This window comes from Leptopilina boulardi, unplaced genomic scaffold (genome assembly GCF_019393585.1).
Source record: "Leptopilina boulardi isolate dan_hultmark-lab unplaced genomic scaffold, ZJU_Lbou_2.1 LbouV2_123, whole genome shotgun sequence".
Taxonomy (NCBI): domain Eukaryota; kingdom Metazoa; phylum Arthropoda; class Insecta; order Hymenoptera; family Figitidae; genus Leptopilina; species Leptopilina boulardi.
In genome coordinates, this window is record NW_026137667.1 from 1,347,754 (window position 1) to 2,460,518 (window position 1,112,765).

Genomic DNA, 1,112,765 nt, shown 5'->3' on the forward strand with positions numbered 1-1,112,765 from the left:
AAGTGATGTTCTGGCTCACATTTATTCTGGTCAAGACCCACTTCTACGAAGGGTCTCATGACACTCTACCGGTATCTATCTTGTGGGACAACTTCATCGTAACGCAATATCCTAACCCGGTTCAGTCATTTCCTGGTGGTCATATACCCGTCCCTAAAGCAGATCCCAAGGGAGAATTTTGTCAAAGAATCTTTATTCCACAAGAACGTATATAATATACTATTCGAGCCTTAGGCGAAAGGGAAATGCGATAGACAAAGAGGAGAAGGTCTTTACAACAAAAAAAAATTTTCGACTTATTACCAAAAGACGACTAAGCGACAGGTTTACTTCTCTACATGGAAAAAACTGTTTTAATTCTGTACTTTAATAAAGAAGATAATTTTTAAGAATTTTAAAACTGGTTAGTCGTGTTTTTAATCCAGTGCGTCTTAATTAAACCGCGAGGGGATTTATTGTCTTCCACTAAGAATAGAGATTGACTAGAAATATTTGATTTGAGAAATTCCCTAACGATGGATGTAGATGATTTTCATGGGACTCTTTTGGATTTGATAATTACAAGAAGAAGAGAAAAACAATGACTCCAATCACATAGGGGAACAAAAGAGAAATACAACAATTGCGTGTAGGACCCCCCATGAAGATACGCGCCCAGCTGGTAATTGGACATAACTGAGACGGGAGTCCTACGTGCCAAGTGCTCAAACCCCTTCGTTTCTGGATACTTGCATTGTTTATGCTTCTCTCGTTCATTCTCCACACATCATCTATCCTCCTCTCGTTATAGTCATCCACGACAAACGTGATAGAATTGAAAGTGGTGAACCGACTTAAAGCCACGAAACGATCCGCATTCACGTCTATATACACCCATCCTATCCGTTATTACGAGACTCCGTTGCCGCCCACATACCTAAATTAATTAATACACCCTCACATATAATATTAAATTTTATTATATAACAAATCACTGTAGTACTGATTAAAATCATAAAAATAACTACTATTCAAAAAAATCCCAAACGTAATTATTTCATTGCAAATTCTTGCATTTCTAAAGTCAAGGAGACAATCTCTGAATTAGAATACACGAAATATTCTTTAAATCCAGTAGTACTTGACAACATCTGGACATTTCATGTGACACAAGTATTTTCGACGAAAAGTAAACGAAACAATTTTTCTAAATAAATACCGGCGAAGTTCAAAAAGTGAAGGAATTAATGAGATTAAAAACAAAAAGTGACAAAATTGATAATAAACGTCGATAAGTAGCATTTTTATAATTTTTTTCACATTGGAATACAACTCTCCACTTTGAAACGACAAAATCTTCATTTTTATCTAGTTTTGGCTGTGTTGAAAAAGATAAAAATAAAATTATCGTGCGGAAAAAATCGGAAAGCGAATAATTCAAAACGATCGTCTTCATTTATTGGGTAATAATAGTAGAAGTAGAATCATTTCGTCCCGAGATTTTTTTCGCCCACGCCCCAAGGCGTTAGGGTGTAAGTTACTATACCAACCGTAGCCCTAATAAATCATAACAATAGTGTATTAAAATTGGTGGTTTGCTTCGCCACATGGTCCGCTTTGTATACGTGTTCTCAAAAAACACATTTGCTTCCGACAGCAATTCATCTCTTCAAAATTCTTCAAATTTCTTTTCTCAATTTCAGTATATTATACTTTAGTTAAAATGGAATTTATTTCTGTACATTTGTTTCGACCAAATTTGTTTAAATTTTAGTACCCTGCTCTAGTGAAATTCTAGTTAAAATTAAATGTTACCACAAAAGTCACTAAATTTTTACTAGAGCAGGGTGCGGTAGTCGACCGAGAATTATGGCGAATGTCTAAATTTGTAGATATTGAGTTTTAAAATATTTTAAATCAATTACAAATAAGTAAGCCAATTAAAAAAATTATTTTAATAACACATTTTTATTTCTTCAGCAAGATTTGATACGCAGTTTTATAAAATTTATGCCAAAGAAAAGCCACAGTAAGCAATAACAAAAACGTATAATTCAGTCGCAAGAGAGGAGAAAATTGTTGAAATTTGCTTTTACTTTGCATAATAAAGGGTGCGACGGTATGCGCGGTTCCTTCTGGAATAACGATGGCAAACTTTATCTCGCGAAGCAATTGTAACTTGCGCCGTTGAGGAAAACGGAAAAAAACATTTTTCTTTTAACATCTAAATGGGCGAACTTACTTCAAAGCTGGTTATTCAGGCTTGTACTCTTTCCTTTTACTTTTTGTTTATAGTCCGAGAGAAAGAAGAAAGGAGGAAAAAACAACGTGAAATATATAAGCTTTTCACCGCATAAAACTATAAAAGAAAAATGAAGCATTTCTTTATAATTAATAGCAAACAAGTAGTATACTCCCTTTTTTCAAGAAACGCTACATTTCATTAACTATAATATTCTATTTAAAACTAAAAATATAGTCCCTTTTTCTTAAGTTATCAATTTAAAAAAATATGAATAAAAATATTTTCATGTAAATAATTTGTTAACCTAGTTGCTTTAATTTTTTAACGATTGAGAGTAAACGTGCGGCGGTTCGTTGGTTATGCGGCTTCGTACTATTGTAAACTAAATGGAACTAATGTCACTAATATATCACTATGGGGACCTTAATGCCCCGCCTCGCTAATATAGCATAACGACCATCTTAATCATTGACTTGGGGGCCCCGCGGACGAAACCATTCGGCTAATGATCCTGGTGCAAAGCAAACACACGCCTATGTGCGAAGGAGCAAAATCGTAAAAGGAACTGAATCACCCATTATTATCCACACAGTTGTTCATAAGATGCAAATCATTTCAAGCAGTTGCAGCAAGAAATAAAATAAAATTGATAGATAATAAAAATATACTGAAGATTGCACGAGGAATAAGAATTATTCGAAGCAACCAAATTTTGATTGAATCAACCAAATAAATGCATTGCTGTACCATGATACATCTTACATTTAGAAAAGAGAATTCTTAATTTAAATACAGAAATCTGTTTTTTTTTAACCAAAATTGGTTGGTTTCCATTGTCCCCACTAGCCAAAAACCCCCAATCGTCATTTGTCATAATTCTCGTTAACTACCGCACCCTGCTGTAGTGAAAATTTAGTAACTTTATAGTAACTTTTAATTTTACAAATAGAATTACTCAATTTTCACTATAGCAGGGTGCGGTAGTTGACGAGCATTATGACAAATGACGAGTGGGGATTTTGGCAAGTGGGAACAATGGAAACCAACCAATTATATATTCGATTTGAACTTAAAGGTTAGTTTATATTACTTCCAATAATAGCTGCAAATAAGCTTCGAATTAAATTTCCATTCGTCAAAATACCACAGAAAAAGATGAAACACAAGAAAAAATTACAACACCTTAGACATTATTCAATGATAAAAAATCTATTATACTTTGATTCTTATATTTTCCTTAATATTTATTTGCGAATATATTTTTGAAATTGATTTACGTAATATTTTGACAGCACAATTAAATTACATTTATTAAATTAAAAAGAAATAAAAGAAACAATTTTTCCTAACTTACAAAATTTTTCATTGATTATGATGCATGAATTTACAAAAATTGTCGAATTATAAAATTGCTACTTATCGACGATTATTATCAATTTTGTCACTTTTTGATTTTAATCTCATTTATTCCTTCACTTTTTGAACTTCGTCGGTATTTATTTAGAAAGATCGCTTTGTTTACTTTTCATCGAAAATACTTCACGTGAAATGTCCAGATGTTGGCAGGTACTACTGGAGTCATAAAGCAACCATCTGATTTTTAACCTAAAAATTTTTCTTTTAAATTAGTTTAGAAATTTGTTGGTTTCAAATAGGACATTATTGATAATGGTAATTTTGCTAGTATTTACAGAAACTATATAGTAAATAAGTTTATCGAATGCAATAAAACGACAATGGATAAAACTTTTTCGAAATCGTCTAGGAAAATGTTGAAAACTGAAAAACAAGATGGAGCACTCAGAGTGCAACTTTTTCATCGGCGCAATGCCAGAGGCAAAAAATCGTCAAGTTGGGGTTTCCCTATTTTACGGCCGGAGGTCTGAGATTCCGGCCATCTGTCGAAAATCCTGATTTTACATTCTCGTCGAGTAAATCGAAAACTCGTACAGACTGAGGAATGCATAGTCGTGATTTATATATATAATGGTTACTTTTTTCTACCACACATCGTAAGGCGAGGCTATTTCACTAAAATTTTCAGGTCTTTTCCAAAAAAAAGTATAACTTTAGGAAAACAATAAAAATAAACATTGTCACTGACATTATCTCTGCTTCTTTAATATTAATACGTAAAAAAATAAATATATTGCAAAAAATTTTATTTTAAATCTTAAATCTAGAAGAAAATTTTAAATTCTGAGAGAGTATAAAAATGTTTCAGCTGCATTTGAAATTTATTAGAAGGGGGTAAGAATGTTTTTTGTTAACTTATGAAATTTCATTTTTTGCGGTCATAATTCTCCTTGTAAAGATGAGATCCGTTACCTCAAATACAGTAGATTTAGATTTGCCTTTGTCCGCTCAGGCGAGTAACATTCAACGAAATGTCTGCAGCACCAACAGTTCAGAACTTCGGCAATCATACGGTCCAGTGAACGACAAAGGAACTCTGAAGAGCCTGGACCGTATAAGACGTTGTTATTAACTCTACTTTACATTATACCGAGATTAAAAAGTTTATATTAACAAAGGTAGTTGCCTTTTTAGAACTGGTTGCTTAAACGCATTTTCATGTTATAAAACAACAGTTAAATTATCTGACTGATGTGTTTCTTTATATATCATTATTTTTCTTCATCTTTTAACTTTTCAATAAAATAAAAACCAAATTTAAAAAATATGATACATTTTTTATACCTCAATTATTAAAACTTTTTTCCTTTTATTTTGTTAAAAATAGAAAACAGTTCAAATATTGAAGTTTAAAGAAAGAAGTATTTCAACTGCTGCTTCCTTTTTTAAAAAGTACATATAGAAATCCAACTCTTTGTTAGTCGGTCATTCAGTGGCAAAGAAAAGTGATGTCTAGTCCCAAAGGATCGAAGGATCAACTGCACACTAATAAGAGGGACCCTTGGTTCGCACGTAATCCTTGATCCTGTTAACAAGATCATCCCCGTTTTGTTAATACGATCGAAGCTTCTGCAAAAGAATGTGCATTTGGTAAAATATGGGGTTTGATTCAATCAACAATATTTTCAGCCTACGAATCAAGTAAATTCAATTTCCAGTCAAAATAGAAGTCTTAATTACGTTAATGGAATAAATAAGAAACAAACAATAAAAATTAGTCTAGAAATGACTAACTATATATTTTTATAAACAGAAATTCTTACAATAAAACTATATATCATGCTTTTTTTGAAAAGAATTAAAGTGATATTTCAGTTCTTTCTCAATCAAATTTTTCTCGTTCAATTTATGCAAATCCCGGTGAGAACTCTTAAAAATAGGATATATATGAGCACGCGTGAAATGTCTCGACGTTTTTCGTCGATTTGAAATGGTATGTCACAATATTTACATATGCATATCGTTTATTTCATGATATGATAGCGAGGGAAGATTCTGTACGCGGTCACAAAATCCCACAGGACATTACGTATATCTGAATCGTATTAATATAGAAATGCACATTGAACGTTCAGCCATACCATGCCCAATTTGATATGCGTGAGCTAAACTACCCAAGTTAACAATCCGACATGGCAGATGGTGAAGCAGAAGATCATTTAGTCACATATATAGTCTCACTAAATATATATCAATATAACTAAATTATCAACATTAATTTTTCAGTAATTTAATAATTTTATTCCTTAAACCAGATAATTAATTAAAAATTCTTAAGATTTTCATTAAAATTTGGATAATTAAAAATATTTCTAATAAATGTAATTTCATTATAAAGTTTGTTAAAACTAATCAAGAATACTATATATTTAGAGAAATTTATATCTAGGTTCGCACACCGGAAAAGGTTAATTGACAAATAGATGAGGCAAAACTAAACAAAAAATTAATGGTTTTATGAAGAAATATATATGTTTGTATGTATGTATGTATGAGACTGGTAAAAAAATATTCAGACACGAGAAGCGAAATCATTATACGAAAAAGCCGGAACTGTGAGAGAGAAGTTCGCGTGGGAGAGAGCGTGGAATATGAAAAAGTAAGCGAATACTTTTCAGAAATGCTTTCAATTCCTGATGATTCCACCCGCTCAACAGTCATCATTAACGCTTTTATAGCGAGAGGAACCAGCACTCACGTAACCATAATCGGCTTTAAAAAAATTGCCGAATATCTCGAACTTGGAGAGATCGATGGGAACCTGCAGTTGTGGGTGCGACGAACCCGAAACGATAGGCCACAATGAGTGCTGGCTGAGTGGGCGATGGTTACTTTTATGCTTCGTAATTATACATTCTTTCTGCTTTTAACCTGCAACTTTTGGGCTTGCATTTAGACCCGGTCAAAAAATTTTGCTTGTCTTTTACACGTGCCTCACTCACAATCATGTACAATTTTAATTTGGCACGCGAAAATTGATAACTATTTCAAGTTTATCTAAAATTCACTGACTATAATTGAAAGTTCTTAAAAAGTGTGCTATATTTTTCCACAAATTTCTTATTGTATTAGAAAAAATTATGACCATTGGAGTCTATTTTTGGTTGACAAATACGCAAAGCTAAATTTTTGAGGAGCACGTAAATGCATGTAATGGATCATTTTTCTTGATCGACATGTCTAGCCAGTTCGTATTCCTATGGGAATCGATCGTGATCTATGATCGCCGGAATTTCGTCCAGAGACTCGAAGATCGCTTAGCGTGAAATTTTGCCGCGGCATTGTTCTCACAATTATCGTGATCTACGGTTTTAGGATCCGAGAAACACGAAAGTCTCGTCTGAACTGCTAATCTCTGTGTTCGGCGAACCCTTCACTTTGGACCCAGAGCCTTTTACCCCACACGCGTAACATTTATCCTATATATATATATACATATATATATATATATATATACGAAACGTCAGGATCGGATTCCCCAAAACATTCAATTCCTAGCTCTATAATCTGAATTTTTGGTAAAATGAAATATTTATCAAATCAATATTAGAGAGTCATAACAAACAAGCAAATATCCCATCTCTGCATTCTGGGTACATTAACTGAAAAATTTTTATTTGACTCAAATAATCAATTACTTATATCAAATAATTTGTTTTCCGTGTGGACACTTGAGAGAAGAGATTGCTTTGTTAAGAATTTTCTATAATTTAATTTTTATAATAGAGAGTATGTTTCTACTCCATCAGCAGTCGGTAAAACAGTTTTATACTTTATGAATTATGAACTTGGAACAATAAAGTATTTTTGTGCGTTTTATACTTTGCTTTTTATTTTTCCATTTTTCTTTCCTTGAAGAACAGCTCAAGGGTATATTTAAGTGCGAGCCTGTGTCCCCCTAAAAGCGGCGAAAACAGTCGAAAACGAAATGATTGGGAATCTCGAAATCTTTCAGTGAATCGAGCAACTATAATTATAGTAGAGCAGATATGCGGAATAGTACAAGCAACCATCAATAGTATTAGTATTAGTAATGGTGGGTGGGTATTAGGTACCGATTTACTTATTATATATGAGAATTTTTCCAAGACTCCCACAATATGGTAGCTCTGTGTTCGCATGGCTAAAGGTCGACACGGAGGTTCCAGAATCTCAGCAAAAAGGTTACTCAAAGGAGTAATCTTATTATTTCCTTCGCAAATTGTTGTGAACAGCTCGTGAGATCTTAAGGAATTTAGGCCGTCGACGAAACTTGATTGATGAGCGTGTGAATTCTACACGTTTAGAAAAATCTTTAATAAATTATAAACTATATATTAAGCCACTTTCGTGTAAAATTATATATGTAAATTCAATATTAAAATATTTAAATAACACCCAAGTTTTTCTTTTTTAATTTTATTATTTTACATGTAAATCAAAAAAAAAGTTATCTTATAGTTTAAAATTAAATTGTTTTCTTTGCAACAATTCTCAGTACATATATAAGAATAGTTTTTTCATAGAAATTTTTAAAAAATAGAAAAAATTCTTTTACAGTGCATTAGAAAATGTAAATGGGTCATAGTTTACAGTCTACTTTAATATTCAAGCCTATTCGCGGACTAACACGCTCCAATGCGAGGTGAGGTGGCACCCGGTTCAAATTAGGGTTATAATCCGGAGGCTATCTGATAGACATCACCCTTCGTTCCACTTACTATTTACCGATAGTATTTTAACCCTCAATTTGTCGTCAACAGCTTCCAAGCCCATTGGGAATCGCGCATGGGATCGTTGGTAGGTTCATCATGGGGGTGACATATACCGACTAACTTTGATCATTTGTATGAATAGGTTAAGAAATGTTTCTCATATATATACGCTATTACTTTTTTGTCATTTATTCAAAAATCTGGACATAATTCTCGTCAACTACCGCACCCTGCTCTAGTAAAAATTTAGTGACTTTATAGAAACTTTTAATTTTAACTAAAAAGTCACTAAATTTTTACTATAGCAGGGTGCGGTAGTTAACGAGAATTATGACAAATGATGAGTGGGGACAATGGCAACCTTCCAGGTGAGTTTTTTTATTAAGATGTTTAAGGCCTGATCAGAGTAGAAACGTAACCAGAATCGTAACCGCAAACGCAAACGAAAGACTGACGGAGTTGTGAAACTACTAGTTTCTAAATTTTAATGGTTGCTTTATGACTCCAGTAGTACTTGACAACATTGGGACATTTCATGTGACACAAGTATTTTCGTCGAAAAACAAGCAAAGCGATCTTTCTAAATAAATACCAACAACGTTCAAAAAGTAAAAATACGAACATTTTTGTAAATGCATGCATCTTAATGCATGTATGCATTAGAAAATTTTGTAGGTTAGAAAATAATTTTTCTTTTCTTTATTTTTAATTTAATTAATATAATTTAATTGTCCTGTCAAAATATTACGTCAATAAATTTCAAAAATAGATTCGCAAATAAATATTAAGGAAAATATAAGAATCGGAGTAAAATAGATTTTTTATCATTATAACTGCGTATATATAACCTTTTTATTTCTTTCTATATACTTTTTGGTTCTCTGGTAATTTACTATACACAGCAAACTAAAAACAAATAAAGAGAAACTTATAAGAAGTTTTTTCTATTTTTCCTGTGAGAAGAGATAATGTTTGTTTAGCGAGACAGGTCGGAAAATAGAGTTCTGAATATTTCGCAATTCGATAATTCCCTTTTTCGTCGACGATTCTCCGCAGCATGTAACGTGGAAGAGATCAAAGGCGTCAGTAGCACCTGTCCTCTAAAACCCTGCCTTGTCATCCGACTGGATTGTACCACAAAGCCGGGGGCTGACTCTCCACTCGTTTCGCGGGAATGGCAATGCTTTACGTACTATTGCGTAGCTTGATCATTCTCATTCTAACGATATACATGGGGTGATTTGCAATTTGTACCGCGAATCAAAAAGAAAATATTTTCTTGTGTTCCTATCATTCTACAAAAAGAAAACGAAGCAAAATTATCGATTTTAATTTAGATATCTTTTTTTTTTGTCACAATCCGGTGAAATATTAATAAAAAGTCGGGAAAAATTTCACAATATTTTTACAAAGGGCGGGAAATATACGTAAAAAATTAATTATTTAAAAATGTTGCATAGAATTTAGATTAAATGAAGATATTTTGTGTTAAGTTATGACCCTTTATGTCTTTATGAGGGGAAACTCAATGAATAGGACACCCAGTATATTTATACTAAAGACAGAAAATGATTCGTTTCTCTTTATACCCTCAAAATAGTAATTATCTTTATTGCGAGCTCAGGTTCAACCAACCAAGTCAACCTGATATTTAGAGACTCAGAGAATTAAAGTATATATAACGAATCTAATACATTAGAAAAAATTAGAATCAAGAACCCCGAATTACGACTTAAAAAATTTCCGCCATATTGAATCCGACATTTTTAGTTTTGAAAATCTGATATATTTTTTTTACAATAAACTGCGTTGCAGAGATCGACATAAGTCATTTATAGTATATATGTATACGGGGCCCCAGGGTTTGTGCAGAGAACCCTAGAATTATCGTTAAATGTTATTGCCTAGACTCCATAGATCTTATAAGGTATATAAAATACTAGGTTACCACAGCATTCATATTAGACTTTAGAAGTGAGGGTGAACCGAAGAGAATTTCATATACTCGAAATTATATTAAAGACATTTAAGAACAAAAACCACTAATTTTATATATTGCAGTCACTTAATCAATTATAGGAATCTATTTTTTCTGTATACATTTTAGTTAACTTCGAACAATAATAAAGAAAATATATCTCGTTCACGAAATGTTAAAAATATAACTTAGGAGGGAGGGGATAAAGAAAATTAAAAATTATGACATAAAAATCTTGTAAAAAATACCTAACCGCTCCCCACCCTCTAAATGAATCAATAACAACGAATATAAAAGGATTTTAAGTTTTAATTATTCAGATCCATATAAAAGAAATTATTTGTCAATTAGTTGCGAAATTATTTCTTCAACATACGCATAGAGAAAAAGACAAGAATGTCCGGGAGTGTCAAGATTGCTGCAACCACAATCACTCAGAACGTCCTTTTCGCTTACATCCCTCATACGTCCCATGAGAAGACCCTTCTCTGTTTCTTTACAACCAACATACATATAGATATATATAGAATTCAGAGCAATCGACAAAATCAATTCCAAGTTCTTATATCAACTTCTTTTCTAATTTTAACCATTGTTTTTATTTATATCAAATTTTATTCACTCTTAATGAAAACGTTTTTTTTTTACTTTTTTTTAAACAGCTTTTCCAACTTTTCTTCCCCCGTCAACTATCGCACCCTGATCTAGTGAAAATGTAGTAACTTTATAGAGTAAATAAGTAACTTAAGTAACTTAACTTAACTTTAAGTAATTTTTACTTAAATTAAAAGTTACTATAAAGTCACTAAATTTTCACTAGAGCAGGATGCGGTAGTTGACGAGAATGACGACAAATAGCGAGTGGAGACAATGGAAACCAACCGATGCAAATTGTGTCCGTACCCTGACTTTAACTTCTGAATTTATTAATGCTACACAACCCTGAATTCCAACCTAACATGACTGTTGACAAGTTCAAGTTTGTTCTAGCCAGAGTAGTTATTCATTTGTATTCATTATTGAATGTTACAAATTAAGAATCGCTTGAATCTTTAGAGGTAAATTAAATTTAATTACATTTTTACCTGAAAAATACTTAATTACAAATTGTTAATTTGATAAACCTGTTAAATTTAGAATATTGTTGCTACTTATTTGTAGCCTGCAATTGTATCGTTTTATCCTAAATCAAAACGTTTGCAACATGAAATTGATATTTTTATTATAACTAATAAATTAATTTAATTTTAATTAAATTTATTGTAATTTTATTATAATGATTTTTATTGAAAAATCGTTTTGTTTAAACTCATTTTATTATAATTTTATCGTCTAAAATAAAATAAGTTTTCATGTTAATTGTACATTTTGCATTGAAAACTTAGATAACCTAAAAAATTTCCGTTTCAAAAAAATGATATTTTAAAGAGGAGGTGAACTAGAAAATGGTTATACAATAATAAAAATTAAATCTATTTTGATCAAAGATTCCGTACAATAAGTATCAAATGTGTACTCGCAAATAAAATTTTCTAAAAATTTTATCTCAAATGTTAAAGGTTCCTGAGATTTGCGTATATGCATCAGTAAAATGTACGTCAAAAGCTCGAGCTAAACTATAATGGAACTGATTCTCCCTTTTAACAGTAAATTGTTAAAGAAGCAGCACCACCCAAAAGAGAAAGACTTTAATTACTGAATACAGATTTACTTTCTACTTGTAAATGAGAAAAGACAAGAAAGAGGTTTCGTCGCTCTCTTATAGACTCACGGCCGCGCTTTTACCGTTGGACTAATGATTTGCAAACATCACCCCTCTGTTTCACTCATTAAGAACTTTTTGTTGGGCGTGTTGTACATGAACAAGACAGACATCTTCAAAATACTTCAGAGGGTTTTCTGTTATACAACTACTTTTAACATATATAAAAGAAAATTTATATTTAATTTTTTAATGGTTTTTTTTAATATTCATTGTTGTTTTGCAAATTTTTGGTTAGGAACCTATAATTTTGTACCTAATTTTAAATGTCATTCAAATCAATTGTTTTTAACTTAAAAATTTTATCATTTCTTATTGCAAACCTAAATATCTTCTATTATATTAAGTTAACAAATTTCCAATAGCAACACCGACCCCGTGACCTCGACACCGAGCTTGCAAAATTTATTTTTACTTATTTTCAAATAAATCAAAATCCTTTGTCATATGCTTTTAGAAGATCTTATTTATTTCACAGTTTAAAAATGTTTTTGCAATTTAAAACCTAAAAATAGGGTTATTTTGCATTTTTAAGCAATTTTTTTGAATTTTTGGATATATACCTATAAAATTACTCTTATTTTAAAAAGTTACTCAGAAAGATTTCTTTTTTTAATTTTTTAATGGTTTTTTAAAATAATTTATTGTTGTTTTGCAAATTTTTAGTTAGGAACCGATAATATTGTACCTAATTTTAATGTCATTCAAATCAATTGTTTTCAACTCAAAAATTTTATTATTGCTGATTTCAAACCTAAACATCTTCTATTATATTAAGTTAACAAAAGCCAGATTTTATACACGCTATACCATCTATACATCTAAACTAAGTACTTTAACTGGATTTTATCAAACTCTGATAAAAAGAAATGTTTTAGATACGTAATAAAACGTAATAGAAAATGAAAATTGCTTGTTGGTAATAGTAGTTTCAAGTAAACGGAGAGAGCACGAATTAATTTCATCGTTCTGCTCTGTCGACAATGTAGAAAAATAAGTCGTCTGCTAAGAAAACTGTCCGGAGCTGTCTAAATAATCCAATTATTTTAATAATTCATTGATGATTTGAAAGGTTAGTTTTCTATAGTTTTTGCAAATAATTATTTTTAAAAATGGACTTGGATACAGCGAGTGATAATACGTCTTTGGATGATAAAACAGAAGATTTTTGTGATAATCCTACTAGAGATGCTTTGACGGAAGGTCTAATGAGTCTTTTAAAACCAACTGTCGATCAACTTGATGAAAGGATTCGAGCAACAAGGTGACAATAAATAATATAGCAGTAATTAATTAAATAAAGTTTCACACTTTTTACACAAGCTATTTTTTTAGAATTATAGTTTTATTTTATTCTGCATTATTTAAACAATCGCTTTACTCCAAATCCATTTTTAAATACAATTAATTGAAAAAGCAATAAAAAATTATTTTATATTTTCGTAGTGTAACAACAAATTGTCCAGAATTTTAAAAACATCCAAAAAATAAAAATTAATAGAATTAGAAATTTTCAATAAACGTCCTTAAATTTTGTGATTTAGTAAAAATTTTGCTCAGAAAGTATTGTACACTTATTTTTTTTTAAATATATACATTTGAGGAAAACCAACAAAACTTAGATTCAATTATTCTTAGGAGTAATATTTTTTCAGAATAAGTCAAATTGAACTAAAGCAACAAATTGATTCATTGAACGAAGAATTATTAAAAATATCCGAGAGTCTCCAGCATCCATTGGAACTCGATTCATATGTTAAAAAACTTGTAAATGCCAAGCAGAAAGTTACAATAGTGAGCAACATTTTGCAAACGACTCAAGAGCGTTTAAATAAAATTCATCAAGCTATTGAAAAGGAATCAGCAAAAAAACGAGCTTTACTTGATCATAGTTCCTCTTATAAAGCTGATGCAGTTAAAAATTTGAACATTGTTCAACAATAAAATATAAAGGTTTGCTTTCAACTAATAAGAATTTAGTTCTTTACAATAAATAACAGCAACGGACATTTCAGAATATCCTATGGACGTCCTATCCGTATCTGGAAATTTAGCTTTCTCTAGGATGTCTTCAGGATATCTATGGATATTCCTGAGACATCCTATGGATGTCCTACTTTCCAGTTTTGTCCCTGGGACATCCGTAGAATATCTTGAATATCCGGATGCTGTTAGGGTAAATATTAACCAATCTTTAACTATTTTCCAAAAACAGGAATCGTTTAAAATGGAGACTCCTATTTTAAAATTATCTGAAGAGGATAAAGAAACAGTTTACGATCCTTCGGAAGACTCGTTTCTCCTTATAGATGCACTGGAGAGTGATTTGCAGTCTATAGAAGCAAAAATGCCTGGACTTTGTTTAGAAATTGGAAGCGGTTCTGGCGTAGTTATCACTGCACTGGCAATGGCTCTTGGTTCAAGATTTCCATCATATTTTTTAGCCACTGATATAAATCCTAACGCATGTAAAGTGACTAAAAGAACTAGTATCGCAAATTCTACAAAAGTGGAAGTAATCCAAATGGATTTAGCAACCAATTTCCTACCTGCGAAGTTTTTTGATTTAATAGTATTCAATCCACCGTATGTCGTTACAGAAGCTCTTGAGGTATTAGACGAAAGATTAATTTCTAAAACGTGGGCAGGCGGTCTCGAAGGTAGACAAGTAATGAAAAAAATATTCCCACACATTCCAAATTTATTGTCAAAAAATGGAATCTTCTATTTACTTGTAATTAAAGAAAATAATCCAGAATACATTATAAAATATTTTAAACAGTTCAATATGATTGGCTCAATTATAGCTGAAAGAAAAATAAGAGGCGAGCATTTATATGTATTAAAATTTATCAGGCATCATTGACCAATACTGCTGTGAATAATGTATTAAGAAATTAAAATATCCCATTATTTTATTGTTATAAAAATGTAAATACTTGTTTTTGTATATAAATATAAAATCAAAAAAAAAACTTTATCAGAATTAACAAAATTTAATGAAAATAAATTATAATAAAAAAAATGGTTGTAAATTGAAAATAAAAGCAAAACTACAAATTGTACAGAAATTTTATTCCTTTAAACATATTTTATTAAAAGTTGGGACTTGAATCTGTAACACAGATACTTACAGGCAAAAATACTGTTGTAAAAATTGTTAAAATACTAAGGGAAAAGCACTAAAATCTTTATAAATAAGTTTAATCGCTAAATTGAAATTGACATATTTTTTACAGCTTCTGCGAAGAAGTAATAATTATTCTAAACAAAAGAATTCAGTTTGTTATTTAAACTCATCGATTTATAAATTGATCGGCTCATATACAAAATTATGGCAGTGAGTCCTCTAATCAAGCATTTAGATCGTGTATACTTGCTCGCAAAGTCTTAATTGACTTTTTTTTTAATTGGGCAACAACACTTTATTGATGTTACACAAACAAAATGAAGCTATTTGCTAATTTAACTTCACTATTTAATTCCAGACAAACTTTTTCATTATAAATATGCTATATATATGTATATATAACAAACTACTTTTTTTATTCTCCTCAGAACACAGAATTGAAAAATATATTTCTTTGATAAATAAACGTCAGTTTATTAAAAGGAATTCGCTTTTAAAATCTTTTGCTCTCAGTTTGAAGTCTTAAGATCCCATTGAATATGCTTTTGTTTTGTAAACATTTTGTAACTTTGAGTACAAAATGACAGCACTTATTGTGCTGGAAACTACGGCGGTAAACATCATTGAAAATGCAACGTAAAATCCACTATTACTTAAACAAACATTATTAGACGAAGCAATTTCCTGCACTATTTCTTCATCGACATTCTCTAATGCTTGATTTGCCATTGGACTTAAATCTTCTGGCATGACAACTCTGAATCCACGACCGACTCTCACGCCACTTGGTGCCAGACTTATTGTTGAGTTTAGTGGAGAAGTAATGGAACGACGACGTCTTCCGGGATCAATTTGCTGAAAAAGGTAAAATTTAAAAATGAGTAGTTCGTCTTTACTTTTTCTTACTGTTCAGTTTATGACTAAAGTCATCCTAAAGACATCTTAGTGTTCACTGAGCCACCAATTATTTGGATAAAATTCACAGAAATTATGTACCTGATTTGGTTCCGGACATGCGTCACAGTTAGTTTTACAAAGTTCAACGTTACATTCGATGAATAGATCCATTACATCTGGAAATTTGAAAGCTTGGAAAAATGCATAGGCAATTATAGATGCTCCCGTATTTCCTGTATCTTTTGTCTTTTGAAAAGCTCCAAAGATTTTCGGTTTCAAAATACAACCCCTTTCATCCGTAAGTTGAACAAGATTTGTAGATGTATCGTCGCGCGCCACACAATCTCGTACCTAATTTTTAAAGAAAGGAAAAATTAATTTTCTCAATAAAAATCTGCTATATTTATATAGGTATACTAGAAAGAATTTAAGCTTTCTTTAATAAAATTAAAAGTTTTTTTCAAACCTGTAGGTCGAAATCGGGATCACCTTCAACAGAAATAACTAAAGTCATGACTTCTCCAATTTTCACAAGACCATTTGCAGCCGGAGCAAATGGACCTTTTCCAATTTGAATATCCAATTTGGCTGAAGCAGTGTCGCCACTGAATGTTACAATTTCTTGATTCAACATATCAACTGAGAGACTCACAGTGAGAGCTTTATTGATATTTCCTTCCCATAAACAACGGACTCTTCGAACTGTGTCCCATACTTCTTGAATTCCCGCCTCGTTCTAAATAAGATATTTTTTTAATAAAAATTAAATTAATTTTTGGTTTTCAATATTACCTGTAATACAAGGACATTTTCTAAATAAGCCTGACCAGCTTCCCCTTCAAAGTCATTAATAAACTGCGTTCCACAAGAATCAAGATTTACCGTGAAGGAATATTTTGTATTTTTGGAATTTGCTTCCACGTATCGACAATTGGGCATCATGTAAAATCCCTAAATAATGTAATTAAAATTTTTATTTATTTTTTATTCATTCTATCTCATAAGAAGGGATTTGTTAAATTTTTGTTAACCTTTGAATAAATTATTCCATCGTAAGCTCGATTGAATTCAATATTTATAGTCATCATACTTTTGCTGCATTGGACATCAAGAGCATGAATGTGTGGTGGATGATTTAAATCATCATCTGGTGGGACACCTGGTCCTGTATTACCTAAAAAGGGAAAATTATTTATTACAATTTATATTATTGTGAGTAAGGATTACATTATTGATTTAATTTTATAATGAATAATAATTAAAGTTTACAATTAATAATTGAAAATCAAGCAAATATGTATTAGCTGAAATCAATTAGCTAACAATTTAGCTGATACAGCAAGTTATTTGCTATTGTAGCCAATAGATATTTGGTACTTTTGATGAAAAGTATTAGCAAAAGGCATGGACAGTTAACCGTGGAAAAGTTTTGTTAAATGCAGTGATATATTAGTAAGTAAATATTAATTATTATTCAAAAATGTTGAATGAAGAACTAGTGCAACTATGATATATTACCTCCTCCTGGAGAAATGTCAATACCAGGTCCCGGTCTGGGAGCAGGTCCTGGTCCAGGTTGAGGCCTTGGTCCTGGTTGAGGTTCAGGTCCCGGTCCTGGTGCTGGACCAGGTCCAGGTTGTGGTCTAGGTCCTGGACCAGGTCCTGGTTGAGGTCTAGGTCCTGGTGCTGGACCAGGTCCTGGTTGCGGTCTGGGTTCCGGCCCTGGTCCAGGTGCTGGTCCAGGTTGTGGTCTAGGTCCAGGCCCTGGTGCTGGACCAGGTCCTGGTTGAGGTCTGGGTTCAGGCCCTGGTGCTGGACCAGGTCCTGGTTGAGGTCTGGGTCCCGGCCCTGGTTGCGGTCCTGGTGCTGGACCAGGTCCAGGCTGTGGTTCTGGTCCTGGATCAGGTCCTGGTTGTGGTCTGGGTCCTGGTCCAGGCCGACCGGGTTGTGGCGATGGGAAACCAGGCATTGGCCTTGGCTCTCCCGATGGATATCCTCCATTTGCTGGTGGAAGATAAGTTGTGGATGTTGCCGGATATCCGTTTGAGTCTGAGAATGGCGGTGATGGACGTGGAGTGTACGGATAGCCATTAGTTGAAGAGAAGCTAGTTTGCACATTCGGCGTGTACGAAGGCCTTGAAGTGGAAACTGGGGAGGAAGAGTATCCATTGTTTGATGGCGTGTATTGGCCACCGGCTGAGTACGGTGGTTCTTGCGACGTCGCAGGTTGAAAAGGTCGCGGCTTTTCCGGCGGCCTTTGCGTACTATAAGGTGGTAAATAGGCATTATCTGACTGTTGACGCGCTGAAACAAATTCATTCAAATGTCAGTTTCTGCAAAATTTCCAGAAGAAGTTATCAAATGTTTAATTTGTTCAACTTTTTTAATCACATTTTTTTTTATATTTTATTTACTTTTAGCGAAATACCTTTTCTAACACTTTGCGTCTGGTATATATTTTGAATCCACTCCAAAATATTTCTTGCCATTATATCAGCCGCTGAATCTGAAGTAGCTCGTATATTTCTAGATTGAACTAAATTCAAATTATTCCATTATTATTTTTTAGTTACGTTGACTTTAATATTATTTTATTTTAATATTTTTATTATTATAATGTTATTAAATTACCTTCATTTGAGCTAGTGAACAAGCCATGATTATTGTTTGTAGCAGCTGTTAAACTAAATATCACAATTAGAATCCCCACAATAAATTTCATTGTGGACCTGAAACACAATTTTTAATTATTTTTCTAAAAATTTGCAACGTGAAATATTATTATTATAATTATGTGAGTGTTCGTTATTGCGGAGGTACCCCATCGTTTGGATAGAGAATTTGACGACGTATACTATAAGTAAATTTCCGATTATTAAAACCAATTGTCGACAAGTAAAAATTACTCGTTTCAAATTAAAAATATCTATTACCAAAGATATTCCACTTTAATTATTACTTTTCTCCCTTGTCAGAACCGTCTTTAGTATCCCCTGTTATATGTCTAATTTCTTCTGATTTTACATATTTATATTATGATAAAAGTGAAACAGTAGAAAGAGTTTGAATAATCTTGAATGAAAATAAATTGACATCTTCTCTTGTTGCTTTCATCGTTTTCAAAAAAAAATATACACATAGTCCCATTCAACGACTTTCCCGATGAATTACTGTCCGTTGTTTTTACCAACATGGAATGTCAAATCGAAAAGAGACTGTGAATTTTCTACATAAATCTCATGTAGTCAACAATGTTGCTCACAGAAAGGAGAAAGTTGTCATTATGAAATTAAAGGCTACGATAGCACCTTTTCGAAGGTAACATCATTGCCAGATACATATGCCTATACATAATACATTGTAATGTAATGTAAGAACATCTTAGGTTTTGTAGAATTACTTGAGGATCTTCAAAGCTAACATCTGTCATCGGGACTCTTTAGATCTTTTATAAAAGAAATTTTGCAACACTTATTTTTACTTGTTAATATTTTTTCCGACTTGATAAAAATATCCTTTAGCTAAAGAAAAATCACTGTCAGTTCAAAACTTTCCAACTTGCACAAAAAAAGTAAATTTAACAAACGTCAATTCATTAATAAGGAAAACATTTTAAAATAGAATATATTTAACACACCAATTTAAATTCGTCTCAACATTTATTTCATCTTTGTTTTTCGTTTTCTTTGATTAAATTAAAACAATCATTCAAAAAATAAACAAATCAGTTAAGGTCCCTTTCACCATAGAGGGTCACATATATTTGATCCAAGTAGACACATGTTTATAATTAGCTTTCTATATCATGAATTATTTGCCAGAAGAAAAAGTTAAGAATTTTACATTCTAATTTATTTATGATTATTGTTCTAGATGAGAGAAAAATGACGAGGAAGATTCGCAAACAGCTTTATAATTTTTATATGTTTAATTTAATGAATTTTATTTGAATTGAATCAGGACAAAGAACCTGAGCCCGGAAATTTCCGGTAGTTGTTATAAAGTCCTTAATGAAAATTCCTGTACAAGATCTTGTATAAGAAAATGTACATGTTCAGCAACTGAACTTGTACCAGTTGTAACGTCCTCGCGACATTATGTCTTCAAATTATTAACCTGTGGCACGACGAACCCCTGTTTTCGCACGTGCCACAAGCCCTCGATTCTGTTAAAAATAAGTATATACAAAGATGACCAAATATGGTATTGTAATCACGTGATCACTGACCAACCCCTTGCCAAAAAATATCGATACTAAACTTATCGATTAATTTTCTACTATATAAACCATACATTTTCGTGGAACAAATCAGTTCTTTTTTGGGTGTCGGTTCATCAATTCTTCTTGAAGAAAATTCCTTATTGTTCAACAAGTGTCAACGCTCAAATAAAACTCCTGCTGAGGGAGCAGTATTAAATTCTTATTCAAGAAGTTATTCTAAATTATAAAAAAATCAATAATGCAAATTAATTTTTTTTACTAAAAGCAAAATTTGTGAGTCTATTTGCCTTGGTATTAATTCATACGACCTTGCGAGATCAAGGATGGCTTTCGAATCTGCAATCTGTTTTAGTTTAATCGCAACCGACAATATAGGTGAAACTGAATCGTGCGACTTGACCGCGTTAGCATATACCTATACAAACACCATTGATGCTTTTAAAAAGTCCTGGCAAACGGCAAGGCACTAAGGAGAGTTCGAGAAGTCAACCGAGGAGTCGTGTACGATGAGGCGAAAGGTGAAAGTGGAGTTCTATTGGAGAATTATCATCCTCAAGTATCGTCTTTAGGTACCGTGGAAACATAGCGTGCTTACTCTCAGGACTGAATTCATTAGGTTTATCTAACTGCACGAGGATCTATATAGCAAGTTCTATTTTCACGAGATGACAAATTGATTTTCATCTCTGCACCTTTACAAAATGCTCTCCAATCATGAAATTCAAGCTATACGACTTCTACTGACTTTTTAAAAGTCAGAGGTCCTTAATTTAGTAGTTCTAATTTTTTCTGCTAAAGTTCAATGCAATTAATGAAAATTATCAAACATACCATATCATTGTTCTTAGTATTTATCAATAAAGACAAATTGTTATAAGTATTTGAAATCAAGATATTCATTTGAAGAAGCGACTTGAAAAAATTGTGGTCGTGCAAGTATTCTTGATTACTTTCACTTGTGGAAAATGTTTTCTTAACACACTTAGAAATAAATGATTCTTAATTTAGTGATTTTTTTCAAGACAATAAAATGAGGTGGTTGAAAGTTCTTAATTTACAAGCGCGTTAGAGTCCTTTGGACCTTTAAAATTACGTGTGTCATCAACTTTTGTGACAAGGACGTAGAAAATGATGAATGCGATTACAGCAAAAGTCTATTAATGATAATTGCATAATAAAGATCTCAGATTTATTCAGTGTCATAAGATAAATTTTTATGTTTAATAATTATAACTTTCTGGAAAAATTTACAAAAATTGTTATGTACGATACAAGCTTTATTTCAATTGTACGATTTTTGCGATGAACAACAAGATAACAATCAAATCAATTATTTAGATATTTCTATAATTATCAAAAATAATAAGACTACATATAACTGGTATCAAAAATTATCTTCAGGCAGACTCATCAATTACTTTTTGAATCATCCATTACAATAAAAATGTCCAAAATTTTTGAACATTTCTTGAAATGCTACAGCCAATTATGCACTTTGTGAATCTACATGAAATTTCACAATACGTCCAAATATAAAATGCATTTCATGAAATGTCCAAGTCCAATGTCAATAATGAAGAAATCGTATTAACAATTAATTTCATATTATTATTTCCACGGTAAATCTATTCTTTAATTAAAATCAATTAGTCATTCATTAGTCATCAATATCTGTCTTATAATGTAGTGTCGTTAGTACATTTGACAAAGAAAGACTGTTCATATTATTTTATAATTCAAAAAAATGGAAAACGAAAATTTTTCTCGAAAAATTGGACCAACATTACCTGCAAAAACAAAAAAAAAACCTTATATTCGTGCCGAAGTAAATAACATATGATTAGTGAAATAGTGGCAGCAAAGAATAAAACGTAATTAAATATATAAATCAAAGGAATTAATTATTATAATTAAAAAAATTTTAATAAATTTAAAAATTTCAAATTCTTGCAAAAAGATATGAATCAAATAAATTGTTCCACAGGAGTATAGGATTACATATTGATTAATTTGTAGCTAATTTTTCTGTTGTCCTTGTACATCTACATTAAATTATATCTTTGTATGCAACGAATTCGCTTTTTCGTCGAAAACAATGTACATGTCGAAAGGCACTTATCTCCATGGGATCGAAGGAATAACTTTAGATGTAATGTGAAAAGAGTGGGAAATTATTGTGAGACAACTCCTCTAGGTCTTGAAAGTTCACATGTTTGTAAAGGACATAACTGAGAATTAAATATTTTTATATATACTTGAAATTCTTTTGTAATTGAACTCATTGGGATGTGGTTTTGAAAATTATGCTCGCACTGAAAAAATAACTTGGCATCAAATTAGCATAAACTTATATTGAATATTTCATTACAGCATTTTGAATTTAAGATTTTTGTGAAAAAATTACTATTATCGTTTTAAAATGCCTTTACTTTTTACTAAGATTAATTTTTATTTTAATTTAAAATATTTACACTGTTTGTAATTAAATAAATATTGAACAATTTAGTTAAAAATGAAATTAGAAATTAACTGATAAAAATATCCTTCTTGTAGGACACAGTCAATAAATATATCCCAAAGGAATGTAAAGAATAAAAATGATATGAACGATATATAGTAACCAAGAAATTGCAAGTAAATAAGAAGCCTACGCTAATTGCCTGCTAATTAACACAAAAAGTGAAGACTTTCCTTGAATCTTGCACAATTTCACAAGAGGGTGACGGAGGGACAATGTAGGTGTTGAAGAAGAGAGGGTCGGTATCATTTAAGTGTAATAATCATATGTCATTGTGTTTTCAGTACTTTATAATTATCGTGCGAATTCGTGAAATTCACGTCGGCGGAACGGTGCTATTTTGTGGTCACGAGATGAAGCAAGTATTAGTATAGAGTGCACTTGAGATGATGCGGTTTTCGTTTCTTCCTTTCTTTAAAATTTTCAAGAAAAACACATCTAAAAGGTTCCTGTCTTAGATATATATATGTAAATTACATAATACATTTCGTTTTCCTATAATAAAATTCCTAATCATCTCCTTAGACAGCACTTGACGAACTCACAATTTTTATATTGAGTTTTTAGAAAATAAAATAAATTTACTTCTAAATCTATGGGATAATGTTTTTCTTAAAACGGAAAGTTGAGTGACAGAAGGTTAATTGCGCTGTCATTAATGTCAGTATATTTTATAACACAGGCAATTTTTTCTGCTTTATCATATCTGTAAAGTTTAAATAGTATTTTATTCACTGATAGGATATAGCGGGTAATAATGTACACTTTATTTCCCTAGTGAAATAAAATGCACTTAATCACCCTCTGAAGAGGGAAAAGAGCACATTAAAATCTCCATCTGACTACAAACGAGAACGGTTGAATAATATTTCTCACATTTTTGTATCGTGTATAAATAATTAACTGTATACCTTTTATTTAATTTTCTGAATCTAAATTATCTAATATAATGATATTTCAACAATTATAAAATAATTTTCATCAATACATGGAATATTAAAATAAATAAAAAAAATTAACTTATGAAATAAGAAATTTGATGAGGAGCACGTAGGTCTTTTAAAAATCCTATAAATTAATCTGTTTCATAAAACAGTGGCTCACTTTCTCCAGCAATGTGTGGTGAAGTTCCAACCACGACTTGTTTAATGAAACTATTTTTTCTGAATAAAACACATATATTCCTTTATGAAACGAAATAGCAAAAGTTGAACATTGTATACTTAGTTAATATACATTGAAGTCTCTTGTTAATTACTTTCTGTATTGCTCACGAGTTTCATACCATAATATATTTTTCGAAATCGAAATTTTTATATTATTTCCATATTTTCAAATCACTTTTATTTAAATATTTATCTCGTTATTTTGTACATTGTTTTCAAGACCTATGAATGTGCGACAAATTCGTTGCACATTCGTCGTAGCCGTGAAATATAAGTTTAAAATGAATTAAAATTATGAGAAATTATTTTAGAAATATTTAAAGTATATAATTTTAATGTTACCAATTTATACTGATCTGTGTTTAATATAAAACATAAATTTAATATTAAATTATCATTTCTTTGTCAATATTAATTGTTCCATTTGGAAAAAGGTATTTATATATATAGTTCCAAATTATGTCAGTCGGTCGTCGAACATCTTTAAAGTTTGTAAAGAAAACTTTTCCCATCGTCTAATTAAGACATTAATCTTTAGTTCTGCAATGTTTTTTTCAATTATAATCTCTTCTTTTTTCTTGTTCCTTTTCAAGTAATAAAAATTCTTAAATGTGTAAAAGCAATGCGATTAAATTATGCGAATCTCGTTGAATACATGTGAGCAAGAAGAGATTTCTCCGTGAAAACTATTACCAAGTCGATAGGTCTGGGTCACGGGGACATTGATTTCCTTATATGTGAGAGATTGGTAGATTCAGTTTCAGATAGACTAGCATAAAGGACTCGAGTTTAAGTGCGCCAAGAGCCATGTGTTTAAAATGCGATACGACAATTTCTATTTCGCAAGAGACGTATCGATATGTCGATGCACCAGTACGGCGAATAAAATTGGCAGTGGCAAAATGTAAAGTGAAATTATTTCATGATGACTTGAAAGATTTTTATTTAATCTTTATACGAGTTTTTTGTCCATTTTTGTTTCTCTTAATTTTTTTTTTTGCATTCATTTTTAGCCAAGATCTAAAATTACGCATCTAATTGATGTCTGGGTTCATTTATTCTTTTTTTTGTAATTTAAAAGGTCAAGTGAGAGAATTGCGAACGCAAATTACGCATCGTGTCTCGCAAATCAGCACAAAAAAACCGTATGTTGAAGACTAAAGAGAAGGACCTCTCTATTTACCACCTACGTGTTATTTACTATCCTATCATCATAAAATTCTATCACTTTCTTCTTATATTTCATAACTCTATTATTTTCTTAATTTTATCTCTCATTCCACAAGTTCCACTCTTAATTCGAAAAAGAAATATAATATTGATAAAATATTCAAATATTTTTCGAAAAAATAAATTGTCAACATTTTTTGGAGCAGGCCAACAATTAATTAATTCTTTGAAGAAAATACAACTTTTTCATTCTGAAAGATTAAAAACTTATTTTACATATGTGTTCGATGAGAGAGACGTAATTCCAATAAAATTGAAAGTTGATCGGTATGATTTGATGTGTCTGAAGATCGTAAAACATGTGAAAGTGTAATTTTCAGAAACATCGACAAAGACATATCATTATCTGCCCTTTCAAAGATTATAGTTAGATATCATCATCCATCACTCAACGTCTTGCATCATAGTTATGCATCACAACAGTACATCATTTAGGTTCTCGAACTGTTAATGAAAGCCTGGCGAGCATTTTAGCAAAAAAGAGTCTCTAATAGCGTTGTTAAGTTTTTTCACTTATACATCATTTTGAATCAATAATTATATATTTTTTTCAAAACAATTTTAAATAAATCCTCAATTTTGTTAATCGTGACATAAAAAATTGAAACTCATTAAAATAAACTTAAATTTTTAATCTATTAATTAAAAATTTCATACAATGACAAAAAACGTGGATTTCACTCTTTATTGATTGAAGAGATAATATACCTCTGACAAAGATCACCAAAAATCAGTTTCACTTATAAATTTTTCGTTGTTGGAGATAAAGTGAAAGCATTTTGTTAGTTTCATAAAATATTTCCAATGTGTATGTTTACAATACTGACTTGTCAGTTATAAAGAAAGAACACGTTGAGAGAACACAGAAAAAACTTGGACTCATTTTTGTTGCAACTCATTTTCTTTTGGGTATCGAAATGAGTATGGGACAAACTTCATGTTATTCAAAATGATATTGGCTGGAATTTCAGATTTCTAAGTTGGCATCATAAGCAGAGTAATTTTGTATTTCAATTATTGTTTCTAATATTTCAACAACACCAGAAAGATTATTTTGACCAGTACGAATATTTAGAAGTTTTTAAATAAAAATTATTTATTATTATTTACGTAGATAATAATTAATTTCATAAGTTTTTAAATTTACCGCTATTATTTAAGTTGGCAGTACCGTTCCTGTTGTCAAAACACATGTTTTCATTTTTCTAACCTAAAAACATATTTCCTTTATTATTTTATTACGCGATTACAAGCAATTTTTAATCAAATATATTAAGTCTAGCGTGTTATTTACTTCTTTGTAATTATTATATTTCATGTTTTTGTGCAAAATTATTCGTTATTTCACAATATTTTTCGATTTTTCTTTTTCTCAAAATGAAACTTGCCTGTTTCATTTTGATACTTTTACCTTAGAACTCGAAATGAGACAACCAGTTTCATTTTTGTTGCGAATCAAATTGAGTATAGAATCTATACTCAATTTGAATTCAGGTTTTTTCTGTGAAGTAAGACCACGTCCCTTCATTTGCCTTCTTTAAGACCTCGTAATATTCGTTCACCATTGTATGTTGATTTTAATTGAATAACACGTTGCTTCTTCTAAAGCGTGTTTAATGGACGAGCATGCGAAAGTTCTGTCATCCTTTGCTTAGGCATACACCGTAAAACTCACTATTGAATGACCCCTGGCATTACCTATGACGTTCGTGCTACCGTTAATCACAGATAGTCAAGATATCAGTGATTAAACTGGCGTTATCCCAATACTCCTTCGACTCCAAAGAGAAAACTAAATTTACTTTCAGCAGATACGTGACTTGTATTATAGTATCATTCTATACATTATGACTCTATGAAATTTTTTATTAATTTCACAATTTTATTTATTTAAAATTTTTAATAAATAATTTCTTTCGCTGATCCTAAAATTGTATCGAATCTGGATAATATAAACCCTTTCTGTAATAAAATTGTATTGTTCTATTTATATCTAACAAGGGTTTTTCTTCTTTTTCTCTTTTTTACAATTTACATCGAAAGATCATCTGTTCGTACATTGTTCTATTGAGAGAGTATGTTGATGATTTCTTTTATTACCATAATTTAATGGAAAGCAAAAGGGGAAGTCACCCTAATCCGCAACGATTAGATGGTCAACCCTTTTAATGAAAATCCTGTATAAAAGGTCTACATTTTCCAGGAGAGATCAGTTCAGATTTTGGTGCACGTCTTCTCATACGAAATCTTATACAAGTATTGTTACTCTACTCGATTTCTTACTCAAGTTCGACTTAGAAGAATTTTCAAGTCAAGTGTTAGAAGTTTCTACATCTACAAGAACTCTTCCAAGTATTCAACGATTCACAATATTTGGAAAATCATCTTTTTTTTCCTTTGCGGAAGAATCTCATTATTTGGGCTTTCATCACGGTTTATTGAACTCCAGACCTGTGGTCATCACCTGGGTCTGTCAACCCAAATTTAATATTTCCAGCTTTCTGAATTTACAAATTTTCAAAAAAACTTTTTAAAATTAAATCATTTTTAATCATTGAAAAATTCTTAAAACACAGTATAAAGTTATGTGCTTGCTAAATATTATTGTAAAGAAAAATCGTATAGCAAAACAAATTTGCAAACAATTAAAAAATAATTTGTTTACTAATCACAGTAGGCGAGTAAACATTTTACTAGCTTCTAAGCGCAAATTACTTTCTCTAAGAGGTGTTAAGATAAGCTAACACATCTGAGTTGGTAATTATTACTTCATACTCTCCTTCTTATTTAAACAAAGACAACTTTTCCTCCGGCTGCTTTGAAACTGACCGTGTATTATTTATTCAGTTCGCCGACCTTAACCATTGTTAATTACTCTTTGTTCTTCTATTCTTATTAACCCCATTTAAAATATGTTGCGTTTTAATTTCCAGTTCTAGATGAATACAATAATTATTATAACTTATTTATTATTTTTTTTATAATTTTATGAGTTATTTTTTATTTATTAACCATTACGTTTAATTGAAGCACGAGAAAGCATTTTAAAACATCCTAAAGAATCAAGTTATAAAACACTTTCGTACACTGCAATTACGACAAATGAAGACTCTCGTAATCTCTTTCTTCTAGTTGTTCTTTAGCGCGTCAAACGATTTAATTTCACTAATTAAATTGTAAAAAAAAATTAAATCCTTTATTGCACACAGAAAAATATATTCCTCATATTTACTCATTTATGCTTCATGCCTGTAATTTTTATTTTAAGCAATTAATAATTTTACTGATGTAACTGTCATTTTATTGCAATATAAATAATTCAAAATTATATCGTAATAAATAATACACGACAGTTTTCAATATAATATAGAAAATAATTTGAAAATATATTATAAATATTCAGTTGAATAGATTTTTAAATATTAAAATAGATTCTAAGAGATTATTACAGGTCTTATATAGGATACAAATTTCAATTTGGGTACCTATTAATAATAATAAATATTTTAATGTATGCAAATAATTAAAAGAAAATAAAATAAAAGAAATTTTAAACAAGGTTCTAAGCTACGAGAAAAGACAAACAATTTTAAAATTATAAAATGAATCGTAATTATCATGTCCCACGTCTGAAAACAATTGCGTGAGAAAAAGTTTAAAGAAACTCACAAATACTAATTTATTTGCAAAAATTCAACAAAATATTCAATCACTGGCATTGTTATTGCACTCTTGGATTTCAATTAACTGTGATTACATATCGAGTCCTAGGTAATAATTAATTGAGACAGTCATTAATATTTAATTGATTAATCACATACAGTTTAAAGCTACTAATCTTATATAAGTAGAAATAATCATTCAATTAAAAGAAATGTTTCTTAATAGAGAGACTTTTAGTTTGAACATTTAATATAGTACCGTTTTAATTTAGAAAAAACAGAAAATTCAACTAAATCCGATTAATTTTTTTTTACAATTTGTCCAACGTATTGGTTTCTCTATTTTGAATTTTTAAAAACCGACTTCAAATTCGTAGTCAGCGACCTCGAAAGTTCCCGAGTAAAGAGTTTCAAGTGAATCCGATGAATTTTTTAAATTTCGTCCGCCATATTGGATTCGCCATTTTGAATTTTTAAAAATCGACTTCGTACTCTACTGATTCTAATATTCGTAATTGTCACACCAATTTTAATCACGATTAATTAAATAATTAATTTATTTATTAAAAGTAACGAATTGAATACGAATTTATAAAACTAAAATAGAACAATAATAATTTTTCAATTAGAAAGTAATTGACGTCAACTAAAAAATGTTTCTTTAAATTAAATAAATATTTATATACCTTTTTAATTATTAAAAAAATTATAAAAATAATTATTCATTTTAATTAAAATTTATAATTGTTACATAAATTTTTTTTCGAAGGAAAAAAAGTACTCTAGTCCAATTGCGAAATTCTATTTTCTTTGTGGTAATTATGTTCAATTAGTGTCTGGTGTCATAAGATCAATAGAAATTATGTTGATTTAAAGAAGGAAGTGAAGAGATATAGAACTCACTTGTGAATTGAAGGTGATTATTGAGTGAAGCGCAGCTTCTTTAGACTACATGCACCTCCTCTTCTCGCGAGAATCCGAACAACTTATGTGCACGCGCTAGTGAGAAAGGTGAGAGTGAATTGCTGGGAACATCTTCACCATTCAAGCTTTATATAGGAATTGTATCCCCTGACTTAGACACTCCACGTAGAAATATATCCACCACCATTTCTCTAAAAATTTGCTAACACTCGAAATAAACTCATTGTCATGTCTATTTGCAATATAAATAAATATCAAAAATTATTTTATCGGCAAACGCTGTCAAGATGATCCAAACCGATTTAATTAATATTGGAGTTTAATGAAAATTTTAAATCTCGACCGTTATCATCATTGTCTATGATATGTTACAAATGATTCAAATAGATATTAATTATGTTGTGGAATGGTCAAATAGTAATTGACTTCCTCTTAATTCAGAAAAGACTCATGCTATGGTGATTTCGGCTTATACTATATTGCTGCAATTAAATAGAAAATAAAGAATCTCTCCCAACTGCAACAAGATTATTAGTAAAGTCTCTCATTCTGGCTATTTTTGATTATTACTGTCAGGCGTACGATGATATCACTGATGATCTTAATTATAAAGTAGAAAGAGCATTAAATGCCTGTATTCGATTTTTATACGATTTGCGCAAGACTGAGCATATTACACAATATAGAGTTAAATCTGAATTACTAAATGTTGCGGTGAGAAGACAGCTTTTTATAGGAAACCTATTGTATTCGATATTCACTAATGGAATTCCAAATTATCTTTATGAAGTTTTTGAATTTAAGAATTTTGATGATTCAATATACCGCAGGCTTCGAGAAAGAAGATCTGTTTTAAAAATACCAAGAACTTGTAAATTACAAAAATCTTTTATTATTAGAGGAGCAAGATTATGGAACAAATTACCTAATGAGATAAGAGAAGCATCCAATCAATTAATATTTAAAAATACACCGTAAATCCCAGTTAGCGACAAATTCGAATTGGAGCTATGTTGCAATTCTCCTGAAAATTTTTGAGCTTTAATCTTTTTCAATTCATCAGCACAAATTCACTTAACTTTTTAAATACGTATTTTTCATTAATAAATTGTGTCGCAGTATCGTTTTAATTTGGAATTATTAAGAATCGAAAGTAATAGAGAGAAAATTAATTACCCTGAATAAAAATAAAACATAAAATATGACCCGACTTTTCACAAAAAATGAAATATATATATAAAAATGTTGTGTAGAAGCTGTTAATTAAAAAAAGCTTTATTGTAAAATTAAATTATACTGTACGTAAGAAGTATCGTTTATGAATAGATTTCCTTTCTCAGTTTTGTTCTATAAATATGATTTACGAATGGTCGTATAGCATTAGGACAGTTATTACAAACTAGCAACAAATGTAAACAATTTTACGTAAGATTCAGGTGCACAATTGGAGAGAATTTATGTAATTAATCAACGGGCTGCTTAAGGCGTTATGTGATCAATGCTCACACGCATCTTTTCACACGCATTAACACAAACACACATGAAGGATTCCATAGCTTTCACGATGTATCTTGATTAAAAGATGTAAAATGCACGTATCAGAAGAAGTTAACGTTAACGGAAGCAAAAAGGGGAAGAAGCTAAGGTCACATGAAGTGATCCTAACTGCAGGGTGTTCCCCATAAAAGGTCAAATGATGGACCTCTCTCGAAAGAGAAAGAAATCTTTGAGATTATGTTTATAAGTTTTTTTTTGGATTTTCTACCTTATCGAAACAATCGCAAACTTTTATGAACATGATTGAAGATTTTTTATGGATACAATCAACGATTCTTTTTACAGATATATAACTTAAGATTTTTACAGATAAGTTTTTAGGGTCGCTGATAACCAACCTGAGGTCCGCTCTTCAAAATTCAAAATGGCGGATTTTTTTTAAGTTAGATTCGCTTTAAAATCAGTACTGGGGGATTTTTTTAGTGTTGATTACAAATCTGGTATTAAATTTGTAATTGGTGACACCGAAAACCCCTGAGTAAGCGGCCATATTAAATTTTGAAATACCAACAAAGAATCTGATCAATTTTTAAAAATTTCCACCATATTCGATTCGCCATTTTGAATTTTCAAAAAAACTAACATCAAATTCGTAATCAGCGACCTCAAAAACTATACTTTACCAATATCCATTGATAATTGCTTATAATCACGTAGGCAATGGTTACTGTGTTTATTCTAGTGTGAAAATATTGACTTGTAAGCTGAAATTTTCAAAAACCCATGTAAAATTCAATTTTAAAAGCACTTGATAAATCCAAATAAATTATTATTTTGGAAAATCTACTTCATGGTCTTATGAGGTACACTTATACAAACGAATGAGGATATATTGAGCTTAATCCAAGCTTAGCCCAAAAATCGGCCTTATTGAAGTTTATTTTGTTTAACTTATTGCATTCTGTGTTAACCTATGTAAAAAGAAATAAGGAACATTATTAAGTATGAATATTGTTATACAAATATAAATTTATATTACTTTCTCATATACTATTTGTATAGGCATTTATTTTTGTAAGTACAAAATTCACGAAAATTACGCAAACGTACAAAACTATATAAATATTTGTGGTAAAAAATACCGATAATCAGAATTTAAAGCTTTGTTGTAAAAAATTCCATTATAAAAACTGATTAAATAAGTTGCTTTATTATTAATACGTTATAAAATATATTTTTCTACTATGGCTATTGAAATTAATAAATGCTCAGTGATTTGATTTGTATGAAAATTTTCAATAAAATGTATGTTAACAAACACTTAAGTTTTTTTGAATTTCACTTCAAGAAAAGGCTTCTTATAAATCTTTTAGTTTTTTAAAAGTATGAAATTGCAGTTTAGGTAATTATTAAATGTAAAAAGCAATTTGTGCGTTTGAATCTTTTCACTTTCAGATGACCAGTGCATACTTGGACTTCTTTACAAATACTGTCGAAGAACAATTATTCTTGCGCACTATGTACAAGCAAAGTGACTGCATGAACTACATTCACATATAAATATAAAATTAAAATAGAATTTGATAAGTCTTTTTTTTTACATGAACGGGTCTATCATCGTTGCTATATGTTTCATCACTTTTTCTGAGAGTTTGGTTTCTCGTGCTTGACTCGAGAAAGGGCGATATATGATTTGTATGTGGATAAATCGTGCCATCCAACAGGACCTCTTTCACAATCTGCACATGCGAGGTATTTCACATTTTCTACCGTGTGCGAGACACCAATGTTTTCGAAGCAATTAATGTCTTCCACCATCCAGCAGTCTGTAATCATTTCACGGCTAGTACCCTCACTTCCTTTTTTACACAAAATTTCAGGTAGAGAAAACTGAAATGTAAATAAAATAAACATTAACGTAGTTTTGTAAAGTTTTTTTAAGACGCATCTTTTGACCTATTAGCGAATATTCTACTGTTATTTTATCCAGAGTTATTAACATTTCGAAATTGAAAAATTTTGAAAAACTTGCCTTTTTTGCATTATTCATTAAAAAAATCTTTATGTAACTTTAAAATTATTATGAACAACTTGAATTTATTTAAAAACGAATTAATTAACCTATTATTGAACCTTTTATTATAAAATCTTACGAAGTTATGGATGTTAAAAAATTATCTCTGCAAACGCCCAAAAAATACAACTTAACACCTTTTTTATAATTATTATAATACTAAATAAGTTATCATAAATTGATCACAAAAAATCTCCATGAGGAAGCAAAGTGTTCATGAAATGAATACAAAAAGTTCATACTTCAACTTGGCAACGGTTTTTTTCTTGTATATATATATTATTTAGGAATAAAAGTTACATAAAAAACTAACCTCAATATTTACAAAAGTAGCAGCACCAGCATTAAGAATTTTCGATGGACAAAATGTACAATAAACTACATCTACATTTTTCCCTGAAGAATCTTTCTTGTCTTGAATTAAAGACATTTTTATAAATGTTAAAATATTCTAATTAATATTTAGTCCCTGCTGTCAAAATATTAAATTGCACGTTCAGGTTATGATATGACCTGAACTAACAAGGTTTGTCCACGCGCAGGTAAAAATAACTCATCCAATGAACGCTTGGTACAAACGACGTCCACCTTAAAAGTTTGCGCGGTAAAGTATACATTTATTCAAAATAAAAGAAATGAATATTCGTAAGAAAAGGTTACTGCTAACCATTAAAAATAATTTTATTATTAAAAAATCTAAATTATATACATTAAATTGAATATTTTACTAATTGCTTATTTAATTAATTAAAATTTATTTTAAATCAATGTCATATTTTTTAAAATTTTGTACAAACGTTTTAATAAATTTTAAGTTTGTTTTCTTAATTCTTCCGCAATTTAATTAAATTAGAAACTTCTTTTATCTCAATGTAACTCTTTTTACCGGAAGACGAAAATTGTTATTATTTTCTATTTTGTACCTACAGTAAACAATACTAGTGTTTACCTATAAGTAACAACACTATCGTGCATTGATAATGCGCTGTGCCTTTGATACAATCTTATAACTACAATCGGTAACAAAGATATCTATACATGTAAATAATTTATTTTTTATTATTTGTTAAATTTATTATTACATTGGGAAAAATAAACTCAGGGGTCGCTAAATCCAAATTTGATATCAGATTAAAAATTTTCAAAATGGTGGATCCAATATGGTGATAACAAAATTGTTAATATAATCAAATTCGATCGGAATTTATGTTTAAATTTACAATATGCCAATAAGGATCCATGTAGTTGGTTAACTAAAAAGTCATAAATACTTGATAAACTTTCATTTTACAATTTGTTTCAATAGGATAATTTTTATTTATCACAACTTTTTGCATTTATGATGCTTTTGTTAGGTATTTAGTTAGGTATTACTTGAACGAATATTATATGCCATGAATTTTTTTCAAGAAATTTGAAAGTAAAATGCCGCAGTACAACTTTGCTATACAAACTCTTTTTAGAAAATTATTAATGCCCTTAATATCAGTAATCAAAAATCATCTTTAGTGCCTTGGCGTCTATTATCTCATACAACTTCATTGCCGCAAGTGTAGCAATATACTTACTGCACTGGGAACTTAATTCTCTCCTTAACACTTTATACTTTGAGCATAAGATTTTACGATTATATTCAGCCCGTTGTTTCACTCCAAGTTTAAAAACATTCTGGGGAAACGTAAATCAAGATAATGAATACATGTAATTCTGCATCATAGAAATATATCTTCTATATTATATTTTTATGATTTGTTCTATATAATGAATTATGGAAATGGTGCGATGATATATCCAATAGGAAAAAATATTTTAAAAAAATCTCGTAAAACGCTACTTTGTTACATAAAAAGGCACTCGAAATAAGAAAAGAAGATTTTTCTTGTATTAAAATTCTGAATTTCTTTCGGCTATTACATAAGTCCTTAAATGATATATCATCTTGAAAAACACGAAGTCTTGTTCTTGAGAGACCCTTTTCGCTAACTCACGCACCACGTATCCCTAACCCAATGAACATCAAAGTGATGTAAAAATGGATTATGCTATAAAAGGATCGTTGCTTGTAAAGGGAAAAACATAATACAAGGGAAGAAGGTATTATGTCACGTGAAATATAGTGTTCGTTGTTACCATTCAATGTAAATTTCCATTTTTTACCCTTAAGTCCAATTAAATTGATTTTATAGACGAATTTTAAAAAAGTCAAGTGAAGAAAAATTTTCACAAAAATATTTCATATTATTTTAGACTCATTTCGGATTTAGTTTTTTAACAGTACTTAATTCGGATTGTTGCGTACTGTTTACGGATAGTTTATATACAAAATTTCGGGATTATTCTAGACTAAAAAGAATATATCTTGTTAACTTTATTGCTACTGAAAAAAAAGGTTTTGGTATTCAAGAAAATATAGTTTACACACAATATCAAATTGAAATTTACAAAAACCAAAAATGTAAATAGAGCTTTTAGCTCTAATGCAATAAATTGCAAACAAAATGAATGGTCTCGTATAGATTCACGTTTACCTAGCTATTTTTCTGATATATTTCCCTATATTATGTATGCATAACACTACTTATTTGAAGCATAAATATGCAAGAAAGGTTTCGTTCTAGAGATGGTCCCGGTTGTCTTATATCATATTGTGGTTTGACTGAAAATTGTCTTGGGAAGGATGGTACGAGAGAAAGAAGCTAGGTAAACCTGGCACGTATCTGGAGAAAGTTCAATATAGCAGGCATGCCAATCCAAAGCATCCTTGGAAATGCACAGGAAAACAGAAAAATGAGCCTGAAGCATTTCCCCTAGCTTTGCTTATTTTATAAGAGCAATCACACTACTATTTCAATGAAATTTCTACAATCTTTTTTTGATCAACTCTTTCGAAGAAAGATCATTAATGATTTAGACAGTTGTTTAATAGTTTCCAAAGAAGAAAAAGGGAGTTAGTTACAGTATTCCAGTAGGGTAAAAGAAAGTAAACTTCCCTCAATTACATTCATCTAGTTGAAGCTATTTTACTTCCACTTATTTCATTTTAAAATACGGAATTTCAGTAACTCACTTGTTTTCATTCGAGACTTTACGTATCGAATGAATTTTTTTTTTTTTGATCAGAGGAACATGGAAAATAAATTACGCTTTGTAAGAGGAGAATTCTTTTTTCTAAAGAGTTAGTTGTATTTTTGGACTTTTTTTTCATTAGGGATTAACTACAAAATTACATTCAAATCTAGTTAAATAAAGGAATGGAAAGATTTTCTTTAAAATGATTAGTTTACAAAAAAATGATAAAAGAAAGACTTATAAGAATCTTTTAGCGGTGTGACTTTTTTTCCTCGAAAACTGAGCATAGTAAGCTTACAATTGAATTCTGAAAATGTCTCAGGAGTGCAAGTGACATTCTATGGGTCTTCAGCAAACCATGTAAAACGGCTAATTGGTATGTTGCTTATGCCTCCCTGCTATATAAACTACTGTGATACTACGTTGGAATACCGAATGCCCTTTAACCCCATACCACCCATAAATGTGACAACCTTATTTATCAAATAAGAACAAAAACATATTTCATTTCTCAGTAATCTTTATTTATATTCACAAAGGCAAAAAATTTTTTCTATTTATCTTATCGTGGGTGTACCAGTTACCGTTCATCTAACAACTGTAAAACTCAACATTCACGTAAAAGATAAATAAAATGTTTTTTTATAATTTTTTGTTTGTTAAGGGAATAATTTATACCTTCTTGATATCAAAAATAATTTGTTAATTTAAATCAAGACAAATAAATGATAATAAAATTTTTTGCATATATAAAAAAATTAAAACAAAATTTATTCTTATACTTTATTCTGTGTTAAAAATATGAAATTTTGTTATCTTTTTTAATTAAAAAATAATCGCACGACGATCATCTCGTTTATTTTAAAACGAAATTTATATACGTTTATTGTGTATGGAATTTATAATTTGTGATTCATAAAATTTTTAACAAACAATTGAAATTAAAATAAATGCGAAAATTTATAAACAATAAAATCTATAATTCTTTTCACTAAACTAAGTTTATATTATATGTAGAAAATTATTATTATTATACGTTTCACTTTAAGCTTTATCGTATTTTATGATTATTAACTTCATAATTTATAAACAATTTAATTAAAAAATCCCAGGTTCGTTAGCAGAATAAACATTCTCTAAAGTGCTAATTAATTATGTTTTTCTATATTGATCGCTCATTACCACACATGCTCATTCTGCATACGTAAAATTTATTTTGTTTGAAAATATGCCTTGTATATGAAGGGAAGAAAATATTTTCATTTGTATATATCAAACTGTACGAGTGAATGCAATTTTGAATATTTAAATGAATTACGTCTCATTGATGTTGGAAAAAATAATTCATGTTAACAAAAATTGATAAAAGGCGAGATAGAAATTATTTAATTTTTTATAAAGGACACATAATTTTATTGACAGAATAAATTTTTTTATAAATTTGTAAGCAAGATGATATAATGAACTGAGTTAATTGATAAAAAGTTAATTCACTTTTGCAAGGCAGAATTATAAATAAATGTATTTATCTGATAAATATTGTATGTTATATTATCAATATTTATATGAGGCATTTCATTTAAAAACAATTATCTCGTAAATTTGTATTTTAAACTCTATTTTTTCATATTTAAAATATTAAAAATATTACGTTAATATTTATTTACCAATCTTCAGACTATATGATGGAGAAAATTTGTATTATTTCAATCTATTCTTTAATTAGGATTTTTAAATTAATGCTAATATTTGATATTAAATATCGGTTTCATGCACATCAAAGGGCTTTAAGAGATGTCTGCACAAGGAAGAGAGAGATATATATTTTGAATAACTGCATAAGCAAACTGTGGGTTTGATGGATTAATATTTTCCGTAGGAAATAGCCGTCAAAAACCATGCATTCTGCCTAATTAACTGTGCGATAAGTAGATATATAGATTCACATATGAGTAGGAGAATGTGGATTATAGCTGTTTCGTGTAGAGGTTTCATGATGTACGCCCACAGTTGCACTTGACACATTAAGCTTTCGCGTACAGAAGTCAAGCGCAAGTCTGCAGTCTGCACCAGTTGCTGGCACTGCGAATTGGAAATACACGGCATCGAGTATTTTTATGAAATGAACTTTTACTTTGATTCAGGAATCTCGCTCGAAACGAGTTCGATTGGAGTTATTTTTTTTATCCACGCCGTAGTTAGTATTTTTTTCCCATCCATACTCCGATGCCTTTCACAATCATGTTTCACTTTGAAAAAAATAGTTTCGAATTTAATTCATATTCTTTCTTTTGTTTCAATTGATACGGCATGCATAATGTAGCTGATTTTTACTAATTCCGAAAATTTTTTGAGATTTCACATTTTAATTCTATTGTGAACTTATTAAATAAATTTTTTTCAGTTGATTAAAATAAATATCGTGTCAAACAGCAAAAGATTTATATTATTTGCTATTCTTAAAGATAGAATGACTTCATTTTTATGCCAATGATTTAATATCAATTATCAGTATTAGATAAACGACAGTAATATGACATCGCTCGACTGATCGGAGCTAGGGTTATTCTGTTATGGATAATCAACATATATATACATGTGGCGTGTATTACTGCATATGACACAAGTGACGTGTCAGAGGCTCAACTGGAAGCTGCGTCCTGAGATTTCAAATTGTATGTCTCTGTGAAGATTACACACACTGTCAACTGAATATTCATGATTAATATACACATCCTTTACAACTAGAATAAGCTCTATTGCATTCGCATGAATATTTAAATCTGTTTTTTTATGCCGATCGTGTCATTATGAAGATTATCTTACATGTAATATTCTCCGGAATACTGTAACGCGGCATTTTGTCGCGTGCAAATGACTTAAAAATAATAAATAAATATAATCAATACTGGCAGTCATTTTTCTATGGACTTCTCGTATCAATCAATTTAACATCAGATAGTTTAGGGATCTGCGTTACCGACTGCGTATCGATTATCGGTCGCGGGAATTACATTATTGAATATTAATTGATCTCAATGACACCGTGAAGAGAGGCTGCTGTTTAGCGACGCTTTCGAGTTTGACTGGTCAGCCATTTTACTCTCATTCTCATCCTGGTGTTCGTAGAGTCAAGTTGTATTCTATTCTATAGTCCTTTAGAATCGATTTCATTATTATTAAAGTATAATTGAATAAAAATAAAATATAAATTTTGTTTTGCGGACTTTTTCCATTATTTAACTTTTTCTAAAATTTGAAGTGAATATTAATAAATAGCGTTATTGTTATAAATTTTGTCTCACTAATGGTGTCCCTTCTTCTAATCTCCCTTCTACGCGGTCTATTGTTGCTGTAAAGTAACAATGGAATTCCTGAGCTGGTATTAGTTTTTCCTAATTACACCGAAAAAAAAAGTTCTCAAATTTAGAGGATTCCTCTTCTTTTGCAGCAACTTTTCCTTTTATATATGGGCACTAAAGTTTTCATATCTAATTGAGAGGATTTTCCTCTTTTATATTTTGAGAGGAATAATTTCAAATAAAGATTTATTCATCTTGTTTCAAACTTACGTCAAATTCAGAAATGTCAACCTTCTTTACAGGGTTAAAAGAAATTTATGATTTAATTTACTCGTTATTACTCGGATTAAGTAATTTATAATGAAAGGAACCATTTTTGGAGAAAAAATATAGACGGCGAAAACACGAGCTGAGTTTTTATACAATAAAGTACCAAAGATTTTCAGGTTGTTAAAAATGTTTTTAGTTTTTGTTCATTTTAAAATAAAGTGCTCAGTATTCAAGTGAAAAAAAGTTAATGGATTATTTAAATCAAAGTAAATATATTTTTAAAATAGTGTAGAGGTCAAATTGATGAAATAATCAATTCTGATTTGAATATTATTAAATTCTAACCCTAGAAAAAATAGGGGTTAAACAGATCGCATTGTTGATAAATTATAATAAATTTATCACAGTTTTTAATATGAATAGAAATAATTTTTTAAACATTAAAACCTTAATTTTCAGTGAAAAATTTGTTAATTAAATAATTAATGTAGAAATTCCAATTTCAGATAACAGATTTTTCAGCTCGTTGTCCATTTTATTTTGAACTGTCACTTTTCAAACAGTTTGAAGATGCGCGCAACAAAACAAAATGAAACTATAAAAATCTTTTTTACAGCATAAATTTGTTTCATTTTGAGAGGAATAATTTCAATTATAGAAAAGAATCTTAAATGCAAATGAATAAATTCAATCAAAGAGAAAATATTAAAAGTTATCATTTAATAAAAATATTCTCAAATAAAGAAGAAAAATCCTCCTTTTTGTAGATGAATATTCGTATATTGAAAATAAAATGTAAAAGTAATTTATGAGCGGAATTTTCTTCTCATTTGGAGATTTTATTTTTTTCGGTGTAGAATTATAAAATATAATTGTCGTGTTATTTAACTATTTCTTTGGTTTAGTTGTTTTCTGTAAAATGTATTGGCAAAATTAATAATTAAAAATAATAAATCAATTTAATTTATAAAAAATATTTCAGAAATTAACACTTTGGATATACATTTATTACTTTCAATAACTGTTTATACCATTTTTTTATTGATTTTTTTGACATTTTTTTACCTCAAGCCCAATGTCAACAGAATTCGGTTTGCGCGATACGCCACGGTTGAATTGAATAAAACTGATTTATTTATCATACTCCATTGTGTAATAATTGATTTTACCTTGTGTCTTTATTTTTTTTTGAAATTCGCTCTTAAAGCTTTGCTTTTTATAATCATTTTATCATAAAAATAAAATCAAAACCGTAACAAACTGATATATTTTATCATTTATGGAAATTTTTGAAGTAATTAATAATAATTTTTTAAAGAGAATTATAAATTTAAGTGTACAATTTTTCGAAATATATTAATGGTAATTATTAATTATTATGGTAATTTATTAAGTTATTTGAATACAATTTTAACGTTTATTAATATTCACCAGAACTTCAATAGAATTTATATTGATTTTGTATATTCTAAAACAATCATTAAAATTGCTCTTAAATTCATTTGAATAAAACAAGCAGTTCAATGGAAAAAAGCCACAACGCGATGCTTTTCCTCTGCAACATGATGCATAGCTAATATTTTGTTACATAAAGTATAAGCAATTTTCAATCTCTATTATGTATTCACAAAATTTAATTATTATTCACTATAATAATAGTAGTACAATAATAATATTTAACACAAAATTAAATTTATTATAAAATCTTATATGTCTTTAGAACTTTTTACAAATTTTTTAAAGTTTTTGAGTAAAGTACAATTGAAAATTGGTCAATGACAATGATTTTAAATAGATGCCTCTTTTTTTGAATTCATTTGATCTTAGTGATTATTTTCGTAAGTTTATTGATAAATATGCTGGATTGGCTAGGTCGCTAACTGATTTGTTATGGACGGGAGTTTGGTTTCATTTTGGATCAGAACAAAAGCGAGCTTCCCATCAATTGAAATGCAGAGTTGCAGGGAATCCGGTGCTTAAGCTCTACCGTGTGGGAGTTAGGACGGAACTTCGTCGAATTGGGGATATGGTGTACAGCTTTTACAGTTTGTTAATGAGGACCAACGACCGCATCCAGTTTATTACCCCAGTTATAAAACTACACCGACAAAGAGAAATATATCGTTTAAAGATAGTAACCATTGTTAAATTATCTTTTTAAAAAATTAAACTTGAAAAGATCTTGACCGAAATTAAGCGGAACCTAAATCTATGGTGTTTTTGTGTAGATTTGACAAAAGTTTCTTAAAATGTAATTGATTCTATTGTTACTTGTTGATGATTTTTGTAATTAGGACAAATTAAAGATTATTAAATTTATCCGTCTATAAATCTTTAAACAAATAAGCATCTTTATCGAACGTTACCTCTATAATCGAGACACGTACACTTATATTATATGCCTTTATATATAGATATAACAAGTATGTACCTATATCTATATAAGTACTATGTTCAAAAGCGATTTCAACGGCTCTCATGTCTACCTAACTATGTAAAGGGAGGAGATCGCGATTTTGGAATTTGCACGTTCGTATAGAATTTAGTGATCAGATATAGGAAAATTTAAATGGGATATTACATCAATTACCTGAGGAACTTTCTCATTAAACTACTTAGAAAATTAACTCATTTAAAATTATTTTTTATATTTCACTAAGACGAGAGTATGTAATTAATTAATTATTATTCATCAATTTCTAGTTACAGTTGCCCGGTGTCATGTTACTTGTCCACAGACAACAAAGGAAGTCATGTCACGTGACTCTAATTAAATGTACAACCTCAAATTAATATACTCCCAATTGCATAAATGCTGCCCTTCAGGTTTGACGGCATTTCGAAAAGTCGTGAAACTTCTATAATATTTTGATTAGTTCGTGGTATATGGTTACATCATACGACATAAACTAATGAAATTATTATAGAATTGTTACAACTTTTCAAAACGTTGTTAAACCGAAAGCACAACATTTATGTAATTGGGTATGCAATAAAGAGAGTTTATTGTTCAGGTTCAGAAAAATCACCAAATATTGATAAATTTAGATTTACTGATTAATTGATCAGATCCTGAGGGGGATCATGAAAAATTTGTGAACTACAAAATGACGCTTACTTTTTAACATACCAAATGAAATGAAAAATATTTTCTCGATTTTCAAAATATTTTGAAGAACATGATAGAATTATGATCATTATTCGTATTTCGAAGACAGAGAACTGTGGGAATATATAGTTTCTTTTTTTTAGTAATTACTCATGGGATTCAAGCTCTAATGCGCTTTTCAAGTAACATCTGCTTTATTGAAAATTATACTTGACTTTTCATAGAATGAAAAAGAGTGTATTTCTTGTTTGTCACTATACGTGTTACATTTTCCATTAGGTCTCAACGCACGTAGCTACATTCTTTCTGCCAAGTCTAGTCTGATACTTTCATCCCGTGAAATTGTATTGGGGTGACCCAAACAGCACCTTGCAATAAATGGAAAATACTCTATGCAATTGAGGAGGTGGAAAAAGCACATGAAAAGAAAACGAAATAATTCGAATCATTGAATTCTCCTTTTCTCACTCGTCAACTTGCATTTTTTTTCCAACTATAAGAATATTCTCGTAGAAAAGTATCTGTAGAGAAATTTTCTCTAGATAAATTTTTGTAATTTATTTATTTTTAGAGTAAGACTTGAATATTTAGATTTTGTAAAATTAATGTATATTATTATATATCAGTACATTTGAGTATGGGTGAGAGTGAAAAGTTAAGACGAAGTTCAGACGATTGCTAGTAACAGCTTCCAACTAATTTGAATTTTGATTGACTTGTAACAGCTATATATTTTGAGAATTGTGCTTTGTAGACAAGAAGTTTTAATATATTGTACCGACAATTATTAGTCGAAGTTTTAATCGATTTTTGGGGAAAACCTGCCTTCATGCAAGGTATTGTATATCAAACATGACGTTTAATAATACACGGAGAGAAATAGATGGTACGGGGTACTATCTAGATAGTACCAGGTACCATATTTGATCTTACATATACGGACAGCAATCTAGATTCTATCAGTTACTATCCAGATTGTTCGAAGTAACATCTTGATTGTAGTGGGTAACATAACCATACTTTTTGTAACATCTTTGATAGTACTGAGTAGCATAATGATAGTACCGGATAATATCTACTTTTTGCCATCTTAAGATCATAAGTTCTTACCATCTATTTCTCTCCGTGTATTAACATTTTTTGCGTATCATATTGAAAAAAATTTATACTTATACCCAAATATTCAAGAACACCAGGAAGACGAAATTGCTGATTTGTTGTCGATCTGTGAAATTAATACTGGCAGTCAATTTCCTATGGACTTCTCGTATCAATCAATTTAACATCGGATAGTGTAGGGATCTGCGTTATCGACGCGGGTATTATATTATTGAATATAAATTGATCTCAATGTCACCGAGAAGAGAGGCTGCTATTTAACGACGCTTTCGAGTTTGACTCGTCAGACATTTTACCCTCATTCTCATCCTGGTTTTCGTATAGTCAAGTTGTATTCTATTATTTTTCGTCTAAAATAATTAAAACTTAAAATTATAAAAATGAGACGAGGCTTCATGGTCGTCGTCAAATGGGCGGCGAGTTCCAATAAATTAATTAGGAGTTGCTTCCTTCAGAATTGATCTCATTATTATTAAAGTATAAATGAAAAATTAAATATAAATCTTGTCATTCGGCCTTCTGCCATTATTTAACTTTTTCACAAATTTTAAGTGAATATTAATAAACAGTGTTATTTTTATAAAATTTCGTCTAATTAATCAGATGTTCTATCAATAATAAAATTGAGTATTAATACATTAAATAATAAAATTTATCGACAGTAACTAAATATAATTTTATGAATAAGAGATACCAAAAAATACTTCCTGTTACAAAGGCTGTTGGTAGAATCAACATCGTTTTCTGACGACAACTACAAAAGATGAAGAAATAAAATATCCTGAAATAATTCGATTCAGCAGATGATCGAACGAGAAAATCATCAATTTGTTTGCTTGGAGAAAAGTGGTTGAGCAAAACAAAACTTATCTTTTCTGACATTGAAATATTATGATGTATTTATGTATTAGAACAAAAGAGTAAAAGGGAAAAATCTACATCGTCAAATGATTGCGAGAATATTCTGATATAAAGATTGACATTTCAACGAAAAACTGGTACATGAAATAGTAATTATTAACGCTACATTAAAGTATAGAATAAATTTAATTACCATTTAATAAGGTGTTTCTCATTTTTAAACTTGGACTTCTCAAACAAAATTATTTTCATTTTACTATCCAACATTTATAATGTAGATGTACATTTTAACCTGTTTTCATTTCAAGTGTAAACAAATCTTCCTTTATTATGCAACACTGGCAAAATTCTATGTGACTTCCATCTCTTTATGCAACGAGGAAATTCAATATGCAAATTTTCAAATGCATAATTCAATTTGTTAATATAATCCAAACAGGAATCTGGCTCTCTAACAGTATTGTCCAAGACGTCTAATTTCATTCATTTAGTAATTTTCTTTTACGTTTATATAGTCAGTACAAATTTTATTTTTCAAAAATTTTTCCAAAAATACAAAATTTATTTGAAAATTTTTTATAAATTTATTTGAGTGTAGCTCAGCATCCGCTGGACCAATCAAAAAGTGCGCCATACATTTTTTGTTCGAAACTTTTTCCCTATTTTATTGGCGGTATTCCGGAAGAAATATCTCGCAAATTTAATTTTTCTAAATTTTTTCCAAATTTCTTTTCTAGTGTAGCTCTGCATCCGCTAGACCAATCAAAAAGTGCGCCATACATTTTTTGTTCGAGACTCCCGGGTTAAGACTTTGGCGGTATTCCCGATCAATTATCTCGCAAATTTAATTTTTCGAAATTTTTTAAAAAATTTATCTGAGTGTAGCTCAGCATCCGCTGGACCAATCAAAAAGTGCGCCATACATTTTTTGTTCGCTACTTTTTGCTAAAGACTTTGGCGGTATTCCGGAAAGATTATCTCGCAAATTTAATTTTTCGAAAATTTTTCCAAAATGTTTTTGTGTGTAGCTCAGCATCCGCTGGACCAATCAAAAAGTGCGCCATAAATTTTTTGTTCGCTACTTTTTGCTAAAGACTTTGGCGGTATTCCGGAAAGATTATCTCGCAAATTTAATTTTTCGAAAATTTTTCCAAAATGTTTTTGTGTGTAGCTCAGCATCCGCTGGACCAATCAAAAAGTGCGACATACATTTTTTGTTCGAAACTTTTTCCCTATTTTATTGGCGGTATTCCGGAAGGAATATCTCGCAAATTTAATTTTTCTAAATTTTTTCCAAATTTCTTTTCTAGTGTAGCTCTGCATCCGCTGGACCAATCAAAAAGTGCGCCATACATTTTTTGTTCGAGACTCCCGGGTTAAGACTTTGGCGGTATTCCCGATCAATTATCTCGCAAATTTAATTTTTCGAAATTTTTAAAAAAATTTATCTGAGTGTAGCTCAGCATCCGCTGGACCAATCAAAAAGTGCGCCATACATTTTTTGTTCAGAACTTTTTGACTATTTTTTTGATGGTATTCCGGAAGGAATATGTCGCAAATTTAATTTTTCGAAATTTTTTAAAAAATTTATCTGAGTGTAGCTCAGCATCCGCTGGACCAATCAAAAAGTACGCCATACATTTTTTGTTCAGAACTTTCTTCTAATGACTTTGGCTGTATTCCGGAGCGATTATCTCGCAAATTTAATTTTTCTATATTTTTTCCAAATTTGTTTTCTAGTGTAGCTCAGCATCCGCTGGACCAATCAAAAAGTGCGCCATACATTTTTTGTTCGCTACTTTTTGCTAAAGACTTTGGCGGTATTCCCGATCAATTATCTCCCAAATTTAATTTTTCGAAATTTTTAAAAAAATTGATCTGAGTGTAGCTCAGCATCCGCTGGACCAATCAAAAAGTGCGCCATACATTTTTTGTTCGAGACTCCCGGGTTAAGACTTTGGCGGTATTCCCGATCAATTATCTCGCAAATTTAATTTTTCGAAATTTTTAAAAAAATTTATCTGAGTGTGGCTCAGCATCCGCTGGACCAATCAAAAAGTGCGCCATACATTTTTTGTTCGAGACTCCCGGGTTAAGACTTTGGCGGTATGCCAGATCAATTATCTCGCAAATTTAATTTTTCAAAATTTTTTAAAAAATTTATCTGAGTGTAGCTCAGCATCCGCTGGACCAATCAAAAAGTGCGCCATACATTTTTTGTTCGATACTCCCGGGTTAAGACTTTGGCGGTATTCCCAGTCAATTATCTCGCAAATTTAATTTTTCGAAATTTTTTAAAAAATTTATCTGAGTGTAGCTCAGCATCCGCTGGACCAATCAAAAAGTGCGCCATATATTTTTCATTCAGAACTTTCTTCTAATGACTATGGCGGTATTCCGGAAAGATTATCTCGCAAATTTAATTTTTCTATATATTTTCCAAATTTGTTTTCTAGTGTAGCTCAGCATCCGCTGGACCAATCAAAAAGTGCGCCATACATTTTTTGTTCGAGATTCCCGGGTTAAGACTTTGGCGGTATTCCCGATCAATTATCTCGCAAATTTAATTTTTCGAAATTTTTTGAAAAATTTATCTGAGTGTGGCTCAGCATCCGCTGGACCAATCAAAAAGTGCGCCATACATTTTTTGTTCAGAACTTTCTTCTAATGACTTTGGCTGTATTCCGGAGCGATTATCTCGCAAATTTAATTTTTCTAAATTTTTTCCAAATTTGTTTTCTAGTGTAGCTCAGCATCCGCTGGACCAATCAAAAAGTGCGCCATACATTTTTTGTTCGAGACTCCCGGGTTAAGACTTTGGCGGTAAGCCAGATCAATTATCTCGCAAATTTAATTTTTCGAAATTTTTTAAAAAATTTATCTGAGTGTAGCTCAGCATCCGCTGGACCAATCAAAAAGTGCGCCATACATTTTATGTTCGATACTCCCGGGTTAAGACTTTGGCGGTATTCCCAGTCAATTATCTCGCAAATTTAATTTTTCGAAATTTTTTAAAAAATTTATCTGAGTGTAGCTCAGCATCCGCTGGACCAATCAAAAAGTGCGCCATACATTTTTTGTTCCGAACTTTTTGACTATTTTTTTGATGGTATTCCGGAAGGAATATGTCGCAAATTTAATTTTTCGAAAATTTTTCCAAAATGTTTTTGTGTGTAGCTCAGCATCCGCTGGACCAATCAAAATGTGCGCCATATATTTTTCATTTAGAACTTTCTTCTAATGACTATGGCGGTATTCCGGAAAGATTATCTCGCAAATTTAATTTTTCTATATATTTTCCAAATTTGTTTTCAAGTGTAGCTCAGCATCCGCTGGACCAATCAAAAAGTGCGCCATACATTTTTTGTTCAGAACTTTCTTCTAATGACTTTGGCTGTATTCCGGAGCGATTATCTCGCAAATTTAATTTTTCTATATTTTTTCCAAATTTGTTTTCTAGTGTAGCTCAGCATCCGCTGGACCAATCAAAAAGTGCGCCATACATTTTTTGTTCGAGACTCCCGGGTTAAGACTTTGGCGGTATGCCAGATCAATTATATCGCAAATTTAATTTTTCGAAATTTTTAAAAAAATTTATCTGAGTGTAGCTCAGCATCCGCTGGACCAATCAAAAAGTGCGCCATACATTTTTTGTTCGAGACTCCCGGGTTAAGACTTTGGCGGTATTTCCGGTCAATTATCTCGCAAATTTAATTTTTCGAAAATTTTTCCAAAATGTTTTTGTGTGTAGCTCAGCATCCGCTGGACCAATCAAAAAGTGCGCCATATATTTTTCATTCAGAACTTTCTTCTAATGACTATGGCGGTATTCCGGAAAGATTATCTCGCAAATTTAATTTTTCTATATATTTTCCAAATTTGTTTTCTAGTGTAGCTCAGCATCCGCTGGACCAATCAAAAAGTGCGCCATACATTTTTTGTTCGAGATTCCCGGGTTAAGACTTTGGCTGTATTTACGATCAATTATCTCGCAAATTTAATTTTTCGAAATTTTTTGAAAAATTTATCTGAGTGTGGCTCAGCATCCGCTGGACCAATCAAAAAGTGCGCCATACATTTTTTGTTCAGAACTTTCTTCTAATGACTTTGGCTGTATTCCGGAGCGATTATCTCGCAAATTTAATTTTTCTAAATTTTTTCCAAATTTGTTTTCTAGTGTAGCTCCGCATCCGCTGGACCAGTCAAAAAGTGCGCCATACATTTTTTGTTCGCTACTTTTTGCTAAAGACTTTGGCGGTATTCCCGATCAATTATCTCGCAAATTTAATTTTTCGAAATTTTTTAAAAAATTTACCTGAGTGTAGCTCAGCATCCGCTGGACCAATCAAAAAGTGCGCCATACATTTTTTGTTCAGAACATTTTGACTATTTTTTTGGTGGTATTCCGGAAGGAATATGTCGCAAATTTAATTTTTCGAAAATTTTTCCAAAATGTTTTTGTGTGTAGCTCAGCATCCGCTGGACCAATCAAAATGTGCGCCATACATTTTTTGTTCAGAACTTTTTGACTATTTTTTTGGTGGTATTCCGGAAGGAATATGTCGCAAATTTAATTTTTCGAAAATTTTTCCAAAATGTTTTTGAGTGTAGCTCAGCATCCGCTGGACCAATCAAAAAGTGCGCCATATATTTTTCATTCAGAACTTTCTTCTAATGACTATGGCGGTATTCCGGAAAGATTATCTCGCAAATTTAATTTTTCTATATATTTTCCAAATTTGTTTTCTAGTGTAGCTCAGCATCCGCTGGACCAATCCAAAAGTGTGCCATACATTTTTTGTTCGCTACTTTTTGCTAAAGACTTTGGCGGTATTCCCGAACGATTATCTCCAAAATTTAATTTTTCGAAAATTTTTCATAAATTTATTTGAGTGTAGCTCAGCATCCGCTGGACCAATCAAAAAGTGCGCCATACATTTTTTGATCGAAACTTTTTCCCTATTTTATTGGCGGTATTCCGGAGCGATTATCTCTAAAATTTAATTTTTCATAAATTTATTTGAGTGTAGCTCAGCATCCGCTGGACCAATCAAAAAGTGCGCCATACATTTTTTGTTCAGAACTTTTTGACTATTTTATTGGCGGTATTCCGGAAGGAATATCTCGCAAATTTAATTTTTCTAAATTTTTTCCAAATTTCTTTTCTAGTGTAGCTCTGCATCCGCTGGACCAATCAAAAAGTGCGCCATACATTTTTTGTTCAGAACTTTCTTCTAATGACTTTGGCTGTATTCCGGAGCGATTATCTCGCAAATTTAATTTTTCTATATTTTTTCCAAATTTGTTTTCTAGTGTAGCTCAGCATCCGCTGGACCAATCAAAAAGTGCGCCATACATTTTTTGTTCGAGATTCCCGGGTTAAGACTTTGGCGGTATTTACGATCAATTATCTCGCAAATTTAATTTTTCGAAATTTTTAAAAAAATTTATCTGAGTGTAGCTCAGCATCCGCTGGACCAATCAAAAAGTGCGCCATACATTTTTTGTTCGAGACTCCCGGATTAAGACTTTGGCGGTATTTCCGGTCAATTATCTCGCAAATTTAATTTTTCGAAAATTTTTCCAAAATGTTTTTGTGTGTAGCTCAGCATCCGCTGGACCAATCAAAAAGTGCGCCATATATTTTTCATTCAGAACTTTCTTCTAATGACTTTGGCTGTATTCCGGAGCGATTATCTCGCAAATTTAATTTTTCTAAATTTTTTCCAAATTTGTTTTCTAGTGTAGCTCCGCATCCGCTGGACCAATCCAAAAGTGTGCCATACATTTTTTGTTCGCTACTTTTTGCTAAAGACTTTGGCGGTATTCCCGAACGATTATCTCCAAAATTTAATTTTTCGAAAATTTTTCATAAATTTATTTGAGTGTAGCTCAGCATCCGCTGGACCAATCAAAAAGTGCGCCATACATTTTTTGATCGAAACTTTTTCCCTATTTTATTGGCGGTATTCCGGAGCGATTATCTCTAAAATTTAATTTTTCATAAATTTATTTGAGTGTAGCTCAGCATCCGCTGGACCAATCAAAAAGTGCGCCATACATTTTTTGTTCAGAACTTTTTGACTATTTTATTGGCGGTATTCCGGAAGGAATATCTCGCAAATTTAATTTTTCTAAATTTTTTCCAAATTTCTTTTCTAGTGTAGCTCTGCATCCGCTGGACCAATCAAAAAGTGCGCCATACATTTTTTGTTCAGAACTTTCTTCTAATGACTTTGGCTGTATTCCGGAGCGATTATCTCGCAAATTTAATTTTTCTAAATTTTTTCCAAATTTGTTTTCTAGTGTAGCTCAGCATCCGCTGGACCAATCAAAAAGTGCGCCATACATTTTTTGTTCGAGATTCCCGGGTTAAGACTTTGGCGGTATTTACGATCAATTATCTCGCAAATTTAATTTTTCGAAATTTTTAAAAAAATTTATCTGAGTGTAGCTCAGCATCCGCTGGACCAATCAAAAAGTGCGCCATACATTTTTTGTTCGAGACTCCCGGATTAAGACTTTGGCGGTATTTCCGGTCAATTATCTCGCAAATTTAATTTTTCGAAAATTTTTCCAAAATGTTTTTGTGTGTAGCTCAGCATCCGCTGGACCAATCAAAAAGTGCGCCATATATTTTTCATTCAGAACTTTCTTCTAATGACTTTGGCTGTATTCCGGAGCGATTATCTCGCAAATTTAATTTTTCTAAATTTTTTCCAAATTTGTTTTCTAGTGTAGCTCCGCATCCGCTGGACCAATCCAAAAGTGTGCCATACATTTTTTGTTCGCTACTTTTTGCTAAAGACTTTGGCGGTATTCCCGAACGATTATCTCCAAAATTTAATTTTTCGAAAATTTTTCATAAATTTATTTGAGTGTAGCTCAGCATCCGCTGGACCAATCAAAAAGTGCGCCATACATTTTTTGATCGAAACTTTTTCCCTATTTTATTGGCGGTATTCCGGAGCGATTATCTCTAAAATTTAATTTTTCATAAATTTATTTGAGTGTAGCTCAGCATCCGCTGGACCAATCAAAAAGTGCGCCATACATTTTTTGTTCAGAACTTTTTGACTATTTTATTGGCGGTATTCCGGAAGGAATATCTCGCAAATTTAATTTTTCTAAATTTTTTCCAAATTTCTTTTCTAGTGTAGCTCTGCATCCGCTGGACCAATCAAAAAGTGCGCCATACATTTTTTGTTCGAGACTCCCGGGTTAAGACTTTGGCGGTATTCCCGATCAATTATCTCGCAAATTTAATTTTTCGAAATTTTTAAAAAAATTTATCTGAGTGTAGCTCAGCATCCGCTGGACCAATCAAAAAGTGCGCCATACATTTTTTGTTCAGAACTTTTTGACTATTTTTTTGATGGTATTCCGGAAGGAATATGTCGCAAATTTAATTTTTCGAAATTTTTTAAAAAATTTATCTGAGTGTAGCTCAGCATCCGCTGGACCAATCAAAAAGTACGCCATACATTTTTTGTTCAGAACTTTCTTCTAATGACTTTGGCTGTATTCCGGAGCGATTATCTCGCAAATTTAATTTTTCTATATTTTTTCCAAATTTGTTTTCTAGTGTAGCTCAGCATCCGCTGGACCAATCAAAAAGTGCGCCATACATTTTTTGTTCGAGACTCCCGGGTTAAGACTTTGGCGGTATTCCCGATCAATTATCTCGCAAATTTAATTTTTCGAAATTTTTAAAAAAATTTATCTGAGTGTGGCTCAGCATCCGCTGGACCAATCAAAAAGTGCGCCATACATTTTTTGTTCGAGACTTCCGGGTTAAGACTTTGGCGGTATGCCAGATCAATTATCTCGCAAATTTAACTTTTCAAAATTTTTTAAAAAATTTATCTGAGTGTAGCTCAGCATCCGCTGGACCAATCAAAAAGTGCGCCATACATTTTTTGTTCGATACTCCCGGGTTAAGACTTTGGCGGTATTCCCAGTCAATTATCTCGCAAATTTAATTTTTCGAAATTTTTTAAAAAATTTATCTGAGTGTAGCTCAGCATCCGCTGGACCAATCAAAAAGTGCGCCATATATTTTTCATTCAGAACTTTCTTCTAATGACTATGGCGGTATTCCGAAAAGATTATCTCGCAAATTTAATTTTTCTATATATTTTCCAAATTTGTTTTCTAGTGTAGCTCAGCATCCGCTGGACCAATCAAAAAGTGCGCCATACATTTTTTGTTCGAGATTCCCGGGTTAAGACTTTGGCGGTATTCCCGATCAATTATCTCGCAAATTTAATTTTTCGAAATTTTTTGAAAAATTTATCTGAGTGTGGCTCAGCATCCGCTGGACCAATCAAAAAGTGCGCCATACATTTTTTGTTCAGAACTTTCTTCTAATGACTTTGGCGGTATTCCGGAAAGATTATCTCGCAAATTTAATTTTTCTATATATTTTCCAAATTTGTTTTCAAGTGTAGCTCAGCATCCGCTGGACCAATCAAAAAGTGCGCCATACATTTTTTGTTCAGAACTTTCTTCTAATGACTTTGGCTGTATTCCGGAGCGATTATCTCGCAAATTTAATTTTTCTATATTTTTTCCAAATTTGTTTTCTAGTGTAGCTCAGCATCCGCTGGACCAATCAAAATGTGCGCCATACATTTTTTGTTCAGAACTTTTTGACTATTTTTTTGGTGGTATTCCGGAAGGAATATGTCGCAAATTTAATTTTTCGAAAATTTTTCCAAAATGTTTTTGAGTGTAGCTCAGCATCCGCTGGACCAATCAAAAAGTGCGCCATATATTTTTCATTCAGAACTTTCTTCTAATGACTATGGCGGTATTCCGGAAAGATTATCTCGCAAATTTAATTTTTCTATATATTTTCCAAATTTGTTTTCTTGTGTAGCTCAGCATCCGCTGGACCAATCCAAAAGTGTGCCATACATTTTTTGTTCGCTACTTTTTGCTAAAGACTTTGGCGGTATTCCCGAACGATTATCTCCAAAATTTAATTTTTCGAAAATTTTTCATAAATTTATTTGAGTGTAGCTCAGCATCCGCTGGACCAATCAAAAAGTGCGCCATACATTTTTTGATCGAAACTTTTTCCCTATTTTATTGGCGGTATTCCGGAGCGATTATCTCTAAAATTTAATTTTTCGAAAATTTTTCATAAATTTATTTGAGTGTAGCTCAGCATCCGCTGGACCAATCAAAAAGTGCGCCATACATTTTTTGTTCAGAACTTTTTGACTATTTTTTTGGTGGTATTCCGGAAGGAATATCTCGCAAATTTAATTTTTCGAAAATTTTTCCAAAATGTTTTTGTGTGTAGCTCAGCATCCGCTGGACCAATCAAAAAGTGCGCTATACATTTTTTGTTCCAGACTCCCGGGTTAAGACTTTGGCGGTATTCCAGATCAATTATCTCGCAAATTTAATTTTTCGAAATTTTTAAAAAAATTTATCTGAGTGTTGCTCAGCAACCGCTGGACCAATCAAAAAGTGCGCCATACATTTTTTGTTCGAGACTCCCGGGTTAAGACTTGGGCGGTATTCGCGATCAATTATCTCGCAAATTTAATTTTTCGAAATTTTTAAAAAAATTTATCTGAGTGTAGCTCAGCATCCGCTGGACCAATCAAAAAGTGCGCCATACATTTTTTGTTTGAGACTCCCGGGTTAAGACTTTGGCGGTATTCCCGATCAATTATCTCGCAAATTTAATTTTTCGAAATTTTTTAAAAAATTTATCTGAGTGTAGCTCAGCATCCGCTGGACCAATCAAAAAGTGCGCCATACATTTTTTGTTCGAGACTTTTTGCTCAATTTTTTGGCATTATTCTCGAGGCATTATCTGGCAAATTTTTTTTTTCGAAAATTTTACCCCAGTTTTAGTGAGTGTAGCTCAGCATCCGCTGGACCAATCAAAAAGTGCGCCATACATTTTTTGTTCAGAACATTTTGACTATTTTTTTGGTGGTATTCCGGAAGGAATATGTCGCAAATTTAATTTTTCGAAAATTTTTCCAAAATGTTTTTGTGTGTAGCTCAGCATCCGCTGGACCAATCAAAATGTGCGCCATACATTTTTTGTTCAGAACTTTTTGACTATTTTTTTGGTGGTATTCCGGAAGGAATATGTCGCAAATTTAATTTTTCGAAAATTTTTCCAAAATGTTTTTGAGTGTAGCTCAGCATCCGCTGGACCAATCAAAAAGTGCGCCATATATTTTTCATTCAGAACTTTCTTCTAATGACTATGGCGGTATTCCGGAAAGATTATCTCGCAAATTTAATTTTTCTATATATTTTCCAAATTTGTTTTCTTGTGTAGCTCAGCATCCGCTGGACCAATCCAAAAGTGTGCCATACATTTTTTGTTCGCTACTTTTTGCTAAAGACTTTGGCGGTATTCCCGAACGATTATCTCCAAAATTTAATTTTTCGAAAATTTTTCATAAATTTATTTGAGTGTAGCTCAGCATCCGCTGGACCAATCAAAAAGTGCGCCATACATTTTTTGATCGAAACTTTTTCCCTATTTTATTGGCGGTATTCCGGAGCGATTATCTCTAAAATTTAATTTTTCGAAAATTTTTCATAAATTTATTTGAGTGTAGCTCAGCATCCGCTGGACCAATCAAAAAGTGCGCCATACATTTTTTGTTCAGAACTTTTTGACTATTTTTTTGGTGGTATTCCGGAAGGAATATCTCGCAAATTTAATTTTTCGAAAATTTTTCCAAAATGTTTTTGTGTGTAGCTCAGCATCCGCTGGACCAATCAAAAAGTGCGCTATACATTTTTTGTTCCAGACTCCCGGGTTAAGACTTTGGCGGTATTCCAGATCAATTATCTCGCAAATTTAATTTTTCGAAATTTTTAAAAAAATTTATCTGAGTGTTGCTCAGCATCCGCTGGACCAATCAAAAAGTGCGCCATACATTTTTTGTTCGAGACTCCCGGGTTAAGACTTGGGCGGTATTCGCGATCAATTATCTCGCAAATTTAATTTTTCGAAATTTTTAAAAAAATTTATCTGAGTGTAGCTCAGCATCCGCTGGACCAATCAAAAAGTGCGCCATACATTTTTTGTTTGAGACTCCCGGGTTAAGACTTTGGCGGTATTCCCGATCAATTATCTCGCAAATTTAATTTTTCGAAATTTTTTAAAAAATTTATCTGAGTGTAGCTCAGCATCCGCTGGACCAATCAAAAAGTGCGCCATACATTTTTTGTTCGAGACTTTTTGCTCAATTTTTTGGCATTATTCCCGAGTCATTATCTGGCAAATTTTTTATTTCGAAAATTTTTCCCCAGTTTTAGTGATTGTAGTCAGCATCCGCTGGACCAATCAAAAAGTGCCCCATATATTTTTTGTTCGAGACTTTTTGCTCAATTTTTTGGCATTATTCCCGAGGCATTATCTGGCAAATTTTTTTTTTCGAAAATTTTGCCCCAGTTTTAGTGATTGTAGCTCAGCATCCGCTGGACCAATCAAAAAGTGCCCCATACATTTTTTGTTCGAGACTTTTTGCTCAATTTTTTGGCATTTTTCCCGAGTCATTATCTGGCAAATTTTTTTTTTCGAAAATTTTGCCCCAGTTTTAGTGAGTGTAGCTCAGCATCCGCTGGACCAATCAAAAAGTGCGCCATACATTTTTTGTTCGCTACTTTTTGCTAAAGACTTTGGCGGTATTCCCAAACGATTATCTCGAAAATTTAATTTTTCGAAAATTTTTCCAAATTTGTTTTCTAGTGTAGCTCAGCATCCGCTGGACCAATCTAAAAGTGCCCCATACATTTTTTGTTCGAGACTTTTTGCTCAATTTTTTGGCATTATTCCCGAGTCATTATCTGGCAAATTTTTTTTTTCGAAAATTTTGCCCCAGTTTTAGTGAGTGTAGCTCAGCATCCGCTGGACCAATCAAAAAGTGCGCCATACATTTTTTGTTCGAGACTTTTTGCTCAATTTTTTGGCATTATTCCCGAGGCATTATCTGGCAAATTTTTTTTTTCGAAAATTTTGCCCCAGTTTTAGTGAGTGTAGCTCAGCATCCGCTGGACCAATCAAAAAGTGCGCCATACATTTTTTGTTCGAGACTTTTTGCTCAATTTTTTGGCATTATTCCCGAGTCATTATCTGGCAAATTTTTTTTTTCGAAAATTTTGCCCCAGTTTTAGTGAGTGTAGCTCAGCATCCGCTGGACCAATCAAAAAGTGCGCCATACATTTTTTGTTCGAGACTTTTTGCTCAATTTTTTGGCATTATTCCCGAGTCATTATCTGGCAAATTTTTTTTTTCGAAAATTTTGCCCCAGTTTTAGTGAGTGTAGCTCAGCATCTGCTGGACCAATCAAAAAGTGCGCCATACATTTTTTGTTCAGAACTTTCTTCTAATGACTTTGGCTGTATTCCGGAGCGATTATCTCGCAAATTTAATTTTTCTAAATTTTTTCCAAATTTGTTTTCTAGTGTAGCTCAGCATCCGCTGGACCAATCAAAAAGTGCGCCATACATTTTTTGTTCAGAACTTTCTTCTTATGACTTTGGCTGTATTCCGGAGCGATTATCTCGCAAATTTAATTTTTCTAAATTTTTTCCAAATTTGTTTTCTAGTGTAGCTCAGCATCCGCTGGACCAATCAAAAAGTGCGCCATACATTTTTTGTTCGCTACTTTTTGCTAAAGAGTTTGGCGGTATTCCCGATCAATTATCTCGAAAATTTAATTTTTCGAAATTTTTTAAAAAATTTATCTGAGTGTGGCTCAGCATCCGCTGGACCAATCAAAAAGTGCGCCATACATTTTTTGTTCGAGACTGCCTGGTTAAGAATTTAGCGGTATTCCCGATCAATTATCTCGCAAATTTAATTTTTCGAAATTTTTAAAAAAATTTATCTGAGTGTAGCTCAGCATCCGCTGGACCAATCAAAAAGTGCGCCATACATTTTTTGTTCGAGAGTTTTTGCTCAATTTTTTGGCATTATTCCCGAGTCATTATCTGGCAAATTTTTTTTTTCGAAAATTTTGCCCCAGTTTTAGTGAGTGTAGCTCAGCATCCGCTGGACCAATCAAAAAGTGCGCCATACATTTTTTGTTCGAGACTCCCGGGTTAAGACTTTGGCGGTATTCCAGATCAATTATCTCGCAAATTTAATTTTTCGAAATTTTTAAAAAAATTTATCTAAGTGTGGCTCAGCATCCGCTGGACCAATCAAAAAGTGCGCCATACATTTTTTGTTCAGAACTTTCTTCTAATGACTTTGGCTGTATTCCGGAGCGATTATCTCGCAAATTTAATTATTCTATATTTTTTCCAAATTTGTTTTCTAGTGTAGCTCAGCATCCGCTGGACCAATCTAAAAGGGCACCATACATTTTTTGTTCGCTACTTTTTGCTAAAGACTTTGGCGGTATTCCCGATCAATTATCTCGCAAATTTAATTTTTCGAAATTTTTTGAAAAATTTATCTGAGTGTGGCTCAGCATCCGCTGGACCAATCAAAAAGTGCGCCATACATTTTTTGTTCTCTACTTTTTGCTAAAGAGTTTGGCGGTATTCCCGATCAATTATCTCGAAAATTTAATTTTTCGAAATTTTTAAAAAAATTTATCTGAGTGTAGCTCAGCATCCGCTGGACCAATCAAAAAGTGCGCCATACATTTTTTGTTCGAGACTCCCGGGTTAAGACTTTGGCGGTATTCCCGATCAATTATCTCGCAAATTTAATTTTTCGAAATTTTTAAAAAAATTTATCTGAGTGTAGCTCAGCATCCGCTGGACCAATCAAAAAGTGCGCCATACATTTTTTGTTCGAGACTCCCGGGTTAAGGCTTTGGCGGTATTCCCGATCAATTATCTCGCAAATTTAATTTTTCGAAATTTTTTAAAAAATTTATCTGAGTGTGGCTCAGCATCCGCTGGACCAATCAAAAAGTGCGCCATACATTTTTTGTTCGAGACTTTTTGCTCAATTTTTTGGCATTATTCCCGAGGCATTATCTGGCAAATTTTTTTTTTCGAAAATTTTGCCCCAGTTTTAGTGAGTGTAGCTCAGCATCCGCTGGACCAATCAAAAAGTGCGCCATACATTTTTTGTTCGAGAGTTTTTGCTCAATTTTTTGGCATTATTCCCGAGTCATTATCTGGCAAATTTTTTTTTTCGAAAATTTTGCCCCAGTTTTAGTGAGTGTAGCTCAGCATCCGCTGGACCAATCAAAAAGTACGCCATACATTTTTTGTTCGAGACTTTTTGCTCAATTTTTTGGCATTATTCCCGAGGCATTATCTGGCAAATTTTTTTTTTCGAAAATTTTGCCCCAGTTTTAGTGAGTGTAGCTCAGCATCCGCTGGACCAATCAAAAAGTGCCCCATACATTTTTTGTTCGAGACTTTTTGCTCAATTTTTTGGCATTATTCCCGAGTCATTATCTGGCAAATTTTTTTTTTCGAAAATTTTGCCCCAGTTTTAGTGAGTGTAGCTCAGCATCCGCTGGACCAATCAAAAAGTGCGCCATACATTTTTTGTTCGCTACTTTTTGCTAAAGACTTTGGCGGTATTCCCAAACGATTATCTCGAAAATTTAATTTTTCGAAAATTTTTCCAAATTTGTTTTCTAGTGTAGCTCAGCATCCGCTGGACCAATCTAAAAGGGCACCATACATTTTTTGTTCGCTACTTTTTGCTAAAGACTTTGGCATTATTCCCGAGAGATTATCTCACGAATTTTAATTTTCGAAAATTTTTTCCAGGATTTTTTGAGTGTAGCTCAGCATCCGCTGGACCAATCAAAAAGTGCGCCATACATTTTTTGTTCGAGAGTTTTTGCTCAATTTTTTGGCATTATTCCCGAGTCATTATCTGGCAAATTTTTTTTTTCGAAAATTTTGCCCCAGTTTTAGTGAGTGTAGCTCAGCATCCGCTGGACCAATCAAAAAGTACGCCATACATTTTTTGTTCGAGACTTTTTGCTCAATTTTTTGGCATTATTCCCGAGTCATTATCTGGCAAATTTTTTTTTTCGAAAATTTTGCCCCAGTTTTAGTGAGTGTAGCTCAGCATCCGCTGGACCTATCAAAAAGTGCGCCATACATTTTTTGTTCGGAACTTTCTTCTAATGACTTTGGCTGTATTCCGGAGCGATTATCTCGCAAATTTAATTATTCTATATTTTTTCCAAATTTGTTTTCTAGTGTAGCTCAGCATCCGCTGGACCAATCAAAAAGTGCGCCATACATTTTTTGTTCGCTACTTTTTGCTAAAGACTTTGGCGGTATTCCCGATCAATTATCTCGCAAATTTAATTTTTCGAAATTTTTTGAAAAATTTATCTGAGTGTGGCTCAGCATCCGCTGGACCAATCAAAAAGTGCGCCATACATTTTTTGTTCAGAACTTTCTTCTAATGACTTTGGCTGTATTCCGGAGCGATTATCTCGCAAATTTAATTTTTCTAAATTTTTTCCAAATTTGTTTTCTAGTGTAGCTCAGCATCCGCTGGACCAATCAAAAAGTGCGCCATACATTTTTTGTTCGCTACTTTTTGCTAAAGAGTTTGGCGGTATTCCCGATCAATTATCTCGAAAATTTAATTTTTCGAAATTTTTTAAAAAATTTATCTGAGTGTGGCTCAGCATCCGCTGGACCAATCAAAAAGTGCGCCATACATTTTTTGTTCGAGAGTTTTTGCTCAATTTTTTGGCATTATTCCCGAGTCATTATCTGGCAAATTTTTTTTTTCGAAAATTTTGCCCCAGTTTTAGTGAGTGTAGCTCAGCATCCGCTGGACCAATCAAAAAGTGCGCCATACATTTTTTGTTCGAGACTCCCGGGTTAAGACTTTGGCGGTATTCCAGATCAATTATCTCGCAAATTTAATTTTTCGAAATTTTTAAAAAAATTTATCTAAGTGTGGCTCAGCATCCGCTGGACCAATCAAAAAGTGCGCCATACATTTTTTGTTCAGAACTTTCTTCTAATGACTTTGGCTGTATTCCGGAGCGATTATCTCGCAAATTTAATTATTCTATATTTTTTCCAAATTTGTTTTCTAGTGTAGCTCAGCATCCGCTGGACCAATCTAAAAGGGCACCATACATTTTTTGTTCGCTACTTTTTGCTAAAGACTTTGGCGGTATTCCCGATCAATTATCTCGCAAATTTAATTTTTCGAAATTTTTTGAAAAATTTATCTGAGTGTGGCTCAGCATCCGCTGGACCAATCAAAAAGTGCGCCATACATTTTTTGTTCTCTACTTTTTGCTAAAGAGTTTGGCGGTATTCCCGATCAATTATCTCGAAAATTTAATTTTTCGAAATTTTTAAAAAAATTTATCTGAGTGTAGCTCAGCATCCGCTGGACCAATCAAAAAGTGCGCCATACATTTTTTGTTCGAGACTCCCGGGTTAAGACTTTGGCGGTATTCCCGATCAATTATCTCGCAAATTTAATTTTTCGAAATTTTTAAAAAAATTTATCTGAGTGTAGCTCAGCATCCGCTGGACCAATCAAAAAGTGCGCCATACATTTTTTGTTCGAGACTCCCGGGTTAAGGCTTTGGCGGTATTCCCGATCAATTATCTCGCAAATTTAATTTTTCGAAATTTTTTAAAAAATTTATCTGAGTGTGGCTCAGCATCCGCTGGACCAATCAAAAAGTGCGCCATACATTTTTTGTTCGAGACTTTTTGCTCAATTTTTTGGCATTATTCCCGAGGCATTATCTGGCAAATTTTTTTTTTCGAAAATTTTGCCCCAGTTTTAGTGAGTGTAGCTCAGCATCCGCTGGACCAATCAAAAAGTGCGCCATACATTTTTTGTTCGAGAGTTTTTGCTCAATTTTTTGGCATTATTCCCGAGTCATTATCTGGCAAATTTTTTTTTTCGAAAATTTTGCCCCAGTTTTAGTGAGTGTAGCTCAGCATCCGCTGGACCAATCAAAAAGTACGCCATACATTTTTTGTTCGAGACTTTTTGCTCAATTTTTTGGCATTATTCCCGAGGCATTATCTGGCAAATTTTTTTTTTCGAAAATTTTGCCCCAGTTTTAGTGAGTGTAGCTCAGCATCCGCTGGACCAATCAAAAAGTGCCCCATACATTTTTTGTTCGAGACTTTTTGCTCAATTTTTTGGCATTATTCCCGAGTCATTATCTGGCAAATTTTTTTTTTCGAAAATTTTGCCCCAGTTTTAGTGAGTGTAGCTCAGCATCCGCTGGACCAATCAAAAAGTGCGCCATACATTTTTTGTTCGCTACTTTTTGCTAAAGACTTTGGCGGTATTCCCAAACGATTATCTCGAAAATTTAATTTTTCGAAAATTTTTCCAAATTTGTTTTCTAGTGTAGCTCAGCATCCGCTGGACCAATCTAAAAGGGCACCATACATTTTTTGTTCGCTACTTTTTGCTAAAGACTTTGGCATTATTCCCGAGAGATTATCTCACGAATTTTAATTTTCGAAAATTTTTTCCAGGATTTTTTGAGTGTAGCTCAGCATCCGCTGGACCAATCAAAAAGTGCGCCATACATTTTTTGTTCGAGAGTTTTTGCTCAATTTTTTGGCATTATTCCCGAGTCATTATCTGGCAAATTTTTTTTTTCGAAAATTTTGCCCCAGTTTTAGTGAGTGTAGCTCAGCATCCGCTGGACCAATCAAAAAGTGCGCCATACATTTTTTGTTCGAGACTTTTTGCTCAATTTTTTGGCATTATTCCCGAGTCATTATCTGGCAAATTTTTTTTTTCGAAAATTTTGCCCCAGTTTTAGTGAGTGTAGCTCAGCATCCGCTGGACCAATCAAAAAGTGCGCCATACATTTTTTGTTCGGAACTTTCTTCTAATGACTTTGGCTGTATTCCGGAGCGATTATCTCGCAAATTTAATTATTCTATATTTTTTCCAAATTTGTTTTCTAGTGTAGCTCAGCATCCGCTGGACCAATCAAAAAGTGCGCCATACATTTTTTGTTCGCTACTTTTTGCTAAAGACTTTGGCGGTATTCCCGATCAATTATCTCGCAAATTTAATTTTTCGAAATTTTTTGAAAAATTTATCTGAGTGTGGCTCAGCATCCGCTGGACCAATCAAAAAGTGCGCCATACATTTTTTGTTCAGAACTTTCTTCTAATGACTTTGGCTGTATTCCGGAGCGATTATCTCGCAAATTTAATTTTTCTAAATTTTTTCCAAATTTGTTTTCTAGTGTAGCTCAGCATCCGCTGGACCAATCAAAAAGTGCGCCATACATTTTTTGTTCGCTACTTTTTGCTAAAGAGTTTGGCGGTATTCCCGATCAATTATCTCGAAAATTTAATTTTTCGAAATTTTTTAAAAAATTTATCTGAGTGTGGCTCAGCATCCGCTGGACCAATCAAAAAGTGCGCCATACATTTTTTGTTCGAGACTGCCGGGTTAAGAATTTAGCGGTATTCCCGATCAATTATCTCGCAAATTTAATTTTTCGAAATTTTTAAAAAAATTTATCTGAGTGTAGCTCAGCATCCGCTGGACCAATCAAAAAGTGCGCCATACATTTTTTGTTCGAGAGTTTTTGCTCAATTTTTTGGCATTATTCCCGAGTCATTATCTGGCAAATTTTTTTTTTCGAAAATTTTGCCCCAGTTTTAGTGAGTGTAGCTCAGCATCCGCTGGACCAATCAAAAAGTGCGCCATACATTTTTTGTTCGAGACTTTTTGCTCAATTTTTTGGCATTATTCCCGAGGCATTATCTGTCAAATTTTTTTTTTCGAAAATTTTGCCCCAGTTTTAGTGAGTGTAGCTCAGCATCCGCTGGACCAATCAAAAAGTGCGCCATACATTTTTTGATCGAGACTTTTTGCTCATTTTTTTGGCATTATTCCCGAGTCATTATCTGGCAAATTTTTTTTTTCGAAAATTTTGCCCCAGTTTTAGTGAGTGTAGCTCAGCATCCGCTGGACCAATCAAAAAGTGCGCCATACATTTTTTGTTCAGAACTTTCTTCTAATGACTTTGGCTGTATTCCGGAGCGATTATCTCGCAAATTTAATTATTCTATATTTTTTCCAAATTTGTTTTCTAGTGTAGCTCAGCATCCGCTGGACCAATCAAAAAGTGCGCCATACATTTTTTGTTCGCTACTTTTTGCTAAAGACTTTGGCGGTATTCCCAAACGATTATCTCGAAAATTTAATTTTTCGAAAATTTTTCCAAATTTGTTTTCTAGTGTAGCTCAGCATCCGCTGGACCAATCTAAAAGGGCACCATACATTTTTTGTTCGCTACTTTTTGCTAAAGACTTTGGCATTATTCCCGAGAGATTATCTCACGAATTTTAATTTTCGAAAATTTTTTCCAGGATTTTTTGAGTGTAGCTCAGCATCCGATGGACCAATCAAAAAGTGCCCCATACATTTTTTGTTCGAGACTTTTTGCTCAATTTTTTGGCATTATTCCCGAGTCATTATCTGGCAAATTTTTTTTTTCGAAAATTTTGCCCCAGTTTTAGTGAGTGTAGCTCAGCATCCGCTGGACCAATCAAAAAGTGCGCCATACATTTTTTGTTCGCTACTTTTTGCTAAAGAGTTTGGCGGTATTCCCGATCAATTATCTCGAAAATTTAATTTTTCGAAATTTTTTAAAAAATTTATCTGAGTGTGGCTCAGCATCCGCTGGACCAATCAAAAAGTGCGCCATACATTTTTTGTTCGAGACTGCCGGGTTAAGAATTTAGCGGTATTCCCGATCAATTATCTCGCAAATTTAATTTTTCGAAATTTTTAAAAAAATTTATCTGAGTGTAGCTCAGCATCCGCTGGACCAATCAAAAAGTGCGCCATACATTTTTTGTTCGAGACTTTTTGCTCAATTTTTTGGCATTATTCCCGAGGCATTATCTGGCAAATTTTTTTTTTCGAAAATTTTGCCCCAGTTTTAGTGAGTGTAGCTCAGCATCCGCTGGACCAATCAAAAAGTGCGCCATACATTTTTTGTTCGAGACTTTTTGCTCATTTTTTTGGCATTATTCCCGAGTCATTATCTGGCAAATTTTTTTTTTCGAAATTTTTGCCCCAGTTTTAGTGAGTGTAGCTCAGCATCCGCTGGACCAATCAAAAAGTGCGCCATACATTTTTTGTTCAGAACTTTCTTCTAATGACTTTGGCTGTATTCCGGAGCGATTATCTCGCAAATTTAATTATTCTATATTTTTTCCAAATTTGTTTTCTAGTGTAGCTCAGCATCCGCTGGACCAATCAAAAAGTGCGCCATACATTTTTTGTTCGCTACTTTTTGCTAAAGACTTTGGCGGTATTCCCGATCAATTATCTCGCAAATTTAATTTTTCGAAATTTTTTGAAAAATTTATCTGAGTGTAGCTCAGCATCCGCTGGACCAATCAAAAAGTGCGCCATACATTTTTTGTTCAGAACTTTCTTCTAATGACTTTGGCTGTATTCCGGAGCGATTATCTCGCAAATTTAATTTTTCTAAATTTTTCCAAATTTGTTTTCTAGTGTAGCTCAGCATCCGCTGGACCAATCAAAAAGTGCGCCATACATTTTTTGTTCGCTACTTTTTGCTAAAGACTTTGGCGGTATTCCCGATCAATTATCTCGCAAATTTAATTTTTCGAAATTTTTTAAAAAATTTACCTGAGTGTAGCTCAGCATCCGCTGGACCAATCAAAAAGTGCGCCATACATTTTTTGTTCGCTACTTTTTGCTAAAGACTTTGGCGGTATTCCCAAACGATTATCTCGAAAATTTAATTTTTCGAAAATTTTTCCAAATTTGTTTTCTAGTGTAGCTCAGCATCCGCTGGACCAATCTAAAAGGGCACCATACATTTTTTGTTCGAGAGTTTTTGCTCAATTTTTTGGCATTATTCCCGAGTCATTATCTGGCAAATTTTTTTTTTCGAAAATTTTGCCCCAGTTTTAGTGAGTGTAGCTCAGCATCCGCTGGACCAATCAAAAAGTACGCCATACATTTTTTGTTCGAGACTTTTTGCTCAATTTTTTGGCATTATTCCCGAGTCATTATCTGGCAAATTTTTTTTTTCGAAAATTTTGCCCCAGTTTTAGTGAGTGTAGCTCAGCATCCGCTGGACCTATCAAAAAGTGCGCCATACATTTTTTGTTCGGAACTTTCTTCTAATGACTTTGGCTGTATTCCGGAGCGATTATCTCGCAAATTTAATTATTCTATATTTTTTCCAAATTTGTTTTCTAGTGTAGCTCAGCATCCGCTGGACCAATCAAATAGTGCGCCATACATTTTTTGTTCGCTACTTTTTGCTAAAGACTTTGGCGGTATTCCCGATCAATTATCTCGCAAATTTAATTTTTCGAATTTTTTTGAAAAATTTATCTGAGTGTGGCTCAGCATCCGCTGGACCAATCAAAAAGTGCGCCATACATTTTTTGTTCAGAACTTTCTTCTAATGACTTTGGCTGTATTCCGGAGCGATTATCTCGCAAATTTAATTTTTCTAAATTTTTTCCAAATTTGTTTTCTAGTGTAGCTTAGCATCCGCTGGACCAATCAAAAAGTGCGCCATACATTTTTTGTTCGCTACTTTTTGCTAAAGAGTTTGGCGGTATTCCCGATCAATTATCTCGCAAATTTAATTTTTCGAAATTTTTAAAAAAATTTATCTGAGTGTAGCTCAGCATCCGCTGGACCAATCAAAAAGTGCGCCATACATTTTTTGTTCGAGACTGCCGGGTTAAGAATTTAGCGGTATTCCCGATCAATTATCTCGCAAATTTAATTTTTCGAAATTTTTAAAAAAATTTATCTGAGTGTAGCTCAGCATCCGCTGGACCAATCAAAAAGTGCGCCATACATTTTTTGTTCGAGAGTTTTTGCTCAATTTTTTGGCATTATTCCCGAGTCATTATCTGGCAAATTTTTTTTTTCGAAAATTTTGCCCCAGTTTTAGTGAGTGTAGCTCAGCATCCGCTGGACCAATCAAAAAGTGCGCCATACATTTTTTGTTCGAGACTTTTTGCTCAATTTTTTGGCATTATTCCCGAGGCATTATCTGTCAAATTTTTTTTTTCGAAAATTTTGCCCCAGTTTTAGTGAGTGTAGCTCAGCATCCGCTGGACCAATCAAAAAGTGCGCCATACATTTTTTGATCGAGACTTTTTGCTCATTTTTTTGGCATTATTCCCGAGTCATTATCTGGCAAATTTTTTTTTTCGAAAATTTTGCCCCAGTTTTAGTGAGTGTAGCTCAGCATCCGCTGGACCAATCAAAAAGTGCGCCATACATTTTTTGTTCAGAACTTTCTTCTAATGACTTTGGCTGTATTCCGGAGCGATTATCTCGCAAATTTAATTATTCTATATTTTTTCCAAATTTGTTTTCTAGTGTAGCTCAGCATCCGCTGGACCAATCAAAAAGTGCGCCATACATTTTTTGTTCGCTACTTTTTGCTAAAGACTTTGGCGGTATTCCCAAACGATTATCTCGAAAATTTAATTTTTCGAAAATTTTTCCAAATTTGTTTTCTAGTGTAGCTCAGCATCCGCTGGACCAATCTAAAAGGGCACCATACATTTTTTGTTCGCTACTTTTTGCTAAAGACTTTGGCATTATTCCCGAGAGATTATCTCACGAATTTTAATTTTCGAAAATTTTTTCCAGGATTTTTTGAGTGTAGCTCAGCATCCGATGGACCAATCAAAAAGTGCCCCATACATTTTTTGTTCGAGACTTTTTGCTCAATTTTTTGGCATTATTCCCGAGTCATTATCTGGCAAATTTTTTTTTTCGAAAATTTTGCCCCAGTTTTAGTGAGTGTAGCTCAGCATCCGCTGGACCAATCAAAAAGTGCGCCATACATTTTTTGTTCGCTACTTTTTGCTAAAGAGTTTGGCGGTATTCCCGATCAATTATCTCGAAAATTTAATTTTTCGAAATTTTTTAAAAAATTTATCTGAGTGTGGCTCAGCATCCGCTGGACCAATCAAAAAGTGCGCCATACATTTTTTGTTCGAGACTGCCGGGTTAAGAATTTAGCGGTATTCCCGATCAATTATCTCGCAAATTTAATTTTTCGAAATTTTTAAAAAAATTTATCTGAGTGTAGCTCAGCATCCGCTGGACCAATCAAAAAGTGCGCCATACATTTTTTGTTCGAGACTTTTTGCTCAATTTTTTGGCATTATTCCCGAGGCATTATCTGGCAAATTTTTTTTTTCGAAAATTTTGCCCCAGTTTTAGTGAGTGTAGCTCAGCATCCGCTGGACCAATCAAAAAGTGCGCCATACATTTTTTGTTCGCTACTTTTTGCTAAAGACTTTGGCGGTATTCCCGATCAATTATCTCGCAAATTTAATTTTTCGAAATTTTTTGAAAAATTTATCTGAGTGTGGCTCAGCATCCGCTGGACCAATCAAAAAGTGCAACATACATTTTTTGTTCAGAACTTTCTTCTAATGACTTTGGCTGTATTCCGGAGCGATTATCTCGCAAATTTAATTTTTCTAAATTTTTTCCAAATTTGTTTTCTAGTGTAGCTCAGCATCCGCTGGACCAATCAAAAAGTGCGCCATACATTTTTTGTTCGCTACTTTTTGCTAAAGAGTTTGGCGGTATTCCCGATCAATTATCTCGCAAATTTAATTTTTCGAAATTTTTAAAAAAATTTATCTGAGTGTAGCTCAGCATCCGCTGGACCAATCAAAAAGTGCGCCATACATTTTTTGTTCGAGACTGCCGGGTTAAGAATTTAGCGGTATTCCCGATCAATTATCTCGCAAATTTAATTTTTCGAAATTTTTAAAAAAATTTATCTGAGTGTAGCTCAGCATCCGCTGGACCAATCAAAAAGTGCGCCATACATTTTTTGTTCGAGAGTTTTTGCTCAATTTTTTGGCATTATTCCCAAGTCATTATCTGGCAAATTTTTTTTTTCGAAAATTTTGCCCCAGTTTTAGTGAGTGTAGCTCAGCATCCGCTGGACCAATCAAAAAGTGCGCCATACATTTTTTGTTCGAGACTTTTTGCTCAATTTTTTGGCATTATTCCCGAGGCATTATCTGTCAAATTTTTTTTTTCGAAAATTTTGCCCCAGTTTTAGTGAGTGTAGCTCAGCATCCGCTGGACCAATCAAAAAGTGCGCCATACATTTTTTGATCGAGACTTTTTGCTCATTTTTTTGGCATTATTCCCGAGTCATTATCTGGCAAATTTTTTTTTTCGAAAATTTTGCCCCAGTTTTAGTGAGTGTAGCTCAGCATCCGCTGGACCAATCAAAAAGTGCGCCATACATTTTTTGTTCAGAACTTTCTTCTAATGACTTTGGCTGTATTCCGGAGCGATTATCTCGCAAATTTAATTATTCTATATTTTTTCCAAATTTGTTTTCTAGTGTAGCTCAGCATCCGCTGGACCAATCAAAAAGTGCGCCATACATTTTTTGTTCGCTACTTTTTGCTAAAGACTTTGGCGGTATTCCCAAACGATTATCTCGAAAATTTAATTTTTCGAAAATTTTTCCAAATTTGTTTTCTAGTGTAGCTCAGCATCCGCTGGACCAATCTAAAAGGGCACCATACATTTTTTGTTCGCTACTTTTTGCTAAAGACTTTGGCATTATTCCCGAGAGATTATCTCACGAATTTTAATTTTCGAAAATTTTTTCCAGGATTTTTTGAGTGTAGCTCAGCATCCGATGGACCAATCAAAAAGTGCCCCATACATTTTTTGTTCGAGACTTTTTGCTCAATTTTTTGGCATTATTCCCGAGTCATTATCTGGCAAATTTTTTTTTTCGAAAATTTTGCCCCAGTTTTAGTGAGTGTAGCTCAGCATCCGCTGGACCAATCAAAAAGTGCGCCATACATTTTTTGTTCGCTACTTTTTGCTAAAGAGTTTGGCGGTATTCCCGATCAATTATCTCGAAAATTTAATTTTTCGAAATTTTTTAAAAAATTTATCTGAGTGTGGCTCAGCATCCGCTGGACCAATCAAAAAGTGCGCCATACATTTTTTGTTCGAGACTGCCGGGTTAAGAATTTAGCGGTATTCCCGATCAATTATCTCGCAAATTTAATTTTTCGAAATTTTTAAAAAAATTTATCTGAGTGTAGCTCAGCATCCGCTGGACCAATCAAAAAGTGCGCCATACATTTTTTGTTCGAGACTTTTTGCTCAATTTTTTGGCATTATTCCCGAGGCATTATCTGGCAAATTTTTTTTTTCGAAAATTTTGCCCCAGTTTTAGTGAGTGTAGCTCAGCATCCGCTGGACCAATCAAAAAGTGCGCCATACATTTTTTGTTCAGAACTTTCTTCTAATGACTTTGGCTGTATTCCGGAGCGATTATCTCGCAAATTTAATTATTCTATATTTTTTCCAAATTTGTTTTCTAGTGTAGCTCAGCATCCGCTGGACCAATCAAAAAGTGCGCCATACATTTTTTGTTCGCTACTTTTTGCTAAAGACTTTGGCGGTATTCCCGATCAATTATCTCGCAAATTTAATTTTTCGAAATTTTTTGAAAAATTTATCTGAGTGTGGCTCAGCATCCGCTGGACCAATCAAAAAGTGCGCCATACATTTTTTGTTCAGAACTTTCTTCTAATGACTTTGGCTGTATTCCGGAGCGATTATCTCGCAAATTTAATTTTTCTAAATTTTTTCCAAATTTGTTTTCTAGTGTAGCTCAGCATCCGCTGGACCAATCAAAAAGTGCGCCATACATTTTTTGTTCGCTACTTTTTGCTAAAGACTTTGGCGGTATTCCCAAACGATTATCTCGAAAATTTAATTTTTCGAAAATTTTTCCAAATTTGTTTTCTAGTGTAGCTCAGCATCCGCTGGACCAATCTAAAAGGGCACCATACATTTTTTGTTCGCTACTTTTTGCTAAATACTTTGGCATTATTCCCGAGAGATTATCTCACGAATTTTAATTTTCGAAAATTTTTTCCAGGATTTTTTGAGTGTAGCTCAGCATCCGATGGACCAATCAAAAAGTGCCCCATACATTTTTTGTTCGAGACTTTTTGCTCAATTTTTTGGCATTATTCCCGAGTCATTATCTGGCAAATTTTTTTTTTCGAAAATTTTGCCCCAGTTTTAGTGAGTGTAGCTCAGCATCCGCTGGACCAATCAAAAAGTGCGCCATACATTTTTTGTTCGCTACTTTTTGCTAAAGAGTTTGGCGGTATTCCCGATCAATTATCTCGAAAATTTAATTTTTCGAAATTTTTTAAAAAATTTATCTGAGTGTGGCTCAGCATCCGCTGGACCAATCAAAAAGTGCGCCATACATTTTTTGTTCGAGACTGCCGGGTTAAGAATTTAGCGGTATTCCCGATCAATTATCTCGCAAATTTAATTTTTCGAAATTTTTAAAAAAATTTATCTGAGTGTAGCTCAGCATCCGCTGGACCAATCAAAAAGTGCGCCATACATTTTTTGTTCGAGACTTTTTGCTCAATTTTTTGGCATTATTCCCGAGGCATTATCTGGCAAATTTTTTTTTTCGAAAATTTTGCCCCAGTTTTAGTGAGTGTAGCTCAGCATCCGCTGGACCAATCAAAAAGTGCGCCATACATTTTTTGATCGAGACTTTTTGCTCATTTTTTTGGCATTATTCCCGAGTCATTATCTGGCAAATTTTTTTTTTCGAAAATTTTGCCCCAGTTTTAGTGAGTGTAGCTCAGCATCCGCTGGACCAATCAAAAAGTGCGCCATACATTTTTTGTTCAGAACTTTCTTCTAATGACTTTGGCTGTATTCCGGAGCGATTATCTCGCAAATTTAATTATTCTATATTTTTTCCAAATTTGTTTTCTAGTGTAGCTCAGCATCCGCTGGACCAATCAAAAAGTGCGCCATACATTTTTTGTTCGCTACTTTTTGCTAAAGACTTTGGCGGTATTCCCGATCAATTATCTCGCAAATTTAATTTTTCGAAATTTTTTGAAAAATTTATCTGAGTGTGGCTCAGCATCCGCTGGACCAATCAAAAAGTGCGCCATACATTTTTTGTTCAGAACTTTCTTCTAATGACTTTGGCTGTATTCCGGAGCGATTATCTCGCAAATTTAATTTTTCTAAATTTTTTCCAAATTTGTTTTCTAGTGTAGCTCCGCATCCGCTGGACCAATCAAAAAGTGCGCCATACATTTTTTGTTCGCTACTTTTTGCTAAAGACTTTGGCGGTATTCCCGATCAATTATCTCGCAAATTTAATTTTTCGAAATTTTTTAAAAAATTTACCTGAGTGTAGCTCAGCATCCGCTGGACCAATCAAAAAGTGCGCCATACATTTTTTGTTCGCTACTTTTTGCTAAAGACTTTGGCGGTATTCCGGAAAGATTATCTCGCAAATTTAATTTTTCTATATGTTTTCCAAATTTGTTTTCTAGTGTAGCTCAGCATCCGCTGGACCAATCAAAAAGTGCGCCATACATTTTTTGTTCGAGACTCCCGGTTTAAGACTTTGGCGGTATTCCCGATCAATTATCTCGCAAATTTAATTTTTCGAAATTTTTAAAAAAATTTATCTGAGTGTAGCTCAGCATCCGCTGGACCAATCAAAAAGTGCGCCATACATTTTTTGTTCAGAACTTTCTTCTAATGACTTTGGCTGTATTCCGGAGCGATTATCTCGCAAATTTAATTATTCTATATTTTTTCCAAATTTGTTTTCTAGTGTAGCTCAGCATCCGCTGGACCAATCAAAAAGTGCGCCATACATTTTTTGTTCGCTACTTTTTGCTAAAGAGTTTGGCGGTATTCCCGATCAATTATCTCGAAAATTTAATTTTTCGAAATTTTTAAAAAAATTTATCTGAGTGTAGCTCAGCATCCGCTGGACCAATCAAAAAGTGCGCCATACATTTTTTGTTCCAGACTCCCGGGTTAAGACTTTGGCGGTATTCCAGATCAATTATCTCGCAAATTTAATTTTTCGAAATTTTTAAAAAAATTTATCTGAGTGTTGCTCAGCATCCGCTGGACCAATCAAAAAGTGCGCCATACATTTTTTGTTCGAGACTCCCGGGTTAAGACTTTGGCGGTATTCCCGATCAATTATCTCGCAAATTTAATTTTTCGAAATTTTTAAAAAAATTTATCTGAGTGTAGCTCAGCATCCGCTGGACCAATCAAAAAGTGAGACATACATTTTTTGTCCGCTACTTTTTGCTAAAGACTTTGGCGGTATTCCGGAAAGATTATCTCGCAAATTTAATTTTTCTATATATTTTCCAAATTTGTTTTCTAGTGTAGCTCAGCATCCGCTGGACCAATCAAAAAGTGCGCCATACATTTTTTGTTCGAGACTCCCGGGTTAAGACTTTGGCGGTATTCCAGATCAATTATCTCGAAAATTTAATTTTTCGAAATTTTTAAAAAAATTTATCTGAGTGTGGCTCAGCATCCGCTGGACCAATCAAAAAGTGCGCCATACATTTTTTGTTCAGAACTTTCTTCTAATGACTTTGGCTGTATTCCGGAGCGATTATCTCGCAAATTTAATTATTCTATATTTTTTCCAAATTTGTTTTCTAGTGTAGCTCAGCATCCGCTGGACCAATCAAAAAGTGCGCCATACATTTTTTGTTCGCTACTTTTTGCTAAAGAGTTTGGCGGTATTCCCGATCAATTATCTCGAAAATTTAATTTTTCGAAATTTTTAAAAAAATTTATCTGAGTGTAGCTCAGCATCCGCTGGACCAATCAAAAAGTGCGCCATACATTTTTTGTTCCAGACTCCCGGGTTAAGACTTTGGCGGTATTCCAGATCAATTATCTCGCAAATTTAATTTTTCGAAATTTTTAAAAAAATTTATCTGAGTGTTGCTCAGCATCCGCTGGACCAATCAAAAAGTGCGCCATACATTTTTTGTTCGCTACTTTTTGCTAAAGACTTTGGCGGTATTCCCAAACGATTATCTCGAAAATTTAATTTTTCGAAAATTTTTCCAAATTTGTTTTCTAGTGTAGCTCAGCATCCGCTGGACCAATCTAAAAGGGCACCATACATTTTTTGTTCGCTACTTTTTGCTAAAGACTTTGGCATTATTCCCGAGAGATTATCTCACGAATTTAATTTTCGAAAATTTTTTCCAGGATTTTTTGAGTGTAGCTCAGCATCCGCTGGACCAATCAAAAAGTGCGCCATACATTTTTTGTTCGAGAGTTTTTGCTCAATTTTTTGGCATTATTCCCGAGTCATTATCTGGCAAATTTTTTTTTCGAAAATTTTGCCCCAGTTTTAGTGAGTGTAGCTCAGCATCCGCTGGACCAATCAAAAAGTACGCCATACATTTTTTGTTCGAGACTTTTTGCTCAATTTTTTGGCATTATTCCCGAGTCATTATCTGGCAAATTTTTTTTTTCGAAAATTTTGCCCCAGTTTTAGTGAGTGTAGCTCAGCATCCGCTGGACCTATCAAAAAGTGCGCCATACATTTTTTGTTCGGAACTTTCTTCTAATGACTTTGGCTGTATTCCGGAGCGATTATCTCGCAAATTTAATTATTCTATATTTTTTCCAAATTTGTTTTCTAGTGTAGCTCAGCATCCGCTGGACCAATCAAATAGTGCGCCATACATTTTTTGTTCGCTACTTTTTGCTAAAGACTTTGGCGGTATTCCCGATCAATTATCTCGCAAATTTAATTTTTCGAATTTTTTTGAAAAATTTATCTGAGTGTGGCTCAGCATCCGCTGGACCAATCAAAAAGTGCGCCATACATTTTTTGTTCAGAACTTTCTTCTAATGACTTTGGCTGTATTCCGGAGCGATTATCTCGCAAATTTAATTTTTCTAAATTTTTTCCAAATTTGTTTTCTAGTGTAGCTTAGCATCCGCTGGACCAATCAAAAAGTGCGCCATACATTTTTTGTTCGCTACTTTTTGCTAAAGAGTTTGGCGGTATTCCCGATCAATTATCTCGCAAATTTAATTTTTCGAAATTTTTAAAAAAATTTATCTGAGTGTAGCTCAGCATCCGCTGGACCAATCAAAAAGTGCGCCATACATTTTTTGTTCGAGACTGCCGGGTTAAGAATTTAGCGGTATTCCCGATCAATTATCTCGCAAATTTAATTTTTCGAAATTTTTAAAAAAATTTATCTGAGTGTAGCTCAGCATCCGCTGGACCAATCAAAAAGTGCGCCATACATTTTTTGTTCGAGAGTTTTTGCTCAATTTTTTGGCATTATTCCCGAGTCATTATCTGGCAAATTTTTTTTTTCGAAAATTTTGCCCCAGTTTTAGTGAGTGTAGCTCAGCATCCGCTGGACCAATCAAAAAGTGCGCCATACATTTTTTGTTCGAGACTTTTTGCTCAATTTTTTGGCATTATTCCCGAGGCATTATCTGTCAAATTTTTTTTTTCGAAAATTTTGCCCCAGTTTTAGTGAGTGTAGCTCAGCATCCGCTGGACCAATCAAAAAGTGCGCCATACATTTTTTGATCGAGACTTTTTGCTCATTTTTTTGGCATTATTCCCGAGTCATTATCTGGCAAATTTTTTTTTTCGAAAATTTTGCCCCAGTTTTAGTGAGTGTAGCTCAGCATCCGCTGGACCAATCAAAAAGTGCGCCATACATTTTTTGTTCAGAACTTTCTTCTAATGACTTTGGCTGTATTCCGGAGCGATTATCTCGCAAATTTAATTATTCTATATTTTTTCCAAATTTGTTTTCTAGTGTAGCTCAGCATCCGCTGGACCAATCAAAAAGTGCGCCATACATTTTTTGTTCGCTACTTTTTGCTAAAGACTTTGGCGGTATTCCCAAACGATTATCTCGAAAATTTAATTTTTCGAAAATTTTTCCAAATTTGTTTTCTAGTGTAGCTCAGCATCCGCTGGACCAATCTAAAAGGGCACCATACATTTTTTGTTCGCTACTTTTTGCTAAAGACTTTGGCATTATTCCCGAGAGATTATCTCACGAATTTTAATTTTCGAAAATTTTTTCCAGGATTTTTTGAGTGTAGCTCAGCATCCGATGGACCAATCAAAAAGTGCCCCATACATTTTTTGTTCGAGACTTTTTGCTCAATTTTTTGGCATTATTCCCGAGTCATTATCTGGCAAATTTTTTTTTTCGAAAATTTTGCCCCAGTTTTAGTGAGTGTAGCTCAGCATCCGCTGGACCAATCAAAAAGTGCGCCATACATTTTTTGTTCGCTACTTTTTGCTAAAGAGTTTGGCGGTATTCCCGATCAATTATCTCGAAAATTTAATTTTTCGAAATTTTTTAAAAAATTTATCTGAGTGTGGCTCAGCATCCGCTGGACCAATCAAAAAGTGCGCCATACATTTTTTGTTCGAGACTGCCGGGTTAAGAATTTAGCGGTATTCCCGATCAATTATCTCGCAAATTTAATTTTTCGAAATTTTTAAAAAAATTTATCTGAGTGTAGCTCAGCATCCGCTGGACCAATCAAAAAGTGCGCCATACATTTTTTGTTCGAGACTTTTTGCTCAATTTTTTGGCATTATTCCCGAGGCATTATCTGGCAAATTTTTTTTTTCGAAAATTTTGCCCCAGTTTTAGTGAGTGTAGCTCAGCATCCGCTGGACCAATCAAAAAGTGCGCCATACATTTTTTGTTCGCTACTTTTTGCTAAAGACTTTGGCGGTATTCCCGATCAATTATCTCGCAAATTTAATTTTTCGAAATTTTTTGAAAAATTTATCTGAGTGTGGCTCAGCATCCGCTGGACCAATCAAAAAGTGCAACATACATTTTTTGTTCAGAACTTTCTTCTAATGACTTTGGCTGTATTCCGGAGCGATTATCTCGCAAATTTAATTTTTCTAAATTTTTTCCAAATTTGTTTTCTAGTGTAGCTCAGCATCCGCTGGACCAATCAAAAAGTGCGCCATACATTTTTTGTTCGCTACTTTTTGCTAAAGAGTTTGGCGGTATTCCCGATCAATTATCTCGCAAATTTAATTTTTCGAAATTTTTAAAAAAATTTATCTGAGTGTAGCTCAGCATCCGCTGGACCAATCAAAAAGTGCGCCATACATTTTTTGTTCGAGACTGCCGGGTTAAGAATTTAGCGGTATTCCCGATCAATTATCTCGCAAATTTAATTTTTCGAAATTTTTAAAAAAATTTATCTGAGTGTAGCTCAGCATCCGCTGGACCAATCAAAAAGTGCGCCATACATTTTTTGTTCGAGACTTTTTGCTCAATTTTTTGGCATTATTCCCGAGGCATTATCTGTCAAATTTTTTTTTTCGAAAATTTTGCCCCAGTTTTAGTGAGTGTAGCTCAGCATCCGCTGGACCAATCAAAAAGTGCGCCATACATTTTTTGATCGAGACTTTTTGCTCATTTTTTTGGCATTATTCCCGAGTCATTATCTGGCAAATTTTTTTTTTCGAAAATTTTGCCCCAGTTTTAGTGAGTGTAGCTCAGCATCCGCTGGACCAATCAAAAAGTGCGCCATACATTTTTTGTTCAGAACTTTCTTCTAATGACTTTGGCTGTATTCCGGAGCGATTATCTCGCAAATTTAATTATTCTATATTTTTTCCAAATTTGTTTTCTAGTGTAGCTCAGCATCCGCTGGACCAATCAAAAAGTGCGCCATACATTTTTTGTTCGCTACTTTTTGCTAAAGACTTTGGCGGTATTCCCAAACGATTATCTCGAAAATTTAATTTTTCGAAAATTTTTCCAAATTTGTTTTCTAGTGTAGCTCAGCATCCGCTGGACCAATCTAAAAGGGCACCATACATTTTTTGTTCGCTACTTTTTGCTAAAGACTTTGGCATTATTCCCGAGAGATTATCTCACGAATTTTAATTTTCGAAAATTTTTTCCAGGATTTTTTGAGTGTAGCTCAGCATCCGATGGACCAATCAAAAAGTGCCCCATACATTTTTTGTTCGAGACTTTTTGCTCAATTTTTTGGCATTATTCCCGAGTCATTATCTGGCAAATTTTTTTTTCGAAAATTTTGCCCCAGTTTTAGTGAGTGTAGCTCAGCATCCGCTGGACCAATCAAAAAGTGCGCCATACATTTTTTGTTCGCTACTTTTTGCTAAAGAGTTTGGCGGTATTCCCGATCAATTATCTCGAAAATTTAATTTTTCGAAATTTTTTAAAAAATTTATCTGAGTGTGGCTCAGCATCCGCTGGACCAATCAAAAAGTGCGCCATACATTTTTTGTTCGAGACTGCCGGGTTAAGAATTTAGCGGTATTCCCGATCAATTATCTCGCAAATTTAATTTTTCGAAATTTTTAAAAAAATTTATCTGAGTGTAGCTCAGCATCCGCTGGACCAATCAAAAAGTGCGCCATACATTTTTTGTTCGAGACTTTTTGCTCAATTTTTTGGCATTATTCCCGAGGCATTATCTGGCAAATTTTTTTTTTCGAAAATTTTGCCCCAGTTTTAGTGAGTGTAGCTCAGCATCCGCTGGACCAATCAAAAAGTGCGCCATACATTTTTTGATCGAGACTTTTTGCTCATTTTTTTGGCATTATTCCCGAGTCATTATCTGGCAAATTTTTTTTTCGAAAATTTTGCCCCAGTTTTAGTGAGTGTAGCTCAGCATCCGCTGGACCAATCAAAAAGTGCGCCATACATTTTTTGTTCAGAACTTTCTTCTAATGACTTTGGCTGTATTCCGGAGCGATTATCTCGCAAATTTAATTATTCTATATTTTTTCCAAATTTGTTTTCTAGTGTAGCTCAGCATCCGCTGGACCAATCAAAAAGTGCGCCATACATTTTTTGTTCGCTACTTTTTGCTAAAGACTTTGGCGGTATTCCCGATCAATTATCTCGCAAATTTAATTTTTCGAAATTTTTTGAAAAATTTATCTGAGTGTGGCTCAGCATCCGCTGGACCAATCAAAAAGTGCGCCATACATTTTTTGTTCAGAACTTTCTTCTAATGACTTTGGCTGTATTCCGGAGCGATTATCTCGCAAATTTAATTTTTCTAAATTTTTTCCAAATTTGTTTTCTAGTGTAGCTCAGCATCCGCTGGACCAATCAAAAAGTGCGCCATACATTTTTTGTTCGCTACTTTTTGCTAAAGACTTTGGCGGTATTCCCAAACGATTATCTCGAAAATTTAATTTTTCGAAAATTTTTCCAAATTTGTTTTCTAGTGTAGCTCAGCATCCGCTGGACCAATCTAAAAGGGCACCATACATTTTTTGTTCGCTACTTTTTGCTAAATACTTTGGCATTATTCCCGAGAGATTATCTCACGAATTTTAATTTTCGAAAATTTTTTCCAGGATTTTTTGAGTGTAGCTCAGCATCCGATGGACCAATCAAAAAGTGCCCCATACATTTTTTGTTCGAGACTTTTTGCTCAATTTTTTGGCATTATTCCCGAGTCATTATCTGGCAAATTTTTTTTTTCGAAAATTTTGCCCCAGTTTTAGTGAGTGTAGCTCAGCATCCGCTGGACCAATCAAAAAGTGCGCCATACATTTTTTGTTCGCTACTTTTTGCTAAAGAGTTTGGCGGTATTCCCGATCAATTATCTCGAAAATTTAATTTTTCGAAATTTTTTAAAAAATTTATCTGAGTGTGGCTCAGCATCCGCTGGACCAATCAAAAAGTGCGCCATACATTTTTTGTTCGAGACTGCCGGGTTAAGAATTTAGCGGTATTCCCGATCAATTATCTCGCAAATTTAATTTTTCGAAATTTTTAAAAAAATTTATCTGAGTGTAGCTCAGCATCCGCTGGACCAATCAAAAAGTGCGCCATACATTTTTTGTTCGAGACTTTTTGCTCAATTTTTTGGCATTATTCCCGAGGCATTATCTGGCAAATTTTTTTTTTCGAAAATTTTGCCCCAGTTTTAGTGAGTGTAGCTCAGCATCCGCTGGACCAATCAAAAAGTGCGCCATACATTTTTTGATCGAGACTTTTTGCTCATTTTTTTGGCATTATTCCCGAGTCATTATCTGGCAAATTTTTTTTTTCGAAAATTTTGCCCCAGTTTTAGTGAGTGTAGCTCAGCATCCGCTGGACCAATCAAAAAGTGCGCCATACATTTTTTGTTCAGAACTTTCTTCTAATGACTTTGGCTGTATTCCGGAGCGATTATCTCGCAAATTTAATTATTCTATATTTTTTCCAAATTTGTTTTCTAGTGTAGCTCAGCATCCGCTGGACCAATCAAAAAGTGCGCCATACATTTTTTGTTCGCTACTTTTTGCTAAAGACTTTGGCGGTATTCCCGATCAATTATCTCGCAAATTTAATTTTTCGAAATTTTTTGAAAAATTTATCTGAGTGTGGCTCAGCATCCGCTGGACCAATCAAAAAGTGCGCCATACATTTTTTGTTCAGAACTTTCTTCTAATGACTTTGGCTGTATTCCGGAGCGATTATCTCGCAAATTTAATTTTTCTAAATTTTTTCCAAATTTGTTTTCTAGTGTAGCTCCGCATCCGCTGGACCAATCAAAAAGTGCGCCATACATTTTTTGTTCGCTACTTTTTGCTAAAGACTTTGGCGGTATTCCCGATCAATTATCTCGCAAATTTAATTTTTCGAAATTTTTTAAAAAATTTACCTGAGTGTAGCTCAGCATCCGCTGGACCAATCAAAAAGTGCGCCATACATTTTTTGTTCGCTACTTTTTGCTAAAGACTTTGGCGGTATTCCGGAAAGATTATCTCGCAAATTTAATTTTTCTATATGTTTTCCAAATTTGTTTTCTAGTGTAGCTCAGCATCCGCTGGACCAATCAAAAAGTGCGCCATACATTTTTTGTTCGAGACTCCCGGTTTAAGACTTTGGCGGTATTCCCGATCAATTATCTCGCAAATTTAATTTTTCGAAATTTTTAAAAAAATTTATCTGAGTGTAGCTCAGCATCCGCTGGACCAATCAAAAAGTGCGCCATACATTTTTTGTTCGAGACTCCCGGGTTAAGACTTTGGCGGTATTCCAGATCAATTATCTCGAAAATTTAATTTTTCGAAATTTTTAAAAAAATTTATCTGAGTGTGGCTCAGCATCCGCTGGACCAATCAAAAAGTGCGCCATACATTTTTTGTTCAGAACTTTCTTCTAATGACTTTGGCTGTATTCCGGAGCGATTATCTCGCAAATTTAATTATTCTATATTTTTTCCAAATTTGTTTTCTAGTGTAGCTCAGCATCCGCTGGACCAATCAAAAAGTGCGCCATACATTTTTTGTTCGCTACTTTTTGCTAAAGAGTTTGGCGGTATTCCCGATCAATTATCTCGAAAATTTAATTTTTCGAAATTTTTAAAAAAATTTATCTGAGTGTAGCTCAGCATCCGCTGGACCAATCAAAAAGTGCGCCATACATTTTTTGTTCCAGACTCCCGGGTTAAGACTTTGGCGGTATTCCAGATCAATTATCTCGCAAATTTAATTTTTCGAAATTTTTAAAAAAATTTATCTGAGTGTTGCTCAGCATCCGCTGGACCAATCAAAAAGTGCGCCATACATTTTTTGTTCGAGACTCCCGGGTTAAGACTTTGGCGGTATTCCCGATCAATTATCTCGCAAATTTAATTTTTCGAAATTTTTAAAAAAATTTATCTGAGTGTAGCTCAGCATCCGCTGGACCAATCAAAAAGTGAGACATACATTTTTTGTCCGCTACTTTTTGCTAAAGACTTTGGCGGTATTCCGGAAAGATTATCTCGCAAATTTAATTTTTCTATATATTTTCCAAATTTGTTTTCTAGTGTAGCTCAGCATCCGCTGGACCAATCAAAAAGTGCGCCATACATTTTTTGTTCGAGACTCCCGGGTTAAGACTTTGGCGGTATTCCAGATCAATTATCTCGAAAATTTAATTTTTCGAAATTTTTAAAAAAATTTATCTGAGTGTGGCTCAGCATCCGCTGGACCAATCAAAAAGTGCGCCATACATTTTTTGTTCAGAACTTTCTTCTAATGACTTTGGCTGTATTCCGGAGCGATTATCTCGCAAATTTAATTATTCTATATTTTTTCCAAATTTGTTTTCTAGTGTAGCTCAGCATCCGCTGGACCAATCAAAAAGTGCGCCATACATTTTTTGTTCGCTACTTTTTGCTAAAGAGTTTGGCGGTATTCCCGATCAATTATCTCGAAAATTTAATTTTTCGAAATTTTTAAAAAAATTTATCTGAGTGTAGCTCAGCATCCGCTGGACCAATCAAAAAGTGCGCCATACATTTTTTGTTCCAGACTCCCGGGTTAAGACTTTGGCGGTATTCCAGATCAATTATCTCGCAAATTTAATTTTTCGAAATTTTTAAAAAAATTTATCTGAGTGTTGCTCAGCATCCGCTGGACCAATCAAAAAGTGCGCCATACATTTTTTGTTCGAGACTCCCGGGTTAAGACTTTGGCGGTATTCCCGATCAATTATCTCGCAAATTTAATTTTTCGAAATTTTTAAAAAAATTTATCTGAGTGTAGCTCAGCATCCGCTGGACCAATCAAAAAGTGAGACATACATTTTTTGTCCGCTACTTTTTGCTAAAGACTTTGGCGGTATTCCGGAAAGATTATCTCGCAAATTTAATTTTTCTATATATTTTCCAAATTTGTTTTCTAGTGTAGCTCAGCATCCGCTGGACCAATCAAAAAGTGCGCCATACATTTTTTGTTCGAGACTCCTGGGTTAAGACTTTGGCGGTATTCCCGATCGATTATCTCGCAAATTTAATTTTTCGAAATTTTTAAAAAAATTTATCTGAGTGTAGCTCAGCATCCGCTGGACCAATCAAAAAGTGCGCCATACATTTTTTGTTCGAGACTCCCGGGTTAAGACTTTGGCGGTATTCCCGATCAATTATCTCGCAAATTTAATTTTTCGAAATTTTTTAAAAAATTTATCTGAGTGTGGCTCAGCATCCGCTGGACCAATCAAAAAGTGCGCCATACATTTTTTGTTCAGAACTTTCTTCTAACGACTTTGGCTGTATTCCGGAGCGATTATCTCGCAAATTTAATTATTCTATATTTTTTCCAAATTTGTTTTCTAGTGTAGCTCAGCATCCGCTGGACCAATCAAAAAGTGCGCCATACATTTTTTGTTCGCTACTTTTTGCTAAAGACTTTGGCGGTATTCCCGATCAATTATCTCGCAAATTTAATTTTTCGAAATTTTTTGAAAATTTTATCTGAGTGTGGCTCAGCATCCGCTGGACCAATCAAAAAGTGCGCCATACATTTTTTGTTCGAGACTGCCGGGTTAAGAATTTAGCGGTATTCCCGATCAATTATCTCGCAAATTTAATTTTTCGAAATTTTTAAAAAAATTTATCTGAGTGTAGCTCAGCATCCGCTGGACCAATCAAAAAGTGCGCCATACATTTTTTGTTCGAGAGTTTTTGCTCAATTTTTTGGCATTATTCCCGAGTCATTATCTGGCAAATTTTTTTTTTCGAAAATTTTGCCCCAGTTTTAGTGAGTGTAGCTCAGCATCCGCTGGACCAATCAAAAAGTGCGCCATACATTTTTTGTTCGAGACTGCCGGGTTAAGAATTTAGCGGTATTCCCGATCAATTATCTCGCAAATTTAATTTTTCGAAATTTTTTAAAAAATTTATCTGAGTGTAGCTCAGCATCCGCTGGACCAATCAAAAAGTGCGCCATACATTTTTTTGTTGGATACTTTTTTCTAAAGGCTCTAGTTATATTGCGGAGTAATTATCTCGAAAACTTAATTTTTCGCTACATCGTGTAACAATGCTATAGTCATGCTTCGAAAACTTTGAATATTTCAGGAGAAACAGCATATTATTATTGCAAAAAGTACAGATAAATAATTGATTGTCAATTTTAATAAAAATGTTTATGAATATCGACAGCAATTTACATAAAAATCGTATGGCTTTTGCGAAATAGGAAGCTTCAGATCTCATCTTTTAAAGTTGAGGTGAAATCTTCCGACGATATTGTCGACGTGTCAATTTCGTCCGTGAGAGTTTGTCGATCTCAGATATCTACGTATTTCTGAAAATCTCTCGAATGTCGTCCACACGTTTCTATGAATTTGAAATACATGCAATCTTGTCTAAACATTTTATATTTAAATAAATATAAATATGTCTATATTATTCATTCATCTTAATTACATTATCCATTATAATAATATTTGAATAAATATATTTTAAAAAATTATATTTTAATTAGATTTTCTTATAAAATTAACTTAAATTGGAAACTTGATTTAAATACTGCTAAATAAAAATCGACCTTTTTAAATGTAGAACTAATTAAAATTTCTTTTCCACGAAATCGCTTTCTCTGGAAAGTAAAATTCTTTGATTTTAAATAAAATTTAGAATAGAAGAATAAATATTAGTAATGTTATGATATCGTGTATTACATATACAATAAGGTCTTGATAAAATTTCGAAACGACAATATTTCATATGACGGATTTTCATATTGTTTTAGTGAATAAAATTATTTCGAAGATATTTGTCTAATATTTTTAAACTCAATTTATCTTGCTTGCAGGGGTTTATTCTTTGTAAATATCAAATAAAATGCGGAACTCCAAAATACAAATAAAGTTTTGGCATAAGTACATAGATATTTGCTTAAGACGAACTTTTTTCTTAATAAAAAATTCTCAACTTTGCCAAGATAAATAACGCAAGTTTAGAGCTCACAATGCCATTTGTATTTGAAGAAAATGTTTCTTTTGCGCAGGAAACGAAGCTTTCTAGCATCTATACATAATTCATAACATATAATATATGTTTCGCCCTCGCATTCTATTTCTCTGGAGCTTGTGTTGCGGTTTGAAGTTGGTATGTGAAAGTTTAGGTGCTGGGCGAAGTTTCGAACCTGAAGGAATGCTCTTACGCTCTTATGAATAGTATACATGCATTAATTGTTTGTAGTTTTCCATGTATTGCACTGAAAAATATTTTATATCCCATTACTGATATAGGCATATATTATTGGCATTGGAATTTTCTATAGGTCGCACATCTGCTTCGTAATAAAGCGCTCAATACTCGTTTTGGGTTACAAAAAAGGGCGATAAAAATTTCGCTATCTAAGTTTAGTGCATGCAGAGATTCGTAGGCACTAGACATGTACGACAATACATATGTCGGAAATTGAAAATGCTTTGCATACCACAACGACGAGGATTTTGGGAGTGAGCATCTCTAATCTCGTACACGTGAAGCTCTCTGCTTAATTAATTGGTACTCCCTTAATACCAGTTTATTAAGATTTTATATTATTAGAATAAATTAAAACTTATTTTTTACTAGTGTGTAAAGTAGGAAACTAATTCTTTTTAATGATTTAAATTTATAACGCTAAATTCACTTAATTTCTTTGAATAATAAATTCACGTATTAACAAAACAACTTTTAAAGTCGTCAGATTAATAGTCGACTTGTAATAAATAAATTCGATTGTGATTTGTCCTTTCGTTCTCTTATGAAAACTCTCGCGAGGCACTAAAGATTCTCGCCAGGTCACAAAAACGTTGAGGACATCACTATCTATAATTGAAATTAGAAGTCATCAAGGGGAAGGCTTCCTGGTGTATACATTTGGATGAGAGTCCCAAATATTCAAGAACACCAAGAACACGAAATTGCTGTTTATTATTGTATTTGTTATTGTTATAAATTTTGTCTAATTAATGGTTCCATAAAAGAACTTGGCGTCTTGGCAAAATTAATAATTAAAAAGTGTAGATAATGTTAATTGCCTTGAAAATATAATAATAAATAATTTAAAATAAAAACCAAAAGAAAATTAAATTCAACGTTACAGTATATATAACATCAAGCATATAACTCTCCGAAATTCATAAAAAATAACAAAAAAATTATATTATTTTGATACATCTATTTTTATGTATAAAAAATATTGGAATATAAAAATGTATTTGAATTTGAAAAAAAATTCTGAAAAATATGTACAATAAATGGATATTGACTTCTAAATTTAAACTATATTTTATTTACTTGGAATAAAAATTCTTAAATTTTTTAAATTTATATTCGTAATATGCAATAATTTTTAGTTTATATATTTTCTCGTTTTAATTAATAAGAGTTTAATTCAACAATTAGTAAAATTTCTACTAATTCAGATTTAGGGAGGAAAACGTTTTGCTAGATTACATAGTAGACCAAATTATCATCATTATTTCTCATACAGTTAAATGGATATCCGATATTTTACGCGGCTGTTTATATAATTTCCAGATTCATTTGATAAGTCGAAAGATTCCAATCGCTAACTAACTTTATTATTATTTGGGAAATAATGAAAAGTTTCATACCACGAATAATGTCACAAATATGCGTATAGGTTAAGTGACTCATATTGCCTAGAATGTGGATATATACATAATTGGTTTCTGATGAATATTAAGGCCACCTTCATGCGAAACCGTCTCAATCAAATATTCATTTTCAGAAGGGACACAATAAAACCATTATTACTATTTGCGCCAAACAATTATCGAAAATCGAATAATGATAATAATAACAAATTTTTCGAACAGTCAATTTTTTTTGCATGAAATCAATAATGCTCGATGCGGTGTTAAGTAAACTTTATTGTGAAAAATAATTATTAAAAATTAGATTTAATTCTATTCAATATATTTTTTAACAATGAAGATAGAAATTATAAAATTTATATTAAAAACATTACTTTATTTAATATTTTTATATATAATATCAAGTTTGCGATTTGATGATGGTAATTAATTATGACTATCTATCTCTAATGCACCTTGATTCAAATATCTGCGTTTATCAGATATGAATACACGATATAAAAGTTGCCCGTCTCTAAATTATGATTTTACGCACCCATGAATCTGAAAATGTAACGTCAACATTAATGTGAGATTGATGCTGGCTCAATGGATGACACATTGCACGTATGTACACATGTTTCACGTGAGCAATATCCCTTGCTCAAATGATCGTGAATCCGTTGCTCTATATACTGTTGCATTCACCACACTGATAAATTATGATGAAAAAATTATCCATTGATAATTCCGTATAGAAATTTTGTCGTGGATTCAGTAGTCCGGATAGAGTCAAATCAGGGTCAAATTAGAAGATTTCAATCAGGGCCTGGAGAGGGATTAGGAGTAACATTATTGCTGTAATAGCAACATAAAATTTATGTCAAATTGCTCATGCTGCTTTGCTCAATTAACAGTGAGCGACAAAATAGTTGAAAGATTTCATGCTACATAACTATTTCAATTGTTAAATCATTTACACAGTGGCAAGATAAAATCGAATTAATTGTTAAAAATTTTCATTATGTAATGAAATATAATTATTTCTTGCGAAGCAATATTGCAAATAATATTAATTAAAATATCAATTTTATTTTTTAGAAGAAAAAATTGAAACGAAATAGAAAATTAAGTAAAATATTTGTAATTAAAGGTGACCTTTTTTCATAAGGGTATAAAAATTTAAATTCAAGCTTCAATTTCAGGATTATAAAAGGAGGAGAGCATCACTACATTAGTACACATGCCAGTCTCTTTCTGTTTTATGACTCCATTAGTGGTGTCCTGTAGTTACTGCCATTTACCTCAATTTGAGCTGTTCCTATTTTTCCTTTCTAAAATTTCCATTCATTTTTTACAAAAATGTACTTATAATAGTTTTTTATTTTTACTCCGTTATTTTTTATAGTGTAATTTCATTTACATATATATATTATGCTGTTCGGAAAAATTTTTCTATACCGTGAAAAAAGTTTTAAAATATAGTAGGAAAAAGGAAAATTAATATTGAACAAGTTTCTTATGATCCGCAATTTAGTTTAACGAAATTGAGAATTTTCTTTAAAAAATTAAATTATCATTTTAATATAAATCAACTTGCCAAAGTCGTCAGATTAATAGTCAATCTGTAATAAAATAAATATCAGTTCTGATTTGTCCTTTTGTTTTGTATGATAACGAGGCGGCTGAATAGCGACGCTTTCGAGTTTGACTGGTCTGCCAGTTTACTCTCATTCTCATCTTAGTGTTCGTAGAGTCAAGTTGTGTTCTATTCTTTTTCGTGTAAAATAAAATTAAAATTTAAAATTATAAAAAGGAGACGAGGCTTCGTCGTCAAGTGGACGGTGAGTCCCAATAAATTAATTGGGAGTCGTTTCTTTCAGAATTGATCTCATTATTATTAAAGTATAATTGAATAAAAATATATAAATATTGTATTTCGGCCTACTGACAATTTCTTGACTTTTTCCAACTTCTGAAGTGAATTAAGGTAACAATAGAACTTCTGAGCTGGTTTTTCCTATGTAAAATTATAAACTTTTACTTTGTCAGGTTTCAGTATAACGTATCTGTTCGTGTAAATACATATATGAACAAGAGACTGAAATGTAGGTGTGACGAAAATTTGGAAATTAGAATCATTTTCGTATTATTGATGGCTTGGCTATTTGCTTGTTTGGTTTACAGCTTATCACTCAGCCCGAACCATTAAATATTAATTGACATGGAACGGTAGTAATTAATCATGCGACATGTCAATATCTGATATGTTAATTTTTTAAAATAACGTTGCTCTAAGTATATTGTTAGATCATTGAATGAAATTATAAAAAAAATTCACCTAAACAATTTAAATAAATAAATATCTATCCAACAATGATAGAAACAATAATAATAAATTCTATGACGTTATTTAATTAATTTACCAATTAATTGGATCTAAATTGATGAATTAAATTCTAAGAGACAATATGAAATTTCTGGATATTTTAACTGAAAAATAATGTAATTATTTAACTGTTTACATACTAATTTTCCTTTTAACAAAATGTGAAAGGTTCACATGAAATTTTAAATTATTGTTTAATTTTCAACAATGTACCTATAATTACTACATCCATGTGAGTGTATTAATTTCACAAGAGTATGTCAAAATTTTCAATAAATGAAGCTTTATATTTGAATTATACTTTTTAGAAGAATTGCCTTTTGTAATTCTTAACATTATTTAATTACTCATTTGTTAATTAAATTTTATTAAAGTTAAATTAAAAAATGTTAATATTGTATAATATATTAATTTTTGATCATATTTCAAATGAAGATTTTTTAACACCTTATTATCTCGATAACAGCAGAGAAACTGTTTGAAGTGTCCAAACGACCATATATAAGCGTAAAAAATTATTTCAGTCTGTCTGGATATGTGACTCCATTATGCACTCTATGTCAAATGCAGGGACATTGTTTTTTTGTTTTGGACACTTTTAAAGAAAAATTAGATGACCTGAAGCAATTGCAATATACTGAATATTCTTTTCAGAATTCGTAATATGGAATAATTTTTATCATTATTTAATTTATATAACTAAAATTGAAAAACATTTGGAATTAATATGAAATATAAAACCAACCATGTTAAATGAATTTGGATGTGTTTGTTAAGTATGTTAACAAATCTTTCTCAAACATGCATACAATAAATAAATATGAATTAATTAATTATGTATAATTACATAAAAATGTAAATAAATGAATTATATTTGGCTGCATTATATAATTAAACATAATTTGTTATAATTTTTATTCACTTAAATTAATTATTAAGAAAATTATGACAACGGAATACTACGATCGATTGAGATCAATTTTGGATGATCATAGCGAATACGATAATTCACTGTCACTAACCACCTGACTTAAGCGCCACAATTTGTACTTGTACTACAATCCAAGATGGCCGCTATGTCTCACGTCCCTCTCGTCTATTCAATTGATGATTTGGCTGATTATCAAGTTAATGGTCGACTATTTTCCTAGTCTGCAGTTTATGATTAATGAGAATTTTGAAAAGTTATATGACATTTCTCAGCGTACGCAGGACTTAGATCTTAGAGTTTCGAAAATAACTGACGAGAACGTCATTCTTCAGAAGCACATGAAGATTGTTCAGAATGAACAGAGATAGATCAGCTTTTGAAGAAGGCTGAAAGCAGTGTGAGGACTTGTTGCTGATTTATCGGAAATTGATAAAGAAAACTTAAATCAAATACCTATGATAGTTTCTGTCTTAATAATCTTCAATAATTAGTATTAAAATTTCAATAAAAATTGTATGATAACAAAAATTAAAGTTTTTAATTTCAATTACTGATTACAAATTTAATCTGTTAAGATGAAAATAGAGGTGAAAAACTGACCTAGTCGTCAGTGGGACTCAACAAGCTTGGAGACCAGTTCTCATGCTTCGTAGGCGTGGCACTCCCTTTGGTCCACTGGAAGCTGCGTGTTGCATGGGTCAGAAAGGAAAGAGAGAAAGAGAGAGTGAAAAAGAAGAGGAGAGCAAAGAGTAGGAGAAGAGAAGACAAAATGCAGGATGAGTAAAAAGACGATTAGAGGACGCGCTTAGAAGACAGAGACGTATAAATACGGCTCCAAAGACGAAAAAGGAAAAGCGGACAGAAAAGCCCGTTAGATCAGGAGTGAAAATGAACAGAGCTTTCGGTGAGATAAAGCAGGGGGGAATGAGGGTGTGTGTGTATGAGAGACGGTAGATTGCGAACGAAAGCTCCACTCGGCGGACGAAAGAGGAAACGAGAGAGGGAGCGAAAGAGCAACGCACCACCAGGAGCAAAAGAGCGCGGGAGATATTGCCGTTGGTGTGGATGGAAAATCTAAAACTTCGGAGCTTGCGGATGACGAAGATGGCGCCATCGGGAGTGAGCGAGACGAAAATCCAACGGTATTCAGTCACCGCCCGATCATCGGCGCGCACGGTTTCAAACTACTCTTCTCATTTCTTCAACGCCGAATATTATCGATATTTAACCGCGATAACACCCATAAAAAATAATCTTTCTTTAAAAAAAAAATATGTGCTTGTTTATCCACTGCATTTTTCAAGTGATGCCATCCTTTTTCGATTTGACACAAATTTATTTAAATAATTAAACGAAAGGAATTTGTATCATTTCTTCATGATTAAAATTTTTTTTGCAATTTGTGGAATTTAGGTAACTTTTTGTTATTAACGGAAAGCTACTAATTAAAAAATTATTTACTCATTTAAAAATTACTTTTTGTAATTTCAGTTAAAAAAATTTTTATTTGAAAAAGTTACTTTTTCTAATTAAACAAAAAAATTTGTTATTGATGTTTTTGTGTAATTCAGTTTTGATATTTCTTATTTGTAACTTAATTTTTGTAAAGTTTTTTGTAATTTTAGAAAATTTCACTTTCAAATTAAACTAGTCGAGAGACGGGCGTAACGGACCACTTGAATTTGGAATGATATAACTTTTTTTTGGAAAAAATAATCTGAAATTTTCTTAAACAGCCCTCCCCCTACCCTTCCTCTATTCCTTCTTACTCTTTATATTACGCTTGAGTCAGGGATTATACTTTCATAAAATCTAAAAAAGAAAATGGAAAAAAATTTAAATTTATTCAATGTGATGAAGAATTTATCTTGAGAATGATTTTTGGTAGCCTCATAAAAAGGGTGGTCAAAATAGAGTGATTTTAAAGTTTATTGCTAATCGATGTTGTCAATATAAGACACAGTTTATTTAATATACATATATATATTATTTTTCAAATTTTAACACATTTTTGAAGTTATTTTAAACATACTTTTCGTTATTATTTTTTTAAAACGTATTTAAAAAAAAAATTATTTTTTAATTTGTTACTTTTTAATTTTGTAATTAATTTCTTTTTTGTAATTCAGAAAAATTGATTTTTCAATTGAGGGAAATAATTTATAAAATTAAAATTATTTACTTTAACTTCCGTTGACATAGGACATTGTTCACAAATTACGTCACACTCCTAGGCGCGGGGTCAACCTGCCCATGATGAATTGTGGTTAAAAATCAAATTTATAAATATCAAAACGTGACGTAGGGATAGGTCAAAATTGGGTACCAAATAGCGTGACGTAGTTTGTGAACGACCTCGATTTTTCCTTTGGGGTTTTTTTTTACATATCGTCACAAATGAGAGACGTATTTTTTTCTCGATATTTAATTTATATAGTGTAGGTAAAAATTTAAAATATCTATAACTGATATTGTTTTCGAAAAAATCGACAAATATTTACGATAGAAAAAAGTTCTCCTGGGTCAAAATGACCCAATTTGTCAACGGAGGGATAAGTTACTTTTTGTAATCTAAGATAGTTGGAGTAAATTATTTTTTGCGTTTAATTATATTTTCTACTACAAAATTACTTTTTTCACTCATTAAATTTTGTTATATTAAAAAAAAATCTTTTACAATCCAAGGAAATTATTAATTATTTTTTTCATTAACTACTGTACTTAGAAAAATTATTTTTTTTAATTAAATTTTTTCTTCTAAAATTCAAATGTTTTTTCATCTCAATTATATGATCGTGAAACCCAATGTTTCGGTAAAAGTTGATGTCTGTTATGCAAAAAACTTTTGTACCTATTTTGCATTCGTGCAATGCTCGAGGAACTTGAAAAGTGAAGCATAGAAATTGTGTGAGTTTTGTTAAAGATAATTGTGTGTGATGGTAAAAATGAAAATCAGCGGGAAACTCTTTTGCTCAGTTTAAGGATGTCTGTATAGTTCTCTGCGTGAAAGAGCGCAGCATGTAGATGAGAACTTTTCAGAATCAGTTTTCAAGAGAAAAGGCTTGGAATCTGCTGAGAATACGAGGTTCGTATTTACGAGATTCATGTGTATGATATACAGAAATCCCTCCCGGGGTGCTGGAATGAATATATATATATATATACGTATATATATTGTTATATGTTGTCTAGTGTTTTTTGTAGAGACAATCCGTTGAGCTTTTTTGTCTCAAGCTTTTCTGAAAAGCACTTGACATCTGGATGGCCTAAAAACTTTTACTGGATAGAGAGGACGCATGTTTCCCTGAAGGTTTTATTGTTATTTCACGCTGAGTTGAAACTTCGCTTTTCTTTTTTCGTGTCGACATATAGAATAGAGATAAAATCGAAATACGTGTCGTGTTAAATTTACAACAACATTTCGAAGCAAATTAAGTGTACAAAACGCATCTTGAATTTCGATCAAAATTTATGTTTTACAATCTCTTAAATTTCCTCTCCATAAATCAATTATTGATGCAAACTACAAATTTCAATTAGTTAAATATTATTTTAGTCACTTTTCATAAAAAACTAAATTTTAAAGAAAAATTAACCAATTTTTGAATTAAATTATTTAATAACCAAGATTTAATCAAATAATTAATTAATTTTAATTTTTGTCAATATTGGCAATACAATATTTAAATTTTAATATTTTACCACTTTACGTATTGGTAATTTTATGATCAATAAAATTTACTATATTTGGAAGGAAATATAAATTTTAATAAAACTATATATATATATATATATATATACACACTGGAGCGTTGCTTAAGCGGATTATAGGAGCGTTGTCCGCTTAATCGGACAAAGAAAATTTCAAGAAAATTTGAAGAAAATCAGAAGCGTAAATTGTCTTCTCTGTACCTATCTTCCGCCGAGTCCTTTTAAGTGGCGCTTCAGTGTACATAAATTAAAAATTTATTTTGAAAAGTAGTTACAAATATAGTACAATGAATAAAATATTTTCACTTTTAAGTTGAAAATTAAATAAACAATTAAATTTCAAATTGAAAATTTTCCCACTGTAAGTTTTAATTACCAAACAACTATTAAAATTTTTATGAGAGAATTGAATTTAAATGCATTGCTTACAAATGAGAGTAATTAGGTTATGTACAGTTAAAATTATCTGTTGCTGTAAGTAAATTGAATCAAATTGCATTATAATGGGTGATATAATATAATATAATAAATTATAATATAATAAAACAAATAAATAAAAATTATATATAAAATCAGTTTAAAAAATGGAAATAAAATCGGTAAAATTCTGAATGAATTAACGATGTGCTTGAAAACAATTATTTGTCGTTTATACAGAAAAAGTTTCTTTTTTGTTGAAAAGTATGTCACAACGTTTATTTTTAGAAATATGGCAGTTTTTCTAATCAAAAGTTTCTTCATGTGCTTCTGAAATAAGCGCTGAAGATGAAAGTAGTAGAACAATTCTGTATGCATCAGCAAGTGGAGCAATTCTGTACGCACCAGACAAGTGGAACAATTCCGTGCATATCAGACACGTTCTAAAATTTTTCATTTTAACCGTCTTACAGACGATATACATTTGACATTTCAAAAAGCAATTTAGATATATAATAAATAGTTCTTTTAAATAATTACTTTTTTAATGAATTTTATATTTAAAAAAAAATTAAGTTCAGAATTTTTTTTATGTAGGAATTCATTGAATTTGTAAACAAGTAATTAAAAATTAAAATGTTCATCTAAAATAAAGAGAAAATCAATAGATAATTCAAACTGACCGATTGAAAAAAGAATTGAAATTGCTCTCTTCTATGAGATGATCACAAATTCAATAGATCCTTTTGTATCAGAAGATATTCAGACAGTTGTTATTGAATTTCAATGACGTACGTTGTTTGTATTTTTTCATTCAAAAATTTAATGAATGCTGGAGTAATAATCACTCTACAATAGAGTAACAATATGGTATTGAAAGAAACTTATCTTTTCAGTAGCAGTCTATTTAAAAAAAATTGTTTACTTGTCAAAAAAAGCTTTCGTTACATATCTTTAGTTTCTTTTGTTTTCTATGTTTTGGATATATATGAAATTTTTGAAATTTGACAACACTTAAAAACTTATAAAAAGGTTAAGATGGGCATGAAAAAACTTATTGCCAAGTATTTTTTATCTCTTTTTGTTTAAATTATGTAGAAATGGATTTTGTACCGAATGTGACAACCTAGATTATATATAATTATTAGAAAAATATTCTACATATGTAAAATATACCAATCCGAGAAATAAAACAAAACTAGTTAATGGAATAAAATAAAAATACCTAACAGTAAAAGTATTTTCATATATAATGAACATCAGAAATTGATTTCCAATTTGCAATTGCCACTGAAATTTTCATGGTAATAAGCCAAATGCAATTTATAGCTTTTCATTGTTTCAGCAATCCTCTGGTCCGTAGCATTTGAATAAAAAAATTATTCAATTTATAGTACAGAGAACATCAATTATGGACAAATTACTATAATTGGATTTTGCTATGTAATTAACTTCATTTAAAAGCTTATAATAATACAACAAATTTTTAATGTGAAACTATTGTCTAGTTCATTTTACTGTTTTTGAATATCTTGAAAAACAAATCACTAAATTATTAATAAATATATTTATGTTACGTCTCAAATAGAGAAAATAACTAGAGAAATAATATTTTATATTTATTTTTGTCAAGAATATTGATAATTGATATTGATTTTTAATGACAAGATTACAAGTTTATTTAGACAAATATTTAGAGTTATAAAATTGATCTTTAAGAGAGAGTATCCTGAAGCAACCAGTCTTGGAAATAAAGAAAGTCAGCATTCCGCTGTAACAAGGAATGTAAAGGTTACTGCAAATTTTTATAAGAAGTTAGGAAGGATTTAGATAAAAAGTCTTATGACTTATCTTAAAAATTCACAGGAAGGTTGACAGGCCTTGGTGCTGACCACAGATCTGGAGTTCAATTGACCGTGACGAAAACCCAAAAAATTAATTCTTCCAAAAAAAGAAGAAAAGATGATTTCCAAATATTATGACAAAGTCAAAGCCTTGAATACTTTGATGAATTCTTCTTGATGTAGAAACTTTTAACACTTGATTTGGAAATTCTTCTAAGTCGAACTTAAGTATGAAATCGGACAGAGAAAAAGTACTTCTTCCAAATTTTGTATATGAAGATGACGTACTGGTACCAAAATCTGAACTGAACTCTCTTGGCAAATGTGGTCCTTATATATAGAATTTTCACAAAGAGAATAGGCAAGATTTATTGGAATGGGTTGCTTTTTCCACCATATCGATAAAAAGACATCACCAAATAAGAATCATAGGAAAAAGCTCTCTCAACTGAACAATATACAAAAAGCGATTTGACAGATATTATTTTCTAAATGCAAAGAAAACCCGTGTTTGGTGTAGGAGGAACAATGCTCCCCAATCATATAAAAATCTGATCTTATCTAAATTTTATTTTGAACCCTAGGGTAAGCATAATATATTACTTTTGTCAAAGGCGTGAAAAGAAAAAAGAGATAATCCTATTAGGTCATAAATAATTCCCGCCTCGTTTGGTATACTTTTGGAAATACTGAATTTGTTAGGAAATCAGCTTGAATGTATAATTGATTTTAAATAAAACAGATGGCACAAAAAATGTAGTAGAATTGAATTTTTATTTCCAATAAAGGTAACAAGATTTCAACTATTCAATTAATACAAATAAAAACATGAAATTGTTTGAAACACTTCGTGTGTAGTGAAATTCGACATCTCTGATAACTTTAGAAAGCAATTACTGTAAAATTAAAGTTTACGTTTGACTTTTCCTCTAACAGCTTTTGCATTTATCAATTCTCTCAAAACAAATTTCACGCACGACACCACCCAACGCAAGTAATCTCTAATTTTTTAATTCAATTTCATTAAATTTGCTATTTTAATCAGTCTAAAACAGTTCACTTTTTTTATATATATAACAATTCAATTTGAGAATCTAGAAAAGCATTTATTTTCAAATATAATTTGACGACTGTTATTTCGTTAAATTTTGTTTTTCTTTTTAACTTCTTTTATTTTGTAAAATCACCTCTTTCACATTGCAATATTTCTATAAAGTTTAATCGATAATTTAATAAAAAAGTTTCATTAGCGCTATTGCCTTAACTCATAAGTTTCGAAGGTGATTTATTGCTTCAAACATCTTTTTTTTACTGGCTTCTGGAAATCGCTTTATACACTTTTGTGTATAAAGATTTTTCTGCTAAATATTATAAAATTTATTGCATGTTAATTATGACTTTTTATGTTTCATAAATTATTATTAGATCGACATTAATTAGTGTAATTAATTACTGGATAATGAAGTTTTTTTTTTACAAAAGTACAGTTAAGTTTTTTGTTGACCTCACAAACATGTGGTAATGATTTTGATATTATCTATTCATGAATTATTTGAATTATGTGGATAAAGAAAATTTTTATATTTTTTGAATAAATCATTATTTAATAAAAACACAAAATCAGAATTGTAGAGAATCTTTCAAAGAGAAAAAGGAGCTATTGTCTTTATTGAATATACAATATGGCTGACTCAAAATAAATTTGATTCCCCATTACAATTTACAATAGCATAAAAATACATTTTTGTAACCATATTATATAATATATTGTTTCTTAAATAATACTTCAATGCAATCAGTTTTAAAATTTACCTTGAAGTATCTCCTCTATTGGCTTCTTAAAATTCATTTTTTATATCCCTTGGGTATCCGTTTAACTTTCCTGCAGTAAGTTAATAAGTATTTTAGATGTAAAATTGTTCTAGTTTTATTTTTTTATTTATTTTGTTTTCTTTTTTAAAAAAATTCAATTTAAAAGAAAAAACAAGAAAAAAAAGTTTTTTTTTATTTAAAAAACTAATATTGTTAATATGTATATTATTTGTAAAACATTTATTTTTAAATTTTCATAGTCTCAAATTGCTAACATGAATATTTAAATATTTTTCCATATTTTTCTTTGCCACCCTATTTTTGAATGTAAACAGCAACAATATTGATTTTCCCTTTTTCTTGTTATAGGCACGTAGAACTCTAAAATATTTTTTCTGAACATTGCGAAGATATCGTCTATTGACACCATTCTTGGCGAAGTGTGTTTGCAGCGTCGTAAAAGGATCACAAAAAACATGTAACGGTTACTGATATGAAAAACACGAGATCAGTTTAACAACCGAAAAAATGAAAAACGCAAACAGCATGCACAAAAGACGATTTTTTCTTTCTTCTGATATATATTTTACTTGAATGTTCAGCTATAATAAAAATATGCATCATGCTTCTAAAACATGCAATGTAAATATATATGTTTGTCCATACAATTCTCGAGGATTTCTACAAATTTCAAATAAAACACTTCTGATGTATATACATATATAAAGGCACATAAACATTTTCCACGTCAAAGTGAATTGTCCCCAATGCCATTTTTGAACCATTTGTAAGGAAATAGAAAATTTTATACCTCTCTGACTTTTATAGCTCTTTTTATGAATTGTGACACTTTTTCTAAGAATTAAAATTACACATTTCAAAATCATTGAAATTAAAATGAAAAATTAGTAAAACTTAATTATGAAATGCATAAAAATCCAGTTTTATTTCATGGCAGGAATTTGTCATAAATTAGCAACTTTTTTTTAATATTTTTTAATGTAATAAAAATTTTCTATATGTGATTTATCATAAACGATTAACATCACGAAAATACTGATAATCATTGAGATTTAAGATAAGAATTTTAGAAAATCAGTTACGCGGATTATTTTTTATAATCTGGGACACAAAACGCGTGAATCATTTTGAATAATTGAAAGCCATATAAAATAATTTCCGATTATTTTAGTTTTATATCATCATTTCAAAACATATACACACGCACACAGTAGATTCAGAATGAAATCATTCAATGTACGATTTTTAAAACGATTTTTCATGCTATTATATCGACGCACTTGCCGCGAATAATACCTCTGCATATATAGATTTTCTGATAGAATATAATTTTTCAATAAAAGAATAAACTTTTCAATATACAAATGAATTGTTTTCTATGAATATAGTATAAAAATAACAGACTTTTCGATATTCAAATAGATTTTTCCATATACAAACAAACCTTTGTCTATTTATTTTCAACTTTGTATGAGATAAACTCTACAACGTTGGGCACCAGTTTCTGCCCAAGGGTTTCTATTCTGCAAATTTTACTAATCACTATCACTATTGTTACGTCTGTGAAAAAATAATTTAATCTTTTAAATAAAATTACAATAATTATTTATTTAAATATTATCATTGTTATTTTATTGAGAGGTTACACCACTGTAGGAGGCTGAAATTTAACGTTTTTTTACTATTTGTTTCGTGGGAGGAAAAATAGGAAGATAATTAAATTGAAGGATATTGTTAGGCATATTTTTATATTTATAAAAATATTTTTAATTTAAATATGTTATACAATTTTTGTTATTAAAAAAATAATGTAACCAATCTATATGAAATATTTTTTTCTAAAAATTCATCTAAGTAGACGAATTTTCGTTAATTCACATTTTGTGTACCTCGCTACATTTACTCACATAACCATTTATATTAAAGGTGTAATACACTTTTTATTCGGTTTAATGCGCAAAATGCATTAGAACTTTATGATCGACTTCACATTTGCTTTCTATACGCATATGAAGCACAAGACAGATTTTTTAAGAGTGTGTAATAAAATTGTATGCTTTCAACTACATAAAGTTTGATGGTGCAATTTTTACACTGCTCTAGAAAAAAAAACTGCTTCATAAACAGTGTATATTATAATTTAAATAACAGATAAAATTATTAAAATTACACATAAGCATTAAATTACGTGTGTAATTGAACTTCTTGTAATAGCATTTTCATTATTAAAAATCTTTTTTGATTTAATTTTTTTAATATCTTTGAAAGTTTCAAATTAATTTTAAATTTGTATCCTAAAAAGTAATCAAGATTTATTTACGCTGTAATGAAAGCGTCTTAAAGATACAAGGTGCATCAGATGAACGATCAACTTATTTTTTATCACATTTTTTTTACAGTCCAAGCCATGATAGTTTTTTTCAAACTCTGCACCGGAATCAAAATTAAATTTCATTTGATTTTGCAAAGCGAATGAAAAACGCAATTGACGTTTGATCGCTTGGGTTCCCCTATTCATCATTCCAGAAGCTTTTTTCTTCTTTGACGTTGATCCAGTATTTTTCGAAGCTATTTGCAGTCTTTGGTATCTCTTTTTATATTTATCTGAAATAAGTTGTAGTAGTACTATATAGATTTACCTAAACATTTATTTCTGGAATATTTTGTTAATTCTTAATTATAAATTAAGTCAATTGTTAATTCACTAAAATTGAACATTTTTATAAAATTATACATTTTAAAAAAATTTTAAATTTCAATGAAAAATTCTTTTCTCGATAATGATCTATTAATGGCTGACCAAATACAGAGTTAAACTACTGCTAAGTCCGATAGTTGACTCAAACTACTGAGCTCGTTAGTGTATCAAAGTGAGTTTCTCGCCAGTAAGATTTTCACCACAGATTATAAAGCTGACTTTCTCAAAGAGGAATTGTTGGCGAAAAGAGCAAATTTTTTTTTATAATTGCTTAAAATTTATTAATAGGAAACTAATCACTGGCAATAAAAAAATTACAGTAATTAATTAATAGTTAAACTAAAGGTAGCAGAATAGAAATTAAAAAAAGAATGACCGAATTAAAATTAAATTATAAACAGGACAATTGAAATGATGAACTTGAAGTAGAAAATTACATATGATGATAATAATAGTAATAATAATATTTCACGACTGCAACAGAGTTCTAGGTTTATCTTTCTCGAATCAGTCGTGTCCGTTGGGAGATAAACACAAAGGCAACAAGCAATAGTTTCGAGAAACTTTTCACAGTTAGAAAACAAAGACAGTTATACATCATAAAATTATTCGGGGGGTGATCCTTCTTCGTGGAAACGAGGTAATATTTCGCAGTGGGAGTTAGTTCCGGCTCGTCGTAAGCAGAGCAAAACGTTGCAGGGAAACTAGTCGCTGGGTCACATGGGATTTATTACTTCGGAGTACTTCTTACCAAACCAACACTTTAAGCATCGCTAGTGGTATCATTTTAGACTCTCGTTTGGCAAAGGCTTGAACGTGTACCTACTAGATTTTAAAGTTCCTGACTTTGTGATGCCGTGCATCTTCGTCAGCCCGTATCCTTAACGAGGGAGTTTGCTTAGGTAGACCAGTAGCTTTGGGGACTGCGTCAACTCAAATTCTCTAGCGTGAAGTCTACGATGTTTCTTTAAAGTTATTTGCTTTACAACTGATCCTCAAACAGCATTACTGTAGAACTAACAGATTATCCTCCTTTCTCGTAAAAACAACTTATTTCAACTGGGAATATATATTTTTAATTTTGGATCAGCTTAATAAAAATACTTCATCACCTATGTTGAAATTTTGTAAGTTTATTTTTTTATCATAATATGTTTTTGATTTTTCTTTTGCTGTAATTAGATGTTTTCTAGCTATTCCTCTGATTTCGTGTAAGCGAGTTATTAGTTTTATTAAATAATCATCGTATGTTTCAAGTTTTTCATGATCTAATGCAGATTCACTAGATGGTTGTCTGGCTAACTTGCCGAAAACTAATTCATATGGGGTACAACGTGTTTCTTCGTGAATACTACTATTATAAGAAAAGGTTGCTAATTCAAGCCAATTTTCCCATTGAGAATTTTTATTTTGATGAGATTACTAAGAAAATTTTTGCCTTGATCAGTTAATACTGCTTTTGGAGAACCAAAAATACATATAAAATTTTTAATAAAAGCATTTGCTATTGTACTTGTTAGTTGATTGGGAGTGGAATAGCTAAAGAATATTTAGTAAAATTAACTCTTCCTAAATTTAAAAGGTATGATGGTTGGTAAGAAATGGTTGGAAAGGCAGTGGGGAAAGAAAGGATGTGAGGAGTAATAAGTAAAAAGAGAAAAAAAGGGAAAGAATAAATAAAGAGATTAAGATGGTTGAATGAATATAATACTCCAAAAGTTTTGGTTGTGAAATAAGGATAAGAGAGGAAATGTATAGGGAGATCGAAGAGAAAATAGAATAGGAGATAAAAATAGAAGAGGTGGAGGATGCATTAGGAAGATTAAAGAAAGGAAAATCAACAGGATGGGATGAGTTGCAGGATGAAAATTTAAAATACAGAGCGGAAGGAGGGAAATAGCATAATAAATGGGGTAAAAGAGGGATTTGATGTCCTGATAAATAGAAAAACTAGTCTAATTTCCCTGATTAGAAAGAATTAAAGAGATATTTGTAAATATAAGGGTTAAGACAGTGATACAGTTGTATGACTTTAATTTAAATTAATTTTGAGTTTTGTCTACATAGTCTGAAAATTTTCACTAATAAATTTTGAGGAATATTCTACCTTGACGATATTAATAGTTTTTAATAACATGAAAGTATGTATTTACCTATATCCTTTATCAAAGGACATTACATTCTCGATATTTCGCCAAAGTTTACTAAGACCATACTCAACGTCAGTATCGTTGAAAGATACATTATTAATTTCTGCTTTTGACTTGGATGTGCACTTTAGTGTTTGAGTTTGATAAATTTTGGTCAATACTGCGAGAGCCGCATATTCGGAAGACCTTCAGAAAAGTTTTCCGTGATATGTAACTCGGTATAGAGATTCACAAGTTGGGAGGTAAGGTGCAGGAACGTATATAGGAATCCTCGAAGCTTGTATATTCCCTTCGGATGCTTATACACACGTGAAATAGGAGCCTCTTCAGAAGAGCCACTGAACTTTTCGTTTCATATATAAAATATAAATGTGGTCTATCTATCTGAGAATATATCAGAACTATAAAAATAAACGTTGATCATAAAGCCCAGAGCTGCGATTCCTGTTTATGTGCCTGAGGCACTTTTGCTGATGGTGGACGTCATATATATATATATACATTCAAACAAATACTACGTCCAAGCAATATTACAACACATTCTTTTTTTTAAATGAAAAAAATACGCGAAACAAGATGACTGCTGAAAGATTCTTATGAATAGGAGAAATGTTGAAGTATATATATATATATATGTATATGTTCGCCAGTGAATTAGAGATCATTCTGGATATGACATACGGAAATGACTCTATAAACATAGATAGAGCGCGTAACGTGCTCGCAATTTCAAGATTTACATATTTAATGTAAAAATGAAAACGGAATGTTGCGGTTTCCGGAATGAAAAGTTCGAATATCAGATAAAAGTGATCAATAATAAAAAACTTGGTGAATTTCAAATAGCTTTTTTTTCAAAACAATTTTTTTTTACCGGATATGCTTCACTTTTAAAACCATTTTATAATTTCTATAAACTTAATTTTGTGAAAAATATTTTATCTTATGAAAAGGGAATAATTAATGCGACACACGATTTCAATGTTCTTGAATAATATTAATAGGAAAATCTAATTTCCTAGAAAATCAGGTCAAAATATGTACATTACTAGCATAAGGTTTGAAGGTATGAAATACATAAAAAAAATTCTTAGAGTTCACTGTGGAGGAGAATCAGAATTTCCACTAAATTTTTCGCACTCCACTTTTCTCAGACAATAGACGAGAATGTTACATTACGACAGTTTCAATGTTAACAAAGAGAGTTTTCTAGAGTTTTTCAAGAAGCGAAAAATGTGTTCTTTCATTCTGAAATTAAATTTGCAGTCGACATTCTTCTACATTCCTCTACTCGTTCGCACTCTTTTTCTCTCCCCCCTCTTACTTTCAGCAAAAACGATTTAATGAAACCAACTTTTATTATTACAAATGCCAAATAACGTTTTAATAGTAATTTGATGCTTAGAGATAAAAGGAAGTATATATAGACATTTTTAAAATTTGCTGTGTCAAGCTACATAATATCTGAATCAGACATAAAAATTTTCTTCATTGCTTTTAAATTTATTTTTTTAAATTTATGAATCCTCTCTCAAAATTCTAAAATAAATTTCAAAAATTCGTTGTAATATACATATCAGTTTCAATGTATAGAATGAATAGTAAAGATTTGTACGCAAAGCTTAGAACCTTAATTAGATCTGAATTAAAGGCCGTTCCACTTTTTAAGTATAAAAGACCCGTTTTCCTTTGAGGTTCTCATTACAAAGGAATCGAGGAAAAAAATGTTCTTTTCGTAGCTTTCAATTGTCATGATTTGTGGAGCTGACTTAAGAGAAATTTATGGGATTTATACGATCCAAGAATTTGTCAGTGGGTGATGGTGGAAAGTTTCTTAACTTGTGTATGGCTTAGGCGAAAATAGCGATATATTTGAGAAAATATAGAAATTCAACATAAAGAAAAATATGTATCATAAAAGATACATCGAATATTAGAAAATAACTTATAAAATAAAATGTGTAATGGAAAAAATTAGAATCACAACTAACATTCATTGCATTTGATAATTTAAGTTTATAAATTAATTCAATTCTCTATCAATACTTAATCAACAATTTGTTTTCGCTGCCATTTACTCAAGCACTCAACATTCAAATTGCAAAATATACTCTTTCATTTATAGACAATTGATTCGAGTCTTGTTATCCGTCGCTTCAGACGCCTTTGCTGATTGTAAAATGGAATTGGTATCTCTTTGAATCTCAAAATTGCTGCAGACTTCCTTTTATTGGATTTTAGTTGATGAAATTCTTGTCTATCATCGGTCAATAGATTATTTATAGTCCAATTTTCGAGGAATGAATTGAGCGAACACTACAATCACAACTATAATATAATTATACTTTTTATTGATAATGACTAATAAGATATTAAGGGGTTAGACCACTGTAGGAGGCTGAAATTTAACGTTTTTTTGCTATTTTTTTGTGGACGGGAAAATAGGAAGATAATTAAATTGAGGGATATTGTTAGGCATATTTATATGTTTGTAAAAATATTTTTTTTATTTCAAATTCTGAGAAAATGGTTTTTATTGAAGGAGCTCCACTGCACGCAGCACACAAGTTGCAAAAGTTAATCTGGAACAAAATAAAATTGTTTTTCTTAATTTACATTACAAAAATGTTGTCAATCAATATATAGATATTGCTTTTGGTTAATGGGTGAGATTTTTTTTTCTTCTTTTGCGCTTAATCGAGTGCCAAACACAAATCATTTACGTTTTATAGATATGATTCATAAGTTGAAAAAGCATCCATGTGACGTAAGTATCGCTGCTGTGAGATTGGCTGAGATCCAGAGTTCTGGCACACTTTAACGATAGATAACTTACACGTTCGCGTGGCACACAAGAGAGCCCAGTGGCATATACATGGCATGGGAAGCGCATGGATTCACCAAGAGGCATTGTTCACTCTGAGCGCTTTGAGCTTAATCGCTCGAGCGCTGACCGCCAAAAATATGGGTTAGAACGAAACGCTATCGGAAGCAATAATTCCTGCTTTTAACAAAGCGTCCACCGTCATTCCAAAAAAAGACCATATCTCCAATGAGAAATCAGAGGTTGTATACAAACATTCTCTTCTTATAAATATGAAAATTGAATTTCACAGTTCCAAACACAATATTCTAAAGATTTCCTATTTTCTGAAAAGGATGGAATTTATCTGGATTATATTATTGCACTTTATTCGGTAGCACTTTGTGGCACTAGAATGTACTGATGACGAATACAGGTTGATCAGTTGGGAGAGCGTTATGATTAGAAATCATTGATAGATTTTAAATGATTGAAAAGTTAGTACTCGACACGCGAGCATTCTAACAACATTAGTTGACGACAATTATATTATAATAAAGTTATTAATTCATGTGGAGTGATGAATAACAATTTTATTGAACTTTATAACAATCTTAACTATTGTATTCTTTTTAATTTGGGCAAAAGGAACTGAAAACTGAAGTCCTGGCACATGCGGATTTATAGTAGTAGGTTATATTAAGATTGCGATTAGATTAAGATTTGCTTGTAATTAGGTTAAGAATTTTGATGTATGTATTGGAAGTCTTGAATCCTCCTTTATGTAGAAAGAGTAGATAGAGGATATTAATATAATTAATTATAAATTTAATTAATTAAATTTTAATTAAAAGAGAGTATAGAATTCGTTGTTAAAATTTAACGTGTATGCTAAAAGGAGAATATCGCTTATTTTTATTTTAATGCGTGACACAAATCTCTGAAGAATTGGATTTCTTAAATCCAAAGCAATAAATTATAGGATATATTAGTATAAGGAGAGGAATAGAGTTTTCGATGTTTGAAAAGCTGAAGAAATAAATTATACGATACATTAGTATAAGGAGAGGAATATCCAGAGTTTTCGGTGTTTGAAAAGTGTCTTATCTTGCTCCTGGCAGCTTGGTCTTAAAAATATTGATCAATACATAATCGAGTTCAATGTCCGAATTCTCAATACCAACTTGTAAGGTTATTTATTTAATATTATTTTAAATTGTTATAATATGAAACTTAATTTAATTAGTAATTTCCCAACATTAAACTTAATGTCTGGGATATCAATTTTATACGCAAAGAAAACTTAACTTTAGAAAAGAATAAGTTTCAAAAGTTGAGCTCTTTCAGAAATCTAGATAAAATTGTAATATTCATAAATTGAGAATTGTGGTTACACCAAACGAAAAAAAAGGCGCAAATCACGTTTCACGAAGAAAACTTATTTGTCGATAGATATTATTTTTAATTTTCTAGAAAAAAAAAATTTTTATGGGCAAAATCCGATCAAAATAGCGTGACTTTTATGACTGTGGCCGGATTTCCTGACACCGGCGCGATGCGTATAATTAAAAAAAAAAATTTCATCTGTTAAAAATACAGAGGAACAAAAAACGAAAAGTGTCAATAGATCTTTATTCGTATTTCATGACTTGCCTACAGTTGAATCGAAAGTTATGAAACATGAATTTAATAATTTTATTGAAGGCTTTGAAAACTAATATCTGAAAAAAATAATTTTCTTCAATTTTCTCGACTTTTTTTTATGAGCGGTATGAACTGAAAAGCGATATCCTATAAATTTCTCTCGTTATTCTTCTAAGCGGGACCACCTGAGCTCTCAAGAAGGCTATAACAACAATATCCATTACCCAGGAAACACAAGTTACTTTGCTTTCATGTTGAACAATTAATTTCTCTGGTGATTGATAAATATTATTAAGTAAATATTATAATAATAAGAATAACAATATCAATTGATAATATTTGTTATATTAATATTAAAGTAATTATTTCATATTATTAATATTAGATAATATAATATATAATATATATAATAAAAAGAATATTAATTACATAAATTTTGAATTTTATTAGAAGGACCAATTCTTTAGATTTTCTTCTACAGTATACTCACTTCAATAAATAAACTGTGTATATTGGGCAATAGTCAGTCAAGTAATTGTTTGATTCTAGAGTAAATATTTCATCGGTAGATAAGTAAACCACCCCGAATACCAATTATCACTCACTTTAATTGAAGAGAAATTGGATTAATTAATTCCAATAGTCATCCCTTTAAATAAAATATTTTTATACTGGTATTTAATCAGGAAAAAGGGATATGTAATAAATTAAATAAATTAAATTGCAAGTTTCATATATAATTAAGTCGTAATTTTTGAGCCAAAAAATAAATTAATAATTATAATTAAAATTTTACCGTTGAGATACACGATTTTACATTTATGAATAGTTTATTTTATTCGAAAAAGAATTTTTTTTATACATTAATATATCATAAAAAAATTATTATTTTATTGATAACCATCGAGATAAAGTAAAACGTGATTCAAATTCATTGTTTCTTAAACTTATTATTATAGTGAAATTAAGTTATTTTCTTGTTATGATAATGGATTTTCTTAGAAAGGGAAGTTTTCTTTGTAAAGTTTTACCATCAAAGTTGTGTTCTTTTTATACTTTTACAGTAAATTGCTCAATTTCAAGAAGTGATACCTCTAGGGGTACAAACTAGCACACTTTTATCTGATCAACTCTCCTGTTTCTGAGGTTAACGACTGGCACGTATAGCAGGGTAGTAACGTAGATCAAACGGAAGGACTTGGTTTCCCTTGAGTATGCCTATCAAAATCTTTGTCAGTAACTCCTGTTCGCTCGATAAACTCATAAACATTGTTGAGGACCGTTAAACAACAGTTAGGATACCATTGGATGCCATTCTATGCCAACATAGTATACTTCCAAATATAACCATAGTACACGTTCCTACACATCTATATGTGTGTGCCATTTCCATTTGTAATGAATTTTCGATTAGTTACCGTTTAAGTTTCCTTGACTTCCCGAAAGCAATAAACTTTAACCCTTATGTACAGATATCAATTTAATTATATATCGACGAAATCATGTCACGTGACACTCCTCAAACCTGACATAAATTCAAAATTGATTTACAACCTGCAAATATTAAACTATATGTGATACTAATAAATCTAGAAGTTATAGTTTGCTAATTTCTTAATTCTTAGTCTTAAAAATCTTAATTAATATAATAGTTTGTTCATCATTCTCCGATTCTAATAAATAATAATTGTGCAACATAAATCAATTATAAAAGAAGTAACTTTTTAGAGACCGACTCCACAAACTCTGACTGTACTTCAAAATAAAATATGAAAGTATCGATCGTTCAGAGGTCGACCCTACAAAGTCCAACTCTGCATCAAAATTTTCCCAACATTTCTAACCCACACTGACCGACCATACAGTATTTGACACTATACATGAAAATTAGTTTTTCAAAAGGACCTCAAAAACCATCGAGTATCAATAGCAAATTTGATTAATTTCGAATTTTTTATATTATGTTGTAAATAAATTTTAATTTTAACTACCATTTTTTTATTGACATTTTGAAATATAATTTTGCTGAATCGGTCAGTCAAAGATAGAAATTTTGTAAAACTAATTATAACAAAGTATTTAATTATACACCCAATTGCTGTTCTTCCTGTTTGACGGCAGTTTGGAAAGTTGTCACATTTCCATAATAATTTTATTAATTAGTGGCGTATATGCCATTAACTGATAAAATTATTATAGAAATGTCAAGACTTTTTAAAATGTGGTCAAACCGAAAGGACAGCATTTATACAATTGGGTATAATTATTTACTGAAAAACAATCATGCACCAGTTTTTTAACCGATACTTAAAAATTATAATTCGCTCGCTTTCGAATCCAACGCTGATCAAAGAGAGATCCGACCAAAATGTCGACGATTACGAGGACATAATTTGGTCGTGGGTGCAAAGCCTATAAGAAAGAGAGATCTTCTGATCAAAATCGGTGGAAACTCGAATAAGGAGACATTCACCGCTGAGGTCACCAAAGCGGTTAGAAGCATGGGGAAGGTGCAGAGTGTGGATCCACAAATCATTTTCTTACTCAGAAAGAACAGGTTCAACAGGCGTTGAAGGAATTGCTTCAGAAGCCAGGAAGCAGGAAGGTGACGGTTTAGAAGAATGTCAACGTGACTATTAAGAACGGACTTAAGAATCTTCAGGATCTTGTCAGAGAAGCAAAGACAAAGCACGCCCTAGCTGATAATGGAGATAGCAACTTTGGTGGCACCTCTTTGTTAAAAATATTGTGAAGGTAATGGTAGTAGCAAATCCTAATCAAGCCAGTAAGAAGAAAGCGACGAGTGGATCTACAATGGTAATCAGCCACACACAGGTCGTGGGTGCAAGGTCTACAAGAAAGGGAGATCTCCTGATCAAAATCGGAAAAGACTCCAATAAGGAGGCATTCACCGCTGAGGTCACCAAATTGGTAGGAAGAATGGGGAAGGTGTAAGAAGAGTTTGTAAGGCAGCAGACAGATCGTCTGCGTGCTTCAAGTGTGGTGAAATCGATCATAAGTTTGCAAACTGCAGTAGAACCCCAAGCTGCTTATTATGTAGAGAAAAGTATTGCAATAAGTCGAACATCAGCCATAACGGAGGATGAAGAGTCTTCAGGACGTCCCTTAAAGAGTCCAAAAAAACTCTCACGAACGAAGAATGAGTAGTCCAGAAGGATCGCGAAAGCAAGATCCTAGGGACCTTCACCTACGAAGTTTAAAGCTTGAACAAAAACCTTTTTTTTTACATGATCTATTACCTATTAAAATCCCTCTTTTTATAGAAGAAGGAATTACATAACTTTTCTTGTAACTTTATAATTCAATTATTGTACGGAAATGAGATTAAACAAGTTACGAAATCGCAAACTAACACCTAACTTACTAACTGCGTGTAACTTTTTCCTCACCCTTAATATCTGTTGACGAGGTTTTTAATATGCAAATTGATATATACTACTTAATTACTTTACAATATTTAAAGTTTAAAATTTATCTATAAAAACAAGATCTGAATAGATAATGGAGATTAAAAATAAAAAAAATTCCTTTATAGAAAAAATATATTCATTTGGTTATTAAGTTTTAAAAAATTGAAAAAAATTTCCCTTTTTCTTTTACGTTTTATTTTCTTCCATTTTTTTGCTTTTATTGGGTTAAACTTTTTTAAAAATCAATCTTTTATATATATTTACTAATTACCAGATGCAATAAAAATAAATTAGGTTTCACTAAAGAAAAGCAAAAAAAATTAAAATATAAAATAATTCAAAATGCAAAACAAAATCATCTTGCAATAGAGTTCTATTTTTACGTGAATTGAGATGAATTAATTAGTTTGTTGACCGTTTGCTAATTAACTAGAAGATGCAATTAGTTGGTCTCCATTGAATAATATTTCAGGTTCAGTTGTTATTTATAAAGATGGTTTTTATTTATATTATTTTTATATTTGTTATAATTATTTTTGTATAAAATATTATTTAAATAATCTGCATATTAAAATCGTTATAATATTGCTTTTCCAATTATTATGGTATTCTTTTTGTAAAAACTTAAAATTTTTGAAAAATATATTACAATTTTTAAATATTACTAATTATAATTTTTGTCCTAGGGTGCTTAATGAATTAAGAATTTCTATCGTTTATCCCATACAACATTAATTCCTTTTTAAACAAAGTGCTTTCATGGTGACTTAAAGCGAGGGAAACAGGAGCTATTTGTAACTTTTAGAGCTGACCAAAAGGGTTGTAAAATATTATCACGTGGGGAAGATGAGTCGCTTTATCTCGAACCTTTCTATGCTTTGTGCGCATATACGAAGCAAAGTAACCGGTTATTACGCGAAACATTCAAAATTTTAATGCTTATTTAACGTACATTATCAAGTTACTGCAGCTTCTAAATTCAAGTGGATCTAAAAGCTGAATTTTTATATGCGCTATTTAAGCCACAAAGACATTATTTTTCTACATACTATAATTTAAAAAAACAAATATGAATTTAATAACTATCTTATATAAAAATGTTCCTAAAAAATAGTTTTTGTTTTAAAAGAAACATATGAAAAATAAAAACTTCTTTAAGCTACATAAAAAAAATCATCTGGATATTCAGAACAACTATAAAGTAAGAAAATCTTTTCACTTTCGTTGGAGATTAGCCAAAAAGATTTAACATCTTCGATTTGTATTCTAATTGAACCTCCGGATCGTAGAAGGGCACACGCGCCATTTAAAATACATTGCGCGTATGCCCTTCTACGATCCGGCGGTTCAATTTATGTGTTATACAGGATTTGATCTGTTCTGTCCAATTTCCGGCTTCATACTTCCGTCTCACTTTTTTTCTTCCTGGTAAGAAAAACCAAATACTTTTCAAGCAAGAAATGACTGCCGCAAGTTTTGTAAACTTTGTCACTTTCTTTGGGGGATCCGCCAAACAGATCTGATATCTTCAAACTTTTGGGCTTTCCATTTCCAACTTCTCAAAGTTTTGGTTCACCGACTCGCATGTTTGACTTCTCATTAGTGGCGCGGGCACTTTATTTTCTTCTCGGTAACATTACTATATAAAAAATTCTCAAAAATTCCTATTTTAGCATTTCGAATACTTTCAAAATTTTATGATGACATTTTTTATCTGATTTAGGATCTTATTTTTTCAACTGATCGATTACATTTTTTGTTTGGTTAAGTCTTAAAGAGATTGCATTTTACTTGATGAAAAAAATGTAATCAAACTTAAAACATTAATTTTTATTATAAAAACAAAGCAATAAAAAAATACTACAATAAATTATGAGAATGCGCACATCGTAAAATAATGACAAACTCCATAAAATAATGGTGAACGTCATAAAGTAATGAAAAACCATAAACTGAAGATACTGGAAGGAAAGCCTTAGAGATTGAAATTGTTAAGATTAAGCACATGAGCGAAAGTTCGAATACCTACTAAGGTTATACTTTACAGTAGGTTGAGTTTATCCTCAGCTAAATGGTAGTCTTCTCGTGCAATAAAAGACATTCAAGGTATGGAAAAGTTGCATGTGAGGCAGTTACTATAACAATAACTGTACCTTAAAAATGTATGTTAGTTGAAGGAAATAGTGGAGAGGCGGTGTTTCGCCATGGGTATAGACGAATCAGATTCATCGTACGATACTTTGCTTTTGTCGGATCAATTTACGTAATACATGTTTTTCTTCTTTTTTATCGTTTTCTATCTTTGCTTGTTATTTTTCTTTTCCTGAAAAATGACCTTTTACATTGTCTATTTGCACCAAACAACCAACCATTTGAAAATGAAAACACCCCTGAAAGATTTTCATTTCACACCGTGAAGCCAGTCAAGAGTGTAACTTTACGATAAAAAAAGAGGGATAAAAGAAAGTCGACAGCTGTTGTCACATTCTCTGCGAAACGACCTCAGATAGCTATAAATAAAGATTTTTTCAAATATTAGGTTCTGGGCCATTTCTAAAAAATTTAAACACATAACCGTCAATAATATGCAGATTGTATTTGACGATAAAATGAAGATATATTTGCACGGGGACGCCAGTTAATTTATTAATTAAAATCAACGAAAACTACATAGGTCACAGGAAGGGAAGCTGATGAAGCTAAAAATATAAAAATAAAAGATTAAGTGACTTCCAGGAATACTAATTTATTTTTGATAATGCAACAATGTATCGAACTATTAGCGCTATGATCCATATAAGATCGCAGGAGCGAACAGTTTATCTTTACCCTTATTCTAGGGTATTTGATCATTTTATTTTTCGAAATAACGTCAAGAAATAGTTTTTATTATATTATTGTATTATAAATATTTGAAAATACAAAAATGTTCATTTCTTTTTATTTACCAACTGTTATTAAAAAAAAAAGAAGGGAAAAAAGTGTCCTGAATTGTGAAAATTGAATCTTGAATATTTTAAGACGTAAAAAAGCGTGGAACTTTGGAATGAATCGGAGAATACATATTGTCATTCTAAATTTCATACCTGCCAATATGCACTTAGAACTGAATATTTACTTTATTCCCGAAATAACAATGAAGACATTTCATTCTTTTCATCTTCGACAATTCTTAAGAAGCCACTGCAATCGAGTCGTATTTTCTTTTCCATTTCCATTTCTATTACTTTAAAGGATTCCTAAAGGGAATCGAATTTTCAACTTTTAATTTTTCCCTGAGACACATTTTAGTTTCGATGTCCTTTTTACATCTCTTATCTTATATCTTTTAGGGAAATTACGATCCTGGAACCTTAAAATGTATCGAATAAAACGACAGTTTATCTTTATATCTGGTAGTAGTCAAAAAATTTCATTTCCTTGAAAGGATTTTTCGCCCCTGATATTTAAGATACTCGAATATTTTTTAACACTCATGCTTTCTTTTTATTAAAAATTTTATTTTTTCTTTATATCAAATACTTTTTTAAAATAATTTCAATCATAGAAAACTGTTGGAAAAAACGATAGAAATTGAAAATTGTTAAAGAAGATAAGATCTGTTACGTGTTTCTATTTAACAATTTTGAAAAGATTTCTTATCCGCGATAAAAAATCTGAAAATGGCCTAATATAAGATCTTAATCTCATTTTCGTTGCCAAAAACTTTTCAAATAAAAGATTTTGTAATTTTGAAAAAGAAATTGAATTTTTTGACAGAAATCATTATGCGACTTTCTATTCAAGTACCTATATTGACATTTTTTTTCAATTTTACAAAGAATCGTAGAATAGATCTTAAACATATCCCCTTACGAAGTTAATAAATTTGATTCGACCGATCCTTTTTCCAGTTGCATTTCCACTGATTATATCTGTGGGAATAAGAGCAGCTCTTATATAATCGGATTTTTCCTTATCCGCAATATCAATTGTTGCGGCAAGAGAAGAATTATTACGATAATGTTTTAAAATTGAAAAATTCGTTCAATTTTTTTTTATATCAAAGAATACGTCTCGTAAAGCGTGAAATTGGATTTTTTATAAAAACACACCACTGCTTATTCTACGCAAAAATCTAAAGAATTAAAAGGCTTTTTGCAAATAAATTCTACGAGCTCTTGACGACTGTTTTTCATTTCAAATCCCTGGACAGATGAAATACGTATTTATAGCCGACATCGAAAAATGTATGTATATGTATGTAAATGTATGTAAATTGATGTAAATACATGTATATGCATGTACATCAGCCCACTATTGTCTTCACAAATCGATAGTTATCCCGATCATGTCCTTTATCCCAAACTTTTCATTTTGAAACTGACATGCACGTATGAAGCTAAATTGTATTTTTATAATTATACCCATGTTTAAACATACACATCAATATTATTATTAAAATATATTATTCAATATATTATTCAGAATTTTGGGAGAAGTAAGGTGGAAAAATGTTTCTGATTGGTTAAAATTAAAGAAAATCGTTGCGTCATCTAATGTCAATTGTAGTATGAATTAATAATTTAGTTTTCGAACTCTCTCACTTGCCATCCAGCCCTCATCGAGTCAACATGTTTAGTTTTCAATAGTTTTCAAGTATGTGTTTCAAGTTGCAGTCATATTAAAAAAATCTAATTTACATCCAATTACAATATTATTTAGTTCAATTATTATAAATTCAGTTTAATTTAAAGTTCAAACCAGTTTATAATAACTAATTTTTCCGTCATGGGTCCATTCATCTATGCAGAGCATAACTGTAAATCATTTTTAATAATAATAATCAATAATTATGTTTCACCTTCTTGCTATTGTTATTAATAACGGAATAAAGTCAAGTTACAGTTTATAAATTAATTTATATTAATATATATATATATATATATATATTAATTAATTTATATAATATACAATATTGGTTACGGACGTAACAATTAGTTTAATTATAATTTTTGCTTGCACGAAAATAAATTAGAGTTTTAAAAAATTGATTTTTTAATTTATGTATATTCAGTGAAGAAAAGTGAGAAGCAACATTAAAAAGAGAAATTTCTCAACAAATACTTCCGGGGCAATTCATTACAGTTTACGGAATGAGTTTTAAATCAAGTTTAACTCTTTCGTCGGTACAAGTAAATTTAGTCAACAAAGTTTAATTAAACTAGATCGCATTGTTGGTTTGATAATTGGATTAACGTGATAACGATAAGCAAAAAAAAACATTCTAAAAGTAAGCTTTAATATTCGTTTACTCAACCTATGAATTTTATACACTTAAGTTGAAAATAACTTTTTCAATCTTCATTTGTTATGCATTTATAAACTTGAATTTTATTTCGGATATTTTTCCCCTTGATATTCTTTATTTTATTAAATAATTTTTCATATATATCAAGAATTTCTCATCCATTAAAAATTTCCTTCATTAATTAAAAATACTGCACGTGCATTAATGAATTTTTTACACTTGCTTTTTCTCAATTAAAAAAATTACAGGTGGAAAAAAGTTATTCTATAATATACTTGCAATTTTTTTAAATGAGATAATATTTTAGGGATTTGTTACTTTCAGGGTAACAATTTACCAAAATTATAAGCCAATCCAAGTTTTGATTCGAGGAGTTCAGAAATAATACTTTTTATAAAAAATATTTTTTACGCCTCAAAATAGAGAAATAACTAAACAAATAAAATTTATATTTATTTTCTCCGCTTCGGTGATTTAGAATTTCAGTTTCAGGATTTTTTGAATTATCGGATTTAGAAAACTTTTAATACAGCCTTGAGAATGTTTTTTTTCTATAATTATCGAATTGAAGGATTGTTTATAGTTGAACTATATTCATGAAAAATATACTAGATGTCAAAGGAGAGCTGTACCAGTGCGTTACGAACTATAACTTTGGAAACAATACGATTCTCATCGTTGAAAGTTTGCACATAAATAATTTATTTGAAGTTTGACACAATTGCTTTTAAACCGTTATTAGTAAATGTCATTGGAACCATTACAATTTTATAAAATGTTACAAAATTAATGATCGACAGATGACACCAGTTATTGTTTATGAATATTTTTGATATGCTGATATTTTATTTTCCATGCTATTGCGTCAGGCATTGATTGAAGTTTTATTTAGAGAAAAAGAATTACGACGAATTTTTAAAAAATATTCGACAAATTGTGGCTCAGCAGTTATATATTTTTTTCACTTCTTTTAATTAAATTTTTGATATGATTTTGTCAACTGATAGTAAAATTTTAATTTTAAAAAACCAAATTGTTATTTTTTTTCGCTAAACGAATTGAAAAAGCTTGCAAATACCTAGGAATTAATAATTTTAATATTTTAATTAATTTTAATGACTTATCTTTTTAGTAAGAGGGAAAAGTTACTGCGAAAATAAGAGAAATATCGTTTTCAGTATAAGGAAAAAATACTATTTTTAAAAAAATGTTTTCTTGAAGTGTATCGCAATAACGAATCTTTGAAAATTAAATTGTCTTGGAATACAAGAATTATATGAAATTGTACCGTGATGAATGGCCAGTAATGTGTTTTAATTAAAACTGTAATAATGGGCAATCTTCGATTATTTTTAGACTTATCTTTGACAAACTGCAAAGTGCTCTTCTTTAAAAGGTTTAATTATGAAATGTGCTCTCTTTCATCTTAATTACTTACTTCTGATGACACAAAAGAGCTTGCGAAATGTTGGACCATTCCGTAACTCGAAGAGAGTTGGTCTTCTAACTTCAACATCAAGTGTACTGTCTGTCATTTCCAGATTCAACTGAAGAGGCAAATAATTAATTGTAAATATAGCTAAAGGAATCATTTTATTTTTTGCTCGATGCTATAAATAGGATTCATTAGAGTACTGATATTTCCTGGTTGTATTAAAAGGGATCATTTTTATCATAGTTCAAATTATCGACCTACGGCACAACGATCACCAGTTTTTTAAACGTGCCACAAGCCTTCGATTTTGTTAAAAATAAGTATATGAAGATGACCAAATATGGTATTGTAATCGTGTGATTTTGGCCAACCCCTTGCCAAAAAATATCGATACTAAACTTATCGATTGATTTTCTACTATATAAACCATACATTTTCGAGGAACAAATCAGTTCTTATTTGGGTGTCACTTTCATCGGTTCTAGTTCAAGAAAATTCAAGTTCTACATCTGCTAGAAAGTTTCTGCATCAAGTGTCTACGCTCAAATAAAACTACTTATATAAAATACAAAAAACCATCACATCTCTACTACTATATTTTCATAATATTTTAATTTTATAATTTCGTAAACAGATTTTTATTATAGTTAAACTTTAGTAAGAGGACACCTGGGTACTTGAAAAGATATGGAAATTACTTTCTTGACCCCTGGAGGTCAAAATTTAAAAAAGTATGAGTTATCAAGTGGTAGTTAAGGTAGAATATTATTGCTTGTTTATAATTTATAGTATAATAAGGCCTCAGTAAGTTGTCGTCTTGGGATTTTAGATTTTTCCATAAATCTTCAACTTATTTTGAACCAAATAATAATTTCGAATTTGTTAAATTACAAATTAAAGAAATCTTAATGTATTTAAAAAAAAATAAAACTTTGAAACTGAGAAGCTTCAAAAAAGAAAAATTTTATATTACGTACGAAGACGATGTAACAAGAAACAAATTTCGTCAAGAAATCTCTCTGCAATTTTAAAATTTATGTCTAAATATTTTCATATAGCAAAGCTTCGAGAAGTGGTCGTCATGGGACTGAAGAAAATACGAAAATTGCAATTTTATAGTTCGTCCTATAATATTTTCCTACAATAGAATCTCGACTAATGTGAAACTTGGGATTTGAAACTATATACAATATACTCTTCAAAATTGTATCACTAAACTGAGATAAACCATGAGTATATATATTTATGAAGAAATTATCTTTATAAAAATATATAATATGGAAAAAAATATAAAATATATTCAACAAAAGGAAAAATTGGAAATTCTTCTTACTTCGCACTTGTAATGGGTTGGATTCTTCCATTAATGATAGGGGCAGAGGGAGAGTATAAGAATAATTGAGGAAAGAGAGAAATTAAAAAGTAATAAGCACTTGAGTTCTCGACGTGCCAAAAGTCGGACTCAATTAAACAGTCGACTTGTAATTTGGAGAATTGATCACCCTCCGTTTTATTTATTGTGTCTGAACATTATTTTTCAACAAAAAAATATAGTTAGTAAAAATATATAATTAAAGATAATTGTAAGATTTTAAATTTAAATTTTTCATCTGACATGACACATTTTATAATTTATAAATGAAAAACTATATTTTATACCCCGTTCACATCTTTTGCTATCTATTAGAAAGAAATCTAACGTGAACATGTTGTTATTTTACACAAAAGACACTGGTGACGTTATCTGAATCGAAAGGCTGTAAGATTTCCCACGAGCCTCATACTTCATCTACAAGGTGACTACTCATCTTCTCTGTCCACTGTTTGGAAGCTTTATATAGCACAATTTTATTTTAAAAATAGAGAAAAAAGTAAAACTTAACTTGTCGCGAAATTGTTGTTAGTTGAAAATTTATTACGTTCATATTGCGAACATGGAGCATTCTTGAGCTCTAAATTAAATTTCATTCTCTTTTTAATAAATGGTTTATTATGTTTATGTTTTTTCTGAAGTAAAGGAATAATGGTTTTCCACTGTCTTCAATAAAAGTCCTGGAAACAGCATCACAAAACCGCATAAACGTGAAGTGCTCGTTAAAATATTTTGTGACCTTTTTTTAAAAAAAAAATGATCTTAATAAAACAAAGAAGAAAAAATATTTTTAAATATAGATTCGACTTTTATTGAAACTAAGAAAAAATACACATTATTATGCTAATAATAATTGTTTATTGTTAAAAATTTGAAAGTTGATTGTCACGTCACCGTGATGTAAATATTAATAAATATAACGAATTAATGTATTGCCAAGATGGTAAAGTCTTGCGAAGTCTAGAAAGAATGTCAACATGAGTATTAAGGACGGACTTAAGAATCTTCAGGATCTTGTCAGTGAACCGAAGACATAGTATGCCCTAGCTGATAATGGAGATAGCAACTTTCGTGGCACTTCTTGCTAAAAAGATTATGAAGGTGACTGTAGCACCGAATCCTAAGCAAACCAGTAAGAAGAAAGCGACAAGTGGATCTACAATGATGATCCGAGTCGCGAAAGGATCAACGTATGCCAACGTACTGAGCAAACTTTAGAGGGAAATTAATCTGGACGTAAGCCACACACAGTTCGTGAGTGCAAGGTCTACAAGAAAGAGAGATCTCCTGATCAAAATCGGAGGAGACTCCAATATGGAGGCATTCACCGCTGAGGTCACCAAATTGTTTGGAAGCATTGGAAAGGTGCAGACCGTGGATAGACAGGTCACACTAAAGATCCACAACCTGGATTGACTTACCCAGGAAGAAGAGGTCCAATAGACGTTGACGGAAATGCTCCAAAAGCCAGAAAGTAGGAAGATGACGGTCCTTGAACTCAACCGACGAGGAATAAACCTCGCTTAAGATACGGACAGGTTGGAGTAATTAAGACGCATGAGGATTGCCTTTATGTGTTGCCCAATAAAAAAAAAGAATGATGGTCGTTCACTACCGGTGCCTGGCGTATAGCCACATAGGAAGAGTTTGTAAGGCAGCGGACAAATCGGCTGCGTGCTTTAAGTGCGGTAATGTCGATCATAAGTTTGCAAACTGCAGTTGAGCTATATCATTAGTAATAAATTTTTTCGAAAAATTGTTTTCTCTAAATAATTGTATATCTGCAGATAATCCATAAAAAATTCTGAAAATTTACTTGTTGATAGAAATCACATTTGACATAAAATTATTATATTCTAATAAAATCACTGTAAGTAAGAGTGAAACTTTTGGTGATAAATTTTTTCGCCTGTGATTTTTAAAGTCTTAAATGTGACGTTATGAATTGGACGAAAGGTTTAACGTGACAGATGATTGTTTTAGAGGGAATTTATGATGAATTGCGAAAGGTTTTCAAGCACGAAAATTGTGACACAGTAAAAATGAATAAAATCATTGAAACTCACTCGTTCCCCATAATGTAAATCAGATGTTATATTTAAATTCTGGATAAATTTTTGTAAAAGAAGTGAAAGAGAGAAACGAAATATATCAGGAAAATAAAAGAGAGGAAAAATAGTAGACTTAAATTAAGTAGCATGCACTACTCAAATTGAACCTAAGTTTTTTCAGTGTTGGCAGAAATTTCTTTGGATAAAATACATAATAGATGCATTTCGAGGAAGCACTTTAATATACAAATTCTGGTGAAGCAGGTACTTATTAATATTAATAACGTTATATCCTTTTTAACAGTATTTGCAATATAATTTAAAACAAATTCATTTAAAATTAAAATTTAAGAAACACATTATAGCAGAAATGCAATTAAGAAATACTTAAAAATATTTATTATCATTTTATAATTAGTCAATTTGAAGGTTTAAAATAGCTTATTTGTGCAATTTTAAATGCAATAGAAATTACTGAAGATTTAATTAGTGAATTTATCTCTTCGATGATGTGTAGAAAGTCACATTTATTTTCTGAAATATGTTCATCTTTGCCAAATGCATACTTGATTGTAATATCTTAAATTTTCTTAAAGAGAATTGGAGTACAGCAAATTTTCTGAATTCTAGAAACGTAACGCATAAAGATAACAAAATTTTTATGAGACGTACAGATAACGAAGAAGTCATCAAGATCAATTAGATCAAAGATTTGAATTTGTTAACGAACTGACTATCTTGCATTAGTAAATATAAGACAATTGTTTATATTTCATTGTAATATTTATGGAAGTTTTTACCAAGCACTTGTTCATTTTTACAATATATGAACAGAATACAATACATCCCGTAGATCTAGAAAATTTTTTGAAAGTAAAATACAGAATAAATGAAATTGTGAAGAAATTGAATTTTATGAAAACGTAGAATATAGATGACGCTTTAGATATTAAATTCTTGAATTGTTGACGTATATGATATAGAGATGCGTAAGCATTTATTTTTTGAAGAGAATAAAACTGACTCAATGTCCCTGAGGTACATTCGCATATTCCGGATAAAGGTACTTTTGTATTCTTCTCACGGGATGCTACCTGAAACACGTTCTTCACGTAACACGGTCATCGAGAAAGAGCGCTCATTGCATCTCTACTGCAATAGATACAATACTCCAAAATCTTTTTGCGATTGCGATTCAGAGCTACGCGTCTATATAATCGGGTTGAAGCGCAGGGCGTGGAATCTAGACGAGAACTGCGCGAGAGAATATTTTACATTTCCCGATAAATTTCATTATGGAAATTCAGTCTTTTCTTTTGCTTAAACTTATTTTCTAATTAATTTTACAATTTTTATTGATATTGTTACGTCCGTAACTAATGTTATATTCTATTAAACATTTTATTTCTTATATTATATTATAAGTATATATTTTATATCATATGTTTCTTATATTATGAATTATTCTCCCTTAATAGTCATTAAGTTACATGATATTAAAAAATATATAAATAATTTATTTCGTTCATTTTTACATTGCGTTTCCCCCCGTGATGCAAATGATCTTATCATTCTGTAATTAATTTTAATACTATTAGTATTAATTGAAGCTGATAAACATGAATTTAAGATTATCATATTGAACTGAAGCAAATTTGATTTGAATTCATTAATTCGAATTATAGTATCTACTAATTGAAGAAGGTGAATATATTCCCCAAATCCCACTTGACACAAAACTCATTTGACATTAATATTATATTATGACATATGCAAGAAAGTTCCGTTAAGTAAAAGTGAAATATATATTTATTTTTGAATACATTTTTGGGAATTAAAAATTTTAAAGAGAAATTAATAGCCTCACAAAAATTAAGAATGTGGTTGAAAAGCCAAAATTTCATATGAGACTTATAAGACAATGTAATGTGTATGTATAAAAAGGTAAACAATGAAATGTTTATATTCATTATTGAAACGTTTTTAAAAGCACGTCGAGTACACATCTCTTCGTTATTTCATTTTAAATTGCACAGCAGGTTCTTTGACTCGTATTTCTTTTCTTCAACATTGAAACTCACTATCATGCTTAAGGAATAAAAGACAAGTTTTCAATCTACCTTATAAGTCTGAATTTTATTTCCTGTTATTTTATTTGAGATGTACAATATGTATGTTCTTTACCTCAGCAAGAGTTTTTTAAGCTTATAAAGCTTAGACCCTTTTAATGTCTCTTCGTTAATGTCACAAGAACACTGATGTAACTTGACTAAAAAGAAATAATTAATTTTTCATAAACCTAGAAAGTGAATTTATAATGATCTATTAAAATCTAACAACTTAGACATACAAAAAATTTAACACATTTCACCTTTAAACCCTCTCTTGGTGTCTTCGTCCTCTGTTGAAGATTAAAATCTATGTAGAGTATATATACTTTATTTTAGAAGTAATTTATATCCGAATTTCATTCACTGCTTTAAATTAGTTAAAATTTTAAATAATTTAAATTTGGAAAGTATATGGTTAAAAAGAATTTATTCGATTTACAAAAGAAATAAAAGTTTAGAATTATTACCTTATATAAAATATCCCATAAAATACCCATTATAAATATCTTTATTGCAGTTTCAGTTTAAATGAATTTTACTTCGATAAAAACATTGTAGCGTTTATTTTAATTTCGCATTAAAATTTAAATGTTGATAAATTTGATCGCAATAAATATGTCAATTATTCAATTTAAATATTACAAAAATAAATTATCTTAAAGTCGAAATTAAAATCATAAAAATCCAATAAATAATTTCATTTTTTGACAGTGACATTGCTATCTTAATTTTACGACTCATTAAATTGGATTTATAACAAATTGATTCACATTAGCATTAGTTTATTCGAATTGAGCTTGACTTAAATTAAAATTTATTATCGTCAACATGTAATGAATGAGTGAATTAAAATTGACTAATTATAATTAAAGCTCATTAACTTCATCGGAAACTAATTTCATTGGATTATATTTTAATCGAATAAAAACTAATTTTCTCTAATTAAAACTTATTAACAAGATTCTCTTTAATTAAAATTTGATCCTAGCGAATTTCAACAAATTTATCACGATTAATATTATAAGTAATGGTCTCTTATTAATGCTAATTATTTTTAATCGAAGTTCAATAACCTTAATTAAAATTAAAACTGATTCATAGTGATTATAAAACTTGTAAAATTAAAACTAAATGTATCAGATATAAACTAATCATCGTTAGTGAGATATGACTTGCTCAGATCGAATTTCGTAAAATGTAATTCAATTTTGCATTAACATAAAATATAAATAAAAATAAATGTGAGGATCTTTTTTTGATGATAATATATTTTAACCTGCATGCATCCAATAACTGAAACGATCTTGGGATAAAGTCAACTTATTTTGAAATGTGGCGAACATGCTAGAACGCTTTGCCCACTCAGCTGTAATTTTAATTGTGTCCAACAAACTAAAGCCATTCCGCAAAGCAGCTGAGGTCAAAGTATGCCGAATACTTTGACTAGAAAAGATTAAAATATCGATTACACTTTTCAATAGTCTCCACTTAATGCATCTACTCAATGTTTAAAAAGTAACTACTTTAAGAGATTTTGAAATTAAAGAAATAGATATTCATCTCTTGTAGATTTCGTGCTCTCTAATATGATTCTAATGCCAAAGCAAAGTAATCTGCAAAAGCCAGGTCGATGTATATTTGGATACTATGGTTATGTGGGGATAACCGCTCTTGTTCTGGTCGATCCACTAAAACCACACCCTTTGGCTGGACTAATCCTCACACTGCGGAATTGCCGTCAGTAGTGTAAACTTCATAGATCGAGGTTCCTGGGATCTCGCTTGCGCGACCATGCCTTTACCGATCTTTCTGGTCCATTTCCTCGTTGCTCTTGCGAGAGTCTTCTTGGTTTCCTAAAGGGAAAACTTGAAGACTCTGCACGCTCCACTACCTACGACGTGATCGGTTCTCACCTTCTTGTTTAGCTGTACCTTGCATAAGAAACAGCTTGGGATCTTCTTACAATCTGCTAACTATATTAATAAAATTATAAACTTAATTTGTGATAATATCAATGTAATTAGTGATGTTTGACTAATCGCCCTACTTTTCTCTACATAAAAAGCAGCTTGGGGTTCTACTGCAGTTTGCAACTTTATAATCGACTTTACCACACTTAAAGAACGCATTCGATCTGTCCGCTACCTTATAAACACTTCTAATGTGACCGTACGCCAGGTACTAGTGGTACCAAACGACCATCATTCTTTTTTTATTTGAAAACATATAAAGCCAATCCTTATGAGTCTCAATTACTCCAGCCTGTCCGCCTCCTCTGGGTCGGTGACTACAACTGTGAGCTTCATTCCTCGGCGGTTGGAATCAAGGACAGTCATCTTCCTGCTTACTGGCTTCTGGAGCTCTTCCGTCAACTCTTGTTGGAACTTTTCTTCTTGGGTAAGGCAATCCAGGTCGCGGATTTTCAGTGTGACCTGTCAATCCACAGTGTACACCTTTCCCATGCTTCCAACCGATTTGATAACCTTAGCAGTGAATGCCTCCTTATTGCAGTCTCCTCCAATTTCAATCAGAAGATCTCCCTTTCTTGTAGACCTTGCACTCACAATCTGTGTGTGACTAAAGTCCAGATTAATTTCCCTCCAAAGTTTGCTCAATACGTTGGCATACGTTGATCCTTTTGCGACTCGGATTACCATTGTAGATCCTCTCGTCGCTTTCTTCTTACTGGTTTGCTTGGGATTCGGTGCTATCGTCACCTTTGTCATTTTTTTAACAATTTTTTTCAACAAGACGTTGAATGATAAATTGGTAAAATTAGTAATCAGGTAACTTGTAAATATGTATAACTTTTGTGAGTAAAGAAACGGTGACAGAGAAAGTTATCATCACTTTTAAGCACGAATATTTCCAATGATTGCGACACAAATTCCTTACTCACGTACATTCATCCAGTGAAGAAGTTCCAACGAAACTAAATTACATGTTTTCAAGCTCTTCCAGAAAAAGCTTGTTGAAAGAACTTTTACATTTTAAATAAAAATAAATTCAAATTCCGTCGCGCTCTGCTCTTGCGCACGGTTTGAGTAACAAGAAGCGAGCGCTAGATGCGCCTTTTACTGCATAAAGAAAAGCCTTATGGGATAAAGAACTTATGCTGGTTGGTGCATATGAATTTCTTCAAGTTTCGTGCGGAGAACCGCATTTTTACCATTCTGCGAACAACTTGCCAGCGCAGTTTCTTTCGTTTACTTGACAAAAAAAAGATGCTGCAGCTCTCTCTAGAAAAATAAAATCTCTCTTCGTTTGTATCAATGAAATCCACCCCCAGAGTGAAGTCAATTAGGAGTAATGAGTATTCATTTTAACTTTCTGCTTCATCATTTCCATAATTTCATAAATAGGAATATATTGTATTTACTAATTAGTTCAAGAGGATTTTGTTGTACCACTTTATATAAAATGGTTTATTAAAATTACGATCTACAGGGAAATTTCAGTATTCCCATCAAACTTTTTTTTATTTGCAATCAATAAAAAAAAATTATATCTTTGATTGCATGAAAATATGTATAAAGCTGAATTGAGCAACTTTATAAAAAGTTTTCTAAAATAATTTTTAGTTTTTATATCAAATTAATTAATTGCGATTCTTTTAATTTTTAATTTTAACGTCACAGTTTAAATAGCTAATTTTTTCGTAATTCAAGAAATTAAATAATTCAATATTATTATTTATATTCTCAATAAGAGTTTTTTTTATGTAATTACAAAATAATATTCGAAAAAATATTCAACACCTGCGACAAATTTTATGTCAATACACGCAGCATTGATAAAAATATTTAAAACTGCGTATAGCAAAATCTACAAATGCAAAGTTTCAGCAAAAAAAAAAATGGAACATGTAAATTTTATTGCTTTATAAAAAAAAGAGAAAATGTTGCAATGAAAAATATTTTATTAAAACAAGATATGATATCATCAGATTTTACATCCAATGTCAAATAACTGTATCATTGAATGAATAAATTTTAAATGAAAATATTGTCGATGAAAATTTTATTTTAACTCATATAAAATATCGTTGATTTTTATTTGAAAAATGAAAAAAATTATATATAAAAATATGTATTTTTACTATGAAAATTTCCGTGATGGTTATATTTTTAAATGTTTGTGTAAAAGTATAAAACTGTCCTCGTATCACAGTAGAGAGAATTTCAGAGGTGTACAAATTAATAAAATAAAATCAATAGAAAATGAATAATATATATATTGTTATAAAAATATATTGTGAACTTAAATTTGAATGTAAAGAGTCTAATAAATGTTTTCTTTTATTAAATGTAATAAAATAAATTATATTGATATAGATGCAAATAAAGTGGTTGAGGTTTTGACAATAATTATATATGAGAAATACGTGTTTCTCGTTAAATAGCATGTTTATGGTAACAATTCTGTTGCAATTAGAAGAGTTTACGATGTTACTAAAGCCCATAGTACGTGAGTGGATTTTCGACACGAATATTCTAGTCCGGTGCGAGAAGCCTTTGTCTATCTAAATGATGTGGCTAACCATAGGATCAAGTGATTCTGGTTAGGTTAAGTAAGTTAAAGTGCTTGTGTTTAATCGAGCGTTCTTATCTTAATTCACGGGATGACGACCAACCTTGTTAATTTCAAGATAAACAGGTGCTTTCTAAGAGCATCTTCTTTATTAGATTTTCCCAGGCAACTTTACAAAGTTACTGATCTTGCTCAATTTGACTTACTTTGACTATGTTAAACTCATACTAGCCTATAATATTCCATTAATATCAAAAGATAACAGAACATTAAAATTTATATAGGAAAAGATTAAATTATTTTGCTAATCATTCAATTAACTGTTACATAATGTTTAGAAAAAAAGTTCAATAATATTTAAAACATTAATTAGAAAAAAATAGTTATTCTGTATTAATAGTAGAATTCAATTTTCAAAACGGTTTATTGAAATTGGTAGCTGATAAATTTAATCTTACGTAAGATTTCATTAAATCTCTCTATTTAAACCCCCGTCCCTCTTTTCTTGTATAAGGAAATATAAGTTAATAAGAAATCTCTTCCTCCTGCTAAATGCCTAGGTATTACTCGAACAGCCCCTAATTTCAAATTACAGGGGAAGTTAAACACTGGATGGTATTACGACCTTGTGTCCACAGTATTCTCAGAAGCGCAATCTAAGTCCTGAATTCAAGATTTTAGGGTTATAGAATGAAATATTATACAAACTTGAGACTTGGAGGCTGTTTGAAATTCCACGTAACAGCTTTAAAACACATTCTGAAATACCACCTCACAATTCACTGAAAGACGAAGAGTAAATAGTGTTTTTTGAAAAGAAAAACTGAAACATTACGAAGTTTGGAATGATTCAGTTTTCCTAGTTCTTTTAAATCGTAATTCACCTTTTTTAATTTAATAAAAAGTAAATAAATTATTGATTCAAAATAAATTTCAATGTCTAACTGCTCAATAATAAAAATAAATATTGTTTATTAACATATTTACAAACCAGTATCAATATTTCCCATTTAAATGTCATCCATGAAAATAAAATTATTTACCTATATAGCATCTACCTGGTCAACTTAGTGAGAAATGACTTGTCAATTTAATGGTGAAATTCTTGCTAAGTCTAGAAGAATGTCAACGTGACTATTAAGGACAGATTTAAGAATCTTCAGGATTTTGTCAGTGAAGCGAATACAAAGCACGCCCTAGCTGATAATGGAGATAGCAACTTTGGTGGCACCTCTTGTTAAAAAGATTGTGAAGGTTATAGTAGCACCGAATCCTAAGCAAACTAGTAAGAAGAAAGCGACGAGTGGATCTACAATGGTAATTCGAGTTGCAACAGGATCAACGCATGCCAACGTATTGAGCAAACTTTGGAAGGAAGTTAATCTAGACGTCAGCCACATACAGGTCGTGGGTGCAAGTTATACAAGAAAAGGAGATCTCCTGATCAAAATTGAAGGGGACTTCATTAAGGAGGCATTCACTGCTAAGGTTATCACATCGGTTGGAAACATGGGGAAGGTGTATACTGTGGATTGACAGGTTACACTGAAAATCCGCGACCTGGATTGCCTTACCCAGGATGAAGAAGTCCAACAAGCGTTGACGGAAATACTCCAGAAGCCAGTAAGCAGGAAGATGACGGTCCTTCATTCCAACCGCCGAGGAATGAAGCTCACAGTTATAGTCACCGACCCAGAGGATGCGGACAGGCTGGAGTAATTGAGACTCATAACGATTGGCTTTATATGTTTTCAAATAAAAAAACGATGATGGTCATCGGACAGATTGGCTGTGTGCTTTAAATGCGGTGAAGTCGGTCATAAGTTTGCAAACTGCAGTTGAACCCCAAGCTGCTTCTTATGTAGAGAAAAGTATAGTGATAAGTCTAACATCATCCATGACGCAGGCAACGGAAGTTGCAAATTCTTCAGGTCCGCCCTTGAGGAATCCAAGAAGACTCTTGCACTAACGAAGAATAAGTAGGCCAGAAAGATCGGCATGGATCGCTAAAGCGAGATCCTAAAGACCTTTACCTACAAAGTTTAAAGCTTGACGGCATTTCCATTGTGTAAGAATTAATCCAGCCAAAGGGTGTGGTTTTTAGTGGGTCGATCAGAACAAGAATTATCATAATTGATGTAATATTGTGACAAATCAATTGTTGGTCACCATGTGTCTTATATTCTAATAATGAAATAATACTAACATATTGAAATCGGAATATTTTAGAATATTTTTCAAAAATACTAAATTTCATAAAATTTACTCAAAAAATTGATATGACGATTTGACGTGGACTCGGCGTCCATAATATTAGGTCGTAAAAGTTTCTCAAATATAGGTCAATGGATGCATTCAGAAATGTACCAAAATATATCAGGAATATATATGGGGCGAAATTTCTCAAGTGATCCAACATGAAAAGTGTTGACAGTGGATTTAGTAACTTCGAAAACCTCCTAGTAACAAAAAGCAAATATGATGAACTGAAAGAAAGTTTTTTTTGTTTAACTTGATTTTTTAAAAACAATTTTTTTAATTTTATGTAAACAAAAAAAGATGTTCGTAAAAAAAATGACGAAGTTTACATTGATATTAATTTCATGAACCCGCAAAAGTATCGGTTTTCCCTACACATACGGTAAAATTGAATACTTTTCGTTTGGTTGATTTTACATTGACTTTTCACGCCCACTGATGTGGTAGTAAAACTCACAATAATACCATTGCAACTGACTCGTTACCTATAATAATACACGTGTGGTATGTGATCCGACCCATTCAAAACTAAATAGAACGAATTTCCGCAGACATGTTTGCTGTTACGGAAATACGAATACGCGTGTATCCTGTCGAATAAACATTTCTGCATATTCTGCTTTTCAGAGTCGTTTCTGATCATGCATTCGAAAACTGAACATTCAAAAGTGCTCTCCAAAGTATCGACCTCTCTCCTACTCAAAACCAACGGCAATTAGTAATTCTCTAATCAACGATGAACTGTCCGTGGTAGATATATATTGTAAGGGTGGAAAAGGCAAACTTTCAAAATGTTTTCTTCGTCAGCGTTTGTGCTTAACGAGAGCTTGTTTATAAGAAATTCACTCTCAAGTTAAGAAACCTTTGTAGTGCGCAAGAAACTTGACTGAAAAATAAAACTGAACAAGTTTGTTCAATTTGAGGGAGAGATGAAAGTTGTTAATAAACTCAAAGATTAAAGGAATTATCATTTTTAAGTGAAACTATGAGAATACTGCTTTTACACATTAACGAAAATTTTCAAATTAAAATCCTATCCACTCTTGTCTTAATATTGCCATGAGTATAATTTAAAAAATTCCATTAGTTTAAAAAAATAGTTTTTCATAATTTTTTAAACTTGTATTATTTTTAATTATATTACAAATTTTTTAATATCAGTTTTGGTGTTTTTGAGTCATTAATATAATTTGAATTTTGTAAATCATTGAAAAGTTTTTTAAATTATCTTAATATTTCATGTTACATTTTCACATTTTTTCGTCGACTTTAATTTATGTATTTTAAATTAGTTGCAAATCTATTTATCTTTTATCCAATGAATAGAAAATAACTGAAAGCCAATTTCAAATTAATGGGAATTTACTTTAGAATGAATATACATGAAGTAAAAAAATGAAATGTTTTAATTTGAAATAGAGAGTTGAATTAATTTTATTTATACACACTCTGCTGATTAAAATATTGAAACAACCAAAAAATATTTTCTTTTAAAATTAATTGAAAATTTCCCTACTATTTTGAATGTAAGACTTTTAGAGAAATTAATATGTATTTATATTTTATTTACTTATTATTACAAATTATTTAATACATAGAAACTGATTTTATTGGCAATTTTTAATTATTTAAAAAATTTACTCAATGCCTTTTGCTTTATGTTTTCTTCGTCATTGATTTTACGACATAGACAGTTGATGACATCAGGTTGCAGTGACGAGAGACACTGATCATAAAATTTATTGCAGTTACGAGAAAATTCGAGTAGAATATTCGTGATATGAAACGTTTATAAAAAATAATAATTAAATAGTAAATAGTTGAATAATAATTTAATAGTGATTGCAGTAAAAATTTGGAGAAACTTAAAACTAATTAATAGCAAAAAAATACGTTACAATATACAAAATGATTCTTTAAAATCACACTAATAGTACCGTAAGGCTCTAGAGAGTTTTAGTGATAAAATCGGATAGATTATATAAAATATTAATTAAATTTTCCTTCATTTTGATAAAAGCACATTATTATCAATAATTGTTTAAGAGCTACCTCTCACTCTCTCTTTCTCTCTCTCTGTACGAAAATTTTAATAAAAAGTGAAAAAAAGAAATTTTAATTAATATCTAGTTTTACAAAGGGGATGAAAGGATATTAATATCGGAATGCGATCCAAAAATGATTCTCTCATATTTTCAAATACGTTGCTCGTAAATTGCGCGAAAAAGAGGAAGATAAAATCATTTTATATGGATAATTTGCATTTTTCAGATTATTTGATAAATAAATACATTAAATTGTACCACGTATATGGTGCTTTAAGGTTGACACTATATTATATCATTTTATAAATAGAAAAATAAAGGCTTTTTTTAAGACTTCATACCTTAAAATATGAGAATTTAAAATAATTTTATTTGCCTAGAGTGAAATCTTAACAATATACCTGTAACTTTTGTTTCAAGTGACAAACCAGCTTTGTTAGAAATTCGAAACTCATGGCACATACACACACACAAGTGAAGAACTTGTGAATAAAGTGAATAATGTAACAAGCTTGTGCACATGTTTTGGAGGCACTTCTATAACTTTCTATTGCCGAAAGCCGTTTCTGATCAGAGTTTTCAGTTAGAGTACCACATATAGACATGACGTACATACCTTGTTTGGCACTTCCAATTCATCTGAAGAGACCCTTATCAATTCAATTTACACTCGTTGTTAATAGAATATCATGTGGTTTATATATTTTTAAAATACTAATAAAAAATATAATAATATTCTGATCGTATATTCTAAAGTAAAAAAAAATTATAAAGAATTTTTCAGAAATAGCAATTATTGATTACTAGTTACTGAAATATTTTTAGAAATTTTCTGAAAAAAGACCGAATCAAACTCATGATTCAATTCTGATCGATGTAATCCTACTTCTGAGTGAGCAGATATTTTATTTTTAATATTTTTATGCTTATTAATACGTGTTTTTAATGAACGTTTGGATTCTCCAATATAATTCGCTGGACAGTTTTTATAATTAAATTTATAAACTTCTTCGAAGATGATTTTTATTAGAGGGGCTCCACTCTTTCCTAATTGTATAATGGATCTTAAAGGTTTATTAACAATAGGAATAATATGTATGTTTTTTTATAATTTTAGACAATCTAATGAAATCTGGATTATTATAATTAAACTGAAATGTTGAATCAACCGATAATTAGGAATTTCTGGAAGCTGGTCTTAATTCGCGTGAGTAAATGAGTGGAGTTTTTTTTTCTATTCAGCGAAATAGCGTATATGACTCTGTATATAACTGAGGTTGAATGTGTTGATTCAAGTTTAGATTATATTCGCTCGAAACTGCGAACTTAGTAGTGCCTTATGTTTGAACTGGAAATTAGAACTTAATCCCAGTAGAGCCAAGTTTATCTGTTGGCAAAAGAGCTCTACCGCGAAGATGTTCACACCAGTTGCCTGGAGATTTACTGTTAAAGTTACAACCGTCATAAGGATTGAAGCTTACGAGTAGTTCCAACTGATTTAACATTTATTGATGGTCTATGCATATCTCATGATGCATTGTTCCAAATCCCTTTCAACGCTCTGTTTTATTGTTTTATTCAAAGAACAATTCAGTTATTGCAAGTACCTATTTCACCCATAAAGAAAATCTTATTTGATCATTTTAATATTGTTTGCACAAACTTCTATATAATATCTCTCTTCATTTCCATATTTTAGAAAGTCTACTAAAATAAATAATTTAAAGGAATAAATTTTGTAACTTATATGGAAAAAGGCAAGAAAAAATTAAAATTTTATATATATACATTCTTTTTAGATATTGTAATTGTGATTCTAGATTGGAGGTTACGCTCTTCCAAACTCCAAGATATTCTTCAAAACTTATTTTTATTCGTTAGAGACTTTTTTTCGGGAGCTAAATGGAAAACTTTTTCATCAGAGCTTTATTGTAGTTGACAGTCACTAGACGAGAGTTTGATCAGCTCACTAATTTTGAATATTCACAAAAGACTAATATTCACAAGGGAGAGGGTTACCCAATGCCTTACAAAGAGATGTCAGTGATGTAGAATTTAATTATAAATCATTTGTTCATTTAGTACTTGTCAAAATTATTATTTTTACATAACTGTCATTGAATTTTATAAATAACAAAAGAAGATAAATTGTCTCTTGATTGAATTATATCCATAAAATGTTGACTTAATTATATATCGGTATGATTTATAAATAAATAAATAAATTTGTGAATAAAATGAACAGTAAAATAATTCACATTATTTTACTCCAATATATTTTCTAGATAAATCATTTTGCTTGAAATTTTAGGAAAATGTTCACATAGGAATAAGTTTTCATGACAGTTTCATAGGAAATAGAAGAGGTGTATATATATAAAATATCACCTATTCATGAATTCGATTTGTGGATCGTTGCAGAGTTAGAACTAGGAAATGTAACAAGGCAAAATAAAAGGATGATTCGCTTTGAATCCCCTCAGGCCATCTTTTACGAATCAGGACGTTATCTGTATGGTCCTTTCTCTTTCGAAAATACACGAAGGATTTAATCTGAAATCTGCAATCAACATATCGTATTATTTCGTTTGCTTTTCTATCCTTACAATAAATTATTATATAAACAAAAATTATAATAATCCACAAATAATAATGAATTGTATTTTTTTTTTCATTTAGAATATGTTAGAAATATTTTACAATAAAGATTTCTATTTTGTGAGTTATAGGGAATTAAAAATTAATTCCATGTCCTCTTTGCGGTTAATTAGTGAAGTATTATTGTGATCTTTACAGAAATTAGTAAATTAATAATATTTAACTGAATAATTAATTAGTTTTAATTTAGCAGCATCTAGAGAATAAAAATCGACTTGAGTTTTTTCAAAAGGTTCTATTTAATATAACTTCAATTTTATTAAAAAATGTAATGTCTAATAAATCAATTTTGAACTTTAAGATTAATTAATAATTAATTTGATGAATAATTCATAACTTCGAATTCGGATACATGTCATTTATCAGTAAAATTCAGGTCAGACGGATGTTGATTTCAAAGAAAGAAAAAATTGGTTTAATTTTAATTTAATTAATTTGTCATATGATTTCCTGAAATTGAAATTTCTATAATTTTAATTTTCACTAAGATTATGAGGAATTATTATGTCAAAATATAATTAATTTGAATTTATTTTTTATTTTACATTTACATTTGAAAAGTATTATTTTATTAAATTAAAAATATTACGTAATTATTTGTAAAAAATTAAAAATATTAAATGTGGAGATAAATTATGCGATGCTTCGCTGAAACTGTCTTTCACCCTTCTCTCCATCCTCCCTTAAACGGATTCACAGTAAAACTTGAAAGTTAGTTGTGCTACATCGGATTACAATATGTGGAATCTTATTATATAAATTATTGTTAATTATTATTAAATTACTATTATTATTACAAATAAACTTAATATTTTGTGTCATTTTCAAACAAGGTAAAAAAATTCTAAATTCTTTCTATTAATTATTTGAGTATTTTTTAATTAACTTTACAGAGAGAAAAAGGGAGGGATATTAATACTTAAAAGTCATTTACATATGATTCTCTCTTTATGTGTAATTATGGCTAATGCGGCCAAACTCAATTTATGAAGAGCAATTCAAGTACATCCAGAACATCAAATGGGAGTTCCTGCAATGTGTATCCACCACTCAAGGTCATTTCTAAACTGCTTTCGTCAACAATTTATTAATTTTATAAAGCTACTGTTTCAATTATCGGAAATTGGTATAATTTTCCTTTCAATTATACGACTAAATAACCACAATTTCGAACACAATGAATGTTCATCATCTGAATTTAATTATACATGAATTAATGTGTCTATTAATTATGAGCTAACTGAATTATATTGTAAAATTATTTTAAAAATTCAAGATAAATTATAAATAAAATATTAATGAAATTAATTCACTAGCGTTGCAAATTAAATACGTCAGTATCAGTAAGGCCAAAAGTTATAAATTCTTTGCCTTTTAGTATCAGTAGTAAAAGTCAGAAACAGAGACTTTCTAAATTCTTGTAAGATTAGTATCACTATAGGAAAAGTTAGTTAGAATAGAAATTTTCAAATTTTAATATCACTAAGAAAAAATAATCTGTTAGAACTGCTAGCACTGTGTTTAGTTATTTCATATATTTTAAAATTCCTATCAGAGAAGCAATTTTCTTTTAACTCTTACATCACTATTTTCCGGGTGTATAAATTATGATGTCTACTCTTACATAATTAAACATTATAATTTAATTATTTTCCTTTATATTTAAAATTTAATGCACTATTTGTTAATATTATATTACATGTAAAAACAGTGTATAAAAATAACATAAAAAATAGATAATCAATTGACAATGTAATAATTGAATTGATTAAATTATTTTTAACAATTCTTCTATGCATTAATTTTTTTTTCCAAGAAGCAAATATTGAAAAAAAAAATTTTCTCTCATTTTCAGAGAAAGGTGTCGCAAGTCTAGTAGTAAAAAAAACTTTAACATCGATTTTTATATCATAATCCTGGTTATGATAATACCAGAGCTTTTAGAATGTGGCTTTCTGGTCTCATTTACTTTCCAGGCGCTTCAATTGACCTATTTACAAACTATGTTTATTTCCTCCAGCAGAAGCCTTTGTAACTATGCAAATATTCAAACTTACCTTTTAATAATATGTATTTAACGATTCATAAATGAAGAAATATTCTTCCACTTTTGACGAATTTTACTTCTTACACTTTAAAAATTTAATATCTTTCAATTAAATTGAAAAAATAAATTCTATATATTAAATATTTTGTTACTTAAAAGGGTACCTCATTATTTCATCTGTAAAGCGTCTTGTTTAAAGTAGGGAGCAAAACAGTACTGCGGCTTATTAGATAAAAAAAACAGATTTATTTGTTTGATAAAAGTCAAATAATAAGAAAAAAAGATGCATATAAAACATAAACCTGCTTTGTTAGGGAATGCATGAGCAAGTAAAATATGCAGCTATTTTCAGAGGATGACAAAAGATATTCAAAAGTTATGTAAAAGTCACGGAAAGACATAGCATTATACGTATTAAAATGTTTTATCTAGAATTCAAATAACTTTTGCCTTTGTTAAGTGTTAATAATTAATTATTCATTATAGTAACAAATAAGATAAATTATGAATAAATAACGTAATTCCCTCTTTTATAAATTAATTAGTGACTAAGAAATATCAATCACTTTTTAAACATGTTGATTTAACCATTGAATTGCGTGTGAACAACCCCTCGGAGAATATTCAAATTCATCTTTAAAAGTTAAAGTATACTCTCTACATATTGATTTAAATTTTAAATGTTATTGTTATCAAAATAAATAAAGGAGAAAGTTAATTTGTTTCTGATATTCTGATTTTTTTTACGGAATTTAAAAAATGTTTATTTTAAAGAACCAATATTCCTTGTGTATATAAAACATTCAATCCTTTTCCCTTTAAGCTAAAAGCTATAGTATGAATCCGAGTGTCTCTCTTCCTATCTCATGTCTCCTGCACCATAGTTACGTACATCATAAAGATATCTCTAGGTCATCGACAGATATGCAAAGGATGTAATTAATATCTATAAGGTGTCTGTGGTATATAAAAAGTTTCCTCTTCTAAAACGTTTTTAAGACATCTTTATGGATATTTTTTATATATCTGAAATATCTATTATAGACATTTATCATATACTGTAAAGTGTACCATTCAGTTGGTTTAAAAATTTAATTAATTTGAACATTCCGTCTGTTGCCTTTCATTCGTTGCTTACCCCGTCCTAATTTAGAAATAATAATAGAACTAATAGGACTTTCCCGCGGAATAATTGTAATAGAATCACCAATTATAATTTAAGATTTATAATAAAGTTATTGTATCGTTTTATATGAATTATTTTATTAATATTGTGAACAAATTAAACGAGAAAATTATTGGATTATCGCAAATAACAATTCCGAATTTTAACTTCTGGGTTTGTGTGATTTCATCATCAACCGAGTCTTACCCACATATTTAAAATTATTTAATAAAATAAATTAATCTCGGATTTGGGTTTGGTACATGAGCAATATCATTTTGATAACTTTTTTCGCCTTTCAAATCTTTTTTCATAAAAACCAAATAACTACCTAAAAAATGACAAAACCTGATAAATCAGAATATCTGATAACCCTTTGAAGACACTATCTGTACAGGTTTTTTTTTCGAAACATAATTCCTATCACACAATTTCACAAAGATAATACCTACAGATGACAATAGCACCACCCGGTGTATCTATCAGAGAATTAAAGTTAAACTATATAAATACTTGCAGTATTTTCTCCCACAGCTAGTGTCAATTTATTACAACGAGAGTAGCTCTATGGCGAGCGCCACGAATCCTAGTGATAATACTATCACGATGCCACTGAACGTTCATAGCGTCAAAATCCGTCTAAATTTATAACGCTACCCAGCTTCCGTACACATACATATGCCACGGATAGTTTACTCCGAAAACAATGTTGTTTGACATTGGCTGGATTAACAAGGGGAAAGTAGAGGTTCACCATTCAGTGTACACTCTTGCAAGTGTAGGAGACATTCCTGGAGATTCCACTAGGTGTACTAATTCAGTAGTCACTGGTAAACCACTGTTTACCCTGCACAGGAAGTATGTCCCGTACGGATGTAGCGTGTGTGCGTGTGTTGAAGCGGAATACATGAAGCTGCCGAATCTCTGTTGGAAATATAGTCACGTCACGTGCGCCAGTGGAAAGCAATCGCTATGGCTTTCAAGTTTCAAGGAACAGACTCGAAGCCAGTTATTTGACGTCGCTTCCAAGATGCATAATATGCTGAGCTCTCACGTCATCGACCTGGAATTCTCTGCCCAGCCAAGGAATTTATGCCCTCCTGGAAATATCAAATATTTTCGCTGAATTCTGTAAAATACGCTGCCCTGTTCTCTTCTCTCTGTATAAAGGAAAACAACCAGGTATTAAATTGCCCTGAGTGCTCCAATTCTTGGATATTTGTAAAATCATTTATGTATCATATAATATTATTATTTTATATCATATTATGACAGATTAACATTTCTAATATTATTATTATAATTAAGAGTAATAAGGTTATACTGATTTTGAAAAAGATCAAGTGTAAACGTAACAATTATGTAGTTCATTGACGCTGCAAGGGTAGATTTCCAAGAATATGATTGGCTCTACAAAAAAAAACCATTTTCTCTATTGCAAAATAATTGGAACAGTCGAAATGGAATCAATTGCAAAGCTAATCAAGTTCAGTGATATGTCCGTGAAAATTCACCCTAGCAGAGTTGATACTTCACGTAATTTAATGATCCTCAAAAATCTATGCAAATACAATTGGGAAAGAGTCTCACCAATTATTATCATTGGTTTGGATGTGGTTATTTACAATTGGAAATTAAATAGCTTGTGTTTTAAACTGCTTCTTGCAATCGAATGAAGGAAATAATTGTGAACATTTCATATAACCTGCCTCCATTAGGACCTTGGGATGATTGGAGACCGATTTACAGTTTAAAGTATTTGTTAATTATTCAAAAATACAATAGTGAAAAAGACAATTAAAAATATTAATTAGTTTAATTATTATTTAAAACTTTACCAATCAAAAAATAATAAGCGAATTTTTTACGGTAAAATTTGCATTTGGGAGACTGGTAAAAAATGAGATTGCACTCCCTTTGTTTTCTATTCGCTAAACTAATTAACATTTTCAATTTTCTTTTTCACTATTGTATTCTTGAATAATTAACTTATATACCTGATCTTTTGATTTAATTTTGGGTCAACACTGATCTTCAATAATAAATATTTTACTCATCAGTACAACATTAATAAATCGGAGACAATTATAAACAATTCGTAATTGCCTTCGTACAAATACAAGTTGTTGAGAAATGAATATAATTTAAATCATTGAAGAGAAACTAGCATAATGGAGGTCGTATTTTGAAAGTTGTAGATGGGAGGAAATTCTAATCTCATTTTAGTCTAGGATTCGCAATCTAGACCAAATTTGTCAACTGCTCGGGTTTTGTTTTCATGGCACAATGCCCGCGCTCAAGAGAGAAGCAATGTGTTTGTGGTCAATCGTCAACAACAGCAAACGACAGAAAACAAATATAAAAGGAATAATTAAGACTAGAGTTACTGGCAAAAGTAAATACAAAGAAACATTAAACAACAAATGTATCTTTTTTCCATAGTAAAAAGAACTCGTAACGTCACCAATAAACCAGGATTTTATGGTCTTACCAGCTGTCCTGAGGTTATAAAAGATTGACATAATTTACATGTTCTTGTTTTATTTTACTAAACTTTAAAACCTTTAAACACTTATAAAATTGTACTTCTTAATTATTGAATTGTTTTTTGTTTTTCTTTTTCAATAAATTAAATTATAAGAAAATTTATTTATTTAAGTATTTTCCAAATCATACTAACTGAAAAATAAGTTAAAAAATAATTTTTAATAAAAAACTGTTTTTCTGGAAAATGAAAAAATCCCTTATAAATTTAAAGGAAATGAGACTATGTCATAATTTTTTTTATTGTAAAACAATACCTACAATCAAAATAGTTTATAAATTTCCTTCAAATATTAAACTTTCTAAACATAATATTTTATATATACATAGATAAAGTTTTATTCAAGTTTTAACCTAAATTAATTTCAATTCAGTTACATGAGTTTAGCTAAAATTATTCTAGAAGGTTACACAAAATAATGATCCTATTCGAAACAAGATTATTCAGAAGTTTACAACTTTTGTGAAACAAGGAGAATATTGTATATCTAACATATGCATCATTTATTTTATTCCTTTCTTGAAAGAGAATACATTATCTCTTAAATACGAACAAAAAGGAAATATACGATCTACTACTGTCCACTCGATTCAACCTTTTCCTTATTTCAAGTAATGTTTATTTAAGTATTTATTTTATAGATCGGTAGTTTACAACTTTAATATAATAATGGATTTGATGATTGAGATTTAAATCCGCAGGAAATACCTATAATTGTATTATTACAAATACAATTAAACAAGAAGCAGTCACAAAACTGAAATATTTTTGATATTAAAAACATGAATCTTTAAAGAATAGAAAAATTTATTCTTTAGTGGAAATAATCTCAAGATCGTCACAGAGTAAGCGTCTTGCAGTCTTTAATTAATGTCCAGTCATTATAATGTTTAATTAAACGTGAGTTGACAATGCTTATATATAATAGCAATCAAGTGAAGTAATGTTTGCACCTTTGATTACATGGTTAAAAATACTTTCAATTAAAACGGTCGCAGTAATCCAATTTGACTTGATCAATGTCTTAGCATTTTGTAACGTTAAAACGAAAAGTTTTATTTAACCACAGAAAATTAATGATAGCAATAATAAGTAACCATTTTCTTGAAAGGAGGAGGTGAAATGTTTTATTCACATTTTATGTCTCCTTATCTTAGGACTCTCTATAATTATTTGTACTAAATCTTTACAAATATCTTCTTAGGTTCCTCGAAAGTCTTTGCAACTTCCACTTCCTGCGACGTGGTTGGTGTACACCACAGTTGATTGACCGCAAAGGAAGAAGGGGCAGCTTCATACCTCTAGCTAATAATAATTTATCAGTATCAATGGTTTTCTTAACCAAATTTTATGGATTAGCCCCATTTCTCCTGCTATCTCTGAACGAGTCTATGTACTTCTGGACTATCTACATATTACCGTTTTGAGTCTATTGCTACGTTCTGAAGTACCCTCCAGATCTTTGTTAAGCTGGAAAATCTCCTGCCTTTCCATCATCAATAAATCCATTGGCGGTAATTTAGCAAGTACCAGAACAGCGCAAGTAGCGCCGAGAGAAGTCTATCAAAGATGCTTTGGATCTTTAGGGCCGAAGCCCAAACAGGGGTAGCATAAAGCTGCTTTGCTTGAACCACATTCGCCACTAGTTTTCGTTTGCTTTCCCTGGGGCTACGGATATTGGGCATCATCCTCGAAAATATTTCCATGCATTTGGTGCCTTTTATTGAAGATAATTTGAAAAGAGGTCAAGCATTCAATCTAATTTTTATTATTTAAATATTTTTTATTTCTAACATTTATTTAAATTTTGTTTTTGAATTTTTTAATTATCACAAATTTTTAGTTGTAAATGTAAATATTTGAAAGAGAAGATAAAATCTCAATTATAGATGATTGCAGTATATAAGGTCGAGGACGACATGTATTTTATAAAATAAAGTGGCGTAATCGTATAGCAAATAGGTACATAAAACAGTGGACGCTATTACCTTCCAAAAGCATTGGCTAATGGTAGCTATTACAATTTCTCGCTGGACACCCAAAACAATGATTGGAGATATCTCGTGCGCCAGAATTAATTTAAACAACGAATAAAGACGACAGGTGCACTTTATTTTCTGTCAGATATTTCAAAAGAGAAACAAACAAACGAGTCTCACTTCCAATCTGATAAAATGTGTCTCACAAACCCCGATATATTACCGTGTAGCTTCTCCTTTAAGCAAAATACTCTCGGCGCACTATTTACTTTCTCGACTTACGGTCATTATTATTCGCGAGACACTTCGCTAAATTCGCTATGATCCCACTATATGTTCCTATCTAGCCTTTGCGCAGTAAATCCCCCTTTTCCCCATTATCTCCTTCTGTATCGTGATATACATATAGAGATGGCACCTGGCATACAGTGTGCCTACTAAAAAGAGGTGCCATCTCTCGAATGAGATAAGCAGAGATAAGGGATATTATATACCATCAATGCGAAATATTACTCCTCTGTGTTTACCAAGTGGTTGCAAAGTTTTAGTACAAAATTGAGGATTTTGACTTTATCTCACACTAAATAACTCATGTGTCTTGATGCAAGAGAAATATGCTATCCTAGCAATCTTACCGGAAGCAATAATATCTAAGGCGAATGAAAAGTTGTGCTAAAGCCAAGAAACAGAAAAACATATAAATTAAAGATTTGAAATCTCAAAATAAATTGGGTTTTTGTTAACCAGGGAATACTTTTAAAACAAAATTTATCAGTACTGGCAACTACTTTTGTTATGCAGTCAATGCTATTTTAATATCACATTTTCTTTCCGCTTACTAAATATTGAATCACCATTGATATATTTGTTAATAAAAGAAATTTCATCGAATTCAAATGACACCGTTTCATAATTAAATTTGATCCAATAAAATTTTATAAATTATTAAACGAAAAACAAAAATAATTCTACATTGAATGTTAAAAAAAAAGTTAATTGATTTAGTGTAAAAGAGACACAGGAATTGGAAGCGTTTATAAAATTTTAACCGATCCAATATCAGATCACGTGCATTTTAATTTTAATCTATCTTCTGAAAATTCGTTCTGTTACAACAAATGAATAATATCTTGTGTCAAATATAATTGCAATTCGTCCGTATTGATTTTTAAACATTTTACTAAAACAAGAGATTTTAATAAATTATATATATTACAAAATGTCAAAATTTTCAGTAGACATCCTCAATATGGTGTGAATAATAAATATCATTAAATATTTCATAACAATAATTATTGATTGAAATTTTTTTTTATTTTTCTCAGGTCGCATTTTGGATGAGAAAAAATATTGGACTGCTTCTCAAGAATGGTGGGAAGTGACTGGAAACTTGAAGAAGTTGGTAAGTTCTATGTTCCTTTCTGTCGATTTGTCATCTACAAATATCGAATTGAGTTAAAACGGGACTATTAGTTCACACAAGTGAAGTTATTGGTGCACCGACTTTATTGAGTTTACATCGAAAGTTGTTGAAGCGATAATTGTTATTTATGACACCAAACTTATAAGATATTGGCAAAAGTATCTTTTAGAGTGAATATATTATTTATAAAAAAAAATCAAAAAATAATAATCTATATATGATTATTAAATTAATTTACTAAAAGAAAAAAATTAAATCATAATTAAGAAAATTTTTATTTCTATTATATTAATTAATTTACATTTCATAAGCATTTCATTATATGTTTGTAAATTCTCTTGTGGGATTTAACAAAGATATTGTCGCTTAAATTTGAAATGTTCTTTAGTAATTCATTACTGCCCCGCAAGTATAAGCGCATTGTATGATATTCTGAAAGATTATCGATTATCGTGACTTGGCACGTATTGCATTTTTTCCCTAGTGCATTATAAATTAAAATAAAAGAACGTACTATGAAAATTGATGAATGCTGCATAGACGTTTTTTTGTATTATAAATACTATGCCGCGAAAAGAATTCTCGCATTTTTCCCATGTGTGAAGAGAATATGATATTGCTTTCTCATAAAGGAAGCATTGTGTTGGTAAAAATTTTCGTTTACGATTTTTTGACATATTTCGATGTTATTTGATCCAGAATTCAAAAATGAAAATTTTTTTCTCTTTTTAATTTTCTTCGAAGATGGTTTTTATTGGAGGAGCTTTACTGCATCAGATCCTAACAGCATGCGGATATTCAGCATGTCCTATTACATACAGGATATAAAACGAAATTCGGCCTTTAGCTTGGCAGGGCCTACATTCTCATTTCTCAAACACGATGGAGCTGATACTATAATCGTAAATCGATGATTTTATTCCCTTAATCGCATTTCCCTTTGCAGTCTTAAAAGGAAATAGTGTGTGCACCTCGTGGGAAACAGAGATCCCCACATGTATTATTATCGCACTCCTGCGACAAACTTCTCGCTTATGGTAATCTCCTATGTCTCCTACTTGATGCACAATGTATTATTAAATTATTATTAATGTCAAAAGCTTGCAAATTGACAAATGAATAAGAATTTTTAGATTTTTTAAAAATTTTTATTTTATTTTATCAATACAATCAATATTCCGGATTAATAATTTAAACCAAATTAAACAAACTTTAAAATATATTTTTAAAGTTTTAACAATTTATTTTCATAAAGTCAGAATAAAAATACAACAAAATAATTTTAAACGTCACTGTCGACAAATATGGGGATATAAGCAGTTATTTAAAATGAGGACGTCCTCATTTTGACCGAAATATATTTCCCTGTTGTCAGCCGTTTTATATATAGATAGAAAAACACTGAATGTAAATTACCATATTTGCAATAGGTATTTCATTTTTAACAAAAACATTTAAAATAAAGAAAATTTAATTTAATACATTATTATTAAATAATAATTATTATTATTAAATGTAGGTAAATATAAAAATGGAATGACCTAATAAATTATTTCATTTTGAGACGGAATAATTTCTATTTTAAAGAAAAATAATTAAATAAGACGATAAAATAAAGATATAAATTGCACGCGGACGCCAGTTAATTTATTAATTAAAATTAACAAAAGACTTTAAAAATCACAGAGACGGAAGTTGGTGAATCCAAAAAATAAAAGATTAAGCGACTTCCAGGAATACGAATTTATTACAAAAGATAAAATAAAATGAAGTACATTAATCACTTACTTGAATTAGATAAAATATGATCAAATATCGACTCTTTTCGTTATACTCTGATCAAACACCAAAATAATAAGCTTTAAATAAATGTCGATCATTTATTTCTCAAAATAACGTTAAGAAATGTTTTCCCGTCACAATTTAATTTTATTTCAATTTATTCTTTTTAACATAGGTTGGCAAAGACAAAAGGACTATAGAAAGACAAAGTTTGATCAGAAGAGAGAATGATTCACAGACTTGCTTAGTCTTCTAATTGAATGTTAAACTTTTGAATATTGAATAATGTCTGTGTTTATTCAGTTTTATCTTAACTTTTTTATTTTATGTTATAATTCAAAAATATTATTTATGTTTCGTTATATTATAATTATAATAAATCTCAATTTTTACATACTCCTCTTTAAATCTGAATTAGTAAAAAGTGGGCCACTAATTCAAATTAGTAATAATGTGGCGGATTTGTTTAAGTACTTCAGATTTGCATTTTTGTAGAAGTAACTACGAAAGCTTTCTTAAAAAACATTGTCGGTTTTTTATGTTTGGAAAACTTTATTCGTATTGTCTAATTTATAGTGAAATAGTTGATTCAATAACACTCTAATTTACGTGTTCCAGAAAAAGGTTTTTCTATACTGAGAATTTAGTGATTTCTTCGATGTTAAAAAATTGAGCTTGATATAATCGAGCAGGTTATTTTCCAGTGGCAGTTTTCTGCTTGAAGAATTCGAAATCATTTCGCAATCGTATTTAGTAAAGTGGAATAAAATGAAATCCTTTCGATCCTCCAGTCACGAAGTCGGAGTCGTGTTTTATCCTTGCGTTATTCATGAGCGACTTGGTCTAAGTGCCAGTGAGGAAAGCTGAGAGAGCACTGTTTTCCAAGTAGCTTTTCTTGTTCAGTCATGGCCGAGTGGCTCTTTCAAGCCCTTTGTATTTGCCGATTAGTTTATTAGAGTAGGGACTGTTTCCAGTGTTTCCTCTGCTCTACAGGTATCAACAGCTCCGGGTAGTAGATAGCAAACGGGAGCAAGGGACAGAGGGATAGAGAGAGGATGTAGGAGAGCTTAAGCCTGAATTATGGAGCATAGAACCCAATGCTAGGCCAACGTTGACACAATGCAACTTGGTCTTCAGTACACTCAATTGTAGAATGAAGCGTTTGTGCAATGAACACATGTGCGTTTAAATCAAAATCGAATTACAATTCAAATAGATTCAACAATGTCATTTACAAGTCAAATATTACACTCTATGTAATTTCACTTAAAAATCAACATTCTATGATTACTCTTCTGATTATTCAAATTTTAGAAAAAGTTAAATACTGACAGAAGGCCAAAAGACAAGATTTATATTTTATTTATTCAATTATACTTTAATAATAATGAGATCGACTCTGAAGGAAACGACTCCTAATTAATTTATTTTGAGTCACCGTCCATTTGACAATGAGGCCTCGTCTCATTTTTATAATTTTAAATTTTAATTATTTTACGCAAAAAAGAATAGAACACAACTTGACTCTACGAACACCAGTATGAGAATGAAAGTAAAATGGCAGACGAGTCAAACTCGAAATCGTCGCTAAACAGCGGCCTTTATTCTCGGTGTCATTGAGATCAATTAATATTCAATAATATAATACCCGCGACCGAAAATCAATACGCAGATCCCTGCACTATCCGATGTTAAATTGATTGATGCGAGAAGTCCATAGGAAATTGGCTGCCAATAATAGTTTGACAAATCGTCAACAAAACAACAATTTTGTCTTCCTGGTGTTCTTGAATATTTGGGACTCTCATCCAAATATATACATCAAGCTCTTCCCCTGGTGACTTCTAATTTCAATGATAGATAGTGATGTTCTCCACGTCTTTGTGACCCAGCGAGAATCCTCAATGCCTCGCGAGAGTTTTCATAACAGAACGAAAGGACAAAATCAGAATCGAATTTATTTATTATATGTCGACTATTAATCTGACGACTTTCTACGACAAAATGCCGCGTAATAATTTTAAAATGGTTAACATAAATATTACAAAGAAATATTACTATGTTAAACTAACAATAAATACTAATTTTTAAATTCAGGTGTTTGTTTTAGAAAATTATACGCGCGAAACGTTAATTCTTAGATGTCATTTGTACTGTAATATGAACCTCAGGTGACATATAAAAAATGATATAATCCACTTTTCCTGAAAATACCTTTCAGTTTGAGTAAATAATGTGATTATATTTCAAGCCATATATAAAATTAACATATTTTTACAGCGTTTCACTAAGAAAAAAATTATCTAATGCAGCTACAAATTATGTATTATAAATCTATGCTTATTCAAAATTTCAACAATGTGGATGCCTCGTATGTAAACCTAATTTGCGAACAATAAATTTAATAGGGTTAACCGTTTTGTGTAAAGCCAAATTTTCAAAATAGTATAGCAATTTTCGTAAATTGTTTCCACAATTTTCATAATTAGCATATCTCATTGCATAAGCTTGCACAATTTCAATGAAACCAGAGAGTCAAACTATTTAGAAGTTTATCTAATTTAATGTTCTATTTTATATATACATATTCCATAGTATATTGTAACTCTTCATAAAATAATGTAAGCAAAAGAAAACTTTTTACAAGAGATAATATTTAAGAATCGTGGAATATAAACAAAAAAGCGACTGACGATATTTCAGAGTGATGTAAATATGACCTAATTACTTAGAGCTCATAATAAGCTATCATTATTTAATTTTCTGTCAAATATTTACAGTTTCCAATATTATTTGTTTTAATTAATTTTTTTCTAAATCAATATGACTGTTTAATTTGGTAAATTATTTCACCGTTGATAGATTAGATTGATTATTGAAAAAAAACAATAGCAAACTAAATTTGTTGAGCACTTTTTGTTGATCTTAGAAAAATTCAGTTAAACGAATGAAAAGACAATATAATTATTTAATGTATTTTGTTAGCTCATAGGTAGTCTCAATGAAAGAAGAATTTTTATACCATAATAAAATGTCCAGTTAATCACAATTTCAATCGTTGGTAATTTTTTTGATAACGACTGATATCTTTGTTGTTTATCTTGTATCTAAAGAATGTTAAAAAGATTTTTTTTCTATCAGTTAAGACATGGGGTCTAGACTTCATTCACTTTTATGGGCGACGGATATACCAGGCGCTATTGTCGGTTTATTTCCTAAAAGAAGAAAATGAAGAAGAAGAAGCTCGAGTATAATCGCCGTTAATGACGGCTCATGCATATTCACCTCTCTTTGATGATGTTACATCATGTGCATTTTTTTTATTCTTTGAAGTTTGATGAGTAATGACTTTGTAACTTTTCCACTCTCATCTTAAAATTGAAAATTTTTATGTCTTTATAAACTATACAGTAATATGATGATTTTACTAGATTTAATTAATGCTTTACTTCATTTAATAACTAAAGTTTTAATATTAAAAAAAAATCTTGACTTCATCCAGTGAAGAAAGTTGTGAAACATTACTTTTATTAAGACATTTTTTTAAGCTGAATTTTCACAAAATCTGATCAAAATTAATTTTCGACAATCTCAATCTGTTAGTACTTTTTTTTCGTTTTTCCAAAGATTATTATTGCGATTTCAAATTAAAATCTGAAAGTTGCTGAACGACTTTTAATCAAGGCATTATTATTAAAGTGCTTTGAGCTTACGCCCAGTTAGATACTGACTTAAAGCACCGTGTAATCAATTCCCCTCTCAGTCTTCAATTTACTTCGTCCCAGCCAAAAGGTTTCATCCATCAGTCGCGGCTAGTTTACTAGGATAGACTTCTTCTAGAAAACCACCTTTTTCTATTGATTTTCCAATTGACAAAACGACTTCGCCCCACCCTTCTCCTCCCAACAAATTGAAAACTATTCGCACATAAGCTTTTCCCGAAAAAAAATAAACGCTCATTAAATTTGATCAATCCTATATAAAAGAATTTTACGGAATTGTTTCATAGAAACTTCAGACTCATTCTACAAATCACGAAAAACATTAACAACTTTAATGAATTTTATGTTATTTATTACAAAAACCAAAACACAATAAAAAATAACGTTATTAGTAAAAATATAATAATTTACTTTTCGGATCATTGAACTGTTTTTATTTGAATATTTTTGGTTATCCGTCCTCTGCATGAAATTCATCATGTTTTTTGAGGCTAGGGAAAATCAAGATGTGATTATGCAATTATTACTTTAGATTCATGTTCAAAAGTACGTTGGGTTGGAAATACCCTTTTTCTGGGGCTGTGTAATAATTAATTAGACTTCAAGGTTGAAGAAAAAGTTCAAAATTCATTCAAAGAATAAAGGAAAAAGAAGAATCGCTTTATAGCCGAGAATTAGCTATTGAAATGGTAACAGCCAAGTTATAGCTATATTTCTTCACTAAAGTAAGTTGCTACTTACCATTTAGATTTGAGAAATTGTACGATAATCTCATACATAAATCACAATGCAATTTATTATACTTATTTCACTGCTTTGGAAGCTTTACTGGAGAGCTGGATAAACAAAATTCTGTGATGAATTCTTGGCCTGGTAACTAAATACTGTTTTCAGTTAGAGACGTGCTTGTACATATAATTTAGAGCCTTTAATCTTTCTGTCCCATTTAACAAAGGCCAGAATTATGCGTATTAATTATTATTATTATTTTCATCTTTACAGCACCTTTGCTTAAAGTTCAAAGGAGGTTTAACTGCTGTCAGAAAAGTTAAAATCGCTTATAATTATTAGAGGTAATTTTATTATTTAGAATAATATAATACTAGAGATGGTCAATCCTTAAAAATTTCTTACTATTCAGAATATTCATTCAGAATATATAATTCTAATTCTATTTTTATAAAACTGGAAAAAAAGTTTCTTATAATTTTGAATGTAACAATCCATTTTAGTTAAATAAAATATAAATCATGCCTGAACATGAAACAAGGTTTCTACTTAGGAGTAATGTTTCTCAGCGAATCAGTAGAAAAGTTGTTAAGTCGGACTTTTCATTGGTGTTTGTATTGAATTAATTTATTCCCTAGAACATTAATCAGTGTTGATTAAATTCATCATTAAGATTGTTTTATTTTATACTTTTTCATCTTTAAAAAAACTTACTACAATTTTAATATATCTATAATAAAAAAAGTTTTATATGAGCTTTCTTAAATTTTAAAATTTCTCTTTTGGAAAATTTTACTTTTAAGTACTCTTTACCTAAATCGTAAAATACACAGTGAAACAAAATTTATCACCTTTTAGAATAAGAGAAATAAAGGAAAATTTTCAGAATTAGACCAGTAGACGAAATTTCAGCTGCTCCGTTGAAATTTACATTTTAGTGATTTGCTCAAACGGAAAAGTGTTTTTTTTTTCATTTCGGTTGTATTTATTCAGGGTTGAAGGAAAACGTTGAATATCGACAAGAAAAGTATCGAAAACGTCAAGTATAAATAATTCAATAACACAGGTAGAGAATTATATCGCATGAAAAGTTGAGGGAAGAAGCAAAGAAAAAGGAAAAGAGAGAGAGAGAAAGATTGTTGGAATTTCTGAGATATGTACTTGAGATTACCAGAAGAGATTTGAGTCGTTCGTTTCTCAGCTTGAGAGGTAAGATCCTTTGTTAGAAATTCTAATGCCGCTAGGTTCGGAAAGGTTGAAAGCTCAGCTGGATAACTCGATAGTGCTTAATGTACCTCGTGGAAAATGGATTTTCCAAGGCGTCTTGCCTCATTTCACCCTGAGCTTTTGGGGTTCCCGCCTTTTTCAAGTTTCAGCAACGAGTACTCGACCTCAGGTTCACGCACTACTGAATAGCCTACCACAAGGTCTTGCTTGCCTCTCCACCGTCCCGCTTTTCAAACGTTACCACCCTCTTTCCCCTTTTGCTCTTCAATTACGATTAACAGAGGGTCATTAATGAAACCTAGAGCTATCAAGAACCCCAAATTCGAACATTGACTGCGGTTTCTGAATGTTATCCGATCTCCGCTATTCCAGTAAGATCCGTTTGTAGTTGAGAGTATACGTAGAGTATTCTCAATGCTCTCAATAGACCCTTAAATTTATTGGACTCAATTATGATTTTATTATTTTAATTACTATTTATGTTTTGGTATATCTTGAATTATAATCGGTGATTCTATTACAATTATTCCGCAGGATATAACGATGTTACAATTAGGAATGTTTTTAAAACATTAAAGACGAATTTCAATTAAAAAAATAGTTTTTTCTAACTTGGTGCAGTAATGTTTCTATATTTAGTTTCATCGTGGTTTAACCCCTTTAAAAGATTGCTACTTTTCGAGAAAAAGAATGAAGTTATAAGAGAGATATAAGGGGATTAAGCAGTAGATCTTACGACTGTTATAGGGAAGCCGCTAATATTGCACGCCAGCTGGCAAATACTGACATTCTGCCCACCAAGCAATTGCCTTCTTCATAATTGACCATAATCTTATAAAATTTTTACAAATACTATATTTGAAACATGTGTATTTAATATAAATAATTTCATTTCTTTGACTAAAGTTTATTAATTAGTAATTATATATGTCGCAGGCACTATTTTGGAAGTCAGTAACAACGCCAAAAATTTTGCTGAAATCTAATGGCCCTCGATCAACAGACGGAATTGTAACAGTCAATTGCAATTTTCAGCTTTAAATGATGATGCGCTGTAGATTTGTATATTATTTATACTTTTCCAGAGTGTTTCCTGAACTTTGATGGGAAAGTTTACCATGGCTTTATTGTCTCAAATTTCACCGTCAATCTTTCTGTACAAGCAAACATATCTATCTACTTCGTCCAAGCTTTCCTGACGTTGGCAGTGAAAACATTCCAAGTTTGAAGCATCAACTTCTGTAAAGGTTAAGACAAGATACTGTGCTGTCTAGAATGTTTAAGTAAAGAGAACGTCTAGCTTACCATTGATATTTTCAATTGCCATCAATGATAGGGTCCTTAAAGCTCACCTTTTAATCTGTAACAGAAGAATCGCATAAATATTCTTGATTAAACTTTAATGAACGAAAACAATTATGTCATTAATTAATTACTTTCTTTTATAAAAAATTGAATTTTTTTTGTTAGAAAATTTTTTCGTAAATAATAAGAAACTTCTGGACTTTTCGTTAATTACTTAACTTTAACGAGCTTGTGAACATGGAACATAATCTTCTTCTATTTTACGCAGTTTTCGGCGCAGAAACTTATTAAGAAAGTTATAAAGTTCACACACTCTTCAAGATTGAAGATAATGAGCTAATCTGAACAACTTTTAGGTACAGCGTTAAAAAAAACTTTATCGATTCATCTTCCCGAAGCCGAAATAAATCTTCTAAAGAATATACTCTTAAATAAAAATCAAGTTATATTCATTATATTCACTAATCTGTATCAAATTAGTCAACTTTAGATTTTAATTCTTTGAAACTATTCTTATTATTTACATGGTTAAGATGAACTTGAAATTTATAATAATAAATTACATAGTTTTCAAAAGCGTATCAAAAATAAAATTGAATCATTTATTCCTTTCATTGTTTATATGTTAAAAAATTTTGAAATTGCATTCAATGTTTTATGAGATAATAAAAAAAGCTATCTAAAATTAGATCAGATGCCTGGTATACAAATTCTCTAGCGAGTGGAGTTTAAACTGAGTTATCCAAACATACTTTCCATTTTAAATAAAACAGTATATAATCTCTTTAGTGGGCAATTTTTATTTCATTTTCTCCACATTTTTCATTTATATATACGACAGTGTGAAAACTCTGATTCGTTGCCTCCTGTTTATTCTAGTTGAAAGAGAGTGTTGTATATTTAAGAATCATATAAAAATTTTTTACTGAATTTAAATGCATGGTATTATTTTCCACTTCTCTCTGTTTTTCTCAATTTTATTTTGTCCCCTTACACCGTTCTCTATCACTCGCCTTTATCTTATTATCAATGCTTTATTGTTTAGGCTCGTAAATTAAAATATATTTTCGTTTTATTCAATCGTTATTTTTTAATTAACTCAATAATCTTTTATATGGGTTCCCGATTATGGAATCAGGAATATTAAATCCAGATTTAAAAAAAGTATATCGTAAAATTATTAGTATAGAAAAAAATGGTGTAATAGTCAACTTAATTAAATACTAGAAATAAGCTAGCTAATTTAATTAAATTCAAAACCCTAAATTACAACTTTGATCTTTTTCACATGGAATGTCTCTCTTTTTTCTGGTTTTTGTTTTCCTCCCACACTCCACCCCGTTACTCTCTCCATGTTGCACTTAAGATACGTTATGTTCGTGTAGCAACTGTGTTTGTATGCAGATGCATGCATATGTATGACTGCATTTGGGACACGCAGGCTTTATACATGTTCATATAGGTATGTTCATGTAACACGCGTGCACTGAAATTCACTTGACATTGTGCAGTGTGCACCGTGAAACGCATTTGATTAGGCGCACACCTGCACCACTCGCTAATTCAATAGACATTCCACGTCAGGAAGAAGAAAAGCGCAACGACACTAAGTAAATTAGCATGTACAAGTAACACACCAGTAATCGTATTTCTTTCTCGACATTTCTCATAATCATCTTATTCTACTGGTATATACGTACATACGAGAGAAATAAATTTTCAATGGAAATTTATACGATTTTCAACCTTGTGTATAAATGCCGCGCAACAAAACGCAGTCTGCAATGTAAAAATAACCATTCCACCACTCTAACGTCATGGATTTTTTTTACAAAGAAAAAAGAAGTGACTCACTGCATTTTACACTGTTGGAAATTTTAGAGCTGTAATTTTCTGAAACTCCCGGAGTTTTACTCAGTTAGTGTTATTACTAACTACATTTGTAATTTCTTGAATTCAATTTGTTGCGTTTTCCTATATTTAATGAATTTAGGAAACTTTGATGGTTGAGTTTACAAATTTTTAAATATTTAATGTTTGAAAATGAGTTTAATTTATTTTCCAGTAATAATTGGCATATACGAAGAAATCCATTAGTAAAATTATATCTGTGCGCCAAATATCAACTCCCTAATCTCAAAACACTTTTCTCCACCATAACATTTCTGAACGAAAACTCATCATCGTCTACAATAATACGACAAATTACCATAATTAAGTTTTTCATTCATCCCTGAATCTCCTTTCCCTATACGCTTGTTCATCACTTTTCCTGTACTTTCTACCCTTCTTCTGATATTTAACTCTTGCCTTGCATTATATTTAAACCAATAACCCAGATAACACAACTCTTCATTTATCATACTTTATCATCTTTCAATATTTTCCATCCAAATCTTACTACTTTCATTTTTCAAACTCTTCCATTAATAATCTCATTCTTTTCTCTTCTTCAGTCATCAGAACCACATCATCCGCAAGTGGTAACTTATAAATTCTGCTCTTTTTTAAAATAACTTCTCCCTACTCCCCCTTTTTTATTTTCTCTTCCAAATCATCAACCATCAAATTCAATAAGATTGGACTTAGGAGGTATTCCTACCTTAACCTTACGTTTATAAAAGACGCTTCAAATTCCACAATTTTTTGCTAATAAACAACGAGTCTGGTACGTCTTTAGCAGGGGTTGACAGGTCTGGTAGATATAGTTTTAATTATCTTTCTTTTGATATATATTTCATCGTGTAAATAGATGAGCGTAAATTACTATTTCCACACACCTGTTTGTATTAGGCAACTAGATAGTTATGAACAAAAGAAGTAGACAACCCATCGGTTGTCTATTCATCAGGCTTCCTTCTTTCGATTGGTATATAATTTATTTGGTGAGAAAATAGTAAAAAAACAATTATAATTTTAATCTTAATTAATCATAGCCTTGAGTATATTATTTTAGGCAACCTATTTACAATACCTTTGTTTACATATTATATTTCATAAAAAAATATTTTCACCTAGGAAACAGATCGATAGAATTTAATCGAATTTATTTCAAACCGACCAATTTGATTTTGATTATTTGTATTTTAATTTTTAGTTCATTTACATTTCAACATCCAATCACATTAAATAATATTTTCTCAAAGTTTGTTTATACAATTCCGATACAATTCTTGATGGATTGAGTTATGTGAACAAATTTACAAAATTGAATATTTAAATAAAAACTTACGTGACCTAACAATCACATGTTTTTAATGTGTTGGTATATAGTTGTCGAAAAATCAGAATGTCTGACCTCAATATGAAACTTCCACTTATTCCCTTTGGAGCATCGCTGTCAGTAGAAAACATACTTTCTAGTCAGACATGATATATACATATATCCCAATATTTATGTACACAGATTAATTTCATTTAAATAAAATAAAATTATTTATTTGATAATTAATTAATCAAAAACTAACAATTCAAATAACAAATTAAATTCTATTAAATTAAATTAAGAATTAAAATTTATTTAACATCTGAAAACAGCATGGTATACAGATGAATTTTTCTAGAATTCTTTCTTATTTGACGTATTTTTCATTAATTCGTATTTTTTATATAAAACCCTTACTTTCAAATAATTACATTTATATAACAACCAATTATATTAATATGACGAAAATTCTCAGACAGTACTCGAAGAAGAATGATATGCAATTATTTGTAAATATGAGGAATATAATTGGAGATCCAATGTAGAGTAAATGTTGAAAGGACGCCAATTTCTTCTTTTGCATAATAATCTTATTACAGCATCCAGGAAAACTTGTTAAATTTTTAAGTAAATATGTATTGCTTTATAATAAGGTCTCAAATCTTATTTAACTTTCTTTAACGATGTAGAATTCAATGATGAAAAAGAAGCTAATTTAGAACATATGTAAAGGTTTTTAATTTTATGAATCAGTATTGGACTAAACAAATACTATTTTAAATAAAAAAACTGGAGCATAATTTTTTTAGTCATGTTTAATATCGATGAAGCATTATACGTTAGAGAAAATATATAAATAAACGAATTAATTTGAAAAATGTTACATAGGGGTTTATATGGTCGTTGAATAAGAATAGTGTAAAAAACCAAATTTTATGGAATAGTCTTTAGTAAAGTTGTATAAATCTTTTTTCAATCTAGTTTATGGTCCTAGAATCAAGTTTTCTGACACTTGAAATATTATCTACTTTAGTGGAAACTAGAAAGAACTCGTAAAGAGTAATTCATCTTGCAAGTTTGACACAAAGGTTTTCCAATTGCAGAGAATACGCAGTTACCACGCAAACAGGAAGAAATAATGCCGAAAAATAACCTCTTTTTAAACTCTTCCTCTCGTTTCATTTTAATTTTTTTCATTTTAATAGCATATTTTTCTGCGCAAATCCATAATACTGATTTCACGTATTGAACTCTCCCTCTCATTCAAAGTCAATTTTGTACTAAATGTCATATGCAATAACACTGAATCTTATCGAAATGGAAAAGCGGAAGTTTTCGATTCAGAAAATATTGCCAGAATCTATTAACGTTCAATTTTCGGTGATCCATTTTCTTTGCAAAAAACTATTCAATACAATATGGATAAAAGTATATATCATTTATTAGAAATACGTAATATAAAAGAAAGAAATATTTTATAAGATAAATGACAAAAATATAATAAATACCTAATAATGATAATAAGTAAATAAATAATAATTATTATTTTTTATTACACGAGAAAGTGGAAAATCTGCAAAATCCGTTTTTGTTCTGGTCGTCCTACTAAAAACCACACCCTTTGGCTGGACTAATCTTTCCACTACGGAACTGCCGTCAAGCTTTAAACTTCGTAGGTGAAGGTCCCTGGATCTCGCTTTCGCGACCCTTGCCGATCTTTATGAACTATTTATTCTTCGTTCGTACTAGAGTCTTCTTGGACTCCTCAAGGGCTGTCCTGAAGACTTCAAATTCTCCACTGCCTCCAACATGGCTTATGTTCACCTTATCGCCATACTTTTCTCTATACATAGGAAGTAGCTTGGGCTTCTACTGCAGTTTGCAAACTTATGATTGACTTCATCGCACTTGAAGAACGTTGTCGATCTGTCCTTAAGCCAGTCACCGGTGGCATCTAATGACTTCTATTTATTGGGTACCATATAAAGCCAATCCTTATGCGTCCCAATTTCTCCAGCCTGTCCGCCTCCTCTGGGTCGGTAACTACAACTGCAAGCTTCATTCCTCGTCATTTAAATCCTAGGACCGTCACCTTCCTACTTCCTGGCTTCTGGAACACTTCCGCCAACGCCTGTTGGCCTTCTTCCTGCGTAAGGCAATTCAGGTTCCGGATTTCTAGTGTGAACTGTCTGCACCTTTCCCATGCTTCTAACCACTTTGATAACCTCAGCGATGAATATCTCCTTATTGGAGTCTCCTACGATAATTGTTGGTTCGCAAGACTTTACCATCTTGGTGATCTCCTCTTCGATCCTCTAAAGGCTACATCACTCAAATAACTTGGTCTTCCTAGAACCCATAAAATCAGTGCTACAAAAGGACAATAAATTTCTTACTGCAGGAAAGTCAAACAGATACCCAAGGAATATAGATTTAAGATTTAAAAAAAACTAATTGTTAATAATTTTATATTCCTAATAATTTTTCTTCCCAAATAAAAAAGTTTTTTAATAAAAAGCTAAAATTTTTTTTGCTTAATTTAGAAACTAGTAAAAGGTTATTAAAAATATCGTGTTTCACTAAAGGATGAAAATAAAGAAATAACTGTAACTATTACAGTTTATATAACTCTTGACTTAGTTAAGTGCGGTAACAAAGAATAAGCATTTGAACGAGGGGAAAATAGTATTTGTCGTTTAAGATACTATATATATATACTCGTAAAAGTCATAGTGTTGGGGACAGTTCGTCTTTTATAGATCATGGGAGAGGATTTTCACGACAGATGCAATATATTGCACTCTCCTCAAGAGTCAATTCACCCCAATAAGATTTAAAACGGGATTTTATTGAACGAGCCAATCATAGGATTCTAGGTAGATTTATGTCTCCTCGATTTTTTTTATAATATTATTTTATATACTATCTATAGGTAATAAATAGTTCCAAACAGTTAAAAACAGAATTAAAGTTGAAAAAGAATTACAAGAAAAAAAAATTTGATTCTAAAAGAATTAAATTCCAAATTCAATTATTAATAAATCTTTTTAAATTTGTTGAACAACTTCTTTCCACTAAATTCCATTGTATTGTGTTGGAGCTGAGCTAATCGGAGAGAGTTACCGGAAGAATTCGTTTTTGTAGACGATCAAATTTTTATTTTCTTTTCTTTTTAATTTAGTATTGGATTTAGTCCCTTTTTCTTTAATTGGCCAAAGTTGGTCTACCGCAGTTCCCCTTTATCTCCAATTTATCCTCCAAAGTTAATCGGAACATTATTTTATAAAATAAAATAAAAATCAATATTACACAGTAAACTCTTTCTTAAATTTACTATCTCTTTTAGGATCCGATACAAATAAATTCTGTAACACTGAAAAAACGATTTGCTCAATTTAAGAATATAATTAAGGACAGTTTTATCATATTTGAATATTCATAGTCAGAAGAAATTTAATTTTCAACGTAGTTATTAGGCAAAGTTGCAAGGTGCTAATTCTTTTATTCCATAATGTTTTTTCATCTATAAAAATAGTAATTATTAAAATTAAATAATTGTAAAATTATTAATAATTAATTTTACAATTATTTAATTATACAGATTATAAATTATAATTTCGTATCCCAATTTTGATTTTGATAAATTTGCAGTCACTACTCGGAATGTGTTTTTAAAATATTTTTCTGTTTGCACCTAAAAAACGAGTGTGTGATTTATTATTCTATCATTATTTATTTAAAAGTCAATCTCTAAGCGACGAAATTGCCATTAAATTATGCAAAAAACGGCTTGAAGCAAAACTTTTAGTAAAAAAAAAATAGTAGAAAAAAATATACACAAGTTCCAAGTTCGTAGACGGTTAATTTACAGAAAAGTGTGTTTATATTGACTTTCAGACAAATTTACATCGTTACAGAGAAGTTTTTCATGTTTGCACCAAAATAAATAAAAAAAACTTGACTGAAGCTCTCTCGGAGACTTTCCAAATATTTGTCTAATGGTCAAATAAAGCTCAATTTTATATGCCAAGCAATTAACGCAATTTTTTTCAACACGTCATGCTTTCATGTCGAAAAATATATGAGACGTATTTTTATGTCCAGGGATAAAAGGAAAAAAAAGGTCTATAAATAAAAAATGATAAAAAAAGTATTTTTATGTCATTGCGAATAAAGCGTGATAGTATAATCGTAAAGAGAGTACAAAATTTAAGCCGTATCTTTCAAGTTGGTGTTAATAAAAAAAATCAGTGTCATATTGAATTTTTATTTTCAAAATGCTATGTATAATTTTAAGTCGAAAATTTTTACCAATTTTGACCCTTTTTGAACATATCAACTTCAAGGATTTTCATACCAATTGAACCTAAATTAATGAATAACTTTTCTAATTTGTCGTATGTGGAATAAATAAATTCTATTTTCTGTTAATAAAATAAAACTCATTTTTAGCTGCTTCTAAGAAAAATTATTATTGCACTCCTTAAATATTCGCTTTTATTTCTTTACAAGGAACAGAAAAGTGCGTAATGCATAAATTTTAATTATAAAAACAGTGCAGCAGATTTAAAGGTTGGTACCTTTTATGTGCCATTGACTCGGAACGGTTAAATTTATGATCGGATAAGTCTACCTTTATTGCCTCCCTTATGAATACTAAAAACTTATGCACCTGAAAATTACCCGGAATTTCGCACATTCAGCGTTTAGATTAAGATTCAATGGAAAATAAAAAAATATATACCGATCACAGCTTTTTGGAACGATTTGGAATCGAGATATTTTGGTGTCAAAAATTATTTATATGCACCACTATAAAATTTGATTTGTCGTTTTTGAATCATTTTTATTTTTTTCATTTACGATATCGTAATTACCTAAATATTAACTATTTCAATAACGAAAAATAATTAAAAGAAAAAAATTTCGAATTGACGACAAATTAAAAATTTTGTTCATTCTTTCATCTCGATTTCATTATAGAAACATTTAAAACAAAAACCAGCAGCAGAATCTCTAAGAGGCGGAGATGATTAAACGGACTGTAAAATCAGGCAAGAGAGTGAGTGAATGAAAGAGAGAGGGAGAGAGAGAGAATAAAGGGTGGGAGAGAGAAATTCTCGTTTCGTGCTTGGAGGAAAATGGTAATGGCAGATTATATTATGGGCTTTTGGGTGATTATCCAATATGCACCTCTAACCATTGTATCCTATAGCTAAGCGCGTTAGAGGCAAAGTGAACCTTAGTTTTCGCATGTGTTGCAGATAAGCCCGCCTATCGATTGTGGCTCTCATAAAATTAACAAAACGTTACAAGACCACGACTGGACATCAATTTATTACCTCGATCGTGCTCAACTACACACCACGATAGCCCCAACTAAAACTTGCAAATTCCTTCAATTTCAGCTTGACAGACTCGACTAATTATATTTCACCCTCTATTCTCTCTATTCATGTCGTTAATCATATTTTCTTAAATTTTTATAATTAATTTTTTTTCAATACACTTTGTATACAATTTTTTATTTTCAAAAAAAATGTTGCTTCTCTGTGTACAAAGTTAGAAAATTTTTTTAAACACTATTTATTAATATTCACTTGAAATTTTAGAAAAAGTTAAATAATGGCAGAAGGCCGAAAGACAAGATTTATATTTTATTTATTCAATTATACTTTAATAATAATGAGATCGATTTTGAAGAAAATGACTCCTAATTAATTTATTGGGAATCACCGTCCATTTGACGACGACGATGACGCCTTGTCTCATTTTTATAATTTTAACTATTTTACACGAAAAGAATAGAACACAACTTGACTGTACGAATACCAGGATGAGAATGAGAGTAAAATGGCTACCTAATCAAACTCGAAAGCGTCGCTAAACAGCGGCCTCTCTTTTTGGTGTCATTGAGATCAATTAATATTCAATAATATAATACCCGCGACCGATAATCGATACGCAGTCGTCGGTAACGCAGATCCCTACACTCCGATGTTAAATTGATTGATGCGAGAAGTCCATAGAAAATTGACTGTCAGTATTGATTTGACAGATCGTCAACAAAACAGCAATTTCGTCTTCCTAATGTTCTTGAATATTCGGGACTCTCATCCAAATATATACACCAAGAAGTTCTTCTCTTGGTGACTTCTAATTTCAATGATAGATTTATTAATTTAAATGATTTGTACGCGACAAAAATGCCGCGTTGCAGTAGATAGGCATATGATTTCTCTTTTAAAGATCACATTTCTGAAGTTGTATCTAAAGCATTAAAATCTCTGGGATTCGTGATGAAGCACACTTCAATTTTTCATAATATGGTTATAATTAAAACATTATATTTTACGTTTGTCAGATCAATATTGCAGTACGCCTCTATCATTTTGGTGCCATATTATACCATTACTATAATTAGAATTGAGCGTGTTCTGAACAGATTTCTCCATTTTGCCGCACGTCAACTTAATTTACCTTTTGATATATACACCCATGATTATAACAAATTAGGAATAACTCTTAATATTCTATTGCTTGAATCCAGATTGTGTTTTCTGACATGATGATTATGTACAAAATATTAAATGTTAAAATGTATTCCCTTCAACTGCTCTCATTGATTAATCAATGTGTTCCAGTGAAATTAACATATTCACTATTTTCTGAAATGGAATGTTAAATTCCAAAAGTTTAAAAATTTTCAAAAAGAGTTATGCCTATGTACTGAATTTAAAATATTTAAAAATCCTCGGATTTTTTGTTTTTATGTATTTGTGAACTATTTTTCCATGTTTCACCGAAATTGAAGAACAAGACAACTTTGATTTATTAGTGAATCAAATACTTTTTTATATACTGTGCACAAATTACATTGACTTGTAAAAAAAAGAATGTTTTACAATATTAAATTAATTATTGATATAGAAATTTATATAAAAAATCTTGTATATTAATCTTATCAAGTTATTAAATAAAAATTCTGTTTTATAATAGGAAAATTAAAGACATTTTTAACTCGATATCTTGTACTTGTGACATAAACTCTTAATTATTTAATTCCAATTAATCAATCTAAGTTCATTTTCCCTGTGCTCAATAAATTGACCTCTTTTACTTTTTATAATCGTCAACCGTTATATAATGCTACGATATTCTTATACGAATATTTGTTCTTGAAGTTTTCTTTAATTTAATTAAAATTTCTCACGTATAAAATTGTCACAACAATAATTGAATAAATTAATATCAACTATCTAAAAATTAATATTTCGCAATAATTTTACACAGAAATATTCTAAAATAATTTGTTTGAAATTTGTCTTTGATAAGCGAAATTCACTTAATTTATTTCAATCATTTTAAAGCTACATAGAAGTCAAACTAGAAGTTTTCTTTAACTTTTCGAAGTTTCATTAAAGTTTGAAATAAGAAAAACCTTATTTATAATTAACTACTTATTTTCTTTGACAAATTATTAATTGTCTCAGATGGTAATGGAATTTTTCTAAGTAGCTGATTTATAAAGTTCTTTAAAACATTTCCATATCAAATAGTTTCGCATTTTGTAAAGATTCAACACTTGGTGACTAAATTGTCAAAAATAAAAAAAGAATAGAATAATTATACAATTATTTTTAAAAAAGAACAGCTAATAATTTTATATAATTTTTATCACTACATTCGTTAATGAATTATGTAAGTTCTGCTACAAGATTGTAGACAGAATTAAAGAGCTAATTGTTCCTTGATATTAATGTGACTTTTAATTAAAATCTTGTTCCTGCAAAGTGCACGCACACTTGCGTGCACATTTTGTACGTACATGCATTCACATACATACATGAACTGTATATGTATAACTAGGGTGTACTTCTTCCACAGTGGTTCCTATTCAGAAACATGCCATATATTTTAGAAAGTAGGCGTTTACTTGCACAGAGTTCAACATACATAAGGGGCTGTATGAATATCTTTGCTTATTTGTCGACAGGTGCATATATACACATACATATATATGTTCACAAACATTTCAAGACTCATGTTAACGATAGTGAAATGTAGGATCTGTCAACTACCTTTAGCTGGTTATCTACTCCTCGTTTTGCTCCTCTTGCTTTTCATACATATTTAATGTTTCTACAGCTCCACACACCAAGTGAAAATGTTTTGTGGCTAATTAGCGTTGTTGATTAGTATCTTTCAGGCCTCTTTGAAGCTTAATATTGCAATATTAAACAGTAAACAAGACGATAATTTAAGCCAAACATATGTAACAAAAGTAAACATTTCTGAAACATTTTATAATATCTGAGACAATTAATTCCATGCTGTAACCTCCATTTCTGTAACTTGAGTAAATAAGATTCAAAAAATCTATTTCGTTTGTTATAATGTCAAAATTTTAAAGGTAGACAATATAATGTTTTTTATTAAAATAAGAGAAATTTTGTTTCAGATTAAGTTTGTGAAGTAGGCTGGTAAAGTAGAATAATAAAATCTAATTTTATTTTCGTATGCCATGTTTATTACCGAGACGCTTGCTAATAGAAGTCTCTAGGTTGACAAACTCATTTTACCTTTAACTTTGAAGATTCCTACCAGAACCAGAATCAAGATTTGAGAATCCTTTGGAGTAATCAGAGCAAAAACTCCAACAATGTGATTTGGACTTTTCATCAAAGGGAATGAAAACTAAGGTCTTTTCCTTAGAGGAAGGAAGAAAAACTGCCCTTCTTCGTCGAGCCTTAATACGGTCCAAATGTCTTTGATCTAATAAACTTGTGGCTTCTTTATTATTTCCATGTGGTAAAATACCTTCGTTTTCCGTGGCGTGTGATGGATTATTCTCCATTGCTAATGAATTTGAATTGGATTTGAATCTCAGGCTGATAGGATCAGATGCTAATTGTGAGGGTGGACGTTATCTCTTATTTAACTGGTAGAAGGGAAATAGTTACTTTAATCAAGATGTTTAGGAATTTTAATTATTTATCAACTTCCACCATCCGAAATTAATTAAAAAATAATAATAGAATAGAGAAAATTGTTATGTTCTTTTAAAACTATTTTCCTTAACTATTAGCTATGATCTTTTAGAGTGCCTACAAGATCATTTTTGTGAGCCCTCAAGTATACTTTAAAAGGCTTAAAATAAGCTTTTGACTTTTCTTGCAATATACGTCACTTTCATCTTACGCTTGAAGCCAACCCGAACTAAAATAAAATAGTATCTATTGCATATCACAAAAACGTTAATAACCATGCAGCTTAAAAAAACTTTACCTATTAGTTGTAGATATTAAACTCAAACAACAAAATACTTTGAAAAATATTTTTGCCACAACAGTGCACCCAAATCTTACAGTTTTTATTTAATGCAATAATAAAATAAACGATACTTTCTCAAAGTTAAGTATATTGGATTTGCTCATTTCAATTGGTTGTGTCGGAAAAGCAGCAATAGATTCAGTGTAAAATCGAAGTCAAGAGGGATTCGAGTTAAACTGTGAGGCAGCCGAATGGGATTAAGAGGTCATTTTTATTGAACTTCAGAACCAAGAACAGATACTTTAAAGCTGGATAAAAATTTCTAAAAGGAAGTAAATCGTACGAGAGCAAAATATGCTACCTGTTAACTGTGCTTTTTAATCCTGACATAAATAATAAAGCTTTTAGTCCTGGATTTTGTACAATTACCTCTTTATTTCTATGTGTTAGGAATACTTGATTCAAAACTTCTATTCGAAAAGTTGTTCAAACAATAAAATCTTGAACACTGCGAAAAGAATTTTTAATAATTTGTTGCCAAGAACTAAAAATTTGTGGAATAAGAATAGATTTAAAAAAGTATTTTTAAACTGACATATCTAGTGTTCCTTTTGATAAATTGTATATCAATTTATTGTTAAATATTATAGTATTCATTATTATTCATAATAGTAATACAATAAGTATTCTATTACATTATAATAAGAAACAAACATAATACAACTGCAAGACATTTAAATTTAGTTCCGTAACTACAGATATTGTAATTGTCTTCACTTGTATTGCAATTCTGTATTGTATTTCAATGACTGAAGGCGAATAATACTAAGTCTTGTTTACTGAAACTTCTTGAATTACGTATATCTCGTGTAATATAGAGGAGGATATAATTTGACAATCAGATTAATAATTTAAATTGCGATATTTGTTCTGAACCAAATGTAGTGATTAATTTTTGTAATTAGATACTATACCTACTGTATTATAATTAATAATGTTTATGATTAACTTTTAATTATTCTTAAAGTTAAAATAATATATTATCGTTGGAAGTGTTTTAGCACGTTCTATCATTTTCAGAGCAACTAGACAATCGTTTTCTTTTATTGGAAGGTTTTTTTTCTGCAAATCTAATCGATCACTTTCCAGCAGAACTTCCTCATTTTCTTTCTTTTTATCAAATACTTTCGTATTTAAGTATCTTACAAAATAAAACCTTCTTTAAAGGATTAATGTTAAAAATAAAAATGTGAAAAGATTTCTAACACTATATCATTGGAACTATATTTATATACGTATATATTGTAACGTGGTATTATTATTATTTTATAATTATTAATAATTAATTATAATTATATTAATTATAATTAATTATAATTATTAATATTTTTTTAGGCGGTGATAATATTCGAAATTGTCTCTCGTAAACTATATGTCTCGTATTTGCGTTTATAGTACATAACAGATAACATCAATCTGTGTGTGACTAGCATTTCTTGAAATTTCTCAAGTGATATATAATATATACACTTTATTTAAATTGGTAAAATTTATTTTTATTTTTAATTAATATTTAAATACAAATACATTAATAAAATATGTTAAATTCTTAATTTTGGGTTTTTATGTTTCTATTTTTTTATTACACTTTGTTTCTTCGCTACATGAAAAAGTTAAAATAATAATGTACAGTTGAGGGAACTGTTGAAGTTGCTTAAGCATACAAGCAATTGTAAAGTGACATTACACGCTTCTGTAAATTGAACAAAACAATTCTCCTTATTCACGCATTTTGAACAGAGAAAATAGAATCAGTCATTCCTCTATTGTTCTACATAAATAAACCAAAAAGTATTATTAAAACAAATAATTTGGAAGGTGTTACTTATAGAATATATATGTACATATATTTTATATAGATATATTTATTATATAAATGGTGAGTCTAATGACAAAAGATTAATTATTAACGAGAATAAATAAACAGAAAGGAAACGCTTCAAGCGTTTCTAGTGTCAGCAGTGAAAGAAGTTTGATTCCGTCTGACAATATTTTTACAGGATCGAAGAGGAGATCACCAAGATGGTAATGTCTTGGGAAATCCAGAAGAATGTCAACATGACTATTAAGGACGGATTAAAGACTCTTAAGGAACTTGTCAAAAACTTGTCAAAAAAGATTGCAAAGGTGACGGTCGAACCAAATTTGAAGCAAACAAGTAAGAAGAAGGCGACAAGTGGATCTACAATGGTGATCCGAGTAGCAACAGGAACAACATATGCCGATGTACTGAGCAAACTCAGGAGGTAAGTGAATCCGGACGTCAGTCACAAGCAGGTCCTCGATGTAAGGCCTACAAAAAGGGAGATCTCCTGATAAAAATCGGAGACGACTCCAATAAGGAGGCATTCACTGCTGAGGTCACCAAAGCGGTTGGAAGCATGGGGAAGGTGCAGACCGTGGATCGACAGGTCACACTGGAGATGCGCGACTTGGATTGCCTTAACCAGGCAGAAGAGGTCCAACAGTTGTTGACAGAAATACTCCAGAAGCCAAGAAGTAGGAAGGTGACGGTCCTAGCATCCAACTGACGAGGAATGAAGCTTGCAGTTGTAGTTACCGACCTAGAGGAGGCGGACAGGCTGGAGAAATTGGGTCTTATAAGGATTGGCTTTATGTGTTGTCCAATAAAAGGAAGGGTGATGGTCATTAGGTGCATCCTGTGCCTGGAGTAAAGCCACATAGGAAGAGTTTGTAAGGCAGCGGACAGATCGACTACGTGTTTCAAGTAGATGAAGTCGATCATAAGTTTGCAAACTGTAGTAGAACCCCAAGCTGCTTCTTATGTAGAGAAAAGTATGGTGATAAGTTGAACATTACTAATTACATTGATAATATCACAAATTATAATATACTAATTTTAACGTAACATTTTGAATTTAATTCTAGCTACTACGTTTTCGTTGACGTAGAAAGTGTACATTTTTACAATAATGAATATCATACCTTATCTAAAAATAAATCCATACTTATTCCTTTATTTAAAATCACCATTTTTAGTCTTTTATCAAAAGTCTGAATGATGGTCATAAGACTTTTCCGGCTAAGCACTTTGAGAGGCAAAAAGTATTGCAAAACTGGCTAAAGCGTTGAACTGAGTTTAACAAAAGGGTTATTCATAACGTGTGCCACATAAGAAAAAGACGGAAAAGGCCCTCACTGTGGTCGACGATCATGGCAAGTGACATTTAGAAGCTTTTAATGTCGCCTCAAGTCTTTGAACTTCAAATCACGTCTACCTTCTACCTCGAGTATAACCATTTTTATTTAAGAACCTTAAAGTCACTTGATTTATGTTACTCGAGAATACTGTTGCCCGTCGTCAAAATTTTTCTCAATGGGACACAGTCTTTGCACTTGACACTCACAGCTATAGTTGAAAATTAAGTTAGTTATAGTTATATAATGGTTTTCATATAACGTAAATGAAAATTTTTATTGAAAACTTATTGTTCCTTAAAAAAAAAACTTTTGTAAAGTAAAAAAATTAGTTATAAAATCTGAACACATGAAATTTACTTGATAACATTAGTTTTTTATACTCATCACATGTAAAATTCGTATGCAATGGAATGCATTAAACTTTTAACCAAAAACATAAAAAAATATTGCGTGGAAAAGTAAATTAAGATTCCAAGTTTGTATCTGCATAAAAAAGAACAACCTTACAGATCTGACGATGCTTTAGTCTTTTCCAACTCCCAAAGCATAAAATCTGCTCTCCAAAGAGCTTAACAAAACTATCTGAATGGATTTTTTTAAAATTTTTCTCTGTGGGATTATAACTTGAACGAATTTCAAAAAAAGAACTAAAAGCTCATTATTATTTGAATGAAATATTCCGCATATTTGTTTTTTATTAAAAATTTCCCTTCATAAATTTATTTTTATTATTTTATTTGTGGCCTCTGTAAGCCGCTCAACTGCATTTTCTCTTCATCAAGAAAAAAAATCAATTAAAAAGAAAAAAAATTAAAATATAATTTAGTATAAAGTGTTAAATATAAATAAAGTAAATATAATTTCAAATCTTCAGTAATATTTACAGAACAATATTGCTTTCTTCAAAATTCCATTTTCTCAAAGTTAATTCTCAAGCATGGTAAAATTCATAACTTGGCAAAGTTTCCATAGTTATTTTGAAATCTTAGCATAATAATGGAATTAATGCTTGAAAAGAGGAAGATAACTTTATGCTCATTTTGATTATTACATTAGAAACGACCAAGCTGGAGGGGAGTAACCTTAACTTTATTCGCTTTCCATCTTTTATCTTCTTTAGTTTCTCCCTTCGAGTTTCGTGTTTGCAATAAAAGCTTAGTAACGTTAGCCCACCTTCTGAAAAGAAGGAGCTTCGTTTACTAAGAAAAGTTGCATCCACAAAGTTTATGGTTTAACGGTACTGCCGGAGGACAGCGCGACTGCGCGTAGGATAACAGTTAAGACCACACCACTAAGCTGACAAGAGTTGTGGAGCTAAAGTAAAGTGTACACTTTGTCTATAAGCAGACAAAAACTGTAGATAGAGAAAAGTGAAGGGGGAAGTGAATGGTGGACAAATGGGGGTTAGAAAAAGTAAAAAAAAAAAGAAAAGCTGCGAATTACCAGAGCCTTTATTGGTCCTTCTCATAAATTGCAGAAAGAATGTCCTTTCGATTATATTTGACGTCATAAAGACGTAAAAGAAAGTCGTATAAACTAACACGAAGGGCCAATGTAATCTTTGGAATGACAATTCACAGATGTTTTATGACCAGTTATCCATTGATAGTATATTTTCATACTTGTTAGTAGGGATATAATGTAATAATGATAAAATTATTCTCGAAATTATCATATTTTTCTTCTCTTTCTATTCATCTTTCACAAAAATCTCTTATTGATTAGAAAAAAATTTATTGAGTCATTTCCCAACATATAATCTAAAATTGTCTCTTATAAAATTATTTTATTAATTTTTTTTATTATTTATTGATACACCACTATTTTACTAATTTAACTTTTAAATAATTACATTTAATGTAACAATAAAAAAATCTCAATTAATTAAATCCATAATTTTCTAATTATCCTCCTAAAAGATAAAAACTGTTGATAATATTATTTAAAAAGCACCTCATTATTTTCACTTTTCACATATTCTATTTTACTAAATGGAAAAAAATTAATACTCGAGTGTTAAGAGTATGTAGGTTTTAAAAAGGGTCTCTAATTAAACTACTTTTAGTATTTTTCTTTTGAAAATTTTTTCACCAGGTTTGAATTTCAATGGTTGTTAAACTTTTCAACATGAGAACATGTTCTCGTAAGCAAAAATAATTTGCTTTATTAGTACTTGAAAATTCAAAACAATTAGGACTTTTTAAATATTTTAAATTGTTTATGTTCAATTTGTACACTTTTAAGAATTAGTTATTTTACTAACTAGTATTATTATTTATACTTATTTCAATTAAAAACATGTTTTTTTATTTTGATTAATATATTTATTTATAATTACTTTTTTGTTAATAATTTTTGTTAAAATATTTTAGTAGATACGTTATCCAAAGTAAATTTTAATGTTAATTAACAAGAGAATGTAATAGAACATTAAATTGAGCAATAAATGTTCAGGTGCTGTTCAGTATGAACCTCCTTAATTATTGAAGCCTTATTAAGGTAGAGATTGTATCAGAAACGGCCAATTATTTGCAAAGAGATTCTATATCAGAGATTATAATGTTGAAGGCCTGTGTTAGACTGATAACAATGTGACTCGAACATTCTAATAATAGCTCGTTACAATTAATTATTCATTTAAATGCTTTTTAATATTATATTATACATATAATTGTATTACCATTATTATATCAAAAGTATAGGATTATAATTCATTTTTTATTTTTGATATGTTACTTGTATGAATTTTATTACAACATATATTTAATGATTGTAAGGTGATTTATTTTAAATAATTATTTTTATTCGAGCTTACAAATTTATTCAATTTTCTTGTCACTCCACATTCATAACCCGAATCTCATTTAAGTAGTCAATTAATTTCTTTATATAGATTTATTTAAAAATCAGTACCGTCAAATATATTTAGCTAATAAGTTATTTTTGTGTGTGGGAAAGGACCGTGAACGCAATTAATATTAATTAAATATTTGTACAAGACAATCACAAATACGCTGTTTCTCACTCACCGTCATATAATTGGTTATATATTATGCTTATCGAAAGAAGACAACGTCAGCTTACAGAATTCGTATGAAAGAACTTCTTCGTCCAATTGATTGAAGTCGAAAGAATGTAGATTTGCAATTAGATATTTATTTGGTCGAAGTTTTGAGCCAATATGATACCAACTGATGACTGAGTTACTGAACTGAATATCGAACTTCGTATGTTTATTTAAGTTCCATTGATGTTCTCTTCTCGTAACGAGAGAAGACATCAATAGAGCACTACCGCACCTTGCTAAGATCTTTTGAATGCTCGTCTGACTATTCTAGAATTGTTTCACTGAAAACTTGTTTCAAAGGTTTTCTTCCTCAATGAAAAATATTTCATATTTTTTAAGCTATTAAACTGGACCGAAATTTAAAAATTTTAACGGAACAATATAAGAGAAAATTTAAATTAAATTTCTATAATATATTTTATCTACAACGAAATTAATAAATAAAATTTATAAGTTTATTTCAATCGTTAAAATCAATAAATTACTTAATTCCGTTATTATATCTCATCCATTTGAGTTTTCAAAGAGTGGCGACAATTCCCAACAGCAATTCTCTACAAACATGCGACTTTTTTACTTTCTAATGTTTCTTCACGACGATCACAAAATGGACAAAATGAAAGAAAAGAAAACAATGAAGGGAAATATGAAGTCAAGAGAAACAGAACTCCCGAGAGATGTTTTTGTAGAAAACCATCACATGTCCCCCACAAACAAGGAAAAGTTGTCATTTCCGATTAGAGAATTTCCGGAGGGACGTTCCCTTTTGTCGGAATCTGAAATCAAGCCTTTATTCAGAAGGTGTGTGTGCTCTCTATAAAACGGCTCCTTGTGTGATCTTTTTTTCTACCATTTTTTTCTTTTTTTGAGAGAGAGAGAATCACGTCGTGTCACGAAGCGTACCATTCGAGCCCACTGAGAATATTTCTTTCTTCGACTTTCTAAAGTACGAGTGCCTTTCTTGAAACCAGCAATCGATCTTGAACCGAACACGTAGAAAAGAGTTCGTGTTCGAGTGCACGTACTCCTTTATTGCCAACTGAGCTTCAACTCTTCGTTAAGAGGTAAATGTCACCAACGATTCGTGAAATCAATGGCTAGGTAGATTGCCAGTCAATTCCATCCACGAGTTGCTCCCAAAGATTTCATTTCAATTTCCCTTTCAATTAAATGATATATATATAAATTGCTAATTTAATTTTCTTTTCTAAACTAAAAGCTACCTTGTCAATAAAAAATAAAGGATTTTTGTACAATTTTTATGACAAAAAATATTATCATTTATTATAACGTGACATTCGAGTGTGGCACGCTGCAAAAAATAGAATGTTAAACTTCATTAATTTAATTTTTCATTTATACAAATTCAAAAAAAGATGTTTATGATTATTTTAAAGCAAAAAAAAAAATGTTGGAAATAATCTTAAATTAAGAAATAAAAATACGTGACGTTACTACCAAATCTCGAAATCAGCTGTCATTAAATTATCATGAGAAGAGAGATTCAGATAGAAGTAGCGAATAGCTTGTCATTTGAAGCACGTGCTTACTAAATTATTCATTAATTTCTCAGACACTTCTATTCTCCAATTTCTGCTCTTCATTCGTATTGATTATATACCTTTACACCTTCACTAAACACCTCTTTATTACATATAATTACATTCATTATGATTAATTTGCTATTTAATATTATTCTGTAAATTAATTTAAAAATTATTACACCCAAGGGTATTGTCACGATGGACGCTGATTGAATTTAATTGAAAATATTAATTAACATTAAGACGGGATTGATGAAGGCAAGTAAAAATATTTTTTTTATTTAAAAAAGTTATAAAATGGCGGAGTTACGGCCGTTCTTCGAAGATGATTTTTATTGGAAGGGCTCCATCATTAGTCTGCTATTCCAGGACCATATAGTTGACCTTCTAATGACATCTTTTAGTGAATTAAAAAAATTTATTCACATGATTCACATTTAATGTGAGTTCATCATCTTCATCCGTGATGACACTGTGATGCATAGTTAATGTTTAATGAGTTACAATATATTCTGCTTAACACATTTAGTAATGATTCTACTAAACAGCGTAGTTAAAAGGTCCATATATCTTTGCCGCAGGAGAAATAATTACTTAATGAAACGAAAAGCACAAACTCGATTGGTTATTTATCATCAAACAGATTATGGAAAACTAATCAGTTAAGAAAAATAAAAGAGTCTTAATTCGAAAATGTTGAAGGACGTTACTGTGATTGTGACAAGTTAGCCGTCGACTTACACTGTTAAGACTAACTGACTGAATTTTGACTGTATTTCAACGGCGTACCTGATTACTGTGTGTACAATTAGACAGAACACAGATTGCAATAACTGGAATAACCGATGACTGACGTCGCTACAGGTGACGTGGTCCATTATATATTATTCAAATATGCCCTCTTGTGTCGTCATTTAATTCCCTTACAGCATCCGGATATCCAACAGATGTTCTAAGAATATTATTTGATCTGGGGAAATATTAATGTATCTAGAATATTCCGTAGACGTTCGTGGATGTCTTGAGGACATTCTAGAGATATCCTAATTTGCGGATACTTCCAGGATATCTGTAGGATATTCTAAAATGTATTACATTATTATACTTGAAGTATAATAATCTGTTCATATTTCCAAATCAAGTAAAAAATGTACTAAATATTCAATTTTATGAAGAAAATTAACTTAGTATAAAAAGCCTCCAATTACTTTATGTAAAAGGTTTAATGTCGATTGCTATTTAAGTAAAAAGACGTTTTATAAATTCAATTTGCATAATATAAAAGTATACATTAAAGAAGTATATCAGCAAGTTAAATTAGTTTTTCGAAATTCTCAAAGAATTTACTTGGTGATGGTACTTTTTGTATATATCTCTCTCTCTGGCGTTGCAATGAAAACGATTATCTCAAGAGAGAGTTGCTGTTGTATATCTCGCACACTGAAGATGTTCTGCTTAAGAAGATACTGCTTCAGAAGATAGAAGACTAAGTTTGGAAACAGGAACATATAGATATTCTTGTAAAGAGAGTAACTTTAACTGCTAATGAAACAGTCGTTATCTGTTGAGAAAAACGATCAAATGATTATTTTAGTAGAATTCATCTGGAAGCTTTACACTAACTTCTAATCTAATTTCTCTCAGGCAAAGCTAATTACGCAAAATTACTAAAGATATATATTTAAATCAGCTTCATTCTAGTTAATCTGGATTTCTTGATAATAAAACAATACAGTGCATTAAAAAAAACTAAAAATAATTAATGTATTTTCAAATAATTATCAATTGTGTTCTAAAATTCAAAGTGAAATTGACAATGTTCGATTGAAAAGTTCAACGGCAATCAGTGTTTCGTAATTTAAAAAAATGAAATATTCCCTCTTTTGCATTTATGAGATACTTTAGAAATAGTTTTAATGATACATAAAACTACAACGATTAACGAGAAATTATTCAAACAAACTAAATGTTAAATAACTACAATTAATTATGCCGGTAATTAAATAAAACTTAAAAAATAATTTTCCCAATTAACTGCAAAATTACAGCTTTGTAAATTTATGTAGATATTTATTAGTCAAGAGTTAAATTGCTCTACTAACTTTAAACTTTACTAATAGGAATTTTTTTAATTTATATTAAATCTTTGTATAAATAAATTAGATATTTTGTAATAATTATTATTCCATTTATCTGGTTTTTTTGAAGACAATCATTCGTCATTTCAATTATAAATTTTAATTAATTTCCATTGAGAAAGATCGAAAAAGTTTTCATTGTTATAAAAAACGTTTAGAGTCATGTTACCGTTTTAATTGAATTACATATTTTTATGAGTTCATTTAATAAAATGTCAAATGCTTCAAAACGCTGAATTTTAAAGTCGATAACATTCATGAGATTCGAAAAGGGAATAATTACTTTCTATCAATTAAATTTCTTCTTTTATAGAAAATTTGCGATTCCAATAATTCGTAAAATTATAATTAATCAAGTAATTAGATAATTATGTTGAAAATGCTATAGTTTATTGAACAAACTAATTGAAATTAAAATTTTAAAATCATTGAAATAAAAAAAGGATTCATAATTAGTCTTGAGACAAGCAATTTTCTAATTTAAGGAAATTTAAAAAAAAACTTGACTCTAATTATTTATAAATTAAAAATTGAGAAAATAACTAAAGAAATAATATTTTATTTTATTTGTGTCCGTTCGGTGATTCAGTGAAATATCCTGTTTTATTTACAGAGAAGAAGGCTCTCAGCTAAGTTTATTTAGACACATATGTTTTAGTTATAAAATTATTCTGTTGAGAAATTCAGTAGTAAGATGTGTGAAAAAAGACCACTGCTGTGTCTTAATTATGACAGGAACGGCTGGTACCAGATGTCGTTTTACGAGATTCAGGAAGATTGACGGGCCTAGGTAATGACAGCAGGTCCGGAGTTCAATTTGCTGTGACGAAGACCCAAACGATGAGTTTCTTCCAGAAAAAGGAAGGAAAGATGATTTCCAAATATTGTGGCAAAGTCGAAGCCTTGAATACTTGGATGAGTTCTTCTTGTTGTAGACTTTTAACACTTGACTTGTAAATTCTTCAAAGCCGAACTTGAGTAAGAAATCGAGCAGAGTAACAGTACTTCTACAAAATTTTGTATGAGAAGATGACCAAAATCTGAACTGAACTCTCCTGGCAAATGTGGTCTTTATATAGTTAAATTAATTAAGTTTTATTAAATAAAATTTTAACGCAAGCTTCTCAATTAAATTTGGATTTCAAAATGTAAAGTAAGAAAAGTTCACAGAATCAAATCAGAAAATCAAAGTTTTGACATTATGGAATTTCTCACTTTTCAAATTGGTGAGAAATTGCTCACCTAAAAGTTCTCTTAGTGTAAAAGAATCCAAAAGCTTTGCTCAGGGGAAAAGAATTGAAGAAAAAGAAGGGAAAAAAAGATGCTCTTAAAAGATAATAAATTGATTATGAAAGGAATGGTTGACCATAGAAAAATTGCAATGAAAAAACTATATATATATATGCGAAAAAGGAGAAATCTTGATTGTGGATCCTGGTATATATATACGCGCATTGATTTATATTGTACTCTACTACACGGCATAGCTCGAGCTCTCCTTTTTGGTACAGTATCTCATAATTTACACACACAGTCAACAGTACAATATCTCATCCTCAACTCAGCAAAGCCCATTAAATTCGTCTGAATTTATCAGCGTTGCCATCACTCTAAATACTGAAAGACTACAGTTACTTGATAGAAAGTACTTAAGGGGGTTTGATGGTTTGTAAATTTCGTCATTTCGTCATTTTCAAATAAATAAAAAAATTTTCTGCTATTTTTACGATGTTCTCTTCTAAAGTTTTACTCGATTTTTACTTTTTATTTCAATTTCCTTTTTCTCTTCTTGCTTTTCATAGACTTTATCCAGCTTTTTATTTTTTAATTTTTTATATTGCTTCATTTTTATTATATTGCATTTCTATTGTTTACTTATACATTTTTTAAATACCTCTCTTTTTTATACTTTAATAAATTTCTTCTCAGATTTATATTTCAAAAACTAGTTTCCTTTCTATTCCTATAAAAATAAGTAAAGGGAAAAAAATTTCAATTACCTAAATTTTTGAACACGTTTAATTTTATTTTATGGTAAAATAAAAAAAATCTCCCGGATGATGCAAATTTAATCGGAGAATTGAGAAAAAATTAACCCAAATTATGAAACAAAAAAGAAATAATTCAATTTTACAACTCGTTCCACACATTTAGTCATTTATGAATTCTGGAAACACTTAAAAAAATTTGATAAACGCATGTACCCGTTTTTATCTTCACAGAGGTCAACTGTAAAATTCTCCTAAAATTCATTGTAGCTCAACCGTTGCTGTAATATTTTGTGAGTTTCATATAACAAGGACCATAAATTTTATGCACTCCAGTTCTGGAATCTTCAATTTAATCGTGAATTTAGCAACTTGAATATGTTTAAAAAAAAATAAATAAAAATATTTTCACTCATAATGTTATATTCAAATAAAGTTTATATATACTCAAAACTTTTTAATTTAATTTTTTTAATTTTTATATACAACAGTATTAAAATGGACATGAAATTAGATAACAATGAAAAAATTGTCAACATAAATAAAAAACTATTATGAAAATTAGTGAAAATTATGAATTTAGAGAGATTTCATGGAAGAATGAAATTTGAAAAAGAAGTCAGAAATTAAGAATAAAAAAAATTCTATTTTGTCGTTGTAGTTTTCAGTTTTAAGATAAATTATTTATTTTTATAATGCATACACACGTGTGCATTATAATTTCCACTACTGTTATCCATTAAGATATTACAAACAAAACAAGCATTAAAGTTTATCTCTTTGACAGAAGAAAAGAATATAAATATAGTAAATGGAACTTTGAAATGAAAAGAAATTTTAAATTAAAAATTTATCAGTACTTTCATATGAATGCATGAATTACTTTTCATTAATTTTTGAATCACAACGTGAATAAAAACCCGAATTAAACTAAAGATTATCCAAAAAGACTTTTATCAAAATATAGAAAACGAGTGAATTAATAAATATGATCATAGCAAGCAAAAGGATATTCATAATTGAAAAATATACATGGTAATTCCTATTACATACATTACGACTATTACAATTTTACCTTATGTAAATTTCGGCAGAGAAACTATAAAATTGATTTTGAAATTTACTAAATTAGTTTCGAAATCATTTCTAAAAATATAAGAAAATTAATTAATGGCGCAGTAACAATTATTTACGGAACAATGTTTGCAATAAAAAAACTTAAAAATTGTAATTCATTTTCAACTCTTAAACTATAAAAATAACAAAACAAACAACTTTTCTATTCAATTATAAAGAAAACTATTTTCCTTGACGTTTGATTTTCAAATAAGATCATAAAAATATTAATGTGTTTTTATGTGAAAAACTTTATTATCCACTGTAAAAATAATTTTGTACAACAGATATAACCATGATTTATAGCTTAATAGATGAACGTGGTATATAGGTGAAAATCCTTTTAGAATTGGAAAAGCTTCCCTCAATTTCCAATACCTTGAATAACTTTTAATTGGCTTTTCCAATTTGCTCCGCTGCAAAGCTGAATGGCTTTTTGTTCAATGTTGCACTTACGATTAAATCCATTCGATTCTGTGCATTGTGAAACAAATGTAGCATACTTACAGTTTCCGGAATCAAACTCAAGAATATCGACGGACTGCTTCATTTTACCACAGTCACTCGGTAAAGTTTTAGTCTCTCTTTCAAACTGCAACGTTAAATTCTTTGAATCCCATGCCTCTCCAATTATTTCCTTTCATTATTTTACTTTTCATTTGAGAGAACATCCTCTCTTCGTAGTTTTAAAGAAATTCTAATATTAAAAGGTATTATTAATTATTTCCTACTTATTTCTCTCTTTATATTTTTCAGATTAAAAAGTTTTCCCTTCTTCTCTATTTTTGATTTTTCTTTCAAATTTTTCTCCTGTTGCAAAAAACTTAGTTTAATATAGCTCTAAAGAGTGGAACTTATAAGAGGTTGACATTTTTTACACGGTTTCCTTCAGTTCTGTACTGATGATTGTAGTCACGATCGGTTTCGATGTTTCTTTCGTCTCTTCTCTTTCGCTTTTTTGCCTTTGTCTGAAAGCCCCTGAATACGAAGAGCGATACAATCCATTAAGACTTTGTCGCGTTGCCGCGAGCGAAATTTCAACTTGAAGTTTCACTAGTCCTCCTATATCTGAGTGCAAAGCAAGATATCTACGAGATACCTAGCAGCTATAGGTGTATAGATACAGGTTTCTAAAGAAAAGTCCGTGGAAACGAGTGAAATTTTCTCGCTCCTTTTCTTTACAATTGCATCTTTCGTGCGCGCACTTACAGAACCGGAAACTCGTGCACGTTGACTGCACAGCACTCGTTTCTCCTTATATTCAACTATATACTAAAAGTGTACGAATAGAAACGAACATACACCTGATTCTCGAGACACGACTGTACAGATTAAGCCCACCGCGTTGTACCAGTCGCATGGAGGTGTTGAATTACTTCCTTCCTCAAAATATATATGTGTACTATTTAGTGAACAAAATATTTTTCTCATACAACACTATACATGAAAACCAGATACCCTCTTTTGATAAAACATCTTTAACAGTGAAAATTAGTATTCCAATTTATTCACTTGAGATAAAGGGTCACAAAGATGTTGAGGACATTAGTATCTATCATTGAAATTAGAAGTCACCAAGGGAAAAACTTCTTGGTATATATTTGGATGAGAGTCCAGAATATTCAAGAACATCAGGAAGACGAAATTGCTGTTTTGTTGACGATCTGTCAAATCAATACTGGCAGTCAATTTCCTATGGACTTCTCGCAACAATCAATTTAACATCGGATAGTGTAGGGATCTGTGTCACCGACAACTGCATATCGATTATCGTTTGCGGGTATTATATTATTGAATAAAAATTGATCTTAATAACACTAAGAAGAGAGGCTGCTGTTTAGCGACGCTTTCGAGTTTGACTCGTCAACCATTTTACTCTCATTTTCATCCTGGTGTTCGTAGAGTCAAGTTGTGTTCTATTTTTTTTCATGTAAAATAATTAAAATTTAAAATTATAAAAATGAGACGAGTCGTCATCGTCAAATGGACGGCGAGTCCCAATAAATGAATTAGGAGTTGTTTCCTTTAGAATCGATCTCATTATTATTAAAGTATAATTGAATAAATAAAATATAAATCTTGTCTTTCGGCCTTCTACCATTATTTAACTTTTTCGAAAATTTGAAGTGAATATTAATAAATAATGTTATTGTTATTATAAATTCTTTTCACATCTGCATAATATGGACTTATAAATAGTATTTTCTCTGCTAACTTATCTTCATCGTTAAGTTTTTGGAGAGTTTAATTTCAAAGTTTACGGCATAAAGAACACGTTAATAAATCCATTTAGTACTCTTTTGAATGAAAGTGTACAAATATCTCTCTTTCAAATTAAATAGCATTTCTTTATTGTTAGAGGAAACTTAAAACGAACACAGATTTTAATTACTTTTTTATTTACACTTCCTCAACAATTTTCTCATTTACAAATATATGGTTATATATATAAATTATTCTATTAGACTCTATTATTCCCCATTAACGAACAAATCTTTTCATTCACTTATAAACATTTTCACATTCTCTTTATAATTATTCTCTTTTCATTCAACATATGATAAAAGTAATTAAACATGCGAGCTGTAGTGCGCGTTTGGTCTCATTAGATTGAAAACGTTGTCTGTTCATATAAAGTAAGAGGAGTGTCTTCACAGTGAGAGAAAATAATTGTCATCTATGGCCCACCGCTCGAAGCTCAATATTACGTGTTTCACTGTGCGCCAGAAGGAAGTTTAATTAAAAATGTCTTGGAATTTCAAAATACCTTTTATAATTTTTTGATGAATAAAAAATATTGTTAATTTATTTTACATGGCAAAGTTAATATAGTGAACATTGTTAAATTTACTCTAAAGTAACTTTTACAGTTTTGAAATTACATCTAATTTATTGTAATATAATAATGTTAACAATCTTCTATTGTTTGTACTTCTATTGTTTGTAAAACAAAATAGATATGTACATTTTCCTATAAGAAAAAACTTTGTGCAAGGATAATGAAATTCATACTGTACATAAATTATAACAATTATTTAGATTATGTGTGTAACAAATTTTATTATGTTCCGCACCTTTTTGAAAAAACTTCCTCATATCTAAAAAATTATAGCATTTTATTCATTCCTTATAAAAACAATAACATGGACCACAATTTGGTAACAAAAGGCAAAGATGAAAACAAAAAACATGAAAATACCAATACTGTTTATAAAATCAATTGCAAAAATTGACCCGCATGTTATGTTAGACAATCAAAAAGAATGGTTGGTGTTCGTATTAAAGAACATAAAAACTCTAAAAATAACGTAATTGCTATACACAATAATTCTTACAAACACAATTTTAATTTGGAAAATTTTAAAACACTAGACAGAGAAAGCAACTACAAAAAGCGTTTAATATCAAAGATGGTACATATTAATTTACAAATAAACCCTGTAAATAAAAAGGAGGATATAAAAAATCTTAATAATTATTATATTCAATTTCTAAATGAAAAGAAATATTCATAACTCTCCATAATTTTGAATATATAAGGAAAAGTTACTTTTATTTTTGTATTTGGAAATTGTAAAAGTAAAATATTATTACTTTATCAGAAGGAAGGAAGAATATTACAAAATAAATGCAAAGAGAATATGCAATTGACACCAGTGTTATAGTGATGCATCTTTAAAATTTAGAAGGAGAACCATAAAAACGAGGAAAAGATAAAGTCGGTAGGAAGAAAACGAATCAAAAGGTTGAGTTCCCTAAGTTTCCAGGAGACGATTCCAGGAAGTTCGCTCTTTGCATACAAATTTTCCGCTCCCAATGTGAAAGCTATTCTTCTTCCGAATATGTTAGTATCTTGATGATGCAAAACCAGATACAGACATAAAAAATTATGTGTTTGCATGATTTATAAGATGTATATCAGAACAGAAAATTGCTTTTCTTTTAAATTCTATATATTTTTTTAGGATAATAAATACAAATATATTTATCTCTCTAAATCTGAATTTGTTAAAATTAACTAATTGTTTGTAAAATCTTGTATGACTTTCTTCTTTATCAATTTGTGGAAAATATCTAATTATTACTGTAAATGTTGCATATTTAAACAAAACAGTTTTCATAAATCTTGCTTAAAAAGTATATTATTTTAAATATAAAAACATTTTAGAACATGTAAACTTGAGTTTAAGAAGTGTACATAAATATTTAAAACACAAAATTGTGAATGTTCTTTCTCATTCGAATATATGTAACGTACATTTTTAACGTAACTAAAGCTTAACGCTCGAGGATATTTAAAAATAATTGGACTAACGTTACTGAGGTCAAGATTTATGAAATATTTTATTCATACTCGAGCAAATAGAACAATTTTCCCAGGCGATATTTTCCGTTTAGTACATTTTTATAAAATTGAATGTTAACCATCTCGTAGACTGGTTGTAGAAATTAGAAGAAATTTAATATTAATAAAGTAAAATAAAATTACTAATTAAGTTTAGAATAGTTAAAGCACTAATTGCTAGTGTACACTAAGAGGCACTAAGTTTTGATGAATTTCATTGTTGGTAAAGTGTTCAGCACATTCCAGGTTTCGCAAGTATAGCTCCTATGTTACTAGACATAGGTTCATTAATGACTCAAGTTCTGACCTTGGTGGATGTAATTACAGGAACGACAACACAGGTTTTAGGACTGCATTTGGTCGGTATGTGCGATGCATATAACTAAAACTAAATTATCCAGAGAATTGTAAATGGCGTTTCGACAGACTTCGATCGATTGTTACAGATAGGTTTGCTACTGCATAACACCGACATGTGCTCCCCCTCAATATTAGAGCTTTGTTGTTCTACCCATTCAAGTCATATCTACTGTATAGGAAATTAATTAGAGATAATCCTAATACCAGTTTGCATAGTCCCAATTAGAATTGTTCTTATGAATGTATAAATTCGAGAGATATGGGTCAAATTTGCAAACGCCTGACAAGAAATAGGTATTGACTTTCAAATAAAATCTGAATTAGACAAAATTTATAACAATAACACTATTTATCACTTCAAATTTTAGAAATAGTTAAATAATGACAGAAGGCCGAAAGACAAGATTTATATTTTATTTATTCAATCATACTTTAATAATAATGAGATCGATTCAGAAGGAAACAACTCCTAATTTATTTATTGGGACTCGCCGTCCATTTGACGACGACAATGACGCCTCGTCTCATTTTTATAATTTTAAATTTTAATTATTTTACACGAGAATCATCCATGCCTCACGAGTGTTTTGATAACAGAACGAAAGGACAATTCAGAATCGAATTTATTTATTATAGGTCGACTATTAATCTGACGACTTTGGCAAATTGGTTTATTAATACGTGAATTTGATTATTTAAAGAAAATGAAGTGAGTGAATGAATTCCCACCCTGGTGTCGTTTATTTACTAAATTTCTAAAAATTTATTATTTTAGGTCATTTGTACGTGACAAAATGCCGCGTTACAATATCCATTAAGTTAAATTGATTGTTTTTCAAGATTTTATTGACATGTAACGATTTCGTTTAAAAAATTTCAGTTTTCTTTTTGAAAATAAAAATTTAATTATACCAAAACGTACACGCAATGTTACATCTGTATCAACATTGTTAATAACAATTTAATTGCTTTATCAGATCAATAAAGTTCACTAATAAAATAAATAAAAAGCTTTTCTCCCGTGAAAATAAATTGGACAATGTCCTGATGGAATAAATTGCAAAATTTTAACATGCGATAAAATTGATGTTAAAAATGTTTTCAACTAAAAGTGTTTATTGTAAATATGCTGATTTGTAATAGAATACCTTTATTATATACATATTGTGCAGCTTTTTGCTTCCCATGCTTTTGCGAGTAGCCGAGTAACAGTTCTAGAGAAACATTCAAGTGTCTATCACTTTGAGTTTATATGAAGTCTTCATAAAATCTCTCTTCCATTCTAAATTGAATATACTTTATTCCTTTTATGATCCATAAAGGTTATTGATTCACAGAGAAATTTACCTTGGAAATTTCGACGGAAAATAAAATTGGAAATATGGCCTAAATACTTTATAAAATTCTTTTATGTTCTATATTTCGTCAATAAATTAAAACAGTATTGCAATTTTTACATACATATACCTTAATATTTTTTTAATTAAAAAAAGTAAATATTTTTTATTTTAAGAATAAATGGTTTTCAAAATATTTGTACGAGACATTAATTTATACCAAATATTTTATTTAACTAATTAAATTACTTTTTTATAAAAGATTTAAAAATGTTTTTATATAAAATAAATTTTTGCTTATCGATTAGAAGTGTCGGAATTTAGTTACTGTTTTAATATACTGGTTTCTTGGCGAGAAAGGTAGGAAAAAATGTATCTCATATAAAGCAAGAATAAGAAAATACACCTGGCAATTTTCCATGAAAGCAAAGTATATGTATACATGTTAAACTATATCTTACAGCAACAGCTAACATTAAATTCTCTTTTATAGTATTGCACATTTCCTACAGGAAACGATAAGAATATTTCCCAAAGTCTTGAAGCACCTGTTTCTGAGACGGAAGTGAAATTTTTCGATTTTTCTTTCGAAAATAGTTTTTCATGTTTAGTGTATCGAGTAGGTCAGTATTTCAGGAGTCATTTCTGAAAATAAATGTTGTTGATCAGCGGAATACAAATTTAATCTCAAAAAACAAACTTCCGATATATGTAAGATATGCTTAAATTGGTAAGACCAAAAACAAAGATTTTACTTGCCTCTGAAATTAATATTGTTCTCTTAGTGCTCACTTCGAGAAAATCTACTAATTCTTTTTTGAACAAGTTATGAACCTACAAGACATAGGGCACAATGCTTTAGAAACTTACTTTCGTTAAATGTTGCTTTTAGAAAACCCATATTGTAATTGAAGTAACGGAAATAAAATTTGTATTGTATCATTGAAAAGAAATTTCATTTGTTGAAATAAACTTATTGTTGAAATAGAATCTTTGTCTGTGAGAAGAAAATTGCTTTAGAAAAAAGAGTTGCACGCGAAAATGAAATCTCTTGAGGAAATAAAATTTCTCATGGAGATGTGTTCTTTTGTGAGCAATTCGTTTTGACTGTGTTTTCAAATAAAGAAGAGATCAGTCAGAAAAATTGTAAACAACTTTCGAGTACAAAGACTTTAACAGATCTTGACTAGTCGAACTATAGATTTTTCTGTTAAAGTCATTTCACGAAAAAATTGAAAAAAGTAAACTTTCAAAAGATGAAAGATTTCCAAACGATAAGCATTTTCTGTCTTAGTGTTGAAGATGTGAGAAAATAACAAGAGAATTGCAGAGCAATAAAATCTTCTTCATCCCTCGAAGAATTATATTGAGTGTCACTTTAGAACACGTGCAAGTTTGGTGTGGAAGCTTCTTTTATCGGTAGAATTTAAAATAAATGCCCTCTTACCACGGTACTTTGAATCGACTTCTTACTTTCTCTCTCTCTTTCTACGAGCGCATCTGCTATTACATCGCTTTTACATTAACCCACTTTTACGAAATTCCAAGTAAACCTAGAGTATCATCTGAATTTATAATTTGTATCCGCTCAAGACATTCTTAGAAAGGGCAAAAAGTTGCTTCGTGATGAATAGCAACAAGCGAATGAAATAATCAGTTTAGTAGATGTGTAATTCCAAAAACTCACCAATTTTAAAGGAAATGTCCAGTGCAGAGAATTATCGTAGAGCAGCAGTGCTAAATGGGGATTTACTCGAGTGTCGTCGAGACAATGATATTTTGTAGTTTAGATGATAAAAAAAATAAAAGGTTCTCTAATGTTTTCCCTTTCAGTGGTGCAGGAAGCGTATACAAGTTTTCAAAAATGTAGTAAAGTTTGCGATTCTATTAGACCATCACTTTTTATATTAATTGCGTTAGGAAAATAAGATAAAGATAAAAGACAAATTTTAGAAATAGATTTTGGAGTCTGCGAATTCATGAATGCATTCAATTATCCAAAATGTGGTCTGAAGCTTGAAATTGCTGGAAATTGCTCTTTAGAGTTTGTATACGTCTAAAAGGGTTACGGAAATTGTCCGGTTTGCAAGATTGCAGACTGTAGGCAGTATAACGAAGTCATATACGCGGATTAAACTCTTGTGAATAACTGAAGCTTCCTTGCTTGCCTCTTCTTCTCTTTCTATGCTTTTCAGCTTTTCCTATGATTGCTATGACATGCAAGTGTTTCACAAAGTCGGAGAAAAGGCGTGAGTTAACACTTAAAATGAGCTGACGCAGAACAGAGGATGAAAGCTTTTACATACAGATGGCAAACTGTTAACAAATAAAATTATCTCGTTTAAAAAAATAATACTCATTACAACTCTTCCTCATCATGATTATTCATCATTTATAAACTGGTTTTTAATTTTAAATATATTTCGAAAAACTTTAAAGATATCTACGTCTGACAGTCGAGTCTTTTCCTCTCTATTCTCTTAACCGATGACCACCATTTATTCTAACAGATCAACGCCAGTTCTAAGTTTATTTCGTCAGTAAACTCAGTCTCCTTGTTGAACGAATAGGACTTTAAAGCTATACGTATACAAGTTAGTCTTTTTTTTACTTCTTCGTCTTTGTCCGGGTAAGTCTGATGGGGTTAACTTCCGTTTCCGTCTTGCCCTCGATACTCTTACTCAAGCCACCGCAAAACTTTAGTCCTATTGGCAAGAGTCGCGCGTTGCTGAGAAATACCCAGTGAGTATCCTCTTCTTCTCTCTGAGGTTGTATGGTCGCACTGTCGCTGTAAATTAGCTAACTTTCTTGGATATTTTTCACAAACTACTCCTCTATACACTATAATGAAATAACAAGATTGAACATACTTTTTTCCAGTTAACTTATAAAACTAACGAGACAAAACAAAAAAAAATATACTTATACAAAGAATAATACTGATTTATATGCTTCGAAAAACATACTTTCTATATTTTAAATAACTTTTTCATATACTTATCGAGGAAAATTGCTTCCAAAAGAAAAAAAAGAATTTTTACTTCCTTGAAACTTCGAGTCGTTGATGATATAAAAAAATACAAGAGGAAAATTGCTTCAAACAGAAAAGGAAAGGAAATTTTCTTTCTTCAAACTTTGGGTCGTTGATGAAACAAGAGAAATACTTTATTGACCAAACAATCAAAAAATTGCTTTGATCCACAGAAATGTTCTTTACTTCAAGAATTTTTTTCTTCCAAAACAAACATCTCTAATTCCTATTGTTGTATCTTATATAAAATTACAATTTAATTTGTTATCTTTCTTTTCTCTTTTCTTAAAATTCTTTTTGTTTAAAGTAAACAAAAAAATTTTTCGATTTCAGGTTTTAATGAGTTAATAATGACGCTAAAGATAAGTGTAAATTCCTATTATAGTTAAAATCATCATGAATAACTGGTTTTTCTTAACTATTGAATTAAAGGGATATATTTTAAATATGAGGATGAAAGATTACGACGTGAAAATCCGAAAGGAGCTTGGTAATCTGAAGTTTAAATCGGCCATAAAATGTACAAAGTCACCAGAAAAGTTTCGAGTCGACAAGCAGAGGTACGAGAAGTGTCTCATGTCCCGCAAAACTTTAACACTAGCTAGATTTGTTTTCGCGGTGCAGAAACAGCGTATTGTACAAAAGTTTTTACAACTTGGAATGTATACTCGTTTTTACACACCTACAATATATTCATTAGCATCCTCCAAGAAAATTCAGAACCACAAGAAAATTTATAATCTCACTGACATGGAAAAAAACTTTACATTTTCATATGCATACACATATTTCTAAAATTAAATTACGTTTTCTACATATTTTACAATTACAATTAGAATTATAGTAAATTTTTTTATTATTCTGTTTATTTTTTCTTAACACAAAATAAATATTATTTGATTTCTAAATTTGTGAAGTGAACGAATTACGACTGACGATAGAAGCGTTGTTATTGATCGCACTTGGGGCTTCTGAAAAAAATGGAGACCAATTAACATTTTATTGTGTGAGCAGATAAGAAAACAGCTAGCCTACGGTCACCCTATTTCGATCAGACCAACAATTCTACTGTGCTTTTACATTTTCGAAAATACATAGAAGATAAATAAAACAGGGGAGATCAGCTGTTAAACACAATCCTCTGGAACAACATCTCTGTGATACTCTTGTCATAAACCAGTTTTCGGAATTCACTCCTCGGAACCTGATCAGTTTTTTTTTATTTATAGAATTTGTCGTTAAATTTAAAATAAGTATTTTCTATTAAAAATTTGCAAGAAGATAACAAAAGTTCTAGGAGAATGTTGTAAGTATTAGATATGTAAAAATATCGCATTTCAATACTATTAAGGAAAAGTACAGTACCAACATTTTATATTTATCAATCGAGTGCCAACTTCATCAACTTATAAAAAATATGATTGAATAAAAAATAAAAGAAAATGACATCAGATTATATTCATCAAACTTGGACTTTACGGCATATAGTTTTTAAACAAAAAGTAAACCATGTGTCTCCAAATGGTGACTATCGTGACCTCACAATCACATGCTGTTAACACAGGTTTTATACTCTTTTACATACAATGTCATAACATTTTTATTATTCAATGTTTCAGCTGCACGCTATATATTTTTATAGTTTTTCATATACTCAACACGAATTTAATGCTAAAAATGATCTTTAAAAGATATTAGCTGTCTAAAATTTTAAAAATATAACATTCACACTGTTTCTATTGTTAATAAACCTAAGATCCATTATCAAATTAGGAGAGGATCCAATAGACAAGTAAAATGAAACGAATATAAATTCAATTGTAAAAACTGTCCTGCGAATTATATTGAACAATCCCCAAACGTTCATTAAAAACACGTATTAACGAGCATAAAAATAATAAGAATAAAACATCTGCACAATCAATAGTAGAATTGCATCAATCAGAATTGAATCATGAGTTTGATTGGGATAATGTTGTTATATTGGACCGTGAACCAAATTATAAAAAATGTTATTTTTCAGAAATTTGACATATAAAAATTAATGATTTTACTATTAACAAAAAATAAGATATAATGTATTGGAATAAAATTTACTTCCCTTCAATTTCCAAATTCAAACCGTATGAGTTTTAGTACTGGATATTTGTTAATACAAGAGGCCATTTAAACAAAACAAAAAAAAACCATATGAGTGTCAGCATACGCAAGGAATATGTATCACTATATTGATAATAAAGTTAATTAAAATTTTTTTGGTTTAAAAAATGAAAAAGTTGAAAAACAGTATTGATATAATAGTTTGCGTAAAATTGTGAAATTGAAGGGTTTTGAGGTGGGAAAAAATAGACATTCGATTGATTCCTCATGAAAATAGAGTGGTGTCTATCGAGTCATGATACGATTAAAAATCAAATTTGTAGAAAGGTATATGTGTATATTGTATAAATATATATATATGCAACTTTTCAATAGGTAAATCCGATAAATTGTTTTCCCTATCCAGAATCTCCATATCTCGATTGAGAGAAGTGAGGAACTCTCGGCAGATTTTATTATTCAATAAAATTCATCCGACTCGAACAACTTTGCAGCCGAATAACGACGATACTGGCTATGTTCCCATGGGATATCAAAAACCAGGGCAAAGTAGTAATATCCTTCGTGTCTCTTTCAAAAGTTCTTGGGTTTTGCGTTCTGTTGCAAGTCTCAAAAAACGTAGAGTGAGTTGAAGGCTAAAATATTAAGCAGTTTTTATTCAACATTATCAAAAAAAAAAAAAATTGCTCTCACTGTAATTAAAAAGTTCCAACGTGTTAAACTTCATTTGCTACCTGCGTTCTACCCAAATGTACATACGCAACTTTTCGTCGTGTTATAGTGCTTTAGAAACTTCAGAACATTGAGAGTGACGTCATTTTATAATAGTTTGTTTCAACTAAAAGTTTTCTCCTTTATTTATATGAAAATTGTTTTTTTATTATTATAATATTATTTAAATATTATTTATACAAAAAAAAATTAATTTTTTATAACTTAGTTTTTCTATCTGTTAAAAAAGGAAGGAAAAAATGTTTAACATATATGTTTAAGTCATTATAGATGAAGAACTTTATAAGTTCAAAGTTATTTTAATAATGAATTAATATACAAATTAATTATACACATCTAAATTAGAAAAATGTGTGAAATTTTTCAAGAAGTGTGCTATTTCAAAATTAGCTATGCAGAACTATTTGAAATTGGGTTAATCATAACGTATTTTATGTTCTTGATGTTCCACAAAATGTGCGGCTATGGAAAAACTAACTGGGAAAAATGCTTATCGTTGAATGTTAAATAAATAAGATTCTAAAAAGAATTTTAAAACTTTGAAAAGAAAATAATGTCAGTAAAAAATTAATAATATTGTTGTTGTTGTTGTTAGCATTATATTGTTTAATAAACTCTAACTCTAAATTAAGTAAGTAAGATTTGAAAAATATTTTCTAATAACATTTTCTTATTGTTAAACAAATGAAAATGCACAATATAGGCTATATACTTTTTATTATTTCATAATAAAGTTGGTTTTTATTATTTTATCTTTTTTACTTTATGTACCAAAGGAAATAAGATATCATTATCGTTTGTGTTATACTATAGTTAATTTTCCGAGACATGAAAGTTACTTACACACTGAGTCAATTCTCCAGAGTGTAATCCACAACATATATATACGTTGCAGTATTATTATAGAGGATCAAAATATTTCTACTTCACTGCAGTTAGAGTCATAAATTCAACAAGTTAGCTTTCCAGTTTACAGCGCAAAATTTTCAAGGAATTATTCATTTATTTCCTTAGAACTATTATATTTTACATACAATATATATATTTTTTTTTTGTGACGTAATTTTTTGTGATTGGCGTCACAATATCACCAATCGTCATTGAAATACTAGCGTTCCACTTTTAAGGAATTTTGCATTAATTTAGTTTAAGTTAGTTTTAGATTGTCAGACTTTGTTTATTTAACAAAAAAGCTATTTACTTCGGTTATTGACAAGTTCTAATGTTCAAGTTATCGCGAGCTTGACATTAGAAAAGTTGCTTAGTTGTATTAGTAATTCAGAATTCTGGGCGAAGTAAAGTAGAAAAATATTTCTGATTGGTTAAAATTAAAAAAAATCGTTGCGTCATTTAGTGTCAATTTTAGTATGAATTAAGGATTTAGTTTTCAAACTCTCTCTCTCTCTCTCTTGCTATCCACCCTTCATCGAGTCAACATGTTTAGTTTTCAATAGTTTTCAAGTATGTGTTTCAAGTTACAGTTTGTGGTTACAGCCATATTAATAAAATCTAATTTATATTCAATTATAATATTATTTAGTTCAATTAGTATAAATTCAGTTTAATTTAAAGTTCAAATCAGTTTATAATGACTCGTTTTTCCGTCATGGGTCCATTCATCGATGCAGAGCATAACTGTAAGTCATTTTTAATAATTATCAATAATAATATGTTTCACCTTCTTACTATTATAAATAATAACGGATCAAAGTCAAGTTACAGTTTATAAAGAAAATATTACAATATCATTTGTTTATTCTATTAAAAATATAATGTTCTTTTATTGTTAATTTATTGTTACTATGAACTCTCTTATTGTTAATTTTTAATGGAAATAGCATTTACTTTCATTTATTGCAATTAAATGCATTGCTCTCCATGCAGTCTTGTAATAAGTACTCTCATTATAGAAAACATGATTCCTCAAATCTCATTAGTTTAAACCACAAAAAGGAAACTGAAGCATTGTAAAGCATAAATGCCTTATTAAAAGAGTATTCATTATACAAACAATAATAACATGAAATCATTAATCCAATACTGTATAAAAATGAATTTTTATAGGTGGTTATAAAACAAAAAGTATATATCAATAAAATTTTAGGCAATTAATATTTTATAAAATCACATACGCAAGTACCGGGTATGTCAGCAATTTTGGTAAAAATTAATTATTGGAAAATACGCTGGGTGTTGGCAAACTAAGATATACGACTTGCTACATCTAACACTTAAGTTTACTTGGGGATTCACATTCCGCAAGACAATCGCTGCGCTGATTAAACATTATAATTGCGAGTCGTATATGAGGTTTGTCGGGAAGCATCCTGGGACTCTGTACATGGCACGGTCTACTTCCCTTTACCACTTGGCAGGCATTTAAATTATTTCGAGAGAGTGTGAGCGAAACTTCAAGTGACATGAGAAATACTCTGTGTAGCTAGAGAAGTGCACTTCCCTACTCTACTATACCCTTTCGTTTATGCGATTTTAACAACCTACATTCCTTTTCAATGTTTCCAAAACCTCAACTCGTTTGCTACAGCATAATTATCCCTCTTTTCTACTCGGATTAAGAATTTATATATGCTACCCCAAAACCTTAAATTAGGTAATACCCGAATTGGCAAGTCAAAAATAGTTCTCACAATGCCCTTTCGTCAATACTAATATTAACTATTGTGAGTACTATTGGGGATTTAAAATTGCAATGCAACACTAGTAATAATTTTCTTTCCCAATAGAATTTACTACATTTTTCAGTCAATTTTATTTTACACTAAGATTTTTTCAGTCCTCGAATACTTTTTCTGACAAAACTATGTCATAAAATTCAACGGGATCAAATACAAATATTAAAAATACTTTGTAGGCTTTTGTTCTACGCATAAAAAATATATTCAACAAGTTCCAATAAAATTTCTGAGATAATTTGAATTTCTCTCCCAGGTGAGAATGTTCATATGAAAATCTACGTGGTTAATAAACAAGTGGAATGTCGCGTGGTATTTTGAAACAATTTCGCTTATGGAGCTTATTAAATTAAATAAAACCTTTTATTATTTCTAAACGTATATATTTACGTAAAAACGCTATTCTTTAATTTTCAGGCCTTGTAGGAGTTTTCAAAATTGGAGTTTATAATTCAATTTACTTATCAAATCAAGTTGATTGCGTGAACATTTTCTAACTGTTGGATTTATAATATAACCGACTTAAGAATTTGTCTACATAATTGTGAAAAAGATGAGAGAAGAATGGAGCCAATTAGAACCATTGAGCCCATTTCCTACTTGCTTAATTATTTCATCTTCACCAACTAATTCCATATTAAGGTAAAATTGACAGTCGTTAATTAATTTCAAATTTTTCGGATTCAGTCATCTAAATTCTCAAGTCGACCTAATGTGATAAATAAATTATTTTTACAGTCTCATGGGGGAGATTTCGTCAGAAATTCGTTCAAACGAAACAAAAAACTTTCTTCATAGATGGTGCCCACAAACATTGGTTCAATTTAATATGCAACAAAAATGAGCACGCAGGTTTTTTTTTGTATTTTGTTTCCTCTATATCTGCGTTGAAAAACAAGGCATTTAGTTGCTGTCAGTTTCAGAGATTTTTTCCATATGCGATACGGGACAATGAGTTGCCTTATATATATATTTTTTTTTGTGGATAAATAAAGAGTAGATAATAATTTATAAAAATGACCACAAGCACGTTCGCGAGCGAAACTAGAACCGGTCATGGCTGTAGCCAACGTACCACATTTCACCGTGATAAATCGCTTTTAGCTCCCCCGTTGCGTCAAAATGATAACTTTCCCACCCCCTTTATTGTCCGCTTCCACTATGTGGCAGAAAAACACACCGTATCCTCGCATAACCGGAAAAACCTGTTATTAGCGAAAAATGAGTTGTATTATGTGTTATGGCTCAAGTACTATCTGACGTATGATTTTTCGTAAAAAATCATCTTTCTTTTTTAAAGTATTAGTCAAAACTTTACACAAAACAAGATTCACCTGAAATAGGTCATTTATATTTTGTTTTAATAAATACATCTATTTGATAACAAGTTGCAAACAGATTATTATTGAATAATTATTAATTAATAATATTATTCAATAACTATTTTTCAATCTAAATATTTATTTAGTAAAGTGAAAACTAGTTTTAGGTAGTAGATTATAAAGCAAATAATAAGGATGTACTAAGGGAAACAATGCTACTTCGAGTTAAACTACACTATTATCTTCTTCTTCAAGTTTAATTTAATTATTTAATAATAATTATCTAGTTATTTTACAAAAACAATTTAAATAATAATAATGTTTAACTAAAAAAATAATTAATTTAGAATATACACGTACACTAATAATTAACTTTAATTAAATTGGCAAAATTTTACGTTCACAGTATTAGAGCAATTTTCGGAATGTTTTCCAAAAATTTAATTAAACGAAATTGGAAAAGTTGCACCTTCTCAAACTCTTACAATCTCTATCCTTTTATTTTCTTATATACATATATACTTGAAACTAAAATTCTACATTTTTGTTTTTTATACAATAATTTAAATTTTTTTTTAATCTTTTCTAATAACATTTATTTCTAAATAAGAAAAAACTGTTATTTCTATCTTAAATTTTTGTAAAATTTTTGTAATGTGTTATGTCATAATTATTTAATTATTATTAATTTCTCATAATCTAGGAATTTATAATTATTCCCTACTCTTATTCCTCAATTTAACTTAGTTGAAGAAACTAAGTTGGGGATATTTAATGAATGAACAAAATGATAATTAAACCGAAGATTATATATTTATTATAAGAATGATATTTTCTTAATAATTAATAATTGTTTAAAAGAACAATCATATAATCCTTCTTTTTATAAGGTATTGTATTATTACCTTAATACGTTGTATTGATGGGTCTCCAATTATCTTCTTATAACACCTGGTCTCCTAAGATTGAATCTTCTATGGAAATTTTATGACTGCTCGTAAAAGTTGTTTTTATTATTATTTATTTATAAAAAATGTTACGGTGATGTGATAGTTGTAACGTTTACTATAAAAGTGTGGCAACATATTTTCAAGAATAAAAGCATTATCTAATAATTTACCTTTTTAACCCTTTTTTAATGAAACACATTCTTTTTAAACTATTTTGTAAATATTTTTATAACATCTTCTTTTTTGTTTAAAATTTGCTTAAGTAATTCCCAGAGTAAGCTATTTACAAAAATAATCAAGTCTAGAAGCAAGAGCTAGAGCCGCTTGCATCTAAAGGTTTCTTAGCTGCTATATAAAAATATACTGATGAAACATAATGCGTTATAATATAATAAATATTGTAATAATAGTAATTGATTTGACGTCTATAACTGTAAACATTTCTAGCAATCCACTAAGATTATATATGATAATTTTTAAATGTTCTTTACAGTAATTATTAAAAACAATGTTTTGCAGTAAAATAAACTAGTATTTATAGGGAATTGAAAATACAATTTAATTAACTTTACTAAATGGCACAGAAAAATAAATTCTGTAAATTTTGCAGGACTTTTCCGCACTAACGGATACAATCAATTACAAAATTACCCAAGTGAGAAATGACAATCGGTTCAAGATTGATCAGGTTTGGTTGAGGCTTGGCAATTATTAGTTGAGTCTCGTTGAGAAACTTAACAAACTATAATGTTAATAAATTTTTGAAAAAGTTAATTAATGGCATAAGGCCGAAAGACAAGATTTATATTTTATTTATTCAATTATACTTTAATAATAATGAGATCAATTCTGAAAGAAACGACTCCTAATTAATTTATTGGGACTCACTGTCCATTTAACGATGACGCATCGTCTCATTTTTATAATTAATTAAAATGGCTGATGAGTCAAACCCGTAACAAATTATATTATATTTTATCTTTATATATTTATTATATATAATTATTATATATAATATAATAATTATATAATTTATTATATTATATATTATATATAATTTATATTTTATAATCATATTATAATTAATGTAATTCAAGGAAACAATGTCCGGTTGAAGTGGTTCACGTGTAAATCCTGAAGATGTGGTTGTCCCATGAGATTATTCAGTGACTTGCATGGTGAACTATTAATTAGAATAACTGGGGATACGGAAACATGAAACATGACCATCCTTGATAAACCACTATGGACAAAACTTCTGCGTCTAACATGAAGAAACTTTCACTGATGTCTTTTAATCAATTCAATTTAATAAGGAAGTTCAATATCGTCCTACTATATCCAAATATGTACATACAGTCTTCAAGGTATAACGTAAAAGACAAATAGTTGTGAATGGAGAACAGAAAGTATTTTCCTTTTACTTTGAATAAACAAACTTAATTGAATAATATTGAGAAACACTCCCAACTTTAATTACTTTGAGACGAAAGGTATTATTTCAATACCTAACAGAAAAAAGCGGATAATTTCCGTGACTTATAATAAACTAGAATCAAATCTAATGAAGGTAGTAAATCTTGGTCAATGTAACATCATACTTTTAATGAAAGAATCGAACTGAACAATTAGACGTCGTGTTAAGACCCTTGTCTTTGCTAATAATTGTTGATAAAGAAAACTTTAAATTAGTTCGAAATATATGGAAGGCCCTGGCCTTGAAAACAAAGTAAAGGGAGGCCCTTGCCTCTAGACAATAATAAAAATGAAAGAGGCTCTTGTTTCCCGGAGAATAATAAATTAATTTTGCTATGATATCGTGCAGCCAAAGTCCGACATACGTTTGTCTTTCTTCTTCTTCTTCTTAAATTAAGAATTAACGTTACATTTAATTAATTATTTTTGTCCACTTTGAGGATTTAGTAAAATCCTGATTTATTTACAGAGCAGAACGCTCTACACTAATGGTACAGGTAAGAAAGAGAGATGAGGCAATTATGTTTCATGTTTTCATAAACATTACATTGTAAATTATTTCGATGGAACTCTAATTTTAAGTCCTTGCACTTATGTATGAATTTAAAGTGATAAAATTAATTACTTCAAAGAAAGTTATGCAGTCTTAATTCAGTTGGATTTCCAAAGAAAATACAAACTAATTTTTAGCTGAAATCACTGATGAGTGTTTAGGAATCAGAATTTGCATGTCCGGCAACAAATTCAGAATATTCAGATAATATTTATCAACCTAAATTCATGTGCATCCTCTTTCCAATTTAAATTACATACTTTTATTTATAGTTGCAGAATGAAAACAAATGCAATGGAGAAGATTCCTGAAGGCTGAAGGAAGGTCTTCAGAGAGTGGAGATGCAGTCAATGATCTCGGTCTTAGGCGTCATCGCCGTTTTATCATTCATAATTACAACCACAGCAGGTAATAAATCATTAATTATTCATAGGTCACTTCAATTTTTAATTAAAAATTCTAAAATTCTAATTAATCATCAAGATTGGTTCATTATTGATCCAATCTTGAGAAGCAGACATATTACATATCATGTTATCTGAATATTGGTTCAAACCTACATATGTCATTTTTTAATTTCATTCATTCTTTTTAATTTAATTTTACTTATATTAAAAATGAATTTATTTGCTTTAATTAGATTATTTATTATTTGTATTCGTTATTTCTCTTGTTATTCAATAATAAAATTATTATTTGAATTTATAATTATCTTGTTTTCTCGCAGAACGTTAACTTTGTTTACGTTGGAAAATATACTTTGATCCGGTAAACTTTTGTTGAAGCAAAAAGAAAAACAAATTTTTCAACGTAATAACTTATAATCATTGAAAATATGATTCGATCTGTGTATATATACAGAGAAAAATAGTGAAAATCAGCATAATAATATTCATGAAAATTTAAATAATTCGACATTGCCTCTGGAATGATGCTCGAATGATTTTTCAAAATAACACTTTTTAAAAGGGAATACGTCAAATAAATTACTTTGTATTTTATTTTCTATTGGATCGATCGGTTATTTCGTACGGAATGTTTTTTTTTCAACGATGATATAAACGAAAACCACTTATACTCGATGGGGAACAGCACTATCCACTTGCATTAATAAGTTCGCCGCAGATATCGTGTTCTGCATGTGAATATCAGAAATTCTGAATATTCAGATACAACCCAATCCTAGTTTTGAATTCAATTTGATATCAAATTATATACAATGTCACTCCTTCTGCGAAGCCATTTTTTGACTGTACATTTTTAAATTATTTCCAAAAGTCGTAATTATTTATAAATTAGATTCTTGTAACTCATTCACACTACTTTGATCACAATTTTTAATTTCAAAATACTAAAATCACTTGCACAGAATAAAATCATAAAAAAAGATTATTCAAAGAAATGTTGCTCAAAAATAATAATTCAATTAACAAAAAAACAGACATAACATCATTATATCAATTATACCAATCTCTTATTATTAATACTAAATAATATTTTTATTACTATTAATTATGCGTTTAATTATAATATATAATTATTTTGTATAATATGGTTGTATGCAATTATGTCCATATAATGGTGTAATGAATATTTTAAATCGTATTATGAAGTTGAAATAATTGTTTTTGGAGACTATATAATTCTAAATATATTATTGTTCAATATATCAAGTATTCAAAAAATCTATTTTACCAAGAATATTCCTCTTCTTTTTGCTTCTATAATTTCAAATAATGATCTCTTTTTTATATATAGTTGGATTCGCCTCACAAAATACTTCCTTGTAAATGTTATACTTCTCGCGTTGACAAGAAAAAATTGTCACTCTTTGAATTGTACTATTTAGAACTTCTAACTTTTTAAAAAATGAAAATTTAATCAACTGAATGACTCCAAAAATTGAGTCATCCAATTTATCTCTCTACGAGACCTCCTCCCAAAATCAACTGACATAAAAATATTAATCAATTGAACAACTCCCTGAAGGAGAGAGATGTTCAATTCGTCTCACTATAAGACCCTCCTTGAATTGACTGTCTGATCCTCTTCCTTGCAAATGATTTTGTTAGTTCATTTTTTGGTGGTGGGATTTGTATGTTCGTTCAAACACCCTGGGTGTTGCAATGCAATGTCTTTTGCAACCTTGGACTTTTCGGTAGTTGTGTAATTTGTTAATCGTCTACTTATGAGTGCCACACCTTGAGTTGAACGTTCTGATTGTAAAGAAATCGAAAGACTAAAAGATAAATATGTTTACATATTTAAAAAAAATGTTACGAGGATGGGTCGTAACAGTTAGTATTTCTAAGATAATTTTAGAGTAAAGCAGAAAATCGTAGTAGGTGATGACAATTACATCTTTTTTGGAAAACCGATTTGTTATTTTCGACCTTGGAATGACGTAGAGCGCTCATTCCTATGTTGCGCTGAGTATTGATCGTTTCTTCTTGACCTACCGCAAATGCGTGCACTGTGTCTCTTTTGACACATGACAGGGTCTTCTTTAACAAGCGTAGCTTTAATTTGATTTTGACTAAGAAAATTTCCACCTATAAGATTTTGCTGTTACCTTTAATAATAATTGTAAATTTAATTAATGCTTATATATTCTTATTGTAAGATAAAAATAATTGCATTAGAATTGGGGGAATTTTTCATTAGCAACATTTACCATAATTCCTGGATGTGAATTCTGAAAAAGCTTGTTTGTTGTTTAGGACAAGATTAATTTGCCGAGACACGAAAGTTTCTATAGAGTGAACCAATTCCCCAGTGTGTAATCCGTAATACGAGTAGCTATTACTACATAATAATACAAAGGATTACCCCTGGAATATTGGACAGTGGAGTGTAGTAATCGTTGTTTGAGTGTAATCGAATTTACGATACACATACATATGTAGTAGATATAGTTGAAGGCACACGATGAAGTCAGCACGAACAACTGCTAATAGAAGTGTCGGGCGTAAAAGAAAGAGGTGTCATTACTTCATCCGTTTTGCCCTAGGCGAACTCTTGATAGCAGTATACCACTTCGAACGTACTTCTTGGAACTCCCCTTCCTTTTTTTCTTCTTCTTCTTCTTGACTTTTATGAACTACAAAGAGCTCCACATTGAACGTATAGGCCAATGGGGAATTTACTCTGATTCCTCTTCGAGGAGGTTAGCAGGAAATTCTAGAAATTCTCCCCAAGTTTTGATTCGAAAACGAAATTCCGTCGGGATTCATTCGTGACTTTCCTTGTTCTGAACCTACGACATTCTCAAAAGTTTTTGACAGCTTCGAATCATTCTGAGCAAGTCATTGACATTTTTTTCTAAATTATTTCAAGACAAACCGGAAGAGACCGATTAATTTGTTTTAAATGAATTACTAGATAAAAATTCCTAATAAAAAAGATGTTGCATGAAATAAATTTCATGTATTGTTAAAGTACAATATTTAATTCTAATAACTATAAACTATGTTTTTTAATTATCACTCAGGAGACATTTTTTTTTAATTTTGTAAATAAATAAAATTTAATTAAAAACCTTTTAAAAATTTGATCTGGTTTTTTTAGTGTTCAGGTACTTTAATTTCTTTAAAGGTTTCTAATTGCAACCAACACTATCACCATAAAGAGGTTTAATTAAAATTTTACTCTTGAGTAAAATTAGATTTCGTGTATTATGTTTTTTATTTACATTGTATGTTTTTCTGCTTTTTTATAGATAAATATTTTTCCAAAAAATTAATGAATTTTAATTTAATCAATGATTCATACCTATATTGTTAAAAAATTTATTTTAAATCTTACCAAAATACATTAAATTCGTTTTAATTGTAGATTAATTAATGTTTATCAAATATGAATTTACTATTAAATACAAAATGCAGATCACTATTTAACTTGTATTTTTTCTCAATATTTTGCTTTCATAAACTCGACTACACTAACCTATAGAATATGTCACATCGGGTAAGAAGTGAATTGAAAAGGATAGAAACGTTTTTATCCTATTGAATGTCGCTTTTGTTCACGATCAGTTGAATTCAGAATAAAGATGAAGAAGAAATTGGATGTTACTAAAATGCTAACAGTCATTTCAATGAAATAAAATGGAATTAAACTGCTATCAAAATCAATAGGGGCACAATAAAATGTAGTTTTGATATCACAAATATTGATTAATAGTGATTAATATCACAAATATTTTTGAGTATTTATTAATTCAACTTTAGTTTGTTCACTTTATGTTATCACTCAACTATCATCTATCTGGTCCCATAACTTTAATGTATAACTTTACTTACAGTCCCACTGAGGACTGCATAAATCCTTAATTCGCACTCAGGTTCCTGAGTGCGAAAATTTAATTTTATCTGGTTTCTATTTCCACAAATTTTACAGCTTTAATATTTTTCATATTTAATCTTCTTATTATCATTGTATCTGTAAGACTATAATTTATTTTTACTAAAATAATATCCATTATTATAAATATATAAAATATGTACAGAAAAATTATTAAAACAAATGTTTATAAGGTTCAAGAAATTTTTCCATATCTCATGTGAAATTACTAATTCTTTACAGTTATGAAACGTATAATAAAGTACTTTGCAAATTATGCATTGTAATTTTCTGTCTTGTAAAATATTCAGAAATTAATATTTACAAAGACAGGTATTTTTAACTTTGTACAGTAGTGAAGGTGTTGCAAGCTTCTTGCTTCTCATATATTCTTGTTTGTTTCCAACTAAACTCTCATCGTCTTAATGTGACTTATTCATGCGTAACGTTAAAAGCTTCTTGATTACTTAACTTTGTCTCGTTTTATTAGTACTTTAAATTGCAAATTATAGAAAAAAACTTCAAAAATTAATTATCGAAAACAAAAAGAGAATCATTAAAATATACTGGGAAAAGCTGATTTTAATTTTCGTCTTGGATGTTAATGACGTGTTTACAAGCAAAGGGGAATTTTATTTTTTTTACGAGGGAACTGGAAAGTCTGCATAACCCTTGATATCTAAGGCAAATACCTGCAGCCTGGTGCTTCGAGGTTATGTGAGGATGATCGTTCTTGTACTGGTCGACCCACTAAAAACCACACCCTTTGCCTGGACTAATCCTCATACTACAGAACTGCCGTCAAGCTTTAAACTTTGTAGGTGAAGGTCCCTGGGATCTAGCTTTCGCGATCCTTGCCGTTGCCGATCTTTCTAGCCGTCTTGAAGACTCCGTATCCTCCGCTGCTTGGATATGGCTAATGTTCGCCTCATCACCATACTTTTCTCTACATAAGAAGCAGCTTGGTCTTCTACTGCAGTTTGCAAACTTATGAGCGATTTCACCGCACTTGAAGCACGTAGTCGATCTGTCCGCTGTCTTACAAACTCTTCTTATATGACCTTACGCCAGGCACCGGTGGAACCTAATGGCCATCACTATTCTTTTTATTGAGCAGCACATAAAGCCAATCCTTATACGACCCAATTTCTCCAGCCTGTCCGCCTCCTCTGGGTAGGTAACTACTACTGCGAGCTTCATTCCTCGTCGATTGGGTCCTAGGACCGTAACTTTTCTGCTTTCTGGATTCTGAAGAACTTCCACCAGCGCATGTTGGACCTTTTCTTATTGCACCTTCCCCAATCTTCTAACCACTTTGGTGACCTCAGCGGTGAATGCCTCTTTACTGCAGTCTCCTCTGATTTCGATCAGGAGATAGGCATACGCTGTTCCTGTTGTGACTCGGATCACCATTGTAGATCCACTCATCGCTTTCTTTTTACTGGTTTGCTTAGAATTCGGAACTACTGTCATGTACTTCTAAATCTTTCCAAATGGACCAGTTGGAACTGTCCAACACTGCAGCACTGTTGTCACTGGATTTCGACGCTAGGAAGCCAACTCCTGTACCGTGAACGTCTTTACTTAAACCTTTGCTTTCCATATCTCTTTTTCTCCTTACCTTACATCTTGGTTTTTGGATGTTATTTAGTTTTAACTTGAGTACAACTGGAACTTATTATTCTTGGTCGAAACTTGAATTTGTAAAAGAATCTTAAATAGAATTGTTTACAATTCTGTAACTTAAACTGAACTAGGAGCTGAACTGATAGTTTAAGGATTGTGTATTAATCATTTGATATAGGTATAGGTTTTTCGAGTACTGATTTTAAATGGTTATATTTTTTTTCTTTTTTATTTCTATCAAATTTTCAATTTTTATTTTAGAATCTGTTTTACTGTAAAAAATCTATCTTCTTTTTGTTAATGCTGTATTTTATATCTTCAATTTGTTTTCTTGTACCTGAAGGCATACAAGAATATTAAGCGATTTTGCCACCCTTACAATTGTTAATATCCAGAAAACAAGAAAAATTAATAACTTCACATAAAGTAAATATTAAGCATTCAATTTTGCGAAAGGTAGCAAGCACATTGAAACCCCACAGCAAAGTGCTTTTTAAAAGCACTCTAGAACATCTAGAGTGTTTTAAAGTTCGTTTCTGCTTTAACTTTCTTTTTATGACGGGCATATAAGGTTTCCCCGATACAAAAATACATTTAGTAATTACAGTAGTCGCTCGTACCCAATGTGGTTTTTTGTATATATTCAACTAACAAAAGAAAAGATCGATTGAAAATTTTCTCATAAAATGTGTGTGAATCCCTTGTCAAAAGGTTTCACATCAGAAAAATGACTTTCAATACAAAAGAAAAATATTTTCTTTAATAACAGAGAGGAAGGTAGAGCAAATGTTTGGTAAAAAAAATTTTGAAATTACAAAACAAATTTAACATTTTTTTTTTAATTTTTATTTATAGAAGTGTCTTTTAGGTTTAAACAGTTAACATTCAGAACTAATATTGATATAAAGTAGAGACAAACAAATACAAGGGAAAAATAATATTTGTTATTTGAAATTTTTTTTAATATTCTTATACACAAAATCTTTATAAATGAAAATAAAACAAAATTAAAGTTCCTATATGGTAACTCCCATGAAGTAATTGAAAAAATTAGTTTTTTTATAGTAACGTGTAAGCAATAAGAACTTGTTTATTTTTCGATGTCAGTTCTGTTCCTCTTTGTGAAGGCACTTAACTTCCAGAGTTTACGTGCAGGATAAAAGCTTTCAAACTTTTTCTCAGGGAAGCATGTTACTAATAAAACAACGTGTAAACAGTACATCAGAATTGATGGATAATTTTGTCTACTGCAATTTTTTGCAAGTATAAATCTTTTATCTAGGAATTATGTTACACATAAAATATATTTTAACCTCATGATGGGGCTGTAACTTTAAAAGCATCAAAGAAAATCACTTTCCAGTTGATCCTAATCGTTCTTCAGTTCAGAGTGATCTAAATCAAGCGCAATAATAATAAAATATGATTTATTATACATTATTTATAAATAATAATAATAAATATATATATATAAATAATTGTTAAGTAATGTAACATAAATAGCAATTTTATGTTTATATACCTACAAATGTTAATTTCTTCAAAGACATTTTTCATATCTTTTTTCATAAATTTTCGTAATCTTTCGTTTTTCTTGAAAACGAAAGAAGTTGAAAATTAATATCAAGTTTTTGCAATTATCGGCAGACGTCGAAGGAAGGTGTTAAATTTCCATTTTATAAGATTGAAGTAAGGGGTGAAAAGTCTCGATCAGTCACGGAGCCTGAAGGCTTTCTCTTGTTTACAAAAGTGGATAGTTCATATTAGAAAACTTTTGACATTAAATTGAGGGCCCATTAAGTTACATTTTGAGGACAACTTTTCAAATTTATTATCAACAAAAAAAAAATATTTACGTCTATAATAATTTTTTAAAAGAAAAACTTTTTAAAGCACTACATAATCTACGTATAGAATCAATATATGATAAATAATTCAGGATAATGAATATTTCTTTTTTATTAAATTTTTTTCTCACATTCTACGATAATATTGTTCCTAAAAGTTTTACATTGGTTTTACAAAAAACGTAAAAAAAAAATTTCCCCATTTTTAGCTTTATAGAATAATGGTCGACATCCTTGTCAAACATTTTATATTGATTTATGATTAAAGAGTTTAGAATTTTTTGCAGAAATAAATTACAAATAGTAAACTTAGCTTAATTATCCATAGGAAAAAATTAAAGTATTTGAAGTTTTATAAATAAATAAATTTTTGACCTATTTTTTTATTTTCAAAACTCGAGAAAATAAAATCCCTAAATTTGATAGGAATAACGTTGTATATCGAATTCCTTGCACCGGCTTTGTTTTATCTTATATAGAAGGAAAAAATCCTGGGCGACATGTCGTTCCAATGAGCCGAAAGTTTATGAGCGTGATACAATTTCGATTGGAAAAAAATATGTTTCACGCTTGGTAGCGCTGCCGATCGATTTTGTTTTTTGAAAATTTTTTTCATGAAATAATTCATAAAAAAAATTCCAGGACATGATTATGGTTAGTTAGTTAATAATAAGAAGTTAACACGACCCTCGAGGTTTAATAATTTTAATCTTCAAAGAAGGGTGTTCGATTTAAATTGATTTGATTATCGAGTTGAGAATTAAATTAAATTCTTTACTCATAATCTTCCAATAATAATTTGTTGGATTTCCAAGAGGAATTCCGAAGGAAATAAAAACGGAATTGCATTGGCAATGATTATCGGAATCTCAATCAAGACTTTCTGGGAAATCTTTTGAAGTGGGAAAAGTATAAACACTGCTGCTACTTCATTAGCTCTAACAGAAGTTATAAATTGCAGCTACATGATTATGCGCCTGTGAAAATTAAACTTCCCTCTATCTAAATAATTTTTTTAATGTAAATATTAATTGTAGATCTGCAATCCCTTAATTATTTTCTTCTTCTATACTCTATTTCAATTGCATCAGAAATAAAAAAAGATTTTGTTTAAGTCTTTAATAACTCATTCTTTATTTAGCAAAATATTCTCATCGTAATATCCATTTCCTTTTAATCTATAACGAACTGCATCTTCCGGATTGTAAGTGAATAATTGACCAAAGCATGGTTCATCATTTTTTGCAGTAAATAAAGGAAATTAATAAATTATTCATTTAATAATTAATATAACCTTGTATTTATTAAAGATAGTTAAATTTTAACATGTTCTAAAATCGTACTTTTTACTTGTTTTTAATTGAGTTTAAAATATAACTTTATTAAATAAAAGGAATAAAATTTATATACTGTAAATAAACACTGATGTGTGATATCGATCAAAGTCAATCGAACAATTGCTTTTTTTCAATTAACAAAACTTTCAGTTTGAATTGTTGTTATACATGTATTTGTTGTGAACTGAAGGAAAGGTCGCAAACGAAATAACTCTCTTTCAATACGTTCGCGACCTTTCCACTGGAAAACATACAAAAGAGAATTCCTTTGTCCATTAACCGTTTCTTTGAACCTTATTTCTGATGCAGAAATGGGAATCGGCTCCGGTGAACACGACATCAATCATCCTGAACAGGGGAATCGACACTCATCTATAAACATTGCAAACAAGACGATCAATGAAACATCAAGAAAAATGTCCAACGAAATTGGTTACGAATCGTTGACGATTTTTCGAGAATTCGAGGCACTTGAAAAAGGGACGGCGTCCAGGGCCAATTTAGCAGAACGACTACGCGACATTGTAAATAATCAAAATTCTAATTTGACACATGAAATGGAAATTGGTTCAATTAATGAGAAAAGTTATCATCAAAATCTTGGAGGATTCTTGAGAAAAAGTCTACGAAAGAAGTCGAATTTCAACTCGATGATGAAGAATCACTCTCTTCCGGAATCTTCTCTAGAGAGTCCCTTAGAGAGTAGTCTGGAATTTCCAAGTTACGATCCAGCAAGGGTGGCATCGGTCGTTTCGTTTGCCAGCGACGTCGATGAATTCCTACGGGAGGAAGGTGGTTTCAAGCCAAATTCTTTGGTGAGAACTTACACTGAGGATCACGTTGGAGAAGAAAACTTTGAGGATCAAAGTCATCGACATTCTCAACTTACGTCCACTGGCTTTACAGTTACAGAGAAGCATCATGTCCCAACGGAGGTGGATTCGTTGTTTCTTGTTGTCGATAGAAAGTCGTCTGATGAAAAAATAGCATCTTCTCAACTTCCACAATTGTATTATGTTTCCGATCCATTGGTACAAGGGAACAAGGACCAAGGCACAAAAAATGACGAACAAAAACTTTTTACCGATGAAATTGAACATTTTGCCAAAGGTCTTGATTCTATTGAACATGAATCGACGCGGAAAAATCAGGAAAGCAAATCGCCGAATGAGTTTTTAAATGGAAAGAGCGGATCCTTTCGTGAGATAAAATCTTCCAAAGTCATAAATAACCATCGGCAGCCGAATCAATTGATCCTTAGTGGAAAAATCGCTCAGCCGAAAATTTCCAGTCACTTGGGAAAATATACTCCGTATTTTGAAGACGGAGACGAGCCACAAAATGTCACTGCTAGAATTGGAAATACCGTTGTTCTTGATTGCAAAATAGGAATGCTGAGCAATAAAACGGTAAGGGCATTTTTGTTATTGTACAATTTTACACAAAAATTTTGACGACTTTCTTTATTAATTATAATTTTACTGTATTATTTAAAAAATTATAACTTGATTAACCGCTGTAATGCCTTAATACAATAAGAAAATAATATTGTATCGTCTGTTTTAAATGAAAACCAGTTTTAAATACTAGTTTTTTCTACTTAGGAAATATTGATTAACAGTTTTCAGCTGGGAAAAAAAAATGTAATTTTCAACGTGACAGAGTAAAGAGTGCGCGTCTGACTAAAGTGATACTCATTCCACTTTCATAGTTTGAATTGTTCTCTAGAAATTAGTTTTCCCCTTTGAATCAAGATTTCTTCTAATGAAATTTCTAGACTGACGAGTAAAGAATAGCGATTTCTATAATGAATATATAAGAAATGTTCAAGTAATAATATTTGAAGAATATCGATTTATAAGAAATTGTCAACTTTGTGAAATTGAAAGTATTATGAAATCCTTTTATATATATTTTTTAAGACAATTATTATTGACAACTTGAAATTAATTGATATTGTGTTGAGTCTTTCATATTTTCTGGTATCTAAGTACTTCATTTCATGACAATGAAACTGAAAACAACTTTCCCGATTAAACAGAGCAGAAACAATCAATTACTTTTCAAGGATCAATCAAATATTAGTACATTTGTTTCTCTCGAATATTTTTTTGAGTACCAATATTGGTTTCTTACTTTTTTAAAAATAATAATTTCTTTTAAAAAGAGAAAATGTTTTAAAATCAAAAGCTGTACAAAATTACACAAAAAACTGAAACAAAATGAAATATGTAAAAATGAAAATGATAAAATGTTTATGAAAAAATTAAAAATAGAGAACAATGTAAGAAATATGTTTTCGATTTCTTTTTTTTAATCACATTACTTATTCCCGGAAAAAGAAAATCATCCGAAAGGAGTCACGGAGTGATCTAAGGAAATGGAACTATCTTCCATTTACTCTTTTCAAATTCATTCTTCCGTGAAATTCCCGATACTTTAGAAATATATTATTTCAATCGATTTTTAATATAGCTTTATTCTTGGCTCGTATTTGCTTTCACGTGCAAAAATTCCCAGTGAAAAATGTAATGTCTTTACAAAAGGATATTTTCCTTTTAAAACTTTATCCCGCAGTCAATTGATTTTAAAATTAATATTATGTTTATTAATGGATTTTGTAAGTTCTATTTTGTAAATGTTTTTTAAAATTATTTTTCATTTTTTTTATACAGGTCACATGGTCATATCACAGCACCGACGTCATTCGATTGCTGACTGTTGGGCGTATGGTTTATAGTGTAGATCAAAGAATCAGTCTTTCCTTTCGGTAAGTAAAAATAGCACAAAAATACCATTCTTAAGATTTTAATTTTAAATTCAAAAAAAAAAATTATTTAAAATGTTTAGATATCCAACGAATTGGAGACTGAAGATAAAATATGCCTTACCACGTGATTCAGGGTTATATGAGTGTCAAGTGGCCACCTATCCTCAAAATTTAGTAAAAAAAGTCAATCTACTTATCACTGGTATGTAGTTTAAAAATATTAATAAATGTTTTAAATTAAATAAATTTCAAATAATTTAATTTTTAGATTCGATAAGATTTGATTTAATAGTCGAAGAATATTACACTTTATCTAACATATCGACAGCATTTAACTAACGGTTAATAAAGCTCAACTTAATAATCCATATAAAGACCATCAATGTTTAATTGCTATTATTAATGATGAAACTGCTTTATGTTCAGGGTTTAGTATACTATGAAATTTAATAGTTTATGTTCTTGCAACTGAAAGTGGTAGTGTAAAATTTCATACTGTCAAATTTAGAAATCTTTATTTTTCTATTTTATAGACTTTTTTATGTCTAAAATTTGAGGTATAATGTAAAAACATTTTAGTGGAATAATTATAATATAATAATCAAATTTTTTTTTTATTTTGGTTTGATGTAAAATTTTTTATAGACAGTGTGGGACTAGAACAATGCGATTCTACTTTCTGCAGTCGCCTTTACCGCAATAAACTACCTCCCCCAATTCACGCCAACTGTCTGACCCACAGTAAGCTTTTCCATTCCTTTAGGGGTCTCTAGGTTATCGTCGAATCTTACAGTTAGATGTGCTTGAACAAATTGGACTCTGTCTTTCTATTACCAACTTGGATTTACATTTATCATCTGTTTAGGTCTTCTTGAGCCTGAGAACCTTCTGCTTCCAGGTTGTCTTTAGGATTTCTTACCATGTATCCTAGACGAATTATTGATTGCTAAGTCCAAATAAGGAACATCCTTTTCTGAAGTATCCTAATCATAAGATCTCCTGTTTTCGTAGACCTTGTATAATTAAGGTTTTTGAATAGATAATTTTCTGATAACTTAGAAATTCTAATTAAAAACTCTTTATCTTTCAACTCTGATCTTTTCTGACCTAGCGATGTCTTCCGTAGAATCGAAGATAAGCTTTTGCAACTGCTCACAGTCGCTGTGTTTTCTCGTCCATCTTTCTCCTCTCACGATCGTCTGTAGAATCCCTATAACGTTGTTACTCTCTTGCCTTCAAGTGCCACTAGCCATCGCTCTCACAATCTTAAGTTTTCTTTGGAAGTTCGATAAGAGGAAAAGTTTAGATTTCGGTAGGCGAGTAGGTGAATGAAAAAGGTTCTTCTCATTTAGGCAAAGCTTTCTAGTTTCTATTAGAAATTGAAGCTAGTTTTATTAAAAATATTTTCATAAACGATAAATACGTGATTAAATTAATTAGGATTCCTTAATTCTATAACTGGGATTAAACATATCTAATAGTAGATGGACGTGTTCTACTTTGGAAGCAGTTCACATGACCGAATCCATTCTTGATCCCAATGGGAAATTAACTATTAGATCATTACTGGGACAATTTTGATTGCCAATAATACGTCATGATTAAAATCATTGAATTCCAATACTGAATCATTAATAAATCAATAGTCATTATCAATATCTCACAGGACTATTTAAACCCTTCGCTTTAACTCCAAAAGGGTGTGACTTTTATAGCATCCCCTAGGGAGTTGAAATCCAATTTCTTTTTTCTACAGTGTATTAGAAAGTATTTAAATTAATTAAAATAATAATTAATTGAAGAAAATGAAATTTTTCTTAAATTGAGTAATGAGAATCTTTGACAATTTTGTAAATTAAATAAAATCAGGAAGAGTCTAGTTTGTTCCATAGCACTTAGTCCTTACAGCAGCTTTTGTTCCATTTGGTTCCCCTCTTTGGATCAGATCAGATTACCGGCCACAAGCTCTTCGAGCTCGAGGAAATGCGGGTCTCTATTGCGTGGAATTGGCAGCATAAGGGGATTGGGAGAACGAACGACGCGACGTAAAGACAGGGCAGGATTTAGTGCAGAGCCAGATGAGCACCTAACTTGAAAGTTGTCCTGGTCATAGCATATATAGCTCTTAAGGTCAAAAGTAATTTTCTCCAATTTCCCCTCTTTTTTTCCTCACACACTAATTACAAAATTAGTAACTTAAAATTAGTTGGCTGCACTATTATTATTAGTATCGAAGATCAGATTATAGTTTCTGATAAAGAAGTTGAGAGGTATTTCAGAAAACTAATTTTTAGAATAATTTAAATGATATATTAGACTAAAATAATTAATAATAAAAACTAATTTTTACTAATTTATTAAACGAAATTAAATAACAAAGTACAATGTTTAATAATCTTAGAAGATGTATTATCCAATAAATATCCCAGGACTGTGGAACATCCGTCTTCATAAATCTCTCTGAGGGTCGATTGTCAGGTCAAGTTGCAGATTCAAGTTCGATACTTGGATTGGATAGTTGCTAACAAGACAAGCACCTTGAAAATAACCACAGCAATATGTGATTCCAATACAATGTCCGTTTCCGGTGGTACATAACTCAATCGGTATCGAAGCAGGTTTCAATCGATGTGGCTAATAGCAGCAATTTCGTCGTCAATTCAGCACTCCTCCTTCTCCTCGTCATTATAACTTGCCCTATATCCGATATACAAGTACCAATGCAGCTTCCATTAACTCCACAACGACTCTTAATTTCATTTTTTTGAAAAGCTCTGAATTGTCAATTCCATTTATCTTTTATATACACAGTACTTCTTGAGACTCAGTTAAGATCGTGGACAGATTCCAAAAACTTTTTTTCTTTAATCAAACTAAATTTTTAACTTAATTAAAATGAAATTGTTTTCATAAGTTGACAAAACAAATTTTCTACTGTGCCAAATTTTTTCAACTAAAGAATTATGTAATAGAAGAAATCATGCACAAATTACGTAATACTAATTAGATAATTTTTAAACATCTTCTGTCAAGTAACAGATCATACATTTTTATACGTAACTTTATAAAGCTAACTAAATCTCCACTTGAGGAAACTTCAACATCCGTTTTATATTCTGCGTCAGGTATATAATCAATATCTTCGTTCGCAATTCACTCTACGTTATCAAATTATGCCTTGGATTCGTTAACAATACAGACATTTTTTTCCATGACGAATGGTATACTTGTATAGGTAACAATAATTACAATAAATTACGTTCTTTCTTATACAAATCTGCAAAAAAAAATTACTATGGCTATTCAAATCATATCTCTATCATCAACAACTTTCCAGATTGTTCGAAATTTCGTAGTTCTATTTCGGAATCTATTGTCTCTCCTTTACTATCTAGATGACTTTCAAAATGAGCTCAGAAAGTCGTTTGCTCAGAAGTGCCATTCTCTTCTCAATCCGATTGAAAGCACTTCTTGATATGTTTGTAAGATTATAAAAATAGCATCTAAATGATCGAAAATTAACCAATCGGAGACAAACTTTTAGACTGAAAATCATTAACGAATTACTTAATTCAATTAATCGCACAATATAACTTGAGAAAAATGTCGTAAAAGATTTTTAAAAAACTCTAAAAGAAGAAACTCTTAAAATGTGAAAGAGAAAATCATTGTTTCGCCCCAGGATCGGGTTATTTTACCCTATCAATAGATTTTAAGAGAAAAGTACAATAATTCCCGGAGGACTTAGAATGTCGTCAAAGAAACAACACAATTCTATTCAAAACACCTAAATTGGTAATAAAAACTCATCTGCCTTTTTGAATTGCTAATAAAAAGTTTACAAAACTAAATTCAGAATACAAACTTAAAGTTGTAAAACGAGTTCAACATCGGGAATTTATCCATAAGGAAAATTGTCGTCAATTCTTATCCAATTTTGCATGTCAATAAAATTCTAGAGCCCATTACAGAAGAGGTAAAAAATCATCAGAAAACTGTATTTCATTGTTATTAAAAATGTTGTTATCATTGTTAGGTAAAATTAATTTATTCCACGATCTCCTAAGGTTCTGTTACTGGCAAGCATTTACTATCTGAACACAACAGATTTTCATACTTTTCTTTATTTATTATTAACGAAGTATATCTATACTTTGATATATTGGTTTTCTTGTCCGCGTCTTGCCCCCTCTCAATTAGTCAGCTGTTGAATATTCCTTGTCAGCGTGTCATGAACCTGTGTTCTGTCAGTTTTTCCGGATTTCTGAAAGGATTTAATTTCTAATAAAAATGCTTTTCATCTAAATAGTAAAATTAAAATAAAGTTAAGTTAATTGTCAATAATTAAAATATACACGCCTTTAATTCTCGCGAGAGAGTTATTAAAAAAAGGTTGCTTGTTTTCAAACAATATTGTATATATATACAAACGGCAGAATACTCTTAATTACCTGCTCTGTAAAATCCACTGCCTGTAAATGGTTGATACTTCTCTGACGGAGCAACTTTGTGAGAGAATCCAAATGAAATACTTTTGCAGCGATTATTTCGCGCACTCATTCCTGCGATTTTCCAGAGAATAAACACGGAATTACATTAATTGATTTCCACGCAGAAGTCTACAGCCCGGGATAACTTAGCCGTTTATTACGTCCGTTTATTTACTCTGTGCGCTTAATAACCAACGCTCTCGTTGGCGTAAGTCAGGGACTTTCCTCTGGCAAGCAAAACTTATTTAGTCACCTGGAATAACAGATCGTATTCTCGCCTCTTGGGTAAAAGTGTTATTCGCTTTCTCTTATTATGTCATATAACACAAAAAGTCTCAGTGATACCAAAAAGCATTTTTTTTTTGTTCTCCACTTAGGTCTCGTGTTTTTTTGCATTACCTTACTAATTTCACACCGTGCTCAGGAATTCCGCACTGCGTCGGAATATGCCATACAAAGACTCTAGCTTTTGTTCTTACATATAATACGAACACGTTTTGTTGGTAATTCTGTGACTTAAGAATGGTGTTTGCTTAAAATAAGCAGCTTTTTAAACTCAGTTTATTCACTAAATATGAATTAGTTTTAATTAACTCTTTCACTTCATTCATTTGTTATAAAATAGTATGTACATTTTTTTTAATATTATTTGCATAACATTCATTTAATTTTTGCGAAACTTTTTAATATAATTATAAACTAAATTAAATAATTAATTTCTTTCACATTATGTAAAAAAAATCTTATTTCACACACAACAAAAATTAGACTTCTTATAAAATTATAAATAAGGTCATTTAAGTTGAAGTAATATTTCAGAATTTCGTTGCTTCTTCTGAGTAGTATACATAGTTGAGAATTTTGAATCAAATTTACGAAGTAGAGCCTTTTTAATGCATAAACAATTCAGGCTTGTTTGTCAATTCATGAGCCTGCAGTACTTGAACTCAATTTTCTTAAAACGCATTTTCCGCTTAAAGTCCCGTTTCGACCTGGCCATTGAATTCTAAAGTCGATGAAAGAGCTTTCAAAATAATCGGATTCTCTTTTGTAGTAAGTCAAATTTCGTTAGATATATATATTTTTGGTAAGCAAACTAATTTAATAAATATTCGTCCTTTTCTTGGATGAAAGAGAAATATTTATTTCCTAGAAATAACATTAGAATTCTAGCTACTAGGATTTATTATAAAATAGAATTTATAAATTAACTACTTGCGAAAATCCAATTAACATCGAGTCAAGATTATTGATTTTATCTTTTATGAAATGAGAATCACAAAGGTCCTTATTTTCTTGTTAATTAATGCAAGCATTGATATTTACTCTTTAACAAAGTACATTACAGGAAATAATTGTGCTACCAAAAAAAATATACACTGAAAAAAATCTTTTTCATTCAAATAATCGGTTACTTTGTTATTATGAATATTTCTTGAAAATGTTTGTCTTGATGATAGGAGATAGTGGGACAGGAAAAATAGAAAAAAAGGAATAACCAATGAATAGGAGAAGTTCGAAGAAATAATATGGTTCTTTTATGTGACGCTTAGCAATCCAAGTTTTTTTTTTTAATGAAAAAGAATAGCTTCTGTCAGAAACTGAAACAAAGCACTTACACGTAAATAGCGAAAGTCGAAAAGTGTTATGCTACCGATAACCGTAAAAGCAACCATAAATCACGCGGCATATTATTTTCTCCTTGATAAATATTAACAGTTTGATAAATTGATCACAATAAATCAATGATGCTAGAATCACATATTTCTATTTCCTATCTGACAGAAATATATTTTTGTGAATTAATTATTAATTAATTATTAAGAATTCGAATCAATCTGACTTATTATTTGACTTTGGATAAAACCGGACTAATTCCTAATTATTACTAGTCACACAAACTACAGTGAGTCCTGATGACAAAAACTTGATAAGTCGGAATGTTTCGAATTAATGAATCAATCCAGAATTTTTCGATTTCTAATTGAAATTAAATACGACAAGTAAATGCTACAATATTCTACTCATTAATACGTAATATACGCATAAAAAAGCCCAGTTATCTCGATCAATCAGAAAAGTCTAAACGACGATTGCTATATGATAAATTACTCTTCTTCGCGTGTTAAAAACGTATCTTTCAAATAAGATGTTCCATGACAGCTGCTACATTCTCACATTTTAAGTAGTTTGATTCTGTTTCGTGTACATCAATACACATGCGAAATTTAAATTCATTCTACACTTTAAAGTTCATATAATAAATAATGTATGTGAATGTACTAATAAATATTACAACACGACGAGAAAAAGATATTTAAGAATTATAATGCATTAAAGACTAGAATTAATTAAAATTAATTACAAAGTCCTTCGTTAATACTTAAGTTTCAAATTAACATAACAATAAAATTAATTCTTAATCGTAAATTTTATTATTAACATTAATAATAAAATGCTCTCAAATTTCTTAATCATAATAGAATCGTAAGTCCTACTCGTACTTATTAATAACTCACGTTAAAATGTTTAAATAAATCCCAGTTGTGAATTCCCAATTGGCAGGAATGTCTATAGTACGAGTGAAGATTATTAAATTTGCATAACGCTTAGGTTAGCCTTGTAGGTCACGTCATGTTGAAGTCTCACGATAATTACTTCGAGGAAATCCTGACCACTACCTATATTTTTACACCATTCAGTTTAAAATATCAATTTGAAGCTATTAACTAATTTTGTTTTCTTAAAAAAGTATTCACAAAAATTTTACCAAAAAATCTTTACATTTTTTAAAAATTAATTATATCCATGAGGAATCATAGCTGATTTTTTCTCCAGATTTATATGAGGAAGAAAAATAAAATGGATTTAATATTCTCCATTTACAAACTCCCTTATCGTTCGTAGAAAGTAAATTCGATTTTTTGGTCCAATCACTAATGACTATTCAGACGTCATTATAATGTTAGCTTTTTTCTTACTTTGAAAATGGAAAAGAAATTAAAGTGCAATTTGTCCGTTATAGATATTGAGATTGCTATTAGTTAAATGCCGTTCGCTGTTTTTAGTGGAAAAACGCTTTTGTTAGATGGAGGATAAAGTTAAGTGCACGTTTTTACCACTTTTCTTACAGCGCCAATTCTAGCCATAATGGACGACTCCGGAAGAATAAAGTCCGGAGAAAGACACCTGAAAGCAGGAAGCGCGTTAAGACTGAGATGTGAGGCAAGAGATGTTCTTGAGCAACATAATGAGACTGTCATATGGACCAGAGGAGATGAAATTCTTACAGAGGACGTCAGGTTAGTCTTTTTTCTAAACTTATTTTTTCTATAGTTATATAAGCTTCATCTCGTATTTTTATTTCTCTTCCTTCAATTTTTCTTTTTAAGCCATAATTTATTGGCGTCAATCCATTATATTTCGAATAATGCTATTGCCAAATACTTTTAAAAAATAATCATTTCTGCGAAGTATTACAATTTTTAAAAATTAATCGTAGACGACTTTTTTTGAAATATTATTGATTGACCCATACAGTAAATTGTTTCCAATTTCTTAAATTACTTTATTAAAAATGAATTTCTTAACTTTTTCCTTTGCAGCGAAAATAGAACAACAGAAATATTGAATGAGAGAGAGATACAAGTGATTATTAGTACAATAGTTGTGGAAAGGGCTACATCCAAACACGCTGGTAATTACAGTTGTGTGGTACCTGAAAAAGCTAAATCGACGGTTGCAGTTCACGTTTTAAACGGTAAGCACCACTAGTAAATATATATAGAAACTTATCTCTTTTATATTTTAAATAATTGGATATAATATTACTTATTCTTACTTAAATTATTTACTCTCCCTACAATAAGCAAAATTCAAGGCTCCGAATGCATCTATAGCGTAGATTTTAATTTATTATTGAATTTGTTTTAAATTTAAATAACTTATTATATTTTCAAGACAATCTACATTATCTACACTTTTTAATTAATTATTTTGCCAAGACGCCAAATTATTTTATGGAAAATAACTAAACCTAAAAAAATAGTTAAATAATAACCCGACAAGTAAATTTTTTAATTCTAATTAGGAAAAACTAAAACCAGCTCAGGAATTCCATTAATATTCACTTCAAATTTTAGAAAAAGTTAAATAATGGTAGAAGGCCGAAAGACAAGATTTATATTTTATTTATTCAATTATACTTTAATAATAATGAGATCGATTCTGAAGGAAACAACTCCTAATTCATTTATTGGGACTCGCTGTCCATTTGACGATGAGGACTCGTCTCATTTTTATAATTTTAAATTTTAATTATTTTACACGAAAAAGAATAGAACACAACTTGACTCTACGAACACCAGGATGAGAATGAATGTAAAATGGCTGACGAGTCAAACTCGAAAGCGGCGCTAAACTGCGGCATTTCTTTTCGGTGTCATTGAGATCAATTAATATTCAATAATATAATACCCGCGACCGGTAATCTATACGCAGTCGTCGGTAACTCAAATCCCTGCACTATTTGATGTTAAATTAATTGATGCGAGAAGTCCATAGGAAATTGGCTACCAATAATAGTTTGACAGATCGTCAACAAAACAGCAATTTCATCTTCATGATGTTCTTGAATATTCGGGACTCTCATCCAAATATATACACCAGGAAGCTCTTCCCTTGGTGACTTCTAATTTCAATGATAGATAGTGATGTCCTCAACGTCTTTATGACAAATCAGAATCGAATTAATTATTATAGGTCGACTATTAATCTGACGACTTTGGCAATTTGGTTTGTTAATACGTGAATTTGATTATTTAAAGAAAATGAAGTGAATATCATAAGAAAACAATTTTTATAATTCATAACATTTTGCAGCCATTATGGATGGATTTCCACCCTGGTGTGATGTTATAATTATAATCATTACTTTTATACTCTTATCATTTTAGATAAATATGGAAAATTAATATTTATATGTCATTTAGTTTTGCATATAAATACAAATTTTCGAAAACTCGAGATTAATTATTTAGTATGAAAGAGAAAAATGTCCGTGCGATATTAAAGAGCAGCGTCACATAAAACAAGTTTGTACAAAAGTTTCTCTATTAGCCGAAAACTCACTTTAAAGCCATTTTTATTTTCACTGTTTTGAAATAAATTTTATCTGCTTCACATAGACTACATAGAAATACACGAAAAAAAGTAAACTAATCATGAAATATTTTAAAATTTATAAAATTTAATATATTTAATATTATTATTATTACCTAGTGGAAGAAATTAATGCGTGGTTTACTTTGTTAAATACAAATAAATTTTAATCGAATATATCGCAATAATGACATCAAATATAATTTATGGAGTAATTTTATTTCACTACAATACTATCACTGCAATATTTGCTAGTAAGTGTAATTTATGACGTAAAATATATTTCATACTGTGTAATTTATGATAATGTAGAATTTTTCATAGTGGATAATTTATTAACATAATCAGCTGCTTTTATGCAAAATAGATTGGCGCTATTGCCACACTACTACTACACACAAGTGAAAATGATCCTTTTTGTTTGTCAGATGTCGACAGATATGTTGTATACACTACAGAATAATAAAATTCATCCTGTAAAATAGAACAGGAAATTAAATTTATGCTAAAGATTCATAAAAAAAAGTTGTCTTTGAAAAAGTGGGAAAAAAGTTTAGAAACACAGGATAATGTAATTATTTCATGAGTAATTTAAACTTTTGTTTTTTAGATATGTATTACACTATTTTTGCAGTAGTTGGGAATATTTCGTCACTTATTGATGAGCTGCATGAATTTCTTATAAAACCTCACTTGCAAAATTTAGGTTTTTCTTGTACAGTTCCCGACTTCATTCTGAACATTCTTTAATTAATAATGAAAGTTCTTCACTACCTCAGAAACTTGACATCGTATCCTGGATTCCGAAAATAATACCCGGCTTTTTCTAGACAATTTCTAATTTATTAAAAGCTAAATATTTTTAAAGCATTTACAATTTTTTAATTTTTATTAAATTAATAACTTTTTTAATCTTTAATTATATAGTTCAATATTCCTTTTTCACAAATTTGTTTTAATGAACACTAAATAATTTTTTTTTAATTAAGACACAAACAACTAAATTAAAAATGAATTGTAAAAATTATTTTGTGAAATTTCCTGCCATAAATTGGAGCATACTTTTACACTTCTGATTCGCTCACAATAAATTATGAAGTGTCAAAAAGTGCTGTCGATGATCCTTTTCAAAGGATTCAAACAATACTTCAATGATCCACTTCCCATTCGTAACAACTGTCATTTGTGGTTCTTTGTTTACATCCCAAACGAATGAGTAGTATGCTGTGAAGTTTACTAATTAACATTGATTAATTATTCACTATATAAATTATTATTTTACTCATAATCGCAAATTTTAATAATATACGAACTTTGTTAATGTATTATTTCTGTATTAATGAAAACAACGCTTTAAGGATTTCAAAAACTATCATCATAATATAAAATTGAGGTACTTAATATCTATATATAATAAATCAATAACCCCATAAATTATTTTTGTTGCACACGTAGATTTACTCTTTCATATGAATGAGTATAAGAATAAAAATATTTGACACAATATAGAATAAAATTTCAATAAGAAAATAATGTGTTTTGGACACTTCTTGATACATACATGACCCAGTGTACGGAACACATTTCTCATCTCGAAATAAGACGATGCCACATTTTCATTTGATATATGGAAGAGAGATCTCGGTGCACAACGGAAAAGGATAAGGCGACGAAATATAGTTTTCCTCTTATCGGATAATACGCTTCCACGAATCGAACGAAAATTTTAGAAACTGCGGAGCCAGATTCGACGTTATTCGGTCACTCTTTTTCTTTCCTTCTCTCAATTGTAGAGGACAAAAAACCGATCGACTATTGCCTGGTTATATGGTTAGAGCACTGAACTCGTGATTAGCTTTTCGACTTTTAACTTCACTCGCAGTTCAATTTTTACATTTTGTACAATGTATTTTTCTCAATTCTTTCTCTATTTGAAAAGTATTTTACACATTTTTTATGTATCAAATATAAATAAAAATCGATTTCAAGATTTTTAGTTTCTTTTTTAGATATTTTTGTTCTTTACATTTCGATTGTACTCCTTTTTTTGAAACTAGAATGTATGTTACGCTGAACAAATCTAGTTTCAATCAGTCACATTTACCCATTATTTGTATTTTGCTTTTTGTAGTCAGTTTAGAGTTCTAATTGGACCATCAGGGTCTTTTAAAGTTTCGGTGAAACATAATTTATTTTTCCGTCTGACCTAGACAACGAGACAATCGAAGAAGAACGCGAGGAGTTTTTAAAGCTTAGTCAGGAGGAAGCTGAGTGTCTTCAGAGGATCGAAGAGGAGATCGCCAAGATGATAAAGTCGTGCGAAGTTCAGAAGAATGTCAATATGACTATTAAGGACGGACTTAAGACTCTTCCGGATCTTATCAGTGAGGCGAAGACAAAGCATGCAGGTCATGGGTGCAAGGCCTACAAGAAAGGGAAATCTGATCAAAATCAGAAGGGACTTCAATAAGAAGTCATTCACGGCGAAGGACATCAAAGCGGTTGGAAGCATGAGGAAGGTGTAGACCATGGATCGACAAGTCACACTGGAGATCTGCGACCTGGATTGACTTACCCAGGAAGAAGAGGTCCAACGGAAATGCTCCAAAAGCCAGTAAGCAGGATGATGACGGTCCTTGAACCCAACCGACAAGGAATAAAGCTCGCAGTTGTAGTCACCGACCCAGAGGAAGCGGACAGGCTGGAGAAATTGGGACGCATAAAAATTGGCTTTATGTATTGACCAATAAAATGAAGGGTGATTGTCATTAGGAGCCACCGGTGCCTGGCGTACAGACACATAGGGAGTGTTTATCAGACAGCGGACACATCAACTGTGTGCTTCAACTGCTGTGAAGTTGATCATAAGTTTGCTAACTGCAGTAGAATCCCAAGCTGCTTCTCATGTAGAGAAAAGTTTGGTGATAAGCCGAACATCAGCCATTTCGCAAGCAATGAAGGATGTGAAATCTTTAGCACAGCCCTTGAGAAGACTAAGAAGACTCTCGCACGAACGAAAAATAAATAGGCCAAAAATATCGACAAAGGTCGCGAATGCGGGAATCCCAGGTACCTTTACCTACGAAGTTTGAAGCCTGACGGTAGTTGCATTTTATTTTAATGTTCTTATTATTTACGGTATGAAACACATAATGAAACTGACAAGAAGTATTGAAGACAGGAATAAAATTTCGATACAGTCCAATTATAAATCGGATACAAATCTAACATAATATAAATCATATTCATCCGCAATTCCATTCGACATGAATGAATCTTTGAAAACTTGATCTATCATAAGTCTTTCTCCGTCAGAATTGCATGACATTGTGAATAAAAAGATTCGTTAAATATTTTCACAACTCACACAAAGTTTCTTTCTCTCACAACTACATACAACTTTTTACAATAATCCTAAATTGTGTTTTTTTTGCTTTGACTTTTAATCTACCAGAATGAGGAGGGGGAAGCGAGGACATGTTCTGTTAAAGGGAACATTGAGAGCATCAGAAGTAGAGTCGTGATAACGTAGATTAGAATACATGTCTTTGCTTCAACAAAGCTGCTGAGCTCTTTTCGTTTTATCTCGTTTTATCTCCGGTTTCTCTCTTTCGCCTCTGACCCGACTCATGATCTCTAGGTATACATATTCGACGCACGATAAAACCGTGGGCTTGGCCACGTAATGCTAGTATGAAAATGAGGACGAACCTCGTTGAAACGAGTTGCAACCCCGAGAACCGTTATCATCCTTCCTCTCAGTTTTTTTCGGCCATTTGCAAGCTTTATTGTAGTTTCGACGTGACATTCTTGCTATAACTGGTACGCTAATGCATTCTGTCCTCAGATCTACAGCAATATACACAGCACCAAAAAAAGAAAAACAATATCTGCTTTCGAATTTTCATACACCTTATAATACACCAAAAAAAAATTTATATATTCTCCAGAAAAGAATCCAACGTTTCGATGAAAATATTACTTTTGCAAAAAGAAATCTTCGCATTTTACAGTTTTATTATCGACGAAGTGACTTTTTTAAATTTTCTTTCAATTTAAAGTTGCTCTTGTTACGTCCGTAAAATCATTACTCAATTTTTTTTAAATAAAATATTTATTCTTCTATCTTTTTAGATAATTTTCAATTAGAAATTAATATTTATTGCGAAAATTTGCCTCGTTCAAGGCAATTAGGAAAATTATTATCCGAGATTTAGGGTCCAATCTCAAACCAACAATTTGAGGTTTCTTCCATGCTAAGTCTTACGAGATGAAGGGCTTAGTGCCTATGGCTATTATCCACTATTCATGAATCAGTGTTAACATTTTTACTAATTCTGAAAGTTAATGGATTTTCCTGCATTATTTATAAAGCAATAAGCTTCATTTTGTACAACAAAAAAAGAGAATGCTTTACCAAACAAACAAACGGATTTAAAAATAAAACTTGATTCTTTCCCCTTATATTATACGATTCATTAAAAGACTTTTGAAATTCATAAGCTCTTCGTGATTATTATTTTTGTAGAATATTTCATTGCAGTTTTTTTTAAAACGAAAGATTTAATTGCATCCAACCGCATTTAATAATTCAAGGAATGATACTCGAATAAATGTACAGTAACAGGTGCAGTGAAATATGACGATATATGGAAATTTTATGGATCGCATAACAAATTCTATTATCTAAATGCTTTGAGAAATGTTTTAATTTTATTTTGATAAATTTGCACATGTATTCTTTTCCTTATACAATGGAAAAAAATTAATTAATAATGGTAAAATCTTTGTATGTGAGTGTGCGTAAAAATTCTTTATACGATGAAATTTTTTTTTTAAATCTTTCACCTTGTGATTTTTTGTTGATTTTGAATTTTTCTATAATTTACATCGGAAATAAATATTCAAAAGATCATGAAAAATTCATGTGTAACGTTTGGGAAGATATGAATATTTTAGAAATTAAAGTTTTACTAAGCGGTTTCTCACTTTAAAGTTCTAAAAAATGAATGTAGAATATTTTTTAAGAAAGATTTTAAATGCTTTAATATTTTAAAATAAAAATAATATGTTAAGTTATAATTGAGCTATATAAGGTTAGATCAAAAAAGGATTAGGATAAATGAATTTGGTAATGGTCTTTTTTATTCTTTAGTTTAGTTTTCTACTGTTTTTATAAAATTTGATTTTGTTTATTTGTCTGTTTTATCTATGAAATTTTTTTTCGTTTTTCTTGTTTGTTCTGTTTAATACTTTTTTTACCAAACTGTTTTATATCTCTCCTATTATTGGCATTATTTGTTTTCCGTTTTATATTTTCTGCGTGGATTTTATATTTCTAGACTTTATTGTGTTCTTTTGTTCGACTCTGATTGGTAATGAACTTTTTTTGATATTATGTATTATATCTATATTAAATTAAATATTTGTTGTTTTAAATTCTCTATATTTTATTTAATTCATATTACCTAGCCCTTTTCATTAAAAGCCCTAGCCACAAATTCATTTATCAATTGTTTTTTTTTATTAATTAACCCTAAAAAAAGTGGACGCTGTATTTTATTTATAAATCAATTTTATTTTTTGCTTATATCAAGTTTTTTAAGAGTCTTTAAAGATGTTGAAAACGGAAGAGATCCAAAAAACACATATACCTGGACGTAGCAATTTTTTTTAGAAAAGTTGAATCCACAAAGCTCCGTTAAAACGACTATGTCTCTCTTTGAAAAATGTCCCGCTTTTTCGTTGCGACTCTGACCGATAGAAGAAATGTGCGGCTTAGGAGAAGAATTTCAGATTTCTGATCCTTAAGATTTTTCTAAAGAGAGAGAGTGAGAGAGAAGAGCTGCACTAAGAAAGCGGAAGTAGAAAAAGTGAGGATGAATTGACAAATTCCTCATCGATCTTGGAAACTAGCCAAACCTACAATTTCTAACCGAGAGTTTCAACGACAAAGAAAAAGGAACAGCTTCCAAGCAATGATCGCACGATCCTCTAGCATCTCAAAAACCCGCCCTAAGACCACTTACCTCTACTTCTTTTAATCGGAAGTGATTCTTTTCAACTTCGCGCATCTGTGATTCATTAAGAAATTATTCATCATTTCTCAACTCACCACAGTAATTTCGTGGCAGTAAATTTCTAGCATAGAAAATAATTACAAAAGTAAAATATCTCCAAAAAGAAATGAAAGTTTTTAATATATATGACAGTATGAGAATCAAAGTGTCAAAATGCGGAAACTGCTTTTTTCTCTTTTGTTTTAAAACTTGATGGAAATAGGATTTTATATTTTTATTTTTCCATTGAGGCTAATGTATAAAGTGCACACAATGATTATAGTCCAACTTCTCAGAAGTAGAACTTCCAATTTACAGACATGTCTGATTTTATTTATACAGATAGTAACTCGTGGTTTTTGCCTTTTTATGTTGCAGGAGAATTGCCAGCGGCAGTTCACGATGGAAGCGGAGTTTCACGATCCGTTCTCAATCTCTGGCTGATTCACTTGACCGTCAGCTACGTTTTCACCAGATGACAATTCTAAGGTAATCGAATTACTGAATACTTTTAGCTAAAAGGCACTTGCTAAATAAATAAGTAAAAAAATACAGATATGAAAAAATATATTAAAATTCGATTTCTGATAAATCGTCGAATGATTAAACTTCGATGATCAATAATCATAGTATTTAGTATTAATTCGATATTACATCAGGAATGACTTTGCATTTGTCACTAGATGTACGACAATTCATCAGAGATAAATGGGACAAATCGCCTCGAGTCATTATCGCGTCTCCAAGTTCATTAATTTTCATAATTATTCCAGTGATTAAATCGTCCGAAACCCCTTACTCTAAAGTTCTCGTCTCCCTCTCTCTCTCCCGATAATGTAGCCTGCGAACCGCGGAAAATCCTTCTCGGTAGTTACAACCTTTTCCAACCAAGTTTTTTATTCAACCTCCTAATCCGAGTTTCAGATGAGTTTTCAGACGAGCGCTCGAAAGCCCCATCGACTTATAAGAAGCTTGCAGAAAGTTTCCGGGCTAACGTGAAACCTACGCTGAAAAAAAGGAGACAAAAAAAACCAACCATCTGCAGGCGTCGTCACGAAATCGAGCTACAGTCCTGGATTAAAATTGAAATTCGACACGTCTTTCATTTTACAACACGATATATTTCCCTTTTTGCCATTCTGTGCATTCCATTTTATTTCGATGCAATCTACCATTGTATTTGCACATTTTACAAATATTTTTTTTTAACTTCTCCTTTAAAGTCGCTTTTAAAAATATTGTTATTTCAATTTTATTTCTCACAATTATTTCAAATTATTATTTTAAATTACTATTGAATACTTTTTTTTGACAAATTTTTTTTTAATAAGTGAAACAAAAGTACATCTGACACGATCATATTAACAAGGAAGTATATATGAAAGTAGATATGAGTTGGGCCAAAATAACATAAATTAGAGGTAACTAATAATTCACGGTTTTATCTTACCGAGTCCAATCCCCCATTGTGAAGATAATTCTGGTTGAGAAGAGCATACGCCATAGCGGAAACTATAGCTTATAGTGTATAGTAATAGTTACAGTTAATAGTAGCATATCTAGTGTATGCTTTCATTATCAGACACCATACATCATGTAGGAGAGTGAGTCGTGTGACGTTACATCCGTCCATCCCTCAATGCAAAACATTGTCCTGAAGCCTCTTCTCGTCGATGCGTTGCCATGGTGGTGAATCGTGAGAAATCTTTTTCGCGAATTCGAGACGAATCGTAAAATGAAATCCGATCTCTCGTCCCGATGGAATAAAGTCAAATTTATTCGGAAATAAACTTCGGCAAAGACTGTAAACAATTTAATCGATTGTAAATTCATGCGCATTTTTTACCTCATGCATTAATGTAACTCTTTACATTTCTTCGCACCTTCTATACAATTAAAACAGATTCTAGACATTTTTCATTATGCATCTACAAATTATGAGGAAAATTATATTCACATTTTAAATTCTTGTGCACTATTTATTTTTGTTCATATTTCTAAAAAAAACTAACAAAAAGTCAAATAAATATTTGTAATGGTATTAAAACATCTAAAATATGGTGAATGAAGGCAGTGAAAAATATAATTAATGATAGTTAACAATGATAATAATTAACAGTTTGATACGATTGCTTTTTTAATTAATAGTAATCAAGGGTAGAATTCATCAATTGTTAATTTCAATCCAATTTTAGACAAATGAACATAGCTTTACAGTTGAAAGTACAAGCAATTGCAAAAAAAAATTTTTTTTCCTCTGATGTAAAAGTAATTTAGACAGATACAACTGTCTTTCTACAACATGTGATCCAAAGGAATGCCTTCGCAAAATAAATTGTTTCAAAATGACTAAACAAAAACGAACTATATATTTTGTTCACGAGAGTGACGATTCGTAAAATAATTAAATGGAAAATTTTAAAACAAGTAAATTTATGTTAAATAAAATATAAAACTTTAAACAAAAAGAAAATAAATTTAAAAAAACATATATATAAATAGAATATCAATCCATGATGGGAATAAATGTATGTAGCTTTATCTCAACAAAAAAACAATTCACCAAAAAGGATTTAATATCAGAATTCTAAACGAATGTAGTTGTTAGAACCAAATGTTTGGTATAGTTAAATTACATAATTTGTTCAGCGTACAAATAAAAGTTTTATGAATATAAAAAATAGTTTTTTATGATTTTTTTAGGACAAAGGTAAAAGGATACAGGATCCGTTAATTTACACTATCATTAATGAAACCAAATTCTTAAAAAATATAATTATTCCCTAATCTAATTCCTCAATTTAACAATGGTAATCCTTTTCTGAATTGACAACAATAATCCTTTTTCTTTCGAATATTCAAATTATTTCTTGTTTTGTTTTCCTTTTTTCTATTTGATTTATTGATTACACTCAAATTATTTTTTCATTAAAACGAAAATCGATCTGATTAACCGATTCGTGGTCTCACCTCAAAACTCACGAAACTAATTGTCTCTATATTTCCCTGTCGATCTGTTTTATTGTACGACAATTTAGTGGGGAAAAATCCACGTTGATGGTTTTATGAGCTTGTTACTAAGTTGATCTTTTTTGCCAACTTGCAATTTGCAAAAGGTTCAAGTGTAAATTCACTTTTAGTGAAATGAATAGTAAAAATACTTATTCTGTTTATAAAAATAGTGCTTGCAATAAGCTTAAAATTGCCTTGAATTATTTTTATATTACATTTTAGTTATCCAATCAAACCTCAAGTTATTTGGAAATCACTCTTGAATAATTAAAATTGATGTTGACAAATGGCTATTGAAAGCAAGGGAATGAGTCACTCTTTCCACAAACATTCGCCTCTATTGCACTTGGCACGACTGTCAGACCTCAATGTTATTAATTTCACGGATAGACACTTGTGATGTGACAAACCAGGAATATCTGTTAGAATTTCTGATAGGTAACGTTATATAATTGTCTTTTGTCAAAATACAATCTTGATATCTGGTAACTTTGTATTCAATATATTCATTACCACATTAATTATAATTCAATTTAAGATATTTTTTTAATATAGTATTTATATACATTGTCTCCTTTAAAATGTGGATCAATTATTATTAAATTAAAATTACATCAAGAAAACTAACAACTTACAAAATTATACAATTTAAAATATTACATTATCATATAAGTTTGAAATACACAAATTCTCTCTTTTTGTTACAGAAAAAATGTTGTGTTTCATTTGACCTAGTATTAAAAGTAAAACGAATAACAATGCTATTAAGTTGTTTTTGTGTTCTGTGGTTGCATGTTTGGATGCTTTCCAAAAAGCGGGGTAAAAAAATTCTTCGCGTTATTGTTCACGTTTATGCTGTCTTTCTCAGGCTTGAAAAATATTGCGGCAATTCGTAGAATGGATAATTAATTATTATTTTTCATTGATAACAATGTGAAGAAAGAAGTATTTTATATACGTCATGTTACATTTGATAGGAGATTCATTTGTAGCAAATTTGAAACCAGACTGGTATAGTAGGCAAACGTGACATTTGAAACAAAAGATGATTCATGCAGTTTTAGTGGTTGTCCATTAAGCGGAACTCGATTCTGAAACGAATATCAAGGTTTAGTCGAGAATCGGAAACAACAGAATATATCGTGCAATAGACATTCTGAAAATAACGTCACTCTTTCACATATCAAATCATTTCCATACATTTTATGCGAATAAAACTGTCAAACTTGTCAAAACTGTAATTCAATGAAAGAAGTTAATTAAAAATTGTTTAAAACAGTAAAGCCGGTTTTTAAATCAAATTTTTTAATGGAATTTTGAAGCAGTGAACAAGGATTTTTACATTTGATAGAATTTTTTGTTATGATGAAATGTACGATAGGTAAGTTATGAAAATATGTAAAATTGTTAATAGTTCTATTAATTTTTTAACTTCAATCGTGCTCTCCTCGTGACATAGAAAAGATTATACCTCGCTCGCTCAGACTTTTTCGTTAGATCGTTCTCCGCATGGTTTCCAGGTACTTCTCGGACCTAGTGGAAGCAGCCTCACTCCCTGAATACTCCGTATTCAGTAGAGGTACTTCTCACTGAATACAAGTGTACAGAAGAGGACATAAACTGGACTATAGGTACTTCTGTGACCAGTGAACTCCTCTCAACCAGAGAACAACCTTCCGTAGGCTGTATATTGTAGAGGTACTTCTCTCAGTATATAGCTACCTAGAAAAGGTCGTACACTAGACTATAGGTACTTCTGTGTCAACTGAACATCTTTGGAACCTAGTGCCAATCATCCTCGCCTTCCTAAACTGTCTAGTCCCTTGATTGGCCAATCTGTAGCGTGCACGAAATCTAGTTTCGTTCGATGACGAAATCTGGAAGTTTAAATTCTTTTATTCAAAATTGTTTTGTATTAATCTAGTAAAATACTTTAGTCAAATGGTCCGTCTAATGTTAATAATCAAAGTTATTAAAAAGTTCATCTCTTCTTAGACATATATCTTCTATAAAAAGACAATTTCTTCCTTCCTTTTTTTTAAATAAAAAAAAAAAGAATTGAATTTGAAACCATGCCTCGCTATCTACTGCCTGTGCAAGCGGTCCATCTTTTATTTCCGATACGGAAGATACAATAATATCGAAACTCGATGACACTGCGGGCATCGCGGCTATATTTTGCAAGCCGCAGAATTTAAATATCTATTATCCGAGGCGAAAGTGCACTTCCGTATTTTTCTGCCGCGCAATGGAAATTTATTTTTGTTTCATTGCACAATTCTCACCGTTGCGACGTAAAAAACGATGTAATGCCAACAGATACTTTCGGATTTTGATTCGTGTATCATGCTTTCGTGTACATAGCAAAACAACGACGCGGACTTGGAAATTAAATTGATAATCGAATTTCAATATAGATTGCTGTGTGTACATGTGATATTGCAACACTACAAATGCATATAGTGCATATATATTTATAGGAAGATAGATATATATGTGGAAGATTGTATTCACACGTTTTGATAAACATAAACCTTCTTTCTCGCAGTAACTCTAATTGAAACATACAATTGCAGCTTAATTTCATGTTAATTAGATATACAAGTATTTACCATCTGCATAACTTAATATTTAATTATTTTTATAATCACAATAATACCTTTAATTGGAAACCTTTTAATCTATCGTGTAAAGCTAATTTCGATTTTCTATTAATTTCAACTTGTGCGATTACAGAAATGTGATGACATTTGTAAATTAATAACGAGGAATTTAATTTCAAAATAGAGTACTTAATTTTCACGACTACAAGTGATTACAAAGTGATTTTGAAATATTTTTATCCGCTCTCGAAATCCTTTGAAGAATTTTACGATTTTAAAAAATGTATATTTAAAAACTATGCAAAACATATACAAGATTTTTAACAAAAAAAATTACAATAAAAAACAAAATACTCTATCATAAATTTACCCCTGGACATGAAATTAGCGAAAACAAGTTTAGAGTTTACGTTTATAAAAAAAAAAATAGAGAAACTAAATTTTCGGAGCAAAATATTTTTTCCCCATTTTTAAAATGAGATTATCGCGATTTCCACGTGATTTAAATCACTTTTATTGTTAGCTTTCATTATCATAAAAAGCCGAGGGAGTGTAACGCACAATGTATATTTTTACAGACGCATTTTGCATACATATAAACAAATTACTTTTCAAAATTGAACTTCAGGGGTAGAGAGGCAAGGAAGGAGGTGAAATTACTCTCTAAAATTTAAGCTGTACTTTCCAACGAAAGCTGTTTATTTTAAACGCTTTTAACGACGTGGAAGTAAAAAATGTTACCATTAACCCAGCTACATTTTAATTATAGAATAAAAAGTTTGCAATCTGATTGCAACATTTACATATATGTTTTGTTTTTGACCTTCATTATATTCTACAAGAATATCGTTACATTTGAATTTGATAAAGTTCAAAACTCAAAATCGAAATTGAAAGTATTTTCTTTTTAGTTTTTGTATTAAGTCAAATTGTGCGTTAAAGGATACACTTAAAGGCGAACCTCTATTGTCTTGTTTTATTACAGAAATTAAACAACAAAAAACAGTCGTTTTCATTCGCGTTTTATTGCAAACTGTAAAAAATCTTGTATGTTATCAAACTGTAAAATGTGCATTCAATTCTTTTTTTTGACGTTTCACTGTAACCAAAAAAGTCTTTACCCTTTAACGCCCAAAGGTTTCAATTGAAAATATTTTTGAATTCAAAAATTCATAGCTTTGTCAAAAAGTAAAATATTTTTGACATCAACGACCAACAAATTTATTTTACTTCGTAAAAAAATTTATAGTGTAATATCCTCTCAAAGAAAAAAGAATTCTTTTGATATTTTATACGAGAGGAAATGTTGTATAAAAATAAGAATTCGCTAAAAACAAATATCACTTTTTTCTGTACTTAAAAATTTAATTTCAAAATGCTAATTATAATTGGACAAAAATTGTTATTTACTATTTTACTGTTTAGTTTACTATTTAACATAAATTCTTTTCTATAATTAGTATTTTTCCTTCTTTTAAAATTAGATAAAAATTTTACGAAATTTCTAAAACCATATAAACTATGTGAGAACCTTATCTAATATGGAATTTAACTTATGTACCATTATGTCTTTGTTCCAGAAATGCGAGGAGGTATGTGATCGGGTAATTTTCATGTAACACGTGCGAGAATACATGCCACATTCGATTACTTATACCCGAACTTGAACGTAGTTGAACATCGATTATACTTATCCCGTAAATCATTTTCAAGACCCATCGTGAGTACATCATACAAGACGTTAAATTAGAATTATAAGCCCTGAAGGAAGAAAACGATAAAAAAAATGGGTATACTTTTATCATCTCTGATCATCATACTGTTTAAAACGACGAAATTATTTATTAATAATAGTATAATTACCTGAGCTCACTTCAAAATACATTACAACAATGGTACGTATAATCTGTTATATTAATATTTAATTTTTTAATTTAATATTTACAATAATAATTTGCCCTTCTGGAAAATTGAAAAGTTGATTAGAAGATTGTCTCCGATTATGGTATCTTTAAATGTCTATGAAATAATTTTCAATTCTATATACCATCACGTGGTAATTTAATTACCCCGCCCAAACACAATTTTCGTATTGACGGCGCTTTTCACTAAAGGACATCCAAAAACCAAGATGTAAGGTAAGAAGGAAAAGGAGATATGGAAAGCGAAGGATTAAGTAAAGACGTTTACGGTGCTAGGTAGGAATGCCCAAGTGCAAATTGGCTTCCCAGCGTCGAAATACAGTGGCAAAAGTTTCTGCAGGTTACCAGGTCCGCTTGGAAACACTTGGGAGTAGGGAAGGAAGCGCTTCAAGCGTTTTTAATGTCAGCAGTGGAAGAAATTTGATTCCTTCTGACCTAGACAACGACACAATCGAAGAAGAACGCGAGACCTTAGGCAGGAGGAAGCTGGCTGTCTTCAGAGGATCAAAAAGGAGATGGTTAAGATGGTAAAGTCTTGCGAAGTCCAGAAGAATGTCAACATGACTATTAAGAATGGCCTTAAGACTCTTCAGGATCTTGATCTTGCTCTAGCAGTCCTATGAGGACAGACGCCGAGGCGAAGAAGCAAGAGTAGGTACCTCTTGTCAAAAAGATTGCAAAGGTGGCGGTAGAACCGAATCCTAAGCAAACAAGTAAGTAGAGGGCGACGAGTGGATCTACAATAGTGATCCGAGTAGCAACAGGAACAACGCATGCCGACGTACTGAGCAAACTTCGAAGGGAAGTGAATCCAGACATCAACCAAAAGCAGGTCGTGGGTGCAAGGCCTACAAAAAAGGAAGAAATCCTGATAAAAATCGGAGACGACTCCAATAAGGAGGCATTCACCGCTGAGGTCATCAAAGCAGTTGGAAGCATGGGGAAGGTGCAGACCGTAGATCGACAGGTCACACTGGAGATCAGCGACTTGGATTGCCTTAACCAGGAAGAGGAGGCGTTGGCAGAAGTGCTCCAGAAGCCTAGAACCCAACTAACGAGGAACGAAGCTTAACATTGTAGTTACCGACCCAGAGGAGGCGGACAAGCTGGAGAAATTGGGACACATAAGAATTGGCTGTATGTATTGCCCAATAAAAAGAAGGGTAATGGTCGTTCGGTATCACCGGTGCCTGGCGTATGGCTACATACAAAGAGTTTGTAAAGTAGCGGACAGATCGACTGCGTGCTTCAAGTGCAGTGAAATTGATCATAAGTTTGCAAACTGCAGTAGAAGCCTTAGCTGCTTTTTATGTAGAGAAAAGTTTGGCGATAAGGCGAACATCAGCTATGTCGCAGGCAGCAAAGGATCCGGGTAATTGTTTTACATGGCGTTGAAGATTTCCCTTTAAAAGTATAATTAAACTCAACATAAAAAATCATATTTCTTTTCTTAAATAATTTTAAAAATTACAACAGTATTCTTATGGCATGCACCTATAAATGTAATAGAACCAGAGTCAATCATGAAATCAACTTTGAACCATAAAAAGTAATAATTATTATAATAATTGCAATAATGACAATGTTTCAATAAGAAAAATAATGATAAGTTAATATAGATTCATTAATTATTATAATTTGATGCGTAAAAAAGACAAAGAGAAAAAATGTGATAAGTAGAAAATTGGTTTTTTTTTACAAAGAAAATGGCTTTCTTCGAAGAAAACTTTATATCTTTTGTCGTGGAATAGAATCTTTGGTTTATCTTTTGTCTCGAATCTTTTCACGAGAAACTACGACTTAAAATTGGATGAGAGCCACGAAAAACATGCACTGAAAAAAGAAGCTTTGAGTCAAGAAAATATTGCCTGAAAGACGAATAAATTGATGTTCTAAACCTCCTTTTAAAATTTCTCTTTTTCTAAATATTCCTCTTATCATTTAATAAAGTATTACTTTAACGGATTTTATATTCATATTCACTTTTCGGATGATTTAAGAACACATTTTTCAACTGCTATAAAAAGCAGTATCTTTAAAATGCATGAGTAATAATAATTAAATGTTAAATAGCGGAATATATTATTATTAATAATTAAAGAACAAGTTATGCTGAGAAATTAAAATTTTAATAGGTATTTATTATTTATATGACTATCGAATTTAGTTTTATCTTATTCGAAACATTTGTACGTGCAAAAATATTTCTTTTCATTCGTTCAGGTCAGGATTTTAATTGTGTCACCTTTATCAGAAACGATTTCTCTCGGGATTTGAACTTTGGAATCTGATCGAATAAACTTCGTTAAGCGTTTCACGACAGAAATTTATTCAACGCAAATGAATTATTTTAAATTTACACTTAATTTTTACAATTTAAATTTTTTTTGTTTAAAGAAAATTATTTTAAGTTATTTTATTTTATTTTTTTATTTACAAATTTTTTTGATTTAATTTAAAATATTTATAAACGGATGATTATAATAATATGACGTACTTATTAAAGTGATGGACGTTAAGAATCCGTTCGAATTAATAAAATTATTAATTTAAAGTGAGTGAATAATTGACAATCATAGATTGCACTTTACTTCTAAAAGTTTCGTTTCATTCGAATTTTAAATCAATGGATTGATGTATGAATTCACTTTGAGCTTCGGTGACAAATTAGCCAGATAAAAATAAACGTCAAAGCACTCAGCTAATTCCTTTACTCACGCAAAAATTGATTCATATATATCATATTTTATTGTTAGAAAGTTAAATAAATCTGTTCATTGTACATTCAAATGTAAATGTGTATTTTTATTAAAATTAATTTAATAATTGTTAATATCTATTATAAAAATTTATTTTCTTAAGAACTAATTAAAAAATTTGTCACTTTTAGATGCGTTGACATCAAATGACTGAAAAATCGACCATTGAATATCCGAATTGGCTGAATAAATTGTTAATTAATATGAAGATTTGAGCGTCGCGTCGAGGAGAAAAGGATGAGCATCTTTCGAATACTTCCGAATATTGGAAAGAAAACCTATAGTAAATTATAATACATATAATGAAGTTGTGAAAATTTTTATTATAAATATAGAATCTTATATAAAACTATGTTTACATTATATGAATTCATTGAAGTTACAAGTTTATAATTCAAAGTAATTGTTATAGTTGATATAAATAATTTGAAAAAATTTATTTTTAATTAATTTAATAAATTGACATAAAGGATATAAATTAATATAACTAATAATATAATTAAAAATTTATCTTATTATTTGTTAAAGTTTATTACAGGTTTTCTTGATAGGTAAATATTTTTAAAAATGCAAGACGTTGTGATGTGTAAAAACGTATCATAAAGGCGAATATATTAATTAAAAAATAACATTTTATCTAATACTTGCATACAGACTATTAATCGATTACGATAAATATATATTTTTTTATGTGTACATAAATACAACGTTCCTTCTTGTTATCTTATTAATATAATATATAATGTATAATTACATAACGTAATATATATAGTATGTAAGTTTTTGAGGCGAATGAAATCATATTCACAGCACCCGAATATTCGTGATATCCTTGAGATATATCATCAGGATATCCATACATATCCAGGTGTTGTGAGAGCATTAAAAATTTATGTAACAAGAAATCTCGTAGGCATTATTAATTATTGTATCATCTAGTTAGTAAAATCTAATTAATAAGATCATGTTGTAATTATCAATTCCAAAATATTTATTAATATTCAAATAACTATAATTTTTCCAAGTTAATTAATATTTTTTTGTTTCATATACCTATTATTACTTTTTGAAATTGTAAATTCCAGATAATTTTTTTAAAAGTCATGTTTATATACCTACTACTATAATTTTTTAATTATAAAGAATACTTTAACATGTTACGGCACTTAAAATGAAACAAATTTGAAGTTCAACAACATTTATTGAAAACATATCAAGAGATTGTTTTCTTTTACAGTGTATATAAAACATAATTTAAATTTTTAAAGTAAAATATATAATGTTACGTCTTAAAATTGAGAAACAACAAAAAAATTATTATTTATTTTGTCCGCCTTGGTGATTTAGTGATAATTTAAATTCATTTACAGTGCAGAAGATTCTAAAGTAAGGGTACAGGTAAGAAAGAGAAATATGAATTAAATATGTACAAAAATTAATTTTCATGAAATTAAAAGATTTTGTATACAGCAGATTTAGGTATGTATAGTGTCATTAAAAGCTGTTGATAGAATCAATTGAAAAGGATTGAAGGAACATCAGGCATATATATATATAGTTGATCCTTTCGAAAGAATCGATTAACCTAGTGCACTTTTAAAGTTCGAAGAAGAAGAGTAAAAGTAATGCATAGAAACTGCCTACAAAAGAGCTTGGTTCCATAGAACAGGAATCGGCACAATTTCCCTCTTTCTTTTACAGGCATTCTGCTCACAAACTAGTACAAAGATTCGCATTTAAATGCAATCGACTGTCTTCAAGGTCTGTTTTCTACCGAGATGTATTGCAATATCCCATTCAATCTGTGAGAGAGTAAATTCGATTTATCGATTATGCAAATGTTCAAAGACCATCATATTTACTTACTGAAATCAACATTTTCTACTCATCCTCTTCCTCTCTTATTTTATGCTTTTATTTTCTATGGTATCGTGCTTTTTTTCTCATTATTACAATGTTAATTTATTCAAATTTCATACTATAAATAAATTTCATGACAAAAATATAATTTTAATACTAATTGTACCTTATACAATATTATGACATTATAATTAACAGTTTATGAATCATAATTGTAAAATTATTAAAGAATATTTTGATGTTCGATTAATTTGAACAAAAAAGTTTGGAGGAAGAAATATTTTAAGTTGTTTTTCTTTAAAAATTTATTTGGTAATTGCTAAAATATTTGAAAGATTTAATAAAACAGTTATCCTGTAAAAGAAAAAATTGAAAATTTATGCTTTGATGAAATACACATCGATGTTTCCATGGTCAACATATAGTTTTCCTCTTCTCTTACATTTAAAAAGGAAAAACAGGAAAGAAGCAACTGAGGCGAAGAAATTTCAGCTATTTTCAAATTTACGAGCAGGCTGATCGAACAAACGATTGGATCGAGTTTTCTAGGTCGTACCGAAAATTCTACTTGTGTAAGAGTTTACCAACATTGACACTATACTCTCTCTCTCTCTCTCTCTATACACACAGAATCTTGCATCACGATGGGAACTATCGACTAAATTACGTAGGCAAGCGGAAAAGAGATTACCCGCTTTGTAGTTTTGTAAATTGCTATTTCCCTAACACCTTTTCTTCAAGTTCAATTTCAGTTTAACATCAACTCTTTTCAGATTGATAAACAACAGAAACTACAAATATATTTTTTTATAATTATTTTATATAATAAAAGAGACTAAAACAAAATTATGAGATAAAATTACATTTATATTTACTTAATACAGATAGAATGAAATTAAAATAAAAAATAATCGATAGACGTGATTGAAACACATTAATATTCTTTCATTTCACAATTATATCGTTCATGCAGTAGTTGACTAATTAATTTTACAAAAGATTTGACGGAGTCCAAAGACAAGAACGTCCTGCCAACATTCAGACTGTCCAGATCAAAAGCATCTTCAGTCAGATCGGCATTCAGGATTACTAGTCGCAAGTCGCACCAGTACCTCGAAACATTGTCTGGGGTACTTTGAAATGTCCATCTTAGAAATCTTACATATACACTTCAGTTTATTCGAGAGAACCCCATGCGAAAGACGAAGACAGCCCGTCTCCAATCTGACAGCATAGTCAGATTAATAGTCGACCTATTATAAATAAATTCGATTCTGATTTGTCCTTTCGTTCTGTTATGAAAACTCTCGCGAGGCATTGAGGATTCTCGCCGGGTCACAAAAACATTGAGGACATCACTATCTATCATTGAAATTAGAAGTCACCAAGGAAAGAGCTTCCTGGTGTATATATTTGGATGAGAGTCCCCAATATTCAAGAACACCAGAAAGACGAAAGTGCTGTTTTGTTGATGATCTATCAAATTACTCCTGGCAGCTAATCTCCTATGGACTACTCGCATGAATCAATTTAACATTGGATAGTGCAAAGATCTGGGTTACCTAAGACTGCGTATCGATTATCGGTCGCGGGTATTATATTATTGAATATTAATTGATCTCATTAACACCGAAAAGAAAGGCCGCTGTTTAGCGACGCTTTCGAGCTTTACTCGTCAACCATTTTCTCTCATTCTCATCCTGGTGTTCGTAGTGTAAACTTGATTGTTTTTTATTATTCCATAATTAAAAGCTAATTAATTTGTGATAATAAAATTGTCCTTCATTAGGGAAAAGAAAAAGCATAAAAATATATTTTAAAAAAATTTGATCTACAAAAATATTTAATTTTCTTTGTTATTCATTGTCATGGTTTTCAAACGATGAGAAATCGAAGAGAATTTTGTTTTCTGAAAAAAGGAAGAGATTGTGAAAGATAGAATGGAATTAATAATTTATATTTGAAAACTACAGAGCCTGGATCTGAAGTTATGTTGATGATAATAGATGCAATAAAGTCGAAAACTGGAATATTTGAATATTTAAGAGAGTCTAGGGGCATCTACTGAATAGGTAAAAGAAGAGAGGGGGTAATGCACACCGAGTGGATAGAGAAAAGAAGAATTCCAGTCGGTGAGAATCGAGTAATGGTATATCGACTTCATTTGAATTCCACACGCCTCGTTCCAATATAAAAACTAAAATTAAATCTGGCCAGTTCTACTGCAGAGACTGCTATATTATTCCAAAGTAGCTGGCTTCCGACGCTGCTAAATTTATAGCGAAAAAAGGGAAAACAGCGAGATAACCGACACGCCTCTTGAATATCATTTCATATTAAATAGACTTATTATTATTATAGATAAATGTTATTTTCTAATCCTTTTTAAAATAAAACTCATATTTTTTTGAAATATCGCAAAATTCTTAAGTCAGTAAAATTAAATATTCAAATTTCATTTTAAATCATAGTGATCAATAAAATATTTATCAAAAATAAATTATGAAGTATTTTAAAAAAAATTTAGTTTATATTGAAAAGAATGTGAATAAAAATAGTTGCGGGATGTATTGAAAACGAAGAGTGATTAAATGGTCAAGCAACAAATGTTGCATGAGTGCAATATTTCTAGATAATAATTTATTTTCAAGAAGATATTTATTTCACACTCCCCTCAAGAGTTGAAATACGTTTACCGTGACTAACGTCTATTTATCCTGTTAATGCTCAATACACCTTCAGCCACACAAACAATTTTTTACTATCGTAATTGCAATTTCGCTGCTAAGATAGAGATGTTCCTTCCTTGAACTTTATTTGACGCTTTTTTTATTTCTCAACAGTATTTACTCAAAGGGAATTCAACTTTAATGAAACTGTCTAATAAAAGGGGTTTTATGTCGAGGAGTAATTTTATCGCAAAATTTTTTTTTAATTATATTTGAAATTTCCTTTTTTTAAATTCAATTGTGCCATCATTTAAGAGGTTAGGTAATGTTTTGTGAAATAGGTTATCCTTTACTCATTTGTAAGGAGCAACAAATTGTGCTTCTTTGACAGAATAATTAGCACAGTTTCATGTTTGAATTTTTACAAAAGTTGCTGCTTCCAAATTGGGACAAAACATTTTGCTGTATGGATCTTATGAGATTCGACATATTGATGAAAATGTATTGTACCTACAAACACAGAATGCCATTTTTTAAAATTGTAATTTTTGTATTTTGCTGAAGTTGAAAAAGTATTCTTTGAAAAATAAATATTTGTTAAAATATTGCCTAATCATATAAAGAAACATTTACTGCTTCCGACATCTGTATAGATCTGCAAACTTTTTCAAATTCAATTTAGTAAAAAAGCAATTTAATCTAGTTTGCAAAAACTCATTTAGTTGTTCAAAAAATTGTTGTTTAATTCAAAATAAAAGGACTGAATAAATTTTTTTCTCTTCTTATATTTTTATCTTTTCACCAAAAAAAAGTTCTCATTAAAATAGGATTCATTTTCTTTTGTAGCAAATTTTCCTCTTATACATGGGTACTAAATTATTCCGGTCTAATTAAGAGGATTTTCTCTTTTACAATTTGAGAGGAATCATTTCAAATAAAGAGATATTTATCTTATTTTAACTTACGTCAAATTAAGATAGTGTCAACTTTTTTTACGTTCTTAGAATACAATTATATGGGTTAGTTTACTCTCTTGTAGTGGTTCAGTCCTCTGATATATTAGAAGCGAGTGATGATGGTCGTGCCTATTAATCGTAGAAATTCGGAAATCGCAATTATTTAAATAATGATAAGATCGATTCTAAAGAAAACGACTCCTAATTAATTTATTGGGACTTACCGTCCATTTTACGACGACGACAATTGGTTTGATTTGTATAATTTTAAATTTTAATTATTTCACACGAAAAAGAATAGAACACAACTTGACTCTACGAACACCAGGATGAGAATGAGAGTGAAATGACTGACGAGTCAAACTCGAAAGCTTCGCTAAACAGCTTCCTCTTTTCGTTCTGTCATTGAGATCAATTACTATTTAATAATATAATACCCGCGATCGAAAATCAATACGCAGATCCCTGCACTATCCGATGTTAAATTGATTGATGCGAGAAGTACATAAGAAATTGACTGCCTGTACTAATTTGACAGATCGTCAACAAAACATCACTCGCGTCTTCCTGGTGTTCTTGACTATTCGGGACTTTCATCCAAATATAAACACCAGAAAACTCTTTCATTGGTGACTTCTAATTTCAATGATAGATAGTGATATCCTCAACGTCTTTGTAATCCAGCGAGAATCCATAATTCCTTGCGAGAGTTTTTATAACAGAACGAAAGGACAAATCAGAATCGAATTTATTTATTATTGGTCGACTATTAATCTGACGACTTTGGCAAGTTGGTTTATTAATGCGTGAATTTGATTATTTAAGGGGGGAACACCAGTTGTAACTCAAAAAATAATGCTTTTTTCAAGAATATTTTCCAAAAGAACAATGAATCTTTTTAAAGAATACTATTTATTAGTTAAAAGTACATGTAAAAAGCTGTAATTTAAAAGAAAAAAAAAATTTTTTTAACAAAAACTTTTGGAGATATGAGCCATTGAAGTGGCGTCTTAAGAAAAAAGGCGAATTGCGGTGACCAGCATTCTGCAAGTATACTTCGTCTGAAATACAAAAATGAAATTGATTTACATTTATTATAAGATTATCTAGTTCGTGATCGAAGGATTTAAAAAAAAAAAAAAATTTGACAAAATGGCGACCTGTCAAAGTCAAAAGTATGATTTTCGTTAAAAAAATACGGTCGATTTTCAGCTATATAAAAAAAAGTTTTGCATAAAAAAAAAAATCCTTCGATCACGAACTAGACTTATATGTGTAAATGAAGCACACTAAATTTTAAATAAATCGGTTTAATGGTATTCGAGTAATCGTGGTCACCGACTTGGAAAATGTCATTTTGAGAAAAACGCATTCAAAGTTTCAACTTACTTTTTTTTGTTCAGAAGAAATTTTGTTTCCAAGTTACAAAGAGTCATCGATTCTTGGACCATATAATAACTCTTCCGCAGTGGTTGCCGTTTCTAAATCATAGGAAAAGGCCATCTGTCGTTAGGGTCAGTTATGGCTGGCCACCTTGTATGAAGCCACGGGACGCGCCGATGCAGTGTTCTGTATATCTCATTTATTTTTCACCGGATCAACTTTGAAATTTACAGACACATTTCTAAATATGTGTACTTTAAGAAAATGCACAAAAAAAAAAATTGATTTTTCGAAAGTTACAACTGGTGTTCCCCCCTTAAAGAAAATGAAGTGACTATTATTAGAAAACAAGTTATAGTTACAGTATTATATAAGTTTATTTTTGCAATATGGCTAAGTAATAATATCCAGTTTGGTTGTATCCAAGTGTCCATAAAATTGAAAATGGATACTAGGATGTGATAGAAATACTAGATCTCTACGAAAAATGGTACAGGGTTAAAAAGGACGCTGGAAAGGATACAGCGAGTCAAACAAAATGAGAAGAAGTAGGCAACCAAGATCTGATAGAGAATCGAAGAGACCAATGGAGCTGTCTCGAGCGCAGCAGGCTCACAAAGTGGCTGATTGAGAGGAAACGAATTCTATATATATATATACTTGCTTCTGAAAAGATACATCCTATCGCAGAGACGGATAGACCAAAAGGTGAGCAAACTTCTCAGACTGCTATATCTCCTTCATCTCTTTTTGGCGACAGAGTCATTGAAACTTTTACTTCCATGAGTAGATTGCTTGCGTTCTCTATATCTATACCGCAATTTCCAACTTTGCTATTGAGAAGGTGCTTGCATAAATGAAAACTTTGATTCCTTATTGTTGGCTAGAAACAAGAGATTTCATTTTATTCTATGAATATATAGATCTAAAAAATCTGTGCAGTTTAGGACAACGGAAATTTTAGGTGATAAAACTTAACTTTAAAAATCAGTTAACATGTAAAAATTAACAACTTTTTTTGTTATTTGATTTCTGTTTTCAATTTCTATATAGTTGTGTGGTAGAAAATTAATTTAAAGAAATTGGGAAGACTTTTAATGTAACGCATATTATTCATATTACCACAGCAGCAGGAATTTCGTCAAACTTGATATTAGCTGGCACAGCGAACTTTGGAATATTTAGTTACGCAGCTCATGAAACTTTGTGTAGTTATTAAAATGTCCACATGTGAGGAAATATTTAACACGGAACTAAAGCGAAATTTACAGGGAATAGTTCAATCAATATTGACGTACAATATTGCAAGTAATATTCGCCTAATTAAAAAATTATGTTATCCAAAAATTTCAATTAAATTGTGGACATTATTTTAACTCTAATATTACAAAACTGGTTGGTTTTAAATATATAAATAGCAATATTTTTAAACGCCGTACATATATCTCTTATACGGAGATTATCTTTCGAACAATAAGGTTAATAACTGTACATAGTTCCATGAGTTTCGCTACTAAATACTTGGAAGTTTGCTGTGCGAGCTGTAGTCAACTTTGAGAAAATTTCCGGTTCTGTCTGGAGCAGTTCTTGTTATTCTCATTAATGAAATAATTAAATAAAATAGAACGATTATAAACGACTCAAAATAATAATCGTTAAAATAAATAATTAATTTCTATTAGTTAAAAATTGAAAATAAATATGAGATTCTAAAAAAGAAAATATTTGATAAGAAATTAACAAAACATAGGTTTTACTATGCCAATAAATTTTATCTCGTGTCACTGTAACATAGATTTGTTTTCTAATGGTTAGATTTTTAAAGTAATTTTATAATATACTAATTGAAAGATATTCGCAAGAATTTTTATTTCGAAGACACTGTATGACGTTGCAAAATTTTGCAAGTCATCGGTAAGTCAATTTTCTTTGAGGCGAATCTTTATTTTGTTGTGGAAAATGCATTCTTCGATATAAAATCATATTTGATACAATAAGTTACGATATTGGAAAATGGACTCAAGCACATATTTACAGGATAAGAGTTTTTATATAAAGGAAATGAAAAAATGAGTTAATATATTAAAAGATATAAGTTGAACTAAATATTGATGTTTTTAGGTCCCATATAAAATCATCATTTTGGATTTTTAAAAACAAAATAATCTTGTTAATCATAGTCAACATTATATTGCATTATCACGTGTTCATTTTTAAAATATACTTACAATTAGAAGATCAACGAGAAAATTTTTTTTATTCCCTTTTCAGAAAAAATGTTAGTATGGAAAAGGGCGAGAAATATCAATCCATCCAAGTCAAGGTTGACTTGATACCATGACTTGGATGGATTGATATTTTATACCACTTTCATATATATTTATATATCAAGGGATAAATACATAAACCACATTAAATTTTTTGTTTAATTTAGTTTAATTTCTTTTAATTTAAAAAATTTAATGCCAAATCATAATACTATAGCAAAAATAATTGAACTAACATTTAAAGAACTCAAGATATTTACATTAATTAATTTCGTAAGGATGAACACCATAATTTAGACAAAATTTATAACAATAACACTATTTATTAATATTCACTTTAAATTTTAGAAAAAGTTAAATAGTGGCAGAAGGCCGAAAGAGAAGATTTATATTTTATTTATTCATTTATACAATAATAATAATAATAATAATAATGAGATCGATTCTGAAGGAAACGTCTCCTAATTATTGTATTGGGGCTCACCGTCCATTTGACGACGACGATGACGACTCGTCTCATTTTTATAATTTCAAATTTTAATTATTTTACACGAAAAATAATAGAACACAACTTGACTCTACGAACACCAGGATAGCAGCAAATCGAATGTGAATCCCTTTACATAATCTTCATTGTTAAATGTGAAAAACAAATTTCTGTTATTTAATTATTTAACTTTAAACAATAATTATAATTTCCAAATAGTTATTTGATTAACGCCTTTAATTGTTATTGATACAACTTACTCGATGCGGATATCAAAGGTTGTTAATTTGTCATGTCTATATGATCTTCAATTAGTACGATGTTCATCAGCTTCATTCCTTTGTCACCAAGTTACTCACCACGTGAGTATTCATTACCCACCATGTGGGTATTCAAAAACACAGTATGTCACTTACTATATAAATATCTATACTGCATTATCCGTAACATACAGAAAATAAGAAATTTAGAAAAACAGATATCATAAGTTCTTCTTTGGTGCAATAGAAATAACTTTTGTCCGAATGTAATATTACAAAAACAATTGCCTAAAGTTTCTATGCTGAAAGCTATGATAATCTGGAAAATATTTGTGGTAATAATTGTAACTAAAATACACTGTTGGAATACATGTAAACGAGATCTTTCCTCATGACCGAAACAGCATAGCGAGGTTCTCTTGACAAGATTTAATCAAGTGGACGAAAGCGATGAGTAGGAACTGTAGTTAAGCAAGTTTAGTCTAGTCTGCTTTAGAAACTATGACATTCTAACACATTAGCGCTAGTCATGTCGTTAGTCTATCCTTCTAACCCGTATCTCATTTTAGGGAGTACTGTAATCAATAAGTTAATAGAATTAAGGGAGTTTAATAGAAATACTCTCCGTCAAAGGAATTTATTTCAACTATCACTATTTTTTGGGAAATTATTCTCAAACTACTAAATATCAATTTCAAAATAATTTTCTTTATTAAAATCTATACCAATAACAAAAATAAAATAAATAAAAAAATTAAATTTTTAACGTGAGATTTAAAATGTGAAGAATGCATACATTAATTTAAATAAACTTCCGTCAACGTCAGTTCATCAGGAATAAATTTTAAAAGTAACAACTCATATTGTTAGGAAGTTCAGCCAACGTTGCTCTTGAAGCTCGAAACTATATACGAAGTTGCAAGTTTAGTGATAGGGTAGGTACTGCTACTTGATATTCCGTATTATAAGGAGATTTCAGAAGAAGGATGAGGATCATACAAAAGGGAAACCTTTCATACCCTAAGTGTCATCCGTAGGCGACTGGCTTCTGGCTTTCAATGTGAAACAGAGTTTTGCCTCATATCCTAATAGTTTCTCTCCAAACTGGTGAGAACGCAGATGTCCTTACACAGGCATTTCATTCCTCGAAAATATCAAAAATCTAACTTTCTACTATTATAAAGCTGTTTAATTATACCAACTTATACAGTTAGACAAACTATGGAATATTTAAATATAGAAAATTCATTTCAACTACGCGTCTCTGACTCAATTTATTCATATGATAAATTTTCCTCTGATTTGTTAGGTTCCAACTTTTGTTTCAAATTTATTTTACCAAATAATTTTAAAACAAATTCAAATGACGATTTTATAATTAAATATTAAAGTTATTGTGACGAAGTATTTTTGTCGCACAAACATACCAATCTGTTATGGATAATATACATATATTGTGTATTTCTAAAAAGAACTTTTTATTCTATGTACATATTTAAAACACGGTGATAATGTACAACATGAGTTTTCAGCGTCCGACCTCAAAAAACAGTAGTAAAAAATATATAATATAATTTAAACTGCACTTACTCTGAAAGGAAATAATTAAATGCTGTCCTCTTGGCTTAATAATATTTTTCAAGCACGTTCCCATTTCTTTATTAGTTCAAGGTATTCTGTGACAAAAATGCAAAAGACAAAATTATTATAATCAGAAACACCTTCTTTTTTTTCTGAAGACATTCTTTTCACTTCTCGTATTACAAAAAAGTTTTCGCGGAGATTATGAAATTTCTCCGCCTTTGAGCATTTTCTTCTAGTGCACGACTTGTATTCTTATTATTAACTAACAATGCTTCGCATGCCGGAGGATGCGAAGCACCTTTCTACGCCAAAAGCAGGTTACAACTCTAGATGTATTGTATAAGAGAATACATATTGCTTACTGCGTTTCGAATAGTTGTCAAGTATCATTTGCAGTGCAACGGAAACAGTAAGCTGCTTGAATTTCACGATGAGAAGGTGCATTTCGAATGAAGCGATTTCCAGGTAACAGTAAACTATTGTCCTAAATTTGATGCTCTACCAGCTTCTATATATGCATACAAAGAAAATTTCCCAAGGTGGAAATATCTCCGTGAAAATTCTGCTGAATTTTCAAGTACTAATTTTGAACCACAAATTTATATGGAAATCTTTATATAGAATTTTACATGCAGGTGAATTATACAGACTTTTAGATATGAAAATACTTGGTCAATTTAATTAAGTTTATGGGGTAAATTAATTTTTAACATTGCATCTTAAGTTTCAAACATTCGAAATTGCACATCTAAAGTAATTTTGAAAAGTTTAAGATTGTAGTAAAAAACTTTGACCTACTTTTGTTGAGCAAGTTAATTATTTTTTTCTTCAGGTAAAATTTTTAATTTATGATTACGAGGTTTAAGTAATTCAAATTAATAAATACTTATCAAAAAATAAATATGAATTGTTTTATTAATATTGTGAAAAAATTGAAAGAGAAAATTATTGGATTATTGATCTTGATGAAGAAGCTTAAGATTTTTTTATGATTAAATTGTAGAAATTGTCAAATCTCCAAAGTTAAAAATGTCAGCCTTTATATTTCTACCTGTTTGTTTTTAAAATTAAACTTTTTCAACAAGACTTTTCAAGATTATAACACTTTTGTTTCCTTTTTTACAAAGTTGGCACGGTTTTGACTTTTTCTTAACTTTCATTTTTTACGAGCTAAATCTTTGCCAAGTTTATACAGAACAACTGTGTAATAATTTTTTAGAGTCAATCTTCACAACTGTATTAAAAGTATCTTTATGAGTTTTACCATCTTTATATTCTGCAATATTTGTATATATATATTAATCAATTATAATTAATATTTTTAAATTATTTATAAAACTCTACTTGTTCTAACCACTTTTTGAACATTTATTATTGAATTCGGTGCAATTTTAAAAAAAACCTAAAGATAACAATAATTGAATCCAATTTTCGACAAGACTTTTATTTCAGAATACCGCTGTAGAAAATGCATAAAAAAATTCATAAAATCCAGAATACGTTAGAAAAAAAAACCATTCGGGACTTGAACGGACTCACAGCAGAATTAAACAATACGAAAGCGATTTACATTGAAAAAAAATGGAGAAAAAAGAGTTAAAAGAAAAATACAAAATTCTAGTGGAAAAGAAAGAAAAATAAAGAAATTCTTAAAGAAAGAAAATAAAAACCCATCTTCAGGGGAATCACAAGACGAAGCGGAGACGTCAGTGGTAACGGTCGTTTCAAGAATACCTCAAACTACTTTCCAAGCGGAAATAAAAAAAAATTGAAATTCAAAATAATACCGTGGACAAAAAAACGAAAAAACTGATTTCACTAAATCAAAACAAATTCAAAATTTATTACTAAATATTTTAGTATTAACATTTTAATTTTTTTTTTGTATTCACTTTATTTAAAATTGACTTCATTTTAAATGCCTCGTAACGTTGAGATGTAATACCTCATCTTGAATCTCTTGAGACCATGTGCTATTCATAGGGAACATTTCTTTCTATTTGGTGAAGGTTAAGTAAGAAAAATATTCAAGAAAAATTATAATGGATCACCTTATATCGCTTCCTCATGTAGTCATGTCAGAGTGTCTGAGTGCTTTCTTGCCAATGTGATCTAAAAGATTTTCAAATTTTTTCTTACTTTGCAAAAACCAACGACAAATCTCTAGAAAAAATTCTTTTTTTCATAGCAAAGCTACAAAAAAATTAAATATTAAAAATTTTTAATTAAAAAATTTTCATAATGTTAAATTATTTTAGAAAACATTTCCTCCTTTGGTAGTCAAATGCTTATTTTTCTTATGAAATCCCATTCTCCACTGTCGGTCAATTAATGGCTGACCAAAACTAGGGTTATTCTACTGAGAAAGTCCGATGGTGGTCTCAAACTATTGCTCGTTAGTGGGTTACTCACAAGTGAAATGAATTTCATTTGACAAAGTTTCTTGTTAAAATTAAAATATTTTATCTTCTGAATATTAAAAAAAAATAATTAATACTTATTTTCCAATTGAGTCTTTTTAAATTTTAATTAGTTTTATGTTGTCAGTCGGAAATATGGAGTGTAGTTATCTATACTATAAATAAGAAAATGAAAATTAAATGGATAAATTAAATAAATGACGTTTCAATTAAATTAGCGAAACTGCTAAGTTGGAATGGCATAATTATTTCCAGAAAAGCTTGAGATGAAATTGTACGTTAAATATAATTAAACAGAAAGTCAAATATGTCCAAGAAATGGGAAACGTCGTTCGTATCTTGTTCTTAGAGTCTTCTTCTTTATTACACTTCTCCAAGTCTAATAAAACTTAATATTCTAATCAGTTTCTCATCGAATGTATAATTTCATATACCTAATATTTAATGTTTAACAAATTTCACGAACATCCGTGCTTAGAAAGAGCAGAAACTCATTTTCTAATTCAAACAAAATTATTTCTTTTTGAACACTTTTTCTTCAGTTTCGCAAGTTTCCTATACATCTTTTTCTTTATTTATTTTTCATACACTTTTTATTCTCATTTTCTATCTTGTTTTTCTCTATTTCATTGAGAACTTGAATTATACTCTATAATGAAAATAATAAATAGTATTAAATTAAAATTCTCTTTCTATTTTTGTACAAAGTCATGAAAAAATATTAAAAAAGGGGATTTGTATAAAACCCGCGTAATATGATTATGTAATAAGAGGGTTGACACTTTTCAGGTTGAAAAGGACAAGTATAATTTAATACTTTCTTAGCTGAATTCGCTTCTAAAGAAAAAGGTCGTCCTTGACTTGCTACAGTTCCTTTCTTTTGACCTGTCGGGCTTTAAGTGTCGAGAAGCGACTTTGGATATAAAAGAGAGTGTGAAGACAAACTATTATCGATCCTCTTTAAAACGTTCAAACTACTTATTTTATACAAAAGATTGACAACAATCTCCTTAAAACCAGTTATCTCGTACAATGAAACCTTTGAAATAGAAACTTAAAACTTGTTCATAATTTTGACATTTTATTCTTCATTAGTTTAACAATATCATCGTATTAATCGAATTAATTAGCTACCCATTTAAAATAAATTTTAAAAAATGCAAAATTTATTTTAAAATATTTTTTTAAAAGTTTATTATTCTTTTTAATAATTTTTTTCATTTTTTAGTTGAATAAAATCTCCTAAAATTAAATTAGAAAGCTGAATGTACTAAATTAGAAAAAATTAGAGAAGAATTTTTTTTATTCTGTAATTTAGAGTATACTCTCATTTTTATGTCATTAACAGTTACAAATGACGATACTTGAAAATTTTTCTTTACTCTAATAAAATGCTCATTATTTTTAATAATTCAAGTAGAGAACAAGATTGTAAAAGTTTTCATTAAATGAATTAATGTAAGAACATAAATTGATAAGTTTTTTCTTTTTTATTCGAAGAAAACAAAATTATTTTACTGACAATTTAGCTCGCTAAGCACGTTTCTAGTGTTTAGTTACCATTTTTACAGGTTTAATACTTTTCTCCGCCCTTTAGAAATACTGTGAGGGCTAATAAATTCTGGAGATCGTTTTTGTTTCACTGCTTTGTTCGAAGAAAAATAAAAGAGTCGATTTATTTTTCATGGGAATTTAATGGATGACAGATTTCAAAAAATCTATTAATGCATTTAAGAAACGTTAATTCAATTATGAATTGAATTATTACAATGAAAAAGTAACAAAAATGTAAATAAACCTATATTAATATATTATTCTATAAATCATAATTAATTAATAACAATGACTGAATATATATTTATAATGTTTGAAATGATATTCAATTTATGAAACTATGTCGAAGATATTTACGTGAAACAGTGACATCAGTATTAATTGAAATATTATTCTAATTAAATTATTCAATATGCTGAAAATTTAAGACAATATTTTAATCAATATTGATGAACTATTTATGTACTTTAAAAGAAAAAAATTAATTTGAAAATCTTTTTGAAAAAATGATTTATAAAATTACATGTTTTCAAAGAAGTCATTGAAAAATGTAATAAGATATAAGTAATCTATTTCCTTTGAGTTGATATTTTTACTTTGCCTGAAAGCAACATGAGATTCGCATGAAAATTGAAAAAATATAATATTGCTAATATGAAATGAACGCAAGCAGCGTTGAAAGTAGAAGACTCTCGCAGGATGTAACAGGATTTCAATTTAAAGGAGATCATGGAAGATGTAAAGGAACAAAAGTAAACATCGTTTTGAGTGCTCCACTTTAATACTTGAAACACTGGTTATAGAAACCTCGTAAAAGTATTTGTACTATACTCTAAGAGATAATCATTTATCTTACAAATATTTAATAATCTTACAAAATTTCTACAACTGTATCGTATTATCTCTACTTTACAAACTAAAAGCTTTACATTACAAACTTAATTTAAATGTTAATAATAATTATAAAGTAATTACAAGCAATTTTATTTCATTTCTTAATTATTAAAGCAAAATAAAAGTAGAAAATGGACTTATTCAGTTTTCATATTTATTTATTAACTTTTTCTGGCTTATCAATAAACTGATATTTATTAAGTTAATAACTATATTAATTAATGGCAGTAAAGCTATTCATGATAGATATGAAAATAATGATGTATTTTAATTGTGTAAATATACGCATCGTTCATAATCTTTATAAGCTTGAAAGCTCAAAAACCCATCATACTTTTATAAAAGTCCTAGCAGAGCATATTCCCATAATGAGGATTGAATAAGCAGTTTATAAATAGTCCTCATCTCAATAACCAGAATTTTTGTAATCGTTCAGGATTTAAACATCCATTGACTTAGCTACTTTTATTTTCTATTTTTTTCATATATATGAGTAAAGTGGTCTCATTGAAACGTTAATTCCAAAAATCATTTTCCACATCTACTCAATAATGGTTTTAAAATTCGGCTCAATTTTCGTTCATTTGAAAAGCAGTATGTAGTTGAAATAGTCAAGCCATTGAATTCAACTTTCATAATATTCAATATTCTCATTTCTAAACAAAATTAAAAGTATCTTATTGCACTAAAGAAGAGTTAAACACAATTGGTCATTTAAGATCATCAGTTTAAACTGTTTAACTTAAAAATTTTACTTTGAATATATCACAATATGTAATAAACTTAGAGTTCAATGAGGCGATGCATTCGAATAACCATTCTTCACCACGTTCAATTAAAAGTACTTTGTATATCAACTCAATTGAGAAGATTAGTTTTCAAATTTACGACACAAACTACGAAATTCGAACACGAACTTTTGATCTAAGCCAACATCATTTTCAATCTCGAGTTACACTAATTTTACATATATATTGTAACGCAGACTTTAATTTATTAAGTTATTTTATGGAAAATAATTAAACCTAAAAAAAATAGTTAAATAGCCTGACAAGTAAATTTTATAATTCTAATTAGGAAAAACTAAAACCAGCTCAGGAATTTCATTATTTTACTATTTATTAATATTCACTTTAAATTTTAGAAAAAGTTAAATAATGGCAGAAAGCTGAAAGACAAAATTTATATTTTATTTATTCATTATACTTTAATAATGAGATCGGTTCTAAAGGAAACGTCCCCTAATTAATTTATTGGGACTCACCGTCCATTTGACGACGACAATGACGACTAGTCTCATTTTTATAATTTCAAATTTTAATTATTTTACATGAAAAAGAATAGAACACAACTTGACTCTACGAACACCAGGATGAGAATGAGAGTAAAATGCCTGACGAATCAAACTCGAAAGCGTCGCTAAACAGCGGCCTCTCTTCTCCGTGTCATTGAGATCAATTAATATTCAATAATATAATATCCGCGACCGATAATCGATACGCAGCCGTTGGTAGCGCAGATCCCTACACTATCCGATGTTAAATTGATTGATGCGAGAAGTCCATAAGAAATTGACTGCCAGTATTAATGTGACAGATCGTCAACAAAACAGCAATTTCATCTTTCTAGTGTTCTTGAATATTCGGCACTCTCATCCAAATATATACACCAGGAAGCTCTTCCCTTAGTGACTTCTAATTTCAATGATAGATAGTGATATCCTCAACGTCTTTGTAATCCGGCGAGAATCCTTAATTCCTTGCGAGAGTTTTCATAACAGAACGAAAGGACAAATCAGAATCGAATTTATTTATTATAGGTCGACTATTAATCTGACGACTTTGGCAAGTTGTTTTGTTGATACGTGAATATGATTATTTAAAGAAAATGAACTATTAAAATTTATTGTCTAGAAACTCAAAAAATATTTCCTGCTCCAAAGTGAAGATGAGTTTACCACTGAAGCCGAATAATCAAAAAAAAATTCTATTCATTAAACGATTTGCAAGATAGTTTTTACTTACTTGAACGTTTTTATCTAGTAATGAGTGCAAGGTGCCAAGTCATTTGCTTTCACGCAATTTCATCTAAAACGATTTCGAAGCAAACCACCACACAAAACTTTTTAACGGCTTTATAGTTGAACCCCAGCAAGCAATGCTTTTTATTCTTGCTCCGCAATTTACAATACAATAGACTACTCTACCGAGAGTGTAGTGTATCATAATTTTAAATAGCTTTTAAATTGACATTGATTTCTTTATTTTTACGTTTCTCTTCCTCTGGATTGAACAATATTTAGTTATTTAAAAATGCTTGGTTGAGAGGAATTAAACATACAAGAAAAATGGATTAATAATATTGATATTTTAAGGAATGATACAAATTTAATACGTAAAAATAATACAAAGAAATATTATTTTAAAACTTTAATAATAATAAGTTTTATTTACATACTAAACCTGTTGCATAAATCTGCAAAATGTTATAATTTTAAAAAGAAAATTTTTAACTACTTTTAACAAGAAGTTTTATGAAGTTACATTAATTGTATTTCCTCTCGAGGGACTTTTCTTATTGATTATTGTCAAAGTTTTATTATCAGATAACAAGAATTTAATTCTCTCGATTGAAGAACATGCAGAAAAGTTTGCGTCTTTGGCTCTGAACAAGACTCAATTTTCTCTTCGTACCACAGAGAGCATCCTTGAAAATGACGTTATCCGTAGGAAGAAAACACACATATATATAGTTCTCGGATAAAAAAAACTGGAGAAGCTTTTTCAATATAGTTATTTACTTTAGAAAAATTTTCTTTTTCTTCAAGAACCTATCAACTTTTGTTAGATGGATTAATTTGTTTTTATCGATATTGTGACCTCTATATTTAAAAATTTTTTTAATTACATTTTTAATTTTACTTTTACTACTATAATACATTCACTGAAAAAATGATATTATAAAAGGACATTTAAATATTTGAAAAAGGATATATTATTCAATTTTTTTAAAGTTGCTAGAATTGATGTAATTTATTATATAAGAGTATAACAAAGTATACAAACTTTATTTACATTATGTTTTACAGTTTTATATAAAAAAAAGTAATTCCTTAGAAAAGGACTTGTTGATTTTTTGTAAAATACATTTTCCACAGGAAAATAAAAATTATTCTTCAACCTTTAGAAAAATTTACGAAGGTGATTGGTTTTTTACCTACAGGTAATAAATTTTTGCATTATTTCCCATGAAATACGTCACGTCCTCGTGACTGTATTGATTTTCTGTAATAGAGTTATCCACGTGTTTTCATTGAGTTTTTATAATACAGAGAAAAGTTATTTTATAATACAAAACACAGAATAAATTATTTCACCATTGTTATAAGTTAGTCAGTATTTTAGTAAAATATGCCTCTTCTTACACCCCAAATTAACGTGTAATTTACGATAGCAGCTTTAGATCAATTGAAAAATTAGTTATTCATTTAAAAAGGAAATAATTGACTAATAAAACTGTATATTAATTGAAAGGAGAATGAGATATTAATTACATGTGGGTAAATGAATCGATATTATAAGCGAATAGAGTTAAGAAATTAGTCGATCGAAATTTATGATGCACAGAAAATAGAGATAGATAATTCTTAATTTAGATATTTAACTTGATAATGGGAGAAAATTAAATTTTGCAAGCAGTTAAATTTGCCAAAGAAAAAATAATTGTATGTCAAGTTTTGTGATAAGAAAAAACATAGTACACGTACTTGTCGTAGGTTGGAGGGAAGAAATCAATATTTACCACAGCATAGGTATGAAAGCTGTATCCCTCTTGACCGGAAAGAAGATAATGATTTTTGAAGAAGAAAAAATTCATCCCTATGCAATTAATGTAATCTCCCTAGCAAACATAACTAATAATGGAAATAATTATCAATAACTCCGAAACAGATGTAATTAACATCTTTATCAATATCGAAAATAAAATAAATGACACCTGTAACTATTGTAAGAAGCCAGGACATACAACAAATGAATGTAGACGTATATAATATTAGGTTCAGTAAAAGGTAGCAACCTCGTTCTCCAACCCTCGTAGAACAGGAATACAAACGTACCCTTTCCATTACAGGCACGATCAGACAGGTGTCAACTGTATAAGCGTTTCATAGTAGCAAAAGAAATACGATACCCTTTATTTACAATCGAGTACAATGGAAAAGTCGACACCACTCCATATAATAATTAAAGGCGTTGATTTAAATCTTTTTCAGGAAAAAACGCTTGATTCACAGAGAAAAATAAAATTATGACTCCAGCAGTAAATGCTGTTTGACATTGATATATCCAAAACGTCATTAACCAAGCTTAGACATATGGTAAGCAAACCGTTTTGACACATTAGTGATTTTTTATTGCCTGCACAACTATTGGTAGTATGAAAATGTCTGATTTTGTACCAAATAATCGTCATTTGCGAGAAGTGTTGATTTTCTTCTTTCATTTAAAGAAAACGGCGGCTGAATCATATCGAGAGCTCCAAAAAGTTTACGGAGATGCTGCTCTAAGTGAAACAACGTACCGTGATTGGTTCCGTTGATTCGAAGACGGTGATTTCGATGTTGACGACCGTCCGCGTGAAGGAAGACCAAAAACCTTTGAAGACGCTGAATTAGAGGCAAGAAGAGCTTGCTTTAGCACTAGGAGTTACCCACCAAGCAATTTCCAAGAGATTGCATGCATTTGGAATGATTCAAAAACAAGGAACTTGGGTTCTTTATGATTTGAAGCCAAGGGATGTTGAACCTCATTTATTCGCCTGTGAACAACTGCTCCAGCGACAAAAAATTATGAAAAATAGATTCATTACAGCAACCCAAAGGTACAAAGATTATGCTATGTATTTAGTGGGACCAGGTGGAATTTATGTTGAAACTGAACAAAACCATCACTGGGAATGGTATCAAACCATTTATATGAATAGAAATTTTAGACAATAAAATATTCGAAGAATATGAATAATTTGTAGATATAAATCTTATTCTAATTACAAAAAAATATTTTCAATTTTACTAATTATGCATCTTTGTGAAAATAGTTAAATGGTAGTTTATATACGATTTAGAGAAAGAAATGAAAATGAGAAGAATACGACTTCAAGAGAAACGAGAACGGTAAGAGGGCAAATTTTACCTTTCATTGCACCTTCATGGGAACGTAAGAGAACATTCAGAGTAATTATAACCAGCAGCTCTTTTGTCCTTTCATACGTTCAACGTTTTCTTCTTTTAAACTTAATTCACTTACAGACAAATGCCCTCTTCTTTTTAAACTACTTCACAAGCAGTTTGAACCCTACACCCAAAAAGATGCTAGAAAATTAACTATATTTTGTTAGTTAATTTTTTTATAGTTTAATGAACTAAATATTTAGTAATATGAATTATAGAATTTTTGTAATTTTTATAATAATAAAAAGTTATTTACATTTTTTATTATTGTTAATTAACATTTCGAAGAACAAGATAAAAAAGTAGAAAACTAATTAAGTGAACTTACCATTTTAATCCGATTCTATAAACGGAAACGCAGTAATTAAGAAAATAATTAACCGATATCGAAGGGATATATTCTTTGCAATAATCGTCTTAAAACCAAAGAAGTCTTTAAATAAAATTTACCTTTTGTTTTATATCCGATTAAATTATACTAATAATTTCAAAAGATTTTTTATAATTATAAAAAGTCATATAAAATTAAGAAAATTTTCAAAAAAAATCTTTAGAATAAAATGAAAAAATTTTTTTTTACAAAAATAGTATATTTCTTTAGAAGTTAAAGTAATATTTATTTTTCATAACTTCATGTATGAAGTGTCTGTCCACTTTTGTTATGGCTCGTATTTTAAAGCTTTAGGAAGTGGGTTGAATTATTCGAAATGAACTATTCTCTCTACTCTCTTTTCTTTTTTGTCAACATGGTATGCCGCGTAATTTCCGCTAGACTCGCATGACAACACATTCTTTTAATTTATCGCAGGCACTTTAAGGGGTAAAAAAATTCATTCTCCACCTTGCAAGTATCTTAAACCTTCTGAATTATGTCATCTATTAAATTATAATAAACCAGTAAAATAAATTTTATTTAATATTATTATTTTATATATTATATTATTAATATTATTTTATTATATAAATAATATAAACATAATAATAAAACTTTCAAGAATCATGGATATTCTTGGTAGTGGAAGAAGTTTGATTCCGTCTGACCTAGACAACGAGACAATCGAAAAAGAACGCGAGAAGTATTTAAAGCTTAGGCAGGAGGAAGCTGAGTGTCTTCAGAGGATCGAAAAGGAGATTGCCGAGATGGTAAAGTCTTACGAAGTCCAGAAGAATGTCAACATGAGTATTAAGAACGGACTTAAGACAAAAAGTGCTCGAAAAGCTAAGATGGGTAGGACCCAAACAAGCAAGGAATGAAACAGATCATCTGCGTATTTAAAGTGCGGTGAAGTTGATCACAAGTTCGCAGACTGTAAGAGAAGCCCAAGCTGCTTCCTATGAAGCAGCTTCTTTTAGACAAATATTATTTTACAATGAAATTTTTTAAGATAATGTTTACTTTAATTTTCTCGGTGCAGATGTAATGTCGTTTATGTAATTTGCACTTCAGAACGCAATGTTATATTGACCCGAATTTAGACAAGATGATTTAAAATTGACTGTTTTACAAAAGATCTTCAGGAATTTAAATGAAAAAATGTGATAAATGTTTGAGTCCGAATGATAAAAAGCAGGGAACAGGATTTTTTCGTTTGAATCCTCGTCACTTTTAAATTATGTAAATTTAGAGAGCGAGTAACGTATGTATTACTAAGGACAAAGTGAATAAAAAATTGGGTTAAATTCCTCGGCAATGCGGGTTTTATCAATATTAAATGGGATGCGGTATAGATGCGTTTCGTTTCTCTCAATAAATGTTGTTCGATATTCCAGCACTTGCGTAGTGTAAAACTGTTAATCACTCCTTTATTGCGGTTTAATAGGACTATATGAGTTGGTCTGCTTCCAACATGCCAATAAATCAACGTAAAATCATAAATATTTAACTTGAAACCTATAATTCTGTTATTGTATTCCCGAGGTTTTATAGAAGTCATAGAATTTTCATGAAATCAATCGACAATTTATGAAAGTTTTTCCAGTTTTAAAATTTTTCTTTACGACATTTCTGTTTTTAAGTTTACTGTAATAAAAAATACTTCAGATGATAGTGTAAAAATAAATCAATACAATCGTCACAATGGACAATAAAATTATTTTATTCACTCTTATCAGAGAACTACCTATAAATGGGACATTCTTTTTCATATATCCTAGTCTACAAATGGAAAGTTTGAGAAATAATTTTTCTAAATACTTAACGAACTTTCCTTTAATTTAAAAATAAAGCTACCAATTACTGAATTGGGAATTAATTTTGAATAAAATTAAATTTTATAAAATACAATTTATACAATTTTTATTAATTTTACAACGAAATGAATTTTCAGAAATATAAATTGAACCAGAATCCCTAGTGGGACACAAATAATAATGAAAATCTTCAAAATTCAGAGGGAATTGAAAATGGAATAACTTAAATGTACTTTTCTACAATTGTGTATCGTTCAAAATGATCCAGTTTAAATAATAATTAACGGCGATTACATAACATTGAAATAAATAATATAGTTAGTGAATAAAGCCATTTGACCCGCATTAATAATTACATTTATTAATGTATAGATAGTCACCAACGTTAATTGTAACGTCATGCGGGTTCAGTGGGAGAGAAAAGATGCGAAGGATGGGTTGATTTGTAGAAAAGGTTGGGGTAAACGCAGAAGCAGAGTGAAAGAGATAAACAATGAAGTTGACAGGAGCCGTTTATAACAATTTATTTGCGTTCGTATCGAATATTAGTGGAATTGTTGTATTGCGTTGTTGTTATAAGTATAGAAATCAATTGTTAATTGAAAGTATGGGAAAGCCATTCATAACACGAGGAACATATAAATTTCAAGCAATATCCCAGACGCGCAATTAGGGATTTGCTAAATCGCATTACTAATTAGGTTTGTCGACCTCCTATTCAGAAACAGGGTTGCTATAATTGATTCGAATTTGACTATAATCTAATACAAGCAGTACTAGTTTAATCGATAATCGATGAGGAAAGATAGCAACACGTGACTTTAATGGTCTGTTATTAAAAAATATCATGAACTTTAATTGGTTAAATATTATCTGGCGAAAAGAGGCAGAGTTACTGTAGATATTTAGAATAATTAAAGTACTTTTAAACTAAAATTTTATGTACAAATTCATTTTTCATAATTTCAATAAATATATAGAAATTAATATTCCAAAGTCCTTTCAAAGTTTACTCTGCAAAGGAGCACGATTATTGGAACGAACTTGACGCACATGAAACTTAACAATCAATAGCGATCTAAAGTTTGCTCAAAGAATGAATGAAGAGAAAATATAAAAGTATTATCTAAGACATTATACTTTCCCACAGTTATGCCTCAGTGGATATACACTGTTGTTAACATTTGGAGTATTTAAATGGATCAAATTTTTGTGAAATAAATAAACATAAATTTAGTAGAACGTTTAAATCTTAGGTCACGGTGTTATTAATTTCAACTTTCGAGGACACGTAATTTCGGTATTTCAGTGGAGTAGAAGACTTCCCTGAGGGTTTTGAATGTTTCCTGAGACGAAGTTGAAACCGACTGCATCTACCGAATTATTGAACTTGGTTGAAAACTGCCGAAATTCAGATAATTCGAAAGTTTGACGATGGAAACTTTCGCGGTTCAACTATCTCCAACACCGACTACTCACTGTCCTCCGTGCAGCTTGCATAATCTAAAGTTATAGATATCTATGCAACATCACTCTTAACGCGTCCTCCATTGTAATAAAGAAATACAAACTGAAGTATCATTTTTATTTAGATAAAAAAATGGTATTGACTATACACTCAAAGACAAAGCTTAATACATTTAATCATTTTACTTCTTACTTAACGTATTTTATTTTATCATTATCATTATATAAATAAATTTCCAGACGTTAATATGTAGTTTGTAGATCATAAACAAATTAATTCAATCGATGAAATTGGGATTTTGAAATAAGACCATGGCAGCATTATTATGGTCAACGTGCTACAGCTTGGATCTGATGAATATAATATTCAAACAATTAATTAGTCTCATTATATCACCTGTTTATCCCAAGTATCAAATTTCGAAAAAATTTTATATTTAAGACCTTTCTTGATAAAACAGACACTGGTTTTTCTTTCAATTAGCTTTCTTTAAAGTCAAATTTTTGAAATTATAATTACTAATTAATTACTTAATATGACTTCTCTTCCTCCTATGATTAACTAATATTGCATTTGTATAAAATATTTGCTAACGACTTCGGAGGTATAAAACACCTTTTGACTACGCTTACCTTCAAAATTAAATATAAACGTAACACCTACATATGTTTAAGCTGAACCTGTATCAACTAGTGCTTGGATTTCTACTTTTTCAAATTATAATAGGTAAGGCCTAGAAGGGATATAGATACCACACAATTTATTTAATTTAATTCCCTCTTGTCCACTGTGACAAGCTAATTCGAGAATATTATTATAAAGTGGTTCAGTATCAGCCGATTATGACACTCCTACTATGCTTATACAAGGTTTCGAATGGGTTCCGATTTCGCTTGATTTATTCGATTTTATTCCCTCTTGTCCGCTTTGACAAGCTAATTCGGAATTAATATTCAAATCTATTGCCTCTTGTTCGCTGTGACAAGTTAGATCGAGATTATTATTAAACGATTCGACATCAACCGATTCAAGTTTAGTTTTCATAGGATATTCAAAACGTTGGATAAATATATATTAATCTTAGCTAATCTTTTCAGTAGTCTAGTAAATAATATATTTTTTGGAAAACAGTATCCGCAGTAATACCTACAGTTACCCTATGTATGATAAGCATTTAAATTTCATTAAAAAGTGAGAAATAAAATTGAACGATTCTGAAATTCTTAGGAAAAACTTGAATGAGTCCACTAGCGGTGTACTCTTAGCATTTGCATTTAAAGCGGAATGTCTGTGACTTTGATATATTCCTGTCTATATCGCAGTTAAGATCGACTTTATTTATAGTCTGAACGGTGTACACAGAGTTCCTAAAAGTCATTTAATTTAAAAACACTGAAGTCGCGAAAATCCATTTCAATGCAAAACCACAGTAATTCTTTTATTTCCTTTCAATAACTTTCACGAAAGCTGATCGAATTCCATGGAAAAATGAGGTTTACGATTACCTTATAGAGCAATTTTAAAAACTCGATAAAAATAAGTAGGAGTCATGAAATTTAATCTTTAAAGCTCGGATTAAATTGAAGTTTTTTTTTACTCTTCCGAGGAGTAAAATAATTTTCTCTGTTATAACTTTATTACGTAAGTATACTTTATAAAAATGTAATAAAAAATTATTTATCAATTTTTCTAATGAAAAATAAGATGAAGTGTTATATATTATACCAATATATAGGTGATTATCTCATTATTATTGGAAGATACGGAATCAATTTTTTTAGGATAAAAAATAAAAATGTTATGAATAATATTGAAAGAATTCTAAGATTTGTATATCGACGATGTAAAAATTTTTTTATTAAGTAGTAGGTATACACATATCTTTAATCATCATATATAAAAAAGTTTCTCTTTTAATTAATATTTAATTACAGTTTTGTGAATCTTTTCGATTAGATTTTATAGAAATTAATGATCTGTTCTAAAAATTCCAGTAGAAATTAAACTAATGATCCAAATGACGCTTTTGTAATTAAAACGAAGATTTTTCCGATAATCCTGATTAATTTGAAATATTTAATTTATTATATTAATGAGTGTTTAAATCTAGTGGAATTTTACAAATAGAACTTTTTTTAAATACTGAAAGGACAAAAAATTGCTCAGCTGCCGTAAAATTCTTTTTTATGACTATTCTCATTAGAATTCTATTGATTCAACACCGCACGAGAATTCTTTAAATTGTACGAGATTTAAAGTTCGTGTTAGCTTTCAACAAAAATTACCTTCGGGACATATTCCCAGACATATAGCTTTCTGCGTACGTATGTGAAATCTTCAAATGGTAGATTCAGATTTTATATTAAATTTACAAATAACGCGTTATATTTCGTATAAGTATTTTTCAAATCATAATAATTATATTTTATTAATAGATGAAACTAAACAAAAAACATATTATGTTTGACAATTCTAGTAATAGTAAATGTAACATGTGAATAATAAATATGTAATATAGACATAATATAATTATAATATATAGTATGATAATAACAATAATTTATAACACGGCACTGCCCTGTTACATATAAATAAATTAATTAAATATGCAAACATTTCTTAGTTTTAATATATAAAAGTACAACAAAATATAAACGCAATATTTTTTTCTTATTGAGTTAACAATATTAAACCAAAGGGCCTATCCAGGCCCTCTTATAAACATCACCTCTACTTTTTTCAAAGAATATGGAAAAGTTTCATAACTATTTTTTACGATATAAAAGTTTTTGAGAAAGTGTTAGAAAAATAAAAGCAAATCTCCTGACATATCCCATTGCACGAGAAGCGTTCAAGATTTTCATAAAAGCTCTTATCCAGCTAAAAAGAAGAAGTAAGGGGAAGAAAGCATATAAAAAAATATATAAAAAAGGATCCCGCTTAAAGTTCTCTTCTTCTTAAGACAAGATTGACTTTTTCTCTATCAATAAGAAAACCATAGGAATACTATTATTTATTTTAACAAAATTCTCTTATTCAATTTCTTATGTAATTATTTTCTTCATTGTGAATTATTCTTTAGATTTAATTTTCATGTTTACATTAATTATTTTCCTAGACTTTTAATAACATCTTCTAATTTGATAAGATTAATAGATTTTTCAAATAATAAAAAATAAATTATTTAGAAAAGGATCGAGTCTAGAATATAAAGTTTCATCCTTTGAAAGCTTTTCTTATAACATCGTCTTCACAAGATATAATACCTTGCCGTTCACCGTTTTTGTAACTTAGTAATTCACTCGAAATAGAGACGAGCTTGCAAATTCCTCGCGTGAAACTTTTGCACGAGGCTGGAATCGTAAACATCGTGCAAGTTCGCGACTGCTTCGTGCATGAGAGCTTCCCTCTTTGTAAGAACCAAAGAATTCCAAGGCGACCACTCGACATTCTGTCGAAAGCGGACCACATGCAATTTATCAAGATCGTTACACTCTGTGATTCCCGACTTTCCGTGCCAAATGTCGTTCACTAGGTGATAAATGACCTTGAAATCGACGATGAAAGCTAAACCTCCATAGGCTTTTAGCTGAGCCTCACGTCGTCTCAAGTCTCGTAACATTCTCTCAAATGGCTTATAAACAATTCTCAGGGCTCTATTTCCCTCCTGAATTGATATGCAATTGTCACAGAAGCTTATTTTTTGACGAAAATCCAACGAAAAGTGGTCCATGTCTCGCAATCTTCCTGTGAAACCAAAATGGAAAATGAAATAAATTGGAAACCAATATTTAAATTTGTTTAAAATTAATTAGCAATTACGCATCTTTCCTAATACTAAAATATCTCCATAAAAAAATCTTCCATAGTCCAGAAATCTAGATACGTCGTTACCTCGTTATCCCCAACTGGTCAGCATCTGAAGGGAAAACTGGAAGGGACGTTGACCACCTGACTCTAATCGCGGATTAATCATGCGCATAATCACTTCTGATAAGACTTGACAAAAGTCACTGAACGCAGAACGAAAGCAAGAAGGCAAAGAGGAAACGAGACAAATCTATGCGAGAAGAGAGAGACAACCACTTGTCTCACAAAAACGTTATCTTTCGCTATTATATTCTATATTCATTTTAATTTCCAGGGAATTGGTGGTTTAACGAAGCACTTTGTTATACATTAAAATAACTCTAGCCAGAAGGATTTAAAGCCGAATAGTAGGACTAACTGATTAACTAAAGTTCTTGTAACTAAAAGAATAGTTAGAATTACTACGCCAACTTGTTAGAAAGACCTTGATGTTAACTTCACGTCAAAATAGTTTGTCTTACTGCCCAGCCAGTCTGGCTTACTAAACGGTATCGTATAATTCGACCATAGCATTTCTAACGGCTTCGTTTAGTGCATGTTTACTAACTGTTAAGATATAATAACTAAACCCCAGTAGTCAATGACATTATGAACAATTTGATACTTTAAAAAGTCAATTTTCGTTAAAAATGATTAATAATTTATAGGTGAAGTACTTACCAATAGTTCTAAAAAACATAAATATATAAACTTTTTATGACATTCTCAAAATGATAGAAATTGATAGAGAAAAAAGGAGAAGAAAATATTCTCCATTGAACTCACCGCAAGATTTACAGATCCTTGTTTGGCCATAAACTATCTGGGACTTTCCGTTTCTGGTATCTGGATATTCGAAAAGGTGCAGCGAGCGTTGAACAAGGCGAAGAAAAGTGAGTTTCAATCGATTTCTCAGTTGGTCTAGCATCTGGACGTCTACATGCAAGGACAACAAATCTAATTCCTGATCAATGAGATACTCGAGATCGCGAGAAACCTGACAAGAATGTTCTTTGGCGATTCGTTTCAGAGCAACCAGTAAGTCAATTCGTGTGTCAATACTCGTAGCAGCCTCCGCTTTCACAAGAGACTCGTACAGTTCTCTGTATTCTTTAGTCTTCTGAACTTGCAGTGTCTGCACATAAATTACCCTTCCATCAGAGCTTTTCCATTGCGAAGGCTTTGCGAGCTTCTCTAAAAACTCAAACTCTCTACTTTCATGGATGCCTTTCTTCACTCGAGACTTCACCGTATCTATTTCACGGAGAAACTCTATTTCCTTCGTGAGAATCAAGTCTTGAGCTACTAATTTCGAGCTTCTGAAAAAATCACGATTCGTTCGCTCAATCTCACTAATGCGCCAACGATCCAGCACGTTAAGCGCCAGATCAAAATCCGCTTTACTTCTCGGTAATTGCGGTCGAATCATCTTGAATTCTGTGTCATTCCAGACTTTTTCAGATATTCTTAATTCTTTACAAGAATTTGATTCTTCCTCAAATACACGAAAGAATTTTGTCAGCGCTCGTGTATTCATTCTCTGTCGATAGGATCTGAAAATTAAGAATTCTGCTATTATAAATAATATTTTAATGGATCACTTAATGAATTAAAGTCTGTTCTAGTGTTAACTAGGATTTTTTAATATATGGTATTTCTTATTGAATGATTAATTTATTTTCATATTATTATTATTTTTAATATTAATTAATCTTTCAATAATATATATTTTCCACAATTTGTATATTTTTCTTATGAAATTTTACATCCCCTAATTTTATTACTGTATCAACTAAATTGTTAAATCATTTGTAATCGAAATTAGATTTCGTTTAAAAAAAATGTTTTTTATAAAATAAGTCTTTTTACAAATATTCTGAGAGTGTAATTTCACCTCTCTCATATTTGCTTCAGAGACTTTTTCTCCAAGGAAATTAAAAATTTCCTCATCCAGAAGATCCTCTTTTCCGGTCTCATATTTCTATTCATTATCATTACTCCCTTCCTGAGAAATCGCTCTCTTCTTCATTAGGTTCTTTTCATTTTATTTGTTATGAGTGTCTTTCTTTTTATTTGACAAAACCATTCTGCATAGTGAATATATTATATGTTTATAAATAAATTGTTTTTCTTATTATCATATTAATTAATTTCATTATATATTTATTGTTATTTATTTTATTATTTATTATTTTAGATATATAAGATTGTGAAATATTAGATTTTAAATTTTAATATTGTAGACCTTAATTAATTAAATTATAGAAATTTGAAGTCACTCTGGACGCACCGGGTTCACTACGTTAATTCTGAGACAGAATCTGTAATTAATATGCAGACAACTTTGTACCCTTTGAGTTTGGCAAAATTTGGATATTGGGGGTGTGTGACTTAATGAACTCATCAGGCTATTACTCCTCCTCCAATAGCCATTGCAAAGAGTACAAATAGAGTCCTTGTTTAAAATAATAAATCTTTTTCAAATGCGATGTTTTAAGGTAAAAAAATAATAGGGATATGCTGTTTAATTTTATTTGACTTTGTAAAGGATTTTTTCATTTTCCAGGAAAACATTCTATCTAAAAAAATGGAATAAAATTGATTGTTCTTATTCTCTTGCAATTTAGGTTCAATTGGTAGGGTTTTTTGAAGGTAATATGTGATGTTCTAAGGTAAAAAAATAATGGAGAGATGCTGTTTAATTTTATTTGACTTTGTAAGGGATTTTTCATTTTCCAGGAAAACATTCTATCTAAAAAAATGGAATAAAATTGATTGTTCTTATTCTCTTGCAATTTAGGTTCAATTGGTATACCAAATTTCAGCCCTCTAGATAAATTCGTTCCCCTTCGGGTACGGAACCCTAAAAAATGGTGACACTAAGTTAGGTGTTTGGGGTAAACGAAACTATCATCACGCCGCTAAGTATACTAAAAAATTAAGTAATTAAATTATCGTTTGCTGTTAAGTCTTATCTTTATCATTTTATTTTTTCAATGCGCGACTTGTAATGTGTTTTCTAAAGTTCGTGCCTTTAAGCAATGATTACATACTTACATAAAAAATTGTATTGTCTAAATAATGTATTTATTTTAATAAAATAAGTATTAAAATTAAGAATTTAAACGTACGAGGAATCGGTTCACAACGCCACAAAAATTTATAGCGAAAGCACGTACGACATTCCGCAGGAAATTCCGTACAGATGAAAAATTTCCATGAGCATTTTTTCAACACGGTTGAATTTTTCTTTGTATTTCACATAGAAATCTGTATGGAACCGATTCCTGGTACGAATTTCGTGTGAATTTTTATATTCATGTTTTTATTAACGATAGTCAGATTGTCAGAGAAATTTTGCATTAAGTTTGGTTGAAGATTTTATAGGGTTAGAAAAACAATTGTTTTCCTTCAATAAGCAAATGAACTTTACCTCGTCATATGAAGAACTGAAAAAGCGAATTAATATGCATTCCAAGAATCCCAATACTCAAGAAAATAATGCATTCTTTATTTTCCTACTTGTATCAACATTTCAAACAAACTGTATTAAATATTTGATGAAATATTTGAATATAATTAAAAATAAAGAATTTTATTATTAATAAATAATTTAATTATTTTCTAATAGAAAGTTTTTTCGATTACAATACCTATAGAACCGTTGTATCATTGAAGCACATTCCTCTTCATTGCGTGACTTCACCCTTGAACTGAATGTCTTATGCTCAGGCTCAAGAAATTTATCTAGTAAACTGGGTAATTTCGAGAATTGTGTAGCTTTATTAGAGAAGGTTGCAATACAACGACTAAAAATATGAATAGTTTGCGTGCTTTTCGCTATTCCAATAGTCTTCCGATTGTTTGAAAATTTCATATCCCTCGGGTCAGTTTGTGTTCTCGCATTATGATATTCCTGACTCGTAGAGACGTTCCTCCAACCACCCAAGAAAGGTTTCTTCGATTCTGCACGATCTTCTATTTCCACTACCACCACCATTTTTACTTCATCAAATATATGAGCTTAAGGTATTCAATGGAGAAAGCCTTGGCTGGATGGTTTCAATCTGTTGAAAAATTCCAAATTCAATTTTCCCGTGACAGAAAAATAACTCGAAAAATAGTAAAATCTTGAATTCTTTCAAATTCCATTTTTAAGCTGGCAAATTTATTGATTGAACGTTCGTACAATACGTACAAAGGGATATGATTTTTAAAAAGTTAATATAAATATTTTTGAATTTAATTCACATAATTTATTTCTCTACTGACGTTTTTTAATTTCTACTGTTTTTACTCATTTTTAAAAATTTTACTTACAGTATTAATTAATAAATAAAAAATCTCCTTGGGAATTTAATTCTGAGATGATAAAATTATGTCGGTCTATAGCTGTAGATGAGAGTGGATTTTGTCTTAAAAGGAAGTGAGATTAATTATTCGAAAATCTGATGCAAGCACATGGACTTCCTTTAGATGGAAACTGAAGTTACTTATAACTGCAAAATATGCTTCAGGAGCTTTGCACGTAAATGCACTACGACACTAAAATGTACACAAGAGAAGCCAGATAATTATGAAAGATGATAATTTCACAACTTCCTAATGTTCTCACTCTACTTTCATACGTATTCATTTTAGCACGCGTCACAGTCTTTTAAAAAATAATCGATAGATTCCAATCCAATAGAACTTTTGAATTCGTCTGACTGTAGGTCCAGTTTAAAAAACGTAATCTCATGGAAGCTAAGTAATAAATATTTATGATAAATATTTATTTGATTAGCGTTACCATTTTGAAAATCTAAGTTTAGTTAAAACAACTCTACTTCGAAATGATTATCCTGTTCTATTATTAAACAAATATTAATTTAATAAAAATTGTAAAAGCTTACTCATATTGAATATGTTTATTTGTAAAAATCCAAGATTTTACAGATTTCATTCACTTGATTTTTTTGAGTGTAAAAAAAATATAAAAATAGTGGTGAAAAACGAGAACAGAAATACGTGCCACCAGGAACAGAGCTTTCAACGTTCAAAAGCTTAAATCCAAAATCCGACGTTGCCACCGGCAACTGGTTTGGTCGATTCACAAGCATGCACGTTATTTGTTTCTTTCATTATAGTCTTCGCAGTTTCTTGTAAACTTTATAATATGTTAATAAATTATTATTTTCGTACTCTCTTATTCATTAAAACATTTACTTAATTAAGTTTTCATAATTCTATGCTGGCTGGGTGGAAATCTTGTTGCTTTTAGTTTAAATAATACTTTTCAAATTTTTTTTCTACTGGGCTTCCAATCTTATTAAATTCCTGCGTAAACATAGATTATCTTAAAACAACGAATTTTAATACAATTAATCTACATTAATTAATACGAGAAAATTAAAATTAAAATAAGAGCAAAGTAGAATAAAATATTTTTTCTAAAAAAAATTAGGTTAATTATTATTTTTTTGTAATAAAGTTTTAACGATATTTTAACTTTAAAATTGATAAATGTAAGAGAAAGAGAGAGAGAAAGAAAGAAAGATGTTCTATTATTTTGTGAAGTTATAAAACTGGAAAAGATGTCATAAAAAAGAGGAAGTAATTTCATTATTGATGATAAGAAGCAGGTTTTTTGACTTTTATAGCAAAAGAGAAACTAAAAATAATAGAGTAGAAGCGTGACGCACTCAAATCCGGAAGTCACACTTTATGCGTGAACATTCCCACTTTTATACCTACTAAGACCCAAAGGTGCAATTCGCAAGTTTAATGCCAACGACGTTCTTATGAGAAACTATCTTGGGGATTCTACTGCAGAGTTGTTCGTTTCGAAACTCTACATTTTATTACTTAACGTTCAATCTGTTTTCTATTTACCAGAAGAATACAATTTATACCTTTTTAATAATTCCCTTATACACATCAACAACAGAAATCTATTAAACGAAGTAAGCTAATGAATTAAATCAAGTTTTATGTCGACGCCTCCCGTTGATAAAATGTTTATTCAGTTGTTAATAAAATATAATTTATTTATTTAATGAAATAGAAATTATAGCAAAAACAATTCAATTTAGCAAAGGTTACCAATATGTAATATTGAAAAACCCATCATTGGTTTTAAATAGAAAATCAAAAAATAATCTTTTAAATGTATATTGGGTACAATTAGGATATCTTTTCTTTCTCGGAGTCTAATATTTGTCTTCTAGTCGCAACATTTAATAATTTCGATTTAACTCTAAACTGGATGATATGCTCAGTCTTAAGTAAGTCATACACAAAACGGATGCAGGTATTCAATGCTCTTTCCAGCTTATTATTCAACTCATCAGTAATGTCATCATAAACAGGGCAGCAGTAATCATAAAAGAGGAAAATGTGAGATTTAACTAATAATAAGCGAGTTGAAGAGGGAAGAAAGTCTTTGTTTCTATTCAACTGTTGCAAAACCAAAAATGTTTTACGCGAAATATTGTAAATATGTTCTTTCCATAATAATAGGCGTTTTCCAGATTTACTAAAACCGCGGTATGATTGTTCAGTCGTTTTTTAGAAACTTGTTTTGTTTACAACTTTGTACTGGACAAATTTTATCGAAACTCGTGCTAAGCCATTCGATTCTTAGCACTGCCTAAAGGCCTGAGTAGAATAAAAACGTAACCGGAATCGTAATCGCAAACGCAACTGGAAGAATGAGTTAGAGAAGGACAAACAATGTGTCTATCCTTCTCTAACTCATTCTTCCGGTTGTGATTACGATTCCGGTTAGGTTTCTATTCTGCTCAGACCTTAAGCAGTTTGAACGAAGTCGTTTGCTCAGTACAAAGTTGTAAACAAAATAAGTTCCTAAAAAACAACAGAACAAGCACACCTACTTTGGTCAAAAACATGAAAAAATGTAGCCTGTTTTACACGCACTTCTTAATTGCAATATTTTATCCAATCAGAATCCATGAAACTAAACTACTTTTATGAAGTTGAGAACCTTTTCATGCTCACTGAGCGCTCATAGTAAGAATCTGGAAAACGCCTAATATTCAGTTAATCATTAAACCAAGGTCCTTAACTATTTCACTGTATGATATAGATAGGAGTACCATTTATCTTAAATGAAGATCTCAGAAAAAAGCAGATAATGGTCCCGACAAATAAATTTTAAAATCATCAGCATATTTATGATATTTACAATACCTAAGACTTTCTCCAAGATTGGAAATATAGAGGTTAAAAAGGATTGACGCAAGGGTAGCTTCCTAATTAAAAATTAGCATAAAACTGAGTGGGTGTCGTACTTGAATTGAAATTTAGCCGCTAGGTGCTTTAAGTAAACCGTTTGCAGTAAAGTTCTAGAGTAAAGGGAATCGACTTTTTTGATGTGATAATGCGTTTTAGCTTCGTCCTCTGTCAACAGAATGCAATTCCAGGGAGCCCACTCGGCGTTAACGTCGAAGCGGATTAATCTCAAAATGTACAGATCGTTGTTTTCGCTGACAATTGAGCGACCATGCCACGTGTGATTTATGAGGTAGTATATATCCGATTCTTGTATGACATAAGCTAAACTTGAAAAGCAATTCATCCTTCTCTCTTCAGAACGAATATCTTTTAACATAAAGGAATATAAATCGTAATTTACGTGCGGAATATTTTTCTTCGTCAGCCAAGCACAACCTGTAGAAAAGGGATACAATTTTAAAAATACATTCTTTGACAAAATGTTAATACTAGTATATAACGCCGATTTCAGTATTTTTAGTTCTTCGCAAAATTTTAGCTCAATCTATCAAGTATTTTGTGAGAAAACCAACATTTACATTTATGAATTTTCACTCACTTTTGCATTGAACCAATTTGCGCGTTCTAACGTTAGCAAAAAATTTGTTGCTAGGAAGCAACTTTCTGCAACTACTGCACCAAGAAGTTTTCGTCTCCAAAGGCTCTCGTAATTCTTCTAAACTCTGTTTTGTCAGTGAGTCGCTCGTACATTCACTACAGAACGTTTCTCCATTTTTCAAAAAGTTTAAGAAAGCACCTGCAAGAAATAAATTATCTTACGTTCTACTTCAATATTAATTTATTGAAATTAGGAAAAACATTTTAAGAAAATATTAAATAACATATACCAACTATTCTGTTCCTTAAATTATCAAGAAATAATCCTCTAATTTTTCTTGACAATAAAATTATTTCTTGATCGATTAGATAAACAAGTTCTTCAACAGTGTAACAATAAAATTTTTTAAGGAAATTTTTTGTTTTTAATAAAATTTCTATACGATTTTCACGAGTTGTATCATTATTTTTCAAATCGATATACATTTTTTCGTACTCTCGTGCCTTTTGTGTTTTTAACGTTATCATTTCAATGGGTTTTCCATTATTTCCCTTCCATCGAATAGGTTGACAGTGAATTGTTAAAAATTTCACATTTCTTATTCTATTGGCATCACGAACTTTTTGTCGATGTTTATCAACATTGTTAAGCATAGAAATTGTCTTTTCTAAAAGTGAATATTGCATTGCACATTGTCCAGATTTAAAGTATTTTTTTTTAATTTCATTCACTTGCATTTCATTCCAAACATCAATTAAATTGTACAATATATTAAAGTCCATTCTGCTTCGCGGATAAGTCATACGAATAATTTCTTCTTGAAATCTTCTCCTGAAAATATTTATTATCTTTTTGGAAAATTTGCGAGACAGTGAATTTTTTGATAAAATTTTCCAACTGAAAAAACTTGTAAAAATATGAAAATCTTACTCAAGTTTTGCTTTGCTTTCTTGTTCTTCAACTTTTTCGTCTTCTAACAATTTCCTGTACAATTTTGCAGATTCTTTAATGAATATCCGAATTCTATAAGCTCTATAATTTTTCTGAATAACACGAGCATGACCATCAAAATCTAATCGATTTTGCATCTCCTCGTGAGTCTCATATGGTCTAATCGATAAATATCTATCCTTTTCGCTTGAAACACAGCAATCATTTCTAAATAAAATTCTTTATTTGTAAAATATGTTTAGTTAGAAATTTTAAACAAAAATTTTCACCTCCACGTTTGTGATATTTGATGTCGAACTGACTGAGTGAAATTCTCCTTTGTCTCCGTACATTGAACTTTTTTGCTTATCATGGAACTCCATTGTATTTTTTTTGGACCTGGACCAGTTTGGGATGTTGCATTTAAATATTCTGTACCATTTACTTTATGTCTCCACCCTCCAATAAATGGTTTTTTACAATTAATTCCTTCTTTATCAATCACTCCCATTTTTAAAAAAAAAAGAATTTTCCTTCAAGTTCACAAATTTCCAAATTAACGAAATTTTATTAATTTTCCTTTTCGAACAAAAAAATAGTAAGACGAATAAAATAACATAACCGTAAATGTTAAGATAAAAAAACAATTGAAGAATAAAAAAATAAAATTAAACATTTATTTTTTTAATTTAAAAAAACAATTTTTATCTAATATTTCTGCAAAATACATTTTATTCTATATCTACAAAATGCACAATGCAGTTCTTTCAATTATATATCATACAGTTCACATGTTCTACAATCTTTTACAAACAACATACGTTTTCAGCGATAATATATTTTTTCCTAAAAAAAATACTGCAACTTAAAATTTATTCGTCTAGATCAAAAAGATGTTCAAACGTCGCTTTGCGCATAATTTTATTATTAATTTGACTCGCCTACAATCTAAAAGAATTATATTTACTATTTTAATGGATTTATATTATATATATATGAGCCTTTTTTAAAGTTATGGGGAAATTTGTTCAGATTGTCAGATTTGAAACGTAGAAAATCACACATGAATGATTCACGAAGATTTACATTTTTTCAAGTTGTTATTCGGCAAATAAAGGAACTATACACATTACTAGTTACTTAAAATTTAATTAAAACAAATATTGGCTTCAAAATTAAATTTTTACTAAAAAATAAATAATTTATCACTTCAATTATTATATAACAAAAATACATATAACAATTGTCAGTTTATGTAAGTTTTATTAACGGGAAGTGCTGATGACATGAGAAATCAAACAATGGAGGATCTTTCGAGTCCTTTTTGTGTCCATCCGCCAAAAGTTTTAGAACAATAAAATTTGTTTTCGCTACTTTCAATAAATCTTTTATCTGAAATTGAAAAAAATTATTGCATATAGAAATAAAATTATTAATAAGCTGCTAATTATAAGTTATAGAATTGAATTTAATTCTAATTACTAACATAAAAAATTAAATTTCATACGCAACAAATTAATTAATTTAAAGTGAAATACTAATAAGCATGAAATATAAATTACCTCGCTAACGGTATTCGAATTGGCAGGATAGAGGCTTGAAGCTTTTTCCAACATATTTCTCGCATGATGAAAATGACGACAACCCGCTAAATATTGATTTTCACTCGTAAACCGATCATAAAGAGACTGAAAGAAAAATTTTTTTCATTTATAAAAAATTGCTATTCTATATTGTCGAATTAAAAAGAATATTACTGAAAAAAAATGTTATGTTGCACATTCTCTGGTATTTCACGCAATAATAGTTAACGAAATTCTTACATTTTTACTTTTCTCTATTTGTGCATTTGTCATGTCCAAAAATTCTTGATAGTGAACTGGAGGTGGTGTAAGAAGCGACGAAAAAGGTAATAATCTATGTTCGTATCTCACTCTTTCGGAATCGAACTGCATCTCAGGAAGTGGAATCTTTCCATCTAGTCGAAAGCCCACCAAGGCCTTACAATGAAAAAAAATATAAAAAGATTAATAATTAATTAATAATAATTAATTAACAATAATTAATTAACAATAATAATAAAATAATTACCTTATAATAACCACCGCAAATATTTTGCATTGCTTGATACATTAAAATTTCTAAACTATAAGGTCTAGGAGCGACTTTTTTTCTTTTATTTTTTGCACTCTTTTTACCTCCTCTTCCTTTGTGTGTCTCATTGTGAATATCTTGTTCCATTAAAAATGAATCTGCTCTCGTAATTGCCGAGACTAGCCAGCCGTACAAAAATTCATACAAATACCAAAAAATGTAATGATATTCATGAACAGAGTACAATTCAAGTTCAAAGCCACTCAACAAGTACATGACCATAACTCGTAATGTGTGATATAAAATCCAGGTACCAAAATATGCTAAATGTGGTCGAGGTGTATCACTTTTCAATGATAACGTATGCATATAACCGTCAACTCTTTCAGCCTAAAAGTAATAGTTCAAAAATCGATTACTTCAAACGTCGAACGGAACAGAGCTATAGCCAAAAATTGTCTCGATAAAAAAAATCGTTTAATGAATACGAATCTGATGACAGATTTGATAACTGATATTTATATCTCTCTTTTACATAGGTTAAATTAAATACCGCCATTTTGAATTTTTAAAATCTATCTTCAAATTCGTATTCCGCGACCCCGAAAACCCCCGAGTAACCGGTTATGACGAAAAATATTAAATTTTTCCAAAACGACCGCCATTTTGGATCCGCCATTTTGAATTTTTAAAATCTGACTTCAGATTCGTATTCAGCGACCCCAAAAATGCTTAAAAATGTATTTTTTGATTCAATTTAATTAATTTTGGAAATTTTATTCATGTTTGTATTTGTCGAATCGTGACATTAATGACTTATATCACATCTACAGACGCCACCATATTGAATTTCTGAAATCGCCCATCTGCTTTCGAAATTACAAGAGTGTACAAGTTTTTTCAGCCCTTAAACGATTTTTTTTTATTGAGACAATTTTTGGTCTCAACTACTTTTTTAAAAACATCTAGCGTTATAAAAAAAAAATCTCTAACTATTAAGAAATTATTAAAGAAACCTCATCTTGAAGAGTAGCAAAATCGTCGAGTAAATGTGCTAATTTATCTCGCTGTCTTGCTCTATTGTGTCCACTTAATTGTAATAAATTTCCAAATAAATTGGCACAATGATTTAAGAAAGTATCGACACACTCCTTTGCTTGATGATTCTGTAGCAATGTATTTTTAGGCATTAGAGCAGGTGGAGCAATGAAATTTCTCGCTGCATCCCTTAATACATCATTAAAGCTTTGTATACCGAACACACGACTAGTTGATGGCAAATAAACTATTTGTAACATCGATCTTGATAAAATACAAGGACTATGACGTGAAAATTCTAAAAAGAAATCCTAAAAACAAAAACCAATTATAACATCAAACTATATCAGTTAGTTAATATGCAATTTTTAAAAAAGTAATAAAGTAAATCAACCTACTAAAGCACCATGGAAGTTGGTATAACCAGTAATTTTTATAACCATTTTTAAACGATTTAATAATTCATCCAAATATTCCAAGGCCTCAACTCGTGGCTTTATTTTGGTGTACCTTGGAAAAGTTGGAGGAAGCAATCTTTGGTTTACCATGGGATCAAAACCCATAATATTTGGATGATCGGCTGAAATATAAAAAAAGAGTTATCAATTTGAAAAGTAACTAATAAATTTAAAAAAAACAATTGGAATTTTTCTCTGTTATTTAAAAATTCAAATAATTAACGAAGATAATATTGGTTGCATACTTATTTCATCTGCTTTGGATCCACGATCTACAGTTCGTATCATAACTTGAATCATATCAGTGCAATTTGAAAGAAGTCTTTGACAATCAGTCAAATTTTGATGAAGTTGATCCTTTTTGCCCAAGAAACTTAATGTTTGATAAAACATCTTTGTAAATCGCATCCTTGCGTAAAGGGCTAGTCCATCATTATACTGTTTCAAAAATTAATTATTAGTTAATTAGTTTTTGTTCTTGAAATGAAGATTTTACTTCTTTAAAGTAATTAAAATTTGTGCTATTTACCTCCTTCTCTTTTTCCTCGGTCGTTGGTTTTATACGACTTTTTCTATGTAATTCTTCTTCGACTTCTCTCAACATTGAAACTGTTTTTTGCTCCGTAATATCTTGTTGAAGTCGATAATCATACATAAAACTTTGAAAATCCTCTTCCTCAAAGACTAAAGCTCGAGTGATGCAATCTTTAATGATTTCAATTATTTTAAAAACAGCGTAACAAAATGTTTTTAAAGGCTTGTCTTGAATTTGGCTAGGTTGATGTAAATATAAGTTTGTAAAAACTGTTTGAGCTAAGCTATGGCCCTCAAGCCACGAAACTATGCAAGCATATGTTGAATCAATTATCGCTATCACATCTGCAACTTTTAAATTATCCAATTGTATTGCTCCAGAATCTACAGCTTGATTAAACGTGTATGGCTTATTGTTTCCTCTATTACACAGCATCCCTGCATCCATTTTTGGATCCATCATCTCTATCGCTGACATTGCCTCAAAGAGGCCAAATAATTCGTCATGTAATAATTCACCTAATTCCAAATCTGTTTGCAAAATAAATCATTAATCAATTTTTTAGTTTCTAACGTAAAACTATTATAAATAATAAATAAATTATAAATCAGGGTGTCTAACAAGGATTGAGAAAAAAATTCCCTGACTCCTCCCTGACATTTTTTTATTTTTCCCTGACTTTTTAATAACCTTATTTCTGCTTTCTTTGGACAAAAATATGTTTACTGACATATTTAACAATAAATTAATTTCTAATAGTAGTAACAAATGGTAATAAAAACCATTTAAGTTTTTTTAGATTAAAAAATTTTTAAATTCACAAAAAATTTTAATTTTTGTAGAAATTTACAGAAATTTCCCTGACTTTGAATGAAATTTTCTGAAATTCCCTGACTTAAAAAAAAAAATAAATTATTATAAAGTCAAAACAAAGAATAAAAAACACATTTAATATAAATATTGAAATTGTAATTGTTAATATAACCTTACATTACCTTTAATAGATTCAAAAAAATCCTGGGTAATATCTAGCCAATTATAATTGACACGGGCCATTCTGCAATAAAAATATGAATATTATTTACATTTTCTGTTATTTGAAATATTTCATAATAGACAAATGTCTATTAGAAATTACCGCCGCAAATAGAATTTTATATAGGTTATTTTTACATGTCAAGAGTTAGAAAGAAAAATTAATTTCAATAGAAGGTTTGTTGAAAACAAATCAAAAATTGTAATTAAATATAAATGTAATAATATAACTTTTTTCAACTTACACTGCCTCTTTCTCTTCATTCATGGCAGCTGAATTTAGTTTTTCCACTGTTATCGCCATTTTGATTCTCGTCAGTCTATTACGAGCGCTCGCGCTCTTCACTTCGATGGAAACCAACCTTTACGTTGACATGGGAATTCAGCTTTATGCCTATTTATTTGGATGTTTAGAAATTTTGAAAACAATGAACGTTATAGAATTTTGCAGTCTATTAACATATAACCAAAAAGCACAAATTTGATTTGTATTTGAATTTCTTATTTATTACTTTCAAACAATTTTTAAAATTATTTATTTTTTTTTAATTTTCATTTTTTTGTCAATATTTTTTATAAATAATGAAACTTGATTCTTGATATAACCTTAAAATTGTCTCGTTAAATCTACCTACATTATTAGAAATTAAAGTATTTAATATGTCTTCTTCAATGAGTGTTTCAATATTGTAACTTTAATTAAACTTTAACTTCATTTTTAATGGATAAATTATTTATTTTCAATCTTATTTAAAAATCATTCTCATACTAAATTCAGGTTATGTTAATGAAAACACTGACAGATATTTCTTGACATGCGTGCGTTGGTGGTATCTATATGGGAAATTAGTTATTTGTTATTATCAAAAGGTATTCCCATTAGATTGCCAAAAATCAATTTTCAATTACCTATGATTTCTATGTAAATGAATTATAAAAACAAATAGCCGAAACAGAATCAATGGTAATTACCAGATCAATGGCTGCAAAACAACGGTGCGAAAAATATTACTAGAAAACTCAATAAGTAGAGAGGGATCCTAAGGCGCGCTCACAATCATTAAGGCGACGTTCATAGAAATCACCACATTATTATAGTTTATCTCTCTTTATGAGAAGTCTATTCTCCATGTTCGAACTGATAATCATTTTAATTACAAGTCATTTAATAAGGAGAAAAAAGGCAAATATATAAAATAATGAACTATTACGACGAAAATTATGCAAAGGTACGCGTTTAATTTTTATAAACAGAAAATAGTTATATGGATTGAGGATACAAAATTGTATTTTGGAGAATCTTTGTTTACAATGATAAATAAAATTTTTGCGCGCATATTTCTATATTTCAGTTTGCTATATATTTTTTTATAAGAACATGCTTATTTTTAATTTTTGTAACAATTAATTTTCCGATTACACTGTGCTCGAATCGAGAACTTTTTATTTAAACAAACTTTTGCACCTATCAAATAAACCTAATTTAAGCACGCTGAATTTAATATGTCGTTTTTCAAAGTTGGATCAAAATTTTCAAAATATGCGCCATTATATATATATTTTTGGTCCATTACAAAAAAATCAATTTGTTCCTAATCAAAGACAATCAAATTCACTTGAAATCCATTACTCGGGGTTTTTTTGGTCGTTGATTAGGAATATGCTTTCAGTTTTGCAAAATTCAAAATGTCGGGTCCAATATGTCGGACGAATTTTTAAAAATTCACCGGATTTACTTGAAATACGTTACTCGTGGGTTTTTTGGGGTCGCTGACTTCAAATTCGTAATCAACGACCCAAAAAAATCAATTAAAAATTCTGATAGGAGCAAAGTTTGTTCGAATTTTAAACTAGCACAGTGCTAGTTCTAAGATTTTGTTCAATATAAGAAATTTATTGAATAAAAATTATAAATTCAGTTACGTATATATATGACAATTATGTTTATTTGTCTTGAAAAGAACATTTTTTGTAGGAACATCCTCGAAATTTGATACCAGAATTATGTAGACAATTTTATGATTTAGAATGGGTTACTGGTACAGGTGGTGGAATCTCAATAAGACATGAGTAAATAATAAATTAATAAAAATCTGTTTATTATATATTATTTGTAAAATTTTGTGATTAATTGTATATAAAAATGTTATATTTTAAACGACTGCGTATTTTTAAAACAGTAGGTAATTATTTTTTATTATTCTTATATTTATTATTTAATTTTTCTACTTATAGCTTCTATTTATAGCACCCAATCTTTTAATACCATCTAGAAATAAATTGTCCCTGCAGAAAATTTAATTACGTATTTTTTATTATTACTTCTTATTTATAGAGAAAAGATATACATTGCACCCTCAGGTGTGCAAAAGGAACGAATGAACCCGGATGAAATTTTCGTTCAAAATATAGAGGGAAATGATTTAGAATTACCACCATCTGAGAAAAAATTGAAAAAATCACAATGCACTCCTCTTTTTATGTGCGCTTATAAATTAAGAAATGCTGGAGCTGTAATTCACACCCATTCAAAATTTGCTGTAATGGTGACACTTTTGTGGCCTGGAAAAGAATTCCGTGTTACTCATTTGGAAATGATAAAAGGTAATAATTTAAATCTGTTTATCTTTTAAAATGAGAGTTAATACAAATTAATCTAAACCATTATTTTAAGGCATCAAGAATCAAAAACTTGGTCGATCTTTAAGATATGACGAAGAACTTGTTGTCCCGATTATTGAGAATACTCCATTTGAAGAAGATTTAAAAGATCGCTTAGCCGAAGTAATTCATCAATATCCTGAGACTTGTGCTGTATTAGTTCGCAGACATGGAGTTTACGTATGGGGAGATACTTGGCAACAAGCAAAAACAATGTAATTATCAATTTAAATTATAAAATTTTAATTTGAAAAATTCTTTGGAATTAATTTTTTCTTTTTCTCCTACATAGGACAGAATGTTATGATTACATTTTTGACATTGCTGTTCAAATGAAAAAATTTGGAATTGATCCTCTCTTAACTCCAAATGAATATGAATTAAAGTTTCAGGAAGATGAGAATAAATCTGGATGAGCATATTACGATATGAGAATGAAATTTACGTTTTTATATATTTTGTTAATAAATAACTTTAAATACAAAACACGTTGAATAATTAATTCGAAGCCAAGGTATCTGTATTCAGATTTCCCAAAAGTCCCTAAGCAAAAAAAAATAATAATAATAATAATTAATTACATCGTAATTATATACTTAATATATACTAAATAAATTAATTTATTGTATTTTTATTATTAAAATGCAAAAAAAGTAATCAATTTTGATTAAATGATACGTGTGTTAGAAACAAACAAATGATGTTAAATTTTTCTGCAAACAGACGCACAATTATTGTATTTAATAGTAAATTTTCTATTTCTAAAATTCTTACTATAATCTTATTTGCTAATCGTTTAGACGCAAAATGAAAGATGACATGTTGATTGATAACTTTTTTTTCGTTTCTAACAATCGCACAGATCATTGGTCTTTATATCAAAACAAACTATCTACGTCACCATCGTGCGCAAGAAACAACTTTTTTTCCTTTTACTCTTGTTCTGTGGCCAAATAAGTGTTTTTGTTATATTTTAGACAGTCATCCAATTTCATTCGAATAATAAAAATTGATTTAATATTTTCAATATAATAAAAGTTATATCTATAACGAATTTAGGAAACATTCCCGTTATTTGAAATAAAAGAATAAAATTCCATAATGTTAATTAACTCTCTTTTGTACTAGTCAAGTGTATTGCAAATAATATTTGATAAAAAAAAAAGAAAAAGATAAGATCATATATGTATTATTAAGAAAATAAATTAGAAAATATAAATTTCAAAGATCATGTACAAAATTTATATTTCAAATTTTTTTAAAAAATATTAACGGCATTTAAATTCTCGAATGAAATTAAATTCTGCTAAAAAAATTAATTTTAATCGAAGACGTTCAAATTTTTATTAACTAAAAGCAAATAACTCTTACTTGTCAGCTCATAAATATTCTTGATGTTCATAGGGTATACTTTATTATGTCACAAAATTACTGAGCTGTGTAAAGTTTTTCTATTTTTGTTAATTAGACACAAATATATTACATAGACGAGATGATAGACTACTGACTCTAATTTAAATTGCAAATTAACAAAGTGTGACATAAAATTATGTCATAAGTTTACAAATTATTTTAAAAATATATCCTACTATTTCTTTTTAAATTGCTAATAATCAAAATAAAATTCCCCTTTTGTAGAATCAGTCTAAAATCAATTTGTAAATGTATCTAGAAATATGTAGAATTTAATTGAAGATCGATTAGTCGTAAATGATCATCAGAGGTATATTATTGTTTTTTTTTTATAAGTCTAGCCTTAGACGCAATCATACTTTTATGTATGATAATTATAATCGTATTTCTTTTGCGTCAGGGACATTGAAAACGGTGACCCCTAATATATCTTGGTCGTAAAATCAACTTTATAAAAAAAAATTTTATTTCATTCTTCTTAAAGAAGAAATAAAAAACAGCAATCTAAAACTGAGCAAGCTATTGAATTTGATTGGCATATTGTGGAAAAATTCAATCGCAATATAATTGTCTGATGATAGAAATTAATAATGTTTGTAAGATTGTATCTTTTTTTTTAGGACTCGAGGCAATCTGACTAGTTATCGGATTATATGGAAAAATTTAAGCTGCCCACTCAAGTGATTTGAGTTTAAACGTTTTATTGATTCCGCTTGACAGGTATTTTCCACAGATTTGTTTATATGTTCTTGGATTTTATTTTAGAATCAATTCTTAAATCTTCAACGATTCTTTAATTTATTAATTATTTTAATAATTAATTTAATCAATTGTTTACTATCATATTTTTATGATATGTAACAAAATGGATAATTTTCTTAAATTATATTAGAATGTTATATTCTTGATCGTTAATGTTTAATTAAATTACGTGAACCACTACTACTAAGAGGGTCATCAGTACTTTTTACGTCTGTGAGGTCCCGTTCTAGAAAAATAGCTTCATAGGGTAGCTGTTCCCGCCAAAAGATCCACATACAAAAAAGTTTCTATATAATTTCCATAGAAGATCCAATCTTAGGAGATCAGGTGTTATAAGAAGATTATATGATTAATTATTAATTAATTATTAAATATTATTAATGTTATTATTAATTATTAAGAAAATATCATTCTTATAATTAATAAATAATCTTTTGTTTAATTATCATTTTCTTCATTCATTTAATATCCTCTCCCCAACTTAGTTTCTTTAACTAAGTTAAATTGAGAAATTAGAGAAGGGAATAATTATAAGTTCTTAGATTAGGAAAAATTAATAATAAAAAAAAATTTTAATTAAATAATTATGACATAACAATTCTTTAAAATGAAAATTCTAACTAATGGTAAAAATTTCGATGCATCCGTAGAAATCATAAAATAAAATTTTTCTGACTGTACACCTTGAAACTTGTACACTTTTTATGAAGAATAATATACAATATCTAATAATCAAGATGTAATTTGCCTTCATTAATATTTAAACTTGAAGTTATTTCTGGAAGTAATTAACGATCTCTCATAGAAATATCAGATCAAGAAAAATTTTAATTAAACACGTGACTATGAACCTATTATAGATGGATATTTATTAAGGAGAAATGTCAAAAGTGGATTTCCTTGTGTAAGTCAAGGACACGAAATTTTTTTTCTCTTCTCAAGTTTGCAAGGATCATTGTACATTTTTTCTCATTTCTTTTTATATATATATGTATAGTGAATTATCGTTAATGTAAAGTTTTTTTTAAATATAAAATAATATTTTTTTTGTTTCTTATCTTTCTCAAGTTTATTTATACGCAAATTAAATTATTTCATATGATCTAAAATTATTTTCTTATATTATATTTTATAAATAACTTGAAGTTGAGATTTATTATAAATTACATTCACATTTTTCATGATAAATTGACACTTTAATGAGAAATAGGTAAAACATGATAAAATTGTATTTACATGAACACGTGTTTCAATTTAAGAAGAAAAATCTCAATTCTGACGTTTGTTGAACAACAAATGTTACGTATCATACACAAGAAATTATAATTATGTATAAAATGTTTCCTCATCTTTTTTTTTTATCATCTTATTAATTATTGTGTTCAGTTACAATTATTATCAGAACGTGACTTTGCGTTATACATTTTTCATTCAATTTGCCTTCCATTTGTATTCTCAACTTTCTTAACAGTCTTTTATTTGTTGCGCCTTTGTCATTATTTGCAGAGTTATGACCCCTTCAAAAGAGTCTAGCAAATAACTTGCGAAAATATTGATTTGAATTGCAAATATAATTAAAAGAAAAAAAAATATTAAAAATATGAATTTTACAAAATGGAGAAAAAAATGAAGATTAAAATTAAATTTCTAATCAGAAGATTAATTTTATTGTCTCTTGAATAGTTCAATTGACCTGCGTGTGAGATAAAGACATATATTTTTTAATGCATAAATAACTATTTTATAACGCAATTTTAAAAAAATTTACTTAGTTAAAACCAGTTCTATTCAAATCTAGACTTATTAATTAAAATAGAATATCTATGTAGCTGAATTAGTAATGAATCATTCTTTCATAGAAATTCAGTTGGAAATTTGGTTCAAAATTGTAATTTCTGGGAGTTGTTTAACAAGTTGGAAGTTGAGAGGCGACGATGAGTGACCATTGGAAAGGTCATGAACAAATGTCAAGAGCAAGAATATTGAGTCTGGCGACACTCTTCTGAAAAAGTTGAGGAGTCGGTTCCTGTGAATGCAAACTGTGTTAAAAACAGAAAAACAGAAAGCAAAAGGACATCAGGTTTAAGTTCCTTACTCTCCGTAAAACTCATAAATGCAAATTCCTTTCAATAGTCGAAAGCGAGTCGAAAGTGTCAAAGACATTATCCCATAAAAAATCATTAGTTACAATTTTCATTTTAAAAAATTCTATAACATATCACATTAACATTTGACAAAACTCATTTTAAAACAAATTTATACTTTACAAAATTTGTAGTAAATTAGAAATTCACTTTGTAATAAAAGTATGTAGTAAAAACGTATAATGTAAATATAATAGATAATCATATCTTTAATCAATGCGTATACGGTCGTTTTTGTTTGACCGGAAAAAAACTGTAATTTGTGTTTCATTATTGTGTCTCGAGATACGTAGAAAAAAATGGTTATTGATTTGAACTTCGTTTCAGCACTAACTAATGATTCGACTTTTAAAACTATTCATAAATTCTTCAGAATTAAATACTAATTAATTAAGAAATAGTAATTTCAAAAATTTTACACAGATATAATAAGCATGTTATTATTGAACTATATTTGAAGTTTAAACATTTTTATAAAAATGCCTCACGTAATTGAGAAAGAAACTCAGAGGGCTTCAAAATATATAGACCATCAACTCTATTAAACCAATAAACGTTTTGATAAGAGTCAATAGGCAAACAATGTGTTGATTAACTTCGCAAATGGGCTTCATAATGCTACTTTAACCAGGCTAAAAAATAATTACCACATATTTAATATTGCGATAATAAAACAAAAATTTTTTTTAAAAAAGTTTCAATTTTTATTTATTTAGAGAAGAAAATATAATATGAAAGAGATTTTAATTTGGAAAGTCTTGTAGCAAATACTATCTAATTATAAATTATCATTAAAAAGGATTTATAAATAAAAATGTTAAGTTCAATAGCTGTAGAATAAAAATTTTTAGTGGAGGTCAAGGTTTTGATATAAAATTTTTATTTACGATTCAACTAAATATATCTTAATGAGAACTATCTATGAAGTTACATGATATCTAACCATTTAAAAATAATTATAAGTATTTATAATTGCAAAGGTTTTGATTAAATATGTTTTTTTCTTTATTATATTTCTTTAAAATAGATCCGCTCTTCGATTTTTAATAATTTTTATGTCAAGTCAACATTTCTGAAGTACATACTTTGTTTACAATATTGTGAAAGATAGCTCATTAATGTTTTAAATATCTTTATTTAACCTTGTGTTACCGACCTTCTTACCCTTTAAGTGAACTCGAAATCTGTAGACATGATTAGATTTTTCCAATTAAATGCCAATATTTAGTCTAATGTTTGTCATTATTACTTATAATCTATCATTTTAATTTAATTTTCAAGTAAAAAAATATATTTTTTAAATTCATTAAATTGTGAGAATTATTTATTGAAGAAATAAAAGTTTATTAGCAACTACTAAATAGAAGCATTAATGACTTTAGGATTCAAAGGTTGAGAATTGAAAATTAATATGGAAATATGAAGAAATAATTGTCTATCTCGAAAATTTTATAATAAATTTCACATGGAATCGTCCGTAATATATTTAACATAATTTGAATAATTTTCGACAATTTCATAATATTTATTTTTATTAACTGACAATTATCACTGAATTACTATTTGCAAATCATTTCTATACTTTAAATTATCTCTTCCGACTCGACGTTGAAGTGATGACTTACAAGTTTATTTATGCACATATGCCAATTGTGACCGCTAGAATTTATCTTAGTAAGCCGATGACCCTTGCAAGTATATTTTAAAGTCACTGACTATTATCATAAAATAGTGTTTTAAATTAATTTTCAATGTCATGACAATAATATGTCAAAATTTTAATTTATTTACTCTATTCTATAGTTTTAAACGAAAAATATCGTCATGCATATGTATATATTTTAAATCATACAAAATATTTGAAGAATCATCAGATATTTTAATCTCAATCATTTTGTTATGTTCTTATCCATATTTTAATGTATTTTTAAATTTCATATATATTTTTTAGTTTATTTTTAAGTATTTGTATTTTTCTATAGTGATTTTTTTAAATAAGTATCCTCAAATATTTAGTTTTCTTCAGTGAAAATCCTTGATCATTATCAATTCCTTGATCATATTTTTACAATATTCAAAAAGACCAGTTTTCAGTATCTTCTTTTCTTTTGTTTTTTTATACCCTTTGCTCAGAGCCTTCTGTTCTGTAAATCTCTATTTGAGACGTTACAGAAATAAAAATTTAATTTCACGATAACGAATATAGTTCCTCCTTTTAAGGTCATTGTTCTTATTGCTAAAAAATTTTTATGCTACACATCTCCTTATTAAAAAGAATCGTTTTTATATTATTCCACTTTTTATCTTTAATGAATGATATTCAAAAATTAGTGGAATTTTTTCCTCAAGAAATTCAGAGAAAGTTAATTTTTCAAGTTCATGATAAAATTCAAGCTTCAAAATAGTTAATTAGGAAGTTGGAATTATAACTAAAAATGAACGAAATAAAAATCTTTTACTTATTTCTCCTATAATAGTTCAAAAAATTTGTTATAACAAATAATAAAAATTGAAAATATGTAGATAATTTATAGATAAAAATTAGGTATATGTAAAAAGAAAGTCCTAAAAGAAAGAGGAGATATGAAGAATACATTATATTTTAGAGATTGATTTAATAGAAGCACACGTGATAATTTTTCTGACATTCTAAAAATTCATGTTTTTATGTCAGTTTATTTAAATGCGCGATTTCTTTTACGTCATACTGTAGGATACATATATTTGTTCTTATGATCTCGATATGTATATACGTATATGGCATACTTAATACAATCTGATTCTAAAAATGGTCTCCCATGTTAATAATACCCACAAAGTATATAACTCTTTCTTTATTTAACCATAATATTTTTTTTAACAGTACTTTAGTTACGATTTTTCTCCTTTAAGACAGGTCCAAAGTTGATTTCTTTTTTTTGCTTTTTGTTGACGTAGTTTGGTTGATTTTTTTTCTACTATTTTAATCCGCTTGCATTCGGACAATCTTGTTTGAAAATTTATATCACTTCTTTTTTTCCCTAATGGTGTCACTATTTTTTCAACCTTTGTATTTACGACTGACATTTAAATTGCCTTTAGATTAATATAATGAGTTAAATGACAATTTTTTTATTTGCATAACGGGATTTTTTTAAATTTAAATATTCAAGTGTACCAAGATTTATAAAAAAAATTATTTCCTAGTTCAAAAATGTATTATAATATATATATATATTTCCAATAGAGATTAATGATGCCAACAGTAAATTATTTAATACTTGATTACTGAATTTATTATTTTATTTTATAATTATTTATGTACAGATCTCGTTATTTTCAATATTATTTGAATGTGATGTGGAATTAATTTACCTCAATGTTGATTTTCTTTAATAATTTCCAACACTATAATTATGTTGATTTGCATTTTAAAATAGTTTTCTAATTGACCTATGCCGAAGTCAATGTCACCGTAGTACTTGGCAAGTGTGAATAACGGAAACAAATTGCAACATTGAACAAAAAGTTGAATTCAAACTATATATAGGGGAGACCAGGGACGCAGTTGATACGCAGGACAGCTAGGTAGAAATTAAAGACAGGGTACCGGCATTCCTGCCGGTTTGGTACCGGTATCCTGTAGTTGTACCTCTGTAGTTCCATATGGAACTAAAAAGAGAAACCTTTAAAAATATTTAAAGATGATTATAGATAATATAGATATCCACCAGAAAAGAAGAAATAAATAGACAAGTAAACGAACTTCTAAAGAATAAAATTATTAAACCATCTCAGTCACCATACAACACTCCAATATTTTTAGTTCCCAATAAACTAGATTCTCATGGAGAAAGGAAATGGAGAATGGTTTTAGACTTTAGAAAATTAAATGAAAAAACAATAACCGATAACTTTCCACTACCAAATATTTCAGAAATTTTTGATCAAATTTCCGATGCTTACAACCGAACAAATGCGAATTTTTTAAAACAGAAGTAGCATATTTTGGACATATAATTGATAAAAAAAGGAGTTAGATCAGATTCAAAAAAGATAGAAGCAGATAAAAAATTCCCAACTCGAAAAAACGAAACAATTTTTAGGCTTAGCATGCTATTACAGAAAATTCATAGATGGATTCGATGAATGGAAAAATTTACCGTGATACACTGATCAGATCTGTATCCCTTTTCACTTTCTTTATTATCTTATTTCTTATAATTCAGTGTCACATTTATTTATAGTATTTAACAGTTGACAATGAACTCCAGGGAATCACAATGCGCGCCTCATTTTAAATATAATAATGCAAATGATTATAAATTAAATTTTAATAAAAAAAATTAATTAATTCTGGAATTTCCATTCTTTAGGAAAAGTATTGTCTTGTCCTGTGAATCAGGTGACGTACGCAAATCGACATGCGGTCAATTAACATTAAAATTATTGTAGAAGGTGTAAGGAAACCGGTTCCAGAATAACGATTCATTCTGGCGATACGGTATGACGAGGATTCCCCGCCAAGCAATGACGCGTTGGGAATCCTAATTTTGCGAAGAAACATACACTGTAAAAAATCTTTATGGGGAATTATTATTATCCATATATGATTTGTATATTTGTAGCATCTGAAAGTACTGTTCTTACCTTTTAAAATGTATTCTGTTCAAAAAAATCTTTGACTCTAAGTTATCATCATTTGAATTTTCTCAGTTTGCCAAATTTATCAATATTCGTAAACTATCAGAAAATTTAAATGACGATAACTCAGAGCCAAATAAAGATTTTTTTTTAAATCTGTAGTATGTTCTATATTGGAAATAAATCTTAACTATTATTGATACAAACAAAATTATACACCATATCAAAATTTAAATATTTTCAAGTTCAAATTAATCTTGAATATGCGACAGATTCATATATATATGTAAAATTCTGAAAAAAAATTTTTTCTATCATTTGCGCGCGAAAAAAGATAAACACACAGCATTCAAATCTTTTTTCCTATGTACGTCGTATAGGTGGAATGCGTCTCACGAGTAAAAAATCGAATACAAGCGACGCAAACCGATATCGAGCGAAGGTCGAGGGGTTCGTAGCTTTATAAGAGCGGTCTCAACCATGTGCCAGTCATTCGTTGCTACAAGCTCACTAGGTGAACTTAAAAAACTGTGAAAACAAATTTACATATTTTAAACAATTGTTTATGGTTAGTTGTTGGTGTTAAAGTGAAAAATTTCCAAGTGAAAAAAAAACAGAATCTGCAGAAAAAAAACAATATCAAGTGAAGATTTGTCTTAAGACTTCCAAGAAGAGAAGATTATTTTCTAAGAAGAAATTTTTGAAGAAAATCACACAAAATGTATACCAACCCTTTCAATCGAAAACACAGCACTATTCGTCAGGTGTTGGATCGTTTGTTGGATCCAACTAAAAAGCCAATAAGAAGGTCGGAGAGTGTCTCCAGTTCTGGAAGCAATAGCTCCAAGGGCAGCAACCGTTCTTTTGAAGGATCCTCCAGCCACAGAGGGATTTTGCAGTGGGGCAGAAAGTGAATGACCTCAGGGCACTCTTTCGTTGCACGAACACGCACGAAAGAGAATGGAACTATATCTCAATACCAAAGGAACCCTCTGAGATGGAATCATTTGCTAGAGAACTTGACCTTAATTTTTCTTTTTTTGGCAACAATTCGACGCAGAGTGGATCAACTGCCATTCCTCTGAAGATGTGTGATCTTGCTCATTCGATCATCACGAAGACTATTTTCATTCTGTCTATACCGATGAGATTTAATCATATTCGCAAGATCAATTTATACTCATATTTCATTTATTTATTCTAAAGATTATTATTTACTTATCAATTCATTCTAATCAATCTTTCCTCATCAATAAATTTATTCAGTGACAATTAATTAATTAATTAATTAATTTAATTTATTTACTGTAATTAATTTAAAATTTACAAAACTATCAGCACATGTTTTGTAACATCGTATTTTGTAATTGTTATTATAATCATTCATTTCATTTCAAATTTGCAAAATGAGATTTTTTTGGAAACTTTGTGTAAAAAAAAATTGTCACGTTTCCGATTTCAATAGTCTTTAAGTTACTAGTCAAAATAAACAGTATTATATCCTTCTCGAATTTTGATTTTTCACTGAAAAAAATTGTATGCATTTTTCTCACCATTCATTTACTATTTATTTTTCATCTCTTGGACAACAACTATATGTTTGGCGAAAATAAATATTTATTTATAATTATTAAATTTGTATTAATTTCCTTCCCCTCTAAAAAATTTAAATTTAAAATTGAATTTTTCATTATTAAATTCTATTATTACCTATTAAATTAATTACATTGAAAATTGTATTATTTAAAGAAATTGATAATTCTTATAATTTTCGAAACAAATCTATAAATGAATTTATCAATTTCTGCAAAACAATAAAAAAAACTTTGTTGTTTAAACGTTTCGGAAGCTATATACTGTCTTAAAATTAAAAACTAATAAATTTTTTATTAACAAAAATTATTACTTACAAAAAAACATAAAAATTTTATAACAAAAAATTTTAAAAAACACTTATTATAATTAAGGATTCCACGTAAAATAATATTGAACAATATTTTTGTTGAAATCATTCAAACAAAATAATTTATGATCAAAAATTTTTGATAGTATACAGACAAGACCAATTAAACAATTATTATCTGTTCAAAATTAAAAAGAAATCATAATCTTGTTTAATATTGTATGGACATATATAATTGCATATTTTCTTTTTAATTATCATTGTTTATGACCCATTTTCGATTGGAAAAAAATTTTATTTCAATGATGATTGTTCAGTATAATTTTAAAAAATCCTCTCTTTCTCGTAATATAAATTGTTGACTTTGAGTATCGAAGACGTAAGGCAATTAAAAACATTTTAAGTAGTGCAATTTATTTTAATTACGATATTCTCTTGTCAGGATGCATCACGTGACTTTTTCATAATATTGCAATTGGGTTCACACTATTGAAGTTCAAGGCTACAAATTAAGTAATAAATGGTAGACTCAACATTAATCGAATGTCTTCACTGCGTGTTTCAATTTCGCAATAGAATACATATATATATATATATATATAAATAATATAAAAAGTTATAGATATTGTTAGCGTGCGCGGTTATCATTTTTAATTCCTTCATCTTTTCGCATCAAGTTCGTCTAATTTTGGAATATCTCATTTAATCTCAACTGTCGATGCAATAAATCATGTTAGATAATAAAAAATTTCTGATAATATGGTCAGTCTTTATTTTAATTCGCACATATAAAAAATTTATTTTATTAATGTAACTATCAATTTTGCTCACTTACTGTCTTTTTATAAGTGGTACATTTTTATCTCATTTTATCAAATAAAATTCTATAATTAAATAAAAATAATAATTATATATGGGCATCCGCATGAAAAGAAGATGCATGAATAATGTTTAAAACTAATTAATTTTTGGCGCCATATTAGGTCAGTTATTTTGAATTTTGAAAATCTATTATCAGATTTTCAAAATTCATATATATATAAATAATTAATTAATAACACAGAAAATTAAAAGGCATTAAAATAAGAAGCGTTGCAGCTTATTTTAATGCCTTTTAATTTTCTGTGAAAGAAAGTAATATAGAAATATAAATTTATAATTTTTCTTGCGTCGCAATTTTTTCAATGGGAGATTTTCAGGTGAAAGGAAGGATAAATTTCAATTGCGTCGCGTTCTGTGCACATGTGAAAGGTTACATTATTCAGTCAAATAAACAAGCGAGAAAAAGAAACAGAAGCAAGGTTGACAAGAGAGGATCAAGGTTAGAAAAATTGTATTGCAAAAGCCTTCGGTCAGTCACCTATAGCATAATCTTCCGACCAATAAAATTTGTGTCAAAAATTATATACAATTTATCACATACACTTTTAAACAGTTTTCAACTAATAATTATAGTAATTAACTAATTAATTAATTAGTAAATTATAGTAGTTGTAGTTATAACTATTTTTAAATGCCTTTTTTCAACTAAAAATTATAGTAATTAACTAATTAACTAACTAGTAAATTATAGTAATAAATATATTTTAACTTATAATTACAGTAATTTTTTAATAATAATTCATATATCGTGATGGATATTTGATATTTCATAGTTAAAAACTTCTACAAGCTAATTTTTAAAAAAAAGGCATTGTGGGGCAGAAAAAATTATTGCATGTTTTTACGTTAAAGTGTCTCGAGAGTAAAAACGCAAAACGTGGATCATTGACAAAGATCAACCGCAGAAAAAGAAATAATAAAACAAGTGACCCGAAGACAAAATCTCGATTAGATTATTTTGGATGCGTTTTTGGTCATAAAAATGGTCTTCCTCTACTCGGATCTGGGTGTCAATTTTTTTCTACACTTTTCGGTGTATTTTGTGCAAGAATATGCAATAAAATCGTCTGCCTAAGAAAAATTGAATTTTTTTGGTAAGTTTTTTATGTTTTTGATGCGTTTTTGGTCATAAAAATGGTCTTCCTCTACTCGGATCTGGGTGTCAATTTTTTTCTACACTTTTCGGTGTATTTTGTGCAAGAATATGCAATAAAATCGTCTGCCTAAGAAAAATTGAATTTTTTTGGTAAGTTTTTTATGTTTTTGATGAGTTTTTGGTCATAAAAATGGTCTTCCTCTACTCGGATCTGGGTGTCAATTTTTTTCTACACTTTTCGGTGTATTTTGTGCAAGAATATGCAATAAAATCGTCTGCCTAAGAAAAATTGAATTTTTTTGGTAAGTTTTTTATGTTTTTGATGCGTTTTTGGTCATAAAAATGGTCTTCCTCTACTCGGATCTGGGTGTCAATTTTTTTCTACACTTTTCGGTGTATTTTGTGCAAGAATATGCAATAAAATCGTCTGCCTAAGAAAAATTGAATTTTTTTGGTAAGTTTTTTATGTTTTTGATGCGTTTTTGGTCATAAAAATGGTCTTCCTCTACTCGGATCTGGGTGTCAATTTTTTTCTACACTTTTCGGTGTATTTTGTGCAAGAATATGCAATAAAATCGTCTGCCTAAGAAAAATTGAATTTTTTTGGTAAGTTTTTTATGTTTTTGATGCGTTTTTGGTCATAAAAATGGTCTTCCTCTACTCGGATCTGGGTGTCAATTTTTTTCTACACTTTTCGGTGTATTTTGTGCAAGAATATGCAATAAAATCGTCTGCCTAAGAAAAATTGAATTTTTTTGGTAAGTTTTTTATGTTTTTGATGCGTTTTTGGTCATAAAAATGGTCTTCCTCTACTCGGATCTGGGTGTCAATTTTTTTCTACACTTTTCGGTGTATTTTGTGCAAGAATATGCAATAAAATCGTCTGCCTAAGAAAAATTGAATTTTTTTGGTAAGTTTTTTTTGTTTTTGATGCGTTTTTGGTCATAAAAATGGTCTTCCTCTACTCGGATCTGGGTGTCAATTTTTTTCTACACTTTTCGGTGTATTTTGTGCAAGAATATGCAATAAAATCGTCTGCCTAAGAAAAATTGAATTTTTTTGGTAAGTTTTTTATGTTTTTGATGCGTTTTTGGTCATAAAAATGGTCTTCCTCTACTCGGATCTGGGTGTCAATTTTTTTCTACACTTTTCGGTGTATTTTGTGCAAGAATATGCAATAAAATCGTCTGCCTAAGAAAAATTGAATTTTTTTGGTAAGTTTTTTATGTTTTTGATGCGTTTTTGGTCATAAAAATGGTCTTCCTCTACTCGGATCTGGGTGTCAATTTTTTTCTACACTTTTCGGTGTATTTTGTGCAAGAATATGCAATAAAATCGTCTGCCTAAGAAAAATTGAATTTTTTTGGTAAGTTTTTTATGTTTTTGATGCGTTTTTGGTCATAAAAATGGTCTTCCTCTACTCGGATCTGGGTGTCAATTTTTTTCTACACTTTTCGGTGTATTTTGTGCAAGAATATGCAATAAAATCGTCTGCCTAAGAAAAATTGAATTTTTTTGGTAAGTTTTTTATGTTTTTGATGCGTTTTTGGTCATAAAAATGGTCTTCCTCTACTCGGATCTGGGTGTCAATTTTTTTCTACACTTTTCGGTGTATTTTGTGCAAGAATATGCAATAAAATCGTCTGCCTAAGAAAAATTGAATTTTTTTGGTAAGTTTTTTATGTTTTTGATGCGTTTTTGGTCATAAAAATGGTCTTCCTCTACTCGGATCTGGGTGTCAATTTTTTTCTACACTTTTCGGTGTATTTTGTGCAAGAATATGCAATAAAATCGTCTGCCTAAGAAAAATTGAATTTTTTTGGTAAGTTTTTTATGTTTTTGATGCGTTTTTGGTCATAAAAATGGTCTTCCTCTACTCGGATCTGGGTGTCAATTTTTTTCTACACTTTTCGGTGTATTTTGTGCAAGAATATGCAATAAAATCGTCTGCCTAAGAAAAATTGAATTTTTTTGGTAAGTTTTTTATGTTTTTGATGCGTTTTTGGTCATAAAAATGGTCTTCCTCTACTCGGATCTGGGTGTCAATTTTTTTCTACACTTTTCGGTGTATTTTGTGCAAGAATATGCAATAAAATCGTCTGCCTAAGAAAAATTGAATTTTTTTGGTAAGTTTTTTATGTTTTTGATGCGTTTTTGGTCATAAAAATGGTCTTCCTCTACTCGGATCTGGGTGTCAATTTTTTTCTACACTTTTCGGTGTATTTTGTGCAAGAATATGCAATAAAATCGTCTGCCTAAGAAAAATTGAATTTTTTTGGTAAGTTTTTTATGTTTTTGATGCGTTTTTGGTCATAAAAATGGTCTTCCTCTACTCGGATCTGGGTGTCAATTTTTTTCTACACTTTTCGGTGTATTTTGTGCAAGAATATGCAATAAAATCGTCTGCCTAAGAAAAATTGAATTTTTTTGGTAAGTTTTTTATGTTTTTGATGCGTTTTTGGTCATAAAAATGGTCTTCCTCTACTCGGATCTGGGTGTCAATTTTTTTCTACACTTTTCGGTGTATTTTGTGCAAGAATATGCAATAAAATCGTCTGCCTAAGAAAAATTGAATTTTTTTGGTAAGTTTTTTATGTTTTTGATGCGTTTTTGGTCATAAAAATGGTCTTCCTCTACTCGGATCTGGGTGTCAATTTTTTTCTACACTTTTCGGTGTATTTTGTGCAAGAATATGCAATAAAATCGTCTGCCTAAGAAAAATTGAATTTTTTTGGTAAGTTTTTTATGTTTTTGATGCGTTTTTGGTCATAAAAATGGTCTTCCTCTACTCGGATCTGGGTGTCAATTTTTTTCTACACTTTTCGGTGTATTTTGTGCAAGAATATGCAATAAAATCGTCTGCCTAAGAAAAATTGAATTTTTTTGGTAAGTTTTTTATGTTTTTGATGCGTTTTTGGTCATAAAAATGGTCTTCCTCTACTCGGATCTGGGTGTCAATTTTTTTCTACACTTTTCGGTGTATTTTGTGCAAGAATATGCAATAAAATCGTCTGCCTAAGAAAAATTGAATTTTTTTGGTAAGTTTTTTATGTTTTTGATGCGTTTTTGGTCATAAAAATGGTCTTCCTCTACTCGGATCTGGGTGTCAATTTTTTTCTACACTTTTCGGTGTATTTTGTGCAAGAATATGCAATAAAATCGTCTGCCTAAGAAAAATTGAATTTTTTTGGTAAGTTTTTTATGTTTTTGATGCGTTTTTGGTCATAAAAATGGTCTTCCTCTACTCGGATCTGGGTGTCAATTTTTTTCTACACTTTTCGGTGTATTTTGTGCAAGAATATGCAATAAAATCGTCTGCCTAAGAAAAATTGAATTTTTTTGGTAAGTTTTTTATGTTTTTGATGCGTTTTTGGTCATAAAAATGGTCTTCCTCTACTCGGATCTGGGTGTCAATTTTTTTCTACACTTTTCGGTGTATTTTGTGCAAGAATATGCAATAAAATCGTCTGCCTAAGAAAAATTGAATTTTTTTGGTAAGTTTTTTATGTTTTTGATGCGTTTTTGGTCATAAAAATGGTCTTCCTCTACTCGGATCTGGGTGTCAATTTTTTTCTACACTTTTCGGTGTATTTTGTGCAAGAATATGCAATAAAATCGTCTGCCTAAGAAAAATTGAATTTTTTTGGTAAGTTTTTTATGTTTTTGATGCGTTTTTGGTCATAAAAATGGTCTTCCTCTACTCGGATCTGGGTGTCAATTTTTTTCTACACTTTTCGGTGTATTTTGTGCAAGAATATGCAATAAAATCGTCTGCCTAAGAAAAATTGAATTTTTTTGGTAAGTTTTTTATGTTTTTGATGCGTTTTTGGTCATAAAAATGGTCTTCCTCTACTCGGATCTGGGTGTCAATTTTTTTCTACACTTTTCGGTGTATTTTGTGCAAGAATATGCAATAAAATCGTCTGCCTAAGAAAAATTGAATTTTTTTGGTAAGTTTTTTATGTTTTTGATGCGTTTTTGGTCATAAAAATGGTCTTCCTCTACTCGGATCTGGGTGTCAATTTTTTTCTACACTTTTCGGTGTATTTTGTGCAAGAATATGCAATAAAATCGTCTGCCTAAGAAAAATTGAATTTTTTTGGTAAGTTTTTTATGTTTTTGATGCGTTTTTGGTCATAAAAATGGTCTTCCTCTACTCGGATCTGGGTGTCAATTTTTTTCTACACTTTTCGGTGTATTTTGTGCAAGAATATGCAATAAAATCGTCTGCCTAAGAAAAATTGAATTTTTTTGGTAAGTTTTTTATGTTTTTGATGCGTTTTTGGTCATAAAAATGGTCTTCCTCTACTCGGATCTGGGTGTCAATTTTTTTCTACACTTTTCGGTGTATTTTGTGCAAGAATATGCAATAAAATCGTCTGCCTAAGAAAAATTGAATTTTTTTGGTAAGTTTTTTATGTTTTTGATGCGTTTTTGGTCATAAAAATGGTCTTCCTCTACTCGGATCTGGGTGTCAATTTTTTTCTACACTTTTCGGTGTATTTTGTGCAAGAATATGCAATAAAATCGTCTGCCTAAGAAAAATTGAATTTTTTTGGTAAGTTTTTTATGTTTTTGATGCGTTTTTGGTCATAAAAATGGTCTTCCTCTACTCGGATCTGGGTGTCAATTTTTTTCTACACTTTTCGGTGTATTTTGTGCAAGAATATGCAATAAAATCGTCTGCCTAAGAAAAATTGAATTTTTTTGGTAAGTTTTTTATGTTTTTGATGCGTTTTTGGTCATAAAAATGGTCTTCCTCTACTCGGATCTGGGTGTCAATTTTTTTCTACACTTTTCGGTGTATTTTGTGCAAGAATATGCAATAAAATCGTCTGCCTAAGAAAAATTGAATTTTTTTGGTAAGTTTTTTATGTTTTTGATGCGTTTTTGGTCATAAAAATGGTCTTCCTCTACTCGGATCTGGGTGTCAATTTTTTTCTACACTTTTCGGTGTATTTTGTGCAAGAATATGCAATAAAATCGTCTGCCTAAGAAAAATTGAATTTTTTTGGTAAGTTTTTTATGTTTTTGATGCGTTTTTGGTCATAAAAATGGTCTTCCTCTACTCGGATCTGGGTGTCAATTTTTTTCTACACTTTTCGGTGTATTTTGTGCAAGAATATGCAATAAAATCGTCTGCCTAAGAAAAATTGAATTTTTTTGGTAAGTTTTTTATGTTTTTGATGCGTTTTTGGTCATAAAAATGGTCTTCCTCTACTCGGATCTGGGTGTCAATTTTTTTCTACACTTTTCGGTGTATTTTGTGCAAGAATATGCAATAAAATCGTCTGCCTAAGAAAAATTGAATTTTTTTGGTAAGTTTTTTATGTTTTTGATGCGTTTTTGGTCATAAAAATGGTCTTCCTCTACTCGGATCTGGGTGTCAATTTTTTTCTACACTTTTCGGTGTATTTTGTGCAAGAATATGCAATAAAATCGTCTGCCTAAGAAAAATTGAATTTTTTTGGTAAGTTTTTTATGTTTTTGATGCGTTTTTGGTCATAAAAATGGTCTTCCTCTACTCGGATCTGGGTGTCAATTTTTTTCTACACTTTTCGGTGTATTTTGTGCAAGAATATGCAATAAAATCGTCTGCCTAAGAAAAATTGAATTTTTTTGGTAAGTTTTTTATGTTTTTGATGCGTTTTTGGTCATAAAAATGGTCTTCCTCTACTCGGATCTGGGTGTCAATTTTTTTCTACACTTTTCGGTGTATTTTGTGCAAGAATATGCAATAAAATCGTCTGCCTAAGAAAAATTGAATTTTTTTGGTAAGTTTTTTATGTTTTTGATGCGTTTTTGGTCATAAAAATGGTCTTCCTCTACTCGGATCTGGGTGTCAATTTTTTTCTACACTTTTCGGTGTATTTTGTGCAAGAATATGCAATAAAATCGTCTGCCTAAGAAAAATTGAATTTTTTTGGTAAGTTTTTTATGTTTTTGATGCGTTTTTGGTCATAAAAATGGTCTTCCTCTACTCGGATCTGGGTGTCAATTTTTTTCTACACTTTTCGGTGTATTTTGTGCAAGAATATGCAATAAAATCGTCTGCCTAAGAAAAATTGAATTTTTTTGGTAAGTTTTTTATGTTTTTGATGCGTTTTTGGTCATAAAAATGGTCTTCCTCTACTCGGATCTGGGTGTCAATTTTTTTCTACACTTTTCGGTGTATTTTGTGCAAGAATATGCAATAAAATCGTCTGCCTAAGAAAAATTGAATTTTTTTGGTAAGTTTTTTATGTTTTTGATGCGTTTTTGGTCATAAAAATGGTCTTCCTCTACTCGGATCTGGGTGTCAATTTTTTTCTACACTTTTCGGTGTATTTTGTGCAAGAATATGCAATAAAATCGTCTGCCTAAGAAAAATTGAATTTTTTTGGTAAGTTTTTTATGTTTTTGATGCGTTTTTGGTCATAAAAATGGTCTTCCTCTACTCGGATCTGGGTGTCAATTTTTTTCTACACTTTTCGGTGTATTTTGTGCAAGAATATGCAATAAAATCGTCTGCCTAAGAAAAATTGAATTTTTTTGGTAAGTTTTTTATGTTTTTGATGCGTTTTTGGTCATAAAAATGGTCTTCCTCTACTCGGATCTGGGTGTCAATTTTTTTCTACACTTTTCGGTGTATTTTGTGCAAGAATATGCAATAAAATCGTCTGCCTAAGAAAAATTGAATTTTTTTGGTAAGTTTTTTATGTTTTTGATGCGTTTTTGGTCATAAAAATGGTCTTCCTCTACTCGGATCTGGGTGTCAATTTTTTTCTACACTTTTCGGTGTATTTTGTGCAAGAATATGCAATAAAATCGTCTGCCTAAGAAAAATTGAATTTTTTTGGTAAGTTTTTTATGTTTTTGATGCGTTTTTGGTCATAAAAATGGTCTTCCTCTACTCGGATCTGGGTGTCAATTTTTTTCTACACTTTTCGGTGTATTTTGTGCAAGAATATGCAATAAAATCGTCTGCCTAAGAAAAATTGAATTTTTTTGGTAAGTTTTTTATGTTTTTGATGCGTTTTTGGTCATAAAAATGGTCTTCCTCTACTCGGATCTGGGTGTCAATTTTTTTCTACACTTTTCGGTGTATTTTGTGCAAGAATATGCAATAAAATCGTCTGCCTAAGAAAAATTGAATTTTTTTGGTAAGTTTTTTATGTTTTTGATGCGTTTTTGGTCATAAAAATGGTCTTCCTCTACTCGGATCTGGGTGTCAATTTTTTTCTACACTTTTCGGTGTATTTTGTGCAAGAATATGCAATAAAATCGTCTGCCTAAGAAAAATTGAATTTTTTTGGTAAGTTTTTTTTGTTTTTGATGCGTTTTTGGTCATAAAAATGGTCTTCCTCTACTCGGATCTGGCTGTCAATTTTTTTCTACACTTTTCGGTGTATTTTGTGCAAGAATATGCAATAAAATCGTCTGCCTAAGAAAAATTGAATTTTTTTGGTAAGTTTTTTATGTTTTTGATGCGTTTTTGGTCATAAAAATGGTCTTCCTCTACTCGGATCTGGGTGTCAATTTTTTTCTACACTTTTCGGTGTATTTTGTGCAAGAATATGCAATAAAATCGTCTGCCTAAGAAAAATTGAATTTTTTTGGTAAGTTTTTTATGTTTTTGATGCGTTTTTGGTCATAAAAATGGTCTTCCTCTACTCGGATCTGGGTGTCAATTTTTTTCTACACTTTTCGGTGTATTTTGTGCAAGAATATGCAATAAAATCGTCTGCCTAAGAAAAATTGAATTTTTTTGGTAAGTTTTTTATGTTTTTGATGCGTTTTTGGTCATAAAAATGGTCTTCCTCTACTCGGATCTGGGTGTCAATTTTTTTCTACACTTTTCGGTGTATTTTGTGCAAGAATATGCAATAAAATCGTCTGCCTAAGAAAAATTGAATTTTTTTGGTAAGTTTTTTATGTTTTTGATGCGTTTTTGGTCATAAAAATGGTCTTCCTCTACTCGGATCTGGGTGTCAATTTTTTTCTACACTTTTCGGTGTATTTTGTGCAAGAATATGCAATAAAATCGTCTGCCTAAGAAAAATTGAATTTTTTTGGTAAGTTTTTTATGTTTTTGATGCGTTTTTGGTCATAAAAATGGTCTTCCTCTACTCGGATCTGGGTGTCAATTTTTTTCTACACTTTTCGGTGTATTTTGTGCAAGAATATGCAATAAAATCGTCTGCCTAAGAAAAATTGAATTTTTTTGGTAAGTTTTTTATGTTTTTGATGCGTTTTTGGTCATAAAAATGGTCTTCCTCTACTCGGATCTGGGTGTCAATTTTTTTCTACACTTTTCGGTGTATTTTGTGCAAGAATATGCAATAAAATCGTCTGCCTAAGAAAAATTGAATTTTTTTGGTAAGTTTTTTATGTTTTTGATGCGTTTTTGGTCATAAAAATGGTCTTCCTCTACTCGGATCTGGGTGTCAATTTTTTTCTACACTTTTCGGTGTATTTTGTGCAAGAATATGCAATAAAATCGTCTGCCTAAGAAAAATTGAATTTTTTTGGTAAGTTTTTTATGTTTTTGATGCGTTTTTGGTCATAAAAATGGTCTTCCTCTACTCGGATCTGGGTGTCAATTTTTTTCTACACTTTTCGGTGTATTTTGTGCAAGAATATGCAATAAAATCGTCTGCCTAAGAAAAATTGAATTTTTTTGGTAAGTTTTTTATGTTTTTGATGCGTTTTTGGTCATAAAAATGGTCTTCCTCTACTCGGATCTGGGTGTCAATTTTTTTCTACACTTTTCGGTGTATTTTGTGCAAGAATATGCAATAAAATCGTCTGCCTAAGAAAAATTGAATTTTTTTGGTAAGTTTTTTATGTTTTTGATGCGTTTTTGGTCATAAAAATGGTCTTCCTCTACTCGGATCTGGGTGTCAATTTTTTTCTACACTTTTCGGTGTATTTTGTGCAAGAATATGCAATAAAATCGTCTGCCTAAGAAAAATTGAATTTTTTTGGTAAGTTTTTTATGTTTTTGATGCGTTTTTGGTCATAAAAATGGTCTTCCTCTACTCGGATCTGGGTGTCAATTTTTTTCTACACTTTTCGGTGTATTTTGTGCAAGAATATGCAATAAAATCGTCTGCCTAAGAAAAATTGAATTTTTTTGGTAAGTTTTTTATGTTTTTGATGCGTTTTTGGTCATAAAAATGGTCTTCCTCTACTCGGATCTGGGTGTCAATTTTTTTCTACACTTTTCGGTGTATTTTGTGCAAGAATATGCAATAAAATCGTCTGCCTAAGAAAAATTGAATTTTTTTGGTAAGTTTTTTATGTTTTTGATGCGTTTTTGGTCATAAAAATGGTCTTCCTCTACTCGGATCTGGGTGTCAATTTTTTTCTACACTTTTCGGTGTATTTTGTGCAAGAATATGCAATAAAATCGTCTGCCTAAGAAAAATTGAATTTTTTTGGTAAGTTTTTTATGTTTTTGATGCGTTTTTGGTCATAAAAATGGTCTTCCTCTACTCGGATCTGGGTGTCAATTTTTTTCTACACTTTTCGGTGTATTTTGTGCAAGAATATGCAATAAAATCGTCTGCCTAAGAAAAATTGAATTTTTTTGGTAAGTTTTTTATGTTTTTGATGCGTTTTTGGTCATAAAAATGGTCTTCCTCTACTCGGATCTGGGTGTCAATTTTTTTCTACACTTTTCGGTGTATTTTGTGCAAGAATATGCAATAAAATCGTCTGCCTAAGAAAAATTGAATTTTTTTGGTAAGTTTTTTATGTTTTTGATGCGTTTTTGGTCATAAAAATGGTCTTCCTCTACTCGGATCTGGGTGTCAATTTTTTTCTACACTTTTCGGTGTATTTTGTGCAAGAATATGCAATAAAATCGTCTGCCTAAGAAAAATTGAATTTTTTTGGTAAATTTTTATGTTTTTGATGCGTTTTTGGTCATAAAAATGGTCTTCCTCTACTCGGATCTGGGTGTCAATTTTTTTCTACACTTTTCGGTGTATTTTGTGCAAGAATATGCAATAAAATCTTCTGCCTAAGAAAAATTGAATTTTTTTGGTAAGTTTTTTATGTTTTTGATGCGTTTTTGGTCATAAAAAGGGTCTTCCTCTACTCGGATCTGGGTGTCAATTTTTAAATACTCATGTTCGTAAAACGTCTAATTTTGAGGTTATGTTACAATTTTTTTAAAAGTCGCAACAAGTTATAATTAATTCGAACATGGTAAAAAATTATGTTATAGAGTAAAATGAGCCTCTTATAAATAATATTCATGGTAGCATTATTAGGTTTTTATTTAATTAATTAATATATTTTAGTTGATTATATAAGTATATCAAATACCTTTACTTTTTGTTTTAAGAGTGATTGGAATGAAATGTTAAAGATAAGGTTTGTGGAGAAATGGTTATGTGAAGGTTGATATAAAAGTTGACGTATCATGTGGAAGATGATCTTTATACAAAAATCTTTTCCACTGGATGCGTCAACTTTTATATCAACCTGGACATAAACATTTCTATACAAACGTTGTCTTTTACTTTAAGTTAATTATTATTCATTGTTGATATCGTTGATATGCCTTTCGACTTTGAACGTTATTATTATTGTTATTATTATTACTAGTATCGACAAATATTAATTGTCAATATAGAGGAAATACTTGAGTAATAGCGGACCACTCCTGCTACCACGAATATTATTTACAGGAGTCTCAGTTTACTCTATAATAATTGTTTACCATGTTGGAATTAATTTTATCTTGCTTACTTTTTAAAACATTGTAACATAACCTCAAAATTGACTCGAATTTATATTTCATGCGCATGCTTCTCCATTTATGAATGTATATACCAGGTATATACATAAAAATGTGTTTATTTCTATAGATTGATCACCTCATATTTTTTCTAACCTCAACATTTTTATTTATTATCACGTTATTACCTTTAATTAATATTATTCAGTGATATTTAATTAAACTCAATTCTTTTTAAATTGTTTTCATTGTATATACAATACATGACGAGGTATTAATTCTTTAAAATAACTAAATTTTAAAAACGTTCCCACAATAACCCAATCAGCTGTTTTGTGCGACGTGTCAAAGTGACAGCTGATACATGAAGTAACGTGTATCGGCTTCTTCGAGAAACAAAATTAAATGTAACTATTGTAGAAAACATGTTTCCGTTTAGTAGATTATTTGAAATAAAAAAGAATTTATTTTTATTCTTCGTGGCACTATTAATTTTTGGAGCAACATGCATTTTGGCATTAAATTCAGTCGACAATAATAATAATTTGTTAGACAAAGTGAATCCTTGGAATTCTACTGCTGTTCAAAATGTAAATAAGACAATTATCAATTTTCAAAATGAATCAAAAGAAAGTGTTAATTCGACATTAACAGCAAAACATGAAGATGCGAGTGGTAAAAATTTAACAACCATAAAACCAATTATGGTTGTAGATGATTCCAATACTACTCAAAGTTTCGATGCAACAAATTCAACAAATATTAGTGGCACAACAACTGTTTCCACACCTGTTGAACCAATTTTACCTGCAAAAGGTTCTGCTGAAGAGGAACACAATAGTTCAATGTCGATTTTTTTCGTCCTTTGCGTATTAGCATTGGGAATATTGTTAATTCATTTGATGCTTCAAACAAATTTTCAATATCTACCCGAATCCGTGGTGATTGTATTTTTAGGTGGTGCAATTGGAATGATAATTAATTTAATGTCTTATAAAAATATTGCAAATTGGCGTAAGGAAGAGGCATTCTCACCAACAGCTTTCTTTCTTGTACTACTTCCACCAATTATATTTGAATCTGGTTATAATTTACATAAGGGTAATTTTTTCCAAAATATTGGAAGTATTATGGTTTTTGCCATTATTGGAACAACTATTTCGGCTTTTGTAATTGGAGCTGGAATTTATTTATTGGGCCTAGCTGATGTTGCATATAAATTGAGTTTTGTTGAAAGTTTTGCATTTGGATCATTAATATCGGCTGTGGATCCTGTGGCGACAGTGGCAATTTTTCATGCTCTTGATGTTGATCCCGTTTTAAATATGTTGGTTTTTGGAGAATCTATTTTAAATGATGCAATCTCTATTGTTTTAACGACCTCGATATTGGAGTCAAATAATGCAGCTACTACGAGCGAGGCTATTATTTTGGGATTTAATAGATTTGTTTTTATGTTTTTTGCCTCTGCTGGCATTGGAGTTGCATTTGCTCTTCTCAGTGCTTTATTATTAAAACACGTGGATCTTAGAAAAAATCCCTCATTGGAATTTGGAATTATGTTAGTATTTACTTATGCGCCTTATGTACTTTCCGAAGGAATTCAATTATCAGGTAAATTTTATTTTTAATCAGTCTCCGACTGTATTTTAAAAATATTAATTAGTGAATTTAATTTTCAGGAATCATGGCAATTTTATTCAATGGAATCGTCATGTCGCATTATACTCATTTTAATTTATCAACTGTAACACAAATAACTATGCAACAAACTATGAGAACATTAGCTTTTATTGCTGAAACTTGCGTCTTTGCTTATTTGGGCCTCGCGCTATTTAGTTTTCGGCATAGAGTGAGTAATTTTCAATTTATCAAATATTTAAATATGTAATTTTGAAATTTACATTTCTTTTTATTAATAATAATCTTTCTTTTCATTATTCGAAATAGGCTGAACCAGCTTTGGTCGTTTGGTCCTTAATTTTGTGTTTAATTGGTCGAGCTGCAAATATTTTTCCATTGGCTCTACTTGTAAATAAATTTCGAGAACATAAAATAACGAAAAAAATGATGTTTATAATGTGGTTCAGTGGTCTCCGAGGTGCTATATCGTATGCTTTATCACTTCATTTAAACTTCAGTGATGAAACAAGGCATGTGATTATAACAACTACCCTCATTATAGTTTTATTTACGACATTAATCTTTGGTGGTTCCACTATGCCTTTATTGAAATATCTTCGAGCTGAAAAAAAGCAGAAGAGCAGTAGTAGAAGAAGACGAAGAGAAAAAGAAATTTCTCTCAGTAAAACTAGAGAATGGGTAACAATCATAATTTTAATAATAACACATTTATATTTAATTGTTATTAGAGATAATATTTTTTTTTTATTTCAAAGGGCCAAGCAATTGATTCAGAACATTTATCCGAATTTACGGAGGAAGAAATAGAAGTTTCGTTCACACAATCGAGAATTCGAGGTTTTGCCCGTTGGGATTATAAATTCTTTATTCCCTTCTTCACAAGACGTTTTACGCAACAAGAATTAAAAGATTGCAAATCCCAAATGACGGATTTGACGAATCAATGGTATCAGGCAATAAGAATTAGTCCTATTGAATCTGAAGAAGAAACTACAGCTTCCACTGCACAACTCAGTTGTGCAAGCAACAATATTTTAGAAGAAGAAGTTGCCAAGAAAAAATCTTTAAATTCACATAATGGGTCTGTATTAAATATTTAATTTAAAAAAAAATCTAATATTGATCTCCAAAATGTATATGAATAATTTAATTCATAATAGTCTTCATGAGTGGGATGGAAAATTGCCTTAAAGCGACGCACATTCTTAAACACAATTTTTATTAATATTTCAGTGAGAAGCTTGCACTAATAACTTTTATGGACCATAATAATTGATTGTGCCAGGAGTGTTAGCTTTAAGTTGATAGTGAAATTAATTTTACATATACCTACATTTTAATGAATACAAAGAACTTTTTAATTATTATAAACAATTTTAATAATTTTAATAGCTGTTGATTTAATTTAAAACAATTATTTGACGTTAATAGATAATTTAATTATCAATATTAATTGATAGCTAAGAAATATTTGTGATTGTTACTTATAGTATAAAAATTTAGTCAAATTTTATTAGTACAATAATAAATATATAAATTGTATATTGTGTATTGTATATTATACAATACACGTTCAGAACACTTTCCTAGTCGTTTCATTCTAAGGAACTAAGTCAAGTATTGTTATTTTTATTATACTGATCATTAGGGTGTTTTATTATACAATTTATTATCCAAAGAATAGTGTTTTTAAAGATGAGAAACAAAATAATAAAAATACTGAAATATTTCATAATATTAAAAATAGGGGAAAAAGTTGTTGAGATGAGAAATAAGAAATGTAAATCATTATCCGTTTGATTACTATATTCATTCAATATTGTTGTCAATGTCATTTAAAATTATTAATGTTCTTCTTAATTAATAATTATATAAGTTCAGAAACTAGAACAAAAATACAAACATCGAGTTTATAATATATCAATCTATTGTTTTCATCTGTTTTCATCAGTATTAAAAAATAATTTAAAAAATTGCTGTGAACATTGTACAGTACTTTAAAGGATTTTGTGACTGTTTTCTTGATTGCGCACAATTAAACATTTTAATTAATTATTCATGTAAATAGCTACTTACCAATCAAAGAATTTTAATTAAATAAATATTAATTACACTGTATTTTTATCCGTCCACAAAAGGAGATAAAGAATAATGTAATTACTTTGATGAAAGATCTATTTTATTTAATTAATTTGTTTAATTTTTAAAATTCTATTTGTAAGTTGAGTGACAATCCACAAGGACCACTATTTTTTATTCAATGTTAACGTTGTCACAAATTGTGTAAAAAATATCAAATAATAAATTACAAAAGTAATATCAAATCAATAGTGTGTGCTTTGCTGGATCAATTGTGTGTAGCTATTTTAAATAATTTTTCTGACTCTAAACAAAGATTGTAAATATAATTACGTTTAATTTTTGGCAAGTGTGCGTGATTTATGCTCAGATGTGAATACAAAAACATATATATGTACTAATTTTATAATTCCCAGAACATTCACTCGAATTTAAAATAACAATTTTCAATAATTAGAAGGGAAGGAAATAAAATAATGGAAACTTCGTATGTTCAGAATATGAGACACTTTTTTTTTTAATTAAGGGCTTCCATCACTTTCAAAAAGTGACTACAATGTTTCAATAAAATAAAAATTTTTTGTAAATTGATTTAAATTTTATTAAATTGTTTTAAACCATTTTGCTTCTTTTTGCCTTGCTTTCAAAAATTTTTCAAGTTTTCTCAAATTTTAAATTTTTACTTTAAAAAAAAAAATTTATTAAGAAGATTAATATCAAATAGTAAATTTAATTATCTATTTTCTCTTTTGTTTTTAAATTGAACTGAACTACGAAGTATCCATGTTTATCAATTTTTTTTTCGACTTTTACACTTAATGAATGTATTATAAATTAGAGTGTTGTGAAATTGTAAAACCTGCAAAAATTTTGAATGCGACAAGCATGTATCTATATATATTGTATATTTTGTGGACAATATAAGTACAATTTTAAATCATTTAAGTATTGTTTTTGTTGTTTTTTTTTTTTAATTTTCTTTCGTTGTCTGTTCGGTAAACAAAAAATGAACTGAACATTAATGGACATTTTTAAGCCAATTTATTATTTTTCTCATACCAGTCTTTAAAGGGGAATGGGGATGAAATTCTTCTACACGAATTTGTTATTTGCAATTTTTAAATTTAGCAAATACATATACGTGAAGTCAGCGAATAAACATCAAATCCATTTATTCATTTCAATTTTTCTCTATTAGTAAATTTAATGATCTACTAATTTTTTTTTTCTTAATTTTCCTTCAAATGGTTTTATTAAACTGGAGTACAATTATAATGACCATTGAATGCCTCTTGTGTAACAATTTCAATATATTAATTATATTATTAGAAATGTCAAAAGCACGTGAACACGTTTTGGCATTTGAAAAATAAGCTCGTATAAAATGCATATTTTATTGGTCGTTAAAAATTAAATCGAAAAATTTGCGGTAGCTGATTTTTCTTTTTTTTTATATCTAAGAAGCATAGCAAGGGTCAATTAATTGTTCCAAAAACACTCCAGTTGCCATTGACTCGTTTTTTTTTTTTTTGGTTGATTTATGAAAATCCTTATTTATTATTACAGGCGATAATAAAGTTCTAAAAGTCACACACCACCAGGGTTCATGTAATTTTATAATTTAAGTTATCACTTCTTCCTGTAAAGCCATCGATCATCGTCGACAATATTCGTGTCTTTTTTTTTTTGTTTTCAATAAGCTCCTAGCTGATTAATTATAATTAATAATTATATTATTCAATGATCAAAAAATCAATTAATATTTACAAGCATTTTTCTATCTATTCATCAGCTTTATCAATTTAAATTAATTTTATTGATCATTATAGGAATGAAATTTTACTTCTTTTTTGTCTTAAGAAAAATCATGAAATTTCTTTTTAATGAAATTATTTTTGAAAATGAGTTCATTCATTTTCTCAAATTTAATAAAGCATTTTTCAAATTTTATAATTTTTTCATGACAATGAGATAGAAAAAAGCTGTAAAAATATTTTCACATTCGAGTCGAAAAGCAATTTTTTTTTTTTTTTTTTTGTCGACTTTAATCCAATTTTTCTCTGCATTAGTTGATTGAACCGCATTAGTAGAATTTTTATCCGATCAACATATTTTTTTTCATAAAGAAAAAAAAAGTATGTACAAAAAATGTATCACGAGATTAATTTCTTATAAAAGAAATAATAAATCATTTTTGTATAAAAACTTTATATGTATAAAAAATTGTACCATACGTTTAAATAGATTCTCAAAATAATCGGATGAAAATTCTATCTAGATATTATAGGTAATTTTTTCATATAATGACTATAAAATATTACAATCAGCAGTATAGCGTATTTATTTATTTTATTCGCGAAATTTTCAATTTTTAGTTATTTATAAATATCTATTTTTTTTATATAAAAAAAACGTTTGAATGAATAATTTTTTTTTTAAAGATAAATTCAACTATAATACTGTTTGTAAGTATTTTATAAAGGTGCCATTATTTATTTAAACATGCAGTGCTTAAATGCTATTTTTAAATATATAATATGTACTACAAATCTGATAATTTATAAATTAATTCGTGGTTCCTATTATCTGATTTTCGTGAAAATTTGAAATCAATTTTTATTAATCTGATAAATTTTTCAATATTTGAATTTGCAATATTTCAATTAATTATAAACCTTTATATTTTTCGAAATTTCTCTTCTCCTAATAATGTGAAATTCATCTTGATTTTTATATATATTTATGTTGGAAAATATTACATTGTTAAATTTATTTTTAGGTCCCTCTACAAATTAATTTATAATATCTATAAGGATTACATTTGTGGTTCTTTTTTTTATTGGGGGGAGGGTGATTTTTTCTCTCTACAAAATTCTAAGTACACATTGACAAAGGATCATTTCTTGTCATGAAAAATATAAGTGGAAGTACATATTTTTTTCTAATTGGTATAACAAATGTTTAAGTTAGCATTTGTTAAATCCGAATCAAAATTTCGGACATCAAACTGTACAGTTCTTCTTTTTTTTTTAAATATTCTTTTATCCCTTCTTTAGTTTTTAAGTAGAATTGAGAATTATTCTCATAATGATAATGTTATATTGTTAATATTGAGTGTTGCGATCTACGCGAAAATACTGGCCATTCATTGAAATCTATTTACGTAATTTTTTTTTTTTTTGATAGTCGATATAATTTTATTGTACTTCCGAAATGGATAATTAAAAAGAAATCATTTACATATAAAACGTTTTATTACAATTTTTTTAAAACAATAAATAAAATAATAAAAATAAAAATTTTAAACAAGAATTGATTTCATAAATAAATAAATTTAATGCATCAAATTAATCAATAATACAATTTCTCCTAATTTATTTAATTAAGTAATTAATTAATTTTATAATTATTTAATTCTATTTGAAAAAACCAAAATTTTATGGACAAAATTTAAAAGTTTCAAATATAGAAAAATTAAAATAAAATAAAAATTATGCTATCTTTTTGTTTGTTTTAAGTATGTAATAGTCACAATTTAAGAAATATTCTGCACTTAAAAATTTTTTGAAAAAAAGGAATAAAGGATTTGGATATGTTTAAAAAAATTAGGAATTTTAACTGTAAAGTTAATTAACAATGTTAATGAAATATTGAAGTAGTTAATAAATTAAATTGGCAAATTTGAAAAAAAAATTAATTAACATTAATATTACTGAATCCAAAATGAGTTTTATTTGACTAAACGCAGTAGATTTCATCGGACCTCGTAAAACAAATATTATTACCAACTAATTTTTACGTAATTTAATGTATTTCACTGTACAAATTTTATACGACTGCTATTTTTCATAGTAGTATTTTTTTTAAAGTTTATTAACTCGAGTAAGATAAGAGAATGCATATAGTTTAATCGTCCAACGATTGTAATCGGGGGATAAGCTTAACGTATATTGGATCACGATTTTTCGTCTGTTAAATACTATATTTTTTTCAATATTTCTAGTAGTTGACTTTGCTATGTGGGAACATTTGTCTCAAATAAAGAATTATCTCCCGTTAGCATTTTTTCGAAAAATGTTTTCAGGAGTTTTTTTTATAATAAAAGGAGACGACACAAAGCATTTCAGTGGTCCTACGAATTATTTATAAATTCTAGTCGCTTCGCATTAATATTATTATTATTTTTGATGTTTTAATTTTTTTTTTTCATGAATAACGAATGAGACGACGATTTTTTTTTATCCAGAGAGCTGTTCGGTTCTTTAAATTAAAACGCAGAATAAACTTGTCAATAATTTAATAATGCTCTTCTTATTTATCAAGGCTCATTATTATTTGAAATAATGTTTGTCTTCCGTTTTTCTTCGCTGTTAAAATTAAGGTTGTATTAAGTTTTTTTTTTTTATAAAACACAGTCCAGTTATTTTTTAATCGATTGACTTATTATTTAAAATAAGTTGACATTTCATCGTCGCACACTGCTTTTTCTATTTCGAATATAACATATTTGAAATTCATTTTTTTTTTCAAAATAAGAACGCTGCTCATCGCACATGAGTATTATGCATCAGTCTGTGTGCAAAGCAGCACCGATCTTCTTTAAATTGTCAACAAAATATAAAATCATTCATCTGCTCCTTTTCTATTGTTTTTTTCCTTTTCTCCTTCTTTCTTTACTTTTACCAAAACGTTGTATAAATTAATAACAAGAGCATCAAGAACAAAAAAAAAGTAGTTACTGTTTTGTCATTTTAAATAACTTCAAGCACTACCTTTAATTGTATTGTTAACTCTTCCAATGACCAGAATATGAATAAAAGAAAACAATGAGTAAAAATAAAGTAAAAATTTAATTTAAATATGAAAAATATTGACAATAGATCAAAATTCGATTTTTTTGACAGAAGCCGAGAGTGTTGTATAATTGTCACCGGAATATTTTTTCAATTAAAAAAAAAAAAGAAAAAATACTAAAAAAAATTTAATAAAAATGAAATAAAATAAAAATTGTCATGAAATTTTTTTTATCATTTCGCAGATGAAATCATTTAAATAAATTTAATGGAAATTCGTCAATTTTAATAAATTTAAAACTAATGAAGACACGGGGATTTGTTATTACACTTGAGAATTAATTGCTCTACCTAAATTAAATCTGCTGTCGATTATTGATAAATTTGATGATTGAACGATGATTATTGATGATTTTCGATTTATCCAGTCATATAAATTGCTTTCCTACCACACTCTCGGTTATGATTGCATTTGGGACAATAAAACAATTAGAAATTTTTACTGATTAAAAATACAACATGAGAAAACGTAATCACTTGATTTGCAACCATGGATGCTTTAGGCACTCAGCTGCCGTGGCTCGTAAATCGGGATCAAATTCAAGCATTGGAGTTAAAAAATCAGCAAATTCTCGTGCTTCACTGGCTGACCAATCGTATTTCTCTATTAAAACGGCACACAATCCCCATGGTTTCAAGCCGGTAATGTGCTTCAATTCTCCTTTTTTATTGAAAAACAATCGTGAATGCTTTCCAGAAAGAGCAATTCGTCGTGGTATCTCGCCAAGAAGTTCAATTATATGAGCTAAATGATCTTCATCCCTGCAAAAAATTGTGTTATTTATTTTTTTTCTATTTTCTCATTTTTTTATTACATAGGGACGCATGATTACTCACATTAGACGTGTCAGAATTTTTGTGGAGTCAAATTAAAAATTATTTGAATTTTTATTTGGCAATTTTATAAAGTAGATTAAAAAAAAAAAATTTTTTAATTTAAAAAATCAAAATTGTAAAAATTTTAAGAAATAAGGAGCTTTAAAAGTTTTTAAAATAATTTATTAATATATTTTTTTATGACTGTAAATAATGTAAAGTTTTTTAAATAAAAATGTTTTTTTAAATTAAAAATAAAAATTTCAAATTTACCTGCAATAATCTTCACCACTGTGTGGTTCGAAAAGATAGTCACCAGTTGCAAGTTCAAAAGCCATACAAGCTGTTGACCAAATATCGGCTGATGTGCTGTAGCCATCTCCTAATAATACTTCAAGAGATCGATACTGCCTGGTTTGAATATCTTCAGTGAATTTCTTATAAACCCAACAAGCGTTTCCAAGATCTGCTATTTTTACTTCAACATCACAGTCCACTAGTGCTGGATCCAATGGAGCAACACAAGCTTGTTTCTCCTGATTTTTATTAGGTGAATTTTCATTTTTATCTATTAAATCAAAGTTTTTACAATTAAACATTTTTCACACGTTTGGTAAAAAGATTTTATTCTTTAAATATAGTTCAGTAAAATTTAGAATATTTCAAAATTTGGTAAAATTTATTTTACAGGATCTTCGCTTTAGTTAATAAAAAAAATTTCAGCTGTAAAGAAAAATAAAACAAATTATGAAAATTAATAAGCATTATATAATATTTAACTAATATTTAAATTAATCAAGTTTTTAATTTAAAAAAAAAATTTGTGTAATTAATATTTTAATAAAATTAATTTACCATCACTACATTCGTCTTTCTCTGGGAAATCAAGGGACACAACACCTTCGCCACAACTTTTCTCTACATCACTCAGGGTGACATTTTCAATTTTCTGTTGTTCATTTATTTGATTTTCAATTTTTTCACCGCCTGCTAATCCGTCAACACCATTAACATGCAAAGATGGAATAGAAGGTTCCGAAGTATCGGGAGACTCTTTACTTTCGAGATTATCTTCCATACTTTCGGTTGTGACATCTTGTTCGGGACTATTTGGCTCGTGTACCTCGACATCTCCATTTTCCTTAACATCATCAGTTGTTTTTATTTGTTCCTCAATCTCTTCAATTTGTTCCATTTGTTTTTTCAAAAGTTCATTTTGTCGTTTAGCTTTTTTCTTTAATTTTTTCTTTTTGTTCTTTGACATTTTTGCATTAATAATTGGCTCTTGAAATTCCTTCGGTGCAGTTGATATAAGAGAAACGGGTAATTTTAAGCCCAATGAGTGAAGTTCTGTTGCTTCGGAAGCCAATTTTCTTATGTAGGACTCATCGACGCAAATTAAAACATTCTCAGGCTTTATGTCCGTGTGAATTATTTTACCTGATGAAAAAGTAAAATCACATTCAATAATTATATTAAAATATATATATTGAAAATTTAAATTCAATTAATTGATAACTTACACTTATTATGAAGGTAATCCAAACCCTCAAGAACTTGTCTTATTATTCGCTTAACATTATTTCTTGGAATCCCTCGATAATTAGATCTAATAATGAGTCTAAGTAGATTGTGTCCAAGTACTTCGAAAACCATACAAACATGCAATCCATTGATGCCCCTGATCTTAAAGTCATGTAGTAATTGGACGGTTTTGTTGCGTTTTGGATCACTGGGATCAGTGTCACGAACATCTTTTAAAAGCTTGATTTCATCAAGTGCAGTTTCCGTGAAATGTGATGCCGACTTGACCACTTTCAGGGCTACAAATCGTTTGTCCTTAAAAAAAAAGGAAAAATAGATAATTAAATTAAATCACAATTTATTCGAAAAATAACCAACTTATTGAAATAAAAATACAAAAACAATTTTGTTTTATTAATAATTTAAACGAAAACAAAATTTCGAATTTAAAGTATTTTACCTGTAGATCCCAGCAAAGCCACACAGTGGAAAAATGACCCCAACCAAGTTTGCGCGTGACGTGATAGCGATTTAAAAACAAATCTCCTATTTTGACTGGATAATAACCTCCCTTGCAATAATCACTGCTGTCTTCTTGTTCTTCTTCCTCACTGCTGTAAACATCATCGTCGTCTTCAATTGTCTCATTACTTGAACTGTGGCTGGCATTTAATCTATAATTTAAGCAAGAAAAATTATAATTAATTTTTACATATTCATTTTTTATTTAAATTAATTATTAATTAATTTATATTATATTACTATAATATATTATATTTATTAATCTGATAAATAAATGAAAATAATACTAAAGAAAATAACAACAGTATAGAATATCTAATAATAATAATAAACATATTCTTCTTCTTTATTTACATTTAACTTGTAATTCAATAATCACAAGGATTGTTCAAATAGAATGTTCATCGAATGAAAATATATTCTCTACATTTATAAATTAAATATAAATTTTCATCAATTCTTTCTTATAATTCCTGATGAAGCAAAATATTACGATTGATTACATAACTTTATATTTTTGTATTTATATAAAAAAATTACATAAAACTTATTTTTCATTTGCATTTACACTGAATGAAAAATTTTCAAGTATTTAATTTAATAAAATGATTCTAGAAAGTTTTTTTTAAAAGGAAAACGATAAATAAACAAATAGTTTACAATATGGTTTTTAAATACAAACAAATAAATAAATAAATTATTATATTTACAATGTGGTTTTTCAATACAATCTCGATTTTTTATTGAAAATACCCATGTAAACTTACAGAAATGTTGGCAAAATTGCTCCAATATTTTAATTTTACATAAATATTAAAATAATGGCAATTTTAAATATATTGCGCGAGGTAAATATAATAAAATTTCTTTAATTATTTATTTAATAAAAAAAGTAAAATAAGCAATAAAATGAATCGAACGTGTTTTTATTATATCCGAAATGACAATAAAAGGAAATCTTTAGAATTTAGAAAAAGAAATCTAGAATATAAAAGGAAAGTAATAATAGGAAATTAAAAGACAAAAGTTAGAACAAGGAAATTAAAATGGAAGTTACAATAGAAAAATATATATAGAAATACATTAAAACAGAAAATTGTTTAAATAATTAAGAAACATTGACAGTAATTAAAACAACTATAAACTAAGAACAAATGGAAAATTGTAAATATTTCGTGTTTAATATAAAACGCGAAATTTATCATAAAATCAAGTGTCAAGAGGTTAACAATTTTCAAAGAATTAATGGTGACACATTTAGGTTTGTTAACGGCGTGCGCAAAGCAAAAAAAACGCAATAAATTGCAAGTTAAAGATCTTTTAAAAAAACGTTCCCTTTTTTTTATACAAAGAAATAAAAACAAGGAAAACATTATTTTTCAATTAAATAAGTAGCAGGTGAGGAGAAAAAAAAATAAAATTACCTGTGCCCGTTGCCACCGGAATTCTGTCTTTGCCCTCGACTGTCTTGATTTTGATTTGAGTTTGATGCTTTTGAACATTGGGCACCGGGATTCTCCTGATCGCCTTGTGGACCTTTACCCTTTCGTTTCACCGGCTTGTGTCGTTTTTTCTTCGCCTGAATTGCCAAAACTCTTCTATTCACATCGTTTTTCGTACTCATCCCGTCGTTTGTTCCAATCTCGTCGTGGCCTCTTTTTCGGCTTCCTGTTTCCGGCGCGATTGCTTCGCTTGTCCACGTCTCGAATTATTTTTAAATCACTTGTCTTTTATTGCGTTAAATTTGTATTACTTTGGAAATTAGTTAATATAATTTACACACACACGTTTTTATCCGCGAATTTTTAGAGTCTCATTTTTGATCGCGCGTCGCGCACATCATACACATATACACACACTGCGCGGTTGTTTGAGTATGGCGCTGCTTTAATGGCAGCTGCCCACTTTTGTTCTTATTTCACACTTATTTGATGTTTATTCAATTCAAACATAAAACAATTCGCAATCACCAATTTCCATTGAATTATAAATGTTTATAGGAATGTTTTCGAGGCAATCCACTTAAGTTACACACGATGTTCCTAACCCGCAAAAGCAGTGGTGGCAAAACATCCCCCCTTCTCACACCCTTTCCAATCGTCTCACTCTTCCTTCCCTCTCAGAATTTTTGCAAAATGTAGTCTGCTATTTGCGAAATTGCTATTATTATTCTTGACTTTATAAAAAAAGAAAGAACGATAATAATATTATTTTCATGCGTCTCTTCTTTTATTTTTATAATTTCGTATAGTAACTTTCAAATTAACAAAAAAAGAAAAAAATTTCCAGTTTTAAAATTTTAAGTGTGACAACTTCATACTGCTGGCAGTCAATTTTTCATCGATATTAAACAATTCTTTTTTGAAATTGTTTACTGCTGTTAATTAATTTGTTTTTATTATTTGACAAATTTTTTTCTTGTATAAAAACTTGGTTAAATATCTTATTTTATTTAATAAATAAGTTTTATATAAAAAAAATTTGTTGAGCAAATTTGGAAGCTTCCAAAAATATTAATCTTTTGCGCATATCATTCTGCGCAAATTGGCGCGCGATTTAACTTTTATTTTTAATAGCTCAATTTCTAAAAATACTTTTCATTGAATTAATTATATTTTTAAATGATGATCTTAAAAATTGTAAATAAAGTGGAAAAATGAAAATAATTTTTACTGTATAATATACGTATTTTACGAAAGTTACGCGACTTCAGAACCTTGCGTGTGTAATAAAAAAAAGCTGCTGTGAAAGCAGCTTTACATTTCTTTTTTCTTTACAAGATTATACGTAAGTTACGTAATCTATCGTCAATAACGTGCCATTCCAAGCCTGGCTGTATTTTTAAATCAGCTGCTGTTTGTTATTAAAACTTGAAATATTTTAACTCCAGTAATTAATATTAAATAATGCCTCTAAATTTTAATTGTGTTTTCTATTGAGATATACCTACTTTGAATATTGACTAACTCTCAATTGGTGATGTTTAAATTATAAAATTGTGACTAATAGTTTCGTGAAAAATGAGTACTCAACAAAGTCCGGCTACTTTGCAAGCTAGCGTTGACCGCGAAAAAATTTATGGTTGGATTATTGAGTTATCAAATCCTGAAACAAGAGGAAATGCCCTGGAAATGCTTAGTAAAAAGCGTGAAGTTGTACCGGATTTAGCGCCAATGCTTTGGCATTCTTTTGGTATTGCAGCATCTTTACTTCAAGAAATAATTAATATATATCCGGCAATAAATCCCGCAACATTAACCGCACATCAAAGTAATCGTGTTTGTAATGCTTTAGCATTATTACAGTGCCTTGCCAGTCATCCTGATACAAGATCTGCATTTTTACAGGTAAATATTCTCTTGATACTTTTGGTAAAATATTCTGAAATGAGAGAATATAAATATCTAAAAAAAAAATACTATTTTTTTGCAGGCTCATATCCCTCTTTTTTTGTATCCTTTTTTGCATACAGTGATAAAAACACGTCCCTTTGAATATTTACGACTAACTAGTTTGGGAGTAATTGGTGCATTAGTAAAAACAGATGAACAAGAAGTAATTACATTTTTATTAACCACTGAAATTATACCATTATGTTTACGAATCATGGAAAGTGGATCAGAATTGTGTAAAACTGTCGCAACATTTATATTACAAAAAATATTATTAGATGATAGTGGACTTTCTTATATTTGTCAAACGTACGACAGATTCAGTCATGTCGCAATGATTTTGGGCAAAATGGTGTTATCATTGGCAAAAGATCCTTCTGCACGTTTGCTAAAACACGTTGTAAGATGCTACCTTCGTCTATCTGATAATCCAAGGTAAATTTTTATTTTTATACTAATAGTTTACACGTTTTAATCTTATGTAAAATATTCTTTACTATGAAGACAATTAAAAAAAAAAGTGGGATTTTTGAGCAAATTTTAATTTTCAAAATTTTTTTTCTACAGAGCTCTATTGGCTTTGCGGCAATGTTTACCTGATCAATTGAGAGACAATACATTTGCAACTTGTCTGCAAGAAGACATATCTACCGAGCACTGGTTAAATGAACTTTTAAAGAATTTAGAAACTGGTCCACAGACAGGTCCTTCTGCTCAACAAGCTTCTACGCAAGCTAATCAACAAGATCCAAGAACTATCGGAATGTCACCTTTAACGTCTTGATGAGTATTGTTAGAAATGTATTACCATTTAAGTAAATGATTAATCATATAATAAAGACTTGTATTATAAATCAATATATTCAATTAAAGTATATCTTTAATATAAAGATAATATTAGTGAATGAAACAAAAAATATACAATTAAATGTAATAATATATCCTTATGAAGGAGAATTATCAAGAATTCATCAAAAAAAAAAAATCATATTTTGGGATTAATTAAATAAATATTGAATGTAATAAACTCCACTATATTTCATGTATATATGTTATAAATTTTTTACAATATTACATATATTAAAAAATAAACAATTCATTTTGGATTATTGGGTAATTTGAAACCAACTAAATTAGCAACCTCTTCAACACTGCGTTCACCTTTACCACCAAATTGCCTTTGAATATCTTCATATTTTTGACGTGACGTGAGATAAAGCAAATAATTGTCAGCTAAAGTTTTTAATTCTTCGCGAGCTTTGCAATAAATTTCACATGTTTCTTTATGAACACGTGACTCTTTCATAATATATTGTACCATTCGTTTATCGCCAAGGGTCTTCCACTGGGAGGTATCCTTTATTGTTTGCAATAGTGAACGTATTAGTTTTAATTCGCTGTTCATTTTTATTGTTTTCTGAAAAGAGAAAAAAGTCATGTTTAATTTGGTAATGAAAGTAAAGAAAAAATTATTACTAATTTTCGTTTTGAAATAAAGTTGGTAAGATTTTTCTAATTTTTTTTTTGTAACCACTTTTTATGGTAAAATAAAAGTTTTGGATTTTTTTTAATATTAAAAAAAATTTTAAATTAACGTTTGAAAATAATTAGCATACCTTGATATTAATTAGCGCCTCTGTAAAAAATAGTCAAGTTTATCAATAATGAAAAATTCACTTTCTGATAAATTCAGTGCTTTCATTTGGATAAATTGGCTCTTCATTTGGCTGCCAAAAATTTATTGAAGTTTCACATAATTTTGGAAATACATGAGAAGACGTTGAATTAAATATTTCCATAAATTCTACATTACTTTCTAATTCAATTTCAACTACATAAGGATTAATTCGAGAAATATAATTTGTTTCATTTGTCAAGAATGAAAGAGGATTTTGTTCAAATACTTCGGACCAACTGTTACAAAGAATAATACAATTCTTTAATTGTTGAGTCCAATTGGAAAATAAAAAGTTGTTTAACAATTGACTGGGACAATGTGGCATAAAAATGAGTGTTGGTAAACTATTAGTTATAACTCGTTTACCTTCTTCATTTTCTTTAATAACATTTAATTCCAACGTGTTTAGAACTTCAAGTTCAGTTTTAGTGAAAACGGGATCAGACACTGATATTTTGCAATTATAGTGATTTTTAATTAGAATAAGAGTTGCCAATTGATATTTTGATGATCTATATTGACTAAAACTACCTAATCCATAGCAAATTACTTCTCCAATTGTGTTTGAATTTAAAATGCTTAATGATTTTGATAAAATGTTAAAAATGCTCTCCTTAAATGGAGATTTCTGCAAAACAACAACAGCAGCGAGAAGAATACTGAAAAAAGAACTAATGGTTAGTTAAATTATTTTTGACTTAAAATAATAGTCATAAAATTGTTAATGCTAATTTTTGAATGATAAATTAATGAAGAATTTTAGTAATTAAGGGACTAAATCCCTAGAACTCACGTTAAAAAAGTACGCAAGGTATGCTAAAAAATAAGATGAACCGAAGAGAAATGTAACAAGCAGTAAAAAATTATTCGGTCGAATAAAAACATTTTTTAAATCCTTATACAAATACGAATACGAATATCATTCAAGAGAATGTTCTTTTAATTTAAATTAAAAGAATACATCTTGTATAAAATTAAAAACAATTTTCTCAACTCTAATTCATATAATATTGTAAATGTTACATACCGAATGAGGTTGTCAGGACTTATATTTGCTTTTAAATTTAAATATTGTGAATTTTCTTGACTTGTATTAAATTTTAACTTTTTCTTATTCTTGCGCCCAATGACTTTTTTAAATTCATCAACACTTTGCATTTTTACTTTTCATTTTCTTATTGTTCATGGAGATCATTTCCCATGTCTTTTTTGTTTCTTGGTTATGATTATAAGACAGGGTGCGGCAGTTGACGAGAATTATTATGGAAACCAACCATATTCAAGACGTTGCTTAGCTATTGTGGAAGCAGCCTAAGAAGAAGTTTTTGGCGCACTTTTCAAATTTAAAAGTTTTCAATGTAAAAAAAAATGTAATTAAAGAAAAATTATAAAAACATAATAGAAAATTCAATAAAACAAAAATTCTGTTAAATAACAAATTGATTAAATATAAAAATAAGAATTCACTTAAATAAATAATTAAGTTTTTTTATATGGTCAAATTTAAATTTAATTAATTTAAATATCGGTTAAAAGTAAATTTAATTATATACCTAATTAATAGGTACGAATATATATTAGAAAGTGAATGAAAATAAATTTCCATGATTTAAACAAAAATTTCATAAATCAAAATGAAATTCCATGAGTTGTAGAAACCCTGCTAAAATATGTATTTTTTCCGATTTTTTGTTTAAAAAAAAGAGCGAAAAAAACGATTTTTTCTAATAAAGAAAAAGAATTTTAAAAAAACTATTAAAATTGTTTACACACAAAAATTGACTATAGTAAAACAATTAAAGTGCACTTTGCAAAAATGAACGTATATTACTTAATAATAAAATTACATAAATTCACTGATAAAAAAAATATTCCGATTCACATAAAGATTGAGATTCCTGAATACAGATGGTGGAGTGATAATATTGTTTCATAAAGTATAATTTCATAATTAAAATGTAAAAAAAAAATCATTTATGTTCGTTAGCTCTATTTTTTTATATTACTAAAAGTTTATACAATTCATGGTATATAAGTTTTTGTTGCAATGAGGAATAACGATTTTGTTATTCATTGACTAGTGACTATTAATGATACTGACCATATCGCACCCTCGTTACAAAAGTATAATGTTACCAATTAACATCACACGAAATTTTACAATCGAAAAAAAAAATTCGAAATAAAAAAAGAAATAATTTTCTAAAATTACATTATGTATTTAAAAACAATTAAAAATTATTTTTTATTGTTTTAAAACGTCATACTTTTGCATGGAAAATACGAAGCAAAAAATTATTTTTGCACAACACTATGTAAAACAAAAAAATTTACACTTAAAAATTCGACAAACATACACAAGATTAATTGGCTAATTTATCTAAAAAAAAAGTAAATAATTTTTTTCAATCCAGTCAGTGGAATATTAAAAATAAACAATAAGTCGTATTTTAATTAAAATAAAGATCAAATTTTTTGTAGGAAGGTAAAATTTTATGTATGAGAAAAATTAATTTTTTTTTTTTTGATTCCAAATGCAAGAAGCCTAATACCATAAAGTTTAATTATATATTTCATTTAAACTTTAACATTCATTTTTTTAAGCGGTAATTAGGCTTCTACATTAAATCGACTGGATAATCGTTTTTTAATGTATGTTCGTTATTTTGAGACAGAACAATAGTACATACATATACATAATGTTGAGTTAATGAATAAATTTGAACTAACATTCCTGCTCGAAAATCAGTCCGCGTAATTTTTTCTTTCAAGCGAGAAAATGAATTTTTTCATACAATTATATACAAATAGAATATATTTATATATGAATATATATTATATATTTGTAATATATGATCTTTGTAATTTGCTAAATTTATATTTCACCTGTCACTAAATTATGAGCAATAAACTCTTCGAAAATGCACAATGATGCTAGTGAAATTTGTAATTTAAAAAAGACATAAATCTGTTATTACAGATGATTAGGAATTTTTCTAAAAATTATTATTTTTCATGATTCACTAAAAAATTAGAGTCGATAATGACTTTACTAAAATTGTGAAATGACAATTGTTTTTAGCAACAGTTTTACAATTTGTAAACTTAAAACTAATTTACATCTTCGCTTTGAGCTATGATGAACTAAATTCGTCAACTGCTAGCGAGAATGTTAGTTTTTTTTTTCTTTTTCCTTCATTCTATAATCGATAATTATATAAACTTGTAAATTAAGTCTTTATTTCATACGTGTAGTGTGATGTACAACACTCCTGTTCGATAATATTTACCTACTTCAATAAAGTGTAAATATTTAAAAGTATAATAAATATTTCCTTCGCTGTTCACTGCTTCGGAACAAATACGAACCAAAAAAACGAAATGTACAAATCTTAAGCAGTCAGGGATAAAAAAAACGAAGAGCAGGAATGAGATGATCAGTTCAAATTATTGAAGGATGAATTGGTGGACAAGCAATTCCCAACCCCTAGCAACAACCACCTCCTTGTGCACTACCTTGTCCACCGGAACCCGCTATTCCACCGGGACTGGTTGGAGAATGTTGAGGTCCAATTTTAATGCCATTTGCCTAAATAATTCAAAATTTTAAAGATATTTGTTATTTTTTTAAATTTAATAAAATAAAATTTAAATATTATTTAAAGTAGAATTGTTGTGATAGTTATTAAATCAAATATATTTATTAGTATTTTTAAAAAATACTTTGAAAACAAAAATATAAAGAGGGAAGAAATATTTAATGTTCAAAAAATAAAAATGGAATTGTGTTTACAGAACGTGATTTCCATTAATAATAGGGGAGACTTGTGAGTTCGTGAATGGGGCGAGGGGTAAATAATAATTTTCACTATTTTTATGTAAATTTTCATAGAACGAATTATGGAGAAAATTCAGTCAGATAAATTTTGTAGTGTTTAAATATTAAAAATGAAGAACTGAAAATAAATCCTTGAAATTTTAATTGCAAAAAATAAATGTCAGACAATTTAAATTATTAAAAAGAAAATTCACTTGCCTCATTGTTAATATCGAAGACACCTTCTTGTATTTTTTCATAAATTTCTTTGGCCGTATTAATAAATGCTTCTTCTACATTTGCTGCAGTTTTTGCGCTTGTTTCCATAAAAACAAGACCATGTTCACGTGCAAAAGCCTCGCCTTCTTCCCTTCGAACTTCTCTTCGTGAATCTAAATCACTCTTGTTGCCAATTAACATAATAACCATATTTGAATTGGAGTGCTGTCTTGCATCTTCAAGCCACGTTGTGAGATGATTAAATGTCTCTCGACGTGTAATATCATAAACCAAAAGTGCACCAGCTGCTCCACGATAATACGATCGCGTAATAGAACGGAAAGCTTCTTGACCAGCCTACGGGTGTTAATTATTTTTATACACAGATTAAAAAATATATCATTAAAATTCTATTATTATCATATTAAATATTAATCTTATTAAAATTTACAAGGAAAAAAAAGGGAATTTATAATATAGTTTGATCCATTGTTGATAAGAGATAATTAAAATTGATCGAAAAAATAATTTAACTATAAATTTCTAAATAAATAAATAAAATTAATAAATTTTCTAATCAGGATCTTTCAATATAAGTTTAAGATTTTTAAGGCCTGAGCCTTCATAAAATCCCTCCCGTTTATTTATGCCTACGCCCCTGTATTTAATAAATAAATAAATAAATATTTTTAATTAATAAAATAACATAAAATTAGCTTTAGAAGAAAAGTACATTAACTAAATAAAATTCAATGACAAAAAATTAATTATATATAAGAAATAATTACAGTATCCCAAATTTGCAACTTAATCTGCTTTCCATCAATGGTAATCATACGAGCACCAAATTCAACGCCTATTGTTAAATCATGAACAGGTTGAAATCGTTTGTCTGTGAATTGTAGAAGAAGACAAGATTTTCCAACTCCTAAAAAAAAATTTAAAAAAACATTTATAATTAAGTACATCAAATGATTTTATTCCTCAAAAGTTTATATTTTTGAAAATATGTTTAAAATTTTTAAATATATTTTTTCTAAAAATTTATATTCCCGTATTTTTTTTTGTAGAAAATGTACACATACAAAATTCATGTCACGATTTGTTCCCTTCTCTAACTGTTAGGAAAACAAATTGATTTTCTCTCAAAAAAAAAACATCTGCCATTTATAATTTATAATATTGGCTTATTTTTTTTCGAAATAAACAAATTAAATGTGATAAAAATTTACGAGAATCAATGAAAATTTTAATAACTAGAGTGAAATAATAACAATCGTGAGACAAATGCGTAAAATATAATGCTGCATAAGGTAAAAATTCATGAAACGGAACGAAAACAATGAGAGCTGTCAGAAAAGACGTAATAAGAATTATTTAAATACAGACGAATAATGTTGATTATTTTATGTAAATTAAAAACTAACCTGTATCGCCGATAATAATATACTTGAAAAGGTATGCATAAGACATTTTTGATATTTTAAACAACTTTTAAAAGTCACAAAATGTTTTAACAAGAAAAGAGAGACAGTTTTAGATTTTCGACTATCTTATCGTTTCTGCTTGGTCATGACGTCATTCTATCACTTCGGGGTCTTCGGCTAGTTTCGACTATTCTCGGGACAGTTTTTCTCAACCAATCAAATCTTTCAACGATGACAGAAAAATGCGCGGTTAATTTTAAATTCCTTAGTTTATTATAATGAAAATTATGTAATTATTATACATGAAAATGACAATGAATTAATTAAATAAGCTTTTCAACAGTTATTTTAGAATAATTTTTCAAGTAAGACCGTCAAACTATAGCACTTCCTACAGAATAGACTATTGCGATTTAGCTATTGTGGAAGCAGCATTACGCATAATCCAACGATCCAACCCTGGTTGACGCCTTCATGTGAATTCAACCTAATTTTCAACATAAATAAAACGATAAATATATTTGAAAGGAATATTACAAATAAAAATTAGGAAATGAACTGGAAATATAAATGTTTTTCCAATTTAAAAATTTATTAAAAACTAATGGAAAATAATCCAAGTGTTTGTTAAAAATTTTATCGTGTTGCAATTACAATTTGTTTTCTTTTGATTTATAGGTTATGTTTTTTCCGGAATAAAAATATTTTCAAGATAATATTTAATTAATAATGTCAGTATTAGGACAACAACTAATTTCGAGATTTTGTTTAAAAAATATTAAAAATTTAGTGCCATGTGTTGTCACATGTAAATTTAGTGAAAATGTTGCTGAAAAAAAACATGTTTCTAATTCATCAAATGCTATTCCTGATCCCATACCGGGAATGATACAAACTGCTATTCTTAAAAAATATTCCTCACCTTTAGTTATTGAAAATATTGAACCAGTGAATAATATCAAATCAAATGAGGTAAATTTATTTTTAATTATCATTTAATAATCTGATATACGTATATTGATGATCAAATAATACATGCATATTCAAATATCGTTCTGACAAGAGTGAAGTATATTTAATGTTACTAAATTGTATATAAATATTGTAAATAGGTCAATTCATTACATTTTACCTAAAGTAATTGCGGTCTATTTTAATATTTATTTTTTAACATCGTCAAAGTAAATAAACGGTTATGTGTAATACAACCAATTTATGAAATTCTGAAGTATTTTAGAAAGACAACTATTAAATAAAATATTGTTACTTAAAGCACTTAAAAAATAATAATTTAAATTTAAAATTTTGTTTATTATTAATTTGAAAATTTTTATTTGCTCGTTTGTCGATAAGTTAATATTTTTTAAATGATAATAATTTGAAGCAACGTAAAAATATCGTTTTAAACTTTAAGATAATTTAGTTTGGAATTGTTTAGTGCTGACATTGTTAAAAATATAATTCACAGTCATTTTTAAAGGTTGCATTCTGCAACAAGCTTAAATGTGCACTTAAATTTTGTTGTTGCTTATATTTTATAGATTTGAAAGTATTGAATAGTTTAAAACAATAATTTGAAGAAATATGATTTCTCAAGAATTTTTACTGAGAACATAAACGTTTAATTTACTTGAAGTTTAATGAGTAATATAGCACGTATTGTGACAACCTTGCAGAAAGCTTCCATTGCAATTTCCACTTTTTTGAATATTCACAAATAAAGATTCGATAAAATTTCTATTTATGAAATCCAAGTTTAAAAACTAGGCGCGGCCGATTTAGCTCAGGGTGTGTGGCAAAATTTTAATTTTAATTTGCAAAATTATAAATTGGGAAATTTCTGCGTAGGTACTTATTGACGTAAGTTATTGTGCTTGTAATGGACCAGATGTTCTTCTCAGTGAAAATTCTTACAATTCCAAATTGAATCCGCCTTTTGTTCTCGGATATGAGCTAGTTGGAAAGCTTCTTCAAGTCGGAGCAGAGGCTCAGGCAGCTGGTTACAAAGTCAACGACAAAGTTGTTGCTTTGAGTAAAGAACGCTTTGGAGGATTTTCTGAACAATGCGTTGTTGAAGTCGGCGTATGTTTCCTTTTTTTAAATTTTATATTTACAAAATAATGCCAAGTTAACGTAAATATTTTTCTTGTGGCGTTTTTGTAGTTTCTATAGGATTCTTAAATAATTTAGTTTTTATAATTATTTTTTATTTTATTATAAATTATAGGATATTTGGAGAGTACCGTCATCAATTAAATCAATAGATGCCGTTAGTTTGATGGAAAATTACATGACTGCTTTAATTGCATTTGAACAATGCGGAGCACTTGAAGAAAATGATACAGCATTAATTAATGTTGGATTGAGAGGAGCAGGTCTTGCGGCCGTCGATGTTGCCACAAACGTTTATAGAACAAAGGTTTACTTTCATTTATTATTTTTCTTTCTTTTAATACGTCTCTATTTTATTTTATATTAACTACTTTTTTTCCAAACATAAATTACTGAGAGATAATTTTTTTTAGGCAATTGCAGTTTGTGCTTCTGAAGAAACAGCAAATTTGGTTAGAGAAGAGAAAGGAGCATTCGCTGCATTTAAATATAGCGAGAAAAAATTAATAAGTCAGATTAAAGAAATTGCTAAAGAATTAAATATTCATGATATTTTCGAAGACAATGAAGGGGAACGTTTCAAAAATATGTTACATTGGTTTGTGTGAAATATTATTTAATTTTTGGTATATTAATAATATATTTTATATTAAAATTGCAATTACAGTTTTACCAATATTTATAAGACTAAAACATTGTCGAAGGATATGCTGAGGGATGATAATTTTGCCACCGTAGTACAGTACTTATCACGTGAAGGTAAAAAATAGAATATTTTTTTTGTAAGAATTGTTAAAATAAAGATTCGATTTTAAAAGGAAAACTGGTCGTTGCTGGAGTTGCCGAAACGAAAGGAGAATCGCAAAATGATAATAAAGAGAGTGGTTTCAGCGTCACGGGAATCAACCTTCGAGAATATCGGAAGAACAACCATGAATTATACCGGTAAGAGGCAGGGTTTGTAATTTCAATGTCTCATCGATAAATATAATACATTTTATTTCGTAGCCAAGCTGGTGAGGAAGTCTTATCTCATTTTGAAGAAGGACTTATCAAACCATCTTACTCATTAATAGTAGGTCTTTACAAAATTAATGAGGCAATGAAGTCGGTTACTGATACGAAATCGTCTGGAAAGGTAAGTATAAATATAAATTTAATATACAGGTAGATATTGTAAAATGTTTACTGAATTTTTTATTCTTTTATATTTCTTCGAATTTATTTTTTATTTCAAATATGTAGATATCTAATTTCCAATTAATTTTGCAGGTTTTAATTGATTTAAAAGATAAAAATGCACCACTTGTAAGAAAAAAAAATGATGTCCAGTAAACGAATTAACATAAGCAATACGAAGCGCACTATAAAGGAATTTTGGAATCAAAAAAATTAATTTAATCTTAAGGTAATTTTGTATGAAAAGGATAAAATAATAAATTTTCTAAAGACAAATACAAATTTGGTATTATTACCATACAGCAATGTTTTCAAAAAATAAACAAAAGATTTTACAATAATAAAATTTGTGGATGACAAAACAGATAACCACCTCTCATCTCGAATTTTATTAATTTGATGATTTTTACCATCAGCTAATAATAAGAGGTATTTCACGATTCGTAAGTCCTTTTTTTTCTACGAACGTAGCAACACAACTTGAAATGTTTAATTAGAATAGTTAATGTTATTTTAAAAATTTAAATTAATCTAATTTCAAAAATTGAAGCAAAAAAGTTCAGATTGAAAGATATAAATTTTATTTCTGATGATTATTGCAAATTTTCGGGCTTTCTTATGTAAAATAAAGATAATGCTTTTTCCATATACCTAAATAAATTAAAAAGATGTCGCGCGTACAAAATTGTTCTCAGGTAGTCGTTTGCATTAACTTCGCCTTGGTCATTATCGGTTGCTCAATGGCCTTTTATCGAAACTAGAGCGTCTATTGCAAACTACCGGCAAACATTGCCGATTGGTTCAAGTAAAAGTCTTGGCCAACTGCCTACCCAACAAACAGTTTCACGTAACCGGTGATTATATCGTTCGCAGAACAAATGATAACAAAGCATTAGCAAAAAGAACGTAGGCTGTTAGCAGTCGCCGAAAGCCACTGAATTGATTTTACGTCGTTTAGACAACTTGGATTTTCATAAATACTCTCCTATTGCAACTTTATCTTTTAACTGCTGTTACACTCATAAATCGTATTTTGTTACAGAAAATTCCAAATCATTCATGATGAATAATATATTTGTATGTATATTGAAATGTTACATTTCTAGACATACAAATTGAAATTACATAAAATTTGAAAATGATGCGAATAGATTTTGAAATAAAAAAAAATCACATATGTAAACAATGAGTCCGTAATTCTATAATTGAGAATATTATCCAGAATGATTATCTATCAGTCGTCCTTCGCGCTATATTACTCCTTTTACCCTATCTAAAGGTATAGGAACTAATTAGAACGTTCTTATATGTGTTGCAAAGGTGCTGGGGTTCAAGGTAGCCCTCCCGGTTGTAGGCGTGGTTTACTGAATTGTATCATGATTTCAAAATTTAATGCATTTTCATGATTTATCTCGAAAAAAATTTTCTTTGGTAAATTTTTATTGTTTTTTTGCTTCCTCGTGAAGAAAGCTTTGTAGTCATTCAAAAGCATCAGATTCAGGTCGGGAATTTTTGAGCTCATTGAAAAGTTTTCAAACTATGATAACTTGGAATAAATTTTTTTATATTAATTTCATTGTTGAAACCTAAGCTTTAAAGAAATTAAATTCGACACACATAATTATGTTGTGAAATAGCTTCTAGAAATCATAAAAATCGTTTTATTTTCAAATAAAAACAATATAATAAGGATGATACGCCTTGCGCAAAATATCCATCAACTTTGAAGAGTAATACGTGCAAAAAAGTAACAATTTCTTAATGGTCATGAGTGTTAAATGCTGTAAAATAATTCTTCAGTATTAATTCCTGCCTCGCGGCATTAATTGCGTCTATCAAATTGTACTTTGCAGATCCTAGAAAGTGAATAAAAATTTAAATCATTCCAATGTCAAAACACTCAATAATACTGCCTTCATATTTGAGAACAATATTAAAAATTTCGAAATATTTTTTAAACTAAAGCAGAAGACTCTTTGTATTCATATTTAAAATCAAATTAATGAACAACAAAAATCCTTCAGAGCAGGACATCGTTAAATAATCTTGAAAATAAATCATTTTAAACTTTCTTCAACTTCCAAGGATTAACAATTTTTTTTTCATTTGCTCTCGACCTTTTACAAACAGGTAGTTTTTGAAATTTATTATGTCTGATCGGGTGACAAATGAAGTTTAGGCCAAGTGAGAATTAGGGCAAATAAATATATTATGCTAAGAATTAGGTTCGATTAAGATTAGATGAAATGGATTAATGGATTAAAATAAGCAAAATTGGATAAAAATAAGAAGCGTTGCAGCTTATTTTAATTCCTTTTAATTTTCTGTGATGGAAAGGATGAATGACGATGAGTTCAAATTGAAATTAGATTAAATGAAGATTTTTTTGTTTTATTTTTATATTTTGTCAAAAATATTTTTTGAGATCCGGCTTTCTGAATTGAGCTATAAACTTAAAAAGTAGAAACTAGAGAATGTGGTCATTTGATGTCAGTTCAAGGACCCGGACCTAATACAGAAAAGGATCTCTTTTTATTTATGAGTCTATAAAAGCGGAACTAAAAAATCATCTATTTTAAGAAATAGAGTAATTTCATTAATACGTCAATCATTTAAATATAGATACTTTGATCCTTAGAAAAAAATAATTTATTTCAGTTGCATTTTTCTATAACAAGCAAAATCTCCGTTTAATAGCTATATCAAAAAGAAAAAATTTTAATTTTTGGGTTATTAGATAAAAAATCTTACCCATCTTTTAAAGAGATTTCATGAAAATTATAAAAGTCATATTTAAAGTTAATTAAAATGAAATTGCGCCAATTTTGTCACGTGGTCGCACGAAAATCAGGCGTGCGTCTTCTTCTATCTTTCTCACTCTTATTGAATTTGAAATGGTGGGGATAATTTTTTTGAAAATGTATATTTTCGATTATTATATTTTAATATTATGTTTATATACATTCTAATTAAAAAATTAAATATTTTTTTGTTTAATTTATATATTTAATGTTAAATATTATAATATTTAATGTAATGATAAATAAGAGAGAGAGAAAACAATAGACGCTTTTCTACCCTCTCAGTCTTGCATTTTCACATCCCCGCCATATCTTAAACGTAATTGGTGCAAAATTCAAAATTATCCTCGCGCGTCTAAATTTTGTACGACCACGTGGTTTCAAATTCATTTTTGTGCTTCATCAATTTAAAGGGGTGGCATCATTTCTCTAGCGTCGGTCATACACAACGGTTCAATTACGCAAGTTATCTTTGGGCGTTTGAATATTTGATGACCACGTGTTTGTGAAAATTAATATTTAACATTTTTAATTATTTAAAATCAGTGTTTTAGCTTTCGGGAGTGTTTCGTATTTTATTTAAAACCGCGATCGAGTAATATTTAGGGAATTTTGAATATTTTTGACGTGTGACCACATGTCTTTTTTCCTCGAATGGCTCATGGTGTTACATACTTCAATGATAAGGGCGAAAGTAAAAAAGGGTATCTTATCTTTGTAGTATACATATAATTTTTCAAACTTATTAAAACTCGGTCTATTTTTTACAGTTATTTTTCCCATTTTCTAAATGGAAAACTTAACTTGAAAGTAGGGATCTCCGAGGGCTATTTAGTTTGAAAAATTCGCCTTGAAGCTATTATTAAAATTATTAATTTTTTCGAGTCAGTGTTAGCTTCCGGGAGTGTTCGCAAATTCTTTAAACCCGCGATCGAGTTATTTAGGAAGTAATTTTTTTTTTTTTTTTTCTTTTTTTTTCTGTCAGTATTTATAATCAGAGAACAAATGTACGAATTTCTATTTAAAGTCGTGATTATTTGAATAAAAAAAAATTTACTAGGAAAAGCGAAATGTTTCATTGGAATAACGAAAGTTTTAATTATTTCAATTAAATCTTTTGCTATTCTAATAAAATCGTTTGCTGTTTCAGATGAAACTTTTTTTCTGTGCAATAATAAATTTTAGAAAATTTTGATTATTTATTTTTTGAGTTTCTTAAAAAATTTCGGGTTTTACGCGAAGGTAGTTACAGCTAAACGACTGGTCACAGAAATGCCTAATTTATGTGGGTAAAAAATGTAAGGCTATAAAAAACATTTTTTTCATAAAAATTCGGTTTTACGCGAAGGCAGTGATACAGCTAAACGACTGGTCACAAAAAAGCCTTAGTACGTGGTTAAAAAATGTGATGAATATTAAAATTAATAATAAATAATGTAATGTTACAGGTCTAATTTATCGAAATCGAAAATTTACTAATGTATTAATTTTGTAATAAATTAATTATTTTTCGCCTTTTTAAGTAACTCTAAAAATTATATATTTTTTTTACTCGAAACATGTCATTTAGTTGAACAAATAACTAATTACAGTAATTCTACTTTTTTAATATATATTAAAAAAAATATCTGTATAATCGAACATTTGTCTCAGGTTATAAATAATGCAATTTTTTCAGGTTTACTAATAACATATTTCTTTTTTCAGGTTACTAATAATGAATTTTTTTCTTTTCAGGTTTTTTGGTAGAAAAAATTCATTGCGCTACCTGGCAATGCTAGCTAGAGCCATGATTTTTTTCTACCATGTTTGTACTAATAAATGTTTTTTCTGTTTCAGGTTTTACTAATGAATTTTTTTTCTTTTCAGGTTTTCTGGTAGAAAAAATTCATTGCGCTACCTAGCAGTGCTACCTAGCGCCATGAATTTTTTCTACCATGGTTGCACTAATAAATGTTTTTTCTGTTTCAGGTTTTACTAATAAATATTTTTTCTGTTTCAGGTTTTACTAATAAATGTTTTTTCTTTTTCAGGTTTTACTAATAAATGTTTTTTCTTTTCAGGTTTTACTAATACATGCTTTTTCTGTTTCAGGTTTCTAATACATATTTTTTCTGTTTCAGGTTTTACTAAAATATGTTTTTCCTTTTCAGGTTTTACTAATACATGTTTTTTCTGTTTCAGGTTTTACTAATATATGTTTTTCCTTTTCAGGTTTTACTAATATATGTTTTTCTTTTTCAGGTTTTACTAATACATGTTTTTTCTGTTTCAGGTTTTACTAATAATGAATTTTTTCCTTACATGTTTTATTAATGCATATTTTTTCCTTACATGTTTTTATAATACATATTTTTTCCTTACATGTTTTTATAATTAATGCTTTGTTCTTACATGTTTTACTAATGAATGTTTTTTTCTTACTTATTACTAATGATGAATTTATTTCAGATTTTACTAATAAATGTTTTTTCTATTTCAGGTTACTATAATAATAATTTTTTCTATTTCAGGTTTTAATAATAAATATGTTTTTCTTTCAGGTCTCCCGCAGTAAAAAAATATTTCTGTAATATTGAAAATATTACAGTAATATATTTTGTACTGAGGCGTGGTTAGGCCTAATGCACATTTTGACCTCAATTACAAATTGAAAAAATTAATAATTTCAATTTTTAATTGAACAAACTGTGCAATGGGGAAGCACGTTAAAGAGCGCATCTAATGTTCCACCTCCTGGGTGATGAGGAAGAGAACTTAATTATTTTTTTGAATTTTGAAAAACTAATATCAGATTCGTAATCAGCGACCCCAAAAACCTCCGAGTAATGTGCAAATTAAAGACATTTTTTTAACCTGTTATTGTTGAATCTTCAAAATTGAGATTTAGTAATACATAAATGTAAAGTTTGTTTCGAAAGAGATATTTTGATGCACAATAAAAAATCCAAATCAAGGAGTAAAAAATGTTGTTTGACTAAAAAAAAAAGTTTTAAAAAATAAGTGAAATCGATAAAATAAAAATGATAAAACATTCCACCGTATTTGACAATACGAATGATCGTATCGCGATTTCTGTATGCATTTTTGTGTCTCAATGTCGCTTTTTAAATGTGATTGCTGAAATTTCATTCGGAACAGGGCCACACCTTCACTTTATCACATATAATCAGTTGCTTTCATTATATTGAAATATTTCGGAACGGACCTTTTGCACTCGTTATACTTTCGTATTTTTATTCTTACGCACACGCATGTTACGTACTCTCCAAATCTGAATCAGTGAAAAAACACCTCTCAATGTCTCATTTATACATAATAATAAATATTTGACTAATAAAATTGAAGAAATAATCAAATTTAGTATTACAAAATTGGCATATAAAAAAATTTAAAAAAATTTTCTTAAAATATCATCTTTATTTATTTTTTAATTAAAATTCGAAGTGTAAAGATAAAAAAGATTAGTAAAGATACACTAAAATATCAGAAATACTCTTAACTCTTTAAGAATTACTTTGAACTTAAAAGCAGATCCTCTACCATAAATTTCAATTAACATTACTAATCTCTACAGTTCTATTCTGATTCATCATTACAGTTTTTACTCTGAAATATTACAAAATATAGTAATGATTTTGATTGATTTATTTTACAACCATCACTTAAGTGCAAAGAGCAGACGTCGATTATTAATTTTTTGCAAAAATTTTTGTTTCTATTAATGACTTCTCACTTTTTTGTGCAAAAAATGATGATGCAATTTTATATGATTGAAGAAGTTTCTCTACATTCTGTATTTATAAAGATTTCAATACAAGAAATCAAGTACTAAATGATTTCTATACAAAGTGCTACATATCAAATCTTTTGCATATCAAAACATTTTTTTTCAATAAATAATAGCGGTTGTTTGAGATCTATTATAATTTCGAAAATGTTACATTTTTTAAATATCTAAAAGAATTTGTTTGAAATGTTCTTTTTGTAAAAAATTTTTTAGTCATAGTATATGGACTTATATAGGCAGTTGCTTAGTTTACCTTCATATTAATCCGGGCCTGATTTGCTACTCGTTAAGTCAAATGATTCGAATTATTTACTTAGCGTTGCTTATTATTAAATATATACGTTACTAGTTAATATGTTTTGCATTTCTTATGCATAATATTTTATATGTTTTAGTAGGTGGAGTTAAGAAAGGAATTTCCTCTGTGCTGCAACATTATTGTAAACGCACTTTCTAGCTAACCACGCCTTGAAAATTAGGAACAAAGTATTTTTCTTGAAAATTGCCATCCCAATATGATGTTTAAAAAGAAGAATTACTTCTATTTTTGCAAAAGTTATACATAAAATTTAAATGAAACAAATTCCCCTTCTTGTAAAATCTCTTTTCCTATTATATTGTTATCTTATACTGTAGGTAATCTATAAACAGATGCGTCCTCATATGCGACGCATGTGAGTCGCACGCATGATGGCATTTTAGAAAATAATCACTTACCATATTATTAATGTAATTTAAAATTACGAAAATAACGTTTAAATTCTTTATGAATTTCTTAGGCACTAAAGTCAATTGAAAACTTTGTAGAAACAAGAAATTAAGAAATAAAAACAGGAGCTCACATCCCTTTTTAAAAATTTTTTATACCGATAAATAAAATGCGAAATAAAAATGTCTAAAATTCGGAATATTACACCTGAAACTTGTAAGACGTTTCGATATCCTTCTCAAGGACGAAAAACAAATCAGAAATAAAAAAAATTTACTTTCTCCTGTTCCAAGACATCCTTTCTTTATAAGAAGATCCAATTTATTATTATGTAAACTGCTTTCAGAGAAAGGATTTCTGCAATGATCAGGAAAAATTTAGAAATTTTTTTAATATTTCTTCAATTTAAAAAAACGGTCCTTTGGTTTATATACGACCAAACAATATAACCCCCTAATAGATATTTCGTGAAAAATATAGAATATTCCTTCTTTAACACAAGAAATATTTTTTCTTTTAATTAAAGAAGCTATTCTTGCTTAATGTCAAGTTATTAATAAATCCCACATCATTCTGACATTTTGCAATTTAGGATAACGAGATAAAAAAAAAGTATAGCAGGTTTTTTTTTTTATAGATTTAAATTAAAACTTATTGGAAGTTTTTAGTTTTTTTCGTTGATTCTTTCCCCATAAATACAAATTCAAAAAAAATTTAATAATTATAACAATAATAACTAAACTCAATAAAGAATTTCTTTCATAATGCTATTGAAAATTATATCACCAAATAATATTTCCTACATTCTTGATCTCAATTCTCAATTGAGAAATTGAAATTATAAAATCATAAGTGTATTAATGAAGTTGTTACTAATTTTTGATGTAATGTTCATTCCAATAAGGTCTTTATTGTTCTTTGATAGTATCATTATGATGCCATAATACTGCTGTAATTTTATAGTGGTGTTATAAAATTCAATGTGTGCTGTTCGATAATTATAGGTTTTCTCATTATAGAATTTTGTATATACTGACCCAAGTCTTTATTATAGATCAGTTTTCTCTTATGAAGGACGGTATATGTATACTCGGATCATATCACATTCTTTATATATATATATTATTTTTTCTTAATAGAAATGTTACATTTTTACTTCGGTTCTTTCTTCACTGGTAAAAAGGCATTAATTTACAGATTCAAGGACATCTATCAATTTGACTTAACTTATAATTATAAGGTGAATTTAATTTAAAAACAAATTTCAAATAAATATAAATAATTAAAAAAAAAATCAATCCGAAAGCCTTATAGCTTCGCTTTGGCGTCTGTCCGTCCGTCCGTCGTACACTCGTATGGTGCCATGGTAACAGTTACCATAGCAACCGTTACCATGGTAATATGTGAAATTTGCTAATTCGAAGAAATAAAAATTCGACTAAAAGTAATTTCGAGATAATGAATTTCAGTCAAATAAAATTTCTAACAAATTAATTTTAGAGCTTATTCATGCGTTTCAATTCCTGTATAGAAAACAACTGCTTTTATTGTTTCCATCTGTTATAAAATAAATAACTCAACAAGAACGTGTGCAATGATAATATCCTGTGGAATTTCTTCAGTTATTTTCTTGCAAGTTCAAAGAGTATATATACAAGTTTCAGGGGGAAAAAAAAATCTATGTGAAAAATTTTAGACCCACAATCCTTGAACGATCTTTAAATAAATAAAAAAAAAAAATTAATGGAATCTTTTATAACATGATTCTTGAAAAAAAGACAACACAGAGGGGACACCAGGCAAACCTACTCACGACTTTCTGAGACAGGAGGGATAAGAAACGCATGCACTTACAGCTACCAATCTTTGACTTTAGTCTTACAATCGCTTCCTCTCAAGCAGGTTGGCAAACTCGACTATTCAACCGTCACAATTTTAACGTGCGCGAGTGAAACGTCCTTCTCAATAATTTTTGCACGAAAATTACTTTTTACATTTCTTTTTATCAACAATCATGACCTTCAATAAAATTATCATCATTCTTAACTATCAAAAGAGAAAGATTTCTAAATATTGAGAAAAAAAAATTTTTAATTTATTTTTCTCTAATGTTTATATTTTTCAAATTTTGTAAATTTTTACATTTAGACAGTTTGTTTATTTATTAAATCAATTAATCACTTTTGCCGTGAAAGTTAATTTATTTCGTTTGCCATTTATAATTATCGTACGTTTTTTCTTTCTCTTCCTGGATAATACTATATCATCTGGAAACAAAAGTGAGTGCAGTGCAGTTTAATAAAAAAAAAAAAGAAAAATAATTGTGCTTCTTGTGTGTCTTTCATTGAAGAAAGAAAGTGTTTTTGGATACTAAAAATAACTTTTATTTTCACCAACAGATTTAAAACTTCACTAAAGAAATTTTCCTTAAAAAAAAATTGAAACATCATTTATAACTTCGGATTAAAATTAAATTTTCTCTCTGCATATTTTTTTTTTGAAAATTTGAGAGAACTTTATGAGAATTTAAAAAAAATTTATATTGTAACACCGCGCGCAGTGCCAGAAGGAATCTATCGTGTTTTCATCAAAACTTCCATAAAACAGTGAAAGTTATAATCAGTTTACTGATTTACTCATGAAATTTCAAGTTTCACTATTGAACTTTGAATATAATTCTCGATACTTTTCAAATAGATTATAAGAGAAGCTTGGGAAATAATTCAATTTGGAACAGAGAAGAGCACTTTCGAAACTCTTCGCATTTCAAAACTCGAATTTTTACATAAGTCTCAGGAATTTTAGGTGCAAAATAATTTCAATTATTCATATACTGAAATAAAATTCGAAACATTTTTCTATTAAAAATTCAAATGAATAGAATTTAACATTCGAATCATAAGGAAAAGGACAGTTTTGTCAAATAATCGCAATGCAGAATCGATGAACAACAAATCGAATTGATAATGAAAGAAAATCAGCTAAGGACATACTCGTGATACGAGTTTTTTTAAATAAAAAAAAAAAAAAAAAACTCGAAATGTTACTATTGTACAAGGAACATGTACGGGTTAGCGTTTAATAATTGGGACATATTGTCGACCTTGTGAGGAAGGGACGATATAGCTAAGAATTCAATTGAGGTGGAAAAATTGAGGAAAGGCGGAAGAACGTTCGCTGCTCTCGAAGACGCACGCAGGTTGGTGAAAGTGATACGTTTTCAAGAAAAAATAGAAATTAAGCTTAAAATATATACATATACTGAAAAAAAATTTAATCGGTTTCTTGACTATTATCAAATAAATATTTATCTATATTAAATAATTATGCTCTACATGAATTATTCAATAATTATTTGAGTCAATTAAATGGTATTTGTATCATATAAAGAAATTATTTGGTTCAAGTAATCAATTATTTGATATCATAGTAAAGTAACCGATTATTTACAGCAAATAATTTTTACAAAAAAAACAAATAATTTTAAAAATAACGTTTATTTTTATGTAACCGTTTAGAAATAATGAAAGGTTTGTTTTATTCATCAAGTTCAACATGTATTTCTAAGTAAAATTGATTCAAAATATCACCCAAAATTCGCTTTAGATTTTTACGTGAATATTTTCACCTGGGAAAACTGATGTCTAGAAGTCAGAACCTACTAAAGTTATTTAGGTTAATTTTTTAGACCAACTTCGAATACACTGAAGCAGCAGAAGTTTTTAGTAATAAACAATCACAGTTTTAATAAATAATACAAACAGCTAAAATATGCCGTATATGACAATGGCGAGTAAAACAAATTATAAAACGTCTATTATGTGAAACTTCTTCTGCTGTCAGTCCTTGCTCCTACCAGGGATGGGAACTTATAAAACCAAACACTTTTATAATTTTTAACCCTCTGCCTACGCTAACTTATCTTCACTCTAGCACCACTGAACATAGTCCCCACCAAGCGTCTAAATAGACGATTATAGACGATAACGGTCACATGAGTAGGCAGAGGGTTAATAAAGGAAAAATAATTATTTTTTTTTGCATAAGCCTTTTCTATATGCCCATTTAAGACTACAAATATTATTCCTTACAGCATATTAATAAAACCAGTAGAAGAGATGGAAGTTAATAATTCAGAAAATTGTAGATCAATTTTCATATACAAATTAATTTATTCCTAATCTTTCTTTGACCTAATTCTTATCAACATAATCTGCAAGAAAAAATGCCGATGTTAATGACAGTAAAAGGATTCTAATTAGATCATGAAGAAGAGAAAATTTACATATATTATATCTACGTCTCCATTCGCATATCTTCTACTATAGATTCACTTAATGTGTCACTATCACCACCTTCTCCTTCACACTTCATAGTCGTCCCTACTATCTTTGATCCCCTTCTCTATAATATACGTCTTCTGCCTCCTCTCTCTTACTCAATCACTCTTTCTTTATACTTTTAAGACTTCATAGAGTTCTAACCACGAAGTAGTATAATGTCCCACTACGTTGAAAAAAGTAAGGCCTGTTTTCCATTTCTCTTTTCGTGTGTTGTATTGGAGACACTAGTGCACTCTGTAGGAAAAAGCGCTGGGATATCTAAGCGCTGCAGCTCACGATTTGTGCCTACTCGTCTTGATACGAGCAGAAACGAACCATGCAGATTTAGTAATTTGTAATTGATGTAACTTGGATATTTGTAAAATTGCGGACATTTTAATATTTATTCAACCTTTACTGAACATTGCAACTAAATATTCCACATGAGATCAGCTCGCATGAGCACGAGGCATTGAACAATTAACCTGTTAACTTAGCAATTCGCCAAAAATTCGTATTGTTTCATCAGCAATTGTTACCCTGTGGGCAAAAAGCCATGTTCGTTCTAAAAATGTTTTAAGAATGTTTTTAGAACGTTTCATGTCTAGCAAATAATGTTCTGGAACATTATTTGAACTTCCATGTTCTTAAAATGTTCCAGAACATTATTTGGCGGACATGAAACGTTCTAAGAACGTCCTTAAAACGTTTTTAGAACGAACATGGTTTTCTGCCCACAGGGTAGGGTCGCTTCTTTCACGGTCTTCTTAAGTCTTCATCGTTCTCCAATTTTAAATCTTTCAATACCCAGATAGCACTAAAGTTTGCAGGAAGTTAACATAGATAAGTTCGGAAGTTAACATTGTTAACTTCCCACCCAGTCAGCACAAAAACTTGCAACAAACTTAAAACACTTCTTTCTTCGATGATGTTGGGGAATTATGTTTTTCCAAGAGTTAATATAATTCCTAACTCTTAATTTAATTCAGTGTAATTTTAGTGATTGACCAGTGCATTTTCACTTATTTGAATAAGTGCAGTATAGTTACTTATCACTGATTCAAATTAAAAGAGTAAAATTCCTGATTGTCACGGATGAAAATATGCAAAGTTTAAAAGGTATGCCAAATGGGTTACTATTATTGTGCTTCACCGTTTACGGTGCATCGTTTCAACTATGCGATGCGTCATGAAATTAACCGTTTTCCGCACCCTAACCCATTGTAATATTCTCAATAGTACAAATTGACTAAGTCACAACAACCTGTTGTGAAACGAGTTGATATTCATTACAGATAAATTCATATGTTTGAAATATCAATTTTTATTTTTTCCAAAACGAATACAAATTTCTATCCAAATAGCTTGTAAACTAAAGAATTTTTTTCAATGAATTAAAAATATACGTTTATTAACGTAGTGAATTTTTATCCATTACGAATGTCTCAATATAGTTGATACCTAACTTGGGCTACAAAATTTCAATTATAAATTCGACATGTACAGTATATACTTATAATCAGAAGTGAAACTATAATCTTATTATACTCCTATGGAAGTACATTATGTATTATGTACTGTTTTAATCGTGTGAACCTTTCCATCAAATGGGTACTATAATTACATAATAAAAAAGGGGACTCTAATTTTTATTAGAGCAAAGACAGTCATATATGTATTGTTTCTTGAACGACAATTATGGAAAGTTACGTGACGCATTTATACACATTTTGTAAATATATTACAATGGGATAAGTTTAAAAATTAAATTTTCCACCAATGTCGAATTAGACAAAATATTTATTTATGTATTTATAAATACAAATTTTTTTTATATAAATTAAAAAAAATTGTTAATAAAAAGAAAAGTTTTATTTATTTTTGTTTTACTGTAAATAATTTTTTCATGAAATGGAAACAACTCAAAGACTAGTATATCGATACTAAATGTCGAAAACGTCTATTAGAGTCTCATTATTTTCTCACTATTACTCTCCGCGCGAAACAAACGAGAAATGAGTGCGTGTGACAGGATTTGCAACGAATTCCGACCTCCTTTAATTTTTTTCCCCCTTTTCAATATAAATTAAAAATTGTAATCAACTTTATTTACTTTTATTCAGCAACTCCAAGGCTCTCTTTCAACATTCGCAATAAATATTTCATAATCTTTATTTTTTTTATAATAGTATATATCTAAATAATAACTACTGTGAGACTCGTAAAATATGAAGAATCTTCAATTCCAAAACGAAGAATATATAAAAAGGTATTTACAACGAATATAAAACTCAAGGTTCTAATAAATTAAAATGTCAAATACTAATATTGTTAAATTTCGTCATCCTTAGGATCTTCATAATTATATGTATATTAGTGTTCTGTTAAATTGATATATTGACTTTTCTATACAATTAAGATAAAAAAAAATAGGAGAAAAAATTAATTGAGCTGTGTTTAAAAACACGTCATTTAATGTTTAAGGAACTTGCCGAAAATTAATTTAAATTTTAAATTAATGAAAAATCATAAAAAATAATAGTCAATTAAAAGTTATACTAATATAATAATTATTTATAACTACAACGATGTACATACATAATTAGTTTTTTAAAATATTGCTAAGTAAAGAAAGTTACATCCCAGATAGCCATAATTAAAATTACTCAGCCAATTTTCACTTTATCGAATTGGCTTTGAAGGCGTTATCTTACTTTTTCTTCTATACAATTTTTGCTGAAAAAATTTGATGTAGCTTGAAGAGGAGAAGAGATTAATTAATAATTAGCAACAGCATTTCAGTGAAGTAATTATAAATATTTTATTTGAAAAGTTATCATCATATTCAAATAATAAGAAAATCTAAAATTCTTTGTATTTTATAGTGAATCCGGGATTAATCAGACATAATTTCGGATTTTTTAAATTGTAGTACTATAATCATTGATTTATTTTGAATAAAATATAATTTTACTTAAATGCGAATTTATAAACAGGCATTATTGTAATATGTATTTGATATTCATAGCAATTCCACAATAGAGCGGGTTTATAGGCACAAGTGCCCTTTAATGGAAGCTTGTAGGTCAAAATCAGACATTTCACACTTTGCAGTTAGTTGTTCGTGTTGTTTTTGAAGTAGCAATGATGTAGCTTGTTATGTCTTTTCTTTTGAGTGATCTGTAACGTCTTTTCATAGTATAAAATGCCACACAAAGCTCTCAGAAACGTAAAATTTTTCTATAAGAAATGCCCTAAATATTTTTCATTTCTAAAGGCGTTTTGTTCTTTTAATTGTTGGGTTCATCGTGACGGCTACGTTAAGATTGCGTTATGGCTCAGAAACTCGTAATCCACTTCATATTTTCCGTTGGCGTAATGTCGCGTGCGCGTTCTGAATGAAAGCGAATAAGAAAGCCATTTTCAGTGCTATACAGGAAATACCTACAACGGAGCGGAGGCGCGATCTGATTTCGAAGAACTCTTAAGAACAACCAGTAAACTGAGGTACCTTTTTTGGTATCCCTAATAGCCTAATAGCTACACCTATATACTCTTCTCTAGTTATATAAATAACACTAGTTTACAAAATTTAATACATTTTCTTACCTGCGGCATTTCACTGTCATTTCTTATTTGCCGATGAATCCAAATACGAAGTCAGATATTAAGAAAGTAGAACAGTTTTCGAGATACTAAATTTCAATTTTTTGAGTTTCGAAAAATGTGGGTTTACTAATTTCCGATTATCTCCGGATGTTTCGATTATTCGAATCAAACAAACTTTGTATGCCAATGATATATTTATATCAATTTCTAACAATTCATTATATATTACCATATAGTTATCGGGTAACCCTTTTTTCCCTTCTCTCCAATGAGTGTGACATAAGATGCTCGCCTAGCTCATTTACATATCTACTCGTTTTATAGTAGAAAATTTATTTATTTACACAGAGACTTTCAGAGGACCATAAATGGAAAATTTCGCAATATTCGAATTTACGAGAATTATGAGTAATTTTTTTCTTTTGCGTTATTGTGTTGAATTATAGAATTGTGAGCGATTAAATTGAGAGTAATAGGTTTGTAGTTAGGGGAAAAAAGGAAATGCAATTTTCTCGTAAATGAGACTGTGCAGGTGATATTTATCAGAAGGCACGTATAAAAGCAAGATCGATTTCTTTACATTGAGTTGCTGACATAGTCTTCGGTCTTTGGATATTCATTCAATCGAGGAATCTAATCGAACAGAAAGAAAGTCTACTTCTTAGTAGATAGTTCCATTCTTTCTAGTTTCTACTGTCCTTTTTTTTGCTCCGTCTGACCGTCCGCATCTACTTACAAGCAATAATTAGCCTTACTCTCTCTGGCATTCAGTCATTTTTCGGATTCCTTACGAATTAACGATCGATCTATTATATACGTACTGTAATTTCTTCATATATTTTTCAAACTTTTGCAATTCTTTGTCAATTTATGATTTTATTATCATTATTATTTTTAAGAAAGAAATTTTTTATTTTGTATAATGATGATATTAACATTAAGTTTTTTGTCAATTAAGTATTAATCCCTTAAATTTTCCTTTTTAAAAATCTACTATTTATAATATTTCAAATATTTACTAAAATTACTGAAAATCTTTACATTACGTGTAAGAGTGATTAGTGAGAAAAATTCTTAACATGAATAAAAGAAAACAACTCTATTTTATTATCACTTTTCGCCGACGTAACTTCTATAATTGTAAGACTGAACTCAAGTTTGTTATCTGATACTCACTGTATCAAATTCAACCGTCAGTAAATATTGTGAAGCAGTTTCTTTATTTCTGAGTATATATACTAAATTCAAAGAGAAAATGAGATTGACGAGAAGTATTATCACCTTCGGGGTACCTTTCCACTGAAATATAGTTTTTTTTTAAATTCTTAGTTATATTTTCGGATTACATAAAACAAAAATTGTGATTCTATAGGATAATACAGAAGAGAAATTAGCGATTGTCGATTGAATGGCGCATTTCTAATGGATAACTGCGCCCGATCAAAAGTATCTTATGTAACGATTTATTTGTTATAGTTCACATAGTGAAAAGTATCATTTGTGATATTTGTATATAAAAAATTATATCCTTAGTTTATAAAGTTTTCAGTTCAAATAATGCAAAAAAAATATTTATAATGAAGAAATATGAAATTTTTATGAAAATGAAATTGAAATATACAGAATTAATTCACAGATGAATAGAACAATTATTTCATAAGATTTTCCATAAGAATTGAACATTCAAAATAAATTGATGAAATATGCTTCTATCATCATTTCTTAATTTATGTATAAATATTACGTCAATTCTTATGGAAACTCTTTTAAAAATTTCTGTGAAAATAATTATTCAGGAACTATTCTGTTATACAGAATATTTCTATATGAAGTTCCGTCAGAATCATATATACATCACGTGTATAAAAACAATTAATTTTATATTTGTTTCACGCAATTCTAGAGAAATAATATTGTAGAATTAATTGACATTTGAATTCTATTAACAACCTGATTTTGTGGTAATTTAAATTTTATGCAACGTGATTTTCCATCGCGCAAAGGAAGGATACGATGTCGATATATGTGAAGCGTTCAAAGGTGGAAGAAAGATCGAGATTTTAGAAGAAAAAAAAAAACAAAGTTTGGTCACGGTCTGACAGATATCCGATTGGTCGACGGATAGTGACATTTTTGTTAGCATATATATATATATATGTAGCCAGTTCTTTTCGATAGAGCTCGCGCGTCAGCTGTTGACTACGAGGGAAAGTCAAGCCTTCCTTCACAAAACTTCAACACATTCGCTGATATACGCGTGCTTGTCTCTGAAAATGTGTAAGAACCTGTCCGCCTCTTTGCATTTATATGTATGTGTATATACATGTATGGCCAAGAGGAGCTGGAAAAGACAGTATTAATCTATGTTATATATGTATATATAAACGAACATAGCTCCTCTTGACCACAGGTCGACGATCTCTACTTTCGAGTAACGTTTATCCTAATAATATAAATTGTTGACATTGAAAAAGTTTCCTTTTATCTTCCACCAATTTCAGTAGAATGCAGAACATCGACTGAGCGCACTATTTACATAAGGATATTGTGTCCGTACCCTAAAGTTAACTTCTGAATTTATTAACGCTACTCAACCCTGAAATATATTCGATTCCAACCTAACATTACTGTTCTTTAACAAATGGTTTGTTACCAATGCTCAACTTCATAAAGACTTGAAAATTCCCACCATACGGACATATGGTCGTGATTTGGTTCTTAAACTGTTTAATCAAATTGAAAATCATGAAAACAAGATTCTTCAAAATATATTAAAATACAATCCTATAGACTGCCGTCCTCAACGTCGGCGCCCTTCAATATTCGATATCAACGGTGAAAATGCTAAAGCATCAACCTAAATATGTATTAGAGATCAAAAGCATTACTGTTCTTTTTTTCTGTATCCGATTCATTACCCCAATTGAAAAAAAGTCGAATAGAAATGCTGAAATTTATTACCACTAAAAATCTGAGTGAAAATTTTCAATATAGCATATCGAATTGCTACAACTCTTCCTGTAACTGTTGCTTTGGCAGAAAAAAATCAACACTGACTGATCTAACAAAAATTTTATTTATATCCGAATTCGTTTGCAGCCCCGGTATTCCTTAAATTGTACGTCCCATATAAATGCTATTTTACTACCAGGTACCACGCTGATCGTAATTGGAATTACTTTGACTTTTCTGCCTGCGCTCATAATTGAAAGGTTTCAATTAGCTGAATAACCAATTGATCAACATGGCACTTAATAATCCAAAGAGTGTATGTCAGTTTATGAATCGATCTCTCGATTAATAGATTAGTCAGAAAGTCTGGAGCATTCGATTAATTTCAATCAATATTTTAGTTACGTGGCGCAGACTATATATTTCATGCTGTTTGATATAATTGGATCGATTAGCCAAATAATCGAAAACTGTAAAGAGCGGATCACTCTATAATTGACAATGCGATAGTTGAGCAGTAGTTGGCTAGATCAATTGCATGGTCCACTCGATTTTCTCATAAATTACTCTCAAGTTTGCAATGTTGCCTTCTTTAAATTGCTCAATGCTGACTGCTTTGTCATCATTCATTCAGAAACGTTTATTTTATCCACGATCAAAACCAAAGGAAATCGAAAGGCGCGCGCAAGATTCGAAATCCATAAAACAGGTTCTTGATTATTATTGAAAATTTTTATACAATTTATATAATAAGATCTACTAAAAAAATAAACAATATTGACTGCAAAAGTACACATCATTTATTGTATTGCATAAATTATCATAAACTTGTCATATATCTAAAAATTTTAAACACTATATGGAAATGACTGCAAGCTTAGTTGCATGTATACATATAACACGTAATATATATCTTCATTCTCGCATACATAAAAGTACATTATATTTAACCGGATAATAAAGTTATAATAGCCTTAGGAATCTTAAGGTAAACTTATTTGGTGCCACCTATTATATATTTCTCTATATACTCTCTATTTCTCTGAGAATTGAATTTCATTTTCTATTCATTCTTTTTTTTCAATTTTTCATTCATTCAATCATTCATTCATATTCACTGATTTCCACTTTATTGTATATGAGGGATTTCAGAACGATTAGAGAAAAATTTTTTACACCTTGATCACTTCACCTAAAATCTCTCTCCCTACAGAACTTAAAATCGCAGAAATATTGCCAAATCGTTTTCTTATTTCTTCACATTCTATAAATTCTGCTGAATAAATTATTAACTTGATTCAAAGGATGAGGCACATGAATATTCCCCAAAACCTACCTTGTCATAAATTTAATTTAAGGAAAACTTATTTTACATAAAACTCATTCTTTATATAAATTTCGTTTGAAATAATTTTTACCGTTAGTATAAAAGCAGATATATAATATCTATTTCAAGTAAACTTTATATGTCAAATTTGACATAAAGTTTACTTGACATAAAAAATTTAACGTTATTAAAAAGTTGGTTTATTTTTTAATTGAAAAATAAAATTTCATGCTTATAGTTTGTACAAATTACATACTTAATTTTGAAATATCCGCTGTATAACACTTTGAAAGGATTAAATTGTTGAAAATTGTCGCGTGGGTGGTAAAATAATTTTGTCCTTAAGTGTACACGATTATTCTAATATTCTCGTAAACGATTTCATACCGTCTTTTTGACATTGCAAAAAAAGGAGATAAGGTCTTAGTAAAATTATTAAATAAGTCTGATAAAGAAAACAAAATAATAGCTAAATTTCTACAAGTCTATAAGGAACCATATGAAATTAAAAAATTTATTTAAAAAGGAACTTACATCATATGGAACAATAATTCTGGATTGGAAAAAGGAATATATCATAATCAGGACTTAAAAAGATATTAATACAAAAAGAGTATCAAGACGCAATACAAATCATTTATGTTTATAGGTCGCTTGGTCACAAGTGGTAAGTATCTTGAAATGACGGTCCTACTATTAACAGTCAGTTTTAAATTATCGCAGAACAATATTTCTATGTCTTTTGATATCAAGGAATACGAATATGATAATAAAACCCCCGTGTAACAAGTTTCAAGAAAATCTAACAATTTTTTTTTATATACTCGTTTGTAAAAGTGGAACGCCATTTCATGAGTTTTGCCACTTTTGCGGCCAGGCCAGGCAGCTCTTTCAAAAACGGCCCAACCGATTTAGTATTAATAAATCATTTTTATTAGTGTATAAAAGAAAGACTTAAAAAATATTAAACCTGCATATTATTTGTACATATTTTCTTGTAAAATTGTCTATTACAACAATATGTAATTTTCTATAAATGGTGACATATGAATGTCATTTTTGAAAGGGAAAAGGTATTTTAAAGCGAAATTTCGGAAAAAATATCGGCTTAATACAACGAAAATAATTGAGATAGTAGTTCAACAAGTAGATAGATAAGTAGTCAGTCCAGACAGTCGTGATTTTGCAGTCGCTGAAAAAAGAGGCGCGACCGGTGATTGTAGGCGGATTTCTCTCTCGTCGTCGTACTCTATGTGATCAAGTTATGTAAATTATTACACTTGCACAGTGGCTAAATGCAAAGCAAATTTTTTTCAATATTCCATATCTCTCACAATAAATTCTTTACGAATATTTAATAAGCAAAATATTATGGATATATTTCTCTTTCAGACTCTCATTGATCTTCCAAACAATATAGACTTCATCCAAAATAAATTTATACGTTTAGATTTGCTTTAAAAAATTATTTGTAGAGTGATTTTCACGTGAAAATTTTTCCCTGGGATTTACAAGGGATCAGAAAAAATTTTCTGAAGTAGAAATACAATATATCCGGATAGCGTTAAATTTTTAAATCAAAGGGACCGGAAAAAATATCCGATTTTGGTGGTAAATCCGATTTATGTGAGTTCTACTGACAAATCAATGAAAATTTGATGTAACTTTCTAAAAACTTCGTGAAACCTTTTGGATACTTTATAGGACTTTCTAAAAATTTGATGAAATATTCTAAAAACTTCAAAGAAAATTCTATAAACTTCATCGAGTAATTAAAGAACTTCAAAGAAATTTTTTTAAACTTTCTAGAAATTTTATATTATGTTTTCCCCATAAAATTCATGATGCATATTCGTAAGCGAATTTAAAAAAAAAGTTCTGACCAAGAAAAAAGTGTATTCCTAATCCCTTTTTTCAGTGCTTGAGAAGTAGAATACTATCCCTTAATCTCGAGCTCGAGATCTTCAAAAGGTCAGACTTTTCGGCCTTGGAGTCGGATGGTCTGGCTTGCGATTTGCAGTCATACACGACCATATGCAAATTACGTGTATAGAACAATGCCTTCGCCTCTGGAATCGCCATCTTGGAATACCTTAAAGGATATCGACTCTATACATGAAGCTTGTAATTTTTTTTCTGTACTTTGTCTTTATTGTATTTATCGCACCGTCTACAATAATCCTTGTTTTTATTTCTCTTCTTCATTTTTTTTTTAAACATATTCATTTCTCTTTCGTCGAGATAATACTGTCATGCGTACGCAATTCGCGTAGGAAATGCGTTTTTTAAAACTGTGTGTTGCTTTTGCCCAAAGTGAAAGCAACGCAGAATTGCATTAAGCGATCTGGTTCGTGCCTCTAAATCGGTTGATTCCCACGATGTGCTCTTCACGTAAATATGTCTATGTTGAGATTTTACCTGAGACATGAGATTCAATCGATTACAATCAAACCACGTACTCTTCTTCGTTTTCAATGCTTGAGTATCGAGATCGAAAAATGGAATTGTTTTATAAGCGCGAGACTATTGAAAATTATATAAAAAAGACATTTCACTTTTTCCACCTTACAAATTTTTTTTTGTCTTCTCACTAAAAATAATAATGTTTTAAAAAATAATTCTATAAATATCAAAAAGAATGTATATCTTTTATGGTGGTATAGATTAGACTCTGATATGGAAATGTTATATTGGCATGAGGAAGGCCTGAAGCGACTTTTCTGTAATACCCTTCTAAAAATAATCGATTGAATTCGATTCAGAAAATTTTTTATAATCAATCAACTTCTTCAAATGTGAAATTTAATTTGATAATTCAGCATTAAATATTGACATGATGTAATATCAGATTCATATCTTTATATTAAGATGGCGTTTGTACCGCTTATTGGATCCAATAAAAACCTATTCAAAACTCAATGTCCTTATGTCAAATACCATATAGAAACTGTTTGGAGAAAAGTACCCTGATTTAGATAAATTCAAAATTCTATTGGATTCTATCGATTAATTTGCCGAAATGCAATTGTCGGAAATGAACGCACGCGATTTAAATCGATTCAAAACGTAATTGATCGTAACTTGATTCCGGCAGAGTAGTAGTCTCGAATTTAATACAAAACTTCGATCGACGAGAAACCGTCGCTGAAGTCGTGTATTGCCACGAAAGGGAATTAACTCACTCGATCGATCGTTTAGAAAGTGCGGGATGCGCTCAATCCGTTGCTATTGGTATATATATATAATATATACATCGAGAGTGAATCGTGATATCCACCGGCTTTTTATCCTCATCTAAATAGTTGATGCTAGTTCCCCGCCCCCATAGTTTCGAATTGATGATATAACGGATGGGACTTAAGCTGTAACAATTCATTAATAATAAATGCTTCTAAACTAATTTCATCATATTCCTTAAACTCAGATCATTACCTTTTAACGAAATCATCAGTTTTCATCAATTTCTCACCAAAAATTATCATATTTTTACATATAATCTTACGACTTACTTTGAAAAAGATGCCTGAACGAATTATTACAAAATGATACACATTAGAAGTTGAAATTTATCGTATAATAATCTATTCATAATTCAATGATGATTTATTTGCTAAATGAAACGTTTTGTCAAATTTAAGTTTGTAAAAATGACATCGATTTATAAGCGCTCAGGAAGATTGACGAGCCCAGATGATGACCACAGGTCTGGAGTTCAATAAACCGTGCTGAAACCCTAAATAATTAGATTCTTTTGAAAAGGAAAGAAAAGATGATTTTCCAAATATTGTGACAGGATAATCGTTGAATCATAAGTCGAATTTGAAATCGAGCAGAGTAACAATACTTGTAAAAAATTTTGTATGGGAACACTGAGAAAACAATATGTTTGATTCAAACATAATATGTTTAACCCAAACTTAAAATAGCTTTGTTATACAGTCAAACATATTTATGTTTAAATTAAATATATTCTCTGGTTGATTCAATGTGAAAATATATTTAATTTAAACATAAATTATGGTTGATTTCAATTTATTCATAATAAATTTTTATGTTTAAATCAAACATAAAAATTTTAAACATATTTTCAGTTTAAGCCAAACAGAAAATATGTTTGAATCAAACAAATAATAATTTTAAGCCAAAGTAGAAAATATTTTCTATATATTAAAATTAAACATAAAAACTATGTTGGGTTAAACAAAAACTTTTAAACTGATCTTTATATTTGAAACAAATAATTCTTTTTCTCAGTGAAGATGATGATGATGATGACCTGCTGGTTCCAAAATCAGAACTAATAATTTTTACAAAATTATTTATTTTTTATCAGTAAAAGTTTGTTGTTGATGTTTCGAAGCAGTAGTGCGTAGTGACCTTAAAATCGTCAATAATATAATAATAATAAGTGTAAAATTAAAGAAGTTGAAAAAGAGAGAAACGGAGAAAAGAAAATTGTCTTTCGCTTTCTCAGCATAGTTAGTCGACGATATTATTGAGAATCTATTTGAAATTACGGGTATTCGCACCGCGTAACAAGAAGCAATATATTCACGAAGGCTTTCTCTAAGCGCATCTGACAATGAGTTACGAGGGGAGAGGCGATGAGGTTGTAGCCTTAACCGAGCTGTATTTCCCTGCAAAGATCTGGGTCGCAATCGGCAACGTTATGTGTACATGTATGCATATGTACGCAAGGGCGTTCAGAGGTGAAAATGCAGATTTATTTTCACCTTCTACTCTCCCTCGCTCATTAAACAGAATTTCATTACCCATTTTCCAAATCTATTAAGTTTTAGAATAATTTTATCAATTATCTTTGATTATATTTCTACTCGTGCTGTTAGTTTATAACGATTTCAGTATTATGCATTCCGCGAAGAAATTGACCTATTAAGCTAGGGCTCTGAGCAGCCCCTCATCAATTTTTCTAGTTTCCGTAAAATAGAAATGATCTGCTTTTAGAATTAATAGATTTGATATTATAATATAAAAAATATTCATAGTCTCCATTCGAATAAAGTGCAATAACACAGTAAAAACCTGGGCTCATTTTGATCTGCAGCAAAAATGGGCCAATGCTAAAAGACATAGAACGTGGCGCCACTTGACTCATTTTTGCTGCGGATCAAAATGATCCTGCTGGCAGAATCATTTTGAGCCCGGGTTTTTACTATGAAATAAGTTTCTTGTTAGAAAAGAACTGTGAACTATTAAATTCACAATTAACACGGAACATATTTTAAAAAGTATGTTATAAACATATGAAGCACCTGTATCTAATTAAAATGTATATATAAGGATCCATTATATAAAATGGAAAGCATTAGAAAATGAAGAAATTCTTAACTATACTTATATTTATTCACAAATATTGTTGTAGATACAATGAAAAAACCTAGGTTAAATTACGATTCACATTATCTTTGCAGATGAAAATTTTCATTTCGGTTCGAAGTATCACACGCCTGGATTTGCATCCAATAGCTTCGAAATATTTTCGAGATTAATTTTATTTAACTATTTAAGAAATTATTTATGTAAAGAATAAAAATTAAAATAAATAAAAGAAATAATTATTTATAGAAAAGATCCTATCAATTTATACTGATTACTTGTTACTGATGAGAACTTGATAATTCCATCCTTTTAAAGTGAAATGACAACTGTCAATTATGAATCATCTTAGTTATTACTTCATAACGCCTCCTAAAATGCGTGGTGGGATCTTTTAATGAATTTCTCGTAAAGGATTTCACCATTACAAACACTATACTTTATATGCACTTTTTCTTAATCTAACTCTGATTTAAAGTATATAATGATAACGAATAAGATAATTTTTATACAGTGATGTTATATATTAACAGTACTAAACAATTCTCATTAGGATTTGATTAATGAAATCAATATGTAAATAGGGATTATTTTCGCATAAGATGACATAGTCTATAGCGTCAATTAAATTCAATAGATTGATCGAAGGTCGTGACCCACACGTTACCCCCACATGCGTCTTATAGAAATCACGGTAATGTGTGATCCTATACATGCCTCTTTATCAAAAACAATAAGCCATACTGCACCTACGCAACATGACTACCAGATTCACATAGCAATGACATTAATAATTTTAACATGTCTTAAATTCTCCATAAATCAGTTTATCACCATAAGATGAAGAACGATACATTACGAATGAGTATTGATTATTTTTTCTGATGCATATTATATTTATTATAATATTATGGAAAAATCAAAGCCTTGAATACTTGGATGAGTTCTTCTTGACGTAGAAACTTTTAACACTAGACACAGAGATTCTTCTAAGTTCAACTTGAGTATAAAATTGGGCAGAGTAACAGTAATTTTACAAAATTTCGTATATGAAGTTGACGTGCACCAAAATCGAATTGGCAGTGATTGAAGCTCAATTCGGTTTCGCGTCTAAACCGAATTGAGACTTACGGTTTACGTTTATTGATTCGAGTTGGTTTCATAAATGAAAAAGTGATTGATCTTAAGTGTAAAAATGCCGATTACGAATAGCAAATATAGAATTTTGTTAAATTGGCAAAATGAATATATTAATAATAATCTTATATAAAGAAAAATATTCTAGTTTTAAGATGACAATTTGAAACTATTAGAATGTTTATTATATTAAATATAATTTATCTATTTTTTATATTGAATTTACTGAAAACTTTTAAATATTTTATTTACAGGAGGAAAGAGTTGATCATCCTAAAGCCATGAACCTCGCGCTGCATGGATTTTTGCTTCACGGTAAGATCTTTTAAATCTTTTTTCATTTTTTTCAAACAGTTGAATTGTGATTTTGGTCGTTAAATTTTACTATTGAAAATTTCGATATAATGCCATTGACAATGCAACGGATGCGAAAAAAGATAATGTATTGAGGAGGACTTTTCTTTTTTTTTTTTGTTTGTTTAAATGATAAATAATCAGCGATTGTTAATTAATCCAAGTTAACATCCGCTGGGTGTAACGAAGCGAAGGAGCACGTATACTCGAATCTGGAAACTGTGTTTTCATGTCAAAACTCAGGTGTTTCCCGACGTGAATGTAAACACTTTATGTATGGCGGAATTGCAAATAAATCAAAAGGGGAATCGGATGCTTGTTTTATACCAAGTTCACACTTACACGCGCCTTAAAGTCATTCTTGCAATCATTAATCTCTAGATTACGTTACAAGTTTCATGAAAGCATTGAAATTTATTTGACATTGTTTTTAACTTTTATTATGTAAGTCTGTAAGTATTAGTTTCCACTATATGGATGTTGTTCTTTGTTTAGATTTTTTATACTTTAATAATTTTTACTTTTATTATCAAAATATGTTTTTACTAAAAACAAATCAAAGACGTAATTCTAAAAAGTGAATTTCGGGAAGAACTTTTGATTTTCAATCGATGATGTCACAATGCACTTAAATTTAATGTGTAATCATTAAAATTGAATGTAATTTTGACATTTATTTTTAAGGATCACAATGTGAATACATAAATGCTCTATTCTTTATGTAATGCGGTCTTCACACGTGGGACGAATCATTGACGTTTCCTATAATTAAACCTCACCAATTGACTTTGCAGACGCGTGGATGGCGCGTCTTTCATTTACCGCTCAAAATTCATCTCGCGACTTTATTAGCCTGGAAAGTGTTGAAGAGGATTGAGTGAAAAGTAAGAGAAATAGGTAGTAGATGCTAGAGTAAGATGGATTTTAATTGAAAATCGGCAGGGTGAAAGGTGAATTGGATGGGAGGAAAAAGATAAAGAGGATTCTCGAACCCAAAAATTAATTATTATTATATTGTTGAACATTTCAAATACACAAAAATTTTGCTTAGGATCGTATAAACTTTGTAAATTTAATTTATAAAAATATATGACATGCATAAAATGTAGTAGACTTTGTAAATTGCTTATCTTTGCACGTTATACATAAACACCTTCTTTGTGTTTCATAAAGTAACGTCTTATAGTATAGTTGTATTTCTTGTGACTCCTAATAAAGTTTCTATCAAGTACCTAGCACGATATGTGGCATATTGCAGAATTAGGATCTATGATCGCCTTGCAACACTTCAGCTCAAATAATGTTATCCCAATGATGTACATATATATGCGATTAACAATTATTTTCCATGTGTTAATATTTCAACTCTCGTTCACTTGACTTGTGAAATAATCGTAATTTATAAATTTTCCTCACAGTCGCAAGGCTCTTAATTACACACTACTTGTAATCCCATTTTGCTATTGGCATTTCGAGTAGCTATTAATTATTCATACTCACGACGCGAATAGCTTTCTATTAAAGACATCAACGCGTGCTGCTGACTGGGAGCAATAATTGTATTTAGACTGATGGAATATATGTAAAAGCAAATATGGGTCCAGAAAACAAAATAAAGAATAGAGAGAGAGAGATAAGTAAATACGTATGGCAAGAATACTGTTTATAGTTGCATTCTCGACAAACTTATAAACAAGTATGAGAAAATATGCAAACCAGACAATCGTGACTCAGTGTGAATACAATCGATTATGAAGTATGAGGGCGTCTAGTCGCATAGACAGATTCAGTGATGACACACAAGACATGCGGACATGACAGCTTTAGCATGTAAAATTTCCTAATGTAATTGAAAAGACAGAAATGTAATTTGTTTTCAGAGAGTAGCACAATTGTCGAGACCCATAAACAAAATTCAGCATACAATTTTCATATCAATCTTCATTATCGGTTTAATATTTTTATAATTTTAACATTACGAAATCTAGATGAGCCTTAATTAATTATCGTCAAATTTAGAATATAAACTAAATTATCCCATTAATTACGAATCCGAGGTTTACTTGATACTCGGATGTTCAGAAAATTTCTTGTGCTGCGTAGGATGCCAATAATACTGCTTTTGTATGGACTTAATAGAAAAATAATTTAAATCACTATATATCTACCTTCTTTATTATTATAAATGTTATACTTATTATTTTATGGTTATCATCAGTAAACATATATGTAACATGAAATTCCAAAGGTATCACTGACATTTAAATTTCACGCACATTGAAAAAGAATAAGTTCTAACTGGTGCGTAACCGCAAAATTACTATATAGAGTCTAAAAAGCGTTTTATATTCGTAGAGCAAATAAGTTATCTCTATTAAATTTCAATTTATGTAAGATAAACCGGAAAATTGATTAAATAAGAGTGCATGACAAGGCGAATGGACGTAAATGTGATCTACGGCAAACCACAAATATAACGAAAGTTTTTATGAAATAACAGAGATTATATTTAAAAAATCGATATTTTCAATTTTTTGGTGATTCAGATACAAAAAAAAGATGCTCTTTTTTAGTGCAATAAACAGCAGATTTCTAGCTTTGTTATTTATTCTATAGATAAACTTCAAAAGGAACACAATAATTTAATTAATTTAATAATTAATAAAAATAATAAAGAAATAATATAATTTTTTTACAATTCTACATTGAAAAATATGATGTAATTAGATAAATTTTTAACGAAACGAAGAATGTTCAGTAGCATTTGCGCATTACTACAAGCATTCCGGAAGTGAGTATTCAAGTAGGCTGGGTCAAAGTACTGTAGAAAACAAAGAAGGCGAAATTCTAGTCTAAAGATACGGAAGTTAAAGCGAACAAGTAGAAACAAAGCTGGAAGCAGAAATTATAAATTAAACGCTTCCTAATATGAAACTTGAGTGGTCTAGAGTTTTGTCATCATGAAGAATATATTTCAACTTAGTAATAATTTAATGAAAAGAAATTAAAAATGCAATTTTGCAAAAATAATTCATTTTATTTCATTTATAGTTACACATCTTCATGTTTTTACGAATCGTATATTAAACTGCATTTAATTAAAGAGATCTTTTTACACATCTCACTACATTTACAAATTAATTTGTTTTAATGAGTGGATCTACAATTGATATGTTCAAATTAGGTGAAAATTTCGTCAGCGATCCTATAGAAAATAAATCTCTTTAAATCTCACTCTTGAGAAAGGTCTAGCAATTCTTAAGAAGATAATGTAATCTTTGCTGCTTCTATAATTGCACTAAAGCATTTATATTTAATTATTGACAAGATAAAAACCATATCATCTTCCCAGCAATTAACAAAAAAAGGCAAACACATAAAGAAGTGAGTTAATGAAAGTTTATTCAGACCCGCGTATTTAAGATGTTTCATTAAGATATAAATTACACCAGTAGAAATTTAAATGAAGGCAAACAAAGTTATATCATTAGTGATTTGATTTCAAACTTCAATCAATTCATGCGTGTCCCTAATGAATTATTGAGAGAAGTGATTTCTTTAAATTAGTTTTCAGACAAATATCAATCAGATATTCTGAATTGGGTGTCATGCTTTGAATACAGCAGAACAGAGAATGATAATTATAATAATTTTAAAGAAAAATTTATTAATCTTTAATGGAATGAAGAAATTTGTTTTAAAATTAGCACACATTTACAATTTTGTAGTTATAATCCAAATGGTAAATTATTAATATCGGCATACGCGATTAAAATTATAAATAAAGCCAAAGATTTAATTCCACCACCTTCAGAAAATGAAATTATTATAAACTAAAGAAGATATGCAAATAGCTATTATTGTTAGAGGTATTAAAGATATAAATAATTTATTAGATTTATTAGAAAACTTTGATCAGGCTGGTCCAGTTAATTCACTAAGAAATTTTTTTATCGAAAGTCTGGAGTTTTTCAAAATAATCCAAGAAATAATTCTGATAATTATAATAACCAACGAGGCTATCACCCATACAGCAATTAATATGGAATTCTATTTATAAAAGTAATTTTTTATATTAATTAAATAGAAATACCTGTGAATTAACTATGTGGCATATTTCATTTCTAAAAATTTTTCTTATTTATTATTTAAAAAATGATTGGAAAAGAAAATCAATTATTAAAGAAAGTATATATATGTAATTATAAAATAGGAAAAATAATTGAAAAGGCAATAACTGAAATAAGGGGATAATTAATTATCGTTAATTATTTATTACAGTTTTAACCATCTTGAAGGATATATAATTTTACGATATTGTGGTTAAGAAAATGATTCTTACGTGACAATGAATTTTGCATAAAAATAAAGAGCCAACCACATACCTTTAAAGTATAAAGGTACTCACTTGTATTATATAACATTTATGATGGAGAAAGAGTCACACAAATACAAACGTAGAAAGTAAGACGGGAAATCTAGATTATTGATGTGTATATATATACAATATATGTGAAAGCACCTAATCCGATTGTGAAGTGTTTAAAGCTGTGTTAGGAGATAAATCGAGGGCGGAACAAATTTTATATAAGATCTCGATTCGTGTCTCCCTTGTTAAAATAGTATATAAGACAAAGTGAAATTTGGAGTTATACAAACGATGAGTAATTTTAAAAATTTATAAATTTGCAATAAAATTACTTATTTATATTTATATCAAAAATGAAAAAGAACAATTTAACACTACACTCGTTAAATATAACGAGTTCTATGTATTGTAAATTTATATTTGTACTGAAATTTTTCCATGTTTGGTATCCAATTTCTAATGAAACATAAACTTCATTATAAATTCAAGAAAAAGTCTATTGAGACACGTGGTTGTATATTAGTAATGTGTACATTGTTGGCCAAGTAATAGTTAAATTCATATTAGAAGAAAAGTTTGATGTATTGATTATTATAGTAATTAATAATAAAGATATATTTTTTTGTTATGTGGTGTGACAAAATTATATTGAGAATACGATTGATTAAATAAAATTATAAATCGATTTGAATTTGTAGATTTTGTATTAACTACAAGCTTATTATTAAGAACCGATTTAAATATTGTCTTAACGAAAACACCCCTAACAGCAACGGACATTTCAGAATATCCTATGGAGGTCCTATCCGTATCCGGAAATTTAGATATCTTTAGGATTCCCTCAGGATATCTATGCATATCCTAATTTTCGGCTATCTCAAGGACATCCATAGGATATTTTGAATATGCTGTTAGGGACTGCAACTTAATTAATGATAGTGAATAAAAGTATCCGTCACGTTAATCATAAAATATTACGAAATCGGGAATTGCCAAATTTTAGAAAAACAAAAGGAACGCAAAAAATCACTAGCTTCAGATGTAGACTTGAAATAGATCTGAAATGAACCGTACAATGTGCATACCGCAAGACTTTTTTAGTACGACTAAACCCAAAATGTGCTTAGGTGCTCTAAGTACCATTTCCCTTTCCCTTGAATTTCACTTTAACTTATCTGCTATATATATGAAAATAACTTATTATCGTTGTAATTTCAACAGATTGAATGATTACAAATTATTTAAAAAGATGTGAACATAAAGACATTACTCTCTTGAGTAATATGTTAATGATGAGTGACAGGAGATTTGTTTCTGAAAGGCAATAAAATTCAGGATCGATGAACTTGAAGAAAAAGATGTGATCCACTTGACACTGAAATATATTATATGGATTGACGTGAATGTCAGTGTGAGTTTTAATCGTGTTAGTTCATATATGCAACCCACATGCACGCAATAGGAACGTAAGTGTAAAGAAGTTTGCGGATTGAAGGCGTTTCATTGACCACAGGTAATGAATGAACAAAGAATAAAGGCGTCACTCAGAATAATGCCGCGATAACACTACGACTTCAGGATCATTCTTTAATGTATATATATAGGTATAGAAGTGAATCTAATGACTCGCATTAGCACGTGGCATGTGTAATTATAACGTTAAAGTACTTCAAAGGACAATTAGATTTATTTATTCTTATACATTATGAAATTTTGAAAGGTACTTAATTTCATTCCAGCAACGATTTAGAAAAGTTGAAAATAGTATTAATCAAGTGCATTTATACAAAAATTCTTTTCATACTTTGATTTAGAGTGAGAACATTTTTATTTTTGAAAACTGACTAATCGATTAAGTAGATGTATGGATGTTTTCACTTGAATTTCCTGATAATTTTCTTAAAACTTTGTGAAAATGTTTACGTATTACTTACTCAGACAACGCTGATTGAAAACGCATTAAGCTTGAAAATGACTTTCTAAAGAAAGGAATTGTAGATTTGTTAAAAAAATTCACGTAATTTCAGAAACACATAGTTTGCCAACTTAATAATATATCGTAAGACTTTGTTGAACCGGAACTATGTGTAGTATTATCTTGTTATGATTAACGTCCTTGTGTGAGTATAGACAAGGACGTCATGAATAACTGCTGAAATAATCGAAAAAAAAATTACTGAAACATTGCAGCTTAACTTTTAAGTTAGAATTTCAGCTTCTGAAAACTGGAAATTCAAGTTTCTGATAATTTAGGCTTATTTCCGAGTTAATGCCATTTATAAAAAATGCAACTAGTTATATCCTCAGTTGAGTGGAAAGAACGAGTAAGCATGTGAAAGGTGCCTATGACACGTGGGCGTTATTCATTGACTTTATTTTCTTTTAACGAGTGGCTCGTTCTGCAACTGACCACTTCTTAAGTTGAACGTAGTACAAATTTTACTGCACTACTTAATAAGAAAACGACTAGTTATTTAAAGAACAAGACTCACTTGTACATAAATACAGATTCAAATACGCAAATCAGTGTGTAACAACTATAAATTCGTAAATATGCTTCTTAAAATTCAAACACAAAAAGTTTGAAAGGACATGTCGATTTTATATTGCCTTTTTATTTTGAAATAATTTATTTCATGCTTGTTGCTAGCCGTTAAATGCTGCAGTTAAAGATAGGGAAAATGCTAAATTTAAGTGCTTGTAAAATGAAGGTTATTTTTAAAAAATTGTACGTGTTTACGATTTTTGAAGATTTACGATTATGTGTGTATTACTTTTCATAGTGGATTGGATTATAATAGCAAACTTCATCTGGTAATAGTTGAAAGGAATAATACAGTTTATAAGGTAACTTGCACAAAAAAGAGATTTTTTTCAAGAAAATATATACGATTCAATTAATTATATTCTAAAATTTAAAAATTAAAATGAATAATAGATAATAAATAACCTACGACATTTTGTAATTATTTACAGAAAAAATAACTGATGAGTAATTTGTCACATTAATAATCTCTGAATTTTATGAAATCCATAGTTCACGAAATAATTATAAATATGTGAGTTGGAGGAGATGCCTACACGCAATAAAATTATCGCCTTCCTACTTTAAATCAAATATTCTATCTTAGGTCTTTATTTTTTTGTGATCATGATCTTATAGGGCATTTACATTTTGACGGATTAGCTGCGATATGGAAGTGATAAATGTAGCGCGTAGGAATAATATCAAAGAAAGTACTATAATATGGTAGATGGTAACACTCGGAGAAATAATAATAGAAGGTTTCCGTTTCCTGCGGCGGCTCTCGAATAGCAATGACTTGGCTCAAACTATCTAGCATATGAAATAAAAGGTGAAGACAAGATGGAATCTTTGAAGGATCTTCCCATGGCTACTTAGAGGTTTTAATAAATTCTATTTAATTCCAGTAAAAAAAACTAATTCAGATGAATTGAAATGAATTAACTTTTTTGGCAAGATCAATTCAAATATGTCTTTTGCCTTCTGATTGTAGCCAACGCAAAAGATTTGTATATAAAAGGCAAGAAGAATCTACGGAAGTCAGTTATTCTATTTACCATCTTGCAAAATTCTTGTCATTAAAAATATTACTGTGCGAAAAATAAAATTAAAATAATTAAATTATCTGTCCCTTTGTTTTATATGATTTAGTAGCAATATATTTTTAGAATCTGGAAGAAAATTCCAGGTACTGGAATCTTTTATTTGATTTCGTTCAAGAAAAATTTGTAATGTTTTGTTTTGTAATCGATTATAAATTTATATTTCATATGTATGTACGCATATATCCTTTATTATAAAATAGATACATTGTCAATTAAATTATAATGGATTATAGAGGACTGTTTCGCCGTGAAAAGATTTAATAAAGGTATATTTTATTAGTGTTTGTGAATGTCCTTATCTAAAATAAACATCAGAATTCAAGATATCAAAGTTTCCTTCCAATTTAAAATCATTGCGCAATAGACGTTTCAATAGTCAAAGAAAATTGCCAGAAAAGAATTGGTGAAAATGTATATAATGAGTTAGTATGGGGAGAATGGTTTTCGTAATCCTAACAGAGTTTGTAATGAGGAGAAAAAAATTCGCGTTCGTTGACATTATCGAAATCGAAATAAGGCATCTCGGAGAAAAATTATACATAATAAATCAGTTAGTGGAAAAATGATCCGTGAAATCTTGGAATATTATTAGCCACACAACTGTTGCATATAAGCAGTGTTCGATTATGTTTCACTTATACATACTGTTTTCCACCTTTTACGACATGCCATTTGGTTTAAGTTACGATCGCAAATAATACTGTAATACGGTACTACTCAAGTACATTGTATATCATCACTGAAGTGTCAGAAATTAGAATATAAACGTTCTTAATAACTTTTCAAATCGATTCATCCAACAACTGATGACAATATACTTCTTTTAAACTCTCGAGTTTATTTAGAAATATTTTCAAAACGCCCCGATTATTATCATTGAACGGTATCGTTCCTTAGTATACATAAATCTAGTTAATTTTACCACAGCACGCAGTCACAATTCAGCGATACTTTATGTACTTTATTTGAGCCTGAGGAAACAGGATTACATAACGAGAAAGTATAATCCCTCCTCTAGGTTGTATTGGGCAGTATGTACTAAACATAAACACGAGATAAATGTGAAAAATGACCTTTTCAAAAAATTATTATTTGATTAATTGTTAAAGGTAACATATTATGACAGTGTGATGCAATTTTTATGAGCCTAATGATTCAACAGTTATTACCCAGGACAAGGATTGAAGAAAAATTATCGAGTGAATTTTTTATATATTTAATTTTAATATTGATTTAAGTTGTATATGAGTATAATAATATTTTAGAAACGGGTCATTTCTGGAATAAATTTTTTCATTTCTATATAGTAAATAGAATTTGATTTCTTTTTTTGATTTATATTTAATGGCATTAAATAAATTTAAGCAACTGATTCAAATAGTTAAATTCATTGATTTTCTGTAAATAATCTTTTATTTTAATCAGTAACATCAGATTAAATAATATATGTACTTAAAAGAAAAGTAAATTTGAGAAATGAAAAATTTCGTTATTATCGCCGTGGCGTTCCCGGCTTCAGAATAGGACGCCTGTAACCCACTGCATGTCGTAAAAGGCGACTAAAAAGGGCGCGGAGGATCGTACCCTTCTAGCTAAGTATCACTTTGACTTCGGTAGCGGAACCTCCGCGTCGTTTCCGCTGGGGACAATTCTTGTCCTCGCTAACTCACGACCACTCCTGTTGGGGTGTTATCGGAACCGCCACTTCATTGGGCACCCTCTTCTTGCACTCTAGACATCGCCTATCTTCTGGTAAAAAAAAAGAAGCCTTCACAAGGAATTATATGTCGTAAGAGACGTTTTTCCATCCCCTTAGTACCTTGCGGTCAAAGTAGCGGTAAAGATAGCCTTCATAAACATCTAGGATTATGTAATTTGCAATAAAAATTATTCTAAATCTACAAAAACTCTATATGAAATTTAGAAAAATAAAAATTTGGTATCTGAATGCACATAATTGTTTGCATTACATGAATAATTCAAAAATTGCAATTTCTTATCAGTTATATTTGAGACAATTAAAAAAGTGAATTGCGGATTAAAATCGTTAATGAAATAATTCTGTCTGGAAACAAGGCTGAAAGTGAAGGTGAGCGAGTCTGTCTAGAACATTCGAATCACCGTTAAATGAATGCGTCAGTGTGATGTCTGTTACAGGAGTTGATTTTAAACTTATCATGAGAACATTGAACGCATCATTGTACACACATATAACGGGACAGTCAATGATTCCTCCCGATATAATTGCGTGATTCCTCGACAACAAAACATCATTTGTGAGATTAATGGTATATTACGTAACAAGTTACTTATATTTATTAAACTCTCTTTGTTAAATGTGGGCGAAGAAGTATTAAAATTGCATTCGGCTGAAACTATTCAAAACATATAGTTTTGAGTAAAATTTATTGTGTCAGGGTTATTTCGAATCATAAATAAATAACAATTTTTGAAATTTGTCTTTAGAACCAATAAATATCAAGATTTTTCAAAGATCAGAAATTATTATTAGATATTTATAATTAGAGTATCAATATAGTATTAAGTACAGTGGAATTTTGTAATTTTAATCATTCGGTGGATTATTTTTATCTACGACGGATAATAGCGTTGCATCTTATTTTAATTCATTTTAGGATGGAAATAATAAATATTAATTCTCCAAGTCAAGGTGTTAAAAATAGAAACATATAGATATAGATAAACACATAAATTCTCTTTAATTGGGATTTTGCAGTCCTTATTTCTTTAAAATGCAAGTAATGTTTTGTGTAAAGAAATGAAAAGGACCTTCACCTTGGTTCATGACCGTGATTGGGATCAGGGTTGATATTTATGGGCAGAATCAGTTTTGCGATGGGTGACTTCATTTTTGTCATGTTTTTACGGTTCGGCAGATGCAGTACAGAATATTTGCATGAATAATTGCCTCTTTCGCATTCCGAAGTGATTTCACCATCGAATACACCTTCACTTTGTTATTTGAATTCTGGCAGTAGTTTTAACAAACTTTACGATCAGATGTATATTCGTCACACCTCTGCATTTGTGCTCGGCCTAAACCAGTCCAGGTTAAAATAATAAATTTTTTACCACCATGGTACTAAAAATTAAAAATAATAATAAAATTAAAAATAATAATTTTAATAAAATTATTAAAATTTTTGAAAGAGTAAAAGAAGAAAATTTTAGGAAATTGTCAGTTAACAATTTGTTTACGACAATTGTCATTAAATAGAAATAAATCAAATTTAAGTGTTTGGAAAAATAAATGTTTCTCAATAACTTAGAATGACATCATTTTTTTTATAAAAATATATGAATTTACTTTATTCTTAATATTATGAATGTAATATATAATTTAGAAATAGAAAATGTTACTGTTGTGTTAAGTATTTTGATCTTGAAAGCAGAAACTACTCCAGCATAATTTTTACTATACTACATTTATTAAAATTGTTCTTTAAAATATTATATATAATTTAGAAAAGTTATTGTACTAAGATCTTTTGCAATCTCTTTATATTGACTTCATGAGCCATATAAAAAAATATATAGTACAGAAAATATTTATTTGAGACTTTGCAGTTATTGAAAAAGTGCCATTAAAAGTGTTAATTCAGGGGAATTAGAGTCGAAACCCTTTATTCAACAATTGATAATTTTTCCACGTAACTGTAAATGTTCTTTGTACTTTTCGTGATTATAACATGGTATCGACCTAATAATATAGGAGGAGTTAAATTCCAGTGTAGAGGCGTTACATGGGAGCAAGAAGTGTCAAGGAGCAAAGCTGAAAGTGAAGGTGAACGAGTCTCCCTCTGCAATGTTTGAAGTACATACAATGTGGGATTTTTTCGAAATTGAAGATTGTTGAATGAAAATTTGAAATTTATAACACTTGCGTCAAGAAAGGCCGAAGTTTCCTTTTGTTGTTCCCAGAGCGGTTCATAATAATAAAAGACCCAAAGTGGGTGGAGAGCTAGTATTTATTTTCTTATTATGATCAGCATTTTTCTGAAACTTCATATGCTTCAATAATTACAGACTTGCGAATTATGTAATAGTTGTGTTTTTACATAACTAGTTATTACTTTTCAAGAATGTATATTAAAGTTCCTTGTTTCTAAATGTAACCTAATTATGCATTAAAGAAATACATATATATAAAAATTTTTTATGTATATCCTTTATAGAAAATTGAAGAGAAAAAGGGTGTTTTTAGAGAGATTACTTTAGTGCAATTATTATTAGTTTCATGCAAATATAATACGTGCAATATATTTTTGAAAGGTGTTGAAATTCTTGATCAGTTTTACTCTTTGGAGTACTTAAATCACAGATTTATGTTTCTCTACATTGTATAATTTACAGACGTTCAAATAAGATAATTTTCAGCTATTACAAATTTCAACAATTTATTTTGATTTTATAGTTTAGAAGCATTTAGATTCTCTTTAGATTTGATGATATTCAGAGAAGATTTAGCAAAGTTTAAGAGGAGATGAAAATTTTCTCATACAGAAAAAGACAAATTGGACATTTCTGAAATACTTTTCCTAAACATTTTCTCAAGTTTCGAATTCATCTTACATTTTTTCATTCGATTTGAGAAACAATCTTTTTTTTCCCTTCTATTTCACAATTTGCACATTTTTCTTTTATTGTTCTACATTTTGCACAACATTTACTACATAATAAAACATCTCTAGAATTCGAGTAATGTTTTATTTTTTTTCTATTAATTATTCTCCAGTGCATTCTTTTGCTCGCGTGCACGCATTTAGACGTAACAAGTGCAGAGTTATGTGAAGATGATGCACTGGACGACGAAACTATCCATACAGTTGGTGGTACTTTTTCCTGAGACTCATAGATGCACATATATTACTTCTGTGCGTGTATAAGTGTGCTCGAGAGAGGTGAAAGGTGCTCTTCTTACGTGATTGTACAATACTGTGCTGAATGCCCTTTCGACTCTAATAAACCTGCGACGTAAATCTGCAGCACTTCCTTATGCCTCTTGAGTAGTTTCTCAGTTATCGTTGTTGATGGGGAAACCCCGCAGAATATCTAACATGATATTTCACATTTTAAAATGAGAATCTCAAGTTCACTTCTTTAAAACCGACTTTACTACTAATAACTTATATAGTCTATAATAAATCATCATCTCTTATATATATTGAACTGTTACAATATTCAACTATAGAAGTAATGACAACATTACTGTTTTCAAGACTCAGTTACTGAAAATTTGTAATTTTTAGCAAGTAAATTACTTATGTCCCACTTATTACTTCAAAGGGAAGTCACCTAATTTACAACGAACAGGTGATGTTGCCTATTCTCTTTGTGAAAATTCTGTATAAAAGGACCACACATATGCCAGGAGAGTGCAGTTCAGATTTTGGTACCAGCACGTCATCTTCACATACGAAATTTTGTAGAAGTACTGTTACTCTGCCCAATTTCATACTCAAGTTCGACTTAGAAGAATTTCCAAGTCAAGTGTTAAAAGTTTCTACATCAAGAAGAATTCATCCAAGTATTCAAGGCTTTGACTTTGCCATAATATTTGGAAATCATCTTTTCTTCCTATTCTGGAAGAATTAATTGCTTGGGTTTTCGTCACGGTTAAATTAACTCCGAACCTGTGATCATCACCTGGGTTTTAAATGAAACAGAAGCTTCTCTGATGTATTCCATTTGAATCTCGCCAATCCCATGATGCTTCTAGAAAAATATCGTACTATGTAGGCAGATTTTTTAGGCGGAAATTTATGTGGAGATTTGAAACAATCCGGCAAGAAATTCATGTGGAAATTTTTCCATCTTTTAAACCGTATGTGATTCTGAGAATTAAAAAAAATGTGAAATGGATAAAATCCTATCATTTTGAAAGGTTACTAAAAGGAAAAATAAAATTGGAATGTCTATAAATCGAATACGAAGAAAATCACTTAAATTTGATGCGAATTCAATAAGAACTAATGGAATGGTATGTTTGTACACGTCGTATGAGTGCAAGGAGATAAGTACGTTTCGTATCAAGAAGACCGACGGGATGAGTTTGATTGGGCAATCTTGAGCTTGCAATGCAGGCATGCGGAGCTGAGTATTCGATGAAGTAATGCGGTAGTAATAATGAAGTAACTGAATGCTAGTAAGATAATAGTAACCGATGTACAAGTACTGTATGTTGAGTGCACAGTACGATAGAAACAAGCAGAATGCGATTATCATAGCAGTTCGAAATGTTCTTGCGCACATTTGCTATAAGAACCAACAACGGCGTCAACAATCCGAAACTATAGCTTGAAATGATCCTAGCTTCGGCTAACAACCTGCAATTCCTATAGATCGATAGCATAATTAATTTTTGAAAAAAACTATCCAATGATTACTGGGAAATAGTTAAAGCATTATCAATTTTCCCTTTTTCTACGAAACTTAAATTTCCTCATGGTTATGAAAGCAACATTCTTTCTTTCAATGGATCATAAAATGTTATTATCATATTAAGTTGTTTTTTTCTATTATAAAAAAGAAGATATTTGTTTAGTTAGTGCTTCTGGCTATGGTTATTATTTGCTTGCATTTAATAACAAAAAACAAAATTTATCTCAATATAGTGCTATTATTTAAAACTTAATGTCTCAAACAATTAATTTCTTCTGCTAATTTATTTTAAGAAAATAATGTCTGGCAAGTAAAAGAAATTTTACTAACTTGTCGAATTTTTCTATAAATCTACTAAAGTAGTTTCTAGAATGGTCAATGTAGAGATGATGAGAATGTCTTTTTTGATTTCTGTCTTCATGTTTCAATAATAAAATTAAAATAATTTGGGATTGGAAATCCTATCATCATCTTGGCATATGTTAAAGGAGAGACGGAACGGTTTTGCGGTTTTCAATAAAAAATAAGGAATTGTATTGACAAAAAATATTCTTAATTATTTTCAGTTTTTAATGACCTAAGCAAAAAAAGAAACGCTCTCATAAAAAGATTCTAACTTTAAACTCAACATTTTATGATAAAAGAAAGTAGTATTTAAAAAGCCATTACAAATTTTAATTTATGTTCATAATAAGACAGGGCGGATGCAAAATTCGACTGGGTGAACCACATTAAGTGGATGTCCTCGTCCTACAATAACTGACCATTTCCAACACAGAACTATATATATATTTTTTGCTCTGTATTCCCCCATCCAATCATTCCAAACAACATTTCTTAAAAATTTTTCCCTCAGGAAATAATGTTACCGTTTCATTACAAAACCTTTCTTTTGCAATAACTACCTACTCTTTAATTAAACAATTTAATTATGACATGAGAAATTAAATTTAGCAATTTTTAAGTTTCAAGCACAAAATATCTTAGCAGATTTTTTGTATTGTATAGTCATTTAAGTTTAAAGATTATATATGTGTATAAAAGTTTTAAGAATTTGCTTCCTTATAATGTTATAATATGAGTAATTTTCAGGATAAAGTTAAAAATTATTAATAATTGCCAGTTCAATTAAGACTCTCCGTATGATTAATTAATGAAAACGTATTATTTTGCAAGAAAAAAAATTTAATTTCGTCTGCATCTGAGAAAGAAATAGTTTCTGAAACAACTTTCTCTTATTGGAGAAAATCGGAACACTTTATATTTTAAATTTGTGGAAATCTAATGAATTTATAAAAAATTTGAACAATTGTACCCTGTATAAAAAAGGGAACATTGGTAAGAAATTGTTTATTAATAGTTCTAACAAACTTGTAACATTAATTAAAATACTATTTATATTCGTGTTTGACTATATTGATTTTTTTAATTTTCTTCTATTGATCAAAAAACTGCGTTGAATGATAATTCAATGCGAGAAATGTATCAATCAAATTGTGTTTTTTTATTTTCTTCTATTGATCAAAAAACTGCGTTGAATGATAATTTAATGAGAGAAATATATCAATCAAATTGTTTTTTTTTAAATTTCTTCAATTGATCAAAAAACTGCGTTGAATGATAATAATTCAATGAGAGAAATGTATCAACCAAATTGTTTTTTTTTAAATTTTCTTCTACTAATCAAAAAACTGCGTTTAATTCTCATTAATCTGAATAAGTGAAATTTTTACATTTTTAATGTCTGAACTAATTTTCAACATATCAATAAGTGAAATCCACTTATAAAAAAGTTTTAAAATTTTTTGAACCTGCAAAATCTTTATTCTTTTTAATTTGTGAAAGCTTTTAATTATTATTTATAATACATTATAAGTTAATTGTAATTGGCATTTTTTAACTTTTTTTTCATTTCATTTTAAATCTTGAGTTTTTTTCAATAACTTGAAATGAGTAAAATTTCACTTATTCAGATTTAGAGAGTACTAATTTAAATATTTCTGCAAAGTACAATAATTACCACTGATTAAAATTCGTCTACAATATAATTTGAATAAATTCATATGAATGACAGTTTGTAACAGTAAAAATAAGAAAATAATTTTTGGTGTATGCGTCTTGGTATATGTGTCTGATTAAGGTAGATGACGTGAATGAAGCAAAAAAGAAGACCGATTGAGCAAAAGCTGAAAGTCTCGTTAGTTTCTTCGTCCCGCACGTAACCTCTAAAAGGCCGGCGGGTCAAGTGTCTTCTTACAGTGTTGTGAAAAAATAAAACTTTCATTAATTGATGTCAGAGACCTCACGTCATGTCTGTCGAACTATTGACATCCTCGACCTATTACCTTTCTATAACTTCATCTCTTCTTCCTTTTGTAATTAATCGACTCTATCGCAATCACTAATCATTCACAGTTGTGTCAATTACTTCTTCATCTTAACGACAGTAATTACAGACTTTTATGCAAGACTCATTTTCTGGTGTTTCTTTAAGGGAGTTTACTTTATAAACTTTTTTTATTCGCAATTAAGTGTTTGAGGAAAGCCATTTTTTGCGTTATTTGCTAATTCAAACTGGAATTACTTAAATAATTTGACGCATATTACATTTAAAATTAAATTTATTTTTATCACTAGTTAGATAGAATAAAAATTATTTATATGTTATGAATGAAATAACTGGTTTATTAATTAGGTATTGAATTCGAGATTTCAATTAAAGTGCCAGTCTTGAAAAAAAAAGGTTTAAAAAAAATTTCTCTTACTCGCATATTTACATAAGAGCAGTTAATTTTAACACTGGATGAAATTTTGTAAGTTAGAGTGAACATTAGTGGAATTCTTTGATAAAATCCGCTTCACGCTTGACGGAAGAAGTTTGCTCGCGATTTGCTTGTGAAAGAAACGCAAAACGCACCAAGTTTCAAAACTTTTTGGTTACAGTTGGTCAGTTGCGAATACACTGCGAGAATTATTTATGAAATTTCGGTTTCTATGAAGGAATCCGAAATATTTCTTTACTTTCCAATCATTTATTCAACCATTTATTTCCTTTAATATCTCGGATAGAAGTTCCTGTTTTATTAAGATAGAGGAAGATACCAAGGAGCCCTGTCAATTGAGATTTTGTCTGAATGGCAAGTGACATTTCACATGTACTTTCACATTTTAAGGCCATTCGCTATTCCCCCTTGTACAATGACTTTGTTGTCGTTGATCGAATAATTCGAAAGTTTGATTTTTAGAACTGTGACGATACCTTTTGCAATGTCATTTGCAATATTTTAACATCATAAGACTACAATAAATCAAGCGGTTTTAATTCAGCAAGAAATGAATTTGAGTAACAAAACTTGTAAAAAAGAGCATTGAAAAATTTCTCGAATTATAATACTTTGAGACAAATATTTTTTTTAATCAAGCAATTTTAAAATCGAGTTCGACTATACACGAAGAAAATAAATTCTTGTGGCTGCTAAAAGCGCGATCAAATAAATTGCTCAAGGTATCGTAAACATCACCTATAATTTGATTGCTTCTTAGGCCCCTTTCTTTAGCGCACTACTTTTAATGCACATCATGGAAGATTTAGTCATTCATAAATTGGATTTTATTTCGACGCAAATTAAATTCGTAAATATGTGCACAATACATTTACATGCATTAAAAATCCATTGGAGTTTCATTTGCCTAAAGAGATAATTACTTGCGCTGTCTGCAAATAATAAATTCTCAAACATTAAAAAAAAACAGTATCCCTCTAAAGAAGATTGTGTAATTATATTCGACCGAATGATTTGTATACTTGTAAGTATAAAAAATGTAGGCAGTTGCTTTCTTTTTGCTTTCACGTTGGAAAAAGTTTGGCTAAAATTACTAAACCTGTTTTAGTTGACGTGACATTTTTGAATTTACAACATTACAAAACACATTGTAAACAAATTGTACCATTCATGATATATAAATTGCTATACCATTCAGGATTATAACATTAGACCAATATTAATTAATTCTTGGGATATCCCACGTTGTACCTATTTTGTTCCTACGTCGATTTTATATTTACATATCTACTTTGAACCTGTTATGAATCTAATTTTGAACCCGCACATTGACTCTACTTTATAACAATAGTTATTCCAGTAGTTATCCGAATAATTATGCCAATCATTATTTCCAGTAATTATTTTTCATAAGGGATATAATAAAACATTTGATATTCATCGGCAGTTAGAATTGCATAAACTGCTACAATGATTTTATATTTCGATATAATTAATAGGGAAAATGCACTACTATAATTGTGGATTATTTTATAGTTTCTCATTTTTTTTTTCTAATTCCAATTAGTTCAATATCTTCATTTAAAAAGATATTTGATAATTGTTTACACTTGATAATGTTCTATACTGTAAAGTTGACAACTTGAGCGTATAAATTGTGCGGAAGAGATTTGCAGAAAGAGAATATAATACTGTCAAGAAGTTTGACTCTTTGAACGCGGAGACGAGCAATCGTCGTTGGTTAGAGGACGAAGTCGTGGTAAATGTCACGAGATTCACACAGGCCATTACGCGCAACGTTATATCATTGCTTTAGTGCGCTTCTTTTTCTTGTGCATCCTAGATATGCAATATCCTCGAATGTGCGTTTTAAGTACGTACTCAAGATCCAAAGTCGTAATGCATATCTAAATTTATAAGAAGTAAGTTATCCTTAAAATATTATACATCATTGAGGTACAATATCTGTCTTACTAACAACATAAGAGTTGTGAGCATAAACTAATTGTAAGCTGATAACAGTATATCGACTTAACGAGAAATTCTATTTTGAAAGAACAAATAATTGTATTCAGATTAATTGCTGTTCTATAGATTTATAAATTTAAAGTCGAAGCAATTTTTACATAGAGCCTCAATGGAAAAATTGCATCGACTTTGACCTGCCCTTAAAGAATGAAATAGAGGTGGTTTTTAAAAATAGGAGGATTTTAAAATCTGAGAATGATGTATGTACATGATCAAAAAAGGGGATGATTTCACCCCTTTCCCCACATGTATAGGGTGAAAGAGTGTATTTCTTGTTTCTTATAAAGTAGAGAATTGATTTGTGAATTTTAGGTTCCCTATTGGGTCGAAAAATCGACTATTTTTAACATTGTCCTTTGATTTTGTTTTACACTTTTCAACGAATTTCTTGTCATCTGCTCAAAATCCTTATAAACTTTATATACACGTACATATGAATATCAGATTGACTTACTATCCAAACGAGTTACAGTGAAAGGTTTTGTCGCCTTATATTCGAATTACGATTCGTTATACTGCACATACGAGTCTAAGTATATCTAACCTCGAAGTCATAGAAATGATTTCTTCACAACGTATTATTGTCGACAAACAAACGGGGTCCATATTGCAAGTGTTGAGCATTAAGGTCGTTTGAAATTCTATTTAATTTCCCATTCTCTAACCCCGATTGAAATAGATATTCTTGATCTCACTTTTCACCCACCACTAATCCATAAATAAAAATATATGTATAGATACATGATAAAATCATACAAGCATGTGAAGAAATGTTTGAAAATTAATTTCGATCGTTATATAGAAATCTGCATTTTAAAATATCACTTTTCACAATATATGGTTAATGGCCCTATTTCACATAGATAAAGAGAGTTATTAATTATATTGTATTATTAAATGAATTAACTAACAAAAATGGTCCAGATCGTTGCAATATACCATGACATGTAGTATTTCAGTTACACTATCAGAATTTATATCTTATCGAAGGTCATCAATCAGATTAAATATTAAGAGTCATTGTACTTAATTTCATTGGAAAATAGGGTATATGTAAAAGAGTTAGAGGTGTAAAGTCCTTTATATTCTGATAGATTATTATTAATTGCGCTTTATCGTTATTTATTAATCCTTTGTTTCACCAAACCTTGAAATAATTACAAGTCATGATTTAACGTATTCAACATAATTCTTCCCTTATTCTATTAACAAAGAATTTAAGTATAATTTCGCTTTCGAAACCAACGCAGTGACTAAAGAGATCCCTACACAGCACCGAAACTTTGCTAATTTATTAAAGATTTACTTGCAAACTTCGGAGTATTTAATTGCAAAGTTTGGTGTATGGTCATGGTAAGCTTACAGTAAGCTTACCCTGTAAGCTAATAATAATTTTTCTCGATAGTTGTAATTCAGATTTTGCGTAATTCGCGCCTCAGGTCTAAGGAGACCTCAAAAGTCCCGTATAGAAGCAATTATGCGTAAAAACCGTCACGCCCCATGGCGGCATATACTCTCATTTTGTATTACAGATATATGCACGCATTTCTTCTTTCAGGGCACCGTCCAGAGATAATATTTCAGCCATATTTATTATACCGTCAAACGTTTGAAAGTAAAAGTGCATTAACAGAATACATGTTTATCTTTCGTACAAAAATAATTTTCTCATTCAAATTATTATTCCATGTGTGTTGATTGGATTCACATTCTTTGTTTATATGTATTAATATTTCTTCGAGTCATTTGTAATAAATTAATAATCGATACAAAAGATCGTATAAAGGAAAAATAAAAATTATTTTACTATATATTAGTTCGAATACATTTTGTTTGTTTTTATAATCTATACATTTAGCAATTTATTGCTTTAAGGGGGAAATTTTTAATAATAATTAATTATCAAGAAAATAATTTTAATTAAGAATATTTTTAGACTGATGTTATTTGCCGTTGAAGTTTTATCATAAAATTCATAAATTACTTAATAATTACGCCAATAAAACACATCTGTCTAAAATACATCTTTTAGTAATTTATTTTCATACTTATTTTCTGCCTAATTATGAAATATATAATTTTTAGTAGTACAGTTTTTCTCCAGAAATGTGTTGGTTTACTTGGACGACTTCTTCGGTATAAGAAACGGGCTTGAAGACCTTTAAAAGCATATAAATTACAACTCATACAAGTCCTTTATCGACATTATGTTGTGAAAGTCCTTTTTTGCCAGATGTTTATGTCCATAACGGCGAAAACCTTTCCGAACTAGTTTATGAATTTAAAAAATTTACTGATAAGAAGGTGTAATTATAGATATATGTAAATAGATAAAATAAAAATAAAGAAAATGATGATGATGAATATGGGAATATGGCAAATATAAAAATTTATCAGAAATTAGATTAATTAGATCAGTACCTACATTAGAGCGAAATAAAGATTAACATTTTTTTTTGTTACAGTTATCTTGTCGATGATTCTCGACAATCAGAATGGTTTTGGATTGTGCAGCGCGGGGGAACCTGGCGTAAGTATTTCCACTCTTTTATTTTTCTTATCGTTGAAAGTAAACTGGTTAGAAACCAGAATTTTCTAATACACCTTACTTAAGAATTACCTGGCCGCCCTTCATTTTAGATACATAAATGCAAGTGATTGAAAAAAACAAACATTAAAAATGTTCAATTTAATGAAAACGTCGCAGGACGTTACAGTAATGAAAAAAATAATTTTGTTTAAAAATTAGAATGTTTGTTCCAATGTAAGGGTTTCATTGCACGATTGCAATTCATAGGCGAAATCGATAGCAAAATATTATTGGCTATAAAAATTTGATAACTAGTTTGCAGAAACTTGATAAACTTGTTTAATCATTTCTCGTGTCAATGTGGTAATTTTATATTATATAATCAATGATTTTTTTTGCATAATAAAGCAAAAATTTGCTATTTAATGTGATAAAATGTATTCGAAAACTTGTTTTATAGTATTTGGATTTCGACAATCTTCCGGAGACCAATTTCTCATGTCAAGGGAAGGTGATCGGAGGATATTACGCGGACGTCGAAGCAGGTTGCCAGATGTTCCATGTTTGTACTATTGGTCAAAAAGGTAACTCCATAAATTATCCTAATTCAAAATTGATTGAATTGATTAAGATTTCGAAACTTTAGGAATAGATGTTAATATACTATCAAATGTCTCTAATTTTCTAACATAATTTTCATTTTAGGTAAAATAACAGTAATTAACTATTTTTTCTCTAAACTAATTAGCACATTTCTATCCTGAAATTTAAGAACATTAACACAAAATACTATTATTTCTTAAAAAAAAATTTGTAATATTTTACATCATTCACTAGGCACTTTGGTGTAGGTCAGTAACATTCACAGACGACCCTGGCATTCTCTCAAGATTTATCGAACGATTATCTAGAATATTGACTGGTGTCTGAAGTCAGAAAATACACTCCACTGGAGAGCTTTCAATCGATAGAAAGACAGATCTTTGAATCAGTTGACGATCACTTTCAAGCGACCAAATTGTTCTCGATAAACCACTCTTTAGTTTATAGTAATGTGTCATACATGACAATATACATGTCCTTTAGTTCTATCTGATAAAAAGTGACACTAAAAGTCAATAAGTAGATTTCTATTATTTTTGAGGTGATATACAGATAAAAATAGAGTCTCTAACAATGTAGAATGTCAATTCTAGGTCCGCCCTATTGGATCCACCATTTTTTAATTTTTATGTAATTAGAGTCACTAAATCCAAGCAGTCACCCCCCAAGGACTAAATTTGAAGTTGGATTACGTTTTTCTCTTTGGAAGACAACCTACCATATGGCAGTCTTTGCATTCGAATTATTTTTTTGTGTAACTTTAAATCAGATAATAAATTTTAATTTAAAATTAATATATTATTTATCATATTATATCTATGGTACGTTTTACAAAGGTTTATTAATTTCACTATGCTCAGCACATTTTATATATGGTGTAAAATATATCTTTTGGCACATTTTAAAACCGACACTTTTGCTTTTCGCAGTATATATCTAATCATTAATTTTTTTTTAAAGAAATATCTTAATTTTACTAATGTACATCGAATTGCTTGGCATGAAAAGAACTTTCCGAATAACGATGTCTCCTTTATTCTGAGACTTGGTTGCAGATGAAATAATGGATATAAAGTTCCTTTGTCTAAATGGCACCGTATTCGACCAGGAGACCAGAGTCTGCGAAAGAGTCGATGAGGTTGACTGCAGCAAGAGCGAAAAATTCTACAACCTAAATTTGGAACTTTATGGAAACAGCGCTGTGACCCTCAGGCACGTATAAATTTCTCAATAATAATAAGAATTCCTTCTATGGGTAAATAATCAATTTCCGAAATACATCCCCGGTACTCCTAATACGAAATAACGCCACCGCTCATTCTCCTTTTTGCAGGGTTGAATACCTATCATTTAGCATACCAATTGGTTTTCATAACGGTTTTACTCGAGCCATATAAAAAACGCATTCACGTATAAATTATATGCGCTTTTAGTTCCCCAAGGCGTTAATGGTATTTACCTTATACACCCGCATGATTCTTATCAGATATTTACTAACAAATATCCTGCCACTAATTTATTCGATAAATAAATTGGCTCTTCGAGATTAACGGCACCAGTATCTCTATAGTGCATTCCTCGAGTCTGTATTAATAATTAATTATGGCCACTTGGAAGCTCATATTTCTTACTCAGTTTCAAGAAGATTATTTATTAATAAATGCTTCTGCATCGGATGATAACTTTCTGTATCAATTTATTAAGAAAAGATATCTTATGCTTTTTCATTTTTAATTAAGAAAATCAGAACAAAATAAGATATCATTAATTTTATCCCTATAAAGCACAAGATATTTTTTAACTTTAGGAAAAAATTAAGAATTATTTTTTTGTGATTAAACAGCCTGCATGAAGGAGAAGATGACGATCTACCACCAGAATCCTTAGAAGAACATCAGCTTCGAACATCTTCAGCAAGACCAATTAGTACCACCACAACAACCTCAAAACCTAGTCAATCTTCAACGACACCTTCTAGCACCAATTATCAACACTCAACTGGATACCCTCAAGTCTATCAACCTCAGTCAGCGTTTCCATCCGTACAATCGAATCCTCCCAAGTCTATTTATGATGATAAAAATGGAGGATATCATCATCAATATATTTACCATAATGACGAACGAAATGATAATCAAGCGACGTCGTATCAACTTTTTAGTAATCAAGGTGTTAGTTCAACTACACCTACTCCTCACGTGCATCAAGTCAGATATAGTTCAACTCCAAGTCGTCAAATCATTCACAATGAACCATCCACTGTTACTCCCTTATTCCATACATCATCGACTATTCAAACTTTGCTAAATAACAATGCCAATGGTCCTTCTATAATTAATCCAATCTTCCACAATCATGGAATTGGCAGCACTACCGAACATTATTCTGTGCACAATAATAATCCTAGGGAAACATCAGAGTATCAAGACAATGATGAAGAACAAGATGAACGGGACGAACATGATGACGAGCATGTTGAGCATATTGAACACGAGGAAAGAAGGAGACTTGAACCTTTACAGTCAACGAATAAAGGAAAAGTGAGTTTGTAACGAAGTGTTTCGTTAAATCAAGAATTCCCCTGGAAATTAAAATGAATATTGAAATAAGGTGTATAGCGAGGGATAAGGTTTTGTGAGGCAAGTGGTTGTCTTTCTTTCTTCTCACATAGGTTTGTCTCGTTTCCCTTTTCTTTCGTTCAACGTTCTGAAAATGAGACTCTTGTCAAGTCTTATTAGAAGTGATTACGCGCATGATTAATCGGCGTCTAGAGTCACGTGGTCAACGTCCCTTCCAGTTTTCCATTTAGGTGCTGACCAGTTGGGGTGACAAGGATGGACGTATCTGGATTTCTGGTCTACAGAAGATGGATGGAGTATTTTTGAGAAAAGCGTGCCTGGTTCCGGAAAGTGAGATTTCTTAGACTTTACTTGTTGGTTTGTAATTGTGTTGTGAGTTTATTTGGGATTTATCTCTTGTTGGCGATTTCTCATCGGCGGCGTTTCCGAACATCGTTGGCGCCAAGCTGTCTACCGAAGGTTCGTTACATTTAAATCCACGGCGTCGTTTCGAATGATTTTCGCATCATATTTGTTCTTGACGGGATTCCCCCTTAGATTGTGTTTTCTTAAAGGTTTTATGAGAATATTTAAGTATAGGGAAAGATGCGTAATTGATAATAATTTTTAGCGATTTTAAATATTATTTCGTTATCTGAGTTTCCATGTAAACTGCCGCCAAAATCGTCAAAGGAAAAGGATGGAACGATGGTATTCTGTTTCTTTATTATCGTTTTTTTAAATGAATCCATTTGTCTTCTTTGTTAATTGTTTTTTGTTGAGTTTATTAGTTGTTTTATTGGAGTGAGTGTATTGAATCGTTAAAAGATTCCATCATTATAAGCTAAAATTACTAATGACTGTTAAAAATTAATCAAATTTCATATTTTTTTTAGGTTTCCAAGTTGTCGATATCACCAGTTCCTCAGCAGGATCAATCGCGATTAGTGATTCAAGCAAAGGCAAACAGTCAAACATCTCAACTTCACAGAATATCAGTAAATTTCCTACCGACGCAATCGTCTATCCAAACAACTTCGAGAACATTCTATCCTACCTCTAGAACATCTTCGAAGCCTCAAAAGACGTCGAGTCAGCGAATAATGCAGCAACACATTCACGTGACACCTCTACCAATAATACCAAATTTAAATCCTCGTCAAGTAACTATTAATTTATCACCGCCAGATATTCAAAAAATCGTACAAAATCCACCACCTTTATTGCCATCTCAATCGAGAGTGATTGTAACCGCAAAGGCGAGTGTCAGTGATGAATCTGGTCGTCCACTTAATGCAAGTGAACTAATAACTCTTCCACTACCAACAATTCCCTCTAGTTACGATGACTACAAAGAAGGCGACGAATCCTTCGATCCATTTTATCGAGACGTACCAAAGATTCACAGTAATCAAAGAATCGTTGTTAGCAGTAGATCATCGAGATCTCCAAATAGGAAAATTATTTTTCATCGACGCAAACGCGATGCATCAGAAAATAATAGCCAACACGTCCAGAAATTTAGTCAAGTCAAACCGAACGATACGGAAGTCTCTTCAATCGTAAGAAATTTAAGAAAGTTAAAAAACATATTTTTTGCTACTGATTTTGACGATTCCGATGAACCAAATTACTTCAATTCCGAAGAAATTCCTACAAACTTTGATTTGAAAAATGATAACACGGATTATTTGAATGATAATGTCAAATTAGCAACGAAAAATTCTGTTGGAATAGAATTTACCGAAAGAGATAATAGAAAAATTAATGAAGATTCTCGAAACGGAGAGAACGGAAAGACGAAAACTACAAAGCTCTCTACGATAATAAATCCTGTAGTTAATACAAAGAATCGAGAAACTGAATACGTTGACAGCAATCATCGAAAAGATAAAATAAATTTAGAAACTACTGCTTCTGATGTAAAAAATTCTGAGAATCATAAAAATCAGAAAAACTTTACCAATGATCGTTTAAAAAGTATTAAACCTTCAGGAGTTATTGAAATTGCTGCTGATGAACCCAAGACACTGGAGATTGAATATTACGATGAGGAGGAACATTCTAACAAAAATCAAGAAGAGAAAAGTATAAAAACCAGTGACATTAAAAACACTACAGAAGAGCTGGATGTTGAGGAATATGTTTACGATCCCGATGAATTATATTTCGAAGAATTTTATACAACTACCAAAAATACAAAACTTGAAACAACTACTACAAATAATCCGAAAATTGTATCAACTACGACTCCAAAAACTGAATTAACTTCTAAATATCCAACCAATATTACTACTAAAAATTCAAAAATTAATTCAACTACCACTAAGCCTTCAAAAGATGAAACAACTACACCTTCCCTGAAATTCGATTCTAGTAATAATTCTTCAAATAAAAAAATGCAAGATTCATCAATTATTTCAAATTACACTAAAGGAAAGGAAATATTGGATTTAAAACCAATTTCTGGACTTGATATTGCGAAAAACGGATCTGATGTAAATATTTCTAAATCAGACAAAGATGAAAGTAAATCTGAAAATTTAAACAAAACCAAAGATACTGTTTCACCAAATTCTGCACTGAAGAAAGAATCCGAAGAATTACTAGAGACAAAATCATCGTCGAATCGTAAAAAATCTAAATCTTCAGAAAGCACACAAAATTCAGAAGAGAAATTTATAAAATCCAAAAGACCTCATTATTCCGAAGAACAAGATGAAGAAGAAGAAATTGACGTATCAAATAAACCAAGACGTAAAAATAAATACATTTCAGATCCTGATTATTTAGAAGATGAAGATTACGATGATTATGAGGAAGAGCGTAGATTAGAACGACGAAAACAAAATAGCAAACGGAGAAAAACACATTCCCAAAGCAGAAGCCGATTAAGGGATTACGATGATGATGATAACTTTTCACGATCAAGAAGTTCTTCAAGTCGGCGACCTTCTTCGCGAGGCAGAAAGACTGATATTAATAGAGACAGAGGAAAATCCTATCAGAATATTAGAAGAAGAAAAAAACCCATTTCAGTTGAATCTGATTCAGAAGAATTAGAATATCCAAGCGAAGATTATAACTCAGAGGAATTGAAAAGTACATCTGTAGATGACGATTGGTATGAAGATGAGCTTGAACGAAAAAGAAACCAAAAGAACAAAGGTCGAAGAAATAAGGGTTTACGGTACGATGATCCCCCTCGAAGATCCAGCAGTCGCAGAAGAAATCAAAGCAGAAAATTTAGAGATGAAGATATAGATTATGATTCTCAAGAGGCATCCACTTTATCCAGTGGTGAGGATGATGATTCTTGGTATTATCCAACATCAAAGGAGTTACCCGATGATTCACGGAAGGAAGATGATTACACAGAAGACTCCAGGAGTCTTGATGATGTGACAACATCTGCAGAAGATCTTACAACGGAGACTTCTACCGAGGAGGAAACTCCTTCCGTTGAAGAAATAACAACTTCCATTCTAGAGGAAACATCATCTGCTAAAAATGATATTAAAGATGACATAACTACTAAAGAAGTAACAAAAGATGAAAAACCTTCTATTAAAGATACGAGTATTCAACCAGATGTTTTTGAAGTGACTGAAAAGGAATTATTTGAGACAGATCCAGAAGAAGGAAAGACTGAAGGAGTGCTAAAATTTACAGACGAATTGCCACAAGATGAACGATTGGATGCAACAACCGAAGTGACTATTGAAAATCCAATGAAAGATCATAGTCCAATAAAAGACATGCAAGATTATGTCGATGACAATTATGAGCCGAACAATTATAAAGGTACAAAGAAAAATAAAGACATATCCGCAGGACGAAATTCAACTCAAGTACAGCAAAATAAGGATCTTGAGTTAGGAACTAAGGATACAAATTCGAGAACAGGAGAGCAGAATGACAAAAATTTAGAAGAAACAAAGGTTGAAGTACAGGAAACGACTACTCAAGCTATATCCACTACATCGAGATCAACAAGAAGAGGTACACGACCCACAACAAAAGCAACAGCTCGAACAACTCCACCGAAATTATTCAAACCTTTAACTGGTAAACGAAATTATCTCTACATTCCACCCACGACAACTCCACTTCCTGTTGTCATCAAACGAAGAATTTCCCTCGTCCATCCTCGACCTGCAAAACCTCCAAAATCCTACAATGAACTTGCTCCAAAACCAGTCATCAGAAAGAAGCTCTTGGAAGCAAGAAAGTCCGTCATTGAAGTCACACTAACTTCCACAACATCAGAATACGAAAAAGAAATTAATCTCGAACCCTTAGCGACTTCTGAAGTTTCAAAATCCGAAATAGTAACGGAAGACAATTTGTCAACTACGTCGGAAGCAGTTCTTCCCCAAAAGGAAATTGAAGATAATTTAGAGTCACAAAAGGAGGATAACTCAGAAAACGACAACTCGGAAATAATTCCTTTTGACACTGACGATAAAATAGATGTGGAGAATAAAATAAAAAAGGAAAGAATCGAAAATGAAGAAAAGATAACAAATGACGAGCATGAAGATGAAAAAACGGAGACGGAAAAACAAAACTTGAAAGAAATCGACGAATCGGAAAGAAATGACACTACACCTTTAGTAGAAAATCAAACAAACTATCCGTATTTACTTTCAAGATTATCTACTACTCCTTCGACAAAAACAAAAAATGAAGATGCTACAAAGAGGCCTGAAGAAATGAAGAAAATTACGAATTCTCCACTTCACGATACAGATACTCCAGTAACTACTACAACTTCAAAATCACTTGAATCAAAATCAACTCCATCTTCCAATTTTGAACCAAAATCCGAATCCACAAAACCCGAAGTAACTCTCCTTCGAACACCGACAATACAAAAAACCTCCAAAAGAACAACAAAAAAGGAACCACCAAATTTAGGTGGATCTTATCAAGGATTTAATTGTCTTGGAAAGGAAATGTATCGTTTCTATGGGGACAAAAGAGATTGTAGATTATTTCACTATTGTTCACCAGGATTCACGTCGACGCAGGTCCTTGACTTCAAATTTGTTTGTGAGCAAGGAACTCATTTTGACGAGTCAACTCAAAGTTGTAGGCACAACTATAAAAATTCCGAGTGCACTGTGAGAATTTTCTGGTGACTCTTTTAGTCGATAGACATTTTCAATTTATTATTCCCCCAATGAAAATGACAAATCGGTAAACAAGGATTGCATTAAAAAGTATTGGAAAATTCCTTTTTGATAAATATACTAATTCCTTAGGAGGCTCTTAACAGGATAAAATTTGTAAAATCCGTTCAATACTTTTTAATGTAAGTTTTCTGGCCGAGAAATATTTTTCTAAACTTGTAAATCCCATAAAATATCTTAGTTGTAATAACACGAAAAAAAAGAGAAGAAGTTATTGAGGATTTTTAGATAAGATATATTTATATATTTTTTATTTTATGGCTTCGTTTTTAACGGCCTTTTCGTTTCCTAAGCTTTGCCATAATTTTCATTTGTTTCTACACGGATTCAAATTAACTTGACAGTGAATGTGAATCCGTGTAGATGATCAGTATTTTTTTTCCTAGATCAGCTCAACGAGTCGTATCGACTTAAGAAACTTTGTCATTTCTAAAAGCTGGATAGACTTTATTTAATAAATGTTCTATCTCTAAAGATAGCATTCAAAGATACGATCTTTAATTTTAAAAAAATCACATACGATACAAAACTGCGAAGATCGTACAGTATTTTGTACAATGGATAAGATGATAAAAAAAATAATGCTCAAATGCGAGATTAAATTATGTTAACACATATTTTCGTCCATCGATGTGAAGAGAGAGTTAATTATAAGAAAGCGACCAGATCGTTCTAAAAGTCAGACTGCTATGCATATATTAAGAAATTTTATATATCTGGGAAAAATTAATATACATATTTTTTTAATTGTAGGAAATTAATAATTTTCTATAAACTGGTTTTACAACGCAAAGTGCTTTCAAAGCAAAGGAAAACAAGTTTTCACGAAAATAGAGGAATAACTTTCTGAATAATAATTTCAACTATCTTCTGAAATTCAATTATTTTTAACGATTTTTATATTTTTTCGAAAATTTAATTTTATCTTTGTTAATTCATTTTTTGATTCAACTTAAAAGATTATTATTAATTCTTTGCATCTAAAGTCTAGATAATTTAGTACCAGTTAAGGTTCGTCTTATATTGCTCAAATGCACAATCGATACGAACGTAATTTTTACTTGGTATTATTTATAATAGTTTTTTTTTTAAAGCGCTTCTGTAACTGCTGAAATATTTTCATATATTTAAATCAGCAGTAAATAAATTCAATGTTAGTCACGTAAAATTAATGTACAGAATATAAAATTATTCGAATTGATTAATTCAGTTAATTATTTGAATAAGTTTTGGAATTTATCTTAATTTTATTAATTGGTATTCAATTTTTAGGACTATTAATTTAATCGATCTTTACACATCAAATGCCGTCAATGTGCAATTTTATTCCTAAAATCCAATTTTTCTTTTTTAATAATTGTAAAAGAAAGTTATAGACAAATTTTTTTTTTTAAATATATAATTTAATTATATTATAAAAAAATAATAAATAATTTATTTTTTTTGTAAATTTTGTAGAATAATTATAACAAATTGGCTATAATTATATTATTTATCAATACGAAAATGTTAACTTTCATTATACTTTTCGTGACATGTACAGGTAAAATATTTTTGCGAAAAAACTCCAAATAAGTAAATTGCAAACAGTTTCACATAGGTATTTTGTATATTTGTAAATTTCATCAATTTTATAATTGATACCTCACTTTTCGATTGTTATTATCGATAAATGAAAAAATAATAGTGTCATAAATTATTATTGTGACATTCGACTGTCATTAAACGTCCATTAGATTTTTTAGGTTTATAATCTTATAGAAATATGTAATATTGTGAAAATGTGTAAATATTGTCTTTCGTGATTTCCAAATTTTCTATATTAAAAATTTTTTGAAAATAAAACTATTTTTATTTTCCCAATAAAAAAAATTGATTCAAAGCACAAGAAAAATTCAAATATTTGCAAATATAAAATAAAAATTAAATTAGAACTAATAAATGATTTTTTAGGTTTTTAATTTGAAGATATTAATTATAAGTTAAATTCAACAAGAAATTGGTAAAAAAAATCATTAAAAACTAAAATTTTTACCTGTTTTAAAGAAACCAATTTTTTTCTTCACTTTAAACGTTTTATGTTCATTTCTTTGTGGAAATCTTCTAATGTTTGTTCCCATCGTTCTTCAAAATAAATACCAAGAAGAAATTTAGAATTCTTTCCTGTATTTATGGCCCATGGTAAATAATAGTCTGTGTACAATTTTCTTTGCCTAGAATTAAATTAAAATAATTTATTTTTTTATTCAGTTTTTAATTTTTATTAAACGAATCAAACAAACAATCACAAAATTGCGCCGAAATCTTTCTGTCGATTGTTTGTTCAGCCATTTATAATTTCGGACAAATTAAAATTTAAACAAATTAAAATTCGGTGAATTGGAATTTCTGTCATTTAAATATTCGGACAAATTAAAATTCGGTTAATTGTAATTTCAGTCATTTTAAAAATTCGATGAAATAAATTTTAAGCTACATTTCCTGTTATTATTACATATTTAAGTGAATTCACCTTGGATAAAGTCTAGCTGCTCCGAAAATTGCTCCGTTTATACACATTGGAAATTGTAATTGCAAAGCTTCTACCCATTTAACAGTAACTTCGCCAAGCATAGTAGTTGGCATTAAAAGCATGGCATGAAAAATATCATGAACCTCGCGATATCTTTGCATAACGTACGATAATTCAAAATCATCTACAAATCGAACAGATTGTCTGGCATCTGGAGAAACATTCTGCAAAAAAAAAAAAAATTTCCAGTCAATTTTTTAAATTCTATCAAATTAAAAAAAATACACAAAATATGAAAGAAAAATTCTTACATTAACTTCCAAAAAAGAAGAGTAAGTTTTCCCTACAGTTCCATCGGAGAGATTTTTAAGAGCCAATAAATCAACAGTAGATGAATGAATTCTTGGCCTTTGATCAAGAATCCGTTGTCCTTCATGTGTATTTTGCATTTGTTTCCAACAATAAATTAATGCTTTTTCACCGGTCGTTTCGCCATGACAGGCAATCATATCGCCTCGATATGGATTCGTTATGGAAATAAAAGCAGAACCTGCTGCTAGTAATGTTCGTTGAAAAGACGTTAAAGGCACGTGATTTTTTGCGAAATCATCCTTATATGCTTCTCGACTGTAAAATCGTCGGACAACGAAACTGCCTGAAACCGAAACAAGGAAAAATAACATTGAAGCAAAAAAAAAACCAATTGAACAAAATCTATTAATAATAATAATCAAAATTTATTAATAATTCCATTTTTGTACAAGCGTAGAAAGTATTTTTTTCCCACTAACAAAAATTTATTGTACAATATTTTACATAGATAATTAATTAATTTACAATTAATTAATAAGCTTCGAAGTGATTTGGTGATTTCAGCCATTTTTTATATGGCACATCATTCTGGTAGTATCATTTTTTTTTTTTTTTTTTTTGCTTTGGTACATGTAGCAAATACTTATTCATACTCGAACCAATATCATTCCATTTCATTCAAACAATTAAAGATTTCAATCACAGAATTTAACGCAGCATAATTAATAATAGAATCGAATAACGAATAATAATGATGATAATTTAATTAAATAACCATAACAATTTTTATCTACACTTCTTCTTCGAAATCTTTTTAATTCGTATTCTTAATATAATATATATACAATTCTGCCTAAAACGAAAAATATATAGAATTGAAATTACAAAACAATAAAATAATTTTTGTCTCTTGATACGAAAATAACTATTAATCGTCGTCCTAGTTAAATAAAATAAAAATTTCAGGCAGTTTTGCATTTTATAATTAATTTAATTTTTATTTTATTTAATTATGCATTTATAGAGGCACTATAAAGTTCAAAATAAGTAAAAAAAAAAAAAAACTACTGATGTATTTAATACTCAATTCTTAAAATTAATTCAATGAAACACTGACGTTATTTTATTATAATTATAATTATAATACTAATGTTTCTCAGATCAGAGTTTCATTTGAAATTTTTGGAAAACAAAAAATATTTTTATAAGAAATATAATTAAATAATACTTAAAATTAATATACACAAATTTGTATGTGATGCGCTCGGAAGAAAGGGAACAAACGAATTTCGCTTTGATTAAAAGTTCTTCTTTTTTTCACTTTCTTCAGAACGCATCACATATTATTTTATATTACTATATTTATATATAATATTTACATCGCAGTATTTAATGCTCATATTGTTATGTCTTTTAAAATAAATGGAGATAAATATGGCATCTGATTCTACACTTCTATGTGTTGGAAACTTCATTGTTTGGATAATATAGATTCAACAAAAGTAAGTATATTTGGTTAGAATATCAAATTTGAAAAAATTATTTTGTCATGGAAAATATGGAATTAAGAAGAAAAAAGTGATTTTTCTTCATTTGTCAAAGGAATAAAAAGTTGAGTAAAAGTTTTAAAGTTAGAATGATTAGTATAAACGAGGTAGGTTTCTGAAATATTTCGAAGAAAGACTAGAAAAGAATAGACTATTGAATGAGGAAGAATGAAAAACTTATTTGGTTTGAGGAGGAATTAGTTAAGAAGAAACAATAAAAGATTAAAATATTCACTAAACAATAAATTTAAATTAACTTTCAATTTTGTATTTAATTGAAAGTAAATTAAAATTTAGTTTGAATTTCACTACTTATATAAAATTTTTAATTTTTAATTTTCAATTAAAAATTAATTACAAAAATTAAAGATGTTGCAAATTAAAAGTTCAATAAAATTTTTCTATTTAGTAAAACAGGCAGGAGCAATAAAATTATTTTCCTATGATATATAATGAAAGGAATTTCTTCCTAGATTTGAATGACATCTACTCTCTTACGTCATTCAGTTATTTGCACATAGTTTAATCACATATTCAATCTTCTAATAATTAATTGTTAGTAATTTAATCTTTCTCAAGATATCTATGAACAGTTAAAAATATTTCAATTAAAAATACAATTTGGCAATTCAAAATACTGTGATTTACTATAGTGCCTCTTAAATGAAGAAACATTTTGAGCAAAACAAAAAAGCTATCAATATTGTATTTTCACTTTTTAAACTGTACAATTTGACTTTATAAAAGCTTTCTTTATACAGCGCGATAGAATTCTTTCGGAAAATTGATGCCTTCTCAAACGAGAAGGATTCTTAGGGATCAAACAATTTCTCCCTTTGAGTCGGTTTCTTCTTTCAAGGGAGAATATTTTGCTTCAGCGGGTTCAACTTTTCTTCGGAAAGTAACCCATGTGTAAATTAAACTACCTATTACACTTAAATTCAATCCTAAAAAGTTGATTAATGAGAAAATATAATCTCCGCCTATTATCATACCGACATAGGTAACACAAATATTTTTTAAACATCCAACAATTGTGGTTGTTAATGCTGAATTATAAATCATGCAAAGAATCACACTATATGAAAGTACGAAGCCCATAATACACGATAGGAAAAATTGAATAATGAAGAGTGGATCACTCCAGTATTTGAACCTAAGTACTTCTTCGAGATCCCTTGTCCACCAAACGACAATGATCGCTGGCAATATCATAAATAGAGAATTGTAGTACATAAGGCCATATTTTCCTAGTTCTTTGGAATCCAATTTTTTCTTTGTGTATACGCCGTTGGCAGCGGTGAAAAAGTCGTTTAAGAGAATAAAGATGTATCCCTCCAAATTGAATGCAAGATCATTGGAAGCAGCCACCAGAGCACCCAAAACCATGGTATAAACACTAACCTGAAGGTAGTGTTTTCAATGTAATAAAATATTTCATAAAAGTTGAAATTTGCGGGACGCATTAATTTCTCAAAAAAATCATTAGTTCAAATTTTTTAACAATTTTATTAGAAAGGCACAAAAAAAATCATGTTCTGAGCTCGAGGTGAGCTACTTTATTTTTTTTTGGGATCGCTGAAACCGAATTTAAAGTCAGGTAAAATTTTATTAAGTAAAAATTCTATTTAAAAAGAAATTCTGTTAGACGATAATTGGAAAAATGAAAATTTGATTGAAAAATAATTATAAAATTTTTTAAACGGAAAATTCTAATCATCTTTATGTCGTCAAAACATGACGACACCCAGATAATAATATTTAAACAGTTGTATGAATATTTTTCCGTTTATGTTAATTATCATAAACTGTCGCTCGAATGCAACACAAACTGTAACCAAAAGAAAAATTCTATTTTTACAAATATATATTAATTAATATAAATTAAAGTAATAATAATAAAAAATATAAAATCATAATTTCAATTTTATAATTATTATTATTATTTTAAATTATAGTTAATTTTTGATTAAATTTTTTAAAATATTTAAATAGATTTAATGGTTTTTAAAATTTCATAATTTTCAACAAATAATTTCAGTAATTTTAGTTTCGTGCTTTAACAATTTTCGTTGCAACTTATCGCGATTTAAAATCCGCTCGTCGTATAATCGCAAAAATTATTAAACTTTTATGTTGTTTCTCTTATCACCGACCTATTTCACATTGTATATTTCAAACAATGTGCATTATATTATGTTCCAATTTTAGATTAAAGTTCAATGTAAGTACAAAATAAATGAATCGCAATTTAAATTGCAATTTAAATTTACTTTAATTAAAAAAAAGACGTTGTTACGGTCAAAATTTTACGGCCGTATCATTTACAATAGTGCCCTTTATGTTCTTAATTGCAATCTTTTGGTTTTTTTTATGTAACTGAGCATATATTTTAATATATCGAATATTAAATAATATATTGATCGTTTTAAAAAAAATCTAGTTTTAATATATGTGAAACTCGATGATTTCCTGAGTTCATTAACTATAATATAATGTTAAATATTGTATTTAATGACTTTAGTTGATAATCGTGAGACTATAGATTTAAAGACAATATTGAAATTCATTATTAAAAAAAAATCAACTGATAAGCTTATTGTTTTTGTTACTTAATTTAAAAGAAAGTTCAATTTTATATCGAGAAAAATATTAGAAATAAATTTTATTTAAATACAATTTTAATAATAAAAAATTTTGAGAAACCTGACTTTTTTGCATTATTTATTGTTCTATATAAGAACATAAATAATATTTTTCAATTTATTTTAAAAAATTTTATATTATATTATCACCCAATTTTGAATTATTTATCATTATTATATTAAGCTTTCAATTATTCTAAACTCGATTATGATGAAGAGAATTGTCAAAAATTTTGAAAAAAGGTAAAATTTATTAAAAAACATGAGTTTTAGGGGTACTGCAATTTGAAATTTGAATTTTTTTTTTTGAACACTGAACATTGAAGACGTTCTAAATGGAAGTAGTACCTGGACGAGCTTTCCAGCTTTGACACCAAGGATATAATATTCAGCGATCATCGTCATTAGAATGCTGAATCTCCTGAGTGCTGTAAACATTGGAAGACTTATCTGCTTTGTTCCACCAAGTCCAAAAACCATATTTCCTATGAAGATGATTGGTAGTGGCCAAATTTTCGTTAATGTATCAGCTTGTAGGTTAGGAAAGTTGACGTATTTGAGTTTTTTACAAATGAAGAGAACAATTATTGTCGTTAACATTTGTCCAATACCGAGGAATTGATATGATGGAAAATCAAAGCTTGTTAACACTGTTTTATTCACCACGGTTATTAAAAACGATGAAATCCCATAAAATAATGCGGAAGCTACACGAGCAAATACAGAGGGTTGTTGTTTTGCTGTCGGCTTCATATTTTTTGCCCACAAAGTATCAAGTATCAACAAAATATATATATATATATTTTTTTTAATTTAAAATTATTTAAATGGTCTAGATAAAATAAAAATGCAACCAAAAGTACACCAAAAGTAACGTACACGGAGATAACCTTATCATCCTCATTTGTTTCTTGTCGTTAAAGTTGTGATGCTCTTCCAGACGTTTTATCTATTTGTCTAAATTAGTATTGATGATCGATGTATAGGAAATTGAGATAATCAATTGTTTCGTAACATTGAACTTGAAATGAAAAAAATTTGATAAAAATTTGAAAAACAGATACAATAACGTGTCACTTATGCTATGAGCCGGCGCCACTTTTGTGCCACTTTGACAAAACTTCATCAGGGACACGAAACAAATAGAAGTGATTTAAGGCCAACGCAAAATGAGCCATGACACCTTACCTTAAGGCCTAAGCACAACATCAACAATTTGAGTGGCTCTGACAAATATTCCATTTCCGAATATTGTTGGAGCCAATCAAATTCAGTGATTCAGTAATTTTAACCAATCAAAATAGAGTCTCTTATAGCAAATATGTCTATGAAAAAAATATAACCTCTTTTTAAACAGCTGATATCGCAATGAATTTTATATAATTCACGTGTTATTTTGTAAATAATTTTTAATATTTACCGAATTGCGTATATTATGTTTGGATTAGGAAAAGGTCCAATTTATCTTGCTGTAATTTTGGGATTTGTTAACGGTTACTTTTGGTGGAAACCATTATTCGAAGGAAAACACTTAAAAAAAGATTTACCAAAACAAGAACTTGACAACACTTCTGTATCTCAAAATGTAATATATTTTAAATTCATAAAAAATAATACATTATTAATTTAATATAATAATTTATTGTAGGGATAAAGCTGCTAAGCAACGTAAGTTTGCTCGTTACAGTCTTATAACTTTCTTCGGATCAGGGTTTATAACGCTATGTATTTTTTATAAGTAAGTAATTTTTATAAAAAAGTAAAAACACTCTCTCTATCTTAGAATCTCTTTACAGATATGAATATCTTCCTGCAATAAGAAAATGGAAAAGAAATCGTCATGTGAGTCAAGCTGAGGAACTTTTACAAATACAACAAAAGAATGAAGAAGAACATAGAAGTTAATTTACGATGTAAGTTGATAAAAGAAAATTTCTAAAATTTAACTTCCGTTTGATAATAGGTATAGAGTAAATGTGAATAAAATATTATTTTTAGCTTATATTTAGACATATAATAGATTCATGGTACACGTATGTCCACTAAGTTAACCTAATAAATTTTTCATAACAAAAATTTTTCAATTATTCTTCATATTTATTCTTTAAATTTTCCTCCGTAGTAGGGAACATGTTGAAGAACTGTTTTCCAATCTATAATCCATAATGCTGCCAGTCCGGAAGCTGCACCGTACGTCATAAGTGTAGGTGTCCTAAAATAATAAATTTTTAATTATTTTTAAAAAATTTTAATTAAACTTTCATCCTTTGAAACACGCACATTTTTCAATGCGTTGCGAAAAACGTATTCTCTCATTATCGTTAAAAACTTAAGTAAAAAAAACAAAACAACTTCGAATTTTAATAGTCTAGCAATTATATAACCTCTCCACTTTAACAAATCGTTAATTTGTAAATATGAAATACAATTTTAATTAAATTTTTTTTTTGTTTTAAAATTAACAAATAATACAGGCTTTTTGAAATAAAACTAAATTTATTATATAAATATCAGAAATAAAAAACTAAATTTATTGATCTTACCATTTAACAGCTAGTTCAACGTGTTTCTTTCCTAATTTCATTTTCGTTTAAAGTCTTCTTGAAAACGGAAATAATAAATTTGTGTAGTCTTTGAATACTAAATTAGAATATAATGTTGAACTATTTATTTAATTATTTCTAAAAAATTAGTGTCAAACTTTAACAAAGTTGAAGGTTACAAATTTTACTAGCAGACGACAAATAATTTTTCTACTACAGCGCCACTGCTGTCATTTTGTTGAACTTCATTGACAGTTTTGAAAATGAAAGTTTGTTTATTGTTTACTTCCTGTTGTTTTTTATTTTACAAACGTAAATTAATTACTCAACAATGTAAATTGTTGAGTAAACAATTGAGAAATTGTTTATAATTAATTAAATTATATAAAACCCAATGTTGTTAAAGTGAGAGGATTTAATAGTAATTTTCTGTTCTAGTTTATAGGTTATGTTATTAAATACAAATTTTTAAAATATTTTTTTTAATAACAAATTATATTTTAAGATATTAAATTCGGCATTTGGTAATAATTTACATATGCATTTTTTTTTTTTTTTTTGAGAAAAATATGTAAACGTTTTTAAATGAGTAAACAAAACAAATTTTTATTTATATATAAATAATGTAATTTTTCTTAACAATTGCTAAATTGACATAATAATTTAAAGGAACTTCTGTGTTTTTGCAGTTGTACACAATACATTGCGCTTGCGTTATATTATCGACAAAAGCAAGAAGCGGTGACAGGTTTTCGAACGAAAGAAGAATGAGGCAATGTTTGTTGAAACGGGAGCGGAGCAACTCCGCGTCCCTTACATTAATTTACAATCGAGAAATTATTTCATTAAAAAAAAAAGTAATTATAACAGAAAAAAATAAAACAGTGTGCCTTAAAAATGCAAAATTCGTAACAGTGTGAAATCCGTCGATCCGCCAGATAAACGACCTTGCGGACGACAGGAGTTTAATTTTTTTTTTTTTATTTATTTATTATTATTGGTGAGCAATAAAATTGAAACTGGTTGTGATATTTAAAAAGTTTCAGTGATAAATCGTATTGTAAAAGAAAGCTGTCAACAAGAAAAAACCCCCGTAAATATGGCCAATTTACCTGGAAGTTCAACAACCGCTCTTCCAAAACCTCCAACAATGTTGGAGCAATTGCTCGAAGAAATCAATTTTCAAAGGACAAAAGAAATGCGTCAACTACTCAAGGATGGTAAGTTTTAATCTGCGTGTTGGGATTTCCCCTTTGGGAGGGGTTTTGAAATCTGGCAAAAGTTCATCAACAAATGTCAATATAGTATAGTTGTCGATAATTGACAATTTACTTTAATCAATTTCTGTTTTCTTTTGTTTTATTTATTATAAACAATGCTGTCTTTTACTATTGTTTACAACGTTATTATTATTTGATCAATAAAATCACACAAAACACACACAATTCAACAAAAATTAACGAGATTGTATGCCGCAAAAAATTTGCGTCAAATAAAACTTTTTTTTTTTAAATATTAGAAAGTAACATTTTTTTATACAGTGATACCAATCTTTTAAAGAAAAATATTTAAATTGTAATTAAAAAATTCTTTTTTAAATATTACTAATAATTTAATAACAAATTTACGGTTTTTTTTTAGTATGGAGTATAAAAAAAATGATTTACACAACTGAAATGAGTCATAATTACAAATTTTTCTTTACTTTACTTGATTAAAAAATATATTATTAAATATTTGCTAAATTAAAAATAAAGAAAATACAAGATAATAATTTTGTGTAATTTTATTTCGATGTGCAAAAGTGTCTATTCTAGAGGGTAAATTATTGAAATTTGTGTAATACACAAGTTGACAGTATAATTATTATGTAAATTAATTGCTGTGTCTTTGGTATATATATGTATTAATAACCAAGGTTGACGATGGAAAAGGAAAATTTAAACTCAATTTAAATATATTTCTTTTTTTTAATCTTATATTTATTTTATTTTACAGATTCGGGATTTGTGATGTTACAAGGCACTACATATTGGACGGATCTTTTTGTTCGGCATTTTCTTTTTCAAGCTGAGCACACAATTGACGGTGATGATCTTCTATTTTTTGTGAGGAAAAAACATGTTAAGACATCATCGAGATATTTACCAAAATTTGAGACAGAAGTGAATGTTTTTCGAAAAGACAGCAAAAAATTGCCAATCGGTGATCCTGATATTGATTGGGAGGAAACTGTTTATCTTAATTTGGTTGTTCATCAGTTTGATTACACACTAACACTCGCTACATGTACACGTACGAGCCCAAAGGAATTACAAGTAAATGCAATAATATTCTCCTTTCTTTGTATGAAGAAAGTCTAATCTTAAACCGCGATATTATTTTTTCTTTCTTATTTTACGTCTATCGCTTTTGTTTACCTCATATCTCACTTTAGAGGAACTTTATTTTTCTTGACTCATTATTGCAATATATATCATATTATATATTTTTGGAATGATTTTTTCTTTTTTAACTTTTTTAAAAATTATTTCTATTTTTCACTTACAAAATTAAAAATTCAAGAGGTTTTTTTTAACTTAAAAATTTTAATTTATTTGGAATAGTTTTAATTGAATGTTATTTGTTTGAATCAAGGTATTGCGAAGGCATTCGCAAAAAGTTTACGCGAGTCCCAGTCGTCGACGTATGGACGCAAAAGGCGATCTTGAGGAGATGACGTATCCACACATCTGCTTTATGGTAGATAACTTTGACGAAGTCTTCTGTGATATACTAGTCAGGGATGGCGAAATGGTGTGCGTTGAATTAGTCGCCTCCGATAGAAATGGTGCTATTCAAGGAGTAATATTCCTCGGATCCATCAGATACGATGCATTGAAAAAAGTTTACGATGCAAGGGTAATTCTTTTTGTTCTCCCAAATAAATATTAATTTTTATAATCAAATTTTATAAAATAAAATTCTTTTTTAGTCGAGCCTCAGCAGCAAAGTGGCACAACGAATGACGTTCGGTCTCTTTTCGGGCGCAACTTCTCAACGAGTCGAATTTGTCCGTATGAAAGGACCCCAAGGTATTATATTTTTCAAAATTTGTTTAAATTTTCTATTTAATTAGATTTAAAAGTCTTTTTTATACTTTCATTATTTCTTTTTTTTCATAAAGGAAAAGGCCACGCAGAAATGGCAGTAACGAAACCAAAGGGATCAGGTGCCGAGACACCGACATCGGAGCCTGGATATTGTGCAACTGATCTTTGGGACGCAGACTGGGAGGATGCGGAGGATTTATTTATGTATCGTCATCAGCGAAGACTCTCAGATCCGAGTGCAAATTTAAATAATTTTGTTCGTGGTGGTTGGCGAACAAAACCTGATTCAGCGGCGACAAAAGCGAGATCTGAAAATGAGGGATTGGACTCGATGGCAAATGGACTCAGTGAAATTGAAGCCGGAGACGTTCGTGACGGTAACTAAAAGCTGGTTATTAATTATTTGCTCTTTTCAAAAATATTCTTTCAAAAAATAAATAAATTGTTCAAATTTCTCAAAGAGCAAAATTAATTACCTCTTGGAAAATTTAATTTTTTTAAACGTTTGTCATTGTCTCTTTATCTCTTTCTCTCTCTCTTTTTCTTTTTTTTCAATTTAATTTTCATCGGGAAATTATAAGTTGCAAGGAGGAAAAAAAACGAGTCGATGACGTTCGTTTATCGTCACTATACACTTTTTATCTCTAACTTCACTTTGTTTCACACCTTTTTACGAAACTATTATTGCATGTGCGTTTTTTAAGTGTTGTGCACAATATTATATATCTAGATATAATATATTCCTATAATAATGACAAAATACACAGGCTCTCTGCTCTCGCTGTTCATTTGTAAAACAATATTTAATTAATTTATAATAAAATTCATTCACATTAAAATTAGTTTTAAATTAAAATTTCAAATATTAGTTTTCTAATGAACAGTTTCAGAGCACCATGATATACATCCATGGTTTTTCTTCTTGTTTGAGTAAATTTATTTTTCGAACGCCCCTGTGAATATTCTTTATATTTTTTAAAATAACAAAAAATAATTAAATGTATATAAAAAATCATTTTCGTTATTTGAAAATAATTATTTATTTTAAAAATAAATTTCATGTAAAATTGATTATAAATATATATTTTCCTTATAATATTAATTTCATTGTAATATAAATTTCATTATAATTTAAAATTCATTATAATGTAAAATTCATTGTATTATAAAAATGTAATTATATAATATAAATTCATTGCAATACCAAAGTTCATTTGTAACATAAAACACATTAATTCATATTAAGAATTCACAGAGGCTTTCGAGAATTGTATTTCCGGTTGCAAATTGACACTTTTAGAGACGTTTAAACGTGTGAGGAGTTCAAGTTTTGTTGCACTTTTTATATAGTTATTTAAATATGATAAAAACACTAGTGTTTTATAAAGTCGTGTTGGGTATGTAAAATATAAAAAAGAAAAGCGCGAGAATTCTTAATAGAGAGCGGAAAGAAGTGCACCGTTTTGAATACACGCGAGAAGAACCACCACTATCACACACGAAAAAAAAAAAGTCCGTCCTTTTTGGAGAACACATGTCTTTAATAATAATTATTGGCATGTCATTTTTCCGGCTGTTTCCTTTGTAGCTGATGATGGACAGAATTGCAGTTGGGGCGGCCGGGGCTTATCATCGTCATCATCATCATCATCAACACCTCACTCACCAGGAAATCGCAGAAGTCCCAATTCACGACGCAGAAAATCGCCACTTCTTTCAAGCCGGCATTCTGGTCGGAAGCAAAGGAATTCAAGGGATCGATCCGGGAAGGAGTGCCAGAGTTCACCAAATCACAAGAAGACCTACCGCGACACTCGCGGTGAGTGTGTCCTCGCGAAAACAAAAAAAAATAATAATAATCTCACTTGGGTTCGTTGAGACTCGCTGGAATCATTTATGTTTTTATATTCATAATCGGTTTAGTTTGCTTAAATAGCAATACGAACAGTCCAAAGTATTTTTTAAAACATGGATGTGTATTAATTTTTGATTTGATTTTTTTTTATCTCAATAATTCCTACTTTTTACGCATTTTTCCAATTAACCAATGACTAACAATTTATAACAAAGCTTTATTTTAATCTTTTTTTAACTATTTTAACAATAAAATCAAATGAATGAATAATATAACTTTTTTTTTTATATAATGAGTCTCAGTGAACCTTATTGGAGAACGTGACGAAACAAATGAGAAAAAAAAATGTAATTAACAACCGGCAAACGTTCAGCAAATAAAAATGTAGAATTTGTCTCATGGATTTCGCGATACAGGAATCAAGAATCATCAGCAAACAATAGAGGTTGGAAGTGAGCTTCTTGTAACCACTGGAGCATCACTAACTGAAGACAATGTGAGACAAAAACTCGACGCTGGAGCAATTCTTGTTGATGGCAAAGAAGAATTACCACTCGACTACGATGATAATTTGCGGAATCATCAACAACGTCCATTTCTCGATGAACGGATGTCATTCGAGGAACAAGAAGAAGAAGAGGAGGAGCATCAAAATAAAATTTTACCACCAAAACTTGATGGAAGAAGATTGAATCTTGATGTTATTCGTGGCTATGGTAGTGATAGTGACGATGCATTTATTAAAAAAAAGAATCATAATAAAAGCGAAAACGAATTTAATGGAGCCAAAGATAAAAATGCAAATGCAAAATTAATGCGATCGCAAAGTTGTACACATAGACAAAGTGCAACACTACCGAGACCTCGACGACGACGAGCTTTTTCAGGAAGTTTCGCCGAGAATCCTTTACCTCCACATCGCGTCACTACTGATGGTACAGCAATCTACTATTGGTGCGAGCTCCCGCGCCGCCCCGGCTCTCAGGGTAAATTCTTCCCCGCATAAAAACCTCTTTAATCAGCATCCTTATATATATATATATATACAAAATAATAATAATTTATAAACCGCGCATCTCGCTGATTATCATACCCTAGACTTCAGAATCAGATATGCTAAATTCATCAAAAATATCGAACAAATTGGATTATTTAATGTATCTTTTGTCAATGAAAGCTTTTTTTCCTCGGAAAATTTCCGCTGATAAAAAAAATATATAATCAGAAATATGAATCATAACAATAGATTAGTAAGAAAAAAAAGAATTCAAGAATTACTAATTTTAAGAAAAATTGTTTGAAAGTGGATTTTGAATTTTGATTATGCATTTGTAACAAAAATGGAAGAACGTTAAAATTACTATAATTTTTATAGGCATAATTTTAAAAATTATATTTTTGTATTTAAAAAAATATTTTTTTGAAAATTTTTTTTTTCTAAAATATATATTGCAATTGATATTTTTAATGGTAAGAAGAAATTACCATGTTTATTGAAATTGAAACAATAAGATTCAATAAAAAAATTTTACAAGCTTTCATTAACAACAAAAAAATAAAATTGATTTCATTTGCTTCATGTTGTGTTGATAGTGAGAAAAAAAGTCTTAAACACATTATGAAGTTGCTTTTCATGTTACTTTATTAATGGCTCGTGTGTATTTATACATTCATTAGTAACTTTATGTGTATTTAATTATTCAACTTAATGGGCTTTAAATTTTTAGAGTTGTTTTGATTAATTGTTTTTGCATCGATCCAATCGGAAGAAAAAACTTTTTTTAAAAAAAAAAAGACTGTAAATTAAATTTCTTCACAGAGCTTAATTTCGCATTTTTTTTATACTATAATGTATATTTGATATTTGCTTTCTATTTTTTTAAGCTTTTATAAAATCATATTTAAATTATGTTGTTTTATGAAAAAAAAACATTCTGAATAAATTGGATTTTCAATTTGTATTCTGAAGGCTTTGCAAAGATATTGCAATATGTGTGTTTTTTTAATGGAGTTTTTGTATTTAATTACTTTCTGACAGAATTGGACGACGGAGCCTATAATCCACTCTGGACGATGCGAGGTTTCACTCAGACTTTTCACTTCTGGAAGGAAACAAAACGAGCCCAGTCCGTCCCTCTCAATGCATTTCTAACATATATTACTCTTCCTTGGTGGAGCATAGCTAAAGGTGAGATAAATTTTTGCATTTTAATTAATTGAAATTTTTTTTTTAATCTGACATACAATTTTTAAATTAATAATTAGAATTAACAAAACAAAAATTCAATATATTTTTAAAAAATTAAATTAATTATTTAATTAAATTTAATATTTTCTAATCATGGCATTTTGAAATTTATTTTCCAGATATTCTTGACCATCGAGATGGACCCATTTTGACATTTTAGCCATAACTATGATGGAATCACTGTTCTTTTTTTATTCCTTTGTACATTCGCTTTACGAACATACAACAAAGACGTAATGTACAAACAAAAATTAAAAATAAATTATGTACTATTTACAAATATTTGCTCCACCTTGTCAAATTATTTTTAAATCTCATTACAATGGTAAAAGTAATGTCAACAAATTTTTATATTAGTCTTTTACTAAATTATTTAATTATTTATTAAATTTTTAAATTATATTAAGTTTTTTGATGTTTAATCGTTTATGCTGAATATTTTTTAATAATTATAACAATTAAGATATAATCAGTGAATAATTATTTATTAAGACTTTAATTATTTACTAAGAATAATTAATTATTAGCTATTAATTTAATTAATATAAATTAAATATTTTTAAATATAATTTGAATGAAAAAGTATTTTTAAAATTCATTAAAATATCGAGATATTCAAAGAATTTTTTTCCAATTTCTATAAATATAGGTCACATATAACTTGTATTTATATAATACAATTTTAAAAACTGAAGTATATTGATTTTATAAAATTATATTAATTAAAAAAAAGTTAATTGGAAAAATTGTATAAAAATAAAAAATTTAAATAAGTTGGCAAAAATAACTGTAGATGGCGATGTTGTCGTGTCGATCTATAACCTGAAGAATCGACGACACTTGTTTTGTGACTACACATATGTGTATATCGCGCGCAGAATATCAATTATTTTTTACAAAAAAAAATTGTGTTTACCTGTGCAAAGGTAAGCAATTTTTATTTAGTTCGTATTGCAGTGATCATCAGTAAGACTTTTTTGCAATAATAGAAATAATAAATCACTCTCGTGAAAATAACGGTTTGTATATTTTTGCGTTTGACACTTGTTCTATTTCTCTCTCTATCACTCTCTTGTAAAATGGCCAGTGTTGTCAAGGTGTCTCAAATTTCTTTCCAACTATGTATACATAGGTATTCTTATCTTTTCAATAAAAATTAGAACATCAAATTTATTGTATTAAAAGTGTCAAATTTGTACAGTTGTTAATTTAAGGTTAGGGTTAAAAAACCAAAATGTTTCCTTGAAAAGAAATGTCATTTCTATTAACAGAAAATTAGACACACAAGTTAAGCAAAATTTTTGATTATTTTATTTAGTATACAATTAATATTATTAATTTATCTGAATTGTCTTTTGAATATAAGATGAATTTATGGAAAAGGATAAAATGACAAAGCCTTGTTTATGCGAAAGCGGTCAGGGGCTCTTCTGTTATTATTATTATTATTATTCTCAGTTTTTTTTTATTTGTAATTTTTCGTGAACATTTTTAATTTTTCTTGTCGAATATTAATTTGATATTTATTTTAATTATAAATTTTTCAATAATTGATTTATTTTTTGCAAAGTTGACATATTTTCTTACAACTTCGTGTGCTGTATACGTTTAGTGCATTCGATTTGAAACTTTGATTTCACAATAAGTTCTCATTTCGGGTGCATAATTTACGTAATCTTTGTGCTTGATCGTTACATGCATGTGTATTTTTCACTGGAAATATTGATTACAATTTTCTGGGTTATGCACGAAGAAATTCGTACAATTTAAAATTACTCTCGCTTCGTTTACTCTGGCAAGTTTCTTCATTTATCAAACTTAATTGTCATAATAATCTCTCTTAACGATAGAAGTTAACGAAGAAGAAAATTTTATTTGTAAATTTTAGTAATAATTTGTATAATAATATAATTTGAATGTTAAAATTTTCTCTTTGTGTAAAGTGGAATTAAATTAATTTATTTTTGAGGAATTTTACAAAAAAAAACTAAGCCAGACAAGATTACATTGAGATAATTATCACTTTGCCTCGGTGTATATCTTTAAATTAATTTTATCCATCAAATTTGACTAAATTCAGAAAATAATTTAATTTTTTTTTGCTAAAAGTGTTATATTTAATTTTTCACTTGACGTATTTTAAACTAAACATGTATATATCATGTAAATGATTTAATTTTTAAAAATAGATCTTTTAACTCACGTTTAAATCTACGCTTTGTCAAGTTATCTTTTACGAGCAGATGTGAGTAGGAATATAGAGGAAAATATTAAGTTTAAAAATTATATATATGGGCAAAATTATATATTTTACTGGAATAATGATTACAGTTTTGCATACTTACGCTTTTTTAAAATTTATTATTATTTTTTAAAAATCGGAGAATTCATTAATTAATTGGTTATTAATTGAAAATTAATTTAAATAGAACCTCCAAATGGCTAGTCTTCCAAATCTCCAACACTGAAATCCAAAACACTACACTAAATCATCAAAATGTGAAAACCGAAATTCAATTACCAATGAGATTTGGCTAGAAAAACACTTCTTTTTTTTCGGGGAAACGACAAACAAAAAAAAAAATTGCAAAAATGAAATTGTCACCGGTGGATTATTTTGGCTTTGCGGCAATGGACCGTCGATTCAGTGCTCCGATGTTGCCTTGGATTATCAGTGAAATCAAGAGGAGAAATAAACGCGAAAAGGTTCGTATATTATTATTAATATATGTACAAAATCATTTAACACAATTTCATGCTAATTTCATCATCTAATAAATGAAAATTGACATTAGTGATTGAAATTTTGTTCCTCTTGTTTAAAAAGAAAAAAGACGTTCTATTGCTTTCATAACAAAGCAATAATTTCACATATATACACTAAAAAATATATTTTTACAATTTAAAAATTACATTCGACACACACGAATTAAGAAAATAAACCCAAGCCATTTGTTTATTCATGAAAAGTTACATAATGAAATAAATTACACTTGCATAACTAAAAAAAAAAAAATAACAGATCACAAAATAATGAACAGTAATTTTCCCTTGAAAATTGGAAGATTTCAAAAATTCAATTTTATTCGAAAGTGTTTTCATTATTAATATAAATAATTCAATTATTTATCAAAATTAGTTGAATTTCGTAGGAAAAATTAATTTATAAAATTCTAGTTGGATTAGAAAAATTTTAATTAAATTTATATTTAAAAATAAATTAAATTTATAAATTGAAAAAAAAAATGTTTGAAGAGGGCTTTCACTAGAACAAAAAGATATTTATCTCTATAGATTTTTTATTCTGGTTGAAGTTCATTTACTGATGAGGTCCTTATGTGAAATACAAAAGATGAATATTGTAAATTGAATTCTTTCAGTCTAACAAACAATAGACTCGTAGCGTTTTTTTTTAATGTGTAAAGATTGTAGAATCGACGTCATCGCCTTTAATGGACGAAACGTTGTTATGATTAAGTTTGTGTGAGTTGCCTCGATATTGGAACCCTGCTACGAGTGTCTCTCAAGAAACTGACATAATATCGAATAAAAGGAGTGCCGCAAAATATATATAAAACATAACGGCACTTTAGTAAATCATTATACATTTTCTATATATCTTGAAATACATAGGCAAAAATTATAATTGCACTTTTTTTATACTATCTGCTCTATATATTAATAAACTAATCTCGTAAAATGTAAATTAATATCTGCTAAGGAAAAATCAGGTTTTCTGTTTTCTTTGCCAATTATAAAAAAAAAATATCACAGGATCAAAATATGTTTACTTGACAATCAATCATTAAATTTATAAAAACAGTAGTTTTTTTTTACGAAACTTGTGATTTCATTTAAAAGTTTTACATTATTATTATTTATCATCGACAAAAATCTGATAAAAAATTTATTCAGTTCTTTAACAATATTCACGTAAATGTTAAGAACCGTATGAATAACTGAAATATTTGAACTTCTGTTGTTGACGATAAAATTTCAATAGTGTTTGTCTTTTTTTTTTTTTAATCAGCTGAATAAATTTTCTAACCGTAATGATCAGACTGAATTAATATATAGAGAAAAAGAAAATTACACTTTTTTTATTAGACGTTTCATGTTGAAAATTCTTTTTTGTCACAATCGATAAAAATACTTATTCCGTTTCTTTTATAATTTTAAATTCAATACTTTATGTATTTCTAGGTATTAGCAAACATACGGATTAACATATTAAACTTTAAAAATTGAAAATTAACTAAATTACAGAAATTAAAATTTAAAAAAATTTAAAAATATAGTTTTTAAATTAAAACAATAATACAACAACTTTTTTTCAGGTAACATTGTAAGGGTTGGAGGGGGTTGAATTAATTAATTTTTAATATAATGAGAAAAATATAGTAATTTCAATAAATGGGAAAATTAAAAAAATGATTGCTTGAGAAAAAACATTTTTTTTCTTTAATCATTTTTCTAATGTTAGTCTTTAGCTACAATAGAGCAATTAGATTATATAATTCGCGAGTATAATAACCTCACAATAAATATGGAGAGTACACATGCGTTCCCGAGTGAACAGAGATTCAGGTATTTTATGCAGGAAATTCCAAGCTAGGTCGTGTATATATTCACAATGTCCTTCAGAAATCCAGAAAGAAAACGGATGTCACCTTATATATATGTATATATGTATTGAATATATTTCGAAACCATATATTATTATTATTATTGACAATATAACAAAATTGTTTTTTCATTCTTGGTATTTTTTTCTCATCAATTAATTAAGGGAATATTTATATAATTACACTCTTTATGTGCGGACCATTTTTTAAAATGTATCTCCTGGGAATTAAAATATGAAGATTGTATTCCATTTTTAATGTAAAGAAATTAATTATAATTCTCCAGTTGGGAATTATATATTATCAAAAGTTTAATTTTTTTTTTTTAACTTTTAATTAATTGAAATGCATAATATATATATTGTGATATTCAGTATATCTTTCTGAACGACTTCTTATTCTTGGCAAAAGTTCATTTTATTTTTCGTGCGTGATAGAAAGAGAGGTAATAAATTTAAATGCCTGAAAAGGCCTCTTATACAGTTATAATACTTACTGATTGCAAACCCACATTCGATAAATTTTCTTTTATTTTCCTCTTCTGTGAAACGAATCTTTTGTTTCGTTAAAAAAAAACCGCATTAATAACATTGATGCGGTTTTAATTAAAATTTATTGCTAAAAATTGTTTTTTTATTTCTATTTTATTCAACATTTTTTTTTTTTTTTTTAATGAAATTGTGAACGTATAAATTTTTTCAAGGAATTTGAAATGAAAAAAAAGAGCCTGGACAAAAAGGAGTAGAGTAATAAAAAAAATTGTATTTTTACAATCACCTCTGATTTCTCCTCTAACTTTTCTCTAGGTAAAGACATTGACATTATTTTTGAAGTATTACTGACGCTTTTTTTTCTTCTATACTAATTCAGGTTAACCTTCTACTGGCTTCGGGTTTTATTTCGGCGTACGTTGCCAACAAAGAGGAACCGTTGTTCAGGCATAATTTAAACAACACCTTGAAACCCCAATTGGTACCGCAAAGTGCACAGGATTCAAAAGGTGGCAGTTTTCTTTATACTTTAAAAGGCGATGATGGACTTTATTATTGTCATCTCTTCAAGACTAAAGATTCGCAAACGGTGAGTGAATTTTTTTTCGATATTTATTTATTAATAAAATATTTATTTTCACGATTTTTCATAATTTGAAAAAAAGATCATCACCTAACTTTGACATTGGCAAAGAAATTTAAAAGTTTTTCTTCACTTAATACAAAAGGCGAGGTACTTAACGATAAATGATAATTGACAGCAAATACTTTTTTGTTTTGTTTTGTTTATATATAAATGAGAGACTTGAAAAACGAGAAATTCTAGCTTGGTAATGATAACGTAATCACTTATTCAATTGGAACCTTTCATTTCCTGAATTGATAATATCAAATCAATAAAACTTTATTCGGATTATTTTCTTTTTGTTGGACACAAAAAAAATTATATCTATTCCACTTAACTGAACATCGACCTTTAAGTTTCATTTCTTTAAGGACACTCAAATAATTTTGATACTTGGATACACTTATTTTCACAGCAGTATTCAATAAAGTTCTATTAATTTTATTTCAGTAAATTATTAACAATTTAATGTTTATTGATTAAATTCATTAAATTAAAATTTCAAATGTTAAATTTAGAAGTTTATAAAGAATTGCAAATTAATTTTTTTTAAATTAGTTAAAAAAGTTAAATTGGTAAAATTATTAATCAATTAAAAAATATAATTCACGATTAAAAAATTGTCTTCTATATACCAATGCGTGCACTGATCGATTTACAATATTCTTCACTCGACATTTGACGTACAACTGGGTTGCCTCATACGATGAGATGTGATTTTGTAATCGATTAATTTGTTCACTGTTAATTATAAAGGTGAAAAAGCAAAAGTATTTTTTTTTCCTTATCAGAAAAGAAATAAGTTTATGATCATAAACTTCAAAAGGTTATTATTATTTAAATCTTTGTCGTTGAATTTTTTTTTTTTTGTATCCGAGTCTCTTGACTTATATTCCCAGAAAAAGATGAACAACAATATTTTTTGTTTACACATTTAATCATTGTATTATAAATTTTATTTGCTTGAATGGTTGGTAAACAATTGAACAATTTTTTTTTATTTAAACATTAAAATTTTTTGTTTTATAAACTTTATATGTCTTTATAAAACGAATTTTTTTGTCATTAGCATTTTTCTACTCTTGCTTACAAAGCTTTTTTGTTTTATTATTTTCAATTTGTTTCCTTTGATACTTAATTTTATAATTTTTTATTATTTGCTAAATGACTATTTTTTATTATCATTATTATTTTTATTATATTTGGGTGAGTTGTTTTGTATTCACAGAAAAAGCAATAAATTTCAAATTTTATTCACGAGAGACACAATGTGTTGTGTATTTTACATGTAAAATATATCAACATTTGAATTTCATAAAAGTAAAATTTAAATTATATTTTTGAAAATATAAATTTAAAATGTGCTTGTTGATATAAAATTGAATTAATTAGACATTAAAATTTTTTCGTAAAATATACATACCTTAGAAATAGTAATACATATTGTAAAGAAAAAAAAAATGTCAAGGAAAAAGAAATGCAATAACTAAATTATATCTTTTTGATGTCCGTGAATGAAGTCCACTCACGCAGCTGGCTCAAGATATTTTCAGATGTCTTTGCCAGACAGTTTGGCAACAACAAAGTCAATTTCCTTGTACTAAAGATGACTACGAATTTTCTCATACAACAATTTTTTTTTTTTATTATCAATCATTTTAACAAAATTTTAAATTCTCTTTGCCAAAGGAGAATTTTGTTTTTGAATTTATTATTAGTTTATTAAATATAATATTTTACGTGTTAATTCTTTTTTTTGTAATTTATTATTATATTAAGTAAATATAATATATAATATATAATATATAATAATAATAATAATAATAAAAATGCTAATAATTATTTAATAATCAACAAGATAGGACAGTAAAAAATTCTTTAAGTTATTTTAAGAGAAATAGAATTGTTTCTTATTCTAAAATTGAAATTTCTTTGTTTATTTATCATATACCTTTGTAAGTGTAAATATTTACATGCTCGTATATATAGGAAATAATCGAGTTATTTGGTAAATGAAAAAAAAATCTCATACGCTATCACTGCACCTTTGAAAGTAATTTATTATTTGCTTTTCATGAAATAGGATTTTGTTATCAGAAATATTATTGTTTATTACGTAATATAATTGGAGATACATTGTTTATATTGTAACAGAACTCGCGTGATGATAACCAGTGTCACGTTTTACACTTTTTATCTCACATATTGTTATTATAACTTAAAGAATTCTTTACACCGAATAGATTCAATTCTCATTTTGTTTAACACGTCAAACTTGCAAAATAAGAAAATTTTATTTTACAAAGAAATTTATTTTTAAAAAATTACACTTTTAGTTTTATTTCTCAATTTTTTTTTTTGTTTTTGATAATTTAATTATCTAAAAAATGAATCTAAATGATAAATTTATACAATTTTTTGAAATAATTGGTCACATTATTAATTTTGGCAGATTCACACCCCAGATACAGTGAACGATATAAAATTTGAGATTTCTTAATACAGAACATCTCATACAGTTAGTTTCTGCAAGATATAATAAAAATAGAGTAAGAATTAAAATAGATATTCCAAAAAAAGAAGGCGAGGTACTTATTAGCTTTCTTTTTATAAATTAAATAGAACAGTGAGAGAGTTAGAGTAATCTATATTTATTTTTTATTTTACCAATGATCTTTGGCAAGATTGAATTAGGCTATTGAATATATTTAAAATTCTTTTACGAATTTCCTTTCGATGCATTTCATGGAGATATAGTGCACGTGTGGTCCTCAAAATAGAGACACGTGAAGCACACACTGACCACGCGTGAATCTAATGATCCACCGCTACTTCATCATCATCATCATCAAAATCATCTTCTTATATCTTGATTCATAAAAAAGACATTTTCTTCAAAAAAAAATTTCCAATTTTTTCCACTAAAATTTTATCAAAATGAGATTCTGAATTTTTTAAAATAATTTAATTCGTGACATTTTTTTTTCTGTTATCGTTGTTTCGTAATAAGAAAAAAAGAATGTCACGCACATTCTTTTTTTGTTTAAAGCAAAATTTGATAAATACAATAAAAAAATTTTTATTTCTATTCATGAAATTCAGGTTTTATAGAAATATTTATTTTATGGAAATATAGTTTAATTGATACTCAGATAAATATTGGTTGTCTATTGTCAAAATGTCATTTTCAATCTGACGAATGTAGATTTGTTAATTTAAAAGGCAGCATCCGCTATTCCAGAAAGTGTTTGAATGTCATCGATTTAATAACACAGAACTTCATTTAACTGACACATTCATAAAGGAAATTCTATTGGGATTTACAAATCACTTTTATTTAATCGTATTTTACACGCCTACAAAAACATTTTGCAACTGCGCGTTGTATTTTCTATTTCAAATAACAACAACAACAATAATAATAATAATAATAATATAAATTCGAATTTATTTATTTATTGAACAAATAGAAATTTCTATTTTTTGATATATATTCGCAATATTTTATCCAATTTTATGTGAATGTAAATAAATATTTGTTTACTGAAATATTTATTTTCCTAAATAATAATAAGAGAAATCTTTTAGTATCAATTTTTATCTCCCAACTTTTCTTCATAATTAGTTCAACCTTTTTCTCTTCATATTACTTACAAGTGGTTGTTTAATAGAATTTGGCTGATTGCCAAATAACTGGATCTGATCATTTGCTTACGTAATGTCTTTACGTGCGTGTATTGTAACTTTATAAATTTATTTTAGAAATTCCATTTTTCTTTGTGTCAATCACCTCAAAATCATTTCGAAAATTTTTTACTTCAGGAAATTATGATAATTTATTTTTAAAAATTAAATAATTAATTGTGATTTTTGTTTCAGAAAAATTTTTTCTACGTAATTTTTATAAGGATTTTGGTTGAATGAAAAAAAATAATAATAAACTATTCGTGAGGAAACGAATTTTTTTTTGAAAATAATTTTTCAGTCTAATGAAAAGAATGATTAAACGTTGCAATCGTTCAATTCAATTTTTTTTTCATATACCAATGATTATATTATTTCCTGCATTGGTTTAACGCATCTCCAAGTCAATACTTTACTCTTTGACGATTGCATGTTCACACATACATTATGCAGACAAGTATGTAATATGTAATAAACGTCATCAACTTGAAGTCTCTCATCTGACTCGATTGTCATACCTTGAAGGTGGCCAATCAAGAAAAGTTGTCTTGTATATTGTGTGTGGTGTATATCTCGATGAGTTTATTCTGTCAGTATATAGATATACACCACGAATGGAATATTGCTGTTGACCGTTTGACGAACTATTATTAAATTTGTCCTCAACATTTGGCTTTTTGCTCTCTTACTCGCACAACGTGTTCTCATTTATTATTATTAATTAAAAAAAAAACATCTAACAAATTAAATAGTGATTTTTTTGTTTATTTATTCACTATACTGGAAAAAAGGATAATATTTTTTCTTCAAATTGTTATTTTGTGCTCTGTGATAGGTGATAATTAATTGATTTGATATTTAGTGAGTGTATAAACACGGATTTCTTGGTAGAAGATTTTGGATTATCACAAGATTCCCTTGATGATCGAGGGGTGAGTTTTTTGATTTCGAAAATTAATTTTTTTCCAATTTTTCTTGTCATTATCATTTTTCTGGATTTCCAAGTTTTGAAGAGGCGTATAGGACAAATTTAAATAATATATACTCGGACACATAATATGAAAGTGGGACGCATTTAATGACCATGAATGAGTCGTGTAAACAATGAGAAACGAGGTTTAAGTCCTGATTTCATTTTTTCTTTTATCCTTTTGATAATGATCATCAGAAATAATTTAAAAATACAAAATGGATTTTTTTTTCTTTTTTGCAAATCTGGGGAGCATAAGAAAAAAAAGTGAATTCTTCTTTTCTGTGAAGGTCATATGTCTCTCTCTTTTTTTTTATTATATAAGGATCTTTTCTATGAAAGACACAGGACAACGAATTGTTTTCCTGATGGACATTTATTGTTACGTAAAGATAACTATACCTGGCTTATTCGCACTTAATACGCGATACGCATAGTTTATTTTTGGAAGGCAATGAAGCGTCGAACGGAGTTGATTGTTTAGCTGACTGATGCACGTTGCAAAACTTCTGTCTGATGTTTACTAACGATATTATACATCGATATTCGGTGTTGTGCTGCATAAAGTGCAAGTTATTTAAAAATTCAGACATAGTCGTTGTTTTTTTTTTTTCATTTCAATTTCACAATAGAAAGTCTCCCACGGCCAATATCCTCATTTTCATAAAATTTAAAAAATTAGAATTCACCTGCGACGTACTTTAAAAACTAATGCTCACAATATTAAATTATACTAATTTTTTTTTATTATAGTAATTGATTAATTAATATAAAAAATATTTTCTAAACGTTGTAATCAATTTTTTTTTCTCAATACTGTTTAAAATTCAGTAATAATTTATTATTATTTCCACGTTTCTTCTCGAAATCATAAAATACTTTACGAAAAAATTAAAAATAATTAAATTCTTTTTGTGACAGATGATAATAAATTAAAATTGAAAAAAAAAATTGATGATAATTTTTTAACTAAAGAACAATTTTTTTCTGACTGTATATTTAGAAGTGTGTGTGTGTGTATGCAATATTGTTGATTTCTTGGTAGAAAAACTTACGTCTTTACATTCAATTTGTGCACTTGACTTTTTTGCCCCACACTTTGATAGATATGATCAAAAAATTATAGGAAAATATTGCAGTTCGTATATCAGTCACTGTAACACAACGTGTTCACTAAAGTATCATTTTAATCAATCAATTATTTGTAGTTTTCTTTATTTCACGTTAATTTTGTTTGGCCCGTTAATTAACAAATATACGTAAGTTGTTTGAATTTATTCATTTACGATTCATTTATTATTCAATATAAGTTTAAAAGCATTCGTTAATTTTTTTTCCCCCTTTTTTATATTTTGCTCAAATAATAATAAATATAAAATAGGAGTTTTTTTTAAAAAACGTGATAAACTTAAAATTAAACTGTAAAATAAGTTTTTTTTGTAAAATATATAGTATATACTTGTTTTTCAAGGATCTTGTCAAAACAAGTGCATTAAAGTGCTTACTCGAGTGGCTGACATTTAATTAAGTTAGAATTTTGAAAGTTATCTACGTCGATAAGCTTTTCCACCTGAATTCCCACAATGTAAATAAATATCTTTCTTAACGTTTTGAACGTTTAGAAAATCGAGATATGTTACAAAATATCGAAAAATTAATTTTTTCAGACAATTTTTCTTTATTGTAAATTTAGAAAAAATAAATGTGGTAATTTTTTTACATATCAGCGAAAAAAAAATTCTCTATTATTTCTTTAATTCACAAGAAAACTGCATATGGTTTAATTAAACTCAGTCATACTATTAATTTTCTTGACACGTCTTCAATTCACGTGGCAGTAAAAATCCATTGATGTTTAAACGATAATTGAGAGTATTTTTTCAAAAGGTCATTTAAAGAAATCACTTTACAAATGACCCACAAATTTTTTTTTCTTTATAATTGTTTCTTCTTCGTTTTCCTGCTTATAATTTGTAGTGAGGAAAATTTTTTTTTCTTCCCTCCTTAAGAGCAATCCTATGGTAATTTGCAAATTATATTAGCAATTCTAAATAATGTGAGAATGAAACTTTGTTTCGACCATTTGTGCGACTGAAAAATTAATAACTTATATCTTGCGGTTTGCAAGAGTGTCTTAAAGTTTGTTACTTTGTTTCTGACTGCTTTATAAATATGTAGAGAGAATATTGCGATAACGACAAATTTATTCAACTAGTTTGACCAGGTAGGTTGAGGTCACTAAAAAGTAGTGAAATTTCTCTACTTTCGAGACTTGTGTCTTGTGAGAGGAAAATATTTTCCCACTTTATTGTAAATATTTACAAATAATTTTAATAATTATTTTTTCACTTAATAATTAATTTACTTTTTAGTTCTTTGTTAACTAATTCTCTTTAAAAAAAAAGGAATTTCAAAAAAAAAAATTTTTTTGTAAAAATTGGAAAAAAACTACATTTTTCAAAAATGTAGTTCAATTATTTCCTCATTTTCAGTATTTCATGGAAAATAAAATTGTCTATAGTTATCTTTTTTTTTTGAAATATATTTATTGGCAATTAGTTTTTTTGCTACTTTTCTAAATGACTGTCTCAACATGATTATTGAAACTGTTTACAGAGCACGATGTATGACCTGAGTTCCTTGCTGTGAAGCTAATTGCGTCATGTTGAGCCTGCAGGTCCATTTTCTCATGAAAAACTCGTGGACTTTGAACATCCAAAGTGTTTTTCTTCTTACTTGCTAGCTTGACTGTCAGTTGATGAACAGACTGTGATGAACATTCAGTTTTAATATAGGAGCGCGACCCTCTAACTCGCCGTCCAAGAATCTATTCGCATCGAGAAGAAGACGGCAAAACGCCAATGTATTAAATGTTAGTCAGTGCTTGAACGTTCATCGATGCAGGGACCTTCTTCTTCTTCTTCTTTTGACTCAATTAAAACGAGTCACTTCTTTTTTTAATTTTAAAAAACAAATCGAAATGATTCAGTGTAATTCACAAATTTCGTTAGACAAGTGCTCTACTTTCGTGACATTTTCAAAAAGCAAATTCTCCTAAAATTTGAAAATCATTTTCAAAATTTAAAATTATTGAGGGGAAAAAATATTTCTTCAAAATAGATTTGGGATTTTTTGTTTTGTCAAGGGAATTTTATTATGATTAATGTGAATGGATTATTGTGATATTTGTGGGTGCAGGTGTTTTTTTTTTGTTATTGTGCGCAGGATATGATTAAGTTATTAAATTGAAATCATGATTACGATACCAATCACCGCATCTAGTCCATACGTGACTGTCACCTCATACAGCGACGCGAGCGCTCTTAGCAAAAAACCATCGGTAAGGGTCATGAACGTCTTGATTACCTGGAATATTACTTTGATATACTTGACAGGCGTAAAAACTATATAATTACAATCGTTTCATATATAATTCCGTGTTTTAAAATCTATTCATTTTTTGATGACTCTTGTTTTATCAATATTTTTTTTTCCTTTTCCGTTATCATGATATAGCTTTTTTCTTAATCTAACTTTGAATATTGTCTTTTAATTTCTGTGTCAAATAAGATAGAGCGATTGCATTCGAATATGTTTTTAATGTTTGAATTTTATCAAAATAGACAAATTTGTTTTTATGACATCATCAATGGAAGCTAAAAATTTTACTTAATTTTATCAATTTCTTCTTTATTTATTGAAAGGAAACTTTTTTCTTTTTCATTGTGTTTAATTTAGTTTCTTCGTAAATTTTTTCTCTTTTCTTATATTCGAAATTGTTTCTCTGGCAATTAATTGAAAAATGAAATTTGCAACTTGAAACGCTTAATCGATATTGACATATACACGATAGGTAAATGAATTTATGGCTGATGATGCCTTTGTATTTCCCTGTATTGTGGGTAATGAACGATAAAGCAGACTAACGTCGATCTAAATTTACAGGGTAAGCCAATCGCTGAAGAATTCTAATCCTCTGCCAGCCCTCATTGTGTGGCCGTGTTCGTGTTAGCTAACAAAATGAAACAATGAGCCAAATGCAACAATTTTACACTTCTCTTTTGTAGTTTCTTTTTTGTTAATTATTCCAGTGAAATCCAATTCATCATTACTATAGTCAAATTATTTAATTTTTTTTTCAAAATTAATTACATACTTTATTAGAAACAGTACATTAATTTTCATAATTAAGTTTATTTTAATTTAATTTTCGTTTACAATTATTTTTCAATTTATTTATAATTAAAATTTTTTTTTTATTTAAAACTAAAATATTTTTTTGTTTAGTCTTAAATACTTTAAGCAAAATTGGCAAAGATTTTTAAAACGTATTAAAAGATGTAAAATACGGGATATAATATTTTAAAATAATCATTATCCGTTTTAGAAACACGACATTTGAGCAAAAAATTGATACTTTTTTCATAACAAAAAAAAAAGAAAAAAATTCTATGTCTTTGGCTATCAGTAATAGAGATCATATTTGAATTTAATTTAACATGTAAATTATTCGAATAATAAGAGAATCTTAAAGAACACACTTTAAAAGAAATAATCGATAAAAAATATAACTCGTATCGTGAGCACTTGACGTGTTTATGAATATTGAATCAACGTCACGATACAAAAGGATAATTTATATAGAGGTCCTACGTTTTTATTTCTTCTTTTTATTTCAACTTTTTTTCACTAAAGAAATTATTAATTTTACTAATTATTTTTTGAATTTTCAAAAAATTGAATAGATATTTCTAATTAAAATTTTCTTTTTAAATTAAGTATTTTGGATTGTAAATAAATACTTTAATTTAAAACATTTTTCGATTTTATGGCTGGCGGAAAGTCTTCTTCTTATTCTTCTTTTTTTTCCTTTAATGATTTGTATCTTTCCAAGAATGTTTCGTTGGCTTTTTATTGTGTGAAAATAATACATTCTCGTTATTTCTGTCTTGGTGGATAAATTTCAAGTTCAAGGTAGAATTTGAAATAGTTTATATAAAAATTATTGTTAAATAATTTTTAAAGGACTTTTTTTCTTCTATTTTCTTCTGTGAAATTTTTTTAAAGATTTTCGTCACTTTTTTCCGATTTTAATTCAAATTGGCCTGTGGAAAATAAATATTTGTAAAGAATATAAATTTCATTTATTTATTTTATATCAAAAGCTCTGGTGTCTGTATTTTTATAATTATAAATTCGCGGAGTCATTGACCGGAAGATTGGTAAATTTTCAAAGATTTGCTTTTATGGAGCGATAACAAAATTATTGGTTTTCAGACAGCAAGTAGGACAATAACAGTTTTCTATTGACATTAACCAGATCACTTGATGTATATATATATTTAAAATATAACTATATTTTTTTTCTTTTAAACAATTAGAATTAAATTGAAATTTTTTTTATCTGAAACAAGAGATTTATAATTTCTTTTTTGTTTTAGGAATATTTTTTTGAAAGAAAAATTTTATATTCTTTTTAATAAAAAAAAAAATCTTGAATTTTTATTCTATTCTCAACATAGTTTAACATCTACTTTAATATCGATCAAACTTGACTGTTCAATTGTCCAGGTCAATTTATAAATTGAAGCGATACTATTTTGCTTAAATAAATTTCTCGCTCGAGTTGTCCTATCTTGTCCTTCATATTACAATGCATTCCCATAAATAAAAATTGAATTAATTGAGAAAATGTACAATGAGAAAACATTTAAAAAAAGATCTAAATTTGTTTATATGAAAGTCGAAAATATTCAGTAAAATTGATTGAAAAATATAAAACCAATTCAACGACTTTTTACTGATTCTTTTATTCAACTTTCTCATTTCTCTCTTTTTTTTGAATATGTATATGAGAATTTGATCTTTCGCATATACGATTTGCGTCATTATCTCAGTGTTTCTTACTAAAATTCATTATGTTTATACCCTCGTTGAAAAGAGATTCTATTCTATACTATACCTTCTGTCCGAAGGTCTTGCGCGTTTTATTTTTATCATCATGTTTACGTTGAAAATTTATGACTTTTGAAAATCAAAGGACTGCGGAATAGAGAAATAATTGATTTATCTTTATGAGAGGAGGACTGATTTATTTTTAGAATAGGATCATTAATGGAAATTAGATACATATATATAAAAAAAAGAATCCTTGTTATTTTTCTGTTTTCTTCAATTGATTGTTTTTGAAATGACTAACAAATTTGTTTTACCATTTTTCAAATAACTTGATAAATGTGAAAGAAGAGCATCCACATAATAGATAAAATATATATATAATGATAAAGCTTGACTCATAATTGGATAAAGGAAGCCCCTCTTTACTATTTGCTTTCTGTATCTGAAACGCGCGGTCTGGACTCTTTTTCCCCCTCTTCAAAAATACTTCCTCAAACAATATATAATCAAATGTCAATACTCAAATTTTTTTTAATAAAAATCCATTTTTATTTTTGAAAAAAATATTCAGATTTAAAAATTTTTTAATTTCAAATTGATAATTTTATACTTTTAATTTAGATTAAAAAATTTTATTGACAATTTTTAAGGGGAGAAAAAAAATTTTATTTACGTTGAACATTTTCCTGAAAGATTTAATTAAAGAAAATCGTTTTTATAAAGCAACAGGTGCGTTAGATGTATCAAATTCACCAGATGTAATGTTTTCTACTTTCCAAATATGTGCTATACAATTATGCAAAAAAAGAGCTAATGTAACAACGGCACATAAGTGTTTGTTTAGATCGAAAGAAATGACGCACGACCTAGAAAAAAAAGTCCTTTTGAATATAATAACTCTGTCCAATTAGAAACCTCACCTTAAGCTGAGAAAAGGCTCATTAGTGCCTCTCTTCTCGTTTTATATTGTCAGAATAAAAAAAGAAAATAATTATAACATAAAAATTTTCCAACGTCTTGTAGATGAGAAAAAAGAAATATAGAGAATTAGGTTTATTTTTCTTATTAAAAATTAAAATAGGAAAAATAAATAATAATAATAATTAATGTAAATATTTTGCATATAAAAAATAATAAGGAATTTTTTTTTTGTAATTCAGGTTCAGGAACTTTTCAATGCAATGAAGGAGCAATCATCGACAAGATATGAGAGAGAAAAAGAAGTTCCTCAAAGGTCCTACAGCAGTGCTGCGACTTTGACAAGTATAGGTGCCGACATATCGCCAAGTTCATCACACTTTTTCGAGGTACTTTTAAAAAAATATTTTTACTTCCATTTGATTGAAACTTTATTTTTTTTTTGAATTTTGTTTGAATTTATGTCGAATAAATGAAATTTTTTTTATTTTACAGGTTCTATATTTGGGAAAAATTAAATTGAATCATGGGAAATTGCCTCATGGAAAATTACCTCACTCGATAGTCTCTCAAACATTTATCGACGATGCTCTGATTAAATTACGCGTACGTGGACTCGAAAAATCGAAATCATCTGCAAGTAATTTGCTAGCTCAATGCCAACAGCTCAAAAATCAAACGAGTACTTCCGATCTTTTATCAAATATTAGAAGAGATAGTGTGGTAAGAAAAATTTTATTTATTTACTATTAATTAATTTTGCAAAACGGAAAATTAGAGTAATAGAAAAAAATTATAAATGAAAAATTGATTTTGTTTTCGTAAATTAAAATTGTTATCTCTTTAACCGCAGGATTCCAGTGCTAGTGAATTAGGAAGTACAGACAATGTATCGGGAAATAATTTATTATCTCCCACGACGTCTATTAGTCCATTGGGAACTGCCAAAGTGCTTGGTGGCTCCGTAGAAACTCTTCCAGTAAGAAACAATAGTTTAGCAGAGAGTGATGAACAGGAAAGTAAACAGGTGCCAAAGAAGACTACTACCAGTATACAAATACCAGAAACAATGAGAAATCGTGCAGCTTCCACTGGTAGTGTTCTAACTCCTAGAAGAGACTCTTGTACTGATGGAAGTGACGAGCACAATCGCACCATGTTATTCCAAGTATGTAATTAAGAATTCCTTTTTTTTTTACAAAAAAGAAATTTGCAATTATAAAAATGTAATTATTAATTTTAAGAAAATATTTATTTTGTTCATATAATTTGTCAAATTAAAGAATTCCAATTAGTCAAATTGAATATTACATTTTTTTAAGTGATTATATTAGAAAAAGTATTTTAGAATTTTTTAAAAAATATATTTTTATTAAAAATTTTAGGTAGGTCGACAGGATTTGCGTCTTATTAGTCCAGACCGAAAACAAGTCTTGTTGCACAAGCAATTAAAAAATGTAGCAACTTGCGTTCAAGGAATCGCAAATCCAGAACATTTTGGTTTTATATGCAGAGATCCTGGAGCCGAATGTTTCGTTGCTTATGTTTTTAAGTGCCAATCTGAATCTGTCGCTGATGATCTAGTCGGAGGTAAATTAGTTTTTTTTTTTTTTTTTCATTTTAAGTAATTTTTTTTACAACTTTTTTGTAATTGAATTTTTTGTTTATAACAAATGTAAATTTTAATTAACTCTTTTTAAATGAAAATTTGTTTTTTTTTTTGCAAAAAGATCAGTAATGAAAAAAAAAACGTTTCAGCTATTTCACAAGCTTTCATCGCTGGTTACGATGGCAACCGGAAGGAGAGACACGCAGTTTTTTCATGCGAACATTGTCCCATGGTCTGGTATAAGAAATTAGCTCAAGAAATTGAAGGTAAATTCTTTTGTTTTCCTTTGCTTTAATTTGTAAAACAGTTTTTAGAATATTAGAAAAAAAGAATATTTTTTTCTATCTTTTTTGTATAATGTAGTAAATAATTTAGTAATTTTTAAAAAATAATTTTTCCGTAATTATAAATTGTGATCTTCTTTTTCATATTGCAGGTCAAAATGAGAGAAAAACACAAAGTATCATTTTCTCTAGAATGGAAATGTTGTCAGAAGAAGAGCACGAGATAATAGTGACTAAATTCAAAGGCTCTGAAGCTGGTGGCTCTGGAGCTGGCTCGAGTATCCGTGAACAAAATAGTTTTTTAATGGCACTCCTTCGCGCACATTGTGAATCAAAACAGTCTAGACATGTTCACGACACGGCTGAAAATAGGTGAGTGACGCGAAATTTATTATTTTTTACAATAAATTATTTAAACATTAAATAATAATAATAATAAAAAATTGAATATTGTAAAGATTTCAAATAATAAATAATAATATTCTGTTAAGATTAAAAAAAAGAAAAGGTTTGAAAAAAATTTTATTCATGCGTTTTATTTTCTATTTCAGGAGTGAATTTTTAAATCAATATCTCAGTGTCGGTGTAGGAAGTACAATATTTATGAAAGCGAAACGTTCCTTGACAAATAGTTTTGATAATTTAATGAAAAGAAAAGGCTCAAGAGACGACTTTTCTTTACCGGTTCAAGTTCGAGAGTCGAATCAGTTAAATTCAGCGATGCATAAAGCCGGCAGTCAAAGTCCTGTGAACTTAGGATCGCAAACAATCTCTGAGGTTTCAACCGAGTCTGAAAGACCAAGATCGCTTCGAGTTTCTCCCGAGCAACAATTGACTGTAAACACAGGTCCAAAAAGTCCCATGATGGATATGTAAGTTTCTTTCAGTGTTTTTTTTTTAATCTACTTATTAGAAAATAAAATTTTCTTTTCTTATTTAATTATTTTACATAAGTCATGTTTTTTTTTAAATATAATTATCGATTAGAATTTATAGTAATTATTTTGTTTACAGCTTTTTGAAAGTAGGAAACTCGCCAAAAATGTCACCAACTGAACAAGAAGAAGCTAGTAGATTACAAGCAAGTGGTTCATGGAGGCAAGCTATTCTTAATCGTGTTGTAACGCCGGCGAAAGATAAAGATAAAGAAATTGACAAGTCAGGAATAAGTGTTATTAAAAGTCAACAATTAAATGTTCGTAAACGAACTAAAGAAGAATTACGTGAACTTTGGAAGAAGGCAATTAATCAACAGAGAATACTCATTCGAATGGAGAAGGAAAATGCAAGATTGCGTGGTAAATTATTTTGTAAATATTTGAAGAAATTTGCTTTTCTGTCGAATTTTCTTAAGTTTCAATCTTTTGTTTTTTAGTTCATCAAGAGGAGGCAACAGTTAAGAGGATTAAACTTGATTATGATGAACTTAGCAGTTGTGCACGCGAGTTGGTTGAAGTTTGGGATCTCTTGGTTAGCAAGGAGTCGAGAATTTCGACAAAGTGTGATAATCAAATGTTGCTTCAAGCTATTAAACAAGGTAAACTTGTTATAAATTTTCATGGAGATTTTTATTTTAAAAAAAATTAAAATGATTTCAGAGATTGAAAAAAAAATTCTTAGTTATTTATGATGAAACATTTTATTCAGGTGTTCCGAGGGGAAAACGCGGTGAAGTGTGGCACTTTTTGGCGGAACAATTTTGTCTGAAGCAGCCACCAATTGATACTCGTGATTTTCCAAATTACAACATGCCCTATGAACTTCTTTTGAAACAATTGACATCGCAGCAACATGCAATTTTAATTGATTTGGGACGTACTTTTCCCAATCATCCTTACTTCAGTTCACCCCTTGGACCAGGTCAGTTGGGACTTTTTAATTTATTGAAAGCTTATTCTCTACTCGATCACGAGGTGGGATATTGTCAGGGTTTGAGCTTCGTCGCAGGAGTTCTTCTTCTTCATATGGCTGAGGATCAAGCATTCTTTCTCTTGCGACATCTCATGTTTCGACGTGGTTTAAGAAAACTTTATCTTCCCGATATGGCGGCTTTACAATTACATTTATATCAATTGTCACGATTACTTCACGATCGATTGCCGGCAATTTATAATCATTTCGATAAACATGAAGTATCACCAACATTATATGCAGCTCCCTGGCTTTTAACATTGTTCGCCAGTCAATTTCCCCTTGGTTTTGTAACTCGTGTATTCGATTTACTATTCCTTGAGTCGTCGGAAGTGATATTTCGCGTGGCATTGGCATTACTCGAAGATCATCAAGATCAACTACTTTGTTGTGATAGTTTCGAGGAAATAATGGAATATTTAAAAGTAAAAATGCCAGCTGTCGATAAAGCCGTATTGGATCGTGTTATGAAACGTGTTTTTTATCCGGATATGGAAATTGGTAAACAACTCAATGAATATCGTGTTGAATATCAAGTATTACAAGAGGAAATGCTTTCGGTGAAGCCACAAATTGAAAATATGGAAAAACTCGAAATGATAAATAAACAATTGACACAACAAAATTTGAATCTCAGTAGTCAACTTGAAATTGCAATGAATAATTTTCAACGTATTGAAAATACACGTAGTATTAATCAATCGTCATTTCATAAACTTGAGGCACAAAATCGTAGTTTAGAAGTGACAGTTGCAACATTAGGTGGTTTTATTCAACAACTCGTTGATACACGCACCGATATTGATATTCCCGGTGATGTGAGACGAATAGTTGCACAATTGAGTGTCGCGGAAAAAAGACGTAATAATGGCGCGAGAACTTTTCCCCTAAAAGTTCTTGAGGATAATAATAATAAGTTTGGAATGGTGAAAAGTAATTCGACTGGCAAGGAAACACAAAAGTTTCTTCGTGGAGGAATTGAGACGCCATATCCATTGAAATCGGCGTTAAGTCAACCAAACTTGGGAAGTCGATTGGAGAAAATGTCATCATTTTTTGCCAATTCTCATAGTCAAATTGAGCAGAAGAGAGCCGAAATTGCTGCACTTAGAAATGAAAGTGGTTGCGATGATCGTAATAGCTTTAGTAGTAATGATGAAAATGATCCAAAATCAGTGAATATTGATATTCAAATTACTGATACTGTTGGCTCAACCACTGACACCATCACAACAACAACAAATAATAATTTAAAAATTGAATCAATGGCATTGGAAAAATCAATTTCATTGCCATTGTCAAATGCAAAAATTAAATTGAAACCATCAAAATCGGCCTTTGAATTGGGTTCAGTTAAGAAAGTTCCCACAACAAAATTAGAGGACACAACAGAAGAATCATTATCAAATTTGACTGGTACAATACATCCTTTAGATACTTGTAGTGACGTTAATTTTAAATATGGCGGCACAACAAAATTAAAATCAATTAAACCCGTGAGGCTCCCGGGACAAAATAATATTCAAAATGAAACATTAAATAAAGACATTCAAAATCAAAATCCCGAAATATTAAGTAGATAGCAATTGCTTCTACTTACAATATTAAAACGAAATTTGGCCTGATTCATTAATGAAGGACAATTTCTAATATAGTTTCTATATATGCATTGTATAGTTTTTTGCCTAAACTGTCAATTAAAAATTATTTCTATTTACAAATTGATTGTCATCGAAAATTTACGAGAGAAAAAAAAAGAAAGAAATATGTATATCAAAACTCCAAGCACGTGTTTCATCGACGCAGACTGACTTAATTTCTTTTTTTTTATTATTTTGATCCGCGATTTACAAAAAAAATCAACGAAAAAAAATATTTTGACCATTATTTAAGTATTAAAAATTTATTATTATCAGTTGGTTCAAATTTTTATTATAGAAATTAGACTTCGCTTTTTTACTCTTTAACAAACAAAAAATCCAGTTTCGATGACGAGATTCTAATCAATGATTCATATCTTTTTAAGTCGCGATAGCCATAAGTCAATTTTTGAAATCGACTCAACCGTTACCATGTCTTACGATTGCCAAATTTTATAAATTAATTACGCTAAATGTAGAGAGTGAAAATAGTGAAGATTACATTTAAAGTGAGGGAGATAGAAAAAAAAATTTAATTGTCATATAATTAAGGTACAGTTAAGTTGGAAAAAATCTCTGCTGAAAGTTAATGTTGAATTGATAAGATTTGTAAGGAACGAAATTAATTTATTTTATTTATTTATTTATATTATTATTATTATTCTTTATTAGTGGTTCTAGAAAAAAAGTTTATTTTCCATATTTAATTAGACTTTTTTCAATTTTCCCTAAAATTAATTAATTTATAAATTAATCAGTGAAATTGATTCTAAGTTTTTTAAAATTATTTTTTTGGAAAAATGTAAAATTTGTGTTATTTTTTTTATTAAGATTACAAGTTTACTGAATGAATTTTTTAATTTCAAAAATAAAAATTCATTGATAGAAGTTGAATTTTACATAACAGATCATGTTTCACATTTAAAAATGTGTTAAAAATCAAAGTCACTTTTTAAAATTGTATTTTGTAATTTAATTACAAATATTAACAATTTATTGTCAATTATTTAAGATTTAAGAACATTTTGTTTTTATATACGGTATATATTGTTATATATTATTTAAGTTTACTGTAATTAATTTTGTTTATTGAAAAAATATGAAGAACAATTTTTTTTAAAAGAAAAATTGATATTATTTGTTAAAATTAATTACAAAAATTTTCTAAATGAAAATTCTCTAAATTTTGTGACAAAAAAGAACGTTATTTTAAAAATAATAAAAAGACTGAAGAACTAATTTATATTAACAGTGAAATAATATTTATAAAAATATTATTTGAATCTTAATTAACCTTTGAAATCAAAAATATTTGATATTAGTTTGATATTAATGAAAAATAAAATGTACTGAACATAAAAATATAAATTTTTGTTATTTACAGTCTTAAAAACTAATTGATTGTAAAAATATACTAAAAGAAATTATCTTTCGTAAGAGATTGGCCAACTTAACTGTAAAGAAAATAAAACATACAAAGTACAGTAATGTTTAAAAAAAAATCTATAAAATTTTTTTTCCGGGGTATTTTTTGTGGGTAAACAAATTTTAATGTTGCTTATTTGTATTAATCGCATCGTTATAAAGACTGTTGGGAATTTCCAGTTTTTTGATGCGTACTTTTGTTCAGTCGATGATGCGATGCTATGCATATTTATATATAATATATATATATTTTGTAGAATATAGATTTGTACTTTCTAGCCAGTAGTTTTTAAGAATCGATTCTCGCGTCTGGAACGGTCGCCAAATAGAATTATTATATTAAAAAAAAATAATAAATAAATAAAAGAAAAATACAATGCAGCAGAGAATGTATAGTAGATAATTATTCGCAAAGTGTGTATAGTATATAGTTTAGCAATTGTGATCTCCGCTGTAAGTCTTCGATCGATGTATACGTGTAATTATATAATTAAGATGTCTGTAAATTAGTCATGAATTATAATTCGGTTTATTTAGATTCAATTTGGTGATTCAAATGCGTGTCAAGTAATATTAATTTTTTTTTTACTTGACTATTTGAATTTCCAAAAGTTTAAAAAATGTACATTTACTGAAAAAAGAGAGATAAAACGAAAGGTAAAAGGGATGTACGTTAAATAATCAATTATTATTATCTCCATAATTGTCAAATTGTCTCGAATTAAAAAAAAAAATTACGCAAAGAAGATTCATAAAGTGAATGTAGATTTGTATAAAAATGGAAAGTAAAAAATTAATTTCTAAAAAGAAGACAAAGGAATTTCTAAAGAAAAAGAAAATTCATGATTTCGAAATGAGATTTATTGTGAAAAAATTATTTCTAAGATGAGAAATAATGCTAAAAAAAATTTTGTCGCCATTGTAAAATTAGATAACAAAAAATCAACATGAGCTGTGCTGAAAGAAAAATGAAAAGTAATTTTATTCGCTTTCCTTATACTTTTCGTTTGCGAATCATTTTGTATTATTTTAGTGAGTAGATTTACCTGAAAGAGCCACTTGGGTCAGGTGAAATGAAAGTTAAATTAGTTTCTTTTAGAATAATTGTTTTCTAAAAGTTCGACAGATTTTCTTTTTTTTCTTTTTTTTTGAACTCGTTAATTTGTATAAAAAAAAAATGTTTCTCGTCTCTTTTTAGATACGTACATATCATAATTATTTGTGATTTACTTTCTCGCTGTTATTAAAAATTTATTTCTTGGACTCACAAGACTTTAAAAACCAAAATAATACATATATTAATATTAAAACATATATTTATTTAATATTTTTAATTAATTTAATTTTTTTTCTATTTCATAATATTATTTGACGGTGTTTGATTAATAACATTTATTTATGAAAATAATTTTAATTATTTTCTAAATGTGAAATAATTATAATTATTTTTAAAATTTTTGGAAAAGAATATATAAATATTGTTTTTTTTTATATATGTACTTCTTTAAAAAGAGTTCCTAAATTAATTACTCGAATGAACTCGGTGATAATTTATTTTATTATATTTGTGAAAAAATTGAAATCACGTTCCATTATGTGATTTTATACGTTTCGTTTATGATTTTCAATATTGTGCTTTTCTTTTCATGAATATTTTGTAAAAATATGATTTATATATATTTTTTTTTTAATTTGGTGATCGATGTATAGTAAATATTGAGGTTTTAAAAAAGAAAAGACAATGTATCAATTATGATGGGAAGGCATTCTTGTAGAATGTGAGCAAAAAAAAAATATATCAGAAATATAGAATCTAGAGATTCTGCAATGTGATAGTACGAAGTGCTCTTCTAGTAATTTTTCGTGCTTCGATTTTTTTTATGTTAAATGTTATTGCAGGGCAATTGTTACTTTAAAAAAAACCAAGACAAGGTAGTGTATTGTGTATAAGTTGTGTATTATGTGGCCAATTACAATAACATTATAATAAAAAGTAATAAAATAATTATTACCGATGTGAACCGTACTACTTCAATAAAAAGAAAAGAACGACAAAATTTGCCTTTTTTTGTGTCATTTAAAAACATTTTTTTTTTGTAGATTGATTTTTTAGGAAAGTGAGAGGTATTGCAATTGAAAGAAATGCGAAAAAAATGTATTTTTTTTAATATGTATATTTCGTATTCAAAATATAATAATGAACATTACACATGCTAGCGCGTATTATACCAGACAAATGTTAACTGGTACTCACGAATGGTATTGAGTAATAAACTATAATAAATCGAACGGCTAGCGTTTGGAAAAGGCAGATATGAGATCGAAAATACAAAAAGCAGTTCAAATAGCATTCACTGCCGATTATTATTTTTTTCTTTTCTTTTTTTAAATATTAGCAAAAATTAAAAACCGAATCGCTTTTATTGTAAAGGTCGCAAAGAATTTTTACTCTCCTAAAAAAAGTGTCGTTGTGTGATCTTTTTTTTTCTTTCTATTTTCTTCCTCTCTACGGAAATATAGACCAAAAAACTCGAATTCTTTTGTTTCTTTTTTTTTTAGGAAAACTTGTGAACCTTAATTACTGCGCGTTCTTCGTTTAAAAACAGTGGATTACGAAGTTAATGGCACTGTCACGTATAGTTTTGTGCGGATTCATTCTCTAACTTTGCCCTCGTCGTTTATTTTATTATACACATAGAGAGAGAGATACGCGAAATATCGAATAAAAACTTTTTTTTTTTTTCAAAATACGATGCAACGTGAGAGAACGAGTTTTACATGATATGAAAAATGATAGCGCATCAACTTTATTACTTGCTCTTTGCAAACATATCTGCGATCCTGCAACGAAAAAAAATTCAAACGCCGCGTCACACGATTAAGAATTTTTTTTTCTTTTTTTGAAACGATAGTTATATTTTATCAAAATTTTTTTTTTCAAATTGAATCTGTTGGTTATGAGACGTGTAGCTTTTTTTCGTGTTTCCCACGTCTTTGTAAATGCATGTATTGTATATTTATTAATATAATACATAGCCCTTTAATTACATAGTTAGATCGAAATTAGGCAGGCAAGCAGAAGCCCACACACGCATATTTATTTTTATTTATTTTTTTTGTTTTTTTTTTTCATCTTTTTAAGCCCCGAAAACCCTTATACAATATAATGAAGTCAATAATATTCATAATATTTGATACTTTACAGTGGCAAGAAAAAACAACACTCAAACTGCTTTAATATCTTAATATTTATATAATAATCATGTATTCATCACAGTGAGAAACGAAAAATATATGCATATATATATTTACTATGTATAATATATATATACACATCTTGTACAGATTATAACTATTAAATCGCTAAATAGATATCCATTCAGTGGCACTTTGCTTAAAAATATAATTTCCCTATAAAAATTCTCTTCCTTTCTTTTTTTTTAAAACAAAAAAGAAATGAAATGCCAAATTTTATTTTGATTTTTTTTTGGAAGAAAAAAAAATTATTTCTCCAATAAAAAAAGGAAGAGTTTCTTTTTTTTCGAGGGGAAATTATTTTTCAAGTCACCCGATTATTCTCTTCTTTTTTTTCTTAATAAAATGATTCTCTATTTGTTCCACGCAATTTCCTTGTTTTTGTTTCACACCGTTTCGTTTATTTTCCGGTACAAATTCGAAAAATTTGTAATGTAACAAATTTTCGTGTTATAGGATAAAAGTATTTGCAGTTTTTTTTCTGATTGAAATACTCTTTTTTTTCTCGGTTAGAGACAAAAGCGTTTTACGCTCGCTCCAATAGGGTTTTTTTTTTAAAACTCTTAAAGATTACATCTACACTTAGCAATAACTTCGTTGCCACTGATACCCGCGTTGTGTTTTAGCTGCACACAAACACGCATACATACATACACACACATATTCATGCTCACAATCGAGAAGCGATTTTTTCCAAACTTTCGTGTTTTTTTTTTTTTTTTTTTGTTTCCATTTCAACGGGTTTATTTCGCAAAAATCAAATCCTTACATCTTTATATAAATATACCTATAGGAGAGATTGAAAATTGACGGCTGCTTACTGAAAATGACGTAACTAAGAAGCGGAAATGAAATAATAATTATTTATTTGGAGAAAATTATTATTAAAATTAAAGAATTAAATTAATAACAAAATTTTTAATTTAATTTGTTTTGTATTTAATTTAATTCAATTTTATTTATTACAATTTCTTCTAATTTTGTGAAAGGAAAATTGATGTTTTAAAATTTCATTTTTTATGGCATTTTACAGTCTCAGAAATTAAATTTTTTCTAATCAATTTGGAATTTAATGCAATTGAATTTTATTGTTAATGAATTAAAAGTGCAATATATTTTCCTTTTGAAATTTGGATAAAGTAATTTATTTTATGTAAATTTTTTGGAAAAAGACTGTAAGTGATAAACTACCATAAAAAATAAATTAATTTTTTTAAAACAAAATTTAACAATTTTTCAACTTCCAACGTATATTAAATGAAATTTTTCTCTCTGAGAAAGATGAAGACTATATTATATTTATATATTTAATAGGAGTCTTGGAAGATTTAACATTAATAACTTACAATAAATATCGATATACCTTAAATATATATATATTTTATATATATTTAATAACAGGAAAGTATTTTGTAAAAAAGAAAAACAGAAGAAAGTTGCTTTTTCCTTCCTACCCTGATTTTCATCAACCTCGTAGTTACGCCACTTGTAATAACACATTAAGATACGCTTACAACGAACAAGAGTAAAAATTGTTGATAGGATCTCGAGGCTTGATTCATTTATCTTGTGAATCTCGGGAATAAATATCAATTAAAAAACTAGAAATACCTTTCTTATATTTTAATTAAAATCACTTAAACTTCATTTATAACAAAATTTACACAAAGTTAAAAAAAAGAAAAATATTTTCCAATTCCCTATTTTTGTTTATTCAAAATTTCATTAAAAAATGTTTTCATAAAGTAAAATTTTTTTTTCATTAAACTTGAAAATAATTTCAAAATTATGAAAACTGTTTTGTTAAAAAAAAATTACTATTTCAATTTACATTTTTGAATAAAATTCTGTTTCTCTTTCTCTCACTAATAGAGAAAAAAAATATCTCGCCGAGTATTTCTGAATGAAATCTCATCCTGGTTATTATAAGTTCCGCGTGGAATTTGGAGAATTCTCAAGACCAGTTTTTGGTCCATTCTTATATGATTTCTATAATGTATAAAGTTGGCAGCGAAGAGCTTTTAGAATTCAAATAATCCAAGAAAGGTCTTGAATAAATAAATTCCTTTCGCACTCGTAGACCTATCACGATTAATTCTAATTAGCAGCCAAAACGATATTGGACTTTGTTTTCAGTTTAATTCTCGTCCCACCCGCTCTTCTTTTTTTTTCTTCTTCTTATAAACAGTCTTATTATAGTACAATATTAAAATTGTTATTTACAGATGTGTGCAACTAGCTAAAGAACAATAAAAATCATTCCTCCTCAATCGCTATTTAGTTCGATTTTAGGTTTCGATCAGTTTTTTTTTAAACTTATATGAATAGTATTTTTTTCATTCGATCTTTTTTTTCGTTTGTCGTTCAATTGGGTTTTTTCTTTTTTTTTTTTGAAATCTTAATTACTTATACCCTGATCGTATTTACAGCATCGAGATTAAATAAAAAACACTCATATTTAAATATTTATAATGTATTTATATATATTTATATATTTATTTATATTTTTATATATATAAATATCTTTAGAAGTGGTCGCATTCAAAGACCATTGTCTCGCGTTTTCTTTTTCTTTTTAATTCACTTTGGAATAATGAAACGAATAAATAAAAAAATAAATAAGATGAAGTATTTAAAATTTCAATTTGAAAAGTATAATTTTAAAAAAAATCCAAAGTATTTTGATACTTTAAATATTTTCGCTATACTTTTTTTGATACTTTTTTTTTAGTAAAAGTATTTTGATACTTTGAATATATATATATAAATATTTTTTTTTTATCAATACTTTTGGTAATTTTGAACTGAAACGATTTGACAACGGTCAAGGAACGTTAGTTTATAATTACCGGTTCGTTATAATAAATTGACGACACAATTAAATTTGTCTCTTGTCGTCTAAAAACTGTACAACTTTGAACTTATGATCAAGTTTTTTTTCTTCTCTTTTTTTTGAAATCAGTCGATGTCAGATGATATACTTATAGAGATTTTTTTTTTTTATAAATACTGTCGATCTGCCAACTCGATAGTAATAAAAGTTTTTTTTTGTTTTTTTACTACCTTTTAATAAATTTGTGAGTAAAGAACTTTGGAAATTGTTGGCACACATCATCTTGATAAGAGTCGACTCATCACAGCGGCTCCAATAAGCAATGCGAATGAAACTCTTGATGACGAGGAGGCTGAGCTTGAAGCCGCTTTTGTCAAATCCTCACAGACACCTGAAAAATACAAGATAGAGAAAAATTAATTTTAAAAAAATTTTATTTTCATTTTTATATTTTGTAATTTTTCTTTAATTAAATTTTAATTTATTATTAATTGTAAATAATATACAAAAAAAAAATTAATATTAATATTAATATAAAAAAATAAACAATAGAGAACAAATATGTGAAATAAACAAAAAGAATAAAAGGAAGAGTAATATAAAATAATCAAAATAAAGAGAAAGTAAAAAACAGAAAACACAAAGAATTTTTAGAAACTCTTTATATTCTCAAGAAGTCATAAAACACGAGATAAAAAATAATAAGAAATGAAACAGAAAGAGAGAGAGAGTTCATAAAAATAAAAAAGAAAATTACTCGGAAATTTTTTTGAGAAATTGTTTGGAAGAATTATTTCCAAGGGAAGATAGCTAGGATAAGGGGTTTTAAAGAGAGAAATATTTTGAGGGGGTAAAATGAAAATAATATTTTTGTTGGTGGTATCATACTTAAAAAAAGTATAGTAAAATATAAAAAGAAAAAGTGAGAATTATTTAGGATTATTTTTTTTTACCTTGACTCATTAATCGATAGGACCATTGATCATCGACATTTCTTTGGCATAAATTTGATGGTTTAGACAATAACAATTCTTGTTCTGATGAATCCATTCGGCTATTTCTTCCACCTAACTTGTCGGATGGGTCGCTGAATCGCATGGAGAAACAGTGAGTTTGTCTTTCTGAGCTTGACTTATTTCGAGACACTATCGTAAACCAAGTTCCATTTTCCTCCCAACTACCTTGGCAAGAGTACAATGTAGCTAAAAAGTAATGGGTTTTACTTTAATATAAACGACTCTTTTATTTTTTTTTCTTTTTCTTCTTATTTTTTCAAATTTTACTTTTTATTTTTTTTTTAAATTATTTAATTTTAATTTCGAAATTATTGAATTTAATCAACAAATACCTATTTCTCCACTTTTGCAAGATTGTGCCATAATGACTTCATTTTGGTCCATGGAATTGCATCCAATGTGAACGTCAGTACTTCTGCATTGCTCATATTCATCATCTTGTCGAATTTTACTGGTTGTGGATTCTGCTGATTTTGCTCGTCTCTTATTTCGCCTTCGCATACTCGATAATGCTTGAGATGGTAATGAATTTAATATTGAATATCGACCTGGTTGAGGACATCTTCTTTTATGGAGTGATGACGCTATAAAAAATATTTCAAACATCAATTAATAACGGCTCTATGAGCAAAACAAATTTTCTTTTTTTTCTAGAAAAAAAAATTTGGAAAAACTTATTAAAATAATTTAATTTATTAAATAAGGAGAAAATTGAAATGATTTTCAAAATTCCAGTAAGAATATTTTATTCTAAAAAGATTTTCCGAATATGTAAGAGAAAAAAAAATTTGTTAAACTTTATAAAAGTTGTAAATTTTTATTTAACAATGAATTTTCATTAACCATAATACGAATTGAATTAATAAAATTGCGTTCGACTTACTTATCAATGTTGTATATGGCATTCGAGATGGATCCCAAAGTTTACAAGCTTCATCTGGTATGATTGCCTTTTGCTCTGTAACGAAAAATCAAGAATTCAATTTCGATCTCAATAAAATGCAAATGCTATTGGCTTAATAAATATTTCAAAGTTCACTCGTAAAAATTACTCACCGGATTGCTGTATTTCTATTATGTGTTGGTCTCGCTGATGGAAGATCATACAAACGTAACCAATATCACTGTTTGAAAAAAGCAAAAATTAATTTTCAAAACTATAAATATTTATCACTCATAATATTTTTTCAATAAAGTTTTATTACTTTTAATTTTAATTTTTTAAATTTGCAACAAAAAAACTAAACGAAATGATTAAAAAGCAATAAAAGGAATGATAATTAAAAAATTTTTGATTATAAAATCTAAAGTAGAAAAAAAATGAAATTTTTTAATTATAAAATTTTTTTGCTTCTATTTTCGAAAATGGGTTAAAATTAATTATTTACCAGCCACTAGTGACGTGAGCGACCAATTTCACTGATGTTCCCGAGTTTGCCTTTTGCTCAGTCTCCAAATTGTGGCAAACAATTTTCTCCTCATGCTGTGACGTGACATTTTCATCCTTATAAGAAACTTTTAAAGTTGAATTACCAGCGAGAAAATGATAATTCTTTGCACCGTTCAAAGTATGCCAGGCGTGATGTTTAAGAACCCAAGAAGGATATTTACATTTTCGACGTTCTTTATCTTCTGTAAAATTTCAATTGAAACAAAAAAATATTAAAAAACGTTTCTTTGATTTTTTTTTCAAAAGACAATATATATTAAAAGTTCCACTGTATTTAAAAATCAATCTCACGTTTTTTTTGTGAGAAAAATTTCCATATTTCAAAAAAAAAAAAAAAAAAAATTTATTGAATTTTTACGTGCTCTCTTGGATTGTGTGTTGAGGCATTGATATTCTCATATTTGCATATGACATTCTTCCACGATCATTAAGAGTCAGTTTTGAAGTATGGAAAGTATACATAATTCAAAAGCATAAAACCTCCGATGCCTACCCTTTGTGAGTTTTATGGTTTGCGACCCCTCGGAAACAGTAGTCAGGCCATTGCAGGTTGCATCCCCAGACTGGGCCAGTTGATATTCAACTTTCCCTTGACGGTGAGTTTTCTCAAACAAGAAACATCTGCAAAAAAGAAAAAATAAATCAAAATTAAACTCATCAATATGTAAATCATTTTTTTCCACATCTTCTCAAACAGAAAAAATAAATTAAAAAATTGAAAATAAATATAAAAAAACTAAAAAAATTTTTTAATTTAAACAAAATTCCAATAAAATTCAATCAAAATTTCCACTCAACAAACAGAAATTTTTTTTTATTTGTTTTCCTGTAGGTAACAATTTTTTTTTTTGAGCTATAGACATTGGGAAAATATCGAATTGATGATGATGGAAAATGGAGTAATAAAATTAAATGCACCTGCAACGTGTGACATTACATGAAAATGGAATACCTCGCTCTTTTTATAAGCAATCGTAGATTTTACTGCTTAATAAAAAAAAAAAAAAAAAAAAAAAATACTACTCCTACTCTCAAGTATAGACACAAAAAAAAGAGGTTGAATTGCTTTCATAAATTTCTTGTTCTATTTACATTTACACATTTATGTGTCACTTTCTGAAGAATAAAGTTTCCCAACACTTTGCCACTGAATCTTTTATGTTTTCATAGCTGAAGAGAATTCAATATACATTTTAAGGAAAAAGAGTTTTTTTTTCAAAAAGTCAACTGTGGATTTTTTGTTATGAATTTGTCTCACGGACTTTGGAATCTACTGAAAAATATGAACTCTTTGTATATAATAAAAAAAAAAAAGTTAACATGTGTCTCAAAAGGGAGTGAAATTCGATTTAAATTTAAATCCAACTTTTTAAATATGGAACAATTTTGCCTTTTGTATTGTTAAAATTTCCATAGAATTTTCTGCGAGATGAAATTGAAGTTATAAAAATAGTATCACTGTCTCGCTTTCTCTATTTTTTTTTTGTTTTTTTTACACATATATTGGAATTTTGCCCTTATAAAGAATATCAAGTTACAATATAAAATATACAATGAAAAATGAATTTCCTATTTCTCTCTCTCTTTAAAACAAACAAAAAACCCATTAGTTTTTTTTTTAAATTTATTTTACTTTAAAAGAGAAGAAATATGAGAAAAAAATCGTTTGTTTGAGATTGATATTATTTAACAATAAAACGTTAAAGATAAAATTTTTACAAAAAAGAGTTTTTATTTTAATTATTATTATCAATTATTTTTAAGAATTAAATTGTTTATATTATAAAGTCCTGTTTTTATTATTATTTACAGTGTTTCTTTTTTTAGGAGGAGAAATGTTTTTACAAAATTTCAAAAATTTGATTGAATTTTCTTTTTCTCTCCACCACAGGAAACTTTTGAGACTTTCGATTTCTGTGAAATGTTTCCATTTATCCAAAGAAACTCTCACTCTCTTTTAAACTCAAAGTTAAGTAGTTTGGGTCTAACTTAATGAATTGATTTATTCGTCAATTAGGTTCTATAGTGGAAGCAATTCGACAAATTGGACTCTCTTCCAATTAGTTTCATTGCTCGTAACTCTCTCACTCTCTCGAAGGCGACATGCCTTGTATCAATACCTTTTAATTACAAGAACTTGAGTGGTTTTTGTTTTATATATATCTCGTCATTTTCTAAACAAACTGAAATAAATAATCAAATAAATAAAACCAAAAAATAATTTCATAAATCTAAAATCATGTAGGCAGTTCGATGGTATATTGAAAATTAAATTCAGAATAAAATATGTTTTTCTATTTAAAAATAATATTTTTTCGCCATTGACATGAAAAAGTGTCTTTTTTGTGCCTGTTTTGGGCAGATAAAGTAGCACTTTTTAAGGCAGTTTGGGCCAACTGCCTAAAAAAGACTTTTTTAGGCAGCAAACTGCCGTATAAAGTCTTTTTTAGGCAGTAAACTGCCCTATAAAGTCTTTTTTAGGCAGTTGTTAATTTTTGCATAATTTTTTTTTTTGCTTTTATTTTATTTATCAATTTTTATTATTTTTTTTCTTTAAAATTGTTTCACTTTTTCATAACAATGGCGAAAAAAATAGCGTATGTGGCTCGCACGTAGTAATTTTTAGGTTCGGATGATTTCAATACTCGCTGTCTGTGCGACTTCGGTTCGACTCGGCTCGCTTTCGGCTCGACTCGACTCGCCTTCGGCTCGTCTTCATCTCACCTACAGCTCGCCTTCGTCTCACCTACGTCGCACTAACGACAGCTCGTACTGAAAATTACATCCTCACCTAAAAAGTACTACTTTACGTGCTTGCCACATAATATACTATTTTTTTGTAATTTTTATGGATATTTTATGATTTTAACAAAAAATGGTAAAAAAACTATTTTTTTTGCTAAAATTGTAAAAATAAAAAGTCTATAAAATTTGCAAAAAAAAATGTTATGAAATTTTAAAAAAATACACGTTATTTTGAAAAAAGAAAAAAATATTTTATTTTTTTATTTTATTTTTTTGAATATTCAATTGAACTGACTGTATGATTTGACATTTATTCTGTATAAAATAACAAATATTAACACAAAAACAAAAAAAAATGTAAAAACAAAAAAAAAATAATAGAAAAGAAAAAGTTTTGAGCACACAATTACCTGTATACTTCGTTCACCACAGTAGTTCTGCTGCCGGTGCTGCCGGGCTTCAAAGTTCCAACCAAGTACGTGTTACGTGACCCTTCTCTCCAAGTGGCCAGGCACTGCAGTTCCTCGGCTGTAAAAGATGAATGATACAGATAAGATGCAATGTATAAACTTTAATCTTCAGTTCAATTTAACTTACACCTAAGAAAAGATGTTGAACTTTCTGAAAGTGCAGCAGACTAATACAAGAATATATTGCTTACTTAAACACGAAACTACTGTGATCCAGGAAATTGTGTTTGAGAAAACTTGGAATGTTGACAATTCCATTAATTTCATTTTCAAATCAATAGCAAACAAAAAAAAATGTGATAAATAAATTACTTTTTTCATTCACTAATTTCAGTTTACTTTTTTTAATTTACGAAAAAAAAAAATATTTTGTTGAAAAAAGAAAGATAGAAATAATTTTTAAGTAGAAAAATCCACTATATAGTTAGACGTGATTAAATTTCTTAAAACTTCAGAATAAAAAAAAAATTTTAATAAAAAATATGAATCTTTTTATAAAATGATTTTTTTTTTCATTAAAAAAATTTTTTTAATTATAATTTGAGTTTATTATAAGCTTAATATGAATTCTAGTCATGTTTTCAACACGAAGCGTCAACCAATAAAATGAGTCTATATTTTCGTATATTACGAAGAGCTGATTGAAAATTTAATCAAATTACATGGCAGAGTAAGTTTCAGCTTTTGTAAAAAGCACATTTTCTCTAATCTCATTATAGACAAATTATCTCAAAATGCATTAAACTTTTTTTTTTACTATTCATCATTTAAAAATAAAGTTCTCTTTTGGAATTTTTCTTTTTCATTTTTTTTCTTTTGCAATTCCCGTTTATACTACAAATAAATAATTTTTAATTAGAAAAAAAAATTTTTTCTCAAAAATTCTCGTATTTTTATATATGAGGAAATTATCAAAAAGAAGTAGAAAATTAGAATTCTCTCATTATACGAAACATTGTGAAAAAAGGAAGGAAAGAAAAAAAAAGAAAGAAAGAAATAAAAAAAAAGAAGAAAATTGAGCGGAAGACCTCTTAGAACTGTGGATTAAGGCGCTTGACATTTCTGAGTGGGTCAAATGGCTAATGCAAAGAGCCCTAGACTGGCGTGAAAAGGGGCACTGTATAGTCTCAAGAACTAAAAATAAAAATCCTGATGTAGTTAACGAGGCGAAAAAGCATGCTAATTGAATTACGTTAATAATCCTTTTAGTGGTTTCGATCTGATGCAAGACTTCTCTTTTGTGAGGTTCTGTTTTATTAAGCCGCCCTGTCTCTACACGAGGAAGCCCCTGAATATCTTGTCAATTATAATTTGCTTCCTTCAAATCCAAAACGAAACAATTCAAAGTGGAAGACAATTATTTTTAAATGCGAAACATTTTTATTAACGTTAAAATACAACTTATTCGAAATTTCAAATATAATAGAATTATTTCAATGGAAATTTTTTTTAATATTTTAAAAATATTTTTAGCTTTTTTTTTTAATTATTTGACAATAGATAATTTTAAGTCAAATATTTTTTAGTAATACTATTTCGATTTTGCTATATAAAAAAAAGGGGAAATTAAAGAAAACTCCACTTTTAGATACTAAAAGAGTTAAAAGTCAGACGAATTTAATTTTTAAGTAGAAACAGTCTCTAGAGTCAGACGAGCTCAATTTTTAAGTGGAAAAAGGCAAGTTGGTAGACGAAAAACATTTGTAAGTGAAAAAAGACTTGAAGATAAGACAAACTTAATTTTTCGCGAGAATTTTTGAAGTAGAATTTTTTTTTAATTTTAAGAAGAAAAAATTTTAATGGTAGATAAATTTAGTAAAAAAATTATTTAAGGGCAAATATAGAATTAAAATGTTATGACTAAATTATTTTTTCTACTTAAAACATTTTAAATTGACTGTCTTTAAAATTATTTTCTACTTTATTAATTTAGTCTTCTACTTCAAAGTCTGTAATATTGTCTGACTATAATGTCTTTTACTACTTAAAAATTATGTTGCGATTTTAGATTTTTTTCTACTTTTTATGTTTTTTTTTCTTTTTAAAAGTCTCTTTTAAATTTAGAATTAAAATGGTCTGACTAAAAATTATTTTTTCTACTTAAAAATTTGAAAATGACTAACTAAAATTATTTTCTACTAAATTGTGAATTTTGAATGTTTTTAACTTTTTTTCTATCAAGACGTGAATTTGTCTGACTGAAAATTTATTTTTCTACTTAAACTCAATCTTGTCTGACTGTAAAATATTTTTTCTACTTGAAATTTTAGTTTCCTGACAGAAAACAATTTTTTGTTACTGAAAATTTGAAATTGTCCAACTAAAATTTTTTTCTTCTGAAAAAATAAGTACGTCTTAAAAAATATGTTCGTCTGACTACACTGGATTTTTCTACTTAGAAATTATGTTCGTCTGACTGTAAATTATTTTTCTACTGAAAATTTAAGCGTTCATAACAAAAAAAGCGTTCATTAAAAAAAATAATAAAAAAAAACATTTTTCTATTTCTTTAATCTTTTCATTATATCTGTATATAAAAAAATAATAATGTCTCCATTACTATATTTTATAATCGATTGTGAATCATTAAACGAGATCGAGAAAGTTTCGCCTGAATTTCTTTATACCAGTTAATTGGCAATTGAAAAATAAAAATTTTTTTCCCCGAGGTAAAGATATTCTTAGAGTAATTAAACGATAATTTAAAAAGAAGTTTTCTGTAAGATAATTAATCCAAGGATTGAGTTTGCGATAAAAGCAAATGGCATTAAATTGAAAGCTTTAAAGCTAACTGGATGAAAGCTAAAGTTTCAAATAATTTGAATGAATGAGGAAAAAAAAAGAATGAAATAATAAAAAAAAGTATAAAATAATCAAAAGAAGAATGAAATAATGAAAAAAAAACGAAGAGAGAAAGAATCAAAAAAAATATGGAAAAATTTGGAATAAAACAAAGATGAAAATATATTGAATTTTTTTTTTCTAAAATCATACATATGATTCCTCTTTTCAATGGTAAGGGGAAAATTTGCTTTTTCCATATGGGACTTATGTTGCTGTTTGACCGAAAGTAAGAAAATTTCGTATGCAAACAAATTCTAGTGATCTCGAGGAATATATATCCTCACCTGGGATTTGTGTTTGAAACCATGAGGCTAGCCTTCTCTTCGCGCTTAAATCAGAGCTTTTCCACCAATCCCATTGCGAATATAGTGCTGGAAGTGAGGGTCGTGTTATGATTGCGAAAAAGCCTCATGGTTACCAACACGTGTTACTAACATAAAAGAGAGAGAGAAAGAGAGATAGACCAGAGCTAAGATTATCGTAGTGCCTTTGATCAAATATAAAATGAGAGAAGAAAAAAAAATTGCAGAGAAATATAGAGGAAATTTTCGAACACGTCCTAAAAGATAACAAACATTATTTAATGATGAATTTTTCGCATATATATATATATATATATATATATTTTACTCTGTCAAACAGAATAAATCATCATATTTTCTTTTAGAAGATTTTCTCTTTCAACAAGCTTTCATATTAATGCATCCTTTTGAGAAAGAATTGACATTTCAGTTTCTTAAATTTTAATTTATCAATTTCCCTCTCCTCAACTATTTTTCAAATAACAAACACGAATAATTTATAAGCTTTGAATAGTTAAATATAGAACAATATTTTATAAAGTCAGAACTAGAATTTTAAGTAGAAAAAAATTTTAAGCCAGACAAAAAGCATATTTAAGTGAAAAAATCCTTTACCGCCATTAAATTAACTTCAATTTTCAGTAGAAAAATACTTTATAGTCAGACGAATTTAATTTTCTAATAGAAAATGTTCTTTTCCATTCAAAAATGTCATAAGAAAAAACTTTACCTACTGATTTAAAAGAAGTAATTTTACTTTAAATATTCGATTTTTTCTTCATCTCTTTCATAATCAATGGAAAAATAGTCGATTTGGTGGAATATTACAAAAAATTCATTCACAAAAAGGAAATAATAAAGCGAAATTTAATTAAGAAACCAGTAATGGAAATATATTCAAGGATCAAATATACAAATTACAAGTCAAATATATACGTGAGATCAAGGATATTATTTTATTATTTTACGAATTTTAATTTTCTTAAAGGTTTTTAATTGCAGGAGAGAAAAGAAGAAGAAAAAGGAATAGGAGAGAAAGAGAGAGAGAGAGATGTTAAAAAATGTAGTTTGACACTAGCGATGGAAGAAAGATTATATACGCAGAATTTATGAATAATTGAAAGCAATTAAAAGTTGTCTCACTGGGAAATTAGTGAAATTTAAGTATCAAATCAAAAGTATGACCTCTTATTAAAATTATCATTTCATTCTAAATGATGAGAGTTATTTTATTTTTGCAAACAAAAGTCTAATAAAAATTAAAAAAAATATTCTCAGATGATACAATTTATACTAACGATACTTATTTTTAATTAATAACAATAAAGAACAAGGCATTTTTTTTTGTCTGTTCAAGCTCCTGTGCAAATATTAAGTGCTTTAAAATTTTCTCCATAGTCATTCTAGATGTATTTTCGAACGCTGATGAAGGATTTAGGGTCAAAATTGACGATTTCAAAGTTAAAAACTGTTAAAATTTAAAAAACAATAAAAATTATCTGCCTAAGAAAAATTGAATTTTTTTGAAAATTTTTTTTGGACGAAAAGCGCTTTAAAGGTCAAAATATGGGTCTTCCTCTACTCGTATTTGGCTGTCAATTTTTTTCTACACTTTTAGGTGTATTTTGTGCAAGAAATTGCAATAAAATAGTCTGCCTAAGAAAAATTGAATTTTTTGGGGAATTGTATCATTATTTTGAATTATAATATTACATTATCATAATGATTTAAATATTTTTATATAAGAAATTTGTCGAATGGAATTATGTTAGCGCGCATTTTCGTGCGCATCTAATGCTAGTTAAATATATTTTAATTATTAAATAATTTTTAATAAATATAGGGAAAAATAAATCCCCTGTTATTAAAAGCATTCGATATATGCTATTTTTTATTATTTAATTATTTATTTTTTTTAATTAAAAACAAATCGAAGAATATAATAGTTAAATAAAATATAGGTAATAAAAAAATATTCATTAGGTTTTTAAATTAAAATTAAATTTGTATTTTCAATATTTTTTTAATACTATGGAATATTTCGCTTAAAATTTTAATTAACGATATTGAAATTTATAAAGTAAAATTTGGATAGTAATAAAAACTATGAAAGTATAAAGTATGAAATAAAAAATAAATATTTAATTGCAAAAATAAATGAATAATAACTAATAATTTTCATAGGGTATGTAATAATTAAATAAAAATAAAATCTCGTTAAAAATCTATGGAAAATCATTTTTTTAATTATTTGTTAAAATTTAATTCTATAATAAATTAATAACAATAATTATTAGTTCAATTATTTACTGTTATAATATTTATTAATCCAATTTTCCACCAGAATTTCAAAATAAAATTTGAAATAAAAAATTTCATATAAATAAAAAATAAATTTAAAATAATAATAATAATAAAATTGTTATATAAACTCACTGCTGCTTTCGGTGCCAGCAATATCAGGACATGCTTGGTACTTGAAGATCAATTTGCTATCATCTGTACAACTCTCAGCTTGATTTTCTGGTACTTTACAATCGCCACGACCACGACTATAGGAAAAGGTGAACGGTGGTCCTTGAAATGGACAAGGGATCGGTTTCGCATCCACCCGAAACATGGTGTTGAGACTTTCATCTAATTTAATAGCCTCTGACATTTGAGACAGTGTTTGCTTTTGACTACAGTCACCTGCAAAAATAGAAAATACATCAAATATTAGTAATTATTTTAAATTACAATTTTTTATTTTCATTTCTCTATTTTTTTCCATTTATTTTATTTTTATTTATAAATTTTTATTTGATTTAAATAAAAAAATTTATTTACGCCAAATAAATAAGCTGTGAGACAAATATATACGTTTATTTAACTTAAATATATTATATTTGATTCAAATAAAACATTTCTCTTGGCGTAATAAATACTAATAAAATGTCAATGAAAATATAAAAAAATTACCGACACAGAAATCTACCCTACCGACTGATGGTAAGGAAATAAATAGGCTGTGAGGCAAATATACGTTTATTTAACTCAAATATATCATATTCGGTTCAAATAAAACATTTCTCTGGGTGTAATAAATACTAATAAAATATAATAAAATATAATATTATATATATAATAATAATATTACTGTAAAATATGAATATAAAATAATAATATATGTTAAAACTGAAAATTAAATTGAAAACAGTGTTTTAACATTTATTTAGTTTTGTTCGAAAGGTAAATAATATTTCCTCATGCTCCAGTTGGTTTCCGGTGTTGAAGTTTGTAGAGCGCGAAGGGAGTTGAAAAACAATTTAAATGCATTTTGCGAATGTTATATTTATATACATATATATATATATATAGAGAGAGAGAGAGAGTTTGATTTTGCATTTGTCTATTTATAATTCGAAGGCCTTTAACGCGTGCGGAACGTGCCTTAATTCTCAAGGGGCTGTGTAAGCTTGTGCGGTCCTTTGATAATTTATGCATTTCGGCATAATCTCTCTCTATGAAAGGAACACGCTAGCAAGCAAGCTTGAGGCAGCTTCTCGCAGAGATGGAAGGGCTCCGCCCTTCTTCACTCTTGACTAAGAGATGAGAGCAACTATATATATAGGGGAATGATGCAAAAGGGGCTATACACAAGGTCGGCGCGGGGGTTGAAAAAGGGCGTTGACTGCGGAAAATTTTCCAAATCACTGAATAATCACAGATTTTCATGTATGGTTTCAAAATCAGAATAGAAATAAAGTTTACTTTTCCATTTTCTGTTTACTGTTATTTTTTTCCGTTTTTTATGTATTTTTTACAATTTTTTTTACATTTTTTTTGTTTTTTTTTTTAAATTTTTTTCTGTGTTTGTCAAATATTTTTTTATAAACTCAATTTTGTGGTGTTTTCAATATTATATGTGTGTGTGTTCTCAATTTTTGCACGTTGGACTTTATTTACATTGGAGAATTTAGAAAAATGCAACCCCCCCCCCCAACATATTCTCCTTTGTATGTATGTGCGGCATTTCTACGCAAAACGAATTTGCAACTGGTCGAAATTCATGAATCGTGTGATTCTGCAAATCGCTGAGCTGCATTTTATGTATATAAATAGTACTGTATCAGCGATATACGATAGCAGCACGTGAGATTTTACGAAATATATAAACGATTCGAAAGACAAGGTATTTTTCCATGAATTTGGCAATATATTTTATATTATCTTCGTCTTCTTTTTTTTCATTTCCATTTCATTTTTTTTGTGATACTTTTTTTGATAAAATAGTAAAAATATTTACTAATAAAATATTTATTTAATAAAGGTATTATTTAATATTAAGAAATTATTTAATAATAAAATATTCAAATTTGAAGGTTGAATATAAAAAATACCGACACAGAAATCTACAATACCGACTGATGGTAAACAGTTTTAAAATTTCTTTATCATCAGACGGTAAGGTAGATTTCTGTGTCGGTATTTTTAATATTTTTAATTTTAAAAATTTTCCAGTACCTTGAAATTCGATATACGTGGGTTTCACTGTATGTGTATGTGAAATTTTGACATTATTTCTAGAAATGGGAGGTAGAATCGTTAACTAGCAGATAATCTAGAATATAGTTGAGCGTATAATATTATGACGATGATAAGGAGGGCATAGAGCACACACATATATATTCGACTAGGAAAATCCCATTGGTGTGTGACGTGGGGAAAATTCAATAAACGAGAAAAGTGCTCCCAATTAGCAAGAACTAGGACGCTACCACTGATTCACAAATTTCATTAAATATATATATATATATATATGTATATAAAAGGGGTTTTTCATCTCCCAGTGTAAGATCTCGGCAGAGAATCTTTACGTGCACAATGGACTGACTAAATGAGATTTTTCCAACAAAAGCTCCCGAGTATAACAATTTGGATGAAAATGTTTGTAATTTTACAACTCATTTCATCATCTATATAAAAAGGAGGAGAACCTATGGAAATTGGACACTGTTTCTAAGCCAAAACTTTTCATTAATTTTCCATTTATATACAAAATATATAACACACTTTTCAGTCTTACAAAATTTTATATATATATAACAATTCCCAAGCAATTTAGTTGTCTCACGTTACCATAAATACACTCGAGGAGACATTTATTTGTCAGTAAATTTGTTCATTGTTGAGATAAATTTATATAAGTTTAATATATATTTAATTCAAATGAATGAGATGGATTCAACTTAAACATGAGAAGGAGGTAAATTTAGAATTAAATTTCTATGTGCAAAATGCTGGAAATAATTCATTTTAATTAAATAAATATTTATTTTTAAATAACATTCTTTTAGCAATGTTTTCAAATAAAAAATATTTATTTAGTATCTAGAATATTATGGTATTTAATACTTAGTATTTAGTATAGTGTAGTACTTAGTGTACTACAGTATTTAGTATTTATTGTACTCTAGTACTTGGTATTTAGTATACTATAGTATTTAGTGTAATATATTATTTGTTACTTAGTATTTAGTACACTATAGTACTTAGTAATTAGTATTTAGTATAGCATATTATTTAGTAATTAGTATTATATAGTATTTAGTACTTAGAATTTAGTATTGTATTTATTACTTATAATATTTAGTACTTTTAGTATTATAGTATTAAGTCAATATATTCTGTCAAATATTTCTTACTAGGAATAAATTATATTTATAATAGAAAATTTTCTAGTTTTTTTAAAAATAATCTTTATTGTTTACAATATTCAATATTTACATTTTTTTAATCAAATAAAGTTTACTTTCTATTAGTCAATATTTTTGGAAAATTAAAATTTTCTTTTTTTTGCCAGTCGGAAACATCTATAGGACGATCAAGTTATTAGAATTAAAAGAATCATTCGTCAAGTGGTCCCTCACATCTTCTGTTTCTTTCATTGCACCGAAGATAAGGGCAACATTCTCTATCAATTCGGCACTACAAATTAAAAAATTGTTAAAATTCATTAAAAAATTGCACTATTCTAATTTACTAGAAAAAAAAGACTAAAAAATAATAAAATTTTAATTCTATGTATAATTTAAATAATTAATAAATTGGTTATTACTAATTCTCCTTCCAATCGACATCTTTCACATCTTTGCAATCTATCATTGCATCGAAGATCCAAACAGCATTGTCGATCTTGGCGACACTTGAAATTAATTATTAAATTATTTTTAAATTCTCGTGTTTTGGAAATAAAAATTTACATCTTTTAATTAAATTATTATTATTATATTTTGAAGATTTGAATTATTATTTAAAAATTATTCTTACTCCTTGATTTATTTGAAGGCAATCTCTGTTTTCACATCTTTTTACTCTTTGATTGCATTGAAGATTCCGACAGCATTGTCGATCATTGAAACACTTGAAATTAATAATTAAATGTTTTTTTTTTTAATTATATTTTTATTAATAATTAATAACTTACCCGTCTACCTTCGCCAAAACATGGTTGACCATTGGCTTCTAACAATAAGACAAAAAGGCCAAAGCACAAAAGTAGAAGAGTACAAGATTTCATCTAATTAAATAAATTTTATTTTTACTTAAAAATCAAGAGATTTTTTTTTTAAATTTACAATTAAAAACTTATTTTACCTTTTTTTATTATTTCTCAGATAGTTCGTCTTCTTTAAAAACAAAACCGGAAATTAATGTTGAGAACAAAAATTTATCCCAATTTATACATTCAAAAAAATTGACAATTGTTTATATAATTATATTATTGTTTATATAAAAACGATTTTCCTGTTTATAACTAGAATATATTTTTTCTTAAATTTATCGCCGTTCTGGGATTATTAGTATATTTCAAATAGCTCAATAAATATTTATATTTATTTTAATTTTTTAATATCTTCAAGTTTATTTTTTATTTAATCGTGTAAATATTTTTTATCCTTCCTTATTTGTTATCGTAAGTATATTCATTTCATTTAAAAATATTTTGTTTAGATATAGTAGAATGTTTTTTAAATTTTTTTGTAAAATTATTTTTATTTAAACTTTTTTTTAATAATTTTCAAATATTTTATCAATAAAATATAGAATGAAAACAATAGAATGTTATTATAAAAAATAAATTAATTAATGAATCAATTAATTAATCAATTGTAAAACGTAAACAAATTGAGAAAAATAGAATGGGATAAATAAAATTTGTCACTTGGTAAAATAATAAATAAAAAAATATTCCGCATTATAAACAGGAAAATTGTTTTCTTTTGTGTTTAAACAATAATATTATATAAATAAACGTCAATTTTTTTTTATTAATATCTATATAAATTAAGAAAAAAAATTTTTTAACAGAAATTTCGGATTTTGCTTTGTAAGAGACAATCCATTTGAGAAATAATAATAAAAGGGTAAAAGTAGTTAATTTTAATAAAAAATTCCCAAAAATTGAATTTTAAAGGAAATAAAAATTATTTAATTACAGATGAAACTGTACACGCTCCTATTTTTATATGTTGGACTTTTTGTCCTAGCCGTGAATAGTCAAGAATGTTCAGAAGACGGTGAACGTGTAAGTTAATTATTATTATAAATAATTATTTATATTTTTATTGAGTAAAGAATTATTTTTTTACTAGATTTATTTATTTTTTTATTTTTATTAGATTCCAATTAAGTTTTCTAGTATGTAAAAATCTTTTTTTTAAATGTATAATTTTTTAAAAAATTAAAATTTCTTTCTAATAATTTTTTTAATTCTAAAATAATGTAATTTAAAAATATTTAATCGTCCATTTTTAAGTGTCGTAACGATCAAGAATGCTGCCGGAATCTTCAGTGCATTGAAAGAGATGGAAGAAGAAGGTGTGAAAGAAGAGACCGTGATTGCCAACGAGAGGGAGAACGAGTAAGAACAATTTATTAATTATCAATTTTATTATATTTATTATTATTACAAATCTTATAAATATTTAATTATCCGATACAAATGCGAATTGTTTTTTAATAAATAATTTTCAATTTTTATTTTATAACAAAAATTATATAAAAAAATTTATAGTTTAAAAATAAATTTACTTTTTATAATTTTTATTTTCCAAACACTGTTTTTTTAAAAAAACAAAAAAAAAACAAATAAATAAATAATCTTTAATTTTAAGTGTCGCAACACTCGAGAATGCTGTCGGGATCTCCGATGCAATGAAAGGGAGAACAGATGTGAAAGATGCCAAAGAGAGAGAGATAGAGTAATAACAATTTATTAATTATTTAAATTAGGCACATAATAAACGTTAAAAAAAAATTTTTTTTTTATAGTTAATAGTGAAATTTTTTAATTAATTTTAATTTTTTTCATTCATAGTGCCGGAATGACAGAGAATGTTGTCCCAATCTTCGCTGTGATGAAAGGAACAGAAGATGTGAGAGAGGAAGAGACGATGCAAAATGATAAAGAGTCTTTCAAAATTAATCACTCAATTTACTTTCGACTGAATGGCAAAACATAAAAAAAGTTAAAATTTTGTTTTCAAAATTGCTGCTTCATAGAAGCTAAACCAAACATTGTATAAAAAATAAAGATAAAATAATAAAAACTTTTATAAACTTTATCTGATGCTTCACAATTTTTTTCTATTGATCAAGTCACCAAACTTTGAAATTCCAACAGATAACTTTTCAAAAGTAGAGAAAAAATTTTTTTTAACGATTTAAAATGAATTTTGAATATTATTAAAAATAGTATAATTTTTAGAAAAAAAAAAAAATTATTCTGAAATTTATTAAAAATGTTTATTATTTATATTTTTCTATACAAGGGAAGGAATTTTTTTTTGTCATTTCAAAAAAATAAATATACTAAACAAAGACAAAGTATTATTTTCTAATTTCTAACTGAAACTAATTTTTTATATTTAAAATTATTTCCCTAAATTTTGTAATCGAAACAAGATTCTGACACTCTGAGTTTCAATTTATATATTTAACCTAATTTAGAATTGCAATTAATTTATTTAAAAAATTGTTATTATTTTATGCATTTTTTTGTATGTTTTTGAAAATTTAAATTATGTTTCGTTCCTTTCGTTTCTTTTTTACTTTTGTAACTATTTTTATTCTTATTTTTTGTCGTACATACAGTTAATTACAAAACATTTTGTTTATAAAAAAATAAAATTTTTTTTATAAAAATTGTTTAAAAATAAATTTAAATTAACATTTAAAAAATTTTATATTACAAAATATATTATAAAATATAAAATGATAAACTGTAAATAGAAATATTCCAGTAATTTTTTAAAAAAATTCTATAAAAATATTGCTAAAAATTATTTTATCTTGTGATAAACTAATTTGAAAAATATTAAAAATAACACAATAAAATTAAGTTTTCAAAACTTTGATAATTTATTATTTAAAAAAAATAAATAAAATAAAATGCATATGTACGACAAAACAAATAAACAAAGATAAAAATAATTTTCAAATTAAATGAAAACAAAACAAATATTAAAAAAAATATTAAATAAAAATTAGCTACTGAAAAACACAAATTATTCCAAAACAGAATGTAATTGAACAAAAACATAATGATGTAATAATAGAATTTATCATTTGGTAAAATAATAAATAAAATAATAAATAAATGTAAAAATACACCATATTAAAAACAGGAATATTATTACTGTTTTAACAATAATACAAATACTATAAATAATCAATTTTTTTCGAGTATATAAATTGGGAGAAATTTTTATTCAACATAAATTTTGGATTTGTTTTTTTCAAAGAAGGTAACCGATCTGAGCAGTAATAAAAAAAGGTAAATTTTTTCTTAATAATTTTTATTGAAAATTGAAAAAAAAGTTCTAAATTTAATTTAATTGAATAATCTGTTTTATTTAGATGAAATATTACACTCTCTTATTTTTGTCCATTGGATTTTTCATCTTAATCGTCAATGGTCAAGATTGTCAAGATGAAGGCGAACGGGTAAGTTATAGTACAAAATTTTTACAAATATTTTTTTCCTCTAATATTTTTTAGTTACAAAATTTTTATAAATTTTATAATTTTATAAATTAACACTAATTTCAAGTGTCGCGTCAATATTGACTGTTGTCTGAATCTTCAATGCAATCAAAGAATAAGAAGATGTGAAAGAAGAAATTGCCTTAGACAATTTCAAGTAGTAAGATCAATTTTAAATTAATTTAATTATAAATAATTCAAATCTTATAAAAATTTAATGATGACATTTAATTTTTAATTTTAAGTGTCGCATCGATCGACAATGCTGTTTAGATCTTCGTTGCAATCCAATATTGCAAAGGTGTCAAAGGTGTCAAGTTGAAGGAGAATTAGTAAGAATATTTCATTAAATAATATATAATTGAAAAAATTTATAATAAATTAAAATATACTATTTTATCGAACAGCAAAAAATTTTCAAATAATTTAACAAAGAATTTGATTTTCAAAATATTAGTATTAAAATTATCGTATAATAATTAAAAATAAAATTTTAAATAATTTTTCAGAAAATTAGAATCTGTAATTAATTTCATATTTTTTATTTGCAGTGTCGGAATGACAGAGAATGTTGTACCGATTTACGTTGCAATGCAAGAAATAGATGTGAGAGTCGAAGAGATGATTAAGATTTTTAATTCTCTCTCGATCTATTTCCGTCCGGATGGCAAAAAAATCAAGAATTCTATTTTTTTTAATAATTCTACCTAATAGAAAATAAAAATTATTCAAGTTTTTTTTCCAATAAAATTTTGTTTCCTAAACCAAATATTGTATAAATAATAAAGATAAAAAAAAAATGAAAAATTTTGAATTTAATTTACTCCTATGGTGAGAAATCAAATTTTTGAGAACGAAAATTGTTCACAAAAAAAAAATTAATGATAAATTTTTTTTCAAATTTATTTCTAGACAAAATATTTTTTGTCTAAAAAGAGAATATTAAAAATGCGAAAAATTATATTTAGAGAAAAAAAATATAATAATGGATAAAAATGATAAATAAAAAATAAGAGTGAGATTGATAATATTTTTGAAATTTTAATAAAAATGAAGAGAAATTGAAACATTCTGCAAGGTATTAAATTTGTAAAATTCTCATTTCGCGAGTAAGAATGAGAGAGAGAGATAAGATTGAACAAGAATAAAAAATGTATTTCTATCCAAGAGGTTGGATAATTTTGTTCCTTGTAAAATATTTGAGTAGGTCAGGACTAATTTTGGAGTTGAGAATTTTGTAAAACATTAAAAAGACGACTTTTCCTCGTGTACGAAGAAGCACTATATATATATATATATATATATATAGAACAAAAGGAAGCGTAAACAGTAATTTTTGATGAAAAAGGAGAATTTAATTATTACATAAGCGTGCGGAATAATTCAAAGGATTTAAGTTTGAAAACTCGCAAATATAATGAAACTTGTTTTAGTTTATAAGAAAAAATTTCCTCTTTAAGAAAACTGGGTACAGATATATTTTTTTATCTATTGATTTATCTACCTATTTATATATTTAATTAATTATTTATTTACTTATTTATTTAATTATTAATGAAAGAATATCTAATCTACCTCTAATAGATAAAGAGATGTTTTGAGAAATATTCTCGAGGGAAACAAAAAAAAAAAAAAAAAATGATAAAATTATGAAAGAAAATATATTTTTTTTTGCTGTGAAAAAAAATTGCGATGAAACCCCACGACCGATCTAAACGAGAGTGTCGTTCTCAACGTCCAATTATGGCGAGATATCGCCTCTTGAAATACCAGAGCAGGTTAGTACTTTAGCAGACACTTTAGGTGGGAGGATATCTCGCAATGGGATGATCGGAATGGAACTTTTATTACAGAAAATATAGAAGTCATTTTTTTCACTTCGAAAAAAAAAATCCACTACGTACAAGCATATACAATTAAACCTATTTGAAATTTTTTTTTTAATGCTCCTTTTGTTATAAAAATTAATTTTCGATTAAAATCCCAAGCTGGGGTAAAAAAAAAACTCTCGGAATTTTTTGCATTTTTAATTTATTAATTAATTGAGAAATTCTGCGAATTTTTTTTTTGAGAATTAAAATTAAATTTTCAAAATTGAATTTTTTTCGGAACAGATTTATGAGGAATGTGATCGTTTGAAGATATTTCGCTTGTAATAGAGATGCCAGAAGCAATTCTTAAAAAATGTTGTTCCGGTTGGATTAGAAAAAAAAAAATAATAATAATAATAGATGCAGGTTCAGCAGACCAACTATATGTACAGGTATATAACATTCTCTATTTCTCTTTGGTAGCTGGACGACGACCCCTGAAGCAATTGCTGGGGCGGGGCCACTTCATGTAAGCTTCGTACGATCAACGGAACACTGAATTGCTAGATACACTAGACAGATATTAGTCGATGAAAACGATAACCTCGAAATAATCCTGTAGACACCCAGCTTTATACACTTCGAACATGCGGTTATCAACTCTATCTCTATCTCACTCTCTTTCTCTCTTCAAATGTTTCTCTATAAAAACATTATTCGAATTTTCTTTTTTTTTTTTGGGAAGCTTTTTCACATTTTCAAAAAACATTTCGACTAAATCATATCAAAAAAAAAGATTTTATCTAAAAAAAAAAAAAAATTGGATATTAAAAGAATATTTTTCTGTGTATATTTCGAAAATATTTTTAGTATTGTTTTTTTGAAATATCCAACGAAATGTTGGAATATTTTTAGTAACATTTTATTGGAATATTGAAGAATATTTTTAGTTTCATTTTATTGGAATATTGGAGAATATTTTTAGTTGAATTTTATTGGAATATTAAATTAATATTTTTGTGGAATATCCCCATCGAAATGTTGGAACATTTTTAGTAACATTTTATTGGAATATTAAATTAATATTTTTTCTGGACTATTCAGCCAAATATTGTTGGAATATTTTTTAAAAATATTATATTGTTGAAGAAATTTTTACTTTTTTTTTTCAAAGCTGAGCAAAAAAAAAAAAAAAAATTGGTATATTATTATGAAAATAAATATTTCATTGGCTAGAAAAAAAAGTGTCCCGTTCATTTTAAAGAATTTCCCCTGTGTGCATATATATTTTTCGGAGTTCCTTTGATCCGCGCGCTCTTTTATAACTATGTCGGGAGAGTCCTTCTTTAAGAGTAGGAGTCGAGCAAACAAGGAAATGAACAAGAAAATTGGAGAATTCGAAGATCCGGACTGAAGAGAGAAAGAGAGAGCCTTCGCAAGTAAATCGCGTAAAGTAAATGCTTCGCGTACATAAAAAGCAAGGTCTTAATTTTAATTACATGATATTCAAAGGTATGAACTTGATCGGAGTCAAAAGACGATGGACTATATATATATATAGATATACATATATATATATTTATATATACTAACAAGTTTAATTATGCGACGTTAATTTTATCATAGGAAATAAGAATTTAATTATAACTTCCAACGAAACAGAATTCCAAAGTAAATACATTAAATATTTATATTTTATTAAGTGTTTCTTCGAGCTTTGTTAAAATTTTCTCTTTTACTTTAATTTACTCTTGAAAATTCTCTTTTTTTTCTATATATAAATATACGGAGAAACAATTTTGATATTAAATTCATCGCTATGAAATTCTTATCGATTTTGTATTCCAGAAAAACATTCTTTCAAAAAAAAATTATTTTTCACCTTATTTTCCAGTTATTTTCCAGTTAGTATGATTTAAAAATAGTATTTTTTACTCAAGAGAAATGGGTATTCAATGAAATAAATGAGAACGAAATTATTTGGTTCGTTTTTGTAACGAGGAGAAGGATTTTTTCATTTTCCAGGAAAACAACCTTTCTTAAAAAATTAGTTTTAACTTATTTTCCAGTTATTTTCCAGTTACTATGATTTGAAAAAAGAATTTTTTTTTTACTTCAAAAAAATTGTTTTCAATGAAATAAATAAGAAAGAAATTATTTGGTTTGTTTTTGAGTATAAAAAATATTTTTAATTTTCAAAAAATTTATTTGAATATGAAAAATAAATAATTCACGAGATAGTAAAATTTTAAGGTAAATATACTTTTTAAATTAATATGAGAAAGAACCTTAAAAAAAAGTTTACATATATAAGTTTTAATGTAAAATAAATTGTGCTTGGTGTTTCAAAAACTTTTCACTTTTCCTGGTGCAATGCAGCAACATTTTCATGATGATAAATTTTTCTAAGTGCATTTATAATGTTTTAATGAATTTTTAAATGAATGAAGATAAGAATCCTTTGAGCATGACAAAATTTCAAATTTCAGTAGAGTGGTTGGTGCCTTTAATAATGCTATATGTTGCAGATACATATATATATATATATAGGTACGTGAGCATAAACGAAGACCCACAAATTATCCCCATATAATGGTGAGGTTCTACCTTTGGCCGTCTTCATCTCTAGTGCAGAGATTATGACGCCATGAAACCTCCATGGATTTTAGCGTAGAATGTGCGAGCTGAGAATTATTACTGTGCGCATGACTACAAATGTATTATGTACGCACGTTATATTAAGGGTGTTTCCTTCAAAATTGACTTTAATATTTTTCAATAAATTCATCTTCATTTTATTTTCTAATTGTTCTTTAATAATTTTTCTAATTTTTTACTTCTTTTATCATCATATCAAATACTTTCGCAGAAAAAAAATTAAAATTTGTAATTTCTGACTAGAAATAAAATTTTTAAATAAAATTTTTATTGAGAAATATTAAAATATTTTTTGGAATATTTTTGAAAGAATATTCCAAATTTATTTCATCACGGAATATTCCATTTACATTCTTGGAATATTCCATCGAAACATTGAGAATGAAGCAAAGAAATATTCCAATAATAAAATCTTCGATATTTGGAACGTTCCTTTGGAATATTATGTGAATATTCAAATGGAATATTTTGGGAATATTCAATTGGAAGATTATGGAAATATTCCACTGGAATATTATGAGAATTTAATTAATTAAAAATTTAATTTAATTTAATTTTTTTTTAAATAATAAATAAAAGCAATATGAAGAAAAAATAAATTCACATTTAAAATTTCATATAGAAATATGAAAATGATATTCCAAGGAATAATATATAAACGACCCGGTATATTAGGTCATCTCCTCTAGAATCTCGTCCACTAGAGTGCACATGTAGGATTAGTTGACTCGTCTCAATTTGAGGTTTCGTAATACTGATATTTGGCTGTTACTTGGAGTATAAACTGTAAACATAACTCGCATATGACTTATCACATTTGCACTGCAGAAAATGAACATAACTTAAGAGAATATATATATATATAAATTTTGCGTAGTAATAAAAATAATTTTCCAAAAATAATTTTTTTGGAATATTTCTATAATATATTCTATGTTGGAATATTTCTGAAAGATATTCCACTTGGAATATTTCTGTAAAATATTCCACTTGGAATATTTGAAATCTAAAAATTTCCTACCAGGACTATTATAATACAAAAAAAATTTTTTTTTAACTTTTCATTTCATAAAAAATCAGAAACTAAAATATAAAAATTTTTTTTAACTTTTCCTTTCATAAAAAATCAGAAACTAAAATATAAAAAATTTTTTCCTAAATACAATGTAATATAAAGCTTTCGAATCTACTATATTATAAATACATTCGAAATACAAACAGGAACACGTGACCCATTTTATATCACCGTGAAAAAAAAGAATACAATTTCCACCAGTTTGATTTTATCAGGAAGTTTGTTAAAAAAAATTGAATAAATTGGACAAATAAAGGTGGGTGAAATATAAATGATATCAGGGATGAGTGGCAAAACGTAAAAATTGTTCTCAGTGTACAATATATATATATGTGACACTACCAATAGTCTAGTTTCCTGAAGTGTAAAACGTGCGTGATGTTCACTCAACTAGAAAATGATATTTCTGATCTAGCATGCCTCCGACATATCGCATCACAGTAGAGGGGTTTTGGCGGCGATGGATCTCGGAAGTGCCGAGAAAAGCGAGCTATACAAGAGGTCGAGTTATGTCCGGATTTTATCAGGCTCGTTTGCGAAAAATTGGTTTTTCAGACTTTTTCACCGACAATACAACCCCCACCCCCCAAAACCTCTCTTCTTCCATGTTTGACGATGTAAACATTTACAACAGTGGTTTGCTAGCAACCACACACTGATGTTGAACTTTCCAACTATATTCTCTCCGCGCTTCCATACTGCCGCACTGTCTTGTTAGTGAGAGAAATTCTCATTTCCACGAAAATAACATTTCTCAACTGCCGGACAAATACCAATTAGTTTTTCCTCCCCTCCTTTTCAAAAATACTAAGAAAAAAAATTTTTGTTCTTGCAAAAAAAAAAAAAAATGATTTTTTAAATATATTTTTTAGATTATCTCTTTTTGTGAAATAAAAAAAAATTGTATCCACAGGAACAATGGAATGTTCCATTCATATTTTTGAAATATTTCTTTAATATTCCATTCAATTTGAGGAATATTTAAATATTAAAAATTATTTTTTTAGAATAGATATTCCATTGGAATATTAATTAATAAATTTGGATTGTAGAAGAAAATATTCCCATTATATTGCAAGAATATTTCAGTGGAATATACTTAATATCTACATTAAAATATTCCAATGATTTTAAATAGAAAAATATATTTGCAATATTCCATATACGAATATTTCTAAACGTATTTGAATAATACGCCTTTTGATTCAATATTCCAAGGAATATTCCATTAAAATTCCAATGAATATTCCCATAATTATTTAATGGAATATTTTTTACTTATCCAACGAAATGTTTTTTAATTAACCAATGGTATATTTCTTAAATATTCTAGTGGAGTGACTTTTTAATATTCCAGGAATATTAATGTAATATTAAGACGATTCCTGGAATATTAATGGAATTATTATCAACATTCCCCTTGGAATATTCCTTAATATTTATATTAAAATATTTTAACGATTTTAAATATAGAAATTAATTTACAATATTCCATACGAATATTTATAATTAATTAATTCATCAATGCGATATTTTTTAATTATCCAACGGAATATTTCTTATTTATCAAATGAAATATTCCTTAATTATCTAATCGAATATTTCTTAAATATTCTAGGGGAGTGTCTTTTTAATATTACAGGAATATCAATGGAATATTATGATATTATGAATTATAATATTATGAATATTATAATTTGTAGCAAGTATTAAACAAAAACATTAATGTATAGTAAATATTTGTTTGTAACATTATAGCGAATATTTGGACAATTCTTGGAATACGAATGGGAATATCCCCATTATTCCCATGGAATATTCCCGTTATTCCAATGGTATATTCCAATAAAATTCTGGTGAATATTCCCATAATTATTGAATACATTATTTTTTACTTATCCAACGGAATATTCCCAATATTTTAATGGAATATTACCAATATTCCAACGGAACATACCGAATATTCCAATGGATTATGTTTTATTTATCCAACGGAATATTCTCAATATTTCAGTGGAACATTACCAATATTTCAATGGAACATTACCAATATTCCAGTGGAACATTCCCAATATTCCAATGTAATATTCCAGAAAAATTCCGATGAATATTCTTATAATTATGCAATGGAATATTTTTTACTTATCCAACGGAATATTTCCAATATTACAATGGAACATTACCAATATTTCAATAGAACATTTCCAATATTCAAGTGGAACATTCACAATATTCCAGAAAAATTCCGATGAATATTCCCATAATTATGCAATGGAATATTTTTTACTTATCCAACGGAATATTTCCAATATTACAATGGAACATTAACAATATTTCAATGGAACATTAGCAATATTTCAATGGAACATTTCCAATATTCAAGTGGAACATTCCCAATATTCCAATGGAATATTCCCATTATTCCAATTAAATTTCCGATTAATATTCCCATAATTGTGCAATGAAATATTTTTTCCTTATCCAACGGAATATTCACAATATTTCATTGGAATATCGCGCGTGGAATCATCTGCTTAAGGAATTAGAAAATTTTTTTTCTTTTAATAATAAATATAATATCGGAAATATATATAAAAAAAAATGTCGCTCTTCTAAAATAATAACAAAAGTTTTTTTTTTCTTTTTTTACATAAAAGATTTGAAACTTTAATTGGATTGCTTCGCATCACGCAAACGGTTTATGACGATGAAAGTTGAATCGGCTATAGACAAAAAGAAGTGTTTGTATTGTTTTTTTTCTTTTTCTGTTTGTTTTTTTGCCCTTCTTTTTTTTTTGCTTCTTTAGTCGTATGGTATTTTATCGGCGGAAATTTGTGCTTTAAATCAACGTTATTCTCTCTCTCTCTCTCTTGCTAGGTGTAATCGCGGTGCGATTTTACGGTATCTATCACGAATTCCTGGCTTTTCCAAATAGCCCTTAACTATGACAATGGCTATTGTTAGGCACACCATCGGAGCAATAGCGAATCGTGTATATATATATAAATATATATAGAACACGCTCAGTGTGGCCCATCTCTCGTGCGCTCGTTGATTTCGAAGCTGACGGGCATGACGTAACTAAAACTGACATCCATTGTATTGGAGCACATCCTGTATAGAGCAGGGTTTTTGGAGGGGTAGGGGGGTAACACAAACCTATACTCGCCATATGGCAGCTCTCGCGAATCAACGTTTTAGTGGATTATTGAAAAAAAAAAATAATAAAATAGGGAATTTACCCCTCTTTAATTTTTTTTTTATATTACTTGTATAAAAAGATAAAAAAAAAAGTACTTACAGTTACAAGAGTAGGATTTAGGTCGCTCTCAACGTTGTTATCCTCAAGTCGTGACCTTGTTTGCGGATCAAGTTCTTTGGTCCTGCATAATGCTCCACTTTGTAGTTATAGGCTACCGAGCTTAGTGTCAAGGGGGAAAATAGAGGCGCGAGGGGGGAGGGAGAAGAGAGAGAGAGTGAGTGAGGATGGTAAAATCCGCAAAAAAATGGTCTATAACGAGCTTTTTAATAAATTGAGCCGAACCGTATAATATCCAATCTCGCGGAAAAAAAGGTATTCTTCGATAAACTGATTCAAGCTTCTTTTTTTCATCTTCTATATATCCATCTCGACAACGTGCAAATTGACTTTTTTTTTCTATTTATACTGCGCGAAAGGAATTTCTCATTTTATTGGGGAAAATTTTCCCCAAACAAAACACAAAACTCTTGTCTATATAAGAGGGAACTAATTATTAACATTTTACCTCTCCTTGTTATGGAATTTCAACTATCTGTTAAATTGCATACCATACCGTATATGTATATATATATATATGTATAATAAATAAATGTTTATTGGCTTTTTTTTATAATAAAATATTTGAAAACATCGACAGAATTCTTTTCACTTTTTTTTTTTTACAAAACAAGTGAAATTTTCATTAACTGATATAAAAAATGTCTTTGCGGAATTCTAAATATTGTACTATTTATAGAAGAGTATTTTCATGAGAAAAAATTTTTTTTGCTTTTAAAGAATTTGAAAAGATAATTAAAAACATTCTTGTTATTTTTGCAGAAAAATTATAATTCCCAATACTCCCTAAGCAAAAAAAAAAAATAATAATAATATTAATATTAATATAAAAAATATTAAATTTGTTTCGATAATTTAATTTGAAAAAAAAGTTGTTGGAAACAATTTTCTGGAAAATAAAACGAATTTTGCCTCGGAAAAAAAATGAACTAAAAGAATTAGTTTCGTTATAAAGCTGTTGAGAGGCAAATTTAAAAAATATTTCGACAATCAAGGTAAAATGGTTTTCAACTTTTAGTTGAAAAAGTTTTGAATATATAACACACGCGAAAATAAAAATATTCTCTTTTTGACCGCGTAAAATTTAGATTAACAATACATGTATAAAAAAAATGATGAAACAAAAGCACTATTTGTATAAATTTTGCAGCATTTATATATATAGGAAAATAGGAAGTCGACTATAGTTATTTATATAAGCACCGAATTCGACAGTAGCGTTATTTATACTTGGCAGCTGGGCGTTTACTTTCGCGGGGGAAACATGGCATATATCATTTTGTAAAACCAATACAAAATTAATCCAATTTTATTTTATGTCCTCGGAAATTTTTCTCCGTTAGAGAGAGAGAGAGAAAAATCTTTAAAAATATAAACCCCCTCTCTTCCTATTGATCAAAAAAATATATTTTTGTCATTTCTTTACTTTTTTTTCTTAATTTTTTTTTTCATCGAAATTTAAAGAATTCAAAACTGAATTAATTTAAGACTATGAAGAAGAGCAGATTTCAAAGTGAAGAAGTTTCACAGAGTATCATACAAGTACTTTTAACTTAAAAGTTGCTTCTTCTTCCTTCCTTCCTTCCCCAGTCATGAATAACTGCACTCAGCAACGGCTACCACCACCAACCTTCTCTATACTACTATATACCTTGAACAAAGCCTCCGCAAGAGTGCTTTTTAAAAATAATCTCAAACTGCGTCAAAGCGAAAAGTTCTTGATTTCTCTCATCATAAAGAGATCATTTTAAAAACCCCTTTGGAAAATAAAAAAAATTTCTAAAACTTTTAACTGCGAATGTTTAACTGACTTACAGTTCAAAATATATTAACTAACATATACACATCGCGAGGGAATATGAATTTTATTTTTCATTCAAATCATATTATTATATTTATTATTATTATTGATATAAACAATTTTTTTTAAACTATACCATACCAAATAGCACGGAATATTCGATTCACATTCCAGGAATATATAATTGGAACATTTGGAATATTTCATCCATATTCCAGGAATATGAAAATATCCGACCTTTGGAACGTTCCTGAGGAATGTTCTATGAATATTCCAATCGAATATTGAAGGAATATTCCATTCGAGGAAAATTTTTTTCATACGATATTCCTACAATATCCCCTAGGAATATTCTTACAAATATTCCACTAAAAAAAATTCCTCTAAATTTTTACCCTATTTTATTATCATTGAATATTTCTCTAAAATATTTCTTGAATATACGAAAATAAAATATTCCAATGATATTCCACACACGATTTAAAAATATTGTCCTTCATTAATGGAAATATTAATGGAATATTCGTACAATATTCTAATAGAATATTATTCTATATGTTCCAAAAAAATAAAAAACCTTGCGCTTTTTGCTGTTGTATAAAAAATTTTTTTTTTCGTATTTAATACATATATTACTTATTCCCCGGTTTTATCGTATCCAATCTAAAGGTAATTGCATTTTTTTTCAATGTCCGACTAATAAATGATAAATTTCAACCAACTTTTAGCTTCACTGCGTTATGTTTAATTTAAATTTTTTTTTGTACAATATTTAACCATACGTATGTGGATTTTATTACCGCGGGCGAAATACATTATGTGTAGGGAGAATCAACAATTTCAGCAAAATTTTCATTACATAATTATGCAAGCGTATAATAAATATGAAACTGTTTTATTTTTGAAAAATTCACGTTATTTTGATAAAGATTAATTGAAAAAAGTGAAGAAAAAAAATTATAAAATTAAATTTATTACACAATTGATAAATATTTTATGTTAATGAATATTGACATAAAATATGTCTCTGTATGCTTTTTTTCCTACATTAATAAATAAACTTTTCTACGTATTTTTGTCTTTTAAAAAAACATTTTAAGTAAATATTAATTTTTAAAAAATGTATAATCGACTTTAGAGAGAGAAAATATATTTTAATTCTTTCAATTAAATAGTTATCAAATGCATTTTTCTTCTAGATTATTCAAAAGTTTCTCCAAAAAAAAATTTTTTATCTCATCCATTTTGTATCAAAACAAAAAAGAATAAAGAAAATATTTTTCTCTCTCATCGTTTTTTGTAGAAAATTTTTGAAAAGCCAAAGCAGGTCACACAATTTATTCATAAATCATTCGACATTTTTTTTTTTTACATTTATGCGACAAAAATTCTAACATAAAATTTTTATATTCCTATTACAATTTTACTCATCTCATGAGAGCACCAAAGAACATTGTCTCTTACTCTCAAAAAAAAAGTCGAGAGTTTTTTAAAAATTATTATTTTTTTTTTTTTACATCTTTCTGTAAATTTTTTATATATAATAAAACCATCGAGAAAAGCAAAAAAAGTTGTTCCACCTTTTAATTGAATTTATAAATAAATTGAATGTTAAGCACACAAGTTTTAAAATAGTTTCTTGAAAAACAAAATCCTCTTGACAAAAAAATATTTAAAATAAAAAATAATAGATTCTAACATTTAATTGATTTTAATTAAAAGTTTAAAAAAATAAACATTTAATTATTTTTTGAGACAAAGGCTTAAGATAAGGAAAAAAAAAACTTTAGCAATGGTTGCTAAGGAAAAAAACTGTCATGGAAACGGTTGCTATTAAAACAACTACTATGGAAACGGTTGCTATGGTAACAGTTGGTACTATGGCAACAGTTGGTTACTATGGCAACAGTTGGTTACTATAGCAACAGTTAGTTACTATGGCAGAAGTTACTATGGCAACAGTTGGTACTATGGCAAAAGTTACTATGACAACAGTTGGTACTATGACAACAGTTGGTACTATGGCAAAAGTTACTATCACAACAGTTGGTACTATGGCAAAAGTTACTATGACAACAGTTGGTACTATGACAACAGTTGGTACTATGGCAAAAGTTACTATCACAACAGTTGGTACTATGGCAACAGTTGGTACTATGGCAAAAGGTACTATGGCAAAAGTTACTATGGCAAAAGTTACTATGACAACAGTTGGTACTATGACAACAGTTGGTACTATGGCAAAAGGTACTATGGCAAAAGTTACTATGGCAAAAGTTACTATGACAACAGTTGGTACTATGACAACAGTTGGTACTATGGCAAAAGTTACTATCACAACAGTTGGTACTATGGCAACAGTTGGTACTATGGCAAAAGGTACTATGGCAAAAGTTACTATGACAAAAGTTGGTACTATGACAACAGTTGGTACTATGGCAAAAGTTACTATCACAACAGTTGGTACTATGGCAACAGTTGGTACTATGGCAAAAGGTACTATGGCAAAAGTTACTATGACAAAAGTTGGTACTATGACAACAGTTGGTACTATGGCAAAAGTTACTATCACAACAGTTGGTACTATGGCAACAGTTGGTACTATGGCAAAAGTTACTATGGCAAAAGTTACTATGACAACAGTTGGTACTATGACAACAGTTGGTACTATGGCAAAAGTTACTATCACAACAGTTGGTACTATGGCAACAGTTGGTACTATGGCAAAAGTTACTATGGCAAAAGTTACTATGACAACAGTTGGTACTATGACAACAGTTGGTACTATGGCAAAAGTTACTATCACAACAGTTGGTACTATGGCAACAGTTGGTACTATGGCAAAAGTTACTATGGCAAAAGTTACTATGACAACAGTTGGTACTATGACAACAGTTGGTACTATGGCAAAAGTTACTATCACAACAGTTGGTACTATGGCAACAGTTGGTTACTATGGCAACAGTTACTTACTATGGCAGAAGTTACTATGGCAATAGTTGGTACTATGGCAGAAGTTACTATGGAAACAACTACTATAGTAACGGTTGCTATGGAAACAAATAGTATGGAAAGGGTTGCTATGGAAACAACTACTATGGAAACGGTTGCTATGGTAACTGTTGCTTTTAATTAATTGCTATTAATTTATAAAATTTTCTCTACTTTAATTTTTGAAATTAAAAAAGTTAAAATTAAAAAATTGAATTAATTAAAATTAGAGTTTTTTAATTAAAAAAATGAATTTAAAACCAATTTTTGAATAATATTAATAATGGAATGTCTCTTGTAGAATGGATAGAGAGAGGATAATTTTGTCAATGACTGTACGAGTAATACGTCCTTAAAAATGACACTTGCAGTGCAGTGTTCTGTTATTTGACAGGATATCTCCCCAAAAGCATTCACCGCCCCAAAGTCCATAATTTCACTCAATTAGAATTAGGGGAAACACACTCGTCGCCATGTGTATATACTTGGTGGATTTTGGTAATGTCGTTGAGGCGAGTAAATATATATATATATATATATATATAGTTCTCGAAAAGCGTTCATGTCTATGCGCGAAGGCGCGCCTCTATTGATAATCCATTAAAGCACCTGTCCGAGGCGACAGAGACAATGTACTCATGAACATTTTAGCGAGAAGCGCACATACACAATATCAAAATACTCACATTCATGTCACAGGGGCCATTATATCGATAGTATTTTTTTTTTTTCTTTTTTTTTTTATTTTCTTGCGGGGCAACATATGGTCAGGCTCGCGTCATCATCCTATTGCATTAAAACAGAGAAGAAGGGTGGTGAAAAAAAAAGTAATTTCGAAAGTTACAACTTCCTTCTTCCTGCGAACGCGGTGATAGGAAGAGCCTATATGCTCCATTTAACAACACTTTAATAGGCAACTTACTTTTTCATATCCATAATCTTAATGTTTTTCCAATAAATATATTAAAAACAAAAAAGAAAACAAAAGGTGCATCATCTTCATAATCTCCGCGCACATTTTACGATATAACTTTTCTATTAGAGAAAAAAATTACATTTTTTTTTCAAAATACCATTGTAAAAAAATTGCCATTGATAAAAAATACAGTTTATTTAAAATTATCCGCAATTTACTTTCATTTTATAATTATTATTTTATTTAAAAAAATGTTCTATTATTTAATTGATATTTTCTGAATTTAAAATAATTTATATGTTACATAAAGTAAAGAAAAAAATATGGCTATTTTTTAAGGACCATTAAATGTACCAGGGACCACCCTGCTTTCAACCCCAGATTTACTCGGTTCAAATTGACCCCTAATTTATTTGGGCGTGAGATAAAATCCTAAATAAATATTTATTTTTTGCGACAAAATTGATATATTTCAGCTTATTATGTCAATAAAATGGAAAATATATTAAAAAATTTTTTTAATTAATTCTAAAATGTGTGTTTAAAAGTATAAAATTATAAATAATAATTTATAATTCTAATAATTTGGTAAAAAAAAAAATTTTGAAAAAATAAAATATAATTAAAAAACAAACTTACTTTCTCGATATTGAATGACGCTCTCGTGACGGAGATTAATGATCATACATCGATAACAGCCCTCTGTACTGTAATAAAAAATAATAACAAACCAATTAGTTAATTCATTAAATAATAAATTTTCATTTTTTCCAATGAAATATTAAGAAATAAATTTAATTATTAAAATAAGTTTTTGAATATATTTAATTTTACTATTACTTTATATTTAGAAAAATTTTTACATGACTAAAATGTTGTTATTTCAACATTATTATATAATTCTGTCAAAATTATAAATTCTCTAATAATTAGAGGAATATATAATAATATGTTGTAAAATTATATACATTGTACATTATGTTAAATATATTATTATATTTAAAGCGAATTTTATTTAGTCTAATTAGAATAATTTGCCTATCTAATTAGTTATTATAGCGATTATTCCTTGAATAATGGAAATTTACGAAAAAAAAAAATAAATAAAAAAAAATAAATAAAAAAAAATATTTTTAACATGAAGATAATGGAATTATAATTTATTTAGGAAATATATGAACGTGGAGCCAAAATTGGTTAAATAAACATGAAAATGATTATTCAAGAGGAAAGAGATTATATATAGTGCTTTCTACAGGATGCAATAACGGATCAATAATTTTGCATTGAGTAGCTCGTTTCGCAATCGGATTAAGGCATTAATGTTGCTATTTGACGAAGCAAAGAGAATAATAATTAAGGCTTGAAGCATATACATATATCTGTATATAGATTATAGGTATATATATATAAATATAAAAATTTACTCACTTATCGCGAACCACGAATACATCCTCCTTGTTACTCTCAATACAGGTTTTATTTTCAAAAGTTGTTGAATTCACAATGACTGGTGAATCACGACCATGTAAAAACCATTTCCCTTTCCAACTCGCTGGAAATTCACAATTTCCTGAAACATACAAAAAATTTGAAACAATTATTAATCTACCTCTCATCATTAAATTCCACTTAATATCCATAATGTTTCATGCAAAATTATTCCACAACAATATTTTTCTATATTTTTTGCATTTTTTAATATTTTTTTTGACATTATATTTTTTTTATTTATTTATTTTTGATATTATATTGAATATATTTTTCATGAAAAATACAAAAAAGAGATAATGAAAAAAAAGAATGTCAATTATAGAAATAAAAATTTTAAATTGTATAATAAATTTAAACACAAGTATGTCGACAACCAATAATAAATGAAATCCAATTATTGACAGTTTTATTTAATCGCAGAGGATTATGGAAATAATTTTTCAAATGATACGCGTGTTGAAAATCTGGAATCGACAGATATTTTTTATAAAAATTTTTCAAAAAATAAATGAGAGATATTTTATAAAATGTGTATCTGGCTTGTCTCACAATAAATGAAAATTGTGAATAAATCAAAAAAAATATTTTTTATTCGATATAAAAATTTTAGAAACGAATATTTTATATTTTTCTATATAAATACATCTACATATAGATGAATATATTTTACTAACAATATATTTGGATACGTAAAAAAAAAAAAATTATTTATAATATTTTAAAAATAATTTGAAATATTTTTTTATCGTAAAAAATTTTAAAACATTTTTGTTTTGTAAAAAAAAATTTTTCTATGCCGTAAATTATTTTTGAAGTTTTGCACTAGAATAACTTGAAAATGGAATCAGAGTCATTGTCAAACGTGCTCCCAATTTTTTTTTTTTTTGAAATTTTTGAAGCGAGAATTTTTTTTATATACATATATATGTATGTGTGTGTCTAATGCCTTAACTGAGAGCAGTTAATACTACAATGCGGGTTACTTTAACGACCGATTGAACTTTTCACAAAGGTTGTCAGAGCGCTTATTCAAAAGCTTGACGGATAAAAGGCGTTTCTTACTCTTTTCCCTGATAGGTGATATTGAATTTTTCCTTCGACTTTTTCTAATTTATCGACTATTAAACGACAAGTCGAGCTGAATGTTTGCACACGACATTAAAGGGATTTTCCAGTCATCTGAATGGAATAAGTCTAAAAGTCATCGACAAAAAACTACATAATATATATACATATATATGCATATAAGATTAAAAAAGAATTAATAATTATTGAAATTTTTATTAAATTTTCAATTTAATTTTTATTTTATTTTTTGCCTACTATTTCAATTTTTTTTTAATTTCAACACTTGATTTCCATTTGAATAATTATTTCATATTTTTTTTTGTATTTAATTTAAATTTAAATTAAACATTATTAGATTAATAAAGTGATAATTTCGATAAATTTATAAATAGAAATGTCCTTTTTTCGTTTATTTCTGATGTTGGGAAAATTGAAATTATTGAAAAGAGAAATTATAATTATTGTGATCTAAATAATGTTAAATGAAATAATGGCTTTAAATTGCATTGCAAATAATATAATAATATTTTTAGAGTTGAAAAATATGTCATGAACTGAATATTCTAATTTTCATTATGTATGTTTTAATGAATTTTTAAATAATGAAAAATGACATTTCTTCTATTAGTTTTTTGTTTGTTTGTTCAAAAATAGAAAAGCTAGCATTTAATAATTAAATATGAATACAAATTATATTCATGAATTATGTATTATTTGAACTCGATAATTTTACAAAAAAACAGTTGACAACTCGATATTGTAGAAATATTTCAATGTAATTTTATTGGAATATTCCACGAATGTGAATGGAATATTTTGTGCAATTGAAGAGTATTTTTGAGGAATATTATTTTAATATTCTTGTAGAATATTATTATGAAATATTGGAATATTCTTATGGAATATTTTTGTGGAATATTTTAGAATTATATTTGTGAAAATTATTTCTGAGAATTGTTTTAGAAATATAATTGAACAGTGACAAGAATCACATTTAATTTTTTAGTAAGAGTATAAGAGACAGAGAGAGAGAGAGAGAGAGAAACGCGAAACACAACACAACAATGGAGCAACTCAAGTATCCAACCCCATCTTCTGAAATCTTTCCCCCAAAACTGTTCCATTTCCGAATCGGTTCCCTTTATCTTTCACGCCAGCTTTGTGACAAGCGATTTCGACACGCGCGCAGCGAATTGAATTCAACAATCCCTAGACTCTGTTTCCGTGGGCTTCAGCAGGGTTTCCGTGGGTTGATAGCAGACGCGATTTCAGTTTGTTCGCCAGCAAAAAGACTAAATGTCGTTTCCGCAGCAGGGAATGAATATCAATGGCGAGCGCTAAAAATTTTTATGCCTCCACAACATTTGACCTCACATTGTCCACTTTTTTTTTTTTTTTTTTTTTTCCTGTATACCAACGCACCCCACAATGACCACTAACATTCTCGCACATTTACCATATAGTGTATCGCTATACATATATATTTTTACCACTTTCGTTCTCGTATGTATATACCATTATATTAGCTCATATGCATATATATTTCCGCATATTCATATACATTTCAATTTTTCTTGAAAACTGCGCACCTGAAAAGCAGTAAATGTCCCTGACAGAAAGGAAATTATATCAACTTTGTGCGCGAGGAGTTATTGTTGAAAATTGTCAAAATGCCAGTTTATATTTTGGCAATTTTTCTGTCGTAAAAATGTGCCTCAACAAATGACAATTTTTGTTTTAGAACATTTTTTTTTTATTTTGCAAAAAGGAGGAAAAAAAATTGGAAATATTTCCAGGAATATTTAATTGGAATATTGGAAATTTTTCCAGGAATATTTAATTGGAATATTGAAAATATTTCCAGGAATATTTAATTAGAATATTGGAAATATTTCCAGGAATATTTTATTGGAATATTGGAAATATTTCCAGGAATATTTAATTAGAATATTACCAGGAATATTTATTGGATTATTCTATTTCAATATAAGGAATACTTCTGTGAATATTTGTTTTGGATATTGGAAATATTTCAAGGAATATTTAATTGGAATATTGGAAATTTTTCCAGGAATATTTAATTGGAATATTGGAAATATTTCCAGGAATATTTAATTAGAATATTGGAAATATTTCCAGGAATATTTTATTGGAATATTGGAAATATTTCCAGGAATATTTAATTAGAATATTACCAGGAATATTTATTGGATTATTCTATTTCAATATAAGGAATACTTCTGTGAATATTTGTTTTGGATATTGGAAATATTTCCAGGAATATTTAATTGAAATATTTTGTTTGGATATTGAGAATATTTCCAGGAATATTTAATTGGAATATTGGAAATATTTCCAGGAATATTTAATTAGAATATTGGAAATATTTCCAGGAGTATTTAATTGGAATATGAGAAATATTTCCAGGAATATTTGTTTTGGATATTGGAAATATTACCAGGAATATTTAATTGGATGAATATGAATATAAGGAATATTTCTAGGTATATTTTAATTAGATATTGGAAATATTACCAGGAATATTTATTGGATTATTCTATTTCAATATAAGGAATACTTCTGTGAATATTTTGTTTGGATATTGGAAATATTTCAAGGAATATTTAATTGAAATATTTTGTTTGGATATTGAGAATATTTCCAGGAATATTAAATTGAAATATTTTGTTTGGATATTGAGAATATTTCCAGGAATATTTTTTTGGATTATTCTATTTGAATATAAGGAATATTTCTAGGAATATTCTGTTTGGATATTGGAAATATTACCAGGAATATTTATTGGATTATTCTATTTCAATATAAGGAATACTTCTGAGAATATTTTTTTTGGATATTGGAAATATTTCCAGGAATATTTAATTGAAATATTTTGTTTGGATATTGAGAATATTTTTTTGGATTATTCTATTTGAATATAAAGGAATATTTCTAGGAATATTCTGTTTGGATATTGGGAATATTACCAGGAATATTTAATTGGATTATTCTATTTGAATATTTCTAGGAATATTTTTTTAAAGCAGGTAAATATACAGATAGAATGATTAAAAATAGATAATGTATAATTACGAGAAAAAGATTTAAAAATATATATAAATTTCTGTCACATATTTATATATATAGAGAGAGATTCGTCAATATGTATATACATTCCGGTACATATGTCCTGTATATGTATATATATATATATATCCATATTCCTACATTCATGAGTGTCTATATCCTATTTGCAGATATGTATAGACTTGTGTACATATACATGGCATGCACAATGGCGTTAATTGGAAGACAAGGCTATATAGAGACCATACATACCGGGCATGCACGGTGGAGGACCCCCAACCCCATCACCAACCCCCATCACCCATTTTCCCCCATACATATATATATATATAGTAGAAGAGAGAGCCCCCGAGGCTGACGGTCCTTCGTGGGAAACAAGCGCTCTGTTCGCCCACTGCCTTGGGGCCATATATACCCTCAGACACATATATATACATCCACCCGCACAAAATTTTGCGCATGTGCATATATATATATATATATATATATATTTTCTATGGATGTACAAGTTGCATATTAGTGCGTGTGAAAGCACATGTTGCCTTGTAATACGTTATGGACACTATTCTCGAATAAATGGAGCAAAATGTCGAATATTTGTACCAAAAATGGATGGACAGGAGAAAAGAGGATTAATTTCGAAAAGGATGAGAAAATAATGGTAAACAAAAAAAAAAAAAAAAAAAAGAATACGAGGAACATTGTATAGAGTTAACAAAAGCGTTCACGCATATTTTGCCGCATTGGTTTAACCACCGTGCATATGGATAAATTTTAAAAATAAGCCCCTATTATTATATATACGTTTTAGGCATTTTTTTTTTGTTATTTTCCGAATTATTTACTAATTTTTTGTTTGTTTCAAACAAATTTTAATTGTCATAAATAAACTTTGGTTAAGAAAACAATATTTCTTTCTATTTAGTTGTGTCAAGCAAATTTTGGTCATGCTAACTGCTGTCTAATTGAAATAGTCCTAATTTTGTTGATGCAACAAAAAATTTTGGTTGCACGTATATTAAAATAAACGTCCGGGGATATTTAAATAAATAAATAAAAATATTTTTCGATATAAATGTTTATAATATTCTTGATTTTGTTCAATTTAAATGATTTTTATTCTCTTGTTTAATATGTAAAACTGTTTTCTAAAAAAAAGAAAATGATAAAAAAAAGAAACTTCGTGTGGTATTTTGTAAGCGGATTTAATTGATATGCGTTACTACATATGCATGTTCTATCGGTCAGACCACCTGTTCCTCGATGATTGATTAAGATATTCCCGCAAAAGAATATATATACGAAAGTTTCTCTTTAACAGATTGAGGGCGATTTATAAAACTGTATGAATTAATAGCTTCGAAAAAAAGATATAGTAGTCATAAATTTCGCAATAGAATGTAATACATTTTTTTTTAGACAATTATTATTTTATTCAAAAATAAAAAAAATTTCATCATTCACTGCAGGGTTATTGTTCCCTTCAGTGTATGTGAATTTAAAAAAAAATTGTCAAACACAGCTATTAAAAATGGATATATTTTTTAAAAATTCTTTTTTCTTTCTATCAGAGTATATGTTAATGAAATATAAACACAAAAATGGCGTTTCAAAAAAGCTGGAGGCTACGGTAAACGATACGTGATGTGATATGTTTTGGGAAAAATTATTTTTCGATAGATATGTATTCACGTCGATATTATATTATATGTATATATATATAGATATATAAAAGCAACTGGAAGTTTCTGATGCGTATCGTCGTGTGGTACGCGAGGTAGCGTTGAAATTTTGCCGCCGGGAGCAAATGGAAAAATGTACAATTTCCCTTTTCTAGGGAAAAAAAGGAGCTTCCGCGTTGAAATTGAGGCGCGCGCGCGGACTATACTGCCGAAGCTTTTGCGTAAGCTCCAAGTGGCATAACTAGTTTACCATGAAAACTCTCTCTCGCACTCTGCTTTCAACTTTTCAAACGGAGAAATTTGAAAAGTTCAGAGAAAGAGAGAGAGAGAGATGAAAATGTCCTAGTTTGAATGCTGTCAAATTTCTCGAAATCACGAAGGTTAAGCTGTTGATAGTTTTTCCAATTTTATTCTTGATGAACAAATCTCAATTTTGCAAAAAATCCAGTATCAGAAAAATAATTAAAAATTTGAATTTTTGTTTTGATATAAAATTTGTTTAAAGAAATTTAATTCTTAGTTTTAAATATGTAAAGAATATAAATTTTCAGCTATTAATTACTTGTCTTTAAATATTTTGTGCGATGGGAAAGTATAAAAAAAAATTATACAATTATAGTATAGCGATATATATGAATTTTGTGATGGACTTTACGATCCAGTTACAAGTTTTCTGTATACATACATATTTTATATATATATAATATTCTTATGTAATATTTTAATGATTCCATTAAATTTTTAAAAGCAGTTTCAGAAAAAAATTCAACAGATTTATTATTCTCTTTGAAAGAACAAAAGAGGAAAAAAAAACACACACGCTGGCTTTATATAAAAGTGAAAAACTGAGACTTGTCAGATATAATTTTACCTTCATATTGTTAACCAAAAAAATAAAAGGGAAATATTTCTAATATTTTTTTTCTTATGCGTGACAGAAATCAAAAAAAAATTTTCGATGGTAATATGCAAAAATATGATATTCTCTCCGCGATGATCAGATTATTATATCATCGTATTAAAAGCAAAATGTAGTATAATAAATATAAAATACTCAACGTCTGCCTATTAAAATTTCCATATTAATAAATATAATATTAATATCGTAATAAATTATATGAAAATAATATTTCCATATATAAATTATTATTAACATATAGAAATAACAAAAAGGAAATAATAATAAAATAATAATAATGTTAATTTGTTTTTGGAGAAATAAATTAATATTCACGAATTTTCCAATAAATTATTTTGCAGACCCTGCAGATTTTTTTTTCATTTTTTGATATAAAATGTTTATATAAATATAAATAAATTATAAAAAAAAATTGTTTCTAGTTCAATAATTTTTTAAAAAATGATTTTTTTTCTTTTTATCAAAATAATTATGTGCGTCTTAATACAGAAAATATTTCTTATAAAAATTAATAATATCTACAAAAATCTCTAATAATGAATCGTTTTTTTTTATTTTTTACGTTAGAAAACGATTAGCGGCATGACCTACAAGTGTAACTGATAAAAATCCTAGTTTTAACTGTGAGGCGTGAGTGTTACTGAGGAATTTGTCAAGTCATGCCCTTTGTGGTTATAGTTAACTTTAAAGGGGGCGTGGAATATTTAATACACGCTTATTATTGGCGTGGTTAATACTAAAAGGGGCGTGAAATATAAAGGTTTCGTCTATTATTGGCGTGGCTAATACTAAAAGGGGCGTGAAATATAAAGGTTCCGCCTATTATGGGTGTGGCTAATACTAAAGGGGGCGGGAAACATACCAGTTCCCCCTATTATGAGTGTGGTTAATACTAAAGGGGGCGGGAAACACACCAGTTCCGCCTATTATGAGTGTGGTTAATACTAAAAGGGGCGGGAAACATACCAGTTACGCCTATTATGGGCGTGGTTAATAATAAAAGGGGCGGGAAACATACCAGTTCCGCTTATTATGGGCGTGGTTAATACTGAAAGGGGCGTAAAATATACGAATATACAATAAATTAATATTCACGAATTTTCCAATAAATTATATTGCAGACCCTGTGGAATTGTTTTTATTTTTTGATAGAAAATGTTATTATAAATAAATAAATTATAAAAAATTTATTTCCAGTAAAATAATTTTTCGTATTGCAACTGTATAAAATAACTATAATTAAATGTGAAATTTTTGTGTATTTTTATAGTAAAATGGGAGGTTGGGTATAAAATATTTAGCAACGTGTCTGCTATAGATTTTAGCGCGAGTGCAATAAATTATGATTCATATATATATAAATCGTGGCACTAGAAAATATGAGAGACTAGGTTTGAAATTGAATAGAAAGTGGGATTACGTGTGCCCATAATTTCTTGTTAGGTTGATTTTGAACGGAGAGGGGTTTTTGCGAGGGGTGGTGTGGAGGGATATATAATTGAAAAGTAGCCACGTGCTTTTGCGAATGCGTTATACCCCGAGGTTAAAGCACAGGTTCGCGGTTTAGAATTTTCTCCACAAAATAGGCTTCATTAACCGCGACAGAGCACACGCGGTTAACAACGAAATTTGTCAAATAACCAAATTACACGAGGGCGTGCCACGACTTCCAGCGAGACGTGGCGGGAGCTAAACATAGACGAGGATCGCTTGCAAACACGCAGAGAGCAAAACCATATAATATTGCGCGGCCAATCAAGCCTTTATTCACGCTAAAATCACGAGATTATAGTCACGTGCCACCGAGTAGACGACAGTGGTTATATGGTTGTTGTTTCAATGACCTCAATATGTCTGTGTGTCATTTATACTTCACACATATATCTATACATATACTCAGAATTAATCAGATTTTATACCTACAATAATCGAAAAAAATGTCCTTTTCAAATTTATCATATTATATTTATACCCCATCTTATATCATTCCCCTAACATAGATTTCATTAATTCCCCTCTAATCATCCATTTTAGAAAAAATTTCACACGCCTTCATTTTTTATTAAATCAATTTTTTTTTAATTAAAAAAAATTTACACTTCTGCAAACAAAATTTTTTTTGTACCATTTTTTTTATCTAGGACAAAAATAATATATAATTGAACTGCAGAAAAATGTATACGAGGTATAATTTTCTTGATTGTCTTTTTTGTAGACATGAGGTGAAAGGGGGAGGAAGTGGAAAATTATCAGAAGCGTGGATAATCGATAGATGATCCGGAAACACATACATATACACAAATACCAAGTCCCAGGAAAAAAGATCGTAAAATATAACTCAATTTTCGAAAATTACAGATCCGGAAACTAAGGCATGAGAGAGGGACGTGATTTCGCCAAAGCATACATTAAAATATTTTTACAAGCCGGCTTTCTGGGAAAGGCAAATACGCGCGCGCATTCATGGGACGCTTCTCGGGATTTCCTAATGACAAACCTTGCTGGAAAAACAAAAATGTCTACTTTGCGAATTTTTTTTCTTTTTTTTCGTACAATTTTTATTTTTTCTCTTTTTAAATACTAGATCTCGAAAAAATAAGAGAGAAAACTTTGATATTCTTTTTTCTTTTTTGAAGGGGGTGGGGGAGAATTTCATAAATATATGATGGATATGTCAATAAAGAGTCGAAAGAAATCATTGCTAGTCTCGTCAAACTTGTACTCCAGTTTTCGTATTATGCTACGTGACCCAGAAGTAATTCGTGTTCAACCTAAAAAAAATGTTTGTTTTTTATTTTGATGGAAATAATTATGTGGGTCTTAATAAAGAAAATATTTATTTTCCAAATTAATAAATTAATAATTAATAAAATCCTACTTTTAACTGTGAGGCGTGAGTGTTACTGAGGAATTTGTCAAGTCACGCCCTTTGTGGGTATGGTTAATACTAAAGGGGCGTGGAATATTTAATACACGCTTATTATTGGCGTGGTTAATACTAAAAAGGGCGTGAAATATATAAGCTCCTCCTATTATAGGCGTGGTTAATACTACAGGGGGTGTGAAATACACAAGTTCCGCCTTTTATGGGCGTTGTTAATACTAAAAGGGGCGTGAAATGCACAAGTTGCGCCTATTATGGGCGTGGTTAATACTAAAGGGGGCGGGAAATACCCAAGTTCCGCCTATTTTGAGCTTGGTAAATCTAGAAAAGTGTAAAACTTGCCTAGACATGTTTTTGTGGGCGTGGCTATACTATAAAGAGGGCGTGGAATATTCCAAGCCACGCTTATAACTACAGAATCATCTTTTCTCGTTTTAAAATCTGCCAATAAATAAATTGTTATTTAAAATCGTCTCAAATCAAATGGGCGTGGTTAAAAGCAGATTTCCAACTCTTTTTTAAAAATATTTTATTAAAAGCCATATTCAACGTATGGATGGCAGTTAATAAAATCGACAAACCTTTTCCAGTCGACTTGATTGGCTTTTTTCAAAATGAAAACCTTCTGATACACACACACACATATAGAAAAAAGTGCGCGTGGTTTTTTCGTGGCGAATAAAAATTAATTTAAAACTTTTTCACAAAGTCTCAAAATACACAAAGGAATAAATTTCATAGAGGAATATTAGAACAAATCGATATTGAGGTGTAGCGATAACTTGGCAGCCCGTTATTCTCATATACCTTTTTGGCATTGTGCTTCTCTGTATATGTATACACATTCCATGCACTCCATCGAGATTTAGTTTCGTGGCGATGAAAACTGCAAAGCGAATAGTCCACCGAAATAAGGGGATGATGGTATAGAAGGAAAACTAAATGGGAAAGGGATGAAGAGAGGTGGGCGGAGGAGGAGGAAGGTAACGTACCCTTTCCATCTTTGTCCTGAAAATATCCCTCTACCCCTTTACCCCCCCCCCTTCCCTTTCGTTCTCTCATGTCCCCAGCCCTTCCGCAGTTGTATGTCTCTCACGCGCGCGCGCGCGCTAAATGTAATGTATTCACCCTTTGAACCCAAGCGCCGGTTGGTTGTATATCTACAAGAGAATGGTCATTTGTTGTGTATGCGTATCATCCTCCTATCTCGAGAGTTGGCACACACGTACCTGCGAAAACGTCGCTACGAGGGCTCCAATAGTAGTAAATTTAATGTCGCAGAAAATTATACAGAGAGCCGCGTGAGATAATAATTATTTCCCGTTGGGGCGTCAACGCCGAGATCATTTTCATTGACAGTGTTTTCCCCGGTGACCTTAACTTTATTTTCACACAAAATACCACGACCCTCGTAATGAAAACCCTTTTTTTAAAAACACATATTTATATATAAGTACACTTTGAAACCGCGGCATTTTTATTAAAAAAAAAAAAAATTATACTCCATCAAGAATTGTGAGGAAAAAGTATAATTAATTAAATAATTATTTAATTATAATATTTTTAATGATCTCTATTTAATATACTAGTCTTTTATTAAGTAACTCCGCCCCTAAGGGGCGTGGCAAATGAAAATCCGTCCAAAAAGTAGGGAACGCCCACAAATTATCCATGATATGTTTAATTAAGAATCTATTGGAAGTGAGGAAAAGGAAACTTGTTAAATCACACCTCCAATAAGGGTGTGGCATTTGAAACCAAGCCCCGAATGGGTGTGGTCTATTTAAAATAAGCCACACAAATAGGCGTGGTTTAGCCTACAAAGGTGGAAAATATGATTTTCTTCAAATAAACGGTACTTTAAATTAGAAAAATAATAATAAAAAGCAGTAAACAAAGTAAAACGTTAATTGCAAAAGTCGTGGAAAAATAATAAATACATTTTTCTGCTTTTTTACTCTGTCGATGGGATATTTTTAAAATAAAATTTTTAATTACCACATATATTCGTCAGATGCCTTCGGGGATTTTAATATACACATATATAAATGTTGTATATATATATATATATATATATTTGAATAAATTAATTGAAAAATCAAGATAGGGAAAACGTTGAACAACGTATTTCAAAGTTTGGATAATTGGCCTGACAAATTTATAATTAAAGTATAAAGAAGCGCTTTGTGAACATATTGAATCCGTTGATGTAGAAACGAAATTTGATATTCATTTTGGACGAATTCATATCGTATTTTATATTATCAGTTTGCTTCAGGGCACCAACTATATTGACAGGTGGAAACGTAATTATGCGCATAATGTCGATATATGTATATACTTTCAAATATATTACAAATGTATTTTGATGGAAATCTTTCTGGAAAATTTGTTGGAAAATTTATTATATAGACATTACCAGTTTAACTGAAAGGGAAGTAAATTTAGTATATATAACTATTTGTCAATTTTGTACAAATGTTATAATATAGATTTTCAAATGTTTACATTATTATTGTTTATATATTTGAAATTAATGTGACAATAATACAATTCTCATGGATTAATTAGACGGATTGATTAATTTACATACAAATATGACAGATTATTGAAAATCGTTTATATAAAAAAAATTGAATAAATCATAATGAATAAAATATTTTATTTATTTTCGCGTCTATTTTTTTGCGGTCAAAAACAAACGAATTACACATCCGTTTCCGTGAAAATTTCAATTGTTTTGTATATATATATATATATATGACTAGTATTATTTTGGTTGGGTAGTAAAAGCCATATAGTGTGCAGAAGATTTCACCGGCAATTCCGGGTTCCATGAAAGTCAAAACGGATTCACGGATCGTTAGCAAATAAAACGTTTCCGTCGCGCGGTTGATCTGCATCCATAGAGTGGACATTGCCTTTCGAGACTCTCGAATGTGCGTAATACTGCGCGACGACTGCCCCGTTAGTGTTTGTAAATGCAATTACGCCGAATGTCCAAAGCAGATGCCTGCCGGTCATTCCAATGCCTTCCGCCCTTGGATCACCCTTTGTTCACGGGGCCAATAAATGCACACTAAATCCATCCCAGGATCCCAAAGAGAGACAGAGAGAGATAGACAAAAAGCGAGAGAGAGACAGACCGAGACTGCGATTCTTTATCGGAGAAATTTATCGCCTTTGCGACTTGTAATTTAATAACGTCAAGTCGCGCTTTCATTTCCTGTAATGTTAAATGCTTTGCTCAACTGATCATTCCAAAGATAGTGGATATTTTAATTAAAAAAAAAGAAAAGAAAAAAACTTCACGTTAATTTCCCAACCCTTTCAATCTTTCCTACGTTGAAAACAGTTTATAAATCATCTAAAACTGTTTCGATGTGTACTCATATTTTGCATTTCTAAACTAAATATGAAAAATTTCTATATATTTTAAAATATCAAGAAACATTGCCCCTAAAGGGCGTGGAAACTGTAAGCCCGCCCGAAAGTAGAAAACGCCCACAAATCACTGACTTCTTTTTTTTTTAAATAAAGAATACTATTCTCGAAATTAAACAAAAAGAAACTTATGACGTTACGCCTTTAGTAAAGGTGTAAATTGCAACCACGCCCATTTTTAAAGCGTGTTTTAAATAGACCACACCCACTGCAGGCGTGATTTCCATTGTCACGCCCTTATTGAAAACGTAACTTGACCACGCCTATTTATAAGGCGTGTTTTAAATACACCACACCCACTTGGGTGCGGTTTCCATGGCCACGCCCTTATTGAAGGCGTGTTTCAAATAGACCACACCCACTGCAGGCGTGATTTCTATTGCCACGCCCTTATTGAAAGCGTAACATGACCACGCCTATTTATAAGGCGTGATTTAAATAGACCACACCCACTTGGGTCGTGATTTCCGTAGCCACACCCTTATTGAAGGCGTGTTTTAAATAGACCAAACCCACTTGAGTGTGGTTTTCATGGTCACACCCTTATTAAAGGCGTGTTTTAAATCGACCACACCTATTCGGGGCGTGGTTTCCATTGCTACACCCTTATTGAAGGCCCGCAAAGGTAGAATATATTTATTCTTTTAAATAAACAGTAAAATAAAGTAAAATGCATGGCTTCTTGTCTATATTTAAGTAAGAGGGATTAGTGAAAAATTAAATGAAATTTCCACACCCATGAAGGTGTTTTAAATTAAAAAAATGATAATAAAAAGTAGTAAATAAAGTAAAACATTAATTGTGTAAGTCGTTAAAAAAATAATAAATATATTTTTCTGTTTATTGACATTTATAAAATGATAAAATGGTTCAAATCTGATTGCAAAAAAAAGTAAAGAGGAAATTCAAAATAACTTACGGTAAAATGTGGAAAGAGTTTGCAAAAACGAAACTAGTGAAACTAATAGAAAAATAGAAAAAACCATTATATAGATGGTTGAGTGTACATTTTATAAATTATAAAACTTTGGTATAAAGATTTAAAAGGGCATTAGACATATATATATATATATATAGTTTTCGCGAAAGAAGTTGGAAGATTCGAATTGATTTTTAAAGACCTTCAAAGATTGAAAAACGCAAAGCGAATTTAAAACACTTGCGGTTGAAGTTTAAAATGGTTTTGAAGAGATTTTAAATTCAGAAAAAAGGTTATTCACTTATTTTTCCCAACGCGTATTACTTCAAAACAAATAATTTTCCTCCATTCGACAGAGATTAATAGTGTACAATTTAAAAAAAATTAGTATTTAAAGGGCAAATAAATTTAATTTTAATATTTTTTGTCTGACTAAAATTGTCTCTTTTTTACTGATGCTTAAATTATAAACATATGCTTTTAAAATATTGTGTCTGACTTAGAACTGATTTTACTACTGATACGTAGAAAAATCCAATTTTTAACAAGTTTGATCATTATTATTACTTAAGACAAAAATTAATAATTTCTGTTTTTTCGATAACAATAGTTTTTCATTTACTTAAGCAGTATTTCATATAGTTTATTCATTCGTTTTGAATATCTGAAAAAAAGAAGAATGTCGACAAATTTTCAAAATGACCGCACGGGTTTTAGAGTCTTGAGTTTTGCCGAAAGAGACGATAAAGGATGAAAGTATGAAAAATATTGAAAAGAAATTGAGCTACTTGAATTTCAAATAAAGTTGTGTGTACGTCTTTCCTTCTCTCCTCTCTCTCTCTCCCTCTCTCTCTCTCTCTCGTAAGAATATCTCAGTGAACCTATCTGGAAAATTTTCGATTAATATATTTTCAGCTTTTTCGTCACTATATATATATACATTCAAGGAAAACTTCTCGCTCCAACTCATTGACTTGTTCGTGAACAAATCAATACAAAGTTGACAGAACGAAGTGCTTAATATTATTTGAACTCTCTTTCTCTCTCTCTCTTGCTCTTGCTCTTTCTCTCTCTGTCTTTCTCTGACGATAACGAAGTCAAGCGACAAGTCTTGAATCGATTTTTCCCTCCTGAAAAATGTCCACACACAAGAGGAACTGTAGAAGGAAAATCCCAACGTTAAGGGTGACAAGAAAAGAAGGGGGGGGAGAGAAGTGTGAAGGGAGGCGCAGGTTTCCCATTTCGTTGCGGAACTCAACAGAGGCGCTTATATTCGATCCAAGTATTTGAGACTGCTGACACGTAAAATGGTCTCGGAAGAAGAAAAGTTTCTCTACGGCTTTAGAAACTGTTTTCCGCTTTTGACTTGAATCCGGCGTGTCCTGATTCAAGTATTTTTTTTTATTTTTTATTTTTTTTTTTTTGGGCGACACGTGCTACTAAGTGGCCACTTCCTGTAAAGTCTACTACTGATCGAACGGATATTCTCCCTCAAAACCCCCCCTATCCTATTTGTAGTTCGCACCCCTCCCCCACCATTCTCTAGCGCCCGTGTTCAGGAAAGTCGACCTGAATTAGAGGGACCTGAACACGCGAAGCCACAGCTATCTTCATTTTCTGCGAGGGTACGTTCAAACCAATTAAAGTCTAGCTAGGGAAGATTCTTAGTAGAGCTGTGATGACAGCTTCGATCGTGCACCCAAGTCAACGGCCTTCGTCATAAAAAAAAATAGGGAGACGATGTCCACTTTGTATATATATATATATAAACGCTAAAAACGAAGACGAGAGAGAATTTAATATTTTAAAATTTTAATTATTTTTATAATTTTTTAGATATTTTTGGTAATTTTTCAAAAAAACTGAAATTTTTATATTTGTAATGTCTGGTCTGACACAAAATTTACTTTTCTGTCTGACTTAATTTGATTCTTACTACTGATTTCAATTTTGACAAGAAATCGGAATGTCTGGCCATAACTGGCCTCTACTACTGATATAAAATTTACAAGAGTTTGAAAAATTGCATTGTCTGACTCATACTATCCTTATCTACTGATTATTAAAGTACTCCCAATCCTATATCCTCCTACACTTTTTTTAAGCAAAAAATATTCCTTTGTCTGACTAAAATTGTCCATTACTACTCATTGAGTATTTACAAGAAATTTTCCTCTCAAAATAACATTTTTTTCCAAATATAACAATTAAGATTATTAATTTTTTTTTCGGTTTCATTTCTACCCCTTTAGGTGATTTAAAAAAGAATTTGAAAAAAAAGAAACTTAGGGACAAAAATAAAAAAAAAATAAATGTTTAAAAACAAAGAGAGAAAACTTGTTACTGTTGAGTTTCGTTACCACAAACCGGGTGTTGGGTCTCCTCTGTGGGATTATGTGAACGCCAAAGCAGAGGATATACAGAGAGTGTGGTTGGAAGAGGGATGGAGTTACTCTCTCTCATCGCATTTGAAATAGGGGGGGGGGGTAGTATGAGGGTTTTTGGTGGGAGGGGGTGGCATGCCAATATCATACGCCTACGAATTCAAGTCCTCGATATTGATACTCGGTGTCTCGGTAAATACCACCGTTCCGCGAGCAATTGGTACCGGTAAGCCTAGGGATTTTAGGCACTCTGGCTCGAGCCTATCCGGAGATTGAACCTCTCCGTCTGTCGAAAAGCTCGGATTTCGCATTCCCTATCGCCGCCTTCACCTCCCCCCCCTCTTCCCACCCCTTTTCCTCTTTCTCTCTCCCACCTTGTGAGATCTGTCCAACATTCGAGAACCCCCTGTCCAATTTCGACTTGAATTTCAAATTCTGCAATTTATCCGCATTTTCCAATGCCAGAAAACAATTTGTTTTTCACACGCCTTTGATTTGACTTCGAGGAAAATTGTTCACTATTGGCTTCTTTTTATATTACTTAGGTTTTGCTATGTAAATATTTTTTCTGTATTATAAAAAAAAAAATTTGCCGCTGTCTTCAGAAATGTACTAACCATGGCAAAAACATAGGCTAAAGACGAACCTAACCCTAAAGTTTAACATAACCTCAAAAATCGAAGGTAAGAAAATAAATCCTTAACAACCGTTGCTAAGGGAAAAAAAACCTTAGCAACGGTTGCTATGGTCACTGTTGTCATGGAAACGGTTTCCACGAAACCCTAAAAACATAGGTAAAAACGAACATAACCTTAAAAAATTTTTAATGGCGTTGCCTCTCTTGTATATATATTTATGTGAGGAAAAATATATGTGAAAAATATTTTTCACCAGTGAGAAAGTGTATAAAATGGGTCAAGTTTGTTATTTTCTTGTTAAAAAAAGAGTTTTAGAAAAAAATGTTTCATAAAAGAATAATGAGTTACTATTTGTAAAAGTAATCTTTTTTTTTTTTGCTGATGCTATTTGTTGTGATGGTATCTCGTTACTTTTATATGATGGGAAAATATTATTTTTCCGTGACGGTAAAGTGTTACATTTTTATATAATGATAAAATAGATTTTCTATTTCAAATCCATGTATAGTTTTTTAGTTAGGAAAGTAAAATATTTTTTGATTTAAGAAAAAAAGTAATTTTTGAAATCGTTTCATTTTTTGTAAAAATAAATAAATTTTCGTAGCAGTAGTAATGAATAATTTTGGTCAGACTGCAGTTTCAGAGAAATAATTTCAAGTAGTACAAGTGAGTTTTAGTCAGACAAAAGTCATTTAAAAATTTTTTTAATTCAATATTGATAAGAAAATTTCTTGTAATTTAGGTATAAGTAGTAAAAAAGAGTTACTGTCAGACAAAATTAGTTATTTTATAGAATTTTTTTGTTCCAGTAGTAAAAGTCAGTTGTAGTCAGACAAAACATTTTTATCTTTTGTTATTTTTATAAGTAGTAAAAGCCTGTTTTAGTCAGGCAAAACCATTCTAGAATTTTTGTTTCAGTAGTAAAAATCACTTTTAGTCAGACGAAACAGTTTTATGTGTTTTAATTTCTGTCTAAGTAGTAAAAAACAGCTTTAGTCAGACAAAACCTATTTAGTTTCTAATAATACTTATTTTTCGTGTAGTTTTTTAAAAATACAATTCTTTTTCTAGGAGGAAAAGACAGTTTCAGTCAGACAAAATGCATTCGATTTTTCTAACTAGAGAATATCAAGTAGTAAAAGTCCGTTTCAGTCAGACAGAAAATATTTTTAAATTTTCCTCATTTTTATTTGTACTTGTTATTTTTTTTAAATCTATTTTATTTTAAAAAATTATGATTGACACATAAATCCTTTCTTTTTGGGAAGAAAAAAAAATCTCATGTGAAGGGGAGAAGTGTATCCTCTGCCAGGAGATGCTTTTTATGCCACTGGCACTGTCCGCACCTCATGGAGAAGAGTCCTGCCAGATATTCCATTATTTTTTGCTCTCCGGCATTTATTTCCATCCTGTACGCGTCAACTCGATAGATCAAGATCGATCCAGGTCGACGATATATGTATAACAGGAGCTCGAGGGAATTTGATCAGTGTATAGTATATATATATATGTATATATATACATATATATATATATATATATATATCGGTAGCCCATGAATAATGAGAGGCACGTCATACTATAACTGATGTATGACTCCTCTGTAGACGAAGCGATGTACCGTCAATAAGTGCGATGTGTAAAACATCGAACACAGTGTGTGATATCGAAAACGACGATCAGTGATATACTCACAGGAAGTGAATATATCGTGTCGTCAAAAGACGAGAATGAAAAAAAAATAAAGGAATGTCCATTCAAGATTTGTGTGTTTTAATCGACAGATTACAAAAAAAAAATGTCTATTATCTCCCGAAAAATTAATTATTAAAAAATACAATGAAGCATAAATTTATTCTGTTCAAGTAAATATATTTATTTAATAATAAAGTCGATTATTTGAATCAAATAAATTTTTTTTTTTATATAAAAAATTGCTTTTCCTACTGACGTAAATTTACATTGAAAATTAAAATCAGTTTTCAATTTTTTTCTATATAAATTTTTTTTTAAAATTAATTATCTTTTCAGAATAGAATCAATGGTAATGAATCTCATTAAAAAAGTATAAAGAAAAAGTACTTGCACAATTATAATTGTTGAGTTAAAATAAAATAATATGTTATCTCTATTCTCTCTTAAAAAGTTACATATTCAGAATTTGAAATTTTGAATCCCGTATTTAAATTCCATTTTATTTCGTTTTTAATGACGCTCACTAAAATTAATACACTTCATTTCACTGAATGCGTAAGAGAAGTAAGCATTTAATTGTGTTAATTAACGGATTACTATGCACATTCTAAATGTAATGAACGTGTTTATAATTAGTGCAACATACTAAAAATATCATTTTCTGATGAGTAATTAAATTCTTCATATATTTTAGCAAAATACATATGTACATAAATATGCTCTCAAAAATTTTATATTTTTAATGCATGTTTATTCTACATTTTTCATTCATTTGTGAAAAACAAGTACAAATTAATAAATTTTTTTATATTTATTAATCTGTCTAAATGACTTCATCTTTTAATTGTCATAAAATTTAATTCCATTTAATTTTAATAAAATTTTAGAGTAATTGTTTTAAAATTAAAAAAATAAGTGTAAAAAAAATTTTTAATTCAATGAAGAAACAATGTTTTTAAAAGAAATTAATTCTTTTTATTTTTTTTTTCTTTTCTGTTTTTTTTCTTTGTAGAAATATTTCACGGCTTTCCAAAATCTTAACCAGTAAAAATTCATTTTAAACTTGAAGATTAATAATCTAACGCGCAAGGTAGGTAAGTTTAAATGGCAAGCATGTGTGCTGCATAACTTTCTAACACATAAAACTTCGTTATTACAGAACTTTTCTGGCAGGTCAATATATTGCAATTTTGCAGGCTTCGTCACCATAACTCAGTGCATCCCCAAAGATTATTTTATCGCTTTTTTTGTACAAAATGAAAAAAAAATAATAATAAATAATAACTGAATTTTTATAACAAACATTCTTCTAACTATTTTAAATTACTAATAAATTTAATTTTAATTAATCTTAAATAATTGAAGTATATAGGATCAAAGAAAAATTTTCTTTAATTTATTTGAAAAAACAAAATTTGTTTAATTTAAAGAAATATTTATTCAAAAAGTTTTATTTGGAATAAAAAATTTTTCCTTAAATCAAAAAAAATTTTCTTTAAATTAACTAATGTTTAATATTTCTTTTCATTATAAATAATTGAAATTTTTGAAAATAAGTTGAACTGATTGACACGAAAAGGTCAAAAAAAAAACAATTGGGCAAAGTTTTGTGAAAACAGGTTTAAACAAATTAAAAAGCACTTTATAATTATGCGTATCAATTGTTCTAAAAGTTATATAATCCTGCTTTTGAAAGGTTTTCAAGCCCTCTCTCTCTCTCTCTCTCTCCCCTCCCCATACCATTTCTTCAATTTCAAACACCCATTCCTTCATCTTCTCCTCCTTATATAAACTTTAGAAATGCTACTGACAAAGATAATGCACGTAATTAGTTTAAACAAAGACACTTTCAAAAGCTTCATCTTGCCAATCTGTCTTTTAGTAACAAAACGTAAAAGTGAGAGAGACAGAACGAGTGGAGGAACTACATTAAAATGAATCTCAAGTTGAAGGAAGATTCTACACTCTCTCTTTCTCTCTCTCTCTCTCTTTTACTGTGAAAACCTCTTTCAATGAGGAAGTTCAGAACAGGTTGAAAGATATTTCGCTCTCTTCAAATTCGTGTCACATTGCTTTTAAAATAATGTTCCAAAACTTGAACTTTATGAAAAGTATTTTACTTTCGTGCGGATATAACAGAAAAGCTTTATCCTTTAATAAGCATTAAAATTACTCGAAAATTTAATAAATAAATGTCACTTTTAACTTTTGGATTTATTTATATATTAAATATACAAAATGATTCATTTGCTTAAAATTTTATATTAAACACGATTAAACAGTATTGGGGAAAACTAATTTTATTTCATAATTATAAAAAAAATATATGGGGTACTTTTTGAATGGACATACAGCATCCGAGCTACAATGGACCAAAGTAGACAAATAATTTTGAGATTTTTAATTTTCGAAACAAACCTTTGGAAATTGGAGGAAAATTATTCCCAGATAGTGCTCTAAAAAAATGTTTAAAACATTTTTTGAATGGACCAACAGCATCCGAGCTACAATGGACCAAAGTGAACAAAAATTTACGAAATGTAAACATTTCGAGAGAATATATTGGGAATAGCTGAAAAATTATTCTTATATAGTGCTCTACAAAAAATATATAAGTCTCTTTTTGAATGGACCAACAGCATCCGAGCTAGAATGGACCAAAGTGGACAAAAAATTTAGAAAGTTTCGAGATAAACCTTCGAGAATAGGAGGAGATTTATTCCCACATAGTGCTCTACAAAAAATATATGGGTCAATTTTTGATTGGACCAACAGCATCCGGCCTCTAATGGACCAAAGTGGACAAATATTTTCAAAAATTCAAATTTTCGAGATAAACACTCTTGGAATAGTAGGAGAATAATCTCAAGATTTTGCTCTACAAAAAATGAATGCGGCACTTTTTGATTGGATCCACAGCATCCGAGCTGCAATGGACCAAAAATTCCGAAATTATAAATTTTCAGAGTACTTTCGGAAATAGTGGGAGAGGTATCCTAAGATAGTTATTATTATTATTATTATATATATATAACTAATATAATTTTTGAGATGAACCACAAGGCATAAAAGTTTTTCAAGAAAATATTTTACCCCGATATCGGAGAAAATGAGGGTTTGCTGGAGTTACACATCATCTATCAGAGTCGACTCAAGCTGTTCTGACACCCTAAGCGAGCCAAGAAATTTCCGCCTTTTTGACACGAATATACACGATGTAATACAATTTAAGTGGAGTTTGGTCTCGCTGGGAATGTTTTTTTTTTCCTCTAATATGTGTGTGTATATATATATACACGAATAAAACTGAACCAAGTATTTGTTTCTCTGAAACATATATTTGACTTGGTTATTTACGGTCAAATAAACACAATCAAATTGTGTGGCTTAACTTTTTTTTTCTATTTGCCCCTTCAAAAAAATAAAATAAAAAAAACAAAAATACAAAAACTTTAAAAATCAATATTTAGTGAAAAATTCGTTTCTAATATTAAAAAAACAAACACATGTATTGTGTATAAATTTTTATATACATATAAATGTAGATGGCCAGTTGCCAAAAATGTAGTCAATTTCAAGTGCCAAGAGTTTTTCTTCTTGTTTAACTTACTAACAATACTGAGCACACATGATGGGTATGAGACTTTCAGTTATTGTTGGCAAGGCTATCACGTTTCTCAACATCTTCATTTTTAATTTCATCTTATTTAAAATTTCCCATGTGTTTGTTGTCATTGTTATGATGAAAAAAAATTAAATTAAATTAACTAAATAAAATACTCAAAACCAAATTTATGCCAACGAAATTTTTTTTTTATTATATTTTTCTACTTTAAAATACAAAGCTTTTTACTTTTTTTGTCAAAATTACTCGGAATAGATTTTTCTTGGTTGAAATTAGTTTTTTTTTTTTAACAGTCTAAGTAAATGATACTGATAATTTTAAATACGTTTAATTAAAGAAAAAAACCATAAGTTTCTATACAAGAATATCCCCCCTCTTTCTTTTCAACTCTTCTCTGGCCCTTTTTTTCTAAACAGTTCCGGGTCATTTCATTCTTGTGCAAAAAACTCTTGAGTCTTTATATATATATGTATATACTTGTAAGTGAGCAAACTGCTTGAGAATTTCTATATAGCGAGGTCGTCAGACTCAGAAGGTACGAATAAACTGAGAACGAGCAGCTGTTGGATGTTACCTAATGACAATTGTCAGTCGATCGATTAACTAATCGCTGGGAAAACTAAACTTCTTTCCAGACCAAGTAAAATGTTTTTTTTTATAAAAAAAAAGAAAAACCACCACTTTTTCAAATTTGGGTTTTTGTTTTAAATTTAATTAAAATCTTATTAAAATAAAATTTACACTGAGAGAAATGGATAGTAAGAATTTGATAGTAAAAAGAAAGATTGTACAAGGTACCATCATTGTGTTACTGACGAGAATCTACTATCAACATTTTACTATCCAAGATGTTACCCAAAGACGTAAAATATGTTAGCTTTTGGATTGTAGTCACTACTATCAAATATTGTAAAAATTAAATGTGAGCGCATGCGCTGATTGTGGTGTATACTTCGCCTATTCAATTGCGGTCCTTGTGTTTTCACGCACGTGTTTATATATAGTGAAAAAAGTTGTGAATAAAAAATGGACGAGTTTGTTAAAAATTTATTAATGTCGTGGAATATGGAATCTTTGATTCCATCTTTTGGAGGTGGGTTTATTATTTTGATTGAATTAGCGAAGACTGAAGTGTGAACGTGTTTATAACCTCAAAACAATTTTGCGTTGTTTATACGGTGAAATTGATGAAGAATCGTTTTACTTACTGGACAATGATACAATATCACTCATTGTACCAAAACCAGGACCTCGCTTAAAATTTTTTAAAAAATTTAAAGATTACAAAAATCAAGTAAGTTTTTTTTTCGTTTGTATATAAATGTACATGTGTTTATTGAAATTTTTTTTTGGAAAAAAAACTTTTTCATATTTTTTCTTACTTTTTTTAAACTTAAAAATTAGTAAAATGATACAAATTCAATTGACTCTCTGAAAAAAATATACCGCTTGATAAATATATTTATGTTTAAGCAAGTCCTTTTTATAGACGGAGTGAAAAAATAAAAATACTCTTTTTAATTAATTTTAATTTTTTTTTTTAACTTTTTAATTTTTTATTCATTTTAATATTATTTAAATGATTTGCCATTTCCTAAAAAAGCGTATTAATTAAAAAATTTAAATCTCACAATTTACATTTTAGTTTTGTTAAAATCATTATATTAATAGTGTATATCTTTGATAGTACTGATAGCTATCTTTGATCGTATAACATTTTTAACATCAAAGATTGTAAATTGTACAATCAAATTTCTATAATAATCTGATAGTAAATACTACAATATATATCGCTGTCTGTATATTTAGCACTAAATATGGTTGCCCTTAACATCATTATGTTACCCAGTAGCATAAATTTCTCTCCGTGTAAATAGTATTTAGAAATTTCCTTATCAGAGCCCTTGTAGGGAATGAAACGCCACACCTGATCAGGGCCACATCAGGCGCGGCGTTTCATTCCCTAATAGGGAAGCCTGATCCGGTACCGATCTGGGCCCTGGAAAAATTTTTGCAGTTAAAACAAAAATATTCTAAATTCTTTATTTACAACTTTCCCACAGTATACTTTTGGATATAAAAATAATTATCAGATTTTTTAATTAATTAAAACTTCTATTTTGATTTTAATTAATCAGTGATAGCAATATTGCAATATAAGTGACGGTTATATGTGAATCACTCTCCCTCTATATAATTTCTTGAAATGTATATATATGGACTTACGTAATATATAGAATTTTCCATTTCATAATAAAACCGATCTTTCTAAATTATTCAACGCGCTTATTAACCACTTACGGCAAATGACTGAATTTTCTGTTTGCATAAAATATATAGATTTTTTTTTTCTTTCAAATTATATAATTAATTCAAGGCAAGGCAGAAAATTACAGCTGTGAGAAATATTCTAAAGAATAAAAATATCATACATTTTAATATAAATTTTCATGTAAAAACTAATTTTTTTTTTTTGTTAACGTTTTTATTTGAGATTTATTAAATTAACAGCAAACTAAAAAGTAGTTTTTAATGGAAATAAAAATTGATTTCCAAATTCGAAAGATTCACAAAAAAGTGAAGTAATTATTATATTAATATTAAAATTTATTATATGAATTATTATTGGAAATTTTTTTTTTTTAATTAAATGGTTTTAAAAAACATTTTTTGAGATTTATTTCTATTTTCCAATAATTAAAAAAATCAAAATAATTATTATTTGTTTTCTTTTTAAATTTTTCTTTTATTTTCTTAGTCGAATCCTTGTTTTATTTCACTCTGACACTATTTTTCTTTTCTTCTCTCTGTTTTTACAACGATCTTTTCTATTTTCTTTTGACGTGGCTCTTTTTTTTTTTTGTCTTGATTTTCTTTTGCTCTATTTCCTTAAGCATTTCTCCTGCTCAATTTGTCTCTATCAGGCTGTTTCTTTTCGTATTTCTACCGTCTTTTCTCTCTTTCCTCGGTTTTAGATATTCGTCCCGGTATCCGTGGAAATACACTTGGGACCAGCCGCCTTCATTCCCGTGGGCGCGTCTGTCTTTTGTTTTCTTTTCACTTTCGAACCAACATGGCCAAAAGCAAGTGCGCGCCGCATTCGTCTTTTGTCTCTACTGTACGCAGCCAACGACTAAAAATCTCCAGGTCAAAATTTCTTAAACGAATCAATTTTTCATGTTAAATAATTTTTTTTTTTACTTCTAACAAGAATTATTATTAAATACAAGAAAAATTTTTTAATATTTTTTTCAGATAAAAATTTTAAATTTAATATTTTTAGAAATATTTTGATATAGGAGAAAATTAATATTTAACAGTGAAAATTAAATTAAATTTTGTGATCTGTTTGAGAAATTTTGAAATATCTATATATATTTTTCCTTCTTTCTATACTACTTTTTCAAAGAATTTTCTTCTATTCTTGATCGAGACTCTTTTTCTCAACGAGAGAGAGAGAGAGAGAGAGAGAGAGAGAGAGAGAGAGAGAGAGAGAGAGAGAGAGAGAGAGAGAGAGAGAAGGTTCCGGTATACACAAAACCATATCCGACCTCTTTACAATTGCCATCAGGAAAACTCTCACAATGCGAATTTACTCATCGCCTTCATGCTTCGTGCACTTTTTTTCTGTCTATATTTATTTTTCGTGAAACTTTACAGTTAGCCAAAGGTCCCTTCAACAACCATTGCGGATGATGAGCACACGTTCAATGAGTCGACAATCCGGTGCGGTGAACTCCACTTTTACTACTGAATCCTAATTGCGGCTGACTATTGAGTGCAACCACCCCCCCCCCCTCGCTCTCATACTACTCTTTTAAAAAAACGTTCGAGCCATGAAAATTCAAGTGATACTTCTAATTCACACCGTCATTTAAATACACACAATTTTCTGGCTTTTATCCTGCTTTAAAGCACATAGTTTTTTATGGGGGGAAAAAATTTCTTTTTGTCGTTATTATCCTTTAAATCTGACTGTTTGTTGCTTTCTGGTGATAATAAAATGTCACATTTTTTCTTTTTTTTAAGATGAAAACTTATTTTGTGTTTGTGGCAAATTTTACCGACTGTCAATAAAAATTCCACCAGTTGTCAATAAAAATCCTACCACTTGTCAATATAAATTCCACCAATTGTCAAATTGTAGAGATTTAAGGTTTTTTTTTAAGGTAATATGTGTTGTTTTACAGTAAAAAAACTAATAGAGACATGCTACTTAATTTTATTTAACTTTGAAAGGGATTTTTTCATTTTCCAGGAAAACATTCTATCAAAAAAAATCGAATAAAATTGATTATTCTTATTCTCTTGCAATTTAGGTCCAATTGGTAGGTTTTTTTTGAAGGTTATAAGTGTTGCTTGAAGGTAAAAAAAAACCTTAAAAAATTAAAAATAACAATAATTTCAATAATATTCAAATTCCAATAATTTTTTTTAATTTTGTTAAATTCCACCAATTTTCAGTCTCTTATTACCTGTTAGTTAAATTACACTAATTATCATAACGAATTCCAGTTAAATAAAAATCGAAATACCCTCATTGAGTAAAATTCCGTCAATTGTCACTTAAATCAAAGAATCAATTTAATTGAACTCTTTTTTTTTTTATTTCTTACGAAAAAATAAAAAGTCACTGATGAGAGTATCAACTTTCATTGATTTCTCGCAATAAAATTTGACGAATTTAAATCTATAGATTGTAAAAGAGAAAAGTAGAAAAAAAGGTGAATCAGTTAAAAAAATATAAAAAGAATTGGAAAAGAAATTAAAAGGAAGTGGAAAAGAAATCAAAAAGCAGAGAGAAAGAGAGAGAAAGAAAGAGAGGCGAAAAAAGAAAAACGAAAGAAAACAGAAAAGATAGAGAGTAAACCGCAATAGAAAAGAGAAAAAAAAAATGGGAAACAAGTTGTAAGAGACCGGGAAAGTCGAAAATAGATAAAGAAAAGTATAAATCTTTGGAAAAAAGTTTTCAACTAAGAGGGTAAACATAGAAAACTAGCTTCTTGAGAGAGAAGGACAGAAAAAAACTAAAAAAAAAAAATCTTCGACAATCTTTATCTTATAGAAACAAAAAATTATATCATTAAGTTTATTTTTAGAATCGATAATCTGAAAAAAATTTCTGAAAATTACATTTATACAAAACTACATTAAATTTTTTTTTTGTGTCAGAAAAAAACCTCAACAAAAATATGTTAGAAAACTCATTTTTTTCATCTCTTGTAGCGTGTTAAATAACAGGTCGAGAAATACACAAAAAGCAGGTTCTAAAGAGAAGTGATGAAAGGAGAAGGTAGAGAGAGAGAGAGAGAGAGAGAGAGAGAGAGAGAGAGAGAGAGAGAGAGAAATAAAATAGTTGAAGGAGAGAAAAAATGAGGGATTTTTTTTTTTCTTTAAATAAGGAAAAATACGATGAAAAATAATCGAGAAAAAAAAGAAGAGAAGGAGAGAAAAGAAGAAAGAGAAAGATGGAAGGTGAAAAGAAGAATAAGAAAAAGAGGAAAATGGAGAAAATGAGAAATAGTAGAAGTGAGATGGTTGCAGGAACAAAACAACCCCTATATAGTGTCTGGCGGCATGCAAGTGGAAACAAGTGACAGGCTACTTTCGAACCCACCCGAGCGTTTTCTTCTCGCAACCCCATCGACATTCACCGCGACTTCTTCCAAGGAGAGAGAAAGAGAGAGAGAGAGAGAGAACTCGCGTCAAAACTTTAACGACCTAACATTTTCGAACCGGAAGTCTTAAGTCTTGCCGAAGACTAGGAGTCGCATTAAAGGAAACTAGTAGTTTTCTCCTTTTTCTTTTTCTTCTTCTTCTTCTTCTTCTATCGACCCAATTCCTTTTTGCATGATAAACGCCCCTTTGATTACCCCCTTCCCCCCCTTTTATATTGAAATGTCACCATTTCGAAAGAAACTTTTCATCTCTAATTTCCTTTTTGAATTTGACACAATTTTTTTCAGTCAATAATTGAGAAAATTTTATCATCATTCTAACAATTATATTATAATTCAACTTTCGACACAACTATCATTTAAATAAGAGAGGAGATTTTTTCGCGAGGAAAATTCAGGTCGAGATGGGATTTATAGAACGTAAGCTCGTTGCAGTCCAATAAACACGACTGCGAGGAGAGCAAAAAAAAAGAAAAAAAAAAAAAAGAAAAAAAAGGAAAGAAGAGAAAGAAAAAGCTTTACGTTTAATCGTCTTATCATTTTAATATGCTTCAATGGTTCATTATTGTATAAAGTAGTGATTTTATATGAAATACTTTTTGCTTTCAATTGTGAAAATATCGTGAAAAATTATTTCTCTTTGTTTTTCAGTATAGGCGGGTCTTCTTTCTTTTCTTTTTTTTTTTTAGTTTGTTGAGATTAAAAACATTTTAGAAGAGATTAAAGAACAACAGAAAAAAAACTGTATATATATATATTATAGCAGTTTTTTTTTTGTTCCTCACGGGAATCGCTGATGGAAGTCGGTTAATCTATTTGGACATGAAAATGCTTTGTATTAAGTGCAACAAATCGCAATTAAATTAATATAATGAAAGGCAACTGATTTTTAAGCTGGTGAGATGCTATTTCACTAATTAGATTTTCTTTTTATTTTATTTTTTTTAAATTGTGTTGTTATTTAATATTCCGTTTCAATTTAGGTTAATTTTAATTTAATTTTAAATCAGTTTTAATTTAATTACTACGCACAAATACAAATATTCATAAATTTAAAAATAATATCCAATCTTTGAATTTGTACGTTTACTTTTTAAAATCTGAATATTTATAATGAAAAGGAATTTTATTTTCAGTGACTAATTTCAATTAATTTTATAATTGACATAATAAATATAATAAATATAATAAATATAATAAAAATAAAAGTAAATAAACTTTTTGGACTTACGAAGAGTAGGCCAAGTATCTTTAAATTCGAACTCACCTGAAACAAAAAGAAATTAGATTAATTTTTATATTAAGTATTGTATGATATAAATTTTCTTTCATTACATGAAACGAAATTTTGTTTTCTTGACAAAAAGAGGGTACTAAAACCGTATTTAAAATTCGATAATAATAATTTTGTATTAAATTAGTATTATAAACTTGTCAAAAAATTAAAAATAACGTTTTTAAGAAAAAAAATATATAATGGAATTATAATAAAAATATTGTAGAATTATAATAAAATTATTATAGAATTACAATAAAATTATAATAAAATTTTATTTTTTTGTGAAAATAAAAAATTTCTTTATAAAAACCTAGAGTACTATGGAATTGTAACGTACTGCTCATTTCTATCTCTGAAATTATTATTAATTCTTCTTTTTTTTTAAATTTAATCAACAAAATTTTATCATGTGGATTTTTAATATCTCTAAAAGTTTTACAATATTTATTGAAGTTTCTATACGAAACGTGAACTATTTTTGATAGCCTATTGAGTCCTATATATATGCTATTATTATTCCAGAGTTGGAACATTGTGTATTGTGGATATTTTCAAAATTGAGATTTTGTATTGCGTGTGTTGAAACAAACGTTGGCACAACCGGCAATTTCATCAATTTCTCAAACAAATATATCATTCTGTCGTTTCGATATATACCATTGTGTTCTTTGCAAAACAAATGTAACCTTTACCAAAAAAAAAAAAAAATAAAAATACATACCAAATTTTTTTCAGTTATAATTTATCTTGTAATATAATACAAAATAACTGTGTTTTTTTTTATTATTTCTATTAATAACATTTATATTTTTTATAATTAATAACAATAAAAAAAATACTAAATATATTTTATATTATATTGGAAATATTTTTTCTATTCGAATTTTTTTTTCTTCTCCAATCAAAAAAGAAAAAATGATAAGTTCGACTAGAGAAAGTTTATTTGAAGTGATATCAGCGTCTAAAAATCAGTTATTGAAATACATGAAAATGGTATAAAGCTGAAACTTGGGGAAAAAGTTTCTTTTCAAAAGTGATGAACATGACGATAAGGAGGGCGACACAATTTAAATTTCCCATCGCGAGAGAGAGAGAGAGAAACGGCATCGACAGGAAATTCGAATGCTTTTCGAGATGATATATCGTGAGAGAAGAGAGAGAGAGAGAGAGAGAGAGAGAGAGAGAGAGAGAGAGAGAGAGAGACTTTAGAGTACATATAATAAGTTTTCGGATTTCTCCAGTTATAATATTCTCGAATGACGTTTATACATATAATCGCATCATTGACAAGGCGTTTGCCGTGTCGATATTATATAGAAATGTGTATATTCATTACCTCGAGTATTATATACTATATAGTAAAGACGACGATCGCTTTTCAAGAGAGAAGATCGTCGTAGTCGTCGTCGTCGTGCTTCTCTATTTTGGCAGAAACGCGCTGCCGTTCCGAGCGGCTTAAAATCTACCCCTCGGGCTGTATGGCCAGGAATAAATCCTGAGGTATTGGTAGGTAATGCTACCTCCAAGCGTTCCAGTACATTTCACTGGATGCATTGGCTTCGAGAAGAGAGAGAGAGAGAGATAGAGAGAGAGTATACTACCTTCGTCGGGCCAAAAGCGATCGCCTTAAACCTACAGATGAGAACATCTCCTTACATCCGAGCAAGAAAAAGAAAGAAGAGAAAAAGAAGAAAAAAAAAGAAGAAAGAAAAAGAATACAAAAGAAAAAGGAAGAGAAAAAAGATACCCACATCCCGCACGTGTAACCACAAAAATTTATTTCATACTTTCCTAAATATTCCTTTACTTTTTTTCCTCGTCCGGCTAATAAATATTCCAGAGTTCAAATTTATCTATGGAGAACTTATTCTTCCGTTAGAAATTGATAAGAAATTATTTTCACATGGTTTGTGTTTTATTTCGTTGTTTATAGCTTTTTTTTAAGAAGGGAATTGATGAATTTACTGCAGAATGTTTGAAACTGGTAGGGAAAAATAAAATTCTAATTCGTTTTGTAAACATTACGATTAGTATGGTAAAAAATACAATCTGTATTGGGAACAATAAAATCAGTATTGTGAACACTACAATCAGTATTGTGAACAATACAATCAGTATTGTAAATACTACAATCCGTATTGTAAACCGTACAATACATGTTGTAAATCCTACAATCCGTATATTAATTAGTATAGCCGTTATTTTAATTTCTAAAATTCGTATTGTAAATCGTACATTCCATATAGTAAATCCTACAAACTGTATTGCAAATCCTACAATCCGTATTGTAAAATGTACAGACCATATTGTAAATAGTACAGGTAGTATTTTGATTTCTACAATCCGTATGGTAAATCTTACTATCTATTTTATAAATCCTACAATCTGTATTGTAAATCGTACAATCCGTATGGTAAATCGTACTGTCTATGTTGTAACTCCTACAATATGTATTGCAAATCCTACAATCCGTATGGTAAATTTTACTGTCTACGTTGTACATTCTACAATTCATATAGCAAATCTTACTTTTATGTTGTAAATCCTACAATCCGTATGGTAAATCTTACTTCTATGTTGTAGATCCTACAATCCATATGGTAAATCTTACTGTATATGTTGTAAATCCTACAATCTGTATTGTAAAATGTACAACCCATATTGTAAATACTACAATCGGTATTGTATTTACCACAATTAGTACTGTAAACTTTCCAATATGTATTTTAAAAATCACAATCTGTTTGGAAATAATACAATCATTAAGAAACACACATTTTCCAATTTTCTCATTTATGACACATTCTCTCACTTTTATTTGTCTATCATTTTTTTTATGCAAATCGTAAAATAAACATATTATAAATTTGAATAGAAATAGTTTTGAAAAAACGGAAATTTCACGTTACAATTTTTGTTTGAATAAAAATGCAACAGAAAGAAAACGTTATGGCATCGTCATGAGAAATTGTCCGACTTCCTTTCTCGTTCTAATCGAAATCGTTTCCACTTGAGCTTGTTGGCCGCGCGCACACACACATAGAAAACATTACATGTATATCTCCACCTAAATATTTATGACTTTGTTCACTGAGAGAGCGTCGACATTCCGCGGACACAACCTCAGGTAGTATCTTCTTCTTGCAGATATCCTTGGAAATGCAAGCTGTCTTGGTTTACATGAGAGGGTGATTTTGAAAAGCGATGTATTGCTTATGAATGTGCCTACGACATTCTGATTTACGATCGTCGAGCGACACTGGTGACATGGCACATTTTTATAAAGCGCGTCTGAGCCATCTTTTTTTTTTTTTGCATTTTTCTTTTTTTATAAGCCCAACAAATACAATATCGATTGGACATGTGAGGGGAGAGGAGGCATTTTTTTTTTTTTTTGTTATATTGAGGAGTATTGGAAAACAAAAACGCCTGCATCATTTACATGCTTTTGAACATTTTCGCAACGAGGCTCGCAATCAGTCGATAACGGTCTCTCTACAGCCGATACACACAACCCGTCGAAAAAAAAACGGGGCGAAAAAAAAACGATGAGACTGGAGAAAAGTCTAAAAATAGTGTGAGAGAGAGAGAATCGATATATATATATATATATACATATATCTATATAGGGAATGGTTTCCTCTTATCGGGAACACGGGTCGTTGCGCCAATAAATTTGCACTCACCGAGTGCCGAAACTAATTGTCGCCGATGCATCCGCTGAAGTAAGACGTTCCTTGGAAAAGCCCTACGGAGGATTAAGAGAGCACAAGAGAGAAGTCCAGAGGTAATTTTTTATTTTCATCCTTTACAGCAGTCTTTTACGGCAATTTTAAAAAAGTCTTGGCGTAATCTGATTCTCTCAAGTGCATAAGTTCTTCTAACTTTAATGATCTACGAGACATCATTTTTTTTTCCTTGAAAAAATTACATCAATTCCCCGCCCTTAAAAAAAAAAAGTTAAGGCATGTCAACCAAACACTTTTTTTTAAATCGAATTTTGTGGGGAAAAAAATTTTTATCTTCAAATTTCATTAAACTAAAAATATAAAAAAAAAGAAAATTCTTTTTTTTTCCTCCTATAATTTATCGAAACAAACTGACAAGACTGCTTTACATAATTACTTCCTAATTTCAATCCAATTAAGTTTAATGAAACCGCGTATGGACATTGAAATGTGAAACGTTAAAAGTTCAAATGTAAAAGGTCAATATCTCAATTTAGACGAAATCTAGGTCACTAATGTTGATTTTTTTTCTATTTTTTCCTACATAGAAATTGACATATATTTAAATAATTAATTACTTGTTTTAGTAAATGTCAATTTAAAAAAAAAAAAATTCACTTAAAGCTTCGTATAAAAATTTTATTAGATTATAAATTCGAAATTCTAAAATTAGTTAAAAATAAAAGCAGATATAATGTATAAAATAATAAGAAAAAAAACATGGTTGTATTACCATTTTCAGAATATATTTGAAATACTATTTTTAAAACAAACCTTTAACAATAATCAACGTTTATTATTGTCTCATTTTTAGATTAATGAATAATTAATTAGTATTCGTCTCGAAATTCAATTAAATTCTTCAACATTTGAGTCGTAAAATAGAAAAGAGATGAATATTTCGTCTGTTTATGAAGATATGAAATAGAGCAATTAAGTCATGTTTATAGTGATTATTTTTTTTTTTAATAGTTTAAATAAAATATAAGCTTAAAAAATGCTTATTTCTTTTTTAAAAATCTATATTATAACTTTTACAATTTGGATTGTAATTTTTACTGCCTGTATAATAATTTCTACTGTGAGTATTGTAATTTTTACTGTCTGTATTCTAACAGTAGAAATTACAATACTGATAGTAGAAATTACAATACTGACAATAGAAATTACAATACTGACAGTAGAAATTATTATACAGTCAGTAAAAATTACCATACTGATAGTAGAAATTACAATACTGACAGTAGAAATTATTATACAGGGAGTAAAAATTACAATCCAAATGGTAAAAGTTGCAATACAGATTTTAAAAAAGTAATAAGCATTTTTAAGCTTCTGTTTTATTTCTATTATCAGTATGGTAATTTTTACTGTTTGTATTGTAATTTCTACTGTCGGTATTGAAATTTCTATTATCAGTATTTTAATTTCTACTGTCTGTATTGTAATGTTTACAATACCGATTGTAGGTTTTACAGTCTGTTTTGTAATTTTTACAGTCCGTATCGTAATTTTTATAATCTATATTTTAATTTTTTACACAGTGTATTGTAATTTCTACAATTTTGCTTTTTGAATTTTTTTCTACCATACAATTTTCACAGTATAAATTGCCCTTTATCCAATTTCATTGTATAAATATAAAAAATGAAGAAATCTCTATTATATTATGAATAAAAATTGGACGACAGTATATGATAAAAGCACAGATTTTGAAAGATGAACACACATCAGACTTTTTATCATTATTTACAGGAAATGCAAAATGTAAAGCCCATCATAATGTCGGGGCTCTTTTTCCCCCCTTCTATATATTCATTCGTTTCATATCTTCCAACAACCCTGAAATTCAATTTCGACCATTTTTTTTATTCCCCTCCCGCAGACGAGATAACAACAAATATTAATCAATTAAAATGCACTGCTCTTTGGGACGTTAAAATAAATGAGACACACTCCATAATACACTGTTGGGAAATATTCTCCCATTGTATATAGTAAATTTACTAATAAAGGAAAATAATTTGAATTATATTTTAAAATGTATAGTTTCTATTCTATTTTATTAAAAGTAAATCATCTCGTGTCCACATATAAAAAAATATATATATGTACAAAAACAATGTTTGTATATATATTGAATTGAAAAGGTCCATGGCAAATACTCGTCGACTCCCAAGAGACATAAATTTAAATTCACTCTACCCTAAAAGTGGCGTGGCATATATGTATCTATATATCTATATATATAAACTCGAGAATTTCAAAAACATTTGAATTTTAATTTACCGCTTGTCAAAACTTTGGTAACATCAAAGTTGCAGTATTTTTCAAATGGAGGGAGTACAACATAGTTCAAGAGTTGCAAGTTTGGTCAAAGTTTTTTTTTTCAAGTTCTTGGGTAAAACTTGGTACATCCTCGTTGAAAGAAGTCGAAATAAGTCTCAAAAGTGTATCTATATATATATATAGATACAAGTCACAGAAAAACTTGTCATGTTGATACACATCTGGTTCTTCGATGCTTTTATATTGCTCAGAAAAAGAGTAGAAAATATATATCAGACACATAATATTTTCTCTGAATTGACCAATCACACACAATTTCAGATAACACTACTATACTAGGTCAACATTATTAATCGACGATATATATCTCAACAACAATGCGCGTATGTTTTGTGATAAGAATTTAAAAAAAATATATAAAATAATAATAATAATAGCAACAAGAGAAATATATTTGTAAAAAGCGGGATGCATGCTGTTCCATAGCTAAACGAGATTTTCTGACGAGGTGAGGGAGGAATGGGGGGTAAAAATATGAATTGCTGATGGAACACAGTTTTCGCGTAACGTTGCTGGTGTTAGCCATTATTATAAAATATGTTTGTAGAACTGAAATATAGCTATGGTTATATCAGTTATTTTTGTTTTAAATGCCATAAACAATGTTCGTTATACGAGAGATGGTTTATCCCGACGTATCACCTCTCATTTCCGCGAGAGTATACGAAAACGTTAATCGGGTAAAACGATTGTCATCAGCTTTTCTATTTTTACCGACAGGTGCATTAAGGGGAGGATCAACCGCGTTAAATTTAACCCACGAGGGATGAAAAACTTCCCAATAATAATACAAACAATAATTTTTTATGGTTTTTGTCTTTTTTCAACAATTTTTCAATTTTTTTGATAACGATAGTTTTATTCTACTGTTTTTTGATTAAAATAAATAAATATTTATTTGATAATAGTTAAGTTCAAAAAAATGTGTTTGAACAATTTTTTTTCATCCTGCAAAAATTGAGCAAAAATAAAAAAGTAATAAGCTAAAAAAACAAGAGAGAGAGAAAGATTTGTAAAATGTAATACAAAATTTTCCCGTGGTATTTTAAACGGTTTTCAATATCCGTAAAGTGTGTGAAACATCATCCGCACCACAGCAGCATTAATGTATTCAAATCAAATATGTAAATCTGAAAATCTGGATGTCTCCAATTTGTAAAGTTGAACGGTGGAAATTGGCAAAGTGCAGAAAACTCGAGACTAGGTCGCATAAAATGGGTGTGAGAGAGAGAGAGATATGGCATAAAAATACCACAAACCTTAATCCTATTTATGACGCGAGACAAACAGCGATCCTTCCGTCCCATAATCCAAAGGATTAACTCTCTCCCCATTTTGTCCGCAATCCTCCCTTTCTATTTCTCCCGTCACTCTCCTTCTGCACAACATTTTCAACCAGACTTGAAGTGTAAGCGGTATTACAATCTTTTTTTTTTCTTTTTTTTTTTTGTTCTCATCCCCATCTTACTCTCTCTCTTTCTTTCTCTTTCCATAACTATATACCTGATTTACCCCTTATTTTGTACCTTCTGCTTATTTGAGAAGTATGATGCTATAATAATATTAATAATAACAAATAATAATAATAAAAAAATAATTTAATAATAATAATCCTGACACTATTTTTCATTAACTCTCTAAATCTGAATTAGTAAAAATATTTACTAATTTAAATTAGTGAGTCACTTTTGCTTCTGAATTAGTAAAATTTTACTAATTATTAGTAACTTTTACTAAAAATTAGTAAAATTTAACTAATTCTAAAGCAAAAAGTGAGTCACTAATTTTAATTAGTAATCATTTTTACTAATTCAGATTTAGAGAGAATAATCCCACACTAGAATGAAAAATGGTAATTTTTTTGTGAATGCTACTCAAAATCAAAATTGTAATGAATGATCAATATTCAATGTTTATAATGCTTTTACACATATAGTGATAATAATCTGTTACATTATTGTATATACGTCTCGTCATTATTTCGCAACTCATTTTGCGAGAAATGATATATTTTTACCCCCCCTTCCCTCTTTTTTTTCGATGTCTGCTTGTTTTTCTAAATTTTATAAAATAAATAATATAAAACTCATATTGTACAGAAAATACATTGAATAAAATATATTCAGTAAATTTTTTTTTCTCTATATTTCCATCGACAAGGGGTTATTTTTATACAAAAGGAGAAAAATATGTTTTTAGTAATTAAAACAAAAAAAATATATAAATTAATTAGTGAAAATGAAAAACAAAATTTCGATTTTAGTTACTTGACTATTAATCAAAAAGAAATATTTATTTAAAATAAAATAAAATTTGAAATATAAAAATAATTTAATTTTAATTACTGTATATTTGAAAACAAAATATGGGCGAAAAAGTAATAAGCGATGATTTGAATGAAATAAAATTCCCAATTTTATTACAGAATTTCATTTTTGTGATTATTAATAAAAAAAAAATAGAAAAAAAAAATTTCAGTGGAAGATTAAAAGTAATTTCACATGCACATACTGTAGGAAAATAATATGGCGTTTTGATAAATATATACGTAGAGGGAAAACGAGGTACTATAAAATTAATATGTACCTATTCCAATAACGATTTAAATTAATGCTTCTGAAGTTTGTTTTAGAAAGTTTGCATTGGACAAAACTCTGTTAATATATAATCGTCTATATTTACCAGTAAAGAAGAAAATTTATAAATTTTCAGAAGAAAAAACAACTGTTTTTAATTGAAGTAAAAAATAAAACGAAAATTTTCAATTATTTATTTAAATAGATTTTTTAAAAGGATTTTTGCAATTTATTTTCGTAAATTTTATTATCGGTTTTTATTTAAAAACAAAATATAACCTGTTTTAAATTAATAAAATTAGTTCAATAAAATAGAAATTGTTAAAATTTTCAAAATTATATATATAAGGAACACTTTAAAAAGGAAACTTCAATATAAATTAAATACAAATTAAAAATTTAAGATATATATGAATAGATTTTGAAAAGTTCCACTTTCCTGTGCAAAATAAATGAAAATAATTTTTGACAGACAACTGAATTCTCAAAAACCACTTATTAAAATATTAATTATAATGGAAATCAAAAATAAATAATATAAATAAATATCGAATTTACATTTTGAATTAAATTTTCAAGTTTTTCGAATCAATATAAAATTTAATTTCAATATCGGTAATTCTGTCGTAACAAATAAAATATGATAAAATAATAAAAAGTATTATTAATTTAGGAAATATAAAGTTACGCAGTAAAAGCTTTTAATTATTTTCCGAGGTTAATAGTATTTCGACCTGAAATAAGTTTTTCTTTTTTTTAAAATAGTCTTATATATGTAAATTATTAAAGTCAATAATAATAATAATAATAATAGTTTCAATAATAATTGATAATTAACACGATTAGAATTTTTTTAAAAAATAGTATAATTTTTTAATGCATAAAATTGTTGTCTTTTTTAAAAAGCAGGAAATTAAATGAAATATACTTAATCTATTCTCATCTGCAAAATATGTAATGAAATTACCGTGTAATATAAAAGGTAAATGTGGAAGAATATATATTTTTTTAATTAAGCTACTTATTACTCTTTTACATTATTATACTTTTAATTTATTAAGTGTTTCGATTTTTCATTTGTCTTATTTTTAGATTTATTTTTTCCATTATCCATTTATCGCAATAAATATAACAATATTTGTGTTAAAATCATATCGATTTGAAACATGAAATAGAAATGTCATAGAGGACTTAGTGTGTAACGTTTTATAAAGACTGTTTCTGACCCTCGTTTCAAAAATGATCCGCCTCAAACGTCACTCTCCTGTCAACATACACACACTTCTACATCTCTTTTATAATATTTTTTTATCCTCGCCTCAATTTTTTAGTATTTTTAGAATAATATAGAGAAAATATTGCTGAGTGTGTATTTTCAGAAAAAAACGGACATTTCATCAAGATTTTTTTTCTAATTTTTCCACAACGATTTAGAATAATTTTATGTCTACATTATTATCATGTCTGACTAAAATTGAATTTTACTACTGAGAATAGAAAAAAACTAAAAATTTTATTTACAAATGTGTAAATTAGAAGAATTAGAAAGATTTGTGTCTGACTGAAAATGACTTCTACTACTTAAAATAAAATTAAAATAATTAAAAAATGTCTGACTATAACCGACCTTTACTACTCAAACTAAATTTAATGTCCTGTCTAACAAAAACTGATTGTTACTACTGATTTCTAAATTACAAGTATTGAAACTACTTTGTCTGACTATAACCGTTTTTACTACTTAGAAATACTAAATTACAGAAATTTAAAAAATTTATGTCTGACTATATCCAGTTTTTACTACTAAACTCAAATTAAAAATATTAAAAATGCCTTGTCTGACCGAAACCGATCTTTACTACTGATTTCTAAATTACAAGGAATAAATAATTATGTCTCTCTAATACTGACCTTTACTACTTGAATAAAGTTTCAATTTTGTCTGACTGAAAACTTCTATTACTACTTATAATTACCAACATTAACAATTACTTGTCTGACTAAAACCGATTCCTACTACTAAATCAAAAAACACTAAAAACTGCTCTTTCCAATTAAAGTTTACTTCTTCCATTGAATCGAAAATTACAAGTCTGACTAAAAACATACTTTTACTACTGAAAACCTAAAAATAATAACACTTTTATTAATGAATATTTAAAATAAAAATATATTGTCTGACTAAAATCGACTTCCACTACTATAAACATAAAAAAAACTATTTTGTCTGCCCATTAACGGTTTTCACTACTCACAAAAAAATTACAAGAATCATTTGTCTTAAAATCGATTTCTACTACGAATATAAATTTCAAAAAATCTTTACATTTTAATTTAGAGAAAAAAATTCTACAAAAAATTTTCGTATCCCTCTTTCCACTATAGTCATTTACTATTTTCTCTGATTAACTCTGTTTACACGGATGTCGCACGAATTAAGGAGAATAATTTATATGTTTTTCAGCAACATTTTCGCACCCCAAAATGCCACTGGCGGCGTTTCGCGTAAACAAATCATCAGGATTTTCGGCAATTTCCGCGAGAACGAATATATACATATATATATATATGTCCCCTATATAGTAGGTATATATAATATATAGGTGTAAACGTGCTTGGTCGAAATGTCGGACCCGCCGCCGGTTTAAACCGAGATTCTAGCAGGGAGATAAGAGCTGAATTACGAATCGACTTTGCAACGGTTTGAGACTCTGCCGATGGTATGTGTATATATATATATATCTAGTATACTATATATATATATGTGTGTGTCGATCGTACTATTTTCGTTGGGAAAAGCGCTCACAACGATGCGGGCGGAAATTATGGCGATATCACTTCGAGGTGAAACTGACCTGGCCCGGAAGGGGCCCACTTTTCCTGTCCTCTGTCTTCAAAGCGATCTTTAGAACCCATAAAACGTTCCAATCTTATCAGGAAAAAAAAAACTTCCACCGGTCGATTGTAAGTTATTACAAGTAACTCTGTTACGGTTCAAAAAAAAGTAACTGAATCATTTTTTTCCCCTCCAAAACAGAAAAATAGCCTTTTCTTTTATTTATTTATATTAATTTTAATATATTATTTGTATTGAATAATTTTCGCGATTTTGAATTTTTGAAACAAAGATTAGGTTAATTATTATTTATAAATTTATCTCCATTTTAAAATAATTATTTTTTTTATTAACCGTACGTATCGGAAAAAATGGTTTTTTAACGAGACATAATTTTAAAGTGAAAAAATCCCTTTTTTTTGTTTCTCTCGAAAAAATTAAATTCAAAAAGAAATTCCATTGAAAAAAAAATCAAAAGCGTTCTCAATTTTCCTAAATCCAATGTATATATATATATACATTTCGATTTCAGTGTTTTTAAATTCGATTGGCCTTAAAATTGTATTGCTGTTAAAATGTTTGATTTGAATTTCAAATGCTTTTCAACTTGATTGTCTATCAATTTCCTATGCTTTTAAATTTTATTGACCTTCAAATTTGAAAGCTGCTTGATTTAAACGTTTTCCAGTATATATATATATACTATACATATATTTATATATAGACTTTAAAAGAGATTTCGCAATAACTATTAACTTTGTAAATTATTAGCGCAGAAAAAAAAATTTCCCATCTCTATGAAAGCTGGTACTTTTATATTTTTTTCATCTTACGTTTTTTTTTTTTTTTTTTTTTTTATTTATAATCAATTTTCATTTTGACTTTTATGGTTATTCGCATCAAAAAACTTTCAAGATTTATTTATCTTGAAAATTGTTTCATTTTTATAAAATAAATATTGAATATAAAAATGAAATTCTAGTCACAAAAATTGAACGTAATGTTAGTGAGAGGCAAAAATTTTTTTTTCCTTTTTTCTTTATTTATATGAGAAACGTGAGTACACGTATTTGCAAAAGAATAAATGACGAATCAGTGGAAAAAAATTTTTTTTTTATTTATTTTTTATTCTGTAGATTTTATAAGAGAATTTTTTTTTTTTAAACTAAATTTACTAATTAAATCCCTTTATATATATGGTATTGTTAATTTTGTTAATTAAATACAAGTATATAGAGAGATGTTTCGCATTACAACTTTCCATGTACTTTCTGTTAATGAAAGTTTAGAGTACAAAGATTTTCAAGTATTCTAATCAGTGAAATTTCATTGAAAATCACTGGAAAATTCAAGTGCTTTATCAGTGGAGAAACAGTTACACTAAAATTTCACTATAGTACATAGGGTAAAACTTTACAGCATACAGCTGCTTTTACTTGTAAAGCAATATATATATATATTGTATAGAAACTCTCAGTGCAAAATTTTGAATGCTTTACCTGCTTTCCTGTAATAATTCACTAACTGAAATAGTTGTATATAAATATATACATATATATTTATACACATGAATCAGCGTAAATTAGGAAAACGTTGCAGTTGAAAATATTAATGAAACTTTGTTCAAAATATATGTAAAATGTGAAATAATTTTATTTGAATATTTAAAAAAGAAAAATTTAATTATAATTTTTGTATTTTATTTTCTTTTAAACAAAGAGTTTATAAAAATTTATAAAATTATAAAATTACAAATTAATAACAATTTTAAAAATTCTGTTTGACTGAAATCGTTTTATACTACTGAAAATATTAATTAAAAGTTTGAAAATATTCTGTATGACTAAAACCGAGTTATACTACTGAAACAGAAAATAACTATTATAAAAAATCCTTTGTCTGACCACAACAGCCTTTTACTACTTAAATATTAATTAAAAGTTAAAATATTCTGTCTGACAAAAACCGATTTGTACTACCGGAATCAACGATATTTTTAAAAACTGTTTGTCTGACCAAAGAAAGTTTTTACTACTTACATGTAAATTGTAAGATTAAATATTCTGCCTGACTATAACCGACTTTTACTACTGAAACAAACAATAAACATTTTTAAATATGATTTGTCTGACTATACCAGTTTTTACTACTTAAATCTGAATTAAATATTTTGTCTGAGTAAAACTGACCTGTACTACTGAAACTACTGTATAATTTTATATTGACAATTTTGAATATTCTGTCTTATTAAAACAATCTTGTACTACTGAAAATATTAAGTAACAGTTTAAATAATATGTCTGACTAAAATTGTCTTGTACTACTGAAAAGAAAAAAACTTTTGTAAAATATCCTTTGTCTGACCACAACATCTCTTTACTACTGAAAATATCAAGTAAAAGTTCCAATATTCCGTCTGACTAAAACCGAATTGTACTACTGAAACCATTGTATACTTTTTTACATAGATATAAAAATAAAGAAAAAAAAAATTACTATATGAAAAAAAGAATTTAAAAATAACCTCAAGTAAACGAAATTGTGCCCAGTGTTGAAATTCCCAAAGGCGAAGACTTTCTGCATTGATTTCTAATGAAAGTTCCCTCCTCGTCGACTAACGATAATCAAACCCCGTGGTACGTGCACCAGTGAAAATCGGTACTATATCTATACTACAACTCTCTCTCTCTCTCTCTCTCTCTCTATATATATATATATATACTAGTTGTAGTATATAGTAACGATATAGGGGGTGAGGAGAGTATCGCTCGATCTCTATTAATTTAACGTGGTTGGTAGGCCACGTATCGTGCACCTGGTTATGTGTGTACTCCAGCATCCCGACAATACTCAGGGCCTTGGCACAAGCCTTCCCGTGCCATTTCGCGATGAATTCTGTCTCTCTCTTACTTAGTCCCTCTCTCTCTCTCTCTCTCTTACTCAGTCTCTCGAGATGAAGCCGCTTCAATTATCTTCTTGATAACTGTGATTGGTCAAGAGTGGGTACTTCCCTTTGCTCAATACTAGGAGATCTATAGTCCAGAGTGATTGGCGCTTCAAGGGGGTAAAAGGGGCCAAGGGAGGGGGTGGCAAATAATCTCTAGGATTGGAAAAATATAGAAGCAATGAAAGCTCATATAGAGACTATATATGTGTGTGTGTGTGTATTTGTATAAATATGTGTACGCGTGCACACGGTTATTACATGTCTGAGAATTATACGTGGCGAGCTCCTGGCAATCTATAGGGGTGTGATCGCGTGCATCGGAGCGTACAGAGCTCCATTTCGCGATGTTCAAAGCTAAAAGCAGAGAGTTCGCCTCTGGGGTTCAGTTTCCTTGTTCCACCGGAACAATGCGGCTTATATACGTAAGCGCCCTCCGGTCGCCACCTCCCTTACCCTCCCTCCTTTTCTCCAATCCCATCCACCCACTGTGTCTCTTTCTCTCTATCTATAGTAGTAGTGTCAGTCTCTCTCTCTCTGCCTCTCTCTCATTTTCATCCCTCTCTCACAAAGCATTGCTCAATGCTACACAGTGTTCGTTGGTCTGGATTTTGTTTCGTTGGACGAATTTGTGCGTATTTCTCTCTCTCTCTATATATATGTTGTTGTTAAATCAAATCCTGAAACTCAACCCCCTCTCTCTTTATCCTTTGCCCCTGCCATATACACTCCACGAGAGTTTATATATATATATATAGCGCGGATGTTTTTTGGATAATAGATATATTATGCTCGCGTATATTACTTCATGCATGGCTGAGACCCTAAAGGACACATTTTTCGAGGGTGTGAGAGAGAGAGAGAGAGAAAGATTTTATGTGCGGATTGTGGGGACGCGCACATTAGCCACGTTGTCACAATTTAACACCTCTGTCATTTACTTTGGCTTTTCATCCACCCCCCTTACCCCTTACTCTCTTTCCTCAGTGTGCCGGTTCGCCTCAATTGTATAGGGAAAGCTTTTGTTTTTCAAATTTCTCTTAAAGGTATTTTCCATTGTATATATATATATACATGTTTCCTTTGATCGCGTATGTCGAGTGCTTTTTTAAATTATATTGATCAAGTTTGAAAATATATTTTATATGGAAAAATATAAACAAAATTTTATATAATCAAAAAATATACCTCAAGGATATGAAAAATTAATGAATTGGTGGTTTTGTTGTCATTCTTTGTTGAAAAGACTCTGTCCAGAAAAAATTTAATCTATATGGCCTTAAATTACAGCAAATTTTGTCTATTTTTTGATGCCGTATGGCACTTTTTAAATATTAAACATAAGGGACTACAAATGTTAAAAAAATCCTTCAATATTATCGAAAAAAGTAATATTTTTTTTTAATACAAGGTTAAAATTTTTTTTTAAAATAAAAATCGATTACCGGCGCAGATATCTACATTATCGACTGATGTCAAAACAGGAAAATGAAAATATTAAAAATTACCGACATAGAAATCTACATTACCGACTGATAGTAAAACAGATTTCAATTTTTTGTTTTCAAGTAGTAATTCTATGCCGTTAATTTTTATATTTTCATTTTCCTGTTTGACCATCAGTCGGTAATATAGATTTCTATGTCGGTAACCGATTTTTATTTTAAAAAAATTACTTTTAAGCCTGTATTTAAAAAAATATTACTTTTTTCGATAATATTGAAGGTTTTTTTTACCATTTGCGGTCTTCCATGTTTAATATTTAAAAATTGACATACGGCATCAAAAAATAGACAAAATTTGCTGTAATTTAAGCACATATAGGGCTTTTTTTAATTAAATTTATTCTGGGCAGATTATTATTATTATTATTATTACGTAAAGAATAATAGTTTAAATAGAATAATATTAATAATAATTGTAATAAATATTAAAAATAAGTGTCAATTCATAATTTATCAATTTGTCTGTTGAAAGTCAACAAAAGAAAATGTTTTTCCAACAAGGAGAGAAAAAAAGAAAAAATAATGGTTGATCCCGTCTATAGAAACAGAGAAATTCAATTCGCTGCTAATTTTTTCAAGAAACTTTTTTCTCGGCTACACTTGGAAACAAATGTGTATGTGTATTTGTGTGTGTAAAGAAACTTCACTGTAAGTTATAATGAAGTTTCATATACTCATTACTGATGTTTAGTATTCTGTGGTTCAGTGAAACTTATTAGTAACTATAGATTCGGAAAAAAAAATTTATATAAAATAAATTTTTGTACAAAAAAGTTTGTGTATATTTTTCTTCATTCATCATTGATTCAATTTTTATAATTGCATTTAGAAAAAAAAATATGAAGAAAATATGAAGAAAATATGATTCAAAAATAGAAGAAAAACACTCTAAAAATTTAATCAAAAAAATTATATTCAATTGATTTTTAAAATAAATTTTTTTTTTCTTATTATAATATTCAAATGCACAAAAAATGAATAATTTTTTTTTGAAACATAAAATTTTTGACTACAAAACATTTGTAATGTTTTGAAATGAAAATAAATGTAAACGAGGAATGTTTGCTGCCAGGTGCAGTTTATACACACATTTGTATGCTCACCAAAGTATTTTGAGGTTGAAAAGGGTTCAACATAAAGTTTTACGAAAGTTTCGAGTGATTATTAAAACATAACATGCGCACAAACATTTTTAATTCCTTTCATTTTTTTTTAATTTTATTTTTTTACATATAATAATAATAATTATTATTATAGTTCTTGGAGCTCTTGAAACTTTTAGTTGAAAAGTTTTTCCTTTTACATTTAAATGAAGACGCAATAAACACAAAACGTAGAGGTATTCAAAAATGGGTATTTTTTTACCTAATCTAAAAAACATTTTCCTCTGCACCTTGAATTTTTTTTTTTTTTTTAAAGAGACTATAATAAAGTGTGAACGGTTTGAGACTTGAAAAGAAAACGAATAAGTTCCGTTTGGTCCATTCTTCTTTAAAAGTGAATAAGAGAAAAAGAGAATGGGTGAAAAAACGATTTTCTAATTTCCATATTCAAAGAATTAGAAATCCTTTTTTTTTTTTTTTTTTGAATAGTGAAGTAAACAATTTTTTAATTAGAAAATCTTTTTCAAAAAAGGGAGAAAGTTTTTCAACTTAAATCACCTTTAAATTAAAATCTTCTAAATTAAAGCTCTTTTAATTTTCAACACTTGAAACTTTTGGAATGCTTTGAAGGTTGAAGGATCGTAAAAATAAAGAAACTTCTAAAAGTCATTGAAAACTTTCCGGCTGCACAAATAAATGGACTTGCAGGCGTAAAAACCCACTTTACCAAGGAGGAATTTTTTCGTCGCCCTTCAACGTTACTTTTACACGGACTTTTAAGCATTATAGCGTCCGCTTTTCTAGTGAGAGAAAAAAAGAGAGCAAGAGAAAGTGAAAGAGAGAGAGAGAGAGAGAGAAAGAAGAGGCCTCTTCAGAGTTCGCGGTTCCCGTGGGCCCCTCTCACGGTAGTCGCGATTGTCGTTAAGTACGCAAGTTACCATACATAAACGATTTGTTTCCAGTTGGAAATCTCTGCAAACGCTCTCATTTTCCAACCCTTAATGCACCTTCTCACTTACTACTGGTTACACTTACATTAAAAAAGACTTTTCAAACATTTTACTTTCATTCAAAGAACAAGAACCTCTTTAGCGGATTCTCTTATTCGCAATTCCATTCCAATAAATTGCATTTCAAATTTTATACTTTATTTACCTTCTTGTGGAGCGTTTCAAATTTTTTTTTCTTGGAACAATTTTCTAAACGATTTTTCTTTTTAATACCTAATTTGGTTAAAAATTTATTTAAGTATTAATAATAATTATTTTTCAAAGATAAGTAGAAGCCATAGTAACTAACTGTTGCCATAGTAACTGTTGCCATAGTAACTGTTGCCATAGTAACTGTTGCCATAGTAACTGTTGCCATAGTAACTGTTGCCATAGTAACTGTTGCCATAGTAACTGTTGCCATAGTAACTGTTGCCATAGTAACTGTTGCCATAGTAACTGTTGCCATAGTAACTGTTGCCATAGTAACTGTTGCTATGGAAACAATTACCTTGGCACCCGTTGCTAGGAAAACTGTAACCTTGGCAACTGTTGCTATCGCAATCCATACTTAATTCTGGGCAATTTTTTTTACAGCATCCGTTACCATACCAACTCTACTAATGCATTATAATTCCCAACAGTAATTCCTGTCCTTCTATGCTGATTACGTAAATTGTAATATTTCTCATATATTTCAACGGATTATGTTCATTTAATATTTTTACAAAGCACCCTATAAAATTCTAGCATCTAACGTCTGCTTTTCGTGCTAATTTTTTTTTTTTCATTAATAATTCAATTCAAATATTGTCAGGAATTTCAATAAATTTTAACAGGAGAAAGCTTTTATGTTTTTCCTAAGGTCATTATGAATAAAATGGCACTATCTCGACGCTCTTAATTGAAAGCATAAAATTTCACAAACTTATTGAGGATTAAACGCCTTAATTGTCGAAAGCACCTAAATTTGAGAGCAGCATCCCTTCCTTACTCTTAATAAACGCCATTAAGTAACGCGATCTTTGGTGGGAAAACTTTTCCTATATATTTCCTTGCTGTACGCGAGAAAGAGAGTTAGAGAGAGATGGCAATACGTATACACGACTTTGACTCTCCCTTCATTCTAAGTTTGAGATAAGGTTTTCGGGTGGCGCTTCTCAAACGCCTCTAGTTTCAATGAGATTACTACTTTGGAAGGATACGCGCAACCACTCGATGAACGAGACAAGATTGTAAATTCAAGTAAATCGAGCGGCACTCGTATATAGACGAGAGAGAGAGAGGGAAGGATTGTTTCTTGTAGACATACAGCTTTAAAACGATCCTGGATAACCTCAGGAACAAGGTTGCCGAGTATTCTTGTATATATGTGAAGGCAAGATGGGCGTATTCACACAAGGTGAAGTATGCCACAAGCTAGATTACGTTAGGTATACGCACGACGTTCAACATAAATAGTTCAATCACGACAAGCTTAAAACCTTAAGCATCCCGTTGTCTGCTTTTACAACGGTTCACTTCCCCCCCCCCTCCTTCCCCTTTTGAAACAATTCCCATCTCGCACCTTCGATATTTTCAGAGAGATAGAGCTTCTTGTGACGCTTCTTGGAAAAGAGGGTATTTCCCCATATTGAAATATTTAATATTTTTTAATAGAAAGTCGATCCTTCGGTAAGAGACGAGACAAAGGGAGCTTTAAGTTACCAAAGAGTCATTTCCTTTTTACAGACACAAGAGGACTCTCTGTAAAAAAAGATTTCTTCTCTTGTATATACAATATTTGCAAACTCTCCCCCCCCTCTCCTGCGAACGAATATTTTCAACGAAGGAGCAGAGTTAAACTTATGAATTGAGCTTTAAGTTCACGCGATATTCCTACAGTATTCCTGCTCCGCAGGGATTACGTCGAGCTGATTGGCTATCCAAGTTAAGGACAAAGCCACAGCTTAAACGGTCGAAATAGGAAGGTCCCGCTTTTAGGGATGACTCCATTTCATTAGGGATACATATAAAGGATCTTGGGGTTGCGAAATGCGTCTAATGGCCTACACACACAGACAAGAAAAAAAAAAATATCACTACTTACTGTTCCCTCAGGGTATAAGGAGAAAAAAAAAAATAAAAAAGAAAACAACAGAAGGAAAATTCTATTAAAGATATTTTCCTTGTCTTTTTTTTTTTTTTTATTTTCTCCCTTCTCTATTTCGCCTTGCGGGAGAAAACCATCTGTTTGATTCAACGGCTGAAAAATCACTGTTCCCGAGGACATTTTTATTCTACTTCATCTTGTTTACTGCAACATCATTATAGATACTCATTAAATTGACATATTTTACTTTTTTGATGTTAAAAATGTTTTTTTATAACCACAATATTATTAACTTCATTTGTATTATTATCATTATTATTTTACTTGATTACATGTATAGTCATTATAAAATGGTTTTTATTTTTTTTATAGAGACTGTTACATGATAATAAATTTTCTATACAATTTATTATTCGACGAATTTTTTGTTCACCGGAAATGACATTTTTGGAAAACTTCTATTTAATTAACAAACTTTCATTTGGCGAAGAAAAATTCGGTAAAATGAAAATTTGAAAGAGTGGAATTCGGTTAAATGAAAATTGGATTACCCGAAATTTCAGTCAAATGACAATTTGGTTAAATGAAAATTCGGTGAAATGAAAATTAAAAAAAGTACAATTCGGTTCAATAACAAAATGGGCCAAATGACAATTTGGTCAAATGATAATTAGATTACCCGAAATTTCAGTCAAATGACAATTTGGTTAAATGAAAATTCGGTGAAATGAAAATTGAAAAAAGTACAATTCGGTTCAATAAAAAAATGGGCCAAATGACAATTTGGTCAAATGATAATTGGATTACCCGAAATTTCAGTCAAATGACAATTTGGTTAAATGAAAATTCGGTGAAATAAAAATTGGAATAAGTGCAATTCAGTTAAATAAAAATTATATCAAATTGACAATTTGGACAAATGGAAATTCGATTAAACAAAAATTCGGCTCAATAACAATATGAGCCAAAAATGACAATTCGGGAGAAATTCCTTAAAAATAAAAATTTGATAATAACTTTTTTTTGACATATCAAAAAATATACGATGTTATTATGACAACAGAAAAAATATATTACTTCAACTTTTATTATTATTGCACTTCCAGTATAATATATGAAAATTTTCTATGTCGTTTCTCAGCTTCGCTTGCGGTTTCACTTTGTCTTTTAAAAATAAAGCAAAAAAAAAAAAGGAAAGGAAAAAAAATTCGCGACAAATTGCCTTCATAAGATCGACGATTTCCGAAGTGGCCGTGAGGTATACGGGAAAAATTGCAGTGCAGTTGCGAACAAGTTTCATACGTTATCGTCGGGACTTGTGAAGAATTCCTATTTATCAGCGATAAAACTGCGCGCTATCATATTTCTTCTCGCATCACAAGTCTGAGTCACAATCTAGATGAAAACAAAAAAAAAAAAAAGGAAAAAAAAAATATCCAAAAGAATACTATACACCAGGGAAATAAACTTACAACCGAAAAACTTTTTAATGAGTCTGTAATTTGCCAAGACGCGTCAAACTTAACTTTAGGATTTAATTTTTGAAAATTTTTATATAATATCTTACGGCGCTCAAATCTTTTCTTTTTATACAAGGGGGAACTGACAATTAAATAAAACTTTTCCAACAACGTGTATATAGGGGGACGAGCAAAGAAATGTCTTAAATTTAAAGAATTCTTTTCTTTTAAAACCAATTATTACCTTACGGTGGAGAGAAAAAAATTTTCCTTGGAAATAAATATTTATTTGTATTAAATAAATATTTGTATTTTGAAAAAAAATTTTTTTTTTATTAAAGAAGTAAAAGAAATTTATACAAATTGAATCGTTTAAAATTATTTTCCCCAAAAAAAATTGGAAAAATATAAAAATAAATGTATAGAATTGTCTCGCTATATAAAGAATATAAGAGTAAATAAGGAACACGAAAGGAATTTAAATTCGAAACACAAAATAATAATAATAAAAATAATAGAGAAAAAATATATAAATTTGAGAAAATGTGAAACTTTTCTTTTTTTTTTTTTAAAAAAAATTTCTCATTATGCATTTGAAGTTGCTTCTCTCCCTGGGTCTCTCTTTCTCTGTGTCAAGAACAAGTTGATTAATGCCGGAATGTTGTTGTATTTGTTTCCTTTTTGCATGCAACAATTTTCCTCAGCATGCTTTGGCTTGGTTAAGGATATCGCGCGAGATCAAAAGTTTCTAGTTCGGCTTTGGCCACGCGCACATTTGCATATAAATACAAGTCTGCACGGAACCGCTGGGAAGAGTTTCGTTGCGAATAGTAAAGGCGGAAGGTGCACACCTTCAACTTATATTTGGATAGTTAAAATGTGTTGTAGAGTCACCCTCGACCCAAGCAAGTCTCTCTCTCTCTTTCTCGTGCCCCCTTGAGAGCTTTTTCACAAACCCTCTCCCCCCCCTCTCTCTCTCTTTCTTCTCTGATCTCAAATTCCCCAGATATTATATAACCTAACATCGTTTCAAAATATCCTTTTTAACATTCTTTTCTCTTATTCTTTATTAATTTCATTTTTCTCTTTTCTTTTTTTTAAAGTTCATATTTTATTTACTCACCGTAAAAAGAAACTGTGAAAAGAAAATTTTAACAAAATCTTTCGTTTTTGCATTTTTTAATATTTTTTAATTTATTCTCTTCGTGTACACTGTTTTTTTTTTAAAAAAAGAAAAAAAAAACTTTGCATTTTTTTTTATGTTATATTAATTCCGTGAAAGATTGAATAAAATTATTTTTATTTGATTAATGAGAATTTCATCTATAGTATACACAATGTTCACTTTGTTTTATATAAAATTAAATGAATGCGTCATATCTAAAATTAAATATAATAGGCGAACTTATGTTTGATTAATAATCGCAAAAGAGGGATTTATTACTTTTTTTTTCTTCATTTATATATAGTAAAATTAGCATCTCGTATTTAATTTCGTTTTAAATTGATGTAATTTATTACTGTTTGAATGACACTTCGTCTCTAGTTAATTTTCTTACCAGCTAATTCAACTTCTCTTCTCGTCAGTTAGAAAGTGCACCAAATTCGACGTCTACAATTTCAAACTCCCAAGTGCCAATTCAAAAGCGTAAGTTCCGGTTTTTCGAAGTTTAGCAACCGAAAGTTTAACTTTCTAACTCGGCATAGTAGAAAACCCCCTCTCTTTAATTAAATTGCTAAACCGCGAATATTCTCGTAAAGTTCTCGTCGGGTGAATTTTTCATCTATTTCGATAAAGAGAGAAAGCGAGTGAGTGAAACATACGCATTTTTTTTTGTCAAAGTAATTTTTCACTTAATCTGTTTAATTAATTTTAAAATTGTTTTCAAAAGTTAATAAAATTTTATTCAATTTTGTAAGATGGGTTCTAAACTAAATGCCACGACTATTTTTTTACGAATCTGTTAATGAAATTTTGATCTAGATTTCTACATTACCGACAAATTGTCAAACCTTCTTTTTGGAAAACTACAGGACGTTTTTTGAATATTTTCATAGCATCTACCTGTATGGGTTCTAAACTGAATGCCAGGACCATTTTTTCTGATTTCGTTTATAAAATTAAAAGTTAGATCTCTACATTATCGACAATTTTTTCTACCTTCTTGTGAGAAAACTATAAGTTCTTTTTCCTAAATTTTGGTAGCATTTGCTTACTTGCCTTCTCAGCTAAATGCCACAACTATCATTTTTCAAATTTGTTTACAAAATTTCAGTTAGATTTCTGAATTATCGACCGTAGAGTTTTGTTGTTTCCTCATTACCATCTGTCGGTAAAAAAAAAATTCTTTATTAGGGCGCGAAAAAATTGCCACAAAATTAAGTACTTAATATTTTTTATAGTACACGGTAATATATATTGTTAAACGATAATTGAAAAATTGGTTTTTGAAGAAGTCAAAGTAAATCTGAGTTGATCAGCTGGACATACTAAATCCGTTGTTAAATAAGAAGGCAGCTCTCTTAATTAAAGTGTAAGCTCCATCGTAAGACTCTTAATTCTGCCAATAAAATGCTCGTTGCCGGGCGTGTAGGCTCCATTGATGTCACTATTAAAGGCGCACACCACCTGAGCCCAAGGGGTAAAATAAGTAAATAATAGATAGGGAGGAGTACCTTCTCTCTCTCTCCCTCTCTCTCTCCCTCTTTGTAGCCCTTTTTTTTCTTTACTCTTTGTTATATACCGTCTTGCCAGTCTTTGCGAAAGCAACTCTGCCTTTGGTACTTGAGCACTACCCATTATTAGGACGCACCCTCGAGCACGCCACTGCATTCAGAGCACGTTCACCGATGTATTATGTCATAAAATTAGAAAAGTGATACGATTTAGAGACGATAAAATCGACAACAGCATTTTATTCTTCATTCTTTTCCCGTTAGGTTCGCCTATCATGGGCCCATTGTAATGCATTTTACACAAGCAATTTTCCTTTTTTTTTTTTAGTTAATATTTCACGTTTACCTATAAAGTTCTGGTGTGTCAGTTTCAAAAAAAAGGTCGATAAAAGTGAAAATAATTCACAAAAGCCGAGAGATATATTTCACTTGTGGGAAAAATGCCCTTACGCCATCTCTCGGGAAATTTTAACACTTAAAAACGTTCCTTTGATTAAGATTCTTTTTTTAACGAGAAAATTAAAAAAAAAAATTTGTTTACTCACTCAATCTGCAGACAAAAGAATGCTTTTCTTACCTGTAACAAAAAAAAATTATTAGTAAGAAAAATCAATACAAGAATAAAAATACAGTAAAAAAAAATATTTTCATTAAAAAAAAAGGCAGAAAAAAAAGAATTCACGATAAAATGAAGACCATGAATTATTTTTTTTCTTTTTTTTTTTACTATTTTGATTGGAAAATGATGAGATGGAGGAAAAATCGATGGAAGTGCATAAAAGTGGGTCTATAAACAAATTTTGACGTGACTGCGAGAAAAACGATCATTCTGCAATCACGAAACGATTTTACGACTCGTTTTACTACAAGAACATAAAGTTCGGAAGTTGAAGTGAGAGAGAGAGGGAGAAGGAGAGAGTTCGTGCTATGGTGGCAAACGTTCACCTCAATGTAATATTGGTATTTCGTTAAAACCTGGGCGAGAAGAATCAACACGACTTTGGAGTGGAGAATCTTCTCGTCCGAAAGTCGGTAATAAATCCTGAAAGTGCATAAGCTAATAAGATATCAGATTATATTTTCTCCTGAGCGTGCGCGCAAGAATTTTGTATATATATATATATACATTGCGAAATTTGTTGGTAGAGAGTTAAGCTTGTAGCCGCGCTCGCGCCGCGTTTCTTAAGTAAAACAAACGTTCTTAAATTTCCACTGACAGGCAGTTAATTATTTTGCGCGTCTCGGGGAAACGCGATATCTTTCATCAGTTTCAAGGTGCGTGGAAAATTCTCAAGTCAGTGTTGTCTGTTCTATCTCTCTCTCTCTCTCTCTCTCACAAAAACTTCAAAAGAATTCTCAGATTCTTCTTTACGAGACAAGAAATTATCTTTTCTTTTTCATCAAAAAAAAAAAAATTTCTATTTTAAAAATTAATATTTAGAATTCTGATTCAATTTTTATTTTTAAAAATATTTATTTTTTTAATAAAAGCATCTGCTGGCTTAAGGCGTGAAAACTATTCAAATTTAAATGAGAAATTGATCTTGAGACGTGTCCAAAAAAAATGTCACGTTAAATATAAATTATTTTTTTTTAATAGTTACTACATTTTTATGACACTTTGAAATAATCTTCGGGTGTTTTTGTCATATGTTGAAATTCGCCGTTTTCATCTCTTGTGATTTAATATTGCGAAATTGGTTATATTGAGTGTACTCGGCGCACGTATAACGTGTAAAATGCAGAAGTTGGACATATGTCACGATTGAAATCTAGATGGAATTTAAAAAAAAAAAATTTTACATATAGATTGAAAGTTTCATTAATAAAAAATTCCATTGTTTTTGTTATTCAAAAAATAGTTTTTCATTTCTTTTTTTTAGTTGAAAAACAATAACAGGTTATTTACATAGTTAACTGACATAAAATAACAAAAATTTTCTAAATTAAAAAACTAATTTGGAAAAATTTCAAAATTAGTTTCTTTTTTAAATTAAATAATAGGAAATATAATTTTTTATTTCTTTTTCTAAAAAGGGGAATTGTATACAATGAAGATGAAACTTGTCGGTAAAGTTCTCGTTCATTATTACTGTCAGTAAAATTCAACAAGATGCCTCGGGAGTAAAGTTCCCTTTGTATATGAACCCCAATATCTAATCAATTTTGAGAACAAAATATTTCAATTACACCCTTCCATTTATGGTCGGTGCCCTTGAAAAAAAATTTTTTTTTTTTATTCTCTGAATTAAATTACCTGCCAGTCGTTGCGAAACGCTACTGATTACTGCCCAAGGGCATCAACTAAAATCCACCCCTGAGTTTGGCACTAAATTTTTTTTTCCGCCCGCTAACTCTCTCTCTCTTTTATCAGAAGAGAAACAACAACATGGTTCGCGATCGGGTTTTTGGGATAGGTAACAAAAAAAAATTCATGGCGCCAGGATGAAATTGACCGGACAGTGTTGCGTAGTATAAACGGCAAATGCATTCTATTTCCGCGGACAGAGAAAGACTGACGCCAGCGTTAATGAAACTTTTTAATCGCCGGGGGCTACTTTTCCTGATGTATAAAAGTGCAGAAACAACGGTGAGATATATATTTATATATATATACAAAAAAAAAAAAAAAAAAATAGGAACACACACTATGGCTACAAATAAGCATTCATGCGCGGTTTTTGCTCTGCTAAGCGTATGCACGTAAAGGTCGAAATTAAAATAAAGGAGCGCGGACCAGAAACGGAAGGAAAAATTATAGAATTGCTCCTCAGCAACCACCACCACCACCTCTCTTCAGTTGAGAGGCAACCACCATTCTTTCGAGCACAAAAAAAAATAAATAAGAGAGAAGGGGGTTTGAAAAAAAATCTTTACTATTCTCCACATTCCTACTAAATATATATATAAAAACAATTCCACTGACAATGAACATATTTTTTTCTTTTCTTTTTAAAGCTTCAGAAAATATTTATAAAAACACACGCAAAGTGATACTACGCTCTAAATTTGAATTCACTAATTCAAATTAGTTGGAACCACTAAATTTTTAGTAAAATATTACGGATAATAATTTTTCTTTTTTATTATTTTTTTTTTAATAAAATAAATTATTTATTTATTATAGTTTTCTGAAGGAATTTTTGAAAATAATTTTCCAAACATTTAAGAAGGATATTAATCTCTAAGGAAATATTTGATATATACAAGAATTTGAAGCAAATATAATGCTATTAATTTGATCCAATATTTACTGATCCAATTTATATAGCTGAGCTCATGCAGTATATTTCAGAAGATGTTTCATTTTCCCCGTAGAGTGCAAAAAAAGAGAGATAAAAAAAATTATATAAATTGATACCATCGTATCAATCGTGTTGATTCAAAGTATTTATTTATTATCATTATTTTTTTTGCCTCTCATCCAAATGCGATTTTGTGGTTTTAATAACGAAAATAAAGTAATAAATGAAAGCCAACAAAAAAGAAACCTAAATTTAATTAAACTGGCCTTTTTTTCAGTAATAGAATTTATTTTTTTTAAGTATCCTATTTCAAAGTGATTATTGATAAAAAAATTTTGTTTCATTTCTGAATATTTTTTTTTTTATTCTTTTTCCAGCTGAATTAAAAAGCAATTTTTATATTTTATTAAAATACTTCACTATATATTTAATTTTTTTTTGTGAAAAGGTTTATAAATTTTTTATCATAAATCTCTATTTCATTTATTCTGACTGTAATATAATTCTATTACATATAAATACTCATATAAATCCATTCGTTTAATTTAATAAAAAAAACGATACACTGACAGTGAATGATAACTACACTTTCATCTCGTAATAAATTATATTACCATTAATTGAAACATATTGTTTTTGAAAATTTACAAAATTTTCTATATTAACTATAAACGTACATTTTTGGCTTAAGTAAAAAATTTTTTAAAAGCAGATACTAATGCACGAAAAAAAACAATCGAAATATATATTTTCATGTGAATTGTTTCAATTTCATACTAGTTTTTTTTTCAAATAAAATTTACAATTCAATGCTTAATTGTCGAAAGAGCTTTAAAAATGTAAAATTCAGCTTTAAAATGAGTCCAGAAAGTCTGTCGAGTTTTAACTTGACTTTTTAGAGCTTAGAGAGAGCTTTCAACAGCTTTCAACAAATTTTTTTTTCGTCCATCATCCAACAGTGGGGTTTTTGTTTTTTTGCGACACAAAAAGATTATCAATTGTATTTTTTTTGTCTCTTTTAAATCTAAGAGAATTTAAAAAATGTTTATATATGTTTTTTTTTAATTGAAAATATTTTCAAACGCTTTTTAAATAGTTTAAATATTTTGGAAAAAAAAATTTAATTTAAAAAAGAAAATTTTTTTAATAAATATATTTTTCACCCTCATGCAAAAAAGAAGAAGAAGAAAAAACGTCCAAATAAATATAAAGAAAAACAGAAATGCGTAGGTAGCTGAAGGAAAAGGAGTATAATTTTAATCACTAGCATTATTTGCCAGTCACAATGAAATGTCAAGCAGTTAATTGTACAAAAGAAAACCGTAAGCTCTTCCCTTTATGTATAAAGAAAAATGAAAGAAGAATAAGAGAGGGAAAGGAAGAAAGAAAGAGAATGCATTCTCCCTGTTTCTTGAGGATCAAGAGTCATCGTTAACTTTAATTAAAAAAAACTTTTTCATTATTTGTTACATTTTGAGAAACAGAAGAAAAAAATGACAATTTTCATTGAACTTAATGTTAGAAGTATATAGATACATAGAAAGAGAGAGAGAGAAAGAGAGAAGAATTCATCTCTCAATCAGCTTAATTGGTGACGTAGAGTACTTGGAGAAATAAGTACGTCCGTTTCTCACGCTTAGTGCTGGAGAATGCAAGGAACAAATGCATGCTGAGTTGTGAACGAAGCTAAATGAAGAAATAACAGCGAGAAGTGCACCGTAGCAGAGATTAAGAGGAACAAGAGGGTTCCCCCCCTTCCCCCTCCCTTTATATACATACATATATATTTATATACATACATATATATTTATATATGTACATATATATATATACAGATATATATGCCATTTGCTATGAGGACTCGATCGCGAACGGGTTAGGGTAGGCTTGGTTAGTCCGGGTTAATCAGTCGAACCCACTCACCGAATGCACCCAGGTGGTCGGGGGATCACTAAATCCTCCTGGATCATTTCCCCTTGCACATTACGCAGCTATGGTCATATAAATGTCTACTCTACATTGCACAACTTTAATGACCTTATATCAAGATTATTTCCCCGATAATAAATCTCCTTTTCTCTTTATATATATATATATATATATATATATATATATATATATATATATATATATGGATCAAAATATTCCCATCCTATTATTTCTTAATCCTTCGGTTCTTCTGAATTCAGATCACATTTTTGCACGAGTGCCTCGGCAATGCTTGAATTTAAAAAAAGGAAAGAAAGAAAAAAAAACGCTCCGGATTTAGAGCCATCAATATTTTAAAAGAATATCTGTCAGTCTAGAGGATTTTAAGTGTCTATGCCGAGAAAGCAAAGGTTGTTATATTTTTTTGTCACTTTTGGCAAAATATGACATTGAAATATCTAATATCACAAATCCTTTTTTTGCCTTTAAAGAATTTTCAACAGAAATTAAATAAAGAAAATTTTTTTTTTTACTAATTTACAATTTGAATAATAGTAGTTTAAATATAATAATTACAATGGTGTACACCTTTTGTGACTGAAAATAGGCGTATCCTTCTAAAGGGGATGTGGGCAAAAGTAGGCGTGTCCTACTTAAAGGGGCGTAACCTTATTAAAGGAACGTAGCTGAAAGTAGGCGTTATTCTTCTAAAGGAGCGTAACTAAAAGTAGGCGTAAACTTTTTAGGGAGTTTGACTGAAAGTAGGCGTATCCTTATTAAAGGAACGTAGCTGAAAGTAAGTGTTATTCTTCTAAAGGGGCGTAACTAAAAGTAGGCGTTACCCTTTTCAGGGGGTTTGGCTGAAAGAAGACGTTACCCTTTTTTAGGGGTGTGGCTGAAAGTATGTGTATTCTTATTAAAGGGGCGTAGCTGAAAGTAGGCGTTATCCTTCTAAAAGGGCGTAACTAAAAGTAGGCGTTACCCTTCTTTAGGGGTGTGGCTGAAAGTAGGCGTATTCTTGTTAAAGGGGCGTAACTGAAAGTAGGCTTTACTTTTTTTTGGGGATGTGACTGAAACTAGGCGTATCCTTATTAAAGGGGCGTAGCTGAAAGTAGGCGTTATCTTTCTTTAGGGGGTGTGGCTGCAATATAGTTATCATGGTAAATAAAAGGTGTAGGAGGAGCGTAAACAAAAAAGACGTTTCTTACTTTACTGGGTGTCTGACGGTGATAAAAAATATATTTACTTGAGTGCTTCATAAATTTTGTATTAAAAACTAATAAATTAGCTTCTAGACAAAGATACTTTTATTTAATTCAAAGATATTATATTTGGTACGAATAAAAGTTGATGTTTCATTTACCTTATTTTTAATTGAAATAAAAAGAGGAAAAAGATAATCAAAAAGAAAAACTGAAATTACGTCAAAACAGAAGAACAATTGCTGAAGAAAAAATAAAAATATTATTTCAAAAAGAAATGTAAGAAAAAAAACGAAAGGAAAATAATAATGTGAAAGAAGTTACAGTATGTTGGAAGAAGATAATAAAAATAAGTAAAAGGGATAAAATAAAGAGAAGTAAAAATGTGATTTTTATGTTTCTTTTACTCAAAAATGGTTGGAATTTCAATGAACAAGGTCAGTTTTATCATTTCTCTTTGATATATACTCAGGGGGAAAATACCTCAACATATACGATAAATCAAGAACGTTAAATTAAGAGTCGTTTGGATAGAAAATTTTGTCATTAAATGTCCCGACGAATTTTCTAAAATATATATATATGTATGTTTAAGAGAAATAAACGATGCGGTAAACAAGATTACGAAGAGAAGAAGCACTAATGAAAGCACGTACATATAGTGGTACTTTGTGCTATTTTACTTGTTTAATTTTATCTTCATTAAAGTACTTTCTTGTATATGTTAGTTCTTCTCTAGTTTAAGTGTTGAATTTGGTTGTCATATATGTATATATTTGAATATATACAAGCAGAGGGCAAGGCCCTTTGCATTCCTCATTTCCTTTACTCAATTTACCTGGCGAGCTCGTAATTTGCCCTTATTGTTCTCATGCAGACGTACGCAGTGGGGCACATTAATGAAAATTATACGGAAATCTTTGTGTCGAGCGATATATCAGTTATCGTTGTAGCTCAGTAATTTGCAAGTCGTTACAGTACATGTAGAACTCTCTCTCCACGCAATGTAATTTTTCCTCCCCTTTTTTTTCTTCATATTTTTTTTTGTTATCGTATCCTTCTATGAAAGAAAACAGATAGCTCAATTATCCATTATTTCAGGAAGCAGGAGTTTATTAATGCCAAACACGCTCCTGAGCCGTCTGCGTTATTTATTGATCGAAATATTATACGTTTTGAAATGGATATAGAATATTGCGCAGTATACGCCCGTGTGTGTTATGAAATTAACTTATTTTCTTTTCAGATTCCCTCTCTCTTTTTCTCTTTTCTTCTTTATGGAACTTATTCGAAATACAATATTTATGAGAGACGTAATATTTTTAAAATGGAAGTGTTTTACACCACGGTTACTTCGATTTATTAATCACTTTCCATTTTCTTTTCAAAATTTCACTTGAAATGAAAATTTACTTGTATTATTAAAGGGGAATTTAACGGTTTTTATTATTTTTTTATTTCATGAGACAAATTATAGGAGGGGAAAAAAAGAAAGTGATAAATAATTAAAAATCAAGGGATATAGAGCACTTAAAACACGAAAAGCATACTTTTCAATTCAGAATGGCAGTGGTACTTTGCTCGAAACTTGGTACTTAAAAATTAAAATCATAAAATCCTTTTTCCATTTGGATTTTCAAATGGGAAGGTGATGGCTGACTGGAAGAACTGTTCCTTTAATTTTAATCACCCGCGTTGATCCTCGACAAAGTGTAATTCCGAATTACCGTTGAGGGGGGATTGAGGGGGTGAAAAGCGGTCAGGTGATTTCGAATTCTACGTTCGCGGGTACTTTGGAGACGTGATTTCGGTGAATCCCCGTTAATTCGAGTAGCGACGGTCGAGCGTTCTGATGTGCGCTCTCCCCTATACTTCTAAAAGGGATGATGTTTCGCCTCGAGCAAAGTACCAAAGTGCCTCATCCGATCTGAAAACGAGAGAAAATGGAAGAAGACGCGCATGGAAAGTAGAAAAAAGGATAGAAAAAGAGAAAAACATAGAGAGGTAAAGAGAGAGAAAAAAAGAGAAAGAAATATGAAAAGGTGAGGGTTGTGAGGATCCTTGAAAAATGTTCAACACCCGCACAGACATCAACAACAGAACCGACTATTTGCGTGAACCCGTTAGGAGAGTCTTGTACCAAGCCACGTACCGGCGCGTGATTGCTAAAACATCACCGTTTCTAGTTGAAACAACCCTTCCCGATACCCCATACCTATCACATTGGAAAATCGATACGAATTTATTGACAGTAGTACAAACACCAGGATCCATGTAACAATGCACTGCTGGCTTACTGTGAGTATATACATATATATCTATATACACAATACATACATGAAAAAGAAGGAAACATACTACTCACTTTTTTTCCACTGGGAAATATGTTGTTAGTGGGGTAATATGGGTCCTTTGTTTATAGCGAGGCTTGGCTAAATTGTAAATTCAATACGACCACACAAATACACCGAGTGCAATAAAAATATTCCACCGCCGCGCCTATCAACTAGAGATTCATCTGAATAATTCCCCATGTTATTCCATACCTAAAGAAATAGTCAGTATGAAAATAAAAACCTTTAATAATTCAATATGAAATCAGAGTATCAATATTTGGATACCAGGAACATATAACTGAAAACAAAATTATATTAACTGAAACTAAGAATTATTTTAAATTTCCAATATCTTTCCGGCATATTATACAAGGTTGCCTATAAACATATAATATAATTTATTTATTATAAATATCAATATCAACAGGCATGTAGAAAAGGCGTATCTTAATATAAGAGGCGTGGTTAAGTTAGTAAACATTTTAAGGAGCGTACCTAAAATTAGACATTATCTTTCTATAGGGGCGTGGCTAAAAGTAGGCGGGTTTTATTCAAAGGGGCGTATCTAAAAGTAGGCGTTTTCCTTCTTTCGGGGGTGTGGCTGAAAGTAGGCGTATCCTACTTAAAGAGGCGTAAATAAAAGAAGGCGTTATTCTTTTGTAGGAGTGTGGCCGAAAGTAGGCGTATCTTTCTTAAAGGGGCGTATCTGAAAGTAGGAGTTATCCTTCTAAAGGTGGCGTGGCCGAAAGTAGGCGTGCTCTATTTAAAGGGCATAACCAAAAGTAGGCGTTTATCCTTTTTTTTAGGAGGTGTGGATAAAAGTAGACGTATCCTACATAGGGGGGGTGTGACTAAAAATAGGCGTTGTCATTTACGGGGGGTGTAAATGAAAATAGGCGTACTCTACTTTAAAGGGCGTGGTTGAAAGTAGTCGTCTACCTTATTAATGGGCGTTTCCAACATTCGAGTGCTCATAAACTTGAGTATACGCTAAGTGACTAAATAGAGTAATGACCGTGAATAAATGTCAATGTGAGATATATTAGAAACTATTTTTTATGAAATCATAAATACAATGAAAAATAAATCCATACAATTTATTTGTGTCAGTTTTAAAATTCATATATTACTCGGTCAGGATAATAAACGAAAACAAATTATTATTTCCTATTAAAAATGATTGGAACTACACTTGTTTCAAAACTACCATTACCTGCAATATGCTTCCTTCGTTTATGTAGTCTGGTTTGGTCTAAAATTGTAAATTCAATACGAGTACTGCACCGAGTGCAATAAAAATATTTCCCCGGACTTTTATCATCTACTACATATAGATTCATCAGAATAATTTCCATGTTATTCTATACCCGAAGAAACACTCAACGTGGTATGTGTTTTGAGAACAAAAAAAAAACTTTATGAATTCAATGTGAAATCAGAGTAGATAAAAATTACTCGATGGGAGTTTTTCTCAATGAGATTCACATATACATATATATATATATATACACTCTGCAGGATAATAATAGACAAAACTGACTGATTTCTTTTGTTGCAGAATATATAAACAATGAAAGAATTTGAAAATAATACGGATTTAGTTTTCTTTTTCAAAAAAAAATATGGAAACAAAGGCGTTTTTTGAAATAAAAATCTCTTTCGATTTTTAGAATGAAGTTATTTTCATTTTGATGTAATTTAAAAAAGTGAATTTTTCTTTACTTCAAATAAAATTATAATTAAATTATTATATATGTTGAAATGAATAACTTGAATAATTTTTAGAAAAGTAAAAAAAAAAGTGTAGCTTTTAATTTAATATATAGGTAAAAATATATCTCGTATGGTAGAAGCTTAATTGCACAAAAGAAAATTTTAATAATATTTTAAAATTGCAAATAACTTGGAAACTATTCAGCGCGATTGTTTTTCTTTTAGGATGCGACTAATGGATTAGTCTGGAACAAAGCCTTGTTGTTTTCATTGGCGTGCGTATAGAATAGTAGTAGGTAGCAGTAGAGTCGCCGTTTTTTTTCCCATTTGAATTACACAAGATGGCTCTCGTGCGACCTACTTCGTTCAGAGGGTGGCAACCGACCTTTCTCGACAATAGATTAACCCCTAGTTACTGTGGGGTTAGACTAATGTATCATTGAGAGGAATTGGGGGCAGGGGGTACAGGGGGGTCGTTACCAGTTACCAGCCGCGGTGCAATCATATTGCGCGAATATAATTTGTTACCGTCTGCTACTGTACTCACATATATACATATAAACGAACCCCGTGGTGCTATAGAGGACCCACCGCCTGTTAGATCGGTAATGGTAAATAAAACGCCCTTATGGTATATTTTTATTCTCGGCTCTCTGGTAGAATCCATTCGAATACGATAGCAGGTTTTGTAATCCGAGTTGCTTTAAAGGACCTCTTGTGTGCGACTTTTCTCTCTCACTCTCTCACTTCACCCCCTCTCTTTCACTCTCGTTCCGTAAAAACCTATTGGCTTTCTAACCGTTTTTATTATAATGAAATCCGATATCCATAAAGTTATCTTTTACTTGCACGGAAACATCGCTTTCTTGGTGCCGATCAATTCGCAAGTGGCATTAAAACCTTTCTTATCCAGAAATACGCCGAGGATCATTTCTGATACAACCAATCAGACTCCCGGCTTTTCTATAACAGGATTCCGTTTCTCTCTTATATATATATATATAGTATTTTTTTTCACCATCGACTTTATTCTGCCAGTCAGATTTATCTTATAGATGCTTTTACACAATATTTCTCCAAGAAAATTACAATAATTTTCATCCAATTTCTTTAATTTTAGAAAACAATATTTTTAAAAATGATTTTTCACACATTTTAATAATAATTTGTTTATGATTCTCTTTAATGATGTAAAAGAAAGACTTTTTAATTTAAAAAATAATTTTTAGCACTAAAAATCACATAGGGTGTGGTTAACTAGAGGCGTATACTTTCGTAAAAATCGTAGTGGGGCGTATCCTATTTGCATAGGATGTGGAAAATAAAATGTGTATTATAGTACAAATAGTAAAAGAGGCGTGGTCAGGGTGTATTTAGTACAGGGCGTGGCCTATGGTATAGTTGTTAGTAAAGGGCGTGGCTTAATAGAAGGCGTGGTTCAAGAGTAAGGGGCGTGACCATTAAATGTATTTTATTTTTACAAGACAGTAACAACTTTAAAAGAGAAGTTGTAGGGGCGTGTCTTATCTTTATGGGGCGTGGTTCGAAGGGGCGTATTTATTTATAAAGGGCGTGGTTAGATCCCTTTCATCATAAAACGCTATAAAAAGGCGTTGACTATAAAAATTCATCCCTTTAGGGCGTGGCTATTAAATTATATGAAAACTAATCAATTTCTTTTTTTTCAATGAAATGCCAATTTTTATGAACTCTATATACGAAACAAAATTGTTGTGTTTTAATTAACAGTAATTTATTTAGTCATGAGTCATTTTACCGATTCAGAATGCATATAAACAGAGAATGGAAAATCCCGAGTGTTTCGAAATTATTTGGTCGATACTACTCTAGGTATTTCCAATATACGGCACTATTTTCTTCTTTGGCAGAAAACCAATTTCAGCATTATTGGCACTGATGGAAAAAAAAAGTATAAAGTTTTAGGTGTTAAAAAATGTTAAAAATTTACACATAATGTCACATTATATATTTTGCATTTATTTGTGTTGGAGTTGGAAAAAAATTTTAATAACTACAAAGTTTGTAATAACTTCTTTTTTTTAAAAGGGAGAGAATGGTGGAAAGAGAAATAAAAAAATGAACAAACTATCTAAATTAAAGAGGGCTACAAGTCTTGGAAGCTTTCAACTCAAGTAATTAGCAACCTTGAATCAAGATTTAAATTTAATCAAGGCCGCAGGAAACCCTCTGAAACTTTATTTAAATATCGTTCAATTTTCATGTAAATTATCTTTCCCGAAAATCAGAAAGTTGCTCAAGTTTTCTCCAGTGATTCTTAACGGTACATCTCCGCCTCTTTTGCGCCACGTGTGCAAATTAAAGTCCACATTTCTTCCTGCCCAGGGATGGGCACTCATCCATAATGAGTTGTAACGTACTTCCGTTTTCTCGGTATCTTTAAAAAAATCTTCCATTAGCCAAAGAACTGTAAAGGGAAGCCAGCTGAACGATCGTGAAAGTCGATCGATCCCGACGCGCAGCACGTGCTAAGTGTGTTCCCTCAATTTCAAAAGGGCGTTTCACGACCACACGCTGCAAAATGTCTATAGTATACAAGTATCTTTTGGCATGCACCATTCCCTGCTTCCATGCAGGATGCTTGGACTATAAAAAAAAACTACGGGAATGTTTCGCGAAAAGAGAGTAACGAGTACGTTTCCTTTTTTTCTTTTTTTTTATAAGCGAGCACACAAAGAAAAATTATACTGAATTGGACTCAACTTTTTTTTAAAGCTCTGTGATTTACACCCAGGAGGGATTTATGCCTTTCAGGTAACTTTGTAAATATCATATTCCACTGTGGAAACCGCAGCATAAATTTTTTTTTATCGAAATTTTATGGAATATTGTTATGAAATTGCATTTGAAATTTCACATCGAAATCTACTCTCCTTTTTATATATATACGCATGTATATACTAGGGGTGAAAAAAAAATTATAATTCAGAGAAAAAAGATTTTATCCAAAAATGAATAAATCAAATTAACTACAACGAAATGAAGATGATAAATTTTATTTTTAAATAAATAGAAAATATTTTCTTAACAAAAAGAAAGTCAATAACACCTATATTAATGAAATTGTGTCTAAATTTAAATATAAAAAATAAAAAAAATTTAATTTATCTTCATAATAATAAAAATTATGACTCAAGTTTAACAAACGTGTATACTAAATAAGTGTAAAAAATAAATATTCGAATGGCAAAAAACTAGACTAATGAAGATAGTTGGAGATAAAATATTACCCCAAGCTCATACACGTGAAACAATTTGTTAAAATACGTAATAAGAGGCTTAGGTAGGAGTGCCATTAAATACCTGCAATGCGTGGTCATATTTTAGATCAGTAAAAAGATGAAGTTAAGTTGAAAAAAAGCTCAATTCTCTCTCTTTCTCCCTCTAAATGCGACCCACCAGGTAATGTATTTTCGGTAATAAATTTCATAATGAAAAGCAGTTTTTTGTATTATTTTATTTTCTCCTCATTCCATTCTATTTTTTTTTATTTTTTGTTTAATTAATTATTTTTATCTAATTTTTTTCCAAATATTCTGAAGTTAATCTTTTAAAAAAAATTTCCCGATGAAAATTATTTATCATTTATGATTATTCTCTATATATGAATTTATTGACAATTCAAAACCATAATGCTAAAATGAACTCAAAGTTCAAAATGACTTCATAAAGCGGTTATTTGATGTTGATAATTATTAATAATTCACAACTGTGGTAGTATATAAATAAATAAATAAATACATATATATATAGTATTTGTATTTATATATATGGAATAGTGAATATTCTATGTATAACGATTCAATTAAACGTATTGAATTGGCGAATATGCAGAATGGATGCAAAAACAGATTGGAAATTGAATGCAGTAATATACTGAAATAGGTCAAGCTTTTAGTATGAACGAACCCTTGTTTTCTTATTGAATTTTTTCCCCGCAACTATAGAGAATATATACCGAGTTGTATCAATTCCGGTCAAGCAAATGAGTTTCTTCGTTTTCACCGACAAAAATAATCTTCTCCAATCTGAATATATAATTTTACATATATTTCTTTATACACACAAAAAAATTGATAATTTCTTTTCCGTTTATTTAAATTAGTATTCCTATACAATTGTTTTAAAATAATAATTATTTAATTAGTTATTAAATTATTTAGTTCGTTATTAACATAAAAAATAGCAATCATTGCTAAAGTGCTAATTTTTCTTAAATAATATACTTTTAGAGAATCCAATAAAAATAATTGTACCAATCAACTAAAGTAATCGCACTCTATAAGAGTCTATTAAAATTAATTGAGTATATTATTCATTAATACAAAGGCTAATTTTTTTCAACTATATCTTCTTTGAGTGAAGAAAATGCGTGTACGACAACGATATATAGATGATACGAAGTAGAAGCGCACTTTGCTAGATTAATGGAGATCACCCACGTACTGACTCTATTTGCTTTGTTCGCACGATTGCACTGACAATGGAAATTTAAGTGTAACGTGCCTCATTTGACAGTCACGTACCTTATATATCGCACTAAACCACCTCATTAGACTCATTACCAATTTTCGGCACTAATTTTCCCCCCTTCGATCTCATTTCGTGACACAACGTTTCGCTCACACTAGATTCTATATATACATTATATAGAAGTGCATTCTGATTCTAATCTTTAATTGCTCTCTTCGCAGAAACATGTTTCAAACTTGGAAACAACTTTCCCAACTTACAATTCTCTCGTACTTCCCATTTCAACTTCATTCTTCAATCCAAATTAGAAAATTTTCATAAAGTTTTACAATTCAAATTGTATTTTTTTAATACAAAGTTAGATCGTTTATTTACCTATAAATTTGCTCAATAATAATTATGTTTAATATTTAAAGAATCTAAAATAAAATAATCTGCAATTCTTGTACGGGGCGTGTCCAATTGGTGGAGTCAAGAAAGAGGCGTATTATTTAGGAAGGAGCGTGATCAAAAAGACGTTTTTTTATTAGGTTGTCAGTAAAAAAACGTGTCTAACTTCGATGGTGTAGAATATAATAAGAGGCATAGAATAAAAGGAGGAGCATAGTAAAAAGGCGTTTCAATTGTACAACAAGGCTACACTGTGCTAGATTTGTCTGGTGGAGGGCGTGTCCCACTTTAATGGGCGTGGTTAAAGATAGGCGTTATCAATATTTATGGGCGTGTATTACTGTAATGGGCGTAGCTAAAGATAGGCGTAACCTATATTTATAGGCGTGTCCTACTGTCATGGGCGTGGTTAAAGATAGGCGTTATCTATATTTATGGGCGTGTATTACTGTAATGGGCGTAGCTAAAGATAGGCGTAACCTATATTTATGGGCGTGTCCTACTGTAATGGGCGTGGTTAAAGATAGGCATAGCCTATATTTATGGGCGTGACCTACTATAATATGTGTGTCTAAAAATCACATCTTACTATAAAGGATCAGCCAGAAAGTAAATTAATTGTCGCATTAATAAAAAAATTAATAAATTTGTATATTTATTTTGAAGTCATGATAAGATATGTATAAATATAAATCTACTTAAAGTGAAAAAGTGGCACAAGGAGAAAAGGGCAAAAGAGGAAAACAAAAGCTTCGATAAAGGTTATGTAATCAGAGCTTGAACTGGAAGAACGTGCGGGGATAGAGTCGAACGATTATCTTCCATTCTTTCTGAAGTGCAATTTTAAGCCAGTTCTCTGCCTACGAGTCTGCTATTGTTTCAACCATCATTCCCCCCCTCCTTCCCGTCACGTGAGTTTATTTACTATTCTTTTCGAATTCGCGCGAAAAGTGACATAAAACGTGGGAAGTGAATCATCATATGAGAAAAATATTCGCACTTCTTGAGATCTGAAGCAGGTGCCTTTTTGTGATTCTTTACTCTTTTGTTTTTTTTTTCTTTTGCTCTTTTTCTTTCTCTCTTTTTCTGCTTCGTGTTTTATATGAACATACAACTCTACACGATGCATTTGTTCTTTTCAAATAGATAGATGTTTATGATCTTTAAACCACGCCTCATACAAGAGCAGACGTCTTATTGTTTAGGGGTTATAAAAAATTCGTTTATTTTATGTAAAACGTGATCACTTATTAAAATTGCAATTGCTTATATTTTGTGGATTTAAAATATTATAAGGTCTTAAAATTATTTTAATTTTATTATTGTAGATTTTTTTTTTTATTTATAGTATTTATAATTTTTGTTATTTTATTGTTTTTCTCACTAAAAAATTTATAAAAGCAATAAATATTAAAGTCGATTATTTTTTATCAAAGTTTTCCTCCATTTTGACAATGCTCTTTTCCAATTGCGATTTTGCTGAGTCTATCGAAATCTCTTAGTCCGATTTAAAGCTGTTGCGACTTATATACGAGATTTCGACATCGATAAGAAAATTTCTCTGGCAAAAACAGTGCTGACTCGGATTGAGTCTGAACAAGCTAAACAACTTTTTGTCTCGATAGCAAAGTTATAATAATTCCTCTTTCCCGACAACTGTTTTTAATAAAGAACATTGTATTTTAATACATATTTTTATCAATGAAAGGAATAAATTTAAATAGAAAAATTTGTATTCAAATACTATATATAAAAAATGAAAAGTCATTAAAATTTATCATTCACCTGTAAAAAGTGCAAAACAATGCAATATCTCACTTGTAGAATTAATTAATACCTGTATATGTATATACAATATACATATACACAAATTGAATTTGCGTCAATGAGAATTACTAGTTTGTAGAACACAAAATTGATGCTTTCATTTAATCGTTTATCAATTAACTGCATGATAATTCAGGGAAACATTCACAGTTTGCTGCTACACTAATTGTCGTATCGATGGCCAAAATGAAATTCAACAGTGTTTCAAATATTACTCGAGGAAATCCACCAGGAAACCAGATATTTGCCCAGATAACAAGCGATTAATTTAAAATACTTTCAAATCCGACTAAACACGTATAATCTCTATAGTATTCCTGAATTCGAATTAATTATTATTGTCAGAAACTTGGACCTGATTTTGAAAATCGATTACCCAAATAGAAATTAAAAGTAGTTTTCCAACTCTTAGGGAAAAATCCAACCATTATGACTTGACACGTCCCCAATGGGCGTTGCTTATTTAAGAGTAACTAAAATTTTTTACAACAGACAAATGTTAATTTTAAAAAAGAACACTAAACTTGAGAACTAAGACACGCCCCTTACGGATAGTACCGCCTTTTATTAGTCACGCCTCTTTTCGACCACGCCCACCGAATTTATAATAAACAAATAAAATAATAATTATTACCTATTATTTATTTGTAACGAAAAATTAGTTATTAAACTGTAAATACTGAAACATAATAATTGTAACAGAAAAAAGTCAGAAAAAGAATAAAAGAAGTGAATTTATTATTATTGCAAATCAAATGGCTCTTTTTCTCTGCAATGACATAGAATGAAATCTTTTATCTTCCCCAAAAAAAGCGCACTTTAAGCTTGAGATTTGCTGAAAACACGCCCCTTACAGACGATAACGCCCTTTATTGACCACGCCCATCTGAGAGAAAGAGACACGCCCTTTATTGGTCACTGATTTATTAGCCATGACAATTATTTGTTACTCATTTCTTTTACCGATTATCGACATTGAATCATACATTTTTAGAAAATGTTTATCGCTATAAAAAAAATTAATTTTTCACATAAGAAACAAAAAAGAAATTTTTTTGCAATATATGAGAATATATCTAGCTCTTGGAAAATTGCAATTTGGTCCTTTGACCCCTTTTGCACTGGCACCCTTGAAATATTCACTAAATACCAAGCAGACAAGGGGGAGATTTCACTTTTTCTTTGTGTGCGAAATATTTGATGAAGAAAAATGTGTAGGTAATATATATATGTATATGTATATAAATGTATATAGATATAGATATAGTGGACGCGTGGCGCACAAGGAAAGGTACATCTACAAGCTAGTATAGCCCCTAGAAGGTTTGCGCACTCACACTTGTGTAGCTCGTCGAGAAGTTCTGACAGCATCTTCAGGCACGAATGCGGGAAGAGTAAGTACCGCGTTCCTAGCTCTGGTGGGTCATACAATATTCACTCCGTCTCGTTCCATTCCAGCGGACGTCAAAAACAAGTCTGAAACCACCCTTACCCCCTCGACAGAGCCAAGTCGGAGCCAAGGGTTGCTTCCAATATATATATATAAACCATACTGGTGCTACTTCCTCTGCCTACCGTGGAGAGTGTTTCTCCTCTCTTCTTCACCGTATATATACCCATCTCTCGAAAACCACCCCCGTGAGCAGCGTTACCCGCAATTATGCTCTCTTTGCAGCCCTCTTCTTCAGCGGCTACGTGGTTATGCGTGAAATGCGCGATATCAGCTCGCTTCGCTTCATGTTTATGAAAATTGACTCGTTAACTTACTCCAAAATCAGTTTAAGTGCCAACTTTATGTACATTTATTTAACCCTCCCTTAAGCAAACACTTTCACTTCTTTTTTCCCCTCCTCTCTCTCACTCCTTTCTCTCAATATTCGACTGAAATTATATTAGCTACATATAGTGGGGGGTTGCGCATTCTTACGTCAAACGTCCTAGTTAAAAATTTAAAAATTTGTTCCGATCTATTTGAAACTTTGGTGAAATGTTCTCCAATATAATGGTAAGAAATTCTGAAAATTTTAAATCATTTAAAAAAAATTTGTAGAAAATAGAGGAGTTTGAAGTTTGTCATCATGACAAAACTTTAATTCTTATATTTCATATTGTTAAGTTTTAAAGTATTTTTGATCTTTTCAGTGCCAAGAAAACTTTTCAAAAATAAAATTTCAAACAGTTAACAACTATTATAGCTGGTGTACTACTTTATAATTGAAATTATATAACACATTTTTCTTAACGGTAATCGTCAAAACATTTTGAAACAATGAGAATTTCGATTAAAAACAAAAGTACAGCTCGAAAATTACTGCAAGTTTAGAGAAAATATATATATATATATACACGTGAAACTTTAATAAAGCTAAAGTTTCATATATTTTTATACTTTAATAAAGCTTACAATAAAGAAGCACTTATTTTTCTAATATAATGCAGCTTGTGTAAAGTTTCCCGTATATTTCTCCATTTTCATACAGCTTGTAGTAAAGTTTTATACATTTCTCCAAGATTTTTGTAGTTTATGTGAAAAAAATTGAATTCCCTTATCAATCGATAATATATATATATTATATAAATCAAACAATCATTCATTCATTTTTGCTTCTTTTCTTGAAACAAGTTTTTTAATATAATAATTAATCAAAACTTAATTCTTTTAAATTTTTAATTAATCAATTTTGAAAATTTTTTAAATTTGAAAAAAATGCAAATGTAATTAACGTCCAGAAACTTCAAAATGTTTACAATTCCAAAATCTAGATAACACTTTTGTAAAAAAAAACCTATAAACATTGAGATCACTTTGCAATGTACGTGAGAGCTGTCACAAAACCACAGCGTTTGCGACACCTCAAAATTCGTGGCATTCACGAAGGGGCACATGACAGGACTTTCAACCACGACAGGATGTGAATTTTAAAAATCTTTTAAAAATTTATCAATAGAATAAAAAATAAAAATATCCTTTTTTGGAAAGAAAAAAAAATATATAAAAAACAATTTTTCATAAAAAAAACTTTTTTAATTTAAAAAATATAATTTTTTTCTCCACTTTTTTGAAACACTTAATTGTAACTATAATAAAGAATTTAAAAAACAAATTTTAATAAATAATTTTCGATTTTTTTTTTTTTATTCAAGTAGGCAATTTAAATTTGTTTTTATATCTCGTAAACTCTATTTACTGAAACTGTCTAAAACGGATGTTATGAAAAAGTTGAAAATAAATTTATTATTTAAAGTTACATTTTTCTCTCGTGCAATTAATTTAGTTTTGTTTGAAATTCATTTGTATTATTTACAATGTAGAGTACATGTTTATGAAATATGACAACTCGATAAATATTACATTATTTAACAGACAATTATATTTATTATCGCGTTTAATCTAAAATTTTTGATAATTTCATAATAATAATTTTAAACAAGATTCATATTAAATTGTGTAATTATGTTTATAAAATTGATTTTATTAATTTTAACATTGTTATTACCATCAAAGTTAAAAAAAATCAAATGAATTATATCGACAATTCACGTTAAAATTTAAAGTATAGCAACAATAAAATTTTGCATTAATAAATCAAGAAACATTTGAAATAAAATCAATATTGATTTTATTGACACATTAGTAAATTAATTAAATTTCATGACTTGTCCAATGATTGACAAATACTGAACAAATTGAATTGAATGACAATAAATATTTTTAATTAATAGTTGTTGCACAAAAAAATAATAATAAAAATTGTGAAAAAAAATGTTAGTTTTTATAATTTTCAGTTTAGTTAAAAATAGTTTATGGAAATAAAGTGATAATAAATAAAAATAGAAGAGAAAAATAGTTTCAAAAAAAGTTAAAAATAATAATTAACTTTTGCATTTTGCAAATTTCAGATAAAGAAAGAAAGAAAAACATAACAAAAGAATAAATCATAAATTATGCAAATGATTTCTCCATCTTTTAAAAAACTTCTCTTTAGTTCGAAAACAAATTAATTTTCCCGAAAAAATAAATTGTCAAAGCACTTTCGTATGAGTTAATAAAAAATTATGAGATTGTCCTTTGGTGAAAATTGATTTCCTCCACTTATAAAAAAAATTTTTTTTTTTCAGAAGGAGGTTGTTCAAACAATCATCTTTTTTAATCGATAGATAGAAAGATGCAAATTGTTTGTAAAATGCTACTCAAAATTCGTCATGTTAATAACATTAATCGACAGCACGACACTTCAGTTCCTGATAACGATCAAACTTGGGTCGTTGCACTCACGAAATGAAATAAAAAAAAAGAAACTCGTACATATTGTCCAAGCTCTTCAATTTCGTCCAATCAACTATATCGAGTCCTTTTGCAAAAAAAAAAGAAAAAAAATGAAAAAAAAGTGTAAAATCAAATTTTAGTTTGAAATCATCTGCATTGTAAAGCCAATCAAACATCCATTGTTGTTTAAATTTTCCAGTCCTTCAAACTCTAAGGATAATTATATTTCAATTATTAAGCTTTTTCAATTTTCCGCAAATATGACAATGAAAAGTTGTTTCATATTTTGCTGCAAAATTTCTCCGAAATGATGAAAATTTATTTAAATGTTGAAAAAAACATAATTAAAGCAAGATTAAAAAAGATATTTTGAAAAAAAAATTTCTTCCCCTATTTTGGCAAAAGTACAATATCTTTTCGAAAATACACTAGAAACTTCTAATAAGCAAGAAGGATATTTTATTGGAATTTCTTTTCGGCAGACAGTGAAGTGCGTTTGGGGCGAGGGGTTAAAATAAAATAAAAAAAAAAAAAAAAGAATTAAAAAAAAAGAAAAAAAATAAAGAAAAAGCGTGAAAAAAAAGGGAAAAACCGCGAGGGACGATCAAACGTGTGTGCGGGGTCATATCGACGCTTTTGTGCTAGGGGTCTTTCAACTATAGACGAAGTTTCAAGTACAGTCGAACCGGCACCGGCACTCGAAAGCGTTTCTCGGTCAGGTTTCTGAAATCGATATTCGCCCTCGTGTCGCTTGTTTCTGCGCGCGAAGCTACAGGCGCCGTTAACAATGCAGGCGGGCGTGGAAAGCGCTCCTCGCATCACAATCAGTTGCTCAGGAAAGTCGACGCAAGTTAAAAAACTTTACCTGCGTTTTCTTTTCTTTCTTTTTTTCTCTCTTTTTCTCTCTCTCTCTCTCTCTCTCTCTTTTACTCTCTCCTATATATCAAACCTCGTCAACTCCTTCATCTTATAAACTATGCTTTTAGTATAACGCAACGATGAAATTTGCCCCCCGATATTTGCATAAATTGAAATTCAGGGCACTTTTAGTAAAAAAAAAAAAAATCATGCGAAAAATCCTTTCTTTTATGAGAGACCCCTGACAAAACACAAGTTCTTTTTAAAAAGAAACTTTTTTCACGTTAAACACCTATATAAGAGTATTTTCAACTTGCAATAAATCAACGTTTTACTATTAGAATTGTAGTTTTTACTATACGTATTGTAATTTTTACTATACGCGTTGTAGTTATTACTGTACGCATTGTAATTTTTACTATACGCGTTGTAGTTATTACTGAATTTACTATACACGTTGTAGTTATTACTGGATTTACTATACGCGTTGTAGTGATTACTGTACGCATTGTAATTGTTACTATACGCATTGTAATTTTTACTATACGCGTTGTAGTTATTACTGTACGCATTGTAATTAATACTATACGTATTGTAATGTCTACTATACGTATTATAATTATTACTGTATGTATCGTAATTGTTACTATACGTAATGAAATTATGAAAAGAGTTTAAATTTTTGCATTACGTGTTATTTGCCGTAAATTAACCTAAAATTTTAAAGTATTTAAAGTATCTAGAATTATTTGAAGTATTCTAAATTATCTGTACCATTCTGAATTATCTGAACAAAAATATAATGTGCGAAAAAAATTCTTTCACAGCTTCATTTTGGAAATTTTTTTTTCTTTATAAAAACAGATATATTACTGGAATGTTTCTAAAGAGATTAAAAAAACACATTCTTTTCTCAACGTACTTTTATATAAAAAAAAATCTACACTAAACATTAACACAAAAATTTGTTTTTCTTTTTTTTTTTTTTTGAAAAAAAGTTGAATAATTTTCTTTTGCGTGATATACATACAAACATATTCGTGTTGATGTTTTAAACTTTTCTCTCTCTCTCTTTTTTTTTCTGACGACAGTGAATTAAATTACTTTTTTAGCCATGAGAAATTGGACCTGGAGGGCCTCATTTTTAAAATTACGTAATAATCATATGGGCTCTTTTATCTTTCGCGGGATTTTTGCGCCCGCGGAACAAAAGAAATGTCATAAAGTAGAGTTTCTTTTTTTTCGTTCTTTCTTTCTTTTTTTTTTTTTTATTTCAAGTTGGAACGCGCGCGTTCCCTCTTTTTATTCGACGAAATAGACAGATCAGGTTCTGGCATGACGCCACCAGAAATCATGACCACTCAGAGTATTATAAGCGGGCAACAAAAGAGAGAATACTACGGCACACACCACCCGTTCTCAAAGTCGGCCATTTTGAATGCCCAGACAGGAAATCTATCCCAAGGGAAAAAGGACATGTCTCTCGTGTGCACACCGAAATCTCGCACTAGCGTTCTCTTTCTCTCTCTCTCTCTTTTCTTTTTCAACATCACTTACACCCCCAAGAGTAACATTTCTTTACATGGGACTGTTCAGAAAACTTGCGAAGCTTTTGCTGATTCCGATATTATATATGTGTGCTTTTACAATTTTTTTTTCTCTCTCTCTCTCTCTCTTTTTCTCTTTTTACCTCAAATTTGCCAAATAATCATTTAAAACATTCAAAAATAGAAGTTAAAGAAAAATTAACCCAAATAATAATTTTTTTTTTAAATCATTTTTTTCTGATTTAATCTCTCTTGATTTTAACAAAATTATTCTGAATATAAAAATATTTTCTTTTATTTGAAACTTTTTACATTGAAAAAATTGGTAATTTAATTAATTAATGTTGAAAATTTAAAACAGAATTCATATTTGAAAAAAGTAATTAAAATTCAAAAAGCATGTGACCTAATCAAAAGTTTAAATTCTATAATTTAAAATAACAAATAAAATCTCGATTGAAACTGAAAAAAAGTAATTTATCTTCTTTCATTTAAATTTGTAAGATTTAAAAGTATGAAAAGAATATCTGTGAAAATTTAAAGAAAGAGCAATGAAAGTTTTGCAGTCCGTTATATATATATATATATATATATATATATATATACACATATAAAATGTAAAAGAGAGAAGTTCATTCATGAATTTTAATACAGTCACATGTAAATGAAACTATCTTTCATTTACCCTGGATTTTAAACTTAATTTACTTCTACTATAACTGTGAGAGAAAGTATATATGTGTATCATATTTGTTCAAAAGAAGGAAAAAGAAAAATTTAATAATTAATTTGTATATTAAAATGATATTACAATTTTCACGCTCTTGACGTTGGTTTCCACATAATTACGAACACTTTAAAATAAAAAAAAAAAAATAAAAAAAAAAACATCAAAGGTATGTCCTTAGAATTTTCTTTTTTTTTTTTAATTTCAGTGGTTTCTGAACTTGACAGCGCTCTTTAATGCCAGTGTGTAAACCCCCAGGAAAACTTTAAATTCAAATGGAAAGATTTTATAACTTTTGTCAGCTTCACAAAAGCTTTTCGAGAATTTTATAACTTTGAAAATTCAAGTCAAGCAAAATGAACAATATTAAAAGAAATATTACTCTTACAATTAGAAAACTTTTTATTCGATTCATTTGATTTTGAACCTTTTCTTTTTTTTTGCAGTGGAACAGAAAAAAAATTTTTGAAGATAATTTAAAATAGTACAGATTTTTCAAAATATTTTAATTACTAAAAAAAGTATTTGGGATATTTCTAAATATTGCCAGATCAAATTACTTCGTTACTTTAAATAATTTACGCTTTTTCAGATAATTTTATATTTTAAAAAAAATTTTTATTCGTAAAATAAAAAAATAGGGTTTTTTTTGGGGAATAAATATTATGAGAAAAGTGAAAAATTAATTATATTAAAGTAAAATTAAATTTGTTACTTGCAATTTAGAATATCGATTGTGAATTCATTAAATTGTCAAACAATGTTTCTGGGAAGGAGGGGAGGGCGCAGCAACTTGAATGTAGAGGAACTTGGATCAACTTGGAAATTGTTAACGTGCTATATCCGGCATAGAGCTTAGGTTAGTTTGTACCCCTTTCTCCAACTAAGGGTTTCCGCCCCAACGCCATTGCAATGTTATGGGGTCACCGGTCAAGTCCCGACTCATTGTTGCTCGTCGGACTGCGGCGTGGAGAACACGACAGACGGCGAGTAGCTCACAATGCTCCTCGAATCATCTACATCCGACGCTTTTGTCTATATCGCGGACGTGCTAGCCAAACCGAGTGAAATACACGCTAGTGCCATTCAAACATTATATACCACACACATACACAATCCTAAAATGGGAGAATAATTCATATTTATTCACACAAAATTCTACCTCTTTTCACTAAATCTCACACCGGGCATATTACATTTCAAAAATAATAATAATAATAAAAATCATGAAAACTTATCCCATTTCTTCGTTTAGAAATTGTTACCCAAAAAAAACGTTTCTCGTCAACAATGATTTTATTGAAAATTTTTAAAAATAAATATTTATTCAGTGGCGGAGACAAAAAAAAACCTTTAAAATTTAAATGATCGGAAAAATAAGGCTAAAATAATGGTGGTGCCTTCATTATATGCAAAAAATATTTATTTGAAAAACACTGAAAAAAAAATTATTTAATTCAAATAATCGGTTATTTTATTATCAAATAAATATTTACTTATTATTATTATTTGAATCAATTAAATGGTATTTGTTTCAAGTATAGAAATTATTGATTCAAATACAGTTTATTTGATTCAAATAAAAATTATTTCATACAAGTAAATATTAATCGGTCAAGTAACCGATTGAATCAAATAATTTGTTTTTCACTATAGTAATTAATTTTAATTAGTTCCTATTTTTTTCATCAATATTTTCCACTTTCTCCCGTTTTAAAAAAATTAACGAAATATATATATTTATATTTAAAACACGAGAGTTGAGATTGAAGAATTATTTTCAACAGGAACCAAAGTTGTTTCAGAATAGTTGAGAGAATTTATAGTATGAACTCTCTCTTTCTCTCTCTCTCTCTCCTTTTATTCAAATTAGTCTTGAAATATTTAGTCCAGCCACGAATATAATTATGAAACTAAAGTTGCGCCGGAATAATTGTTAATTTAATCTAATGTAATTCGAAGTAGTAAGTGGAGAAAAAAAAATCTTTTTTCATATGTAAATTAAATGTTTTTTTTTTCTAACGATACTTTATAAATATAAATAATATTATTATTAAAAATATTTATGTTAAAATTCGCCATAATTCTCATCATAAAAAAAAATTACCGTCATACAATAAGGAAAGAAATTATAATTTTTAATTCATTTGCATTTCACAAAAAACTCGCAAAAAAATAATGGGAAATAAATTTTCATATTTTTAAAAAAGTATTTTATGATTTATAAACAATGCGCTGAAAAGCAAAAATTTTCACATGCTGTAAATTAAAAAGTTTATCAAAGTTATTCATATGAGACATAGTATGTTTATATTAAAATTTAGAAAAAAATTTTCAAGTATTTTAAAATTGTTAGTTTTTATTATAACTATTAATTATTATTAACTATTATTTAGTAATTAATTATTATATTATTATTATTTATAACTTGTAGAAAGTTTCATATGGATTTTTATAATATTTAGATTTTTTTGTGTGAAAATTTTTCCTTTAGTTCTTTTATCAAATTCCTGACATTTAAATGTAAATCTATTGTTATGTTTCAACAAAAGAAAAATAATATAGTTTATAATTTTATCTTACCAGACAGTTGATATAAATTAAATTCCTTGCTGAGAGACACTTACCTAAAACAAATAAAAAACATAGTTCATTAGTAAATGTTGAAATTTCGAGAAAAACATTTTTTTTTAAATAAAATATATTTATTTTAAAATATATTCCTGGTGATAAAAAATTTATTGAATGAAATTCTTGTTTCTTATATGAAAATATTAAAAATATTATTCATGAATTATTTGTGAAAAATTATTAAATATCGTTAAACTAAAAACAAAAAAAAAATCAATATTGTATTATATTTTTGTATACAAAAAAGTGTAAAAAAAATTTATTGAAATGGTCGAATAAAATAAAGAGCTAACAAGCAAAATGTGAGAAATAATATTGTAAACTTTATCATTCACACAGAGAAAAAAACAAAAACAAAAAAAAAATGAAAAATTATTCATCACAAAAACGACAAAGGGAAAATATACAAGATGCAAAACGTTATGCTGAAGTTGAGGTACAAAGAAGAGAGGGTAAATGATATTATGAGTGGAGCTTGTTTTTTGTTCTTGCTTTATTTTTCCTTTTCTTTCTTTTTTTTTTTTTTTTTGTCTTTTTCGTCCAGGTTTTGCTCCAGAATCTGGAAAGATCCTGGGTTAGCAGATTATAATAAAGCTGCCTTTTCTCCCGCAAGCTATCCTCTTATTCCTCTTGGCGCATTGTCTTGCCACCACTAGGAGAGAGAGGAAAAGAGGAAAAAAGAGAAAGAGAGAGAGAGAGAGAGAGTCGTCGTTGTGCCCAGCTTTCGCCTGTATTTTCCGACTCTACTTGCCACGAAGATTGGAAAACGTTAGTCATTCCCCGCCCGGAATCGCGACTCTCGGGCTAACTCGATTTGCCCCGTAAGATTTTAGAGCTTGGGCGTTTGAATAATTTTGCATTCTTATTTTGTTATTGAACGCACTTGAATTCACCAAGAGAGAAAGAAAGAGAGAGAATGTGACTCTCTGGACTTGTCTTTCGACAATTTACTTTTCCCACTCTTCGATTTTCTACCAACCTAAAAATAAGAGATTCCCTCCACTCGTTGTGTGCCAGTATTCGATTACTTTGTAAAACTGTTTGCACAAAAAAAAAGAAACTTCGTTATTCCTCTGTTTACATTGTCACATTTTTAAAATCAACTTTCATGCATTTTATTCAACTGAGAATTTTGCTTCTTCTTTTCCAATCACAAGGAGAAAAAATAACATTTTTTGAAAAAAATATTTTTTATAATAAATAATATAATATTATTAATAAAAAAAACAATTATTTCAAAAAGTGAATTTATAGCATAGAAGCTCAATTTATTAACGAAGAAAAAAATTAAATTAAAATATATTTTTTGAACAATTTTTTGGGATGAAAATCTAAGGACGTGAGATATGCGCGCTAAAACCATAAATAATGACAGATTATTTTTTTTGGGGGTGGCAGCTTTAAAAAATATGAACATATTTTAAACGTAAAAATAAGATAAATGGACGAGGGTTGACAAGAAAGACGCGTTTTTTTCGATTATAAAAAAAATTAGTTTTTGTCACAGCATACATTTCTTTTTAAATTGATAAAATATTTTCTTAAATCAGTAATAAGAAAAATAAACGCTTAATTAATAAATACCTAACTAATTTTTAGTTTAAAAAATTTTTAATTTATAAAAAAAACCATAACATAAATAAAAATAAAACTACCTAAATGTCAAAATAAATATGAAAATATAGTGGAATAAATAAATGAAAGAAAAAAAAATGAATCTGAACGGTGAATTATTCTCCTTTTTTTCGGGAAAATGATGAATTTTTTTAAATTGAAGATTAAAAACCGCGTAAAATGAAAAACTAATTGTGAATTTTTTTTTCTCACATAAAAGCCCTGCAGGTGTAAAAATAGATGAAAAATTTTTTTTTTTTTTGATTTTCCCGAAATGTATGAATTTTTGAAACTGTAGTGTTAAAAGCTTTTCAAATTGAAGAAAAGTTAGATCATAAAAGCTAGCTAAATTGATAAATCTGTCAATTAATAAGAGCCAGGACTTTAAAAGCATTCCTAGTCTGTTAAAAGCTTTCGAATTTTGAAATTTTTAAAAGCTAAAAACTATCAATCTATAAAATATATATATATATTTTACGAAAAAAAATAATAATAGAAATTGTTAATTATTAATAGAAACTTGGAAAACTCTCTTTTCTAATAAATAAAAAAATTATAATTGAATTATAATTTTTTCAATTTCTTAATTAAAATCTTTTTATATCCTTTGGCAATAATAAACAAGAAAAAAACGTTCTAAATTTTTTTCACCAAAATTCTAAAATAGAATTTAATCTTATTTTTTTTCTTTCCTTTTTTGCAAATAAGAATGAAAAAAAAGATGTAATTTTGTTTCGAAATGTGTAAGGTATTTTGCTGAAATGATGAAATGTAGCTACAATTTGTCTGGAATGTCCTGAGAGAGTATTTATGCATGAAATTCATTTGAAATTGCAATAGGAAATTCAGTAGAAATTATTTGTAATTCAGAGGGATCTTCCACAGAAATTCGATATATAATTTCTAGACACACGGGCTTTCTTGATAATTCAAAATAATCTCGGTTGAATTACACTAAAACAATTAAACGATAGCCTGACGAATTGCATGAAATTTAATGTGAAATTCGAAAACGAAAATTCCTATTTGTAAAATTATAAAATATCCGGATATTATATACAATGGATGGTAAATTATTTATTACATAAGTAACAATTAATAATAAAGTAATAATATAAATAATAAAATTTTACATAATTAATATAATTTCAAATAATTTACAAATAAATAATTAATAAAATAAAATCGTAAATATATTATATAAATTGTAAAAAATGTAAATTTTCATTTGTTTAATCGGTTGTACCGTGATTGAATAAGTGTAATTTATTTAAATTGTCATGCATTATTAATGTAATGTATTTACTAACGTAATTTATTGACTGGATGCATTGAAACCAGTTTCAATCAACAATATACGTTTCAATTGATCAATACGACGTAATCAGCGTAAAACGCCACAATATTGAATATTAATTATAATTATTATTATTCTAATATGAAAATTCAATTGTATTTCGATGCGTAAGTAAAGAAAAAATTTTTCTCTTCTCCGATATATAAAAAAATTTAGAGAATTTATAAAAAGTTTGTCTGATTTTAAAACACTTTTACTACTGACTCTAAAAATATATTGAAAAACAAGTACTGACAGTTTTAAAATTACTATTGTCAGTAGAATTAAATAAAGTAATTTTCAAGGGTTCTGTCTGACTATTATTAGCCTTCACTACTGTTAAAAAACCTTATGAAAATTCAGGAAAAGTTTAGTCTGACTAAACTCAAATTTACTACTAATACAAAAGAAAAAAATTTCATCTTACTAAAACTGACTTTTACTACTGTAGAAAATTTTTTTTCGGTTCCGTCTGACTATAAAGTTTTGTTACTCGTAATACAAATAATGAGAATTCAGTCTGACTATAACTTTCCTTTACTACTGAAATAAAAATTACAATTTCGATAAAGTCAGTCTGACTTTAACTCAATTTTACTACTGATGCCAAAAAGTTTTATCTCTCTGAAACTGACATTTACTACTGGTGTCAAAAATAGCATATAAAATTTTCAGTTATGTCTGATTATAACTAAACTTTACTACTGATGTCAAAAATTGTAAAGAAATTTTTCGATTTTATCTGATTATAATTTTTTGTTACTACTAATAGAAATAATAAGAATTCAGTCTGTTTATAACTTTCTTTTGCTACTGAAATAAAAATTAAAGATCGGTAAAATTCTGTCTGACTATAATTTATTTTTACCACTGATTCTAAAAAGTATCAGAAAATTCTACTTTCTTTTTGTAAAACAATAGAAGTACTGAAATAAAAATTAAAACTTTTAAAAATTATGTCTGACTATAACTCAATTTTACTAATGATGCCACAAAATTGCAAAGAATTTTTTCTGTTTCATCTGACTATAATATTACTCCTAATAGAAAAAAATAAGAATTCAGTCTGGCTATAATTTTCTTTTACTACTGGCATAAAATCACAACACCAATAAAGTTAGTCTGACTATAACTCACTTTTACCACTGATTCTAAAAAGTATCAGAAGACAAAAAAGTCTAAGTTCTAAACAGTCAAATTACTTGACCTGGAAATAAATTTTCTTAAATAATTATTATGAGTCAATTAAATGGTATAATAACTAAATTAGAATACCAGAATCGAATATTAAGACAGAGACAACAAATGATGCATATAATTTCTAGTAATAATAATATCGCCCAAGTGTAATTAGATACAAGATATGGATATTAGAGATGTGCTAACAAGTCAAAGTGAATATGTATATATATATATATAGTTAAGATATGAAGAGAATGATTGGCAGTTGATGGTTAGGAAGGAAATCTTGATCCCAAGTTTTGAGTGAGGATGGAAAAGGGTGGAGGAGGAGAAGGAGGAGAAGAAGAAGATTTTGGAGGCGATGGTACGTAATTAATTAGGATCGGATTGAGGAGAAATGCCATGCAAGAATGTTACATCCATCCGAGGTGATCTGATTACTGGCAACTTTACCGACAACAAAGCTCGCTATATACAATATGTATATATGTTCTCTCTCCGTTTCCCCGAATAAAAGCATTTCTCCAGTAAGTTACGAGCCGTCGTAACATAACCCGTCCTTTGTTGTTCGACGAGCGGACACGACCGGCTTTGCCTCGTATCCCCTTATCAGAATGGGTGTACATTACGATACGCGGTTGCAGGGATCGCGCTCTCCCACCCCCTCCCTTCACCCACCCTTTTCCATCCAGGACACGTCTTTTTCTCTTTTCGCCACTTCTCTTGGTTTTTGTATATATATGTGTATGTGTGTGTTGTCGCAAAAGCTACAGTCGATAGCAAAGTATTTTTGAGATAAAGGATTATTTCAGAGAGCAACATAGCTAAACATGCCTCAGCGCAAGAAAGTAATGAGTGCCACCATTGAGAACGTTATCGCGTGAGAGAAACATTATCATTGTCCATTTTGCGCGTTCATTAATACTCTTTGGTCACGATTCTGTTTTGTTATTTGTTACCACTACTACTACTACTAACCACTATTGCTGCTTCACTATATTTCACGATATGAGGTGAGAAATAAACATTTACATATATCTTTTTGGACTATAGTAATTTGTCTGTCAACTCACCCTAAAGAAAATTCATGATAACCAGAATAATGTTTCGTGTGTTGAATATTAAGTGTTCTCTGGATGATAAGCAATTTTCAATTGACAATTATTCATCTTCTACAGTGAAACACATCATTTCAAATTAAAATTATATTCCTCGCTCTTTTACTTTAAATTATTATTAATTATATTCTCAAATTAGGAACAAATAATTTTATATAATAATAATAAGGAAAAAAATCCTCCGCAATGGTTGCTAAGGAAAAAAAACAGTCATGGAAAATGTTGTTATGGTAACGGTTGCTATGGAAACGGTTACTATGGAAACGGTTACTATGGAAACTTTAAAAACGGTTGCTATGGAAACTATGGAAACGGTTGCTATGGAAACGGTTACCATGGAAACTTTAAAAACGGCTGCTATAGAAACAGTTGCTATGGAAAGTATGAAAACGGTTGCTATGGTAACTGTTGCCATGGAAACGGTTGCTATAGAAACAGTTACTATGGAAACGGTTGCTATAGAAACAGTTACTATGGAAACGGTTGCTATAGTAACTGTTGATAAGGCAACGGTTGCTGTGGAATAAAACTTATTTTTAAATGTATTTTTTTGTATTTTTAATATCAGTAGAAAAAAATTATAGTCAGATTGAATTCTCTCATTTTTTGTACCAGTAGTAACGGTAAATTATAGTCAGAGAGAAAAATAAAAGAGTTTTCTTTAACTTAAAGAAAATTTATCAAAAAAAATACTTCTTTGATTCAAAGAAACATTTTTCCCGTGTGTATATTATTTATAATTAAATGTAAATATTTTTCAAAAAAATAATAATAAATAAAATGAAAACAAAAATTACTTATATTTTTGTTTAATAATTCTTCTACTGAAAAATAATATTTGCCAAAAAAAAAAAAAATAAATAAATTGTTTTTAATGATTTTCTGCCGATAGGAAACCCCTTGGGCAACAATGTAGATAAATATTTTCGACAATATATGTTAAGATGAAGAATGCGTTCGACATAGTTGAAATTTCTCAGCTTCGGGAAATTCACACACTTATAACTATCTCACAGCATCTCTCGGGCATTGTTCAGTAATTTTAGAAATTACTGGACTTCAAGTTTTGTTCTCGAGAAAAAAAAGGAAGCTATACAATTTTTTTTTTCAATTATACAAAATTTCTGCTAACGAAATTCATGAAAAAAAAAAACATTTTTTATTCTCATTTAAAATATATTTATTAACTCTGTAAATGAAATCAATTTGAATATTTTTTTTTTTTTTTTGCACGAATTAACATAAAATTTTATGTTTTACTTTTGGAAAGCTCTTTCTTTCTCTTTAAGTTTACAATAAATGGAAAAACCCAAGAGCTTAGACGGGGAAACTTCAATATTAGAGTACACATTATTATGAGTTGTAATTATACTATAGGGAGAATACTGTTTCATTAAAATCTTGTAACGATAGCTTGTATCGATCCCTTTAATTAAAATTACTTCCAGCTCACTCTGCCTTTCAATTATAACAGCGATCAGTTTCACACATTCGTTTCGTTTCATTTTTTTTCCCTTTTTTTTTTACCGAAAACTAAAGGGAGAAATTAAACGACACCAAATGGAATTGAGAGAATAAAAGAACCATGAATATTATTTTTTTCGTTTTTAATTTACAAAAAAAATTATTTATTAACAAAATTTATATTATTATATATTATTGTATGTAATAATTTTTTTGAGGGGGATTTTCAAAATGAAAATTGAGAATGTTTTTTTGTTTTGAATTAAGCGTAACATTTGCGCGAGCTGGTAGAAATTGTTGTGACCTTTTCCTGTGGTTAAAATTCAACCACAAACCAAAACCGTAATTTACTCCCACGATCTCTTTTTGACCGCACGAGACCTCAAAAAGTGAAGCCACAGACGTGCCGAATCCCTGCAATGTAATCGGAAACGTTGCAAGTTTGTTTGTCCAGATAAATCAATGAGTAATCGACGGTTCACGTTCTTCTTTCCTTCTAATTTAGGTTTCACTCTTTTCACTTCTCTCTCTCTCTCTCTCTCTAGTTGTTTTTGTTTTTTTTTTTTTTTTGCTTTTATTTCGATTTCCTTCCTTCTACTGTATTTATTAGCCACACACGGAATAACACTAATGAAATTTTCCGACTAAAATTCTCATGCCTCTTATTTTTTGTGTAATAATATTATTTGTAACGAAAAAAAAATTGAGACAAAATAGAGAATAGAAAAAAGGAAGAAATAAGGAAGATTAAAAAAAGGGAGAAAAAAATGGAAATGTAAAAAAAAAAGAATATTTAAACAAACAGAAGAAAAGAAATATTAGAAGAAAGAAAAAAGAAAATTAAAAAAAAAAATATATAAATGAAAGTAAAAAAGGCAAAGTTTAAGAAAAAAAGTGTTGCGCTTTAACTGGGATTTTAAGTTTTATTATAGCTATCAACTTATTATTATAGCTATATATTCTAGTTTTGAATACAATTATTAAGCTTTATCTACAAGTATTAAAACTTTATCTGCAATTATTAAGTTTTACATAAAACATTCAAGTTTTATGTATTATAATTATTAAGTTTTCTAAATAACTATCAAGTTTTACGGGTAATTATTACAACTTTTCCATATCGTAATAATAACTATTTCACGCTACTACAAGTTTTTAATATGCCACACCATTAATTTATGTTGGGAAATATTTTTTAATTCATATTACGCAATTTATAAAGAGAGAAATAAACTAATTTTACCAAAAAACAAATGGTAATTTTCATCAAAAGATATTATTTTTCAAAAATATTAGTCTGACTATAACTCGATTTTCACTACTGATAGAAAAATTACAAGAATTTTTTCACTTTTGTCGGACTATAATCTGATTTTACTACTGATAAAAACAGAAAATTGCAATATTAAAATAAAATTTATTTTTACTACTTGTGTTCGAAAAAGTAGGGAAAAATAGTTCTGTATAAAAATTACTTTTACCACTAGAAAAAAATAACAAGGTTTTGTCTGACTAGAGCGGAATTTTTCTACTGATGCTAGAACTACAGTAATAGGAAAACTTTTTGTCTTACTGTAACCGACTTTTACTACTGTGAAAGAATTTTTTCGGTTCTGTCTAATTTTTTGTTACTCTTAATACAAATAATAAAAATTCAGTCTGGCTATAAATTTATTTTACTACTGAAATAAAAATTACAATTCCGATAAAGTCAGTCTGACTATAACTGAATTTTACTACTGATGCCAAAAGGTTTTATCTGACTTTTACTACTAGTATAAAAAATTGCAAAAAAATTTTTCGATTCTGTCTGGACTATAATTTTTTGTGACTCCTAATAGAAATAATAAGAATTCAGACAGTCTGACTGCAACTATTTTTTACTACTTAAATAAAATTAAAGCTTCGATAAATTCAGTCTGACTATAACTCATTTTTACCACTGATTTTAAAAAAATCAGAAAACAAAATCCTATTTTCTTTCTGTATATTTCTTTTTTTGTTAAAAATAAAAAATTAGAATATTAAGCTTTCAAAAATATTTCACTTGGGAATATATTGAAATTTGCAAATTTCATGCATATAAGAATCAAGGCTCATTTCGGACCTAATCAACCTTCCTTAGATCCAATTTTCTCTCGTTGAAATCGTGCCAGTCTTGATATGCAAATAGTGAGAGCAGTGGACCCTAATGTATATCAATGTCAGCAACGGAAACTCGTTGGTTTCGAACATCATAAATTGTATATCTATATCTTTCTCTCTCTATATAGTAGTTCCCCAAGCTTATTGTTCGAATCTCTCTCTTCCTTTAGGCCCGGCGTCCTCTCAAATCAAGAAGAGCATACCTGGTGAATCTATTGTTCTGGGTCCTCCACTTCTAACTCACCGACTCACATTTTATCCGTCCCCACACCTCTTTTGCTCCAGCTATCATCCCCCTCTTTATATGACCGCCATTCTAAAACCCCCCGTAAGTCAGCTTAGGTTAGATTCTACTCTCTTTTTTCCGCTCACCCCGAAAAAACCTTCTTCTTCTTCTTCTACTTTCGTTTTTTTTCCTCTCTCTGTCTCTCTCTCTCTCTTTCATTTCTATAGTCTAGCTCTAGTGTGTCTAGTCCCTCTCAATTCTACTTTTAGTGTGAGACACTTGGTCGTCTCTCTTTCTCCCTCTCTCTCTCTCTCTAGCTTTTACTTGAAAAGTTAGGTCAGCGGTTCTGCAGGGATTCGTACTAGCGCAAAGGGCATATCAATGCTCATTGAAAGGAAGTGGAAGGCATTTGCTTGGCATTGTTGCTGGCGTTTTTTGAAACCGAAGATTGAACCTAGCTTTGCAGTATATAATTCATGGGGTCGTCGCTCTCCTACAAAATGAGGGTTGCTTCGATCCAACTACCTCTCTCTCTCTCTTTCTCTTTGTTGAAAAAAAATATATATTAAAAAAACACTACTGGAAAATAGTTTTCAAAAACTTGAATACATTTTTCCCTTTTTTTCATTTCAAAAAGAAAAAAAAAAATTCTTTTGTCCAAAATATAGCCACTTGAAAAATTGGCAAACCTTTCATTTTTGTCATCTCCCTCATTCTTTTTTTTTTGTTATTTATACGTTGACGGTTTTAGAAATTTTCACACTCCTTTATTGAATTCACACTACTTTTTTATTAAACAGAATAGACATGAAAAAAAATTTTTATTTTACAGAAAGGATATTAGAAAGAATTCTTTTTTTAGCCGAATTTTTGATTGTTTAAATTTACATTTTGCAGCGTTCTTAAAACGCAGAATTTTTATTTTACCGAATTTTTAATTGTTCAATTAAATGTCTGGCAGAAAAATTTGTATTTTATTCTTCCATCTTTAAAAAATTTTCATTAATTATTATTAGAATTATAAGGGTTTTACAAAATTACATTTATATAATTAATTTTCAAAAACGAATTGCTATACCGAAAAAAAAGAGTATAAAACTTTCAAATCTAAGTCAACAATATTTTAGCGAGCAAACATTTTTTGTGCACGACAAAAGGAATAACAAAAAAGGATACTCTGGGAAAATATTCATGCCGACAGAAAAATAAAAATATTCCTTTGTACGTCAATCAGAATTCGAAAAAATGCCATTACAGTAAATAATGCACAAAACTGAAAAAAAAAAAAATTCTCCATATACCTGTTCTCTAAAAATTGTTTGAAAAAAAAAGAAATATTTTTTGGTTTTTAAAAAAAAAACAAGAGTTTTATTGTTCATATAATAAATCTCGTCCGTACTTTTTCTGTTTGCAAAAATAATTAGGCGGAAATTTTACTCTCCAGTTTTTTTTGTTTTTTTTGAACGTATATACTACAGATATGGCTATAGAATTTTTATTAACCCATTAACTCTTTTCCGGACACTGTTCTGCATTTACAACGCTAGAGTAACAACGGCGGGGGATTTTTTTATTATTATTATTATTTTGCATCTTTTTTAACTTTATATAGTAAAAAAAAAATGTCCGGAAATTTTTGGTCAAAGATTAATGCATTTTTAAAAACGAGCCATTTGCTAGGGGGTTTTTTTTTTGAAAAATAAATAATTTATTTAAATGCTCCTTTTGGATTTTTTTCGCGGATATTAAAAAAAATTACGTTTAAACAAATTTTATTTTTTTTAATATCAAATGACCACTATTTTTGAGAAAAAGAAAAGTACCACTACATATTTGTCAATTACTTTATTATAATGTTTACACGCTTGATATATTTCTTAAATCGCAATGCGACACATTGAACAAAAAAAAGAAATCCCACCGCTGCCACAACAATAGACGTTTTCAAGTGTATATATATATATATATATAGGATCCAGTTACTCTTGTGGTGTGCGCGGCGCATCACTTCCGCTCTTTAGAGAATAGACTGCGGGGGAAAAAAGGAAATTTTCCTCCATCCGAAGAAATCCATTTATCTGGTTCCTTTTCTTTGTTGATGTTCAATATGATTTTAAAAAATCTCAAGGAAATAAATGTTTTCATTTGAGAAGCCTAGTTTCATTGAATCTGGATTTCCGATCCGGATAAATATATATATAGAAAAAGAGTGAGAAAGAGAGATTCGTTTTGGTTCAGCAAGTGCTCCGTTTTTAAATCGCTCTATATACAGCTATCCGAATTTGAGAAACATAATATCATAGGATTTTCGAATATATATAAATTTATCGAAACGTAAAAATAAGAAAATATTACGATAAAAATTTTAATAGAAAATAATAAAAAAATAGAAAATAATTTGAAATAATAAGACAATAATGAAAACAGAATAGAAAATAATAATAGTAACAATAATCGATTTTTTTTATTTATAAAATAATTGAAAGCTAATTCAGCTAAAAATAGGAAAAAGCCCAAAACAGAGACTCTAAAATAAATATTGTATACTTATTTATAAAGGGTTTATTTACTCGCAGGAAGTTGCTAATTCAGGCTTTGAATAAACAAGGAAATGGCTATAGTGAAGTCCAAGAGATTAACGGTCTACTTTGCTTAATTAAGAAGTTGGTTTAGTTTGTCTATAAAAAGTCTACTTTCATATTTTAGCACTTTGACCAAGTAACTATTTCTTTTTAAAGTGCGAATCGTAAAATATATCTCTAGTACCTTATGGTAAGCAGAAAAAGGAAAAAAAAGAAAAGAAAAAGAGAGAAAAACTACACCAGAATATACTACAGATACAATAAGAAGAAAATACACTCTCTGAGAAAAAAAAAGTCTAAGAAAACTTACAGGCAAGATTAATGCAGTTAAACTGCATATATTTGAAAATCAAGTCGTCAATGAGGCGGAAATTTCAAGATCAATGAGCGAACAATTCTTTTTTCTAAAAGAATAATTTTTCAAGTGCTCTATACTCAGTAAAAAAAAAATTATTTCATTCAAATAATTGTCATCAAATAAATTTTTTTCATTGTACATATTTCGATTTATATATGTATACATTTGTTTCGAAATTGCACACATGTGGTCTCTTAGAATTGACATTTTATTATACGCTTGTGGTTTTCTGATTAATGAAAACATCATGTTTCAATATTGTGTTTCACTGATAAATTAGTTTCCGTTAGAATTTTCGAATTTTCGTTTCACCACTCTGTTGAGTTATTAAACTCGATTCTAATCGATAAAGGCAGAGGCAATTAATCTATGAGACTCTCCTAGTGATGATAGATGCTCTCTCCAACATTTCTCGTGTGCAATATTTCGGAGAACACGAATTATATTTGCACACAGACAAAAATTAAAACTTTTTTTTACATTTCGTTGATGTATTTAAATTTAAAATTATTTATTTATAAAAAAATTTAATTTTTGACAATTATAGTTGTCTATTAAAAAAAAGAAATTCAATTGAAAAATTCCTGCGAAAATGTTTTGGTTTTACCAGTTAAAAAAAATATCCTCCCCCAGTGTACAATTTCGTTCATCAAACTCTGAAGAGGAGAGTGTACAAAAGATCTTTGTTTTTACAAAGGGATGCTGACAGTCGATTCTGGACCATAAATAGATCATTTTACAGGAATTTAATTTAAAAGTTGTAAAAAGTGGCTCAAGTGCAATAGGACCTTCATTGTGTATTTTGTATCATTAAAAAACCATATTAAACATTTATTTTATAACAAAAATTAATCCACAAAAATTATAATTAAATTATCTCACACAGAGTCGATTAATCAAAATTAATCCAAGAAAAGAATCATTGATTCAAAAATACATTTGATTTTCTAATTTTGTCGAGTGCGATGATTAGAATAAATGATCAAAGGCATATTGTGCTACGTCTTGTTTCAATTTTAGTTTAGCAATATGGTAATTTATGTTCCCCTGTATCGATGTAGAATAATGGCTTAATCCGATAAAGCAGTTACTTGACATTAACTCAGCTCCCCCCCTCCCCTTCTTCAAATGAAATTAGTCTTTTTTTCCCCATTTTTTTAAGTCCTCTCTCTCTCTCTCTCTCACCCTGAAAACTTGAATCCAGTTCAACGCTAATGATGTTTCACAAAGTCTTCAGTCTTCATTATTCTTATTATACTCAACGACAAGAAAAGGTTGAAGGCGTAGAACTTCACTTGGCAAACTACATTACACTTGCTAGGTAAACTATTCAGGCAACAATTCTGTATGAGAAGGGGGAGGGGTGGGATGAGCGGCATTAATCCCACCTTTACTTTCGGAAAGAACAATGATTTTCAGTATTACATACTATATACAGATACACATACGTGTAGAAGGTAAGAGAGAGAGAGAGACCCGTAACCCATGCACTCGAAGCAGACAGCAGTCTAACTTTGAGTTGATGTAATTAACAAAGTTACGATCCGCTGTAACTAAAGCACTGAATTGTTCTGGATTCATGTGGCAATTGCTCTTGTTTATGTCGACATTTCTTAAATCACAATGGCGACAGAGAGAAAACAAAAATTCACCACCAACTAGGAAACCACAACAATAACACTTTTGGAGACTAGTTTCACTGTGGTTAAAATTATGTCTGCTCATATCAGAAACTGATTATAAAATATATATAACTAACAGGAACAAACTTTCTCCAAGTTTCTTGATTATTTCAAAATGGAAAAGATTGTTTCAAATTAGACAATTGGGTTTTCTTTTTAAACTACAATTACTTTTGATTGCGATGATTCTAAATAAAAAAAATTTAATTCATTTAGTGGACAAATATTGACACATCCAACTACTAAATCTACCTATTAATCTAACTATTGAATATACCAACTACTAGAAATGTTTTTCCGAACGACCTACTATTGAAACTACCAACTATTGGAACTTCCAACTATTGAAACTTCCAACTATTGAAACTGACAACTATTGAAACTACCAAATTATTGGAACTACCAACTATTAAAACTGTCAAATATTGAAACTACCAACTATTGAAACTTCTAACTATTGAAACTTCAAACTATTGAAACTACCAACTACTAGAACTACCAACTATTGGAAGTACCAACTGTTGTAACTGCCAACTATTGAAACTACCAAATTATTGGAACTACCAACTATTGGAACTGTCAACTATTGAAACTACCAACTATTGGAACTGACACCTATTGAAACTACCAACTACTAGAACTACCAACTATTGAAAGTACCAACTGTTGTAACTGCCAACTATTGAAACTACCAAATTATTGGAACTACTAACTATTGGAACTGTCAACTATTGAAACTTCCAACTATTGAAACTACCAACTATTGAAACTACCAACTATTGAAACTCCTAACTACTGGAACTGACAACTATTGAAACTTCCAACTATTGGAACTGACAACTATTGAAACTACCAACTATTGAAAGTACCAACTGTTGTAACTGCCAACTATTGAAACTACCAAATTATTGGAACTACCAACTATTGGAACTGTCAACTATTGAAACTTTTAACTATTGAAACTACCAACTACTAGAACTACCAACTATTGGAACTACCAAGTATTGAAACTACAACTACTGGAACGACGAACTTTTGGAACTATCAACGATTGAAACTTCCAGCTTTTGAAACTTCCAACTATTGGAACTACCAATTGTTAGAGTTACTAACTATTCAAACTACCAACATTAAAATTTAATTATTATTGGAGTTGCTTTTATTAGGAACTAACAATTATTGTAAACTTTTAATTATTAAACTACCAACTATTGAAATTACTAACTATTAATAGTTTTGACTGTTTAAAGTTTTTGTTGTTAATAGTTTCAATAGTTGGTAGTTTCAACAGTTTCTTGTATTAGTAGAGGATAGTTTTTGTGGTTCCTAGTTCTAGTAGTTGTTATAATACTATTTATATCGCAACCTATCAATTATTACCAAAATAGCAAACAGTTTTTCAAAAAAATTCTATGTTGTTTATTTTAAATATATTTTCATTTGCTATTTTGTAATTCTCAAGTAGAAAAACATTAAATTCCCGAAATCTAAAATCCGAATTTTTTTAATACAATTTTTTTACTCTTTTATTCCGTGCTACAGATTTAAAATTGTCTTTCTATTGAATTCTTCGATTTTCAAAAATGACAAAAATTTTCAAATCAACAATTGCACATAAAATTGATGAAAAAAAAAGGTTAGTGGTAGTCTTTACCAGACAGCTTACAAATGTTTTCCAATAAAAAAATCTGTTTGTAACGTACAAAATTTTTCCTTGTAAACGCTAAAATAGGTTGATTCGATTTTTTGATTCGTCTGAATTCTGATATCGAATGGTCTCTCTCTCTCTCTCTCTCTCTCTCTTTGAAATTAACGACTGATAAAAAAAAAAAAAACCAGAACTGAATATGTAGAATTTTCACGTTTTTATGTCATCGGGTTTTCTTTTCCGGTGGATGAAATCTATCACGTATTTTTTTTCATTTTTTTTATGAATACTGTCAACTTGGCAGAGTAGATATGACATGTTTGGGAGATGGGAGGAGGAGAAGAGGTAAAGTGGAGGGTACAACATGGATAACTATATAGGACCCATTGACTATATATATATATATATGTATACAATGCCGACTAGTGTCACAGAGAATTGTCGTGCGGCTGGGCAGAAATGCGATCGTCTGGTGTTATGCGATGCCAGACTGTGCGCGGCTCTTGTCAGTCTGATCCTATGTGTAAATCAAACCCGCGTAGGTTGTGACGCGGGGAAAGAGAGAAAGAGAGAGGGAGAGAGATAGAGAGAGTGAGATCGTTTGCAGCGGTTTTGGTACAGTCCAAGCAAACTTTTGCAATTAAATCCTATATTCAAATTCACCTCACAATCGTCAAGGATTATTTACCATTTTAATTAGTTTAGCTTTCTATTTACAGTTCACATGTGGGTCAAAATCAAAGTTTAAGGGCGGGGAAATACACTTCAGCTCGTTGGATAGGAGATGAGGAGAGGAAGTTTGTGGAAAACAAAACACAAATGCAATAATGTAACACACTAAATTAAACGCGCCAGGAACTCTATTCAAAATTAAATTAACATATTTATTTTACAATTTTTTTAGGCAACGAAATAATTTAAATATAATTATGATTATTTTAATAATAATAAAAATCGAAATGATAATTAATTAGACATAATAGTTTTTTGGGAACTAATTGGGCAATTAGGAGGAGGACGTATTATAAATGACCAAAGTGTTTTGGGAGTCTAAAAACTCGTTAATTCCTATGCTAATGTTCTCGGTGCGATTATACGAACATCTGTCCGTTCACTGTGCGTGACTTTAGGCATCAAAGCGTCCAATAATCATACCTGACAGTCACAAACATATTCAGAGGCACTTAGCCCACCCCACCCGGATCATAAATTATTAATTTTACCTTCGCTTTTGCCTTGAGATAAAACATTCATGTATAAAAAAAAAAAAATGTCTCATTTTATCGTTAAAATGGAATTATTTTTCTTTCATTGAAAATTCAAAAAAATTGTTATATTAACCGAAAAAAAAGTACTGTATTATTTCTCCACATAAATGTCAAAATACACACGTGTTTAAAACAACAAATTATTTTCTGTTTACAAACCGTGCTTGGAATAACTTATGAGATTATTGCCCTCTACTAAAATATAATTATTCTTGTATTACATGATCGTTATATAGAAAATGTTATCAAAAGCTCATCGTATAATAAATCATGATCACCCCTTTCCCCTTTTAGAGATTGTCTCAAAAGATCGAGAAAACTAAAATAAATTACGTAATCACGAATATTGTATACAGAGAAAGAGAGAGAGAGAGAAAGTGGAAAACAAGCGTTCGTCACGTATTCAACATTTGTCATTTACGAGCTTTAATCCCAATGATTTCTCTAAACGTTCTTGTCACTCCCAGCATCACTTTTCTATGTATAATTTCTAGGTTGGTAAAGATTGCAAGCGAAATGATTTGTGAAACGTGACCTTTTTTCCCCCCTGACAATATATAAAAAAAATAAAGAGAGAGAGAGATGCATATTCGCCATTCTAACATGTCACACTGCCTTGACACACGCAAAATGAAATATTAGAAATGGTATATTGACCCTTTATCCCCACATTCCACTTTGCTTCCCTTTTTTCCCATCCCCCCACCCCCCATTCTCCTCATTCATTCGTATATGATACCAGCGTTTCTTTGCCAATAATCCGTCCCTTGATAACTGTCAATGATTTGTGGGTATCTCCCTCTATTGAAATTTCGTTTCGAACGAGACGTTTTGGCTTTAGAGAAAATGCGCGCATACATATCTCTCGCTCCATATTTCAATTCTGAAGTATCACTTCGATTTTCCAATAGTGTGCGGTGTGAAAATTAATTTAGCGGTTTAACAAGAAAGATTGACTAAAAACGACGAACATGCATACACAAAAAAAAAAAAAAAAAAAAAATTATGAGTGGCTGCAAAAGAGTGATTGACGGAAAAAAAACACGAAGCTTCAAGTTTGTATTTCAAAAAGCGTCAAGAAAAATAGTTTTTCACATTAACTGAAAAATTTATTTTTATTTTTCTTATTTTAAAGTGAAATCAAAAAATATTTTTTTATAAAAAAGAATTTTTATTTTAAAGAATTTTATTATAATTATTTTGCAGACAAATTTTCATTTTTTGAATTAGTATTTGAGAGAATTTTTTTTTTAAATGAATTTTTACTTAATAGAATTTTTTAGGAATTAAATTTTTATTTCGTCAGAATTTTTAAAATGCCGAATTTTTATTTGTCCGAAATTGCAAATAGCTGAAAAAATAAAAGATTACGGCGCTATTTTTAAACTTTACCAAACACAATTTTCTTTACAATTTTTGATTAAGCAATTTTAAAAATCGCGCTAAAAATTTTTCTGTCGTTTTTTCGGACAAATAAAAATTCGGTGTTTTAAGAATTCTGCCAAATAAAATTTACCAAAGAATTTTATTAAATTAAAATTAAATCTGGAAAATTACAATCAAAACACAGTTCAAACAATATTTCATTTGGGGGTAAAAAAAGTTTATTTCCCTTCTAATTTATTCAAGAAAATAAAATTTCCTATAAAATAATGTTTCAACTTATATATATATATATATACATAACATTCATCATTATTCAGAAAGGGCGGAGTATATAAATTATAAAAGAAATTCATTCGCAATTCAAATATAGAGGAGGTAAAAAAAAAGAAAAACAAATCTTTGTCGCGGTGATTATATCTCGGTAGAAAAGTTTACACGACTGAATGAGCAAGGAAGGGAAAATTAAAATAACAATTTACCGGCATTTTTTTTTTCTTTAATAGAACGCATGGATCAAAAAGTGATAATGTATGTATCAAAAAAGTTTTAAGAACACACCTGGTATATTAAATTATAATAGAAGGAGAAAATAAGCACGAGAAGAGGAGAAAAGACGGTATAGGGCGATTATAATCTTATTTTGTGTGTGGTTTAGTTGGGGAGAGGGAACATGTCATTCGCGTTTTTTTTTTCCCCCAGTGTAATATGAATTCGCCATTTAACGCCCAGTCACAATAGACTCGTAAAAAATGTTTACAGGAACTTGGAATGCTGCTTTTCTAGATAACACGCACGCAGAGGACCGCGAGGGTTCGTGCCGGCACTTTAAAGGCGTTTTGTACGAGAAATGGAAGTCATTTTTTCAAGCAACCCCTCTGTAAATGAATATCTGAGACGGTAGTATAGTCTCTCTTTATATATATATGTATATACCTATCAAAGAAGGCATTTCATTAAAAACATCAAGTGTACTTGATTATTGATTGTAGAAAACAAAGATTTTATAAATATCTGGCAAATTTACATAAAACAAATAAGCATGTTATTAAAATTAAATACATTACATTATGTATAGTTGAATAATTATAATCTTATTTCATCTAATTGCAGGTGAAATGAAATTTTAATTCAGAACAAGTATGCATATTTTATAAATTAACGGACTTAGGTGATTTCATTATTTAGAATTTAATTAATTTTATAATATACGAATTTACAATATTTATATATTCTTTATATAATTATTATAAAATTTTAAATATATTTCATAATTGGCCTAGTTTGGTGATTTAATTCGATTTCCTTGGTCTAGATATGTCTTCTCCGAGAGATAATTTATTTATTAATTATATTAAAATAATTATTGTAACATATTTAATTATATTAATATAACTAAATATTTTAATATCAATAATTATTTTAAAATAAATTTGAATTTATTTTGATTAAAAGTACTAAAATGGTACTAAAATTTTTGTAAAAAATTATTTTTAAATTATTTTGTTAGTTAACAAAAAAAAAAATATTTCTCTAACCTTATTAAAATCCTTAGATGGCAACCGATGTGTCGTTTGTAATATATTTCGGACGATAAGATCTTCTGTTGAAAATACACACGCGATTTAAAAAAATTCGAACACTCCCGAAAGCGCACGTTTTAATTTAAAAAAAAAAAAACAAAATACTTTCCCTAACAATTTTAAACGATCGCGATTTTAAGAATTTCGAACACTCCCGGAAGAAAAAATTTATTAAACACAAAAAATAATATTCAATGAGAAAATTTAATCTGAGAAAAAAGATCAGGTTGACCACGTCTCAACACGTTTATTGGACAGTAAAAACGAAATTAAAAGTCATCCTACTCACAGAAGGAAAGAATTTTAAAATCAAAGACAAAATGGAAAATAAATTCTGTCAACAATTACGAAAACTTTCCCTAATCACAGAAAGAAGAAAATTAGTTTAATATACTGCCCCAAAAACAAATTGAAAATAAATTTAACCAATGAAAATAATATTTAAACTTCACCTACTCATAGAGAGCAAAGTTTACACAGTAAAAAACAGGATTAAAACTGAACCTACTCACAGAAGGTAAGAATTTAAAAGTATAGCGTTCAAAGACAAAATGAAAAATAAATTCTGTCAACAATTACAGGATTCAAACTTTTCCTACTCATAGAAAGAAGGCAATTAGTTTAATGTATAGTTCAAAAAGAAATTTGGAGAACAAATTCAACGAGAATAAGATTTAAACTTCACCTACTCATAGAAAGCAAAGTTTACACAGTAAACAAACAAGATTAAAACTCAACCTACTCACAGAAGGCAATGATTTAAAATCGTAGCGTTCAAAGACACAGTATAAAATAAATTCCGTCAAGGATAACTTTTTCTACTCATAAAAGACAAGTAGTTTAAGATACAGTCCACAAAATAACTTGGAAACAAATTGAACCAATGAAAATTAGATTTAAACTTTACCTACTCACAGAAAGCAAAGTTTACACAGTAAACAAACAAAATTAAAACTCATCCTACTCACAGAAGGTAAGATTTTAAAATCATATAGCCTCAAAGATGGAGAATGAATTCAGCTAATAGAATAAATAGTGAATGAAAATCTTGCTTTCTGTGAGTAGATGTAGAATTTTAACGTTTTTCTTGGTACTGATTTATAGACCTTACTAACAAATTTAAACATTGTCTAAAACCACTATTTTTCCAAAGTACAACTTGTATCATATAAAAAATTTATGATAGCATTAGAAAAGAAAAATTTAATGAAAAATCCATTTCACCTTCTTCTATGGAAACACTCTGAAACACAATTTTTGTTTCTCTCTCAAATTCCACCCCACATTCAACTTACTCAACAATGCATTAATTTTTCTTTTATGAAAAAAAAGCGAAACATCCTTCTGGTTTAGATGTAACAAAATTTCCCAGTAGTTCTATTAGAAGAAGATTCATATTTTAGGAAATAAGGTTCAATTTTTACGAACTGGATATACTGCAACGGTGGTTAAAGTCAGAAAAGTAATATACGAGAGACGGTAAAAAAAAAAGAGAAGAAGGAAAATATTTCCTCGTACAGGAAGGATAGTAGGTTACGAATTTGATATTAGAAGAGCTCAAAAATGGGTTTGGGAGGCGGGGGGAGGGGGGGTAAAAAAATAAGTTTTTTTTAAAACTTAGAGAAATGGGTTTCTTCATTGTCGAGTGTAATAGAGTAACACAATTTTACGGCAAAACAGCCGTGTAAACTGTCTACAAGTGCGGAGGTTGGACGTTTTTATGAGTTCCACCGGGAGAACGTTCAACACGAGAGAAAGAGAGAAGGAAGAGTAAAGAGAGAGAATACCTCGAATTCGAAGCCGACAACGGCGGCGTGTATGTACAGGGTGCTCAAAAAGTTTCGCGGGCTAAAAAAAAATACTACCAACTCCAAAGGGTAAGAGAAAGTATTATCCGAGAAAATATTACCCGACCCGCAACATTTCGCATATATACAATCTCATTGCGCATTCAGAACAAAAAAAAAAAAGGAAAAAAAAAAGACTTTCCTACAATATTCTTCTCTTTTGCCTATACATATATAGAAGAAAGACTCTCCCCGTTCAACGTTGATGAATTCTCGCTATTGCTTTTGCACTGTAAAACATTCTGGAAGAGTTGGAATCTGGGGAATTGAAAACCTAGATTCTTTTCTTTAGAGTTATGCCGCTGGTTACTGGTTTACGACTTAGGACGAATTTGTGAAATTTACGCTTCACTACCACGATTTTACAGAAACTTAAAAAATACAGAAATTCACTTTTTTTTGTGTGTGTAATTTCTATTTGTGTATCATCTCGAGTTGGTCGGTTTTTTTTTATATTCCCTTCCGCATAATCTACTTTAATCACTTGCCTCAATTTATGCTCTAATAGGACGCTTTATGGACCGTCAGCAAAATTTTAAGACTTGTCATTCTTTTATAGCTATACAAATACAAATACAAGAAATAGTAAAAATTCTTAAGATAAAAAAAAATTTACTTATATAAAACTTTATCATAATTACAGTATTTTTTTTATTTTCTTTTGTAATCAAAATATAACATTTTTAATGTTGAATATAAAAGAGATGTGAGAAAATTAGATTTATCAAAATTGTTTCAATTACTTTTTCTGAGTTATGAAAATTAAATTTTTTGAAAAAAAAATTAGATATTAATAGTTTTAAATTCGTGCCACCAAAAAAGAGGGTCATTTCTTTTACTAACACGCACGTCAAAAACAATTGAGTCCGACTATTTATTAAATTTCCGTTTTCTATATTGAAACAAAATTTCTTCGTACAAAACTTATTTGCATCGATTTTCTTCTCAACGGAAACTAAATTTAGTTGTAACCTGATTACAAAAGAGGAAACTTTGTTTCAATAAAACAATTATTTAACCAATTTGCAAAAAGAAATAAAATTATTTACATGAAACTAATCAATTTTTTTTTCTTCTTTATTTTGTTATTACAAATTTAATAATTTTGTAATTATTATTTATTCAACTTATTTGCAAAAATTATTTCCACGGAACAAATAATTTTTTTGTTCTTATTTTTTATTATTAAATTTAATTATTTTGTAATTTTATATAATGATTAATTATTAAAATTTAATACTACACATATTGTTTAAATAATTAAGTTATCACATTAAATTATTAATATGACGAATTGTTAAATAAAATTTGTTTTATGATAAATTAAATTTTTATTTAATTCAAATTAATTTATGGAAATTGAAATACATATTATTCTTATTATTAATTTATTATTATAATTAATCCATTAGTGTCAATAATAATTATTTGTTAAATAGTTATTAATTTATTTATAAATTATCAGCTTTTTCAATATTATTAATTTTTTTCATATACAAAATCGTCTGAAGCAATTTTCGAATTAAAAAAAAATCGAATACGTCATAAAACACGTTCAACTTGATTAAAAAAATTTCTTTTTTTCAAACGAATTTGCCAGATAAATTATTGCAAAAAAAAAAAGAAAAAAAAATTGAAGAAAAAGGGACAAATAGAGAAAAATCGACAGCAATTAATTAACACTGGTATCAATTAAATGTAACCGTCCCCTCCCCCCTTCTCCATCCTCATCAACCCATCTCTTATTATATGAAGCAGTAGGTTTATCAAACCTACACGAGACGACCTAATCCTTGTCTGTTTTAATTGACAATTAATTCTCAAGTGTAGAGGAAAAACAGGTTGTGAGAAAAAGGGTGAAGGAATAAAACGAGTGAGAAAAAAAAATAGAAATAAATCAAAGATTAAGCGATACCTGTCTCACGGAGCGCGAAAGTGACTTTTTTTTTTTTGCTCGCGTACAGGAGAAAATTTGTCCTCCTTTCCCCCCTTCACCTTGCGGATTATAATGGTCTGTTGCATCGACGACTTCTTCATTTGAAATACATTACACGTGCTGTGATCGTTAATGACTATACACGAGAAGCGCATGCCAAAGATGAATAGATAAGAATTTTAAGATGATTTATCTGGGTTCGCGCATAGCAACGATTATATTGGAAAGCATGCTGAGCGAGATATTCACCAAGATTATTATTATTATTATAATTATTAAAATTATTATTATTCTGATCGTTAATTGAGTAGAAGTCGTTAACGGAGAGAGAGAAGAAACTTGTTTTCTTATAATAATAATAGTAATGATAATAGGATAACAATAATAATAATAAATTATTATTAAAAATATTATAATTATAATATTAATTTGGCGAGTCTCGATTTATAAAAAAAAATATGATATTTGAAAAATGAAAAGTGCCATCTGACCCCATCAATTATTGCCTCTTTGCCCCATCACCTGACAGGTGTGAAACTTCTCTGGGCATTTTTTTTTTCCTTTTTGCAGCGAGATGAGATCTTTTTTAATTTGAAACTGAAAGATGTATCTCGAGCACATATATAAAGCGGCCAATAGAATATAAGATAGAGACATCATTCCAGGGGTCCATGAGACCCCATGGGGGCCTTGGCGTCTCTCTTTATAATAAATATATATCTCTCGCACAGCAGGGAATTTGGACCCAATATAATAATAATCTTTGCAATTTAAGGGTATAAATGTGAATTCACTAGAAAATGAAAATACATTTTTTTTTCTTTTTTTAACAAGGTGCTGATAGATGATCTTTGAAAAATTCAACAATCATTTTTTGATCTGTATTTAATGATTATTATTATTTGTACTCTTGAAATGGCGGGCTTTTTTTTATTTCAAAAATAAAATTTTTCTTCTATTAAAAATAGAAGAAATAATTTATTTTTGGAATTGAATAAAAAATATATTTGTACCCGAAAAATTTTTTTTTTCACAGAACAATATATGAATTTTGCCAACCATTGAAATGAAATTTCTTTCCATTAAACTCACTTTAAACTGTGTGACGTGGCCGCGGCGCATGTTTCGAAATATACTTTTGATCAATGTTTCTGGATTAATTTCGCGTCTTGCAAAAGGGGGCATTTTGTTTGAAAGCGCGGCAAAGAGCATACACTAAGAACTTTCTGATGTAGCGTTAATATAAAATTTTCTCTTCAAAGTATCACGGAAATGAAACTTTTTTTTGTCCATTTATCAATTTTTTTTTTTTTTTTTTTTTTGCCTGAGAATTTGTTTATTCCACTATTCCGCACATGAAATGTACATTGACACGGGAATTAAAAAATATACACTGACGGCAAAGTATGATTAATGTTCAACATGGCGTGTTGGTACATCACTGATTCCAATGTAAAGTGGTAAAAAGAACGCAAAAACAGGAACAACAAAATTTACTGAAAAAAAAGGGAAAGAAAAAATTCTGTGAAAAAAAAGATGTTGAGTTTTTCATGGTCCGTGTTTCCATCTCTCTCTCTCTCTCGGAATGAGGAGGCTGAAAATTAAGTAAACACACTTATTTTCCAACAGAGAAACCTGCAATGCAGTAACATCAAACTTTAACCAAATCATGTATATATATATACATACTTGAAGCAATAAAATATAAATAAATATATTTGAAGAAAAATAATCCAGGGAAAAGTTATCATTTTTTTTTTGAAAAGTTGAAACGAACAATAAAAATGTGTATAACGGTATCGTGAAACCGCAGATGATATAATTTAAACATGAATATAACTTCAACCTACTGTCAAGTTGGTAAAATCATTTAAAGTTATCTCTCTCTCAACGTCGTTTGGTAGAAGAAGACTTGAAACTGTCTTATAACTTATATATCTTAATGTATTTCACTCTTCTCTTACGTTCTCACATTTACTGGCGATCTTTGAACCTTCTCTCTCTCTCTCTCTATCTCCTTCTCTCTCCTTCGAATATGCTTCGCAATAAACTTCAGTGGGATTGTGCTTCTCCTCCCTTAACTTGCATTAGACTGCTGAACTTAGTTCTAGTTCTAACTTAGAAAAGCGAAAGCAGAGAGAAACCACCAGAGAGTTTTAGGGGTGGAGAAGAGAGAGAGAGAGAGAGAGACTCCATATACTCGAGAGGCGTCTCTCTTTGACTTAACTTTTCTGAGTTTGGATTAGGAAAGCAAGCCGTGACTAAATATGATCTAGTATCAATAAAATCTAATAATAAACAATTTCCAAACATTTTCAGTTGGCAACAAACTTTAGGACTAAATTAATATTATATATATATAAATATATATTGAAAAGTTTATAATTATCGATGAAGACTCAAGATTTAATTTATTTCACATATCTTATACAGTAGTAACAATTTTTTTTGCAATTTTGATTTTATTGATTTCGTGTGACCGCACCTTAATTTTTAAGCTAAACGTTCGAGGCGCCACGTAGCGGGCGCTTGCCGAAAGAATTTGCCTTCACACTAGGAGGGGCATTTTTCACCACATAAGTTATCAGCCAGTATTCGATAGTTTATGATTCTTTTTGATTGACGCAAATCTAATAGAATGATTTTTATAATAATAAAAATAAAATTAAAAATAATAATATAAATATAAAAAAATAAAAAAAATAATTTTTTTTTTTTTTAAATAAATAAATAGCCGAAACATGTAGTAAATTATAAACTGTATCAATAAATAAACATCATAACTGTGAAAGGCCTTGAAAAATTATTATTAAATTCATAACACAGTTCGAAATATGTAACATAATTTTTTTTTTATTAATTTCGTGTGACCGCACCTTAATTCTTAAGCTAAACGTTCGAGGCGCCACGTAGCGGGCGCTTGTCGAAAGAATTTGCCTTCACACTAGGAGGGACATTTTTCACCACGTAAGTTATCAGCCACAATAATAATTAAATTTTTTAAATAAATAAAAATGAAGACGATGTAAAAAAAGAATTAATTTAAATTATTTATTAAAACCAAAGAAAATTTGATTAAACCCGATAATAGTGAATAAAACAGAAAAAAGTTTTTCTTTGAAATTGTAAATTTTCTTCTTGTGAAATATTTCAAAAGGTCAATGGAAGAAAATGAAACCCATTAAATGAGAGTTAAAATTAATTAACTCACTTACAGAACACATATATAGGGAAGGAATCAACATTTATATGATACATGTATATATAACGCAAATATGATATTTCAATATACATATACGTATATAGATATATGAAATTATGTTAATGGAATTTTGCTCAGTACTCCGTTTGAGCTGTTCCCTCTCTCTCTTCCTCCTAGTTTGAATTGCATATACGTTAAAGGTTTCTCAAGCTACTTTATTAAGCTAGGATATATGGAGAATCGAATTATATATAAACTGTACTTTATTAAACCGCTAGGAAGACAATTTCAAATGATTTTCGGTATATGTATATATAAATATATACATACATACACATTTAATATAAATGAAACGAAGCGTCTTGGATTTGGAGAAACGTGTAGGACGTAATCTTGTCGAGAAAATGCAATTTCTGTCTAGGTAATAGTGTTTAATGTCCCTTGCGCCGTTCACACTGAGATTAATTCTCGTTTTATGACACATGACGCTATAAGAATGAGCTCACGTCTACGCGCCACGACATTCTCATTTAAACTCTACTTTCCTAACAGATTTCAGTACGTAAATATTAGATTTACGGTCTACAAACATCCCTAAAACTTAATGAGGGCGTCTGAAGTGGTATCGATTTCAGATAAAGAAACAAGAAACACTTCAAGTTTCATTCCACTGTAAATAATGAGCCTATCAACTTTCATTTTTTTTTTAAATTTCACTTTTTTTCTCTTTATATCGCCAAATACATAATGTCATATAAGAATTTAAAAATGTCTCTTTTTTACAATTTGTTTCCTTTATTTTTATTTATTTTTCTAATTTGTTTGACAAAAACCAAATCGTTAAATTGTATCGAAGATTTTAAAAATAAAATTGCAGAGAGAGAAATAATTTTTATAAATCTTTCAATAGTTTTTGGAATTTTTTATTTTTTTTTAAAATAATGATGTATCAGTCGGGTCACTTCCTTGTGATTTAGTTGAGTAACATATATATATAGATGAAAGTTATTTAATTACATTTAAGTGGAATTAATTGAAATTGATGGGATGATTTAAATTGAATTGCAATGAGGCACCTGCAGTTTCCAGCGTTTCCCAACAAAACTTTTTCAATCCCCTAAGCTTTTCCCTATTTACAACCAATTCCTTAACAATAAACAAAGTCTAATGTCAATATAACAAAACGAATATTTAATTAAAAACGCAAACGAAAAAAAAAATTACAAATACATTTCAATTTTTAATTAAATTAACAAATGTTAGTACAATTTTATACAAAAATTTTAAAAAGCCGTTTTGGTACTTTTGACCTACAGAGTGATAATTTGGTACACAATTCTAGACTTGATTTAAATAAAATTAATTAATCCTAACTCTTAAATAAAATTTTCTTTTTACCCCAAAAATTTGCTACTGTAGAAAAAATATATCGCTATCCCGCTCTCTGTTTTACCCGCAATAATTGTTGCAATATTGACGTAGTATAAATATTTGCGAAAAAAATTTTTAGACTCTCATTCGCGATTGCTTTTTCACCGCTTCGCTTATACCATATGCATATATGTGTTTTGTGTGTACGTCCAGCAATTACGGAAATAAATTAGAGCAACGAGTAAATTAGTTTTCAGTAAAATGATTAGTGTCCTAATTTAAACCACAGTGGAACAATAATTTTAGAGAGCGATACCATGAGGTTTCGATAAACAAGCGCTGAAACTGACACGTAAACATAGATGAACCTCCGGATGACCGAGGCGGAAAACCCACACACGATTTTACCCGCGCGTTTGGTATGCCAATCAGAGCCGACCCGAATTATATAATCGGGCGCATAAGCAAAGGCAAAATACAGTCGAATTCGGAATGCCTCCAAACGAAAGAGGGAGAGAGAGAGAGAGAGAGAGAGGAAGAGAGATAAAGAGAAAGAGGGAAACCATAAAGAGAAAGAGAGTGAGTGAGTAAAACGAGCTTCCAGCTAACATCTCATCGTAACCAGACAGAGCGATTTGGTTACTACGGCGAATCGCTTTATCGAGTTAAGTCTATACGGTGCGAGGCAACCTAGTCAGGGGCGCATTAGTCAACGGACTTTATTACGTTATGTTGTTAGTCCGTAATATTTCAAAGCGTAATGCATAACGTTGTTTCCCCCCTTACTTCCACCAACTGTTCCCTACCTAATTCAACGATTCCCTTTTATAGCATTGTCAAATAACTTAAATGACAATGAAAACATATCATTCCGCAAGCCAAAAATTTTGATTGATGTAACGAATTTCAATTTGTAAAGGCATTTTTACAAAATATTGACATCTTGACACAACTTACATATAAAGCGTGTAACAAATTTATTTTTAAATTCACAATACAATTAATCAAATGAAAATACCATTTTTACGGTTCAATTCTATTAAATTATTATTATAACTTTTTTTTAATTTTTCACTTTAGTAATTTAATAGAATTTAGAAAAAAATTGTCTAAATCAATTAAAAATATTTTTAAATATATTTAAAAACGTTTAAAAATTTTTAAATATATTTAAAAACGTTTTAAAATTTTTTTATTTAAAATTATTTTTTAAATTTGTTTTCTAATTTATTTAAACAAATTTTTAAATATATTTAAAAATATTTTTCACTAATTAGGAGCTTGGCTACAACGAGAGCCAACCAGGAGCATTAAATTTGATGCTCAGGCGTATTAAACGAGTAGATTATATTCGCGTCTGCGCAGATGTACACAAACATTCTGCGCAGACGTGAATATAATCTACTCGTTTAATACGCCTGAGCATTAAATTTAATGCTCCTTGTTGGCTCTCGGTGTTGCCAGGCTCTATATTACTTAAAAACATTTTTAAATATATTTAAAAGCGTTCTAAACTTTTTTTTATTACAATTGTTTTCTAAATTTGTCTTCTAATTTATTTAAATACATTTTAAAATATATTTAAAAATGTTTTTTACTTTAATAATTTAATAAATTTTAGAAAAAAAATTGTATTACTATTTTAATTAGTTAAAAACATTTTTAAATATATTTAAAATATTTAAAAAAAAATTAAAATATATTAAAAAAATGTTTATATATATTTAAAATATTTAAAAAAAATTAAAATATATTTAAAAAAATTTTAAATATATTTAAAAACGTTTTAAACTTTTTTTTATTACAATTGTTTTCTAAATTTGACTTCTAATTTATTTAAAAACATTTCTAAATATATTAAAAAAGTTTTTTTACTTTAGTAATTTAATAAAATTTAGAAAAAAAATTGTATTACTGTCTTAATTAGTTAAAAACATTTTTAAATATATTTAAAATATTTAAAAAAAATTAAAATATATTAAAAAAATTTTTATATATATTTAAAATATTAAAAAAAAATTAAAATATATTTAAAAAATTTTTAAATATATTTAAAAATGTTTTTAACTAATTAAGACAGTAATACAATTTTTTTTCTAAATTGTATTAAATTACTAAAGTAGAAAATTAAAAAAAAAATTGAATATGCAGACAGTCATTACAAAGAACAAATTATGGAAATAACGAAAGGACATTGCCCGTATATCTACAAATAAATAAATATTATAATAATAATTTAATTGAATAATTATTTTAAGTACCTTTAAAATGATTTTAAATATAAATTTTTTCATTTTAATTTTCTTAATGTTAAAAAATAGTATACTTACAGTTATAGAAGTGCTTTTGAATTGAACTAAAAATAAATTCCAATGTTCTCTTACCTGAAACAAAAAATAAAAATTTCATTAGAAAAAAATTATTAATCACGCAAAATTTTTTCACAGAATATAAAAAAAAAATATTTCCATAAAACAATTTTAGATATTTTTTATTAATTCTCTAATAAAAATGCCAATAAATGGTAAAAATTTTCAAAAATTTCACTTAAAATTCAAAGAGGCATAAACTCAAAGCTCTTTATTTTCGAGTTTATCATTATAAAGCAACGTCTATATTAAAACTTAATGAACAAAAGCGTTCAAAATCCTTTGTCGGAGCACATTTTGATAAAATCTTAATTTCCCTTTCCCAAAAAAAAAAAAAAAAAAATAAATGACAATCTTCATAAATATTCCCAAGTGCATTAAAAAAGAAAATTTCTCCTTTGAACGGACTTTGTACTATATTGAGCGCCACAAAAGTATATATATTTTAAACAAATCCGCGGTATATGATAACATCGAATTATATTTAGTCTCTTCAAAAAAAAAAATAAAATAAAAAAAAATTCCTTTGACGCAGTACTTTTACTGTTTTCACCACTTTGATGAACATTTTGTTCAACATTTCTTCATTTTTCTTCTGTCTCTCTCTCTCTATTTTTTTTTTATTTTTTTTTTGTCAGAACATAAGCGTGCAGTGGGTGAGCAGTACATAGTTCACGATCCGTTTGAAACGTATTTCACTTCTATATATATGAACGCACGTGCGTATGTATTATCCTCGTGTCAGAACAGGCGGCCCTTTGTATTCACGCTTGGAAAATCTGTTTCGCGGGATCATTCGAACGATACACGCTCTCTGGGCAAGGTGCGAGGTTATGTCGAATATATTCTCTCTCTCATATATATATATAACACGATGAAAGAGAAGCTTTCATGAGGTACTGATTGGTGTGAATAGACAACTCGTTAGAAGAGGTTAGGTACTCCGTTCAAGCATTAATTACTCTTTTACAAAAGCTGCTAACGCGTCTGATACAATTAATAAAGACTTTATCCGCCATTCTAAATAAAAGAGAGAAAAAAAAACAATGAAAACTGGAGAGGAAAAAAGGGATCGTTTCTCTTTTTAATCCGCATAAATTATTGACACCAGATAAAACCTCATCCTTCACGTTTTTTCTTTAGTTCTTTTTACATTTTCTCCTTTTTCGTATCAGTAAAAACAGTCGAATTTTTTTCAATTATAAAAAATTATTTAGCTAATTCCTAATTTTAATTAATCTTTTTGAATTAGAACATAAAATGATGGTTTGAACAAGTGACCATCAGTGTCGATCATCTGTTGCCTTTTTAAAGTTGTGCACCCTTCGCTCTATTTTTTTTTTTTATTTTTTGTCACAATGCATTGTTAGACTAACTCGTGGGGAAGTCCGGAAAGGCCTGAGGTGTCGTGCTGGCGGCATTGATTGTCACAGATTGACAGTCAACAATGCCGTCGTCGTAGAAAAGGTTTCCATGTGCCTAAAAATACCTTTTTTCGCGATGTGTCGCATGGGGAATTGACACATCAGACAACTATAATACGTGTGACACCATAGAAAAACGGCGCTCATCTCTCTTTTTTTTTTATTTTCTTTTCGCGCTTGCGTTCCAACTGAGTTTACCTTCGAGGCAACGATTTAGAGACAAATGTCAATTCTAATAAAGCGCATTTAACAGATACACACACTTTTCACCTTTTCGTTTATTTTTCCGTCAGGGAATTTTGCCATCGATTTTTCAAATATGTATATCAATGCCGACAGTTTTGCAAAATATATGTCACATTTGAGAATTGAATTTTTTATAAAAAATTTATTCGATTTAGCCAAGTACAGTAGTAATTAAATTAGTAAATTGCTATTGAATAGAAAAGAAATAAAAAAAAATATGAGCAAATCGCGCCAAAGACATTAAAATCAATTCTTTTTTTTTGGCAATGAGCCAAATAAAATGAATTTGCAGTAAGATTTGAGTATACAGTGAATTCAACAAGTTGAAAAATACAAGCCATTTTGAGTTGTAAGTAGGCCATTTTCCATTAATAACATTAAGAGGCTCTTATGCTGCAAGACTAAACCAACTGTTTTCTCTATATTTTCGCTCGAGACAAATCCTCTTAACTGGAGTTGAACAAGTGCAGTTAAATATATTACTTTCGCGAGAAATTTTTGTTTTTTTTTTCTTTCCTTCATTGTAAATTGACCCCAACAACCAAAAAAATATGAGAGAAGCAGGCGCAAGGCGCATCCATCGTAGGATTTCGTGACCAACATTTATATCAGTTAATTAATAATATAATATTGATTGTGTGAAACGATTATTATTAAATATTCAAATATAAAAATCGATTTTCAGATTTCTGCAATCGTTGTTGAAATAAAACCTTAGCAACCATCGCTAAAGAACAAAAATCCCATTGCTAAGGTCAAAAAAAACCTTAGCAACCGTTGTCATTTTGTATATTTTTTTAGGTATTACTCACAGAAAATTAAAAGGCATTAAAATAAGCTTATTATTTGAATCCAATTTTGCTTATTTTAATACAAAAATGGATTAAAATAAGCAAAATTGAATTAAAATAATAAACGTTGCAGCTTAATTTAATGCCTTTTAATTTTCTGTGTAAAATAATTAATTAATTAATAATTAATAATAATTATTAAAAAAATTTAACAGTAAAAAATGTGAAAACTAAAATTCTTAATGGAATGAAAATAATTAGTGCGGATGACTGTATACGCGATAATGCATTAGGAGAATTAGTCTAATTAAAATTACCCTCAATTTATTTCTTTCAGATAAGTATTTAATTAATAAATTAATAATAATTTTGATTCACAAGATATGTATATTACGAAAGGGTTTTTTTTTTTAAAAAAGAAAAAAAATCCCCCTCGCGCAAAAAGATAACGATCACAATCGACCCTAATTTAGATGCGTTCCCTTTTCCTTAATTTGTACTTAACACTTGGAATGCTTAAGATAAGGTTGGAAATTATAACCTATGATTAAGCAGATCCTCGAGTGAGAGAGAGAGGAGTGACTCCAATTAGAGAAAGACCACGTCTCAAGTTCCTTTTCTCTCGTTATATATATATATATATATATATATATATATAGTTAAAATATATATCTGGAAGAATCTTAAAGATTTTACACTCGCTCCTAACGTGTTTTACAGATATAATATTAGCTGGGGTATGTTTCTCTTTCGTTGATCTTTTTTTGCTTGTGTGTATGTATGTGTAGTTTTCCGTTCGCCAGACCGATATAAGTGGTTCGGGAGCACCAGGATTAAGGCTAGGTCGGATAATGGGCAACATTTGCTCCTTCGTGTGTTGCGCGCTTTCAAGATCGTTGACTACCGCCCTGCGTTTTCTCGCGCTGTGAAGGATAATTGCATTGTATTATCGTATCGTCTTGGCACAATGTTTGGCTCTCTGTGTTTTTCTCCCTTTCACACATTCTCGAATTCCATACTACACTTATATATATATACATGTGTGTGTGTGTCTCTTTGGCGCTGACGTAATAAGGAGAATGTCTCGTGGCCTGCACAACTTTACTTCACGACTCATGCTCGTAAAACTTTTCCAGGTTACTCCTCTAAACGAATTTTCACATTGGAACCTCGCTTCTGAGCTTACAGCAGTAGCTTCTTCTTCTTCTTCTTCTTCTTCTTTTGCAGCAGACCACTCTCATCTTCAGTAACGGTCTTTCCTAATGTCGCAAAAGGCGAGGAGTATCCCAAAAGAAAACTGGGACATTGCTGCTTTTGCTATACTTGCAACTGCTGCTACTTCTTCTTCTTCTTCTTCTTCCTCTTTTAGGAATACAGAAGAAAAGGAGGACTTTCTTTTGGAAAATTGAACCTTGATGCGATAAAGAAATTTATTGAATTCCTAAAGATGGCGAAAATTTGCTGAAACAGTATAGTGGATTGGAAAAAAAGGAACCTAGATTTCAATGTTTTTCATCTTCTTCAAATCGAGGATACTTCTTACATTCGACTAAAAATATTTTCAAATAGTTCCAAAAAAAAAAAAATGGTTTCAATTTACAGTAGTTTACAAACAATTGTAGTTTTGACAAAAGGCATAAAAATTATTGATTCCAAAGCAAATGCTTTTTTAGACTATACAGATTGCATAATTTGATTAAATAATTTTTATCCCTTTGACAGAAAAGATTCAATTTTTCTGTGTACAACAACAAAATTTTATTTTGTACTACTGTTATATTTTTAATTTAAAGAATAAATTAAATTATTTTCAGTTGTACAAAATAATTTTAATTATACAAAACAACATTATCACCACTCTCTAAATTTGAATCAGCGATAAGTATACCACTGGTACCAATCAGCGGATGTACGCTGAAAAATCAGTGAAATTCCACTCATTCATCAGTGCATATAAGCTGATTAGAATCAGTGGTATACTTATAGCTGAGACTCAGCGAGATTCCGCTGATTTAAATTTAGAGAGCAGTTTAATTAAATTATCACCAGTTGCACAATATAATAATTGTTACGAAAAAAATTTCTGTGTAAATAATATTGAAAATAATACTATTCAAAATAATAACCCAAATATTTATACTTTATAAGAATACTATTTTCAGTAAGTGCTTTAAAATTGTTAATCTGTCGACAATACATATTTGTAAATTACATAATTAAAGCAAACAAAATTTCCCTCATTTCCTCTTTTTTTCTGAATATTTACTATATAACAATTTTGCAATGAAAAATTTTATCATCATACAAGTTTAATGATGATACATTTAATCCTGTTATAAAATGAGGGAAATGAGAGAATATGTATATGTTGAGCAATTCACAGATTTATTACCTTCAACTATATAATACATAATACCTATATATATATAATATGATTTATGTCAGTTATGACAGGCTTGTTATACTCTCTCACCATCTGTGGATGAAAGTCATTTTTATTCTGTATTTTCTTTCTTATATTGCTAGAGAGTTACATCAAAAAAGTCAAGTAAATGTTTGTGACTAAGTCAAATGTCTCCATTAGGGGAGCAAACGCATAATGCGGCGAAGCCGCTAAATGTGGCGCGGTCGCATTTAGAGGAATTAACAGTTTCTGAGGTTGAAAGGGGCTTGAATTAATTGAAAGTATTTATACATTCAATGATTATTGATGAGAAAACTTATTCTTTTTTCTCTCCATTTCTTTTTCATGGAAAATTTCCTCGTTTTTTTTTTTAATTTATCAAATTAGCTTCTTCATAATTTCGAGACGCTAAAAAATAAGCTGTGAAATTAATTTGTCAGAATTTTAATTTTGAAAGGAATTTCATTTACCGAATTCGATGAAATAAAAATTCTGTAAACTGAAAATTATGAAAAAAAAAGCTTTAAAAAAGTTTCACTTGTGGAATAGTGAAAGATTTAACTGAAACAATTAAAACTTTTTCTATTGCAATCTTTTTTTTTCCTTATAATCTCTTTGAGAAAATTAAAATTTTAATCATTTTAAAATGTCTACAAAGAATATTATCCTTGAAGACAAAGTTGTGGGTTAATTTAATTTTAGAAATTATTGCCATAAACATAGAAATGAAGTAAATTATATATAGATTTGAAAGAAAGCAACTTTATAACAAACATGCGTCGGAGCCTTTGTTCGTTCAAGTCTATATTCTCTCGTTTAAACTCATGACTTCGTTAAAGTTGAAAAGACAATGTTGTGCACATTGCCAAAGCTGCGCTATGTAAGAAATTGTATTACCCTGAAAATTTCTTAGCGAGAAATCATTGCTTGTCGACAACTACGGATTCTTATACTATATACAGTACAGTAAAATTGTATGGTACAATTTACTATATACATATATACCGTGCGCAATTCGATAGTCTGTTTTGCGCGTATTTACGCGATTCCACAGATTCTCATGCCTGAGGTTCTCTTGGTTAAGAAACAAAGTGTGTGCACAAACCTTTAAATTCTATGTATATGTATAGACGTGCGTGTACGTATATATATATATATATATATATATATATATATATATATATATATATATATTGAACACTGTAAACTCACCCATCCCATTACATTCCATGGCATCCAAGATTTCTGGGTAGATGTAGCGTGCAGATAAATGTCACATAATTAACCGGCGAAGTAATTAATTTCACGCCGAAGGAATCGGAATGCGTAACATTTCCGCGGCCGCGAATGCCATCAGGCCCCCAAAGACACCACAAAAACAACTCTGGGTAAGTGGGTGCCGTGTATTGGTGTAACACATTACACTGCTTCTTCATACGAATATATATAGAAGGAGAGAGAGAGAAAAAGACACAGGAGAATATAGTTAATATTAGCTGTGAAAATTCTTCTCTCAACTTCTTCTTTTTCTTGTTCCTCTTTTTTCTTTTTCTTCTTTTTTTCTTTCTTCTTCTTCTTCTTTCTTTTTTCTTCCTTTTCCTTCTTCCTCTTATTTTTCTTCTTCTTCATTTTCTTCTTTCGTATTCGCGGTTGGCCATGAAATACCGCAACTATACACCTATATATATATAAATAACGCGAGATGTGAAACGCGACAATGATCCTTTTGCGAGAACGACGTATACAATCTTAACATCATGCCTCGAATTACCGGAATGAGTCGTATTGCTTTTCAAATTCCTTACACGTGTTCAGCATACATCAATTGTTGGAATTTAATTACTTTCCTTTCATCTCACAGTGGAATGTCATCATTGACGAGAATTCGTCATTAAAAATTATTACACTCATATACATATATGTATATATATACGCAAGGAAAGAAATCAGGGGCATAATGACACACTTTTCCACCCATAACTTCCGTTAAATTTTTACATTAATTAAAATTTTATCTCATAGAGAAAACTTAATCTCAGCGTTCTAAAAAAAAAATTCAAAATCACTCCTACTTTTATTCTGCAGCTTTTTTTTCGTACAAGTGTGACAATGCACCCCAAGGCCGAGGTATATTGGTAAAAGGGGTAAAATTTTATTTAATTTACCGCAGCACCGAGATATAATTAAAAAAATACTGTTTGGCATTTTTTTTCTTTTTCCTCAAGAAAAATACAAGGGAAAATAAAAAAATTTTCATTTTTTGAAATTAACCGTGCAGAAATTTTGCCAGGGCTCAGATCAGGGCCGGATCAGTCTGCCCTATTAGGGAATGAAACGCCGCACCTGATGTGGTCCTGATCAGGTGTAGCGTTTCATTCCCTAATAGGGACCTGGTAGGGCAATTATTGACGAAAAAATGATTTTGAATTTAAATAAAAATTATAACAAGTGCAAGTTTATAATATATGATTCGAAAAACAAAAAAAAGAAGAAAAACGTGTAAAAAAAATGTTCATGAAATAAAGTACCTTTCAGTCGTTTTTCTCATTTTGTTAATTCCGAGTATGACTGGCACTTAAAAAAATGACGCGAAAAAGTAATTACTTTGTGTTAATCTTGTATGAAATGACATGGCTTTTATAAATCCAAGGAATGCGTATAACTGCAGTGTATTTTATCCTCTCTTGAAATACGTTATATATATATAAATATAAGCATTCTTTATTTTAGAAAAGCTCAACTATCCACAGGGACTCTTGGTTGTTTAATTGAACGTCAAGTTTTTGTATTATATACACATATAAATACACTTCGTTTAACAAGATTTCTTGAAATCAAGAAAAATTTCTTTAAATTAAAGGACTTATATGATTTATAATTCAAATAATCGGTTACTTGAATATTATTAAATATTTGTATTTGGTTCAAGTAAATATTTATTTTGTAATAGTCAATTTATTTAAACTAAATAAATTCTTTTTTCAATGTAGCGAATATCTATTTAAAAAACAAGAATTCCACTATACCGACAGTCGGTAATGTCGATTTCTAATTAATTTTTTTTTAAATTCAAAAAAAATAGTCGTGGCACGTAGTTCACAACCCAAATAAACGAATGCCGCAAGGCTTTCAAAAATACCAATTATAAATTTCGAGAAAAAACGTAGGAAAAAAAATAAAATTGTCAATTTCTGAAAAAAACCTCAGGAAAACAATAAAATTACCAACAAAGTAAAAAAAAACAGTGATCATTGAAAATGAATAGTCATTTACTATCCGAGTTCACGGTTTATAATGTCAAAGCAACTGGTAAAGACAATGCCCATACATTTGAAAACAATAATATAACAAGAACACATTTTGCAATGGCAGTGAAGCGAGTTGGCATTTTTTTTCTGCTATTTTGCTAAGTGCATAAAATATAACGGCTTTCGTTTCTGTCGTGTGCAGTTAAAAAATGTGCCCTCATTCGCGAGAAGCGCGCGCGACGTTTTCCTATATATATATATATATATATATATATATATATATATATATATATATATACCCGCCGCCATATTTTGTGGATCAAGCCATAAACCCTGTGAGCTTCAATTGCCATCTATTTGTCGGAATCGATCCGGTCCCTCATGCAGTTTATTAGCTTCGTTCGACGATCTCGACAGTTTGAAGTTTTTTTTTCCGAAAACATTTCGGATCGATTAATGCTCGTCGCTTTCGACATTTATGTCACGAAACATTTCATTGAAAATATTCTCCGAGGCCTTTCACATTTCCCTTCAATGTCTATACGGTTTATTTAAATATATATATATATATTACATGGGTGATTCCATAAAGTCGTGACAAATTTTGTTTTTATTTTCTTATTCTCAAGAGAAAAATATGATATACGTGTTATTTTTTTTTCGATCGTAAATTTTAGTTTCTTTTTATTGACCGATATTTATTGATCTATTTGGAAAATCAAAAATTTAAATATTTATATAATAATGTAAATAAAATTTACAAAATGTTTTATAAATTAATAAAAATAAGATTGTATAAATTTTATCGCGTGCAAAAAAAAAGGGATTATATTTTGTCATCAATAAGCGTTCGCAACTCAAAAGCGGCAAATGATAATAACTCTGATTAGTTTCTGTGTAATGTATTGCTTGATAGGAATCGATCATTGCTTTTAATAATTCTGATGATCATCAAAGTGAGAATTTCAATTTCTCGCTGATCTGTTATAGTAATCAATTTCGTTACCTTTCCGATCTGTAATTATCGTCCTCTATCAATTACAATTTTCATATAACGAACCTGACAGATAGTGGTGGAAATTCATGATTCTTATTAAACATGTATTATATTCTGTGTCATTTCTCGGTTGGCAACAAAGTAAAATTTTACTGTGTGTGGATATGTAATGTGAATATATAATATTTTTCAATATAATAACGTTTGAATATTAATTATTATCAAATGACGATATTAATAATTAACGATGAGCAATTTTAATAATTATATGAGAGAAGGGAAAATTATTGTGGCCAATTATAATTTTCATGTAGTACATTAAAAATTATATATATATGAACGAATGATATTTGAGAATATTTGGTTTTTAAGGGAAATTATACTTTTTTTTCGTGACATATAAAAGAAAGTTATTATACTTTTTCAGTAATCACTTTTACATGGTTTTTGATGAGTGCCATAAAATATGACAATTCTCTCTTTCTCTCTGTGAAAAGAGAAGTATATCCTCATATTGTTCAACTTAATGGCCCTGTTTACTGTGCAATGTTCTTTATGGGTTGGAATTTCAAATGCTTTTGTGTAATTGGCAAGAGGAAATGTGCAAAAGTATTTGTGCATTATACGTATGGTATATAATATTAAATATTGTATGGGGTTAATAGCTTCTCTCATCTGGAAGGTGACCATCAACAAAAAAATTGCGAACACTTAAAAACAAGAGTCTCGTTGCTTTTCCATATATTTTTCTGTTATTTCAATTTATGAAAAAAAAAAAAAATTGCCAAACAATTTTTGTAAATAATTCCTAAAGCCAAACTTAAATTAATAATTAATTATTATAATAAATAATTATTTATTTTTTAAAAGAATTTAATTAAAACAAAAACGAGGAAGCCATTGATAATATTTAAAAAAAAAGTGCAATGAATAAATCACGATATCTATGCAAAATGAATACAATTAAATCAAAATAATATAATTAGTGAATTATTTAATTAACACCAATAACAAAAATATCCGAGTATTATATAGAAATTGCTATTAAATCGTTTGACCTAGTTTAAATAATTAGTAATTTAATTAAATAATTAATGATCCACAGACGGTATAGGTACTATATATAATAGGAAGAGATGTGTCTATACTATATAAACGATGTCAATCAATTGAGACAAAATAATTAGTATCCCAATCAAGAAAATTGTTTATGTTGATATTCTATTCATAAAAAATATATAATTTTCCAATGAAGCTAAAATTCATCCTAAACAATGTTAAGGGAAAAAAAATTGATTAAAAATTATTTAAAAATTATTTTAAAATTAATGTAAAATTAATTTAAAATTGTTTAAAAATTATTTTAAATTAATTTCTTAGCGAAACTGTGTTTTATTTAATTTTCCTATTGCAAACAAAAGAGAAATTATATATATACAAATTCTACTGTCTGACTTAAATCTTTTTATTCTACTAAAAACAATTTTTTTGTATATTTGAATTTAAAAATTTAGTAAAATAAAGAAAAACTTTCCTTATCAAAAAAAAAAGTTTTTACAGAAACAATTTTGAGTAAATTTAATCCAACTTCTAACTTAATTACTTTCTTCGCCTTTTAATTAAATACAGTTTAACTCGATACCCTCTTTATACTTTACTAACGTAATAATAATGAGTAAATTAATACGTTCATTTTATCTTTAAAAAAAAAATGAAACTAACAATCATTTGATTTTCATAAAATTTCAGTTAAATTTTTACTGAAATTTAATAATATTTCACTGAAAATCAGAAGAATATATTTTTTTACTTAAATAGCCAAAATTGTTTTACCATTTGAAGATAAAACAGATTTCAGTGATTGAATCAGTTATAGTAAGAATAATTTTTAGGTGACAACTGTTTTACCGACTGATGATAATTACCGACTGATGGTAAACCAGATTTTAGGGATTGAATCAGTAATAATTAAAATACATTTTAGGTGGCATCTGTTTTACCGACTGATCGTAATACAGCTCTTAATTGTTTAAATCAATCTGATTTTCAGAGAAATACACAGGAAATTGAAAATTTTACTAAAAGTGCTTCAATTGAAATTTACTATTCAATGAGTAAAATCTCGACATAATTATATTAAAAAAAATTAAAACTGTCAAAAAATATTTAGGCGATAAAAAAATTGAATCTAACAACTTATAAAATTCCAGATAATATTCTCTTGGTCAGATTTTATTTTGCACCCGACATTTATGAAGTTTCTACTTAAAAAATCGCTGATTAATGGACTTTTAGGTAGCTTTATAAAAGTGGTTTGCAATCTCATCAAAGTTATCGCCCTTCTCTCTCTTTCTCTCTAGGAAAAAAAAAATATATTTCTCGATGTTAAACACAGACGAGAGTGAGTGAGAGATAAATCTTACTATTAAAAACCTCATTTTCCTCCTTTTCAAATGTATTAAATCTTAACGTCGTACAAGTTAAAGCCGACGACTCACATTTGGATTATTACGCGTCCCTAAATAAATCATTTCTCTATGCGCACTTGAAAATTGAATTATGCAAGCTGAGTTGAAGGCACACCAGGTCGACTCCCACAAGAGACAAAAAGAAAGAGGGTTATATTTGGCTGAATATTATTTATATATATAGAACATTCTTGACTTGGAAACAGCTTACCATTTTTCAAAATATTATCTCCGGCAATATGAAGCAGTATTCCACGAATTCTAAACATCCATCTTAATATAGTCAAGGATAGCTGACTGGAAACGAGATCTAGAGGGAAATACCGCATCCACTTAACGATATTCGATTGTAGAGGAGGCTGATGCTCCTGCTGTTGCTTCTGCTACTCTCTCTATTTCTCTCTCTCTCTCTCTCCATCCCTGTTGAATTTTGTCCCTGTGGTAAAATTCCGCGTCGCCTCACTTTCTCTATTTTTTTTTTCTCTCTCTCTCTCTCTTTACACGAGACGATGGAGATGTTATTTACTGGTTTATCTTTATATAACAGTTACACCCCACTCGCTCACTGTCCCCATACGTTTTTTCGGCTAAAGTGTATTGCGTCAAGTCCCATGGGATATTGAGTATTGGGAACATGTAACTCTTGTGCTTCATGAACCGTATTCCTTGGGAACCTATATAAGAGAGGTATTATATGGGTACAAATGACTACGTACAGTTTTAGGTTCCGCAGGTGCTGGAAGAGACTGCACCAATAGTTATACGAATCGTTTCTCTATCTCTATATATATATATATATACTCTTTCTCTGAGTGTATAAGAGTCTCTCATCTCATTCGAAAAAGAATTGGAAGAAAAAGGCACTTTGATCCTTTACGGGGCAATGGCAGTTTCTTAGGGATGTACTGTGTGTTGTTTTCTCTTTTATATAGCTAGAAAAGAAAACCCGGGACTTTACTTGTCTTCCACCTCTTCCGATTACCAATGATAAGCAGAAGCCTCTCTCTCTTTTTTTTCTTTCTCTCTCTCTCTCTCTCTCTCTTTCGGCTCACGGTTCGTGAAATGTTATCGCTTCTCTAAGTAATCCATTACTTGCCTCGATTTATTCGGGGTAGTCGATCCTTCAAGTGCCAAATACACAACGAAAATTGCGTTTCCTTTACAATCGCCGATTGAATATAGTGGAGTACTCTCGTTTTTCCTCGAAAAAAAAAAACGTTGTTACTTTCTTCGGAAATGAAAACAAATTTTATCTAATTTTTTATACACATACGTTTTTCTTATACAGTAAGAGAATTTTTCTTCAATAGTAACTGTTGCCATAGTAACTTCTGCCATAGTAACTAACTTTTGTCATAGTAACTTTGCCATAGAAACTAACTGTTGCCATAGTAATTTCTGCCATAGTAACTAACTTTTGTCATAGTAATTTCTGCCATAGTAACTAACTGTTGCCATAGTAATTTCTGCCATAGTAACTAACTTTTGTTATAGTAACTCCTGCCATAGTAACTAACTTTTGTCATAGTAACTTTTGTCATAGTAACTAACTGTTGCCATAGTAATTTCTGCCATAGTAACTAACTTTTGTTATAGTAACTCCTGCCATAGTAACTAACTGTTGCCATAGTAATTTCTGCCATAGTAACTAACTTTTGTTATAGTAACTCCTGCCATAGTAACTAACTGTTGCCATAGTAATTTCTGCCATAGTAACTAACTTTTGTTATAGTAACTCCTGCCATAGTAACTAACTGTTGCCATAGTAATTTCTGCCATAGTAACTAACTTTTGTTATAGTAACTCCTGCCATAGTAACTAACTGTTGCCATAGTAATTTCTGCCATAGTAACTAACTTTTGTCATAGTAACTAACTGTTGCCATAGTAATTTCTGACATAGCAACTAACTTTTGTCATAGTAACTTCTGTTATAGTAACTAACTTTTGCCGTATAGTAACTTCTGCCATAGTAACGGTTGCCAAAGTAACGGTTGCCATAGTAACGGTTGTTATAGTAACAGTGGCAATAGTAGCTGTTGCCATAGTAACTTTTGTCATAGCAACTATTTTGTTATTGTGTACAAACTAACTTTTAACCTAATGTTTCAAATAAAAAAGGACCTGAATTTTAAAAGACACAAATGGAGGCGCTTTGCACCTGCTTCTGTTACTAATTTTGTTTTCATTTTTTCGTTTTCATCGTCGAATATCCATTCAAGTATATAACTACAGGAGGTATTGAATCAGGAAGAAGGAAAAGAGATTACAAAAAATGAAAAAATAAAACAAAAAAAAGAAAAAGAAGAAGTAACAAACTTTCGAGAAAGATACTTTTTTAAAGATCATTAACATGGAAGAATGCACGATGAGAAAGGAAAATAGTCTTGACGAAAGATCTTCTGACTCATTGCACACGCGTTCGTCACAATTCTATTTCGTTTATTTCACTTTCTCACACTTAGTCTCATTCTCTCTGTCTTTCTTTTTCTCTCGCATTGTGAAAGCTCAACATTTTGGGGGGTTGAAAACGTGCGGTCGCAGTTCGCCTGGAACAAAGCCGAAACGGCACACGGTAACACAAAATAACGCCTCACCGCCAAGACATTGGGTGCCAACGACAACGGCGGCAGTTTCAGACTTGTAGACAACAAGAGAGTGAGAGAGAAGAGAGTCGAGAGGACTTTACGGACCAACAAGAGAGGAGAAAGGATGTGGTAAAACAGAATGAGAAGAAGGAGGACAAGAGAGAGAGAAGGATGAAATTAATTCTAAAATACTTTGAAACAAGAAGAGACCGTCGTCGTCGTCGAGAAGAGAAGAGAAGCGAAGAGAGAAGAGAAGAGAGAATATATAGTTGAAGAACGGACGAATGAACGAACGTGTACGGGTGTACGACACTGTAAAGTTAATTTAGTTGTCAGTTCGGCGATCTGACTCGACGGTCGTCGAGGCACGCGAAACTACTTCCATTCCTTCAGCAAGTATAGTACTGCGACATTGAATGACACTTTTGAATAATAAATTCAAATTCCCCGTCATCTAGTCAATGTTGGAACCATTGTGAAGTTCGCGGATTTGTTAATGAGTTCAGTTTAGGTCAGTGGTTAAACGATTATTCAAAATCGTTCCATATATATATGTATATAAAATATATATCCTATATACATATGGGAAGACTGCTTAATTATAATTTAACGATGTTTACAAACAATAATAATCCACGACTATATATATATAAATGCGCAACCAAAATTCAATTAATTGCAATTACTCAGCGCTTCAGATTACAAATAATAATTTATCAGACACTTTATTTCGCTAATTTTCAAAAATTATTTTCATCGTTTCTCTTTTTACTGAATTATCAATTGGAACATGATTATTATTTTTTATTTATTATCATTTATTTATTATTATTTAAAAGTAAATAAATTATTAAACATTTAATATTTAACTGTAGGATTACCATTTCTAATTAATTAATTCAACTATTTTATTAGTTAATTTTACTATTTTCTTTTATTGCTATAAATATTAAATTAGTCAATTATTAAATTGGAAACTATTAAGTTAGCAATTATTTAATTAGTAACTATTAAGTTAGTAACGCTTAAGTTCGTAAGTATTAAGTTAGTATTAAGTTAGTTAGTTAAAAACTAGTCAGTCGAAGCAATATTGAAATAAAAAAAAAATACTAATTTAAATTTCCATAATATTTAGATATATAGTTTTAAAAAATACTGCAAGAAAATTTTTTTTAATTCACACCTGTAACAGCTTTTAACAAAACAAAAATATTGCAATCGTAGGAAATATGTTAAAATTGCTGTTTCGTACCTAATTTGTGTAAAATTTAAATATTTAAATATGTATATGTGTCTATGCAAAAATAGTTGATAAATTCGTTGTTGTGGTGCTTTGAATAAATTTTAGACACTCGATATAATACTTTCTTCCTTTCTCAGTATTGTTTAAATTAAAGTAACAACAAACAAAAAATAAGAAAATACCACTATTTTACATATGTACTATTTTTAAAGTAAAAATTTTTATCATTCTAATTTAAAGAATTATTATAATAAATTTGGCTTAAGGGTTGGTAATATATTCTTTAAAAAAAAAAAATTATTTTGCTATTAAAAAAAAAAGGAAAATAAAATATAAAAGACTTTCTTTTTTTAATGTGTATGTAATAAAATTTGTCAGGTGGCTCTAATTTTAGAAAAAAAAATTCAGTTTCCTTAACGATATTTTCCAAGAGAATAAAAAAAAAAGTTTTTATCTTCTTAATTATCAAAATTAGCAGAACTTATGCATCTCACGAAAAACAGGTGGTCTGATATTTTCCGCCCGCATTGTAGGGGAGAGAGACCGTGTTCCCTCTAAGAAGATAATAGCCCTACTGGTAGGTAGTTTGAAATAATTATAACGCAGAGAAAGGACGTTAATCAAACTGGTCATCATAACGTCTCAGTAACGAAAACATATTATCAAAATGAAATTCCCGCTTAATTATTGTTGATGATTATAAAATACATACCGATATAGTAGAAAGACAATTTATAATTAAATAGATATTTATTTTTTTTTTTTTTTTTTATATAAAAATACTATAAAATTTTTTTTACATATAAAAATAGAAAAAATAATTTTTTTTAATTTCTTTAATGTAATTTATAATTATGAATGGGGAAACTGTATAAAAGAGAGGGGGAAATAATGTTTCAATTATAATTCAATTCACAAACTATTTGAGTGGGCAATTCTCTTGTTATTCCAATATAAAAAAAAATCGATTCATATAATACATTAAGAATCAAGATTTTACTATGCGATATATATTCATCAATCACTTTTTTTCTGAATCCTATATGTCAATTCTGTAACAAGCAATTGACTTATCGAGATTAGATTAAGGAAAGTAGCCCCTCCAATGTGGGAAAAAAACTACCCTCAAATACAACAAAACATGTCATTAGCATTTTTTCGGAATTTCTTTTTTGAAAAAAAAAATTGATTACTCAATTACATACTCATACGAGTTTCACAATATTTATACCAAGGGAAAAAAGTGCAAACAATCGAAATTGTCACATTTAAAAAAAATTACTTTCAGTTTAAATCGGATTTTAAAAAAAGAATGTTATTAATAAACGCCTGGTAAGAACTAATGACAAAATTAAATAATTTCAATTATAGAATAATTTAAAAAATAAATTAATTATAAAATCAAATTAAAAATTAAAAATAGAGTAAAATTTTATTTTTTTAACTATACATTTTCTTTATTTCACGAGAAATTTGATACGAAAATTAATTAATCAAAAAATGTAAAAAGTATCCGGCGTTTATAATTTAAAATATAAATAATCAATAAAGCAACTTTTTCCAAAATGTCATATAGAAAAACTTTGGAAAAACTTGTTATTTTCTTCATAATTGATGTCCGGCAAAGTTCAATCGATAAATTTAGTTTGCGAAACTTGTATATAAAAAATTCAACCGCTAAAAGGGTCGAATATATATATATCTGAGGGGAAAGCCAGTCAATGGGAGTCACGCGCAAAAAAGGGGTTTACCTTTTGTTCAGTATATTTCCGGTAGGAAATTTATGCCTAAATTCGAGCATTTAAAATTTATTTCGGGAACAAGAAACAAATTTTTATTCTCCATTTTCAAATTTTTTTACGTAAAAAAATGAACCATTTTTTTTTCTATTAATTAAATTATATTTTAAACTAAATTTCAGTTACAAAATTATTTTCTACTTTAAATTAATTGATTTTAGAAATTTTCAAAAATCTTCAATTTTTTAAATTCGAAAATAATAGTGTTCGCTTTGGGAGAAATCAATTTAAGGAGATGAAATTCATACAACAGAAATAATAATAATAATAATACCTATTTTACAGGCAAATAATGGTGATATTACTTGGTAGTCAACAAGACATCTAATAAAAAAAAAAGAAGACAAAAAAAAGACTAGAAAATAATGCGCTATAAGCAATTTTGCGATAAGCGAATATTGGATCAAGTTAATGATATTCACATGGTACTTTGCCTCTCGATACTTTTTTTCAGTGTGTGTGTATGCGCGCAGAAACCCATATTAAATTACAAGTGAAATGTGAGAAATTCGTTTTGCACAATAAAAGCAATTCAGTCTTCCCAGCAATTTGATTGCCCTGAGGATATAAAGCGTATTTGTTATTCGTACACCAAAAAATCAATATTCAATTTACCTTCTTCGACTTGGAAAAAAAAAGTAGGAAAAAAAAAGAAAAACATGTTATTTATTTGACCGTCAATATTATAGAGTCAGAATGAAATAAATAAAAATATACGAAATATAGTCATCGCGAATGTATAAACATTCAAGATTATATACATACATACGGAGAGAGAGAGAGAGAGAAGAGGAAATTTTAATAAAAATTTTCGCAAACTTATTTTCGTCGAATCTTTTCTTTTTTCTTCCGAAAGAGTTTATTTTTTATTAAACCCAAAGTGAAATGATTCAATAAATAATAATAAACAACAAAAATAATAATTTATTGGTAATATAACCAGTGTAGAAATTGCTCTATCAGGGCCCTAGTAGGTAATGAAACGCTACACCTGATCAGGGCCAAATGTGAATTTCCTAATCAGAGCCACATCAGACGCGGCGTTTCATTTCCTAATAGGACAGCCTGATCCGGCCCCGATCTGGGCCCTAGCAAAATTTCTGCACGAGAAGTTTTCATTTTTAATTTAGGTTAATAATACCAATAAAATAATTAATAAAAAACGCTTTTAACAAAAACAAAAAATTAATTTTCTACTATTTAAATAAACAATTGTTTGCACTTTGTTTCTAAAAAAAATCGCCACTTTTAAGGAAAAAATTAACTTAAGATTTGTCAAAATTTTTTTTTTTTTTTCTTGAACGAGAAACTGGAAACTGTGCAAGAACCTTAAGGCAAGATTTTTTTTTCTGCGAATCCAACCCTCCCAAAGCTAAATGTGATAATTCAAATTTTTTACCCAGTGTCACCTGCATAAATTGCAAAAATCGACTGACCATAGATCTAATTTTGTGGTGTGAGGGGGGTAAAAAGGGGGGTAAAAGGGGGGAAGTGTACTTGAAACTCCGAATTGGAATCGCATTCAGCGATTCGCGCACTCTCTCCCTGAGGGTAGTTGAATGGGCGTCTAAGATTTATGGACTAGGACTTAAGTACCCGTGGTTGTTTCAGTGGCCTACTTGCGTGCCGATAAATTTCCTCGACAATTCCCAAGGCAATATCTTCAAGAGAGAAAGAGAAAAGAGCCCCCGAAAAAACAATCTCGAATCTTCTCTCCCATTGATTTCGTTATGAAAACTCGATTTCCCTTTCGGTGAAATCAAAGCCTCAATTTTTCTACTACTCTCTTCTTTTCTTTTCTTTTTTTTCAAAAGACCCTAATCAGTAGATTTCAAAAACGTTTTCACCAACTTGTATAAATATATCAAACGCCTATTTATCCAACCACTTACTTTTATCGAAAAAAAAAAATATGTGGAAAGTTTTTAAATAATTTATGCGACTATAACTATTATTATTATTATATCTACAGAAAGAGGGAAAGAAATTTTATATAAAAAAAACCAGATTTAGTGAATAAAATATAGGAAATTTATCTGCACGCAAGAAAAAAAAATATTTGAACTATAAGATTGAAATTTTATTTCCCTATTTTAAAAATAAGGGGTGAAAAAAATTACAGAAAAAAATTGAAATAAAAATTTTCGCCCATATATGTTTTTAAATCAAACGATTTTTATCATGTCGTTCAAAGTGTTCGCTAAAGGAGCTAATTTTTTTTTTTTACCTTTCTTTTTTAAGAATAGAAAATAAAGTATGCGTCGTTAATCAATTTTCTCCTTTAGAAAACTTTTCTTTCGGAATAAGAAAAAAAAAAGTAGTTGAGAAGGGCATCATTAATAAATTTTTTCTCAAGGAACTTAGCGGCTGTGTACTTGAAGTTCTCAAAGTTCAAATGAAGGAAATTTCCATTTGATATATACAGTTAAGATCAAATGAAAAAAGCTTGAACTTATCAATTGGAAATTTCAATCGAAATTTAAATTTATAGGAAAAATTAACTTTGCAAAAAAAAAAAAGTTGTTAATTGTTCCACGGTAAATTTAATCATTAGGTAATAATTGGAATTTTTTTTTTCGATAATTATATCGAAAATAAAAATAACGTATTTTTTTTCTTCTATATTAGAAAAAACTTTTTCTTAAAAAATGTATATCGACAATTTTCTTCGGCGATAAAAAAAGGGTTAAATCGTTATTATTTAAAAGATTTTTGTTGGTTTAAAAAAGTGAAGTTTTTTTCCCCCTTTAAACATGAATTGTCTATAAATAAATTATTTTAAATTATGAATAAAAGGAAAAAAAAAGAGGAGAATAAAATAATAATGGGAAAAATTTGACGAATGTCTTAAAATAAACTGCAGAACTAAAACAGAATTTCCGTTTTCACTTGAGACCACTGACTAATTGCTTTTGAATCGTTTCACATTTAACTGGTTCAGATTTTAAATGGTCGTAAAAATTTTAACTGGTCTTATTCTACGAAACAAACTTAATTTACACACACTGAAAATTAAATATATAGAGAACATAAATCTATTATTATTTTTAAATTTTATTAACAAATTTAAAAAAGGGAAAAATTGAAAAAGTATAAAATTAAAATTTTTGTCAAAAATTGGAGATTACAAGAAAAAAGATAAATTTTTTTTGAAAATTCTTTTTCTGTTACTAAAACAATATTTCAAGAGTAGAAAAAAACTTTTATGAATTTTTTTCACGTTTTCATTATTCTCGCACAATTTTTCATTAACATTTTCGTATTTTACGAAATCCTTTCATTATCTCCAATTTTTAAGTTGCCTAATGAATATTTGTTGTAATTACTGTATTTTTGTTACTTTTATAATTTTCCTTCTAATTTTCTATTTTTTTTTTGGTTTTTTAATTTAATAATCTTACTAACAGTAATCGCAAATTTGCAAAATAAACAATTATCTTATTAAAAAGATATATTCTTCATTAAAATGGTACTCAAGTAAAAAAAAATATACGTAATATTTTTAAATTGTTTTCATGGTAAATGAGAATTATTATTTATCAAAAAAAATTTATCTAACCTTATTATTCTCCTTGAATGAAAACCGATGTATCATCTAGTAGATTTTGGACAATAATTATCAGAAGCACTCGCGATTTAAAAAATTTCAAACACTCCCGAAATCACGTTTAAATTATTAATTATTATCAAAATACTTTTATAAAAATTAAGCGATCGCGATTTTAAAAAAATTTTCGAACACTCCCGAAAGAAAAAATTTACTAAATTAAAAAAGAATTTTTAAAACGTTTCTTCGCGAATGAAAATAAATTACGTTCAAACAGGTCGAGACATGAATTGCAACTCATAAAAATTTAGGATTTTCTTGTTGTGACCTTCGTTCTTATCCTTTGTACTTCAATGTAAACATAACTCGAGGTGCAGGTATAAAGTTAATTCCAAAATTTAATTTGTTTATATAGAAAGGGTAGATTAAATTTTAGAAAATTTTATTGTAAATATTTAATTTTTTTGTAATTATTGTTCCAAATTTTTTCCATTTTTTAATTTTATTATTTTTCAATTACTTATTTTGGGTGCAGTTCCGAATAGCACATACCTCTGATTTCGATAAAACTTGGTATCCCTACGTAATTTGGTGCGCTGATTACGAAAATCATAGTGAAAATTGGCGGAAATTTAATTATCATGGTAAAAACCATAAAAAACACCATAAAATCATGGTTTTTTTCGATTATCTCGTAAAAAACAAAAAACTTCGAAAAAAGTTTTAGACGAAAGTTGTAGATCTCTAAAAAACACACATTTCATGTTTTATGCATTTTTTACCAAAAGTCATTATTTTTCGAGAAAAACGCAAAATAGTAAACACGGCCTTCGGCCGCGTAAGTTACTGCTCGCTTCTCTTTTTAAGAAATCTTGGCGAGAGGGGGTGGATGTGTCCGAAAGTAATTTGCAGAAATTATCATATTCACCATTACTCAGGATCCAACGAATTCCGCAAAATACTTTCGGCCATATCCACCCCCTCTCGCCAAGGTTTTTTTAAAAAGAAAAGCGAGCAGTACCTTACGCGGCCGAAGGCCGTGTTTACTATTTTGCGTTTACCGCTGCTGTAGACTCCACCCCACAATTTCTGCAAATTACTTTCGGACACATCCACCCCCTCTCGCCAAGATTTCTTAAAAAGAGAAGCGAGCAGTACCTTACGCGGCCGAAGGCCGTGTTTACTATTTTGCGTTTTTCTCGAAAAATAATGACTTTTGGTAAAAAATGCATAAAACATGAAATGTGTGTTTTTTAGAGATCTACAACTTTCGTCTAAAACTTTTTTCGAAGTTTTTTGTTTTTTACGAGATAATCGAAAAAAACCATGATTTTATGGTGTTTTTTATGGTTTCTACCATGATAATTAAATTTCCGCCAATTTTCACTATGATTTTCGTAATCAGCGCACCAAATTACGTAGGGATACCAAGTTTTATCGAAATCGGAGGTATGTGCTATTCGGAACTATATCCCTTATTTTCACTATTATTATTTATGCAAAAAAAAAAATTACAAAGTAACAAAAAATCAGTTTGAAGCAATAAAATGGAACGCGTTACATTTAAACATAGCTTCTGTCAGGGATTCGAGACATGTGAAATGTCCTGAAGGTTAATATATATACATATATATACCAACATATATGAAGTTGAATTTTTCTTGGAGAGATTTTTCTCGCGTATAAAATGGCACTTATTTGCGGCATGCGTTGACCACGATTCTCGGTCCGTCGAGCATCGTGTGAAATGCCAAGTAAAGGAAGAAAGAGAGTGAGAGAGAGAGAGAGAGACCAGGGACTTGACGGCAAGAAATCTAGGAATGTACCTCCTTGAGCTTTGGCTGCAACGGCAAATCACTTTGACTCCTCTTATTTCAGTGCTCGAGAGTCAAGTGCGTCAAGACTTGAAGGACCGCGCTTTGTCTTTCTCTCACTCACTCTCTCACTGCGGTTGCTCGTTTCGCCCAAAAGCTCTGATTGTCCTTCGATCCATAGAACTATATATATATAGACTATATCCTTGTACTTGTACTTATATACAGTGTCCAAAGTCGTTTGGCGGTAGAAATATCAAGTTTCGAGTACCACTGTTTCCTCCACTAGTCCGTTTTCAATTTCAAGGGAAAATGCAGTTTCACGAGAGCATGACGAGAACGAAATGTTTTCCATTTCACAGAGCCCTTGTTTTCAGATAGGCAACACTCTAATTGGTCCCAGGAGACTAGCATTTAATCGTGATGGAGTTCGGTTCCGTTCATTGATTTCTCCATTGGGTTTTTTTTTTCTTTTTTTTTGCGAAAGAGAAAGAGAGAAAATTTCTCCCCCTTCTATTCAAGGTGGGACAAATAATAAAATCAACTTCTTCTTCTTCTTCTTTTTGGAATTCTTAAATCGAGCGAAAAAAGACTCCTGAGGAAACTCATTTCTAAATTGTTGAAAAATTTTCTTAAATTCTATTTTGTAAACATAAATATATTTTTTCTTTCAACGTCATCTTTTGAGAAAAAAAATATATAGAACAAAATTTATGTTAGGTATTGTATTTTCAAATATGTGTTTTGAAAATTTTTTCCCTTCTATTCCTCAGTACTTTCTCTCTTATATTCACTCTCGTTATTTTATGCTTTATTTTCGCGTACTCTTTCTCTCTTTCTGTTATTTCTTCTCTTTTTGTTTTTCTTCGTTTGCTTCGATTTTTATTTGTTTCTTTCTTCTCTATGCAAAAATAAAATCGTAAATTTTTTTTTTCGCAACCCCCCCTCCAAAAAAAGCGGAATAAGTGAAAAAGAACAAATGAATTGCAAAAAAAAAATTTAATGAATAAAAAAATAAAGCAATGGATATTAAATAATAAACAAAAAGAAAATTGATGAACAAAAGAAATAGAAAAGAAAATAAAATTACAATAGAAAAATAAATGAAATAAGATGAATAGAAAACGAAATAAAATTATAATAGAAAAAATAGAATAAATTAAATAGAACTAGAAAATGGTAATAGAAAAAAATAATGAACAATATAAAGAGTGAAGAAAAGAAAAGAAAATGAAGAAAGGAAGAAAATAAACTTTTTAAAAAAGGGAGAAGAAAGGAAAAAAATAGAATAAGCAACGAAAAATGAAATGACCAGTGATATAGCTCTATTGGTATATACACTTGCTGGCGATCATCGGAGTTAAGCAAACTTCAAGAGCGTTAGAACTTTGATGGGTGACCGCGCTTCGACTCTCATTACTCTTTGGTGGATTTAGAAAAATTATGTAATTGATTTCAATAAAAATAAAAAAAAGTGGATTATAACATTTGTGAAAGTGTAAGATATACAGGAAAAATAGAATAATGATGAAAAACAAGAGAAAAACGAAACAAAGTAAAATATGAAACAAGTAGAAAAAAGAAATTAAAAGAAAAATTCATAAGGGATAAAAAATTACAATTGAAAAACAATGGGAAAAAAGCAAAATACAATTAAGAAACAATGGAAAAAAAGCAAAATACAATTGAGAAACAAGGGCAAAAAAACAAAGGATAAAGGAAACAAAAACAATAAAATATAAAATTACAAATAAATAAAATAATATAATAAACAAATAAAATAATATAATAAAAAAATATTAAAAAAAGACCAAGGACAGAAGGAAAAAAGCAAACAAAAAAATAAATTAAAATAAACGATAAAAAGAACTGAAAGAAAAGAAGAAAAAAAATATATGATACGAGTGGAAGAAAGGATAATTTGAAATTTGCAACTAAATATATAATAGAGGATAGGAACTTGAGTTGTTAAAATGTTAGCATTTCCGAGAAAGTGAGATGCGTGGAATGACCCGTTGCGGGCAAATTAAATCCCTCTTGATTTTACTTCTCAAGGTAACAAAATGGGACTGGGCGAGACAAATTCTATTCATTAAAGGACCGCATGTAATCCTGGCTGATTTGCTACTCCAATTTTCGTAATGCCACACTGACTCTCTTTCTCCCTCTCTTTTGCAAATGGTTACAACTTAAAATCTTACGAAATTAGTCGCGTTTAACAAGCCTTTTATGGAAACGAGTCAGTCCAAGTGAGAGAGAGAGAGAGAGAAAGGTTTAATAGTATTCTTTAGAATGAGCAATCCGGTGCTCAAAATCTGAACGCGGGCCAAACATCGTTGAGTTTCTAAATTACCTTGAGCATCAGGATATAGGTGTATATATACATATATAGAGGGGATACTAAAAGGGATATAGAGAAGCATACTGGGGCTATAGTTGTCTTTAATGAAGGCGTTATTATACGCACTCTATGTGGTTGACCGGTGAAACCATAGCAAGATCATTAACAGCTTTCCTCTCCCATGTTATATGGGAGTAGGGGGAAGCCAGAGAATGCAAGGCATCCCGAAAATTAAGGAGCGAAATTAGAAAACGGAAAATACGTTTGAAGAAGACATAATTTCAGAAACGAGATGGGAATACGAAAAAAGAGCATGAATGATTAAGGGAAAAACGTTGTGAAACGAAAAAAAAAATTGAACGAGAAAAGGAGAAAAAATTTTGGTAAAAAAAAACAGATAAAAATAGAAAAAAGGGAAAAAGAAATATGAAAGATGAAAACGAGTTCTATTTCTCAAAAATATAATAGAGAAGGGAGATAATGATAACAATTATAGCCAACGCAACGATTTACAAACTAAAAGGAAAATTATACACATCTTATAATGAAATCCAAGAAATGAGAAGCCAATTTTTGAAATTTAAAAAAATTCTCCACCTTTAAAAACATATATTCGAAACAAAACCTACTTATTAGCCAATTTTTCGAATATCATTGGATTTTTTTTCTCCAAATTATCATTTCGTTTCCTCTCTACTATTTCATAATTCCCCAAAATTTCAAAAAACACATAAATATTTTAATTAAAAAAAAGCGTTTAATTTTCTAAAAACAAAATGGTTTTTGGATAAGGGAAAAAAGTTTTTAAAAATAGAAATAAGAACCATGTGAAGAATTTGTTCAAACCCGAGACATTAGTGTCCACGCCCAGAGTATTTCAAAATTCTACTTAACACCGTGTCTAAAAGAGATTCAAAAGAACACGATAGCTTGGCGAAAATCTTGGATTTCAGCCAAGCAAAAAAAACTTCTTTTTCTTTTTAAGTTGAAATAACTGCGACTCGCGAGTTATCATATCACCTTGGCTACTGCATGTCTTCTATATGACGAAAGGTGGGTGAAAAAAAGCGAAGAGAAGAAAAAAAAATTAACTGTGATAATTAGAAGAAGAATTATTGAGAAAGAAAACATTGTTTATTCATAAATGTATAGCAATTGTTACTATAGTAATTTTTACATAAATGTATAGCAATTGTTACATGAATGTATGGCAATTGTTACATAAATGTATAGCAATTTTTACAAAAAAAAAAAAATGATAATGGAAAAAGAAGAAAATAAGAAGAAGTAGAAGAAAATGGAGAAGATAAGATGAAGAAAACGAAGAAGAAAGAGAAAAAACAAAGTATAGGAAAAAGTAGATGAAAAACAAAATGAAAAAAAGGAGAGGGGAATGTAACGAAATGAAAATAAGAAAAGTGGCCACGTCCCAAGAAAGGCGGTGGTGAAGCAGACAGTGCACTACCCATTACGCATTCCTAACCTCACTTTGAGAAGCGTCGCGCCTCATACCCCATCATTCAGACCGCCTTCTTCTGAATCATGCGTCTTCTATACACACGCAACTCGTCCTCCTCCTCTTTCTTCTTTTCCCTCATCTTCTTTTTCTTCATCTTCTTCATTTTCTTCTCCTACTTCTTCTTCTTCTTCTCCTTCTTTTTCGAGGATGTGTAAGACTATTTCAGGCGGAAGCCGACGTAACTTATTCTTTTTTTTTTTTTTTTTCTCTTTATGTTATTTTTTTCCCCGTCATCAGCTACCTAAATGAAAAGGCGGTACTTCGCCTTACAATAGGATCCTGCGAGAATCCACTACGTGACTTCCAAGGTAGTAGCGTCAATGGCATATCGGAGAGAGAACACACGGGGCATCACGGTTGAGAGCATTTGTTCAAGATGCCCTGTTTTCTGTCAAGATTTCTCGTATTGTTCGCGAGAATATAGAGCTTTGAAAATAAATTTTTCAAAATAAATTTCTTTTTTCTCAACCAATAAATAAAAAAAAATCCCACCTAATCATCATATAATATATCTGTGTGGGTATTAATAATTAATAATGAAACTTTTATTACAATAAAAAGTCGTAAAATATATTTAGAAACTTCTTTTCAAGTGGATAAACTCAAGCTCTAATGAAAAAACGTGACATATTTTTTTAAACATCAATAAACCTTCTTTCAGACCAAGTTTCTTAAATTCTCAATAAAAAATTTCAAAAATACAAAACAATAACTATAAAAAATTTCATTGTATAAAAATGGAAATAATAATTCTTTTTTTAATAACCTCTTTATAAAGAGCCAGTTAATTAATTACCAGACTATAAAATAATAATGTGATTTGATCCAATTAAATGATAATTATTATTGTTTTCACCATTGTTTCCATTTTGTAGTCATAATTATTTATATGCATCTAAAAACTAAGAATAATGTTAATTACAAGCGTTTGTGAAATTATATTTATATATATATATAGCTATAAACTAAGTCGAAGGACTTAAGAAATATTCATTACTACAGAGATTAATATTTCAGGAATCTTGAATTCATTTGAGGCAGAATTTTAATAGCTTTCGTACTACGTTGGACCAACAATTAGGAACTCCGTATTATCAAATTTAACTCAAAGGCCAGGAAATGCTCCCACAATTACGAGTCATAGTACAAGAGGGTTGATTTTATTTTCAACTACACACTTGTTAATCACTTTCAACCAAATTCAAAGACCAAAGAAATTTTCTCATTTATAGAGAGAGAATCTCTGTCTGTGCACACAAGAATGAAAATAACAGAATAGATTTCACATTAAAGAAATAGAAACAAATTTTAATTTACATTTTATTCCTAAATTGAGAATAAAATTATTTTTTTTTCGCAATAATAGGGAGAATCATATATTTTATATATATATAGAAGTCTACTTGAAGAGAAAATAATGTTGCTCAAGTTTGTCCATTATGAAGTTAGCCGTTTATGAGAAATCGAAGTTTGGAAATAATGTCTTATTTTATAGCTTTCTTTTATTATTTTCCAATTGAAGAGAAACTCTTTACACACCTGTCAATTCGGGGGAAAAAAAAAGATGTATTGAATTCTACACTTCAAACAATATAACATTTTTCAAAAAATGTACGTCTTATTAAACTGAACTTCAAAAGTTAGGATTTTTAAGAAAATATGAAAAATGTTTAGTTCGACTGTATAAAAAATAAAAAATGAATAAAAAAATACAAAAGAAGAAAATAAAGAAAAAAAATTTTTAAATTTAGAAAATAAAGTAATATTTTATAGAAAATTACTGTAATACCCACTACTTTTTGAGCTCGATAATTTTGACCGAGAGAGCTAAAATTTGGTACAAAATTCACTTTTGTGCCAAATTTCAACTCTCTCGGTCAATTTAACTATCGTACGTAGTCAAAAACGAAAAATATAATTTTTTTATAAAAAAATGCATTAATATCAAAATTAATTTCTTTTATAAAGAGAGAAGAATATTCAAGTACGGCTAATAATAATAATTATTGAATAAAGAGGGACGTTGGCCACGTTGACGCCGCGGAGAACCCTTTAATTCATTGAAAGCAGCGAGCGTCCCCTTGTCTTTGGAGAGGACACGGTTCTTTTTTTTTATTCCACTGCTTTTTTTTTTCTTCTGTCTTTTTTTTCCTTTTTTTTATGATGAAAACGTCTTTGAAGCTCTATCCACGTCTGTTGGAACGTTAGTACTTTGCGTTCAATTAGTTTCAACCTTCTTCCAATGGACCAAGTGAGTGAGAGAGAGAGAGAGAATCTCGCACAGCTCTATCTATACCCTTCTCAATACCTCATCCTCTATTCGAACTTCTCATTCTCCTCCTCCTCCTTCTTCTTCTTCCTTTTCACTCCTTTCTCCTTCAAAAACCCTCGCGCGCGTCGTCCTCTCTTTCCGTTTGCTCTCTCTAGTTTATTTTCCACTCTACCACTTCATCGGCCCTATCTGACATCAATGACACCATTTACCCCAGAATCTGGTCGAAACTTTCACCATCGTCACTCGTGACTCAATGCTTTAGGTTGGCTGCTTTCTGCCGATTGCAGCGGCAAATAAATTGTCACACACGACGCTGAGATAGATAGAGAGAAGCCCATTAGCGCCCCCACAATTAAGTGAACACCGCATCGCGTCATATGCGATACCTTCACTCGATACGCGACGTTCAAGAGGGATGCAATCATAAAGTGTATGTATGAAGAGGTTGCCGAGAATCTTAGTGAAGAGGTTATGTGGTAGTAGAAGAGGGGAGAAGGTGAAAATTCATATAAAGATTGGATTCGTCAGTATAAGGGAAGTACGATCTTTTTTTTTATAATTAATTAGGCCTTTTTATTATAAAAATTATTATTCATAAATTACCAAATAAATTACTATAAGTTACCTTAAATTATCTAAAATAATCAAATAAATTTTCATAAGCTACTGTAAATTAACACAATAATCGAATAAATTTTCATAATTTACCGCATTAATGTCATAAATTACCATAAATAACAGAAAAAAATTACGTAAATTATCGAATGCCGTAAGTTACCGTAAAAATGATAAATTACCAAATAAATTTCCATAAATTTAGATTTCCGTAAGATACCGTACAAATTACCATAATTACCGAATAAATTTCCCTAAGTTACTATAAATTATACCAGAAATTGCCGAATAAATTTCCATAAATTTCGACTTCCATAAGTTTCCGTACAAATTACCATAACTTACAGAATATATTTTCATAAATTACCCGTAAATTAGCATAAATAACCAAAATAAATTTTCATAAATTACCAAACTTTCTTAAATTACCGTAAATTACAGAATATATTCTCATAAATTACTGAATACATTTTCATAAGTTACCGCCAAAAATTGCCATAAATTACCAAATTAAGTTTCGTAAATTATCAAATCCGTAAGTTACTGTATTAATTACCATAAGTCAACGTAAAATTTACTGAATTAATTTCCATAACCTACTGTAAATTACCACAATAATCGAAAAATTTCCATAAGTTACCGCACTAATTTCGTAAATTACCATAAATTACCACAAATAACCGAATAATTTTCAGTAAATTATCGAATGCCGTAAGTTACCGTATAAATTACCATAAATTACTGAAGTTGCCGCCAAAAATTGCCATAAATTACCAAATTAAGTTTCGTAAATTATCAAATCCTTAAGTTACTGTATTAATTATCATAAGTCACCGTAAAATTTACTGAATTAATTTCCATAACCTAATGTAAATTACCACAATAATCGAAAAATTTCCATAAGTTACCGCACTAATTTCGTAAATTACCATAAATTACCATAAATAACCGAATAATTTTCAGTAAATTATCGAATGCCGTAAGTTACCGTATAAATTACCATAAATTACTGAAGTTGGCGCCAAATATTGCCATAAATTACCAAATTAAATTTCGTAAATTATCGAATCTGTAAGTTACAGTATTAGTTACCATAAGTCACGGTGAAAATTACTGAATTAATTTCCATATACGGTACGTGACGTTCAAGAGGAATGCAATCACAAAGTGTATATATGAGGAGATTGCAGAGAATCTTAGTGAAGAGGTTATGTGGTACAAGGAGAGAAAAAAAAGAGAGGGGGTAGGGGGTGAAAATTCATATACGCATAAAGATGGGAGAGACTTTAGACGATTCGTCAGTATAAGGGGCTCGTGGGAAGAATCGAGAGGAAGAACGCGAGGTGTACGACCTGGATTTCGTTTTTATATAAACTTTTTCCGTAAAGAAAGTGCTTTTACGTGACTTCCGTCGCTATTCATCGTCAGAGAAAGAAAATATGAAAGCTTCAGAGCGATAAAAAAAAAGAAAAAAAAAAAAGAAAAACCCCCCTTTGCTCGAATCAGGCTTTTTATGCTTTTTTTCTTGCTCGGGGGAAAGGGGCAAAGTTACATAATTACTAATAACGTGGCGGAGTTTTTTTTTTTTTTTTTTTTTTTTGTTCAACTTTTCGGGGGAAGCTGTTCAGCATTAAATTGAAGGGGGAAAAAAATAATTCCTTTTTTTATAATCGTCTCTTTGAGAATTGATATATTAATTAATGTTAATAATAGACATGCGTAATGTTTAATTACTTTTAGATTAATTTTTTTTTTTACAAATTTGAAAAAATAATTTTTTTTATTAACAATTATATTGACAAACTGATGGTCGTTTTCAATATACATTCATGGTCACACATTCTCGAGAGATGAATTTCCATGGAATTTATGCTTTCCTATATATATATGTATATATATATGACAGGAATTGTTCAAATTTTTGTCTCGATTTTGACTCGAGGAAAACTCGACTAAGAAAATTTCGAAAATTCGAGTAATGCATGAGCGCTGAGAAAATTCACTGTGTTTTTAATATCACTATTTTTCATGTATAACGGCAGTTCACCAATGTCGTTTGATAAAAATTTGAAAATTCGAAGAACTTTACAGAAAATGAAAAAATATATTTTTATTGATTTTAAAAAATTTACAAAACTTTACAGAAAATGAAAATATATTTTTATTGATTTCAAAAATTAATTTTTCTCTTTATTTATTGATTAAAAAACAAAAATTTTTTTTCCTAATTTTCTGAGATTTAAAAAAAAATTGAGTTATCGGAAAATATGAAAAATTTCGATTAAAAATATATATATTATATATTTATAGCAAAAAGTAAAGGTTTCACCTGTGAATGAAATACAAATTTAAATGTGAAACAAAACAAATTTAAAGCATTCAAATTAGAATAGATTTAAATTTCAAATATGCCACGTTAGTGTCTGGGAAATTTACAACCAAATCATTTGACACCATAGAAATGTGGAAGGATTGAATTAAAAAGGGTTACCACAATCCTAAAGACGCTTTAGAAATAAGGACAGAATTTATAATATATATAATTAATAATAATAAAAATTCCAAAAAAAATTTATTCGATTCAAATAATTTTTTTTTTTATTTAAATAAACTGTTTTTGAACCAATAATTTTTGTATTCGAAACAAAAACCATTTAATTGACTCAAATACCAATTATTTAATATAAAAAAATATTATTAAATATTAAATTTGATATTTAGAAATAATTTCGAAATAAAATACGAAATTTAATAATAATTTAAAGAAATTAATAAGTATAATAATACTTTAGAATTATATTATGATGTTTAGAAGAGTAATATTACTTAGAAACATACTTGGACGCTTGGATGGAATAATACTTAAAATTATGCTTCTCGACATACTTTGATGTAATAATACTTGGAGTTATATTTCGATACTTCCAAGTATAACAATACTCAGCTATTATATTACGACGTTTCAGAGAAATGATAATATTTTAAAATATTATTCAAACAAAAGAGAGAGAGAAAAAAATAATTTTAATTTTGCTAAGACATAATTTTATTCCGGAACCGAAATTAATTCTTGTAACTTTTAAAAATTACCACAAATAGTCGAATTTTGTAAGTTACCATAAATTACCACAAAAATAAGTGAATTTTCCAAAAGTTGCCGTAAAAATTACCATAAATTACAAAATATATTTCCAAAATTTACCGTCAAATAAATAACGAAATAAATTTTCATAAATTAATTCATTTGGTAAAATTGGGGAAAAAATCAATTTGGTTAAAATTTGTACTTTCGATTTTTAGATAGAAAAGCCACACAATAAGGAAAAGTTGTGCATCCTAGGAAGCTAAACTTGGGAAAATGTTACTATCGCGGCTGTAAACTCTAAATCAACTTAGCTGGTTAGTCCACTCAGCGGTTGTATTGATACTCTCTCTCTCTCTCTCTCTCTCTCTCTCTCTCTCTCTCTCTTCCCGCACACCGTTCGGATGAGCATAGATGCAATACGTACGAAGCTGAACTGAAATTTCACAATTTACGAGAGACAGTGGGTTTCACAATAGTGTTGCAAATAGAGTAGATATACGAGTAAATACTACTCACCCGATGCTGCTCTGGAAACTCACTCTCTCTCTCTCTCTCTCTCTACTTTGAAAACCCTTTGTATCCTAATGATATTCAGCAGAAACTACGACATCAATTTATGCTTTTGGGATAAATCGGACGCTAGTAAATTGGAATTAGGGATAAGTGATGGCTAAATGTCATTTGAATTTGACAAGAGATATCTTTCTGACAATTCAATGCACGTTATACTCTTGGCAACCAGCATCATGTGCAATTTGCTTTGTCGAGAGAGAGAGAGAGAGCGAGAGAGTAAGTAGGTTGCAGGTATCGCGTTCGATATATCGGTTCTGATCTATCAAGTTCTCAATACTCTATCCCTTGATATACATTATCTACTGCAAATGACTCTCGCTATTCAATGCCAATTAAAATTCACTCTAATTGGAATAACTCGATTCAATTTACAAAAAAAAAAAAAAAAGAAAAAGAGGGATATTCAATCTAATTGCTAATTACAGTCCAATTTTCAAAGAGGCAATTTTACATGATCCAATATACATTTCACGCTACGTTAATTAAATATATAGAAAAAAAAATCTGGCAATATAAAATTACATTTTAATCGACCATTTATAAATTTAATATCGTTCAAAAATGTTAATAAATTATATGAATATGCACCGCATTTTTTTTTTTTTTTTTGAAAACAGAATCGATTCAGTGTATAACAATAATATATTTACTTGGCTTTATATAATTATTAATTATTAGTAATTATTATTACTAATTATTGGCAATTATTATTATTATTACTAATTATTGGTAATTATTATTAGTAATTATTATTACGAACTATTGTTAATAATTATTATTAATAATTAAAATTAATTAAATTAATTATCAATTATCTAGATTAGAGATAAAATCAGCTTATAAGTAAACATATTTTGTTCTTACCAAATTGATGAATTGAAAAGAAGAATATTGTGAAGTATAACAGAAAGATAATTACCTGAAACAAACAAAAATATACACATTATTATTTTGGTTTTTCTTAAAAGTGTTTTTTTTATAATTTTTATAATTATTTGGTACTAGGCCTTTTTATTATAAAAATTATTAAATAGTTTATTAGTTGAATTTTTTAAAATAATTCATAATCGAATTTTCCAAAAGTTTCCAGTAAATTTCCAAAAGTTACAGTAAATTATTCCAAAAAAACGAATAAATTTCCATAAATAACCAAAGTTCCGTAAGTTATCGTACAAATTACCATAAATTTTAGAATATATTTCAATAAATTACGGAATTCATGTAAGTTTTCGTGAAAATTATAACAAATAACCGAATTTCCATAAATTACCGAATTAAGTTTCATAAGTTACCGTACAAATTACCATAATTTACTAAAAGTTACCTTATACAATTATCGTAAGTTATTGTAAAAATTAATGAATTAATTACCGTAAGTTATTGTAAAATACCATAAATATTCGAATAAATTTCCATAAGTTACCGATTTAATTTCGTAAGTTACCGTAACTTACCACAAAATAACCGTATAAATTTCCGTAAGTTACCATAAAAATTACCATATATTACAGAATATATTCCCATAAATTACCAAATACAATTTCATAAATTACACAACCTTCCATAAGTTACCGAAAATATTGCTATAAACTGTAACTTTCCAAAAATTACCATAAATTACCTCAAAAACAAAAATTTTCCGTAAATTAATTTCATAAAATACTGAAAATAATTTTCATAAACTTCCATAATTAACCAAATAAAATTTCCAGTAAATTTTCATATTTGTATATTTACAAAATGATAAAATTTAATAAGCAAAAAAAAGTAAAATATTTATTAAAATGTCCCCGCATAGCCATACAAATTTAGCATAGCTTTGCGCTTTTAGAGATTAGTGAAAAAAAAAACAATGAAAATCTACATTGTTTTACATTACCGCTCACTGTAAACACAATGAGTGTGTGGTATGTCGTTATATATACTCGTATATACGCAAAATTCGGAACTGATTTTGAGGGGGGTGTTTATTCGCACGGTTGGGTGTTTCCATCGGGGTTAACATTGCATTTCACCTCTACCTCTCCCCCCCCCCAAAGGAATTCAAAGGCAGATATGCGTATAACGACGAAACATAAACACGTGGGCGACATGAGAGAATATATGTATCTTTCTCTCTCTCTCTCTCTCTCACTCTGTGTTGAAACAGACTAAAGCTTTAAACACACACTAGCAAATCAAGAAGAAATTTCATGACGAGAATCGTCCCCGATGGTTATATATACACCTGCGGTTCTAATTACACAAGTAAACCGCCAACTGCGTCACGTAATTAATTAGTAAATAAACAATTAACGTGTCCTAAATCAACAAGAACCAGTTAATATCACCGTGAGTATATTCATGTTTATGCATGACTTATTCTTTTCACAAAATTTAATAATAAACATCAAAATCACTTTTAAATAGTTAGTTTAATTAATATTCAAACTTTTTGTTTCTAATTTCAAACAAAACTTTACTGGACAGGTTTTTTTTTTTTGAAAAAAAAATTGATTTTTGCAAATATAAAGGGAAAAATAATTCTTTTTTTTTTCTATTCATGTTTATTGTTTTGTGTCTAAATGCAGTATATTACATGCATTACATATCAATGATGAAACTGGAAACTGGAAACATGTCGATCAAGCATACCAGGTGTCAGCTATGTGTGCTTCAACGAACAGAGTTCTCGAATTATTCGCATATTATCGAACGTGGCATTTGAACTCCCACACAGTCAATCCGATTGGTTCCTTTCCTTTGATGTGTTTAGTCATTGACAGTAAGCTCATATATCGAGATTGAAATTCGATATTATCTCTATTTTAAGATGAAAACACAACTTATATATCGATATGTAATTAAACGTTTCGAGAGATATATCGTTTATCTTATTATAATTATTTATATAGACTAATTCAAATTGACGAATGAATTTTATTTTTTCTTTATCTGTTCGTTTATTTACAATCTAAAAAAAAAATTAATATTAGTTCAAGAATTAAATGGAATTAAAATAAATTCTATAAAAATCAATTGCGAAATTAATTTCGCAACGATATTATTATTGGTATATTTTAAAATAGGTACACCTGGACGGGAGACAGGTGCCTATAATCTTTTTATATAAACTATATTTAACTTTTAATCGATTAATTTCGTGTAATTTAATTTATTTTGTCATAAAGAGAGTTCGATGTTTATTTATAAAAATATTAATAAAATTATTTTTTAATTTTGGAATAAAATTTTGTATATAGTAAGCCGTGCAGAAATTTTGCCCCCAAATCGGGGGCGGATCAGGCTGCCCTATTAGGGAATGAAACGCAGCACCTGATGTGGCCCTGATTAGGAAATTCACATTTAGCCCTGATCAGGTGTGGCGTTTCATTCCCTACTAGGGCAGCCTCATAGGGCAACTTCTACACAGGTATTAAGAGTACATATGTATTTTGCCGTGTAGAAATTGCCCTACCAGGGCCCTAGTAGGGAATGAAACGCCACACCTGATCAGAGCCAAATGTGGATTTTCTAATCAGAGCCACAGTAGGCGCCACACCTGATCAGGGCTAAATGTGGATTTCCAAATCAGGGCCACATCAGGTGCGGCGTTTCATTCCCTAATAGGGCAGCCTGATCCGCCCCCGATTTGGGGGCAAAATTTCTGCACACCAGAAGCTGTCAAACACAACAAAGAATAAAAAAAAAAAAAAAAGAATAAAAAAATATTTTTAAAAAGTAAATATTTGGATTAAAGAAAATAATTTTTTTTTCTGTATTGTTCGAAAGTACCTCGCGTGTTCAAATTTTTTTTTCGTGCTCTTGAGTTCTTTAACCTCGAAAAATGAAAAGGAAGAAAAAAAAAGTAACAAAATTCGTTAACGCCTCGTCGAACGGGCAGCTGCGTTTAAAAAAGGCAAACGCGTAAAACGTATATAAGTCGTATAAGCATCGGTGCGAAACGACCGAATGCTATTCGCGAATCGTGCGCCGCAGTCAAGCTGCAGAGAGCAAAACATGTCGACGACCGTTTCACAGTTCAAGGGATGATGCCTTTTGAGACGTGTGTATTTTCTTCGATCGAAATTCAAGCCCCGCAGAGAGTCGGATTAAAGTCCTATATATATGTGTGTGTGTGTGTGCAAAGACGATGAAACTCGTAGAATGAATTTCGGCAACCATTCCCTCTCGCTCTCACCCCCTACAAATGTTACGCTCGATTTCATTGTGATAAATATTGTATATATAGGTATATTATTTCGAGGGGGGTTTTGGATGATTTTTGTGACAAAAAAAAAAGAAGAAATATTAGATTCGATCAAAAACTAAGTGAATCATTATTACACGAGAGAGGGAAATTGCAGAGGGTGTGTAATACTTATGGATGAAAAGGCAGAATTTTTAAAAAGATACTTAACTTTGTAAACTCTATATATATAGCAGAGATATATATTAATCAAAGTCCACTTATTGATTTTGAAAACATATAGTGGGATTTTTCAGGGGGAACAAAAAATTATCTTCATTCAACAAAGTCAAATGGTTCATTGCATTTGATTGATTATTCTTTCCTTTATGGAAAGCCTTGTACCGATAATGGTTTTACAACTTCACTTTTTACACAGATTCCCTTCAAAGTAACAAGTTTATTTGATGCTTATATTTTTCATTTCTTATTATTCCTTTTTTCGGAATTTTTTTTTCATATTTTAAATTCTATACACGCTAAAAAATTTTTTATATAAACTAGCGAAAATAATCTCTAGAATAGTTATAAGTATAGTTAATTTTTGTATTATTATTTTTTAGTGCTAAAAAAAATTGTTATACTAATTTATAAAATTAAATCGGATTTTATTCTTCAATTTTTTTGGTCTGTATTTTCTTTTTCTTAAAAAAAAAATTCTAAATGTTTTCATCTCGTTAGATAATGGATCCAGAGAACTATTTTTTGTTCATTATAAAACAGTGTGTGAAATATATTTAGCAGTAAAACTTGGAGTGGGTCACAGAAATGTCACTTAAGGTTGAGGTTTTTTTTCCTTTCTTTTTTGTTCGCGAGAGAGCGCGCGAGTTTTTTTTTTTTTTTTTTTTTTTTTTTTTTTTTTTTAACCTCCTCTACGTTGGTTGACAGCTGTCAGGCCGTGCCACAACATTTAAGCGATCCGTTTAAAATCTGAACACATCCGCTGAAGAAAGTGCAGACGGAGTAATACTTGTTAACAAGCCGATCTTCGTTCCCAAATGACGTGACGTAGAAATATTTTTCAAGGAGATATATACGAAAAAGGTGCAATTTTTTTTACCCCCCTCTCTCTCTCTTTTTTTTATCGCGCTCTAGTCACTTAGTGGCTTTAGAAGAAGCTTTTCAAAACTCTTTTCGACGACAGCTAGTCATTACTCATTGTAGGCACAATTTAAGCGACGATTTTCAACTAAATTAATGAGGATTTCGATATGACAAAAAAGAGGGCTTTTCTTGACTCGTTAAAATGAAAAAATTAAATCTGAAATTGAATGCAAAAAAATTACAATAAAAAAATATAAATAAAAAATAAACTTTATGATTGTGAAATAATTCTTAAAGAATTCACAAAGAAAGAAATATTTTTCAGAAAAGTAAAAAAATATATTTAAAAAATAATTAATAACGTCTAGAGAATGGAAAAGTTTTGGATTCCTCATTCTTTTTCTAAAATAACTTTTCATCAAGAAATTTAAAAAGAACTTTTTTTATCCGCAAAAAAAAGAAGAAAAAAAAAAAGAGGAGCGAGGATTCAATTTCAAAATTCTTGGAGTCTGGCTCATATCACGTCACTCATTCTACAATTCTTCCTGTCGCGTTGCTCACCCAAAAGAACGTATCCCTGACATCAGAAAAGAAACAAGAAATAATTTCCTTCTGTGTTCCGGTAAAGAAAAATTGTCTCCGGCAAAAATGTAATTTTTCTAAAACCATAATACATATATTGTCAATATGTTCTTTTTTTTTTCTTTTAAAAAAAAATCTCTTTTTTATAGTTATAGGTAAATTTTTCCTCCCTTTGAAAAATATTAAAAATTATCAATTTTTTTTATTTTTAAAATTATTTCATTGCATTTAAAAAATGCTTCCCATTTAATCAATTGAATCTGAGATATAAAAAAAAGGGAGGAAAATTATAAAAATTAATCTGACAGCACTTCACCCTAAAATCTGTTACCAAGAACGAGGAAAAAAATTGTTTCTTATATGGGAAATAAGGACTAAAAGGAAGGTGCGGAGCTATAAATTCTGAGGAGATTCCCTTACACGTTATATGGGAAAAAGCAAGAGAGAAAATGAAATCCTGAGAAGTTTTGGCATTTCTCAGAAATGGTCCTGTTTGGTGTCGATTAGTAGCCCATAAATTTTATCAACTACCACACACTATACGTGAACACACGTCACGCAATCTGTTTTTGCGATGTGTTCATTTCGCGCATTAGATTTATCGAAGTAGATTTCGCGTCTCATTTTTTTTCAGGATTATATGTTCAACATAGAAATGTGTCGTACACAAGATACTTTTCCTATTAAAAAAAGAAAAGTACAAAACCAAAAGCCACTAGGTATTATATGTGCGGTAAATGAGAAACGAGGGGTGTGTAATTGCTGAGAGAGAGAGAGAGAGAAAAAAAAAGAAGAAAAATATACTAAAGGTGAAAGAGAGAAGACTGAAAACAAAGTAAAGAGGTCCCTTGAGTGGGGAAAAATTCCTCTGGAATAACCAACCAAAGGAAGAAAAAAAAAAGACATAACAGAACATAAAAACAAGACACGCGAATTATAAAGAGACTTGATCCTCCTTTGTGGAAGCTTCGCGCAAGAACAGGAAGAAGCTAATTAGAATACGCTTTCTCTGACGTTGCACATGATTCAAGTACATTTTTTAGTTAATTAATAAACGAGCTAGATTAGCGCAAGATGATTAAAGATAATATTTGAAATTTGTTTCTCCTTCTTTCAATTGAAAACTTCAAAGTCAAGAGTTTCATTTTTGATGAAAAAATAATCTCTCTTTTTTCCTAACTCCAATCTTTTGCTTATTAATTATTATAAATAATTAATTATTACTAAAAAAATTAATTTTTAAATTAAAAATACTTTTTTTTTTTACTCCTTACATTAAAAATTTCATTCACCTTTTTTAGGTGAAGCACATCTGTATAGCTATATATTCTCAGTACATAAAGCAACATTTGAGAGCAACTTGAAGATAAAATGAAACTCAACAAAAACTTTCTTTCATTTAAACATCGCGTTGAAATTTGTTCATTTGTAACAGAGAAAGAGAGAGAGAGATAGTAGATTATTTTTCATGACACCCTCTCCCTCTAACTGAAACTCAAAAGACTTACTCGAAAATGAAAATATCTTATATAAGGGAAGAAAATTTTGCGAGCTTTTTGAAACAAAACACGTTGAAAATACAAAAGAAAAGAAAACAAGAGAGAAAGAGAGAGAGACACTTGATTCTCTTCATCTTCTTCTTTGAAGGATTTTGCTAGGAAAATAAATTAAGCTAATTAAAATCCTACTCTCTCTCTTTCTCTTTATTCCCCCTCTGGCACATGTTTAAAACAGATAACCGATGTTGAATTAATTAACAAATTAATGAAAATTTCCAAGATAATTAGTGGAGCCTTAATTTGCTAAAAGTGAGAGATAGACAAGAAAATGATGAAGAGACGTGAAATTCTCACAAGACACAAGGCAGCAGTAGAGCGGCACACTCTTCTTTTGCATTCCCTCGTAGTTTCTCAGTTTCGCAAAAGCTTTATTCTCCTTGTATATTAGGTGGGGCTTTTTTCCTCTCTTTCTCGTTTCTCTCTAATGTTCATTTATACTTGTTCTTTTAACAATGCTCTTTTCCTTGCCATTAATAATTGTCTACTGCAAAATAAATGCGAAGCTGCGTTTATTGGCTCACATATATTATGTGCAATGAAAAAATAAAAATTTATTCGATTGATTTAGGTCTTGAGCCATGATTGAGCCTTGATATAGCCAGTATTTTGTTGTGAACCAGGATTGAGCCTTGATGTAGCCATTATTGTGTGCTGTCCCAGGTTAGAGCCAGGATTGAGCCATGATTAGCCTCGATGAAGCCATTATTAAGTTCTGTCCCAGGATTGAGCCTTGACGTAGCCAATATTAATTTTTGACGCATTTTATGAGCTATTATTGAACCTCGGCATAGCCATTATTAAGTTCTGTCCCAGGATTAAGCCTTGATATAGCCATTATTAATTTTTGACGCATTTTCTGAGCTATTATTGAGCCTTGACGTAGCCATTATTAATTTTTGACGCATTTTCTGAGCTATCATTGAACCTTGAGGTAGCCATTATTGAGTCTCGACCCACGATTGAGCCTTGATGTAGCCATTACTGTATGCTGTGCCAGGTTAGAGCCAGGATTGAGTATTGAAGTAGTTATTAGTAAATTTTGAGCCATGATTGAGCCTTAATGTAGCCATTTGTGAGTCCAGACCCAGGATTGAGCCATGATTGGGCCTTGAAGTAGTCAACTTTTTCTTAACGCCGTATTAATAAACTATTACCAAATATTTAATAGCCACAAATAAATATTTATTAATTTGTATCAAGTTAAATATTAATTTGTATCAAGTTAAATATTAGTTTGTATCAAATAAATATTTATTTGTATCAAATAAATATTTATTTGAACCAAATCAAATAACCATTTATTATTATTTGAAAGAAAAATTTTTTTTCCAGTATACATACTATAATGTGAGCTGTACACATACTCAAAAGGGGGTCCCAGTCATAAAAAGGGAGTCACTAAACAGGTAAAACGTTTCAAAGCATCTCACGAGCCAAGGTGGGATAAACTCTTTGTCACGCCTCAAACATTACACGACTATACACCGCACACACAAGGTGCAATGTTCCTCCTCGGTCCCAACACTCTTTCTGGACAAGGACACACCAGCTGACTGCCATCGCCTTAATGTGAAATACACACAGCATCCAAGTGAAAGGATATTCGCTTCTTTTCATCCTCTTTTTCTCTCTCTCTCTCATAAAAAATAAGAAAAAAAAGGAGACTTATATTTCAACAGCTATATCCCAAAGAGCAATATATAGATATATATCTGAATCTCTGATTTTATCAATGAAAACGAATCATGCCCTACTTATGACTAACCCACGAGTGGCACAGGTGCTTTCATTCATCTTCAAATAACTCCCGTTTGCGGGATAACGTTTCCGGGAACGTCTTTTCATTTTTTTTTTTTTTTTTTTTTTTAAATGTATAAACTACCGTCGCAATTCAATTTTTATTAACGCGCTCAATAAATTTATTTTGGTGAAATAAATTTATTGAAAATCTGTCACCAAAGGGTGGAGGAAAAAAAAAGTGGCTAACACATTATATTAATACGCGATCAATTTTCTATATACGTGTTTGACACTCGTCTTTTTATCGCTCTTTCTTTTTGCACCTCTATTAACGCTTCTAAAAAAAGTATGACTAGTTTTTTATTATAAAGAAAAAAATTGTTCTTTTATTTAAAAAATTGGAAATAATTATTTTTTTAATACTAAACTATTAATGTACTAACTAATAATTTATCTAAACAAAACTATAATTATGCTAAGTACTAATTTATTTAGTAAACCTAAAATAAACTATAATTATGCTAACTACTAATTTATTTAGTAAAGCTACTTACTAAATAGTATGTCCTATTTCAGCCCGATTAAAATTGGCTAAAACCGGGGCCCGATCAGGGCCTGGTTTGGCCCCAGTTCCCTGTTTCAACCAGGTCAAGGCCAGGTTGACAAATTTCTGCACGGGTATTTACTAAATTATTACTATACTAACAACTAATTTATTTAGTACAGCTGCCTACTATACTAGTCCTACGAATAAGTTTTTTTTTTCTAAAAAAAAAATTGGTAAAATAATTTTTTCCTGCTTTAAAATTAGTACTTTTCTCAGCTGTCCATAAAATAAATTAAATATCAAAACTAACGGAAGTGTAACTTAATTTTTCTTCTCAATTTAATTTAGTAAAATTAGTAATTGGTATTTATTCTTTTTTCTAAATAAAAATTTAAAAGTCAATTATTGATAAGATTAAAAGCGTTGACATATATATATGAAAATATAATATAACTTTAACGATGTTTACGATTCAAAGTTAAAATATATTTCCTGCTGACGGGTTTACACACTCTAATTTTCATTTTGAAACGTTGCGTTGAAGTGCTTCGTGCTTATGGGGCTTAACAAAAACATAAATACCCGATTGCCGCTCCTTAGGGATTCGCTCGCTTTTAACATGCTCGCTTCTCTCTTTCTCTCTCTCTCTCACTCTCTCGATCAACGAAAGTGCATATTTGTTTCTTCATGAACGAAAACCAGAAGAGAAGTTTTCTATTTCCGGACGACTTGGTGTCTATTTTCAAGGCTCATAAGGCGTTTAAATTTTTTTTTTCTCTCTCTTTTTCTCTTTTTCGATAAACATTCTGATAAACGTAAGTGGTCGAACCTTTGATCTTTTATCGGGAAAAAAATTAAACTCAAATTTTTTTTTCTCATTAAAAATTTAAAAATATTTTTCTATTACTTTTTTTCTATTTGAGTGAGAAAATAATTATTTATAATTTAATAAAATCGTACGGTAAATTTTTCATTAAAAAATTATTAATTCCGCGATGGTTGTATAGTCGTTAAAGTACCAGTGTACGTGTTTTATTAGATTTGGGGTTCGATTCCTCTCGGGTTTGAAAATTTTTATTTATCGATACATGGCCTTTTTCATATAATTTTTTTTCTTAATTTTCAATTATAATTTCTTTCTTATTTCTACTTATAATATTCATAATTTCGTTTCTTTTTGTTTTTTTTCGAATATTTACATTAATTCTTTCATGTTCGAGATTCGAATCAGGATTTTTTCTGTAAATAATAGTGTTATTATATTTGTGAAAAGAAACATTTCTTTGATAATCGTTCGGCTTTAAAATTATGTTGAAGCGTCAAAACGGAATTTTAAAGAGTCTCGTGTCTAAAAATGAAAGTCATGCATCCGACTTCTGTTATACCTCTTAATCATAAGAGCAAAAATAACGACTCATCGCATCTCATTTATTTCAAACCATGAGTTATCCACTTTAATGATGAATTGTCCCAGCGTAAATGTTTTGGGAAACGTTAATTAAGAAGTTGTGTCCGCTGATCGGTGCGCTCACACCGATGTCAACGATGATGGGTATAGTTACTTTGGGGAATATCTGTATAGATATATACGTGCATGTATATATATATATGTATATATTTATGTATATGTTTATGTATATGTGCAAATGCTTACGCACAAATGCACATATGCGTTCGGTGCTAACGTGCACACTGACATTCACAAATTAACTCGGTCTGACACGTCTTAATTTAGGACAAGCTCACATAACTTAAAGTTTCCAAACACGTGTGTGACGGAGACAGTGAGAGACGCCTGTCGACGCCACCGACGCCAACGTCGGAAGAGAGGTTCAAGGTGTTCCGCAAGGAAACTGAGGAGAGTAATAGTAAGAGGAACGTGAGAGAGAGAGAAAGAGAGAGAGAGAGAGAGGATGCTTCTTTATTGATCTTTTCACTCAGAAATTCTCAAAAGCCTTCCAGATCAAGGGAGGAGCTAAACACTCCTACAACCACGTTCCCCGAGTTGTTTAATTACTTTTTGTTTCTTCTTGCTTCTTCATTTATATCTTTCTCACAACTGTCAGGAATTATTCTCAACGCACTTCTTTTACCAGTTTCCTTTTTATATATACTATATTTTAATATATATTCCTGTAGAGAAAACGCTTTACACTCACGATGACTGCAAAATTTTTCCAAATGAGAAAAAGATATTTTCATATTTCGGGACTTTCGGATTTAAAATTGACGAACACATTTTTTTTTAAATTTTATAGTTGGAAAAAAAAAATATTATATTCTCTCTAAATCTGAATTAGTAAAAATGTTTACTAATTTGAATTAGTGACTCATTTTTTGCTTCTGAATTAGTTAAATTTTACTAATTGTTAGTAAAAGTTACTAATAATTAGTAAAATTTTACTAATTCAGAAGCAAAAAATGAGTCACTAATTCAAATTAGTAAACATTTTTACTAATTCAGATTTAGAGAGAAATTTTCTGGAAATTTTTACTCCAAAAATAGTAAAATTTACTATTTCTTAAATAATTTTTACTATTTCAGGAGTAAATTTTCGATATACTTTCTAAAGATAAGCGAAAATTATTTTATAATTGAATTAATAAGTTTTTGTAATTAAATATTTAATCGATAATTTTTTTAATCTTCTCTTGAAATAAAAATAAAATTTATAAAGTGAATGTCCTCTCTCTCTCTAAAATAAACTCAATATTTTCATTTTATATTTTCTATAAAAAAAATTACATTTCTTTTGAAATTCATAAACCATATATAAAATATATTTCTTTTGAAATTCATAAAGTTCATTTCGTTTGATATTTATAAAAACTGCAGACCATTTTTATTTTAATTTTATATTATTCATTTAAAATTATAATGAAATTCGTCTGATACGTTTTTAAACTGCATATATCATTTTTCATCAATGGAGGATATTTTTATAAAAACTTCTAGGATATTAAAAATTTATATGACAAGAAAATATCAAGTTTTTTGATTAAATAGAATTTTATTTCAAAAATTGTTCATAATTTATATATTTAAAAAAGAAATTTCTAAATTAGAAATATATTTTTGAATTATTATCAATTTTGAGAAGATAAATATTTTTTTTTTTTTTTGTTGAATCTCCGATTATTATCGATTAAGATTTCAACTAATTTATAAGCTAATTTCCTGAATATTTATTCAAAGATTGAATTTTTCAGCCCACAATGTGCGCGGCTCGTACTTTTAAAATTATGAAAGTGTGTCTGTCTCTCCTCTCGAGACTCTTTTTTTAATGTATAAAATCGATTAATTCACAGCAGGATATTTTTCTTCAATTAATTATTCTTATCTGGAATATCGTTAACGTCTTTTAAATAAAAAAAAAAGGAGGGAGGGGGGCGTTACTTTTAGAATTTCAAACACTCAGTGTCACACTCAGTTTTTTAATTAACTTCTGTTTGTTTTGTTATCTTAAGTTACCTTCTCTCAACTACATTAACTTTTTTTTTTTTTGCTTTCTTTTCTCTATACTCTCCTTTTTTTACGCGTGTTTCTCTTTTCTTTTTGCCTGAAGGTTTGAGACATTTTTTTTTTTTTTTCATAATTGCAAAATTTTTTTAGATTTATTTTTTTTTAATTTCTATTTTCCGGAAATCTTGAACTCTCGACCGACGACCGCAGGAAGTGGCGCCTGAAAATTGGAGGGGGGGAGAAAAAAAAGGAAGTAGTTCATTTTTAAGGAGGCAACTTGCTCGCTAAAGGTTGACGTCCAAATGGAAACATCTGTGATGCATGAGAAGAAGGAGAAAAAAAAACGAGAAAAACACTTTTTCAATGTCATTTTGTTTGCTGTTTTTTTGTCTTTTGCCTCTTAGCAACCGAAGGAATTTCAGAATTCGAAAGAAAAATATGATGTTGTCGTTTATATTTATTAGGGTGACAGTGATACATTATTTATTTTCATCCATCGACTATTTCCCCCACTACTCACTAAAATATATATCTATTCTTTTTTTTTATGAAAATTTACGAAGTTACGTAAATTTCCAATAATGTTTTATAGAAAATATATGTATATAATAAATTTTCTTATAGAATAAAATATTCCCAAGAGATTTACTTTTTTTCAAAATATTTTTTTTCTATGGATTTTTATAGTACTGAAAAATAATAATAATAATAATAATAATAATAATTATTATTATTATTATTATTATTATTAGTATTATTATATATTGGAACTAATTTATTAACACTGCAAAATTATGAATAAATTTTTTTGTAAAATGAATAAAACTGAATTAATTATATATTTTTAAAAAACGGGAAAAAGTAGAAAAAAAAACCCTCAAGACATTTTTATGTTTTCATTATTAATTATATTAAACTTAAATAACATTCATGTAACGTTAATATCTGAGGAGAATATACGTCTCTCTTATTTTAACAAGTAACGCCTGTTGATTTAGACTTCTTCTCGCGTAATTAAATATTCAATTAACAGTACAAACCCAACCAGCTTTTTTTCTCTCTCCACTATATATATTCACTTCAAATATGTACGTTAAAGAAATTTTATGAAACGTAGTGAAAGAAAAGAAATATATAAAATTGATAAATTTTTTATTCTTTTTGAATAATTAAAATTTAATTATTAAAAAATTACAATCAAATAAAATTTTATTTAATTCAAATAAATATTTACTTAAACCAAATAATTTTTATTTGAATTAAATAAATTTTATTTGTAACAATAATTTCTGTATGTGAAGCAAATATCATTTAATTAATTTAAATAAATAATCAATTATTATAATAAATTATTATTATAAATAATAATAATAATAAATAATTATTATTTAATAAAAATAAATATTTATTTGATAGTAGAAAACCGATTATTTGAATGAAATAAATTTATTTTTTCAGTTAAAAAAATTCTATATGGAAAAATGAATATTTGAACTCATCGGGAATCGAACGCCGAACCTATGGTGCGAGCGAGTCGAGTGTCCTAACCACCTAACCATACTCCAACTGTTACATTAAAGTTTAAATAGGAAAAAAAAATTGTTTTAACCTACAAAACAATATATTTTTTCCTAAAATAAAATTACAAATAATTCAATAATACATAAATTTAATGTTTCTATGAGAAAAATATAAAAAAAAAACTCCATGTAAATAAATACTGAAAGAGAATTTTTGTCGCCAAGAACTCATAAGATGAATTGAACTTTGTTTACCTCAAACAAGTAATTTTGACCCTATTTCTCCCAATATAGCAAATAGTATAAGGGGTAGAAAATTAGCAATCGTGTTTTGGAGTGTGTTTACGAGCAATTCCGTTACGCGTGGCTGACTGAAAGCTGGAATTACGCTTTGCGTACGCGCTTCGCGGCCTAATCGATTAATGGTTGTCTAGAAGCGGGCGAGGGTCGCTCCCAAAAAGCACATATAGTGTGAGTGAGAGAGAGAGGGAAAACAAGCGACCAAAACACTCGTTTCGGCATCTGGAAAGGGTGTAAGTCGCCAAGCACATGATTTCAAAGTGTAATATTTCAAGACGGGTTTGCGGCCATGTTTCTCGATGACAGCGTCTGTAATTTACGAGGAACGATATTAGCGCTCGCTCACAGTTTAAACACTTGCTCTCTCTCTTTCTCTCCTTTTTTTTTCTTCGCGTATAATAGTTAGTTATAACCCTTCGGACCATATCTCGCGAATATAGTTATCCGCCTGTCAATATAAAAAGAGCCAAATCGGCCCTTTAACGCCAACAAAAACGCCTTTCACCAAAGAATAACTACCGGAGCATCAAAAAAAAAACTTTTCTTCCTCGTAACTTAACTTCGAGAATGAGGCACTAGTGTGGTAAAAATTAAGAGTTTTTCTGTCAACTTCTCGTGAAACATAACCTAGAAATAGTTTTTATTTCTCTCGTGTTAATTAAAGAAAGACAAAAAGGAAAATGATTGTCATAAGTAAATTGCATTTCAGCCAATCCGAACATAAAAGTTAATGACGCAAGCGCAGTTGGCCAGAGCGCCTGCGCTAAATGCCAATGACAGTCTTTTAAAGCGCGCGTAATTTAAAAAGGTCAAATATTAAAAATTGTTTCTACCTTTTTTTCTAACAATTCTAAACTAATTGGATCGATTTCTTTTTACTACATATAAAGAAATGAAAAAAGCACGTGACTATAAAGAGAAAGATCGCGACTTAATTGCCAAAGGAATTGATAATTGAATATTGTCAGTTGGATAATAGAATAATAAAAAAAAAAAGAATTGCGACCCCTTTTTTCCAGTTGGGGGATAATAATTGTGTATTCACCTTCTTTCCTTATGCTAAACAAGATTACCGATAATGTTGTATATTAGCACCTTTATCCAACCAGACGAAATTCTCTTACAGTAGGGAGATCGAATCACGAAACAACCTTTCGTTTCCCCTTCGACGACGGTCGTTCAAACTCTCCTCCCGCATCACAACTTTGTGTATATATATATGTATGTGAGAGACCCTTTTTTGGTCGTCGTCGTCGTCGTCGTTCGTCGTGTGTTCGGGGGGGTAACAGATAGCCGGAGAACGCGACACGAAGTTTATTGATTCGGAGACAGACGGCAGAGATATTGGAAGGCTGTACGAATTCGCGATCAATTTACATAACCTAACTCAATTCGATTTCAATCTTCCGCTCGATACGTACGTAGAATACATATCGATCTACGTGTAAGGAATGTGCGGAAATTCGAGTACTATTACACAAAAGCTTGACAATTTTTCGCAGATTGAATGGACGAGAGAGAGAGCAAGAGAGAGAGAGAGAGAGAGAGAGAGAGCAGAAACTCGCGATAAATAAACACACTGGGCTATAATTGGTTTCACATCCTGCATCACTCGAATGAGCAATTGAATTTTTATTTTTTTTTCTTTCTTTCTTTCACCCATCGTAATAACGATGAGAGCGCAAGGCAAGAAAATATAGCGATGGTACAATGTAATTTCCACACTGTTGATTAGATTTCATTTTTTTTTTTTTTTATTTTTTTTCCAATGAAACATTTCATCGAACCCAATATGGTAATTCCATTTTGAATGAAAAATAAACTAACTCTTTATATGTTGTTGCAGTAAAAAAGTGAATTTTAAGGAAAATATTTTTATTGTTTCATTTTCCCAATATTTTTTTTTTCTGGAAAAAAATATGCCAATTTGAATCAAATAATTTTTTTTCAGTGTTAAATAAAATAATAAATAAAAAAAAATATGTATAAAAGGCAAAGAAATAATAAAAAAAGAGAATAAGAAGTGGATTTTTAATTATTGAATGACATTTTTTATTTTATAATTCACATCAAGATTATTCAAAAAAAATTGTTCTCTTTTCAAGACGACGCGACGGAATATTTTTAAATTAATAATATATTAAAGCAGAGGTGACTTTTAAAATCTTGAACATCGTGAATTTTACAGTAAAATAAATTTTTAACGGCAGACTTACTTTAAACGCGAATGAGAAAGTATAAATAAATTAAATTAATGGATTAATTTATTGAAGCAGTACGAATGATTTTAAATTAAAAAGCGTCTTTTCCTATATATATATATATATATATATTTCTTCAATCAAAGTTTTTCTCTTAAAAAATTAATTAATTGCCATTACATTGTCTCAATTAATTGAAAATAATTATTGATTAATAATTAATAATTGTTATTCGGATAATAAAAGCCGGATTTTTTTGTAAAAATTGCAAAAGATTTGTAATTTTTTCTATTTGTAAAAAATCAAATTATTTTATTTACATTTTTTTTTTATTTTTAATTAACTCCCCCCCCCCTCCTAGAAAAAATGTACTTTTCGATTTTTAAAAAGCCACGATAATTTAAATTTAAAAAATGATTGCTTTTAAAATAGTATAAAAATCTTTTTTTTCCAAACGCATCACAGAAAGTTTTTAATATTAAAAAAAGAAACATTCATTTAAAAGCTTTCAGTTGAGTTCCTATATTAATATACATACAACACTCATCACATATATAAAAAGAGTTTTAATTCCATATAATAAAAAAAAAAAAAAAAATTCAAAATTTGCATGCGCTTTCAATTACCACCAATAATAGTGTCCGCCTTTTTAATATACCTATATTTCAAAAAAAAAAAAAAAAATTTACATTTTATTTTTTCATCATAATATTCGGAATAAATATACATATATTTATTCACAATTTCACTCACATATATATAGCCCTCGAAACTAAATGATTTTTATCAACGATGACAATATATTGTCGTGTCCACACCAATGAGAGAGAGAGAGAGAAAAAAAAAATCAAAAAATTAAAAAAAATTATTTTATATACTGATCTATGTTGGTGATATATATTTATAATAATATAGAAATGAAATAAAACATTTTTTTCTCATTTCAAGAGTAATTTTTTGTCGAGAGAAAATAACTGAATTAGTAAAAAGGTATTTTTTTTTCTTTTTTTTTTTTTAATGTTTCCCTTGATGCGAGGGGAAGATTACAAATCATAATCGACCCAACTGTTTTTTTTTCTGCACAAGGAAAATAAATGTACTAGGTACATGCACGACATTTCTGTCAAGCCCGCTGAGCAAATCAATATAATCGTTCCTGACGTTGTCATGTCGAAAACACAATATCTTTACTTTGATTTCGTTTGTTTTCGCGTAGTTGAAAATAAAAAAAAAGCAAAAAAAAAAAAACATTACAAACTGAAGAAGAAATTGAATTATTAAATCAATGTCAAAATATAACATGACAATGGAAATATAAAATTGAGTTTAAGGATAAAATTTGCAACTTTTGCTGTTATTTATATAGAAGAAAAAAATTTATTCACGTGAGATTTATCAAATAATTTAGTTTACATAAATTAGAAACTTTATCATCCGAAAAAATAAGAATCTATTTTCATTTAATGTATTTTTCTTCTGTATTTTTAATGCATTATCAATTAGTAAGAAGTAACTAATTTTCAGTTAAAAAAAAATATAGCTGAAAAAATAGTTACTTGCATTAGTTAGAAATTTTGCTGCCAACTATTTGCTATAAAATTAGTTATTTTCAAAAAGTAAATATATTTTTAATTAATTCTTTAGAGAATTGAATGAAAATTAATAAAGGATTTGAATTAATTTTTTAAAATTTTATTTTGAAAAGAATAAAAAATTGATTTTATTACTTTTGAGATTATATATATAAACTATTACTTATTCGATCAAAATTGATTCTCAAGATCATATGTATCACTCAATGTGCATTAAATTTAAATTACTCAATTCTATAGTTATTATTCAAGTAAGGCTGATACTTCAAGTCGTAAAAGGTCCTTAGAGCACCATCTTCCTCTAAAATTTAAGCTTCAAGCTTAAACCTTTGTATATTGGCTATCGACCATACCATGATTGGTAGTAATTTAATTTATATCTCTCGTAAATTGTTTAGCAAGTGAGTTAGAACCGAAATCAGATTAGATTATAATCTAAATTATATTGTTTAATATATATATAGTTCACAACTACGATGGAGAATATTCTACAACTACACATATACAGGAAATGAAAATTATCTCTCATGGGAAATTTACAATTTATATATATATATATATTTTTATTCAAAAAAAGTCATTAAGATTTGGTCTCATGAAATCCGAGCACGAAATATTATATATATCTGCAAAAATTATTGTAGTCATGTTTCAAGTTTTGATAAAAAAAAAAATTTCATTTCTTTTTTTCGTTAGTAATTTTTCCTACATAAAACGCTATATTTGTAATTTTCTGTAAAACATGAGATTTACTAACCATAAGTCAAGGGGGAGAGGGTAAAAATTTACATATTTCATAACTTACATATTCTCTGGAATATATTTCCATGGAAGTGCAAGTTAATTTGAGAAAGTTATATCCAGACCTTGGGACATCATTCTCAATGGTAAAAAAAAATAATATATATATATAACAAAAATGTCAACTTTTTTGCGGAAAAAGGGTCTCTTCAAAAGAAAATACTAAACTTCTATCTCTGTCCATGAAATTCTATCAAATCTGTCCCCTAGGGGGATTTAGTGAATTTTCAGCAAAAATCTTTTAACTCATCTTTAAAACTAGAAAATTTGGACATTTTTTTTTGTTCAAAAAAAAGTTCAGTAAAAATCTTTTTACCCATTTTTAAAACTAGAAAATTTGATGTTCAAAAAAAAAAATCAAAGAAAATAATATAATTGAAGAAGTTGAGATTTATTTTTGTAAAAAAAAGAACTAATTTTGTTGAGAGGAATATTCCATAAGATGAGAAAGACAAGTTTTCTTTTTATTTCTTGATAATTTTATTGATGCACGTCAATTTTTTTTTTTATAAAAGGACTCTTAGTCAACTAAATGATTGATCGGTTCGATGGAATTAGTTTTCTTAACCAATAAAATGTTCAATCTATACTTAACCACTATATATATAGAAATCAACTCTATTTTTCAGTGTTGGCAAAAAAATTGAAGAAGAAAAATATTTCTTTAGGGAACTTCAAAGTGTCGAAGTATAGAATTTCAGATTAAAATTCGAAACTCGATCGGCAAATAAAAAAGAAAATATAGTTTTTCCAATACTTTTTTCAAAATATAATTTTATTTTCAATTTTTTTTCTCTTTTACAAAAAATAAAAAAGACTTTATAAAATATACACTGATTAATGGAATTTGAATTTAAAAAAAAAAAAATCTTTGTAAAAAACATTCTAGAAATGCTTATTTGAAAACATCTGTTAAAATTCCCAGTGTAAGGCACATACGGAAAAAACGAGATTATCCATTCGAAGAGATTTTCTCTTCTATATAATGCTACAACAGAAAAAAAAGAAAGCACTGTTTGCTGAAAAGAAACCTAAAACCTTAAAAGTATTTCAATAAAGTTCTATATAACTGCCATACACTTTTCAATGTGGCGAGCAATGCTTTAGTTTCTATTAAAAGAGAACCTTTTCTAGTATACATATATATAGTTCAAAAACACCTCGAAATTATTTTGTCAAGTTAACACGTGATGATGAAAGGTGCGAGAAAATTTGGAAATGTGTAAAGCTTCTTAAAATTGCTATGTATAGGGGATTTTGTAAGGTGACAGCGTTGGGATCACTGAACTGCATTATACTTTAGTAAAATGCAATGCAAGAGCATTAAACCATACACAAGTGTTCTATATATATAAAGATTAACCTATTGTAAAGAGAAAATTCACAAATGGACCGTAATAATAGTAAATCTTTAAGGGGAAAAAAATCACTTTTCAACAAGAAACTAATTTGAAAAATCGAGTGAAAAAATTTAATTTTACTTCTTATTTTTTATTTATTATTTATTAATATTTATTTGTACATGTAAATATTATAATAAAAATGATGTGAAACTGAAAAATTTAGCTAAAAAAAAATTTATGTATATGTTAAATTAAATTGATATTTCAATTAAACGGTTTTAACGAGAAAAAAGGGAGTTTAAACTCTTTTTATTTTAACAACTCACATGCAGCTAAAAACTAGTTTGCTTCGAACCATTTTCTAGTTTAAAATTAGTTTTAAGTCAATTTTTTTTTCTCGTAAAATCGTACTCGCAATTTTAAACTTTATTTATCGTCGATATTTGAACTAACAAAATTGAATTCAGCATAAATTTAAAAAAAAAATTACTTTTACTCAATGCTCTAATAATTTTTGTTTCTTCTAATAACTTTTATAATTATTGACCCAGAGAACTGAAATTTGGCACACATTTGTACATCCTCAAATAAATTACAGGAAAAATATTGCAAATTAATTTTTATGTAAAAAATCAAAATTTTCGAAAAGAATTTTTACCTTCAAATTTTACAATTTTCAAACTAGAAACTGAAATTAGGAATAAAAAATCTGTCTTTCTCATTCAAAATTTTTGCCTTTTTGCTTACTGATTCATTTGCAATGCAATTTAATTATTTCTATAATTAACATACACAGAAATAAATATGACAAGGATTATTTCTCCAAAAAAAAAATATTACCAACAAATATTTAACCATTTGTTGTTGCAGTATATAAAAAGTGTCACGATACGTGTTATCCCTTTTTTTCTCTCTCTCCCCCCCTTCTACTAGAGACAGAGAAAAGCTTCACTCTAAACGGGAAAAGCTCTCTTTTATCTCGAAGAGAGATTTCACTCCATTAGAGTGGATTTTCCGTGAAAAGAAATTTAGAGAACACACACTCTCTCTCTTTTTTTTTTCTCTCTACATTCAGAATTTGGACTTGGAAAACGACCTTGCACGCAATCTAGACTATATATACACACACATAGAGAAAAGTTACGAAACGAGAGAATATCGTGTCGTCAGTTAGGGTCAAAGAACTAGCAGAGCGTCTCAGTGACGGTTTATCATCCAGCCCCCCGCGCACCCTTTGCAAGTACCTGGACATTAATTTTTATAGTACCGCCTCTATCTTCCAGGCATGCGTATATCGTTATATATACACACCAAAAAAAAAGAGTGAGAAAGAGAGAGAGAGAGAGAGAGAAGAGACGGTGACAGAGCGCTCGTAAAGCGTCCGTCGAAGCGAACTGGTTAACGAAAATAAATGGAAACATAAAGTTTTCACCACGCGGTTTGACCGCGTTGTAAATTCCTGTCGAACGTATATACCAGGGAAAACTTCCCCTTTGACCGTTTAACTATTTAAGGGCGCAAGTAGAGAGAGAGAGAGAGAGCTCAAGAAGAGACATCCGACCGAGTTATGTACTTTGCCTCAGGAGAAGTGATGAAAGTTTCTTCTCCTGAGTCTCATCCCCCCCTTAATCCCCCTTTTTTAGTCATTTTTTTCCTTTTTTGTTTTCTTTTTAGTTTTGTTTTTTGTTAGCACAATACTGTGCCAGTACTGCGCCAATAGTCAATTTTTGATGAGGTGTTCGTAGATTTCTTTTTAGTTTTTATTTTAATTTTCTTTTTTATTTATTTTTAGTTTTTTTGTCTTTTCCTACCAAGAATTGCCAGAGTTTACTACTGGCAAAGTACTGGTACTAGGACCGTACCAGTACTGCGCCAGTACTAAATTTTGATAGGGTTTTTATAGCATTTATTAGTATTTATTAGCATTTACTAGAATTATTCTTAATTTTTTTAGTTCCCCTCTATTAAAAATTGACTACTGGCGCAGTACTGGCACAATAATGGTACCAGTACCGTGCAAGTACTACCCCAGTACTGCACCAGTAGTCAATTTTTAATAAAGTCTTCGTAGTTTTATTTTTGGTTTTTATTTTAATTTTCTTTTTTATTTATTTTTAGTTTTTTTGTCTTTTTCTACCAATAATTGACAGAATTTACTACTGGCGCAGTACTGGCACAATAATGGTACCAGTACCGTGCAAGTACTACCCCAGTACTGGACCAGTAGTCAGTTTTTGATAAAGTGTTCGTAGTTTTCTTTTTAGTTTTTATTTTAATTTAATTTTTTTTTGTCTTTTTCTATCCAATAATTGACAGAATTTAATACTGGCCCAGTACTGACACAATACTGGTACCATTATTGTGCCAGTACTGCGACAGTAGTCAATTTTTGATAAGATTTTTGTAGCATTTATTAATTAGCATTTTTTACCTACTATTTATTAGCATTATATACCCTTAGTGTTTTGTTTAGTTTTACCCTATCAAAAATTGTCTACTGGCGCAGTACTGGCACAGTAATGGTACCAGTACCTTTCCAGTAGTAAACTCTGTCAATTTTCGGTAGGAAAAGACGAAAAAAATAAAACGAAAAATAAAGTCAAAACTGAAAATAAAAATACAAAGACCTTATTAGAATTTGACTATTGGCGCAATACTGGCACAATAATGGCACCAGTACCGTGCCAGTACTTCGCCAGTAGTAAAATAAAAAAAATTTCTTTTTGTTTTCTTTAACTTCTTTTCCTCTTTCTTAATTTCTCTCTAAATTTAACCATTTCTTTAATTTCCCTCTCCTTCTTCCTTTTTTTTCTCTCTCGTGTCCAAGCCAAAGGAATCAATTAGCAGCAAATAGCCAGCAATAAAACTTAGGAGAGTTGATCAAATAGACTTTCCAACTATCCGTCAAGTCGATTTTCCTCTACATCAGCCAAATTAAGAATTTACAAACATATCCCCTCCCCCCACCCCTCTTGCTATCTCTCTCTTGGGTGTTTAATTTACCTCCCATACTTTTTCATTAGTTCATTAAATTCACTATTTCACCATTAAGAGAGGAGGCCATTTCTTTTCTTCGTAACTTTATTTTTTCTCTCTCTCATTCTCTTTTCGTGTGGTTTGTACTTCAATATTTGCTTTCAGTTTATCCTTCAAATATTTAGAGCACTTCACGTATATCAATGGAAAGTTCGCAAAAAAAAGAAAAAAAAAGTAGAACGATTAAAAATAACGTCAAATTAAATATTAGATTAATTTAAAAAAATTTTAATTTTAATTGTAATAAAAAATACAAAAAATAATTTTTTTTCAGTGAAACACAATAATAAATAAAAAAAATTCACTGATAATAATAAATAAGATAAGATAAGAAGAAAAAATAGAAAAATGTTAATTTAAAAAAAAAAACCTCAATGGAATTTTTGAACAAAGATTTCTAGGAGAGCCTCTAGGGTTAGAATTTACTGACTTTGTATGTATATATGTTAACTCATTTTTTTTTTTTTTTTTATTTTTTTGCTGAGTATAGTTATCATCACAGTCAATGGTTCTAACCCCAGAGGCCCTAGAAGCATTCGTTAAAAATAAATAAATTATTTCGCTTTACTTCTTTCACGTTTGAAAATAGAATAATAAAGTAAAAAAAAAAAAAAATTGCCACAGCTTTATGCTGACAATATAATTAAATAAAATAAAGCCAATAAAAATACTTTTTTTTAATATTAACTTTATAACCCGACTTTATTACTTCAATAACTTCATATTTTCCACAATATTTTCACTTCTGTAAATTTTTAATTAAACATTATTTGAATATCACAAACATTCTTTTGCAAAAATGGTTCTACTAAAAAAAAAAACATTTTTTTTACAAAAAATTAACTTCTAAAGAACTAAAAAATTAATTTTTTACTACAAGTATTAACTAATAACTTTAATTATTAATTAGAATTATAAAAAAAAAATTTTTTTTGCAATTACTCGATAATTCAATAGCTAAAATACCAAAACTACTTGACCCATTATCCGCAGAGAGAAATAAATTTTGTGATTCAAATAAATCAAAAACGAAATTTTTCAAAGCTTCAACTTTTATTTTTCGTTATATGACGAAAAATTCTGGATAAGAAAACTTCCGCGATTGCTTTTGACTTACGTTCAGGCTGTTTTACTTTCAGTGATTAAATTTTTTCGACAAAGAAAATAAAAAAGAAGAATTTTATAAAAAAAAAGTCGAAAAAAATAATATATATAAAATCTTAAAAATTCGTTAATAAAATGTAAAAATACGTGAAAAGTAAAAATTTAGTTTTAACAGACACATACACACATATATATATATATATATATATATATATATATATAATATATACATTTCAAATGTCAGAAGTTGTTTAGTAAAGTTTAATTTTCGACAAAACGACAAGAGCAAGAGTTACTTACGAGATTAGGAATATGTATTATTCACGGATGAATGTGAAATGAGTTGCCAACAAAGTGTACATACCTGAAACAAAAAGGAGAGAGGGAATCTTTGTGAATATCGTTTACGTGTAAAAGGCAATAAAGAATATGGTAAATATTCAAGCAGTTTCTTTGAGAGTATATATATATATATACATATTGGTGGCGTAAGTTCATAGTCAATATAGGCCGATTACGCAAATGGGAGTTATATTTTTCATCTTAAAATTCTCCTTCGAGAAAAAATTACACAATTATTATACAGTATTACCATTATTTGTAACAATCATACTTGTTTAACCAAAATTTCATTTAATTTCCATTTCATTCTGTTAAATGGAAATTCGACTAAATGGAACTTATGCTAAATCGATATTTTGTTAAATATAAATTTAGCTACATGAAAATTCTGTTAAATGCAATTCCTGTTGAATGGAAATCATGTTAAATGGAAATTCGGCTAAATAAAACTTACGTTAAATGGATATTTTGTTGAATATAAATTTAGCTACAGGAAAATTCTGTTCAAAGGAATTCCTGTTGAATGGAAATCATGTTAAATGGAAATTCGGCTAAATAAAACTTACGTTAAATGGATATTTTGTTAAATATAAATTTAGCTACAGGAAAATTCTGTTCAATGGAATTCCTGTTAAATGGAAATCATGTTAAATGGAAATTCGGCTAAATGGCACTAAAATAAAAAGATTTTTTTAGCAGAACCAAATTAAAATAGAAATTCGACTAAATAAAAAATTCTGCCAAATTGAACTCGTGTTAAATACAATTTTTATTTGATGGAAATTCAGTTAAATGGAAAATTCTGCTAAATGTTTTTTTTCTGTCCAATGAAAACTTGGTTAAATGGAAAATTCTGTTAAATGTTAATTTTATGTTCAATGAAAATTCGGTTATATGGAAAATTATGCTAAATGTTCATTTTCTGGCCCCCGAAAATTCGGTTAAATGGAAAATTCTGCTAAATGTTCATTTTCTGGCCCAGGAAAATTCGGTTAAATGGAAAATTCTGCTAAATGTTCATTTTCTATCTCATGAAAATTTGGTTAAATGGAAAATTCTGCTAAATGTTCATTTTCTGTCGCATGAAGATTTGGTTAAATGGAAAATTCTGCTAACTGGAATTTTCTGCCTGGGAATTCTGAATGGAAATTGTGAAATGGATCTTTTTGTAGTAAAAATTCTGCAAAATAGAAATTTCCTTCAATGGAATTTGTCTAGTGGAACTGTAATATGGAAATTGTTAAATGGAAATTATGTAAAATGGAAAGTATCACTTATATTTAATACCACATGTTTATGACCATAATACATATATGAAAAAGTCAATAAAGAATTTATGGTAAATATTAAAGTGGCATTTTTTCCGTAAAGTATATCGATGTGTATACAGTATAGATTCGGTCAATTGGCCGATTACGTAAATAGCAGTCATATTTTCCATCTTACATTCACCTTAGAGAAATCGACGACTACAACGACGACGACGACGACCCACTGGAAAATTCCCTTGCTGTCGTTCGTCACATTCCGTATACTATCGACCGTTTTCAAAAGGGTGCAGGCATGCTCTAACTTGCCCTTATGCTGCCACCCTCTATTTCCTTCTCTCTCTCTCTTTCTCTATCTCACTCACTCTCATTTCCCACCCGAACCCCTCCCTATATAACATATATCTCTTCCTAGCCCGTCATCCTTTCCTCTCACCACGTAGTCGTGTATTACGTGTCTCCTCTCCCTTTTCTGCTGAATGCTTTATCCACTAACGTAACGATGTAAGAATAACTCCCCCAATTTAAATGGCGAAAATAAGGGAAATCTCATCTGTCACTGAATTCGATGTCTACTCCTCTATCTTTTTTGTGCCCTCTATTTAAATTAAATGTCACTAATGTAAAATCGAGGCCTTTCGGGGGCAAAGGGGGAGGAGTGAAAGGGCAATTTAATTCTGTAAACAAAAATTCTATATATACATTTATACTTAGAAAAATTTGTTTTGAACCAACTATACCATTTTTTCACACAATTGTTTAATTTTTCCTTTTTTTCAAATTTGATTTAAATAAATATTTGATTGATCTAAATAAACGTTTGGCTTATTTTAATAAATTTTTCCAGAAGAAAGAATTGATCTTCTTTTTTTTTTTTTGATAAAGTAAACGTAATCTAATTTGGTAAACAAAAATTTAAAGTTTTTCTTGTATTACTTTTCTTTTTTGATCATTAATAAATTATTTTCAGCAAGACGACGACCCCCTTTGTTTATTGTAGACTTATTTCTTTCACGTAAAGAAGCTTCGCGTCACTTTATTTTGAATAATTTAATAATTTTGCACGTCCCTGTTTCGAGGCAAAAAAAATGAGAAACGAGAACAGGACTATATATTTTTCTTGTCACATTTTAAAATATGTACTTTGGATCACCGCATAGGCTAATTTTTTTACAGCGCAAGCATATATATGTATATATTTCGTGTCACACTTTCCCCCAGGTGAATCATAATCATAACTTTTCGAGTTTCTTACGTCCACGCTCGTATAAAAGAAGTGTCTAACAAGTTTTATTTTCTTTTTCTTATTTTACTGCCTTTTTTTTAATAGCATTGCTGATTTTTATATTAGCTTGTCACATATATACATCTTTATTCAATGGTCGACTTGGAATTATTATTATTAGCTAGTAATAACTGATTATGAAAATAATAAACAAGAGGGATTTTAAAAAAAAGATCAAATAAAAATTAATTAATAAATAATATAATAATAATAAAATAAATTTAATTTTTAAAAAATTTACAAAGAGATTTATTTAAAAAGATTTTTTAATTACTTTAAATATTTTCCAATTTATGAAATAATAACTTGTTATTCGATACTTGAATTTTCTTAGGGAAAATAAAAAAAACAATGAGAGGAGGAAAAAATCTATATACAAGAACACTTTCAAAGTATTTAAAAAATAAGTATTGAAAATCGAAAAAATAGAATCTTTTTCCCAATAATAAAATAAAATAATGCATTTTCTCGGGTGACAATTTGGCTTTAAGCATATAAAGTGACAGTTGAATTAACTTCATAAAAGTGATAAAGTTAATCCACTGAGGAGACCAGACTATAATACTCTCTCTCCGCAGTTTATTATTATTTTTAGATGGATATTTTTATATCACTGGAATTTCAAAAAGAAAATAGAAATTTCATTTTATACATTTATATGAGGACAGTTATGAAAAAAAAATGCAAGAATAACATTTGAAATTGTCTGACTTTAAATGGGGTTTTCTACTTAAAAACTATTTTGGTCTGACTATACTTTACTTTTCTACTTTAAAATTAAGTTCAAAAATTTTTTTTTCTAATAAAAATTCATAAATAATTTATAAACAAATTTAGATTTAAAACAAATATACTTCCAACTGCAAACAAAATTAATTTTCACTTTAAAAAGAAGAAAAAAATTTCTCCTCAAGGAAGAGAAAAAAAAAAATTCTTTAAACTCAAATCCATTTACTGTTTAATAAATAAATTTCCTCAATATGTAAATTTGAAAAGATTTTGAATTGCACTTGTTCAACAACTCTTAACAACTGGAATGCATCGAGTTTCAAGAAAAGATCTATTGCCATGTATATACATATACAAATATAGAAAGGAAAATAAAAAAAAAAATTCCAGCGAATTGAACTTTTTGACCGCAAAAAAAAAGAAGAAAAAGTTTCTCGCTTTTAGAAATGTTTGTAACTTTGACTTTTGAGAGTGTAACTTGCAATAGTAAAGAGGGAGGAAAATGCGACACTCTCTATTCGGTATTGGGGAAAGAAAGAGAAAGAGCGTAGGGTTCGATGTGGGAATGTTTGTTGAGCGAACTTCCGAAAAAAAAAAAAACCCTCGTACATTACGATTTCTACGATGCGCCGTTAGAGAAACGTTCCTCGACTTGTATGTAGTACTGACTGATAAAAAGCAAACGACATCGCGCGAGTGCGAGTGAGAGAGAGAAGGAGAGAGAAAATGAAAGTGAGAAAGAGAAAAGATGCTGGGGTTCCTTGAATTTCTTTTTGTTCTTGTTCCCGCTGCTTTACTTGCAAAGGGGAAAAAGAAGAATGAAAGATGAAGAAAGGCAAAAAGAGAAAAAGAGAGAGAGAACCATTGGCATTGTTGGCGGCAAAGGGCACCATTTACTTTAAAGTGCAGTCCTGCCCCAGTCATCTAAAGTAAAACATGTGTGCAAGTGCGCGCACATTTAGAGACCAACACGCACAAAATGAGGAGACCACGATTTAACTTTATCCTTGAAATACGATCGTGCACGGAAACTTCCGCTTATTTAGGATCGTGATAGTGGTTCTATATATGTATAAAGAGTCTTATAAAGGAGAAAGAGAGAGAGAGACAACTACTCTCCATGAGTCTCAACTTTCAACTACAAAACTTTTAAAGAGAGATCGAAGGGGAAAAAAGGGGGATGTCATCGTTTTATAAAACGAATCTTTTTAAAAAACAAAATCGTTCTTCTCTTCCAGCAAACGCTGTTTAAAACATTGAGAAGGATCGCAACGAAACAAGTGGTGCCATATAATTTCCTTTCTCTCGTGCCCTTTATGACTCTCTTGGAACTCGAAATATTGTCTTCATTTTTCAGCATTTAGCGCAAGATTCGTAAAAATTATTGCCTGCGACGTTGAAACAAAAGGAAATTTATTTTTTCAGAAAATTTGTTTCTTTTAAAGATTTCTCATATCTTTTTTTTACAGATATATTTCTCTGGATTATTATTTTCTCGGTTCATTTGTCTTGATTACTGTTTTCTTTTTAGAATTTTCTTATCATTTTTAATTGTCCTTAAGGAAGAGAGATAATCAATTTAACAAAATTTAAAAAGTTAAATTTAAAGAAAAATTCCCTAAATTTTTTTCTACACTTGATTTTTTTAAAAAAATTTAAAAATTTCACATTTACCCCACGCTGCTGGGCATTAATTATTGCAATAAAAATCGTTACTATTTTTTTTGTTACTTGTTGTTACCTTAAGTTGACAAATATCGTATTCCGATCGTTTCCTACCACCCTAAATTTTTTTCTACACTCGATTTTCTAAAAAAAACCAAAAAATTTCACTTTTACCCCACGCTGCTGGGCATTAATTCTTGCAATAAGAATTGTTACTATTTTTTTTGTTACTCATTGGCAACTATAGTTGATAAATATCGTATTCCGATCGTTTCCTACCCCCTTAAATTTTTTTCTACACTCGATTTTCTAAAAAAACCAAAAAATTTCACTTTTACCCCACGCTGCTGGGCATTAATTCTTGCAATAAAAATTGTTACTATTTTTTTTGTTACTCATTGGCAACTATAGTTGACAAATATCGTATTCCGATCGTTTCCTACCACCCTAAATTTTTTTCTACACTCGATTTTCTAAAAAAAACAAAAAATTTCACATTTACCCCACGCTGCTGGGCATTAATTCTTGCAATAAAAATTGTTACTATTTTTTTTGTTACTTATTGTCAACTTAAGTTGACAAATATCGTGTTCCGATCGTTTCCTACCACCATAAATTTTTTTCTACACTCGATTTTCTTAAAATCGATTTTCTGTTAAATGTAGGTTCTTTAGAATAATTTTGCTAAATGAAAATTGTGTTAAATGGAAATTCAGCTAAATTAAAATTGTTCTAAATGAAAACTTAGCTAAATTAAAATTGTGTCAAATAGTAATGCAGCTAAATTAAAATTTGGCCAAAAATTTTATTTAATGCAAGTGATGATAAATAAAAAGGTTTGAAAAATAAAAAGGTCATTTTTGGCTAAATAAAAATTCCACTGAAAGGAAAATTCGTTTTAATAATTGAAATTTGTCTATTGTATAATATATTTAAAATTATGGATTTAAAAGCACTTTTTGTAATATCATTCTTTTTTTTATTTTCTCCGACTACTTGTTCAAATTTAAAATGTATTTATCCTTGGGTAAAAGTATTTGAAAACTTAAATTCAACTCAATACTGTGTGGTCCTTGACGTATATATGTATATATTCATCCCATGAGAGATCAGTTTTACTTTTCGACACTGAAATTCAATACTTGAAGCCTTAATGTGATGGGTGTTGATATCACCCGTGTCGCTAAACTTTCAAAGAGAAACGAAAGCAAATAAAACTTGAGATATGCCTTTCAAGAAGTGGCTCACTTTTAAAGAGTCCCGTCAAGGGTCATGATGAGAGCTATCAATTAGCAGTCATGAAAAAACATTTGGATTTTAAGTTCCGTCTCTTTTTAGTTCTTTTGGCATCAATTTTAATTCTTACGTAATTATTTTTAAAAGGGAGTTTATTCACTAAAGTAAAAGAGAATTATTTGTTTTCAATTCTACGTGAAAAAAATTTATTTTAATTTTATTTTTTCTTTTTTAGTTATCCAAATATAATTTATAGTCAATAAGATTATTAATAAAAAAAAAAAATTCACCCAAATATCAAAAGTGGGAAATAAATATTTTTAATACAATTTTTGAAAAATGTTCACTAAAGCAAAACTTTAATATACTTAAAAGTATTCACAAAAAAAATTTTTGTCAAATTTTATTAAGTTGGGAGAGTGTTGTCACTTTTCACCTATATGAGAAATCTTTTGATATAAGAGGAAAACATGAATGTTACTTTTCACAGATGAAGGTATAGCACACTTTGAAAAGGTATTTTGCATAAAGAAGGAAGTCCACAATTTTATTTACAGGAAACGCAAATTTTTCTATACTCATATTATATATTATATATATATATATATATGTATAAATTTTCAAGAAAAATTTCAGAAAATTGTTTAAGACATTTTTATATCTATAATAAAAATGGTATGAAACAGTAGAGAAATAAATATATATTCAAAAAAAAGGAAAAAAATTATGTAAAGATATTAAAGGAACGTGGAGTATAAACTTTTTTTTGAAAATTATTATGAAATGTAAAATCTTCAAACCAAAAAAAAAAAGGAGAAAGAAATGAAAAAGAAGTAAAGTATTTTTGAAAAATGTGAATTAAAATGTTGAGAGAGTAAAAAATTGTTATTATTATTTTTGTTAAATAATAAAATATGTAACGAAAATTACGCACGAGATAAATGATATGTATAGTTAAATAAACTTAAAGAAACCGCAAGGATAGAATGAAGATTAGAATATATCTAACGAGAAACCTTAATTTGTTTTAACATGCAAGACGCTCATCTCAATTAAAGTTGAACATGTTTTTGTGTCATGAGAGAAACTAATTTTTGGTCTCATTTTGTAGACAAAAGGTAAATAAATATAAAACTAATGATCGTCCCCCCACCTGAGTTGAATATATATATGTCTCACTTTTCTCGTAACCAAAAGTGTTTATCTATTTTGTAAATGAGAACACAAAGAGTGAGTGGGAGAGAGAGAGATAAAATAATGAATATGGTGTGTTTAACAATCTTCATTTTCATCTTTCTACTGAAAAGTATCTGTAAACGTTTCATAAGAGTCTCTATATTACCTTTTTAAACACTAGGTTTAAAACACCCTTGAGCTTCGCAAGACTGAAACGCTCAAGGCTTCCAACACAGCCTGCCGGCACGCAGATAAGTAGATAACCGAGTACGTGACTACCTGTGTATACATTTACTGTGCTTCACGATCCCGGGTCACGTGCAGGTGTTTGTCTTTGGACTTACAACGTGGTCAGCACTTGGGTTTTATACCTTTGGCTCAAAAGGACGCGAACGGGATTACGTTCTGAAAATATCGCGTTATATTCAATTTCCTCGTAAACTATATATATATAATACACCCAACGACCGATTCCCAAGCCCTTTCCTCTTCGTTCTTTGTGTATTGCACACGACCATTGAAATTAAACTTGGCTTATTCCGCTTCAGATAAGGGAATATCTTTTTTTTTTCCTCTGTAATTCCGCTCATAAAAAAATTATAAATGTTTCAAATCCCATGGCGATAAAATATTATAAATTTAATTTGAATGGAGTTTATTTTAGATAATTCAGAATAAGTATTTTATAATATTTAATTTAACAGGAATGTCATCGAGCTGTTAACGTTAAAAGGGCGCTGATTAGGGCTTCGATAGTTTCTCTAGTTTGTTATTAACAAAGGGAATAGACATTGAAATGTGGCCCTGATGGGATACTCTCCAGTTTTCCCTGTCTCTACTGCGGCTCATGTCAGAGAAACTAATTAGCGCCCTATAAGGTTTGTTATTTAGCCTAAGGAAATAAACTGTACAGAACCTTGTCATTTCTATAATTTAAAAAAATATATATTTTGATTAGTTATTTTACATATTCGGAAAATTAGGAAAACTGTCAAGGTCCTGACTAGGGCCCTATTTAAAATTATATTTAATACCAAATTAGAAGTTTCGATAGGGAATTCTAGTCAAAGCCCTAAAATAATACACAAATTTGATTATTTTACATATTTTAAGAACTAGAAAAACAGTCAAGGCCCTGACTAGAACCCTAATTTAAACTATAGTAAATTTTGGCTTCAACAGGGAATTCTAGTCAAAACCCTAAAAAAAAATATTAAAATTAGTAAAAAGATTTACTGTTTTATATTATTTTTAAGGTTTTGACTAGAATTCGAAGCCCTTTACTACAATTTAAAATAGGGTTCTAGTCAGGACCTTGACAGTTTTCCTACTTCTGAAAAAAACTTTAATTAAATTTTTACTTTTATTTACTATTTTTTCGATTATGGAAAACCTGGAAAAGTCCTGTCTAGTTTCTGGCAAGGTCCTGTCTAGTTTCTAACTAGGGCCACATCAGAACTAGAAAAACTTTTGTTTAATAAACAATAATGTAACACAAAAAGAATGTAATTTTTATCTCCCTGAATTTATAATGTCCTCTATTGAATACCACGAGTTTCCTTTGTAATATAGTAACATAAGTTGCAATTCCGACTATTTTAGTAAACATCTCAGCTATTCTTGTGAACATTTCAGCCATATATATACTATAATATACACACACATTGACACGCGTAAAAAAATATAACGAGAATAATCAATTTATCCCTTTTTCTTCAGGGGACGATTACAATTTTTTTTCACATATTTCCCTTTTTCACATTTCACGTTTATTCATTTGCATATCTCATAATTGCCTATTTTTTTTCACTCACAACGAATGCATTGCAATGTAAATGATAAACTTTTTAGTGTCGGGTATTTCATTTTTTTTAATAAACGTTAAAAAGTTGCGTTTGACGTTTTTTTTTTTTTTCTAAAAAAAGGCGCCGAGTGACTTTTTTTTCATATAGAAAATAAAATTCCGAGATAAAAAAAATTTGTCATAGAGAATATAATAATTCGAAAAATTTGAAAAAAAATAGGAATTAATAATAGAATATCATTTATATTAATATTCATGGAATTTTTCTTTTTACTATCAAATAAAGCATTGGGAATTAGATTCGACGCTTCTCAAAATTCATTTTAAACTGATACTGATGGGAGAGGAACTAATGGGTCTGATTTAAGTGGCTAATTCCAGTTTCCGCCGAGGATTATCGTCTTGAAGTGGTTTTCCAATCAAATCTGTACCCAAGTGCCTAGTCTTCGAATCTCTTGAGAATGAATGAGGTACCATTGTTCAGATTGGACTATATACTCTATTCTATTTCTCTCTCTCTCTCTCTCTCTCTCTCTCTCTCTCTCTCTCTCTGACTCTACACTAAGGTGTTGAATATAATTGTTCTCGTACTACGGATACGGAGAATATTGTGTGTATAAAATGCGGAAAATTAAGACATTCTCCCTAATGGATTTCATTCAAAATCAATAATCGTGAACTTCCATCATTTACCGAATATCAGAAATAATATTAAATTGCAAAATATTTTATACCAAAGAATTTTTATTAAATATTTTTAAAATTAATTTTTTTAAAAAAAATAATAATTTCGACTCATTTTGGTAAAAACGAAAACAATTTGTTTAAATAATTCGTTATAAAAAAAATTTTAAGAACAAATAGTTTGATTTATAAATAATTAAAAAAATTGTTAATTAATTTATACAAATTGTTATAAACGAACTGCAATAAAAAATTGTTATATATTCATATTATTATAACCCAATTGTATACATTTTATATACATTTTGTTATAAATAAATTGTTATAAACAAATATTTATAAACAAATTGTTATAAATAATTTTGTTTGAAAACTAAATTGCAACGTAAAAAATGATTAACAGCTCCTTCTGTATTAGGATCCCAATAATTTAAAAAAAAATTTCGTTATCAACAGGCTTCAGAGGGTTAAAAAAAAACCGAAAAAAGAAAAAAGTGGTAAATTCGTTTAATAAAAGTCAGGTGTCATGAACGGGGTGAGAGAAACGCTGTTAATATAAAGTAAAGCGATGTTTTCACACGGAATTCGGTGAAACAACATGAGAATTTTAAAAAGCGATTCGTTTCTTTGTCGAATTGAAGAAAGGAAAAAAATTGCCAAACAAAAGGCGGTCGAGTAAAAATCACAGTTTGCTTGGAACAAATACAAATTTCCTGATCGATCTCACCAAGGTACGCCTCTCTCTTTCTCTCTCTCTCTCTCTCTTTCTCTATTTCTTTCATTCCCAACTAGTTCTCCTGGAATCCAAGTCTTTTATTTGTTGCCGGCTCGAAGGGAATAAAAATACCGGCAACATTCTTCTAATTTCCTTGAGCACCATCGGAGCAATTAGTCGAATACTTTACAGATTGAAATCCTTGTTCGAGGCCTCTTATTCGGCTGAAAATTGGTTCCATTACTTCAAACGCCCTCGAGGATCTTATAAAGTCTCTCTCGCAATTTTTTTTACTCTTTTTCCTTTTTTTTTTTTTAACTTAAAACTACACACCAAACCCAAGGCAACGCAATGTACAAACTAACCATTGACTTTAAGTCACGTGTCCCGAGTAACACGTACCGCAATTCTTCATTCCTTTACAGTGGCGCGGCGGCAAAGGCAATGGGTAACAAAACTTCGTCCCTTATTCGATCCGCCCAGAAAGGACTCAAGATAATTATCTGACGATGTTCAGACTAGAGAGAGGAAGAGAGAAATAGAGCTACCTTGTAGCACCAGAGGCAAAAGGGGGATGATGATAAAATGTAACAGAAAAGAAGAAGAAGAAGATGAAGAAAAAAAAAAAAAGATCTATGATCTTATGGGTAACAATATAGATGAGATTCAAACATAAAGAATAGATGCTTTTAAAATGTTTTTATCTTATAAGAGAATCATTACCGTGTTTAACGGTTCACCATATGTTTTCTTTTTTTTTTTTTTTTTTGCTGTTTTGGATTATAGCCCTCTCTCACTGGAGGTGTATATAAGCTTCTTTTGATTTATCGATAATGGGGAGTTTGAAAAATGGTGTAGTCGGAAGGAGACATATTTTGCCTTTCAAAATCCAATTAACACAATTTTCAAAAAAAAATATATATAATACAAAATAATGATAAATTGTACCCTTAATAATTCGAATTTTTCCTATAATTATAGTTCAATGATGCAATTATAGTTTTCATTTTAAATTACTTTTTTTTTTTTATTCATTTGTTACGGATTAAAAATACATTTGAAAAATCAAAATTTTCATGATTTATTCCTGACGTTAAATATTATTAGTTTCAAATTATTTTCAGGTTAATAAAATATTTTTTCTTTTTTGGTTTCTAGGGTTTCGAGGCCTAGGCCATGGTAACAGTTACCATAGCAATCGTTACCATAAGAACCGTTTCCATGACAGCAGTTACCATTACAACTGTTATTATGGCAACAGTTACTATGTTACTAGTTACTATGACAACAGTTAATTACTATGGCAGAAGTTACTACAGCAAAAGTTACTATGGCGGAAGTTACTATGGCAGAAGTTACTATGACAAAAGTTAGTTACTATGGCAGAAATTACTATGGCAACAGTTAGTCACTATGGCAGAAGTTACTATGACAAAAGTTAGTTTCTATGGAAGAAGTTACTATGACAAAAGTTAGTTTTTATGGCAGAAGTTACTATGGCAACAGTTAGTTACTATGGAAACGGTGGCTATGGCAACAGTTACCATAGCAACCGTTGCTAAGAATTTTTTTTCTTAGCAACGGTAATATTAATATTTGTCACGAAACAAAATATTTGCCTGCTTTTTTCTAATTTTTTGTTACGAATATTAATAATTTGCAATCAATTATTTCTTATCGTGAATATTTTTCTATATTAATAATTTAAGCCAGAAGTTCCATTTGTATAACGACTAAAAATTTCTCACAGTGAGATTTGTCTAGGTTTTTGTTACCAAAATAATAAAAGGATTATTTTTTTCCCACAGTTTTTAATTTTCCTTTTATTCAAACAAAATTTTCAATAAACAGAAAAATTGTTGCTAGTATTTCAAAAAAATAAAACCACCATTCTTTTATAAAAATTTGTTTTACATTGTTGTATTGATTCACTCTTTGTTTTCTCAGTATTTCATATATTTGGTATATGCATTTACAGTTTTTCGATGATAATATTTCCCAATGATACAAATTTCAATAATCCATATTTCATTCAGAATAATTCTAATAAAAATCTCTCTCTCTTTCTCTCTTGTCAAATCGAATATAATATGATGTCGCACAGTGTTGTGTGTGTGTGACAATTCATATTTGCGGGAAAAAAAAATTATTGTTCCAATATTTATTGTTATTATCTTCCATTATATAGTTGAATTAAATCAAAATGAATGTTATTTTCCTTTTATAAATAGAAATTTGTTAATTGTAATATTTTTCCATTTTTATTAAAAAAAGAAATTTTCCCCAAAGTTTAAACAAAAAAATATTAAATAATAAAAAATTGGATAAAAAAATATATAACAATAAAACTAAAATAAAAATTCAGTTTGATAAAAAATATCTTAAATAACAATTTTGAAAATATAAAAAACTCAATAATATAATAAATATAATTTATTTATTTATTCTAAAAAATTGACGAGGCAAATTTTTTATTGTTTCCACAAGTAAATATTTGTTTAAAATACAAAATTGAGATTTTTTTTACATATTTGTATTAATTTCTCTATAACAGAAAAAATATTATCAAATGTAAATTCTATTTAGTTATTTATTTTTTGTTCCCAGTAATAAATATTGGTTTTAAAAAAAATTGAGAAATAATTTTTTTTTGGGCTACAATAAAGGATAAAATATTGTGACAGTTGATGAAAATGAATTGAAAGTGACATTAGTTTGAGAAAATTATTCTTGGGGGTTTTTGGGGTGATTATATATAGACATACATATATATATATATATATACCAGACGAGATAAATGATACTGAATTCTTAATTGAGTCGCAAACACGGGAAATACGTTTCACCCTCGCGATCATTTTGGCGTTTATGGTAGATTGAAGTTACACACATTAGTCGATAACTGAGTAACTTCGAGTGGTTTGAGTAAATGGTTCGTACATACAAGGCAAAAACGATTAAGTCAATACCGTGTACAAATAGTAGGGTAATTACACGAAATGTAAGTTTGGTACGAGAGCGGAGAGAATTTACCTTGAAACTAGAAGGTTTAGTTTCTCACTTGAGCTCTCTGTTGTTAAACTTGGCGCGGAAATATATAGATATATTTATTGAGAAAGTGTTCAGGCAAAAGTTTTTTTTTTAAAAAAAAAAAACTTTTCAACTTCAAAGTAGTTTTAATTTCAACAATTATTATTTTCACCTTTATCCCATTTAACCATCAAGCAATAAATACATTTTTGATTAAGAAAAAAAAAATTTAATTAAATTAAAATAAAAAAAAAACTATATTCTAAAATAATTGTAGAATAAAATTTTTTTACTAACTGAAAAATAATTTTTTTTTAACCAAAAACAAAAATTTCGATAGAAAAAGTTTAATTGAAAACGTTTCGAAAAATGTTTTGCAATATTTCTGTTTACTCTCTTTCTCTCTCTCTCTATATATATATAAAAATACATGAATGTTTTAGACTTTTTTTTTGACAAAAGTTTCTACAACTGAAAGGTAAAATGCTTGCGCCCTCGGCTATATTCCCTCGAAAGCATTATTTTATTTTCAAAAGTTTCAGAAATGTTCTTCAATTTTCTAGAATATTGAACAACATAGGATTTAGAATATTCTAGAATTATTTCAAAACTTTTTTTTTCAAAAAATGTGTACAAACTTCAGTTTTAGAGTTTTTTTGATATTGGGAATTCTTTCATCGTTCTGTTAATTCGATGTTGACAAAAAAAAAAAAAAAAATGAGAAGTCAAAATTAAAAAAAATTTAATTCCACACAAAATGAGTATTATAAAAAGAAATATACTGTTAAACTGTATTTTTAAATTTAGAATATATTTTAAATAAAAATATTTTTTTAGAATTTCGTTAAAACATTTTAAAGAATTTATTTCAAAATACTTTTTCATTAGTTTATTTTTGAAATATGTCAAAACAAATTTTTAAAAAGCCTTCATTTTTCTTCTCCCCGTGTGTATTATATAAATTTAATTGACGGTTGTGAATCATTGATAGAAAAAAAGAAAAAAAAAACCTTCTTTTTGAAGAGGATGTTACTAATTAAAGTAAAATGTTTTTCACTGGCTCATCTTTATTGGCGACAGCTCATTATTTAGACTCGTATTCGACAAGATATTCTCCTCTCTTTTCCATCACCCACACTACTATGGCATTTAACCAACCGCAACCAAGTGACGTTAAATGATGCTTGCAGGATTCGACTATAAATTCAACAAGACTTTTTACACCTAGTAGAATATAGGTGTCAAAAAAGAAAAAAGATAAAAAAAAAAAAATATCGAAGATAAAAATTACAGCTCACGACACCTTAATTTTTCAAACTCTCGCGCGGACAATGTCTCGCGTTTCAGTATTAGTCCATCTGTCGCGCTCGTTTCTGATCGATGAAAGACATTCGTTTGATCGATAATATACGACCAAAATGAGAAACGTGCATCTACTTTTCTAGAAAAGAAAAAAAAATAAAAAGAGAGGGAGAGAGAAAGAGAGACAGCGCCTTGTTCCACTAAGTGCTACACACGCGAGATAACAAAACTGTGTCTTTTATAAAATATTAACCTCTTTCTTTTTTAATCTCAATTTTTTTCCTTAAATTTTTTTTTATATCTTAATTTTTGTTTCTTTAATGAAAAATTTGAAAAAATAACCTCCACCCAGAAAAATAGTTTTTTGAATCAAAAAAGTATTTCTTTGATATATATAGAGTCAAAGAAAAGTTTTATTTAATTTAAAGAAAATTTATTTGAATTAAAGAAAATTTTTTTTATTCTAAATAAAACTTTAAATAAATTATTTCTTTAAATAAAGTATTTCTGTAAATAAAGTATTTCTTTAAGTAAAGTATTTCTTTAAGTAAAGTATTTCTTTAAGTAAAGTATTTCTTTAAATTAGACAAATTGTTTTAAAATCAAATAAATTTTCTTTAAATTAAACAAAACTTTTCTTTGACCCTATATATCATTCTTTGATTTAAAGAAACATTTTTGTGTCTTTTTTTTTAAATCTCAATTTCATTTTCAATTGAAAAATTTTCTCTATCAATTGAAAGAAATTTTTTTTTTTTTTTTAAATCAGATATTATTTTTTTTTTGTCATCTGTTTCAATATGAACTGCAATTTTTTTTTTTTAGTGATTTATGGACAATTATGATAATAGGAACCATCTAGAACATAGTTGAAATAATATTCGTACTTCGTGGAATCGATATTGTACGGGTAACCACGAGCGTATCTAAGATCTTATTATTGCATTGAGAATAACAGTTTGGATAGAAAAAAAGAAGAAGAAAAAAAAAAAAAAAAAGTATAGATGATTGCCGTGATTGTCGGTAATGGTGATATCAGTGGAATTTTTAAATTCTTATCATGTAAAATGTTCCGCATGTCGAAAATAGATTTCCTTTGGTAAAATTTTTCCCCTTTAATGGACTTTTTTTCCGGGGGAGAAATTTTTAGAAAGTTTTTTTAAAAAAATATTTTTAAGACAAAAAATAAAAAAAATATATTTTAACACACTGATCTTCGTAATAATTAAATAATTATTTATTATTGTTAAGTATAATAAGGGTTTTTGGAGTCTGAATTCGAATTTGATCTTCAAATTAAGAATTAAAAATGGCGGATACAAAATGGCGGACATTTAAAAAATTTTAATGAAACTAAGGGGAAATGAAAACTCCTTTCAAAAATATTGTACTAGTAGCGAAAAATTTCTATAACAAAATCGATTCTTTTATTTCTGTCCTAAGAAAAATGTCCAATTATGACAATTTCTGAATTATAAAACGAGAAATACATCTAAAGCGCAACATAAGAAAACAATTGTTTAACTTTAACGAATATAATCCGTCCGACAAAGTCGAAAACCCGATTAATTAAAATTAAATCAAAGGAACAGATGAAGAGTCTGTATACAGAAAAAAAAATATATATATACATATATACTATATGTATGAAGAGAAGAGTTTCCTTGCGGTTTTTGTTTTCAGCAAACTCTCAAAGTCTAAGAGGATTCAGTGTGGCGGTTTAAGTTGGTACACGTGAAAGGCAATGGTGGAACTTTAGTCAATTCCTTGGGTAAGTGCATAATATCAAGTTAGATCTTTAGTGCCTCCTCTATACTACTACTACTACTACCACCTTACAGCATGAAGAAGCAAGTCAAGCTCATTACTCATGAATGGTAGAAGTGAACCTCTCACTATCACGTATCAGGTGGAAATCCATTTGGAAGGAGGTGAAAGTTGCAACTGGTTAGAGAAAATTGGTCGTGCTTTTCGCCATCGATTCCTTCAAAGAAAAAGATAACTCGATTTCATGGGATCAACCGCAGAAAGCACTAAAACAAAAAAAGAAAAGTTTTCTTTTTTTGTTCTCCCCCCCCCCTCACCCTCTTTGGGCAAAACGAAACTGGCGTGCCACTCCCAACTACCCCTGTTTACACGAAGGCAAACCAGCGTAAAGTAACTATTCGGATTAACAACGCTTGTGTTCACGTTTAACACGGCCGGGTAAGCCTTGTGGCAATGGAAAAAGGGAGGAAAACCCGTCGACGTTGTCGTCGTCGACGTCGTCCTCCTTCTAGCATCGCGTGGTAACGACAAACGATCGAAAATCAACGAGAAAAAGAACACCTCTACCAACCGGAAATGGATTTAGCTGATTCCTTTCTTTCAGCCAATTCCGGAATGGTACTTAAACGAGAGAGAAAGAAGAAAAGAAAAAAAAGAGAGAGAGAGATAAATAGAAAGAGAGAAAAGAGAGAGAGAAGAGAGAAAAAAAGAGAAAGAGAGAGAGAGAAAGAGAAAAATAAAGGGAATTGAGTAAAGGGTTTATGTCCTCAAAGACATTACTTTAGCGATGTCAGTTTTCTTGAAAAATCCCCTACTGGAATTTTCACGACAGAAAAAAAATAGTAGAGTACCGGAAAATTATCTCGACTCCTCGGAAGTTCATTATGGAGAAGAATCCTTTTTTGTTCTTTTTTTTACTTCAAATCAATGTTAAATGATTTTTAAAATTTGTCAATTTGAATAAAAAAAAAAATTTATTATCCATTACGATTGCAACATTCAAATTTTATAATTTATAATTTATAATTTATAATTATAATAATTTTCAAACAAAAAGTAAATTTTACTAACAAGTAGTTATTTTTAACTAACTTTACTAATAATTTAGTTAAAAATAACTAATTATTAGTTGAATTTTTTTTAGGTTATGACAACTAAAATTTTTGTTAACTAATTCAATTTGACTACTTTTTCAGTTTTTTTCCACTAAAAATGATTTTTTTACTAATAATTAGTCTTTTTTACTAAATAAAAAAACAAAAAATAAGCCAAAATTTTACTAACAATTATTTTAAACTAATTTGGATTTAGAGTATAGGTTTGAATTTTGAATTATTTTAATTGTTACTAAAACCTTACCTGACTTTTTGTATCAAAAATTAGTAAAAAAAAAAGAAAATAGTTTTTATAGTAAAAAGCAAACTAATTTTTACTATCAAAATAACGGGAAAAAATTAGTCAAAATCAACCAATTAAATTAGTTACCTTTTTAGTTGACATAAAACCTAAACATTAAAAAATTTATAATAATTGTAAAATAAAAATAAAATAAATTACAAAATAATACTCACGATTTTAGTAGATGGAATTCATTAAATTACAGTCAATAAAAACACAAAAATGTCCTCTTACCTGAAACAAAAAAAGAACACATTTAAAAAAAAATACAAATAAAAAATTAAATTTCAATAATTTATTATTATTTAGGAAAACTAAAGTTTCCCCTCAGTTCCATATTGCAATTTCTGCCCAAATAGGAAAAAAAAAGAGGAAAAAAATAAAATAAACCCAAGGAGATTTCTAGAAAAAAAAATTTATAAACAAAAAATAAAATAAAAAAAAAATTAATAAAAATTAAAAAAAAAAACTTTTTTAACAATGAAAATTCAAAAAAATTATTTCAAGAATATATTTATATCAACAATGGCAAAAAGTGTTAATGAAATTGTTCAACTGGAACTTTGTCTTCTTCATTAAATGACAATTTTTAGAGAAAAAGCTTTTAAGAACTTTTCTAAAAAGTAAAATTCTACTTTTTTAAGTAAAATGTTAAAGTTGCGTTTTTTTTTCCTCCTCGAAAGCGTTATATACACATTTGAAAAAAAGAAAGAAATAACAGACTTGAAAACTCACGAGAAAAATATATATGTTGGATAATTGTATAAAAAAAAACTTTGTAATAACGTAAGTTATAGTTGTGTGTATGTCCTTTATTCATTTTTTTTTAGGTACTTTTCTTCTTTATTCCCTTGCCTTTTTATTTAAACAGATATCTAAAATTTGACATATTTTACTATATATATTTCTTGAAAGTTTGAAAGGATCTCTCTCTCTCTCTTTCTCTCTCCCCAAGCTGTGCACGACTACAATGTACAATATTTTATCTCACAACTGTGGACGTGCGCCGCTAATTTTAATGAAAAGTTCTCAACTTTGTAAAGGAACTCTGTAATAAAAAGGATGTGTCTTTTTACTTGCAGTGAGGAAAACTTACGTAAGGAAAGGAGTAAGAGTGCACCTCGAAACCTTTTGAAACGCTTTCATCCTCAATGCCGATGCCTTCGTGAATGAAATAAAAGATAAGAAAAACGCTTTCAAAAAAAAAAAAAAAAAAAAAAATGTTTTAGAAAATTTTTTTCTGATTCAAATAATTTTTTCTTTTTTATTTTTATATACAATAACTTTTATAAGTCATCTTTTCTTTTTATGTTTCAAGTACTTCATGCAAAATGTGTTTTGTTAAATAATTCTCACCCTGCGCAAGCACGTGAGAGAGAGCAAATTTATGTCTTTTGTTTCACAGTCTAAACACCGTTTGTTTGCCCACACGTATTTCATAATAGATTTACTTTTATTGCAGTTACGTATAATTCATTTACAGGTTATCTAATATATTTACCGACTACGTAAATGCATTTATTATATATATATAAAATATATATATGTATATACCATGAGATATTTAATTTGGAAAGTCAAACTCAAGTCAAAAGTTTTGACTTCTCGAAGTAATAATATACTGCTGAGGGCCAAGTGAAACTTTTATTTCAAACAAGGTGGGCAGAATATAACTAAATTCATAAACTTCTCTAGTTACTTGCACTACCAGTTGAAGTTAATTTTTTTTCTCTCTTCTCGCAAAAAAAAAGAAAGGAGAGAAAAAAAACAAGAGAACGTGTATTTCATTAAAATTACGAGGTGCTTTGTGTACCTTGATAATTCTTTGAGAATTTTCATTATATTCGAATTTATCATTTATCGTAAAATTAACAAGTTTACATTTCAATTAAGTTTGAAAATTTAATTTTATTAGATTTATAATTCAAAAAAAAGAAAATAAATTCAAAAATCGAGAAATAATGAAAAATATATATTTATATCGAAAGAGAAATATTGTTTGAATGTTTCATCAAGTTTTACAATAAATGATTGAAATCTCATTCGAACGTAGATTTGAAATGAAACTACCCCGGCGATTGGAAATTTAGACACTAATTGGAAGTTCAATAAACGTATATATAACCTCAATCGTACTAAATTGACTATCTGTTCTACTATCTAAAGAGTGTGTTAAAATTTCCCTCATATGTACAATATCCGACAAATTTCAAACATCAATGTCCCTTTTTCAATTTCAACTTTGTAAAAAAATGTTTCCCATTTGTAGAAATTAGAAACAAAAAATAAGAAAATTTTAATGAGAAACACATTCGAATGCAAAGAATAATTTTTTTTCCATAAAAATTTATTTTTATTTTATTTATTATTAATTTAATCAATTATTTAATTGAAATAAAAATTCATACCCAAAAAAAAAAAAACTAAATTACACTTGTCCATGGTTGAAAAAAAGAATAAAATTTTTAATTAATGGTTTTTCCTTGCATTTCCGTATAATAATGACTCTTCGAGTGAAGTTTAAAAAGTCCCGCCTTTTGACAGTTTCTAATGAGAAAGTAAGATAGATTTATGGAAAAATGTAACGTCGGTGTATTAACTGTTTCATTCAAGATTTATGCGTAAAAGTATTGTATAGCGCGAGAGGACGCCAGTAAGTTTTAATAATCGAAGAAATATAACGAGACGCAAAAAAAAAAAAAAAAAAGTTGAGGAAGCGTAACCATGACAGTGTCTGAGGACAGTGCGCGTCTTGCAAAAGTTAGAAAAAAAAATGAAGTGAAAGAAAGTTTTACATTTCCGACATTTCGCGCACTCTGTACGTTCATTTTAATAGACACCTTGATTTTATATACAGCCCAGATCTGGAATGAACGCCTTTTTCCCTTATTAAAGGTCGTAAAGAAAAAGAAAATCAATACAGGTCCTTACAAAAGCCCAAGAGAGAAGAAATTTAATTTCAAACCACCTTACCCCCCCTCCCCCCTTCTTCCCTCTACCTTACACCAATTCCTGAGAAACTTGATTTTATTAGTTTCTTATTTAATTAACCACTTATCTTAATTTGAAAAAATTACCCCGAGGACATTTTATATTGTGAATAAAAAAAAACGTGTAAATTTGCAATTTTAGAATTTTATTTATGCTTCCATTATTTAGCAGAGTATTTAGCAATGAATTTCTAATACAATTTTAAGTCTGAAAGTACTCTTCTCTTTGAAAAATATTCCTTTTTTTAATCACATTTTTTTTACATTTGTTCTGCTAAAAAAAAAATTAAATAAATATTCATTGGTAATTCTGGTTCAATAAATTTTTTTATATGCCATTGTTTGCATAATAAATTTTGTTCAAATTTTCCAACAATTTTTTATGCTGACGCACTTCTTTAAGATTCTATCTTTAAATCGTTACAGATTGTTTTTTCCTTCGTGAATGCTTATTTTCTTATGATGAGATAAAGATTCCCACAACCTCACACACTGTATACAAATTTCGAAACATGTAAACCATTCTTCAAATATGATCATTTGTCTGGAAAAAGTGTAGAGTGAGAGAGGAAGAATCGTTTATTTTTTCTAAAACAAAATTATCATATTTAAAAGAAGGGGGTTTCTTTTATTTTTCTTAAAATTCCTTCAGAGAAGTTGTAAAAAAAATTCGTTTATCTTATTCCATATAAAATTGTCATCTGCTTCAAATATGTATATTTTTTAAGAAAAAAAAAAAAAAAATTTATACCTAAAATATAAAGAACACATTTTAGAAGAACAAATGTAAAAAAATGTGAATTTAAAAAAAAAACTTTTGTTAAGCCAAATTATTATTTAACAAAATTTTCATTAAGCAAAACTTTTATTTAACTAACATTTTTGAAGAAAAAAATTATTTCACCAAGTTTCCTTATGGGTTCAAACTTTTATTTAGCCGAATTCATATTTAACACAATTTTCATTTAGCCCGGTATTTAACATTATTTTCATTTAGCCCGTTTTATATTTAACACTATTTTCATTTAGCCGGATTTATATTCAACATAATTTTAATTTAGTCAAATTCATATTTAACAGAATTCTCATCCAGACAAATTTTTATTAAACATAATTTTTATTTAGCTAAATTTGTATTTAACATAATTTTCATTTAGCCAAATTTCCATTTTAGGAAATTGTTTAAAAATAACCTTACAACAACAAAAAAACAAGCACTAATTTTATTAAGCCGAATTTTCATTAAAGAAACAATTCATCTTTTTATAAAGCTAATTTTTGAAAAATAACTCCCAATATCAATTTTTGAATGTAAAGAAAAGAAAAGTGGATTTATTGGTTATGAAAAATAGGCGAAGCATCGTCACACTTCTTGAGCGAAATCGTGAGAATCTAAAGCCACGACTTTGGAATGTCGTGCTTGTCATTTTATTTATACATTTTTTTTTCCTGTATCGAAAAGGTCCCTCCTGCGGATCTTTGCTGGGTGAATTTTTATAAAAATCGTTCTACAAAGACTACGCGGGTGTTTCTTCTCAATGTCGCAAGTGCTCAGTGACTCCTTGCCTTGCCTTTCTTTCTTTCCTTCTTTTTTTTTTTTTTTATTTTCTCTCAGAGAAAATAAGGGATAGAGAAAAAGGATTTATAAAAGGGCTTTGAGTCAACATCCTTTGCATGTCCTATTCGAATGTTAATGTATTTAAACTACTCTTCCTTGTTCTGGTTATATTTGGATTTCTACATGTTTGGAGTTTACAACGTATATATATATATATATTTGTTTGGTACTGTCGCGCCCTCGTTTGATTTCGTATCATGACCTTATAGGGCTTTTCGAATGGGATTTTCTGGCTACACACCCGCGCGCAACTACTAATGGACGCTATAAATCTCTCTAGTCGAACGCGTTCTTAAATCTCGTCGAAATCGATACCTCCCCTTTAGCCTACGGATATACCCGAGACGAGAGGCAAAAAGCTACTTTTTTCATCTCACTTTCTCGCTCACACACATACACCAACACAAGAAAGAGCGATTCGACGTTTCCATATAAAGTTTGATGGATTAAAAGGTCACTTACTCTTACCGAACGACGCCTTTTATTTGCCGGCAATACGCTATAGATATATAGATATAGTATCCGGACATTCTACCGTTATGAATGGACATTATGATTTGTTGTTGTTACAGGCTTATAAACCCCTTCAACATATTTGTCACATTTCATTTGATATATCTCTTCTTTTCACTCTCTTGACACTCGACGCACAGCTCACTTTCAAATAGGTCTCTAGTTGAATTTCCCACTTTTTAGGTTTTCTTTCTTTTTCTAAGAAGAAAATCAATGGCGGAGAACCGCACGAATTTGAGAGAAGTTATTGAGATGAAAATTTAATTCTCTTCGAATAAAAATAAAGGTGAAGTTGTATTAAAACGAAATTATTGATCCCTTGAACTATTCTGAACCTCAATTTTTGAGCATACCTTGAACATACATGGAACCAGCTTTGAGCCTACCTTTAACCTACTTTGAACCAACATAGAGTCTACATTGAACTTTGAACCAACTTTGAGCTACCTTTAACCTACTTTGAGCATAGCGTGAACCTACTTTGAACCAACTTAAAGCCTGACATGATCATACCTTAAACCAACTTTGAGCCTACCTTTAACCTACTTTGAGCCAACTTTGAGAGTAACTTGAACTTATTTTGAACCAACTTAGAGCCTGCCTTGATCGTACCTTGAACCAACTTTGAGCCTACCTACAACCTACTTGGAACATAGCATGAACCTACTTTGAACCAACTTTGAGCTACCTTCAATCTACTTTGAGCATACTTTGAACCAATTTTGAGCGTACCTTGAACTTATTTTGAACCAACTTAAAGTCTGTCTTGAGCGTACCTTGAACCTACTTTGAGCGTATCTTAAACTTACTTTGAACCAATTTAGAGCCTACCTTGAACCTTCTTTGACCCCACATTTTACCTGCATTAAAACTTCTTCCACGATATCTAAAACCTAATTTCAGCCTACTTTAACCTTAATTGAACCTAAATTGAACTTAATTTGAGCGTCCTTCGAACGAGTTTGCTCAGACCTTACAGAAAACCTTATTTCATCTCACTTCAACCTTTTTTCCTTCCAATTTGAGCCTAATTTTTAATAAACTTCTATAAACCATAGATAGCTGAAGAAAAGAATAAAAAAAAAACAATTAACTTTTAGAAATTTTATATCTACACACTCAAAAAGAGTGAATTCAAGCGCAATACTTTTTTATATATATATATATACACTATATATCGAAAATTATAAACGATTCTTTTATCCAAGCTCTCATTTTTAATAAAACTCTGCTTTCTCTCTTTCTCTCTCTCTCTCTCGGCAATACAAGGTAACTTCTCTCATAAAGTTTCTTATGATGAAAACAATTTCTCCTTTTTAAGAAAAAAAAAGAAGAAAAGAGAAAAGAAAAAAAAAATGAAAAGTTTCTTCTTGAGGAAATAATAGAAATAGTCTACAAATCAAGATGTTTCCGAACAAAGCCGCACGAGAGCGGCAAGGAAAGCAGGCGAGCATACTTGGCTTAATATCAGGAGAGTGTTTTCAATCCATGCTCTAAATTGAAAGTATTGAATCGAACTCGCAACGAACACTAATCGTATGTGTGCAAACCAAGAAGTCGGGTTCTGTATATATACACAACAGAATATATATATGTATAGAATACAATTGAACGTCGTTGCGTCGTCGTCTCGCCCGCAATGCAAGACATGGAAAAGAAAAAAAAAAGGGAAAGGAAAGGGAAATAAATAAAAAGGGCAACCGCAATATCATGTGCCAGATTGCAGGTCTATCAGCGGCAGTCTGAGCGAGATTGGCACGATTCAGATGAAATGTTTTTTTCCCTTTTCGAACATATTTATATATACATACCGAAAAGAATTGAAAATTCCAATGTTCTTTTTTTTACATACATATATATATCAACAACCAACGTTATAATGGTACATCGTGATATAATTATTTTATTATTATAAAAACCACAGCAATTTTTTTTCTCGTTTTTTATTTCGCAAAATTTTTTTATCCAACCATATTCAATTCGAGTTTTCAATGAAGCGCGTAATTGAAAAGAACTTTTTTTAAATCATAATACCCTCAAAATAAAAAATAGTAACACCTCATCAAAATGGAAAATATTCTCAAAGAGAAATTTTTTTTAAAAAATTCATACAGAATAGAAGCACGCGATTTAACTGTACTGATTTTTATCGACCTATAAAATATGGGATTCAGTTCGCAACAAATGAGCTTTGGATTTAGTTTTTTTTTTATTTTTTTATTTTTTCATTCACATAAAATATCAACGCCAGACGATATCAATTTACATCCTCAATGACAAATCCCTTTTAAGCCTAAAAATACTGCAGATTTTTTTTTTTCATCTTTTGTTTTTCAAATATATTTAAATTGAAACAGATTTCAAAGATTTGTTTCATTCAACAGATGTTGCCGCCCCGCAGTTTCTCAATAAGAGATTATATTGGGAAAAAAAAAATTTATATAATGTACTTTGAAAAGAACGACATTATAAAATAAATATTATTAATTGAACTGCATTATTATTTGAAAATATTCTCAAATTCTCTATATTTATTGTAAATATAATAGTTATAATCTGAATGGAAATAAACTATGTTATAGGGAGGAAAATTTATATGCAAATGATATAAAATTAATATTTAACTATAATTCTCACAATTATTGCTGTATACAGTGATTCAATATATAATGAGATTTATAATCTTCCTGATTTCGAATTATATAGTGAATTGATTAAAATAGAAATTCATTTAGTTACGAGATTTAATTTGCCAAATTATATTCATTTACTGAATTTCTCAAATTCGTATTACAATTATTTCAATTATTAACATGGGAATAGAAATTAAAATCAATATAAAAATTATTGTTAATTATCATAATTTTATATTAATATAATTTTTTTTTTTAACAAATTGAGAAAATATGAACACTAAAGTAAAATGTTTTACTCTTGACGAAGTTTTATATACTTTTATCAAAAAGAAACTCCCATTCATTCAAAAGACATTCTATTGAGTCAAAGGACAAACCACTTTTTTATATATATATATATATACACACACAAATCAAAATACCTTCTTTTCACTGTTTAGCGATGCAAAAGTTTCTTTAGAGGTTGAAAAAAAGAGATATTTAAAAAAAATATTACAGCAGCAATCATTACACAAAGCTATGTTTTTTTTCTAATTTTACGTCCCATTTAAACCAACTTTAAAAATTACTACCTACAAAGTTGTATTAATTATAAGTTATTACTGTTCTAACAGAGTGTAAAGTATTTCCTTCGTTATATAATTTCTTTTAAAAAGAGAAATAAATTACATTAAAAGGCAATATTCTTGTTTTGAGATGTTAAAATAAATTATATAATTTACTCGTTAATTAAAAAATTCACACTTCGTTTTTTGTACGTTAAAAATTGTTCATAAATTTAAAAAAAATTTAAATTAATTATTTGTCTTTACTTAAAATACTACTTTTACTTTACAATAATCCTACATTGAGACTACTTCCGACTCTATCTTGAACCTACTTTGAACCTAATTTAAACTAACTTTTAGCCAACTTTGAACCTAATTTGAGTATATCTTAAACCTATTTTGAACCTGCTTTGAGCATACCTTGAACCTGCTTTGAGCATACCTTGAACCTACTTTGAACGTACCTTGTCTCTATTTTGAATTAACTTTGAGTATACCTTGAACCTACTTTGAATCAACTTTGAGCCTTGTACCTACTTTAAGCCTACCTTAAACATATCTTGAACCTACTTTGAGCATACCCTGAAAATACCTTGAACCTACTTTGAACATACCTTGTTCCTACTTTGAGCATACCTTGTACCTATTTTGAACCAACTTGGAGCCTACCTTAAACATACCTTGAACCTACTTTGAGCATACCCTTAAATTACCTTGAACCTACTTTGAACATACCTTGTTCATATTTTGAGCCAACCTTGAACATATTTTGAGCCTACCTTGAACCTACTTTGAGGATATCTTGTACCTATTTTGAACCAACTTGGAGCCTACCTTAAGCATACCTGGAACCAACTTTGGGCCAACCTCGAGAATACTTTAAACCTATTTTGAGTCTTGTTTGAACTTACTTTGAATCTACTTTGAGGTTACTTTGAACTCACTTTGAGCCAACTATGACCACATTAAATCATATTTTAGCCTAATTTTTAATAAACGTATATAAATTATAAAGAAAAATAACCATAAAAAAATAATTAACCTTTACATTTTTTACAAGAAATTAATTTTTCTTTTCATACGCAAAGTTTTTGTGTTCGATACTGAAAATAAATGTACTTTAAAAGACACTCTCTTTAGTTTCTAATGTTACGTGTATATTGTATATATATATGTACATACATGTATACATAAACAATGAACGAGTGGTTCAAAGTCTGGAGAGAAAAAAAAAAGAAGAAAAGAAGTCGACATTTGTTTTTCTTTCAAACAAGAGAAACGAGAGGGAGAGAGAGTGAAAGAGAGAGAGTTACTTGAGTTGGGTCGTTGTATATGTTGCGCTTAAGTTTTGGAAACGATCATGGAAGGTTTAGAGAGTGAAGAACCCCTCTTAAGTTTCCAAAATACTGTGGTCTACATGAAAACCCCACTATTTCACACGTATCCGCTTAAAGGAGGGTTAGAGACACTAACAAAATATATATATATGTAAAGAGAGAGAGAGTGAGAGAAAAAAAAGCAGGGTCGACGCGTGGCATATTAACATTGGAAAAATGATGTCTGTTGTGTGTTAGAAAATGGACCCCATCGTTCTACGAACCATATCCCGAGTTACGCGCGATTAAGCAAAAATGGTAATCTCAGGAGGGTGCCACTCGATTTTTACCGAACTCTTGAACACGCTTTGTTCCGCCTTATTTTCACTTAATCATACATAATCAGCATTCAGCAGTTGCTCTTCTCTTTATTGGTCTTTCACCAATTTCATTTTACTCTCCTCTTCAACGTTCCCGAGTTCTTCAATATTCTTGGCTATATATTCAAGTGCCACTATAATATTAACTGCGGGAAGAGGTGGGAAAAAAATTACTATAAAAAAAATTCCTCTGGAATTTCAAAAAAAAAAAAAAAATAGGTAAAAATAATTTTTTTACCTTTTTTTAATTTAAAAAATTGTTTACTTTTTTTTAATTTTTATTTTCCACTATTTTTCCGGGTTATTCACTTTTCTTTTCTAATAAAAATTTTTCAACATTTTCTTTTTTACAAGTCTAGTAGAAAAAAAAAAAAATGGGTGAAAAAAAATTGCCTTGAGTAAAATAAATGTCGACGGCTGACTTGGCGTTTATTAAATCACCTGATTCTTGCCCAGTTAATTTTTTAAGCGTATAATTAGACGTTACTTACGTTCAAAGTGATTAGCGTGAGGATAAAAATAATTAGTATATAGTATACTCTAAATAAACAGTAATTGAATTTATAAAATATTTGCGAGTAAATAAAATCGCTTTCAAGTTTAATCAACTGTATAAAGAAATTGTTTCGTGATAGAATAAAATTTAAAAAAAATACGTGCGACATTATTTATAAACAAAGCAATTTATATTATAAATAAATAGGGGAGAAAAATAATTAGGTGTGACAAACAAAACAGAAAAGAAAAAATATATATAAAAAGTAAAAAAATAAAGAGGAAATATTTTTTAAATTAATAATAAAATACAATTTTTTTAACTTTAAATTTTTGAAAACAAGTTGGCTTAAAAAGAGTCATTTGTTTGACTGACTTTCTTGGGACTTAAGTGAAATATCCGGTTTTTGCAAGTATTAAACGTAAAAGAGGGAAAGTTTTTCAAAATCCATACTGTTGGTTTTCTTAAGCTCTTTTAAAGAGCATATTTCATGCTTCAAGAGTTGGAAAGGATTGAAACATCATCCTCATCTTCAAGACCATTTTTTCTTATTCAAATCAAAATAATAAGAAAATAAAAAGTTGACATCATAATTTGTTTTCTCATATAAAAGCAATTTTTCTTCAAGTTATTTTTAAAATTTAAAATATACACATTTTAATTATATTTCAATATTATGCATTGAAAAATAATTATTACCCTGAAAATCGGATTGTTAAAATAAAAGTAACAAATCTGGTTTGTTGTTGCAACAAATTTTTTTCTACGTCCATCAAACCTTTAATAAGTAAATAAATATAATTTCGAACCAAAATATAGGGAAATAAAAATTCAGCATATGGCAAAAGAGATGCAAAAAAAAAATGCAATTAATAATTTTTAATATGTATTTTTTTTCACGCAGAATGGAATAAAGCTAATATATACAGATGCGTTGTGTTAGCTCTTTATTCCTTGTGGGAATTCTATTAAACAAGGTCTGATTCCTGGGAGAATAACCGGATGAGAGGAATATAGAGAGCGAAAAGCCAGGTCCCATCATCATTTCGTTGTCTATTACCATAAATCTCGCGCATTGACGTTTCCCATTGACAGCTAAGTCGCTCTAAAACATCAGCGCCCTTTATACGCGCGGATGTCTCTCTCTCCTCTATATATGATGATGATGATGTCTCGCTATACTCACTGATGGACCAATAAGGCTAAGCCATTCACGATTAGTTTAATAGGCGTGTAACCAAGTTATATATATAAAACTCTATTATATAATATAATATAAAATAATATTAATAATAATAGAATATTATAATATAATATAATAATATAATATACTTCAGTATAATATAATATATAATAATATTATACTATATATATAAAATATACACATTTATTACGAGATTGACCGTTTGGGTGTCATCTTAAAACGTTATATTGTTTAGAAGCGAAAATATCCTTCATTCGCTCAGTGCGGTTAATCGTATACTCAAACTCAACCTGGGATAAAGGGAGAACCCCTTTTGCTTTAAAGGACCTATTAAACAAAAGGGGCCGCCGCGCACTGTCTTTCTGATTTACGTGAAATGCTCAGAATCGCTTCCAGGATAATCTCTCGAGTTACGACGACATTTGGAAAATTGTCTTACTGAAAAATGTCGTCCATGTCTCTCTCACTCTCTCTTTCTGTTACTTTTATTCGCGCGAAAAAAAAATTTAACCCCCCTCCAAAAAAGAAAAGAAATTTCTATCGCTATATTTCAATTTTATTTTGTTCTACATTTATTTCTATTCACAATTACCAATTTGGAATATTAATTAAACAAAATATCTATACTGTATGCTGTATTTAACCTAACTTTAATGTGGCCTAATATTTAGAAATTCTAATTTGGCCAAATAATTCAATTTGGGCCAAATACGAATTAGGTTCAAACAGGCCTAATAAGAATTAGGTAATATTATGTAATGTTTGAGTAAAATAAAAATCGGTTTTACTATCAATTAGGCCTAATAAGAATTAGGTAAAATAAGCAGTAGACCAAAGTAATATTTTTTGGCTAAATATTAATAAGAATCAATAAAAAATAAACCTAATAAGAATTAGGTATAATGTTTAGATCAAATGCGAATTAGGTTCAATAAGAATTAGGTAAAATAAGCATTAGACTGAAGTAATATTTTTTGGCTAAATATAAATAAGAATCAATAAAAATTAAACCTAATAAGAATTAGGTATAATGTTTATAGATCAAATGCGAATTAGGTTCAATAAGAATTAGGTAAAAAAACTCGCCTGATTCTTTAACCTAATTCCTATTAGTGCTATATTTTAGTGAAAATGATGTAAACATATAAATTAGGCCAAATGAGAATTGGAGCATATTAAAATTACTTTGAATAAGAATTAAATTCTGTAAAGACTGGTTCACATAAGAATTAGGCAGAATAAATATCAGTCGAAATAAATAAAATCAGTTACAATTAGGATAAATAAGAGTTCGGTTAAATTATCAGCTAAATAAAAATTATGCGAACTGAAGAGTTAAGCCACATAAGAATTAGACTAAATGAAGATAAAGACAAATAGTAATTATGTTAAATAGAAATTAGACCACACAAGAGAATTAGATTAACAGATTAGGCACATTTGGAATTGGATCAATGTCGATTAGGCTAAATGAGAATTAGGTTACAAAAAGATTAGGCAAAATGAGAATTAGGTTACAGAAAGATTAGGCAAAATGATAATTAGGTCACAGAAAGATTAGGCAAAATGAGAATTAGGTTTCAGAAATATTTGGCCAAGAATTTTGTCACAGAAATAGAATAGAAATATTAAGCCCAAGATTTAGACGACGGAAAAAATTAATCCAAATTATAATTAGATCATAAGAGGCATTTAGATTAAATTATAATTAGTTTACACATTAGGCCAAGTAAAAATTAGATTAAATACAAATTAGCTTGACGATTGCAGTAAAATCAAATCCTTGAACAGAGTTAAATATAATAAAAAAAAATTAAAAATCGTTCACATTTATAAATAGAATATTTCACATTAATTGTGAAAACGATCTTTGAATACTGATGAATAGGAGGGACATATAAAATGTGAAAGCGCGAGTAGCACATGAGAAATGACGATTTTGCGTCGCGTTTCAGTATTTCCACCTGAGTGAAAATTTAAAATTGTAGACGGAACTTGGAGTATCCCTGAGTAATAAGAGGAGGAAGCGTAATGGTAATATCACGAAGAAGAGCTCGGGACTTCTCTCTCTCTCTCTCTCTACATCGTTGAGTAGAGAAATGGGAGCGCTCTCGCGTTGGCGGTATATTAATAATTTCATGCTATTATTACGATATCGCGAAAGGGGCGGCGTGCGACCTTCATCTCGCGTACTCTGTGTGTATGTCTGAAGTCCCAATGGACCGAGGACACAGCGTCGAGGCATTATTAATTGTGCGTCCACCAGGACGCCCATTGTAATTTATAGGATTGCCTCGAGTATATACTATGACGTACTTAGTGTGTATTATATATATATATATATATACATATATACATACGGAAATCCAACTATAGGAGGAGCCTAATGGCGTTTTCGGTAATGATGCTGAAAGCCTAACCGAGAAACTTTAATGGGTTCTCATGGATGACCTTTCTTGCCTCTGGGATCGGAAGTACACGTGCCTCGCATTTACAGGACAAAAGTGGCCGCATGATCCTTCCGAACAACTACATATATGTTGTTTGTCTATGTTTTCAGTATCATATACGGAAAACGAAACGACATATCGTGTCCTTTTGCCAGATTCATGGCTGGTTTCACCCTCTTCGCCAACTGAGATTTCTCGACGTTTACAAATTATTGCTGGCGCGCGTTTCAAGGTACAGGGAAAGAGAGAATGAGAGAAAACTCGGACAACCCCGCGGGAGCTTCCTTTTCAGTTATATGTCTATGAATAAGGCTCCGGATGTCAGTTTTGCCTTCCTGCTTGTAAAAAACTCTCACGTTGACTATTGCGAAAAAAAAAAAATCTTCCCTTGTACTTTATTTACAATATGCCACAAATAGAAATTCATCTTCAAACAGGAACTACTATATTTGCATTACGCCATTATTTTTATTATTGTAACCATTATGTATCTACAGAAAGACTGATCCTAATTTTTCTAACATTTTTTTAGAAACCCTTTTTATGATCCCAATTTTTGAGGCATTTTTAGATCTAATTTTTCCAGCAGCACCTGATTGTATACCAATCGTACCTTCTAAATTGGATTCTACAGAGAAAAAAGAAAAGTATATATTTAATCTGAAAATACGATGAATCCTAAAATTTTACAAAGTACGTGCAACGAAAGAAGAGTTAAAACATCGGAATAATGATAAAAGACACATTTTACCCTTCATCATTTCAAATATCTCCAGTTTCAAAAGATACAAAGAACAGAAAAAAATCTCACATGAAGCATTTTCACTAAAACAGAAATATAGTATATTCGAGAGACATAAAGAAAAAAAATTCCCTTCCGTGGTGAAAAATTTCAAATAGACATTTCATTCATGAAAAATTTACATCACTATTCGTCAAATCTCTTATGAAAGGGGATCAGAAATGATTGTGATGGCTATTTTCAAAAAGAGAGATCCTCCTTAAAAGAGATATGCATACACAAACGAAAAAAAAGAAGAAGAAGAAGAAGAACCTAAATCTCGTTGACACCGCGAGCGCGAAAAGGTCCATTTGACCCATAACAACAAATGAATACGAATGTGGTGATCTGCTTTTCGAATGGTTGGTTGCAATCCACTTCAAGTTCCTCCCTTTCGTCGTTGACGACAACGACGACGACGAGCCAAGCGGGCATATAGAGGTATAAAGAATAAAAAAAAAAAATCTCTTGGGAATTCTGATTTCGGTATACCTGTCTGCTTTACATTGACGCAGACAAGACCAACGGAGAAAGAGAGTAAGTACTATGGCTTCCGTTACCGAGAGAGACTCTACTGGAATCTCCTTCTAAAGAAATCTCAAGACGACGGTTAAGAGATGTAGAAATGGCAATTACGAGGCAGGCCATCCTTATTTATATACAGACTACTTCATTTTCCTTTTCATCATATATATATAAACCGCATCAATTTCTATTACTTTTTTCTTACGAGATTATTGTCGCTTTTTGCAATATTTCTTCGGATCAATTTTACAAAAATGTTACCAAAAATGCCTTTAAAAATTTCCTAGGCTTAATTTTTTAAATTTCAAAAGAATGTGTATTTAAATTATTTTTGTATAAAAAAAAAATCTCTGACCTTTACATAATCCTTAGATGGCTGTCGATGTACCATTAGATAAATTTTGCAGGAGACACTCGTGATTTTAAAAAATTTCAAACACTCCCGAAATTAGTTTTAAATTAATCAAAAATACTTTAGCGATCGCGAGTTTAAAAATTTTCGAACACTCCCGGAATAAGAAATTTACTAAAATGATTTTAAAAGAATTAAACAATTTTTTTCGTTCGCGAATTAAAAAATTCGAGCACTCACGAAATTATTCACTACTAAAGAAAAAAATTTTGATTTAAAAATTGTTAAATTCATTTTCACGTTAAACACGTCTTAACAGGTCAATTCACGAATTGCAACTGATGAAATTATATCTATTGTCCTTCCTTTACTGTTATGACCTTCGACCTTGCCTTTGGCGCTGAAGGTATCGTTTATTGTATAGTTCAATATTGTAAACATACAGAGCTCGAGATCCAGGTATAAAGATAATTCCAAAAATTTTCAATACTTCGAAATTATAATTTGCAAAAATTATTTGTTTCTCCTGCCATAATTAATTTGTAGAATCGTTAAAAAATTAGTTTAATTTATCCTGCGAAGAAAATTCTAAATATTTTTTTGAGGTTGATTAATAAATTTTTTTGCCTATATATTGGATCGGCCATTTTAAATTCTCAAATACTGAAACTACGTTCAAATATAACCCCTAAAAAGATATTAAAATCAGAATTACATTTTTAGAACGTTAAAAATTCACAACAATTTCAAAAATATTGAAACACTTTTTATCAGCCTAAAAAATATTTTAACCAAAACGACAATATGATGAAAATTCTAAAAGGAAATATTTAAGCCCAAAGGATGCTAAATTCCTTTGTTGTGTCATTTTTTTAAGCACAACAAATGAGGCCAGACAACCGTAGAAAGGGGTTTGTTGTTTCTTGATTCCTCTCTCTTTCTCTCGGATCTTTTTTTTTATTTTCGACCATTCTGAGAATTATTCAAGACAATTAAAAAAAAAAAAAAAAATTCCAAACCTCAATTCTCAAGTGGAGACAGAAATACGAGGTATACCGACCCTTGTTAAGAGAAAATCCTGCTGTCCACAGTCTCGGTATTTATCCTCTATTTTTCATCTTTCTTCATCTGATTTTTCGCAGACGTGCTTTTCCCAGGAGTTGAGAGAGAGAAAGTGAGTGAGGAGAGTTCGAAATGAGAAATTCTCATGGTTTGTAAAACTCCTTCAGTCTCATCAAGCTCCGGTTCGATATCGCCATGGTTGGGAAAGGACGAGAGAACAAACAACAGTGTAATTTGCACATGTGTGCTTTAACACCCTTATTTGTCAGAAAAAGCGAGAGAGAGAGAGAGGGAGGGAGGGGGGAGAAAGAGAGTGTTTCCTGGGGGAGTGGGTAGGTAGGTTGGAAAGGAAAGACTGACAGCCACCCTCGCAACTGTGCGCGGTAGATAGGCGACAATCTGATCACTTGTAGACAGAGTTAAATCGCATGCGGTCACCATAACGATCGATTTAGCACGAAAAACCATTTCATAACTGAAATAATGCATTTGCCTTGGAATATATTGCTCAAAGAATATATTAAATCATTCAAAAATTGCTTCTTTCATCTCTTTTTTTTAACAAACAACTTTTCTTTTATATATAACCTACACAACCTTATGTAATCTTTTGAAAATTAAATATTTTTGATTTGGGAGGCAAATCGATATTAATAACAGAATACAATTTTAAAATACAAATACCACTTTCAATTTTTTTCTACATAAATAAAATTTAACAATTTTGCTACTAATTCAATTATCGTAAAAAAAAAATTTACCAAAATTACTGTATTTAAATTTGTTTCCATATATGTATAGAGGGGGAATCTTTTATAAAGTTCGTGACGCAAAGTGATACTAAAACAACCATAAAATTTTGAGTATTGCAATTAGGCGAGTTATTAGGTGAAGGGTGAAGGCAAAGTTATATGAGGGATAAATCTTTCTGCATAAGTTTTTGGTAATAAAGACGAGTATAAAAGAAGGGATTATCGTCAATATTATACAGATTTTCAAAGGGTTGAAAAAACAAATATACTTTTGTCAAATTAATTTCAAAAAAAAATAATTCCCTAAAATGTGCGTTTTTATAGAAAAAAAAAAGAATTTACATGGAAAAATATAATGCCTACCCCCTTGCCACCACCGTACACATAAATACCAGACCATATCCTTTATATGGTTATTGTATACATATTACGTGGAAAAAATTGCATATTTCCAAACGAATAATCTATAGAAGTTTATTATTTAATCTTGCGGAAAAATCGCTATTCAATATACCTTTATAGTATATATGTATATACATGATTTAAATATACAAATAGTGGGTGCGCAGACATGATATTTATATATAAACAAAAATTGCCTTTCATTTTTTCATGCTTTTTAAAAAACGATATAAAAATTCAATTGTATATATTTTTTTCCGATTTCTATGATTTTAGAATAAAAAGAAAAATTTATCAGTTAGACCTAATTTACATCTTGAAGGAAAAATAAAATGTCTATTTTATATATATTAGAAGATAAACTTTCATTTCCAAAATCCGGTATAAATTGGTAAAAATACTGTGAAGGTAGTCGGGAATCACGAAAGCGGAAATTTGCAGCAGTAGACTTTTTCCGGTCGATTTCTTTAAAAAAAAAAAAAGAAAAAAAAGAAAAAAAGAGAGAGAAAGGGAATGAGTGAAAGTCTCCCTTGCACCACGAGCTTGACGCGCTTTCGCGTGGGACGACAATATATTTTCATTAGAACGTTAAGAGCGTCCGGTCCTTAATTAATTTTAACGCCGCGATCACGACGTAACTTTTCGTCTATAGGTGAATTAAAAAAAAAAAAAGAAAGAAAAAAATATGAAAAAAAAGAAGGTTTAGCGACTAAATTAACATGCAGCCTCGACCTCGTACAGTCGCAGAAAGTTTCGCTATTAGCGCACCTTCTCTCTCTCTCTTTCCCCCATCTCGTCGTTTTCCTACCTTGCTTCTCGAGAGTACACGATACGTAGACCGCTGACAGCGAACGGACCTGAGGCGCAATTAGATTTTTTGCCGAGCTTGTAAAAACCAGAATTCCCAATAAAAATAAAAGAAGTGAAAAAAAAAAAACGAGAATTCAGTTTCGAGTGTTGTTTTATCAACGGGCTTCGTCCGTCCTGTTATTTTCATTTCCATTGTTAAGTTTGGGGTTTCAAGTTTCGTTCTCTCTCTCTCTTTTTCTCTCTTTTACTCTTTCATCGTATCTCCAAAGACAGATTTATTTCTTCCCCTTACTCGAATTAAATTAGTCATGAATAAACAGCGGCGACGAGAGGACGACGATGAGGACGACCGCGAGCGCGGTGTCGTAAATTATTCGTTAATATCAGGTTAAACGATCGTAAGTAAATGCGATAAGGTATCGCTAATTTTTATCCCTGGGTTAAAATGGAGAAGAGGAGAAGAGAACAAGAAGAAGAAGAAAAAGAAGATTTTAATCGCTTTTAAAACCGAAGGCATATACTTTTATAAGCGCAGGATGAGAAAAAGAATATTTTCTCTCTCTCTCTCCCTCTCTCGCCTTCATTTGCGATTAATCCCCCGTTCATATTTATTATAATTAGACAATATCCCTTTGTTCGGCAATTAGATAATTTCCCGCGCTTGTATATACGATAATTAGACAATCCCATATATATATATATATGTATTGAAATTAGAAAATCTCTTTAAATGCAATTCTGTAATTGTAATTTCTATTGTTTAAAAAGGTATACAATTTTTCAGAAAAAGAGAAGTAAAAAAAAATTTTATTAGGAAAAAAGATAAAAGAAATATGTATTTTATTTTATTAACATTCTACACGGAGAAAAATTATTTATTTGTATGAAGTTATAATTTATTTGTATTAAATAAATATTTATTTATATTATCTTGAAGTATTTAGAAATATCCCGAATTATAATGGAGTATTATAAATTATCTGAAGTATCGTGACATTCTATTGAAGTATTTAAAGTATTTTGAATTATCTGAAATATCCTGAATTATCTGAAGTAACGTGAGTTATCTAAAGTACCGTGAATTATCTTGAAATATTTTGAAATATTCTGCATTATCTTCTAGTATATGAATTATCTGATGTATTATAAATTATCTTGAAATACCTTGAAGTACTGTGAATTATCTTGAAATATTTTAAAATAACCTACATTATGTTCAAGTATTTTAATTATCTGAAGTATCTTGAAGTATTCTGAAATAACTCGAAATCTGTGAATTGTCTTGGTATATTTTTAAGTATCTTAAAGTATTTTGAATTATCTGAAATATTCTGAATTATGTGAAGTAACGTGAATTATTTAAAGTATCGTGAAATATCTGGAAATACCATTAAGTATTGTAAGTTATCTTGAAGTACTTTTAAGTACTGTAAATTATCTTGAAATATTTTGAAATAACCTGCATTATCTTTTAGTATTATAATTATCTGAAGTATCGTGAAGTATTCAAAAATACCTCGAAGTACTGTGAATTATCTAAAGTATTGTAAAATATCTGAAGTATTCTAAATTATCTTGAAGTATTTTGAAATATCCTGCATTATCTTCAAGTATTTTAATTATCTGAAGTATTGTGAAGTATTCGAAAATATCTCGAAATACTGTGAATTATCTTCAAGTATTTTAATTATCTGAAGTATTGTGAAGTATTCGAAAATATCTCGAAGTACTGTGAATTATTTGAAGTATTATAAATTATCTGAAGTATTGTAAATTATCTAAAGTATTGTAAAATATCTGAAGTATTCTAAACTATCTTAAAATATTATGAAATATCCTGCATTATCTTCTAGTATTTGAATTATCTAAAGTATTTTTAATTTTATCTAAAATATCCTGAATTATATAAAGTTTCATGAAATATTTTTAAGTACCTTGAAAAATAGGATGAAAAATATGAAATCGGTTTGTATTTCTCGATTGTCAGTTATAAAAAACGTATTATAAAAGAAAATAGCAACAGCAATTAAAGGAGAAATAATTTTCCCAGACAGACAAAGAGAGACAGACAGTAAGAGAGAAAGAGAGAGGATTAAGGTATTTGTAGAAGAGACCTACTTAGAAATAAATACACGATTTCTGGTGGTCGTCAAGGCCTTAGTCTACTTGACAAACGATCCTCTTTTCCTCACACAAGAACTTCTCCTTTCGCATTGAGAGCTTCGGGAGACTTGACAAAATGCTTTAGGTCGAGAAAAAAAAAGGAGAGAAGAGAAACATGGTTGAACCTCGAGTAGAGAGAAAGAGAGAGAGAGAAGGAGATGAGAGAGGTAAGTATAGGTAACGCAAGAGAGAAACCATGAGAGCCGCGCCCTGGGACTGAAGGACAGCTATGGCAATACTACGAGGGATGCTGGACTGTCGAGACGCCTCTGGAATAGCTAATATCGCTTGGAACAGCTACCTTATATACCTAGGAAAAGCTCGCACTAACGCTTCGCCAATGCGAATAGAGAGAGTGAGAGAGGAGAGAATGGCGGTCGTGGGAGAGATAACATTGCATGGTCAGGGTGTCCGTGCTTTATAGTTATTTTTCTTTCTCCTCTTATACGCGACTCGACACATAGTGATAAGTCTGTAACGCCCTTTGAACACAAAAAGCAACATTTCTACATTTCCGATGCAGTTTACACATAAAAAAATACATATATATAATAATAAAAACTTATCAAAATGCTTCCAACTTACTTATCTGATTCCTCTTTTCTCTTCAAAGAGAGAGAAAAAAACCCATTTTACCGCTTTTTTTCCATTCCAACAAAAAAAAAAAGTTATTTCAGTCACAAGAAAAGATGCTGATCTTTCGTCTATTTTGCAAATGCAAAAAAAGCTCTAAACTTTCATTGCGATTTTATAAATTTACTTATACAAATTTTCACCCCTGAGTATTTTTTTGAGACAACGATACTAATCGGTAAACATAATCCGTTTATAAAACATAATATTTCTCAAAAAAAAAATATGCTGAGGAAAATTTTTTTTTTTTTGGAATCATTATTTCTTGAGCGGGAGTTATGTTATTTGTTATCCGAACGAAAAAATACCATATTTATCAACATTTCATTAAAAAAAATATCCAATTAAATTGAGTAAAAAAAAAATGTTTCTTTTTAAATCAAGTTACATGCTCGTCTACAACATCAATTTTGAAATAATAAAACAAAAACAATCGTATAATAAAAAGAAAAAATTTTTTTTACAGAAATAGATATGTTTGGGGAAAAAATATTGTTGTTAAATTTTAACAAAAACCTTTTGTGATATTTTTTGCATTTACAAATTTCATTTCATTTTTAAAGCAGATTTTTGTAAAAAGTATTCTAAAATACAGACACAATGTACAATATTATTCAAATAAAAACTTTTCATTAATTGTGGTAGACGGTGAAAGGTTTGTTATACTGATAATCCGATTGTTAATATAGAACTAAAAAATCTGGTTTGTTACAAATTTTTTGTTCGTCCAACAATTTGAAATTGTTCAGAAAACAAAAAAAATTGTTTTCACGACAAAAAAGATTTTTTAATTCTATATTAAAAATCCAGTTATTAGATTTAATAATTTCTTTCTCTCCCTGTATTTAGAAAATGTTAAATAAATCAAATAATTAAGTTTTAGTGATTTAATATCAAAAAACAAGAATTTAATAAAAGAATAATTTATTAGTTCTAAATACTTTTGGAATAATCACTAAATGAAACAAAACCCAAAAGGAAACTTTACACAAAAGCACTTAAATGCCAAAAAGTAATAAAAAAAACTACTCTATCGAGGTTACAAACACGAATAAAATCCATCAAAAGAAATTTACATTTTTCTTCTAGAAATATAACGTATATAACACATAACATACTGTTTCGTAATACCAAAATATATGCTTCTGTCAATAAAGCTTTCAAATCACTAAGTTCTTATATATGTTCGACCTACTTTTACCGCGCGAAAGCTAAAATATTTCAGAAAGATTTAAAATACTCCCTCGATTTTAAAGAAGTAAAAGAAGGAAACAGAGAAAAAATGGAAAAAAAAGAAACACTCCTTTTAATGAGTACTTTCCGAATAAACAAAAAAAAGTGTCCTTCCTCGATATGCTCTTCATCGAAAAGACAAAAGAATCGCATATCTTCCTAAGCACATATATGATTGCTTTTTGTCCTCTGTATGTGCAAAAAAAGAAAGGGGCAAAAAAAAGGGACATAAAAAATATTCAAATCTATGGTAGTCATCATGATTTTCATCTGTTCGTAGAAATGCTGCTGGTGGTGTTAACCTCAATAAAGCTGGGATTAATTTGCGCTTATTCAGCATATCCGCAGCTAGCGAACTTATCGGATAAATGAACGGGCCACTGAATGAACAGGCGTGTGAATGAAATCTTTGGTAGGTAAATGGAATGGATACAATGTAAAGAAAGGAGGGGAATGGAGAGAGAGAGAGAGAGTGAGAGAGAGATAAGAGGGTTGATGTTGAAGAGGTATAGCTTCAACAGAGGCTGCATATAATTGGCAGTAACGCTAGTTAGCCCTGGAGGCGACGAACGAACGAAAAACTACGCCTCTCGTTTCTCTTCTCTCACAAAACTTCTTCTGAATAACCCTCTCTCACTATATATACAATATATATCTATACATATTCGCTAATGGGCCTCAGGTCGATGTAACCTCATTGGTCGCGAGAGCAGCAACCTCCTTCAACTTCCGTAAATAAAAAAAAAAAAAAAAAAAAACTTCAAAGTACTTTTTGTACACTCTTGAAAATGAAAGTGCAATTTACATTGATTATGTTCAGAATTGTTGTCAGAACGGTGTGTATATATATAAATGAAAAAGGCAAGAGCCTTTTTCTTTAAAAGCTATACTGCTTCTTTTATTTCATTAAAGCGCTAAAGGGAACACCAAATCGTCGAGCATTGATCTTCATTCTCCCGCGGCTCGCTCCTATAGACAATCAATTCGATTACTTGTTGCAGCTGAGAAAGTTAAATTGTCTTAAACAAAACAAATCTTTTAGATTTGTACAATTCCATTCTAATAGCATCAAAAACAAAAATTTTTATTTGATTTGTGAGGGAAAAAAATAACAAAAATCTGCTGTACAGTTTATGATACTTATTAATCTGTACAGATTTTGGATTTAGGGTACTTAATAATCTATAAAGATTTTAGATTGTTGTCTATTTGTTAAAATTAAACCTATAACACAAAGCGGAAGAAAATTAGAAGAAATTAATTAGTATGTTTTGAATAAAATATAACAGAATGTTACACAACAAACCAAAATCTGTTGGTTTACAAAAGGATTACAAACATTTACATAGTGATTATAGCAAAAGCATCAAACTGAAAATCGCAAGAGGATTAATTTTTGTACATCTGTAAAGGATTTTCAGTTGTACTTGCCATGCAGTAATCCAAAAGGATTTAAAACTACAAAACTATTTTTTTTTATTAAATTCTTGTTCTGATTCCGAATCACTAAAACTTCGTATCCGGATTTTTAATATAACAAATCCGGCTTGTCATAAAAACAAATTTTTTGTTTTCTCTGTTATTACAACAAATTCGAATTGTAAGACGTACAAACCAGGTTTGTTGGACTTACAAAAAGTGTATTGCAACAAATCAGATTTGTTAGACGAGCAAAAAATTTGCTTCTTCTATATTAAGAAAAATCATTTTTCTCCGTGTACAAATTAGAATTGCCTTTTCTACTTTTTAAATAAACAACGTGTAATTCGAATATATTATGCAAACAACTTGCAGACATTTGAATTGATTACAAAAGGTGCGGAAAGTGACATTTGTCCAAGGAAAGTAAAATTATTATCGTCTCTCGACATAATAATATAAAAAAAAAAGGAACACCACATAAGTGAACAATCAATTTTTCTCCAGCGTTCCTTTTCCTTTTTAACGAGTGTAGAAAACATTTATCCCCTTGTTAGATCTTGCCGCGCGCACATACAATCGAGATAAAAGTGCAAAACCACTAGTGGAAAGTAATAGCACGAAAACGCAACGTAACAAAATTAATCAGATGGCGATTCATCAAGAAATAAAAAATAAAGAGAAATAAAGAAAGAAAAACAGAAATTGTATAGTGGAGAGAAAAATTTTTCTCTTGGGCTATAGAGAAAAATAATATATAAAAGTTTCACGTATGGTATATAGGCTTTACAATGGAGCAAATACCCCACGATATCTCGTGCAAAGCCTGCTCAATATCCTCGCTCATGTTGGAATTTGAAACCGCTTTCCGAGAGAGCGCGATCCCATCGTTTATAAATCAAATCTCGACACTTGGGTTGTATGTGTATGTATGTATCAATGCTAGAAAATGTGAAGTATCGAGAAATGCACCTGCCTCCATCGGCTCTAGTAATAAGGCAATTACTCTAGGAGAAATTTTGTCTGTTTCTATATATATCTCAACTGCAGCAAATAGCCTCTATCTACTTTTTTTTCCTCTTTCTCTCTCTCGCCTCCATGAAACTCTATCCTACCCTCCCAAACCCCTTTTACCTCTCTACTGTAGATAGACCGAGAAAGAAATCGGCATCCGGATCAATGATGGTGCATACATGAACCCGGATAAATGAATTATCGAAATACCGGAACGCTTTCTCTCTCTCTCGAGCGGTTATACCGTTACCATATTTGCTCGGAAAACCGTTCCTCCTCCCCCTTCCTCTTGACCCCGCTTATGGCGGAATCCACGAAATTTCCAACCAACCCTCTCTTTCTCTCTCTCTCTCTCATACCCCAAAAAAGCGTCCGACCTTGTGCGCACACCATATCGCGGCGAACGGACTGGGATGTGGCGAAAGAGTAGAGAGAGAAAGGGGGGAAGAGGGTTTGCTTGTAGCTTCCAGTGCACGGAACCTAAGCGGTAAGTATTATAGTAAAAGTGACTCACCGTTTGCGAGGGGTAGTCCGGCTAACAGCACAGCTACCGACGCCGTCCATAGAATGGTGAACCACCACCCTTTCCGACACGCCACTCCCTGCATTCTGAAACACAAACATTCGCGAATTTTTCACAACCTATACACATTTTCACTTTTATCTTTTTTTTTTTTTTTTTTTTTTTGCACGTGCAAATAAATATCGTCGTACGTGAAAGGGGGTTAGTAAAAAAGGGTTTCGGGGAATTTATACAAAATACATAAAACAAAAAGAAAAGTTACTATTAAATTATAATTAGAAATGTAATTCAGTATTTCTTTGTTTCAGAATTTTTTCTTGAAATTTAATTTTTTTTTTAAATAAAAGAAAGATTGTATATTCACATACATTATGGCAATGTTTACTATAGTAAATATTACTATACAGAATAGAAAATTTTATCCTACAGTAGGAATAACATATATTACAATACATTATTGTAATCTCTACCATACTTTTGTAATATTTGGATTTTTATCGGTACTCTTGGTAGGCAAGTAATTATGAACGAGTACATTTTATCCTACAGTGGGTATAATATATATTACAAAACAGTATGGGAATATTTACCATTCTGCTATGATATTTTGGTTACAATAATAATCTTTACCAAAGTAAATTTTACTATACAGCAAAGCAAATTTTATCCTACAGTAGGAATAATATATATTACAATACATTCTTGTAATCTTTACCATACTTTTGTAATATTTGGATTTTTCGGTACTTTTAGTAGGCAAATAATTAAAAACGAGTATATTTTATCTTACTAGGTATAGTACATATTACAATACAGTATGGGAATATTTACCATTATGCAATGATATTTTTTTGTTTTTATCGGTACATTTTCTAATGAAATAATTAAGTACCGCTATTTACTTAATAAGTATACCAAAAAATTTTAATTTATTATTTACGTTTGTAAATTATTTTAAAATTAAATTATTAAATCTATCTTCTTTTTGAAATTAAAAAATTATAATTTATTTTCTCTCGACATATTCATTTTGTGAGTATACCTATACACTTTTAACGATGGTTTTTACCTTTAATCAGACTTTGTTTGTCCTTATACTGCTATTATTAATATGTAAATTGGGATTTCGATATTAAATTTCAATTAGTTATAGTGACAAGGGAGGGATTACTTTTTTTTAACATGATGATGAACTCTATTTTTGGTATGAAGACACGTTCCTAACTACATTACAAGAATGTTTATTTTAAATTTTCAATTATTAATTTTTTCTTCAAGTTGTAAAAAATAAAATTTACATCTTTTTGATTAAAAAAAGAAGTGTCATTTTTTTCCCAATTTATTTTTATAGAAAATATATGGAATGAAAAATGAAAGTAGAATGCGAAAATAAAGAGGGAAAAATATCCACTTCTTTAATGTAGATGTTATTTTAAATAATGAAAAGAAAAAATTTTTTCGCCTCAAAGGATTTACTCAATATATCAAATTAAAAGGGGAAAACCCCTAAGAGAATAGTAACGAGAAAAATACGTACGGTATATTAAATTTGTGCAATTACAAAACGTTATAATAGAAAATTGGGAAAATCTACACACACACACATTTATATTTATATATTGTGAATTTATATTGGCATTTTTGTAATTTATCATCCCTTTATATAAGCATTCACTAAAGGGCAATGTCTTGTGTGTGTATGTATATATATAAGTAATGTTTTTGAAGAAAATGTGTGCAAATATACGTATATGTGTGTTTGTACGAGAGAGCACATCGCTATAAATCCTGACTAGAAATACTTCATGTACACGTGCAAGGACTATACACAAAAGTGGAGATAACAATGGAAAGGGGCAGTGGTTTTTGGGGTGAAAGAGAACCCTTCTTCCTTGTAGGGTTCAACGATTGTTAATCAATTGCCCGCGCCGATAATTAACAGGCGTTTTCAATCGACCATGAAAGCAGATGATACGCACTTCAGCGCTTTTACAAATTTATATACATGTATCCATAGAACATTTCAATATAAAATGTGTCTATATATACAAATGTACCACTCCGAAACAACGTTAAATTTTATTTATTTAAATGTTATATATCAATTTCACTTTATAATTGACAAAACACTATAAAAAAGTTAATTAACTTAAAAAAATTTTAACCATTTTATTATTCAGTTGGTTTTAAATAATAATTATTCAATGATTTAATAATAATAATAATAATAATAAATATTATTAACTTAATGGGCATTTGCCCGTATGTTTGAATAAATAAACTTATTTTTTTTTTAATAATAATATTTTTTTCCAACTTCATAATATAAAAATAATAATTTTAAATAAATGAATTTCCTTTCTCGTTGAAATGGCATTTACTACAAGTTGACTTAATTGAGCGCAAAAATAAAAGAAAGAAAGGCTTTTCATGAAAACTTTGTGAAGCTCAGTAAGGAATTAATGTTGCTTTACACGAAAGAAGCACACAGGGAATTAAAATGTTTTAACAAATTAAATGAATGACTGCAATGAACAAAGGGCACTAAAATTTTACAAAGTAAAAAATAAGGGTCTTGAAACATAATAAATAGAGCAATTGTCTACATAGATAGATATATATGTATCACGTATTATAAAATAAAAGAGAAAATAAATTCCCATTAAGGAAATACAATAAACATTTTTTTTTATATTACTGGGAAAATTAATTTTTTTTTCAAATATTAAAAAATGAAAAAAAAATCCATTTTCTTTCATGTTTTTTAAATATTAATATTTTTTTATGCAAGTAATAATGAACCATAAAAAAAAGGTGATATCATCTAATAAATATTTTAACGTTTTTAATAATATTTTAATAAACAGTAATTAATTGACTTCTCATTTCACATCGAGATTTTTTCTAATATAAGAGTTAATCAACACTTTGACGGAAAATATGAGACCTCGTAAAATTCTCATTAAATGTGTATATGTTGACCTTTTTTCTTTTTACTGACAACTTCTTAAAAGACTTCTTTTTTTTATATTAAAACTTAAAAAGAAACAGTTTATAAAATTTTTCCCGACGAAAATTGTATTTTGAAACAATTTTTACAAATAATTTCTAAATTAAAAATATTTTCGTTTTTTTAAAAATAGATTTAAAGCTTGATAGAAAAATATACCTGATTCGTATTTCTAAATTTCGAGATGGTCGCAGTCGTTAAGGCATCGAAAACTGCGAGGCAACTTATGCGTCGTGTGTTCGAATCCTGACACAATTGGACATTTTTTTTCACAACGAAAAAATGCAATAGAAAATCAAAACAAATACTAATGATTTAGTATAAAACTAAAAATTATTTAATATGAAAAACTTTTTGTTAAAACTTAAAAAAAAGTTTTTTCTCTCATACCTTAAAGTGCAAGACTTACATTTTACAATTAATTAACGTAAAGTGGAAATTATACTGAAAGTTATAATGAAATTTAACATGAACGTTCATATATAGCGATACAGTCACTAGTCGATTTTGTAAATTGGAATGAAGGAACGCGCGTTAACGAATGCATATAACCTTTACCTCGAGTCGCACTAAGCGAATTATTGATTTATCTCCGATTAGAACCAAGTTCAGACCTGCCGCGTAGTACCAAGTAGACTCGTTACCCTTCCCTATTCGAATACGGAGATTACCCTGGATGATGACTAATTAAACGATACCTAGCAGTTAAAACATCTGCGCTACCTGCTACTACTATATTCGGCATATATACATACATATACATATATACAGCATGTATTTCTACGCGAAAGCTTTGCAACGAAGACGACGACGACGATGGAACTTATTGCACTATGCACCAAGTACCAACCTAAGTACGCGCCTACGATAATATTATCCTAGGTCCAATTATTTGCTCTAGCATTTAGAGGACAATGAGATTATCTCGCGGTGAACGTTTGCGGATGTCGGGAGAGAACCTCTCTCTCAGTTTCTCTCTCTCTCTCTCTTCTTGTGCATGCAACGGGGGTATTTTCTCATTAACGGGGAAACAAATTCATATCAACTTCCTTCTTGGTTTGAGGTTTCCATCCAGACTTAATGCTTTCATCATTTCACTTTACAATCAACCCTTATATTACACGCCCATTCTCTAATGTACCCTTTAGACGAAAAAAATATTCCATCTCTCAATAATAAAAAAAAAAATATTTTATTTTAAAAATGAAACGTCTGATTATTAATACAAAAAACAATTTTAAAAACAAATATTTTTCTATTATAATTCCCTAAATTAGTTTTTAAGAAAAATGAAAAGAAAACCCAAGAAAACATCTTATTTTCATTATTTGAAAAAGTAATTACATTAACGCCATGTACATGACTGTATATATATATACGCGCGGTTCGCGTTAATTTTCTCGCAAGAAATTAATATTTATCAATTCATTATTTTTAACTATCCGCAAATATAAGTGGATTTTCCAAGCTCGATATTATGTTGGACGCTTTGGGTATATACCCTTAAACCATTATATTATGTAATGGAGTATAATCTCCCTTTAACCCCCCCTCACCCCCTTTACCCTCAACCCCATCTTTAGATCTTTAGCGACAAATCGATTTTACAATATAATGAATATTAATTAAAAAATTAATAAGAGTCAGTAAAAGGTGGTTCTTTTTTAGCTTTGCTATACTTTTTGAAAAAATAATATAATTAAAAATTGTATTTTTAGTTTGAATTCTATCTCTGATTTGAAAATACTATTGGATAAAATTATTTTCGATTAGGCTACAAGTGAATTAAACTACAGTGGGATTAAACTACTATTGGGTTAAACTACTAATGAATTAAAATACTTTTGGATTGAACTACTTTTGGGTAAAACTACGATTAGATTAAACTACCATTTTGTTGAAGCTACAAAAATTTAAACTACCATTTTCTTAAACCTACAAAAAACGTAAACTACAATTTAAATAAAAAATTGACAATAAAATTCACCTGTACTGAGGTTTTTTTTTAACTACTAATGATTCAAATTTGAAAATTTAATCTCAACTTAAATTCAGATTTGACTTAATGTGATCAGTAAACTCAACTCTAAAACAGTGAAAATTTCACTGCTTTTCAGTGACAATAACTTCTTATACGATTGCAAACAATGAAAATTTCATTGTGAGTAAAACTTTATTGTCAATAACACCATATATTGAATATTCCAAACGTTTCTTTAAGCGTTTGATCAGTATAAAAAAATTGACTGAAATTTTAGATATTTTTGCGACTGATTTCCCAAACCTTTTCTCGAATTTAATATAAGTTTTCATTTATTTTAAAAAAATCTATGCAATTTTATAATTTAAAATAGTTTTATTTTTAATATTTCACTACCATTTTATTTTTCATTTTAGTTTTTGTTCGTTCTATAAAAAAAACAATTGAAAATAAAAGACTATTAACAATATCAACTGTCAAAAATTCATATGGATAGTAATTTTTGATAGCTGATAAAAATAATAATTAACTTTTGTTCCTTTAGGCAAATTTTTTTCCTATACAAAAAAAATAAAATTATACAAATAAAATTTTTTTCTACCAGTGAAAAATAAGAGCAAATATGTATATAAATTGTAAAAAAGGAGAAAAACGAAAACTAACGGTTTACGTGATTACTGTTTTTAATTTGTACATACATTTAATCCAGCGTGTAACCATTTCTACCTTCTAGAATTACGATCAAATGTGAACATTCATAAATTATGCCTTTACTCTCTAACACAAATGGGACTGATTTGCATTAAATGCTTTGGTTTGCTGGTAGCAAAACACATAAACAGAAGAATTATGACCTTGTAATGTGGAATTCCTGAGGTGTGCGAATACTTAATGCAAATTCAAAATACATATACATATAGAATATAGTTTGTGTAATTATCCGATTTTACTATATAGAAATTCCCTCCCCCTCCATACCGAAAGAAACTTTACATATATACAATTTGAAATGATAATTTTAATCGAGGGAAAACTTGATAGCAAAAAAGGATTTTGTTTGTCCCCATAGAGTACCTCTAATCTAGTGATCTCTAGTTGTCTCTAGTTATCTCTAGTAGTCTCTACTAGTCTCTAGGAATACTGAAAGGAAAACGATAATGTAAAACTGGCATAATATCCCTTTAATAAAAAAGTGATCACGTACCTCTTTATACAAGAAAAAGAATAATTCATCATACCTCTTTCTCACACACAATTTTCAAGGGCTTTCATCAAAATCAATCATTGGAAGATTAAGGGGTCAAGCGGTGAAAAAAAAAGTTCCAAGTGCCTTTGGCTACACTCATAGAGGCGCGTGTTGGGTTTTCTAAGTCGAAAAGTGGTAAACCTTTTATAACACAACGTGATTTTTCCCCTTTATAAACGATTTTAGTCACGTAATTTTTTTTTTTTTTTTGAAAAACAGGGATTTCTCATTAAATCTTTTTTTTTTGGTATATATGTAGAAGGCAAAATACGATAAAAATGAAGAGACATAAATCCCTTTTAAGTATATGTGTGTTTACGTATATACATATAATAAACAAAAAGCATATATATATATATAGGGCGGGGGTGAACATTCATGACGAAGTACACCCAAAATCTGTCCATACCAGTAATAAAGCGAAATTCCATGCCTTGTTGACTTAGGACGTAAATAGAAAGCTTAATATCTCTCATTGTGGTCGTACACCCCAATGTGACTTGCCCTAAGGCCCCTAGACAATAATATCAACAGACTGACAACAACTCTCCGTTTTGGGCAATCATCAAAATACGAACTTTAACTATTGATATATATATATATTGCTTCAAAGACTAGTTATTCTCTATTGAACTTTATTTCGAAATATTGGCAAAATATTCCTTGGTGCAATAAAGCTCTTAGAAATGAACAGGTGAAATTTTCGAGCAGGTGAAATCTGTTAGGGAATTCGCCCCTTAAATTGATGTATAATCAAAATTTGAAAACTTTTATTGTATACAATTAAATGAATTTGAAGTTTTAATTCCTCGATAAATAACTGAATAAAAAACAAAAAAAATTCACTGGAAAAAAAATTATTTGGTTTTAATAATCGGTTACTATTATCAAATAAATATTTACTTGAACCAAATAATTTTTGTTCGAATTAAATATTTCAACTATTAATATTAAGTATTTGAACCAATAATTTCTGTACTTGAAACAAATACCATCTCAATAATTATTTGATACAAATAAATATTTGATAATAGTCGATCATTTGTATCAAATAAATTTTTTTCCAGTGTTCGGTTCGGTAGCCCCGGTCGTTAAAGCGTTCAGGTTAGGTCTCGCAGGTCATAGGTCTGAGGTTCGATTCTCGCAGGGTTAAATTTTTCATTTAACTCTTTAGTTTAATTTAAAACTTACAGGATATTTCTTATGAAAAGTTAATATTAATATTTGAAAAAACCAATAAATATTTAGTAAATAAATACAAAATAATAAAAAAGAAATAAATATAAAAAGATTTATTTAAAAATGGGAAGATAATATTAAATTTGTCGGCATATTGGAATATTCTTTAGATGGCGCGAAAGTGAACATTTTCAAGCGATTATAATCTTATCCGAAGGGTGACGAGATGGAGGAATAAAAAGAAGGGAGAGAGGTGGGAGTGAGAATTCGTATTCCAACGGAAGCGGCAAATTTGATTCGAAAAACGACGCGAGCTTTTCGAGAGCAGATTTTCCGCCTTTGATGATAAGAAAGATACACACACCGTACGTGACAAAGTGAACACCCCGTATATATGATGTCATTGTATGCTCGCACGATTCACCCTCAGGCCCTTCAATTTCGTCTCGGGGAAAATAGCCGGTGGTTGCCAAAATATCGTTCGATCTTACCGCATCACGTGACTGAAAGCGACAAAAGAGCGATACTCGAGGGGGTGACTTAAGCGTTGATAAAGAACGATACTTCCCGTTTATATATATAAGTGTATGTGTGTGTGTGTGATATTGCAGATGTTGGATCTCTCGATAAAGACACATACATACACATACGACCGCGAAATTGCTCTGCCAGTCAACTTTTAGCATCAATATTGTACACTTTCTTCATTTTTATCTAATCAGAAATGTGCATTTTATCTTTAAAACGCACTATATTATACACATGAAAAAAAATCAACTTTTATTCATAAACAGTTATATACCTTGTCTGTATTATAATCATTTTTGAATTTTTTTTTCGAGAGAAAAGGGAGGGGAGCGAAAAAAAGTATCAACTGGTGTTGATAAAAAAAATACAGTGGGGAATCTATAATGTCACTCTCGACGCTGAAAGAAGGCAGATAACGGATTTTATTAAAATACCTCGAAATGTATATACATATATAAAGTACCAGGAATTTTTCATTGAAATTTATTTTCTTAAAGAAAATACAAATACTTTTTACAAAAAAATTTTTTAATTAAATTATATACTCTAAATTTAAGTTAAAAATTAAAGAAAAAAAATCTTTTCGTCATTGTAAATTACTGTCAAAAAAAGACTATTTTCTAAAAAATTACATCTAACAAAAAATAGTTTTGTAAACGAAATATTAAGCTCATTCTCAATTTAAAATCGCAATTGTTTGTGTAACCTGATTGACGTCGTCGTTGTCGTCGTCGCGCTTGACTCATGGCAATAAATGAATATCAAATAAAATCAAGTCTCATTGTGTTTCAGATTATTGGCTTCTCTGTCTCTTTATCAGACAAGTTTTTTCTTATCAAGAGAAAGAGAAGTTGTATCAACAGTTCGAGGCAATTGAGTTCACGTGAACGGGGGCGGAGGGAAAAACGAGTCGAAATAGTATAGTGATAGTGGTTTTGTAGTATGCGTGCAATATTCGCAGCTAAGCGGAAAAAATGTTCTGTCTGGCCACTTTACTTGATTGGAGTGAAACTCAGCAGGATAATCAAACGTTTATTCGTTAGTGGGCGAATACTCTATATTACAGTGGTCGCACATTCAAAAAGGGAGTCCTTTATTCTTTTTCTTGTTTTTTTTCTTCTATTCCAAAAAAGGGGTCATTTTCTCAGTGGGAGGCTTAATTAATTTACTTTTTCGAATATCAATCTTTTTTCATGTACGTAAACAACTTTCATTGATGGTTGGTTGGGGGAGTGAAATAACTGATAGGAAAGCAAGTTTGAATGCGCTATATTTATCTGTTGATCAACTCTCACTCTAAATGCAATAGTTATCTTCGCTTTTTTTTTCTTTTTTTGCTCGCAATGGTAAAGATCGTATCGCGTACTCGACGTGTCATTTATTTTTAAACATCGCTGATGCAACTTTTTCAAACGGAAATAAAAAAAAAAAAGTGTCGCGCTTTGTTCAGACTTCGCTTTTATTACACCTATATGTCTGTATTATACAGCAAGAATTGTTTCATGTGGATTATATTCTCTCGTGAAACGCGACAAATCCAAATATTTTTTGGACTCGGCTTTATTTTTCCCCGGGACAATCGTTTTTTATACTCATTTTTTCACATAATATATTACAATATATTTTTTTTATATATTTCATTAGAATTTTACAAATTTTTAAAATTGAAAATTATTCATTATCTAATATGAAACATTTGCTTATAGCCACTAAATCCAATACGACACACTAATCAAATTCAACGAATTTTGAGTAATGTGAAGTTGTCTGTTAACTCATTTTGATGCAGATCTCATAAGATACAGCAAAAATGAGTTCGGTTTTTTTTCTGTGTAATTGTAAAAAATTGTGATTTAAAAATAAAGTACGGAAAATAATTGATTTAATTTCTTTAGAGAAACTATTATATTTTTATTATATTATTTTTTAACATAATTATATAATAGTAAAATATTATATTATCAAAGAGAAAATCTGGTTTTAAAAAAACATTCTTTAGAAAATACGAATTGGAGATGAAAAATTTGAAAAGATTTAAAAAAAAGGATGTGGAAAGTAATTTTTTTTCTCCCTTTTCTGAGGCTGAACGTATACACAGTATAAATATCACAATCTCTCATTAAATGAACTCATTGCTGTTTGTGCACATGCTTCATGTGGAGTAATAGAGAATTTTCCATCTCATGTTTCCCATAATGATTTAATTTATTTTAAATAAAAATATTGTTGCGCAAATCTCTCGAGACTGTGCAATATTCGTGCATTTTCTATTTTTTTCCCTTAATTGAGATTTATGTCGGTATATCTATAAACTGAAAAAAAATTATTTGATTTAAATAATCTGTTACTTATTTATTTGTATTAAATAATTAAATTGTTTGAGTCAATTAAAATGTTATGTTTCAAATACAAAAAATTATTGATTCAAATAAAATTTATATTTAATTCAAATGAAAATTATTTGGTTTAAAAACAGTTTTTTATAATCAAATAAATTTTTTTCAGTGTATATTTATATATAGGCAGACCTCAATTAAATATATGTATATATTTATTGATAATAATCGTTGTCAAATCTTGAATGAGATATATATGTTTGGAAAAAAAGAAAAAAGACTGGTTTTTTTTACAGCGGAAGATTGCAACACGCGATCAGAATTATCTCGATGCACTGAATCATCTAACATCATCGCAAGAGTCTGTGGCTCGTAATCTACATTTGCATTTACGAAAGGGGGAAGAAAGAGAGAGAGAGAGAGATGATCGTTTCTCGTGACAAAAACAACATCGCAGAAACCGGTAGGCACGGCTGATGTATATCAAAAACCATCTCACACCAGGAGCAACAGCAGCACAACACCAGGACCTTCGGAATCCGGTTGTTGGTCTCGCATGTGTGTATATGCATGCGGCTTCACATTATAACGATTTCACTCTCTTGACTGTGAAATTAAAGCTGCTATTAAAACGTTCGGCTATCCTTCATCCTTTTTAATTTCCATGAAAAATAATTCAGCTTCCAACACATATATATATAAAATCGGCTGCTCTCTCTCTCTTTCTGCGCGCAAATTATACCCATCGTTTGTTAATTTCCGTTCGCTGCAAAAAAAAAAAAATAATCACTACAACCATAATTGGCTTGTTGCAACCAAAAAAAAACATGTTTCTTTTTTTTGGCAAATACCAGAATGATCGCTAAAAAAATTATTGTATCGAATAACAATATATTGAAAAAAAAATTACCTTCCGAATTTTAAATATCTCGTGAGGAATTTTTAATTTATATTTGCCTCGTTTGATATAAGGATTCTTTTAAGGAAAATACAAAGGGCAGAACAACTTTTTGAAAGCTGCTGATCCGATTGAAGAGAGAAAGAGAAGGGGGAGAGAAAAAGAGAGAGAGAGAAAGAGAGGAAGTGCTTTAATTAAATTACATTTGCTATTGCAATTTCCTTCAGTTTCATTTCAACCGACAATTTATTCACGTGAACTCTCTAATCTTTTATACATAGGGTGAGAGAGGAGGGTTGGTATTTTAGTCGAAAATCGTTCACCCTACTTAACAAAATTGGTGGATGTTAATAGTTCTACAATAGAAAACTTTTTCACATATTACAAGTTTTTAAAAAGAAACTTATGCCATTTAGAAAAATATATAAAAAGTTTGTACGCAATGAAATTGCTTGCTTTTTTTTTGTTTTTTTTTTTTTTATTTTGTTGTACAAACAATAATCCAATTTCATTTCCGCTTTTAGGAGATTTGCAATTTTCGAGTGCAGTTTACACTCAACTGTTGTTTCAATTTCATAACAAGATAACATTTTGCACAGACGACCAACTTTACAATATTTGAACGAGATGGGGAAAAGTTTACTTTGACATTGAAAATAGTCTTTTGTAAAAGCAGGTGCAAAAAACATGACAATAATAATAATAATAATAATAATAATAATATTAATAAACATAAAATAAGCTTGTTATTAACGATTTAATAAATAAATAATTATTATAATTAATAATTTATTTATATTATTATATAATTATTTAATTGTAATTTATATAACTGACAGCTTAATTATAAAGTAACGTTTATTAACTCATTTTTAAATACTTGCATTTATTTATTGATTTGGAGCTTATAAAATTGCGTGTGCGCTTTTCAGAAACGCTTTTGCCGACGCGTCATTAAGATTCATGTATGCCGCACGAGGAATTAAAAGACATTCCAAAGAAACGAGGTCAGGGAAGTATTATTGTCATCAGACTTCAATTAAACATACGTAACGTTATTACGTCTTTTTATCGGTTGTGAACAAAGTTTATCAAACGATGAACCTCGCAAGGTCGATTTTTATTCGACTCACATGTTTACACGTATATATATATAGGTATATATACATGTTAAATGTATCGAAAGCAAAAGTTATCTACTCACTTTGAATTATAATTCAGTGGCAGTTTATTTTTTGATAAAATTGAATTTTCTAACTTTTTTCAATATGGAATATAAGTGAATTAACACAAGAGAAAAAACGTATTTTTAATTTTTTTTATTCCTACAATATATTTTTCTATTAAATATTATTATTATTTATTAATATTAATTTATATTATTAATTCAAAATTCGTAAAGATTTTTTTTTAATCAGTAATTGTTTCCAAATGAAAAAATACTGAATACATAGTTTATTTTAGAAGCATGAAAAAAAATTATTGAGGAAAAATAACTTAAAATGTTGATATACATTTTAAACGACATATACCATTAAAAGGGTTGATAGTATAATAATGAGCAATTAAAAGTTTTCATAAATAAATTAAAATAAAAGCGTAATAATTAAAAGTAGAAAATAACAATGCAAATGGGAAGGAACAATCGCACTTAAATCTTTACGTTCGCCTGTGTTTTACATTCAGATTGTAGGAAAGAGAGTGTGAGAGAGAGAGAGAAAGAGAGCGAACATAAAAAGTCGTGAATTTCTACTAGAGCATTTTCACTAAACAAATCTTTTCTATTCACGTGATGGAGATGAAAAAAAACACGAGAATGTAAATTAAAATCCTTTTTTTTACATATCCTATCTAAAAAATTTCCTATATATAAACAATTTATATATTCTCTAGAATTAGTAAAAATTTTAACTAATTTAAAAGTAGTGATTTACTTTTTGCTTTTGAATTAGTAAAATTTAATAGTAAAACAAATTTTTTAGTTTCGAATTAGTAAAATTTAATTAGTAGTAAAAAATGTTTATTATCGAATTGTGTAAAATTTAACTAATTCAAAAGCAAAAAGTCACTAATTCAAATTTAAAATTATTACTAATTCAGAATTAGACAGTAATAATATTCAGTCTAAAGAAAACTGTGATAGTATTCAAAAGTTATTTATCTTTCAAAAAACCGAAAAATATATTCATATTTAATAAGTGATTGTCTGAGCAGAGAAGAAAATTTAAGGAAACACATTAATATAAAGTGAGACATTTTTTAATGAAATATTTAAAAAGGAATAATGCTTAAAAATGCTAATCAATCATAAGTTATAGAATAAGATTGTATAGATTCACATTGTTAATTTATGACTAATGAGTGAAATTGAAACGATAATTTATTGAAATGTCTGGTAAGCATTGGGAATTTAACAAGATAGAGAGAGGAGTTGAGTTTTCGATTCTCGTCAGTCTTTCCCATATTCGATTTCCAATAAGAATGGTAATCCAACTTATAACTGTCTGTTAGATATCTTCCACTTTGTAGAAAAGAGAGAGAGAGAGAGAAAGAAAGGTTTTAGAATTCATCCAAGATGGATGCTGTGTGACGAGATGCAAATAAAGAATTAATTCTCAATTTTCAAGGCGGGAATTTTTTTTTAACCCCTTATAACAATCTAAAGTAGTCGAAACACACTTACGAGAGAGAAAGAGAGAGAGAGAGAGTATGAGAGGACCAACCAAGGATAAACGCTTATTAAATTAGTCTAACGAACCTAATATCTTAATTAAGTGAAGGAGATGCCCTTTACCTCCCACCCGCACATCTTCCATCACTTTGCAAGAGATCCTTAATCTTTGTGTACCGTCGAGAGATCACTTCAGCCTAATGACAATAATGAAAATCGACAACCCGCGGAATCAACCAACTTGATAACACAATATCCGCACACAAGCAGAGAGAGAGAGAGAGATCATTTTCATTTCCCTAACTCAAGGTTTGAGATAAATTCCATTTTAATTAACTTAGTTATCGCACTGGAAACACTCTAAATTGGATCAAATAACAGTTAATTAAATGCTAAAAATATGTTATTAAAGCGGTGCAAAATTTACAATGCGCGAGCCCTGTTTGCATCTGATTATATAACAAGTTCAAAGTATAATGCTAAATATGTTTAGAAAATCGAGAGATTTTTATTTTTCACAAATGCATTTTCTTAACTTTTCAAAAAATTATAATTTTTTACTATCATTATAAAATATGAGAAATTAATTAATTTTTCTATGTAACATTTTTCAATAAAAATATAATTTGTTTTTTAACTGAAATTAAGTTAACGGTAAATAGAGTTCTGAATTTTTCTAGACGAAACAATTTTCAAAGTTGAAATTTATTAAAATTTTAACTAATTTGTTGTGAAAATATTTTAATGAAAGTAAATTAAATAGAGAATTTTTTAAAATTAATTTCAACCTTACTAATTTTGAAGCTATTCATTAATTAAAGTTGATTAAACTTTTTTTTAACTAATTTAGATTTTTTTTTAATTTTTAATAATCCAATAAACTTTTACGGATAAAAAAAATTAATTTCTAAAAGAAAATAAAAACTAAGAGTTACTTTAGTTAATATCATAAAAAAGTGATAAAATTTAAAACGAAAATACCTAAAAATTGAAATTAAATTCAAAAAGTGATTTTTTGTCATCGGTTTTGGAAATTTTTTATAAAACCAATCTCTACTTGATAAATATGGGGAATTTTTTTCCTTCTATAATGAGGAATAATTTATCATTTATCAATATGAAAAAAAAATTCTTTTTTTAAACTTAAATTTCAATTTTTTTGAAGATATTTTCGATCAAATGGGGCGTGATTTTTTTTATCACATAATTCAGAAATTGCAAGTTTCCAAAATTAATTTTTTTGTAATTTTTTAAAGAATCAAAAATATTCTGAAAAAAATCGAAAGAAAATTGACTTTTCCCAAAAGTAACCAAACAGTTCTTAAAATAATAGAAAGACGGAAAAAAGAAGAACAAAAAACAAAACTCAAAATTTCGCATCACCGATATAATAATACATTAAAATAATAGAAAAGACTTGTTCAAAAACATGGGGTATTGAATTTACAGTAAGAAATGTAGAGATATATATATATATATATATATATATATATATATATATATATATATAAGAAGGTTAATTGTATACAATGCAAATGTAGCATTGTACAAGACCTTCTTGCCAGGGTAACTTCTTGCCCTGAAGCCAGACCGTTTTCCAAGCGATAGAAAATTAACCCATACAAGCGGCTCTTAGCTGTCCGCTTTGGGGGCGAGAACTCAAGAGCATGATCGCACTAATTATGCAAACGTAGGCGTTGCAATACTGTGCCATGCAAATGTCTAGCTCCGGGTAGCATCGACCCCAGAAGTTGAAACGACGAAAACCGTATGTCCACGTACATATAACAAACACGACGACACATTTGCCACGATAAACTTTGTTTTCAAGAGTATGACTCAGAACAAAAACTAAGAAAACGGATATATACGATGCAATATGGAAAAAATTAACAAAAGTGGGTCGTACCACGTAAGTGCTAAACCACAATCGGGGAGACACACATACGATACAGTAGGAACCGGACGACAACATAATGTAACAACCCACATAATACATTTAACCTAACCTTCACTTACAAACTTAGCTGTCCATACTTATACCCCATCAATATATCCAACTTTTTTTTTTTTATCTCAAAACAATAAATACATCATTAAAAATAAAATAATTCACAAACAAATTTTCCCAAAAAATATAAATCATATTTTCAAATTCTTTCTGCAATTCACATATTTTCGATCTAAAAAAGATGCCACAAATATTTATTTTGGATTTGAATAAAAAAAAAAAAAAAATAGGTAGGAATCTACAATACCGATATTTCAAAAAAATTTTGTTTTCGCATCGGTCTGTTATCAGATTGAAAATTCATAAAGAAATTCGGTTAAGAATAATAAAAATTCGAGCCTGATCAGGCCCCCATCTGGGCCCTGGCAAAATTTCTACACGGGAAATAAATTAGGATAATAAAATTCTGTCCAATTAAAATTCGAACAAATTCATTTTTAAAGCTTCATCTACGAATGAATAAAAAAAATTCAATCTCTTATCCTTGCAAAATACAAATTTGTCCTAAATGGTTAAAAAAGAAAAACAAGTGTCCCACGTGTTTATGCGTCCCCCTCTCTTATGCCTCCCCATACGGGAAATATGTCGTTTTTGTGCCTCTTATCGCACCATTAATCTTTCTGATCTACGATCTTTCTCTCTTTCTCTCTGCCTGCAACCTTATTTACCAATAAAAATGACATTGAAAGGTGCCTCTTGGTATTTCCTGACATTTAACAAGACTCATTTACTCATTTGAGTATTAAGAGAATTGAATACACGATATTTTAATCAAGATATCAAAAAGATTATCTTAATTTCCTTTTTTTTCCCCTTAATGATTATTTATTTCTTTTTGATTTCGATATTTTTAATTTGAGAGACAAAAAAAAGGCGGTAAACTTTCATCTTCTCGTTATTGAAAAGTGTAATAAAAATTTATATTACCAACTAATTTGGGATTAGATTAATTTTCAGTTAATTAACATTACTATATGATGATGTGTTAATTAAAATTAGCACACTGATAATTTATTCTAATTAAAATTAAGTGATTTAGTAAATTTATTCTTAAATGGATAGATAAATTAAGATCTTTTTTTGAAAAAAATAGAAAGGAAACATTTCTTTTAGATATCCATTATTAGTTGTTATATAAAAACATTTACAAGTTTTAAACAACTTTTATGTGTGGAATTTTTTTTTTCTCCAAATTTTGAACATAAATACCATTACATTAAAGATGAAAATTACCAGAGGGTTGTCAAAAAGTACGTAAATTACGATAAATTGTAACTATAATAAATTATTATTAAAAGCATAAAATATGCATAAAATCGTTTATCGATTAGAACGACTATTTACTGAGTCATATACCCACTTGAAGGTATAAGTTCACATTTATATAAAAACAATTTTTACCCCATTAAATCCAAATATTTCAAAAATCAATTATTCGCAAATATATTTAAAAACGGTGTTCTTTTTGTCTGCCAAAAGTAAATTTTCAGAAATTCGTTCCAAAATCGGGAAAAAAAAAATGTGTTGCGGTATGAAGTTTGTTCAAGATGTGGAAATGGGTTGAAAATTTATTTTTTTTTCGGGACTCGAGGCACGCCTTTGGAAAATCATGCTTACAGAGTTGATCGAGTGAAAAAAGGCATTGGTCGGAAATTACTATCACTTCCGCGTGAATCGTTGGAACTAGACCCAGTAAGTAAGGATAGAGACTGGCATATAAAACGTGAGACTATAGGACACACATAGAGAGACACACGCTTATGGGCAGAATGCTGAAGAGCAAAGAGACTATCTCCACGTAAGTGTAACTACGTGAATAGAAGGGACGAAGTATGCATTATTTATCGAAGTACACGTGTCCCACCCGGTTTCGCTAACTAAAGTACACCACTGTATATAAATATATATCTATATACATATAAAGAGAATAAACCAGTCTTGAAACTTAAATTGGAAAAACAGAGTACATACAAGAACATTGTTTCGATATATATCGAATAGAGAGAGAGAGAAAAAGAGAGGAGAGAGTGTCAGGCTAAAAAAAGAATGCTAACTGCTCTATTAAGGCAAACTACATCATAAATTGTAATCAGACAGTTTGACTGACCAATCAGCGTAACGTCCTATCAAATCAAACAGAATCATCACACTTATTCAGTTTAACTTTTTACATACCACTAAATCGTTATTTACTGCATTTTAAATTGTTAAAAAAAACATTCTCAATCCGACAATTATCTCGTTTCTGTTTCTTAATTAACAATTTAAATTTCAATGAATTATTAATTTAAATCGTACTGTAAAGACTATATAAATAATTATCGATAATATTCATAAATAAATGATATTCAAGAATTTTTTTTTATCGCATTTTCTTCTATTTACAATGAAAAGAAATTTATTTTATACAAATAATCAGAGTATTATCAAATAAATATTTAACAAATAATTTTTACAAATTAATTTTGAAACCAAATAATTGAATTAAATAAACTATTGAAGCCAATAATTTCTCTATTTGAAACAAATACCATAATTATTTAATATAAATAAATATTTATTTGATAATAGTCAAACAACCGATTATTGGAATAAAATAAATTTTTTTTATTATTAACACCAAAATTTAATTGTCAGTACTTACATATATATATACGAGAGGCTCTTTTGTATCAGGTCCGTTTATGCTGTAAATAAATAAAAAAATAATATGTAATAAATAATAATATAATATAATAATATGTCTAAAAAAAATGAGAGACAAAATAAAAAATGTAAAACAGTGAATTTCTCCCAAGTGTTTAATTGAAAAGTAAATAAATGAAGGTTACTCGATTGTTAAGAATTGTAAAAAAAAGGGCAAAAAATAAACAAAAAAAAAAAAAATAAAATAAAACCAAAATGAGTCACTTTGCCGCACGGTATACGCGCGCAGTGAGTGAGGTGGTGTAGTGTGGACTTTTGAAAACAAATTAGTACGATTCTTTAGTCAAACGCCACTGCAAACTCAACTCGTTAATTCGGTGCGAACGAGAGCGTTATAAAAAAAACGCTTTAAAGCTCTTAACAAGTACCACGTGTTGAAGGTTTACCCGGACATACATATATTTATATGAACGAGATTCGAAATTGAATTAAAAAAATGTCTCACTTTCATTTTACTTTTCAAGTTGTGGAGAATAAAAAAAAGTTCTTGAATCCGCATTCACAGTGTGTTTATTATAAATTTTTTATTCACGCTTGTGTCGTTTGTATACTCAAAATCCCTTGAATAGTCTCTTTTTTTCCATCCAAAAAGATACAAAAACCAAATTTTATTAAAAGAATTTTTTTTTTAAATTTAATGGCAAAAAATGTCTAATAATGCAGTAAATACATAAAAAAAACAAATTAATAATAAAAATTTATAATTTTTAAAACAGAAAAAATTGAATATTTTCAGAGTCTCTTTTTTTTTGCCCCTCTCATTGAAATGTAATATAATGCAGAAACTGTAAATTTAAACATTTATAGACACCCATTATTCTTAAATAGAAAATTGAAACATAAATATAAAGCATGTGTATAAAAGTCGAATTTATAAGAGTTGACAGTGAAAAATTTATATACGTCATAAAAAAAAAATTTTCACATACTTTTTTTGTGCTGTACATCGATTATTAGGTTTTACAGCTTAAATTCTTTTATGCGCGACTTTATTAAAGTTTATTATTTTCACGCGAATAAGGTTTAAAATATATATATATATATATTTTTTTTTACCCCGTTTGCCATTAAATATCAATTAATTAATAATTTTTCTACAAAATGTAAAAGAAATTTTTTTTTACAAAAAAATTTGCAATAACCTTTTTTTTTGCATTGACCAAAATTAATTTACGGTGAAAATTAACTTTTTGGAGGAAAAAATGATGGGAAAATCGATAGTGATGTTTATGCAGTAGTTTAAAATCCAATATGGCGGATCCAATATGGCGACAAAAATTTTTAAAAATTGTTTACATACGCTTGAAACTTGTTAGTTGGGGGTTTTCGGGATCGCTGATTACGAATTTGATGTCAGATTTTTAAAATTCAAAATGGCGGATCCAATATGGTGGGTTTTTTTTTAAAATGATTGAATTTGCTCGAAACTTGTTCTTCGGGGGTTTTCGGAGTCGCTGATTACGAATTTGACATCAGATTCGTAATCAGCAAGTCCAAAAGCTCCTGACTAACAAGTTTTCAGCAAATTCAATAAATTTTTAATAAAAATTCCGCCATATTGGATCCGACATTTTGAATTTCGAAAATCTGACTTTGTATCCGTAATCAGCGTTTGTAACAAAAAAGTAGAAAACAATTTTTTGCTTGTAAAACATTTTTCCCAGACGAGATAATTCTTAAATAAAAATCCATACCGACAAACATAAAAAAAGTTTTGTTTATAAGTGATTGATTTATCTGTGAAGTTCATAAAAAAAAGTAGATAAATTGGATAAAATAATAAACATTAATAATTACAAAAATCAAAGCATAAATATATGTTAATATCACTCTGTCTACACATTTATAGGAAAATTATTATCTCTTCGATAACTTTCTCTCTCTCTCTCTTTCTATATATATATAAAACACATAGCAAACATCAACCGGTATATATGCGATAACGTAACGAGTTATTTTCATCAGATTTATTAGTAAACTAATAACTCAGATCGATTTCCTATAACAGACAGACATAAAAAAAGAGAGAGGGAGAGAGTAAAAAAAAGGAGGCGAGTATACGTGAAAATATTGTGCGATATATATAGGAAATTTTGTGATATATTAATTTATGATGGCATATGAAATATAATAATTTATAGTCCATTAACATTTAAAACACAACTTTAAGCTGCCAAATGAAACGTTCAATTCTCTATACTATATAAGCGGGAAATAGAGAAAGAGAGAAAAAGCAAACAAAAATGTTTCAAACAACCCTTGCTGTGAATTTCCCGAGCGCATTCTAATAATTTCATCCCCGTTGAAGTTAAAGTTCTCCGAAAGTGCGAGAGAGGTCAGTTCGCTCGTTTGTGATCGAGGATATCGTGGAAAACATGAAGATCCAATTTTCCCCCGCACAGAAAATAGAGAATGTTCGTATCAAGCGTATATATATATAGTAAATACATATAGCTCACCAGACTGAAATACTTGCGCTCTTTACGAGCCGGTGGTTGCACGACTGTCTGGCCAAAGAGAAAGAGAGTGAGAGACGAGGGAAATCGATGTCTCGGAAAAAGGGATGATTGACAAACATTGCCAATGATTAGAGTAATAAAGTAAAATTTCAACCTCGCGAGGATTTGTGTATAAAATTATAGAAAATCGCTTTTGGTTTTGAAATTTATATATATATATATGGATTGTATACCACATTTGGCAGTTTAGGGATGCAATAGTGCATGCTTTAAACATGCACAATATAACCCGGTGGCTTTATAGCCGCACGTATGTGCGACGGATGGCCGTTCCATCAAAAATAAATTAACATTTCATGTGACAGTTGCGAGTACTTTGGGGCCAACAACAACTGAGAAATTAATGTTGCAGTTGCAAAATTAAGCCGTATAGTTCGATCCAAATCTAAAGATGCTGAAAACATTTTGGGGCGTTGGTAGCACTGACGTGTGTATATTTTGCAACGCCCTGTACCTTATATATTTTTTTTTTATAAAACTTTTCCGAATTTCTTCTTAAAATCTTTTTTTTACTTCTAAAATTTCGGAATTTTTGAATTAGTATTTAACAAAAAGTGAATCACTAATTATTTAAGTTTTACAAATTCAGAGAGTATCAGAATTTTGATCGATAAGAATTTAAAAATATAAACGAAATGTAAAAAAAAATACATCATTTGCATTTTTATTATTTAAAGAAAAAAGCCATTTTCCCAACGAAACCTTTTTGAAATTGAATTCTGATAAAAGAATAACATTTAACCTGATTCGAAGAAGACAGAGAGAGTATATTGGTTTGTGATAAAAATATTGCTTCAGAAAATAACTTTACCCCCAATTATCGAAGCAATTTTCTCCTATTTGGTCAAGGAATGTACCGGATTTTTATACTTCTTTATTTTCGCAAATATAGGATAAAATTACTAAAAATCAGTTCTCATCAAAAAATAAAGAAAACTTTCTCGAAATTATGTATTATAAAAAAAAGTGGACTGAAATCATATTTTCAAAGACAGATAAAATATACTTTCATATACACAGAGAGGAAGAGAGAGAGAGAAAGAAGAAAATATTCTTTTTCGTTCTGTTAAAATGTCAATACCATGAAGGGATAAAGTTCCCACAATCTGTTGCTCTTATTATCAGGCAAAAAAAAAAAAAAAAAAAAAACTCTCACATATGAGATGAAAATGTCGAAAGTATGTTTTTACAGTCATAAATTATTACCATAAAGCATATGCTACGGATCAATATATAAAAATTCGACTCTTCTTTTTAGAAGAGAAAATAAATTCATAAGAAGAAGAAAAGGGTTCAAAATCGTCATGGTTGGAAAAAGATTAAGGGGATGGGTGTTATATGTTTAGAAGCGGGTAAAAGCGGTTTTTGTACCCTTTACGCGAACGCGCCCCATTAATGTCAGTAGGTCCTTGAAAAAAAACCGTCCTAAAAAATTTCCATGTTATTTGAATTATTACATACGCGATAACCTTGATTATAATATTGTACACATTATTTCCACGGGTCCATGCTGTCACTATAATTACCCAGAAAGGGAGGGGGAGTTTTACCAATTGTATTTTAATTTTATCTCTCAACGCAACAAACAAAAGGGGCATTTATCTTTAAAATCGCTTTTTTCAATCCCAGTGAGTAGCAGAGAGTAGTACTATTAGTCGCGAGCAAACGGATTAATGTAGAAACGATATCGCGATCGTTAAAATTACAATATCGCAAATGCAAAAAAGGTCGCTCGTGCAATGGTGGATTACAAATGTACGTGTGGACAAATTATACCCGATTATATAATGTTTCAAACTCTCTCGGAGCTATAAAATACTGTTCTTTTTTTTTTATTTTTTTTTTTGGTATTTATATCTCAACTAATTTCGAGGAAGTAATTATTTTTTGTAATTTATTGGAGAGGTGCATTAATATCCCATAAAATACATGAGAATTTTTATTTGACGGAATTTCAATTCGAAAAATAATTAATTTTATTCTACCTTCTAATGGAATTCCAAATATAAAATATTCTAATGTCTTTGTGATTGGCGGAAAATCATTTTACTCTAAAACTGAATTAGTCAAATTTATTTTGAATTTGTTTAATTGAATTTAAATTTTCATTTTAATAGAATTATTAGGTCGAGGAATTTTTATTTAAATTCGTATTTTTCGAATAGGAATTTAAAAAATAGCGCCAAAATCTGTTTTTTGGTTATGTCTATTCGGTCACTTGCAATTTCGGTCAAATGAAAATTCTCCGTTTTAACAATTCGGACAAATAAAAATTCGGTGAAATAATTCGGCTAATTCTATTTTTTTTTTTTTGAAACAAATGAATGTTATAGGCTATTTTCTTTTAATGGCATTTTATAGAGACATAATAGAATTAGGCCCAAATCGATCGATAATTTCAAATAAAAATGCAAATTTTCGTAAAGTCGTGTGAATAAAAATAAAAAAAGAAATAGAAGACTACATTTTAATCTTTCGCGAGGCAATTTGTCAAGGCAATATATTTTACCACAACGTAGATCTCTGGCTATAAAATCGTAGTGAATTGCATATAATAAAAAAAAGAAAGAAAGAAAGAGAGAGAGAGAGAAAAAAAAAGGAAAAAGTTGTTTACCGAGAACGCATAACTTTCGCATGATATCTCGTCTTCCATGCATTTGGAGATACAATTTATGACATCCATTCTCTCCATTTTCTCAGAGTGGAGTGTCGCTTCCCCGGCGCGTATAGCTGGTGGAGTTTCTCGTCCTTAAATTATATTTACCATACTCGCAACGTATCATACTCACTTTAACATATTTACGTGTCTCTGACGAGTGTATTAAATCGATATCTTTTGCACAAGCTACTTTCTGCGACGAATCGGTTTCTGTCAAAACTCTCCTCCTCCTCTTTCTATCCCCCTTTTTTTCATCTCAATTTTTATTTATTTTTTTTTTCATCTATAATTTTCTAAGTCCAATGACGCGCCATGGGCGCCAGGTGTTCTATCCAACCAAGGCCATTTATGGTTTTATGTCGACTGCTGCTATAAAGGAATCCCTATTTTTCGGCTGCTTCTTTTCCAACATTCATACCATACACACCCCGCGGGAGAAAAAGGGAATCGAATAATGGACGATCTTCCGTGCCCACGCGCTTATTTATTCAGGTTGCTCGTGCCTCCTTCTTTTTTTTTTTTTGCCTCAACAACAATTTCTAAGTCACAAATCAAATATTTCTCTCTATTGTAAAATTCATTTCTCCTATTCGAATTTACTTTATATTTTAACTACTACTTTTTTGTAAATAGTTCAGAAATCGATAACTTAATATTAAAAAAAAAAATTATTGAACAGATTTTCAAAAAAAATGGCCCCCTTTCCATCAAATATTAAAATACGCCTCTTGGAAACAATAGCTTCAATTTGATCGATGGAACATTTTTTGTTTTCACCGATATAAGCCGATTAAAATTCCCTTTAGAATTTCAATGACGCTTCTAGTCGATAAAAGCGTCGTCGCGCTCGATTTAAAAAAAATGACTGATACATTTTTTTTTCCTCTCTTCGTACATATAGAGGGGGGAGGGAAAAAATACAGAGAGAGAGAGAGAGAGAGGAAAAAATGTATCAGTCATATTATATAAATAAAAGAAAAGAGTTTATTGTTCAGTCATCCTTGTCGTGTATTTTATTCATTGTAAATAGTATTTTTTTTCTTTTTTTTTTTTTTGATATATATGTGGATAAAAGAGAGGAGTACATAAGTTTTCAGTACTTAGGACTGTGGTTACATTGACACCTCAGTAGATTATATCAGACTTGATTTAAACCGGTTCAGATATAAAATGACATAAAAGCCTTTTGGTGGAGTCATGCTTATATGAATCGAGCCAGTCTTTTCTGAGCCGTCATAAATCAATTGTTAGGTTTCTTTTGTCGGTTAAGTATTCACGAGACCCTAAAAATCGTATTCTTCTCGCAGTTAAAAATACTTTACTGACAAATTGTCTTCATTATTATTAAGAGAAAAAAAGAAAACAAAAATTCTCTTTCACATATTTAATAATACCCATTTTTTTTCTTCAAGTCTTTTAAACTATCATTAACATCTTTTTATATTCGACCATTTCAAAATGTAATAATTTTTTAAATTACAAGGCACAAATTAACACAATTTTCATTATGTATTAAATACCAATATTAAAAAAAAATCAATTTTTTTAACCAAATTTTAATTCAACCAATTTTGCTTTTGACTCGATTTTAATTCAACAGAATTTTCATTTAACCAAATTTTCATTCAACCAATTTTGCTTTTGACTCGATTTTAATTTAACAGAATTTTCATTTAACCAAATTTTTATTTAACAGAATTTTTATTTAACCTAATTTCCATTTAACCGAATTTTGTTTTGACTCAATTTTAACGTAACAAAATTTGGTTAAATGGAAATTTGGTTAAATAAAAATTATGTTAAATGAAAATTTGGTTAAATGAAAATTCTGTTAAATTAAAATTTGGTTAAATGAAAATTCTGTTAAATTAAAATCGAGTCGAAAGCAAATTTGGTTAAATGGAAATTCAGCTAAATTAAAATTTATTCAACTGAAAATTGTATTAAATTCAAATTTAATCAAATGAAAATTATGTTAAGTTCTCTTTTGGTTAAATAAAAATTCTTTCAAATGCAAATTAGAGCAAATAAAAATTTTGTTAAATGAAAATTTGGTCAAATGCAAATTTGGCCAAATACAAATTTAGTTAAATAAAAAGTGTTCAAAAAAAAAATTTGTTCAAATAAAAATTCTGTTAATTAAAAATTAATAAAAAGCAATTTGGGTTAAATTTAAATTTAATTATAGGTAAATGATAATTTCGGATCTAATGATAATTCTCTTAAATGGTCATTTGGCGGAATAAAAATTTGATCAAGTTTGCGATAAAAATTTGTTTAAATTAAATAATAAAAATTCGGTTATTTATTGTTAGATTAAAATTTGGCTGAATGAAAATTTTATCCAACCAAATTAAAAATTGTTTGAATAAAAAATAGATTCACTAAAAAAATAATATTTTTCCTTCTCTTCCTATTGAACAGAATGAATTCACCACATTTGAATTTTATAATCTCTTTTTTGTTATAATCGATATTTAAAAAAAAGTATCCCTTGTGTTTAAGATTGTCAAGTGGGCTTTTGTTTTTGATTAAGGCCTGTTAAGTAGTCCATTGTTTCCCCATTATTTGAGGTTATTAAGAACCCTTTTGTTTCTACCATATCCATTTTCATCAAGGAATTAATCAATGTCATCTAGATGTATATATATACATATATACCGAAAATGTACAATTTATATATTAATGGTAGAAAGGAAATGGTAAGCCACTACTATTCAATTTTCTTGTCATCAAGAATTTGTGCTAAACGTTGCATGTAATGAGATCTAAACCAATGAGAGAAAGCGAGAGAGAGAGAGTGAGAGAGAGAACTATTTTATCTCATTGCTCATATAGACAGTTTTACACGTTAATCAATTTCCGAGTGAATCGGGATGACAGGTCTTGTGATAAAGGCGGAATCGATTTCATGCTCTTCTTGGGATTTACTTCAACTCGAATCGGAGCAGATGTCTGCAAAGATACTATTTCGAGTTCACTGGTATTAAAGTTAAAACAAATCTTCGAGTCGAATTAACAAATCGCATGTGACAACTGAATTCCTATTTATTTTCCAATTACTACTTTTGATCGGGTGACAATTTCTTCTTGGCAAAAAAAAAAAAAAAAAAATGTATACAGAAAATTTTTCTATCTCAAATGTTTTATTTTTTTTTTTTTTATGTATTTTTTTGCCTTCCATCTTCCTTTACTGGTCTCTCTTTCGTTATGGATATCTCCTGTCTTTATGGACTTTTCTTCCTTTATGGATTTTCTCTTTCCTTTATGGATTTATTTGAGTCTACCCTCTATGAGCTTTAAAAATACACGATTTTTTTGAATATTTCTTACATAATGATCGTTGGAAAAAAATGTTTCAAAAAAAAAACGAATATAATCCAGTTTATGAAACTCAAAGAGAAGTGGAGGGGGATTGTATTCCGAGAGAGTTGCTTTTACAACAACTCGGATCAACTTCGAAAAAGCTTTTGGATTAAACATAGTTTGAACGGAAAGTGTAAACTTTCATAACGTGCGTCTGGCGCGAGATAACATGGGGAAGTCAACGTTGATATTAAATGAGGCAATTATAGTATTAAGCGAAGCATACATTTGGGAACAGAGCAATTTGTAAGAAAGGATGTTTCCTCTCTTGACGAAGTCTCCGACTAAGAAAACCCCCCCGAGTCACAAAATGTTATTCCAAAATTTGATCAAGTTTAGAGATATAGTTTGAAAGAGGAAAAAAAAAAAAGCTGGCAAAAAAAAAACCTGGCAAAAGGTTATACTCGCTGGTTGAAAAGCCTTGTAGATTCAAGCCCCAGAAACGACACACAACGACGACTAACCTTGATTCCAACGAATGATACGAATCTTCATGTATTATACGTTTCTCGCTAAAGATACGAATCTTAAATGTAACGTTCTGTATTCGCACAATGCCAACGTAAAACCGAACAAAGAATTCAAGAAGGAAAAAAAAAGACGTATATACAATGGCTATTTTACCTGGTGGAACATACAAAAAAACAGGTAACAATGATTTGCGGATAATTTGCCATCATCAAGTGCGGTGTAAGTCACTTTTTGTGGTCTGCATATAGAAAAACGAATTGTTAAATCTAATTGGCAACTGTTAATGTAGAACTAACAAATCTTGAAACAAATTTTATTCTCAAGTTTTATTTGTTAAATTTTAAATTATTGGACGAACAAACCCAATTTTTAAGAGTAACAAATTTTGTTGCAGCAACAAACCAAATTTGTGAGGTCAATTATTATTCTTTTGCTACCAATATTTTCAAAACTAATTCAATTTGTCTACGTAGACAAGAGGAAGCATCAAATAGAGAGTGAGTGAGAGAGAGAAGATACCTATGGAAATTTCCAGTTATTTGAATCTGAATTCTAGTTGAAATAATTTAACTCAACTTTCAGGTTAATGCTCAGCGAAGCGTGATTTGCAGTTAGAAGATTTAAATTGCAACTGAATTACGGAACTTTATGAAATGTAGTGGTTGGTAGAGAGAGAGAGAGACAGAAAGATGAGTGAGTGTGGGTGGATGATAAAAAAAAATAAAAAAAAAAAGTCCGGGATAAAATGATTTCAGTTCTCGATGGAAAAACAGGTATTTAGAGTTTCACAGATTTTCAAGCGATACACGTTGGTAAAGCGCATCACTGATTTCGCTCTTCGTTTTGCATTTACATCGGTGACGTTAAATTCCGTTTTCCCTGGGGTAAACGCTTCTGCGGGAATTTCGTTTCGGTTCCTAAACAATGATAGCAGCTTTTCAACGCTTTTCAGACGATTCATTGATACGGATGTTTCGATTCTTCAATTTCTCTTTCTCTCTCTCTCTCTCTTTCTATTCTCGAAAATAACAAATACCAACAAAAAAACAAATAACATTCATATTATTTTTCATGAAATTTAATTCTAAGGCTTTTAATTGAAATTGTACTCAATCGTTGTCACGAAAAAAATTTGTTTAAACAATAAATTTTTTTATTTGTAGCAATTATATCTTTAAATGTACAAGTTGAGATTTTTCACTTTTTTGAAAATCTATTTATACATTTTGCTATTGAAAACAATAATTGTTTTTACAAAAGCAAAAATGGGAAATTATTTTTTTTGAAAAATATTTTCCATCCAAATAATACCTTGAGAAATACTTTTTAAGGTATTATGTGGACGTTTTTAAAAATGATTTGATATTTTTGGTGGCATGAAAAATAATTGAGCGTCGACGCCAACTTCAGGGAGGTTTAATATATAATCTTTAATAACAAAATTAAATATGCAAAAAATTCTTCCATTACATATAGTTAACTTAAAAGTATAAAACTGAGTTAAATTTTTATATAAAGATACTTTTTAAATTAACAGTGTATTCAATAAAATTTTTTAAAATATTTTCACTCATAAATAAATATCTTCAATTATTAGATTGAATTTATCTTCAAATATTGTTAAACAAAAAATCAATAAAAAGGAGAAAAAAATCTTTTTTTTTCATACATTATAACAGAAAGAGAGAGAGATATATATAAGTAAATTTCAACATAAAAGAAAATTTGAAAAACCGTTTTCCAGGAAATGAAATTTGACAAAATCATATCAGGAAAAGTTGACTGTATATGTGTGTGTGTGGAGAAATTATGGAAATAAATTTAAAATAGAGAATATAAGAGAAATCCGATCGGAAAAAAGGCTCTTCTTGCCAATGTATGGCGCACAATACGTTAATAATAAAACGCGTTAAAATTCGGAGCGCATCCGAGGGAAGTTGGGATTACGGGAAAATCCGCGTTTGCTCCTCTCTCTCTCTCTTTTTCTCTCTCTGTGTGTGTATGTATGCGAGAGCAGAAAAGTGAGTGAGTGCGTCCATGGAATAATGACGTACTTATATGAATGCCAAATCGATGCTGTGATGAAAAGCTTCAGTCGGAAGCGCGCAAAACTCGATAGGCCGCAAATAACCATACTCGGAAACTTTCACAAACTCGACCCTACGCGAACTCTCTTTCTCTCTTGTATGTGTGTGTGTCGGCGTGGCGCTTGAAAGCTTTGTTTCAAGATCGCGATTAGCATGCACCGATTCAATGTCACGGGGGATTGCCCTCTCGCACCTCGTCGTTCCTTTTAACGTAAAACACCCGTCAGACGCTGCATCTATTAAACGATTTTATGGAGGATAAAATTTTACTATTTTATCATTTTTATCCTTTTTATGGGTATATCACTTTTTAATCATCACTGCTTTATTTTTTTTTTCACCTACCACTTATATAAATATATATAGACGAAAATATGAAACAGAATGCACAAATTCTGTTTTCACTTGTACAGAAAGGGGAAATTCATTAACTGCAGATCACTCCGACTGAAAATGATTAATTTATGGAGTTTCTGTTTGTGCTATTTACTTTGGGTATTAATTTTCAAGCCCTCTTGGGTTTTATGCGAAATATGGCAGGCATATAATTTGCAAACACTCTTGGATTTAATTTGAAATTTGGTTGTTAATAATGAATATATCGAGTTTATAAATTCTCTATCTCTCTCTTTCTCTGAGACAGTTATAGAAATTGTTTCTATTTTTAAAATATTTAATAATAAAATAATAATTTTTCAAAAACGGTATCAAAAGTGATTTGATCATTGAAAGAGAGTTTTGATATGTTTCCAACAAAAAAAACGAGATACATGCGGAAAAACCTATATTTTTATAACTTTCTCAGCATAAAACTTTTTGAAGCTTAGAGAACGTTACAACGTAAAGTTTAGAAAATGCAATTTTTACCTCGCACTTTTGCCAGCATTGCGCGAAAGTATATATATATATACACACACTTTCTGCAAGACTAACACTTTTCTTATAAAAATGTTTTTAAAATCTTTTACTTGTACTTTTTAAATTGATGTTATTACTGACATAAATGAGAAATCACTATAGTGTTTCAAAAAAACAGTATTTAAAAATTTTTTTTAATAATTTAAAAAAACAAAAATTTTTCGAGAATACATAAAATTTTTAAAATTCTTTTTAATCTTAAATACAGAGGGATGTAAATTTTTAAAAACACTTTTCATATAAAAAAAACTGAAAAAAATTAAAACTGCGCTTTTAAAAACTCGTTTTGTGCTTATATAGAATTTTTACAAAACACTAATGTACCACGAGAGAAATTTGATATAAATAAAAAATAATGCTAAATGCAAAAGGGATAATTGTTTTTTTTTCTATCTAAAGAAAGCTCGATATTTTAGTTGAAAAACATTTTTCCGCAACAAGGGTATTTTTTTCCCAGTGAATGCGGAGAAATACAAACAAAAAGTACATTCGCACTCCAATCAAGTTTAATCTACCCCGATATCAGGAGAGAAATTAGGGAAAAATGAAATTTAAATTTTCATTTTCAATCTCATAAAGAAATGTGTTCTTCGATAAAAAAAAAAATAAAAATAGAATTCAAGCGTTTAACCGAATACAAAAATTGAAAAACCGGCATCTAAATAAATTTAGAAAAAATTAATTTTGTGACCTAAAAATAAAATAATAATAATAAATAATTGTTTTAATTAATCGAATGAAAAAAAATAATAATGTTAAAGAATTTCATAGATAAAATGCTTAATTAATGACAAGTGTTAATTATCTTTTACTCGCGAGAATTTCTAATTTCATATATATGAAATTATTATACATATATACTTTTAGGCAAATAACGAAAGAAATTGCTTACTAAAAATAATTAATAAACGAATGGACACTAATTAATTAGTATATAACTTCTCATATTTTCTTTTTTCTTTATATATCCCATATATAGGGAAATAATAACTGACAAAAGTCTTCGCAATAATTGCGAATTATATAGAGTGCTTTAAAAACTAATTATATACCATATACTTTTTATAAAGATTTAATTCTTTTTAAATATTAAAACTTTTTTTTTTTTAAATAATTACATATGAAAAATAAAAAAAAAACTTTATTATTAAACAAAAACTTTTATTTTTAAAAGAACAATTTTTTCAAAGTTTCTCAAAAGATAATTATTTGTTAGGTGAGCGCAGAGTTATGAAAAAAAAATTAATTATTCTTTATGCGCACCTTTATTATAATTATATACTTTTGTAGGAAGTTTCCGGAAAAATTGATTATTTTTATGCAAATTTTGTTCAAAATGTAAAAATACCGTTTTATTCACAATTTTGCAAATTTATTTCGTCTTAATATACTGCACATTTTACGAACATTGACAAATTTTTTTTTGCTTTGTATGTTTAAAAAAAAAATTTCTTAAAAATCATTACTACTGTGAATATAATAATAATAATTATTATTACCAGTAATAATAATAATTATTATTAATAAAAATTATTATTATTATCAATTTACAAAATTATAAATATTTTAATAATTCGATGAATTTGCAAATATTTTCGGATATAATAAAAAATTAAAAGTAATCTTCAACTATTTCTACGACTCTTAATTTTATAAATGAGAAGATAATACTAATTTCATTAGGCCAAGTTAATTTAAATCCTCAATCGGAAAACTATATAAATAGAGCATAAACCCTTTCCCAAAACAAACAACCCAAGACACCTGTCGCCCGCTTCCGAATTAGATTTACCTGCTCTCTGTTTACTCCGAGAGAAGAGTCATAAATTTAAATTGAGTTCACCTTCTCTACATTAACATTGTTATGAACTTCATTTTTTTCTTCAAAAACAAGAAAAAAAAAATTTCACAATATAAGTTTTTAAACCGAAAAATAAAAATTATAATCTTAAATGAGAGTCAGAGCCCAACCCTTATTGCAGATCGAAACGCCGGGTTTGTTTACAAAGTACACTTATAGAAGAATTTTCCAATAAATATGTACGCACCTTTGGTTTTTCAGATTTGATAAATGTTGCAAAAAAGGATCCTTTTGATGTCAAAAAGCACAATCACATAATTCACTTTAAAAAAAAAAAAACCACTAAATATAAACACGAGCAAAAAACCACACTTTGAAAGAAAAGCAAAAAACCAAATGAGAATCGTAACAAGTACTGGTTTTGTATCACCGAAAAAAAATCACACACTACACTTTCGAGTATATTTCTCGAGAATTAGGATTCATGAAAAAAAAATTTATAAATTTTTCGTAACGCACTCTTGTCAATGTAAAAGCCCGCGACGACAGGGCGTTTTGGCGTTGTCAAAAATCAGAAAATCAGTTAAGAAAACAAACAAAAAAAAGTTAAGCCGGCTTTTTTGTCAAGATATAAGTATTTCCCTCTAATAAAGGGATTTTAACCCTCGAAACCGGTAGTCAGAAAATTGTAATCTCTTTTTTTCTTTTTGAAAAAACAGGACAAAAAAAAAGTTTTGTCAATTATTTTTTTGTGACAATAATAAAAGAAAAATTTTCAAGTTTTATGTCAACACACTAGTGAAATTTACACACATATACACACACACGTAACGTCTCCGGGTATTATAACAATGGCGTCGGGGAACTATATACGATCGGCAAATGAACATGTACGCCGCTGGAAAATGAAACGAACCGCAAACCTGACCGCGTGAACATACATTCAATGCTCTGGTCGGTCAGAGAATACTCCCGTCTCTGGTCTTGTATTCTTGTAGTCGTAGTCAGTAGGTATAGGAGTCAGCGCGACGACGAGAGGGATTCACTGGTGGAAAGGTAGGGCGGGAGCAGTAGTGACACATGCGCATTTAGCGCCCAGACTTTCCCAATCGAAATTGTTAACACTCACAACCCAACAGCATAGAGGAAGCAGAAGCAGCAACAGGAACAAAAGCGAATGTTGTTTAAAATTCGCTAACTTGCAAAACTACACACTAGAAGGGTTAATATCCTTGTTTCGAGAAGAGACGAGAAACGTAAACTGTTTACACACGCGTGCAACATATAGATTGGTATTGTAAATATAAATATATATATATATATGTGTGTGTGTGTGTACATATATAAATGTCTACGGAAAACGTTCCTAACAAAGTAAAACGACCTACAACACGGGAAATCATTCCAAGAAATGCAATCATTGACAAACCCTTTTAAATAATAACAATAGTCGACAAATGACTGTGGAAAGGGGGAAAAAATGAAAATAAGTGAAATTAACAATTAGAAAGGAGGGAAAAAATATTCTAAAGCTAAAATGACACTGAAGAATGATTTTGAAAAATAATTGCATAGGAAATGAAAGAAATGCAAATAAGTGTGAAATTATATTCGTAAGGGGTAAAAAAGCAGGAAATTATTTCAAATTATTGAAAAGTAGAAACAAAAAAGATAATTCAGAGTACTGTATGGTACTTCGCGATACTTCAGTTAATAAACAATACTTCAGATAATTTAGAATACTTCAGATAATTTAAAATACTTCAGATAATTTAAAATACTTCAGATAATTTAAAATACTTCAGAAAATTTAAAATACTTCAGGTAATTCAGAATATTTCAAAGTTCAAAAACCTTGAGTACTTTAAGTTAACTCAGCATACTTCAGATAAATCAAAAAAAGTTAAATACTTTAAGATAAGTCAGCATACTTCACGATAATTCAGATAATTCGCAGTACTTCAAGATATTTCGCAGTACTTCAAGGTACTTTAGCATATTTAACGATACTTCAGATAATTCAGAATACTTCAGATAATTCAGAATACTATAGAGTTCAAAAAATATTGAGTACTTTAAGATAACTCAGTTTACTTCAGATAATTCTAGATTTTTCAGATAAATCAAAAAAAAAAGTTAAATACTTTAAGATAAGTCAGCGTACTATATGCGATACTTCAGATAATTTAAAATATTTTAAGATAATTCGAAGTACTTCAAGGTACTTTAGTATATTTAACGATACTTCAGGTAATTCAGAATACTTTGTAAAATTCTAAATACTTTAAGATAATACAGGATATTTCTCGATACTTCAGATAATTCTGAATACTTCAGATATAATGCTAAGTACCTACTTTAAAAAAGATAAGAAAAAGATAATTCAAGATATACCATAATACTTCAGATAATTTAAAATACTTTAGATAATTCTAAATACATGGAATACTTTAAGATAATTCAGAATATTTCACGATACCTCAGATAATTTAAAATACTTCGAGATAATTAAGAATATTTCAAGATACTTCAAGATATTTTACGATACTTTAATATAATTCTGGGTATTACTAAATACCTTAAGATAGTTCACAATCCTTCAGATAGTTAAGGATACTTCAGATAATTGAGGATACTTCAGATAATACAGAATATTTTACGAATTAGATAATTAAAGATGTTGCAGATAATTCTGAATAATTGAAAATATTTCAAGATAATTCGCAGTACTTCGAGATACTTAAGTGCATTTCACGATATTTCAGATAATTTAGAATACTTTGGATAATTCAGTATATTTCAAATAATTTAGAATACTTTAGATAATTTAGAATACTAATAATTATAAACACCTTAAATATTATAAATTAATTCAGGATATTTTACGATACGTCAAATAATTCTAGATATACTTCAGATAATTTAAAACACTTCAAATGCTTCAAGATAATTTGGAATAGTTCAAGATAATTTAGAGTATTTCAAGGCTCTTTAGTATATTTCACTATACTTTAGATAATACCAAATTGTATGTAGAAACTAGAAGAAAATAACAAAACAAAAAAACATTCCTGAAATCCTAATACTAATTACAAACTAATTATATGTACATTTTGTGAAAAAGAAATAAATGAAATCTTCACAAATTTGTAATAATTACCAAAGAAAAAACAAAAACCATTCCATAATATGAAATTTAACGTAAAATTACGTTTCCTAAGGAAATTTTCCAAACAGTTCTCCACATAGTACACTTTTGAAATGGCAAAACTTTGTCTGTTGTTTTAGAATCCGACGGCTCATGTATTCCTAACGTATATACATACGTACATATATACTTACATACATATATATATGTACATGTAAATTCTAAATGTAAGGACAAGAGAAATGTAATATCAGAGTAATTGAATTTTAAGTAATTTACTTTGTATATTAACATTAATATATATGTATATGAAGTTATATTTGCATATACTGCTCGTGCATAGAAGTTATAGTGAAGATTTCTTTTTTTTCTTTTCTGACACACACAGAAAAGAAATGCTTTGGGATGAATGAAGAGTAATTGTGAGTGAGTACAAAGTGATAGCGCACACAATAAAAACAACTGCTTTGCTCTTGTTACAGCTTGATTTCAGGGAGCTTTGTCTCCGAATAAAGTGGCTAAGTCTATCCTTCTTATTCGGAGGGGGTCTTAAAGATGTTACACTTTCAATCAAAAAAAAAGATTCTGTTTTTTTTCCTTTCAAAAACAAAAATTCTTTCACAATTATATGTCAAAAATGAATTGTCCAATTATACAAAAAAAATTGCAATTTTTTTTATATAATAATTGTATTAATTATTCTTTAATAGAAATATTTTCGGAAAATTTTCATAAATTACAACTATAAATAGGATCGCGAATCTCTTTATAATATTCATAAGTATATTTTTTTTTGGCTTGTAATCTTGTTATCTCTAAAATATATAACTTTTATTTCTAAATTTTTTAGGAACCCGTTGAAATCTCTTTAAATCCGATGTAATCTGGCATAATCTCTTTTGTGACTTCCCGTAGAATCTCATAATTTATTGTAAAACCCCATGCAATCTCTGAAATGCCTTTTATTCCGCAATTTCCATAAAACTAAAGAATTTTATAAAAAACCCCTTTAAATCGTTAATGTAACATTTTCATTAATACAAATCCTTATTAATCTTTAATTTAACACCTTTACTAATACCTATTCTTGTTTTAACTTTAATTTAACCTCCTTAAACTTTTTAACATTTCTTTCACATTTTTTTTTCTTAAAAAAAAGTTTTCCTTCGAGAAAAATTTTAAGACAATAAAATAAATTAATTAAAAAAATTAATAAATTAATTAAAATAATTAATTTTACAAGAATAATAATCAATTTCAATAAAAAATCTTTTCATAAAAAAATATTTTGGTCACAAAGAGGTAGAAATTCGAGAAAAATATAAGAAAAGGGATTTTTCTCAGAATTCACTTTCCCTCCAAGAGAGGGAAAAAAAACATATTGTCTACTGGGAAGAATGTTTTCCAATAATAACTCAACGAGATGCAAAATGAAAAGTCCATTTTTCAATTGGCACAATTCGCAGATTAGAAAAAGATTTCTAATGGAAAAACGAAGGATCTGATTCGAAAATAATAATGCCGCCTTTACTCTCGACTCGCGTGTCAGTGGTAAGGGGAGAGAGAAAGAGAGGAAATTTGAAAAAGATAGTGGAATCTTATTTCGCTGATAGTAAAATAAAAAAGTGATAACTTATTCATAAATTCACATGCGAAAAATAAAATTGACAAACCACAAAAGACAAAAATTAAGAGAAAGATACACTAAAATTATATTTAAAAAAAATATATTATTATATAATTTTTTTTAATAAACAAATTGGAAAAAAATTAGTTGTGGCATTTAGCTTGAAATATAAGTAAGCGAATGCTGGCAAAATCAGCAGAATACCATTTATAGTTTTCAAACAAGAAGGTGGAACAAAGTGTCGATAATGTAGAAATCTAATTCGAAATTTCATTGTCTTTGGAAAAAAACAGTTGTGGCATTTAGCTTAGAATATAAGTAAGCAAATACTGGCAAAATCATGAAAATACCATTTATATTTTTCCAACAAGAAGATGGAATAAAGTGTCGGTAATGCAGAAATCTAATATGAAATTTCATTGTCTATGGAAAAAAACAGTTGTGGCATTTAGCTTAAGTAGCAAATAAACAAATGCTACAACGATGTTGAAAATACGATCCATATTTTTCCAAAAAGAAGCTGGAGTAAAATGTCGATAATATAGAAATCTAAAAATTTTCTGATCTAATCGCGTCAAAAAAAAACTATTATCTAAATTTGTCCCTTAAAGGAAATTCTATATTTTTGTTAAAAAAAAAATTGTAAAATTCCAAGGAATGAATAAAAAAGTTACTCGATAACGATCTATAGGAATTTACTTCTTTTTTCTCCATTATTCAGTTTGTTTAGCATTTCGTTTTCAATCCCTGCGGAAATAATTTCAGTTTTGCTCGTTGATCTGTTTAGTAAAGCAAATATAAGAGCTATGATAATTAAAAAATTCTTTTACTCTGTTGAGCCGATCCTGAGGATATGCAACGGTTGGAACAGAGTAAGAGAGAAAGAGAGAGTAAAATTCACTATATAGAGAAGGGTAGAAAGAGGGGTGGGGGAGAGTGAGAAGAGAGAAAGAGTACTCGCGGAATCATAGGGGAAACTTTTCGAGGGTGTGGGAATTCCCCTATAGCCACGAAATGAGGGGAATCACGTCGCTCGCTCGATCGCTGCCGCACGAATGCTTCGGATGTCTCCGGAAGCACTCGGCCGGTGCAGGTACATGTATTAAGCTCGGTTTATGGTTTCCGCATATATATACACACATTTATATACATTTTATAAATACGTATATATATATATACAATAAGCGGAAATATACGCTCAGAAAATTCGTATCCTAATATTTCCCATATTTTCTCCAAAGAGCTGGGGATTTAAAAGTTTATTGAAAATCTTAAAGAGCGAACAATGTCACGAGGAAAAAAAAATGAAAGCCTTGAAACTTTTAAGTTTCGAGCGCAACCTCTTTAAATTTTGTATGTCATTTAATTAAAAAGGTTGATAAAAGAAAATTACAAACTTTTATAATATAATCATTAGATACCTGATGTAAATTAAGAATTTTTTTTCCTTTATTTTAATTCTCGTCTCTTCTTTAAAAATATCTACATTTATTAACAATTCCATGATTTTTATTTTAAAAATTTAATAAATTAAACGAAATTAAAAAAATTATTAACTCGAATTAAAAATGAAATAATTGAAAGTAAATTAGATTAATTAGTCTGTGCAAGTTATTAAATTTCAAATTATTAATACTATATAAAAAAAAGGCAAAAGAAAAATTGAATTTAAAATATATTTTATGAATTTATTTAATAATTCAGGAGATAAAATTAAATTTTCATATATAGATATCAAACTAATGATGATATGAATTATTCGATAGAGCATGAAATGTAACAAGATTTTGTAGGGGGAAAAAAAAGGAAGAATCGAGAGCGAGAGCGATGGATATATACATATATGCAGATTAGAGAGAAAATAAGAATGCTTCGAGAGACGCGATTTTCTTCACATTAAAGTCTTTTCAAATAGCTGTAATCTCTTATCAACCCTCCTCTCTCTTTCTCTACCATTTTCCAACGACTAAAGTGTAATCATAAACTAAAAGCTTAATGCGTGAGCGAGGGTTAATGCGGTGGGCGATCAGAAAAGCTTCTGGCACGTGTGCTTTGTAGCAGCTGCTGCGATCTATCGGTTAAATTTCTAAATTTACCCTCCTTAACAAAAATTGCTAAATAATAATATTCATAAATAAGGGGCAAAATTACAAAATTATCTCGCAAATATTTTTATTTAACAGATTTTTTTCACCATTTTATGGAAAAATTTATGTGATTTTTGTGAATAAAAGAAAAATTATTGTTGCATTTTATAAAAAATAAAATTAAAAAAGCTTTCAAATTGACTCAAGTTAATTTTTAAGTGAAAAAAGCTTCTTAGTCAGACAAAACTCACTTGTAAGTGAAAAAAGCATTTGAGTCAGACAACATTTATTTTGTGAGTAGAATAAAATTTTAAGTCAGACAAAACTTGCTTTTAAGTGAAAAAAACATTTTAGTCAGACAACATTTATTTTGTGAGTAAAAAAAGATTTCAAGTCAGACATATCTCAATTTTCCAGTAGTAAGCAAACATTTAAGTCAGACATAATTTACTTTCTAAGTGAAAATAGTCTTTCGAGTCAGGCAAATTTTAATGAAACAAAACAATATTTTGAACATATTTACCGCTTTCTTTAAAAAAGGGAAAAAATTTCGAATTCTCAAAATCTATTTTGAACCTCTACTATTAGTAAAAAAAATTATTATTATTAATAAAACAAATAAAATAAAAAAGTATAAATAATAAATAAAATACTGAATCTAAAATTCTTAATAAAAAATAGTGCCTAAAAAATATACTTTATTTTTAAGACATGTAAAAATAATCGTATATTTATAATAATGAAGCGAAATAGTGCAATGAAAAGTTAAAATATATATGTAAAATGAATATAGCGAAAGCAGTTATCGTGTAGAAATGCGATTAACAAAAACGATGTTTGGAAAGATGATATAATTAAAAAAGTTTTCTGGACAAGGGACGAGACTTCTTGTGTTGTAAAATCGTGAAGGCATGAGAGAAAGAGAGAGAGAGAGAGAGTGTACACCACACTGGTGGGGAGAAGGGGTTCACATTTAAGTGCAAATCCGTGGGATTCACGCATATATTCGTACACTCGTGCACACGTTCCTGGATTTGAATTTAAATAGCAGGGAGAGAGAGAGAGAGAGAGCCGTGCGCGCCTCGCCTCATTAAAGGCGACGAGCGACGTCGCTCGACATCCCCAACGGAGCATAGCACAAGCCAAAAAACAGCGAAAAGTGTTTCACGACATCGTATTTTTCTTCAAACAAGACATGATATTGCGCACGCAGTCTTATGCATATATAAAACTTATCGGTACATCAATCATTAAAAAAAAAAATAAAAAAAAAAATAAAAAAAACGAAAAAATTATAATCATTCATTCAAAAAAAATTCTTTCTTTTTTTTCTCTCTCTCTTTCCAACTATGATTAATAATCTTTCCAGCGGAGTAAGAACTTTATACATAACCATCATATAAATTAGTAATTCATTTATAAATCAAGCCGCTAATTGATCGTGAAAGAGATTTATCACAGAAAGTGTCTCAGAGTGTCGCATTCGATTAGAAAGTACTTCAACGAACTCTTGTGTGTCAACAGATACCAAATTATGTAAATTTCAATTACTTACAAGTGAATGGTTTATATATGCGAGGAAATTATAATCTATTAGTAAATTAATGTGAATTATTAAATGCATTAATAATTAATTAAAATAATTTATCATTTAATTATTATAAAATAAAATTTGGTTTCTAAATTTTATGAAACTCACATTGTAAGTGAAAGAAAAATTTATGTGAAAAAAAATATTTTAAGTCAAACAAGACTTGTTAAGGAAAAAAAAATTGTCAGAGAAAACTTTACTTTTAAGTGGTAGAAAATAACTTAAGTCAGACAATGATGGGAAAATATATTTGGTGGGTAAATAGATTTTAAGTCGAACAAATTTTTCAATGAAAAAATATTTCAATTCAGACAACTCACTTTTTTTAATGAAATAAAGCTTCCATTTTTCAAGATGAAAAAATTTATATTTAAGTCAGTTTCTAATATATATATATATATAAAAAAAACAAAATTCATGTTTTTTCTTCAAAGTGGCAAAATAGAAAATTTACTTGACTAAATTATGCAGCAAGTTCTAATCCAAATTTTGTTACCTATATAGCTAATGCAAATTTCAAATAGGAAAACTATACAGATAAACCATAAACCCTTTCCAAAACAAACAACCCAAGACATCAGGCACCCGCTCACGAATTGAATTTACCTGGTTCTCTGTTTACTTCAACGTCATAAAATTAAATCGAGTTTACCTTTAGCAGAAAATCGTTATAAATTTCTCCATTTTTATGATTGAATTCAAAATAAATAATATATTATTATTAATTCATATAAAAAAATTTAATTAAATTTTTAAAAAAATCGTTGCACAAATGAAATGTTTCTAAATTAAAAATAAAAAATAAAAAGGAAACTTGAAAATATAGTTTAACATATTTTTTAAAATAAATTCTCATTGCAAATTGTAATTTTAATAAAAAAAAGCATTAAATTATTATTCCACGTTTACTATGGGAGAAAATGGGAATTACTTTTCCCTAATTGATATCAACTAGATATAGTAACTGATACCATTGTTTATAGATCGTGTTTTAGAAATGTAGTACCCATAACCATTGAGACGATACTCTGTTTATAATGTATTGTATCCATCTTACTTCGTACCCTACATTAGACCTATTTTGATCTAAATTTGACATAAATTAGACCTACTTTGAACATGGATTAAAATTACTTTGAACCTACAATATATCTACTTTGCTCAACATTTAACCTATATTTTACCTGCTTTGTACCTAATTAGACCTATTTTGATCTACATTGAACCTACATTAGAACTTCTTTGAACCTATATTTGGCCTACTTTGAACCTACATTACACCTATTTCGATATACAATTAGATCTACTTTGACCAATATTTGACCTGCTTTAAACCTATATTTATGAACATTGGTTCTATATTAGACCTACTTTGAACCTAGATTGCATCTACTTTGATCTAAATTTGACCTATGTTGGACATGCTTTGAACCTATATTAGACCTATTTTGATCTACATCGGATCTATATTAGACCTATTTTGAACCTAGATTGCATCTACTTTGACCTAAATTTGACCTATGTTGGACATGCTTTGAACCTATATTAGACCTATTTTGATCTACATCGGATCTATATTAGACCTATTTTGAACCTAGATTGCATCTACTTTGACCTAAATTTGACCTATGTTGGACATGCTTTGAACCTATATTAGACCTATTTTGATCTACATCGGATCTATATTAGACCTATTTTGAACCTAGATTGCATCTACTTTGACCTAAATTTGACCTATGTTGAACATGCTTTGAACCTATATTAGACCTATTTTGATCTAAATCGGATCTATATTAGACCTACTTTGAACATAGATTGTATCTACTTTGACCTAAATTTGACCTATGTTGGACATGCTTTGAACCTATATTAGACCTATTTTGATCTAAATCGGATCTATATTAGAAGTACTTTGAACCTAGATTGGATCAACTTTGACAAACATTAAACCAATATTTGACCTTTATTGGACCTGATTTGAACCTTCTCATATCTATTTGGGCAATATTGAACCTATATCAAAAATATGAACCTACATTGAACTTACATTGAACCAATATTTGAAACTACATTCGACCTGGATTGAATAACATTGAACCTATTTTTGACCCTACATTCAACCAAATTGGACCTACCATCAATGTATGCCCAAACGGACAGACAGACAGACGTAAATAATTTTTAATAAAAAATATAGATTTATATAATTTTTTTTTATCATTTTGAAATAAAAAACAGTTTTTTTTTCTACTTTCATGTCTATTTATAATAAAATTCTTGTTTGCAATCTCGAGTTGATATAGAAAAGGAAATCGAGAGCGAAAGGAACGCGCTCGATCATGCCTTAATTGAACAAAGGAGACGACGAATCAGCGTAAGACGTTTTGTTTCCCTCGAGGCGGTACATTAAATATTAAAATGAGAGCTGCTGCGCAGGACAGGTTTTGATATTGAGATTTTAATGAGGACTCAAATCAAAGAAACACCCGACGTTTGCTGAAAATTCTTCTATATATATATACACTTTTATATTTATACACTCGTAGTAATAAATAAAAAAAGCGTATGCATTCTTTGCGCAAATGAAGCAATCAAATAAAAAAAGAAAAAAAAAATATATATATATATATTGATCGAGAAAAAGTTATGCCATATAATGCACAGTCAGTAGTTTTGCAGACGTTGTTTAAAGCTCAGTCAAACGTTCAACAATCTATATCTATATATATCATTGGGAGTGGTTCAGTAATATTTGTCTTCGACAGTTTGCTCACTGCTAACATCACTCGTTCTCTTAGAATTCAAGACTTTTAAATATTTAAATTCCATTTTCGAAAAACGAGCTATCCACTGTTTTCTCATACAACTATATATATAATATATATAAGAGAGAGAGGAAGGAAAACTTGTATAGTTTCAAATGCAAGGATCAAGTACACAACCCCCAAGGGCACATTTTTCACTTTACTTTTTAGGGCCTGGAGAAAAAGAGACAAAGAGAAAACTTTGATAAACTAACCTCAAAATAGAAATTGTTTTATGCGAAATTCTAAATTGTAAAATATAGAGTGCATTCGGGGACATATTTTTGTTTCATGTAATTTATCTTACTGCAAAGGCAGTAAGGCTCTCTGTGTTTTGAGTATCTTCTTTATTCCCTCCCCCTCCGCGTCCCTCTTCCATATTCGAGTTTAGACCGAATAAAAATATATCCAACTACATAGTATATATATGTGCTGGAGCAAATTTTTATATGGTCAGAATACTCCTCTCTTTCTCTCTCTTTCTATATCTCTTGCCGCGTAAAAATTTATTTCTCTGTCTGAAATCCTGTTTCGTACTTTTGTCACGTTTGAGGTCGTGCACAGTGCACACACTGTCATCCGAAAGTAAAATGTGTAGAACTGCAAAAATCCTGTTTTCGAGAAAATCCGCGTCCAGATTTCAAACATACTTCGTGAGAAATGTTTTGATTGAATCCAAGTAAATACTTTTCCCTTATAGAATGCCAAATTAGTCAAGGGATTCAACCATACACTAGACATTCCACCCATACTATATAATCATATATATATACTATATTTTTCGTTGAATTCAATATAAATAACAAAAGGAATATTTTTAAATTAAAAGAAAATTCAGACCTAAAAAAAGATGGGGTTTTAAATAGAAATTTTTACCTATAAATATTCTATTTTGCTTCTGTGGAAAAAAAATTTTTTTTGTAATGAAAAACCGCACAAATTTGTATCGAATTTGTTAAAATAAAATTTGAAATTTGTTCATTAACCAAACAATTATAAAAACAACATAATTATATAAATTTTGTTCCAAACTTGACAATATAAAAAATATTCAAATGAAAAATGAAATGAATAACAGTACTTGAAATAATTTCAATTATGGCAGGATATTCACTACTCGTAAAATTATGAAAATATATATGTAACAGAGAATGCGATGTTAATTGTTCAAGTGTGGTATTCATTAACAAAAAGCAAATTTAATACAAACTGCATCACTTAGTGTCTATTATCCTGATTTTTTTTTTTTTTTTGGACTTCAAGAGTAGATTTGCCTAATTGAATCGAGAAATCTGGTTATTACAGATTACAACTAGGGTGCTCTGCCGAGAGTGAGAGAGAGAGAGAGAGAGAAAGTTTTCGCCTAAGCGTATATAAAGCCCGACTTATGAGTACCATTCTAAGGGGAATTAACCAATGAAATATTTACCTAGAAAGTTACGAAATATGTCACCGGCTAATTCTCTTAGATCGGCATTTATACATCCTGCAACTTTAGTCCTTCGAGATATTTCATTTGCACAAACGTTTCTGGCTAAAGACATCACGTTTATATCATTATCATCATTAGAAACTGGCAACTAGAGAATTTTTTTGTTTCATCATAAATAAAGTATTTTATTTGAAATAACTTTTATTTATGTAGATTCCTGTAACCGACATTTACCGACGTTAAAAATTTTTGATTCTGTTTCATGATAAATATGAACAAGAGGAGAGCTTTAATATTTTAAAAATTTATTTGCAACAAATAAACATTTAATTATCTCTTAATAACAACGAAATCATTTTTTAAACATTTTCTCTTTTTTTTCACTGACATAGATTCCTGTAACCGACATTTACCGACTGCAACCATCTGTTGCATAATTAGAAAACTTCTTTACCGTCGGTTTTTGTTACAATTGAAAATAGAATTTTTTTCTAAATCCGTAACAAAAACTAAAAATTTTAAAAATCTCTAAAAAAACAGAACAGACAAAAAATGCGATTTTAAGTATAAGTCAAGATATAAATTCTTGGTAGAGAAATGAAAAACGATTTTCATAAAAAAAGGAGAGAAAAAATTAGAAGAAACAAATAATTAAATAGCAAAATCATAAAGATTTGCCCACATATCCAAATACTATTTTTACGAGAATTATTAAATAAAGCTCAAGATTTTTCAAACATCAATATAATGAATAATAATTGACAATCGACCTCTATTTTTTCCGATTTAAAAGCATTTTTTCTCTTTACTTAATTCAAGAATTTTCCTTTTTTTTCCATCGAAGATTGGAGATGCGAATAAGGGGATAAACTAAAAATCGTACAATGCTAAAAAGGATTAAATTTAGCGTATTCGATTATAGGGTCGAAAATAGTTGAGCGCACGGACGCTTAATGGCTCAGAAAGTCCTGGCCCATTTGATTTTCTCCGAGAAGGTTTCTATATCCTACTTTACATCTATAGAGAGAATTGTATATATAGAGGTTGCATCGAATACATTTGTGTATTCGCCGGAATGACAAAAAAAAAAAAAGAGGAGAGTATAAAAGACCATCTTCTCTTTTTTTTCCGAGATAATTTTTTTTACTGAATAATACCAGCCGTCTGGCAAAAGTAGGGTATTGATTATTATTATTGTATACCGAGCTATTATTATTGGTTGTGGTTTATGATTTGTAGGCGTACAGTTTTGAATAAGTCCGTGATATTCTGTTGTGATGTCACAAGACAAATGAGTCGCGCCAACCAATCGGCACGCATAAACATACAATGAGACAAAGCGCATTCTAGCAGCGCGTGTATTCGAGTTAATGAGCCACTGAAAAGGACGATGAATATGTAAGCAGGTGGATCGATTTGTCGAGCCAGAAAATTCGGTCTTTAGACTATTCTACATTCAAAAATCATATTTTATCATGAAAATCACCTCCACTCTCAGTTATATATATATATATAAATCCGGATCCAAAAAAATAAAAAATAATACTCGACACAAGAGTGAGAAATCACTGGGGAAATTCTATTCTATACTCAGTGAAAAATAGTTTATTGTTCATCCTACGTTTTCAATTATTACTTCGCGGTATTGAAGCATTACTCAAAGGAATTCTAGTGAGATATATTGCCGCTGTTTTTAAAACATAATTATCATTGAGAAAAATAGTTTTTAATATCGCCCTCAAGTTTTATATATTATGGAGAAAAAAAAAGTAGAAAAAACCGAGAATATTCAGAAAATGAAAGGAAAACAATTCTTTATTGAAATAATAGAAAAGCAATTTTAATTTTCAACTACTGTATGAAGAAAATTTGAAATTCCACAGCTGAAACTATAGCCACTTATTACTTTTCTATACATGTGACTATTATTCAAAATAATAATTACAATAATAAAAAATAATTAAATTGAATAATTAATTATATAAATTTTTTTTTCACTTTAGAATAAATGGAAAAAAATTTTCTTGGGAAAAAATTAATTTATATAAAATACAACAGAAACTATTAAATTTGCAACTTTTTAAAAGAAGAAAATAATCCACTGACGAACTAACTTTTCAAAAGTGTATATATATAATAAACTTCCAACAATAGCAAACAAATGATCACCTGATACAGAAGCTGTCAAGTTAAGAAAGATGTTGCAGATGGGTCCTTATTCTCAGAATTGGATTCCAGTATATAAAGTTATTAGACAGTGTCATTGATAAATTGATAGATGGGAATTCAATCCTACTTGTACAATAAATACACACGTCTAATATATATATATATATTGTATCTATATTAAGGTAGAAACCATTAAATATAAAAATCCCTTTCTAATATTGAAACAATATATAATTAAATTCTATTATTTGAGAATTTATTACAATAATGTAATAAATTTTATAATAATGTAATTCAAATATTAATATTGTTCACCCTAAAGTAACATCGACACAATAATGGCAAAAATGAAGAATGTTAAAAAATATATTTTTAGCCAAAATTCCATTTATTTTGAAACTAATGATAATCGTTAGAAAAGAATACGAAAATAAAGTAAAGTGAATTTTTCAAAAAGCAAATTCTACCGTTCAATGACTTTTTTTATTAATAAATTTTTTATTAATTAACTTTTTATTTCTAACACATTATTGTATTTTACTTAGCAGAATTTACATATAAAAAATCAAATAGCAGAACATTCATTAAGCAAAAAACTTCATATAAAAAAATTTAAGTAAATATTATTTAGCCAAATTATTCTGATAATTTCGGCTTAATAAACACGTGGCTATATATAATTTTTCCATATCAACAGGGGGGAATTAGTTAAATAATAATTTTATTCGCAATTTTTTTTGAGAGGGACTATCCTAATAAAAGAAGAACAATGATCATTGGATTAAGGAATTATTGAACATCAGTGAAATTTACTATAGTTATTTAGCATTTAACGTTTCAATGGCAAGTAAATAACCTGTCATAACAAGAGTTGAAAATGATTTGGTGAATTTCTCGTTGAAAAGCACATCTAATTAAATTGCCAATTGGGGACGCTAGGGAGGACAAATTGTGGTCGATTACATGCACAAGCGACATATGCATAGCAAAAAGGCATCAGACTAATGCCTTGATGGCTATATAATTGAAGGGTAGTCTGGGCCATATTCGTAATTTTAGGAAAAAAAAATTCTATCACAATATATAAACTACTTAAAAGAAGTCAAAAAAAATAATTTTATTTTCCTCCAACATAATATTATAGATATAATCAGCGAAGAGACCAATTCAAATAATACAGGAAATTAATTTATTATATCATCCCCTTTTTTGGGGGAGTCTCGCTCTCTCTCTCTCTCTCTCTCACTCTCACTCATTTTCTTGTTTTCCGAAATAATATTATTTTAATGAAAATTTACTTAGATAGCATTTTTCTAGAAAAATATCAAGAATATCCTTTTTTTCTCTCTCTCTTTCTCATTGTGTGTTTCAATAAAACTAGATTCGATTATTTAGTGATAAGAATAACAGTGAATAAAACGTATCTCTCGACTGGTACTTTAGACACGCCCCTATGGAAATCGAGAGCTCTGCAATTTAATGTAAAATCGATACGTCGATCAAGCTTATTCTCGGAAAGGTACAGTACCAAGTCTCCTACTTACAATTAAAATTTTTCACCCCTTGTTAAAAAGCTTTTAAAAGATAAACTGCCTTTGTTCATCATTATATAGGAAATATATTGCATGAAGGGAAAAATCGATTAAATTCAGCAGGATAAAAATCTGTATTAAATTTACAATTTTTTCTCATTTTTTTTCCACAGACATTGAGGGTAAAAAAAAAATTTTGTTAACTTAATTGAGAAAAATTCTTTAATTCTAAAACGTATTGTTTCAATAGAATTGAAACTTTCAATTCCGAGAATTGCTTTCTGAACAAGTAGTTTTTACTTTGCTCAAGTATATAAAAGACAATAAAATGAAATAAACATTTCTTGGATTTTAATCAATTTAATGGATAATATTTCTTCTTGGTAACAAATAACACAGTTACCTCATGCAAAAAAAAGAAATCCAATAATTACATTTTTCCAATACGAAAAAAAAGATTATTTGACATTAAAATGGGAGGGAAATCATTCGCGAAATTAGTTAAACAAATATTTCAGCTGAGATTGGTCAAAAACAATTTTAGAATTTTTTTAATTTTTGAGATAATAACTCGGGAATATTTCCAAAGTTTGAATTCGGAAGTTGTCTACAAAAAATGTATAGCGCACTTTTTAATTGGTCCAGCGGATGCTGAGCTGCACTCAAATAACGTTGAGAAAAAATATTGAAAAATTAAAATTTAAAGATAACAGTTCGGGCATATCGCCAAAGTCATTAAAAAATAGTACCGAACAAAAAATGTATGGAACACTTTTAGATTGGTCCAACGGATGCTGAGCTACACTCAGATAAATTTTTTAAAAATTTTGAAAAATTAAATTTGCGAGATAATTAATCGGGAATACCGCCAAAGTCTTAACCCGGGAGTCTCGAACAAAAAATGTATGGGGCACTTTTTGATTGGTCCAGCGGATGCTGAGCTACACTCAGATAAATTTTTTTAAAAATTTCGAAAAATTAAATTCGCGAGATAATCGCTCCGGAATACCGCCAAAGTCATTAGAAGAAAGTTCTGAACAAAAAATATATGGCGCACTTTTAGATTGGTCCAGCGGATGCTGAGCTACACTAGAAAACAAATTTGTAAAAATTTCCGAAAAATTAAATTCGCGAGATAATGTCTCGGGAATACTGCCAAAAAATTGAGCAAAAAGTCTCGAACAAAAAATGTATGGGGCACTTTTTGATTGGTCCAGCGGATGCTGAGCTACACTCACAAAATCCTGGAAAAAATTTTCGAAAAATTAAATTTGCGAGATAACTGCTCCGGAATACCACCATAAAAATAGGGAAAAAGTTTCGAACAAAAAATGTATGGGGCACTTTTTGATTGGTCCAGCGGATGCTGAGCTACACTCAAAAACATTTTGGAAAAATTTTCGAAAAATTAAATTTGCGAGATAACTGCTCCGGAATACCACCATAAAAATAGGGAAAAAGTTTCGAACAAAAAATGTATGGCGCACTTTTTGATTGGTCCAGCGGATGCTGAGCTACACTCAAAAACATTTTGGAAAAATTTTCGAAAAATTAAATTCGCGAGATAATCGCTCCGGAATACCGCCCAAGTCATTAGAAGAAAGTTCTGAACAAAAAATGTATGGCGCACTTTTAGATTGGTCCAGCGGATGCTGAGCTACACTAGAAAACAAATTTGTAAAAATTTTCGAAAAATTAAATTCGCGAGATAATGTCTCGGGAATACTGCCAAAAAATTGAGCAAAAAGTCTCGAACAAAAAATGTATGGGGCACTTTTTGATTGGTCCAGCGGATGCTGAGCTACACTCAAAAAATCCTGGAAAAAATTTTCGAAAAATTAAATTTGCGAGATAACTGCTCCGGAATACCACCATAAAAATAGGGAAAAAGTTTCGAACAAAAAATGTATGGCGCACTTTTTGATTGGTCCAGCGGATGCTGAGCTACACTCAAAAACATTTTGGAAAAATTTTCGAAAAATTAAATTCGCGAGATAATCGCTCCGGAATACCGCCCAAGTCATTAGAAGAAAGTTCTGAACAAAAAATGTATGGCGCACTTTTAGATTGGTCCAGCGGATGCTGAGCTACACTAGAAAACAAATTTGTAAAAATTTCCGAAAAATTAAATTCGCGAGATAATGTCTCGGGAATACTGCCAAAAAATTGAGCAAAAAGTCTCGAACAAAAAATGTATGGGGCACTTTTTGATTGGTCCAGCGGATGCTGAGCTACACTCAAAAAATCCTGGAAAAAATTTTCGAAAAATTAAATTTGCGAGATAACTGCTCCGGAATACCACCATAAAAATAGGGAAAAAGTTTCAATCAAAAAATGTATGGCGCACTTTTTGATTGGTCCAGCGGATGCTGAGCTACACTCAAAAAATCCTGGAAAAAATTTTCGAAAAATTTAATTTGCGAGATAACTGCTCCGGAATACCACCATAAAAATAGGGAAAAAGTTTCGAACAAAAAATGTATGGCGCACTTTTTGATTGGTCCAGCGGATGCTGAGCTACACTCAAAAACATTTTGGAAAAATTTTCGAAAAATTAAATTCGCGAGATAATCGCTCCGGAATACCGCCAAAGTCATTAGAAGAAAGTTCTGAACAAAAAATGTATGGCGCACTTTTAGATTGGTCCAGCGGATGCTGAGCTACAATCAAAAAATCCTGGAAAAAATTTTCGAAAAATTTAATTTGCGAGATAACTGCTCCGGAATACCACCATAAAAATAGGGAAAAAGTTTCGAACAAAAAATGTATGGCGCACTTTTTGATTGGTCCAGCGGATGCTGAGCTACAATCAAAAAATCCTGGAAAAAATTTTCGAAAAATTTAATTTGCGAGATAACTGCTCCGGAATACCACCATAAAAATAGGGAAAAAGTTTCGAACAAAAAATGTATGGCGCACTTTTTGATTGGTCCAGCGGATGCTGAGCTACACTCAAAAACATTTTGGAAAAATTTTCGAAAAATTAAATTCGCGAGATAATCGCTCCGGAATACCGCCAAAGTCATTAGAAGAAAGTTCTGAACAAAAAATGTATGGCGCACTTTTAGATTGGTCCAGCGGATGCTGAGCTACACTAGAAAACAAATTTGTAAAAATTTCCGAAAAATTAAATTCGCGAGATAATGTCTCGGGAATAATAACAAAAAATTGAGCAAAAAGTATCGAACAAAAAATATATGGGGCACTTTTTGATTGGTCCAGCGGATGCTGAGCTACACTCAAAAAATCCTGGAAAAAATTTTCGAAAAATTAAATTTGCGAGATAACTGCTCCGGAATACCACCATAAAAATAGGGAAAAAGTTTCGAACAAAAAATGTATGGCGCACTTTTTGATTGGTCCAGCGGATGCTGAGCTACACTCAAAAACATTTTGGAAAAATTTTCGAAAAATTAAATTCGCGAGATAATCGCTCCGGAATACCGCCCAAGTCATTAGAAGAAAGTTCTGAACAAAAAATGTATGGCGCACTTTTAGATTGGTCCAGCGGATGCTGAGCTACACTAGAAAACAAATTTGTAAAAATTTCCGAAAAATTAAATTCGCGAGATAATGTCTCGGGAATACTGCCAAAAAATTGAGCAAAAAGTCTCGAACAAAAAATGTATGGGGCACTTTTTGATTGGTCCAGCGGATGCTGAGCTACACTCAAAAAATCCTGGAAAAAATTTTCGAAAAATTAAATTTGCGAGATAACTGCTCCGGAATACCACCATAAAAATAGGGAAAAAGTTTCAATCAAAAAATGTATGGCGCACTTTTTGATTGGTCCAGCGGATGCTGAGCTACACTCAAAACATTTTGGAAAAATTTCCGAAAAATTAAATTCGCGAGATAATGTCTCGGGAATAATGCCAAAAAATTGAGCAAAATGTCTCGAACAAAAAATGTATGGGGCACTTTTTGATTGGTCCAGCGGATGCTGAGCTACACTCAAAAACATTTTGGAAAAATTTCCGAAAAATTAAATTCGCGAGATAATGTCTCGGGAATAATGCCAAAAAATTGAGCAAAATGTCTCGAACAAAAAATGTATGGGGCACTTTTTGATTGGTCCAGCGGATGCTGAGCTACAATCAAAAAATCCTGGAAAAAATTTTCGAAAAATTTAATTTGCGAGATAACTGCTCCGGAATACCACCATAAAAATAGGGAAAAAGTTTCGAACAAAAAATGTATGGCGCACTTTTTGATTGGTCCAGCGGATGCTGAGCTACAATCAAAAAATCCTGGAAAAAATTTTCGAAAAATTTAATTTGCGAGATAACTGCTCCGGAATACCACCATAAAAATAGGGAAAAAGTTTCGAACAAAAAATGTATGGCGCACTTTTTGATTGGTCCAGCGGATGCTGAGCTACACTCAAAAACATTTTGGAAAAATTTTCGAAAAATTAAATTCGCGAGATAATCGCTCCGGAATACCGCCAAAGTCATTAGAAGAAAGTTCTGAACAAAAAATGTATGGCGCACTTTTAGATTGGTCCAGCGGATGCTGAGCTACACTAGAAAACAAATTTGTAAAAATTTCCGAAAAATTAAATTCGCGAGATAATGTCTCGGGAATAATAACAAAAAATTGAGCAAAAAGTATCGAACAAAAAATATATGGGGCACTTTTTGATTGGTCCAGCGGATGCTGAGCTACACTCAAAAAATCCTGGAAAAAATTTTCGAAAAATTAAATTTGCGAGATAACTGCTCCGGAATACCACCATAAAAATAGGGAAAAAGTTTCGAACAAAAAATGTATGGCGCACTTTTTGATTGGTCCAGCGGATGCTGAGCTACACTCAAAAACATTTTGGAAAAATTTCCGAAAAATTAAATTCGCGAGATAATGTCTCGGGAATAATGCCAAAAAATTGAGCAAAAAATCTCGAACAAAAAATGTATGGGGCACTTTTTGATTGGTCCAGCGGATGCTGAGCTACACTCAAAAAATCCTGGAAAAAATTTTCGAAAAATTTAATTTGCGAGATAACTGCTCCGGAATACCACCATAAAAATAGGGAAAAAGTTTCGAACAAAAAATGTATGGCGCACTTTTTGATTGGTCCAGCGGATGCTGAGCTACACTCAAAAACATTTTGGAAAAATTTTCGAAAAATTAAATTCGCGAGATAATCGCTCCGGAATACCGCCAAAGTCATTAGAAGAAAGTTCTGAACAAAAAATGTATGGCGCACTTTTAGATTGGTCCAGCGGATGCTGAGCTACACTCAAAAAATCCTGTAAAAAATTTTCGAAAAATAATATTTGCGATATAACCGCTCCGGAATACCACCATGAAAATAGTCAAAAAGTTCCAAACAAAAAATGTATGGCGCACATCTTGATTGGTCCAGCGGATGCTGGGCTGGACTCATATTTTTCGCAATGTTGGAAAAATTTTCAATTTTTTTAATTTAAGAGATTATTCTTGGAAAATACCATTAAATTCTTAAGCCCAACAGATTTTGAGTTATACTAAAACAATTGTAACTAAATAATTGTGTAAATAATTTAATTTTTATGTACTCATCATAATGATGCTACCCATTGAATTGGCGAAGGCAGAATGATGCATTACACTGTAAAACGAAAGGTATTAATTTAATACTGATTTTAGGTACTTAATTGGTTTTATTTTATACCTTAAATCGGTACTATTTTATTACTTTCTTTTTACAGTGTAGAATCGCTCTTTTAGGAATCTGAAAAATAAAAAAAATTCACATTTTAGCAAAAAAGAAATAAAACTAACTTAAATTCTATATTGAAATTTTTATTTCAATGAAAAAAAATTACTTTTTCCACAATTATTATCAATTAACTAAATATTTTTTTACAATTATAGAATAACTTTAAAATATAATAGTTTATAATTCTATTAGTTTTATCTTTCTTTTTTTGAATATTTGATTTAAATATTATTTCATATAATTAATATTGCATATTTAGAAAAAAGTTAAATAAGCTTTCTTTTATATTTTATAAAATAGAAGTAGTATTTTGAAATGGAATAATTAACAATTTTTTTTCAAAGTACAAAATGTTTTGAAATTAAGGCCAATTTTATTATTTCGAAATTATTGAAATAAGAAATATATTGGATAAACAAAAATATTTTTCCACATTCAATCTATAATTAAACTAAACTGTTATTATTTATTTGACATTGATTTCAATTTATCTCAAAAACAATAGTTTCAATCCTGGGATAATAAACAAAATTCACTCACTTTCGCATTGTTTGTTTTGAAAATTATAATCTTTTCTGAAAATCATTTGAACCGTGTATATATTAACGCACAATACCATAAAAAGGAATATTAACTATATCTATGACGTTAACAAACCGAGCAATCAACTCGTTGTCATATAAATTTAATAATAACTCAACGCAGTCAAAAAATATATTTTTTTAAATTTCTCTCTCTCTCTCTCTCTCCTCTCTCGAAAAGCTAATAAACGCGGTATATTTGCAGAAAATGTCGAGAGAATGCCTCGTGTATAATCGCTAGCGAAGTTTTCCTTTGTTTGACTTTTGATTAATTGGCAGAAAACCGCAGTTTGTTCTGCATAAAATCAATGCAACGAGTGAACAAATATTTTCTGGTTTACGATCGAGACGAATCGTTAGTTAATAGAAAAAAAATCCACTAAAAATACTGATATTTTGGTGGGTATGAAAAATCAAAAATTTTAAGTAGTCAATATTATCCAACTGAATGATACTGAAACTGAACAAATTATTTTAATAGCAGATTTAATAAAAAAAAATAGAAATAATAGTTAGAAATTGTCCATCTAAAAATAAGTCTAAAAATTAATTACATCTAAAACTCCATTGCATCATCCAATCAACTGGATATCAACTAGTACAACGCTACAGAATAATCCAAACGAATTGGATTCCATCCAACCATTTCTCAGCGCATGTTCAACTAATACATTTTGAAATAACATGTGTACGTACAATGCGAATGCAAATACAATTTATAATGGAACCTAATGAGAAAAACAAATGAAATCGTCAAAATGACTTGCTTCCATTTAGTGTGTCCCCAACGACAAATGATTCTTTATCCTTTGAATACGCAAGCATTTTACTCCTATTGTTCTCGCTTCAAGTGACTTAAATACAATTTTGTGACAGAATGTAGAGTGACTATAAGCCTATAAAACGAGGGTGGTTGAAAAGACTTTGTCCTTTCTGAATGTATATAGTTTAGTCCTCGTGGTAGTTTGTATCGAGGTCGAGGAAGACGCCTAAGCGCAGGCCCTGCCATCAGGCAATGTGTATTTGACCCCCTTCACACAACCCACTCTCCTTTTACCCCGAAACCTACACCATTCTAACTCCCTCGCATACCTTACGAACATAGTTACTGGTACCTAGGACTTTAGCTACGATCCTTCTTCAGAACGTGCCGGTCGTGTTTTCATCTTTGTTCTTTCATTAAAAAAAAAAAATCCTCAAAAGTGGTCCAAGTTTACAAAGTGAACTTCTTCTTCTATATCGATAAATACACTCATGTAAATTATAGTTTATCTAAACCACCTTTCTTTTAAATCATTCCAAAAAGTAATTTTCAGGTCACCATTTTTTTCTTTTTTCTCATTCATTTTGACAAAAAATAATATTATATCATCACACCTAAAAAGTTTAGAATAATGTAATGAGAACATTTTCGGGAGTGATTTCGAGAAATCGAGTGACATATATATTTTGAAAGGTTCGTATTGAAGAGGGAAAAAAAAAATTGTATATATAAGTCGAAGAAAATTCAACGATATAGAAGGGAAGATCAAAAAGGGATGAATTCGCGAATGGCATGGATTTGAAAGCACTTTGTGGACAAACGAGTTTAGAGGGGTTGCATTTGGCACGAGCGCGCCACCAATATTATGCATCGTAAGTCATTGCTTCTTTTTTTCCACCTCCCACTCCTCCCTGGCCCCCCTTGATCCCGGAAAACGATGATCAGCGACCTAGGTCGTGCCGATTTATTTCGAAGGATTTCCCAATTGCTTGAGAAAGAATAATAGGCTTTGACAGTTACAAAAAAATAAAAGGGGAAAAAATACTGCGAACACGTGAAACATTGGCGAGAACGAAACCAATAGTTAAAAGGAGTCAAGTATTGATTTTCCGTTTTTCTTCCATTTCTTTTTGACTTTAGTATTCACAATGGGGTTTTGCTTATGTAAGAAAATGATACCCTATTGGATAGATCCATTATTACACGTGGGAATTCGATTACGATTTTTCACTTGCATATATATAATATGATAATGTAGAGAGAGATCGATTTTTCCTCATTTTTAATTTACCATTTTTTGCTAAAAAATATTTAATATTTAATTTCTTTTTATTACCCGAGTATAACAAAAAAAAAAAAAATTATTAAATATTTAAACCTCAATTAAGATGAGAAATAAGCAAAATTTTATTCCATAAAATAATTATAAAATTCATTTCTCATTCTAGACAGCATTAAATGAATAAAAAATTAATTTTATAATTATTATTTTGGGGAAAAAAAATTTTAATTTTTCTCTCATATACGACATTAAATATTCATAACAGGGTTTTTTGTTTATTTATTCATGAAATATTTATTTTCTAATTGTATGTGCATATTAATTAATTTTTAATTGTTTGCTTTTTTTCTCTATATATGTAAAGAAGTAAATAAAACGAAAAATAAGACATTTTTTTTCCCACCGATCAAATTTTTTTAATTCTTTCACAAGTAGAGATCACTAAAGAGTCGATGGCTTGGAAGAATTCAAATTGAATCGTTTTAAGTCCTCATCAGAAACTATATATATATTCCATCAGGAACCAATTTTCATTTCCTCTCCACAAGATTACATTGATTACATCAATTTTTTTTCAATAGTGTTTATCCCTTTTGAATTGATTTTTTATAAAAAAGAAAAAATTTTGGATAAAGGTTAAATATTTGAGACACAAACGATTATAAAATTTTAGGTTATGTATTGTTTCAATTGCTTGTACGATTATTATAATTAAATGACAAAATAAACCATGTAAATTTCATAGAATCAAAATTATACAAAGTGGGATGAAAATAATTAGAAAATTTTTCATTTCTTAAAGCAAATTTTTTTCCCCCTTTCAACTATTAAGATCAAATCTGGTTGAATAATGGTTAAATCGTTTAGAAAAGGTCAAGAACCGTATTATCTAATGGATGGAAGACTTAGATAAACAGAAATAGAGTAAAATTGGATCAAGGAATTTAAAGTAATCAACTATTAGGTGTATCATATATCATCGTTTAAGGTATCATAAAAAAATTATAATTACCGTCAAATTTTAAATAATTTCCTTATAAATAATTCATAATATTGTATATTTATAAATTTGAATAAAAAAAACATTTCTGAATTAAATATCAGAATTAATAAATAATTGTTTGAATTAAATATTTAAATAAATATTTATTTAATTCTTTGTATATTCTTTAGTTCGAAATAAATAATTTTATAGTCAACAATAGAGATTTTTAATTTTCAAAAAGAAAGCATTTTTTTCAATTAAAAAAAAAAATTATCTGGGCGTGCCTTATTTTGCCACGATCGATAAAAGTGAAGAAAGAGTTCTTAATTGAAAGTGAAAGAGTCCTTATTAAGTCTAGATCGTATAGGACAAGAAAATAAAGTGTCTAAAAATAAAATATTGAATAAGGAAGAAAATTTTTATAAATGAATAAATCAATATAGGAAAACAAAAATTAGGATGTGACACCGACATAAAAAAAAATTGTTAACATTAATCAAGAAAATGGTTGAATAAAAGGAGTTGTATATTTTCGGAAACTTAATATTTAAGTATACCTAAAAACCGTAATTTTATTTGTTCAATAAGTTTTGAACTATTTAGTTTGAGGTTATGTCAATGGGTTGAACAGTAAATAGTTAAATTGTCCTTTTGGTACTTAGATTAATAATTTTTTTTTTGTTACACATTTAAAAATGATAGATTACTTCCTCGTTTAGATAATAAAAATTATGAAGCATTAGGTTCGATTAATTGTAAACCGGTTGGCGACTGTTTGTCTGCTTCAAAGTGGTAAACTTGGGTGCGTGTTAAGAAGTCATCAGCGCGTGTAACCACGTGTACGTAGGGTTATTTTTTTCATTCTTTTTACCAACACGATAGACTCGTAATTATTGTACACTCGCACAGATCTCCAACGATTTATACCTTTTCTTGCATAATGGATGAACAGTTGGCCTCAATCCACGTTAGTATTTCAAAGTTTTTTTTTTATATAAATTTATATATATATATATGATATTTCGTCTTCGTTTCGTTTATCAAACGCAAACATACATACACACATATACTAAAAAACGCGAAAATGCTCGTTAAAGAACTAATCGATTTATTCACCAAACAGCGAAAATCCATTGAGAGCAACATAAAAAACTTTATTTCTTTTTCCCCTTTAAAATATTTTGATCGTAAAATATTTAATTTTACTCATTAAATAATTAAACAATTTACAAAATTTGTTTAAGAAATTAGAAATTGTTTAATGCTTTTTAAATTGAAATATTTAAAAATCTCTTTAATTATCTTTTCTGTTGCAGTTTTATTGTGTCAAGTAAGGAGGAATATTTTGAAAAGAAAAATACCTATCAGTTTATACTGGACAAAATGTAAATAACGAAAGCCAATATAAATATATATCCATGAATGCTATCTTTGAAAATAATTTAAGTTTATAGCGTAAACATCTCCGACCAATGAATATCAAACGAAAAACGTTGAGGAAGTAGTAGTAGTAAAAAAAAAAAAAAAAAAGAGGATCATCCCTTTCAACATGTCCTTTTTCGGTTGGGGAAAGGGTGGTCGTGAAAGCTCTGACCATCCAGGACGAAATTTGCAAGACGGACTTTTTCAAATAGCCTCGCAAGCTTGTCACATACTCGTGCAGGTGAGTGTTTTTAATTAGAGTGAAATTGCGTCTCGTGCTGTCGAATAAATGCAAATGAAAGACATGTTTACACGGCAACGGCACGTGATGTGCATTTTGATATCCTCTTTGTTTGATAGTAAAATATATTGAAAAAATTGAAACTATTTTTGTATAAAACATAAATAATACTGAACAAATGTAAAAAAAAGTACAAACAAATTAAGAAGCTATGCTTATAAAATCAGTTGCATAATGAGATGTTTTTTATTCAAAAAATAAAAAACAGAATATAGAAAAAAAAAATTTATACTTCTATGGGAAATATAAAAATATAACTTAAAAAAATATGAATATACAAATATAAATATAATTTAGAAAAGAATATTCTCATTTAAAGAGAGGTACTTTAGTAATCATATGAAGAAAAATAAATCGGACAAATGAAAGTTGCACTAGCACTAAAACTATTGGTAACAACTAAACTAAGAACTACATGCAAAAAATTAACAATTATTTCTACAACCATTGATAACAACTAAACTACAAGCAAAAGTTACCAATGATTTCTACAACCATTGATAACAACTAACTAAAAACTACATGCACAAATTACCAATGATTTCTACAACCATTGATAACAACTAAAACTACAAGCAAAGTTATCATTGATTTCTACAACCATTGATAACAACTAACTAAAAACTACATGCACAAATTACCAATGATTTCTACAACCATTGATAACAACTAAACTACAAGCAAAGTTATCATTGATTTCTACAACCATTGATAACTAACTAAAAACTACAAGCACAAATTACCAATGATTTCTACAACCATTGATAACAACTAAAACTACAAGTAAAGTTATCATTGATTTCTACAACCATTGATAACAACTAACTAAAAACTACAAGCACAAATTACCAATGATTTCTACAACCATTGATAACAACTAAAACTACAAGCAAAGTTATCATTGATTTCTACAACCATTGATAACAACTAACTAAAAACTACATGCACAAATTACCAATGATTTCTACAACCATTGATAACAACTAAACTACAAGCAAAAGTTACCAATGATTTTTACAACCATTGATAACAACTAAAACTACAAGCAAAGTTATCATTGATTTCTACAACCATTGATAACTAACTAAAAACTACAAGCACAAATTACCAATGATTTCTACAACCATTGATAACAACTAAAACTACAAGCAAAGTTATCATTGATTTCTACAACCATTGATAACAACTAACTAAAAACTACAAGCACAAATTACCAATGATTTCTACAACCATTGATAACAACTAAAACTACAAGCAAAGTTATCATTGATTTCTACAACCATTGATAACAACTAACTAAAAACTACATGCACAAATTACCAATGATTTCTACAACCATTGATAACAACTAAACTACAAGCAAAAGTTACCAATGATTTTTACAACCATTGATAACAACTAAAACTACAAGCAAAGTTATCATTGATTTCTACAACCATTGATAACAACTAACTAAAAACTACAAGCACAAATTACCAATGATTTCTACAACCATTGATAACAACTAAAACTACAAGCAAAGTTATCATTGATTTCTACAACCATTGATAACAACTAACTAAAAACTACATGCACAAATTACCAATGATTTCTACAACCATTGATAACAACTAAACTACAAGCAAAAGTTACCAATGATTTTTACAACCATTGATAACAACTAACTAAAAACTACATGCACAAATTACCAATGATTTCTACAACCATTGATAACAACTAAAACTACAAGCAAAGTTATCATTGATTTCTACAACCATTGATAACAACTAACTAAATACTACATGCACATATTACCAATGATTTCTACAACCATTGATAACAACTAAACTACAAGCAAAAGTTACTAATGATTTCTACAACCATTGATAACAACTAAAACTACAAGCAAAGTTATCATTGATTTCTACAACCATTGATAACAACTAACTAAAAACTACATGCACAAATTACCAATGATTTCTACAACCATTGATAACAACTAACTAAAAACTACATGCACAAATTACCAATGATTTGTACAACCATTGATAACAACTAAACTACAAGCAAAAGTTACCAATGATTTCTACAACCATTGATAACAACTAACTAAAAACTACATGCACAAAATTACCAATGTTTTTTACAACCATTGATAACAACTAAACTACAAGCAAAATTTACCAATGATTTCTACAACCATTGATAACAACTAAGTAAAAACTACATGCAAAAATTTACTATTAAAAAAAAAATTACCAATACCTTACAACCATGAAATCTACGTTGCACTGCGAGTGCAACTCTCAATTATCCGATTTTTAAAATAACTTTTGACTTGTACATTTTGATGATGATTATTAAATATTTTATTCACTCTATGACAAACACTATGAACTCATGCCTAATTGTATAACTTTCCATTCAGTCAAATTTCTTGTTCATTATTAATAATATAATCAATTTTAATTAATTGGATTCAGTATATTTTATGTTTTATACATATAAATATATATTATAGTATAACACATATGTGTACTAATTTTAAGCCCTCTAAGTAAAAAAATCTGTCGTCTAGTAAGGGAAAAATATATATGACGGACGCACGAGACTTTCCATAAAGTTTCCATCGATACACCAAAGGTGTAAGGAATCCCTAAATTTACATAAAAATCAAAGGAATTTTCTGATGTTAGAAAATGATATACGCGTAAAAGTAGTTTGGTGTGACAGCGAATTTTTATCTACCACAGAAATTTTTAATATAGGGACAGCGAATACGTTTGCCGTGGGGTTTCAATTTTCAACTTTTTTAACACGTTACAACTAACTTTTTAGCAACTCTATAGCAAACATTATAGTTGCTGTACCAAATTTTTCAGCAAACATTTGTTAGTTCCTACAGCTAATTCATTTTTTTCGTGTATTTAATATATTTAAATATATTATATTGAAAATCCATATATTATTTAAATTAAAAATGATTAATTTGATTGAAAACTTACCGAAAGACTTCTTATCGTTGTTGACATTTGAAAAATGGCCCTTCAGGATCTGTAACAAAAAAAAAAATTTGAAAACATTAATACAATTTTAAAAAATATATATCTAAAATTATTCCTCTAGAATTGAGAGGATTTTATAATAAAAAGGGTTTCATTTTTGCATAATCTATTGTTTTCAAATTTAAAGTTGAAAAAAAATGAATTGTGGTTTTTCTTTTTTGGTAATTCGGAAAAATTAGAAAAACATATTTGTATTCTCTTAATTTTTTTTTGGGTAATTTTTTTTCAGGTTAACAACACACACAATGTGTCTTATGGTGGAAGCAATAACGTGACCAACGTAGCGTACTCAAAGTACTCGACGGCCGGTGGTTCGTCTACTTTGGCATCATCCTCTTCCGGTCGTGGAACATCCTCCACCAGCAAATCTTTCTCCACACATGTACATCCTGAGGGCAAGGATCAGGACGTTGTGGTGCTTTTACCTCCTCAGAAAAACAGGACACCGCGGATTCGACAGAAGTTATCAGTACGTATTATATATATATATATATAGTATAGAAAAACCTTTTATCGAGAGTTTCCTTGTCAACTTGATATAATACTTTTTCAATATTTTTTCTCTTTCTTTTTTTTTATGTACTTTTTTTCATTTTTTTTTCTTTTTTTTATTTATTTTTCGTTTCCTTCCTTTACGCATGACCGATCTAAGTACTTTTCGTCATTGATTTGTTGTGTCACCCAGGCATACGACGGAGATATAAAAAGTATTATGACCTCCCTGAAATCTCACTGCTTCCAGCTACAAATTTTTAATATTGCCTCTCTGCGCTTGTTTACTATCAACGTACCTTTTATCTCTTCTCATTTTCGCTTTACTGCGACTAAGCTTAATTGTTAATTAAATATCGAACATTTTAATTAGCCTCGTATTTTACTTTAGTCTTCATTTTGATACAAAAAAGAAAATAAGAGACGAGAGAGGAGAGGGCGGTCATTCCTTTTATTATCAGTGCTACTTATAAAAATTTCATTGTGGACAGCGTAAATCCTTATAAAAAAAAAAAACGAGCAATAACTTTTTTTTCTGCAAAATATTTTCAAAATTATTATTGTACTGTTAGATAATATTTAAAAATTTATTTTCCCAATCAAGTACTTTGAAAATTTTTTTTATTTATATTAATTGTTTTTTTTTACATTGAAAAAAAAATTTGATTTTAATTTCCATTTTTCAGAATCTTTTGAAATATCCTGTTTTTATAATAAGGAATATAGTCGCGATGAAAAAAAAAAAAATTTAATACTGTCGATAATGAAGGTCAAGGATGAAACCAACAATATGGAGGAGTCTTTAAATTAATCAATACCCTCGTCCTGATGAATTAAACGGGGTAAAATTAGCACCGCAATCGTTAGCGTTAAAAAAAGATTCTCGCGCTTATATGAAAATATAGGACAACACAATTTCTTATAATCGCATTACATAGTTCTAGAAAATAATTTACCAATTTCTTATTCCATAATAAACAAAATTTGATTATGAAAATACACAAAAATTAAAATGAAATTTGATTAAATAGTAAAACCAAATTTGATTTCAATTAGAAACTATTTTTCTTGAAAATATTGATTAATCCATTTTTCTATAGGAAAAGAAAATTTTTTTCAATAAAACTGTTTATAGGATTAAAATAAGTTAAAATTCACAAGAAAAATATTTGAACAAAAAAAAAACTGCTCTTATGGAATAATCGAGATATCAACAAATAATTTTAAATTTACGTTATGAAATTCTCAACGCGTTGTCATTGTAATTAATGTAAAATCGAAATCTTTTGAAATGAAAATGCTGGAAATTAAAGACACGATTATTCTAGAACTCGAAATGATTGAACTTGCAAAACACTTCATTTCACCACTTTACAGCACTTTATTCAGACACTGTGAGAATTTTAATATTTTTCTCCAGACTTCATTTCTCATCTCGTTCCGCTTTTATTCGGCGACTGCCGAATGACTTTTTCAAATTAACATCTTCTTTCAAAAGATAAGTAAATTCTTTCATCACATCCTTTCCGTGTTCTATATAATAGGTATGTGAATCTTTTTTTTTCTTTGCAAAATACAAGCGTCTTTTTCATGTTGCGTGTTTCAAGGCCATTGAAAATATATATATATATATATATATATATACGATGCGATATATGTATAATATAATTGTCGAACTTTATGGACACACAAGTGTCAGTAGGTCCTTTTTATGTATTCGTGAGTTTGGTATATTATAAATGTGGATGAATATAAATATATATGAACATAAGAGTCACTAGTAGGTAAAGTATACTGAATTTGATGCTATCGGATAATTTCAGAACTTCCGAGACACGGCGGTTACTTTGACTTCGTGGAATAAGTAAATGAAAATTTCGTACGAAATGCTAAATTTAATTTTCTTCGACATTCACCCAAAAATTTACATGATAAAATGCTGTGTATTACACATAAATTTTAAATTTCAGATTTTTATGTAACTCCATTTTTACAGATTTTTATGTAGGTTCATTTTTTAGATTCAACTTTTTTTTATTTATTTAAACTAAATAAATAGCAATCAAAATTAAATTAAATATAATTTTTTTGTTCATAAAAATAATAATTAAATTAAATGCGACGTTGATTTAAAAACTTTTATATATAATTGCAATACTCTGAAAGTTGAATATATATTATGATCATAGAAATTTTTAATAGATTTAAAAAATAAATGAAATAAAATATTTAATACACTTTCATATTGGATTACCGCACACTAGTTTAGAGATATTTTTTCCAATCATTAGACTTTTTAAATAGATTTAAAAAAAAGATGAAATGAAATATTTAATAATTTATATAATATGCAACACCAATAGACGAGACGTTATTTCCCATTCCACAAAATGCAAATTATTATTTTTCCCCTATTAATAATTTACATCTCAAATTTCACAATATAAAATTTTAAAACATTTTTAAACATTTATTATTTAAAAAAATTATTTTAAATTATACCTTTTTATTCTCTCTACATATTTTCCATTGAATTTTAAATTTTTTACAATTTTGTTACAAATATAATTAATTTGTATTTCAAACTTTTTGTTAAAAACCGAAATTTAAATTTATATTATTTTTCTCATATAATGGAATTTATTTATTAACAGGACATGAATATTTTATTTAAAAAAAAACAATTAGGTTAAATTAATGATTAACCAAAAAATAATTGGAGAAACTGTATATTACTGTAAATGTTATTTTGGTTTAACAGCAAAAGCAACAGAATGTCGATTTTCACGAAATGTTATTATTGTCTTTGGGTTGAAATTTACCGCATGCAGCCCACTCGAGTGTGGTATACGTACGCCCACTGTACTTAATTAAGAATTACCCACGTGTGTCGATTACTCATTAACAGCGGAACAAAGGGTAATTTGGCATCGTACAAACCACCGAATTTTCAAACGGAATGTATGAATCTGCATTCACGTATCAATAATTAATAATACATACCCCACTTCCACTTCATCGAGATCCAGAATTCATTACGATATCATTCTTTATTATTTTATACATCATCACGAACAAAAAAAAAGTGTCAAACAATCTGCTTTTAAATACATAATAATTATATCCCCTTAATTGATACTTTTTTATATTATTACTATTTTATTATTATTATTTTTTTTATTATAAAATATTTTAATAATATATTAACAATAATAACAATTAATATTATACAATTAGTTATTTTTTACTAATTCAGATTTAGAAAGTAGGAACAATAAAAACTTTTTTCATTAATTAAAACTAATATTGATCTATTTTGTTGCCATTAAAAAAATAATATAGCAGTGTATTTAATAAAAAGTAGAAATATAAAATCAAAAAAGTTGAAAACCTCTTTAAAAATTACAAGTTACTACTTATCCTTGTTATAAACATCCCCTAACTCTCCTATATAGGAAAGATATATTTTTGAAGCTTTACTAAATAATTCTAAACTCAAATATAACTTGTACGATGAGATTTATATAAATTTTCCTAAAGTTTTGTGTTTCTTATAAAAAGATTTTGCTTTCACATAAATTTTTTTTTCTTAAATTGTCAAATAAACTTTATTAATCAATATCTTTTACAGGGAAAAATTATATCCCCTTTTTTTCGACTATTTCCATAAAAGATAAATCTTGAAAATTTGATATACAAAACTGACGATTATTTTAAAACTATCATTTAAGAAAAAATATTTTCAAATTAATTTCATAACAATTTTTTTTACTTTTAAAAATAAATTTTGCCAAAAGTTAAACGAAAAAAGGTAAATTTGTTTGGAGACAAACGTTATAATGCAGACTATGCGATTAAAGAGAAATAATTAATATTCTGCAGGCAAAAAACTAATTAGAATATATAAAGTTTGAGTTAATACCCAAGGCTTTTGAACGTCTTTCTTTAATTATTCTAAAACGCAACTTCCATCCAAATGAGACGATTAAAAGCTGCATGATAAAAGACAATAAATACGTAAATGGATCTCGATGATGTTTTTAGAAGGGTGTAGATATAAAATTACAGGTACATATAAAGCAAAATTATAGACTCGTCTCATTAAAATGAGTATATGTTACCGATTGTTTTCTCCGAAGAAAAACTATAATATGCCCAGAAAACAATTCCCATGGCAATCATCCCTTTGGGATATAAATGTGCTTTTCGTGACGAAAGCCATAGGGCAATATAAATACATAGTATATATTTTGTTACGTCACACAATACAATACAAGAGTGCAGAAACACCCTTCTTTTTCGTAGGTATATATAGTGTATACAGTTTTACCCCTCACGAAATGGTCGGATCAGTAATCGCAGCACTCCATCAAAATTAGAGCCTCTGGCCAATATCTATAGCAACGCATATCCCGAGGACAACCCGGGAGCAGCTGTAGGTATATCCTTCGATATCAAATTTATCGAGTGTACATCAAAACTCAACTTTAGTTGCTTTCAGAGTCGTCCTCTCACGTTGGAAGTGAAACTTTATACTTACTTTATACTTGTTTTGACAACCTATCATCCGTTGAATATCTCCCTTTGATTGGGAAAATTTTTTTTTCTCTTTTTTTTTCTATCATAACTTTCATCTAGTTTAATTACAACTTTATAACTTGAAACTTTTTTTTTTATAAATTTCTAAAATTACCAATAAATTCATTTATTCTATATTAATAAATAAATAAATTAGTCTCTACTATTTTCTTTTTTTTTTTTTTTTGCGAACTCATCGAAGTAATTTTGGTACATTTAATTAATATTTTCATAATAAATAAATTATTTTTTAGATTCATTGGGGGAAGTAAGTCTTAATCAACTTATAGACACAATCTACAATTAATTGAAAAATAATAATTGTATGATTGATGAATGCTATATAAACACGCAAGAGAAAACACAATTTTCAAAAAAAGCGCGGGGTCATTACACGGACGGAGAATTTTGATCGTGACAACGTCTTTTTTAATTAAAATATATTTTATAAGATTTTTATTTAGTATTTATTTTTTTTATTTTTATTTTAATTTTATTTTATTTTTACACTGAAAAAAATTTTGATTCAAATACTTGATTACAATATCAAATAAATATTTACTTGAACCAAATAATTTTTATTCGAATAAAATAAATTGTATTTGAACCTATAATTTTTGTATTTGAAACAAATACTATCTCAAATAATAATTATTTGATAATAAAATAACCGATTATTTGAATCAAAAAAAAATTTTTTTTAAATAAATCTTGAAAATATGACTTATATTTTTTGAGAAATCGCCTTCGATATGAACGCCAATTTTTCTGACTTTCTAGACCTTGGAATAAGACGTTGTCACGTCAAAAAAAACAACTAAATTTTTTGTAATAAAATTAAATAAATTAAAATATTTACCTTAATAACGAATTCTCATCTGCAAGGAGATTTTTTCAAACTAAATAGCCCTCGGAGATCCCTACTTTCAAGTTAAATTTCCATTCAGAAAATGTGAAAAATAACCGTAAAAATAGACCGAGTTCTAAAAAGTCTGTGTGAATTCTGTGACCCCAAGCCATCCAGGATAGAATCTGCAAAAAGAAAAATTAAAATTGTCAAGAACCTTGCCATTTAAAAATTGTTTGTAAAATAATGAAAAATAAATTTTGCAAAAAAAATTGTAAAATTACAAATTAAAATTAAAATTAAAATTATTTTTATTTATTTTAGTGTTATTATTGCAATAACTCGAAATAGAAAAGATATACTGTTTTATTAATTCAAATTTGAGGGAAAGCAATGAATTTTTAACGAAAAGGATAAAACGAGAATCTTTCCCTTTTCTGCGTGACAAATTTGGTCTGTTCAAATAAGTTTCTGGAATTACAATCTGTCACTGTCTCGTTTCTTATTTATTAAATTCGATTCTATTAACACCAATTCATTTTCCAAGGACCATGGAAAGGAATTGTACAATCTATTGATGTCAGTAGTAATTCTCATTTTAGTCAGACGTGAATCGACAATTACATTTATACTCCGAAAATAGTGTTTATGGTCTTAATTATCAAAAAAAATTACTTCAATTCAAAAAATTCTATTTCTAAAATTAAAACTTTACCGAATGTTTTATCAACTGTCGATAAGAAAGATTACATCCAGAGAAAATATGTATTTGCAAATTTTATTCGGTTTAAAATTTGAATTTAGTTTAAAATTTTATTGACTGCAAAAATTTTTTTTATTGATGTAGAATATTTTTTTAATTACAGTTTATGAGGGATAAAAAGTTTAAAAAAAATATAATACGACTGTTGTTATTAATTTTAATAAGTTGAGAAAAACGAAATGCTTATTTCAAGCATGAAAGTATAATTTGAGAAATGTTAATATAGTAAAATGTTATATATAGTATTTAAAAGTTACATTTTATGGATTTCGTGTACGAGTCCTTGATATATATATATATGTACCATAGAGAGACGTGGGAAGTATTCAAAATTATAGGGGTAATTACTATATTCTGACGGTTTATACGACCCAGTTTGAAATAGTTTGAAATTTGTACCACATTCTGGCACATAAGGTCTTCTCTCAAATGTTGAATGGCCAAGAATAAACAGAAAACAACAGGTCTTGAAGAACTTATCTGTTCTATTGAGCGAACAAGTTTCGCTCAATTGGCCCATAACCGTATTTTCAGCTTAATTTACTCCTAACTGTCCTGATTTAACACATTCCTAGCGAGTACAAAGTACTCAATTTTAGTTTACATTGGCAGTAGTATAAGCGAGAGAAATATTTGTTCAGGATCTTCAAACTTTTCATTCTTGAGAATATTTGTCAAGGAAAAATAAATATCAAAACTTTTTCCACTTCACTTTTTCCTTTTTTTTCACACTCCAATATCTATATATTTATCAAAAAAAAAAAAATTGATTGACAAAAGTGCAATTGGATTCTAATTTTTTTATATTGAATTCCTAATTTAAAAATTTCATCCAACTTTTTCTCCTATTATGTTTACGGAAAAATTATTAGGATTTTTTTTTATAAATCAAAAGCAGATTATTTCTTTTAATCTACAAGAATATTTCCGCAAAATTCAAGGGAAGGAAAATTTCGAATTAAAATAAAAATTTTAAAATTCCTTTCAAATTAATGCAGTAAAAAAATTGTTCCCTAATAATAATTTATTATTTTCGTAATTGCACCTTTAAATGAAGGATTGACATTCCCTATACATCGATCCACGAAAAAAGAATTATTACAATGAAACGATTGATATTTATGTGTTATATTTAACTTTTTCCTAAAATATATGTATTTGCAAGCAAAAAAAAAAAAAAAACACACAAAAAAAATTCAACGATATAGATAAGACATTACGATCATCCCCAAGTAATCTTTCCCTGGACAGGGGTGAGTAATAGTTTGGACTACTTCTCACTGGTGTCCTTTTGCGATGAGTTTTTTTTCCTATTAACCTAACCAGGGGTTATTTGTCCAAAAACCGATAGGGTTCGCTGAACACTTGATGTTCTTTTCGACAAGTATTTTTCTAGCCTACTTCCGACAAATACCTAGATATAAATCCACGAGGACAAATTCCATGTTTTTTTTTTTTTTCTATAAATATTTAGTCCTGAAATTTATAGCATTGTCGGGGGAAAAGAAAAAAGTTTTTTTTTTATTTAAGTTAAAAAATCTTTGAAAAATTCAAGATTTTCAAAATTGCAAAAAAAAAAAAATTATTTTTACAGAAAAAAAAAATGGAAAGTTTTTTTTCATTTTCAGCATTAACAAAATATGAAACACTTTAAACAGGGAAAAAAGTTTTTTTGTTTTATTAATCACTTTATCATTTCTCACAGATGACTAGATTGACAGTGGTAATCAAGAATTTAATGATCAATAAAAATTTAAAGATAGGTTTTTATTTCACTGAATTCAATTTGAAGTAAGAGTTCCTTTACGACAGCGCAGTTTGTCGTGTGGCCTCTTTTCAGGCGTAAGAGATTAAACTCTTGAATATGAAAACTACCTATGTTATACACACACGTGTATTCCGAAAAAAACGCGAATTAAAATAAAAGAAACCGGGAATATTGATTTCCAATTTTTCATATTAATTCTTTTTATTTTTTTTTACTATACATATAACTATTGATAATTATAATATTTTTAAATTTGTTTATAAAATTATTATTAGAATAATAAATTGATAAACAAATATATAAAATATTTATTTACAGTAATAAAAATATATTATAATTATTGTTATAATATATTAATAAAAATAAAATTTTCTATAAAAAGGGAAATTAAGAGGATTTTTTCTAATAATTTAAATGTTTTTACTCGAGGAAAAATGAAGCTTTTAACCCAAGACATAGCAGGGGATAAAAAAGAAAGGACACAATTGTATTTTTTTATTGTGCTGGATACCAATCTGTGTCCTATGCTCACGTTAAATTTCATTAAGTTCTTCCACTTGCTCAGTTTCTCTCGTCGTTTCTATCTCTCTATAAATCTTCCTTTGCTCCCTTATCCAACTCTCTCTGTCTCTCTCTCTCTATCCAGGATCAACACCTTCAGTTATGTACCAGTCTACAGACAATAGACAAAGTAGGGCGTGTACCGAAACACGAAGACAGATTGATCACACACAAAATAAATGATGAATTTAATTATATCAGAGGCGAATGGTCCCTTGATGCCGCACCACCAAGAGAGAGAGAGACATAGAGAGAGAAAAAGAGAGGGAGTAGGAGCTTAATCAAGATAATTGTTGAGCTATGCCTCGTTCTTGGCTCATATTAAAAACACATTAGACTAATGGCACTGCACACCTGAGTGCAAAACTCTGTAAGCAAACGATGCCACTTTTTTTTGCGAAAAAATTTTACGTCAAAACCAAGTCATATTTCCGGGAAATTTTAATTCTTTTTTTTTCTTAATTACAACCTTGGTAGACAAAAACATTGTTATTTTTTTTTTTTTTTTTTTTTTTTTTTGAGTAATTGGTGAAAATTTGTTTCTTTTTAAAAATATTAATGTTATATTAAAATTAATATTAAAAATTAAAAAAATCACTTACCGATGAGATCTTGAACGATTGTCCCTGCACATTGTTCGTTTGAATATCTGAAACAAAAAAATTGTATATTTTATAAAAATTTGAAAATTCTTTTTATTATTAAATTTACTGGAAACTAAAAAATATTAAAATTAATTTAATTATAAATTCTAAAATATGTTTTTTTATTACTATTTATTAACAATAATATTTAGCTTTGAAATTTTTTTTTCAAAATTGCTGTTATTAAAAACGTTAAATTTATCTATAAACAAATAGTGGGATCAAGTGTGGTTTAAAAATAAAAAAATGACGTTAAAAATCGAGAAAAAAAAACAGGAAGTTATTATACGAAATTGCTTTAAAATATTCCATGTATATTTATTGCAATTATTTAACCATTTTAAATATCGAGAATTTTTTTGCTTGTTCATTTTCTAAATACTTTTCTAAAGGAGCCTAGGCTTTTGTAAGTAGAAAAAATTATTAATCGTTTTTCACCAAATATAATTTATTTTAATAAAAATATATAGTTGTCTCAGAGATGAGACAATTTTTATTAAATTCAAATAAATTATAATTTTCTTGGAATAAAATATTCTAGTTATTGGTTATCTAAAATTTTTTTATAGAAAATATTAAAATACGATGGATACTGATTGAAAATATATAAACCCCAAAAATTTGATAATTTAACAAATTGTCAACAACATTATGTGAATTTTATATAAATTTTGTTGATTGAAAGTTACGGTATTTTCATTGGTTTTTTTTTTTTTTTTTTTTTTTAATGCAAATGATAAATGCATTACATTCATTACACTTTCATAATAAACATTCGAACGCTAACGATATAGATGTGATTGTAAATGAACAGGATTGTCAATGGAATTTTAAGTGTCGTACATCATTACACAGAGTATAACGTCGCAGGGATGTCATGAGCATTTAACGATGCGTGAATAATGAATTTGCATATGTATTGTGTAATGGTCAGTAAATAAACTTCAGGTTTAATTTTGTTCAGCATCATTGCGGATTGCTCGCGAGTTTGCAGTAAATGAAGAGAAATTAATTTTAATTTTGGTTCATATAATCTTCAAAGAGTTATTTTAATATTACTGAGGCCAACATGACAAAGGAATTCTTCCTCAGTTTCCACATCAACAAGTTTTCATTTGTGAAATTTAACCAAGCTCTCTTATAATACAGAGAGTTCAATTTTAATTTTCATAAAGTATTTAATTGTCTTTGCTGTCAAAAACATTGGTTTACATTATTAATTGTTTTAATATTTATATCATATATTTGCTAATAAACATTTAATACTATAACTTCTATAATATAATTAATTATATTAAAATCGATGCGTGAAAAATAAAAAAACAAGAACAGAAATTTTCCATTTTCAAATAAATATCGGAGAAACTAATATGAATACAGAAAGTGCAAGTCACTGATGCAAAAAAGTTGTAAATTATTCTTTTATATTTTAAACATAAATTACAAATGTGACATTAAACAAGTGACTAAAAGAAAGAGAACACTGAGGTCATAAAATTTCAAGAAAACGAGCCATAAAATTATGACAGAGCTGATAAATCATTCTGTAATTAGAGTATAACTCCAACATTTATTCGAGACTTTATGGGTTGAATGAAATTCGCTGGCAGATGCTCTAGACATTTGCAAAATAGTTGTCAGTGGAAGAAAATGAAAAGGATTCAAATTGTGTTCTATTTAACTAATTTGCAAAATGTCCCCAACATCGAAAAAAAAAACAATTCTCACAATCATGTGAAAAATATTTCGCTTTCATTTAATTTTCACCTAATTTAAAGATACTACTTAATGAAACTGAGATGCCAAATGAAAATTATAAATAATTAATCTGTTAAATTGTATTTTGCCAAATAAAAAATTAATAATAACATTAACATATAATAAATATAATAAAAATGTTACAAAATGAGAAATGGGTTAAATGAAAATTAATTATGTCAAATGAGAATTATGACAAATATTAGAGCTGTGTGATCCAGGGTGGCCGTTTTTTTCACCAAAAAAAATTCCCGGTCATTTCCCGGTCATTTCCCGGTCATGAATTATTTTTCCCGGTTATAAAGGAAAATTCCCAAAAAAATTATTCTATAAATTTATTGAATATTGACTCTTTATTAAACATAAAACATACAGGGTGTTCCAAAAGTATGGAAACTTGCAAATATCTCGAAAAGTACGAATTTTTGTAAAAAATGTTCAAGACAAAAGTTGTTCCAAACAAAAAGATGTACATCTTTGAAACCAAAAAATTGGGCCCGGAGCCCAATGTTGGGCCCAACAATGAAAAAAGTGGTTTTCTTAAATGAGACCACTAACTTTCAGTATCAAATTCGTAATCCCCATGAAATTCTGCGTTCAGACATGTGGTATAAGTGCCCAAAATATTGGGCTCAATCCAAGATATTGGGTCCAAAATTTATCAACAGATAAATAAATTTTAAAAAATCGCATCTTGGAGGGATTTTGACATTACAGGATTAGAAATTGAGCATAGAGCCCAATGTAAGATTCTGCAGCCCAATGTGAGGGCCCAATATTTTTGGAATTTGTACCACAAGTCTAAGCCCAGAATTTCATAACGATTACGAAATGGAAGGAAACTAATTTTTTTACTGTAGGCCTCACATTGGGCCGCGGAATCTTGCATTGGGCTTTGTGTACAATTTGAAAATTAGCTTCCAATTTCTAATCCTGTGATCTCAAAATCCCTCCAAGATGCGATTTTTTAAAATTTATTTATCTGTTGATAAATTTTGGACCCAATATCTTGGATTGGGCCCAATATTTTGGGCACTTATACCACATGTCTGAACGCAGAATTTCATGGGGATTACGAATTTGATACTGAAAGTTAGTGGTCTCATTTAAGAAAACCACTTTTTTCATTGTAGGGCCCAACATTGGGCTCTGGGCCCAATTTTTTGGTTTCAAAGATGTACATCTTTTTGTTTGGAATAACTTTTGTCTTGAACATTTTTTACAAAAATTCGTACTTTTCGAGATATTTGCAAGTTTCCATACTTTTGGAACACCCTGTATAAATACGTAATATACATTAAAAAAAACGTTTTATCACGTTTATCACATTTTGTTTCTTACTTAATGTTTATAATAAACACATACTATATATTTTTTTAATAAAATAAACTTTTTCGTAGATATTTGTATCTCTTTTCAATTAAACTAGAAGTTAACTTTTAAAAACTACATTTTTAATATCACATTCAATATTTTAACATCTTAATACTTTGAGTTTTAAGATAAACATATATATATATTTTTTAAATTAAAGATACGTTCAGATACGTATTCAGTTAAAAATCAAGTTTGGTTATTTAATTGTTTAAGTTCTAAATCAATGTCTTCTGTACACTTGCGAGCATTTTCTAAGATCAAAGCTTTTTTTTCTTTCAACAATTTTTGAATTAAATAAAATACTTTTTAATAAAAAATTTCAAAATTCCCGGTCAAGGTAAAAATTCCCTGTCATTTCCCGGTTTTTCCAGGTCAAAACAAATTCCCTGTCATTTCCCGGTTTTCCCGGTTTCCCGGTCCACTGGCCACCCTGTGATCCCATCAAAGGGAAATTATATTTATCAAAAGAATTATATAATTTTAGATTTGAGGAAAATTTCAATTTTAAAATATTAATTATAATTATTAATAACACAATTAAAAATCGAGGAATTTAAAATTTTTAAATTACAAAAGGAAGAATTCGATATAATTTAAAATTTCGTGTTATTAAATTTTTGTTAAATCCTTTTTCAATGTATATAACTAAATAATAATTAAAAATTTGTATCCGTATGAATTATCAAAAAAATACCAGTAATAGAAAACCAATTATTGTATTTTGTAGAATATTAATTAAATTTCGCATATATTTTTTAAAAATTATATACCTACATATAATAAAATAATTTCGAAATGCTTTTATAATTCATTGAAATCATTGAAAATGGCATGTAGACTAGAAATTCTATCATTATAAATTTTGCAATATATTCTCGTACAAATATTAATTACATTTTGTGCCTAAAGGGTTTCGTGTCAAACAGTTACATTATAACCGATCAATAAAGTACCCCCAAACTCCCTCACAATGAAGTAGAAAACACCATCAAATATGCATCAACCTCGAAAACTGACATTTAAACGTATATATAGTATCACCCAGCTGCGTTGTTGCCATATTCACATATCTTGTTTGCAACCACACACACACAACAGGTGTTTTTTTCCCCGTCTTTTATAAATCATTATTGTATTTTTTTTATACATTCTTATTTACAGTGAAATAAAAGAACAAATACAATTAATTAGAAAAATGTTTAAAATACTTTACAGTTCATTATAATAATTTAATATTCCCCTCTCTCATTATGAAATGATTTTAAAAGATTTTAAATCTCCTGCCAATAATATATCGTCTGCTACTAGCAGACGACGTAAGAGAAAATGTCAGATTTTTACATTGATTTCCGCCCGTTCAGATGGCGCATGTTTACGTCTTCAGTTTCCGGTTTTAAACAAAACATAACCCCCATCTGTCATTTTGACATTTCGTCTAACTTTTATTTTTTTTTTTTGTTATTTTACGTTAGTTTTTAATGTAATTATTTAAAAATTTATTTCATTACGAACTTTATTTTAATTTTAACATTAATGTAAAGAAAAGAAAGTTATGTTAAGCATGACAATACCAAAAGTGAACATAAGTGAGAATAAAGAAAAAAGAACAAAGGTATTTGATGTTTTTTTTTTGTTTACAAACACTGTGGAAACAAAACTTTTAAAATACTATCAATATTACTCTATTAATTACATTTATTTTCTCATTGTATTTGTCTGTAATTAGTAAAAAATATTTAAAAACTATAACTTCATATAATCCTTTGTCTTTAAAATTTATAAACAAAAAGTGCAATGTAAGCAAAAAAAACATCTGCTTACATTGCTTGCAGAAATATTTTATAGTTGAAACGAAATCTAATATAATAATAACGAAATTATAATAATTTTAAATCTAATTAAATTTAATATAACATTAGAAATTCTTAGTAATTAAATATTTTCGCGGGTGAAAAAAAAATCGTTTCAAACTTTTTTACCTAATGTAAAATTACTTTAAAATTATTTTTTTTAGCGTTAGCTTATTTTACTGTAACAAAATTAATAACAAAAAATATAAATAATAATTATAAATATATATATATATATATATATATATTAGAAAAAAAAATTGGGAATTTTTAACAGGAATAATCAATAAACTGTGGTGAAATGATAAAATATAGAGTGTTATTATCATTTTAAATTGATAGCAAATAATAAAACTTATAAATAAGAAAAGATCTCTATCGTTTTCAGACGTTATCTGAAAATACCAGACTGGGCGTTAGCTCCCCTCAAATCGATGAGGATTTTGAACTTTGGGATCAGTCTGGTTTTATGTTAAGGAACGATATGGATGATTATGTAACGAATTCAAAGTAAGTGCAAAAAATTTTTTTTTGAATTTATAATGTCCAAATATTATTTTTTATAATCAAAATATTTCGTTAAAATTTATTAAACTTTTAATTTAGCGTTTAACAAAAACGATTTGTTTTTCACTAAATTTTTTTACTTTTAGAATTTTTTTTTTAAATAAAACCGATTGGATTTAAAAATTATTAAATTATTTATTATAATTTGATTAAAAAAAAAAATTTATTTCTAGATGGGGGGCACAAAGTTGGTGTAAACCAAGTTGTATACCAATTACGGTAATTTTGGTATTAATTGTTTTGGTTGTACTTTTGCCATTACTCGATGCAGCTGATAAGCAAGCATTAAATTCAACAAGAATTGAAAATAATTCTAAATTGTCTTGCATGGATAGCTGCAGTTTATCCCTGATAGAGTCAATTCCTATCGGTCTCAACTACTCGAATAATTCTGTAATCCACCAAAGTACTTATCAGACATGGAAGGATCTAATAGAGTCCGCTCAAAGTACAATTGAAATAGGCTCCTATTATTGGACAATGAAACGAGAAGACGTTTATCCTCACGATAGTGCAAAAGAAGTAAGATAATATTTTATTTTTTATAATAAATAAATAATTTTAAATATTTTTTTTTTCTATTTTTCGATATGGGAAAATGAAAAAAAATTTGAATAGAAAAAATATATAGTAGGGATTGAAATTTAACTCCCTTCTTAAAAGTGGCATTTAACAATTTCTTTTGTTCAGGGCGAGGACGTATTTCAAGCGCTATTGGAAGCCGGAAGGGATCGAAGAGTGACACTGAAAATTGCACAAAACGCACCCTCGCAAGTTAGTCCAAACACTGATACTGAGTTCTTGAGTAAAAAGGCTAATGCACAAGTGAGAAGTTTAAACTTTGCAGCCCTCATTGGCGCTGGAATTCTCCATACGAAACTTTGGATTATAGACAGGAAACACGTGTACGTTGGTTCAGCGAATATGGATTGGCGAGCATTGACACAAGTTAAAGAACTTGGTTTTGTCGCCATGAATTGCTCATGCTTGGCGGAAGATATCGCTAAAGTTTTCGATGTAAGCATCAACTATTTTTTTTTTTTTTTAAATTAATTAATTTTTTTTCTATTAATTGAAAATAATTTTTCAATGTAAATTAATTTTTTCAAATCAATCATGAAACAAATTTTCACTAATTTACTTTTTCCCTAGGTTTATTGGTTACTTGGAGAAAAAAATCAAGTACCCACAACGTGGCCAGCAAATTTTAGTACCAAAATCAATGTTAAAAATCCAATGACACTGACTCTTGACAATGTCAAGTATCGAACATTTTTTTCAGTGAGTGTCAAAAATAAAATTTATTAATAACTTATAATAAAAATTAATCTCAATTTCTTTTAAATATTTCAGAGTGCACCTCCAAAATTTTCACCACCGGGACGAACAGACGATATTGACGCAATTTTACATTGCATAGAAAAAGCTGAGAAATTTATCTATATTTCCGTTATGGATTATATACCAATGATGATTTACACTCCAAAATTTAAGTAAGAAGAAAATTTATAAAAAAAAATTTTTAATAATAAAATTTTAAAAAACAAATAGAAAAAAATATTTACTTTTTTTTTCTTTAAAGGTTTTGGCCGGTTATTGATAACGCTCTTAAAATTGCAGCAATTGAGCGTAAAGTAAATGTGAGACTTTTAATTTCATGGTGGAAACATTCGAGAATGAGTGAGGATCATTTTTTGAAATCATTAGAGGATTTGACGAATTCGTACAAGAATGTGAAAATTGAAGTTGTTAGTATTCTTTGCGAAAAAAACAAACGTTCCCTTATTGTGAAAAGTAAAAATTGAAAAAATTTGATTCTATTTTTTCAGAGGCGATTTATTGTTCCTACAACACCTGACTTTGACCAGATACCTTATTCAAGAGTTAATCATAATAAATATATGGTTACGGATGGTGCTGCCTACATTGGAACTAGTAACTGGTCGGGCGACTATTTCGTTGACACTGCTGGTAAATATTTATTATAGTAAAAAAAATTAATTTATATATTTCTCGTTTAAAAAAAAAAATAAACTTTTACTATAATTCCTAATTTTTAATTAATTATTAATTCAATTTTTCAAAAGAATTCCATGAAATAATTCGTGTATAAATATATTATATTAATTATTTTTCAGGGGTCAGTGCAACTTTCGAGGACGATGGAGTCAATAATAAAAAAAGTCTCAGAAAACAATTAGAAAATGTATTTCTTCGCGACTGGAATTCGCCCTATGTTCATCTATTAAATGCATCCTGCTGGAATCAGAATCCGGAAAGAAATACAAGAAGAAGAGGGCCCTTACAACCAACACAATCTCATCATGTACCTGCTTAAAAAATTTTTTGTAAGTAATTAAAATTATTTACAAAAATTGCAATATTGATATACCACCAGTGCCGCTATTCTGTACCAAAAAAAAAAAAATATTTTCTTCCCCCACAAAATATTGTGAATTCAAGAAATAAAAATTACAAAAAAATAATAGGAAATATTTTACATAATTTGAAAATCAAGAAAAACGGTTGTGAATAGCGTTATAACAAATCCTAAACAAAATATTAAAAGTAAAACAAATTTATTACAATCGACTATAATGGAGTTTGCAGCCTTCAACTTTGTCCATTTTTGTGGTAAAGATTATTGAATATTTAAAATAAAAAAAAAAAATATTTTGAATTTTCTACACAAGAACAAATCTTCATATGATTTATGAAGCATAAAAATTAATTACTTTAATTGTAAATACGTGCCTCCTTTTTTAAAAAAAAGTGTTCTATGTTAATGTTGCAGTCATCCTTTAAAAATCAATAAGAATATAATGTATAAAATTATACATGTCTATAATATAAAAGTGGTAAATAATTTTTAGACCATATAATAAAAAAAAAGATAACAGTGTTCTTCACATTTAAGTGAAGTGCTCAATTAAAAAAACGGGATGCCAATAAAAATCGATGATAGATTATATAAACTTTTACTTTGTTACTTCATTTTTATATATATTTTTATTTTCTTTTTAGAAATTAGGGATAAAAATCGACGATAGATTGTATAATACTTTTTTTGTTTTTTAAACAATTTTTTTAAATTTCTTCAATAATTCATATTTAGAATATTTCTACTAAATTATGATTGTTTCATTAATAAAAAAGCATTTTCTATTTTTGGAATACTAAAAATATATTTAGTTAGGATGAATTTAATTACAAAAATTAGTGAGTTTAGTTTTTTTTTTAAATTTATTATACTAATTAATCTATTGAATCATTGAAGAATCATAAAAATTAGCATAAATAAACAATGAGAGAATTTGTCATTTTCGCGCAAAATTACTATGCTGTATAATTCAACGGAAGACGATGAACTTCACAATTGCATGAATGATGACACGTAGAAAGTCATTTGCAAGTGTTCATGGTAATAAATGGTATGTTTTCCGCGCGTGTGTGTTTAACAGATTATATATACATATATATACCACGTATAACCGCGATCATAAGTGAGAATCAGTAAAACCGGATTTCTCTCAATAACTTTTTTCGATTTCTCTTCCTTACTCAAAAATATAAGAACTCACATTAATAAAAAAAAAAAAAAGTTAAAAAAGTTTTACATTTTGTAAAATTTAATTTTTTTAAATAAAAAAAAAATTGCGACCATTACTTAAAATGGAAATAATTTAAATTTAACAAAAAAATATTTGTTTTTCAATTCAAAAATTCTGTTAAGATTTTTTACTGAAAAATTAATTTACATTCAAATAGAAAATAGAATACAATTTTTTCGAGTTTAAAAAAAAGTATTTAAATAGAAAATCGTTTGAAACTTTTAACTTTTTTTTCTCCCATTAGTATTTATTACATCTATCGTCGATAAAAATTTTCATAATCAATGAATGTTGCATAATAAAACTTTGTTTTATGATAATAAATTGTATATGTAATAATTTTTTCTATGATTTAATTTTTATTTCAAAAGACTGTTTTTTGAAAACGTGTAAAGCTCTATAAAATGTGGAGAAAAAGAGAGAGAGAGAGAGATCAAAATGTATTGAAGCAATCGATCAAAGTCTGACACGTTAAATTAAAATCCACTCTTGTACACAAGAAAGAGGTTTAAATATAATTTTTGAATGAGTGTGTGAGTGTATGATTAATTTGTTTAATTCAAAATTATTTACAATAATTAAAATAATTTTAGACAGAGCATAAAATAATTTTTTTTTTTTTTGTAAAATTTCCATGTCTTCGATAAATTTTTATATTAAAAATTTCTCTCTACAAATTATATAGGTTTTCGATATAGCCTATAATTATTTATTTTTATAATTTCTTTTTTTTTAATATTTTTTATAATGTTTAGAAAAGAGACGTTTAGAAATATTACTTAATGGGTGATACATATTTTTTATAAGTTACACAAGATAATGTTATGCATAATTATATAATAATGTATATAATATCATAAGTATAATATCTAACACCTTTCGTACAAATATGTCTTCAAAACTTCCTACGTTGCCTTGTAAATTAAAAAAGCTAGCGATATAAAAAATAAATATTGAAATTTAACAAAAAAACTGTTGTACTTCATTTAATTTTCCTTAACTTTAAGAAAATTAATTAATTAACAATAGTAATTTAAATATCCTCATTAATATATTTATTATTATAAAAATTTCCCAATCGTGATTAGTATAAAAATTTATTTTAAAAAAAACCAATTTTTTCAAAAAATAAAATTTGTCATAAGTTTGTTTCGAAGAAAATATTAATTTTTTTTGCCTCAAGATGACTTCGAAGAAAATATTTTGTATAAATTTTGAAGGGAATTCCCCAAGCTATATTGCGGATGAACCACTAAAATTTCCAGCATTTTTTTTTTGCAAGTGGAAGAAATGCACTCTTAAAGAATCCAATTCTTTTTTTTTTATATTGAGAAAAGAAGATTCGGGTCCGAAACTTTCCTTACTTAGTACATTGACCCTGGAAGACAGCACGCGAAGAAAGGAATTAAGGACTATACCCGCACAAAAAAAAAAATTGTAACGGAAATTGCTATTCTTACGTGACCAAATTTAATCGATTGAATGCAGATTACAAAAGTCATTTCAATGAAGAATAATAATAATAAAAATTGATAAGGTAAGTATTTCCCTTTATTTTGTTTTATAAAAAAAAATTTCGTTTTGTTTATTTCACGAATAGAAAATTATTATTATTATTATTATTATTATTTTCTTTATTAATTTATATAATTTTCTAAAAGGATATTTATAATTTAAGAATAACATTTCACTCAAGAATATGATTATGAAAAAAGGGGAAAAAACTTATCAATTTACTCTATTGTTATTTACAGTTGTCAATTATTATAACTTCCTTATAATTGCTTCATAACTATATATATAAAATATATTTTTAAAGGTTAATTTATTTCAAAGATGACAGAAAAATATAATTAGAAGAAACGGATATGAAAGATCGTTAATAATGAAGAAAAATAGATGAGATTAATTGAAAAAAAAATTAATAAGCTTTCTTCATTTAGAAAATGATATTTGTAAATGAGAAATGTCAATTTAAAATAGAAAAATCAATATACAAGGAAGTATAAGAAAATGGAAAATAACACATAATTATTGTATACTTTTTTCATAAAGGAAAATTTATGTAAGTGACAAACAATTTTATAAAAAAAAGAATTAAAAGGCAAAAAAAAAACCTAACTAACTAAAAATTTTCACAACCTTAGAAAATAAATTATTTTGAACAAAAAAAACGTTACGAAAGACAACAAGAATTTCTAAATACAAAAAATTTATCCTAATATTTTTATGTAAATTAATTCTCATTAGACAGGAAAAAATTAGACCTTATAAGAATTAATAAAATACATAAAAATGAGTACCAATTAAGAATTAGACAATTTTGATTTGATTCACAATAAAATTGTTTTGCAAAACTACAAACCGCAAATATATATTGCAATTGATAAAACTAAATATTCCTATCCATGTACTAATTCAAAGGGTAAACTACAACAGTTCTAAACAATCTTTTGTGTCTTTGAGAGACACGACAAACTTGATTAGCTTAATAGTGATAATCCAAGGAACTGTACGGAACGTGTCTAGAGCTTTAATTACAGTCCAGCCTTTGACAGTCATCTCTCTGTACAATTATATGTATATATATAGATGTCCCATGAATCAAGATTCCGATAAGAGGATCTAAACAAAACACACTAATACTACCTACTACTGTCAAAGAGAATTCAGTGACGATTACTGGCATAAGAGAGTGAATCCCCCACCAATGTGTGGGCCACCTCCTTTCTAGTCATTTGGCTTTGGGTAAAGGCCTTCCATCAGTTTGGTTTCCATCACACTGTGCTTGACCTTTTCATTGCGAGGATCCCCCCGTTTATATACTGTCATTTAAACACAAACGCATCAGAGAAGAATCGAACCGATTAGAGGTTTGAACGCGCTTTTCACGCGAAACGCATCGCGCAAAGTTTTTCTATTTTTATATATAGAACAAGTGTAAAAAAAAAGAGAACACTTTGGAGAAAATCAGTTTTTCATACGCAATTCTTCTTATTATCACACGAAAATTAACAAAAAAAAAAGGAGGATCTCCCTCGAGGTGAAAGTTTCCCTTGTATGCTGACATTGTAGGGTTACAAAATAAGGTTAGTGAATCTAAAACATCTCAAAATAGATTTTTATCTCCTTTCAAAAATTCTATTTCGAAAAACTTTTTTCTTAATTTTGCAATTTAAATTAAGATTTTTATAATATCAATTTTTTAAAATTCAAAAAATTTTCAATAAAAAATTTGATTAGTACAATTATTTTAAATCAAAAACAAATAATAAAAATATTTTTAGTAAATTTAGTGAATTAAACAAAAAAGAAAAAAATCATGTCGAAATGATTTTTTTTTTAATAATAAATGATTATAAATTTTCAATATGTATATTTTGAAAGATTACCAAAGTATGAGAGAGAAAAAGATGAGTTAAAATTCAGGGAATTTAAAATGATCCTTTATGTAAACACGTATAGCAAATATTTAATTTGAATCGTCGATTCCCACGTGGTGAATATAGAGGGATAAAGCTTCCGCATTGTCAGGGACGTTAAAGTAGGATAACACGCGATAGGTCTTACTGAAGTTTATACTGACACAATGCATTTGCGACGCAAATCTTGACACTTAGGTGTGAAAAAAAGTGAATCTAAAAAAATATTTTCTTTCTCATTTTTTTTTCTCAACTAAAAATTAAAAACAATATTTTATTTATGTAGATATAATATTTTTTCCCCAAAAATTATTATTATATTTCAAATAATAATAATAATAATAATAATAATAATAATAATAATAATAATTTTTCTTTTTACTAATTTGGGATTTTACCATGACATAATAATTTTATATAGCATTGTTTGTCACTTAATATAATTTATAACTTTTTTTAAATTATGAAAATTTTCAGTTATGTTTGCGTATAAATTCAATAACATAAAAACAATTTAAAAATAGTTTATGAATTTATTAATTTTTTTTTAAACATAACTGTAAATTTTTCATTTTATTCATATTTTCTAATTAATTTTAAATAAATGCAATTTTTTATCTTATCAGTCAAACGAGAATATGTAAAGTGATTAGAAAAATGTTTAATATTTTCTGAAATAATTTAAAATAAATTATCCAATTATTATCAAATAATAATTCGTTTTTAATAAATACAGGAACTAAGGAAATAATTTGTCGAATTGTTTTTTGGTTTTTTATAATTAAATTTATAATTTTAAATTACTTTTTTTTAATAATAATTACGAAAACAAAGTAGAAGCTATTTTTTTATTTGACCACAAATTATTCTGCTACATATATATGTAGTTAAGAAAAGAAGTAACAACTCTCATTCTTTTTGCAATGCATAAACGATTCTTCTAATAATATTCAAAATTTAAAATTTTTCCATTACTTTTAGTTGAATAGAAATAATATTTTATAACAGTAATATTAATTGCATTATTATAATTGAGTTTAGTTATGAAAAAAGTGTTCTATACATTTTCTCGTTAATTTATTTTTTCTCAAAAAAATACATTTTTTTATAAGAATAAAAATGGAAAATTTTAATTAGTTCAGTGTTTTATCGATTTTAAATTTAAAAATAAACTTGTATGTAATAAAAAATCAATCTTTTTATATATTAATTGTTGCAATGGAAAAACTAAGCTTAGAATATTTATCAATTTAGTTTATACGCGTTAATAAAAAAAAAAGTTAGATATATGGAAATAAATGAAATAAAAGAGAAGTACATATTATAACTAAATTTTTTCTAATTTTTTTCTCTTATATTTAATTCAATAAATTAAAGAAAAAAAATTGAGAAAAATAGTTATTTAATGTTAACTAAATTTTGCCTGACTTTGTATTTCTGAGTATAAAATTCTTTGTTTCTATATGCATACCTATGCAAAAAGCTTAGAATACTTTGAATGAATACAAATGTTATTTTGGCATTATAAAAATAAAAAAAATATTCTCAAATAATAGGTGTCTAAATTACAAAAATAATTTATATTACAAAATATGATATTTTCTCAAAATTATCAAAAAACAAAAGCAGAAAAATAAAAATAGTAAATTTCAAAATCAATAAAAAACAAAAAAAAATCAAATTTCAAATTCTTTTGTCGATAAATTGTTATTTCTAAATGAGTATTCAACACTCAAGACATGATGAACCATCGACTTTAGCTGTGCGCACACTATTGCTCAACATAGAAACACTTGTTGCATTATTTATTACTATAGTCATTTTGAGATATTTATGTATTGTTACAGGGTTATAACTTTGGTAACAGTATGATTTTAAATATGGTATTATATCATATTAGAGAACTAATTTTTATTCATTTTTAAATATAATGTCAACTTTCATTTATAAAACCGCGAATCTTGTATTTACTTTCCCGACACTTATGTAGTCTAGAATAAATAAACAAAAAAGTAAAAAAAAAATTATAAAATTAAAAATTCTAATTTTAACTTCAATATTTTTTTTAAAGAAATATTTATAAATAATAATATTCACCGCTTTTATAATTTTTCAATTACTCAAACATATTTCTAAGAGTTTTTCTCGATTATTTACTGGAAAATGAACCAAAAAAAGAACTCATTCAACCTCGCATAAATCCAGACAGGATTAAATTACTGCATGATTTGCTTAGAAAGTAAAACACCATAAAATTCTATCTGTCTGATGAAATGTTTCTAAAATCTGCTCATATTGTTTTAAATCCCAATTACATGAAATGCATGTTCTTAAATAATTCTAATTGTAATAATAAGTCTAAATTTTTTGTTATCTATTACCTATTATTTTTATCATTATTATTATTATTATTATTATTATTTATTAATTTATTTTATTATTAAAAAATTCATAATATTTAAAAAAAATTGTGTAAAAATAAAAGCAAATAATTATCGAGTTCAGGTCACTACTATTTCAAATGCTACCAATTTTTTGTACAATATATTAAATATTCATGATCTTCATCTGACGAAACCAATATATATAATGGATTAAGGATTTTATCCTAGATGCGCGATAATGCATCATCATCAAAAAAAAAAAAAAACTTAATCACTGACCATCGTATGGAAATGAATTTTTTGTATCCGAAAACTATCAAAGCAAAAATTCCATCATAACAGAAGTAAGCTAATTGTTAATAAGCTAAAATATCTCGACAATGAAAAAAGTTAATAATAAAATAAAAAAAATTAAATTCCAAGAAATATTCTCTATATATTTTTTTATAATAATTATTATTATTATTATATTAAGGATATTTAAATTTATTATTCATTGATATTGAAAATATTTCTGTCTCAATAGAGGATAATATGTTTATAAGAACCAAAAATATATCCAAGGTTTGGTGAATTGTTTGTAAAAATAGAAAACAGTTAAAGAAATCATGTAAATTTCAATGTTTTTGTGAAATATTTAAATATATATAAATTATATATTTGTGTGTTTACGTGAATGTGTGTGTGATATATAGGGACAAAAAAAAGAAATCGTTTTCACTTTTTTTTCGATTCATTCATTCAAGGTTAATTTTTATAAAAAAAAAAATATGTCAACTTATTAAAACAATTGTGTAACTATTTACATATAGTATCGAAATTTATGCAAAATAGAACAAAAAAAAATATAAATATTTCGTTTTTATCAAAAAGATTCTGATAATGTTTCTTTTATTCAATATTTTCCCCTTCGAGACAGAATTTTGCACTTCCTTAATATAACATAAATTATTTATAAAATAAATTATAAAAATTAATATTTAAAAAGGTTTGTTTTTAAATTAATTTAGAAATTTACCACTAATTTTCATGAAAAATATTTGTAATCCAATTTTTATAAAATACGTTCTAATTTTTTAATGGACGAGACAGTTTTTTTTAAACATTGAATACAATAAAGTTTAGTGGAGGTCGAACAATTTTCATTTGTTCTCTTTCGATGACGTGTCTATTCGTTTTGTCTGCATTGAAACGCGATGTACATGTCAGATGAAGAAGATTGATTGATATTACAATTTTAAGGGATTTACACTTTTTTTCGCGAATGTGTGATTCATTATTATTAAAGGGTTTGATATATCACTCTGACAAAAGTAAATTAATTGCAAAAAAAGAATAAAAAAAATAATTTTTCCAAATTTCTCGTTTTTCTATTCCAAAGTTATAATTAAATTAATCTAATTTTTAAAATATTTAATTTAAATGTAATAAATAGATTCCTATTACAAAAAAATTAACAATAATCCAATTCTAACAAAATTCCTCTAATTGATTAAAAAAAAAAAATTATTTGTTTAAGAAACAGAATAGAATGGTACATGTTATTTCATAGACAAAATTCTATGATGCTCATAATATACCGTTAAGAAATTTGGTTTAAAAGAAGTGGAAGAATGTAGAAAAAGAGAAAATCATCAGGTGACCTGATAACTGAGATTATATTTACGTAACAGTAAAAAATATGACCGAATCTAAAAATTCAAAATTTTTTCAGAAATAAAAAATTTTAAAGAAATGATTATTGTCAAAATATTAACAATGATAATGATAACAATAATAATAATAATAATAATAATTTTATTTGATTAATTTTTTTTTTGAATTATTTAACTATTGCTCCAATAAAAATAATTTACAAAAAAAAATGTAAATAAGATTAACAATGCATTTATTTTTAAATCGTATAATAAAACAATAGAAAATAAAATAGTCTTAAAAAATGGGATGTAATTGACAAAATTTTGAGAGACAGGTTGAAATTCCGGTTTTAAAGCTTCCTGTCATATCACCATATATTGCATAAACGATCATTCACATTTCATTTTGTAGAAAATAACAGGAATTTATTTGCCAGGGAGAAAAAGTAACAAAAATGTTAATGGGTCGCGTAAAATTATTATTATTATTATTATTATTATATGTAGAACGTAACTGAACTGTAATTGCTAATAATTAATTTAAAAAAATACAAGCCAACATTTTACAACTATGTATATATCTAACGGTAAAAAAAACATAAATTAGCCAAAATCGAAAAAAAGATGAGTCCGTACTATATACCGAAACTTTCTAGTCTCGAGAGAAATTATGCATTTTTTTTTTTTTTTTTTGCGACTTTGAGAGAAAAAAAGCATAATTGACTGACGACTTTCATTTTTGTTTTTTTTTTTTTTTTGACTCGACAAAAAAATGAAACAGTAAATAAATTTTTGAATTTTATGTTAATGAAAGAGAAATAGTATAATAATTTTTGACATGACTTGTAAGATTGAATGTGTAAGTTGAGTAGGATGCAAACGACACAAGATCGTGCAATTATTGTGTAATAGGACCTTTTCTCACTGAAAGTTTGCGTAATGAACGCAACACGTTCTTCCGTGTTGAGTTTATACGTGTAATTAAAAGAGTGCAAAATTTATAAATATAGAATCTAAACCTATACTGTCACCACAAAATATAATCTCTTAAATTTTGTATAATTTTTTTTTGCGAAAATAAATTAAATTTTGTAGAAAAATGAAAATTGGAACGAAAAAATTTAACTATTCATGAATATTGATAATAAGAATTTAAATAATTCTTTTAGAAGAAAACCCTACAATAATAAATATTACATTGCAAAATAACAAACTAAAAATATGGAAAATAGGAAATTTTTTTATAACAAGTAGAACAAAGAAAAGAAAGAAAATATATATGTATATACGCTTCCGCTAGAGGCAAAATAGTTAAATGCCCTTCACAAAAATTCATTACTCAAAAGCCACAAATTCCAACGTGGTTTTTCGTAATCCCGAAGGTGAAATAAGTCTCTACCTAATGTTAAAAAGAGAAAATCAGTATGAAATTACGTTGCAAAGCTTGTTCCAGGCAAATATTAAAATACTTCTTTCGGACACTATTCAAGGAATAAATATAAGGAAGATTGTTTTTAGAGTATAAATCATTAACACACGGATATGAGGACTTTAAACGATAAACAAATTCATTATTAATTCTCTAATTTTAATAACTTGAATCCTACTATTGATTTTAACTTAGTGATCATTTTTCTCCTATTCAAACATAAATTAAATTTATAGTATAGTAAAAAATAATAATACACAATTCAAATAGATTATTTTTATTTGATTTCAAATTCAAGAGGAATAAAATCACTTTTAATGAGATTTTGAATTATTAATTTTATATTCAAAGAAATTTTGTGTTATGAAAAATTTTTAAATGCTAATTTTTAAAAATTTTTTTGACATTCAAGTGCCACGTGTTATCAAGCATGTTACAACAAAAATGACCTCCTGCATTTGAAATCAAGCAGTTACCTACAAACTGTTGAAGTTCACGATCAACTTTCACTTTGCGACGCGAGATTGGCGCACACGTGTTACGTATTTGTATAAATATAATGAATTAATTTTTCTAATCCTAATATTTATTTATGAATTTCAACAATAATTTGAAAAAAAAATTATTATTTAGTTTCCGCACAAGTAAAAAAAAACAAACAAAAAATCGAGGAATCCTTGGAAGATGTGAATCTATATCATCATTCATTTAATATATTCATGTAACTTTGCATATTCTGGGACAGTAGAGAATTTTGATTCAGAGAAATAACTAAAATAACAAGTTTAGGTGAGGTAAAATACGAGAAATAACATATCTACGTCAGGAAGATTTTCCTTCTTCCTTTTAAATTATAATGGTTATCTAGATAAATTATTTTTAAACGAAAGATATATTAAATTATGTTCCACGGTCACAAAGAAAAGGGCATTTTGTAAAAATTATAATTTCTTTTTCTTTGAGAGAAAAATATAAATTTTTAATATACTTGTAAGTTTTAAAAGTCATTAAATTTAACTTTCGTTATCACGTTTAAACGTATATTCAACGAATACCTGTTATCAACAGAAAGAAAGAAATAAGGCAAAAACTAAGTTAAAGAGACCTTGTAGACCAAACAAATATTAATTCTTTTTCACTATTAACTGTCAATATTTTTTTTTTATCGTGCTACATTCTAAAGTGATTCAATTATAATAATAATTGAAAAAATAGTAAATATTTTCTTGAGCAAGTGATTTTTTTTTTAAAGCGCAAATATTCTTGTTTGTTTAGAATAAAACGAAAATGTCAAGTAAGAATAATAATTAAACAATAATAAATATGAAGTTTATAAAAAAAATTTTTATAAAGGAATTTTTAAAAACTGCAAATTTCTTCAATTAATTAATTATAATAATTTATAATATTTATCATTATAATTATATTAATAATAATTATAATAATAATTATATTATATGGATTATTATTTTGAGTTTTTAGTCATATAAATTTTTTATGATTAAAAGAAAATTATAGAACAGTAGAAATGAAGAAGCCGACATATTATCCTTTGGAAAAGTCATTTCGACATTGAATATATCCAACTTGAATAATAATCAGTTTACAATGAACCAAGAATTTTTACCACATACATTTTGCTTCAAACATATCAAATTTTCTCATTTTTAACAAATTTTATATAACTCTCTCGAATTTATTGAAATCACTGAGAAAAATATTTTTTAACAAATATATATATAGAATTATATTATTTAAATATTTAATTTATTTTTTATATGTTAATAATAAAAAATATAATAATAATAATAATAATAATAATATAAAAAATTTTGTTGACAATATTTTTCTTTGTCACTGACTATTTTTATTTTTTCAATATAAAAAAATTTGAGAAATGACTCATTGTTTTAGAATCTACAAAAATGGTTGAAATCTTACTAGAGTCAGGTGGACAGGAAGTGGCAACAGCCGAAAGTGGATCGAGGGCAGGAACGCCAACAGAATGTACAAAAAAATTACAAAACAATATATCTAACGAAAATTTGAATCTCACACCTATTCAAGAATTTTATGTGGGACAAAGTATTTTTATAACTGGAGGAACTGGATTTATGGGAAAGTTATTAATTGAAAAATTATTGCGAAGTTGTCCAGGAATTGCATTTATCTATCTTTTGGTACGACCAAAAAAAGAAAAAGACGTCCATCAGAGAATAGAAGAATTATTTGATGACGCTGTAAGTATGCACAATACCTAAATTAAAAAAAAAAAAATTTAATTATCCAATATATATAAATTATATTTAATATTAAAAATACATTAAAAACAGTTTATCTTTTAATTTCAAAATGTCATGATATCTACATGATAGTCACCTAATAATGATTTAATTATGAAATCAACTCTTGTTAAGGAAGTAAATTATTCAAATTCACAGTGTCTACTGATTTACATGTTCGATTGCATGAACATTTACCATATTAATGCACAAATGTCAATTAGTAATTCAAATAAGTCTCGAGCCAATTACTTTCTCATAATATGTTTACTTTTTTGATAACTTCTTATTAAAAAGAAAATGTATGTCAGAAAGGGTATTTGTTTCTACAAATTCTGAAAAAATTATTTTTCTTTCTCTCAAATATAAACTGTGTTTAATGATCATTAATATTAATGTCTCAGTATTGATCTCACTGACGATATATTGTAAAAACACTTAATCTATTTTAATATTCAATCTCTAGACATTTATTACGTATTTATAAGTTAATATTTTATAAAATGGAATCAAATAATTTCAATTAATTTTCTTATTAATTAATTTTAAAAATTAATTAAAAGAAATTTAATTGATTTTATATAATTAAATAATATTGATATAATAATGTGAGTATTTTATAGCTTTTTTCTAGATTAAAAGAGGAACAACCAAAATTTCGCCATCAAATTGTTGCAGTCTCAGGAGACTGCGGTTTGCCAGGACTTGGATTATCTTCATCAGATAGAACAACATTGATTCGTGAAGTGTCAATTGTCTTTCATGTAGCAGCCACAGTTAGATTTGATGAAAAAATAAAACTAGCTGTTGCCATAAATGTTCAAGCTCCAAAGGAAATTATATCTCTTTCGAAAGAAATGTCCAATTTAAAAGTACGTCGCGCATTTAATTCAATTTTTCTTTTTTTTTAAATTATTCAAATTTCTTTTACCTTTTTAAAAATACTATTTTTTAATTTAATAATGATAATTAATTAATTCACCAAAGATTTGCGAATGTTATAGCAAACTGATTAATTTTTTACAATTAATTAATTTCAAAATTAACAAAAAAATAAAAGTATTTTAATGAAGAAAGCAAAGTTAATTAATTTGAATATTAATTAACTTTGATCACTTGGAAAAGTAATTTTTTATTTTTTATTTCAGTCGGTTATACATGTATCAACTGCCTATGCAAATTGTCCTCACAATTCGATTGAAGAAAAATTTTACGATCCACCAATGGAAGCAAATAAACTTATTACACTGACTGATTGTGCTGATGAAAAACTAATCGATTCTTTAACACCACAGTAAGTTTAATTCTTTTGTAATTTAGGTCAAAAATATTAATTATTTACATGAAATTTTAATTTTTAAATAGAATATATATTTTTTTAAACTTTTTAACAAATATTCCATTAATTAATTCAACAATGACTAATAAAAAGAATTTTTCCCCGTAGATAATTTTAATTATTCATAAAATTCATACAAAAAAGTTTTTCATTTTTATTCTAATTTGCTTTTTAAAGTATCATAGATTACAAAAGTTACGTAAATATTGAATGAATTTAAAAAAAAAATATTGAAAATAAATGACGGTTTCATTTTGAGGGCCATCAACTTCGTTGACGTCAGATTTTCAAACAATTCACACCTCTTTGAAGGAGAAAAAAAATTATGTTATCCTCAGTTTCTTGGAGTTGATTATAAAAAAAAAAAAAATTTTCCTTGAACTTTTTTTTTCCCTCACATCATAATTCATATAGTAAAATTTAAATATGCATGAAATCGTATGACACAACTAGACATATCAACAATTATATTTTAAAAAATAGTGAATTGATAAGACTGCAGAAAATCGAAACATAAAAAAAAATGACACTTTTGCTTGTAGGTTATTAGGAGGATGGCCTAACACTTACACCTACACAAAAGCTGTCGCTGAAGAAATCGTTAAGAAAGAAGCTGGCAACTTGCCTGTTGGAATATTTCGACCTGCGATTGGTAAGATGATTTACATTTTCATATACATTTTTTTTTCTCTCATTTTCGATGAAACGAAATTCTTATTGTATCATCATGGTGAAAAAAAAGTTGAAAATAAAAAAAGAAATACTTTTTTTTAAAGAAGATGAAAAAAAGTGAAAGTAATTCACTCGGGGAATTCCTTTTACTCGAGAGATGATTTTTGTAAATAGTTCGTAGAATTAATGGTATTCAAAAAGAAAAAAAATATTGGGAATCCTTCCTCTTAAGAGTTTGATCTTTTTTTTTAATCCTTACAAAGCAGAATTCTCGTTTTTCTTTCTGAAACTAGTTAAAGTCAAAATTAACGAATTATAAAACTAGTTTTATATTTCAAGGATTTAGAATCTGATTTTTGTGATGACAATATTTCTCGTAATGATGGACAGCTATAAAAAAATTTATAGATTTAAAAAATGAATAATAAAAACTTTTATTCTTTTTTAAAAAGTTATAGTTCTTTTTAATTGTTTTTTTTAATGAATATTGAATTTTTTAAATTAATTAAAAATTAATTAAATGCAAGGGAAGAAATTAAAGTTGAAAGAAAAAATAACTTTCCAGTTTTAACACTATAACTATAACTATGTAGTGAGTTTAATTTTTTAATTAAATTTTATTTCAATTCAATTATTCAAATAATAATTATAAATTATAATATTTATTATTTGTAATAAAAGAAATTAATTATCAGAAACAATTAAAATTTTATTGTGAATGGAAAACAAAATAAAAGATAATGAGATTTTTCTTGAATTGTAATTTAGCGGTTTAGAATTAGTAATTTTCCGAAGTGTGAGATGAGGAATTTGCTTTGTAAAGAAAAAAATTACTTTTAGTTGTATCAACATATAAAGAACCTATTCCGGGATGGATAGACAATATGTATGGACCAACTGGAGTAGCTGCTGGTGCCGGAGCAGGATTACTTCGATCTATACATTGTGATGGATCATTAAAAGCCAACATTGTACCTGGTGATTTGACTGTAAATGCCTTAATTGCCTCTGCCTGGGATGTTTCTAGCAAGAAAAGGTATAAAAATCTCAACTTTTTTATTTTCCGACTTTCCAAACTCTATTAACCATAATTATTTGATTTCAATTTTTTTTTTTTTTTAATTATTAATCTTGAACAATTTGTTTTTTTCAGTCTCGACAAAGAATCAACGAATGAAATACCAATTTACAATTTTGTTTCTAAAGACAATCCTGTAACGTGGGACGAATTAAAGGAAATGTCAGAAAAATATGGAATTGAAGTTCCATCAATTAGATCAGTTTGGTACTACAGTTTTAGAAATAATAAATACAGATTGATTCATTTATTCTACGTATACTTTTTTCACTTATTACCTGCACTTTTGGTTGATGCAATTTGCATTTGCATGGGTAAACAATTAAGGTAAGATGAAGAATTCTACGAAAAGATCTTAAAATTCTCCAAATTATCATTCAAAAATGCGAAAAAAATTTACATTTATCTTTTTTTTTGGGGCGGGGGAACAGATTAATGAAAATCTACAAAAAGATTCATAGGTTTATGGACGTGCTCAATTATTTTACAACAAAAGAATGGAAATTCTCAAATGACAGGGTACACAATTTGATAAACAGAATGTCAGCAAAAGATCGTGAGAATTTCTCCTGCGATATGAGAGAAATAGTTTGGGATACGTTCTTCAAAACTTATATCAAAGGAATTCGAATTTACTTGATTAAAGACCCTATGGAAACTCTACCGCAGGCGCGAGTAAGATGGCAAAGGTATCTAAATTATTATTATTATTATTATTTAAATAATTATATTATTTTTAATTGCTAAAACCCTTCTTTTTAAACTCAAAACATGTGCGAGAATTATAGACAAAAATCTAGATATGTAATTTACTAAAAATTTTAAAGTTTAATTTGTAAAAAAATTAATTTTTGCAAAAAGTAATTTTTTTTTCAAATTTTAGCGTGATTAATTTAATATGGCCTTTTAATTTTTTTTATCATTTTGTTTGTAACGTGTTTAATGTGAATAGCCTTTTCTTAAAAAGTTTTGAGGAAGAAACTTTTCACCAAATAAAAGTCGAATAGCGAAAAAGGTGAACGTTTTGTCCCGATTGTAATGTCACTATCTCTTCCTTCTCAATGGAAAAGTGTCTTTCTTAAAGGTCCTTTCAACTTTTAGGCAAAAAAAAAAAAAGTTACAAGAGACTGAAATTGGTGACGAAAAAGCAATTCAACATTTCGAGTACTACTATTTGTTAGTTTGATCATTGGGACAAAATGTTAATTTTCTTTTTTATCAGAAAAAGTTCTGAATAATTTTTCTAAAACATTATTTTACGTTTATAAAAAAAAATTTGTAAAATGATTAATTTTGAGAAATATTTTTCAGAATGTACTGGCTTCATCAAGCAGTAAAAGTAATACTTGGATACATTGCAATCAGACTAGCTTGGATGGTTTTATCAACGATTATTTCGTTTTTTATCTAAAAGCAAAATACAATTTATATAATTGAAGGAATCTCCAAAAGTGAAAATCTCTTTTTAATTGAGAAGAGTGTATAGAATTTTAATGACGAGAAAAAAATATTTGATCTTTTTCGATTAGCAAGTGAGCGGAAGAGAGTGGAAAAATAAGAAACATGAAAATAGATAACACAAAATCTTCTTATAAAAAGTGATAATGTGATAAACCACGAAATTTGTACTAGAAGAAAGAGAACGGACCGAAACAAATTTTGTTCACAGAAAAAAAAAAAAATAATTATAAATTATAATCAATAAAACAAGGAATAAAAAATTTTAATTAAAAATTTACTAGTAAAAAATTTATGAAAAAAAATTATAAATAATGATTTTTATAAATTAACGCGAAACGTTCTATTACTGTAATTAATAAAAAAGTATCCCACAATTTAATGTACAATTCTAGAGTTTTCTAGATTAATAAATAATGGGTATTTATAAGTTATAATTATAGTGTATTTAAATTAAAAATTTGTTTTTATATTTGCCTTATTTATAATAAAGACAGCATTTTTGTAAAATATAGTTTTCAAGAGAATTTCAGTTTGAAAATTCCTTTTCCAAATCCTCAGTTTTTTGTTTCAACAAAAATATTTCAAAAATTCAATCATAATAAGGAATTTTTTAATTTAAAACAAATATTTTTTTGACTCACCGATTTGAAGATTTTGATGTTGGAAAGTTGAAAATGTAGTCCTTTTTTGATAGTCTGTCACTGCAAATGGACATTTTCCGTGAGTAGTAGACAATTCTCATCTGCAATTTCATAAAAAATTGTTAATTTCATTAGTATAAAAAAATATATCATAAATAAAACAGCTTTTTATTTATTATTTACTTTTTATCACTTTATAGTATATAAAAATCATAAGTTTCAAAAAAAGAAATAAAATTATTCGACATATATCACGTTTGCCATGAAATTGGAAATAACGTAATAATAATTTTCAATGATTTTTCGAAACATTTTAATTAATGTATGACACAAGGTTATTTATATTTATCAGTGTTTTTAAAAAGGAAAACAGTTAAATTAAGATTTTGAATCAAATCAAACGATTATAAAAACATTTTTCATACTGCCATTTCATAACCCTACTTTTTATATCACAAATTGTTGGAATGAACTTTTGGATATTTTTCAACTACGAAAATAAGGGTTTCACTCACCAATTTGTAGGTTATGATGTTCAGATGCTTCAAATCGATAATTTGTCAATAATCAAAGACAATTTACAACAAATAATCACTCGTAAAAAGAACTATATGATTGTTAAAAAAAAGACGCGCAATGTGACAAAAATAACTATTGCACTGTTAAGCAATTAAATGGTGTCAACTTTTAAATATCTCTTATCAGCAGTGTCACAAATACTTCTACAGATTTACACAAAAAATATTTTAAACACACAATTAGATTTTAATCAAATCAAAGTATAAAATACAATTCTTATAACGGGCGCATGGCCACACTCAACAAAACGTTGCAAAATGCCGGGAACGTGAACATTAAGAATAAGTGCTGCCAACTTCGTGCGAACTAACTTTTAAGATGGCGCTGTCGGCTCACGTGACTGCCGCAATTCAAATATTTGACCTTTCACAATAATTTTATTGATTTCTTTAATTATTAGATATTTAATTCTCTAAATAATTAAACAATTTATAATAAAAATTTTCTAAATTTAACAAAATTAATTAATTACATGTAAATTACATAAATAATTTGAAAATGAATAAAATATCATTTTACGTATGTTTGACACGATATTCGTAAAGTTTTTCTATTTTTTTTTACTTTTGCATATTTTATATTTAATTAAACTTTTGTTTCTAATTAAAATAATTAACTTTAATAATTTGTTTGTTAAACAATATTATTTAACAAAAATTCAGTACATTTTCTCAAAATTATTTTTATTAAAAGTGGGAAAATTTTTGCAAATAAAATTTCTTTGTATTTAAAAAAATAATAATTTTCACTAAAAATTATTGATTTTAATCTAAATCAAGAATGTGATATTAATGATGATTTAATTAAAAATTAATTATAATTAATAAAAAAAATTGAAATTAATATTAATTAATTATTTATGAAATAATTATTAAATTTTATCGAAATATTAATAAATAACAAATATCAGAATAATGGATGGAATTTTTCTGTTTAAAACAATTATTTTTTTGACTCACCGATTTGGAGATTTTGATGTTGGAAACTTTAAAATGTAGTCCTTTTTCGATAGTCTATCGTTGCAAATGGACATTTTTCGTGTGTAGTAGAGAATTCTCATCTGAAATTTAATAAAAAAAAAATTGTTAATTTCATTAGCATAAAAAAAAACAAATAAAACACCTTTTTATTTATTATTTACTTTTTATCACTTTAAAGTGTATAAAAATCATAAGTTTCAAAAAAAGAAATAAAATTATTCGACAAATATCACGTTAGCCATGGAATTGGAAATTACGTGATAATAATTTTCAATGATTTTTCGAAATATTTTAATTAATGTATGACACAAGTTTATATATATTTATCTGTGTTTTTAATAAGGAAAACAGTTAAATTAATATTTTGAATAAAATCAAATGACGAAAAAAACATTTTTCACGCTGTCATTTCATAACCCTACTTTACATGTCACAAATTTTTGTAATAGAATTTTAGATATTTTTCAATTACGAAAATATATGTTTCACTCACCAGTTTGTAGGTTATGATGTTCGAATGCTTCAAATCGATAATTTGTCAACAATCAAAGACAATTTACAACAAATAATCACTCGTAAAAAGAAGAACTATATGATTATGAAAAAAGGACGCGCAATGTGATAAAAATGACTATCGCACTGTTAAGCAATTAAATGGTGTCAACTTCTGAATTTCTCTGATTAGAAGTGTCACAAATATTTTTACAGATTTACACAAAACAATACTTTCATTACACAACTAGATTTTATTCAAATCAAAGTATAAAATTCTATTCTTATAACGTGCACATGGCAACATTCAACAAAACGCAGCAAAATGCCGGGAACGTGAACTATAAGAATAAGTGCTGCCAACTTCGTACGTACTAACTTTCAAGATGGCGCTGTCGGCCCACGTGACTTCCGCATTTCAAATATTTGAATTTTCACAAAAATTTTATTTTATTATTTATTGATTAATTTTATTGATTTCTTTAATTATTAGATATTTAATTCTTTAAATAATTAAACAATTTACAATAAAATTTATCTGAATTCAATGAAATTAAATAATTCCATGTAAATTACACTTGAAAAAAAAAATTGTTTCGCTAATAGAATTTCTTTGTATTTAAAATACTATGAATTTTGAATAAAAATTTGTGATTTTAGGCAACATCAAGATTGTGACATTAATAATGATATGATTAATAATTAATTAATAATAATAGTAATAATATTTAATAATAATTATTAAGAATAATAAAAAAATATTTTTTTAAAATTAATATTAATTGATAATAAACAAAATAATTTTTAAATTAATATCAATTAATTATTGACAATTAAATTATTAATTTCAATCGAAATATTAATTTGTAAATCAATAATATCAGAATAATGGAAAATGAGAAAAAATTGTACCTAAAATAAAAATATTAATTTTATACGAATTTCTAGAAAGTTGTCAAACTTGAAAGAACGAATAATGATTAAATTGATTGAATCCATTTAAAATAGATGGATATAGTATCTATATATTCGGGTATAAAAATTTGAAAATTAGAATAATACTTTGATTATATTATTCGGGTCAATGAAACGTCAAGGCCCTTTCTAGAATAGTTTATAATTCCAAGCAGTGGGAATACCATGTGTCGTATAATAAGACCCTTTTGCAAAAGGTGGTTAGAATTTAAATGATATCAGGTAGATAAAACTTACATGACTCACTTGAAAGGAATTACTTTTTTTTTTTGCAAAATTTATACTTTAATTATTCCATGGTTATTATATTCATATAATTTTATGTAATTTCTTTAAATACCCAATTTGCATAAAGAAATAAAACTGAGTTTAAAAAATATATAAATATCTAAATTATGAAATGTGTCAAATGTCAAATACTGCTATTATTATAACAAACGTTAGACTTTTTTTTTATTATAAATATTTATAAAATTATTTTTAGAAATATAGAAAAAAAATTTTCATTTAAAAAATTTTTAAAAAATAGTGATTTTTTTTAATTTAAGAGAAAAACGAAGCAAAATTGAGATGAAAGTAAAAAAGACTATTGTTTGGAAAAAAAAAATTTGTGATAAAATAGAAATTCCATAGAAAAGGCACATCTTTAAGTCATAAGTAAAATGTAAACGCAATGAATAAATAATCAGTCCCAAGGGTAACCATTGTTCCCTTATATACTTGCACAAAATAGAATGCGGAAATGCAAATTCTAAAATATTAAAAAAGGAAAAATATTCTCTTATAAAGAAAGTAATTATTAATTTTGCCAAAAAGGTCTGTCAGTTTTATGTAGATTTATATTCATATTAAAAAAAAGTGGAAATTATTAAAAATATTATTTTTATAATAATAATAAAAATTATTATTATTGTTACAATTATTATTATGGTACTATTATACATTTGGATAATTTTATACATAATATTAAATTGTTTTATTTATTTGTATAGTTTTTATTTTGAAAAAAAATTATAAAAATTAAATATTTTAAAGTGCAATTTTGGAAAATGGATTTAAGGGAACAAAAGATAGTGAAACCTAATTAATGGCTTTTCATAAAATTATGCTGGATGCATCATTCATGCTCCTGTTTCCTACTGCAAGCTGCACTTGACGTGGGTAGAATTATATAAATTTATCTGAATCATGGAATCATGCTTTGGTTTAATTCATTCGTATTTTTTCTATGTCATTTAAATAAAAATATCGCTCACTACTTTATCGTGAAAATGATAATTTGAATTCAATTTATAAAAAAATTTGCAATAAAATAAAAATTTTTATTATAGCATAAAAAAAACATTTTTCGAGTTTAAAGTAATTTTTTTACGCAAATAAAAATATATTTATTCACTAAATTATAAACTGTTTTCTGAGTATTTTTAATAAAGTATAATTTTTTTTATGAAACTGTATTTAATTTGAATTAAAGTGGAATTTTTTCCAAGGAAAAGTATTTTTTTTAAATTTTTTTTTAAATTACAAAAAAAAATTTTTTAACAACAAAAAATATTGTTTTTCTGCAAAATATTTCTCTGATTTAAAAATAGTTTTCCTTGAATCTGAGAAACAATATATTTTACATAGAAACAAAAGTATCTTACGAATCAAAGAAAGTATTTAAAAAAAATAAAATAAAATTTTTAATTAACAATTAATCAAAAAAATAAGTAAAAAAAATGATTGTTTTAAATTATCAAGAAGAAGGATTTTTTTTAATGATAAACCAAAAATAAAAAATTGGTTTTGATCTCCTTGTAAATTTAAAATTCAAAGTTAATGGAAGGGGTAGATGAGCTAACTTACTATATAAACCAAGTATTCAAGAGTGACTACGTTGCACTCTATATCTGGATTTCATACCGTATAGTAAAAAAATTTACATCCATTGAAATGATTAATTATCAATTATTTAAATGAATTGTGAATTTTATAAAGAATTTATTTGCTCTATATTTTTGTGTCCCAGTGTTTTGTTTTATGAATTTTAATACATAAAGTTTAAAGAAAAAGTAAGTACATAAGAAATTTTAATTATTTTAATTTTAATTTCATTAATTTTAATAAATAAAATAATAAATTTATAAATATTATATTAGAAATTTATTAATTAGTTATTAAAAAAAACGATCATTTTATTAAATAAATTTTGTATTTTAAACAAATTTAAAAACAAACAAAAAAATCTATTTGTTTATTCTTTTAATTTTATATTTATTTATATTACTCTATATAAATTTTTTTTCGTTTTTTATTCATTATTTATACTTAACTAGTTTGCATATAGTGTGTAATAAATTTTAATCAAGTCAATGAAAAAAATTTTAACATTACAATATTTCAATATAAAAAACAAAAATTATTGCAAAAATTTTTACATCTTTAGAAAAAAAACATGTTCTTTTGAATTAGATTATGTCCTTGTAACATAAAACATTAATTATATTACATGTCATCATAAATCTGTGTTTTTAGACTAATGAATCTTTCTATATTTTCATTGTATTTTATGTTCAACTTCATAAATACAATAAATTACAGACAAGAAAAAAATATTTACTTGATTCTTTTTTTTCACCAGTTGCAATAAAGAGGTATTTTAAAAAATTAATTTTTAATATTTATGAATAATACTTGGTCAAAGTGACAAATCTATTAATAAATGAATTAAAATAATGATTAATTAATAACTATTTATTTAATTTAATTAGAAAAATTTATGGATCTCTAAACGTTTAGTATTTGATATTATAAAATAAAATTTATAAAAAAATGTCAAGCATTTACGATTTTTTATAAAATTAAAATATTATTACATTTTTGTAATTAACATCAGCCCATGTTGAAATTTGTCAATATAAACAATAAATATGACGATCATTGTTTTATTTTTTGACTACGTATTGTCGGTACAAAATATTAAAAATTAATCATCGAGTATAAAAAGTCTTTACAATTTAAAATAAATTCTAAATTTTTTTTGAAAATAAATTTTTTTATAATAAATAAATAGTTCTTACTTGGTAGATGTAGATTTTCTCTGAGATTTTCCGACAAAAAATAGTGTTCTCTGGATGCAACTTTTTTTTATCTGAAATAAAAATTTTTAAAAAATTATTTATCAATTCATTTCTATAATTTGATAATCATTAATAAATATATTAGAAATTTTAAAATAATTCTTTTTATATTATAATTTTAATTTCATAAATTGTCACAAAAATGAAGAAAACGATTATTTAAATTTTATTAATAAAATAAATTTTGTATTTTGCCTCAATTATTCTTGTTTACACATTAAACGAGAAATTTGTTGACCGCCAAAAGAATGATTTTCATGACTTGAGCCATTTTATCATTGTCAGCATTTTTCCAATTTGATCATAAAATTATGCAATAAATATTGCAAATCAGCCACGTTAATTAATCTTTGATATAAATTTTTTGTCTCTCCATTTTTTATATATTAGCCTTTTTTCTTGTTTATTGAGTAATTTTTTTCTATTTACATTGCATATATAAAGTGAAACATGAATTCTCAAAGTAATTATAATATGCAATCTTGTATCAATTTAAAGTTATCAATTTTTTTTACAATTTACATATTAATCATTTGCTTAAAATTATTTATATTTATGTAAGAGATTTATGTTAAAAACAAAAATAATCGTAACATATTTAAATAGTTTTTTTTTGTTAATAATAATAAGAAAATTTTTTTTAGATAAGAAACATGAAAGAAAAATACGAAATCGAATCAAGAAGTGAAATACAGAATTTTTATGCCGAAGAAAGTGTACTAATTACAGGTAAATATATTAAATTATTGTTATGTAAAATAATAAGCAGAGAAAATTTTATTACAACCGAACTTCTGCGTTAAATAAAAATATTTTGTTACAAATTAAAATTTTGTTTAGTTAAAATTTTATTTGTCACAAATAGTTTTTTTATTTGAACTAAATAAATATTTATTTTGCTCTAAGAAAATTTTTTCCATTAAGAAAAGAAAATTCTCAATTAAAAAAAATTATTTCTTTTTTTTTAAATGAAATTTTTCATTTCCAATAAAATTTTATATTAAAATTAAATTTGTAATTACTTTGAAGTCTGTATGAAAATGAATATATAATAATTTGTTAAATAAATAAGAAAAAAATATATATATGGTTTTAAAAAAAAAGAAAAATGTTTGCAGGTGGTACTGGTTTTCTAGGAAAGCTCTTGATTGAAAAGCTTCTCAGAAGCTGCCCTGAGCTTACTTGTATCTACGTTATTGTAAGACCAAAAAAGGGCCAAGAAGCTCTGAATCGATTTGAGCAGATTTTCGAGGACCCGGTAAGTGCTTTACATTGTCTTTTCCTTACCCAAAGAATAGAGGTATAAGGTACAGAGAGAAGACACACACAAGAAGTGGACTTTTAAAAGAATTTAAAAACACAACAACCGCTTCATCACTTTCCCAATTGCACACACCACTGAGATAAAAGAAATTTAAAATGATACGAAATAAAAAAAAAAAAGAGAAAAAAAAATTCCCCACTAGACAGAGAGAAAAATCGCTTCAAATATATTTTTAAAAAATATTCCAAGCATGACAATAACAAAAAAAATATATAAAATTTAAAAGTTTCAAATTTCAATTTTTTTTTTAAATAAAAAAAATAAATAAAATTTTATTTTATTTATTGAATTTTCTTTCTCAATAAAAATATTTTGATTTTTACGAATTAATGCGATTTTTTTAAAGTGAGATGAATTTTTCAGATATTTGATCGACTAAAAACAGAAGTACCAAAATTTCAACATAAAATACAAGCAGTAAATGGTGATTGTACACTTCCCGGTTTAGGAATATCAAACAATGATAGAGAATTTTTATTGAATAAAGTTTCCATTGTCTTTCATGTGGCAGCAAATGTCAGATTTGATGAAAAGTTAAAGCAGGCAGTTTCTATCAATGTTAATGCTTCAAAAGAAATCATTGAACTTTGCAGATGTATGCTTCATTTAAAGGTAAAAAATTCTATATTTTTATATATAATTTCAATAGAAAATAGTACATACTAAATTTAATAATTTAATTAGTTTATTTTATAATTTAATAATTTTAATAATTTAATTAGTTTATTTTATAATTTAATTAAAAATTTTTTTTTCTAATTTATTAATAGGCTTTTATTCATGTTTCCACATTTTATTGCAATTGTGTGAGAAGAGAAATTGAGGAAAAATTTTACGAACCACCAATGTCAGGTAATTCACAATTTTTATAAATATTTTTTTGTGGTAATAATTCAGTAGTAAAAGGGATTTTCAGTCAGACCAAAAAAGAAGACTTTTTTTTAGCAACAGATTCATAATAATTTTTGATTAAATAAAAATTTTTTTTTGTATTAGGTGATAGTATTATAAATTTAGTCGAGTCGATTGATGAAAAAAAATTGGATGACATTACCAATGTTTTAATTGGTGATTTTCCAAACACCTATACTTATACAAAAGCTATTGCCGAACAAGTGGTAAAGCAGTATGCCAAAGGTCTACCCGCAGGAATATTTAGACCTGCAATAGGTATTATTTTATAATTATTAATAAATTTATAATTTATAATTATTAAAATTTTATTATTTTTTATTCTTATTTTATTATTTTTTTGTATTTTTTTTTTTATGAATTTATACAATTTTTAATTTTGTCTATTTTAATGAATTTTTTTAGTGATATCAACATATCAAGAACCAGTACCTGGATGGGTGGACAATGCTTTTGGACCTACCGGTGCAATGATTGCCGGTGGTGCTGGTATTTTAAGAGTAATACATGCTGATAATTCAACAAAAACAGAAACAGTTCCAGCAGACTATACTATTAATGCACTTATTGCATCTGCCTGGAATGTTGCAAACGAAAAGTAAAATATTCTGTTTAATATTATTAATTTTCAATATTATTTAATATTATTAAATTATTATTACAATAATTTCAATATTATTTAAATTTTATTAAATTATAATAATAATAATAATTATTATTATTTCAATATTATTTAAATATTATTAATTAATTAATTTTTTTTAAATTCAAAAAATGTTTTTTTTTTTCAGAAACATAAATGATGAACCATTTATTTACAATTATTGTTCATCATGGTCAAATACCATAACAATTGGTGAATTTTGGCAATTAGCATTAAAATATGGAAAACAATTACCAAGTGTCAAAAGTTTGTGGTGTTATAGTTTGACTGTTGTGACAAATTATTATTTATATTTTATTCTATGTTTCATTTTGCATATAATTCCTGCAGTTATAATTGATGCTGTACTCTTTCTTACTGGCAAAGAAACCAAGTAAATGACATTCATTAATGGAATTAAAAAATAATTACTACTATTTACAATTAAATATTCCAGTAGTATAAAAAAAAAACTTTTTTTTAATAAAAAAATTCTTTAATTTTAATTCTTTATAAATAAATTTTTAATTTTCAGAGCAGTTAAGATTTATAAACGAATTCACAAAATTTTATCTGCGACATCGCATTTTGTTTTACATCAATGGGAACCTAATCTTACAAGAACAAAATCACTTTGGCAGAAAATATCAGCGAAGGATAAAATGATATTTCCATTTTCAATGGATAATTTTAATTGGGAGGATTATATGCAAATTTATGTTCAAGGCTTAAGGCTTTATATGTTTAAAGAGACTTTGGATACAATACCAGCAGCTAAAATTCGGATGCACCGGTATATAAATTATTATTATTTACATAAAATCTCAAATAAGTAAACAAAATTAAAGAATTTAAATTAGTAATCTTAATAAAAAAAATATATTTATTTAAAAAAAAAAAACTAATTTTTTATTTATATATTTAAATATAATAAAAAATAAATAATAATTATTATTTATAATTTTAAAACTATTATTTTTATTAATTAAAATGAATTTTTTACAGGCTGTTGTTCGTTCACAGAACAATGAAATGCATATTGTTGATGTTAGTAATTTGGGGTTTTTATATTTTGATTTCCTTTATTTTTTCACTTGGCTGGAAAAGTGAATTCACGAATATCAACGAAATATTAATGGAGCGATAAAAAAAAAAATTATTTATTTCTTTTTTGTAAATATTATCTTATTAAGTAAGATCGATATTCACTGTAAAAATAAAAAAAAGATAATCATTGTAAAAATAATAAAAAAAAACAATATATTCAATGTATAAAATCCTATATGTATTGTTATTTTGCCCCTGAAACATGATGACCCGTTTTACAGTGTTGAAATATTGGAAGCATATACATAGGAGTTCATAATGCAATATTGTTTCATATATCAATAAAATTTATTAGCTTAATTTTTTTTCCTACTGCTTAATTTTCAACTCATTATTTTAATTACTTTTTACATTGTTTTCCTTTACATAATTTTTAATTACTTTAAAATTTTTTTTAATTTTCAAATATTTTGCAATTAACATTTTTTTTATTTTCTTGTGCTATATTTTATACAAGTACAATTAGTAGAAAATATTTATGATCTATAAATTATTAATTGTATGTTATGAAAATAAAGAATGGGAACACGAAATAATTTTTTAAATAAAGTCATATTAGAATTTATAAAGTATGGAAATATGACATAATTGTTTTCTCATTTAATGATAATTATTATTGAAATTTGCAAAATATTTGTTATAATTTTAATAATTACAATTTTCTTTTATATATATAAAAAGAAAATATTTTCAATTTGAAATTTTTTTATCTATTGTCAAAAGTAAATAAAAATTTTTTTGAAAATAAATTTTAAATTTGATATTAAATGATAGTAGTTTGTGAGCATATATAAAATTTGTATCTTAATTTTATTTTAGTTATTAAGCATTCCGTGAATGGCCGTGGTCCAGGGAGAGTCGAAGAAAGAGATCTTTAAACTTTCACATTACGAAATGATAGCCAAACATCTATACAAGTATTCATGCAAGGTATACAATGCCCATCTTTATTTATCTTATTAGAGTAAAATTCTATCTTTCTCTTAGAAATTGTATAACACCTAGATTGAGGTATCGACTATTATGCAAGTTGAACAACTTTGGAAAATAATTTAGTTCCGAGAAATACGCTAAAAATTCTAAGAATTTGAAAATATTTTAACAATTTTTACTTTTTTTTTCCTTATTTCTTTTTTGTTTTATTTATTTATTTATTTATTTTGTTTAATTTAGTTTAAACTTTTGAAATTTTATATTTAAAAAAATTTAATTAAAAATGTTTCAAAAAAATGAAAGATTTAAAATTATTTTAACTTTTCTATCAAATTTTAAATAAAACGCATATTTTCGATAAATTACTTTCTATATCGAAAGGAATAGAAATTTGCAAGTCAAAAATAACCGGTGATTAAGAAATTAAACATTGAACTAAATCCAAAAGAATTCATCTAATATTCATTACATTTTTTCCTCTAAAAATTAATTATGTAGCTTTTAATTAATTAAAAGTATTTGAAATTTTTACTAAATTAATGACTGAACTAAAAACAAAGAAAGAATAAATTAAAATTGAATTTTAGATGAAATTTTAAATTTTAAATAATTTAAGGCGACATTTTTGTGAAATAGTGTTTGATAAACGAATAATTAGTCATTAGTAACTAAATTCATTTTGACATTCGAAAGCTTTATTAATCGTTGAAGAAATCTTTGAGTTCAATGTTGTTTGTGCAAGGTACTATAACGTTATGCATGTTAATTACAATCATTGAACAATGCATTTATTGTTTGAAAATCGTGGCATTTATCACCAAGTTTCTTCAAATATTTAATTGTTATTTTAAATACCTATATACTCAAACTAAAAATATAGAAAAAAAAATTGATAAAATATTCCAAATTCTTTTTCACTATTTACACCGACAGTATAAAAGAAGTTTAGAATATTTTGCGAAATTTTTTGCACATGCAAGTTAAAAGTTAAAATAATAAAATTTAATTAAATAAATAAATAAATTAATTAGTTTAAATCAATTTAAACTAAATGCATATTTAAAAAAAAATATTGAATGAATTTTAAAAGTTTTAATTTAGAAAGGTAAAATTCTCTAAAGGTGTAAAACAAATAAAATAATTTAAACTTTGCAAATAAATTTTTTTCTGTGTAGATAGAGAGATGAATTTGAAGAAATACACTAAAATAATAAAGTACTACATGGTGACTACGTCATATTTCCAATTACATATTGACGAAGTCTTAAAATTTCAGTCATGTGTTTAATGAATGACAAATTTATTATTTACATAATTTTATAGATTGATTTTTATTATAATAAAGAGTTGAAAAAAAAAATTAAATTACTTCCTTTATTTTTGAATATGATAATTTTTGGAGAAAAAAATAATGTAAATATAAATTATTGTTTTCTATGAATTTTAATTTTCTTTATAAAAAATTTCTTTTATTATCATTTACAATCATTGTAAACTTTTTTTTCTAATATATATGTGAGAAAATAATTACATTAATAATTAATCACATTATTATTTTCAATGTATATAATTTTAAAAAAATATTTTGGATCTACTTAAAAAAAAATCGAACCTAAAAATATATTTAATATATTTTTATAATAGTTGAAATAGTTTGATAATTAACCAAGAAAAATGATGTCATTTAATATGACCATGGTGTTTTTCAAAGAAATTTAAATTAATAATGTTTTTTGACCTTCACATGTGAAATGGATTAAAAGACTTTGGACTTTAAAAAATTAAATCAAATGTTCTGAAAAATATCAAATGTATTCAATTTCGACAAATATATTTCTAATGCCTAAAAACAAGAATACAAAGAAATAGACGAAAAAAATAAAATGAGAGAGAATAACAGGATATTGAGAAAAAAATTTAAAACCTGTTATGCAAATAAAATTAAATTTGATTAGATAGGAGAGAGTGGGGCAAAGAGGATATATTATTAAAAATTTGTGCCCTCTAGTGATTGAATGAATAGACCAATTTTTTTATGTCTTGTTTGAAAGGTCATTTAATTGCGCAGCTTTTTTCCAGATCATGAAAAAAAATTTCAAATTGTCCTGTTTACCCCAACGCCTGGGGTAAACCATTCATACCTCAATTTTAAGCTTCTAATGGAATTTCTACCTTATATTTCATTCATAAACTTAAAAAGAGGGACAAAAACAATTTAAAAAATTGCTTTTAATACTCCAAGAGACGTTAATATTATCGATTATTGTAATATCACTTTTAGTTCGTTCAAATTGAAGGAAGGTGAAAATTAAGCGTATTTTTCATTCTTTTAATAGACAATTTTTCTATCTAATATATGTATGTACATATAATTGACTAAAAAATTTTGTTGAATGATATTTAAATTTGCGGGAAATTTTACTAAATAGAATATTTTTCTTTTGAAAATAAATTAAAAAAAAAATCATTTTCATTTTTAATAAATAATGTAAAAATATGTATCGTAAAAATTGTGTGAATTTAAAAAAATTAATAAATTTTGATACATATTTATAAGGGACAATTACAAATTAATAATCGTTATTGGTATAAAAATTTTTGGTTAAGGTTATAAACAGGTAATGTGTATTAAGGTTGTGAAAAGTTAAGTTGTCGAAGAGGTGTATACCGATCGGGGACGGGCCAGTTCCAACTTGCTTGTGGAACAATTGTTCAGTATTCTTCAATCTCGTGTCGAGTCAACGTCCAAAGGCAAGGACGCTCGCGGATTTATCAACTTCCGCACAACAATTATCATTCAATTTTTACTAAGATTTATTTGTGCCTTTTTTTAAATAAAAAAAAAAATAATCAATTTTTTCGAAAAAAAAAATTTCTCTAATGCAGTCAGAAAATAAATGTGTTAAAAAAAATTTTTTTTAATCAAATTTCATTTGACAATTATTAAAATCACAAAAAAAGAGAAAGAAAGAGGAAACAAGAAAATTAGCGACTATATTGTCGCAAAATCATCAAATTCTTTGATTGAAAAAAAAAGTGCCAATCACCTGTACAAAAATGTATCCCGAAATTGACATCGCACAAGAAGTTAGTATTTAAAAAAATAAATTATAATTTGTTTAAATTTTAGAATAATAATAATTTTTTATAATAAACTTAAATGTTATTAATCTTTTTTAACTATAAATTTTTTTTTTAAATAATCAATTAAATTATACATTAATGGTAAAAATAATTGATAATCGAATATAAACAATTGAATATAAAAATAAATAAGTTGAGGAATAATTGAATTCAAAATAATATTTTCAATTAGAAAAAGAATTAACTTCTGAAATAATTGAAAATTTTAATTGAATTTCTAAATAAAGAAAAATTTATTTAAATTTTTAATTAGTTGTTAATTTTATAAATGTTAAACAAAATAATTTTTTTTTTTTTTGAAAAACAAACATCCTAGAATTTGAAAGTTGATATATATGTAATTGTACGTTTAAGAAGCCGTTACTTTTAAAATTAGTGGTTTTAAGTTTATATTTATGAACTAATACTTTCTTAAGTTGTCTATCCTTTTTTTTCTACCTCACGGAAAACATTTCTCTTTAAAAATAGTAAAACAATATTTCTTTTCTTAAAAATTTTTATATTTCTTATTAAAAAAAATTTGTGTATATTGTTATTCCTATACATTTTCTAATTCCTATTTTCTATGCAAAATTTCTATTTTTTTTGATATTTTTTATTCATAATCATTTTATTTATAAATTTCATTAATTTTAAAATTATTAATTAAATAGTAAAATAATTTTTTACTGATAAAAAAAAAATTCGAATTGTATCATAAATTTTTTACTCAGCCCCTCCCCCCCCCTCTACCTCTTAGAATATAATAAGCAAAAAGTGCAAGGCATTTTTTAAAAACACGATTTTGAAAAATCATTTTTTTAAGATGTAAAACGTGAATAAAGATAAAAAATTTATTTTCTACGTAAATTTTATAATCTCTTTACTGTTTGAATGATAAAAATTTATTGAAAACTATTTTTTAATTTGTTTTTTATTAGTTTAGTTTTTTTTATTTGTAATTCTTTTGTTTAAAAAAATAAAAAAAATTCATTTGTATTTGTTTTTTTTTAATTTATTTATTTAAGTGAATAAAAAATAATAATTTTTTTTAAATTTATGAAAAAATTGCCGTAATTTTTTATTTCTTAAATTGTGTCATTGCACTTGAGCAGGAATGCAAAAATATATATGGAATATATATGTTTAAAAATAAAAAAAAAAAGTCAGTTGAATTGCAACATTTCACTTGAAGTTCTCGGAGAACAGTACTTTCATAATGACAAACATATTATAACAATAAACAGAGGTTTTTTTTTTACGGCTATATACATAAAAAAAACGGTGAACAGTATAACGAGTTCCAATCAATGAAATCAGTGATTATATATTCTGAATTAGTTATGGGAATTATGAATAAGATTTGCGCTCCCCTTTCAAATAAGAATTTCAAAAACACGTTTTTTGACTATTTTTAATTTTTATGTAAAAAAAAAATGATTTTTTTTTTCCTTTTTAGTATAATCTTTAACCTAGAATGCACAAGATTAAACATGTGCGATCAGTATTTTCGAAACACGTGTTACGGAACAAATCAACTTTGCCGGATCAAAATTTTATTACATAATGTGGAAGTATATCTTATAAGAGCTACTCTTGCTGATGTAACAAAAATTGGTTTTGTGCGAGAGAAATGCCCATTACAGATATATCGTATGAACGTTAAGATGAGAAAGTCTATTATGCAGTATGCCTACGTTTGAACACCAGAACGTTTAAATTTTGTATATATATATGAATGTTCATTTTTATTACTTTGTTAGAATTTTTCTTTTTTTCAAAAAAAAAAAAAAAATTTCCTCAATTCTTACACAACTGACAATTTCTGCTTTAAAATATGTATTCAACTCAAAATTTTATTTACTTTGATTATTTAATACTATTAATTGAATTATTTAATAATAATAATAATAATAAAAATAAAAAAAAATAATTCCACCATATTAAATAATTCATTTACAAATTAATTTTTAATCAACTGATTAAGATTTCATTAATTCTCACAGGTTTACTAAATTTACTTTAATTATTGTCAATTAAGTGTAATTTTGTTATTATTTCCAATTTTCACAATATATGTAACACAAAATGAAATAATTAGGGAAAAAGATAAAAAAACTAATTTTCAATAATATATATTAAATAAAAATTGAAAGCTGTTATCAAAAATAAATCAAAATTAATGGGAAAAAAATGTATTCTGACGAATTTCCGAAATTTCTAACGATGTATGTTGAAATTTCAGGTTTTTAGAAAGTTCGTAAATATGTATATATTGAATTAACGATTTATCTATTTTTTAATTTTCTAATTCGATATATAGAAGAAACGATTTGGAATTTGAATTTTCATAATTTATTATATAACACTTTTTTTTATTTTTTATTGGTTTTATAAATTTTCACGTGACAAAAAGAAAGAAGAAATTATTTGGTCTAATTGAAACAAAAAAATGAATTTAATTTTTGAATCAAATAATTAGAAAAAAAAATTATTTTCAACAAAAAAATTAATAAAATTATTTTGTTAAAATCAAATTATTTGATTCGCAAAAAAAAATTGTTATATAAATATTATATAAAATATTAATTATTTTATAATAGAAAATATGCATATATTTACCTTTTTTTTGCCCCTAAATTGTTTGTTGTATATTTTCATGAGAAGCAATAATGAAAAATTTCTTTTCCGTGTTGGTGAATTTAACATTCTTCACGTTACTTTTTAATTATAATGCCAATTTAGGTGTTTGTGTTGATACATCAAGGAACTGTGGACAAAAAAAAAAAAAAGAAAAAAACAATTAATAATTATTTGCTACAATGTGTAAAGAAAAATAAATGTTAATTGAATAAAAGATATGTTTCCATGTTGCAAAAAAGATATAACCAATGTAATGCATAATACAGACGTAATTCTAATTGTCTAGTTTAGCATAAGTCTAAACGGTGAAAGCGTTAACCCTTTTCTATATTCAAACTTACGCAATACATAGTTAACTATAGTTGTAAATAAAAAAAAAATTTGTATATAATATGCATACAATCAAAATGAGACTAAAAATATAATATCTTTATAACATTTTTAATTTTATTGCAAAAAAAAACTCATAATTTTTTTTCAATTATCAAATAAATATTTTATTTATATTAAATAAACTGTATTTGAAACAAATACCATTTAATTGACTCAAATAATTATTTAATACAAATAAATATTTATTCAAGTATCAAATTATTTGAATCAAATAAAATTTTTTTTTAGTGTAACAATTGTAAATAATGGAAGTTGAAGGAACTTTGTTTGTTTGTTTTTTATTACCTTCATTTCTTTTGTTGAAAAAAAAGCAGACTTTGATTGATGATTATTAGAAAAGTGACTATTTTTTTACAAGTAGAGAATATGAATATGAAAGAAGAAGAATATTAAGGTCAGAATTTATAATCTGTCAAAGAAAATGAAAAGATAATTTGTAATTTCCTTTCAAGAGAAAATTTTTTTTTTTTTTTTTGCTGAACCAATAATATTTTGTATTAGAAAACAAAAAATGTAAATATTAATAATTTTACTCAACATATATAAATAAAATAGGTCAAAAACATTAGAACACTTTTCTTGCACGGATTCCAATATTATTAACATTACCGCATGAACTGGCACTATTTCCGATAATTATAGAAATATAAAATTCTCTTTTTTTCCCATTCCAACGAATGTAAACTGTTAATGACAAAAACAAACAAATATTACTTGGTAAACAGTTATAATATTTAAGTAACAGTTAAAATCCATGAAGAAATATGCAACAAAAAATATATAAATATTGAATATATTAATATGGAAAAAAATTTTTTTAAATGTGTTTCAGACACAGAATACATATTCCAATATTATTGGAGAGGAAACAAACAATAATAAAATTACCAACACACATGGAAATGGATTATATCAAGGGACACCTATTCAAGAATTTTATGCTGGTCAAAAAATTTTCATTACTGGTAATTTGACATTTCTTTTAATTATTTAATTAATATTATAAAAAAAAATTGGCTAATTCAATTTATTTATTTATAAATAAAATAAAATAATATGCAAATTTGAAAAAAATAATTTTAATTTATCAATTATAGGAGGAACAGGATTTTTGGGAAAAATTCTAATTGAAAAACTTTTGAGAAGTTGCCCAAATGTGTCTACGATTTATCTTTTGATACGACCGAAAAAGGAGAAAAATGTTGAAAGACGAATTAATGAATTATTCGATGATTTGGTAAGTTAATATACAGAATTTTGTTTAGTTTTACTTTTAAAAAAATTTTTTTTAAATTTTTTTTTCTAGTTTGCAGAAAAAAAAATTTCGAGTAACATTTATTAATTTTTTATAGTGCTGTTTACGTTTAAAGAGCTAAGAAAATTTTCTATTTTACATTAAAAAAAAACTGTTATCTAAAAAAATTTGAATTTACTAATATAAGTGTTAATTGCAAATTAATGCAATAATCATTTTAATCGATTAATAAAAAAGTTTAAAAAAAGGTAAACATTCTTAAATCTATTATCAATTATATGATAATCCAATCTGTAATTATTTTAAAGTATACCTACTTTGTTTTATGAATTAATTAATTCATAAAATTAATTTCTAAAGATAATTTTCTAATGTTTGAGTTATTTTTATAATTTTTATGTCAATTTTAAAAAGTAATTGCAATTTTAGGAAAAATAATAAATATTTAAAATGTTATCATTTACCATTAAGTCTTTTTTTAACGATAATTATAACCATAATAGAGAAGCAAAGTCATTGAACTTGAAAATCGTAAAAAAAAAATTTTTCGAACACTTTAGAAATAGATGAATCATTCTTGAATTAAATATGCAAACGCCAATATATTCTCTTTTAACATCTTTTGAGAACTATTAGCATAGTTTTCTCAATAGTTTTTTTTTCGTTTTTAACGAATTCAGTTTTTTTTAAACGTTAACTGTTTTTTTTAGAGAATATAGGTACAGGATATAAAATAGCTTCAAAGTACCACTATTTTAAAATTTTTGTTTATATACATGAAGAATTAAATCACTTCTTTTACTGTCATAGAAATTTACATTTATTTATTATTATTAATTAATTTAAAGAATTAAATCTGTTATTTAATTTTTAATTATAAACAATTTTAGTGTCGATAAATTTTTAATAATACTCGAATAAAAAATAGTTATAAAAAATTTGATAAAAATAATTTTGTGAAAAATTAAAATTTGAAAAATTATTATTATATTTTCAAAAGTGACAAAAATAGATTTTAAAATTGTCTCGATCACAAAAAAATATGTATATACATCATCTGAGAAATGAATTTAAAGTGTTCAATGGGGATTTCAATCTTAGAAATGTTAATGCTCACTGATTTGTAAATCCCTTTTGGTCTTTGATCACGTAGGTGCGGCAGCTAATTAACACAATCGAGTATTACTAAAATAAATATATGATGTCGAAGATCAATAATGAATCGCACGTTTCAAGGACGATCGACAAAAGTAATATACGTCATCAACTTCTGTAATGCACACTTACGTTGGTAAATAAAATAATTCGTAGTGTGTCATGTCCTTTCTTTAAAACACTACACATCGCCTTCAAAATTTGTGCAAATAACGAAGAAGCCGTTAATTGAACATTTTTCTAAAAAATTAATTTTGCATATTACTTTCAAGAATTCCCCTTATTTTTTTTATTTTTTTTTTTTTTATTCTCCCTAGAATACGTATTTCTTTAAGGCTAAGAATTTTATTTTAGTCTTAGAAAATAGTGACAAAAAATTACACAAAAAATAAATTGTAATAAGGCGACAATAAACGTTTGGAATAATAAAAAGAAAAACTTGGTAACTGTTCTCGATAAAGATGAATGACCTGTGATTCATGAAATTATGAAATTTAAAAGTTTAAAAACATTTTATAAGCATTCATTTAATTTTCTTTTTTATAAATAATTCCATCAGAATTCTACGATTAGAAAAATAAATATCAAAATTTACAGAATTGATAATTAAATATCGAAAAATAGAATATTTAGTCGGAATTTCATTAGAATTTTATTTTTAAAATAATAAGATTATTTTAATTAAATAAATTTTTTTTTCCATAGAAAGATTTTTTTCTTTATCAAAGCTTTTGATATTTCCTTATTTATTGAAAATTAATGAACAAACATTAAAATTAACATAAGTACATAATTTTAATTATTCAATATTTTTTCAATGGATTATGTTTTTTCTTTTATAAAATAGACTACTAAATAAGTGAAATATGATAAAATGTCATTAACGATGTAATTATTACTATAATTATTGAGAATTGTTTAAGGGGGAAAAAAAGTGAAATAATAAATTATAAATGAGAATTACACCTTCATTTAATTGCAATGAATTAAAATCTAAATTTCATTAACACAAAGATACATTTTTAATTTCAATGATATAATCAAAATGTCAAAACCTACATAAAAAAAGTATATATAAAAAAAAATGTAACATTAAATTATAATGAAAAGTGTACACAGTAGAAAAAATATATTGTGTATGCAAATGTTTTTTTTTTCACGTAAAAAATTGGAATTATATAAAACTTTTTTTGTCATATCTATTATTGATAAATATTTCTAATGTATCCTATACAAAAAATAACTTAATTAACAAAAAAAAATTGTTATTGAAAATTTTTTTCTATTTTGCAAAAATTAACGAAAATTGGAAATAAAATTTTCAAATAAAGAAAAATTAATTAAAAATTTTTCTTTGATTTTCAGATCTTCGGAGTACTTAAAGAGAAAATGCCAAAATTTCGTCATAAGGTCGTTGCAATTGAAGGGGATTGTACACTTGAAGGCCTAGGTCTTTCTTCATCTGACCGAGAACTTCTAATACGCGAAGTGAGTATATTATAGCATACTATTACTAAATCCTTTGTTAATTATTTGCAATTTAGAATTTTTTTAAAGTAACTAAATTTTGTAACGACTAACAATAGAAGTTAATTAAACAATAAATAAACATTTACTGATGTACTAAATTTTTTTTTTCAATTTCAAATTTCAATTAATTAATTAAAAATTCAAACTAAAATTAATTTTAGTTCCAATAAATAGTATTTTTAATCAATTAGTTTCAATTAATTGTAGCTCCATTCAATTGGTAGTTACAATTAATTGTAGTTTTAGTTAAAAATTTTATCAATAACAAATAATTTCCCTAATGGTAATTTAATTCACTAGTTTTAATTATAATATTTTTTCAAAAAAATTATTCATTTAATCGTTGATTTAATTAATAATTTTTTGAAATATTTTTAATTAACAATCGAAATTTTCGGCTAACAGTAAATCATTATTTTCTATATGAATTATTACCAATTACGAAAAAAAAAATATAAATTACAATTTGTTACAATTTGCAGGTGTCAATAATTTTCCATGTGGCTGCAACTGTTCGTTTCGATGAAAAATTAAAAAATGCAGTTGCAATCAATATACGAAGTACTGCTGATATTTTGGAATTGGGCAAGGACATGCAAAAGTTAAAGGTAAAAAAAGGAGAAAAAAATTTTTCCTTTTTTTTTTGTATAAGTGACTCGATTTTATTTTTTTTTTTTTTAAATGTGTGTGTGTTCACATTTCTTTGAACGCTTATACCTACTTTCTTCAGTAAAATCACGCTCTAAAAGACACACGTAATTTCCTTGGCATACATACATTATATCGACGAGCAGGCGCTTCTGCAGATATGCCGCCTTATTGAAATGTCATTTCATAACTTGCCCTTCGCTTGTGAACGAGGCAAGGAATTTCTCTTCAAGATGACATAAGAGCACAAAATCTCCTTGCGAAATTTTTTTTTTCGGTGAAAACTATGTTTTTTTTGAATAATAATTTTTTATTTTTTTTTTTGCATTTGTGTCAATATTTGTGGAAAATGACGTTTTTTTTTTCTTTTTAAAAGTTATACACTTTTCTATAACAACTCGTCACTTAAATGATCGATAATTGTCAGTTTCAAGGGAATCGTAAATATTTTTATCTTTTATTTGCGAATGAGTTTTTACTTAGAAATTTAGTTTTTTTTTTAGTTTGCACTTCCAGTAAAATATGCATAATTTGTCTAATTATCTGTACAGGTATACCAAATGGGTTCGAAGTTTATTCAAATATATGCGTCCTTTCAAATATATATAATAGTTGTCACTTCCTGACAAATATAATATAATAATCCGAGCTTTTAGTAAAACATGATTTTTGTTTTAAAAATGGATTTTCATGAGACAAATATAAAAATCCATTTTTATTTGAAAAAAAAAAAATTTGGTACTATCAATAAATATTTTTTCCTACAAACTATTTGGTTTAATCTGTTATCAAATTTTGATTGATTCAACCAAATATTTACTTAATCAAATAATTTTTTTATAAGTTTATCAACGAAATTTTTTGGTTGCACCAAGTAAATGCACTTTTTTTAAAATTAAATCTAATTTAAGATTAGAAATTAAAATTAGTTTTTTAAATTAATTTACCAATTATTAATTAATGTTTGCTAAACATGTTAATAAAAAAAAGTATAATTTTAAAAATAATTAATTTAATTTTAGTCAATGATCCACGTATCGACAGCTTATGCAAATTGTAACCAGAAAAAGATCGAGGAAAAATTATATACATATCCCATCGAGTCTGAAGATCTTTTGAAGCTGGTTGAATGCCTTCCTGAAGAGGTCATTGATGGAATCACCCCAAAGTAAGCAATTTTTTTGCTCTTCAAATTTCTTATGATCTTAAAATATGTACTTGTACATTAAATTTTCAGCGAGAAAAAATGTGTCTAAATAATAAAAAAAAATTTTTAAATAATTTTTTACTAAAATTTCAAAAACAAAAAAAAAATTATATATTTTTATTGCAGAATAATTTCATCGTGGCCAAATACTTATGCCTTTACAAAAGCCCTCGCAGAAGATTATGTGAGAAGAAAGAATAAAGGACTACCATTAGGAATATTCAGACCGGCAATTGGTAAATATTATTTCAACAAATGAAAATCGAAAAGTAACCTTATAAAATTAAATTTTTCACAAAAATCTGCGAAAATTAATAGAAAAAAAAAAAAAAATGGAAAACAATAAGAAAAATAAATTGAAAATTATTCGAAAAAAATAGAAAAAAGAAAAAAAATGTGTTTGGCAATAGCAATGTATGCAATTAGTGGATTTATAAGTATAATTTGGCAATTATTATTGACAATAGGAATATTTCTCTTGACAGTATTGGGAAAATTAATTCTTTTAATAAGTGTCTCATGCTATACAATTTTTCATTCAAGAAATGAAATTGAATTTCAAGAGCCACCATTTGAAACAATGTATCCTGAATGTATTGAATTTGATGAAATTTATGATAAATTCAGTAATGTCTCATTAGAAACATTTAACAATTTCGATAGTGGAAATCAATCACAATATTTTAATGAAGAAAAAATTGAAACAAGAGAAAATAATTATTCCAATTTAATTGAAAATGATAGAAGAAAAAAGAAAAAAACTTCATCTAAATTGACAAATACACATGTGAAAACAGTTGAAGTTTCCGTTAATACTGATTGTACATCGAGAACCTGTTTGAAAAATATATAACAAAAAAAAAATATGTAAAATAATATTAATCACTACTGCTATCAACATTGCCATTAAAATTAATTAATAAATTAATTAACATAAATTAATGAAAGTAATTTTAATAAACATTTTCTTTATTTATTTAATATAAGCTTTCAATTATTAAATAAATAAAAAAATGAATTTAAAATACAAATTTTTAGGAATTTTAATTTAAATTTTTCTGTATAACAATAATTTTTTATAATTTAAAATAAAATAAAGGGACTAAAAAAATAAATTTTAATAAAACAAAATATAAAAAAAGAACTGAATTTTTTTTAGTTGTTTCTACATCTAAGGAACCTATTCCTGGTTGGATAGACAATCTTTATGGTCCAACTGGAGTTACTGCAGGAGCCTCAACCGGAATTTTGAAGTCCCTGCATTGTAATCCAAAAGTAAATGCCAATATTGTTCCTGTGGATTTGACTGTTAATGCTTTAATAGCAAGTGCTTGGGATGTCGCTATGCAACCAACGAGGTAAACGGCATAAAAAAAATTAATTTTTAAAAATTGTTTAATAAATTTTTAAAAATTATTTTCGTTTAATAAATTAAAATTTGTTTTCAGGAGAGAAGAAGATATGTTAATATATAATTTTGTATCTTCGGAAGATGCACCTTTAACATGGAACGAGTATTGTAAAATAAATACAAGATATTCTGATATTTATCCACCCAGCAATTCATTTTGGTATTTGTCATTTAAAATGAATAAGCAAAAAACAATTCATACAGCATCTACAGTATTTTTGCATTTATTACCAGCTTTCATTGTCGACACAGCTTGCATTTGTCTTGGTCAAAAACCAAGGTACGAAAAAATTATTTTATTTAATATTTAAACTAATTATTTATCAAAATTAATTAATTATATTAAAAATAAATTAAATTATTCGATTCAATATATTTGAAAATTTTACATTTTTAATTTAGTTATTTTTATTTTCAGACTAATGAAAATGTATCAGAAAATTCACAAATTCACAGACGTAATTTCACATTTTTGTACCAATGAATGGACATTTAGCAATGAAAATGTACGATTTTTGTACGATAGAATGGACACAAAGGATCAAGAAATTTTTAGTTTCAGTATGAAAAATTTCAATTGGGAAAAATATTTCGAAACTTATTTAAAAGGAATACGAGTCTATTTGTTTAAAGATAATCTCGACAATTTGGAAAAAAGCAAATTAAGGTGGCAAAGGTGAGATTTCATTTTCTATTTATAGAATTATAGTTATAATATAAATAAAAAAAAAAAAAAAAATTTTAATATTTTATTTTTAGGCTCTATTGGTTACATCAGTGTGTCAAAGTGATGACATTCACTGTTGGAGTTTGGCTTTTATGGCGAATATTCACAACTGCTTTAAGTTTAACGTAAAATTTTACAATGTTATTCTTTTTTTTTCATCGAACAAAAATTCTAGTTATAAATAAAATATCCGTTACACTGTAAATATTACTAAAATTTATACTTTGTAATTTTGTCTTTTGTCCACATAATATAATACGTAAAATTAATTGCAATGAAAAGAAATTGTAATTTAATTATATAAGAATTAAAGAGATTTCGCAGAGAATTAACACAAAAAATTTGTACAATTTCTCTTCTATTGGATTAAAAAAAAATTACAGTAAAATATTTTAGTAATATGCGTACAACTGTGTAAAAAAAAAAATTTTTCTGGAATCGTTTCCAAAGAATTAAAAAGTTTAGTCTATATTTTTCTAATTATAAACGATACAATTGTAAAAATTGTATCATTTTTTTGATAAAATTCAGTAAAAAAATGAAATTGCAATAAAAAGCAATTAAAAAAAAATATAATAAAATTGTATCTAAATATAGTGAGAATGTTTGGAAATTTATCAATTTCTGAATATTTCTTCTTTATGATATAAACATTTTTTTACTTTAAAAAATTTTTGGATAAAAAAATTTTTGCTAAAAAAAATTATGTTAGGAAACATTTTCATGGTGTATGAAAAAAAAAATTAAAGTTAAATAATCTGTAGTTTTGAATAAATTTAACTCAGGGAGGGAAAAAAAGTATTGAATTTAATATTTTCTGGTTATTGTCGCATCTATTCTATTGTTTATAAATATAATTTAAATATATCTCTATTCAGACTTCAATTTCTTCGCAAAAAAAAAAAAAATTTTTTACAAAATAAACTTTCCCAATGTATGTAATAGTAATTAATAATGTACAGTAAATTAGAAAATTTTAAGAACAATAATTGTATAATGTTTTGTAATTAAAAATTCTTTTACACTAATTTCTAATTATTTAAAAAAAATTTTAAATACACTTTTCCTTTTTCAGGGAAAATTTTAATTGTTTACAATTCAAATTGTAATAAAGTAAATTTTTTTATCCGATTTATCAGAGTCAAGGCATATATTATTATCAAAGTTCATCAGGTCAAGTATATGAATATTATTTAATAGCTTCGTGCCTAATGAAAATCGTTTAGTCTAATGAAGTTGTTCGGTAATTAATTAATCATTTTGTCAGTTTTAAATTATAAGGTACGTTTTAAATTTTACTGAAATAATTTTTTTTTATTTTCTAATTTATTTTCTTATACTGCATTTATAATAATTTTAAAAAAATTAATTTTTAATAATTGAAAAAATTAACTAGTAGTTTTTCTCATTACAGAATGAAAAAATTATTTTTTCCCTTGCTACTTTTTGTAACAACGAGTCAACAATTTTTATACAGAAAAATTAGAAACACCCTACCAACAACTGAGAATAATTATCGTTTACCAAATAATTCAATTCCACATCATTATAAATTAAATTTAAATCCAAATATAATTCCTGATAATTTCACATTTAATGGAGAATTAGAGATTTTGTTAGAAATTGTTGTGGTAACAAAAAATTTAACACTTCATGCGTCGAATTTAACAATTCTTGAGGAAGAAACAAATCTACTTGGAGAGAAAGAAAAAATTTTACCAAATAAACATATTATTGATGAAGAACGAGATTTTTTAATTTTAACATTTTCCAAAGAAATTCAACCCGGAAATTATATTCTTCAATTAAAATTTTATGGTGTCATTAGTAGTAATGATGTTGGACTTTTTAAAAATTCTTACAAAAATGAAGAAAATGAAACAGTGTAAGTAAAAATTACAAAAAAAATAGAAAAGTAAGTAAAAATTGAAAAAAAAAATTACAGATATTTAATTTCTACACTTTTTCAACCGACATATGCACGCGAGGCATTTCCTTGTTGGGACGAACCGGGTTTAAAGGCAACTTTTGAAATTTCATTAAAACATTATCCAAATTACACGGCTTTATCTAATATGCCAGTGAAAAAAATTGTAAATGACAATATCGATAGAGATGGAAAAATATGGACAAATTTTGAAACAACACCAATGATGTCAACTTATTTAGTGGCATTTTTAATAACTGACGATTTGAAAAATTATACAAATTCAGTAGGAAATTTTTCCGTATGGTCTAGAGAAAATCCTTTAAAAACAATGAAAATTGTCTTTGAAACTGGACAAGAGGCAATTAAGATTTTTGAAAATTATACAAATATTCCTTATGCATTTCCAAAACAGGATCACATAACAATTCCAAGTGTTTCTGAAGCTATTGAAAATTGGGGCCTAATCACTTACAGGTTGTAAATAAATTTTTCAATTATTTTAAAATTATTAAAATATTATTTTATTAAAATAAATTCTGTTGAAACAAAATTAAATTTTTTATAAAATGAAAATTTTCTGCACATAGAAATTGGGTTCGAATAATTTAAATAATTTTTTCAAATTTCCAGAGAAGAAGTAGTTTTTCAAAAAAATAATTTTTCAACAGAAAAAACAATGGGGGCAATTTTAATTACAATTCACGAAATTTGTCACCAATGGTTTGGAAATTTGGTTACTCCCAAATGGTGGAAACATCTTTGGCTTAGTGAAGGATTTTGTCAATATATGCAATGGATTGTTGCTAGTCAGGTTAACAAATAAATAAATAAATAAATTATTAAAAAAAATAATGAATTTAATGCAATATTTATTTATATTATTATTCAAAAATATATTTCAATTTTAGACAATGCATGAGCCAAGACTGTTAGAAATTTTCATAGCTACAAATAAATACGAGGGATTTGATTTTGAGAGGAATTCTTCCGTTTTAGCTTTAACTCCAGAATTAAAATCTCGAGATGAAATACTTAGAACTTTCGAAACTCTCACATACTGCAAAGGTTTTTTTTTTAAATTTTGTATTCTAATAATTAATTAATAATAAAATAATTCTGAAATATATTTTATTATATAAAAAAACTAATTTTTCAGGTGCATCAATTGTTCACATGATTCGCGGTATTCTATCGGAAGAAGTATTCGATGCTGGTATTAGGAAATATTTACAAAAACAGTAAATAAATTTATTTTAAAAAATTGAACCTTCAATAATAATTTAATTTTAAAAAATATGTTTAATTTAGAAAATTTCATAATTTTAAAAAATCTTCTAAACGAGAAGTTATAAAAATAAATTTTCATTTTTAGTCAATTTAAAACAGTTAACACAGACGATCTTTGGATGTCATTAAGTGAAGCTATGATTGAAGCTAATGTTCCCTACAGTGGAATGGATATTAAAAAAATTATGGATCCTTATTTAAAACAAAAAGGATATCCTACAATAAACGTCATTAGAAATTACAATACTGGTAAAGTAAAAATAACCCAAGAATGTATTGTTTGTGAAAAATTTTACAATCAAACAAATTCAAAATGGTGGATTCCCATAAATTTTGTTACAAATTCATCGTTACAATTTACTACAACGTTACCAACACATTGGTTGAGTCCCGAAGATGAGGAATTAATTATCGATGGAATCGATTCGAACGATTGGATAATTGTTAATGTAGAAAATACTGGTATTTTTTATATTCTGATAAATTTTATTTTGTATATTTTATTTATTGTTTATATTAATTTATTCTCATTTAGGATACTATCGAGTGAACTACGACAAAACAAATTGGAACAAAATTGGAAATTACTTAAATTCGAAGAATTATTCAAAAATTCATGTTTTGAATCGATTGCAAATTATTGACGATGCTGCTTATTTTCTTCAGAATAAAAAATTATCTCATAATGATTTTCTCGATATTCTTTCGTATTTACAACGAGAAGAAGATTATATACCATGGATCGCGGGTTTTCGAATTTTAAACAATTTTCAAAATTATCAGGATAATTTTCTTCTAGAATTATCAATGCAGGTGTAGAATATTAAAAAAAAGGAATTTAAAAAAGAAAAAAAAAACAAAAACTAGAATAAAATTTTTTATTTCAGATGTATGCTAAAATATTGTTGATCAATAATCTTCTAGATCGTGTTGGTCTTGAGGAAAGTATAAATGATGATCTTTTCACTCGTTTACTACGCAAAGATGCATTAAAATTATCATGCGATTATGAAATGGAATCCTGTCAAAATAAAGCCAATGAATGTGTGTCAAAAATTTTGGAAAATTCCAATCCTGAATTGTAATTCAAAATTTTGTAACTAAAAAAATTATTTTCTAATCACTATTTAATTAATAGTCACAGAATAAAATATACTTTATAATAAATTATTCTAGAGTTCCACCAAATGAAAAAGATTGGATAATTTGTGCTGGTTTAAAAAAATCTAATGAAACAATTTGGAATTTAATGTTGGATATTTATAAGAGAACCAAAGATGAAAATGTACTTGAAAGTTTGAGTTGTCGTGACGATGAGAAAACTTTAACAAAATATTTAAAATTAATCACAGAAGATGATAATAATTTAATTTTGGGAAGTAAAATTTTGGATATATTACATTTTGCATCGAAAACTAATGTTGATTTGACATTAAAATTCATTAATACAAATCGTCAAGAAATTAAAGAAAAGTAAGTGTTGATTTGAAAATAAATTTCAATGATTAATTGTTTACAAAAATATAAATTAATTTATTTTTCATAGATTAAACAATGAATATTCAATGTCTAGTGTTTATGAAAAAATTATCATTAGCTCCAGAGGATTGAAGAATTTAAAAAAAGTAAGTTCGTCAATGTAATTAAAAAATGTGTACATAATAATAATTTAAGTTTGTAAAGTCTTACTAAAACATACTTTTACTACTGAACAATAATCTAAATTTATAAACATTTTGTCTGACTGAAACTAATTTATACTACTCATATCAAAATTACAATAAATAATAATAGTTATGTCTGACTGAAACTGACTTTTACTACTGATATCAAAATTATAACTTTGAAAATTTATGTCCGACTAAATCTGACTTTCACTACTGATATCAAAATTATAATTTTGAAATTTTACGTCTGACTAAACCTGACTTTTACTACTAAATTCAAAATAATATAATTCGTAAAAATATTGTCTGACTGAAATAGACTTTTACTACTGATACCAAAATAGTAATAATTAAAACATTTTTTTCTTTGTCTTTATTTTCTTATAAAATAACTATAAAGTATTTAATTATTTAATTAAATTAATTTTTTTAAATTTCAGATTAAAAATTTCATAGAAAAGAATGAAGATCAACAAACAATTGAAGGAATGAAACCTCTTATCACTATGAAAGAAGAAGAGATAGAAATTAACAAAATTTTATAAATTTTTTTAAAAGTTACTAAATAAATAAATTAATTAATTACAAAAAAAAATATTGAAACATAATTTTTTCAATAGAATTCTTTGGATCTCTTGAATTAAAGTGAATTAAATGAAATAGGAATTTCAATTTTAAAAAAAAACCCCGACAGATGTATCGTGATTTTTAGATTTTTCACAAAATCTGTACTATTCTTCTTCATTATAAAAATCGAAAATTTTTACATTGGAAAGTAACGATCCTATATGCAAGTTACTAAAGTTCTTATTGCAAAATTGAAAGTGAAGTTTGTTATCATATTTTCCCTAGCTTACCAACAGTCCGTTATTTAAATGTTTAAATTTTCAAAATTTTACCACCTAATCTTTATAACTTAACAATTAAATATTATTATTATAATTATTGTTATTATTATTATTATTATTATTATTATTACTATTATTATCATTATTAATATTATTATTATTGTTACTAATTTTCTTATTCAAAATAATTTTCTAGCAAAATAAAAAATTTGTCGACCATATTTTGTAATAGATATAAAATTTTCCAAATTTGAGTTCGATTATAAACTTTTTTTCACCTTTGATAATTTTTGACATTAAATATCTAGTGTTTATAAAAAAAACAGCGTGTTTTTTTGGATTTTTTATTACGATTTTTAGAATTAAAAGGTGCGAATAAAAACGAAATAAAATCAATGGAATATTTTTCCTTTCTGGAAATTTTTATTTTGGAAGATTTTTATATCGTCAAAAAAACTCGATTTTTTTTCTTCAAGTTTGTGATGTATTTAAACTTAGAGAAAAAAATCTTCCACTTTGTGGAAGGATTATAAAATCACCATTATAAATTTTAACACACAAAAATCTGTGATTCCTATTATATATATATATACGATAGGTACGGAATGTTCACACACAATATCTATAGCTACTTTTATTTTATTATGCTAATTTTTGCAAAATTAAATGAATACATTATAATAATCATAGTGCCCGCAAACATTCATCGACTACAAAATTGGTTATACGTTTGTCCCGCTGTTTTTGAAAAAAAATAACATAACGGTTCCACGAATATTCGACAAGGTTAAACCTCCTAAAAATTCCCATATCAAAAATACAATATTTGAAATCGTAAAATAAGCAAATAAAATCGATGAATGGAATTTTTTTTCTATATGCAAAAAAAAATTTTATAGTGGCTTACTATAAAATATTTTTATAGAACAAAAATTTTTTTTTTTATAAATTTAAGAAAAATTATTTATTTTCTCTTATAAATTAAAATTTGTTATTTTCTTATTTTTTTTCAGTTGGAAAATATTTTTTTCTAAAAAAGATAATCAATAATTCAAAAAAATTAATTTACGTTCCTTATTACTTAATTTTATAGTCTGCAGTATTAATTTTTCATTAGCAGCGCTTCATTATCCATAAAACAATAGTAAACAAATTAAAATGTTGTAAACAATGTTTATTTAAAATATTTTCCGATTGGCTATAGATTTTATAAAAAAAATTATTTTTATTATTTTTTTTTTGTTTTTTTCTTAATTTTTAATTCTTTAACATGTAAATACTTTTTTAACTTTAATAAATAATCAACAAGTTGCCATAAATACTGTGCAATTATATATTTTTCATATTTGTCAATTAATCATTGTCATTTTAAGTATTTCCGCCATGAAAAAAGTTGTTTATAATAAAAAGAAAATTTCATCTATATCATTTATATATGTAAATAGAAATTTTATAATTTTAATTTCATATATTTATTATTATTTTTAAAAAAAGAAAAATTCCATTCATTTTTAGTTTAATTTTTCATTTGCAATTTTCAAAAATCAAAATTTATATATTATTTTGAAAATAACATTAAATCAATTCAAAACTACGAAATATAAAAATAAACATTAGTCCTTTTGAGTCATTATTATTTATTATACCGTTTTTTTTATTGTAAAGTTATTATTTATTACTATATACGAAAAGTTTGTAAAAAAATATCGAATATTGCCGATATGACGTCATTGATGATGATAATTAAAATAACAACTATTATTGAAAAACACGGTTAATCCTTTCCTCGAAATTCAAAGTTGCAAAACAACATCTAGAGTAAAAAAAATACAATTATTAACCTTATCTACATTTATATTAACTTGCTTGCTTCATAGAGCTATATAGTTCATATTCTACTTTTCCCGTAAACATTATTTAAATAATTTTATTTTTTTCCTAATATTATTTTGATATTTTTCAATTTTATGTAATACTTTATTACACGTGCAACATGGAAATATACAATTGAAACAACAATGAAAATAAATTTAAAAATAATTTGTAGATATTAGTTCAAATATATTTTAAAAAATTTAATCAAATAGTAAAAAAAAAAATTTTAATTTAAAATTTTTAAATTCCCCGAGCTAACATTTTAGTTATTAATTTAATGAAAATTTTGATTTGTGTAAATTACAGCTCACGCGTAAATGATGAATTATTTTCTGTCTCATTATCATACCATGGAAAACACTCACAATTATGTATACCTACACCCACTAAAGGAGAAAAAAGCGGAAATTTAAAAAAAAAAAAGTCGAGTGTTTTTTTTTTATATTAATCCATATTTTCATTATAAATGACGTTTGCAATTACGTTGAATTATAAACACTGATTTTTAAAATATTCCACAGATTGTTTTCATACTTTCAAAATAGAAAATTAAACAATTAATTTATTTATTTCTTATTTAATTTAATTTATTTCCTAATTAAATAAATCCTTAATTATTCCTTAATCAATTTAACCTTTTATCAATTAAATCCTTAATTAATTAATCTCGTTTAAAATGTTTGAGAAGCAATTAATATTCAATAAAAATTTGTTCATTGTTTCAATAGTTTTTATTTTTTATTTGCAAAATTTTCACGTATTGTTGAACTTGATCTTTTGAAAATTTATAGCGAGAGTACAAATCATTGCGTTTATAATTCTAAAATGCAGAACACGAAAACTGAATGATATAAAAAAGAAAAAAAAACATAAAAAGAACATAAAAGTTCTTTTGAATAAATAAAAATCTATTGCTTCCTAGATAGAAAAAAAAATTACTTCCCTTAAAAATCTAAACATTTTTATCTTTTAATGAAATTTTCCGCATCTACCAAATTTGTGCGATAAACTAAGAAAACTATTTATATGAAACTGTTTTTTTTTTTTTTTGCTTTGCATTACAGCATCTCAAGAATTTATTCGTATTAATTAATTATATACACGGTTTTCTGTACAATTCTGTTCCATTCGGAATTCCGTAATAAAAATGACGTAATACGGTGGAAAAAAGTTTAAAGTCCAAGTTCATTTTACATCATATGGTATATATACAATCTTTGCAAAGTTCGCAGAAAATTTATAATAAATTCATATGGCGTTGAAATTTTGTCTGCTCGATTTTTTTTCGCATGAATTTTTTACGTATATATATATATTTAATTCAATTCGCGTAAAAAAACTGAAAAGAAATATTTTTTTATATTTATAATAAAATTTTTTCACTTTTAAACAAGAAATTTTCAATATAATTCAAAATTCATTTTTTTGTTTAATTTCCGAAAGAAAAAAATTATAATATTTATTTACAAATAAATAATTTAATTAAAATGAAAAAAATTTTATAAATAAATTTTTTAATGAAATACACTTTTGGTTTTATCTTTATTATTAATTAAATTTAATATATCTCAATTTTGCTGACGTCAAAGTGCGTCACATATACACCTTTAATGTCAATTACATTAAAATTAATTCACTATTATTTTTTTATATAAAAAAAAGAAGAAAGAGAAAATTTTGTTTCTCGAAATTTCTTACTTCAAATGTTATAACATTCACTCCGGAACTGAATTAATAATATTAATAAATTATAAAAAACGTAAAATGAATTACACACTAGTTTATAAAAAAAAAAAAAAAATATTTGTTTCCTTATTCACTGAAAGTTCAAGGTTCAAAAAAAAGGAAATGAAAAGAAATATCCATTGTTTCTAATAATATTAATCACTGGAGCTTTTCATTTTACGCAGATTCAATACAAAATAACGTAATAATGTAAATATGGATAAATATAAATTTAAAAAAACTTTCATTAAAGTGATTCAATTTTGTCTCATATCAAAAATAGTTCTAAATAATCAAATTTATTATTTTTAAAATAATAACAAAAATAATCAATTTTTTTAAATCAAAAAATAAATCAAAAATTATTGAGCTTCTTATATACAAAGTATATACAGTGACAAAATGTTTATTTCATCTTTATGTAAAAAAAAATACTTCCTCTTATGAGGAAGCAAATAAGAAGAAAAAAAAATGCCAGATCATCGGAAAATAATCATCATTGTATTTGATAAGTTCACAAACGAGAGATGTAAAATTTACATGACACTTTAAAGCTAATGAACAACAAAATTAATAGCAATCAATTCTCAACCGGTTCCATTGTCTCTCTCTCTGTATATACGCGGGTTTTTCATAATTTTTTTTTTTTTTCTAGAATCCCCCCAGGTTTTGCGACAAGTTGGAAATTTACAAAGAGAATTAATCGTTTATATGCACTTTCGACGTCATTGGTCGTTGTTCTCTATATGTTGATTACCTTGCATAGGTCACTAAGGCGGATTCAGTTTATAATGAAAAATCAACAAGAAATTGGAGTCTTTCATTAAAATTCACTATATATATATACAAACTTTATGTATATATAATATACATTCTTGCTTCAAGTCAATTTCCTTATTAAATTCCAATCTCATATATTCAAATCTTTTTCTTACAAGAAAAAATAGTAATAAATTCTCTATATATCAAAAGATAATATTGCCTCAAGTTATAATTATTTTAAAAAATAAAATATAATCATTTTAAACTTGTTTTTGTATTCAATCACTTTAGAGAATTATATTTTTTTGTACAAAAAAATTTGAATATTTATATTTATTTAAAAGTTATTAAAATGTTTACAAAAAGGAAATTTTTTTATTTGAGACAAATATTTATATGAATCAAATATTTAGTTGAATCAAATATTTATTTGAAACAAATATTTATTTAAAACAAATATTTAGCATCTCTGAGGCAAATATATTTTTTCTATGTGAAAAAAAGTTTTTTTTCAAAAACAAAATAAACAGTTTTAGTTAAAAAAAAAAAAAAAAGTTTTATACCCTTAAAAAGTTTTAACTGCAAAGGAGAAATGAATAGCTAATGGATTTTGATTTTTGATTTTTATTTCGTCGACACGTAAATGTGAGCATATTTTTTCTTCTTATTTTTGCAGACTAATGTGTAAATTATTGCATTATAAATTCAAAATGTTAGGTCCCATTAAAAAAAAAAATATTTCTGTTAGCAGATGATTCTAATAAAAATTTTTTATCAAGTCAATCAAATTTTATTTTGAATTCATGATGAAGATTCACCGAGGAAATTCCCAGGACTCCCCATTAGGATATCAGCAAACTAATCGGAGGAGAGCACATATATACATATATAGGTATATATCTACAATACTAAAGGGGGAATTCCTGAACAAGTCCAAAAAGAATTTGTGGAAATTACACGCAGGCATTTTGCTGCACGCCCTGCCAAAAATTATAGGTTTTATATGTATATACTTTTTTTAACCCCCATCTGTCAGAAAAAAGAGGGAAACATTTTTTTTTTGCAATTTAAATCGGAATTTTCCTTATTGGCCCAAAAAAGAAAGAATATTTTTTTTCAAAAATTCACAATTTTTTTCCTTATAAAAATTTTAAATATTTTAATTAACATTTTTGGGGTAATTTAAATTTTTCTTATTTAAAACAAGAAAAAAAGGAATAAAATAATATTACAGAATATTATTTTTTAATTGGCATCAATTTTGTTTTTCCTAGTAGAAATTAAAGAAAAAAATTAATTAACATTTTTGGGTTAATTTAAATTGAAATAATTCTTATTTTGAAAAAATTGTGCATTTTGCATTTAAATATAAAAATTATAAAAATATTAATAATTGTACATTAATTTTGTTACAAAATTGCTATTAATTACTTTTTTCTTTGTACAAATTAAAGCAAAAAAAAAAAACAAATTTATTTACCCAATTTTTTTGTCTGGGAAATAAATATTGTTTTTTATATCTATTCTGTATCTTTAATTGCATTTAATTCTTTAATTTAAATGTAAGAAAAAAAATGGTTTTCTTATATTATCTCACACTGAATTGAATAAAAAAAATTTAAACTCCTATTTTTCTTTAATCTTGGCCTTTACAATTCAGTGCATGTTTTTATAATGTTTGTTTTATGCAGTTTTGGGAGGACCTTGAATTTGAGACCACAGTGATAGAAGAATGTACGACTGGCAAGTATACATATATTGTATAGTAACAGGAATATGCGTACTTATATTAAAAACTATAATAGCATTCGACTTTATAAAAAAAAAACAGTCTCGAATTATTATTTGTGTATACACACGTGTGCACGTGTTTTATTGTATTCAAAATTAAATTTACTATAATGCTTATTCAATTTACTATTTTTAAATTAAAACATATTTTTGTTTATATGCAATGCAAATTTTTGCATTTTTTTATAAAAATATTTAATTATACATTTATAACACAGAACTGTTTAATTTATTTATATCCATAAATATTTTTAAAAAAATTGTATAATAAAAATTTTATATTATAAATTTTTTTCATTACAAATGTAAAATTAAATATTTTTCTAAAAAATGTAAAAATTAAAAATTCGTATTACATACAAAATTTTGAATATTTTTATAATAAAAGAAATAAATAAAAATTTTATAACAGACTATTTTTAAGTCAAATTCAACTTTGATATAAAATTACAGCATTTGTTAATAAATTTCAAAATAAATATTGAACTGAACCAAAAACCGTTATTCAAGTTCACTGTCAATTGTTTACAAATCTATTTTCAAATAATCAGGACATTATGATTCACAAGTGGCTTTAAACTATTCACAAATTTTTCATTGCTTATACGGTCTCTAAAAAAAATGAATAAAATGTCATTGTTTCGATAACACATCTTAGTATAATGAATTTTTTTAAATTAAATATTATTAATTATAATAAAAAAATGTCAAATACTTTTTTTTTATTTAAAAAATAACAATTATACGTTATAATTGATTTTTTTTAATAAAAAAAAAAAAAAACGAAATTATCCATAAAATTTTAATAAAACTATAAAAAGTTTTCAAAAAAAAAAATCCGGAAATTTTTATACAAGTGGATTAACAATATAATTTTATTACCACAGATATTTATAATGTCACGAAAAAATTTTAAACTGAATAAATTATTTTTAACACTTGTGAAAAAAAATTGGAGAGAATAAATTATTACCACTTCTTATATAATATACGTGATTGATGTCCATTTGTTTATGCTGATTAACAAAATTCATATATATATGTATTATAGCAAATGGCATGCAAATAAACAAAATAAACTTTTACTCACTTTTTTTTTGCCCCTTCCAAATGTGTCACACACAGAAAAATATCATCTTTTTTAGATTCTGCAAAAAAAAAGAGAGAAAAAAGGTTAGTCGAGATTTCTTCTGATATAAGCCTACCACAATAAAAAAAAATATGTATTAGGAAGTTTCGAGATCAAAATAATTTTAAAAGGGAAGAGAAGAAAAAAACGAAACAGGATGAATAAAATATATATGCATATATATCAGAATAATAATAATTCAAAAAATATATATGTCTAACATGAAAATAATTTTTATATTTCTTCATTTTTTTTATTCGCCACAAAAATAATTTATTTTTTACTGATTAAAAAAAAATATAATAATTTTTTATTTGCAAAAATATTATTATTTCCATGTAAAAAGCATAAATAATGATTTAGATGAAACAGTTGTGTTTATAAAACAAAGTGGGTTAAAAATATTAAAATTTGTTCTAGTTTAGAGCGCATTTTATTTAAATGCGTTACAGTTTCACACATATTTAAAGTGTGTTAATAACTTTTGAATGTTCGATTTCAAATGTAGATATACAATTTTTTTTTTAAATATCAAAAATAGTTTTTTGTAATTAAAAATCTATCAATTTTTTTTCTAGAAAAAAGAAAACATTATCTATTCCTAATGAATTAATAAATAAATCTTCATTGTCATACATGAGGTGACAGGTCAGAAAAATCTACTTGTCAATTGTGACAACAGTGTGAAACAAACTTCTTTTTTATAATAATATTTTCAAAGACTTCCCATCAATTTTCTAGTAAAATGCAAACATTAAAACTAATGAAAACTACTTGAATGTTCGATACTTATATATATATTAACAATAATCGGAACCAATCGTGTCATATTTTATTTATATTCATATATATTATCTCATGTTAAAAATTAAAATAATCTTAGAATATAATAAATTTTTTCTATTTTTTAACATTAAAATTTTTATATATTTTTTTTACATCCCAGATGTCGATTCTGGGATATAAATCAAGTTTAAATATTTATTTTTATCGATTTCGAATAATTGCATAAAAAGTTATAGTCAAATAACTATAAATTTTTATATATTTTTTAAACTTTGCAAAATTTTGAAAATTTAATTTTTTTCAATTTTATTATTTTATTATTTATTCATTTTTCAAAAGAATAAAAAGATACAAAAATTTTTCTCCTTTTATCGAAATTATTTTGAAATTTGGTATGCATTTAATTTTATATCTTGGGCAATAAATACAAGTTAACAAAACATTTGAAAATAATATGTTATTAACTAAAATTTAATTGCACAGTGAAAATAATCAGTATAGTGATGCACGTCGTACGAAATGATTGAGAAAAACTACGAGAAAATAATTATCATCTTTTTAGTCGCACCAATATTATTCAGTTCATTGAACCGAGTCGAACTTTTCGATCTGATTCTTATTTGGCCTAATATTCATTTAAATTTAATCTAAATTTTATTTAGCGAAAATATTTATCTGTCCTATAAAAAAAAATCGAAAATAAATATTTATCTGTCCTAATACCTATTTATTTAGCTAAATTTTAATTTGATACTCGTTAATAAAATTAAATAAAAAATGGAAAAATTATGCCAAATGAAAATTAAGTTACATAAGAATTAGAACAAATGAAAATTTATTGAAATAAGAATTAGACCCGATAAGAATTATGACAATTAAGAATTATGTTATTTGGCCAAATAAAAATTCGGTTAAATAAAGATTAGGTCACATAAGAATTAAGCCACACGAGAATTAGGATAATTAAGAAATTATCAAATGGAGATTAAGCCAGATAAATATTAGGCCAAATAAGAATTAGATTAAATAAAAATTGGGTCACATAAGGATCAGGATAATTAAGAATTTATGTCGAATAAACATGAGGCCAAATAATAATTACGTTAAAGATAAATTTGGCTAAATGAGATTTATTAAATAACTTTTAGGCTTAATAACTATTAAATTAAATAACGATTAGGAAAAAAAAGATTTATGTTAAATAACTTTTCGGCTTAATAAGAATTAAATTAAATAACTATTAGGCCAAATAAAAATTAGGTTAAATACATGTTAAGCCAAGAATTAGCTTAAATACAAATATTAAGGTAAAAATCAGGCCATTTGAAATTTGAAAATAAAGCGTTTCTGTGCGTTAATAATTTTTCTCGCCATATAAAAATTATTTTTCTTTGTCTAATTTTATTAAAATTAACAACATAGTGTTAATTATTTTTATACATCCAACTTATGAAGTACATAAAATTTAGTTTCGTATATACCACTAAATGTGAAATTTATAATATTGTTCCCGAAAATTCATGAATAATACATATAATTATTTAGTAATTTCACTTGCGCAAATGTATATAGATATATCGAAGCAGGGTGTAGTAAATTATTTTCTTATATAATTATAACAATTAAAAATATATATAATTATGTAATTTTACATTTTCACTTAAGTGAAGACTCTAAGAAATTTTACAATACTATTGGTCAACAAAGGAAAAGAAAATTTTGTTTATCGAATATACAAAATTATTGTTTATATAATAATAATTTTATAATTATTTTACAATAATAATTATAAAATGGCGAATGTGCTCAAAGTTATTTTTAATTCGAATCGAACAAATGTATTATTTTAATTTGTATTTTTTAAAAAATGGAATAAAAACTTTTAACAAAATTGTAAAAATAGATTCTTAATTTGAATTATAAATTATAAAATAAATAAATAAAATATTTATTATTAATTGTATCAACTAATTTGGATAAAAAAAATTATTTTATTTATTTATTTGTATCTAATAATAAAGTTTCGGGGGATTTTATTTCTACTTTAAAAAAAACGAATAAATTTCCTAAAGACAAATCTATTTTTATTTAAATATATAAAAATGATTCAATGAAATAATTGAAATAATCAAAAACCAATAGCTGGGAATTATGAATGAAGAAGGAAAGGGGTGTGAATCAGTGTATAGACTGGATTAGAGTCGAATTTGATTTGCCTGAAACTGAAAGAGCAATGTGGAGACAGGTAACACATGACTAAGACGATATATAAGATTGCAACCGACTCGTCAACACTTCAGTTCTTGAAACGAGGTGCATGTAGGAAACAACTCTCAACCCTTGCCTCTCAAAACATTTTATGTTTACAAAATTGAAAGAAAAATAATTCATTTTATTTAAATTAAATTTATTTTCTTGTTCTCATCAGTTTTTTCGTGTGTGTGAATTTTTCTTCCCAGTAGGGATTTTGTTAAACATCGTAAGTACACATTTTTCACTTTTTCGAAATTTTTTCTTTCATTATCGTTCAAAATTATTTATTTTTTTTTTAATAGGATTTATGTTATATTTTTTATTTTATAATTTTTAAATAAATCGAAAATTTTATTATTTAACTAATTTATAAAGTTATAAATTAGAATTTTATAAATTAGAATTTAGTATTATTAATTTAATGAGAAAATACAAATTAAATTATTCTTAAAAAGTGGTTAATATAAATTCTAAAAAAAAATTGAAAACTACTAAATAATTACTAATAATTGTCTCAATTGTTTAAATAAATTTTTTTTAAACTAAATTAATTGTGATAAGAATTTGAAAAAAATTTATGTTTATTTGGATGTAAAAAAAGTTTGAATAAAAAATAGTTGCAAATTTTCGATGGAAAAAAAAATAATAATAAAACCATCAGTTTTCAATGAAATGCTTATTCTGATAAAAACAAATTGTACGTTTCACAAAGGTCATAATGCGGAAGTTAATTACTAGTATCATTTACCAAAGCAACTATGAAAGTAATTCTAAGTTACTTAATTAAGTTTTAACGTAAGAATCAAACTAATATTCATACTTCAATAAATTGCAAATAATAATCAAACTTTAAATAATGAAAATTCTATATCATTATTTTACTTAAAACGTTAATGTATTTCTTTATATTTTTGTAATTTTCAGTTTTTTCCCTGCATTTGAGTTTTTTGTTTTTGTTATTGAAATTTTTTTTATTTTTTATCAATAATACAATAATTAATTTTTTAAATGAATATTAATGTTATAATTTTATTGTAAAATTTTCTGCTTAATATAACAAATAATCTGTTATTAAATAAAAAAAAACAATTATTATTATTAAACTTTATAGTCAAGTAAACCATCGATTTGCGTTTTACAAAGACTGCTGATAATGTTAAATTCAACCTTTATTATGAAATATGCAATATTATGACATTTTTTTTTAATGTTAAATAATTTTTGGAGAACAAAATTAAAATATATTTTATAATTTAACATTGATTATTTATTTATATTTATAACTCAGTCACCTCAATGTCGATACAATTTCAAATAATAATAATAATAATAATTGCTGTGCTCTAATTTTTAATAATTTTAATGCTCATCAACGTGGAGAATTATTTTTCTTTTATTATTATTTCATGGACTCAAATTATTATCAATGGAAAGAGAATTTTTTTTGCAAATACTTTCGTAGATAATTATTTCTAAATATGGAATTTAAGAACATTTATAAATTATAACAATATCGATTTTCATATAGAATAAAAAATAAATTTAATTTTCTACAAGTTTACAAGTTAATAGAAAAAAAATATAACAACATTTTATTTCAATATATGTAATTAAATTTAATAAGAATGTTATAGAAAACTTGTTTTTTCACAAAGCTACAAAGTTATCGATACAATTATTAAAACAATATTATTACTGCAAATTTCTTTCATAATTTTAACGACCTAAATTCTTTACAAATTCTTTTCAAGTGAATTAAATTAAAATATATAATAATTTCTTAAAATATGATTAATTTTTTTTTTCATTAAATTCTTATTATTTTACATATATGTTGAGAAATTAATAAAAATTAATTAATAAAAAACTTGAAATTAAACTATTTGTTTAGTGTTAAAAGTATTAGCAAAAAGAATTTTTTTCCGCATTTTTTTGTTTTCATTGTGCGAACAGATCTATAATTGAAAAAATAGTAATTTATATGTACAACTATGAATTCTTTTTTTACATTGAGTACAGAAAAACAATAATAGCGGTTCATTGACTACACACGAGACGTTAAACTGTGACTTATTTTGGTGTATACATTTATAGAATTTTTGCACAATATTAAAACGCAACTAAACAATGCGAATTTTATTTCCAGTGTTTAAATTTATAAGTACCAATGGACCTGACATGACAACAAATTACATCTAAAACCTTTTCATCGAATAGAACACGAACGCGTTTCGATTGCATTATTTTTGTCGTCGAATTCCTTGTTTGGCCATTCATTGTCCCGCCATGTCTACAATTTCTAAGATTCATATTGAAATCACATAAGCCATTAATTACGAAAACCCACCCCCCCCCCTCCCCCTAAATGTACGCCACTAACTGAATTTTAATTTACGCGTGTGCTAATCACTAAATTTTTCAATGATAATAATATTGTAATTCCAAAAAAAAAAATTATGTTTCCTATTTTTTATAAACTTTTTTTTTTAATAATTTTACTAATTAATAATTTGAATTTTTTTTTTCAAATATTCTACAAAAATGTTCTGTAAATACAGGGAAAAAAAATGTTTTGTAAAATTTTAAAATTATATTGTTTCATATTTTTAATAAAAAAAATTTGGTAAAATTTAATAATTTAAATATTTATAAAAATTAAAAATTACTTTCAAATTTTCAACGATATATTAGCTGAACTTCTAGGAAAGATCACTCAATTATCAATTGAAAAAATTACGACTTTGTGTTATAAATCATTTACAACAAGAAAATATAAAAAAAAAACGCATAACCACTATGATGTATTTATCGTTTTGGTGCGCTAGCGAAGCTGTCATCGATAAAAAAACAAAAAAATGTTCATTAGCAATTAATAAACTATACTGACTATAACTTACCTACGACAATTATTATTATTATTATTATTATTATCATTATTATCCCACAAGATAGCAGAATTTCTCAATAAATAAAATTACATTTAATTTACGTATATTTGATCAAATTTTTTAAATCGCCGATAAAAAACTGTTAAGAAAATTAAATCCTTATTTTATTGATGACCAATGGAATTTGAATAAATAACTAAAAAAAAATTTATTTGATTCAAATAATCGGTTACTTAACTCAAACAAACATTTATTTGTATTAAATATTTATTTTTAATTATTATTTCTTTTTTTTGTCTATATGTGAGGAAAAAAAGTCGGTAAATCGAGCAAAGTTAATTTATAACCTTGCGAATCCCCGCGATATTGGATCGTGCACTTGGAGCGCCCATTTTTCCAAGAAATAAACGAGTTTTTATTAGTTTGCAATCTTTGGTGAGACAGCTTTTCCTTTCGGTTTTTCGTAATCATTCGTTCTCCATATAATAAACTGCGTGTAAACACATGTTATAGCGCAAATGGAAAAAAAAAAATTTTCATTCCTTGCGCGTCCTCAACAAAATATAAATACAAACATATTCATAAAATTTTTTTTATAAATTAATTTTTTTATTAATTTTTTATTAATTTTTTATTAATTTTTTAATCAAATTTTTAATTAATTTTTTTTGTATCATAATGAAATGTACAAAAGTTATGTACACAAATTTTGTAACTAATAAAAAAAAATAATAAATAATAATAATAATAAATAAAAATAAATAATAATCGTAATTTTAAAGTAATTTAAAAATTTTTTAAAATGAAACGCAACAAAAAAAATCAAAATATACAAATTGCAATTGCGCAACATAGAATGAAATGCTTATAAGAATCTTTCGCTAATCACCGCATAAATAGTCAATAATCACAACAGTTAACGGTAAAAAAATAATACATAAGATAGAATTCTCTATTGTTGTTTTTTGAATTTTCAATCATTTTTTATTATTGAAACAACAAAAAAAAAAATTTAATTTGCTTTCAATAATTTCTTAAATTTAAATAAAAAAAAATTGTTATTAAACAAGTTTTATTCAAAGAAACTGTTTTCTTTTTCTGTATTTTAGAAAATTAAAAGTAAAATGTCGAAAATTGGAAAAAAATTGCATTTTATCGAGGGAGATCTAAAAAATGTTATATATAGTGAAAGGAACCATTTTTATATTATACTTTGACTATTATTATTATTATTATTAATAATACAAAGAAAAGGGGCAAATATATGAAAATGGTATAATTTAAATCCAAGCTAGTGGGGTTTCAAAACTATATATTCTCGAAATTATGAATAAATTATCTATTATTAGTACACTATTACACCCATAAATATCTCACTGAATTGCCATTTGCTCCTAAAAAATAAAAATCACTTTTCACCAACTTTGCTAAAAATTCATTTCGCAAACATAAGATATAATCCATTATATAGAAATTAGACTAACAACTACCTACAATTTTTCAAAATTCAATAAATTCTTCGAATTTCTTTTTCAATTTCCTAATCAACAAAATATATACACATATACAATTTAGAAAAGTCCAAGGGATTATTTAACAACCGCAAAATTATCTATTTTATCGCTATATGTCCATTTAAAAAAAAAAGTAAAAAAAAAAGAAAAACCGCACACACCAAGAATGATTTCACCTGATTACAGATGTCGCAATTGGTTGAGAATATCTATAATGCCTATCGAGATCTCATGGACAACAAAAGTGATCCAAGGGTCAATGACTGGTTTCTAATGAGCAGTCCTTTTCCAACTTTAATTATATGTCTTTCGTATGCGTATTTTGTCAAAAGATTGGGACCAAAACTCATGGAAAACAGAAAGCCATTTGAATTAAGAAAAACAATGATCTACTATAATCTTTTTCAAGTTATATTTTCATCATGGCTATTTTATGAGGTAATTCAAAATTAGATATTGTATAAAATTTAAAGATTATAAAAAATTTGCAAATGGCAAATTAAAAATTATAAAAATTTAAGAATAATAAATTTAAGACTATTAGATTAAGAATATAAAAATTCAGAACTAGGAAAATTCTAGAGTAATAAAAATTCAGGACTATGAAAATTCAAGAGTATGAAAATTTAAAACTATAAAAATTCAAGAGTATAAAAATTCAAAATTACAAAAATTTAGGACTATCAAAATTTAAGAGTATAAAAATTCAAAAATATCAAAATTCAGGACTATCAAAATTCAAAATTATAAAGATTGAAAACTAAAAATTAGTATAAATGAATATAAAAATTAAAAACTATAAAAAGTCAGGACTATCAAAATTATGAAGATTCAAAACTAGAAAAATAAAAACTATAACAATGCAGTACTATAAAAATTCAGGATAATAAAAATTCTAGACTATAAAATTCAAAATTATATAAAATTCTAGAGTACATATAAAATATCAGGAGTAATTAGAAAAAGCCATGATCTAGTAAATGTTGTTACTATTTCAAATTAAGAATTTACGTTCTCTCTCGTGGTTTTTTTTTCTCACTAAGAATATTTATATTCTAACTTGTGATTTGCATTATTACAGTCATTAGCCTCTGGATGGGGAGGACAATATTCCTTGAAATGTCAACCTGTCGATTACTCGAGAAGTCCCATGGCAATGAGAATGGCGAAAGGATGCTGGTGGTATTATTTTTCCAAGTTCACTGAATTCATGGACACAATCTTTTTCGTCATGAGGAAGAAGTACGATCACATCTCAACGCTACATGTTATTCATCATGGTTGCATGCCAATGTCCGTTTGGTTTGGTGTCAAATTTACACCAGGTAGATTTTTACAATTTTTTTTTTTTTTTTTAAAGTAAAAATAACATTCAAAAAGAAATCAATCCTTGAATTATGAATTTAAAAAACTCTTTTAAAAACACAACCAAATATTATACAACAGTATTTTTTGAATTTCTGAATTTAAACCACAGAAACCTAGAAGAGAATAGTCAAATCTGTTGTTTAATATTGCTAAACTGTTCTGTTTGATTCAAAAAAATAACAAAATAACGGATTGTAATTGTACAACAATCCGTTAGGGACAAAACAAAATTACGAATTTATTTTGATTTTGAATCGGGGTAAGGAAACAAAAGTAGAATCTGATTTTGATTTGGTTTTATAAACGAAACAAAAGTTTAAATTAATTTTGATCAAATTTTTAGAACGAAACAGAAGTGGAAACTAATTTTGATTCGGTTTTGCTAACGGAACGATAGTAGAATCAATAATTTTGATATCAAAATCAAAACTAAACAAACGTATTTTTAAATTTTCTTTTAATGATTTCGTTACTGATTTTAGTATTTGTTTTCTTATATTAAATTTAACAGTTCTAAAACATTTTTCCCTTATTTTTGCAGGTGGCCACAGTACATTTTTTGGACTTTTGAACACATTCGTTCACATAATTATGTACAGTTACTATCTTCTATCAGCATTGGGTCCTAAAATTCAACCCTATCTCTGGTGGAAGAAATATTTAACAGCATTACAAATGGTTCAATTCATTCTAGTAATGATTCATGCCTTTCAATTATTATTCATTGACTGCAAATATCCAAAAGCATTTGTTTGGTGGATTGGAATGCACGCTGTTATGTTCTATTTTCTCTTTAGAAATTTCTATCATGAAACTTATAAGAAGAATAAGGAAAAATTGTCAGCAATTAATAATAAAAAGGAAAATTATATTAAGGCAAATGGAAATGGTACAAATAGCGAAATTTATGTTAATCATTATAAAATGACAACGGGTTACATATCTGACAATGGTATGAGAAATCGTGTTTTCATTGATAAACAGGAAGTTGAACAATGAATCGTCATTTTCATTAAAGAAAAAAAAGAAAGACTCGTTCAAACTTACAGAGGGTACTTAATTTATAAGAACATTTATCATTCATTTTGGCTGTGATAATGTGTCTTTGGACAGGGAGATAACAAAAAAAAGTTCAGAGAAAGAATCATTGCGATCGCGAAAAATCGATGTTTAGACTGATTCTAAGAACTTTAAATGCCTAGAAATTTATTTTTTTTTTCAAATTGGATTTTGAAGAAAAATTGATAATGCATTATTTTCTATGATAATCACGTTTGTCAATTAATAAAAAATTTTGAAGGCATTCATTTGTGTGAGAAATAGTATGGGATGTTACTTTTTTGCATATAGGGATTAAGATCTTTTGTTCAATGATCAAATCATATAACAACAAATCATGAACATTAAACTAAATTTTTTATATTTATAAGTCATTTTAAGAATCAAGTTCTTCACAACGAAATGCATCTCAGGTCACTATTTAACTATTTTAACCTTACATATTATGTAAAAACCAAGAGAATTTTTGTATCAAATTTTTATGTTATTTTCGAATGATAAACATTTCTTTTAATTAAAAATATATTTAAAAAATCTTTTGTCAATTATTAATTATTATACAATTAATATTTGACAAAAGATTTTTTTTAAATTAGTCAGGTGTCAATGATGTAAAATTAATATTCAATTATTATAAATTTTTTCTTTTTTTTCTCTCTCTTTTTGATCTCGTGATTAAAATAAGTTAATTCATTCATCAGTAGTTGGTAATAAGGTTCACTTTGATTCAATATTCATAAAATTTTTGTTATATTCAAAATACATACATGGAGAAAACGATCACTATAGCAATAATATTTATTTCCGTTTCGATTTTAAGGTTTAATGTAATATCATATGTTAATTTTGTAGCTTTTATAATATGAAAAGTACAAAAAAATGGACGAAAAACATATTAAGAATTATTTTTGTCAAATATATTATTTAAGTAAATTTTCGCTAACTTTAAAAATTATTTGTGGAATTGTAAAACATGTAAACACATTTTTTTTTTTTTTTTATTTCAACAGAAGGAAATTTAGATTAAATTATAAATTAGTGAGTTAATTTTATAGAAAATTAAACTAATTAATTAGTTTAATTATAATAATAGTAAATCTTAATTTCGAATATTTGAAAATTAATTTGCAAATAAGAATTATAATTTTCTTAAATATAATTAGTTAATTGAAACAATTTTTTTGTAACCTTTTTTCATAAATGTACATGTATATAAAAAATGTGTAAATAAACTTTGAAATACCATTATTAAAAAAAAATATAAAAAAATGAATCAATTTGTTTTTTACAACAATTTTTACAAATTTGTAATTTGTTTAATTTTTCTACTATTCAAATTTTATGAAAATCTTCGATACCGACAATCGATAAATATTTTCACTTATAGTTTTCGCCTAAAGAGGGCGACACTATTTTAGAATGGTACAAATGGTATCTACATTATCACTGATATTAAATTATTTGAAATAACTTTTCATAACACTATCTGAAATACATAATTAATTGATGCAATCAATGTTAACTAATAATTAATTCAACTCAATTAAAAAATGCTTTCTCTCATGTGACAAAAATTAAAAAATTTTCTAATTATTTGATTCATTTTGATTATATTCATAACAAATAATTAATTAAGAAATAATTATGCAATAATTTAAAAAATAATTATTAATTAATTTAGAAAAAAAAAATTCTGATCATAAGTTAACAATGACGATTTTCTAAATAATATTATTAATCATAATTAAAAATATTTTAATGCAATCACTCCCATGAGATTTCCGTAAATACTTGAATCATTAAGCATATATTTAAATTTCGCACATCAACTAAAAACATTTAAAGAATTCAATAGAATTTACCTAGAGGGAATCAAAGTTCACTCATAATTATAATACGTCATTATTTCAAGAATTTTTGTTACTTCTTTCAAATCCTCATAACAAGGTCGATAAATTCCTTTCCCTTTTTCAGAAATCAAATCTGACATATAATATTTCAGATTTTATTTTCTTTATTTCTTATAATATAAAATTTTAATTTTTTTTTAATACAGATATAAAATTAATTCAAAAAAAACATACAAAATAGTAAAAATATTTAAAAAAAACTAAAATGCCAAAGATTAATATACAATAAAATTAAAAAAAAAATGATTAATTCATTAACAAAATGAATTTTAATATGTAAAGAATTAATAGTAAAATAAATAAAAGAATTAACACATTAAACCAGAAATTGATGTAACGTATAGAAAGTGTAAGCACGAATGTTCTAGATCAACAACATTAATTAAAATCAATAGATATTACATTATAGATTTGCTCATTGTGTAATAGAAAATTTATAAATGAATTAAGAAATGATTTGAAAAAAAATTGTTTCATTCTACTTTTTCTTATAAACAAAAAATTAAGTTTCAATTTTTAATTAAATCGTTCGTAAATTATAGCGATACTTATTAAAATTAATATCGATTTTAATCAAATACTATTTCCGGAATGATCGGTTAATTGTAATCGATATTTTGAAAATCATTTGTCAAAAGTCGATTGATCGATAATCGATTTCGATTCCAATCTCTTGTTTATTAAATAAAAAAAAATATTGGACTAAATGAAAAAATATTTTTACCAAAAATTACCATCTATGAGTACTACAAATGCCACGAGTTTATAAGCGTGATCGGAGAAAAAAATTTTGTACTTTGATCATTTCACCTGGAATCCCCATATGAATCATATGTTTTTGTTTGTCAAAACTAAATATTTTTTTCTATTGCTACATAATTCTAAATTGTGACAGGATTTTTTTTTTCCTATTCTCATTAATTATATTATATATTCAGGTATGCAGAAATCTAAACAAAATTGTAATATAAAAAAAAATGCCTTTTTATTTATTTACGCAGTGGAAAAATCTCATAAAATGACCTTTATAGAATATTATTTTAAAGGAAAATTCTTTTGTTAATATAGAAGAAAATTTTATTCTTCTTTTTTTTAAGGAAGTATTTTTAAATAACAAAAAAAGGAAATATAACTCACTTCTCAGTTAAAAAGTTGGTTAGAAATTCTAAATTTTTTTTTTTATTATTGCACAGTTACACAGTAACTACACATGACGATAAATTCGTCCAATTTCGAAATGAAAACTATATACATATATATATATGTTTGAAGAAGAGTTTGAACTATACAGAATATGTTGAATATTTGATAAATTCATATGTTGGAATGGAAATTATTCAGATTTTAATACAAAATATATTTCGAAACGACAAAAGATTTGACCATATCGTTCAAAATATTCGCTTCAGTTATTTCAAATTCACGAAAGGGAAATATGAGTTCAATCACATATTTGAATTTTCTAAAATTGTCCATTTTGCATTAAAAAAAATTTCTTTCTATTGTTTTTTTTTCTAAAATTATTATAAAAAAAAATAATAAAAAAGATAACAGATAAGCAAAACAAAATTAATTTTAAAAACCGAATTTTCAGCTATATGCCATTGCAAATTCTATTGCCAAAAAAAAAAATGTGTAAAATATTACACCGCTATAAGTAACCGATTATTTGAATCAAATACATCTTTTTTAATAAATATGAAAATTCGAAGACATATATTATATAACTGTTAAATAATTATACATTTTTATCAAATAAATATGTAGGGAAATAATAATAATAAATTGGGTAATGAAATGGAATTTAAGTGAATGATGAAAGAAGAAAAAAAAATAATTTCTTGAATGGCTTACACAATGCAATTTTATATACATATGTCTTCGTTACAGAAATAGAATTAATCGTATAAACTATAAAGAAACACTTCCAAATTCCGCACTTTCTCTTATATTTTAACGTTTTAAATATTCAATAAAAAATTCTCAAGATTTTTTTTTCATTTCGTTTCATTTCTCAAAATTTTTCATTTTCTTTTTTGTATTTGAATTTTTTTTTGATATCATATATATTAAAAAAAAAATTGCAAAAAATTGAAATTCTTCTTGAATAAAATTTAAAAATGGTGTTAAATGTAAAAAAAAATAAAAAAGACTTAAAGTATAATAACATATGTCTTAACTAATTGCAAATTTAAGTAAGTTTGCATAACCTTGTGAAAGTTTTTCGAATATTTTACGTTTTATTATCCAAGGGTTAATGATTGTTTAACGATATGTACATCCAACTTGATATATATACTAATGTCGTCAATCATTAAGAAAACATTACAGTCTAATTATTTCAAAAAAAAAAAAATCAAAAGAAGATTACTATAAACAACAAGTTTTTTATGTATATTTCAAATTTTTTAAAAAGTAATTACTTTTATTAATTTTTTATTATATAAATTTAAAGTCAAGATAGATTGAAAGACTATATATATAATAATAATCAAATACATATTAACGATTTTAAAATATATGACAAAATTATGTATATAATTTAAAAGACAGGTCACTATATCGATAAGGATTTTATTTGTAATGTTATTTTATCATTTTTTTTAATGCATTATGACGTTTGAAACTAATAAACATGTATCTTAATGGAAATAAAATAATGTAAAATTACTTTTTTTAAAGTTTTACTATATGTAGGTACATATTATTTAACGTTTTTTTTATCTACGTAAGAATGTAATTTATTTAAAATTTTTATGTTTATAATAATAGGCATAAAAAAAGAAAGAAAGAAAAACAAATATTTCTTTAATATACTAGTAATTTATCAACAAAAAAAGAAAAAGTATTTTTTTGTCAAAGATTTATTTGTTTAAATATATATAATTTTTTGTGATTTATGACAAACATTACAAAAATATATATAATTTTAAACAAATTTATCAATTAGTTAATTAATCGAAATTCAGTTAATTTTCAAGTTTCATTCAAGTCTTAATTAATTTTAAATTTCCCGCCAAAAAGTATTGGTATAAAATTCACAAAATTTTCATTAACAAATTGTCGTGGATAAATGTTTGTTGGAAAAAATTAATTTTCACTTTTTTTTGCCTATTTTGATAGAAAAAATTACGATTATCATGAATTCGATGTGTTTTTCAAAATTCAAAATGGCGGATCAAATATGGCGGCCAATTTTTTTAAGAATTGATCGAATTCGCTTGGAATTCACTACTCGTGGGTTTTCGGGGTCGCTGATTACGAATCTGATGTCAGATTTTCAAAAATTCAAAATGGAGGGTCAAAAGTGGGGGAATTTTTTAAAAAGTCCATCATATATGAAAATCAAATTCAAAATCAGGGACATATTTAATATCTCTAATGATACATTTTAAATGAGTGTTCATCGCAGCATAAATAATGACATAAGATTTATAAAAGTAACCCAAACGCGATTGCCAAATTGCCGCCTTTCGACCATAGATTAAATTCTTTTTGACCATAGGCAGTCGTTTTAGTGTGTTTCAAAAAAAAGAAAAAAAGCACAAGAAAGAAGACGAAGGTGAGGGGAATGGCATGAGAAAGGGAAAGTGGAAAAGAAGCAGACTCATGTCCGGCCAGCATCCGTATAGTCATTTAAAATAAAACTGGTATGATCACTTTTGCTGACCGCTGAGTCTACCGAATGACTTGCATAACCCTTTGCAAGGCTGTATTACATTGACGACATCTCACTCCTTTTCATGATCTTTCTTTAAGAATTGAAACAACTCTCTCATTTCATGTTAACCTATCTTTTCCTTCTCTTACCACATCGTATATTCATTGAATAGACATAATTATTACAAATTTCCTAGTATTGGGAAAAATTAAAGGCTAACAAACATATTCATTAACACCTACAACTTTTTCGCTCTAATTAATGACTTTTAAATTAAAGGATTTGGCTACGGGACCCAATTAGATATTTGTGATTATGTTTTGGTAATTTTTTTTTTTTATTCAAATCCCTATATTTTTCTACATTTCCCGTATCATTGTTGTGACACTAAGGTGTATCCATAAAAAAAAAAATTTTCGGTTCATGCGATAATGATGAGAGGTATATCACGTAATACAAAACAGGTTTTTTTATACGTCTTCGAAATGGTGTCTATGTCTCAATTTTTTTGAGGTCAAGGGAATATTATACGAGAAAACGAAACAGTGGATGATAATCATATTGTACATTTTGCATTAAGGGTGGGAAATCCGTGCTTATGTGCCAAAAACAACTCGTTTTTCGAACATTAACTAATTAGTTTGATTTAAAATAAAAATATAATCCTATTGAAAATTGTTAATTAAATTATTGCTCATTACGAATTCAATGTAAGTTTTTAAAAATTCAAAACGGATCTAATATGGAGTTCAAAAGTCCAAAAAATAATCTAAGTTCATGGAAAAGTGTGACGTAATTTATCCACGGCCCTAAAACTTTGATATTTACTGGGAATTTTTGTTTTTTTTTCAATTTTTTTATTATTTTGTTTTCTTTACATATCAAATTAATGATTCAAGAAGAAGGATATGGTTCATGAATAAAATATGAATACCTATTTTTTATTTCCTATTTTTCACTATTTTCAACAACAAATGGGTGCGAAAAAAATCAATCTGTATATTTTTTTTGTTTGGATCGAATTTTTTGCTACACAAAACTATTCTTTCATTATTATATTCAAACGACAGAGAAGATTATACACATATGGAGTCTATATAGGTAAACAATTCTATAACCGGAAAAATGGAAAGAGAAGTGAAATTTCTGTCAAGTGTTGTGACTAAGAATTCCAAGTCGATGAACGGGAGGGTAACTGGAGAAAAGTGAAATACATAACGTGTATAACATGTGATGTAAGAAATGAACGTGACGCCGATTTCACTCTATCATGTATCGAAATGATACACAATAAGTGCAACTTAGGATTCATACTGTCATTTTTAACTAATGCTTTAATTTTCTTATTTTTGCACACGCTGCTAAGTTATATGTATCATTTAGAGTGCTTTTACTTTTTTTTTCTATTAATTTTATGAACACATATTGTTTCCTCATAAAAGTTTCTTAATTTTTTTTAACATCCCAAGATTTTCAGCATGCTTGCATTGCATGCTTTCTGAAAACTTACAATTGGGATGAAACATAAAAAAGTATAAAACCCCCTTAATTTTATATATATATTTTTTTTTAGAAAGCAAAAAAATATTTCACAAAAAGATCATGGAAGGCATTCACCGAAAAAAATGATACTAATATTGAAAATTTAGGTATAATTGCAATGTAACTATTTTCACTATACTTCCTTGTTGTCATTGCAATATAATTTATACACTCGTGTATTTACGTGTATATGTGTGTTTAGTACTTTCACGCGAGGTGTTTCGCGAAATGAGTTAAATTTAATATTCTTCGCATGGTGAGTATATTTTTCTAACTCATGACAATTTTATGTTAAAAAAAAAAATTCTGGTTGAAATAACGAGAATTCTGCTTAGGGTATATTTAACATTATTTTTCTATTTAGAGTAACCAGAATATTATGTTAAAGAACAAAATTATTATTTATAAAAAATGTATCTCTAACCTTTTAAAATCTGCAACAGATGTATCATATATACTTCGGATGAGAAGATATCTGCAGGAACCACACGTGATTTAAACAAATTTTCAAACACTCCCAAAACTGTGCTTTTTAAAAAAAAAATAAGGAAAATACTTTTTCTAAAGATTTAAGCGATCGCGATTTTAAGAATTTCGAACACTCCCGAAATTAGGTTTAAATAAAGAAACGAAATTCTTTACTCCTTAAAATTTTAGCTAACACGGTTTCTGCGAATTTTTAACACTCCTGAAACAAAAAATCATACATGGCAAATTATTATCAACCCTCACAAATAATAGAAGCATTTCTTTCTGAAGCATTTCAAAATTTCTTGAAGAGTCAACCAGTTTCTATATTTGAATCTAAATTTTCCGATAGAAACTGATTGGCTCGGAAGCAAATTTTGGAATACCTATAGAAATAATAATTATCGAAACTGATTCTAGAAACTTCATATGGTACCTTTTGTAAATTTTCTATAACTTCCTAAAATTTATGAAACCTTTTTAAAACTTTATTAAACGGTCCAGAAAATTTGTGGAAACTTGCAACATTCTAAAAGTTTCCAAAAAATTTTGCTACACCATTTTCTAAAATTTTAAGAAGATTCGATAGTTTTAGAAAGTTCTAAAAAGATTCAAAAAGGTTCCTATGAAGTTTCTAAGAAATTTTCGAATAAATTTTTAGCCTAGGTACTCAGTGATAATACACTTAAAAAGGGTTTGCTTTTGATAACAAAACGTTTGGTTGGTATTTAAGCATCCAAAATTTGCTAGTTGTGCCAACAAAATTTTGGTTGTCCGATCCAAACTTCATTTAAGAGAACAAAAATCCTTTTTTCTAATTTTGGTTGTGTCAACCAAATTTTGATCGAGACAATCAAAATTAGTACAAAAGGATTCTTGTTGTCTTAACTAAAATCTGGTTGGGTCTAGCAAAATTTTTTTGACACAACAGAAAAATTTTAGTTACTTAAATAGCCACCGAACGTTTTGTTGTCAAAATCAAACCCTTTTCACAGTGTATGCTTCCAGATCGTTTCATGAAGCCTCTGGAAGATTTTCAAAACGTTCTAAAAAGTTTCCGCAAATAATTTTACTGTTTTGCAATTAGACAACAGAGAGGTGTTGGGTCATTTTTCAAAATTTGCGCTCTCGACTGAATTTTGATGCCAAAAATTTGTGATTACATATGTATATATGTTACCGGCAAAATCCGAATAATCTAGGCGAAACCCGAAACACCTAGGCAATTATGAAAATATCTATAAATCTCTAGGAAATTTGGGTATTTCCTAATATCATAAGCAAAACCAGAAATGCCTAGGTAATTCGTCTTTTGACTGGTCTTCGGGTTTTGCAGGTATATAATTTTAACAGACACAGTTTTAACTGTATTATCGTGAGGAAAATTTGATTTATACGCCTATGATTTGTAACCGTCGCGTCGAGTATCGCCGCCGGCTACCGTCAGATGGCAGATCATCTTCAGTCTCATTTGGCACTATTTGATGTCGACGACGACGCTGCTCGACTTGCGTGCAAACGTCGTCAACGACGGCAGCGTCGTCCTGTCCTCCTTGTATAGAAATATTCCTCGTCTCTCTTCGCATTTTTGCCTGATAATTTTTGAGGCAAGCACGACAATTGTAAATCAAGTATTATTTTTTTTTTCTGTGATTGTCGGTTGTGATTCTACCCGTCAGGTTCATAGTAAGGAATATCCTCTCTTCAAGTCTCTCTCTCTCTCTCTCTCTCCCTCTCTTTTTTTTCTTTCTCTCTTTTTCTCTCTCGTGCACCGTTACATTTGTGCGTGGAACGGCGGGTAGAATGGTTGGTGTGTGAACGTTGCTGGCTCTGCGCTCGCGTGCGAAAAAACGAAAGAGGGGCGAGGCGACAAGCGAGTTTCGTGGTCACAACACATATATACACACACACACAGAGAAAAGGAGGGCACAACCACGATCTGTACGAAAATCGGCTGATAGACCATCGCCGCTAAAAACGCGGGGACGTCAGTCGAAGCACGACCGCGTGTCGGGAAAAATCAGTTAGTTTGGTGTTCAAAACCTTTTCGATTTTGTTCCCTCTCCATTGTTATTTTTCAAAATAAGTTTCAAGAAAAAAAATAAATAAATAATTTTCATTCAAGAAAATTCATTTAACAAAGAGGGATTAAGAAAAATAGTGATTTTGGCCGGTAAATATTCTTCTATTTAGTGCCAATTTAGTGTCGCTCTCTCTTGCTCATTCAACTGCCAATCCGGCACAACACGCGGTCGAGCAGCCGAAATTTTTCTCTCTCCCCCTATTTTTTTTTTTTTTTTTTTTTTTAATGTGTTCCTCATGAAATCGACGCTCTGGCTCAAAATCGAGGTTACATTAAGTGACAAACCTCGTTAACGTGACGTTTTTTTAACAAAGTTTATGTGTCCAGACAGGTGACAGGAGAAGTGACTTTAGTCCAGAAAACTAGGGGAAGAGGACAAAAGGAAACAGGTGAGCGTAACTAGTATAACTCTAATTGTGTGAGTGTGTGTGTGTGCGTCAATTTGAGTGCGCGCCAAATACAATCCGCGTAAGTTCACGTAATCAAAGTACCGAATGGGCGCGTCCTCAAAATGTGTAAGTGCGTGTGTGAAAGAAAAATGCGTGGGTGGAATAAGAATTTCTTGATTCTCCGGATATAAAGCGTATCGGTCAGCAGTTGCTTTCGCAAAAATTCTTTTTTTGAGGTTAGGTAGGATATGCTTTTAAAGGAAGACGGATCGATATGGCTGTCTTTACAATATATAAAAATGAAAAATATACTTCTTTTTCCCCCCGCCTCTCTCACATAGCCGATAACATTGTATATAGGAATGAATCACGAGCCAAAGAAATGTCTCATTGAAAATGAATTCAATTTTATTTTTATACCAAAAAATAGTCAGATAATTATGGCAGAAATTAGTAGCATTGTAAAAAAAACTGATATTTTTCAAAAATTTTGATTAGACAAGAAAATTTTGCTATAAACAAATATTGTTTTACTGTCAAAAATTTATTTACAGTAAATAAAAATTTAAAGGGCAAATATTAAAAATTAAGCCAAAATTAACCATTGTATTTGGTTAATATGATTTGGATATAAGCCAAATTTTATAGTTATTCATTCTAACCTGTAAAAAAAATCTCCACATGTGTAAATATTAGTGTTCTAATTCTTTGACTATTAGTAATCCTGAAGATCCATGTGGAATTTAATAAACTGACCTAAATTTTCGACATTAAGATTGTTCTATTTTTTTTTTTTGGAGGAAAAAATTTTCAAAAAGTCTAATAACATACAAATTTTCTAGATTAAGAAAAATTTTGTTTCACTGAATAAAACTGTTTTCTGGGTGTGTCATATATGGAAAATTATAATTTACTCAAAAAACCGCAAACTTTTCTAATTTTATGTATTTTATTCCATTAATATATAGTTTACTTCATTCGTATACATCTCGTGTATATTCATATCGTAATAATAATTGTGTGGGATGAGATTATTAACTCGGTGATTCATACTACGAGTTCAAATTTAACTATTGGAATTCACGCAATCATTGTATCATTTTGGTACTTCAAATACTATGTAAAAATGACGTTATTCAAACACGTGTTTTTTTTTTTAAATTTTATATTCATAATTATCTGTAAAATTTCTAATTTTTTATGTCACAATGTTGATTTGATAAAACGCATTAAAACTTTCCTATCATTATAATGACACTAAAATTGACATTATTCTCATCATTAACAAAACTCTACAATAATATGATTAAATATCAATGTCGTATAGAAATATCTATATTTACAGTTCATTATAGTTTGTGATTCATGAGCCTATAATTATGTCAGTACCCAATAATCATTTTCATTCAGTGCAACAAAATACATCGACGCAAATTAATATCGTATACACGTGAAAAAATAATTTTTTTTTATTTTTTTCAACTTTTTCTTTCAATGTTAGTTTTAAAATTTATTATTATTATATATTGATCGTATTTCAAATTTATTTGTTATTTCTATTACAAATAAACTTCTTTCGTATAGTACTTTTGAAAAATTTATAGATCATTGATCTATTCATATTTTATTCATTAACTATGAATCATATTTTCCTCTTGAATCATTAATTTGAGATGTAAAGAAAAGAAAAAATATAATAGTACATTGAAAAAAACTTCCTAGTAAATATCAAAGTTTTAAGTATATATATGTAAATTTTACCTATAATCCTAAGCATTCATTTGTAAAGAAAATAAACATTTAAAAAAAAAAATCTTAAATCAATTAAAAAAATATACGCACGTCATTTACAAAAGAAGTCCCTGAAATTTACATAATATTAAGTTTCTATTTCCGTTGAAAAAAGTAATTATTTAAAAAATAATTCATCAAAAATCAAATATTTGAAGAAAAAAGAAAAAATATTTTCAGTTAGAGAATAGAAATTCATTATTGTTACTAAAATTTCCAGGGTCATTTATGTTTAGATTCAATAGACTTTTAAAAGTCATAACAATAATTTATATTGTATACTACTATTATATAAAAATAGTTTAGAGTTGCGAATGCAAAAAATTTTTTTTTTTTTTTTTCAAAATTACTTTTACAACTGAAAGTATAATAAAAAAGAGTGAATTAAACTTCTATAAATAGAACAAATTAATAAATGAAAATTTAGTAAATTCTATGAATCAAATGAAATTTTGAAAGCTTTTATGAATTCATTTTCTTTTTAGGCCCTTTAGATATAATTTAAAAGCATTTTAATGCTTCATCTGTTTTTCTATAATGTAATTACAAAAATATAAAGAATAATTTATTTTTGAACTCGTATTTTAAAAACATCACAATATTTATGTTTTGAAACAAACTAATCGTTTTGAGATAATAAGTTCTAAAAATATTGTTCAGGAATGTTTAATGTCGCCGTGCAACAAGCTAAAACAGATAAGGTCATATATAGAGTATATATACATATTGAAATACTGTGAGAGATTGAATTTGTTCAATTTTTTTTTTAGTCATCTATTGACTTCTATTCTAACCAATCCCTTTAAGTCTGGAAACCTAGAAATGTCGAAATCCCATTAGTCACTTAACGAGAAATTCGAATTAATCAGAAAATTTGATTATATAAATGGTTAAAAAAAAATCAATGCCTATATAGCATTTTTTTTTTTCAAAAGTTCTTGTGAGAAAAATATAAAACTATTTATTCATACAATGAATAATTAAGAAGGTGTGTGGTTTTAAAAAAAAATTAAATTCATTACAAGTCTATGATAAAAGACAAAAATAACAGGAATATAGAAATATTCTACTGTAAAAACAGAGTGGCCACAAGGCAGAAAAATGTCAGGGAAAAAGTTTTTTTTCCAAGGCAAGTCAGGGATTAAAAATTTATGTCAGGGAAAATATAGAAAATTGAAAAAATTAACGATACAAAAAAGTATGTACTTTCAGTTTTTTAATTTAGTTCATTAAATAAAGATTTTGATTAACGATATGAAAATCGTTTACTTAGTGTGTGAGTTGGTTGAGTGGCTTTTCTACTCGATTTACAACAACAAGGGCCGGGGTTCGATTCTTCATACCTTCGAATTTTTCTGTTTCACAATTTTGATTCATTTCGATATTCAGGGCTTTATACGATTTCAAAATGAGGAATAAAATTATTTAAAGAATGGTTTTCTAGTTTTGAATCAAATAAAATAATTTTGAACAATAAAAAAGTATATTGAGATCAATATTTCTTTTTGAGAAAATATGTATGCACTAAATCGCTGGTTGGGATAAGAGAGGAACACGATAATAATATAAAACTAACATTAAACTGTCATTAAGATAATAATAGATGATAACCAATAATAAAAAAAACGCGAACACTAGAAACGATACTTTCAAAAACCTCGTTTTTGAGCTTAGTTAATTTTTTGGACTTTTGACCTTCATATTGAATTTTTAAAACCTGATATTGAATTCGTAATGAGCAATAAAATTAAAAAATTTTTAATTTTATAATTTTTAAATAAAACAAAAAATTTTTTTTTCTGTCTACCATTATAATTTTTTGTGCTTTATTTTCCACACAAGGCAATGTTGAACCTACTCGAAATTTAAATATAGATGAAACACCAAAGGGGTAATGACTCTCTATATTATTGTCTCTGAATTTTTATTTATTTTTTTTATCACTTATGGTTAACCATAGGCTTTATTATTTATTCAGAATGATCGTATCAATTATTATTGGATGCTAACTTCATATAGATATACAATATGTGAGTTAACCTAAAGTGACTCGCGTGAGAAATAGGATTTTCCATGCATTGTATACATAAATGTAATCTCCTATGTTGCGTGTTAAAAAGGGTTAAACTTGAAAGAAAAACGAGTGAACATTTCTACTCTATATATGCGTGACTCTGAATTTAAACTTCATTTTTACTTGGTATGTCATACAAGAAAAAAAATTATTATTATCAGAAAATTTCTTTTAAATTACATAATAATCATTTTTTTATTATATTTTTTTAAAATAATCTTGCAAGAAAATAGAATAGAATATTTTTTGGCTTTTATTTTGTATTTTTAATTATCTTATTTAAATCACTATTTTATGGGTTTTTTTATATATATATATACCTTTCGTCAACTTGTTTAAATATGAATTATTTGTGAAAAATAGTAGAAAGTATATTAAGTCACATAAATGTTGCCTAATGGTGAAAACCCCAGTTGTTAATTTTAAAATAATTATTCTAATTTAATTAAAAATTAATATAAATTATATAAATAAAAATAAATTAAATTAAATAAATTTTAAAACAAAAAAAAAGAACTTTTTCATTTTTATTATTCGCAAAGGAACATGATTTGTACTTGTTAGTGATTGCAAATTTCTTTGGGTAACCTTTTATAACAATCTTACAGTCCCCAACACAACGGTGCACGCTTCTCAATGCTTCCGCTTTGACGCAAACGACTTGCGACGTCACTTTCTCCTTTGACACGCGGTGACAATTTTATAACTAAACGATTATTATATATATGTCTCTATAGAAGTATGCGCGAGAAGGTCCTTGAAATTATTGTTTTTTTAATTTAATTTTCTTAACTAGCGCTTTGTAATATCAATGACTTAATTTTAACCACTAAAAACCTTCTTTGAGGTTGAAAAGGTCAATGACCTTTCCTTCGCAATCGATACAGTATATATATATATGTATAGAAAAGCTAAATGAAAATTATTTTTTATGCAATGGAATTTGTTATGAAATTATATATTTTATAATGTTCCTCTTTACCCTTATGGAATGTTCAAATTTACCCCTGTTCTCATCATAGAAAAGCTAAATAAGAAATAATTTTTTTTACAATTTTTTTTTAGATTGTATAATTTAGAATGTTCCTTTTTACCCCGGAATGTACTGTTTTACCCCTTCTCAGTAAAATTAAATCAAATAGATGACAGTAAATTAATAATTATGAGAAAATGAAAATAAATATTCATTAAATATTAATATAAATCTATTGAAAAAAATAATATGTTTAGGGCAAGAAAAAAATTTGTTAATATATAATAAATAGCGTGAAAGAGGTATCAAAAAAAAATAAAAAATAGAAGTAAATATTGAGGATCATCTTTCTCGTCGACAAGGCAATAGGTTTTTCCGTATGTAATACTTAAAAAAGCGTAGTGTCTTTCTCTCTTGTGAGCAAAGCATTCTTCGCATGACACAACACACATTGAGAGCGTTTATTTTTATTTTCATCGTAACCGCGATTACCTCTCTGGCATGATGGTCGAACAAGCATGAAAAAGCCAGTAGACTAATAAAAAAAATCAATATCTAAAAGACCCCACCCAACACGCGATATTTTATGCATATGTGATTTCTGTAATGAGCTATACTTCTCACTTGCAAAATTCAAATAAATGAAGATTTTATTTCAAAGTTTCATATTTTAATTATTTTATATAAATATATGAAAATTTGGCATTGAAAATATATATATTTGTCTCAGAGACAAATAAATATTTGTTTCAAAAGAAATTTTATTTCAGTTAAATAAAAATTTTATTTACGCTAAATAAATGTTTCTTTGTGCTAAACAAAATTTTTTTTTTTTTATTTAAAACAAATAAAAAGTTATTAGTCTCTAAGATATAAATATAAATATTTTGTTTAAATAAAATGATATATATCTGTAAAATTTTACATTGAAATTAAAAACAAAAAATCTCAAATTCTCGTGTAGAAAAAAAGTAGGCCAGAAGAAAAAGAGGGTGTAAGTCCATATTAACCTGATTAAATTATTTTGATATAATATACCTTCCTAGAGAATTTTTCTGTAAAACTGTATGCTTTCATATGTATAATTTAATTAATATATAGTAATTTTTTTATAAAGTTAAACTTTTATTTTTCATTTTTTCAATTCAAAGTATCGTAAAAAGAACCGATAATATAGGGAAGGGAAAAAAGAAATCGAAGAAATAGAATAAAATGAAAATTCATGTACACAATTTCGTTACAGATTTTATAATTCGAATTCACTAATAATAGAATTATCTTATATTGCAGCAATTTTTTTTTTTTTTTTTGCTAAATTGTTATTCAATTATTTTAATTGATTATTATTTTATTATTATTATTATTATTATTATTATTTACTTTATTAATATATAAAAACAACAAAAATTTCCTTCCGTGAATTATTAAAAACTTTAATTATGAGTGCAAATGCAATAGCTACTTGAAATGTGTTTGATATCAAGTGCAACAGGTACTTAGAAGTTTATAGCATTGTAAAGAGTGAGTGGAATTCATTATTGCTAATTTCAAATACCTGATTTAATCTTTAAAATTTATTATATTCTAACCTTTATATTTTCATTACACTTACTTTTAATCATTTATTCTCTAGTTATTTTTCTATTCTTTGACACAATAGTTGTACAAAATTTCATTGGAAAATAATAAGAAAAGTTTAAAAATAAAAAATAAAAATAAAATAATAAATTTTTCAAGATTTTAATCAATCATGATTTTAGAAATAATGTTTACTTTTCAAATATTATCTTAATTAACAACATAAATTCTACATGCTATTGTTAATTAATATTAATATGATTATGTGATATAACTGATGTGGAACCAAAAATTGTAAAAAAAATTTTTTTTTTTGTATATATAAAGTATATAATGAGGAAATAAATATATAGCCAACTGTATCGGTCAATTACATAAATAATTATATAAATTCATTATACAATTAAATATATATATATATATGTATAATCTTGATTGAATTTTTCTGTAATTAATATTTTTATATTGTAGAATTTAAAAAAATAAACAAAATTTGCAAAATTTTAAATTAATTTTTGTTTTAGATAAGTTTAACAACTTATTTTATTTTAATTAGTAATAAAAATTATGAAAATATGTTAAGCTAATTGTAAATTACAAGTGCATAGTTCCTTATCTGCTATGTATTAAAAAAAAATCAATTTACAGATATATATACACATATAAATAGTGAATAGCAAATATAATTGTAGTTATATCTATTTATGTAATCGACACTGTAAACTGGAAACATTTTTTTATATTTATAGTGTAAAGCTGACAATAATAGATAATAATATTAGATAATAATTTATTATAATAATATAATATATATAATATAATATATATTTATATAATAATAATAATAATAATTTATTGTATTTCTTAAGAAATATTTCAATCGCGAGAGAGGTATTTTCCGAAATGAGCTCATTCGATTCAGAATTTTTGAATATTCGCGCCAATATGCGCACAAACACCTGCGCATCGTATCGCGAATCATAGGTGGCGCTCACTTTTTTCTCTCACAATCAGTTCAGATACTCCTTCTATTCTATATAAACAGCCAGCGTTTTTCATAAAACTAATATTGTACTATTTCTAAAAATTCAACTAAATAGAAATACTTTCTAATTATTATTTGTTAGTAAATTATTATTAAAAAATTATTGTCATTTTTATTATTAAATAGTAATAATTATTTTTATTATTGTTAATTATTATTTACTTTATTCTATAATTATATTTTTCGCTAATAACAATAAAATCAAATTGGATAAAAAATTTAAAAATCGATCAAATTAGCTCGGGGGTTTTTTTGGGGTTGCTGATTACGAATTCAGATTTTTTAAAAATTCAATAACATTTGGTTTTCATTTTTTTGTTTCAGAAAAACGACAAAATGACGATTATATGGGCGGATTTAGTGCATAGTTACAGGGATCTCATGGACAACAAGTCCGGTAAGTACTCTTTATTTACTTGACGTAAGACGTAATGTCGATAAGTACATACCGGTAGTAAGTTAAATAACTGTGTACAGATATACACTTGACCGCCTTTCTCGAGTCACACACAGACAGGAAAGATTCCTTAAAATTCGCGTCATCTTTTTTGAATTTTTAGCATATTTATATTTACCCTACGTATTTTCGTCTTAATGTTTTTAAACGTACGTTTCATTATAAAGGTACAGTTATTGATATTTCAAAATTATATAAATTCACATTTTTTTTAAAAAAAAAAATCAATTCATGCGTTACTTACCGAGAAGTTTTTTTTCCAATTTCAAAGAAATGCATCGTCATCCATAAATTACGTAATGTTTCTTTTTTCGGAATTGTTGGCACCTCTCTTTTCACCTGTAAGAATAATGTGTTACATATTTATTTACTAATTTGAGATGTATATATAAAATAAATTGCAATGAAATTTTCTTGCAAAAATATTTTTTTCCATGCATTTTTCATAATTACTATCAGAGGAAAAGTTTCCTATTTTTTTTTTTTTTTAAATCGAAATGACAGTTGTTGGGTTCTTGTTTAATTTAGAGGAGATTTTACAATATACAACACAACAGCTTTGATTTTGGATGCTCCAAGAAACTCTCAAACAATTGAAAAGGGTTGAAGTTTTGGGAAAGAAAGTCGTTGTTTATCTCTCGACATCACTTGATTCGGGTCGCCGGTAGCTTCGAGCTTCGCGCATTGTGGTATTAGCCATTGTTCACTATCTTCGCAAGCGATGTTCCTAATTACACCATTGTATCCCAACAAAAAAAGTGACTCGAGAGGCAAGATTGACGCGGTTCTCTCATGAACTTCACTGAATTTAACAGCAATGTCGACATACTTTTTAGTTTTTTTTTTTTTTTTTTTTCCTTTTTAAAATCAGAATATTGAACAGAGACTTTGTAACTTTAATTAAAAAAAAATTTTTGACAATCATATAACGAAAAATATAAATAGATTAAATTAATTTTTCTTCACAGAAAAAATGAAGATTAATTTTAAGTCTGCAAAAAAAATAATTTTCTAAATAAACATTTAAATACTAATCAAAAGTGTACGTATACATAAATTACACATATCGATTATAGGTTTGTTTTAAATAAGCCAACAACCAAGTTCAGATTATTATGTTTGAAATGACCCGATTAGATAATATCCAATAAATAACAATAATTAATATTTCATTTTAATGTTTAATAAATAAATTCCAGAGGAATAAACTTTTTTTTATTTATTTTTTTTATTTGCAATAAATGCAAATTATTGTAATTCTCTTTGATTGTGATTAATATTGCAAAAAAAACATTTTTAATTTGCATAATGCTAATAAGTTGTATTAAGAAAATTATATTCTTTAACATTTTTATTGCTCATTGCGGTCATTAATGAAAAATATTTTTAAAGTGTTTTTTAAAATGTAAATTAATAAATGTAATAAAAAAATAGACAATAAGTAAAATAAAATTTTACTTATTTTCTTATTTTACATTTTTACTTATTTATTTAAAAATAAAGTAATTAACTTCACTAATTGTTAGTGAAATATAGAAAATTTTTAAATTTAAATTCAAATTTCGATAAAAAATAGTAAAAACGCACTAAAAGTCAATGAAATATTAGATAAAAATAGAATTTAATTTGATTGCAGATCCCAGGGTGAATAGTTGGGCTATGATGAGCAGTCCATTTCCAACAATGGCTATTTGTCTATCGTACGCTTATTTCAGTAAAGTGCTAGGGCCAAGACTGATGGAAAATAGAAAGCCCTTCGATCTACGAAGGATATTAATTTTCTACAACCTCGTACAGACTTTATTCTCTTCGTGGATATTTTACGAGGTGAGTTGATTATTTTTATTTTATTGTTAATTTATATTTCACATGGAAATTAATAATCAAAAATTCCTTGCTAAAATTCTTCTGTAGTTATAATTACCAGATTATTCAAAAAAAGTTTCCAAAGAAATGAATTTGGTTGGCTGAAATAATTCAAATTAACCAATCAAATTTGATTATCGTAATTTTTGTTATCTACAGAGTACTCGGTCAATATAAATTTTTAATTTTATTGTATTAAAAAATATTTATTATATTTATTATACGTTTATTATATATTATATATTTGATATATTTTATATGATATAAATATATTATATAATAAATAAATAAATATAGCAAATAATTTTTTTTTTATCAACACTTGTAAAATTAAAAATCAAGAACAAATTGTCAGAACTTTCGCGTTGTTCATCACTTTCAAATTTTAAATACAAGCTCAGTTTTCTCTACATGCATTATCCGTAGAAGGAGAGGCACCTGTTCGCGAGTAAATATTCGCGTTGATGACCCATAACACAATGGGACCGGTATTTAGAGCGTATTCGATACGTGATTAGTATGTTCCGCATGTAAAACAATACAGTTACAATAAATTTTATTTTTTTATTTTAAAAAACCTTTTCTTCATTTTTAATTTAACAATCAGTTATAATTACTAAAAATTTTGTATTAAACCAAGTCCACTTCTGGGCCGAAAGGCTGAAGCTTAATTAATAAATAATAATTACTAAAAATTTGAAGTTAGTAAAATTTCATTTAATTTACCAGAGTAATTGTTTATTTTTGTTTATTACTTAAAAAAGTCCTTTTAAACAACATTAAATGTTATTTAATTTTTGAATTTATCAATAAAAATTGAAAAATCAAATTTTTTTTTTCGTTTTCATTTCTACTTTGCGTTTATTTTCCTGTGGCTATAGAATTATACAAAATAAAAAATTCTCCTTTTATCCAAATTGTATTCTAAATTTAAATGGAATGGGATTTTTTATTATTTTTTTTTTTAAAGTGGAGCCTCTTGTTAAATCCTCTAAAAAAAATATGCATGAATTCAAAAGCCAAATTGTGTGGAAAATAATATGGAAAACGTACAAAGACTCTGTGTCAGAGCATTTCTAAGCAAATTGTCTAGGCGACAATGAGACCACACCAAGTACTTAAAGAAGATTTGAAAATCTTTATAGTATTTAAGGGCGCATATAAAGTGGCTTCAAATAAGTACCATCTTTATGAATATTCAATTTTGCATCAATTTCGTTAAAAAAAGGTCGCTAAAAATTTGATACTAAAAAAATTTTCTTTCAAATAAAGATAATTATTGGTTTGAAAAGGGGGGGTTTTTTTTTAATAATAATCAAGAAAACCGATTATATTTGAATCAAAAAATTTTTTTTCAGTGTATATTTTTTAAAAGAGAGTAATGAAAAGTGATAAAAGATTATAATATTGTGATCTGATATGAGTCAATAGATAATAATCACTCTGAATATGAATTTATCTTTATATATCTATCAGAAAAATACTAATCCTTGTTCAAATAAAAAAAAGGAAAATACAATTTTCTTGGAATATTAGTTACTATAAAATTATTTTAGAAAATGGCAAAGTCTATTTTTTTTTCAAAAAAGTGTTAATATATTTCAGTTGAAATAGAAGCAATTGGTTATTTAAATAGGAAAAAAAATATGACTATATATTTAAAAAAAAGTAAATATTTACTTGAATTTTAAATAAATATTGAATATCTCTCAGTGGAAAAATTAATTTGATTCAATAGTAAGAACATTACTTTTTTTGTCGTCATATATTACTTTTTTTCCTAAAAAAAAAAAAAAAAAAAAAAAACCATGACATAAACTTGGAAATGTTCGTTGACGCCTTTATGTTTTCAATTACAAATTCAAATTTGAGAAGTTCAAAGTATTAACAAATAAACGAAAAAGGAAATGACTTATCTACAAATTGCAAATCTGAGAATTCTTTGAATATATATGATGATGCTTGCTATATACGGAGTTTTCTAGGCGATAAATAAACGTCACAAGTTTGTCCAATAGTCCGACAGAAAGATAAAAAGATGGGATATCCTTATTCATGAATGTGTGTTGTTTTTTTTTCTTCTATTTTACTTCAATGCGTTTTAAGAATTTGCAAAAGTACACAAAACTCGATGAGTGTTAATATTCATAAAACGTTTAAGAGGGCTCTCTCAACTTTTAAAAACACTTTAGGTTTATAATAATTAATTCAAATCTTTTAAGTACTTTAAAACTGTTAAATGCTACTTGATTCTCTATTTTTTTTTATCTTATGAACCCGTGAATATATTTAAATTTACACTTTGGAATTTATTTTTTTATTCGTCTTTATTGGCATTGACATTTTTTAAAATTAAAATTTAACGCACTATTGAGTGGTATTTAATTTAGAAATATATTTAACATTAATATTTATTATATTTTTAAAATATTAATATATTAATATTTTTAATATACATTGAACAAAAATTTATTTGATTCAAATAAAAAGTATTTGGTCGAAATAAATATTTATTTGATAATAGCCACGTAATCTTTTCATCAAATTAAGTAATTGAATTTAAATGCTACTTTAGCTAAACCAATTAGGATCTTGATTAAATTATTTTTAAACTATTTCATTGAGAAATAAATAGAATAGTGTTACTTAATGAAAAATTTCACTGCTTGATTTGTATACGATTAACTCATTCTATCAAAAACAATTAAATAAAAGTGATTTTAATTTTCAATTAATTGGAACATTTTTTTTTTTTTTTTTTTGAACAAAACAAAAGAATATTTACATAATTTCTCATATGTTGCTAAAGGTGAAGTAATTATCACACAAAATAAATGCCTTTTTAAAACATCATTGAATAATTTATAATAATGAATAATGTAAAAAAAAGTTCACGACACCGTTTAACGTCAATAAAAAATAATTAACATCTTGTATTTTTAATTAGTCTTTCTTATTTTGATTTCTTTTTTTTCTATACTATTTTAGGAAAATGAAAAAAAAAGAAAATTATTAGATAATAAATTATAGATTGGAAAATTATTATCAAATAAATTTTGAAAAAAAATAAAGATGTTAATTTCTAATGCAATGAAAAGAAATTTTACGAGGCAATATAAATTATAAATTAATCGTTTATATAAATATTGTGTTCAATTAAATGGGACGTTTTTCAAATTTTTTTAAAATTATTATGAATATTTCAGTACTTAATGAGCGGCTGGGCGAAAGGCTACAGTTTCCGATGTCAACCAGTCGATTATTCAAATAATCCTTTAGCTGTTAGAATGGCAAACACGTGTTGGTGGTATTACTTTAGCAAGTTCACCGAATTTTTCGACACGGTAAGTTTAATATATTCATCATTTTTAAATACATACGAATTTCATTTTTTTGGGGGGAAAAAACGAATTTATAATTCCAATACATCAAAGAGATAAAGTAAATAATGCATACGGTAAAATAAAATTGACATCAAAGTTATTTGATTTTCAAATGATTTTTCAATTTCACACATATTATTTAACATTTAAAAATTCTACATATTTGATAATGTTGGAAAATAAAAAAAAATTTGTATTTTTTATAGTCTTCTGTATTCAGTTATTTATAATATTTATTTCAAATATTAATTGTTTTATCATCGGTTTTGTTAAATAATTGAATAATTAAAATAATTAAAATACTTTTTATAATTTTTATCTAAAATAAAAATTTTGGAAAATAATTAATTTAAAAAAGATTTAAATGAAAATTATATAATTGAAGAGAAATAACGAAATAAAAATAAATTGCGAATGTAAATTTTGTATATTTGTCATTTTTGACATTTTTTTTTTTTACACATTTATAAACTTGAAAATAAATGTATCTTTGAGAAAAATTCATCTATGATGTAATATATATTGAAAATATGAAAGTGTGAGTCTAAAATTATTTGCGAAAAGGATTCCGTAGACAGGGATTTCGAGATCGTTATTGAACACACACGTGGTCGTGGACGGTTTGAACAGAAAGTTCGAAAGTTTGCTTCCTCAAGGCTTAGCTCAAGGATCACAAGGTTTACCCTGACCGCTGATTACTAGAACACGGAATAACATACTATTTCCTGAAAAACTGATGCTTGAAGAGCAAAGAAATTTCGAAATTGATTTTTTTTTTTCATCAAAAAAAGTTTTAAATTCTTTCTGTTTTTTTATTTCTATTCTATTATTTGCTATTTATTTTCATTAATTAATATAATATTAATTAATAATCATAAATTAATTTCATTATATACTTTGCAAGTATTAAGTGAGTTTCCAATCTATGTATTGTCGATAAAGTAGATTATTGCGCGCGAATTTTAAATTTCTATAATATAAATATTCGGCGAAATAAACATTTTATTTTACAAAATACGGCTAAATAATTAATTTTCTTTTTATCAGTTTATATAAATTAGAAATTTAAAAAATTTATTTTATTTTCACAGTTCTTCTTCATATTAAGAAAAAAGAATCAGCATGTGTCAACTCTACACGTAATTCATCATGGCGTAATGCCTTTTTCCGTATGGATGGGAATGAAGTTTGCACCAGGTGGTCATAGCACATTTTTTGCTCTCTTAAACGCTTTTGTTCATATTATCATGTATTTCTATTACATGGTGGCCGCTATGGGTCCAAAATACCAAAAATATATTTGGTGGAAAAAGTACCTCACGACATTCCAAATGGTAAGATTTATTATTATTGATTATATTTTAAAGAAATTTTTTTTTTTTATTTTTATTAATCGAAAAAATCAAGTTATACAACAGTGTTTCATAATAAATATAAATTCAAGAATTCCTCTCTAAATATATATACTTGACAAGATCACTTATATTGAATGTTGATTTTATCAGACTAATTATATTCAGATTGAACTTGAATTATATTATTATTAATGAAATCTTATCTCTTTTTCACTCGTGGGAGTTCCCTAATCAACTGTCTAAGATATTTAATCATTTTCTGTGATAAAAATTGTTATCTAATTTTTCTGTACCAATTCAATTATTCCCACACATATCAATTTGTATTCATCTTATGAATTTTCTTACATTAGTTAAAATTATATTTGTTTAATGACTTTGATAATGATAAAGAAAATGTAGAAATTAAAAAAAAAACAATTAAAAAAAAAGTTGCATTTTCGAAGGAATGTCGAAGTGTCCAATAAGAAGTTTCAATATTATGCAAATTGACATAAAAATAGAAAGTGATAGGCTCATTATTACACAACCAAGAATGGGGAAAAATAATTTCATAACATCTTCCGAGGAGATCGCATTTTTATAACATTGCCTTTAAGGCGGTGCTCTCTCGGTATTGCTTTGAACGAGCGAATGGTTTAAACGAGACCCGGGAATTCCCGTCGAGATGTTTCGCGTTACGATATCTTTTTTTTTACAGCCTCTTCTTAAATAACTTTCACTTTCGATGGACACCTCAATTAGAGTCTGTTTCGAGGGCAGGAAAATTGCTCATATACGTTCTTCCACTTTCCTCCCCAGATTCCTCTTTTTTTTTTTTTTTTTTTTTTTACGTAACATTATTATTTTGGGTGGGAGAATTATTATCTGAATGACCGCAAAATGAGAGCTCAAAGAATTTGTGTCCCACAAAAGACTTGCTGTCAAAAATTTCTAAAACACTTGCTTTTTTCCCCCACTTGTGAAAATTATGCGCGAAATTGAAATTTAAAAATTTCGCGCGCAATTTTCTACATTACCGACTGTATCTAGATTGGAAACTTAATTCTTTTTTTCTATTACAGATTCAGTTTGTACTGATCATGACCCATCAATTCCAACTATTATTTACCGAATGCGACTATCCACGTTCATTCATGATTTGGATTGGTCTTCATGGATTTTTATTTTTGGGTTTGTTCTCTGATTTTTATAAGACAAAATACACCATAAAACCAAGGAAGTCACATCAAAATGGCACATCAAATGGCGCATGCATGCCAGTTTTGGATGATCCTGTCAAGCCAAAGCAAAATGGCATCTCGTCCTATGCCACAATTTACAGTAAAGAATACAATAGTTGTTACAGTAATGGTACCAATAATGGTTATGTTGCAAACAATAATACGGAGAAGAAACTTGCCTAAGGTTGCTCCGTCCCAGTAAAAAAAAAGAAAAAAAATGAAACACGTTTCCTTTTTTTAAAAAAAATTGCGTGTCTCACAATGTGCACGCATCAAATTCCAAATGGCTGATTCGCACAAAAAAAATCAGGTTCAACAATTAATTGAGCGCTCCTTGCCAATGCCGCGACTGCGACAATATTATTATTGTAGTGAGATAAATAAATGGCTCACGCATTTCTTTTATACATAGGAATTTCGAATGATATTCGTTATCCTAAAACGCGTTTCATCACTTTATATATTTTTTTTTTTTGTATTTTTTTTATATTTAATAAATTTTAAGTGAACGCATTTACGAATTATTGATATTCGAAAAGCCATTTGTCTAGTCTGTAAACCAAACTTTTTTTTTTAGCTTGATCAAATGGATAATGCAACACCAATATGTGATGAATAATCGAACTTTAAATAAAATAAGAACTTGAAAAAAAGCCAATAGATTGCAACATAATTCAATTCTGATAATTTTTTTTTTATTTTATTTTCAAGCCAATAGAGCGAATCAACTATTTAAAATATAAAAAGAAAAATGACACATTTGTTATGTTGACTAAATAAATATCTTATTTAATTTGCTTCGATCATTATCTTTTTTTTTCCTGAAAAATTGCTTTTAGGGCATTTAAATAATTTAAATTTTTGGCTTACATTTTTCAGTTTTAGTCATGCTAAACAAGAAAAAAGTTCAAAATTTCTTTACCTTTAAATAAAGTAAAATTGTTAGCATTTTAAACTAAAATAAAAATTCTTTTTTTTTACAAAAGGTAATTTTCTTTTTATCCAATTTTTCTAATTTACCTGTTCCTTTTTTTTTCTTGCAAATTAAAAAAAAATCAAGCTCAAATTTTTCTTCAAGGTGATAAAAAATAATTTACAAAAAATTAATTCCTGATCTCGAATCATTCTTCCTTTATGTGCATTTCTATAAACGAAGACGTAAGCTCAAAACTTCTTTGATACGCAATTTTTCTACTGAATCGTGCGAATAATTTATACTATACATGTCGATTTTACAACTTAAATGAAAAAATAAAAATAAAAAAAAAATAGGCGCTGGCAAGGAACGCAAAAAACAAAGGAATTAAATAATAATAAAAAAAGAAGGGACTGAGAGTGAGCGCACAAGTGAAAACGCGGAGTACGAAATATTCGTAACTTCAAGAAGCTTTTTCTCAAGAGCTCGCCTAATTTTCATTCAGTCATAAAAGACTATGTTTCTAATAATTGTCCCAAATGTGTTCAAAAGAAAAAAAAAACAAAAAAAAAAAAAGAAAACCGAACTATACAATCAAAGTGAAATGAGTCCTGTTAGCTTTTTATTCGTCAAGGATATTTGTTGGAAAGAAAAACAGAAAATAGTCATTTTTTCTTTTTTTCCTCAAATAGAAAGAATTTTTTGTCCCATTTTTTTATGTAAAAGAATTTACAGAAATCCCTTTCTTTCTATTTCTGAAAAAATTTTAACATTTCCACATGAAGGGGATAAAAATTTGTATTTTACAAATAAAAAAATGGCTATTCTCAAATTTCCATAATTCGATTTTATTGAACACCAATCCATGACGTAATTATTTAAATTAGATTTTTGTAATTGTAAATTATTTCTGTGAGATTGTTTAAAACACACAGTTCTCATTCACATTTGTTTATGGTTCGGTTTATTATTAAAAAAGAAAAAAAAAAAAAACTTTGTCGATCGTCGTCACTGTGTGATTGTCCGCAAAATATAAATATTTGATTCAAATAAGCGCATTTCTTATTTCGATTAGAAAAAAAAATCGATTTTCTCTTTTTTATTATTATTATATATCTAATACCGACCAAAAAAACAAAATGGTAAATATGATCGATTTCACAACGCTAAAGACTAATCTTCTGCACGTTGTGATTTTAGTACTAGATAGAAAAAAAAATCCTGTCATTTCTCGAAGGAAAAGAGAATCATTCAATTTCAAAAGAATCACACAAAAAAAAGTATCTTTCAAAATTACGATTCTTTTGAAATTGATATTTTAGGCCGAGAGTTCAAAAAGTTTTTTTTTCCACTCTTTTTGAACTTTTTTTGCCGCCAGGAATTGAATTCATTTAATGTATGACTTGAAAACAAACTAATTTTACAATTTTTCTTTTCCTTCGCTAAGAAATGAATACTAAGAGAGAAAAAAAACTATATGTAAGCTATATAAAAAAAAAAAATTTGTTTTAGTCGTGAGTCTGTATGAAATTTATGTTCAAAATATTAAAGCTAGAAAAAATGTTCGCTGAATGCTGAAGAATTATATGGAAAGATGGATAAGATTTAAGGCTGTTGAATTGTTAAGACATCAAGATTTTTTTTTGGAACGATTAGTTAAAAAAAAAAAAAAAAAAAAAAAAATGAGGCTGTTTCCAAGTAAAGTTGAGATTCGAGCGTTCAACAATATTCCAGATTAAATAGAATTCCACTTTGATAGAATGATTTTATTGCGAATGTGAGAGCAAGATCTTTGAATTTATATTATATATAATATCTTCATAACACAATTATATGAAAATTAGTAAACCGTGCATTTGTTCAATTCAAATGAAATTCGTCTCTACAAGAGTGAATTCGACTCGAAGAAAAGGATTTTCTTTCAAATCTAAATTTTTCTTCAATTCGACTATTGCACATTTCTAATGAAATTATTTCAATATTAAAATATAAAAATATAAAAATATTGAAATATCAAAATATTAAAATGTGAAAAGAAAAATATTGAAAAATGAAGATATTAAAATATTATTAAGATCTTCAAAAAAAAAAAAAAAATTAATAAATAAATAGAACATAAATGTTTGCGCAAGTGAATGTGAAAAAAAATTCGAATGAGTGGAATGCGCCTTTTTGCGAAAAGACATGAAACACAAGCATCTTCTTCGTGTACCTAACGTTAAACTCTGCAATGATTAACGATCCTCATTATATTTTTGTACATATAACAATTGGGGAGAATAATGAAATATAAAATCGATAAGAGTCCTATCTCTACGTTGTTTATTACCAAGAACCTTAGACGTTCTTTTAGAACACAGTAAATGTAAAAATTATTTATAAATTTTAGAATTTGTAGAAGAAAAAAATTGAAAAACATCAACAAAAAATAATGGAAACATTCGAGTTTGTAAGCCTGACAATTTTGCTCTTTATTTTTTCAAAAAAAAAACTGAGCTTCTTTGTAATTTATTTTTACAAACTGCTGATTAATAAATAAAATCACTTTTTAAAAAGTACTAAAAAAAAAAAAAAAATGAAAAACAAAAAGTTTTAGTACAAAAAAAAAGAAAAGGAAATATGTAGCTTTAGCGGAAAATTGCTCATTTTTACCATTACTTATATACTATTTCCGCTTTAAATTATGTATCTTTGAGATATATTTTTCGATTTATAATCATGTTATAAACAATTTTTGTAATTTATTGACTCCTTCGTGTAATTATACGTCGCTTTTTATAAGTGTCAAATAAGCAGAATGTACATCAATTAATTTTTTTTTTTTTTAGTTATAATGTTAAAATTACAATGAGATACTTTGAATTATTTCCGTAATTTATTTTTTTCACCTTTACCATTTTTTTTTTCAATCGGTTTAGATTTTTTTAAATCATTAAATCATATGAAATGAAATATTTTTAAAAATTGTCTGTCTCAGAAAACATGTCGTAAATGCAAATGAAACATTATTTTAACGTCAGGTTAGAAACAAAATTGATTTCAAATTATTAAAAAAATTTTCTGTTTAGAAATGAAACAAAAAAAAAAATTTGTTTCGCAAAATAATGAAAAATTTGAAATTCTTGAAAAAGAGAAAATATTTTTAATTTTTCCTTTATATTTGAAACACTAGAAATTCAAAATTTAAAGATGTGAGAAAATTAGATAATGACTCAGGTGATTTTACTTGTATACATATAGACATCTATGTATATGTATAAACACTTAAACTTGTATCACCAAAAGTACAGATTACACGTCACTGAACCAACTGATTCAGTGTCGTTATCACTGTCGAGACAAACGTCTTGCCTTTTTTTTTTTTTTGAAAAAAAAAAACTTGTGATTTATCTCGAGACAGGAACTAGTTCACCTGTCGACACGTGTGATTCTTTTCTTAATTTTTTTAAAAATAAAAATCCAATAGAAAATTAAAATAAACATGAATGAAATTAAAATTAATCAACGAATTTCAAAAATGTTTGATAAGAAATAAAAGTATCATACAAAACTTTTGGAAAATTTTTAATATGATACTAATTTGAATTATTAAAAATTTTATTTTAACTGATTTTAACAGTGAATTTTTAAAAATTTTTTATGTGAAAGTCGAAAATTCGTTTGTGTTTTTATAAAAATGATTATTTGAATTATGATTAATACCATAAATTTTGTGTAATTGTAAAATTTAGTGTCAAATAGATAATAAAATCGGAAAACATCATCTTTGCAAGAAAATTCCATTACGATTTAAAAGGTAAGGTTTCTTTCTATTTATAGGGTTCATTTAAAATTCATTCGTTACGAGAATTTTCATTATAGGTAAAATGTAAATATATATAAAATTAATCAAAATAGAATTTAAATATATTTTATTGCAGTACTCACCGATTTAAGTTGAGAGTAAATTGTAGTCAACGTCCATCCCCTTGTAAATTATTAACAAGAACCTGAAAAAATAAAAATATACATTTTTTTTTTATAAAAATTACAATATTTAACATATTTTAACATTTTATTTGCATAATTAGAGAAAAAATTTTTGACATTAAAAATTATAATAATTTTATATATATAATATAATAATAATAATAATAATAATAATAATAATAATAATAATAATATAATATAATATAATTTTATATATATAATTTTTTATATATAATTTTATATCAAAATTTTTGTAAAATATAATTTGTCTCAGAGGAAAATAAAATAGCATATAATTTATTTAAATAATATTTAATTCAAATGAATAATTTCTGGGTATTATTTTTTAAGTTTACTATCATTTTGTTTAATTGCTAATTTAATATAAATAAAATATTATACTCAGTTTTTAGTAAAAATTTTATAGAACTATTAAATTTTTTTAAAAACAAAATGAAAAACTTTTGTACGAAAATTTTACATTTTCATATAAAATTTAGGTCTAGAAAATTTTTTACAGTTTTGCATATAAGGAGTAAAATGTTTATATAAAAATATTACGCACGACTTAAATTTAATTGTATTTTCTTTTAATTACTTTTTTTTGCTTTTAAAAATTACAAAATTTTTTAAAAAGCTCAAAAGATATCTTTATTTATAGAAAATTAAAAAATGGAATTTGCCGGAAATGATATAACCTGTCTTGTATACTAATGTTTGTCTTATTGTTGATTTATAACGGATTGCATAACTTTTGGTCTCACTACCGGAAATCCTTGCAAAAAAAAAAAAAAAAATCAAAAAGAAATTGTAGCCGAATATTTTTCATTTATTAAAAATTAAATTTTCTACCAGCTTTTCATTTATTAAAATTTTGTCTCAATTTTTTTTTAAAGGATAAAATTTCTAATTAACATGTTTTTTTATCGGTCTTTTTGTTTTTTTATTTATATGTAAAAAAAATTCAAAAATCTACACAAATTTTCTTCAACAGAGTACGGTCTACTCTATTAAATAAAAAATGGTTTAAACAAGTATTCTGCCAAAATTAGAAATTTGCGAAAAAAATTCTGCTGAAATTGTGCTAAATGAAAATTTTACAAAATAAAAATTAGTTGGAGTAAAATAATTCTTAAAAATTATGTTAAAAAAAAATTTAGTTAAAATAATTGAATTTTGGTTAAATTTTGCAATTAGATTTCTATTATGCAAAAATTTGTATTTTCAAAAAAAAAAAAAAAAAATTTTCGGGTATCTATTAAAAATTTTAAAAAAAATTTGGGTATAAGATTCTATTAGGGATTTCGTTGAAAAAGGGTTCAGTTGTAAATAAATCGTATGAGCACTCTGCCCGTTATATTTTTAACCGAAAATCCGGAAAGCGCATATCTAACGATGGGAAAAGTAACTATATAGAGTAACAACTACTATGATACACCCGAAAGTTTAGCGCGAGCATCACTACATCGGGCTACTGTGTACAGCGGTGGTGCCCTCTTTACCCAGTAGGAGGTGTCGTCTGTACATCGCGTGGTCATAGATTATTTAAATTAAAAATCAAAGAAATTGAGAATACAGCAAGAAAATATATTGTGCATTAAGGCAACAGGTGAGTGATTTTCTAACTTTTTACCGGCCTCTGATAATGTTGTTAAATTCAAGAATTGCTATAATACAAATCACATTGACCTGAAGAGCGCGGTTTAGCCTCGTGCTTTCATCATGTGTTAGTAAATACGTGTGAATTAAACTTTATGAGTGATTGTGTGTGGATCGTCTGTGTCATTAGGCGTGAATAGTCGATTCGGATATTTAAAAGTGTGTGTAAATTTCACACGCATGCGCACTTTAAAATTTAACAGTGGACCACGTGCAACACAAGAGTGAGACGGGTTGCCTGTTTCGAGGGAAAAATAAAAAAATTTTTTTTTTTAAACAAATAAATAAAATGTTATTTTTATCCATCGATAAATTATCATACACATTTTTTTTCCATTTCAAAAATTCTTTTTATGTGACGGTAAATTTAATTTCTAATTATCATTTGCAATTATTTATTAGTGCAATTAATTACATGTTGCTATTAATGTTCGTTTATTTTAGTTTTATTAAATCATTTTGTAATTTAAATAGTTCAAAATCAATAAATAAGTTATACGATCAATTAATTTTTTTTTTAAACAAAGTTCATGACTCTTGAAATATCTAGTTTATCTTTATTTTTTCGTCTAATAAATAATAAAAATAAATGATTTTCAGTGTAACAATAAATTTGTCAATGTTGAATAATTTTCAAATAATTCTGGAAAATTGTTGGCAATAATAAATAATTTTTTTTTCTCGATAAAATGCTAATGAAGGAAAATTTTAAGAAAATAAAATTATTTAACCCTAATGGGATTCGAAGCAACGCGAAATACATATTTCTAAACGCCTTAACGACTGCGACCAAATGTGAATTAAATTTAAAAAATTTAATAAAACGTATTCGATAAAATTTTCTTACCGAAAATTTCGAAGCCATTTTTATTTTTGCTATTTCTTCAGAAATTTTATTTTTTTTACTAATTACTTTTTTTTTACTATTATGTAATTTTAAAAAAATGAAACTAATTTTAATAGTCACTTTTCTTTGAAATATTTTTCTTTTTTAAATTTCGGAACAAAGTTTGACTACTGTCCTCCAATGACTGATGGTACATCATCCCGGATTCTAAAATGCGACTCACGTAAATACCAACGCGTTTGGACTTTGCTCAGCGTACTTTATATATACATATATACAGTCAGTTTATACAGTCAAAGCAAAAAATATTTTGTATTTTATAATTTACGATTTATCATTAGCTTAATTGGGGAAATAATTGAAATAATAAAATATATGTCACACATTTAAAATCTCCAATAAATATATTTTCTTATTAATATTAAAAAATTGAAAAAGTAAAATATCTTTTAAGCTCATTGTAAATTGAAATTTTATTTAAAAAAAAAATCAAAACAAGGGACCCATATATTATTTTATATAGTTTAAAATTTTTATTAAAAGAAATGTAAACTTATTTAAATTTTAAAATGACAAATTATTTTCTCAAAAATGCGAATTATTTTTTTCTTATAAAATAAAGTGTGTTATAAGGCAATATTTAAATAAACCAAAAGTCAGTCTTTCTTAGTCAGCACCCACCTGTTCTTATGATTATTAATATGCCACTCATTATAAATTTCGTAACCATTGTATTCAGTTTGTTTGTATATTTTCGTTTTCCAACATTTCGTTTTCTTTTTAATTAATTAATATATTGTGCAATGAAAATTATTTTTATTTCATTGTATTTCATTTGATGTATTTTATGGAAAAATTAAATTATTTTTTTATATCAATTTCAAATTTTCATTTTTTATTTATTTAGTTTTTAAATGACAAAATTTTTTATTTATTATTATTCTGGTGCACCAGAATAATTGAAAATTTAGTTAAATGAAAATTCAGTTTTATAAAAATTATGTTGAATAAAAATTTATTTAATTAAAACTTAAATTATAATTCTTTTTATCGATTTGAATTTCGCGCGCACAATTATCTGCTTTACCGACAGTACATAGACGGGAAACACACAACTAAAAATTGAAATTTTCATAGTTAAGCCAAGTAAAAGGTCTAATAAAAGTTCCAATAAATGGAAATTTTGCGAAAGAAAAATTCTACTAAATAAAAATTCTGTATAAGAAATATTCGATTGAAGGAAAATTATGGAAAAAATTAAAATTTGATTAGTAACAAATGATTTTTAGAGTTTATTCACATCAGTTGCAATTAGAGCAATATTGTTTCTATTTTTACTATTTAGAGGAACTAGTAATATTTTTAAAAACTATTTTCTTTTTCCTAATTAAAAGATTTTTTTTAAAGAGAACATAATAATATATAACAAATTTTTATCGTATCTATATAATATAGTTATATAGAAAATAAAAAGAGATGTTAACGAATAAGAAAATGATTATAGGCCAAGGCCAACTTTACAGTGATATAATCATTATACTGAGAAAGTATTTCATTTTCTTTTATACACACCATTACTTTTAGACTATTAATTAAACTTATGCGTTCTATTATAAATATCATCATTATAGACGGTTATTTATAGTGTTATTAATTATTTAACTTGTATATAAATATGAAAATATTATAAAAATATAATGAAAATATTATGAAAATAATTTCTAAAATACTCTAAAGAAAGTATATTATATTAAAAGTTGTGTTATGGAATGCACGAATTTGCAATTAGGTGTATATAAGAGAATATTTAAATTCAATATTTTAATCCTTGATTCAAATATAAAGTTTCCTTGAAAACGAACCAAGGATATAGAAACATCTATAAAAATGGACTATCAAACCACATTTTTAAATATATTATTATAACCTTTAAAGCACTCAATTTTAAGCATCCTTTTTAATTAATGTATCATTTTAAAAAATTAAAATCCTTCGTTTTGCGAAGAAACAAACTCCTTAAATATTTTTAATGATAAAAAGGAAAACTATATACTATTTAACCCCGAGAAATGATATATTTGTCTCAGAGCCAAATAAATTTTATTTGATTAAAATAAAAGAGTTATTAGGTTCTGAGACAAATATACATTTTTGAGTAAATTAAATAAATTTAAAACAGAAATTATGGTTTTCTTGTGTATAAATAGATTTTCAAAAAAAAAAAACAATTATTCATTTTATGTAATTGAAACAACAAATAATTTTTTCTGATCTTATGTAACATGTACATTTGAAGTTGAACTTTTTTTTTATACAAAAAAATGAATTAATTTATTGATTTTGCAATAAATAATTAATTAAAACAAAAAATTTTTTATGAATATTTTAATTTTTTTTACAAATGACTGATATTAATGTTTAAAATGTGTACATTTAAAAATTAATAAAGTAAATTTCATTTTTTTCATGTAACATTTAAAAACTGATTTTCTGAAAAATGATATTTTAAAATCCATATAACTATTTTCAATTTATTTAAAATAATATATTATGATAAATAGTTTATATAGTGATAATAGAGGGGGAAAAAAATTAATGAAATTCTCAAAATAATGTGATCAATTAAAATACACAAATAAGTTATTTTTAAATTATATAAAAAAATTTTTTTGTGATAATATATCGTAGAATCTAGTTAACCTTTTCCGTTTTATGCAGATCAAATTAAATAAGGAAAGAATATGAAAGTGAATAAAAAAAACTGCTCAGATGCAAAAAATTGGTAATTAAGGAGCCTATTTTTTGCATTAATTCCGTATTTTAGGGTTATTTTAAGAATCTTAGGAAATGTTTTTTTAATCATGATGATCAATATTATTTTTTTTAAAAAATAATTTCCTATATTAAATTAAAAAAAACAGGAAATAAAGTGTTTTATCTCCATTTGGAAACATTCATCTATATTATTCTTAACACATATAGCTATTAAAAAAATCTTCAGGAATTCGAATAGTGCAATAAACATTAAAAGAAAAAAATTTTTACACCTAAACATTGTTTTTGTAAATATATAGTTTTTTTTTAATTAAAAAAAAAATGATTAATATCTATTTGACAAAAATTCTTTGTTATATTTGTCATATATAAAATTAAAATCTGTTATAGAAAAAAAAATAATATAATTTTCTTATTTTACTCCTATTATTCTGTATACATCTCGAGAGTGGGTGATTTCAATGCCAGTCTCGAAGATCAAATTCACATATTATATTTGATTCAAAGTTTTTCAAAAAACTGTTTTTCTTTTTATTAAAAATAAAATAAATATTACTTTTGAAAATCATTAAAAAATATGATACGTGCAATTTTTTTTTTAATATTTAATTTTTTCACACGTGCTACTTAAACTATCGTCTATTTATATAAATAAATTTTATGAAGACAAAGTATATTTTCTATTTATTATAATTATGCATCTTTTTATGCGTCGTAGTAGATAAAATTAATTTTTTAGTTAAAATATAAGTTAATTTTTATTTAAAAGTTTTTACAAGTATAATTTCTTCTACACCTAAAAAAACCATTTTTCCTTATAAATTTGACTCCGATATGTAAAGTGTCATATAATTTTAAAATTCAACTAAGAGATATAACAAGTCAGTACAGTTATTTTCCGAATAGGAAATTTTTCACCTAACAAAATTTTCATTTAATCACATTTTTATTTAGCAGAATTTTCCAATTAAATTGAATTATTTAATTCCAGAAAATTATTTTTTTGAAACAAAAATTGATTGATTCAACATTATTTTAAAAAAATGCAAAATATATTTTGCAAAAGTTTAAGTTAATAAAATTTTGATTCAGTCAAAAATATTTCTGTTAATCTTATAAGAAAAAAAAAGCTTCAGAAGTTAAAGAGTCAAAAGTTCGATTAAAACAAATTGGCATATATTATTGATAAAAAAAAAAAAAGAAACGAGGAGAAAGACTAGAGAAGAATCAGCATCATCGAGGACAATGATAATGATGATCAAGGAATAAGGTGGGATTCAGTAGCAGCTTTAAAAGCGGGAGGGGTGACGATACCAACATGGCGAATTGCTTAAAAGCAATGCACCGACCTACCGGGCACCAGTCGGTAGTCACGAAGTAGACAATAAAGGCACGACGGTGGCCTAATCAATAAATAATTATTATTATTTTTTACTTATAATAGTTTTTTAAAATTTTTTTTCTCGCATTCCTATTTTTTTAAAAAAAATTTAACAAAAAAAAAAAATTGCAGACCGTCGTTATTTGTGCGCGTGCCTCTCACTCTCTGTGCCTTTATTTTCCTTCCCTATTAACACCTCGTGATTCTAGCCATTCACTCTCACTGTTCTCCAGCTCTTCCTCAATTGGTGACACTTTGGACGGTATCTTTCAAGCACATCTTTTCAAGTGCTAAAAATAGTTCCGCTTTTTTTTTTTTTTTCTTTTTTTAAATACAACAACAAAAAAGATTCATGTGATTAAAAGAAGATTTTAAGAGGGAGGAACAGATGAAAGCGATTGAGGTGTAAAAAAAAATAAAAGAAGAAGAAAAAAGACGAAAGGATACATTCTACAAGTGTTGTGTTGTGGATTTAGTGCTTTTTGCCGGTGGTAAGTGAAAATAAGGAAAAAGAAAAATTGTTTCGTGATTTGATTACAGTGCCATTGAAGAAGGTTCTCTATTATTTAACAACCCCCATCGACTGATAAAATTGCATGTTCTGTACAATAGTAGGACAATATTATCGATGTTATCGGCTTTTAAATTACTGGTCATTGTCCTCTTCTATAACCATTTGGAAATACTTTTTTTTTTATTTAAGAAAGAAGAAAATTATACCAACAAACCATATTGTATGGGTTCACAATAACCAAACTAAAAATTATCCAATTAATTCATTTTTGACACTATAAATTTTTCAGAATTTCTCTTTCATATGAAAATAATTTCTTTCGAAACAGTTCCAATTTCAAAATGTTATCTATATAGTCCATTTGAAAATGGACATATTCGCATTAACTAAAGTAATTAGTGGTGAGCAATGCATCGAAAGTAATTTAAAATATAATTCCCATCAAGTTAAATGATAAATAGCAATAGATAAGTGGGGTGTATTTTTCTTTTTTTCTATTTCTTTTTTTTTATATATATAAATTTTTATGGATCTGAACCATTTACTGCATTCGTTGTAAGATTAATTGGCCAAGTGACTCGTGAGGCGAGAATGCGGGAGAATGGTGAGGTAACCATTCAATCTATAGTAAAAGAGTTCTGCAACTTTACGCAAACTCTAAGTCAACTCGTTGTTGACAGTGTTGTCTTATTAGGCGTGTATTTTTAACTTTTTTTTTAAAAAAAAAGAATCGCGAACCGCAATACAACATAATATAAGAATTCCGCTAAGCAATTTCCTTCAATTACAAACCCTTTTTTGAAAATTGATAACCGAATTAAATGCACGTGGTTAGATTTAATGATATTATTTCACAAGCAATTGGAAGAATATTAAATATAATAAGTTTATTTAATGTTTAATCGTACATTTTTACTCCCGCGTTTTTACTCCCAATCAATAATAATTAGTAAGAAATTTATTTAACTTATTGCAACATAACGTAATCTGATCAACATATTACTTTATATATGCATTTATTATTGCAATATGTTTGCATTTTAAATGGGCTCTTAATTTTAATTAACAGATGTATACATTGAAAATTAAAAATCATAATTATTGTATATTTACTAAAAAAAAAATGTTTTAGTTTCTTATTGAAATTTCAGTATTGTAAATATATTTTTTTAAAATTAAATAATTGTTAACAGGATATATTATAATAAAAAAAATTTAATTTAATTTAATTTAATTTTTTAATTCAAAAATATTTATATTAATATTTAATATTTTCTAAATGACTGTAATAAACAGTTTTTTTTTTTTTTTATAAACTTCTCTATCTGTAGCTATACAAAAAGTAGTGGAAAAATTTAACTAATTTTCTAATAAAATTTAGAAATATTTCAACCTTGCTTTTCGTTTTATCACCTAAATATACAATTCAATATTCAAGTTGACTGCACTTCCGCTAACAATAAAGAAAGATCATTAAAATGACCCAATACCAAACTAAACGTCAAGAGAGGTACTTGTACCTTGGTCACTCTAATGTATACACAACTTCTCTTCAGAAAAAACACATACAATCTCACACGTGACTAAATTTGTTTAAAGACATATGTACCTTTAAGCACGTTTTCTTAAAGGTATATATAAATATTTTCCAAAGAAAGAATGAAAAGAAAATTAATTTTCAAAAGAATGTAGAAATTCATATGATTTTAAAATTGATATTTTTTTCTTTTGTCTAAATCATAAATTCAAATAAAAGTTATTATTTATTATTAGATAAAATAATCTGATAATAAAAAAAACTGATTGATTTTTTTTTGCATCAAACGTTTTTTATATTTTGTAAATATTTTTTTTTTTTTTTGTAAAAATTAGCATTTTTTATTTTCAATTTATAAATTCAAAATAAAATGTTCTGCTTACAGACAAACCAACAATATACTTCTGAAGCAATGTACATTTTATTTCTCGAACATTTTTATTTATTCTTAACCACATGATTACGGAAATTCTAATTTTACTTGTGGTTTCTGAAAAAAATGACAATTGAAATATAGACTTCAAAATTACTTTTACGTGATCGTGTTTATGAAAGAGACAAAAGAATTTTTGTTCCCCAACTATATAAAAGAACACATAATATATTACCACATCAAATAATGTAACATAACTGCGTGTAGATTTTTATTTGAAAATTGGCAAAATTTTTTTATTTTCATTCTTAATTTGAAATAATTCAAAAAAAAATTTTTCATTCATCGAATTTTTTATTTAACCGAATTTTTATTTGACCGAATTCTCAAGTGATCAATTTTTTATTTTATTTAATTTTCATTTGACCCAATTTTCAATTGGTCTAATTTTTAATTGCACAAATTTTTATTTGACCTCAATCACCTATCATAAGTACAAAGTTAGTGAGAATTTTGTTAGATCAAATTTTAAGTAAAAAAAAATAAGTTCAAATAAAAAAAATTCTTTTAATTGAAAATAAAAATTTAGTTAAATGGAAATTCGGTTAATTAAAAATTCAACTAAATGAAATCTTGACTAAATGAAAATTCAGTCAATTGTTAATTCGGTCAAATAAAAATTCATCAGTCAAATGCAAAATCGATCACATGGAAATTTAATGACATGAAATAGTTTCGCGATGTCTCAATTTTATTTTATGAAAATTTCATGAATGAAAGAAAAATAAAATAAAATAAAAATAATTAGCATCATTGAAGCTGTTCGCTGAGAGCAAACGTATAAAGTCGGTCGACACCCGAGGCACGCGCCTTCCGTCAACAAAACGACCTCCATTCCTCGTTAACACGCTTACTTTTCATTGTCATTTAAACGTCGTGCATACAAGATCAAGAACTACTGGTCATCATCATATGAACCTTCACGAAAAGTGATTTCATTTAATTGACGGAAATTGCTTTCTCGCGCGCGACTCGAGTGCATTTTTTACATATATAATTATAGATATATACATAGAATATAACCAATGATCATCATTTCGTTTTCCTTTTAACTTTTGTATATATGTGCACTATGAGAGAATAGGAATTTTGCTATATAGGAATCACCAACTAATTCAATATAGATGCAAATATTGGAGGCGTGATATGTTTACTTTTGTCGCGAATGAGAAGGTTGCGCCAGAAGAATTTTCAATCTACATTAAAAGGAAAAATAAATTTACAAATTCCACTCATTCTTTATAGAAAATATAATCCTCAATTTTTATCAAATAATTTTTTTTAAATATCAGTTTGATCATTTTATTTTCTTTAGAAATTATTTATTATTTTAATGATTTAAATAATTAAAGTTTGACCGATATTGAACCAAATTTGACCTATAATGAACCTATTTTGACCTACATTAGACCTCTATTCGACCTAATTTGAACCTAGATTGTATCCACTTCGACCTATATCTACTTTGTACCTGTTTTGACCTACATTAGATTTATATTCGACCTAATTTGAACCTAGATTCTACCTACTTTGACCTATACTGAACCTATTTTGACCTACATTGGACCTCTATTCGACCTAATTTGAACCTAGATTGTACCTACTTTGACCTATACCTACTTTGTACCTATTTTGACCTACATTAGATTTATATTCGACCTAATTTGAACCTAAATTCTACCTACTTTGACCTATACTGAACCTATTTTGACCAACATTGAATTCGACCTAATTTGAACCTAGGTACTACCTATTTTGACCTATACTGAACCTATTTTGACCTACATTGGACCTCTATTCGACCTAATTTGAACCTAGATTGTACCTACTTTGACCTATATCTACTTTGTACATGTTTTGACCTACATTAGATTTATATTCGACCTAATTTGAACCTAGATTCTACCTACTTTGACCTATACTGAACCTATTTTGACCTACATTGTATTCGACCTAATTTGAACCTAGATTCTACCTATTTTGACCTATACTGAACCTATTTTGACCTACATTGGATTCAACCTAATTTGAACCTAAATTGGATCTAACTTTAAACCGATTTTGCCCTACATTGAACCTACATTAAATCTACTTCGATCTAGAAAAGACCTATTCCAAAGATAATACGACTTCTTCATCCAGACAATTTGACTAAATTTCCTTGCCTGTTATGAAATAATTTAACATAGGAGATTACATAAGAGGATATTCTTTCTGACTCCCGTATTTTCACTGTTGCTAATGCGTTGCACAGTGGCTCGACAAGTTGCTATATACTAATGCAGGTATGCACTTTCGCTGCCGCGGCTAATAAAGTCTACAGGGCAAGCACAAAGTGCAACCTTAATCTATCTTATTACTTGTTTTTCGATTATTTAAAATTTTCGTTTGTAAATTCATATTTTAATTTTATTTTTCAATGAAAAGAAAATTCTTTCGAAAAAAATTTTTTTTTTCATTAATGTGATGAAAATAAATGCAAAATATTAAGCTAAATTATATAACTAATTTGAGACACAATTTTCAGTTTTTGGTAAAACTGAAAAAAAAGTAGAATGACTACTTTTGTCGAAGTGAACTTTACGAGGCTTGGAATACTTGATAAATAACTGCGTTAGGATAATGCATTAGTTGTCATGAACTGTATAGTTGTTATGCAATATCTAATCGTTGCACGTGACATTTTTGAAGTCACAAAAATACCTGCGTATATTTACTTAAACATGCTACTGAAATACATTTTTCTTTCTCTCTCTTTTTTCTTTGTTAAAATTATTAAACATTATTAATTTAATTTTAAATATTAATTTCATGTTAAATATTTATTTTTATGTTAAATATTAACTTCGTGTTGATAATGATATAAATATTAAATTTCAGATAATAAATATTAGTTTTCAAATATATGTGGAATATTAATAGTAGATTTACTTCAGAAAATATTTAACCTACTTTTTAATAATAATTACTAATGTCTTTTTCGAAAATCAATTTTAATTAGATTTTATTTAAGAAAAATGTATTAAATTTTTTTTTCTAAAAAAGTAATGTACTATTTGATTAAAATAAATTTTTGCCACATATGTATTGTTGAATATAGTGAACAACGTTATTTTTAAATGATTTGTTAATTTAATGTTAATGAATTCAGTTGAAACATTGAGACACGTATTCATCTATATCTTCAATTCTTAAAATTCTCATATTAAAAGAAACATTAAATATTTAGACAGTCATGTTAAATTGACTATACATTAATTCTAACGCTAATTCTTTATTCTGAGAATTCTCAAGATTTCGATTTTTCATAATTTATTATAAACTTTAAGATATATATATATTGTGCAAAAAATTAAATTTTTTAATTTACATCCTGGTTATTATGAGAAAGTATGTTGAACCTACATTGGACCGAATTTTGATCTATTTGAAGCTGCATTGAACCTATTTTTTTAAAATCATAATAAAAAAATTAAATTTAACAATATTTTGCAATCAAGTTTTTTTAAATCAATCATAATAGAATTTAAAGTCAGTTTATTTACTGTCAGTTATAATAACTGTCAGTATATAATAACTATGAAACTGACATAAAATGTAAGCGGAGATGAAGAAATCTGTTATTATAAGTAAAATTTATATATTCACTACTAGCATTTATGAACCTCGTATTTTTTTTCAAGTGTACTGACAATTCACTAGCGGAAATGCTGTTAAATGGTAACCGGAATCTTTGCATGTCAAGATTTTAGTTCAAGAATTCAACGTCCCACAAATCCCTAGAATTCTATTGCATAAATTGCATCACATTAACTTCTTAAAAAAAATTTTAATCTCAAAGCATTTCAAATGCAGTAATAATAATATTCGTTTAAAAAAAAAATGATAAAACTGAAGTATATAGAAATAAATATGCAAATAAATGACATAATTTATTATGCTACACCATAAAAAATTACTCATCAAAAAGAAAATGCTACAACTAAATTTTTTTGTAATAAAATTTTTCCAATATAAAAAAAAAAAATTTACCTTAATGACGAATTTTCAGCTTCAAGAAGATTCTTTCACACTAAATAGCCCTCGGAGATCCCTACTTTCAAGTTAAATTTCCATTCAGAAAATGTGAAAAATAACCGTCAAAATAGACCGAGTTCTAAAAAGTCTGAATATGAAGAATTCGGTGTCCTTTCGCCCTTATCATTGAAGTACATGACACCACAAGCCATCGAGGATAGAATCTGTAAAAAGAAAAATTAATAATAATTAATAATAATTGTAATAAAGAAATTAATTAAAAATTAATATTTTGCAATTCGCAACTAAGTTTCTAATTCTTTCTGTTTCGTGTTTAATAGATTTATGGTTTATCTTAAAATTGGATTAAGATTAATTATGGCAAATATACTTATGTTTTATTATTAAGAGTCAATGAATTATAAAAGATGACGTAATATTATTGCTAATATAGTCGTGCCACATACCTAGAAAACGAGTTTAACATTTCTCACACTGAGGTGCCTGAACCTGTATTAAATGTTTTTTTTTTATTATTTATTTATTACCATTCACCCCCTGGTCTATATGCTTTAAGGCCAGGATTATTTGGTCGCGATATATACACCGATTACTTAATAACCACAAATGCTTGTTAGATAGTTATATACGCACACGTGTGGACCAATTCGGTCATTCGGTTAAGTTACTTTCGAAAACTCATGGAGCAATAAATTTCCTGTATTTCTTTTCATTTATTTTCTTTTCTTAGTCCAGATTTCCAAATTGGCAACGAATTTTAATTAAACGCCAAGAACTTGTTCTTCATATTGGGATTGCAAATATTGATTCGTATAAAAAAAAAAGAAAAATTGTGCAAACGTTTCAAGAAACGCCTATATCATTTTCATAATATTATTTTTAGGAAAAAAAAATTGTAAAATTTTCTTTCAAATTATGTATGTATAATTTTTTTTTTAATTTGTTAAAAAAATGAAAAAGTTATTAAACATAAAAAATTGTTTAAAAGTGATTTGTTCCTACAAATAAAAGAAATTGAAAAACAATAATTTTGAGAAAGAATTGAAGAACAAGTGAGATACGTAAACCACGTGTTTACGATGTTTTATTAAGAGACTAGACAAACAAGTGTCGTGTGCGGTATAACATAGTCTATATTAACGATCGCGTTTAAAAAACCTTTCTCTCTACACCGCAACGATTCTCTCCTTTCCTCAGACGTACAAGTCTTTGACAAAAGCATTACGCAACGACCATTGGGGCATGGCCCATTTTCTGTAACGCATAATATATACAGTTTTCGCAATTCACAGGTATTCGCTTGCTCGGCGCGTTTTGGGAGGTTCGTGGCTTCATGCAATGTTCACTCAATTTTGCAATTACTAATCGATGCGTCCTACGAGATAAACATCACTAATGCACAATTTTTACCGATAAAAATCGCCTTTAATTTATCTCGACTCGCAGATTTTTTCTCCATATTAAAATAATAATAATAATACATATTTTAAAGTTAATAACTATATTAATTATTAATAATAATGGCAGTAGTATTTTTTTTTCGAACCAAAAGAATGATTTCGTTTTGAACGTTCAGAACTTCAGGCACATTTCAAGAAAATACTCTCAGACTAAGGCCAATTCACCTGTAAAATTTTACATTTTATTTACTATAATAATAATAATTACTTTTTCAAAAAAAAACTCGTTTTACCCTCGCAACTAATTAAGTTATTATAAAAGGGATCCCATTTCTTGGAAAAATGTTGGTATTTTTATTTGTCACGAAAACTGGTTATTAATGGAGAAAGGGTTCTTTTACATGAAAAAGGTTTCTTACAACTTGATATTTCAACCTTCACACCCAAGGTGTGTTCCGGTTGCATCAATATAAAAATGTATTTACTTATAAAGAATGTATTTTGAAATATATATGTCTATTGCAATTTTTCATTACTTGATTTAAGAGCACAATGAGAAATAAATACTTTCAGTACAATTTTTTTTTCTTTTAAGCGTACGATGAATAAAATTTGTGAATATAATTGAAGGTCAACGAGGCTGCTGGGTCTTGAGTTCAAGTTCAAGTACCAGACGATTAACTCGCGAGATATGACTCGACCAAAAGTCTCTCAATCCGGAATTGAATTTTCAATGAAAGTGATTTGAAAGTGAAACAAAAAGGACCAAACATTCTTGTAGGAATTTTTCGATATTTTTCTTCTCTGATCAGCCGATTTGTTTTGGATTTTTATTTTTAAACTGTGGTGAAAAGAAAAGATTCTTTTTAGAAATTATTTTTTAAAAATCTTTAGTTAATGGTAAAAAATATAAAAAATTATCACTATAAATAAATTTTAATTATTATTGTTAATTAAGTTTCATGTGAAAAGTGACATAAACTTATTAATATATGTATAGTTATTTTAAGCAATGAAAATTCGATTACACGTCTATACTTAAAAGAACGGCTACTACTACATAGCTTCGTGAGCTGTCTAACCTCCGGTTACGACACTGGTTATGGTCACCAGAGATCCATTGAATTGTCATCGTCAATTGACCTTGAGGAGGTAACTCCATCGAGTTGCAATGAAAGCGAAATCCAATGATCCTGGTTACCAAACCAACGTTGTCCTGTCTCGATCATTCGCATACTAGCAGTTTAACGACTCACTCTATATGGTCTCTCAGGAGCGTAATTTTTCAAATATGACTTTTATTAGATTCATTAAATTTATTTCTTTACAAATAAATTTTTCACTTTGTTCAGAAAATCATCTAAATGAAGCTATTATGAGATTTATAAAAATTGTTTTCATAGTTTCAAAACATAAATGTAAGCAAATTGAGTGTAATAAAAAATTTTAAAAAGATGTATAAATTATTGCTGAATATTAAAAATAAAAAAATTAAAGAAGAAATTAATTTCTAAGATAAATTATTTTGAAAACAAGTTTTAATGTAATTAAAATCATATGTATATATTTAACTGTAATGATCAAAAGATTGTCATAATTTTCTATTAATTTCTTGTCAATTATTTCCTGAAGAGGAAAAAAACTATTGTAGCTAACAAAAAAAAAAAAAAATATATAATAATTCCTATGAAATAATCTAATCATGAACATTGTAAATAATACGCAAATAATTCCATATATAGAAAAAAAAACACCAATGCAGAATTTAAAACACAATTTAAAAAATATACTGAAAAAATGAATTTTGAATAAAATAAATTTTTTTTCCAGTGTATTATTTTAAAAAAGTCTTTGCAAGAAAATTTTCTATTAAATTAATAGGAAATGTTTTATGTATTGTCATAAAATTGATTCTTTTATTTTATAAATTTAATCATCACGGGTCTAATATGTTTTAAGGTAATGAAATAATTCGTTATTCAAGTTTGGAATACGAAGCGAGTACACACATATCAGTGGTGTAAACTAGGCCGTAGACATTTCAAGGTCACAGTACAACGTAACTCAGGGTCAAGTTATTTACACTTAGTCGTTATTCTGTAAGGCATTCGACAACTTTCGCAAACTTTATGGTGTCAAATTCCTCCTTTGTTTTCGAATTAATTGACTTAATTCACAACTTCTTCTTCTTCTTCTTTTTTTTCTTTTTTTTTTTTCTTTTTAAATTTGACATTGACACTTTTCGCGATTTTGCAATTGTTATATAATTTCATTCCTGTGAATCCTCAAACACAATATTCTTGTCTGATAAATTACTAGATAAGTCATGTGTGTATGCGTGTCATAAAGAATGAAATTTTACTATACTATTTCAGTGGAATTCTATACAAAGTATTTAACAAATTATTTCAAATGACAATAAAGTTATAAAATAAAATTATAGTGTAATTTAATGTATATGGAAAATGATTTTAAATAGAAAGAAATTATTAGAATTCATTTAGTAGCTATTGTAATTGGTACAAACCATTTAGCATCATATGCAAAATAATTTGTAATTGGTATGATCCATTTAGCATCATTTATGATATATAATTTAATAGATACAGTAGATGTATATATTCAAGTTGAATTTTTGTAATATGTCAAGAAAAGAACCTAAAAACCTAATATTAATAATGATAAGAATCATTTATTAAATATTAAAGAAAGAAAAAAGTAGAAAACAATCCCTAGCAACATCTATAATTTTTAATTGACCCTTTTACACAATCTTAATAGAAAGTTAAATTTTGTAAATTCATCAGAGAAAAGATTTCGATACTACAAGTTTATCAGAACAAAAGAAGTGCTTTAATCTGAAAATTTTGCTCAACAACTTTGGTAGCTTTTTGCTCCGAGAGTATATACTACAGTGTAGATCTAATACTACACCGGAAGTTCAATAACCTTTGATGAACCATTTTTTTTCCCCATTCAGACAATGATTGAAACCACTTGTAACTAAATACAATATATAAAGAATTCAAAGTAATATAGTATTAATTTAATACTTTTTTTTTCTTAATGAAAAATGTTCATTTTAAATGAAGTTAGAAACATTAAAGCGAAATTAATGTCACGAGTGCATTTATCGTGCAGCAGCCTTGCCGAAGCATCAGCTCACAAACTATTAAGTAGTAATTACCACTCTTGCACAACTGACCGCAGATAATTATTAGTGGGATATTATACAGCAAAAATACGGAACTACAGTGTGCGAAAAGAAAAGCATACAATTGAAATATGCTCCTTTAAAACTAGACACTTTAAGTGTATGATTTGCAGAATTATTGCAATAGACATATACAAAAAAAATTACGTAAACTTTTGCATTTTTTTTTTTTTTTGCAAAGAGTGTGATATTTATTTTTAATATTTTTTAATGAAAAAAAAAAAAATGAAAAATTACTTAATTTATATGAAGTCTTTACAGAACACATCTGTGAGGCAGAAAATATATAATGAAAAGACGTCTAAAAACCTTAGAAACCTTTGCGACGTTAAGTAATGCGCCCTCGATCACGTATGCAGTAAGAGTTTATAGCCGCATAAGTCAACGACGCGCTTCAACAATCGCGACATAGTTGCACGATGCTAGGCGTAGGTGTTTGTAGCGTCATATAAAATTTTTTTTTCATAGACTTGTGTTTGTCTCGACAAGATGTGCAAAAAATTTCAACAAATCTGGAGAAAGTGATTTTTTGTACAAAAAAAATTCTATAAAGTGAATTTTAACAGAAAAAAAGCAATATATAGATAAAAATTTAATTTCCCTCCAAATTATTCGTTTTTAATTTAAAGACCGAACATATTTTTTTGTATCCCCTTTATTTGGAAATTTACTCTAAAATAAACATTTTATTTTTTTCATTTTTTTTGAATGTATATAAAAAATATATAATGCAAATTAATACAAAATGCAGTAAATATAAAAAGAAATGAACAAAAAAAGTTACATCATTTTGCAAGATTGTTAATATTTTTTTGCCAATCAATCTCAAAACTATTATAAATAAAGTGATTGAAAAAAAAAGTTTAACGTTTATGAGCATGTATAATTTTATGGTAATTTTTTTAAAACTTGTTTATAAAGAAAACGTTCTGTTTTGAAATAGTCACTAAAAAATTCAAGCTTGACTAAATTATCAATTAATTGCGAATAATTTTTTTAAAAAAAGTATTTATCATCGATTGCAATTTTTTTTTGGACAAAATAATTAACACTAAAAGTTCTCTAATATGAATTAATTATTTCTATAAATTGATTTGTATCAATTACTTAAATTTTTGTTATATGAGTTTTTTTTTATAGTTTTTGAACTAATATATTAGTAATACAAATTTTAAAATAATTTTAAAACAATTTCTTTTCCAAATTTCTTTTTTTAGTTATAGATAAAAGAAAAAAGAGTTATTTAAAATTGATTAAATGATTAAATTTTTATCTTGGCAATATTATTATTTTATGACTATAAATAATAGCTAGTCATCAATGTGACGTCTTACGTAAAGAATTTAAGTAGTACGATTATGATTGCCTGACTTACACTGACTGTATCTACTGTGAGATATGTCTGACTAGTAAACACAGTAGCAAGAGATCCTTTTAAATCTTTATGTCTTTGCATTTGTAATTTGAACTTTTATATAGTAAGATTTCTAAATTTAATATTGTTAAAATAATTTTTCCAAACTGTTTTGTTTTGTACAATTAACACCCAAAAATAACTAAATAATAATAAAAATAATTTAGTTACCTAAAAACTTATTTAATTCAACTAGGTTAGATTTTCTTTATCATTTTCGAAAATGAAAATATTCATAAAATATCTCTAATGGAATAATGGTTATGAAAACTGACATACCGATTGGTAATTCGCCTTTTGCTTGCACTTCTACACAGATTGAGAACAACCCTTTGTACTTTTGGTTCTTGTACGGGAATGACCTGGAAAAAAAATAAAAAATTATTAGTTTTTGAAATTCTAAATTTTTTTAGTAAAAAATAATACTTTTATTTTCTTTTTAATAATACTTTCAAAAAAACACGAATTTGTAAATAGATACTATCGTATAATATGAAATTTTTTATTTTGTCATTTATGTATATTCTTTGTTTTAGGGAAGGGTTTCCGGATCTCTGCAGGAAACGTTAGTTGCATTATAATATTAAACATAGGCCTCGTGTGAAGGCTTTAAAACTCGACATGGCCCTCGTAATGCACTACGTGGACCGGTTCCACGAGATTCTGGATAAAAATGCAGGTAACGTAATTTTTTTCAATCGTACTACTTTTGCTTGACACACTCATTTCACACGCTAATTCTAAATCATAGAAAATTAAATGCTTGTTTTATTTTCTTCTATAATGAAGATTTTATTTTAAATTCACCTTCATTCATTTTTTCCTATCTTAATAATAAGGGTAATTTAATATTACTCATAAAAATAAAAGCAAACATAATTTCATTGGCAAGTCTAAATTCTTTTTTTTATAAATTTTTTTTTAACATTAATAGCAAAATTGAATTACTATGTATTTTTAATTTACTATACAGTATATTGTAATTTTAACAAAATGTCTTTAAAAATTAATGAAAAATGCTACTATTTTATTTCGAAATAACACAACTGTATTTATTTTTATCAGTGATACTTTTTTTGTGTCTCTTTATATTCATTGCAAGTAAAGGAAAGGGAAGTCGCAATAGTTTGAAGGTAACAGAAGGTCGGTTACTCCGCGAGTGTGACCTTCCTGTTGGTTCAATAAATCTTGATCAAACTTGATTTTAAAATTATTTTATCGTCTAATTAACTGATAATGAAAATAATTTAACAATTTTCATTATATTATAATGATTTAAATCCATAAATAATATGATTATTTATAATAGTGTAAGCCGAAACTCTTTAAAAAGTAAAAATTGTATTTTTATGTAAATAATTGAATTTCAAGATTCAGTAATTAACTTTGTTTTCATTTCGAAGAGGAACATATGATTTTTGTGTGTAAAATATCCGCTTGCTTATAATATTTAATATTTTAAATATAAGATTAAAAAAAGTTAGTCCTAATGGAACCTTGTTTTAGCAATTAATTTTGTCAAAAATTACGCAAAATTCTTGCATAACATTATAGGTTTAAAATGTTTGTACTTAGATTGGACAATCTTTTTTTTCTGACGCTCAATGTCGAAAGACGGAAACTTCTTAAAATATTTAATTAAAATTCAAAGAAGTACAATCTTTTTTCTATTTATATTTAATATTTCACGTTAATAAATTGTTTTATTTTTTTAGAGTTATAATTTTTTTAATTGTAAAACGAAGTAAACACATCAAGAATATAATATAAGAATTATAAATAATTTATGTTTTAATTATTCCTTTGAAGTAATTTCAAACTTCATTTTCCTTCTCATTTATCAATAATTATTTGTTTTCGTTTGTGTGTTTATCAATATATATATATAGAAAAATAAAATATTTTTTTTCTGTTCAACTTTTAATTTTCCTACAAATTGACGTACATAATACTGATAAAAAATAAATTGCATATGAATTGTTATTTTGATAGTAAAGTTTCCATTCAGTTTGAGACTATATTTTTTTATTTTATTGCAAAACTAGATTAATAATGTGAATAATATAAAAAGCACGATTTCAAAAGAAGTTTATTATTTTGTAAATTAAGATAAATTATTATTATATTTATTACCTTGCTTTAAATGTTAATTTTTTCTTTAGACTATCAAAATCAAGATGCTAAAAATTTTTACAATGATATATTTAAGAAATGGAAAAACTGACAACAATTTACGTTTATGTTGTATCAGAAAGAGCATTGCTCTCTCTGACAAGGTCCTTTCGGATTTTTATTAACGGGTTTATCCTTGAGACTTTTTTAACAGAAGACCACACCTTGAATGGTTAAAGATCTTTATTCCTTTTATTATTATTTTCAGTGTTTTCTTTCCGTCTTTTTTTTTTTTATTTTACTCGCCCTTATAGATTTTTATTCGTTTTTACATATATAGATATAATGATTCCCAAGAAATTATTGTAAAATATAAGGGACTTCCTGTTTGAAAAAAAATGGAAAAGAAAATTGATAGGTACTTGCTTCGCATATACTAAGAAAACTGATATGCAATTGAAAATTGTTCTCAGAAAGAATTAAGAAGAGATTGTAACGAATTACAAGGTTAAGAAATAAAGTACAGGAGAAACTTTCAAGGTTTACGCAAATCATTTTGAATATGAGGGTCAAATTTTTTAACCAACGTCAAACTTCCGTTGCATAGAAATTAGGCTTTATAAAGTTGATAAAATTTTGTGAAAAATTGACAATTCAATTCAGATTTTTTGGGAAATAAATTTTTCAACCCTATTACTTGAAATACTATCAGTAAAAATATGAAAAATTTGATTTTTCTTTTACAGATTCAAGGACAACAGGTTGGTTCTTGATGAGTTCACCCTTCCCAACGTTGGCTGTATGTCTCTCATACATATACACAGTTAAAGTTCTAGGACCAAAACTAATGGAAAACAGAAAGCCATTTCAACTACAAAATGTCCTAATATTTTATAATTTATTTCAAGTCTTATTCTCAGCGTGGCTATTTTATGAGGTAGGAACAATCTTTTCATATAACTTTTTATATACACCAATAACAAAATTTCAACCATCATTTTTTAATTTTGAAACCCTAAAAGATACCATCGATTTGTGCCAAATGTCCCTGTATAATACTAAACGATTGGATTTAACAAAATAATTTCTCATCCATCTGGGCCATCAAACTACGTCTAGTAAATATTGTCAAAATAAATTTTATATATTTATAGAAAAAAAAAATTGCAAGTTTTACTGACTCGTTATACAAATCTACTTGATGCTTAAAAATCACTCGAAGAATTTATAACAGCGCAAAGATTCAGTCTATACATACAAAGAAGCCACAATTTTTCCTCTTAGATTCAAAATTTAACATTCTCAACACGTTCAATTTGTTTATGCTTGCATAATTAGATTCGCGATCAAAATTTATGAAAGATTCGAGACCAAAATTTCAAAAGAATCACAGCGCGAGTATAATTTATAATATTGATGATAAATGATCCATTGCACTGAGAAAAAGAATTACAATTGATTTTTTGATTACAACCAAAAGTTTGTTGTTAACTAAAATCTTTTTTTCTCAGTGCAACATTTGTGCAAAGTTTTTGAAACAAAATTGAAATGAAAATAGAGTGTAAAATAAAATCAAAAATATTTCAATATATTAAAAACAAAAATAATGAACAAGTTTGATGGCTCTGTTTGGTAATTGAAAAAAGTCAAAGGGCAAAATAATATATATTTTGGGGATGCAGTGCCTGATGGGCGGCTGGTGGAGACAATATAGCTTTCGCTGTCAACCAGTGGATTATACCCGCAGTCATAGTGCAATGAGGGTAAGTAAATTTGTATTCATTTCACAGGAGACGCCTTTCGACTATAATACAAGAACAACGATTCACCAACGAGATATTTACTGACGAATATCTGCCTGCACGGCTGGGACCCTAATATTGGATTGCTGTATTATTGATATATAATATTTATGATCCAGCTTCTATATTTTTTGCTCCAAAAATTGCGATCTGGATTTATGGTTTTTAATTTCTACCATTCTTTCAGCTAAATAATGATTTTGTTTGTTCGCGCATGAATTTGACAATAATTTTATTAAAAATTACATTTTCCAAATATTTTTATCTGGAAATAAAACTTTTGCAAAATAAATAAATTTTTATTTTCAATTTAAACATTACATTTAAAAAAAAATATAGTCTAGTCAGAAAAAAGTTTATTTAATAAATATTTTTAAATTTTCAACATATACAACAATGGGTTTTATAAAAATATTTTTTTCTCTCTTTTAGTGGAAGCGTGGTGCAAATTTGTTTCCAATAAAATGACTCATTAAAACTTCAATTCAGATGAATATAAAAAATTTTTTCAGATTGCAAAACATTTGTCAACTTTTGAGGTTGACACACAAATTTGTTTTGCAATTTGAAATTTTTTAAATTTATTTATCTTGTTTGTTAATTTAAAAACTATTAATGAAAATATATTGATAATATGATTGGAGTTCAATTCAGATTAAAAATTTTAAAAAGAGTTTAAATATATCTGCATTTCATTATTATTTAATTTATGAAAGGAGTAGTTCTTAATGATGTATTAATTTACTTATACATATTAGAAGATAATCAAAAAGCAATAAAACATTTCATTCACAAACTGTACAAATATTTGATTTTAGAAAATTTATTTTTTACAGTGAAGTTTTATTTCCAGATTTTGAGAAAATAACAAAATTAACAAACGAAAAAAAGTTAAAAAGTATTCATAAAAAAAATTAAATTAATTTGTTCATGCGCGAACAAATGCTGGTAACTATTTGAATGATTGGACTAACAATTTATGATAAAATATATAGCGACGTGGAAGGAGTTAAAAATGATAAATTAATTAATTTAATTACTTAAAGAAGTAGAAATTTTAATAACTTCCACTTCTCTAAATATTTTAATTAGATTTTCAAAATGTAGAATACTTATTGATACCATAATATAAGCCCTTATAATTTTTTTTTTCGCTAATTATTTCAAAAAACGTCATTTCTCATGGCAAATTTTATATTATCATTAGATTTACTTTACAATCATTTCTATGCGAATAGAGTTGTGAAAGAGATATTTCTATTTTATTGGGGTAAAATAAAATTTAGAAAATTTTTTAATTTGGAGGTGCTAATTATATGGATTCAAGGGAATATATAATAAAATTATAAATTCAAGGTTCTAAAAGAGAAATTAATGGGTCTTAAATAGAAACAAACATTCTTTTAATATTAAAATTAAATTCGTTTTTTTAACACTTGTCTAGTTTTTTTGCAGAAAAAAAAAGTTTTGTAAAAACTAGACGATTTAATAGATCTTGAAATTATGATTATTATCGGCTCATCGTTTTATTTAAAAGAATCTAGTCTAGCGATAATTCATAAATACTCTTTCTTTCTTTTTTTTAAATGATTAGAACAAAAGTTTATTATGAAACAATAAGCCACAAAACTTGATGCAACACGTTTTAACGATTATTTTTGGTCTATTGGAAAAAACGAGAACGTTAAATATAATCATACTTTGTTCGTTTCATGAGTAACGTGTAATTTATTACGTACGTTACGTTCGCACGTGAAATTCTCTTTACATCACCTCGATTCCGAAATGACCTCGTGCAGGAGACAAATACCGGTGTGTGCACATATGCACATATTAGTGTATTACATGTATACTATCACCGGAAAGAATTCTTTTTTTTTTTTGCAATATTTAGAAGACTCTTTTCATTTTGATGCATTTACACTAGAAAAAAAAAAAATTTATTTGGTTCAAATAGTTACTTAGATAATATCAAATAAATATTTATTTGGACCAAATAATTTTTATTTTAATCAATGAATAATTTCTGTATTTAAAATAAATATTTTTTAATACAAATGAAATTTTTGCCTGGGAAATGACGTTTTCTTATTACTATTCTCTCTAAACTTTATTTTTAAACAAACGGTGGTATATAAGGTTTGGTAGATGGTTGAAATGCAATAAAGTGATGGTTTATGGTTTTTTTTTTTTTTTTGACTCTGATTGGCAATGGCCTTTGGATGGTTGTGGTTGCAGATAGGAATGTCCGGATGGCTGAACGGGGAGTATTCTCTAAGGTGTCAGCCGGTAGACTACAGCGACCGACCCCAAGTACTAAGGGTGGGTTTATTCTAGTAGTGCATCTCTAAATAACTTTTTTTTACTCATGCTATTCCATCAATATTTATACGCAAATTGCATGCAATATAAACAAATAATTATATTACAAAACAAATTCAGAAAAAAAAATGAAACTCAACCCAATTTTTCATGGTTTTATGAAAAATTGAAAATTTCAGAATTATGTCAATTTAACAAAAAAAAAAAAAATTACAAATATGAGAATTTCAAAAATAGATCTCTGAAATCCTATTGTTTTTCCGTTTCTTAACGGTAATTTTAACTTTTTAATAATTTAATGAGGTTCTCATTTATGTTTCCAAATATTTTTTATTTAGATAATTTTTTAAAGCAGATGCAAAAAAATTGTTTTCTCTTTACGATCAAGAAAACAATGCATACACCCATAAATGGAACGTGCAGATTTAGTGCTTAACAACTTAATTATTTATTTAAAAAAAAAACAATTACCCAAAGTAGGAAACAGGTTAATATTTTCAAAACGGTCCAAAATAATAGTTCAATGTTCTTAAAAATTTCAAAATTAATTTTAAAAAAACCTAGTGGAGTATTTTCTAGATTATTTATGTATACAGCTGCATAATATAAATTTATAAAAACATGGAGAATAAGGAATTTTTAACTCTGATAACAGAATTATTAATATAGAACAATCTGTAGTTAGAAAAAAGTAACTAATAAATTAAAAATTGTTAAAACAATTATTCGAAGATATACTTGGGTCAAAACAATTACCTAAGAAAAAAGGATCTTGATTCATGTACTTCTCTTTTAAAACAAGAATTTTTTTTCACAATTACTACATACAATTGAAAGAGGATAACACTTTCCTGATTTTTTTTTTCTAAACATTGCAGTAGAATAATTTCTTCTAGTAACTAGGTGAAGGTATTACCATCACCCATTGTATATTAGACATCGTTAGGCATATATATAATAAAAACACACACACAAATACCACTTGTAGTTATAGAGGAGTAGACTTTTTATGCTTCATTAAATTAATAATGCAGTAAAGTAAAATGCTAAACTATATATTCATAACTATGCAACCAATTACTCTGCGATCATTTCCAAGACATACTATTAAACACTTGAAGTTCAATTCTAATTGAAAATTATTCAATGATTTCAAAATAAACCCTACACATATGTACGTATATTTACATAATATATCAACAAAGAAATTACCAATTAATCAAATATTATATTTTTGAGAATTTAAATGATGAATCAATGTTATAGAATCTAAAACAATCTAGAATTTTCTATTTGAAAAATATAATCGAAAAAAAAACGTCACATCAATGTCTTACTTTAATTAATTGTCATTATACAGATAAAAATTTTTTAACTACGTCAATCGCGAAAAAGAACTTCCTTTGTTTACCTGATTTATATGTGCAATTTAAACGCGCACAAAATCCCAAGTACCTACAGATTGATACTTTAGACGTCATTCTGTCGATTCTCGTTGATTTTAAGTCAATAGTATATGAATACCAATTGCATTTAAATGACTTGAACATTATTTACAATACTGACATTAAGTTTATAACGTAATGAGAAATTAATTTTTTATATTCGTAGAATTATCTTTTAGTTTCACTTAATTTTCTTCATTTTTTTTTTGTTTAGTTTAAAATTCCATCGATTAAAATAAAATTGAATATATGATTTTAAATGATCGTGACGTCTTTTTTTAATTTTTTTAATCGAATAGCACAAAAATGTTTTAAATATAACTTATAGTTTTCGAATTCTGACCGTCGATATGAACGCCAATTTTTCTGACTAACTCCCTAGACCTCGGAGTAAGACGTTGTCACGTCAAAAAATACAACTAAATTTTTTTTAATAAAATTTTTCAATAAATTAAAATATTTACCTTAATAACGAATTTTCAGCTTCAAGGAGATTCTTTCAAACTAAATAGCCCTCGGAGATCCCTACTTTCAAGTTAAATTTCCATTCAGAAAATGTTAAAAATAACCGTAAAAATAGACCGAGTTCTAAAAAGTCTGAATATGAAGAATTCGGTGTCCTTTTGCCCTTATCTTTGAAGTACATGACACCACAAGCCATCGAGGATAGAATCTGCAACAAGAAAATAATGATTGAAAAATATTTAGATTATTAGAATTAATTTAACATAAAGGTTTTCAATTGAAAAAAAGTCTAATTTTCAAATACATAGAAAAAAGTCTTTACTTTTATTTTCTAAAAATGTATAGTGAGTATATGTATATGAGCTTTGGAAAAATAGAAAGAGTTTGTTGCCTGTCTAAAAAGTAATAAACATTCAGACATTTTTTTCTAAAGTAGGCGTACGCCTTTTATATTTTGGATATGCTAATACAAAAGTAGTTAGACAGTTGCCTGATGCAATTAACACCACATAACATGCTGCAGTATGTATACAGAATATGAATTTTAGCTTCTCTATTTCTAGAATTTACTGACTCACGACATTATATTTGAACATTTATATAGTGAGCCTATTTTATTACTTTGCAATTTATATATTATATGAATAACCACAGTATTAGAACTATATTATTAATAACGTATATATTTTATACAATATAGTACCTGACACGACAAAAATTAGTCACGCACTTCACCTACGAAATAATGCATTTTTTTGTTATTTTATTTTCATTCATCATTTTATAAATTTTACGTTTCGAATTTTAAATTCTGATTTGGTTATTTATAGATGGTTCACGCTTGCTGGTGGTATTATTTCTCTAAATTTACTGAATTTATGGATACGGTGAGTATATCATTTTTTTCATACTAAATTCTTTTAATGTTAATAGTAATATTAATGAGTCTACTTTTATTATTATTTTATATTTATATAGTTAAAAATTATTTTTAAATTGAATTCTTTTCTCACAAAATTTAAAAATTAAGAAGGGAAAAGAATGTTGAGTCATAAAAAAAATACTTTACTTTAATAGCATACCTTCAAAATCAATTTTTGAAGGTTAAATAATAATTACAATTTCCTTGTCCCTTAAGTTGTACATTTTTTAAAAATAATAATCGTAAATTAAGCATAAAAATTTAAATTGAAATTCTCAAGATAGCAAGTATAGTATAAAAAATTATCAACTAAAAGCAAAATGCAGTAATGTTTAACAATATGGTTGAAAAAAGAGGAAGATTTTTTTTTTTAAAGAAAAGTTTCCTCATATGAACGAGTTCCTGTGAAGAAGTAACAAGCACAATAATTGCATTTGTCAATCTTCAAAAACCGGTTAATCTGAAGGGATTCGTACTTCACGTTATCAGTATAAAAAAATAATGATTGTACATTTTTTTAAAAACCGATTTTATGTGTATCCATTAAATTTAAACTTGAAACGGTCATTCTTTAAACTTGACTTTTCACATAAGCATTCACTATTTATAGTTTCTAAGTAACTTTTATATAATACTTGATATTTGTATGTACTATAATTAAGGGATTATGTAAATGAAACCTGCTTATTATTTATATTAGATAAGCAGATAAAATAAAATAAAATATAATATAGTAATAATAATTCATTGAATTAATTTGTAACAATAAAAATGTAATTTGCTTAATTTTTTAAAATTTAAATTGTCATAATATTGTTCTATGAAAATATTCTTTGATTTGCTCTTTAGTTATAAAAAAAATGACTTATGTTCAAATTTTGCAAAGTAAAATACTAATAAAATAAGGTTTTTTAAATATTTGACAATAATTGTGACTTTCAGATATTCTTCGTTTTGAGAAAGAAGAACAGCCATGTGTCCACACTTCATGTTATTCATCACGGATGTATGCCAATGTCAGTGTGGTTTGGTGTTAAATTTACTCCAGGTATTGATAATAATAATCATTATCTATTTAATCTAATTCAAATTATCAATTTTTCAATATTGTCTTTTCAAAAGCAAAGTCAAAATACCAAAGATTTTAAATATTTTAGAATGTTTGAATTCTATTTAGAATCTTTTGAGCTTAAAGAAAATTCTAATTCTCCAAAATCTGAACTGAAAATATTACAGAAACTTTTGGCTTAGTACCTAAAAAGAAATTTCTACTTCTCTAAAATTTAAAACATCAAAAATTAACTTGTATTTTCGAATTCTTACTAAAATTTCATGTTTCATTTTTTAGGTGGTCACTCAACTTTCTTCGGTCTTCTGAACACGTTTGTTCACATTATTATGTACACCTACTACCTCCTAGCCGCTTTGGGTCCTAAAGTTCAACCCTATCTTTGGTGGAAAAAATATTTAACTGCCCTACAAATGTTACAATTTGTATTCATCATGATGCATGCCTTCCAACTTCTCTTTATTGACTGCAATTATCCCAAGGCCTTTGTTTGGTGGATTGGATTACATGCAGTTATGTTTTTCTTCCTATTCAATGAATTCTATCAACAGAGTTATGCTCAAAAGAGAAATCTCAGGGCAGCTAAACTTTTAACAATGACGAGGACAACTACAACAAGTAATGGAATTGCAAATGGCAAAATTGCAAATGGCACAAGCGAAAATGGAGTTAAGAGAAAAGAGGCTGCCGATTATTATGTTAAGGGTGAAACAATTGCCGCGACTGAATTAAGTCTACGAAAACCCTACGCTTCAATTGAATGATCTCGTCACACATTTCTATTATTAGGTGACTGGAAGAAAAATTTCCGCGTCCAATTTGCGGCGGCCGAGAATCATTTATTATTAATAAAAATAAAAAAATCCTCCGCCATTTATCATCAGCTCATGGACCTAACTCGCTTTTTGCAATCGTGCCATCGGATCATCATCCAAGAAAAAGGAAACTTGGAAGAAGTTAATTGGATAATTACAGTTGACAATATAGGAACTAAAGATAGTTGAATTATTCATAACATCTTCCATCAATAAAAGATCGTGTTCCATATGGGGTGAACCCATCTCTCGGCTGTGATGAAATTGAAAACAAAACATAAACCCCCTTAAAAAAAAAAAGAAACTAGGAAATTGACTATACTATATGTAAAATCGAAGGTGCAAAAAACAAAAACCGTCCTTTTCTTCGATTTTAGATAAACCTATATATCTTATTTTGTTTTCTTTTTACTCTTTTTAATTTCCTCTAATTTTCTTTTTTCTTTTCTTCTGAGTTATCTGACTAGCGGCTCAAGGTGGCACGTTCACCATCAACTCTTGTACATAAAAAAAACAAACAATTACGAACGAAGACACAATTTCAAAGCTGAAAAATCACTTGTTTCAAATGCAGTCGAAACCAAGATTCAGACGAGCGAGAAAGAATCGAAAATGAAAATTTTTCTTCAATTTTCTTTATACATTTATATGTTATTTCAAATCGTTTCCCTCGTCTTTGTTTTAGGATAGACTCTTTTTGTACATAGATAGGTTAATTTTATACTATATATAAATAATATTGTAATGCGAATAAGTGCCTCCTATTGGAAATTAATTTTATTAAAAGGAAAAATTCTCTATTATCTTATTGTAGACTAACTTTTTGGCGTAGAATTTTTCAAGTATTTATATTATATATACTTTATATGTGAGAAAGCTTAGAGTTATTTTTTCAATGGGAAACCAAACCACACATCATTTTGTATTTTCCATATATGATCAATATGCATCAAGTGTGTGCAAAAATGGTCTTAACCCACGTTACAAATATTTAACTTTCTAATTATTATTATTATTATTATTATTTATTTAATCGTTTCTTTGTAAGGTGACAACAAATTTTTTTAAAAATCTATATAAGTTTTTTTTCAAACATTTTCAAAGGACTACGATACTTAAAGAATCATTTATTTTTGTTTCGTGAAAATTATTTTGATCCTTATATATAATATATATAATAAAACAAAAGAAATTGTATAATAAACGAATATGATGAAATTATAAAGATAAAATATTATCGAATCATTGTAGATAGTTAGCAGAAAATGTGTTTTTATTGCGAAGAATGTAACATAGTCATAATATGAAATTTCATCAATAGAGATATTAATCAATTTTAATTTGTTCTACTTAATGAAAATATTGAGTTGTTAAAAAAAGAATTTTTTTATTTGGTCGATTATTAAATTATAAACGTAAATATGAAAAAAGAAAAATTTACCAACAAACCAAGTTACATATATTTTGTTGCAAGAATTTCTTTGTAAAAGAAAACAAATTTCAGCAAATTTATAGTTCAATGTATAGATTCAAATATTTATGACAAGCGAAATTTATAACAAAGATGGATAATTTTAAACTTGTGGTTAGTGTATTTCTAAACATCTGTCTTTGTACTCTTGTATAGATTTTGTTTTTCTCTTTTTAATCCAATGTACTTAAGGAAATAATACATTATTGATATAACAATCAAATTTTCATCTAGTTGGTAGATTATTTGGATTTTATAATTATAAAATAAATATGGGTGAGTTTTTCGAATGCGAAGAATTTTTAACAATCAAGTTTTCTCATAGTTATTAATTTAAAAAAAAAAACTCTTGTTTCAAGCGGATCATTCTTTACAAAATAACAACAAAATACAAAAATTTGCATCAAACTGTGAGTTTTGACTTTTTAATTTTATCGAACAATTATATAGCAAACATATAGGATGAATTTTAAACTAAAATTTGTTTATCTAAAAGGTATTACTTGTATTATTCCTAGGAAGCCTAAGTTCATTTTGATAAAAAAATGTGATTTTTAATAGTCAAACTCAAATTGCATTTTTTTTCCTATTTTTCCAATTATAATTATAGATAAAAATGAATAATTATGTAAAAATAGTGTTCCTATTTCAGAATATAAATATTATTCCAAAAACAACAGTACAAGAAAAAAAGAATAAAGAATGATTCCGAATTATCTAAAATATATCAAAGTGTTCTATATTGTATTATGTAAAATTATTAAATCAATGTGTAATATTTATAATGTTTCTATAGAAGACGCAAAAGTATATAAAAATCGAGTGTATAAAAATACAATCCACGAATTAAATCAGAAAAAAATCCGACAATATTCATGTGTATAGAAATAAATTACAATTAGGATATAATATAATTAGTTTTGTTAATTTTAACTATATAGCAACGAAATAAGAAAGTATATCTGCAGTGGGCTTCCTAGAATTCAATGAGAGAAACATATTGTCTTTTTGCGATAACTATGCGATTCTAATAAAAATAAAAAAAAATGTCTCAACACACGATTTTTGGAAAATAAATAGAATAATATTGCATTTAGAAATCAAGTCTTATTTTTATACAATTCACTATAAGAACATTAAAACCCGAAAATACCCATATATTTTATTTGAATTTAAAAAATAGTTTCTTTAAATAAAATAAAATTTCCGAGTGCAGAACGAATTAAAATATATAAATTGGAATTCAAATCGTGAAACAGATTGAAGAGCCCTCTCGAGTGTTGACTGTGGAACTATATATGGCGGGAATTACAATTTAAGTAACGAAAAAGTTCTAAGATAGAATTCTACATTAAAATGGTTTATTTTCCGAATTAAAGAGCAAATAAATTTCATATGGTTACAGAGAAAAATGGTACAAAAACTGAGAAAAATTCTGCTTGTATAAAATGAAAATAAATCTAACCTAAACCAAAAAATGTAGATTTCCCTAAAGATACCAACCTAGTTTGTAATATTTTTTATACAACCTACTAAAAAAAACCCCGTTTTTTAATTTCAAAAAATCTGTTTTAAATATTTAAAAATTCCAATTTAGTTACTCATAAAGTAGCTTTATAAAAAAAACTACAATTTTCACAATCATATACACGATAATTCTAAATTTAGGTTCAAAGCGATAAAAACGAAAAACAATTTTAATATCAGAGAACATTTTTTTAAATTCTTTAATGTATTCTTCTGATTAATGAAGCAATGATCTTTAAGTTTCTCTCCTCTTTATATCTTTATAAAATACGATTTTAAATTGTACACGTTCAATTTTAGGGGCGAATTGACGCATGCGTCTGAGAACCTAGAGACAATGGATTGTGTGTGTGCACGGTAGGTACAACAGAAAATACACTGTCAAACGAGTTGAAAAACGGAGTTGATCTGTCTCTGTCGTTGTAGCAGAGTGTGTGCGAATGGCTACATGTCAAAAACGATAATCATTCATAGAGTGTGTGTGTTATAATACAAGGAGAAACAATTTTAATATTCCCATAAGTCTGTGAAATCAGATTTTTTTTATTTAAAAACCAAGATGTTGGCCTTAATCAATCGCATCTTGGACTGGTTTAAGTCTCTCTTCTGGAAGGAAGAAATGGAACTTACACTCGTCGGCCTCCAATACAGCGGAAAAACCACTTTCGTTAATGTTATAGCGGTAGGAGAAAATATCCTCTACACCTTTATATTTCTTTGTATAACTACTAACTTCTTTTTGTATTTTTAATCTTATCTCTAACCTTGAAAGTTAAAAAATAAAACTGCAATTTTGAAACAATCCTTTCACTATAACAGAATATCGATATATGTATATATACACATGTCAAAATCTTTTTTTTCAAGCATTTTACTTGGTTATGTTACTGAGAACATTGCGGCCCCTCCCCCGATTAAATTTAATTTTACTATTTCAATATTTTCCATTGGAAATATATTTATGTTTTACTTTTGAATTCAAACAACAATCATAAAAAGAATTTCCACCCCTTTTTGTTATATCTTTTCTTTTGAATTTTACTTTTGTACGCGTTCACACTATTGTAAAATTTGATCAATTGTTGGTTTTACATATTGTTACAAGTTTTAATAACATTTAAATATTACCTAAAGAAAAATCCAATTTTAAGAAATTAGTCTAAATTGTACTGAATTGAAAAATAATTTCAAAAATTCAATTCTTGTATTTCATTTTTTTAAATTATGAAATTATATAAGAATGCAATTGTTGTTTTTAATATTCAGTCGTATTTTTGTATTATCAACTCGTAAACTTCAAAGCTGATAAGATTCACGGATAAATATTTATAATATTTAAAAAAATATATATATAATATTTTACTTTACAAAGTAAAAATGAGATTTTGTTTATGTGTAATCACAAAAGAAAGGGAGAAAAAAAAATTGCAAGTAATTGTAACTGAGATAAAGTATCATATGAGTATTATTTTAAAATGATTTCCTTTCAGTCGGGTCAATTTAGTGAAGATATGATACCAACTGTGGGTTTCAATATGCGCAAGATAACAAAAGGCAATGTTACAATAAAAGTATGGGACATTGGTGGACAACCAAGATTTAGATCAATGTGGGAACGATATTGTAGAGGAGTTAATGCCATTGTTTATATGGTGGATGCTGCAGACTCTGAGAAAATTGAAGCTAGCAGAAATGAATTGCACAATCTTTTAGATAAACCACAATTATCAGGAATCCCTGTGCTTGTTCTTGGCAACAAAAGAGATTTACCTCATGCCTTGGATGAAAATGGACTCATAGAAAGAATGTAAGTTGCCATATGAATTTTAAAAATTATATTTAGATTCATCAAAAAAAAAAAATTTGCTTTGGTTACGGAAACTAAACTATTTTGCTGAGTTAATTAATTCACATTTTTATGCCACGAGTTGAAATGAAAAAAAAAATGATGATTGGTGAAAATTTGTTTCAATCTTTTTGTTTTTTCAACAAGACCTTAAAGCAAAAAAATTTTATGCAATATTTTTATGTAATTAAATCAAAATGATTCAATTTACAGAATAAATTGAAAAAAAAATTTTAAATTGGTAATCAAATTTAGTAACGTATTTTTTAAAAAAAAATTCATATTTCAGGAATCTGTCCGCAATTCAAGATCGTGAAATTTGTTGCTACAGTATTTCGTGCAAAGAAAAGGACAATATTGATATAACGTTGCAATGGCTTATAGCACACTCAAAGGGTGGAGTTCGCTAATACTAAGTGTCAATCTAATCGTTATTATAAACGAAAGAAAATTCGCAACAAAAGAAACCGAATTAGAATCAATGATATCAATGAACAGTCATTGGATTTCTGTTTCAAGATCAAGTCATTAAAGTAGCGAATCACATAATTTTTAAGCTTTATCCGTTCTGATTATGAGCGTGAGAGTGGAAAAAAAATAATAATAATTACAAGAATGAAATAATACCAATGCAAGACAAGTGTGTATATCACCGAATATATATGAGAGGTAGATTTTAAGAACTTTTTTTACATTTCTTTTTTGTTTTTTCTTTTTTTAAACTTTACAATTTATAGAAATCGATAATTTCAGTTTTTTTGTCACTATAGAGAAATATATATATATTTAAAATACGCAGTGTAAATGCGAATTTCATTCTTAATGAGAGAATGTCGCGATTTTTTGAAATTCATGAATAGAAAAACAAAAAAAATATATATATATATATTAATGGCAACAATTCGCTCTGCATAAACACGAGAATAATTAGCTAAACTATGTAATAATGTATTTGGAATAAGCAACTGTAGTTTATAATGAATTATCACAATTCACAAAAAAAAAAAAAACAATTAGTGCGATGTTACGTTATGTATGTATATATTTATAACTGTATCATATATGCAAAATATTTTGTATATATACAGGGTTTTTTTTCCGATGGCGAATCCTTGCCTCTGTTACCGTAAAATACCGATATACTAAGGAAGAATTTATACAAAAAAAAATATAATTTACCGAACATTTGGAAATGATAAAACCAATAAACAATTAACGATAATTTAATAATATTCAAAAATAATGATGACCTCGTTAAAATTTTTCCTTAGTATTTTTGAGTATATATTTTTTCCAGTGATTAGCTACTGTGTCTATAGAGGAAAGTGTTCAAAAGATTGCCTTCCTAGACTCTTACGCATTTTACCAAAAAGAAAACAAAAGAAAGAAAAAAGCAACTAAAATGACACTAAAAAAGCCTTTTTGTCGACTGTTAAATCAGTGAAAATGTATTTTCAAAATGATACTGTGAATAGAATTTAAGAGAGCGTTATATTACCACGTATAAAAAAAATAAATAGGTGAGGATAGAACGCTTTTTCGAAAATGCTATATTTAATTTAATCAAATCTTGTATTTCTAGTGGTAACAGTTACTGTTTATGTTGCGCGCCATTAGATATACGCCCTGTACATATATTTAAAAAAAAAAATAACAATAATAATAAATTGCTTAGTCTCTTTTTTCAAAATGGAAGTGTATCATGATAAACTTCTTAATATTTAAGAACAATGTTCCCACATATGAATCATGTTTAAAGTGTTTTTTTTTGTGTGTGTTGAGCAGATGTGTATTTGAAAATAAATTATGAAATCTTTATATATATATATGAAAAAAAAATTATATTCAGAAACAAAAGAGCTGACTTGTATAATCTCGTGAATAAAACATTTGATTTAATTTAAAATAACAGCTGCTAAAATATCTATTACTCGCAAAAAAGATAATAGATATTGTATATATATTTATATCTTAAGACTGAAGATGTGTTATTTAAATTAATTTGAAAATGCAAATTTAATTTTTCTCTACTGGAAAATCTTTATTTAACTATAATTATAACTAATTTTCAATATTTAACAAAAACTCTTAAATTTTTAATAAAATTTCTTTGAAATTGAAAATTAAAATTTGTATATTGTATTTTTTTTAAATTTTTTTTGAAGTAGATAATTGTAAATGGAAATATGGACTACGGGCCTGAGAAGAAAGCAAATGAACGAATTTCATTGGTTATTGATTGAGAGATACTAATTTTAATTGGTGGTAAACTTTTGTCGATAGGGCAGAGGTCTGACATATTCTAAGAGTAATTGTGGCGCTAAAATTTAATTTTGGTAAAGAATTAAATATTTCCCCCCCTTTTTAATTGCATACTGTTAAGTATTTTGCATTTTAAACTACAATAGTAATAATAAGAAATGTTTCTTTCAATTTCAACAACTTTGTATAAATAAGTTAAAATATAAATAATATCAAATTGTATGTTTAATTATTAGAAAAAGAGTACTTACCAATTGCACCATTGAAAATTTCCCTTCAAACTTCACAACCTTTTTTTGTAGACTGCATTCTAGTCTTCTTGATGGCACTTTAAAAATTAACTTCTACACTTCCTGTTATAAACAAACAGAAAAAAAAACCAAAACAATTAGGATTTATGAATTTGGAAAAGTTTAATATTTAAATAATAAAAAGAAATATTTTCCCACATTAACATAATAATTATAATGAAAATAAATCATTAAAATAAATTTCTTAAAAATATTTTCAGGTGTAGAAAAAATAAAATTATATTATCGCATGTAGAAAACAAAAATTAAATTAAATCTTAAAATTTATAAACAAATCATTTGAGATATGTTTATATAAAAAAATAATCTAAATTTGTAAACATAACAATATAATTTTTTTTTATTGATAATTAAAATATGTCATTATTTTCAGCTTACATAAATTAGTTAATTATAATATAAACACATATTAATACATATTTCAATCTGTATCCGATTGAAAGGATCGTTCTTTTGCCGCTATAAGCAAATCTTTAGCTTTTTTTATTTTATAATTACAATAGAAGAATGAACCAGTCGTAACTACAGCACCTGAGCCAAAAGCGCAATTAACAGCTAAACCTGGTCTACTTGTTGCCATAAGTACTAAAACTAAACCACCTACTGTTGCCATTATACCATTAATACCACTTTCTCTAAAGCAGGGAATTTTTCGAATATCACGATCAAAAAACATGATTTCGTTTTTAATTAACAGCAAAAAATATCTGAAAAAGGAAAAATTTCTTTATTCCTGGAAATTTTTTATTTTTTTTTAGAAAATATGACCGATTTTTTCAGAATATAAAAAATCAATCCAAATGTTTTTAATTTCACTTTAATTATTTCAGAAGACACTCATTTTCTTTTAAATATTTATTTTCATTAAATTTGTGTAATTATTGATTTAGAATTTTATTGATACAATTAATAAAATAGTTTATGTATTTTTTCATAAAAGTAGTATCATGAAGTGAGTATTAAAAATTTACTGGTCATTGTATAATTTAATAACAAAATTTTATATTGTTATAATTTATATTTAGTAAACAATAAAAATTATTAATTTAAGAAAATATTTTTAAAGAAACATTTACAAAAACATTTTTTATGTATTTATTTTAAATATTAGCTTTCATTTAAAAAAAATAAAGAAATTATCTTCTATTATTGAGAAATTTTCATTTACAAGTTAACCTAACCTATAAAAGTTAATTTTACACTTTTATTCACACTTACCAATCACAAAACGATCATGTAATTTAAATATATAATCAATATTCTTATAAAAATTAATATTACACTCCTTTCCAAAGTAATCAATAAATTTTTAATAAAGAATTAAAATATTTTGCAGAGAATTCATTGTCAAGTGTAATTTTCTTTCGTCTGCTTCCAAACAATAATCGCGCATGAGCAATGATGCTGCGATGCATTTTTGGCGAAAAAATTTAAAATAGAAAAAAAATTAATTTTGTAAAATAAATCACCGATAGCTAAATTTGACAATAACGGATAAATAAAATTAAATACAATTTTAGTTTAGAAATGTTTAAAACATTAACAGTTGTCATTAGTCTAAAAAAATTGTAATCACTAGCAAAACCCCTACATATGATCTATTTCCCGACAATGATGTATAAACAATCACTATCCATTTTTCTATAATGTTCAAATAAATATTAACTTCCTAATATTTTTAATTATTTTTTAGAAAAATGTCAATAATCGGTAAATATGATTTATATTCTAATGGCGAAATGCATGGCAATGAGGTTAATTGATACGTAAATATTTGATGTCAGTAGAGACAAATTGAATGTTCAATTATTGACATTAAATTGGGGTCATTGTCTATTAAATGTACATTTTGTTCAATTATCATCATATTAGTGTCATAATTAATAAATAAATTGAATGGAAATAATTCATTTAATCGGGTACAAAACTTTCATCATGTGCCCTCAAACTAAGTAACATGAATATAAACTGAAAAGAAAAATGTTCGACAAACGAGATAATAGTAATAATTGTCAACAATAGACAATTTTTTCTTAATCGATGAATAACTTACGTTTTTTTTCTGTATAGTTATACCAATGCAAAAAGAAACTCTATACATCGATTGAGAAAAATTTGTCATTCACGGATTTGAGAATATAAATTTCTTTATTAATATTTTATATATATATATATATATATATATATATATATATATATATATATATATATATATATATATATATATATATATATATATATATGACATCAAAACACAAAAAGGAGCTTCCCTAAAAATTATTGGTATAAATAAAGATAAATTTACATACTTTTTAAGTAATCAAATAGCAAAATCGATGTGGCGAAAATGTGCATGGGATGCACGTGTTCGACCAAGCAACAATGTGAATAATGCAGGTTATGTTACAAATGAAAAATTTTCATGATAGGAAATTATGTAAATAGGGGAAAAATATCACTTTTAGGATGAGAAAATCAATGAATAGATTAGAATATACATTGTATTAAAAAATTGCTTACCGGCATTGTTGAAGAACGGCAAGAAGGTTGGGTATAATATTTCAGCCCTTAGAATAGTTGTCATATACAACAATTGCTCTATTAAAATCGGCACAAATTCACTATACTTTACTGTATATACATAATTATAACTTTCTCGTGAAAATAAAGTAAAACACTTTGATAAATATACACTTTCGATGGAGAAATCAGAGCACGATGCATGGCCGACAAACGGCTATGACGCTGCCTACAGTGTATGGAGTGAACGTAGCTACTTAAGAAGTGCTGCCAACCATTCTAACAATGCAAATGAATTTGATATCAGTTTTCAAATTACTTTTATTTTAATTTAATACACTTTTTATAGCAAATAAAGATAAAAATAAATTAGAAATAAGATTCAATTTTTAAATTAATTCATTTATATAATTTTTCAAGTAATAGATAATACTTAAATGTTAAATACACGAGAGATAAAAAAAAGTTAAAATTCAATCATCACGTGATTATCTGCACATGCGCAGTATGTCGAAATTGCTCAATTCAAATATTTGAATTCTGTGTTTATCTATTCTTAAATATCAGGAAAATTATATTTTGCTAGTTAATTATTAATAAATTTTCTTTAAATTAAAAAATCAACTTAATATACATATTTATTATTTAATTTTATTGTTTCTATGTTTTTTAGTTTAAATTTTTTGTTTTTCTAATAATATTTAACTATTGTATATTATTATTTCAATTTGTTGTTTATTATTTTAAAAAAATATATTTTTCGAGTAAATTAACATTAATTACTAATTTAATAAGTAATATTTTACTTTTTTCATTAATTATTAATCAAATTACAAATTATTACATCAAATTTAATTAATAATAGCAAAAAAATTATTAAAAATTTTATATAATATTTAAAAAATATTTTTTTATTAAATGTTGTATATTAATATTAATTAAATAAAAATATAATTAAAATTCAAAAGTTCTTTAATTAATTTAATTAATAATTTGAAAATTGTTTGAATAAAATTAGAAATAAATATAAAACTATAATAATTTTTATTATAATTTTGAATTTAATTATAAATATGTTTATAATAATGAATTAAATTATTGAAAAATTAATAATTATAATTCAAAAAAAAAAAAAATTAAATGTAGCAAAAGGAATTGGATTTTTGAAATTTTATTGCAAATCTTATAAATGTAGAATATTATACTTTATTTTTCATATAAGTTACAAAATCTTATTGTTATATGATACAGACAATGTAGAAAGAGAAATAATCGATTTCCGTAAATGATATCCGCGTGTGTTGTGGAGAACTTTTTTTTGTGGGTCTTCGTAAGTCTTAACATAATATATATATCGGAGAGAAAGTAGTTTCCTTTTTAAAAAGTCCTTCTTCTTTTACTTTTACACATATCTCGTTACTTCTTTAAATTACGTGTTGTCTTATGGAAGCCCCATCATAGCCGCTGTCACACGCACAAGAGTCTTATGTCTAATCTTGTGCAGTGGCCAGCAGCTGCACTGGGGTCCGTTTTTTCTTAATCAAAAAAATGCATTTCACCTAGAAAGAAAAAACATTTTTTATTAATATTTTTTTTATCTCCTGAAAAAAATTTTTTTTTTCATTTTTCGGGAAATTCTTTTCACATATAGTAAAAAAAATTATTAATTATTTAAACTATTATTTATAATAAATTTAAAATAAAACATTTAAAATTTCCATTAAAATTATTTTGTGTTTATTAATTATTATAATAATTATTATTTATAAAATTTTTAATTTTTGTTTTTATTATAAGTAAATTTAATAAATAATTAAACAATATTTATTCATTTTTCACGGAACAGGTACATTTTAACAAATATTGAAAATTAATTGCAAAAAGCTATAGTTAAATATTTACCGTATTGTATGTATATTTACAGAATCTATTTAATTACAAAAAAATGTGTATATAAAACGAGGATATTATGCGAGAGTTCCAGTTGTCATATAAAATATTCACGAGTGAAAAGTTTTTTTTTTTTCTCATAATTATTTAAACAGGTGCCGTTCGTTAACCTTGCATTAGTTTTCACAAGAAAAATCTAACAAGAATTAACTTTATTTACAAGTTTTTTTTCGCAATTTATATGACACAGGAAAAAATAATTTCCTCTTTTCTTAAAATAGAAATAAAATTTCCAATTAAAACAATTTGATATTACCCATATATTTTCTATATACCTAATTATATTTTTTTCAACTTATTTATTATAATAATTTAAAAAAATTTTTTAAATCAATTTTTATTATTTAAATTAAATTACAATTATTGTTAACTATTTTTATAGTTATTATTTCTTCTAAATATAAATCTTCAAATATTTTATATAATTATTAGTAATATGGTTAATTAAAATAAATAAAATAATTTTATACTAAAAATAATAATTTTTTTTTATAGTTTTAATTATTTTTAATTATAATGATATATGTGATAAAAATAGAAAATTCTGAGAATTATAATTGGGTAAATTAGTTTATAATGTGAATTGTACAAGTAGAACAGTGAGTTTATATGCTAAGGTGTGGGGACTGGACATATGTATGGTAACTATAGAAGGGGTAATTCAGTTCGAATACAAAATTCAGTATCTTCGATCTCAGTATAACTACACTACATACCTACAAAAGATTTGTCGCAGTAACTTGATCACAAAAAAATTTCCAAGTTAACATATTTATTTAAAAAAAATATATATTTTCTTCTCTTTCTATATAAGAAATGATTTTCTCATTTTAACTACTATTTTCTTTAATCTTCTATTTTTTAAATGTATATTTCAACAGCGGAACCAACAATTTTTTTTTTTAATTGCAAAATTAAAACAAATATTTCATGACGGTTTTGTCATCAAATATTATTTATTCCCATAAATTTAATTATATTATAATAAATAAATTTGTTTATATTATAATAAATAAATTTTTCATAGTATTTAAGTTATTATTTTTCTATTGTATTTTTATAATTTAATAGTCTAGCTAAATTATTAATTTTATGTGAAAAAATAATGGTAGAATAAATTTGTCTACAAAAAATCGTTTTTATTAATTCATTGTTTAAATAATTGTTAATTTTATTTTTTTATTTCTTTATGAATTTCTAAAATTTGAAAAAGTTATTTTTGATTTTATTTTTTTAATAGTTTTTTTATTATTCTATTTTTTTAACGATCGCAAAATTTTGTGTTTCATAAATAAACACGCAGGAGAAAAAATATATATTTATCTCAGAGTTAAATAAATATTTCTTTCTTTGAAATAATTATTTATTTGTTTCAAATAAAACTTTTATTTATCCCGAACAAACTTTTATTTATGCGAATTCAAAAATTTTATTTAAAAGAAAATTTTTAATTAAAACAAATAAAAAAAATAATCTCTGACATAACTATATTTTTAATTAATTGAAATACTTTGGTTAATGAAAATAATTTTAAAATTAAGATAATTGTAGTAAATAAATCATAGTAAAAAAAATATGGTAGTTTTGTAAAAAATAAAAATTGTTCCTTTCCACTGATTGAACACTTTTACCCATCTCAGCACCACAAGAAATATTTTCTATTTCTTCCTCATCAAATAATTTTATTAAAAAAGTAATTCACGCACAAAATTAAAACACTTAACAAAAATTTGAAAAATAGTCACTCAAAAGTGCCTCTAAAAATTGTATATATACATAAACTATTGTCACTTTTTTTTTATCAATATAAATCATTCCACTTAAAAAAAAAGATAAATTATTTAAAATATAGAAAATCACTTGCAATTTGTTTTCAAATATAATAAAATCAAGAAAATATATCCAATTTTCTTCATTTTTGCAAACAAAAAATCTCTCGTGAAGAAATAAGCCTAACACAAAAGAAAAAGAAGCACTTTTACAATATAAAATAAAAAAAAAAAATTCACACAAAAAAGAGTGGAAGTTATTTTTGAAATTTTTTTCAATCACTAATAAAAAAAATCACTTTTATCCTGATAAAAAATATAGAGGTGAAATTTTCAAAAGAAGAAAAAAATTGAAAAAAAAGAAGTCATTGAAACACTTTATATAAGGAAAAAAAAGGGTCACAGTCTTTTTTATCACTGATGGAGAACAACTGCTGTCGTTTCTTACTTCACCCTCTGTTTTATACTGGAACCCCAACGTGGTCATTTAATCCAACGACCAATAGTCGGTGGTGTTAGGTGAAGAAGAGCCAATCAGTCGTATGTATTAGCGGTCCGAGACACGTGTTCTTTGGAAATAAGGACATTGCCATATTATTATATATTCGGAAAAAAAATTTATTTCTCTCAATTTTAATTATTTAATTATTTTAATTAATATATAAAATAATTTTGTCTTGTTTAGAAATTTTCATTTATTAAAAATAAAACCTAACGGGAACTCAAAAAAAAAACTCCAATATAAAATCAAAATTCGGGAAAATCAAATAATTTGTTTCATATACATTTTATTTTCTAACCAAATTTTGTTTAATAAATTTTTTTTGATAATAAATTTTTATCATAAAATTTCAGTTCGACTGGATAAAATTTATATAATAAAATAATGAGAAATAATATTTGATTTTTAATGAAAATTTGCGGAAAATTTTTTTGAATATGTAAATATAATTTTTTTTTAGAGTTACATAAGTACACTTTATTTCATATATGTTTGCAGTGTTTAATGACATTGTAAAGAAGTGAATCCTTAAAAAAGAACCTCGAATACCTACATACCATTGTCAAGCAAATTACATAGTTTGGTAAATAATGGGATTCAGTTTTAAGATGACCCAAATTATGAATTATATTTTACAACGTGATGTAAGAAATAATATATGCAAAAGCTTCTTTAAAATTAATTTAATTTTAAAACCTTCAAAATTTAATTATTATATATTTCTCTTTCAAATATTGATAATTTTTTTATTACCAAAATTAACTAAATAAATTATTTTAATTATTTATTTCAATAATTCAATAATTTTATTGCTATTAATATTTAAGAAGAATTATATAATTTTTTGGAAATTTTTTCGATCCAAAATGTTAATAACTAAATCTTTAGTTGATGTAACTAAATTTTTGTTTGGTTTAATCAAATATTAACCATACTTTTTTCTATGTAAGAAAAAAAAATTGAGAAAATCTCTTGAAAATTGATAAGAAATGAATTGAATTATTTTTATCGTTTCTGAAGAAAAAAAACCCCATTGTTTCGAGACAAGTGGTATAATAACCCCTATATGTTAGGTGTGAGAGTCTCTTCTTGAAAAAAAAACCTCTTAGCAGAGGCCTACTTTTTCTTTTCTCAGACTGCAATGCTGAAAGCTATGTAAATAATCTTAAATCCTACTTCAAGTCTAAAAAATGCTACAGTTTTCATTCTTCCATAAACTGTTGCTGCAATAAAAAAGTTACACACGAACATTTATTTTAACCCATTAAATTAGAAATAATTTTGATTAAATATTACGTTCTCTCTTTTTTTTTGTAGAAAAAAATTTATTTTCTTTCAATAATCGACTATTATCAAATAAATAATTTTTACCAAATAAATAATTTGTAACAAACGAATATACATTTGTATTAAATAAATTATTTGCAATAAATAATTATTATGCCAATTAAATAATATATTTGTTTTAAATAAAAAAAAAATTATTTGTTTAAATTCAATTAATGTCAAATAAAAATTATATACCTCAATTAAGTAAAAATAACCAATTAATTGAATTAATTTTTTAGGTATAATAAGAAAAATTAAATATTTATTTAAATTAATTTAATTTGTAATTTAATTTATTAATTGCATCCTGAAATATAATTTGAGCACAGTTTTAAAAAAAATGTAATTTTTTTGAAAAAGTAAGTTGTTACCTATTATATAGAAAAAAAAAAGTATAGCGTTTTAGAGCGCAACATCGATAGCGTAATGAGACGATGCAAGGATTGAATCTAATAAGGGTGGAATGCGAGCACAGCAGAGGAAAAAAAACAGGGCCCTCCCCCTCTTTCCCACTCGCCTTACCCATTTCATAAAAGTCTCTTTTGCTCTAGGTAACACTAGCCAAGTAAGCTCTCTCTGACACTTGACAGGATTCAGCTTAACTCTCCCACTTTAGGCTTCCCGTCTGCCTGCCCATACACGCACCTTTTCCACTGTCTGACTGTTCCTTTCATCTTTACTACTTTATTGATATAAGGATTTAAGACTCTCTGCTTTTCTGCAAGATTAATTCTCTTACTTTCAATATACACACGATAAACATTATATACATGTGCGTGAGATTTTTACTTTTTAATTTGTATTTCTTATTTTTTTCTTTTATTCTTTAATATTTCTTTTATTATTATTTATTTATCACTATTATTTTATTAATTATTTATTATTATTATTATTTTATTATTATTTATTATTATTACTATTATTATTATCGCAAATAAATATTTATTTATATCAATCAAATACCGTTTAATGAATGATCAAAGTAGGTTCAATGTGGTGTTAAAATAGGTTCAAGGTAGGGTCTAAAAATTTCTTTTAATGTTGGTAATAGGTGTCTTCCTCTACTCGTATCGGGCTGTCAATTTTTTTCTACACTTTCAGGTGTATTTTGTGCAAGAAATTGCAATAAAATACTCTGCCTAAGAAAAATTGAAAATTTTTTTTTTGACGAACAGCGCTTTAATGTAGATTCGATGGAGGTTAAAAGTAGATTAAATATAGGATCAAAATAGGTTTAAAGTAGAGTCGCAAAGTAAATTTTTAATATAGATTCAATAAAGGTTCAAAGTAGGTTTAATGTAGTGTCTAAATAGGTTCAAAGTAGGGTCTAAAAGTATATTTTAATGTAGATTCAATGAAGGATAAAAATAGCTTTAATGTAGGATCTAACTAGGTTCAATGTAGTGTTTAAATAGGTTCAAGGTAGGGTCTAAAATTTTCTTTCAATGTAGAGTCAATGAAGATTAAAAGTAGGTTCAATGCAGAGTTTAAATAAGTTCAATGTAGAGTCTAAAAGTTTCATTCAATGTAGATTCAATGAAGATTAAAAGTAGGTGCAATATAAGGTCAAAATAGCTTCAAGTCGAAAATAAAATTATTAAAGTAGAGTTAATGTAACTTAAATGTAGTTTAAATGTAGAGTTAACAAAGGGTCAAAGAAGGTTCAATATAGTGTTAAAATAGATTCAAGGTAGAGTCTAAAAGTAGATTTTAAATGTAGATTCAATGTAAGTTAAATATAAGCTTTAGGGTGAAATTAGATTCAAAGAAGGTTAAATGTAGGGCTAATACAGGAACAAAAAAGGATTAATGTAGTGTCAACATAGGTTTAAGGTAGGATTAAAAAGCAGATTTCTAATATGGATTCAAAGTAAGTTAAAAGTAGGTTCAATGTAGAGTCAAAATAGATTTAAAGAAGGATTAAAAATTAAGATATTTATTGTAGAGTTAATGTAGCATAAAAGTAGGTTAAATGTAGGGCTAACGTAGAGTCAAAGTAAGTTCAAACAGGAAAACAACAACATTTTTATAAATATAATTATGGTTTTTTAAATAATATTAATAATAAAAAAAATGATAAATAAATTGTAAAGATAAAGAAAAAAAATAAAAATAATCACAACAATTTCTCTTCTACTCTTCCATCGTTGAGTGATTTTCTTCATATTCTTGTTATTTGATAACTGTTGATTATATAGGAAACCACCTTAAGTTTATGTTATATTTCATATCTCAATTGAACAATGAAATAAGACAGAAACATAAGACGGCTTGCCTATGTTATTGGTTTCTTCAGATTTCATTCCACTTGATTATTGACGACATTGATAAAATTTCCAATTTTCTCTTGAAATGTATTAATATATATATATATTGTTGGGAAAATAATATACAGCAAAAAAAAAATGATTATTTCTCTAACGTGTTACTGTGCAATTTTTTTAAATGAGAAATATATACAATAAACACTTATATATATACAAATTTTTTATTGACAAAAAAATGAAATAAATTAGAAAATATAATTTCAATATTTGTTTCATTATTTTTCTTTCTAATACTAATAATTAATAATTCTAATACTAATTATAAATAATAAATTCGAATAATTAAAATTTATAATATAATTTATATTAATAAAATATTTTTAAATTCAGACGAAAATAATTTTTCGATTTTCTCGTTTTGTTGTATAATAAATTTTTTTCAATAATATGGAATTGTTATTATTATTATAAATCTTAAAATTAGTTGAAAGAAATGAATAATATTGCAAAATTGCAAAAAAAAATTATTAGCAAATTAAGTATAAACTTGTCGTTGAAAAATCAGTTTCATGAAGGTGTGAGTCAATACATACGTGGAGTTGCATAAGAAGCCCTAAATCTGCCTGAAGTAAACTGGATTAATCCCAACCACCCCAGAGAAGCCATTCTAGAGTCACTAACGTAAAATGCAAAGAATATCCTTATAAGTAGAGAAACCGATGTATTTTCGGATTATTCAACATTGTAACAATAATAATTATCATGTCACATTCACACGTAAAGAAAAAAAATTCGTTGCACCAGCAAACTGATTCAAATAAATTTTTATTTAATTCAAATAAATTTTTATTTGATTTAAATAAATTTTTATTTGATTTAAAGAAAAAAATTTATTTACGCTACATAAATAGGCTAGTAGGCTGTGATACAAATATACGTTTATTTAATTCAAATATATTATATTTGGTTCAAATAAAACATTATTTTCTTTTGAAAATTAGCGATGAAATATTTTTTATTTAAAATACATTTAATTTTCTTTGAAATATATTTTGTGGTCTTATATTTTATAAATAGAGAAGCATATATATTACTTCCTTCTATAATATTTCTATGCAGTGTTCTTCTTTCCTGAAATTCAAATATCTAGGGTTTTTATCGACTATTCTTGACGCTCTCATTTCAGATAGTAAAGATTTTCTTAGGTGTAAGTCGCGACTATAAATAATTTCGCCTCCTATAAAAGAGTTTCTTTTTACATATATAATTATATATAATAATTATTTGAAAGTGACATTCCGATAATAAATCTATTTCTAAATTATGTATACATTTTTTTTTATAAATATATAATATAATAATATATTTTATAATAATTTTTATAAATTAACATATATAAATATTTGTATACGAATATTTATTATTTTTAAAATGAAAAAAGATGGACAATATATTTTAATAAAAATTCTGTTTATTAAACACCCAGAGAAATGTTTTACTTGAACCAAATATAATATATATATATTTGGGTTAAATAAACGTGTATTTTTCTCTACTAGTCGATTTATTTGGCGTAAATTAAAATTTTATTTTTTCATAAATAAAATTTTTATTTGAATTATATAAAAATTTATTTGCAACAAATATTTATTTATTTAATACAAATAAATATTTATTTGAAGCAAATAAATATTTATTTGAAGCAAATAATTATTAATTTTGCTCTGAAACAAATATATCATTTTGCTGGGTGAATAATTATTATATTATTTATTTGATTAAATTCGCAATATTTTCTTTATTTTGTAAATTACAAAAAATATTAATATCAAAAAAAAGAGAGTGAAATAAATTTGAATGGAAAATAATAATTTTGGTTGAAACTTTGAAAATTGAATTTTAAGTAGAAGTGATATGCGTTGTGTCAGACAATAATTGCAAAGAGCGACGCCAAGTGTGGAAATTGCGAACAACTATGAGAGGTAACTCCTTCAATAATGTAACCTACGACCTCGGTTATATGCTTTCTTTTTACCTTTAGGTTCTATATAAAGGGAAACCTGCGCACCTGTTCGAAAGCTATTTTTTTATCGACCTTCTCTGATATTATAGTTTTCTCTATATATTTAAAAAAAGAATTCTGTTTTTACCGAATATGGACAATGACGATTTTTCAAATTTTTTTGGAATTATTTTTTTTATTCTTTTTGTATGAAATAGATTTAATTTTTTTTTTGCTTTAAATTTGTCAGTTTTTACAGTAATACAATTATTTTTTAGTAAATTTTGATTGTTATTTTAATAACTCTTTTGGAGTAATTTTTACTTAATTAGAAAAAAATAAAATCCTTTAAATTAATTTTAATATTTAAATAATTATTTAGGTTTTTTTAATATTTTTTTAGGGGAAATTTTGCATTTTGGAGTAAATTTTAACTCTTTTGGAGTAATTTTTACTCGTTTGGAGTAATTTTTACTCGGATAGTGTAGATTTTATATATTTAGGATGAATCGTACTTGTTTAAAAAATATATTACTTTTTATAATATAAATTATACTTTTTTTTTAGTGTACTGTTATATTTTGGAGTAAATTTTCGCTCTTCGGAGTGATTTTTACTTTGATTTAATAACTTTTCTAAATAGTATTTTACTCTTTGTCGATTATAACTTAAAGTTTAAATGATTAAAATGATTTTGTTTTTATTTAAAGTTTAGGAATTATTTATTCCTTTAGGAAAGATTTCACACTTCAGGAGTAATTATTTACACCCATGAAGAGTATTTCTTTCATTGTTATTTTTTATTTTTCTTATAAATCACTTTTTTCAAATAAATTTTGATTCTTTTGAAACAATGCAACTCATTTGGAGTTATTTTAACTCCATTGGAGTAAAATTCACTCTTTTTGTGTTGACTTTTTTCTCAGGACAATTTTTCTTATATTTTCATGAAATTTCATTCATTTCAAGTATGAATTTAATTTTTAATATAGAGTAAAGAATTCTATATTAATTCGAGTGTCCTCATTTGAAATAAAATATATATTTTTGTCATTCTATATTTATATTCAAAAATAATGAATCCCAATAGGAGTAAATTTGAATATATATATACATTAGAGATAGTAATAATTTCTAAATGTTTTTAGGTCAAGGAAAAAACAAATTTCATGGATCATGATGATAATAATAATAATAATAATAATAATAATAATAATAGAAAAAGATGTGACTTTTATGGTCGTCGATGCAAGAATCGTTTCTTACGACGGCTGGAGACGCGGTTCGATGACGTGGGGTCGTTGATGACGTCAGTGGAAAACACGCCTGCGCCAGGCCACTGAACTCCTGGTGCTTCTCGCGGAAAAGGTTATCGACTTCCTGAAAACGCGATTCCTGTAAATTTCATTTTTGAAGATCAACACTTGCCAAAAATGTAAATTTTTTTCTATATGGAGAATTTAAATAAAAATTAATTTTATCTTATTAAATTCTTATACATAAAAAATTAAATTTCAATTTTGCAATTTTTTTCAAATTTTTATAAATAATTTAAAAAAAATAATATAAATAATTAAATAAATATATTTTAATTATATTGATGACTTATAAAGGAAATTCAATTTCTAAACACAAAAGTTGCTTCTTTAATTAATGAACATAAGACTAAATTATTAATATGCCTATGGGTATATATCTTGAGAAAGCTTATTGATTTTATCATCTATTATTTAAAAGGTGTCGATCATACAATTTTTTTTTCATGCAAGTTTTATGAAAAAAAAGAAACATTTACCGGATGTATCGAATGCATTCTAAATATTATAAAAATAATAGATATATTCTAAAATTTATTTATTTAATAATTTTTTGTCATTATTTACAAATAATTATTTATTGATTTAAATGTAGTTTCTAAATAAAAATAAAACAAAAATGAATATTAATATTGCTAAAAAACGATATAAAAATAATAAAAAAAAATTGATTCCCATTTTATTAATTATTAATTATTATTTATTTTATCACAATTAATTATTATCTAATTAAATGTTTTATAAACTATTAAGTTTAATATTTTTGAAAAATATATATATTATTATAAAATTGTTTAAATATTAAAAAAAAATTGTTGTTCTATACTTAATAATTATTATAATTAGTTAAAAAAAATTTGCAAAAAAGAAAGATGTTCTCGTATACATGAGATCGGAACTTTTACATGTCAGACGTATTCTGCAGAGTTAATCGTAAGTTTTCATCCCCTTCTATCGTAGGTCGTGTGTCGGGGTGGTTCTATAAATAGCAACCCGACTCTATATATAGACATTCAGGTCACTGGGGAAACCACGAGGTCGAACCAAGGGCGCCTTCATTGCACATTGTCAATTTTTTTTCATTATTTATTTTTCGCAAATAATTATTGTCCTAAAAAAACTTTCTTACACGATTTTTTTATTATTATTATTATTATTATTATTATTATTATTATTATTGAAATTCTGTTGAAAAACATTCCTCTTTGTTTAATTTTTTTTTTGCAAATTACACAAAAATTGCAAAAAAAAATTTGAGAATTTTAATTATTCCTTTTTTTTCATCTAAAATTAAAATGAGAATTTAATTTATTAATAAAAATTATTTAGGTACTTTTTGCATGGCCTTAAACGATAATGAAAATTAATTAATTATATAATAATTAATAATATTTTGTATTCGTTTAAGGCCATGTAAAAGGTACATAAATAAAAATGGAAAACAAATGTAAAAAATTGTTATTAATAATAAGAATTTTAAGTCACTTTTCTGAAATTAAATATTTATTAAAAAATATAGACAAAAATTAAATATGATTAATCTAAGTAAATTATTTTTTTTTACAAATATTAAAAAAAATTGCAGCTGAAAAAGCTATTTATGTTAAAAAAAATTTGCATTTGGAGTAATATGGAAATATTGTTTGATTCATTTTTTTTTCTGCAATGCACTAGTGTGTGTATTTTTTTTTTTTTTTGTTTTGTTTGTGTATTATATATATGGTGGGGAGAGATTGTGAATGACGCAAACATGAATGTGGGTCACCAGGTCATGCTACTCCATTCCCCATCGTCATTCTCCTCAATGGGACTTTATTTATGGAAGGAGATGACATCCCTGAAGGATACAATGCATAAAAACTTATTTCCAGAAAAAATTCTGGAATCATTAAACTTTACAAGATTTCCTTCAATAATAATAATAATAATTTTTTTTTATTATGCCAATTGTCATATACATAATATCCCAAAGAAAAATATCCATCATCCCTTAAACTTTGGATAGAAAAATTTTCATTTCTTTTTAGTTTAAATATTAAAAATATGTAGGAATATTTGATTTAATTAATTTAAAAATTTTTTCTATATAATTAAAACTAATTATTTAATATTCACTAATTTAATTATTGATATATAAAAATATTTAATTATTTAATTTAATATATAAAAAATAAATAAAAGAAGAATAAATAAAAAAATTAATTTTTTTTGTAACGAAATAATTGGAATAAACAATTTTCTTTTATTATCCCTTTTTTTTTATTATACCAGAAAATTTTTTTTTTAAATATTTAAATAAACGCTTATGAATTGAAAAAATGAAGGGAAAAGAAAATTCTCAATCTACTAACAACAAAGCTCGGCGACCTCACGGATTGAGCAGCCTTTGGAAACTGGGACTTTGAACCCCAATGCACCCCTAGTGTGTGTGTGTGTGTGTGTGTGTGAAATGCTTATTGCATATAGACACATATACACAAACACATATATACATAGACTTAAAACAGTGACGTAGTTTGCCGTCAACCAATCGGATTTGAGAATTTCTCTGACGTACTACCCACTCCCTTAAATATGTGACGTACATTTTACTTAAAGGGTTGGGTATTCATTGCTTAAATAGGGGGCAGGGGTACGTCATATATTTTGACCCAATTAACAAAAGCTGACAACTGATGCAAAAAAAAAAAAAAAAAATTTGTTACATTTCCCCCGAAAAATATTTCACTCTTGACATACTTCAAATCTTTGCTTCTATTTTCTTTTTTTTTCATTCATTATTATTATTGTAAACTCGATTCATTTCCGCATTTCTCGATAATTATTTTAGATATCATATTTTTGTTTTATTATTATTTATTTAAAAATTCTGAAATTATTATTATTATATTTTTAAACATTTAAAAATTTTGTTTTTATTGTTCAATTACATTAAATCCTTCAGAAATAAATCAGGAAAATTTGCATTATTAATTAATTACAAAAAAAAGTAATTTTTTTCTTTCAACGTTTTGTGAGTTTAATTTATAATTGAGCGTCATTTTTTTATGCAAACAAAAAAAAATTTTAATACACTATTTCTCAATTATAAAAAACTGTCAGCTACAATTTTTTTATCAAAATAATATTGCAATTTTTTTTTTTGAAAAATTTCTAATTAATGTTAGGTAAATCAAGAAAAGTTTGTAAAGAAAACTGAAATTAAAAAGTTTCATGTGAATTTGCGAAATGTTTGAGAGTTGTTTGGCGCAAAAAAGTGCATGTTTATACGTTAGTTAAACATTTTAATTATTAAATTTTTTTAAAACTAATATTTATTTTATTACATTTTTTTCATAAAATTAAAAATTATAATAAATATAAACGAATTTATAAATAATAATAATAATAAAATAATTTTAAAATAGGAACAAAATAATTAAATAGGAAAACTCAGATCACAAAGAAATTAATATTTTCCAATTAAAATAAACTGAAAAAAATTTAATTTTTAATTTAATTTTATGTTCAATTTTCTCGATTTTATTTCATACAACTATTAATTTATAATTAAAGAATTTTATTATATTTAAAATTAATTTTTATTTAAATATAAATTTAATTTTATATAATTTTTTTCAATCATTTTGATTTTTGATTAAATTTTTTTTTAGTTCTTTTTCAACATTGTATAGAATTTTAATTTCGTGCAAATTTACAAATTTCTATATATAAATTTTTAACATTTTCCATCATCTAGTTGATAATTAAAAATTCATTTAACGCAAATGTACTTTTGCAAATTTCGTTTATGACTTTCGCCCAAGCGGAGAGAACCACTAAAAGAGTCGCGTCCGTTTATTTAGCTTGGGATTTAAAATCTACTTTACCTCTAAGCTTTTTAAGGGAAATTAACTCACCAGCGTTTGCAGAAATTGCATCCTCAGGAAAGACATGCTTTAACCTCAAGTCCTGTTATATAATCTCAATCTTGAGCATGACACTTTGTTCGTAAATTTTTTTTTTTATATATACTTCGATTAAAGTCCTCCACTTATAAGCCTAAAAAAAACTGATTGTCTTTATAATACAGTCGATATCGCGTGCGAGATTTAATTTTTTTTAATAAAGAGAAAAAAAATTGAGAACAATCACTTTAATTAATTTTTGAAAATTTCTTTAGGGAAAAGGAAAAAACAAATTTATAACACACTTTTTAAATCTGTGAAAAATGTAGACAGAAATTTTTGTTCAGGGAAATCTCGATTATAATTTATAATTAAAGAAAAATGTATGAAATAATGATAATTATCAATAATTTAATGAAATAAATTACATTTTTTTCGGAAACATACAAAATTTTTATTTTGAGAAAGAAAAAAAATGAAAATTTACTTATAAAATAAAATTTAGCTAGATAAAAAATAATAAATATTAAAAGTAATGAAAGATAAATGTTCTTATTTTTATTTCTGTATATACTTGAAACAGAATTCACTTAGGAAAAAAAGTTTTATTTCAAATAATACACTATTTGTTTTAAACAGAATTTATAAGATTGAAATTTAGTTTATTGGTTAATTTTAAAAAAAATTTTCATTATAGAAAAATTTTGTTTCAATCAACCAAATATTTTATTCAACAAACCAAATGTTTGAGTCAAGAAAAAACTGTTTGTTCATTCCACAAAAATGATAATTTTTTCCAAATAATGTATTTTTCTTCTAAATTGCCAATTTTATTTTGTTCAAATAAATATTTATTTAAAGCAATTATTTTTTCACTAATAGTGAGAAATAAACAAAAAAATTATTAACAAGAAATTAAAATAAAATTTATTCCTACGGACAATTTTATCTTAATTAGAAAAAAAACTGTTTAATTCAAATAATTCGTAAATTGTCTATTAAATAAATTTTTACTTTTAACCAGTTTTATTTTATTGAACCACTATCAAATATCGCTCTTTTTATATACCAATTGAAATAAAAAATCACAAAATTTTAATGAAAAAAAAAAAAAAATTAAGACAAATACAATCATATTAAAATAATTTTTATAGGTAAATATTTACAGAATCAAATAAAGAATTATTCAAATCAATTTATTTTATTGTAAACCAATTTTTACTATTATTATTATGAACTTATATATAATAAAAAATCATTTCAGTTAATATTTAAAAAAAATACTGAAAATTAATTAGAATTTAATTACAAAAAAGAAATTTTTTTTTTTAAATCATCGATTGAAAAAAAAATTTTTTGCTATTAATCAGTATTTTTCAGTGACAAATTGTGAATGATTGTAAAAGAAGCGCGAGACAGGAGGGTGAGATTGAGAGAGAGAGAGAGAGAGAGAAAGAGAGAGGAGGAAGCGAACCGTTGGTTACAGTGATCGAGGATGAACTGCAGTCGGACAAAGTCTGACGGAACTCGGAGAGTTTTCACTTGAGAGCGAGGTTGGCGGGTTGAATGGAGCTTGCATTTGATTGGCCAATGTTGCGATGACGTCATTGCATTGATTGTTCCGCGCGCACACCGCAGCACGTGGTCCAAACTCTGGGTGGTGGAGGAGAAGAAAGAACGGAACGCGCACTGCTGCTGGGGTCGCGCGATCGTCACTCAGCTATGGATATTCCCTCTGACCGAGTAAAACGCGGAGGCCACTTTAGATACATCCAAGAGAGAGAGAGAGAGAGGGAGAGAGAATTTCTCACTCTCTCCTTGTTCGTCTTTTTTTATTATCGCCAAGGAAAGAAAATCACTTGAGTATCTCTCCCTATTCTTCTTTTATGTGTACGACGCTTTAGAATCGATTTTTTTTTCATATGCCTTCTTTACGTCAAAGAAAAAAAAATGTCATATTTGTCGAGGCTGAAAAATTCCTAAATCAGGCCACGGCCTAGGACATTGAGTACTTTTTTCAATTCAGTGTATTTTTATATTTATTTGCACATTTTTTTGTATTTTGTTATCCCAGATAGCAATGTAAGCTTGCAGCAACTTTGCGGCTAGCTTGCCACGCAATATTGCCAACCTTGCACCGAAAATTTGACACAAGCTTTAAATGTTCCACCTGACCCAAGCTTGCATGGTAAGCTTACCGAAAGATTGCGGTGTACGGTTACTGCAAGATTGCGCAGAAATCCTACCGAAAGATTGCGGTGTAAGGTTACTGCAAGATTGCACAATAAGATTATTGTGCTATTATTTTTGTTCAGAAACCCTACCGAAATATTGCAGTGTAAGGTTGCACAATAAGATTATTGCAAGATTGCGGTGTAAGGTTACTGCAAGATTGCCCAATAAGATTATCGCAAGATTGCGTTATAAGGTTACTACAAGATTGCACAATAAAATTATCGCAAGATTGCGGTGTAAGGTTACTGAAAGATTGCACAATAAGATTATGGCAAGATTGCTCAGTAAGCTTGAACAGTAAGCTTGTAGCAAGGTTGGTTTTTTAAGGTTTAAAGCAAGATTATTTGGCAACGTTGCTACAAGCTTACTGTGCAAGCTTACTGAGCAATCTTGCAGAAACCTTATACTGCAATTTTCCGGTAGGCTTACTGAACAATCATGCGATAGTCTTATTGTGCAATCTCTCGGTAAGCTTACCATGTAAGCTTGGGTCAGGTGGAACAATTGAAGTTTGCGGCAAGTTTGGCGAGCAAGGTTGGCAATATTGCGCGGCAAGCTTACCGCAAGGTTACGTGCTATCTGGGATGTTTTATTCTACTGGATAAACAAACTGAAATGTAAAAAATTCCCATTCTTCAATTTGGTTGTCATGACAGCACGTGCGTTAGACAATGACAGAAGATACAAGTGCTGCCAACCATGTTACACAAAACCATATAGATAAAAGATAATAGCGCGAAATTTAAAAAGTAAATTGAACAATTATATTTAGCTGCATATATTTTTTTATTTTGCGAGTCACATAAAACAGAGTATGGTACAAACTAATAGGTAACATTTGTTTTGAAAGGGGAATACAGGAAATATTATCTAATGTCCATTACTCTCTTCAAAAGTTTCTCATATATTTATAACTCGCGGGTTTAATCTATTGGAAAGAAATATCTTGATGTTTGATAGTGAGGAAAAATATCAGCAAACCCATTACCAAAACATTATCCATATTCCTCATTCACCCACTTTTCAAATTCTGTTCCTCGGATCCTTCAGGGGGAGGGGGGTGTGTGGAGTGAGCAGGTATTGGATGCGGAGGACCTCGACGATGTGGAGGTGTAGCAGGTCAGGGGAGTGAGAGAGAAAGAGAGAGTTTGCAGAGTCCCTCTCACAGTCATTCTCCCGGCGTCCTCGGCACAGTTATCCTTCAGAGGAAGGGATGCTGTGTATGCGAGGCCGGGACGCCTAGCCAGGCAACTGGGGTTTTTGAGGTCGCTGCACCTTTCGACCGGAGTTCGACGTCCTGCCACCGTTGACGTCAGTTGGTTGCACTATCCTTCCCTCTCTTTCTCTCTCGATTTTTGCTCCTTCTCTCCCGGTGCGATACATGTACTAAACGCATCGCAGGGTTTGCCTCAGCCTCTTCTTCTCTAAAAGGTATAGGTCGGGGATAAATTTCCCCAAAAGTGGGACGACGCGACGCCACCACCCAATTTCTCCTAATTGGCGAATCTTTGGGTATATAAACGATTCTGCCTTATCGTTCTATGCGAAATTTCCCCCTTTTTTTTCCTCTCTCTTGACGCACGTACCACCTCTTTCACGTCCTCATGGATTTGTTTAACAAGCTGCTTTTTTATATTCTCCTTTTTTTTCGAAAATATTTTTTTATTTATTCTCTCTCTGTTTCATAAAGGGATTTTTACTTCAATTAAATATTTCTTATTTAATCAAAAAAATATTCTTTGGTATTAAAATTGAATTAATTAATTTGGTTCTTATGAATATAAATAATTTAATTTGATATATATATTTTTTTTTTTTTTTGCGAAAATGGTATAGCAAAATCAATTGCGGAATGGTCTTGCATTGCAGTTGCAAGGACATGGCATACGATCCTGCATCTGTTACCAAGAATATTTTCAATCAATACAGCGGATTAATATTCTCGGTGCAGTCGGTGTGTTCAGTCGATAACCTGCCCCTGACGTAACAACCAAATCAGGGTCCGAGGTTGGGGATGAAAAGCGTTGGGAGTTTAAATGGAGGGTGGGCTTCTAAGTAGGTCACTGGAGCTTCATTCACATTACGCGACCATTCATGAGATCTGCTAAACATTCGACTTTTCAGTTTGTTCGATAGAAAAAAAAAAAATTCTTATTAACATATTTTTGTTTCTTCATAACATACTCAATTTACTTGATAATTATTATTTATTACCGCTAAAGCCATTATTATTTGCAAAAAAATTATTTATTCAAATACAAATACAGTGGGAAATTCTCTTGACATTTTGTAACATACTGCTTTTGTCAGTATTGTTGTCTATTCAATATTTGTTTCATTGTATAGGTATAATTTTGTACAGCATTAGCAAATTTACCTCAACCATTGTTCTTTTTCGTTATAAATTTTTTCACCTTGTAAAACAATATTTCAACAATGAAAACTAAAAATGATAGCAAAAAACCAGGAAATATCACAGAGGAAATTACCCTATTTAGATTAGACACAGCACCAAAATCTTCAAATTGCTGTAATTTTCTCTTATCATATTTGATGATATCGAACATTAATTCGTGATCTGAAATGTTACGCTCCCATTTAATCCGCACGCCAGATTCAATGAAACTTGTAATAAGCTTATCAATTCTTGGCTTAAACGGTGTACTTCTTTCTAAAAGCATTATTCTTCTTGCATTAGAAATTTTTTGCTTCAAAACTTTAGTGATTGGTAAATCGGATGAATCTCTCAATAATTCTACCAATTGTCTTGCAAGAGCATTCAGTATCACGCAAGAAACATTTCTATTTTTGACAAGCATTGAAATACATTCAGTGTCTATAAATTCAAATGGAATCATTTTCTTTTTCAATAGTTTCAAATCTTTTGAATCATCATTAAGTACTTTGTAATTATTGGGATGAATCATTGTTGTCAAATTCGAATGTGCCAAATCCATAAAAGTATCGATTTCTATCTCATGTGACTGCTTTATTTGACTTACTGTTAAACCACCCAAAAAAATACTGGAGCAGTAGAAGCCAATTGCTATTAGGTACAATAAGAAGAATCGATGGCTTATTCTTGTGGGTTGTTGGGGTATTGTTACTCCTAATACAACAGCTGCAATGTATTCTGGTTTCCAAAATTTGTCTCGATTTTTGCAATTGGTGAAAGTCCACATTATGAGAACAAAAATAGCAAACAACAATATTCTAAAGTAAAGAACTTTAACATTTAGATATTGTTCTTCAATGTTACTGCGAGTGATAGGTACTAAAACAACCAGTGATTCCATTTCAATGGCTGTAGAATATTCGTATAGTGTACCATATGCAACAGGGCGAAAATTAATTTGTGTTGTCACTAGAAGGTTAATCTCATTATTTATCAGTTTCTTCAGCATTCCTGTAGCAGTTTTTCCAGTAAAAACACCAACGACAGAATTGACATTAGAATCAATGTGTGTTGTAAAACCCATATCTTCAGATAAACTGTAGAACATTGCCACGTCTGCACCGCTATAACTTGATAAATTTCCATTTTTATCATATTTCGCTAAACTGAACGGTGGTTTTAAATGTAAGCCACCTTTAATCTGATATCCATAAAGGTTTAATAATTTATTTGGAAACCAATCTGTTGTGGCAGAACAATTTTTTCTTAAATAACTGTTTGTAAAAGGATTGTAATAGTGAATCAATATTTTGCTTGTTTCAAATCTTTGAAAATAAGATTTCTGTTTTCCGTTTCTGATTTCGAAAACTGTGAGATCGAGAAATCTTTTTGACCACATTTTGTGTAGAAATAATTGGAAAGAAGATTTTTGACTGGTAAACGAAATTAGCAATGCTTTAGGACGAACTGTACCTGGTGAAAGATTTGTTAAGTAATTTAAGGATGAAGAAATGTTAGAGGTGAATGTACCATTGTAAAAGGAACTAATAAGCAAAAATAACGACGTTTGCGATGGATTACGAAAGGATGGTAACTTCACCGATGCTTTTCGATTCTTTGATGACATTTTTTCAACATCAATTCGAATATAAGGTAAGTTTCTTAATACATGTTTTTCATTTATTTCAAAATCCCGGTTCGTTAACAACACTAACTGATACAGTTTTAAATTTCTTTTAATGTAACTTTTAAAATTATTTGTACATTTCTCAATTGATATTTGTTTACTAATAGTAATAATCAATAAAAATATGAAAGAAATGCCTTTTCTCGGAATAAACATTTTTTTAAACAAAAAAAGTAATGTATAATACTTTTGCGGAAATGCTTGAATATTTCTTTTAATCCGGATATCACTTGCAGTAGCTAGAAGTTGAATATATGTCTATTGCAAATATTCTTTTCTTTGAAATATAAAGTGACCTTTTCAAAATGTTGTTTATTCAAAAACATTTGTTAAAGAAATTTTCACATTTTTTAGCATGTGTATTTAACAATAAGTATAATATACTTTTGTTACAATAAAAAATTTATTCACTCATTTTATATATTTTTTGTGAAGTTTGTAACATGCTGAAGGTTAAAAAATTCTCTAAGCATATAATTTAAAAACAATAATATTTGAAAGATCAACAACAAATTCTTTGCAAAAAAGAATAAACACCATTTTCAATTACTTTTGCCAAACTATAGAACTTTTTTAATAAATACGATAAACATTACAAATTAGTTTTTGTTTTAAGATTTTATTTTCCAAATTTATCGCAATCATTGGTGGTGCTGATTAATGTGAATAATTTCCACATTGTTTTCGACCTTTTTGAAACATCTGTAATACAATGTTTCTCCAATGAAAACCAAAAGCGAGAGTAAACATCCAGAAAAAATAACGACAAGAAGTACCCAATTTAAGTTCGATACTGCACCTAAATCCTCAACATGGCGCAATTTCTTCTTATCATATTTAATGATATGGATCATAAATTCATGATCTGATGTATTACGCTCCCAATTCATGCGAATACCAGAGTCAACGTAACCCCGTATAAGCTGGTCCATTCTTGGTTTAAACGGTGTGCTTCTTTCCAAAAGCATTATTCTTCTTACAGTAGAAATTTTTTGGTTCAAAATTTTAGTAAACGGTATACCCGATGCATCTCTCAATAATTCCACTAACTTAACAGCAAGAGGTTCCAATATCACGCAAGAAACATTTCTGCTATGGACAAGCATCGATATACAAGCTCTGTTTGTATCTTGAAATGGAATCATTTTCTTTTTCAGAAGCTTTAAATCTTCTGTATCAGCAACAAGAGGATTGTAATTGTTAGGATGAATCAGTGGTGTGAAATTCGATTTTGCCAAGTCCATAAAAGTGTTGATTTCAACTTCATTAGAATTCTTTATTTGACTTGCAGTTAAATCACTCAAAAAATCACAGAAACAGTAGAAGCCAATTGCTATCAAGTATATAAAAAAGATTCGATAACATAGTTTAGTAGGTTGTTGAGGTATTGCTATTCCTAATACAATTGATGCAATGTATTCTGGTTTCCAAAAATTCCTTCGATTCTTGCAACTACTTGTGACTGACCACATTATGATGACAAATCCAACAAAAAACAGCATCCTAAAATATAGAACTTTAACATATAGGTACTGCTCTTCAATGTTACTATGAGTAATGGGTAATAAAATAACCATAGCTTCCATTGTAATCGTACTGGAATATTCGTATAGTAGACTATCCGAAGCAGGACGAAAATTTTCTACTGTTGAGATAAGAATATTAATATCATTAATCATAAGTCTTTTTAACAATCCTGTAGAATTTTCTCCTGCAATGATACCAACAACAGTTGATTGATTAGAAGAGACTTGTGCAGTAAAACCCATAGCTTCAGATAAACTGTAGAACATTTCCACATCTGCACCACTACAGCTCAATAAATCTCCGGCTTTATCATATTTCGCAAAACTAAATGGTGGTGATAAATATAATCCACCTGTAATCTGATAACCATAAAGATTTTGCAGTTTGTTTGGAAACAAAATTGTGGTTGACGAACATTGTTTTCTAAAATATCTGTTTGTAAAAGGATTGTAATAGTGAACCAATATTTTGCGTGTCTCAAAAGTTCGCAAATGTTCCTCTTCTTCGTTTCTGATTTCTAAGACTGTAAAATCAAGAAATTTTCTTGACCACATTACGTAGAGATATTCTTCAAAGGAATTTTTTTTATTAGTAAAAGCAATTAACAATGTTTGAGGACGACCTTTAGCTGGTGAGAGATCTGTTAAGTAATTTAAGGATGAGGAAATGTTGGAAGTGTTCATGCCATTGTTAAAGAAATTCACATGCAGAAACAAGGATGATTCCCTTGGATTACGAAAAGATGGTGAATTCCGTAACGTTATCAGATCGTCTAGTGACATCTTTTCAAGATTAATTCGTACATGAGGCAGATTTTGTAATATTGATACAATTTCACGTTTGTTAATTTTGTCAAATTCTGTATTTGTTAACAATATCACTTGATACGGTATCAAATTGTTTCTTATGTACCTGTTTATATTGTTTGTACATTTCTCAATACTGATTTCTCCACTAAACGAATTAGAAACTAAAACGAGTAGAATTGAACAAAAAATGCTTAAATTCTGAATAGGCATTTTTGTACCAAATTTTATAAACCAGTAAAAAAGTATAATATATATTTTATACTTTTAGAATTATTTTTTAGATACTATAATCCGGTAGCACTTAGAGTTGCTAAAAGTTGAATGTTTTACTATTTTAATTTTCCTCTTCTTTTGAAATAGAAATTCAACTTTGCATAATGTTTATTCCAAAACATATGCTACAGAAGTTGTCACATATATTGTAAATTTAAGTATACTATACTTTTGTCAGTAATTCTATAACAAATTTGTTCACTCATTTTATATATTTTTTGTAATGTTTGTATTCATTTATTGTTGAAGGTTAAAAAATTCTCTAGGCATATAATTTGAGAACAATAAAATTTATTTGAAAATCAACAACAAATTCTTTGCAAGAAAAGAATAAACACTATTTTTCAATTGATGTGAATAATTTCGATTTCGTTTTTAATTTTTTTTAAATATCTATAATAAAATATTTCTCCAAAGAAAACCGTAAGTGACAATAAAAATCCAGGAAGTGTTACAAAGAAAAGAACCCAATTTAAATTCGATACAGCACCTAAATCCTCAAAATGCTGTAATTTTTTCTTATCATATTTAATGATGTCAAACATTACATCCTGATCTGAAATGCTACGCTGCCATTTAAGACGCAAACCAGATGCAACAAAAGCGTCAATTAACTGATCAATTCTTGGTTTAAACGGTGTGCTTCTTTCCAAAAGCATTATTCTTCTTACAGTAGAAATTTTCTGCTTTAAAATTTTAGTTAACGGTATACCGGATGAATCTCTCAATATTTCTACTAAAATATTTGCAAGAGAATCCAATATCACACATGAAACATTTTTGTTTTTGACAACCATTGTAATACATTCGGTCTCAGTTAATTCAAATGGAATCATTTTCTTTTTCAGTAGCTTCAAATCTTCTGAATCAGCATTAAGAGGTTCGTAATTATTTGGATGAATCAGTGGTGTGAAATTCGATTTTGCCAAGTCCATAAAGGTGTTGATTTCAACTTCATTAGAACTCATTATTTGACTTGCAGTTAAGTCACTCAAAAAATCACAGGAACAATAGAAGCCAATTGCTATCAAGTATATAAAAAAGATTCGATAACTGAGTTTTGTAGGTTGTTCAGATATTGATATTCCTAATACAATTGCTGCAATGTGTTCTGGTTTCCAAAAATTCCTTTGATTCTTGCAATTAGTTGTTACTGACCACATTATGATGACAAATCCAACAAAAGACAACATCCTTAAATATAGAATTTCAACATTTAGGTACTGCTCTTCAATGTTACTACGAGTAACGGGTAATAAAATAACCATTGCTTCCATTCCCATGGTAGTAGAATATTCATATAGTATACTATCAGAAACAGGACGAAAATTTTCTTGTGTTGTTATGAAGATATTAATGTCATTAATCATAAGTCTCTTTAACAATCCTGTTGAATTCTCTCCTGCAATGATACCAACGACAGTTGATTCATTAGAAGACACTTGTGTTGTAAAACTCATAGCTTTAGATAAACTGTAGAACATTTCCACATCTGCACCACTGCAGCTCAATAAATCTCCGGCTTTGTCATATTTCGCAAAACTAAATGGTGGTTGTACATTTAATCCACCAGTTATCTGATAACCATAAAGATTTTGCAGTTTGTTAGGAAACCAAACTGTTGTTGACAAACATTTTTTTCTAAAATATCTGTTTGTAAAAGGATTATAATAGTGAACGAATGTTTTGCTGGTTTCAAAATTTTGTAAATATGATTTCTGTTTTCCGTTTCTTATTTCTAAGACTGTAAAATCGAGAAATCGTCTCGACCACATTTCGTGGAGATATCCTTCGAAGGATGTTTTCTGATTAGTCAAAGAAATTAGCAATGTTTTAGGACGACCTTTAGCTGGTGAGAGATGTGTCAAGTAATTTATGGATGAGGAAATGTTGGAAGAGTTTATACCATTGTCAATGGAATTCACATGCAGAAACAAGGACGTTAGCCTTGGATTACGAAAAGATTGTGTTTTGCTTAATTTCATTAGATCCTCTGCTAACATCTTTTGGATATTAATTCGTATATGAGGCAGATTTTGTAATATTAACACAATTTCACCTTTGTCAGTCTTATCAAAATCTGTGTTTGTTAACAATACCACTTGATGCGGTATCAAAATTTCTTTTATGTACTTGTTTAAATTATTTGTACATTTCTCAATACTTATTTCTTCACTAAACGAATTAGAAACTAAAATGAGTAGAAATGAACAAAAAATGCTTAAATTCTGAATAGACATTTTTGTACCAAATTTTATAATACAGTAAAAAAGTATAATAAATATTTATTATACTTTTAAAATTATTTTTTAGATGCTATAATCCGGTAGCATTTGACTTACTAAAAGTTGAATGTTTTACTATTTTAATTTTTCTCTTCTTTTGAAATAGAAATTCAACTTTGCACAATGTTTATTCTCAAACATATGCTACAGAAATTGTTATTGTTTCAATAACATATTTGTAAAACGATACTTTTGTATCATCAAGTTAATAATAATGTTGAAAATACTGAAATTTCTATTGTACTTTAAAAAAATCTAATAAGCAAAAAATATTTCGGTCTGAGAGACCGATACAGCAGTATAATGGCTAAAAATTTTTCTTAATAATAAAATTTTGGAATTTACCATACTTTTTCTATAAGGAAACAATTAGACGTTCCTCACTGTGAAGATAATGGGAATCTCGTCGTGTTTTGGGAAATGATAAAGAAGAAAAAGGATTCTTTTTGAAACACGACTCATTGACACAGAATCCCTTGTCGCGAAATATTTTATTTCTGAGAGAGTTTATTTCCTGGTACAGGTAGACCAAATTTATTTGGAAATTTCTCAATAAACTAGCCAGTTTCCCATGAAGGAGCCTGGGTCTGTATGACCCAGTTTCGCCCGGGCAATGACGTTGAAGATGACGTCATATGAGGCAAACTGGGTCGCGGGGTCGAAGCTCCCCATCGGATTCTAAAGTAGTAGACTGGCTGACTTCGATGGCCAATTGATTTTTATTCTTTTTTTCCTCTCTCTCTCTCTCTTTTTTTAGATTGACGAAAATTAAGGGACGATCTCGAAAAATTGGAAAAATCCATTTTTCTCCCTTTAAAAATTAAAAAAATCTTGTTCTATATATATTATATATTTCTTTCGCTATGTGGAATTCTGTTGGGAACATGAAAAATTACAGCTTTTTATAATGAATTTTAAAATTTAGATCGTCAAGAAGAAAAATCTGGTTAATTTTTTTCTAGGGAAAAAAAAGTAAGGAAACATTTTCTTTATAGTAAAATAGAGTAGTAGTACTACTGTTATAGAAGTAGAAAATTTTTAGCAAGTTTTGACTAAATATTTAGTTGCAGTACTGTTTGTCAATTTTTAGTAATTGTATCTGACTAAATTAAATTTTTACTACTGATAACATTAGTAAAAAAAGTATTACCAACATTTACTTGTACTACTGTTTTCTATATGCAACATTATGTCTGACTAAAATAGATTTATACTACTGATAAAATTACAAAAAATTTATAAAGTCTGACAAAATATTTACTTGAGCTGTTTTGTATATTACACACGACACTATGTCTGACTAATATAAACTTTTACTATTAATAAAATTACAAATATGTAGTTTTAATATTGTTTTTATACTTATGAATAACTGTTTATATATATTATAATTTATATTTAGCAAGTCTGATTAAATATTTATTTGTACTACTCATAAAATTAGAAAAAATTCTAACTAAACATTTACTTATACTACAGATTTTTTAATTTTGTCATTGGGTCTGACTAAACATTAATTATACTACTGTTTTTCTAATTTTGTCATTGTGTCTGACTAAACTCGATTTTATTCACTTATAAAATTACAAAAAATAGAAAGTCTGACTAAATATTGTCTTTTACTACTGATGAAAATGGCTAAAATTATGCATAATTTTTTTTAACTAGGTTTTTTTAAAGAAAGAAATATATATATAGGATATATCAGTCGTTCGATAAGAGAACGATGGCTTTAGAGTGAAATATCAAAAATGTAGTTCACAGATGTTTTAACTGAGAATTATTGAATAGGAACGAAAGGGTAAAAAAAGAGCCATAAGACGTTATAATATGTTTCTTGTGGAATATACAATACGTCTTATCAATTATTTTCTAGAGCATCAATCGCTCGTATAATATTGACCGATTGCTATGGCTACTAGAATTGACGTTACATATATATATTTTTCCATATATATATATATATATATATAATAATTAGACCTGTGCAAAATAAATCGAACCGAACTGTTCGAATTTTTACGCCGAGTTCGAATTACAAAAATTCGACATCCGAGTCAGCACAGTTCGAATGTCGAAATCCGACATTCGAGTCCGTCCAGTTCGAATGTCGAAAATCTGACATCCGTTTCAGTCCAGTTCGAATGTCGAAAGTTCGAAATTCGAGTCAGGGTCATTAAAAACCGAACAAAATTCGATTCGATTCAAACATTGCACAGCTCTAAAAAAATCTAAAGCTAAAGCTAAAAATCTAAAGCTCTAAAAATCTAAATTGCAACAGAATAAGAATAAACAATTTTTTTCGATTTTTTTAGATAGAATGTTTTCCTGGAAAATGAAAAAATTCGAAAAAAATTCAAATAAAATTAATCAGCATGTCCCTATTTTTTTTTGACCTTCAAACAACACGTAATACCTTAAAAAAAACCTACCAATTGAACCTAAATTGCAGTAGACTAACAATAATTAATTTTATTCCATTTTTTTGAATAGAATGTTTTCCTGGAAAATGAAAAAATCCCTTTCAAAGTCAAATAAAATTAATCAGCATGTCCCTATTATTTTTTTACCTTAAAACAACACGTAATAACCTTCAAAAAAACCTACCAATTGAACCTAAATTGCAGTAGACTAAGAATAATCAATTTTATTCCATTTTTTTGAATAGAATGTTTTCCTGGAAAATGAAAAAATTCCTTACAAATTTTTTATAATTTTAAGAATATTACATACTTAATTTAAATATAAAATATTCTAAAATAGGTGCCAAGTATATACTCTACATTTAAGAATATTTTTTTTCGGTGTAGAATTATAGAATTATAGATTATATAGAGTATTATAAATATATGATAAATTAGTTCTGAGAATGGAGAAGAAGGGATAAAACTAGAAACCCTTTTCTGAGAGCATAACCTCTAACCTATCACAACTGGAACTGTGGATTGTAGAGGGAGGAAATTGAGCCGGCGTCCCTGTTACTAGGACGAATGCTCCTGTGACGTCACGGGAAAAGCTTGGGTTTATAGCTATATAAAATCGCTGCCTAGTTTTGAAGCTTGTCTATATAAATACACAAAGAAAAAATACTCTCAAATTTAATATACTTTAATTAATATTATAATATTATAATAATAATATTAAAATTAAAAGTTAAATTAAATTATTAATATTAATATTTAATATAATATATTTTTAGCACATATTTTAAAATAATTTAGTGTTAATTTATATTCGTGAAATTTAACGTACTCTTACTCTTAAGATAAGAATATACTCTTTTAAAAATATATTTTTAATTGAAGAATATATATTATATTTTATGATAAAATATTCTTAATTTAAGAACATATATTTATATATTTGGAATAAATTAATTTTTCCAACAGTATTTGTACTGAATTAAAAATAAAATATTTAAAAATAGGAGCCAAGCATATATTCTCAATTTCAGAATATTTTTTTGATATGATAGCAATCACAAATATTAAAATAAAAGAAAAATAAAAATTAAGTTCACATTTCCAAAAATAATTTTGTTCGAATACAATCTTTTTATTTCATCTTCTTAGAATAAGAATAATTTTTTTTCGAATAACTCGATGTTTGTTCTTAATTTAAGAGTATGTTGAGTGATTTAAAGATGAATTTTGAGTTTATCTATTTTGATTAAAAATTTACTCTTAAGATATGAATATATTTATAAATTTACAAATTTTATCTAAGAATTTAAATAATTTAAAAAAAAATTAATTATTTTACTGATGAGAATTAAATAAATGTTTCTTGATAAATTAAATTTTAGTAAAAATTCATTAAGATATAATTTTATGAATTTAAAAATATTATAATTAATAATTAATAATTAATAATTAAGAATTAAGAATTAATTAATCAATAATAACTAATTAATAATAAAAATGAATAAAAATATTAATTATTTAAATTAGTATAAATGAAAGAGTAAAAATTCGCCACCTATTGTATAATCTTCAAATTAGTGAAATTCTCTTACCTTCTAACGGTATATCCTCATATTCTGCTTTATCAACATTACTCTTATTTTCTCAAAGTGAGGTTAGGTCACACACACACACACACATACGTTAAACGTCACGCGCATTGTTTAGACTGAAACTTTCCGCAAGTTAAAGAGAAAGAGAGAAACTTCCAGTCATTTCCGGTTTGTTAGCTTTATCCCACATTTGTGTGACATTCAAGTTAAATATTTTCTAATTAAAGCTACTTATTATCTACAACTGGAAAAAAGATTCATAAATAAAATAGAGTTATTGCCAAATTTCAAAATGTCCAACTATAAGGTAATATTTATGTCAATAATTTAAGAAAAATTTTGATTGTCTATAAAACCTAACCTCTAAATATTGAACAAAGATTCTTTTCATATTAATCTTTTCTTTTAAATATTATTAAAAGTATTATAAAAATGATCCAATGGGCAAAAACATATGTAACAATTAATATTTCTAAGCTTTCAATTTTTAAGTTATTTTTAAGAAGAAAATTTCCGTTTTTCTGACAGATTATTTTTTTTTTTTTATAAAAATGATTAAAATTTTTAATTTTGTTTTTAGCCTATTGACGCAAAACGTGAAGAATTTCGCAAATACCTGGAACATGCAGGAGTGATGGATGCTCTGACAAAAGTTCTCGTTTCTTTGTATGAAGAAACTGATAAACCCGAAGACGCCTTGGAGTATCCTTTTTTAAAACGTTGATTATATTCCTGGAAATAAATTTTTCTCATTAAAAATTTTAGCGTAAAAAAAATATAAAATCCTTAATAATATGTAAATAGATATGTACGTAAACATTTGGGTGGCATAACAGAAAGTCCATCGGAATTGGAAACTCTCAAGAAAGAATTGGAGGAATCAAATGCAAAAGTTGTAGAATTATCATCAAAATTAACAAAATACGAATCTGAACAAGCACAGGAATAAGTTGTTTTTTTTTTTTACTTATTTTTTATAGACATAATTTTGTACTAGTCCTACACTCGTCATTAAGTTAAAAACTTTTCTAGAGAAATATGTCATAAATGTGCCTTCAAATTTGATCTAGTATTACGTATCAAACATGGACTTTAAAATGTATAATACACATCTTTTGATAGTTTAACAAGTCTCATGATTATACATGTAAACGATAGATTGACAAGTATTTAAAGAAATGACTTAAATTTATCAAGAGTAGAGTTTTGTTTAAAAAAAAAAACAATTGTTTTCTTTTCTATGACTTTGATATAAAAGTCAAATTTTTCTTTTCGCAGTAAAATTGTTTGTTTTTTGCAAATTTGCAAAAATGTTGTACAAAATTTTTCTTCAATTCAAATATTTCTATTTAGTTAATTTAATTTTAACATTTATGATCGATTTGAGTTTCAATTAAGTATAAGGGTTGTATGGGAAACAAAATATCTTAAGTATTAAATCAGAATTGAAAACTTAATCATATTTTATTTTCATTTTTAAACTATTTAGTAAAATATAGCAATATATTATTTAGTGAAAATAAAATTTTCTCATTATGATGAGAATTTAAAGAAGTATATTTTGCAAAATCTAGATTTAAAAATGAAAATAAATGTAACAAGAAAAAAGTTTTCAAGCATTAAATAAATTCATATTACATTCCATATTTGGTGCTTAAATAACTGTTTCACATATTAAGTTCATAGATAAAATTTACCGATAGAATAAATTTAGATATTAAAAAATTACTAGTCAACATAGTTGAAATCACGAAACTTGTATAAATGAACTCTACTACTTTGAGATACTAGATATTATTTAAAATAATGTTTCTCTAAATTAAGAAATAATATAGACCGTAAGAAAATCTTGTGTATATTGACAAAAGCATAATTTTCAAAAATAAACAGATCTCAAATTTAATTAAAGTTTCATTTTTCATTAATTAGCAAAAATAGAAATAAATAATTTCATGACCAAGTAATAAATTACGAACTAGTTTTATTATAATTCATTATACAGATTTGATTAAAAAATTGCGACGCAAACTTGATTCAAAGCGAATTTTATAATCCTGAGTTTCGTACATATTATTTTTTAAATGTAAATAGTGTAAATTACCCTTTCTAGACATTTTAATAAAACAATTGTAATTTTTCAATTGCAATTCTATATTTTTCGTTTTATGCTGTAAAATAATTTTTCAACCGGTTCATGAGTATTAGAAAATAAAGAAAAAAAAATTAATAATGTAAAAGCAAAAATCATTAAATATTAAATGATTTTTGATTAAAATGCAAAAATTTCATGTTGATTTGGCCACCTCCTCTTCTTCTTCGTCTATATGACTTAAAGATTTAGCGGCTTGTTTGCGTTTAATGTCCCAATTATATACACGAGCCATATTAACTTCGGTGGTTGTAAATTGGTCCCTTATGAAATCTAAATCATGTTCAACAAAACCCAAATTTTTCTTAGCTGTTTCCATATTTTTTGTCAAAAGTTCTTGTGCATCATCAAGAGAATATTCTAACATAACATTAGCACCAAGCCACAAGCACACTTTATCCGTGGGTGGAATAATAGCTTTAGCAAAAACTTGATCAGACAATAAAAATTGTGTTTCCAAATTTTTACTGTTATTTTTCTCCGTTTGTAATTTTTCAATCATCTCAAGTGATTGTTCCAAATCGGGAATTTGTACTTTTAATCTTCTTCGTTTGCTAATTAAATTGTATTCCATAAATTTGTATTTACTATGATTTTCATCTAATCTTTTCAATACTTTATCCGCAGATCCATCGTTTTCTGCCTTTGCCATAAATTCATCGACATCTTCCTGTTTTTAAAATAAAATTTCGTATTTTAGATGTGAAAAAGTTTGTTTCAATAATAAAAGTTGTGTAATTAAAAATTAAATTTTTTTTTAAACAAAAATTATTTTTGTAAATAAATTATTTAAAGAGAAGAATTCGTTAAATATTTTCTCTCATTCGTTGTGTTAGAAAATTCTTTTATATAGTGTTTTAGAAACATGCAACGCGAGACCTTCTTTCATTACCATATAAGGATCTACTTGAGAATTATAAAACTTGTGTCAATAAAAATGATATAAATAAATTTGTAATCATTGAAATTAATTATTTTGCAAACAATAAATTTAGTTACAATTTATAAAAATTATTTAATTTAATAAAATAATGGGGAAAAATAAATTTTGAGGTTATATGATACACTTAACGAGTTGTTGACACTAAAAAAGTTCTAATTTTGTTGGAAAATATATTTAAATAAATATGTAAATTAAAAGTATTTTTTGCAAACAATAATTACCACAAATTCGGCTTCAGGAATACCGGCATATGATTTTTTTGTTTCACTTGATTGTACTTCTGTTTTATTGTCACCTTCCTCCATTTTGAAAAAGTCACGAATAATCTGAAGTTTGCCGCAAGTGCATATATACGTGATATACGTTAGTTAGTTACGTAAGTTAAATATTTTTCAAATATTCAAAAATTACCCGCCTAATTTAGTAAATGCTTTAATTAAACAAAAAAAAGGAACATTTGTTTATTAAATGATTGTAAAATACTGTTTGAATTATAGATAAATATTATTATTTGAATTTATTAAACTAGGTAGTATTAAATGTACTTTTTTGAAATTTTTATTTATCAACTGTTGTTAACATAGATTTAATTTGCACTTATAAAATAATTTAAAAACATTTTTTTTTAATGAATTTTACAATTTTCAGTATTTTAGCATTAATTTTAGATAAATTATTAGAATAAATTTCTATTTATTTTACAGAATATATATTATTTAATTTATTAGGTCGTGCACACTTTTCTAAGAATGCAAATGAACATTATTTGATGTTATCATTCCTTTATTATCATATAACAACATTCAAAAAATCGATCCATTTTAGTATATATGGAGAATTTTAGTTTGCAATGTTGGAAACTTTTTTTATTTTTATTTTTAAAGAAGAATTTTTTCTATTTATGGATATAAAATGCAAAAATTTTCAAAGCATCAATAAAATCTCACTTTCTGTCGCGATTTATTTTTCGACAATTCTTTTTTTAGAATAATAATAATAATTATTGTAACAAATTAATTTTTATTTACTATTGTTACTTTAATATTTTTCTAGTTAATTTTCAAAGTAATAATTATTAATTAATTATTGTTATTAATTCAGTATTTATTAATTTTGATTAAATAATAACAAAAGGGAAAATATTATTTTAATTTAAAAATTGAAAAATTTTAAACTTAATGTGATATAAATGTATGTGCATATAATTAAAATTTAATTTTTTTTTCTCTTATTGTCTCTCTATATAAAATCTATTCCCACAACCTTTGAAAAATAGTTGAGATCTTATTAATCGTTGAAAATAGTTCTGAAATTAAATGACACGTGCTAGATGTCGCTGATTTCACAGTTTTGGAACATGATGGGGAGCCACTCAGTCTCTATTCGAACACAAGAGATTATCTTGCGCGCACTTTAAGTTGAATCAAAGCTTTCATTCGGTGTGCATCGCTTTTTTATTCGCGTTTTCTGTCATTTTTCTCTATTTTGAAAATTTTTAATTCACATGTCATGTGAAAAAAAAGTGTTATTTCTTTCAATTTTAATACGAAATAATAGAAATTAAATAAAATTTTAAAAAAATTATTTTCATGTAATTATAATTATTGTAATTAATAATTAATAATTAATTATAATTCCAATATATTGCATTTGAAAAAATAATTTTAAATTAAAATTCTACTTACGTAGAGATTTAAAAGTGACAATAAAATTGTAATTTATCGTATATAAATAAATTAATTACAAAATTTTTCCAAGAGAATTCCAAAATAATTGTGATCAAATTTGGTGAGTAAAAAATTATTTAATAATTCATATAATATCTCTCTATGTAAGAAGGATAAAAAATTGAAATTCTTCCAAACGATGAAAGTAAAAACAGTCAATGACAGTAGTGAGGATCTTTTTTTTATCAATGAAAATGTGAGGAAATTAAAAAAAAAATTAATTATTTCCAAAATAGAATTTTTAAATTTATTTATAAAAAAAAAAGAAATTAATTCTCTGAAAGTATATAATTTTGATATCTTAAATACTTACAATGGTATTTATAATATATAGAAATTGTTTTCATTATATATATATGTGTAATAATGTCTTATCAAGTGATTAAAGAGCACGTTTTTAAAGACATGATTTCTCGTTAGACGAGTTTCAAAATACCCTATTTCGCATTAACTTCCGGTTGCCAAAATAATATAAAGAGTTTATTCAAAGCTCAATTTATTATTCATTCGCTATTCTCATTATACTCATATAGGCGCAAATTATTCTAAAAAAAAACTTCTCTCATGTATAATAATATAAAATAATAAAAAATTTCATATAAGAAATTTTTTATTTAATTTTTTTTAAAATTATTTTATTATAAATGAATTTTTTTCAATTAATTTTTTTCTATTACTATTAATGAATTTTAATCAGTAATTTTAATAAATTTTTGACACTTGTTACTATAATTAAAAAAATGTTTTTAATACACAAAAACAAAATTGTTTTATTAAAAAGATAAAAGTTTTGTTTATATTTTTTTTTGTATTTGCAAAAAAATTGCCAATTAAACAAAAACGTGAATTTATTATTTATTTTCTATTTAATTATTATTTAACAATGTGGTGTTACGTAAATTAATGGATGGATGAGTAATCAAACTAATAGAACTGAAGTATTGAGTAAACCTGGGGTGATAAATATTGTCAAACTATTAACACGTGTGGCCTATATTTTACTTGTATTTTCATAACTACATTTCACGTACAAATTACGTATATATATATATATATATACTTTATATTAATACACGTGCTTCATTTATCGTGCTTTTTTTATTAATTCATATTTTGCCAATTGTAGAATAAAATTATTGTCAAATTAAAACAATTTTTATGATAATAATTTTTATGAATAATGATATTGTACTATATTTTTCAATTTTACTATATATTGTTGTCATTATTATTTACATTCTAAAAAAAACACGTGTTACTTAAAAATGACAAAAGACGTTCTTATATATAGAAGGAATACCTATATATATACTTTTTTTTATATTTCACAATCAGTTCTTTCATTAGTCATTGCTAAACAATTTTCAGGCTTCTTTAATAGGAGAAAATATTTTTACGAATATTTTTTAAATCTTTATTTTAAAGTATAGAACAATTATTATTATTAAATGGGGCATAAATTGAAAAAAAAAAATTTAAAAGAAAATGATTACTATATTTTTATGGCAATTATCTAATTTATTTTTATAACAAAAAGATTTTTATATAATATATATATTATATAGAATTTTAAATACATAACATTATTTATTGGTAAATTTCTGGAATTATTGTATAAATAATTTAATTTATTAATGAATTTATAATTTTTAAATATTTGAATTTAAAATAATTTTTTTTTTCATATTTTTTTTTCAGATAACGAGTAAATATTTATTTTAAACAAAGTATATTTTTTGGGTCAAAGGAAAATTTTACTATATGTAAATAATTTTTTCTTTTCATTAAAAAAGTTTTTGTTTTTTATTTATTTTACAAAAGTTTTTTTTTCTATATAAAAATGTAATTTTTTTTAACACTTTCCACTATATATATATATATATAAAATTTGGAGATTTAAAATTTTTTAACATTAGAAAGATTTTTGAAATACAAGAATAGTTTATACCGGAAGTAGTATTGAAATACAACAATATCAAGATAAGAAATATGTAATTTTTCTTGGAAAATATATGTTTAAAGGTGAAATCACCTCACATATATATATATAATATTTAAAGTTGAAGCACCGACTCACGTTTTATTTCCGACAAAAACGATTATTTTAGTTTTGGCTGACACGAGCCGCTTGCTCATCATTCTTGTTTTTGTTATAGTATATGTGGACGACATTTCACATGAAAAAGATAAGCACGATGTTTAATAGAAGCAGGTATATATCGCGGGAAAGTCGATAAGAATTTCATTCATTCTAAAGTGCAAATGCACAAGTTATATTACTTTCTGACATTTTAATTATATATATCAAAGTTTATTTTATTTCCTCCTACACTTTCTTTTTTTTTTATTAATTATCATTTACGTCATATTTGAAAAATAATTTTTTTTCTTTTATTGTATTTAAATTATTATTTTATTTAAATTTCCATATTTAAATTTTTATTTAATATTTTAAGTTGATAAATTTAAAAAAAATTTATTTTAATTAAAAAATGAATTTTTTGGAGAAATTAAAAATAAAGGGAAATGAAAATTTAACATTTTTCTTTTATTAGTTTTGTTGTTTTATAGACAAATATTTACTTATAAATCAAAATTTGATCTGTTCCACCAAATTAAGATATATCTTTTTCTTAAAATTTATATAATATGGATTGAATTTAAAAAATAAAAATTGTAAGAAATAAATTAATATTAATGAAGGTAGTACACATTTTCAAACTGATTTATATATGTATTGTATATATCAGTGAAATCTATTAATTTACCCTAGAAAAGTTCAATGACCCTGTCATTTTATCTGAATGAAACTCTTGCGCGCAGACAAGTGCGTTGTTGTGTGTCTATTCACATTTTTTTTTTTTTTTTTGAAAAGATTATGAAATCCAAATCGTAAAATTCAGAACGCTAAAAATTTTATCAAAAAATTACAAATCTCAAAATATAATTTATATAAATAAACAGAAAAAAAAATAATGAAAATTTCTCATATTTTACCAAATAATTTTTAATATAAAAATAAATTTTTTTTGTATTTTGTTTACAATATCTTGGTTTAATATTAATAAATAATACAAAATTTGCAAAAAAATAAAAGAAAAAAAATGAAAAATATCAAATACAAGCTCGTGTCAGGAGATTATAAATTATAGTATCAATTGTCTATGATTTGCGGTCATTTAAGATAATGATAGGTTTAAGCGACTTTTTATCAAGAAATAATCAGCACGTGCCTAATGATATGCGATACATTTTCATTTCTTATATTCGTATATATATGTATAGTAAAAAAAATATTAGTATTAGGAATTTTAAACTTCATTGTGTCATATGTCATATATGTGATATGCGTGTAACCGCAATTCCCTCCACGAGATTGTTAATATTAATATTGCTGTCAGAATCAGAACCCCTTGCGTTTAAAAATTTTTTCTTTTTACCAATTTCATGATTTTTACTTCATTGGAATTTTTTAAATATTTTTTATTTATATTATTTATTATTAATATTATTTGTTTACTTATTTACTTATTTATATTATTCTTTTATTATTATTTATTACTATTTATTATTTGTTATTGTTTTTTTTATTTATTTATTTATTTATGAGCAAATGAAACAACCAAATTTTCTCTTTTGTTTATAAAAAAATCGTATTTTTGATAAAAAAATAACAAAAATTTTGAAAGTCGTTAACATCTAACAAAAAAGGAATTGCTCTTAAAAAGAAATTAAAATTAAGAGAAAATAATTTTTAATAAAATGAAATTTTACCCACGCTGTCGAAATATGAATGTGCGAACGGGTTTTTTTTTTTTTTTTTTTTTTTGGATAATCTAAAATTCTGGAAATTAGAATAAAATTCTTGAATAGAAGGCCGGGTTTGAATAAAGACAAACAAAAAGGAAAAAAAAGAAAAGAATTTTATAGCCTTATCACACAAGCATATCTAAAATAGTCTTTCAATTGAATCATCAAACGCGCGAGATATATATGATTGATTTCTCAAAAAAGAACCGAAGTTCCAAGAAAATCGAAAAAAAAAAAATTTTTTTCAGGTTATTCTAATTTCTTTTGCGGACGACACAGACATATCAGCAATATTTTAAAATTGAAATTTAATAAAATTAAAAATGAAAAAAAAGGTTCTCGAATATTATTCTACAATTCCTTTATATATTATATACAGATGTGAAATTTACATATTTCCTTTTAACTCGCGCGATGATATTCTTTTAAAGTCCTCTCCTTTTATAAGAGAGATGAGGAAGAGAACAGGAACTCTCATATTATGTCAGAATAAATGCCATCGAACTTTCCATCGTATATGTATATATATATATGTCCGCTATTAAATGAAAGCAAAGCGTCTCTTCTAACGATTTCGACACCCTGTAACCTTGTATATATATCGTGTAACGGCAGATAAAATAAGGAATATTCTTGTGTAAGAAAGAAGAGCACAGACATATGCGTGCCACTAAAATGTCACGCGCACGTGTCAATGCGCGTGGGCGTTTACGGAGCAACGTGCAAAACAATATTCAATTATCGTCAACTTGAAACCCCTAATCAATTCGTTTTACTTACAGTTTCTACATGAGTAATTTATATATATTCTCACAATTTTACTCAAAAATTAATTGAGAAAAAAAATTTTATATATTTATTATTTGAAATTTTGTTTACAATAAATAAATATTTATTGGATTCAAAAAAAAAAATTTGACGCGCTCTGAAGATAGGAAGCAAAAAAATTGTATCACGCAAAAAAATTTTCCCCTAGAACAGCGATATGTTACAAACAGGGAAAGTTTTCGCTATTCTAAAGAAGTACATCGCTGTTTCAGAGAAACTTATCGCTGTTCCAGGTAAATATTTTTACTGTCACTGGTTTTTTTTATCTAAGAAACAAATTTCGTTTTCGCCTAAAAAGCGAATAATACACTGAAAAAAAATTTATTTGATTCAAATACTCGATTACTTGAGTATTATCAAATAAATATTTATTTGTTTCAAATAATTATTTTTGAGTTAATTAAATGGTATTTGTTTCAAATACAGAAATTATTGGTTCAAATACAATTTCTTTAATTCAAATAAAAATTATTTAGTTATAATATTTATTTAATAATAGTCAAGTAATCGAGTATTTGAATCAGATAAATTTTTTTTTCAGTGCAGCGAAATGTTTTACTAAAACAGGGAAAATTTTCGCTATTCTAGAGAAATACATTTGCTGTTTCAGAGAAACTTATCGCTGTTCCAAGTAAATATTTTTACTGTCTTTGTTTTTTTTTATCTAAGAAATAAATTTCGTTTTCGCCGGAAAAGCGAATAATAAAAAAACAAAAAAAAATTAAAAAGAAACGATAAAATAACAAAAAAATACAATTAAATAATAAAAAAAGCAGTTAAAAATAATAAAAAAATAAATATTTTACAAATAAAAATTTCATATTGTCAATATTGTATTACGTATATGAATAATTAGGTCATGAGTAAAAACATTATTATTTTTTTTTTTGTTTCAATTTCATAACTATATATTCGAATGAAATTGTCTATAGTAAAAGGTTTTTCAGTGCACGTGCCTTTGCTCTTAACCGTTTTTTCCCTGCAGCTTGTCGACGCGCGCAAGAGAGAAAATGTAGGTGTGCTCTTAGTTTTGGAATACACGTGGACCCCAAGGTCGACGACCCAGTCGATGTCATACCATGAAATGTACTATGGTTATATCTATACATATATATAAATGTCTATGGGGGTTTATATAGCTCCCTTCCCAAAAAGTCTGCGATTCCACTTTTTCACCCCTCGTCGCGAACACACTGTCTGCCACCTTATAAATCCCTCTCTTTTTTTTCGATCGTCCCCTCCTTTTCTTGTAAATCGTAATCCCCCCCCTTTTTTTTTCTCCCCCGGCTTCAATATACGATTTTCCATGGACATTGTTTCGTCTGATTTTTTTTTTTCAATATAAATCTCCCCAAAAAGAAAAATGAATTTTTTTATTGTATTCTTTTCTTAAAATCATGTATTATTTTTGGAATTAATTTTCTTTTTGAAATAAATGCGAAATCTTTTTTCTGCGTTGGGAAATAGAGTTTCGGAAAAAAAAATTGAAAAGTGAAATGTTTTATTTGAACCAAATATATAATATATTTGAGTTAAATAAACGTATATTTGTCTTACAGCCTACTAGCCTATTTATTTGGTGTAAATAAAATTATTTATTTAAATCAAATGAAAATGTAATTAAATCAAATAAAAATTTATTTGAATTAATTAAAAATTTATTTAAATTAATAAAAATTTATTTGAATTCAAATGAAAATTTATTAGGCTGTGAGAAAAATATATAATTTACTTGGGTGTATACTCAAGAAAATGGAAAGATTGTCTTTGTTTAAAAAATAGGGTATCTATACAAAATTTTGTAATATTCGAGGAATTATATATACTCAAGGATAAATTATTGTATAGTCATTAAGTTTTCATTTCTTTCTTTTTTTTAAATGAAATCATCAAAGAGTGAGAAAGAGAAAGAATAAATAGAAGAGACACTGACATGAAATGAGGCTAGTAACGTCAAGTTCAAAAGAATATAATTTTTACGAGAAAAAAATAAAACTCTGAATTTATTTAATGAAAAAAAATAATGAAATTTTCAGTGATTTTTTGTTTACTATTGTTAATTATTAATTATTAATTAATTTACTATTATTCTTAATTATTAAAAAAATAGTAAATTTATTGTAAATTATAATTTACAGTTATTATAATTTAATATTCAAATGTTAATTAATTTTCCATAAACAAAAATTAATTAACAAATTTTTTTTTTAAATGACTAAAGAAAATATATATTAGATTCTATTACTTGAAGAGTTGAATGACTTTCTCTCTATTATAATCTATAGGCTTAACGCACGTGTCAGTTTTATATACATGAAATTAACTTCCTCGATGCGCTTTGTTGCAGTCGATTCATTACGTCATTGAATAATCATCCATTGTTAATGAAACACGTGCCTGACGTAACTTTTATGACATATCGTATATATGTATATAATGTCTGCAAAAAACTTGACTTTAAAAAAAAAAAAACTTTCAAGATTATATACTGCGCAATGAACTTTAATGTTTTTTTTTTTTAAATTCACATATAAATTTCTCGACATGCAATGTAGAAAACAAAAAATTATAAATGTCGACCAAATGTATTCTATATTTTAATTTTCCAAAATTATTTCTTTGATGCTTTCGATGATACTGAATTTAAGGACGTAAACTTTTTATCCTTAATTAATTAATTATTTAATTATAATTAAAAAAAATTAATTAAAAAATATTATAAAAAATTTAAAATTAATTAATAAATTAATTAATGTATTGGAAAATAAGACTAATATAATAATGATTTCAATTTTATAAACTGTACAAATTTACATATAGTTATATAGTTGAATGAACAATAAAATAGTTCAATGAACACAATATTGTGCTATATACGTAAAACACGAATATGGGTAATTGAGATAAATGAGTTTAACCTTCTGTAAAAGATTACCTTATCTTATATATATACTTTCATTTGAAATCAGTCAAACTATTTACGGGATTCTTTGTGATAATCAATGCCACTCTATGAAATTGTTTGTTTATCAATATTATAATAATAATAAATACAAATTTTCTAATATATTATAATCGAAATATATAATTATTAATAAATGATATAATCAAATATTAATAAACAATTAAATAAAAAATTAATAAACAATTCAACAAAATAATAGATAATAATAAAAAATAATAGAATAGAATAAAATACAATCAATATCAAAAAATTTACTATTCGCGCAGTATTGGTACCAACACTAATAGAATAGAATAAAAATATATAGAATAGAATAAAAAATACATAGAATAGAATAGAATTGAATAGTATAGAAAATATATAGAATAGGATAGAATAGAATAGAAAATAATAGAATAGTATAGAATAGAATTGAATAGAAAATAATAGAATAGTATAGAATAGAATTGAATAAAAAATATATAGAATAATATACAACTAAACACAATAGAATCGAATAGTAAATATATAGAATACAGTAGGATAGAATAGGGTAGAATAAAATAGAATAGAATAGGATAGAATAGAATAGAAAATATATAGAATAGAAAAGAATAAAATAGAATTAAATAGTATAGAAAATATATAGAATAGAATAGAATTAAATAAAAAATATATACAATAGAATGAAATAATAAATATATAAAATAGAATAGGATAGAATAGAAAAGAAAAAAATATATATGTAAATATTATAAATATAAGAGAAACTAGTGAAAAAAGAAGTGTTTCGGGGTAGAAGACTGTGGAAGGGTGGTTCGTCATCTCCGCCAAAGGAGAAGTGGAGGGTGAAAGCAAGACTGTCGATGGAGGGGGGGGGGGGTTGTAGGTATCAGGTCGTGCACGTGGCACACTTGGTTTCCAAGCACTTTTATAACGGCTAGATATATTGTAGTTCTATATAGATTCATGCAACTATGACTATATAGACACTATATCGAATGAGAAGCTTCAATGCTTTAAGTTTACACGTGGCAAATATGCACTTTATAGTGTAGATATATATGTACTTATACGTTCGATATATACTTTTCCTCACATCTTCTTTTCTTTTCTTTTTTTTCTTTAAACTATTTCTCTTTTGGCACAAATTTTCCAATTAAATTTAATGTAAATTTTTATAAAATACTTACCAAATTGCGCATTTTTTTGTCGCCCACTTTTTTTAGAGATGTTGCACACTTCTTCCTAGAAACAAAAAATTGACATAATTTTATTTACAATTAAAGTAAAATAAATTTTTTACATGTACAATTTTTTTTAAAGTTAAATTTTTTTTTCTTTTTTTTTGGTAATAATTTTCTGGGTTTATTTATTATATTTTATATAATTGAAGATAAATAATGACCAACCCTTGGAAAACACAATTTTGATATATATATATATTGTCTTGCCAATATCATATCGCTTAGTTGACATAATTGAATCTTCGAAGCACGCAAATCAAACAAAAAGCAATTTCCTGGTTTCCAAAGATCTTGGCCTATTTTCGCATTTATATTCTCGAATAGTTTTCTTCATCACAAGGAGGATGAATTCTTTTTAATTATTGTGAAATATGTTTCACTCTTCTTCACCATAAATAGAAAATTAAAAAATGGAAATAATTTTCTAAAAAGTTGAAAAAAAAATAATTCTATAAAAAATATTTATCAAATATATATTATGTATTTAAATTCTTTTGTACTCTAATTTTTTTTTTTTTACCTCCCAGATTAAATTGAACATTAAATATATCCGAAAGATATTCGAATTACATACAAATTGATAATTAATTCTCAATTTGCATAATTCTGTTCTAAATTGTCTAAATATTTCAGACATTAATTTACACGTGTGACACATTACGATATACCATGACTGTCCCCATATTGCGAGAGGTGAATGTTAACAAATCGGTATAGAGAGAGAGAGAAAATTTAGAGGACGAACTGGCAACTATATAAAGTAATTATACACATTGAACACGCACGTGGCATTTTTTTTTTCGAACCCATTGTTCAAAATTTAATTAACCCTTTTCAAAAAGAAATTATTGTCATCAGTCAAACGTTATTTAATTTTTCAATTATTATTAAACTGGCCTAAAATATTTTAATTGACAATTTTTATATAAAAATTGAAGAATTTAGAAAAAACAAAATCTATTTTTTTTCTCGAAATTTTTCTAAAAGATTTCTTTATATGAAAAATATTAAAAATGGATTTTTGTCTTATGACACATTGTTTTGCTATTAAGATTCTTTTCTTATTATTAAAGAATATATTTTTTTTCCCAATGAACTGATGACTGATGAATTTATATATATATATATATATATATATATATATATATATGTATATACCGAATAAGAAAAATAGGGCGTAAAATACTATTTATGATTGGGAACGAAGAATTTGGTTCTGCACGTGTGCCTATATGATGTTCAAGGCTGTTGGGTGTTCCCTTGTCATTCGCCCCCCCCCCTCCCCCTAAAATCTTATATGGTGATCCCCAACTGTTTCCTATTTGAAACTATCGAGAGTAAAACTACCCTCCTAGAAAGATAGAGCACGTGTTTGTATTTTTTTCTTTTTTTTTTTTTTCATCAGAGAGTGAATTTATTTTCAGAAATTTATAGACCACTGCTAATCATCAATTTTAATTGATCTTTGTCCCAATTTCCAAACATTATAGCAAACCTCATCTGCTAAATTTCTAAACTGCCAATCCCCTTAATTATTTTTAATGTTTAGTTTCTGTATAAAAAAAATAATTAAATTTGTCAAATAATATTTATATTTAATTTATTTATTTATTTTATATTTTTATTTTATTAATAATTTTTTTTTCAGAATTACTTTAGCCAACAATTAGAAAAAAAATGTTGTCTTTAAATTATTAATAAATGAATTAGGCAATTTTTAATTTTAAAAAATCTATTGTTACAGATTGAAGTGAGAAATGGCTCCAACAGTATGTATGACAGAGTTTCCAGAGACGGGAAAATCCCACAAATGTGTACGTCGAAGACAAAGAATTCAAGAAAAAAATATAAGTAAAAAAGTGGAATTAAAAAAATTGTCGAATAAGAAATTTGAAATTCAAGAAATAACAACACATCCATTAAATTCAATTATTTCACGACCACAATGTCCAATGGATTCTTACGTTCCAATTATTTTAAGATCATCACGACAAGTCACTTCTTCAGCTAATGACAATCAATGGAAAATAGCAATGAGACGAGATGGTAATTTTCTTTTAAAAAAAAAATCAAAATTTTACAAAATCAAAATTTTTTTTAAACATTAATTATTAATTACTAATTAAATTTATTAATTAATAATTGAATTTTTTTTTTCTTACACAGGTCTTGTTGACATTTTCATAAGGACAATTGCATTGGTAAGAAGAAATCACATTTTACAAAGGCGAGTGAATGCACTTCGGGAGGAAACACAAAATTTCATTTCCTCAATGATGAACAATTCAGGAAATGAATCAGAGAATGAAAATATTTCTCATTCACAAAATGAAAATAGTCAAGTTTCCTCAACGACGGAAAATATTACCAGATCATCATCTTCAATTAATGTAAAAACTACGAAAATTTATTCAAAATCATTAATAATTAATGATTCTAGAAGTGAAGAAAAAAAATTAAATTCAAATTCCAAATTCACAAATGATTCAAGAACTGATCGTGAATCAATAAATAAAGTTTCTTCTTCCAGTGAAGCATGTCACTATAGGACATAGAAAACTTTTTTTTTTAGCTTATTAAAAGCTGTAAATATAAATTTTTTTTCGGTATTATATTTTCGCATCTGTGAAAAGAAAAAAAAAAAAGAATTACAATAAATTCTCAATGGGAAATTGAATCGAGAGAAATATATATTATAATTACATAGTATAATATATAAAATAACTCCGATGAAGATTTTTCACATTTTTGAAAAATTGGAACAATAAATTTTGATAGGGGGATAAAATAGAAATTTAAAAAAAGAATTTAAATTCCCAGTGAATCAAGCAGGCTGTGAAAAAATTGATTGTAATCCATTGAGCGGCTTTGTTCCTGAAAAAAAAATTCGTTACGTAATAATATTATTGACAAAAAAAAAATGTATGATTAGTAGAAACGGCTTAAAGTCGTATATAACTAAATTATTAAGAATTAATAATCAATTCTATTTTTTTAAAAAAAATTAATTCATAGAAAAATTAATTTAGAATAAAATTGATTTTCTATTTTTTTTTGCGAAAAATTTGCGAGAGGAACGCCAGAAAAAGATGTGAAATTCTACATCAGATGATTTGTTTTTTGCAAGCGAGTGATAATCATTCATAACAATAATAATAACATTTAGAATTCTAAATATTTAATCAGCACTGAATCAAACATGTGATAAAAATTACTTTTTTTTTTCATAGATACATTGAATATCTTAGTCGTATATAAATTTTCAAATTTCACTCTCGCTTATTGAATTTATTATTATGTAAATAATATTTATAAGAATTTTTTTTTTTTTCATTTTTCATATTTCTAAAATCATTTATTTCAAAGTATTATCAGTATAGATTTTCTTGATATATGTATAATAATTATGTAAATTACAATTCCAGTTGATAAAATGCGAATTTGCACAATTTGTATAGTGTAGACAAAGTGCTTCGTAAATTATCATTATACATATATTACTATTTAGATAATAATATTAGTCAGCAAGGTATTTGCACTTAAAGCATTATTAAATTTAAAAAAACAAATTGCATATCACTGTAACTATAATGAAAAAAAAAAACCAAAAATGAGAAATGGAATACAAAAAAAAGATTTTGCGATTTTTTTTTAAGAAAATAAATTTCTTTAAATTTTTAAAAATTTTGGAAAATTATTTTTTAAATGAAAAGTTTGTTCTAGATAGATAGATCTCAATAGTGATACTATTCTCTGTTTCAAATATAAATATTCATTCTCAAATGACGGATACTTGGAGCAAATGCTCAATTAAAAATACTGTAAATTCACGATAATAATATAAAATACTGTACATTTAAAAATACCCCCCTCTTTTTTTTACTTTAGTTCAGAGTTTAGTTTAAAAGAATATTTAAAGATCTCGATTATATTTTACGTTAATAATATTTATAGATAAGTTATTTATTTATTGCGACAAAAAAAAACTGTAATTATCCTCTTGTCTATATGATTCATCATCTACATAAGTATTATATACATATATTCTATATAAAAAAAAATGATAATAAATTAAATTAAAAACGACAATGTTTTTTTTTTATTTTTATACTTTTAACGACAAAAAGTTTTTCAAGTATAAAAAATATACTCTCTGTACATTAATCTTACTAGATATTTTTTTTTTGACACTATAATATAATAAAATAAATTTTAAATAAAAATAGAAATAACAAACTACATATATTAACAAAATAAATGATTCGGTTTTTTTATCACTTTGTTGAAAAATAATCAGTGAGCTTCTGGTGATTGAGAAAAGAGAACAATAATCACCCATAATTGAAGCAGACCCTAAAAAATAAATTTAATTATTATCCAGAATTTGTAAAAAAAAAAAATTTAATTATCAAGAATTACTAAATTATTAAATATTAATTACCAATTTGAAGATTAATTAATTAATACAATTATTCTATTTATCGAATATAAAAAAATTAATTTGTTATTTATTTTTTGACAAACCATGTAAATTAATATTAAAATTCTCGCCAAAGGATATCGTCGTAAAAAGACACCAGTTCGTATGCTAATAGCATCTAATGAGGAGTAGGCTCTTTTTACACGACGTGTAACGCTTGTGTCAAATGGAGTTTCCATTAGAAAAGAAGGAACCTGAGCTTTTGCATCATCAGTATCATTACTGCTGTACAATAAAGTTTTTCTTGAATTTCTGTATTCCATCTAAAAATAGTGAAAAATGGAGAAAATTTTAAAATAATTTTATTATTATTTGAAATATTTATAATTTAAAAAAAAAAATTTTTTTTTAAAATTTTTATAAAAAAATTATAAAAATCTAAATTAAAATAAGAATTTTCATCTGCTATTTAATAAGAAATAAAATTTTTTCCTTTCAATTTTTTACCTCTATTTTTTCTAACTGTAATCTTAATGCATTTCTCTCTGTTGTTAAACTTTCCAAGGCTTGTTGCTTTAATACTAAAGTTTGTGTTAGTGTCGCTAATCGCGATTCAACTTCACTACTTGGTGTCAATGCTGCCGATAATTGTGATCTTATTCTTGAAATTTCCGCCTCTTGTTTTCTCAATTTTAACGATGTACTGTTTTCTTGAAGAATAAATTGTTCTTTCAGAGCTCTCGCTTCCTGAAATATAAATTTTCTCTTTCTTTTATTATTTATTTTTAAATAAACAATAATTATTGTTTATTAAAAATAATTAATAAAAAATTTCTTTTCAAAAAAAAAATTAGTTTTATAAATTATTTTTTGAAATAGATAATTTTTAATTTAGTTCCATTTAGTTCCAAAGTTGGAAAAAAACAATCACCTCCGTATGTTGTCTGGCATCATCTTCAGCATCGAGTCGTCTTCTTCTCTCAGTGGCAATTGTCTCTTGAGCTTGTTTACTAATTTCAATAATTTTTTGTCTAAAATTCTCTAATTTTAAATCAGCCGCTATTAATTCCTCTCTTGACAATCTTAATTGTTCACAAACTTGTTGATTTTCCTCACGAAGAACTTCTCGCTCTTGTCTTTAAAAAAAAACAAACAAATTGTTTCCTTTCGAATAAAAACCATAATTTTTTTTTTTTTTTGTTAAATTTTTCAAACTGTGTTATAATAATGTTAATAATTATAAAATTATTATTAAAAAAAACCTTAATTGATTCAGCTCCATTGTTGAAGCTTCATCGAGTCCTGAATTTGCATTTCCTCTTAATTCTGTAATTAATTTTTCCTTTTCCTGTAATGTTTTCAAAGCCCTTGCACGATGTTGTTCTAATTCAGATCTTGTTAAATTTAATTCAGAACGATTTCTATCTAAATTTGATTGTAATTCAGTTATTGTTTTTGAAAATTGAATTCTCTCAATTCTAAATGATTGTAATTTATCATTTAGAGCATTAATTTCCTTTTGATAATCAGTTTGTTGTTTATCAATTAAACCTTTTTTATCGTCAACATTTTTTTGAAATTGTATTTGTTTTTTTCTCATTAAATTATCATTGGTTGAAAATATTTTTGATTCTACCTTTTTTACAGGAAAATTGCATTCATTATCATCGATTGTTGAATGATCTATAAATTATTTTAATTTAAATTAATATAATTATTATTATTAATATTTAATAATTTAATAATTAATATATAATAAAATTTTAAAAATTAAATTACCAGTTGGCAAATTTTCACAAACATCCAGTAATTCACGTGTATTGTCATTATTTTTTGTGCTTGAATTCGTCATTTGCGATGTTAATTCATCAATATTAAATACTGCCTCGACACTTCTAACACTAGAAGTATCAGAAGAATCGACTTCTATTTGCAAATTTGGTTCATCTGATGGCAAATGAAGAATTAAATCACCATTTTCGGTATTTTGTAAATTTCTCGTTGGAGTGACAACAGGTGTATTTAAATACGTCATTAATTCGTCATCATTAACAATATTTACACTCGATTGCGCTGCAATCTCAACATTTGATATTGAATTATATGAAATATTTTGAGCAACATCGCGAACAATATCATCCGAACTGAAATGTAAAATAATTATTGATTACTTAATTATTACTATTATTATTATTATTATTATTATTATTATTATTTTATTATTACATTTACATTGATTTCAAAATTGTAAATAAAATACATGATAAATGTAAATAAATAAAAAATTATAAAAATACAAGGAAGCAATTAAAAAAAATTTGAAAAATATAAATAAAATAAATAAATTATTAATTAACTAAATAACTTTCTCTCTGCTAGACATAATAAAATATTGTGCTGCATTATAATTGTTAGATAAAAACAATGGAATTTAGATTTTAATGGAGAAAATAAACGACCATTATCAATGTTCACAATGATAAGAATAGTTAGATTTTTTCTAATTAGAAAAAAAAAAAATTTCCTCACTTTTCATTTGGTGGCATCCACATAACCTCCGTTAAATTATCATTTTTCTCTTTATTCAATACTGCTGCGGTATTTTGGTCAATTTTATTTAATAATGTTTCAGCCTTTCCAGCCAATCCCGATAACCACGCCATTATTTATTCACAAAAAAAAAAAACTATTTATTATTGTACTTTTTTTCTAAAAATTACAAAAAATTTTTCCACCTTATTTTTGACATTTAACAGCTGACGAAAGGAAAATTAGATTTTTCTTCCCACCTAATAAAAAAAAAATAAAGTCGATTCAGAATGCCCTTAATGTACGTTGCGTACTGCCTTAATTTAAAATTGGCAACACTGTCAAATAAAGGCGCTAAAAAAAGGCACTGTTTTACTATCAATATTTTTCTATAAAATAATAAATAAAATTTTATTAGTTATGAAATTTTTATTATTTCGAGTGTGAAATTGATTTTAATAACAATACACTGTTTAATATTATAAATATTGTGAATGTTTTAACTATTTTCCACGGAAACCTATAGAGTATTATTTCAAATTTTACCAGTGTTACCAATACACGGACCGTTTGCGCTTGCGCGATAGAAAAACGGCGGGAAAAATTAAATTTCTCTAAAAATCGAAATTAAAAAGAAAAATAGTAAAATAACAATTAAGTAATAATAATAATAATAATAATAATAATAATAATAAAACTTTTATTTATTAGGTTAAATAACTCAATGTTAGTTTATTTTATATTACTTTGTGCGTTTATTTCTTTTTTTCACATTTCTTTTTTTTTAAATATTAATTTAAATTTCTACCAACTTATAATTAACGCGATAAATAAACAATAAAGGGGAAAATTATTTAAATAAATTGTTATTCCCTTAGAATTACTGAGAAATGGATAAAAGAAATCGTATGGTAAACTTATATCTAAATTTGGTCCACTGGCAAAATAAATTTTCGACGGTTTCGATGCATCGTGAAATGTTACATAATTAATAATATTAACATTTAAATTATCAATACAATTAATTGTTTTACATTTTGTCCATGTTATTGTTGTTAAATTAGAAAATGTCACACCAAAACCTAATATAACATGATTATCGATAAATTCTGGTTTTGATAAAATTGAATGTACAACATCAATTCTCATTGATGTTATTAAACCAGAACAAGATATTTTCTCATCAAATAAACGACCATTTGCCATTTGTTTTGGTAATTGATTGTAAAAAACATCAATCCAATTTGAATGATTACGATCAATAATATTGCCAGAACGGGATATTTGTAATTTATTTGAATTATTAATATCGGTTAAATTGAGAAATGTTTTTTTTAACATTAAATGAAATATTTTATTTTGCAATTCGGCGCATGTTGAACTTGAAAAATATTTCGATTTTAGAATAAATTTACATTTTAATTTAATATTCTCACCAAAATTCACGGTATATTTTTTTATATCGTCACATTCACCTTTTGAATTGGCAATTGGTAGTGTTAGATATTTATTATTTTTATCGAAAAAAATATTTTTTGTTCCCACATTTTGTGAGGAATTATTTGTCATTAATGTGGCAATAAAAATTGGATTACCCGCTGTATAACCAGGATTTCCACTTCGTTGATAACTTTTATTTCGATCATCATTATACCATTCGAATATTACTTGGAAATTTTGATAAAATTTTCCCGTTACATTTGCTTCGAAAAAATATAATTGAATGTCATTTATTCCCAATGTACCATTATGTTTAATCACATAGCGAACACTTTTTATTACATTTTGACAATTTTCATTTGAACATAATGTTGGATTTGTTCTATTTTTTGTACAATTTGTCCACGATTCGTGACAGTAGTTGGATTCTATTGGAGCACACAACATTGTTGTACATTTCTAGGGATAAAATTTTTAAATTATTAATTATTAATTATTAATTATTAAATTAGAAATTGTAATTAAGAAACAAAAATTACCTGATAACGATTGAATTTATTTAAATCCAATAAATGTGGTGATTTTATAATAGAAAAATTATTATATTTCTCCGGAAATAGATAAGAATTATTATTCGATAAATTCATTTGAAGACACGAGCCTTTCCAATTTTCAAGAAACTTGATGGATTTTACAAAACTACAAAGTCCCGTGAAGCCAGTTTGCAATAATTCTATACAGGAAAAAAAAATAATTCTGTTAAAACAATGTTTAAAAGTTTTTCAATTTCCCTCCGCCCCTTTTTTTAAAGTGCGTCAATTTTCCAATATATATATATATATATGTACCTAGAGGTTCTATCAAAGTTTTATCAAGTTTCCAAATTGTATCGCCATGACGATAAGGTTCCTTTGTTTGAAATTTCGGATCCATCCATGTTACTTCTAAATCCCATTTAAAATTGTACGGATCTATTTTCCCTATCGCTTTATCCAAGTCCTTCTCACTTTGAATGCTCTATAAAATTCGTTTCATTTTTCTTTTTTTTTTTAAATTTACATTTTCTTAATTCAATTATTAAATTAAATATATTATAAAATTAGCAAAATTAATTCAATAATTTTTAGAATTTTTAAAAAATTTTTTAAATATTTTTTTTGTGAAACTTACGACATTGTTGTTTATTGTATAAACAGGAGGTAAATTGTCATAAACTATGCAAAATAAATTCTCAGCCACCCTTTCAAGAATAAATTTTGAAGTGTTGTGAAATAAAAAGTTTTTTCTGTAACAATATCTGTTGTCATAAAGTTTTTCATGGACGTTGGAACAATAGGAAAAAGTTTCAATCTGCAAATCTGTACAATCTAAATCACAACAACAGTTTATGTCACAAGATGATACCTGTATGTGAATAAAAGAATTTCATTAACATTTTTTTTTCCAAAAAAAGGGAAATTATTTTTACCATTAGAGGTAAATTAGAGAAAATAATTTTCTACCTGATAATCACATTCACAAATATCGGATTTTGTTTTTTCGATCTTAATAGGTTTTTTTTCCATGGGTTGATTATTATTATTTGCCTCAGTATTATTTGGTTTTCGTGGTACAATTGGAATAAGTGATTTTTGTGGTTTTTTTGTTAGAAGAAGAATATTATAATTTTCTGTTGTGTCTTCAGAATAATCATCATCATTATTATTATTTGAATTGGATTTTGTGAATTCATTAGTTTGAGTATAAAATTCAGATGTTGATATTTCAGTTATATTTTCACAATTTTCGACACATGTTGCCTCAGTGATGTCTTCTAATGAAGAAATATCAATGCAATTGTTGTTAACAATGCAAAATGTTATTAAACAAAAATATCCCAAGGCTGATAATGCCATTTTTACAAAAAATCGGTTTTTTTTAATAAAAAAAATTTTATTCAAAGATCACAACCAAATTTTTCGAAATTTCTACTCAAAATATGAAGATTTATTTTCACTACTCCCATACTTTCTGTTAATAATTCAAATCTATCCTGTGTATTAACAAGGATACTTGGAGTTTTTAATTGTAATGTTAAACCAAGAAATTTGTCCTTTAGTCTATCCTGCCAATTACCTGTAAGTTTTTTAATTTAATTTTTTTTTAATTATTAATATCTGATAATTTAAAAAAAATTTCTGTTAATTATTATTTGTTAAAAAAAAAATTACCAATTGGCTTCCAAGTGTGACATTCAAGTTCATGAAATCCAGGAGTTAATGGAACAACACAAACCCCATAAGCGAGAAATATAATTCTATTGTAATTATCACGGCAAAATAATTGTAACAATAATTTTGGTGATCCTTGTAAAGATGTTGTTCCGTAATGTAAATCTAATGGATGATCCCAAATTGGTTCGTTTGTATAAAAATCACAACATTCTTGTGTTTGACCCTCGTGATTACCGTTCAAAATTTTCCATCCCATTCCTAATTTATTTTTTTTAAAATTAATTTTCATGGAAAAAATTTTATTTTTTCATTTTATATAAAAATGTAAGAAAATTTAAAATATATTTATAAATATTAACAAAATAAAATACCAGCGTGAAAACTCCATTTGCACATAAGTCGTAGTTGTTCAAATTCTTTTGCTGAGGCTATTTGCCCAATTATGTGTAATTCTGCCATATTTTTGCAACATTCTTATTCTAAAATAAATAAATAAATTTTTTATTTATTTATTAAAGAAGAATAAAATTAATTAATACTAAATAAAAATGTAAATATTCATAAAATATATTTTTAAATTATAAAATTAAATTTTTATTAACTTTATTAATTAATTTTTTTCAATTAATTTTCAAATTATTTATTATTATTGTATTTTTTAAGTGAAGGTTCAATTATAACAATAGAATTTAAAACAAAATTTATTATCAAAACAATAGAATAAAAGATTAAATGAAAATAAAATAATTTAATAAAATAAAATTTTACCTTTTTTTATATTTTGTTCTAAAGATGTAAATAAAAAAAAAACCACTTGCACTAAAATTACACGAAAAATTAATTTTAAAAAATAAAAATCCGAATGACAACGAAAACCTGCTTGTGAATAGAAATTTCTGTTTGTTTACGTTGTTAACAATGACTCCGTTTCCATGGTAACGCCATCAAAACTCACACACTCATGGCTACCAATTTGAGAAAACCACATTTTTTCATTAAATTTTTTTTCTTTAAAATAAACAAATGAAATACTTAATAAAAAATTAATAACAATAGTTAAAAAAATTCACATTTTTGGAAATTCCAATTAAAAACGTTCTTTTCTTTTTTTGAGGGATGAAATTCAAATTTTATTGGCGCTAAAGTAGTAAATTAAAAAAAAAAATTATAAACAAATAAAATGCCATAGGCACAATTATATTTGTTTATAATTTATCATTAATTTATTAATTATTTTATTTTTTTTAATTAAAATTAAATTTATTTTAAATTTTGTCGATAAAACAGAAATTACAGTCTAATGCAATATATGTCCCAACAGATGGCGTTAAGAGTTGGTTTTTGAAACAATATTCCATAACTATTTATTATTAACAATTTTTTTTATAATAAAATATAATTTATGTGTGAAACATTTTTTATTCATAAATAATTTATTTTAATTTAATTTAATTTTAATTTATTATAATTTATTTTAATAAATTATTTTTTTCTATAATATATTATATATATAGTACTATATAATACTGAATATTATATTACATATTATATTTATGTCTTACAATAAAAAAAAATATAAATAATTATCAATAATTATTAATTAAAAAAAAATTATATTTTTTTATTGTAGTACATAATATATAATTCTATATATTATAATATATAATATAAATAGTATTATAATACTACGTAATATATATGCATATGCAAGTTAAATTAATAATAAATAGAAATCTTGTTAAAAATAAACATGTTTTTCGTTAATACGAATTTAGAAACAATGTAAGAATAAACTGTGAGAAAGTATATAATAAATATAATGAACAAAGAGAATTAAAGTGCATTTAAATGCACAAACATAAATACTAACTATATATATATATATATATATTTCTAGTCTTCTCTTTTCCAAAGAGGTACCCGTATTATAAATTGTCCCGCGTCGCAGTATTTCCTCCCATAATACCAGTGACATTAGTTATTGCTTGCAATATTAACCGTTTTACTGCGATAATGTGACCATTTCACAGCAAATTGTTTTATGAAGCTATTAACTAACATTCACGAGTCTGTAAAGATTGGTGACATCGTTTTACAAATGTAACTAATGAATTTACTATTACCTTTTGACAACCGTATATAGTGAACATATATATATACTTTCCAAATTGACTTTGAATTTCATTTGTTGTTATATATTTCAATTTTCAAGTTTATTGTAATTTCATTCTGTTTCTTTGTTTTTTAGTGTAAGTGGTAAAATATATTTTTAGTCAGACAGAGTAGTAAGAGACAGTTTCAGTCAGATATTTATTTTTTTAGAATTATTGTAACTATTAATTAATCATTGTAATCAATTATCATTGTAATCAATCGTAAAAAATAGTTTCAGTAAGAAACAAAATTTTTTTGAATTCTAGTAATTTTGATCTAAGTAGTAAAAGTTAGTAAAAGTCAGACCAATTTTTATTATTTCTACCTATCGCAAATTCTTGTAATTATTTATTTATTTAAGAGAATATATAATAAAAATATACTTTCTAAATTTGAATTAGTAAAAATGTTTACTAATTTAAATTAGTGACTGACTTTTTGCTTTATAATTAGTTAAATTTTACTAATTATTAGTAACTTTTACTAACAATTAGTAAAATTTAACTAATTCATAATAACATGATTTTTTAAAATGGAAGTTTTGTTTTAAGTAGTGTAAGTAATTTTCGGTCAGACTGCTTTTATAATTAAATTTAAATACAGTAGTAGCAGTCATTTCATGTCAGACAAAACGAAAATTAAAATGCCTTATTTTCTTCTCTCTAAAAAATTAGTAAAAAGTGAGCTACTAATTCACATTAGTAAGAATTTTTACTAATTTTTAGTAAAATATTACTATTTGATTTGGTAATTTGAAATTTTTTTTTACTAAAGTTTCAGTAAAAAGTGACTCCCATGTTTTAAATTCTTGTAATTTTAATATCAGTAGTAGAAGACAGTTTTGGTTAGACAATTTTGTATTTTAAATTAAATTTATTGGACTGTTTTTTTAAACAAGGATTTATAATTCCTGCAATTTAGTTAAAAGAAAGTTTTGGTCATTATTTTTCAGATTTTGTTCTTTTGCTTTTTTATTTTTTTAATATTCAGTTCGTAGCAAACAAATACGAATTTTTTTTTTTTTTTATAAAAATTGTAGATACCAGCGTTTATTATTAGGACAGTGACGCAGTCAACGTGTATGGATTTTTGCATTTATACAATATATACATATACTAGATTTCTATATGAAAACTTATACATATATATATATATATTCGAACACAAATAGATAGACGGGTTATATGATTTCGTGGAATCGGCTTTGCGGCAGAGAAATATATCATGGGTTTTTGTAGCTTTGATTTTGGCCGACGATGAAAATAGAGGTCACACTATGTGAATATCGCCTGAATTTCGCGCAGTAGTAATAATAATAAAAAAAAAAATTATTAAGAAAAACTTTTATTTTTAAATTATTTTTTCTAAATTTTTTGCCTCATTTATCTTCTTTATTATATAGTATTAGAAAATGTTTTTAGATGTCAAAAAAAAAAAATTTTCAATTCTCCCAAAATACGAACAATTTATAAAAACATGACGTGGAAAATTCACTTGACCGAATTCAATAATTGTTTTGATATATATTTCTGTAAAAATAGAAAATGAAGAACCGGAAATATATTTCAGGTAAAAGTAATGAAATTTAATTTCCGAATTGTGAAACTTTTAATAACATGTCAATATAACGGTTTTTAACTTGCAATGATACGAAAATGAAAAAAAAAATTCAGTTCATGATAAGGAAATAATATTTATATGTTCATATATAATGAAAATTTATTAAAAGTGATGTTAAATAAATGTATGAATGTAATTTAATTTGTGCTTGAAATTTATTTTCAAACCGAATATTATATATAATCTAGTTGATAAATTTAATTAAGGTATGTGTATATCCATTTTCAAATATTATATTATTTCTCATTGTTAAATATTTCATTGGATTTTCAATTGTAATTTATTTTAATCTAAATGATTAAAGATTATTTTCTTTTTTTGTTAAAGAAAAATTTTATTCTTAAAATCTGGAAACCAATTTTTTAAGCTCCAGTTCTGTTTATTAAAAAATAGTTGACTGAAAAAAATATGATTTTAATGATCTATTTTTATAATTAAAATTAATTTATCATTGTAATTAATATATATAAGGAAAATTAATTTATATTTCAATTTTATAAGCAATATTAATTTATATTTTAATAAATTTATAATTGAAATTAATTCATAATTAAAAAATTTTAATAAGAAATATTTCCAAATAATAATTATTAATTTGTGAAAATAAATTTCAAGGATGTCTAAAAAATGAAAATTAATTAATTATAAAAAAAAATCAAACATTTTATGTATAATATAAATATTTAATTATTTATAATGTGTACAGAACGAAATAGACGAAGGAAGGGTTTTTTTTATCTCATATCGTAAAAAAGTACTCGGTGAGTTAAAAAACTAACAAGGCCTTATCGTCATGTAGCAGACACAACTTTTTTCTAAGTCAGTTCTCGTTTCAGTGGCTCAGAGTCTTATTTTTTTTACGTCTTTAACATCCTTATTTTTTTGCTTTTCGTGTCTTTGCAGAAGTGATACCTAATACCTATTTTCTTGTCAGTAAAAGAATTACTATAAGCGAAAAACTATATTTCAGGATAGACATAAACAAAAAAAAAAAAAGTAATGAAAGAGTTAAAACTTTTATACAGAAATATTTTATACATTTTTTATATATAAAATAATTTAAAAAAAAAATAATTATTAAAAAACTGTTTACTTATTTATTGTTTACTGATGGAAAATATCTTGTATTTTCATACTAAAGTAAACAAAATATTTTATTTAACAGTTTTGTTTTAATTAAATTTAAATTTTTAATTTTATTTACAGTAATAACTAAACATTTAATTTTTGATTATTAGTGAAGACTTTTAAAAAAAAGTGTAAATGAATAATTTATTTTTCTACAAAGTAAATTGTAATGCAAACATTAAAGTCAAATTAAATTGAAACATCAACAATATATGATTTGACTAAAAATAGAAAATACTTTTTAGTATGTATCAGAGCACAATGATTCAAGTTCTCCAAATTATAATTTATTCATTGATCACTTTAGCAATTAGCCAAGGACGAATTTCGTGGTTTCAATTAGATTCCAATGGCAATATATAAAAGGAATTGTCTGCAGTAATCTACAAATTTTTATATATATATATATCGAAATATTATAATTTAATATCATGTCAAATTCTATATTTTACATATTTCGTAAATGTAAAAAAAAAAAAATGAAATTGTTTGATTTTACAATTCATATGAATTGAGAGTATATTTTACTTTTTCATATAGATTTCGAGATAGAAATTTGTCAGTGCTAAAGCGCAATACTGTAATTACTTTTCTGCAAACAGAATCGAACGCCATTCTAGCAGTAAATTAAATCGAAACCCCTACATTATTCAGTCCTGTGGCTCTCTGTCTATAGCAATTGTAATCATTAACGTACAACGTCGTGGACTCTGTGGTATTGAAAACATTTCCCACTAAACTTGGCTATCTCATAATTAACTTATTAGACAAATATACACTTAATCAGTGTCTTGTTTATAAAGGAAAATCAATTTTAGTATTAAAAGAAATTATTTTCTTCGAAAAATTGTTTTTGCAAATATTTTTTTTTGAAAATACAATTTTTTTACAAGTCAAAGTAAAAAATTATAAGAATCTTTAATAATTCGTTTGAATTTTAAATTAAATTTTTTTTTAATATTTTGTTTGACTAAAATGGGATATAACTACTAATAATGCTACAATTGTAATAATTTGTTCCGTCTGCCTATAACATATTTTTACTACTAGAATTAATAATATTCTGTCTGACTATAAGTGATTTTACCACTGTCAATAAAATTTACTTTTGCTACTAAAAATAAAAAATATTAACTGTTATGTCTAACCAAAGTGGGTTTTTACTACTGATGTTATAAATTATCTACTGTCTGACTTAATTTGCTTTTACTACTGGTAATTTACAATAATTTGAAAAGTCTGACTGCAACTTATTTTTACTACTAAGAATACGAAAATTATAAACTTTCTGTCTGACCATAGCTGGTTTTTACTACTGATGACATAATTACCTTTTGTCTGACTGATTTTACTTTTACTACTGAAAATTTAGAATAATTTCCAAGGTCCGACTACAAAATACTATTACTACTAAAACTGCGATAATTATTAACGTTCTGTCTGACCGAAGCTGGTTTTTACTACTGATACAAAAATAATTAATATTCTGTCATACCGATAGTGTTTTTTTTAATACTTTTATTAAAAAATTACAATCATAAATGTTTTGTCTGACTAAAAATGTTGTTTACTACTCTTATTAAAAAAAAATTCTATGTCTCAATTGTAACAATTTCACTGTTAAAAAAATTTCCCACTTTTTAAATATATCAGATTTCAATTTTTGTAAAAATATTCTCACCATTCTGTCCGCAATTCGACAATATAATTTTTTAATTTGTTATATATAGAATATTGGCAAAGAAAATTGAGGCAATCAATCCAACGGCTAAAAATTTTTTTTTTTTTTTTTTTGGGAAAATTTGTTCGAACAAAAAAATGAAGTGACTATACACAGCACATATATAGTATATATAAATGAACAAAAGAAATCTTTGTGTAGAAATAGATATACATCTGTCAAGAGTAAGCAAACGTGATTTGTGGTTGAATGAAGTAGCACCATGGGAACGAATATAGCAGCAAACAAAATTAGAGCAAGCCACAGTTTTATTAGAAAGTCGAAATAAAAATGAGGAACGTGCCGCGAAAAGAAAGTGAGGGCTCGAGCTTGATGTGAGAGAACAGTATAACAAAACAGTAGCTTCAAAAGCGCGCCTCCAAATAACACACATACATATATATATATATATATATTTCTCTTCATAGAGAGAAAGAGAGAATGCACAGCTTCGGCTGCTCTCTTCATCTGTCTAATCAACGTGAAAAGCTCAACTCGTTGCTACTCGACACATCCTATCAAAGTAATGTCCTTCATTTGCAATCTGATACATTAACTATTTTCCAGTCAAATGTATATCCAGCTCATCTGAATTTTACTAATTTAAAAAAAATTTTATTTTTTTTATTTATTTTTTTTATTTATAATTCTTGTTTTTAAATTATACTTTATTAATTTACTCTCTAAATCTGAATTAGTAAAGATCTTTACTAATTTAAAATAGTGACTCACATTTTGCTTTAGAATTAGTTAAATTTTACTAATTGTTAGTAAAAGTTACTAATAATTAGTAAAATTTTACTAATTCAGAAACAAAAAGTGAGTCACTAATTCAAATTAGTAAACATTTTTACTAATTCAAATTTAGAAAGTAAATATTAATTAGGGGTGTATAATTATCCCATAAAAATCATTAGTTAAAATTTTCATTTAAAAATTTTTTATTAAATATAATTTTTTTTCGGATTAACATTTGACAGAATTACTTTTTAAACAAATTTTTACTTAAAAGAATTTTTAGGCACCGAATTTTTATTTGGTAGAATTTTAAAAAGCGCCGAATTTTTATTTGTCCGAAATTACAAATGACCGAAACAAACAATCGACAGAAAGATTTAGGCGCGATTTTTAAAATCCACCAATCACGATTTTTTTTTTGACAAATTTTGTTTGATGGATTTTAAAATTCGCGCCTAAATTTTTCTGTCGATTTTTCTGTTTGGCCATTTTCAAATTCGGACAAAATGAAAATTCGATGCCTAAAAATTCTTTAAAAAAGAAATTCTGACAAATGTTAATTCGAAAAATGAAAATTCTTGTAAAAAAAATAAATACTTTTTCAAGCGTTTTAAAAAAAAACAAGAAAAAAAATTACAAAATAGAAGAAAAAATAGCTTTTTCGAATCTAGTGATGCGCATAAACGACACGTTTCCTTAAATTTTTTTTTTTTTTTAAAGATCAGCTTTTGCTTTTAAATCGCGCCATATAGTTGACTTGGTGATTAGAAACGAGAGGATTCGAGAGGTATAATGGGCGCACATAGGGTTTGAGCGCCCAATCTTGATTTTCATCGAGAGAGGAGCGAGAGAGAGAGAGAAAGAGAGAGAAGAAGTAAAAGCAATGAACGCAGACAAGGGTAACGGAGCGGGTTACTCCGGTAATAGCACCGGAAACTACACTTACCACGAGTTCCGGTGCTTTGAGCCCTTTTCCTTACTCTTTCGACTTTTGCGCTACTTCTACTTTGGCCATGGCCATTTATACTCTCCCCTGTATGTATATGTATATATGTATCCGACGACCATGAATCCAACTCAAGACATTCAACGGGCAATTTCCAAGCACGATGTGCACTTAGTATTCGAACGATCGAATGGTATTGTAATAAATATTCCAACTTTTTTTTTTTTTTTGCATTTAATTGTGCAGAAAATAACAATTTAAAAACTTGTTTTATATGTCAATTTGTTATTTATAATGATTCAAGTTTTATAATAGTTTCAACGATATAAAAAAAAAAGATTTGGTTCGATAGGTTTCGTTGTCTGACTAAACTCTGACCTACACTACTGGAAAAATTATTTATATACTCCTAGGGCAAAAAAATATTTAAATAAATATTTCCAGTTTGTTTAAACATTGACCTTCACTACTGAAAATTTATAAGCAAATAAAAAATATTTTATGTTCTAATAGCGTCTGATTGACTTTTACTACTGAATAAATATTATATAGAAAAATTAACTTTAACAGTCTGATCATATATTGATCTTTGCTACTGAAAAATGAAAATTTGAAATTCAGTCTGATCTAGCATTTATCTCTACTACTGAAAATAAAATGTACTCGTATATTAATGAGAAAAATAAATATTTTACTAGTCTGACTATACACTGATTTATACTACAGAAAAATTACATAATAATCCATAGGGCAAAAATATTACATATTTTACTTAGTCTGACCTAACATTGACGTTTACTACTGAAAAAACGATTATAAGAATAAAAATATTTAACATAATCATGGTCTGACCAAAGATTGACATTTACTACTTATATAAAGTAGATAGAAACTATTTTTACTATTTAATAAGTCTGATCAAACATTTACCCTTACTACTAAAAAAGTGATAAAAATTTAAGACAGAGATATTAATTTTTTTATTAGTCTGACCTAACATTGACTTTTACTACTGAAAAATAATAACCAAACATATTTAAATTCACCCTCTGATCTAGCATTTACACTACTTAAAAAATAATATGAATATTAAAAATCAAAAATATTAATTAACTCTCTTATACAAGGAAAAAAATCTCCACCTGGACCAACGATAAGTTTCACTGGAACAGCGATATATTTCACTAAACCAGCGAATGTTTTCCCTATTCTAGAAAAACATATCGTTGTTCCAGATAAAAAATTTTTTCCATGCAGTACAAAATATTTAATAAAAATTTTAAATTCGAATTTTACAATTTGTCAGAAATGGGGAGGGGGAGTACAAGTATTTCATCTTTCTTTTTCTCTCTCTCTCTCTCTCATAAATAATGAAGAGAAAATATTTCAAAATTATCATCATTTTTCGCCCAAGTTTATAAAAAAAAGAAGTATAAATGGAAAATTGAAAATTTTGTATCCTGATTAAAATATTATTTAACATGAGAATTGGAGTATGTGGGTCATACATTCTGTGGATGACATATGAAATTTTGCATGCGAATAATACACGCGAAGTGGATATACGTTTTACCGAAAGATGACTAGCTAGGAAGTAAATTTAAATTCAAGTCGACATAAACGAATAGGACTTGCTAATGCCGCCCATGTGTGTGTGTATGTGAATGTATATATGAGTTCGTTTGGGATTCTCATGTTTTGTTTTGCTTATCTAGCACTACTGCTTAAAAGAGATAGAAACCTTCCCCCCCCCTTTTTCCCTTTCCAAAAAACCTCCTTTGCATATAGGAGTATTCACGAGAAATAAATGCAGACCGCACCTAGATACCAATCTTGTGAAAATGCAATTTTATTAGCACCTACAAATTTTGTCTCCTATATATAATAAATCCCCTCTTCTTTCCCCTCTTGTAAAAAAAAGTTTAACTTATAATAATCAAGCAAACCGATAATTTGCATAAAATAATTTTTGTTTTTTATCATAATTAATAAAAAAAATTATTCTATTTTTATTATTTTTTTGTATTAAAATTGTTTTTGTATTTTTAAATAGAAATTTTTTTTTCTTACATTATTTGATGGAGGAAATTGAAAAAGAAAAATAATTTTTTTTTTTCCTCCCAAGCATATATTTATCTTTTTATTCAAATTTTATAAAGAGAATAATATTTTTTAACTCTCTAGAGGCCATGAAACTCTCTTGTCTGTTTACTTGGGGCATGTTTTTATTGTCAACTCGCGGAAAGAAAATTCTTTCAACACTATTTTCATTTGTTGATTTTAGAAGAAAATGTATCCAATGAAAAACAACTTAAAAATTCTCTAAATTCACATTATATATTTTTTTTTTAAATTTTATTTCGAGTTTTCTTTTAAATTTTTTTTTTATTTTAAATATGTGAGATATAATTTGAAAAATTCTCCAAAGTTTTATATATATATATATATATAGAGAGATAAAACTGACATCGTAAAAATTTGAAGGGAATTTAAGCAATTTCCACACATATATGATAATGCCAATATACAAGGGAGAGAGAATCCAGTGAATAGAAATCTATTTTGTCGGGATTTTGGTTGTTCTTTTGTAAAATTAAAAGGGATTGAATTGTGTGAATCGAGCAATTAATTATTCAATAACTTGCAATCGTCATTTTGTGTGGTGGGGACAAAAAAAAACGATGCGTAAAATTTTTGGGATATATCTTTCATATTATACAATAGGTTATCATAAATTGTGAATAGCTCGAGTTTGAATTCGTTGAAATTATTTACAGATCTCTCTCTCTCTCTCTATCTCTCGCGTATCAACAAATATGTTTGGTTCAACGTGCATTAACGCTTTTGCTCGTTTAAACTGATCACGACGAGAGAAACCCCCTAGCCAATTTCACGCGCGGGAGTATAAAATGCTTAAATGCTGAAATTCTCGTCATCCGAAAAACTTTATATACATTCACGTGTATGCCACACGATTCCAGTTATAAATCGAAACCGCATACTTTTAGACAATGTATGTATTCATAAAAAATATGACAGATATACGACATCCATAAAAAAACCTAAATTCACAAAACTGTTTCATATATTTCAAAAAAAAAAAAGAATTATAATTTCAAAAAGAAGAAAAAATTATAATCTTCACTAAATTTTTAGAAAACAATTAACTAAAAATTAGTGACTAAAAAAAAAGTTCAAAAAAGAGAAATATATTTCTCATCCGAGAGAATAAACTGCCTTTTTTAATCCTAGGGGCTAAAATAACAGTTTTCGACTCTAGGGAGTAAAATAATCATTTTCAAATCCCTGTGAGGAAAATCACCAAAAAATGATAATTTTCCGTAATATATAGACACAAAAGATTAATGAAATTTTTAGAAAATCATTATTTTTTACTTCCAGCTACTCGCAATAAGGAATATAATGTTCGCTTCTCTCTCTCATACACACACAAACTTCTTGTTTCTTGGTTTCACGATTTCTCTCTAAGTGTAGTAGCAAGCAAGCCCGGGGATATAATACGATTCGAAATTAAACTTCCTAGGCATGCCTGGCATCCGAATAATGCGAGCCGGCTGCCTAAAACAGTAAAGATATTACGTATTATTACAGTGTGCCACAGCACAATATAGATAGACACCAACCAAGTGTGTTTACGTTAAAGGGAGCAAGAGAGGGAGAGAGAGAGAGAGGCTTGAGGAAGTCTTCTATTCAGTAATGTCTGGCTAGAGAAGATGTTGGATATCACAAGAGTGAGAAGCCGACCACATCGCGCCTTGAATTTACCTGCAGCAAAAGCTTCTTCTCGCTTCTTGTTATGTGCGACCTTCGCGAGATCCTCCAACGAAACTTCCTTAATGAAGCTTGAGCTTTATTTACAGCTCGCCCATATAATACCAAAATGTGCTATATTGTTTTGCTGACGCTTAAATATTATATTTCTAAACAAATTTTCATTCATAAATTCGCATTTTCATTACGACAAAATGAGATAATATTTAACAAAATTTTCCATTCTTCTACTTAACAAGTAAAGAGAGATAATCCTTCCGGAATATCACCACTAAAATAAGGAAAAAGTTTGGAACAAAAAATGTATAACGCGCATTTCAATTGGTCCAGCGGATTCTGACCTACACTCAAAAATATTTTGGAAAAATTATCATAAAATTAAATATTCGCGATAATCCGTCGGGAATACCGCCAAAGAATTAGGAAGAAAGTTCTGAACAAAAAATGTATGGCGCACTTTTCGATTGGTCCAGCGGATGCTGAGCTATACTAAAAAAAAAATCCGGAAAAACTTTCATAAAATTAAATATTCCAGATAATTGTTCGGGAATAGCACATAAGTATTTAGAAGAAAGTTCTGAACAAAAAATGTATGGCGCACTTTTTGATTGGTCCAGCGGATGCTGAGCTACACTCAGATAAATTTTTTAAAAAATTTTGAAAAATTAAATTTGCGAGATAATTAATCGGGAATACCGCCAAAGTCTTAACCCGGGAGTCTCGAACAAAAAATGTATGGCGCACTTTTCGATTGGTCCAGCGGATGCTGAGCTATACTAAAAAACAAATCCGGAAAAATTTTCATAAAATTAAATTTGCGAGATAATTAATCGGGAATACCGCCAAAGTCTTAACCCGGGAGTCTCGAACAAAAAATGTATGGCGCACTTTTTGATTGGTCCAGCGGATGCTGAGCTATACTTAAAAACAAATCCGGAAAAATTTTCATAAAATTAAATATTCGAGATAATTGTTCGGGAATAGCACATAAGTATTTAGAAGAAAGTTCTGAACAAAAAATGTATGGCGCACTTTTTGATTGGTCCAGCGGATGCTGAGCTACGCTCAGATAAATTTTTTAAAAAATTTTGAAAAATTAAATTTGCGAGATAATTAATCGGGAATACCGCCAAAGTCTTAACCCGGGAGTCTCGAACAAAAAATGTAAGGCGCACTTTTTGATTGGTCCAGTGGATGCTGAGCTACACTCAGATAAATTTTTTAAAAAATTTTGAAAAATTAAATTTGCGAGATAATTAATCGGGAATACCGCCAAAGTCTTAACCCGGGAGTCTCGAACAAAAAATGTATGGCGCACTTTTCGATTGGTCCAGCGGATGCTGAGCTATACTAAAAAACAAATCCGGAAAAATTTTCATAAAATTAAATATTCGAGATAATCGTTCGGGAATAGCACATAAGTATTTAGAAGAAAGTTCTGAACAAAAAATGTATGGCTGAGTTAGGTTAAAATAAAATTTTGGATTTTTTCATTTTTTTCCAGACAATTTGTACTTTTTGTTTTATTTTTTTAAAAAAGAAAAATTTTCGTTGTTAGCAACGAAAAAATTGTCTTGTCTCATTTTTTTGTATATTTAAAAAGGAGATTTTGCCGCCGGCTGGTTCGATACTCTATGTGTATACAATATATATATATATATATGTTTACGCGCCTAATAGAGTTTCAAATCATTTTCATTCATAACTTTCCAAGGTAAACGAGGTAGCTTTCGATTTCTCTTGCCCTTTGCACCTAATATAAATAGGGGAATGTCACGTTATTACTTGTTTCGTGCACGAACTATTATTTATGCGCTCTTCAAATTTCAACCATATTTCACAAAAGTCTGTTAAAACTAGTGACAGAGTCTTTGATAAAAAGTTTTTCTTTACAATTACATGCCTATAATAAGGTTATTATTTTCATAAGTTACAAATAGAAAAAAATTACTATTATTACCTATTGTTACTAAAAGATTTTATAAAATGCGAATAAAATACAAAAATTTTCATTTTTTAAACTTGACATAAGGTTTTTTTATTCAATTTTTACTTAATCAAAGTTTTAGCTACTGAATTTTTGTTTGACAGATTTTTTATTTTATAGTTTTAGTCAAAATAATTATTTCTAGTTACTTTCTTATATTTTAATTTTGTAAAAAATTAATATCGGTAGATAGAAATGTAAATTATGAAATGAAATAATTAACGAGAATTAATAAGGAAAAAAAAGTTCTAAAAGTGTCTTAGAATATTGTTCTTCAAAAGAAAGGCAGACTCATGTATATGTGTTGGTAAATGTGAAATTACGGATTAATGCTTTTGCAAACGAAGGCGCCAGACTCATGAATAATATCTTGTCGTCCAAGTATAATGAGTATAAACACAGCCGCTAATCAGTTTCTCGACACCTCGGCAGAAGGTCTCACAATCACTAAGAAACAATGTTAGTTTTTTTATCCCACTGTTAACAGCATTTTTTTTGTTCCTTTATCGTATAGTTATGTACATTTTACTCTGAAAGGAATTTCGAGACGCATTAATAAGTTTTATAATTGCTAGAATTAATCATTTCTATTCGACAGAATTTACATTTTATCAAATTTTTATTCTCCGAATTATTTATTTAACAAAAATTCTTTCTGTAAAATCAGAGCTTTTTTAGTAATGGAATATAGTAACTAAAAATGATTGGGATTATGTAAATGCTTTTTTTTCATTTTTGTATAAATCTGGACGTTAAGTACGACAATTGCAGATGTTTGCTTTCGGTGTGTCGGAGGGAATAACACGAGAATAGTTTTGTGTTGCTGGCATGGCGTTCTGTAAAACTAGCTCCACGCGCAACGGGCCACATTATTCTGTTTTAACGGAATTACTCCAAATTGTGCAAATATATCATGGTTATGCTATTGCGGCTGGTTATATTGCGTGCTAAGCGACCTCGGTGGTGAGTCCGAGAATTGTATAGGGGTTTGTGTGTAGTGGTAGTAGTACTACTGAGGTTGTGTATAGAAAGAACAATTTGTACCAGGGAAAAGTGTATTGCTGCATCTAGATAACCAAAAGATGAAGCGGTCTCAGTTACGATTTACTTGCCTCTCACTATTTTTTTTCCTTTTTTTTTTTTTGCAAAGATAATTTATAAAACTTTCCCGTTTCCATAATTTTCCTAGATTTATTTCGTCCCCTAATTATCCTTTATATAAAGAAGATTATAAAACAGCTTTTCCAAAAAAAAATAATAAAAATAAATATGTGAAGGGAGTAATTACCTTTTTTTGGTTCCACTTCTAGTAGTACAGATTTTAGTCAGTCTGAAAGAGAAAAAAATGGATGTAATTAGTTTTTATAAATTATTGTTTTTAGTTATTTTTATTTTAGTATTTCCTTCACTGAAAGTAAATATTTCGCAAGATCCGCGATCTAATTCCGCGTAATTCGGGAATATCATAATCTAATTACGCGTAATCCGCGATCTGGATTCATGAATTTCGTGATATATCTACAAACTAGATTGACAAATTTCGTGATCTAATTACGCGTAATCTCCGACCTATATTCGCGAAATAAGTGATATAGTTTCGCGTGATCCGTGACCTATTTTTGCGAATTTCGTGATTTAATTTTGCAGAATACGCGACCTAATTTCGCGAATTTCATTATCTAATTTCGCGGAATCCATGATCAAGTTTCACAGAATTTAATTTTATAGAATCCGCGACATTCGGGAAATCTGTGTTCTGATTTCACGTAATCCGCGATTTAGTTTCACGGAATTCACGACCTAGTTTCGGGAATTTCGTGATCCAATTTCGCGGAATCTGTGGTCTAATTACGCGTATTCCGCGAAATACGTCACCACCTTTCGGGAATTTCGTGAACTAATTACGCGTAATCCTCGAAATACGTGACCTACTTTCGGGAATGTTTTGAACTAATTTCGCGTAATCTGTTATCTAATTTTGCGGAATCCGTGATCTATTTTCGCGAGTTAAAATAAAAAAAAATATTAACAAAAAAGAAAAAATATATAAACTGTGTATATTTAAATAGTTAATTTTATAATAAAAATCTGTTTGACAATAATGTGCCTCTTGTGTAAAATCAGTCAGAAGAAATTGATGCTCGAATCAATGTGGATCATGTTGAAAACGAAAGAAATCCAAGAAGAAGAAGAAGAAAAAGAAGAAAAAAAAAAGAAGTAGAGGGAGATATTTGTTTGGCGTTTCCGTGTTCGACAGGAAACTGGAAATACCAGTATATAAACGGAGAAACGACTGGCATGGGAGAGAGAGAGGAAAGAGCTCTCTGAATGAAATGGGCAATAAGCCTGCCGTCAGGGACAAACCGTGAACCTGCGGCGATCCATTATATTCTCACAAACACACTTTAATATATATGTGTGTATATAAATACAAACATTGACTAACACCTAGATAAAGCTCACGAATACTTTTATATAGTCTTAAGTACATCGCTTAATAATACAGGGAGGAAAAAAAGTAACCGTAAAAATGGTAGAAAGTTAACATAAATACTCCTCTGACGGAGCAGCGCGCGGCCGAGGCGTTTAGCAAATTAAAAGTTAATGCAGTATAAGCGATCCCATCGCAAAATTAATTCATGAGCGAAGTTCTCCCTTGTAGCGTACGGTCAATCCGTATCTTCCCTTCGTCTTAACTTACAGCTTTTCACTTCATCCCCCCCCCTCCCCGCTTTCATTGTTCTCAGTATAAACTAAAGCGATTCTCGGAGGGAGAAGAGAAACCCTCTCTTGCGTTTTCTCACACACTACGCTCGTTACAAAACTTAAATTGCTCGACATCGAAAGTTTTACTTTGCTCAATTCTTCCTGTGGTGCAAGCCAAAATGATCTTTGCCTGGAAAGTGTTCTCATTCTTTTCTTCATAGGAAAAAAAAGGTCACTTTCTTGTTCTTGTTAACAATATATTTTTATACAATTCATTTTTTTTGGGGTGGGGGGGGGGAATTGAAAAATTTATATTTGAAATGAAATATATAAACATTTTTCCTTTTTTCATCTCAAAAGGGTATTTTATTATTCTGTCATTTCGCGAATGAGAAGAAAGTGGTGTGCGCTCGCGCAATTCTCCCTTGTTCGCCACATTTTCAGGCTATTAGTCTTTGTCCATTAGCGCCACAACTTCCGCTGGGTTTTCATTAAGGGACCTTTCGTCACGGTCATCTATTATTGCTCACGCACTTTCTTCATTGTCTTTTGTTGGAAAATTCAGTTATATCGCGCAAGAAATTATTTTTTTTTTTTTGCATACATAAATCTGGTGAATTGGATTAAATAATTTTTTTTTAATTTCATTCGTATTCTAAAGAATCATAGTACTAAAAAATGAGAAAACTATTTTTTATCTTGCATTTTTTTTTTAAGTTAGCAACAATTGATTTTTATTTTTCAATTCTTTGACCAAACTATCACTTTTGAAGAAAAAAATTCTTTTTTAACGAAGTAGGAATATTGAAAAATAAAATTATAGAGAAGAAAATAATAAAAGTATCGGGAAAAAAAAAAAAAAAATTTCGCATAAAAAATGGCACAGTCTTAGTGGTGACGGTAGAAACCCCATAGTCGTTTAACAATTCACGGTGCGTCCGCGTTAACAGCGTTACGACAACAAGCTGGAGTTGTAGAAACTTATAACGAGAAAATAATGAACCCGGTTCACCGAGTCTGCTTGGAATGCGACTCGAAGTCCTTGTCTTCGTTCTCTATGCCATTTCTCGCTCTTCATGTCTCTCTCTCTCTCTCTTGCTCTCTCTTTCTTTTTGACTTTACCATAGAGTGTGGTGTCTCTTTTTTCTCTTTTACCCCCTTTTTTAGTTTCCAGTTTCAGTTGCCACCCTCTTTTCCACTGTTCTAGACGTTTTTTCTCTCTCTTTCCCTTCTGATACAGTCTTGTGACTATACATATGTATATACATATAATATTCGCGTCTCTTTCTCACTTGAGTTCTTTTATCTTTTCACTTTTTATTCGTTGCCATTCAGTAAAATCTCTCACAAGCAACCATATATACCATATCCACTTGAGCCATGCAAATTACTGTCCCGCAAACTACTTCACTGTCTCTCTCTCTCTCACTCAGGACTTGTGCCATAACGGTACCATTTCCACCACTTCTCACTCTGTCTCTGCAGGTTAAATTGTCAAGGGCCCTTGTGAACCTGAACGCCCTCTTTGCCCCGGACATATATGAGACCAACGATTTTATGAATATTTTCACAAAATTTATTGTATTTAACCAAAAAAAAGGAAATAAATTTTTTTTATCAGTAGGAAAAAAATATTTATCTGAAACAGCGAAAAGATTTAACTGAAACAAGTAAAACTTTTGCTACTATAGTGAAGCGTACTTTTCCAGGTAAATACCTTTTTTCCATGTTAATACTGATAACAGTTTTTGAAAATATGATTCTATTTTCAAAAATATCATACTGAAGGCAGATATTAAAGTAAATTTTATAAACAAAAATCCATGACAAATTCAAAGCACTATACAATGTTTTTTTTTTTTTTCAATAATCTGTTATCTATTCCTGTAACGATGCCAAAGTTTCGAAAACTCGCACCACGTGGAATATCAAAAGCGCATATGGACCTTTTGAAAAAACTTTGTTCCCAAACAAATGAAATACAAATTACCTTGTGTTTCAATAAAAAAAAAAAATCGAATTTTTGAATATTTTTTGTTTATGAAAGAAATTTTATTAAATCCTTTGGATTATTAAATTCTGTTTAAAGAAAACGATGATATATAATAAGTAAATAAATTAATTAATAAATAAAAAAAACATTGGGAAATAATTTATTTGATTTAAATAATCGGTTACTATTATCAAATAAATATTTATTATTTATTATTATTTATTTAATATTATTTATTATATAATAATTATGGTATCTGTTTCAAATACAGAAATTATTGGTTCAAATATAGTTTATTTAATTCAAATAAAAAATATTTAGTTGAAATAAATATTTATGATAATAGTCAAGTAACTGATTTTTTGAATGAAATAAATTTTTTTTAAATACGAAGTAGAATAACGTGTATAAAGGTATGTTGAAATTTCCTAGACCAGAGAGAGAGAGAGACCCTCTTGATAATATTGCCCTTTACTCTTGACGCTCAATGATAGTTGAATGGTCACGTACTCGGCTCTCTATTTCTGTATATATGTAATAATATACAAATATGCCAATTATCAACTATATAAACTCGATATTGAGAAACATTTAAATTATTTTCTTTAATTACATGAAATTTTAATTAATAATTTTCCAAAAAAATTTTATTTTTTAGTACTGTGACAAATAATTTTTTAGTTACGGGACTAAGTGTACCCTTAAATTCAATGATTTAAAAAAAAAAATTTAATATTTTGGCTCACAAAAATTTCTGATAGATAATATATAATACAGCTCACACAATTTATTCAGAAATTCAATATCTATTATATTAATATTCTAATGCATAATAATATATAGAAAATATGACTCTGAATTAATAATGAATATTTTAAATTAATATTAAGCTGCCAATGAATGTTTCATCTGATGCCATCGAGTCTTCTCATTTCATTTCTCAACATTTTCTCTCCAAAGTTTTCATATAGAAATCTTCTCTCTCTCTCTCTCTATTCGACATTGATTATTCGTTATCGCTATCCAATGCAACCTCGTCCCAGGACGGTAATTAAATTTCCATGCTTCTGATGGGATCACGTAATTTGGAAGTTGATAAAGAATCTTACGTGGGCTGAAGCTTAAAATTAACTATTTCCAACTATTCCCCCGGCATCATTGTCTTTCATAAGAAAATTCATTTAAAATATGTATTGCATTCGGAAAATCAATTAGGTCCAATTCCTGCGAATCTCATTCTTTCTTTCTATGTTTTTTTCACTCAAAAACATTATTAAATTATTAATTATAAATTATTAATAATATATGAAATAATTTTAAATTATTTAATCTAATAGTGAATTTAATTAATTATTAATCCCTAATTTTTAATATCAAATTTGAATATGTTAATAAAATACCTACGGTGAAAATATTTCATGAGAATGTAATTATACTTTTTTCTGTATTTTTTTTTTTTAAACAAACTAGAATTCAAAACAATCATGAGCATGTAAATTCCCCGTTGCGTTTATATAGAAGATAAAATATTCATTTATTAAATATCTAAATTTAATTTTTTTTACAAAAAAAAATAATATTCTGTATAAATTTATCATTTAAAAATTAACAGAATATAAATATATATAAATTTATAAATAATTATTAAAATTGTTTATCAAAACACTTTTAAATTCTTTTTAAAACCCTTTAAATTTTTGATAATTTAAATACAAATTTTGTAGCATGATATAATAATAATTTTAAAAAATCATTAATTATAAATATTATCATGTAAAAATAAATTATTAAATTTATGCATAAATTGGTTCAAATTTTATTAAAATCAATTATAATTTATTAATGAAATAATTTATTTTTAACCTTGATAATTTTTATAATTAGCGATTTATTAAAATTATTATTTATTGATCCACTGGATATACTCACAATCATGTTAGAATTTGCAATTTTTGGTAGAATAATAATTATTTTAGAAAAATTTCATTAAATTATATTAATTTTACATTAATATTAAGTTGAGTTTTAAATTTTCTATAACAACACTATAGAATTTATTTTATCTTCTCCGCGATCCTTTTTTCTCTCTCTCTCTCTCTGTCTTCTGGCAAGGATATTTGAATTTCGGAGATTCCACGTTACCGACGCGCCGGTATAAAAAAAAAAAGGAAAAGGAAAAAAGAATCGTGTCATTGAATATAGAGAAGAAGGACGAGAAGTTTGAGGGGGGTGGAATGGGGAGAGAGTATTTGTATTGAAAAAGGGGGAAATCGAGATTGGTATTTCTTGGAGGAATCTGCCGTCGACAAGTCAAGACAGAAAAGACAGAATGCTTTCTTTACGTCTCGCCGTCATTCACCGGATGTTGAACTGTACACTTTACAAAAGGGGAAGGGGGTGGGTGTATCATACACTATTCTGGATTACGCATTCAGATAGGATATCGAATCGAAGCCCTTTTCTGTGTCCGACAGCGTGTGCTATGCGACACCTCATCATTCTCCCAACGTTCACCTAAGGATTCTTCAGTTTGTGGTAGTGGTGATGGTATTCCCTTATATCATTCTCTATTTTCACTCTACGTATACTGAAAATGATTCCTTTTTTTTCGTTTGGCAAAGAAAAAAAATTATTTTTAATTTTTACATTTTTTTAAATTCATTCCATTTTTTTGTTTTTCTATTTGTTAATTAGATTATTTGCTCAGTTTTTTATTTACTATTTTATTGTTCATTTTTTTTATTAACTAGTTTATTAATTATTTGCCTTTTTTCACTTACTATTTACGAATTAAAATTATTGATATTTGTTTGAATTAAATTAAATTTTCCCCTAATTACATTGACATTCATAAAATTTATAATTATCAATTCTATTTCAGTTATACAGAAATTTATAAATTCACAAACTTTTGAAAGAAGATTAATAAATTATAAATTACCCACAAGCATAAAATTATTTATAAATTTTTTTTTTTATATTTTATTCTTCCTATGGGAAATTATGTAAATCAAATTGTATCACGAACAAAAATATATTAAGTAAAAAAAATTTTCCACTTTTCAAGCATTTACATTTGAATTCTCCTGAAGGGAAAGAGAAAGAGTGCAATTAAACACATTCCGAATTCTTCCTTTGTTCCTTCATCTTCGTTTTTTTCTTTTATTTTTCCTTTGTGACCTTTTTTTTTTACTAAAAATTTTTTTTCCCGAATCTCCGTTGTCATGACCATGCGGACAACACAATACAACACAGCAATGTGGTTGTTTTCGTAATTATTTCGAATGCGCAACTTGTTTCAATCCCTTGAAAGCTGTGCTCTGCTTTCTTGTAACCAGCATCTCGCATTTCAATGTAATCCAGTTGTGGGAGAACGAGAGAAAGAAAGAGAGAGAGAGAGAGAGTTTTCTGTCTCAAGGGACATCAAGGACGCTTTTAAAACTTAAAACTCGAAAAAAACTTTTAATCCGCGGTCTACTGAAACTGAGACTAAGAACATATAACTTTTTTGAAAAGAGAAAGACAGAAAAAAGGGGGTGTGAGAGTGAAACAAAGTTGCCAGTCGAAATGTCACAATGATTTTTATGCAAACGCTTAAATAATAAAATTAGTTGGTCCGTTAATACTTTTCTCTCTTTCTCTCTCGCGTACAGCCGGGGGCTTTTATACGGTTAATTTAATGATTTTCGTTATTGGTTTCGCCACCATAAAGCTATCCTTGCACATCTGTTGCCCACATCGATTTTAATATCGTTTTGCTAGCCTGAAGCTATTTTTGCAACTTTACGCCACACAATTTCATTATATAGTTCGAGAAAATTTGCTTCTGATTGGAGAAAATATAGTTTTTTTTTTTAAATTTTATTTTACTTTTGGCACGCGAACGTCCAAAGCTTTAGTTTTGCTCTCTCTCTCATTAGTATTCTTCTCCGTCTTACAGTCACTTATCTTATGGTTGCTTCGTTCCAACATTTTATCGCCTCATGTCTTCAAAGTTGCTCACACAACAAATTACCCGATATCCATCATTTATATGACTTTCTTCCTATGTGGCTCGAATAATTTTCAATTTCTTCATTTAAAAAAAGAAAAAAAAATGCTCAAAAATTTCCAAAATACAATTTTGTTTATATAAAATATTTTTTACTATTATATTTCTAAATAAAATTTTCATCTAAAAATTATTTTATTAAAAAATTTAAAATATAATAATAATACTAAATATTTTAAAATCGAAAATAACTTAATTATTCACATGGAAAATGGACCTAATTTTTAATGTAAAATATGCAAAGGTTTAAGAATTTTTAATCTTGAAATTGTAAAAACATGTTCTTATTGAAAATTGACTAAATTATTAATCTTGAGTCAAATTATTCTACTATCGACGAATTTTCTTATATATACATAAGAGTTGGACATAAAAATAAAGTGGAATCAATTAAATTTATTCGATATTAATACTTTTAAAATGCAAATCACATCACTTTTGAATATTTCAATTTTCATCTGTTTTATTTTTAAAAAATGCATTAATCATTTAATATTCAATCTCCATAGCTAGAATTGATTTATAAAGAAAGATTCATTTTTAAATTAGATTCACAATTATCACTTATTGGGTAAAATTAATTTTTCATATAAAAAAAAAACAAAAAAAAAATAATATAAATAAATATTATTTAAATAAATAATAAATACAAAAAAAAATTAAAATATTATTCCCTGTACTCTAATAAATAAAATAAATATAATACAGATTGAAAAAGAATTTATTTGGACCAAATAATTTTTATTTAAATCATATTTAAAATAAATATTTTTCAATTGATTCAATAATTATATTTGATACAATTTTTTTTTAATTTTTTAATAATATAATTTTATAAATTATATAAATTATATAAATTTCTATAAAATTTTAAAAATCTTTTTAATTTAAAACATTTTCTCCCCAATATATAAAATGTATTACAATTATATTAACTTCCTCCATGGAGACAGCCTAATTTCACTTATGAATTTCTTTTTCAAGTTTTCTCCGCACGTTTCTACAATTCCTTATTTCTTTCTTTTTTCACCCAGAAAGCCAACATATTTTATACGTTTAATTCACTGGCGACTTTCTTTTAGAGAAGTTCCAAAGAAGCCTTGAGTGAATCGAACCTATACTTCCTAGCTTGAAGTGAAGCGAAAAGAAAGAGAAAAAGAGAGAGAGAGAGAGAGAGTGAAAAAAAAGGAGAAAAATGTAATTCAGTCCGTCCAAAAGACAAATTGCTGGGGCTTTATTTATCGAACGAGTTTCAACGTTATCCATATCCCTATTTAACGGCTTCGCTCAATTTCACTTTGAATGCATCCTTCAAAAAGTTTTTTGGCTCCATAAAATTTTACATGGGGTATATCCGATTCTCGGGAGACATTATTTTATTCTCTCATGAATATAAAATTTTTCAAACGTGTGTATGTATATATATATATATATATATATATAAAAGAAGGCAAAGCAAGAAAAAAAAATGGAGAAGTGAATCCGATTTCATGTGATTTAAGTGAACAGTACGATTCACGAATATCAAATTGAAGGAAAGAAAATTTTTTAAAGGCTTCCAAATAGAGAGGAAAGTTTGACAGTTTTAGAAACTTATCGGTTACTTCTTTGACCCTTTTTCTTTATTCGTCCCGCCACTTTCTATGGCAATGATTCTTTCGTTTTTTTTTTCATTTTTTTTTTTTTATAGTAGATTTTCAAAACCGTCACCTAAAAAAAGGGTAAAGCATAGTAAAAAAAAAAAAAAGAGGAAATACATGATTGGTTTTTCGACTCTTGGGACAGTTGACCTTTTCAAACCTTATGTTCTCTCTTTCTCTTTATGACTATTTTCACAATTCCCCAAAGTACTTTTCAAATCATTACTAACTGGATAACAAATCAACTTTTTTTATATACAATAGTTTTTCACTTTTTGTTGATACTTTTTAATTTTTCCGAAATAAATTTTTTTACATCAAAGAAATTTGTACCAAACAAAAAAAAATGATTTCTTTTAAAAAAAACCTTTTTTCTCATTGTATGAAGGAAAGAAATGCAAATGTAAAATATACAAAGAAGAGAGAAACAGCTATAAAATAAAACATTTCCTCTGGAAAAATTACAAAAAAAAAAAAAAATATTACAAAGATTTAATTGCAATATTAAATTTCAAGCGTAAAGATAGAAGGTTTAAGGCACGGTAATATAATTTCAAAAAAAAAGTACTTATGTCGCAGAACATAAAGAGTAATCTAGTGACAACAAATTTTACGTCGAAAAATAGTAGCAAGCTTTTACTTTGCAAATTGTTGTAATTTAGACTCTTGGTGTCTTTAGTCTTTCTCACTCTGTCTCTCTTTCTCTGAATTATCTTAACGTATACCGAAAACTTGAAGCGCATCTCCGCGGACGAATCGCACGATACCCAAGGCGGTTATACCAAGAAGAACTTTTTCGCGAGCGCGGAATCTCGACCATTCACTGTTTTCACGGAACTTTTGCGATGCGGAATTTTCGCAATCTTCATGTTCCGGTTTTTGCTCTTATATATTAATGTTCGTTTCGCACAAGAAACTGCTCTCTCTCTCTCTCTCTCTCTCTCTCTCTCTCTCTCATTCTTTCTCCCTCCCAAGAAATTGAACTCTAAATGAATTAAAAAACAATAGCAGAGTGTAAGATTCCTTGCAATAATAAAAGCTCCATAATTATACTTTCATTGAAAATTCATTTTAAAAAAATTTTAATTACATTTTTTGAAAAAAAAATTTTGTAATTTAAAAAAATCAAAGAAAAGGAGAATAAAGAAACATTTTTATATTACAAAAAAAAATATAATTTTAGAAAATTTAAATGTCAATAAGTTTAGTGATTTGTTTCAAGAGTCAGCTCTCTCTCTCTCTCTCTTTTTCTCTATTGGCGCGTGTTCGGTATTGAAACTCATATAGAAGAAGTTTGAACAAAGTCTCGGATAAAAATCGTGATCTCAGAGAAAAGCGATTTTTCGCTTACTCTTCAACGTTATTATTACTTCTTGGTATAACTTGCCTTGAAAAATACACTTTTACAAAGCTCTTTTATCTCTACATATATGCCAACAAAAAGAGATTTTTAGGGTAAATTTTGAAAAAAAATTTTGCATAGAAAAATAAAAATTAATTACATTTCAATTATTTCATTTTTCAAATTTACGATATGATTAATGTTTAATTATCCTGGTTGAAACTATCTCTATATACTAAAATTATCAAATTGATCCAAATTTTTTTTATTAATTTGATATTCTTAGTATCAATTTGATATTTTTAAATTAACTGTGATAATTTATAATTTCTATTTTATCGTTAAAAATTGTAGAATATGTAAAAATATATTTTTTTCCAATATTTAATACTTTTAATTATAATTTAATTTTTAATATATCAATTTTATTAATAAAGAGATGTCTCAAAATATTCTTCTTTTTTCCAATAATTATCACTGTTAATTATAATTTACTAATTTTAAACATAATTTTAAGCAAAAAAATGTAAGAAAATTATTTTACTCTTTTTTAAAAATTTTTATACAGAAAAAAATTAGAGATTAAAATACTCGACTATTATCAAATAAATATTTCTTATTATTTCAGTCAATTTTGTTTTAAATAAAAAAAATTATTGGTCCAATTTAATTGAAATAAAAATTATTTGGTTCAAGTAAATATTTATTTCACCGAACTAATTATTTTAATGAAATAAATTTGTTGTTTTCATTGCATATGATAAAAAGACGAATGTATAATTTCCTATATAATAAAAAAAAAAATATTAACACCAAGTCAAGATGCGACAAAAAAAGCGTAATCCAAGAAATTCAGTTTGTGAGGTGAGGGGGAAGGGGTATAACCATTATCGGACACACGTGAACCGGTGGAAACAGCCTGCCGCGGTTGAAACCTGAGATGAGATGATTCTCGTCGACTTTTCCCTATACTTGAACGCACAGCGTGTGCCGCATCCCTCACTTGCCAGACGATATTGGTTTACATCCACACGAACAAATTTCTCTACTTTCAACACACATTTTTTATATGTATGTATGTGTTGAGAATCCCAACTTTCATGTGAAAGCGAACATACATATATACACACACAAAAGACAAACAAAAAAAAAAGTGTATTGTTTCGAAAACACACAAAAGCAGTATATTGAAATTGTTGCGGCAAATTGATTTCCCTTTTTCACCCTCAAAAACTTGTCAAGTTAAATAAAAAAAAAATCGTACTTGTTTTGTAAAAAAAAGGGCAAATGAGTAAACTAAGGAATTAGGAGTGACTGATTAAAACTTGCCTTTACTACTGGAATATTCGATGACTAAAATTATGTTATTATTTTACCACTGATTTCAAAATCCGAAAAAAAGTTTGAATAAAATTTAATTTTACTACTGCTGTTGCACAAATTTTGCCTGACTAAAGTTGGTTTTTACTACAACTACTACTACTAAAATGAAGAAAATTTCGTGTCTGACTAAAACAAACATTTACTACTGCGACGAAATTATAATTGCAAAATTTGACAAGAATATGTCTTGTCTGACTAAAATTTACTGTTAAAATTTACTGACAGAAAATTAAAATTTCAATACAATGTCTAAGCACGAAAAATTTTTTGAATTTCCAACTAACAAAAATTGTTTTTTACTCCTAAACATAAAAATCCTGTTATTTCTAAGCATTTGTCTGACTAAAATTATCATCTACTACTAAAATAAAAAATTTTTGTCTAAATCTGAATTACTAAATATGTGAAACAGTTTAAATTAGTAATTCACTTATTCCTTTTAATATTTTCTATTTGAAGAAATTTTCCTTACAATTACCATCTTTTTTTTTGAGTGAGAGAGAAAAAAATTTTCGAATTCAATATCGCTTAAGCTGCGTGTGCACTCGAAATCGAGGAATAGCAAAGGTTAAGCTATAAACCAGCTTTGACATAAATCTGATGGCAATAAGCTTCTTTTATAACTTTTGTGCGTTATAACTTTAAATCGTTCATTGAAAACAAATAATGTATAAGAAGTTTCAAATATATGTCAAAAGGAACTTTACTTCTTCACTGACAAGATGTCAAGTAGCTCAAATATATATATATTTCCATTCTATAAAGTTGTATTATTTATTTTACAGACCTGTAAGTATTTATACATTTATGTAATACTTACAATAATAAATTACATTGAAAATATATAAAAATTGCACTACCCAAATAGTACCTAAATAGTACCAAAATAATACAAAAATAGTACAGAAAGAGTAGCAAAATGGTACCAAACTAGTATCCAAATAGTAGTATAATATTACATCAATACTTGTGAAAATTATATTCCTGTCCGCATTTCTATATCGATATTGTGATTTTTAGACAACATTGCGCGACATAAAAGCTTTGTGTATATATACATATAGTTTTGTCTGAAATAGGCGAGGACGAAACTGGTGTTGCACCACTACTTCGTTAATGAAAGTGATATAACTTGCAGAATGAGATGCAAATGGCTCGGATGTGGTTCAAAAGCAGATACAACTTGCGACTTTTTATACTCAACGTTTCTCACACCCAAGAAGAGTATGACTTTTTTTTCTCATTGAATCATGTGTGTGTCTTTGTTACCTCTAAAAAAACCTTCTCAGAAGATTACATTATACCGAAATATAACAGAATATGTAAATTTTCATCTCGAGAGATATTCACATATATAAAATAAATCTAGGTCGGTCAAGTTCACATCGATTGCGATCATCGAAACTTAAAAAACCAAGATACTACATAAACACAACAAAAAATTACAAAAAACATCAAAAAAACATAATACTTAACAAAAAAAATTAAGTTGAACCCCAAATTAAATTAAAAAAAGCACCATAGTGCAATCCCCTACATTGAAATTTTTCAAAAAAATAAAATCTCATTACACACACATCTTATTTGAAAAAGAGTTGCTTTAAAGGTGAAAATAGGGGTCTTCCTCTACTCGTATTTGGCTGTCAATTTTTTTCTACACTTTTATGTGTATTTTGTGCAAGAAAATGCAATAAAATAGTCCGCCTAAGAAAAATTGAATTATATTGGGAACTTTTTTATAATTTTGGTTTTTTTGGTAAAATGACTTTTAGGTGGTAATAGGTGTCTTCCTCTACTCGTATTTGGCTGTCAATTTTTTCCTACACTTTTATGTGTATTTTGTGCAAGAAAATGCAATAAAATAGTCCGCCTAAGAAAAATTGAATTATATTGGGAACTTTTTTATAATTTTGGTTTTTTTGGTAAAATGACTTTTAGGTGGTAATAGGTGTCTTCCTCTACTCGTATTTGACTGTCAATTTTTTCCTACACTTTTATGTGTATTTTGTGCAAGAAAATGCAATAAAATAGTCCGCCTAAGAAAAATTGAATTATATTGGGAACTTTTTTATAATTTTGGTTTTTTTGGTAAAATGACTTTTAGGTGGTAATAGGTGTCTTCCTCTACTCGTATTTGGCTGTCAATTTTTTTCTACACTTTTATGTGTATTTTGTGCAAGAAAATGCAATAAAATAGTCCGCCTAAGAAAAATTGAATTATATTGGGAACTTTTTTATAATTTTGGTTTTTTTGGTAAAATGACTTTTAGGTGGTAATAGGTGTCTTCCTCTACTCGTATTTGGCTGTCAATTTTTTTCTACACTTTTATGTGTATTTTGTGCAAGAAAATGCAATAAAATAGTCCGCCTAAGAAAAATTGAATTATATTGGGAACTTTTTTATAATTTTGGTTTTTTTGGTAAAATGGCTTTTAGGTGGTAATAGGTGTCTTCCTCTACTCGTATTTGGCTGTCAATTTTTTTCTACACTTTTATGTGTATTTTGTGCAAGAAAATGCAATAAAATAGTCCGCCTAAGAAAAATTGAATTATATTGGGAACTTTTTTATAATTTTGGTTTTTTTGGTAAAATGACTTTTAGGTGGTAATAGGTGTCTTCCTCTACTCGTATTTGGCTGTCAATTTTTTTCTACACTTTTATGTGTATTTTGTGCAAGAAAATGCAATAAAATAGTCCGCCTAAGAAAAATTGAATTATATTGGGAACTTTTTTATAATTTTGGTTTTTTTGGTAAAATGACTTTTAGGTGGTAATAGGTGTCTTCCTCTACTCGTATTTGGCTGTCAATTTTTTTCTACACTTTTATGTGTATTTTGTGCAAGAAAATGCAATAAAATAGTCCGCCTAAGAAAAATTGAATTATATTGGGAACTTTTTTATAATTTTGGTTTTTTTGGTAAAATGACTTTTAGGTGGTAATAGGTGTCTTCCTCTACTCGTATTTGGCTGTCAATTTTTTTCTACACTTTTATGTGTATTTTGTGCAAGAAAATGCAATAAAATAGTCCGCCTAAGAAAAATTGAATTATATTGGGAACTTTTTTATAATTTTGGTTTTTTTGGTAAAATGACTTTTAGGTGGTAATAGGTGTCTTCCTCTACTCGTATTTGGCTGTCAATTTTTTTCTACACTTTTATGTGTATTTTGTGCAAGAAAATGCAATAAAATAGTCCGCCTAAGAAAAATTGAATTATATTGGGAACTTTTTTATAATTTTGGTTTTTTTGGTAAAATGACTTTTAGGTGGTAATAGGTGTCTTCCTCTACTCGTATTTGGCTGTCAATTTTTTCCTACACTTTTATGTGTATTTTGTGCAAGAAAATGCAATAAAATAGTCCGCCTAAGAAAAATTGAATTATATTGGGAACTTTTTTATAATTTTGGTTTTTTTGGTAAAATGACTTTTAGGTGGTAATAGGTGTCTTCCTCTACTCGTATTTGGCTGTCAATTTTTTTCTACACTTTTATGTGTATTTTGTGCAAGAAAATGCAATAAAATAGTCCGCCTAAGAAAAATTGAATTATATTGGGAACTTTTTTATAATTTTGGTTTTTTTGGTAAAATGACTTTTAGGTGGTAATAGGTGTCTTCCTCTACTTGTATTTGGCTGTCAATTTTTTCCTACACTTTTATGTGTATTTTGTGCAAGAAAATGCAATAAAATAGTCCGCCTAAGAAAAATTGAATTATATTGGGAACTTTTTTATAATTTTGGTTTTTTTGGTAAAATGACTTTTAGGTGGTAATAGGTGCCTTCCTCTACTCGTATTTGGCTGTCAATTTTTTTCTACACTTTTATGTGTATTTTGTGCAAGAAAATGCAATAAAATAGTCCGCCTAAGAAAAATTGAATTATATTGGGAACTTTTTTATAATTTTGGTTTTTTTGGTAAAATGACTTTTAGGTGGTAATAGGTGTCTTCCTCTACTCGTATTTGGCTGTCAATTTTTTTCTACACTTTTATGTGTATTTTGTGCAAGAAAATGCAATAAAATAGTCCGCCTAAGAAAAATTGAATTATATTGGGAACTTTTTTATAATTTTGGTTTTTTTGGTAAAATGACTTTTAGGTGGTAATAGGTGTCTTCCTCTACTCGTATTTGGCTGTCAATTTTTTCCTACACTTTTATGTGTATTTTGTGCAAGAAAATGCAATAAAATAGTCCGCCTAAGAAAAATTGAATTATATTGGGAACTTTTTTATAATTTTGGTTTTTTTGGTAAAATGACTTTTAGGTGGTAATAGGTGTCTTCCTCTACTCGTATTTGGCTGTCAATTTTTTTCTACACTTTTATGTGGATTTTGTGCAAGAAAATGCAATAAAATAGTCCGCCTAAGAAAAATTGAATTATATTGGGAACTTTTTTATAATTTTGGTTTTTTTGGTAAAATGACTTTTAGGTGGTAATAGGTGTCTTCCTCTACTCGTATTTGACTGTCAATTTTTTCCTACACTTTTATGTGTATTTTGTGCAAGAAAATGCAATAAAATAGTCCGCCTAAGAAAAATTGAATTATATTGGGAACTTTTTTATAATTTTGGTTTTTTTGGTAAAATGACTTTTAGGTGGTAATAGGTGTCTTCCTCTACTCGTATTTGGCTGTCAATTTTTTTCTACACTTTTATGTGTATTTTGTGCAAGAAAATGCAATAAAATAGTCCGCCTAAGAAAAATTGAATTATATTGGGAACTTTTTTATAATTTTGGTTTTTTTGGTAAAATGACTTTTAGGTGGTAATAGGTGTCTTCCTCTACTCGTATTTGGCTGTCAATTTTTTTCTACACTTTTATGTGTATTTTGTGCAAGAAAATGCAATAAAATAGTCCGCCTAAGAAAAATTGAATTATATTGGGAACTTTTTTATAATTTTGGTTTTTTTGGTAAAATGACTTTTAGGTGGTAATAGGTGTCTTCCTCTACTCGTATTTGGCTGTCAATTTTTTCCTACACTTTTATGTGTATTTTGTGCAAGAAAATGCAATAAAATAGTCCGCCTAAGAAAAATTGAATTATATTGGGAACTTTTTTATAATTTTGGTTTTTTTGGTAAAATGACTTTTAGGTGGTAATAGGTGTCTTCCTCTACTCGTATTTGGCTGTCAATTTTTTTCTACACTTTTATGTGTATTTTGTGCAAGAAAATGCAATAAAATAGTCCGCCTAAGAAAAATTGAATTATATTGGGAACTTTTTTATAATTTTGGTTTTTTTGGTAAAATGACTTTTAGGTGGTAATAGGTGTCTTCCTCTACTCGTATTTGGCTGTCAATTTTTTCCTACACTTTTATGTGTATTTTGTGCAAGAAAATGCAATAAAATAGTCCGCCTAAGAAAAATTGAATTATATTGGGAACTTTTTTATAATTTTGGTTTTTTTGGTAAAATGACTTTTAGGTGGTAATAGGTGTCTTCCTCTACTCGTATTTGGCTGTCAATTTTTTTCTACACTTTTATGTGTATTTTGTGCAAGAAAATGCAATAAAATAGTCCGCCTAAGAAAAATTGAATTATATTGGGAACTTTTTTATAATTTTGGTTTTTTTGGTAAAATGACTTTTAGGTGGTAATAGGTGTCTTCCTCTACTCGTATTTGGCTGTCAATTTTTTCCTACACTTTTATGTGTATTTTGTGCAAGAAAATGCAATAAAATAGTCCGCCTAAGAAAAATTGAATTATATTGGGAACTTTTTTATAATTTTGGTTTTTTTGGTAAAATGACTTTTAGGTGGTAATAGGTGTCTTCCTCTACTCGTATTTGACTGTCAATTTTTTCCTACACTTTTATGTGTATTTTGTGCAAGAAAATGCAATAAAATAGTCCGCCTAAGAAAAATTGAATTATATTGGGAACTTTTTTATAATTTTGGTTTTTTTGGTAAAATGACTTTTAGGTGGTAATAGGTGTCTTCCTCTACTCGTATTTGGCTGTCAATTTTTTTCTACACTTTTATGTGTATTTTGTGCAAGAAAATGCAATAAAATAGTCCGCCTAAGAAAAATTGAATTATATTGGGAACTTTTTTATAATTTTGGTTTTTTTGGTAAAATGACTTTTAGGTGGTAATAGGTGTCTTCCTCTACTCGTATTTGGCTGTCAATTTTTTTCTACACTTTTATGTGTATTTTGTGCAAGAAAATGCAATAAAATAGTCCGCCTAAGAAAAATTGAATTATATTGGGAACTTTTTTATAATTTTGGTTTTTTTGGTAAAATGACTTTTAGGTGGTAATAGGTGTCTTCCTCTACTCGTATTTGGCTGTCAATTTTTTTCTACACTTTTATGTGTATTTTGTGCAAGAAAATGCAATAAAATAGTCCGCCTAAGAAAAATTGAATTATATTGGGAACTTTTTTATAATTTTGGTTTTTTTGGTAAAATGACTTTTAGGTGGTAATAGGTGTCTTCCTCTACTCGTATTTGACTGTCAATTTTTTCCTACACTTTTATGTGTATTTTGTGCAAGAAAATGCAATAAAATAGTCCGCCTAAGAAAAATTGAATTATATTGGGAACTTTTTTATAATTTTGGTTTTTTTGGTAAAATGACTTTTAGGTGGTAATAGGTGTCTTCCTCTACTCGTATTTGGCTGTCAATTTTTTTCTACACTTTTATGTGTATTTTGTGCAAGAAAATGCAATAAAATAGTCCGCCTAAGAAAAATTGAATTATATTGGGAACTTTTTTATAATTTTGGTTTTTTTGGTAAAATGACTTTTAGGTGGTAATAGGTGTCTTCCTCTACTCGTATTTGGCTGTCAATTTTTTCCTACACTTTTATGTGTATTTTGTGCAAGAAAATGCAATAAAATAGTCCGCCTAAGAAAAATTGAATTATATTGGGAACTTTTTTATAATTTTGGTTTTTTTGGTAAAATGACTTTTAGGTGGTAATAGGTGTCTTCCTCTACTCGTATTTGGCTGTCAATTTTTTTCTACACTTTTATGTGTATTTTGTGCAAGAAAATGCAATAAAATAGTCCGCCTAAGAAAAATTGAATTATATTGGGAACTTTTTTATAATTTTGGTTTTTTTGGTAAAATGGCTTTTAGGTGGTAATAGGTGTCTTCCTCTACTCGTATTTGGCTGTCAATTTTTTTCTACACTTTTATGTGTATTTTGTGCAAGAAAATGCAATAAAATAGTCCGCCTAAGAAAAATTGAATTATATTGGGAACTTTTTTATAATTTTGGTTTTTTTGGTAAAATGACTTTTAGGTGGTAATAGGTGTCTTCCTCTACTCGTATTTGGCTGTCAATTTTTTTCTACACTTTTATGTGTATTTTGTGCAAGAAAATGCAATAAAATAGTCCGCCTAAGAAAAATTGAATTATATTGGGAACTTTTTTATAATTTTGGTTTTTTTGGTAAAATGACTTTTAGGTGGTAATAGGTGTCTTCCTCTACTCGTATTTGGCTGTCAATTTTTTCCTACACTTTTATGTGTATTTTGTGCAAGAAAATGCAATAAAATAGTCCGCCTAAGAAAAATTGAATTATATTGGGAACTTTTTTATAATTTTGGTTTTTTTGGTAAAATGACTTTTAGGTGGTAATAGGTGTCTTCCTCTACTCGTATTTGGCTGTCAATTTTTTTCTACACTTTTATGTGTATTTTGTGCAAGAAAATGCAATAAAATAGTCCGCCTAAGAAAAATTGAATTATATTGGGAACTTTTTTATAATTTTGGTTTTTTTGGTAAAATGACTTTTAGGTGGTAATAGGTGTCTTCCTCTACTCGTATTTGGCTGTCAATTTTTTCCTACACTTTTATGTGTATTTTGTGCAAGAAAATGCAATAAAATAGTCCGCCTAAGAAAAATTGAATTATATTGGGAACTTTTTTATAATTTTGGTTTTTTTGGTAAAATGACTTTTAGGTGGTAATAGGTGTCTTCCTCTACTCGTATTTGACTGTCAATTTTTTCCTACACTTTTATGTGTATTTTGTGCAAGAAAATGCAATAAAATAGTCCGCCTAAGAAAAATTGAATTATATTGGGAACTTTTTTATAATTTTGGTTTTTTTGGTAAAATGACTTTTAGGTGGTAATAGGTGTCTTCCTCTACTCGTATTTGGCTGTCAATTTTTTTCTACACTTTTATGTGTATTTTGTGCAAGAAAATGCAATAAAATAGTCCGCCTAAGAAAAATTGAATTATATTGGGAACTTTTTTATAATTTTGGTTTTTTTGGTAAAATGACTTTTAGGTGGTAATAGGTGTCTTCCTCTACTCGTATTTGGCTGTCAATTTTTTTCTACACTTTTATGTGTATTTTGTGCAAGAAAATGCAATAAAATAGTCCGCCTAAGAAAAATTGAATTATATTGGGAACTTTTTTATAATTTTGGTTTTTTTGGTAAAATGACTTTTAGGTGGTAATAGGTGTCTTCCTCTACTCGTATTTGGCTGTCAATTTTTTTCTACACTTTTATGTGTATTTTGTGCAAGAAAATGCAATAAAATAGTCCGCCTAAGAAAAATTGAATTATATTGGGAACTTTTTTATAATTTTGGTTTTTTTGGTAAAATGACTTTTAGGTGGTAATAGGTGTCTTCCTCTACTCGTATTTGGCTGTCAATTTTTTTCTACACTTTTATGTGTATTTTGTGCAAGAAAATGCAATAAAATAGTCCGCCTAAGAAAAATTGAATTATATTGGGAACTTTTTTATAATTTTGGTTTTTTTGGTAAAATGGCTTTTAGGTGGTAATAGGTGTCTTCCTCTACTCGTATTTGGCTGTCAATTTTTTTCTACACTTTTATGTGTATTTTGTGCAAGAAAATGCAATAAAATAGTCCGCCTAAGAAAAATTGAATTATATTGGGAACTTTTTTATAATTTTGGTTTTTTTGGTAAAATGACTTTTAGGTGGTAATAGGTGTCTTCCTCTACTCGTATTTGGCTGTCAATTTTTTTCTACACTTTTATGTGTATTTTGTGCAAGAAAATGCAATAAAATAGTCCGCCTAAGAAAAATTGAATTATATTGGGAACTTTTTTATAATTTTGGTTTTTTTGGTAAAATGACTTTTAGGTGGTAATAGGTGTCTTCCTCTACTCGTATTTGGCTGTCAATTTTTTCCTACACTTTTATGTGTATTTTGTGCAAGAAAATGCAATAAAATAGTCCGCCTAAGAAAAATTGAATTATATTGGGAACTTTTTTATAATTTTGGTTTTTTTGGTAAAATGACTTTTAGGTGGTAATAGGTGTCTTCCTCTACTCGTATTTGGCTGTCAATTTTTTTCTACACTTTTATGTGTATTTTGTGCAAGAAAATGCAATAAAATAGTCCGCCTAAGAAAAATTGAATTATATTGGGAACTTTTTTATAATTTTGGTTTTTTTGGTAAAATGACTTTTAGGTGGTAATAGGTGTCTTCCTCTACTCGTATTTGGCTGTCAATTTTTTCCTACACTTTTATGTGTATTTTGTGCAAGAAAATGCAATAAAATAGTCCGCCTAAGAAAAATTGAATTATATTGGGAACTTTTTTATAATTTTGGTTTTTTTGGTAAAATGACTTTTAGGTGGTAATAGGTGTCTTCCTCTACTCGTATTTGACTGTCAATTTTTTCCTACACTTTTATGTGTATTTTGTGCAAGAAAATGCAATAAAATAGTCCGCCTAAGAAAAATTGAATTATATTGGGAACTTTTTTATAATTTTGGTTTTTTTGGTAAAATGACTTTTAGGTGGTAATAGGTGTCTTCCTCTACTCGTATTTGGCTGTCAATTTTTTTCTACACTTTTATGTGTATTTTGTGCAAGAAAATGCAATAAAATAGTCCGCCTAAGAAAAATTGAATTATATTGGGAACTTTTTTATAATTTTGGTTTTTTTGGTAAAATGACTTTTAGGTGGTAATAGGTGTCTTCCTCTACTCGTATTTGGCTGTCAATTTTTTTCTACACTTTTATGTGTATTTTGTGCAAGAAAATGCAATAAAATAGTCCGCCTAAGAAAAATTGAATTATATTGGGAACTTTTTTATAATTTTGGTTTTTTTGGTAAAATGGCTTTTAGGTGGTAATAGGTGTCTTCCTCTACTCGTATTTGGCTGTCAATTTTTTTCTACACTTTTATGTGTATTTTGTGCAAGAAAATGCAATAAAATAGTCCGCCTAAGAAAAATTGAATTATATTGGGAACTTTTTTATAATTTTGGTTTTTTTGGTAAAATGACTTTTAGGTGGTAATAGGTGTCTTCCTCTACTCGTATTTGGCTGTCAATTTTTTTCTACACTTTTATGTGTATTTTGTGCAAGAAAATGCAATAAAATAGTCCGCCTAAGAAAAATTGAATTATATTGGGAACTTTTTTATAATTTTGGTTTTTTTGGTAAAATGACTTTTAGGTGGTAATAGGTGTCTTCCTCTACTCGTATTTGGCTGTCAATTTTTTCCTACACTTTTATGTGTATTTTGTGCAAGAAAATGCAATAAAATAGTCCGCCTAAGAAAAATTGAATTATATTGGGAACTTTTTTATAATTTTGGTTTTTTTGGTAAAATGACTTTTAGGTGGTAATAGGTGTCTTCCTCTACTCGTATTTGGCTGTCAATTTTTTTCTACACTTTTATGTGTATTTTGTGCAAGAAAATGCAATAAAATAGTCCGCCTAAGAAAAATTGAATTATATTGGGAACTTTTTTATAATTTTGGTTTTTTTGGTAAAATGACTTTTAGGTGGTAATAGGTGTCTTCCTCTACTCGTATTTGGCTGTCAATTTTTTCCTACACTTTTATGTGTATTTTGTGCAAGAAAATGCAATAAAATAGTCCGCCTAAGAAAAATTGAATTATATTGGGAACTTTTTTATAATTTTGGTTTTTTTGGTAAAATGACTTTTAGGTGGTAATAGGTGTCTTCCTCTACTCGTATTTGACTGTCAATTTTTTCCTACACTTTTATGTGTATTTTGTGCAAGAAAATGCAATAAAATAGTCCGCCTAAGAAAAATTGAATTATATTGGGAACTTTTTTATAATTTTGGTTTTTTTGGTAAAATGACTTTTAGGTGGTAATAGGTGTCTTCCTCTACTCGTATTTGGCTGTCAATTTTTTTCTACACTTTTATGTGTATTTTGTGCAAGAAAATGCAATAAAATAGTCCGCCTAAGAAAAATTGAATTATATTGGGAACTTTTTTATAATTTTGGTTTTTTTGGTAAAATGGCTTTTAGGTGGTAATAGGTGTCTTCCTCTACTCGTATTTGGCTGTCAATTTTTTTCTACACTTTTATGTGTATTTTGTGCAAGAAAATGCAATAAAATAGTCCGCCTAAGAAAAATTGAATTATATTGGGAACTTTTTTATAATTTTGGTTTTTTTGGTAAAATGACTTTTAGGTGGTAATAGGTGTCTTCCTCTACTCGTATTTGGCTGTCAATTTTTTTCTACACTTTTATGTGTATTTTGTGCAAGAAAATGCAATAAAATAGTCCGCCTAAGAAAAATTGAATTATATTGGGAACTTTTTTATAATTTTGGTTTTTTTGGTAAAATGACTTTTAGGTGGTAATAGGTGTCTTCCTCTACTCGTATTTGGCTGTCAATTTTTTCCTACACTTTTATGTGTATTTTGTGCAAGAAAATGCAATAAAATAGTCCGCCTAAGAAAAATTGAATTATATTGGGAACTTTTTTATAATTTTGGTTTTTTTGGTAAAATGACTTTTAGGTGGTAATAGGTGTCTTCCTCTACTCGTATTTGACTGTCAATTTTTTCCTACACTTTTATGTGTATTTTGTGCAAGAAAATGCAATAAAATAGTCCGCCTAAGAAAAATTGAATTATATTGGGAACTTTTTTATAATTTTGGTTTTTTTGGTAAAATGACTTTTAGGTGGTAATAGGTGTCTTCCTCTACTCGTATTTGGCTGTCAATTTTTTTCTACACTTTTATGTGTATTTTGTGCAAGAAAATGCAATAAAATAGTCCGCCTAAGAAAAATTGAATTATATTGGGAACTTTTTTATAATTTTGGTTTTTTTGGTAAAATGACTTTTAGGTGGTAATAGGTGTCTTCCTCTACTCGTATTTGGCTGTCAATTTTTTTCTACACTTTTATGTGTATTTTGTGCAAGAAAATGCAATAAAATAGTCCGCCTAAGAAAAATTGAATTATATTGGGAACTTTTTTATAATTTTGGTTTTTTTGGTAAAATGACTTTTAGGTGGTAATAGGTGTCTTCCTCTACTCGTATTTGGCTGTCAATTTTTTCCTACACTTTTATGTGTATTTTGTGCAAGAAAATGCAATAAAATAGTCCGCCTAAGAAAAATTGAATTATATTGGGAACTTTTTTATAATTTTGGTTTTTTTGGTAAAATGACTTTTAGGTGGTAATAGGTGTCTTCCTCTACTCGTATTTGGCTGTCAATTTTTTTCTACACTTTTATGTGTATTTTGTGCAAGAAAATGCAATAAAATAGTCCGCCTAAGAAAAATTGAATTATATTGGGAACTTTTTTATAATTTTGGTTTTTTTGGTAAAATGACTTTTAGGTGGTAATAGGTGTCTTCCTCTACTCGTATTTGGCTGTCAATTTTTTCCTACACTTTTATGTGTATTTTGTGCAAGAAAATGCAATAAAATAGTCCGCCTAAGAAAAATTGAATTATATTGGGAACTTTTTTATAATTTTGGTTTTTTTGGTAAAATGACTTTTAGGTGGTAATAGGTGTCTTCCTCTACTCGTATTTGACTGTCAATTTTTTCCTACACTTTTATGTGTATTTTGTGCAAGAAAATGCAATAAAATAGTCCGCCTAAGAAAAATTGAATTATATTGGGAACTTTTTTATAATTTTGGTTTTTTTGGTAAAATGACTTTTAGGTGGTAATAGGTGTCTTCCTCTACTCGTATTTGGCTGTCAATTTTTTTCTACACTTTTATGTGTATTTTGTGCAAGAAAATGCAATAAAATAGTCCGCCTAAGAAAAATTGAATTATATTGGGAACTTTTTTATAATTTTGGTTTTTTTGGTAAAATGACTTTTAGGTGGTAATAGGTGTCTTCCTCTACTCGTATTTGGCTGTCAATTTTTTTCTACACTTTTATGTGTATTTTGTGCAAGAAAATGCAATAAAATAGTCCGCCTAAGAAAAATTGAATTATATTGGGAACTTTTTTATAATTTTGGTTTTTTTGGTAAAATGACTTTTAGGTGGTAATAGGTGTCTTCCTCTACTCGTATTTGGCTGTCAATTTTTTCCTACACTTTTATGTGTATTTTGTGCAAGAAAATGCAATAAAATAGTCCGCCTAAGAAAAATTGAATTATATTGGGAACTTTTTTATAATTTTGGTTTTTTTGGTAAAATGACTTTTAGGTGGTAATAGGTGTCTTCCTCTACTCGTATTTGGCTGTCAATTTTTTCCTACACTTTTATGTGTATTTTGTGCAAGAAAATGCAATAAAATAGTCCGCCTAAGAAAAATTGAATTATATTGGGAACTTTTTTATAATTTTGGTTTTTTTGGTAAAATGACTTTTAGGTGGTAATAGGTGTCTTCCTCTACTCGTATTTGGCTGTCAATTTTTTTCTACACTTTTATGTGTATTTTGTGCAAGAAAATGCAATAAAATAGTCCGCCTAAGAAAAATTGAATTATATTGGGAACTTTTTTATAATTTTGGTTTTTTTGGTAAAATGACTTTTAGGTGGTAATTGGTGTCTTCCTCTACTCGTATTTGGCTGTCAATTTTTTCCTACACTTTTATGTGTATTTTGTGCAAGAAAATGCAATAAAATAGTCCGCCTAAGAAAAATTGAATTATATTGGGAACTTTTTTATAATTTTGGTTTTTTTGGTAAAATGACTTTTAGGTGGTAATAGGTGTCTTCCTCTACTCGTATTTGGCTGTCAATTTTTTTCTACACTTTTATGTGTATTTTGTGCAAGAAAATGCAATAAAATAGTCCGCCTAAGAAAAATTGAATTATATTGGGAACTTTTTTATAATTTTGGTTTTTTTGGTAAAATGACTTTTAGGTGGTAATAGGTGTCTTCCTCTACTCGTATTTGGCTGTCAATTTTTTCCTACACTTTTATGTGTATTTTGTGCAAGAAAATGCAATAAAATAGTCCGCCTAAGAAAAATTGAATTATATTGGGAACTTTTTTATAATTTTGGTTTTTTTGGTAAAATGACTTTTAGGTGGTAATAGGTGTCTTCCTCTACTCGTATTTGGCTGTCAATTTTTTTCTACACTTTTATGTGTATTTTGTGCAAGAAAATGCAATAAAATAGTCCGCCTAAGAAAAATTGAATTATATTGGGAACTTTTTTATAATTTTGGTTTTTTTGGTAAAATGACTTTTAGGTGGTAATAGGTGTCTTCCTCTACTCGTATTTGGCTGTCAATTTTTTTCTACACTTTTATGTGTATTTTGTGCAAGAAAATGCAATAAAATAGTCCGCCTAAGAAAAATTGAATTATATTGGGAACTTTTTTATAATTTTGGTTTTTTTGGTAAAATGACTTTTAGGTGGTAATAGGTGTCTTCCTCTACTCGTATTTGGCTGTCAATTTTTTTCTACACTTTTATGTGTATTTTGTGCAAGAAAATGCAATAAAATAGTCCGCCTAAGAAAAATTGAATTATATTGGGAACTTTTTTATAATTTTGGTTTTTTTGGTAAAATGACTTTTAGGTGGTAATAGGTGTCTTCCTCTACTCGTATTTGGCTGTCAATTTTTTTCTACACTTTTATGTGTATTTTGTGCAAGAAAATGCAATAAAATAGTCCGCCTAAGAAAAATTGAATTATATTGGGAACTTTTTTATAATTTTGGTTTTTTTGGTAAAATGACTTTTAGGTGGTAATAGGTGTCTTCCTCTACTCGTATTTGGCTGTCAATTTTTTCCTACACTTTTATGTGTATTTCGTGCAAGAAAATGCAATAAAATAGTCCGCCTAAGAAAAATTGAATTATATTGGGAACTTTTTTATAATTTTGGTTTTTTTGGTAAAATGACTTTTAGGTGGTAATAGGTGCCTTCCTCTACTCGTATTTGGCTGTCAATTTTTTTCTACACTTTTATGTGTATTTTGTGCAAGAAAATGCAATAAAATAGTCCGCCTAAGAAAAATTGAATTATATTGGGAACTTTTTCATAATTTTGGTTTTTTTGGTAAAATGACTTTTAGGTGGTAATAGGTGTCTTCCTCTACTCGTATTTGGCTGTCAATTTTTTTCTACACTTTTATGTGTATTTTGTGCAAGAAAATGCAATAAAATAGTCCGCCTAAGAAAAATTGAATTATATTGGGAACTTTTTTATAATTTTGGTTTTTTTGGTAAAATGACTTTTAGGTGGTAATAGGTGTCTTCCTCTACTCGTATTTGGCTGTCAATTTTTTCCTACACTTTTATGTGTATTTTGTGCAAGAAAATGCAATAAAATAGTCCGCCTAAGAAAAATTGAATTATATTGGGAACTTTTTTATAATTTTGGTTTTTTTGGTAAAATGACTTTTAGGTGGTAATAGGTGTCTTCCTCTACTCGTATTTGGCTGTCAATTTTTTTGTACACTTTTATGTGTATTTTGTGCAAGAAAATGCAATAAAATAGTCCGCCTAAGAAAAATTGAATTATATTGGGAACTTTTTTATAATTTTGGTTTTTTTGGTAAAATGACTTTTAGGTGGTAATAGGTGTCTTCCTCTACTCGTATTTGACTGTCAATTTTTTCCTACACTTTTATGTGTATTTTGTGCAAGAAAATGCAATAAAATAGTCCGCCTAAGAAAAATTGAATTATATTGGGAACTTTTTTATAATTTTGGTTTTTTTGGTAAAATGACTTTTAGGTGGTAATAGGTGTCTTCCTCTACTCGTATTTGGCTGTCAATTTTTTCCTACACTTTTATGTGTATTTTGTGCAAGAAAATGCAATAAAATAGTCCGCCTAAGAAAAATTGAATTATATTGGGAACTTTTTTATAATTTTGGTTTTTTTGGTAAAATGACTTTTAGGTGGTAATAGGTGTCTTCCTCTACTCGTATTTGGCTGTCAATTTTTTTCTACACTTTTATGTGTATTTTGTGCAAGAAAATGCAATAAAATAGTCCGCCTAAGAAAAATTGAATTATATTGGGAACTTTTTTATAATTTTGGTTTTTTTGGTAAAATGACTTTTAGGTGGTAATAGGTGTCTTCCTCTACTCGTATTTGGCTGTCAATTTTTTTCTACACTTTTATGTGTATTTTGTGCAAGAAAATGCAATAAAATAGTCCGCCTAAGAAAAATTGAATTATATTGGGAACTTTTTTATAATTTTGGTTTTTTTGGTAAAATGACTTTTAGGTGGTAATAGGTGTCTTCCTCTACTCGTATTTGGCTGTCAATTTTTTCCTACACTTTTATGTGTATTTTGTGCAAGAAAATGCAATAAAATAGTCCGCCTAAGAAAAATTGAATTATATTGGGAACTTTTTTATAATTTTGGTTTTTTTGGTAAAATGACTTTTAGGTGGTAATAGGTGTCTTCCTCTACTCGTATTTGGCTGTCAATTTTTTTCTACACTTTTATGTGTATTTTGTGCAAGAAAATGCAATAAAATAGTCCGCCTAAGAAAAATTGAATTATACTGGGAACTTTTTTATAATTTTGGTTTTTTTGGTAAAATGACTTTTAGGTGGTAATAGGTGTCTTCCTCTACTCGTATTTGGCTGTCAATTTTTTCCTACACTTTTATGTGTATTTTGTGCAAGAAAATGCAATAAAATAGTCCGCCTAAGAAAAATTGAATTATATTGGGAACTTTTTTATAATTTTGGTTTTTTTGGTAAAATGACTTTTAGGTGGTAATAGGTGTCTTCCTCTACTCGTATTTGACTGTCAATTTTTTCCTACACTTTTATGTGTATTTTGTGCAAGAAAATGCAATAAAATAGTCCGCCTAAGAAAAATTGAATTATATTGGGAACTTTTTTATAATTTTGGTTTTTTTGGTAAAATGACTTTTAGGTGGTAATAGGTGTCTTCCTCTACTCGTATTTGGCTGTCAATTTTTTTCTACACTTTTATGTGTATTTTGTGCAAGAAAATGCAATAAAATAGTCCGCCTAAGAAAAATTGAATTATATTGGGAACTTTTTTATAATTTTGGTTTTTTTGGTAAAATGACTTTTAGGTGGTAATAGGTGTCTTCCTCTACTCGTATTTGACTGTCAATTTTTTCCTACACTTTTATGTGTATTTTGTGCAAGAAAATGCAATAAAATAGTCCGCCTAAGAAAAATTGAATTATATTGGGAACTTTTTTATAATTTTGGTTTTTTTGGTAAAATGACTTTTAGGTGGTAATAGGTGTCTTCCTCTACTCGTATTTGGCTGTCAATTTTTTTCTACACTTTTATGTGTATTTTGTGCAAGAAAATTCAATAAAATAGTCCGCCTAAGAAAAATTGAATTATATTGGGAACTTTTTTATAATTTTGGTTTTTTTGGTAAAATGACTTTTAGGTGGTAATAGGTGTCTTCCTCTACTCGGATCAGGCTGTTAATTTTTTTCTACACTTTTAGGTGTATTTTGTGCAAGAAATTGCAATGAAATAGTCTGCCTAAGAAAAATTGAATGTTTTTGAAAATTTTTTTTTACGAAAATCGCATTAATGGTCATAAAAATGGTGTTCCTCTACTCGGATCGGGCTGTTAATTTTTTTCTACATTTTTAGGTGTATTTTGTGCAAGAAATTGCAATAAAATAGTCTGCCTAAAATAAATTGAATTTTTTGGGAATTCTAAGAAATTTGGGCTTGATTTTAATTTTCTTTGTTATGTCTAATGTTTTTTGTAATGTTTGTTTGTGTTTATGCAGCATCTTGGTTTTTTAAATTTTGATGATCGGAATTGTTGTGAACTTGATCGAGCTGTAAATCTCCCAATGAAAAATATGCTATATATTATTATTTTCATGTTATTATTTCAATGTTATTTTTATATAAAAATTGTAAAAAGAAATTAGACTTTTAAAGTTAAATAATTTTTGTATAAAAATGTTGGATATACTTTTGATACATTCACCCATCTGGTGTGTTTATGTTAATGTAATTTTGTGCCAGGACGCAAACTCGCTGAAATAACGACTATCATGGAGATAAATCGTTTTTGCATACGCATGTTGATATGTACAGTGCACATTTCTCACTCTCTATGTAGAATGAAAGTGTTTTACCGAAAGATACTGTTCAGATATATATTATTACGTACGTTAATAACATTGGGAATTACTTTTTTCAAATAACGAATAGATTTTGTAATACTGTTAATTGGCATGATTAAATTCAAAAATAATTTAACAGTGGGATTTTTTTTCCAAGAATCTTATTAAATAAATTTTTAATTATGTTTATTTGTTTTTTGTAATTTTTTTATTTGAAACAAATATGATTTGATTCAAATAATAATAATTATTTGCTTTAATAATTATTTGAAAAAACAAGTATTTCCAATAATAAATTATTTGAAAAACAACGAAGCAACTAATTTGTTTTTATTCTTTTAAAACGGTTCTGTAAAAAATTAAATATTCAAAATTATTAATAAACTTAATTCTATAAAATTGAAAAATGAAAAAAGGAACCGGAATTTTGATTTTTAATAAACGATTATTCAACTCGCGTGTCACAAAGAGGTAGGAAAAAAAGTATCGATATCGTTTTTTTGCTACTCCCAAACAGAATCAGTCGCTAGTTTGAAAAAACAGGCTCGTGTTGATTGGTTTAGGGGTAACCCTTCGCTGGGAAGTCGAGCCGACCGTTAATGGAAATTTGTTCGTTGGGTCAAACATACGTTGCTTCGGATGACACATCATCCTATCCTATTCCCTTTCCCTTGCCTCCCTCTCTCTCACTTCTTTCTCATCCCATTCTCCTTTGTAATTTCGCCTTTCTCTCCTAACACGTTTATTCGCGCCCTTTCACATTCTCAATTCTCAACTCGTCCATGTGTATATGACACACATCAACGCCACTCAAACTCATGTATATATGCATTTCGATTTTATGCGGCGAGGCATATTTACCAAGGGAAAGTGAGAGTCAATATATATATATGTATATAATATAAGCTTCTTGTCTATGTCTCAAGGGGGAATTCTCAAGTCGTTCCTAGTGCGTCACGTATGTAGTTACTACTATTTTAGCCAAGTATTTCTCATTTTTTGTATCACGATTAGATCATAAGAAAAACAACCACTCGATTAGAAAAAAATGCAAGGAAACATTTTTTTTTATTATGACAATTCGTGGAGGTATTTCATTGAACCAAATAATTTTGTTAGTGGTAGTAAAAATAAATTACATTCAGTCTTTCAAAATTTTTGTAATTTTAGAATCAGTAGTAGTGGCAAGTTTTGTTCAGACTATTTTAATTTATTGTAATTAGTAGTAAAAGTAAGTTTTAGTCAGACATGTAGTTTTAACGTTCCTCATACTTTTAGAATCATGTTTTCAAATTTTAAAACTTTTTTATTATTAACTTAATTAAAAACAGTTCAATTTTTTATTGAATTTATTCTTACACCAAATATTTTTGCAATTTAACTAAATTATCATTTAAGAAAAAAATTGTTCCAAAAATATATATTTTCATAGATAAAAATAAACTCTCCTCAATTCTAAAAATTATTCCTCCATTAATTGCTTAAAAAAATGCCATTAAAATCAATTTTCGAATGATTTTATGGAAAATTGTTTTATAGTATATAAATTCAAGATGATATTAGAGAATGGAAGATAAGCTCTGAAATCTCGGATATTGGAACAGTAATTATGGATGACGTAAGTGTCATACTAAATTTAAATTTAAGATGATGCGGTAATATCCAGTCAGGAAATTCATCTTGTCGAACGCGCGCACCACTGCAACACACTAGTGAAGCGATGATCGGATCGACAGATAATATTTGAGATGTCAAAGACTATCAAGTGTACACGAAGGGGAGGAGAAGATAAGGGTGAAGGTCGTAGGTTAAGTAAGTGGTTAAGAGGTTGGCGCTCCCGGTAATGGAATAAAAACACTCGACCTGGATGTCTTGTTGGTGAGGACCTTTCACGGTCCGACCACTTTTATCTTTTCCCCCTTCTCTTTTTCTTTTCTTTTTTTTTACTTCCACAAAAGTGGTACAAGACCGACATCGTTTTCTCTAAAAAATATCTCTCAGCCGCTCCAGGTGACTTTTTCTCGTAACATTTGAGGTGTGACACGATGTACAATTTTCGTTTAAAACGATAAAAAAAATGTGTGTATATACATATATCTTTTCTCGGATATCACCTTTTAGGATGAAAACAATATTTATCGTCAGGTGTTTCATTAGCGTAATAGTCCTTTGTATATACGAAGGTTGTTCTCATCTCATCGTTGTATGACAAAAATATAATTTCGCAAAGTACTTGACACGATCGCTTTTATCGAGAAAGCATCAAAAATTTATAAGGAAGGTATGAAAGTATTTCTTGAAAATTATATCCTTGTCATCAGACTTTACGTTATAGAGAAGGAGAGAATAATTTATATTCATTTTTAGACGATTAAGATGAAATTCAAAAATTAAATACTTTTTTATATGTATTTTTTTTAATATTATTTACTTTTGCATAATTTTTTTATTTTTATACTACTTACGTGTTCTTATAAAATCACGTTTTTGAAAATCAATAATAAGATAAAAAATATTGCTATGATTTTAAAAAAAGACTCACCGAAAAATTGACAGCATCACCTCTTCCCGTCCAATGATCTAGAAAAAATAAAAATAGAAATTATTACTTCAAAATAGTCATAGAACAATTTTTTTTTAAAAGAACTAAAAGTACAAGAAAGTATCAAAAGTATCAGAAAGTACCAAAAAGATAACAAAGTACTAAAAGTACCAGAAACTACTAAATATTCCAGAAGGTACCAGAAAGTACTAAGAGTACCAGAAAGTACTAAAAGTACCAGAAGGTACTAAGAGTTCCAGAAAATACTAAAGATACCAGAAGGTAGCAAAAATAACTAAAAGTACCAGAAAATACTAAAGATACCAGAAGGTATCAGAAATTACTAAAAGTGCCAGAAAGCACTAAAAGTACCAGAAATTACTAAAAGTGCCAGAAAGCACTAAAAGTGCCAGAAAGCACTAAAAGTACCAGAAAATACTAAAAGTGCCAGAAAGCACTAAAAGTACCAGAAAATACTAAAAGTGCCAGAAAGCACTAAAAGTACCAGAAATTACTAAAAGTACTAGAAAATACTAAAGATACCAGAAGGTACCAGAAATTACTAAACGTATCAGAAAGCACTAAAAGTATCAGAAGGTACTAAAGGTACCAGAAAGTACTATGAGTACCATAAAATATTAAATGTACCAGAAAGTACTAAAAGTGTCAGAAAGCACTAAAAGTACCAGAAAATACTAAAAGTACCAGAAAGCACTAAAAGTACCAGAAATTACTAAAAGTACTAGAAAATACTAAAGATACCAGAAGGTACCAGAAATTACTAAACGTATCAGAAAGCACTAAAAGTATCAGAAGGTACTAAAGGTACCAGAAAGTACTATGAGTACCATAAAATATTAAATGTACCAGAAAGTACTAAAAGTACCAGACTGTACTAAAAGTACCAGACTGTACTAAAAGCCCTTGTCTGACTAAAATTAATATTTTTTCTACAGTGAAAAAATTACAAAACTTAAAAAGTTAGACTTTACATTTACTTCTACTACTGCTATTAATATTACAGTAATTTAGTCCGACTTTCATTGACCTGTACCAATGCGACCGAAATTACCTAATTTAAAACAGCTTGTCTGACAAAAATTGACTTTTACTACTGCTAAAAAAGCGTTAAAAATATTTAATATTCTGTCTGGCTAAAAATGCTTTTACTACTCATTCCAAGATTTAAAAAAAATCTACTACTGATACAAATAAAAATTGAGTTCTTTTTTATGGCTGTTATTGACATTTACGACTGTTACGAAAATCACTTAAAGTTTAAGAAAATCAATTTACAATTAACGGAAAAAGTGAGTTATTCTAATTTAATAATACGTGTTTCTCTTAATAAGTAAATTGGATTCTGTATAGGATTTCTGATTAGCATTTACCTTTCTATTGTGTTTCTAAATTTGATGTATCAAGACGGTTAACATATTATTCCGAGTTCAATGACCTTTTACTATATACATATAAATGTAGTTTAAAATTAAATTTAAACCGTTTTCTATTTTGATTTTTTTAATCGGTTTTTCCATTTTGAATTTTATAATTTAAAATTATGTAATAGTAAAATATAGTAAAACTTTCAGAAAAAGTTATTTTAGAATCAGTAGTAATGTGTTAGTTTTAGTCAGACTTTTTAAATATTATAATTTTGGTAGTAGTAGTAAAGTAAATTTACAGTCAGCCTTTCAAAATTTTTGTAATTTTAGAAACAGTAGTAATGTTAAATTATAGTCAGACTATTTTAATTCATTGTAATCAGTAGTAAAAGAAAAATTTAGTCAGACAGGTAGTTTTAAAGTTCCATATACTTTTAGAATCAGTAGTAAAAACTAAACAGTCAGACAGAATACTTGTAATTTTTATAAAAGTAGCAAAAGTATGTTATAATCAGACCAATTTTTTTCTAATGATAGAAACAGTAGTAAAGGTAAATTATAGTCAGACTAAAATTATAATATAATTTTAGACTCAGTAGTAATGGTGCGTTGTAGTCAGACTTTTTAAATATTACAATTTTGGTACCAGTAGTAAAAGAAAGTTACAGCCAGCCTTCAAATTTTTTTTGTAATTTTTGAATCAGTAGTAATGTTAAATTATAGTCAGACTATGTAACTGTATTAAAATTAGTAGTAGAAGCAAGTTTTAGTCAGACAGATAGTTTGAAAGTTCCTTATACTTTTAGTATCAGTACAAAGAACAGAATACCTGTAATTTTAATATCAAAAAAACTAAAAAAAATTTAACTTTAATTTTATTACATCGGGAGGTGAAAAAAAATCAGAAATTTAAGTATAACGAATCTTGTGTTTAGTGTGACGTGACCATTTGTCGTTTGGTCTTGCTTGCAATCGTTTTCCCAGGCCAGCGGTCGCGCCTTAAGACAACTGTGAGAATTGGCCTCTGGGGTAATTCGCAAATACTTCGTGAGAGAGGGGTGGTTTTTCCCCCAACCAAAAGAGGCGGAGCAAAGTCGCGCGTCGGATGACTAAAGCGTCCTGCCTCCAATGAACATAGTGGGGAATCATCATCAACTCAGTTTCTGATCGGATTTCACACGGTAAATAAGTACGTTCGTATCTTCACTTATTACAAAAGACATTTATAACGAGCACGTGTGTTTCAAAAATATTACATAAAAAAAAACTTTTTAATAGTTTTTCAGTTTTAATATTTTGTTCTTCTCTCATTAATATAAATTCTAAGCAGAAAAAGTGATTTTATTTTTTATTTTAATTTTCTAATAAAATATGAAATTAATTATTTAATTTATAATTAATTAATTATGTAATTTATAATTTATAATTAATTAATCATAATATTAATTTACAGAATTTAATATGCGACATGTGATTTTTATTTGAATTTTGAAATGTAAATAATCAATTAGTAAAATTAAATTAATCCTCTTACTATTATTGTGAACAAGTGAAATTAGTAAATTAGAAATTTATGGTAATCTAATTCTTGTCTCATACGTTAATGGAATAAATTGTAATAATTAAACGAAAATTAGATATATTACGAATTTTTATTATTATAATTAATAATTAAAATTAATTGCTTTGTAAATTTTTTTTGTATGTTTTTGATTTTTTATAAAAATATTTGTATTTTTTGACACAATATTATTTATAACAAAAACTCATTGTTTTGTAGCCAATTAAAGCGATGTTCTTTTAAACAATGCAAAAATATGTTCAATTAATTAATTTATTTTATAAATTCGAGAATTTAGTTAAAAAATAAATTTTTAATACTCACAGAGCGAAAAAAAGGAAGCAGTAAATAAATAATAAGTGTACATAAAAAATTTCGTTAAATATGAATTGCGATATTCAAATTCGTGTATATTTGCTGTGGTCTGCAACTATAAAGGACAAATTTGTTTGACGTTTACCAACTGTTTTTTATAAATTAGTGGTTCCAGAAATTTTAATTTTACCAGAGAATCTTACGGATTAATTTTCAAGTGAAATATTCAAGGTAAAAAAAAAACAATTAAATTTTTTTAATTAAAAAATACACGAATAGAAAAAATTTGCTGTAGTAGCAAAATATTTGCTGTCATATCAAATTACGTTAGGTAATATAGGAACAGCGAACAAATTTGCTGTGGGTTCAAAAAAGTTTACTGTGCCAGTAAATTTTTAAAAATTAAGACCAATATTGTTTATCACAGCAAACTTTTTCGTTGTCATAGCAAAAAATTTAGCAGTGGTTACTAATTTTGATAGATCCGATAGCAAACATTAGTTAGCGTCTGTAAGCAACTTCTTTTTTTCCGCGTTGAAAAAAATAACAATTGTATTTATAGAAATTAATTTTATTTTCTCGTTTTCCTAATGCATTTTTGTTTCATTCACAATTTGCTTTGTACTTTTTTTCCTCTCTCTCTCTCTCATCTTACTGCAAAAATTAGTAGTTACATTCAAGCAGAGCTCTTTGTTTACTTTAAATGAAAATCTCGTTCTTTCAACTCTATCGCGTGCTCCATTCACTGTTTCGCATGAAACAACATAAAACGAACGTGGTTAAAAAGAACCAGTAATCAATCACTTATTGACTTAAATTCAATTTTCTAATTGCATTATTGTAAATTGCTTTTCTTTTGTTTATGTATTGTTATTAATTTTATTGTTCTCCTTTTTATAATTTTATTTCATCGATTTTCTATTTATTTGATTTATGATTTTTTTAAAAATTAAAATCTATTTTTTATTTATAAATATTTAGTGAAATTAAATTCATTTAAATTATATTTGACAATTAATGTTGAAAAAATTTTATGAAATGAAAGGAAGAAAAATGAAATATTTAAAATACTTAATATAAAGATCTTTGAAACTTACAAGTAAGGAGGAAACACATTCATAGAAATGAATAATTTCGAAACTCATTTTCAAGTTTGATACATGTATATCAAAAGGTTAAATGTTCTCGCAAAGTTTGACGAAAAACTTTTTGAATGTTTTAGACGATTACTTAAGTAGATTTATTACATTTATTGTTATCGAATAATTTTACAAATTAAAATAAAATTATTAATAAAACTTCTTTTTAGTAAAAAAAATTTTTTTAAACTTTTTATTAATTTTCTAATTAACTACATAACGTATAAAAAATAATTTTATACATTTTCTAAAAAAAAAAGAGAAAAATTCTACGTTTTTTTCTATTTTTTAAATTATAGGAAAAAAAATTTATTATTTTATATTTCTACTTTTGGTATACTGAAAAAAAATTAATAGTAAAAAAAATAATCGGTTATTTTAGTATCAAATAAATATTGACTTGAAACGAATAATTTTTATTTATATACTTTTAAATTGTATTCCTAAATAAAAAAATTTCACTTTAAATTTTAATTTATAAAAAAAATACTAAAAGAATTAATCCAGTAAAAAAATAATTTCCTCCAAGATGTAAAATTACAATTTTAAAGTGAAAGAAATAAGTTAATTTAAAAGAAGTATCTTGTAACATTGCTTATTTTAATTAAGTAAGAAATCTTTTTTTTGGGAGGGGGGGAAATAAAGAAAGAAAAGAGGTTTATTTGACTCTATTATTAGAAAAGAGCACCCTTTTTGTATATATATATATATATATATATATGTAGATGTGTATATGTGTTTCTTCCTTCTAGAAAAGTACAAAGAGAGGACGTACAGTTTTAACTTCCGGTAGAGGAATGCGTCTATTGGAAGAAGCCAAAAAGAACGAAACTCGCGCAGAAAAGAGTTGGGAATCGTTTTAAACTACCATCCACTTCACATTCCTGATTTCAGTTAGGCGCTTGTTTATTTCTTTTTTCCAACCCCCTTCGACTCTACCGAAGCACTTGAATTGCATGTTCGTATATAGTTCGTGTAAGTTCAAATACAATGCAACGCGAAATGTAAAGGAAAACGAGAAAGAATTCAGGATAAGAGGGGCCAAGCTTATTTTTTTCAAGTAGTGAAAAAAATATTTATTTTTTATTCTAACTAATATTTATAAATTTAAAATTTTTTTTTGTTAACATAATTAACAATTTAAGCAAAAATTAATAATAATTATTAATTATTAATTATTAATTACTAAAATATTAATAACTACGAGGTAGAAGTTATTTTCAAATTTACCTGCAGGAAATGTTTAATAAAAATATTCCAAAATTCGTATGCAGATACAAATGGTATTTTGTAATTTTAATTCAGTAGTAAAAGTCACTTTTAGTCAGACACAATTTTTTTTCTAGTAAATTTAATTCAGTTTCAGCCAGCTAAAAAATTGTTTATTATTAAAAATAAATTGTGAATCAGTAGTAAAAGGTCGTTTCAGTCAGACAAAAGTTTATGGAATTCTCACAAAAATATAATTAGTAGTAAAAGTTTGTTTTAGTCAGACAAAACTTTTAAAATTTCTCTAATTTCATTTCAGTAGAAAAAGTTTGTTACAGTCAAACATATTTTTACATTAACATTTTTTGTATAAGTAGTAAAAGACAGAATTAGTCAGACAAAATGTTATATAATTATTTTTAAAAAAATTATCAGTAGTAAAACATAGTTTTAGTCAGACAGAGTTAACAAAAACTTTGTTTGTATTTTTAGTACCAGTAGAAAAAGTTTGTTGCAATCAGACTTTTTTTTAAAATTATTTTTATTATTATTATTATTATTATGAGTTGGGATATCGATAATTAGTTGCAATTATATTAACTTATTAAAAGTTTATTTTCCTGTACATTTAGAGGGAAAATAAGAATAAACGACTTTGTTATGAGATTTTCATAATAAATGCAAAAACTTAAATATCTTTAATGAACGGTTTAGGATTGTCACTCTCATCTTGCAGCGCACGTAATTACTATTCCATGTTGTAAACTTTAAACTTCTACTGAAAGGTGCCTTTTAGAGTTTCAAGAATAGCTCCAGAGTCATAATCCAAGTAAATTGAAAGCATTACTTACTATTTTTGCAATTTAAGAAAATGGCTCTCATATTCCTCCACCCCCCAAAAAAAATTGTAATATTTCATAAATAATTTTCTCCCGTATATATGTAATTTTTTAACTAACAATTTATTCCATTTCTATCATTTTTTTTTGTTATTTTTGTTTAAAAAGAAAATTACAAAAATTTAGAATAATAATGAAAACTAATATAAATAATTAATAATTTTAAAAGAATACAATTTTTCTAAACGAAAACGCAATTTTTAATAATACTTGTTAAAAAGGTGTAAAGGCAATTTTCTTAATTTGGAAACATATTAAACATTATCGTTTAATTAACATCTTTCGATCTCATTTTAATCAGAAAAGGCGCTTTTTGAGCGGCAAGGCAATTTAGAAATGCATAGCTCGAGAGTACGCTTGTTAGTATCGTTCTGAGTTTGGGTGCATATAATGGCGGTGTTTTGCAAACTGCCCCCTCCCCCCCCAAAACCGTGGCACTGACTCAGTATATAAAAGGGAGGCGGAATCGTTTAGCACGCGATCTTCTCGTAATTTTCAACTCGCCACACGCCACGATATCAAAATCCCTACCAAAAAAGCTTGACTCATCTTATATATATATATATTTCACTAGTGAGAAAATGTGTATTCACCTCTGCATGTACACATGATTCAAAAGAGAAACGAGACTCGAGAACGTTAACTACAAGGCGCGCACACCCTACACTAGTTATCGTCGCACGCGAAACCTAATTGATTAGCAGATTGTTAACAGGGGTTACGTTTTACCATTTCCTACCAACAAATTGATTGTTATTTGTCTGCCCTCATCAGAAATTTAGCAAAAATATCTTTTATCACAAACTTTCAACCGTATTTTTTTTTTTAATTTTTTTTAGAGAAATTAAATCCAAAGCAAAAATATATTTGTCTTAGAGACAAATATTTATTTGTTGCAGATAAATATTTATTTATTGCAGATAAATATTTATTTGTTGCAGACAAATATTTATTTGTTGCAGATAAATATTTATTTATTGCAGATAAATATTTATTTGTTGCAGACAAATATTTATTTGTTGCAGATAAATATTTATTTGTTGCAGATAAATATTTATTTGATTGAAATAAATTTTATTTGTTTAAGTAAAAAATTATTTGGTTCAAGTAAAAATTTATTTGACAATAGTCAAGTAACCGATTATTTGAATCAAATAATAAATTTGTATTTCAGTGTAAAATTCTTTCAATATTTTTGGTGCAAAAATTGGATTTAATTACTTTCAAACAAAAACACATATATACGAAAAGTTTAAAGAAGAAAATTATTTATATAGGATAATTTTCTTGTGGTTGGTTGAATGTTAAAATGAGAAGTGTTATTTCAAAGCATATGTTGTGTCCGGAATTAATATGAGCCAATATTCATGAATTTATTACTTTGATCTTCAAAGTTTGCTTAATATATATACACACATATGCCTCCGTGACTGCAATACAAACGAAAATTATCAAACACGATTTTCGACTATCATATATATTTATTTCGAAAACTATATCGATTTACTCAAACACTTATTTTTTTTTATAAGTATTATCCCTTTTTTAAAAAAGTCAAAATAAATTAAAAAATAATAAAAGGAAAACAAAAGTATCGTTTAACCAACATTAATTAAAATAAAAATTTTAATTAGTAATTCGTTCACTAATTCAAATTAGTAGAAATGTTTGCTAATTTTTAGTAAAATATTACCATTTGATTTAGTAATAATTTTTTTTACTAAATAAAAAAATAAAATTAGTTCAAAATTTTTAACTTTTTCCCTTGCAGATAAATAATCGAAAAATTAATAAATTAAATTAAAAATAAAAATTCTCATTTCTATCATCAAGGTCAATTTTTTATAAATAAACTAAATTGATACACGAGAGGAGAAAATAAATACATACATTTGATTTCAAGCCAAATGAACAATAATTGAGAACATATAATGCATATACACATACAATGCGAAATGATGGATGAAAATGTGAATATCGATCTCTCACTCTTGGGGTTAATTGATGACAACGAAGTTATCATAAAGAATAAATAACACACACTTATTATGGATATCGGGTCACGTTATTTCAGGAAACATTCAAAACCTATGATTATCTTTCACATTTACATATGTATTTTTTTTTTACTTCCTTTTATTTTTAAAATTCCCGGATTTTAAAACCATCAAATTATTATCAGAACAGTTGACATGTATATTTGCAACTGACAGTTTTGCTATGTTTGCGGAAAAATGAAGCTCGCTATTTCTAATTTTGAAATAATATAAACCTAGTTTTTTTTGAACATTGCAATATAAAAAACTCAAATTTTTCACATATATTTAAATTCTTGTAACGACTTTCGTTAAATATTTTTCGAATCTTCAGATTTTCAACTTCTATTTTTATCTTTCACAGTAGAAAAAATTGTGTTCGATTAAAATAGAATTTTAATATACAAAATTGGATTAAAATAAATTGTTACAAATTCTTTTTTAATCAAAAACCAATAAGTATTATAAAAAAAATTAATTGACCGATTTAAAATTTCTAAATAGTCGATTAAATGTTAATTTAAAGCTTCATATCAATCAATTTACAAAACTGAGTAACAATATAGAAACTAGTCATAAATGATGAACATGATAAATTGAATAGTAGAGTATCCTAAAGCAAATATTTCCATAAAGCATATAAATCGAGTAAAATACGTAATTGAGACCTGTATTAAGCGATATTGAAATGATTTATTTGCATACCGTATATTTGATCAAGCATATAGTCAAGTTGATTATGGAATCTGTACATGGACGTATTTATTGTTTGTAACGTTGAAAAAAAATTTTTTTATTTAATTTTTAAAAAAGGATCAAATTGTAATTAATTTTTTTGTCAAAATCAAATTCAATTTAAAAAAAAAAAATTATCATAATTATTAAACAATCGCGATTTTAAAAATATTCAACTTGAAAAAAAAATCCCCAAAGATAATTGAACGAAAATAAAAACGAGCATATCACTCATTGTAAAAAAAAAATCTAATTAAATAGCTATTAATTTTGAAAAGTACTTCGTCACACACACACACACACACACACACAATGATAATTTACTGATTGTTTCAATTTCAATGTTAATAATTTCTTAAAATTTAATTTTGCTCGATATTTCTATAATTTTACGATATAAATATTTAATTGATAGAAAACTTTGTTCTCCAGTGAGTAAAAAAAAAGGTGAAACATTTAATTCTAATAAAAATCTCGCAAAAGAGCAAACTTGTACATTTGTGGGTAATTTAAATACTGCAAAAGTGTGCGAAGCTTTCCGTGAGAGAGACTAATTAAAAATTGTAGAAGAGAGTGACTAGAGAGGAGAGAGAGGGGGTGGAATAGAGGACTCCAGGCAAGTTTCCGACATTCCATTTCAAACTGAAATGCAATTAAATTTCTCAAAATAATAATGTCGTAAGTTAAAAGTGTCCCAGAGAGATGTGTGTCAAAAAAAATTTTTTTTTTTTATCAAGAATTTCGTTATATATTTAAAATGCGACTTTTATTTAAGAAAAAAATGTTGAGTTTATTTATTTCATTAGGAAAAAAATTATGAAAATATTTTGGAAAATAAAATTTATATTTCGTTCAATCTAACATTTTTTTCAGGTTTAAAAAATAATTGTTTTCCTGAAAATGAAATATAATTTCAGAAATACAATTCTGTATAGTAAAATTTCAATTATATGTATTTTGAATTAATTATTCTAAGAATTACAATCGAGTATAGTATAATTTGACATACAATTATTATACTCGAATTGCAATTCAGTACAGTAAAATGTGAGGTACGACTGTATTAAAATTAATAACAGTTCTAAGAATTACAATTCAGTATAGTAAAATTTGAGATACAATTGTATATCAGAATTAATTATAATTTCAAAAATTATAATTCAGTATGGTAAAATTTGAGATACAACTACATTAAAATTAATTACATTTCTAAGAATTACAATTCAGCATAGTAAAATTTGAAATACACATCGTCTAATTGAAACACGAAACACCATATGTGTTTAGGACAAGGAGAGAGAAATTGGGAGGGGGGAGGAGGTGTATATGCCGAGTGAAGTTGGCGGTGCGGGTAGACGCTAATGTATATTTATGTATTAAACAGGCATTATTTATACGTCCGATGAATATGCATTGTTTTGGTGGCACACAGCGGTGAGGTGTCGAGTGCAGACCCGTCGCTATCACTGCCTCATCAATCACACGCAGTCCCAGTACCCCTCATATTTGGCGTTCCACCCACAATTTTACTCCCCCCTTTTAACCCTCCTCATGATTCAAGCCAAAAGCCTGGCCAGCAATTCTACGACAGACCGCCCATGTCATCCTTCATAGTCGCGCAACGTGCTCCGCAATTGACACTAATTTACGTAATATTTTTTTTCTTTTTCTTTTTTTTTTTTTTTTTTTGCTGCCCTCGCACATGTGTCACACTGCGATGCCGTGTGTGTCTCTTTTCCAACATCGATACGCACTGTGTGACCGCTTTCACCGAAACCACAGAGAATGGTGATCAACGTGTGTTTCCGAACATGTGATTCGCAAAGCCCCTCTCTAACAGATTTTCAACTTTAGATATTGTAGTCATTTTGTTTTTGAAAGTAAAAAATATTTTATTCATATCATCAAAATTTAATATTTATTTAGAGAAAATAATTCTATTTTTTCTTTTTATAGGAGAAAATTTTCCTATTAGTAAACTGTCATCAGTACACGGAAAAAAAAAGAATTGCTTACAGATCCTAACTGATGTTTACTATCGGATCTATCAAAATTAGTAACCACAGCTAAATTTTTTGCTATGACAACGAAAAAATTTGCTGTGATAAACAATATCAGTCTTAATTTTTAAAAATTTACTAAATTTGTTCGCTGTCCCTATATTAGCTAACGTAATTTGATGTCACAGCAAATAGTTCGCTGCCACAGCAAAATTTTTCTATGCGTGTATTAAGTCAGATTTAGTCAGACAACCCCATTTGTTCCCTATCAATTTTTATACCAATAGAAAATGTTTTAGTCACTTTTTTAAAAAAATCAATTCAATTAACGAACTGAATGACCAATATTTAATTTTCTCTTAAAATAAAAAGAAATGAAAATTAAATAAACACGTGAAAACGTTTTGAATCTGTTTGCTTCAACATAATAAATGATTGCGGTACGTTTAACTATAGTATGACTTCAATTAACACAATTGTTTGGCAATGTTAATCCATCGTGACTAAATAAACAATTTAGTTAAACGATACAATTGTGCTGCTGAGTAATTAAAAACCGATAAAGTAGTAAATAAAACAAATAGAAAAATATTTTTTTTTTTACCGATCATGAAAATATATTCGTGCATGCATATAATGTCTCAAAATGAGGTTAAACAAACAAATCCTTGTTCTTATGTAAACTCAATATATATAAATTTACGCCTTCGAGGCAACTTCTAGTCGAAAAGTAAATCATTATAGTCTGCTTTGGATGGCTTTGTATCATCCTTGTGTCAAATTCCAATGATGGTTCAACGGCAAACGGATATTCCGAAACGTTAATCTAACGGATCAATCAGACCAACGCCGCAAAACTGTCCGACGAATAGCCCGTGGCCATACCATCCACAATGGACCAAAGCGAATTCCATATCCTGCTCCTCTCGCACATTCGTCTGAATACGAATATATTGCACTCTACATATATATATATATATATATACATTCGCGCTCGCAAATCAGTAATGACCAAGCAATTTTACGCGCGAATTCGTAAAATCCTCTTTCTATGTCATCCCTATACCATTTTAAGAATAATAAATGCATAATTTTTTACTAAATTGTGATTGGTTTCGAAAAAGAAAAGAATTAGGAATATAGTATTAATGCATTATAGATTTATGCATAGAACTTATTCTTTGAATACTCGAACACCCCCATTTATATAGGGAACCTGACATATACGATCAATGTTCCCTGTACATGTGAATATATTATCCTGCGGTTCGATCGAGGTTTTCCTGACCTCTTGTCATTCTAGATTTTATTCACAAATTAAACTATCGAGAAATTAAAAATATTTAATCAATAGATTATTCATCTTATCCTTAAATTGAATATTACAAATATCGATTTCTTCAATTTTCGAAATAATTGGTCCAGCGGATGCTGAGCTACACTAGAAAACAAATTTGGAAAAATTTCGGAAAAATTAAATTTGCGAGATAATCGTTCGGGAATACCGCCAAAGTCTTTAGCAAAAAGTAGCGAACAAAAAATGTATGGCGCACTTTTAGATTGGTCCAGCGGATGCTGAGCTACACTAGAAAACAAATTTGGAAAAATTTTCGAAAAAAAAAATTTGCCAGATAATGACTCGAGAATAATGCCAAAAAATTGAGCAAAAAGTCTCGAACAAAAAATGTATGGCGCACTTTTTGATTGGTCCAGCGGATGCTGAGCTACACTCACTAAAACTGGGGCAAAATTTTCGAAAATTAAAATTTGCGAGATAACCGCTCGGGAATACCGCCAAAGTCTTTAGCAAAAAGTAGCGAACAAAAAATGTATGGCGCACTTTTTGATTGGTCCAGCGGATGCTGAGCTACACTAGAAAACAAATTTGGAAAAATTTCGGAAAAATTAAATTTGCAAGATAATCGTTCGGGAATACCGCCAAAGTCTTTAGCAAAAAGTAGCGAACAAAAAATGTATGGCGCACTTTTAGATTGGTCCAGCGGATGCTGAGCTACACTAGAAAACAAATTTGGAAAAATTTTCGAAAAAAAAAATTTGCCAGATAATGACTCGAGAATAATGCCAAAAAATTGAGCAAAAAGTCTCGAACCAAAAATGTATGGCGCACTTTTTGATTGGTCCAGCGGATGCTGAGCTACACTCACTAAAACTGGGGCAAAATTTTCGAAAATTAAAATTTGCGAGATAACCGCTCGGGAATACCGCCAAAGTCTTTAGCAAAAAGTAGCGAACAAAAAATGTATGGCGCACTTTTTGATTGGTCCAGCGGATGCTGAGCTACACTAGAAAACAAATTTGGAAAAATTTCGGAAAAATTAAATTTGCAAGATAATCGTTCGGGAATACCGCCAAAGGCTTTAGCAAAAAGTAGCGAACAAAAAATGTATGGCGCACTTTTAGATTGGTCCAGCGGATGCTGAGCTACACTAGAAAACAAATTTGGAAAAATTTTCGAAAAAAAAAATTTGCCAGATAATGACTCGAGAATAATGCCAAAAAATTGAGCAAAAAGTCTCGAACAAAAAATGTATGGCGCACTTTTTGATTGGTCCAGCGGATGCTGAGCTACACTCACTAAAACTGGGGCAAAATTTTCGAAAAAAAAAATTTGCCAGATAATGACTCGGGAATAATGCCAAAAAATTGAGCAAAAAGTCTCGAACAAAAAATGTATGGCGTACTTTTTGATTGGTCCAGCGGATGCTGAGCTACACTCAAAAAATCCTGGAAGTAATTTTCGAAAATTAAAATTTGCGAGATAACCGCTCGGGAATACCGCCAAAGTCTTTAGCAAAAAGTAGCGAACAAAAAATGTATGGCGCACTTTTTGATTGGTCCAGCGGATGCTGAGCTACACTAGAAAACAAATTTGGAAAAATTTCGGAAAAATTTCGGAAAAATTAAATTTGCGAGATAATCGTTCGGGAATACCGCCAAAGTCTTTAGCAAAAAGTAGCGAACAAAAAATGTATGGCGCACTTTTAGATTGGTCCAGCGGATGCTGAGCTACACTAGAAAACAAATTTGGAAAAATTTTCGAAAAAAAAAATTTGCCAGATAATGACTCGAGAATAATGCCAAAAAATTGAGCAAAAAGTCTCGAACAAAAAATGTATGGCGCACTTTTTGATTGGTCCAGCGGATGCTGAGCTACAATCACTAAAACTGGGGCAAAATTTTCGAAAAAAAAATTTGCCAGATAATGATTTGGGAATAATGCCAAAAAATTGAGCAAAAAGTCTCGAACAAAAAATGTATGGCGTACTTTTTGATTGGTCCAGCGGATGCTGAGCTACACTCAAAAAATCCTGGAAGTAATTTTCGAAAATTAAAATTTGCGAGATAACCGCTCGGGAATACCGCCAAAGTCTTTAGCAAAAAGTAGCGAACAAAAAATGTATGGCGCACTTTTTGATTGGTCCAGCGGATGCTGAGCTACACTAGAAAACAAATTTGGAAAAATTTTCGAAAAAAAAAATTTGCCAGATAATGACTCGGGAATAATGCCAAAAAATTGAGCAAAAAGTCTCGAACAAAAAATGTATGGCGTACTTTTTGATTGGTCCAGCGGATGCTGAGCTACACTCAAAAAATCCTGGAAGTAATTTTCAAAAATTAAAATTTGCGAGATAACCGCTCGGGAATACCGCCAAAGTCTTTAGCAAAAAGTAGCGAACAAAAAATGTATGGCGCACTTTTTGATTGGTCCAGCGGATGCTGAGCTTCACTAGAAAACAAATTTGGAAAAATTTCGGAAAAATTAAATTTGCGAGATAATCGTTCGGGAATACCGCCAAAGTCTTTAGCAAAAAGTAGCGAACAAAAAATGTATGGCGCACTTTTAGATTGGTCCAGCGGATGCTGAGCTACACTAGAAAACAAATTTGGAAAAATTTTCGAAAAAAAAAATTTGCCAGATAATGACTCGAGAATAATGCCAAAAAATTGAGCAAAAAGTCTCGAACAAAAAATGTATGGCGCACTTTTTGATTGGTCCAGCGGATGCTGAGCTACACTCACTAAAACTGGGGCAAAATTTTCGAAAATTAAAATTTGCGAGATAACCGCTCGGGAATACCGCCAAAGTCTTTAGCAAAAAGTAGCGAACAAAAAATGTATGGCGCACTTTTTGATTGGTCCAGCGGATGCTGAGCTACACTAGAAAACAAATTTGGAAAAATTTCGGAAAAATTAAATTTGCAAGATAATCGTTCGGGAATACCGCCAAAGTCTTTAGCAAAAAGTAGCGAACAAAAAATGTATGGCGCACTTTTAGATTGGTCCAGCGGATGCTGAGCTACACTAGAAAACAAATTTGGAAAAATTTTCGAAAAAAAAAATTTGCCAGATAATGACTCGAGAATAATGCCAAAAAATTGAGCAAAAAGTCTCGAACCAAAAATGTATGGCGCACTTTTTGATTGGTCCAGCGGATGCTGAGCTACACTCACTAAAACTGGGGCAAAATTTTCGAAAATTAAAATTTGCGAGATAACCGCTCGGGAATACCGCCAAAGTCTTTAGCAAAAAGTAGCGAACAAAAAATGTATGGCGCACTTTTTGATTGGTCCAGCGGATGCTGAGCTACACTAGAAAACAAATTTGGAAAAATTTCGGAAAAATTAAATTTGCAAGATAATCGTTCGGGAATACCGCCAAAGGCTTTAGCAAAAAGTAGCGAACAAAAAATGTATGGCGCACTTTTAGATTGGTCCAGCGGATGCTGAGCTACACTAGAAAACAAATTTGGAAAAATTTTCGAAAAAAAAAATTTGCCAGATAATGACTCGAGAATAATGCCAAAAAATTGAGCAAAAAGTCTCGAACAAAAAATGTATGGCGCACTTTTTGATTGGTCCAGCGGATGCTGAGCTACACTCACTAAAACTGGGGCAAAATTTTCGAAAAAAAAAATTTGCCAGATAATGACTCGGGAATAATGCCAAAAAATTGAGCAAAAAGTCTCGAACAAAAAATGTATGGCGTACTTTTTGATTGGTCCAGCGGATGCTGAGCTACACTCAAAAAATCCTGGAAGTAATTTTCGAAAATTAAAATTTGCGAGATAACCGCTCGGGAATACCGCCAAAGTCTTTAGCAAAAAGTAGCGAACAAAAAATGTATGGCGCACTTTTTGATTGGTCCAGCGGATGCTGAGCTACACTAGAAAACAAATTTGGAAAAATTTCGGAAAAATTTCGGAAAAATTAAATTTGCGAGATAATCGTTCGGGAATACCGCCAAAGTCTTTAGCAAAAAGTAGCGAACAAAAAATGTATGGCGCACTTTTAGATTGGTCCAGCGGATGCTGAGCTACACTAGAAAACAAATTTGGAAAAATTTTCGAAAAAAAAAATTTGCCAGATAATGACTCGAGAATAATGCCAAAAAATTGAGCAAAAAGTCTCGAACAAAAAATGTATGGCGCACTTTTTGATTGGTCCAGCGGATGCTGAGCTACAATCACTAAAACTGGGGCAAAATTTTCGAAAAAAAAATTTGCCAGATAATGATTTGGGAATAATGCCAAAAAATTGAGCAAAAAGTCTCGAACAAAAAATGTATGGCGTACTTTTTGATTGGTCCAGCGGATGCTGAGCTACACTCAAAAAATCCTGGAAGTAATTTTCGAAAATTAAAATTTGCGAGATAACCGCTCGGGAATACCGCCAAAGTCTTTAGCAAAAAGTAGCGAACAAAAAATGTATGGCGCACTTTTTGATTGGTCCAGCGGATGCTGAGCTACACTAGAAAACAAATTTGGAAAAATTTTCGAAAAAAAAAATTTGCCAGATAATGACTCGGGAATAATGCCAAAAAATTGAGCAAAAAGTCTCGAACAAAAAATGTATGGCGTACTTTTTGATTGGTCCAGCGGATGCTGAGCTACACTCAAAAAATCCTGGAAGTAATTTTCAAAAATTAAAATTTGCGAGATAACCGCTCGGGAATACCGCCAAAGTCTTTAGCAAAAAGTAGCGAACAAAAAATGTATGGCGCACTTTTTGATTGGTCCAGCGGATGCTGAGCTTCACTAGAAAACAAATTTGGAAAAATTTCGGAAAAATTAAATTTGCGAGATAATCGTTCGGGAATACCGCCAAAGTCTTTAGCAAAAAGTAGCGAACAAAAAATGTATGGCGCACTTTTAGATTGGTCCAGCGGATGCTGAGCTACACTAGAAAACAAATTTGGAAAAATTTTCGAAAAAAAAAATTTGCCAGATAATGACTCGAGAATAATGCCAAAAAATTGAGCAAAAAGTCTCGAACAAAAAATGTATGGCGCACTTTTTGATTGGTCCAGCGGATGCTGAGCTACACTCACTAAAACTGGGGCAAAATTTTCGAAAAAAAAAATTTGCCAGATAATGACTCGGGAATAATGCCAAAAAATTGAGCAAAAAGTCTCGAACAAAAAATGTATGGCGTACTTTTTGATTGGTCCAGCGGATGCTGAGCTACACTCAAAAAATCCTGGAAGTAATTTTCGAAAATTAAAATTTGCGAGATAACCGCTCGGGAATACCGCCAAAGTCTTTAGCAAAAAGTCTCGAACAAAAAATGTATGGCGTACTTTTTGATTGGTCCAGCGGATGCTGAGCTATACTCACTAAAACTGGGGAAAAATTTTCGAAAAAAAAATTTGCCAGATAATGACTCGGGAATAATGCCAAAAAATTGAGCAAAAAGTCTCGAACAAAAAATGTATGGCGTACTTTTTGATTGGTCCAGCGGATGCTGAGCTACACTCAAAAAATCCTGGAAGTAATTTTCGAAAATTAAAATTTGCGAGATAACCGCTCGGGAATACCGCCAAAGTCTTTAGCAAAAAGTAGCGAACAAAAAATGTATGGCGCACTTTTTGATTGGTCCAGCGGATGCTGAGCTACACTCACTAAAACTGGGGCAAAATTTTCGAAAAAAAAAATTTGCCAGATAATGACTCGGGAATAATGCCAAAAAATTGAGCAAAAAGTCTCGAACAAAAAATGTATGGCGTACTTTTTGATTGGTCCAGCGGATGCTGAGCTATACTCACTAAAACTGGGGAAAAATTTTCGAAAAAAAAAATTTGCCAGATAATGACTCAAGAATAATGCCAAAAAATTGAGCAAAAAGTCTCGAACAAAAAATGTATGGGGCACTTTTTGATTGGTCCAGCGATGCTGAGCTTCACTAGAAAACAAATTTGGAAAAATTTCGGAAAAATTAAATTTTTGAGATAATCGTTCGGGAATACCGCCAAAGGCTTTAGCAAAAAGTAGCGAACAAAAAATGTATGGCGCACTTTTTGATTGGTTTAGCGGATGCTGAGGTAGATCAAAATAAATTTTCGAATTTTCGAGATAGTCAGTAACACCGCCCAAAGTCTTAAAGCGGGAGTAGCGAACAAAAAATTTATGTCACTTGGAATAGAACAAAATCATCCAAAAATTATTTTTGATATAAATTAATTAGAATTTTTTCTCAATTTTGAATTATTAATTTGAATAATAAATATCTAACCTTGTCTGTGATTATGATGGACCCAATATTTCGGACGATGAGCAATCTGCCAGAAACACACGCGATTTAAATTATTTCGAACACTCCCGAAAACGCACATGCTATAAAAGGAACCCAAATTTTTTTTTACAGATTTTGAACGATCGCGATTTTAGGAATTTCGAACACTCCCGAAATTAAAATTTTGACTATTTAAAGAAACTCACTTGTATTGTGAAAACCTAAAATTTTTAAATATCACACTCACGTTTCTCGCGTCTAAACGGGTCACGGCACGAAATGCAACTGATTGAATATTCTTTGAGATTTTATGACCTTCCTGTTTATCCCTTGTACTTTCATTTATTAGTAAAGCTGGGACCGCAGGTATAAATGTAATAAAACTTCAAAATCTTATAATAGTTTGAAATTATAAAATTTATATTTAATATTACTATTTCAGAGGTTCATGACCTTTATAGATTACTATTTGAGAGGCTCATGACCTTTATAGAGTAAATGACCTCAATATTGGATTATTTATAAATCTCCTTTAATATGTAATTCGACAATTTAGAAAATCACTAATGACAAAATAATGGTGATGAGAATCAAGAGAATCATTTTCTGACTGCTCTACACGAATTTCAGTTTAATATTTCATCAAAAATACGACAAAGAAGAAATATTTGGTAAACATTACCTGACAATATTTAGGTGGTATATAATTAACGTTGTTGCAACATTGCCTCTATATTGCTGTTCAATATTCGCAATATAGTTATGAAATATTGAGAATTATTTAATAATTATTATTATTATCAATTAGAATTATTGTTAGAATAATTAAATAATTAGAATTAATTATAATTAGAATAATAATTATTATCATGAATAATTGAGATTGCACTACAGTACACGAATTTTGATATAAAGTTTTATTCTTTATATGGCTAAAGGTACATTTGTTAAATTGATATTACCTCTATATAAGATAGCCCTCTATTTTCCTACCCCAATGTAACCCTTGAAATTCTATCGTAACGCGACTTTCGTGTTAAGGGAAGCAATTTGGTTAATGATACCTTTATATCATGCTTGCAGCTAGGGTCTTTCTATTCATGAATTTATGTATGGCACTTTTTTTCACAATTTAATTTTTTTCAACCTCTACTATATAGATACTGTCTTTTCAAGGTTATGACCCAATTTCAAAATTACTATATATATATATATATATAGAAACAATTTTTGTCCATTAAATAATTATTATGAGAGAATCAGTAAACGATAATTACTTTTAAACATTTAGAAGTTCTTTTTTTTAAATTAAATCTGATAGGAAAGGCAAATGAAATTTGTGCAATTGGTATTAATTAGCGAAGAAGATGAAAAATGCTAAAAAAAAAAATTTTGTAATATTCACAAGGCTTTAGTATATTTTCCACTTTTCGAAGGATTCAATCTGATATTATGAATCGTTTATGAGAGAGAAGGAGAAAGAGCCAACGATATGCTTTTTACGTGTTATTACGACTCTTGATAATTGTGTTTGAACGAAATTAATGCAAAACCTATCATCGGTTTCGTTTTTTTTTCTTTTTTTGAACCAGTTTCTGTAAATGAGTTTATATTATTCGTTAAAACTGTGAAACATTCTTTTAATTTACCGAATTATATATAAATTAAAAATTATTTTTTTATAAATAAATAATATATAATTAATTTATTTATAATTAACAAAAATAAATTCGAATATTTTAAAAACAAAAATACTTTCACAAAACGAAAGTAGTTTAACCTCAACTTTTTATATATATATATATGTATATATATATATATATATATATATATGTATTAAACGACAATTAACCGAAGTCAGAGAAAAGTTTGTTGAACTTTTTACACAATAATGAGAATACTTTTTCAACAATCGTTTTAGTTTATTTTCAAGTTTATTACAATAAAAATCATAATAATTCGAGAATACTTGTTATATAATTGAACTAATATTAATAATTATATTATATATTAACAGCATATTGAATATACATTATTAAAAAATAATGTATATATTATTAAAAATAATATAAATATTTATAATTTAAAACCAAATAATTATTAATTATTTATATATAATTAAATTTCTTGTGTAATAAGAAATTTATTTTTTATTTCCTCACAAATTAAAATGATTTTAATTTTAATTTCAGAAGACATATATAAATATAAGCCGACCATGAAAACGGGAACTCTAAGCAGAGATTCAATTTTCGGAACTCAATATTGGACATAAAGGTATGTAAACAGTTTTAGAATGTAATAATTTTATGAGAATATAATTTTGTGAGTTAATGGATTCTGAAGTATCACTACATTACTTGGTTAATTATTATTGAAGGAAACTTGAATAGAATGAAATGTTTTTTGAATCATTTTTTTCGGGGGTCTGACTAAACACTGACTTTTACTACTGAAAACTAAAATTAATTAATTTTTTTATTATTTACACTGAATAAGCACTAACATTTATCACTGAAAATAATAGTTGGAGAAGAAATGGAGAGATTAATTTTTCCTGGCTGACTAAATACTGACTTTTACTACTGAAAAATAAAATTACTTCAATTTATTTGATTTTTAAGAATGACTAAACACTAAAAATAATATTTTTACTAAAAATAATATTTGAAGGATAACTAAAGAAGTTAATTATTTTCTTGTCTGACCATACACTGATTTTTACTACTGAAAAAATGTTAAAAACCAATTTTTTATTCTAATAATCGAAGCTGACTAAATACTTATCTTTACTACTGAAAATGTTTCTAAAAAACTAATTCCTTCTTTCATATATTCTTCGAGACTGACCAAATACTGACATTTATTACTAATATATAATAAATAGTAAACAAAATCAACTTATTCGTTTTAGGCAAAAAGTTAAAATAAATTTTTTTTTCTTATATCAAATAAAAAATAAATGCTCCAGCCAACCATTTTTTTTTCTGTGCACATTTGCAAATAATCAGTGTAAACATTTAACAAAGTAGCGAGTGAAATTCAAATTTATAATTAAAAGTAATCTGACGAAATGTAATTAAATGTTTTAAAACTGGATTTCACACAACGGCATTTCTGTTTACGATTCTCTTTCTCACTCTTTCTTTTTTCTCTTTCTATCTACACTCATTCACATACGAAGTGACTGTCACAAATTAAAATGTAAATTAAATAGCTCTAAGGTTGTCTCGTCAATATTTAAATTGTTGGCTGATAAAATGCAACATATACGTATATAGAACACATTTTAGTCCAATTTCAAAAAGCACAACATATGGTCACACAATATTGGAAATATTGCATGGCAATATTAAGGCAATATTGTTGCAACATTAATTAGATCCGTTTTGAGGCTTGCCAAAAAATATTTAGGAAACATTGCCTTGCAATATTGCATAATTATTTCCTGGCAATATTTAGGGAGGACATTAATAATTTTGTTGCAATATTTTCAAGGAAATATTTAAAACTGACAAAATTAATTTTGTTACAATATTGCCTCAATATTGACAGGAAATATTTAAGTCTGACATTAATAATTTTGTGTCAATATTGCCGAAATATTCCAATATTTAGAAAATACATAATAAATATTGTAGCAATATTGACAAAAAATATTGAAATCTAACAAAATTAATTTTGTTGCAATATTGCCAGACAATGTTTCAGCGATATTTCCTCAATATTTCCATGCAATATACGCAATCTTGTTATGAAATATTGATGCAATATTGTAGCCAATATGTTGTGCTATTTTGTCTTCTATTTTTATTATACGAAATAAAAGTAAACATGTCTCTGAATAGTAAAGTAGTTCGTTTTGTGAGGAAAAGTGCTTCAGTTTCCAACCCTTTTTTTGGTACAGTAAAGGGAAAAGCGAAAGGTGACAAAAAAAAAAAAAAAAAAAAAAAAAAACGAGAGTACTTGAAAAGCACCCTCACGATACTTGAGTTTCAGTTATTGCGGAGTTTCCAACAGTGACTCGTATCGTATTGTGTGAAAACGGCACTTATTTCAATTATCTGTCCTCCCCCTCTTCCTATTTCGTTGAGCATCATTCGCGCTTTTTAACCTATTCACATTTGAATATTATCCTTCATTTCTTGACCATTTTTATTTTTCTACTTAATAATACCAATTTCCCACATCTCTGTCCTAACTGTGAATTGCTATGAAAATATTAAAACGTTCTTTCTAAATGGTCCTTATAATTCATTATTAATGAGAGTAAAAATATAAAAGTTACCATGAAAATTAAAATAAAAATGGTGACAATAATAATTTATATTATCTATAAACCTACCTATTAAAATATTATTCTCTACAAAAAAGAAATAAACCGGAAATTAATTCTTCTTTATTAATTAGCCACTTTTTTTATCATTAATTCGAAATAAATTATCTGAAAAAAGGACATTTCAATATTAAAATATTCATAAACATTATATAGTCCAAAAAGCATTGAAGAAACAATATTGAAGTTCTAATTTTTGAAATAGATCATTAGAATTAGGAATAAAATTGTATTTCCATTCTTTTAATATCACATTGTACTTTACTTTATTAATTAGAAAATGAATGTCAAAAATTTGATAAATTGACTAATGCTGAATTTTTTAAAAGCAATATATCTTTTCAAAGGGGGAAATTCATGTTTAGATACAATTATCGAGATGGTTTAATGGGTTCAAAAAGTTTTTTTTGATTATGTATGCAAAGACTTTATTTTTGGATGACACGCAAACGAGATTTATTGGAATTAAGAATGATTTTATTAGTTTTTTTTTGTCTCCTCTTTTGGTTTAAAATTAAAGTTTGGCATAGTATATATGCAAGATTTGTTTTATTCGTCGAGAATAATTAGAAAAAAGAAAATTAATTAAAAAAATTAATAATTTCGAGTAATATCCATATTATTATTACTGATACAGATTATATATTGAACTGATTTGAAATATTAAATTATAGTAAATAATAATTTGTTAACTAATTTTTTTTTATTTAATTTAATGGCATATAGGATTATATATTTACGTTCAGTTGTTGTAATATGTTTCTTTTCAAATGAAAATATATATGCCATTTCAACGGTAGAAATGATTTTAGAAGCCCTATAACGCTTTATGAAACGTCGAGTATAATAACTTAATAAGTTTGTGCGAATCCATATGTGTAAATTGCGGGACTTGTTTTTTTTTCTATTATATCAATGGTATTTCTTTTTTTAAAACAATATTAATAACTTTAATTATTAATTTTTTGAAAATTAGTAAAATTTTTAGATTTTAATTTTTTTATATTTTAAAAATTAAAAATTAAAATTAATTAACAGTTTAATTTTTGAAATTAAGAGTGAAATAATATATAGAGAATGAATAATATTTATATGGGGATAAAAAAGAAAATGAGTTTTGAAAATGTTGAATAGATGAAACTCGATTGGATATAGTGATATAGGTTATGGGGTATTATGAATCGAGCTCTGGAATTGTAGATGAGATAGAAAGAATGAGAATTGAAGCATATTGAAAGTGAATGTAGAAAATCCAAGTAGATTTAAATGGAGATTGAATAAAATCTAGGTCTTAAGTGATGCACAAAATAAAAATTATCTTTGAAAGTATTTAAATCAGAACTATCGTTATACGAATAGAGTGAATATTTAAGAAAAAGATTTAATTAAATATTGACACTTAAACGATTTTTTTTTGCACAATTTTTAATTGTCTTTCGCGAAAACTTTATATAATTAATTTATTTATTAAAGTACGCGTAGGAAAAGTAGAAAGGAATATTTTTTTTTTACTGAATTAGAACAAAGATGCAAATTATTTGAGAATTAAAGTTAATTTTTTTTGGTCTGACTAAAACAGATTAATTCTACTTATAAACAAATTGGAAAAAGCCTAGCTAAAATCGATTGGTAGCACTGCTACAAAAATGCTGTCCTACAGAAAATTACTTTTACTACTGATGCTAAAATTGCAAAAAAAAATTTAGTGGCTGGCTATAACTGTTTTTTACTACTGAATCTCAAAACGAGAAAACAGATTTATTTTCTGTGACTAAAACTGTTTTTTGCTACTGATACAAAAAAAAAATAATATACAAAATTTTTAAAATCTTACTAATATTTAATTATTCTACTAATACTAAAATTAAAAAGGCCTGACTGAAATTTACTCGTAATATTGCTACCAAAAATTGTTAGGTAAAAATTTACTATGTAAAAATGTTTACTAATTTGAATTAGTGACTCACTATGTAAAATTTACTATGTAAAAATGTTTACTAATTTGAATTAGTGACTCACTTTTTGCTTCTGAATTAGTAAAATTTTACTAATTATTAGTAAATTTTACTAACAATTAGTAACATTTAACTAATTCTAAAGCAAAAAGTGAGTCACTAATTTAAATTAGTAAAGATTTTTTACTAATTCAGATTTAGAGAGTGACTAAAAATTATTTTACTACTGATTGTAAAATAAGAACAAAAATATATTTTGTCTAACTAAAACTTACTTTTACTACTTAGAACCCAATTACAACGTCTGACTAAAAATGGCTTCTACTACTTCTACTAAAATAAAAACAAAACAATATATTAATACTAACACTAAAATTCCAAAAGTTCTAAACGTTTTTGTTTTCTTTTTTTCGTTCTTGACAAGAATAAAAAAAAATTCGACAAGTCTGACTGATATTTGTTTGTACTACTTTTATAAAAATTAGTTTTAAACACTTAAAATTTTTTTTTTGTTTTTTTAAATATAATTGAAATTTAATTAAAAATTCCGACTTTTATTCGAGTTTATTGCAATTTTTATTGTAGAAGAGAAAATACATTCTCGCAATTATTTGAAACACGTGTGTAATTTTAGAGGAAGCGAATTCAAACATCTAAGGCGAAAATCAAATGTGGGTGGTGAATCCGAGTAAAAGGAGAAGGTCCTTCTATGTATTAACTCGAGTAACCCCTTTTCCACTTTGGCTCTCTCTCTCTCTCTCTCTCTCTCTCTCTCTTGCAACTTGTGCTTCGCCCCATTCCATTTCCATTCCGAAGCACTGGCCGTATTACTCGAGCTATGTAAATGAATTTCGTTTAATTATCTGGGGTCGCGTGCTGGGCGACGAACGAGGGGCAAGAGGCACAGAGAAAATTCACGAACGAATGGGGAAGTTGGGAGAGGTTGCTTTCACCTACTGTTAAAGCTCGTGTCCCTGAATTCACTGTGAAGGCACACTTTGCCGCTTTTCGAAACTCTCTCTCTCTCTCTCTCTCTCTCTCTCTCTCTCTCTCTCTCTGTTATACTTTTATTTTTTTTAACTAACACTTTTTTCCTCAAAAAATCTCCTTACTCTTTCATCCTCTCTATATATCGAAAGCTAATTGCTCAAACTTAATTTCATAATTCGAGTGTAAAATTAAAAAAATAGCAAACAAAAAAAAATTTTCGCAAAAACAAAATAATTTAAAGAGATTATATAATTAATTATTTTAAACTACATTTATAATTAAATTTATCATTTCGTAATTACTGTCCAATACATTGATATGATCTATGAACGTCATGCAGTCTGAATATTGTATTGGTGAATTGATAATTAGGAAATTATTCATCATTATAGTTGACTATAATTGACGTTATTATATATATATATATATAACTGTGATAGGGAAACAATAATATTGTCCTAACAAAAACTAACAAAATACCTAATCTGTAAAAAAAATTATTAAAAATAGAAAAAATTAATTTTTACTACTGGTTAGAAAATTGTCTGACTAAAATTTACTTTTACTACTGACAACAAAAATTGATACATTTTTTCTGACTGGAACTGTTAAAAGTTAGAAAGTCCTATCTGTCTGACTAAAATTCTCTTTTACTACTTGTTTTAAAATTAGTAAAAATTCTGTCCTACTAAAATAAACTTTTACTACTGGTAACAAAATTAAATGCATTTTGTCTGATTAAATTTACTTTTACTACTGTTAATAAAATAAATGCATCTTGTCTGACTGAAATTGACTTTTACTACTTTCAGTCAAAATTACGCGAAGTATAAACGATATGTCTCACTGAAAATGACTTTTTGTTAACAAAATTGGAAGCATCTAGTCTGACTGAAACTGACATTTACTACTGTAAAAAAAGTCACAAACCCTAGCTGTCTGACTAAAACCCTCTTTTACTACTGGAAATTATTAAATGCTCCTTGTCTGACTAAAATTTGCCTTTACTACTAAAATAATATCAAATATCTACAAAAAATAAAGTACTAAAATAGTAACGATTTTAGGTATTAAAATAGAACCAAATGACAATTTAGTACCTAAAGAATAAATAATAAAATAATAATAATAAATAAATAAATAAATAAAAGAAAACAGAAAATAATAATATTGTCCTACTATAAATAACAATTTACAAAACATCTAATCTGTAAAAAAAAATTAAATTTACAATAGAGAAAATAAAGGACAATAAATTCTTCAAAATTGATATTTTAATTTCATATGTCCAGGGCAGGTGGACGCATTTTTTTTTTATTTATGGTAATCCAATAATCCATTACCACGCATATAATATTTCGCGTCAATTCGCAAAAATAACTAATTTTTTATTTCACAAAAATCCTTCAAGAATTATAACCCTCTCACAAATTTTGGATCAACGCAAGCGGGAAAAGTGACTTAATTTTATGGTCCACTTAAAACTTTTGAAGAACACACGTGGATAAAGTCGAGGGTTTAAATTTTAATATCTTTGGGTATTAAAAGGGGTGTAAGTAAATTTTTTTTTTTAAATACATTTTTTTGTTGGGACGCGAGTAGATGAAAAAAAAAATGTTTAAATATAAAACAAAAATCCTTAGAAGAAGCTGTAATGTCACACATCACTCTTGCTATGGGAATTTACACAACGATAGTAGAAAATACATGTCATCCCTCTTTCTCACACTCTATATACCATCACATACACACACACATTTATACTTACACATGCATGCGTTATAAAATGCTCGTTATAGTTCCCAGGCGCTTTGCAAAAGAGAGGGGTGAGGAATTTAATTTAGAACTTGATTTATATTTTAGCAGGCCATAAAATGGGGAAATAATTTGTCCCCTGAACGCGTATGAGATGGGCTTCCCTCTCTGCAAGAGCCGTGTGGCGACAGTGACTTCGTTCACCTCCCCCCACCCTCATATGCTTTAGTCACCCAACCTCTCACCACGATACCTTCAACCCGACCGCTGTGCTCGTTCTATATCTTTTCCTCTGGCAGATAACATGTGAATGTGGAATATACATATATATATAACTAACAGAATATTCGCCTGCGGCTTTCTTTCGTTCTGTATTGCATTAAAATAAATGTATGTCCTCCACTGTATTGCACTTGGCAAAAAAAAAAATGATTCAAAGTTGTTTAGTAAAAAAAGGAAATTATAATTTCCAAACTTCAAAGGATTTTGAAGAATTTAAATATTATTGTCTGCTTAAATTGAAATTAGAGCGCAAAGAAAATGTTTCTCTATATTTGATTTGAAAAATACTTTTAAAAAAAATATATTTAAAAATATACTTCAAAATATATTTAAACATAATTTTAATATTACTGTTACTAAGGGAAAAAATCCTAAGCAACGGTTGATAAGGTAACGGTTCTAAGAAAAAAAAGACCTTAGCAACCATTGATAAAGAAAAACTCGGTCATAGTAACGGTTTTTATAGTAACGGCTGTCATGGAAACGGTTGTTACACTGTAAAAAAAAGAAGTTGAATTTCAACTCCCTAGGAGATGCTATAAAAGTCCCACCCTTTTGGAGTTGAAGCGAAGGGAGTTAAAGCTTTTCGAGTTAATTTTATGCCTAGGGAGTTGGTTTTAAGGAGTTAATTTAATTATTATTAACTCCTTTTTTGAGTTGATTTTTAACTCGAAAAATTTAATTCCTAACTCCCAGTAAAGTTAACTCCCTAATTTTTTTACAGTGTATGGTAATGGTTGATAGGGTAACTGTTTTTATAGTAACGGTTGTCATGGTAACGGTTGCTATGTTAATTCGTTAACTAATTCAAATTAGTATAGAAATTTACACTAATTTTTACATAAAATGTGACTATTTAATTTTATATTTTTTTTTACTAAAGTTTTAATGAATTTTAGAATAATAATTTTTTCGGTTCAAATATAAAATTCTTTCTTGGAAAATTATAATTTTTTAAAAACTATAAAAGGAAATGTATTTAAAAATACAAATAGCAGTAAATGATATAAATACCGTTACTATTTGAAGAAAGAGTTTTAATGTAAAATGTATTATACTAAAATATATATAAAAGATATTAATACCAATTTATAATATAAATGAATTATAAAATTATTCCAAATTAACTGCCATTAACCGGTTTATAAATTTAACTTTCAAAACTAAGTAATGTTCACAAACTTTATGCATTTGATGTAACACACGAATTTCAATTGCAAATATCATTAAAATAATTATCTTGTATGATAATTTTAACAATCTTTTTCTATATATAGGTATACATAGTTTTTTTTATTTGAAGTGAGAAACAAATTTGACGCGGATAGATTTTTCATTATTTGGGGAACAAAAGCAAAAAAAAGGTAAAAAAATGTTTTTTCAACTTAAAATGTCTGACTAAATTTTTTTTCACTACTAGAAATTTATTTAAAAATTTTTTATTTTCTGTCTGACTAAAATAGTTTTACTACTGATTCTTCAGAAAGGTATAGTAAATAATTTCAGATTTATTATAATTCTAATAAAAAAAAACATGACTTACCAGTTGCAGATGTGGTCCTTTTTTGTGTATTCTCTTTCCTGTCCATCATTCTGAAAAATAAGAAAAAAAATTTAATTCGTTAGTTAATTATTTTTCGTATCTAGTGCTAAAAGAATTATCGAAAACTCTGTCCGACTAAAATTAACTTTTACTACTCCCAACAAAAATGGATGTATTTTGTCTGACTGAAATTCACTTTTACTACTGATAAAAATTTACATTTCTGTCTGAATGAAATTAACTTTTACTACTGGTAACAAAATTAAATGCATCTTGTCTGACTGAAATTGACTTTTTCTACTGTGAAAAAATTACAAAGCCTTCTGTCTGACTGAAATTCACTATTACTACTGATAAAAATTTACAAGCGTTATGTCTGACTCTAATTTACATTTACTACTGCTTCTAAAATTAGTGACATTTCTGTCTGACTAAAATTAACTTTTACTACTGGTAATAAAAATTAACTACATCTTGTCTGACTAAAATTGACTTCCTCTACTACCATTAAAAATTACAGGAAAATTTGTTTGACAGCAATTGACTTCACTACTGCTACCAAAATTATAGGACTGACTAAAAATGCCTTTTACTACTGTCATTCAAAATAACGCGAATTATAAACGATATGTCCGTCTAAAAATGACTTTCACTACTTGTACCAAAATTACATGGATCTATTACAATTTTAATATCTGATAAACACCCTTTTTATAAATCAAAAATATTGATCATTTCCCATTAAAATTATAATAATTATAATTATTTAAAGTAATTATCTTGTTAATTTTAAAAACAATTTCTTCAACAATATTTTAATTATATTATTTAATTAAACCTCGACCCTCGATAAAAAAGCTTCGATATTAATTTTCCTTAAAAAAAAAGTAAATAAAACGAATTCATATAATTGAAAATAAGACCGTACTTCTGAAATTTCATTTTGACTTTAGTATATTTCACAGTGGTGATATGCGACAGATAAGAGACGTTAAAATGAAGGCTAAGGAGAAGGTGTGCGGGGTAGGGGGAGGGGGCGTTTGGAGAGTTGAAACAAGTGTGCAAGATAGATGGGATGGTGGAATAGTGGTAGAAGTGACTTCTTCTCCAACCTCCTCCTCCTCCTTCCCCTCTTACACCGAGACTCTGAAGGATTCATTAAGGTTGGATAGAGGTGTTAATATAGTGAACATTCAACCTAGAAGAGGGTGTAGATACGACACGACGAATATACCTTCTCGCGTCAAGGGTAAAGAGAGGGAATATAAGGAGTTTAGAAGAGCAGCATTGGCTACGAAACTAAATTACCACGGACACAAGTGCGCCAACCTGACGAGGAGGATGAAACTATTAACAAAGATTTAGAAACCTATATATAGTTACTATATATATACTAATTATATATATAGTAACTATACATATACTAACTATATGTATAGTAACTATACATATACTAACTGTATATATAGTAACTATACATATACTAACTATACATATACTAACTATACATATAGTAACTATACATATACTAACTATACATATACTAACTATATATATAGTAATTTTCCCTCTTTAGATAAACTAGTATCATTTCCTCTCTCTCTATCTCATCTCCGTTATATCATCCACTTTCCAATCAAGTCGACAATATTCAACAACTTAAATTATATAGATATTGTCCCCGCGACCTTTAAACGCAATAACGACCTAGTTTCCTAAAAGAGGGTGTGAGAGAGAGAGAGAATATTGTCACTAGTTCGTTTCTCTGCGCACTCATTTCGGAATATAGTATCGATAAAGGACGCAAATTGGTCGCTTCCTTTCGAGTGAAAAGGGACTTGCTAGTTAATTAAACGCCAAGGCTTAATTAAGCAACGTTTCATTCATAAATCATCTAGCGATTTAACCCAATGTTCCTTAGTGAAGGTTCGAGTAAAAGTGAAATGAAATTTTCGCCTCTTTAAATATTCAATTAGCTTCAAAAATTAATGCTACTTTAATTTTCATTGCGTGGAAATTTTTTTTTTATAAATACAAAATTTATCAACAATTTTTTTGAGAAGGATTAAAATTTAATTTGAATGTTAAAAAAGTTTTACGTTTACAAGTATAGTATGTAATCACTCTAAATTTGAATCGGTAAAAAATAATTAATTTAAAAACAAAAAGTCAGTCGCTTAATTTAAATTAGTTAAAATTTTTTTTTCTACTTAACTATAAAAATAACGTCAAATATATTTTTCAATAATTTATAAAATTTACAATAGCGGTTTTTCGAGTGAATGTTTTTTAAATGAATAAAGAAAAATCGATTTACTATACTAAAATTGTGTAGTTTTTCTTCAATTAAGAATTAGATATATATATTGTGATTCTAGGAGGGTTATATATATATATATATATATATACTGAAAAGCACAATAGGGCCTACAATGTCAATGGTGTGTGCAACAAGTTGCCATTCTGCTATTTTCCCTCCTCGATTCACGTATTAAATCATTTTTAAACGTCCTCACGATTCTGCGTCGATTTTTATTCGGATGATATAAATCACAATAAAGCATTCATGATAAATCTACTTTCAAAAACATTCATTGCTAAAAACAGAAACAAAAAAAAACACCCCGATCACTCAATCTAAAGAAATATATTTCTTATATAAAAATGCAAATTTCATCAATACGTATAAATAATACAAAAATTATAAAATAATTTTTTCCAAGTTATAAATAATTTTAATTACGTCACATCGTATATAATAAAATTATTTATTACAAATATCGTGAAAAATTATTTTACAATTTTCCTACGAGAAACTAAAAATAAAAAAAAAACTGTTTTTTGTATAATGTATCACACTAATTTAACAATATCAAATTGATACCAAAAATATCAAATTGATAAAAATTTAAATCAATTTGCTATTTTCGGTATCAATTTAATACTTTTAAATTAGTGTGATAATAAATAATAATTTAAAAAATTATTAATATAATGGAAAAAAAATATTGTAATATATATATTTGTTAATTAAACAATTATTTCTTAAAAGTAATCAAATACCAAAAGCTTTTGACGACAAAGCTAAAAGGTATGCCTACACAGTAGTTGATTGGTTAACATTGTTGAAACTATGCAAGAGGAATTTACGAGCTGATCGGTAGGTCGTTAGAGTTTACGTTCTCTCTGCCAAGGGAACGTTTAATAACAGGCAAAGCTAGACTCGTCTCACTGTCAGACTCAGTTCACCAAAAGGAAACCACCCCTTCTTTGACAACCGATCGGTTCGACAATCGATTGATCGATCACTTTTGACCTACTCTCTTAAGATTCTCAACTTCTTCTTCTTCATTTGTTTTTAAAGTAAAACAATTTTCAAAAAATTCAAATATTTTAAATCATAAAAAATAGAATAAAAAAATATTAATAGCATAATATAATTATAAATTAAAAACCGATTTTCAAAAAAAACTTTTTTATTTATTTTGAAACGAAGGGAGGGGGGAGGGGTACAAAGGACGTGCCACTTACTGAACTTTGGAAACTATTAAAGTTTTGAATCTTGAATCGTAATAAGACAAGATCCAAAAGTGTGTCACACATGTTTTCTATGCATACACTTTCAAGATGAAAAAATGCAGTTAGTTTTTTAACAAAACAAAAAAAAATAATTGGAATTTAGGTATTTTCGAAGCTTGCACTTTTTCATATATATATATATATGTATATATGATTTTATACGCAAGAGATTGTGTGTAGAATTTTAATTAAAATTTGTAAGGCCACGTTAACCACATGATAGTGTGTGACATGTATATATGTATATGTGTGTGAATGTATTTCGTATATGCACCTGGGAATATATAATAAAAATACACATAACCAGGGAAAGTTATACAGTATATATACAACACGCGTTTTGGGCCGTCGTGTATCTGCATTAACGAAAGTGCTGCGTGTTGAAAAAATATGACCCATGATCGTGTCGTCGTCGTCGTAGTGCCAGGTCAGAAGAATAAAAAATTGCTCATATAGAGAAAAATTATATTTTACTGAAGGAGAGAACTTCGCGCAATGTTCAATTCAAAAAGTGCAATATTTAAAAAAAAAAAAAAAACTTATAAAAATAACGTATTTGTAATAAAAAAAAAAATTAAATAAAAAATACATTTTTTAAAATGGAAAATGTATTTTTAAAAATCGTCATTTCCGCATAATATCATTGACCGCACATAGAGAAATACTTTACAAATAAAGTTAATTTTAATATCATTAATTTTCATCTGTAATGGCACTAAGTGAACAATAATTGTAACAAATGAATATACCGCTAATGGCATGTTTTTGATGTTAATATATAAAATATTCTCTTCAAATATAATAAAATTCACTGATTTATATCTCAAATTCATCATTTTCCATGTATATATAATTTACTTCATTATAATTAAAATCCTGCAAATTGTAACAAAAAATGAGTATGTAAAAAACATAGAAATTACAATGAAATAAAATATTTTATCTTTTTTTTTTCAAAAAAGGCCGCCAAGTTATTAAATAAAATAAAAATAGTAAAATTAACAAGGAACTTGAAATTTGAATTTATTGTCATATTAATATTATTAAAAATGTCATCAGAGCAAGGATGCTGGTTTATTGAATCCTGATCTGAACTGACAAGGGAAACATCTATACGTTACATATATGTATATGCCTTGTGCACACATACTTGCATGAAACTGACAAACGCAGGTTTGGAAGTGGTCAAGCGTTAGTCAACAATGATTGACGTTACTACGAGATTGGCAACGTCCCCAAGCTTCTGTGTAAACACTGAGACAGTAGTTCATAACTGTCTCTGAAACTTGAGAAGAGCGATTACATTACATATGCTTGCACTGAGATCCTTGACTTTGTGAAAAGCAATGTTAAATCTTCTTAAGTTCTATAAAAAAAAAATAATCCTAGGCGAATAAAGAAAAAATTTTAAGGGGCAAACATTAATAAAAAAAAAAATTCACCAATAAATGCTTTCTCAGAATTTTTAAATTTAATTTTGAAGAAATATTTAAAAAAAAACGATTTTTCATTTAATTGATTTTTCTAACATTTCGATTTACAATTTTGAAAATTAAAAGCTATTAATTTAAAAGGTTTTCTTTTTCTTCTTATTATTATTATTTCTATTATTATACTTGATGATGCAATCGAAAGATGCACTCAAAAAAATGAATTTTCTTTTCAATTTATAATGAATCTGTGTCAAAGGATGTAGAGAAAGGAAAAATATTATTCGCAATATTCTTGCTTTTTATGCTAACAAGAAAAAAATCTCTTCATGCGGTATACTAACAAAACTGAAAAGCATATATAGTAAGCGTACGGAGTTTGTCACCCAAAAAACAATAACGAAACAACAACAAAAAAAACAGTGTAATTTTGTTTTGTATTTTCTGTTGAAGAAAAACTTTAAAATACTTCTAATTTCAATATCCAATTTGTTAAAGAAAGTTTTAGATAGAATTTATGAATTTGAAATTTTTTTTTCAGTAGAAACATTCAAGTATAGTCAGACTATATTTTTTGCTATTAGAATAAGTAGTGGAGATCAGTAATTCGGTCAGACAAAACGTGAGAAATATTTGTAGTTTTCAAATCAGTAGTAAAGGTAAATTTTGAGTCAGACATTACAAATTCTTGTCAGTTTGTTATCAGTAGTAAAAGTCAGTTACAGTCAGTCTGAACATTTTTTCCGAATATTTGTCTAAGTAGTAAAAATCAATTGCGGTCGGGCCGAACTGGAGAAATATTTGAAATTTTCAAAATAAGTAGTAAAAGTAAATTTTAGTCAGACAAAACATTATTTAGTTTTTCTAACATTTTCTAAGTAGTAAAAATCAATTGCGGTCAGACCGAACTGGAGAAATATTTGGAATTTTCGAAATAAGTAGTAAAAGAAAATTTTAGTCAGACAAAACATTATTTACTTTTTCTAATATTTTTCTAAGTAGTAAAAATCAATTTCGGTCAGACGGAACGAAAAAAAAATATTTGTAATTAGTAGGGAAAGTAAATATTAGTCAGCCATAAATATGAAAATGTTCCTAATTTCTGTATTAGTAGTTAAAGAAAGTTTTAGTCAGACTATACAAAAATTGTTTATAATAGTAGTAGTAAAAATAAGTTACAGACAGACAAATAGTGTTATTTACAATTAATTTCAATTCTCAGTAGTAGAAGTCAATTTTAGTCAGACAGAACGTAAGAATTATTTTTAATTCTGGTATCAGTAGTATAAGTAAGTTTTGAGTCAGACTTTACAAATTCTTGTCACTTTAGTATCAGTAGTTGAATTCAATTACAGTCAGACTAAACTGAAGAAATATTTGTCATTTTTAAATTAGTAGTAAAAGTAATTTTTGTCACTTTGGTATCAGTAGTTGAATTCAATTACAGTCAGACTAAACTGAAGAAATATTTGTCATTTTTAAATTAGTAGTAGATTAAATTTTAATCAGACGAAACATTATTTACTTTTTCTAATATTTTCTAAGTAGTAAAAATCAATTTCGGTCAGACAGTACGAAAAAAATAGTTGTAATCAGTAGTTAATGTAAATATTAGTCAGACATAAATCTGAAAATATCCCTATTTTTGTATCAGTAGTTAAAAAAATTTTTAGTCAGACTTTATACAAAGTTCTTGATACTAGTAGTAAAAATAAGTCATAATAAGTCATCCAGTAGTATAAGGCAATTTTAGTCAGACAGTTTCAGTGTAAAATGTTGCCTATCTAAAGATTCAAAACAATAATTACAGAATCAATTTTAGTCGTTCCTAAAATCACAACTTTTGGTTAAAAAAAAAAGAAAATTTTCCCAAATTATTTCAAGTTTTGTTTCGTATCATAAAAAAAGACAAAAGAAAAAAAATTGTTGTGATACATTCATGTTTTCACACATTGCCTGAGGAAAGTTGGCGATATGAAATTTCAAGAGAGAGAGAGAGAGAGAGAGGGAAGAGAATGCAACCGCAATCTCCGGTGCGTCATCCCCTGCTTTTCTGAATCAATGTCCGACAGGTTAAACGCAGAAGAATGTAATCTACGAGAGAAGGCTTGACCGTCCATGTCCGTTTTCGCCGAGAGAATATGAGCATAAAAGATGTATATATATACACGTGTATTTTTCATCTTAGTGTGTATATATATATATAAACATACATATTATACAAAATATCGTTGTATGAGTATATGCCCGGTAGCATGGTGTTGAGTGCAATAATTGTACCGGCAAGCCACTTTGATGTTGATGCATTAACCCTCTGCGTGCCTGCTCTGCACCATCCGACATACTGGTTATACAAACCCAGTCATTCCACGATCTTCTCTTTACCCTCATCCGTTAAAGTTACTATATATATGTACTCATATATGTAAGTACATACATACATACATATATATTCTAAGGACGATACTGTTGCAAGAGAGACTCACCACGATGCGGATATGATATATTGAAAGACTGGGAGAAGAAGTGAGAGAAAGGATTCGCCAGCCCTTGATATTATCAAAACCCAACAGAACTCACACACTTGAAAATTACTCTACATACATAAAAATATATATAGATACTGATTGGCGTCAGAGCCAAAGTGCTTTTTATTTTAATCATTTTCATCTCTCTTTTGCTAGAAAATTGGGTTTTTTTTATTAAATATGTAACATTTTTTTATCCATGTAAAAAAACACTAAACTCTTTTTATACTTTGAGGAAAATTAAATAATTTCTACCCAAAATTATTCACGATTGTATAAAATAAAATTTTTAATGTCTATTTTTTCCCAAAAAAGGGGTTTTTTAAAGCTCGCGCGTGTATTTTATTTGATTTTGTGCTTTTTAAAGGATATTTTATACATCTTAGAAATAAAAAATATGACCGAGAAATGGGATATAAAATGAGCTTCTCAATAAATAATTATATAATATAATTTTATGAACGTCGCATCTGTTTCTTGTCAGGGAAAATATCGACTATCACATTAAATTGTATTTGTTTTCTCACGCTCTCTTTCTCTCTCTATCTCTACATTATTATACTTATATTGGGTTTATAAAATTCGTGATTATAGTAAATATGTGGATGCTTTAAAAAAAAGGCAATATTATATACAGAGGGCGTCTCAAAGGTTCTGGTAGAAAAGGATAGAAGCAATTTCAGTATCAGTAGTAAAAGTAAATTTTGGTCAGACACGTTACTGATGTTCTATAATTCAATAGTAACATTTAATTTCGGTTAGACGGGAAATTAAAAATGTTTATTATTTTGGTATCAGTAGTAAAAACCAAGTTTAGTCAGACAAAAATTAGAAACGCTTGTAATTTTCCTATCAGTAGTTAAAGTAAATTTCAGTCAGACATAACTTAATTTCCTACCATACCTCATTTTTTTTACCCAATTCATAAATTTTTCTAAAAACTCTGAATTTTTTTATAAATATTAAAAAAAAAATTAAACAATAACAGAAATTAAATATCAAATTTAATAATGTTAATAAACAACCCCTTCAAAAGAGGAATGCGAAAAATCCTTTAATTTCATAATTTAATTAATAATTCTCTTTTATCATACAATTACGTTTTTAAAACGAGGTTCGTTCATCTATAACAAAGAAATAATTAAATTTCTCCGAATAATTTTTCATGCAAAAGCAGTATACCATCTTTTTCTTTACAAAAAAAAAGTATTTGGTATTGTTTTTTTTTGAAATTGTTTATCTATCATTATAACACTTGCCAAAAGTCCTGGCAATAATTAAATTCCAATGTTTTCACTTCCACTAATTTTTACCTTGTCTGCTTTGGTTTATAAATTGAATCCCACTTAAAATCCAAGTCACATAGAAATCGATTGGTCGCCTTGTGTTTGTGTTTAGTCCCTGTTTTAACGAGGTTCTTGGCGCCGAGAAAAATCTTATTAGAGACTGGTATCAAGATTGAATATATATATAAAATCAGAGGGAGGTTCAGAAGAGGATTTTAGATACTGCAAGTAACTATGTATTCGTATAAATATATATATATATATATAACTAGCATTGAAGTACGAGTAGTTTCAACTGAGTAAGTTGAGTGGCCGTTATATGGGGATCTAAGCATTCTGATTTTGCTGACCACTGTGCCACCCCCTCGACCCACCCACTCCCGAGGCTACGTGAACCGCCTTTAAACCACTCCTTTCACATAGTTGTTTCCGTTCATCCTGCCCCCCTGCCTTTCCCTAACTGTCTTCCACATCTCTGTCCTATCGACACCTTTTTCTCATTTTGTGAATTCCGTAAACCGAGAGTTCTCGATTTTACTACGATTCTTCTTTTCTTATCAGAACTTTCAAGAAGATGGAAAAAAATAACGAATCTGCTGACTCTGATCTTTTTTTTTTTTGAAATCTAATCAAACAAAAAATTACAATTACACTTTTAACTGCTTTCTGTACTTTCAATTTAAATAATCTTAAACTCGCTTTGCAAAATGGTTACAAATTTTTGAATTCAATGAAATGGAAATATTTTTAATTGAAAAATTATTAATTATTAATTAAAAAATTAAAATTTAATTTAAATTAGTTGATTAATAAAAGAAGGTTAAAAAATAGAAATAAAAATATTGTGCTAAAAAAATATTCTTTCCTTTCCTTGTCAATAGAAGGTCAAATTATATCATCTAAGTTATAAACTAGTTACTCTCTTCAAATATAGACTTTTGTTAAATGATATTCTGAAATACCTTGAACTATTTGTTAAATAGATATCAAATTCGTTGAATTTAACTTTTTGATATGTTTCAAAAAGTTTATTTGAAAATATTTTGAAATTCCTTGCAAATATTTGGAAATTCAATATTTTTGCAAAATTTTCAATTTAATATAGAGGGTTTTTCTCAGGGCTAAATAAATTTTAATTAATAAAAAAAAAATTCTTACTTTTGTCAAACAATATCCTATTTCTATTTGTGAATAAATAAATAAATAAATATGTTAGTAAATAAATAAAATAAAAAAGTAAATAAATAAAATAAAAAAGTAAATAAATAAAATTACTTTTACATGAAAGAAATATTGCGCATAACGCATTAAATTACCCAAGGATTTTCTTTGAGTGAACTTCCTTTGCACCACTCAAAAGATGGAAAGCTTTTGCGCTTCGAAATACAAAATAACTTAAACAAACGCCCAAGCATAGAAATCCCTCAGTCTGCGACGGAGCTCAAAATTCAGATTGAAACCAACACTTTATAGAGGAGGGAGGGGAGGGGGGGATGACATTCATTTTAGCACCGACAAAGTGAATGCTCTACGCACATATAACATACGTTATTTGTAAATGTAAGTTCGCGCGAAATATTCCATGAAAGTAACAAAAAAAAAAAAAAAAAAAAAAAATTGACAAAGAAAAAAAAGAAAAAAAAGAGTGTAGACGAGACAAGAAAAGTCTGGAAACTCGCTTCGCCTTCTGTTTCCAATATCACTACCACCATTGATGCATTGGCGTCTGAAAGTAGCGCTTGTTTCATCGGTATACTGCTCTCGTGAACGGAAAACAGAATGAATTCTTATGTACTGTGTCTTATCCTTATACAGCCTCACAGTGTGTAGATCTTTGGCTTTTTGGTACGCTTTTCTATTCCGTCAATCCTTCCACTGTTTACCCTCCCCCTCTGCCCTATGAAAAATCCTACTTTCTTGGGATAAAAATTCTTAACGTATTTCAATTCCGTTTTCAACCGTCCATTTTGGTACTCGATTGTAAGTAGGATACTTGTATCTATATATATATATATATATTGGAATGAGAACTATTGATTTTAAACGTCCATGTAGTCTTGAATTCACGTAAATCTGCCCAACGAAACTTGTTATGGGATGAGTTCCGCTACATTTGTCTTGAAATAAATTCCCTTTGAAATTCAACACGAGAGAGTTTAGATTGCGTGAAATTATTGCCAAACGATCAGAGTAACAAATTTCTGTTTATGTATATTTTTTTTTCTAGATATTTTCTGTTTATACCAAACCGGAGAAGAAAATTATAAGATCAGATACAAGATATTTTGTCATAACTGTAAAAAAAATTCAATTTTTCAAATTTCTAATTTTTATAATTAGTATAGTCAAAAATTTACAAATTTTAATAATAAAATAGTTTTATTTATTATTGTTATAAAATTGTAAATATTTTTATAATTAGTTTTAATATCGTAGTTCTTAAAAGTGAATTTTTCGTCAATAATTCATAAATATCCAATATCATTTGCATTACAAATTATTAAATTTGAAATTCACTAAAACAGACAAGTTATAAATGTCCTAAAATCATTTATAATTCTGTAGTAGTTTTAATTCTCATCAATATTTCATAAAATTAATTAATAATATTAATTCGTCCACTCATTATCACATATAATCCACAAATAAAATTATTTTATTAATAATAAATTATAATAATTAAAAAAAACAAAAAGAAGAAAATTTATTATTTCAGTATCTTTAATCCTCATTAATAATTATTTCATAATTATAAAAATTTTAATAATATTAAATATAATTATAATTCATAAAAATAATTCATTAAATATAGAAAATTATGAATAATTTTTTTTTTTGTAATTAAAATTGTTATTGCCTTTCGTTACACCTCTCACATGAAAATTTTAAGAATTTGCTAAATGAGTTTATCATGAAAGGGATACTATAAAAATAAAAAAAATATCGCGTGGGAGAAGTTTATGCATTGCAAAGTTCAATTTATCAGTCCATTGAGCCACACACTTATTTCTTGTATCAATGAGAGAGGCGTTTTTCTTTACGATATACACGAGGAGACATGCACCCAAGTATATATAGACATACGAAAGCGTTTTTCCGATAAAGAATTTCATTTTCATTGCGAGAGCTTATTGGAAATGAATCGACATCTGAACTGTTATAATAAAAGCAACTTTAATGCATATTTGCCTACTTGTCTCTATTCACGTCATTGTATATATATACGACTCTTTCAAAACGACTAAACATCATATTTCAATATTTTTCTTGACACAATTACAAAAATAATTTCAAAAAATATTTATGTAAATAAAAAGAATATATGAATAAGAAAAATAAAAATGAGAAAAAAAAATATAGGAATGAGAAAAATAGGAATAAGAAAAAAAAATATAATTTGAAAAAAAAAAAGTTAAAAATATATTTTTGAGAAAATGCTATGCACGTGAAGTGAGTGAATGTAGAGTGAAGAGATAAAATATTCGAGTGATGAAAAACGAGACTTCGCGATTTAAAATGCCAACGCACAGAGAGGACGATCACACACGCGATGGCCAAAGCGATAGCAATTGCACGGACTCGATTTCCGCTCGGGAGTTATTGACCACGTACATAGGTAGCAGCCAAAGTGAAATCGGAAAGCTGTCACGTTCTGAAATTGACATCTTTTCCCCAAGTCCGACAACTCTCACAGTCTTGCTCTGACTGTTACTTGCTTTGAGAGATGTGTCTTCATATACATATATACAATTTCTCCACGAAAGTACCTCAAAAAAAAAAAAAAAGAAATTGAGTTTTACATCTTTCACGTGTTTTCAAGTAATTCAAAATTTTTCGCCTTACAAAAAGAAAAGAGGAAAAAGAAAAAAACGAATTAAACGATTTTAAATTATTAATTTTTCACTTTCACTTTTCTATTCCACTTTGACGAAAGTGGAAACGGAATTATGAAAATGGTGAAAGTGGATCTAAAAATTCTAGTCACTAATCTCCAGTATTTATATGGGCTTAACAAACAAAAAACTAGGGCAAAGAAATCAATATAATACACGATTAACTGAAATAAAAAAAAATTACTTTTACCTCTATAACCAATTTGTACAATAAGCTTTTTATCCATCGTGAATGAACTGGTTAAATATCAATTTATTTTCTTAAGCCTTTCGTGAAACTGTTTTCATGGGAAGAAGATTATTTTCCGTCTTTTGTTATATAGCAATCACAATTCTCGCCTTTATATATATATATATATATATATATATATATATACAACACACACCCTATATATTGCAACTCAATATATCTATGGATCATGGTTGGATTATCGAACCCTCTTTTCCAATAATATATATATGCAAGTTATAAACTGACGCATAGCAAAAGGGTTGCGTGTATAAGAGAACCGATAAGCTTTTGCGTTAAGTATTCCACCAAGCTTACAACTAACATGGATGCTGCGTAATGTGACGTTATGTATGAGAAACGCGTGCCTCTATGCGATATATAGTAACACTGGCTCTTCCCTAGGGGTTCTGTAACCTCTATAAACGCGTCTTCCTTCTCAAGTCAGGGCAATGCTTCCCATTATGCAGTGTACGCACGTAACGCGTTCCGCAAGGGTTCCTTGTATATCTAGAGTTCCCCCTCCCCCAACATTACCATCCTCTCTTCTCTCTCTCTCTCTCTATATATATATATATATATACGAAACTGACACAAAACTATATCACAAGAATGTGACAGACAACTAGATAGAAACCTTTTGCTTTAGTTCAAATAAATACGTGCCAAAGAAGAGACAGTTTCTATTTATTCTTCTATTAGGTAATCAATCCAAATGTACATTTTTTTAATCTAAATATACATATCAATTGGTTCTGATAATGATATTGAACTGTTAATTAATTGTATTTCAAAAATTATAATTTCCACTGATTCTAATTTTTACTTTTATTACTTCAATTTTAGTGTTTCGATACCGGCCTGGTACCGGCATTCCTACCGGCTTGGTACCAGGCCGATCATGGATGATAACCCGGCAACTATCCGGACCGGTACCGGCTGGGTACCAATATTTAATCCTTTTTTTTACTGGCAAAGGAGTTATGCTGGCATTAAAACTAGTACCGACCCAGTACCAACCCCGTACCGACATTCAGTACCATTTTTAAACCGGCAAAAAGTTGTGCCGGCAATTGGTCCCGGTTCCACTCTATAAGCATTCTTTGCATTCGCTTCTCATAAGCAGCTTTTAGGTCAGTGGATGTGGCATCGACTTTGCAGCCCTAGCGTCCGGAGTTCAATTCCCCGTGTCGTCAGATTTTCTATTTAAAATTTTCGTTAATTCTTGATAATTCATATGTTTCAGCATTCAGGTTTCAATTAATATGATAATAAATTTGGTAGCCAGTCGGTACCGGGCCGGATAGTTGCTGGGTTATCATCCATAAACGGCCCGGTATCGAAAATTCCACCGGTCCGATATCCCGCCGGTAGTTTGCCGGCAGTAGACCGGTATTAAAACACTAAAAACAAAAACCGGTCCGGTATTTTACCAGAACCGGCATAGTTGCCCGTTATCAAGCCGGAAAATTCCACCGGCGTGGATATTTCCCTGGTTATCATCCATAACCGAACCGGCTCCAGTCCGGCGGAAATGCCGGTCTTCTGCCGGCACCAACTGGATACTTAAAATCCACCGTTAGTACCAGCCCGGTACCAGGCCAGTCGTCGATTTCTGCCTGAGTGGAAGTGAAAATAAAAATTAGAATTAGTGGCAGTGAAAGTGATAACGAGAGTGAAAATTTGAAGTTAGTGGAAATACAACAAAAATTGCTAAACTAAAAATAACAATGACTAATAAAAAAATTGCAAAAAAATACTTAAAAATTATTATTCGAAGATTTTTTTAACCTTTCAATGCACCATTGTTTTTTATTCCTCAAATGTCGTGTCATGAATAAATTATTCAACATATCCCCCTTTATAGCGCGGCGGAACCTTTATGAAACGAATATATGAAAACTCTCGAATAACTATTCATCTATAACGATATTCCCATCGTCTCTCACACTTGTTAGTCTTATTCTCTACTTTTTAAAATATCGTTACATTTTCTTCCTTATTCATCGATAAAAATATATAAAAGGAAAACTATAAATATTTAATGCACACTGAAAGCATATATATCAGAATCATCTTTTTATATTTTGCATATCAATCTCGAAGTATATATTTCCTTTTTTTATCATTGAAATCAGACTCAAAAGATCTAAATTCTCAAATATGATTAAATCGTATATATATATATATTTAATACTCAATTTCAAATGGCAGACACATTTCGATGTGATAAGGTTTTCATCAAGGAAATATTCCTACACTTCGAGACACAACATTCCACAACTCTCTCTCTCTCTCACCTACCAAACATGTCTAAAAGTTCGAACAGATCTTATATATAAGGTAGGAATGCAAACGGTCTCGGGTCTTAACTTAAATGAGCTTGGGTCCTGAGAGAAACTGTCGGGAATTTCGCGCAAGTTCGAAACAACCGCGAGCTATACGTTTGTCTTTGGAAAAGCATTCAACCATTTCGTTCGTTCGTTCATTCGTTCACCTAGATATAGTATATGAAACGTGTCACATGACTCAAGGGCATTTTTCTCAACAAGTACTATAAGTATCTGAATTCAAGATCAAAGTGAAAATACACAAGTGGGGAGGGAAAAAAAAGAAAGGAGAAAAAAATTCCAAAGACCCATGAGCGCGCCAAAGCAAATATTACCTCATTTTTCTTAGACAAGTTTGAAAAATTGATTTTTCAAAACTGCTTTTCAAACCCAGAGAGAAAGGAAACTGTTTAAGGATATATTTATAATATAAAATACCGCCTTATGTAAAAGTAATATTTTAGAAATTTTTGATCTTTTGAAATAATAAATAACAGAAGGAAAATGTCATTTAAATATAAATCCAAATTAGCTTTCAGAATATATATATGTTTCACTAGAAGCTAAAGATGTATCTTTCGAAACTTTAATTTGTTTCTCTGTTAGATAAGAACTTTGCAAAATTGCCGGAGAACATTAATGTCAAAAAAAAAAACTGATTTTTCTTTTTGCAAAAACTATCGAGAGTAACTAACTCCTTATTGCTTTTGAAAACAGTTAATATTACAAAGACTTTCGGGAAATGCAATTTAGAATCGCGGAAACGTTAACTAATTTATGAAAATGCAGCTAAAGGTAAATCTACATTTCTATATATACAATTTACATAAAAAATTTCCATGATAATTTTTCTTATTACGAATTAAAAAATAATTTATTAAAGAGAAAAAAATTGCAATAATCCTCTTAAATGAAGAATATATTTTTTTTCCAGTTCATATTTCTCAGAGATAGAAAACATTAAAGGGGAAACCACAAAATGACATCAGATAAGGCTTAGAAACATGGTAATCATAAAGTCAATTGGCAATGTCCTTTAATGTGTCTCATTTTCCAACTGAAATGGTCAATTATCATAGAACAAACGAATTGTGTTCGTGACGCTATAATCGCACCATTTAAGAAACTCCAGCATATCTTTGCGCATCTTCAAATCTGATACGCTTATATTGTGTCTTGAGAATGGTTTCAGTTAATGAAGCCATGTAATGTGAATTCTAATAATATAAAAAGGACATTATTTAGTAGGTGAAAAAATTTATTAATATTAAAATGTTGATACGTTTTTGGATTCTCTTATAAAGGGACCAAAAAGACCAAATATTTCGAATAACAATTGTATATATAATTAGCAATATAACCCATTAGTAGTAAAACCACAAAGAGAAAGAGAGAGAGAGAGAGACAATGTCGTCTTGAATGAACCTAGTCGGCATTAACGATTAACCCTCGCACACGTTTCCTGGTCACATATAAGACGTAAAGTCCAATTAAACATTGACTTGAGGAATTCGAAAATTTATCTCGCAATATCATTTAACTTCAATCTTCTTAATTGAAGCGATCCTGTTCTAATTTTGTCCCTTTCTTTTCACCTATCCTAAAAAGAATATTCTTAAACTAAAACGGCTATTGTCACTTAAAAAATATTTTTTAATAAATAATTATTTAAACAAATAAGTATTTAAATAAATAATTATCTAAATAAATAAAATATTTAAATAAAATATTTTTAAAATGTTTTAGTTTTGTTAAATAATTTCTTTTTGAGAATATTTTTCTCGTTTAAAAAGAATAAATTCTTAATAATTACATTGTTTTACGTTGATAATGATATAAATATTTTTGTAATACATAAAAGATAGAAAGAAAATTATCAAGACTGAAGAGGATTATATAATATGATTATACAGAGTGTGTTATATAAACTGAATAATCAAGATCTATTTCTTCTTTATTGAAAAACAATTATTAAATCGATTCTTTATTATTCTTTTGTATATAGAAAATGTATTTCTTAATTTAATTGCAATTTTCTGCGATTGGCATATAATATTATTGAGAATCAGTATTATCAAATTAAATTTCTATTAGTTTATTGTTAAATACAAATCTACAGGAAAATTAATATTGAATATTATCCTTTATAAGGCAATCAATCATTTATATAAAAATTTCTAATTCTTTTCTTTTCCACTAACACCAAAATAAACTAAATCAATTCGACAATTTATTTTCTGAAATTCGCACTTTTATTAAATTTCTATATCTACTCTGCTATTTTTGCGCGTTTCGAATATGAATTTTTTTTTATCCAAAAGGTAAGAAATTCAATTACACCAAAACAATTATTTTACAAAATTAAAAAAAAAATCGTTTAATTTTATATAATAATTATAAACAACTACAAAATAATAATTTTACGCATTTTCAAGAATAAGAAAAAGGAAATATAATAATTAGAGTTTAAAAAAAAAAATTGTAATTGAAAAAAAAGTCTATAAAATTTTGTTTTAAATATTTAGAAACTATATAGCCATAGTCGATTTTATATTGCGCGCAGCCAATAAAAAGGGGAGTGGGCGCGCATGAAAAATACTTGTGCCAGTAAGAATACAAGAGTTTCCGTTTCAGTCTCGGAAACTATACTGGACTATCAATAATAAAACTGACTTTATGGCAAGTGGAAATTGCGGATGGCGAATATTGAGAAAGTAACATGAACACCTGCGCAAATTGAATGCGTTACGTAGTTATTCGGTATGTCTTTATATACCTCTTGCATAGAAGTCCCGATCTGCGTCGGTGTGTCTCTTTCAAATTCATGCTGAGAAACTGTATAAGCCACCATTGCCCCATATATATATATATATATATACATATATATGTACAATGCACATACGACCCCGAAGAGTATACATATATATAGTAGCAATAGGAAACGTGGAGTCGATTCTATTCAACATTCAGGACGCGATTCAACCCACCCGTTGAATTATCTTACTGACTAGACCCCATAGAATTATCACCCCCCCCCCTCCCCCTCTTCCTCTCTGTTTACTGGGTGCCTGCAGAGCTTACATAACCGTTTCCCCCTTCTCATCTCTATAATAAAGTCATTAACTCTCGGACTTACACTATTCAAAGACAACTTTGCATTTATTATTTTTAATCATAAAAATTGTACAAAGCAAATTTTTTTAATTTGATATATAAATTAAGAGAATATTAATATAGCAAAAAAAAAATTATTAAAATACTTGTCTTTTAAATTAGAATATTTTTACAATCGGAAATAATTTTCAATTTGGCGGTAATTTTTTTAATTTTCAGAATACAGTAAAAACAAAATTTATTTGATTCGAATAATTTACTTTACTATTATCAAATAAATATTTACTTAAAACAAATAATTTTTGAAACCAAATAATTGAATTAAATAAACTGTATTTGAAGCAATAATTTCTGTATTTGAAATAAATACAATTTAATTAATTCAAATAATAATTATTTGATACAAATAAATATTTATTTGATAATAATCAAGTAACCGATTATTTAAGTCAAATAAATTTTTGGTTTAGAGTTGAATAGTATTTGTTTCCAGTTAAATAGTATTTGTTTCAAATACAGAAATTATTGGTTAAAATACATTTTTTTTAATTGAAATAAAAATTATTTGGTTTAAGTAAATATTTATTTGATAGTAGTCAAGTAATCGAGTATTCGAATCAAATAAATTTTTTTCCGTGTATATTCTAATTGTAAGAATAGTATTCTAAGTGTAAGAATATTATTCTAATTTTAAGAATATTATTAGTTTTAGGAAAATTTTATTCTAATTTTAAAGAAATATTTTATGAATAAAAAAATATTTCTTTATTTAAACTACAGTTTAAAAGAGTTAAAAAGATTTTAAAAAATTTCTAAACGTAATAAGAATATATAAATTTTAATAAATAATTTAAAGTTACTATTACATAGAAATTTCACTTAACGTTTCACCTGAATAAAATATCTAATACACTTCATTTTTACTTCTAAGTTATAAAGTAATTTTACTTTTACTCCCATATGAAAACTAATTAAAATTGTTAACAGCAAATATTAGTTTTGAGAACAAATTATATATAATATGTTGCTACATAATAAAACTCATATTCTACATTAACAGTAATAAAAAAATAAATGGAAAATATAATTTCGAAAAAAAATTGACAAAACTGTTGGGATATAATTTTAATGAGTATGGAATAAAAATCTCCAAAAAAGAACCTGTTACTTCGCATATTAATTGCAAAATATATTCAAAATTTTTTAAAATTTAATTATTTTTTTTTTCATTTTTTCATTTGTGAATTATATTATTGGACAAAATTTCTCTTTTTCCGTGATATACTCTCACATTTTGATAAATTTTACATAATTAAACTCGATATATTTTAATTATTTTTATGTATATATAAAATGGACACCGTTGATCTTTTTTTTTTTTAATTAGTGATTCGTTTGTAAAGTGCAATGTATAGTTTTAAAAGTGTATATATGTACGAAATTCACGGATGAAACAACTTTTTTCATCAAGAGAACGAGTGTTTCGCTTTGAAAAGTTCAATACTTGATTTGCAAAAAAAAAAAAAAGAAAAGAAAAACAGATGGTGGGGTTTTATTAGACAACTCAATACAGACATGATGTCCAAATGAAGCGCGTTAATTTCCCCATTAAATGTATGAGGAATTCAAGTTTACGATTTTCTACGTCGAAGGACATAAAATTGTTTTATTATATATAACAGAGTCGTCTCTCTCATCCTCAATTTCGGATCCATTTTCCACACTCTTAAAAAAAAAAAAAAAAAAGTTTTTATTGTCACCAAATAGAAAAAAATTTAGATTTTAATTTTTCTTTTTAAAAACAAAATTACATATCCAGAAAAATGTTTCTTTGAAAATAAAAGAAGTATTTCTTTGATTCAAAGAAACATTTTTCTGGCTGTAAATTATAATTTTAGGAGGAAAAAATCTACAATTTTTTCACAAGTTATTAAATTTGTATTTATATTTTTTTTCCAAAATGATATAAAGAATGAAAAGGAGATTATCTGAAAGTTTCCTGTCGGCTTCTAAGACTTTTATTCCCTTTTGTTCTACATATTCTGTACCAAACCAAAGGCAAAACCCTTCAAATACTTTCACGTTCTTGTACATATATATACATATATATATATATATAATGTTAGCTACTTTGGAGTTTAGCGACTTCCGTCTTGGCATTGCACATCCTGATATCAAACGAGAACCAAGAAAGGAAGGAAACAAGCAAGCAAAAGTAGATTCCCAGACCACGTATCAACGTTGCATATCGAGCGCATTTTCGATTCTTTTTATCGAGTTCAATCCTCCCAAAAGTTCACCTTGCAAATACTCTACATTTTTTTTTCTTCCAAAAAAATGTTAATTATTTATAATTTTCAAAAATTAAAACAATACTATTTTTTTAATATTTTATCTCACAGCCTTATTTGATTCAAATATAAATTTTTTTCTGATTCAAATAAATTTTTATTTGATTTAAATAAATAAGAGAAGAAAAAAAAACATCTATTATAATAAATATAATAATAAACTCGTTAATGTCTAACACCTGGAATTGATTAATTTCGAAACTTTGGGGGAGGGGCGAAAGGGTAAAAAAAATTATTGAGGAGTGGGGGGAGGGGGGTTGACGATAGGGACAGAAAAAGGGTATGGTGGAGATATTTTAATGGAAGTTTGAACTTAAGATATTTTGTTGAACGGAGACGAGAATCTCATCGGGTGAGTGAAGCGATTGCATAGCAAGGGAGAGAAAAGCTGATCCAGTGAAGTGTTCATAATGAGATGTTAATGGAGTGGGCGTAAAAAATGCAGGCGTCACGTCACGGTATCGACAGCTACTCTTCCCCCCCTCTGCTCTATTCGTTTTGGTCTTCTATTTTTGACTCTTTACTCTTTTACACACCCTAGTCTCTTCTTATATATGTATATATATATATATATATATATATATATATATATATATAAGACTCCTTTTACCAGGAAAACTATCGCATCTTCCCCCCCCCCTCACCTTGTAATCTATTTTGTCTTCTACAGACTTCCTAGATTCGTCTCTAAAGCCGCCCACCTGGCCAAATGAACTTTCCTAAAAAGCTCTTCGACGTTTAACGAGAATCACTGAGGAGAGCAGTCTTATATCCCTCTGGGTATACGTGACAGTGGGGTTGGAATTTCCCCCCTCTCTTTCTCTCTATCTCATTCCACTCTCGATAAACGATTATCGACGAAAAGACAAATTCTAAATTACCCCTTGCGAGTTAGAATTCAATTATATGCTTTCAGTGAAGTGATTTCGAAAAAAAAAAAAAATATTGTTCTTATAATGCAAATTCCAGTGTTTATGAAAAAAAAAAATTTGTTCGACTTTTTTTTAAGTATATTTATATTATTAGAAGTATATTAATTAAATTTCATACGCATTTTAATTGAGAATAAAAATTAAAGTAGAATAGTCAAGGTACAGTCGGACATCAGTAGGTAGGAGAAATTTAAATACCTAATTGGTATAGGTAAAATTTTCAAATCAACGGTCTGACCCAATATGGATTTTTCTACTTGAAAATTAATTTTAAACCTGAAATTAATCCTAATCGAAAAATTAATATTTATCTAAATAATAATAATTATCTAATTTTTGAAATTAATTTTAATCTAAAGATTAATCTTAATCTAAAGATAAATAAATTTTCTAATTATTAAAATTAATTTTAATCTAAACATAAATAAATAAATTTTTAAGTAGAAAAACCAATGTTTAGTCAGACATTACTTCCAGAGTGAAAAGTGTCTTTTACCAACTACATTTAACGAGATTGAACTTCCGATTCAATACGGGGGTTTTTTTTAAATATTAAAAAATAAATTTAAAATTTAAGTAGTATAAACAATGTACAATCAGACAAACGTCAATAGAAATACAATTTTTACTAAACTATTAAATGACCAGAAAATTGTCATGTCTGACTCAAAATGACTTTTACTACTTGAATATTAAACTTCAAGTATTCAAGTAGAAATGATCAACGTTAAGTCAGACACGAGAAAAAATCCTTTAATATTTCACAAAATTCTAAACAACTTAATCTATAATTCAATTCACTTCGATTATGTAATTATTAACGCTTTAAATAAAAATTAAATTTCGTTTCAAATAATTTAAAACCAATTTTAAATATAAATTACTAAATTATTTTCTTCTCCTCATTTTTTGATTGTAACTATAAACGAGTTTAGAGACTTTTTGATACTCATAAACTTAACAAGAAAATTGTAATTTCACAAACTACACAAACTTTTGTCATTTCGTTCTTTCTATTCGTTCAATTTGAAAACTACAAGGCCTTTATCTGTAACACAATTTTTTTTTCTTCACAAACTTAAAATGTGTCAGAGAGAGAGAGAGAGAGAAACATTTATGAAATAAAAATTGTAAAATAAAAACGAAAATTGTATATGCAAAATAAATGAATGTAAAATATTTTTATAACTCTACAGAAATGCATTTAAATATGATTTTTTAATGAGTTCTTGTTCTCGAAAAGTATTTTTTTAAAAAGAAAAATTCTAAAAAGTACCAAAAAAATGGAATTTGTTAATTTAAAAAAGGATTTGAAATTACAAAAACAAATATATAAACATCGTAAATTAAATTTAGTTTTCACATAAAAATGTTAAGTTTCCAACACAGTTTTTTTCCTCTTTTTTCTCCCTTCCCCCCACCCCCCTTTATCGCGAGATTTATCGTGTTTCGGCAAATACATTTCATTTGAAAAATAAATCAGGGAAAAAATTACTGGCGGAAAAACGGGTGCAAGGTTGTCACGTCGTCGTTTTATCTGCATGTATATATATATACTTTTAAAAGCCCACAATGAAATTGGGTTTCACTGAAAAATTATTCACAAATCGGAACTCAAATACTGGGCCGAACATTGAATTGCAATGAAGCTTTTGCTATATCTTGAAAAAAATCGCGGCCGAGAATAAATACAGAAAATATTCCGATACAAATATTTTTCTTCTCTTACTTGATTCTTACACTTTTTTGCAAAATTTAATTTTTTCATCTTCTCTAGTATAAAGACGCAAAAAAAGAGTTTATTTTCAGTTTTTCATCTATGTGTATATAAAAAAATAAAAAAAAAAAAAAAGTGACAAAAGTGAATAATAAAAAAGCGTTTTTATAGGATGCGTCATAGTTACGTTCTTTTTTTTTCGTAACATTCGAAAATTTTTAGTATGCGAATTTGATCTCGAGTCGGATATAGCTCAGCAGAATTAATCTCGTTACACCTAGCTTTCAAACGATTTTTTTATGCTCGTCACTGGGATTTAATCCTTGCTGAGTGTGTGTCTTTTACGACGCATGTGAAAGGTTTCGAAAAAAAGTACCTACGATGCAGTGAACAGAATTTTTCTTTTTTTTTTTTTTTTTTTTTTTTTAAACACATTATCCACAATTAAGTCAACCGAACTGAATATACGTGATTTACCATCATTAAATTACAACGATCTTGTTAACTTGATTTACGTATTTAAAAAAAATGTAATTTCTCTTGGAATTTATTTTTTATGTAGCTCGATTTTTGCACTATGTTACTATGGTAACTTTTTCAAACAGTTTTTTTGATAAAACCAATGAAGGGCAAAAAAGATTTATCTTTGAAATATATAATTCAATCTTTGTAAAAATTTAAAAATTTTATAAATGCAATTTATTCTCTTTAGTAAATTTTACTCATAAAATAATATATTTTTAAATGAGAATAATCTCTATAGGAGAATAAAATAAATATTTTAAAATTATTTTTTAACAAAATATTGTTTGTTAAACAATATCAATAAATTGTCAATTTTACATGAAGGAGAAAAAGAAAAATTTCATTAGATTTTTTTTTTTTGTTTGAAAAAATAAACAAAGTAACAATGCATTTTCTATCGGTAAAAGTGCAGTCGGTGGAAATGTAAGATAAGCTGTCATTGAAAGAATTCCTTCGTCAAGGATGTGATAAATATTGTTTCTGGGCTGAAAAATCTATATAAATATATATATATAGATGTAGAAACACATATAGACAAAATGTGATCATGTCAAAATGACTCTTTGCCTTCATTTTTCCAGGCATGTTGTACGTAAGAAGAGCGGAAATAGAGGTCCGCACGAAAGATGATGGAGTTAAGTAGATAGAAGACCATTCCTGGCACCATCAAGCAGACGCTACTTTGCGGCGCACGATGCTCTGCTATCTCACTCTAACTATTCTCTTCGTCGTTAATGTGCCATTCGGTAAGTATCACTTTATTTCATTTAAAAAAAAAAATTACAATTCCAATCGATGGGGAAAAAGCCAAAAAATCAATTTATTCTAAATTTGAGAATATTTTCTAATAAAGAATTCACGATTTAAAGAAATTATAAAAAATATTAAATTACACTTAAAAAAAAATTTATTTGATTCAACTAATTGATTACTTGACTCAAATAAATATTTACTTGGACCGAATAATTTTTGAATCAATTAAATTATAGTTGTTTTAAATACAGAAATTACTGGGTTTATTTAATTTAATCATCTGGTTTCAAAAATTATTTGGTTTATGTAAATATTTATTTAATAATAGTCAAGTAATTGATTATTTAAATCAAATAAATTTTTTAATAAGAATTTTCTAAAAATAAATTTACATATTTTTAAACAGAAGCCAAAATATATTCTTACTGCATTTTCTGTTAATAATTTAAGTGTTTATTAACTTTAGTATTTAAATAAGAATTATTTTTCGAAATCAAATCAAATAATAAATATTTAAAAACTAACAAGATAATATAAATATAAAATTAATGAAATAATTAAAATTCACTATATTTTTAAAGTAAGAATTTATTTCAATTTATTAAATTGCATTTTGAAACATTTTAAAATAAATGCCAATTATTATCCATTTTCACTGCGATTTTAATAAGTTAAACAAATTAACAAAAAAAGATCGATAAAATAAATAAAATTATTCAGACATGAAAATAATTTGACAAATGACATTATATAAATTAAATTAGTGAATTGTAACGAGAATAATTGGACACGATTTGTCGAAAAATATAATTGGAAATATTCGTCCTTTTTTTGGTACGAGATTTTATTTAATAATTATAAAAACCAGAAAAGATATTTTTAAAAATATAGTTAAATTTATCTTAGCTTCTTTTTTTGAAATAAAATTTCAATTTTATTATTTTACAATAAGAAAAAAAAGAAATTGAAATATGTGCAAAATAAATATGAAAATAAATTTCTGTAAAAGGGTTAGAAAAAAAAATGATCTTTGGTATGAGTCAATTCAAAATGGAAGCTGCATTACTAAAATGATGCTCGGTCAAGAGAAATGATCACGTCATTTGCAGATGTAGCAAATGTCGGTGCCAAATACCTATATACAGGTCGCGGGAAATAGGACTGGATATGCGCGACTGGTCAACTTCTGGCGACGATAGGACTGCTCTTGTCATTTGAATTAATTTTCTCGATTTGGGTCGAGATACATCTACAACCATCCTTGAACTATTCACTTCCCAAGCACTATCAAACTTACTTAATAATATAACTATTCATCAACAAATAAATAAAACTTTTAGCTCCTATATAGTCATTGCAAAAAAATATATATTCTCAAATTGAGAATAAAATACAATTCAATATATTTTACTCTCAAAATGAGAAGATATTTTATAAATATATTCTAAATTTAAGAATATATGCGAAATTGCAAAATTCGAATAAAAATATATATGAAGAGGAATATAAATTTTTTTTTTGGAAAAAGGCACAAAAAATGTAATATGAAAAAGAATCAGCGTTGAAATCTTTCGAAATCGACGTTTATACTTGAAATGAACATTATTTGATAAATTTTCTAACGAGTAAGTTGAAAGAGCAAACGATCATAATTGCGCGCGATATCTTAGACAGGAGCAGCACTTTTGGAAAATCAAGGGTGAAAGAGAGAGAAAGAGAGAAAAACTGAAAACTATGTGATCATCACATCCAATCGAAATTACCAACTATACTTGAAACTTTCATAAAAGTTTTATTAATCAAAAGCCATTCGCGAGAGAATTTTGATTTCACGGCAGAAAACGTCGAAGTTTGTTTCTTTCAGTTTGTATAGTTAATTAATTAAAAACTATTTCTCGATTACAAAGGTATTTCAAAAGTTCAAAGTTTTACATAATTTTCACATTATGGCTTTTATTAACTTTTATGGACATTATTATCAAATATATAATTTATTTATTTACTAATTCTATTCAATTCTTACCAGAAATAAAAACAACTGAAGTAATTTTTTTATTGTTATTGTTTACTAACTACTGAAACAAAAAATCAAACAAAAATTTTACTGAAAATTAGTTACTGTTTACTAATAATTAGTTTTTACTAATTGTTTTACTAATAATTATTTTTAACTAATTCAAATTTAGAGAGCACGAAAACCGATTTTTTACTCTTGAAAATAGATTTTTATAGAAAAAAAAAAAAAAAAAAAAAAAAAAAAATTGGAGGCATGAATGTCAAACGGTTAACTTGTGACCGAGATAGTATTGTTTAGAGATATGGCAAACGGTTGTGACTGGACGATTGTTTTATTTTCCCTCTTATCGGGTGAAACAACGACCTTTCCGGTCAAATTGGTTGGCTCAACTTAACCTCGTGTGTGGCAAACGTGATTAATCGTCCTTTTCCTTCGCGGATGTACTGATTCTCGCATTGCGGATTCTACATCTGTATATATACACACACATATATCATTGATAAATCTCGCGATATATAAACGCATCTCGAAAATTCAATAAAGACAAACATCAAAACAATAATTATTTTTTTTAAATAATATTAATAATTTCTTCTACAACTGTCAAACTAAATGTGATTTTTTTCTACTGAATAAAATTATTAATTTAAAAATAAAGTAGAATAATCAAAGTATAGTCAGACGTATATTTTTATTAATGATCAAAACAATCAATCAAAAAATAAACTTTTTCTCTATTTAAATATTAAAATGTAATTTAGAAATTACAAATATAGAATTATCAAAGTATAATCAGATATGAATTAGAAAAAAGAGTACATTTGTTTATATTAAAAAGAGAGAGATTAAATGTCTGACTAGATGCGACTTTATCTACTTGGATATTAAAATGAAATTTTAAAAATAAAGTAGACGCGTATGTTAAATTGAAAGGAAAGTAGCGTCAATTTTTATCAAAGTGAAATTAAAAATCTAATTGACTACAAATTTTTCTACTTGAATATAAAAGTAGAATAACTAATATTGTCAGACTTTTCTTTTTATTTTGTTTCATCATATAGTAAAAAATTATTAGTAAAAATTAACTAATTTTTAATAGAAAAATAAGTTTGGTAGTTTTTAGATATGACTAATAATTAGCCATGATAGTTAATAATTAGTTAGAACAGAAAATCATGCTAACTATGCAACTAACTATTAGCGATATTAGCTAACGATAATTATTAACCTAAGCAGCAATTGAGGTTAGTTACTCTCCAAATTTAAATTAGTAGAAATTAACTAATTCATTTTTTGCATTTAAATTAAATTTTACTAATTCGGTAGTAAAAAAAAATTGTTTCTACTAGTAATTAGTTTAATTTAACTAATTCAAAAGTGAGTCACTAATTCAAATTAGTTAACATATTTACTAATTCTTTAGAGAGTAAGGTAACTAAATTAGCGGATATAGCTAACGTTTTTCTTCCCACCTAAAATACTTATTTTTAACTAATTTAGAAGAGAATCGTGATTTAAGTAGAAAAATCAACGTATAGTCAGACGTAAGTCAAGTATGCAAAACAACACCAGAAAAGTAAAAATTTGAAAATTATTTCAGTTTATACTAAAAAATGCATACGTCCAGAATTGGAAAAATTTTCTTTTTTTTTCACAAGAAAGCACGTAATTGATAGTGCAATTACTTGGAAACTGTAAATTAATTTTGCCTAATGAAGATTATCAGTGTGATGTTTGAACTCGAGTGCGGCTTTAGGTCATCGCTATATATATATATATATATATATATATATATACAAAAGATTTGAAAGTAGTTTGGGAAGAGCGTGCCAAGCGTGCAGTAGACAGGCGAGCTTATACATACAATCTCGCTTGTTGTCTGGCTTGGAAAGCAAGCTTCGGAAAGCGTGACAGCCACGGAAGTCTTATAAACAATCTCAAGACCGATGGGAACGAAAGCGACCCTACGGTATACCCTTCTCCCCCCACCACCCAACCTTTCCGACTCACCTCCGACAAACAAGATCAATGGAGGACACTATACATACTATAAACACCCGTCTTCTGTTCACTGATCTTGTACACTTGGAATCGAAAACAGATACGACAGAAACATTCACAAAATCTTCACTCAAATGGAATGCGCATCCAATCAATTCTTTCCTCTTTTTTTTTCATCGAAATTCAAATTTTTAATTTTTAATTTAGTCAATGAATGCAGAGAAAAAAGGAATTTATTTAAAAAAAAATTATTTAATTTTAATTCAAATAATTTACTTGACAAATAAATATTTACTTGGGGCAAATAATTTTTTATTTGAATTAAATAAAATTTATTTCAACCAACAAATATATAATCAAAAATTTGATTTGATTAATCGTTTATCAAATAAATATTTAGTAGAAGCAAATAATTTTTATTTAAATTAAAATAACTGTATTTGAACTGACAATTTATATAAATACTTTTTAATTAATTCAAATAATAATTATTTGATACAAACAAATATTTATTTAATGAAAATAAATATTTATTTGATAATAAGTAACCGATTATTTGAATCAGACAAATTATTTGCTGAAAGCTTGGAATTATTTTCTTTATATATAATATTATTTCTATTTTATACTACGTCTGACACAAATTTGTCTATACTACTTGATTTTCTACAATTTGTAGGATAAAATCAATCAACTTGATTTTATACTATCTGGTTGTATATATATATATATATAGTGTAAAATTGCAACTATTGTATAAAATAAAGTAGTATAGACATAAATTTGGGTCAAACGATTCTTGGAAAATATTTTCTAATTTAGAAAAGAACTAAAACTTGTTATCAAAATAACTACATATAGAAAGATGGAAATACTTTTTAAGAACAAAAATTGATAGAAAAAAAATAAAAGTACAAAAAAATAAAAAAATTACAAAAAAATATAAATTAAATATAAATTAAATTTAAAAGAAATAAATTGAAATCGAAATAAAATAAAATAAAATAAAACAAAAGAAAACAAGAAAAAAGAAAGAATTTTTAAAAAAGCTCATCTATGACTTTTTTGTTTTAGTTTATATACGCTTTCAAAAAATAAAATGTCAATGTAATCTATTAATTACAGTCCTACGAATTTGAATTCGATTATCAAAATATTGCACAACTTGTCCCCCTTCCCTTCAGTTATTTTCTAACACCCTGCCTGCAATGTTTTGATAACTTTTGCGCATCACTGTTATTTGTAAATATTCTCTCAAATATACAAATAATTTTACATTCTTCACATTCCATAGAAATATTTCACATTTTTGTATGCATACGTATATAAAATGACAAACATAAATTCATGCCATTTCGTTGCATCTTTTTAAAAAATTATAAAAACCAATTTAATAACAACAAAAAATTACAAATTATTACAAAAATTACAAATTATTATTTAAATACCTGTCAAATTCAATACAGTCGAAATTCAAGTCACTAACAAACAAAAATTCAATTTTAATTTTATAAAAAACAAATTCAAAAAAAAATTTTTATATATAAATAAATTTATGGAATGTGAAGTGTGTGTTCTACTTTGTAGAAAATAAATTCGCTTGCTCGTTTTTACAGTAAAAAAAGGCAAAAAAAAAAAACTTATGTTTACATTGCATTATTTTTTAACGAGGGGTGAGAGACAAAAAAAAATTCATCAAATTTTCAACCATAAGCTTTCGAAACTGACCATAAAAGTGAATCTCGGGTATTATATAAGGGAAAAAGCTAGAATATATATATATAGTGAGTTGGAGAACAAAGAAAGTTAAAGGAATATACATATATATGTATACATGATTCCAGAATGCGGTTCTATGACATGATACAATATGCACAGTGTCGACTGTCCCATCCCATTTGTTCGTTTCACACCGACGAAACGGGCGTCGGCTGCGACCTGCGGCCCGTTGATAACGACTCACAACGTTCATATTTTACGCGTGGCTCATCAATAATTCATGCTGTGAATAATGCAGGACTGTTTCGCGTTATACTTTATATCGTCCCCTGTCCACCAAAACTCATACCCCCATATTCACTATATATATATATAAAGAGAGAGAGAAAGAGAGAAGCTGTCGCATCGTTTTACACAAAAACGATGACACGTGCCTTCTTTTATATATACCTATTATATTTTACTAATCCCTTCTCTTTTGTTTAAATCCTTTAATTTTTCGAATGTTAACAACGATTTTTATAATCATCTATTTTTCATAAAAATTTTGATATTCATTTTTTTGGAATTTTAATAATTTTCACTGTAAGAACTCTCTAAATATGAATTAATTAAGAATAACTTAACAAAATTTTGATTGACTGCAAATATTTTTATTTAATTTAAATAAAAATTTTATATCTATGACAAATAAAATTTTTATTTACGTCAAATGAATGAGATTGTAGGCTCTATGACAACACAGGAAAAAGAAAGTTATTTTAACACCAGAATTGGTGTTAAAATAACACGCAACAAATTTTACCCTAAATCTGGGTTAAATCTTATGGGTTTTAGCATTGGAGAAAATTACCGGCAACAAAAATAACACCAGCTTTTTTTATGTGAAATAAAAGATGTCAATAACTAATTATTAATAAAAAATGTAGCTAGTTAATATTTTTAAAAAATATTCATAGCGCTACTATGACTGATATATGGAAATAATAATAGAAAAAAAAAATTTTTCCGAACTTATTAAGAAAAATATTGCCACTGACGTTTAAAGGCGTTCATTAATCAGACAAGAAATTAGAATTAATATTGCGTGAGTCATAATTCATTTCATTTGAAAATAAACGTGAGGTAAAAATAGAAAATTGATCAACATTTATTTTCTCAAAAAAAAATAAATCTTAAAATAATTATAACTTCAAAGGATCTCTAAATTTCCCTTGAAATTAATGATTCTCAAGCAGAGGAAATTTGTCTCTCATAGTTAAATATATATTTATTTATTTCAAATAAATTTTATTTTTTTCAAACAAATTTTAATTTAATTCAAAAAAAATTTTTAATTTTTAAAATAATAAATATTTTTTTTTTAAAATTGTATTCAATTTTTAATATTTTTTTGGGCAAAACATTGTGACCTAACATATTACTTTCGATTTTTTTTTTTTAAAACATTTGATGATATTACTTAAAGTGGACATTGTGGCAGTCCCAGTTCAGTATCCAATATCATTGTTTAGAGCAATGTCTTGCGTCAAATTAGCAATGAAGCAGTGACACATTGTCCCCGAGGAGAAGTCAATGCTTCGGGGAATGAATTCGATACAAAGCATATCATACAGTAACTAAAAGTCAATCCATTCCCTGCTCACTTTCAAAAGAAAATAAGACACAATTTTTGACTAATAAAAAAAATCATTTTTTATTTAACCGAATTTTTATTTCAACAAATTCAAATTTCCATCTAACTGAATATTTTTTTTCTATAATTTAAAAATTCGAAAATTTTTAATATACAATTTCCGATAAAGAAAAATTTTATTAAAGAATAATTCCATTAAATCAAAATTCATATTAAAAATTCAATAAAGTAAAAATTCAAATATAAATTCAATGACAAAAAAAAATTTTTACATGGAAATTTAAATAAATAAAAATTTTTTTAACTAATAAATTTTAGGAAATATTCATACATATCTATCTTTCTCATTGTCAGTGCGAAAAACTGTGATGCAAAAAATATTGGATCAGAAAAATTTTCCAATATATGGATTTCAATTGTTTAACAAGAAGGGGGAGAATTTCATTATACAGAAGTGAGTATGAAGCAAAATGAGTGAATAAAAAGAATTTTCAAAAGGGTGAAACACAGAGTATACACGTTCTCCAAGTGAAATTTTCACTCTTTCTTAGACGTTCATTATAGAAGCGATCCAAGATGCGAGGAAAGAAAAGAAGGTCCGTGACGATGGATAAAAAAAGAAAAGTATATGTATATATATATATATATAAAAGAAGAAACGGAAAAATAAGCGTGAATACGTGCGAAACTGCGTGGGATCCTAAGAAGGAAGCTTCTTCCTACTGGTACACAAGAGTAAATAAGAATAAAAAGAAGAAAAAAATAAATGAGAAAAAACAACGTAGAATAGAAATAACGTAAATTTTTTTCAACCTTTATTAAAAAAACGAGAGTCATTTTCGGTAGTTTCCCTCTTTTTCACTTAAAAAACAAAATCCTCCAGACATGGCTATTGAAATAGTGTCAAAAATTTCAAATTCGAAAAAAAAAATTAAAAAATAAAATATATTCAAGTAATTTAAATTAATTCTCAATCTGAGAATTTTATCGATAATAAGAAAAAATGTTACTGAAACTGTATTTCAAACTTGTGTGTAATTTATATATTATTGTTATAAAAAGATAATAATTACTTGTTTTCACAAGGACTTACCTTTAAACAGCTGAGCAGTCACACATTTTCCAATCCTGTGAATCAAAAAAATAAATAAACTTAATGTCATTTTTCAATCATAAAAAAAGTATTAATCTTAAAAAAATATTATACATCCCTTAAATAAATAAATTTAAAAATAAAGTTAGAAAAAAATTCCAAAATTCTCAAACTTTGAAAGAAAAAGAAACTATAAATAAAGTTAAATTGATATATGAGTGACATTAATAATAAATAAAATATATAAACAATTTTCTGTTTTTTCGAAAAGTGTATATAAAGGTTAATATTTTACACTCTTTCTTTGAAAAGTCATGTTAGAGGATCTAAATGGATGAAAAAGCACTGAATTTTCTCTGCAACGGTATATATATATATATAAGAACATGAAAAGGGATCAAGAAAGAGATCAAGAGAAGGTTGGAGAAGCCTGTGAAGCGTGAGATGATGTCCGGACACGCGAAAGTAGTGGATTTGCCGCTATTTGTTCTCACTCAATCAACTTTCAAATCCACACACTTTATTTTCTAAACTATCTTTTAACAATTTTTTTTTAACTCCATAAATTAATAATAATGTCACAAAATTTATTTAATTCTTTAAAAAAAAACAAATAACAGAAATAAAAAAGATTATAATAAATAATTAAATTGCAAAATATTTTTTTTCCAGTTTCTACTAAAATTATACTAAACCGAATAAGACCTTCGTAATTTTGTGATTTAAATAATATATACAGAAGAAACGCCAGACTGATTAAATTGTATTTTCCCAATATATATGAAAATCTAATTTGTGACGAAATTTAGCCATAAATAGATATAAGTTACGAGAGCAGAAAGCAAAGTTATGAAATTGTCCCCCTATAATCTGATAAGGGTCGTCTTATGAAGTTTATAAGTGTATAGTATTTCCCTCCAAATGTATATATCTTTACATTGAATTACCTTGTTTATTTACAATATTTCTTTATATTTTATTTTTATTAAATATTTATTAATAATTAATTTATAAATATTATTAACATATTAATTAATAAATATTATTAATAATAATATAAAATTTTTCTGTTTTTAATAATTTTTTCTACACAGGAAGTAGAAGAATACTATTTCATTATTAAAAATAATTTTAGTCCTTAAAAACAATTAAAATTCGTTTAATTTTCGGTGCAAGTAGTACAAGTCAGTTGTACGTCAGACAAAAGATTAATATTGTGATTTTAGTAGTAGAAAACATTTTCAGTCAGGCAAAAAGTTGAAAAAAAAATTTTAAGTTCATATAAGCAGTATAAGTCAATTTTATGTCAAATTGTTTTCGTCTTTTTTCAGTTCAAGTAGTACAAGTCAGTGTAATGTCAGACAAAACGATTTAAAATCGTTTGATAATAATTGCAGTATTGAAAAACTATTTCGGATTATTAAAAAAAATCCTTTTAATCATTTGAATTTGAATTTAATACAAGTAGTACAAGTCAGTTGTATGTCAGGTAGAATAATTCTTTGTATACAATTCTGATTTTAGTAGTAAAAGGCAATTTTAGTCAGACATACTATTTATATCGAATTGAATTACATTATAAGTAGTACAAGTCAACTGCATGTCGGACAAATTGTTTCAAAATTCGTTTAATTTCACTACAAGTAGTACAAGTCAATTGTATGTCAGACAAGGCGTTTAAATTCATCCATTTGTAGTTTCCCTATAGGAAATAACAATTTCAGTTCGACAATAAGTTTATTTAATTTTTGTATAAGTAGCACAAAAAAACAATTTTTTATGAAACTCTGATTTCAGTAGTAAAGCACAGTTATAGTCAGACACTGCCTTTAAAATTAATTTCATTTTCCGTTTAAGTAGTACAAGTCAATTGCATGTCAGACAAAACGTTTTAAAATCTGATTTCGTAGTAGAAAAAAGTTTCAGTGGAACAAAAATTATAAAATATTTTTCCAAAAAGTATTTTCTGCTAATAAAATAAAAACAAAACGAAAAAAACGCAATTTGGGAAAAATAGCAATCTGCGGATTTTTTTCCGCCGGATCTTTATTTTTCGGCGATCGGTCACGTTTGCGTAAAGCATTGGACTTTTATTACATTATCCATATATATATAGATATATGTTTGGTTATACGTATCTTTTTTCCTAAAGTACGTGATATGTAAGCTCGTAACAACTGTCGCCTAAAGGAGGAGATGAAAAAAAAAGTTGTTTAGAGCCATCGCTGATCGGCGTGACTTAGTCGATTCAGACCCGAGGGGTCGAGATGGTCAAGAGGGTCGAATGTATATATGTATATATATAGAGAGAGAATCGTGGCGAATAACGTGCTATCTGACGTCTCCCGTGGGAATTCACCTTCTCAACCCCTGATACCCCCACCTCCAAAAACCCACATCGATATATATACCATGGCATCACCGATCAACCTCAAACTCTCTTTCTCTTGATATCACTCTTTCTCTCTCTCACTCTTTCTCAACCTTTTCCCGCGCGAGTGCCACTCCTTCGTGCGAGACATTTTTCGCGCAGTCTGCTGGCTCTGGCATTCACTCGATTATTGGCTTCCAACCACCCCTTCATTACATTCCGAGTCTCTCTTCCGTTATTTCAATACCGTTTCGCCCCGTACGCAGTGGTAATACCCCTGTAATTTACTCGTCGACTCTCTCTCTCTCTCTACCTTCAAGTATTATATTCTTATAGAAAATAGAAAAATTCATTTTCTATTCTAAATGCAAGTTCGTATTTTATTTTTACATATTTTTCTTTTTTTTTTACTATTATCATTTTATTAAAGTTTTCGAACATATGTTATAAAACGAATTATTATTTCCATTATTATTTTAATCTCTACTCTCTAAATTTAAATTAGTAAAAAATCGTTCACTAATTTTTTAGTTGCACTGTAAAAAGAAGGTATTAAAATAGTACCAATTTTAGGTGACAAAATAGAACCAAAAGGCAATTTAGTACCTAAAGTTTGTATTAAATTATAATACCTTTCGTTTTACACTGTTAAAATTTTCAATTTTTAGTTAAAAACGTTCATTAATTTTAAGTAAAATATTACCATTTAGTAATATTTTTGCTACTAAAATTTTAGTAAAAAAATTACTAAAAATTAGTAGAAAAATAACTATCCGACGAAATAATAATAATGAAAGAAGAATTCGAGGGTAAAAATTATCTATAAATTTTTTTTTTCTCTCACAATAAATTTCATCCTAAAACTTTTGGGGTTGAATTTATTTTTATCAAAGCAAAGCATGCAATTTTTACCAATGTTGAGTTGTTTATTATTATCTTTTGGTAAAATTGGTTTATCATTTGGTTTCTTTTTTCTTTTTTTGATAAATATCAACCTATTTCTTGTTTTTTTTTAATTAACAAAAATAATTACCCCACAATTATATAAATACAAAAAATATAACGTTTTTAGATAAATTCATATAGCAGAATTATTTCAAGGAATGAGTAAATATTTAATTCTACTTGTGTTCATTCTAATAAATTTTTTTTCATCTAAGTTTTATTTAATTTAGATATTGACTTTTTTTGTTAACTAACGAGAAACTTAATTTTCGAATTTAGTAATAAAAATAAAAAATTATTTCTTGACTGTATGACTAAACATTGAGATACTCTACTTATAATAAAGATTCTAGGTGAATGTGCGTTCCTGAAGTTTTTTATAGCATGACGACCTACATAAAAAAATTTTTTCTCCCGAAGTTCTATATAAAAAGAAAAAATGAATAGCGGCACTGTTTTAGAGAATAAAAAGCGTTCAAAACTACTTTCGCTCAAGGTGGATTTTTTCCCCTTAATTTATAACATTATTTCCATTATTTCACCATTTTAGAATAAAATATAAGGAAAATAACTACAAGAAGCAAACTAATTAAAAGACGCTGTTTAAATTATAAAAACAACAAATTAAAACATTGGCATGTAAATATTTAATAGAAATTAGTCAATTTTCCCATAAAATGAATTCTTACCGAATATTTAACTAAAAAACAATATACCCTCTTTAAAACTTTATATTCAATTCAAAATCCTAATTTCAAAATTTATACATCCAGTGTGTATACAAAGCGTTTTCGATCAGAAAACAATAACAAACGCATTTCACTCAATTTTCCAAGAACTTTTGCTGCTTTTTATAGTGTCACCATTTAAAAGTTTAATTAGCTTAATAAAAAGTTTTATTTAAAACGCTATAAAAGATTGTCGAACTATAATAAAGTTAAAGAAATATAATGGCTTTTTCATTTCATATCTGAAACGTGAAAATTAAAAGAATATTTATTGCCTCTGGACTTGATAAAAAAAAAGAAAATTAAAAAATATTTTTTGTGTTAATGTAAAAAAAATTCTTTCTAACTATTGCATTTAATTCTGGAATTCTTGAAAAAGTTCAACAAAAAAAAAAGAAAAAAAAAACCTGACAATGTGCATTTGTTGAAAATATCTCGTTCCTGTAAATGACGTTTTGGATATGAGTCTTCCGCTATATTGACAATCGACATTTCCGAGGTTGTGTCCAACATTTACACACACACACACACACACACACACACAGGCTAACACATACAGTTTTCATATTGAAATTTGCTTCGAGTCAATTCCCCTCAAACAAATATAACACTGATACTGTCGCACCATATTTTCTACATTAAAGCAATTACTTTTATGAGAAAACAACATTCCTCGCAGTCAAACAACTGGTCATTTATTACTCAACCCATTGCCAGTTTTTCAATTACTTTGTTGAAAATTTCAAAATTTTTTCCCCCAAAAAAAAGAAGAAAAAAAAGAAATTTCACAAAACATTTTAAAATGTTCTTTATTTTAAAATAAAAAATAATTTGCTCTCGCTGATTGGAAAACAAAATTAAAAAAAAAACAAGAAAAGAAGACTAAAAAGAAAGGGGAAACAAAAGAAAAGATATAAAATAAAAACAAAAAATCTTGGTAGATTAATGGATATAATATACGTAAAAAATATATTATACTTATAGAATTAATCAATTACTATTGTTCGAAAGTCAAGAATCATAAATTTTATTGCAAAAAAAAAAAAAGAAAAGTTTCTTTAACAAAAATATATTCATATCCGCAAATAAAAGATTCTTTCATTCTTTTTTTTTCCTGAATAAAACAACCTGCAACAAATGGCATGTAAATTGGCCGAGGTCACATTTAAAACACAGCGTTCGCGCATCCACATTCATTATTCTCGCTTTTTTTCTAACACGTATATCTAGCCAGTTATTATAACAAAACGCCAAGATGAAATATAACCTGCACAAAACACACATTCAGCTTGAGTACCTTTGAAAGCATTTTACGAAATTACCTGATAAATGACACGTATATATATGTAATTTTTTTCCCCCCTTTATTTTTATATTTAAAAATAACGCAGTAAAAAAAATATTTATCTGCTAAAATTCTTTAAAAATAACTCAATTCAAATAAATTTCACCTAACTAATGTCATATATACTCGAAGTAAAGTGTGAATTTACTTTATTTTTTACTGTGAATTAATTTTAAAAAAAGGATATAAAATAAATTTGTGCAATTGACTTGTACTACTTGTAGGGAAATTAAACGAATTTTAAACAATTTGTCCGACATGCAGCTGACTTGTACTACTTATAATGTAATTCAATTTTATATAAAAAGTATGTCTGACTAAAATTGTCTTTTACTACTAAAATCAGAATTGTATACAAATTTGAATTATTCTGTCTGACATACCACTGACTTGTACTACTTAAACTGAAAAACAAAAAAAAACCATTTAACTGACATAAAATTAAGTTATACTGCTTTATATGAAGTTTAAAAAAATTTCAACTTTTTGCCTGACTAAAAATGTCTTTTACCACTAAAATCACAATATTAATCGTTTCGTCTGACGTACAACTGACTTGTACTACTGAAATCACAATATTTATCGTTTCGTCTGACTACAACTGACTTGTACTACTAAGACGAATTTCAATTATTTTTTTAAGTCAAAATTATTTTTAATAGTGAAATATTATTTTTAACGTATTTTGTACGTTATGTCCGACACAGCACTGACTTATACTACTTACCCGTGTAGAAATTTCCCTATCAGGGCCCTAGTAGGGAATGAAACGCTGATCAGGGCGATCAGAAAATGTGGATTTCCTAATCAGGGACACATCAAGCGCGGCGTTTCATTTCCTAATAGGGCAGCCTGATCTGGGCCCGATCTGGGCCCTAGCAAAATTGTTGCCAGGGCAAACAAATTTTAAACTGTTTAGTCTGACTAAAAATGTATTTTACTACTGAAATCGGATTAACGAAACTTTAAATCACTTTGTCTGACATAAAATAGATTTATTCTACTTTATTGAGATTCTGCCATTTTTTTACAACAGTAATTAAAATAATACGAATATTTAATTACTTTAATACCTATATAACAAATGTTTTAATAAACTTTGCCTTATTGGTTTATCGATTATTATTATTATTAATAATATATTTGTATATATTTGAAAGGAGAGTTATATAATTTATAAGAACAAGTTGGAACGGAATTATATAGCACAGAAAGGCTGTTTGGCTTCCCACTTCTATATAAGCTATAATCGAATCAGCAATTACATGACTGTTCTCCGGGACATTATCCAAATTGATTAAAGGTGTAATTACATTCGTTGGTTGCAATCTAAGTAAAGTTATAAGCCGAGACCTCGTTTTACAATTGTGTCGCGGTAGTGGTGTGGTGTTTCTAACGCGCGACACGAACTTTCCAAATCCAAGCACGTATGTCCCAAGACTCTCTGGCCTGAATTGTACCCTCTTGAACATAACTGTCTGACTTTTGTAAACGTTTCAAAATTTCATCCAACACTATATTTTTCGAATTCGATTCAAACACGTCTCTCTCTCTCTCTCTTTCTCTCTCTCGATTCTCTTTCTCGATTCTCTTGTCCATAAAGGAAGAGATTTTATCAATTTCGAATAAAAAAGAAATTGGTAATTCTTTTATATTAATGTCTTAAATGAACACGAAAATTATAATTTTTAACAAATTAGTTTTTTTGCTATAAAACAATTTTAATATTCAATATTGAAAAGGGAAATTCATTCTCAAAGAAGCATTTTCCACTTGAATTGTTATAGTTAGAGAGTTTTTAAGGGTTTAAAAAGGACGAGTCCTCTCTCTCTCTCTCTCTCTTTCTGTATCTAAAGGAGAAGAGATCAGAATTTTATGTTGTCGAGAGCGCTCATGTGTCCGATAACGCTTGTGTGCTGCTTTAAGGGAAATGTCGACTCGGATATATTCCGCAAAAGGAAAATTCGCCCGACAAATTCCTTATCCGTTACCCGCGACTATATATGGAATGAGAAAAGAAATCTTTAAAGCGCACTTTGATTCATAGGTGGGTCGTCTTTTGCTCTCCTTCTCTCTCTCTCTATCTCTTTCTCTCTCTGCGAGACAGAACGTGACCTGGCATTAAGTGGCCTATAAAAAATTGCTCATGTAAATACCCTCGTAAAATTCACCCCGCGAAATGTTGCACCCCTTCTCTCTGTCGTCTTCAAAATATATATCCAAGATCTTTACGCGTTGTAAATTTAAATTCAATACGCCGACATGTTATACCCCCCCATTCGATTCAAATTCGCGCGCGTGTCGCGTCTCGACCGTCATTTTCAATCTTGTTCATCTTTTTCACTCTCTATATATGTTGCATCCATTTTCATCCCATTTCGATAGGAACGAAAAGTGCTTTCAAGTGCTCTCTTTTAAATTTAAAAAAAAAAATAGGACATAAGTAATTTTTTTTTAATGAAAACATACATTTTTTTAACTATATATAGATGTTATTTGAAGTAATTCATGAATTTTCTAGCGCATGAAAATCATTTATGAAACATACATTTTCTTCCTTCAGAATATTACCTTTTCAAATGCATAATATTCAAATTAGTTCGTTTGAGTAAACAAGTCTTTTTTTTAATATTTGCACACGCAAAGGCACTCGTTCGTGACAAGTAATGCTTTTTGTGCAAAATTTTACTATATATATACAAATATATATATTTATTTCATTTCAACAAGCAATAAGTGCAATAATTTTATTATTTCCACAATCCAAAATTATAATGTGTGTTTCGATATTGCCTATTCGATTAAAAAGCAGCTCGTTTTATCAAATATATAATCGAAAAAGCAAAATTTAAAAAGTAGAAAAAATATAATTGGCGCCAGCAATATTGAGTGCCTTTTTTAATTAATAATTATTATTGGCTTTATCAATAAATTGCCAATTAAAAATGAAATTTAATCAAATCGACAAATATTTAAATATGACATTAATATTTATTTAATATAACAATATATATACAAAAATTAAGCAACTGCCAATTAAAATTTATTAATTATTGTCGTTCATTATTTTCTTTGTAAAAAATTAATTTTCAAAATTAATTTTCAAAACCAATTTTTGTATTATTCGATTTCAAAATTCGTCTGCGACATTTCCCGATTCATTTTACCCCTTTCCGTTTCCTCCCCAAGGAAATTGTCTGATTACAATTATAATTCCCCTCTTACAAAAAAGAAAGGATTTGGAATTTGATTTTACCCAAAAGTCTATTCGGAGAAAACAGTTTTTTTTTATTATTCTTTTTTTCTTTTGTTTCAGTGACGGGGTTGGAGCCAGACTTCCTTTACCCACTTGATAATGTAACGATCCCGCAGGGTCGAGACGCTACCTTCACCTGTGTGGTGAATGATCTCGGTGGATACCGGGTGAGTCCTTCCTCCTCCGCGAGTGGAAATCATGGTGGCACCGGGGTTCGGGTAACTATCATACCATTTAACCTGACCGCCTGCTGTAATGGACTACTTAAAGACCTATATAACTACTGCACTCTGCGCGTGCCTGCAATTCAGCACTGCATTCACTGCACTTCGCCAGCTATCAAAAACCACTTATACATATATCTCAAAAAAAAAAAAATTATATCTATATAGAGTCAAAATTTATCAAATCATTTAAAATTTTCCAAAAGTATAATTACCCATGTAGAAATTGACCTATTAGGGCCCTAATAGGGAATGAAACGCCACACCTGATCAGGGCGACCAAAGAATGTGGATTTCCTAATCAGGGCCACATCAGGCGCGACGTTTCATTTCCTGATCCAGCCCCGATTTGGGCCCTGGCAAAATTTCCACACGGTTAATTTTCAATGTTACATGAATTTTTTTTATACTCCAACATCAAAATTCTATAGAACAAAAAAATGAAATAATGTTCGTTAATGTTATAAAAAACAACATTTAACATTGAAAATTAAATTTTGTTAATTTTAGATTGATCCGTTTGAAAAATTTTGACCCTATATAAATATATGTATATCTCTTTCCTACGATTATCCAGTTCGATCCGTTTTATTCACGGATCGCAAAACCGCAGCTTGACCTGAACCTACATATATGAGATTCACTTCAATTGCACTCTATCTCGAGTTAATTATAACCGACATTTCTTTTTATCTCTTGCAAATGTACTTTTTTGCTTGGCATTTTATAAAAATAATTTTCTCTAAAGATAATCTGAATTTCAACTTTTTTTTTTTTTCATTTAAAAAAATTTCGAAACAAGTTCCAAAAAATATTTTCGTTTCTTTTACTATATTCAAATTATAGATACAAAACAATCAATCAAAGGATTATTTAACTAAAATTAATTATTTTTTTTAAATTTATTTTTTCTATTTAATAGAATTTTCATTTAACAGAAATTTTATTTAACCAAATAGAAAAAATAGAATTTTTATTAAAAAAAAATTTTTTTTGAACAAACTGAATTGTTATTCTTTTATTTTATAAGCAAATTTTTGAAGTAAATTTGCAAGAAGGACCAATATATAATTTCGGTTATAAATTAGGATAATCCCAGTATCGTAAAAAAGTATCCGATTAAAAACCAACTGTATAAAAAATTAAACTACTCTGAGAAAATCTGATTTGGAAAAAAATACCATAACGAGAGAAATGATTCCAATTTTTAATGATAAAAATAATGTTTAATTTAATATTTTTTAATAATTTTATTTAAAATAGAATAAATTGACTAACTTTTAATTAAAATAATCAAAAATCAAACTTTTATCCAATTTCTCCTTAATTGAAAAATAAAAAAATTAATAATGTAAATGATAATTAATAATAATTAACATCGTTTCGAAATTAATGAATATAGTCAACAATTTGTTTTCACTCTCATCTCAAAGTTAAATAATTTTCAACAACCGAAGACAAGGAGAACATTTCTCTCGTTGTATATTGTTAGGAATCCACTTCCGACTGATACAGATTAGATACACAATTTAACCCTTTCTGATAAATGGCACCTTTACTTTGGCTCGAGTAGCTATAAGCCAAAACAATTCCTGTCAGTTTCTACGAGTAGGATAATTAAGGGTAGTATGCACTTTGACGAATTGCAATGCAATTCTGACGCCTTCTGAGCACGCAGCACGCAGTTTCTATATATATAATAATGATAATAAGACAAAGCACCTAAAAAATTCTCAAAAATTGCCTTCGTTTGCATCGAAAAAAAATATGTCACGAAAAAAAAAATTTCATTATTGCTTCAAGGTCTTGCAAATTTAGAATGTATTTTTTTCACGCTTTGGTATATGACACCAAGTGTGTAATGCAAAGGTTGAATTTTATGTTTAAAAATAAAAGAAAAAAATGTCATCTTTAGATTAATTAAAAATTCTCAAATTTCGACTTCACCTTATAATAATAATAATTTATATTATTAACAGGTGAAGTCGAAATTATATTATGCTTGAATAAAGCAGAAAGACAAAAATAGTAACAAAAAATTAGAACGTTTAGTATTATTAATAACGATTTAGTTATTATTAATTATTTTTTGTAAACGTAAAATAAAAATATGTATAATTAGAAAAGTAGAGAGAAATTAATAATTCCCCTAATATACAAAAATATTATTTTTAAAATCGTAACATTTCCTTAAATTTAAAAAAAAATAATTTTCCCTATATAGAATAATTCAAATTAGCAAAACTAAAATTTTATTTCAATAATTAATATTTATAATAAAATTTTTAACTATTTTATTAACAATTTGGATTAACATATCCAATATAATTAAAAAAGTAAAATACAAATATGACTTTAATTTATATATGTTTATATTTTATGAGATTTTCAAATTACGCGAAATTATTTCGTTTGACACATTAATTAGATCGTTAATCAAACGTAAATTTATGTGGATTAAGAAATATGTGACCCATTTTCCAAATATATCACAAATATACGTTTGACACGTAATTATAAATCAATTTACATATAATCTTTCTCGAATTTGGTTATAATAAAATCAATTTCCAAGTTTTAAGAAGAAGAACAAAAAAATCAATGGGTTTTACATAATTTAATATTTTTTTTCCATTATGTATTTCTGTAAAACTCGAATTGAATAATAATGTTTCTTTTTGAATAATTAATTATTGAATCAGAATATTCAAAGTTCATGATAAAAATATATTTATATAAAAATAGATAAATCTAAAAAAAAACAATAAATAAAAAAAAATTTAATAACTTTTATTAGGGCAAAAAAAAACTTTGGTTAAATTAATCAAATGTTTTGTTGTTGAAATAAAATATTTTTCCAAGTTTAACAATAGAAATAAATACATATAAAATAAAGTACAATATAAAATAAAATAAATAAAAAAGTGATTAATTTTAAATATTTATAAATACAAGAAAACTTATTCCTTTGTTGTTAAAAGAATATAATTTCTTTCTTTTTCTTTAAACTTAAAGAAAATGTTTGAATTTATAATGCTCGAGTATATTTTACTTCATTTCTCTCATCACAAATATCTAGGTCATTTCCTGATATTCTTGCATAAAACTTGGTTCGTTAAATTTACAGGGAGTTTCATTTTCTCCAATTGAATGCCAATTTACCGAGAAGATATTGAGATTGCAGTAACGAAGTGTTGAAAATTAGGAAACGACCTGAAAGTTTTTGTCAACTTTTCACTATCCTTTTCAACACTGTACGCGCGCAACTGTTAAAGAAATGTCTATGTTCTTGAGGTTTCACAAGCTCAAAAAAAAAAAAAAAAAAAAAAAAAATCTTGTTAAATATTCCTGTCAGGTAACACGTAACGAGGTACTTTATATATCAGATGTCCTGCAAAAGAAAGTTGACGAAAGTCGCGAAAAATCTTAACCGTGCTCATCTCCTTCAAAGAAGGTTGGCAATTTTCTATTTCACAAGTTTTGATACTTCGATCATTACTGAATTTTATTACCAATTTGTATCGCATAATTTGCTCAAAATATTTGCTTTCAAAACAAAAAATTTTAAAGACGAAAAATTTAAATATTTAAAAAATAAATTTACATACCATTTTAAAACAAATGTATTAGACAAATTAGAGGTATTGTAATTCAATGTGTTAATAATGTATTTCGAGTGAAGCGAATGAAACATGTTACGAATTTAGTTGATGCTTTATTACGCGTAAATGAGACTACTCAAATTACTTCAGGCTTTCTAATATAAAGTGAGATTTAGTTCTGCAATTACCAAGTTTCGTGCAAGGTTTAATCAATACAAGATTCTATATATCTCAAATTTCCAGTTTTTAATTAACTTCATGAATTTTCAGTTTTCCTCGCAAATTAATACAGCCAATCATGTTACAAATTTTTTTTTTTCAAAATTAAAAAATTATTATTAAATTTAGATTTGAATTTAATTGAAATTTTTTATTAAATAAAACAATTTAAATTAAAAAGAAAATTACTAAATTTTAAAAATTGAAAATTATTATGTATTTAATTTTTAATTTATTTTCTTTTTGACTTTAAAAACAATTTAATTTTTTATTCAATTCAATGAAAGAATTTGCAAGTCGAACGAGAATTTTTATATTTTAGAGAACACTTTTTAAATTTTCATGAAATTGAAAAGGCTGTATCTGACAGTTTTTTTTTTTAAATTTTTATTTCTTTTTTGAAATTATAAGTGTAAACCTACTATTTTAATTAAAAATCATATTAAACCAAAAAAAGGAAATAGAAAAATAATTACTTTAATTTATCCTGATGTAAGTTTACATTATTTGACGCATGTCATTTTTGCATGAAATAAATCGAAAAATATCGAAGAAAAATTGCATGTGCATGTTTCAAATATAGAATAAGCACTTTCTTTAGATAATGAATTTTTTTTTTCATTATAATTTTCAAAATTTGCAAATATCAATTCGTATAATTTTCAAATAATTATAACTAAACTTGTAATAAATTTTATCGACAAAAAATGGATGAAATTAAGAATTGATTATTAATTAATTTATTTTTAAAAATGAGAATATTTTAATTTTAATAATATATAGATCCAAAGGGATATATTAATTTTAGAATAAAATTATTTCTCAGACAATATAGAATATTGAATTATTGGATTATTGAAAATATTGAAAAATAAAAAATTCTCATTTGTTTTGTTATTTTAAATTTCAAGAAAATTTTTTTTTTGTAATATTTTCAATTATCTTTTTATTTTTATAATTTAATTAAATAATCCACAAATATAGTTTTTTTAAATAGATTTTTTTATATTCAATAAAGTCTAATTTAAATAAAGAAAAGAAAATGAACTTTATAAATTACAAGAGACGAAAAATAAATGAAAAAAGTGTAAATAAATGAAACATTCAATTCGTCCATCATCAAAAGATATACAGTATGCGTGTGTGTGTGTGTAAAAACAATTTGTGTAATTTTTAATTATAAAAAAATGTTGAGCAATTTGGAGAAATCCTTTAGGTTCCTCCGATATTAAAGTCTAAGCAAATGAAAGCACGATTCGCCGCTTTCGACCACGACCGCTTTCCTGACCATAAATGCATTCTAGTCCGTCCGCGGGCAAAGCGAAACTTTTAATTAGCGAGTTTATCCATTTATCTACATACCGTTGAAAGGAACGGCCATACCTTAGCGTTGGAAAGTCAAAAAAAAAAAAAAAAAAACGAAAAAAATAAATAAAAAAAAAACGAAACGAAAAAGACGAGAAATAAACGAGGTGTGGTAGACTGGACCGAGGCGCCTGCCTGATCCCAGAATACACTATACAATAGAGCCCCCGAGATGGTTTGCATATGAAAGAGCCAGAGAATAGAAGTCGAGATAGGTGAAGGTAGCGTTCCTAGATACGACCTTTAAACGTATATCTGACGTGTTCCCCTTCCCCCACTCCCTAACTCGGCAGATCGTAAGTTCCAATTTTATAAAGAACCCTCGTGCCCGAATATATATACCTATATTGACTGCTGAAAAATATATACACTTTTCCTTGTTTTTTATACTTTTTTTTTTGCACTTTGAAATCTTTTTTATGATTTATGTCAACGAATGAATTTACATATAATTTTTATTCACGGAAAAACTAAAAAATATTTACAATATACAATATAAAAAAAATTTATTTGATTCAAATACTCGATTATTTTATTATCAAATAAATATTTATTGAAACCAAATAATATTTATATTTGAATCAAATTAAATGTCATTTAATTCAAATACAAAAAGTATTTCTTCAATTATAATTTAATTCAAATAAAAAATTATTTGTAAATATTTATTTGCTAATAGTCAAGATAGATAGACTAATAAAAAAAATTATAAAAATAAAAATTGTGTAAATGAAAAGAGATAGAAAATAGAAATTGTCATTCATGTAAATAAACGATTGATTTCAGTACGATTTTTTTCATAGAGTATAATTTTAAAAGTTAACAATCTTGATATTATATTGAATTATTCATATATATTTAAACCGCGGTCTTAACGTAAGGATAAGAAACTTTTTTAAATTGTTCACTGACTTTCAAAGAAACTTAAATCTTTCTTGAAAGCTTTGGTTCACTTTTTACATAAGAATATACTGTAACTTTTAAACAAAAAATTTCACAAAGCACACACTTTTCATTTTGTGATGCATTTTGTATATTATGCATAAAATTTTTTTTTTTTTTAATACAAATTTTCTTTCATTAACTAAAAAAAGTGTCAAAAAAAAGAATATTCAGAAAAAAAAATTAAAAACAAAAAGAAGTTATAAAAAATAAACGTTCTGTCTGACTAAAATCGCCTTTTACTACTCAAGACATTTAAAATAATGTATGTAACATTTCGTCTGACAGAAAACTGACTTTTACTATTTGTGCAAAAATGAGACATTAATAAAAACTAAATATGTGTAATAAATAATTTAAATTATGTTGAATTGATTGTAAATTAAGTTATTAATTATTAATTATTTAATAATTAATAACTGAATTTTTAATTAATTACAAAATTACTCGATATATTAAGAAATAGAATTTATTATGATTAGAATAAGAGTAAAATGATGAAAAAAAAAACTATTTACCTAGCTTCTAGTATTATAAGTGGATAGCTCTCAACAAGCAATTTCTATCGAACACACATTCTCCTGAGACGCCTTTAAATAAACTCTCTTGCCGAGAGATATTAATATAAAATACCCACTTCATTATTTAAATATATTATAAAAAGTTCTTAAATTTTAACATAGAATATATTTAAAATTAAAAAATTATTTTTCACACCTTTTATGTAAAAACAATTATTTTTTTATAATTGACATTATTTTTATTATTATTATTTACTTTTTTATTATTACTTTTATTATTATTATTATTATTATTATTATTTTATTATTATTATTATTATTATTATTAAAAATCAAATGTCAATTAGGAAATACTCCTTACAACTGAAATCTATTAAATGGAAATAACTAATTTAATTATTTATCAAGAGTAATATTGAGATCAAATTTCAATACATAAAATTAAAGTGCATTTGCATTTAATTACTACAAATGAAAGTGCATTATAAATGCTTGCTAATTAACCCACATAATTAGAAATGATTTATTTCACAAAAAAAAAACAACTGGAGTGATAGAAGAATAATTTTAAATTACAGAAGAAAATATAATATTAAAACAAACGGAAAAAAAAAATTATTTGCTTTTTATTTTATTGTTTTATAAAAAGGCTTTTAGTCTCTATATTTTATGAAATATAATAATCTTAATTAAAAAAGTATCTACGAAAAAAAATTAGCAACTGTCTCATTTATCCTTTAAAATGAATCCTAAATGAAAAAATATTTAAATAATTAAATTTCAATATGTTATCAAATTTTTTTTTTTTAAATAATTTTCTAAACCATATTAAAAAATATATAAAACCAATCACAAATAAGCTACTCTAACAATTTCGAGTATAATTTGTTGAGTAAACTAATACGAAAATATGGGTCAAAATCACATGTATAAAAGTTATCAATTATACGAAATAGCGTTGTTAACTGCTTCAGAATGCTATTGTGAAAAAAAATTGAGTTTGAAAATTGCGCGTATAGAAAAAATAAGTGTGGAAAGGGGGTAGAAATACTATTTATTAAAAGTGAAAACTAAAAACCAATGCATGAGAAATCGATTTCTATAATGAAAGATCTAAAGAAAAGTGCAACCTTTTTGAAAATTGTCTTAGGAACAAAAAAATACTGATAATAATCAGTACAAGAAAATTTTCCCAAAAAATAAGTGAAATTAAAAAAGTATTAGCAACTTAAAATAATACTTCTTTCCGTAAAATTAAATTTTCCAAAAATTAATTGCAAATTAGAAAAAAATAATAAAATATTTCCAATATCATTGCATATAGTGTAATGAAGTTTATTTTTTTTTTTTTTCATTGAAAACAGGTGGCATGGATCAAAGCGGACACAAAGGCGATTTTAGCAATTCACGAACACGTTATTACAAATAACGCTCGACTTTCTGTGAAGCACAGTGATTCACACACGTGGACATTGAACATTAAAGGAGCACGTCGAGAGGATCGAGGAATATACATGTGCCAGGTGAACACTGATCCCATGAAAAGCCAGGTGAGTCTTGAATTGACATTTTTTTTTTCTCGTTTTATCTCGCAACACTTTATGGGGAAAGGGGGGAGATAAAAAAAACTCTCAGATAGTGTCAGTGTGAAAACGAAATAGCTTCGTCACCACTCACGTTGGATACTTTTACAAACAGAAAAATGAAAAGATACCCCATCCCCTCACCTATCACTATATTCTATATATGGAATAAAAGGTAAAAAGTTCTCTAATTCCTTTATCCCAATGAATACGGGTTACAAAATGAAAATATATACACAAATATGTTTTTACCCGCGCAAAATCAAAAAATATAATTATTTATTAAAAATTATTAAAATTATTATTATTATTGTTATTATTATTAAAATTAAATGTAGAATTATAATTTTTATTCCTCGACATTCCAAAACGAATATAAAGCGTAAAAAAATAGAAGCAAACATTTGTTATATTTTATTTAAATTTGTAAAATTTATGATTTATTTTGCAATATTGTTTGCTATATATATATGAAATTCCATTACATTTATATTCAGTTAAATATTTCAATTGAAATCATTTCGTTTGCAAAACACAAAAAAGGTTAATTTACTTTTAAATACCTTACAAATATTTAAATGTATAAAATTCTATTTAAATTGGCAAAATTGAAACAAATTCCATTCTTTGACATACTTTTTTTTATGTCTATAAAATAGAAATTCTACAAATAATCATTTAAAAAACAAACAAATAAAAACGAAACAAAAGAAATAGGTCACAAAAATTTTCAAATTCAATTTTTTTTCCTTCTGTATCTTTGTTAACACTTTAGAATATTTTTTAAATAAATTAATAAACCTAATTAGCGTTTATTTATAAGGGCAACAATAATAATAATAAAATATTAATTATATTTTTTTCCTATTATTAATTTATTCACTTGTTTGATTGGATAAAAAAATTGTTATTATTTATAATAATGAGTTGTAATTTTAGTGATAATTATAATAATAGCGAAGGAATAGAATCTGACATCTTATTAATTCGTGAGTCTTGAGATTTAGAATTTAACCCCGAGAATGTGACATTGCGTTTTGCAGAGCGCATTTCTGGAGGTGGTAATCCCACCGGACATAATTTACGAAGAGACGTCTGGGGATCTCATGATACCGGAAGGTGGTTCTGCGAAGCTGGTTTGTAAGGCCCGCGGTTTCCCAAAGCCAGACATTGCTTGGCGACGGGAAGACGGCAACGAAATAACGTCAAGATCCAGCCACACCGGTGGAAAAACAAGAGGTAAAAATTAACTCGACTTTTTCAAAGAAACAAGGAAGAAAAAGTCTCAGAGAATAACACAAACAAATTAACTAATTTTTTACAAACAAAACTATTTTTTTTTTAAATAAAAAATTAATAAATAAAAATTTGGAGAATGACAAAATTGTCAAAAATTGATTAAAAATTTCAAAAGGGGGAAAATTTTTCGTGAATTATATAAATTTTGGAAACAAAATATATTTATATTTGAGCGCATTTTCAATTAAAAATTTGCTCTGTGATGCGCGAAATGTTCAAGAAGACCGATACTGAAATGAGTAGACACGAAGAGAAGATTGACATGTTACAAACAAAATAAAAGTGCTTGTCAATGAATGAGGACATTGATAAATGTGGTATCGTTGCCTCTCTGTAATTACTTTTTCTGTATATATATATATATATATATATATATGTAGAACCTAACAAACTTTGTACGTGCAAAACGATATACGATTTTATACATTCATTGCAAAACTTTTTATTTCACGTGTGATTAAAAAGAAAAAAAAATCGTCACCAAAAACAATCTATATTGAAAATAAAAAAAAAGCCTTTTTAAATTTCCAAATATTTAATTAATAATTGCAAATATTTTTAATTAACGAAATTTTTTTCACGTGAATAACATACAATTCATCTCACGGAAATATTGTCAATATTTTTAATTGTCAAATAATTTTTTATTAAAATTTTGATTTTTGAAAAATATTCTTTTTTTGCAAAAAAAAAAAATTATTGTAATAAACGAGAAAAAAGTTGTATATATATATGTTTGTTTGAATTTCAGTACCAGTTGCACAAGGGGAAACACTACAATTTTCTAAGGTAACGAGAAGTGAAATGGGCGCTTATTTATGTATAGCAAGCAATGGCGTACCTCCAACCGTCAGCAAACGAATGATATTACAAGTACACTGTAAGTAAACCATAATTTTTAACGAAAAAAAAAAAATTACAATTACTTTTTTCACAAAATATTTTTAAGAAAAAATTATTTACTTTGACGAGAATAAATAATTTTTTTTCTCATTAACCTGACGCAATTGAAATTTAATAAACACACAACCATAATAAAAAAATATATTTAATTTTAACCTATAAGAATACCATGTTGGTTATATCGATTATCGTATAACTTCAGAATGCCAAATAAACGTCAAGGTTTTAATTCTTATCTTGAGCTATAAAATAAAGCAGTAGAATATCGTAAAGTTGCTTGTTGAAGAAAAAAAAAACAAGAATTCAACCATATATACAATGGGAAAGGAAAACTTTTTATAGACCGTTTTTCCTGAGCCTTTAAACAGTTTGAAATATATCGACACAGAGAGAGAGAGAGAGAGAAAGAGAGAGTGAGAAAAAAAAGTTTTTCAAAATTAAGTAACGTCTTAAAACAAGATGGTCTGATAAAAATGAAGAAAAAAAAAGTATAGTGGAGTCTGAAAAGAAATAGCGAAAAAAATATATATTAAAGAAAGGCGTGAGAAAAGAAGCGTGAAATGGTCGCAAGCGAATGAGCTTTTGCCAAGTGGAATAACATTCGCGTAGTGTAGTAAGACGTTCCCTGCTACTGCTACTTCGCATCCCAGTTATGGACTATACTTATATAAAACGCTAAGTTTAATCCCACAGAAATCATTGTTATGACCCACAGGCCCTGCTCGTAACTGTACTTTCCAATGTCGACGGCAAATTTTTATGTTGGTATTAATATTATTGCGTCTGGACGAGATTTAAAAAAAAACTCAAATTCACGTGATTTATTTTTTAGTTCATTAATTTTAATTTTAATCTGATTATTAATATTTTCTAAATTTATTGAAATATTTTTATTACTTTTTTATTTCATTCATATTTTTATTTATACTTTATTTATATTTTATTTATATTTTATTTATATTTTATTTATATTTTATTTATATTTTATTCCATTTTTTAATATTCATTGCATTTAATATTGAATTTTAATTAAATGTCTATTATAATTAAAATCCAATTTTAAGAATATTAAAAGTTTTTAACTATAATTACATTCACTGATTATTTAAATAATGGATGTTTTATCAGTTTTGACTAATTTAAAAAAAACGAACCCTAGTAGAAATTTGTCGTGGATGCACTAGATTGACTCAAGTTACTTGACAGTTTTTCTCGCGGACGCTGATTCTAGCTGAACTGATAAATAACTGTGAAGTTACTGATCAGTGCTTTTTGAAAGAAATTCAAGTTGAACTTGATAATTCCACGACTCAAAGCTATCCAGTTTTTTTAATGGCACTGTCCAGTGCTGCTCGAAATTAAATTCATATCCTTGTCATGGCGGTGGCGCTTCAATAAGTCTAGTAACTGGACAGCTATGCTAGGATTTTGTGTATTGACATTTCGCTTGCTTGATTTAAAAAAATTACAACTTGTTTATAAAAATTAATAATAATAATATTAATATTCCTTTCTCAAAAAAAGACAGTGCATACAAAACACATGAAAATGTATCGAAATATCTCGGTGGTCGAAAAAATTGAATTTAAGAAAAAATGAACTTTGCTTTCCAGAGCATCTAAATCAATATTCATTTTATGAAAATCACTGTAAATTATTGTTCCACATATATATTTTTTGCATAACTTATCTTATTGCAATAAATATACACTTGCAAAATATTATTTGTTGTAAATGTTTGCCAGCTGTCATGAATCAGAAACGAACATAACCTATATTTAGTTGAAATCACTTGATTGGCCCAAGACAAAATAGCGCGCGCTTTTTTAAAATAATAAAATTTATTAAATTATAATAAAATAATTGCAATAAATTAAATTATTATGAAAATAATATTACCTTGAATAAAAAGTGTTTTTAGTTTTTTAAAAAAAATGATTAAACAATTATTATTATTTTCAGACAAATTTTACAAATATAGTAGAATATTATTTTTCTGTTTGAGTATATTATAATAATATAATAATAATAAGAATAATAATAATAATAATAATAATAATAATAATAATATATTATATCAATAATTATTAATTTATTAAAATAATTTTATTTATAAAATTTTACATATAATTTTTGAGGATAATAAATAAAAAAAATTAGTAATTAGTTTTTTATAATTGTCTAATGTTTAAATTAAATTATAAGTAAATCATTTAAAATCAAATAAACATCTAAAATGTTTATTTGCCTAGAAAATAATAAAAATAATATGCACAAATTCATAATATTATTAGGTACAGTGAAATACGTCAAGCATTTATTCTAATATCACTGATCAGAACGGCCGAGTTGCGTAAAGCGTGCGTTTCTTTCGTTCCCGCCCAGCGGACCCGTGTTCGCTCCCCGGTAGCCCCAAGATTTTTTCGTTGAAACTGCGAGAAGTGTTTTAAGGTTTATGTTATGACATTCATATTAATATAAAAATTATAATTGTTTCAGTGTTGTTAACAGTTCAGGTCAAGATGTTGCTTCAATCGTTTTACTTATGTAAATTTTTTTTTTAAATCCAGTTTAATTGTGAATGAAAAATTACATTTTTATAACGAATTACTATATTTAGTGCAATATATTTTCTTATAATAATTTTTGTTGATAATTGGAATATTTTTTTTAATTACATAAAATAAACGTGTTTACTACATTAAATCTTATTATTAAATGAATTTCGAAATATTTAAAAGAATTAATTTGACTAGTTTTTCAAAAGTCCTATTGATAAATAATTATCAAGTTGGGCTGGATAATAACTTGATGAAAAAAGCGTGACATGACATTCGAGTTTTTAGCTAGCTGGTCAGTCAAGTAACTAGACAGACTCCAGCGCGACTAGGCAGTTCCTTTAAAATAGCTAGGACAAATTTCTACTAGGGTAAAGAAGAATACTTCGTGTCTGACTAAAATCGATCTTTACTACTGAAAACGATTGATTTAATATTAAATGTGAAAAATTCTCATTTGCTTTCTCTAACAATTTTTTTTTTGAATAATTTAATTTACTAAGTAACTAATTAATAAATAAATAAAAATTAAGAAAAATTTTACAAAAAACAATTTTTTTGTTAGGACAGAACAATTCTTTCTTTTCTGAATAAATATGCCTATGTCTGACTAAAGTCTATCTATACTACTGAAAACAGTTCATTTATCCATTTATGTTAAATGTGACAAATTTTTAATTGCTTTTTCTCTAACAATTTTTTTTTCTAATAATTTAAATTACTAATTAACTAACTAATGAATAAATAAATAAAAATTAAGGAAATTTTTACTAAAAAATTTTTTTTTGTTAGGATAGAATTCTTTCTTTTCTAAATAAATATGCCTATGTCTGACTAAAATCGATCTATACTACTGAAAAAATCGAATTAATTTAACATTTAATGTTAAATTTTCCTTAATTTTTCAAGTACCAAATTTTTTTCCATAATAAATAAATCAACTTCAACTTTTACTACTGAAATTATAGTTTCAATTCAATGAAAAAAAATAAATTTCAAAATAAAAAAAAAGAATTAAGATTGCGATAATTATAATTACAGGGTCGAGGAGTAAAAAAGAAGTGCTCATTTAAAGTGTTGAATTGAAAAGCATGAAGAGAAAAAGTCGCTTATCTAAAACGTGGTCACTCGATTCACCCCTTCGTATTTTTTTTTTTACTATTTTTTTTCCCTATAGCGATCTAAAATGTCGATCGCAAAGCGAAGTGATGCGAGGAAACTGAATGAGACTCTTCAATTATTCCAAGGGATCTTATCGCAATTGTGCTTGTGTATAGCCATAAGATCGGTGGCTGAGCGGTGGCGTGTAAGCGTACATCCAATTTCCGGGGAGAAATTACCTTTGTGGAGATCTGAGACGCGAGAGAGAGAGAGAAAGAGAGAGAGAAGGAGAGAGAAGAAAGAGACGGTGAAGTTAGTCGTAACCGCAGCTTAATTCATTCTCCTGGTCTTCGAGTTTCAACAATTCTACTAAACTCAAGAGTATAGTAGATATATACTGTACCGCGAGTGTAATTATATTATCTAGTCCTTCTTATACGCATTTCCTTTTTTTTTTTACTCAACATTTTCTCCTAACATATATTTCTTTCTTTGTGACCCATTTTTCTTCTTTACAATACCGAAAAAAAAAAATTTATATACATCTTTTCTTACATTCCCATGCGGAAGGAAACTTGAAATAATATTTGATCATGTTAAAATAACATATAATTCTCCGCGCGCAAAATTTTGCATAATTTTTGTTTTAAATTATCTGCATATAAAACTTATTTATCTTTTGTATCTGGTCTTATTATTTTTTTTAAATTAAATTCAAGAGCTGTAATTTTTTTTTTCCTATTTATAATTACTTGCTCTTTTTATCACTTTATAGAAATTATTATGTCAATAAATATAATTAAATTTAACTCACCGACAGTTGAAAATGAGATTTAAATCAGCTTCACTCACCTGGAACAAAAGAAATTTTTTTGTTAGTCAAAACATTTTCAAAGAAAATTTAACAAATAATACTAACAATAATAACAATAATTATAAAAATAATAATATAATAATAATAAAAATATACATAAATAATTGTAATTTTTTTACTGAAACAGTCTCTCACTTTATTTTTTGTTTCGTTTACTATAAATGCCCCCCTTTTTTTATACTTCATCAGTATGAAATCGTGCAAAAAGGAAAACGATATAGCTATCTCTACACAGTGTCAAGCAAAAAACCAACTGACATTTCTGTCCTGTATACAATCGTCTTCTTCTAATCATGTTTTCTAATTTGCAATAAATTTAAAAAAATCTTAAAAATTTATTCAATTAATTATTTATTTATAACATATATAAACAGGCTCATAATGTATATATATATATATATTTGATTCTAAAATAAAAAAGTGATGCATATATTATTAATATAAAAAACAAGTGATGAGAAAAAAATTAACTGTAAAAAAAACATTTATATTTTCATGTGCGTATACTAAAAAAAAACAAACAAAAAACAAAGTATAGTATAACAATAGCGACTAGTGTAGTAGCTCTGAATTAAAATTTTAATGGATACTCAACAAAATTCATAAAAAAAAAATTTTTTTATTTTTCCATGTAAAAATTTACTTTTCTCGATAATACACAATAGCTATATACAATTTTATACATGAATCTATAAATAATTTTATACAGTATCTTTAAAATTCGTTGATACGACTAAAAATAATAAAATAGAAACAATATTAATATAATAATACGTAAATTATAATAAATAATAATTATTATAATTATTATTATTTTTATTATAATAATAATAAAAAACAATAATGTTGCAGCAAAATAAAAAAACTATTAACAAATAAAAGAAATGTAAATTCAAGTTTTCAACGGCATAAAAATTGAAAATATTGATTCTGAAAAAAAGCATTAATTAATTCTGAGTTTCGAACTGATGTACACAGGTTTAACAAACTTTTCTCATCACTATATATTATTTTCAACATCAAGTATATTGTCAAAATGATATAATGAAATAAACATCTTCAACAAGAAGTTGTTGAGAAAAAAAAGTGATATCTCAAAGTTACTAATTAATAATACACAGTATTTCAATGACTGGCAAAACTAATTTTATTTTTTATTTTCTCCTTCCCCATGTACAAAAAAAGTTTTTTATATTTAACAATTACTATTAAATGATAAATTTTATTATTTAAAAAATTCATCACTTATTGTTAAACAGAAACAAACTTAAAAATTTAATTATATTTTTTGATAAAAATTATTTATTTTCCCGTCTGATCATATACAATTTATACTACTTAAAGATTGATTAATTTTAAAATAGAGAGTTTAAGTAAACATTTATTTAATACCCAGAAAAAAAATTTATTTCATAAAAATAGTCACTTAACTATTGTCAAATAAATATTTACTTGAACCAAATAATTTTTATTTCATTTAAATAAATTGTACTTGGACCAATAATTTCTCTATTTGAAACATATACAAGGAAAAAAGATTTACTTGAAATAGCAAAAGGTTCCACTAGAATAGCGAAATTAACTGAAACAAGTAAAACTTTTGCTACTATAGCGAAATGTTTCACTGTTCTATGTAAATTTTTTTTCCGTGTTTAATTATTTGAGAGAAAAATAAATTATTATTTGATAATAATCAAATAACCGATTATTTGAATCAAATAAATATTTTTTTTCAATGTAATAATTTAGTAATGGAATATTTAAATTAAGCAAATTTTTTCCTTATACGAAGGACAAAATAAACGATCTAAATTCGAGTGACAAGAAATCTAAACACATATATTTATACATATATATATATATATATATAACAAGCTCCAGGTCTCGGGGTTCGTTTTTGGTTGATACGATTGCGGTATATGAAATAAGCCTGCAAAGCGAAACATCGGGACCGTAATGGGTTTTCGGGATGGGTGGTCCAGAGCGCAGTCTGCGGTTGGAAACCAGTGAAAACGGATCTTGAAGAGAACGGGGAGAGAGAGAGAGAGAGAAATATATATATATATAGAAGGTCGAAAGCGCAGGAACGCGTTCAATATATATACCGAGTCGAGAAATATATATAGAGGACAGAAAGGTACTGTGGTGATAAGATACCCTAGATCCTTCATGGCATTACCACCTACTCCTCCAGATGGGCCATTGTTACGACATTTACCGTAAAGTTTTCAAGTCACGCCAATTTTACGCCCGTCTTACGCACGCGTTCGTCATTACATTAATAAAAGCTTCTTTCCTCTCTCTTCTTCTTTGAAAATTTGTCTTTATTGACACATACACTTGCACCTCAATGAAGAAGCATCCCCCTCCACATCGTGTTTTTATGATCAAAAGAAGCTTATTTACAATTCCAATTTTCAAGATTATAACTTCAATCTCGCCAAAGTATTTTTTTTTTAGAATATAACGTTGCATATCGGAAACACATCGTATACACCATCAAGAGAATTTTTTTTAAACATATTTTGAATTAAATAAATAATATATTTGTCTCCGAGTTACAATTTTTTTATAATATGAGTACTACTGAAAGTATTCTATATTTTAGATGAAAAACAATATTTAGTATTCTTTTTTTAACAAAAAAAAAGTCTTCGTTTTTTTTTTTTGCAAAACAGACGTTTCACAATCGCATGCATTTAATCTTTTTTTTTTTCTTTTGCCTCAGATAATCTTTTCCCTACACACATTTCTATTCTTGCAAATACTCTTCATATCTATTGTATTCATTCATGTTTATCTCCTTCTGTTGCTTTTTATGCTTTTCCACACTTTATATTTTTTTTCACCTTTTTCTCTTCGCAGTCTGCATTTTAAGACCAAGACGATTATTTAGCGCAACCAGACTTATATATACGTCGTTGACTTTATTAAGTTTTATGTATGTAAATAAATAATCTTTCGAAAATTATTCTCTTTTATTCTAACATTTATTACTGAAATATTTCTTTCTATTTAATAATATTTTCAATATTTAGTATTTTTTTCTACTCTGTATTTCTAATGCTTATCATGTTTCATGCTTAATTTATACTCATTTTATCAAGATAAATTCAAGTTTTTAAAGAGAACAACTTTTAATTTTTCTCACACATTTATCATCGCAGAAACATGATCTTTCAACTGTTAATAAGAGCGACTTCATATCAACCAGAGAAGTCAGTTTACTTTTTAAGATAAGAATCATTCTCGAAATAACTTGCCAAAAAACTTTTTCATATTATTATTCATACAAATATGAAAAATGTTTCGAGTTTGTTAAATATTTATATTATATTATTTATCAAAAATAATTCTAGTTAAAATAATCCTAATAATTAAAAATCCTTCTTTTTGCAATAAAAAAATAAGAAAATATTTAGGTTACACCGGAAATATAGTATCCGCGTAGTACATGTGAAAATCTTCGGTCCAGCAAAGGTTAATCCTTTGTAATCTCTTTAAATGCATTATAATCTTCTGCGCATTCTCTTAAAATCTCTTTCAATTTGCTTCCTCTCTCTCTCTTTGTTAACAAAAGAAATTTTTCATTTTCATTATATTTATATATAAATTAAATTTAATAATAATAAATTTATACATAAAAATTATACATTTATACATAAATCTAATTGAACGAAATTTGTCTTTCAATAAAATGGAAATTTTATTTTGTATAAAAAATAATTAACATCTAATTACTTTACACGAGGAGAATAAATTTTCATTTTAACAAAATGATGATATTATATAGTTATATAACAAAGGTTAAGTACGATCATAAAAGGTTAAAGTCAGTGTCGATAAAATGCATTTTAAATTCAAAAGTTCAAGGCAAAAGAGAGATTACTTATACAATGAAGAAAATGTCAAGCGTTTCCCTTTGCAAAGGCGATTACACTTTCTCATATAAAAGAGTGGACTTTGTTTTCAAAAGCTATTTTACGATCGCTTTGTTAAAACTAAAATAAATTCACCAGTGTTACGAATTAATCTTTCTATATATCAAAAATACTATTCTGTTTTTAAAGGAAAGTTAGTTTTATAGTTTTAAAAGAACTAGAAACAAAATGGAAACAATACTTTTATTAATTTAATCAAGAAAAATTTTTTTTAGTAAAAAATAAAAATTTGCATATAATATAGGGACATTAATGTCTGAAAATGTATGAATGAAAGTTAAAAATTATTCCAAGGATATATAGGAAACGATTTGTGTTATTTGTATTTTCATAGTTGTATATATGTATTCGTACACTGTTGAAAATTAACGATGCATCCAACGTCTACTATATACTAAATATACAGGAACACGACAATACGACACAATTGGATTGATTTATGGTCCCGGCTCGGCCTTAACGTTGGAGCTAGAAAGTTTTAATTGCTTCGCGATATATTTTTCTGCCTATCACTTGACGAGAGGGAGAGAGAGAGAGAGACCCAGTTAAAGCCTGTTCCCGAGATGGATAGCATTTCACCAAATGTGGTTTTGCCAAACACCAAACCACGAGAGTCACCAATCAAACCGTATCGAATTTTATTTTAACTCTTTTAACTACCGAGACACAAATATATATATTTACGTATTTATGATATTGTAAAACAAATAAATAAACTTTCTATAAATCTCAATTATTGTTATAAAAATAACAATGTTACTTTCGTCTAGTTGTCAAAAAAAAATCAAGAGATAAAAAATACCAAATGAGCTAATTTATATGAATTGGAATCAAGAACAGTGGATCAAAATGAGAAATTTCCATAATAGAAGTAAAAAGGGACAATTTTTGATTTATATGAAACATGGTTCATGGGTCTTCCATCATAATCGATCCGTTAATTTGTCATGTTACAGTTCGTCCATTGATTCAAGTGCCGAATCAGCTTGTGGGTGCACCAACCGCTACTGATGCCACATTGGTTTGCTATGTAGAAGCTTCGCCAAAGCCTATAAATTATTGGACCCGTGAAACAGGTAAAAGCACTTTTTTTAACCAAAAATGAAAAAAAAATTTTTTTGTTTATCAAATAAAAATCGTATATAATAAACACAACTTGTTTTAGTAATCAATATTCGACTACCTACTTTAACTTTTCGAAAAAAAAGTTGTGACGAGCAAGTTATGCTTTCAATTACCCGCAATTTAACTTTTTAATTAAAATCTGTTTCAGGAGAATTTTCATTACTCTTGAGTCAACATTGCTAAATTGTGATTTTCAAACTTAAATTATAAAATCAGTTTGGAATAATAATTAATTGAATTTTTCTCCATTGTGCTATTATTGTTACGAAAAAAAACAATTACAAGTTTATCTTTCCCTAATCTGCTTTCTTTTTGAATTACTCAAAAATTAATTGATTTTTTCAGGGGAAATGATAATCACTAATGAAAAGTACTCAATGTCAGAAGTGAAATCATCACTGTATAGTGCGCAAATGCGTTTGTTAATAAAGGACCTGCAAGATCGTGATTTTGGTGGTTATAAATGCATCTCAAAGAATTCATTGGGTGATGCTGAGGGAAGCATTCATCTTTATCGTGAGTATTTCTTTTTTGATGGTCAAATAAATTTCTTTTTTAAAGGTAAACAAAAAGAAATGAAAAAAAAGTCGTAACAATCCCTACGAGACATTAAAAGACTTGGTGATTTTACCAAACGCATTTCCTTGAAACGTTCTGTGCGCCCTTCTAGTTTCTTGTTCGCATATAAAAGTATACCCCCTCTATATTCGTTGCATAAAACCGGATAACGACGTCAATGAAGCGCTCCATTTACTCCAGGATATTGTTATTCAACACGTATATATATTCATATATGAAAATGCATGTTTCAAATTTAACGAAACGACATTTTCACATTAAATAGTAATCTAATATACTTAATTTTCATAAACTGATGTGTATTCGATTTCTGATATTCTCTCATTTATATTTTATTCATCATATATAATCGTGAATATCTAATCTATTTAATTATATCAACTAAATGAATTTCGATCAAACAAGTTTCAATATTTTTTTTTTTTGATTTCTTTTTTTAATCATTTTTGATTTAAAAAAAGAAAAAATGTTAAAAGATAAAAATGTTTAATGACCTAAAAAAAGGTATTTTATTTTTGTTGTGAGATTACGAATAAGACGAATAACTTTTGCATATTTGTCGCACGAGAGTAATATAACCAAGTATCTAAATGAACAAGATTTATGTGGAAGCATTTCTAAAGGAGTTCTTATCTAAATCCATTAACGTGAAACTATAAAACGAAAGAGAGTGTGAGTATTTTTATCAATAAAATTTTTCATCTAATTTTTCCTTTTTAGGGTAAGCGCATTTTAGAGAAGAAAGACGGAGTGATAAGATCATTTTTGTGTTAGCATCACGCGCGGGCAAAGGACGAGCGAAGGTTTTGTTGTCAGTGGGCGTTAATTGTGGAAATTTTCCGGTGTAAACTATATATATATACGAACGCCTCTTGTCTTGTATCTCTTGGGCTCATTCGCACGCGGGGGTTGCTTTTCTCGTTGATGCGCTGCACCAAGCTACTACCCTGACTACATAGTCACGCGATCAGATAAGCTCCGAGGATTAACCGTTAAACAGAACCCGCGCGCTTGTAAGCACAAACTAAACTACAAAGAGGAATAGAGCTTCTGAGCGTTCAAGTAGAATATTATACCTGCTAATCAGTTGGCTTAATGAAAAACTTATATAGAAGTTATTTTCTTATATACACAGAAAAAAAATTGAACTCAAAATGAATAGTTTCCCTGTTCCATCATATATTTTCCCCAATTATTCATTATCTAGTATGAAACATTTGCTTATAGCCACTAAATCCAATACGACGCACTAATCACATTCAACGAATATTTTTACAGTTTTTCTATACAGGTTCATTTTAACTTTTATTTATCCGAATAGTATTTTTAATGAAACAAATTTATTTAATAGTAAATTCTCTAGTTGACTAATGAGAATAAATTTTATTGGTATAGAATCATATTTTCTGTCACGTGGGTACGAAAATCGTGAAATTTATTACTAGCCATGATTGTGGTTTTGCGGAACCTGCGAATCACCTGAGCAGGCTCTAATTCCGAAACTTCTTAGTGATTCAAAATGGTACACATAAGCTACCAATATCCGAGCTTTAGGATCCAAAATTTATACCGATACCTTTGACTTTCTGATTAAAACCAGAAATCTGCTATTGGAAGGCAAACTAATTTTTATAAGAGCTTGTAAATAAAAGATAAATAAAGAAATTCTTGCTTTAATTTTTTCAGAGTAATAAAATTTATAAATACTGTTTTTCGATAAATTGAAACAAGAAAAGTAGCATGAAGCGAAGTAAAAAAAGCATGACGTATTGTACGAAGATATGCCACATCATGTCAGGCTCGACTAAAAGTCCGCGAAACAATATCCTCCTCGTATTAGTTATCGTTTATCAGGGCATCCAGCCAGACAAAACGTGCAGGGTCTCGGGAATTGGGTGAGCCATCTGTTGCCAGAGACATGATCGATAAAAGTCCGCCAAGTGTTATCAGTGCTAAACTGTTATTTCGGCGAGAGCTGCCGCACACATACACATTTTCCACCCATATTCTCTCTCTCTCTCTCTCATCATCCTGTTCTCTTTTGGTTTTGCCCAATTTCTCCTCTCTCCACGCCACCCAAAAACCTTCGATCCTATCCTATATATACGATTTGCGGGAATACACGATAAATTGGATCTACCAACCGGATTCCTCGTCAAAGAGGAATTCTTGACTCCCGTTGTGATGTCGAGCGTGGAAATACTCGTGTGATTCTCATCTAAGCGGCGAGCATGTGGAAAAAAATGGGATTACCCAGGGGGTGTGTGTGTGGGTTTGTGTTACAATCGAGTACCCTTTGAAACAACGTTCTGCCTTCCCCGTGAACATCGCAAAGGTCGCCCGCAATGTCCCATTGCTTTTTTTAGAAAAAAGAAAAAATAGTTCACTCTCCAAAACCTGAATCAGAATTGAATGTTCTCTATTCAACGAATGCTAAATATTCAACTATAGACGAAAATAAAAGAAAAAATATCCGAATTAATTAAAAACAAAACCATTAATTACTTGCCCTATTTTCGTTAATGAACTTTATCTCTCAATTATATAGCAATAATCATATTTGAATTTTGCGAATCATATATATATATATATAAAATTTTAATCATTGCTGATAACATATATTTATTATACTTGTGTTATTAATCGATTCAGAATGTATATATATTCCCAAAGTTTCTAATTAGCTAAATCCAATAATAATTTGCAAATAAATGAGGCGTAAAATTAGCAAATTCTTTTTTACCCCTCTGCGAATATGCCATGGAATCGGTTGACAAACAAAATTATGTGATACATATAGTTATCTCAATATTTACAATCTAACATATCTATCTTGTTAAATTGGAAACGATTTGTAAACATTATATATACAGAGATAGGAAATAATATCAAACTGAATTTATGAGATTCAAAATCGATGAATTTTTTTTCAAATATGAAAAAGGGATTAATTATTAATAATAATTAGACGAACAACTAAATTAAATTTGTCAGCAAAAACAAAGTAGAAATATTTTTTTCATGATAAAATTTTCTGTTGCAGCAATGAATTTAGAGGATAAAAATAATGACGGTGTTCATCTTGAAGACGAAGCATCAGAAGATCGAGAAGGTCAAAGACTTAATCACGTGTATCAAGGATCATTAAGAGAAACTGGTTCAACATTGAGACCACGACATAATGGTGATGGTTACAATAATTCTAATTCATCGTTAAGAAAACATAAATCAACTGTTTGGATAATGCTAATTATATCCTATCACCTGACAAGGTACACGTAAGACCATCAATAAATATATATATATATAATAAGAGTTACCAAATCGTTCGTTTTCGTAAAAAGAATATTTTTAAAACTTTCGCAAATTTGAGACAAAAAAGTATAAACGCCGATTACGATAAAATTACTCAATAATCTTTATTTATACTCAGTAAATTTAATTTACTATAAGAAACTTATTAAATTATAGTATAAAACTTATAAGTTATTTTAAATAATTCAAATTTATAATAATATGAAAGTGTTTATTAAAGAATTTTCAAAACTTCTGTTCCATATTTTCATGCTAAATTAATTCTTATTCATAAGCGTGTAATTTACCTAAGAAAAAAATTTGAACGATTGGTGCTCAGCACTGAGGGTCTTTTTATTATTTTCGTTAAGAAAAAATGTGAGATATTTAAAAATGTAATACATTGGAAGTGAAAATGTTAGAAAATTTTTGATTGTTGCTAATAATAATAATAATAAAAGTAATAATAATAATAATGAAAATAATAATAATAATAATAATAATAAAAGAGTTCATCATTGTAAATAAAATTTGTCGTTTGTCTTCAATTCAATCTCGAATGAAAAATATTTTTTAAATTTTATATTTTTATTGTATTTGATTTATTTTCAAAAGCAAATCGGAAAATCTTATTTATCACTTGAGAAAAATATTCTATTGAATCAACAACATTTCTGCCATGAGGATAAAAAATTATATTTATTGAAAATCATATCCAATAGAATTTATAAAATTGATAAATTCTATAGCATATATGCTTTTTGAATAAATTTCTATAATTTTGGCAAAAATGTATTGTAATTTAATTAGTATATTTTTCCTAGTGTAAACTCTAAATTAAAATTATTAATTTTATCAAATTTTCAATTATAAAAATTCTATAATAAAAATACCGAAATACCGCGAAATTTTTCCCCATTCATAATTTTAATTTATTAAATTATAAATTTGTTAAATCTATTTGTTAAATTTATTTAATTTAATTGTTAAATTAAAAGATGTTATAATTTAAAATATACAAAATTTTAATTCAAAGACTGATATTTTATTAAAATTAAAAACGATAAAAAATTAAAATCCATTTTTAATTTATGAGTTTTTAGCTCTATTGTAATTTTAAACTGATATGTTTCTTTTTCAACAAAAAGTAGAATATATTTAAACTGAATGAATCTGAAATAAAAGTATGAAACTGTGTGCTTTTTTAATCCAGAACAATAATGTATCTACTAAGAGTTTACATTCAATATACATAGAGTAACGCGAGGATTTGTCGTGCAAACAGATTGAATTTCTAATTCAGATTCTCATAAACAAAATTTTTTTTTTATTAATAAACAATATTTATTATTTATTTTATATGGTGATTTTTTACAATTTAATTTCTATATAGAATTCTACCATAGAATAATATCGAAATTAAATAATTGTAAAAATATTTGGATATTAAATAATATTTTAATTTAAAGAATAATTAAATTTTAAATTAATATATTTTGCTATTCGCATTTATGAAAAAAAAGAGTCTTGAAATAGAAATTCAAACCTTTTGTTCGGTGCTATTTGTACATATCCCTCAAAAGTTTCATATTACAATTCCAAGTATGAAATGAAAAGTGTTGGCATTTAGAATTTATTATGAATATTAATTTCTTTTCTTATGTATACTATTCATAAGTTAATACATATCTAAATCCAATTGTTAAAATGTAAAATCAAGAAAAAAATTTGTCTACATTATGAAGTTAAAATCTCATCAAACATATCATATTGTTAAAAAAATGACAAGTTTAAATTCAAAATTAAGTTCCAAATTAAATTTATTAAGAAAATAAATTTTAACTTGTTCAGAATTATGACTTTCATATAAAATAATTTTTTTTTTTTTTTTGCAAAAAAACACTATAAACTTGTGAATGAAAAAATGTTAGCTAGCAAATAAAGGATTATTATTGCCTGTATTGTGTGCCAAATATTTAAATAAAGTAAGAATTTTAAAAAGGCAATGAAAAAGATACAACGCTAATTCCTCAAAAGAATAAATAAAATTTCTTTTCTATATTGTAGAATATAAATATTCATTACATCACTAAAAATCCCTTTTTCTCTCGAAGCTCAAAGGAATATACTTTCTTTATTTCATTTCGCTTTGAATCTTTATAATTAGATTTTAAACTTTTTCTTACGTTTCTCGGAATTTGGAAATAATATTGAGCAAATCAACACCTATTTTTCATCTCAACAAAAAAAAAAGATTTTAATTCCACGTTTTCTAGATACTATATAAGAATTTTTAATTCAAAGAAACAGTTATGTTTATAATATTTATAAAAATTTATTGTCTCTATAATAATGTTTACTCTTTAAATTAGAATAAGTGAAATATCTTCTTTGTGAAAATTGCGGTTTTTGTTTAAATTGATAAACAATAGATTATAAATGAAACAATCACTTAATTATCGTTATGCTCTTTTTGGTTTCTCTGTCTTCATAATATGGAAGTAAACACCTGTTGCTTTTGGCATGACTGAAGCGTCGCTTTGAATATTCAATGGTTCCTCTCGTTTTAAAATTTAATATTATATAAATTTGCAGAATATCGACAGTGACAAAAAAAAATTATATATACAAAATAAATTCAATTGGGATTTAAAAAATAAAATTCGTTCATGCCTGAGAATAATTGAAGGTTTGCTTTAAATATATCTGAAATCGATCGTTAATTAAACGATTGTTGAAACAAAGTTATATTAAGGTTTCAACTGATACTCAAAGTGTATCGCTTTGTTTTCCCTTTGGGAAAGTTTTGCACGCCCACGTGATCCGACTGTTAACACGAAACCTTCAATTTTCCCCTTTGGTTTTGTGTTATTAAATAATCTGTTTCTTTTCTTTAAAAAAAAAAAAACGCAATTTTCACTGTAGAATAAAAAGTTTTTTTATTAAAAAAAAGGAAATTTGTTATTATAAATTAAAAAAAAAATTTATGTCAAAAACTATTTTGAGGAATTATTACTTTTTAAATTTAAATGAAATCTTTGAATATAAAATTTTAATTTTTCAAAATTAATTTTATCAAAATTGAATATCAATTTTTTATTTTTCCCCTTTTTGCAAAGCTAACATTATTTACCCACAAGTTTTATAATAATGAATTAATAATCATTTCCCGTCAAAAAAAAAAAGAAAACAAATCCAGAGTAATTGTCGATCGAGTCCATGACTATTAGACCATAAGGGAATCGATTAATATTTAATGGAACTGAGAATTGTAGATGGTATACTGTATAATATAGGAAATAATATTATTGCAAACAAAAAAAAAGTTATCGGGTTGTTGACTATGAGTGTTTAAGAGAATTATATATATATATATATAAATATAAAGCCTAAGATAATAAAAAATCAAACCATAGCCGATTACATTCGCACCATATGGTAGAAAGTGCTAGATCTTTTATGAAAAGAGATATATTGCTACAAAATTATTATAGCGCATTGAGAAAACAAAAATCACTGATAAAATAATTTCTATTGCAATATATATTATATAGAACAAATATTAAATATTTTATCAGTGAATTAATAATGTCATCCACAAAAAAGTGACATCGGATTATAATTTTTGAAGAAAGAAATAAAGCACCCTAAAAAAAAGTAATCTTAATCAAAGAGGAAAACGAAACTAAAATTTTTTTTTCAAAAAAAAGAATAAAATTCATTACAAATAAAAAATTCTTTTTTCAAAAAATAATATGAAAATTTTCCTCTTAATATGAGTTTGCTTTCATACGGGTGCGAATGTTGCCTCAGAATGATTCGCGTTTAATTAGAGAGCGAGAGAGAGAGAATGAGAATGAAAGCGAAGATGAATGTTTTAAAAAAAAAAATTTGTTGTTGTCTCACAATTATGAATCCTTTTTTAATTGTACATTTTTTATCCCGTTTTGATAAAAAATTGATTCGCAAAAAATCGTTTATTACGATTTTAACACAGACGAAACGATAAAAGTCGATAATAAATTTTACGATTTTATTCTTCAAAAATATCTCAAAAAAATGAACTTCAAAATAAAAAGATTATTTTTGAAAATAATTTTTTTTTTTATTTTAAATATTTCGCTAGATAATTCAAAGTATACGCGCAGTGAATTTTATTATCGACTTTTCTCACTGTAATATCATGTAAATTAAACATGTCTAGTTATAAGTATCTTCGAGTGTAGAAAATATCGCGCCTCGCAATAATGTTTAAAAAAAAAACAATAATCTCACGTTACATGAAAATGTACAACATGCAGTGCGATTTAACTATTTACAACAAAATTCTCTCTGTGTATAATCAATCCAAAACCGAACTTGTACCAATCGATTCACAATACTATATTTGAGTCCGACGAAATTATACAGATGCGAAAAGAGAGAAAGAGAGAGAGAAAGAGAGAAATATATATATATATATAGCTGAATAAAAAGATATGAATGTAATTGATTTCAAATGTTCATTATTTATACCTTCTCTCTTCATTCACGTTTAAATTAAATCAGTTAAAACCATGTTTGTTCATTATTCCCTTCTTTTTTTTTAATTAATGTAATAATCTTCATATTTCAATATTATGGAAGTTTTCAAAAATTTAATTAAAATTCATTTTAGAACAAAAGAAAATTAATTTAAACATTTAATTTTTTTATTTATTTTAAACAAATAAATATTAATTTGGCTCTGAGAAAAAATATATTTTTTCTTCTGGTAAAAAAATTAATTAATTTTTTTTTTGGGAAAAAGTATTTAAAATATTTTTTTATGAATATACTTTTATACATTCTTTTATTTATACTCGTTGTGTTGTAGGTTAAAAAAAAAAGTTTTACTGACCGATTTGGTACCAATCCAACGTCAAATTAAATACTCTATGGTACACGACGGGAGCTAAATGCATTTTGCTGTTAACAACGATGAAACGCTGGATTGAACGTTTAAAAATAAAAATTGCGTCTATACGTAATTCCCCTTGACATTAATTTATTATAAATGTGAAAGAGAATGGAGTATTTAAATTCTATAAAATTTTTAATACAACAATTTAATTAATTTTATTAATTTCATTAAATTCCCTTTATCAAAAAAAAAAACAAAGACAATTTGAAAAAGAAACAATTACTAAGATATAAAACTATAAAAAAATTGATTTGGAACAATTAATATTAGTTTTTTTTTCCTTCTAAAAGTGCTCATTATATCTGATTAGAGAAGCAAGCTCCCTACTCATGCACGCGTGTAAACCACAATTCGTGCCTATGACCACAATATGCCTTCAACGATTGTTCATATTAATGAGCTATTGTGGAGATTCTGTGAAACGTGACGTTTGTACCACAACCGACTTTAGTTAGATCCCTCCCAGTTAAATTGAACGATTTGTAACCAACGGGTTCATGCTCGACGAGTTACATCGACATTTAATTACGTTATATTCATAAAAGATATACTTAAATAGATTCTTCATCCTACAGAATAGAAAATAATCAAAAAATATTTTGCAATTTCAATCAATAAACGAAAAAAAACCTAACAATTTTTTAATAATTTCCAAAATTTTATTAAAAAATCTGTACGAATTTTAAATACTAATAAAAAAACATTTGCTTAATCAGAATATTTCTTTTTTATCCTTCGAATATATAAATTTCAATTTAAAATCCGTATCTATTATAAACAAGAACTTTTCATACTGATGGGAATGTAATAATACTCATATGATGTAGAGAAAAATAACTAAAAAATGTAATAAAAATACAATAATAAAATTAAAAAGGAGAAAAATAATAAAAATAACTCCTATAATAACAGGAAAAATTTTTCAAAATTTCGCAAAAATATATCTCTCGATGTTTTATTATTTTCCGTAGAAATTACTTTTTTTCGATCCACTTTCTCAACAATCTATTACCTAATTTTCCAAACCCTTTTCGAAATTAAAAAAGAGCCTAAAAATAATGGAAAAATCCTATCAAACCTATACAATCCACACACGATCGTATCAACCATAATATATATATATGCAGACACAAACTCCGGAACCTCGACTGAAAATGGTGACGTGAAGGGGAAGCATCTGATATTATAAGTGCCTGCGAATCCTTTATAAGCGTGGAACTCACTTCTCGGGATCGAGGCGAGCGTGGAATTTTTGATGTAGTACAGGCAAGCAGATATGAATATCCGAAAGTTCCCAAAGGAATTCCGAAGGATCAGCGTTGCGTGCGAGTGAGAGAGAGAAGGATGCGAAAAGCCGAATAAGAGAGAGAAAGAGAGCTTGGAAAGCACCAAGTCGAGGTTTCCCCTGAGAGAGAAAGAGAATGAGAGAGTGCAAACAAGGGAAGCAACTTTAGAGAGAGAAATCGCTGAGGAACCGATAAACTTCTCTTGGGCGTCAAACAAACAAGAAACCTCTATAGCTCGTTTTCGATCCGCGATACACACACATATATATAGGTGTAATACAAGATAAACTTTCACGTTTGCCAAGTTAAACGCGATAGTTGATACTGGCCGCTTAACAGCTAAACGGTTTATCTCGCCTGTAATTTTCATTGTTTGAAAATCGATTTCGCAAACATGAAACACACCAAAAGCTTCAAGACCTCCTGTCGATATTATCCAAATATTTCGCTCTTTATATGGAATGTAGAGCCATATATATAAATATACAACTTCCCAACTCTCATGGCCGCGCGCGCCCGTTTAAAATGTACACGTTATTATTAAATACTTCACTAACTTTTAATAACTTCAGATATTTACTAATATCAGTCGCTTTCCGGATATAATATTATATTTTTTTCAACAAACTTTATAGAATAATAGTGAAATATTTTCGAAATTCTGTTTTTACTTTAATTACAGAATTTTTTTTGTGAGAAAAGAATTTATAAATAGAGCAATAAAAAAAGTAAATAAATCAAATAAAGAAGATATTAAAAAGAATTCTTTAAAAAATATATTTTCTTCGGTTTTTTCAAAAATATGTGAACTTTTTCATAAAAGTTTCAGTTGCGGGTAAACATATGTTCAATAAATGAACAACAGTAGATATTGCAAGTCGAGCAAGACGCAACCAAGTGAATAACGACCACTTGTGGACATTTCGGTACGGTTCTGTGTATATATATATATATATTAAAGGAACGTGACTCAAGCATCCTTTATTATATGCGCCATTCCCGAATGTTACAACAAACGTGTGCCACGGAATTCTTTTAACTATATACATATACACGAAATTTGTGTATACATTTTCTATATACGAGAGAAGATTCGCGATAGAACGCGCGAGGCTGAAATTTTCTTCTCTCTCTCGTATGGACTTAGTCGAGAGCATCGAAAAAAGTTTTTTCATTTTGTTCTATACAAAATAAAGATAGTGAAAAAGTTATACGACGAGGAAGAGAAGAAGCTCAAATTGTTTCTTTCATTCTCCTTTCAACTAAAATCAATCATTACATATTGTATTTCTCTTCAATCTTTTATATTAAATTCTTTTAAAATCATTATATATAAAACCACTATTCCAATAATATTATAATATAAATAATATTTTCCCCAATTATTCATTATCTAGTATGAAACATTTGCTTTTAGCCACTAAATTCAATTAGACGCACTAATCACATTCAACGAATATTTTTACTGTTTTTCTATACAGGTTAATTTGAGTAACGTGAAGTTGTCTGTTGACTCAATTTTGATGCACATCTCATAATGTGATGCAGCAAAAATGAGTTCAGTTTTTTTTCTGTGTGGAGAACAAAAGAGAGAAGAAGTTTGTAAATAAATTATTATTGATAAAATGTATTTGCTGATGGAGTGTTAATTAATTTAATCAGATAATCCATTTAAATGAATAGAAATCGCTCGCGTGCCGTCGCATGGTTTCGAGTACCATCGATATATACAATATATGTATATACTCTAGTGGTCCTCTTTGTCCATGCGGCATCGGCAGCCACCGTTTCACCGCATTATTAATTGGGGTGCGTATACGATCTATAGCCGAGCAATAACATTAGCGAAATAATATAATAACGCTATCATATGCCGGCCAGCTAAAGCTATTGAGGGTACATACAAGCAAAATTTACTTTGGCACGATCAACAAACCTCAGAAAATCTAAATTAGATATTATTAGGCTTGCTATACTCGTTTCATCAAAACCCACACACACAACATCCAGAAATTGAATGAGAGCAATTAACCGCTTCATGCTAATGAAGAATCGCTATACCAGCACTCATCTGAATTAAATTATTTATAAAATTCATTGAGAATTATAATTGTTTTGACCTTCTTTTTTAAATACTAATTTTCAATACATACAAAATTTGATTTTCATTAATTAATTAACTATTAATCAAGTGATTTTTGGAACTATTTTGAAATTCGACAAAGCCTAACGAATTGAGAACAAAAAAATTTCCAAATTTAAGAAAAATACGCGTGGCAATGAGACTAAACATAAAGTATGCGAATTTATTAAATTAATTTAAAGTATTTAATTATTAATAACCAATATCCGAAAACAGATAAAAATAATTATTATTCTTGCGGAAAATATGTATATGCTTTCCGGTCATTATTATATAGTATTATCGGCATGATATGTTTAATGAGAGTTATATAAAATTGCGCGTTGTATATGTATATGATATCAGGTAGAGATGAGGAAGAGAGTATAAGCATGGATTTTAATTATTTCCTCGAGATGAGATTTCGTGGTGGGTGAGTATTGAGCGTTAGTCTGGTGTAAATTCCAGGATTCTGGCTAATCGGCATAATTCCACGGAATCCGTAATGGACTTTGGAATGGTGGAACGTTAGAGAGAACGTTAGCTGCTGCAACAAACCTCCCCTCCCTCTTTTCCCTTTCCCCCTTTACCCTTTCCTCTCTCTCCCTCACACGAGATGGAAAATCTTCCTATATATACAAACATACATACACCCATCATTGACCAAGTCCCAAAGAGCTTAAATTGCAATAGATTTTGCCAACTGTCCACAAAATTTGATTGAAGATATAAATCAGATTAAGATTTCCTTCTAATATGATTGATATCCATTCGATTCAATGCACTAAGTATCAAAATACATGCAGCAAATTCTAATCTTCCTTGCACTCAATTTCTAATCCACAAAATCCTCATTGGCATGATGGATGAGTTACAAATTCATTTCCAATTGAACCACTACGATAAATTGAATTTAAATTTTCCCAACTCTAAAAGTATATCCTAAACAATATCCAAATAGTTTTCTACCCTTTTGGTTTCCAAATCAACTATTTAATTGTAATAAAAAATTTTTCCAATTTTTCGACAAATTATAACGACATAAAAAGAAACTAATCAAATTTTTATAAAAAGCTTAGAGAAATTATATTCTATTTTCTTATTTTAGAATTGTCATGGAAAACTGAAAATCAGTTATCATATTATTACAGAATTATTTAAACAATGTCTCTCTATCTCTCCCTTTCTCAGATTGTAGAGAATAAGTGAAATTGAATTCAGGAATCTTGTGACAAACGCTAGAACGAAATTGTCAAGAAAATGAAACGTTTTGACGCGTATAATTATTCATCCCTGTGTCAGGTATTCAGAGCACTCTCTCTTGCGGGTGGATGATACTATTATTTATTTATAATGATAACGTTGAGACTGATTAACGCTTTCTGTTTTCAAAAACATCAGCACATTTCAATTATATCTCTTTTTTGAAAAATATATATGTATTATATTAATTAGTTAATTATATTTATATTTTAGAAAAAAATAATAATTTTTTTTGCAACACAAGTTTCTTTGGTCGAGATTTGCGTGTAATAAATCAAATTTCTTACTCTCGCCAAAATGTATACAAGTGGAACCGATTTAACCGTGAATGTGTCCGCCCGATTATTTGAACGTTTGTACGCGTGTAAACCACTTGCATAATTTACTGCTGTGACCTACCGGTGTATCCATATATCTATATATATATTTGACATTACGCGCACATGGATTTGCAGTAACACACGGGAAATCACGTGGCTATTTCCGGCAATATCATATCCGTCAAATATATACATATATGTACCAATACAGAAGGTCGCAGTACGCATTTTGTGTGTTATAGGGCAAAACGTATTCCGCACACACTCTTTCCGCTCCTGCGGCAAACGTCACTCAATTCCGGTGTATAAACTCACTATCTTCCTTTGATATTTGAAATATATATATACATATATCAAACATCAAAAAAGCTTCGTCAAATTACGTGAAATTCGTTTTTAAATTGATAAACTACGGAGATTAAATTCAATTCCTTTTTAGATACCTGAGCTATTATTTATTTTTTAGTTAAAAATATCTACGAGTAGCTAATTCTAAAATAATAGTAAAATAATAAATTTAAATAAAAAATGTTTAATTTTAATAACTTTATGTTTCATAATTCTCTAAATTTGAATTAGTTAAAAATAACTAAGTCAGCAACTATCTAAATTTAAATTAGTGAGAATTCATGAACTAATTCTTAGTAGAAATAACTAAAAATTAGTAGAAATTTTCACTAATTTAAATTAGTGAACGAATTCTCACTAATTCAAATTTATAGAGTATTATTAGAATATATATTTTTCTTGAATATAACAGGTGGTTTTATAATTGGAGCGCTATATATACATGCACTTACAGAGATTACACAAGATACACCGGTCAGATCAAAGGCCTCTGCCCTAAATGGATTTGAGGGGAGATTATACAATAAGTATATATATAATTACGATTACACAACAAAAGCCAAGATATTAAAAAATCCATGGTAAAATTAATAATAATAATTGAAAATTCAAGAATTGAAAGCTGTGGTTTATTTATTAGTTTCGTTATTGAATACCGAGGCCTTGACAAATTTTTTATATCCTATTGCGAATTGAAGAAAAGATTTTCAATTTTCAATATATATATACTATATTGCATATAAGGATGCAAGTGACAGAAGGTTGAGATTGCTTTAGAGATTTTGCGACAGATATACGCAGAGGAACATTTCAAAGTCTATTGTTCCCACACCTTCGGAAACAAGTAAAGCAGCAATTTTCCCTGTATATGTAAATGGTATGTTTGATGTGTACATCTATATATCTTGTTTGGTAAATTTCCCTTTTATACACACGTGTATTGTATGTACGTATATAAACAGTTTGGTTAAATGTATGCGTGTGAAAATACTATTGAGTTTATGCCCCTTTCTCTCTAGCACCCTACTCTCGTTCAATCGCCTTTATGTTCCTATATACAATTTTCTTTCGATCGATTGTGTAATCGATTTACACGACCTCGTATAAGATTCAAGGTTTTTTTTTTTACCAAAACATCTTTTTTTCTTCCTAATCAAACTTTCAAGCTTGCATCTGTAATCAATTGTCAACGAATAATATTTGATTTTCAAAAGGTAATAAAGAAGAAATTTTAGAAATTCCAGTATGAAATTTAGAAATCATTTTCAAAATTTAAGTGCTTCAGAATGTGGAGGACAATTTCAGATTCGATGCATTTAAATTCGACTCTTTAGAATATGAATTCTGGAGATTTAAAATTGATCGAGGTTAGATTTGCCGCTTTTTATAGTTTACGACTCATAAAAAAAATGAAGATAATCAAAGAAACTTTTTTGATTATTAATCATTTGAGGGATTTTAAGAAATATATGAGAATATTAGATAATTTTCAGTAATTAATTGAAAATTATATAAATTTATATTTTTTACAAGACGTGAATTTAGGATTATAATATAACTTCATAGCAATGAATATACAAATATTTGAGTAATAAGTGTATATATGAAGCATTAGCAGAGAAGAGCATTCGACCTTAACCCTATAATAGATCAGGATATGCATATATATATTAGGTCCTACTACTGAGATCGTGTCCACTAAAGCGCACTTAGTTTGCAAACGAGAATGCACTCAAGTTTCAAGCACACATATAGTCTAGACCTCGCAAGGTCAACAAAGCTTTATTCCAACATATATTATATATCCATATGTAAAATATAGTAGATGTTACAGAACATTGCAACATACTGAGCGAAGCGTAAATAACGCTCTCGTCAGTCTGGACAGCAAGTTGGAATTAAACCATGTAAGGAAATGGGCATAGGGCGTCTCACAGACCCCTTCCGAGTTGGTGAAGTAGTCATTTTATGGGACGATGGTTTTACGAGCACATCTGCCAGAGAGAAAGAGAGAGAGAAATCGAGCCACAGAGGAAAGCTCTCTCTTAGATAAAACCGAACACATTTTCAAAAATATTTTTGTAAAACTGAATTTGGATCCTTTTTTTTTACTAATTTTAAGAAAGTAGTGTTACTTTTTCAGGAATAGGAAAAAAATAATTCCTTTTTACACACTGATTATAAGCTAACAATAATATAATTCTACAATGCTGACAATGCAAAAATTCTGCTTAGTTTCAAACTTTTTGTTCCAATTTTATGATATTCAAATCCTTTGGGATTTTTTTTACAAATGTCACTAAAAATTTTCAATTAAAATTTTTTTATCTCAATACTATGAAATTTTTATAATTCTTTTACGTTTTTAACATTCTTAGTTGTAATTTTTTTTGTTTTAATTTTTAAATAAAAAGAAACTATTTAATTTCAAAATTTGAATGTTATGCAACAAAAATATTTTGTAACTTTATACATTAAATTTAAAAAAAGATAATGTCTTTTTTTTATTAAATTGGTGTTTCCTTTTTGTAATACTCCTAATATTCATCAATCTTTCTATAAAATGATAAAAAAGAATATCAAGGTATAAAAATAGAAAAGCTGACACTCAAAAAAAAGCTCTTAATGGTAGAAAAAGCCTTTTAGCAAGTATTGAAGGAACAAATTTTTTTTTTCCAACAAACGATATATAGAAATGTGAAAAATTGTCTCGATTTAAACATTGCTCGCGGGCTTTCAGAATTGTCAATATTTGGTTTATGACAATCACATCCTATAACGCCTATTCTATAAATAATATATAAATGGCATTAAAACTAACACAATTTTCTATACCTTTTTTAGAAAAAATTTTTTTTAATACTTTACGAGTAAAAAAACACAATCAATATAGAAAATTCATAAGATGAAAAACCAAAAAGAATTATTCAAAACTAAGAGAACACACAAATGGAATCAGAAATTGACATTTCGAAAAAAACAAATTTTTTCGAGAGAAAAATAAACAAACACAGAAAAATGTATACAATAATGGTGTAAGCTAACTTGAAAAAGAAAAGGTATTTTATGGGATGTAATTCTTGATGCTCCTGCGAGAGCGAAGGGCGTAACTTATCCAATCTTTCATTTCCTTTCTCCGTTTCCCTTTTGCCTGTTACGAAGAGAACGTCCCAATGGAGCAATTCAATCTTTGCTGCTTTTTTCCAAGACTATCAATGTCTCTTGCCTTCGAGGAGGCTGCAAAAATAAAATCGTTTCTACTTTCGTTTGACGTTATATACCCACACACACGATTCGCCATGAATTTTCGTCCTCAAACGCGTTTGTTCCAGAGAGAGTGAGAGAGAGAAAGAGAGGAATTGCGAAATAGGATCTAAAACCGTAAACTTTGGGACGATCGCTGATATAGAGAGAACATTTTCCTAGGAATATACATATATATACTACGCCGCATCGAATTAAAACTCACCGAGAAAAATGCGCATGCACGACGACACACGATGTATATATTTATATAGATATATATCATAAAAATTGCGTATATCTTTACATATTCTATGTATAGTAAAGCCGCACGGAATTCATATTTCCAGCACATTCCAAATTAACATATTTTCTATATTTCTAACAAATAAAAGCAAAACGAAAATAATAAAACTCACTTTAAAAAGACATGCGACTATTTTTTTATATTTTTTAATTGGAAATTAGGAACATATTAATAAATTAATTAATACAATTTCATTTAAAAAAAAAAAACTAAAATTTACAAGAGAAAAAAAGTATTCATTGAAATAGGGAAAGCACCGTGTTTTGAGTATGAAAGGACAATATAAAAGAGAGAAGACATTTAATCGACCTTCTTCATATATATATAAGACGAGATAAAATGAAACGTCTTTAGAATTTTCAAGTTACCAAGTATTTTTTTATTGTTGTCTTTTCTTGACCTACGTTTTTCTTGACAAGAACGAGACGAACATTTATACCGCGTCTTCCCTAATGGATATTGCTCTCTGTTTCTCCCGTCGTGTTCTTTTCGCGCAAGGTGATCCTTTCGCGAGGATCTCCTCACGTTTCGGATAAATTAGAAAAAAGGGAGACGGTGAATTGTCTTCTTACTTTTTTTTTCTACCTTCTTCTTCTACTTCTTTTTTTTTTAAATTACCTTTCTACTTCTACCGCGAACGACGGAAAGTATGCATTTGCATGACAAACGGTCATGGTTCACTTTAACTTTGCCAAGCTCTTCTTAAACCACCCCCCTATACCTTCTATCTTTCCTACTCAAAAAAAAACCTTCGCTCTGCATTTATAACCTACAATGTAATTCTTGACGAAAACGCCCAAACGAGAGCCCTTTTACACATTTCTACACATTATTATAATTTAAGTACCGACCAACCTCAAAATGGTACTAAATCATTCCCGCAGCTTCCCGTAGCATATAACCTCTATATGGGCGAATTTCTTAAGACTTGAGAAAAAAAATATATAATTGAATTTTGAGAAATTTTTAATATTCCCTTTTTTATTGTAAAATAATTTTAAGATTATTATAACTAGGCGATTATTTTTTTGACTTTAATAAAAAATAATTTTGACTACAGTACAAACAAAATTTAATTTGGTTTAAAAAGTTAAATAAACGTATATTTGTCTCAGAGCCTAATAACTTTTTTATTTGGCGTAAATAAAAATTTTATTCGTTATAAATAAAAATTTTTATTTAATACAAATAAAATTTATTTGAAATAAATAAAAATAATTTTTCAACGTACTTATATTGATGAATTTGAAAGCCTAATATTTTACACCCCAAAGATATATATATAAATTGAACGCTGAGTTATCACAGTATCTACTTTGCCGCGCGAAGTGTATATTTTATGGTTAAAAAAAGCAAACTTTAAAAGAGAAAACAAAAGCGAAAAATAAAAATGAAAAGAAAGAGAGGAAAAGTGAAAGCAAAAGAGGAAGATTAAAGTAAAAAGGGTCGCTTGGGTAACGAATAAATCGGATGATAAGATTTGCATATTAGTAACATTACTGTTGAGCTTCTGTGTGAGAGAGAATGCTTGGCCGCCCTTTTCATGTATAAATTGAACTGTACGCCCCCTTAGCCTTCCTATATATACATTCTTCGCTCTCGATCTCACTCACAATTTTTTTTTTCAAAAATTAACCCGACTTTTCTAGTTTAACTCCAATCTATTACTTTCTATGCCGAAGAAAAAATTAGCCCTATTTTAAGTTGCATCATTTTAAGACACAAAAAGATCTGAATTTCACATAAATTGAGACGGTTCAAAATTTGAGTGAACTTAATAATTTAAAAAAATTAAATATAATAAAATAAAAATTTATTTATATTATATAAATTAATAATAAATTAAATAAATAATTAATGATAATTAAAAATAAGTTCATCAGACTTATTTTAAAAATTACATTAATTTATCTCTAAAATTTTCATTTTATTGAATGTATTTCAGTTTTAAAAATAAACCAAGTACGGCAATGAGTTTTTTCTTTTATATACAGACAGTATGCATAATAATGCATCAGTTAATCCAAATGTAGAACATCTACAGACTCTTAATTATCCTCGAGAATTCAGAAACCCCAGACTTTTTCTGTCAGAGAGAAGAGAGCATAGAACCTACGCTTCATGAGACGTTAAGTGTGTAAAAATTTTTGAGAGTCGTTTTTAAGTATCGCTATGTACATGAAGTTGATTAATGAGCGGCTTTTCATCACTATATATATTTTTTTTTTTTCTAAAAGGCAAACGGCTATTGTGAATTCACGTTACCGTTGAAAATTATTTGTGTCTACTTTGTCGATATATATTGAATCAATGTCTAACACCTCTTATCATTTATCACTCCGTTTCACAAATAAACGTATACACTTGTGCATTTACCCTTATTTTCTATCTAAATTCTTTTTTTTTCAATTATCGACTTTCGATCCATTCGCGATTGAATTCTTTTTTGTAAATATAAAATTTTTTTCTATTTAATAAATGAAAAAAATTTGTTTGGTATAAAAATAATTTTTTATTTTAATTGGAAGAAAATTTTGAAAATTTGATAATTTCTCTACAAATTAGTTTCTACTGGGGACTTGCTAGAGAGTTTCATTGAAATTAGTTGTAGATTTAGTTTCATTTCGTATATACTGGCCACAAAGTTTTTAATTATATTCTCAGTTCGAAGATGCGCGACGGCCCGTAACAAACTAACCGATGCGAAGCAGAGAGAAATAAAATAAAAGACTTTTTTTTTATATAGTCTCGAGGACAAGAAAATTAAATTTATTCTTTCCTGCAAGTATCGAGTGTGCAAAGGCGTCAATATTAATCTCAAGGAAGTGAACGGAATCCAAAAGAAGCCAAAGAGACAATTTCTAAAAAATTACTTATTCTTTCTTTCTTACATCATTTATTTTATTTTTACTTGAGAAATATTTAATTTTTTAAATAATAATGATAAAATTATCAAAACAAATTTAAAACAATGAAAAAATAATTTAAGAAACTAATTAATTTTTTATCATTCTTTCAGAGCATCGAAAATCAATAAAAGATTCTATAATTACTTTATTATACACTATTTAATTATGTATTTATTAGGAAAATAAAAGAAAAATAAAACAGATCAAATAATGAAAACTTTATGAAATTATTAATAATATAAAATGAAGAAAAGAAGAAAGAAAAAAAAGAAGAAAATTGTCAATGATGGCTTTTATTGGCCTTTAGAAAAGTGTGGGCAAGTATGGTCCACTGTTTACCAATACTTTTCAACTCTTCAAACTCTTAAGTCCGCAACTAAGTTTCAAGATATCTAGTTACCTAAGTCACGCAAAAGGGTCATCTCGCGAATATGTACTCGTAATCGAATATTGCAAATTTGATTTCTAACTTTTTATATTCGACACTCAAAACTATTTTATTTAAAAAAAATATATCTTCAATTAACGGACCAATATCCTTTGCTTAAAAAAATTTATTTCATTCAAATAATCAGTTACTTATTATCAAATAAATATTTATTTGTATTAAATAATATTAGTATCAAATCATTTTTTTTTCAAATACATTGTATTTAAACCATTAATTTAAACAAATAAAATTTGTTTCAAATAAAAATTATTTCAAAGAAATATTTATTTGATAATAAATTGATTATTAGAATCAAATAAAAAAAAAATTTTTCTACAATAAGAAATTCTATTATTAATTTTCATCTATATTCGAGGGGAAATAG

General features: G+C 28.1%; 34 protein-coding genes and 2 long non-coding RNA genes across 59 annotated transcripts; 20 read left to right on the forward strand and 16 right to left on the reverse strand.

Annotated features, from left to right (window-relative positions):
• The first annotated feature begins 13,047 nt into the window (after positions 1-13,047).
• On the forward strand, positions 13,048-15,145 carry LOC127290875 (SNAPIN protein homolog). 2 transcript variants are annotated; one of them, XM_051319707.1, is made up of 3 exons: positions 13,048-13,338; positions 13,730-14,027; positions 14,290-14,351. In XM_051319707.1, the coding sequence occupies exons 1-2, from the start codon at positions 13,187-13,189 to the stop codon at positions 14,016-14,018; spliced, it is 441 nt and encodes a 146-aa protein (XP_051175664.1). In that variant the 5' UTR covers positions 13,048-13,186; the 3' UTR covers positions 14,019-14,027; positions 14,290-14,351. The 2 variants fall into 2 exon arrangements, with proteins under 2 accessions (XP_051175664.1, XP_051175655.1); XM_051319698.1 differs by lacking the exon at positions 13,048-13,338 and having other exon boundaries at positions 13,879-14,027; positions 14,290-15,145.
• On the reverse strand, positions 15,129-29,960 carry LOC127290738 (uncharacterized). Its single transcript, XM_051319512.1, has 9 exons — positions 29,803-29,960; positions 18,733-18,830; positions 18,530-18,637; positions 17,620-18,405; positions 17,133-17,275; positions 16,894-17,052; positions 16,568-16,837; positions 16,201-16,452; positions 15,129-16,059 (listed from the first exon to the last, which is right to left on the reverse strand). Exons 2-9 carry the CDS (start codon positions 18,821-18,823, stop codon positions 15,727-15,729), a joined length of 2,142 nt encoding a protein of 713 aa, XP_051175469.1. The 5' UTR covers positions 18,824-18,830; positions 29,803-29,960; the 3' UTR covers positions 15,129-15,726.
• Positions 29,961-32,368: 2,408 nt separating this feature from the next.
• Positions 32,369-33,925, reverse strand: LOC127290890 (guanine nucleotide exchange factor MSS4 homolog). The gene is made up of 2 exons (XM_051319716.1): positions 33,708-33,925; positions 32,369-33,210 (listed from the first exon to the last, which is right to left on the reverse strand). The coding sequence occupies exons 1-2, from the start codon at positions 33,822-33,824 to the stop codon at positions 32,956-32,958; spliced, it is 372 nt and encodes a 123-aa protein (XP_051175673.1). The 5' UTR covers positions 33,825-33,925; the 3' UTR covers positions 32,369-32,955.
• A 56,869-nt stretch (positions 33,926-90,794) lies between these two features.
• Positions 90,795-235,202, forward strand: LOC127290747 (uncharacterized). 2 transcript variants are annotated; one of them, XM_051319524.1, is made up of 12 exons: positions 90,795-91,071; positions 92,479-92,743; positions 143,002-143,078; positions 196,589-196,724; positions 205,777-206,876; positions 208,143-208,237; positions 208,318-208,439; positions 215,861-216,029; positions 216,333-216,487; positions 224,325-224,435; positions 231,142-231,456; positions 234,374-235,202. In XM_051319524.1, exons 4-10 carry the CDS (start codon positions 196,658-196,660, stop codon positions 224,423-224,425), a joined length of 1,809 nt encoding a protein of 602 aa, XP_051175481.1. In that variant the 5' UTR covers positions 90,795-91,071; positions 92,479-92,743; positions 143,002-143,078; positions 196,589-196,657; the 3' UTR covers positions 224,426-224,435; positions 231,142-231,456; positions 234,374-235,202. The 2 variants fall into 2 exon arrangements, with proteins under 2 accessions (XP_051175481.1, XP_051175489.1); XM_051319532.1 differs by lacking the exon at positions 90,795-91,071 and having other exon boundaries at positions 91,680-92,743.
• Positions 235,203-240,622: 5,420 nt separating this feature from the next.
• LOC127288828 (uncharacterized) lies at positions 240,623-241,420 on the reverse strand. The gene is made up of 2 exons (XR_007844092.1): positions 241,117-241,420; positions 240,623-240,788 (listed from the first exon to the last, which is right to left on the reverse strand). It is a non-coding gene; the product is annotated as an uncharacterized LOC127288828 (long non-coding RNA).
• Positions 241,421-262,107: 20,687 nt separating this feature from the next.
• LOC127287981 (uncharacterized) lies at positions 262,108-272,643 on the reverse strand. The gene is made up of 9 exons (XM_051315152.1): positions 272,368-272,643; positions 272,078-272,305; positions 271,437-271,978; positions 271,148-271,345; positions 270,590-270,984; positions 267,807-267,858; positions 266,967-267,336; positions 264,100-264,866; positions 262,108-263,211 (listed from the first exon to the last, which is right to left on the reverse strand). The coding sequence occupies exons 1-9, from the start codon at positions 272,586-272,588 to the stop codon at positions 262,763-262,765; spliced, it is 3,222 nt and encodes a 1,073-aa protein (XP_051171109.1). The 5' UTR covers positions 272,589-272,643; the 3' UTR covers positions 262,108-262,762.
• Positions 272,644-272,732: 89 nt separating this feature from the next.
• Positions 272,733-277,626, reverse strand: LOC127288048 (N-alpha-acetyltransferase 35, NatC auxiliary subunit). Its single transcript, XM_051315260.1, has 10 exons — positions 277,483-277,626; positions 277,198-277,259; positions 276,197-276,732; positions 275,913-276,105; positions 275,608-275,789; positions 275,188-275,520; positions 274,169-274,561; positions 273,901-274,077; positions 273,640-273,765; positions 272,733-273,469 (listed from the first exon to the last, which is right to left on the reverse strand). The coding sequence occupies exons 1-10, from the start codon at positions 277,539-277,541 to the stop codon at positions 273,329-273,331; spliced, it is 2,202 nt and encodes a 733-aa protein (XP_051171217.1). The 5' UTR covers positions 277,542-277,626; the 3' UTR covers positions 272,733-273,328.
• Positions 277,627-278,299: 673 nt separating this feature from the next.
• Positions 278,300-280,384, forward strand: LOC127288053 (probable methylthioribulose-1-phosphate dehydratase). Of its 2 annotated transcripts, XM_051315273.1 has the most exons (5): positions 278,300-278,466; positions 279,213-279,307; positions 279,573-279,841; positions 279,912-280,113; positions 280,191-280,384. In XM_051315273.1, exons 1-5 carry the CDS (start codon positions 278,437-278,439, stop codon positions 280,312-280,314), a joined length of 720 nt encoding a protein of 239 aa, XP_051171230.1. In that variant the 5' UTR covers positions 278,300-278,436; the 3' UTR covers positions 280,315-280,384. The 2 variants fall into 2 exon arrangements, with proteins under 2 accessions (XP_051171230.1, XP_051171240.1); XM_051315283.1 differs by lacking the exon at positions 279,213-279,307 and having other exon boundaries at positions 278,327-278,466.
• A 22,862-nt stretch (positions 280,385-303,246) lies between these two features.
• LOC127291055 (sodium/hydrogen exchanger 8) lies at positions 303,247-311,574 on the forward strand. Its single transcript, XM_051319964.1, has 5 exons — positions 303,247-305,064; positions 305,133-305,302; positions 305,401-305,772; positions 305,850-306,175; positions 306,328-311,574. Exons 1-5 carry the CDS (start codon positions 303,876-303,878, stop codon positions 306,368-306,370), a joined length of 2,100 nt encoding a protein of 699 aa, XP_051175921.1. The 5' UTR covers positions 303,247-303,875; the 3' UTR covers positions 306,371-311,574.
• A 430-nt stretch (positions 311,575-312,004) lies between these two features.
• On the reverse strand, positions 312,005-316,976 carry LOC127291057 (SRSF protein kinase 3). The gene is made up of 6 exons (XM_051319965.1): positions 316,313-316,976; positions 314,827-315,040; positions 314,366-314,681; positions 313,698-314,282; positions 313,116-313,410; positions 312,005-312,788 (listed from the first exon to the last, which is right to left on the reverse strand). The coding sequence occupies exons 1-6, from the start codon at positions 316,510-316,512 to the stop codon at positions 312,500-312,502; spliced, it is 1,899 nt and encodes a 632-aa protein (XP_051175922.1). The 5' UTR covers positions 316,513-316,976; the 3' UTR covers positions 312,005-312,499.
• A 731-nt stretch (positions 316,977-317,707) lies between these two features.
• LOC127288796 (CCR4-NOT transcription complex subunit 9) lies at positions 317,708-319,138 on the forward strand. Its single transcript, XM_051316458.1, has 3 exons — positions 317,708-318,235; positions 318,321-318,715; positions 318,848-319,138. Exons 1-3 carry the CDS (start codon positions 317,909-317,911, stop codon positions 319,062-319,064), a joined length of 939 nt encoding a protein of 312 aa, XP_051172415.1. The 5' UTR covers positions 317,708-317,908; the 3' UTR covers positions 319,065-319,138.
• Positions 319,139-319,298: 160 nt separating this feature from the next.
• Positions 319,299-321,201, reverse strand: LOC127288805 (SRR1-like protein). 2 transcript variants are annotated; one of them, XM_051316473.1, is made up of 4 exons: positions 320,986-321,197; positions 320,325-320,617; positions 319,897-319,916; positions 319,299-319,697 (listed from the first exon to the last, which is right to left on the reverse strand). In XM_051316473.1, the coding sequence occupies exons 1-4, from the start codon at positions 321,114-321,116 to the stop codon at positions 319,377-319,379; spliced, it is 765 nt and encodes a 254-aa protein (XP_051172430.1). In that variant the 5' UTR covers positions 321,117-321,197; the 3' UTR covers positions 319,299-319,376. The 2 variants fall into 2 exon arrangements, with proteins under 2 accessions (XP_051172430.1, XP_051172424.1); XM_051316467.1 differs by lacking the exon at positions 319,299-319,697 and having other exon boundaries at positions 319,897-320,617; positions 320,986-321,201.
• Positions 321,202-321,760: 559 nt separating this feature from the next.
• On the reverse strand, positions 321,761-325,589 carry LOC127288834 (ras-related protein Rab-2). Its single transcript, XM_051316504.1, has 4 exons — positions 325,422-325,589; positions 324,783-324,922; positions 323,995-324,351; positions 321,761-323,547 (listed from the first exon to the last, which is right to left on the reverse strand). The coding sequence occupies exons 1-4, from the start codon at positions 325,465-325,467 to the stop codon at positions 323,446-323,448; spliced, it is 645 nt and encodes a 214-aa protein (XP_051172461.1). The 5' UTR covers positions 325,468-325,589; the 3' UTR covers positions 321,761-323,445.
• Positions 325,590-325,914: 325 nt separating this feature from the next.
• LOC127288469 (quinone oxidoreductase-like protein 2) lies at positions 325,915-328,994 on the forward strand. The gene is made up of 8 exons (XM_051315949.1): positions 325,915-326,393; positions 327,270-327,503; positions 327,649-327,840; positions 327,947-328,131; positions 328,201-328,292; positions 328,352-328,478; positions 328,542-328,671; positions 328,806-328,994. The coding sequence occupies exons 1-8, from the start codon at positions 326,151-326,153 to the stop codon at positions 328,866-328,868; spliced, it is 1,266 nt and encodes a 421-aa protein (XP_051171906.1). The 5' UTR covers positions 325,915-326,150; the 3' UTR covers positions 328,869-328,994.
• An 8,917-nt stretch (positions 328,995-337,911) lies between these two features.
• On the forward strand, positions 337,912-386,937 carry LOC127288355 (uncharacterized). Its single transcript, XM_051315762.1, has 7 exons — positions 337,912-339,211; positions 354,951-355,011; positions 376,728-376,792; positions 377,253-377,376; positions 378,451-378,607; positions 379,239-379,935; positions 380,850-386,937. Exons 2-7 carry the CDS (start codon positions 354,978-354,980, stop codon positions 385,095-385,097), a joined length of 5,325 nt encoding a protein of 1,774 aa, XP_051171719.1. The 5' UTR covers positions 337,912-339,211; positions 354,951-354,977; the 3' UTR covers positions 385,098-386,937.
• Positions 386,938-387,090: 153 nt separating this feature from the next.
• On the reverse strand, positions 387,091-393,317 carry LOC127288477 (UDP-sugar transporter UST74c-like). Of its 2 annotated transcripts, XM_051315961.1 has the most exons (4): positions 392,611-393,317; positions 387,972-388,315; positions 387,661-387,884; positions 387,091-387,361 (listed from the first exon to the last, which is right to left on the reverse strand). In XM_051315961.1, the coding sequence occupies exons 1-4, from the start codon at positions 392,915-392,917 to the stop codon at positions 387,211-387,213; spliced, it is 1,026 nt and encodes a 341-aa protein (XP_051171918.1). In that variant the 5' UTR covers positions 392,918-393,317; the 3' UTR covers positions 387,091-387,210. The 2 variants fall into 2 exon arrangements, with proteins under 2 accessions (XP_051171918.1, XP_051171913.1); XM_051315956.1 differs by lacking the exons at positions 387,091-387,361; positions 387,661-387,884; positions 387,972-388,315 and adding an exon at positions 388,378-390,923 and having other exon boundaries at positions 392,513-393,315.
• A 177-nt stretch (positions 393,318-393,494) lies between these two features.
• LOC127288405 (uncharacterized protein KIAA0930 homolog) lies at positions 393,495-402,184 on the forward strand. Of its 6 annotated transcripts, XM_051315823.1 has the most exons (12): positions 393,495-393,749; positions 393,813-393,902; positions 393,961-394,077; positions 395,397-395,927; positions 396,706-397,025; positions 397,345-397,608; positions 397,682-397,781; positions 397,874-398,176; positions 399,388-399,618; positions 400,071-400,640; positions 401,693-401,842; positions 402,022-402,184. In XM_051315823.1, the coding sequence occupies exons 4-12, from the start codon at positions 395,807-395,809 to the stop codon at positions 402,060-402,062; spliced, it is 2,100 nt and encodes a 699-aa protein (XP_051171780.1). In that variant the 5' UTR covers positions 393,495-393,749; positions 393,813-393,902; positions 393,961-394,077; positions 395,397-395,806; the 3' UTR covers positions 402,063-402,184. The 6 variants fall into 6 exon arrangements, with proteins under 6 accessions (XP_051171780.1, XP_051171812.1, XP_051171820.1 ...); XM_051315855.1 differs by lacking the exon at positions 399,388-399,618; XM_051315863.1 differs by lacking the exons at positions 399,388-399,618; positions 400,071-400,640 and having other exon boundaries at positions 393,497-393,749.
• LOC127288508 (cytochrome b-c1 complex subunit 10) lies at positions 394,153-394,906 on the reverse strand. Its single transcript, XM_051315994.1, has 2 exons — positions 394,708-394,906; positions 394,153-394,376 (listed from the first exon to the last, which is right to left on the reverse strand). Exons 1-2 carry the CDS (start codon positions 394,746-394,748, stop codon positions 394,262-394,264), a joined length of 156 nt encoding a protein of 51 aa, XP_051171951.1. The 5' UTR covers positions 394,749-394,906; the 3' UTR covers positions 394,153-394,261.
• Positions 402,185-402,707: 523 nt separating the features above from the next.
• On the forward strand, positions 402,708-425,295 carry LOC127288366 (TBC1 domain family member 4). Of its 5 annotated transcripts, none has more exons than XM_051315773.1 (13): positions 402,708-402,828; positions 404,332-404,608; positions 407,398-407,607; positions 419,356-419,502; positions 419,609-419,836; positions 419,967-420,281; positions 420,499-420,703; positions 420,872-420,988; positions 421,159-421,378; positions 421,558-421,878; positions 422,021-422,304; positions 422,382-422,543; positions 422,654-425,295. In XM_051315773.1, the coding sequence occupies exons 2-13, from the start codon at positions 404,495-404,497 to the stop codon at positions 424,498-424,500; spliced, it is 4,170 nt and encodes a 1,389-aa protein (XP_051171730.1). In that variant the 5' UTR covers positions 402,708-402,828; positions 404,332-404,494; the 3' UTR covers positions 424,501-425,295. The 5 variants fall into 5 exon arrangements, with proteins under 5 accessions (XP_051171730.1, XP_051171739.1, XP_051171754.1 ...); XM_051315782.1 differs by having other exon boundaries at positions 402,739-402,921; XM_051315797.1 differs by lacking the exons at positions 402,708-402,828; positions 404,332-404,608; positions 407,398-407,607 and adding an exon at positions 411,932-412,259.
• A 2,843-nt stretch (positions 425,296-428,138) lies between these two features.
• LOC127288445 (uncharacterized) lies at positions 428,139-713,697 on the reverse strand. Of its 2 annotated transcripts, XM_051315896.1 has the most exons (14): positions 712,941-713,697; positions 698,811-698,853; positions 680,298-680,392; positions 466,929-467,070; positions 466,137-466,204; positions 443,334-443,588; positions 437,692-437,809; positions 435,030-435,157; positions 434,475-434,718; positions 434,143-434,210; positions 433,970-434,044; positions 433,419-433,670; positions 433,024-433,272; positions 428,139-432,461 (listed from the first exon to the last, which is right to left on the reverse strand). In XM_051315896.1, the coding sequence occupies exons 3-14, from the start codon at positions 680,389-680,391 to the stop codon at positions 432,349-432,351; spliced, it is 1,806 nt and encodes a 601-aa protein (XP_051171853.1). In that variant the 5' UTR covers position 680,392; positions 698,811-698,853; positions 712,941-713,697; the 3' UTR covers positions 428,139-432,348. The 2 variants fall into 2 exon arrangements, with proteins under 2 accessions (XP_051171853.1, XP_051171862.1); XM_051315905.1 differs by lacking the exon at positions 698,811-698,853.
• Positions 713,698-734,647: 20,950 nt separating this feature from the next.
• On the reverse strand, positions 734,648-780,689 carry LOC127288514 (uncharacterized). The gene is made up of 7 exons (XR_007844055.1): positions 780,379-780,689; positions 779,865-779,965; positions 778,327-778,427; positions 752,777-752,823; positions 749,095-749,267; positions 743,106-743,154; positions 734,648-734,799 (listed from the first exon to the last, which is right to left on the reverse strand). It is a non-coding gene; the product is annotated as an uncharacterized LOC127288514 (long non-coding RNA).
• On the forward strand, positions 736,464-760,893 carry LOC127288433 (5'-3' exonuclease PLD3-like). 2 transcript variants are annotated; one of them, XM_051315875.1, is made up of 11 exons: positions 736,464-737,003; positions 739,715-740,061; positions 743,395-743,634; positions 758,192-758,313; positions 758,544-758,892; positions 759,061-759,387; positions 759,523-759,651; positions 759,724-759,863; positions 759,953-760,118; positions 760,200-760,341; positions 760,509-760,893. In XM_051315875.1, the coding sequence occupies exons 2-11, from the start codon at positions 739,948-739,950 to the stop codon at positions 760,706-760,708; spliced, it is 1,929 nt and encodes a 642-aa protein (XP_051171832.1). In that variant the 5' UTR covers positions 736,464-737,003; positions 739,715-739,947; the 3' UTR covers positions 760,709-760,893. The 2 variants fall into 2 exon arrangements, with proteins under 2 accessions (XP_051171832.1, XP_051171842.1); XM_051315885.1 differs by lacking the exons at positions 736,464-737,003; positions 739,715-740,061; positions 743,395-743,634 and adding an exon at positions 757,335-757,565.
• Positions 764,736-777,838, forward strand: LOC127288452 (fatty acyl-CoA reductase wat-like). Of its 3 annotated transcripts, none has more exons than XM_051315928.1 (9): positions 764,736-765,070; positions 772,768-773,093; positions 773,759-774,007; positions 774,284-774,429; positions 775,017-775,126; positions 775,987-776,182; positions 776,300-776,551; positions 776,656-776,913; positions 777,536-777,838. In XM_051315928.1, exons 2-9 carry the CDS (start codon positions 772,779-772,781, stop codon positions 777,633-777,635), a joined length of 1,626 nt encoding a protein of 541 aa, XP_051171885.1. In that variant the 5' UTR covers positions 764,736-765,070; positions 772,768-772,778; the 3' UTR covers positions 777,636-777,838. The 3 variants fall into 3 exon arrangements, with proteins under 3 accessions (XP_051171885.1, XP_051171894.1, XP_051171876.1); XM_051315937.1 differs by lacking the exon at positions 764,736-765,070 and adding an exon at positions 771,499-771,642; XM_051315919.1 differs by lacking the exon at positions 764,736-765,070 and adding an exon at positions 771,989-772,147.
• A 2,547-nt stretch (positions 780,690-783,236) lies between the features above and the next one.
• LOC127287987 (uncharacterized) lies at positions 783,237-803,949 on the forward strand. Its single transcript, XM_051315161.1, has 20 exons — positions 783,237-783,406; positions 785,119-785,203; positions 785,593-785,732; positions 786,162-786,410; positions 786,569-786,650; positions 786,795-786,968; positions 787,116-787,308; positions 787,502-787,747; positions 787,889-788,146; positions 792,417-792,480; positions 796,385-796,517; positions 796,650-796,789; positions 799,328-799,450; positions 799,975-800,100; positions 801,163-801,308; positions 801,474-801,583; positions 802,507-802,705; positions 802,796-803,038; positions 803,177-803,434; positions 803,518-803,949. Exons 2-20 carry the CDS (start codon positions 785,128-785,130, stop codon positions 803,612-803,614), a joined length of 3,057 nt encoding a protein of 1,018 aa, XP_051171118.1. The 5' UTR covers positions 783,237-783,406; positions 785,119-785,127; the 3' UTR covers positions 803,615-803,949.
• Positions 801,590-802,490, forward strand: LOC127288493 (uncharacterized). Its single transcript, XM_051315970.1, has 2 exons — positions 801,590-801,761; positions 801,891-802,490. The coding sequence occupies exons 1-2, from the start codon at positions 801,742-801,744 to the stop codon at positions 802,198-802,200; spliced, it is 330 nt and encodes a 109-aa protein (XP_051171927.1). The 5' UTR covers positions 801,590-801,741; the 3' UTR covers positions 802,201-802,490.
• Positions 803,950-804,674: 725 nt separating the features above from the next.
• On the forward strand, positions 804,675-809,466 carry LOC127288396 (aminopeptidase Q-like). Its single transcript, XM_051315813.1, has 12 exons — positions 804,675-804,766; positions 804,900-805,370; positions 805,431-805,889; positions 806,046-806,226; positions 806,324-806,480; positions 806,572-806,653; positions 806,788-807,164; positions 807,238-807,515; positions 807,590-807,783; positions 807,879-808,175; positions 808,249-808,327; positions 808,810-809,466. The coding sequence occupies exons 2-12, from the start codon at positions 804,901-804,903 to the stop codon at positions 808,912-808,914; spliced, it is 2,679 nt and encodes an 892-aa protein (XP_051171770.1). The 5' UTR covers positions 804,675-804,766; position 804,900; the 3' UTR covers positions 808,915-809,466.
• A 10,095-nt stretch (positions 809,467-819,561) lies between these two features.
• LOC127288488 (elongation of very long chain fatty acids protein AAEL008004-like) lies at positions 819,562-827,645 on the forward strand. Its single transcript, XM_051315966.1, has 4 exons — positions 819,562-819,764; positions 824,127-824,378; positions 825,022-825,265; positions 825,850-827,645. The coding sequence occupies exons 2-4, from the start codon at positions 824,127-824,129 to the stop codon at positions 826,305-826,307; spliced, it is 954 nt and encodes a 317-aa protein (XP_051171923.1). The 5' UTR covers positions 819,562-819,764; the 3' UTR covers positions 826,308-827,645.
• Positions 827,646-836,458: 8,813 nt separating this feature from the next.
• On the forward strand, positions 836,459-889,785 carry LOC127287996 (uncharacterized). The gene is made up of 12 exons (XM_051315174.1): positions 836,459-836,546; positions 844,206-844,278; positions 845,975-846,165; positions 849,411-849,548; positions 850,679-850,921; positions 852,007-852,345; positions 876,833-876,941; positions 879,121-879,311; positions 882,415-882,498; positions 885,239-885,295; positions 886,273-886,378; positions 886,679-889,785. Exons 1-12 carry the CDS (start codon positions 836,526-836,528, stop codon positions 887,161-887,163), a joined length of 2,037 nt encoding a protein of 678 aa, XP_051171131.1. The 5' UTR covers positions 836,459-836,525; the 3' UTR covers positions 887,164-889,785.
• Positions 889,786-890,588: 803 nt separating this feature from the next.
• Positions 890,589-893,521, forward strand: LOC127288818 (ADP-ribosylation factor-like protein 8B-A). The gene is made up of 3 exons (XM_051316484.1): positions 890,589-890,894; positions 891,703-892,019; positions 892,348-893,521. Exons 1-3 carry the CDS (start codon positions 890,772-890,774, stop codon positions 892,466-892,468), a joined length of 561 nt encoding a protein of 186 aa, XP_051172441.1. The 5' UTR covers positions 890,589-890,771; the 3' UTR covers positions 892,469-893,521.
• A 34,012-nt stretch (positions 893,522-927,533) lies between these two features.
• Positions 927,534-928,595, forward strand: LOC127290300 (c-Myc-binding protein). Its single transcript, XM_051318794.1, has 3 exons — positions 927,534-927,706; positions 927,980-928,101; positions 928,204-928,595. The coding sequence occupies exons 1-3, from the start codon at positions 927,692-927,694 to the stop codon at positions 928,346-928,348; spliced, it is 282 nt and encodes a 93-aa protein (XP_051174751.1). The 5' UTR covers positions 927,534-927,691; the 3' UTR covers positions 928,349-928,595.
• Positions 928,596-929,363: 768 nt separating this feature from the next.
• LOC127290274 (prefoldin subunit 3) lies at positions 929,364-930,816 on the reverse strand. The gene is made up of 2 exons (XM_051318752.1): positions 930,713-930,816; positions 929,364-930,218 (listed from the first exon to the last, which is right to left on the reverse strand). The coding sequence occupies exons 1-2, from the start codon at positions 930,794-930,796 to the stop codon at positions 929,685-929,687; spliced, it is 618 nt and encodes a 205-aa protein (XP_051174709.1). The 5' UTR covers positions 930,797-930,816; the 3' UTR covers positions 929,364-929,684.
• A 1,044-nt stretch (positions 930,817-931,860) lies between these two features.
• LOC127290264 (uncharacterized) lies at positions 931,861-943,771 on the forward strand. Its single transcript, XM_051318742.1, has 3 exons — positions 931,861-932,279; positions 942,792-943,093; positions 943,214-943,771. Exons 2-3 carry the CDS (start codon positions 942,805-942,807, stop codon positions 943,600-943,602), a joined length of 678 nt encoding a protein of 225 aa, XP_051174699.1. The 5' UTR covers positions 931,861-932,279; positions 942,792-942,804; the 3' UTR covers positions 943,603-943,771.
• A 1,347-nt stretch (positions 943,772-945,118) lies between these two features.
• On the reverse strand, positions 945,119-948,251 carry LOC127290197 (golgin-84). Its single transcript, XM_051318635.1, has 7 exons — positions 947,997-948,251; positions 947,247-947,611; positions 946,730-947,150; positions 946,399-946,603; positions 945,975-946,214; positions 945,572-945,790; positions 945,119-945,400 (listed from the first exon to the last, which is right to left on the reverse strand). The coding sequence occupies exons 1-7, from the start codon at positions 948,128-948,130 to the stop codon at positions 945,341-945,343; spliced, it is 1,644 nt and encodes a 547-aa protein (XP_051174592.1). The 5' UTR covers positions 948,131-948,251; the 3' UTR covers positions 945,119-945,340.
• A 486-nt stretch (positions 948,252-948,737) lies between these two features.
• LOC127290168 (tectonic-3) lies at positions 948,738-951,331 on the reverse strand. Its single transcript, XM_051318597.1, has 5 exons — positions 950,939-951,331; positions 950,607-950,840; positions 950,285-950,453; positions 949,976-950,169; positions 948,738-949,895 (listed from the first exon to the last, which is right to left on the reverse strand). Exons 1-5 carry the CDS (start codon positions 951,329-951,331, stop codon positions 948,801-948,803), a joined length of 2,085 nt encoding a protein of 694 aa, XP_051174554.1. The 3' UTR covers positions 948,738-948,800.
• A 41-nt stretch (positions 951,332-951,372) lies between these two features.
• Positions 951,373-967,043, reverse strand: LOC127290280 (B9 domain-containing protein 2). Of its 2 annotated transcripts, none has more exons than XM_051318774.1 (4): positions 967,023-967,043; positions 952,021-952,128; positions 951,647-951,907; positions 951,373-951,551 (listed from the first exon to the last, which is right to left on the reverse strand). In XM_051318774.1, the coding sequence occupies exons 2-4, from the start codon at positions 952,106-952,108 to the stop codon at positions 951,373-951,375; spliced, it is 528 nt and encodes a 175-aa protein (XP_051174731.1). In that variant the 5' UTR covers positions 952,109-952,128; positions 967,023-967,043. The 2 variants fall into 2 exon arrangements, with proteins under 2 accessions (XP_051174731.1, XP_051174722.1); XM_051318765.1 differs by lacking the exon at positions 967,023-967,043 and adding an exon at positions 952,418-952,585.
• Positions 967,044-1,002,147: 35,104 nt separating this feature from the next.
• LOC127290222 (lachesin-like) lies at positions 1,002,148-1,095,675 on the forward strand. 5 transcript variants are annotated; one of them, XM_051318675.1, is made up of 11 exons: positions 1,002,193-1,002,254; positions 1,002,906-1,003,125; positions 1,020,634-1,020,718; positions 1,053,798-1,053,962; positions 1,071,141-1,071,298; positions 1,079,318-1,079,503; positions 1,080,580-1,080,775; positions 1,081,587-1,081,715; positions 1,091,169-1,091,288; positions 1,091,683-1,091,853; positions 1,094,960-1,095,675. In XM_051318675.1, the coding sequence occupies exons 4-11, from the start codon at positions 1,053,911-1,053,913 to the stop codon at positions 1,095,196-1,095,198; spliced, it is 1,251 nt and encodes a 416-aa protein (XP_051174632.1). In that variant the 5' UTR covers positions 1,002,193-1,002,254; positions 1,002,906-1,003,125; positions 1,020,634-1,020,718; positions 1,053,798-1,053,910; the 3' UTR covers positions 1,095,199-1,095,675. The 5 variants fall into 5 exon arrangements, with proteins under 5 accessions (XP_051174648.1, XP_051174632.1, XP_051174667.1 ...); XM_051318710.1 differs by having other exon boundaries at positions 1,071,141-1,071,247; XM_051318701.1 differs by having other exon boundaries at positions 1,020,637-1,020,718.
• Positions 1,095,676-1,112,765: the final 17,090 nt, after the last annotated feature.

What these genes read in the sequence shown, in the direction of transcription:
- LOC127290875 (XM_051319698.1), top strand. Translation starts at nt 14,302, where the DNA reads ATGGAGACTCCTATTTTAAAATTATCTGAAGAGGATAAAGAAACAGTT.
- LOC127290738 (XM_051319512.1), bottom strand. Translation starts at nt 18,823, where the DNA reads ATGAAATTTATTGTGGGGATTCTAATTGTGATATTTAGTTTAACAGCT. An exon ending in GTTCACTAGCTCAAATGAAG is followed by an intron (nt 18,638 to 18,732) that starts GTAATTTAATAA and finishes ATTTGAATTTAG; the next exon opens with TTCAATCTAGAAATATACGA. An exon ending in CATGTCCGGAACCAAATCAG is followed by an intron (nt 16,060 to 16,200) that starts GTACATAATTTC and finishes TACCTTTTTCAG; the next exon opens with CAAATTGATCCCGGAAGACG.
- LOC127290890 (XM_051319716.1), bottom strand. Translation starts at nt 33,824, where the DNA reads ATGTCTTTAATTCAAGACAAGAAAGATTCTTCAGGGAAAAATGTAGAT. An exon ending in CTACTTTTGTAAATATTGAG is followed by an intron (nt 33,211 to 33,707) that starts GTTAGTTTTTTA and finishes TTTACATTTCAG; the next exon opens with TTTTCTCTACCTGAAATTTT.
- LOC127290747 (XM_051319524.1), top strand. Translation starts at nt 196,658, where the DNA reads ATGCAGTCAATGATCTCGGTCTTAGGCGTCATCGCCGTTTTATCATTC. An exon ending in CATAATTACAACCACAGCAG is followed by an intron (nt 196,725 to 205,776) that starts GTAATAAATCAT and finishes TTTCTGATGCAG; the next exon opens with AAATGGGAATCGGCTCCGGT. An exon ending in TGCAGTTCACGTTTTAAACG is followed by an intron (nt 216,488 to 224,324) that starts GTAAGCACCACT and finishes TTTATGTTGCAG; the next exon opens with GAGAATTGCCAGCGGCAGTT.
- LOC127287981 (XM_051315152.1), bottom strand. Translation starts at nt 272,588, where the DNA reads ATGGGAGTGATTGATAAAGAAGGAATTAATTGTAAAAAACCATTTATT. An exon ending in CAAATTGGTTCAATGCAAAA is followed by an intron (nt 270,985 to 271,147) that starts GTGAGTGAAAAT and finishes CCTTTTCTACAG; the next exon opens with GTTGTGCTTGGCTGACGAAG. An exon ending in AAGGATCTGTAAATCTTGCG is followed by an intron (nt 263,212 to 264,099) that starts GTGAGTTCAATG and finishes TTGGTTTCACAG; the next exon opens with GAAGATTGCGAGACATGGAC.
- LOC127288048 (XM_051315260.1), bottom strand. Translation starts at nt 277,541, where the DNA reads ATGGCGATAACAGTGGAAAAACTAAATTCAGCTGCCATGAATGAAGAG. An exon ending in CCGAGGAAAAAGAGAAGGAG is followed by an intron (nt 276,106 to 276,196) that starts GTAAATAGCACA and finishes TTTTTGAAACAG; the next exon opens with TATAATGATGGACTAGCCCT. An exon ending in ATTCGAATACCGTTAGCGAG is followed by an intron (nt 273,470 to 273,639) that starts GTAATTTATATT and finishes TTTCAATTTCAG; the next exon opens with ATAAAAGATTTATTGAAAGT.
- LOC127288053 (XM_051315273.1), top strand. Translation starts at nt 278,437, where the DNA reads ATGAACTATTACGACGAAAATTATGCAAAG. An exon ending in ACGACGAAAATTATGCAAAG is followed by an intron (nt 278,467 to 279,212) that starts GTACGCGTTTAA and finishes CATTTTTTGTAG; the next exon opens with GAACATCCTCGAAATTTGAT. An exon ending in GGAATCTCAATAAGACATGA is followed by an intron (nt 279,308 to 279,572) that starts GTAAATAATAAA and finishes TCTTATTTATAG; the next exon opens with AGAAAAGATATACATTGCAC.
- LOC127291055 (XM_051319964.1), top strand. Translation starts at nt 303,876, where the DNA reads ATGTTTCCGTTTAGTAGATTATTTGAAATAAAAAAGAATTTATTTTTA. An exon ending in TATTTAGTTTTCGGCATAGA is followed by an intron (nt 305,303 to 305,400) that starts GTGAGTAATTTT and finishes TATTCGAAATAG; the next exon opens with GCTGAACCAGCTTTGGTCGT. An exon ending in TCTTTAAATTCACATAATGG is followed by an intron (nt 306,176 to 306,327) that starts GTCTGTATTAAA and finishes TTAATATTTCAG; the next exon opens with TGAGAAGCTTGCACTAATAA.
- LOC127291057 (XM_051319965.1), bottom strand. Translation starts at nt 316,512, where the DNA reads ATGAGTACGAAAAACGATGTGAATAGAAGAGTTTTGGCAATTCAGGCG. An exon ending in GGATTACCTTCATAATAAGT is followed by an intron (nt 314,283 to 314,365) that starts GTAAGTTATCAA and finishes CTTTTTCATCAG; the next exon opens with GTAAAATAATTCACACGGAC. An exon ending in GAAAGACGAATGTAGTGATG is followed by an intron (nt 313,411 to 313,697) that starts GTAAATTAATTT and finishes TTGATTTAATAG; the next exon opens with ATAAAAATGAAAATTCACCT.
- LOC127288796 (XM_051316458.1), top strand. Translation starts at nt 317,909, where the DNA reads ATGAGTACTCAACAAAGTCCGGCTACTTTGCAAGCTAGCGTTGACCGC. An exon ending in CAAGATCTGCATTTTTACAG is followed by an intron (nt 318,236 to 318,320) that starts GTAAATATTCTC and finishes ATTTTTTTGCAG; the next exon opens with GCTCATATCCCTCTTTTTTT. An exon ending in CGTCTATCTGATAATCCAAG is followed by an intron (nt 318,716 to 318,847) that starts GTAAATTTTTAT and finishes TTTTTTCTACAG; the next exon opens with AGCTCTATTGGCTTTGCGGC.
- LOC127288805 (XM_051316467.1), bottom strand. Translation starts at nt 321,116, where the DNA reads ATGCAAAGTGTTGATGAATTTAAAAAAGTCATTGGGCGCAAGAATAAG. An exon ending in AGTCCTGACAACCTCATTCG is followed by an intron (nt 320,618 to 320,985) that starts GTATGTAACATT and finishes TTCTTTTTTCAG; the next exon opens with TATTCTTCTCGCTGCTGTTG.
- LOC127288834 (XM_051316504.1), bottom strand. Translation starts at nt 325,467, where the DNA reads ATGTCTTATGCATACCTTTTCAAGTATATTATTATCGGCGATACAG. An exon ending in TATTATTATCGGCGATACAG is followed by an intron (nt 324,923 to 325,421) that starts GTTAGTTTTTAA and finishes ATTTTTTTTTAG; the next exon opens with GAGTTGGAAAATCTTGTCTT. An exon ending in AGTTGCAAATTTGGGATACT is followed by an intron (nt 324,352 to 324,782) that starts GTAATTATTTCT and finishes TAACACCCGTAG; the next exon opens with GCTGGTCAAGAAGCTTTCCG.
- LOC127288469 (XM_051315949.1), top strand. Translation starts at nt 326,151, where the DNA reads ATGTCAGTATTAGGACAACAACTAATTTCGAGATTTTGTTTAAAAAAT. An exon ending in AATGCGTTGTTGAAGTCGGC is followed by an intron (nt 327,504 to 327,648) that starts GTATGTTTCCTT and finishes TATAAATTATAG; the next exon opens with GATATTTGGAGAGTACCGTC. An exon ending in AACAACCATGAATTATACCG is followed by an intron (nt 328,479 to 328,541) that starts GTAAGAGGCAGG and finishes TTTATTTCGTAG; the next exon opens with CCAAGCTGGTGAGGAAGTCT.
- LOC127288355 (XM_051315762.1), top strand. Translation starts at nt 354,978, where the DNA reads ATGAACCTCGCGCTGCATGGATTTTTGCTTCACG. An exon ending in GCAGCGCGGGGGAACCTGGC is followed by an intron (nt 376,793 to 377,252) that starts GTAAGTATTTCC and finishes CTTGTTTTATAG; the next exon opens with TATTTGGATTTCGACAATCT. An exon ending in AACAGCGCTGTGACCCTCAG is followed by an intron (nt 378,608 to 379,238) that starts GCACGTATAAAT and finishes GTGATTAAACAG; the next exon opens with CCTGCATGAAGGAGAAGATG.
- LOC127288477 (XM_051315961.1), bottom strand. Translation starts at nt 392,917, where the DNA reads ATGAAGCCGACAGCAAAACAACAACCCTCTGTATTTGCTCGTGTAGCT. An exon ending in TGGTGGAACAAAGCAGATAA is followed by an intron (nt 388,316 to 392,610) that starts GTCTTCCAATGT and finishes TTTCGGTTTCAG; the next exon opens with GCAGTTTCGTTGTCCGACGA. An exon ending in CTTCTTTTTTGGAAGTTAAT is followed by an intron (nt 387,885 to 387,971) that starts GTAAGAATTTTT and finishes TTTTTTTTGCAG; the next exon opens with AATGTTTCTCCAGATGCCAG.
- LOC127288508 (XM_051315994.1), bottom strand. Translation starts at nt 394,748, where the DNA reads ATGAAATTAGGAAAGAAACACGTTGAACTAGCTGTTAAATG. An exon ending in GTTGAACTAGCTGTTAAATG is followed by an intron (nt 394,377 to 394,707) that starts GTAAGATCAATA and finishes TTATTATTTTAG; the next exon opens with GACACCTACACTTATGACGT.
- LOC127288405 (XM_051315823.1), top strand. Translation starts at nt 395,807, where the DNA reads ATGGCCAATTTACCTGGAAGTTCAACAACCGCTCTTCCAAAACCTCCA. An exon ending in AAAAAGTTTACGATGCAAGG is followed by an intron (nt 397,609 to 397,681) that starts GTAATTCTTTTT and finishes ATTCTTTTTTAG; the next exon opens with TCGAGCCTCAGCAGCAAAGT. An exon ending in AGCCGGAGACGTTCGTGACG is followed by an intron (nt 398,177 to 399,387) that starts GTAACTAAAAGC and finishes TTTCCTTTGTAG; the next exon opens with CTGATGATGGACAGAATTGC.
- LOC127288366 (XM_051315773.1), top strand. Translation starts at nt 404,495, where the DNA reads ATGAAATTGTCACCGGTGGATTATTTTGGCTTTGCGGCAATGGACCGT. An exon ending in CGCTGATGATCTAGTCGGAG is followed by an intron (nt 420,704 to 420,871) that starts GTAAATTAGTTT and finishes AAAACGTTTCAG; the next exon opens with CTATTTCACAAGCTTTCATC. An exon ending in GCTTCAAGCTATTAAACAAG is followed by an intron (nt 422,544 to 422,653) that starts GTAAACTTGTTA and finishes CATTTTATTCAG; the next exon opens with GTGTTCCGAGGGGAAAACGC.
- LOC127288445 (XM_051315905.1), bottom strand. Translation starts at nt 680,391, where the DNA reads ATGCAGGGAGTGGCGTGTCGGAAAGGGTGGTGGTTCACCATTCTATGG. An exon ending in CGGACTACCCCTCGCAAACG is followed by an intron (nt 467,071 to 680,297) that starts GTGAGTCACTTT and finishes TGTATGTTTCAG; the next exon opens with GAAATTGTGAATTTCCAGCG. An exon ending in GCTCACGTCACTAGTGGCTG is followed by an intron (nt 434,211 to 434,474) that starts GTAAATAATTAA and finishes TTTTTCAAACAG; the next exon opens with TGATATTGGTTACGTTTGTA.
- LOC127288433 (XM_051315875.1), top strand. Translation starts at nt 739,948, where the DNA reads ATGTCCTTTTTCGGTTGGGGAAAGGGTGGTCGTGAAAGCTCTGACCAT. An exon ending in AGAATGTGAAAATTGAAGTT is followed by an intron (nt 760,119 to 760,199) that starts GTTAGTATTCTT and finishes CTATTTTTTCAG; the next exon opens with AGGCGATTTATTGTTCCTAC. An exon ending in CTATTTCGTTGACACTGCTG is followed by an intron (nt 760,342 to 760,508) that starts GTAAATATTTAT and finishes ATTATTTTTCAG; the next exon opens with GGGTCAGTGCAACTTTCGAG.
- LOC127288452 (XM_051315919.1), top strand. An exon ending in ATCGATTCTTTAACACCACA is followed by an intron (nt 774,430 to 775,016) that starts GTAAGTTTAATT and finishes TTTTGCTTGTAG; the next exon opens with GTTATTAGGAGGATGGCCTA. An exon ending in GCGCGAGTAAGATGGCAAAG is followed by an intron (nt 776,914 to 777,535) that starts GTATCTAAATTA and finishes AATATTTTTCAG; the next exon opens with AATGTACTGGCTTCATCAAG.
- LOC127287987 (XM_051315161.1), top strand. Translation starts at nt 785,128, where the DNA reads ATGAAAGAAAAATACGAAATCGAATCAAGAAGTGAAATACAGAATTTT. An exon ending in TTACGAACCACCAATGTCAG is followed by an intron (nt 786,651 to 786,794) that starts GTAATTCACAAT and finishes TTTTTGTATTAG; the next exon opens with GTGATAGTATTATAAATTTA. An exon ending in GAGAACTTCTAATACGCGAA is followed by an intron (nt 799,451 to 799,974) that starts GTGAGTATATTA and finishes TACAATTTGCAG; the next exon opens with GTGTCAATAATTTTCCATGT.
- LOC127288493 (XM_051315970.1), top strand. Translation starts at nt 801,742, where the DNA reads ATGTGTTTGGCAATAGCAAT. An exon ending in ATGTGTTTGGCAATAGCAAT is followed by an intron (nt 801,762 to 801,890) that starts GTATGCAATTAG and finishes TTTTCATTCAAG; the next exon opens with AAATGAAATTGAATTTCAAG.
- LOC127288396 (XM_051315813.1), top strand. Translation starts at nt 804,901, where the DNA reads ATGAAAAAATTATTTTTTCCCTTGCTACTTTTTGTAACAACGAGTCAA. An exon ending in AACTCTCACATACTGCAAAG is followed by an intron (nt 806,481 to 806,571) that starts GTTTTTTTTTTA and finishes CTAATTTTTCAG; the next exon opens with GTGCATCAATTGTTCACATG. An exon ending in AGGAAATATTTACAAAAACA is followed by an intron (nt 806,654 to 806,787) that starts GTAAATAAATTT and finishes TTTCATTTTTAG; the next exon opens with TCAATTTAAAACAGTTAACA.
- LOC127288488 (XM_051315966.1), top strand. Translation starts at nt 824,127, where the DNA reads ATGTCGCAATTGGTTGAGAATATCTATAATGCCTATCGAGATCTCATG. An exon ending in CATCATGGCTATTTTATGAG is followed by an intron (nt 824,379 to 825,021) that starts GTAATTCAAAAT and finishes GCATTATTACAG; the next exon opens with TCATTAGCCTCTGGATGGGG. An exon ending in TGGTGTCAAATTTACACCAG is followed by an intron (nt 825,266 to 825,849) that starts GTAGATTTTTAC and finishes TTATTTTTGCAG; the next exon opens with GTGGCCACAGTACATTTTTT.
- LOC127287996 (XM_051315174.1), top strand. Translation starts at nt 836,526, where the DNA reads ATGGGCGCGTCCTCAAAATGT. An exon ending in TCACCGAATTTTTCGACACG is followed by an intron (nt 849,549 to 850,678) that starts GTAAGTTTAATA and finishes TTATTTTCACAG; the next exon opens with TTCTTCTTCATATTAAGAAA. An exon ending in ACCTCACGACATTCCAAATG is followed by an intron (nt 850,922 to 852,006) that starts GTAAGATTTATT and finishes TTTCTATTACAG; the next exon opens with ATTCAGTTTGTACTGATCAT.
- LOC127288818 (XM_051316484.1), top strand. Translation starts at nt 890,772, where the DNA reads ATGTTGGCCTTAATCAATCGCATCTTGGACTGGTTTAAGTCTCTCTTC. An exon ending in CTTTCGTTAATGTTATAGCG is followed by an intron (nt 890,895 to 891,702) that starts GTAGGAGAAAAT and finishes ATTTCCTTTCAG; the next exon opens with TCGGGTCAATTTAGTGAAGA. An exon ending in AATGGACTCATAGAAAGAAT is followed by an intron (nt 892,020 to 892,347) that starts GTAAGTTGCCAT and finishes TTCATATTTCAG; the next exon opens with GAATCTGTCCGCAATTCAAG.
- LOC127290300 (XM_051318794.1), top strand. An exon ending in AAACCCGAAGACGCCTTGGA is followed by an intron (nt 928,102 to 928,203) that starts GTATCCTTTTTT and finishes ATATGTAAATAG; the next exon opens with ATATGTACGTAAACATTTGG.
- LOC127290274 (XM_051318752.1), bottom strand. Translation starts at nt 930,796, where the DNA reads ATGGAGGAAGGTGACAATAAAACAGAAGTACAATCAAGTGAAACAAAA. An exon ending in TTCCTGAAGCCGAATTTGTG is followed by an intron (nt 930,219 to 930,712) that starts GTAATTATTGTT and finishes TTTTAAAAACAG; the next exon opens with GAAGATGTCGATGAATTTAT.
- LOC127290264 (XM_051318742.1), top strand. Translation starts at nt 942,805, where the DNA reads ATGGCTCCAACAGTATGTATGACAGAGTTTCCAGAGACGGGAAAATCC. An exon ending in AATAGCAATGAGACGAGATG is followed by an intron (nt 943,094 to 943,213) that starts GTAATTTTCTTT and finishes TTTCTTACACAG; the next exon opens with GTCTTGTTGACATTTTCATA.
- LOC127290197 (XM_051318635.1), bottom strand. Translation starts at nt 948,130, where the DNA reads ATGGCGTGGTTATCGGGATTGGCTGGAAAGGCTGAAACATTATTAAAT. An exon ending in TTGTGAAAATTTGCCAACTG is followed by an intron (nt 947,151 to 947,246) that starts GTAATTTAATTT and finishes AATAATTTATAG; the next exon opens with ATCATTCAACAATCGATGAT. An exon ending in TACAGTTAGAAAAAATAGAG is followed by an intron (nt 945,791 to 945,974) that starts GTAAAAAATTGA and finishes CACTATTTTTAG; the next exon opens with ATGGAATACAGAAATTCAAG.
- LOC127290168 (XM_051318597.1), bottom strand. Translation starts at nt 951,331, where the DNA reads ATGGCATTATCAGCCTTGGGATATTTTTGTTTAATAACATTTTGCATT. An exon ending in ATACAATAAACAACAATGTC is followed by an intron (nt 950,454 to 950,606) that starts GTAAGTTTCACA and finishes CGAATTTTATAG; the next exon opens with AGCATTCAAAGTGAGAAGGA. An exon ending in ATAAATTCAATCGTTATCAG is followed by an intron (nt 949,896 to 949,975) that starts GTAATTTTTGTT and finishes TTTTATCCCTAG; the next exon opens with AAATGTACAACAATGTTGTG.
- LOC127290280 (XM_051318774.1), bottom strand. Translation starts at nt 952,108, where the DNA reads ATGGCAGAATTACACATAATTGGGCAAATAGCCTCAGCAAAAGAATTT. An exon ending in CAAATGGAGTTTTCACGCTG is followed by an intron (nt 951,908 to 952,020) that starts GTATTTTATTTT and finishes AAAATAAATTAG; the next exon opens with GAATGGGATGGAAAATTTTG. An exon ending in TCACACTTGGAAGCCAATTG is followed by an intron (nt 951,552 to 951,646) that starts GTAATTTTTTTT and finishes AAAAACTTACAG; the next exon opens with GTAATTGGCAGGATAGACTA.
- LOC127290222 (XM_051318691.1), top strand. Translation starts at nt 1,053,911, where the DNA reads ATGCTCTGCTATCTCACTCTAACTATTCTCTTCGTCGTTAATGTGCCA. An exon ending in CACCGGTGGAAAAACAAGAG is followed by an intron (nt 1,080,776 to 1,081,586) that starts GTAAAAATTAAC and finishes TTTGAATTTCAG; the next exon opens with TACCAGTTGCACAAGGGGAA. An exon ending in GGGAAGCATTCATCTTTATC is followed by an intron (nt 1,091,854 to 1,094,959) that starts GTGAGTATTTCT and finishes TTTCTGTTGCAG; the next exon opens with CAATGAATTTAGAGGATAAA.